Raw genomic sequence first — 1153433 nt, forward strand, 5'->3', positions numbered from 1 at the left:
TGGATTGGATTTGGATTGTATGTGGATTGGATTTGGATTGATTTGGATTGGATTTGGATTGGATTTGGATTGGATTTGGATTGGATTTGGATTGGATTTGGATTGGATTTGGATTGGATTTGGATTGGATTTGGATTGGATTTGGATTGGATGGATTTGGATTGGATTTGGATTGGATTTGGATTGGATTGGATTTGGATTGGATTGGATTGGATTTGGATTGGATATGGATTGGATTTGGATTTGATTTGGATTGGATTTGGATTGGATTTGGATTGGATTTGGATTGGATGAATTTGATTGGATTTGGATTGGATTGGATTGAATTGGATTTGGATTTGATTTGGATTGTATTTGGATTGGATTTGGATTGGATTTGGATTGGATTTGGATTGGATTTGGATTGGATTTGGATTGGATTTGGATTGGATTTGGATTGGATTTGGATTGGATTTGGATGGGATTTGGATTGGATTTGGAATTTGGATTGGATTTGGATTGGATTTGGATTGGATTTGGATTGGATTTGGATTGGATTTGGATTGGATTTGGATTGGATTTGGATTGGATTGGATTTGGATTGGATTTGGATTGGATTTGGATTGGATTTGGATTGGATTTGGATTGGATTTGGATTGGATTTGGATTGGATTTGGATTGGATTTGGATTGGATTTGGATTGGATTTCGATTTGGATTGAATTTGGATTGGATTTGAATTGAATTTGGATTTGGATTGGATTCGGATTGGATTTGGATTGGATTTGGATTGGATTTGGATTGGATTTGAATTGGATTTGGATTGGATTTGGATTGGATTTGGATTGGATTTGGATTGGATTTAGATTGGATTTGGATTGGATTTGGATTGGATTTGGATTGGATTCGGATTGGATTTGGATTTGGATTGGATTTGGATTGGATTTGGATTTGATTTGGATTGGATTTGGATTGGATTTGAATTGGATTTGGATTGGATTTGGATTGGATTTGGATTGGATTTGGATTGGATTTGGATTGGATTTGATTTGGATTTGATTTGGATTGGATTTGGATTGGATTTGGATTGGATTTGGATTGGATTTGGATTGGATTTGGATTGGATTTGGATTGGATTGGATTGGATTTGATTTGGATTGGATTTGGATTGGATTTGGATTTGATTTGGATTGGATTTGGATTGGATTTGGATTGGATTTGGATTTGGATTTGGATTGGATTTGATTTGGATTTGATTTGGATTGGATTTGGATTGGATTTGGATTGGATTTGGATTGGATTTGGATTGGATTTGGATTGGATTTGGATTGGATTTGGAATGGATTTGGATTGGATTTGGATTGGATTGGATTTGGATTGGATTTGATTTGGATTGGATTTGGATTGGATTTGGATTTGATTTGATTTGGATTGGATTTGGATTGGATTTGGATTGGATTTGGATTTGGATTGGATTTGGATTGGATTTGGATTGGATTTAGATTGGATTTGGATTGGATTTGGATTGGAGTTGGATTGGATTTGGATTGGATTTGGATTGGATTTGGATTGGATTTGGATTGGATTTGGATTGGATTGGATTTGAATTGGATTTGGATTTGATTTGGATTTGATTTGGATTGGATTTGGATTGGATTTGGATTGTATGTGGATTGGATTTGGATTGGATTTGGATTGGATTTGGATTGGATTTGGATTGGATTTGGATTGGATTTGGATTGGATTTGGATTGGATATGGATTGGATTTGGATTTGATTTGGATTGGATTTGGATTGGATTTGGATTGGATTTGGATTGGATTGAATTTAGATTGGATTTGGATTGGATTGGATTTGAATTGGATTTGGATTTGATTTGGATTTGATTTGGATTGGATTTGGATTGGATTTGGATTGTATTTGGATTGGATTTGGATTGGATTTGGATTGGATTTGGATTGGATTTGGATTGGATTTGGATTTGATTTGGATTGGATTTGGATTGGATTTGGATTGGATTTGGATTGGATTTGGATTGGATTGGATTTGGATTGGATTTGGATTGGATTTGGATTGGATTTGGATCGGATTTGGATTGGATTTGGATTGGATTTGGATTGGATTTGGATTGGATTTGGATTGGATTTGGATTGGATTTCGATTTGGATTGAATTTGGATTGGATTTGAATTGAATTTGGATTTGGATTGGATTCGGATTGGATTTGGATTGGATTTGGATTGGATTTGGATTGGATTTGAATTGGATTTGGATTGGATTTGGATTGGATTTGGATTGGATTTGGATTGGATTTAGATTGGATTTGGATTGGATTTGGATTGGATTTGGATTGGATTCGGATTGGATTTGGATTTGGATTGGATTTAGATTGGATTTGGATTTGATTTGGATTGGATTTGGATTGGATTTGAATTGGATTTGGATTGGATTTGGATTGGATTTGGATTGGATTTGATTTGGATTTGATTTGGATTGGATTTGGATTGGATTTGGATTGGATTTGGATTGGATTTGGATTGGATTTGGATTGGATTTGGATTGGATTTGGATTGGATTTGGATTGGATTAGGATTGGATTTGATTTGGATTGGATTTGGATTGGATTTGGATTTGATTTGGATTGGATTTGGATTGGATTTGGATTGGATTTGGATTTGGATTTGGATTGGATTTGGATTGGATTTGGATTGGATTTAGATTGGATTTGGATTGGATTTGGATTGGATTTGGATTGGATTTGGATTGGATTTGGATTGGATTTGGATTGGATTTGGATTGGATTTGGATTGGATTTGGATTGGATTTGGATTGGATTTGGATTGGATTTGGATTGGATTGGATTTGAATTGGATTTGGATTTGATTTGGATTTGATTTGGATTGGATTTGGATTGTATGTGGATTGGTTTTGGATTGGATTTGGATTGGATTTGGATTGGATTTGGATTGGATTTGGATTGGATTTGGATTGGATTTGGATTGGATTTGGATTGGATTGGATTTGGTTTGTATTTGGATTGGATTTGGATTGGATTTGGATTGGATTTGGATTGGATTTGGATTGGATTTGGATTGGATTTGGATTGGATTTGGATTGGATTTGGATTGGATTGGATTTGGATTGGATTTGGATTGGATTTGGATTGGATTTGGATTGGATTTGGATTGGATTGGATTTGAATTGGATTTGGATTTGTTTTGGATTTGATTTGGATTTGATTTGGATTGGATTTGGATTGGATATGGATTGGATTTGGATTTTATTTGGATTGGATTTGGATTGGATTTGGATTGGATTGAATTTGGATTGGATTTGGATTGGATTGGATTTGAATTGGGTTTGGATTTGATTTGGATTTGATTTGGATTGGATTTGGATTGCATTTGGATTGTATTTGGATTGTATTTGGATTGGATTTGGATTGGATTTGGATTGGATTTGGATTGGATTTGGAATGGATTTGGATTGGATTTGGATTGGATTTGGATTGGATTTGGATTGGATTTGGATTGGATTTGGATTGGTTTTGAATTAGATTTGGATTTGGATTGCTTTGGGGTAGGTATTTTACGGATATTCGCATCCGCATTTGTGAATGCGGAACAACCGCATGAAAATTGACATCCGCATTCGCATCCGCTTCATGTATCACGAAATATTTTGCGGATTTGAAAAAAACGCCGCTCTATGAAATTTTGCAAAATGCTAAATTTTCCTTAGAAATGTTATCCGTAACTTTGCTGCTTGGGAGCTAGACAGACTAGGGTAGTTATATCGTTTCTGTGCCAGCAGGTACCTAATTCAAAGGAAAATCCTGTAATTCTTGAAAATAATCGTTTGATAGTTTAATCGTTTAAATCAAATACGGTGCTAAACTCTAGTATCATAGCTACTGAGAATAAGTTCACTAACAAACAAATGTTTAGACCAGCAATACGTTATGCAATACAAATCTTGTCAAATTATTGTTCAACAAAGAAGAAAATGTTGCAAAGGGTGCGCTGAATTAAATACTGAAAATGATTTTAAAGCACCCTCCAAGGTTTGCACCCGAATTTCGAAGGCCCATAAATCAATCTCTACAATTCCTACCACACATCTAATAGTGTTGGTAAGTCACCATTGACTTCTCAAAATATATTGCTGATTATTTATTTTCAAGTGTCAGAATCATGAACAAACTTGTTAGAAAAATAAATGATTCCTTATTACTATTGCAATTTATATACTAAACAGCATCCACTGTAATATTCTAATACAAGTTTGACATTTTAAGTTGATCGTAAACTTCAATATCCTTAAAATAGATACTCAGATTACTCGTTTCTAGCCACTTTACATGGAATGACTCCTAGTTTTGCAGTTAAGAAACACACATAAAGTAGCATCGTCAACTTTTCTATCAATAAATAATCCAATTTGGCTCATTTGGAGTGAAAGTTTCTTGACTGTATAAACTAATTTAAAGCAAAACTGTTTTTTTTCACAGCATCAGAAAGAAAAAGCTTAACTTCTTAGCAGCACCGGCAACCACAAAAGTCTCGAAACAATTTTTGATTGATTTTCGATTAGGTGCTCCACTTCTGCTTACCTCAACATGTTGGGTTGGTGCTGGGAGCAAGGTTCTGCCGGTTTCGGTTCGTCAGATACATTGTGCGCCACCTAATGAGAAATCGATAAATCTGGCAGCAAATTTTGAGCGTGATTGGAGGAAATGGACCGGTCCTTTTTAGACCGCTTTCCATTTTACTACACACTTACCGCTACTTAGTGTTCCCATTTTGCAATCTCTTCTGTTCGCTTTGGGATGGGCGGCGGCACTTTAGCTAGCATTCGCTACTGATAAGAGGTTTTCCCACCATTCCACCTCTATTACTGCTGCTGTTACTACTCACGCAAAGGAAACAGCAACTGGGTAGGGGAAATCAACCTACACCAAGAAATTGAAAATCGTTTCTGATTATGTCACGCTTTTATGCTCTCCAAGTGCCTTTCCGTTTTCGATACACCTTCCGTGCCGTGAGTGATGACGACGACCGACGTGAGGTTACCTAATAGTTAAATTTCTTTTCTTTTGGGTGCTATGATAGTTGGGGTGAATGTTACTGTTGTGATTCACAGAACTGACCAAAATCTTCGACCCATTTAAGTGTGTTTCGAATCAGGGTGCTCCTGGAATAGGCATACCAGTTATGGCCGTGGAAACTGCCAACGCAATACCATCTGCCTTCCCATGAGGATGAAATTGAATATTTGCCCCATACTAGCGAGTTGATTAGTATCTTGTCGATGTCACGAAAGAACAACTCCCCAGTCACACGATCCCATCGACACGGTGGCCAGCCTGCAATGAACTTGTATGGTTTTTCATCCTTCATCCTGCTGACGGTGTGTCCTGATCGTACGTGTCACGTGCTGCGGGTCCATATTTAATGAACCAATCAAAAAGTATAATAGCTAGAAGCGGCTGTTGCTGCTCAATATTCCACCAGATGGATTCCACTTCGATAGAAAACGTCGCAAGGACTGGACATAAATTGGTCAGATGATGTCAGAAAAAAGGACTACGAAACAGGCCATATAAAAAAATCAATGCTCCAAGCCAGAGTCACCAGGTGCTTTCGGACTGGAATAAAAACGATTCCAAGTAAATTCAAGTACCCATCTATAATGCTTGTGTTCCTGTCCAAGAAACACGTTGATTAATTGACTGTATTCATAAAGAACAGCAATCATCATCAATCTACTCAATTACGCTTGATGGAAAACTTTTTATTTCACTTTAAAGTACCTTCTTATAGACTTAACGCTACCCGGTCGGTAAAGCGACTTTACTCCTTCTTTATCCCGGTTCACGCTCTGATTCCCTGGAAGCTCGGAACTAACCACAAAAACAACCTGCTGGCTACAAGCATTCCATTCGAGTGGCACCTTGGGAGAGGAGCAAAACCGTACAAGAGTGGATATTGATTTAGGGCTCGGTAAATAATTTACACTCCATTTGCCACGAGTCACACCGCAGAACCAAAAACACGCCCTTCTGACACACGGGCTCGTTCCCTTTGATGGGATGCGACACGGGCCACTTAAGAAAATTTGCTGGTTCCTGCAGAATGTCGCTCTCCAGTGCACACCAATTTGATTTTGAAAAGGGTATGTTGTTCTAGTGCGTTTCGATTTTTAAAAATGGCCTGGATTAGAACTACAACAAAACTAATCAAACTGTAATTGAAAATAGAGCAACGACATTATTACCTGAGAGCAAAAAAAAAAAAACAAACAAAAAGGAATTAAAAAAACTAAAATAAATAAGGCCAGGTGAAGTAATAAAAAGAGTAAACTTGAAAACACATAGAGTAAAAAAATCGTGAAAAGGAAAAAAGATCTAGGAAAAAGGAGAAGTAATAAGAAACACCAATAATAGAAGAGGGATTCCCAAAAGTAAGGCAAAAGGAAGAAGGAAACGAAAAAAATCTGAAGTTAGAATGAAAATACAAAAAAAAAATAGATGCGAAATAATAAAACGTAGAAGGAAAAGACATAAGTATAAAAGAATGAGAGAAAAAAAAACAAATACTTGAAACAGGTAAACAAATATAATTTAAACGAGAAAAAAAAGGATTTGAAAATTGTAAATAATGGAGTGAATTATATTATGCTAACAAAAATGCCACAAAACAAGAGATGAAAACAACAAGCAATAAGTGTCCGAATAGGCTAAGAACGAAAAAATAAACAAAAACAACAAACAAAATACTTATACTTAAACAGGTTATAAATACACAGCAAAAATGAACAGTAATGGAAAAGATATTTTCAAACAGGAAAAAAGGAAGGGAACAAACAAAAACAAACTGAACATGAGCGAGAAATACCAAAAAAATGATAGAAGAAGTATAAAAAAAACCTAGAAAGAAAGTTATAAGCACAATGGAAAAAATGAAAAAGTAAATTAAAGCAAGTAAGAAGAGAAAAGAAGAAAGTAAGAGATTTCTCTTTTACAAAAAATAGAGAAAAAAATTAAAAGGGAACAAACAAAATTAATTGCTATAAAAACGAGAAAAAGGCTTCAAAAAATATACATGATGAAACCTAAAAATGGAATGTCAGGAGAATTCAAAACTAAAAAGACAAAAATAACGAAAAAAAATCAGGACAGACAAAGCAATAAGAAAGGAGACAAGAACAAAAACGACTAATAAAACTTTAAAACAGGTAACAAGAACACAGCATGAAATAACAAAGTAATGGAAAAAATATTCCCTAAAATGAAGAGACTAAGAAAATAAAAACTAAAAAAGCTAAAGGAAGGAGAAAATTTGAAAAAAATCCAAACAGAAATTAAAAAAAATTTACGATAAAAACGAAAACGAAGAAAAAGACATAAGAACAAAAAACAAAAGAAATGAGAAATTAACAGAAAATAATAAAAAACAAAACAAGAAAAAAAGCGATAAAACCGAAGTAAAACTGTGGAAACATAAATAATGAATTTAAAAATATAATGGTAAAAAATTACAGAGGAAAGGAGATGAAAAAAAAAACAAGTAACGAATTTTAAGAATTGATTACGAAACAATCAACAAACATAAATGGCAATAAAATATTCAAACAGATATAAATACGTAGCGTAAAAAAAAAACTTAAAGAGACAGGATAAATGAAACAAGAGAAACGAGTAAAGAATACCAAAACACAAAAAAAGAATAAAAAATTTCAAGAATAGAACAAAAGGGAAAAAGAAAAAAAGGAAAACCAGACAAAGTAGAAAGCGAAGGAAAGAAGAAAAATAAATGAACTGGAAAAAGAAAAGCAAAGAAGGAGGATTAAAAAAGGAACGAAAAAAAAACAAATGTAAACGAATTAAAAAAAGGGAAGAAAAAAATAAGATGGAAATAGTAGTATAAATGAAAAGCAAAAAAGAAAGTGGAAAATCAGGAAGGAAATAGAGATGTGAAAAAGAAATTCAAAAACACTAAAACGAAACAGAAAAATCAAAAATATTAATATATAACGAATAGAATTGCAACTAAATGTAAGAAACTAAAAAAATAAACAGTGGTCGAAAAATAAAGAAAATAAAGAAGAAGAAGAGAGAATAAAATCGAAACTAGAAGACACGAAGTGCGAAGGAAAATGAAACACAAATTTGAAAGAATGAAGAAGTCAAAAGACAAAGATAAATATGAAAATGAAAGGTAAACGAACGTTAGATGCATAGATAGACAACGAGACAACAAAAGTAAAAGGAAAAAACGAATCAGATCAAGCGGAAAATTAAGGAACAGGATGATATGTAGAAGGAATCAATCGTAAGGTAAACCACTACAGAAGCATACAGAAACAGCAAACCCAGGGGAAGAATCGAACTGGAATGATAGAAAAACTGTAGCAAAAAAAATTAAAACGAGTTCAGTTAAAGCGAAAAGTAGAAAAAAAACGAAAATGTAAGAAATGTTGTCAAAAATACGGAAAAATAAATAGAACAATAAAATATTTAAAAAAACGGTAGAGGTACAGGAAATAGGAGTTAAAAAAAAAAAAAGGGAAATTATGTAAAGAAAAGAATAAATAATAAACACTAATGAAGTTAGAAAAATTGATGAAGGAAACAGGAAAAAGAAAAGTAAATCAGGACAATGTAAAGAAATACTTAATTAAAAGGAAAAACGAAAGATGGCAGGAAAGAAATGAAAAGGAATATGTAAACGAAAAACCGTTAACAAGGAAGAAAGCAAACAATAAAATAAAAATAAAAAATTATTTAATATATGAAGAGAAATCGACCACAACGAAAAATCAATTACAAAAATAAGAAGGAATTAAAACGAAACAAAATGTAAAAAGAAATAAGGAATTGAAAACAAAGTAATTGAACAAGAATAAATAATATGATAAATGGAATCTTCGAAAGAAAATTTAGGAAGGCAGTTTTGAAAAAAGCAGGGAAACCAAGGAGAGAAGGTAGGAAAAAAATGAAGCAATGAATAGTTATACGAAAATAGTAAAAACCAGAAAAGAGAGAGAAAAAATTGGATTACAAATAGCAGGGGAGAGAAAGAAAAATAGAGAAGATGGTATGAAAAATGAAAAGCAGAAAATTATTCAGATATATAATATTATAAATAAACAGAAAATCAGGGACAAGATCAGAATAAAATCAAAATCCAATCCAACTGAAAATAGAAGAAGAATGAAAGGCAAATCATGACATAGCGAGAAAAAAGAAAGAATCATCAAAATTTAAAAAGAATTATACAAAATATAAAACAGTGAATTGAGAAAAATTAAGACAAAAATGTAACAAAAATAACAAAAAAAGATAAAATACAAACAAAATAAGTGGTCCCCGTGGTTGATCAAAACCGCCTCCAGGCTAGCGTGCGAAATTTCCCTTTATGTTGCAAACATAATCACAGATGAAATAAAGCAAAACATTAAAACTAATTTAGTAAACGAGAAAACCAAAAAAAAAAACTCTCGAAAAATCGGAAAATATAAAGAGAATAGGAGTGAACTTAAATACAACAAATAAGAAAAAAATTGAGGTATAAGAAAAAATAATCTGTTAAAAGGGACTTGAGAAAGAAAAAATAAATAGCACAGAATGAAGACTAACAGAAAAAACGATAAAGGCAAATGAAATAAAAAAGTGATTATAGAAACAGGAGAAAGTAAATGTAAAACAGGAAAGTAAAAAAGAAAATGTACTAAAATTTCAAACAAGAGATAGATGATAAAAAGCAAAAAGAATATGAAAAAGGAAAATCGCGGACGAAGACGAAAGAGGGAAAAATTTAATGGAAATAAAAATAAATTAAATTAATTATAGAAGGAATTGAAAAAAAAGAACTACAAAAATGGGAGGGAATTGAAATAACAGGACAAACGAACAGAAATAGAAAAGAAAAAGGAAATAAATAAAGAAAAAAGAATTGAAAGCAACGAATTGAAATTAAGTAGAAACAACAGAAAACAGAACAAGAAAAAATAACTGTTATCTTTGATAGAAAAATAACAGAAATAAAACGAATAACAGAGAGTAAAAAAAAAATAACGGAGAAGAGAAAAAATTGAGAGGGAAAAAGCGAAGCAAGGAAAAACCATACAAAAATAGCAAACACCAGAAGAGTGAGGGCAAAAATAAAATTGAAAATAAGAAATCTAAGGAAGAAAAATAGAGAGAAAATATGAAAAACGAAGAGAAGAAATTGATTTGGATATAAATATTTGAAAATAAACAGGAAACAAAAGAATACATCAAAATACAAATAAATCAGCTGAAGAGGTCAAAATCAATCGAAGAAAAATAAACGGCAAAATGGAACAAATTAAAAAGATGGAATAAAGAAAAGAAAAACGAAAGTGAACAAGGCAATATAAAAAAGGAAGTAAAAATCAGAGAGCAAACACAAAGAAGAGAGAAAAACCTTAGAAAAGGAAATAAAACTATCAAAATAACAAAAATATCAATATGTACCGAAAAAGATTAGAACTTAAGAGAGAATAATAAAGATAAAGAGTAAACAAAAATTGGGCAAAATAAAAGTGGAAGAAGAGGAAATCAAATCGAAACAAAAATACGAAGAGCAAAGATTAATGTATGAGTGGAAGTTAGGAAGGATAAATGAAAAACAGAAGAAATAAAATAAACACTAAGAGCATAGATACATAACGAGGAAGCAAAAGAAAAACTAAAAATGAATTAGGAAAGAGAAGTTAAGCGATGTTAAACTGACAGAAAGGACTCAATAGGAAATAGAAACAATATGAAAGGAAAACTGTTATACTGAGGAAAAAAAAGAAAATGTAAAAAATAAAAAATAAAACAAATAGAGAGAGAGAGAGAAGTTAGGAAATGAAAAAACAAGTAGAGTAGGACCGGATAAATATAAATCATACTCAACAAAGAATATAGAATAGGAGCAAAACATAGGGTATAAAAATGGGTAAAAAAAACAAATAGAAAATAAACATAAAAAATTGAAAATAGCTGACAAAACAAGAAACAAAAAAAAGATAAAACGAAAAATTAGAACCAGTGCCCATATGAACCACAAACCTTGAATTTCATATACGAAAAATGTAGGTCAAATTCGGCAGAAGAATAAAATCGAAATTTTAAGAAAAAAGGATGAAACTGAAACTGAATGAGAGGAAATTAGTACACAATATATAGAAAGAGTTGAAACGGTAAATACATCAATAAGGTAAAATGGACTGAAGAGCAGAGAATGAAGAGAAAAGAAAAAAATATATGCAAAAACAAAGCAAGAATTATGAAAGAAACAGAATACAGGAAAAAGAAAAAGGAAAAACAATCATAGAGGAAAGAAAAGAATGGAAAAGAACAAATACAAACGGAGAAACGTGAACAAGGAATGAAACTAAAATGGAACAGAAGTATAATTTAAATTATTTCTATAAATGAGAAGGAATTGACAAAAGAGAATAAAGGAATAACAAAACTAGTGCGGAATTCCAGCGAAGAGAAAACCAACAGAAATGAAACGATAAGTATTAAAACGTGATAGAAGAATCTTTGAGGTAAAGTTAAAGAAATAATAAAATGAAAATACCGAATAGATAAAAGGTAATGAGAATAAAAAGAAAACTATTAAATACCCTAAAGTAATATAAAAAAATGAATAGAAGAGAGCAAAAAACAAGAAAGCGGGGAGTTAGAAGAAAAAATGAATTTGTTGAAATGAAAGATCTAACGCCGAAAAAATAAGCTTAAGAATGAGAAATCAAAAATACACAAGAAAAAATAATAAAAAATATTGAGAAAAAGCAAAACAGGAAGAAGAAAATAAAGTTGAAAAAATAAAGAAGATATTCAAAGAAGGAAACAAGAAACGGAAAAAGAAAAAGGAAATGTAAATTTGAAGTTTATTTCACATTGTTGTGTACAACTGAAATCACCACCAAATCGGGTTTAATTGAGATAAAATAGAATTCATTCGTGTTCTAATTAAAAAGACATTTTGCTTACGCAAACTAGTGAATGGTAAACCAGCTGTTTAAGTAGTCCGCTAATTTTCCTGTCTTCAATATTTTCGCTTCCTGTCCAGCCCTTCTTCAATTGCAATCATTGAAAGCCTTCTGTTTCCGCTGTCTCGGGACAAGTGTTGTGAAGGAATCCGCGCACCAAATCACGTTCGCTTCTAAATGGTAAAGAAAGTTTTCCTCCCTCGCTGTCCCACCGACAGTAGGCTACAAACAACTGATATTGCTTGCGAGAACACGTAGCAACCGGAAACCGGGCTAGGAAAATCTCTGACAAAGCTGGTCAAAGGCGCTTTGGCGGGGTAAATCTCGACGGTCCAACATTCTTTTCCTTTTTCACTCATACCTCTACAAGGGCGGAGGTGCATTCGCCACACTCGTCGTCACTGGAACCGCACTGTTCCGGATGAAGCAGGGATCCAGAAAAGTCACTTAACAAGGGGCGGAGCAATTGTTTCCTTCTTCGGTTCGTATTGTCATGGTCAGCCATATCTACTGCCGGTTGCCGCTGACGTAAGGCGGAAATTTATAACTAAGAAGCACTGGTCCCAAAGTACGGGATGTTCTTGCTTGTCCGGACGCCCCAGACGGTGGCAGCAGTGAAACGAAGACTATTGCAAATAAATTGAGTGCGCGCTTCAAAGTGGCAAAAAAACGACGCCTTGGCTGATGATTGCGAATCGTCGGTACTCTTTGCTTGACAGTTCTAGAGACAGATTCACGCATAGCAGCGGTGCCGGAAAGCTGATGGATGCGGCGCGGCTTTAAGTGTTCATTACTTGGTGGGTCGGAAGTGGGACTTCCATGGATGAGCGAGTGCTTTGAAGATAGTGCGGTGGAAATGAATGGCAAAAGCTTGTAATTGTCTACGTCACAAAAGCAAACCCGGTAGGGTTCCATTCGAGCGCTTACGCGAAAACTGGAGGATTCCATCGTAAACCTTTATTACCGTTAAATATTGTAAAGGGAATTGATTTTTTTCCTGCGTTATAGAGCTCTGATTCGTCGTTTAGAGAGGGAAACCAATACATTGCCTTCGCCAAGGAGCACCGATCGGAATTTTCAATTCCATGGCGAATCCGTATTTTTTCCTTAATCTCACAAATCATAGCGGCTTGGGACTGATTTACTAAGGCGTACCAGGAGGAAGAGTAATCCGCTTAAAAATGATAAAGGGGGAAATTGATCACGCACACCGCTTTAACCGAAACGTGTTTATCCCTCGATTGGGGGAAACGAGGTGAGTTATGATTCCTTCGCTCTATTGCATTTTAAAGTTCTGAGTAAGCTCTGGATAAATCACTGCGCGAATATATGTTTGTTTGAGTAAGGTGTTTTGGGGAACTGCTCTGCTGTATGTTATGTTTCTGTAGCTTTATTGTACTTCCTGATAAGTAAATCATTTAAATTGTATTTAAAATATTTGCAGAAAATTCATTGAATTCTTGAGGTACAAGAATTATAATAATTTTTATAATGAATTCTGAATTCTTATAACCAAAAAAAAAATATAACTCTCCCTCTACTTGCTGTTTTTGCGCGATTTGTTCCCCCGTTCTAACGTGACTCGTTCGCAAGAACCGTGAACTCCGAACAACAATCGTCTTCAAGTTCTTCCATTTTTATCAGATTTCCTGCCACTGTCAGCACCAATCACAACCCGGAGAAACCAGCGTGGCTCCGGTTGATTATGGTAATTATCTGCTCTTGCCATCGACGTTCTTCCAAGCAGCGGAAGAATCCGCTTGAGGTCTGCACCACCCGGCTTCCGGCCATCCGGTTTTGGTTCCGCCCGAATCCTGTGCCTAGTCTGGCGACGGAAGTGAGTGGATCGTCGCCTCTGTGCTGTACGAGAAGTGACCGGCGAAAGCAAGCAGCACCACGCACGAGTTTTGTCGGAATTGATGGCTTTTCCTTTGGGGTAATTCAGCGGAAAATTGCTTCGAGCGAAGAAACACATTTTATAAATCGGACTAGCTTGGCCCTGACAGGCAGCCCCGCGCCGGTCGGTTCTCGCATCTTTTTCCACACACACACACACACACTACTGCCGGGAGTCGACCTCGGGCGGCAAATGGCTCATGAAAGCAGGGTCTATCGGCGGCAAATGGATGTGACGACACTTGCCGGAAACTTTCGGCCGGCCGAGCCAAATCAAACGTTCGGATGGAAAGTCACTGGTCGGAAGGGGAATAAGTGGGCGCCCACCGGAGAACAATGGAAAATGCAATTTGGGGGTTGAAGTTTTTATCGCGTATATATATAAAGCTAACAATACGAGATAACCAACAGAAGTTTATTTATACATGTTTTGAGTACTTCTTTGATTGCTGTCCGTTTGTTGGAGGTTTTTTTTGTGTGCTACGAAGAACTTTTGAAATTTTTTTTTCATGTTGAAAAAAAAACTAAATGGTGATATATCTTGAGTGGGTTTTCTAGATACATCGGTTTGAATGTAAGTCCAACGAAAATTTTGTCTCTCAAAGCATTGAATTTGTTTAAAGAGCAAAATTGTGTTAAATGTCTTTCATCTGCTGTCCAGTTTCGAGATTTTTCGATTTGAATGAAACTAGAAATAATGTAACTTTTGGTTAGAAGTCAAGGGTGGAGAAATAAGATTTTTTATTAAAAGTTAAGCCTAAAAATAAATAATTTCAAAATATACCGAAATATTTGTATTACAAAGGTTTTGGAAGATTGAAATAGACATTTTAAACCAAAAATTATTTAATAAATAACTTTTTAAACGCATCTTGCTTCAAGTTATTTCGAATTTGAATTAAAGAAAATAAAAATTTAGACAAAATTTCATATTTATAAAAATAAATTTTTTTAAAACCTCGATATAATTGCACAACATTTTATATAAAATTTAGGAGGAGGATTTTTACTTAAAAAGAACATTTTCAATTTGAGCTTTTTACTTACTTGCTTATTTTTTTGGCCAACGGACCGTTCACCGGTCTAGGGCCGAACGAATTAGAGATGTCCAGCTTCTTCTGTCTTGGGCAGCCGTTCTCCAGTTTCCCCGTACACCAGCAGATCGTGCATCTTCTTCCAACGCGCACATTCACCGCGTGCGAGGCCTACCACGGAGTCGACGGTTCTCTTCCTGGTTCTCTACTGAAGATAGTTTTGGCGGCTCTCTCGTCAGGCATCCTGGCTACATGTCCAGCCCACTTAAGCCTGCACCGCTGTATTACCTTCACTATATCAGCATGTTTGTATACCTGGTACAACTCGTGATTCATGCGTCTGCGCGACACTCCATCTTCCAGTTTACCACCAAGTATCGATCGCAGAACTTTACGCTCAAAAACTCCGAACACTCGTCGATCAGCTTCCTTCAGCGTCCATGCTTCATGTCCGTAAAGGGCCACCGGGAGTATCAGCGTCCTATACAGCGCTAGTTTTGTGCGAGCTTGCAAACTACGGGACCTTAGCTGGTTACGCAGTCCGTAGAAAGCCCTGTTCGCAGCTACAACTCGTCGTTTCACTTCACGGCTCATATCGTTGTCACATGTCACAAGCGTACCAAGATAAACGAATTCGTCAACCACTTCAAATCGTTCTCCATCTATCTCCACCTCAGCACCAACACCACGGGGACTCCCACGCTCTCTGCCAGCTACCATGTACTTCGTTTTGGCAGAGTTAATGACAAGTCCCAATCTCGCTGCTTCTCTCTTAAGAGGTATGAAAGCCTCCTCCACGGCCTTACGGTTGATACCGATGATATCGACGTCGTCCGCAAAGCCAAGAAGCATGTGAGATTTAGTGATGATCGTACCGTTTCTTTCGACGTTTGCTCTTCGTACTGCACCCCAAGAGCGATGTTAAACAGTAGGTTGGAGAGCGCATCCCCCTGCTTCAGTCCATCCAACGTTACGAACGCGGCTGATGTCTCGCCAGCTATTCGCACGCACGATTTGGATCCCTCCAGTGTCATACGACTCAGCTTTATTAGTTTCGTGGGGAAACCGTGTTCCAGCATGATCTGCCACAGCTCGTTTCTTTTCACTGAGTCGTATACCGCCCTGAAGTCCACAAACAGATGGTGAGTCGGTAAGTTGTACTCCCGAAACTTATCGAGGATCTGTCGCATGGTGAAGATTTGATCCGTCGTGGAACGCCCTTGTCGAAAACCAGCCTGGTATTCGCCAACAAAGGATTCCGTTAACGGTCTCAATCTGAAGAACATGATACGGGAGAGCACTTTATATGCGGAGTTGAGCAACGTTATCCCTCGATAGTTGCCACAATCCAATCGATGGCCCTTCTTATAGATAAGGCATATGAGGCCTTCCAACCAGTCGTTCGGCATTTGTTCGTCCGCCCAGATTCTTAGTATTATCTGGTGGATCGCATAGTACAGCCGCTCGCTTCCCGCTTTTAGAAGTTCGGCCGGGATACCGTCCTTCCTAGCGGCCTTGCCGTTTTTCAGCTCACTAACCGCCTTTTTCACCTCCTCCTGTGTTGGTGGCTCCACAGCTTGTTCGTCACTCATAATCGTCATCCTGTTCCTGCTCTGCTCATCCGGCTCCTCACCGTTCAATAGCGCCTGAAAATGCTTCTTCCACCTGGCTGCAACCGTCGGTTTATCAATAAGCAGGTTGCCGTCCTTGTCATTACACATGACCGGCACCGGGAAATTCCTGCTTCTGACTCTGTTGACAGTTCTATAGAATCTCCGCACGTCGTTTTGAGCATAGCTGTCCTCTGCGCTGGCGAGCACCTGCTCCTCGTACTCGCGCTTCTTCCAACGATGGGTTCTATTTTCAGCAGCTCTTGCCACCCTGTACCTCTTTCTGTTCTGACGCGTAGCCGCAGTGAGCATGCGGCTCCTGGCACGGTTGTTCTCATCTGTCGCTCTCTGGCACTCGGCATCGAAGCAGCCGTTAGGCTGTCTTCCACGCGTCGTACCTACCACCTCTCTCGCAGTCGTTTCGATGGCGCCGTGAATACTGCTCCACAGCCCATTTATGTCTTCCACTCTTTCCTTCTGCTGTTCTGCGATCCGTTTATCAAGCTCTCTGGCGTATTCTGCTGCCACGCCATCAGCTTTCAACCGCTGAATGTTGAAACGCATCGTCCTCTCTGTGCGAGATTTCAGCACGTTCGACAACCGTGCGCGGATCTTACAAACGACGAGATAATGGTCAGAGTCAATGTTTGGTCCCCGAAAAGACCTAACATCAGTAACATCCAAAAGTGCCGACCGTCAATCAGTACGTGATCGATCTGGGAGCAGGCTTCTCCATTTGGATGCCTCCAGGTGTGTTTCCAAATATTCAAACGTGGAAAATAGGAGCTACATATGGCCATTCCCCTGGCCGCGGCAAAGTTTATCAGCCTCAGGCGGTTTTGATTGGTTGACGAGTGGAGGCTATGCCTTCCAATGACCGGACGGAAGAATTCTTCCCTCCCAATCTGTGCGTTTGCGTCTCCGATGACGACTTGTACGTCGTGTTTTGGGCACTCGTCATAGATTCGCTCAAGCTTGTCATAGAACTCATCTTTGACTTCATCGGATTTGTCGTTTGTCGGTGCGTAGGTGTTGATTAAACTCTAGTTGAAGAATTTGCCCTTAATCCTCAACACGCATATACGGTCATCTACGGGCCTCCACCGGATGACTCTTGTTTTCTGATTTCCCAGCACTACGAAACTGACGCCCCGTTCCGCTGCTTTGCCGCCACTGTAGTAGATGTGGTACTTGAAAGAAGTGCGTGCAATAGGGTCTACTGCACGGAATTCCCTTTCTCCGGAATTTGGCCACCGAACCTCCTGAATCGCTTGCGAGCAAGCCAAGTACCCAATTTCCAATCGTTTACCTTAATCTTTTTCCGTGTTCGTAGCCTAGGTCTTTGCCGATTGATCCGTTCCGTATTTCTAAATTCGTTGTTCGTGGTTGATGAAAGGTTTCGGTATGCTACCTTACCAGGGTCGCGATACCTACATCCTGCTGATGGCGCTGCCATCTTAGGTGTAGCTGGCGGGATACAGCATTCCATAATTCAGCCGCCCGCTCCGGGTTAGACGCTGTTGTACGCCGCTCCTATGGGGATACAGCCGCGTACGACCCCCTTCCCAGTCAGCATACGACCATAGTTTCCACCGGGGTTGGTTACCCGATCTCCGCTAAGGTTACTCGTATTCCGGTCGGCACCACGTGGAGGTTGGGATAGGAGTTGCTGGACAGAGGTGAATGGCCACATTAGGATCTCAAGTTACACGTGTCCAGTAGGGTGGGGCTTATTTTCAAAAATGTTCACGGGACCTGTTTTCCCAGGCAAAAAGACCTCCTTGGGGTTCAATAAGCAACATATAAAAAATTGGTTGATTTTCATTAAGGTCTAGAGGTGGCGCAGAGGGCCTAAAGGTCAAATTTTAAACGAAAGCAATTTTAGAACAAAACATATACCTATATAGGTAAACAGGTAATTTTGTGACCCTATGGCCGTAAATTTCGTCCGTTTTGCGTTGAATTCAACCGTTTTTGAGATATTCGCAATTTCAGTGTACACTCTTGCAATCTCGGGGTATGTGATTGTAAGGAAATGCACAATGTGCCTATATGAGTTAACACGTCATGCTCTCGAATATATTGGAAAAAGGAAAACTAAGAAAAGTCAAATGCGCGTATTGCTTGTATTTAATCTGAAGAAACTAGTAAATTTCAAGTTTGTGACGTTTCATATTTTCGCTTTTCCTATTCTTTTTCTTTCTCTTCTGCACTCTTTTCGGAGGAACAATGATGTCTATTACAAGAATATATTAATAATAATCACATACCCCGAGATTGCAAGAGAGTACACTGAAATTGCGAATATCTCAAAAACGGTTGAATTTAACGCAAAACGGACGAAATTTACGTCCAATGGGTCACAAAATCACCTGTTTACCTATATAGGCATATGTTTTGTTCTAAAATTGCTTTCGTTTAAAATTTGACCTTTAGGCCCTTTGCGCCACCTCTAGACCTTAATGAAAATCAACCAATTTTTTATATGTTGCTTATTGAACCCCAAGGAGGTCTTTTTGCCTGGGAAAACAGGTCCCGCGAACATTTTTGAAAATAAGCCCCACCCTAGTGTCCAGCCATTTGCCAACCTACTTCTCTGAACTCTTAACAGTTTCAATAACGCAATACAATTCTAATAGTAATTTCTATTCAAAAAACTTTTGGCCAATTGCTTACTGAACGGATCCACTTTTGAGAATTTCAAACTTAATTTTGTAAAAAAAAATAGCAGATGAAGCTGTTGCGGTTTTTTTACTACAATCTCGAAGCGAAGTTTTCAAAAATATTTATTGAATAAATGGATGAAATTATTGGGTATTAGGTTCCTATTTACACTAGCGCTTCCACCTTATTCGAATTAAGATAGCATTCAATCGTAGCTTGTACTGACAAGTTGAGTAATGTAACAAACTGAATAATTGGCACTTTAGGCGCGGGGAAATAACAAAAGGTAGAAGTTTGTTTATTTATGAAGGATTGATGTGGAATGATTCTGGTCTACAGTAACTAAATATTTTATAACAGCTACCAGATGGACAGGGTGGTCAGCATAGTTTCCTCTCTAAGAAAACGGCGAATGCGAATAAACTTGAAACTGGAAGGCAGGACGATTAAAGCGACAATTATCAGATTTTGAAATTAATTGTCATTGAATAAATTTGAATTGGGCTAGATTATCATGGGCTAGAATATCATTTGAAAAGTGAGATTATTTCAAAATTATTTGTGTTTTTTTTTCTTCACCTATCGTTTATTTGACACGGCACAAATACAATTTACTGTTTAACGGCGCCAATTATATCTGATGACTTAAAATCTTTAAGCAAACTTTTTATCCTCGCTGCCGACTACGAGCTGAAATTAAGTCTATCTTAAAACTAGCATATATTTTTCAATCAATGTTTTGTAGTTGAATAGTCGTCTGATGATCGTCGAATGGCCATGAATATGCAGCATGTATGAATTTGTTCTGCTAAGCCACGATGTCATGGGCTGGGACAGGGGCTTGTAATCCTCGGGTCCTGGAAGTATTGTGCGGGGTTCAGTTGCTGGTTATAATTCGTTGTTGTTGTTCGCTGTTGTTCAAGCCAAGATATCACGAAAGGCCTCGGGTTCTCAGGCGGATTCGTGTGGGGTTCAGTTGCAAATTCCAAAATTGAGGTCTATGACGTGTTCTTGCCGGTTATTTGTGTTTATCACATGTGTTTTTATTTGCAACGTTTTGCAAGTGGCAGAAAAATGTTAACTATTTCAATTAAACGATTTTTAGGCGCTAAAAAGTGCCATTAGTGTGCCACAATAGTGACACCCGGTCAGTTTGATTGATTTCTCGACATTGCTGCTATTTACTATTAGCATATGGGATTATTCTCGTTGTCTTGTTATCATGGTAATATTATCTGCACTTTAGCAGCTCCTATGTATTCCATAGCAACCACCTTATAAATAGACGGATGCTTAGGCACCAACGTTTTTACGCATTTCCGTTGATTGCAGACGAAGAGTTCGACCTACGGGATTTACTTTGCAGCGACCAGACCTCACCGGAATGGGAATAGAAATAAAGGAGAAATTACTGTTTGTTCTGATTTAGAAAAAGATTGAGAGTTTGATTGGTCAAAATATTCATTCAATATTTCGTTCAACAAGGCTCAACAAAGGACACTCGTTAAAAACTGAGGGGCCATCCACATACCACGTGGACAGATTTTTAACGATTTTGACCCCCCCCTTCCCCACCAAGGACAACTGTCCATATAAATTCTAAAAAAATTGTATGGACCGTGGACATTAGCCAACCCCTCTCCCAAAACTATCCACGTGGTATGTGGATGGCCCCTGACCGAGTTTTGACGTATTTGAGACTGAACAATTTTTGTGATGCTCCCAAAGTTTTCGGTTATTCTATTAGCACCCCTATAATGTTGCCATAAGACGAAATTCTTCATCAAAATTACACAAAATGGTGTTATTCAATATATACTTTGCACATTATTTTTAGCAAGTTTCCGATTTTTTTTTGCACGATGAAAGCGTCCCGTGTTAGAAAAAAACGTGCAAAAAAGATCGTGTTCTTTCGAGAAACCGTGTAGAAAAACCATGTTATTTTTAAAAACCTTGCAAAAAACAACCGTGTTAATTCGAGAAACCGGTTGGTAAATGACTAGACACGTGTAACTTGAGACCCAAATGTGGTCACTCACCTCTGCCCAGCAATTCCTATCCCAACCTCCACGTGCTCCCGGTGGAAATGTTGGTTGTATGCAGACTGGAAAGGGAGGTTGTACGCGGCTGTATCTCCATATTTATGGTGGCGTACAACAGCATCTGTCCCGAAATGGGTGGCTGCTGCATCCCACCAGCTACACCCAAGATTCTTCTACTACAGAAGTGGCAAAGTAGCGGAACGGGGTGTCGGTTTCGTAGTGATGGGAAATTAGAAAACAAGAGTCATCTGGTGGAGGCTCGTAGATGACCGTATATACGTGTTGAGGATTAAGGACAAATTCTTCAACTAGAGTTTAATCAACACCAACGCACCGACAAACAGCAGATCCGATAAATGCAAAGTTGAGTTCTTCGAAAAGCTTGAACGAACCTATCACGAGTGCCAAAAACATGACGTAAAAGTCGTCATCGGAGATGCAATTGCACAGGTCAGAGGAGTGGTCATGTGTAACTCTCATTTTCCGCGTTTGAATATTCGGAAACACACCTGGAGGCACCCTAATGGAGAAACCTGCTCTTAGATCCATCACGTACTGATTGACGATCGGTATTTTCCAGATGTTACTGATGTTAGGTCTTTTCGGGGATCAAACATTGACTCTGACCATTATCCCGTCGTTTGTAAGATCCGCGTATGGTTGTCGAGGACGATGCGTTTCAACAGAAGAATATGTCGAAGAGCTGGATCAAAGGATCGCAGAACAACAGGAGTGGTGAGTGAAAGTTTGGCTTTGTGTATTAAAGGTCCGGAAGGCACCGAACCGGCGTGATTAACAAAACAGCCAAACCCCGCGCAAGAAAGCTGAGAGTGGTTAACGAAGCCGATGTGCGTAGTTATGGATGACGAAACCTACATCAAAGCAGATACAAGTGCTGGAGTTCTACGTTACCAAATCACAATTTGATTTCCGAAAGACATAAGGAAGAAGAAAGTAGACAAATTCGGCAAAAAATACTTGCTTTGGCAGGCCATATGCCAATGCACAATGGTCCAGAAACCGAATTTAGGGGGAAATTTGGGTCTAGAGCTCTATAGCAACATTTTAGAGAAAAAAAATTTTCTACAAAGTTGTTACATATGATAAAGCGCTCATTGATAAATTATCAAAAATTTGGGTTACCAACATTTTCGATGCAATCAAGTATCTAACTTTTTTATCTTTGTAGATAGAAGAAAAAGTTGTTCTAAAATGTTATTGCTCCATTAATTTTAAGTAACTTTGTAAAAAAAGTTTTTCTCTACTTTTGAAAACAACCGATTTATATTGAAAAAACATATTTTACGCTCTAACTTTTTTATTTCAAGTCTCATCTCAAAACTGTCTTTGAACGACTTTTAGAGCTTTTTAAGAGAAAAAATTTGCAATGCTGACATCGTAAATATCTTAATTTTACTCAAAGTTATCATTATTTTTCATCAAAAAATATGAGTTTTTCATTTGTATGTCATTCATTTTGGGGCAAACATAAAAAATATCTCTTGATCTCATTTTGAAGGGCATACTTGACTCTATAAATGAAGAAACTTTTAGAAATATGTTATTTTTTAAATTTGAGTAAATTCAATTTAAAAACAAGACGAAAATTTCAATAATTTTATACATCATGCATATAAAAGCACCCAGATTTATTTTTTGGTATTTTTTTCTTATAACTAGACGTAATTACCTTTAATTTGACCCAAAAAGATCGAAAATCGATCAACTGGTTTAAAAGTTATGCATTTTTTATATAACATACATCGAATGTAGCCGTTTTTTAGGGTCACCCCAATTGTTGCCCCTTCTATTTGCCCGGCGAAACCCTTATAGGCCGGCCAGATACCTCTAACGGACTTTCGGATCTTCGCTAGAACACAAAAAAAAAGAAAACAAACAAAATAAACACTTATCGCGATTTATTCCTAATTCCTCTTGCTGTCGGTGGTGGGGATGGCCGTTTCCAACAGCTCCTGCAGCAGGCTTCGGTGGGGTGGTTTCCTTCGCTCCTTGTCACTTAGCCGGGGTAGCGAACACTGCTCACCACCGGCGAGCTAACACAAGTCGTAGCACACGATTCCCGGGCCAGCGGAACAACCCTCACAGGACTTGGCAGTGGAACAACCTGCACTGCAAACAATACAAAAACAGGACACCAAAAATACAGTTTAAACCGAACCAGAACAAAACGCGACGTGTGTCCCGTACCGAGATCGAGGCTAAACTCGCGTTTCGATGCTAAATTCGCGTTGGATGCCTACGTTGCCGACCACAACAAACCCGCCGTGATGTCGAAGTCAGCAGTCAGCACACCACTTTTCCACAGCTAGAGGGAAATTCCAGCCTATTTAACCCTAAACATTAATTCACAAATATCACCTCTATGGCATCGAGACATCGCTTACTAACACGCAGAGAACCCTGAGTAAGAATCCCCAGGATACCTCTAACTCGGTGACGGAATCGTGAAAGGAATCGCAAACACGATACGGAGGATTCCCACTGAGGATTCTTTTTTTAGGAATCCTTTTCAAGGACGCTCACGAATCCAATGTGAGGAATCCTAGAGAAACTATACGAATCGTATGTGTTCGTCCGGGATGTTTCAAGAGCTAATATCCCAACGTATGTGTAAACGAGATAGCATATCACCGCCTATTTTCATACATCTTTATCTTACTGCTGACAGCGGGCACAATTTAATTAAAGCCCATGGCATGAGTTCATTGTCATTCACTGTTAGTCGGTATAGGGATGCCAATGGCTCGACAAATATAATAGTGAAGTGAACGATATTCAGCGCAAGTGGTGAGAGCTGTCATACTGGGTACACGCTGCTGCGGGAGTGTCTAAATGCGGGTAATTTTCACTTATACACTCTCTCACAGAAGTACCCAAAATTAGGTGAATTTCCACTCTGCAACCGCACAGGTTACAATTTCAAAACATCGATAGATGTTCTCTATGTACTTGCAATGAAAAATACTCAGAAATTGAATGTTTTACATTACATATTTATTTTGAAACTGTATCCAAATTTATTGAACTCGGAGTATCCTCCGTTTTAGAATTTTGTGTTGAAATTATCCATTTCAGGTGAAATGGGACGGAATCCTTGTATGGGAGGATTGTTCGTTGGTTTCATCATATGATAACCAATTTCGAACATTTCAAATTATTCGACTTACCTGCAATTATTTATTACCAAACAGCTAATTCAGCACCAGAATACCTCACATTATCAAACTGCACTTTTAAATTTGAAACGTTAAACGTTAAAAATTTTACTCACCTGCTTTTTCTACATCACTTTTTCCCTCCAGATTTTGACGATTTCCAGACGAGCAACTAGTAACGTAACCTCTCAACCCAACAAACCGTCTTGTTGAAAGACGGCTGATTAAAGGGGATACGGAATCAAATTGCAGCACAAGGAAAAAGATTTGGTGAATATCACTCGTCCAGCCAATCGCCTTCTAACTTTCTGGTAGTAAAAAAAACATGTTATTTAGTTTTTTCACTGTTTGTTTTATTCAATATCATCCCCATATCCAAGGGCACGAACCTTTCTCTTAACACTGTTCAGAACGTCTTCTAAACGTTTGATCCTCCTAATATCCTCCTCCGAATTTACTTCCTTAGGATGTTTCCGAAGTGCCTGCTTCATGATGGCTCAGTACTCCTCAATTGGCCGCAGTTCAGGTGTGTTCGGGGGATTGGGATGCTTCGATACAAAATTAACTTCCTTAGTCTTGAACCACTCCAGAACGTCTTTCGAGTAATAACACGAGGCTACATCCGTCCAGAAAGCTGTAGGACCATTGTGAGACCTCAAAAGTGTATGTAAACGCTTTTGGGGATATTTCTTCAAGTAGACCTGCCCATTGACCACCCCGGTTACCACAAATGGAGTACTCTGCGTTCCACATGAGCAGATTGCTTGCCAAACCATGTACCTACTTTTGGCAAACTTTGACACCTTCCGCTTTTTAAAGTCCTCAGGAGCTTCGAATCTATGATGAGCGGTAAAGTATTGGTACGTCGGTTTTTCGCATCTTGAACGAAAGTTTTACTCTAACTGAATTGTTCGGATTCCTTTTGAAATCTTGAACTACCCGCTTGTGATCCTGTACACGATCCATTTCAACCACTTTTTTCTTTCCGTTCGATGGTCAAACGCTCGTTGTTCCGATTGAAAAAGTGAATTACCGTAGATTGAACTATGCCCAGCTTCCGATTGCTCGATGAGCAAGATTCGGATTTGCGAGGTATGTGCGCATAATTTCTACACGCCTCTTCTGCACTTCCGATTCCATCTTTGCAACGATTGCACTAATAGCTGAGTGCAACTAACACAGTGTCAGCAATACACATTGAACAAATTTCACCCACATGTTCAATAGAGAATACCCAATGAGTAAAAAGTTACAGTTATTTGAAAAAGATGCAATTTGATTCCGTACAGCCTTTAAGCTATTATACTTCAGTCAATATCCGCTTATTAATAGCGTAATCTATACCTATAAAAATGCAGTCCAGTCTGTCTGTCTGCCTGATCCATATAGGCTCGGAAACTACCGAACCGATCGACGTGAAAATTGGTATGTAGGGGTTTTAGGGGCCGAGAAAGGTTCCTATGATTGTTTGGGACCCCTCCCTCTCCTGGAAGGGAGGGGTCCCATACAAATGAAACACAAATTTCTGCACATCTCAAAAACTAACTAAGCAAATGGAACCAAATTTGGCATGTGGATGTGTTTAGAGGTAACAAATATATCCATATTGGTTCGACACCCCTCCCTTTACTAGAAGAGAGGGGTTACATACAAATGGAGCACAAATTTCTGCACATCTCGAGAACTAACCAAGTAAATAGAACCAAATTTGGTAGGTGGATGTTTTTAGGGGTAACAAATATATCCATAATGGTTTGACACCGCTCCATTTTCTATAAGAGAGGGGTCCCATACAAATGAAACTCAAATTTCGCACAACTCGAGAACTTGATTGGTATAACCAAATTTGGCAAGTAAATGTTTTTAGGTGTAACAAACATGTCCATAATGTTTCGACACCCTCCCGTTCTTCTGGCATGTCTCCAAATACCATTTTGAAATCCAAGATGGCGACTTCCGGTTTCTGAAAAACAGCAGCAAATGACCAAATACCATCCAACATGGGTATTTCCGGTATTGTTATGATGCACTGAAGCCACAAATCAACCTCAGACAACATTTTGAATTGCAAGATGGCGACTTCTGGTGTCCGGAAAACAGCCTAAAGTGGTTAAATACCAACCAATATGAGTATTGCCGAAACCAGAATGATGCAAGGAAATAAAAATTGACCTCCGACACCATTTTGAATTGTAAGATGGCAACTTCCGGTTTCTAAAAAAACGGCCAAAAATGGCCAGAATGATACACAGGAGCTAAAATCGACAACAGACACCATTTTGAATTCGAAGATGACCACTTTCAGTTTCTGGAAACAATGAAAATAACTGAAATGCACCCAATATTTCCGGAATAGAGGTGATGTACAAAAGCCAAAAGTCGAGGATGTTGTCATTCCGATAAAACCAATTATTTCAAACGATATAAACAAATGTTTAAATTTTTTAAATTAAACACTAAAATAGGCGGGACGTAGTTTGCCGGGTCAGCTAGTAAACTGTAAATCAACAAAAAAAATTTGATGGGATACTCTGCGTACTTTTCTTTTTACACTAAGACTTAGAGCGATCGTGATTGAAGATCTGGCAGCACAGTACTGAACGGCTGCAACGCGTTAAAAATCGTTACGAATATTAGTGATTTTTCCATGATTTTTGGTTCAAAAAATCAATAATTTCAAGCAGGCTTTTTAAGTCCGGTACGCCACGTGTGAAATCCGTGAAATTCGTCAGGACAAGCAAACTTACAAGTGGAAATTTGATTCAAAGATGCTGCTTCTGTCGACATGCCAAAATATGTCTGCTGTTTCTCGTTTCCTTGGTGATAGTTCATGTAAAGTGTTCGAGAGAGAGCGGGAGCGAGAGCATGTAACCTACAAGTCAAGCATTTCGGTAGTGAAATCGGAAATCAGATAATGTATTCCGACTATTAAGAATCTTTTTCTCCTTTGAACATTCGGAAACCAGAAGCTAAGTATCCCTTTAATAACTGAATGTTTCAATAGCTCATTTAGACTGAAAACTACTACATCCATCTTCAATATGACTACATTCCAATTGGAAAAAAAAAATCAATTGGAAAATTACGTGCTATTGTTGCGTCTTAAGAGCTCTTTTTTCTTATATGTTGAAGATCTGATGGTGTTGCCGATCTGGCTTTAAAATGGAATACCTACTCGTGTTTGTCTGATGAAAAATGTAATTCCACCGTGCGAAGAAACTGTTGACAGTTGTTGACGCCTTTGAAGTGTGTTTGGTGAGTGTTAGGTTTGTTTTGGTGAGTGTTAGGTTGACATACGTGATGAATGTCGAAACAGACATGCCAAATACCTGAGTTTGTGTTTATTATTTCTTATGCATTGGGATGCAAAATTTTCGCTGCTGGTGCCAGCAAGTGCCGCCTACTGTGCAGAGCATATCTTTCAGAGTCCACGGACAGATTTCTGATGATCTCATAAGTTTTTGTTTTATAACTTCTCTAGCTTTTGAAAAATAGATAAGAATTAAATATTGACCATAATAATGTTTAGGCATTTTGTCAATTGATTTGAAATAATACATTGTTACCCGAGTCAATACGCATTTTATATACTTTTTGAGCTTGAAATGCATGCATTTTGCCAATTTTAAAATTCTAGATGTATATTTTCTTGTGTTGCGTTGACTAAAAAATGTCAGGTCGAGAGTCGGTTTTTCTTTTGTTTGCGTCTGACCTAGATATAAATTCTGCCGGAAAACAATAAATGTGATTCCATTTAGCTAGTTTCACTGTTTCGATTGAATGAGCAACTATTCGAGTTAGATTAGATTCGAGATAGATGAATGAAAAACTGTGCAAACGTTTGCCAAAACATAATAATCCTTATCGGTTACGCTTTGTATGCATGAGAGTTTTCAAGTTTATAAATTCAGTAGGTATCAAATCACAATTTTTATTGTAAGTATTGAGGGTATGATGAGGTAGCTCGGGAGATAAACGAATCTTTAGAAAACGATTCACATTCGGATGTTAGGATATTTCGCATATACAGTATTCACAGAAATACTTTTCATGAAATGGACATGAGATATCTTTTAATTTAAGGGAATGTCGTAAAATATAGATAGAAACCTGAATACTTCGCGCATCACCTATTACTTGCAAGTTATTTTGACCCAATAGTTGTTTTGTTCGCGCAATAGGTTTTGTGTTCAAATTTAAGTTTCTCGTAAAAAAAAATATATAGCATCATTCAATTCCCGTCGTACTCCTAAAATCCTTAATCAATGAAACAAAACGTCTTAGATACACAAAAGATAGGTTCGCGAAAAGTATCTTAGTGGACGAGTGCCCATAAATACCGCCAAGAGTTTTATCGTATGTAAGGAAGAAACGCGACAAACAACTAACACAAAATTCCTATACCCGTGGTGCTTGTGGAGTGTGCAGGAGTATATCCGGCCTCTAGTAACAACAAGTATCGAACTAACACCCCTTTCCTTCCTTCCTTTGATCTACGTTCTGGACCGGCAGGCGTCGGTACTGATCAGCATGCAGGAGTTGTTGGAGATGCACATCGAAAAGCTAAATCCCAAGCAGGAATCACTAAATTCGATTTACAACTCCAATCGATCCTGGTCAGTAACGAAGTGGCAACCGGTGGTGATCAATCAAGCTCAAGCTCAAGCTAAGACTTAGAGCGATCGTGATTATTTTTCACGAAAAATCGGACTGAAACCATAAGCAAATAGGGTAGCGAGTAGCATAATTGCTGTTTTTGATTTTTTTTCTAATTTTTGCTAAACTGCTAGGGCAAGCTGTGCGCCACATGCCAGTCGTCGTTGGTTCGAGTCTCGGCTCGGGAGAAGACTGTTGGTGTCAGTAGGATCTTAGCGCAAGCCCCGCATTGTCCTGTACACTAAACAGTCGGCTGCGAAGTCTGTGTATTAATAAACAGAGGGTCAAGTTCCGAATCGGAATGTAGCACCAAGGCTATTATGCCGCGTTTAGTTGAAAAAGAGAATAGCAGCAACTTTTCGGAGCGTAATTTCGCTTATTAGAATACTACGCTCCTGTATTTTGGACCTTGCTTTAACTGAACTGTTTAATTCTCGTTTATTTGTAGTTAGAAAACGTAGTTTTCATTGAGCTATTTTCTGCTAAAGATTTTTATGTAGGTATTTTTCGAGAATATACACATTCTTAACTGTGTTTTGTCTATCACAGTTATCGAATATTCGAAAATAAATGAAAATAACACTTTTTATTTTCGTATTGATTCATGATAATATCTGTGCGTAAATGACGTAAACCTGGTGGTTTTATGTAAAAGTCCGTTTTATTCGACAGTACGAGAAATAGGGGATCGAAAAATTAACCAAATTCTGGCCACGTTATTTAGGAACGAACCTCAACCTATTTGCAAAAAAAAGATACTCATCCAGGGCGTGTAATTATCACACTTTTTACCAGCTGGCGCCACTGCTACCAGCGAAAGCTTGCTGCTGGTTGAACTTTTCGCCCATCACGAGTTTCGCCCAACGCATGCGCCACTACTGGTAGCAATCGATCCAACAAGATTCCCGCCGCTTCGCAACGGCCGCGGTCAGACAGCATCGAAATGGCTTGTACGACGCAGGAAAAACTCATCCATTCCGATGAGAATTTTAAGGTGTACCTTTTCAAACAAACAACCTCGGTCATCGGTTTCCGGTGGGATTTTTCGGATGAATCCCCTTTGGAGCCACGGTTCGATTTGTTCAAAGTAGAGAAATGCTACAGCTGCAAACGTAACCAATGGGAGGTCGTGTACTGGGGTACGGCGTGGTCCGTGACGGTTCGTAATCTGGAGCAGAATCTGTGCTACTCGTTTCGGATCAATGTACTGAAGCAGGATAGGGACGACGATAGTTTCATCTATCTACGACGATCTGGTATTTTCAAATCATTCACTCTACCGGATGTTCCGTCTACGACGGCCGTGTTTAGAGCGGTCAAAAAAAGCCAACCTGGGTTGATTCGAAAGCAACTTAGTATCAAACCGGAGTTGATAAATGTTCCGGTTAATGGTGAGACATTACTCTATCAAGCGGTCAGAACTGGTAACGTGGAAGTTGTCGATCTTCTACTAGAATTAGGAGCTGACGTTAATTTAGGAGTTCCAATGAACGGAGAAACCCCACTACATGTGAGTTTGTTAATAGTTTGCTAAACTTTACTTAAGAAAACTATTTTTCCCAGCTCGCGGTGTACAACAAAAACATTAAAATGGTTCGTCACCTACTTGAGCACGGAGCGGATATCAGTCTGACAAATTGCGCCGGTTTGAGCGCGGGGCATTACGCGGTGGATAGTAACGATCTGCCGACACTGAAATTTGTTCTCTCGCATGGTTGTAGCGCCGAGGCTCGTGATCGATGCAGCTGGACGCTGATCTTCCGAGCAATCTTCATGCACTGTAACCCCGACATCATCAAACATCTGGTAGAGAAAAAATGCCGTTTGAAAATACGCGACGAAAATCATCTGACACCGCTGGACTACGCCCGTTTAACCAACCAGGAGGAAGTCATCAAATTGCTCAAACGGCGATTGAAAATTTAACTGAGGAGCTTTTTGTTTATTATTTACAGTGTCGAAATTCAGCCGGCTGCGCCGAATTCGTTAGCACGTGTACTTTTCGTACTAAATAAAACTTAACTAACAATACTTATATCGAGATAATATGGTGAAAGACGTGCTTCCAGTGAGAGTTAAAGCGATCTCCGAAGGAGATTCAGAGGGGCTACAGAAAACAGAACCGTAACTGCGGAGGCAGATTTCGCGGCACCACTCTTAGCGCGCCGATCTTCCCAGCTCTCGTCCAAATTGTCTCCGTGGTGGTCCGGGTGATGATGAGCTTCTCGTTTTTTCCGCGATTCTTCTACCTCTTCCTCAACCGGTTTGACGATCGACAGTTTAGTGGAAATTGGTTTGACACTTAGATCTTTATTGTCGTGCGCGTTAATTCCACCCGGTACCAGTGGGTTCGCGTACTCCGACACCGGAGGTTGAACGGCGTTGGTCCCTCGGACACCGTAGATTGGGTGTGAGTCCGGTGCAACGTAGTCGGAAATGGGGGGAATTTCCCCGCGGAACGGTCCAAACTGAGGATTATCACGGACAAATTGTTCCGTCTTCGTAACGACCTCCTGCCGCACGTTGGTTGGTGATTTTAGCAAGGAAACGTCCAACACCGCTTTGCCATCGTAGGACACGACGGAACCTTCCGGGTATACTTTGACTACATTTTGACCATCCGGGGGCAGGTAAAACGAGTCGACACGGTCGTCAGCCATGGCCATTTTATCCTCACCGACTTCTACGTTCATCTGTTTCAAATCTCCGCTCAGTTGGCCGTCTTTACGGTCGTTGTCAACTTCCGCTGATTTGTGCGCCATCGCCATACTGTCTAGGGGTGAAGGTATGAACATCGGTTCGAAAGCCTGCCTCTGGGGCTCTCCGCTTCCGATCATCAGCGCGTCGCTTTCAATCGCTTCGTCAATATCATAGTCCTGGCGACGTTGAATCATGTTCGAGTGGTGTCGCATCAGGTCCTCATACTCGGCATTGGATTCGCCGTTACGGCGATGAATCGGTTTGAAACCGCTTTCCACCACCACAGAGCTGGGCTCGAATCCACTGTTTGGCAAAGGATCTACCGGTGTTTTGTTCTCGTGCACATCGTAAGGTGCCTTGAAGATCGGTTTTACGTTCAGGGGTTCTTTCATGATCGGTCGTCTTGTATATCGAACGGGCAGGTTGATCGGGGTTTGTTCAGGCATTTTAAGGGCCACCGGCAGATGGGGCGGTAATTCCGGTATCATGTACGGGATGGTTTTCGTTGGTTTGACCAGCATCATCTCCATCGGTGGTGGCGGTGGAGGTGGCATAGCAACTTTACGGAAGGGTTTGATTTCGGTTGGTTCTCCTAGCAGAAGGATCGGAGCGATCGCTTTCATTGGGAGTTTGCTCTTCTGCATGAACGGTCGCACTAAGGGGTTCATTGGTTTCTGATAGTGACTGATGATCATGGACGGTTGTGGGATGACGTAAGGTCGGTTTGGACGCCCGTTGATGGGCCGTCTTTCGACGGCGATCGGTCTACGCATTGGTAGTTTTACTGGGCGGAACATGGGACCGTTGTTTGGCGGTCGAAGGTACACCGGAAGACCGGATGATGTTAGAAGGGGCTTTCCGGGTTGTGATCCTTCCGGATGATAGGATGTTTGATCGCTTCCAGAGTGGTTGCCGTAGGTTTGATTGTTTTTTAGTTTCTCCTCGAGATCTTCCGCTGCTCGTATGCCTTCCTCAATGATTTTGGTCATTTCCGGGTCATTCTCCAGGTCCAAATTATGATCGTTGTTTGATTGATCTTCGTTCATTTTATGGTTTTTGATTGTGTCTTTTTCCGCTTGACCGATTTGGTTATCGTGCTGCTGAACATACGAGTCCGATGGCAGTAATTTCGATTCATGACGAATCGACTGTTCCGCAGCTATTCCATCGTCATTTGGTTCGGCGTACACTTCATCGATTTCACTTGGCGCTGCCACGTCGCACGAGTCGAGCACATTAATACGCCAGCCGAGATATCGATGGGTGAAACACTGGTAGTACACGGTATCTGGAGTATCCGCATCGGGTGTCCAAGTGATCACTCCTGGCTCGCCGGGATCACACTTCAAGGAGAGACTACGCTGGTATGCCCCAAAGGAAGGATACGAATCGGCGGGCGGTCCATCTGGGTTCGGTGTCCAATTACATAGTCGTCCAACACCGGTTGGCATCAACTGTCCGGTACGAGTTTGGTGAACTCCAGCAAAAATTCGGATGTGCTAAAAGGTAACAGAATTATTAATTCTGTCTTTTAAGTAATGGCCTTACATTACCTTCTTGGCTTTCTCCTCCTGGTGCTCATAGCCACCAACTGGGTCATCGGTGATGTAAAATGGATGATATTTGGCGGGAACATCTGGATCATGACCTCCCTCCACGACAAAGGTGTACGTTTTGCCGCGCACTACATAGATCTCCGGAATGAGTAACCCGTTGATGTACCATGAAATGCCCCAACCAACATGACCTATAGGAATCAAATTAATAGTTTAAAATTTAGTTCAACAAACCAAATAACTTACCGGTGATAGCTGGATACCCTTGCTTGCCCCCAGTGGGTCCCATTTGTGCGTAGAAGACTCCATCATCCGGTTCGTAGCACTGAATTGGAGGAATATCCCAAGCGCCCGGTTTCGCCGGGGGTCGAGCTGTGGCTGGTGCTTTCGGACGTTGCATAGAATCGGCTCGGCGGTTCGGTTCCAGATTTTGCAGTTTTTGTGGAGTTTCTTGCGTCTTATGCTGGTCGGACTCCGGCGTTGGACAATTCCAGTACGGTTGACGGCCAAAATCGACTAGTTTATTACTCTTTAAGAATTGCGAATGATAGGAAACTTCGTAGCGTTGGTTCAGGGGTCCGATGGCCCAAACAATTGCCTGCGATGCGTTGGTAAAGATGGGTAAATCCAGATGATCTGTGGCTCTCAGTGGTCGCTGATAGGTAACGATGGAGTATCCGTTCACCATGGCAGCGTTCAACAACCGAATCGAGTTACTGTTCTCACTAATTCGCGTATCCGGGCAAGATCCCCGGCCACCAGAGCACTGGGATTTCGCATCCAGGTAGTAATCCTGAGCAAATCCTTTCCCGGTAGCTTTGTCTACCCAAACCACGGCTGCATCTGCTCCAACCATAATACTTTGCGCATTATCCGGAGAAATACCGAAAGCCATATACTCGCCATCCTCTGCAAAATACATACACAAAATAGTTCATCGAAAAGCGAATCAAGAAGTGCAAGTCGTTAAGCTCGTGTCATGACACTGCCACGTATGACGATTAGGTAACGATTAAGTAACCGCAGCACTGATGTCAACGTACTTAAATTGCAGTGTGTCGTTAGCAAACCTTTTTCTTTTCTTTTCGCTTGTCTTTTCTGATCTCGAATTGCGCGCGAATGTAAAAAATGTCGAACAGCCATCGCGGAGCCACTGAACGACCACCCTGGGGCACTTAGCGTGGCTCGAGGTTATGAAGCAAAAAAAAAATGGCACAACGACGTAGCACCACCGTTGTCCTGTTTGTCGTTCCATTGACCTTTACTAAAAGAAGCAGGGGCAGATGATGGAACCTTCACTGAGAAAAAAGTGGTTGCGAAACTTTATTCCACCGTCAGCTCGTAATCGATCGCGACGGATTTCCTCATCTATCGGGCATCTTAATTATCTTTCTATCACTGACGGAGCTCATATCAAGTTGAAATGGACGGAAGCCACGGAACGAAGTTACGCAACCGCCTTACGCCGACGTTGATTACATTTTTTTTCTTCTCCGCAATTAGTTCGAGCAACAACCGCGCACCTCTTAAGCATTTTAGAATAACACCGCAGCTACTTACCGAGTTTGGCCACAAGCTGGATAACGATGCTCTCGCCGGCGACGGCCCATCGCACCTCGAACGCCAGGTCATCCAGAAGTACTTCGCAGTTCAATTTGGACTGGCCGAGAGAACAAGCGGCGGAGGGGTGTGATGGGCGAAAAGAAGTTGAAAGAAGGAGAGAAAATGCGCATGAGAGCCGGCTGCCGGAATGAGATGAGAATCGTATGCTACTGGCTAAACATGTCCCTCCTGGGGGTCCACCGCAGATGTGGGTGTGTGTGTACGCGTGTGGGTCTGGTGTCTTGACTGCACCGGACCGGACGATTTGCGAATGATGTTAGGTGTTAGCGAGTTAGAGCTTGTGCTGCGATTGTTAGATGGTGCTGTTAGATTGCGTTTACTATATTAGTGATGGGGGTTTTCGAAACAATTGATATTGAAGTAAACATGCAAAGGTCAACTAGGGTTACACACCACCGATTAATTATTTTACTCTACTTTTCAAAACAGTTATCTAACTGAAAAGTAGAAATTCGCTCTCAGATGACAGCCGAATTTTAATACGTGATTTTTTATTCTATTAAAAAAATATATAAAAAACCTGACATGCGATTTTCAAAAAAATCGCCTCGAATAAATTTATTCACTATTGAAATATTTAGTGATGGTCGAGAAATGAAGTGTCGCGTGTATGATCGCCAATCTCTAAATTGACATAATACATATTTGCCAGGAATGGTTTTTGTTTTGTTCACAAATTTGTTGTAATAGCTTCCGAAAAGTTTACCAAAACACAACTAAACCTTCGAGTATTCAGTTAGTTTTGTTACCTTTACTCAAATGCTACTAATTATATTTGTCTTTCATTCCTACGACATTTAAAAAGACCATTCCGATGAATAAAACCTTTCACTGTCACACGATCTCCAGTGTGCGCGGGTATAGAGTGAAACGAATATTGTTTAAACTTTTCTGTACTATTCAATAATCATGTGGTTTTTTTCGGAAGCAAAATTTGTTGATTTTGAAACAGCAATAACTTTATTAATTGTAATAGTAGAAACAAATTATTAAATTTGCTTATAATCTTAATGGATGATTTTTTTCGCAAGATTTGATAGAAAGGTGGGCGTAGATTTTTCACCATTAATATTGATATTGAACTAAATTGTTTGTTGAGAAATGTCTTCATATTCATGCAGCTTCAAGTTCTCAAAACATTATTGGAAATTTAAGATGAAATGGTAGAAAATAATTTTTGCAATATAATACCTGGAACCGAAAAAATTGTTTCAAGGAAAAAAATAATAAAATATAAATGTATAATAATTTTCTCAAAATTGAACTGATCGCAAACATAAAACAAAATCAGCAAATTACAACGAAATTCAAATAATTTTACTCAGGAAACACGTGAGAAAAACCCCTTCTGGTTGCGTTATTCCTGAATCCTCGCGTAAAATATAACTCCCTAGAAAGTTTTGTCACCTTCATTTTAACACCGGTTTAAAAATATTGAAAATATTAAAAGTAAACTGAAATCTATCTTAACAAACAGCACGATGAAAATTGCACGGCGTTGAAACAATTTTGCGGCCAAGTTTTAAACCAACGAAATTACTAATCCGTCAGGTGTAAGATTTTATTAATGCTAGCAATCCACTTGAATAGTGAAGCCTAACCCAAACTTTTAATATTATAGTCAGGTTTTTCAACGTAGATTTTTACGAAGTGTTTTGAGCGGATTTTCGAATTAACGCTATTTTTCTACACGATACTGCGCTAGTTAAAAAATTCTTACGCGGATTTACCAATTAACAAGAGTTGGGAAGCAAAAACGTTAACGTGTTCATTCATTATATTGTATTGTGCCGTGTTAAATAAATGTTATGTGAACAAGAAACAAACAGTGTTTGTTGGATAAAAGACTCAAAAAAAAACCTCCACCCTCCGAAGAATCCGAAATGATAATATAAAATATTTGTCGCAGAGCGTCTCAGGTTTTTTCTAAAGCCTTCCTAGGTTGTTTACTTCACGCAGATTTTTAATCAACGCGGTTTTTTTTTTTCTTCACATAACATTTATTTGACACGGCACAAATACAATTTAATGTTTAACGGCGCCAATTATATCTGATGACTTAAAAACTAAAGCAAATTTTTTATCCTCGCTGCCGACTACGAGCTGAAATTAAGTCTAACTTAAAACTAGCATGGAAATCAACGCGGTTTGTTTACACAGAATTTTGAGGTAACGCGGTTGTTTTTAATTAACTGATAGAACGCGGTTTTTTACGCAGTATTTTTACGATGTATATATCCCCCTCGCTTTTGTGTCATCGCAGTACTATAATGAAATGAAGAATTTTTTTTTATTACAAGCAATTTACATGAATTCGCTAGGATTTAAACCCCTCCCGAGCCATTGATCCTAATTTTTGCGAATATTACTATTTCTATATTAGTGTTTCTGGAATTTGACCTTTGACATACGTTCAAAAATTTCTGCTTCTCGAGAAAAAATATGTGAAATTTAAGCTCAATCGGACTCCGGGAAGTGGAGTCGACCGATAAAAAATTCTACAAGGTATACAGCCTGACGTGGAACTAAACAATCTAATTGATTGCAAACCAATTGGTGCTACCGGTCATAGCACGAGAGTCCCAATTCACACACATTCATTTGAATTAATCTCATGAGAGTAGTGATCGTTAATTTTATCCGAAACTCTTAGAAAGTTTCCGACGGTCGTTCTGTTGCGTTTTGTCTTCTGGAAAGCAATTTCGCTGAATATTGTAATTGAGAGACCCTGTCTTTACATTAAGGACTTTATAGTTATCAGGTTAAAAAGTGCACCTTTAAAGCGCGTAGGTGTTGGTTTGAATTTCAGGCCATTGATCCAGTGACTTGCGTATGTTCATTCTCAGGCTTCCCACATACCAGGGGCTCCCAGATGTTATGCTCGGTGGAGCACTTTTTCAAGCTAAAATATCTGGCGAAGCATCTGCATTTGTAACTCAATGGGTAAATTGATTCAAATGCAAATTTGTTAGCAAATTTTGACTGTAGTGTAAATCGAGGCGCTGCTGGGACCTATCACCTCCGGCGATAACGTTCCTTTCTTAACTTGATAGGGGAGCCTTAGTAACCTTAGTGAAAATCGGATCCAACCTCGGTGGAAATCTTGGTTGTGTGCTAACTTAGAAGAGTGTCTGCAATCGCCTATTTTCCATATTGGGCAATGTATAACTGCGTCTGATTCGGAGCGAACGGCTGAGCTATGGAATGCTGAAAGTACTCTACTACGTACTCATACTTGTTAACATTAAGTTATTCCAGAGCTACACTGCCTACAATCGCATATCAGTCCCATATGAATTTTCATCATTTTTTAGTTGACAATCCGAATCCATACATCACTTGCTTTACTATCGATTGAGAATATAAAAATATTGGTTTTGTTCCAAAAAGTCAGAATAAAATGTGAGGTAAAATTGTCTCATCTTAAAAATAAACGCCTTGAGCAATGCTTCTTTCTGCGAGGTGTTAATTCCCTGTGGATGAACTGCTCGTTTCAAATAGTCATTCAAATTAAAATTGTCAGAATTTAGAAGGAAACGTTTTTTTCATTGCAATTTTCATGAAAAATGCAATGTATCAATAAAGAAGTTATCATAAAGGTCTATTTTATTATGTCGAAAACATAGGAACAAACCGCTCCAAACAAGTGAAATACCTAAAACAAGTAAAATACCTTCAAGCGCTCCTTTCTCGAATCGATGATTTTTTAGATGGGACTGATGCGATTATAGGCTCTATGAAACCGCAGAAAAGACACATTAAAGAGTTATTCGCTGTGTGGTGCTGTTCTTCATTCGTTGCGTGCCCAGCCGAAGACGAGCATCAAGCACTTTTTTCGTGATGGTCGTCTTCTGCTTGGCTTGGTAGATCACGTATCGCTTTAAGTTATGTGCGTGTCTTACCAAGTTTGTTTTTGCCTTTATCGGCATGTATTCAGCTGTATTTGTGATAAAATTGGCTGCATAAATTTTCTTTCGTTAGCACAGGTCTTTGAAACATTTTCTGCTAAACTCAACCATTTGGCTATAAAGTTATTTCTTAATTTGAACCAAATTTAAGTTCTTTTTTTAGTTTTTGTCATTTTTTGCCTTTTGGGAGCGTTCCTCAGCATTTTAAGTTAGTTCGGAACACCTAATTTGCTTAATACTTTTTTTTAATTTTTAAATTTTGAAATAATTTTTTTTCTGTCTGTTTTTTCTTTACCTGCGAAATATTTTACAGCCCTTTTTGATTAATTAATGATCAGGTTTTTTCTCTTTCCTGTCTAAATAAAGCTTCTTAAACCATTATTTTCATTGTTGGCTTTTTCTAGACATCAGTGTCGCTTTTTAACCATTTTGAACTAAATTCAGTTAGCATCTTTTCCATTTGAAAGAAGTGTTTTTAGATGTTTCAAACAACATATACTAGAGTTTTTATGCATTCAAAATTAAACTTGATATAGTTTTTCCTTAAGTTTGGTATTTGTTTTGGTTAATAGTTACCCTTTCAAGATATTAAATACTAATTCGAACTCAATGTTTTAGTTTTTTTTTTGTCTTAGAGGCATTTCTCTGCTCATTCGAGCAGTTTTCTATTTAATTTGGAATTCATTCTTATTGAGGCATCTCCACTGTTTTACGTTTTTGGCATTTTGGCTGAAATTTGATCATGTGAATGGCTGACCGTGCTGATTTCTAAAAGTTGGAGATATTTTCGAGATGATTTTATTTCCATGCTTTTTGGGCCGCGTTTGGAGCGTTATTTTTTTTTTTTGGTTTGTTCCTATGCGTGCGATAATATGTTGTTGGTTTCAATTGTTTTAAAAGTAATTTTCGTTTCGTTTCGTATTTAGATATTTTTTGTTTAGAAAAGGTTTAAAACATTATAATTATTATCATTCTCAACTTTTTCTTGCCTCCATATTCGTTTTTAGAATTTTTGTTTTGTTTTCCTCAAAATCAAAATTAATTTTTTTATGTCTTCTGGTTAAAATGTTTTCAATCAGTAGGCTAGTTTATTTTTTAACTCTTCTACCTATTAGAAAAGATTTTAAAATTCTAGCTTCTACAGAAGCTATCTGCCATATTGAATCCGTTTTTTTTTCGAGCAGTTTATAACTATGTCTGAAATCTTTTTAGAGTGGATTTCTCTTCTGGCGTTGAAATGTGTTTTCAATCATTCAAAGCATAGTCCACTGTTACAGAAAACGAGGCGAGCAAAATGTTGTATTAGGAAACGCGAGTGAAACTTAGCTGGTGGAGGTTGACTGACAGACGAGCTACTCGTCCAAAAATGACGATTTTTCTGTCCACGTAGAATGTGGACGGCCCCTAACTGACATGTCTCGAAATTGTGACATGTGTTTATGGGAATTTTATGTATACAGCGAGACATTTATCAATAATATCTATCGTTATAGTTATGCAGTAATCACCTGTTTGAAATCCAACTTTTCATTTGGCTGATTTCATTTTCACTTTTACAGAATTTACTACAATAAAGAAAACACAAACATAGTCTCACGTCGAAAATCGAAAAAAAAAATCTGGTTGTGATCAGGTGTTATACAAATACCAAAGATTGTTATATTGATTTAGGTTGCTCTCTCTCAACCTGCCTTTCTTTTCCGTTTCCTGAAAAAAGAGTTTTCAGGTATGAGACGCTGTTGTTACCAGTGATGGAAATGAGACGAATATGACGCAATCGTCGTTTTACCTCGAGCTGCACAACTAATGAACTGTACAGATTGCGAATAAACCTGAGTCTCAATTCGTAATGGAATATTGACTTGGTGCATAGGTTCCTGGAAAAAAACAGATACATGATACTACATCAGCTCCTCAAAGCGACGCTTGTTGTGTTTTTCTCCCATACACCCGTCGTTAGAAGAAGAAAGGATAGGTTTTTCATCACTGGCTGTTACATAATCATGTGCTTCGGAGGAAAACCCCACTTGCTCTGTGTAGTCATGAAACATAGGCAGTTGGAGCGAAGAGGTCTCAATTGCGCTGATTTAGAGTTTACAGATAACCCGTCTCTCGCAAGACCAATAATTGCTTTGAATAACATTGAATGATTTGTCTCGTATGAATTTTGCCTTCTCGGAAGAATAGAGTAAATCTCGTTCAAGTAGTATAGTAAGGGAGACTTGTATCTCACTGTCGAAAAAAGTCGAAAAAAAAACTTGGTGAAATATAAAATTGTGTCATTCCACATAAAACTGTATCGAATCTACAATCCTGTGATAAACAATGATTTGGCGCGCTCACATCACTCACTTTTATTACGGGTTGTGTTATAGTGAAGATATGAGTGCGGGAGAATATTGCAAAGAGAGAGAATAAAAGAAAACAAAGTAATAGATGAAGTTTTTTCTACTCTTATTAGCGATACCGCTTACCGTGCAACGCACGTTCGGTCTAAAAAAAACCGTTGTATAGTTCGAGAACTACATTTTCCGGAATTGCCTCTGAAAAATTTCTTCGAAGAATCGACTTTTCAGGAAGTTGTTTTTTTTTGAGAATTTTTTTTAATGCAACACGAAGTTTCTAAGACAATTGGTTTGAAAAAAAAAATCGATTCCGACAATTTTATGTCGAAAATCCGTGCATATTTTTTCATCGGTCAAAAAGGCTGCTTTGAGCCTCCAAAGATCGTAGTCCGATTGAGCTAAAATTTAGTCTGAGGACTTTTTCGAGAAGACGAAGCTTTTGAACTGCTAACCGAAATTCGAAAGTAAAATTTCCATTCATTCCATTGGCATCTTATTTGCATAGTCCTACGTTTACGTTTACGTTTCTCAGATACAACACTCTACCTTTTCAACTATGAACACAACTAAAAACGCACTGTCAATTATTGTGTTGAAGCGTTTATAATTGTTTTTCGTTCCCATTTTTAATTTATAATACAATATTATTCACAGTGGTTATGATTTTGAACTGTTTTTCGACCTTTTCATTACCTCGCATTATTTTCTGACAAAGGTCTTTACTTCAGTATGATGGTATAATGACAAAGTATCGTTTCCAAATGTATAACCTTTGTAGCATTGAACGGATTACGGTTTGGATGAAATTTTAATCTTTTTCGCAGTTGAGAGATGCAGACAATTCGAGTGGTAAAACTGATTTACAATTTTGTATATTATATCACTATCTCTACAATCCCTTTGGGACAGTCATCAATATCACCGAAGAGTCACCGAGTTACTATTAAAGGCCTGATAAACAAAAACACGTAACTCAAAGCAAAACGATCATGTAATAAGTGACGTGCGAATAATTCTTTCGGGAAGCAAAATTACGAAACAATGAGCAACCTGAATAGCGAGTTCCTAAGCACCTCCCCTTAACCAATCAACTGATTGAATTATTCTTACTTAAACAACAGCTGGGAAAATAAAATTAAAGGAAAAAACATAGAAACAACCAATCAACATTACCACAAACGCTAACAGAAACTAGGAACACAAAAACCAAAATTATCGGTCTAGGAAATGAACAATTTCTCAGGGAGGTTTTTATTTATCAAACGTCTAATGATTTCATTAATAAAGACAATAACTAAACACTTCGATACGATTTCGATGGTCACATTGACAGACCAATCGGAACAAAATTGTACACACAATTAGGGATATTGTCTATTGTTGTTCCGTTACGTTTTCTGATATAATCCCACGCTTATCATCATTTTTATTGAATCTTAGCCGGAGCACCCGTTGAACAGGGCAAAAATTCCGTTCAATTTGAAGTTCAAGTAGGAATGAAAATTTCAACTTTTCAAAACAATTATAGGTACATTTCTTCCCGTAACTTTTAAACTTCGTCACCAATCGTTATGAAATTCATTAGTTGAAAATTCCCAAAACAGTAGAGTTCAATCAGCTTTTCATAGAAGCTGATAAAGGGATATTAATTAAAAAATGTCTGACCCTGTAAACAGTACAGATATGCAGTTAGGAAAAATTAACATGATGAGGGTCTCATTTCCACTCGTTTTGTTTCACCGATTAACCATTCCAGATAATCGGTTACATGACAATTTCAGGAGTTTGGTACAAAAAAAAATAAGATTTCCTTACAAATTCGTGTGAAAAAAAAATGCGGAAAACGAATAAATTTGGTGTTCTGGGAGATTTTACTCTGATATTTTTGTTTAAAACTAGGAAAAAATAAGGAAACGAAGGTCCACAATATCTTTGTTACGAAACAAACAAATAGAGTGCTGATTCAGAACTTATTTTGCACTTTGATAAAATAACAAAACGGGACGAGTTTGTTAGTAGCCTATCTCTACGGGGTCTTATGTACAGTGTATTACCTACGATGTCTGCTACAAAAAAGTAAACAAATTGCAAAAAGGAAAATCCCTCCACCAGTTAGAACCGCGTATACTTACAAGCGCCTAAATTTCAGTCCGAGTCACAATGTACACCGAACGACGAGAGGTGCTTCTCCATAGGCTGTATCGTGTGGTAGTACTAGTAGAAGGGCTACAATACGTGATAGTAATAGAGTTTAGCTTAGCACAGTAGAACAATTGCCAATTTCTAGCAGTCAATTCTAGCCTACCCGTGTTCTGTACAAAAAAGAGGGAAGGTCCATCGAGTGGCAATTCGCTGGTGAGCTTGGTGGCGGTGGTCCATGCGTCTGGGTCATACCTACTATGGCTTACTAAAGTCGGTTGCTTAACTTCTTGCCAACAGTTCTATTGTTAAGCGATGATGGAAAAGTATCGTTTCCGTTTGTGTTTTGTGTGTTTTTGGGTTAAAAATGGGTGCTGTCATCTAACCTGCCACCGAAGGCGACCGCGATGATGCGGGTGATTGTTTTGTTTGCTTTTGTTTTCTGTTTTGTGTGTTGTTACCTTATTTAGAGCGCCAAACTTTGGATGCTGATATTATTAGTAAAGAATGGTTTGCCGATGCACCCGAAAACGAACGGAGGGGGGGAGGAGAGTGTGGGTCGGTTTTACGGCGAGGTGAAGTGCGCTCGACTTGACGCAAAGTGACAATGCGGTTGTGCGGTTTGTGTGATGTGATTGTGGTTAATTGAGTGTTGGACTAGTATTATTGAGGCTCGAAACGAGGTTGGATGGTAATAAAAACGAGTAGTTTCACAATTTTTACACGAATCGTAGGAGAATTATTTATTCAGCAGCTGTGTTTGGACCCAACAGAGGTGTCTTACACTATTGATTTGATAACAGAAATTTGATGCACGGTTGTTTTACCAACTATGTACAGTTAATATTTTTGTGTTTGTTGATTTATGCATTTCTCCAGTGATTCTCGCAACTACATGCTCATCTTTATCAAATACTAGTAGCGAATGGTGCGATTAATGCTAGCTGTAATCTATTTAGTTGATTAATGATGCAATAAACGAAAAAAAATTCTCTGAGCGTTCGTAGAGAGCATGAAAATGGAAGGAAAAAGTAGCACGCCAGGGGTGCGATCAGGCAATCTCTGCAAGCCGATTTTCATTCCTTAAGTGAAGAAACAGGAATACTTCCAAAACAACAACCGGCCGATTTCAGCGAATCAGGAAAGTTCAAAAGCGGTCGAAAGATGCCCGCTGAAATTAGTTGAAAAACGACCCGAAATAATCCAGAATGCCCTGATTGCGGTTATTTTGATTATTGGCCGGTGTTCGGCGTTTACTGTTAGTTACCTGTGGGCTGATACCCAGCATCTTCAGCGACGGTGGAACGTTAATCTGGTCCGGAATACGCACATGGCCAAAGTCGACGGTGAACGCCTCGCACCAAACGCCAAAATGGCCAATGTCGAACACGGTCAAATCTCCCGGCAGGGTGAGGACGATTGTCTTTTTGTCGTACCGGCGTAGTGGCGTTTCCTTACCGTTCTCGTCCGGAATACGGATTCCCTGTGGGCTGGGTTTCGGACCGCGACCGACCCAAAATTTAGCATCTGCGAGGCGATAAATGAGTTGTACCGTAACTCACATGGACAAGCCCAATGGAATTATCTTACCTGGTGCCTCTCCGTCATAGTTAAAGTTCGGAATCAGCAGAGTTTGAGCATCTACAATCACAATACTTTCCGAGCTTACGTCGTGCACTCCGGATAACTGTCCAATTTTGGTTGGCCTCGGAAAATCCAAATCGTTTCGGATAACCACATCTCCAAAGTTGACGCTGAAATCATCGCACCAAATCGAAAACCATCGGATGTCACGCAATGTTTTTCCCTCCGGAAGCGAGAGCGTGATATCCTCGTTGCGATACTTCCGCAGAATGCCCGACCGACCTCGTTCGTCCCGAAGCCGGTGGGCTCCTTTGTTGCTTGGTGCCCGGGTGTTACCCACGTAGAAATAGGCCGCTGCGGTAATACATTTTTTCGATAGAATCCCAACGTTACAACTCCGTCATGCGCACTTACCTGGACCTTCTCCATCGTAGTTGAAGTTCTTCAGAAACAAGGTTCGAGCATCGACCGCATACACCGATCCAGATACCCCGTGATGCAACTGTGTTAGATCTCCGATCTTCGTTCCATAGTAGCCCTGCAGGGCGTCCGCAACGGAGATGAGGCTGCCTGCAATGAACCAGAAAAAAAGCTTTTAACAAACTAGAAAGTGAAAACCGTCTCACTCTCGTTTTGGGCAGAACGTTCACGCCGCTGTCGATTTCGAAATCATCGCCGAAATCAAATCTTTCGTTCCAATTCGGTACCAGTTATTGTCGACGAAAAAAAAAAACCCCGAACTCGGTTTTTACTTTCCCGTAACGCTCTCTCACATATGTGCGGCATTGTGCGGACCGCAACAGAGTGAACACGCCAATAAAATAATCGGGTTAACGACTCTCCGGCGGTGTGGGGAATAATGTCGGCCGGGTGTAAACAAAGCGCGTTCAACTGTCAGTTTTGCATAGGACCCAGTCACTGAGGCACGACTTCCCTTTCATTTGGAACCGCTTGCGTGGGTTGATTACGGCCGCAGCCGTTGGGAGGGTTCAGTAATGTTTAAAGGCGCCAGTATATCCAGCGTCTTATTTTTAAAATATGTTATGAACTAAGGACAATTTTTTTCCGCGCTGCCTATTTATGCAAATAGTATCTTGCAAGAGCATTGTACAGTTCTAACTAAAGTGTACAATACTTTTGGCTAAAGGTTCACGATAAATCATTTTGAAAGCGAAATACTTTCGGTTCCGACTATGTATAATTTCCAGCAAACCTCAACAATAATACACCAGAAAGATAGTGTAAAACCGCCCTGACAAAAAGGACTTTTTTCTTTTTGCCTAAATCATGGTTCAAGCTTAGCGGTTTGGCTATCAATCAAGAAGTATACCATAACAAATGTTTGAACAAAATTCTGATTCCATTTCTTGAAAAACACCATACCGATGAAAGATATGTGTTTTGGTCAGAAAAAAAATCATCACATTACGTTAAAAACACACTCCTGAACAACCATTCGACTCCATTTGCACGCCACTCCATTTGCACGCCAAATGCGTAACCCACCGAATCTACCTCAGTGTCGCCCAATCAAGCATTTCTTCCGCATTTTGAGTTCCTTGGTGTACAAAAACAACTGGATGGCGAGAAACTGAAAATAGTAAATTGCTAAAAGCAAGAGATACGTCCGGAAGGTCAACTATATATTCAAATATTTTTCAGTTAATAATGGATGTATCGTCAAGTGCAATAATTCGGTTTTTAAGTGCATTCAATTTTTTTGACAGCGTAACCGTCTAGTGCCCAAATTCATTTTCAGGCGGACTTCGGAAAAATCACTTTGAAATTTTATAAACATTTTTAAAGTATTGATTGAAGCTTTTTAGAGGTTTACCTGAAAACCGTCTAAAGGCGGCACTGGACATCAGAGGGTTAAGAAAAAAAATTTTTTGATATCAGCCGTTAGCACTTGCGAACAGTAAAAATCATGGGGATTGGCGTCTTCCTGTTGACCTATACGGACGGTACGTTTTCCATAGAAAATTTTCTTTACCACCCTGTGCATTGTGAGCCTCTGTTTCTCAGTTTAAAAGCGGCTCACGACAGCGTCTGACCCGGAGCGGGCGGTTGAAAATTTATTTATTTTTAATTTAATTTATTAATTTTTTCCTCTTCTGTCATGCACAAGAAACAAACTGTGAAACGCACCGCATATAGCTCTGCTATGTAATTATTGTGCGTGATGTCCTTACGTGTGAGAAAGGACACCATAGTTCATTGTCTCGCAAGAGAGAGATTTCAGATTTCACCGCGGTGCCCTCAGGAAACTCAGCAGATAAAAATCGTCTGTCGCTCTCTTCTAGCATGTGCGTTGATTTGCTCTTTAGTGTGAGAGCAGTTGTTTTCGCAGTGCAAGATGTTCTCCTGCACCCTAGAGGTTTTCTGAGGAGAAAAGACAAGCATGCCTGAAACTGCAGGTCGCTAAATTTTGTTAGTGGAGACAGGGTGCAGCTCGTCCCATAAATTCGGCATCGAGGTTCTGCGGGAGCTCTCGCAAGAGTGACTGTCCACGGTGCTTCACACACGAAAAAGCCGTAATGTGAACCAAATCCGTAAAGGACAACAACAAATCCAGATATGTGTAGGGACGTAGAAAGAAACCTGATCACGAACGAGGGCTAGGTTGTCTACCACAGTTCTTCGCTGAACATTACAAAAGCGGAGCAACAGAAGTAGGCGGAAGGGAAGTTAACGTTGAGGTTTATACAAACGATTGCAGTGTTTCAGTTCCTGATGTAAAGGAGAACAGACTACCGGCAGAGCTGAAAAAGCACGATAAAGTAACGGCACCTTATCAGGTAAATTCCAGGATTTGGGAGGAAGAGAAATTCATGGAATAAGTTCTATGCCCCATCTATAAAAAGAATGATTGGCTATAATGCAGAAACTACCGTGGCCTACCGTTGATCAACGCCGCCTCTAAAGTTTACTCACAGGCTCAGCTCCGCTATCTGCTTCCTTTGACAAAAGAATTCGTAAGGCAGTACTAGAGAAACCGTATATTAGAGAAATGACGGCAATGCAAAGTCATACATCTTTTCTATACAGTTTTTCTAGGCAGTTCCAAGCGGGCTCTTTACTCTCCGGTATATCCTTCGAAATAGCCGGGAGTACAACGTACCCACATATCACGTCTTCGATTTTCAGCAACTCATAGGCTTCGCTGAAGATTTCAACATTATTACAAGAAACTTTGCGACGGCGGAGGCAATGTACCAAGTGTATGGAAGGGAGAGGCTCAAGAGAAGCCAATATTCGAGGAACTCAGTATAAGTAATAGGCAATACCAACACAAGTAAGGAGATCCAGCGACTTATTCAAGCTGAAAATCGTACCAACTTTGCCCTTCGGAGGGTGCTTCGCTCCAGGACTATATGCCACCGCATGAAACTGATGGTGTACAAAACCATAATTAACGGATAGGATTAATCTGGCTTTTTAAAAATATTTTACGGCAAACTGTTTAAATTGCCCGACGTTCCGGCCGTTTTTGGTGGCCTTTTTCAAGGGAAGTTAGGAACTAAATATAAGGAAGACATAATTAAACTTCCCTTGAAAAAGGCCATTAAAAATGGCCGAAACGTCGGGCAATTTAAACAGATTGTCGTATAATATCTTTGAAAAGACTAAGAAATATACCAAATATACCAAATACCAGTTGTTAATGATACACCCTAATTACGTTTGCGTACACTAGAGTGGCAATGCGATGTATGAAAAACATCATCATCGAATTTAAAAAACCTACCACTTTTGTTTATTTGCCCAAAATAATAACCCGTGCAAAATTTCAGCTTAATCAGACATGATTTAGGGGTGTCTCGAAGCGCTCAAAATTTCAGTGTTTTGACCCGTGAAAATAAATATGCCTAATAGAAATGCTGCTTAATAAACATTAAAATGATTAACGTGCGGTTCGGTGAATCATTTTAATGTTTATTAGGCATCTTGAACTATTTTTTTTTTTTTTTTTTTAAGGGGGGATTTGTTAGTAGCTTAAGTATTTATGATAAATATTAGTAAATAATGAGTATGTGTGTCCAATCACAAATGGTGACTTCTCAACACTGTTAGAAATTTGTAATTTTGATTGTTAGGATTTGTTTGCTTCGTAGGGATTTAAACCTACTTGTCAGGAAAGGGGAAGTAAACTTACAACTAACTTAATTGCTAACTTATTGGCTATAAAGAGAGCTTATCGTAACAATTGAGGATTGCAACGATTTTTGTCGAAAATTGTTAATAATTTTATTTGACATAGCTTCTAATGGTTCAACACCAGTAAGTCTATGTAATTCGAGTGTACCAAACCAAGGAGGACGCTTCAAAATCATTTTCAGAATTTTATTCTGAATCCTTTGGAGCGTTTTCTTCCTTGTTGTACAGCAACTTGACCAGATCGGTACAGCATAAAGCATTGCTGGTCTAAAAATTTGTTTGTAAATCAAAAGTTTGTTCTTTAAACAAAGTTTAGAATTCCTGTTAATGAGAGGATATAAACATCTCGTATATTTGATGCACTTGGCTTGTATACTCTCAATGTGCTCTCTAAAAATAAGTTTTTTATCATAAATTAGTCTCAAGTACTTAACCTTGTCGGACCAACTTAAAATAACCCCATTCATCTTGACAACGTGATTATTGTTTGGCTTGAGGAAAGAAGCCCTAGGCTTATGCGGAAAAATTATCACTTGAGTTTTAGAAGCATTGGGAGAGATTTTCCACTTTTGCAAGTAGGAAGAAAAAATATCTAAACTTTTCTGCAATCGACTGCATATGACACGAAGACTTTTTCCTTTTACGGAAATGCTTGTGTCATCGCAGAACAATGACTTTGTGCATCCTGGAGGCAAATCAGGAAGATCTGAAGTGAATATGTTATACAGGACTGGGCCCAAGACAGAACCTTGAGGTACACCTGCTCTGACAGGAAATCTATCAGATTTTGAATTCTGATAGACAACCTGCAGAGTTCGATCAGTAAGATAATTTTTTAAAATTTTGATTAGGAAAATTGGAAAATTAAAAGTTTGCAATTTCGCAATCAAACCTTTATGCCAAACACTGTCGAATGCTTTTTCTATGTCTAAAAGAGCAGCTCCAGTGGAATAACCTTCAGATTTGTTAGCTCGTATCATATTAGTAACTCTGAGCAATTGATGAGTTGTGGAATGCCCATGGCGAAATCCAAACTGTTCATTTGCAAAAATTGAATTTTCGTTGATGTGTGACATCATTCTGTTAAGAATATTTCTCTCAAACAGTTTACTTATTGAAGAAAGCAAACTGATTGGTCGATAACTTGAAGCTTCAGCTGGGTTCTTATCCGGTTTTAAAATGGGAGTAATTTTTGCATTTTTCCATAATTTGGGAAAATATGCAATTTTGAAGCAGCAATTGAAAATTTTCACTAAAAATTCCATTGTGCTCTCAGGGAGATGTTTGATTAGTATATTAAAGATTCCATCGTCACCAGGTGCTTTCATATTTTTGAAATTTTTAATAATTGATTTAATCTCATTCAAGTCAGTTTCAATTATTTCTGCAGGTAAAAAATTCTGGGAAGAAATTAAATCAAATTGACGTGTGACTTCATTTTCAATTGGACTCACAAAATTCAAATTTGAGCTATGAACACTCTCAAACTGCTGAGCAATTCTTTGAGCCTTTTGTTCATTGGATACAAGAAAACGTTCACCATCTTTCAAAACTGGAATAGGCTTTGAAGGTTTCTTAAGAATCTTCGACAGCTTCCAAAATGGTTTTGAATATGGTTTCAATTTTTCAACTTTAGTCTCAAAACTTTGATTTCTCAGAAGAGTAAATCTATGCTTAATCTCTTTCTGTAAATCTTTATAAATAGTTTTAAAAACAGGGTCACGAGAACGTTGATATTGATGTCTGCGGACATTTTTCAAACGAATTAGAAGTTGAAGATTTTCGTCAATTATTGGTGAATCAAATTTCACTTGAGCTTTTGGAACAGAATAATTCCTGGCATCAACAATTGCACATTTTAATGCTTCCAAAGCGGAATCAATACTCACTTCGTTTTGCAAATCAAGCTCATTATTGAAATTTCTCTCAATATGAGTTTTGTATCTTTCCCAATTAGCCTTGTTATAATTAAAAACAGAGCTCATAGGGTTTAAAACTGATTCATGTGATAAAGAAAAAGTTATTGGAAGATGGTCAGAATCAAAGTCAGCATGTGTGATCAAATCACTACATACATGACTTTGATCTGTTAGCACCAAATCAATTGTTGAAGGGTTTCTTACAGAAGAAAAGCATGTAGGACTATTCGGAGACAAAATAGAATAGTATCCTGAAGAACAATCATTGAATAAAATTTTGCCATTGGAATTACTTTGAGAATTATTCCATGAACGATGTTTAGCGTTAAAATCGCCGATTATGAAAAATTTCGAACGATTTCTGGTGAGTTTTTGTAAATCACCTTTAAAATAATTTTTGAGCTCGCGTGTGCATTGAAATGGTAAATATGCTGCGGCAATAAATAAAATCCCAAGTTCAGTTTGAACTTCAATTCCCAAAGTTTCAATAACTTTCGTCTCAAGATGGGGAAGAGCACGATGTTTGATTCGGCGATGAATAACAATTGCAACCCCACCGCCGGAACCCTGAATCCTATCATATCTATGAACCACGTAATTGGGATCATATTTTAATTTTATGTTAGGTTTCAAAAATGTTTCAGTAATAATTGCAATATGCACATTATTTACTGTTAAAAAATTAAAAAGCTCATTCTCATTGGCCTTCAATGAGCGAGCATTCCAATTTAATATTTTAATTGTTTTATTTAAAATCATTGCTAAATTTTAAATTAGAAACAATTTTAATAGTAAAATTTGTGCCTATTTGAATGGCTTCAAACATTGATTTTGCCTGCAACATGGCGTTCATAAGATCGAACATTGCCTGTTGCAAAAAAGAAAGTTTACCTGCCGTAATAGGCCCCAGGCAGTTGACATTAGAAAAAATATTTTCGGTAGCAATATTAGCTGGAGTGATAGGTGTACAATTATTTTCTAGCGTGTTTTGCTTACCCATATTAACGGTCATTTTCGAACTACCAACACTAGGCGGTATAATGTTCGAACTACCTGTAACCTGTGCATAAGTTAAACGGGTATGCAAAGGAGTAGGTAAACTATGCGCCACTGGTACGCTTGGAGAATTTTGTTTTGAAGTTGGTTTTAATTGAGAAATTGAATTTTGTTTACCTTGCCTTGCCTTAACAATTGCTAAACGGACTGGGCATTGATAAAAATTTGACATATGGTTGCCGTTACAATTCGCACAGCGAAAATTTTTACTCTCTTTCACAGGACATGTGTCCTTTTTGTGAGAAGAGTCTCCACAATTAAGACATTTTTGGTCCATGTTACAGAATTTGGAACCATGGCCATAACGTTGGCAAGTACGGCATTGGGTGATATGCTTTTCACCTCCGCCATACTTCCTATAAATTTCCCACTTTACACGCACATTATACAGAGCATGTGCTTTTTCAAAAAATTTTAAGTTGTTAACCTCATTGCGGTTAAAATGAATTAAATAATTAACAAGGGAAATTCCAGTTCTCTGACTGTTTTCGCCTCGTGATTTTTGTTTCATTAGAATTACTTGGGTAGGGGCTATGCCAAGTAATTCTGTTAAAGTAAGTTTGATCTCATCAACGGTTTGATCGTTGGTGAGACCTTTCAAGACAACCTTGAACGGCTTGGCGTTCTTAGTGTCATATGTAAAAAATTTGTACATCTTGTCAGTTAAATACTGAACAAGACGATCACGACCCTTTACTGAGTCGGCTAATAAGCGGCATTCACCTCTACGGCCAATTTGATAGGTAACTTTAACGTCAGAAACAAACGTTGAAAGTTCCTTTTTGAATATATTAAATTCAGAAGAAATAGTTACCACAATAGGTGGAACTTTCTCCTTTTTTTAAAGATTTTATATTTTGTATAGTTTCATTATTGGTAACTTCCATTTCACCAGCTTCTTGCTCAGGCAAAATATCAAAAGGATTGTCACTACAGACACTCGATGTGTCAGAAAGAGATGCCTCTCTTTTCCTCCCCGCAGCGATGCGAGGTTTCTTTTTCCGTCCAGCCATTTCAGGTGATACGAAAAAAGTTAAAACAAATGTTAAATTCAAAAGTAGGTAGTCTTGAGAAAGACTGATGGGAAATAACTTTCAGGTAGTCTTTAAAAGACACACTGACAAAACACAAACTTTGAAGCTATAGGCAGTCAAAGACCAGTCCACAAGCAACCGAAAAAACGTCTGATCTGTAGGACAGTTCAAGACGCACTGAGGCATCTTGAACTAGATTTTTTATTAGGAATGTCCATTTTCTAGGGTCAAAACATCAAAACTTTGAGTACTTTGAGGCACCCCTAACACAGATAATTTTTTTGGTCAATAAACAAAATGTGAATGGTCGGTGACATGACCATTTTCGCAGCCACCCTAGCGTACACGCACTGATCAAACTACCCATGTAGTATCAATCATAGTAACCCAACAGTTAGTAGAGAAAAATTGATAGCTCAGTTGAACTCTAACCGTGATGGCGAAAACAGTGAAACTACTTCAGAAATGGGCACGTTCAACAAAGGGAACCCACCGCGTCGGAAACGAACATCGTGTGGCACTTCGTGGATGCCGAATACGTCCGTTCCGGTACCTACAACATTGGACAACAATCAGAGCCAATCCAAACGACCGACGACCCTGAGCGACAAGAGAGAGCATGACGAAGAGGAAGACTGAACGAAAAGTGGTCAGATCGTGGCATGAGCTTGCTCGGGAGGTCGGTGCAAAAGCTGAATAGTGAAAAAGTGTCTGGTGATCATGGACATAAATGTTAGGAAGCAGCAATCTTTTCTACTGGTTTCGGAGCTGCAGGCAATGACGCAGCGGTAGCGCCTGAACTAGATGATCAAGTCGATTTTTCCTGCTAATCGCGACGTGGCACGAATGGCAACGACTGGCAGGGCACTTCGTACTTATTTCACTTCCCCCACGAAGGAAGTGAGTACTGAGGTGAAGTTCATTTCACAAATCAAGTATCCCAAGAAGGTGCTACTGTGGCTGATAATCAGTGAGAACAGGATGTCAAATCCGCTCTTCTTTCGCTCTGGATTGGCCGTGAAATTCATAGTACCAGCGAAGAACCTGCTGGAAGTTTTTTTTCCTTGTATGCCTGAAGGGCATTGGGACCGAGAGAGCTACTGCGACCATGTTATTGATTATCTTTTGTGACAGATAGGGGAACTGTTCCATTATTCATCTTAGCTCATGTATTCATCTTATACAACATGAAATCACAATTGAAAACAGGAAAAAGCACATAGTTTTTGACTATATCAATCTACTAATCTATGGAATAGAATCTTCTTAGTTCACTTCAGGTTTTTCATGAAGTAGAATCCTCAAAAACTCACTTAAAAGCTCTAAATTTGATATAATAGTTGGACATCCGCACTCGAAAACTCATTCATTTCAATCATCTACCTCAGAAAATGATATCCGCGCATTGCTCATACGGCTACAATGGAACTCGTTTAACAGTCAACCGAAGGTTTTTTTTCACCATTAGCGGACCACACGAACAAAACTACTCACTACACTAAGAATATTTTAACCTTCAAAATGTTCACCTCAAATTTCCAGAAACAAGCTTCAATTAGCAGAAATATATGGGATAGATTTTTACAAATCTCAAATTTCTATTGTAGGTATTTTCATGTGTTTTTGAAGATAAATACAGTTAAGGATAATCAAAAATTGTCAAATCAGTTTCTGTTAATACAAAAAAAAAATCATACTGAACACGTTGAAAGATTCCAACATAATTGACATAAATCGACAGCATTGCAGTGGTAACCTAGGTTACCAATTTTGCACGTAAACAATTACAGCAGATACCTAGAACCTACTGAGATGGTTTGCGGCTACATCCATTCATGAAAGTGTGATGAATAACTGAGCAGTGGTTTGACTCTTGAGATGAATATTGAAGTGTTGTGAGAAATGGTTTGTTTTGCTAAACTCAGGAAAAATCTAGCTAAGTTTATTAAATTTCCAATGCTGGGCGATTCCTTAAGAGCATGTGAGCGTATTTTGTTTATTTGTTTAATGATTTCGTGAAAATTCGGTGTTTTATACGTGCATTCTTCGTGAATATCGGCATATTGAGATGAAAAATGGAACAAATACCCTATCAGTCGGAAGTTACATCGTTTATCAAGAAAAAATATAATGATAATCCCATCGAGAATTTCTGGGCAAACCTGTAGCGTAAATATTATTCCAACGCGAAAACTGTGGAGGAGTTGATAAAAAACGAAGAAAAAACTCAAAAACATGCCTACACTCATGTTTTCGTTCCCATTATCTGCCGGAATTTTTGCAGAAAAGCTAATATTTAATTTTCTGTCTTAGTTTTTTTATCACCTTCCGACAAAGTCCTTTTTTTAGTGCAAGCGGTAGACGAGTAGTTTTCTATGGACTTGAACCCGTGACACTGCTCGCGGGGAACATGCGCGTAATGGCCGCATTTAACGGAAAGTTTTGTGGACAACATTTGGTGTAGTAAAATCCGAAAACTGGGAATGGTGCTGGCTTTTGAACTACGAGCTGCAGGCACTACTTGGAGAGATTCCCATTGTGCACTTGGCGAAGGTCGGGATTGATGGATAAAACCGATTAACTTCTCAAAATCAAGTCATGAAGCATTCACAGTGGTCTAATAAGACAAAAAGTGGAACTTAATTCCATAGCGCCTTTCACCTTAATCCTAGCTTGATAGTGTCTTCGGAACAATTGTTTATATGAATGACCCGCATAATCGCAAATTGTCTAAAAATTTGAAAAGTTTACTATACTGAAAAAATTAAACTAACTTTTTGGGTTAAGAGATAGAGGGATGGTTTATTCAGAAAAGTTGTTGATAATTTGAAAGTATGAAACTTTGTTGAACAAATGGAAATCCTATCTTCATTGGGTACAAAGTTATAAAGTATATTATATGGAACTTACTTGAAGGTTAATTTTTTGTATTTAACTTTTGTTAGTTGCATTTTACACAAAAGTATTGTTCGGAGGAATTATTAGGACACACGCAACACACTTTTCTTCCAAAGACCATATATCTCCAGGACTTTTCCATACAAAGTTATATCATATTTTAGCTTATTTTTTCGATAACTTCAAGACCGTATAGGTTAAAAAGGGATAAGTGGAATCATGATGTCGATACTTTTCCTTGAAGTTACGCTGAAGTACTATCAACTCTTTCAGGTTCCATCTGTCCCAATCCACCCATATTAGTACGGCGAGCATATATTACAGTAGGTTTTCATAAATGAAATACACTAACTTTTTTGTGTTAAGAGATAGTTTAGTTTTAGAACGTGCAAAAATATGAAACTTTGCTGAACAAACAAAATTCCTATCTTCATTGGGTACAGAGTTACAGAGTATATTCTATGAAAGTTATTTAAAAGTTAGTTTTTTGTACTTAACTTTTGTAAATTACATTTTACAAGAAAACGTTGTTCTAAAGAAGCATTTGGGCATACAAAACACACGTTTCTGTTGAAGACCACACATTTCCAGGACTTTTCCTTACAAAGTTATAGCACATTTCGTCAAATTTTTCGATAATTTTAACACATAGACATTGTTAAAAATAGGTTTGAACAGAATAAAAATTCACCTGAAGATGTCTTATATAAAACAATCAACAGTAAAAGTTGTAAAGCAAAAAGCGCAATATGGCTAGTTTCAGAAGCTATATACTACAACATGATTGATTATTATAAAGATGCCAATGTAGAATGCTTCAGAAAACAATTAAGGCAAAAGAGATTAAATGACAGAAACTCTTCAATAAGCACTTTGATAAATATCTTAATATCTTAATGTTTGCTTGCTTGCAGTATGCGGAGAATAGCGAGAGAACTAAAATCATTCCATGTCATCGGTGAATGGCAATCTAAAATCAACGCTCCTCTTCAAGGTTGCCAATCAATTAAAAAAAAAGAGAGTTGAAAGAGAATTATCAATGACATTTCCGACGGTTCCAAAAACCGCTGCATATAAATTTTCACTTTGGTCGGTTTAGTAATTTCCAAGTCAGACAGACTCACTTCATTTTTAAAAGTTTAGGTTTCCCCTTGCAATATAAGTTGTTTGTGTGGCTTTTTGAAGATTGTCTTTGCGAACTTGGATGCTATAATAAACAAACTCGTTAAAAACATCTTTCCTCGCCAGTGTCTTGATAAATGCTGTAGAATGTTGTTATTGTGTATTTTTTTGCGTATTATTGCTTTTGCACCTGATTCCTGAATTTCATTATTTTCTTGAGTTTGGCTATGAGTGCTTGAGAATTTTGCTCTTGAAGCCCCGTCGATACATAAATCAATAAATTTAAATTTGAACTATAATCTCACTGCGTGCGTGCGCTGATAATTTTTGTTTCTGACTGTAGGCTTCGTAGTACAAAATTTCTACTTACAGGTTTTTACTTTAAAGTGCCCTTTTGATCAGTCTCTTCTAATTCCAGATTAGGGATTATTTTTTTGCATGTGTTCTGATTTTTTATGCTCAACTGTTGTTATTCAATTGAACTACAGTCACTACTCTAAAGTGATTTTGAAGCGTCTGACAATTTTGAAGTTTTTGCTTAACCTCAATTTAAAACCTTTCTAAGTTGTTTGTTTTATGTTCAAATATTGATAACGATCAATTGTCACCATTCTCTTATTCTTGGGTCCAAATTTAACCATTTTTATTCTATTTGCACTTATCGGACCTTTGTTTTCGATATCAGACTTGCAAAATCTACGTTTGTTGACGCATTATCAATCCAAAGTTTACTTTTTCGTTAGATCTAATAAACTGAAAAGTTAGGTTAAAATATTCTAATAAATCTACTGTCTCGATATATTGCATAAATTCTGCACTGAAAACAAGAACTGCTGTATATTTTTCAATGCCGTGCTTTTACATAAAATTTAATAAGCTTTTCTTTGCGGTAACAAAGGAAAAAAGGCGAAGGGTTTTTTAGTTTAGCCCTAGAAACCATTTCCGTGCGCACGGCTATGATTGCAGCTCACGCATGGTAGCTCGACTGCACACGAAACAGGTGACAATCTGCGCGACGACGAAGAAACAAGTTCCCTAGTCAATTAGAGATGCTTATTAACTCTAGCGCTGCGGCTGCGATTCGTCGATCCGTTGACAGAGATGTCGACTTTCGCTGGCAGCGTGAAGTAACCAACGATCGAGCGCCCCTCTCTCTTCCTCTTTTCCGGTGGCGCCAATCTAGTAGAAAAGCAAACGCTGAAAGCAAAGTCAATCACCAGGTAGACGTAGAATCGTGAGAAAAACTGCCCAAGAAACACGATAAATCCATTTCGGAAAAGCAACCACCAATTCATGGCGTCGTCAGTCGACCGTCCCGAATTGATTGTAGCGCTGATCGAAGTGTGATGGGGAAAAGAAAACAGAACACAATGGAACAAACAAACGAAGGAAACGGACTGGCAGCATTGCCTAATCGAACCGTTAATCGCTTTTGATTGCGGCCAGTGCCAGTGCTTGATTGCACGAGGGTTTCTCGTCGTGAGCTGCTCTTCGGATCGCACGCTGCGATAATTGAATAAGCTGGGGTTAAAACCCAGTTCGCAAATTGGCAAATAAGGTGGGGAGAAAAAGTTCGTTTGCTACCGGGGAAGCAGCGGTGCTCTCGATACGTCGATTGGAAACCAAGTGTTAGGAGATTACTGATTGGTACTGTAATTTCAGACGAAGCTATATTACAATTTGACACGATATAGCTGGTAATTAATTGATACATGTACGCGTTGCTGGCATCTATCCATTTTTTTTCAAGCAGGCACCAAGTATGGCAGTCTAACATACATATCACATCCCGTCGAATTTCGATATGAGATTCCAATTTCCACTGAAATTTTTCGCTACTATTCTACACACCAAATTTTCATTGCTGGAAACCAGCAAAATTTTGCTAATTTTTGGTATGCTGTGTTTCCAGCAATCTGTTCAGCAAAATGAAATGTGCTGATTATTCAGTAATGCTCAATTGCATAAAAGTGACAGATCGTTTGCTGCATGTTCAGTAAAACAAAATACAACTTGCTGGTTGTCAGCTATGACAAATTGCTGTACATTCAGCAAAGCATAAATCAATTTACTGGTTAACCAGTTAGTTCAAGGGAACCATGGTTCCCTCAGGCACCAGCTTCCATCCGCCCATCGGATCATAGCCAAATTACTGTTGAACTAGAGATGTATGATTATCATTTCAACCTTTAAGTTCATCTAGCCCAATAGTGACTTAGCTATGGTCCCATATCCGCTATCAGGAGCTTAGCGATGATCCCGTACCAGCTGCACAGCGATTTGGCGCGTTTCACTAATGACAGCTTGACGTAAAATATTTTGACATATCAATTCTTTCGCTGGATTCCAGCAAACATTCATTTACTGTTTTCTGTTCAGCAAATAGATTTGCTGTATTTTCGCGAATCACTGAATCGATTACTGGTTTTCAGTAAATTTATCGATGAAATACTGGTTTACAGCAAAAATAAAATTACTGAACGAAATTCAGTAAATTGTAGAACTGAATTACAGTAAACTTTTGAAAAAAATGCTGTGATTCAGTAAACAAGTGATTTGCTGATACACTTTCAGCAATGTACTTTGCTGAACCATAAAGAGAAATTTTGGTGTGTATACCTCATTGTCCCCTAGAACCAAATAACACAGTTAAACTCGAAAGAGAAAAAACCAGTCTTGGACCATCACGCCAATGATTTGCCCTCCGAGCATTGTACTGCGATGTACAGTTACGTACTGCCCTTCACTCCAAGAAAAAAATCTGCTACTTCATGTGCTAAAGTGGATTCTTGATTGCATAATCAGGCGAGGATTCCATCCCATCACCGCAGCAGCAGCCGCCGCCACGAATGGCCGATCTGTGCTGTTGATGAGATGGCAGTTATTGTTTTTATCTTTTTCACCTCTTGCTTGCCTCCTATCGTGTCGCCCAGCTGCACAAAGCGCGGTGTTTTTTCACAGACTAAATTCTATGGCAGACAATATGGCGCGCGCGATCTGTTTATTTGCGTATTTATTCGCTCTGCCGCTGCAGAGTAGGCCGACCTTGACTTTTTACGGAATGACCTAATCCTCCATCGGCAACAAACAGAACCGGTTTAACCATTTAAGATTAAAGGCTTTTATTGAAAAAAAAAAAAAAAAAAAAAAAAAACGAGAATGTAATTTTAACACACAATTGAGTGCGAGTTTCTCGTTTCTAAAAGCTGCGGTCTTTCGTCCGTTGTTTGAAGATGCTTGAATGATCGCGATCTTTATCGGTGCTTATCCGGTTAACCGTTCGGACCTTTCACTAGCGCAGTGCAGTCTTAAAACGGGTTCCGTTTCGCGAATTTCTCATAAATCCCATGGCCGGCGGCTTAAATCATGCAACGTCTTGTGTTGCAAAAGGTTTACTTTTGACCTTTCGATAAATCATTTTTATTCGCTGCCCCGGCGATGTGGGTCCTCGGCCGGCTGATTTTACCCGCGATTCAGTGCGGTTTTACATTCGCCGATTAACGCGGAATTAGCATTTTAATAAAAAAGAATATGGTATCAGGACCTTATAAGAGCTATAAAACTTACCTACAAAGTGCCTATCGACATTGATTTAATGAAAAAATACTGACCAAGACCAACGCAAAAATTGTGTGCACTTCATATGATCATCCCTTATCCCTACTGCGCGGTACGAAAGTACGTTCTTTGCTTGCACCCTGGTTAGACTGGTTTCGTGACTCAATCGCTGATGTCGCGGTGGAGATCTTTTTCTTCTTCTTGGCGAATTCATGTCGACATCAGCAAGGTAGGGTTGAGGCTGAGAGTTAACTTTTTTTGCGAGGAATAGCTCAGCGATTTATGTACACCAGTAGCTGCAGACCATCTTTCGGTAGAGACTAGAAGATGTTTTGAATCACTTTAATCATCAATATGAAAACGGTCGAAGAACGCAAAAGAGTTACGTATCTGCGTGATGCGTAAAGTGATTTTTTATCACGACCAGGTAGCTCATGATTTTCTTCGGAATACATTGGATACAAATTCAAGCCCTCGCACAGTGGTACGAGAGATAAAAAGCGTAAATTTATTAAAAATACATCTAACAGAGTACTTGTCCTAATGGACTAATACCATGAACTGTTACAAACAGACTATCTAACAGTAAGCCAAAGCTGCACCAGAAATATTGAAATCGAAAGTAACATATTGTACACAGCATTGGAGCAGGCTCAGTAGCAATCTAGATCTAAGAGATCGTTTGGGGGGATATATATCCAGGTGGTCGAGAATTACCGGGACATCGATATCACCTAGCAGCACTTTACCGATATATGTGGCTTGAGCTTCAAATCGTCTCTGCTAAAGAGTTCGCATTCAATTCTAGCACGAATTCGATTCTAGCAATCCAGGAGCTGTGGAATGGACACCATACTACATAGCAGAACTCAAGGATAGACCGTACTAGAGAGGAATACAGCGATCTAAAACAAAACGGATCGCAGAACCCGTTGGTAATCTTCAACATGAGGCGAGTTGTCAATTAGCCTTAAAGATAATTTCATGGTAGTGCAGTTTGAATGAAAGTGCTTTATCCAAAATAACTCCCACATCTCATATCTGTGTCATCACGATAGAAACTGACCGGACATAGTATATATACAACCATTCGGATGTACTAGAGAAATATCATTGATAAACAACTTGAATAGTGACGGTCGAAGATTGCTGCCTTGTGGGACTCCTGAGACATTTGTGAAGTGTGCAGAAAACTGAACTCTTATCTTCACACAGAGTTTTCGATTTATCAAATACGATCCAAAGCATTGCACAAGAGCGGATGAAACGCCAAGTTTCTCATTTTTAGTTGAAAGTATTCAGTGGTCTAATCGATCGAACGTCGCTTTCAGATGTATGCTGTAGTGTATACTGCCGCTATTTGGAAACCGTTACTCATGTTTCGCTAGCAAGTCGACGAGATTTTGAAGTTATAAGTTTGTCGTTACCGATCGTTTCGAGTAGAAACCATGTTGCTCCGATGAGATACATCGCTCCAACAATTTCGCAAGAGGTTGCGCTCACTAGTAGGTACCTGATCTAGTAGACGATCGTGGTCGTTAGTAGCGTAATTCACTTGAGTCAGGTTTTGCAAACTACACACATAGATTTTATTGCCGAGAACTCAACAGCTGATAAATTCAGTGGAATATTCTACAAGTTTTCGGCAAAATTTTAGAGAACATCGGCAAATGAAATGTCAATGTTCACTGGTTTACGGTAGATCGATATATTTGCCGAATACTCGTCGAAATATATTGTTGACATCCGCAAAAAATCGCCGAGTTCGACCAGCTGTTGGGAAGTTTGCCGAGATGAGTGTGTTAACCCATCTAGTACACCGGAGCAAGCAACAGATATACGTGAATGAAGTAAATAAATTGAAGGCGTACCGTTGTTCCCCCCCGTTTCCAAATCACTCCCGGCTGATTATACAGGGTGCGCCATAATTATTGCAACAAGAAAGAGAGTACCGTCATTCAGTTTTTGGCAATAATTTATTGTGTAATTAATGTGTAACTAATAATAATTTATTGAGTAAAAACATGTAAAAAACAACAACTCATTCAATGTGTCCTTCATTAGCTCTGTTGACAGCTTGGAGACGCGTAGGATAAGACTTGACAGTGGGCCGAAAGTTGTTTTGAGGAATTCCTTCCAAGATTTGAGCAGACTTCTGCAATTCGTCCAAACTTATTAGTTTTTGTGAGCAGACCTTCGCTCCTAACATCCCCCAAATCAAGAAATCCATTACGATGAGATCTGGCGAGTTTTGAGGCCACAGAGGGAAAGTTGGACTTGCACCAGTTTCTTTTTTTTGTTTTGTTGGGATTTAAATTTCTGCGGCCATTATTTTGGCCTCTTGTGGTATACCCTTGTTCCTTTCTCGCACCGATTCAGGATAGCATATTACCATGATGGTAACTGCCGTGGTCTGATTGTGCGAATTACCATAATCTGGTATAGTTCTTAATATGAATTCAACTACCCTATTAGGATTTTCTAACCATATTTCAGAAGGGCTTAAGATACCTTTGTTGAAAAATGTAGAGCTACACATTTGCATAGGTTTCAGTTTCTTTGTCCGCTGTAGCTGTTTTAATTGATATTTAGCTGGACAGTGCCCCGTGACCAGTCCAGTTAATATACTGAGTGATGGTTTTAAAAGGCATAGTATTGCACTAGTCTTGCACGTCTTCTTTGTGTGAGCCGGGGCACCGTTTTGCATGAAGGTCTAGTTCTGATTGTTATTTGTTTTTTTTTTGCCCAACCCATCAAATTCTTTTTCAAAATCTCATCCAGGTAGTAATCACTATCGATTTTTACTCCTTTTTCGACGAAAAGCAGCTCGGTTCGCGAATCGGCGATTATTCCAGCAAAAATCATCACAGAAGTTGGGTTACACGAGCGAAGGATCATTCTTTCAACAGAATCAGCGTCTCCTGATGTCCATGCAGGCACTCGGTCGTTTTGCAGGTTGTGCGCTTATGTAACGGTAAAAAGTCTCTCGTCGATGAAGAGCGTCATCAAGTGCACACGACGAATGGTCCGGGCAAGAATATCTTTGCATCGTACGAGCCTTTTTGTTGTTTGCGCGTCAGAAAGAACTTGTTTTTTCTGATGTTTGTATGTAAACAGTAGTTGTTGTTTTTGATTGTTTTTACTCAATAAATAATTTTATTTCGAAAGTTTTCTCTTACTTCCCAAAAAACGTGGTTAACTGTCCTCTTTTTTTGTAGCAATAATTATGGCGCACCTTGTAGTCCCCAAACAGTAACGAAAGATCATTGTGGTTTAAGCGAGAGATGTCAGAGCTGATGACAAAGATTTTATGAGATTTTAAGATATTTAAAAAAATCTAATTTTCAGGCCTAATAATAACGTTATGCCTTCAAAACGGGAGAAGATAGAGAGATTTTGGGCTCTCGCACCACTATGCCTCGTCAAGGTTTATGGAATGCTCTAAGAGGTTGTGCCAATATGCAAGGTTTAAAATAATAGTTAAAAAATTTTCTACGAGTCCAATTAGATTAGAAGCCCTGTCCTAAGGCCCCGTGAGCATTACGTTGTTTGATCCATGTTCTGATTTTTAAAACGCTTGTTTTTGTTACAAAATATCGATTTTCAATATTTTTTTTTGTCGAAGAACAACATCCGGCAGGAAAATACGAGTGTGAAACAAGAACCTAAAGATTTGCCCAAGCAAAAATTCAACGATTATATAAGTGGTCAAGTTTTGAGTGCTCACAATATCAACAATCAGTTTTTGAATTCTTCATTCTGGTCCAAAATAACTACCTTGTGGAACGTCAGATTTTACTTTTTTACAAAGAAAGGCGAATAAATGCGAACAGACACCTAAGAAGGAACTCAGGGTGTGGGGATGAAACTAGAGGAGAGATGCTGGGGTAGTTACACTCCCCTAGACACCCACTGATCCCTGTTCCGACCCACTAAAACTCCTCCAGTCTCCAGCCGGTTATGTATTACGTCGGGAAGTGGCTTTTGTGCGTGATGCACCCTATTTACTCTTATATCCTCGAAGCTGACTACCTGTAGACTGATTGATGCGGCTCCGGTGTTTGAGTACGAGCAATTCTCTCTCTGACAAAGCTGTAGTACTACTTGAGGACTTCAAGTTCGTCATTGCAAGTTTTTCAAAAATGTGCTCATTAAATGAGCTATCGGCTTGCGAAAAAAATGAGCGCGAGTGATAATGTTCATCCTTGCCCACCACACACGTTGCAGCTCCAGGACAATCTGGGAGGCGGCCGTTCGAGCCGCGCTCTAGATGGCCGAGTCGTCGCACATCCACCAGACTTGGTTGTCCGGAGTAGTGCAAGGCCCGCTCACAGCCGTCATGTCGTTCCTCGCTCTTACGAAACGGCGGCATACGAAGAAGACATGCTCAGCGGTCCCCTCCACCTCCACGCACTCGGGACACATGGGGAACCCCGCGTATCCGTACCTGTGCAAATATTGCCTGGAGCAACCATGGTCTGACAGGATCTGTGTCAGGTGGAAGTTCACTTCACCATGGTGCCTCCCGATCCAACAGGATATCTCTGAAATAAGTCGGTGCGTCCCTTGCCCTTTGTGGAGTCAGACCATTCTCGCTACCAGCAGAGCATCAAGAATGACCTTCTGTTACCTCGTTTGCCCCTTGTTTCACGTTGGTCGAAGCATTTCCTATCCTCCTTGATGGCGGTGCTGATGGGCATCATACCGGACAAGACACAGATTGCATCGTATGACACCGTACGATATGAACTCGCAACTCTCAGGCACATAAGGCTGTAGGTACTTTCCAGTTGACCGCGGTAACTGTTAGTACCTAGCGCTCTGAACCACACCGGCTCACCATGCCTAAGTATGTACAAAACCACGCTGGCAAGAAGTCTTCGTTTGCTGCCATAAAGCGCTGAGCTATTAGATATCATACGAGATAGCCGATTAGGCCCTCCTACGGACATAGTCGACGTGGCTCCCGAACGTGAGCTTGTCGTCAACCATGACCCCCAAAAGCTTCAGAGATCGCTCTGAGGTGATGGTGCATTCTCCGACTCAAACCACCGCCTATTGTTCCGATTTACGGTTGTTTACAACCGTGACCTCCGTCTTCAGTTTCTTGGAGCGTATCCAGTTCTCGACCTTGCGTATACAGTGCGCAGCCGGAAACTCGACCTCCTCGATCGACTCACCGTAGTCCTATAGCGTTATGTCGTCTGCAAAGCCGACGATAAAAATCCCTACAGGGAACTTGAGTTTCAACACCCCGTCATATATGACATTCCACAACACCGGACCCAGGATGGAACCTTGCGGAACTTTTACGGTGATTGGAACGCACTTCTGACCTTCTCTGTGTTGTAAACAAGTACGCCAGATTTCACTTGAAACAGTTAAAATGTTCACCTCTATTGACAAAAGTATTCCTATTAGTCGGATACAAGCACAGCCAAGAATGAAGACTTCCGGCAATGCTTATTCTTTCCAATAAAACAAAAGTTATTGTGGATCCATTTTATCAAATCAACAGAAAGACCTGAATGAATCGTATCTACCTACGGGCCTTCTCTCATAAGTCATACAATGAAAGAGGCGTTAGTTCTGATGGCGTTTCTGAACGAAGCCATGTTGTTTTGATGAAATATACTGCGAGCACAGAAGTGTCAAAAAGCTTAGAATAATCAGCTTGAAAAGTTTTGACTTAGCACACAAGAGTTTTTCTAGCAGCTTGGGAGCTTGGGAATGGGAATGCAAGAGCATAGATGCAGTTGTTGAGGACAACGGCTGTAACAACATCTGGGCCAACACTGGAAGAGTTTTTCAACCGTTTGATTTTCGATTGCCATTACGCATGCATGCAGGAAGACCAGTTTCTTTCCTCTGCTGTCAGTAATAACATAGAGCCAGAATCCTTTCGGCTTCCATTTTTGTTGCAAGCAATTAAAATAAAATAAAAAAAATACGGTGTGCGTGGAAAAATTGCTCATTGACACTTCTATATCAAATGTTAGCTATAAGATTTACGTCATAGTTAAAGTTTTGATTTTTTTAATGTCATTCGTTTGTTTGTTTTTAAGACGTTTGAGATGAGAGATGCTCAATGCGGGACGAAGTTGCTTCTGAGTAAGCTTCTTACACTTTCTATTAATATTGCTACTAACAGAAGTGCGGAATACACCAGACATCCGAGCAAAATGTCACAAAAGATCAATATATTTGCTCACCGTGAGTGGTCCATAAAGGAATAATATTACAATATTGGAAATGCATCGCTTTGTGCCTATTTGTGAAATTTCTCTCAACAGCTTCATACAAAAAATACCATTTAGAAAATTCGTCTTCGTTTGTTTCGTTTGTTTCGAAGCAAACAGTGCCGGTAAACATAAATCAGGCAATTACTTACTCAAATTATGATGCAAACATCAAAAAAATGAACGAAATGGTTTCAAGTATTTATCGCATTGCGTTCGAGCAAAACATTTAGCGAAAATACCGGTGAAGCACTTTAGTAGTGTCTTGCTGGTGAATCGTACGGTTGTGTACTAGAATATGATAGTTTGTGTACTGCAGAATTAATCTGCTGTGTATTCAGGACGGGGAAACCGAAATCACAACGGTAGCACCACAATTCCGTACAGTTGTATACGGCCTACCGTATGAATTGAGCTGCGTAGAACGAATCAGTTGTGACGTAAATCCTTTGGAGCGTTTTATTCCTTGTTGAACAGCAACTTGACCAGATCGGTACAGCATAAAGTATTGCTGGTCTAAAAATTTGTTTGTAAATCAAAAGCTTGTTCTTTAAATAAAGTTTAGAGTTCCTGTTAATGAGAGGATATAAACATCTCGTATATTTGGCTTGTATACTCTCAATGTGCTCTTTGAAAATAAGTTTTTTTATCGTTAATTAGTCCCAAGTACTTAACCTTGTCAGACCAACTTCAAACAACCCCATTCATCTTGACAACGTGATTATTGTTTGGCTTGAGGAAAGAAGCCCTAGGCTTATGCGGAACCAAAAACAAGTTCGTTACTCTCTGCGTTCGCGCGCTCAAGCACAGACTCTTCTACATTTGGAAAAAAAACGTCCAGGTATGCAGAAAATAAAACAAAGTTGGTGGACTCGGAATAACCTTTAACCAATGAGATATTTAGGTTTTATGTTTTCAGTTGTCCATTATAGGTAACGAAAGCCTCTCAAAAAAATCGCTACTCACTTTCTTTTTTCTAAATTATTTAAAAAAAAAATCTTTTTTATTTTTTTGCTCAAACTCAACAGAAATTGTTGGGAAGCTATTTTTTCAACGCTCTTCGCAGATTCGAAGATACTGTCGGTTGATTTATGTAAGTGTAAAACAAATAGAGAATATCCTGGAAAGGTATTTATAATTCTATTCAAATTTATGTTAATTTTAATTGAAACAAGGGGTTGCAAAAGACAAGAATTCTTGCCGCAGTTGTGCTTCTGACCAATGCCCTTCAGATATACAAAAAATATTTCATATCGATAAAAATTATTTGAAAATTTTCGTGGGTTTAATTTTCGTTTCTAGTTCTCTAAATTCTAACTATGGGTAGCAAAATTAAATATTTGAAACTATCTATCCATTATGAACGTTTGAAAAAATCTATTTAAATTCTATATCCTGAAAATATCCATTTTAACTCTATGGATCTTGGCATTAGGCAGAAATCGAAAAAAACGGCAGCCTCTTGATATTGATTATAAATTGAAACAACATTAAAATATAAATATAAAATATAAAATATAAACAACCAACTGAGATGAAATTAATAGGAGCAAAGTTATTTGGAACTTAAGACGTGTAAGAAAGTCATTGATACAAAATTGAAAATTCACTTAGAAAAAGTTTTGCGTAGAAACAATATTCTATTTTCTGCTTTCTATTTTTCTATAACAATAATCTATTTTCTGTTTTCTATTTTTTTGTGGATTTGAAAGTCACACCATTGTTGATTCCAACTGCTAATAAGATAGGAACCAGAAAAATACGAAAACTGAAATAAGAGGGTCATTGTGACAAAGAATTGTGTGCAATTGATATGATCCGACAAAACTAAAAACAAAGTGTTTAAAAGTAGTAAAATTGTAAAAACATATACTTCGTGCAACTCATCAATGATAGGTTAGAAAAATAAAGCTCATTTTTCACTTCAACTTATTTCTTCCTTGCTATCTATTTTAGAGTAAATGTCATGGAGTTTTGCCGCATAGAAACGAACTGTTAAACACCGCATTGCTATTTGTTCAACAACTAACGATTCCAATTACAGAGAAGCAACCCTGTGTCCCATAGAAACCATCACTTTATAACTCTAACAACCAATAAAACAGCCATTTTAAAGTCAAACAGCAAATTGCTTTCCAAAAAGGTTACCAGTAAACATTTCTAACTGGGCAATATTACTCCGATAGATTTACCACCCGAGCGCGCAAGCGCGCGCAAATGCGTGAAACTGGAATGCAGCCAATATAGGTCAAATTTTCCTTTCTGTTGGCCAACCGAAGCAGCAGCAGCAGTAATCGCAAAATTCCCGATATCCGGCCGTCGTCAATTGCGGCCATCTGCGGTTGGCCGCGCATTCCCCGCAGAGACGATAATAAGATGCAAAGTGGTGCCAACCGCCAAATAGCCGTCTTATTCAAATGCGATCAGACTTTCTGGGCGATTTCTGTTTGGCGGATAGCGCATTTTCGCTGCCCGATATGTCAGGGCTGAAGCTTCAGCTGTGGTTCATTATGTGTTTAAACCAAAAAAAAAATTAAAGCTGAACTTAATCTACAAAGCTGCCGCCGGTCAGTTGAACCGCAAACCGATAAATCAGAAATCACCTTAAACACAGACCAACAAAATATAAAATTTAGCAGAGTTATTTTTGGACCCTCCAGCTGCGCTGCCATGGTTCGTTGTTCATTCATAAATCGACTCCAATAGGAGATTTAATTCAACGGAGAAACTGAAATGGTCAGTTTTCTCCAACTGCGTAATGCAATGTATTATTGCCTTTGCCGGCCACCACATCGGTCGGGTGCAACACAAGCAAACCTGCAATTGACCCAAATACGAGTACATCTCTTTTCTTCTCCAATGACACCGTTTCGCTCAAATCCTATGGCTGTGAATAATGGCTAGTCCCAACCGTTGAGATGATTGTACGGGCAACAGGCAACAACGAAATGCGCCGCACGTTCGCTGGTATAAAGTCAGTCCAATGGTTCAACTTACACATCGCAAGTGCTCCTGCTGCTGCCACGATAAACCCTCGTCTCGACAGCATTTTAACGGTTCTCCGACGGTCCGTCCTACTCCAGTTGCTCGGCAAAACGTTCGTTAATCCCACAATTAAAACTTCTCTAGACCGCCTCCTGCGTGGTCCACGTATTCCTTCCTTCTGTGAAGAGCCAACACTAGACAAACGACATTCGTTGCCCCGGATGGCGCCCAAGCCACTATCACTTTTCTACCGATCGAACTTTCACGTCCAACTGCGTTTAATCACATTCCCTGTCAAATCCAGAACTTCACTTTTCACTCCTTCGAACAAGCTCCAATCAGGGCAACCCAACTGGAGGGATAGATCACAACCAATCACGCACCAATAATTCCTCGATCGCAATTATGTACACCGAACAACTTTTCGCCATCGGATGAGGCGCACAAGTCCCGTTGGAAAACCCTTTCCACTGTCTGTCCCAGGGCACAACACTTGAAGCTAGAAAATCTTCCCGTCTGCACTCCGAAGATCCTACTCCACGACTCCAAGAAGAGATGATCCGCACCGTTCAAAAGCTCGTAGCCAACTAACTCCAACCATCTGGTTGCGGGAAAATATGTACACACATTCGTGTGGCTTCGAGGCTGCCACGCACCGATCATCGGGCGCTCCGAAAGCTCCGATTTAGCTATTTTTTCCCGCTCTCCGGTTGTGACTTGTGTGATGCTGCTGCTGCTGCGCAGAGAGCTGTTGCTCGCTCAGGTTCATCGTTTGCCCCGTTGATGTCGTTCGTTCTATTCAAACCTGGGTTTAAGGCTGCTGTTGTTGTTGTTTTTGTTGGGTAAAGCTTAACAACAAGCAGTACAGTTGCGTTGTGACCTTTTCCCACAGTGACGCGACGGATCGATTAACAAGGCGCGATTACCGAGTGGTTATCGATTCGGACAAATCGAAGCGTGGCGACACGCGATCATAGTGGAATATTCTCACCAGTAAAAGGTGCAAATTAGAGAAATAAACACTTTATAAATGTTTTCTCAAAGGAAACACAATGGACGGACGGGAATACCAATCAAACTAACTAGTGTTTATAATTGTGTTGAATATGGTATAAATTCACTACGGATTTGTCTCGAGTGGATTTACTACTGAGGACATAAATGTTGATTCAGGGATATACTCAGATGCATAATCAGCGTTTAATGGAGTGGCCTTAGAGTATAGCATGTTTGTATAGCTTATGATCGGATGAAACTGGAAGCTAATACAAATTAAACCATTTTTCCCTATGTTCTATTTGTGAGTATTTTCTAAATGTCTGTACCCATGCCTTGTGGTGTACCTATGATAATTTTTTATACTTTATGTATAAATTAGTTTGCAATTTTCAGTAGTTATTATCAAAATATTGTATTTTTCATCCAGAATAAGTCGAAAAGAAAATAATTTTGAATATAACTTTAAGTGACTGAAACCATGTTACGAAAAGAAAATCTCAAAACGTTTCGAAGGTAAGAAAAAATTGAAAATTTAATGGAGTTATAGAATTTTATCGCAACGGTTCGAAAATAGAAAGAAAGTTTTAATTTTAGTCTAAAAAAAAGAAAATTTCACACACGGTCCAAAAACGAAAATAATAACAGAGCAGTAAAATTTACATATCATTCACAAAAGGAAGCTTTTACTTAAGTAAACAGAATCATCAAGTTTTGCTCAAAATAACCAAACAAATCATATCAAATTTAATTTAGAATGCATGAAAACTCTCGTAAATGTAGCTTGAAACATCTGAAAATATTTCGAAAGGCTTGAGGGAATAAAAGAGAATGAATTCCGATTTCAGCCAACAATGGAAATAATGATTTAAAACGTTTTAATAAGACAGAAAAGTCAAAATAAAATATGAATAAAACTTAGAAAAAAAAGAGTTGAAAAATGCTTCTTAGGAGCAAAAGAAACAGAAAAAAATTCGTCCTGAAATTAAGCAAACCAGGTATTCCGAATTAACTAAAAATGTTGATCTCAAATTTGGTTAAAATTAATCAAACAATTCTAACGAAAGGAAGAAGCCAAAAAAAAATGATTTAAACCAAGCCTAGAAAGGCAAAGCAAAAATTTATTCCAAACTTGGCTGAAGGTGGATCCATACATGGATGAAACTGATCCCCAATTTAACTAACACCTTTTTTTGTTGTTGTGGAATTAGAATTACGTTGTTAATTGATGTGAACTTTTGTAATATATCCCAGTCAATTGCTATACGTGTCCCCTTGCAAAATACAATGATCACTATTTTTGAGTGATCAGGTGCCTGCACCAACACGCTCCCAGTCAGGTAAAATATGGTTTATAAAGCCAACCACCTTTTCAGGATTTTTATTATTTTCTCCTTCAGCTGCATCTTTCCTAGTCAAAGAGTATGCAACCTCACACAAGATTATACACCTAATGCATAACAGAACTGACACATACACCTTAAAGCGTTTTCTGGGTCAGTTCACGCGCCTTCGCCTTTTCGAGCTTGGCAATGCGAGCCATACTCTTGGGGCCGAGCAGACCACCTCCCCAGTGCTTGCGGATCTCCTCGTAGCGATCGTTGAAGTTGGTCTTGATAGTCTCAACTAATTTGCTTAAGTTAGCCCGATCCGAGTTATCAACCTGAGTCAGCGCCACACAGGTACAGGTCTTACGATAGACAAGTGTTTCTAGCCGTGACTTGCTCTTGATGATACAGTACGGAATACCCATCTTGCGGCATAGAGCAGGCAGATAGATAACCATCTCAATTGGATCAACGTCATGAGCAATAACAACCAGCTGAGCCTTCTTCTGTTCCACTAGCTTAACAACGGTGTTTGCCTCCTGACGCAATTGGTTGGTCTTCTTGGTCGGTGGTTCCGGTTTGCCGGCGGCCTTAGCTTCAGCCTTAGCCTTCAGTCGCTGAATTTTGGCGATCGGGTTCTCCGGACGGTATTTTTCCAGCAGCTTAAACAGCTGCTGAGCCGTGTGCTTGTCCAGAGCCTGCGAAAATTGGTTGATTGGCGGCGGAATCTTCAATAGCTTCTGCAGTACCGCCTTGTGACGCTGGATGCGAATGTATTTCGGCCAACGCACGAAACGGGAGAGATCGCGCTTCGGTTGTACATTCTGACCGATTCCAAAGTTTTTGACGCGTTTCTCAAACAGCGGATTGACCACTTTCTTAACCTCAACTTTTTTCACGGCCAAAGGGGCAGCGGCAACTTTTTTGCCCGACACCTTCTTCTTAGTTGGCTTCTTATTCACCATTTTTAGCGGATTCGGCACAGAATGCGCTCTTGTGTTTAGTAAAACCAAGATGGAAAAATTAAAAGACCAAATCTCTTTGGGTTGTAAACAGCCACTGTCAAAAAACTTTGATCTGCGTTTAAATAACTCAACAGAGCAGATGTTTCTATGTCTTGCTTTCCATATTACAAAAGCGACAGATGTCATCCTGAACCCGGTCAAAGCTCTTTAAATTAATTATCTACTCGGACAGGGCCCCATTACTAGGCCGACGTATGTACAAAGAGCTCTATTGTTGAGCTCTAGGAGCTTTTTTGAATGATTTTCGTTTGGTGTTATAAATCTTTTAGATTGAGAACACTTTTTGATATCCAATCAAATGGTTTTCACCTTTTGTTCGTCCCAGCGTTTAAGCTCCATTTTTACTTTACAGTTTGATACACCGCAGAAAGGTTCTTGGCCGATAAACTGTGAGCTAGATCCTTGTTTTGCAAGTTCGTCTGTCCTTTCATTCCCACTAATGCCACAATGTCCTGAAACCTAATACATACAAATTTACTGAGTTCGTTTGACACAGCTTTCTAGTCAGTCAAACATTCGCACATTGCCACTGAAATATTAATTCCAGGAACGAAGGGTCCTGCACTGGTTTGTGTATCTATTTTTGAGCCATCTGTGGAAAATATTGTTGAACCGGCACGGACATCAGAAACTCCGACTTTCCAGTCTGTACGCGACGTTTCGCAGACCTTGTAGGGAATATCATGATTATCCTGAGGTGCCATCCAGTCTCCATTCATACTCATCACTGGCCCTTTTTTGGAAAAGTTCAGTGACCCACAAGATCACCTGGACCTGACAACAGCGTAGTCGAAAGTACCGCAAAATGTTACACCGAAGTTTATGATAAATGATTTGAAAAAATTACAGTGTTGAGAAGTCACCATTTGTGATTGTACACACATACTCATTATTTATTAATAAACTCAAAAACCCCTACTAGAGAAAACATAAAAAAAGAAATATGTATATTCTATTTTACTTGATATTCTAGAAAGGTTCTCAACATATTAAGCCGTTGAGATCAAAAGTGGTACATGTGCCATTGAGTATTTTCTTCAGGAGACGCGATAAACGAAAACACTCAAATAGTAAATTATTTTCAACAATTTTTTCCAGCATAACTCCACTAAATCATTGCTGGAAAGGTTTCAAGGGACGGTACATGAAAGCATAACGAGTACCAGTTGAGAAACTTACACAAATTTTAATGGAAAAACATGTACCACTTTTATTCTATGGGAAAAATAATGACAACCAGAAAACGTTGAGAGCAAAAGTGGTACATGTCCAGTGTGAGCATGAAGGATGCATTATAGCTCTCTAATCTTAGGACATAGAACATTCATGTCTTTAGCAGAGTTGTCCAAGTGATTGAGTACTATAGAATGATGACCTGTTTGTTAAGGAATTCTGTCTCTTCGTGGCGCTAATGTATGTTAATTACCAAAAATTGTGTTGGCTATAACTTTGGTTTAGGTTATCAGATCTCGATTTTTCTTGGATATTCTGCTACATTATTGCGTTCTGCATCAATTAATGCAAAAAACCCAAAAAGTGTAAAAATGGCACATGTACCACTTTTGTTCTCAACGGCTCAATATGTCTGAAGAATCTTTCCAGAAAAAATCTAAAACATAGCTTACAATGACTTTAAAACCTGAATATCTGTACAATTGTTATTATAGGCTAATATATTTTTTGTTAGATATCCATTTATAAAATGGTAAAAAAAATGGTATTCTCGTGAACATTTTCATTACCATATCCTTCCTCCCGCATTGATCTTTGCGCATCCCCTAAGTTGTCTACGTGGAATGTGGACGGGCCCATGAAGTGTATGCCAAAAAGTATAGGCACCTCTTTGAAAATTACTCTTGAGTCTAAAAAGTTATTCCAGCCCTATTGCTAAACATTATACTAATCAGAGCCATTAGAAATTTGACGTTAAGTCATTTGGCCTTGAAACTCTACGTAGTTTCCTAAAACTAAAATTTAAAAAAAAATTATTTCACAGATTGGGTATGGAAATATTTTCAACGTTTGATTATATTTGTTTGTATTTTTGTTTCATTAGGTCGAAGTTCACGAAGAATATACGAATCAAACAACAAAAACGATTCAGCAAAATACAGATGGCGGTAGAACTGCATAGAACTGTTTGTTACAACTCTTGTTTTATAGTTATAAGTTCTAAGTGAACTTCCCCTACACAAAAATTCTTTGAATGATAGACGCTGACATTACAATAGACTATAAAATAACTGGCCCAGAAAAAATCAAAATGGCAACGTGGTACGATTTACGGCCTTTGAATTTCCGGAGTTGTTTTATTTCTAAGTATATAAATACTTAGAAACTTACTAGAGTAAATTTTCTAACTTACTGTAGTAAATTTTGTTAGTGTTGGACAAAAGTTATTATTATTGATCATCAGAGCCGGATTTACGATTGTGGGGGCCCGGGGCCCAGTTTACAGTGGGGGCCCCAGAACAAAACAAACCCGTTTTTTATCGTACGAGTTAAAAACATTTATTTGTTATTGAAAAGTTACCAAAAATTTGCTAGAATTTTTTCTTACGAGTTTTTTTTTTTGCAGAGAATTTATTGATTGAATAATCAACATTCAGCTCCTTCAGAATATTGTACTCTCAACCTAACAATGCTAAGTTTGACAGCCTTTCACTCTTCATAGTCGTACGCAACCTATTTTCAATCAGTTTCATCTTCGATAAAGACCTTTCTCCAGTTGCGTTCGAGATCATTAGGCTCAAATAAATAAATGTATGCAACTTCTTGAAATCCGGAATTTTTTTCTTGATATCTGAAAAATTAAAACCTACCGCAATTTGAAAAAAATGCGATCCGCAAGCAAAAATTTGCACACAATTTGAGAAAGACTGCGCAAACATAAGGCTACGCTGGCAATAATCTACAGAAACTAGAAAAAACTACACACTTCTGCAGGTCAATAAAATCTGCACACGGACTCTGAAAATCTGCATTTTGCAACGCAAATCTAGTATCCCTGATTCGGACAGGTAAACTTATTTTCGGAATCAACAGCAACGCATTAAAAAAACTTGTGGAATATTTTCTTTCCTGCTTGATCTCCCATGCGCGCTGGTTCGATTCAAATGGTGTGTTAATGTGTGTCATTCCAAGAGAATCGAAGGTTAACTCTTATGGATGTAGTTGTGATATTGGCGCTCGCGAAAAAATAACACTGAAGGAAAGTTTCAGATTGAAATGGTCTGTTCAAATTTTCTTACTGTAAATTGAACTTTTGATTGAATCTCGTTTTTGATAGAGAAAAGAACTTTTTTCTCGTTTTGTGGGGGCCCCAAAAATGTGGGGGCCCGGGGCCCGGGCCCCTTGGACCCCCTCTCAAATCCGGCTCTGTTGATCATTATCAAATGCAATAATGTAAATAATATAACAAACAGCCTTGTGTAGTTCTACGTCAACTTGTGGTTGTGACTTTGCACACGACCCTTCTTTAATTTTTTCCCCTGTTAGATGGAAGCAGATAGCAGAAGATGCAGAGCACTCTTAGTTACGCAACAGTTTGTTACGCTGTTGCGTGTTGCATATTGCCGCTATGCGGCTGGAGGACAACAAAACTCTGTTCGTGCTGACAGACATGGAGATGAGGTTCGAATTGCTGCCGTAAAGTAACCACAATTGTCTTTGTTATGGTGTTCCAACATTTTGAATGGAATGTGATGATTATTTTTAAAATTCTGCGCAAACGAGGAGTTAAAGTGCTTACTTACTTACTTTTCGGCGACAGACCGATTACCGACCCAATGCCGAATCCGAAATACGTCGCCATATCACTCAGTCTTGGGCTGCTATCCTTCAATCTCCCCTAACACCTCTTTCGCGGCACATATCCTCGACGACAGCACACATCCAACGAGTGCGGGGCCTACCTCGAAGTCGACGGCCTCCAGCGGGATTTCAGCTAAATATAGTCTTCGCTGGGCGTTCTTCCGGCATTCTAGCTACATGCCCAGCCCACTACAACCTACCGTGTTTTATCCGCTTGACTCCGCCGATTTGCACACCTGGTACACTTCATGGTTCATGCGCCTGAGCCAAACACTATTTTCTAGAATTGAAAGCAAAATCCTACACTCAAAAAACACCAAGAACTCGCCGATCGGCCTCTTTAAACGTCCATGCTTGAAAACCGTAGAGGGCCACGGGAGGGATTAATGTTTTGTATAGTGCAAGTTTAGTACGGGTTTGCGGGTTGGACACTCAGCTGGTTACAGAATCCGTAGCTGGCCCTGTTTGCAGCCGCTATCTACCTTTTTATCTCACGGTTAACCTCGTTGTCACATGTCACTAATGTACCCAGGTAAATAAATTCGTCGACTACTTCAAAAGTTTCTCCATCTAACATCACCTTAGCAACAACATCCGTCTGACTACCACGCTTTCTACCGGTAGAGTTAATGATGAGCCCTATTCTCGCAGCTTTCCTCCTGAGAGGTTCGAAGGCCTCTTCCACTGCTCTACGGTTGATAACAATGATGTCGATATCGTCCACAAAACTTAGAAGCATGTGAGACTTCGTAATGATGATGCCGCTTCTTTGCACGCCAGCACCCTCCACCCTCCGTATAGCACCCTCCAATGCAATGTTGAACAATAAGTTTAACAGCCCGTCTCCCCACTTCAAACCATCTAACGTCACGAAGGAGTCCGATTTTTCACCGGTTATACTGACGCATGTTGTAGAGCCTTCAAGGGTGGCACGTATCAGCCTAATTAGTTTTGTTTAAAAATCATGAACTCTCGATATTTATCGAGGATCGATTGCAGGGTGAACATTTGGTCTGTAGTGGCGCCCCCTCCTCCTTTTCGAAACCCACATTGATAATCGCCAACAAAGGTCTCCGACAAAGGCCTCAGTCTATGGATCAGAATACGGGAGAAAATTTTGCAAACGGTATTGAAAAGGGTTATGCCCCGATAATCACTGCAGTCCAGGCTGTGGCCTTTCTTGTAGATCAGGTATATGAGACCCTCCAACCAGTCCGAGGGTAATTCATCATCGGACCACACTCTCAGCATGATCTGGTGCATTGTATAGCACGATACAGCTGTTCGCTCTCGACTTTGAAAAGTCCTTACCAGCTGCTTTGCATATTTTCAGCTCTTTCACTGCTTTCTTCACCTCATCCATGGCTTGTGGGTCCACAGCTCTGCCATCATCCTCAATCACCATCCTGCTCTTTTCGACTACGCAGTTTTCTTCACCATTCAACACCACACTAAAGTATGTTTTCCAACGCCTGACCCCCTTCGTTATATCGGCAATCAGTTTCCTTCCCTATCGTTGCACATGACAGGGGCTGACACGTTTTGGTTGCTGATCCCTTTAATCTTCTTGTAGAAGCTTCTCGCATCGTGCCTGGAGAAGCAACCTTCCACCTCCGCAAGAATACGTTCCCAATGCTGCCGTTTCTTCCGGCGTTGGAGTCTTTTTTCAGCAGCTCTTGCTTCCCGGTATCTTCCTACGCTCTGACGAGTCACTCTCTCGGTCTCTGGCACTTAGCGTCAAACCACTCTCCAGCCACTTTTCCAGTTGATAGCCGGTGGATGTTTAACTGTCGTCCTGAATTTTAACACGTTGGACAACCGGGAGCGAATCTTGGATACCACGAGATAATTATCTGAGTCAACGTTTGGTCCTTTAACCCGTAAAGACCCGGGATGGAACTTTTTTTTAGAAAATGGTCGTTCTCAGCGATGCTGCGGCCGATTTGAGTAAACTCGGAATATTATTCAAGGGGAATAGTTGCTCTAAGTTTAAGTAAGGGTGCCACCCCTCTGAACCCCTCCCAGTTTATGTGAGACCCAAATATGTCTGTGCTTTTTTTATTTTTTCCTACTGATTGAACAAACGCATGGATTTATCATACGTATCAAATGTCCTTTGCATCAAATCATGTCGAGTAGATGAAAAACGATTAACAAAAGTAAATTTTGAAGTTACCAAATTATTTCAGTGCAAAATCACATAACTACGTATTTTCATAGAAAGTCAAAAAAGATGTTCTACTGAGGGAGATTGTAGCTGTGTCCTTCAAGTTTTCTACTCTACATTTTTAGAATTAGGTCTTCTAAGTCCAAATATGTTAAAAGATTCATTCTAGCATGAACAAATTTTGAGAAAAACAAGTTTGAATTCACTAAAGTACGAATTTTCATGGAAATTCGATTTTCTCAGTCTCTCACAGTAGGTTTCTATTTTGTTTTTCCATTTTTCAACTTTGCATTTCTAGAAAAAGGTCTCCTGAATTCAAATATGGCGAAAGATTTATTCTGGCATGAACAGATTTTGAGAAAAACAAGTTTGAATTCACTAAAGTACGAATTTTCATGGAAATTCGATTTTCTCAGTCTCTCACAGTAGGTTTCTATTTTGTTTTTCCATTTTTCAACTTTACATTTTTAGAAAAAGGTCTCCTGAATTCGAATATGGCGAAAGATTTATTCTAGCATGAACAGATTTTGATAAAAACAAGTTTGAATTCACTGAAGTACGAATTTTCATGGAAATTCGATTTTCTCAGTCTCTCACAGTAGGTTTCTATTTTGTTTTTCCATTTTTCAACTTTACATTTTTAGAAAAAGGTCTCCTGAATTCGAATATGGCGAAAGATTTATTCTAGCATGAACAGATTTTGATAAAAACAAGTTTGAATTCACTGAAGTACGAATTTTCATGGAAATTCGATTTTCTCAGTCTCTCACAGTAGGTTTCTTTTTTGTTTTTCCATTTTTCAACTTTGCATTTTTAGAAAAAGGTCTCCTGAATTCGAATATGGCGAAAGATTTATTCTAGCATGAACAGATTTTGATAAAAACAAGTTTGAATTCACTAAAGTACGAATTTTCATGGAAATTCGATTTTCTCAGTCTCTCACAGTAGGTTTCTATTTTGTTTTTCCATTTTTCAACTTTACATTTTTAGAAAAAGGTCTCCTGAATTCGAATATGGCGAAAGATTTATTCTAGCATAAACAGATTTTGATAAAAACAAGTTTGAATTCACTGAAGTACGAATTTTCATGGAAATTCGATTTTCTCAGTCTCTCACAGTAGGTTTCTTTTTTGTTTTTCCATTTTTCAACTTTGCATTTTTAGAAAAAGGTCTCCTGAATTCGAATATGGCGAAAGATTTATTCTAGCATGAACAGATTTTGATAAAAACAAGTTTGAATTCACTAAAGTACGAATTTTCATGGAAATTCGATTTTCTCAGTCTCTCACAGTAGATTTTAGTTTTATTTTTCCATTTTTTAACTTTGCATTTTTATAAAAGGTCTCCTGAATCCAAATATGGCGAAAGATTTATTCTAGCATGAACTGATTTTGAGAAAAACGAGTTCGAACTCACTAAGGTACTAAGGTACTCACTAAGGTACACTAAGGTACACACTAACACAAACGTTTTGCGGTGCCAGTGCTCACATCGATTTTTTTTATCTTCGTTGGTTTGGTTAGTTATTCGTAGTTCCGACCGTAGTCTCCGTATAAATTGTCCAAGAAAACAAAAAAAACTCTATCGTCCGCTTTATTTACTCTAAAGACTAATCACAAGCCACGTAACTCTTTTTTTTTTTTGTTTTAAAACTTGAAAGGCTTTAATTTTTTTTTTCAGTTCGTATATTTCTAAACCAACCCGAGATTCCGTATGGTTTATAAATATACGAATTCTGCTCTATGCTATGAACCAAAACTTTGATACCGAGTTGCTGGTATCTAGTTAGATACAGATATAATTACTTGTCTAAGACGTACATACTTTGATAATTTTAACCATGTTTCACACAAAATCTGTTCATGCTAGAATAAATCTTTCGCCATATTTGAATTCAGGGGACCTTTTTCTAGAAATGCAAAGTTGAAAAATGGAAAAACAAAATAGAAACCTACTGTGAGAGACTGAGAAAATCGAATTTCCATGAAAATTCGTACTTTAGTGAATTCAAACTTGTTTTTCTCAAAATCTGTTCATGCTAGAATAAATCTTTCGCCATATTTGAATTCAGGAGACCTTTTTCTAGAAATGCAAAGTTGAAAAATGGAAAAACAAAATAGAAACCTACTGTGAGAGACTGAGAAAATCGAATTTCCATGAAAATTCGTACTTTAGTGAATTCAAACTTGTTTTTCTCAAAATCTGTTCATGCTAGAATAAATCTTTCGCCATATTTGAATTCAGGAGACCTTTTTCTAAAAATGCAAAGTTGAAAAATGGAAAAACAAAATAGAAACCTACTGTGAGGGACTGAGAAAATCGAATTTCCATGAAAATTCGTACTTTAGTGAATTCAAACTTGTTTTTCTCAAAATCTGTATATGCTAGAATGAATCTTTTAACATATTTGGACTTAGAAGACCTAATTCTAAAAATGTAGAGTAGAAAACTTGAAGGACACAGCTACAATCTCCCTCAGTAGAACATCTTTTTTGACTTTCTATGAAAATACGTAGTTATGTGATTTTGCACTGAAATAATTTGGTAACTTCAAAATTTACTTTTGTTAATCGTATTTCATCTACTCGACATGATTTGATGCAAAGGACATTTGATACGTATGATAAATCCATGCGTTTGTTCAATCAGTAGGAAAAAATAAAAAAAGGCACAGACATATTCGGGTCTCACATAAACTGGGAGGGGTTCAGAGGGGTGGCACCCTTACTAAAACTTAGAGCAACTATTCCCCTTGAATAATATTCCGAGTTTACTCAAATCGGCCGCAGCATCGCTGATAACGACCATTTTCTAAAAAAAAGTTCCGTCCCGGGTCTTTACGGGTTAAACGACCTCACGTCTGTAACGTCTGAAAATTGCCGACCGTCAATCAGAACATGATCGATCTGAGAGCAAGACTCTCCGTTCAGGTGCCTCCAGGTGTGTTAACGTATATTCCAGCGTGCAAAACAAGTGCTACAGATAGCCATACCTCTGGCTGCAGTGAAATTGACAAGTCTCAGGCCGTTGTCGTTCGTAGTAGAGTGGAGGCTTACTCTTCCAATCACGGGGCGGAAGAAGTTATCTTGCCCGACCTGCGCATTTTCATCCCCGATGACGATCTTGATGTAGTGCCCTGAGCAATCATCACTCATTGCTCCTTCTCTTCATCGGGTTTATCGTTGGCTGGTGCGTACTCATTTATCAGGCTGTAGTTGCAAAATTTGTCTTTAATCCTCAACACGCATAAACGGTCACTGATCGGCCTCCATCTAATGACACGCTTCATCTGTTTCCATATGAGCATGAAATCGAATCCCCTTTCCACTTTTACGCCTCCACTGTAGTAGATGTGGTTCTTAAATGAAGTGCCCGCAATAGGATCTACTGCCCGGATTCGCGTTCTCCCGTTTTCGGCCAACTCACCTCTTGTATGGCAGCAACCTCCACATTCTCTTTCTGCAGCTCTCTAGCCAGGATACCTGCCCGTACCGGTTCGAGTAGAGTCCTTACATTCCAAGTACCGAGTTCCCAATATGTCCTTGCCGATTATTCCGTTCTGTATTTATATCTAGATTGTTCGTAGTATTTTACATTCGGTATGCTACCTTACTAAGGCTGTAATACCTAGTCTCGCGACGGGGCTACAGTCTTAGATATAGCTGGCGAGGCACCGCGTTTCGTAATTTAGCCGCCCGCTCCGAGTCAGACGCTGTTGTACGCCGCTTCTAACATGAGGATACAGCCATATCCCGGTCGGCACCTCGTGGAGATTAGAATAGGAGTTGCTGGACAGAGGTGAATGACTACAATGGGGTCTCAAGTGACACGTGCCCAGCCATTCACCAACCAACCGAATTTTAATTTACACATGAAATATACCATTACTGACTAGGAATGAAACGCATACTATGCGGCGCATTCAAATTTCAACAGTCAGAGTGCATGCAGATTAAAATAACATTTCACTTTTAATTCTAGCTCAAGCCCCCTCTGAATAAAATATTGAATCTTAAATCATTTATGTGTTTTGTCCTCTGACAACTCCGTAGAAAGTTATTTTTAAACTAAAACGGTCGGCAGAGTTGAATTACCACGATTCGGAACACTTGCGTTATTGCCAGAACAAGGTAAAACTTCGGCGAAAGAAGTGCCGTCACTGCTGCTGAATTATACCCGACGGCCACAACATCCGGTAATAAAATGAATTATTTGAGCAGAAGCAGGCTCTTGTAAAGCCTTGAAAGTGCTTTCCCGATTAACTAGGTATAATATTCCATGGACCGTGTTAGGGAAAGCGTTCCTACATGGTTTGATAATTTTCAATAGTACTCGCACAATCTAATTACAATTTCCTGCATTTGGGTGGATCAGTAGATAATTTCCAGTCAATTGCTGCAAACACAAAGGAAATCGGTTGAAAACCAGCCGAATTATTAAATTTTGAAGTTTGACTTATTTTTACCCTGTTTCGTTTCTCGATTTTTTTTACATCAAAATTTTCTGATACTAAACCCAACAATTGCAATAAAAATGTTATTTTTCGGAAACGTCTGATGGGGAGATTCAGGAGGTTTAAAGTTTAGTCACAGACAGACGTTCATGTGAGAACAGATTTCGAAGCAGGCCATGGCCGGATTCGGACGTCAAAATTTTCACTCGCGTGATATTTCGGAGAAAATTTGTTTAATAATGATAGCGAATGTAAGTTACAAGTGTTATCTCAAAGTGAGTTTATTCGGGAAAGTTTGTTATGTTGTGTGAGCTGCGAAACATCTTCTTAATGTTTATCGTAATGCCGTGAACAATGATCGATAAAATGGCTGAATTAGCTTGTGGAATGGTACTACGCCACCGTCGTCTACAGCGGGTTTTGTCTTACTTCTCATCACTGTGTGATTTGAGTGTATGTGACTGGAGTAAGTGCGTTTGCATTGGCTATCGGCTGGTGGTGGCAGTTAAGCCTGTATCAGACTAACCGTTGCAGCGGTCAACCGCTACCGTTCCGTTCTTTTTCGACCAATCAGAACACAGCGGTCGACCGTCGCTTGTTGTTCGAAAAAATTGTTGTTCACAAAAATAGAATCATTTCTATTTTTGCCGCCAACCGTTCCCAACGGTTGGCGACTACTGTTTTTGTCATGACGAAGGCAAACGTGCCTCTTCACACCTACACAAATTCACATTTAGAGACTTGTCAAATAAAAATGAGTGCTTCTCTTTTTGGCACACACGATAGCCAGTCAAAACATTGATAGCACCGGCAACGCTGGTGGGCGATGTCAATTTTCGACCAACACACACTGGCAAAAATGAACCCAAATTCCGACTGGTTAAAAGCCGCTGGGCTGAATACCTTGAATATAGCATTTCTTATGTAAAATTGGCCAATAAACGGTAGTGTGCAGGGCATGTGTTCCATTCCAGGAGATTGGTCAACAAAGGAGTGTACTTTCTTAGCTTTGTCACTTCCAACGTATCGTATTACTTCTTACATACGGATCGGTTGGCACGGATTGTCCCCGTTCTTAGATTATATTTCATTATATTACGCTACACTGTAGGCCTGGCCGTTGCACAATGGTCGGAAAATTAAGATTTTCGGCCAAAATTATTTTTCTGGTGTCAAATTGTTAGTTTTCTACGGTAGATGATTGTTATTTGAGAAAAGGGACTGTCCATAAACCACATGAATTGAGGTAAATATTTTTATTTTTTATTCTTTTTATTTGAAAAAAAAAAATCGTCCGTGCATACAAACAAATAATTCTACTAGTTTTACGTTTTTTCGATGGTTTTTTGGTCCAAATTGGTACGATGTTCAATTAAGCCAAAAATTCAAAACTTACATGAAAAATGAAAAACTTCCAATAATCTTTTTCCAAAAAAATTTCCCGCAAATTTTGAACATTGATTCCTGAAGAGCACAAGCAGGGTTTTCAGGCACACTATCAGGAACTGTGCTTACACGTGCCTACATTAAATGTTTTTGAAGGTCAAAATTAGGAAAATTTCGCATATTTTCTACGTGGCCTGCGGTAGACTCTGTAGCGTTAAATTCCAACATATTCAGAAAAACTCTATTCCTTAATTTTCGAGAAAGGTAACTTTGGAGGCGTTTTTCAACATGAACCGTGCTATGCATCAAGATTTCATTTTGAAATTATGAAAATATAGATCAAAAACTACAACATGATATGCATAAAACATCCTGAGTATGAATTTCGCATTTTGGTAATTTTGGCCGCTCCGTTATATGGGGACCGTCTTATGTGCGTTGACAAGAAAAATGTATGGAAATCATTTTTCTAAAAATGGTGGATATTATTTTCCAGGATCCTTTCAAGTACTGGCTGTGTTAGTGTAGACTAGACTTGACTAGACTAGACAGACGTTCATGTGAGAACGATATTGATCGCAAATCGAGAAATACGTTATAAACCACTTGTAAATTAACGTCGCATGGTGGTCTTATTGCTACAGCAAAAAAAAATGTACTGGTGTACCAGGCTAACATCGCTGGTCGTGGTATCTGGTAAGGTATTGCTAGTACTTTAAAACTTTACACAAGTTAAAAATTTAGTTTGGACGTCTGTCTGCGGCTTAGTGTATGTTGCAATAATGAGTGGCGTTTGAAAAAAAGCTATCTTTTCATAACCCAAAATCTCATATTTCATTCAGGGAGACCGGTGGGCTCGAAATAGAAACGGGACCAAAAATATGTCACATAAAAATCCAGTGCAACAGCATTAATCTAAGACCTGACTGTTCAAAAACATTCGAATAATACGTAACGCGAAATTTGATAATTTTCAGGAAGTTGTTCGCGGCGTACAACAGCGTTTGACCCGGAGCGGGTGGCTAAATCATGAAATGCGGCAGCTCCGTCGAGAGACTAGGTATCGCAGCCCTAGTAAGGTAGTATACTTAATATAGATTACTGCAAACAACTCTGATAATGGAACAAAACGAAATGGTAAATGGCGCCACGGGGTCGAACATTGATGTCTGATGCCATTTCCAATTTGCTTTACCCTTTTTCTTGCGCTATGAGCAACTAAAGAAAAAATTCTAATACCTCCCATATTGGTACTGTCAGACCAGAATGACGTCTTGGAAAAAAAGATGCTCGACGTCATTATGGGTGTCGAAATGGTGATGCTGGAAAGCTAAAAATGCATACGCACAAGCACGTGTAATAACATATGATACTGCTAAGAATAGAAGTGTGGTAATACAGCAGACACCCGGACGATATCACAAACGATTCATGTTTCTTGTGGCAGTGAGTGGTCCATAGAGGAATTAAAAAAAAAGACCAATAAAAATGAATCTTTTTATATATTTCCCATTGACTCAGAGCTAGTGAACCGATTACCGTAATATTTGGCTCATAAAAGTTTGAGGTACGGGGAGTATCATATTAATTTAGCTACTAGGGCATACTGACCAGCCGATCTTGAGCTTGCCTACGCATCCGTTGACGCTAGTCGAAAGTGGTCACCTGGGTCCCCGCTGGACCCTTTCAGAGGCGGATTGATATAGTGGCCACCTCCACACACACTTTGCTTTGAGGGCTCGTGCAACGTCGCACCGCTCGGTAATTTTCGTCCAGGTTTTAAAGCTGGAGCATTACCTCCGAAGTTAGCGCTCGAACTTGCACCTCTTTCCTTAGGACCTGCTTGGCTATAGTATTGTAGGTAGCACCTTTATGCTTCGCATCCTTCCAAAGCTCAAGAATCCTCTCGCTGCGGCGGTGCTAGATCGACGGATAGTCTTCACATCTGCCCCTAAATCCTTGAACTGGGTTTCCCTTCTCATTTTCTTCAAGACATGGTGAGTATGAGCGTGTCCTTTCAGGACTGTCACGCTTTCTACCTTCCTGGCGCCTTTTGCCTACCACGGTAACCCATGGATTTTTCGCAGTCGCCGCCTCTCGGTGATTTCATGGTTAGGGAGGGTCGCTCATAGCGCCTCATGAGCAACTATGACGCCTCCGGTCGGCGTAAGGCAGAAAAGGGAATCTGGTCCGAAGACTGATTCCTTTCCCTGCCTAATGCTCACCAGGCAACCTCGCCGTTTTAAGTCGCCGACTTTACTAGAGGAGTTCGATGCAGGTGCCAGCCCAGAGACGTGGTACCATAGCGAAGTTCGACTCAAACCCGTTTTTTACGCTACAAGTTGTCATAATTTTACTTTACCCCGTAGATATTGATGATATCTATTTACTTCGGTTAGTAAATAGTTGAACGCAATCTCACGTTAATTAGGATTCATGAATTCGTATCATCAGCGATAATTTCCCGCAGATTCTCGCGATACTATTGAATGCAAGTGAACTTGGATACAAAATATGTTATAGTGTTTGAATCATTCAGTCTCCGTTCGTGGTTTTTGGCTAGGACAGGACGTGATAATTGGCTTTTAGTTATTCTTCTTTTCGATAAACCCCTTCCCGGCGGGTGATGCCAAATGACATCACTTGATATTCAAACTTTGATTTAAGTTCAACAATTATACCTACTTGAACATCTGTACGATGAAACTATTAAGTACCGTTAAACAGATTGATCTTCAATATGCCATACAGTTTGTGTCAATTGTGCATATAGTTAATTAGTAACAGAGCCGTATGTAGGTACTGAGGGGGGGATGGGGTGTTGCAGATATTTTTTTTTATTTTTGTTTTTTGTCAAGTTGAAAATCAATCTTCTGAAAAAATTTTTGACGTGGTTTTAATTTGACTATAATAATTCACAAATTATGTTCTTCGTGGTACATTTTCTTAATTACCAGTAATGCAATGGTGTTTTATTGTTTATTGTGAATGGTGAACATGGTAGCTTGTGTACCACTAGTGTCAACATTAAAACGCTTTTTTGTGTGTGAAATCAAGTGCTTTAGGTGATCTAGTGCTAGTGATCCGACGGCCAAATTGGAAACCTAAACGGATAAGTAGAAGTGTATTTGCATGCTTTCGATTTATTCGTTTTTTATTGATTCAATTTGTGTCAGCGCCGATCAGCGCATCTATATCACATAGACGCTACGGCTGCTGGTTGAAACATTCATTGTTATATTTTTGCATTGTTCGTTGCCTTTAGCCTTTGCCGTTGCTGCTGGACGAGTCCGGCCGGCGGTTGTTTGTTTGTTTATTATGGACTGTGCAAAGTGTGGTTATGTAGTTCGTGTTAGCGACGATCCCGTAGTTTGTGTGAGCAAGTGCAATTCTCGATTTCATCGAGTTTGTACACCGCTCACTAAAATAGCGGCGAAAGTCGTTAACGATAATGAAAATATTGTTTTCAAATGTGCTTCATGTTTATCGGCCGCGCGGGAAAGATGAGCTATGAGTAGTGAGCTGACGGAGATCAAGAGTGTATTGTCATCTTTGTCTCAGTCGCTTACAGATACTCAAAGCGGAATCGAAACCCAGATAAACAGCGCGATTGCTAACGGTATCGATAGTATTTTAAAATCGATCAGCAACTCTCTTCTGAGAGTATGGCAAGCATTGAAGCCAATGTTGCCACAAAAGCTGGATGATTTTAAAATAAATGTTATTGGTAAAAATGATCGGGATAAACATGCTGCAATGAGTAGAAAGAGGTCTAGAACTGAGAGAACGATTCACTCTGAGTCGGACTCTATTCCCAACAAGAAAAAAATAATTTCGAATAAGCGGGACGAACCAATTGAAGACGTAGCTAAGCAAAATGACGAGGTTTTTGTTTCTGAAAATGCTTCGACATACGCGAACGTTTTAGCGGGGTCAAGTGGGAATGCAAATAAATTGAAGCGAGTGGAAAACCGTAAGACTTGGCCGGTCATTGTGATTAAACCAGTCGAGTCTTCTCAATCTAGTGAAGATACTAGAATTTTTTTGAAAAATAATTTAGATCCTAAAATACACAAAATTAGAAACTTTAGAAACGGGAAAGCAGGTTCGATAATTGCTGAGTGTGCAACAGGGGATAACATTGAAGTCGTGAAAAAGGACATTGAAAGCAATTTAGGTGAAAAATATAATGCTGTTATTCCTACAACCGCTAAGCCTAAGTTGAAAATTGTGGGAATGAGTGATCAATATTCCCCCGAAGTCTTTATTGACTTGTTAAAAAGTCAAAATGAAGACCTCGGTATCAATGAAGTCAAAGTTATTGCTCAATTTATAAATTCAAGCTTCAAATATAATAACAACACTATTATTGAAGTTGATAAGAACACTTTTAACCACTTGATGACTGCTGGTAAAGTAAACATTGGGTGGGATAGGTGTTCGATTCAAGAGGCCGTCAATGTTTTACGTTGCTTTAAATGTGGAGAATTTGGTCATAAAAGCACAGAGTGTGTTAATCCTGAAACATGCTTCAAGTGTAGCGGACTACATAAGACATCGGAATGCTCATCGATTGATTTTAACTGCGTAAATTGTTTAAAATTCAAGAAAGAATTTTATTTGAACTTGGACGTAAAACATCCAGCATTTAGCACGCAGTGTCCGGTATATCGGAGACTGTTTGAAAAAAGAAAAAGCAACATGTTGTTAACTAAATAGCAGCTGAAGCAAATGCAATGTGAGAGGAAGCGAGAGATAGTTTATCTAAATATTGCTGGTTTATCTACAAATTATGCCGCATCGCGGCATTTTGTGGAAACAACACGTCCGATGTCAGTATTGCTGGCTGAAACTCATATAGTAGAAGCTGATGCATTTGATCAATATAACATACCGGGTTACAAAGTTGCTTTTTGCCTTTCACACTCCAGACATACTGGAGGGGTTGCTATTTACGCCAAGGAATCTGTTAAATTCAACACTCGGTTGAACGAATGTGTTGAAAACAATTGGTTCCTGGGTATATCAGTTGAAAGAGGCATGACGATGGGAAATTTCGGAATTGTATACCATTCCCCCAGTTCAAGTGACCAGCGTTTTTTGGAAATTTTAGATAACTGGTGGGAGAGTTTTGTAGATTTAAATAAATTAAACGTTATCGCTGGTGACTTTAATATTAATTGGCTTAATGAACCAAATTCGAATCAATTAAAGCAATTAGCAGATTTTTTCAATTTGCGACAAACTGTTCGTCAATATACAAGAATTTCCAGACAATCTCGTACATTAATAGATCACGTGTTTTCAAATTTTGATAATGTTCATTCCTTTACAGAGGCCGATTACAAAATTACAGATCATGAGACAATTTTTGTTTTTATTGAGAATGACCAAAACCGTGATGATAAAGTAAAGATAAAGTGCTGGAACAGATATTCGAAACAAGCAGTGTCCCAACTTGTTTCGAGAAGCTTGGATTTTCAACCAGTAACTGGTGATTTGGACAAAAAAGCAGCTGTTCTTACCAACACGCTGAGAGAATGTACCAATAGTTTAGTTTTAGAAAAACATGTAAACTTGCATAATGCAAACAGCTGGTACACTTTAGATCTTCTGCGTTTAAAACGAAAAAGAGATAAAAGGTACAAGCAGATTAACAGAAGTAACAGTAACGATGATTGGTATAGGTTCACCGCGGCGCGTAACATGTATTCACGTGCCTTGAAAAAGGCTCGGTGTGAATATATACAGCGGAAGATTGATCAACATCAAAATAACAGCAAACAGTTATGGAAAATTTTAAAGAAACTAATGAAAAGTAAAGATTGTAGCCCGCAATCCATAACTTTTAATGGCTTAGAAGAACAATCGGCGCGAGTAATAGTAAATAAATTTAACAATTATTTCGTTAACAGTGTTCAATCGATAAATCAAAGCATTGATTTGGTCAATGAGCCGGACGAGATAATACAGCCGATCAATAATAACTGTAGCTTTGATGGTTTTCATCCTATTACTTTTGCAGAGCTGAAAGATATTTGTTTTTCTTTGGAGAGATCGGCTGGTATCGACAATGTCAACGCAAAAGTAATACAAGATTGCTTTCATGTCATTGGACACGATCTGCTGGACCTTATTAATGAATCACTGCAAACAGGGCACGTGCCTGAAGTTTGGAAGGAATCACTTGTGGTTACTATCCCCAAGATTACTGGGATGGATAAAGCCGAAGAGTTCCGTCCCATTAACATGTTGCACACATTAGAGAAAATATTAAAACTTGTTGTAAAAGGCCAGCTGATGGATTATTTAAATCGTAATGATTTGCTAATTCCAGAGCAATCAGGTTATCGAGAGGGGCACTGTTGTGAGTCTGCATTGAATCTGGTGTTAGCAAAATGGAAAGAAAAAATCGAGGCTAAAGAAACTATTCTTGCTGTATTTTTGGATCTAAAACGCGCTTTTGAAACAGTTTCTAGGCCCTTATTGTTGCAAACATTGGAGCGCTTTGGTATCGTAGGGACAGCATATAAATGGTTTGAAAGCTATTTGTGTGCTAGAACTCAGAAGACTCGTTTTAATGATTTTGAATCGGATTCCATTGCTAATACACTTGGTGTACCGCAAGGAAGTGTTTTGGGGCCCATTTTGTTCATAATTTATATTAATGACATGAAGCGAGTTTTACGGTTTTGCGATATAAATTTATTTGCCGATGACACTGTTCTGTTCATTGCAGCGAACTTTTGAATCAAGATTTAAATTATCTGGCGAATTGGTTAAAGTTTAAACAGCTTAAATTGAATATTAGTAAAACACAGTACTTGATTATTTCTTCTGCCAACTCCAGACCAGACGTAAACATTGTAATTGATGGTGAGACGATTGATCGCGTAAATGAATTAAAGTATCTTGGAGTCATTATTGATGACAAATTAACTTTCAAGTCTCACATAGATAATGTCATCAAGAAAATGGCGAAAAAATACGGTATTGTGTGCCGTTTGAAAAATGAATTGACTGTTAGTAGTAAAATTTGTCTTTATAAGTCAATCATTTCACCACATATAGATTTTTGTTCATCCATAATATTTCTTGCAAACAATACACAAATGTTGAGACTGCAGCGCTTACAAAATAAAGTAATGCGATTAATATTAAGATGTAATAGATACACTTCCTCGAGTTTTATGCTGGACGCATTGCAATGGCTATCTGTGGAGCAAAGAGTATATTTTTTGACAATGGTGTTTCTATATAAGATTTTGAATAATATGCTGCCTCGCTTTTTGTGTGATCGAATTGATAGAGGAAGTGATTTTCATAGGTACAACACTAGAAACGCGGAAGATGCTAGAACACCACATTTTTTATTCGGAAGATCACAGAACTCTCTGTTGTACAAAGGAATAAACTTTTTCAATTCGATGCCAAGACAAGTAGAACGTTCAGCAACAATGGCGGAGTTTAAAAGGCTTTGTATTTCACACATAAAGTCTGTCTTGTAGACAGATTATATAGAATTTTTTGTAAATTAGGGACGAAGATTGTAAAATTTAAACTTTTTTTTTCTAATTTATTGGGTACATTAAGTTATTATGTTCATTGATGATGATGGATTTGAATATAGTTATTTGAATATAGTTATATAATAATTAATATTAGAGTTAAAAAAAATGAGTCGGCTACACATGTTTGAGCCACGCGCGCGTAGACTGACATAGACAATCTGGATATTGAGTACATCAGGTTTAAACCCCTGAAATTGAAACAAAAAGCATAACGGGTTGATAAGTTGCTTTTTGGGTTGCTGTCACCTTTATTTTCTTAATTTATTTGCTTTTACGATTTAAAAGAAGGGTTCGGAGAAAAAAAACTGAAAAGGCTTGGGTTTGCCTGTGGACTGTAGAGCTCGTTATCGGGAATTATAGTGTCATAGGATCTCTCTCGTAGTTTTGGATCGTTATCCAGAACCAATTCTGATTAGTTGACGCTCCTAAATGTTAGGTTTAATTCCTAACCAAGTCCAGATAATTTTCGGGTTGGAAACGTTCTGGATGAGCCTTGGATCAATGTTATTGAAAAATCGTTTATTTTTTATTTATTTTCAAATTAGAAGGGTTACTATGTCTGTATTAATAACCAGTCCGTTATTTGTTTGTCAACTGTTTACATTGTATGACTCTATATAATATCTTACTTAGATAAATCGACCAGCTCGAACCGATGTAGGGGTATGAGGTGGGACCATCATCATCAACTATCGCGATGAATTTTTATTCATTTCACCCAAAAAATCACCTATTATGCTAAGACCTTTAACTTCGCAACTATTTTCATTTGAACTTCAAAACGAAGCCGTAACATTGTTAACCAGATAATGCTAATTGTTTTAATTCATCAGAAAAAAAAACAAAATTATTTACTTCGCAAAAGCAGCCCAATTGAAAAGAATCCACGGGGTGTCAAACTGCACGTCACATCGGTAAACCCAGCACTCTGCAGGGCGCTCGACATTGGGGCCAGTATGGGCGCTACTAAATGCAAATCACGGCTCTCGTCTCGGAAAGATGGTTAGATTATTTTGAACAGCCCCCCGCGGCTCTTGAAACGCTACCAAGAGACCGCGAGTGCAGTGCGCGCATTGCCGCTGACTCCCTTCCCACCACTCCGCCAACCTATAGATCATGGCCGTGACCTGGCCGCCAGGTATTCAAAGTTCTTCCGCCGCTTACTCAATTGACTTTATATTTCTGTGGCTATCAGACAGGCACATACGTTAGACGGTTCGATAAATGGATTGCGACAGCGGAACGGGGATCGAGGTGCTGTATAGCAAAAGTTAGGCAAAACTGGTGTGGCCAAGTGATGGGGAGCAGAGCGACGGACGACGACGGCTAGACCTAGAATGCCGTGCCGGAGGGAGAATCGGTCGTTTCGTGATAGGTAACGTGTCACGAGTAGCAGCCATTGAAGATCATCGGACGGATGATTTCGACCTGCCGACCTCCCACCGAGAGACTTGTTTAATCAGCAATAAATTAAGTGATGGTGGGATTGTTAATGATATTTAAATTAAGTGTGCTGAATTACAGGCTCGACGAATTGTTGCATTAACCGCAACAGCAGTGGTTTTGAGTTCTGATGTTTGTTTCGAAAGTTCTAATGCTGCCAGTGCTTCCACTGGCAGACGACTGCGGGCTGATTCCATTCAATGCAAATTAGAATTAGTCTAGTGTAATTCCTGTGATAGTTCTGGCAGCTACCGTTGCGTTGGCTGATGATGAATGGCAGAGCATGAATCGCTTCATCTGGGAAACTCCCGCTAAAATCTTGCTAATTGGACGTAATTGGAAGTTGCTTTTCAAGTGTGATGTTTTACGGTTAGGATGGCAGAGCACATAATACAGATGAATAATCTCAGGTCGCGTTGATTAGCTCTCCTGGACTTCCACAGTTCAGATAATGGTTGGACGTTTCTTCCGCTTCGCACGAACTTCATCATGTAGCAAGCATTTGCGGTAACATGTTTCCCCTACCCGCTTGATTGCAATTTTTCTTCGGCAATCCTCTGCTCTCTGTCACAGCAGGTTTGACGTCTTCCCTTGTGCTGTGTTTTGATTTTCATTTTCTTCCATCCGCCGACAAATAACACGCCATTTTTTCCTCTTCTTGTCTATACTGAACCATAATTCTACGGCAGCGGAAACCGTTGTCTGAAATTGGCTTCATCCGGTGGTACTTTCCTCCTACCCATGATTGATGGCGTGCACTCCGGACAGCAGCCGATCTTTAGATTGCCATTTTGACCTATCGCGCTGCTGAAATGTGGGACACAAGTCCACCGTTTGCCTCCTCCACTAACCATCGCAACAACATTTTCGCCATCGTCCACCCGACACTGATACTTGAAACCCCGCAAAGTGGAGTGATCGTATACGATGTTCTATTAAAATTGTAGTTTTATTGGCCCGAGTGATCGGTATCGGGTGCGGGTATACACAGCCTTGGCGAATTATTCCTCCATTAATTTTCAAACAAATCATGACTGATTGCCTTCCTCATTCGCGCAGCATCACAAGTTGCTCAGTCATACAAACAAATTGCAGCAAATCCTGCAAGCAGCATGCACCCGTCACCTTACCTTTTATACACACAAGCACAAACACGAATCGACCTCGGTACTAGAGACCGGTTAAACGTACAACAAATTGATTTTTAACGCGATGATCAGCTTCACACGGTGACGACTTGCAAAATGTAAACAAATATACACGGGTCATCACTCGTTAGAAATACCCCCGAAAACTGGTTTCAAGGAGAGCACTTTTAGCGACGCAGTGACACAGAACAGTTCGAAAAGTGCGAACAGGCAGAATAGATTTTCACAGAAACTATATTAGGTGCCCGAATTTTGCCTCCTCACTTCACTTACCCTTACTATGACATTTTCTATCTCTATATCAATATCAGTGAACATTCATCAAAATATTTTCGTCCCAAAACGTCTACCCAGATCTTCGGTATTTTTTTTGAAGCGCTCTTAACCCTCTAGCGCCCAAGTGAATTTCTAGACAGGCTTCGGAAGAATCACTATGAATCATTATAAATACTTTTAAAGTATTTATTGAAGCTTTTAAGAGGATTGACTGAAGCCCGCCAAATGGCGGCATTGGGTACTAGAAGGCTACTAGTACCAGCGATCGTTTACCTCGATTCCGAGTTACTATTTACAAAATTATGATAATATACATACCTAAGTTTATATACTTAGAAATGAATGAAAAATGTATATTCTGGTATCTGATGTTTGAATGTTCGTAATATTAGTCGTGATAAACTTTTCTCAAGTCTCTTTCTTTCAGCTAGCGTGTAAAACTGCGGTCCTGATAAAGTTTTTTAAACAAGTTTGACATAAGTCTTCCAATCCATTTTTATATAGGCATCGTTTTTGAGCATGAGCATGAGCATGATTGACCGCCCGCGGTTGCTACTCCGTTATTGCCAGATCAGCTGTAAATACACAGAGAACCAACAGATGATGCTTGGGACCAACATGCATCCTCAATGTGTAAAAACTGGTGACCTTAATCTTTATATTAGGCAATACCAGCGCCGGCCGCATCCGAATGCAGGTCAAAGAAGGAATTTGTATAGGAAAATGTTGACGTGATATTCGCTTATTGGAAGCCGAGAACACCTCTGCACTTCCACGAGAAATCACTGGGATGTTGGAGAAAGGGCAAGGTACACAGCAGGGTTCGTTTTGGTAAACGATGCGCTGATTTCGAGTGTCGGGTTCTTTAGAACAAGTATCGCGCGAACAAGTTCATTATATCCGTCACGATATTCATAATGCGATTCGAAGTCATTCAGTTTGACAATGTAACAGCGCAACAATAAATCGTACGCAAGGATACTGGACCTTTGATCAAATTGGGACAACTTCAAATGATATGATATCTCCTCGTAAGGTGATCCTCTTTACACCGAAATCAGTTGCGCGTTGTTGATCTATATGTAGATAATTCGACCTCATGGAGGTACCGACGCGGAGTCTCTAGGGGTTCGGTCAACCGGACATTTTCTACCTAACAGATCGACCAACGACGTTTCTCGTATACACTTTGTCTGCTCTAAAAAAACGATAAGATACCACGAAAAACGCTTATTACGGAAACTAACCATGAGTATATTTCTAGCCAAACGTCGCGATCCTCTGCGTACGACGCACGCGATGTAGCCCATGCTACTCGTAGCAATCAGCTATTTGTCGATCCCGAGTCAATCCCAATCCCGAGAAAAAAACGAACGCACGTCGGCCGTCGCGATTCTTGGGAAGGTATACATCGCCTTTTCGTTAATCGCGATATTTATCGACCGGACGAAATCTTCGGTTAAACAGTCACAGTGAGACATGAACAAGTATCTGGGTATACCCCTCGAAATCATTATATTCCGAAAACGTTAATATGAGTAAAATTCTCCCGAGCCGGAAACGCGGTTAACATCGAAACACTACGACATTTCACGCTGATTCTCTCTTAGTTGTCGATGCGAATGTTGCCTATTAAATAGAAAAATTGGCAAAGTTTCATGCATACAAAGCCTTGATAATTTAAAAATGAAAATTTCCATATTGACCATCCATCGAGCTCATATAGTCTTAAGTTTGTTAACAAAATGCCGACCTAGTCATTATTGGAACATATTATACAAAACATAAGCAGCCCAAAAGCTAGAAAAATCGAAAAAGTGAAGCATAAGATTTCATGTATTATCCACAACCATTGCCTTCGAGGTGAACACATGTTTGGCTGATAGAACCCTACTTGAAGCCTGACCGTGCGAAAACGTGGTAGATGAAGGATTCGAGGCATACTATGCGTCATGTTGGCTCATTACTAAGTTGAGCTACTCTTTACCTTGGGTGTGATCCTGTTGGAAAGATAGAAAAATGGCAAAGCTTGGTGTATCTAAAACATATAACAAACATCAGGTGTAGATGTACATATTAATCCAAAGTCTTAAAATTATTGATAAGACCAAACCAATCATGATTATTTCAGGCTGACTAAATAGTCATCAGATGTCAAACTCAACTTTATTGAATTTTCTATTACCTGTCATGCGAGAGTCAGTGCGTTCAAAAATTCATTGCACACGACATATCAGTGAATACATATCAATTAATCTATTCCACCATAAATTCTAATAAACAATACTATTACACAAAACTACACGAGAAAAAGGCTTCAGAAAAACACATAAATTGCACTTTGTTTTCAATTTGGACATTCAAAACTGTAACAGTTAAACATTCATGACGAGCACAATCAAAACGGCGTGCTACGTCGTTCCGCAAACTGGCAACTACGTGGTATTCGGTGGATCATCACATGACGTGAACCATATTCGAACGCGGACCATTTAGGAAAATAAATATAATACCAAACGCAAATCGTGTATGTCGTATCGAGCCCATTGATAAGTTAACTCACCTGACAATTCTTAGTGCTTTTACTTGTGGGAGAAAAAAGTAAAACAGTAATACATCATCGCACAATCTGGTTTGCAAACAAAATAAAAACTACTCGCAGCCGAAAAGCTACCACACCTCGTGCACCCAACAGATCACACATTCACACTTCTGCCAAAGTCCAAAGCCCGCTAAAAACCACTACACACAGAGCCTATGCATTCTTGATACAAAAACAAAAAAAAAACATATACTCATCTGTTTTATTTTGGTTATGCCTATGCCAGCGAAACAAACGCCGACTAGCACAGCGCAACGCTACTCTCTCCGCTCTTCAGGTAGTGCAATTCTCTTCGATCACACCACCATGCACTCCATTTTCGCACGTTAATAATGAACCGCTGGTTAGCGCGACGCACGAAGTTGGCACTCACACTCACGCAACCTAACTTGCCTTACAATTTTCAATTTGATTTCGTGGATAAATTATAACTTCCACTCAAGAAACACTGTGTTTTTCACAAAACCTTCACTTTTCTCAACTAGACGAAGCATCACAGATCACAACTTTACACTTTTTAACAAGTTTGGCCCCTAAAATCACTTATAAATCAATGACTTTAACGGATAGCTTTCGGGGCACGTATTATCAGTTAGCCTTGTTGCCAGCCTCTCTCTTTTTATATAGGCATCGTTTTTTGCAAAAAATCCGGGATTAAAATTCATTCTCATTGCGCAAAAGCTTGTGTCCCTAATCTTTTTCATTACGCAATGCCAGCGTCGGCTTTATCCAAATGCAGATCATTAACAGATTGTACAGGGTGCGCCATAATTATTGCAACAAAAACAGAGGACACAAGTTGACAAGTAAGAATAAAAACTTTTTTAATAAAAATAATTTATTGAGTAAGAACAATTATCACAACTCATTCAACGTGCCCTTCTTCAGCTTCGATGACTGCTCGAAGACGTTTAGGATAAGATTCGACGGCTTGCCCAAACTTGTGTGTTCTCGTAAGCAAGCGTTTACTTTTAACATCCCCCAAATCGAGAAGTCCATTGCGTTGAACTCTGGCGATTTTGGAGGCCACTCATCTTTGGTGATGACAGAAGAAAAGTTGGACTTGCACCTGCATTGAATGGTCTTTTTTGTGTCGCAGGGGTATGCATGAAGGTCTAGTTTTGGTTGTTTTTCGTTTTCTGGGCCCAACAAATATCGACCCGCAAACATTTGCATTTTTGTTCCAATAATTATGGCCACACATGATACTCGAAGCCGAGAACTCATCTGCACTTTGTGAGTAGTGGAACTTGTGATCTCAGCTTTTTTTTTTGAACCATGAGAAGCATAATCTCACAGCGACGTTGCTTTTTTGACCTGAAGCAGTAATTTGAGTTTTGTTTTCTGCGACATTTTGGCACAAATATTTCTAAATCGTTTTATTTTCGTTAAACCATAGCAAGTGTTACCTATAAATCAAGTGTGAGGTATGCGGTGTTATTAGCACGAGCATTTTGATATAGTAAAAAATACTCATTCAGCAGTAATCTTGTGTTCTAATATAAATATGCCAGAATAAAATTTTGCACCTTCTACTCCCTATTTTTCGATATTGGTATCTGTAGAAAGTATAGAAAGTATTTCAACAATTTTGGAGAAAAATGTGATTATGATGAGTAAGTAACGTACCTGTGAAACATAGAAGAGATATGAGCAATTCTCGCTGAAACTAGGCCACTAGGTGCACAAGGTCTTTCAAATTTGATATAAATGCACATAGTTATTAGAAATAGAGAAAAAATGATAATGCCATTTTTGTTTGATCGAATTTGTTGACCCCTTGGTCACCAAGGGGCGAAACAGTTTTCAGAAAAGTTGAAATTTTAGCAATTCTTGATGTATTATTTGAGCTATATCTCTAGAATTCGTAATATAAAGTACTATAAGTAGCACTTTTCTGTAAAGAGGAATGATAGGGCTTTCATTTGAAGTGATCAGAATTTAGGCCGCCATCTTGAATTTGGCCGCCATCTTAGATTATATCAGAAAAATGCAATTTTGACCGAGTTCTCAACTACCGATTTTCGATCTGAGACCAGCATTGGAAAGCTGAGAAAAAATGCTATAAGATGCAAGAAAAAAATTTGGTGAACATCAGTGTTAACCCATCAATTGAAGCTATTTTCCAAGTTAAGTTTCAAAATATTCATCGTACATCGCGCGATCAACGTAGTAACCTGTCTACTGAGGCCAAGTGGATGCACATGCTATGTCCATATATGTCCATATATCATAATCGATTGATGCTACAACTAGTACGCCACTACTGTTTTTTTAAGTTTGGTGAGAATAATGAGTACAACACTAGCATGTGTGATACTAACAAAGCGATAGGTTTTTCAATACTGAGCAGTTCCACAAAAAATGTCCCAGTTTTAATATTTCATTTAAATGGTCATTTTTAATTTGCGGAAACTCTGCATAGACGTTTCTTTAGGCGAAAGATGCCATTCTGTGCTAATGGTTTAATATTTTGCAACACGACTCATTTTTAAGAAGCTATCGAAAAATGCTATTTTGGGAAGGTATTGATGATTACAAATATTTTCAGGGCCAAAACGGTTCGTTTGATCGGGATGACGTCTTCGATAAAGTTGTAGGTAATATTTTTGTCTCGGAACTTCTGTTGCGAAGAGTAGGACGGTATATGTAGAACGTCCAGAAGATCCAGAAGATAAGGTTCAGCAGACGGCAAGCAATAGCTCAACGCCTCAACCATTGACCATTAGCAAATCCGTGATCGAGTGAAAAGCTCCGCAGAAAACTCCTAGGAGCTCATTGGAGGCTTAACGTACTCAAATGGTAGGTTGAACTACTCTAACACTCAGCCTAGCTCTAGGACTGCAATTCTGTTATGCAGCGTAACTAAATTCACTCTAATAACAGAATTTATTCAAATGACGTCGTCGCCATAATAGCGGAAGTTCCGACGTTCAACGGGAATCAGGATATAGTCATCGCATGCGCTTATTTCCCCGGGGACCTGGATGATATTCCACATCACGAGGTCTGCGCACTCGTGAGGTATCGCAAAGCAACCAATAAGCCGTTCATCGGTTCATCGGTATCATCGGTTGCGATGAGAACACTCACCATACGATTTGGGCCAACTCAGATACCAATAATAGAGTACCTTCTTGAATATCGTACTTCAAACGAGATCAATATATGCAATGTAGAGAACAGCCCCACCTTAACAAACGTCATAAGAGACGAGGTTTTCGACTTCATTCTCTGCAGCGCAAACATCACTAAGAAAGTCAAAAACTGGCATGTCTCTGACGAACCAAGCTTGTCAGATCACCGACATATCGTTTTTGACATTGAAGTTAATCTTTGAAAAGTAAAAAAGTAAAAAAAAGGATCACTTAGTCAACTTCCGGTCACCCTGCTCAATCAACATACGCACTCCCGCTTAACTTAATACGGCCGCACGTGATCTTGAACATAGGATCACTAATGCCAATATGGCCAGCTATCCTTTAAAGAAAAGGTTTATGTGTCGCAACGTGCCTTGGTGGCCAGGCGTTTGTTCACAGGGCAAAAAGCACATCCAATTGGGATGAGTACAGAACGTCACTCACTATGTACAACGCTGAGTTACGCAAGGCAAAAAGAATTTGTAGGATCAAGTTCTGCGAGAGCATTCAAACGTTGCCCGAAGCCTCACGACTCCAGAAAGCGATGTCAGTAGACCATACCAATGGTATAGGGCAGTTGAAAAGAGGGTAGTCTTACCGTCACACCTAGGGAATCACTGCAGGTTCTTATGAACACGCCCCTTCCTTAACAAAAATAAACGAACAGCAGACACCGGAGCAGTAGCGTCCGAGGGCAAGGCGTACAGCGCCCAACGACTCGATTCTGCTCTCTCGAAGGCTGTACACAGAGGCTTCAATCAATTGGGTATGAAACTCCTTTCAACCCATGAAGTCTCCTGGACCAGATGGCATTCTACCCATCTTTGTACAAAAATCAGATCAAATAGTGTCATAATGCCCGAACTAATACTTCTGTGCTGTACAAGCTTCACCCCGGGTCATATTCCAGTTAGCTGGCGGAAAGTCAAGTTGATCTTCATACCGAAAGTAGGGAAAAAAGACAAAACATTACCTAAAACCTTCAGGCCTATAAGCCTCACATCCACACTCCTGAAGCTGATGGAAAAAATTGCAGATAACTATATACGCAATGAATTCCTCAAAATCTCACCACTACATAAAGATCAGCACGCTCACCAACCTGGTGATTCGACGGAAACTTCTCTTCATGGCATAGTTACTCTTATCGAAAAGTCGCTGAAGTTTTAAGATACGGTGCTATGCGTATTTCTTGATATTGAAGGCACTTTCGACAATACATCCCATGCTTCAATCAAAGCAGCTCTTCTGAAACGAAGAGTTGACAACACTACAATGAGCTGGATTCAGAATATGTTCTCGAGCAGAGAAATCACAACTACATTAGGAGATGCTTCGATCACGGTCACAGCGACGAAAGGCTGCCTACAAGGGGGAATCCTCTCTTGCTTCGGTCCTTGGTGGTCAATGTGTTACTAAACAAGCTAACCCAGCTGGGCTATGTCGATGATATCGCCCTCATCATTCGTGGAAAATGTGACGCAAGAATGTCGAGCCACCTTCAGACGGCACTAGACACTACACTGACACTACGCTGACAGTAGCCTCGTCAATATTATTTGTAGATTCGTCGCTTGGATCTTCTGATATTTGATATTTTCTGATATTTGTCAATGAATCGATCGCCTTCAATGACCACATGTTTCTTTCAAGAACCTCTGATACTCTTATCACCCACCTTCCCAAGATTCGTATAACCAGAACTTCGTCGTCACAACACATTTTGTTCAGCTTGGGTCAAGGTGTGTAGTTCCAACTTGATGTTTTGTATGACACCTTGATCCATAGGCTTGGCAATAAACGTCACGTTAGCAGAAAAGCAAATAGCCCCAATCAACCAATCGTCTGATAATAACTTATCTCGACAATGATGAACACTACAATTATCCAGCAACAGCAAAGCCTTCGGAGGTAGACCCATTGTCACCAAAAACTGTTTGACTGCAGGTATGAAACAATCGTAAAACCATTCGATCGTAAAAAATGAACGATTCATCCAAGCACTACGTGATCCTCATTAATAAGTATCTGGAAGTTAAACATTCTTGAAACATCTTGGTTTATGGGATTAACAATTTTAAACAACTAGTATAAAACGGGTCAGTTGGTTGACAAGACTGGGCCCGGTTAGAAAAAAATTAGTTAATTTTATTTTCTGGTAAGATTCTGATTTTTTCAATGAAAAAAAAGATCATTTTTCAGTTTTGAATGTTTCAATTAATATAAACAATGTTCAGTTTCATTTGATAATTTTTGGCCTATCCAGGATAATGAGCAATAGACTGGGACACGGTTATATTGGAAAAAAGCGATGGTGTTATTTTTTCGCTCCCATGCACTTTTCGTGTTCCTTATGGATCCTATAACAACTGTGTAACTTTTCAGATCGATCGGTGAAACGCCCGATTTTAAAAGTTTCCATACGATTTTATATGGGAAAATTCACTTTTTCAAAACTTATTCTCTAGAAATTCCCAGTTGGGGCCTAAAAATATATCGATACATGATATTTGTAGGAAATTTTCTTGGAAAAAACTCTTCTGAAGACCGTAAGGCGCTATGATGCTTGTAGAAACAGCTATTCACCCCAAACTGATTGAATGTCTGACGGACGACTCACCATTGAATTTTACTAGCAATACTGCTGCAGCATGCTGCTGTTGCAAATTCAACCATGTGATGAGAAATGATATCGCTCAAATTTATCTTGGAGGCTTCCCCGAAGATACGATGAACAAAAATCACACTTTGAAAATTAATTCCACGCGGAATTATTTCTCATAAGCAAGTCTGCAATAGCAGCATGCTGTAGCAGTGTTGCTGGAAAATTTCAATTGTGAGCCGTCCGTCAGACATTCAATCAATTTGGGGTGAATAGATGTTTCTACAAGCATCGTAGCGCCTTACGGTCTTCAGAAGAGTTTTTTCCAGGAAAATTTCCTACAAACGTCATGTATCGATATATTTTTAGGACCCAACTGGGAATTTCTAGAGAATAAGTTTTGAAAAAGTGAATTTTCCCATATAAAATCGTATGGAAACTTTAAAAATCGGGCGCAAATCGGGCGTTTCACCGATCGATCTGAAAAGTTACACAGTTGTTATGGGACCCATAAGGAACACGAAAAGTGCATGGGAGCTAACATTTATTTTTTGTCCCACCCTAATGAGCAATGGTATTGAGTTCATGAAACTATACACATGCACTAGGGAAACAAGGCACAAGTGAAAATTATTCAAACACATTCTCTACAACTGGAAATACATTATTCTTGACATAGATTTTTTTTTTGAAAAAGCCTTTTAAAAGCGAGAAAAAGCGTGAGAAAATCGAGCATGAATTTGGCGAGCAGTGATGAAAACGACTGTTGATAAAATAGATAGAAGCGGGTATTCCAACAATATTGGAGAGCAATATAATTATGATAAGTGACATACCTGTAAGACATTAGAGAGATATGAGAAGAGAGAATTGAATAATGAGATTTGACGAACCCAGTGGCAATTACTGTGCGTTCTTTTGACGCACTTCTGCATTCACTAGGGGAACCCAATTGGTGTTTTTATTTTGTTGTGCTTATAATAGTTCAATTCCACCATAAAATGGGTAACCATTTTAATCTACCATTTTCGATGCACCATTTTACTAAAACTTTGCACAGATGTTCTCATGGGCCAAAGATGTCACTTTGTTTTGAGTTACGACTTATTTGTGGAAAGGATTTATAAAACCCTCGTATTGATGATAACAAATATTTTTAGACCCGGAACGGTTTGTTTGGTTGGTGTGACGTTTTCGGCAAAGTTATTGATACTACTTTTGTATTTTAAGAACAGTGAGCAGTGTGAAGAAAAAACATGTACTTTTTTGTGGAATGCTTAACTTTTTCCATTTTTTACTATTCGGCAATATTATGCAAAAAGTGTCATTTTTTATCAGATGAAATGTACTGTTTTCGAAAAATTATTAGAAAAAATTCAAAGTTTTGTTATTCGTTGTATTCCCTTCATTTCATTCATCTCCATCCTTCTTCCAATCTCACTCGGTGCAAAATATTGAGAGCACAGCAAACATAACAAGGTGATTAAATTGATAAACATCACACTTTAGCCAAACGTCAGCCGGATTCGTTCAGTAGCGCTTTGGGCACCGATACGAAACGCTTTAATCGACGTTGTATCAAACTTAAATATCCACCTAATTAAAACGGCCAGTCCAGCCGGCAAGCACTGACTTAATCACCACTTGAGTGCGTTTTCGAGGCTTGCTACTCCTCTCTGCTGGGATAAGATTCGTACTAACCTTCGAGAAAAAGAGTAATTACGCATGAAAATTAACGGCACTGCAAATGCGTTTATTCGCGTACATGTTAAGTTTGGTGAGAAAAAATCTTGGTCGTTAATTTTCACGAGCTGAGAACTCACCGTTGAAAACATAAACAAACATATACTCACCGTTTGGTGTCTCACGGTTGAGGAAGAAGAAAAGCAACCAGAAAAGTGTTGAGAGCTCGAGAGAGTTGTTACCACGAAGGAGAATGAAAGAGAGAGCCACGAGTGTTCCACAATCATCATAAAGTATTTTAAGCAGATATGCCAATCACAGAAAAATTCGACTAAATATATACAGAAGGCAAGCCTACCAGAAAAAAATCATGGAAACTAGAAAAAGAGTCTTACATTTGCCAATTTTGACCACTTTTTGCCGTCGATGTACACACACTGCATCAACAGAAACTCACTCTCACGGATGAGTACCCCGCGTGCACGCGGTGCGATCCTATATTAACGATCGCTGATCACCAAACGGGATCAGTTTGCGAATAGTGCTCACAACGTGAGGTTCGTTCCGTGTGTTTCTCTCTAGTTACCAACAAACCGTTCGTAACTAATCGCTGCTCTCTCGAGTACTCGAGATAAGAAAGACGTAGAAAGTTCAAGTGCGACCGATAAGTGAGCCATTATCGACGGTGTGTTTACTTTGGGTGCTGCGATAGCGCCGGCCGTCTGCTGATCGAGGCCATTTCCTTTGTTTTGTATTAGAAGCTTCCCACCGTTGAAAGCGAGCATGCGGAACCTGCTCATCGATCAGGTAAGCTGGGATAGATTTCGGTGTGTATTTTTGGCCGACTGCCCTCATGGATGTGCAATTTAGGAAACGCTCAACGATTACGCACGCTTGACCGTTGCTTGTGTTAATAATAATCACCCACTCGGACTTTCGGTAAACTGTCCGAAGTGTGATGGAAATCAGCAGACGCAAATTTTAGTGGGTGAGAGAACATTTCCTTCTACTTTTCCAAGAAGCAGCTGCAGGTTTATATAGTGAATGGTTAGATGTAGTTGTTGGTGATCTATTCTTAGAACTATCGTGTTTTTTGCCTCTAGGAGAATATTCATTTCAACCCGGCTTGATGGGAAAATTTTGCACACCTTGAATCTTCTGGGAGGCTACCTGTCAGCGTGAATTCTAATTGCGTTGCTCGATCGCAATGCGCAGCGGATATTCGTGAGAGTGAGCAGCCAAGGTCAACCTCATTTTGAGTATTGGTCTATTTGGATTCGTTACCGAACACGGCTTTGCTTGAGTGGACGCATGAGTGCACTATGTCAGCACTTCATTTGGTCGAAATTAACGACCTAAAGAACGTCGGGTGCAACTGGAGCTGGAATCGAGCTTAAAGCAAATAATAAAAATGTTAAGGGGATATTGTATACTAATGAAAACGGAAATAGAAGAAAATCGAGCCATTGGATACCGATTGGAAGATAGATAAATTCTGGGTCAAATAGCCAGCCCAATTTCATACATACGCATTTGCAACGAAATCTTCACAGTTTCGGACGATATTCAATGAGCTCACACAGCGGCAGCCAAATTTATGAATACGAACTTTCATCAGATAAATAGCTAGAGCCCGTGCACCGTGATTGGGGCCGATCTCTTAAATTGCTGCTGAACCACCGCCGCCGTGTTGATGCGCTCAGTAGGCAGCAGGTTTCCCTACAAGGAAACCGCTTTATCTACAGTGGAGGTCAGACTTTGTGCAACCACCGCAACCCATGTATGTATAAACGAACGGCCCCGTAGATTAAACTCAGCGCTGTAAGCCAGCCGGCCGAGTGTTTGACGCCATCAGTCAGCGTATTGTAATTTTAAATTGGCATCAGATAAGCGGCGGGTTGCCATAAAATTCCTGCAATTATTCACTCGGTTGTAACGTGCTTCCATACAGAGCGAAATCACAATATTTCCGGCTCGGTGCCAGTGAGAGGGCGAGGTTTGATTAAATCTAAAAAGGCCGAAAAGATCCTTGTGAAGTTATTCAAGTACCATGCGGAACGAAATTTTGGCACTATCACGCAGTTTTACAAATTGCTGTGGCTCTTTCTGAAACTTTGGAAAACTGGCGGTAATTGCATTTTAGAGGTGAGCAACAGGGCTTACTATTAAAATACATTTATACATGTATTATGTTATCTTTTTGTAAGGTTTGCGAGTTTTCAAAGCTATCTCCATAAGGTTACAAATTATAATAAATTAAACTCAAGTGCATAGAGAAAAAAAACCACAGAATAACAATTCCAATCGATTTTGTGATGTCTATGATGTGCCACAAGGAAGAAAACGGTTGCCGCTGCTATTTGTTATTTTTTTCGTCTGAAAATCAGTCACGTATGAGTAGTTCAAGCTTCCTTTTGCTATGTCCTATCTTTGATCGTAACTATTTGACGTTCATTCAACGATAATCGAAATGAAAGGTTTTCAATTAACCTCAAGGTTTATTGGAATCTGATCAGTACAGTTTAAGTTCTATTTGTTCGATTTTTATCACCGTGCATGAGAACAAAACGAAAAATATTTCCAAATCTGCGAAGGTTAGAGGACAATTGACATTGTTTAGTTCCTGCATCGTACTACCTAGAACATTTTCAAGATCGAATCAACCACATAAATTTAACACACGACTTCCCTAACGCAACAGAGTAAATGTCATCGTTCCAAGTGATTGGGCTTTGGAAGCAAGAGGTCACAACGTTAGGAGCATTGCTGCATTTGATCAAAGGGTTCAGTTTCGCAGCTATCAACCAATTAAGAGCTCACTTTCTATAGGAATTTTTTTTTCCAAGTCGGCAATTTTTCTGTATGTTCAGTGACTTTCTAAGCGTTAAATTTTATTATCAAAATTCGTGCTCAGTATGAAATGTGTTTCGCCAGTTATGGCCCTTTGATGGTCATCATAATTGATTTAGTGATACCACTATTAGGGGTGTTATTACGAAATTTTCATTTATTGAACAATTGAACAAAACAGCAATTTGATGTGGTTTATGGGCTGCTGGGACCATTGGGTAATTTTTCTTTAAAGACGACCTTGGACGAAATGTTACCGCAACGGCGAATGATATCGATCCATGATCCGTAATGTTTTATTGCCCAAATTGGTAGATCTGAACTTGCATGACAATGTCATAAAACACTCACAAAGCATTGTACTTCTTACATGACTATTTATTTTATAACTATAAAAATTCACGGGTTGAAAACATAATTTTTTCACCATTGATGTACAGTCTCCTTGGTGATCTTGCTGGCAGTTCTGGTCCAGATTTGATGAAAATGTTGGTTATCTTGAAAATTCTGCTTCTTTCCGCCAAGCGTCCTCTTCACCAGAGCCCAATATCTTTCGATTGGGCGCAACTGCGGACAGTTGGTGGGAATGGCGGTTTTTATTACAATACACTAAGGTCGCTTTTTACGCGTTTTTGTTTTTACGCGGTTTTTTTTACGCGGATTCCGGAATTCACGCGTTTTTTACGCGGATTCTGGAATTTACGCGGATTCCGGAATTTACGCGGTTTTTTACGCGGCACGTATCCCCCGCGTAAAAAGCGACTTTAGTGTATTGAAATTACAGGTTTTGTACTGCTCAATCACGGTATTAGCATAGTGACCTGATGGCAAATCAGGCCTAAACAAAGTATCAACATCAAGGGTCTTGAAGAAATGTAGCAATCGTTTCTGTAGACACTACTTCTGGTAAATTACCTTGTTGATCGTGCCTGTGAGGATCAAAAATGACATTTTCTGCAACAGCTACAAACTGCTTGCCAAACAAAATATTTTTTCTTGGAAAATTTAGCAATTTTTTTCTTCCTGAAATACTCTTCGATATCATTTCTGGCTATTGCAGTGTTATAAGCCAATTCTGGAAGTTTCAAGTCTTCTTTCTGTCCATAGAACTATACGCACGATCAATATTTTCGTTACTTTTTAATTTCCTACCGACACTCAAACGATCAGAAAACATTTTCAACACATTGTGGACTGTGGTTATGGGCAAACTAAGCTTTTTGTCGAGTTCACGTATCAAGGGTCGAGGACTTCCGATACGGCTGTACAAGATCCGTTCTTCTTTTTTCTTCATCGAAGTTTTAAGCACTGTTTACGAAATGTCAAAACAAATCAAAGTAGGCGAAAGTATAGACCTCTCGCTATGTTTGAGTGAAAAGAGTTGCCTATAGACTATCTCACCGAATCTATATTACCTCACGTTTCAGACAGCTAGTGGTACCTTTGTTTACGTTTTGGGTTTTGTACTTTTTTGTGATGGAGCAGTCGAGTGCGTATAGGAAGGAGGAGTTTAGAGGTCATAAACTCTAGAAGTCTTGAGTTGAGAAGACTTCAAATCTAGAGATCTACAAGCATAGAATTCCAAAAGTTTTGCAGTCTAAAAGTTTAAAGGTTCTAATGTATAGAAATCTTAGAAACTAAAGGACAAAATCTCTAATACTCTAGATGTCGAAAGGTCCTGAAGTATAGAGGTCTAAAAGTTTAAAGGTCTAAAAGTCCATAGGCCTAAGGTCTAGAGATCTAAAAGTCTAGAGGTCTTGAAAAGTTGAGAGGTCTTAAAGTCTGAAAGTTTAGGAGCATGAAGATCTTAGAATCTGGAGATTTACAGCTTTAAAAGTCTAGAAGTCTAAAATATTAGAGATCAAAAGTTAAAAGGTCTTCAAGTCTAGAGATCTGAAGTCCTATAGGTCTGGAAGTCTAGAATTCCAAAAGTATAGAGATTTGAAAGTTATGAGCTCTTAAGATTTAGTCCAAAGCCCTTAAAAACTTGGAGTTTAGAGATCTAAAAATCCTGAAAATCTAAAAGTCTAGATGCTAACGCGTGCAGAGGTCTAAAAGTTTAAAGGTCGGAAAGTCTGGTGGTTTAGTAGTCTAGAGATCTAAAGATGTAGGGGCTTATAAGTCAAGAGATTTAAAAGCCTAGAGAAATCGAAAAGTCTAGAATTGTAAGGGGTAAAAGGACTGCAAGTCTAGAGATTCAAAAGCATAGAGGTGTAAGAGTCTAGATCCAAAAATTTAGATTTCTAAGAGTCTAGGAGTTAAAACGTCTAAAGATCTAAAAGCCGAGAGGACAAAAAGTCAGAAGCTTAGAAGTCTAGAGATCTGAAAACCTAAAGGTTCACGAATTTACAGCTCTAAAAGTCTGGAAAACTATTAGTTGAGAGGTTTAAAAGTCTGAAAATCTGGTAGCTCAAAGATCTCAAAGTTAATAGATCTAAAACCCTAGGGGGCTAAAAGTTTACGCTCTAAAAGTCTAGAAGTCTAAAACATAAGAGGTCAAAAGTCTGAAGATCTTCAAGTCTAGAAATCTAAAGCCCCATAGTTTTGAAAGTCTAGAGGTCTGAAAATTCAAATGTCTTAAAATCTAGAGGTCCAAAAGTATAGAGGTCCAAAAATCTAGAGACTTAGATGTCTAGAAATTTTAAAGTTTGGATGTCATAGAGTTTAGGAGTCTAAAAGCCTAGAGGTCTTAAAGTTTAGAGATCTAAAAAGCCTAAAAATCTAAAAGTCGAAACGCTTACGCGTGTAGAGTTCTAAAAATTCAAAGGTCGGAAAGTCTAGGGGTTCAATAGTCTAGGGATCTAAAAAAATCTATAAGTTCAGAGATTTAAAAGCCTAGAGGTCTAAAAGTTTAGAAGTCTAAGAGATTAGAAGTCTAGAGATCTAAAAGTCTAGAAATTCGAAATTTGAGATTTCCAAAAGTCCAGAACTAAAAAAGTCCAGAGGTTTTAAAGTCTAGAGATCCGGAAGCCGAGAAGGCAAAAAGTCCAGAAGATTGAGAGTTTGGAGGTCTTAAGGTCTAGAGATTTGAGAACCTAAATGTCTAAAAATTTACAACATTAAAAGTCTAGGAAACTATAAGTTGAGGGGTTTAAAACACTGAAAGTTTAGGAGCTGGAAGATCTCAATGTCTAGGGATCTAAGAACCTGGGGGGCTAAAAGTTTATAGCTCTACAAGTCTCAAAATTGGGGTCTTAAAGTCTAGACATCTTCAATCCTATGAATCTAAGTGCTTAGAGGTCTAAAAGTCCAGAAGTCTAAAAATCAAAAGTCTTAAAATCTAGAAGTTCAAAAATATGGAGGTCTAAAAATTTAGAGGTCTTAAGTTCAGAGGTCCAAAAGCCTAGAAGTTAAGAAATCTAGAGATTTGAAAGTTAGAAGTTCTTAGAGTTTAGGAGTCTAAAAGCCTAGAGGTTTTAAGGTCTAGAGTTCTAAGAAATTTATAAATCTGAAAGTCAAGAAGCTTACGAGCGTAGAGGTCCAAAAGTTCAAAGGACAAAAATCTCAGTTTTACCAGTTCTGGCGGGTGATGCCATATGGCATCACCTGAATTCAAACTTTGATTTGAGTATAACAGTTATACTTGACAATTTGCACGATGAAACTATTCAGTATTGTTAGAGCGCAGATTGATCTTCAATATGCAGTACAGTTTGTTCCAATTGTGCATTTAGTTGATTAGTTTTAAGAGTTTAGAATTTATTTCTTTTTCAAGCGTAAATGTGAAGCTGACGATTGAAAAATGTTCTAACTGGGGGAATAGTTAATTAGAAATTTACGAAAAATATAGTCCAGCAGGTGGGAAGTTTATTTTTTTGTGTAAAAGGGTCTATAAGTCTAGAGATTCAAGAGACTAGAGGTCTAAAAGTCAAGAATTCTAAGAAATTGGAGTACTTCAAGTTTTGAGATTTAAAAGCATAGAGGTCTAAAAGTCCAGAGCTCTGAGCATCTAGAAGTTTAAAAGTTTATGGGTCTTATAGTTTAGAGATCGAGAATATAAAGCACAAAACTCTAGAATTCTAATTGCTGAAAGGCCTAAAAAAATCTAAAATCTAAAGGTCTGAAACTTCGGGGATCTAAATATTCAGAGGTCTCAAAATATAGAGATCTTGAAGTTAAGGAGTCAAAAAGTTAGAAGATCTTAAAATTTAGATGTCTTTAAGTCTAGAGATCTACAAGTCTAGTGGTCTAAAGTCTAGAAATATTCGAGTTTAGAGATCTCAAGGTCTTGGAATCTAGAGATCTAGAAACCAAGAGAATCTAGCAGTCTAAAGATTTAGAGGTTCAATATTCTAGAGGTCAAATATTCTAGGAGTCTAAAAGTTTAGAGGTTTTAAAGTGTAGAGATCTCAAAGTTTAGTGGTTTAAACGCCTAGAAGTCTAGGAGTCAAGAGGTTTTCAAGTCTAGACACCTAAAAATTTAGAAGTCCTGAAGTGTAGAGGTCCAAAATTATAGAGGTCTAAAAATCTAGGGGTCTAAAAGCGATGCCAGTTCGAAAAGCTTTCGAATTTTATTATTCTTCATGCTTTTCTCGTGTTTTGGTCAATGAAAATCAATGAAATAACAAATGCTCTCCAGTATCGTTTTACTTGTTTGTACATCTATTGGTGCAAGATTCAAAAAACTTTTCAATCTGCTTCGGACTTGTCATTTGTGCTGGATAACTATTGTGTTGTGCACACAATACTAGAAAGGAATTATATCAACGCTTGTGCGAATTGGAAAAATGCAATAATTCCTAAGTCTCGAACTTTTGCGTGCATCACGCGCATTTATAATGTGGATGCGGTAAAAAGTTTATTCTACAGCCCTATGACATTTTTAACTCGGTCATTTTTCACCCGTTTTGCAATGTTTTAGCAATTTTAGAAAGGTGAAAGACAGTGCTTTCAAAATATATACAGATCTGTACTAGTTGCATTAAAACGTTGAGTGATTTTAAACTTAATTGTTTACATTTTCTACGCAATTTTTAACCTAAAATTTAACACTTATTTTTCTAGGAAAAGTTCTACAAATATACTAACGTTTCAAAAGTATATTCAATAACGTATCAAACAGAAGTGGTTTTGTGAAAATTTATTGATGTTGGCTGAGTTATTCATTTTTTAAAAAAATATTCCACGATACTACGAATGCAAGAAAAATACAAGAACTACTGATGAGACCTACTGAGCGTTACTTGTGTCCATACTTTAACTTTTTCAAATACCCTTAAAATTTGAAGTTATGGTCAAGACCCCATTTTTGGACGTTATCTCACATTATTATTTTTAACTCGGTCACTCTTCTATTGGCTTTTTATATTTTAGCCACTTTAGAAAGGTGAAAAATTAGGCTTTCAAAATATATAGATATGTTTGTAGGTTTTACCATTACCACTGATTGCTGACGGCTATTGCAGAGCCGTTCTTCTTCGTATTTACGGGAATATCTTCTGTGACAGTCTAATAATTCAGTCATTCAATCAAAGGGAGGTCATCTTTGTCATGAATCGATCGCCTCCAAAATTTGTATAACCAAAATATAGCATCCTTTATGTTCACATGTTCGCTCATAACTACGGCAACGTCTGAACCTAAGTATCAAACAAAAGGTCAAGTTATGTAGCTTCAACTTTCCTCTGTATGATAATATGATGTTTTGTATTACGCCTTGATCAATAGGCTGGGCAATAGATGTTGCGTCAGCAGGAAAGAAAAGAGCCTCAATCAACCCATCGTCTGTTACCAACTTACCGCGACAGTGATGGGCAATACGGTTATCCAGCAATAACAAAGCCTTAAAAGGACGAAACGAACAAAAACGACTGTTGATAAAATCTAAAAAGGACTGTAGACGATTTCATGATCTGCTGTGAAAATGTTGTGAAAACTGTTGTCTTGAAAGAAAACATGCTGGTACAGTACAGGTAACAGTAAAGCACGCTCAAAACTGTAAGCAGAATTAAAACGTAGCTATTGCTTCCTATCTATCATGCATTTGATGCTTGACGCTCGTCATTAGATCGTCCACGCTACGAATGGAGAACAGTTCCACATAGCGAATTTTTTTAGAGCCTTCTATATGGTTGCATAGAGCGACTCTAAAAGATGAAACTTAACAGTGTTTAGCCACTTTTTTCATCAATAACATAAATCTGTAATATTTTTAATGTTCCAGTCTTGAAATTAACTGATGATATATTTCGTAATATTTCTGAAATTGATCATCATGAAATTATTGCAATGAGATTTCACGAAATAAACTGTACTCTGGTGCTCAATTAACAACCACGATAGGTACAATATCGAAAAGTGTAACTGTAACTTTGTAACCAAGAAGCACTCCAATTACACTGCTTAGTCCAACGTCACCATTTCAAAAACCCTGTAGTTCAGTTTTAAGCGCTTCTACTGCTAATATATTTTTGACAAGTGTTTCAGTTATCGTTCACATTATGTTTTTGTGGTAGTTGTACTATCAGTATAAATTTTGTTGATTATTTTCCTGCCACAATCCATACTCAAATAACTATTGAATCACACTAAATTATTCAGTTTCGGTGACTTTCATTTGCTCTGAAATACCTAAAACAGGACCACACAGCGAACATCTCTTTTTGAGCCTTTTCCACGGTCGTGGTTTGTTTGCTATTCTTTACTTTGTACCGTCGTCTCGTATTCTGATTTTCATTATTTTACACGTTGTGAAAAGTGTGGTAGTCATACCGCAATGTAAGCCAGTTGATTTCAAGACTGGAACAACTCAAAATCGGAACGATACTTATAACCTATTTTTTGTGAATTTCTTTTCGCATTCCTACGTAACGAAGAAAATCTAAGTATGACGAGAATAAAAATAGACCAGCCAATAATACATTCGAAGTTACAATATTTTAAAATTTTAATTTAAAAGTTGGTTTGCCTTTTATTAAATTCTCTCAATAATTATTCCAACAGGAGGCATATATTAAAAAAATCCTAACCTTCAATCTTAACTAAAGTAGAGGATATCAAAAAAAATCTAAAAATTTTATGAACTATCTCTATACCTTTGCATATGCATTTGCGAAAACTAAAGCGTATGATAAAACTAACGGCACTCTCGGTGTGATCCGGTGATTCGGCTTGGAAAATCTGACCGATGTTTTTTTGGTTGTTTGATCGGACAAATCGTGGAGTCACTTGTATGACCGAAACGTTTGTGCGTTAAATATCAGCTAAAAGCCGGATGACGGTGGGCGTTTGATTAATGGCCAACACACAAGATTCCGCACTTAGTGGCGGTGAAAATGTCCGTTTTATACCGAGCTGAAATAAAGTCATATATGAATTTATGTCCGCTGTTTCGATTGGAAGATGTAGGAAGATGTAAAATTTAATTATACTAAATCCATTGTGATATTTGCGACACAAATAAGAAAACTTCAGTTCGTGTGTACCTAGCCCGGAGCACACCTCAGCTGAACCAGCGATATTTTCGTTCAAATGATGCAACCGGCAAAAATGCGCCACTTCTCATCGGATACACGCGACGCAGAGCGAATCCGGTTAAAAATAGCGGGTACTACTAGCAGCGATCATGTGCGCCTTTTACAGGCAAAGATCGTTCGTTGCATGAGAGCAAATCACGCTGCGCGAGCAAAAATTGCATAGTGAAAACGGAAAAGCCGGGGAAATTTGTCATCTCTGCTGCAGAGCGGCCCGTCAGCCGGACTGGCAATGAATGATTGTTTGTTGTTTGTATCAGCTTGATACAAACAAAGCGATGTTTCATGCTCGTATTTTCATCTTTTTCTTTACAACTAAGATGATCAATGGCAGACCGAGAGGGAAGAGAAATTCGCGGAATGATACGTCATTGCCCCCTGAACTTGAAATGACACACACGACAAGAATGTTGGGTCAGCACTATCACTAATCTCGGTTTCATTTTTCTTGCAGATTGTAGAGGACGGCTACGCCGTCATCGATGATTTTCTGACTGCCGACGAGGTTACGGAGCTTCTTGAAGCTGGACAAAACCTGCATAAAGATGCTCCAAAGGAGGATCGACGGGTTTTTAGTACCATCAACGCCAAAGCGACTCAGAGCAAGGATCGATACTTCATCGAGAGTGGTGACAAAGTTCGGTACTTTTTCGAGGAAGGAGCTGTCGATGAAAATGGGGAGCTGCTAGTTGATCCATCAGTAGCCCTGAACAAAGTTGGACATGCGCTTCATACCGAGCATCCGACATTTTCGAAAGTTACCTTCTCGAACCGGGTCAAGGAAGTATGCTGGCAGCTGGGCTTCCAAAAACCAGCCGTAGCGCAGAGTATGTACATTTTCAAGAACCCCGGAGTTGGTGGAGAAGTAAAATCCCATCAGGATGCGACCTACCTGTATTCGGAACCGAGCTCAACTATAGGCTTCTGGATCCCGCTGGAAGACGCAACCACCCAAAATGGCTGTCTACACTTCATCAAAGGTTCACACAAAAGTGGTGTCCACAGGAGGTATGTTTAAATGGGTAAAATATTTCACCTGCACAAACGCTAAAACATTTGCTCCGAAAACTTTCAGGTACATCCGTAATCCAGATAAAACATCGAGCGACCTGTTGATATACGACCGACCGGCGCCACTGTACCCGCAGTCTAATTTTGTCCCCGTCCCGGTCAAGGCGGGCTCACTGGTGCTGATCCACAGCCAGGCGGTGCACCGAAGCGATGCGAACCGCTCGGACCGGAGCCGGCATGCGTACACGTTCCACGTGATCGAAACGGAGAACTGCGCTTACTCGAAGGAAAACTGGTTGCAGCCGAGCGAAGAGCAACCTTTTCCGGTGCTTTTCGAGAGAAACTGAGTTGTTGCTGTTTGTTGTTCGCGTTGAATAGCTTGTTGAGACGTGAGTGCCATAGATGATTATGATTATGAGAATGTTTATTTTTTTCTAGCTTGTGTACGAGAAAATATATATACCTACCTTTTATTAAGCCGAGTAACCCTTTTCTGCTGGAAAAGAACAAATCCATTAGGTTAAATTGAACATGATGCATGATTTCACTGAGTAGCAATGAAAGCATTAATGCACTATAGAGCAATAACGTTTTGAGCATGAATGTTTAATGAGGTATTTGTAATTCGAATTTTCACACCAGCTGGGCATTTGTTTTGCTGACCAGAACATTGGAAGTACATTTCCTTTTAATGGTGCAGTTATTTCTTTTCGCTCTTGAGGCTAGAGAAAATTTGATGCTCTACTGAAACTCATATCTCTCTATCAAACACTTGAAGCAGTAGCGTAGTTAAGTTTGCAGTGTCTAGCACTGAGTCAAACAAAAAAAAAAAAGAATTCTCAAAATAGCGATCCTCCCTTCCGTATCTCGGAACAAAAACACGCCACCGGTTCACAATGTAAATCATTGATTCAATTTAAAACGAACATGTTACTTGGCTGAAAGCATTCATTCATTGGAACTGAAGGGGATATGCTGAGAATGTATAGTGAATATGTTTGTTTTGACAACTCATTTGATTTAGAAGCCTTTTTATAAGAAATACACTGTTGAATTTTCCGTTGATGCTTCGTAGTTATGTAAATTAGTCTGAAGAGTGTTAAAATGATTTATGGTTTGGCTTTCTTACGATCCTTAGAATGATTTAGCATAGAGTGAGTGATAGTGATAAAAGTCTATATTAAAAATTATTTTAACCATCTATGACCTATTTCGTGCAAAAATTTAATATACATTGACCCTATAAGGACGATTTTGTCTTCACAACACTCATTGAATAGGCATTTTATGAATAGAGAACATTTTGGTTACTTTTGGCTTTTACCACCATGATTCCAAAGAGAAAAATCTTTAACTGTTCAGTTATAAGAAAGACAAATTTACTTCAATCAGAAACCCTTTTGTACATACTTAAATTGAGTATATTTCGGGTAAATGCTATTGGGAATGTCATCCTATCCCTCATGTGTAGAGATATATCGACTGTCATCAATGTCAACATAGCTGTCATCAAATGTTCCTAACCGGAAGTACATTTAGTTTCCTTTTTCACTCTGATTAATTACCTTCAAGAAAAACCATTTGGATGCTGGTACAACTGTCCAAATCATTATCAAATACAGCTATTTACCAAAATCCATCAAAGTTTTACCTCTCTGTTAGTCAGCCTCAGCGGCCATTCTATTCCTCGATCTTGTCAAAAGTATGCAGCATCCGAGTCACTTTAGCCCTTCCTACACTTTCTGCTTGATAGTTGGAAGAATTAAGGTCTTGTTAAACGTAATCGACACCATTGTCACGTTACTACTGGAATACTTTTTACATGTAGTGATAGCTTGCCAAATCTGGCCAAAACTTTACCAGACCTTTGTGAACCTAAAGGAAGAAGATGATTCTTAAGAAGACGGAACTTACTAGCAAATTTAGCAGCTAAAATGAACTTAAATTTGTTGGGGGCATCATGAAGAATTTCAGGCCTGGTTGTTGCCCAAAATCTTTTTTTTTTTTTTTTTTTTTTAAAGGGGGGATTTGTTAGTAGCTTAAGTATTCATGATAAATATTAGTAAATAATGAGTATGTGTGTCCAATCACAAATGGTGACTTCTCAACACTGTTAGAAATTTGTAATTTCAATTGTTAGGATTTGTTTGCTTTCGCAATTAGGACTTATCATTCGTAGGGATTTAAACCTACTTGTCAGAAAAGGGGAAGTAAACTTACAACTAACTTAATTGCTAACTTATTGGCTATAAAGAGAGCTTATCGTAGCAATTGAGGATTGCAACGATTTTTGTCGAAAATTGTTAATAATTTTATTTGACATAGCTTCTAATGGTTCAACACCAGTAAGTCTATGTAATTCGAGTGTACCAAACCAAGGAGGACGCTTCAAAATCATTTTCAGAATTTTATTCTGAATCCTTTGAAGCGTTTTCTTCCTTGTTGAACAGCAACTTGACCAGATCGGTACAGCATAAAGCATTGCTGGTCTAAAAATTTGTTTGTAAATCAAAAGTTTGTTCTTTAAACAAAGTTTAGAATTCCTGTTAATGAGAGGATATAAACATCTCGTATATTTGATGCACTTGGCTTGTATACTCTCAATGCGCTCTTTGAAAATAAGTTTTTTTATCATAAATTAGTCCCAAGTACTTAACCTTGTCGGACCAACTTAAATTAACCCCATTCATCTTGATAACGTGATTATTGTTTGGCTTGAAGAAAGAAGCCCTAGGCTTATGCGGAAAAATTATCATTTGAGTTTGAGAAGCATTGGGAGAGATTTTCCACTTTTGCAAGTAGGAAGAAAAAATATCTATACTTTTCTGCAATCGACTGCATATGACACGAAGACTTTTTCCTTTTACGGAAATGCTTGTGTCATCGCAGAACAATGACTTTGTGCATCCTGGAGGCAAATCAGGAAGATCTGAAGTGAATATGTTGTACAGGACTGGACCCAAGACTGAACCTTGAGGCACACCTGCTCTGACAGGAAATCTATCAGATTTTGAATTCTGATAGACAACCTGCAGAGTTCGATCAGTAAGATAATTTTTTAAAATTTTGATTAGGAAAATTGGAAAATTAAAAGTTTGCAATTTCGCAATCAAACCTTTACGCCAAACACTGTCGAATGCTTTTTCTATGTCTAAAAGAGCAGCTCCAGTGGAATAACCTTCAGATTTGTTAGCTCGTATCATATTAGTAACTCTGAGCAATTGATGAGTTGTGGAATGCCCATGGCGAAATCCAAACTGTTCATTTGCAAAAATTGAATTTTCGTTGATGTGTGACATCATTCTGTTAAGAATAATTCTCTCAAACAGTTCACTTATTGAAGAAAGCAAACTGATTGGTCGATAACTTGAAACTTCAGCTGGGTTCTTATCCGGTTTTAAAATGGGAGTAATTTTTGCATTTTTCCATAATTTGGGAAAATATGCAATTTTGAAGCAGCAATTGAAAATTTTTACTAAAAATTCCATTGTGCTCTCAGGGAGATGTTTGATTAGTATATTAAAGATTCCATCGTCACCAGGTGCTTACATATTTTTGAAATTCTAAATAATTTATTTAATCTCATTAAAGTTAGTTTCAATTATTTCTGCAGGTAAAAAATTCTGGGAAGAAATTAAATCAAATTGACGTGTGACTTCATTTTCAATTGGACTCACAAAATTCAAATTTGAGTTATGAACACTCTCAAACTGCTGAGCAAGTCTTTGAGCCTTTTGTTCATTGGATACAAGAAAACGTTCACCATCTTTTAAAACTGGAATAGGCTTTGAAGGTTTCTTAAGAATCTTCGACAGCTTCCAAAATGGTTTTGAATATGGTTTCAATTTTTCAACTTTAGTCTCAAAATTTTGATTTCTCAGAAGAGTAAATCTATGTTTAATCTCTTTCTGTAAATCTTTATAAATAGTTTTAAAAACAGGGTCACGAGAACGTTGATATTGACGTCTGCGGACATTTTTCAAACGAATTAGAAGTTGAAGATTTTCGTTAATTATTGGTGAATCAAATTTCACTTGAGCCTTTGGAACAGAATAATTCCTGGCATCAACAATTGCACATTTTAATGCGTCCAAAGCGGAATCAATATTCACTTCGTTTTGCAAATCAAGCTCATTATTGAAATTTCTCTCAATATGAGTTTTGTATCTTTCCCAATTAGCCTTGTTATAATTAAAAACAGAGCTCATAGGGTTTAAAACTGATTCATGTGATAAAGAAAAAGTTATTGGAAGATGATCAGAATCAAAGTCAGCATGTGTGATCAAATCACTACATACATGACTTTGATCTGTAAGCACCAAATCAATTGTTGAAGGGTTTCTTACAGAAGAAAAGCATGTAGGACTATTCGGAGACAAAATAGAATAGTATCCTGAAGAACAATCGTTGAATAAAATTTTGCCATTGGAATTACTTTGAGAATTATTCCATGAACGATGTTTAGCGTTAAAATCGCCGATTATGAAAAATTTCGAACGATTTCTGGTGAGTTTTTGTAAATCACCTTTAAAATAATTTTTGAGCTCGCGTTTGCATTGAAATGGTAAATATGCTGCGGCAATAAATAAAATCCCAAGTTCAGTTTGAACTTCAATTCCCAAAGTTTCAATAACTTTCGTCTCAAGATGGGGAAGAGCACGATGTTTGATTCGGCGATGAATAACAATTGCAACTCCACCGCCGGAACCCTGAATCCTAACATATCTATGAACCACGTAATTGGGATCATATTTTAATTTTATGTTAGGTTTCAAAAATGTTTCAGTAATAATTGCAATATGCACATTATTTACTGTTAAAAAGTTAAAAAGCTTATTCTCATTGGCCTTCAATGAGCGAGCATTCCAATTTAATATTTTAATTGTTTTATCTAAAATCATTGCTAAATTTTAAATTAGAAACAATTTTAATAGTAAAATTTGTGCCTATTTGAATGGCTTCAAACATTGATTTTGCCTGCAACATGGCGTTCATAAGATCGAACATTGCCTGTTGCAAAAAAGAAAGTTGTCCAAAATCTATTTTCACGTACGCTTCGCTATTTATCAGCATGCATTCTTTGTACTTCGTCGAAACATAGTGCAACTTTGCGTACAGTTTGGGTACTGGCAGGAACGGAAATGACACAAATTCACGATTTTAGCACAACAAATTTTTATTCTTTGCTCTTATTCTGCACATTTTCAAAACAAAACGGATCAACGTGAAATTTTGACTGTCAAAAGCAGATTGTAATTTTTCTCAGAGAATTACTATCGATGCACTGTTTGAAGAGAACAGCATATCGTGTGTATCTGAGGAGCTTGCCACCGTTGTGAACTTTGAAATGCTTTACAGTGTGTCTCGAAAAAAAAATTAAAAGAAGGGAGCCTCTGTGTAGGAAAAAGGAATGTGTTTTTCGTGACGGTTGGGTTTGCTTAGCAAAAAACGTCAATATTTTAAAATTATGCCAAACATTTCGGATAAATCTGGAATATTTTAAGTTGAAAAAAGTAGGAGGGTGGTATTCAAGACACGACCGCATGACGTTGACTACCGTATTCTTATAAAAAAAAAATATTCCATTGAAGCAAATAGTAGAGGGAATTGCAACGCTTCTTTTACAAAACTTCTGTAACAAAATTTCGAGGCACCAAAAGGTACCAGTTGCCGATTATTCTCGTTTACTGGTTAGTCCGTCCAGAATTCCAGCCATTTTAGTATTTTGCAGTAGCCATTTATTACTAACAGCCACCAGCATAACAGGTGAAACTGGCACGAGATGACCGGTACTATTTTGTTTTTCCTCCTTTTAGCTGCTAACACCGAGCGTCCGTATGTAACCGGTACGGTTTAATAATGAAACTGATGGGGTGAAATGTTCGAACGATACGTTTTATACCAAGGCTTCGTCAGATAATTAGAAAGAAGGAGGGGCTAAATAGATGATGGAATTGTAAAGACAAATGTTTCTTGAAAGCTGCGCCGGCCGCTGTCGTAATATTAACACCAACACAAACATGCATTTTTGCAAGGTTTTTTCCGCTAGCAGCAGCATTTGGTAAAACAGAAAATTCAATTAGCCGCTTCTGTACCAAAATTTCGAGGCACCAAAAGGTGCCAGTTGCCGATTATAGTTTCCTGGTTAGTCCGTCCAGAATTCCAGCCATTTAAGTGTTTTGCAGTAGCCATTTACTACTTAAGCCTCCAGCATTACGGGTGAAACCGGCACGAGATGACCGGTACTATTTTGTATTTCCTCCTTTCAGCTGCTATCACCTAGCGTCCGCATGTCACTGGTGCGGTTTTGGAATCAGAATGATGGGGCGCCGGCCGCTGTCGTAAAATTAACACCAACAAAAAGATGCATATCATCGTTGTTTTGCTTTCGTCTCGATTAGACGCAAATTGTTTATCTCCGTTTGAGTTCGCAAAATAACAATACACGAGTTATCGTACGGGTGTTTTTTTTTTTGTCGATTAGTTCTTGTGCTGCGCGATAACAACAGCCGGCAGTTTATCGGCAGAAACATCTTCTGCACACTGGTAGGGGCAGGCTACCCCGCCAGTGATCTGATACGCAGCTGATATATCAGCAAGAATAATTCTCCCGCACCGCTGTTACCCCGCTAGCAGCACGGACCATCGTACGATCGAGCGAGTGGAAGTCAACTACAAGTTGCATCTACAAGGTCGCGTGTAGGATACGGCCACTGTGTCACAACACGAAGCTGGATCGTCATTGTTTGTTCTGCGGAGACGCTCGATTGATCCTACTATCAGCCGTGAGGTCGTGACTTAGACGTTCGGTTCACTTTAGAATTCACTTTAGAATTTTTATCATTTTTATTAATATTATTATTATTATTATTAGTATTATTTCTACTGTTATTATTATTAGTATTACTGTCTTTTTTTTTATTTGATCGATTGTAGTTTGAAATATTGTTTTTAAAATTTAATATCAACTATTTGATCCCCCCCACACATTCGAATATTTGTCGTTTGTGTGCGGTAGAGCGTAACGCTCCCGCAAAATGGACGACATGCAGGTGCAACTTTTTCTGGATGTGGAAACAAATGGGGAAGAAATTGAAATTTCCCCCAGCAGTTCTCCCATACCTTCCCCTGCACCACCCCCGCTACCTAGCCCCGTACCAAGGGTACCGGAAATACGGGTAGAAGCTTACCCAGATGCCGCTAGCGGTCCCTACGTTGTTTACTTCCGGCCCATAAAAAACCTTTGAATAAAATTCAAATAGGCAAAGACCTGGCAAAACAGTTTTCGGCCGTAACCGAGATTACTAGGGTGAGACCGAACAATTTGCGAGTTGTCGTGAGTAGCTTGAAGCAAGCAAACGAAATTGCTAGCTACGAGCTCTTTACAAGGGAGTACCGCGTGTACATCCCTGCCAAAGACGTGGAGATCGACGGTGTGGTTACCGAAGGAAGCCTCACGGTCGATGACATTTTGCGTCACGGGGTTGGCTGCTTCAAGAACCCCCTGATTCAAGATGTAAAGATACTGGATGTCCGTGTAACATTCGCCGGATCCGCACTGCCGAACTACATCTCTTTGGACAGGGTTCGTCTGCCTGTACGCCTGTTCGTACCGCGGGTCATGCATTGCCAAAACTGCAAGCAGTTAGGTCATACAGCCACCTACTGCTGCAACAAGGCACGCTGCAGCAAGTGCGGAGGCAATCATGCTGAGACCGCTTGCAGTGAGGATACTGAAAAGTGTCTTTACTGCGAGGAAACTCGGCATGACTTTTCGGTGTGTCCCGCGTACAAACAGCGCGAGGAAAAAATTAAGCGTTCCCTCAAGAAACGCTCAAAGCGCTCTTTTGCAGAAATGCTTAAGAGGGCTGAGCCACCCTCGACAGGAAACATCTTTTCCTTTTTGCCAACCGATGAGGGTACATCTGACGATCCCGTCGAAGGGTGTTCTTATGCCATGCCAGAAGGATCTAGGAAGAGGAGAATGCTCAACTCTCCTAATCTTTCTCGCAAAGGTCGTAGGATAACCCCTAGCGGAATGACCAATAAGACAACACAAAAAGGAAGCGGTGAAGAAAAACCGAAGCAAGTACCCCCCGGTTTTAATTTCAAATCAAACCAGGAGTACCCACCGCTTCCTGGGGCACCAAAAACCCCTCGTGCACCCATTTCTCGATCAGAAGACATAAAAGAAACAGGGTTCATAAAATTCTCTGACATTGTGGACTGGATATTTAAAACATTCAACATACCAGATCCCCTTCAAAACATTCTTCTTGCCCTTCTCCCTACAGTGAAAACCTTTTTGAAGCAACTCACAGCAACTTGGCCCCTCATTTCAGCTATCGTATCTTTCGATGACTAATTCGTTGAAAGAGGTTAGGAATTTTGTCACTGTGTTACAGTGGAACTGCAGAAGTATCATCCCCAAATTTGATTTATTTTCACATTTGATAAACACATACAATTGTGATGCGTTCGCGCTTTGTGAAACTTTTCTCAATTCAAATGACCAACTTAATTTCCACGATTTTAACATCATTCGTCGAGATCGAGACTCACACGGTGGAGGGGTACTTTTAGGGATCAAAAAGTGCTATTCTTTTTTCAGAATTGACCTCCCCTCGATCTCGAATATTGAAGTTGTTGCCATTCAAACGAATATGAATGGAAAAGACCTTTGCCTTGTTTCGTTATATATTCCCCCATCCGCGCGGATTGAACAGAAGCAACTCCTTGATATAGCAGAATTGCTTCCCGCACCTTTTTTGATTTTGGGAGATTTTAACTCTCACTGTTCGCTATGGGGGTCGCTGTACGACGACAACCGATCTTCTTTAATTTGTAACTTGATCGACGACTTCAATATGACACTTTTGAATACTGGGGAAGCGACACGTGTACCTAATCCTCCAGCACGTGAAAGCGTGCTTGACCTATCCCTCTGCTCGACATCACTAGCGTTAGATTGCCAGTGGAAAGTAATCAACGACCCCCACGGCAGTGATCATCTTCCAATCGTTATATCAATTGCTAATGGTTCAACTCCCCCGAACCCAATCAATATTTCCTACGACCTTACACGTAATATTGATTGGAAGCGTTATGAGTCTATTATAGCGGAATCTATCGAGACTCACGAGGAACTTCCTCCGGAGGAAGAATACACGTTCTTAGCTGGCTTGATAATCGACGCCGCGACGCAAGCTCAGACGAAACCGATACCCGGGGTAACGATTAGACAACGCCCTCCAAACAAATGGTGGGACAAAGAGTGCTCTGAGCTGTACGCGCGAAGGTCCGCGGCGTATAAGGACTACCGGGAGTACGGCACTGTCAACCTACTACGAAAGTACGAGGCACTGGGCAGGCAGATGAAGAGCTTAGTAAAGGCGAAAAAACGCGGGTACTGGCGGCGGTTCGTAAACGCGTTGTCGAGGGAAACAGCGATGAGCACTCTTTGGGATACCGCCAGGCGCATGCGGAACCGTGACGTTTCGAATGAGAGTGAGGAGTATTCAGATCGCTGGATACTCGATTTTGCCAAAAAGGTCTGTCCGGACTCTGTACCGGAGCAGAAAACCTTTCGCGACGCGTTTTTAGTAACTACGGAAGAGCCTCCATTTTCGATGTTGGAATTTTCAATGGCTCTCCTGTCGGGCAACAATAAGGCTCCAGGGTTAGATAGAATAAAATTCAACCTGTTGAAAAATCTACCCGACTCTGCAAAAAGACGCTTGTTGAATTTGTTCAACAAGTTTCTTGAGCTAAATATTGTTCCGCATGACTGGAGGGAGGTAAAAGTCATTGCTATTCGGAAACCCGGGAAACCTGCCTCTGATCACAATTCATATAGGCCGATTGCGATGCTCTCTTGCCTCTGGAAATTAATGGAGAAAATGATCCTCTTACGGTTAGACAAATGGGTCGAAACAAACGGTTTACTTTCAGATGCTCAATTTGGCTTTCGCCGGGGCAAAGGGACGAACGATTGCCTAGCGTTGCTTTCTACTGAAATTCAACTCGCATTTGCTCGAAAAGAGCAAATGGCTTCTGCGTTCTTGGATATTAAGGGGGCTTTTGACTCTGTCTCTGTAGAAGTTTTAAGCGCGAAACTTCATTCGCAGGGACTTTCACCAAATTTGAATAACGTTTTGCTCAATTTGTTGTCAGAAAAGCATATGTATTTCTCACATGGCGATTCGACAACTTCCCGAATTAGTTACATGGGCCTTCCCCAGGGCTCATGTTTAAGTCCTCTCTTATTTAATTTTTACGTCAATGACATCGATGAATGTCTTGCAAATTCATGCACGCTAAGGCAACTTGCAGACGACGTTGTATCCATTACTGGTAGCGAGGCTAGCGATCTGCAAGGACCATTGCAAGATACCTTAGACAATTTGTCTGAATGGGCTCTTAAGCTGGGTATCGAATTCTCTCCGGAGAAAACTGAGCTGGTCGTTTTTTCTAGGAAGCATAACCCAGCTCAGCTGCAGCTCCTACTAACGGGTAAAACGATCTCTCAGGTTTTAGTCGCTAAATATCTCGGGGTCTGGTTCGACTCCAAATGCACCTGGGCTTGTCATATTAGGTATCTGACACGAAAATGCCAACAGAGGATTAATTTTCTTCGTACGATTACCGGAGCCTGGTGGGGTGCTCACCCAGGAGACCTTCTAAGGTTATACCAAACCACGATATTGTCAGTTCTTGAGTACGGCTGTTTCTGCTTTCGCTCCGCCGTGAACACGCACATTATAAAATTAGAGAGAATACAATATCGTTGTTTGCGTATTGCCTTGGGTTGCATGCAGTCGACCCATACGATAAGTCTTGAAGTGTTAGCGGGTATTCTTCCGTTGAAACATCGTTTTTGGAATCTCTCTTACCGGTTGCTAATTCGATGCACAGTTATGAACCCATTAGTAATTGAAAATTTCGAGAGGTTGGTCGACCTTCAATCTCAATCCAGATTTATGACTTTATATTTTGACTATATGGCTCAAGATATTAATCCTTCTTCATACGATTCCTCCAATGTCGCACTTCTAGATACCTCTAATAATGCTATATTCTTCGACACCACCATGAAACAAGACATTTCTGGTATCCCGGATCAATTGCGACCCCAAGAGATCCCTTAGATTTTTTCCAATAAGTTTAAACATGTTAGTTATGATAAAAGGTTTTACACTGACGGATCTAATCTAGATGAGTCCACTGGCTTCGGTGTTTTCCACGAAAATTTTACCGCCTCCTACAAACTCGATGCTCCTGCTTCCGTGTACGTCGCAGAACTTGCTGCTATTCAGTACTCTCTTGGAATCATCGAAACCCTACCCACAGACCACTACTTCATTTTCACAGATAGTCTCAGTGCCATTGAGGCTCTGCGATCGATGAAGCCTGTGAAGCACACCCCGTATTCCCTGGGGAAAATACGGCGGTTTTCAAGTGCTTTAACATATAAAAATTACCGGGTTACCTTAGCGTGGGTCCCTTCTCATTGCTCGATTCCGGGTAATGAAAAGGCTGACTCTTTAGCTAAGGTGGGTGCTATTGATGGCGATATTTATGAAAGACCAATTGCTTATGATGAATTTTATAGCATTTTGCGTCAGAGAACACTCAACAGTTGGCAATCATCATGGAACTCAGATGAACTGGGACGGTGGCTACATTCCATTTTTCCTAAGGTATCGACGAAAGCATGGTTCAAGGGGTTGGACGTAGGTCGGGACTTCATTCGCGTCCAATCACTACACGTTAAACACGCATCTCTTTCGTATAGGGCTTGTAGACAGTAATCACTGCGTTTGTGGCGATGGCTACCATGACATCGAGCATGTTGTTTGGTCGTGTGCCGAATACTGTGGTGTTAGGTCCGAGCTTATGGATTCCCTTCGGGCCCGAGGAAAACAACCGAACGTACCCGTTAGAGACATTCTGGGAAGCGGTGATCTCCAGTACATGACACAGCTATACTGCTTTCTGAAAAACGCTGACATTAAAATTTAAAATTTTCTTTGTCTATTTGTCAGATTAAGGATACAAATATGCTATGCTGAAGACACGGAAACGAAGAGCCCGCATCTATGCCTACACAAAAATTTTGAACCCACAACAAACAAGAATACAATTGCTCTACCAGTTGAAAAACAAAGTTCCAAAATAGTTTTAAGTCAAAATTGTATCTCCCGTCCTCTCACCTCAAATCCCCACTAGCTCGTAGTCGGCCGCGAGAATAAAAAAAAGGCCTCCCTCTTTTCCCTGCTAACGTAGAATTAATACGAATTGTACTTGGCTCAGTAAAACAGAAAATGTATCGTGCCGTGTCAAAAAAACTAATTTAAACCATAAAAAAGATGCATATTTGCAAGTTTTTTTCCGCTAGCAGCAGCATAAACATCGGAAACAGAAAGTGACAACAACAATGACAACAAAGTCAGATCGATTGTATCCGTTAGTGTCGACTGTGCTTGGGAAGAGAGGTAGTGATTGGCTGCGCGGTATGATTTAGACAATCGATATTAATTACCAATTTTTCAATAGTGTATCTCAAACAATAGTTTGTTTTTGTTACATAAATTTAACCGTAAAAGAATTTCTGATCGATTGATGCCAAAACCTCGAAAACCTGATTATAGATTACTGCAAAATAAGCGCTCAAAACCTGACCACTTTTCTCTGGTTTTCCCTGGTTGAATTACTAGATTTTCAAATTCAGAGGCCTAACTTCGATATAGACGTTAGTCAACGTCAATAGAATTAAAAGCATTACTCACACCCTCCGCATCATATTCTTCTACGAGAAAACTCTTTTTTTTTGTGTTGTATTATCTTAGCAGTGCGCACCACGCACCACTTATGAGTTTTCTCACTAGAGTGATTCAACTCTTTTGTTTCGCTCAGCTGTAATGTCAGCTACAAGTGAGAGTTACTTTTTTCCTGCGAGCGGCAGAAACACAGCATGAATCAGAAGAAAGAAGTGTGGTGCAACAAATTGCTACACGCAGCACTCATGCTGGAGAAAAAGTGCGCGGTGAATTTTTCTCTTTGTTCTTTCAACATATTGAGGAGAATAACGTGAGGCCGACTGGACGTGAGACCGAAGTGACGCGAGGCTTAAAACGAAATTATACAATTGCCTGAGATTCAACTATCGTGACTAAGTATCCAGGATTTGCAACATCTAGTTTGCATCAGAATGTCTATTGGAAAATATGTCGCACGTTTGATGATTAACAAAAAGCATCATTCGATGCATTATACTTTGCTTATGTAGTTCAAATGTAAATAAATTTCTACTGAGTTTGAGTTGGGCATAATATATTTTTTATAAATCATCACGCACTATCGAGGTGAAGGAACCGAGGAGGCACAAAGTCGCCGTGGTTGCTGCAATCCGAGCCGGCTACCGACCGTCGGAAGCGGCGGCCTATCGCACACAAAAGACTGATCTACTGACTTTCTTGGTATACTCAAAAATATTGCCTTCCTCTCAGTTAAGTCTGAACAAACGGTAGCGAGTAAGAGCAGCAATCGCTCGAACAGCGAGTCAACCGAGGCTAGCGAGTGTATTGCGACGCTAATATTCAGTTAGCAATTCAGCGATTTCGTAAATTTTGGAGCTGGTTAGTGAACTTTCAAGCATCGCAAATTCGCTAATTCGCTAGTTTTGTAGAGAATCAACGAAAAAACTATTTTTAAAAACTGTGAGTCGCTGATGGCGTACATAAATTGCTTTGAATGGGTGCTCTGTATTTTACTTCTCCCACGAAGGAAATGAGCACCGAGGTGAAGTTCGTTTCACTAGCCAGGTTCCCTCGAAAAAGTGCTACTGTGGCTGACTATCAGCGAGAATGGGATATCAAAACCGCTCTTCATCCGTTTTGGACTAGTCGTGAGCGGGGAAATTTATAGTGCGCAAAGCCTGCCGGAAGTCGGCCTCGAAGAGATCGTTGGAGGAGATTAGGCTGCTGAATATCGAGGTGGTACCCACGTTGACGATCCCGCCATTGATGATTTCTGGACAAATCTGAAGCGTAAGATCTACTCCAACAATTTTGTCGCGAAAACTGATGAGGAATCTATGAAAAAAAAAAACGAAGAAAAAACGAAGAAACAACTCAAAAACATGCCTACTCGCATGTTTTCGTCCGCCATGGTGATCGTTCCGGTTAACTGCCAGAAGGCCACTCGCAAGGACGTAGAATTTTTTCGCAAGTAAGCTAACATAATTACCTTCTATGGTAAATTCTCAAACTCAATTATCTGTCTTAGTAATTTTTCACCACCATCCGAAAAAAGCCACACAAGTGCAAGTCAGTTTTTTACTCTAGAATGGGGTTCCAGTTATCGTATGAGCCACAGGAGCATTCTGGAGAACAAGCTCAAATTTCTGCATATTGCAATGCGCTAGAAATTACAACAACTTCGATTCGAGTTTTTCGATTCAGATATTCATTAAGTTTTAAAAAACATTCCTGAAAACATTTATTTTACATAAAGCAGAATCACTTTTGTTGCTGCTTGTTTTCACAAAATTCTCAAGCTTGACCGTTTTGTGAATTTTGAACCTTTTATTGTAAATAGCACTCAAAAGTAATTTTTTTTCGTTTGTTATTATTAGTAATAAACATAACCATATGACAATCTACGTATTAAGAAGCTAGCGATTAGTGATTAGTGAAAGTTCCGCTTATATGGGTTTAGCGGATTAGCGATAAGCTTCGCAAAATTTTCAAATCGCGGTTCCCACAACTGCAAATCCGGGATATCTAGTTACGATAATCATATAATACCGCATTTGGGCTCTCGTTGGTTTATTATTATTTGTACTGCTTGCTGCTACGGGAACCAATTTGTAAATACAAGCTGATGGAAGTTGTGTACTGCTTCATATATTTAAAGAATGTTGGAAACAACTCATTCAAATATCATTGTAGTTGGAAGAAGATGAAACAGCAAGCTTTAGATGAGAGAATGGGAATGTATTCTAGTGCAAAACAACAGGTTACACCAATTTCATGCTTGTCACTTTACGGATTTGAAGCTACATATATAATAAATGATTTCCTTCCCTATAATCCGTTCTTCTTAAACTAATTTCTGGAAACTAATTGACAATAGGTTATGGGAGCACCACTCGTGAAATTCGCTGGAAATCGGTACATTCTGCGGTGTTTCGCACTATTTTAAACAAGTTTACATCGTCTGCAAAAAACCTCTAGCATTTGACTGGTAGGATTAAGGATGCGTCATTTATGTACAACGCAAAAGCAGCGGTGCTAGGTTACTGCCTTGCGGAACACCCGACAGATTCACGTAAAGTGTTCGATTTAATAAACACATTGTACAAGAGCAGAAGCAATTACCACTCTTTTTTCTTAGCGAGCAGGATACCTTAGTCGACGTAGTCAAATGCAGCCTGTAGCATGTAGGTTAACGTAGAATGACGATAGCTGTTTTATGTCAATGTATTTCTTGCAATAGATTTTAGAATATCGCGTGACGTAGAACAACGATAGTTTTCATTATCAGCGGCCTTTTGGCGAGTGGTAGGAAAAAATCGCAGTTTCTTCAATTATATCCAGAACAGAATTTTCGATCGTGAGGGCCCAGGGCCCAGTTTTAAGTGAGGACCCCAAAATAAAACAAAACCGTTTTTTATCGTACGAGCTAGTTACCAAAAATTTGTTTGGACTTTTTCTTTCGAGTTTTTTTTTTGTAGAGAACTTGATAATTTTTAAACATTCAACTCCATCACTATATCGTACTCGCAACTCAGCAATGCTAAGTTTGACAGCCTTTCATTCTCCATAGTCGTACGCAACCTATATACGCAGAGCCGGATTTAAGGGGGGGGCCCAGGGGGCCCGGGCCCCGGGCCCCCACAAAACGAGAAAAAGTTCTTTTCTCTATCAAAAATGAGATTCAATCAAAAGTTCAATTTACAGTAAGAAAATTTGAACAGACCATTTCAATCTGAAACTTTCCTTTAGTGTTATTTTTTCGCGAGCGCCAATATCACAACCACATCCATAAGATTTTACCTTCGATTCTCTTGGAATGACACACATCAACACACCATTCGAATCCAACCAGCGCGCATGGGAGATCAAGCAGGAAAGAAGATAATCCACAAGTTTTTTTTAATACATTGCTGTTGATTCCGAAAATAAGTTTACCTGTCCGAATCAGGGATACTAGATTTGCGTTGCAAAATGCAGATTTTCAGAGTCCAAGTGCAGATTTTATTGACCTGCAGAAGTGTGTAGGGGTAAACAGGGTAAGACCGCCCTGCGGGGTAAGACCGCCCACTGTAGTTTGCTACCAAGTTATAGAATAATTGAAAAATTTCTTTAACGTGTCTATCACAGTATAATTACATAACATTTTGCACGTTTTTCTGTTTTGATAGTGCGCGAACGGTCGCAGAAATAATCAAAAACAACCTTTCAGCTGGCAACCAGTCAATGCGCTATTGTTTAGCGGCAACGGGACTTGAGGTTTTTCAGTCTAAAAATCTATTGTTTTGTTCGTGAATATACGTTTAATCGCTTGCCTGAATCTATCTTCTTTCGGGAATATCGAAGGCCGTGAGTAATCTTGTAATTTTGACTACTTTTTCGGTCAAATATGAAAATGTTCCACTGGGGGTAAAGTCGCCCACTATACAAGGGATAAAACCGCCACGTATCCAACTGCTTGTTGTTTTACTTCAAGACCCAAATGCCTCGACACTACAAAGGGAATATTTACAGGATCAGTAAAGCAACTTCAAGCCACATAAGACATCGATGTTAATCGACCATTTTCGATATGGTTGAAGCTTTTCTAGTAATATCTTTTAACAAGACTTATGTTTGAAAAAAGTAAACCTGTGTGAAAATGGTGTTAATGAACCAAAATAATTTTAGAGCCATGATGGTTTGTTTGATTGGTATGACGTCTCCGGCAGAATTGAAAATAGTAGTTTTTTACTTCCGAAAAAAATACACACTCTAAAAAAATTTAAAGAAAAGATATAAAAATAGAATTAGAAATATATTTTTTTTTCAAATTTATTTGAAAAAATATGTTTTTGCCTGTAAAATCTACAAAAGGTAAGCTAAAATTTTATGGTTGTTGGATCATGGAGTAATAGAAATATTAATAGCTAAATTTTTGTGAAGAATTTTTTTTTGGACGGTTTGTTTGGTGTATAGAGTCATTGATAATTTTGTTCTTCAAAAAAAAAACATAGAAAATTGAAAATATAAATAAACGAAAGAATAATTATTAGTATTTTTCTATACATAATAAGTCTTCAAAAGAATCATACAGACAGGTTCAATGAGTTTTAATTTTTAGCTTAAAGATAGGTATATTATGAATTCAATATCTTGAAAACCCCCAATTCTGAAAAATATATTTATTTCGAAAACCAAAAAAGTTACCTAAACATTGATCTGCACTTGAATAATCAGAAAATAAAATAAGTTGAAACTTAGAAATTTTTTTTTCTGATTTTTCGCAGTGTATATTTTATTTAAAAAGAAAAAAAAAATACCATCCACAACTTTGTCAGAGAAACTATAACGATAAAATCAACCGTTTCGGCCCTAAAAATATTGTTTATCCTCAAAAAATGGTGGGCGATCTTACCCCGCTGGTGGGCGGGCTTACCCCGCATGAAAAAGATCTGCACATTTTCAATGAATTTTTAAAAATTTAAAAAAAACTGGAAAATATACAGAAATATTTCAGTTCTTATTTTTCAAATGCGGGTATTGAATAGAAGAACCTCTTAGCGAAGAAAAAATGAAATTGCAGCCGCAACTTTATTTCTATAAACAGAATTGCTTAAGGGGGCGGTCTTACCCCGCTTACCCCTAGTTTTTTCCTAGGTTCTGTAGATTATTGCCAGCGTAGCCTTATATTTGCGCAGTCTTTCTCAAATTGTTTGCAAATTTTTGCTTGCGGATCGCATTTTTTTTCGAATTGCGGTAGGTTTTTATTTTTCAGATATCAAGAAAAAAATTCCGGATTTCGAGCAGTTGCATACATTTATTTATTTGAGCCTAATGATCTCGAACGCAACTGGAGAAAGGTCTTTATCGAAGATGAAACTGATTGAAAATAGGTTGCGTACGACTATGAAGAGTGAAAGGCTGTCAAACTTAGCATTGTTAAGTTGAGAGTACAATATTCTGAAGGAGCTGAATGTTGATTATTCAATCAATAAGTTCTCTGCAAAAAAAAACTCGTAAGAAAAAATTCTAGCAAATTTTTGGTAACTTTTCAATGAGAAATAAGTGTTTTTAACTCGTACGATAAAAAAACGGGTTTGTTTTATTCTAGGGCCCCCACTGTAAACTGGGCCCCGGGCCCCAACAATCGTAAATCCGGCACTGTATATACGCGGGGTTTTGTGGCGATCGCACGTTTTGAACAAATTCAGTTCTTGCTCACCGTTTACAACCAGATCTAACTGTCGAACCATTTGGACCAGAGGTTCCATATGTTTTTGAAAAATGTCTGCAACTGCTCTGAAACCGGGAGTTTTTTCTTGATATCTGAAAAAAACCTACCGCAATTTGAAAAAACAAATGCGATTCATAGGCAAAAATTTGCACACTACAGAAACTAGGAAAAAACTACACTTATCTGCAGCAGACTTTATTTGACTTTATTGGTGGGATCATCACTTTTTTACATCGACTTTCGGTAGAACACATGATTTTGAATACTTTGTTCTGAGGAACTATGAAAAAAATAGCAAGTCGGTTTGTCCCATAGCAAAAATGATCGCAAGTCGGTCCCATAGAACAAATCATCAGTTCTACAGTCAAAAATAAGCTAAGTTTTTACTTTTTACTGGTAGACTATTCTAAAAATACTTTTTCTCGTCATTTAAAACTCGAAAATTGCCTTCAGTCGCCTTTTCATGATCGTGCGCCTTTTTATGATCGTGTGGATCTCGCTGTTTCCTTCAAGGAAAAAATTCCACCAGTTGTTTCTTTCATCTATTTTTTTGTTAAAAATGCATTTCTGCCATCGCCGTTAGGTGTGTCACTGTACTGATAATTAGAGCAACCAATCAATATAAATTTAATACTACCCTCGTATTTTATCCATGTTTGGCCGTGGGTAACAATTGAGAAATGGTGGTTTATTTTTTGAAGAACGTGTTAACAGTCATACCGAATACTTCAGCACGCTTCTTAGTTTTTTTCACAACGTAGTAAAAATCTCAATGCGTAATAGAAGGGTCTTTGTTATATTGTGGCGCCAGCACTAAATTAAAGTTCGGAAGTCGGACTTCCGACTTCCGACTTCCGAACTTTCTTCCGACTTTACGAACACATAGAATAACTGCGTGTTCACGGTGTTCACACAACATGAACTGCGGGAATGATTTCAATGTATTTGTTTTTGTAAGCCGAACTGACAGCGCAGTGGCGGCTGAGATGGTTGCAGTGTTGCGAGAACAACAAAAATAAACATCGGAAGTGAGCCAGACTGCCAGTTCATCAGCGACGTTTTGATAATTTTTATTTAAATGTACAATATTGGTTTCCCTGCCTAATGCATGGAAGCTGTCCGCCGCCGTCACACAAGGACCGCTTTCAAAAAATTTTAGAGCAGGTTCCTCCACCTGAACTGATTTAGAATTTAATCATAGTATTAGATGAAGAATCAAGCGGGCAAGTTATACAACACACAGAGCCGGATTTACGATTGTGGGGGCCCGGGGCCCAGTTTACAGTGGGGGCCCCAGAATAAAACAAACCCGTTTTTTATCGTACGAGTTAAAAACATCTTTTGTTATTGAAAAGTTACCAAAAATTTGCTAGAATTTTTTCTTACGAGTTTTTTTTGCAGAGAACTTATTGACTGAATAATCAACTTTCAGCTCCTTCAGAATATTGTACTCTCAACTTAACAATGCTAAGTTTGACAGCCTTTCACTCTTCATAGTCGTACGCAACCTATTTTCAATCAGTTTAATCTTCGATAAAGACCTTTCTCCAGTTGCGTTCGAGATCATTAGGCTCAAATAAATAAATGTATGCAACTGCTTGAAATCCGGAATTTTTTTCTTGATATCTGAAAAATTAAAACCTACCGCAATTTGAAAAAAATGCGATCCGCAAGCAAAAATTTGCACACAATTTGAGAAAGACTGCGCAAACATATAGCTACGCTGGCAATAATCTACAGAAACTATAAAAAACTACACACTTCTGCAGGTCAATAAAATCTGCACACGGACTCTGAAAATTTGCATTTTGCAACGCAAATCTAGTATCCCTGATTCGGACAGGTAAACTTATTTTCGGAATCAACAGCAATGCATTAAAAAAACTTGTGGATTATTTTTTTTCCTGCTTGATCTCCCATGCGCGCTGGTTCGATTCAAATGGTGTGTTAATGTGTGTCATTCCAAGAGAATCGAAGGTTAACTCTTATGGATGTAGTTGTGATATTGGCGCTCGCGAAAAAATAACACTGAAGGAAAGTTTCAGATTAAAATGGTCTGTTCAAATTTTCTTACTGTAAATTGAACTTTTGATTGAATCTCATTTTTGATAGAGAAAAGAACTTTTTCTTGTTTTGTGGGGGCCCCAAAAATGTGGGGGCCCGGGGCCCGGGCCCCCTGGGCCCCCCCTTAAATCCGGCTCTGACAACACACATTGTGATACATGTCTCACTACAAAATCGTTTTAATGATTCTGTGGAAGCACGCGAGAAGGTGATCGGCCAGCGGCTGATTTGTTTCAAGCTATCACCGGAGTCGCTTTGCAGTAGTTTGTTTTTCATCACCAGTCGTAGGTGGCTATGGGACTGGTTTGCTATCATTCTGGCTAGGTATCGTAAAAGTAATCGCATATGGGTTCCAGCTTATGGTTTGCAACATAATTTTATCAACTTTTGGTGTTTATGAACGGTTTATAACCAGCGATGGAAGAAAATCGTTTCTAGCGATTTTTGAATACATATAAATCTCCTTTGTGATGCATTAACATCTCTGTCAGTGTGCGATATACATTTACTCTTCTCACATTTGCAAGCAGATCTATGTGTAAGACGAGTTACGAGGATTGCAAAGGAGCACCATGTATATAGTATCCCTGCTGGCGTACTCTCTTTCTCTTCCTTCGCACTATTCGCCTCTTGTCGTGACAGCTAACAACAACATCTGTATCTAAATGTGCACAGCTGAGTATATGGGGTTAGTCGCAATATGTACATATGATGAACAAAAATCATTCATGTTCATTCAGCCAATGATTGTGATTTTTGTCGAAAAGAGAATGAAAAAAAATGTGTTGTCTCCTACTCCCATAATGAGATTGTTTTGGTGGCAGGTTCAAGTTCCCAGTTGGTTTAGAGATCTTGCTTGTATAAAACGTGTGTCAGGACTCAGGATGGACAAAAAAGTAGAAAAGATTAATATATCCGAAAAAGTTCGGCAAGTTTTCGCAATAGAGGATGGCGGTTTCAGGTGCATCGCGGCGGAGAATTGCACTTACCGGCCAAAAACTATTATTATTTCGAATTGCCATCGGCATCTCCGGGAGCAGCATCCCGTTGAATTCAATATTTTGAATTTTGGAAAACGGCTTCCAGATGACGAAGTAGAAAACCTTTTGCGCCGCAAACGAATTAAACACGCTGGGCAACCGGATGAGTCCACGATAGTGCGAGTGCACCAGCGAAAAATTATTGGTGGGCTGGTTAAACTGTGTACACTCCACGATTGCCCCTTTGCAAGTATGGAGTGGGAGGGACTTCGGGATATCGTAGATCCCATCCTTGAAGCCCTGAACTTAAAAGTTAATCGGCACAGCATTGTTAAAACCATTCAACAAACAAGTGAGGCGATTGTTGAATTGATTACGGCTGAGGTGGAAGGCCAACTCCTCAGTATGAAATTCGACTGTACTTCAAAGATGAACAGAAGTGTGATGGGAGTGAGCATTCAGTTTTATAAGGATTTGAATCTCGTCAGCCGGTCTCTAGGTGAGCAGTTATCTTGTATGCTTAATAATTTCGTACCACAAATGTGATGCCGTGAAAAAGACCCAATTTCAAAATTATTATTAGTTGTTATTTTTGATTTGGCTAAAACTTTCCTTAGATGTGCCTATGGGCTTAGTATGCATTATGTAATATTAGTATTTTTTTAATTGCTACTAAGTTTTGTGAAGGGTTCATGAATGATGATCATTACTAATATTTTGAGAGCCAGAGCGGTTTGTTAGACAGGTGTGCTGTCTTCGACAAAGTTGCAGAAAATATGTTTGGAAACAAACATTTTAAAATATATTTCTCTAAGAAACAACCCAATTGTTTTTTTAAATCTAACACGATGAGCATTTTTATAAAATATGTACCAGTTAATTTTTTTTCAAAATGTTATTTTGGCTTGGCTGAAACCATGTAATGTTATTTTTTTATCTGAAGATATGGGCCTTCGAAGTTGGTGCCGCAACGACTAATGACTATAACAACTTGAGAACTTACTCAAATTCAATAAAAATTGTAAAATCAACTTCCCGAGTGAAACTCGAAGTTTTTAATACTTATTTGAAAAATTAAATATCGTGATTTTTAGTGATCCGTTTCACGAATTCTGACCCATAATCAAATCAGAGAAAAAAAAATATTTTTTTTTTTACTTTATATAAATGATTTGTTGTTTTCGAATAGATAAGAAGAATTTTATTTTTGACTCATCCCCCTAAAAGTCAAAATTACATTTCTTACAAAAATATATATCTCGTGATTGTTCCTGGTGTAATTGCAGTCAAATCTAAAGAAAAAATTTGATCAGGGTTTATTATTGATTTGCCAACTCGTTTTTATTTAATTCCTCAAACTTTTAAAAATTTAAATTATTCTTTTATTTTTAAATTTTTTTAAATTTGTTTTAATTTTTTTTTTGTATTTTTAGTATGTATTATTTTATTTGGGTATTTTTTTATTATAATTTTTTTAAATATTTTCAAAATTTTCGACTTATTTTAATTTTATTTTAATTTTTTTTCGTTTCCATCAAACGTATTTTATAGATGCCCTCTTACAACATATTGGCTCTAGATAAGTCAAATTTGAAATTAAAAAAAATATTTGTTTCTATTTATAATGTCCATGATCGGATAGTTCTCAATGTTTAGGTAATCTTTCGTAGTTTTTATAAAATAAAATGGATTTTGAAAAAATGAGCTTATTTAGATAAGTTTTAATTTCACTTTTGAATCTCTTAAAATAAATGGTTTTAGAGTGTATTTTTTTAAAGACAAAATTATTATCTACATCATTGTCGAAGACCTCACACCGTCCAAACGAACCGTTTTGGCTATAAAAATATTTGCAATGGTCGACTAAACTCTGATATGTAACATAATGGTACAACATCGACGTGTTATATTTTTAGTTCTATGTATATACAGTAAAGTCTTTTTTACACGGTATTTTTACACGGATTTATTTTACACGGTTCTTTTTTACGACGATTTTCCAAATGACGCGATTTTTTTACTTCGTTTTCTCAAATAACGCGGTTTTTTTGCACGATTTTTCGTCTTCGCGTAAAATTGTTACAGTTAGTAACAGTAACGGTAACAGACTATAGTAGGCTGTTTTTTACACAGTTTCATTTTTACACGGTTTTATTTTACATGGTTCTTTTTACGACGTTTTTCCAAATAACGCGGTTTTTTTACACGGTTTTTTTTTGCACGGTACGTAGAATCGTGTAAAAAAGAACTTTACTGTAGACTATTCTGTTTGGCGTCGTACACAAATTACGTAACGCTAAAAATCTAGATTTCAGACCCCCTCCCCCTTCTATGTAAAAAAATGTAAAAGAAACACTAAAAATCTCAATTATTTACCATTAATTCATTTCCTGGAATGAAAACTTTGTTTGACAACGTTGACCGTTTAAAATGAAAAAAAAAATAATTTTACGAATTTCTATGGGATACTGTAAGCCATTTTCACTTGGCCTCAGTATTATTTCAGTTTTGGTTTATTTTTAGGTGTCGTTGAGTTGACCGAGCGTCACACGGCTGATTACTTGAAAAGAGAATTACTAAAACTCGGCCAAACATTCCGTATCCAATCATGGCAGTGGTACTCGGCGACAATCGACAACGCCACAAATGGCATAAAAGCAGTCGATCTCATACAGGAAAAGCAAATAGACGACGTTTGTGAACAATTTTTCTGTAATAGCGACGAAGGTACAGAAGGCGAAGATGGCGGTGAAGATGGCACTGAAGACAACCTGGACGAAATCGTTGCGATGTGTATGAAGAATTTAGAAATCAACCAGATCGAGTGTGTGCGGTGTGGAGCCCATACACTCAATCTGGTTGTTGCAGATGCAACAAAAATAGCGGAAGCTGAATTGAAGGCTGTCACTAAAATAGTTAAAGCGTATCGAAAAGCGGAATACCAAACGAGCTTTAAATACTCTGGGGTTGCCATGCCCCCGATTCCAAACCAGATAAGATGGAACCACTATTTTTTGATGCTCAGGGAACTCATCAAAAATCGTGAATTTTTCGCCGGGTTGGGTGTAAAGCACCCCATGCTAGGTAAAATATATGTTTCCAATGTATTTGAGGGAGTCTCCTTATCAGTTTTCCAAACAGTGGGTTTCTCCATTATTGGTTGTTAAAAAGCGGCAGAGTATTTTTAATCATTGATATGACGATAAGTTGGAACATAAGAAAAAAAATTGTTGATTGTAAAACCACAATAAAATGGCGGATTTACACGATCTTGCATTTTACTAACAATCTTGCACAAACTCGTTCAGAAAAATTCTTTAAAAATTAATTTTGAAGAAATTTTGTAGTTTTGAACTTTTTTTGCAATAAAAGCGTTAGAAACATTAAAACAAATAACGAGATAATTTGCAAAATTTTGTTTTAAATGAAACTTTGCACATGTATTTGGCTTAGCAAACTGAGTATTTTCCACAGATAAAGAGATTTTCTTGACCCATGAGTTATTTTTCCTTAAAAAGCGTATGCATTTTGGCATAGGCTTTCCTTTCGAAGCATTCAAGGTATTGTTTTCAATCAAGATTCAGTGCTAATTATCTTTTTTTTGCGTACTCGTACTTTTTTTTTAATTCTTTTATAACACCAACGGATTCTGAGCTACAATACTTTGAACGTTTCTAAATGAATACGCCCTATCACAAAATAACTCATGGGTCTGAAAAATCTCAAAATCCTCAACACTCAGTTTGCAAAGCCAAATACGTGTGTACAGTTTCATTCAAATCTAAAATCGTCGGTTTTCGACCTTGATCATTTGGCGCGATTTTGTTTTGAACATTTTTTTAGTACTTTGGAGATTTAGTTACGTGTACTTATTGTTTGTTTTATGAATGTAATTTTGTATAAATAGCTTGAGCACTTTTAGTGTAATCATGCCGCCCATGCAGCTCGCGAAATTGCTCATAAATCCGTCATTCTGTTTCGGTTTTGCTCAAACAACTACTTTTCTCATGTTCATAATGTCATTTCTCTGTAACACTTTTTCTACCATGTACAAAAAAAGAGAAAAACCATCTCCAACTAATGAGGAAACCCCCTGAGCCACTATGCAGTTACGGATTCATAGATAACTGATTGTTAATTGATTTTCATCCTTTGATCAATTCTCAGATCTCTCTGGTAGTTGGAAGGTTGTCGACGATTATCACGAAGCCTTTGCACCGTTGTACGATGCCACAATAGCCGCACAAAAAAACGACTGCGTAATAAGCCAGTTCCACCTAGAATGGCTCAAAGCTTATGGTCGAGTAATGAAACTTGGAGACAACCGCTTCAGGACTCCCATTTTGCAATCCATGCAGAAACGACAAAAGACTCTAATGAGCAGCATGCCTTATAAAGCTGCACTCTTCATGGACCCGCGTTTGAACTTCAATGGTTCCGAGCTGTTTTTAAACCCTGAAAAGCAGAAAATTGTGGTAAATACATATCTTTTTAAAACTTCTGCTATTCGCTGAAATCATAAATAGTCGGTGTGTAGATCAACCGAAACGAGCACCAAAACAATTTTACCAAAAACAATAGTATTCTAAGTTTAACCACACCATATGCTTTATGCAAGCTGCTACATGGTTTTTTTATTATGTCATTAGGGACTATTCCAATCATTTCGATTTTGCACGAAAGATAATTTCCACACGCCCTGGTTTAAAAAATGTATTAAAAATGGTGCTTGGTTCGGTTTGGTCGCATCTCAACCAATTGTGCATTGGGCTTATAACTTTATACTGCCGGTAATCACAACTCAGTTTATTTTATTTGGGTCTTCTGTTTATATAGGACTGATTCTCGGTGACCAGTATACATAGGACAATAATGCGACTACCATGGGTAAAGGCTGACATTGTTATGATGCAGTTAACCTCCGCCAACTCAGTATTCTCAATTTTTCCGTGCTCCCTTTAGTATTGAATCAATAGGTTACATACTTTTATTTATTTTTTAGTACGTTGCAGTACGTTCTATTGTATTAGAGTTTTAATTTTTCAATAGTACAGTTGCAAACAACAAAAAAGTGCGTTTAGAAAAAATGACAATTTTTAGTTCTCTGAAATAATTTTTTGGAGGTAAGTTTTCAAGTATAGCCCTTAAGGCCGTGAACTTTCTCCCTATCGCTCAAATCTCTATTAAAGTTTGGGTAAAAGTTTTCAAGAAGTTGTACTATAGAATAGACCAACTATTTTTATTTCGATGTTTTGAATATGAAAAAATACGTAGCTCTTCAAAGAATATTAAACAAAAAATTAATTTCCAAAATCTGAGGCTAGATTAAGTTTGGTTAACCTACATATTATTTTAAGATTTCTCGTACTTAATGACCAATATTCATTAATTCATTGCGACTGTTTTTAGGAATTTCTGGAGAACTTATTCAAACGACTCGAGCAACATGAGCAACCTACAATACCGGTTGTTGCAGGAACCTCGCAAACAAATACGGACGAGTTCGACATGGACGAGTTTATTACAACGATATTTGGAGAAGAATCGAGCTCTGCCGTTGGCGTTGAGCAGACTGCTGTCTCGCAGTTAATCAGGAATATACAGTACCAAAAAAGAGTTCAAGCAACTGATCCGAATTTTAATGTCATTCACTACTGGTTTGCTAAAAAAATAGAAGAAGAGCGTATATGGCAAATCGCTCGAGTTGTGTATTCTGCAGCTTCAACACAAGCGGATATCGAGCGCGATTTTTCGCGGTATAATAACGTGTATACCCCGATGAGAAACAGACTTTCTGGAGGTAACATTGAGAACGTGCTGCGAGTCAAGCTTAACCGTGACCTTTTGCCAACTGCACTTACCAGTATACTACCAAAGGACAGTGCAACTGAATGTTCGGCCAATGCTTCTAATGCTCAACTTTCTGCTATCAACTGTACCCAGTAGCGCTATTGCCGTATTTTGGCCTAATATGTTTCATTTAAAGTGTATCGTTATCTCACAGAAATACTCCCAAGCTCGCTCACATACATACACACACACACATACACACACACATACACACACAGACATCGATATGCACACATACACACACCTCGATACACACACATACACACGTACGCACACACATACACATGTACGCACACACACACACACACGAACGCACACACACACACACACACACACACACACACACACACACACACACACACACACACACACACACGCACACACACGTACAGGCACACATACACGCACAGGCACACATACACGCACAGGCACACACACACGCACAGGCACACACACACGCACAGGCACAAACACACACATTTTTTTAATAAAATTGTTATTTGTTCATTGAATTCAAAACAAACAAAATTAACTTTCGTTTTTTACGATGAGGAATCCATTCATTTAATCGGTGTAAAGTCAAATCGAAGTGATATAATTAGCATTTGGAGGAAAACGAATTTTTGAGCTGGTTAGCGAAACTGTTAGCGTCGCTTGGCCTACGAAACGCTAATCGCTAATTCGCTAATTTTGTAGAGAAGCGACAATAGAAATATTCAGAAAAACTGTGAATTGCTGATGGCGTATGTAAAATTTTCAGATTAGCGGCTTAGCGATTAGCGTCGCTAAATTTTCAGTTAGCGGTACCCACCACTGGTAATCATACTTGACTTATCATGAACGAACAACATTTATCGTTACAATCCAACCAATTTATCCGAAACAAGGTCATTAGAAAAGCAGCACATCTTTTTCATTCAAAAATGGTATATGTGAAAGTAAATGCAGTATGGGTTCGATTTTAAAATTACAGCAAATCTAGATGAGTAAAACAGTTAAACAATCGGACCTATACTGTACTTACTTGTACCAAGTACTCACTACTCATTCAGATATTGAGAATTATTCTCTATTCTTGATTACAATTTGAATATTTCCAAAAGAAAAACAGAGGTGTATTTTAAACTACACTAAGGTCGTTTTTTAAGCGTTTTTTTTTACGCGGATTCTGGAATTCACGCGGTTTTTTTACGCGGATTTCGGTTTTCCTTCACTTGGAATGCAGAATTAACGCAAGTTTTTTTTACGCGGATTCCGGAATTTACGCGTTTTTTTACGCGGCACGTATCCACCGCGTAAAAAGCGACTTTAGTGTATATAGTACTGGAACTTATTGAATAATCATTGTGGTAGTGCTTTTCAACAGGGGAATTGTGCCATTCAATGCCATTCGTGACCGATTCAACGTCGGATACCGTGCTGGATCGAAATCCGTACACCTAAGCATATGTTGACTTATAGGTCTACTTATATTTTATTGCTATTTTTAAGCAAAATGATTAAAATCACTCTGAAACTCGAAAAAATCATGTTTAAATAGAGCATGTTTTGAATCGAAATCCGTACACAGTTTTTTGTCTGAATCAAAACCCGTACACTTTTGAATCGAAATCCGCACACACGCGATATAGACTGGATCAAAGTCCTTACAGTAATGAATAGAAGTACAAAAATGAACATCTTTCATTTATAATTTATCTTGAAATTTACGAATAAATATATTTTGGGGATCAGTTGGTTTCTAAAGTTTCACACGGTTTTTTAATTTTTTATGTTAGCTGAAATAGTGCAATTTTCGTAGCGTTTCGTTGCGGCACCCCTTATTGTAGTAACCGGAACGCCGGAACCTCTCGAAGCTTCCCGGTACGACTTTCTTTTGCGCACCTCAGTCACAGCTCCTTGAAATTGTTTGCCGTATATTTCTACTCGTTTTCTTCCATAATATGCTGAAAACAAGAAGAAAGTTCAACAATATATGCATGATACACACGCTGTGCGGATTTCGTTTCAAGCAATTAACAAGGATCAAAATCCGCACGGCACAGTTTTTGTTGAATAAATACAGTTTTCACTATTTACCAGACAATATACAGCTCGAAAATGACAAAGACTTACCTTTTCCATCATTTCCATCCCATCAATCGAAAAGATTCACAGAGTAAAACACTTATATCCCACTTGAAAAACGTTTTTATCTGAAGAACGTTTCCTTAGTAAATTCTCTAACGATACAACGAAATGACAACTGAAACCGATTCACGATTGATTTTTCATTTTTAATATTTTTATTTCATGACCTACTAGAGCATAGTTTAATTTAACAGAAGGCCGGCAGCTCAATGGACATGTACATGTAACTATCATATGAATTTTCATTTTTATAATGCTTGAAACTGAAGAAAAACATCAAGGTGTACGAATTTTGATACTGTACGGGTTTCGATCCAGCATGGTATCACGGAAATCAGAAAAGTCTTCGAAGTGTTTTCGCAGCGTGTGGTTGCGTGATTAGGTGGAACAATGAAACGAACGAATTTTTCGAGAGCTAGAAGATGAATTGCCGCTATTATATCAAAACTTCTAGCGCGTGAATATAGTTAATTTAGTACACCCTTTTGGCAAACAGGATTCATATAAAAATTTTGATTTATAAGAGGGAATGTCCTTTCGCCATTCGGTGATTCTTTGTAAAAAATGGTCAATCCGAAAGGAAACGATAAAAAAATAAAATATTACACGTACCCTGGAACTTACTATTGCTAGAAAAGCATTATTGTTATGTTTACTAAAAATCTTAGTTCAATACGACTAAAAAGAAATTTGTTTCAGGAGATAGGTTCAAGCATTTGAATGTCTACTCATTAGCACGCGAAGATGACTATTGCGTTTATTTCGCGTCCACGACCCACGATCAACCATGCAAATTATGCCAACCTTGCGTTTTTTTTTTTAATTTTTTTATATCAGGTAGCCATCTCCTCTCTCTCCCCTCTTAGCACTACCTCTCAAATTAATATGAGGAAAATGTTCCATTCACCAAACCATAACAAAACAAGAGGCAGATAAATTCTTCGACATAACCGCAAGCTTATCGTAATTCGATCAATTGAATAATAGCAAAGTTTGGTACCTATTCGTATTTGTATTACCTGCTGGAGCAGCCTTCTTTTTAGATGAATAAAAAAAAATATCCTATTACGTTTAAGACTACTCCAGCAGTTTTTCATTAATTGGTGTAGCAAACCTGCTGAAAACAATCGTTGCCCAAGTAGTCCGATAGCCTGAAATAACTCTCCCTCCCGCCGCAACCGCACGGTCCGCACCACATCATTGCTACTGCATCACTGTGATGCGAAGGGGACAAGTCAAGTTTATTATTCTTTCTCTTTCGCTATCGTTTTTCCTCGTGCTACGAGCCACGTACGGAAAAAAAACACAACGAGTTGCGCGGATCATTCTCTTCTAAGAGCTGTATATAGTCTTGTTATGTATTTATTATTTCGGAGTGGGCAATGCATCAACATTTTGTTACGTACTGAGAGGATTCAAGTTTATTCATTACTTGAACAGATCGCAATCTGTACAGTTTGGGACAAAACGACAATCGGATCATAATCGTTTCGTTTCCATCGCTGTTTATAACGCTAAAGTATTTAGTTGACATTGCAGTAACAATTTCTGTTGATAGTCTTGTTTAAAACAGCACAAGAGTGCAATATTTCTCCCAAAGCGTTACGATTTTTAATTGCTGTTTTCTCATCAGCACGAAAACGCAAATGGGACGGACTTGCTATGAGCGGCAGTGCTGGTTAATAAAATATGCACACGGAATCTGAAAATCTGTATTTAGCAAAGCACATCTGGTATCCCTGATTCGGACATGTAAGTAACAGCAATGCATTAAAAAAATTGTTGGTTATTTTCTTTCTCTGCTTAAACTACCATGCGTGCTGGGTCGATTCGAATGGTGTGTTAATATGTCATTCCGAAAGAATCCAAGGTGAACTCTTATGGATGTAATTGTGATATTGGTGCTCGCAAAAAAAATAACACTGTAGAAAAGTTTCATATTGAAATGGTCTGTTCGAATTTTCTTGCTATAAATAGAACTTTTGATTGAATTTCATTTTTGATAGAGAAAAAAACTTTTTCTGGATTTGTGGGGGCCTCAAAAAAGTGCCATCGGTGTTTCACAATAGTGCTACCGGCAGGTTTGCATTTGAAATGGCCATTTTCCGACAATTCTAGTTCTTGTGTTGTTTCTGGTGGAATTTCCTGCCATTTCCCACTTTTGCAGCTATCAAGTATTCCATAACAGCCGTGTGCATGGACGAGTGCCCTAGCACCTACACGCACAGCACAGTCTGCCAGGAATATATTCCAAACCTCTCTGGAAGCTTTCGAAGGTGACCACATATTTCTTACGAATGAACAAATAGCTCAAATACTTGCTCAACAGTCAGAGAGTGTTCATAACTTCAATTTGAATGTAATGAGTCCTATTGAAAATAATGTATTACAAAAGTATGATCAGATCACCACTCAAGAATTTCTTCCTAAAAAGAAACTAGAAACAAACTTGTATGAAATACGAACTATTATCAAGATCTTGAAAAACATGAAAGCACCAGGAGATAATAGGTTTTTTGTGTCCTCCTCAAAAGTGTTTCCGAAAGCTCTTTAAATTTCTTGGTGATAATTTTTAACAGATGCTTTAAATTAGCATATTTTCCCTCAAAACGGAAAAATGCCAAAGTCACTCCTATTTTAAAACCTGAAAAAAATCCAGCTGAAGCATTAAATTATCGTCCAATTAGTTTACTTTCTTCTATAAGCAAACTTTTTGTAAGAATGATTCTTAATAGAATGATGACACATATCAATGAAAATTCAATTTTCACAAATGAGCAGTTTGGATTTCGCCATGGGCATTCGACTGCTCATCAGTTACTTAGCGTAACTAATCTGTAACTAATATGATTCGTACTAATAAATGTGAAAATTATTCCACTGGAGCTGCTCTTCTAGACATAGAAAAAGCATTCGACAGTGTTTGGCATAAAGGTTCAATAGCTAAAATGTCCAATTTCCGTTTTCCTCTTTACATCACAAAAATGATACAAAGTTACTTGACTAACCGAGTGCAGGTTAACTATATGAATAGTAAAGCTGATAGATTGCCTGTTAGAGCTGGTGTACCTCAAGAAAGTATCTTGGGCCCAGTCTTATATAATATTTTTACTTCTGATCTTCCTGATTTACCACCAGGATGTGAGAAATCTCTGTTTTGTGACGATACAAGCATTTAAAAGGAAAAAGCTAGGCTGCAAAGAAGTCTAGATATATTTTCTTCATATTTGCAGAAATGGAAGATTTCTCCTAATGTGTGTGTGTGTGTGGAACCTTTATAGATCCCACTGTCTGGCAGTGATGTAGTGAAAAAAAGACAGTTGCAATTATCTTTAATTTTTGCAACTATCTTTGTTTCGGGATCTAGAAGGTGTTAGCTCTACCGACCTTCCAAAGACCCTTTACAGAATGACTGAGTACTTGCAGTACATTTTGGAGTAATTATCCAATCGGTAAGCCCCGCCTCAAAATAACATTAGAATCTTGCAGATTTTATAATTATTTTCAGACTTTCAATTCGTTTGATACATTTGTATCAAAAAAATTGACCCGTATATAATAGCATGTTATATTTATTGACAAAAGGATGAAGAAATTCAACTGCCGTACTGCACAAATATTAAACACAATCATAGCGAAATGCTAAGCTTAAAAAGAACGCTCTCACCATTTAAAATCGATCCACATCCTATTCGTTGATGCCCATCTGTCAAGTATCATTCAGCAGAAAAAAATCGTTGGACATTCAGTATCCTTGGCTTCTGTTGCGAAAATCTCTCTGCAGAATTTTTTTGGTTCATGCTCACATGTTTTCTTCCTCAGTTTCAAGAGACACCACTTCAGTCCTAGCCTCATCTTCATGAACCGACCTGCATTTTAACACTTAAACACCTTTACCAAAAACAATAAAGAAAATATCCAGCGAGAAAACTGTGACGCAGGAGAAAAATCACGTCCGTTCGCGTTCGTCGTTTACTTCCAGGCCAAAACAGAAAATGATCCCAAATAAAGCTCAGAATCGCCAAAAACCCCTTCTTAAGGCCAGAAAAGGCCAAAAAAGAAAATGATCCCAAATTGAGCACAGAATCGTCAAAAACCCCTTCTAAAGGCCAGAAAAGGCCAAAATAGAATATGATCCCAAATTGAGCTCAGAATGGCCGAAAACCCCTTCTTAAGGCCAGAAAAGGCCAAAATATAAAATGATCCCAAATTAAGCTCAGAATCGACGAAACCTCTTTTAAAGGCCAGAAAAGGCCAAAATAGAAAATGGTCCCAAATTGAGCTCAGAATGGCCGAAAACCTCTTTTAAAGGCCAGAAAAGGCCAAAATAGAAAATGATCCCAAATTGAACACAGAATCGTCAAAAACCCCTTCTAAAGGCCAGAAAAGGCCAAAATAGAAAATGATCCCAAATTGAGCACAGAATCGCCAAAAACCCCTTCTTAAGGCCAGAAAAGGCCAAAATAGAAAATGGTCCCAAATTGAGCTCAGAATGGCCGAAAACCTCTTTTAAAGGCCAGAAAAGGCCAAAATAGAAAATGATCCCAAATTGAGCACAGAATCGTCAAAAACCCCTTCTTAAGGCCAGAAAAGGCCAAAATAGAAAATGATCCCAAATTGAGCTCAAAATGGCCGAAAACCCCTTATTAAGGCCAGAAAAGGCCAAAATAGAAAATGATCCCAAATTAGGCTCAGAATCGACGAAAACCTCTTTTAAAGGCCAGAAAAGGCCAAAATAGAAAATGATCCCAAATTAAGCTCAGAATGGCCAAAAACCCCTTCTAAAGGCCAAAATAGAAAATGATCCCAAATTAAGCTCAGAATGGCCGAAAACCCCTTTTAAAGGCCAGAAAAGGCCAAAATAGAAAATGATCCCAAATTGAGCACAGAATCGTCAAAAACCCCTTCTAAAGGCCAGAAAAGGCCACAATAGAAAATGATCCCAAATTGAGCACAGAATCGCCAAAAACCCCTTCTTAAGGCCAGAAAAGGCCAAAATAGAAAATGGTCCCAAATTGAGCTCAGAATGGCCGAAAACCTCTTTTAAAGGCCAGAAAAGGCCAAAATAGAAAATGATCCCAAATTGAGCACAGAATCGTCAAAAACCCCTTCTTAAGGCCAGAAAAGGCCAAAATAGAAAATGATCCCAAATTGAGCTCTAAATGGCCGAAAACCCCTTATTAAGGCCAGAAAAGGCCAAAATAGAAAATGATCCCAAATTAGGCTCAGAATCGACGAAAACTTCTTTTAAAGGCCAGAAAAGGCCAAAATAGAAAATGATCCCAAATTAAGCTCAGAATGGCCAAAAACCCCTTCTAAAGGCCAAAATAGAAAATGATCCCAAATTAAGCTCAGAATGGCCGAAAACCCCTTTTAAAGGCCAGAAAAGGCCAAAATAGAAAATGATCCCAAATTGAGCACAGAATCGTCAAAAACCCCTTCTAAAGGCCAGAAAAGGCCAAAATAGAAAATGATCCCAAATTGAGCACAGAATCGCCAAAAACCCCTTCTTAAGGCCAGAAAAGGCCAAAATAGAAAATGGTCCCAAATTGAGCTCAGAATGGCCGAAAACCTCTTTTAAAGGCCAGAAAAGGCCAAAATAGAAAATGATCCCAAATTAAGCTCCGAATCGACGAAAACCTCTTTTAAAGGCCAGAAAAGGCCAAAATAGAAAATGATCCCAAATTGAGCACAGAATCGTCAAAAACCCCTTCTTAAGGCCAGAAAAGGCCAAAATAGAAAATGATCCCAAATTGAGCTCAAAATGGCCGAAAACCCCTTATTAAGGCCAGAAAAGGCCAAAATAGAAAATGATCCCAAATTAGGCTCAGAATCGACGAGAACCTCTTTTAAAGGCCAGAAAGGCCAAAATAGAAAATGATCCCAAATTAAGCTCAGAATGGCCAAAAACCCCTTCTAAAGGCCAGAAAAGGCCAAAATAGAAAATGATCCCAAATTAAGCTCAGAATGGCCGAAAACCCCTTTTAAAGGCCAGAAAAGACCAATATAGAAAATGGTCCCAAATTGAGCTCAGAATGGCCGAAAACCTCTTTTAAAGGCCAGAAAAGGCCAAAATAGAAAATGATCCCAAATTGATCACAGAATCGCCAAAAACCCCTTTTTAAGGCCAGAAAAGGCCAAAATAGAATATGGTCCCAAATTGAGCTCAGAATGGCCGAAAACCTCTGTTAAAGGCCAGAAAAGGCCAAAATAGAAAATGATCCCAAATTAAGCTCAGAATCGACGAAAACCTCTTTTAAAGGCCACAAAAGGCCAAAATAGAAAATGATCCCAAATTGATCATAGAATCGCCAAAAACCCCTTCTTAAGGCCACAAAAGGCTAGGAAAGAAAATGATCCCAAATTGAGCTCAGAATGGCCGAAAACCTCTTTTAAAGGCCAGAAAAGGTCAAAATAGAAAATGATCCCAAATTGAGCACAGAATCGCCAAAAACTCCTTCTTAAGGCCAGAAAAGGCCAATATAGAAAATTATCCCGAATTGAGCTCAGAATCGACGAAAACCTCTTTTAAAGGCCAGAAAAGGCCAAAATAGAAAATGATCCCAAATTGAGCTCAGAATCGACGAAAACCTCTTTCAAAGGCCAGAAAAGGCCAAAATTGAAAATGATCCCAAATTGAGCACAGAATCGCCAAAAACCCCTTCTTAAGGCCAGAAAAGGCCAATATAGAAAATGGTCCCAAATTGAGCTCAGAATGGCCGAAAACCTCTTTTAAAGGCCAGAAAAGGCCAAAATAGAAAATGATCCCAAATTAAGCTCAGAATCGACGAAAACCTCTTTTAAAGGCCAGAAAAGGCCAAAATAGAAAATGATCCCAAATTGAGCTCAGAATGGCCGATAACCCCTTCTTAAGGCCAGAAAAGGCCAAAATAGAAAATGGTCCCAAATTGAGCTCAGAATGGCCGAAAACCTCTTTTAAAGGCCAGAAAAGGCCAAAATAGAAAATGATCCCAAATTGATCACAGAATCGCCAAAAACCCCTTTTTAAGGCCAGAAAAGGCCAAAATAGAATATGATGTCAAATTGAGCTCAGAATGGCCGAAAACCTCTGTTAAAGGCCAGAAAAGGCCAAAATAGAAAATGATCCCAAATTAGGCTCAGAATCGACGAAAACCTCTTTTAAAGGCCAGAAAAGGCCAAAATAGAAAATGATCCCAAATTGAGCACAGAATCGTCAAAAACCCCTTCTTAAGGCCAGAAAAGGCCAAAATAGAAAATGATCCCAAATTGAGCTCAAAATGGCCGAAAACCCCTTATTAAGGCCAGAAAAGGCCAAAATAGAAAATGATCCCAAATTAGGCTCAGAATGGACGAAAACCTCTTTTAAAGGCCAGAAAAGGCCAAAATAGAAAATGATCCCAAATTGAGCTCAGAATGGCCGATAACCCCTTCTTAAGGCCAGAAAAGGCCTAAATAGAAAATGGTCCCAAATTGAGCTCAGAATGGCCGAAAACCTCTTTTAAAGGCCAGAAAAGGCCAAAATAGAAAATGATCCCAAATTAAGCACAGAATCGCCAAAAACCCCTTCTAAAGGCCACAAAAGGCCAGGAAAGAAAATGATCCCAAATTGAGCACAGAATCGCCAAAAACCCATTCTCAAGGCCAGAAAAGGCCAAAATAGAAAATGATCCCAAATTAAGCTCAGAATGGCCAAAAACCCCTTTTAAAGGCCAGAAAAGGTCAAAATAGAGAATGATCCCAAATTGAGCACAGAATCGCCAAAAACCCCTTCTACAGGCCAGAAGAGGCCAAAATAGAATATGATCCCAAATTGAGCTCAGAATCGACGAAAACCTCTTTCAAAGGCCAGAAAAGGCCAAAATTGAAAATGATCTCAAATTACGCTCAGAATCGCCAAAAACCCCTTCTTAAGGCCAGAAAAGGCCAAAATAGAAAATGATCCCAAATTGCGCTCAGAATGGCCGAAAACCTCTTTTAAAGGCCAGCAAAGGCCAAAATAGAAAATGGTCCCAAATTGAGCTCAGAATCGCCAAAAACCCCTTCTAAAGGCCAGAAAAGGCCGAAATAGAAAATGATCCCAAATTGAGCTCAGAATCGACGAAAACCTCTTTTAAAGGCCAGAAAAGGCCAAAATTGAAAATGATCTCAAATTACGCTCAGAATCGCCAAAAATCCCTTCTTAAGGCCAGAAAAGGCCGAAATAGAAAATGATTCCAAATTGAGCACAGAATCGCCAAAAACTTCTTCTAAAGGCCAGAAAAGGCCAAGATTGAAAATGATCCCAAATTGAGCTCAGAATGGCCGAAAACCTCTTTTAAAGGCCAGAAAAGGTCAAAATAGAAAATGATCCCAAATTGAGCACAGAATCGCCAAAAACTCCTTCTTAAGGCCAGAAAAGGCCAAAATAGAAAATGATCCCAAATTGAGCACAGAATCGCCAAAAACCCCTTCTTAAGGCCAGAAAAGGCCAAAACAATAAATGATCCCAAATATAGCTCAGAATGGCCGAAAACCTCTTTTAAAGGCCAGAAAAGGTCAAAATAGAAAATGATCCCAAATTGAGCACAGAATCGCCAAAAACCCCTTCTACAGGCCAGAAAAGGCCAAAATAGAATATGATCCCAAATTGAGCTCAGAATCGACGAAAACCTCTTTCAAAGGCCAGAAAAGGCCAAAATTGAAAATGATCTCAAATTACGCTCAGAATCGCCAAAACCCCCTTCTTAAGGCCAGAAAAGGCCAAAATAGAAAAGGATCCCAAATTGAGCTCAGAATGGCCGAAAACCTCTTTTGAAGGCCAGAAAAGGCCAAAAATAGAAAATGATCCCAAATTAAGCACAGAATCGGCAAAAACCCCTTCTTAAGGCCTGAAAAGGCCAAAATAATATATGATCCCAAATTGAGCTCAGAATCGACGAAAACCTCTTTCAAAGGCCAGAAAAGGCCAAAATAGAAAATGTTCTCAAATTACGCTCAGAATCGCCAAAAACCCCTTTTTAAGGCCAGAAAAGGCCAAAATAGAAAATGATCCCAAATTGAGCTCAGAATGGCCGAAAACCTCTTTTGAAGGCCAGAAAAGGCCAAAATAGAAAATGATCCAAAATTGAGCACAGAATCGCAAAAACCCCTTCTTAAGGCCAGAAAAGGCCAGTATAGAAAATTATCCCAAATTGAGCTCAGAATCGACGAAAACCTCTTTTAAAGGCCAGAAAAGGCCAAAATTGAAAATGATCTCAAATTACGCTCAGAATCGCCAAAAACCCCTTCTTAAGGCAGAAAAGGCCAAAATAGAAAATGATCCCAAAATGAGCTCAAAATCGCAAAAAACCCCTTCTAAAGGCCAGAAAAGGCCAAAATAGAAAATGATCCCAAATTGAGCTCAGAATGGCCAAAAACCTCTTTTAAAGGCCAGAAAAGGTCAAAATAGAAAATGATCCCAAATTGAGCACAGAATCGCCAAAAACCCCTTCTTAAGGCCAGAAAAGGCCAAAATAGAAAATGATCCCAAATGGAGCTCAGAATGGCCGAAAACCTCTTTTGAAGGCCAGAAAAAGCCAAAATAGAAAATGATCCCAAATTGAGCACAGAATCGCCAAAATTTTCTTCTAAAGGCCAGAAAAGGCCAAAATAGAAAATGATCCCAAATTGAGCTCAGAATGGCCGAAAATCTCTTTTGAAGGCCAGAAAAGGCCAAAATAGAAAATGATCCCAAATTGAGCACAGAATCGCCAAAAACCCCTTCTTAAGGCCAGAAAAGGCCAAAATAGAAAATGATCCCAAATTGAGCACAGAATGGCCGAAAACCTCTTTTAAAGGCCAGAAAAGGCCAAAATAGAAAATGATCCCAAATTAGGCTCAGAATGGACGAAAACCTCTTTTAAAGGCCAGAAAAGGCCAAAATAGAAAATGGTCCCAAATTGAGCTCAGAATCGCCAAAAACCCCTTCTTAAGGCCAGAAAAGGCCAAAATAGAATATGATCCCAAATTGAGCTCAGAATCGACGAAAACCTCTTTCAAAGACCAGAAAAGGCCAGAATTGAAAATGATCCCAAATTGAGCACAGAATCGCCAAAAACCCCTTCTTAAGGCCAGAAAAGGCCAATATAGAAAATTATCCCGAATTGAGCTCAGAATGGCCGAAAACCTCTTTTAAAGGCCAGAAAAGGCCAAAATAGAAAATGATCCCAAATTGAGCTCAGAATGGCCGAAAACCCCTTCTTAAGGCCAGAAAAGGCCAGAATAGAAAATGATCCCAAATTGAGCTCAGAATCGACGAAAACCTCTTTCAAAGGCCAGAAAAGGCCAAAATTGAAAATGATCTCAAATTACGCTCAGAATCGCCAAAACCCCTTCTTAAGGCCAGAAAATGCCAAAATAGAAAATGATCCCAAATTGAGCTCAGAATGGCCGAAAACCTCTTTTGAAGGCCAGAAAAGGCCAAAATAGAAAATGATCCCAAATTGAGCACAGAATCGCCAAAAACCCCTTCTACAGGCCAGAAGAGGCGAAAATAGAATATGATCCCAAATTGAGCTCAGAATCGACGAAAACCTCTTTCAATGGCCAGAAAAGGCCAAAATTGAAAATGATCTCAAATTACGCTCAGAATCGCCAAAAATCCCTTCTTAAGGCCAGAAAAGGCCAAAATAGAAAATGATCCCAAATTGCGCTCAGAATGACCGAAAACTTCTTTTAAAGGCCAGCAAAGGCCAAAATAGAAAATGGTCCCAAATTGAGCTCAGAATCGCCAAAAACCCCTTCTAAAGGCCAGAAAAGGCCGAAATAGAAAATGATCCCAAATTGAGCTCAGAATCGACGAAACCCTCTTCTAAAGGCCAGAAAAGGCCAAAATTGAAAATGATCTCAAATTACGCTCAGAATCGCCAAAAACCCCTTCTTAAGGCCAGAAAAGGCCAATATAGAAAATGGTCCCAAATTGAGCTCAGAATGGCCGAAAACCTCTTTTAAAGGCCAGAAAAGGCCAAAATAGAAAATGATCCCAAATTAGGCTCAGAATGGCCGAAAACCTCTGTTAAAGGCCAGAAAAGGCCAAAATAGAAAATGATCCCAAATTAAGCTCAGAATCGACGAAAACCTCTTTTAAAGGCCAGAAAAGGCCAAAATAGAAAATGATCCCAAATTGAGCACAGAATCGTCAAAAACCCCTTCTTAAGGCCAGAAAAGGCCAAAATAGAAAATGATCCCAAATTGAGCTCAAAATGGCCGAAAACCCCTTATTAAGGCCAGAAAAGGCCAAAATAGAAAATGATCCCAAATTAGGCTCAGAATGGACGAAAACCTCTTTTAAAGGCCAGAAAAGGCCAAAATAGAAAATGATCCCAAATTGAGCTCAGAATGGCCGATAACCCCTTCTTAAGGCCAGAAAAGGCCTAAATAGAAAATGGTCCCAAATTGAGCTCAGAATGGCCGAAAACCTCTTTTAAAGGCCAGAAAAGGCCAAAATAGAAAATGATCCCAAATTAAGCACAGAATCGCCAAAAACCCCTTCTAAAGGCCACAAAAGGCCAGGAAAGAAAATGATCCCAAATTGAGCACAGAATCGCCAAAAACCCATTCTCAAGGCCAGAAAAGGCCAAAATAGAAAATGATCCCAAATTAAGCTCAGAATGGCCAAAAACCCCTTTTAAAGGCCAGAAAAGGTCAAAATAGAGAATGATCCCAAATTGAGCACAGAATCGCCAAAAACCCCTTCTACAGGCCAGAAGAGGCCAAAATAGAATATGATCCCAAATTGAGCTCAGAATCGACGAAAACCTCTTTCAAAGGCCAGAAAAGGCCAAAATTGAAAATGATCTCAAATTACGCTCAGAATCGCCAAAAACCCCTTCTTAAGGCCAGAAAAGGCCAAAATAGAAAATGATCCCAAATTGCGCTCAGAATGGCCGAAAACCTCTTTTAAAGGCCAGCAAAGGCCAAAATAGAAAATGGTCCCAAATTGAGCTCAGAATCGCCAAAAACCCCTTCTAAAGGCCAGAAAAGGCCGAAATAGAAAATGATCCCAAATTGAGCTCAGAATCGACGAAAACCTCTTTTAAAGGCCAGAAAAGGCCAAAATTGAAAATGATCTCAAATTACGCTCAGAATCGCCAAAAATCCCTTCTTAAGGCCAGAAAAGGCCGAAATAGAAAATGATTCCAAATTGAGCACAGAATCGCCAAAAACTTCTTCTAAAGGCCAGAAAAGGCCAAGATTGAAAATGATCCCAAATTGAGCTCAGAATGGCCGAAAACCTCTTTTAAAGGCCAGAAAAGGTCAAAATAGAAAATGATCCCAAATTGAGCACAGAATCGCCAAAAACTCCTTCTTAAGGCCAGAAAAGGCCAAAATAGAAAATGATCCCAAATTGAGCACAGAATCGCCAAAAACCCCTTCTTAAGGCCAGAAAAGGCCAAAACAGAAAATGATCCCAAATATAGCTCAGAATGGCCGAAAACCTCTTTTAAAGGCCAGAAAAGGTCAAATAGAAAATGATCCCAAATTGAGCACAGAATCGCCAAAAACCCCTTCTACAGGCCAGAAAAGGCCAAAATAGAATATGATCCCAAATTGAGCTCAGAATCGACGAAAACCTCTTTCAAAGGCCAGAAAAGGCCAAAATTGAAAATGATCTCAAATTACGCTCAGAATCGCCAAAACCCCCTTCTTAAGGCCAGAAAAGGCCAAAATAGAAAAGGATCCCAAATTGAGCTCAGAATGGCCGAAAACCTCTTTTGAAGGCCAGAAAAGGCCAAATATAGAAAATGATCCCAAATTAAGCACAGAATCGGCAAAAACCCCTTCTTAAGGCCTGAAAAGGCCAAAATAAAATATGATCCCAAATTGAGCTCAGAATCGACGAAAACCTCTTTCAAAGGCCAGAAAAGGCCAAAATAGAAAATGTTCTCAAATTACGCTCAGAATCGCCAAAAACCCCTTTTTAAGGCCAGAAAAGGCCAAAATAGAAAATGATCCCAAATTGAGCTCAGAATGGCCGAAAACCTCTTTTGAAGGCCAGAAAAGGCCAAAATAGAAAATGATCCAAAATTGAGCACAGAATCGACGAAAACCTCTTTCAAAGGCCAGAAAAGGCCAAAATAGAAAATGATCCCAAATTGAGCTCAGAATCGACGAAAACCTCTTTCAAAGGCCAGAAAAGGCCAAAATTGAAAATGATCCCAAATTGAGCACAGAATCGCCAAAAACCCCTTCTTAAGGCCAGAAAAGGCCAATATAGAAAATGGTCCCAAATTGAGCTCAGAATGGCCGAAAACCTCTTTTAAAGGCCAGAAAAGGCCAAAATAGAAAATGATCCCAAATTAGGCTCAGAATGGACGAAAACCTCTTTTAAAGGCCAGAAAAGGCCAAAATAGAAAATGGTCCCAAATTGAGCTCAGAATCGCCAAAAACCCCTTCTTAAGGCCAGAAAAGGCCAAAATAGAATATGATCCCAAATTGAGCTCAGAATCGACGAAAACCTCTTTCAAAGACCAGAAAAGGCCAAAATTGAAAATGATCCCAAATTGAGCACAGAATCGCCAAAAACCCCTTCTTAAGGCCAGAAAAGGCCAATATAGAAAATTATCCCGAATTGAGCTCAGAATGGCCGAAAACCTCTTTTAAAGGCCAGAAAAGGCCAAAATAGAAAATGATCCCAAATTGAGCTCAGAATGGCCGAAAACCCCTTCTTAAGGCCAGAAAAGGCCAAAATAGAAAATGATCCCAAATTGAGCTCAGAATCGACGAAAACCTCTTTCAAAGGCCAGAAAAGGCCAAAATTGAAAATGATCTCAAATTACGCTCAGAATCGCCAAAACCCCTTCTTAAGGCCAGAAAATGCCAAAATAGAAAATGATCCCAAATTGAGCTCAGAATGGCCGAAAACCTCTTTTGAAGGCCAGAAAAGGCCAAAATAGAAAATGATCCCAAATTGAGCACAGAATCGCCAAAAACCCCTTCTACAGGCCAGAAGAGGCCAAAATAGAATATGATCCCAAATTGAGCTCAGAATCGACGAAAACCTCTTTCAATGGCCAGAAAAGGCCAAAATTGAAAATGATCTCAAATTACGCTCAGAATCGCCAAAAACCCCTTCTTAAGGCCAGAAAAGGCCAAAATAGAAAATGATCCCAAATTGCGCTCAGAATGGCCGAAAACTTCTTTTAAAGGCCAGCAAAGGCCAAAATAGAAAATGGTCCCAAATTGAGCTCAGAATCGCCAAAAACCCCTTCTAAAGGCCAGAAAAGGCCGAAATAGAAAATGATTCCAAATTGAGCACAGAATCGCCAAAAACCCCTTCTTAAGGCCAGAAAAGGCCAAAATAGAAAATGATTCCAAATTGAGCACAGAATCGCCAAAAACCCCTTCTTAAGGCCAGAAAAGGCCAAAATAGAATATGATCCCAAATTGAGCTCAGAATGGCCGAAAACCCCTTCTTAAGGCCAGAAAAGGCCAAAATAGAAAATGATCCCAAATTGAGCACAGAATCACCAAAAACCCCTTCTTAAGGCCAGAAAAGTCCAAAAATAGAAAATGATCCCAAATTGAGCACAGAATCGGCAAAAACTCCTTCTTAAGGCCAGAAAAGGCCAATATAGAAAATTATTCCGAACTGACCTCAGTATCGACGAAAACCTCTTTTAAAGGCCAGAAAAGGCCAAAATAGAATATGATCCCAAATTGAGCTCAGAATCGACGAAAACCTCATTCAAAGGCCAGAAAAGGCCAAAATAGAAAATGATCCCAAATTGAGCTCAGAATGGCCGAAAACCTCTTTTAAAGGCCAGAAAAGGTCAAAATAGAAAATGATCCCAAATTGAGCACAGAATCGCCAAAAACCCCTTCTTAAGGCCAGAAAAGGCCAAAATAGAAAATGATCCCAAATTGCGCTCAGAATGGCCGAAAACCTCTTTTAAAGGCCAGCAAAGGCCAAAATAGAAAATGGTCCCAAATTGAGCTCAGAATGGCCGAAAACCTCTTTTAAAGGCCAGAAAAGGTCAAAATAGAAAATGATCCCAAATTGAGCTCAGAATGGCCGAAAACCTCTTTTGAAGGCCAGAAAAAGCCAAAATAGAAAATGATCCCAAATTGAGCTCAGAATGGCCGAAAACCTCTTTTAAAGGCCAGAAAAGGTCAAAATAGAAAATGATCCCAAATTGCGCTCAGAATGGCCGAAAACCTCTTTTAAAGGCCAGCAAAGGCCAAAATAGAAAATGGTCCCAAATTGAGCTCAGAATCGCCAAAAACCCCTTCTAAAGGCCAGAAAAGGCCAAAATAGAAAATGATCCCAAATTGAGCTCAGAATGGCCGAAAATCTCTTTCAAAGGCCAGAAAAGGCCAAAATTGAAAATGATCTCAAATTACGCTCAGAATCGCCAAAAACCCCTTCTTAAGGCCAGAAAAGGCCAAAATAGAATATGATCCCAAATTGAGCTCAGAATCGACGAAAACCTTTTTCAAAGGCCAGAAAAGGCCAAAATTGAAAATGATCTCAAATTACGCTCAGAATCGCCAAAACCCCTTCTTAAGGCCAGAAAAGGCCAAAATAGAAAATGATCCCAAATTGAGCTCAGAATGGCCGAAAACCTCTTTTGAAGGCCAGAAAAAGCCAAAATAGAAAATGATCCCAAATTGAGCACAGAATGGCCGAAAATCTCTTTTGAAGGCCAGAAAAGGCCAAAATAGAAAATGATCCCAAATTGAGCACAGAATCGCCAAAAACCCCTTCTTAAGGCCAGAAAAGGCCAAAATAGAAAATGATCCCAAATTGCGCTCAGAATGGCCGAAAACCTCTTTTAAAGGCCAGCAAAGGCCAAAATAGAAAATGGTCCCAAATTGAGCTCAGAATGGCCGAAAACCTCTTTTAAAGGCCAGAAAAGGTCAAAATAGAAAATGATCCCAAATTGAGCTCAGAATGGCCGAAAACCTCTTTTGAAGGCCAGAAAAAGCCAAAATAGAAAATGATCCCAAATTGAGCTCAGAATGGCCGAAAACCTCTTTTAAAGGCCAGAAAAGGTCAAAATAGAAAATGATCCCAAATTGCGCTCAGAATGGCCGAAAACCTCTTTTAAAGGCCAGCAAAGGCCAAAATAGAAAATGGTCCCAAATTGAGCTCAGAATCGCCAAAAACCCCTTCTAAAGGCCAGAAAAGGCCAAAATAGAAAATGATCCCAAATTGAGCTCAGAATGGCCGAAAATCTCTTTTGAAGGCCAGAAAAGGCCAAAATAGAAAATGATCCCAAATTGAGCACAGAATCGCCAAAAACCCCTTCTTAAGGCCAGAAAAGGCCAAAATAGAAAATAATCCCAAATTGCGCTCAGAATGGCCGAAAACCTCTTTTAAAGGCCAGCAAAGGCCAAAATAGAAAATGGTCCCAAATTGAGCTCAGAATGGCCGAAAACCTCTTTTAAAGGCCAGAAAAGGTCAAAATAGAATATGATCCCAAATTGAGCTCAGAATGGCCGAAAACCTCTTTTGAAGGCCAGAAAAAGCCAAAATAGAAAATGATCCCAAATTGAGCACAGAATCGCCAAAAACCCCTTCTAAAGGCCAGAAAGGGCCAAAATAGAAAATGATCCCAAATTGAGCTCAGAATGGCCGAAAATCTCTTTCAAAGGCCAGAAAAGGTCAAAATAGAATATGATCCCAAATTGAGCTCAGAATGGCCGAAAACCTCTTTTGAAGGCCAGAAAAAGCCAATATAGAAAATGATCCCAAATTGAGCACAGAATCGCCAAAAACCCCTTCTTAAGGCCAGAAAAGGTCAAAATAGAAAATGATCCCAAATTGAGCTCAGAATGGCCGAAAATCTCTTTCAAAGGCCAGAAAAGGCCAAAATAGAAAATGATCCCAAATTGCGCTCAGAATGGCCGAAAACCTCTTTTAAAGGCCAGCAAAGGCCAAAATAGAAAATGGTCCCAAATTGAGCTCAGAATGGCCGAAAACCTCTTTTAAAGGCCAGAAAAGGTCAAAATAGAAAATGATCCCAAATTGAGCTCAGAATGGCCGAAAACCTCTTTTGAAGGCCAGAAAAAGCCAAAATAGAAAATGATCCCAAATTGAGCACAGAATCGCCAAAAACCCCTTCTTAAGGCCAGAAAAGGTCAAAATAGAAAATGATCCCAAATTGAGCTCAGAATGGCCGAAAACCTCTTTCAAAGGCCAGAAAAGGCCAAAATTGAAAATGATCTCAAATTACGCTCAGAATCGCCAAAAACCCCTTCTTAAGGCCAGAAAAGGCCAAAATAGAAAATGATCCCAAATTGCGCTCAGAATGGCCGAAAACCTCTTTTAAAGGCCAGCAAAGGCCAAAATAGAAAATGGTCCCAAATTGAGCTCAGAATCGCCAAAAACCCCTTCTAAAGGCCAGAAAAGGCCGAAATAGAAAATGATCCCAAATTGAGCTCAGAATCGACGAAAACCTCTTTTAAAGGCCAGAAAAGGCCAAAATTGAAAATGATCTCAAATTACGCTCAGAATCGCCAAAAATCCCTTCTTAAGGCCAGAAAAGGCCGAAATAGAAAATGATTCCAAATTGAGCACAGAATCGCCAAAAACTTCTTCTAAAGGCCAGAAAAGGCCAAGATTGAAAATGATCCCAAATTGAGCTCAGAATGGCCGAAAACCTCTTTTAAAGGCCAGAAAAGGTCAAAATAGAAAATGATCCCAAATTGAGCACAGAATCGCCAAAAACTCCTTCTTAAGGCCAGAAAAGGCCAAAATAGAAAATGATCCCAAATTGAGCACAGAATCGCCAAAAACCCCTTCTTAAGGCCAGAAAAGGCCAAAACAGAAAATGATCCCAAATATAGCTCAGAATGGCCGAAAACCTCTTTTAAAGGCCAGAAAAGGTCAAAATAGAAAATGATCCCAAATTGAGCACAGAATCGCCAAAAACCCCTTCTACAGGCCAGAAAAGGCCAAAATAGAATATGATCCCAAATTGAGCTCAGAATCGACGAAAACCTCTTTCAAAGGCCAGAAAAGGCCAAAATAGAAAATGTTCTCAAATTACGCTCAGAATCGCCAAAAACCCCTTTTTAAGGCCAGAAAAGGCCAAAATAGAAAATGATCCCAAATTGAGCTCAGAATCGACGAAAACCTCTTTTAAAGGCCAGAAAAGGTCAAAATAGAAAATGATCCCAAATTGAGCACAGAATCGCCAAAAACCCCTTCTTAAGCCCAGAAAAGGCCAAAATAGAATATGATCCCAAATTGAGCTCAGAATCGACGAAAACCTCTTTCAAAGGCCAGAAAAGGCCAAAATTGAAAATGATCTCATATTACGCTCAGAATCGCCAAAAACCCCTTCGTAAGGCCAGAAAAGGCCAAAATAGAAAATGATCCCAAATTGAGCTCAGAATGGCCGAAAACCTCTTTTGAAGGCCAGAAAAGGCCAAAATAGAAAATGATCCCAAATTGAGCACAGAATCGCCAAAAACCCCTTCTTAAGGCTAGAAAAGGCCAAAATAGAAATAATCCCAAATTGAGCTCAGAATGGTCGAAAACCTCTTTTAAAGGCCAGAAAAGGCCAAAATAGAAAATGATCCCAAATTGAGCACAGAATCGCCAAAAACCCCTTCTTAAGGCCAGAAAAGGCCAAAATAGAAAATGATCCCAAATTGAGCTCAGAATGGCCGAAAACCTCTTTTGAAGGCCAGAAAAGGCCAAAATAGAAAATGATCCCAAATTGAGCACAGAATCGCCAAAAACCCCTTCTTAAGGCCAGAAAAGGCCAAAATAGAAATAATCCCAAATTGAGCTCAGAATGGTCGAAAACCTCTTTTAAAGGCCAGAAAAGGCCAAAATAGAAAATGATCCCAAATTGAGCACAGAATCGCCAAAAACCCCTTCTTAAGGCCAGAAAAGGCCAAAATAGAAAATGATCCCAAATTGAGCTCAGAATGGCCGAAAACCTCTTTTAAAGGCCAGAAAAGGTCAAAATAGAAAATGATCCCAAATTGAGCTCAGAATCGACGAAAACCTCTTTCAAAGGCCAGAAAAGGCCAAAATTGGAAATGATCTCAAATTACGCTCAGAATCGCCAAAAACCCCTTCTAAAGGCCAGAAAAGGCCAAAATAGAAAATGATCCCAAATTGAGCTCTGAATCGACGAAAACCTCTTTCAAAGGCCAGAAAAGGCCAAAATTGAAAATGATCTCAAATTACGCTCAGAATCGCCAAAAACCCCTTCTAAAGGCCAGAAAAGGCCAAAATAGAAAATGTTCCCAAATTGAGCTCAGAATGGCCGAAAACCTCTTTTGAAGACCAGAAAAGGCCAAAATAGAATATGATCCCAAATTGAGCACAGAATCGCCAAAAACCCCTTCTAAAGGCCAGAAAAGGCCAAAATAGAAAATGATCCCAAATTGAGCTCAGAATGGCCGAAAACCTCTTTTGAAGGCCAGAAAAGGCCAAAATAGAAAATGATCCCAAATTGAGCACAGAATCGCCAAAAACCCCTTCTTAAGGCCAGAAAAGGCCAAAATAGAAATAATCCCAAATTGAGCTCAGAATGGTCGAAAACCTCTTTTAAAGGCCAGAAAAGGCCAAAATAGAAAATGATCCCAAATTGAGCACAGAATCGCCAAAAACCCCTTCTTAAGGCCAGAAAAGGCCAAAATAGAAAATGATCCCAAATTGAGCTCAGAATGGCCGAAAACCTCTTTTGAAGGCCAGAAAAAGCCAAAATAGAAAATGATCCCAAATTGAGCACAGAATCGCCAAAAACCCCTTCTTAAGGCCAGAAAAGGCCAAAATAGAAAATGATCCCAAATTGAGCTCAGAATGGCCGAAAACCTCTTTTAAAGGCCAGAAAAGGTCAAAATAGAAAATGATTCCAAATTGAGCACAGAATCGCCAAAAACTTCTTCTAAAGACCAGAAAAGGTCAAGATTGAAAGTGATCCCAAATTGAGCACAGAATCGCCAAAAACCCCTTCTAAAGGCCAGAAAAGGCCAAAATAGAAAATGATCCCAAATTGAGCTCTGAATCGACGAAAACCTCTTTCAAAGGCCAGAAAAGGCCAAAATAGAAAATGATCTCAAATTACGCTCAGAATCGCCAAAAACCCCTTCTAAAGGCCAGAAAAGGCCAAAATAGAAAATGATCCCAAATTGAGCTCAGAATGGCCGAAAACCTCTTCTAAAGGCCAGAAAAGGTCAAAATAGAAAATGATCCCAAATGAGCACAGAATCGCCAAAACCCCTTTTTAAGGCCAGAAAAGGCCAAAATAGAATATGATCCCAAATTGAGCTCAGAATCGACGAAAACCTCTTTCAAAGGCCAGAAAAGGCCAAAATTGAAAATGATCTCAAATTACGCTCAGAATCGCCAAAAACCCTTTCTTAAGACCAGAAAAGGCCAAAATAGAAAATGATCCCAAAATGAGCTCAGAATCGCCAAAAACCCCTTCTTAAGGCCAGAAAAGGCCAAAATAGAAAATGATCCCAAATTCAGCTCAGAATGGCCGAAAACCTCTTTTAAAGGCCAGAAAAGGTCAAAATAGAAAATGATCCCAAATTGAGCTCAGAATCGACGAAAACCTCTTTCAAAGGCCAGAAAAGGCCAAAATTGAAAATGATCTCAAACTACGCTCAGAATCGCCAAAAACCCCTTCTTAAGGCCAGAAAAGGCCAAAATAGAAAATGTTCCCAAATTGAGCTCAGAATGGCCGAAAACCTCTTTTGAAGGCCAGAAAAGGCCAAAATAGAAAATGATCCCAAATTGAGCACAGAATCGCCAAAAACCCCTTCTAAAGGCCAGAAAAGGCCAAAATAGAAAATGATCCCAAATTGAGCTCAGAATGGCCGAAAACCTCTTTTGAAGGCCAGAAAAGGCCAAAATAGAAAATGATCCCAAATTGAGCACAGAATCGCCAAAAGCCCCTTCTTAAGGCCAGAAAAGGCCAAAATAGAAATAATCCCAAATTGAGCTCAGAATGGTCGAAAACCTCTTTTAGAGGCCAGAAAAGGCCAAAATAGAAAATGATCCCAAATTGAGCACAGAATCGCCAAAAACCCCTTCTTAAGGCCAGAAAAGGCCAAAATAGAAAATGATCCCAAATTGAGCTCAGAATGGCCGAAAACCTCTTTTAAAGGCCAGAAAAGGCCAAAATAGAAAATGATCCCAAATTAAGCTCAGAATCGCCAAAAACCCCTTCTAAAGGCCAGAAAAGGCCAAAATAGAAAATGATTCCAAATTGAGCACAGAATCGCCAAAAACTTCTTCTAAAGACCAGAAAAGGTCAAGATTGAAAGTGATCCCAAATTGAGCACAGAATCGCCAAAAACCCCTTCTAAAGGCCAGAAAAGGCCAAAATAGAAAATGATCCCAAATTGAGCTCTGAATCGACGAAAACCTCTTTCAAAGGCCAGAAAAGGCCAAAATTGAAAAGATCTCAAATTACGCTCAGAATCGCCAAAAACCCCTTCTTAAGGCCAGAAAAGGTCAAAATAGAAAATGATCCCAAATTGCGCTCAGAATGGCCGAAAACCTCTTTTAAAGGCCAGCAAAGGCCAAAATAGAAAATGGTCCCAAATTGAGCTCAGAATCGCCAAAAACCCCTTCTAAAGGCCAGAAAAGGCCAAAATAGAAAATGATCCCAAATTGAGCTCAGAATCGACGAAAACCTCTTTCAAAGGCCAGAAAAGGCCAAAATTGAAAATGATCTCAAATTACGCTCAGAATCGCCAAAAACCCCTTCTTAAGGCCAGAAAAGGCCAAAATAGAAAATGATCCTAAATTGAGCTCAGAATGGCCGAAAACCTCTTTTGAAGGCCAGAAAAGGCCAAAATAGAAAATGATCCCAAATTGAGCACAGAATCGCCAAAAACCCCTTCTAAAGGCCAGAAAAGGCCAAAATAGAAAATGATCCCAAATTGAGCTCAGAATGGCCGAAAACTTTTTTTGAAGGCCAGAAAAGGCCAAAATAGAAAATGATCCCAAATTGAGCACAGAATCGCCAAAAACCCCTTCTTAAGGCCAGAAAAGGCCAAAATAGAAATAATCCCAAATTGAGCTCAGAATGGTCGAAAACCTCTTTTGAAGGCCAGAAAAGGCCAAAATAGAAAATGGTCCCAAATTGAGCACAGAATCATCAAAAACCCCTTCTTAAGGCCAGAAAAGGCCAAAATAGAAAATGATCCCAAATTGAGCTCAGAATGGCCGAAAACCTCTTTTAAAGGCCAGAAAAGGCCAAAATAGAAAATGATCCCAAATTAAGCTCAGAATCGCCAAAAACCCCTTCTAAAGGCCAGAAAAGGCCAAAATAGAAAATGATTCCAAATTGAGCACAGAATCGCCAAAAACTTCTTCTAAAGACCAGAAAAGGTCAAGATTGAAAGTGATCCCAAATTGAGCACAGAATCGCCAAAAACCCCTTCTAAAGGCCAGAAAAGGCCAAAATAGAAAATGATCCCAAATTGAGCTCAGAATGGCCGAAAACCTCTTTTAAAGGCCAGAAAAGGCCAAAATAGAAAATGATCCCAAATTAAGCTCAGAATCGCCAAAAACCCCTTCTAAAGGCCAGAAAAGGCCAAAATAGAAAATTATCCCAAATTGAGCTCAGAATGGCCGAAAACCTCTTTTAAAGGCCAGCAAAGGCCAAAATGGAAAATGATCCCAAATTAATGGAAGATTTCTCCTAATGCATCAAAAACACAATTAATCAGTTTTCCCCATAAACCAAGAGTTTCTTTTCTCAAACCCATCAGTAATCATGTTTTTGAGATGAACGGTGCAATCTTAAATTGGTCTGACCAATTAAAATATTTAGGGCTAATTTATGATAAAAATCTTACCTTTAAGGAGCACATTGAGAATATCCAAACAAAGTGCAATAAATATATAAAATGTTTGTATCCTCTTATCAACAGAAATTCTAAACTTTGTCTTTGTCTAATTTACAAACAAATATTCAGACCAGCAATGTTATATGCAGTCCCCATCTGGACAAGTTGCTGTACAACCAGAAAGAAGATGCTTCAAAAGATTCAGAACAAACTTCTGAAAATGATATTGAAGCGTCCTCGCTGGTCTAGCACGAATGAACTACATAGGCTTACTAATGTGGAAACATTAGAAAATATATCGAACCAAATTATCAATAAGTTCCGACAATAATCGTTGCAATCCTCAATTACAACGATTAGCTTACTTTATAGTCAGTGAGATAGGTGTAAGATTAGATTAAGGTTTAATTTAAAATTCCTTTTTTTCTTGACAAGTAGGTTTACAATTTTCATACAATTGTATTCACTTAACTGAGGAAGCAATTACAATCTTTTAATGAAATAAAGCTTAAAATATATGTAATAGTGTTGATATGTCACCGTTTGTGGCAGAACACACTATAAAATTCGGAATAAATATTAGAAAATATTTAAATCATCACAAAACATCCCCCCTCTTAAAAAAAAAAAATACCTGCCAGGAATTGAAGCCTGGTACGAGATGAATGGTACTTCGTTTTTCTTTTCTTCGTCACGATCAGAACCGCGTTCGAGATATGAACACAAAGAAGAGAAGCAAGAACTCAACTACAATTGCGTAGTTTTATCACTGCCATCAAGATTTTGGTGAGTGGCAGAAAAAACATCAGCTTTTTCAATTACCTATATGATTTGGGGCTAAATGCCTTTGGTATTTCACAATAGTGAAATTGTTTGTATACTTTAGTATTGACTGCTCGGGTTAAAAAGGTAATGATGCCAGCCATGAGGTATTGTTCAGGGACAACCGGCAACTTACAGTTTGTAAAAATTTACTCTTGGTTTTCATTAACCCTGGAAAGATTGTCTGCGTCAATTTGACTCCTCGCTTTCAGTAAAATTGCGCTCTTTTCTTCTGACAGTGCGTCATTTTTTTCCTAAATTAATAAAGAAATATTAAAATTTAAATTCTGGTTTCTGTTATTCATCGATGTGTTAACACTGTAAAGGCTATTCATCGATAATTTATAAAGATAAAGATGCATTTTTAATCATTTGAAAGTCGGAAGTCAATTTGACGCATGATAAGCCTTTTACGCACATCATAATATGATTCTCTTTTCAGGGTTAAACATCACATATTCCACGTCCAATAACATTTCCGTAATCTTTTTTAAACAAAACCGGCTAAGCTTGGAGCGCTGTTGTTGATTACAAGTGCACAAATGACCAGTTTCCGTAAAAATACAGCAACTACTAGGCTGAGAATGTTGCGGTTGATTAGAGGCGATAAAAAGTCATGAATTCAGGGATCGTTCAACACTTATAGCAGGGTAATATTTATTTTGGAATTACCCCCTGATTCATTACTGGGGTCTCACCATAAAAGATATTGATATTATCAACCACTTTTTTACGCAGACACAATTTAAACAGATAAAAAAACACAAATTGAACCGTTTATTTCGCTTACTTCCTGATAAGTTCATACTTATCCAGTCTCTTCTGCTTCAGCACCGGAATCTGCTTGCGTATCTCCGCGCACATGCCAAAATCGAGTTCCGCAGTCAAAACGGTCGGTTTCTCCTTAGCGTGGCACACGACCCGTCCCCAGGGGTCACACACCGTTGAGTATCCGTAAGCAACGTAATCCTTGGTAGTATCCCGAGCGGGCGCACAAAGCACCACAAACATACTGTTGTCCAGGGCCCGTGCCTGAGCGATCAGTTCGAAGTGCATCGGACCGGTGTAATCGTCAAATGCTGATGGAAAAACCAGCAAATCGCAGCCCAACTGTCGATAGATTGCAGCAAATTCGGCGAATCGTTGATCGTAGCAGATCCCAACGCCAACCTTGGTTTCACCGATGTCGAACGTGAAAAATTGACTGCCCGGGGTTAGAACACTTGGCTCGCTGAAGGTACAGATTCCGGGAATGTCCATTTCGAACAGATGCATTTTGCGATACTTGCCCAAAAATTCCCCTTTGGGACCCCACACCGGGCAGGTGTTGTACAGTTTACCACCATCGGCCTCAGGATATGTTCCACCGATTAAATAAATGTCACATTCCGCAGCAACCTTGGCCAGAGCGGTAGACGTTTCACCCGCCGGAATCTGCTCTGCCCACCGTCCAAACTCGTCGGCGCTGTAAGTCGAGTTCCAACATTCCGGCAGAATAACCAACTTAGCACCCTCACTTTTCACCACGGTGCGAATTTGGTTGACGGCATTGGCGATGGCTTCCTTCTTAGTTGGAAAACCCTCCAGTTGCAGCAGGGCGATCTTCAGTTTCGGAGCCATTTGTTTGGACAGAAAAGCAGCGACAGATTAACTGAAGCCAGTCTCCGGTAGCAGCAGTGTTTATAAAGGTTTCGTAACATGTTAGATTCAGGGGGCTGGCGTAGCGAACTAATTTTTCTGTTTCGATCTTCAGAAAACAACCTTATCTGCGTTACTATTTGCTTCACTTTACATCAGAATAAATGTATTAAATCAAAATATCAAATAATTCAAAGCATCAATGAAATATTCATAGATCGTCTAAAATACTGTTCCCAGTAAAAGTCATGTCAATACCAGTGATTTTATTACGGTGTCAAATGTTTGGTAACTGAGTGGTTTGCCAATCCCGTGATTAGAATAGACTGCATCATTATCATGGCGATAATGTGCAAACTTGTGTATTTTCTCACTATCTGCATTTCGCTTGACCTCCTGTGGTATGATCGAAAAATTCAAGCGTCCGGTAGCGGATAATGTTGTTAGACAAGTAGAATCTACTTAACTTGTAACTGGGTCAACATAAATATTATGTTCATCGATAGTCCAATAGGCTGTTCGATTTGCCATAAACAACGCGATCAAAGAAAGAGTGAGAGTAGTGGCCGCTGTAGGTGAGAGATACCCGGTGCAATGAAATAGCGTGTTTTTGATTACGCTATATCAACCAGAGCGTTAGTGGAGCCGCCGCTGTTGTGATTTTCTTTGAGAGAGTGAATCTCTGCTAACATGTGTTTGTGTTATTAGTTTTGATGATCAAAATCGTATCAGAGAGCTCTTATGAGAAAGTTCTATCTCGAAAAGAGAACTGATGTGAATGTGACAAATCAATTGTTTGAAAAAGAACATCGTGAACTCTATAGCCTGTTAACTATAGGTACCGTCTGCCGGAGTGCGATTAAGCCACGGGGGTGAGATTGAGACAAAACGGGAAATGTTTGTATGTCAAATTACTTGAGATTTCTCGGAACTTATAACTCAAATTCAATACTTTATGAAACATGACATATTTATTCACAACTTTAAATAGAGTATACAGTCGAATCCCTCTATTACGACAATTTATATAGCGACAAATCTCTTTATAGCGACATTCTCAATGATCCCTTTTACTTTATATTCATAAAAAATATTCGTTTTATTGCGACATTTCTCTATAAGGACGGTCCCTTGCGATGTTGCTATAAAGCGATTCAACTGTAGATAATATCAGTGAACTGTTTCACTTAAATAATGTTTCAAAGTACAGGCTGAAAAACATGCCCAAATAACGTTACCCAAAATGTCCCAGGCAAACCAACTCGATCAAGAAATCACATCAACTTACTGCTCAGTTGGTACGTTAGGATTTCGTCTCCAATGTGTTGAGGAAATATTATGCATTGAACCTGTGTTGGCTCAGAAAATAATGCTTTTCCAAACTGTACACTTTTCGAGCCGTTTTGGGGTGAGATTGTGCCAAGCTGTAATGTACGGTACAGTGCGCAGGTATTCACATTCACGACAAAATTTTATCAGTATACACCAAAACACTTGAATTGTTTACATAGGGCATGTTGTCTAGTTATGGTGTCACTTGAAATAATGACTAAAAGCTTGAGAACAGTAAGATAACGACTGTTAAATGGAAATTCACAATCACTATGACTTTTGAAGCGAGGAAGGAGGGTTGTTGGTACGTTTCTAGCGGTTTCAAGATCTCCGATGAAATATACAGTGGTCAGTGACACATACGTTTTTCTATAGTAGTCCACGTTTTTTCTGGTTGTCCCTATACTTACTGTTTTATCATGTTATTTACGTGAATTATTCGTAGATACACTACTGTGTATTTAACAGGTATAAAATTCAACTTTTTGTTTTTGACACAATCTCACCCCATAGAAGGAGTCAGATTAGACCAAAGCTCATTTAATTTTAGCAAAATTATAGTTCATTGTAACTGAACCATATTTGCGGCCGTCGTTAACTCAACATTTAAGTGTGAATTGACGTGATTTGGATCAAACTCATTGCCTAAATGTGTGCATTATAAGCTAAGGAACAAAAACGTATCTTTTTTTTTGGCACAATCTCATTCCGGCAGACGGTATCTTGTTTGCTTGCTAATTGCGAAATACAAGATCAACGCTTTTCTTCACGGTTACCAATCAACGGATCGTAAGTTAGGGTCTTTTGTGGAGTTTTGTGGGAACTAGACCGACGGGAAATAAGCGAGAATAAAAAAAATAAAAAAATAAAAAAGAGTTTGAAGAGAGTTATCACTGAAATTTATCGCTTCGCACCATTACGCTGATAAATCCCAATCGATTGTATTCCCAAACCTATTGCAAAAAATACATTGACCTAAGACAGGCCGTCGTAGTTCTACGTAGTTCTAAATTTGACACCACCATTGGAAAACTGAGAAAAAGTTTTTGAAGAAACATTCATAAAATTAGGTGAGCAATGAGTTTACTTGCTATCGCTCGTCAAAATCGAACTTTGTAGAATTCTTAATACTCACCGAGTTTTTTAACTTCAAATTGGTAAAATTATATTGTGAAAATTTGAGAAAAAGAAACTAAATACAAACTTTAACATTTACTGTCACATGACATATTTTGAGGTTTGAAGACAAAATTAGACCGATGAATTTTACAGTCACAGGTCAAGAGCTGAAAGACAAAAATCAAACGGTAAAATTCCAAAGCTCAATGAAACGGTTTAAAATATCATACAATAATAAATTCAAGAAGTTAAGTCAGTAGTGAATAAACCAAAATGTCAAAGAAATATCAAAGGTCTAAATATTAAAATAAATAAAATTCACCGTTAAACAGAACAGCGCTGGCAGTCAAATTTTAAATTGATTAAAAGCGAAAGCTCATTCTTATAGCTTCAGTTTGTTTTTGGCCGTCCTTCAAAGGACAGTTGGGTTTGGTTTGCGCAAAGCTGGGTAGTTTTTTTTTTCTTTTCCCCGTAGGGCCGAAACGCAACTGCGTCCATTGGAGATACCTACCATTCGATTTCTGAGACTTTTTTACTCAAAATAAGATATAATTTGACTACCACTTTAAGATATTAGCGAATTACCATTAATACTCAGAAATAATCGATATTATTTTGCTTTGTGAAATATACTAAAACTATGCCAAAACCGGTTTCGTAGAATCACCGTTTTGAGCTCAGTTTTTGTCCGACTTAAGATCTGTTTTTTTCAAAAGATGGGTAAAAGGATGCTAATATATGGACAAACTCTTAGATTTTGATATATGGCCTCAAAACAAAATGGCGTCGAAAAAACCACAAAAATTACCGGTTTCTCAAAAAATCAAAATGGCGCCATTGTTGCCCCTTAATTTGAAATATGTTCAAACTCAGGGAAATTTATTTTCGCATCAAACTTCATCAAAAAATCATACATAGAAGCCAAGGCAAAAAAATTGTTGCACTGTGTAATCCATTCTTACATCCTAAAAAACAGCCAAATCGGTTCAGTACATGCTGAGAAAACTTACCACCGATTTAGTGAGGGCATTCGCGTTCTCAGCTGCCAACAATGTAATACACTATATGTGCAACCACAACATGCAAAATAAATCTTCAAACAAACTTTAATCAATAGCCGAACACCGTACTTTACTCTAAACATTGAAAAAAAAATTTTTTTTTTCGACCTTCCAGAGTAAAGCCAAATGTTAAACGGTTACAATACCTAAAAGATTTCTCTCGTTACTTCACTAAGATTCAACCAAAAACAAAATCGTTCGTAGTGACCGTTGTGTTCTAGAATCAAAAAAGTAATTTATTTTGAAAAATTCTGCATATTATTATCACACTACAAAATTGAAAATCTTATGAAAATCACGACAAATGCCAGAAAGCGAAAAATAAATCAGGACGTCAAAAAATGGTCTCAAAATCAGGACATGTCCTGCTAAATCAGGACGGATGGTATCCCTATGTAAAACACAACAGAACCTGGACGCAGACTCGGCCCTCCCCATTCATAGCGGCTTGATTTAACTACTTTGACAAACTCATAGTTTGTCTTCGTTGTCATCCAATCTTCTATTGTTTAAACATCAGAATTCAGTCTGAATTCCTTAAGGATTCGTAAGTGTCCCACAAGGTCACCATCTGAGATCTCATTATAACGTTTAAATATCAGAGCACTTTTTGCAGCCTGCTGCTTTACATATTTGTGCAAAGGTAGCATACAAAGGAGGGCTTCCAAAGCAACTGATGGTGTGCTTTTCATTGCCCCAGTTATTGATATGCAGGCAAGCCTCTGCAGTTTGCCAAGCTTCGCTCGAGCGGTTACCTCATTAATTTTAGGCCACCATATAAGTGAAGCGTATGTAATCTTCGGACGAACAATTGCCGAATAAAACCAATGGACTGTTTTTGGTCGTAGTCCCCATGTTTTTCCCGCGGCTCTGCTACAAACCCGAAGGGCATTTGTACCCTTAGAGATAGTCTTGTCTAGATGAGAATTCCAATTCAGTTTTTTGTCTAAAGTTACTCCGAGGTATTTAACTTCTTCTGCGAACTGAATTTGAACACCATCTAGAATAGGCCGTTTTAGATTTAGCTTTATTCTTTTGGTAAAAGGTACTATAACAGTTTTGGAGGGATTAACATTCAAACCCTCTTCTCTACACCATTTTAAAGTAGATTTGAGCGCAGTTTGTAGCCGATTAGAGACCGTGTCATCGAACATCCCACGAACTATTATGGCTACATCGTCTGCGTATCCAATTACTTCATATCCTAGTTCTGTCGTCTACAACTAAGGACCAGGAGCTAAGCTGGGTAGTTATCGAATTATGCCTTCTTTCCCGTTTTCTTCGGGAGCTGAACAGCCTTCATATTCGGCTAAACACCTCCTTGGGCAATTTTGACCAAAAAATATAAAAATATGAAAACCAGACGACGCGGTGTGGATGATGGAATGAAGGAATGTTAAAGAAGGTTACAAGATTGCGAATAACGTTTCGAATCATCTGTATTTGTTTTTACAGTTATTTAGGCTTCAATGAAGTTATATTGAAGCATAGAAAACTGTTCCAATTGATTATATATCTAAAAAACTAAAACATGCTTTTAAACTTGAGCAACGTTACGATAAAAATAACGAAGAAATATTGGAGAATTTAAAACATTTAGGATCGTTTTACTATCTGTGATCAAAAACTGAACACTGAGAAGAGAAAAGAGATTTCAAATATACGCTTGTTGCATAGTTTTCTATCACTATCAGCAACCTTCCAGTTGGTCACGAGATACGATGCTGGCATAACAAGCCAATGGTCGTAGGCTCGAGTCACGGCACGAAAGAGACTGTTCGTAGCCATAACCCCGAAATTGTTTTGTACATTAAACTGTTGGCTGCAAAGTCTGTATATGATAAACAGAAGGTCAAGTTCCGAATCGGAATAGCACTAATGCAGCAATGTTTTGGCGAGTGGAAAAAATACTAATAACTTCAATTATATAATTTTGGGGCACTTAAAAGTGCCATCGGTACCTAATATTGACACCGGCAAACTAGTTCAATTTATTGTTTTTTTTTATACGGACCCCACTGCGACCAGTAATTTTTGATCTTTTGAGTTATTGTCGGAACGTTCCTTGCTGTTCGCACTTTTGTTTTTCCTTTTTGCAGCGTAGAAGCGACTTCATGGTGCTCCCACAGACAGCTTTTATAAAAAAAATGCATCAAAGAATCTGTGTACACAATTCGATTTGTTATGACGTCCAGATTCTCTGGTCAAAATTTCAAAATCATCGTAGTAATGCCTTTTTTAAGGTCATCGTACGTTGGACACGACAAAATAGAGTTTTTTTGTGGAACACCCCTCCTTAAAATCAGTTTTTGTCTATAACTTTATCTGTGATTGTCAAAACAATAAATTTAACAAAGTCTTGAGAGAAGCTTAGTTAAACGAATAAAATATAAGAATATTTTGAATTGTTTTGACCATTACAGACGAAGTTATAGATATAAAACTGATTTTGGGGAGGAGTGTTCCACATAAAAACTCTATTTTGTAGTGTCCAACTTCCAGATAGGACATCGCAGTATTCAGCCATTTTTTTTTAATTTTTCCACAACTTTGCTAAAAGTAGCAATCTGGTATATTGAAAATAAAAAAAAAATATTATTTTTACCTAACTGTTAGGTGGATTGATAAAAAAACCGAAAACGCCAAAAGTAAGGCCTTGTTCTATGAAACAATTTTGCTAAAGACATTGAGTACATAAAATCAACTTTTCACAGTCAAATCTAAAAATATCACGATTTTTTTTAAGTTTTGGAGTGTGTAGAAACTATTTTGGAAATTATTACATAGAATGGTGGTTGAAAAACGTGCTTTACAATTAGTATTTCGTCGTTTTTATATCACTTTTTTGTACTTAACGACCTTCAAAAAGGCATTACTCAAAAATATACCGTACGATGATTTTAAAATTTCGATCACAGATTCAGGACGTCATAACGAATCAAATGGTGTACACTGATTTTTTGGTGCATTTTTTTTATAAAAACAGTCTGTGGGAGCATCGTGGACCTGCTACATCGTGTTTGAGTGCTTGTTTTCACCCAGACTTACTATTTTCTTATCGCCATTATCGACCTTATTGTTGCCTCAAGCATGTTACTAAAGCGTATATCATGCTATAGGTGGATGAAGTTTCAGAAGGTTAAGATACGACTTTTTCGGTCTGAAGAAAAGTTTTTGTGTGGAGAAGCCTGAGAATATGTAAGGTCATGTTCAATTCCTTTGACATTGAATTATTGTCGTTATTGCCGACTCTCTGTTTGCTACAGTGATCGGTTAAACAATAAACACTAAATTTCTGCATACTATCTTTTATACGTGACTGCTGAGAGTTATACTTCCGGTGGGCGTGTCGTGGTGCACTGGAATACAATGTCAAATCGTTTGTATACTTTAGTGTCGGCTATGCTGGGGAAGAAAGGTTGGTTGTTGGTTGGTTGTTTAATTTGATTTAGACTGACACTGAGAGCTTCGCTTGATGTTTAGCTCTCTTATCAGCTCTGATTGGTCGAAATTTACGTTCAAAACAAAGCTCTAAATTTTTCAATAGTACAATAGCTAGTTCACCTAGTTCAACTGACTGAGTTTCAAAGATTTGGCAGTGGACTATTTCGTGACGTTCTCGATGTTTTCGGTTTTTCAATGTGTATCCGTTGGTTACCGTAATGAATGTTGCTAAAATAAATTTGGGCAACAAATGGTGAGTTGACAACCTGAAAGGAGCGTCAAACATAGCTTCGGCCCTCACAAGTTCCTATCTCACACCTCCGCGAGTCATATGATTACACTAGACTGCCAGTTGGAACAAGGATACAACTGGTTGGTGTTGCCTGGGCAATGTTGTCATCCGACAATAGCTAAGTGAGAAGGTGCGACGCGATCATTGGCGCGTAAACCATATTCCGGCGGTAGAGGAAATGCTTCGCCAACCTGAGCGTCTGTTCACCAAGATGGTGCGGCTCAAAACAGCGTCTGATCTTCATGTTAGGAGCGGCTGATCAACGTCCTAGTAGCAGCGTGGGACTCTGAACAGAGCTGACACGATGGTCCCCCGGCGAGACAGGGGGTTAGGGAAGGCCCAACAAGCCGCCCCGGAAAACAACATGTTACAAACAACGTAAGAGATAATACGGATCGGAACAATCGGCATAGACCTAGGCAACGAAATAAGGACTACGATTGGAAACTTGGGACATGGAACTGCAAATCGCTCTGCTTTCCAGGATGCGACAGGATAATCTATGACGAGCTACATCCACACAACTTCGAAGTCGTAGCGCTGCAGGAACTTTGTTGGACAGGACAGAAGGTATGGAGAAGCGGGCACCGGGCGGCTACCTTCTACCAGAGCTGTGGCACAACCAGCGAGCTGGGAACCGACTTCATAGTACTGGGTAAGATGCGCCAACGCGTGATGGGGTGGAAGCCGATCAACGCAAGGATGTGCAAGTTGAGGATAAAGGGCCGGTTCTTCAACTACATCATCAACGTGCACTGCCCACATGAAGGAAGACCCGACGACGAGAAGGAAGCGTTCTACGCGCAGCTGGAGCAGGTCTACGATAGCTGCCCGCGACGGGACGTGAAAATCGTTATTGGGGACATGAATGCTAAGGTAGGCCGGGAGGCAATGTACAGACCGGTAGTCGGACCAGATAGCCTGCATGCCGTGTCTAATGATAACGGCCATCGGTGCGTAAACTTTGCGGCCTCCCGTGGTATGGTAGTCCGAAGTACCTTCTTCCCCCGCAAAGATATCCACAAATCCACCTGAAGATCACCCGACCAACAGACAGAGAACCAAATCGACCACGTTCTAATCGACGGCAGGTTCTTCTCCGACATCATCAACGTTCGCACCTACCGCAGTGCGAATATAGATTCGGACCACTACCTAGTAGCTGTGTGCATGCGCTCAAAACTATCGATGGTGTATAACACCCGCCGAAGTCGAACGCCGCGACCAAATATTGAGCAACTGCGGGATGCCGAGGCTGCACAGGAATACGCGCAGCAGCTGGAGGTAGTGCTACCCACGAAAGAGCAGCTTGACGCAGCTACCCTTGAAGATGGCTGGAGGAGCATCCGATCCGCCATAGGTAACACTGCTGTAGCGCTACTAGGTACAAGGGCCCCGAATCATAGAAATGACTGGTTTGACGGCGAATGCAAACGGTTAGTCGAGGAGAAGAATGCAGCACGGGCGAGAATGCTGCAACACCGCACGAGAGCGAACGTGGAACGATACCGACAGGCACGGAACAGCCAAAACTCAGTCCTCCGAAGGAAGAAGCGCCAGCAAGAGGACCAAGATCGCGTAGCGATGGAAGAGCTGTACCAATCTAACGACACTCGGAAGATCTACGAGAAGCTGAACAGCTCCCGTAAAGGCTTCGTGCCGCAAGCCGATATTTGCAGGAGCTTGGACGGCAACCTCCTTACTGACGAGTGTGAAGTGATCGAAAGGTGGAGGCAGCACTTCGACGAGTATCTAAACGGCGATGCAGTAGAGCGCGAGGACGGTATGGCAACTGATCTTGGTGCACGAGCAGAAGACAGCAGAATTCCAGCCCCCGATCTTCTGGAGGTGGAGGAGGAGATTGGTCGGCTGAAAAACAACAAAGCTGCTGGAGTGGACCAACTTCCCAGCGAGCTATTGAAATACGGTAGAGAAACACTGGCTAGAGCCGTGCACTGGGTCATTGTCAAGGTTTGGGAGAAAGAACGAGTACCGGAGGAGTGGATGGAGTGTCCCATCTACAAAAAGGGCGACAAACTGGAGTGCTGCAATTATCGGGCAATCACTCTGTTGAACGCCGCCTACAAGGTACTCTCCCAAATACTTTGCCGTCGACTATCGCCATTTGCGAAGCAGTTCGTGGGGCAGTACCAGGCGGGATTTATGGGTGCCCGCGCCACCACAGATCAGATATTCGCGGTTCGGCAGGTTATGCAGAAATGCCGCGTACGACACAACCGATCAGGACAAGCTATGGCAAATTATGCACGACTACGGTTTTCTGGATAAACTGACGCGGTTGGTCAAAGCGACGATGGATCGAGTGATGTGTGTAGTTCGTGTTTCGGGGGCACTCTCGAGCCCCTTCGAAACCCGAAGATGTCATTAGAAGAGCGGGGATTAACACGAGTGGCACGATTTTCCAAAAGTCGGTTCAACTGTTTGGTTTCGCCGACGATATCGACATTGTGGCTCGGACCTTTGTGAAGATGGCGGATACGTACATCGGATTAAAGGCTAAGCCAAAAAGATTGGACTGGTCATCAATGCATCGAAGACGAAGTACATGAAAGGAAGGGGTTCACGAGAAGACAGTAACAGTATCAGTAACCTCCCACCTCGAGTTCAAATTGGTGGTGATGAAATCGAGGTGGTCGATGAGTTCTTGTACCTGGGCTCACTGGTAACTGCCGACAACGATACCAGCAGAGAAATTCAACTGCGCATTATGACAGGAAATCGTGAATACTTTGGTCTCCGGAGGACGCTTCGATCGAGTAGAATTCGCCGCCGCACCAAGTTAACCATCTACAAGACGCTGATCAGACCGGTAGCCCTCTACGGGCATGAGACATGGACTATGCTTGTGGAGGACCAACAGGCTGGGCATGTTGTAAGGATGTCAGACGACAGCCCGGTAAAGATGGTTCTTGAAACCAATCCGTCAGGGACGAGACGGAGAGGTGCACAGCGGGCAAGGTGGATCGATCAGGTGGAAGACGACCTGCGGACCCTACGCAGACTGCAGAGCTGGCGAACTGCAGCCATGGACCGAGTGGAATGGAGACGACTCTTACGTACAGCAAAGGTCACACCACGGCTTGGGACTGTTTGGTAAGGTAAGTAAGTTGCTAAAATAGTTCAAAGGTCAAAAAGTTCAAAAGGTAGGGTACTGAAAAGCAACAACTCAGAAAAATAAATATCAAAAAGTGCGAGAGTTTCTCTCTATCATACGCTGTGCATAGCAATTTACACTAAGGTCGCTTTTTACGCGGTTTTTTTACGCGGGTTTTTTTACGCGGCTTTTTTTACGCGGATTCCGGAATTTACGTGGTTTTTTTTACGCGGATTCCGAAATTTACGCGGTATTTTTTTTTTGCCCGGATTTCGGTTTCCCTTCACTCGAAATGCAAAATTAACGATGGAATTTACGCGGTTTTTTTTACGCGGTGTTTTTTACGCGGCACGTATCCCCCGCGTAAAAAGCGACTTTAGTGTACTACAGCTACGGTTTGTGGGTACTCAAGATGCTCAGTTGGTGGTGGAACCCTCACCGAAACCCGTTTGACGGAACTACTTACAAACCGTAGATATAGTAAGTCGCTGCGCAGCATAGGAAAGAGAGACACTCTCTCAGTTACCTAAATAAGGCTGTGTGTGGTTAGAGAAACGGGACACAATACTAAAGGGTAATACGATATTATTTCCATAGTCAATTGAAAATTACCGTTTTTAGTAGTTTAACTCGCTAAAACTCCTTACCGAAGTCATCGGAGATTCGAGATTCTGGACGAAGAAATTTCTTTCTTCTTTCAAAAAGTATACATACATACATTGCTCGCTTTACAAAACTTAACAGCAGGCTCGCGAGAGGCGCAACCGCATGTTGTTTTGATGTTCTCTAATTGGGCTAAAATTTTCAGTTTTTTTTGTCTATTCAAGGTAGGGAATTTAACAAAATTTCAATTTTTACCTTTGTTATACTAAACAAAGGTTATAAAATCGGTCGAAAAACGCAAAATAGATCCAAGGCCTGGAGGGCCGAACCGTATATACAATTCGACTCAGCTCGACGAACTGAGCAATGTCTGTTCGTGTGTATGTGTGTGTGTGTGTATGTATGTTGTCTGTATGTATGTGCCGCAAAATACTAACGCACCTTTCTTATAGAACGCAATATCCGATTTTGATGATCTTATACGCAAACGAAAGCTACTGTGGTCCCCCAGAATGCTACCGAGTGGGTTTTTGATTATTGGCTTAGATTTTGAGATATTGATCATAGGGGCCATCCACATACCACGTGGACAGCTTTGGGGGGGGGGGTCCACGGTCCATACAATTTTTTTAGAATTTATATGGGCAGTTGTCCACGGAGGGGGAGGGGGGGGGTCGAAATCGTTGAAAATCTGTCCACGTGGTATGTGGATGGCCCCATAGAGTATTTTTTAACATAGGGTATTTAACTTTAAACACAAGATGAATTTGTTGAGGGCCAAGTGTCGTATACCAATCGACTCACTTCGTCTAAATGAACATTGCCTATATACATTTGTATGTGTGTTTGTACGTTAGTATTTGTAAATATATTGTTTATATGTGTAGTATATCCAAACCGAACAAAAAAAAAAAAAAACCAAAAAAAATTCTACCCTTCACAAAATGCATTACAGTCATACCTCGATATAAGGTTACGTTATATCGAAGCACGAAAACAATATTTTTTCATTGATGCAAAATTCGTTATGGTTACTCAAAAGTGCACAAAAACTTATTTCCCTTCACTCAAAAGTATATATATACCCTTCTTATGTCCCTTTAAGACAATTTTCATAGACCAATATAACCAGTCACAAAACATTGAAAAAATAAACGTCAATTTTACCCCATTTTACGGTACTTATTGGTTTCAAAACTAACTTAAAACATTTATTCGGAACATTATACACCTCAAAAATAATTGTTGTACTTCAACTTTGGGAAATTGAAAAAAGTCACGTTATATCGAGGTTGCCTTATATCGAGGTATGACTGTATTAGATTCAAGTGTTTACAAGTGCAAATGGAAGCTCCAAACTGGTTCTAACTGGTGTAGAAAAAGAACCTTTTAATTTTAATAGCTTTTTACTGACAATATTCAATAGATTTCAGAGGAAACTGCAATTCTTATTTAAGTCCGGCTCTCGTTCACTTGATACACTTCGCTTTTGTATACTATAAATATTGTTTTCTAAATTTATTTCAAATTTATTTAAAGGTCAGTGCAAACAGAGTATCCATGTAATCCCGATCCTCGTTTCGGCAGCAAGTTTTATAAAGTTCTGAAAGTGTTTCAAATTTTACCATACAGCCTAGGTCTTCAACAAGAGTTACGTTCCCGAGTACACTTCAACCAGTCAAAATTCTTAAGTCTTGCGAAAAGCTTTAATATTGAAAAAATGCATTTGAATTAGGATTAATAAAACAGCTCTTAACAGCATCTGATGTGTACTGGGAATTGACATTTCAACAGCAGTTATAGGAGTTTCAATGAAATCTTTTAGCACTTGATCCTCACAGATTTTATCAATTTTTTTGTTGATTTCTTGAAATAATCACACGTATGATTCAAGCAACTTTTCAATGGTAACAAAGTATTTACCGCGCTGTATAATTCTGAACTATAATTTCTTGAGAGCAAGTTTGTAGGAGTTTGCTGCAATTCGTAGGATATATTCGATGCTAATCCATAATCATTATGTTCTTTTCTGGGTCTCGCGATTTTTGAAAACGAAGTCGTTGTGGTATTGAGAATGTATGTGAGAACCTCATCGAGGTTTGACTCAGTGATGTTATTAGGTTCACCCTCTGAAAAACTAACTTTTGAGTTTAATTCCAAACGATTTATGGTTTACTGGCATATCAAATTTATATGTACTAATAGTAAGTATAAATTTATATGTAGTAATAGTTAGTATAACGAAGGTTTCTGCTCTGCTAGGTGGATAAAGTCAGGTTTTTTTCATTGAGGTTAAGTGGGGTAAAACGGTCGTTAAAGATGATATTGCCAAACGTTCATGCTATGTCCATATCATCACAGACAAACAGACGTACCACGAGATTTCTTTACGTGGATCAAAATAATGGTCAATTCAAATGAGTTTCAGTTGTTCGGAATATTCCCGGTGCAGCGGTGGTGGCGCTAATGTGCCGTTTCTTTTTAACTTAGTTGTCAGTATTCGAGCACCGTGCTGCCAAAAACAGCAGAAAAGCTGAAAGTGTATCTTTTGCGGAATATGTCAAGTAGGTGTCGCACAAGTTAGTCGGAACCACAATTTTCTTAGAATTTTGCATGCGGTTATACGTCTGTTTGTCTGTGATATCATCTTTAAGGGCCGTTTAACCTCTCTAAAAAAACTATAGTTTTGCAAAACTTCCTAACTTGAATAGATAAGCAATCGCTGAAAATTTTCAACTCAATCGAAGAACATCAAAGCAACGTCCCTTAAGCAGGTATTAGACGAAGCAAATATTTGCTATTTTTTAATACAGATTTTATTTTGTGCAAATAAAAATCGTACCCAAAATAGCAAATATTTGCGTCGTCTAATACCTGCTTTAGAAAGGCGGTAGCGTTTCTCGCGAACTGGCTGTTGAGAAATAAAAAGTTAAATCGTCAAAAAGTCAGATGTTAAAAATGAACAAAGACGAGAAATTTGAAGATCAGAATGCTAAAAAGTTAAAAAATCAAACAGTCCAAAATCAAAAAAGTTAAAATATTAATATTCAAAGTGTCGAGAGTGAAAAAAGTCAATGAAGCCAAAATGCCAAAATGTTCTAAAGTCGAGAAGTAAAGTAGTCTAAAAGTAAAAAGAAGTAAAAAGTTTAAAATCAATGAATCAACATCAACAATTCCTAAAGTGAGAATATTGGTTTCCTGAGTTTGATTTTTTTGTCATATTTGAATGTCAAAATGTCGAAAAGTTACACATAAAAATCGAAAAATCAAGTCAAGCCATTAAGCAAATCTATCAAGAAGTCGCAAATTGAAAAAAGGAATATTTAAAAAGTCAAGCAGGCAAAAACATCAAAAAATCGGAAATATAAAAAAAGGAAAAAAGGAAAAATCGACCACGAAATGTATCGAAGCGTAAAAGAGACGAAGATCCAGAATATGATATAATTTAAGAGTCAAAAGAGCACAATTCGAGAAGTCCAAAATTCAAGAAATCAAATGCCCAAAATTATAAAAGTTTAAAAGCCACAAGGTCAAAAGGTCGAAAATTTCAAATGAGGAAAAAATTAAAAGTTTGTATTTCGAAAAATCAAAACCCCAACATCAAAATAACAAATAACATTATACTTCAAAAAGTAAAAATATCAAAACATAAACAAATCTAAGAGATAAAGGATCAAAAAATCTCACTCAAAGAGCAAGAAGTTGGAAGACTTTAAACTGAAAATTTCAACGAGTCTAAGTGTCGAGAAGTCAAAAAATCCAAGAAACCAAATCGAAAATTGGAAAAAAATAAAAATTGAAAGAACAAAAAAAATAGGACGGAAATGCGGCGTAAATCGACTTTACATGCCAAGTTGTTTCGATGATTTTTTGAAGTTGCCATAAATGTTTGAATCTAAATATGATAACAAGGATAATTGAGTTCATTCACCTCGTTACGTTTGGTTGCTCAACAATTTCACCTATTTCACTTATTTTTTCACTGAGATCCGCCAAATAAATATATTAATATTGGTTACCAGATAACGATCGTAAAAACTACACTGTTTTTCTTGAAAAAAAAAAATAAATAAAAAATAAATTGTTGTACGTGAACAACAAAACAAAAGACATTGAGCGTACACTAATTGGCTACGTGACTCTTCATTTTTTCTCAACAAAAAGTTCTGGTCAGTTACAGCGATAACAATTAAAATTTTGTACAGCACGCATCCTCCGAGTGACTTATGATTCAGAAGCGAAAAGATTGTTGCACTACAATGAGCCACAAAGTAAACAATTCAACGCATTATCAAATGAAACCACTCTTAATTGCACATAAAATTTCATTATCACATTAAACATAAACTTAATCTTAGTTCTGACAGACTTCCCGCTGTCGTTCCGATAACTCACAATGCCTCCTCCCGAATCACTTCTTTCTCACGAGTTCATACAGATCGGCCCGTTTCTGCGTCAGCACAGGAATCTGAGAGCGCGCTTCCGCCAAAGTTTCGAGCACTAAATCGGCTACAATGATTTCTTGAAATTCCGTTCCCTTCTGCAGCACTTTTCCCCAGGGGTCCACCACCAGCGAGTGTCCGTGGCAAACCAGTTCGGCGTGTGTGTCTCGGGCCGGTGAACAGAAAGCCACAAACAGCTGATTGTCTACGGCACGAGCTCGAGCAAGCAACTCCCAGTGCAACTCACCGGTGAACTCATCCGAAACGGTGGGATAAATCAGCAAATCGCAATCCATCTGACAATAGACGGAGGCAAACTCAGGAAAACGCATATCCCAGCACACTCCCAACCCGATTTTGGTTTTGCCGACAAAGAACGTCGTAAAAGAGTCCCCTTGGGTGAACACATGGGATTCGTTCATAGGTAACTTTCCGAGAACGTTGGCATCACGCAGGTGCACCTGTTAATCAAATGGAAGTTAGTAAAAAACTAGGAAACTATCCCACAATACTAACCTCACGGTGTTTTGCCAGCAGTTCGCCATCCGGCTTCCAAACTGTGCACGTATTGTAAAGTTTACCACAGCAAATTTCAGCAATCGATCCGCCAACAATGTAAACACCAAAATCTCGTGCCGCCTTCCTGAGTGCCTGGCTGGTGGGTCCAAGTGGGATCTCCTCGGCCGTCGCTTGGAAATTCTTTTCGCTGTATGGACAGTTGAAGCTCTCCGGTAGAACCACCACGGTGGCATACTTTTCCTTCTTAGCGATCCTTATAAGGTCCACTGCGTTCTTCAAAGTCTTTTCCTTCGACTCAGCTATTTTCATCTGAATCAGCGCAATTCTGAGAGCCATCCTTACAGTTCGGCTGCTAGTATAATTCTACCAAGTAGTGAAATGCGTCGATCGCTGGCTGCTGACTGTTCTGTACGCTTTATACTACTGACCTTTCCAGAGGCCAACCGCGCATCGATCGACACATTCGTTCGACACATTCGTTCGAAAGGTGATCGGATTGATAACGACCAACTGCCGGTCGCGAATGCTGTTCCAAACCTCACTGCGATGGGCTTCCGACGCTGGACCGCTGGAGTTGTTTACGGCATGAACCGGCACACCACTGCTTGTCTAGTTGAGAAAATAGCATTCTGATGGCGGCCGATCGCGGGATGATGATCAGCTCGATTTGATTGACATGGTTCATCGGCGTCACGGGAGAGTGACTTTTGCGGCGATAAGTGAGTCGTGTTTTGTCACACATCAATCGTTCAAATACAGTTTTTTTAGTAAATTTTGCAAAAACTGAACAATTTAGTGATGTTTGTTGAAACCAGAAATTCAGCAAACAAACACTAAATTGCCGAACAAAATTACATATATCGATATACAATTATATTCATCTGACAAGGATAAGTTTTAATGAATTAAAATTAACATTAAAATGAAAACGTCGAAGTCTTCGGAAAGAATCCAGGAGTCGCTGACGAAACGCATTGATCGGTATGTCGAAATCAAACAGCTCGTATACCTCATTGAAATGGAGTCAAATAACACGAATTGGATCATTAGAACCATGTAGTCGATTCCGAGTATACAAGTACAGAAAACTTCTATGGCCCAATCGTCTTTCAGAAGCATTCAAATTTAGCTGGACAGTCGATGTGGCCATTCAGTAATTTAGCATCTAAAATGACTTGTACTTTTGGTTGAGTACCGAGAAATCGGCAACGAAAAGTATAGTGTACGATATTTTTTTGTATCATTTCCATTCCGTTGGACTAGTTTGCATGGTATGGGCTCCATATCACGCTTTCATTTTTCTAAAAGCAACTATACTGCATCTTTTCCACATGCATTCAAATACTCCTGCAGCTTCAAACAATCGCGCAGGCAATGTATAATTTTAAATGATTTTGTATCCTCCGCATAAGATAGTCGACATTCGTGTACCAGCAATAGGTAAGCGTCGTTTAACAATATGTAGACGAGTAGGGGGCCCAGGTTCCTATACCTTGAGGAACTCCTGATGTGTTAGGCAAACAATTCCGATGAGACACCGAGTCATTCTAATTTACTAAGCAGTATTTCGTGGTCAACTCGATCATACGCTGCTTTTAGATCCAGGTAAACTGTGTCGCTTTGTGAACTAGAATCCAAACTTGGCAAACAACGACGACGTGACAACAGATCATTCAGGGAAAAGCCTGTGCTGCTCAGCACCAATATAATCCTTAGAGCCGGCAAACAAGGCGTCGTTTACTATAATCTCAAACAACTTTGAACAAGCACACAAGGATGTGATCCGACGGTAAGTGAAAATGTCAATTTTATACTTGTGGTAGATCTCCTCGTTTACAGTTCCGGTAGTGACGAACGGTGCACCCCTATTGCCATATGAGCAGATCGCTTACAAAATCATGTATTTCTTTGCAAATTTTGAAAGTTTCTGCTTCCTTACTTCCTCCGGAATATCAAACTTGTACTGAGAAGGGAAGAACAGTAGCCTCGGAAGCTGCCGGAAGTCCACCTTGACGGAAGTCTCATTATCCATGACGTGATGACACAATGAGGCTTCGTCAGCATCTGGGTGTCGTAACCTGTGCGGTTGCAATTTTAGCATCGAGTGGAAAAATTTGGATACTGCTGTGAGAGAGTATGGATAAAACCCTTATTTGGACACTTCCGCAAGAGCGTGTACCCAACATGATAACTCTCACCACTTGTGCTGAATATCCCTCACATAAGTTTGTTTATTTTCGTTTAAAATCGTTCGTTTTTTTCATTTGTGAACGATATTGTCGCGTTAGATTGGTTTGATATTATTTTGTCGTGTTTGTGAATGAATTTCAAGGGATAAATTGGCCGGTATTTTTCTCTAGCTGCAAAAAAGTGGTGCTGAGTTCGGTCACGGCGGGTTTGTTCTGGTGAGCAGTAGAGGCAGCCCACTATACTGCCCATAATTCAAAAATTGGCTAATATGCCATTTTTACCAAAATCGAGAAAATTGTTTCTATTGATGGTACACACCCTAAACAAGGTCCCTACGGAAGCCGATTGTCAAAAAATGCATTTGGGAAGGCAGCAAACGTGAAACAATTCTGGCTAATATCCAGAATAATTGAGAATTTGACTAATATCCAAGATCCAATATGAACCTGTGGCATGTTCACGATCCAGTGTATTATTACTGAACTGTGTTTCTCCTAACTTTCGAAAGTGTGTTGTAGCTTGGTGGTTACTGGCGACGGGTGAGCGATCGTAAGGCCCAATCAAATTTGACTTTTTCACGATGAATATTTGATGCTACAAGAATTTATTTGTTGTACTGCGAAACCCAATGATCAAAACGTGTGACTGTTTCCTTCTGTCATAAATCTTTACATTTGAAAAAATGATATTTAGCTCTTTGATTAGGAGTAATATTAATAAAGGGAAGATTCAGATTTCATTTTGGATTTGATGAGCAAAAATAGGAAAGTGGATTGTGAGATTACCATGAATAATAATATTTTTGTTATATTATTATATTGCTGCACGTAACAATTTTCTCGTCGTCCTTTTCTTCCTCACTTGTGTTTCGTGTTGTTTTATTAAATTCAAAACCATTTTCATCACCAACGAGTACGATATAATTCACATAGAATGGATATTAGCCAAATTGCACACCGTTTTGTCAACTGACCTTTCGTTCATAATTAAAAAAACGGCTACTGTGTTAGAAATACGTGGCGGATGGAATTTTTCTACAGATTTCTCTGTGTCAACTCAACGGCAAGGTTCCAGCATATATGAATGGTGATATAGGGGAAAGTAGGTGAAGACGGACACTCTAAGGTACAATCCTAATATTGACTCAGATATAGCTTTTTTAATCGCAGTAGTCATACGAACTGAAACTTAGGATCATTTGTTATCATAGTTAACTTTGGTACTACTGTTTTTTTCCACTTTCTATGCATTTCGGGTCTTCGAAAATAAGTCGTCAAATTGCTGTTTTTTGGCATGGTTGGGAAAGACGGACACCTGGTGTGGGAAAGATGTACACTACGATGGGAAAGATGGACACTTACGGAAAAGTTGTAGTACGTTACGTAGTATTGTGTTCAAAGTGTTTGGTGGTTATGCGTGGATAGTTCGAGAGTAAGAGTGATTTATTTTGTGCTCAATTATTTACGACCCATATCAAAGTTACAGATTTTTTCCAACATATGTCTACGCAAAAAAGAAGGAAGTCTGCAATCACAAAAATCCAATACACGTAGAATGTGAATGCTTTATTTGGTGGCAAATTTAATTAGGTAAGGCATGAATATACATTAAAATATTTCAACAAGAAATTTATTCAATATACATAACATAAGTTCAAATTAAAAACAATTCTGGCAAATTGTTGCAGCCGAAGGAAAACATTCTGCGTGAAACCAAGAAACGCATTTTTAGCATATTGTCCAGCCCGTACCGACATCTGAATCAGAAAACTGCCTTCCGCATTTTTCGCATAGATTATCAGATGAAGAGTCCGCTTTGCTCTGAGTTTGCTTAGGCTTCCTGGAAGATCGTTGCTTTCGTTCTTTCTTGATCGATTGTATATCCTTCGCAGCTTTTGCCCTTTTCAAGGTATCAACGTACTGAGCAGTTGTTATGTCAGCTGCCTTTTCTGCTTGGCGTTTTCTCTTCGTGACCCGTGGGGTGATCATTTTCGGTAACGGAAGTACCGCCGACGGAGGCACTTCAAACACCGGTGTATTGACTGTTGCAAAACTGCCTTGTTCAGTCAAATGAGCGATGATGTCTTCAGGAAACACTTGAATTTCTTTATCCTCACAAGAAATACGGTTGGTGTTCAATTGTGCTGGAATGGCTTCAATATCCAATAGAAGCACCTCTTCTGCGTGAGGTGATTCAGGGGCTGATTGCTCAGTCACCGTAGCGGGAGCAAAATCATCTTCGTCAAAAACATTTCGATTAAACGGCCAAATTCCTGTTTTTCTGAAGCCATTCTCAGCTATCTCCGGGGTAGCCGCCTTGATGAATGCAGGTTTCATTAGCTCGACGATGTCATATTGTCTGACAACTTTACCTGGATTTTGCTGGAGGAAATTATCTACTTCTTGTGAGTAGTACGTTTTGAAGGGTGCCATGAAAGACACGTCAAGCGGTTGCAGTTTATTGCTAGTGTGGGGAGGTAAAACCAGGACCTTAACGAAGTTAGCTCTAGCTTTTTTGGTGAAAGCTAGGTTCTTCGTGTGCGACGCGTGACCATCGATTATAAGCAAGGCAGGTTTGTCTTCAGATGGTTTCACGTACTCCAAAAAGTGATTGAACCACTCATTGAAAATTTCGGCTGTCATGTAACCTGATGCGTTACATGCAAATTTGCTTCCACGTGGTGTCCCCTTTTTTAAAGCTTCGTGCATCCGCAGACGAGGAAAAATGAAAAACGGTGGAAGGTGCTGTCCAGTCACTGACATGCACATTACGGCTGTGGCTGTTTCCCCGCGTTCGGCAGATGTAATGCCACCCACTTGTTTTTTGCCTTTTAGTGCTGCCACTTTAACCTTCTTGGGAGGGACCTGTGGGGGGTTGAAAGTAAACGTTTTCCATTATTTGTATACCTACTAATTTCATGTATAAAACAATAACTAACAGTACAAACACTAGTCTCATCGGCATTTAAAATTCTATCAGGCGTAAACTTAGGATCCTTTAGCGTTTCTTCCAGTAAATCGTAAAATGCATACACAGAAGGTTTATTGAAGCCCCTTGCTCGGGCAGCAGAGGTAGCTTCAGGCTTACGAAAAGTCAATTCGGGATTTCGTTTTAGAAAGTTACTTAGCCAAGCTCTTCCTGCCATCTTGGTAGATTTGTTGAATGGGTGCCTTAATGCGTTTTAACGGCCAAATCAAATGCAAGCTTTCGAACGTTGGTCATTGTGATTCCATAGAACCTCTTTTCCAAATCCAGTAGATGCTGTACCAGCTCCTTTTCTTGTTGGGGATTGAACACGGGATCAAGTGGTCCTAACCGAGGTAATACAGCTGGTTCCGCCAGGTGGTGAATTAGCGTAGTTCGTGGAACTGCATAGTTCTCCGCAGCTGTTTTCACTGGTGATCAATTTTTAACAGCCTCTATGGCCTGTTCCAATTGCTGAGTGGTCCATGACTGCCGATTACTTTTACGAATATATTTTGTTGGCATCTGTAGAACGCAATCGATAATACAAGCGAGAAAACTCGTGTGTCCATCTTTCCCTACCTTAATGTGTCCGTCTTGCCCGACCTGGCTGCAATTTTTTGAAGTAGAATACTTCTCTCAGGAAGTTCGGCAACATAGGGATGTGAAATGAAAATCTAAAACCGAAAAATGTGAAAAATATGTCCAATTTCAAATGCTAATAAATCGGTTAGTATTGGATGGAATTCTTTCGTTCTTGCAGCAATAGATTGGAAAATCTTCTAAGATTCTTCCCAACAGAAGATAGTTGTAATTTTATTATTCACACTATTGTACTATTGAAAATAGCCAAGCCTTGTCAAAACGAAAAATTCGACCTCTGATTGTTCGTTATATGATTGCTTCCCAAGCACGGTCAACAGAATCATATACCTTGCAATTTTAAACATGCTATTTGGCCTATATAAGAGCCTGTTTCAGCCGACGCCGCTCATAATAGTTCTAGACAGCGACAACAGCAGTCGTCCTCCTTTAGCAGCAGCACTAGCAGTGCAGTGGATACCAGCGATGGCGGAAAGCGGCCACAGCTGTGGCGTAGCAATGGATAGCGCCCTAGTTGCAGCGGATTCCAGCACCGATAGCAACTGGGCCAGCTGATGCAGGGACAATGGATACCAATGGCAGCGTAAAGCGGCCACAACTGTGGCATGGCTATGGATAGCGCACTAGTTGCAGCGGATCTCAGCATCGATAGCGGCTGATGCAGTGAGGCACTTTAGTGAAATACAGTCTCTGTGCGATAGTGGGGTAAATGCGTTCAATGAAAAGTTGACTCATTTTGACAACACGTGAGCCGTCTAGTTTTGAGTGCTAAATCAGCTTTTCACTGTTTATTTTATCACAAGGAATACTTTTTTCGCACTGTCAGTGATAACGCAAAGATGTGATCGGCATCCTTTCCGATACTAAAATGAACAACAAATTGTCCTTTTCGGGATGAAATAAAAACTTGATTGTTAATATTTTCTAATGAGTTAATTCACATTTTTAAATTTGTAAAAGTTATAAATTTTATTTCATCGCCGTGTTTCAAAACGTACTGAATTATCTTTTCCTTCAGTCATGAGCACGACATCCGAAAAAAAATCATCTCAAAATTTGAAAATTGTCAAGCCCCAACCATTGCAAGCAACTTACTATATTATTGAAAATGGTCAATCCTTGTTGAAGCGCAAAATTCGATTGATCTGTTTAGTCAACGTTTATTTACTAGAAAAAATGACTGACACGCAAGCAGCCGGATTATCTTTCTTGTAAAAGTATTCTACTTCAACCTTGCGGTCGTGGCTTTGCACACAACCCTCCTGTTATTTCAATCGATCGTAGCTCTGTACTGAAACGTCGAAAAACCGCTGGATTTTCACCGGTTAATAAGTGAAAGACACAATGAACTGTAATTGCTGTCTGAAACACACGAAACACAGAAGTTTCACTAGTTTTTCCCTATTTTCTGTAGAGTAGAAACTATATCGAATAGCACGTTCACGGAGAAAATGTTTATTTTGTTAACAAATTTGACAGCTCGCTTGCTGTGATTCAACAGAGCGTCTCAAAAGTATTCACATACTATAAAGAAATATCTGCATCAACAAATTACCATAAAACATTCTAGTTTGTGAAATTTTGAAAGTGTCCTTCTTACCCGCAGTGTCCGTCTTTACCGACTTTCCCCTACTCAATAAAAAAGTTGTCATGAACAGTCAAAATATGTTGTACCGACAAAAAACTATCAAATGCGTTTTTCTCGATTTGATGCCTATGTCATATTAGCCAATTTTTGAATTATGGGCAGTATAGGATTGCAGGCGGACAAAAATCGGAAAAGTGACTGTCGCCGATCTATTTCTATATATTTTTTATAGAAATCAGACACTCTAACTAAGAAATGTTTCAAATTTTAAGACTGTAGCAGATACTATACCTGAGATATCGAGATGTGAAAATTAAAAATGGTGAAAAAATGCACTTTTTTTTGAAAAAAAAAATATATAAAAAAAAATTCGCGCATAATAACAGAATAACTGTTTAGTGTATTATATTTTTGTAAACGTTATTGATTGGGCTTTCAAAAAAATGAGTGGTTGTGTGGTTTTATAGGTGAAAAAAGAAGATAAAGCACAACAAAAAGATGAAAATGAAAAAAAGTCATCATTTTAAACTTGGTTGGACTGCATCTTTTTACTCCCAAGAGCCCCCGTGCTGGGTCCTTATTTTTTTCAACTTCCAGGTGTCTACTAACGAATTCAAAAAAGTCTAACTGCGACCAAGCGCTTAAAACCGACTTGAAAATTTTTGGTTTTCATAGGAAATATTCAAAATCCGAAAAAAAATTTTTTTTGATCATGTTAACATAATTGTTATTGAGTGTATCATATTCTCATAAACGTGAGAGATTTGGCTTTCAGGAGAACGAGTGGAAAAAAAGCTAAGCAATAACAAAAAATATAAAATGATGGAAAAATCATTATTCTCAATTTTGTTGGTCGGCATTTTTCTACTCCCAGGATTTCCAAGGCTAGGTCCCTGTTTTTATTCAAGTTTCAGGTGTCTACTAACAATCTCAGAAAAGTTTAGCTACAATTATCTGCGACCAAACGATTAAAACCGTTTGATAATAAGAAGAAAATAAGAAAAATCATTATTATCAACTTTGTCAGTCAGTATCTTTTTACTCCCAGGAATTCCAAGGCCAAGTCCCTGTTTTTATTCAAGTTTCAGGTGTCTACTAACAATTTCGTTCGAGTTTAGTTGCGATTACCTGCGACCAAACGATATATCTTTTTCGGCAAGTGATCAATCTCTGCTTTTTGGAGCAAAATTGAAGCACATTAAAAAAATGTTTTTTTTTGCTTATATTTAACCCTAGGACGCTTCGATCGATATTCACCAAACTTGACACACATGTTCTTTACACATTAGAGGTTGTCAAAAGCCTATTGGAAATGGTGGGGCAGCCACTGAAAGGGAGAAGTGCTGGATTCCGAACGAATCCGTGTTTTATTTCCTCTTTTTATACCAAAAAATACTCCCCGCTATCAAAATTTGACCGTAATATAGTCACAAATGGTCCTAAGTAACTTGTTTTGTTTATAACAAGTAGAAAAAATACCCGAAGTGTAGAAAAAAATGATGAAAATATTTTTGTCCGCCTGCTTGTATGAAAACGTCCCATAGTGTTAGGCCACATTCCTGACCGAAGCATCAGGACTCCACGGAAACGCGTTCACAACACGCTTGTGATCCTTCAATTATGACCGCATTTCTCTTTCCGTTCGATGCTCAATGTTTCGTAGTAATGTTTTATCACACGACTTCACCGTTGACTGCACGATTCCTAGTTGATTTCCGATGTCCCGATGAAAGCGTAGTTTTCAGGTGCTTGCGCAAAATCAATTCGCTTATTTTCATGGTATCACAAAATAGGTTGACCAAGATTTTCGAACAAATCAGAAGTCTGAGATTTTATCTTTGTAGATAGGGAAAACAAATTCATTTTAAGTTTGACAACTTCTTCATACAAATTTTCGCATCACAACTGTCTTGGTACGATTTTTAAATTGTTAATATCTTAGTTTATTATCTCAATTTACATCTTACAGAACTGTTGCACATACTAACAGAACTGTTTGAATAATAAAAAAAAACATCGTTCGGATGATAGCAGTACTTTGTGTGAATCGCGCGAATACCTATAGCGCCATCTGCTGCCAACTTTTGTGCTGCGTTTTTTGTTCCGACAGTAGCGCTAGCGTGTGTGCATGTGTCAAATTGAGAACCACAAAAATTATATGAGATTGCATGACCGCGTGTCCGACATCATCAGATCCCGACCTTTTAGTCTGCCCATTAAAGCTCCGAATACTGCAGAATTTGTTGAATGGAAGATCAAGCTCTGTTCCGAAACAAGAAGAAGAAGATTTTCAGCTGGAATCATGTTGCAGTAACTGAGCTGCTTTTCAACTGGTCGTTCGCTAACCTTTAAAGGAAAAATACAGAAAAAACTATTCGTCTGAGTTTCGGCTGAAGTCACGCACTTTTCGTTTAATATACCGCCAATCATCTTTTGCACGGTGAAACTGTCAACTCTATCCGCCATTTTCTTCCACAATCTATGTAAACCAGCTGTTTTTTTTATCGTTCTGCAATTTTTCTCTAACATTCTCTTGATAATCGCCCAATGTTTTTCAATTGGACGAAAATCTGGGTTGATAATTTTTTCGATGGCACAACTGTGGTGGCAGTCACGTGATTGCATGAACGGCAAAATTCGCTTCTGGAGGCACTGTTCCTTGTACACCTGGCTAATGACTAATTAATGGTTGATCCGGTGATAAAAACCTTGTTTTTTTTTGCCACTGCTGCACTGCCGCTCATGGCAAGTCCGTCCCAATTGCATTTTTATCAATTTTAAGTTTATTTATGGAATCATATCCTTTTTATATCTACTTTTGATGAAACAAATATTTTTGAATACTTCGTTCTGAGGAACTATGAAAAAAAAATAGCAAGTCGGTTTGTCCCATAGCAAAAGTGATCGCAAGTCGGTCCCATTGAAAAAACCTTCGCAATTTAACCCCACAGCCAATAATGATTATGAAAAATGTTATATTTACCACAACTTATGGTCTTCAGGTTTAGAATAGGATATACCAAGTGATATTCGATAGGAGGTTTGATTGAATTTTACGCGTTCTACATCGTGTGGCTCTAGCTGATAGTACAATGTTTTCTTCAAAACAAAGTTTCCACCAGTAGCTTCCTTCAGCTGTTGTTTGTTGACAGTGAACGCTTTAGGTGTGTCACTGTATTGTTAGTTAAAGCATTCTTTAGTGAATACTACTTTTCTTATTTGATCCGTATTTTATGTAAAGATGTGGTTAAAAATTGATCAAGTATTGTCGTGAATTTCGTTTTGAAGAATTTGTCAGTTATACCAAATACTTCGGTACGCTACTTAGTTGTTTTTTAACAGAGCAAACATTTTCTTAAGCTATAGGTGTTCTTTTATATTTGCTTCCACTCATGGGCGCAACTAAGAAAAATTTCTAGGGGGGGCTAGTTTTCATACACTTCATTTAAAAAATATAAGAAAAAGAGTTACAATGCGCCTTTTTAAAAACGCATAAAGTAGTGTCGTAACAGAAGACAAAATCACTTCAATCGGGAATAAATCTTCGAAGATATATTGAATATCTTGACCATCTCTTTCAGCCGACACTGATTCGATATTGAGGTGAACTAGGTTTGGTAAACGGCTGGGCAGTGCGTACCAGCAGTACACCCATGCTAATCGGCATAAAATAGATCCCAGTGTGGTCCAAGGCATAATGCCATATTCTTAACTCCACGTGTAACCGACTGGAATACGAGCAACCATGAGAAGATTGGGGAACCGGTGGGAACTTGGTCGTATGCTGACAGGGAAGCGGTAGTTGTTCTCCTTGGAGAGCAGCTTGTCTGAGCGTCTGTTTTCCAGGATGGGGTCGGCTCGAACAGCGACTGATCCGAAGTGGACGGTGAACTATGAAATGCGGTGTCTCGCCTCTACACCCAAGACGGCGGCCCCGTCGCGAGACTAGGTATCGCAGCCCTAGTGAAGCAGCATGCTAAAATAAACATACTACGAACAATCAAGAATTGAAAACGAACCGGAATTACCCGCAATGATCTAGTGACGAAATAAGGCCGACGATTAGAATCACGGTACATGTAACAGTAGATCGCTTAACACCTCGGATGCCGACCGGATCCTGCTGGATCAGCTAGAACTTCACCGCCGGCCGGTTCTACAACTACACCATCCTCAATGCCTACTGCCCGATATAGGGAAAGAAACGTTCTACGCACAGCTGGGGAAACTCTACGATAGCTGCTCGCGTAGAGACATCAAGATCGTCATTGGGGACATGAACGCTCAGGTCGGTAGGGAAAACATATATAAGCCGGTGATTAGCCCGCACAGTCTGCACACCGTCACGAACGACAACGGCCAGGGATGCGTCAACTTTGCAGCTTCCCGCAGACTGGCAGTCCGAAGAACCTGCTTTCCCCAAAAAGACATCCACGAAACCGCCTGGAGATCACCTGACCAACGTACAACAAACCAAATTGACCATGTTCTCATCGACGGCTCTTTTTTCTCAGACATACAAACGTACGCACCAATTGTGGTGGGGGTATTGGCATGACCACTTCGATCGAGTCTAGTGCGACGAAGTAAAAAGTTTACGATGTAGCTGATACGACCGGTAGTTCTCTACGGAATCGATACATCAACGCTTCTGGCCTCAACGCTCTTGGAGTTTTCGAACAGAAGGTGCTGCGGACTATTTATTGTGGAGTACAGACAGACGACGGATAATGGTGACAGTGCATGAACCATGAGTTGCACGCGCTGCTTGGAGAGAACCCCGTTGCACACCTGGCGAAAGTCAATAGGTTGCGGTGGGCCGGTCGCCTCGTAAGGATGCCGGACTATGATCCTGTGAAATCACTTCTCTTCAGCAACCCCGTGGACTAGGGGGCGCAGCGTGCGCGATGGCTCGACCAGATCGAAAGAGACTTGCGGGTGATGAGACGTCTGAGGAACTGGCGAAACACAGCCCAAAACCGAGCAGCATAGCAACAACTCCTTGATACAGCACGAGCCACCACGGCACTCGTCTTATTAGTAAGGTAAGTAAGAGAGCTAGGTTTGAGAATCGATCCTGGGCACAGTACTAGTTCTCAGCCAATGAATGATGACTTCTCAATTTGTGTTGATTTTGATGCTCTGATAGGAAGTATGGGATGTATTTATATTGACTACAATTATTTTCTGGGAAATTCTAGGGGGGGGGGGGCTAGAAACTTGCTAGGGGGGGCTGTAGCCCACTTAGCCCCCCCCGTAGTTGCGCCCATGCTTCCACTGCTACGTGGAAGCTGTCCGCCGTCATGAACGTGTGACCGCTCTCAGGGAAATTTAGAACAAGTTCCTACACCTAAACTAATGTTGAATTTATCAGTAGTATCAAATGTGAAAACAAATTCTTATTTTATTTTGAGCGGCGCAGTTGGTACATTGTGTTATGCTTCTCACGAAAAACTTGTTTAATGAAGAACGAGAGAAGGTCATTTATGAAATGACCAGCGATGGATTCATTTCAAACGCAAGCAATAGCACCGCCATCGATTTGCAGTAGTTTGTTTTTCATCACCGGTCATAGCTGGCTATGGGACTGACTTGCTATTATTCTAGCTACGTACCGTAAAAGTAATCGCATGTGAGTCCCAGCTCTTAATTTTTAACAAATTTTAATCAAATTTAGTGTTTATGCAAGTTTTATGATGCAATAGGGTTAGACTGTCATTGCAGTACTAAATTCTGTTGATGGTCTCGATTGAAAAAGCATTTAAGTGCAAAATTTCACCTAAAGCGTTACGATTTTCAATTCTGTTTTCTCGTCAGCACTAAAAAGCAAATGGGACGGAGTTGCTATGAGCGGCAGTGCAGATCTCCTGCCACACCATCAGCTTCCGAGCGAACTTGTCAGCAAACACGAATTTGAACCACTTGGCTACATCACCCTTGTGCTTGGACATATAGAATTTTTGTCCTGGGAGCTGCGTGAAATCCAGTTTTATATACATGTATGTCTCATCGTCCATTAGCATGTAGCCGTCGAATTTGGTCAAGACTTTCTCATACAGGATTCTGGCGCGGCGTTTTGCAACGAGGTTCTTTTGGGGTGCTTGCTGGCATGGAACGACCACAGGCTTTTACGCCGACAGATTCGACGAACAATGCTGCACGGTGCCGATGACTTCTTAGCCAAACCGCGCAGGGTGATTCCAGGGTTCGTCCGAACTGCTCTGCAGACTTTCAATTGTGGCTGCTTGTCAATCGTTCCACTTCTGCGGTTGCTGTGATCAGCGCGATCCAGCGTTAGAGTGTCATAGAATCGTTTCAGCACGCTGTTTACGATTGATTTGAATTTGAGCCGCTTCAACGTGGGTGTGAAAAATTTTCTTACGTTTTTCACGTTCCATCGTCGAAAACTTTTGATCGACTGACTCCAATTCGATGAAACATTCATTACTACGTAAACAAACCGTTCTCATCATTGCCCTGTAGAGCCGCTACAGTAAATAGACCAAATATTAAGTTGATCTAACTTTACTGGGTTTCACTGCCTCGTTTAAGCGTATAAAAACCAATATGGCGACCCTGCTCAGTATACGAAGGTATATTAGCAGGATCACGCCAGGGAAAGCTTTTTCGATTAAGCGGATAAATTTTTTATACTCGTACATCTCTTAGAGTCCAAGTAAGTTGATAAGGAGACCAAATCAAACACGCACTTCTCAATAATGATCTTATAAGTGAACAGTGTGATGTTCTTGAGGCAGGAACTTATAAAAACATCTAGCAGTCTCTGTAAATGACGGCAATCATTGATAGACCGCACAGCCAGTTTCAGGTCATCAGCAAACACCAGGTTACATCCAGCAACTAATAGCAATGCTACATCGTTAAAATAGAGCAATAAAAGAAGCGGCCCTATATTATTGCCTTGTGGTGTTTTAGAAGTATAAGGAAATAGATATGAGCGATTTTTGCTTCTTTAAATTCTTCTAATCCATAGACTTTTTGACATTAAGCTTTGAATTTTCTGGACGGCTCTTAACTCTTTTTAACACAAAAAAAGCTTTTTTGCAAAAATTATTTTCCAGATTTGGCAATGGTTCTCAGAACATGATTGTGAGTTATTGGTGCTTATTACGGGAATCACTTCACGGTGAAATATTTTTCACTTTACGCTAACTTCGGTGCTTATTACGGGAGTCACTTCACGGTGAAATCAGAGTGAAGTGAACAAAATCCTATTACGGGACTCACGTAAGTGAGAAAAACGTCGCAAAGTGACATCTGCCGTGGAATCTGGGTTATTATGAGTGTCATATCAGTGAAGTGAGAACGGAAAAAGCGACGTTTCGCGTGGATTTATTTCTCGACCATTTTGAACGGTGAAATGATTCGACGAAGATGCCATAAGTCTTAAAGTTGATTGATTTGTGATCCAATGGTAAATATTGGATTTATTCTTCAGTAACGAAACGAATCAGAATTTGATCCGTGCCTTAAAGCGGTTAAATTTTCATTTTTCTGGCCGATGAAAATAAAAGCAAAGTAGTTCGGGAAATTTTCGATATCGAATAAAAACATTTTTTTTGATGCCGAATGTCTTAGAAATGCAGAACACGTCAAGATCTGGTGTTATCTAAAAAATCGGAAAAAACGACTTTCTGGTGTAGCGTCCAAGTCCGCTCCGTAGATAACCCGTCTTTACGCCTTCAGTCTACTCCCAAGAATGAGCACACAACGGGTTTCTAACAGTCGTTTGGCTTTATACTCCAATACCTATACAGCTAGCAGGGGTGGGGACCCGCCAACAGGGGACCCGCCAACAGCCATAAATACGATAGCCATACGGACGTTTGCCATACATACGACTGCCATAAAGATGATTGCGATACAGTACGTTGGCCATAATAGACGTTAGCCATAATTTTGCACTTTCCTTTTTTCTACCCTTTTTATAAATTTCAGTTCAACTATCCATCTTGCATTCGACTCTGCTGTAATGGTATGTACGCGTGGAACTAGTAATAAAAGGTGAAATGCGCTGTGAAAAATGAGGTATCAATTATTGAAGTGGTAGCGAGTTATTTGAAGCCAACGATTAAATGAAAATTTGAATTTGTCACACGCTGTTTTTTGTTCAATTGATTTTTTTTTCCTCTTCATCGCAACTTAGCGATACAGGATGAAAATTCAGACTTTATGAACTCTGTTAGCTGGAAGACGCTGTCAGCTCGAAAATTTTCTATGTTTCAGAATGTCAATTCTCTCTTCTTCAATTTTTTCATGGGTTATATCAGTTCTTGGCATTTCATGCATTTTTAAGACATTCAGTATAGAAGAATTTTTCGATTTCTAACAATTCATGAACTGTAAATGTTTGACCGTGAGGCCCTACATCCTGAATTTCGACTCATTTGCTTGGGGACATTTTTCGAGAAAACAAAATTTGAAGAGACGGTGGCACCTTAGTATTTGTTTTAAAAATAAATCAACAGGATATCCATGCGGCGAAGACGCATCGTCGAGGGCAAGGAACCAAGGCGGCCCCAAGCCGCCGAGGTCTCCGCAGTCCGAGCCGGCCGCCGACCCGCCGTCGGAAGCGGCGGCCTCTCGCATACAAACAAGTGATCTACTGGTTTCCTAGGCTTACTTACCACTAGGGGCTATCCCCTAGTTTACGTCCGCACGAGCGATAGCGAGTAAGGACAGCGTTAACCTCGGACAATCGAGTCGGCCGAAGGCCGCGAGTGTTTCAGAGATAATTTTTCAATTTGAATCCTAGCTATTGTTAGTTATGTACTTCAGTTGAATAACTTAACAACATATAGGATAAATAACCGCAATAATAGTTCAAAATATTGCTAATTGTGCATTGTGTATTTGTTTTTTTTTCACTTAATGTGCTAGAAACCGTTATACCTATGTTTTCATTTGTATAAATAGTAAATTTCATTTGTTGGTACTGTGTAATAAATATTGTTTATATATTTTTTTTAAATCAGGGGCTGGTCAAATGAAAGTCCCAAAACAAAGAGCTCAATTGAGCGTTGATGTTCTGATGATCTGCTGCTTTTGCTATCGAGTGAGCCTATAACTGTTGATGTTATTTACTGGTATTATTTTGGTTGTATTATCTAGAATGTCCTGCTATAATATTCAGTTCTAACCATTTTTTCAGTTCTAACCATTCAGTTTCTAACCATTTTTTTTTCGTATAAAAGAATCACAACTTGTGGGCTATGCAAGGAGAATCGAGATGCAGAGTCGCATGATGATGATTTTTTTATTCTATACAGTGTGGATTATTTGTGGTTGTTAGTAAAAAATAAATCAAATCATCGATGCATAATGTACAAATTATAACTTTATAAAAGTTTCCAACAGATTTTGAAAAAGTTCCTATTGATTTTGGGAAAGATGAATTTACAAGTTCGCTATACTCTGTCTGTTTTTTATTTGAGTAAAAATCAATACAAATTTATTCAGCAGCAACACTTGATTGATGAATTTGTCAAAAATGGACCTGCTACTCGATATACAAAAAACATCAAGCTCTGGCAGTTTTTCATGCTACCAAGAAGTTTAAAAGTTTCCAAATTATCCAAAATGAGATGAGCCAATCGTGTCACCTTTATGTGTGCCTTGAGTTTACTACGCAGCTCATGGCACAAAATACTGTATAAACTTTGGCATTTCTAGACAAAAACGACAAAAAGGCAAACGTTACAGATATAAACAAAATCCAAAATTGAAACCTGACTCCGGATAATCAAACCAATTTTCCCGTATAATCGATGAATGAAAATATACCAAAGGATTCATTTCGTCCTTTATATCAAAAATCGATGATCAATAGCGGAAATCATTCCAGCAGCTAAAAGATGAGCTAATTATAGGAAAATTTCGAAAATTACGATGTAGCAAGTTATGTACATAGATTTGCTGGAAATTATGGAATAATATTGGTTAAACACATAGTTAGAATACATTATATATTCAGGAAACTATTATTATATACTAGAATAAGAAGAGATTAGAACATATTATGGCGATATATCAGATTCGAATAGTTTAGAATATAATATATGGACAAATTTGATAATGAATCATTTTTGTACGAACGAAAAATATTTTTAACTGTAAATAAAATTTTCAATATAAAAAAAATACTTTGTGCTGGTGAAATTATTTATCCCAGAAGGTTGTGTACTATATCTCCTGTTATTACTTTCAATTGTTTAACATTGCATAATTGTAGTTACTGTATTGGTAATTTTATTTCTACTTTTTACATCATGATTATCGTAAAAAACTGCGTTAGAAATATTGAAGAGATATACAACGTGCTTGAAATCTATAGTCATCTTTCATCCATAAGGAAGGCAGAACAACATTCAATCAATCATGCTTATTAACTATAAATACCTAATGTTTTTGAGTAGGAAAAAAATATAAAATTCTTCAATAATAAAAGAATTATGGCATACATACATTATGGCTGTCGTACGTTATGGCTATCGTATATTATGGCTAACATCCATATGCAAAAATAATATTATGGCTAACGTCGCTTATGGCAGTCGTACGTATGGCAACCGTCGATATGGCTAACGTATTTAGGGCTGTTGGGGTGTCACCAGCAGGGGTGTAGTCTGTGGTTCGAAACTTCTTGTAATATTATAACTCTACATCTGGGACTTAGAGATTTTTGAGCTGGGAAACAATCTCATTTCACTTGTCCTATTCTCAATTTCACTTCACTGTCAATCTCACTCCACGGAGGTGATTTTTGTCACCTCACTTGAGGTGGAATCGGGAATAGGTCTAAAAAAGTGAAGTGAGCGTGAGAGTGAAATATATTTCACCGTGAAGTGACTCCCGTAATAAGCACCTTCACTTTTTGAGACCTCTTCCCGATTCCACCTCAAGTGAAGTAACGAGAATTACCCCGTGAAGTGAGATTGACAGTGAAGTGAAATTGAGAATAGGACAAGTGAAATGAGAATGTTTCCTAGCTCAAAAATTTCTAAGTCCCAGAAAGTAGTTTCTTTCCGATTTTTAAATAACACCAGATCTTGACGTTTTCTGCATTTCTAAGACATTTGGTACAAAAAAAAATTTTTTTTTTGGTATCGAAAATTTCATGAACTACTGTGCATTTTTTTCATCGGTCAAAAAGTTGAGACAAAGCGATCAATTTGAGGCACGGATCGAATTCTGATTCGTTTCGCTTCTGAAAAATAAATTCAATATTCATCAGTAGATCACAAATCAAGCAAATCTCAAGTTTTATCCCGCTTATCCCTCTTCGTGGAATCATTTCACCATTCAAAATGGTCGTGGAATAATACCATGCGACACGTCGCTTATTCCGTTTTCACTTCAGTTATATGACACTCATAATAACCCAGATTTCAGGGCAGATGTCACTTTGCGACGTTTCTGTCACTTAGGTGAGTCCCGTAATAGGACTTTATTCACTTCATTCTGATTTCACCGTTAAGTGACTCCAAGATGCAGCAAGATGTTTTTTTTTAATTAAGGAGGGTTTCTAAGTAGCTTTTGTATTCATGATAAATACTGAAATTCTCTCGATTTACAGGTTCTAAGCTGTTAACAAATACTGACTGGTAGTAAGAATGTGTGTAAAGTAAAGTGTAAGTTCATGGAACTGTTTTCTAGTGGATTTATTCAACTTTTATGGTGTTAAATATTCATAGTTGTAGGGTTGTTTCTAAATGCTGTCGGATAAGAAATCAACCTATTATTTTCCAGGTTACCTCTTACTTTGTATTTTAATATCTATTTTTCACTTTAAGGTAATGCTTTTCTCTACAATATATACAATAGTTGATTTTATTGTGCCGTATCAAATAAACATCTTGGGGAAAAAATAGTTAATTTTACTCATCTAATAGAGAATAGTAGAAAGAAGTCTTCCATATCATTATGCTTTGTAGTTTGCCCTAGAGACTGTTATAAAGAGATACGCAAAGAGAAAAGCAGTAAATATGGCAACCCTTTGCTAATATTTTATTTTAAACAATTCTGGCAACCACATTTATTTTCGCATGACTTTTCATACGCACTAGAAAGTGTAATGAAATTTCGAAACTTTGTAAGGACATATTACTGAGTTTCAGTGCTTGTGCATACAATTATAATAATTTCCAATGCATCACTCATAACATGAGCATGACGAACACATTTTTCGTTGGAACCATGATGTATAAAGACATGGTGTAACGATATGTCAAAAGCAGAATCGGCCATATTGAAAAAAAAAATTGCCAGCCAGTAGGTTTGTTTATAAACAACTAGGGCATAAAAATTATCGCATCTCGAAAAATATCATTTGGATGCATTTAAATTATAAATATGGCAATGCTACATACCTTGCTACCAACATTCATTAATTTAAGAAACAGTTTCCAACTTAAATTACCTGAATTATCAGTATTCAATTGCCTAGTTAGTGAGGATATATCAACAAACACGAAAAAGTTATTCGCTGTTGCATAGTGATGCCTCGTCTCCAACCCTCCAAACTGAAAAAACGCTTCCTCACCCCGCGCCTAGTTTTTGGTCAAACCGTTACACCATGTTCTACTCATCATGGTTGGAACCATAATTGCACGTGATTCACAGAATTTAAACTGATCGCAACACACATTCTCAGAGCCGGATTTAAGGGGGGGGACAGGGGGCCCGGGCCCCCACATTTTTGGGGCCCCCACAAAACGAGAAAAAGTTCTTTTCTCTATCAAAAATGAGATTCAATCAAAAGTTCAATTTACAGTAAGAAAATTTGAACAGACCATTTCAATCTGAAACTTTCCTTTAGTGTTATTTTTTTCGCGAGCGCCAATATCACAACCACATCCATAAAATTTCACCTTCGATTCTCTTGGAATGACACACATTAACACACCATTTGAATCGAACCAGCGCGCATGGGAAATCAAGCAGGAAAGAAGATAATCCACAAGTTTTTTTTATACATTGCTGTTGATTCCGAAAATAAGTTTACCTGTCCGAATCAGGGATACTAGATTTGCGTTGCAAAATGCAGATTTTCAGAGTCCGTGTGCAGATTTTATTGACCTGCAGAAGTGTGTAGGGGTAAACAGGGTAAGACCGCCCTGCGGGGTAAGACCGCCCACTGTAGTTTATTACCAAGTTATAAAATAATTGAAAAATTTCTTTAACGTGTCTATCACAGTATAATTACATAACATTTTGCACGTTTTTCTGTTTTGATAGTGCGCGAACGGTCGCAGAAATAATCAAAAATAACCTTTCAGCTGGCAACCAGTCAATGCGCTATTGTTTTGCGGCAACGGGACTTAAGGTTTTTCAGTCTAAAAATCTATTGTTTTGTTCGTGAATATACGTTTAATCGCTTGCCTGAATCTATCTTCTTTCGGGAATATCGAAGGCCGTGAGTAATGTTCCACTGGGGGTAAAGTCGCCCACTATACAAGGGGTAAAACCGCCACGTATCCAACTGCTTGTTGTTTTACTTCAAGACCCAAATGCCTCGACACTACAAAGGGAATATTTACAGGATCAGTAAAGCAACTTCAAGCCACATAAGACATCGATGTTAATCGACCATTTTCGATTTGGTTGAAGCTTTTCTAGTAATATATTTTAACAAGACTTATTTTTGAAAAAAGTAAACCTGTGTGAAAATGGTGTTAATGAACCAAAATAATTTTAGAGCCATGACGGTTTGTTTGATTGGTACGACGTCTCCGGCAGAATTGAAAATAGTAGAGTTTTACTTCCGAAAAAAATACACACTCTTAAAAAAATTTAAAGAAAATATATAAAAATAGAATTAAAAATATATTTTTTTTTCAAATTTATTTGAAAAAATATGTTTTTGCCTGTAAAATCTACAAAAGGTAAGCTAAAATTTTATGGTTGTTGGATCATGGAGTAATAGAAATATAATTAGCTCAATTTTTGTGAAGAATTTTTTTTTGACGGTTTATTTGGTGTATAGAGTCGGTGGTAATTCTGTTCTTAAAAAAAACATAGAAAATTTAAAATATAAATAAAAGAAATAATAATTATTAGTATTTTTCTATACATCATAAGTCTTCAAAAGAATCATACAGACAGGTTTAATGAGTTTTAATTTTTAGCTTAAAGATAGGTTTATTATGAATTCAATATCTTGAAAACCCCCAATTCTGAAAAACCTATTTATTTTGAAAACCAAAAAAGTTACCTAAACATTGATCTGAACTTGAATAATCAGAAAATAAAATAAGTTGAAACTTAGAAATTTTTTTTCAGATTTTTCACAGTGTGTTTTTTATTAAAAAAGAAAAAAAATACCATCCACAACTTCTCTCTGACGAGACACTATACCGATAAATTCAACCGTTTCGGCCCTAAAAATATTGTTTATCCTCAAAAAATGGTGAGCGATCTTACCCCGCGGGTGGGCGGGCTTACCCCGCATGAAAAAGATCTGCACATTTTCAATGAATTTTTAAAAATTGAAAAAAAAAACTGGAAAATTAACAAATAATTTCAGTTCTTATTTTTTAAATGCGGGTATTGAATAGAAGAACCTCTTAGCGAAGAAAAAATGAAATTGCAGCCGCAACTTTTTTTTTTCTATAAACAGAATTGCTTAAGGGGGCGGTCTTACCCCGCTTACCCCTAGTTTTTTCCTAGGTTCTGTAGATTATTGCCAGCGTAGCCTTATATTTGCGCAGTCTTTCTCAAATTGTGTGCAAATTTTTTCGAGTGCAAAAATTCCGGATTTCGAGCAGTTGCATACAATTATTTATTTGAGCCTTATGATCTCGAACGCAACTGGAGAAAGGTCTTTATCGAAGATGAAACTGATTGAAAATAGGTTGCGTACGACTATGAAGAGTGAAAGGCTGTCAAACTTAGCATTGTTAAGTTGAGAGTACAATATTCTGAAGGAGCTGAATGTTGATTATTCAATCAATAAGTTCTCTGCAAAAAAAAAAAAAACTCGTAAGAAAAAACTCTAGCAAATTTTTGGTAACTTTTCAATGAGAAATAAGTGTTTTTAACCTCGTACGATAAAATAACGGGTTTGTTTTATTCTGGGGCCCCCACTGTAAACTGGGCCCCGGGCCCCCACAATCGTAAATCCGGCTCTGCACATTCTGTACGAAAAGTAACACGCATGAATTTGTTTACTTTGCACACTTGGAGCCTCGATTTGACGGTTCACTTGGAGTTTTCGACCTCACTCTTTGCGTATCTGTTCATAACACCGTCCGTAGTTTGCCCTACTTCATTCAATATTCGTTCTAATCAGTCCAACGAATAATACAATGATGCACAACAAAAATATTTCATGCGCCTTTTCTTCGGTGTATGCTTGAAACGAACGTTGTCAATATTTAACGAAAATTGTTATAGTCCTCGCCGCTGTGGCGCTGTAATAGAAGTCTTTGTCGAAGCCTCTGAGAGCTTCACGAGTAAAAGCTTTTGAAATTCATTGAACTTTTCGCCTGCATGCAGTCGAAAGCTACGAAAGTGTTTGAATGACGTCAGAAAAATAGGATTCTGTCGTCATTACTTCAGTCTTTAACAATGTTTGTTTGCAATACAGTTGATTACTGTTTCTTTTGTCACCTTTACTTTTTTCTTGTTTGACATTGAATGTTTATTTTTGAAAGCAGAGTTATCCGCTTTGCGGATTTCTTATCAGTCACTGTAAAGTGAAGTTAATGTATAGGCAGAGCTATTTCAGAAGACGAAACACTTAAAATAGTACATAATATGGCTCGAGGTAAGTTAAAAGTACGTTTAGTGTAGAATTAAAACATTTATTTAGTATCTCTCCAGGCTGATTCAAATATAAGTATAGTAAAACTGCGTCACAACCAATGATGCAATCGAGGAAGAACCTATAGATTTCTAAAGATTTATCTCATCTCACAGCCGGCTTCCGGGTGGCTCTGCTGCAGCTGAAAGTCGGCCCAAACAAGGCGGAGAATGTGGCAAACGCACTGACCAAGATTCGTACTGCCGCTCGGGACAACGGTGCACGGTTGGTGGCTCTTCCCGAATGTTTCAATTCACCCTACGGAACGCAGCACTTCGGCCAGTACGCGGAAGAGATTCCAACGGGTGAAACCAGCCGTAGCCTGTCCGCAGTTGCGAAGGAACTCGGAATCTATCTGATTGGTGGAACCATACCGGAAAAAGTCAGCTCGGAGAATAGGGTTTACAATACCTGTACGGTGTGGTCCCCACAGGGGGATTTGATGGCAAAGTACAGAAAAATACACCTTTTTGATATCAACATTCCGGGAGGGATTACATTCCGTGAATCGGATGTTCTCACCGGTGGTGATCAACTGGCGGTTATCCCTGTAGATGGTGCAAAAATTGGGATCGGAATTTGCTACGATATTCGATTCGATGAGCTGGCAAGATTGTATCGCAATCAGGGGTGCGATATGTTGATTTATCCCGGCGCATTCAACATGAAAACCGGCCCATTGCACTGGGAGCTGCTGGCCCGGGCTCGAGCAAACGACACACAATCGTTCGTGGCGACGATTTCTCCGGCCAGGGATGCCTCCGCTGGGTACGTGGCATGGGGCCACTCGATGCTTGTTGATCCGTGGGCAAAAATCGTTGCTTCGGCGGCTGAAGGCGAGGAAATTGTACTGGCAGACGTGGAACTGAAAACGGTGGACGAGGTGCGCGCTCAGATTCCGATTTACAGTCAGAGACGAACGGATTTGTACAATACAATGCTGCAGGAAAGTTGAGACAATGATAAAAACAAAATTAAATAAACCTTGTTGAGCATTTTGCATGTTTTGTTTTGGACTTGTTTTATAACTGCAATTCATCAATTTCACCAATCATACAACATGAAATTTCATTAATTAAAATCGCATTTGAACATTTTAAAAACACTCTTTCAACAAATTTAAACGTGTGAATAAAAACAAGTTATTAATGAATATAAATTATGCTTACCACCTAATAAAACTCAGTCACGTTGCACAATCTGTTGACGCTCCATGGCTTGCATTTCCGCAATCGTTAATGCGAATTCGTTTCAGGTGTGCTTCTGAATCTCATCCTCCTCTGCAGGCCGGGCAATAAATGGGTATCAACAATACTCATAATAGTAGTGATAACAGCTAATGCCATGAAAATTATAATGACAATGAATAGTAAATAATAATTATGGAAATTGATGTGGTTATCCTCATCGCCATCGTTCCACTTTACGTCACTTGTTTTGAGCCTACCAACATGAGTTTCTATTTCATGGAACCAAGTTGAACTGCGGTTGGAAATTGCGATGTCGATAATATCATGTGTCGGTTTTTTCGGGTCTTCTACGATGGGAGGAAGGTCGGAAAGCGGAGTAACTTAAACAATTTTTTTTTTAATTGTGTTCAAAGTAAGCAGTTTGGCAATATACTTTCTAAAACAGAATTTGATTAGTTGTTAGATAATTTGATAATGGCGTAAATTAAAACACAATGTTCATTCGCATGTTTTTTTTTTTTTAAGGGGGGATTTGTTAGTAGCTTAAGTATTTATGATAAATATTAGTAAATAATGAGTATGTGTGTCCAATCACAAATGGTGACTTCTCAACACTGTTAGAAATTTGTAATTTTAATTGTTAGGATTTGTTTGCTTTCGCAATTAGGACTTATCATTCGTAGGGATTTAAACCTACTTGTCAGAAAAGGGGAAGTAAACTTACAACTAACTTAATTGCTAACTTATTGGCTATAAAGAGAGCTTATCGTAGCAATTGAGGATTGCAACGATTTTTGTCGAAAATTGTTAATAATTTTATTTGACATAGCTTCTAATGGTTCAACACCAGTAAGTCTATGTAATTCGAGTGTACCAAACCAAGGAGGACGCTTCAAAATCATTTTCAGAATTTTATTCTGAATCCTTTGGAGCGTTTTCTTCCTTGTTGAACAGCAACTTGACCAGATCGGTACAGCATAAAGCATTGCTGGTCTAAAAATTTGTTTGTAAATCAAAAGTTTGTTCTTTAAACAAAGTTTAGAATTCCTGTTAATGAGAGGATATAAACATCTCGTATATTTGATGCACTTGGCTTGTATACTCTCAATGTGCTCTTTGAAAATAAGTTTTTTATCATAAATTAGTCCCAAGTACTTAACCTTGTCGGACCAACTTAAAATAACCCCATTCATCTTGACAACGTGATTATTGTTTGGCTTGAGGAAAGAAGCCCTAGGCTTATGCGGAAAAATTATCATTTGAGTTTTAGAAGCATTGGGAGAGATTTTCCACTTTTGCAAGTAGGAAGAAAATATATCTAAACTTTTCTGCAATCGACTGCATATGACACGAAGACTTTTTCCTTTTACGGAAATGCTTGTGTCATCGCAGAACAATGACTTTGTGCATCCTGGAGGCAAATCAGGAAGATCTGAAGTGAATATGTTGTACAGGACTGGACCCAAGACTGAACCTTGAGGTACACCTGCTCTGACAGGAAATCTATCAGATTTTGAATTCTGATAGACAACCTGCAGAGTTCGATCAGTAAGATAATTTTTTAAAATTTTGATTAGGAAAATTGGAAAATTAAAAGTTTGCAATTTCGCAATCAAACCTTTATGCCAAACACTGTCGAATGCTTTTTCTATGTCTAAAAGAGCAGCTCCAGTGGAATAACCTTCAGATTTGTTAGCTCGTATCATATTAGTAACTCTGAGCAATTGATGAGTTGTGGAATGCCCATGGCGAAATCCAAACTGTTCATTTGCAAAAATTGAATTTTCGTTGATGTGTGACATCATTCTGTTAAGAATAATTCTCTCAAACAGTTTACTTATTGAAGAAAGCAAACTGATTGGTCGATAACTTGAAACTTCAGCTGGGTTCTTATCCGGTTTTAAAATGGGAGTATTTTTTGCATTTTTCCATAATTTGGGAAAATATGCAATTTTGAAGCAGCAACTGAAAATTTTCACCAAAAATTCCATTGTGCTCTCATGGAGATGTTTGATTAGTATATTAAAGATTCCATCGTCACCAGGTGCTTTCATATTTTTGAAATTTTTAATAATTGATTTAATCTCATTCAAGTTAGTTTGAATTATTTCTGCAGGTAAAAAATTCTGGGAAGAAATTAAATCAATTTGACGTGTGACTTCATTTTCAATTGGACTCACAAAATTCAAATTTGAGTTATGAACACTCTCAAACTGCTGAGCAAGTCTTTGAGCCTTTTGTTCATTGGATACAAGAAAACGTTCACCATCTTTTAAAACTGGAATAGGCTTTGAAGGTTTCTTAAGAATCTTCGACAGCTTCCAAAATGGTTTTGAATATGGTTTCAATTTTTCAACTTTAGTCTCAAAATTTTTATTTCTCAGAAGAGTAAATCTATGTTTAATCTCTTTCTGTAAATCTTTATAAATAGTTTTAAAAACAGGGTCACGAGAATGTTGATATTGACGTCTGCGGACATTTTTCAAACGAATTAGAAGTTGAAGATTTTCGTCAATTATTGGTGAATCAAATTTCACTTGAGCCTTTGGAACAGAATAATTCCTGGCATCAACAATTGCACATTTTAATGCATCCAAAGCGGAATCAATATTCACTTCGTTTTGCAAATCAAGCTCATTATTGAAATTTCTCTCAATATAATTTTTGTATCTTTCCCAATTAGCTTTGTTATAATTAAAAACAGAGCTCATAGGGTTTAAAACTGATTCATGTGATAAAGAAAACGTTATTGGAAGATGGTCAGAATCAAAGTCAGCATGTGTGATCAAATCACTACATACATGACTTTGATCTGTAAGCACCAAATCAATTGTTGAAGGGTTTCTTACAGAAGAAAAGCATGTAGGACTATTCGGAGACAAAATAGAATAGTATCCTGAAGAACAATCGTTGAATAAAATTTTGCCATTGGAATTACTTTGAGAATTATTCCATGAACGATGTTTAGCGTTAAAATCGCCGATTATGAAAAATTTCGAACGATTTCTGGTGAGTTTTTGTAAATCACCTTTAAAATAATTTTTGAGCTCGCGTGTGCATTGAAATGGTAAATATGCTGCGGCAATAAATAAAATCCCAAGTTCAGTTTGAACTTCAATTCCCAAAGTTTCAATAACTTTCGTCTCAAGATGGGGAAGAGCACGATGTTTGATTCGGCGATGAATAACAATTGCAACTCCACCGCCGGAACCCTGAATCCTATCATATCTATGAACCACGTAATTGGGATCATATTTTAATTTTATGTTAGGTTTCAAAAATGTTTCAGTAATAATTGCAATATGCACATTATTTACTGTTAAAAAGTTAAAAAGCTCATTCTCATTGGCCTTCAATGAGCGAGCATTCCAATTTAATATTTTAATTGTTTTATTTAAAATCATTGCTAAATTTTAAATTAGAAACAATTTTAATAGTAAAATTTGTGCCTATTTGAATGGCTTCAAACATTGATTTTGCCTGCAACATGGCGTTCATAAGATCGAACATTGCCTGTTGCAAAAAAGAAAGTTTACCTGCCGTAATAGGCCCCAGGCAATTGACATTAGAAAAAATATTTTCGGCAGCAATATTAGCTGGAGTAATAGGTGTACAATTATTTTCTAGCGTGTTTTGCTTACCCATATTAACGGTCATTTTCGAACTACCAACACTAGGCGGTATAATGTTCGAACTACGTGTAACCTGTGCATAAGTTAAACGGGTATGCAAAGGAGTAGGTAAACTATGCGTCACTGGTACGCTTGGAGAATTTTGTTTTGAAGTTGGTTTTAATTGAGAAATTGAATTTTGTTTACCTTGCCTTGCCTTAACAATTGCTAAACGGACTGGGCATTGATAAAAATTTGACATATGGTTGCCGTTACAATTCGCACAGCGAAAATTTTTACTCTCTTTCACAGGACATGTGTCCTTTTTGTGAGAAGAGTCTCCACAATTAAGACATTTTTGGTCCATGTTACAGAATTTGGAACCATGGCCATAACGTTGGCAAGTACGGCATTGGGTGATATGCTTTTCACCTTCGCCATACTTCCTATAAATTTCCCACTTTACACGCACATTATACAAAGCATGTGCTTTTTCAAAAAAATTTTAAGTTGTTAACCTCATTGCGGTTAAAATGAATTAAATAATTAACAAGGGAAATTCCAGTTCTCTGACTGTTTTCGCCTCGTGATTTTTGTTTCATTCGAATTACTTGGGTAGGGGCTATGCCAAGTAATTCTGTTAAAGTAAGTTTGATCTCATCAACGGTTTGATCGTTGGTGAGACCTTTCAAGACAACCTTGAACGGCTTGGCGTTCTTGGTGTCATATGTAAAAAATTTGTACATCTTGTCAGTTAAATACTGAACAAGACGATCACGACCCTTTACTGAGTCGGCTAATAAGCGGCATTCACCTCTACGGCCAATTTGATAGGTAACTTTAACGTCAGAAACAAACGTTGAAAGTTCCTTTTTGAATATATTAAATTCAGAAGAAATAGTTACCACAATAGGTGGAACTTTCTCCTTTTTTAAAGATTTTATATTTTGTATAGTTTCATTATTGGTAACTTCCATTTCACCAGCTTCTTGCTCAGGCAAAATATCAAAAGGATTGTCACTACAGACACTCGATGTGTCAGAAAGAGATGCCTCTCTTTTCCTCCCCGCAGCGATGCGAGGTTTCTTTTTCCGTCCAGCCATTTCAGGTGATACGAAAAAAGTTAAAACAAATGTTAAATTCAAAAGTAGGTAGTCTTGAGAAAGACTGATGGGAAATAACTTTCAGGTAATCTTAAAAAGACACACTGACAAACACAAACTTTGAAGCTATAGGCAGTCAAAGACCAGTCCACAAGCAACCGAAAAAACGTCTGATCTGTAGGACAGTTCAAGACGCACTGTTCATTCGCATGTTATTTTGCTTTGGTTTTGTTGGATTTTTTTCACATTTCAATGTCCAACCATCTTCATTTGACACCGGTGGGATGAAAAACACTTGTGGCCAATAGAATGTTTGAGTGTAGAAATGTTGAAGAGAAGTTTAATATTTTTATGTAAATTCCAGTGAATGAGTGGATCAGTCAATTGCGTGAAAGAAGCCGCGGCGCTCATTAGTGGGTCGGTGGCTAACTCAGACTGTGATTGGTAATTTGAATGTTCAAAAAAGAACCATGAAAAACGTCAATACCTTTCGTTTGTAGAAGTCCAAAGCTCTGTGCAGTAAAAAGTGTAGCGTACAGATAGAAGCCAGTTTAAAAGTGATTTCGTTGCTTTCAAAATTATACTTTCTACATTGAAAGTAACAAACAAAAGAAACGTCATGTGGCAAGAAACGAGATTCATGTAGAGCTTCAAAAGTTCCCACATTTGCAAGATCTCTACAAATATTATTTATTCCTCGCTCTCTTTTCATTTAGGCACTCCTGTATTCGATGAATGAAACATAACATGAACAAAAAATGACTTCGGAATTTACTTCAAATACTCAGACATTCTGTAAACGGATCTCTGGAGGGTCGTTAGAGCACGATCCCGAAGTTAAAATAGTTGCAGAAATAATAGCTGCCTAGCATTTTCAAAAATCTACTAACTTCTGATTGGCCGTCCGAAAAAGCGAATGGTCCCATTACAGGGCACATTGATTTTTTTTGGCTCTGGTGTCTGGATCGACGTGGTAACGACTCACGATTTCGGAGGCCTTCGGTTTTCCAATCAAACCCTAATAAAAAGGTATGCTGACATAAAAGGAGGGCTCTTTTGATTTTCCAAGCAGCTGTTCCTCCAGGTTGGGAGCGGCTCAAAACGGCGTCTGTACACCAGGTTAGGGGCGGCCGATTACCGTCCTCGTGCTAACGTGAGACTCTGAACAGTGTTGTGCACGATGGCCCTCCGGCGAAACAGAAATTTGGTGCGCAGGCCTTACAAGCCGCCACCATGAAACACTCACAAGTAACTAACGAGTAACGAAGAAATTCGGAATGGAACAATCGGCACAGACCCACGCGACGAAAACGGACTAACGATTTGAAACACGGGACGTGGAACTGTCGATCACTCAATTTCCAAGGGAGCACACGTGTGCTCTCCGATGTATTGAAATCCCGCAGGACCGACTTCGTAGCACTGCAAGAGGTGTGCTTGAAATATTCAATTGTACGTACCGTGAAGTTAAACGATGTGTTGCAGCTGCAAACAGGGCCTTCTACAGACTACGTAACCAGCTAAGGTTCCGTAGTTTGCAAACTCGCACAAAGCTAGCGCTGTATAGGACGCTGATACTCCCGGTGGCCCTTTAGGATCGACGAGTACTCGGAGTTTTTGAGCGTAAAGTTCTGCGATCGATACTTGGCGGTAAATTGGAAGATGGAGTGTGGCGCGGGCGCATGAATCACGAGATGTACCAGGTATACAAACATGATGATATAGTGAAGGTAATGCAGCGGGACAGGCTTCAGTGGGCTGGACATGTAGCCAGAATGTCAAACCAAAGAGCTTCCAAAACTATTTTCAGCAGAGAACCAGGATCTGCTGGTGTACGAGAAGACTAGAGAACGACTGCCCAAGACAGAAGAAGCCGCACATCTCTAATTCGTTCGGCCCTAGACCGGTGAACTGTCCGTTAGCCAACAAAGTAAAGTAAAGTAAGTACGTACCAACCAGAACTGCGGAAACACACATGATCTGGGTATAGCTTTCATAGTGCTGGGCGAGATGTGAAAACGGGTGATTGGGTGGTGGCCAATCAGCCCCCGAATGTGAAGGTTGAGAATCAAAGGCCGGTTCTTCAACATCAGCATCATGAACATTTACAGTCCTTACTGTAAGCTGTGTTAAAAACTGACTTTATTCAAGAGTGGTCAATTACTAAGGTAAGAGTATATAACAAGGTGTGGCACTGAGCTCAAAGGCACGCTAAGGTGAAACTACTCAAGATAACATGTTACTTCTTCCGTTTTTAGAATGTTAATGGTATTCGAAATCATTAAGTTTCAAAGGTTCCCCAATACGGCCACCGCGAGTTGTGTGCTGTTGATTAGAAACCGGGTCTTCAGCTGGCGAGTAGACTTCTGAGTTGCTTCCTGTACTGATATCCTTACTCGATGCCGTGGGTAAAGTCAACAGTTCTTCCGACACAGACGGATCCAACTTTTCTTGGTTTTCGTTCTGCACTGTTTTGAGTGATGAGTATTTCGTCTGAGTATAGTTTCTCCGTCGGTTACTGCATATGATCTTCTCCCGTTGACGCATTGCATAACTGTTGCTGGTCTCCAAGTCTTAGTATTTTAGTGCTGAAGCAAAACTGGTTCTCCAAGTTGATAGATATTCGGTTCCAAAGCTCCTCTATCGGCGTACTGTTTCTGTAACTTCCTTTGTTCGTACAATGCTTCCGGAACTCCGGAAATTACCTTAGACTGCAAGTTCTCGTCTGTAGTGGGCAGGTTTGTACGAAAAAGTCTTCCCATGAGCTTTTCACTGGGTGCAGGTAACCTGGAAGATCTTGGCGTATTTCTGGCGTGTAACAGTGCAAGCTGCACGTCTGACTCATCTTCGGTACATTTCTTGAGAATCATCTTGGAGGAAAACACGGAATTGACGTGTTATGGTCAAAGTCCCAGTTCTTCGCGAACTCTTGGAATTCTCCGGACGAGTACTGCGGTCCATTATCCGACTTCAATACACGTGGAACACCATGAACTGCAAACCATTCCTTGAGTTTCGCTATTACGATTTGCGAAGACAGCTCATTAAAGTCAAAGAAACCAGGCCAATCAGTCATTTGAGTCAATAGCTGCATCTCTTGATCCTTCGATGCATGATCTCGTAGTTCGGAAGCTGCTCGTTTCGATATTTGCAGTATAATGTGGACTTCCAATTCATCCTCGAACTCCTCTTTTTAGTGATTCACGACGTCCCGCCTTACTAAGTCAGAAATAGGTATGTCCTTTCCTCTTACGTAGATGACCCGTGGTTTGTACTGCGCAACATCCAGCCTGATTCTCTTGAGCCTTGGTGGTGCCCGGTCGAATGGTTTTCGGAAAATAGATTCTAGTGGTTTGTGATCACTTTCAATAGTCAGTTCCTTACCGTATATGTACTGATGGAACTTCCGACTAGCAAAACGGATCGCAGCTGCTTCTTTCTCTATCTGTGGATAATTAAACTCGGCTGAGCTTAACGACTTTGACGCATACGCAACTGGTTTGCCACCTTGCAGCAAAACTGCTCCCATTGCTTTGGAGCTGGCATCTACCGACAACACAACGGGCGCGTTAACGTAGTAAAAGGCTAGAATGTGTGGAGAAATCATCATTTTTTTCTATCTTCAAAAATGCGTCCTGCTGCTCAACATTCCATTGCCAACCAATAATTTTAGATAACAGCGTTCGAAGTGGACTCGTAATCTCTGATAGGTTTTTAACAAACTTACCGAGATGTGTAATCATGCCAAGAGCTCTCTGTAGTTGCTGCTTACTAGTAGGTACTTGGAGGTTTCGAATTGCGTCAAGTTTCTCGTCATCCGTTTTTAACCCTTCGGTCGACAGAATATGTCCAAGGAATTTAACTGATGGCTGGCCAAACAGGCACTTTTCCCGATTCAGCTCAAGACCTGCTGTAGTAATCCTCTTTAACACGATGTTGGGGATTTCATGTAGTTTATTCGAGTCCGGGGCATGCATCAATATATCATCCATCGAACATTCAACGCCACCAATATTCCCTAACAGCTGTTGCATGACGTTTTGAAATATCTCGGGGGCCGACGCCAGGCCAAATGGAAGTCGCTTACAGCAGTATCGGCCCCATGGCGTCCCAAAAGTAAGATACTTCGATGTACGGTCAGTCATTTTAATCTGCCAGAACCCTTTTTTGCAATCTAAAAGGGTGAATCGAACAGAACCATTAAGGCGTGCGGATATCTCTTCTACTGTGGTAAGTGGATGATGCCTTCTTAACAGGTTCTGATTAACCTGCATTCGGGTCGTCTCCCCGACCATTTTCCACTTTTTGACGTGGGACTACGTCTTTCTTCACTATACTAAGGTACATTCTGAGAAAACTAAATTGAACATGTAACGTTTTTGGTTGGCGGAATGGAAGATTTTAGATGCTAATAGCGCTCAAACAACTGTTTCGATTTCAATAGTTAATATACCGTTGGAAAGCTCAAATATACAAGATTTGTATAACATGATAATTTCAGTTACCATTTTCTTATTACTCCGTGAAAATTGCGGGAAAGTTTGAAGGTCGAATATCCACATACATTTTACATACGATTGGTATATTTCCCTAACGCAGACTTCAAAAACATAGACGAAATGATTTCACGCATTCACTCATTGGCTATCAATGTCAGCCAATTGGCATCGCATTCATCACCCAACGTAAACGACGAAGAAAGGAAGCAGAGATGCTTCCACGTGATTGGTTCTTCCCCTAATCACCCAAGTTCCCCACACTGAGTGACACTATAAAAGGACATTCCTTGTTGAGAGAAGGTTATTCCCTGGTCGACCGTCAAGGCGAACAGTTCGGCTTCCCTTCGATCTGAGTTGGACCCCACCAGTGGTAATCTCATTCAGATATCGTTGTTTGAATAGAGCCCGAAACTGGACGTGATCGGCACTGGGGACCATTGGAAGACTTGGAAGCCGTTTGGATGCTGTCGATAGTAATTTGTGTAGGTATAGTGTGTCGTATACCAAGTGTGTGTGTCTGGGTAGTGTTAGCGTGTGTATGTGTGTGTGAGTAGTGTGTGTATGTGTGTGTGAGTAGTGTGTGTATGTGTGTGTGAGTAGCGCTAGCGTGTGTATGTGTGTCTGTGTGGGTAGCGTTAGCGTGTGTATGTGTGTGTGAGTAGCGTTAGCATGTGTGTGTGTGTGTGTGTGTGTGTGTGTGTGTGTGTGTGTGTGAGTAGCGTTAGCGTGTGTGTATGTGTGTGTATGTGTGTGAATGTAAGTGTATGTGTGTGAATGTGTGTGTATGTGTGTGTATGTGTGTGTATGTGTGTGTATGTGTGTATGTGTGTGTGTATGTGTGTGTATGTGTGTATGTGTGTGTATGTGTGTGTATGTGTGTGTGGGTGTGAGTGACGTGTGTGTATGTGTAAGAGGCGTGTGTTTATGTGTGTGTAAATAGCGTGGGTGTGTCTGAGGAGCGTGTGCTTGTGAGTATTGTGTGTATATAGTAGGGTGGGGAATCGTTATATGGAAAAACCGAAACTTGATAGCAGAAAGCCAGAACCAAGTTTTTTGTTGTTCTATTCGGGGCCCCAAACAATCCTAAATTTATCGGAAGTCGATTGGTTTTATCTTCGCTTGGCGCATTGCATTTCAAATTTATATGGAGATTTGTATGGAAAACAAACTTTTTTGCATTTTCCATTCTAAAGAGCTCAAAATTGCCCAAACCATAGGTTTAATGACTTCAGATGGTAGGTCTTTTGATGCCTAACAACTTGGCCGAAGACACTAAAGAGCTAGGGTGTCCCAAAAAAATACTAGAGCTGTTCAAAGTTGATTATGTCAAAATTTATGTTGCAAATCATTTTTTCTGCCAACACTGCCAGTGTACCGGCGTCAGTCAGATTTCCATCAGAAGTAACCTCTGAAACACGTTGTAGACTCTACCTACGCCTAGAATATTGACCTAAATTTGTTTGCTTGATCCAGTTGAGTATATAAACTCGTTACGACAGGTTACTTCTGATGGGAATCTTATTGACACCGGTGCATTGGTTGGTAATGTTGGCAGAAAACAAGATTTTCTGCATTTAAATCGACATACTTAACTTTGAACAGCTATAGCTCTTCTTAGGGACATCCTAGCTCTTCAGTGTCTTCTGCAAAGTTGTTCGGCATCTAAAATACTATACTTTAACATAATGTAATGCATTATTAGAGCATTATTGAGCTTTCTAGAAAGGTAAATGCAAAAAAGTGGGTTTTCTCATATAAATTTTCATACAAATTTGAAATGCATGTGGACCAGTCCACATAAGCACTGAGGAAGACTGTACGTCACAGTCGAAATATATATTTGCGGACTGAATTTCAATATTTATTTCCAAAAAATTTAGTAGAGTATAACGGAAACCGATAACTATTTCTTTGATTGGTCCCAATGGCCGAATGTCATATACCACTCGACTGCTTTCGACGAACTGAGCATTTTCTGTATGCATGTATGTATGTGTGTATGTGTGTATGTGCGTGTGTATGTGCAACTTTTTTTTCTCACTCACTTTTCTCAGAGATGGCTGGACCGATTTTCATAGAATTAATTGCAAATGAATAGTCTAGTTGCGCCATAAGTTGCTTTTGAATTTCATTGTAATCGGATTTTTAGTTTAGAGGTTATGTATCAAAATGTAAGAATCACGAAACATCAATATCTCAGAAACCACACAACCGGTTTCAATAAAACTGGTTTCAAATGATTGGGCTGTCCCTAGAACCCTTAACTTTTGAATTTCGTTATGATTAAACATATGGTTCAAAAGTTATGTAAAGAAAAGTTATTCTGAGGTTGTTTAAACTCACTCATTTTTCTCAGTGATGGTTGAACCGATTTTCACAAAATTAGTGTCAAATGAAAGGTCTAGTTGCCCCATAGGTTGCTATTGAATTTCATTGCAATCGGATTGTAACTGTGTCCGTTGTTCATAAAAATGTGAAATCACATAATGAAAGTAAACATATTGACTTTCTCCCAACGATCTCTGGCTAATTAAAAGGTAGAAAAGTGATCCAAATGGCCGAATGTCATATACTACTCGACTCAGTTCGACGAATCGAGCATTTTCTGCATGTATGCATGTATAGGTGTATATGTTTGTATGTGGGTGTGTGCGTGTGTAAGTGCACCTTCGTTTTCGCACTCACTTTTCTCAGAGATGCTCTGACGGATTTTTCCTATCTTGGTGTCAAATAAAGGGTTTATTTGCCGCTTAGTTTGCTATTGAATTTGATTGTAATCAAACTTTTAGTTATAGCGCTGCGTCAGAATGTGAAAAACGCTCTTATATCTTAGAAGCAATGAACATAAATGCATTCAAATTAATGGGCTTTAAAACCCCTTAAACAATGAAATTTATAATGTTTAAACGTGTGGTTTGAAAGTTATAGAAAGAAACGTAACCCGCAGACTGTTTAAAACTATAGCTACGATCAAAATATGTGGCCCCAACATAATTTAAATTTAATATTGTACTGTTTCAATGTTTGCGGCCTTGCTCGGGATTGAAGTTGAAATTAAAAGTCATTTCTATCATTTCACTTTTTGCCTTTCTCCTAGAAAGGTATAGCAATCACAGCAAAAACTAAAGGTATAAAAGTACTCAAAAGGGCCGAATGTCGTATACCACTCGACTCAGTTCAACGAGCTAAGCATTTTCTGCATGTGTGTGTGTTACGCTCTCCCAATCTCACTCGATTTTCTCAGAGATGGCTGAATCGATTTCAATGAAATCAATTGCAAATGAAAGGTCTAGTTGCCCCATAAGACCCTATTGAATTTTATTGTAATCTGATTTCTAGTTTAGAGGTTATGTATCAAAATGTAAAAATCACGTTCTGGAGACTGATTAATCTCACTCATGTTTCTCAGAGATGGCTGGACCGATTTTCATATAATCAGTGTCATATGGAAAGTCTTGTTGCCCCATAAGACCCATATTGTTTTTTTTTTGCGAACGGATTTTTACTTTTCCTGTTATGTTTAAAAATGTGAAATCTAGCTATGAAAAGAAACATATTCTGATGACTACTTGGGCTCACTTACTTTTCTCAGAGATGGTTGACCCGATTTCCACAGAATTAGTATCAAATGAAAGGTCTAGCTGCCTCATAACACCCTATTGAATTTTGCTGTAATCAGAATGTAACTTCGTCTGTAATGTATCAAAACGTGAAAATCACTAAACTTCTTATCTTAGAAACTACACAACAGATTCGAACAATATTGATATCGAATGAACGGGATGGTTAAGGGTTAACTGATGAATTATGATTGAACACGTGGTTTCAAAGTTTGGCTCCCCCATACGTTCCCTTTTTATTTGATTGTAATCAAACTTAAGCAACCGTTATGTTTTAATTTGTAAAACAACGAAAGTCTATTATCTCAAGTATTACACGACTTATTCGAACATAACTAGTGTCATACAAACGAGTCATCTCTCAAACTTACAAATAACAAACTTCATAAAAATTTGATATACTGTTCAAAAGTTTTGTAAAGAAAAGAAATTCAAAGACTATTCAACACTATACCTGCTTTGATCAATATATATGGCCTCAACATGATTTAAATGTGGTATCGTACTATTTGAACGTTCCCGGCATCGCTCGTGATTAAATTGTTCGAAATTAAGCGTCATTGCTTTTATTTCGCTATTTCTTAAGTACTAACATTACGTCAAATTTCATATTTTATACTTTAATTACAACATCAATATTTTAGAACCCAAAGAGTGAATATACCTTTTAGGATTCAAGCATTCATGTAAATCTATTTTTACAAATAATAAGTTTGAATGAGAAAGGCTGAGTCTGACCGCTAGGTGGATTAATTTAGGTTTTTTTTGGAGCGAAAGCTCATCGTCGTTACTGAGGCACTAGTTTAGTGAACCGCGTTCCAATGATCAACTTATCTTTTATTTGCGAATCATGTAAAACGCTAAAAGCGCACTTTTTCACTTGATCTCGAACGCGAGTTACACTTCGAAAGGTTCTTCTTCTTTTTGCACGATTCTGTTAAAATAGTATCGCTCGCATGTGATGCAAGACATGGGAGTGTAATACTCATTAAACTTTTTCACTATCACATTAACACCCTTTTTTTGCTCTGGACGCAGGCCGAAAGTATCAAAAATACGTATACAATCGACTCCAATTGCACTTAGCAGCGTTGGTGCATGCACTGCACTCGGCTTTGCGTATAGATGCGTTGCGATCGAAAACCACTTGAACTGACGGTACCAACTCCGCCACTGTTCCGCCATGTTGTCACTCGATACTAACGCCTTCGGTGGCTTTAGACCTGCTGTTGAAGCAGCAGCCTGAGCCCCACATTCCACCATTTTTCTTGTGACGGCAAACTACCTGTAAAACAAAATTTTCCCAACGACCGTCGACGATTTATATGTTCGCGAGGGGGAATTTATTGTTCAGCACCTATTTTTGGCAATTCTCAACATTTTTCACGGTCGAATGTAGCAAAAACTTTTCCGTTTCTCGAAAGTCGCTTCTGACACAATGTGAGCTGTGTTAAAACTGACTTTATTCAAGAGTGGTCAATTACTAAGGTAAGAGTATACAACAAGGTGTGGCACTGAGCTCAAAGGCACGCTAAGGTGAAACTACTAAAGTTAACATGTTACACCCACCTCGGCAGTACCGAAGAAGACAAGGATGAATTCTACGATAGGAGGAGGAATATGAACCGGCGATTGGGAGGTTCAGCGCGCACGAGCTGACCAACGAAATGGGCCTAAGATTTATCGACTTTGCCGCCTCCAAGAACGTTACCTTGCGTAGTACCTGCTGCTAGCACGAACTGTTACACAAGTACACCTCCCAAGTAACACACGTTGGTATAGAATAGTTGACGTTACCTATTCCATGACATCAATATCACCAGAAAAGCGCAAAACATGAAGGCTAGTAGAACAAGTACCGATAACTGCATGAAAGCAAGCCAACTTGATATAATTAGGTGGCAAAATACATCTCGAGTACTGATACGGCAATGCGCAGATCTGTTGCTATGACAACTGTTGACCAGCGCATGCGCAAATGTGTTGTGTCTGCGCAGTGCAACTAGATCGGCAATTTCTTTTATCAGTGGCAGTTTTAATTGATTATAAAATGATGACAAAAAATAATATTCAACCTTTCAAAAAGAGCTGTTTCTTTCGCTTGAATATTGAAATTGTTTTCGCATAGTTTCAACGTTATCTGAATATGAAATCTAACAAAACTAGAAAACGTTGTTAGATATACAATAATAAAAATCTGAAGAGATATTGGTTACACTGCAAGCGTTTTGTTTATCTTTTGATGGCGCGTCAAAACCGCTTCGAATAAATATAGAAATCGTTCATATAATTCAAATAATAATTTGATCAAGTAATTTTGAGTTAGGTGTTGAATGCTTCGACTACTGTACGAAGGAAAAGCATTCTACAGGTACGTAGTTTTGTTATTAGATTGTGTAATGTCTTACGAAAAGACCAAGTGATAGTGATTGTCATTCTTGAACTCATGTTATTAAAAACATCTCCAAAACCAGAAAAAAAGAGCTTGTTTTCGAAATGCGGTTGTATTACTGATGAAAAACAACTTCAAACACAATATAATAACACAAGTTTTCAATTGCGCTTGTAGTACACTTATATGACTACTTTAGTTGTTACTTATTTTCTAACATGTTTTGTGTGTTACTTGGGCTGGAGGTCACCAAATCAGACAGAAACAACAAGTTCTGATGGATTGTCAGCACTTCTCAGACATCATCGACATGGTTAAGATGCGCCGAAAACTTTCCGTTGTTAACAACATTTGGTTCCGACGTCCGCCCCGGTTTGATCTAGCCCGAATAGGGTCAGCTGGAGGAAGCTCTTCCCGAGGGCTGTTGGGATAGGGGTACCATCAGCAGCGTAGCGGAGAACGACATTGGGCATGTGGGACGAACTTAACGAAACGAATGGTTCGACGACGGATGTAGAAGGGTGATGGATGAGAAGAACGCTGAGCGAGCAGCTACGATACGCAGTGCCACTCGTCAAAATAGACACAGTAGAAAGACACAGACAGAAGAAGATGCAGCGAACTCAAATCTTCCGGGAAAAAACACCGCCTGAAGAAGGAGGAGTATGCAGAGCTGGAACAGCTCAGGAAACAAGAAAGTTCTACCAGAAACTCAACCGCTCAACCTTGTGCCGCGTGCCGAAATGTGCCAGGATAAAGATGGTGGTATTCTGACGGAAAATCTTAAGGTGGAAGCAGCACTTTGACGAACATCTTAATGGCGCCCAGGCAGAGGACCATGGCGGCGAAGTACGCGATCTCGTCGGTACGCCAATCGTAGGAAACGTGCCAGCCTTAACGATAGTCGAAGTTAAGGATGCCATGAAGCAGCTGAAAAAGAATAAATCGGCTGGAATGATGGCCACGGTGCGGAGCTTATAAAGATGGACCCGGAAAATCCAACCACCTGTTTGCACCGGCTGATTACAAAAAATTTGGGTTACAGAACAGCTACCGGAGGAGTACAAGGCTGGGGTTAACTGCCCCATCTATGTATAAGAAAGACGACAAATTGGACTATGGGAACTATCGAGCGGTCACAGTCCCACAAAATCATTTTCCGCCGACTCTCACCGCTAGGTTTCGTCTTTGACGGACCAAACGGTAGATCTTCCATAAACGCCGTGAACTCACACGCACCACTTATTCATTGATGTCAAGGCCGCGTATGACACTTGACACTGTCGACCGAAAGGAGCCATAGAAGGTCATGGACGAAAACGGTTCTCCGGGGAACCTGATTAGACTGCTAAAGGCTACAAGTGGATTGTCGGCTCTATTTGAATCCCGCAGGGGGCTTCTATAGGGTGATGGTTTCTCCTGCCTGCTATTCAATATTGCGCTACCGAGTGTAATGAATCGAACCGGTTACAACAGAAAACTTTCCTAACGAGGATTTCGTTTAGACCGCTATATTAGATTCTCCACTACCAAATTGTGCAAAGAAAACAATCCTTCAAAAAATCGATCAAAGCAGATTGGACCTTTTGAAATGTTACTCTAGAATTGCCTGGAATGCATATATAGGACAATGCACAGTGGGGCGACTCCATACAAAGGCTGGTCAAGCAAAAAAAGTGTCGATAAATGCGACAAAAACTTGGTATTTACATAATTTTGGGGCGCTGAACACGAATTTGGTATCCATTTTTTGTTTGGGGCCGTCCATAAAGCAGGAAATCCAATTTTTATTACTTTTTTGACACTTTTTTCCTTTTTTATAGAATTACATGATTTTTGACCACAAGTAGTGGCACCGGGCGTCCTCCCCATTGAAAAAAATACGTAATTTATGGACGAGCCCTCGAGCTGAACAAATATTGCCTGAATATATACATTTTTTTGAATAAACTAAAACAACATAATTAATACAAACTAATTACAAATTGAAAAAATCATCATCAGCATCATCACTTCCGCTGTGATCGCTTAAATCTCGTGTTGAATTGTTCCCAGAAAATTTGAAGTTCATTATACTTATCAGCAGGAAAAATGTCTTTCGCTGCAATTTTCATTTCTTCTAGTAATTTTCGTTGTTTCATTGTTCTATATATATGTTATCTTCCTAATTCGGTTTCTGTGGTTGAAAGAGGACATTTAAATACATGTATAACACCATGAATTGACAACTTACTGGACACTGAATTAGGTGGTGCCGCTGAAGTTGAAGGCTCCATAATAAAATTCAACGAATTTATGAATTTGAAAACCAAGACACTGGAATGACACAACGTTCTAAATGAATACGGAAAGATGCGGAGGGCGACGACTGTTCTTTGTTTTTTTCTCATAAAGCAACATGTGTGCTTTACCTTTGCATGCCAACGAGTGCGAAGCAAAAGCAATCTTCAAAAGGGGTATTGATAGCCGGAGTTTGATGGTATAAATTTGCTGCCAGTATTCAACACTTCAATCAGTTTAGCGAATTTCATGATCATAAATTGAAAAGAGCTGAATGTTGTTAATATTGTTTTGAATTTGCAGAAAGCGAAAAAGTTTGACATAATTAAAATTTCATGAAGATTTGTTTACTGTTTTCTTGCTTAACACTTATTTTATAACTTTTCGTTAATAAATTTTGTGATTTTTGCCAAAATTTATATTTTATCCTTATGGATTGAGTACGATATCAAAAATCTTCATTAATGGGGTATCATGATTATGATTGAAATTAATCCTGGATGAAATTTCAACTTCAAAAATAAAAACTAAAAAAATCTGCTATCGCTTTCTTCACTAAAGTGACAATTTACGCAGTTTTGCGCTACAGCGGACAGTATGCATGTAAAGGCTTACGTTTTTACCTAAATTTTGAATGTAGTCACAACCGTGGCAAACTGCGGCAACTAAACTTTTAAGCTACTTTCCTTCAAAAAATCACATTTTTTCAAATTATTTCTAGTGTCAGGCCTATTATGACCAAATTTCACAATATCTAATAAAAAGGGTTTGTTTTGCATAATATTTACAACAACTTTTCTTTTGACGTCAAAAAAATCCAAGCTATCATTGAAGCTTTGAAAAGTCATAAAAAATTCAGATTTCATGATATTGCACCCAAATTTTGGATTTAGACACTTGAGCGTTATAGAAATGAAGGAAAAATATTATGAAACAGCTAACGAAAAAAATTTTTTCGATCGACTGCGTAGAGATGCTTTCCACGTGTGTCCGGCGTGGCGGAAGTTCTCAATCACATCCCGAGTCGGCCCGTACCGTGGCCATAATCAAAGAGTGACAGTCGTGACTTTGCCGGATTCTCCCAGTCCCGCTGGGTTCATAAATCATTGCCGAAACAAAAGCTTACCGTACGTTTCTCGTAAAGGAGTAGGGTGTATCGAAAACATGTTTTATCTCGAATGTTCAACAATAAACCGAAAAGCTCCTCCTTTAGCTGAGTAACTCATTGAAAGTGATTTTTTTGTTTGATATCGAAATGACCTTTATTGGATTCCACTACAAGTATTCAGTCGAACCGCTCTAGCATCAAGGAAACACGTTTGTCAGCTCACAATGGAGGGAAACAACTTTAATTCTTCACTTTTGGTGCGGAAACGACTCCGACTCTGACTGCAAACCGACCGTTGGACTAAGCGACCAACAAAATGGCGCGCTACAAAAGGGAGCGCTTATAATCCCTCCATTCAGCGCTGACAGTGGAAAAAATACTCTTCCGAGGCTTACACTACGGTGGAAAGTGTGCTTGTGCGTCTGTGTATGTATAGCGATGTATGTTCTCAAGTTCGTCTTCCCTTGCCACTCGAGACAAAAAATCTTTTATGTTATTATTTTCCGAGGGCTTCCTGAAAAGTCTTTGGATATTTTTTTTTGTTTTTCACTTGCCGGTAGTCTGGATTCTCTTCTACACTCAGGACGGAAAAAAGCAGAGTAAAACAATGCCAAGCTTTATTCGCATTATTTACTGAGTGCCACTTTGTGCTATTTTTTAGTCGTTCGGCCGCTCTTCTACCGACCATCCGTCCGACGGTGTTCACTGCTAAGTGAATGGTCGATAAAAAAAAGCATTACAAAAACCAAGTTAGCACATTTTCAAGTCTCGGCTGGAAAGAAAACGACCTACGAAAGGATGTCAGTGCGCTGTCCCTTCCTAGGGCAATCGGCCCCGAAAATAAAGGAACCACATTGAACCAAACGATGAGACAACAACTTTGTAAAGTATTCACTTCAGTATTTGCACTTTGGAGAGAAGGACGCTCCAAGGATCCTCGTTGGGCCACACACCCATGATGCAATGAACGTCGTAAAACAGCACCGAACTGGCCGGCCCCGCACGGGCATGTGGCACATCCTGCATGCAGGATCACATCGCTGAACGCTATAACTTTACTGAAGTGTAGGGTAACGACTGTGTGTACTCTCGAGAATGTTGCTCCGGCCGGAGAAGCACGGTGCTGCCGGCTTATGTACGCAGCTCCTCTAGTGGTAGTACGGATGATGAGATATGAAAAATAAATGAACAAACTTTAGTGATGAATAGTCATGTGATTACATCTTTCTTTCAGGGCTAAGAAAGTAGAAAAGTACGTACAATGGCGGCTGTGTGTATGACCTTGTTTTATGAATTTTCGACCGCGCTGGGATTTCGTGGCTGGATAGAATGTGGCTGAAGCCGCCGTTTTGAAGCTACCTGCGAGCTGGAAATACATCGCTATCTGGGGTTTTTACAGTTTTGTAGTTATTGCTCCGGGTGGTGCATGTATTTTTTAACGGTTTTAGTTATCGTTTGCACCGGTTTCCACATTGGATTAGGAGACGAACTGACGCGCTTTAGAAAGTGATACTTTAGAAAAGCTGTAAATGTTATTTAAAGAGTGTCTCTTTTTCTGAATGTTGATGAGGCATCCAATATCAAACGCCCCGTTCAAGCGTTTATTAACTTGTTAACAGTAAAGATAAATGTAATTTGATGTGAGATGAGATCACCATAAATGAAAACGGATGACGATGATTGCTGTAAATGCTCTTTGGTTTTAATTACGAACAGCTATAAATTTACCATAATGAACTGAAGTTACCCGATTTTTACAATAATGTTCGAGTCGCTTGGAATCCGGAATCACTGCTCATGCCGCGCTTAAGGTTTGTGAAACTGAGAAGGGTGTGATTTGGCCTAGCTTTGTCTCAAACCGCAGTAATAAACAAAATAAGATAGCAAAATCACATGTTCGGAAGCTGCACACTTAAATTTTATTGCCGAGAACTCAACAGCTGATAAACTCAGCGAAATGTTCTACAAGTTCTCGGCAGAATTTTTAAGAACTTCGGCAAACGAAACGTCAATACTTGCCGGTTTGCGGTAAATCGATATATTTGCTGGTTGTTCGTCGAAATATATTGCTGACATTCGTTAAAAACTTCGCCGAGCTTAATCAGCTGTTGGGAAGTTTGCCGAGATAAATTAAGTGTGTGTGTGTTATGGTTATTTGACGAAGTTTGGTCGGCAATCAGCACTTGTGTCAGAACAGTTTCATCACCACAATCAACACAAATATTATTCATCAGTAATAGTCCAGCATAAAAATCCTTCATTTTGGTCCAATTTGGCATTATGTGACTATGCCGTCGTGATTAAGTTGTCAAATTTTTCAATTGTTCTGAGCTGCTTCCAATCCATATTGGGCGGTCACTTTCTAGAAAGAAAGAGGTTGAAATGACAAACACTTACTTAACTTTTACGTTGACGACAACAGACCGATTAGCGATCCAGTACCGAATCCAGAATACGTCGCCATGTCACTGGGTCTTGGGCTGCTATCATCCAGTCTCCTATAACACCTATTCCTTGGGCATCCTCGTCGAAAGCACACATCCAACAAGTGCGGGGTCAACTCCGAAGGCGACGAATTCCTGCTACATATAGTTTTTGCTCCCGCATTCTCGCTACATGCCCGGCCAACTGTAACCGCTTAACTAGATCCACCGATTTGTATGCCTGGACACTTTATGGCCATGCGGCTGCGCCAAACATAATTTTCCGCTCTGACATAAGGGGCCATCCACGTACCACGTGGACAATTTTGGGGGGGGGGGGGGGTCATCTTCTGAATAGCCCCGCCCTAATTTCTGGTTCTCACAGTTTGTCCCAGTTTCGTTATACGGATGCACAAATAATAATTTCTTGTGGACATTCTGTCGAGCCAGTGTAAGAGCCAAATTAGTCCTGTGCGCCGCCACGCCGCGCCGCCGCTAATGATATGGTCGGCGCACAGGTCTAAGCTAAATGACCCCTCCAGTACAAGGCTCTCTAATAAAAATTAAATCAAATCTGTCGAGCCGGACAGAGCTCTCATAAAAACAACAAAATAACATGTATCGTGTCGTGTTGCGGTTTGAAAGGAGACAATGTTCCCGTCATCGTGCCGAATGGAAGCAGATTGTTGGTTGTTTGTTGCCGTTGGTAGACATGAGTATGAAGGTCGAAATTCTGCTGAGATGTCAAACTATAACCGTTTTCTTCAAGACGTTACATCCGTGTTAATGAAGTGTTGTAAAACGGACTTAGAACCGTAAGCAGAACGTGCCGAATTTTCCTGTTTGAAATCGGATTTGCTTTATATATACCACTGGTTATGCACAGTATCAACGAATTGTAATAAACAGCATTTGCAGCAAGAGCGGGGGCCTAGTGTGGTTGGTAACGTCTCCGCCAACCACGCTCGACGCCTGGGTTCGAATCCCACCGCCGACATAGGTGTCGATGGTTGTGAGGTGGCGTGATCCACTCACAACCAACCCAACTGGTCTAGATTCAATCCTAGCCGACACCGGGAGATTTTCTGAGGCGAAAAATTTCTGGGATCACGCCTTCCATCGCATGAGGAAGTAAAGCCGTTGGCGCCGGTCCGTTAATAAACGGGTCGTGAGTTAGGGTCCTGGGTGTGGAGTCGCCTCCCTGGGCGTCGGTGATTGGCCACAACAGTGGCGGAACTGGACCGACGGAAAATAAGCGAGAATAAAAAATAAAAAAAAGCATTTGCAGCAGAATCACAGTTGCAGTTTATTAATAACCCATATGCTTTTCCAAATACATGTAGTAGCCTTGATAAATGCCGATTACTGCAATTGCAATTTTCATTCAATTATCGCATAAATGCTTCATGGTCAGATCGCCTGCGATATCCGCTCTGAAATAAAAATTTTTTCAAACGTTGGAGAATGATATAACTGGAAATGGCCTCTTCATTTATTATTATAACATTCTCTATTTATTATTAGGCTGATACAAATTTCGAATTCTTTTTATGTCCAAGGTTATCAAAGTTAGCAAAGGGGGTGGCAAAAAATGAATAACACCGAGACGAAAAAAAAGAAATATCTTTGACCAAAGTTTGTGTGCAAGTTAAGACGTTTGTAACTTGCACACAAATAAATGTTGAAAAATAACACTTTATTATTATTATTATTAATTTTGCTTGCCTTTCGGCGACACTCTCGCTGTCACCAGACTTGTTTGTTGCTAAATTAAGCATTTATGCTGTCAGAAAACCAATGAAATGAACAAAACGGTTTGAGATTTTTTTTCTTCCCCTTCCAATATTCAAGATTTTTGAAGGGGGGGTGACATAAAATGAGAATAAAATTTGTAACGGCCTTATTATATATATTACAATTATTATTTATTATATTATATATTATTATAACATTCTTTATTTATTATTATAACATTCTCCAACGTTCGAAAAATTGAGCCGTGGCCAAATCGGAAAAGGCCATTTGACGAACTTAATTTTTTGTGCATAAAGGGTTGATGTTAGCCAAAGACAATGTTTAAAAGAATTGTTCACAAAAATCAACGGAAATGTTGATAAGAAAAGTTTATGATCATGGTCTACTATCATAAAAATAAAAATTCTAACTTTTGATACAGCGAAAAACATGAACAGTTACTTTAGCAAAGTTGTAGAACTTTTTAAAGTATGAAACTTCGCAGAAGATATTAAATTTCTATGACGTCTATTTATCGAAATAACAGCCGCTAGATAGACAGGTGCCTAAGTATTAACACGCTCAGCGCGATCAGCCCGAAATTGAAACCCGGCTGTTTCGACGAGGCTTGACAATTTTTAATAGGACAATAGTACAAAAAATCAGATTACAATTTTCTGCATTTGGACGGGTGCTTAGATGATTTTCCAATCGATTGCTGCAAAAATGACGGAAATCGTTTGGAAACTGACTGAGTTTAAAGCGTTTGAAATTGGACGCTCTCAATATTTTCAGTTTTTGAAATTGGATCCCTGTATTGAAATTAAACTCCTGTATATGTTGCCGTAAGACGTAATTTTACGTCAAAAAAACCCTTGATAACACATGTAACAATTTTTTTGCCTCGGCTTCTAAATAATTCCACAAAATAACAAGCAACTAATTTAATCGACCATAATTTTTTTTTTTTTTCAAAAAATCATTATTATTTTTATTGATTTCATCATGATCGGTCCGGTTGCATTGTTAAAGTGATCTTTTGTAGTTTTCACAAAAAATAAGATTTTTAAAAAATTGGCTTTTTTAGATAATCATTTTTTATTTTTTCTTTAACTTTTTTTTCGAAAAAAGTTTCAGCCAAATCAAAAATGACAATTTAAAAAAAATATTAAAACTGGGGCATTTTTTGTGAAATTGCTCATCTATGTATCATGTTTTGATGCAGTTTGATACAAAAATAAATTTTCCCGCGTTTGAATTCATCTGATATTTTCGCTGTTTTTTCAACGCCATTTTGTTTTAAAGTCAAATATCAAAATTTTGAGAGTTTGTACACCTATTAGCATCTTCTTACCCATCTTGAAAAAAAAACATAACTTAAATCGGACAAAAACTGAGCTCAAAACGGTGATTCTACGAAAACGGTGTGAGCATGATTTTAGTATGTTTCACAAAGCAAAATAATATCCAGTATATAGAGTATTACTGGTAATGCGCAAATATCTAAAAGTGGTAGTCAAATTATGCCTTATATTGAGGTAAAAAGTCTCAGAAATCGATTGGTAAGTGTCTGATCTACTTAAAATGTTCTCATGATCCTCCTCCTTCTGCGGGGAGGGGTTTCATTTTTGGCAAGGACCGGTCTAAAATTAAAAATCTTGCTTCAACTATGAGACTAATATGAGTGGCTGAGAGCAAAAGTGGCACATGTGCCATTAAGTAATTTTTTTTAAGGAGACGCTCTCACATTTATGCCAGCTCAACTTCAGCTCAGTTTTTGTTAAGTTTCAACTCAGTTTAAGTTCAGCTTTGGCACAGCTTCAACTCAATTCAATTTGTTGTTAGTTCAGCAGTCCAGTTTCAGTTCATTTTCAGTTCAGTTCCAGCTCAATTTTCTTCAACTTCGGTTTAGTTTCAGTTAAGCTCCGGGCCATTTCCAGTAGAGTTTTAAATAAGTTTCAGTTAACTTCACTCAGTTTCAATCTTGTTTCAATCCATTCTGGTTCAAATTTAGTTCATATTCAATTCCATTTCAGTTCAGTTTCAGGTTTGTTTTCGTTACATTTCAATTCAATTTCAGTTAAGTTTTGTTTAAGTGTTAGTGGAGTTTTAGTGCAGTTACAGTTTATTTTCAATCCATTCTCAATTCCAATTTTAGTTCAGCTTTAGTTCAATTTCAGTTCAGTGTTAGTCCAATTTCTGTTCAGTTCAGTTTCAGTTTAGTCTATTTTCAGTTTTAGTTTACTTTCATGCCAGTTTCAGCTCAATTTCAATTCTATTCCAGGTCAGGTTTTGTTATGTTCTAATTCAGTTTTAGCTCAACTTCAGATCACTGTGAGTTCAGTTTCAGTTTTGTTTCAATTCAGGTTCAATCCTGGCTCAGCTCAAATTTAGTTCAGCTTCAGCTCAAGTTTAGTTCAGTGTTAATCCAGTTCAGTTTATATCGTTTCAAACCAGTTTCAGTGCACTTTCACGCCAGCATCAGCTCCATTTCAGCTCAGTTTTTGTTAAGTTTCAATTCAGTCTCAGTTCAGTTTTAGTTCAGTTACAACTCAACTTCAATTCAGTGTTTGTTTAGTTCCAGTATCAGTTCATCCTCAATCCAGCCTCAGTTCAGCTTTAGTTTAGTGCTGGTTCAGTTTCAGCTCAGTTACAGTTTAATTTCAATTCATTTTCAATCCAGGCTCAGTTCAAATTTAGTTCAGCTCCAGTTCAATTTTATTTCAGTGTAAGTTCAGCTCAGTTTCAATTATTTTAATCCAGTTTCCATTCACTATTATGCCAGTTTAGTTTCAGATCTCTTTTTGTTAAGTTTTGTTCAGCTTCAAATCAATTTAAATTCAGTGTTAGTTTTGTTTCCCTTCCAGCTGGTCTTGAGGTACAATGCTGGCCTAACAAGCCAGTCGTCGTAGGTTCGAGTCACGGTTCGGGAGAGACTGTTATGTGTCAGTAGGATCGTAGCGCTAGCCCCTCAATTGTCATGTATACTTAACAGTTGGCTGCGAAGTCTGTGTATAATAAACAGATCGAGCTCCAAACCGGAACGTAGCACCAATGCTTTGTTTTGCTTTGTTAGTTCAGTATCAGTCCAATTCCAATCCTGTCTCGTTCTTGTTTCAATTCTGTCACAAATCAGTTTTAGTTATGTTTTTATGAAGTTATAGTTCAGTTACAGTTTATTTTTAATCACTCTCAGTTCAAATTAGGTTCGAATTCTGCTTAATTTAAGTTCAGTTTCAGTTCAGTTTCAGGTTAGTTTTCGTAAGGTTTCAATTTAATTTCAATTCCAGTTCAGTTTCAATTCAGATTCAACTCAATTTCAATTCAGTTTTAGGTTAGTTTTCGTATGGTTTTAAGCTCAGTTGCAGTTCAGTTTTATTTCAGTTCCAAATCAATATGAATTCAATGTTAGTTCTGTTTCATTTTATTTACAGTTCAGATTCGGCTCAGTTGCAGTTTAGTCTTTTTTGTCTTCAATCTAGTTTAAAATCGGTTTCAATTTAGTTTGAAATCAGTTTCAGATAAATTTTAGTTGAATTTATTTTAATTTCACTTCGGTAAAGCTGCAGTTTAGTTTCAATTCAGTTTTCGTTTAATTTAGAATTTGAAAACAGTCAACGGTGTTTTGTAGCAACACATTTGTTCAATTTCGATTTAGTTTCACTTCAGTGTTGGTCCAATTTTAGCTCAGGTTTAGATGAGTTTCAGTTGAGTTTCATTTCAGTGTCAGTTACAATTTTGTTGAAGTTTAGTTTCAGCTCAGTTTCAATTCAATTTGAGTCCAGTTTTAATACAGTTTCCGTTCAGCTCCAATCCTGCCTCAGCTCAATTAGCTTTAGTTTCATATTTCAGTTCAGTCTCAGTAAAGCTGCAGTTTAGTTTCAATTCAGTTTGAGTTAAATTTTGAATTTGATAACAGTCAAGGTGTTTTGTAGCTACACATGTTACATTATTTGGTCCAAAAACCTGTGTTTTTTTAAGCACCGTACTGCATCAAATTTCGAACTTTTAAACTATGATGTAAATTCTTGCACTGAAAAATCAACGAATAATGAATTTTTTCCTCGAACTTAAAGGTTTAGCATGTTGGTTATTTCTTGTTGTTGCAGTTAAGCGCTATTTATATCGATTTAAACACATTTTGTACTTGAGAACAAGGAGAATTTAGATATCGGCTTTGATTCAAATTCCGAACACTTCAACGTAATCGCTAAAAGATAGATCGACAAACCGTCTCAACACTGACTGTCACTTTTTTCAACGCCTGCTGATTCCCTGGATGCGGCCCTACAGTAAAGAGCTACACATCACAGGGTAAAGGACATTCCAAGGATCTAAATGATATATAATCATCAGTCTTTCCATTACACTAGCTTTAATAATTCGATTTTTATTGAAAAGTATTCAAAGTTTGAGACTGTCCGAAGTTTAAATCAGAACGGTATCTTCCTTATTTTTAATGACTATAATACAAGTCAAGCAGTTTTTATTTTTATTTCAAGCAGTACATATTGAGTTGACGTTTGAAAAACGTACTAACTGGGGAAATAGTTAATTAGAAATTTACGAAAAATATAGTCCAGCAGGCGAGGTGGGACTCGAACCCACAACTTCTAATCTCCGGTCAGATGCGTCTCCGATTACACCACCGTAAGACGTATAACTCGGGCTTGCTAAGTAGCTATTTTGTGCAAGCGACTTTTCGCACGTCATCATTTACTCAGTGACCGAGAGATTAAAAGTTGTGGGTAAAATTTTTGTTAAGGATTTTGAGGATCGGTTTTTCACGCGTCTTATTTTACGCAGATTTCGGAATTCACGCGGTTTGTTACGCGGATTCCGGATTTTTTCTTATTTGAAGTATTCGATGGCTTTACTTTATTGAATTGCTTAGTATTCGCTGATTTGGCCTAACCTTTTTATATTTTTCCTTGGCTCGATTCGCAGGTGAAAATATTCTTGCTCTGGATATTTTTTTTTCGAAACAATTATTTATTGGGCGTCCTATTTTCTCAGTTATTTTACAGGTCGATTTGTTCCACTCTCTCTGTGCTGTAATTGTGTGCATCAGATTATTTAAAACCACACAAAACAATAAAATAATATAAGAAAATCATCAATTCAAAAGTTGAAAAAGCCGCTTTCTTTGGTGCTTAAGAAGTTAAGTAGATATCTGTACTCTATTCTCCTGTTTGTCTACAGATGACCAAAACAAAAACGGAAATTGTAATACTCAGTAACTGCGGGGTTGTATTCAATTAGTAGTAATTAGTTGTAAATAAAATGCAAACCTTTTCAAACCCATTGACACGTAATTTTTAAGCAACAATTTTCGTTGGCAGCCTCTCTAGGCTAGCAACAATATGCATGGAAATTAGCACTAGGACCCATTTTGCTGTTTCTGACGGCTAGCCCTTTTTTCAACCGTCCGAACCCATCAAAAGCCACTCACCGAGAGGATAATCGGTGTTAATAGAGTCATAAATTTACCTTTCCACAAATTGGTTTGCTTCGGCCGGAACCGCTCACACTGACATCCAATTTTTCTTTGCGGAGTCCCCGGATCAGGGGCGTGCTATACTTCGTGGAACCGCGCCTAACACTTCAGATATCCGCTTGTGTTTACCACGATGATCGAGAAAAAAATGCCCAATCGGTCGAATTATTTATCTTCTTTACTGGTGTTGAAAAAATCGAACAGAGGTTTGCTCTGAATACTGTGAAGGGTTCTCGACCGAAGGCTGGTTTATCGCTGGAGCAGAGAAAAAAATCCTCGTTTTGCCAAATTCAGGATTTCGCCTGTGATAAATTCGAAACCGTGAAATCCGTTGCAAATTCACGCGTTTTTTCGCTGTTGGCAAACAATTATGAGTTTGACTGACCCCGTAACCTGCTGAACCGTGAGTGCTACCGATTCTTCTCTGCTGGGAAAACTATCGAACATTGGATGACGGCTTCGAACCGCCACATCAGAAGGGATTAGAGAAGGATCTGTCAGCTAGATGAGGGTACAACGGGAGCGTGATTTATTTGAGAAAATTGAAAATGTTTTTCTGTCCTTACCGTACCGTACCGCTAATTGCCCGCTGAACCGGAATCGAACTGGTCGAGAGTGATTAATCCGATGATAAACTGGATGATTAGGAGGGCATCCCTTCGCAGAGGTCAAGTTGTTGATTGCCTAGTAACGAGTGCTGCGTAGTTAAACTCGGGCCTAATGATTGCGAAAATCGATGCCGGTTGGAGTTATTCGACTAACTAAATATTGGATTACACAACTTTTGCTCGCCTGTATAGATTTTCATTGGAAATGATCCCATTTATTTCTTCTTTGTCGGATTTTCAGCCGTACGAGCTTGCACGTTGTAGTTTTCTTACACATCACAAAGGGATTCACTCGACAATGTAGGAATCAAACGTCTAAATTAGCATTTCATTGTTTCGGTGTCTGCTGAGACCATCCGAACAACAGCCTAGAGCATTTGCAATCATCTGGCAAATATTGGCCCGATAAATAGAATCACTTATGGCCGACGTATGTTACCATAGAATGTCTTATACTGGAGCTTTGTATTGCGATGCAATGCTGTTTGTTCGGTGTACATAAGAGTGTTGGAAAGAAAATGCTGGTTAAAATTTAATATTTAAATTGTTTTAGGATATTTGATAAATACAGAATATTCTATCAATTTTAGGCTTTCAAAGCAATCGCTTTGTTTTTATTTGTTACTCTTTTAGGGCCATACTAAAAAAGAGGTGAAAAAACTGTCATTTTACATTTGTTTGGCCAAGATTAATACTTCCATGTTACTCAAAAGTTAAAAAAATTGTTAACGGTTTCGGTTTCTGTAGAATAGATCTGTCTGGGCAAAGTCTCTGATGGCTGGCATTAAATATATTTGCGCTGCTTTCGTTGATTGTAAAATGTAACGTGTTTGCAATTACAACTGAAAAGTTGAAATTTTAGCCACCTTTTTTGCTCCAATCCTCCCGTGTGCGATGGAACGTTTTCCCCTAACCAGCACGCGGTTGACACCGGCCTGCAGAAACTGCAGAACAAATATTGAATTAAATTTAATCCCGAGCTGGCACAGGATTTAACCCGCAGAAAACCATATGAACCCAACAAACAGCAAACGATCGAACCGATGACCTCAGGAAAAAGTGGGCTCCAAATAGGACGCTGTTGTGTACGGGTACTACGCAAGAGAATATGTCCGCTCCTACTTCGATATGTTTCCGATAAGTGTATTCATTGTCACCTCGGCCACAGCATGTGCCTGTTGTTATTGTACCGTTTAAATCGAATTATGCATCATAAAGTTCGATGGTTTGCTCTAGCACGGGAAGATTCCGGTTGTGAAATCTCGTCGTGAGGAAACACGGACCCCACTAAAGTGAAATCGATGCAAACGAGAGTTCGTTATGCAGATGTGGTGCTGTTTGGACACCCGGGTTTTAGAGATTTTGCACACAACAAACGGAACGGTGGGAATGAAATGAAAGCGTTGTCATGTTGCTAGGAACGTTAAGTGAAATTCTCGATGGATGATTAAGGATAAATTGTATTTAAGAACTTATTGGTTAAATGAATTTCGTTCGTGTGCGAAATCTAACCAATCGGTTCGAGGTTCTTGTGCGAGCAGTTTCAGTAGAAATATGTCATACCGAAATAAATTAATTGTTCGCGACGTCGGAAAGATCAGATTCGGCGAGAAATAATATCGTTCGTCGAAGATGACCGAAAAAGATGGATGGATGATTATCGAAGACCACGAGTTGTCGAAATGTTGATGCCGTGGGACAGTATGTTCCGTTTATCATTTATACCCAGGGCCGGATTTGTACACCCAACGCAAACGGGGAATATTTTATTACTTTTGGGCAATTTTTTATTACTTTTTGTGTCTTATGACTGCGCATTATACACAAAAAGTAACAAACAAAAAGTAATAAAAATTATGACGGCCACACGCTTGTATGTGTTTCTGCAGGAGAACATACAGCCAAGCACCGCAATGCATGTGTTGGCAAGACTTCACTCGCTGCATTTGTATTGATGCAACGATCTGGTTCATTTTTTTCCCTTCATCCACACATAATCAGAATCTCAACCGTCAACCTCAAATGTCCAATTAGAAACACTTTCGTTTGGTCCCCCAGTGTTTACTTGAAATGGAAATATGTAATACTGTCTGACCAGAGTTGCCGAAGTTGCGAATATTGTTCTGGATGGGCACGAGTTTTGCATTTTCAAACAGGTCTAAATGAGTTTCCATGAACCAATGATTATGTGCTGTAAATAGCTTGCAAGAAAGCGAATGTTTTTATTTTTCTCTAACGCAGTTTACAGATCGTGATGTCATTTTAAGGCGCATTTCAAGTCTTTGAAATCATCAACGTTTGTATACTCTATGACGGGGAAAATGTTGCTTGGCAGCTCTTGTCATATTTTTTCGTTACTCCGTATGCATACAACGAGCGAACTAATACACGCCCACCGGATGAATTGGAGATTGAAAAAACTTGTAACATGTGCAACTTATGCGACGGTGTGTGATTTTTTTTTTGACATGAGGTGGAAAGGGAGCATTTTTCGACAGAAAAAACGTTGCATGTGGTTGAAACGACCATTATTAGATAGTCGTACTCTCATAACACGTGCTAAATATATGACAGTATGTGTTGTTACTTAACTGGGGAAGAATTTTATTGCTTTTTAAGTAATAGATTTGTTACCTTAAAGGTAATTTTGCGCTCTTGCTTTTAAAGTAATAAGGAAAAGTTTTGCGTGTACCCAGGGCCGGAAGGTGACAAGCAAAAAAAAGGTCGTCACTCTGTCTTGTCATCTGGCTCAAGACTGAGGGGGGCTCGAATCGTGAGGCCCGGGCCATTTGCCCCCTTGCCCCCCCCCCTCTTAAATCCGGGCCAATTTGTACCTATGACTTATTTTTTTTTTACTATTAGTTTCAAAGAAAGAAACTGCAGTGCAACTCTTGGTTTTATTAAAAATATCAAAAATTGTCGGAGCACTGAGTAAAACGTCAGAACAGGACTGCATCGCTTTTTGTTTTACGGAACGATGCATTTCAAATCCAGTACTGACTACCCACACCCACAAGCAAAATGTTCTGCAGCAATATCGATCAAATCATATTCTGAGGTGAGCTGAATACATTACATAAACTACCGCTATTGTGTTTCGGATGCGAAGGTTTTAGAGAACTTCTGGGACGTTTCTCGTTGCCTGATAAAATTAAATAAAGTTTTGCTGTAGCAGACTGTTTCATTATTATATAGTTGCGATTGCATAGAATAATGATAAAATAAGGATATAGATATAAATCCCGATGCTTAAGAAAAAAGCACAAAGGTTTGATCCAAAACTAGCCCTTAACTGTTTTCAATTAAAATAACCTAAAACTGAAGAAAAACTGAATTGAAACTGAGCTGCAGCTTGACCGAAACTGAGCTAAACCAAAATAAAACTGAATCTGAGATAAAACAAAACTGAAACTTAGCTGAAACAGAACTGATACTAGACAAAACCTGAATTGAAAATGAACTGCAGCTGAGCTAGAACTAAGCCAAAATTGAACTGAAAATGGAAGTAAACTTACACTGGATTATAGTTGAGTTAAAACTGACCTAAATTTTAGTCCACAAATTGAAACTGAGCTGAAATTGAATTGAAAACCAACGAAACCTTTGCTGAAGCTAAACAGAAACTGAAAATAAATGGAAACTTAATGAAAACTGAGCTGAAACTGAACTGAAACTGCAATGAAATGAAATGAAACTACACTAAAACTTATCTACACCAGAACTGCAACAGGATTAAAACTGAACTGGAACAAACTAACACTGAATGGAAATTGAATTGAGGTTGAACTAAAGTTGACTAAAAACCATATGAAAATTAACCTGAAACTAAACTAAAATCGAGCTGAAGCTGGCATAAAATAAACCAAAACAAAATAGAAATTGAACTAAAACTGAAGCCGAACTGAATTATAACTGAAACTGGATTGAAACTAAACTGTAACAAAATTGAAACCCCACGGAAACTAATTTGAAACTGAACTGAAATTGAGCTGAAGCTATCATGAAAGAGAACTAAAACTGAAACTGAGCTAAACTAAAACTGAACCGAAATTGAATTCAAAATTAATAAAACCTAAGTTGCAACTTAACTGCAACCAAACTGGAACTGCACTGAAATAAAACTTTACAGAAATTTATCTAAAACTGAGCAGAAATTGATCCGAAAACGAACTGAAACTAAACCAAAATTAAACAAAAAATGGGCTAGACTTAATCTGAACTGAACTTGAAATGAACTTACACTGCACTGAAACTGGACTGAAACCAAACTGAAACTGCAATGAAACTGAAGGGAATCTAACTAAAACTTATCTGAAACTGATTTTAAACGTTATGAAAACTAACCTGGAACTGAAATAAAATTGAGCTGAAGCTGGTATGAAATAGAACTGAACCTTAATAGAAACTGAACTGGAAATAGGCTGAAGCCTCACTGGATTTGAACTGAGACTGGATTGAAACTAAAAACTAAAGCTGAATTGACAGGACTGTAACTAAACTAAAACTGGACTCAAATTAAATTGAAACATAACGAAAACTGGACTCAAATTGAATAAAAACTTAACGAAAACTGAGTTGAAGCTAAGTTTAAACCAAATTGTAACCGACACTGAAATAAAACTCAACTTAAACTCATCTGAACCTGAACTGATATTGGACCGACACTGAAGTGAAACTTAATCGAAATTAAAGAAATGTGTAGTTACATAACACCCTTGACTGTTTTCAAATTCTGAAGAAAACTAAAATTGAATAGAAACTAAATTGTAGCTTTACTATAACTAAGCACAAAGTGAAATTGAAATAACTTACTAACTAAAACTTATCTGAAACTGAATTGAAACTGACTCAAAAATGAAAAAAAAAAAAAAACTAGGCTGGGACTGAGCTGAATCTAAACTGCAAATAAAATGAAACAGAACTAACGCTGAATTCAAATTTAATTGAAACTAGAGTGAACTGAAACTGATTGGAAAATTATCGAAAACTGAGCTGAAACTGAACTGAAACCGAACTGATAGCGAATTGAAACTTAACTGAAACTTATTTAAAACTAATCTAAAACTGGACCAAAACTGAAGTAAAAGTGAATTGAAACTTAACCAGAACTGAATAAGAGCTAAACAAACTCTGGATTGAAACTGAACTTTGAAATTGAACTGAAATTTAATGAAACCGTTTCGAAAACTAACCCAAAACTGAACTGAACTGAAACTTAACTATAATTGAGCTAAAGCTAAAATAAATTTGAGCTGAGAATGGATTACAACTAAACAGCAACTGAACTATAACAGTATTAAAACATAACCAAATCTGATTAGTGGCTGAATTGAAACTGAACCGAGGCAGGTTCAGAACTGAACTGATACTCAACTGAAACTGAACTAACACTGAATTTAAGTTTAGTTGAAGCTGGACTAAAACTGAACTTAAACTGAATGGAAACTTAACAGAAAGTGACCTGAAACTGCACTAAAATTGAGCTTGCAGAATAGCAAAGTGAAACTGGATTTAAACAACTGAAACTGAACTGAACTGACACTGAAATAAAATTGAGCTGGAGCTGAACTAAATTAAAACTGAGGCTGGACTGAGGATGAACTTATATTGGACTAAAAAAATAAAACTGAACTGTAATTCAACTGGAGCTGGCATAAAAGTGAACTGAACTAAAGCTAAACTAACGCTGAAGTAAAATTTAGTTGAAGCTGAACTAAATTTGAGCTGAGAATGGATTGAAACTAAATTTTAACTGAACTATAGCAGTATTATTGCAAAACTAGAGCTGATTTGTGGCTAAATTGAAATTGAAAGGTAGGATTGGAACTGAACTGCAGAACTGTGATTGAGACTGAAACTAAACTAAAACTGAATTCAAGTTGAGTTAAAACTGAACTTGAACTGAATTGAAACTTAAGCTTAATTGAAGCTGAACTAAATTTGAACCTAAAATGGATTGAAACTAAACATTAACTGAATTATAACAGTATTGAAACTGATTTGTGGCTAAATTGAAATTAAACTGAAGTAGGATTGGAACTGCATTGAAAGTTAACTAATGCTGAGCTGAAACTGAACTAATGCTGAATTATAGTTGAGCTGAAGCTGAACTACAAACTTAATTAGAACTTTTTTTTTCAATAGGGGGAGATGTTTTGTGATAAATTAATTATTTACTAATATTTATTCAGAATTTATATTGTGTGTTCTGCCACAAACGGTGACATATCAACACTATTACATATATTTTAAGCTTTATTTCATTGAAACTTAAACTTAATTGAAACTTTGTGGTGAGGTGAAACTGAGCTTAAATTGAGAAGATGCTGGCATGAAATTGAATTGAAACAGAAATGAGACATCTGTAAACTAAACTGAACTAAAAGTCAATAGGAACTGAACTAAAATTTAGCTCAAGCTGAGGTTAAATTTTAACTGAGACTGAACTGAACCTGAATTGAAACTAAACACTAATGGACCTAACGCTGGTCTAAAACTGAACTACAATTAAACTAAAACTAAATTGAAACTCAACAAGAACTGAGCTGGAACTGGACTAGAATTGAGCTTAATCCAGTATTAAAGTGTACCGAAATTGAAAAAAAATCATACTGAAACTTAACTAACCTAACAGTGAACTAATTAAGATGTAACTGATCTAAAACTGATCTAAAGCTGAACTAAATATGTATACTAACTAAACTAACACTGAGCTATAACTGAGCTGTAGCTGAACTAAGACTGAACTGAGAGGGGATTGAAACTAAGCTGTAACTGAACAATAACATTATTGAAAACGAACTAAACTAAATTGAGGCTGAATTGAAACAGAACTGAGACAGGATTTCAACTGAACCATACCTCAATTGAACTCAAATTGAATTTAAACTTAACGAAAACTGTGCTGAAACTAAACTGGAACTGACACAGAGAAGAAAATTGAGTAAAACTTATCTAAGACTGAACTAAAATTGGACCAAAACTGAACCGAAACTAAATCGAAATTGAACAAACTTGGGCTTCAATTGAATCATAACTGAACTGAAACTAAACTGATACTGAAATAAAGCTGAAACTTGAAGAAGAAACGAAACTTAAAGAAAACTGAATTGAAATTAGACTGCAACCAAATTGGAATAGACACTAAATTAAACTTAACTGAAACTTATCTAAGCCGAAATTGAACAAAAATTGGACTGGAACTGAAACGAAAATGAACTAAAAAGAACTGAAACTGAATTACTACTCATAACAAAACTGAGCTAACACTGAATTCAAGGTGAGTTGTAATTGAACTAAAACTGAACTCAAACTGAATTGACACTTATCAAAAACTGAGCTAAAATTGAGCTGATGCTGGCATGAAAGTGCACTGAAACTGGTTTGAAACGACTGGAACTGAACTGAATTAACACTGAACTAAAACTGAGTTGAAGCTGCACTAAATTTGAGCTGAGGCTGTAAACAAAACTGAAACTGAACTTACAGTGATCTCAGATTGAGCTGAAACTGAATTAGAACTTAGCAAAAACTGAGCTGGAACAGAATGGAAATTGAGCTGAATTTGGCATGAAAGTAAACTAAAACTGAAAATAGACTAAACTGAAGCTGAAACTGGACTAACACTGAACTGAAGCTGAACGAAATTTGAACTGACACTGGATTGAAAATAAACTGTGACTGAACTTAAATACCACTAACACTGAACTAAAACTGAACTGAAATTGAAGTGAAATCTTACGAAAACAAACCAGACTATGAACTGAAATTGAGCTGATCCTGGCATAAAAGTGAACTGAAACTACATAGAAACTGAGCTGAATTAACACTGAACTGAAGTTGAGCTGAAGCTGAACTAAATTTAAACTGAGAATGGATTGAAACAAGATTGAAACTGAGTAAAGTTAACTGAATTTATTTAAAACTATATTGAAACTGGACCGAAGCTAAACTGAAACTAAACCGAAGTTGAACAAAATTGAACTGAAACTGAACCGTAACTGAACTGAACTGAACTGACACCAAATTGAATTGAGTTGAAGATGAGCCAAAGCTGAACTTAAACTGAGTTGAAACTTAACAAAAACTGAGCTTAAATTGAAACTCGATTAACACAACCGAAACTGAACCGAAATTTACTTAATTCAAACTGAATTAAACCTGTATTGAAACTAATCTGTAACTGAACTGAAACTGAACTAAAATTGAACTGACACTCAATTGAAACCTTACAAAAATTGAGCTGAAGCAAGTATAAAAATGAACTGAAAATAAGAATATTTGAAACTACAACTGAACTGAACTAACACTGAAATGAAATTGAAAACCTAAATTAATCCACCTAGCGGTCAGACCCAGCCTTTCTCATTCAAACTTTTATTTGTAAAAATAGATTTACATGAACGCTTCAATCCAATGAATGTATGTCACTCTTTAGATTCTTAAATATTGATGTTGTAATCTATACATATAAAAATGGAGTCCGGTCTGTCTGTCTGTCTGTTTGATCCATATAGGGGTTTTTGGTCCCGATAAAGGTTCCTATGATAGTTTGAGACCCCTCCCTCTTCTGGAAAGGAGGGGTCCAATACAAATGAAACATACATTTCTGCACAACTCAAGAACAAACCAAGCAAATGAAACCGAATTTAGCATGTTTTAAAGGGTAATAAATATGTCCATAATGGTTCGACGCCCCTTCCTCTTATGGAAGCACATGTTTCTGCACAAATTTCTGCACATATCGCGAACTAATCAACTAAATGGAACCATATTTGGCAGGTGAATGTTTTTAGTGGTAACAAATATGTTCCATAATCGACCTCAGGCAACATTTTGGATATTGTTTTTGGCACATTTTGCATGTGTAGGATAAGTACAACGATACACCGAGCCTAGTGCTGAGTCGAGAAAATTTCCAGTTCAAAAAGATCCTCGACATCGCTAACCACAGAGCCACGGGGACCACAAGAAAGATACACTGGAGCTAAATTCGACCACAGATACCATTTTGAATTCTAATATGGCGACTTCCGGCTACGGAAAAACAGCGGCAAACGACCCAAAACCACCCAATATGGGTATTTTCGGAATCGTAATGATGCACTGGAGCCACAAATCGACTTCAGAAACCATTATGAATTATAGGATGGCAACTTGTGGTTTCTGGAAAACAGCCAAAAAATCGGCCATTTCCGTCTAATATGAGTATCTCCGGATCTAGAATAATACACAGCAGCTGAAATCGAAAATGATCAAATTACACCCAATATGGGTTTTTTCAACCAGAATGACGCTCAGAGGCCAGAAATTATATTAAATACCATTTTGAAATCCAAGATGCCGACTTCTGGTTTGTGAAAAACAGCCTAAAATAACCAAATACCATCCAATATGGGCATCTCTGAAACCAGAATGATGCAATGAGCTAACAATTGACCTCAGGCACCATTTTGAATCGCTAAATGGCAACTTATAGGAAACAGTCGGAAATGACCAAATAATACTCAATATGGATATTTCCGTAATCGAGATGATGCATAGAAACCAAACATTGACCCTTGACACCATTTTGAATTTAAAGACGACCACTTTTAGTTTCTGGAAAACAACCAAAATAACTAAATATCTCCAAATATGGGTATTTCCGGTGTTAGATTGATGCTAGAAAATTTGCTGAAAATGACCGAATACCACCCAATATGAATATATTCAGATTTAGGGCGATGTACAGAAGCTAAAAGTCGAGGATGTTGTCATTTCGATAAAACCAATAAAACCGATAAACCAAACGATTTGTCTTTTGACTTTGATCATATCCTATGGCCGATTCGTCGTGCATTTGCAGACTTTGAACACATCGCAAGGAATCAATGACCTTGGAACGTTCAAATAGTACAAAACCACATTTAAATTATGTTGAGGCCACATAAATATATCAATCAAAGCAGGTATAGTTTTAAAATTGTCTTTGAATTTCTTTTCATTCCATAACTTTTGAGCCACAAATCCAATTGTTATGAAGTTTGTTATTTGTAAGTTTGAGAGATGACTCGTTCGTATGACACTAGTTATGTTCAAATAAGTCATGCGAAATAATAGACTTTCATTGTTTTATTAACAATTTAATACATAACGGTGGCTTAAGTTCAATTATAATCAAATGAAATGGGAACGTATAGGGCAGCCAAACTTTAAAACCACGTGTTCAATCATAATTCATCAGTTAATCCTTAACTAGCCCGCTCATCTGATAATAATATTGATCAAATCGGTTGTGCAGTTTTTGAGATAATGAAGTTTCGTGATATTCTCATTTTAGTACTTTACAGACGAAGTTACAGTCCGATCACAGTAAAATTCAATAGGGTGTTACGAGGCAGCTAGACTTATCAGTTGACACTAATTTTGTGGAAATCGGGTTAGCCATATCTGAGAAAAGTGAGTGAGTTCAAGTAGTCTTTGGAATATGTTCCTTTTCATAGCTGGAATTCACAATTTTTAACATAACAGGCAAAGTAATGGTCCGATTGCAAAACAAATCAATAGGATCTTATGGGGCAACTAGACCTTCCATTTGACACTAATTTTATGAAAATCGGTTCAGCCATCTCTGAGAAACATGAGTGAGATTATGTAGTCTTCAAAACACGTTTCTTGTCATAACTTTTGAACCACAAGTTCAATCTTCATGAAATTCAAAAGTTAAGGGTTTTCCAGGTAGCTCGTTCATTTGAAATCAATTTTGTTCAAATCGGTTGTGTATTTTTTGAGATAATGATGTTTCATGATTTTTACATTTTGAAACATAACCTCTAAACTAAAAATCCGATTACAATGAAATTTAATAGGGTCTTATGGGACAAAGAGACCTTTCATTTGCAATTAATTTCATGAAAATCGGTCCAACCATCTCTGAGAAAAGTGAGTGAGAATAAAAATCTGCACATACACACACACACATACACACACACACAAACAGAAAATGCTCAGCTCGTCGAGCTGGTTCGAGTGATATATGCCATTCGGCCTTTTGGAGCACTTTTATACTTTCGGTTTTGCAAGTGATTGCTATACCTTTCTAGGAGAAAGGCAAAAAGCTTGATTAAATTTGAATTGGAGACTGGATTGAAATTTAACTGAAACTTAACAAAAACTGAGCTGTATTTGAACTGAAATTGAGCTGAAGCTAGTATGAAAGTGAACTATAACTGAAAATAAACTAAGCTGAAACTAAACTGTAGTTGAACTAAAGCTGAATTGAAATTGAACTAAAGCTGAACTGAAATTGAATTGAAGCTGGACTGAAATAAAACTAAAATCGAATTGAAATTGAACTGAAATTGAACTGGAACTGAATTGAAACTGAACTGAAACTGAAGTAACACTGAATTGAAATAGAGTTTAAGCTTAACTAAAACTGAACTGAACTATCGGTTGCAAACGAAGATTTGATTTTTGTGAGCTAATTGATTGGGTTCTATAATGAAACAATTATACGAAAGGCTTTCGAAACAAGCTAATATCACATCATTTTATCAGCGAAACGCATTCCGGCTTTGGTTATATAAATGGTAATGAAAACGCTTCTTTGTATCTACTTGGGGAAACAAATTGCTTCGTTCTAATTTTAAAATCCTTTTTTCCACAAATGAATAAAATATTTTCAAGATAGGTGACGGTTCTTTTATCATCAGGTTTGTCCTATTATCGTCCGGGGGTTTGCACACTGTTTCCAAAGCTGCATAAATGTGATCGAAATTATTTATACACAAAAAGATTGGTATTAGAGCCGTAGTATCTTCAATTATTCTCTATCTCTAGTTCTATTAATTATTCTCCCTGTTATAGAAGTTGGGATTTTGTGATTAATCCACCAGAAAGGAAGAAACGAATTTTGTTTTTCTCATTCTGTAATATAAAAATCCTCTTTTTATTCGGCAAAGTTGTAGCACATTCAAAAAACCACCTCGTCAAAGATATCAAACTTCTATTTACTTAGTAAAATGAACTGTTGTGGAGTTCACTATTGAACTAAAAAATATTTTTTGTAAAGAAGGTTCATTATTTTAATAAAAATAATCAAAGAAATCTGTAAGAAACTAATAAACTTCCTTCGAAGAAATCGTTTGCTCTTTTATAGCAAACAACATTGTTAAATGTTGAAAAATTGTAGAAAATCACTCTAAAAAGTTGCATTAAAAAAAAGTGATATTCAGAGGCAATCAGAATAAAACTTGACAAAAGTCCATTTAAATAGGTAGATAACAGTATGATGTCTTCAACAAAGTTGTTTCTTTTAAAACGTGCTGAGGCTTTACAGCATAATGTGGATTTTTATGTTCAAAAGAGAGAAGCACAAAATTCGTTTCTCACTTGTAGGTGGATCAATCACAAAATTGCAACTTTGATAAAATGAAAAATAATTAATGGGATAACTTTACTAAAGGTGCTGTGGTTCTTAAACCATTTTTTTGGGTCAAAATAATTTCGATAACGTGTTTGCAGCTTTGGAAACAGTGTGCGCCGCTCACCCAAAAATAAAAATACGTCAAAAGGTTGTTTGTAAGACACAACCGTTAGGTTAACGTAGAATTACGAGAGCCTGTCTCACGTATATGTAATCTTTGAATGAAATAGGGAACACACTCGATCGCTTTTAACAAATTTAATGGTGTGAAGCGTTAATTTTAGTGATATTTCTCTTTTAACTCTTTTTCATTAATCGATTTTAACTATCCGGACATGTTCTGCAATGCTGGGTAGTGCTGCGGTCCACTGGTTTGGTCCGTCTACTGTGGAATGCTACGATGGAATGAGTTGTCTGCTAAGCCTTACTGCGCTAAAACCAGCTTCTGCTTGGCAGCTGCGGATCGAACCAGTTTTGGTAAAAGTCAAGCGTCCTCTTGCTGTAGTTTCCGGTTACACAATAAAGACTAAATTTCTGCATGCTTGCTTTTATACGTGACTACTAAGAGCTCAAATTACGGTAAGCGTGTATTTGTGCACCAGAGCGAGTAAAACAACAACAACAAATCGGTTATTAAGTCAAATGATACAAAAAAATTAGCGTCGAATGTGATGGGGAAGTAGGCCTAGTCTCTGTTCGAAGTATGCGATCATCAAAGCTCTGCATTTTTCTATAGTACAATGGTTAGCATCATAAAATTGCAACCTTCAGCATTTTGGTAGACACATAGCTAATTATCCAATCGATTACTGTAAGAATGAAGGAAATCTGCTGAAAACTGACTGAGTTTTTTTTTTAAAGTAAACAATTCTGGAGATGCTCTCGATGTTTTCTGTTTTTTTGATTTAAACTACTAAATATGTTGCCGCAAGACGTAATTCTACGTCAAAATATAAAGATAACATCCATTGGCGTCACGCCGGCAGTTGAGTTAGGTTAGATTAGGTTAGGTTAGGTTTATCTAATAAAAAGTTAAGCTTCAAACATTCAACAAAACGTAATGCATTTAATCAATGGAATTGATTTACACAAGCTGTTAGAATAAATGTTTAACAACGTATTCCAACGTATGCTACTGAATTTCACACAAAATGCTCCCCTGCATAAGGTTATTCACCTCATATTATCAAGCTTCTAGTCGATTCAATGGACCATGAGGCGCACAAGAATCTCGTTTGTTCCTCAGACGTATTTCACCTGCAAACAGTTATCCTTTCTGTATTTCTGTAGTCCTACGAAGGGAAAGCAAAGTCGGCGAACCACATACAGTTCCTTGCCTCCGAGCGTTAATATTTTATAAGCAAACGGAAGCAGCATCGGCCAGTTATCGATCCTTTGCATGGTGCGATAATTCACGACCTTGTGCACCATCAGGCAGATTGGATGAAACAATACGGAGGAAACGATACCGGAAGCTCATCTCGCTACTCCATGGATGGCGGCGGGAGGTGATATCATGCTGCTTTCTCGTTTCCCTAGCTAGTCCGAAAGCTTTGAAACCATCTGAAGGGCTAACGGGTAAAGCATATGCTCAGAGGACTTCCTCAGCAGATAGAAGAGAGCTACTGACTAGAACGACTCGTGGAAACATACAGCATAAAGCTGCTTAATTATTAATGACGATAGTCTAGTCTTGGGTGACTAATTTGTCAAAACGTTGGCTATTTACCGTTCTGTACTACCACAATTAGGTTTTGTTTGTTACTGTTCTAATATACTTGAAATCTACTTGTGAACTCATGAGTTTATCAAAACTCATTTAAAAACATTCTCTAACAGTTCACTTTCTCCATAAAAAAAATCACATCGAAGTACAGTTCTATCTGCACCAGTTCAAAGGGAGCCACTCAGAGGTGCTTCTACAAACATAAAAAGTAATCATAAACAATTTTCTGGTTTTAAGGCCAACAAACTTTTCGGATCCAGCAGGTTATACATTTCGAAATTAATCAAATTACTCAATCCCAGCTGGGTGTCTCCGGTGGGAGAGAAGAAGATAAAGTTTTTGCTCGCTGCACCGAAATAATTGCGAAAACAAATCCGTGCGCTTGTATGGAACGCTCGCCAGGTACGCTGAAGTACAATCATTTTTTATTCATTAACAACATTTGATTAACCGGTGGCGATCACAGCCGCCACCATCGCGGTGTGGCGAAACAGCTGCTGTCGAGTGCAACGAATTGCCGTTTGGTCCGTGTTACGGGCAGCAAGTCCTAACCTGGCTGAACTCGCTTTTTACCGAGGACGTCCCATACTGGGATTTGTTTCGGTTCGAAGAGATTCTCTTTATAGCTGAGGTAAGGTAATCAGATTATCTTCATTTTAATAGCCGAAAATTAAGAAACCATTTTATAAAAGTAATTTTGAAAATTTGATCCACATACAAAGCGCTCCCATGGCATGCTAGCATGTGGAGACGCTTGGTTATTTGTTTCGGGTGGAGAGGTAGAGTAAAAAAATGTCTTCACGAGTTTATCGTACGACAGTATTAAAGCGGCACAAGGTATGCACCATAAAGGAGGCACAGCCGGTGAATCTTTTTCTGTCGTCAACGGGATGACACGTGTACGAGTAGAGGTTTAAACTTGCTGCTGTTGATGTTGTTCATGTCTTCAGTCTGTTGCAATTTCAAGAGTGGTTGCCCAACCATGTTCACAACTTAAAAATATCCTGGTTCGCAAAATAACACGCTGGCATTAGAGATGGTCGGGTTTCGGGTTTTCAAACCCGAAACCCGAACCCGACCCGTACCCGTCGGGTTCGAGTCGGGTTCGTAAATTTTTGAAAGTGTCAGGTTCGGGTCGGGTTCGGGTTTGAAATTTTTTAAGGTGTCGGGTACGGGTCGGGTTCGGGTTTGGTGGGAAAAAAATTTTCGGGTTCGGGTCGGGTTCGGGTTAAAAAGGTCGGGTTTAGGTCTGAAAACCCGAAACCCGACTATATCAAATAAGCATTTCTGTAAGATGATGATGTCTAATTTCATGCAACTGCAAAAACACTAACATTTCGATACCATTCGAGGCCCAAAGCTTCAGGGCAGCCTCAAATTGGTACAAAAAATCTACCCCTCAAAAAAAATCTCGGGTTCGGGTCGGGTTCGGGTTTCACAGTTTCGGGTTCGGGTTTCAAAAAAAATAAAATTTTCGGGTTCGGGTCGGGTTCGGGTTTGATCGATAAAAAAAAGTTTCGGGTTCGGGTCGGGTTCGGGTTTTAACCGAAAAAAAATTCGGGTACGGGTTTGAAAAATGCCAAACCCGACCATCTCTAGTTGGCATGCCACCAAGCAGTGGAAGTGACAGGCCACCACAGAATTTCAATTTTCGTTCCTGTCACCAAGAATGTTTGCCTACCATGCGCAATCGTTATAATCCCGGTATCTTGTTTCATGTTTGTTAGATGAAAAAAGCAATCGTAGCATTTGTGCATCACCGCTTATCAAGCGAAGCATTTAATCAAAAATGTTGAATTTAACTTTTTTTTTGTACTGCGAACAAAAAGTCAGTATCATCTAAACACATTTATTCTACGAGTGTTTATTCCAAAACGGTGTATAGAAAACACAAACAAACGAAAACGGTTCCAGAAAAAGCCCGCCAGCGAAACAAAACAACGATAGCTTTTCGAATTTAGCGCATAAACAAATAGTGAACAACGACGGAGCTACGCTGCTGCTTGCAAAACATGATTGAAGGCGTCCAGGGGATTTACGGAAATGGTAACTGAATGGTCGTCAGTAGCGACCACTGATAACAGAAGGGCCAACTCCCACGTTAGAAGACGTAGTTGGACGATGATACTTGGAGTTGTTTACCGAGCTGGCGTTTGATCGAAGACAGTTGTGGTATGATAACTTCGCTGGGCTGGCCTCCGATGGCAAACATATTATCCGAATGCTTATCATTAATTTCCACATCTCAGAATGTAATATATATATGTATTCTGTTTGGGCACTGGAGTAAGTTCTCTGATGATATCAGTCCCGTGGAATTAGAAGAGTTAGTTTCGATTCATGATTAGGTGACATTTGATCGATCGCCGGACACGTGATGAATTACTAATTCAGTTAGCAAGCATCGATGAGTGGTTAGTCGGAGGAAGCCTGCTAATTCGACAACCTGGCTGGCGTTCGAGCATTTGGTTGATTCAAGCTCCCGGGAACCGATTTACGTGCTATCTTATTAATATCGAACACGGCTACGGCTGCCACCACGGTACCGAGTGAGTCGGTAATTAATGAAACATTTGTGGCAATGTATTGTGCGCCATCGGTATTATTCTCACGGTGTAGACGAAGATGACCTAACATGATTTACACACGCAAGGTTTGCCACTGAATCAGATTATACTATTTGATTTACCTTTCGTCCATTCTGAATGACACGATGTATGACTAGTTCTATGTAAGCGCATTATGATTTGATGACTGTTTATCCGCATGCTGATTTTGAACAAAGTGAATGGAATAGGCATGTCTCACATTTCCAGCTCTCACACAGTATTAAGAGTATATTCGGAATTATTGAGAAAATAGTATGAAGATTTGAAACCAGCTAAAACAGCATTAAAAAGTTAGTATATTCTACTAAATATAATAGAGAGACAGCAATTATAGCAGTTCATCTTTTTTACACACCAGAGTAATTCAACGTAGACGTAGAATTACGTCTTACGGCGTCATATATAGGGGGACAAATTGAAAAATCGAAAACATCGAGAGCATCACGCAAATTGTCCGCTTTCAAATGCTTAAATCTCAGTCAGTTTTCAACGGATTTCTTTCGCTCTGACAGCAATCGATTGGAAAATAAGCTATGCGTCCACACTATTGTATTATTGAAAAGAGCCTTGTGGAATGCATGTTTTGACCAGTCAGAGTGGAGACAAGGCTCTCTTCCCCTGCATAGCAGACAAGCACGGAGACAAGCTTACCGAAACTCTCTCCAACTCTCAGTAGTCACGTATAAAAGCTCTAGCATACTGAAATTTTGGGGCCTATTACAGACGAGGAGGAGAGCGGCGAGTTACTCGTCTGACCAATTTGAGTATTACAGATGGCGAGTTGCCTGGATTATGGATGAGTGGCTCGTCTGCGAAACTGCTCGACTCGTTCGTGACTCAGCCGTCATACAACATTTTGCTCGCCTCGTCAGTGACTGCAGGCGAGGCGAGTTGCTCGCCCCATATTCTGTAATCATCTTCTGTAAAAGCTTAATTCAGCTGAGCAGGCAACTCATCTGATCGCAGCGCTTCACAGAAGACGGATCAACCGGCTGACTGCACAGTGTTGCTGAACATGTCCGAAAGTGTTATCATTTTTGTTCGGATCTTTCGCGTCGTGTCTGCTTCAACTGTTGTACGTGAAGAATCATTTCAATAATGGAAAAACATTTTGAAACACTTTGCTTCACCCCGCTTCGCATTCGGTATAACATCAGCCAATACCGGTAACGTGTGTTGATGGCCGTTATGTTTTGTTTACTTGCATATGCAGGGTGTGTGGAGAACAATAAGAGAACTAGTATCATTCTGTGTTGATGGCAGGGCTGGACCCTCACCTCAATGCAGACAGAACCACACAAATTTGTACACAACACATTTGCCATCAAACCGTGCGTGCCACTCCCGATATTTCGTTTGTGTTCTCCACTCCCCATTCGCTCTTTTGAATTTCTTTCGCACCGAAAAAATGCGACTGAGTACAGTTTGTGCATTTGCCAAAATGTGCGACACCACACATTGTGTCTTACTTTGTGTGTTACTTGGGGCAATGATTATCGGATTTGACAAACGAACGATTATAGTATTAATTTTTTTTTGGTTTTTGCACTTAATTTGGCTCCTTATTTCATTTCACTTGAAAATGAGCTCCTTATTTCATTCAGGAGCTCATTTTCAGTGCTGAACAGTAGGGTGGCAATCGAAATCGACTCTTCGAATTTCGTTTAGAAGTAGGGCTCAATAGTTTCGTCTTCGAAAAAAGTTCCCATATAAACTTCAGCTTAATCTGACTTCGGGAACACGAAAGCATTATTTTGTGACCAATGAAAAAAACGCACAGGTAGTTCATATATTTATCAAAAAATTCTGATGCCACATTTTTAAAAAATGCATGAAACATCGAGATCTAGTGTTATCCAAAAATAATAAAATAAAAAAATCGATCGGTTAAAGTTTCACTTTTCGACTGAACGAATTTCTAAATGCGACGAAGGACAATTTTGTCCATACAAGTCATTACCACCCTAATGAACGGTATCAGTAGTGAATGCATGTAGCGATTGTATATGAATACCGGCACAAAAACATGTCTGGACATGCGTAATATGTCCTAAGAAACACGTCAACGCCTTTCTTGGGTCCTTTTCAATGCTATTTTTTCTACCCGTAACGCAACGCAAACTGTTCTAAATGAAGCTCTTCGTTCTCACGCAATGTGTCACAAAAAGCAGCACAAAGTGTTGTTCTGTTCTCCCTCTCTTGAAATATTTCTCACTTGGTGATACCTTTCATAGTCATTTCGTTTTCGCTCTTTCTCTTTGTGCCTGTTGGTTGTCAAAATGTGTAGGTAAAATTAACACACTGAGGGCAATGAGCGTGCGAATAACAGCCCTGGTTGATGGTAAATGGAAATCCAAAATGAAACAAACATATCTTTATTGTTGAAAATGCCAAAGCATTTTGAGATGCGCTAAATCATAATTGAAGGTGATATATTTTTTTGTCACTCGCTAAAACCTGGACGTAATCGTATAATTGAATTCTTACTTTCGTTTTTTGAAGTTATTAAAGTTATCGTAAATTTTTAAAATAGGGTAGGGAACATATTTTAAGGCTTGGCCAACGCGCATTGGTCTGTCAATGCGTGAGTAAAATGATGATACTTGCAGGAAATCTTTAACAGTCGAAAAATTACCTTACGAAACAGCTCTAAAATGTATCACTGTTAGCATAACCTGAGCCCGCATAAATTAGATCACAATGCAGAACTAGAAACTTACTAATTAGTCATTTTAGATTGATTTTAATTTTTGCTTCTTCTTATCATCACTTCTAAGGCTGTGCGAAATTTCGAGGTTCCCGAAATTAAACGAAATTTTTCGCGAAATTCTTCAAAAAATGACTAGAATTTATAAATTTTAAGCAAATTTTTTTATTGATTCATATTTCAACAGAAGGCTTAGAGATATTTTGAGTTTATTTGAGTGAAAAATTTTCAAAAAAATCCCGGAAATTAGGAAAATTCTAGTAAACTATCGATTTTTTTAAACTTTATACGATCAAAGCTTTGAAGCATTTCCGGGCCTTAATTAGAGCATATAACAGCAGAAAAATAGATTCAGAAATCATAATTTGTATCTACTTATTTGAAAAAAGTGCTCTCAATTTCGAATAATTTCGTTAAATTTCGTGAAACTCGAAATTTCGCGAAATTTCGCACACCCTTAATGACTTCTTCATCTTTTTCTTCACTGGCGAGTTCGTTTTCAGCCGTTTTCGGGTCAAAACACTAGTTAAAACATTAGTAGAAATATATCACTACATAAACTCACTGGTTCTGTCTTCACTGCTTCAAAATCCAAAACAAACTATTCTTTTTTACTCAGTATTATTAAAGCAAAATCACGAGTTGCCTCACTAATAGCAACTAACGAAAACAATGGAAACAGCGAAATATAACGTCTATTCGAAGGATAGCATTGCGTAGGTATTAGTGAGTAGTCATCGTCATTATTGATGATTTTTATAACTGTTGCTAAACTGATACTGAACAGAAAACTTTAACATTTACCGCCATTTTGGTAAATCAGTTACATTTTGATTCCAATCAGTCGTTAAAATTTTCTTTTGAACACATGTATTCATTTTTATTCATTATGAATATAACCTAACAATTCATCATTACGGGAAATAGAAAATTATTTTCAACTAAATAGTTCAAACTGAATTATTTTCAACTAAATAGTGTCAAACTGACAATCGAAACTCGTCATTAGTGTTCCCGTCAACAGAGCCGTCTCGGTATTGAGCTCGGAGTAATGGAAGGGGTATTCCAGCCTTTTTGCTTCCTGATAATATCCAAAATCGGTAACGAGTCTTCGAACCCTTACAGCTGGTCTCTAGGCACGATGCTGGCCTAACAAGCCAGTCGTCATAGGTTCGACTCTAGGCTCGAGAGAGACTGTTAGTGTCAGTAGGATCATAGCGATAGCTCCGTAATCGTCCTGTACACTGAAGGTTGGCTGCAAAGCCTGAGTATAACAAACAAAAGGTCGAGTTACGAATTGGAATGTAGCAACAAGGCTTTGCTTTGCTTACTCACCATAGTCGTCTCGATTCTGGGGGCAAATATGTCCGCCCCCTTCGATCTCCAGTTAGAAATTTATCTCGCTACACCGGGATGCAAGCAATAAAGCCCTATGGAAGTCCCTTCTGTCTCTGTCTCATTTCAACCATCTTCGTCATCACTGTTCTCGCCAACAGAGCCATCTCGGTATTGAGCTCAAAGTATTGAAAAGGGTCTTTCAGGCTTTTTGCTTCCTGACAATATCCCAAATTTTAGCATCAAGAACGAGTCTTCCAACCCTGGTATGCCACAACAATTCTCACAACCGGGACGCATCGTGGAAGACAATATGAGTCGCGCACATTTTTCTACAATTGTTCCTCTGTCTCCGGATCGAGGATCTGTATCTGTGTCTCCGGACCGAGTCACGTACTCGTACAGCGTGACATGTTTACTACTCATTGCCAATCGGTTTTTTCAGTCCTAGAAATTGCCAAACCAAAAGACGAAATTATGGTGTTCGGCTACCCTGATCTTCGCGAATTTTTGTGGAAAGAGTATCGGGATGGCTTTCTCTACCCGGACATGGATCACTCAAGTATCCATCCTAACATCACATTACTCCTAAATAATTATAGCTCAGATTCACTCACTCAGATTAATTAAGTTACTAACTAGAATGACCGCATTTTAACAGGTTTAAAATGAGCACCCAGGACACAGCCGCATTGCTGTGCCAGGCCCCGAAAAGAGAGCTGCTTAGAAAAAAGGTACCCCCTTCAACGTCACTATGCGAGATTCAACCAGACATATAAACGTGTAGCGAAACGAAACTTTCTCCGAATCCAACAAGAATTATAGGATGGAAGCTCGTCTTAGGCAGTTTCGGAAATTCGAAGGTGACATACATTCTACTATGGCACTCAAAGCATCTGTCAGGTTTTCTCTGAGAACTTTGTCAGTGTGTTCACCCAGGAGACACTGGGCGATCATCATATTGAATTATTAGCAGTATTAGCACAGACCACCATGGATTCACTGCCGGTCGCTCCACTGCCACTAATCTTCTGTGTCTCACTTCACGCATTACCGATAGTATGTCGAAACGGGCTCAGACGGATGCCATCTACACATCTACACTGGCATGACTTTCGATAAATTGACCCACCGCATAGCCATCGCTAATCTTGACAAGCTCGGGATCAACAGGAACCTTTTGCAATGGTTTCAGACGTATCTCACCAGTCCACACTGTTACCAAAACTGCAAAAACGTGATCGAAATTATTTTGATCTAAAAAACTTGATTTTAGAGCCATATTGTCTACAGTAAAGTTGTTCCATTAATTATTCTTTATGTTATGGTAGTTACAGTTTTGTAGTCAATCCACTCAACAGTGAAAAGCGAATTTTCCTTTTTTCATTTTTGCATTTACAAATTCATCGTGTTCGGCAAAGTTGTAGCACTTTTCATAAGAAACAACTTTGTCAAAGACACCATACTTCTATCTGCCTATTTTCATGGACTTATGTGAAGTTTTCTACAGATTGCCACTAAAAATCAGTTTTTTTCAATATAACTTTCAGTAGTGATTTTCTACAATTTTTTAATGTTCTATAATATTATTTCCTATAATAAAAAAATCAATTTCTTCGAAGAAAGTTTATTTTTATCTCACATATTTTTTTAGTTATTGACGATTTCTTCTTAAATGCTGCGCCAATTCACACTTACTACTTTTTACTCAAAAAAATTGATTTTAGAGTCATACTGTCTTCAGCGAAGTTGTTTTCTTAATGATTCTCCATTTTATGAAAGTTAGAATTTTGTGATCAATCCACCCAAAAGAGCGAAACGATTTTTTACCTCATTTTGCATATAAAAATCCCCTTTGCTGAGTAAAGTTTTATCATATTTAATAAGAAACAACTTTGTCGAAGACACCATATTTCTATCTGCCAATTTAAATAAACTATTGTGAAGTTTCCTTCAAAGTGCCCAAAAAATCATTTTTTATATAACTTTTTACAGTGATTTTCTAAAATTTTTCAATGTTCTACAATGTTTTTCAGTATAATAAAACACACGAGCTCACCGAAGGAAGCTTATTTTTATCTCTTATAATTATTTAGTTACTGAAGATTTGTATTATTATAGTGCACCAATTTACTTACAGATATAAACACAGGAGACAGCGAGAAAGAAATGGCTCTATCTGGATTTAATGATTTTTTAGCTATACTTCAATATAGAAATGGTTTAGTCTGCAGATATTTGCAGATTTCGAAGATTACTGTAAGTAAATTTATGCTTTGTTTTAATAAAAATCGTCAATAAAGAGAGGAATATGTAAGATAAAGATAAACTTTCTTCGCAGACTTCGTTTGTTTGTTATAGCAAACAACATTGTAGAACATTAAAAAATTGTAGAAAATCACTACTTATATTGAAAAAACTGATTTTTAGTTTATCTGTATAAAACTTCACATAAGTCCATTTAAATGAACAGATAGAAGTATGGTGTCTTTGACAAAGTTGTTTCTTATGAAATGTGCTACAACTTTACCGAACACGATAAATTTTTATATGCAAAAGTGAAAAAAGTAAAATTCTGTTTTCACTGTTAAGTGGATTAATCTCATAACCGTTACTGCTATAATATGGAGAATAATTAATGGAATAATTTTACTGAAGGTCTTGTGGCTCTAAAATTTTTTTTTGATCAAAATAATTACGATCTCGTTTTTGCAGCTTTGGAAACAGTGTGCGTTCGCCGGAATTCTTATTTTCACGCTACGTCTAAAATAACGCAGGGAAGCCAACTGGGACTGCTTATCTTCCTGCTCTATTATAATGACGTGAACTCTGCTATTTAAGGATCACGGCTGTCTTACGCTGATGATCTCAAACTTTATTTTCAAATTCACACAATTGAAGACTGTAACTCCCTTCAACGTCTAGATATAACTAGATATTTTTGCCGATTGGTGCCACCCATCTACGTATCACAAATACGTTGTGCTAGGAACAGAAATCGAGCGCGAAACCTTCCGTCTACCAAGCTTTGAAAGTCGCTGCTTATTAATACGTTTGAAGTTTCTGTCTGATCGTAGAGACACGGCCAGGTCATTGTTTACCACAGAGGCTGAAAGCTTAAAAATATTGACAAAAAAATAGTTGGTCTCTAAAGACAATTCAACAGAGTATCCACCCTGTTTGATTTCAATTTATCTCGAGTGCTTCTTCGTTGGCGATATCGTGTATTTTTCGAAGATCTGAATAGTTGAAATGTTATATTATTACATTCTCGTTTGGTTACATGTATCGACACTCGAAAGATATTTTGATTATTAGCTCAACGCCATGGAGCCTCCTGCTTGCGTGTTGATGAATAAATCCAATAAACAAATGAATAAGCTGAATTCAACCTTCCTGTTCCTCTTCTTTGAAAGAGCACTTGCATGGACGTGGTAGATTGAGTAGAGTATCTGAAGTTATATTTTTGGAATTTGAATAGGACTGCTCATGTTTCCTTCTTTCCCAGTCCGCACAAATTACACGTTGGTGACATTTAAAAGAAGATTCTTTTTCGCATGAAAAATATTTTGTTAATAATCAGGAATGCTCGAAAAACGGGGCTTAGAGCCTTATACAAACTTTTGGCAATCGCCATAAAGTGATTTGTAAGAAATATTCTACATTTACATATTTTCAATTTGGTGATATTCATAGGAGAAACCAGAAACGTTTCTATTTTTCTAAATTGTCACTGCGAGCGGTGTGTTCATCAATACATTCATGAATATTTTCAGTGACAAATTTCCAAAACAAAATAATTTATTCGTGACCAACTACCGAACATTGCGAGAATAGAGTTTTTTTTTATTTCGCCGGTGAAATGATTAACTTTGTACATATGAATAATAACATAGAACAAGATGAAATAGCAATGAATGCCAAGAGCTATTTTCAAATGCAATCACCTTTTCGTGGAGAAAGTGTATCGTCTACCCCTTAAAATTTACATGCATCCTCAGAAAAATAAGATTTAATAAGATATAATGGTTTTATTTAATAATATATGCATACTTAAACCGATTTTAGCAATCATCGTCTCCATTTTAGTGAGCCAACAAACTTTAAGTGTTCGTCACCAATTATTCTTGGTGCCTTCCGTAAAAAAAGATGCATTCTCCTTGATTCCTCAAAAAAAATTATTGATACACGCAAAAGTTGGAGTGTGCGTAACCAGTCATTTATGAGCGAAATTAGCGCATTCACTGATTAAAATTGGAACCAGTACAACGCATGTGGGTTGGGCATACCGCATTTGATGCTCTAGCATATTTTAAATGTATTGCCAAACCACTACACTTATAAAGCATCAGCCGATGTTCAGAAGGTTGGCATCGTTAAAACAGTGCAACCAGCAATCAATACTGATGAGTTGGGTACTGACTCCATTGAAGAAATTATTGTCTGATCGATTCACTTGCATGAATCAGGTTATTTGAAAACATCAATCAATCATTAACAATAAACAAAAACACGAGATTAGTCCAAAACATTTTGCATTCAATTATGACTCTGGTTTCATTCACATACATTCGGTTCTGCGTTACTGGCACCAGCGTCAATAACTTTCGCGGCAACAAGGCTCGCTATTGGCTGTTTCAGTTACTGACGATTTTTAGGGATGCACGAGCCGTTGATACGCACCGGCTCGCGAAAGTAAAGAACGGTTTTTTGAGCGCCTCGAAACTGATCGTTCGCCCGAAGCCGAAGATTACCAAGACATTACGATTTTTGTGTATATGATACATATTCTGATTTTGATCTCTGTCAATGTATTGCTTGTACACCTTTTGCGTTATCACGCATTGGTTGTGCGAAGTCAGAGTAAATTCTGTGCGAATTGAAAGGACACATTGGATGATTAAAGCTTGAACTTTTGCGTGTACGAGGTCTCTTGTGAGAAAATACTAATTGAACATTAGTTTAAGGGAATATGTGACCTAATTAAAATGAAGTAATCTCTCTTTTGTTACTTGATTGGAAAGGAATAATTACTAAAACTCCGCCGAATTTTGATCACAAATTCTTTTATAACAACATTTGACATATAGTTCCTTAAAAAATCACGATGACTAAATAGTAACATTTGTGGGACAAAGCCCGATGTTTACTCTTTCTGATATTTGTTCAAACTAAAAAAGATGATAACTAAAATCACTGTGACAATGATAACACTGTGCTACAAATGAAAAAAAAAATGCAAGAACTTCTGAAGTGACCTAGTGGAGGTTGTAGGTCTTGTTGAGTGTAACATTCGCTCATACTAGAAATTTTCCAAACACCCCCAAAATCTGAAGTTATGGTCAAAATACGGTCAAAATACGGTTGGACCTCAGCGCATGTAATATTTTTTAACTCAGTCATTTGTCAACCGATTTTCAATATTAAAGCAGTTTTTGAAAGAAGACAAATAGAGCTTTCAAAATATATACAAGTTTGTTCTAATATCAATAAAACATGTTGAGTTATTTGAGTTTATATCTAATTTTATAGACTTTTTCACGCAATTTTTCAATTTAATTTTAAATTTGCCGTCTATTTTTGTAAGAAACATACCACAAATAGACTATAATTTCGAAAGAATATTCAACTCCGAATCAAATGAAATCAGTTTTGTGGAAATCGGTTGATATTTGGCTAAGTTATAATTTTATAAAGAAACTCTGTTTTTTACCTTAGTTTACATTTTTATGTTTAATACGGTTATTTGTTATATTTTGGCTGTTTTGGAAAGGCGGAAAATAGAGCATTAGAAACATATAAATATGTCATAAAAATTCGCCTATAATGTAATTAATAGTTTTAAAATAGATAAGATGGTTTATGATATTTTCAAATTTTTCCAAATTTATTCGCAATTTTTCACACATTTTTGTAATGATGGAGCTTCAATTGCTGTAAAATTTGGAAAGTTCTTTTTAGTACCTCTTGTTTTCGTTTGGTACTAAAAAGAACTTTCCAAATTTTACAGCAATTGAAGCTCCATCATTACAAAAATGTGTGAAAAATTGCGAATAAATTTGGAAAAATTTGAAAATATCATAAACCATCTTATCTATTTTAAAACTATTCATCACATATAGGTAAACTCTTTAGACATATTTATATGTTTCAAGAGTTCTATTTTTCGCCTTCCCAAAACAGCCAAAATATAAAAAATTGGTTGAAAAATAACTGAATTTAACATAAAAATGTGAGCTAAGGTAAAAAACAGGGTTTTGACCATAACTAATAATTTTTGGGGTATTTGAAAAACTTCAAGTAAACGCGCAAGTAACATTTGACTAAAGCTACTACCCACACTAAGTCACATCAAAAGTTCTTGCATTTTTTCATCATTTGTAGCACCGTGAAATAAATGTGCGATAGAAGCCAAATATTTTGATCTTCTTTATAAAATTATAACTTAGCCAAATATCAACCGATTTTTACAAAACTACTTTAAATTGATTCGGAATTGAATAAACTTTCCAAATTATAGTATATGTGTGGTATGCTTCTCACAAAAATAGACGGAAAATTGACAATTAAATTGAAAAATTGCGTGAAAAAGTCTAAAAAATTAGATTTAAGCTCAAATAACTCAACATGTTTTATTGTTATTAGAACAAACCTGTATATATTTTGAAAGCTCTATTTGTCTTCTTTCTAAAACTGCCTTAATATTGAAAATCGGTTGATAAATGACTGAGTTAAAAAATATTATATGCGCCTAAGTCCAAAATATCGTATTTTGACCATAACTTTAGATTTTGGGGGTGTTTGGAAAATTCCTAGTATGAGCGAATGTTACACTCAACAAGACCTACAACCTACACTAGGTCACTTCAGAAGTTCTAAATCGCTGTAGCACAGTGTAATAACTTATATTTTTTTTCAAAAGGTCGTATATTCTTTTAAACAAAACTTCTGATGTGTGTTTTCTTATGAGAGTCGCGGAAACTACAGTTAGGGAACATACTTAAATGACGTAGCATTTTTTTCATGATTTTCAAACCCCCCCTCCCCCCTCGTAGCATTTAGTCAGAAAACATTAGACCTCCCTGAAAAAAACGTAGCATTCGATTGACACCCCCCCACCTCCTCTGGTTCTGAGAGAAACGTGCAAAAATACAAGTGGTAACATAAATACAAAAAAACTTGAAAAAAAATCACCATTTTTAATTCAATTTATTTATCATTCATACTTTCGAGTCAGCATTTAATGTGATGTTTACTTCGGTCTGGATTAATGTCTCCTGCTTCGAAGAGTTTGTGTTTTTGTACGAGAAGGAAAGATGTTCATACAACTTCGCCTGTAGAAATACGGGAAATGTTTCAGAATTCGCCAAAAAAATCTAATTAATGCGCTTAACAGCTTTGAAAAGAAAGAAGTAGCTTGTAATTTTCACTATTAAAAGCCACAAAGAAACAACGATGTTTGTTTACAAAACAAATTGTGTGTTTGGAAAGGAGGAAAAATACTTTTGTTTCTAAAGTAAATAATTTTGTCTGTGACTCTTCAGAGAAAAATAAATGAATTGTTCAGTTGTCACAGGGACAAAAAAAAATGAAATGTTTATTTTTTAATCATTGCTTTAGTGCCTTTTGAGAGAAAAATCGCACAAATTTCATTATACGAAGTAATACCCAGTCAACATTTTCATACGTATAATAATGTTTTGATTCCCTTATCCGCACTCATATATATCACACAAACTCGCATTTGATGCACAAAAACAGCATATGCGTACTACTTTGGAGGCGATATACGTACTGAGGAATAAAGGTATGCAATTAATTTATATTCGTATTTATATACGATAGTTTCCGATTGGAAGTGATTCGTTTCACACACAATTCAAATCCTACAATCGTAAATCAGTTAGATTCCACCATGATATACAATTAAAACTGAATGTCTGCGCATGATAATAAGCGTGGTATACGATTTTGACTTCGTTAAGATATATTTGCGATAATTTTCTCACATTGATATACGTGGTTGACTGGGTAGTTACTCGATTACAAAAACTGTTTCCATATTATTTTTAAAACATTCAGGTGATAATTGTAAGGAAAAAGCACTATTTCATTTGAGACTCTCGTGCGGATTGGATTCTTCATTGGGCTTCATAACACTAAATGTAGAATCTTCAAATAAACAAGCATTGAATAATTCAGTTCATTGTAATCAAGAAGAAGTCACCAGCTCTTCAGCAAAGTCCCTGTACAGCTTCCAAAAATGCCACTACATAATTCACGGCCGAAAGATGGAAATGTTATCAAGGGCGAGAATGCTCTCATTCCGAGAATGCCAATCATTTTAAACGATATGCCTCTTGAATATAAAAAAATCTAACATCCAATTTGATTTGCATTTTTAATGGCCACAAACAAACCGATTGGGCAATTTTTGGAAGTACGTGTTTAATTTGAAACTCCAATGTTTCTCGCACGTCCAACTAAATGGGGTATGTTTTCATGTTAGAAAACCTTCATACTGGTTGTTTTTGCACCGGACAACAAGACGAAAAATACCCTTTCATTCATTTACTAAATAATATTCGAATATTTGAAAAAAGAAGAAGTAGAAAGGTTTGCCGGGTCAACTAGCTTATAAATATTTATAGCCCTCGTAGTCTAACACAATTGAACATTTATGCATCTCTGATTACTACCAATAGTACAGACGACTCGTATACACCGGCCGGTATAAACTAAAATCAGGTCACTGGAAATTATTTGGGATTGTCACCAAAGCTTATCGGTTCTCAATAGAACGATATTTTAAGTGATTGTAATTCTGCCCGATACAATAAAATCATTTCGGATGGCAACTTCGAACTCAACCCAAGGAAGCTGTATTTATTTATAGTTTGAATATACGATTGCGCAGAGTGACCTTCTTTCCATACTGTACGAGCTTGAGTGCATATAAAACTTCGTAGTAGCATTCGTTCCCTCTTATTCTTGCCGGAGCAGTAATTCCGTTCAATCAATTCAATTGCAGTACAACATTTTTCAATTTCTGGACAATCGTTCTCGTTCCTGTTCACGTTCTGCTAGCTCCGATAGAGTCCAATCCTGAATGTCACAGTCAACAGCATAAAGCAAATGCGAGTAATTTTTGTTTCCTCAAGCAGTTTTGCTTACGAAAGCTGCCGTTGCAAGACACACAAGCAAATTGGATAAGTCTGTGAATTCTGATGGATTTGCAGATTTTGAATTGCGGGTATTGTTGTTGAAGCTGTTTCATGGATCAGAATCGTTTGCAAACTCAATTTGTGTTTCGTTCAACATTGACCTTGTTTAAGTTCTTGATTCTCTAATTGCTATCAGTAAGCTCGTCAAGTTGATCTTTCGCCATTGAAAGTTCCATGCCGCATCGGAAAGTGGAAGCACAATCTTGAAGATTTTTCAATCTTCCCAATTCATTCAGGGCAGCATCCATACAAACACGCGCACCTTGGTAATAAGGTTTTTTTTTCTTCATCAACAGCAATCAGAAGACCATAGCCGAAGCAGCATAAATAGCAAGAGCCAAAGAAGAGATAATATAGAGAACTATTTTACGGTTCATTTTCCCGTCCCGCTTCCTGCAGAACCACATCCGCCGTAGAGCGAACCGTCGAGCGAAGTGTGAAGCAACAGGCGTTCCCGTGAGAAACGGACCAACACGTAGAGTGCACAGTTTGTTTTCCGCCGTTCCCCCGGACGGCTGTTTTGGGGTCCAGCTGGAAGGAAAATTCATGGATTTTATGTGAATCGTTAGCTTTTATTGCCGAAAATATTTTGCGCAATTTCTCCGGGCACTGGAGAGAGCCGCCGTCGATGTCTAGGGATGTGCTTGCCTCGGGTTCGGGTTGTACTCACTGCTGAGTGAAAGTTATTTATTCGGGTAGTTGAAGGAGATGTTGTCTTAGTTAACCTTTCATTTTTTTTCATATAAGCATCGTCAGAGAAATATGTACGTACATCCTCATTGAGCTTGAGTGAGACTGAATAGAATACTAAATCTTAAAAGCTGTACAGTGATGGACAAAACAATAGGACCAACGCTCAATAAATTATCACAAGATGCGATAGTGACTGAAAAATCAAAATTTGTTTCATTTGACCATAGAATATCCATTTCTTACCATTAACCGTGTTAGTTTTCATTAGCGAAATTCTTCGAAAATTACAACCTATTTTTATGTTTGTTGTGCTTTTTACGTTATCGGGCAAAATTCTTCTAAAACTACTGAATTATTTGTTGTGAGATTTGATTATTGACGCCGTGAAACATTAATTTGTATTATACCGTGCCAAACAAACGTTGTTTGAAAAAAAAAAAAATTGTGACATTAAAATTGTGTTTGTCCATGTTCAAAAATAATTTTTGTCAAAATTGCTATTTGAAGCCACTATACTTGCGCTTAGTGCTGTTCATCTTGCGTTAAATATGATCACATAAACATTTTAAACGGTATATATTAAATTTTAAACCGATTTTGGTCGAGATTCTGTCAAACATTTTAATGATAAGCATCACATAAAAATACCAATAGGTAATCAAACTTCAGATATTTGAATTCAATTGAGCACATAGCATACATCTACCATGCACCGAGATTCTCGGCAGTGCAAAGAGCATCGCACAATCAAGCTAGCTTTTCACTGCAGGAACCTACATATTTGTGACAAAAAAGAAGAAAAAACTGCATCTGAGCCGTGTTGGAAGTGCCGTCACTCTATAAGATGATTGCACGATGCCCCCGCACCCAATCGATAAACTACCATCGCGTCTCTCCGTGTTTACGTGTACATATTCGTATGTCCAAGGAATTCTATTCCGGAAAGCACTTTAGTTGATTTGAGATTCATTGCATTTCCTTGCCCGGGCTCGTGATTGATGAACCACAGTGACAAACATATCGGAAATGAATTTATCAGTTCGTGCTCGATCGCTCCGATGAAAGTGTTTCTCTGATAATGCGGTGATGGCGGTTCATCAAATGTTGGTATCTGCCGATAATTTATTATTCGATTAGGCCCTCAATTTTCTAGAGGCAAGAAGAAGAGCTGATGAAAAGCTGTTGTCAACCGTTTATAGTTACACAACCCGACCGGCCAAACTTCAAAAAGGTAACCCGAGCTCGTGTGGGTTGGCGTAGATCTGTTGCCAATCAAGACATCGTAACATAAATGTAATGACCTAAATTCAATTAGATAAGTGAGTTTCTTTTAGAACCGTTTGAGTAGGAGTGTAAGAGAATCAGGTCCTACCTAGGCGATTCGATGAAATAAGCAATCAGGAACTTCCCGAATTTCTAACGCATTTTTCACGCTTGAAATGGAAATTCTGTTCATGACAACAACATTCCGTCCTCTGAGTGTCAACTGAAACTAAAAATTCTTCGGACAAAACACAATTCTAATTGCATATTTCACCCCAAAACAACATATTACTCTGCTTACCAGAAGATAATCACGATTACAGAGCAATTGGCACGCACACCGACACAGAGTCACGTTTCTCTGACACGCAAGTCAGTCTGCTTTATTCACCACACAGCAAGCTCGTAATCGAATCAGAACGAGAGCTACGAGTCAAGTGATTTTGGAAATAATAAGCTAATTTCGAAAAGTTGTTAGATCGGATGTCACAAACAGCGCTTCATGGTAGCGTAGCGTCCGTTTTTTTTTACATCTCGCTTCAGCAGCACAAATAAACTCCAGGATCTTTCACTGGCTTCGGTGCTACTACTTTCCAACACAAATAGGTAACTGGAAATTAATCTGTTTAAGCATCTTTACTTTCATGTTTGTAATAAGTTTTCATTGGCTTCGCTCTGGCATTATACACAAATTTTCTTCAACTCCAGTGGCACACATACGGGGCACGGATACATTCTGAAATGCCACTTGATATCGTGCACTTCAAAGTACCCTCACATAACCTTTTTTAGAAAAAAAAAAAACCCTGAAGCCTCTCTGTGTCCCCTCTCACCGCCTAGGGTCGCTTTTGTTTCGACTCATTTAGTAACTTCAAAGTGTACCGAGTGTGTTGACGAGCATCATGGAGGGATGCTTCGCCTGGATTGACTGCGAAAGATTGGGCGACAGAGAAGACAAGGAATGCAGAGCGAGCGAGGCTTTCAGGTCGGTTATATCGCATCCGTTTGACGGATAAAAGCATACACTTTGGGTTCGGTCATTGGTAAACAATAGTAGCGTTTCGATGAGAAAAAATGCTGCGTGGCATGTTTTTCACCCATCCGCACCTGAACGTTAGTATATTGCTGTACGGAAGATATCGCGTCATTGTGAAACGATCGGCAGATTCATTGCCGACAAGTGTCCCTAAATGGCTTCAGAAGGGGAAGCCAATTCGATTTTTTAGAGCTTTTTCACAGAAAAACATTAATAATAATCGATTTTCTCGTTTGTACTTTGTTTGATAGAATCTAGGCTGAACATCAGTGGAAGGCTATCGATGTTAATATTTACCGTAGTGAAGAATCGATTTTGACTTCACAATAATAAGATACATTCTAACTTCAGTTTTCCGTTATTCTATAGACACAATTAACACAAACTGCATTTCAAATTGGAAATCGATTCTATTTCGGGCAGAAGAGCGAAGCAAAATCATAACTCATCATTGTTATGAGGTCTTATCGTGGCTTTCGCAAAGAATTTATGTTTCTAGTACGAATATAAAATTATTATAAATATTAATAACATATCTTGTGACGTCTTTCAAAAGATTTTTAAATTGATGTTCGAAAATCTCATTAGAAGTTCTAAGTGAACAAAGCCCATAATGAAAAATGATCCCAGATTGAGTTCAGAATTGCCAAAAATTGCTTCCAAAGGCACAAAAGGCCAATATAGAAAATTATCTCAATTTGGGCTGAATATTGCTTAAAAACCTAAGAAAAGGCCAGAAAAGGCAATAATAGAAGTGATTCCAAATTAAGCTCTTGAAACCCCATCTAGGCCAGAGAAGGCAAAAATAGAGAATAATCAGATATAGCGCTCAGAGTCGTCTAAAACCCCTTACAAAGGCCAGAAAAGACCAAAATAGAAAATAATTCGAAATTGAGCTCACAATTGCTGAAAACCCCTTCTAAAGACCAGGAAAGGCCTAAATAGCAAATGATCCCAAGTTGAGCTCAGAATAGAAAAAAAACCTTCTAAAGGCTTGAATAGACCGAAATAGAAAATGTTTCCAAATTGAACTCAAAATCGCTGAAAAGTCCTTCTAAAGGCCAGAAAAGGCCACAATATAAAATGATCCCAAATTACCCAAATTACAACTTAGTTGATCTAAGTACATTTGAAATTACTGCGGACATGATACTGGAAGCTGCGAAAAGACTTAAAACTTCTTTTTCCGTGGGGCCCGATGGAATCCCAGCAGTAGTTTATAGCCGTTGTGCAACCGTTTTAGCTGAACCCTTATCTCGCATTTTCAACCGATCATTTGAGCAAGGAAAATTCCCGCAGATTTGGAAGCAGTCGCACATGTTTCCTGTATTTAAAAGTGGAGATCGGCGTAACATCAGGAATTATCGGGGCATTACCAGTCTTTCTGCCTCGTCTAAATTGTTTGATATTGAGTTAGCTCGAGAATCTTATCTTGTACGAAAAACTGCATTTCTAGCGACCAACACGGGTTCATGCCGGGACGTTCTGTTACCACAAATCTTTTGGACTTCACTACGACTTGCATATCGCACATGGAGCAAATGGCCCAGATTGACGTCATATACACTGATTCAAAGGCAGCTTTTGACCAAATTGATCACCGCATACCTTACGAAAGCTTTTGAGACTTGGTGCGTCGCAACAATTTGTTGGTTGGCTAAGATCCTACTTATGTGGTCGGACACTACGCGTGATGTTGAGCTCCTGTTTATCCTCCACGTTCTCCAATACATCTGGAATACCACAAGGTAGTAACATGGGGCCGCTCCTTTTCTTACTTTATTTTAACGATGTGACATTGCTATTGAGTGCTGGATGTAAGCTGGTGTATGCTGATGATCTGAAGCTGTATTTGGCTGCGCGGACCATTGATGATTGTCGTGAGTTACAAAGACTGTTGGATATTTTTATAAGTTGGTGCCGCAGAAACTGGCTCATAGTTAGTATTGCGAAACGCAGACCATGACATTCCATCGTATTGCGAATCCTGTCCTGTTCGACTATAAGATTTATGGTCATGTGACCGAAAGAGTGGATCAAGTAAACGACCTTGGTGTTTTGCTCGATGCCAAGCTCAACTTTAATCTGAACCCCTCATTTATCATTTCTAAGGCAACTCGACAACTCGGCTTCATTGGTAAAATATGACGTGATTTTAATGACCCATACTGTTTGAAGGCGTTATACTGTTCACTCGTGAGACCAATATTTGAAAATGCGTGTTTGATTTGGTCTCCTTATCAGCGTAGTTGGACTCTGAGGATTGAACGAGTACAAAAAAGATTTATCCGCTAAGCATTGAGAAATCTTCCCTGGCGTGATCCCGCTAACCTACCACCGTATTCCGAGCGGTGCCGCCTTATTGGCCTTGACACGCTTGAACGACGCAGGAGAATCCAGCAAGCCGGATTTGTGGCCAAGTTATTGAATGGCGAAATTGACTCACCGAGAACCCTATCTTTGCTGAATTTTCGCGCTCCGCAACGCTCACTAAGGTCCGCTGGATTGCTACAACCCAGAGTGCATCGCACAATGTTCGGTTACAATGAACCTGTCACTGCATGTGTTCGAGCATTCACTTCAGTTGAAGAGATCTTCGAATTCGGTGAACCGTCGAACAAATTCCTACGAAAAGTGACTATGTCTAATATTTTTTAATTGACCATATAGAATAATATTAGGACCAATGTTTTATATGCTGACTCGGGGCAACCCAATGTATTTTGTTGAATTTAATGTTAGTTCGTAATGTTTGTAGTTTTATTATTGACAAATTGTAAATGCGAAATATTGTAAATGTTTAAAATTGTAAATGTATTCTTAACAAAAGATGATGGGGTTTTTATGCCTCCATGAGGATGGCCTCAAAAGGCTTTTCCCCATCCACTAACTTTCATGGAGACCAATATGGTCAGATGAAAATAGATAATAAATAAATAAATAAATAAATTAAGTTCAGAATCGCTTCTTAAGGCCAGAAAAGGCCGAATTAGAAAATGACCTCAAATTTAGCTCAGAATCGTTCAAATCCCCTCCAAAGACCCGAAAATTCCAAAAAAGAAAATGATTCTAAAATAAGCTCAGGATCGCCGAAAAGGCTTTCTAAATGCCAGAAAAGACCACGATAGAAAATGATTCCAAATTGAGCTCAGAATCGCTGGAAAGCCCTCCTGAAGGCCCTAAGAACCAAAATAGAAAATGATTCCCAATTGTGCTCAGAATCGCTAAAAAGCCCTTTTAAAGGCCAAAAATGATCCTAAATTGAACTCAGAATCGCTGAAAAGAGCTTCTAAAGGCCAGAAAAGGCCAAAATAGAAAATGAACCCAATTTGAGCTTTGAACAGCTAAAATCCCTTTCAAAGACCCGAAAAGGCCGAAATAGAAAATAATTTCAAATTTAGCTTAGAACCATTTAAATCCTCTCCAGAAAACCGAAAAGGCCGATATAGAAAATGATTTCAAACTAAGCTCAGAATCGCCGAAAAGGCTTTCTAAATGCCACAAAAGGCCAAAATAGAAGATGATTCCAAATTCAGCTCAGAATCCTTGAAAAGTCCTTCTAATGGCCAGAAAAGGCCAGAATAGAAAATGAACCCAAATTGAGCTTTGAACAGCTAAAATCCCTTTCAAAGACCCGAAAAGGCTGATACAGAAAATTATTCCAAATTGAGCTAGGAATTTCTGAAAAGGTCTTCTAAAGGTCCGAAGAAAAAACATAATAGAAAATGATTCCCGATTGCACTCAGAATCGCTGAAAAGCTCTTCCAAAGGCCCGAAAAGGCCAAAATAGAAAATGATTCTGAATTGAGCCCTTCTAAAAGCCTAAGCTAAGAACAGCTTAAATCATTTTCAAAGGCCCGAAAAGGCCGAAAAAGAAAATAATTCCAAATTGAGCTCAGGATCGCTTAAAAGCCCCTTCTTAAGACCAAAATAGGCTGAATTATAAAATGACCACGAATTGAGCTCAGAACCTTTTAAACCCCCTCCAAAGACCCGAAAAGGCCAAAATAGAAAATGATTCCAAAATAATCTCAAAATCACCGAAAAGGCTTTCTAAATGCCAGAAATGGTCAACATAGAAAATTATTCTAAATTGAGCTCAGAATCGTTGAAAAGCCCTTCTAAAAGCCAGAAAAGGCCAAAATAAAACATGAACCCAAATTGAGCCAAGACAGCTAAAATCCCTTTCAAAGACCCGAAAAGGCCGAAACAGAAAATGATTCCAAATTAAGCTCAGGATCGCTGAATAGCCCTTCTCAGGGCCAGAAGAGGCCAAAATAGAAAATGATTCCAATTTGAGCTCAGAATCGCTGAAAAGCCCTTCTAAAGGCTCGAAAAGGCCAAAATGAAAAATTTTTCCAAATTGAGCTCAGAATCACTGGAAAGCCCTTCTAAAGGTCAGAAAAGGCCAAAATAGAAAATAATCCCAATTTGAGCTGAGAATCGCTGAAAAGTCCTTCTTCAGGCCAGAAAAGGCTGAATTAGAAAATGACAACAAATTGAGCTCAGAACCCTTTTAACCCCTTCTCAAGACCAAAATAGAAAATAATTCCAAATTAAGCTCATTATCACCGAAAAGGCTTTCTAAAGGCCAGAAAAGGCCAAAATAGAAAATGAGCCCAAATTGAGCTAAGAACAGCTGAAGAGCCCTTCTAAAGACCAGGAAAGGCCTTAATAGAAAATGATTCCAAATTGAGCTCAGAATCGTTCTTAAGGCCAGAAAAGGCCGAATTAGAAATTGACCCAAATTTAGCTTAGAACCGTTTAAATCCTCTCCAGAAACCCGAAAGGGCGAAATAGAAAATGATTGAGCTTTGAATAGCTTTGAATAGCTTAAATCCGTTTCAAAGATCAGAAAAGGCAGAAGTAAAAAGTAATCCCAAAATGAGCTCAGAATCGTTGAAAAGCCCTTCTAAATGCCAGAAAAGGCCAAAATAGAAAATGAACCCATATTCAACTGAGAACAGCTAAAATCCCTTTCATAGACCCGAAGAGGCCGAAATAGAAAATGAACCCAAGTTGAACCAAGAACAGCTGCAATCCCCTTCAAAGGCCCGGAAAGGTCGAAATAGAAAATGATTCCAATTTGAGCACAAAATCATTGAAAAGCCCTTCTAAAGGCGAGAAAAGGCCACAATATAAAATGATCTCAAATTGAGCTCAGAATCGCTTCTTAAGGCTAGAAAAGGCCGAATTAGAATATGACCTCAAATTTAGCTCAGAACCGTTTAAATCCTCTCCAGAGACCCGAAAAGGCCGAAATGGAAAATGATTCCAAAATAAGGTCAGAATCGCCGAAAAGGCTCTCTAAATGCCAGAGAAGGCTAAGATAGCAAATGATTCCAAATTGAGCTTTGAATAGCTAAAATCCCTTTCAAAGACCCGAAAAGGCAGAAATATAAAATAATCCCAAATTAATCTCAGAATCACTGAAAAGAGCTTCTAAAGGTCAGAAAAGGCCAAAATAGAAAATTAACACAATTTGAGCTTTGAGCAGCTAAAATCCCTCTCAAAGACCCGAAAAGGCAGAAAGAGAAAATAATCCCAAATTGAGCTCAGAATCGCTGAAAAGCCCTTCTGAAGGCCATATCGAGCCAAAATAGAAAATGAACCCAATTTGAGCTTTGAGCAGCTAAAATCCCTTTCAAAGACCCGAAAAAGCCGAAATAGAAAATGATTCCAATTTGAGCACAGAATCATTGAAAAGCCCTTCTAAAGGCCAGAAAAGGCCACAATATAAAATGATCTCAAATTGAGCTCAGAATCGCTTCTTCAGGCCAGAAAAGGCCGAATTAGAAAATGACCTCAAATTTAGCTCAGAACCGTTTAAATCCTCTCCAGAGACCCGAAAATGCCGAAATGGAAAATGATTCCAAAATAAGCTCAGAATCGCCGAAAAGGCTTTCTAAATGCCAGAAAAGGCTAAGATAGAAAATGATTCCAAATCAAACTCAGAATCCCTGAAAAGCCCTTCTGAAGGCCCAAATAAATACGAAATGATTCCCGATTGTGCTCAGGGTCGCCTAAAAGCTCTTCTAAAGGCCCGATAAGGCCAAAATAGAAAATGATTCTGAATTGAGCTCATAATCGCTGAAAAGCTCTTCTAAAAGCCCGCTAAAGCCAGAATAGAAAATGAGCCCAAATTGAGCTAAGAACAGTTAAAATCCCTTTCAAAGGCTCGAAAAGGCCAAAATAGAAAATGATTCCAAAATAAGCTCAAAATCACCGAAAAGGCTTTCTAAATGCCAGAAATGGCCAACATAGAAAATTATTCTAAATTGAGCTCAGAATCGCAGAAAAGCCCTTCTAAAAACCAGAAAAGGCCAAAATATAAAATTAACCCAAATTGAGCCGAGAACAGCTAAAATCCCTTTCAAAGACCCGAAAAGGCCAAAATAAAAAATGATTCCAAATTAAGCTCAAAATCATAGAAAATGAACCCAAATTGAGCTAAGAACAGCTGAAATCCCTTTCAAAGGCCCGATATAAAAAATGATTCCAAATTGAGCTCAGAATCGCAAAAAGCCCTTCAAAAGGCCAGAAAAGTCCAAAGTAGAAAATGATACCAAGTTTAGCTCAGAATCCCTGAAAAGCCTTTCTCAAGGCCAGAGAGTGCCGAATTAGGAAATGATTCCAAATTGAGCTCAGAATCGCCGGAATCGTCTAAGCCTGTTTAGTTGTAATTGAAAGTGAAGAAGTTTTGTGGTGCTCTTTATATTTTTAGTTGTTCTACTTGCTCTATCAGAGATGCTCCCGGGTACCTGTGGCTTCTGTTAGGAGTCGACGGCCCAGTATCTGAACCTCACCACTCATAAGCAATTTTCCGCTGTTGGTCCGGGACTGTTTCCTCACATCCATCACAGAGAAGCAACTACGAACAAAATCCAGTTTTGATCCACCTATCAATTCCTAGCGATTAAACCAAGAGTGCTCAAATTTATACCGTCATAATCTGAAATAATCTAGCAGCACGCTTATTTTCGGAATAACATTACGACCTTTCCCCTATTCAGGAAAACGAACCCTTTTCGTGTGTTCTACATCAGTCATAAAAGAGGAAAAAAAAAGAATGTTCAAACAGCAAACCTTCCGCTTCCCAGAGGACCGATCCACAGAGCACGAGGGTAAAATTTATCGCCCGACTACCCGACGAATTCATTGCGCTTCGAGCACGGAATTAGGCTGACAAATTCACAAAGTTCAAAAGCAAAAGAAACCACATTTGTGCGCTCTTACCCATCGGATTAGCCAACTCCTGGCTGAAGTGGTAATGAATGGCATTTCTCGCCAGACTTCACACGCGGCAGATTCTTTAATTTGCGCCTATATATGTCAATTATTTTCCGCTTCGCACATTCTCAACGGCGTTCGGTACGAAAATCTGCGGAAAAATTCAATGGGTAAAGGTAAGGAAATATGCACACCTTTGTTCTCTCATAGAGCCGTAGGAGCGTGCCACCGACTGGCACCGGGGCTCAGCAAGCATGACAGCCGGTAGCCCAACCGGAGCTCATGGTAGTAGATTGACTGCCTTGATTGTGTATTCGCGCTGAAAACAAACCTAGCCTAACCCGGAATTTCCGCTTCCCTAGTCCGTGTCTAGCGCAAACCGAGAGTACCAATCCGCCACGAGCTAAATGTTCATTTCGTTTCCCACCCACCCAACGATGTTCCGACGAAATCGCGATGGATTAGGATTTGTGTGGGGGTGGTGTGGTAGCAAGCGCACCTTCCTGGAACGCCGTAGAGTAATCGGTGTCACGAACTGGCCGTGTACCGTTTGAACCCCGAAGTAGCACTGAACCCATTGCGGCCAGTTTGACGAAGGTAAATCCACTCGGCACTATGGGATCTCACCGGTACACGTGTGGTGAGTTCTTGAGTTCCCCGCTATCTGCCGTGGTTCCAGCTGATGGCCGGTTTCGTCGAATGTCGATGAATGGCGGAAGCGCATGCGTGTCACATCGGTCGGGCTGCTGGCGGGAGCACTCGGAACAGATGATCGGTGTAGGCTAGCAGCGCAGGGTAAAGGTCGACTGGAAAGAAGCAAAATATGCAGGTAAACGAACGAACCTGTGCCAGGTGCTATGCGGTTGGCCTAGGTAGAAAGACGGAAAAGCGAAAGGACCAATTACACCATCCCTCGGTGTGTGCGTCTTATTGTAATGTTCTGAATAAATGAAAATTATACTATGTTTGAATTTTACGCTATGATTACGAGTGCGGCGAGCTGGAGGGAAACCTCTTATCTAATCTTATTTAATCTCTTATGCGACGGTACCATCGTGCTTTTGGTACATCTTTAATAAAAATGTTTCGGTATATCTTCCGGAGCACTGACTAAAAGCATAATGATGAGGAGAATAATGAAGTACTCTATGTAAATCTACAGTTACGTATATTGATATTTACGTTACGTAAATAATATCAAAATAATGCTTCTAGAGCTAATTTGGTGGGAAAAATAGTTTCAGGGCTTATGGAGACTAGAAACTAATAAACTTAATCGTTTTGTAAAACATATGGCCAAATAAGACCATGGGGAGCTTATTTTGTTATGAAAAATCTAACAAATTTGTGATTTTTTGGGATTGTTAACTATAACCCTGTAAAGTTTGAATAAAAGATGGTACTTAGTTTGAATAATAGATAGTATTGGAACGATGCATCGTTGCGTGCACTTGGCCGGGAGGTCGGTGCAAGCGGCCAAACAGTGAAAAAGTGCCTGGCGAACATGGACATCAGGACGTCAGGAAGCAGCAGTCCCATTCACTAGTCTCGGAGCTGGTGAATTAGATGGACAAATCAATTTTCCCGGCAAATCACAACGTGGCGGTGGTGATGGACGACGAGATTTGTCTCACTCTGGATGGCAACGGATGGCAGGGCGCTTCGTACTTCACTTCCCACACGAAGAAAGTGAGCACCGAGGTGAAGTTCATTTCACACACCAAGTTCCTCAAGAAGGTGCTGCTGTGGCTGAAGATGAGAAGGGAATCTCAAAGCCGCTCTTCTTTCGCTCCGGACTGGTCGAGAACGGGGAAATTTATAGTACGAGCTGCCTGCCAGAAGAAGCGTCGTTCATCAAGAAATACCATAAGGCCGAAGACGCGGTGTTTGGGCCGGATCTGGCGTCGGCCCACAACTCGATGTGATCGTTGGAAAAAAAGGAGCGACTGACTATCGATGTGGTGCCCAAGTTGACGAACTCGCCCAACGTTCCCAAGTTGCGGCCTATCGAGGACTTCTGGGCAAACCTAGGTTAACCGCCGGAAGGCCGCACGTAATGTCGTAGGATTTTTTGCGAGTAAGCTAACTTCCATGGTAATTTTATCAAAATTAACTAGGCCGTTACAAATTTTATTCCCCCCCCCCCCTTCAAAAATCTTGAATATTGGAAGGGGAAAAAAAAAAAAGCTCAAACCGTTTTGTTTATTTTATTGGTTTTCCGACAGTATAAATGCTTTATTTAGCAACAAACAAGTCCAGTGACAGCGAGAGTATCGTCAAAAGGCAAGCGAAATAAATGATAATAATAATAAAGTGTTATTTTTCAACATTTTTTCGAGTGCAAGTTATAAACGTCATAACTTGCACACAAACTTTGATCAAAGATATTTCTTTTTTTTTCGTCTCGGTGTTATTATTTTTTGCCACCCCCTTTGCTAAATTTGATAACCTTGAACATAAAAAGAATTCGAAATTTGTATCAGCCTTATCTGTCTTATTTATTTTTTTACCACTTTCCAAAAAAAGTTCATATTTTTACGCATACCTGCTTTGATTCAGAAATTTTAATCTTAGTAGTTTTTTTCAAAAGAAATCAGATTTTTGAAAAATGAGCTTTTTTAAATAATGAATTTTTAATTTTTCTTTTAACTTTTGCTTTAAAAAATTTTTTTTTATAGAGTGCATTTTTGTCGGAAAGACAAAACTATGACTTACAATTTTCTCGAAGATGTCACACCGATCAAGAAAACCGTTTTGGCCTTAGAAATATTTGTGTTCCCAAAATAGCATTTTTCAATAGCATCTCAAGAAGGAGTCCTGTTCATAAAAATTAAACCAATAGAACAAAATAGCATCTTTTATCTATAGAAACGTTTATGCGAAGTTTCAGCCAAATCAAAAATGAAAATTTAAGGAAAAATATTAAAACTGGTACATTTTTTGTGGAACTGCTCAGCTATGTTATCAAAAGAATGCTTTATTCCCACTGTCGGAGATAGCACAGACATGCCACCAGAGCTTATTTTTCTTCAGCAATATGCAACACCACTGAACAGCAGCATGGTAAAAAATTGCGTTACTGAGGGGGGAATCTTCTGTTATCCGCTTCCATGCGATATTAAAACGTATTATTAGGGCTTGAAAATTATCAATTGTGGGCCCGTAAACCTTGGTTACCTTCTGGATATCCGGAATCTACTAGACCAGGTTTGCCACCATCGGTGACGTCTAAAACAGTTAACTTTATAGCTGGTCGTTGAAAAACCCCCGTTGAAGTCCTCACCAACGCTTGACGAACTCTTCCGTCCTTCCCCGGGAACACTTTCTCGATCCGCCCTCGTAGCCATTGGTTCCTCGCCGACCCACCAACCACTAACACTAGATCACCAACTGCCAGATTCTCGGACTCCTCGAACCACTTACACCTACGGGTGATGACTGGTAAGTATTCCTTCACCCATCGTCGCCAGAACTCATCACAGATGCACTGAGCCAGTTTCCAGTTGCTTCTGAGCGTGGATCGGTTATCCACTGGGACCTTAGGAAGTATTTTGACCCCGGAGGAACTTCCCAGCAAAAATGATTTGGCGTTAGTGCCACTTGATCGGCCGACTCGAGCGGTATGAATGTGAGTGGCCTGCAATTGATCATAGCCTCTTCTTCAAGAATGACAATTTCCAGAGTTTCGTCATCTGGTTTGCGAGCTGATTCCAAAACTGCCCCAGTTGCAACTTTGACCGATCGAACAAGCCTCTCCCATGCGCCCCCCATATAAGGCGTAGCCGGTGGGATGAATTTCCAACTTGTTTCTGTACTTTTGAATGTCCCTAAGGCTTGATTTCTCCGTTCGATTTCCTCTTTGAGCTCCCGACTTGCACCTTGGAAACATGTGCCGTTGTCCATGTAAAATTCTCTCGGAGGTCCACGGCGAGACACAAAGCGGCGCACGGCCATTATGCACGATTCCGTGCTAAGGGAGTGTACCACTTCCATATGAACTGCCCTAATCGTGAGGCAGGTGAATAGGGCGACCCAACGCTTGGCGAGGCTCCTACCGACTTTGGCGTAAACTGGTCCAAAATAATTTAGTCCAACATATGTGAAGGCACGCAGAAAAGGGGTTAGACGCATCTCGGGTAACGGGGCCATGACAGGAGGCCTTGGAGCAGCTTTAACAACCCGGCACCAAATGCAGCTTTTCATGACTTTTTCAACCAACGATCTAAGTTTAGGGACTTCGAACCTCTGGCGAATTTCTGGCGGCGATGGAACCAATCTACGATGAGAAACGTTATTGGATGAGAAGGATTGCAGGAAACTTAGCTTCGGTTGGTATGTAAGGGGCAGCACCGATTCTGCCGCGCATTCTTAGGATCCCACGGTCGTCTAGAAAGGGCCATGTTTTGTAGATCGGGCTGGATTTGTGAACGCTGCGGTGGCGTTTTTCCGGTGGTTCCTGCCTCAACAAGGATAGACAGTTCTTCTGGATAGGCTTCTTTCTGAGCGATCTTCCACAGAAGCTCTTCGGCACGTTTCAGTTCATCTTGGGTGAGGGCTCCTAGCTGCAATGGTTTCTGTTTCTTGCTCCGGCAGTAGTTGTCCACGTAGCGGAATACGAATGCGACCGTTTGCTGTAGCTTCGTCCACGAGTTGAAACGGGAAAATCTTAATCGGAACGTTCACACGTGTTGTGAAGTGACACATCAAGTTGCTTTCTGAGCGGAGTTCTACTTTTGTCGGCGTAATCGGGCGTTGGACTGGGCACATTTCTTCAGAATCGAAGAGGAAACTTGGTCCCCGGAACCACGGATTATCCGTTGAAAGTTGTGGCCCACTATTCCACTTTGTTGCTTGGTCGGCGACGTTTAATTTAGTGGGGACCCACCTCCACTCCGTCGGATCGGTGGTTGTTAGGCTTCCCCTATTCGACAGGCAACGAATTTATTGTATCGACGGTGATCAGACCGAATCCAGGATCACACGGTACTTGAATCACTCCATAGGATTCTTTGAGAAATCGGCAACTGGGAGTGGTAGCTTTGAAGAGTTTCCAACATTCGAATCCCCAGAACCGCGGCTTTTAATTCGAGTGGCGGGATGGAGAGGGTCTTTAGAGGTCTTGCCCACCTTCGTTTTCGAGCCGATGAGTGCCACTTCTACCGCACTGCTTGTCTCCAGGCGCAAGTATGTTGCGCAAGCGTATGCTGCTCCACTGGAGTCACAGAAAATGTGCATCTGCAAACAGTTAGTGTTTTTGGGAATTGCAGATCGAAAGTAGCATCTAGGAATGTGCAGTTTATCCAGTTTTGGAAAAAGACTCGTCCACTGCTGCCACCGTTCGTATAAATCTTCGGATATAGTCTCGTCCCAGTCTGTACCTCTGGCCCAGATGTCCTGAATAAAGATTTTGCCGTGAACGAGAAATAACGAGATCAGCCCTAGTGGATCGAAGAGCGTCATAACCACTTTGACGACCTCGCGCTTCGATGGAATGTGACCGTGTTCCAGTACCGATCAAAGATCATCTCTCAGCGCGAAAGACTAAGTGAATACGTCCTCTCTGGGCAGCCACTTCATCCCCAGTACCGATTAAAATATTCCTCCTCTTTCTAACGACAAGTGTTTGCTAACTCCTTCGGCAACTTCACCAATTTCTCGCAGAACCTCCGCTTTGTTGGACAGGAAGTGCCGCGAAGTGAAACCGCCTTTAGTGTGCAGCATCTTTACCTCCACCTTTATCGCTTCGTCGATTGTTCTGAAGCTATCCAAATAGTCGTGAACGTAATGCTTATCGACAATTGCCGCAGCAGCTCGAGGGAATTCCGCGGAAAATTCTTGGGCGTTTCGATTTTTCACGTATTGGGCCGAGGTTGGAGAACAGTTCGACCCAAAAGTGGCCACGTCCATGACGTAGACTTGCGGATAATCGGTGGGCTTATCACGGAGTATAAACCGTTGAGACTGGTAGTCAGGAAACGGTATTCTTATCTGGTGAAACATCTCCATCAAATCTCCGCAAATGGCGACGGGAAATTGTCGAAATTGACAAAGGACTTTCGGCAGCGGAGTCAGTAGATCCGGTCTTTTAAGGAGCTTGGAGTTGAAGGAGGTTTCTCCTACTTTAGCCGCCGCGTCCCAAATTAGCCTAACCTTGTCCGGCCTTTTTTGGACTGGTCACGACACCTAGTCGAAGGTACCAGACGCGACTAGCGTCAACGGAAGTCAATTCGGCGAGGGAGGCTTTGTGCGCATAGTCTTTGTGCTGATAGTCAGCTATCTGGTCCCGCACACGCCTAGCCAGCGGGAACCATCCATCGTTCGTCGTGTCGTCTCACGGAGGATTCTATTCGCGCGTTTGTCTTCTTCAGACTATAGCTTTTCATTTGAAACGGTCACTCCTGCACTCTCAAGTGTGAAATTGGCTCGTTCATTCCCTGATCATGACTGGGCGCCGCTGCCACGTGGAAGTTGACGAAAACTTGGGGGGCTGATTGACCTGGAATACACCCGTAGATACTCCATCCTAAGTGGCACTTGGCCCCAATAGGATCATGTTTACCCCCTTCGCGAAGCTTAAGTGGAACCCATAGCCTGAGATTGTCAAGCCCGATCAGAAGCTTTGGTTGAACAAGTTCGTAATCATTTACTGGGAGGCCGCGCAAGTGGGGAAATCGTTGAGAGAGTTCACGGTAGTTTAGAGTCTGAGATGGCAGTACCAAGCTACTAACTTTCCGGGCATGGACCAGTTTGTACCTGGAAGAATTATTTTTTCCCGAGATTTCAGCCTCAATGACGCGTGACTTTGTTTCGATTCGCTTGACATTTCCTGTTCATTGAAGAGTGAGTGCTTTCGTCGGACCCGAAACACCGAGTTTGTCCGCGACGGAATCCTCTATCAGTGTGTACGATGAACCCTCATCGATAAAGGCAAACACAGTTAGTGATTTCCCATTTCCAAAGAGAGTGACCGATAAGATGCGGAAGAGCGGCCACGAGAGCTCACAAAATGTTACATGGCTCGCTGATATGTTGACATCAGCAGAAGCAGGGAAAGAGTGAAGTAGTGTGTGGTGTTTTTGCCGACACCCTTCTATTCCGCAACCTTGCCATGACCTACAGGGCTGTTGCCGTGGCTGTTGAGGCACGTTCTGCACAGGTTTTTCTGTTGCACGAGCTTCCAGCGCTCATCCAAGTTGGCCGACTTGAACTGCCGACAATCTGCTACCCGGTGCCCGTCTCGACCACAGGATGCGCAAGCCTTAGCTGGTTTGCTTGAGCTTACATGTGATCCGCCCGAAGTTGAAGGGTTTGATAAATCAGGAGTGTTGGTATGAATAGACCCTGTATCTTTTTGCTTCCGCTTGTCCAACCTAGGAAGGCTAGTGAAACCTGGTAGGTCGAAAGTAACTTCACTTGCTGCGTCTACTAGTCCCGACATGAAATTACCGAACGTTTCCAGGTTAACTGTTTGAAAGTGTCTTTTGTAGGTGACCCAGTCCAGTCGTATCGAGCCCGGTAGCTTTTCCACTAATTCTCGCATCAAGACCGGATTTGAAAGATGATCACTCTGATCGGCTGCGACGAGGTGGTCCACAAGGTCCAGTCGGTCATGCCTAGGCGCCGACACGTGATGAATCTTGTCGATTAGTGAATGGATCAAAAGTTCGGGTCGCCTGTAGAGCGTGCGCAAAGTCTTTATGACATGTGGCACCCCTGACAGTAAAAGATCAATTAGAGAAACCGACGACTCACCGCGTTAACCCGTATATAGTCGGTTCACCAAAATTCTTAAAGATTGTACGGGTGAAGTTGTGGGGTTTGACGGATTTCTCCAAATCTCAACAGCAAACGCGAAATGTTGTCTGCGATTAGCTTTAAGCTAAAATTAAATAATTTTATTTGCACGTTAATCATTTCTAATTTTAATTCACTCACAATTTTGGTGTATCGACTATATACGGGTTAACGCGGTGAGTCGTCGGTTTCCCTAATTGATCCTGGATGATTTTAGGCTAAGTTAGGTTAAGATAGATTGTTTCCTTAGTTTTAGATTAGTTTTAAGTAAATCCACTTACTTTTACTCTCGTAGGATAAGTATAGCGGTAAGTTTAATGTAGGTAAATCGATAACGATATGGAATAATATTTAATAAGTATTTGTTTAAATAAATATGATGATTATCATGAAGCACTGCACGAGTCCACTTTCTTTGCACGTTTTTGCTCTCCTCGTTTTGTTCTCATCTCGGTTTTATGACAGTTCTTGGTCCGTTCTGTCGGTCAGCGAGCTGAAGTGGTCAGCGATGGTCAGTAGAAGCGTTGCGTTCGGACAGCGCTGCTGCAACGGGGGGTCCGTCACCACACCTTTATCATACAAACTGTACTATCGAAAATGGTCAAGCCTTGTTGAAAAAAAAAAAAAAATCGACCACTTATTCGTCGCTTAATGATTGCCTTCTCTAACATGGTCGACAGAATTATTTACCTAGTAAACCAGGAATATGCTATATGGGTTATATAAGGAGCTGCTTCTGCTTAAAGCAATACTCTTACGAGTAGATGGCGACAAGGACGGTTCTAACTCAATAGCAGCGGATAGTAGCAGCGGTAGCGAGTACCAGCAGCGGCAGGGGTACCAGCATCAGCGGTAGGTGCAGCGGTATTACTTTTTCCTGGTAGAGTTCAGTATCAGCAGCAGGTATACCGGCCAGCATTTCCTTCAGAAGAGAACTCAACCGTACTTTGGCAACATACAAACGTTTTTGGGTTGCTGGCAATCATAATCTTCCGGCCTCGTTTAATTTTCAGAGTGGATACAGCCTTCCACTTTGTTATCAGAGTACCTCATTAAGGTTTGATAATATTATTTGAATCAAGTGTCCACAGGATTCTGAAATATTTTGCTTTCTCCCATCCTATGAAACAAACGATTAGATGCCTTCTTCATACAAAAATTCATCATAATTTCCGCTGCCAAGGTGTCACAGAGGATCAGAGATCCAATCAGTGAAATCGGATAATGAATTGAACATCAAACTTTACGATCAAACAAATGAATTAAAGATTCAATATTTTCTCGTTTTACGCCAAAATTAAAAGTGAAATTTTATTTCAACCGGCATGCACTGTGATTGTTGAAACTTGTTTGCGATGCATAGTGGTTGTTCCATTCAGGGATGTCGTATTTATATGTGCAAATTGAAATTTGGTAGCACTTCAACTCTTCTTTCGTACTAAATTTCAAAAATATTCGTTACAAGTAATGTAACAAACAACCTGCAGTTCGACGTCAACCTTGCGGTCGTGGCTTTGCAACTCTTCTGTTTTTTATTTTTCGTAGGAGCTCCGATTTTGACTCTAGCGTTGTGAGCGATAAAAAAATAAATATGACATTCAAGAACGAGGGCGATGGTTTTGTTTTAGGCACCTTCTACCTACACAATCATGTGGGCTCGGTCGGAAAGGGTTATAGAAGCGCTTAAACCGATTCTTAGAACTGAAAACGAGAAAAAAAACATTTCATCAAAAACGCTGCTGGAGGTAAAAAAGCAATATGATCAAGCTTAGAGTAGAAGTACTGGAAAATGGTACTGAATAAAAAAAAAGTAAAACCAATCACATTTTTTGACGTTGACTAACGTCTATATTGAAGTTAGGCGCCTGAATTTGAAAATCTAGTTATTCAACCAGGGAAAACCAGGGAAAAGTGGTCAGGTTTTGAGCGCTCATGTATGAGTAATTTCTTTTGAGAATTTCGAGGTTTTGGCATCAACCGATCAGAAATTCTTTTACGGGTAAATGTCTGTAACAAAAATAACCCATTGTTTGAGATACACTATTGAAAAGTTGATAAATAACATCGATTGTCTAAATCATACCGAGCAACCAATCACCACCTCTCTTCACAAGCACAGCCGACACTAACGGATACAACGGATCTGACTTTGTAAACGATTTGTTGTTGTTGTTCACTCGACGTCGCTTTCTGTTCCTGATATTTTTAGAGCTATTTTGTAACTTATGAACCAGAGACAAATTGGAAAAAAACTTTTAATAAAGGCGGAGTCTCACAGGTACAAGACTCCGCCTTTATTTCAAGTTTCTTCCTGTCTCTGGTTCGTAATGCGAATGCACAAAATACTAATTTCATTTCATGTTGGCAGCCGACGGAGCTGAACCGATAGAGCTCTCGCACACGCAGCTTTATACCTAACACCTACAGTTTTGTGTTTTGGAAGACAATCGAATTCTTCTTTTTATCGGTTGCGTATTGTACATAATATGCAGTTATTCTATACGTGGCGGATGGAGGCTGATAGCGGGCAAGCAACAGTATAACATCACGGTGTTGCGTGTTACTGTGCAAAGGATTTTGACACGCGTTTCGTTAATTCCATGACTGTACCGATACCACACGAACGTTGGATGCTGATCGTGACGAAGAAAGAAAAGCCGGGTTCCAATTTCTGGCTGATCGCGCTGAGCGCGTGATACTTAAGCACCTGTCTATCTGGCGGCTGTTATGGAATTATGGAGATAATTGAACAAACTTGCCAGTGTTGTTACTGCTGTGAAATATAATAGCACCTTTGGTGCTCTACAATTATGTGATTGAAGTAGTTAAGATTTTCCATCATGTGTACCAGACGAAAAACCGCAAATTTAAACATTTGCAAGAGAAAAAAAAAATCAACATTGCCTCAAGAATGTGTTGGTGGCCTTGAGAAGGGCTGGTTGTAATTTATACTTGTTCTCGTGCTGGATGGTAGCAGATAACAGAAATGCAGCACTTACGCTATTGCGTCTTAAAACAAAACGTTTATAGTTTGACATCACAGCAGAATTTCCACCTTCATACTCATATTTACCGTCGGCAATATCAAACACGCAACAATCTGCTTCCACTCGACACGAAGACGGGAACATTTTTTTCTTCCAAGCCGCGCAACACAACACAATACATGTTATAGTCATACTTCGATATAAGGCAACCTCGATATAAAGCAACCTCGATATAATGTTTTTCGATATAACGTAACTTTTACCTAGATATAACGTAACTTTTTAAGATGTATTGATATTTAAAATAAATGATACAGCCACTGTTTTTGGGCTTCAAAATTCCTTCAAAAAATGTTTGTAGTAAGTTTTGAAACTAATGAAACCAATGCGAAAATTGTCCAAAATGGGCATAAGGAAGGCTTAAAAATACCAATAGGTAATGGGAAATAGGTTTTCACGCATCCTTCAGTAACAATCCACAGTCTTGCATCAAGAAAAAACAAATTATGCTTAATGAAATTTTCTCTAAATGGGCATAAGAATGGTTTAAAAATACTGATAGGTGATGAGAAATAGGTTTTCACGCATCTTCGAGTGACTTCTTGTATCAACTGAAAAAATATTTGTTTTGCTTCTGAAAATATTTCTAAATGGGCATAAGAAAGGTTTAAAAATACTGATAGGTTATGGAAAATGCTTCGATATAACGTAACTCGATATAACGTAACGAAAATAAAAATAAAGTTACCTTATATCGAAGTATGACTGTATTTCGTTGCCTCTATGAAAGCTCTATCGGTCCGGCTAAACAGAATGTTCACAATTAATCATTTTTGTACATCCGTGTTACGAAAATGAGAGATCTGTAGGAACTGCAAATAAAGGCGGAGCTTATCAAAAGATCGCTGTATTTTTCCGATCGATGTATTTTTCCTACATTAGTATTACGGCATAAATTTTTCGAACGTTGTAGAATGGTATAACTGGAAATAATTAAGTCACACCAATTTTTCCAGTAATACCATTCCACAACGTTTGAAAAATTTATTATGTCAGAGCGGATATCGCGCGCTATCTGACCATGAAGCATTTATGCGATAATTGAATGAAAATTGCAATTGCAGCAACTGGCCTTTTTCAAGGCTACTAAATGTATTTAGAAGAGCCTAATGAATGGTTATTACTGAATTGCAACTGTGGTTTGATGCTGCTGAAAATGCACAGCACTGTGATGTTTATTACGATTTCTTGATACTGTGCATAACAGGCGGTATATACGAAACAAATCCGATTTCAAACAGAAAAGTTCGGCAAGTTCTGCTCACGGTGCTGAGTCCGTTTCAGAAAATTCATAACACTTTATTAACAAGGATGTAACGTTTTGAAGAGGACGGTTATTGTTTGATATCACGGCAAATTTGCGACCCTTATATCCGCCACGAGAACGGGAACATTTTCTTCCTTCCAGCCTCGCAACACACGATACATGTTATATTGTTGCTTTTATTAGGCAACAATAGGTTGGCAGGAGGAATGAAACAATTTACTTGGGGCAGCAAACAACCAGTCAAACGTAGACTTCGCATTGAAAATTGGCGTAGTATAATTTGTAAAGAAGGAAATGTCAACGAAAAAGTACCAAAATTTTATGAAATAATTAATCAAATTATATCAGAAAATGTACCACTAAAAAAAAGAACACAATTGAAGAACCTACAAAATAGAAAAAATGCACAGAAAATATACAAAAAATACAACAATAGCGAAAATCTTCAAAATTACCAAGAAATTTGCTGTCAACTTGACGCAGCCATTGAAATTGCACATGAAAAACATAACCGTAAAATCGAACATCAAATCAAGTCTTGCCCTAAGAACTTCTTCAATTACGTAAAAGCCAAACTAAAAAGTAACAACTTTCCATCACGAATGCATCTCGACAGTAATGAAGGACATACTAGTAATGAAATATGTAGTCCTTTTGCCATTTTTTTTTTCAAGAAATATACACCACATTTGAAGAAACAGACCGCGACCACGAATATTTCTCGTATTTTGCTGAATATTCTAATTCTTTATCTGTCAATCAAATATCTGAATTCGAAATTCGGAACGCACTTAAAAATTTAGACGCTACGAAAGGTTCTGGACCTGACAGAATAGCACCAATTTTTCTCAAAAGCTAGGCAGAAGAACTATCTACACCTTTACTACACCTCTTTAATATGTCTCTGAAGAATGGAATTTTTCCAGAACTCTGGAAAACCTCATATTTAGTGCTAATTTCCAAATCTGGTGCTAGATCTGACATTCGTAATTATCGTGGAAGTGCCATTATTTCATGCATTACAAATTTAATTGAATCAATAATTAATGAAAAAATCTTTCAGCAAGTAAAAAAACAAATTACAACTCAACAACACGGCTTTTATAAAGGCCGATCAACTACCACAAATCTTTTGGAATTCATAACTTTTACTTTGACTGCAATGGACAACGGCAACCACGTAGAAGCTTTTTATACGGATTTTAGCAAATCATTTGACAGAATCGATGTACCTTTATTGCTCTTCAAGCTCGAAAAATACGGAATGGAAACAAAATTTTTGGAATGGCTGCAGTCATACTTAACAAAACACAAATCGCATTCAAAGTTCCTTTTCAAACCCAATAGAAGTAACTTCCGGGGTTCCTCAAGGATCTCACCTGGGCCCTCTTCTTTTTATATTATACTTGAATGACATTTCCTTTCTTCTTAAACCAATACATGTGCTCGTATATGCTGACGACATGAAGCTCTTTATAGAAATAATCAATGCAGAAGACTTCGAAATATTTAGATTAAAATAATGTATTCTACACTTGGTGCAACAAAAGTCTATTGCAACTCAACATTAAAAAATGTAATTCAATAGCCTTCAGCAGAAAAACAGTAACACCACCAACAGACATTTTCTTAGGAAACCAACCAGTAGAAAAATGCAAAATCGTAAGGGACCTAGGCGTAGTCTTAGACTCCAAACTTACATTCATAGAACATTATAACACAATAATCAACAAAGCAAATAGTGTGCTGGGCTTTATAAAACGCTTCTGCCATAATTTTCAAGACCCATATACAATCAAACTATAATATATTACATACGTCCGACTAATTATGGAATTCTGTAGCATTGTATGGAATCCCTATATTGTAACGCATAAAGAACGCATTGAATCTGTCCAAAAACAATTTTTTTTGTACGCGCTTCGTAAGCTAAATTGGACAGCATTTCCCTTACCATCATATGAAGTACGCTGCATGCTTATAGACATACTTTACTACTTCACTTTATCAATGACATTATTTCTCAACGCATACAATCTTCTGAACTATTATCGCAACTAAATTTTTATGCACCCAGTCGTCGGAAAACTCTCACAGATCCAACTACTCAAAAAATGGCCCGATAAATCGCATGATGCGTCACTATAATCAGCACTGCGAAAATATCGACATCACCATGGGCAGAAATCAAATAAAAAAACGACTAACTACTGGAAATAATGTATAGAATATAAGAAAACAATGTTTTATTATAACTGTAGTCTACATTTGCTTGACGAAATAAATGAACAAATAAATAAACAAACGTACGGTGGCCTGAACTTTGCGGGAAGTAATAGTATAACCTTTGTTATAATGCGCCAAACGGGAAGCATCCGAAAATAGTTCTCCTTATAACGAGGTTTCAACTGTTGTGACAAATTTCCTGGCTTCTTTGTCGCTTGTCTCCAATGCCATTTCAATGATGATACATTTGTTGGCAGGTACACAGTTGACGATAAAATAATGCGCGTTCACGCTCAAATTTCGCTTATATACCGACAAACTGTGAGCAGCGTAGTCCATACTCTTTTTCGTATTCCTAAATTCTATCACTTTCGCGGCGCCACCTTCGTTATGGTGTAAGTCCTCGTTATGGTGTATTACGACATACGAAATAAAATTTTTCGAACGTTGTAGAATGGTATATCTGGAAATAATTAGGTCACACCTATTTTTCCAGTTATACCATTCCACAACGTTCGAAAAATTTGTTATGTCAGAGCGGATATCGCGCGCTATCTGACCATGAAGCATTTATGCGATAATTATGAAAATTGCAATTGCAGCAAGCGGCATTCTTCAAGGCTACTAAATGTATTTGGAAGAGCACAATGAATGGTTATTACTAAATTGCAACTGTGGTTTGATGCTGCTGATAATGCACAGCACTGTGATGTTTATTACGATTTCTTGATACTGCGATTCAATCCGGTTTCAAATAGAAACGGTGCTGAGTCCGTTTTAGAAAATTCACAACACATTATTTGCAAGGATGTAACGTCTTGGAGAAGACGGTTATAGTTTGACATCACAGCAGGATTTCGACCGCTTCACACCATTATATTGATTAACCCTAATCGAGTGTATTTCCAAAGCTATTGCAAAAAATTTATTGACATAAGACAGGCTATCGTAATTTTACGTTAGCTTGCGGTCGTATATTATAAACAACCGCTTCCACTCTATTTTAAATACATGAAGTTATATGCTGGGTTGGAGGTAACCTAGCATGAGCATTATCGATTTGATGTCAATCAATTTTTAAATTTAAAATTTTCGCTTGAATCGTTCTGGTCTCCAATTTTAGATAGTTTCGTTGAGTTTGCTTTTTGCTTAGATAGGAAACTTTTACCCAATTCGCTACATTAAATGATTGTCTTGGTAGTGCAGCTACGAACAAAGGTTTGATTCGAATATGTATGAATGATAGCGATTAAATAAGAGAGATCCATTTTTTTAGTATATATTATTTATAACGTTTTAACGTCTCAGCATTCAGAAATACGCTGTTAGATAAAACTGCAGCAAATACTAGAGTTGCAATTCCCACTACTTATTGTTTCAATGGAATATAAGAATACCGTAGTCAACGTCATGCGGTCGTGTCTTGAATACCACCCCCCCTACTATTTTTAATTTAAAATAAATGTTCAAAAAAAAAAAATCTTAGAAACGCTCATAGAGTTTAAAATAACTAGAATGTGCCAAATTAGAAAATAATCTCAACTTCAGTATAAATTCATTAAACAAATCGCCGCAAAATACCCGGAGAGGCTGAAGAGGTAAAATCACAAATCTGATCTGGAAGGTCTCCTGATCTGGAAGGTCTGAAAGAGCAATTTGAATGACAAAAAATAATTAGAATGTTTGCTAGAAATTGTATTCAAATAAACCCTACAACTTATGAAAAGCATGAGTATTCGCATTATATTAATAAAGTTATCCCAGCAAATTTGACCGCTACAAAAAATTCTCGTGGGTATCTGGAAAAATTTATTCTTTGGCATAGTGTGGCGATTCCGTATCATCAAGAGACAAATTTATGCCCCAGTCTCTTGAACGCTCACGCTTAGAGTAGAGTGATGCGTCTCACTGTGCGAAAATGAAATACCAGAGAGCGAATGCTTCGGTCGAGTTCACTGTATTTAATTTTAATTAAATCTTTTGTCAAACCCACGCACTTATGCTGCATTTTGTTACAATTTTCCAGTCTGGTTCAATTTACTCACTTAATTATTTATCCTTGAATTAGAATCCTAACAAAGAAAAAGATGGTCGTTTTATTGGAATTGAATGGAAAATTTTCAATTTTCTCTAGTGTCAAACGAACAACTTTCACCCGTTTTTTTGGTTCTTCAGGCAAAATGAAATCGATAAATTTGATATCTCTTCAACATCCTACAGAAAAGCAAAACAAAATGATTAAATATATATTTCGATATTTGAGAACGCCGGCTCCGAAGTTTCGCTTTGAATGGAAAGTAAATCCGAGCTAGCGTGCAACTTAAAGTTTCGATTTTTTTTCCCTACCTTCCTCGGTTTTCGCTGTAAGAAAAACCGATGAAGTTAGTGAAATAGTAACACCAGGACCTTAAATCGTGCGCTCGACGAAATCTATCGGGCAGAAGATCAAGCTTTCTGTTGGATGAATAATGAAGGCTCTGCTTTGCTTCATCTTTTACGACGTGCCTTTTTCACTCGTAAACCAGCTGGAGTGTAGAGTGCCTGACAACCAGCAACGAAACAGAGAAGAAGTTATAGATTATAACGAAGCACACAAACTGCTTCGCACTTTTTCAAACCGGATCTCGTTTTCAACGCAGCAGCTGACGGCACTCTTTCTTTGATGTGTTCAAGAGTAGAACAAACGACGCAACGAGCAAGCAAAGTGATGGTGATTTTTTACTCCGAAAGAGTTGAGAAAGTTATGAAAAACTAACATTAGATCAGTGGGCTGAAAAAATCACGCAACTTGAAGCGAGTCCAATATTTCCAACAGAGTTTGGACATCGAGTTACGCAGGCGGTGACAATAACACCCACTCCAATTTCAGTGAAACTTTTCTAAGCTAGGTGACATCGAGCATAGTGAAATTTTAAAACCAGGCTTTTCTAACCAAAAACTCCTCGCAAATTTGTTGAAAAAATGTTTTCCACATTCATGCCCAGACCGATCGTTCTTTTCACTAGCAGTGAAACTTCAATAGAGCATTTAAATATGATATTCAAGAAGCTTTATCAAATACCAACTCTCGTGATTTAATAATTTATATTTTAAATTTTTCTGAAAAAAAAACATCATCTCATTTTGTTAAGAATCACTGCGCTATGACTAAGATATCTGACTTCTACGTTTTTGGGTTGTTTTTCTCTAGAAGAATATTAAATTATCTACAACTTTGATGGGACCCTTGAGCTGAGAGACACGTTATTCCAACCTGAAAAGCAAAAATTTGCTCACTAAGCAGCGCAAACTCAAGCATCCTCTTATCAGATAGTATATTTCTTTCATCTGCTACTTCAACAGATTTCGAATTGAAACACGTCCTCTCAAGCTGCGATCTGTGTCCTTTCCGCTAAATTGCTGTACAAGTATACACCACAAGGCAAACGAGTTCCGTGAAACGATTCCAACCGATCACGCCCGTGGCGATATACAGTAAAGTCTTTTTTTACACGGTTTTATTTTACACGATTCTTTTTTACGACGATTTTCCAAATAACGCGATTTTTTTACGTCGTTTTCTCAAATAACGCGGTTTTATTTTACATGGTTTTTTTTTTGCACGATTTTTCGTCTTCGCGTAAAATTGTTACAGTAAGTAACAGTAACGGTAACCGACTATAGTAGGCTGTTTTTTACACCGTTTCATTTTTACAAGGTTTTATTTTACACGGTTCTTTTTTACGACGTTTTTCCAAAAAAGGCGGTTTTTTTACGACGTTTTTCCAAATAACGCGGTTTTTTTACACGGTTTCTTTTTGCACGGTACGTAAAATCGTGTAAAAAAGAACTTTCCTGTAAACAAAAAACAAATGGATACTCAATTATCAATTTTTGCTTTCCGACTATGGATTTCAAGGGCCACGGGAGAATTTGTGTTTGCTTTCACCGAATTGAGTTGGTTTCATTGGAACAAAAAAAAAACAGCAAGCAAACGAGCACCACTCAGCAGTTCTGTGCATTTACTGTCACTCCTGTAGTGACGGTTTTTTTCCTATTTCTCTGCTCTGTATTCCATTTTCATAAATTTCAACTGCACTTGCATTTCCCGATGGGACCTTGCATCCCTGGTAGGTACAATGTGCAATTGACGTAGTGAAAAGCAGAAATAAATAGGAAAGCTTGCACGTTTCAGTCCGGAGAGCAGAAGTCTATTTTTTTCCTGCCAGTGCGGTGTCAACTGGTTGACTTTATTTGCCTTGGAAACTGCCACTGCGTCACCAAGCTGTCGGTCGTCTCACTCTATTATGAATGCGGCCACACATGGGAAACGGTTCACTGACCAACCATTTAGGAAAGTGTCCGTTTTTTGTTTGCACAATAAACTTACAATGTGAAGTTTCATCTATCCTGCATTAATAATGAACAAAATACCCGACTAGAAACCAGCAAAGTTAGGCAGTCTACGTAGGGATCCTTCACTGGCAATCATGCCACCGGTCCTGCAAAACTAACTCCACTGGGAAACCCATTTTCTTACGAACCAGGCACTAAAGCGAAAAAGGGAACGAAAGATTTCCCAGAGAGCATAATCAATTTCTTCCATTCGGTGCAGTTAGTTTACCACCCTTCCACCCCTACAACAGCTTCCCTAAACCGAACCGTCGGTCGGCCCTGATGCGTCTTTGAAATCAGACTACACCGAAAAACTTTTACCCTCTCAAATAAACCGAACCGTTGTTGAATGCAGCATTGTTTCGGTTTTATTACGTTGTTAGCAACCGAGCACCCAGCAAACTTGCTAATACAGTTGTGAATGATTAATTGTACGTACAGTGAGCGATAGTTTCGGTACAGTTTTCGGCTATAGGAGAGAGAGACACCCACCGGGTCAACTGGTTTCCGGTGGTAGAGGTAACATTTAGCTTAGGGGGTGAATTTGACTTCCAATTGGAGTGTGAGTGGCATTGCCAGACGAAACTACGGGTCACATGTCAGTTTTTACGCTAGAAGCAAAAAACTTGAAGGAGATAATGTCCAGAAAAAAGTTCTAATGAAATCAGAAGCCAGTTTTGGATACACGACCTTCTAGCAAAGTATAATTTATTTAGTACAGTTTTTGCGATCTGGATTCAACCAGTCGATATGTTTCATTTGTAACTTTCATGTCCTTTGACCTAAAAAAACTGTAGTATTTGACCATTTTCAAAGACACGAATATCTCTCCTTCTGCTCCAGCAATGTCAATATCAAGCAAAACAAAAAAGCATACAGGATTTCGCGATAATGATATCGCACCTGCTAACCCTACTACACATTTAAAGCCACCGTAAGTTCGAGAGTTACTTCCCTTGCATTATACCGTTCAACCTCATGAATAGGTCCAAAATCAATTTGTTGGGAAACCCTGTTCAAGCATGATTTATTCTAACTCGTTGTGTTTCACTGAATCGTACACCGTCTTGAAATCTAAACATATGTTGAGTCTGCAAGCGTACTTCTCTTGTTGGTCATTTGTTCATAGAGTTAGGAAATCTTATACCTCAATAATTGCTGTAATCGAATCGTGGCCCTACTTGTAGCTAATGCTCTGATTTCTGATACCATTCACCCCTTTATAGAACCTTCTGGTGTCGTTCCTCCACATCCGCAAAATATCGTTCGCAGTGTTTGTGGTTCTAGCTTCAGAGGAGTCTCTCTCGATCGCTTCAATCTTTCGGCAAATTTCTCTTATGTCGCGCGATTTGCTGTCACGTGCGATCACGATTAGCAAGGTAAGATTTCCGACCCTGGAATTGTCAACAGTCCATTTCAACGAATGTTTCATCCATCAACCATCAAAATACAGCCGTTGTACACTGTCAGGGCTGACTCGTATAGCTTTTTTGCTCGGCTTTTGGCAACCAGGTTCTGTTTCAGCATCCTGTTGAGTTGTTTGCTAGCAGGATACGACCGTAATCCTTTACGCATACAGATTCGACAAACTGTACTATGTGCTGCATTGAACCGTTTCACCAAATTACGGAGGAAGACCCCAGCATTATCCACGACTGCCCTGATGATCTTCGCTCGTAGTTTCCGGTCCAATGTTCCACAGTTGATTTCGGTAGTTTGAGAGCATTGGCGATCATTCCTCCTGACCATGTTGGGTTTTCAATGTAGGTGTACACAATTTATTTTCATCTCTCTCGTTCCATCTTGGATAACTTTTCAACGCGTGTACAAATCCTGACGAAATTTCCGCCACTAAGTAAACAAATCTTCCAGAACAAAACGCTGTCATTAGTTTCTCGGTACGACAACTAGAGCCGCTGCAGTAAATAGAAGGAAACGGCCAAATACTAAGTGGAACGAACCTTATGTAAGATCTGTTCTCGAATATTGTTGTGTAGTTTGAAGCCCATATCTAACCACGCATGTAGCAAGAATAAAATATTATTTCTGTGTGGACTCATCACTGCGACCAGCGATTAGATGTATTGATATATTGTCCAGGTATTTTCTATTACACAATTACAATTCCCTATTACAATTCCCTGGAGAGAACTTTCATTCTTAACTCACACCAGTTTTATTGAAATAGAAACCTATTTTTGTTAGATGAACAAGGGGTACTGAAGAATTCAGATTAAAGGAAGGCGCCTGAGAATAAACCTACGCTGAAGTCCTTTGACAACCGAATGGCCTGATTCTACTAAGATCCGAACCCACGACCACCCGCTTACCAAAGCGGACTCTGTAACCTTGCGGCTACGGAGCTCCTCTAAGAATAGAATAAGTTCAAAAACAGTTTTGTTGTATGCACTTAGTAAGCCAGGTTGGAGTTCTTTGATACATTCATCAAACGAATCACGGTGCATGCTAATCAACATTCAAACGCTTGTAAAACGAAGACAAATCGCTAAAGATCTCTTTTATCAACGATATAATCTCCCATCGTGTTAAATCAGAAAACTTACTATAGACCGTTCCGATAATTATAAATACACTTACGATCAACCGTCATTTTAAATAACGTGCAGTATTCAACCAAACGTTGGCTGCGCCCTGTTGTTTACATCCAAAAGAAACAGATGCTGTCATTTTTTCTAACATAACAACTCAACAAATTTTGAGAATGCGTGGCCTTTCTCCCGAGAAAAGAAAGCGAATTGTGCACAAATGGGGCACCGTGAGTCGTCTTTCTATAAGAAAATTAGCCAGAGAAGAAGGTATAAGTGTCGGAGCAGTTCAAACCGCATTGCGGAAGTATTGTGAAGAGTGCACATTTACTGATGCCCCAAGACGTGGTAGAAAACCCGGGCCTGTTGATCCTACAATGGACAAAAAAGTTAAGGAATACTACAAGCGGCATCCTTCAGTATCAGTACGAGATGTGGCGAGAAAGCTTGGAACCTCGGCGAGTAACGTTATGCGTGCCAAGGGAAGAATGGGTCTGCAGACCCGTCGGATGCAGAAGCAGCCAAAACGAAATCCAAAACAAGCTGAATCTGTGAAACCGAGAGTTCGGAAGCTTTATGACAAACTTCTGACCAAAAAAATGGGGTGTGTTATCATGGATGACGAAACCTACATAAAACTGGACTATAAGACTCCAGGACCGCAATTTTATACATCACCGAAGGGAAAGGATGTCCCTGGACCAGTGAAAGCAATTTACACCGAAAAATTCGGCAAGAAGGTAATGGTTTGGCAGGCCATTTGTGAATGTGGGAAAATATCTCGTCTATTCATTACGAATGACACAATGAATGGTGAAATTTACGTAAAAGAGTGTTTGCAGAAAAGGTTGTTACCCATGGTTAAGCAGCATAACAATCCTCCATTCTTTTGGCCCGATCTTGCTACCTGTCATTACTCTAAGGATGCACTAGGGTGGTATAAAACAAATAAGTTCACATGTGTCCCAAAAGAGATGAATCCTCCAAACTGCCCTGAAATTCGCCCTATCGAAACTTTTTGGGCTTTGACCAAGGCAAAGCTGAGGAAATATGTCAAACCAGCGGACAATGTTGAAAAATTTAAAAAAGATTGGCTTAAAGTGGTAAAAATGGTCGGAGAACACACTGTGCAAAAGCTTATGAGTAGTGTTAAGAGAAAAGTTAGAGAACTCGCGTATCCTACGAAAAATAATCCCAACTTGAATTAAAACTGGAAAGAAAACACTTATTATCTATATTTCAGAATAAAATGACCCGAAAAATCCTGTATTTTTTGTTTTATTCAAGAAAGAAGATGTATTTATAATTATCGGAACTCTCTATAGGAAACTTGAACTTTTATGTAACCTCACGAATACTTAGAACTAGAAGTTTGTTCCAAGTGGCTCCTCAACGAATAATGTATGCAACTAATGGACCTATGAACCAAATGATGAACACATTTAATCAATATTGTGTACACATTGACGTAACTATGTCTAGCTCAGCAATTCTTAATGGTAGGGGAAATCTGCTTGCCAGACGAATGTGTGACCAACCTCAAACAGTGTGAGGTTCGACCCACTAAAACCCCTCCAGTCTCCAGCCCATAATACTCCCCAGTACCACCGTTAGGTATTGCTTCGGGGAGCGGCTTTTATGCTTTGAGCATCCTCCTGATTCTTTTAAATCTCTTAGCTAACTGACAGTTAGCTAACGCCGGCGTTTTGATGGTCAACCTGACGCCCGTTTTGCAGCTCTAACACGGTTTTCTTACAGTGCCGGTGCTCTTCATGCCGACGTTGGCCAGATCTATGTTGAACTTTCCCAGAGCCTCCAACAAGATCCGACCTCTCTGGTTTGTGCGTCGGCTTCCCCACTCGGTGGCCCATGCGTTAAAGTCGCCTGCCACCACCAACGGTGTTAAACTGGTCCTTCGTTTAAGGTTGACACTACCTCCTGATCCGGGAACCTGCTCGTCGTCCATATCGCGGTCATGCCCGACCCATCCGAGATCAAGTTACCGTTTCTGGAAGGAATACGGTAGGGGTCCGAGATTACGGCGATGTCCGACAACGACTCAGTGACTGCTTGGTATAGTAGTTGCTGGGCCGCATAGCAGTAATTCAAGTTTAGTTGTGTCACCCTCACGCCCGTGGCTTGCAATCCGGTGCACGCCAAGCACTTCGGGGGCACTCCGAAGTCTTTGATTTTGTGGCCTGCAGCACTGCACCGCCTGCAAAGGGAGCTCCTATCAGGCCCCTTACAGCTAAACGAAGTATGTCCCTGCTCGAAGCATCGGAAGCAGACCTCCGGCGGGTGATAGATGCTGAGTGGGCACAATGACCAGTCCACTTAGAGATTCGCTACCCTAAACGCCAGGTTTCAGTCCACCGACGAAAGCCTGACAGTGGTGGCTTGGGTTCCTGCTGGGCCCTTGTGCAGTCGAACTGCCTCTGAGGCCACAAACATTCCGCATTGCTCCTTGAGGGAATCCGCGACATCGCATGCCTCGGTGACCTCGTCTAGGTATTTTACCTGTGACGTGAGTGCCTGAACCTGCACCCCGTCTCCAAGCGCCTCTTGAACCAGTAACCGGTAGGCTAAGCCCTTGTTTTTCGCTTCTTTGTGAAACTTAAGAATGATTTCTCCTTCGCGGGATCGGCGGATGCTACGCACCTTTGCTCCCAGAACTTTGAGCTTCACGTCGCATCTTATTACCTTAAGGACTTCCGAGTACTCTGACTCTTCTGTCTTAAAGATAAGTGCGTCACCCTTGTTCTTCACTTTCTTCGTGACAGGGCTCGTGGCCGGCTGCGGTTTTTTTGTCATCTCTCCTGGGTTCCTTCTCCTTACCCTCGAGCTACCCGGGACCTGTTGCTCCTTGGTGTCTTCGGAATCAGGCTTGGTGCCCCCGGGAGCCGTCTCTGCCGGGGATTGCCTCGTTCGTTTGGAGGCTGGCACGGAGGCGCCAACCGCCGCAAACCGCCGCAAACGTGGTGCCTGTTTGGACCAACTTCGTCGCTCTCCTAGCCACCTCCGTTCCTCCTACCTTGGTAGCTTTTGCCGTGAGCGCAGCATACGCCGTCTTCGCCGAGCTCAGCATGCGCCTCTGGATGCCCCCGGACCATTCCTTCTGTCACTTAACCGTCGAGGATAGTATATACTTCGCATACCTCTTGTTCCACGTAGATGGTAGAACTCTACGTCCTCTCTGATAGCGTTGCTGATAGGCATCATACCAGCCAGGGCCGGATTTAGGGGCTGGGGATCCCAGGGCAAATTTGTTTGTGAGGCCCTCTTTTTTTAAAACATTGAGAGACAACATTCTGGAAGGTGACGAGCAAAAAAGAAGTCGCCCCAGGCCTAGGGGGGGCCCTTGAATCTGGAGGCCCGGGGCATTTGCCCCCTTTGCCCCCTTTGCCCCCCTCAAATCCGGGCCTGATACCAGCCAATTACCACGATAGCCGTAAAGACCACGCTGGCCCACAATACCTAAGTATGGACGAAGCCAAACTGGCTAGAAGTTTCCATTTACAGCTAAACACCGTGAAACTATTAAAAATCATAACTAATAGCGAATGCCCTTTCTCTTCCATTGCGATGCGTTAACTATGGTACACCATTTTTGAGCAAGATTCGTAACACTAATGTGAGGATCACACTCACCACGAATAAGTCAAAATATTCTCCGCAGCTTCCCCAGATTTCTCTTAGTCTCCAGTACCTAAGATAGTCTCCAAATAGAAGATTCAAATGATGAGTTTACAATCATGGAACTGCAAGGCTATGTTTATCGGTGCATACGAGTAAAGATGGTTATCAACCAGAGCTGCGGCAATACACACAAGCCGGGCACAGTTTTCGTTGTGATTGGCAAAATACAGAAGCACGTGACTTGGTTGAGGCCCATCGATAACAGAACGTGCGAGATAAGGATTGCTTTGGTTACCAAAAATGAAATAGTAGGAGGGTGGTATTCAAGACACGACCGCATGACGTTGACTACCGTATTCTTATATTCCATTAAAACAAATAGTAGAGGGAATTGCAACGCTTCTTTTACAAAACTTCGAGGCATAAAAAGGTGCCAGCTGCCGATTATTCTTGTTTACTGGTTAGTCCGTCCAGAATTTCAGCCATTTTATTATTTTGCAGTAGCCATGTACTACTAACAGCCACCAGCATTACGGGTGAAACCGGCACGAGATGACCGGTACTATTTAATCTTTCCTCCTTTCAGCTGACAAGGAACGTAAATAAGCATCGGAAACAGAAAGTGACAACAACAATAACAACAAAGTCAGATCGATTGTATCCGTTAGTGTCGACTGTGCTTGGGAAGAGAGGTAGTGATTGGCTGCGCGGTATGATTTAGACAATCGATATTAATTACCAATTTTTCAATAGTGTATCTCAAACAATAGTTTGTTTTTGTTACATAAATTTAACCGTAAAAGAATTTCTGATCGATTGATGCCAAAACCACGAAAACCTGATTATAAATGACTTAAAAATAAGCGCTCAAAACTTGACCACTTTTTCCTGGTTTTCCCTGGTTGAATTACTAGATTTTCAAATTCAGGGGCCTAACTTCGATATAGACGTTAGTCAACGTCAAAAAAAATTTGCAAAAAGTTATCCTACAAAGATTATAGTTTTTTCAACCATTCCTGTAAATTTCGGTGCCCCTAGTGAATGCAACGGAAAAATGATGATGCGTGAAAAGATCACAGAGTAATTGATAGCCAGGTGCATCGCTTCTACGTTTGCTTACGAGAAAACTCATTAAGGGGTTATATACCTTTTTGGTCGAGAAAAATGAGGGAAGTTTGAAGTTATTTTTAAGTGCATAGCACCATTTTCATTGCATCAAAGTGGTATTTTTCTGAAAGTACAGTTTATCAACAACAAAAAAATACGTTTGATTTTGAGATATACCAATTATTATTAGAGTAATGGCCGTGTCCCCGAAACGCTATTTTTTTGCAAAGGCTTGCGGTGATCCTGATAGAGACTCAGTGGGTCAACCGAAATAAAAAAACTCATATTATTTCATTAGTTTAGGAGTGTGCCGGGTCCTTGAACGATCGTTTTTATGAGTATTTTGTTTTCAGTGCAAACGGAAACGTTATTCCCAAAAAATGCACGTTTTGAGCGCTGAAAATTGCATTAATTTTTTTTTTTGCGGCAAAATGTAACTGTATGTTCCAAAAAGCGATCGTTCAAGGACCGGCAAATTTAATAACGAAAATTTTAAAAAAAAGATGAAGGAAATCGGTTCAGTAGTTTTCCCGCAATCAGGATCACGGCAAAGTCATTTTTCGAAAAACACTATACCGAGATAATCGCGTGTAAAGTTTCAAGTTTAGCTTATGCGGCCGTGGCGAGGCGCGCTGCAAATCGCTCTAACTTTCTTCCTATTGCTCAGATCTTTATGAAAATTTGTGAAAATGTTCTCAAGATGTTGTATTTGAAGATAGTGCAATAAATTTTTTTTTGTTTTTTTTTGAAAACCAAAAGGTATATAATCCCTCAAGGTTTCTGAAACAAGTATCTTTGCTAGAAGTGACAAAAATTGGCAAAAATGGTTATGAAGCTTTCATTTTTTTCCAGTTTGCACTCTAGGGTTAACTCCGTGTTTACAGGGTGTTATAAAATGTTTCTTCAATGTTCTTCAAGCAGCTCAAGAACAACAGTTTAGTTGGAAAAGATGACTTATCTGCACCAGCTTGTAGAAAGAATTTGTGATAGAGAACAGCGATTGGAGTTACATGCCCAATTTTATACACAGCTTTCTCACGTCATTTTACGCCGTTTACCAGTGCTAACAAGGAGATTTTTGGGAAGTTATCAAGTTGGTTTTGTGGATTGGCGATCAAGGCCACTTATGACACTATTGACCGTGTAGAGCTATGGAAAATTATGGATAAAAAAGGGTTTCTCAGTGAAACTGACATAATGGATAAAGGCCACGATGCTGTGTGAAGATCTCGACGGAAATGAGTTCGTGGCGATTGACTAATTTGTGTACCTGGTAACAATAACTGCAACAGAGAAATTAGCAGACGCATTGTAGGCTACTGCGGACTCCACAAGATCTAAAGATTTGGTAAATTTCGCCCCCGTATCAAGACTTCCGTCTTGCACGTTTGTAAGGCTGGTAGTTCTCTACTGGCACAAAGCGTAAACAATGCTCGAAGAAGGCTTGCAAGCGCTGGATGTTTTCAAACGACGTTAGCTTAGGAAAATTTTCGGAGAAGTTTGTCAGTAACACTACCGGACAACACTCCCGCAGAAATAGCTTCTCGAATCCGGCCAGAACAAAACATAGAATACGCAGTGAGTTAGGTGATTAGATCAAGTGGATTAAGTTCTAGGAAATGTGGGCTACTCAAGAAACTGAATGCATTAGCGAAACATTGTAGAGCGGAAAAAACTCTGAAGGATGGTACACCAGAAACGAAAGAAAGAAAGGTTCACCGTATCCAAGACTTTTCGGAGAGCGATTAGCTGTTGACTTGTTGGCAGAGCTTCCGACATGATTTCCTAATTTCTGTTCTTTCATTCCCTCTAATTCGTGTTTCTCACCGACGACGGACTACAGAAGGTGATATATACGACTGGACCTGGACTTACGACCAGGGGCTAATAAAGTTGAATTCAATTGAAAATCGTTAGGTGATGGTAACACTATTAACCTTCAGAATGGGCACTGAGTTCCGTTATAATCTATCCAAAACTCTCACTGAATTTGACGCCACATCGCGCGTCGATGTTCTACTGTTTTCAGGTTTTGCGTTAATCCACTTTATTCTCCAGCGATTGAGCTAACGGTAGAACTTCCAAAAACTCGGCAATGAGGACATCAATTTTAACCTCCAGCGAATTACTTAGAAGCAGATCATACGAGGTTTCCGAAGTTTGAATTACCTATAAGCGTGTAGAGGATAGGGAAAAATGTGAATAACTGTCGCTGAGCATGGTGGCAAAAGTACTCTTCTTTCCAACACTGCAACCATGACAGTACTTTTCCGTGTAATGATGAGTTCTATAAATTCATATCGGGAACAAGAACCGAAATATAATTGCTATCTTATTTATCTTAGTTAAATATCGGCTTGTTTTCACACAAGAGAAAAAAAATAGTTTGCATAAATTCATCAGAGCGGACAGTTTTAAGCAACGTTTTCATCATTTATCAAAGCGCCACGGGCAATTGTAAATGAACGAAAACAAAAAAAAAAATGCAGCGCAAATTTGCTTCCTCCGGGATTGGCTTTTTTCAGGCATAGCTCGCAAATTGCTTCCCAAAGGAATCCCAAACTTTTGCTATGGCAGCGTAAGCTCGCTGTGTACACAATTAATAATTCACAACCTAGTTAGTACAAAACCAACTTTACAGATTCACTTGTACCCGCACTCCTCCCTCCCTCCCTCACAACCCTTTCAGACAGCGACCGAGTCGCGCAAGGAGGATGCATTACCTACAGCTATGCATATCCTCGAAAAGATAGCAGCAGCGCGGAAAAGCAGCCGAAAAACTTTATCCTTCTGCCAGACTTGTGTGCATGTGTTCTGTTTGCGCTAGTTAGATATTTCGGCGGAAACTTTTCCCGAGCGCGAAAACGGTATCATTTCCCGGTTTGGTCCCGTCAAACAGTCAGAGCTTTGCGGTTTGCATGCTGCGTGGCAGCTTGCAATCATTACCAGCGCTTCATCGATTGTACACACGGCTGCCGGAAATTTACCGACAATCACGACATCAAGCACTCTTCACCTTCAATCAACATCTCATATCCTGGGCGGAGGCCGCTGGCAACACACCATCCAACTTGATTTTCCTTTTTTATGTAAATAACGTTGAAATATGGCACTTTTCATGTTCGCCAGACAGAAGGGTCCTCAGAGGTGTGGGAGTATAAATATATGCTACGAACAAGCTTGTTAGCAGTTATTCTGACAGGAGATTAAATTCGTAACAAAATTAGATAAAAAATTCAAGGTGTATTTTTTAAAGAAGCCCCTTCAAACGAGATAGGGTATAACATTACATTTTGTAGCAAGAACGGGCACATTTCTGACTGTGCCACCGTTGTCGATCACACGCACCTGCCCAAGGGCAATCGAGTTTGAGTTATTCTGTACGGCACCCTTCCGACGTTTGATACCGGCAGGCGTCAATTGTTGGCACGTAATAAAGGAGACATTTTTCAAACATTCATATCATGGGGGCACACATACGCCCGGATTCACACCCACTCTTGTCAAGTGCTTTTGATTACTTTTTGATTTTTCGAACCTTTGCCTTGCATAAAAGAGGCGCAGTTTGGCGCATAGTTTGAGCAGCTTGCAGTGAAGAGCAGTAGAATCTTTAATTTCCGTCTGTTAGATCAGATTTCAGCTGTTCGTTGGTAGTTTAGCAGTGCAGTCAGACACTCATGCTGTTTGCAGCGTAGAAAGTTCGACGGTCGAAAAGGAAGTTTAATTAAGTGATTATCAAATTATGGCAATTATTCGTTCACTTTTGCCGACGGAAATCACTTTCGGGTAATAGTTTTGTCGACGATTGCGATTTCCCGACGTTATTTGACAAATTTTTTTATTAGTTACGTGGGCGCAGTATGTTCTCAACTCCTGCTCTTTAGTAAGGTAAAACGTAAATTACCATGCGTTTCCATTGTGCTGTGTTGAGACACGATGTTGACTGCTTTGAAATGTAAATATTTTTTCCGTAAGGTAGATGATGAATAGTCAACAGAGACTGTATTTGCTCAGGTGTATACTGTCACTCTAGCACCGAATGGAGATGAGCTATGTTTCCTTTGGGTCCGGAGCCTGTCGTCTGTCGTAGTTTGCTTTTTTTCCAAACGTTTACAAACCGATTCTAGCACACCTTATTTAATGGGGTGATTTACATACACACCCACCAATCTAGCTACTTATTTAGCTGTATTATGCACATATAATAGAATGCTGCGGCACTCGAAGTTACCCGGTGACATCAACTGCAATTTAAGCTCACGTTTTGTCGCCTGCTTGCCTGCGTCCCATGGGAGTGCATACTGGGTACCGACACGGCCCCACGGTATGTATGTATGACTTGGCAATCTTGATTTTCTCCTCCCGAATGCGACACAGACAGTTCTACTACACACAAGTGCCTCTTCCCGCTCGAGCAGTGCTCTTCCGCTCGTTACCGTAATGAGAACAGTGCCAACTTAAGCGGAAAGTGCTTAGCTCCTAATTGTAGCCGATGGAGGGTGAAAAATGGTACAAGAGCACCACGCCAAATTGCCCTAAATTATGGCTTTTCGGTGGATAATAAAGTTAGTGGAACTTATTCAGCACTTGAATTGATGTAAAAATTGAATGGAGCTTTTCAAGGTTGCTTTATTTGGAAGGACAAAATAATATTCTGAATTTAATACAGCTGTTAAAAAGTTGAAACTGAGGCTTGCTTATAGTCTTGTGCCAATAGATTTTAAAAAAATCATAAAATATAACAACATCCATTGAAAAAAAAAAGAAAGATTGGACCTTTATTTCGAAAACAACCATATCCAATACAATGATACATCGATACCAGAGTAGGCCTGTATTGTGATAACGAAATAATGTCACTCTTCCTGACACCAATTCCACTATTGCAATGCTAAAAAATTTATGAATATCAATCATATACAAATGCTAATAAGAATTCTACTGATATCAATGCTAACACCAATCCCAATCTCAATCCTAGTCTCAATCCCTATTCCAATCGCGAAACAAATTTACTGTGATCGTTTGACACAGCTCTCGCAATGTGAGAATACATTCCCAGACAATCTGTCAAAGAAAATACACTTATTTTCATGTATGTATTTTCTAGTCGGACAATCAGACAAACATTCACGCATTCAAAGATTGCAATAATCTCTGCTCAAAATACTATTGGCTAATGTTCCATAGCCACAAGATTATTAATTCCAGGGCCGCAGATCCCTGCAGTAGTTTTTGTACCAATTTTCGAGCCATCTGTGAAAATAATCTTAAGCAATTTCGTGTAATTTTACAAAACGATCGTAAATCATCGATCAACTGGTTCAGAAGTTATGAATTTTTGAAAATAAAAGATTTCGAATAAACTGTTTTTTTATGGGCGTCCTATTTTTAAAATCAAAATAAATCAGTTTTGCTCAAACCTGAAGGTAATGATTTTTGTTAAAAATAATCCAGATCCAGATCCAAATTTAGCTCAGAATCGCCGAAAAGCCTGAATAGAAAATGATTCCGAATTGAGCTCAGAATCGCTGAAAAGCCCTTCTAAAAGCCAGAAAAGGCCAAAATAGAAAATAATCCCAAATTGAACTCAAAATCGCTGAAAATCTCTTAAAGCCAGAAGAGGCCAAACATAAAATGATTCCAACTTAAGCTCAGAATCGCTGAAAAGCGCTTCTAAAGGCCAGAAAAAGCCAAAATAGTAAAAAGATTCCGAATTGAGCTCAGAATCACTAAAAATCCCTTCTTAAGGCCAAAATAAAAATATATATCAAATTGAGCTCAGAATCACTGAAAAGCCCTTCTAAAGGCCAGAAAAGGCCAAAATAGAAATGATCCCAAATTGAGCTCAAAATCGCTGAAAAGCCCTTCTGAAGACCAGAAAAGTCCAAAATAGAAAATGATCCAAAATTGAACTCAGAATCGCTGAAAAGCCATTCAAAAGGCCAGAAAAGGCCAAAATAGTAAAATGATCCCGAATTGAGAGCAGAATCGCTGAAAAGCCATTCAAAAGGCCAAAATAGAAAATGATCCCAAATTGAACTCTAAATCGCCAAAAATCTCTTAAAGCCAGAAGAGGCCAAAATATAAAATGATTCCAAATTTAGCTCAGAATCGCTGAAAAGCCCTTCTGAAGACCAGAAAAGGCCAAAATAGAAATGATCCCAATTGAACTCAAAATCGCTGAAAAACCCTTCTGAAGACCAGAAAAGTCCAAAATAGAAAATGATCCAAAATTGAACTCAGAATCGCTGAAAAGCCCTTCAAAAGGCCAGAAAAGGCCAAAATAGAAAATGATCCCGAATTGAGCTCAGAATCGCTGAAAAGCCCTTCAAAAGGCCAGAAAAGGCCAAAATAGAAAATGATCCCAAATTGAACGCAGAATCGCTGAAAAGCCCTTCTGAAGGCCAGAAAAGGCCAAAATATAAAAAAGGCCAATATGGAAAATAATCCTAATTGAGCTCAGAATCGCTGAAAAGCCCTTTCAAGAGCCAGAAAAGGCCAAAATAGAAAATGATCCCAAATTAACCTCAGAATCGCTGAAAATCCCTTCTTAAGGCAAGATAAGGCCAAAATAGAAAATGATCTCAGATTGAGCCCAGAATCGCTGAAAATCTCTTCTTAAGGCCAAAATAAAAAAAAATATATCAAATTGAGCTCAGAATTGCTGAAAAGCCATAAAGGCCAGAAAAGGCCAAAATAGTAAAATGATCCCGAATTGAACTCAAAATCGCTGGAAAGCCCTTCTCAAGATCAGAAAAGTCCAAAATAAAAAATGATCCAAAATTAAACTCAGAATAGCTGAAAAGTCCTTCTAAAGGCCAGAAAAGGCCATAATAGAAAATGTTCCCAAACTGAACTCAGAATCGCTGAAAAGCCTTTCTAAGAGCCAGAAAAGGCCAAAATAGAAAATGATCCCAAATTGCACTCAGAATCGCTGAAAAGCCCTTCTGAAGACCAGAAAAGGCCAAAATAGAAAATGATTCCAAATTAAAATCAGAAACGCTGAAAATCCCTCCCAAAGGCCGAAAAAAGGCGATAGAGAAAATGATCCCAAATTGAGCTCAGAATCGCTGAAAAGCCCTCCTGAAGGCCAGAAAAGTCCAAAATAATAAATGATCCCAAATTGAACTCAAAATCGCTGAAAAGCCCTTCTGAAGATCAGAAAAGTCCAAAATAATAAATGATCCAAAATTGAACTCAGAATCGCTGAAAAGCCCTTCTAAAGGCCAGAAAAGGCCAAAATAGAAAATGATCCCAAATTGAACTCAGAATCGCTGAAAAGCCCTTCTAAGAGCCACAAAAGGCCAAAATAGAAAATGATCCCAAATTGAACTCAGAATCGCTGAAAAGCCCTTCTGAAGATTATAAAAGTCCAGAATAAAAAATGATCCAAAATTGAACTCAGAATCGCTAAAAAGCCCTTCTGAAGGCCAGAAAAGGTCAAAATAGAAAATGATCTCAAATTGAGCTCCGAATCGCTTGAAATCCCTTCTATAGGCCAGAAAAGGAGAGAATATAAAATGATTTCAAATTGATCTCAGAATCGCTGAAAATCCCTTCTAAAGCCAGAAAGGCCAATCAGAATTCCTAAAACCCTTTTATAAACCAGAAAAGGCCAAAATAGAAAATGATCCCGAACCGCAAACACAAATTCTTTTTCTCATGTAGGGGAACAACGGGCAACACGGACAGGGCGGGCATGATGAACCATTGCTCATTTCAATGTATAACCCTTGAAATTAACACAAATCATTTATGCCAGTTACATACCAATAGGATTCTGCGAGTTTCGAGATATTATGTAGATTAAAACAATAGTTAGTTATTTGAGAAATAATCAAAATAAGCTCACCCTCAACAGCAAAGCAATGTGATGTAGTTTTTGCCGTGTCAAATTTAAGCTTTTGCTGCGGTAAAACATCAGAAAAATATAGTTTTCAATGACATTAGAATAATTAAGCATATTTGAAACATGTGGGTTAAAATAGTTCAGTGAAAATATTATATTTTTAGAAATCACATCGATCCAAAAAATTGTTTGCCTCCTGGGCAAGACGGTCAGTTGTTGTGTGGGCAAAATATCCAGTCTGAGAAAACGACGATAGCACCATTTATTATTATTCCTTTCAGCATTCTTAGCATGCGAGATGTGACCTAAAGTCACTAACTCTCATTTGAAATAAAAATCATCATTAGAAACGTTGTTAAAACCTGTAAATATACTACATGTAAATGATGTGAATGATTCCATCGGCGCAGCCGACGGTAAGCTTTAAACACGTGCTTTTTTGCGCAGCGCGTCGTCCCGTATAGAAAAGAAATTTGCTATAGTCTTTCATAGGTCCGTCATATCAGCACAGCCGGTCCGTTTCATATGCACGTTGTGAAATAGTGGTTTTTCGAGACTGTTTTTATTTCAATGAAAACTAATATAAAATCACTCCTAAAAGAAAAGGTTTGCATTATTTAATGAAAAGCACTAGTCAATGTCGAATATTATGAATATCGTTTGTTGAAATGTTGTGTTCTGAGCAGAATAATGAATGATTTCCTTAGGGTGACCGTCTTGCCCGTTGTTCCCCTATAGGATCTTCTTTTGACCAGAATATGTTTCATTAAATCTCATTGCAATAATTTCATGACGGTCCTTTTTCAAAAATAACACGAAATACATTGTCAAATCAAACATTGACAAATCCAAATTTTACAAATTTATGAAATAGAGAGCAAACGTTCATAAATACTCTACTGTTAAAAATAGCAAACCAAAATCAGAATAATACAAGAAAATGGTACAAAACAAAGACAGACAAACAAAAAATGTCTCAGCCACGGTATTCGCTGAGTGTTGCTGTTCTATATTCGTTGCGTGCCTATTCGAAAACGCGCATCAAGTACAGCATGAGAGCATGTTAGATAGGAAGCAAGATATATATTTTGGCTCCATCCGCAGTACTTTACCAAGTTTCTCCTATGAGGCATCAGCTTCATTGCATTCTCACAGCAGATCATTAAATTTAATACTAATGAAAACTTTTTAACAATGATATACCTTCGAGACATCAATGAATTGTTTGTTTAACATCATAACGATATGGATTTTTTCTGCATACTTGAATTACTAACGACACCAAAATTGCTTGCAAACCATCCAACGTTTAGTGCCGTTGTACCCCTTCTGGGTGTTCAATAAACACAGCCCATCATTTATTCGTTCAATTAGGCGTAACTGAGCTCGAATAATGCATTCAACTGCAGTTGGAGAAGCAAGCACCTTGGGGTTTCCAGCTGACCTGTCGAACCGGTTTTAATTGGCATATTTAAAATTCTGCACTCTGTAGCTTCTCCGTAACCGTTTCCAGCTTTTGCATTCCAATTAAACGCCCGGTCAAGCTGAGAGTTCGATCTCGGTAGGCAGTTGGGTGTTGTGCAACGTCGCTTCTTACTTTCTCAACAAGACCGGTCCTTCCAAGTTGCTGCAGTTGTGGGGTTGCGGAGACGGAAAATTAATGAACCATTGTTCCGGCAGATTTTCCGTCCCATTATCAACTGACGATGGCAGCATTCTGGACTGCAGTCGAGCCGGATCGGGACCGGGTTGGCTGGCTGGCTGTGTCGTTCGAGAGTCCATTAAGCATACTCGGTGCTAGAATTGCTTTATTGTTCCCCACTTCGGCTTGATGATGTGACTGGTTTACATTTCAAATTAATTTAATTAATGCTGGAACTGCAACGAAGTAGATTTGCTCTGGTACCCTGGACATGTTATTGCTCTCCGGTGGCGAAGCTAAAACCGTAATTTGAATCGACAACCAACAGACAGTTTGCCGTTAGTACTTCGTCTATTAATAGCACCGTGTCGTAATCGTACAACCCATTTCGTTTCTAAAGTTAGAAGTGGAAAATCGCTATTTTAGTCAAGTGAGCTGAATAGTACTACTTTGTTTTGTTTTGATCTTGGTTTGACGTCATATTTTCTATGTGCAATTTATCTAGAGAGACAATCGTTATTACAGACACTGGCAGCAGAAAGTTCGATCTGAGGAAATCCGAGCTCCATCCATTCCTTTGCTGCCATCCGAACCATGTGCTATCAACGTACTGCCACCCATGTGTTGCAGAAAATTGAAACCCAAATAATAACATTCAATGGGGCGTTAACGATAATGACAATGGTTATGACCGGCGATAACACCGATTGTCCCCCAATCGCAGCCCGATCGCATTTTGAAATGGTGGAAAATTTTATTGGGAATTAAATTTGGAGCGCAATAGTTGAACTGATTTCGATATTGATTCTATTGTAAACAGGATGAATGGAAGGGCCGCCTCTTTATGATGATGGAATTCCAGTTGGTAACGTTTTCTAGAATGGGCAGATTTCACCGTTCGGTTGTTTTATGGCTCTCATTTTTTTTTTATTTATCAAGGTTAATTTGATCGTTCTTTCAGTAAATCGCTTTCGCAGCTCTCACATCCACCAAACAATTGTTGCATTAATTAATTACATTTAATATATTATAATATTATAATTTCTTTCGAACAGGGGTTGGGTAGGGTTGTAACCTGAAAATAGTTTAAAGGGTTCGAATGGTTGTGTTGCACTGGGATGAGACCCACACGAAAAGCATCCTTGACAACCGACAAGTTTACGGTTTCTGAGTGGATTCACCGGGGCACACGATGCATATATCATCGAACACGGTGGTTCTATGGCAGATCGTAGGTGGGCATTTGGTTTCCCATCCTGGTCTTGTTTGGTACCGATTGTTGAGGAGTTTATAATGAGCCATTGTCCGTCCGCCGGTAGAGGCAAATCGAACGTCGATTCGATCGGACGGAAATCAAATGCGATAACAACATACGCTAGCGGTATTCGTTGTGCCACCCCACCATTCTCTGGCATGCCTACAGAGTTACACGCAAAATTTCATCAAGTGTTTCGTCATACATTTTCTGACAGAAACCGCTGCAATAACAATATGTTTACCGGCAACACTGTGTTTATATGAGCTCTGATCGCGTAACATGTGCGAATAAAAAGTACGCAATAATTGATAGAGGCTCGAACTTTTGCGTGTCGGGTGGCTCGTCAGCAGAAGCGGAAAAACTGCTGTGATTGTGTCTGCACTACACGTGACTGAATAGAGCCTTGAATTTTATTGCTTGTGGGGTGGAGCCAGTAGAGCGCTCACAAGCACGTGTCTATTGAATGGTGAGCATGGTAAATTCTAATAAAAGTTTCACCAAGCGCATTCTTCGCACTGAATGAGTGCAATCAGCAAATTCGAACAAGTCGGTGTTAGACAAATTCGTTGAATATCACAGTAGTTAATTGCTTTTCTAACGCTTTTATCATTGCTTCTCGAAGAACGATTATACTTACTCTAGAAGTGTCTACCCAGTACTAGCATTTGTGTGTGTGTTTTATTTTTCATTGTAGTTTTATGTGAACGTCATACACAAATAACATGCTCGTAGCGTTATAAAGAAACTGAACATTTCGCGCAGTCAATTTTATTCGAGCAGTTTTATTTTCATTCCAGCTGTCATCGAATCACGATCATGGATACCAGTTGTGCAGATTTATCTGCAAAACGCAGACTATTGAACCCCGTGTGCATTTTTCTATTGATTCGAAGATTTTTGCAGTTTTTCAATAATTTCTGCAGATTTTTGTCTCCTTATATTTGAGCTTGAGCTTGACGACCGCACATTTCGTTATTGCTTCCCCGTGATTGATCTGAGCTAGTGAAGTTGCACAGAGAACCACGTATATGGTAAATTGGTATTATTTTACCATGCTCAATGTACAACAATTCTGTAGCTTCCGCTTTGTATAGATCCATAACGGCTCCGGCCACGTTCTTGCAATCGTGAGTGAGAAAGGAGATTATGAGGAAGGAGGTGTTAGAGTTGTTGCTGTCGGAGACCAATTTTACCTCTGCATCTCCACGACTGCGGCGGATAGGAAGGGTTATGTCACCATAATAAACGACGGAATCGAACGACATTAACGAGGCATTAACTTACTACTATCTTTCTTTTCAAATACCGCGAATCTATGGAAGCGACGCATGCATACACCATTCATAACTTTAAGGTTGTTTGAATATATGGTTTAAGGAGTTTAAATATATGTTTATTACCAATCCCGAGTACCCTTGAGAAAACAAACGCACTTCGGTAGACGTGGTTTCTTTGAAACGTATACAATGCGTTATAACGATATTTTTCGACCAATCGAAATTGTTGGCTTTTTTTCCAGAAACCGGAAGTCCCCCTCTTTGAATTTAAAATGCTGTCCAAGGTCAATTGTTGACTTCTGTGCTCGATTACAGAAAAATTGGGTGGTATTATGTCACTTTCACCTGCTTTCCAGAAAACAAATGGCATGCAAAGCCAAGTTTTGGTATCTGGGCGTCATTCTGGTTTCGGAAATATTCATATAGGATGATATTTGACACCGAAAGTAGCCATCGCAGAATTAACATTGGTATCTGTGGTCGAATGTTTACCTTTGTGTATCATTGTGATTCCGAAAAACCCGAATGAGGTGGAAATCGGTCATTTAAAGCTGTTTATTTTAAACCAGGATATCGCCTTCTTAGAATTGTAGGCATCTGTAGTCGATACTTGGCTGCTGTACATCATCCCGATCATGTTAGACTGTTTCTCGTAAAATTGGTTAAAATATCTGTTTCATTTGCATGGGAGACCTCCCCCTGCCTCTTTCCTGAAATTATAAAGTGGCCATCAAATCATCACAGAAACATTTTTTGCCCTCAAAAACTTCCACATGTCAAATTTAGTTCCATTTGCTTCATTAGTTCCAGAGTTAGGCAGAAATTGGTATTGATATTGCCCCTAAAACGTCCACATTCTAAATTTGGTGCTGATTGCTTGATTGATTCTTGAGTTGTGCAGGATTTTTTGTTTCATTTGCATGGACCACTGTCTTCTAGAGAAGGGAGTGGTGTTGAACCATCATTTAAAAGTTTATTACTTTCAAAACAATCCGCATGCCAAATTTTGTTTTATTTGCCTGATTAGTTCTTGAATTATGCAGGAATTTGTGTTTCACTTGTATGAGAGCTGTCCCTTTTAGTGAAGGGAGGGGTGTCAAACTTCCACAGAAATATTTCTTGCTCTCAAAAACCTCTACTTTGGTCCCATTTGTTTATGAGCTCTCGAAGTATGCAAAATTTCCTATTTCATTTATAAGGAACCCATCCTTCCAGAGGAGGGAAGGGTGTTAAACTACCACAGAAATATTTTTTGCTCCCAAAAACATCCACACGCTAAAATTGGCTACATGGGCTTGATGAGTTCTTGAGTTGTGCAGAAATTTGTGTCTCATTTGTATGGACCCCTCCCTTCCAGGAAAGTGAGGGATTTCAGAACTATCATAGGAACCTTTTCCGGCCCCAAAAACCAAATTTTCACGTCGATCGGTTCAATAGTATTCAAGTCTATTTGGATCAGATAGACAGGATTGCATTTCTATATGCTTTGATTCTCATAAATTTTGGCACTTTTTTATAATTGTGTATGGATTGCAAATTTCTGTGAAAACACACGGAATTCTACAGATTTTTCACAAAAACTGCTGATTCTATACAGATTTTCATGCTGAAAATCTGTAGAAGATTTTTTGAAATTCATAAACAAAATTGATATGTGGTATCTGTTGCATGCTGAGTCGAAAACGAGTATCAAACAATGATTGATTTTAGTGTTTAATGGGCTTCATCAGGTTTACTGTTGCCTGTACCAGTGTTTTTTTTTCAGTTTTAATAACATTCTCACAGTAGATCATTGAATTATCTGTTGTTACAAAATTTTCAGAAAAACTTTACCTTCGAGACACCAAAACAGGTTAGACTCTTGGTAGCGAAAACTAGTTGACCTGTTGTCGAAGCAAATGACCAACGAAAATAAATTAATAAATAAATAGTTGACCTGTTAAGATGGCGAAATTCTGCCAATTTTTTCATTGCACTGATATAGAGAATATATCAGCAAACATTCGGGATATCCATGCTAGGCGTGCTCGCACGTGATGGGTAATTGTTTGCAGAAATTCCATCTTGAAATTTTCTATCAATTTTAGCTGCTGAACAATGAAGTGATAATAATAACTGACAAACTAAAAAAAATTGTCCACCATTTTATCTATTCAACGACATATCGAATATATCTAGCGGCTTTCTTCACTCTCTGTTTTTCATTTACCTAACTAAAACTCTTAACTAATAGTAACATAGGCGCACTAAAACACGTGTGGGAGCATTGACATCTTTGAACCGGCGACTCCTTTTTTGTTTACAATGACCTGACTGTGGCACAGCAGAAGACTGCGGAAGCTGCTATTTCACCAATTGCGTAATCTGTTGATGAAACTGTTCTTTTTCAAGAAATTGCTTGCATGGCATGTTGATAGAACCGTTCGTTGTCATCTGTCAAGGAAACCAAATGTTTCCTCTGACTGAAACACAACAGAAAGCAATGTCCTATTGAGACCAGAAATATAGTTTATCACTAGATTCATGACGGAACCCTGTAGGTTAATATCGGTGGAACTGGGTTGCCGTTACATCTGTCTCCCCCCTTAATGGCTGATCGTCCTCTAGAAGATTGGGACTTGTCATTAACTCTGCCTAAACGAAGTACATGGTGGCTGGCAGAGTTTGATAAGCTCCGCTGCGATGTCATCTTTTCCAGCAGATTTGTTGTTCTTGAGCTGTTTGATGGCATCCTTAACTTCACCTGTCATAGGGGTCGGAATGTCTCCCTCATCCGCTGTGCTGACGAAGTCATTCCTCCTGCCGTCTTAGTCCTCTGTGCCATTCAGGACCTCTGCGCCATTCAGGTGTTCATTGTAGTGCTGCCGATCGCGGGATGCGTACAGTTTCTTATAGAACTTACGTGTTTTTTGCGAACGATAAAGCTGCTCCATTTCCTTACACTCCAAAAACAAATGGGTCTGTTCTCTTGTGAACTTGTGTGTTAACGGGAAAAAGCCGTTGTTAAAAATAGAAATTCAGTTCGAAAAACATCAGAAGATAGTGGTCAGAATCTTTTTTTTATTACTTTATTAAGGTGGTCAGAATCGACGTTTGCGCCACGGCAGGTTCGGACGTCGATAATATCCGAGAAGTGTCTTCCATCGATCAAAACGTGATGGATTTGTGATTCGGTCTGTTGTGGTGATCTCCAGGTGTACTACGTATGGCCATGTTCTTGGGCGCGGCGAAGTCAATTAGTCGAAGGCCGTTTTTGTTCGTTAGCCGGTGAGCGCCGAACTTCCCGCCTGAGCGTTGGCCTACCTGAGCGTTGAGATCTCCGATAACGATTTTGACGTCATGTTTTGGGCTGCTATCGTATGCATGCTCCAGCTGCGCGTAAGAGGCGTTCTCATCGTCGTCGTAACTTCCTAGGTGAGGGCTGTGCACGTGATATACTCACGTTGAAGAAACTGCCTCTAATCCTCAACTTGCAATCCACAACTTGTTGTCGATTGGCCACCACCCAATCACGCGTGACCATGTGACTCGCGGGGGCGTGAGATAGGAACTTGTGAGGACCGGAGCTAAGTCGGTCGTTCCTTCCAGGTTGTCAACTCACCATTTGATGCTTTATCCACTACTAAAAAGATTGATTTAAGCAAAAACAGCCTCTTCTAGGTGGGTTTAATTTTTAGGAACGCAACTCATTTTTGAGAAGCTCTTGAAATATGTTGTTTTGTGAAAGTATTGAATCGGTGTGACGTCTTCAGCAAAGTTGTAGATAATATTTTTCTCTTTTCAAAAAAATACAAATTAAAAAAATAGCCCATTTTTAAAAATCAGATTTTTTTATAAAAACTACAAAAGGTTAGATTTTCAAAACTATAGCAGGTATTATAACGTATGCGATAGATTTTACACTGCAGGCTTGCTCAGAAGTCCTCGATGGGACGCAACTTGGGAACGTTGGGCGGGTTCGTCAACTTGGGCACCAGTCGCTCCATCTCCTCCAACGATAGCTTCGAGTTGTGGGCCGACGCCAGATTCGGCCTAAACATCGCGTCTTCGGTCTTATGGTATGTCTTGATGAACGACGCTTCTTCTGGCAGGCAGCTCGTACTATAAATTTCCCCGTTCTCGACCAGTCCGGAACGAAAGGAGAGCGGCTTTGAGATTCCCTTCTCATCTTCAGCCACAGCAGCACCTTCTTGAGGAACTTGGTGTGTGAAATGAACTTCACCTCGGTGCTCACTTCCTGGGAAGTGAAGTACGAAGCGCCCTGCCAGTCGTTGCCATCCAGAGTGAGACTAATCTCGTCGTCCATCACCACCGCCACGTCGTGATTTGTCGGGAAAATCGATTTGTCCATCTGATTCAGCAGCTTCGAGACAAGTGAAAGGGACTGCTGCTTGCTGACATGTATGTCCATGTTCGCCAGGTACTTTTTCACTGTTTGGCCGCTTGCATCGACCTCCCGGCCAAGCGCACGCAACGATGTAGCTACTTTTCCTTCGGTATTCCTATTCAGCATCCTTTGGAGCTTCTGGTCGCTCAGGGTTGTCGGCTGTCCGGAGCCAAGATGTTGTAGATGCCGAGACAGAGGTATCCGGTGTCCACGAACTGTCACACGATGTTCTTTTTCGACACAACGGAGTAGCGTTCTTTTGAACGCACACACTTCACTGTTTTCGCCATCACGGTTAGAGTTCGGCTGATAGAGTTGTCAAATCTTTTTCCGCTGATTCATGGGTTACTATGATTGATGCTTCATGGGTATCGTCAGTGCGGGGTAATGTGAACCCATGAAAAATCGGCAATTTTTGTCCATTTTTTAAGCGCAAACCTAACCTGAGATATTGAGATCTGCAGATGAAAAACGACAAAAAATTATTTATTGTTTTTCGAGAGAAAGTAAGCTCTTAAAAACTCTTTTGTTGATCGTAGTGACAAATTTTTAAAATTAATTTAAAACGTTTTTGGTTAGGCTCTATGAAAAACATATGGTTAGGTTATTTCATAGGTAAAAATAAAAAGACCTAGCTCGAGGAGAGGAGGAAAATGAGACAAAAATAATTATTCTCAACTAAACCTTTTTTTTAGGTTGTATAAACCTTCAATTTAAAAAGAAATACAAGCTGATTTCACCAGGCTTCGATTAAGCATCAATAAAAAAATATGGGTGTAATTTTTTTGGCTGGTTACCAATATTTTGAATCTACTATATAAAAATGAAATTCCGTAACGCTTGATCTTATTGATATTATTCCCTCAGTCTCTGTGGTGTACAGTAATCATCATCATTTTGAATCGTTCTAAGTCAAAAATAATAGGCGGTGACATGTAGGTTTTTTAACATGAAAATGTTCGCTGATGTTCAGGAAAGACATTAGTTATAAAAAAAACAGTTATCTAATTACTAAAACTTGAGATATTATTCACAAAACTACGTAAAACATGCAACTTTATTACTTTTCATGCTGAATTTGCCTCTAAATCAAAATTTGAAGCGATGATATGTGATTTTTTTTTACATTAAAATGTTTGTAAACGTTAAGGAAAGACATTTGAAGGAAAGTAACAAGTATCTGCTCACTAAAACTTGATATTTTATTCACAAAACTACGTAAAACTTGCAACTTTATGAATTTTTATGCTGAATTCGCCTCTAAATCAAAATTTAAAGCGATGACATGTGATTTTTTTTACATTAAAATGTTTAAAAACGTTTAGGAAATACATTTGAAGGAAAGTAACAAGTATCTGTTTACTAAAACTTGAAATTTTATTCACAAAACTACGTAAAACTTTCAAAATTATGACTTTTCATGCTGAATTTGCCTCTAAAACAAAATTTAAAGCCATTTTTTTTAAGTGATTTTTTTTACATTAAAATGTTTGTAAACGTTTAGGAAAGACATCTGAAGGAAAGTTACAAGTATCTGTTTACTAAAACTTGAGATTTTATTCACAAAACTACGTAAAACTTGCAAAATTATGACTTTTTATGCTGAGTTTGCCTCTAAAACAAAATTTGAAGCCATGACATGTGATTCTTTTTTCATTAAAACGTTTGTCAATGTTCAGGAAAGACATTTGAGGAAAAATAATTAGTATCTGATTACTAAAACTTGAGATATTATTCACAAAACTACGTGAAACATGCAACTTTATGACTTTTTATGCTGAATTTGCCTCTAAATCAAAATTCCAAGCGATGACATGTAATTTTTTTTTACATTAAAATATTTGTTAACGTTCAGGAAAGACATTTGAAGAAAAGTAACAAGTATCTGTTTACAAAAACTTGAGATTTTATTCACAAAACTACGTAAAACTTTCAAAATTATGACTTTTCATGCTGAATTTGCCTCTTAATCCAATTCCAAAGCGATGACATGTGATTCTTTTTTCATTAAAATGTTTGTCAACGTTCAGGAAAGATGTGTAAGGAAAAATAATTAGTATCTGATTACTAAAACTTGAGATATTATTCACGAAACTACCGAAAACACGCAAAATTATGGCTTTCTGTGCTAAATTTGCCTCTAAATCAAAATTCAAAGCGTTGTCATATGATTTTTTTTTACTAAAATGTTTGTTAACGTTCAGGAAAGACATGTGAGGAAAAATATTGAGTGTCTGATTACTAAAACTTGAGATTTTATTCACAAAACTACGTAAAACTCGCAAAATTATGACTTTTTATGCTGAATTTGCCTCTAAATCTAATTTCAAAGCGATGACATGTGATTTTTTTTTCATTAAAATGTTTGTTTATGTTAAAATATAAAATGTATGTTTGAAGATGATTTTCTGTATACAGCACAACAATATTGCAGCCTTCTAATAGCGCTCTCGATCAACCAGATTAGTTGAGAAAATTCGTTATCGATATTGTTTTAGCACATTTTGCATGTTCTAGGATAAGAACAACGATACACCGTGCCACAGAGCTGAGTCGAGAAAAATTGCAGTTGGAAAAGATTCTCGACCTGATCGGGGATCGAACCCGATATCACAACCGTGTGGGAGCCAATCGACATCGCTAACCACAGAGCCACGAGGACCACATACAGCATACAGTATACAGAAAATCACCGAAAAATATTTTTTTTTTAATTTATACGTTTTTATACGATTACATGCGAAACTTTGACTTTTTATGCGCAATTCGCCTCTAAATCAAAATTCAATGATTTGTTTTTTTTTTGCAATAAAATGTTCGTTGTTCTTTCATCTACAATTTTTTTTGCAGAATAACCCATGTCTCGAGTATGAACATTTTACATTTCTGATGTTTTCGTAGTTTTGTGAATAGTTACATTTTACGGCATTCGATTTACTTTCGTACTTTTGAATTTGAATTTGATTTTTATTAGAGATCTTTTAACCAGAAGGTCATTCAGCTCTTAATCTTACTGTTTTACTTTTTTTCCGTTAATCCAAACTAGAACTACATTTAGCTGCAGGAAAGGTTACGATTCATTTGTTTGAATATCGATTAAAAGGCAGCTTAAGCATTAAAAATATTTTATTTTCTTATTTTCTACAAAGTTTTGTGGATTAAAAAATGGCGACTTCCGGTTTCAGGAAAATAACCTAAAGTGATATATAGCCAACAATTTCAATACTTCCGAAAGTGGACCTCCATACGTCATTTTATAGCAATGACACAATTTTTTTTTTTTCATCAAAATGTTTGTTAACGTGCAGAAAAGACATTTGAAGAAAAATAACAAGTATCTGATCACTAAATTTGATATATTATTCACAAAACTACATGAAACATGCAAATTTATGACTTCTAAAGTGATATTTGGCCAACAATTTCAATACTTTCGAAAATGGAACTCCATACGTCATTTTGAAATCCAAAATGGTGACTTCCAGTTTCTGTAAATCAGCCCAAAATCACAAAAAAAAACAATCCAATATGGACAATCCAACAATCCAGTTCTGCACGTTCTCAGAATATTGATACCCTACGTCTTCGTCAGTGGTGTTCTTCGGTAGTTTTACTGGCGCAATCTTATGCAAAAAAGGTCCGAAAAAAACCACTGACGTAGACGTTCGACACCCTACTTAAAGTGATGATGGAAGTATAAGATGTAAATTATATTTTTGAAGTGAGTTGAGCTAATGCAGCAATGAAATATAAAAAAAATCTATCTTTGAAACCTTTGATCCCGAGCATCGCCGGGAATGTTCAACTAGTTTTTAATAAAGCTCAAGCACATAAAATATTTTAGTTTTGTTTTAGAATCGCTGTATGTATAGTTGTATTTAAACTAAGGTCTTTTTTAAGTTGAAAATATAACGTAGAAAACCGTCCTAAAATGTTTGAACCTCGTTTGAATATGATTATGGTCAATCTCGAAACCAAAATGTAATATTTCTATTTTTTGGCATTTACACTAAAAGTTGTGAATTTTTCTGAAAACGGATATATGATTACTTTTGGTTTAAACGGAAAACGTGATTGGAATGAGGTCAATATCTTGTACCGTTTTTGAGCAATGGAAGAAAGTAATCCGCGTAAAAAACGCGTAAAAGAAGACTATACTCTACATTAAAATAAATTGACACATGTATTAAAAATCAGAGGGAACTCTAAACAAATCCATGCATAATTTCTTCTTTTTATATAATAAAAATACACGTATCTATCTAAATTTGACGGTGATATATTCACAAATAATCTTAAGCAATTTGTTTCGATCTTACCAATTAAAATTACCAGAAGTTATGAAAAAAAAATATGTTTCTTCCCTATTGTGAGTGTGTGTAGAGGGAAAATTAATTTAAAACAAAAAACGTTTACCTAGATTGCAAGCTTAGTTCAGTTCAGAGGTTTGGCCTACATCCATTTTATTTGCATTATGAATGGGACATGCGAAATGTCTCTAATGCTCCTAATTACCATAACTGGTGTACATATCATCTAATAACTGATAGGCAGATTACAGCACAGAGTGCTCGAAAATAAAAACTCAGGGTAATTAGTTTCAACTCCTGTTGTTATTGTGCTAACTTGGTCCTCTGTTAAGGTAACAAAGATTTTTCTCACCAGCCAGTAGCAAAACAAACTGTAATTAGATACTCTCGCATTATCAGATTAGCCCTTTAAACGGCAGCGCTAATGTCTATATCTGGAAAACTCTTTGCGGTTTCTATAATTAAACACGACCCTCTTGTTCCGGTTGCTTGGCAATCTAATGCAATTAATATTATCTGCGGAATAATTAATCGGTCACGTTAGGCGTAGTGCCAGGAAACGCCGTTGGGTCCGCCGGCAAGGGAAAACTCAAGGCGTTGAATGACTATTATTTGCCATTCTTTTCTAAACTTACACCTAAGTGACTCGAAATGAAAAACAGCTCACATTTCCCAGAGGGAATTTTCCGGGATTTCCCATTCCGTGGCGTGACACATCTACACATATAGATGGATACCGATACAATTCAATTTAGAGCGATAAATTATCACATTTTCCACTTTGCTCAGCCATTTCCGATGACAAACGGGCACCGCATACGCTGACAGCGCGGGGGATACTGGGCAGAATCTCCTGAGAAGCCGGCTTCGAAAGTGACTGTGTCTTTCGCTACAGCCGAGCACCGCCGCTGATCCAATTGTATCGACGGCTCGGCTCCACTCGACCATGTTAGGCTGATGGGCTTCCGCACGGGGACGGAATTCAAATTGCTCACATCCGCTTTCTTTCGGCCGCACTTTGCACTGATCCGGTGTGACGCACGGCCCGCCCCGGTTCCGTTCGTGGACCCCACGGACTCTGCACTGGCATATGTGTGTGTGTGGGCAGTCCACGAGCTACAACTCTGAAGCGTCACAGCCGGATACAGTAATCTAAATTGAATAATCCGATTTCGAAGCATCGCCGTGCTCGCTTTGTGATTCGGTTGGATGCTCGTAGGTGCGACACAAAGCCCCAATAAAGTGGATAATCTGTTCCCGTAGATTCGTTCCGGTAGGCTCGAGGATAATTCTATGCGATTCGGTTGGGAAATTGAAACCGAAGCGATTTGTGTGGATGTTACTCGATACTGTGGGAATTATTAGAAACCTTTTTTTTCTGTGGAACCGAAACACACGGATTTGATGCTTTAATTAAGTGCATTGTCATGTATTTTGACATTTGTCAACCATTTGATTCAATACAAAACCAAGCAGAGTGTGAAGACTGATGTCCACATCAAGTACGAGTGCTCTACGTCTTTCACGAGCTAATAATTCATTCGGTATTCAGAGTTTGCATGGGGCATCATAAAAATGATTCAATTGCGCAAAAGAAACGTCGTTTACTTCCAGTAAATCTTCGCTTTGTCGAGGAAACAATGATAGCGAGTAAACACACGCACATCCCCGTCCCCAGGCGATTTGCACCAGCCTCCGAGGAAAGTTCATAAATTTATGCGCGCAGTCTGGCTGAGATTTATGCCACACGATAACATTATCCCGCAGCAATTTCAGGCGCGAGATCCATCACTGAGTGTGAATAATAGGTGCGTGCGAGAGTGGAAGCGCAAGATGACGATGACGGCGACGACACCACCGCACCGACGACGTCTCTTCCCCTGTTTAGCAGTGCGAAATGTTAAATTAGGATAGATACGATAAATGGCAGTAATCGTTCTCCTGTTTCGACGAAACTCATGAAATATCTACAATGTGCACAAATTCAGCACGCACTCCATTTTTTTGCTACGCAGCGCCCGGGAATGATTTCAATTTTTCGTCGTTTCGAGAAATGGTGAACGTGAACGGAAAGCGCAAATCTTGATATAGGAATTCAGCTTTTACCCGATGCAGGCAGTAACGTATCTCAGTTATCAATCGATTGAATTGAATTACAGGAGCTTGTAAGTGCTTTGAAAGTTCAACGTATTCAAAATAAGAACGTCACTCAAGGTTGTTGCTTCGCCTAGTCTAGTCTAGTCTACACTAACACAGCCAGTACTTGAAAGGATCCTGGAAAATGATATCCACCATTTCACTCAAGGTTGTTGCTTCGCCTAAAACAAAAGATATGTGATATGCACTTTTTATACTTTTCAACAGCTGTAAGGAAATAACAATTATAAAATAAAATATTTTAATATGGCTTTCCCTAACAATTTCAGAATGATTTCAGATTAACTGTGGATGTTAACCAACATCAGTAACAGGGAGAAAGATCACAATTTGGAACTTCATGAAACTGATCCACTAGAGTTCACAGCCTCGCCGGATGAGGATGGAACAGAAGACTTTACTTGCTGCTGAAGTGGGATTTGGCAATAGAAGTGGAACCAGGATGCAGCAATGTGTGATTTTTCTTAACGTTTGAAGCTGGTAAGTGGTAGCCATTTATTCACCGGAAGAATGTCGAAAGTTGGACACCTGTAATCCTATGTTTCTCACCGCAAGCGAAGCAGGTCGAGGGAGTATTTTCTAACGCCAAGGTGACCGAATGTTTTGTTGGATGGAGTTTGTTACACCTAGATGAAGTAATCGTTGTAATCCGGAAGATTGGACGATATGTATATGCAGAAACTCGTAATACGAACACTCATCGAGAAGATGATGGAGCACCAAAGCACGATAGACTCAAGGCGGTGGTGGAATTTGGATACTACCGTACATTTCCTCCATTTCCAAAACAATTACGTTTGGGCCTATTCGGGCCTTCCGAACCACTGAGTGGACACCATTAACACGAACACCCGCTAGATCCAAGAGACTCATGAGGGCCCATTTTTTTATCCGCGAATAAGTGATAATCCAAGGAACCTGGGCATCAGCTAGGCTAAGTGAAAACGTCGATGTATTAATTATGCTTATTACAAATAATTATTTCATGAAATAAGGTTGACTAAATAATTTGCAATTATTTTGTTTTGTAAAAACGTGAATGAGTAGTGCTTGAAGCCTCAGAAGAAGACACAAAACAAAAAAAAAAAAACGCAGGAAACGATACGATTTCTTCTGTTTGTAAAGGTTCCTACTCTAAAAATGTAAGTAAAATTTTACCTCAGTTTTTGCTCAGTGGTTTGAGATAGTGTCCTCGGCAATGTTCAATCATCATCATCAAGGAATATTTTTGTATGAAAATATTTGTACTAAACGTGTACTAAACTAGTACTAAATTTTTTTGTCTTCATTTTTTCAATTTAGAAGGATGGTTTCTTCTACAAAGTTGTTTATTAACCAATAATATGAAATCAATAATATGAAATCAAAGTGTACTAACGATCATAGAGGATTTTCTAATTATAAATTTTTCAAACTTTGAACTTTGCCGCAGAAATAGGATGCCTATGGCCTGTAGTTTTCAAGATATCTAAAAAAAACTAAATTTTCTATGATTTTTTTAAAGTGTCTTATTTCCATTAGTGCACGAAAGCGCAACCTGAAACTCTCAGAACTGAAAGAATATTAAACTAAGTGTCTGTTGACAACATTTCAGCCCGGAACTCCTTGGAGCTTTTACTATGTGAGTAATTTTGTAAAATTCTACAAAATTGGGAATAAACGTGCTATTTTGTTTCCAATATTATGCTCAATGGCTACGGAGATGTTAAAGAGAATTAAATATGTACTATTTTGGTCTATAAATATTTAGTTCAATATTCACAATGAACTAATGAAGTCTTATGAAATGCATTTTCCAAATAGGATACTTTTTAAGATGCTAATCAATGACGCAGTTGTATTCTTTTTACCCGTTTTCACCGACAATTCACAGACTTTTAATGTATGGTACATTTATCACCGGGCATTGTATTATGCCCATTGGTCAGAAGAAGTTCAAGAGGCACAGAATAAATCCGTTAAAAATTATCGAAAATTTCACTAAAGAAAATTCAACCGCCTAGTGAACATGAAACATGTTTTCGAATGCCTTCTACTCACATATGATCAGATAATTCCTCTAAATCACTGAACAGAAGACCATTAAATTGATGGACTTCCAAGCGAAGCTCAAAATCTTACAGTAGATGGAACTGGATTTTGAAGATGTTTTTTTAAATGTATGGAGAAATGAAGAGGCATAGGAACAAATCAATTTTGAACAATGATCCCTTTATGTCATTGATTAGTATCTTAAAAAGTATCCTATTTGATTAAAAAATCATTTCATAAGACCTGAATAGTTAATTTTGAATATAAAACTAAATATTTTTAGACCAAAAGAGTTCATATTTAATTCTCTTTAACATCTTCAAAGACATTGGGCATTATATTGGAAACAAAACTGCCTTTTATTCTAATTTTGAAGAATTCTACAAAATTAATCACGGAGTAAAAGCTCCAAGAAGTTCCGGGCTGAAATATTGTCTACAGAAAACAAGTTTGATATTCTCTCAGCCCTGAGAGTTTCAGGTTGCGCTTTCGTGCGCTAATGGAGATATGACATTTTGAAGAGAATCAGAAAATTTCGGTTTTTTTTTTCAAATATCTCAAAAAGTACATGCCATAGCCATCCTAATTCTGCAGCAAAGATCAAAGTTTAAAGGATTTATGGTTAGAAACTCATAAAGTTTGTACGTACATTTAGAAAAATAAAAATAAAATAAAAATAACAGTTTTTTGTCCTCTTTGTCAAAAAAAAATCAATATCTCATACACGATGCCTTCTTGAATAGTTGTGACTTTGAAAGACTTTCATATTATTGGCAAACGAACAACTTTGTAGAAGAAACCATCCTTCAAAATTGAAAAAATGAAGACAAAAATAATTCCTTGATTATTCTAATATTCCTTGATTATTCTAAGTCCAGTCCAGTCCAGTCCAGTCCAGTCCAGTCCAGTCCAGTCCAGTCCAGTCCAAAATAAAATATGATCCAGTTCAGTCCAGTCCGACCTGAACTAAATTTCCTTTCTTCTTTTCAAAAAATCATTGCATTTTTATTCGTTTCATCACCTACTTCTTTCTTGATATAGAATATCGAATAAATTATTATGGCAAACGCTAGAAAAGTCAGAAAGAAAATCACCTTCTTCCTCTTCCTATTTCAAGTAGTGTTCGTGCCCAAGTTAATTTCTAGACGGGCTTCGGTAAAATCACTATGAACCATTATGAACACTTTTCATGTATTTACTGAAGCTTTTCAGAGGTTTGACTGAAGCCCGTCGACTGGCGGCATTGGGCAGTAGAGGGTTAATAGTACATATATATACTATAGTTTTGATGCATTTTAAATTAAACTTGTTATATGTATCTTTTTCCTGAGTTCAATATTTTCACGGTTCACGGGTGTCAGATTTCTTTTCCTAAACGTGTTTTAGTCACTCAAAGTTGTATTAGGAATTCTGGATCTTAGGGACGTTTTCCTGTATAAACGTTTGTATGTTTTCTTTCTATTTTTCAGAGACTTTGAAAAGTTTTCTGTCGTTTATTTAGTATAAATTTTTGATTGTCGTTTTTGGCTTTTTCCTGAAGTAAGGTAATAAATTAGGGCTCAATTTTTGGGACTTACCTATTTTTTAATCCTCTTCTACCTTGTAGAAACTAGTATATTTTCCCAGCTTATTGGTCTTTTATTTGGTTTCTTCGCGTGGTTTACAACTATTTAGAGATATCAACGTCTTTTTAGATTGGATTTTGGAATTTATTCTGTTGTTTTTCTGACATTTACAAATGTTTTCAATCAATCAACGCATAATTCGTAATTATAGGTATATCTTTCGTTTCGTTTTGAACTACAAAAATGATTGCTTCGCTCATGCTGGTAGCCCTTTTTTGTTGCGTTCCTTTGCCTTCTTAGCCTGAATTTTGACAGGAGTCTTTCCATTTATGGCTCTTCTTATGTAGGTACTTTTAAGCTGATTTTAAATTTATTTTTTTCCGTGAAATTTTTTTGTATTATCACTAATAAGCATGTTTAAATTTTACTTTGTGGAATAGTGCCCACGTGGAACAGGAGGGGGAAGGGAGTTTGGTTACTGTTCACGCTTGCCCACGAGGAGGGACGGGTCTAAAATGGACGGCCTTTAAGCCGTTCCTTACCCTGATATGTAAGAAAGTTATAAAGTAAAATAAAGTTTGAAAGGGTATTTCGAAAGAGACTGATGTGAAAACGCTATGATTTGGTAGAAATTCAAAAGCAATCGAAAACCATCAAAAGTTTTATTGTTTCGGTTTCAACATCGTGACAATCAAGTGCTCAAAATTAGCCAATGCTGTGATCAAATGTCAGAAACAATCGTCAACCTAACAGAGTTTGATTTCTCTCCAAAAATCAAACTTTCCCCGAAGAATTGATTAATCACGTTATCAACTTTTCACTGTCCAAAAAGAGACACCACGGAACGGAACAATCCATCGCGGATTACCCCACCGACTGTGCTCTTCCCGCGGACCCACCCACCGGAAATTTAATATTCCTCGCAGTAGTAAACAACCGTTTGAAAAGTTTTTTTTATTGCAATGAAAACAGCTCTAGTCTTCTCCCCTGCGGAGCAAACAAAACAGTGCTAGCTTCTTTTCAACAGCAGCCCAGCTAAGCCGGGATTCGCTTCATTGTTGCCAGCGAGGAAACAAAAACAAAAACCGGCACGGGGAAAAAATATCCGGGCGCACCGGGTAAAACACCTCGAAATTGGGTTGTAAAAACCGCAATAAAATGCGAAACGAAAGTAGGATAGTTTAGCGGACTAAGTGCAAAAAGTAACCTTTTTGCAATTTCTCACCAGGCTTCGGATGCTGGCTGTGTCAGGTTTGCAAAATATTACTCACGCTTTGGGGCTAGAGGCGAAACCAATGCCCTCTTTGCTTTGGAGGTAGAAACGTAGGTTTTTTTATCTTGTTTCGCCGTCTTGTTCCAGGCCCCGAAAAAGCATTATTCTTTGCAGTGCTTGAAATAAGCTGCGAGCGAGTTTTCCTCATTGTTCCTGCTTTGGAGCTTGATTCCAGTACGTGTTTTACAACTGTTAATTAATTAGTCTTTTAAGAGCTGCTGCAGATGGAAAGCTTACTCTTGGCGAAACGTGTTTTGAATCGATGGGCGGGAGTTGTTTATTCCGCTAGCTCCAACAGCACAGGAAAATCCCCTGTTGCGCGTTGTGGGGTGAATTATTTCCTCGGAAGGGCAGTTCCCCAAACTGAATTATGAGCTATTTTTGTTGTAAGCTTTTTTTCCTGTATGATAACATATTTTTTCGATTTTGCTGATGGGATGGATATGAACTTTTTTATTTATGAAAATTCAATTTGTTTTATTCATGTAATTGTCAACTTGAAAAAGTGAAACCCACTGGCATACAAACCGACAATCGGATATACCCAAGGACCAATTCTGAAACATATTCCGAGTCACAGATTTACAATGCCAATTCTAACGTGTACCAAACTGCAAATGCCAATCATATTTTCCTCGGCGGGAGAAATAGTCCGAATCAATTTCTATCCTTGTTCACGTGCCGTCGCCACCGCAACTCGCACACGATAGAAGGCAGAAAAAAAAATGCAAAACTCGCCTGAGCCTCGGTCGCCATCTCGTAGCATCGTGCCTGGAGGCGATAACCCTTACCCCTCAGCCTTTAGTTTCCACTTCTGCCGTCTGCTGATGAGCGGATAAGGGCCATTCGGTCGAACGGTACGAGATAACTCATCGTCGTTTCGGAAGATTTTTGCTATTTTTAGAGCACATAATTGATATCGGAAGAATCGTTCATGGCTCAGGTCGCGGTTTGCACGATGATGGTGGAAAATGTTTTACTGGAACAGCAATTTATATAAATGATGAATCTCAGTGAATTCAAAATTAAATTTTTTTTCCCATGGGGATTACTCAAAATATTTATTCAAAACTCAAATAAAAAATCGCCCTACGAATCACTGACGTTAATCTGACGATAATCAAGTCAGTGGTTGCGAAATTCAATCCGGCTGAGTCTAGTTCAGTAACGGTTACTACCACTAATGCGTAGTTAATTATTTAGCCTGGAATTGCACTAATTACGACGCATGGGTTTTCCAGAAATGTGGAGCAAAACAACGATTCTAGTAAACAATCCGTGCGCTCTGGTACTCTACCAGGGAACAACCGAACTCAATTACGGTAACGATGAATAATTTATTTATCCTAACGACACTTCCAATTGCTTTCACTTCTCATGCTTTGCTCAATGCTACCAACTGGGATTCCTAGCTGTAGTCAGAAGAATCCATTCCCTTTTAACATGGCATGGGAGGTTAAAAAGAGTAACAGTCTGTTTTAAGGACAATCAATCCTTCAGACACGGACCCGTTTTGGGGTCATTAAGTGTGGCAAGTAGTGCGCCATTCGCCCAGTGATATCCGTTCTAAAATCCACTGATCCCTGAGTTCAACCTAATTCACCGACAATCGGCTTGAAACACCTTTCCGGTGAAGATTGCCATTTTATAGGCTCATTATTACTTTTTTCCTCCAAAACATCTACCAACCACCGGGCCAGAGAAGATCCGCTTCGGAAGCTACATTGATTTAGTTAATGTTTCCTGCTGGAGGCCGGAACATCTTCCCAGGAGGCGTGGAGAGGCAGGTAAGATGAATAATTATGGGCAACTTCCAACCGGTTCTGCGGAGGGCAAAGTATAATGGCAAAAATTAATGCAGCCATAAATCTTCCGCCACACGAAACGCACACCAAGCAGCGGCAACTGCGCCTCGGATGGCGTGCGAATCTCCGTCAACCGTACCGGACCGTGACGAAAATCCCAAGCGGTTGGAAATGCGAAAAACGGGCAGCGAGTGCATTAGGAGCGGTTCAATTTGACCTTCTCGGGGAGGGCGCTCCAAAATTACGTTCGATGCAGAAGTTTGCTTTCACGCGAAAAGTGTACATCAGGTTGATTGAAGTAATTTATTGGGTACTATGTAGAGTTCGGTGAAATTTCAAAATGTGTCTTGGCATTTGTGACAACAGTCACAGAGCAGAAAGTTCAAGGGCAGCGTCTAGCTCGAACAAAATAATGATCCAATGTCAAGCACAAGAAGATGTAAGTACCAAAAAGCTACACCTATAGCCATTAGTTATTCACAGAAGCGCATAAAAACTTCTCAATAGCTTCTGTTTCTATCCAAATTGTTAAAAACGACAAAATAATGTGGAAAGTTTCAATCATAACAATTATAGCGAATATCACATTTTCAATACTCCTGACACTCTCGAAAGTTTTTAGCATTTTCTAGAGACAGTTGGGTTTTCGGTTTGATAATTTTTGAAAATGTTGGGCTCAGGACGGGTTGTGATCATTTTCTATTTTGGCCCTTTCTAACCTTTAGAAGGGATTTTAGCAATTCTGAGCTAAATTAGGGATCATTCTCTATTTGGGCTTTTTCATGCCTTTAAAAGGGTTTTTTGGCGATTGTGAGCTAGATTAGGGATCATTTTCTATTTTCGCCTTTTACGGCCTTTAGAAGAGATTTTCAGCGATTCGGAGCTCAATTAGGGATCATTTTCTATTTCGGCCTTTTCTGGTCTTTGAAAGGGTTTTTAGCGATTCTGAGTTCAATTAGAGATCACTTTCAATATCGGCCTTTTCTGGCCTTTGGAAGGGAATTCCAGCGATTCTGAGCTCAACTTGGGATCATTTTGCATTTTGGCCTTTTCTGACCTTTAGAAGGGATTTTTAGCGATTCTGAGCTCAATTAGGGATCATTTTCTATTTTGGCCTTTTCTGGCTTTTTAAAGGGTTTTTCTGCGATTCTGAGCTCAATTAGGGATCATTTTCTATTTTGGTCTTTTCTGGCCTTTAGAAGGGATTTTTAGTGATTCTGAGCTCAATTAGGGATCTTTTTCTGTTTTGGCCTTTTCTGGCTCCTAGAAGGGATTTTCAGCGATTTTGAGCTCAATTAGGGATCATTTTCTATTCCAGCCTTTCCTGGCTTTTGGAAGGGTTTTTCTGCGATTCTGGGCCCAATTTTTTTTATCATTTCTATTTTCGCCTTTTCTGGCTTTTAGAAGGGGTTTTCAGCGACTCTGAGCTCAATTTGGCATCATTTCTATTTTGGCCTTTTCTGGCTTTTAGAAGGGATTTTCAGCGATTCTGCGCTCAATGTAGGATCATTTCAATTTTGGCCTTTTCTGGCTTTTAAAAGTGGTTTTTAAAGATTATGATTTGGGATCATGAGATTATGAATTTGGGATCATTTCTATTTTGCCTTTCCTGGGCTTTAGTAGGGATTTTCAACAATTCTGAGCTCAATATGGGATCAATTTCTATTTTGTCCTTTGCTGGCTTTTAGAAGGGATTTTCAGCGATTCTGAGCTCAATATGGGATCATTTTCTTTTTTTTGCCTTTTCTGGCTTCAGAAGGGATTTTCAGCGATTCTGAGCTCAATTTGGGACCATTTTTTATTTCAGCCTTTTCTGGCTTTTAGAAGGGGTTTTCAGCGATTCTGAGCTCAATATGGGATCATATTTTATTTCAGCCTTTTCCGGCCTTAAGAAGGGTTTTTCTGCGATTCTGGGCCCAATTTGGGATCATTTCTATTTTGGCCTTTCTGGCTTTTAGAAGGGGTTTTCAGCGATTCTGAGCCCAATATTGAACCATTTTCTATTTTGACCTTTACTGGCTTTTGGAAGGGATTTTCAGCCATTCTGAGCTCAATTTGGGATCATTTCTATTCTGGTATTTTCTGGCTTTTAGAAGAGTTTTTCAGCGATTCTGAGCTCAATTTGGAATCATTTGCTATTTTGGCCTTTTCTGGCCTTTAGGATGGATTTTCAGCGATTGTGAGCTCAATTTGGGATCATTTTCTGTTTCGGCCTTTTCTGGCCTTGAAAGGGACTTTCAGTGATTCTGAGCTCAATTTGGGATCATTTTCTATTTCGGCCTTTTCTGGTCTTTGAAAGGGTTTTTAGCGATTCTGAGTTCAATTAGAGATCACTTTCAATATCGGCCTTTTCTGGCCTTTGGAAGGGAATTCCAGCGATTCTGAGCTCAACTTGGGATCATTTTGCATTTTGGCCTTTTCTGACCTTTAGAAGGGATTTTTAGCGATTCTGAGCTCAATTAGGGATCATTTTCTATTTTGGCCTTTTCTGGCTTTTTAAAGGGTTTTTCTGCGATTCTGAGCTCAATTAGGGATCATTTTCTATTTTGGTCTTTTCTGGCCTTTAGAAGGGATTTTTAGTGATTCTGAGCTCAATTAGGGATCTTTTTCTGTTTTGGCCTTTTCTGGCTCCTAGAAGAGATTTTCAGCGATTTTGAGCTCAATTAGGGATCATTTTCTATTCCAGCCTTTCCTGGCTTTTGGAAGGGTTTTTCTGCGATTCTGGGCCCAATTTTTTTTATCATTTCTATTTTCGCCTTTTCTGGCTTTTAGAAGGGGTTTTCAGCGACTCTGAGCTCAATTTGGCATCATTTCTATTTTGGCCTTTTCTGGCTTTTAGAAGGGATTTTCAGCGATTCTAAGCTCAATATGGGATCATTTCAATTTTGGCCTTTTCTGGCTTTCAAAAGTGGTTTTTAAAGATTATGATTTGGGATCATGAGATTATGAATTTGGGATCATTTCTATTTTGCCTTTCCTGGGCTTTAGTAGGGATTTTCAACAATTCTGAGCTCAATATGGGATCAATTTCTATTTTGTCCTTTGCTGGCTTTTAGAAGGGATTTTCAGCGATTCTGAGCTCAATATGGGATCATTTTCTTTTTTTTGCCTTTTCTGGCTTCAGAAGGGATTTTCAGCGATTCTGAGTTCAATTTGGGACCATTTTTTATTTCAGCCTTTTCTGGCTTTTAGAAGGGGTTTTCAGCGATTCTGCGCTCAATATGGGATCATTTTCTATTTCAGCCTTTTCCGGCTTTAAGAAGGGTTTTTCTGCGATTCTGGGCCCAATTTGGGATCATTTCTATTTTGGCCTTTCTGGCTTTTAGAAGGGGTTTTCAGCGATTCTGAGCCCAATATAGAACCATTTTCTATTTTGACCTTTACTGGCTTTTGGAAGGGATTTTCAGCCATTCTGAGCTCAATTTGGGATCATTTCTTTTCTGGTATTTTCTGGCTTTTAGAAGAGTTTTTCAGCGATTCTGAGCTCAACTTGGAATCATTTGCTATTTTGGCCTTTTCTGGCCTTTAGGATGGATTTTCAGCGATTGTGAGCTCCATTTGGGATCATTTTCTGTTTCGGTCTTTTCTGGCCTTGAAAGGGACTTTCAGTGATTCTGAGCTCAATTGGGGATCATTTTCTATTTTGGCCTTTTCTAGTCTTTAGAAGCACTTTTCAGCGATTTTGAGCTTAATTTGCGTTCGTTTTGTTTGTTCTTTGCTGGCCTTTAAAAGGGGGTTTTAGCTGATCTAATCAACTTTGGGTTATTTTCTATTTTGGCCTTTTTTGGCCTTTTGAACCCCTCCCAATGATTCTGAGTTCAATCAGGGATTTCTTTCTTGTTTGGTCATTTCTGGTCTTTATAAAGGGGTTTTAGCGATTCTGAGCTCAATCTGGGATCATTTTCCATTTTAGCCTTTTCTGGCCTTTGAAAGTGGTTTCTAGCGAAGGGTTCTTCAGCGATTTTTGGCTCATTCTGGGATCATTTTATATATTTTATTCATTTAATTTTTAGTTTCTTAAATTATAAGATAGAGATTGGAGAAAAACATTCGAACCAATAGTGTCAGATGAAAAGTATCGATACTGTTACTAATCACAATCAATGAGTATCGATACACGGTACAAATACTGCTAAAATGTATACAATAAACTTCTAATATTATTTTTTCTCTATCAATCGATAAACAAAACAAAAAATTATCGTTGTAATCGACCACAAATTGCTACTTCAATAACAATCTACTTAACCAAAGCGTTCATCCCTCGACCCGTCCAATCAGAGTCCCATCAAAAAGGGCTGAATGTCGTTAATATAGCACCATGTCCAACGGTAAGGAAGAACGGCCAAACCAGGCCGGTCTAAACCGGCCACATCCCATTTCACAATTGCACCGATAAATGGCTACTAATAGCCATCCGGCTGCGTGGCACACGTCCAGTCAGCAGAAATAAACAAACCTTCAACCACAGAGAATGAGGTCACACTGTCACTCAGAAGCGGACATAGTCCAGTCCTGAGCTGTGCGTGTGTGTTTACACTTTTGCGGTGAGGTTACCCTAGCAGACAAATTGTTTCTGGAATGGGTGATATAGAAAAAAAAACGGGACGAATGTCATTGTCACATACCTACAGCGGACCGACGGATTGGATAAATGAAGCACGCTCAGCTTCAAGATAATAATTGTCAAACAGACCGAACAGTCACTGCTGTTGCTTGGGTGTCACACAAATATAGAATGGATGACAGTACGGTTTCCTATGTGGGACGGATAAAAAAGTTGCTGAATCTTTTACGGCGCTGTCAAGTCTCATCGGCCATTGGCAAGTGACATGGACGTACAGTAGACTCATATAAGTGGAGCTTTATATTGCTTCTATAAATATTTCCTTACCCCATTTTTGGCAAGTTATTTCGTTTGATTGGGACTTTCGGAGATTTCACCAGTGAAACACTCGGTACTTCTATTAACTTACCTATACTCACGAGTGACTCGCTTCAGACGGATGATGTAGAAGAGACCGTTACAAAGGTTCGTTCTATTATTTAAACACAATAAGGGTTTCTGATAAGACATCTTCTTGATTTGCTTCGATAAAGTTCATCTGAAAATGATACAGTTATGAGTCGACATTTTAAAATTTCAATTACGGGTTATTCATCGAATAAGTGAAAATTCAATTCAGTAATTGCCGATACATTCAGGCATCTTGCTTGCCATCCCATTCAGAAACATTCAAAACAGCTATTGGATTGTACATATACATTGTACGGTAATTGTCAGGTATGTGACCATGGTTTCGGAATGCTTGTCCCTGCGGTTATCAGATGCAAACGGATCATCTATTTTCATTTGCTGCCTTTTCACAGCTCCATTTGTGCATCCATCACCGTCACCGGTGTTGTTTGTTTGGCTTGCAACGGTGCACAATTTAAGGGGGTTCGTAAACCTCCACCGGCGTGCTCCAATTAGGATACAGAGAGGCGGTTAACCTATTTTGTCCTACGGTAGAAAGCATAAGGATAACTCTGTAAGAAAGTGAGATCTAAAAATAGTTTTTTATCATACCCTGATTGTAGTTCATGTTTTATACGCTTATGTCACCTGTCAGAGGCTTGTTCAGCGGAGCAATTTCGGAACATGACAAATATACGCAGTTCGGTAACCGTTCTAGGCATATAACGTACATTACGCAAAAAAAAACTTCCCGATTTGTGTTGTGTGACCGCAACTGAACGAGGTTATGTGTACGTATCAAGATGGTATATGTATCAAGGTTAGAACAATTCTCCTAATAAACAAAATTCAATTGAATCAAATGTGTGTTTTTAAACATATCATACTTTTTCTAACAAACATATGATTTGAATCAATTTGAGTCTCCAAATGGTTATAATACAACCTAAAGCAACGTATCTTGTATTCCCTGTTCTACCATATGGTGGATGCGTGTTTCGAACGTAGCTTTCAGTGCAAAAACACAGTAGAGAGAAAACGCACATCGGAGGAATGTGTGCAACGGAATGATTTCACGCAGAATCACGCATATGAAACATGGCGAGTTCGGTGATGTTACGGTTGAAGTATTAAAATAATAAAGATCGATTGAAGCGATTTTTAGTTCAGTTCAGTCCGATGATTACACTGGTCGGCAAAAGAAAAAAAAGTGCGGCCTTAAAAATCAAACTTAAAAAAAAAAAGATTATAGCTTACTCTTTACTGTGAATTTTGATGCCCCTAGCTATTTCAGTTACGCGACAAAAGCTCCCAACCACTCTAACGCGAACGTTAACCATGCGCCTCCTTTCAGGTTTGAATCGATGGAGACGCAAAGTACATCGTTCTACGGGACCAGGTTAGGGGGAAATTTTGATCTCATGAAATCGCAGGTAGAAATCCCTCTGTTTGTGAAAATGGCAGGTTTTACCATATGAGTAACCATGAAAAAACTCCTCGTAAAAAATTCGACTGTAGTTATTTATTCGATTTTGGTTACATGTTCCGGAAATTAAAGGACAGAAATTAATTTAGATAGATAAGAGTCTTTATATCTTTTTTAACATCACTTATTTGAATGCACGATTATATTCTACGTTCGGGTTTGCGTTTAGAGAACCGACGAAGTCTCACATCGTTGCCTTGTAAAACTGTTTATTGTAATGACGGATTTCATCCCAAATCGTCTCAAGGATTGGCAGCACCCTCTCCGAGTTGGTTGAAACTTTTTGGGTGTGAAGACTTCATCTAATTAAGCATCTCTGCATACTTAATTTTCCAAAAATTAGTCTAGACTGTCTTCTGAAAAGGGTGAAACTTTTTTTGCCGATTTTTTGTAAATCAAAATAATTCAAAAACGGTAAATTCTACAAAAAAGATTAATAATATATAAGAATAATAAATAGAATATAAGTAACTTTAAGGAAATTGCCTGAATTTTCATAAAAAAATATGGAAAAAATTATATATCAAGTCCTACACTAAAAAAAATGCAATTTAAACACAAAACATCGATTTGAAAAAATGGTCATCTCCGAATTGGCTAAAAATTTTTTTGGTGAGAGACAACATTGTTGGCTACATTTAGTTCATACATCGCAACTTGAGCATATTTGAGGAAAAAAGTTATTCTCAAAAATAAAAAATGCAAACTAAAACTAAGGTATATTGTTTTTTCAGTGTAAAACTACCTGATAGAATGAAATACTTGATATGTTTTGATTATTTCAGTTTTAAACAGTTTAAAATAAGTAAAACTCAATGCCTAATTTCAGTATATTATGTGTATTACAGATGTGAATGCTTCTGGTAGGTAGGTTACCTGATAAATTTACCTATGAAAACGGTGTTAATTTGGAAAAAAAAAACGATTTTTTTTTGCTTTATAATTCAAATGTTTTATTTTCAAACATAATCACTTAGCATCTATTTCTTACCACTACTAAATACAGTAAATGTTTTTGGGTCATCTTCTGAACTAGAATATCTTTTAACTGCTATTTGATTATTACTTAAAGGTACAAAACTACGAAATTTCTGTGTTCCAGGTATACATTTTACTTGACTGAATAGTTCTTCTAATTCCTCTGACATTTTTGTGTACTGTTCTTTGCATATGTAATGATGGAACTGACGGCACTGCTTCTGAAAAAAATAAGTTTAAAAAATATTTATATAATAATACGTGCATATTATGGTGCGTTGAAAATTAACTTATTGCATTTGTTATTATTTCTTTAAAAGTAATAACGTTCTTACCTAGCATGTCATTAATCTCTTCACAACTTGTTAATGGCTGCTCAGCATCAATTGTTGGTGGTTGCGGATTTTCACATGTTGATTCTTGCGGACTTTTAGTTGTTGATGGTTGTGGATCTTCGAAATCTTGCTTTGCTTCGTATTCATCCGTTCGTCGCTTTTTTTTTGTGGAACACTTCTGCTATGCTTACAGCTTGACAAGAAACACAAATGTGCATCGATTCATCCAGTTGGTGGTCATAACCCATGGACCGTATTTTTTCTATTATCGTTGAAGATAAACTGCGTGAACCCTTACGGCTGCACTTCTTATTGCCGACAGCTGCACTGCCGGTACCCGCATAATTGTCCCATACTGATTTTGGTCACTTTTGAGTTATCATCGGGAATCAACTTAATTGTTATCATATGTTCTGCAAAATAAATGAAATTGATACTTTTGTATGGAAAAACATGGAAAAAATACCAAGTTGTTTTTGTCCCATGTTGAAAGTACCCGCATTACAGTCCCACTGCGTAGTGGTACAAACTGCAAACGTATAATTTTGCTCCAGGTTAGTGTATATCGGATTATTTTGGGCATATAGAAGTATGTCATTTAATTAACTAGACTAATGTTGTTTTTCTGTAGTACAATCTACGTTTCCAATGATACTGCCGGTTGCTGGTTGAATTTATATGTGATGGGACAAAATATGCGAGTACTTTTGAAATGTACCCGCATATTTTGTTCCATTTTGTCTTTTTTTTTTCAAGTTATACAACGTAAAACCAGCACTACTCTCGAGAGAAAATTACCTACCGCGTTTGGGTTACCTATGTTCTACGGCGGCCACGTGCTTCACGCAGGATTTTACTTCCAGAGTCAAAAACAACACTCAAACACTGGTTCTACTATTACCTAATTTATTGACATTACACATTTACACAACATAACAAGTATTTCATTCTATCAAGGTGTTTTACACTAAAAAATAACAAATAACATTTTAGAGAATAACTTTTTTCCTTAAATATGCTCAAGTTGCGATGTATGAACTAAATGTAGCCAACAATGTTGTCTTTCACCAAAAATTTTTTAGCCAATTCGGAGATGACCATTTTTTCAAATCGATGTTTTATGTTTAAATTGCATTTTTTTTTTCAGTATAGAACGTGATATATAATTTTTCCATATTTTTTATGAAAATTCAGACAATTTCCTAAAAGTTTCTAATAGAACACTTTTTTGTAGAATTTACCGTTTTTGAATTATATTGATTTACAAAAAATCGGCAAAAAAAGTTTCGCCCTTTTCAGAAGACAGTCTAGACTAATTTTGGGAAAAGTAAGTATGCAGAGATGCCTAATTAGGCGATGTCTTCACAACCAAAAATTTTCAACCAATTCGGAGAGGGTGCTGCCAACCGCGGGTTCATTTGGCGCGAAATCCGTCTAATGCGTTTCAAAATTTTTATTACCCTGTTGAAAACGTGTTCTTCAGAATATGCTCCCATATTACCTTCGAACCTATCAAGATGATAATCCAGAATATGAAGATTCAAAGACCTTCTTCAAAGACATCCAGCGTCTCTACCCGTTTTTTTTAATCTGATCTGCTCCTGAAGCTTTCACAAACTGCTTCATTAAACCTAGTTTTATGTATAGAGGCTGTATCAATATTTTCTGTGAATCAACTAATGCCGTGTATTTTTTGATTTTTTTTGACGAAATGAGTTTTTCGTCTGTGAACAGTCCCAGCAGCAGAGGAAACATGGAAATTTTGTATTACCGCCTTGCTGTTTCTTTGGAAAGGCAAGCATTTTAAAATCTCCAACAAATTCCCAGCCGTTAACGGAGCCTGTGGAGCACCAGGGCACCTTTCTCAGTAATTAGCCCTTACTGCATCATACGGGTCATTGATCACTGAGCGGACCCTTCCTTACCCAGTGACTCGTGGGAATTTTATGGACGATACAATTTCACAAAATCCGGCCACCTGCAGCCTTTCTTTGCCGGTACCCATGGATTTAACGAGCGCAGTCCTTTAAAAACAAACGCACCGAGCGGAACGGAGGAGATGGAGTATGAGGGCGATTTCAACCTCGACAGCGAATCGCTGTACGGAGGACCCTCTGCTTCATCCTTAATCCTGCGAATGGGCAATTTGTACGTGTGGGAAACTCCTCGGGGAGTGCCCCATAACCACCCAAACGCAACCCTGCGGCCCGTAAGGTACGCGCAGGACGCTCCCCCGGGAGTTCCCTGCTACCACCCAAACAACGCAACCCCGCGGCTGCTCGGACGGTTCCGCTGAAGACTGGCAAGAGTACGAAGCATCAACCATCGAACAGTCGCACCCTCCCCCCCCCCCCCCGAAGTCAAAATTCGCCACAGAGTGTGGGTCGACCTTCTGTTGCCACTCGACTGCTGCAAACGAAGCCAAACAGTGAGGAAGAACCACTTTCATCAACCAGCCTAACCGCTGTTGGCAGCCGTCAGCCAATAGCCGGATCATCTTCCGATCCAGACAAAGACAGCAACTTCACTGTAACGTGAGCAGCCTTCGCTGCGTGCAAGCGAGTTTCCATCTCCATCATTCTTTGCAGGAGATTCGCCAAAGAGCAGCTAGCGGCTGCACTCATAGAGAAGCCGTGGATCAACGAATCTAAAATCCTCGGATTCAACGCTCCTAACGGTAGGTTATTCTACTGCGGAGCGCAGTACAGACCAAGGGCTGCAATTCTGCTAAATAGAGAACAAAATATTTACCTATTACATAATTTATTCAACGCAATGTCGTTGCCGTCACGGTTGAAGCACCAACAACCAGAGGAAAGCAGGAGATGGTTGTCGCGCCGGCCTACTTTCCGGGCGACCAAGGCGATATACCGCCACCCGAAGTTGCTGCGCTCGTGCGGTACTGCACTTTTATCAACGCTATCAGGATGAAGGTATTTGATCTCACTATGTATCCGCCTCTATTTCCGAAATGATTAAAAACCGGCATGTCTCCGATGAACCTAGTTTGTCGGATCACAGACACATTGTTTTTAATATAGAGGCTAACCCTCTGAAACGAGAGCTGTTCAGAAATCCTAAGACTACAGATTGGGAATCCTTAAAGAAAAAGCTGATCAATTCACAAGCTTTCAGTAACAGCGACATTCGAAATTCAGTTGACTTGAATTCGGCAGCAAATGATCTACAAAACAGAATCATGGATGCTTTTAACGAAAACTGTCCACTAACATAGCGGTCAGTATGCCCTGACGTACCCTGGTGGAATGATCAACTCAGTGACCTTCGTCGGGAAACTAGGCGGTTGTTCAACAGGGCAAAAATCACATTTAACTGGGACGACTACAGAGCGTCCTTCACTAAGTACAACGCCGAGCTACGCAAGGCTAAACGGAAATCCAGAGTTAGTTTCTGTGAAAGAATCCAAACTCTGCCGGAAGCTACGCGGCTCCAAAAGGCGATGTCCAAAGACCATACTAATGGTTTAGGACAAGTGAGGAAAGAGGATGGAAGCCTTACTGTCACTACCAAGGAACCGTTGGAGGTTCTTATGAACACCCACTTTCCTGGATCGACAGAGACCAAAGAACTGAATACGGATGGGTTGCGGCGGGACAATTCGAGACATATTGCGTCTCGGGAGTCCATCCTGCTGGCCCATTGACTGTTCACGGAAGCTTCAATAGGTTGGGCTCTAAGCTCACTCGACCCTATGAAGTCTCCAGGTCCAGACGGAATACTATCCATCTTTCCACAAAAATCGGACGCAGCTATTATGTCCGAAATCACCAACCTCTTCAGAGCCAGTTTTATCCTGAGCCATATTCCGGATAACTGGCTAAAGGTGAAGGTAGTGTTTATCCCCAAAGTTGGAAGAAAGGACAAAACCATATCTAAGACTTTCAGTCCCATAAGTTTGACTTCATCACTCCTTAAGTTGATGGAGAAAATAATGGATAAATATATCCGTGATGAGTTTCTTAAAAACTCCCAGCTGCATAGGAACCAACATGCATATCGAAGCGGTAAGTTAGCAGAAACTGCTCTTCACAGCTTAGTGACGTTGATTGAAAAGTCCCTGAATTATCAGAAAACGGCGCTATGTGCCTTTTTGATATTGAAGAGGCCTTCGTTAACACGTCCTTTGCATCAATTAATACGGCTCTCTTCAATAAGGGAATCGATCACACTTCAAGGAGCAGGATACACGCAATGCTCTCTAGCAGAGTGTTCACAACAACCTTGGGAGATTCGTCTGTAACAATGTCAGTGATCAAGGGATGCCCGCAGGGAGGAGTTCTCCCGCCCTTGTTATGGTCACTAGCTGTCGACATGCTTGTCTTTTCTCCTCAGAAAACCTCTAGAGTGCAGGAGAACATCTTGCACTGCGAAAACAACTGCTCTCACACTAAAGAGCAAATCAACGCTTATGCTAGAAGAGAGCGACAAACGATTTTTATCTGCTGAGCTTCCTGAAAGCACTGCGGTGTAATTTGATATCTCTCTCTTGCGAGACAATGAACAATGGTGTACTTTCTCACACGTGTGGACATCACGCACAATAATTACACTGCAGAGCTATCTGCGGTGCGTTTCACAGTTGGTTTCTTGAGCATGGCTGAAGAGGAAAAGAAATTGGGAGAAAAAAAATAGAGTGCGTTGTTCGTGCCGCTCGTGCCGGTCGAATTTACTCTGGTGGAGTTCGTTTTCGCAGTGTAGCTACACGAGAACTACACTTTTTCCCGGTAGGTTTTTTTTCACCTTCCGGACTACTCGCCAGTGGACACTGTTGTGTACTTCTGCGTTTTCTCTGAAGAGTGATTCACCCCTCTTGTTTCTATCAGATGTGGGGTGAGCTGGAAGTGTGTTTGTCTCTCTGTAAGCTGGTTGATACACTTTGGAGTGGAGAAAGAATCAGTGTGGTAAAAGCATTTGCTACACGCAGGCACATACTGGAAGGGAAGTGCGCAGTGAATTTTTTCTCCTCTCCTTTCACATACTGAGGAGAATAACAAGCATGGTTGTCGACGCACTTCTTAATAATCTTTCACAGCTTGGTTACGAGGTAATTGGATACGCTGATGACATCGTCCTCATCGTCAGAGGTAAACACAACGCAACTCTGTCGAGCCGAATGCAAGCGGATCTGAATGCCATCATGTTATGGTGTCTACTGGAGGGTCTAAACATAAACCCCTCAAAAACAGTTCAAGTTCCATTCAGTAGACGAAGGAAGATCTCCATCACTCCTCCAACTCTGAGTGGAGTTAGACTAGGCTTCAGCAATGAAGTAAAATACCTCGGAATTATTCTTGATAAGAAACTGAACTGGTCTGCACAACTGGATCATGCCGCTAAGCAAGTGACCTCGGCGATCTGTGCCTGCAGAACTCTGTTCAGTAAGACCTGGGGACTAAAATTACACTTGGCACACCATTGCACAGTGGTACGAGACCTCAAAAAATTTTAGTTCGAAACTCGACCGCTAGTGGCGCTGCAAAATCTTAACTTTTTAGGCCTTCTCTTTAGAGAAATGGTGTCTTCAGCAAAGTTATAGATAAAGTTCTTTAAAAAAGCTTTGTCGAGGACACTTTTCTTATAACTCTTCTTGTTTTGGATATATAACGTTTCTTATTAGACTTGTTTTTAAAATTAGTTTTGTTTTTCAAACATAATGTTCGGCATATATTTGTATATCATTAAAACACACAACTTTGTAGAAGACACAAAATTCAACACAAACCGAGTTAGTTATCCACACAAACCGAGTTATTACCAAAAAATGTTGAAAAATCATCATTTTTTGTACACACCAAGAACACAAAAAAGCAAAAACTGGCAGCCGAAACCTGCATAGAATGAAATATTATCATAATCACTCTACGAAATCACTTTGATCGTTTGTCCCTTTTAGTATCTTCATTGCCTGATATGAAAATCAAAAAAAAAAAAAACAGTTCAAAGTGCAATTGCAGGGCGAATATGTCATAAACTTTAATTAGTAATAGCATTGGACGAATTCACGCAAAGAATCGATCTCACTGTATCGATCTGGTTTTAGTACTGTAAATATAGTAGGCATTTACTAGTCCCTATTGGCCAGCTATCCGAGAAGGCACAAGAAAGCCGGAACAAGTCATCGCCTAAACTTGCTGAAATATTTGAAAACGAAAAATAATTATTACCTTCATAGATACAGATTAGACCATACCAAAAAGTTTTCTAGAACAGCTTTAAATGTTGATTTACTATACCGTTTTCTGGAATCAACAGATCCAATTATAAGCAGTTTGCGAGACAAGCCACCTAATGAGCTCTGCGGTGATGCAAAACACAGGCTAGATATTATTTAGGAGGAATAATGCTAATTCTGATGGGGAAGCTAACAATATTCTTTGGCAATAACTCGATTTGTGGGGATGCCATCCATTTCGTGTTTTCTACAAAGTTGTGTGTTTTAATGATATACAAATATATGTAGAACATTATAACCTTCTAAATGTTACAGTTTTTTGTATATTTCAAAAAAACTATTCTGCCGGTACCCGCATACTGATTTTGGTCACTTTTGAGTTATCATCGGGAATCGACTTAATTATTATCATATTTTCTGGAAAAAAATAAAATTGATACTTTTGTATGCAAAACATGGAAAAAATGCCAAGCTGTTTTTGTCCCATATTGAAAGTACCCGCATTACAGTCCCACTGCATAGTGGTGCAAACTGCAAACATATAATTTTGCTCCAGAATAGTGTATATCGGATTATTTTAGGCATACAGAAGTATGTCATTTAATTAACTAAACTAATGTTGTTTGTTCGTAGTACAATCTACGTTGCCAATGATACTGCCGGAGTACTTTTGAAATGTACCCGCATATTTTGTCCCATTTTGTCTTCTTTTCAAGTTATACAACGAAAAACCAATTCCATCTATGGTTTTTTGTTCTCAACGATAAACTTGTGCTGTCATGAAACTGTTATGGTCATTGGTTCTGGATGTAATTACTGGAAATCCGAAAATTCACGGATAGTATTAAATCGCCGATTTCTCAACATGTTGTTTTTCATTATGGGACAGTTATCCGGGTACCGGCAGTATTTTCAAAGACAAGTCTAATAAAAAACGATATATATCCAAAACAAGAAGTGTAAGAAGAAATGTGTCCTCGACAAAGTTTTTTGTAAGAACTTTACCTATAACTTTGCTGAGGACACCATTCCTGTAAAGTGTAAGGCTAAAAAGTTAAGATTTTGCAGCGCCACTAGTGGTTGAGTTTCGAACTAAAATTTTTTGTCATGATTTGAGCCTTTTTATATACTAAATATCTTCGGGAGATAGTATGTCAATAAAACCATTATTTGGAGCGCAAATGAATTAAGTTCACGTTTTTTTTTAAACTCTCGTACCACTGTGCATTGCCCGACCAAGTATCACCTATGCTGCCCTTGTATGGTGGCTTAAGGTGAACGAAGTGACTGCCAAAGCCAAACTCAAAAAAGTTCAACGACTTGCATGTCTTTCGGTTACCAGCGCTATGCGAACAACTCCAACTGCAGCCATGGAGACTATGCTCTGACTGCTGCCTCTACATCTTCATGTGAAAAAAGAAGCAGAGCTTGGCACTCTAAGGTTGCAAAGGAGGAAAACAATATTCGAAGGCGACCAAATCGGCCACCTTCGCATACTTAGGGAGTTCAAACTAATTCCGCTATTAACTACAGTCTCCGACTGGATGAACGTTAGGAACAACATGGATATTTCATATAGAGTGATTGAAACAAACCGTTCTATGTGGAACAATGGAGGGCCTAATCTTCCACCTGACATCATTAGTTTTTATACGGATGGCTCGGAAATGGGATCCCTAACGGGATCTGGTTATACGGACCCGGTATCAGGGAAACGTTTTCTCTGGTCAAAAGACCCACCGTTTTTCAAGCAGAGGTGTATGCCGTATACAGTCCCTCTACGATTATGGGTCAGTCAACGTGTTGTCTGAATGTTCAAAAATGGATATAAAATCGGAAAAATAACACAGCGATTTAGAACTTCTGAAGTGACCTACCGTAGGTTGTAGGTCTTGTTGAGTGTAACATTCGCTCATACTAGAAATTTTCTAGTCAAGTGTTAATAGCATACTTAAAGTTTTTCGAATACCCCTAAAATTTGAAGTTATGATCAAAACCCAGACCTCACATTGAAGAAATTTGTGAAAAAATCTAAAATATTATATTTAAACTCAAATAACTCAACATGTTTTAGTGATATTAGGACAAACCAGTAGATGTTTTGAAAGCTCTGTTTATTTTCTTTTCAAAACTGCCTTAATATTTGAAATCGATTGAGAAATGACTGAGTTAAAAAAAATTGTATGCACTGAGGTCCAAAAACCGTATTTTAACCATAACTTCAAATTTTGGGGGTGTTTGGAAAATTTCTAGCATAAGCGAATGTTACACTCAACAAGACCTACAACCTACACTAGGTGACTTCAGAAGTTCTTGCATTTTTTTTTTCATTTGTAGCACAGTGTAATCAACTACGAATGTTTTACTATCTATCTCTGTGTTCTGATGTGTACTTTCGATCAACAATTAGTTTCACTGCAGTTGATACGTGTAAATCGGTTGGGAAGAAAAATATCACTTACATATCCAAAAACACAATTATGGGCATTGGCATTCAATTTGGCATTCAAAATCATTTAGACTATAAAATCATCAAAACACATAACGCAAGTTATTTAATTGTTATAAAAGCTTGATAATAAGTTATTCTATTCAGTCTTGTCGCATAATCATTTAAAAGTAATAAAAATAGCCAAAATATGGACTGACCCACAATTGTGTACCGCAAGATGTGACATTACTACAATTATGGGTCACTTCACTTATTGCACCGAGCACAATTATAGTTTTTAGTGACATTTTCAACTTTAAATCATTTTAATCGTATGAATGAACTTACAAGTGAGTTACAAAAAATACCACTGCTAATGAAAATTGGTCAGTTTCGTGAGAATAGACGTATTTGCGTGAAAGTGACTCATAATTGTAGCTGACCCATAACTGTGGAGGGACTGTATATCTGCGCAAAAATATGTCTGCAACGCAACTACAGACATACGAAAATCGGTATATTCTCGGACAGTCAAGCAGCACTACTAGTACTTAAGTCCGTCAAATGCGCTTCCAAACTGGTTTGAAATGCATGCATTGAAAATCTACGGGAACTCTCCCGGCAGAACTCAGTTTTGCTGTTTTGGGTGCCCGGACATTGCGGAGTCGAGGGTAATGAACAAGCTGACTACCTAGCAAGACAGGGATCAGCTCAGCGGTTTATTGGCCCCGAGTCGTTTCTGGGCACGTCCAATTCCGATATCAAAAGCGAACTACTAACTTGGGAAAGGCTATAAATAGCATCCCAGTGGTAACAGGTACAGGGTTGTAGGCAAGCTAAAAAGTGAATCTATCCGAACCCTGGAACCGCCAGAAAGTTACTTAGTCTAAATCGTAATGAACTACGGATAATCACGGGACTCCCTACCGGACACTGTCCCGCATTTTATCATTTCAAAAAAACGGTGTTGTTTTGAACGACACCTGCCGATTCTGTAAATCTGAACCAGAGAATTCAAAGCATTTGCTTCACTCTTGCGGAGCTCTTGCTTCCTCCAGGTACAACTTCTTGGGAAAATTAGGTAATTAGTTTCATCAACTATGTTGTACATAATTGGGGTACAGATTTACAACAAAACATTTCTACTTCATCAATGAGCACGAGCAATCTGTAACCAGTGCACAGTAATCGGGGCCCGCCACAAAAGACAATCAGCAAGAATGTCGCAATGGCGTTCCAGAACCCAGAGCCCTCCAGCCATATAGGATGATAAGCATCAAAGAACCTCTCTGTTAGGGAGGTTTTACCATGCGCCAAGCGCAGACAAAACCAATCGACTGGCTAAAAATAATTTAGGATTGTTTTGGGGCCCCAAATAGTACAAAAATCTATATTTAAGACGGCAGCCCCGTCGCGAGTCTAGGTATCGCAGCCCTAGTAAGGAAGCATACCAAATATAAAATACTACGAACAATCCTGATATAAATTCGGATCGGAATAATCGGCATTGACCTAGGCGAACGAAAAAGACAACGATTATTGGAAACTCGGTACTTGGAATGTAAGAACTCTACTCGAACCGGTACGTGCAGGTATTCTGACTAGAGAGCTGCAGAAGGTGAATGTGGAGTTTGCTGCCATACAGGGGGTGAGGTGGCCGACAACGGGAGAACACGAATTCCAGGCAGTAAATCCTATTGCGGGCACTGAGTTTAAGCACAACCTCTACTACAGTGGCGGCGTGAAAGCAAAGAAGAGGAATCGGTTTCGTGCTCATAGGGAAACAGATGAAGCGTGTCATTAGATGGAGGCCGATCAGTGACCGTATGTGCGTGTTGAGAATTAAAGAAAAACTTATGAACTAGAGCCTGAAGAATGTGTACACACCAACTAACGATAAACTTGGTGAAGAGAAGAAGATGTTCGATGAGCTCCTGGAAAAGTCATATAATGAGTAGTTAGGACACGACATCAAGATCGTCATCGAGGATACAAATGCACAGGTCTGGCAGGAAAACTTCTTCCGCTCCGTGATTGGTTAAGAAAGTCTTCACTCTACTACGAACGACGACGGCCTGAGGCTTGTCAATTTTGCTGCAGCCAGAGGTATGGCTAACTGTAGCACTTATTTATTTATTTGCTCTCAGATCGACTATGTTTTGATTGATGGTCGGCACTTTTCAGACGTTACAGAGTCGTTTAGAGGACCAAACGTTTATTCGGATCATTATCTCGTTGTAGGACCACGGTCGAACATCCAGCGGCTATCAACTGGAGAAGTGGCTACAGAGTACCTGCAGAATGATGAGCGGATCGAGGATCAAGTTGAAGGTAGCCTGAATTAACAGTATAGGCATATCCACAGTACAATCAGTACCACATCTGCGACAATCAAGTCCAATCAGTGGTTTGACGCTGAGAGCCAGCGAGCGACGGATGAAAAGAACTGCGTCAGAGTTCATATGTTAGCTACGGCTGTGACTCGTCAGAGCATGAGCATGAGCATGAGCATGATTGACCGCCCGCGGTTGCTACTCCGTGATTGCCAAATCAACTGTAATTACACAGAGAACCAACAGATGATGCTTGGGACTAACATTCATCTTCAATGTGTAAAAACTGGTGACCTTAATCTTTATATTAGGCAATACCAGCGCCGGCCGCATCCGAATGCAGGTCAAAGAAGGAGTGTGTATAGGAATATGTTGACGTAATACTCGCTTTATTGGAAGCCGAGAACACCTCTGCACTTCCACGAGAAATCACTGGGATGTTGGAGAAAAGGGTAAGGTTTGCAGCAGGTTCGTTTTGGTAAACGATGCGCTGAGTTCGAGTACCGGGTTCATAATAACAAATATCGCGCGTACGAGTTCATTATACCTTCTACGGAAATCATAACGCGATCAATATGTTAGATGAAGTAACACCGCAAAAATAAAGTGCACGCGAGAATACCGGACCTATGACTCAATCAAGACCGACTCAAATATTTGAACATCTGTTTATGTAGTCATTATGCAACTACCGTAACGTGTCTCCCATTGATTGATCTCAGCTGACTACACAATGTTACGAAAGCTACGAGAGGTGAGTCCACGTTAACGCCTCGCGACTCCTATCACTTCTTCGTGGAGTGACCCTATTTATATAAAAATTATAACACGTTTATAACCAATCTGCAGAAAATACGACCTCATGAAAGGTATCGACGCGGAGTCTCTAGATATTCGGTCACCCGGACATCTGTCTTTGAGCTTAGCAGGTCGACTAACGGCGTTTCTTGTATACTGTTCGTCTGTTCTTAAAAAGCAATTTTTTTATTTGAGACCGATTTAAAGCAGTAATAAACTAAAGAGTGTTGTTAGGGTCACACACAGGTAAGTGTGGTACATCCTAGTGAAACGCAAAATGGTATACCACACTAAGTGGACGATTCGAACTTACATATCATAAAGTTGGGTTACTACATTTCGAAAACATTTATATGAGCAAAACTCTCCCGGACCGGAGACGCGTTTTACCAAAGCATTGTGCACGACCGCTCAATCCACGACTACCGACGGAGACGCTCGGGAGCACGATATTTCACGCCGATTCTCTATTAGCTGTGTTGCCTATCAAATAGAAAAATTGGCAAAGTTTCATGCATCCAAAGCTCCAATAATTTGAAAAATGCAGATACGCAGATTGACCAAAATATATATCTTAAGTTTGTTGACAAAATGCCGAACTAGTCATTATTGGGACATAGTATACAAAAACCTCTGCTCAAAAACTAGAAAAATCGAAAAAATTGAATTATAAGATTTCGACTTCGACTAGCAACAATGCACCATATTCCGAATTCCACAAACCACAACCACAATGTTACGCGTTATGTTGGCTCATTATTAAGCTGAGCGATGGGGACCTTTTTGTCAAACGACATGCGTGAAAGCTTATGTAATGTCGAACTCGTCTCCGCGGCGCATTCACACCCGGACTACAGTTTTGTCCTGTACTTTTTTTCACTTTCCGGACTATACTTTTTCTGTATCCGACTACACACTTTATCCTGGACTACACCCGAAAGAGACAGGGTGCAGTCTGAAAACACTAATAACAAAACAAATGCTCTCAAATGGCGTACTAAAAATATGACAGCTGAGTGTAGCGTCGCTTGCGTGTTCGTTTTCGAGCTGTAAAGTGTAGTCCAGGACGGTGTAGCACAGCCGCAGAAACGAGCTTGACACAACATTACAGTATTTCTAAGCCCTTTACAAAATGCCAGAACAATAATTATTCATTTTACCGTATCGGATCTGCGTCTATAAAAATTTAGCATGTTTAACAAAACTTTGCTAAGGCGTAAAAATAATTATTCAAAAGCTAGTGAAGTCATAAATAGAAAAGGAATGACAATGGACATTAAAACATGGTCATCAGATATATTTCAGTTCAGAAATTCAAGACATTTTTAACATTGGGAAATATCGCAAAATAGATAAACAGCAATCGTGTGGTACACCTTTTCAAGCGGTGCATGAATGAATGACAGAACAGTACGAAAATGCTATGCTGTGGTAGCCCACATGAAAGATGAATTTGCCAATAAATGACGCACAAATTCATCGCTAAAAAACTCATACTATACTGCACATGATACAACACGAAATATAGAAAAAAACAATTTGATTCTTGTCGGTGAAAACTACTACCTTCGAGTCATTTATAAATAAACAAACATGTCTGTAAATGTATGCACTTATCTTAGTCATTGAATCAGCTTTCAGCAAACCAAACATGCCTCCGCTCGCACACAAACAAGTATAGGCAACTTGTTTCTATGGTTACCACTGCCGCTCTCTCAGTTTCTGCCTCTCAGCAGATCGTGCCGTCGGCGGAGAATATGCTTGCACACTACCGTATCAAAGAAAAGTCACCAACACAACACTGCGCTTTGAAAGCAGCCATTTGCTAGGCGACAAATTGGTAAAAAACGGCAATAAAACTTTGAATTTCCAGATCGTTTCACTTCCAAATCACTTTTAATACACTGTTATAACACTCGAAACACTTTCACCTACAATTACCATACGAAATTCACAATTTATCGTGCTATATATCACTATAAAACGCGATTACCACGGACGCATTAAATAAAGCGTCTACACACGTCGCCAGCGATGCCAGCTCCAAAAAAACCTCTACGGCTGTGACTCGTCAGAGCGTAGAAAGTTACCGAGAAGCTAGAGCTGCTGAAATCAGACTCCATCGCCGGAAGAAACGACAACATTGGGAGCGTATTCTTACGGAGGTGAATGGTTGCTTCTCAAGGCAAATTGCGAGAAGCTTCTACAAGCAGATAAATGGAATTAGGAACCGAAACGTGTCAGCCTCTGTCTTGTGCAACGATAGAACATGGCAAGTTGTAGTGGGCTGGGCATGTGGCTAAAATGCCGGAAGAATGACCAGCGAAGACTATATTCAGCAGAAATCCCGATAGAGGCCGTCGAATTCGAGGTAGGTTCCGCACTCGTTGGGCGTGTACTGTCGACGAGGATGCCCGCGAAATAGGTGTTGGGGAAGATTGCAGAATAGCAGCCCAACCGAGCTACATGGCGACGTATCATGGATTCAGCATCGGATCGATCGTTACGTTTTCAACACCGGTGTAGCATGTTATTTATCGAAATGGTGTTGAAATTGAGCACGTGGTTTAAAATTTTGGAATTTTACTCATTCACTCTTTTCTCGCTCCAACTTTGACAGCTATAATAGAAAAGTGCTGCCAACCAGTGAAATGTTATACACCCATAAATGTATACGCATAGAACGTTACAATTTTTTTGTTTTTAGCACAAAATTATATCCCTATTAAGAACTCAAAATCTTCCAAATATATGTTTTAGAGAAATATAGGCACTAAGTTTTGACTCAAATTTTAAAAATTATATTTTTCTCTGAAAATTCAAACAATTTTCCAAATTCCTTCTTCAGATTGAAATTATCAGTTTCACTGATATATGCCAGCGACGGTTGGGTGAATTGGTACGAAATCTCCCAACAGCGGAACAGCAACGGCTGGGCTGTATTTGCATAGACGAGTTTTTTTGCTTCAAAAATGTTGCAGAGGCAACGATTTTCCGAGCGGTTTTGTCTGGTGTGGTTAGAGCTACACATGAAATGGCAATACGCGTAACAGTTCAAACATGGAAAAAAACATGCTACATAATTGTTGCAGTGTTTATAAAATCGAACAAAAAAATCTTTTAAAACGGATGAAGCAGTATTTTATAACGCAAACGAATACCAACAATTCAACCCGGACGGAAATGTTGCTTCACTCATTAGTTCATGATACAAGTTTTTTTTTTCAACCTGGTATTATTATAACAACGGGAAGTTTAACCGAACTCGATCGTATCGGGTTGCACTCACGTTCGGACGTTGTGACAAATGGATTCCGAACACGCAGCGTACGACATACAGCAGGAAAAATGCAGCCTAATGGTACCGAACACCTGTTGGTACTCACGATATCAATTATTCAATTATTACAAGTAATTGACGTTCCATTACAATACAGAATTTTCCTGAGATTTTTTTTTCACATCGGTGTTGCGTAACTCCAGGTGAAGGTAAACGGTGAATGGGCAGGTCATCAGTGTTGGAATTTTAGGTTAAGGTTGTGATGCATCATCACGAATGGACCAACTTCGACTGTTGGTGTTGCCAATAATGTTGAAGTTTGTATTGGGGAGTCTTAAGTTTATTGCCGTAAGCTCATTAGTTCTCAAATAAATTACCAGATGACCTATCCCATAAATTAAAACATTATATTGTCAAACAATGCATCGAAAAACATCGTTGCTTTTGTTTGTTTACGATGCTCATACGGCACAAGGTGAAGCAGAAACCTTCCAAAGGCTTCATACCAAAGCTAAGTTTGCTGCTCAGCGACTGCAGCAGCAGCAGCAGCAACAGCAGCAGGTGGCTCAATAAACTGCGGTTGTACGCTCTTCCGACCTGAACCTGACCAGGCCGAATAGCTGCTCGACCGTGCTGGCCAACCCGTGTTATTACCCAAGCCCGGGAGCGCTGGGAATTCCTTTGGAAGTAACAAAAACTTACCACTTCCCCGTGCATAGAAAGGCTGCAGCATTGTCGAATAAAGGACCCAGCAGGCAATAAATTGAGCCATTTGTGTGCAACATGCCGTTTGCTGGCACGTGGTGTGACCGAAGGACCACGGACTTGTTTAGATTGATCTAAATAACCGACCGGGCAAGTTCATATCTTGCTCATCTACACTGCGGCGATGAATCCCGTCAGAGCGCTGAGAAAGTCCGCACGGAGTTTCCGGGATGCACTTGATACCAAGTTTTCTCTGTGTTTCCCTACACACAGAGCGGTGAAAGATAAATCTTGACCCGGGCAGCGAAAATACTGCAGCGTACATCTGCATCGTATATTTTTCCGCTCCGATTCATCCGTGTCTGTAATCATAGGCGTGCCCGAACCATTAAAGATGGTGGGGCTTCTCGTTGAACTCCAAAGGAAAAGTCACTGTACCAGCCTTTATCGTCCTGGCCACGCTGTACACTGTCCGCTGTATACGGTCACCGCGTATCGCCGGGGAAAACGGACAATCAGTGCGACAGACAATTGTGTTTGTTTTTGATCTGCTTTGATACGAGCGGCTTCGGGTGCAAGTGCGATGCCTAGGTACGGCAGCAGTGCGAACGTGTGGACAATCAAAATAAATTATTCCCTGATGGCGAGCCTCACTGGTGACTGGCGTACACCGGGAGCTTGTGCGGGTGTCCGGTTAGTCTTTTGGTAATCATAGTTGAGTTACGGATTCGGTTAAATTTCCGAGGCAAGATTATATGGCGACCGTGTAACCGTGTCAGTTTGATGGTTGTTTCACTCACCTTAGCTCGGAATGTGCGGTTCTCAATTGGCAAGTGAAACTGATTTGCATGCTATCTGAGTTAGCAATAGAACGGAAAATGCCGAGGTTGGCGATTTTGCACTTCGCACACTTTTAATTGACACTGACTCGGCTTATTTACCTGTGGTAGGATTTTTTTTTGCTAGATACTGCAATCAATGTTAGCATGAAAAAAGTAATCCAGCGACGTGCTCAAATTGGCTAATAGGTTTGTATTGTATAATTTTTTTATGGTAAACCATAGGAAACATTAAAAACAGTGCTCCTTGATAACGCCATCTAAAATGGGCTGTCATTCCGGAGCTAGGAAATTTTACCGCATCAATTAACGGTTATGGAAAATTAATGGAGTAATATGAAAATCTAATACTAGAGCCATCACAAGCCGTGATCAGGATTTGAATAGTTATCATTCTATCTCTTCGTAACAGATTAACAAGACATTTGCATCAAACAGTTTTTACCATTTTTAACATTTTTAACATTTTTAACATTTTGAACCTCATCATCATTTTTAACAGTTTGATTATATCCAACATTTCTAATTTTTTTAACATTTTCAACACGTTCAACATTTTAAGCATCGCGTTATGACAACGGCAATATTTTTAATCAATAGTGATTTTTCTGCACGAGCAGTGGAAAATGTACCAAACGATGACAGTTTTTTGATGACTTTCGAGAGTGTTCCTCTATAATAATGGTGGTATTGGTAAAATAGAGACAACGGACAGGAAAAATGTTTTGCGACTACAGCTTTGCCGTCTAGTTCCCCATACACGAATGTGTTTTTTCTTTTGTCGTTCACCCTATTCCCTTGTCGATAATGGCACGTGTGGTTGAATATAACATTCGGTATGCGATACGCAACAGTTTATATTATACTCCTTATGCTTATTCTTTCTACAGTCTTTTATAACAGCCGTCACACGACATTCAGTTACAGGCAAATAAAGTGCTGACTCGAACGTCTATATTAAAACAGTTTGTCCTATCGTCTACATCCGTGATTCCGAAGGCATCCTTTAAATACCGAATGGACATACGAAGTACATTTTTCGTTTTTTTGTGTTAACCCGACTGCATAAACTATCGTAAACACGCAGCCACAGAAAAAGTTTTCTGAAAAGAAAGTAATAAAGGGTTGTACTTTTGGAATGCCTGGCATCGAGTGCTTAGATCAAAAATGAGGCATGCCACAAAAGTTTAAAACAATGGTCGCAGTGGCCAAAATTTCAAAAATAAAAAGTTCTAAAATCATGCTCCGAATGCTGAACAACGTCTTTTATAAATCCAAATTGAGTCAACGATAACAGAAGAAAGTGCCTCTAAAAGCGAAACAAAAAACGACACATCGAACGGCTTAGGACAATTTGCCTTAATTTTAGCAGAGACTGGTGGGAACACGCTTCTGAAGAGCTGAAAAAGAAAATATTACTAAATTAGGCATGAAATGTCATAGAGAAGCGTTATTCAAGATGAAAACATGATACCAAATTGACCTTACAATGGCAAGGAAAGGGTTCTAGAGATCAGAACCTGATTCCAAATTAAGTTAGGATTGTAGAAAAATGCCGAAGAAAAGGAAAAAGGAAACTTAACATAGATTAGCGAGAAATGATTTCTACAGATTCCAAAACTGATGATTTCAAATTTAACTCAGAACAACGAAAAAACATCTCATTAAAACCAAGCATGGAAAAAATTGTATCCAGTAATTGTATAATGCAAAGTTCGTAGTCATTGCGTCATTTTGAATTCTTTATATATATTTTATCATAAGAAAAATATAACTGGCGATATTTGTGTTGCGAATTCTTCAGAAATCCCAAAACGAACGTAAGCAGAGAAGTTCGTATATTACTAAGACGCATTTTACCGACCGCCATTATGAAGCGTTGAAAGCTAGATTAGACTCAGAATTGCAAAGGTACATTCAAAAAGACAAAAAAAAAAGACGAAAAAACATTTATAAAGGCAACAAAACTGATTTCAAACATAATTAGAAGTTACAAAATCTCAAAATCTCAGTTCTCAAAAAAATTAACCAAAAAAACGGTTCAAAATGCCAACAGAGAAAATTATACTTAATGAAAAGATTTCCAAATGTAGCTGAGAAACGGTAAAAAAAAATCCTGATTGAGTTGAAAGTAGCGAAAAAAATATATATATTTTTAAGAAAATTATCAACCATAATCCAACCATTTTATGCTAAAAAAGAGATTAAAATTTCCCCTTATGATAAAGAAATCACGATTATAAACTCAAACATTCAAAAATAATTCTTAGTCCAGTTCAGCAAAGCAGAAAACGTTTTCTATAGCCTAAAAACGAAAATTGTAAGGAACGGAGACTTTGAATGGTTTAATACGCTTCTAAAAACTCAAAAAAAAAAAACGAACTTAGGATAGCGAAAAACATTTTCAATGATACCAAATGAGCTAAGATAAACAAATACACGATAAAAGCCATTGAAAATGGCAAAATAGCCGAATAAAGCGTTCAGAAATGGACAAATACAAATGTGGCCCCGATATTCTTGAATGGATTGAAAATTTACATATCTATTCGAAATTACCCTGAATTAAGTTCAGAACGGCGAATAAAACATTCCTAAAGGCCAAAAACGGGGTTCATAATAGCGGATATCCTCTCTAGAGGTTATAAATGGGCAAATAAAAAGAATTCAGAGTCCCGTTGAAGTCAAGCAATAAAACAACCAACGAAGGAAAAAAATACTGAAATCCTAAATCCTCTTATGCACGCTGGAAACTTATGAACTGGTTCTTCCGTTAGCGAAAATATTTAATGAGTCAATTGAGATTTAATGAATCTTTTTTTAATAAATTTGTTATAATTTTACAGATTTTTTTAATTTATTTAATTCGTAAATATTAATCATTTTTTTGCGAAACTTTTTAAAACTTTTTCATTAATGTTGAACATCATCCGAAAAAGTTATTTGATGATACCGGTAAATATTCGAATTATTTATTCGTTTAATAGTGAAACAATTTCGAATACAAAAAAATGTTCCTAACTTAGTACATTTTTGGACTATTCCGATCATGACACAACACTCTATATTGAGAATTGTTGGTAAATTGCTCACCTGATAATAGTACACCCAACGCAAACGGGGAACATTTTATTACTTTAGGGCAATTTTTTATTACTTATTGTGTCTTATAACTGTGCATTATACACAAATAGTAATAACCGAAAAGTAACAAAAATTATGACGGGCACACGCTTGTATGTGTTACTCCAGAAGAACATACAGCTAAGCACCGCAATGCGTGTGTTAGCAAGACTTCACTCGCTGCATTTGTAAGGATGCAACAATCAGTTTCATTTTTGTCTCCTTCATCCACACATAATGAGAATCTCACCCGTCAACCTCAAATGTCTAATTAGAAACACTTTCGTTTCGTTCCCCAGTGTTTACTTGAAATGAAAATATGTTATACTGTCTGAACAGAGTTGCCGAAGTTGCGAATATTGTTCTGGATGGGCACGAGTTTTGTATTTTAAAACAGTTGCAAATGAGTTTCCATGAACCAATGAGTATGTGTTTTGGATAGCTTGCAAGAAAGCGAATGTTTTTGTTTTTCTCTAACGCAGTTCACAGATCGTGATGTCATTTAAAGACGCATTTCAAGTCTTTGAAATCAGCAACGTTTGCATTCTCTATGACGGGGAAAATGCTGCTTGGCAGCTCTTGTCATATTCTTTCTCTACTCCGTATGCTTACAACGAGCGAACTAATACACGCTCACCGGATGAATTGGAGATTGAAGAAACTTGTAACATGTGCAACATATGCGACGGTGTGTAATTTTTTTTACTTGAGATGGAAAGGGAGCAGTTTTTGACAGAAAAAATCTTGCATGTGGTGGAAACGACCATTATTAGATAGTCGTACTCCCGTAACACGTGCTAAATATATGACAGTATGTGTTGTTACTTGACTGGGGAAGAATTTTATTGCCTTTTAAGTAATAGGTTTGTTACCTAAAAGGCAATTTTGCGCTATTGCTTCTAAAGTAATAAAGAAAAGTTTTGCGTGTATAAGTGGAGTATCGATCGGTTGACTGGCTTAGGTCATGTTTTCTAGATGACTTACGACTCGTGAGTGGGAGGAGATGTAACGGCCTGCTTTCCAGTATTAGAAAAACGGAGTTCACATTCCATTTACACAGACATTTCGGACATTCGACCACCAATTCACCAGTGCCTTAGGATTTTAGTTTCCGTACAATAACTAATTTTAGCCCTAGAGGGTTAATAACCTAGTTACAGTGAACGAATGCTAGCCTAAATTCAATCTTTGACCGTTGATGCTCATAACATAGAGCTATTAGACAAAAAACGATGTCCTTTCTGTAAGTGACTGTTTTCTGATTATAGATTTTATTATAACAACTTGCCATATCCATGAAAAAGATTTTATATTAAATCGAAACGTCGGAAATAGAAAATAAATTTTTGTTTTGATAGGCAGATGACTGGAAAGCCGAAGTAACTAATTTTACTAAAGTTATAATCAGTCGTAAGTTGTTGAATTTGTTTAAAAATAGCGAATATATTTTTTTACAATTGCATTGACAGTAAATTTGGTAGCCGAACAAAAAGTCATTTTTAACACTACTCAAGCAACACAAGAAAGCTTGCCAATATGATTAGTCATAAAAATTTCTTATTGAGATGTCGACGACAAGGAATTTTTCCTAATCATATAATCAGAAGTATAGAACTTTACTTAGTTAGGAACGATAGGACTAGAAAAGAACTGAAAAAAGAATAGGGTGGATAATTCTGTACAACAGTCGCCGCTAATTTCTTGCGCTTACAAGGACATAATCATCAGTATCACAAGTCCTTGATGAAGGTATGTCCTTCGCGGAGTGTTTACTAATTTTTCTTTAATTTTTATTTACAGATATGAAAGTATTTTGTCCAAAACCATCTAAGAGTAGTTTTGTCTCGGTTTATACAATTCAATATTTGGGGCATTCAGGTACTCCAAGGGATGCAGTCGAGTTAAATATCTTTGAAATACTAGTGCCCAAGTTGACGCTGTTCACATAGATCTTAAGGCTGCGTTTGAACGAGTGAATCACGGTAGATCCTATCTATTTGGTAGAGAGCTGTATAATAAAATCGGAACTGCCCAATCTCAGACAATTTTCCAATCCTCCTGAAATGCCCCAAAGAAGCAATCTTGGTCCATTGCTGTTTGTACTTTTTATTAACGAAATCGATAAAACACTTCCTTCTGGCTGTCGAATGTTTTACGAACACTTCCATCTGGCTGTCGAATGTTTGTTTTGGAATGGTGTTCCCGTAACTTCATGACTGTTAGCATTTCCAAATGCAGCATTATATCCTTTCAATGTAAAATGACACCGATTGTGTTTGTATTTGTATCTCAAGTTCGAGACCTGGTTGTGATGCTAGATAGTGCTCTCACACTTCAAACACACTATTGTGATGTAATCTCTGTAGCGGTCATATTTTAGAATTAATTTATAATCGATCAACACAATTGTGTTGCGCCAAGATGTAGACAACCGTAGTTTGTCGTATCACCGCAACACCCTAGCGTACGCGTCTCTCCGAGAATGTGCATCTCTAGATTAGGCGGTTGAGAAAACCCGAAGTAGTTCCCATATAGAATTGCCAAAAAATGTTTGGAGAGGGACAGATAGGGCCTAATGACGGTAGCCAAAATGAAACAACCAGCAGACTTGTAGATTACCGAATATTCACGACGAGATTTGCGGGAAATTACGTACTTTCTGTAAATTCGTACGAAATCACCTTCCCTGATCGGAGGACTAATAATGATCGTTCATTTCGTCCTAGATCGTCAAGCAAGTTGGAAGTATCGCGTTGAAAGTATCGCGTTGAAAGTCTGTTGTCCGCGTTTCCTAATTAATTTTTGTTAAGTAAGTTTAGTGACGTGATTTATTAGTTACTTGCCTTAATTCCTTGTTCTTCAATTTACGATAGGCTCGTTACAAAGTGAAGTCTAATTGATTTATTTAGTGCGAATATGCGTTAAAAATTGTGTGCCAAGTAGAAAGGTAAATGTGCTCAGAGTTCAAAGCCATTGACCCCGACCATATGCTAATGACTCCGTTTGTACAGCCACAAGGCTGCGCACTCTCACCCACAGCCGAACGAGCGAGAGCGAGACAGCGAAAGACGCAACGCGGACCGTTCTTCCCCAGGACGAAATTTCTCCCGGCAGCCGTTTCATCGCGCGGGACATTCGCAGATCACACTCCATCTGCCCACGTGACCAGCATCGGATAGACAAAAGTCCTCCGGTGAGGCTAGTGGCCGTTTCCGGTCGAGGGATCCCGGAAAGCGGCACTATGCAGTGAATTGATTTTCATCATCCAAATCGGCGGGTGCCGATCGACCGCGTTGGCCTAATGTGATCGCCAGCAGCAGCAGTTTACCATGCCAACGACCAACATCAGCATCAGCAGCAGCACACAGCGATCTATTGGTGAGTCGTTCCAATTTACTCTCGAGAGCAGTGGACGCGTCCATGAAGGACCCCACGATTTAATTGTGATATCCCAATAATCGACTATTAGTCGCACTGGCCGGTATCGAAACCGCGCCCCTGATTTTTGCAGTTGAGTGGAGGCCGAAATAGCGTGCATGCGTTTCAGAATTTTTGATCGCCCCACTCAACAAATCTAAATCCCGGGTAGCTAGCCATTTGCTCGCACCGCAGGACGTCACTGCATATATCCATTCTGGAGCAGCTGATCGAAACTTGAAAAGCACATGGGTCAATGAGCACTAGAGATAGGGAGAGATAAAACGCACACAATAGGAGCTTAGTCTAGACGATGAGTTACACATATACAATGAAAATTAAAATATAAAAGCATGCTTGCTAGATTTAAATACAAACCTGTTTTTCAATAATAATATATGGAGTTTGTTTCATGCAGATAATGTTGTAGTTTTGTTAATGTAATGCTTCCGCAAGGTTTTAGTCTGGTTCTAGTGTTTCACGTCATTTTGGTTCGTTTTCCGTCTGTGGTAGTTTCGTCTTCCGCGTGGCGGAAATTGAACGATCGGCAAAGCTTTTCTTCCAGAGTGCGCGCGGTACCTGGTGGTAAATAGCGACATTACCCGTGATGAGAAATTATAGTGCGAGTGGTTTCTTACCGCAAACTCTCTGAAAGAATATGAGGTGTTGAAGATTTCTGCTGGAGGATAAAAGGGTGTCTACCCGTTTTTAGTGACCGGATTTTGTGTAGCCATCTGGTCTGATCCTGATTCCTTTTTTGGTATGTTCTTTGGAACGACCCTCAACCGGGCAAAACTAATCTAGGTGGGCAGTCTCCGTTTCGGAGTGGCTAGTTCTATCTTCGAATCAAGTGTTGTCGCCTGGTGTCCATATTATGCTTACTGGAGCAGTTCAGAGGAAATTCGTTCCCTACACTCTCCGTACCCTTCCTTAGAACAATCCTTCCGAATTGCCACGTTATGGAGATCGCTGTCGCTATTTAAACCAAAAAGCTGGCCAAAAGTCCAATTCGCTCTATTTTGGTAGTAATTGGATCTATTAACATCGATAACGTGTTATTTTCGTATAATCAACCAATAAAACTAGAGAAAGTACAAAACAAGGTGACATCCATTAAGCACGTCACTCAAATTTTGATCAAAATTCATTTTCACGTCTTGTCACACATTAATGACCCCTACTAGGAGAAGTACGTCACGTCATGACACACTTCCAATATAAAATCCAATGATATGATAATTGCTTTAAATTCGCTTACCTACGCTTACTTGCCCGGAAGGTTACAAAACCATAGAATTAATTTTACAATGTTATGGATTTTTCGCGGTCGGCTTTCACTATCACTTTTTTCGTAAACAATCTGGGATTATTTTATGCATTTGACGTTTTCAATATTGCAAAACATTCTCCTTATGTTGTACATTATGTCCCATGAGAGGAAAAAACTATTTGAATTTTTTTTTCAATTTTTCATGCCACCCGAACAATAGCACATATTTTTCAAACTGATCAATTACCTGTGGAATAACTCTGGAATATAACCGTTTGGTGTATGTGATTAGCCACCGATGGGTTCTGGAATAGCATGAGGGTATGTTTCAACTGAAATCAATACAAAATAATAGAAATCATGTATTTTGTATGTCGGACTTTTGGCCAGATTTTTGAGTCAAATACTCGTATGTGTGACGGCGCTTTGTCACACAGGCAGTTTTTGTGTCAAAATTGCTAAAAGGCGAAATCGATGCCTCGAACATTCTTGCCGAAATTCATCTTTACACTCCTGAAAGAAATATACGCCAACGCAATCTCCTGTACCTAAGTTCGTAGGGAACAGAAATACTTATATTGGGTGGTAACGTTATTTGGGGCTGTTTTTCAGAAAGTGGAAACTGCCATTTAAGAATTAAAAATGCTGTCCAGAATTGATTCTTGGCAGGAATGCATCATCCTGATTACGAAAATACCCACATTGGGTGATATTCCATCATTTTTGGCTGCTTTTCAAAAACCGAAAGTCGTTATTTCTTGAGTTGTGCATTTTTTTTGTGTGGGAGCCCTCCCTTTTAGAAAAAGGAGAGGTGCCGAGCCTCTATGAGAATATTTTTTGCCCTCAAAACCTCCACATGCCAAATTTGGCTTTATTTGATTGATTCGTATTCATGTTGTGCAGCTTGTATGAACCTTCCCCTTCCAGAGGAGGGAGGAATGCTGAACCACCATTCTAAAGTGTATTACCAACAAAAACATTCTCATGCCAAATTTAGTCTAATTTGCTTGATTAATTCTTGATTTATGCAGTGATTTGTGTTTCATTTGTATGGAACTGGTAGTGGTCTCATCATAGAAACCTTTCCCGGCCCCAAAAACCCACATAGAAATTTTTTGTGCGTCGATCGGATCAGTAGTTTCCATGTCTATAGGGATCAGACAGACAGACAGGACTGAATTTATATATGTTTGGATTACTTCGGTCAAATGCACTCCAAAAGATCAAACCGGAAAAAATGAAAGATTATAGCTATTCAACCATTCCTGTGGATTTTGGTGTCCCTAGTCATTACCGTTTTTTCAAAGACTCAAATGAGTTTCCTCGCAAACATAACGTTAAAACGACGAACACGGCGAGCAATTTCTATGCGACATCAAAATTAACAGGAATGATTGAATAGCTATAATCTTTCATTTTTTCTGCGATTTGAGTTTTTGAAATGTACTTTTTTTTATTTTGTTTTAATTTTCTCCCAAATTTTTTTCCAGAAATTGTAGTGTATAGCTTTTTTTGGAAAAACTACTTTGCCGAGCACATCACACGAATCCAACAAACCCTCTTTGGCTCTAGAGAATTTGTTATCATCAATACTTTTTCAACATAGCATTTTAACATGGCTTCTCAAAAAAAAAAAAAAAAAAAGCAATTGTACAAAATGGCATCTTTTGCCCATGGAACCATCTATTAAAAGTTTCAGCCATATCAAAAATTGTCGATTGAAATGGTTGCTCGTTTTTATGGAATTGCTCAGATGACTTACGACTCATGAGTGGGAGAAGAAATACCGGCCTGCTTCCCAGAATTAAGAAAAAACAGTCGACATTCCATTTCAGATCAGCATTTTAGTTCCCGTGGAAAAATGAACCTTTTCTTCGCATTATATGGCTCCGATTCTTCTTTGTAGGGTGAAATTACGTTTGAGTTCTAGGGCATTTTTTTTTTTTCGTTTGTGTCGAATAGTGTAATCGACAAAAAAAAAATTCAGATTTTTAATCGGAGGCGAGAATGTGGCTTCTTAGGCCACATGACCAAAGATGAAATTGAAATCTTTGCAGAATCGGGTACTTAGCTAGTACTCAAATTGAATTCCAGCACCAGAGAGTTACTTTAGTAGTGACATCAAATGCGCTCGAAGATGGGAATCTATAGATGAAGGTATAGATATAGATTCAAAGATAAAATTGCTCGATGAAAAACGTCGATTACAAAATCAAAATCCCTTGAGCACTTGAATTTGATCGTTGGAAGATGAAGTACGAAAGTGGCATAACTAGCACTTTTTACCTGCTGTAACAGAAAGTTCTTCTGGTGGAAAACTAGCAGCAGTTAAAACCGAATCAGTGAAAGGCATAAAAATTTCCCATGTTCATATTTCCAGCTGGCACAGTTTGCGTCGGACTAGCAAATGCCATTTCCATAGAATCACTGATAGGAAAAACGGCTCCCCGTTCAGTGAAGTGGAAGAAAGAAATCCGATTTCCTGCGCAAAAACTTTCACTTCTAGGCGTCCATCCGATTTGAAGCGTAAAACTCAATCATCTGGACTTGTTTTTACACTTCTTTTGCACGCAGAATATCTACTTCACGGGTGGGAAGAGGAGTTCCGCTATCTGCTGGTGTTCCCGTATGGCATATTAGATACAAACAGATTATTCAATTTAAGATCCGTTTCCGTCATTTTTCGACTGTTTGTCATTCCTTTCAGGTCGGTTGGCTCCGGCTGGTGTCATGCTGGCATACCTACCAACTTGTCCTTTTTGTGTTGCCAAAATTGAGTTACTCGTTTTTTTTTTTTGTAGCAATTCGCTAGCACAGAAGTGTGAAAGCTGTCAGATGATTTCTGAGAATTCCATCTGACGCTGCTACACTTTGGCAAACTCTGCTGGGTATAGATATTACTCGGGCAGGTTGCGTCACTAAGAAAGTGTCAAAACAATTGAAGCGCAAGGTCTTTAATATATAATTATTGAATATAGTTGGAAAGTTAGTTAGACGTCCCGCTTTTCTAAGATTGCACAATTTATACCAGTCGGTACTTCATTTTGGAGTTCAACACACCTCTCGTAGTAATTGCTGCAAATTAACCCGAAGTGGATCTTCATTGCTTATGTAAAGCAAGAAGTGTAATATAAATAAACACTCACACCTCCTCATGTTAGTGTTACTTTACATCCTTTTTGGGTACTTTACAAAAGCTGTTTACTTACCCCCGCATCAACATGAGAAAGATGTTTTATGCAAAATGAATCAAAATACGTTTTCTCCGAGCGAAGAAATATTACACCCAATCCATGCATTCGGCAGCACTGGGATGGGGGAGAGAATCGAGCTGTCACGAGGCTTGGTTTGGTTGTAGCAACGAGTTTGAGTTTGCTAAGAACATTCACTATTCAAAGTAAAAAGTGTATAGGGGAGGATTGTACAAAACGCACCAGTTAAGCATTTGCGCGATTTACAGCGCTTCAATTCATTTCAAAGCGCCATTGAACGTATAGGATTATTGTAGGATCTATTTATTGTATGTTCATGACGAAGTTTATTATAGAATACTCGATTTCACTGTCTTTTTTGGTAAAAATTACCATTGCCGCCAAACAAGCCCGTGACCAAAACGCACCACAACAAAGGTCAGTATGCTCCAAAGCAGTAGGCTAATATGCCACTAGCAGAAATCAGCACGTGAAGTGAGAAGCGCTTGAAGTCTCGAAAGTAAAATAAAAAATAATGGAACATGCTTTAAGTTGTCAAGCAATCTCCTGCAAGCTCTTCATAGTGCATTCTGCCCCAATTTTAATTTTGATTGTTTTTAGGTAAAAGTTGACGAAAGTTAGTGAAATAATTTAAAATACTCATAGTATTATAAACTCCAAATGTGTAAAGGTTAGGAGAACCATAGTTTTTTGTATTATTTACAAGTAAGTTTTTTTTTTTTATTCTCGCTTATTTTCCGTCGGTCTAGTTCCGCCACTGTTGTGGCCAATCACCGACGCCCAGGGAGGCGACTCCACACCCAGGACCCTAACTCACGACCCGTTTATTAACGGACCGGCGCCAACGGCTTTACTTCCTCATGCGATGGAAGGCGTGATCCCAGAGATTTTTTGCCTCAGAAAATCTTCTGGTGTCGGCTAGGATTGAATCTAGACCAGTTGGGTTGGTTGTGAGTGGATCACGCCACCTCACAACCATCGACACCTATGTCGGCGGTGGGATTCGAACCCAGGCGTCGAGCGTGGTTGGCGGAGACGTTACCCACCACACTAGGCCCCCGCTCAACAAGTAAGTTAATCATAATAGCTTAAATAAAGTTCATGAATAATTACATGTTTGACAGAGCCACAGCCAATTGCACAGTTTTTTGAGTATTTTGGTCATTATGGCACACTTCTTTATATGAGAACTGTAGAGAAGCTGGGTTTCTATAAGAAAAGGGTAGAATTTCGTCATAAAAAGCCACTTGTGTAAGTATTTTGGGGAATTAATAGCATGGGCCATCTTACCCAACTGGTGCGTCTTGTACGGTTCTCCCCTATAACATGAAAAGCTCTTTAGCGACAGCTCTCAGATGGTTGCTTGTCGCAGGGAAGCCAAGAAACTGGAGCAGCCGCGAGTCTCGTCGAATAAGATTATGATATTGACAATGTCCTTTGCTCATACATCATGTGCTGTGCTGTTGGGCTCCGAGAACGCGCACGGCTTGAGAGATTTTACACAACATTAATCACGAATCGGAACTAGTTGTCACCGGGTGTGCGCGAGAAGTGCCATGCAACAGGTTGAAGCACCCATCGGATCTGGGCCCGGATCAGACGTGCCTGATTGATGGCAAGTATTAGTGGCACTGATCCAAGGCTGAGTGCTGTACGCTGTGATGGGTCGTGTTTAGTTAGCAATATGTCGTGAACAGGAAGAAGAGGCTACTTGCCATGTTCGGTAGATTTTTCATCTGCTTGTGTAGAAACATAGTTTATGGTTTTCGAATATCCAGTTTTGTTGCCATCAACGTTTTAATTAAGAAATAAATTAATTTCGAGGTGAGACAGTATTCTTTTCGCATGAAATATTTCGTCGCGAAATTGGTGGGTACTTTTGAGCATTTTTAAATGTAAAATTTGAGAATTACGCAAGTTTTGGCTGTGACATTAGACTACTATTCCTAATGAACTCTGACTTTGGCGGCTTCAGATAGCAATTTGTGTATCCAGATTTGAAAAGATGCCATTTACAACTCAAAAAGCTAAAAGCATTTCTTGAGTCTAGGAAAGGCTGTGAAAAATAACCACAAATTGATCTCAACATAGCTACGAACAACTACGATTATTTGAAACCTCATAGATTCCAAAATATTTTATTCAAATTCAAAAGTTCGGAAATATTCATATTTCAAATTAGTTTTAAAATTGAAAAGACACTGAAACACAAAAAAGCTTCGAAAAAATGATCAGAACCTAAGTAAGAAATACTAATATAACGAAATAACAAAAACTACAAAGAAGAAGAATAAAAATATATCCAAACGTGTCTGAGAGTAACTGAAAACATTCAGAATAGTGAGGAATGTTTGAAGATCATAAAGAATTCAAAAAAATAAAAGTGAGATAGAAGTTAAAAATCTCAAGTGTATTTATAAAACAATTCAACGGCTTTAGAAAGTAGCTAAAAAAATTAAAAAGTCCAACATATCCACAGGAATTTGAAAGAATCTATAATTTGAACAAAACTAATAAAAAATTAAGATATGAACATCAACGAGTTGTATATGAGCTTTAAATTTGAATTCACAAAGATAAAAACAATCACTACAATGTTTATTTTACAATTTAAACTATTTTTCTAATATATTTTAAACATTTTGGCAGCGATGTCGGTCGGCGCAGCAACGCGGGTTGGGTATCAGCTAGTATTCAATATGGAATATGGAAATTTGGCACAAGTCGGAAACCAATCAAGCCAATACAACCAAATTTTGCATGTGGATGGTTTTAGGGGTAACGAATAAGTCCATGATGGTTCGACACCCCTCCGTCTTCTGGAAGGGAGGGCTCCTATACAATTTAAACACAAATGTCTGCTCATCTCGAGAAATAATCAAGTAGATGAAACCAAATTTGGCATGTGAAGGTTTTTCGAGGCAAGCATTAATTTCATGGTGGTTTGACACCTCTCCCACTTCTGGATGGAAGGGCTCTTATACAAATCAAACTCAAATTGCTATTGGGATTTGACACTCCTTCGTACTCTGGAAGGGGAGAGATATTTCAACCTTTTTCCGAAAAACAGCCTGATGAAATGATCGGGATGATGCATAGGAGCCAGAAATCGACTTCAGACGCTATTTTGAAATTTAGGATGGAATCTCTGGTTTCTGGAAAACATCCGAACATGACCGAATATCTCCTAATATGGGTGTTCCCGGAACCAGAATGACGCTCAGATGCCAGAAATTGTCTCCAAATACCATTTTGAAATCCAAGATGGCGACTTCCGGTTTCTGGAAAACAACGAAAAGTGATCAAATACCTCCCAATATTGGTATACCCGGAATCGTAATGCCACAAATTTGACCTCAGACAACATTCTGAATTGTAAGATGACAACTTCCGGTTTCTAGAAAACAATAAAAAATGGCCGGTTTCCACTCAATATGATTATATCCGAAACCAGAACGATGCACAGGAACCAAAAGTCGATCACAGACACCATTTTTAATTCAAAAATGGAGACTTCCAGTCTCTGGAGCCGAAAATGACCAAATACCATCTAATATGGGTAATTCTTAAGCCTCCGAGACCAGAAATTGATATCATCGCCATTTCGAATCCAAGTTGACGACTTTCGGTTTTTAGAAAACAGCCTGAAGTGACCAAATACTACCCAATATGAGTATCTCCGGAACCAGAATGGTGCAAGGAGCTAAAAATCGACCTCAGACACCATTTGGAATGGTAATATGACAACTTCTGAGAAACAGCCTAAAATGACTGAATACTACTCAATATGAATATATCCTTAATCAAGATGATGCTTAGAAGCCAAACATTGACCTTGGACATCATTTTGAATTAAAGATGACCTCTTCCAATTTCTGGAAAACAGCCAAAATACTTGAATACCACCCAAAATGGGTATTTCTGGAATCAGATTGATTTCAGAAAAACTGCTGAATATGACCGAATACCACTCAATATGGATATTTTCAGAATCGAGGTGATGTACAGAAGACAAAAGGCGTGGATGTTGTCATTTCGATACAATTAATCAATTCAAACGATTTGACTTTCGATTTTAAGGTTGTAGTGTGTAGAAGCCACATGAAAGCCACCACGTGGTTGACTACGAATTTTCATTGGCATAAGATTCGGAAATAGTTAATGCGTTATTTATGAAATCACTGTCTTATGTTTTCATCACCAAAACAAACATGGGGATATGTTTTCACATGTTACGCATTAACTATTACCGAGTTGTATGCCGTTGAATATTCGAAGTCGACCACGTGGTGGCTTGAAGTCGGCCATTTGTGGTTTCAACACACTTCCACCTTAATCATATCCTATGGCCGATTCTTCGTGCATTTTCAGACGTGGGACTGAACACTGTAATTAGGGGATTTTGTAGTATTTTTTTGTACAAACAACATGTATTTGACAAGGCCAAGCATATCGTGCTTGTTGAAGAAGCACCAAGAATTTATCGTAATGCTTCAAAGTTAGAATTAACCCTATATCCTCAATAACCAAATCCAATAATACTTACGTTATTATAATAATTGGTTTTGTCTTATTAAACTCTGATTAAATCAAATCTATAATATGGATCTTACTTTCAAAATAATATGGAAGCCCTTACAAAGGTACATTAATTGGCAAACATTAGAAGATATGTTAAACAAAATTATTAACAAGTTCCAGCAAAAAATCGTTGTAATCAACAATTCCATTTTTGCTTTTTACTTGAATTTTTTTTTTCATTTGCCTAGAACTACATTCGCTGTATTACGAAGACAGCTAATATACGTTTATTATGGTGAAGCTTAGAATAATAATATATCATCTAACAATTTTGAAATGTAAAAAGAGATTCTGAATGAATCTTAGTAAATGTATGGCAATCATATTTATGAGATGAATTTTTAATCACCCCGTCAGCAGCAGCTTTGCAGTTTTTCCTCGATTGCACATGAATAGAAATGAACGAACAAAAGTGTATCACTGTAATACGAATAGTACCGCTGCAGTACGAATAGAAGTGTACCACTGAAATGTACGAATAGAAGAATACCGCTGCCGACGAGAGACCTGCGGTTCTTTACTCCACTGGTACTGTTGCTTGTACCAGCATATTTCCTTTCAAGACATCAGTTTTTATTAGGTTTTATTAGGTAAACTTTTCGGAAAACTTACCTTCGAGACATCATACTAGTCTAAGCTCATGGAAGCAAAAATAAATTGACCTATTGGGACGGGGAGACTCTGTCAATTTTTATTTCGATATTGATACAGAGAATATCCCAGGGAACGGATGGTGTCCATTCACGTCGTCTGTGCTAGGAATGCTCGCATGTAATTGGTTCATAAAATTCGAATCTTTCATCAGAACAACAAAAATATAGTCGATTGAAGGTTTCTATTCGCCACATTGCGGGGTGAATAAAAACATGCAACATTTTTCTCAATGAAAGAATGAGTTATTTTTTTTATTAAAATGGTATTTACACCCTTGATAGAGGAATGTTTCAAAACTTTATATTCGTTCTAGACATTATAGTATTTTTTGTACACTGCAAAATATAACGGAGATTGTTTCTATTCGCCCCGTTTCATGAAATTGAAAGATGAAAATAAAAATAAATATATTCGGACTAACATTCGAAAATTTTAACTCCGCCTGTGACGGTTCTCTTTAGTTTAGTGTAGCCTGTACGAATAGACTTAAATTATTGAGAACTGGCGCAGAGGGTCCAAAGCCCCTGGAAAGGAGGATGGTTGTAACAGCTCTTAACCATGGCTGTTACGCAAAATAATGGTTAAACCCCTAAGCTAAGGTGTGACGCGACCAATGGAGCCAACACACAAGGCTGCACGCTACAGGCAGAACCGAGGAGATGGAACTGGACATGGATTTCAACCTCGACAGCGAATCGCTGGACGGAGGACCTTCAGTTTCATCACTAATCCAAGCGGGAAAGAAGAGAGCCCGACGGACAGTCTTCCCGATCCGAAGACACAGCCGATTGACAAGGGGAAACCTAAGTCACCTCGTGCTGATGTCAAACGGCTCTCCCAATCGCAACGGCGGCGTCTTAAAAGACTGCTAAGCCTGGGTCACTCACGCGAGGAGGCCATAGGCATAGTTCGTCAACCAGTCGACCAAGCTGACCGCTCAGGTCAGGTCGCAACCAAGCGACAGCGGTCGACTGAGACAGCGTCGCCAAACACAAGCGCTAAGGGCCCGAGCAGCAAAAAGCCCCGGGACTTGGCTTGCGCGGAGCCCCCTGCACCGCGACAAACGTCAGGGGTAACATATAGGGAGATGCTGGAGGCCACGAGCCTGTCTATCACAACGATAGACTATCCAGCCTCCCTACTTACCCCTGAACAGTTAAAAACTGTTCGAGATGCCATTCTGGACTGCATTGCGGACCAGGAGTCACCGGCCATCAGGCCCAAGTTTAGGAGCTCCCGCTTAAAAAACGGTACCCTACAACTTGACTGTGCCGACAACGACACAGTTAGATGGCTGGAGACCACGGCGTCTTCTCTCATACCGTGGGAGGGAGCACACCTTAGTGTCTTTCGCACGAAGGACCTGCCGAAGGCCCTAAAATTTGTAGGGTACTTCCAGGACAGTGTGGACACCACAAATGAGAGAATTCTCCGTCTCCTCCAAAATCAGAACGACGGTTTCTCCACACGTGCATGGCGAGTATGTCATCGCAACGTTACTGGAAAGACTGTCGAATTGATGGTGGAGCTGGACCAACAGTCTGCTAACCTCATAGCGGCACAGAGCTTCCTGCTGAACTACAAGTACGGCAAAGCACGCATGCGGCAGGTTGGCAGAAAGTCCTCAAACACAGGCGCGAAAGGTTCTGGTGTGAAGGCAGGAACGGTACGTTCGGAGACTCCCTCAGGGAGTGTACCGCTACCACCTGCTCGATGCACTCCCGCGATGGCGAAGAAGGTTCCGCCGAAAAATCGAAAGAGGAGTAAGCGTGAGCATCTGAACAGTCGCGACCCTCAGAGCCAAATTCCGCCGCCTAAACGTGAGAGTAGCACTTCTGTCGCCTACTGTCTGCTGCAACGGGAGCCTGTTGCTGAGGGTATGCAGACTACCCATCCCAGCGTCACCGCTGATGGCAACCGTCCGCCAATCGGATCTCAACTAGATCCGACGAAGGACGCGCTGCCAACAAAATGAGCAGCATACGCTGCGTTCAGGTGAACCTCCATCACGCAAAGGGCGCCTCTGGTGTTCTTTGCCGGAGGTTCACCAAGGATCAGCTATCCGTGGCGCTGATCCAGGAGCCATGGGTCCACGACACCAGGATCCTTGGCTTAGCCAACACAAACAGTAAGTTGGTCTATTGTAATCAACAGTCAAATCCCAGGACTGCAATTCTGCTGAACAGAAACATTAAATTTGTTCCCATTACAGAGTTCATCCAACGGGATTTGGTCAAGAAGTGGTTGTTGCCTCCGCTTACTTCCCGGGGGACGAGGACGATATAGCGCCATTCGAAGTTGCAGCACTTGTGCGATTATGCCGAAACATCAACAAGCCACTCATCGTCGGCTGCGATGCCAACGCGCATCACACAGTCTGGGGCAGCTCGGATGTCAACACTCGAGGTGAGTACCTACTTGAATACCTTACTTCTAACAATGTTAATGTATGCAATGTGGGAAACGAGCCAACTTTCAGTAATGCTATTAGACAAGAGGTCCTAGATCTAACTTTATGTAGCGCCTCGATAACGGAGAAAGTCAAGAACTGGCATGTCTCTGATGAACCCAGTTTATCAGACCATAGACACATCAGATTTGACGTCGAGGCTACTCCTCTGAGAAGAGAACATTTCAGGAATCCTAAGAAAACCAACTGGAACTCTTTTAAGGAACATTTGGTCAATTCGAGAACATCCTGCCACCAAAATATTCGAACTCCAGGTGAACTGGACATCGCAGCAAGTGACCTACAGCACAGGATCACGGAAGCTTTTATGTCAAACTGTCCGTTAACAAATCGAACAGTCTGCCGTGATGTGCCCTGGTGGAATGAAACTCTCAGCAACCTTCGTCGGGAAGCTAGACGCTTGTTCAACAGGGCTAGAATCACGTCCAACTGGGAAGCCTATAGAGCATCCCTTACAAAATACAACGCTGAGCTACGCAAAGCCAAAAGGAGGTCTAGAATTCGATTCTGTGAAGACATTCAGACTCTACCTGAGGCAACGCGACTGCAAAAAGCGATGTCCAACGATCACACTAATGGTCATGGGCAGTTGAAAAAGGAAGATGGTAGTCTGACTGTCACCACCAAGGAAACGCTGGATGTTCTTATGAACATTCACTTTCCTGGATCGACAGCAATCTCCGGTTCGAACGTCGAAGAGTTACAGAGCCTCGAATCCAGACGCATAACGTCACGTGACTCCGCAGCGCTCGCTCGTAGAATTTTCACGGAGACTTCTATCAACTGGGCACTAAGCTCTTTTGAGCCTATGAAGTCACCAGGACCGGATGGCATTCTACCAATCTTTCTACAAAAATCGGACGGAGTCGTTATGTCCGAACTCATCAGCCTCTTTCGAGCCAGCTTTACTATGGGACATATCCCGGTCAACTGGCGGAACGTTAAGGTGGTGTTTATACCAAAGCCGGGCAAAAAAGACAAAACATTGCCCAAAGCTTTCAGACCTATAAGTCTGACGTCAACTCTTTCAAGTTGATGGAGAAAATTACGGACAACTACATCCGCAGTGAGTTTCTAAAGGAGTTACCCTCACACAAGCATCAATATGCTTATCAACAGGGTAAATCTACTGAAACCGCTTTGCATTGCAATATGCTTATCAACAGGGTAAATCTACTGAAACCGCTTTGCATTGCCTAGTGACGAAGATCGAGAAGTCCTTGAAATATAAAGAGACAGCGGTCTGCGCTTTTCTTGATATTGAGGGAGCTTTCGATAACACGTCCTTTGCATCAATTTACACGGCTCTACAAAATAAAAGAGTTGACGATACTACAATGAGCTGGATCCAAGCAATGCTTTCGAGCAGGAAGATCACAGCTGCATTGGGGGATACGTCTGTCACAGTACGGGCAGTGAAAGGGTGTCCTCAAGGAGGAGTTCTCTCTCCACTGCTATGGTCACTGGTGGTAGACGTTCTCCTAACCAAGCTATCACAGCTGGGCTTCGAAGTCATTGGATATGCTGATGATATAGTCCTTATTGTTCGGGGAAAATGTGATGCAACTCTATCTAGTCGTATGCAAACGGCACTTAACACCACCTTAACACCAAGAAGGGCTGAACATTAACCACGCTAAAACGGTCATTATACCATTTAACAAGCGAAGAATGCACACAATCATTTCTCCGCTACTGAATGGGGTAAGACTATGTTTCAGTAATGAGACCAAATATCTTGGAATCATTCTGGATAAGAAGCTGAACTGGACTGCTCACCTAGACTACGCTATCAAGAAGGCAACTTCAGCTATCTGGGCTTGCAGTACACTGTTTGGCAAGACCTGGGGGCTAAAACCACAATTAGCGCTCTGGTCTTACATCACCATTGCTCGGCCACGTATAACCTACGCAGCCCTCGCATGGTGGCCTAAAGTAAATGAAAAGACAGCTCAGGCGAAACTTACCAAAGTCCAACGATTGGCCTGTCTCTTAGTTACCAGTGCCCTGCGCACAACACCGACAGCAGCCTTGGAGGCCTTGCTTTGCTTACTTCCTCTACATCTCCATGTGAAGAAGGAAGCAGAGCTTGGCGCACTAAGGCTGCAAAGAAATACAACGATGCTCGAAGGTGACCTAACGGGTCACCTAAGCATCCTAAAGGAGTTTAAGCTGACACCTTTAGTAACAACAGTCTCGGACTGGATGGAAGCGAAGCCAAACATGGACGTTCCATATATAGTGATCGACACAGATCGATCCATGTGGAACAATGGAGGGCCGAGTCTTCCATCGGGCACAATCCGCTTCTACACGGATGGCTCAAAAATCGGACCCCAGACTGGTTCAGGGATCTACGGACCAGGTATAAAGGCCACTATCTCAATGGGTAAGTGGCCAACCGTCTTTCAGGTGGAGGTATACGCAATATATATCTGTATAACATGTCTACATCGCAAATATAGACATGCGAAAATCGGAATCTTTTCGGACAGTCAGGAGGCACTAAAGGCATTAAAGTCTGCTACATGTGTCTCCAGACTAGTCTGGGAGTGCATCGCAACACTCAGGGAACTCTCCCGCCTCAACAAAGTTATGCTACTTTGGGTACCCGGTCACTGCGGAATCGAGGGAAATGAACATGCCGACAGCCTCGCAAGACAAGGATCTGCTCAGCAATTCATTGGACCGGAACCGTTTTTGGGTACTTCCACATCCGCCATTAAAGGCGAACTAAGTACATGGGAAAAGCTAAAGATAGCATCTCAATGGCAACATGCGCAGGGTTGCAGGCAAGCTAAACAGTTTATCTACCCTAACCCTACGGCTACCAAACGGCTACTTAGTTTAACTCGTAGTGAACTACGCATCATCACGGGACTTCTCACTGGACACTGTCCTGCTCTTTATCATTTAAAGAAAATCGGCAAAGTCCTAACCGACTATTGTCGCTTTTGCAACGCTGAACCTGAGAGCTCAGCGCATTTGCTTTGCTTTTGCGGGGCTCTTGCTTCATCGAGGTTTAACTTCTTTGGAAGTTACCTCTCAACTCCATACCAGGTATGGAGCACCAATCCCAAAACGGTCACAGGTTTCATCAACCATGTAGTTCCGGATTGGGGCACAGGCTTACAACCAACTAGCTCAACTCCATCAATGAGTTCGAGCATCTTGTAATCTGTGTAAAGTAATCGGGACCAGCCACAAAAGACAAACATTCCTGTCGCAGTGGCGCTTTCAGGCATACAAAAAAAAAAACATTTGAAAAGGGTTGAAGGAAACAATAACAAAATATAGAGAAAAGTTGTCGATGAATGACTTCCAAAAGTCTGAAATTTTATTCAAAAATGTTGATGATTTAAATGTTAGATATTATACTGGATAACATTATTTTGAAAAAAAAAAAAACGATTTTTAGAAAAATCGGTAATCTCAAATTTTTTTCTAATTAATCTATTTAGATACAAATTTTGTTATCTGAAACTCTCCAAATCAAAATCAAAATCATCAAAATGAATGGGCTTTTTTCTTGACATTGGACTAACGTCTATAACGAAGTTAGGCGCCTGAATTTGAAAATCTAGTTATATAATCAGAGAAAAGTGGTCAGGTTTTGAGCGCTTATATATCAGTCATTTCTTTTCAGAATATCGAGGTTTTGGTATCAACCGATCGGAAATTCTTTTACGGTTGAACAACCTAATGTTTGAGATACACTATTGAAAAATTGGTAAATAACATCGATTGTCTAAATCATACCGAGCAACCAATCACTACCTCTCTTCCCAAGCACAGCCGACACTAACGTATACAATCGATGTGACTTTGAAAACAATTTGTTGTTGTTGTTGTTGTTTTACTTTCTTTGCCATTCCCTATTCTTCTAAACTCCCTTTTTTTCCAAATAACTGACGAAACCTTGATATAAAACGATAACAAATGTTGGCGACGTTGGAGATTTTTGCGGGCCGACTGATTTTCCGGATTCTGCCAGCCCCAATCCGGTGAAAGTGAAGCTTCTCCCGCTGGTTATGAAAAGAGTCCCACTCAACAAGCTCATTAGCGACTTTGCATCACTGGGCATCGCAGCTGAATACAAACTGTGCGATATTGGCACGAAGGTTATGCTCCACCGGAAGGTGGACTTTGTGAAGGTCATGACGTTAATGAAAAATTCTAAAACTGAGTTCTTCACCCACGACATTCCAGGGGAAAAGCCATTCATGGTTGTCAGGTTTCGACCCCATCTGATCGGAGCCGAAATCAAGGATCGATACAAATTGGCCCAAATTGCTGTCTATCAGATCAAACGCAAGAACGAAAACGAAAGGTAATACCCAAACTTTCTATTTCTGGTTCATTTTCCGAAAGGGACAGTTACACTAAGCGCATTGCGAGCCATCGCTCTTTGCTCTCCATTATCCGTTGGGATCGTGGTGGTCGTCGAGACGTTACGCAGTGTCAGAGGTGCCTCAACTGCGGTCACGATACCCGGAACATGTGCTCGGTGAATTTATTATTCAGTATGGATCCTAAGCCCGTTTCTATCGTCACATGGAAAGCTTGCTCGGTTAGAGCAAAAAGTGTCGAGCTTGCAGATTTTCGCCTATCTCCATCCAGAAGGGGTGGTATCGCGATCATCGTCAGAAGGGGGATGAAATATAACATCTTGCCGTACATCCGCACCGCCATCAACGAAGCCCTTAGTGTGGAGGTTAAATCAGCTACCGGGTTCATGCGGGTCATCGTCGTCTAATATCCTCGGCAGTGTAGAACCAGTATAATATTTTGTAAACCGTCGGAGGATCTAAACGGAAGTGGACGCTCGATCAGCTCGTGCAGTATCTATATTTTACTCCAGAGTGCACTAGTAAGGATTTCGGTAGGAGGTATCCCGAAGGAGCTCAGCGAAATCAAACGAGGTCTGAATGCACTTCAAGACTGATATATTCATGATCATTTAGCTCTTTATATAGGGTGTTAAATGCAACGTTTGCATTTTCATTATTCAATACTAATTACACATAAGTGAATTAAAGCAGACGCCTGGGACAGCTGTGACGATTTTGGCAATTGCTAACTTGATACCGGAATCATTGAACGTTATTGTTTTGGTTAATCCCGAGCCGAGAAAGAACGTACGCAGTGGATTGAAAAGTAAACATGAACATAACACAAGGCGGTACGATCACTTCGATGCAGTCATATCGCATGTGTACAAATGACCCAGTTCTCTTTGTCGTCCTTCGCGTGGTGATCCATATCGGCTCGCGGGTGATATAGAGCATTGCATTTTATTCATGCTTCTTAGGGTAAGTGTCGTGTATAGCGCACCAGCAACGGTACAGCAATGCAGTTCAACAACGACCTGACAACCATCACCAGGGCCGGCGTTTCATGTGGGTAGTATGGGTAGTAGTACCCACTCGGAAAATATCCATGTGGGTACTTTCCCACACGGAACTATCGGACAAAACCAAAAAAAAGTACTGTTGCGAGTGACAGATTTTTTGATGAATATCGTTGAGCGAGAGGTTATAAATCTACAGACTTATGTACAGTTCTAACGTTACTCAGAGAAAAGGATTATTTTTTTTAATTGTTTCATTTACGATAGAGTTCTGAATTTCATTTACGATAGAGTTCTAAAGTTTTGTTTTCTCGTAAAAATTTCCCATGCCAAATTTGCGCTCAATCGGAAAGCGGTCAAAATTACAGTTCTTCGATCGATGAAAGAAATGTTCGAGCTGGGAGTGTCTCTTGTGTGTTCTGGTGTAGCTCGAGTCTCCCAACGCAAAAGTTTCCATGTCCCTGAAATTTAATTTTTGTTTTTAAAACAAATTTTTATGAAACAACATTAGTTCCCGACATTTCATGCATTTCCAAGAGATTTGCTAAAAAAATCGATTTCTGAAACTTCAAGAACTACTCTTGTGCATTTTTGGTTGGTCAAAAATGTAAGACTTTCACGACTGTAAGTAAAACCCCCTCAGAAGTTCGATTAAGCTCAAATTTTGGATAGAAACTTTTTTCGAGAAGACAAAATTGTTGAGCTCTCTACGTTAGCCCTAACGTAAGCATTGAAAAAAATGCTCAAAAAGACCGATTGTTCATGAGTTTACCTTTACACGCACTGACGAAACTACCCATGCAGCATCAATCATAGTAACCCATGAGACGCAGCAGAAAAAAATGACTTCAAACTCTAATCATAAAGGCGAAAACAGTTAGACTTCTTCGTTCAGGAGTGCGCGATCAAAGAACGTTATCCCGTCGCGTAGAAAATAGAAATCGTACGGAAAAGAGACACCTGTTACGCTTGTTCCAGTATCTAGAACATTTCGGCACTGCTGGACTACAATCAGAACATCGAAAGAAAGACCGGTTCCGGACGGCCGAGGACCCTGAGCGAACAGAAGCTCCAAAGAATACTGAAGAGGAAAACCGAGGGGGTAGTGGCTACATCGCTGCGTACGCTCGATTGGGAGGACGGTTCAACCGGTCAAACAGTGGAAAAGTACCTGGCGAACATGGACATCAGAAAGTGGAAGTCCCGTCCATTGGTCTCGGAGTTGCTCGATGGTCGAGTCGATTTTTTCGGCGAATCGCGACGTGATGATGGTGGTCCACGCCGAGACCTATCTCACCCTGAATGACAACGACTGGCAGGGCACTCCATATTTTACTTTACCCACGAAGGAAGTGACCTCTGAGGTGAAATTCATTGCACACACTAAGTTCCCAAAGAAGGTGCTGCTGTGGCTGACAATTAGCTAGAAGCTCCGTACTGGCCGTGAACGGGGAAATTTATAGTACAAAGTGTCTGCCGGAAGTTGCGTCGTTTATCAAGAAATACCGTAGGGGCGAAGACGCGGTGCTCTGGCTGGATCTGGTGTCGGCCCACTACTCGAAGCAATCGTTGGAAGAGATGGAGCGGCTGAAAATCGATACGGTACCCAGGTCGGCCAACTCACCCAACGTTCTCCAGCTGCATCCCATCCAGGGTTTCTGGACAAACCAGAAGCGTGAGACCTACCTCAATAATCTTGACGCGGAAATTGAGGAGGAATTGATAAATAGAACGAAGAAAGAACTCAAAAACATACCTACACGCATGTCCACCATGGCGAATGTTCCGGTAAACTCTCGGAAAGCCACTCGCAAGGGCGTGGAATGACTTTTGCAAATAAGCCTATATAATTGCCTTCCATGGGAAATTAATGGGAAACATGATTACTGAACGAAATTCGAAAATCTAATTTTTTTAAACATTCCATTGGCACCTTATTGTTGATGCACAGTCGACTTTTTGTAAAATTTTGTTCAGGTATCAGAACGTAATCCCCCCCCCCCCGGCTGCGCCAACTCTTCGAACACTCGCAGCATGGTTTGTACTCGGTGCAGCTTTCGGATGAGCCGACCTACATCTCCCCAGGGGGGAACAATTTCTACCCTGGATTTCTTCCTAGCCAACATCGAGCTGTCCAAATTAGTAGCGCACAAATATCAGAGCTCAGGCCACCAACCTGTCGTTGCTGAGGTGGGGATCGGTGTTGCTCCTGCCAGCTGTCTGATTACCACCATATCGACTGGAAGCGCATTGCTCGAATGGTGTACAGCAACATCGACGAGGTGCCGCCGCTTGACACCGTGGAAAACCAGGCGTTGGAGGGTCTTGCTATTGATTCCCATACCCGACTGCTAATTAGATTGCGATATGTGCGTGGACACCAATTCCAGAGGACCAGGGATGTGGAAATTAAGATCGAGGTGGCCGATCTGAATAGGCAAATTGCTTCCAGGATGGTCTCACTCCGTAATGAGAATTTCGGACGTCTAGTCCAAAGTTTAGACGACCGCTCCAGGCCATTCTGGAAAGTAGCCAAGGTGCTGAAATCGCACCGGTTCCTCCCCTCTGGGTCAGAGAGAGGCTTCTTGTTGGGCGGGTCGAGAGAGCGAATGCGGTAAGTGATCACCTTGCCTCATCGCATTTGCTTGCCTCGACCATCGCTAGTCCAATGGAAGACCAGGTTGAGTAGTGCGATCGCAACCTCGATAACTCCCCTTGTACCGCCCCTCAAGAGAATAAAATTTCATCAGAACAGGTTTGCTTAGCGTACTAAGTACTAAGAAGTACTAAGAACATGAAGGCTCTTGGGTTTGATGGGATCTTCAATATGGTCTTGAAACAGCCCAGCAACAGGGTTCACCTGTTGTTGAGCTCTATCTTCAACAGATGCTTGGGATTTCACCACTATCCAAGCATTCGGAAGATAGCCAAGATCATACCGATACGCAAATCAGCCTAAACTCTCATCGCTGAGCAAACTGTTTGGCAAACAGATCCTCAACCATCCATGATGGAGGTGGTTGAGGAAGATAACATCTTTCTCCCGGAATAGTTTGGGTTTAGGAAGGGTCAATCCTCCACGCACCAGCTGGTGCGGGTAATAACCCTTTCCGACCGAGCCCACACAATTGTGTAGGTAAAAATGACGGATAACAAAACTTAAATCAAAGTAATTCCTATATAAAAACACTTGCTTGCTTCGGTTTCTTATTTTTTGTAGCAGCTGCGATGTTGACACTAGCGTTGTGAGCAATAAAACAATGAATAAGACTTTCGAAAAGCGAAAGAGAAGGTTTAGTTTACACGGTGACAAAAAAGTCCGGTCACACTTTTTTGGGGTCGCCTGTAGCCTACACGTTGCATCTCTCTGGTGCCATCTATATGTCAAATGAAAGGGTTAACTTTGCTGCCCAAAGTGGCAGAGTTTCGTTTCTGTGCAGTTTGTTTACATTGAGTTGTGAGCCATGGCAGAGTTAAGAGCAGCTGTTATCGCTTAATATAAACCCGGACACTTATTCAAACACCCAAAACCGCTTGGAATCAACCGGAAATTCGTGTACCGGACCATAAATCGGTACCTAGAGACCGGAGGCACCGAGGACAAGGCACGATCTGGGCGACCAAGGTCTGTGAGAACTCTAAAGCTGAAAAAGATAATACGAGACCGGATTCGCCGGAATCCCGCCCAATCTGCACGGAGGCTGGCCAGGAACCTTAAAATGAACCGAGAACCAATCCGCCTGCTTCTGCGCAAGGATTAAAAACTTACACCTTACAAAAAACAGGTGGTTCATGGGGTTACCAAAGCTACAAAGGACAAGAGGTACCAACGGTCGCGGGAGTTGCTCGGTTGGCGCGCAGATGACGAGATTATTTTGTCGGACGAGAAGCTGTTCGTTTTGGAGCAAACAGTCAATCGCCAAAATGATCGAGTTTGGAGTGTGAGCCTCCAGCAAGCGCCTGTGGACAAGCTGAACGTTTCCCGGTTCCACAATAAGACTTCAGTGATGGTTTGGGGAGCCATTTGCAAGAGAGGTAAACTGCCTCTTATTTCTATCGATAAAGGGGTCAAAATCAACGCAGCGTACTACCTGGACACGGTTTTGAATAAAAATGTTCTGCCTCAAGCTGAACTATTGTTTGAAGGCGATTACTACTGCTTCCAGCAAAATGGCGCCCCATCCCACACCGCAAAGGTTGTTCAGGCGTGGTTTGAGGAAAACTTGACCGACTTCATTTCAAAGAATGAATGGCCTCCGTCGTCTCCGGATCTGAATCCACTGGATTATTTCGTGTGGGGATACATGATGTCGAAGCTGAACGACTATAAAATAACAAATTTGGAGCAATTCAAGCGAGTTATCACGAAAATCTGGGACGAGATGCCGATGGAGCACGTGCGCGCCGCTTGCGATGACTTTCCGAGGCGTCTGAAGCTGGTTCGAACTGAGAAAGGTGGTGCAATTCCGAAATATCGTCTGTGAAGTATCTTTATGAGTTACTGAATGAAGCTATGAAAGCCAGATTCAGATTTTCTTCTTATTCTTTGAATTATAGAGATTTTCAAGTGTGACCGGACTTTTTTGCCACCCGGTAAGTCACCTTCTATCTACGCATTCATATGGGCCCGGTCGGAAAGGGATAAACAACATTAGAAGGGACAGGGCTGTATCCAAGCCCACAGCCATGGCATTGCTGGATGTCGAAAAGTCGTTTGCCAATGTCTGGCATGGCGGGCTGGTATACAAGTTCTGTACCTTCAACTTTCAACCATATTTGACGAAAATCATCCGTAGATACCTTCGACATAGGTCGTTAAGGGTATCGCTGAATGGTTGTTTATTAAACACTTTTTCTATCCCAGCAGGGGTCCCGCAGGGCAGTCTGCTGGGCCCTTTGCTGTACAGCATCTACACCTCAGACCAAGCATGGAAAAGTTCACTCACTAGCAATATTTCATGCAAATGTGTTCTTTGATTCATTAGGTATCGTTCAACTTTTTCCACTCACGTACAAGTTTTCCATAGAAACGCTGCTGATTGTTTTTCGCTTCTAAGAGTTCCGAATACCAAAGAAGGAGACTGGATGATTCAAACACGATAGTATTTATTGTATCCAAGTTCACTTGCATTCAACATTATCGCGTGAAGCTTTGAGATATTACCGCCATTGATACAAAATTATGAATCCAAATGAACGTTAGATTGCGTTCAATTGTTTGCTTACCGGAGCAAGCAGGTATCATCAATGCTAACGGAAATTGTAGCATGGTGCATTAGCATGTGATACTTGAATCACCAAGAATCGTCGTGGTATATCACGGTGAAAGCACGACGTGAAGTAGCCGAATTCCGCCTACAAGCAACCAACATTTGAAATAATCATTGCGATCGCTTGAGTGCAATCGTTCACGATTCTTTTGTGAAACACTAGCTATATGTTGCTCGCTCTGCCTAAAGCAGGCAATATCGAAACAAAATCATCCAAGAAAGCCACCAGATATTTCTTTGCTCTAAGTTGTCTCTTGCATGCGTGAGAATGTGTAACTTTTAATAGCGATGGTTTGCTAGGATTGAAAGCTTATAAATAGCACGTTCAGAAATGATACCCGCATGATTGTTATGCGATACGAGTTTTTCCATCCTTGCCTCCGACATTCCTTCCCTGGGAGATGGCTGCGTGCTCTTTTTGTTCGCAGATAACACTACAATTGCCGTTAAGGGAAGAATGCCTCGTGAGAATACCTACAAACTTCAGTGATGCCTAGACGCCTTTGTCGAATATGCTAACACCTGGAAAATCAAGATCAATGTTTCCAAAACCCAAACAATCATGTTCCATCATCGACAATCCCCCAATCTGAAGCCCCCCTCTATCATACGCTGTGGTTTTGAACGGTACAGGGGTTGGTTGGTCTTCAGAAGTCACTTACAGTGGACTGCCGTTCAACGAACAGCTTCCCTCCCAATCGCATTTGGAGAGGACACTGGTTAAGTACTAAGCTTTGGTTCGGTCACTATACCCGCTTATTTGTCGCAGATCTCGCCTCTCAAGAGCAAACAAACTGGCAGTCTACAAACAAATAATCGTCCCCGCAGTTTTTTACGCGGCACAAACCCACAGGAATAAAGTCCAGGTCGCACAAAACCGAATTCTACGGATGATCATCGATTGTCCCTATAACACCTGGATCACAGACCTCCACCAAGAGGCAGCCACTCCAAAAGAAAATGCCAGAAACACAGAAACTAAAACTAAATTTGTTCAAAAATGTCAGCATTCTGAATATGCTTTAATAATCGGTTTGTATATGGTAGGTTAAGTTAGTTTTAAGCTGTATATAGTAGTCCTAAGTAGTTTCTTTTCTTTTTCAAACAAGCGCCACCAAAGTGGACAATCTTGAAGTTAAATTATGAAATTCGAAAGAATAGTAAAACAATAACCAAAACTCATGCACCAAAGATGAAAACAGAAATGTAAATCACTTGCTTTATAAAACAATGTTAAAACTCTAACGAATACCTTAAAATATAGATAAATTTTATGCTCAATTTCACCCCATCATTTTCATTTCAAAACTGTTCCGGTATCATACACATGCCATCGAAATTTCTTATTCATTTGTTGGCCGGCGAAGCGGACTGTTCTTTCTGGAGCAGCAGAAAGCGGTTGGTGGCGAACATAAGTCGCTTATAAAAGCGCTCGCGATCGCATTAAATTTCTTATACGTTCGTATGCATGGATAGCTATAGCACGTGTGTGGGTGGCTATAGCGGGTGTTTATCGAAGATCGAGTATTTTCTCGATTATTCATGAACACTTCATTAAATTTATTAAAACGCCTAAACGAACACGGTTGAATAATTCGACTTAACAGGAGCGATTTAAACTTCTTCAGCCAGTCTTTATTCATCAAGGAAAAAATACTGCCGATGAATGATCAACACTTATTTGCTAGAAATTTCAATTAGGTCAAAACAGATCCTTTGAACTACCATCAATTATCGTTAAAAAGAGTATCATAAATTATTGGTAAAGTTTTCTTAATAAGCATACATTTAATTTTCGTTTTTGTTTCTCGGTGCGTGGTTTTGACAAAACAAACTTGTCTATATTTTGAAAAAAAAAAAACAAAACATTTAGAAATGCTCTGAACTAAAATTGAAGAAAGTAATATTTTTTCCTGACACTCGTCAAATCCTTGATAACAACTACGCAAAAAGCGTGTAATTGAGTTCTTGCTTTTTTAAGTTATTAAAATAAATGTAATTTCTCAAAATACATGAAATTGTATGCTGCCCTGAAGCTTATCTAGCATGAGTTTTATCGGTTTGATGTCAAACAATTTCCAATCTTAGAATTTCTGCTTGAATCGTTTTGGTCTCCAATTTCAGGTATGTTTCATTTAATTTTTGCTTTCTGCTAAGATAGGAAAATTTCACCAAATCGCTAAATAAGATGACTATCTTGGTAGTGCAGCTACGAACAAAGGCTTTAAAGGTTTAACGTAGGTCTACGGTTAAAATCCTTTTCTGTCGAAGTAACATACCTATTTTTAGTTTTAAAGTGAACATCGATTGCACTAATGGAATTATACATTTATTTTTCAGACAGCTGAATATGTCAAAGCAAGAAAAGAACCTATAAAAAATACACTAACGTGAGCCGCAATCGCAACTAAATTGAAATTGGCTTTCCAATGAGCCTAGAAAAATGCACATTGGTGTACCAAACCCATAACCAGCATGGGAAAACTAGCCTTCCGGTAATTTTCCATGCACCCTCTAGGCGAGCAAACATTCAGGCCGAGCAACGAATCCGGTTTGAAAAGGGGAAACAGGTGCTCCGACCCGGTACCAAATGCTCGCAATATGGGATAAATCGTGTCATTTTGTATGAAACGACAATGGGCTAATCTTCAATCCGATGGCGGTGGTGGCTGTTCAATTTCCACTCGTTCTCGCCGTGGGACACGTTTGTTTCCGTGAGGCATGCGGGCAGTGAAGATTGCAACTCCCCCCACTGTCCCCCGCTTATGCCACCAGAAGACCCACACGATAGCACCGGGCAGAAGGAAACATGAAATCACGGCAATATTGCTGCTGCATGGCCGCTTTCTGTTCAATGAACTTATGTAGGAGTGTAATGTTGCAATGTTCCACTTGAGCAGCCTCCAGCCAGGGGCTGGCCTGCTTCCGCAAAGTGGGTCAACGGTGCAAGTCGACAAACGGACGCGGCACGTACAAAATCGATATCCGCCTTTTAAGGGGATTTATTTATGAGCTTCCACACATTGGTCAGCTGGGATTTGAGTTTCTCGGGAGGGGGAAATCTGTTTTTGCTATAAATTGCACTGCATGACAATGGAGGAACGAAAAATTCTCGGTGATAATGTTCGCCATCATTGGCTCCGGAGATGACCGTTACTGGCACCATGTACTGCAATAATTCAATTACGCTCCTGTACGTGATGATCCGAGGTGATTCCCAGTTGGAAAAGTTTTCCCCATAAAACTAATAACCCGATTTACGTCCGAGCGGAGTAGAACCGGCCGCCTTGCGGATCTCAGTCACCATCAGTAAAGGGATTATCGGATGAGTCTTGTCTCATCTGTTGTTCGGTCACTATTAGGGCTGTTTGAGGAAACTAAAACAATTCTACGTTTAGAACATAACTAGCTGACACCCGGCTCGCATTGGTAGATTCAGTGCTTCTACTGGACGATATTCAATTGAGCAGATTTCAAAACATCATAATAGCGGCAAAGCCTGTACTGCAACAAAATACGACGTGCTTCCTCTGAGCGATCTGAGCGAAAGTACAAAATATTGGGAGGAATGTGCCTCACATCACACGTATGACCAAACATTCTTGGTACTGTGCCAAATTTTACAATAATCGGTTCAGTAGTTTCGGAGTCAATACATACGAAACAGACTCCATTCATTCACTTTTATATATATAGAAGATAGCAGAGCCAATATTTATAGGTTGAGTTTTCGACAAATAGTTGCGCGACTACGACCATTATGCATGTACCATTATGTTATGTGGATAAATTATGCAAATTCTATTTACGCTTCTCTGCTCACCGGTTTGACGCACAACCGGATGAAATGCGGTCACGTTCTGGGTTTGCTGTAGGTTGGTACCGGAGGAATATTTTCGATCCACACTAGGTATGACGCATTTATGCGCATTGCCAGTGGGTGGAATCCGAAATTCGCTATTCTCTGCTTTTTCGTTTAGATCGGGACCTGTCCATTGATTTGCTTGGACATTTATCCTTCTTGTTTGCAATAGTTTTATTGTCTGAATGAAAAATAATTCACATGAATATTAACGACATAAAATATTCCACTAGAATTTTCAATTCAGTTGATGTTATTTCATTTATTTTCACTTACAACCGTGACTTTCTCAGTCTCGTTTTCCACGAAATCCTCAACTGACCGCATTCAGTCAATTGAATACCAACCATGCACGGCCCCATGGTACTGAACTGATCAGCACGCAACACAAGCAGTGAAAATGGTACCAATTTCCAGCCTATTTCCACCCCAGAAAAAGGGCACCACCATGTGACTGCTTGTAGTGAAATGTTTGAAATACAAAAGCGAAAAGCTGTTACTCGCATCGCAAGTCCAATGACGGGCCTGCTGCAGTCGAGCGACGTCGAGTCCAAGGCTGCGGAGGCCACCTTTAATGTAGGCCAAAGCGCGCACTCCGAACCGTACCGAAAACAGTCGGATTTACTGGAATAAATCAAACTTTTAACATCATTCGTGACTTTGCCCGGCTGGCGGCTGGCTTAGGCTATGAGTCACGGAAGTGAATGGGCAAAACTAGCAAGGCAGAGTTTATATTCCAATTTTTGCTTCGCATTTTTATTTTGTTATTTTGTTGGTTTGCTGCCAAAGCTGCATCTGACGGGTTGGTGAGAAGTACAACTTTTCGATTGTTGCCTCGGTATTGTGGGAGGTGTGACAGTTGCTAAAAATATTATTCATTTGCGCTTCCGGTTGTTGAATGAGTTTATTTTCAATAAATTAACCGTAACTGTTAAGTAATATGATTGTCGGTCTAAACTTGGTTGTTTCTCCTTTAGTACCATTTTGAAATAAAGACGTTTGTACCACTTCATAACTAAGAAATTGCCTCGTATTTTCACAAAACAGCTATCGAAATTTGCGAGGAAATCTTTCCGATGGCACTGTATCAGTAGTCCTATTAGAGAAAAAGCACGAGAAGGGACACTTCTAGCGTGCCTAATGTCTCCACGCTGTGACCATCCAGTTCAATTAAAACTTTCACCACGGCGAACTCACCTGCATTGCGGGTAGTGTGCGACGACGTGTGAAAATGCGACAGGGCAAATGCAATTTTTCTACAATTTTGATCGGGGTTATGGTAGAAATGTTCATTTTCTCCAGATTAATCTTTCTGTATTATATCCTCCAAATCGACATTACAAACAAAATTTTCACTTTATTCTTCTATTATAAGATGCTGTGTACTGCGTGTAGTAAGTTTTTACGCCACATTTCTTGCTTTGCTATGTGCTATGCATCTGCCGCTCGCAGAAAACACACTTGCTGCTCATACCACAGCTGAGCAAAAAAAGAGTGAGAATGTAGGAAAGTGCACCGCGGTTCGCACTGCTGACAATTGCAATGACGCACAACAGAGACAATTTGAGTTTTAGAACAAAAAAGTAGGAGGGTGGTATTCAAGACACGACCGAATGACGTTGACTACCGTATTCTTAAAAAAAAAATATTCCATTGAAGCAAATAGTAGAGGGAATTGCAACGCTTCTTTTACAAAACTTCTGTAACAAAATTTCGAGGCTCCAAAAGGTACCAGTTTTTGATTATTCTCGTCCAGAATTCCAGCCATTTTAGTATTTATTACTAACAGCCACCAGCATAACGGGTGAAACCGGCACGAGATGACCGGTACTATTTTGTCTTTCCTCCTTTCAGCTGCTAACACCTAGCGCTGTCGTGAAATTAACATCAACATAAACATGCATTGTTGCAAGGTTTTTTTCCGCTAGCAACAGCAGTTGTAAAACATAAAATTCAACTAACCGCTTCTATTCTAAAACTGCGAGGCACCAAAAGGTGCCAGTTGCCGATTTCTTGTTTACTGGTTTCCGTCCAGAATTCCAGCCATTTTAGTATTTTGCAGTAGCCACCAGCATCCCGGGTCAAACCGGCACGAGATGACCGGTACTATTTTGTTTTTCCTCCTTTTAGCTGCTAACACCGAGCGTCCGTATGTATCCGGTACGGTTTAATAATGAAACTGATGGGGTGAAATGTTCGAACGATACGTTTTATACCAAGGCTTCGTCAGATAATTAGAAAGAGGGATGGGCTACATAGCTGATGGAATGGTAGAGACAAATGTTTCTTGAAAGCTGCGCCGGCCGCTGTCATAATATTAACACCAACATTGTTGTTTTCTGGTTAATCTACTAAAAGCCACCAGCATAACGGGTGAAACCGGCACGAGATGACCGGTACTATTTTGTCTTTCCTCCTTTCAGCTGTTAACATCCTGGCGCTGTCGTGAAATTAACATCAACATGAACATGCATTTTTGCAAGGTTTTTTTCCGCTAGCAACAGCAATTGTAAAACATAAAATTCAACTAACCGCTTCTATTATAAAACTGCGAGGCACCAAAAGGTGCCAGTTGCCGATTTCTTGTTTACTGGTTTCCGTCCAGAATTCCAGCCATTTTAGTACCTTGCAGTAGCCACCAGCATCACGGGTCAAACCGGCACGAGATGACCGGTACTATTTTGTTTTTCCTCCTTTTAGCTGCTAACACCGAGCGTCCGTATGTATCCGGTACGGTTTAATAATGAAACTGATGGGGTGGAATGTTCGAACGATACGTTTTATACCAAGGCTTCGTCAGATAAATAGAAAGAGGGATGGGCTACATAGCTGATGGAATGGTAGAGACAAATGTTCCTTGAAAGCTGCGCCGGCCGCTGTCATAATATTAACACCAACACAAACATGCATTTTTGCAAGGTTTTTTCCGCTAGCAGCAGCATTTGGTAAAACAGAAAATTCAATTTGCCGCTTCTGTAACAAAATTTAGAGGCACCAAAAGGTGCCAGTTGCCGATTACATTGTTGTTTTCTGGTTAATCTACTAAAAGCCACCAGCATAACGGGTGAAACCGGCACGAGATGACCGGTACTATTTTGTCTTTCCTCCTTTCAGCTGCTATCACCTAGCGTCCGCATGTCACTGGTGCGGTTTTGGAATCAGAATGATGGGGCGCCGGCCGCTGTCGTAAAATTAACACCAACAAAAAGATGCATATTTGCAAGGTTTTTTCCGCTAGCAGCAGCATAAACATCGGAAACAGAAAGTGACAACAACAATAACAACAAAGTCAGATCGATTGTATCCGTTAGTGTCGACTGTGCTTGGGAAGAGAGGTAGTGATTGGCTGCGCGGTATGATTTAGACTATCGATATTAATTACCAATTTTTCAATAGTGTATCTCAAACAATAGTTTGTTTTTGTTACATAAATTTAACCGTAAAAGAATTTCTGATCGATTGATGCCAAAACCTCGAAAACCTGATTATAGATGACTGCAAAATAAGCGCTCAAAACCTGACCACTTTTCTCTGGTTTTCCCTGGTTGAATTACTAGATTTTTAAATTCAGGGGCCTAACTTCGATATAGACGTTAGTCAACGTCAAAAAAAAATATGTGGAGTATGTGAGTTAGTGAGTGAGTGGCGTAACTTATTATAAGGGATTTCATTCACAAAACAATATATGTAAAGTGTACTCCCAAATACGAACCGTTTGCGGTTCAGTCACACCATATATATTTTTTTTATTGGAGAGGCTTTCAGCTTTTAGCTTGTACGTCTCTAAAGCAGCTGAAATATGAATTCAACTTTAAATAGCATTCAAAGAACAAGAATGCGTGACAGTCGCCTTGATTCATTTGTTTTCTCATTTCTAGTATTTAAGAACCAGCAAAGCAAACTCGACAAAAACAACGCAATCTACTTTCCTTCCTAGTTGCTTCTCTCATTTGACATAACCATAAAAGCACTACTTATGCACTACAGTGAACTCTGTTGTGTAGGTATTACACGTAATGGTTTTTATGAGAAAATGCTCCTCCCCTCAGTCTATTCTCTCTTAGATAAGATATTTCAGATTACAGCACGAGGGTTTGGACGTAAAATTACGTCTTACGGCAACATTATGGGATAGGGATGCAAAAACCATAGAGAGCGTCACGAAAATTGTCCAATTCCAAATGCCAATACCTCAGCCAGTTTTCAACAGATTTCCTTCATTCTTGTAGTATTCGATTGAAAAATTAGCTACGCGTCCACCAAAAATGCATTAAATTGTGTTTTTATGATGATAACTATTATGTTATTATTATTATGATATCGATCAATCATAGCTAAGAACAAATCCAAAACCATCTTGTTGCATCACACAACCTGCACTGCGCAAGGAACTAGTGTCCGCGAAGCCGTTAGTGACTCGTGAAGCCAAGCCAAGCCAGTTGGTGCGCTCCGATTGAAACATTTAGGCTTTATTTTCTCCTCTCGCCAAAGCTGGTCATTGTGTGAGACCAGCTATGAAAGTCTGCTCAGGATCTCGATAATTGTTAGTCGACTTGCGTCCGGCGACAGCCCTGGCACGCTGCCCGTTAGTAAACAGAAAGTAAAATAAATTGCGCAGTAAAATAGAACATTTGAGTTGTGTTCGTCATGTAAAACAAAACTTCTCCTTGGGCCTTAATTGCCCACCGTGATGCCAAAGGACCAAATTAGAACACAATGTAAGGCCGTGCGCGATCACGTCTATTACAGGTACATATTTTTGAACCGTGATGATACTCAAAAGCAAGAAACTGACCTATCCAGTTCATGGATTCCGGTTCCTGAAAATAGCGTAAAATCGGGATGATGCACAAAAGCTAGAAACCGACCTCAGAAACCATTTTGAAATAAAAGCTGGTCTCTTCAGGTTTTTAGAAAGCAGCCCAAAATGGTGGAAAACCATCTGATATGAGTATATCTGGAACCAGGATGATATTCAGAGACGATCGATCCCAAATTTCATTTTGAATCTTTTTAGGGGCATCAAATTGTTTCCAGAGAGTTGTTTTATTAATTTTGGATAAAAGCTTTTTGCACAAACTTATTGATACAAGAAAGTTTGCCGTAACCTTATCGTCTATAATTCAAAGAATTATTGAAAATGAGAGGTTTTATTCGAGCTTATAACTTGCAATCACCTTCGAACGCAGCAATGTAGGTAATGTAACAAACGGCCTTATGTACAGGGTGTTCAAGAAGTTCGAATACAACCTTTGATTGTTGTGTAGGTGCGCAACATGTGCATTCTGTATATTAGTTTTGCTCCGACTTTTCCACTTTTTGTCGATAACGTACATGGTTGTGGTAGGTGCATGAACGTATGGATGATCTGCTTGGATGACTTTATGCGGTGACTGGTTGTAAAAAGGAGTGACACGTCTGCGCAAGCGCAACATTGTTGTTGTTATTACATATTTTAATTCATGTTTTCAGCCGCCGGAAGGAGCACAACGACAACTATTGATATGTCATGAAAAAACAATATCGCACGCTTAGCCTTGGGGCTAATAGCGGTCTCGATCAACTAGATTAGTTGAGAGAATTGGTTATCGATATTGTTTTTGGCACATTTTGTATGTGTAGGATAAGTACAACGATACACCGTGCCCCAGTGCTGAGTCAAGAAAATTTCCAGATCGAAAAGATCCTCGACTCGATCGGGAATCGAACCCGATATCACAACCGTGTGGGAGAGCTAGCCGACCGACATCGCTAACCACAGAGCCACGGGGACCCCCTACATGTCATGAATACACATATCTCATGAATTAGACGCATATATGTTCATAACTTTTTTGAGAATACAATATAACGGACACTTTCCATGAATCTTTTTTTATATTTTATTTTGCATTTTCCACGTTAAAATTTTTAAAAATTTGCATTCAACCGTGATCTTTTTTACATGCCTACTTCTTATTGTATTCTATAATTCATTTTTAATAATCTTACTTTATATCATATCTGTATTGTTACATTAATCGAATTAAATCATGGTCATATCCCCAAGTAACACACGTAGGTATAGAATAGTTGACGTTACCTATTCAATGACATCAATATCACCAGAAAAGCGCAAAACATGAAAGCTAGTAGAACAAGTACCGATAACTGCATGAAAGCTAGCCAACTGGATATATTTAGGTGGCAAAATACATCTCGAGTACTAATACGGCAATGCGCAAATCTGTTGCTATGACAACTGTTAACCAGCGCATGCGCAAATGTGTTGTGTCTGCGCAGTGCAACTAGATCGGAAATTTTTTTATCAGTGGCAGTTTTAATTGATTATAAAATGATGACAAAAAATAATATTCAACCTTTCAAAAAGAGTTGTTTCTTTCGCTTGAATATTGAAATTGTTTTCGCATAGTTTCAACGTTATCTGGATATAAAATCTAAGAAAACTAGAAAACGTTGTTAGATATACAATAACCAAAATCTGAAGTGATATTGGTTACACTGCAAGCGTTTTGTTTATCTTTTGATGGCGCGTCAAAACCGCTTCGAATAGATATAGAAATCGTTCGTATAATTTAAATGATAGTTTGATCAAGTAATTTTCATTTGGGTGTTGAATGCTACGACTATTGTACTAAGGAAAAGCATTTTACAGGTACGTAGTGTTGTTATTAGATGGTGTAATGTCTTACGAAAAGACCAAGTGATAGTGATTGTCATTCTTGAACTCATGTTATTAAAAACATCTCCAAAACCAGAAAAAACGAGCTTGTTTTCGAAATGCGGTTATATTACTGATGAAAAACAACTTCAAACACAATATAATAACACAAGTTTTCCATTGCGCTTGTAGTACACTTATATGACTACTTTCGTTGTTACTTATTTTCTAACATGTTTTGTATGTTACTTGGGTCACTTATCAAAGTAAATCCTAATTAAAAACCCACCCCACTAAAGAAAACTCCCTTCCGTGGTCTTTGTAGGGATTTAGAAATATACTCGGTCTCTAACAAAGCAAAGACTACATTTTAACACCCTTTTTAATCTTCTTTAAATCATGATGTTGGTTTGAGTTCCGAAGACACATCAGCTGATAATTCAGGATTTTTTGTGAATTTTAAAACAAGTCTTTGTGATTGGTGTTTGGTGTTGCACAAAACCGACGATATCCCCACCTAACTGTAAGGACATGGCCGGCGCCGTTGTTGGTCTATAAAAATTGAGTGAGAAGGAATTACCACTCCCAGTCATTTTTTCAGTTGGTTTATTGTGCATCTTGAGTACCTCGGACCTATCATGGAGTAGCAATCATCAATATGTACAATCAGAACTAAGCTATGCTAACTTTGTATTGTACTATTTCTGAAACCTGAAACCAGACCACTAGGTGCACAAGGTCTTTCAAATATGATATAAATGCTCATGGTGGTCAGGAATTGAGAAAAGCAGTAAAAACCGTTTGTGTATTTTTTTTGTCGAAGATGTTTTTTTTTATAATTTATATTTTATAGCTTCCTTTTTGTCTTTTCTATGTTCTCTCTGCATTCTGACTTGCTTTATTATTTTCTTATGGTTGATGTTTTGATAACAAAAACAACTTATTTGTAACCTTTATTTCTAACCATTTTTATTTATTGTCGTCCTGTCAACACTGATCAAAAACCATTTTATTATTCATGACAGTTGATTTGCAAAAAAAAAAAACGAAACCTTAGAGCACAAAACACAAATTTCTCAATATTTTTAAAGTGGTAAGAAGTAGCACGCCGAAGCCATCGGCGTCACGCTAGCGCGCCCCTTTTGAAATCCCCCCATTTGCCCCCTTTAAACTTATTTTAAAACCTCTTGGACTCATCAAACCTCTATTAGATTCCGTTACAAATGTTTCCTTTTGATAAAGTCTAGATTCACTGAATGATAATGTTAAAATTCGCTCATGACTTCCCTTGAATCTTTGAAATTCCTGTAGTCATTTAGATGTTTTCCACTTATTTAGATTAAAAAAAAACGGATTGTATGTCTTAATAAGCACCTTTTAAAATTTGAAATTGGGAAATTATTCAAATCAATTTTTTGACGTAGAATACGTCCTACGGCAACAGTTACAGGAACCCGATTTCAATACAGGGATTCAATATCAAAACCGAAAACATCGAGAGCGTCACAAAAATTGTCCAATTTCAAACATTTTAAACCCAGTCAGTTTCCAACCGATTTCTGTCATTTTTGCAGCAATCGATTGGAAAATCATTTAAGCACCCGTCCAAATGCAGAAAATTGTAATTTGATTGTATTGTAAAATAAAAAATTGTTGAACATTGTCGAAACGCAAATGTCGACTTTTAATTGGTCGCTTGCTGCCTTTCCCAAAAAAGGACGACAGAATGGAGTACCTAGTTAGCCGGGAATGCACTCTTCGGGCTATATAAGAGACTGTTTCTCTTCAAGCAAATCAGTTTACTAGCAGCAGGCTGCAGCAGCGGACATCAACACCGATGGCAGTAGGAGAAGTGGATCAGCAGCGGGCAACAGCGGCGGTGGTAGTGGTTAGCTGCAGTTCCTACCTCTTTCAGTTCGGCTTCCCTTCGATCTGAGTTGGACCACACCAGCGGTAATCCAATTCAGATATCGTTGGGTGAATACAACCCGAAACTGACAAAGACTCGCACCGCCAGGTGGTTTCAGAAGCCACCATCATCCAGCGTATGTGTAATTAGGGTGTGTGCACATAACGTGGGTGAATCAGTGCTGATAAAAGTCATTTTCCACAGCAAAATTCTTCGAAAATTACAACCAATCATTTTCAATTTCCACTTCCAATGATCGCAGCATTCTTTTAGATACACTAAATTTTCGTCCTAGTAACGTGCTGTTATACTCAGATGAAATAGATCGCGCGCATCGTTCACGGTTACGGAATAAAATTTGACGACAAATCCAACCAAATGATCTTCACTTCAAAGCGAAAAAGAAAAACAAACAGTCCACTCAACCAAAATGAACCTCACCGAAACACTTTTTAACTTACACTGACCGATGCCTTGACAATCTTCGTTAACTGTTAAACTGATATTGTTGTCTTGCTTCCATCGCATGAAATGTAATGAGGTGTTTTGACAGTTTACTTCCATGCAAAAAGAGGGAAGAAAGAACTCTGAAAGGCTTGTAAAAAAATAACGTTTATGGATGCTTTTTTTCACATTCACTCAAGAGTGTCAACAAATATCAACCCTGGTGTGAATATCTGTAGCGTGTGTTCCTAATATATAAGGTGTGTGGCTTGCTATATAGCGTGCGTGGCTAGCTGTATAGCGTGTGTGTATGTTTATAGCGTGTATGCATGTCTGTAGCGCGTGTGTGCATGTTTATAGCATGTGTGTCTTGCTATATAGCGTGTGTGGCTTGCTGTATAGCGTGTTTGGGGACATTTTCATATATAATTGCTAATAAATCACCTCATGTAGAATTTAATTATCACTGTAAATCATTGAAAACTAAATAAAAAAATTGCCATGTTGAAAAAAAAACTATTCAGTTGTCAATAAATGGCATTGACAAACACAATTAACCTCAAAGTTTATCTGAAGAATTTCTGAGCTAGTGAGCCTGAATCACATACTTTTTCGCGCAAGTCTTACCAATTGCAGTAATCAGTTGTAAAATTATCTACGCTATCGTGAAATGCAGAAAATTGTTATTTGAACTGTTATATCATAGATGGGGAATGCACTATTTGCCCTTGTCAATAGCGTCTTCGTAGCCACTGCCTGAATTAAGATAATTATCTTAGTGCAACTTGATACAAAAGACAGCCTCAAAACAATTCAATTTCATTCTTGTTTTGGATACGGCAGAAAGTGAAACCGCGGTGCCGGCTACAGAGGTAAACGTCATCTGGAGCAAAGAGACTATTAAATCAATTAACCCCAATTGAGTGTATTCCAAGAAATACATTGACATAAGACAGACTGTCGTATTCTACGTTACCTCTGTGGTCGTGTCTTACAAACAACCTCTTCAACCATTTTAAATACTTTTCTTTCGTTTATAATCACTGAAACTGTTCATTTGCGTTTAACTTTGTTACTTTGCAATTTTTTTATTTAATTCGGATTTCCTCAAACTAACGTAATTTTTCAAGGGCTTACCTTCACACGTACTGACGAATCTACTCATGCAGCATCAATCCTAGTAACCCATGAGTCGGCAAAAAAAAAATTGACAGCTCTATCAGTCTGTCTCTATCTGACTCACCCCAGATGGCAACGACTGGCAGGGCACTTCGTATTTTACTTCCCCCACGAAGAAAGTAAGCACCGAGGTGAAGTTAATAGCACACACCAAGATCCCCAAGATGGTGCTGCTGTGGCTGACAATCAGCAAGAAGTAGATGTCAAAGCCGCTCTGCTTTTTCCTTGAATGGGGAAATTTATAGTATAATGTGTCTGCCATAAGTTACGTCGTTCATCATGAAATACCATAAGGCCGAAGACGCTGTCTTTTGGCCGGGGCTGGTGTCAGCTCACTATTCTGAGTGATCGTTTGAGGAGATGGAACGGCTGAATACCGATGTGGTACCCGAATTAGTGAACTCGCTTAACGTCCCCAAGTTGCGTCCCATCGAGAATTTCTGGGCAAGCCTGAAGCATAAGATCTACTCCAACTATTTAGTCGCGAAAACTGGAGAGGAATTGATAAATAACATGAAGAAAGAACTCAACAACATGCCCACACGCATGTTTTCGTCTGCCAAGACGAATATTCCGGTTAACTGCCGGAAGGTCGCTCGCAAGGGCGTAGAATTTTTTTTTCAAAGAATCCAAAAAAAATGGCTTCCTTGGGAAATTTATCACACTCAATTATCTCCTTTAGTAATATTTTTACCGCCATCCGAAAAAATCCATTTTTTACTCTACACATTACATCAACTTTCACTATTTAATTCTATCACTTTTCACTTATCTCTTGCATATACGTGTTTCAACGCTTACTTAGCGCCTTCGTCAGTGTTTATTTGGACTGTGGAGAAAATAGCGAAGCTAAGTAGGTAAACGAATGGGACAAATTTTAATTCAGAGAACGTAAACAACTTGAGTTAGGTAGAGAAATGTGCGGCCTGGTGATCCATGCCTTGTCGGAGAGTTTTAGGTAGAAATTCAAAAACCAAGAGAAGTGTCTGTTAAGGAGGGTATCCGGGTTTTGTTTGAAAATTTCCTAACTGCGACATCTAATTTCCAAGGGGATGTTACTGATCGAACTAGACTAATGTTGTCGGTAGTCATAGCGTGATCTTCATGAAATATATGTTCGACTATTTTGGATCTGAGATGGTGAGTTATTCTGTTTCTGAGTCTTTTATAAGCCTTTATAAGTTCTGAAGTATGTACTGTACTGATGTACTGAACTTTATAAACAGCCGTCCTATGCAATTTGTCAATAGTGTCTTTAGTAGACCCCAACCTTGTTTCAATTTGTTTATTTCTACTACTGTAGATAATATCGATACCAATTTTTCTAAATTTTTTGCGAAGTTGACGTGTAAAATAGACGTCATATTCAACCACTACTCTTTTCCGATCTTCCGTTAGCGGTGTGAGTGTTATGTGAGATTTCCTATGTTGGATTCGTTTCTTTTTATCATAAATGGCTTGTATGGTTCTTCTGTTATATCCATTTTGCTCACCAATATCAAAAATATATTCCATTTCGTTTTTCTTACCTTCACTACTGAGAGGCAAAGATTCCATTCGGTGGATCATATAGTAGAAAGAAGCCATTTTATGCTGGGAGGAGTGGTTAGAAGTGTTATTACCCGCTTAGTATGTGTGGGTTTCCTAAAGATTTTGAATTTATGGTTGAAGTTTTTAACAACGACTACATCTAAAAATGGAAGCCTGTTGTTTTGTTCAATTTCCAAAGTGAACTGGATATTTTTATGAATACCATTCAAAATTCCTAAAAAACTGTTCAAGTCCCCCTGTTGTAAAATACATAAAATATCATCAACATACCTCCACCAACGGTCTGGTAAGCAGTCTTTTATATGTATTTTATTTTCTAAATGTGACATAAAAAGCTCACATAAGAAAGGTGAAAGCGGATTCCCCATCGGTGCTCTTTTTGTTTGTTTGTAAATTTCCCACGAAATGAAAAATAATTGTCTTCCATGCAAAGTCGAGTTAACTTCAAGTAACTGCGTACTTTAGTTTTCCAAGGGTTGTCACATCGTTGGGAAAAAAGCTTATCTTCCAAAAGATTTATTGGTTCTTTGAGTGGAACACTCGGAAAAAGTGCTGTGACATCGAAAGAAACCATTATCTCGCCAGTGTTGATACCCCCCGATAATTTTAAATTTTAAACTAAATCTCCTGTGCTCTTAACAGATTGACTAGGAAATTTGTTCGGCATTGATTGAAATTCCTTGACTAATCATTTTGCCAATTTTTCTGTTGGTGCCCCCACCGCAGAAACGATTTCTCTCTTTTCGTAACCAGGTTTATGTAGGTACTTTAGGGAGACCCTTTATTCTAGGAAGAGCAGAGTTCGAAACACGGAGATTTTTCAAAGCGTCACCAAAAATAGGTTGGCATTCTTTGATAGTTGTTTCAAAATTTTTCACCATTTCGGGAAGAGGGTTCCCGCATAATCAATAACCATAAAACGTGCCTAACAACTAGTTCGGGTTATAATCCCGACTGTATGGGGTATCGTTAAACCATATGGACTATCATCCGTTTATGGTTATTGATTATGCGGGTTGACTCTCTGTTGCCTGTATTTTTTACTGCAAACGTTAATTCAAAATATCTTTGAATTATTGTAATCACTTTGATTGTTTATATTAATTTTCTGGTTACTCTAAACTTTTCTGAATTGTAGAATTTAGGTAGATGCGTATTACTTTTTGATTATGTTTGATTCTTAACGATTCATTAGAATTTTCTTGATGTTTTAGGTATTTTCCAAGTTTGAAAAATGTTCAATTCTAATTTAACGATCGTCGTGGATTTTTGATAACATGTTTTCTCTTTTTTGTACCCGTTTGAGTTGTTCAAACCTTTTTTCTAGTAGAGTTTTTGAATTCAATTTCTTTGAGGTCCATTGTGTGTCTAAAAATATTTATCCCAATTATCCGGATTTTTGTATTACTTTTCAATGGAATTCTTGAGGTTTTTTGAGTTAGTCGAGATAGTTGTAAGTGAAAAGTAACAATCAATTTTTTATCTTTCTTGAATTCTTTCATAGTCATATTTTGTAAACTTTAAATTCTGATTAAAAACGATTCTCTTGAACACACACGGATCCATTTTAAATTCGAATTGTTTGACCTGCATATAACAGTTCATTTAATTCTTCTGCATTCCTTAGCTGGGACAGATTGAGATTAATACTAATATCATTTTCTAATAATTCCTTTTGGTTATTTCTGACCTGTTTGTTAATTTTATTCGATTCTAACTTTTGATTATATTGACGCTTTGGATTCTTTCTTGAAATGTTGGTCTTGAAATTTGTCGAAAATATTTAACAATTCTTTTAAAGTTAGAATACAGTTACTAAAAGAGTCTAAATATTTTGAGAACTTACTACCATTACATATAACAAATATATTTAAGCATATCGGACTACCTGAATTTCTAAAATGTCAGAAATTAAAAACAAAACAAAAAAACACTTGTCATGCAAGACCACCATCGACAGTATCGATTCTTGTTTCAGACTGGCTGAAATTCGCTTCGGGGCGGCTTTCAAAATATTATTTACAGACCATATGCGTACATTTGCAAGTACGATAAATTTACTCGGTCTGTGGATCTGCGGATTAAATTCATTTATTATTCAACTTCAAAATGCGTCACTTTTTGTCGACTGACAAAATCACCACAGAGCGTGCGTTAATATTGCATGGAGTTTCGTTTTTTGGGTCGTTATTTTGAGCAAATATATTCTTCCCTAACGGCAGGCAAATACTTGCTCTAGCAAGAATTTACGGACGTATTTTTACGTCGCAGCTATTCTTAGCCGCTGTATAAAAATTTTTGTCATTTCGTGCTTTTTAACTGTTCAGATAATGATTATATCCCAAGTAATAGTACAACAACAAAATTGGTTACAATTCATTCAACCCTAACCAGGAATCAGACCGTAATCAGGTGTTGGCTTTCATATTTGATTTTTTCTTATCAGAGTTTTTCTAATGGGACGCTAGCCGTACCACACAACTACGTTGGCAAACCTGTTTGGGTGGTAGTTTCTATTCCCAAAATCCAGAGGAATAGTGCCACATCATTACCAGCTAGACTAGCCGGTAATGGACCGCCAGCACGCGATCCTTCTGGGAATCGGCCAAATGGATTAGCAGCCGCTTCGAGACAAACTGGAAGAAAATGACAAGCATTTAAACTGGTTATATTTTATACGCGTAATAACTAATACAGTGCGGGAAATTCCTATAAGCGCACATATATATTTTGGCTGTTAGGTCAACTGGATACATATTTTAAAAATATTTTCATGGGATTTAAATGAGCTTTGAAAATCAAGTTTATTTTACCAAGAAGAGTCTCAATCCTATTCCCAACAGTTCCTTGAAATAAAAAACATGTTTTTAAAATAGAAATTCTTATAAGCGCACGTCAGATTTATTGTCAAAAAACGATTTCTACATAGAAATGACAGTATGAAATATTTGTTTGGTTTACCATTTTTTAGAATAGTTTCAAAGAAACCGTTTGGCATCGAGTCAATCAAATTATCCAACATTTCTTGTGGAATTTCATTCCACTCGTCCCTTACACACCTCTCCAACTCACAAACCGTTCCGAACTGCCGCCCACCACTGTAGACTCGCCTTATCAGGATTCAACAGAGATTTTCAATAGGATTAAGGTCCGGGTTACAAGCTGACCAGTCCATAACCTGCATGTTTCTTTCGAAAAACCATGACAATGATTTTTTACTTACGTGAATGGCAGCATTATCCTGCTGGAAGATGAAATTTTCATCCATGATATCTTCCGTAAAAGGCACCAACACTCTGTCCAGGAGCTCTAAATAACTGTCGGAGTTCATCCTTGTCAAAATAGTGGTGATAGGAGTCTTTCCTTTTCTTGAAAACGCAGCCCACATCATGAGACTTCCACCTCCAAAGTTCCTACTCAACTTCACTTGGGAATTTTTTCGTAGCTCATGCCAATAATACGCACACCAGTCGGGACCATCAAGATTGAACTTTTTCCCGTCGGAAAAGATCACTTCATCCCACTCTGCCTTCCAATCCATGTGCTGCTTAGCGAAATCCAATCTTGCCTTTATGTGCCTTGGGGTGAGGTTTGGTTTCTTTGCCTTCTTCGTGTAAACTAGATGTCCAGATCCTCGCAAAATTTGAGAAACACGTCTTTTCGTTATGGGAAGGTCCAGTTCTTGCTTTATTTCCGGAGCATTGAGCTTTCCAGTCTCCCCAAGCTGAATGATGCGGTTCCGGTCGCGGTTTGAAATTTTGGAGTTACCTCTATTTTTCTTTCTGATGCCATATTTTTGGCCTTTTTGAGAAAATCTCTGATCACTGTTTCCCCTCTATGCTCTTTGCTATCTCTCGGTTGCTTGAGCCGACATCCTTCAATTCAGTTATCAATCTTTGCTCAGTTTCGTCCAAGAACTTGCCTTTTGGCATCTTGAAGTACGATTCAATTGCGTCACTTAACCGCGTGGCTAATTGTGGTTTAGTCGTTCCTACCTACAACCGCATCAGGGCATAATGACAGGTAGCCAGATATTTACATATTGGTGAGAATTTTTTTAAAATGCCAGTTGCGCTTATAACATTTTCGCTCCATAATTTCAAAAATGTTTCAGCAAGAAAATATGTTGACGCCAGTGATGATTCAACCAACATATTAGGTACACATTTAGTCATTAGGAAACTAAAAGGTTAAAAAACGGTTTGGTTTTATCTACTAGATTTATAAAAATTTCAGAAAACCTTGGTGCGCTTATAGGATTTTCCTCCACTGTATATGCTTATTTTAAAAATACAACCCAAATCTATTTTTGATATATTTTAAATTGATGTTTAGTTTCATCCCTGAAAGTAAAATCTCGTGTACCATGATTGAATCCGACCTGCTTGCGTATGAGTAAACTCGTACGATACCAAATACATAGACCTTCATTAGGCATTAAACTGTCGGTAAGCTGCCACTAGAGCATGACATTCCACCGCACAAGTGGGTCGAGGCTGCACCGTTGACCTCACCGCGAAGGAATGAATAATGAGCCCTTCGACATCCGCGGCAGGTATAAGCAATGACACGGGCAGGTTGGGGTAAAATTGTACCTCTCAACTGGGAGTGTGCAACCCACAGGTTCGATTCATTCTGTGCCATTTTAGTCTTGTTTGCACTGTGCCTGTTGAGGGTGTGGCTCTAGGTAATGGAAGAGGCTTACAACCAATCGCCACAAATGCAAAGCAATTTCATCCGCAATTGTTGCTGCAGTAAATAGTGCTGTGGGCAATGCTTGCGGCGTTGTGACTGTTCGCTACTTTGAATCGAATTTTTTATCAGCAGCAAAAAAGAAACATGTTTGAAGCAAGCGTCTCATTTATTTTATTTTTGCAACATTGTAGAATGGAAGATGAATAACAGTTCCACTAAAAATACCGACGTGAGTACGACTTGAAATTACACGGCAGCTATTGAATAGATGTACGGATTCATCCTGTCACTAACCATGGATCGAGTTTGCACACATCTCGGCCAGCATATCCTCTCGAAGTGGTTTGTTAAAAAGCAATGGCAGCGACGAATCGACGACGATGTTCGAGTTAGCTAGTGATGTGTTATTGGCGTTCCAGCGAACAGACACCGTATGCAACCTTGTAGTATTTTCCCAAGCTCGATAACGATGCTGAACATAAGCAAATATCCGTAAACGATGATGAAACGCAAACATCCTCTGTTGGAATTGTCCTTTTTTATCGCTTATCCAAGGATTGGTATTGCAACTACAGCTCGTCTGTTTCGAGGTTAGCGAATGCGAATGTATACAGTTCTTTTTTCATTGATTCATTATAGAAAGGAATGATCGAAAAGTGGGCGGGTAATATACGAGATACGACAATTTTTATTAGCACTTCCACTTTGAAAACAATTGAATAAGAAAAGCTTTTATAGAAACCGTGCACACTTGTACGGGTCAACAAGTAGACGAGCTTTGCCACAAGTAGCACTAATGAGGTCATTTCATGCTTTTATTCGCCTAAACTGAATACGGGATGGCCGAGGGAAGTGCGGTTTTTTACAAGCATCTCAAGTCAACTCTTCAGCTCGACGGATAGCTAATAAATTATTACAATAACCGTACATGCTTGTACGGGTCACCAACGCAAACTGACATTATACGCATAAACGTAAGCGCTTTATGCTTAGATTCAAGCTGAGTGCAAAATGACATTCTCGAGAGAGTCATATGACAATTCTCTGTTCAAAACTCCATTCTATTCGTTCGAAGCAATCTGGTTGCGGTAATTTACTGTGCGAAGGCATACAGAACAACACTTTAAAAAAGCTCTTCCCAGAATTGCGATTCGATTTTTTTGCAGCAAGCACCAGTGGCTTAAAGCGGCTATTCACACTTTACTTTCTGCACGTGTAGAGAGTCGACGACGGCCAGACAGTTGACGAACGAGCGGGATTACATTTTCTGCATTGCGGTAATTGTTTGTAAAATTTTCAGAATTCTCTTTTCGCCAGTTGCAGTGCAGCGCCACACGGAAAGCTCATTTCTGTGTTAGGTTATGTTACACTGTGCTATATCCATATACATCCGAGAGCATTCCGAAAGGATTTGGCTCGCGCGCTGCCGTACCTTGGGCTGTAGAAAGTGGTGTGCAAGCCCATAAAATAAACGAGCACGGAGCCGTCGCGGGTAGAGCTGTAACGTGAATGCAAAATCATATTTATTTCTATTTCTCCTGGCAAGCAACCATCATCCGGAACGATTCATTGCACGACGAGCCGAGGATTGCCACGCGAGCTGGAAAGCGACGCAAGGCACGGATAATTCCCCCGGCAAGGAAAGCGAAAATTATGCAAATTGAAGTAAGAAGTGGAAAGCTTTCTACTATCCTACATCCTCCTGGCAGGCAGCAGGCTCGGTATGCTCACGGTATGGCCCGTTCAACGCTTGGAGACGAACCTCTAGCAGACAGTCACGTGTACTGCACAGAGCCATCATAGTTAGGAAGGAAATAATATTTCATAAATAATATTGCATATTTGGACAGGAAAGCTTTCTGCAACCGCCACCGTGTAAGGCTACAGTCGTCGCTTGCTTTCGGCGTGAAAGATGGGTCCCACGAATAGCTTAACTACCATCCAATAGGTAAGCTCCGAGGAACACAGAGCTGACTGTAGCTATCCCTAAAACGACCCACATCTCAGCGCAGCGGCGCTGAACCTGGAGTGGAGTTCCCCATCAACGTCGAAATGTGATCGAAATTATCCGTGCGCAATTTGCATACACTTTGCGGCTTTGCTTGTTAAAATGCACACATTTTCGGTGCAAATTTCAACAGCTCTTGACGGTTTCTAGCTAATAATGTTGCTATGTTTTGGTCGGCGTACACTCTCAATAGAGGTGTGAGGTGATTAACAGGATTGGAAGCTGCCGGAAACACTGTGTTCACGTTACCGCTCAAAAACTGTTTGTATGAGTCATCGAAAACTTTTGACTAGAAAACTACTCCGTTGTTTTTCGCAGCGAACATTGAAATCCATATGACAGAATTCTCACAAACAATCTCTCTCAGAACAAAAAAACGCGATAAAACCGTTAAAACTCACAAGCGAAAGAAAAAAAGGCAGCATACCATGCAAATGTGCACTTGAGTGAATTTATGACATTCAATTACAGAACGGCGCAAGCAGAACCGAGACCCACTCAGTCGGTTGGTGAGGATTATTTTAAATCCACGGAATGATAACCGGGGAGATTTATTGAGTTACCTGCGGGAATAGAGGTTAAGCACGCTGCTTTCTGGGGTTCTCCGAGAGCTCAGCTAGCGTTTTTCCGTGGCTCTACCTGTGTGCTCCGCACGCTTGGCAGATCTGTGCCAGAGTAACAGCAGGTATTTAATTTTAATTTTGTGCATCGTTCCGGGGATGCAGTTTTTAAGATGGACAGTAGTTCGTGAGTTAAATAGAAAGTCTTCATTATAACCTTGAAGATATTTAATAGAAAATATCAACCTGGTGTTGTTTCGGATAAAAGGTTTCTAAAGTAATAATCATTGCATATCATATTTTAGGTCTTGTTGAACAACTTGATATCCTAGAAGAGTCTCCAAAAATCTAAACATGTAAAAATGAAGATCTGTCTCTCAGTCTGTCTATGATAGACTCAAAAACTACTTGAATGCCGGACCTCTTCTGGAAGGAAGAGATCTCATTCAAACGAAACGCATATTTCTGTAAAACTCAAGAAATAATCAAATAAATAGAACCAACAGATAATCCATTTTTACGAGTTAAAACAAATTTCAGCCAAATTGGTTCAGTAGATGTAGAGAAAAACTTACCACCAGCTTAAAACACATGGCTTTGAGGAAAACACTGCCAACAGCGTAATACTCACTATATTTGCATCCACGACATGTAAAATAGATCTTCAAATGTACCTCGATCAATAGCCAAAATACCAGAAAAATTCACCTTACTCTAAACTTTCGAAAAAAAATCACGAAAATTTATTATTTTTCGACCTTCTAAAGTGGGGTACCTCCTTAAGCATAAGTTTATTCCCAGGCTACGCTACCCTTTCTTCACGTAAAATTCTACAAAAACTCGCTGACTTCTTCCTGACAAAAATAGGTCCCTCTTACAGTAAAATGGCCAGAAATCTGTCCAGAGATTGCAATTAGCGATAATATTGACAGAAGACAATGAGGAAGGGTAAAAAGGATACACACAAACACGGATAAAATATTCAAAGCATGTCGTTTACACTGAATACTGATAATACTAACAATAGAATACAGCAGCCACCCGGATGATATCATGAGATCAAACGAACACTTCACTTTACTATAAACATCATAAAAAATCACAAAAATTATTATTTTTCGACCTTCCTGAGTAGGGTTTCACTGTAAAAAATGTCGAGCTATAAAATTTCAATTTCGAAAAGTTAGATTACAGAGTCAAACAAATTCAATATTGAAACCTTGAATCTTTCTTTTGGGAGCCAGATTTTTAATTTCTCTTATGGTTCAAATTAGAATATAGATGTCAGAAACCAGAACGTGTAATCCAGAATTTAGAAACAAAAATACGTTGTAAAGAATTTGGATTTGGAAATCGACTGTTCAAAATTTTATATACAAAATGAAGATGACAACATTTGCGGAATCTGTTTCACGAAGTAGAATACCACATTTAAAACCTAACATTAAAAGTCTAAGAATAATATTACTACAATCTAATTGCATTCTAAACTACCTGTTCATAATGCAAAATTTCAAAAATAAATTTACAAACTAGAACCCAGATTTACAAGATTCCACATAGATCTCAAATTCCACATTTGCTTTGGAAATTATAGCCCTAGAAGGCCGAATCCAGAATTCAAAAAACCTTAAATCTAAAATCTGATATCCAAAATCAAGTTCTTATTTTGCGGAAACCAGCATCAAGAAACAAACAACCGAAAATCGAAACTCAAAAGCTCTTAATTTCAACAAACAAAATCTTCGATTTCAAACTGTAGGATCCGGAATCAAAAATTTATAAGTGGTGAATTCTTATCAGATGGTTCAAAATCTTATACAAAAAATATGAAACTCAATCACGCAGTTGATCACTCATGTAGTTTCAACAGTTGACTTCAGATATGTTTTAGAGACCCGAAATGGTGACTTTCTGTGTCCAAAAAATGACCTAAAGTGACCAAATATCCAGTATGAGTATTCTCGGAATCGAAAAACTGCCTAGAATCCGAGAAATAACATCAGATATCATTTCAAGATCCAAAATGGCCAATTATGGTTTCTGTTTGACAGATAATAGTCGAATACCATTCAGTACTCCTCAATCGACCCCAGACACTATTTCAAAACTCAACATTGCGACTTCTAGTTTATTGAAAACAGCATTGAGTGGTCAAATATCAAATCTCATTCTCGGTATAATCATACCCTAACGCTATCAGTGTTAGTAGAGTAGATAAATTCTCTCAATAACAGGTTGCTTTTACTTTTATGGCGACAGGAATCCAGAATACGTCTCCACATCACTCGATCTTGGGCTAGACTTCTCCAAACCTCACCACACATCCAACGAGTACGGGGTCTACCATGGAGTCGCCGACCTCTGCTCAGTATTGTCCTCGCTGGTCAATACCAAAGCCACTCTTCAAATTGCAAAAAAACTGGGCTTGAGCCAAAACTCCTAAAGTGGTTCGAATCATATTTAACTAAGGGCATCTTCAGCGGTGGTCCAAATCGTTGTTTTGATCTATTTTTTTGGAACAAACTCAAATTCACTGCTGCAACGCTGGTGTAAATTTTGTTTTATACCAGATCTAAATAGAAAAAAATTTAAACTGGTATACGTTTTGGTCTATTTTAGTCGCTTTTTGGAACAAGCAATAGATCGTTCTAAAATCCAGATTTTTTATGACAATTCACAATTCATTTTTGTGGCTTTCCAGAAGAATAAAATGAACAGGTTTGTCGTTTTTGGCTTCAAGGAAACCGACCAGCAAAAGAGGGGATTCTGGAAAACCATAACTGTGGGTTCAACCACTTGGTTTGCAACCATCAGCCACCAGGATGACAAATATGTTGGCTATTTGTTAATCGCCTTAATTGTAGTGGGACTAGAGAAGACCTTAAGAGGCCAGAAAAATGTTCCTCGAAGACACTGAACTGAAAACGTTCAAAATGCAGGCTTGTTTCGATATCTTTAAAACTGAACCCAAGTTTAAAGAACTGCAAGATTCTGAAAGATTGATGGGACGAAAATGGAAGATGAACATCTACCCGATCAAATATTTTTCGCTATCCTCCGGAGCCCTACTTGTAACAGACACTTTTCGATCATACCAATCCATCCTGAGAAATGTCACTGACGCTCGGGTCAAACTGTCAAATCCAAAAAGTCTTGTGGGTAAAGAGTGTCTTGCTAAAGTATTCGTTGATTGTGCGTAAAGATTATCGAATTTCCGCTCGTTAAATATTGAGTGCTTTTTATTATAACAAGTCTCATAAACTGATAGCATGAGGTATTGAATTGTTGACAGTGTGACTGATGTCAGCGGTTTAAAACAACAAGTAATAAAACACCGGTGTGGAGAACGAAAAATTGGTCTATATTAGCTAGTTCTATTCAGGCTTCGCTGGTGTAAATCTAGTATAAAGTTGTTTCAAAAATAGACCACCGCTGAAGATGCCCTAAGCGTCAACAAATAATTGAATTCAACGGACAAAATCCAACTCCAATTCTAGTCACTTCTGGTGTCCCCAAGGCTCTCACTTAGGACCTCTTCTCTTCATCTTGTACGTAAAAACATTTTCTTTATTTTCAAAAAAACTAAAAGGATTAATATAATAAGCCGAAGATTTGAAGCACTTTTTAGATATAAGAAATGAAGAGGACATCAATGCATTCCAGAATGAAATATACACATTCTACGCATGGTGTAAAACAAGCTTACTAGAGCTAAATGTAAAAAAAATGCAGCCTAATATCATTCTGTCGAGGAAGAACAACACCAAACACCATATTATCATTAGGAAATCGAACTGTAGTCAAAGAGTTAGGGACTTAGGAATTGTCTTAGACTCCAAACCATTCATTCATTGACCATTCATCTCTTTTAGCTAACGGATCCGTCTAGGGCCGAACGAATTGGAGATGTCCAGCTTCTTCTGTCTTAGCCAGCCGTTGACCAGTCTCCTCTTACACCAGCAGATCGTGCATCTCCTTTTACCGCGTACGAAGCCTACCACGGAGTCGACGGCCTCTTCCTGGTTCTCCACACTCCATCTTCCAATTTGCCACCAAGTATCGATCGCATAACTTTACGCTCAAAAACTCCGAGCACTCGTCGCTTCCTTCAGCTTCCATGTTTCATGTCCATAAAGGGCCACCGGGAGTATCAGCGTCCTACACAGCGCTAGTTTTGTACGAGTTTGCAAACTACGGGACCTTAGCTAGTGACATAGTCCGTAGAAAGTTCTGTTTGCAGCTGCAACTCGTAGTTTCACTTCACGGCTCATTTCGTTGTCGCATGTCACAAGCGTACCAAGCTGAACGAATTCGTCAACCACTTCAAATCGCTCCCTATCTATCTTCATCTCAGCACCAACACCACGGCAACTCCCACACTCCCTACCAGCTATCATGTACTTTGTTTTGGTAGAAATAATGACAAGTCCCAATCTCGCAGCTTCCCTTTTGAAAAGCACGAAGGCCTCCTCCACAGCCGATATCATCGATTTTGTAATGATCGTACCGTTTCTTTGCACGTTTGCTCTTCGTACTGCACCTTCAATGGCGATGTTGAACAGTAAGTTAGAGAGCGCATCCCCCTGCTTTAGTCCATCTAACGTTACGAACGCGGCTGATGTCTCGCCAGATGGTGGGTCTGCAGGTACCGGAACTTATCGAGGATCTGTCGCAGGGTGAAGATTTGATCCGTCGTGGAACGCTCCTGTCGAAAACCAGCCTGGTATTCGCCAACAAAGGATTCCGTTTACAGTCTCAATCTGAAGAACAGGATACGGGAGAGCACTTTATATGCGGAGTTGAGCAACGTAACTCCTCGATAGTTGCCTCAATTCAATCGATGACCCTTCTTATAGATAGGGCATATGAGGCCTTCCAACCAGTCGTTCGGCATTTGTTCATCCGCCCAGATCGCTAATATTATCTGGTGGATCGCATAGTACAGCCGCGCGCTTCCCGCTCTTAAAATTTCGGCCCGAATACCGTTCTTCTCAGCGGCCTCACCGTTTTTCAGCTCACTAATCGCCTTTTTCACCTCCTCCTGTGTTGGTGGCTCCACAGCTTGTTCGTCACTCATAAACGTCATCCTGTTCCTGCTCTGCTTACCCGGCTCCTCACAGTTCAATTGCACCTGAAAATGCTACTTCCACCTAGCTGCAACATTAAACATGACCGGTGGGTTCTATTTTCGGCATCTCTTGCTTCCCTATATCTCTCTCTGCTCTGACGTGTAGCCGCAGTAAGCATGCATGCATGCATGAGCATTCCATAGTTCAGCCACCCGCTCCGGGTCAGACGCTGACTCCCTTCTCAGTCAGGATACGACCAGAGTTTCCACCGGGGGTTGGTTACCCGTTCTTTGCTAAGGTTACTCGTATCCCGGTCGATGCCTCGTGGAGGTTGGGATAGAACAGACAAATTTTTCAATATTTTGATGGGTCAAGATCTTTCGACCGGTTAAGAATTGAAGAAGTAGGAAGCATTTCATTTTAGTGGGTACCCGGGTACCCTGGCGAGTGCTTACGTGTGTTAAAATTGCCGAATACATAACGGCTGAAATCGAGGGTACTTGCTTCGGTTTCACTACGCCGCTTCCGTTTCGTGTTGGCTTTTTAGTCATTTTGCTAGGGGTTATCTTACTCTCCTTTCGAGAATGATTAGGAGAGATAATTGTTCTCCTCTTCCTAAATCCTTGTGGCATGGTATGAGAGCACTCTTAGGCGGGATCGTCAGTTGTACCCTCATCGATTGGTAAATAGGAAAAGATTTCTGCAAAAAAGCGCTCGGATCGTTCCTTGAGTGAACGCTTCATTTTTGCCTCGCGGGACATACCGGAAGCTCATGCCGACACTTTTCAGTGTCTCCACTGCAAGTGGTCCCAGCCCATGATTGGCAATGCGGATCCGGCAAATGTTACCCGGAAAAAATTTCTTCCTCCCTTCTACGACGGACACTGAATGCGATTGCTTGCAATCCAGTATCTTTACATTTTGCATCATGATGTTTTTGAAACAGCAGTGAGATTCTCCTCGTAACAACACCATCGATTTCTGAATCCCCCGCAGAGATTTACACGCGATACTCTCTCGTGAAGAGCTCGTAGCTAGCAATTGCGTTTACTTGCTTCAAGCTACTCACGACAACTCGCAGTTTGTTCGGCCTCGCCTTTGTGATTTCGGGTACGTAAATTTTATTCCCAGCTCCCAGAATTCAGTAGCTTCCTAAATTTGAGCCGTTGCGGACCAGAGTGGTCTATGTGCCATTGAGCAAATTGTTCTGGAGAAGCGTCTTTAAAAAATCTCTGAATAAAATTCTGTTCAACGGATTCTTTCAAACAAAATGTTCTAATATAAAAGTTATGAAGTGGTTTAACATTGGGATACATAAAATTAACAGTTTCTTTGCGAAATCTGTGATTTTTTCTCACCAATGTACATAGACCACTCTGACTTCATATATATTTTACTGAAATCTTCGTATCGTTTCGGAACAGAGGGGTCTATGTACATAAACCTGGTAAATGACAAAGAAAATGACGGTAAATCGTATGAAATGGCTACTGTCACATGTTTTATGATACATATGGGTCATTCCATGTCAAGTGATCAGGCAAATGCAACGACCCTCTCCGATTCGCTTCAAAATGAATAAAACGACTTGTTTTAGGTCGAAACTGAAAAATCCAGAGTTTTGGGTCAATCGGACAACCCACCTCCAATTGCGGGGCCCTCCATTTTTGTATTTTTTGACAAAAAATCATTTTCCATGTTTTGGAAAAACATCATATCTCAGGGACCGTTAGAGCTACAGACAATATTAGACACTCTTTTTGAAGGTTATTAAATTTACGATCGAATGGCATCATCAGATTTTGTAAACAGTGTTGCCAATATTGATATTTTTACGTTTAAAAACTAAAACTTCGTTTATTTTTTATTTTTTTTAGGTATGATGTCACCAATGTGTTCAGCGGAAAATTTTACATAAGTGTCACTTATCCACAAAATGCAATATGCGCCGTTGTGGAGATATTCAACTTTTAAGATAACGCGATCGTTAAATTCACACAACAAATGTGACCAAATGTTGAAACAGCACTATTTCACATCTTAAGTGTGGATTTCTCATGGCCTTTTTGATGGTTTATTCCTTTGTTTTCATGAAGCGGTTTCTGTCAAAACATGCGCAGGTTGATTTGAGTTTTCACGACAGTGAAAAAAAATAGTGTGTTCAATAGGTTGGAGTTAACCCTCTAGTGCCCAATACCGCCATTTGGCGGGCTTTAGTCAAACCTCAAAAAAGCTTCAATAAATACTTAAAAAGTGTTTATAATGATCCATAGTGATTTTAACGGAACCCGTCCAGAAGATAACTTGGGCACTAGAGGGTTAAAACAGTAAGTGTACAGCTGAAAATCACAATCGATCGCACCTAACATCGCGAGAATGGGTCTTCGAGACTTCGGTCTGGTGTTCAACGTTTGCAAACTATATGCGGAAGCCATGAAAAACAGTTTGGCCAACATTTCGCAGCTAGACAAAAACAATGCTGCAAAAAAAAATTTAAAAATCATTTCGTCATGTTTTCATGAAACCTGTCATCCTGTCATGAGTACAATCAGGAAATGAAATGAAATGAGAACGGAGGTTGTAAGGATTAATTCGCGAGATAGAATGATGGATCAGGAAACAGGTGTAGCAATCAGTTAAGATAGTACACCTCAGCACAAGTAATGTTACAAGAATTATACACAGTACCTAAAAATGAAATTTACAACTAATACAAATGAAAGCACATAACGATTTCTAGCACATAAGGTGAAAAACGTATACAATTTCACACCGTAAATAATGTACAATACAGAATCGTTTTTTAGACATGTAAATTTGTACGTTAATTGATATAAACTTAAAGCTTTGAATATAAATATGCATGCAAATTCACAATATACTCATTTACTTTGCATGTTAATATAATGCCACACGGAATATTACGTGGTTTCCAATGCTCCATTCATGTGCATTTAAAGTAATGTAAATTTTTTTTACTGTGTAGTTAACATTCATTATTTCCTTGCCATAGATGCTGGTGAGTTGGATCATTTAGCTGAAGAATTGGAAACTCCGCATGAGCTGAGTAAAAGGATTTTTCACACTATAATCTTCACAACATGAAAATATTGGAGTTGAAATTATTAGCTCACTTCTAGGGTAGTAAAGACACAGCTGGTTTGCCGTAACACGGTTTTGCGATATCTTGGTCAATCGCCCGTTAGTGAGTCGGAGGTCAAACGATCGAATAAATACAGTAGAAAAAAACTGCTCAAGGCATTAAAAGCTTTAGAAAAATCTCCAGGGTTCCGAGGAATGCATTCGGCGACACCTCGAGCTGACACTACCATTTTATTGGAGACATTGTTAAGCTCTGATCGGGTACCTGTTTCAATTTAACTCGAAAAGTTAAACAGAAGTCTTCACGTACTAAAAATATCAAACGTTAATTTCTGACAAACCTGTTAAATAATTATAATTAATAAAACGCACGTTGTTCTTCAATGGCTTTTAATTCAGGTACCATCAAGTAGAATATGAGAAACCAGTTTTTGAGATTTGAAGCGGTGATTTAGTTTGGGATGCGTTTCAATAAGGCTTATTGTATTTGCAGGCGTATTGTTGGAATTTAACGAACTCGTTAACTTAAAAGTTGAATATCTCCGTAACGGCGCATATTGCATTTTGTGGATTAGTGATTCTTATGTAAAATTTTCCGCTGAACACATTGGTGACATTGGATTTTCAAAAAAATTGAGACTGTTTTGAGATAAATGAAGTTTTAGTTTTTAAACGTAAAAATATCAACATTGGCAACACTGTTTACAAAATCTGATGATGCCATTCGGTTGTAAATGTAATAACCTTTAAAAAAAGTGTCCAATATTGTATGTGGCTCCTACGGTCTCTGAGATATGATGTTTTTCCAAAACGTGGAAAATGATTTTTTGTCAAAAAAATACAAAAATGGAGGGCCCCGCAATTGAAGGTAGGGTTTTCCGATTGACCCAAAACTCTGGATTTTTTAGTTTCGACCTAAAACAAGTCATTTTATTCATTTTGAAGTGAATCGGAGAGGGTCGTTGCATTTGCCTGATCACTTGACATGGAATGACCCATATAGCATGTCACATGTGAGATGTCGCGTGTTACATTGCATGTAACACAAGATATTACATATTACATAATATTTTACTTGTTACATTTTTCGTGTTACATTACGTGTAACATGTTACATATCACGTGTGACATGTATAAAACAGGTGGCATGTTCCTCATCACATGTAATTTGCTACATGTTACGTGTTACATGATAGTATTACATCGATTTATGTACATAGACCACTCTGTTCCGAAATAAAACGGCCATTCTGTTTCGGACGAATTTTCAACACGGAATAAAACAGCTTTGAAATTTGATTTTCCGAAATTTTCCTAATCTCCCAACTTCAGCTTCTTGGGGTAGATGCGGTTTATGCAAAAAACTCATTTTCGAAAAAAATGGTCTTCAGACCACTCTGTTCCGCAACGGCTCATTTAATATCTGATGTATATTATTAAGACATTTTGTTGTAGAAATGGTCCCCGTGGTTCTGTGGTTAGCGATGTCGGTCGGCTAGCTCTCCCACAAGGTTGTGATATCGGGTTCGATTCCCGATCGAGTCGAGGATCTTTTTGAGCTGGAAATTTTCTCGACTTAGTACTGGGGCACGGTGTATCGTTGTACTTATCATACACATACAAAATGTGCCAAAAACAATATCGATAACGAATTCTCTCAACTAATCTAGTTGATCGAGACCGCTATTACAACACAGAATTTCAAACCATGCATCCAAGTCCAAAATTGTAAAGCTTTGCACCTTGATTTCAGATGGCGGAATTCAGCATCCTAAACTAAGGTATAAAAATCGAAATCCATCGTTCCATATTTTGCAGCGCGAAAATTCATACTCCAAATGCTGATGTCTGAAAATCCAAGGCCGTTATTTCAGGGTTAATAAACGAAAATAGAAAGTTCGTAACTTGGACGCTTTATTTCGTCATCCAACATTATGATTCCTGAAAGCAGAAACTAGCAAGAAAGAAGTTCCTAAATAGAGAACTCAGAATTCGGAACTGACAATTTGCAACTCAAATTTGAAATTCAATCCAATCGATAAAATCAAAAATTTGAAACTGAAAATCTAGAGACCATAATCAAAAAATAGAAATCTTTAATCTGAAACAAACAAAAAATGGAAATTTAAAATATTTAAATCTAGAACTCACATTCACTGAGATATCTCTTGAACTAATTATCCAATCTCTTTACTATCCAGGGTGAATTGTGTAATATTAATCATACATTTCTATGATTGTTTGTTATTTCAAATAAAATATACATATTCAAATTCATATAATAACGAGGTTTTTCGTGATGTTGTGACAGCATAGCAAGTTTGCAAGTACATTCACAAAACAGCTTTTTTAGTAGAAAAACCAAGTTTGTTTATGTTTCATGATCCACTCCATATCCTCTAGCAATTCTCTTTTCAAAAATGCGAAATAATGAAGAAAAAACTGGCAGAATTGCAAGCTTAAACCGGAAACAATGCCATTAAAACCATGAAGCTTTATTTAGTTTTTTTTTTTCTTTCGTCCCATCCGCTTGCAACGATAAAAATGTAACATTTCCCAAGCCAACCGCGAACCGCAATCCGAATCGCTTGTACCGCATTTAACATAACTCTTTGCTATCTAGTTTCTCCTAATGAATAAATGAATAACTATGAAGTTGCGCCCTCGCACTCGTGCTCGTGCTGGAGTCGAACATTCGCTGCGCTGCTCTTTTCAACACACGTATATGCGACGCCCCCTAAATCCTCTAAGATAGTTTAATCTCGTTAGGAATTATTATTTTATTATTTCGGAGAACAGTGGAAACTGGAAAGCGGCGAAAGAATGTCTGTAGGTTTTTGTAATTCGTATGGTTGTTAAAATCTTCGAACTAAAGCGGCACGAAAAAAACTTTTCCTCCGTCCATGTGAGGTAGACAATCCCCCGAGGAGCTACGCTCCTGATTGTCTGCCGTCGACAACCGGAGCAGCGACAATCCGATCCCGGTGAATTATTCATCGTTTCTTTTTTTTTTACTTTCGTGTTTGCTTGCAAACGGTATGCACCGAAATGCGTCCTTAGTTTGGCGAATCCTAACTAGTAACCGACGAAGCGTCCGGCAAATTCTCCGACCACCGACACCACGACCAATTAGCAATTCTTGGGAACAATAATCCTACAAATTAAACGTTATGCTTGAAGCTTACCCAAATTAGCGCTGTGCTTGTTCGGTGCTTGATTTATTTAAACTTTAATTGGTTCGACTACTGTCTGCTAACAGCACCGTGTGCGTGTTAATTTTCTATGCGAAGAGCCAATCCACAAATGATATAAGATCTAGTTTCAAATCTGGCATGCCAGTCGAAAATCGATACCAGCTGCACCGTCAGAATCGCTTTTCATTTCCGTGGAATGCATCTAAAATACCACGAAAACGATTCTCGGTTGAGAAAACACCTCCTTCTGATGAGTTGTAAAATAAAGCCAGTGCAGTGTACCCCCCAGAGGCTGTGCAATAATTTTATTTTCGAGCAGACTAACGCAGGTTGGCACCTAGCGGATAAAACTTATCCCAAGGATACCAATTTCCCTCTCGAGAATTTGGAATTCCGCTCATTGTTGTGTTTCCAGCGAAAATTTCCAACATGTTTGATTAGTTTTCCTCTTTTGAGCGGAAGATTAGATATCAAGCTGCGAGGCTGTGAATGCTCAGCGCTGGCATCTTCAGCAATCCGGGTAATCCCATCCTAACATCACAAGAACGCATAGTATGCACGTAATTTAATATGTAAAATGTCATCTCATAAAAGGATTGATGGACCATTAGAAAATCGATTCAACATGAATAGGTTAATTGCTATGAAATGCATTCTTCAAAATCGAAGTGCTAGGACAGAATGATTCCATCAATTTTCTACACGATTTTCCTTCACGCAGATAGCAGCGCAGACAGGTCGGATGGATTTGCGTTTCGGCTCCACGGGGTAAGTTTTTTAATAAAACTTTATCATTCTTCGGGTGGCTGACACGAGTCAGTATAAATGTATGCACAAAGGCAGCAAACTGCCTGCACCACCCACCCTTTCATCTGCTACGAACATCGGCGAGGCACAAAGGTTATGACAGACCGGCTGGCTGATGGTGGCTGCGTATCATAGGAAAAGCGAAGCTAAGCGTAGAAGAGTGAGCACTATTTCGCAGAACGGAAAGAAGAGTTCGGATTTTGTTCCTGTGTTTGACAGAGAAACTTTCGCCGATAGGAAATGTTTAAGATTTCATGTTGAACTTTTGAAGGATGTAGAACGCGGTAGAAGCGAATCCTCGAGTGCTGACGCTGATGGGAGGGATCGGATTTCCATTGAAACTGGTGTCGGTTTTTATAATGGTGTACCGAAGAGGCCACGCGTATTACTTTGGTGGAGAAGTCGAAAACTTTAGATATTGAGTTCACTTGACAGTTTGCGCTGAAACGGTTCGGCAGTTGTCAGTTTTTTTTCTCGAACATATCGTTTCTCTAACGTAACGTATACCATTTCTCTTTGTAAGTACTTTTGAGAGACGAATTCACGAATATCTAGTGCAGCACAAAAAAAGTTCCTTTATAGGAAAACAAGTAGGTGAAATAAAGAGGCGAAAATTTTAGCTCTACTGAAAGTTCAGAAGGTACTCCTATTATTTCGAGCATTTTTGATTATAGAAAGCCCCCCTCTCTACTTACAAGGTTTTTTATAAATAACACCGGGCCCTGGAACTGAAACTAGAATAATATGACAGATTATAGCTTTTAAACTATTTTTGTAAATTTTGGTGCCCCTAGCAAGCTTGGAAGTGCGTCAAAAGGCCGTAGAATAATTGCTCGCCGGGTTCGTCGCTTCTAGGTTTGCTAATGAAACAAGTTAATTCAAGTTTCTGAAGACCGCACGCACTTCCGACCGGGATAGAAGCACCAAAATTAACGGGAACGGTTGAAGTGCTGAGTTTTTTTTATTTATTTTTTCAGTTTGAGCTTCAGGACAAATTTTTGGTTGGCACGCGTTTTCCAGTTGAATGTACCTAGAATCTCGAATTAATTTTTTCTAAATATTTTTAAATGACAATTCAATTCAAAACTTTTCTCTATATTTGTTGTGAGGATGTAAGGTTATGTACACAGTTCCGAAAGCAAACACCTTTTTTTTAGCGTTAGCTTCAGGCTAAATTCAAGAAAATCTTTTTATTTTTAGGTTTATATCTGGCACTAATTATATTTAAAAATTAAGTGTAAAAACCTTTGAGAAACGGTAAAATTCTTTTCGTTGCCTGCTTTACGTTTGCAATTTACACGGTAGATACTATAGGTAAATTTATGCTTACTTGCGATATCTTGAAGTATGGTTTAAGTTTTAGCGATTTAGATATTGCCACAAACGATGTGATCCCCGTGGTTTTTATTCTAAAACATGCAAAATGTGCCAAAAAAAACATCGATAACGTATTTTCTCAACTAATCTAGTTGATTGAGACCACTATTAGCCCTCCAAGCAAGCATGCGATATTGTTTGACAAACGATTCAATAAAACTGGTCGACAAAAGCAAAAAAAAAATACTGTCCCAAAGCTAAAACCCACTCCAACGCTAACGTTAATCGTGCGCCTTCTTTCATTGTTGAATCGATGGAGACGCTAAGTACATCGTTTCAGGGGGCGAGCTTGGGGGAAAATTTAAATCTAGAGCCCGTAGTAATATTCTACAGAAAAACTTTTTTCCGCAATGTTGTTACATATGATGGAGCGCACATTTTTCTGTAATCGCAAATTGACGGGGCTACACCATTATGGAACATCGCTTAACCATATCTGCACAGATAGGAAAGTTAGATGCTGGATTTCATCAAAAATTTATGTTACCCTAATACGTGATTACAGGAAAATAACATCATATGTAACAACTTTGTAGAAAAAAGTTTTTCTCTAGAATATTACTTTCGAGCTCTAGATCTAAATTTCCCTCAAGCTCGGTCCCCAGAACTATGTACTTGGCGTCTCCAGTGATGCAACAGGGAAAGGAGGCGCAGCACTAACGTTCGCGTTGGAGTGGGTGCGAGCCTTTGTCACGTAACTGAAATGGCTGATGGCACCAAAATTCACAAGAATGAGTAAATCTCTATATTCTTTAATTTTTTTTTTCCAGTTTGGGCTCTAAGGCAAAACCTATGTTAACCATATAATTATTTAACGTGTAATTTTGCGGATAGAGGAAATGTAATGGTGTTTTCTCTTCCCACGGCGAGAAAATAATGACTTTTAGGTATTCGTTTTTTTTTTGACATTTTTTTCTTCCGTCGACTGATCAAACCGACTCAATCAGCATCACGTCAGAGAGTTAGCGGTCTGGAGTTGACCAATGCATCGGCTTCGTAGAAGATGGTCTTCAGGGTCTCATCGTCCGGCTTTCGCCATGTGTTCGAGCTGCTGCTTTTACTGGTTTGAAGAGGCGCTCCCACACACCGCCCATGTGGAGCTGCGGGCGGGTTAAATATCTAAACGGTTTTTCATTCATGGAGGTGGTTGCCATAACATTGTTCAATGCTGCGATCTCCACCTGAATCCGCCTGTTTGTCCCTTGGAAACAGGTGTTATTATCGGAATAAAAGACTTCTGGCGATCCTCGACGGCATATGAGTCTGCGCAGCTGTGTACTGCCCGGGCTGTCAGATAGGCGAATAGTGCAATTCATCGTTTCATCTGGCTGCGCCCTCTTGACTAGCACCGATCCGGTACCCCCACGAACGAAAAATCCGTAACGAGTGCTGTTACGGCAGGATAACAGGGTACCTGTCCCGCATCCGATGAATCCCTTCTTCATCGACGGTCAGGTTTTGAAGTTGGGACTAGACTCCGACACGGCAGGATGATGATTTTTAAAGGTTCCTTGAGTCAATTTCCGTACATTTCGCTCATCTGGAACCTTTTCGTGCCATCCACCACAGCAGCCTACCCGCCTTTTTCGTCCAAAACTGTTGTTCAACGTTCCTTCTGGCCCTCAGAAAGCACTTTTCGGCGATTCTGAGATCAATTTGGGATCTATTCTATTTTTGCCTTTTCTGGCCTTTAGAAGGGGTTTTTAGAAATTCTGAGCTCAATTTGGGCAAATTTTCTATTTTGGCCTTTTCTGACGCTAGGAAGCACATTTCGGCAATATTGAGCTTAATTTGGGATCATTTTCCATTCTGTTTTTTTCTGGCCCTAAGAAGCACTTTAAGGCGATTCTGAGCTCAATTTGGGATCATTTTCTATTTTGTCCTTTTCTGGCCTTAAGAAGCACTTTTCTGCGATTCTGAGCACAATTCGGGATCATTTTCTATTTTGGCATTTTCTGGGCTTTAGAAGGGGTTTTTTAACGATTCTGAGCTCAATTTGGGATCATTTTCTATTTAGAGTTTTTCTGGTCTTTAGAAGAGAATTTTAGCTATTCTGAGCTCAATTTGAGATCATTTTCTATGTTGGCCTTTTCTGGCCCTAAGAAGCACTTTTCGGCGATTCTGAGCTCAATTTGGGATCATTTTCTATTTTGGCATTTTCTGGGCTTTAACGATTCTGAGCTCAATTTGAGATCATTTTCTATTTAGAGTTTTTATGGCCTTTAGAACGGAATTTTAGCTATTCTGAGCTCAATTTGAGATCATTTTCTATGTTGGCCTTTTCTGATTCTAAGAAGCACTTTTCGGCGATTTAGAGCTCAATTTGGGATCATTTTCTATTTTGGCCTTTTCTGGCCTTTAGAAGGGGTTTTTAGCGATTCTGAGCTCAATTTGAGATCATTTCCTATTTTAGCACTTCTGGCCCTAATAAGCACTTTTTGGCGATTCTGAGCTAAATTTTGAATCATTTTCACCATTTTGGCCTTTTCTGACCTTTAGAAGGGATTTTTAGCAATTCTGAGCTCATTTTGGGATCATTTTCTATTTTGGCCTTTCCTGGTTCCATGAAGCACTTTTCGGCGATTTTGAGCTCAATTTGGGATCATTTTCTATTTTAGTCTTTTCTGGCCTTTAGAAGGGGTTTTTAGCGATTCTGAGCTCAGTTTGAGATCGTTTTCTGCGTTGCCGTTTTCTGGTTCTAAGAAGCACTTTTCGGCGATTTTGGGCTCAATTGGGAATCATTTTCTATTCTGGCCTTTTCTGGGCTTTAGAAGGGGCTTTTAACGATTCTGAGCTCAATTTGGAATCATTTTCTATTTAGAGTTTTTCTGGCCTTTAGAAAGGAATTTTAGCTATTCTGAGCTCAATTTGAGATCATTTTCTATTCAGGGCTTTTCTGGCCTTTAAAAGGGGTTTTGAGCGATTCCGAGCTCAATTTGAGATCATTTTCTATTTTGGCTTTTTCTGCCCCTAAGAGCACTTTTCGACGATTCTGAGCTCAATTTGGGATCTATTCTATTTTGGCCTTTTCTGGCCTTTAGAAGGAGTTTTTAGCATTTCTGAGCTCATTTTGAGAACCTTTTTTATTTCGGCCTTTTCTGGCCTTTAGTAAGGGTTTTTCCTGAATCTGAGCTCAATTTGGGATTAATTTCTATTATGGCCTTTTCTGGCCCTAAGAAGCACTTTTCGGCGATTCTGAGCCTCATTTGGGATCCTTTTTTATTTTGGCCTTTTCTGACCTTTAGAAGGGATTTTTAGCGATTCTGAGCTCATTTTGGGATCATTTTCTATTTTGGCCTTTCCTGGTTCTAAGAAGCACTTTTCGGCGATTTTGAGCTAAATTTGGGATCATTTTCTATTTTAGTCTTTTCTGGCCTTTAGAAGGGGTTTTTAGCGATTCTGAGCTCAATTTGAGATCATTTTCTACGTTGCCCTTTTCTGGTTCTAATAAGCACTTTTCGGCGATTCTGAGCTCAATTTGGGATCATTTTCTATTTTGGCCTTTTCTGGGCTTTAGAAGGGGATTTTAACGATTCTGAGCTCAATTTGGAATCATTTTCTATTTAGAGTTTTTCTGGCCTTTAGAAGGGAATTTTAGCTATTCTGAGCTCAATTTGAGATCATTTTCTATTCAGGGCTTTTCTGGCCTTTAGATGGGGTTTTGAGCGATTCTGAGCTCAATTTGAGATCATTTTCTATTTTGGCCTTTTCCGCCCCTAAGAAGCACTCTTCGACGATTCTGAGCTCCATTTGGGATCTATTCTTTTTAGGCCATTTCTGGCCTTTAGAAGGAGTTTTCAGCATTTCTGAGCTCATTTTGAGATCCTTTTTTATTTTGGCCTTTTCTGGCCTTTAGGAAAGGTTTTTCCCGATTCTGGGCTGAATTTGGGATTAATTTCTATTTTGGCCTTTTCAGGCCTTTAGTAAGGGTTTTTCCTGATTCTGAGCTCAATTTGGGATTAATGTCTATTTTGGCCTTTTCTGGCCCTAAGGAGCACTTTTCGGCGATTCTGAGCCTCATTTGGGATCATTTTCTATTTTGGCCTTTTCTGGCCCTAAGAAGCACTTCTCGGCGATTCTGAGCTCAATTTGGGATCATTTTCTATTTAGTCTTTTCTGGCCTTTGGAAGGGGTTTTTTGGCGGTTTTGAGCTCAATTTCGGATCATTTTCTTTTTTGGCTTTTTCTGGGCTTTAGAAGGGGATTTTAACGATTCTGAGCTCAATTAGGGATCATTTTCTATTTAGAGTTTTTCTGGCCTTTAGAAGCGATTTTTAGCTATTCTGAGCTCAATTTGAGATCATTTTCTATGTTGGCCTTTTCTGGTTCTAAGAAGCACTTTTCGGCGATTCTGAGCTCAATTTGGGACGATTTTCTATTTTGGCGTTTTCTGGGCTTTAGAAGGGGTTTTTTACGATTCTGAGCTCAATTAGGGATCATTTTCTATTAAGAGTTTTACTGGCCTTTAGAAGGAAATTTTAGCTATTCTGAGCTCAATTTGAGATCATTTTCTACGTTGCCCTTTTATGGTTCTAAGAAGCACTTTTCGGCGATTTTGAGCTCAATTTGAGATCATTTTCTATTCTGGCCTTTTCTGCCCCTAAGAAGCACTTTCTGACGATTCTGAGCTCAATTTGGGATCTATTCTATTTTGGCATTTTCTGGCCTTTAGAAGGAGTTTTCAGCATTTCTGAGCTCATTTTGAGATCCTTTTTTATTTTGGCCTTTTCTGGCCTTTAGTAAGGGTTTTTCCTGTTTCTGAGCTCAATTAATTTCTATTTTGGCCTTTTCTGGCCCTAAGAAGCAATTTTCGGCGATTCTGAGCCTCATTTGGGATCATTTTCTATTTTGGCCTTTTCTGGCCCTAAGAAGCACTTTTCAGCGAATCTGAGCTCAATTTGGGATTATTTTCTATTTTGGCCTTTTCTGGCCCTAAGAGGCACTTCTCGGCGATTCTGAGCTCAATTTGGGATCATTTTCTATTTTGGCCTTTTCTTGCCCTAAGAAGCACTTTTCGGCGATTCTGAGCTCAATTTGGGATTATTATCTATTCAGTCTTTTCTGGCCTTTGGAAGGGGTTTTTTGGCGAGTTTGAGCTCAATTTGGGATCATTTTCTATTTTGGCCTTTTCTGGCCTTTAGAAAGGGTTTTTGGCGATTTTGAGCTCAATTTGGGATCATTTCTATGTTGGCCTTCTCTTGCCCTAAGAAGCACTTCTCGGCGATTCTGAGCTCAATTTGGGATCTTTTTCTATTTAGCCTTTTCTAGCCTTTGGAAGGGGTTTTTTGGCGGTTTTGAGCTCAATTTGGGATCATTTTCTATTTTGGCCTTTTCTGGCCCTAAGAAGCACTTTTTGGCGATTCTGAGCTCAATTTGAGATCAACTTTTATTTAGGCCTTTTCTAGCCCCATGAAGCACTTCCGGCGATTCTGAGCTCAAATTGGGATCCTTTTCTATTTTAGCCTTTTTGGCCTTTAGAAGAGGTTTTTAGCGATACTGAGCTCAATCATTTTCTATTTTGGCCTTTTCTTGCCCTATGAAGCACTTTTCGGCGATTTTGGGCGATTTTGAGCTCAATTTGAGATCATTTTCTAATTTGGCCTTTTTTGGCTTTTAGAAGGAGGTTTTAGCACATCTGAGTTCAATTTGGGATTATTTTGTATTTAGGGTTTTCTGGCCCTTAGAAGCACTTTTTGGCGATTCTGAGCTCAATTTGGGATCATTTTCTGTTTTTGCCTTTTCTGGCCTTTAGAAGGGTTTTTTTGCGATTCTGAGCTCAATTTGGGATTATTTTCTATTTTGGCCTTTTCTGGTCTTTAGAAAGGGTTTTTAGCGATTCTGAGCTCAGTTTGGGAGCATACTGTTTTTAGGGTTTTCTGTCCTTTAAAACTACTTTTCGGCGATTCTGAGCTCAATTTGCGATCATTTTCTATTTTAGCCTTTTTTGGCCTTATGAAGAGATTTTTAACGATTCTGAGCTCAATTTGAGATTCTATTTTCTATTTTGGCCTTTTCTGGCCCTAGGAAGCACTTTTCGATTATTTTCTATTTTGGCCTTTTCTGGTCTTTAGAAGGGGTTTCTAGCAATTCTGAGCTCAATTTGGGATCATTTTGTATTTAGGGTTTTCTGGCCCTTAGAACTACTTTTCGGCGATTCTGAGCACAATTTCAATTTTAGTCTTTTTTGGCCTTCAGACGGAGATTTTAGCGATTCAGAGCTCAATTTGAGATCATTTTCTGTTTTGGCTTTTTCTGGCCCTGAGAAGCATTTTTCGACAATTTTGAACTCAATTTGAAATCATTTTCTATTCTGGCCTTTTCTAGCCTTTAGAAGGGGTTTTTAGTTATTCTGAGCTCAATTTGGGCTCATTTTCTATTTTGGCCTTTTTTGGCCTTTAGAAGGAGGTTTTAGCAATTCTGCTCAATTTGGGAACTATTTTATTTTAGCTTTTTCTGGCCTTTAAAAGGGGTTTTTAGCATTCCTGAGCTCAATTTGGGATGAGTTTCTATTTTGGCCTGTTCTGGTCCTTAAATGCACTTTTCGGCGATTCTGAACTCAATTTGAGATCATTTTCTGTTTGGCCTTTTCTGGCCCTTAAATGCACTTTTCCGCAATTCTGAGCTCAATTTGGGATCGTTTTCTATTTAAGCCTTATTAGCCTTTAGTAGGGGATTTAAGCGATTCTGAGCTCAATTTGAGATCATTTTCTATTTGGGGCTTTTCTGGCCTTTGGAAGGGGGTTTTGGCAATTATGAGCTCAAATGGAGATCATTTTCTATTTTGGCCTTTACTGGCCCTACGAAGCACTTTTCGGCAATTCTGAGCTCAATTTGGGATTCTTTTCTATTTTGGCCTTTTCTGGCGCTTAGAAGCACTTTTCGGCCATTCAGTGAAAAAAAAAAATAAGGACGGGAGTATAGTACGGGATGCTAAACTTGGCTGCTCTACCGCTTGTCCGTGGCTCGCTTGTATCCTCGATGCCATCATAATGACGAGTTTTGTGACGGTTGAACTGTTGACGGAAAACTAATACACTTCACGCGTAATGTTCGTCTTTATACCTAAAAACAACGCTGAGCGCAACCTTTTATTTAACTGACTTCCTTAATACCGTGTACGTGGCCCCGCCCACTTGTCGTGTTGGTCCTCTCCGTATGTATCTAAGATAATCGCACGGTTCTATTTCTTTTCATCATCTTTCATTCGTGCATTGACTTTCGTGCGATCGGGGTGTATAGTTTAAAATCTGTTCCAGTTCAAATTTATTCTCCGTGTTTCTTGTGATTACGTTCTTGTTATCACGTAGTTGATAAACGTAGGAAAAGACGCACAGCCAGTCTTAAAGCTGCTAACGCCACGGCTAGTACCCGTAAAATTTACAGGTTGTTACAGGAGTACCTATCGACATGGCGGCTGCAATGTACCTTGCTGCGGAAGTATCGGAATTGGTGGAGAACTTTGCTAGAGATAATAGAACGAGAATCATCCTGCAAGTGGCAATTCGCAATGACGAGAAACCGAACGAATTTCCATCCGGCATCATTTATTGCCCAGGGAAACGTTCTGCCGAGTATCCAAGCTGTCTTATCTTCGAAGGAAACAGGAAAAAAGGCATTATTCGATTACTTCTCAGCTTTGTAGAAAATTAACCCAACCGTCCTTTTAGGAACGACCGCTTGCCTACAATTGAAGAAGTTACTGAGTTTTTCACATCTCAGTACTATGCAATACACGTGAGTTTACTATCAATAGCAAAAAGGAGGAGGGTGGTATTGCAGCCACGACCGCATGACGTTTTTTTTTTTTAATGTGGAACGCTTCACGATTTTGCGTGTCATCCTTGCGCAGGGGCCATGCTAATCTTCTCTGTATCGTTCTAATTTTAGTATATGTCCAGCCGAAGAAATGACTGTTTTTTTTCGATTGATAAGTTCGTTAACCAACATATTACGGTATTATTTTCCAGCACAGCATATAACTTAATGTATTCTAAGAAATTACGTTTATTTCAATAACTTAAAAAAGCAAGAACTCAATTACACGCTTTTTGCGTAGTTGCTATCGAGGTTTTGGTGAGTGAAAGGATAATATTTTACTTCTTTAATTATGATTTAGAGCATTCTAAATGTTTTGTTATTTTTCACGATAGAGAAATTTTTTTATCTCTGTGTGCGAGAAACTGAAACAAAACCGCACACCGATAAACAAAAACGAAAATTAAATGTATGCTCATTGAAAATACTTTACCGATAATTTATGGTACTCCTTCTACCGATAATTTATGGTACCGTCTTCCGGGGTGAGATTAAGCCACGGGGGTGAGATTGAGCCAAAACGGGAAATGTTTGTATGTTAAATTATTTGAGATTTATAGAACCTAATACCTCAAATTCAATACTTTATGAAACATGGCATATTTATTCACAACTTCAAATGGAATATACATAATATCAGTGAACTGTTTCACTTCAATAATGTTTTAAAGTACAGGGTGAAAAACATGCGCAAATAACGTTATCCAAAAATGTCCCAGGCAAACCAACCCGATCAAGAAATCACATTAACTTACTACTCAGTCGGTACGCTAGGATGTCGTCTCCAATGTGTTGAGGAAATATTATGCATTGAACCAGTGTTGGCTCAGAAAATAATGTATTTCCAAACTGTACGCTTTTCGAGCCCTTTTGGGGTAAGATTGTGCCAAGCTATAATGAACGGTACAGTGTGCGGAATTCACATTCACGATAAAATTCTATCAGTAGACACCAAAACATTTGCATTGTTTACATAGAGTATGTTGTCTAGCTATGGTATTATTTGAAATAATGACTAAAAGCTTCAGAACAGTAAGCTAACTGTTAGATGGAAATTTACAATGACTGATATAACTCATGGAATGTAACAAAATTTTGTACACCTATTCTATATAAACTGATGACTTTTAAAGCGAGGAAGGAGGGTTGTGGGTACGTTTCCAGCGGTTTTGAGATCTCCAATGGAATATACAGTGGTCAATGACACAAAATAATTGAAACGAAAAGTCTTCTCAGGCTTTATGTCCTAACGTTTTCCCTTTTTAAGCTACCTGGAGATGCCACTATGTGTATAGAGACTGTCTATAAGCCACGTTCTCATAACTGGTTACTCCAGATCGATTTGATCCAGTCATATATTTTTCTATAATTCTTATGAAACGTAGTTTCTGGTCAACCCCTACAGCCCCTTAATGGTCCATGTTGTTTATAGTCCTCCCTATACTTACTGTTTAATCATGTTATTCATGTGAATTATTTGTAGATACATAAATGAACAGTATTTAACAGGTATTGAATACAGCTTTTTGTTTTTGGCACAATCTCACCCCATAGAAGGGGTGAGATTAGGCCAAAGTTAATTTAATTTTATCAAAATTATAGTTTATTGTAACTCAACCATATTTTCGGCAGTCGTTAACTAAGCATTTAAGTGTGCATTGACGTGATTTGGATCAAACTCATTGCCTAAATATGTGCATTACAAGCTAAGGAACAAAAACGTATCCTTTTTTGACACAATCTCACCCCGACAGACGGTACTCAAAATAACCTGCTTTGATCTAAATGAAATTTCTAGCAAATAAATGTTGATCCTCGGCAGTAATTTTTCCTCGTTGAATAAAGACTGGCTGAAGATAAACACCCACTATAGCTACCCACACACGTGCTTCAGCAATCCGTACATACGAACGAATAAGAAATTCAATTCGATAGCGGGCGCCTTTATAAGCGACTAATATTTGCCACCAACCGTTTTATGCTGCTCCAGAATGAACCATCCGCTCTGCCGGTCAACGCACGTATGAGAAATGCAATTCGATGACGCGCGTATGATACCGGTACAATTTTGGAATCAAAATGATGGAGTGAAATGTTTGAACGGTACCTTTGATATCAAGGTTACCTCAGTTAATTGTAAAGAGGGAGGAGTTTAGAAGAATAAGGAATGACAAGAAAAATAAAAAAAAACATCAGGAACAGAAAGCGACCTGGAGTAAAACAACAACAACAGCAGCAAATCGTTTACAAATTCAGAGCGTTTGTATCCGTTAATGTCGGTTGTGCTTGAGAAGAGAGGTTGGTTGCTCGGTATGATTTAGACAATAGATGTTATTTACCAACTTTTCAATAGTGTATCACAAACAATAAATTGTTTTTGTTAAATAAATAAACCGTAAAAAATTTCTAATCAGTTGATGCCGAAACCTCGATATTCTGAAAGAAAACCTGACCACTTTTACCTGGTTGAATTTCTAGATTTTCAAATTCAGGCGCTTAACTTGATATAGATGTTAGTCCAACGTCAAAACTAGCAAAATTTTTGCATTAGTCATACTTAAAAAAGTCAAATAATTAAACTCTGAGAAGGTGCTGCCAACATCTAGACGAGTTGACGCGAAACCCGTCCTCTCTTTCCAATTGACGAAGGACAAAGTTAATATTGACCAGAATAGAAACGAATCTTCCAATAACAGAACTAAAGTGATGAATTTCTAAGTTCAGTTCTGTAATTCACTTTTTTTTCTTTTCATAAAACTAATGAGATGAATTTGAGGGCAGCATTATTGAAATCAAAATAACAAAATTCGATAGGTATAACTATAATTAGACTGAGTGAAATTGATTAATTGCCTGCTTTCGGTTGAAAACAAACACCTTTGCAGCTGTGTGAGAGTTCATGTCTCACTCGCTTGCCGAGTGGGGCTTTCATCTGGTACAGCTTTATTTACGTTTAAGCCAGCACGTGCAACTCCAGTTCGCAAAGTACGCATAGAATACTGATAAAGTATGAATCGAATGTATGTGTGTGTGTTTGTGTCGGTGTACTGTTATCCACGTGCTGCTCCTGCCGAATGCGGACATGCGCCCTGCTGTTGATCGATTTGATCGCACCTTCATCAGCTGTTTGTGCCGCACACACTCATCCCGGATTTCTCGCCTGGTGAGTGCCTCCTAGCATCAAGGTTGAGTTCCGCATCAAGAGCAGCACCAGCAGAGGTAGAAACTGCGACGCATCCGAGGCTCGGGTTTCATCCGTAGTTGCCAGCAACGGTACTATCTGTCGTCCAGCTGCGGTAGTTTATCGTGCGCTTCGGTACGTCGTGGTTGTGGCTATTTTCGTGCATTGAACTCGGTATTGCGTGCCTGCGGTGGTTGTCTCTATTTAGTAAGTACTTGTTTTGCCACCCCCTTCCCCCCAACGGTCGGGTTGGGTTGGTGACGCGGTCCTCCGGATTATTCCACCCGCAGGGTGCGTGCACTTCAAACTACCCGCAAGCTTTTGTCGCGTCTCAAGTTTTTGCAATCGCCGTCGCCGTCGTAGTCGTTGTCGTCGGTGTTTCAGGTACGGGTTTCGTCTAGCTTATCGGTCCGCGGAGCCTAGACACGGTGAAGGTGGGTTTGTGAACCAAGAGAGGGTAAATGTTTTCCTTTACCGGTCCGGAAGGGATTTAAGTGCCGAGTGCTGCTCTGGGTTGAGTTTGGGGAGTTTGTTCGTGTACACGTGTGTGGGTGTGCTATTTTGGGTTTTGTTTTTGGTTTTGAGGCAGTCAAACTATCCGAGTACAGCACAGGAAGTGGCGTGGCTGCGTCCCTCCGCTATTTCAATTCTCGAAAAGCGAATCCAAGGATATACTGCGGATGACGATCGTGTTGCGTGCGGTAGTAAAGTGATGTTCCACTGAGAGAAGAAAAAGCGGAAAACACCAATGCAGCAGTTTTGCAATTCAAATCTTAGCCAGTCCATGGAAGCGCAGTCGGTCGTATTTGGATGATAGTTTTGGGTTCGGTGGTAAAAAAACCTAATTTATTCCGGTACAGCTTAGTGAGTGCGAAATCTACCGGCAAGGCTATGTGTTGATTTGCATATCCAGCTTCGGATTGCGTCCGTTTCCTCCCAGCAATCAGTGTGGGTCAGTGTGCGGGACCTCGTTTGTGGCTGGCGTTCGAGTGGACGGTACCCGCGTACGAATCACACTGCAGTGGCTGTAATCAATTGCCGATGCCGAGCAATGCCAAAGTCAATTACGTTTGGATTTCGGACTTCTCGCAGTACACGTGTTCAGTGATTGAATGGTGAAAGCGATTGAAAACAGAAAATTGCGCATTTAGAAGAGCGAAGGCCAAGTTTAATCTAAATCAAAATAAGTGAATTTATGACCTGATTGTTTTAAGCTTGTACAATTGAGTATGGTGGAAAATCCTAAGGAATATCAATCGAAGGATAACTACTGTGACGAGGTTTGTTGCTGGAAGACTGACCTCTGTTCAACGATGAAGTATCTGATGTGAAGTTTTTAGTGTTTTTATACTATTTCCATTCTTATCACGTATTTTGGTGAAATCGGGTTGTTGTGCGATTTTTCGTCGATTTACGTACGGTGCTACGAGAGACTGTGAAGCTCAATTTCATACATATCATAGAAACAAGAACTTGTAGGACTAAGCCTTCGGAGGACGGTTCCCCAAGTAAGTATAACTATTGTGATTCTACCCTTATTTTTATACCCTTCCACCGCCGGGATTCTTCGCAACGGAACGGGTGAACCAGGGTGATAAAAACAGAAATCCGCTACATAATACCTGGGTGCCGTAAAAAAAGTGTTCGAAAGTTGTCATAAAACATACTGTTTATTAACCGTGGACCTTTTCGGAAGAACCGAACGGGAAATGACTCTTTTTGGGTTGTTTTTCTGTCCTTTTGTTGGGCTCGGAAAATGTGAAGAAAGTCGCAAAACGAACATGATCCAATCGAGTGTAAACTGGTATTTTTAGAAGTGAGAGACTTTTTGCCTTTATTTGGGACCGTTCCATTGCGGTATAAATATCTATAATTAAAAGCCAAGACCAGTAAACTCATTATTTGAAAGCGGGGTGAAATTTTTTATCTACAGTGCGGTGCCATCTGCTGTGATTGGTTTTTTACTCCACTAATAAGCAGCTCGGAAGGTTGGAATGAATGACATTTCTATTTTGATTAGTTTTAATTGGAATGTAATTTTACTGATATTTCGAGTAGGTACCACAGAAAGTTTCATTTTCCATTGATTTTTTTTTTATAAATAGTATTTGATTCAAAACGACGTATTGCAAAATTGTTACTTGAAAGATATTTATCGTCAAATATAATGCTTTTTGATCAAAGAAAACTTAAACATTTCTTAAAATCGAGCGAAAGGGTTTTTGTAGGAGGGTTACCTTTAAATAATGTTGAGGGTCTGGAGGTTTGGACTTTTATAATTGCCAAAATCAAACGTATAGAATTTGGTTCAACAGCTTACGACTGATTGTAAATTTAGAAGGTTGGGGCTTTCGGCTTCGCAGTCATCCGCTAATTGAAACAAAAATTTAGGTTTTCTTTTTGCGATATTTCGATTTGATGTTGTATGATGCTCAAAAGTACTAATTGTCTGTTATGGAAGGTATTGAAAGTATAAGAATCGTTTCAAGGTCCAAATTTAGTGTATTTTAGCTCATTTACTTATTTTGAAATATATTCTTATTTAAAACTGATGTCTTGACAGAAAACAAGCCTATAAAAGTTGTGACTTTTTATGAACCTCATTGGAGTGTCTAGCTATCTTTTCACTTTTCTGAAAGAGAAGGAACTATTTCTGCTGACATCACTGGAACACAATAGATGTTCGCTTAAAATGGTTGTTTAGTAAACCTGTTCGATGTGAAGCAGTGTTGTGCACGAACAAATTTTTGTTAGAAATACGGAGGCAAGTTCAGTGTGTCACGCCGTGGCAAGTTTCTTAGAGCAATTCTGATAAAGCGTTTTTGCACTCTTCCTTTTCGTGAACTTCAGATCAGTCGATGTGGGAGTCAATTCTTTGAGACATTCTCTAGGATTGGTCGCACTAAAAAGTAAAAAAATAAACTTTCAAGCAATACGGGTCGAAAGAAATCTTTGGCTATTTTGGTTCCAAAACCTTAACTGACGATTAACCTTAGCAATGACGGTGGATCTATGGCTGGCAAAGGAGAGTTTCTTATCTAGTATCACGCCCAAGTCATTTATCTGTTCAACCTTGTTAAGCACGATTCAACCGATGTGGAAGTTGAACATTATAGTTTGTGAGTTCCTATGAAACGTCATTACAGATCATTTAGGAATACTGACAATCAGTTTGTTACGACGGCACCGTACTGCAAACATATTCAGTAACTGCTGCAAATGCTGACAATCTTCTATGCACTTCACGACGAATTATGCGTAGGTAGAAGGTGACTTAAACAAAACCTTCTTTCTCGCTTTTTGGACGTCCTATTCATTGTTTTATTGCTCACAACGCTAGTGTCAACATCACTGCTACTACGAAAAATAAAAAACCGGAGCAAGCAAGTGCTTTTAAATAAGAATTGCTTCGATTAGGTTTCGTAATCCATCATATTTTACCTACACAATTGTGTGGGCTCGGTCGGAAAGGGTTATAGTTCCAAGTCACCCACGTATATGAGGTTACATCCATCACAAGCGAAACACCGACAGCATTTAAAAATATTGTGAACAGTAACATCCCCAAATTGCTTCCATGAGGTACCTCACTCATGTTAACAAACGTAGGTGAGATACATGCTCAAAATTTCACACGAAGTGATCGGTCACACAGGCATAAACTTGCGGCTTTCAAATCAGTATAAATCACGCCCACTAAAAACTTTGCTTCCAGTTGTGTAGAACAAGTTCGCGAGAATTCCAATAAAATACTAAACGTCCGGGCATAAAATCATGCTGGTCAGTTCAAATGTAAGACTTCATTCCATCGAGAAAACTTGGATTGAAAAAAATTTCGAACATATAAAATGCAGCCGAGAGATTTGTAACTTCATGACAGTTCTGGATACTACTTTTATCTTCAATTTTGAAAACAGGCCTATATATCATTTTTTTTTCTATCGTTGAATGTACCTTTTAATAAAAAAAGAGATATTTGAAAACCTCAGACCTTTTTAAATGTTAGTCCAGATGAACAAAGTATGCAAAGTGGTTTGTTTTACACCCATGAAATTTCGTTGAGTTCTGAGAAAGTAGTTCAACATTGCGTCCGTCTCGGATGCTTTAGATGAATTTCAATGATTTTACCGACCGTTCAAGTTTCATCCCTCTGTTGTAAAGTTTTATTTTCAAATTCAAATTATATTTTCGTAATCATTCCTTTCGGATCTTTGATTGTTCAGAATTTGATTTGTGAGTAACGTCTCAACTTTAGGTATGTGGGTTTATTGCTCATCAAAACATATATGAATTTGTATGGTATATCACACAGGTCGACAAAAGCGGAAAAAACATTGCCTTAGAGCTCGAACAGGAAGAAAATGAAGATTAAAATATTACCAAATTTGTGAGTTTCGGTACCTCTATTTAACTCAAAAGTGTCTCAAAAGCCCGCAGAGTAATCGCTCGCCGCATTTGTCGCTTCTGTGTTCGTTAGAGTCTTTGAAGACTTTGCACACTTTCGACTTGGCTTGGAGCTCCGAAATTCAAATAAACTGAAACTAAACAAAAGAGTATAGCTTTTTAACTGTTCATTTGAATTTTGGTGCCCTTAGCCAACTCGAAAGTGCGTAGAGTCTTCAGATACCTAAATGAAAAGTGAGCGAACGTAGAAGCGATGAACCCAGCGAGAAATTTGCGCTACGGCCTTTTGATGCGTTTTCGAGCTCGCGATGGGCACTATCATTTATAAAAATGGTTGAAAAGCTATATTTTCTTATATTTTGTAGATTTAGCTTTGGGCCAAACCTGTGGTGACCAGTGTTGATCTTATTATTATTGTTTTCGTCGTTTCAGAGGAGTATTTTAGAGCGGTAAAGCCAAACCCACCCAAAATTGGCATTACCTGAATCGTGATCATTCTCAGAGGGCAGGAACCGACCGAAAACACCGGTTTGAAATCCAAAATGATGGCCTAGAACAATGTTTCGAAACGGGAATGCTGAATATATTTTGAGAATTCCTAGATTGTTGCTTCTGTTTTCTGGAAAATAGTCTAACTCGGCGGCCATACCATCGAGTTTGAGTATTTTGAATACCGCGATGATGCCCACAAGCCGTAAATCTGTTCCAAGTGAGTTAGATGAGCCGACGGAAAAATAACAATGACAGCTTCTTTTGAGCTTAAAGCAAAACAGGCAATATGTGACGTGCTCGAAAATAGCGAAAATCGTTCGAATCGAGCTGCACAATGCCACCCCTGCCTAAATTGACCAATCACTGTTCAATATTGGTATTTCCGGGATCGGTTAAATGCCCAGTGGCTTCCGTTGTTCTGGAATTCATTATGAGTATTTTTGCAGCGGGGAAGCTACTCAGAGACCGGAGTTCGACCAATGACACTATTTTGCAATAGATAATAATTTCCAGTGGACTTACACTTTCTAAAAAACTGCACAAAACGACCGAATATAATCCCACATGGATATTTTTGTAATTGCGATGGTAGCATGAGGCTTGAATTCAGGGCTGCTGAATATCACTTCGTTGCATTCGTATTCATTCATTATTGCCGAAGCACAACAACACGTGGCAACAGTGTATTCACTCAGCAATGGAAACAACGCCTATAGTGAACTGAACTGTTAAGAGTGGCTTGTGGGCGATGAATAGTTATTAAAACGTAATATGGTTACCTTCGTGTTTGATTCGTATTGGCTACGATTTACTCAAGTCATCCGAAGCGATATTGAGCGATCGGATGGGAATACATCGTTTCAGAAGCCTTTGTGACTCAGATCAATGCCGATGAATATTCACCGTGAATGGTATTACCAATCGCAATGATGCTTCGGGGCGAATCCAAACGAAAAATGAATTATGCACTATGAAATTATGCACTCCACAAGCATGATACACTATCGAATTCGTACCTTAACGTCACTTCTATGTAAAGTGGCGCTAACGTCACTTCTTATTTTTGATATTTCTCAGTAATTTATCAAAATTTTTGGAAACGGCAACTAGCATCTTGAAGGTGATTTTCTATATTATAGAAATATGTAAAAAAATGAAATTTGAAAATTTGGCGCTTTCGTAAAAATGCAAGCCCACGGCATATATATATATATATATATATATATATATATATATATATATATATATATATATATATATATATATATATATATATATATATATATATATATATATATATATATATATATATATATATATATATATATATATGACTATGTCCGGCGGGTTGCTTCTGATTGAATAAGTAGTATGTTAACGGCCTTAGTCATTTGCTTTGATCCGTAGCTTTTCTAGTTGGCTCTTGTTAGGCCAGGACGCGAAAACAGTCTCCAAGAAGATACAGGTAGAGGGTATCAAATTGTTCCGTTTAAATAAATAGAAAAGATTTTTACTTTTGAGAAAAGGTTCCTTCTTTTGATTTTTTTTTTTTTTTGAGATGTTTTCAAGCGACACAAAGAAACAATCATTTGTATTTATTTAAACGTAACTTAAGAGTTAAGAAAAAAATATCGACGAAAGAAACAAACAAAATGGCGGACATATTCACAATTTCGTAATCATGCAATTCATAAACATTGTTAAAATCTGTCTGTCTTCTATGCTATTGCTACTATGTAGCAATAGAAGTATTGAACGTTCAAATATTTTTTTCTCAACTGTGGTGAAATTAATTGTCTTCCCGGTCAGAAGAGCACAACTGAAAACATTACAAAATTCTATCAACGTGAGATACAAATTACATATTTTGATACAATTTTGTATTTTTCCATATAATTTTGATTACAAAATTGAATCTGAATATATATAATAAAAAAACGTGTAATGAAGTAGTTCTGAAACAAGTCTAACTAACTTTTCGTTTTTATCAAAACCTGTTGTTTCTAACAATGTTTGTTATTATATTGTATTATATACTACCTTATTTTGTTAGAAGCTAATATGTTAGTAACAAATTTTAATATGTGTTTGATACTAGTAGAATCATTACTGTTATAATTTCTGTTATTTTAACACCTAACGGGACCAAATTGGACCAAACAGCCTGGAAGGTTTTTCCCGTAACAAACTAACAACTTCTTTTACATTTTTGTTTTTCTTTCTGATCGGGTTTGTAACAAATGTAAATTTGTATAAATAACATAAGTAATTTTTCTATACACTGAAGTCGCTTTTTACGCGAGGGATACGTGTCGCGTAAAAAAACAAAAACTTATCCATGAATGATTCATAAATGTATGATTCTGGCAGCACGGCTATTGTCAAAACGTGTGGATTGGCGTTGACGGTGTTGCTGATATTTGTTTGGTTTCTGCGTGCGAAAAAGAAAGAAGGAAATATTTTTGCTTTTGTCATCACGCACATTTTGACAATTACATACGAGAGTTCACGTAGGTGCGAACAGCCTTCGAAATCTCTTTCAACGCGAATAAACCGACTTATCTGTTTAGTAAAAGTTGACATTTCAATCTTTTTGTGCTGAAACTAGTGTGCAGGCTGTAGAGGCGCTCGAATATGCAACAATTTTAGTAAGATAAGTTCATACAAATTATTGATTTGATTTTGTTATGTGTCGATATTCGAGCTTATATCCAGTAAAAAATATTCGACGCCATATCTTACGCCGCACTGAAAGTGCAGGAAAATGTCGCGTGTGTAGATTGAAATAATGAGTTTTTCCTGCTGTTTTTTTCGATCTTCATTACTTCCTTCATGCGTTTGCTTATGGAAATGAGTGACATTTCCCGCACATACACTGGCAAGCATGTAGAGATCATTTTACGAACTGGTAGGGTAGGATACACGGTATTTGCTGATGTTGACGTTGCTTTCACGTGCGTTATGCCAGCGGTTCCACGTTTTCTGTTAAAATTTTATTCATGAATTGAGTTCTGAAACGTCCCGTATAATGGTCTATAGTTTATGTATCCGCTCGACCTGTGAATCGTCGCACCTCGGTGCTCCGATTTTTCCGGTTCTTGCCGATAACGTTCGTGGTTGTGGTAGATGCGTGAACTTGTGGACGATCTGTTTGGATGACTTTATACGGTGAATCGTTGTAGAAAGGAGCGACACATCTGAGCAAGCGCTGCAATATCGTTGTTATAACTTATTTCAATTCATATTTTCAGCCGCAGAAAGGGGCACAACAACAACCATTGATATGTCATGAATAAGCCTCATAAATGTTCATCACTTTTTTAGCGAACTCAATACAACGGACACTTTGCATGTGTGTTCCGAATCTATTTTCATAATATTTTTACATTAAAAATTTGAAAATTTCAGCTATGGAAAGCAGTTAATCGAGATCTTCTTTACATACCCTAATACTTCTTATTGTATTTTATAATCAATTTTCATCAATCTCACATTATATGCACACGATCATATCTATATTCTTACATTAATCCAAATAAAACATGGTCATATTACTTACCAAAGTGAATCCTAATCAAAAACCCACTCCACCAACAAAAACTCCCTTCCGTGGTCTTTGTAGGGATGCAAAGACAAGATTCCAACATTCCTTCCTTATTGTAGGTTTCATGCGGCACTAGCACAACTCGAAATTCATAGTTCCAAGAGAAACGGGATTGAAAAATTAGCGTTCAAAATTCTATTTATCACATCCACGAATACTATGAACAAGTTAAAATCTCTGTTCTACCATCTTTGGAGGATATTTTTGATTTAAATACCAAAGACACACACAAGACACACCAAAGAACCGAGCCTACGCCAACACGTTAGTAGCGGCTAATCGTGTAACGCGTCAGATGTGAGAGAAATACCGGGAGGCAAGAGCTGCCGAAAAAAGGGTTCGTCGCCATAAGAACAAGAGCACTACGATCGCGTCCTCGCGGAGGCGGAGAATTGCTTCACCAGGCACGACACGAGGAGCTTCTATAGAACGATTAACGAAATAAGGAACCGGACTGTGCTAGTACCTGCCATGTGCAATGACAGGGAGGGGAACCTGATTACCGATAAATCGCAGGTGGCCAGGCGTTGGAAGCAACATTTTGAAGTGGTGTTGAACGGTGAGGAAGGTAGGAGAGTCGTCGAAGGGAACAGGATAGAAATTGGGGAGAACGGACAAGCTGTGGACCCACCAACATTGGACGAGGTGAAGAATGCTTGCAAACAGCTAAAGAACCACAAAGCCGCTGATAAGGACGGCTTACTGGCCGAACTTTTCAAAGTTGGGAGTGAGCGGCTGTGTAGTGCAATTCATCAGATTATCCTAAGGGTATGGTCTGAAGAACAACTACCTACGGACTGGTTGGAAGGACTCATATGCCCTATCCACGAGCAGGGACATAGGCTCGACTGTAGTAATTATAGAGGCATAACCCTCCTCAATTCCGCTTACAAAATTCTCTCCCGTATCCTGTTCCAGCGACTGAGGCCGTTGCAGGAAGCCTTTGTTGGAGAATACCAATGCGGTTTTCGAGTGGGGCGATCTAGAACGGACCAGATGTTCACCTTGAGACAGGTTCTCGACAAGTTTCGAGAACACAACTTGCAGACGCATCATCTGTTCATAGAGTTTAAGGCGGCGTACGACACAGTGAAACGCAACGAGCTTTGGCGAATAATGCTAGAACATGGTTTCCCAACAAAACTAATTAAACTATTACGTGCGATGCTCGACGGTTTCACATCATGCGTCAGGACAGCGGGCGCATTTTCGAGCGCGTTTGTGACGTTAGATGGTCTGAAGCAAGGCGACGGGCTCTCGAACTTGCTGTTCAACATAGCTTCGGAAGGTGCAATACGAAGGGCAGGTGTGCAGAGGAGCGGCACCATCATCACTAAGTCTCACATGCTTCTGGGCTTTGCGGATGACATTGATATAATTGGTTTTAACCGTAGAACAGTTGATGAGGCCTTTACGGCTCTCAAAAGTAAAGCTGCGAGAATTGGACTCACCATAAACACTGCCAAAACGAAGTACATGGTGCTGCGGTGGAGATGGATGGGGATACTTTCGAAGTGGTCGACGAATTTATTTATCTTGGTACTCTCGTGACATGTAACAACGAGGTGAGCCGCGAGGTGAAAAGGCGGATTGCGGCGGCGAATAGGGCTTATTACGAATTGCGTAGCCAGCTTAGGTCCCGTAGCCTACAGATCCGTACGAAATTTGCGCTCTATAGGACTCTGATCCTCCCGGTGGCGCTCTACGGACATGAATCGTTGACGTGGAAGGAGGCCGATCGACGAGCGCTTGGGGTTTTCGAGCGTAGAATCCTGCGATCGATACTCGGAGACAAACTAGAGAACGGAGTGTGGCGCAGGCGCATGAATCACGAGCTGTACGAAGTATACAAACACGCTGATATTGTCAAACTGATGAAACACGGCAGGTTACAGTGGGCTGGCCACGTAGCACGGATGGCGGATGAGCGACTGGCAAAGATAGTATTTAGCAGAGAACCGGATAGAGGCCGACGACTTCGAGGCAGACCGCGCACGCGCTGGATGTGTACTATCGACGAGGATGCCAGAGCAGCGGGTTTAATGGGAGACTGGAGAGTAGCAGCCCAAGACCGAGTTTTGTGGAGACGTATTCTGGATTCGGCATAGGATCTTATTGATCTGTCGCCATTAAAGTAAGTAAAGTAAGTACCAAAGTCACATCAGCTTATCCAGTTTTTTTTTGTGAATTTTGAAACAAGTGTTTATGAAACAAACCTCAACCGTATTTAGAATCGTTCGACATCCAAACTGAAATTAAGATGTTATAAAAGCATGTTACAGAAGAATATACTGCATTTTTTGAATATTTCATTATGTTATCACTGCATGAAATACGGCATGAGGAAATCGTAGGAGCGAATTGTGCTTGAAAATGGAAATTTTTTTAAAACTTATTCACTAATAGTATTTCTTAAAAAATCTTAATAAAATATTCTGAACATTATCAGGAGAAGTTGTACTAGGAAAAAGGTAAATATTTGAAATAATTTTTCGTTAAGTAGTGGAGCAATCTTGCATAAGAAAAATTGTTCTAATCATGATACATTTTCGAGCTGTTCCGATCATGATACAACACCCTATCCACGGGAAAAAACTAAAAAAGCTGTATTTTATGTCAAAAATCAGGCAAAGGAATTTTATATTGAATTTTTCCAAATTTCTTTACCTAAATTTATGTAATTTTCAAAACTTTTAATCGACATTAAAATTTTTTTGTAACTCTTCTCTAAATGCTTGACGTGGTACTACGTCTTGCAGGAAGTTGCACTTCCTCGGGGTGTAAAATAATAATGTAGAAAACGTACAAGGAGACGAAATTTGTCCCTTTTCAAATGCTTGTGCGTCGCTTAGTTTTTAACGTATTTTCTTCGTTCTTACAGCAATCGATTGAAAAATTATCCACTCATCCATCACATGGCAGAAAATTTTAATTTGATTATTTGAACTATTGAACTATTCAAATCTGTCAAGCCTTATTGGAACGCAAAATTGACCTTTGATTGGTCGCGCAATGATTGCTCTCCCCAGCACGGTTAACCGGACATGAATTCTTTGGGTTATGTAAAAGCCTGCTTTTGCTTAAACTAATTATTTTACTAGTGGATGGTGGAAAGGATGGTCCTAACTTAGTAGCAGCTAGTAGCTTGCCAGATGGTGGGACTCAGATCACCACTTCCTCCAGTAAACTTTGAATTGTTTCGACGAAAACATAAGCTTTCTTGATCCTAGCAATTAAAAACCTGGAAAATAGATGGCCAGATTTTTCAGTGTAGAAACGGCTTTTCATTGTATTGTCTGAGTGCCTTATTCCTCACAATCTGGATAGCACAGAGATTCGACCAGCATTCCGATTTTAAATTGAACAACAATTGTCCTTTTAAGAATTTACTTACTTTTTCTTTACTCTACTTTTCCGGCGACAGACTGATCATTGATCCAATGCCTAACCCAGAATACGTCGCCATGTCACTCGGTCTCGGCTGCTATCCTGCAATCTCCCCTAACACCTATTTCGTGAGCATCCTTGTGGACAGCACACATCCAACGAGTGCGGAGCCTACCTCGAAGTTGACGGCCTCTATCGGGATTTCTGCTAAATATCGTCTTCGCTCCCGTGATTCATCCGCTTGACTGCATCCGCCGATTTGTACACCTGGTACACTTCATGGTTCATACGTCTAAGCCAAACACCATTTTCTAGTTTGCCGCCAAGGAATGAACGCAAAATCCTACGCTCAAAAACATCAAGAATAGTAGCTAGTACCATTGCACTTAAGCCATATTGCCATAACAGGTGCTCTTGCCAATAATGGCTCACCTACCCTAAATTAATGCTAAAATCCAGTTTTCTTTATTTACCGGTCAACAATCGCAGTGTTCGTTCGTTTGAAGGAATTTTAGTGTAAAATGAACTGTTCTAAGAGTATTTTCAAAATGTGATGCTAAGACACTTCGTTCGTCTGAACAGTTTTCTAGTGCCCAAATGGCTCTATCAAAGCTTCGGCCGGGTCGCAAATGTATGACAAGTGTATGTGAGAAACACGCTGATCAGTTTGGCCGGTTGTTTTCGTTCATTAAATAAGGTTTGCTGCAATCCTTTTGATTATCATTTCAAATATTGTAGCATGTAGTTTAAAACTATTACAGCTGTAACTCGAGTTTTTCTCATAATACCTCTACGTAATAGGTGTTTTTTGGGTAAAATTCTCTCAGCCACACGATGCAATTGTCGAATTTGGAATTAAAATATACTTATTTGCCGGATAATGCAATTTGATTTTTCAATTGTAAAATAACATATCTAGCAACACTGCGGATTAAAATTGTATTTTTTGATGAAGGACTACGTCTTTGTTTTCTATACTAGATTACATTTTGTGAAATTGAAAATGAAACTAGCAAATGTTGCGTCAGATTTCAAACGATTATAGCAAGCGAACGACTTAATGCATCTTAGTCATTTATATGTCGGTTGATAGATGAAATGTGTAACAATTGTTTGATATAATGTTTAACATTGTTGCATACTGCTTAATGGTCAAGCTTTCCCGTACATTTCCCTCGCTATTGGCTTGCTTCCCGAGCATGGATATCAATAACATGGACGGAATAAATTCCACTGCCTACATATTTTGACCCAACAAAGTGTTTTGTTCCGTTTGTCTTTCTCTAAGCTGTGTGGCCACGCCCTAAAGGCAAAAATCTACGCTGAACTCAATACAAAAGACTGCGTGTACTAAATTTAGCTTCAGTTTAGTTTGTCACACAATAGCGAATGGAGAAGTTAGAGCTGTTAGAGGTACGCGACATTGAGAAACGAGAGCTGCATACGAGTCATCTTTCAGGCACTGCGGAACATGTTACCTTTATTTTGCATACGGCAGCAACAGTTACCATCGTACGCTGCAGGATATTTTGCTGGCACAGCTACTGGAGGGCACAGCGGAGAGCAAACTTTTTTATGCGCGGTCAAGCAAAATATTCAATGCTACCGATGGTGCGATCATCAGTGTTCTGGAACACGAATTTCATACTGAAAATTACGGAATCGGTTCTTTCCAGAACTATAGATGCTTGAAGATAAAAGTTATGAGAACTTTCACAACTACTACTAGTGTTATTGCGATTGACTTGAAATTTTAACTGCAGCTTCTTCATTAGATTATTTAGTGAAGTACACACGATTTTAGCTATGATAACAACTACAAAAGATATAAACAGTTAAAGTCGATGTTTTTGTTGAAAATGAATTTTTTTCCAAACCGTTGCCATTTTGCGAAGAAAACATTCTCAAAATATAATCAGGTGTATTTCACTAGCGACACTTATCTAGATGATGAAATAATTTTTGTTTTGGCTATAGGAGGAGTTGGGCACTTTAAAAGCTCGCCGCGGAAGAACTTTTTTTTTGTCGGTTCACGGCAATCGCTACACAGCGTTGCTTAATCTAATGATATATTTTTTATATACCTTACATCTCAAATGTTTCTTTGAAATAATCATGAAAAAAGCCTTGTTTTTATTAGCATTCGGTGGGTATTACCCTTCAATAGAATAATTATGAGAAATGCTATAGCTTGAGTTTCGCTCATAATCTCTAGGGGTGGAAAGTGTTTGATTTGAAATCAAAAGATATACATTTGCCGAAAAATTCAAAAACAATCTATCTGGCAACACTGTCGCCAAAAATTGATATTGTTTTTTTAAGAATTCTCGACTAATTTTATTCAGGATCCCTGTATCAATTTATTTCTAGACGTCATGCTTTTGAAGTTCTAATTGAAAGAAAACTTTTTGACGAAAATTGCATTTTTTTTTAAAAAGGGGAGGGTCTAATGGGGCGAGTGGTGGACCGATCGGCACCAAAACTAGGATCTTTGCCTAATGACCTTAAATCAACTATTCCACAAAATTTGAGCCAAATCCAAGAAGGTCGCGTACATGAGGTGTTCACACTTGTGATGGAATGACCCATATTGGATTTGTCTGCGGTATTCGACAAGATTAATCAGAAAATCACCCTAGCAAAACTAAAAAAACAAGGGTCTTCTTTAATTCGCTTCAAAAGTGGTCTGGATCTTATTTAAGTAATCGTCAGCCAGCGTGAACATCTCCAAAAGTGATTCGGCTCTATTTACAACCATTTCAGGTATACCTCAGGGTAGTCTCTTAGGACCGCTAATATTTCTGCTCTATTTTAATGACGTAAATCATGCACTCCATGGACCGCGATTATCGTTCGCGAATGATTCGAAGATTTCCCGCAGAGTTGAAGATGAGATGATACACTGGATCAACAGAAGCCAATCGATGTTTTGATCGAATTGGGCGAATGTAATTGGATGGCATTAAATCCAATGTAATGTTCGGTGGAAGGATACAATTAAGTTCGAATACCTTGGAAAATTGTTGACTCTAAGCTAGCGACCAAAAACTTTACATACATTTACTGCTTGAAAGCTGAGAATGCTCGCTTGTTTGCTCGATTCTAGAGTATTGCTCAGTAGTGTGAAACCCAGTATATTTAAATGTGGATGATGGTATCAAAAATGTTCTACGCAGGATTTTAAATTACGCCCTTCGACAGTTTCATTGGCTCCGAAAACCCATGTCAACTCATTTGTCAAGAGTGCATTGGAAGGGCATTAGAAGAATCCCATCTCTTTACAGGACGTTATGATACACCATCTCTACTAGCGTTCATCAATTGTAAGAATAGTAATCAAAAATGTTTCATTTGATACCTGAAATGTAAGTTTTCATATGATATGTAAATTATCGCTATCAGTTTTTTACTATGTGGTGAAAGTTAGGAAAAAATTTTCAAGAAAATATTCCCATATATTTTTAATACGATGGAACCAATGTTCTAACACAGACATCAAGATGGACAGAAACATATTTTCTATTCATCTTCACACTTGGTTTCGAATGGACCCCACTGCGACCAGTAATTTTGATCTCTTGTGACATTTTGGCAACATTTCTTATAGTTCGTATTATTGTTTTTTTTTTCCTTTTTGCATTGTCACTAATTGAGAAGTTTCCTGCTACGTGTTATAGTGCTTGTATTCCCTCAGACTTACTATTCTCTCATCTTCTTTATCAACTTTATCATCGCCCAAAGCAAGTTATTGGGAGATATAACGTGTTATGGGCAATGTTGGTGATTGGCGATAGAATCAGCGATAAACATTCGATCCTTCTGACGATTTCAAGTCTACTGCACGCAATTGACGAAACAATTCCATCTAGATAAAGAGTCGATTTATGGAACTCTTACGGCGCGAGTGTTTACATTTGCCATCGTCTTGCTAGCCCGTCTTTCATTAAACAACGTAATATTACTTTATTGCTCTTCAACGTCAAATGGTGATTATTCTGATACACGCAGAGTATCATTTATGGCATGATTTGTTGTATCATATTGCAGAAAATACTCGCAATCTAGATCCTCAACTGTAGGGCTAATCAAATCAAAGTTCCCATCTAATGAATTTTCTGCTGCGCGAACTGATGATACCATTTATCCAATATATACACTTCCTGCGAGTAGCAGATCGCCGCACATTACCCACGCCCAGTGCTTCGCCACTTGCCGACCACCCGGATTCAATTAGATGGCTGGTCATTAATTTAATAAACAACAATATACCCCCGCTCTTGTTCCACTCGTTGTTCCACCACACTCCACGGGGCTTGATTTGTTAAGACTGACCCCACGCGCAATTTCACGCAATCTGTGCCGAACCGACTCGAAATCACGTGCCAGACGTGCTGCTAAAACAGACTCGACTGACCTGAAAACGTCCGGAAATTGGTTGCAGCACCAATTTTCCCAACAATTTGTGCGTGCCGAGGGTCTAGCTATAGGAAACATCGGCTCATTCTATTGCCGATGTTCCGATGTATGTCACACGTGTCATTTCCAGCTGTCGGAATATTGAACAAAAACAAGGTTAGTCCTGTCACTTGCGGTTTTCTAGCTACTAAAAATTGTTCAAATTGAAATTTTCCTTTCGTTCCGAATGTTTTTGACAAGTTCGCTTCTTCTATCCTCCTCCCGATGTTGTTAAACACTGAAACAACACAGAGGTGAAGAAAGTCAACAAAGCAAAACTTTTTCGTATCGACTAATTTTATTACCTTTGCTCATAACTTCCCTGGGTACACCATTTACATCGGAAAGGAGAAAAAACAACTTCGTAATAGACTATTCTTAGACTTTTATAGAAGTCAATCGATCATCCGGTTAGCTACGAGCGGCTCCAGCTTGGAGAGACTAGCTCATTCGAACATAATCCATTCGTGATCGCTTTCGGATGTCGTTTTCCTGTAATTGATGAAACAACTTCCTCTTCAGAAGCTACCAAACTGCATCGATTGGACCAGGCTGGGTGTTTGTGTGACCGGTTGCCTGCTAATTAATCATCCTCATTGTTTCGTTCCAATTTTGTGCTCCCTGTCATACTGTGCATTCCAGCAGGGATTGTTTTCATTTGTAGACTCGGTCGGCTCGGGCTAATCAAGGCTGTTTGAGAGCGTGCATGTATTCGATTTTCTTTTTTTCCAAAAAACAACAAAACTGCAAAACAAGTAGAACACCGGAGCGAACGGGCTCCGGTCGGCTGGAAGACCTGAACTTGTTGGCGTGATAGAACATCATTAGAGCGATTTATCGCTTCTGGTAGTTGAATGAATAAAGTGTACTCTGTCAGCGGGCCGTAATGCGGATATCGGGAGGAGGCCACCATTTGCGGAACGCCAAACAATTGGATCGGCTTTAATTGAGTTCGCCTACCGCCTACTACCTACGTGCTGAAGTAAGATTATGTTGCACTAGTTGTATACGATAAACGCCGGAGATCTGATACTGATTGCTTGCAACGTTTGGAAGTGGTTTTCAGTCAAGTCAAGGAAATAGTCTAATACCTAAATGCCTTTTTTAATGAAAACAAATCGTCGAAAAAGCATCTGTTACTCTTGAACCCCAGAAGATATTTAGATCTCATTTGGTGAATTTTGCGTCATAATGATGATACTCCATCATATGAGAGCTGATGGGGTCGCTTGGTTATTTGGGGAAAATGTGAAAAAAATCGCTCTTCTAAAAACAATTCGTTTGAAACCAGTTTTAACGAAAATTTAAGTGCGTTTAGTTTCTTTGTGATTCAAGGTTCTCCTACTTAAAACTATTGGAGTATGATTTTTCAAATTTTTGAAACAATTTCGTGCACATAGTACCCGTAATTTCGATGAGCTATTAGGTACGTGACGTATGAATGTAATTGGTAATCCATCACATAGCAAACCTTTTCTGCCGTAAGCAGCAAAACCATACATGCAGCAAATATATGTTCTCATATTGGTGTAACACAAGTCTGAATTCCATTCCGTCAAAGTTTAGTGGTGATTTACCGGCTGTATTTTCGCAAGAATATCATGCTAACTTCGCAATTTAGGTCCTGACTTTTATCTTTGTTTTTAAATCCGTTACTAATCAATCAAGATCAGTTGAAAATAGAAATGAGTTTTAATTCAAACATGTAGAAGTAGGTCAACAAAATGGTAACAGTTCAATATCTTGTTCCTCAAGGTGAAATATGAGGATGATAAAATTTGCCAAGACGCTTATATAAATAATGTTTAGCGAAGTCTGAAATTTTTAACCTGCTTTATATTAAAAATATGTTACCAAAGTGAGAGTGCTCTCAGTAACACGCTACTACAGTTCACTGTTTCGTATTACATCATCATGCAGTTTAAAGGAAACCCTAATTTATTTCCCGTTGGCACTCGTGAGATTTGCAGACAATCAGAGCAAAGAACTTAAATTTTTATTTATTTTAATTATCTGAAAATCAATCATTTGTTCATATTTTTCAAATCCCTATCGTAATTTGTAACTAATTATTGTTCTGGCTATCGAATGATAAAAATTTCTGTGTAGGTAAAATTACAGAACATTCTTTGAGGTAAATGTGCGTTCAAATCAATTCGCATTTTTACGAAATATTCAAAATTTTCCACATTCCAGGAAGGAAAATAAGGAAAATTTTTCTCTGTAAAAGTGCCGCCAAATTCACAAAGTTTCACTTATATCGAAATATAATAAATGCTGCCAACATCGGGCAAAATGGTTAAGAACCGTTTGTCTACAGATTTTTCTGTGAAAATACAGTACTTCCAGCGCAGTATTTTCATAATAAGACTACATTTATTTAAATTTCACATTGTACAGCATGTGAAAGTGTGAAGCTAATCAGGGAATCACAAATGGATGCCCTCAAGTACAAACTATAAAAAAAAAACAAACTCAATAGCGGAAGCGAAAGTGAAAAGAGAGGAAGCGTATAATTGTTCGTTGTTTTGCTCGGGGAGAGAAATTCCGTTGAATTCCGTGAACTTACAACAAACCACAGATTTACACGAAAAATGGCATTTCTGTGTGTAATAAAAGGTGTGCCAAAACCCAAACTCTTTTTATTCTGGTAGTCGCAAAGTGGGCGGAGCGCTCTTAATAAGACGGTTCAACAATTCGCTGTATATTGCATCATGAAGTGTGAATTGTATCATTAAAACCATGGACAGTTACTTGCTTCGAGCTGACAGCCGTGAGGTGCAAACGCTTAAAACAGAGCGCCCGCAGAGATGTTTTTTTGGAGTTTGCAAATATCAGTTCCATTTCTCAATAATCTTCACCGGTCAAAAGAATTTTGGTGCCCATAACGCGTCAAAAGACTGCAGAGTCATTAAAGGCATAATTCTTCACTTCTAAGTTTGCTTACGGGAAAACTTCGTTTATGTCTCTGAAGACTTTACATATTTCCTTGAACTAGGCACTATGCACACCAAAATTGGAACGGTTGATAAGCTTGTCTCGCTTTTCTCGACCAGTTGTCAACTCAGGCTTGCACTAGAGCTCAAACCGAAAATAAAGACAAAATCTTTCTAACCTTTCGTATGAATTTTGGTGCACAGCTTAAACGTAGAACAAATTGAAGAATGAACTGTTGAAATATAATAAATACAGCAAATTTAACCTCGTATATAACAATGCACGGGTTTTCTCGCAGATTATAGAAGGTGAAGATGAGGAAGTTTCTCCTGAATTTATAGTCAATATGATCTGATTTGAATACTAAAGCACTAATCTGTTTCAGTCAACTCGAATACAATCATGCATACCATAAAAAAACAGATTACTGATAAAAATACACCATCTCAGGGTCCAACTTTTTTCTTTACATGAACGTTTCATTTCTTGGTTTGCAATTTGCTAATTGTAACATAGAATCTTTTAATTTCTGTTTCTTGACTCTCACAGTGGTAGTAAATGTGCTATTAAAGTAGGGATCACTGATGAAAAGATTCGATATTCATGATCAATAACTGGTGTGCTGTTTGCTGATGACAATACTTACCAAGTCTCGCATAAATGGGACTCATACTTGGTTTATTATTACCATGAGTTTAGAGAAATAATGTAGCGCAGTCTTATCTTGAATCGTCAGATTTAATGCTTCTGATCCCGCCGCTGACACCACGCTGTAAAGTCCGTATAGAGAATCTCCGCTAGAAGCTCTCTGGGTACCCTGAATCGGAACAAAATGAAATTAAAATGAAATTGAGCTCACGGTTCACTTGTTGATGAACCAAAATAACATTAGTATTGAAAACTATTGACTTTTTGCGGATGGGGATTAGCCCGTAAAGACCCAAGACGGAACTATTTTTTGAAAATGGTCATTCTCAGCACTGCCACGACCAAACTTGGAATATTCTTAAGAGGAAATAGTTGCTCAAAGTTTTGACTAAAGTTCCACCCACCTGGACTCCTCCCCATTTTCGTCAGACGCAAATAAGTCTGTGCTTTGTTTTCTATTTTTCAAACAGATTGAGCAAACACTGGGAATTTTCATACGTATCAATTGCTCAATGTATCAAATCATATCAGGTAGATAAAATATGGTATGTGAGAGGGAATTTTGGAGTTTATAAATTATTTCAGTACAAAATCACATAACTAAGTATTTTCATAGAAATTCGGATGACGTAATCTTCCTTCAAGTTTTTATCTCTATATGTTTGAAATGAGGTCTCCTGAATCCACGCGCGATGAAAAATTTATGGTAGCATGCAAACATTTTGAGAAAAACGTGTTTGAATTCACCAATGTTCGTATTTTCATGGAAACTTGAATTTTTCAGTCTTCCACAATAGGTTTCAACTTGGCTGTTCAATATTCAAACTCTACATTTGTAGAATAACGTCTTCTGATTTCAAAGATGGTGAAAGATTTATTCTATCATAAACAGATTTAGAGTAAATCAAGTTTACATGACTCGTCCATTAGTGAATTTAAACTCGTTTTAATCAAAATCTGTGCATGCTAGAATGAGTTTTTCACCATCTTTGAATCCTGAAGACATTATTCTAAAAATGTAGTGCTTGAAAATGGAAGAGCTAAGTTGTAGTCTAGCGTGGGAGACTAAGAAAATCGGGTTTCCATGAAAATACGTACTTTGGTGAATTTTAGTTCGTTTTCCTCAAAATCTTTGAGTTCTTTCTTTGTTTCGTTTTTCGATTTCTCGCTACAAATATGTGGCAGTAATTCTTATGCTTCAGGTTTGTTTAAAAAATTTCGATGGGATGAAGCTAGGAGACGCTGGGCTGGTTCGCCGACTTGAGTACCACGCCGGGAAAATCGACTTGACCATGTTATTGACTCGCTAGTGCCCAATGGCGCCATTTGGCGGGCTCCAGTCAACCCTCTAAAATGCTTCAATAAATACCTTAATTTTTTTTATAATGATTCATAGTGATTTTACCAAAGCCCATCTGGAAATTAACTTGGGCACTAGAGGGTTGGGCAGCTGCCGCTGCATTATTGCCTACAGCTCCGAGTGGACCAGTGGACGGGACTGCCGCTTCCTAACATGTATGTCCATTTTCGCCAAATACTTTTTCACTGACTCTCACTTTTCACTTTCTCTCGGTCTCTTCGATATTGTGAAACCAGAACCCGAGCTTTTTTTGGAGGTCAATTTTTAAACCAATTTGAGCCTGCTCTAAAGCTTTGAACTTCGAATGGTATTAAAATGTTGGTGATTTTTACAGTTGCATGATATTAGAAAGCATTATTCTATAATTATGCCTATTTAAGGGGTAATATACCTTTTTAGTTTTCAAAAAACCGGAAAAAATTTTATTACATTATCTTCAAATACAACATCTTGAGAACATTTCCACAAATTTTCATAGAGATCTGAGCAATAGGAAGAAAGTTAGAGCGATTTGCAACGCGCCTCGCCACGGCCACATGAGCTAAACTTGAAACTTTACACGCGATTATCTCGGAATAGTTTTTTTTCCGGAAAATGACTTTGCCGTGATACTGATTGCGGAAAAACTACTGAACCGATTTCCTTCATCTTTCTTTTTAAATTTTCGTTATAAAATTTGCCGGTCTTTGAACGATCGCTTTTTGAAACATACATTTACATTTTGCCGCAAAAAATGTTTTAATGCAATTTTTAGCGCTCAAAACGTGCATTTTTTGGGAAAAACGTTCCCGTTTGCACTGAAAACAAAATACTCATGAAAGCGATCGTTCAAGGACCCGGCACACTTCTAAACTAATGAAATAATATGAGTTTTTTGATTTCGGTTGATCCGCTGAGTCTCTATCAGGATCACCGCAAGCCTCTGCAAAAAATAGCGTTTCGGGGAAACGGCCATTACTCCAGTTATAATTGATATATCTCAAAATCAAGCGTATTTTCTTGTTGTTGATAAACTGTCCTTTTAGAAAAATACCACTTTGATGCAATGGAAATGTGCTATGCACTTTTTTTTATTCTGTTTTTATTTTATTTTTTTTATTTTTTTTTTTATTTTTTTTTTATTTTTTTATAATTTTTTTTTTTATAATTCTTTTTAAACTTTTTTTATTTTTTTTTTATTTTTATTTTTTTTTAAGGGGGATTTGTTAGTAGCTTAAGTATTTATGATAAATATTAGTAAATAATGAGTATGTGTGTCCAATCACAAATGGTGACTTCTCAACACTGTTAGTAATTTGTAATTTTGATTGTTAGGATTTGTTTACTTTCGCAATTAGGGCTTATCATTCGTAGGGATTTAAACTTACTTGTCAAGAAAGGAACGTAAACTTACAACTAACTTAATTGCTAACTTATTGGCTATAAAGAGAGCTTATCGTAGGAATTGAGGATTGCAACGATTTTTGTCGAAAATTGTTAATAATTTTATTTGACATAGCTTCCAATGGTTCAACACCAGTAAGTCTATGTAATTCGAGTGTACCAAACCAAGGAGGACGCTTCAAAACCATTTTCCGAATTTTATTCTGAATCCTTTGGAGCGTTTTCTTCCTTGTTGAACAGCAACTTGACCAGATCGGTACAGCATAAAGCATTGCTGGTCTAAAAATTTGTTTGTAAATCAAAAGTTTGTTCTTTAAACAAAGTTTAGAATTCCTGTTAATAAGAGGATATAAACATCTCGTATATTTGATGCACTTGGCTTGTATACTTTCAATGTGCTCTTTGAAAATAAGTTTTTTATCATAAATTAGTCCCAAGTACTTAACCTTGTCAGACCAATTTAAAATAACCCCATTCATCTTGACAACGTGATTATTGTTTGGCTTGATGAAAGAAGCCCTAGGCTTATGAGGAAAAATTATCATTTGAGTTTTAGAAGCATTGGGAGAGATTTTCCATTTTTGCAAGTAGGAAGAAAAAATATCTAAACTTTTCTGCAATCGACTGCATATGACACGAAGACTATTTCCTTTTACGGAAATGCTTGTGTCATCGCAGAACAATGACTTTGTGCATCCTGGAGGCAAACCAGGAAGATCTGAAGTGAATATGTTATACAGGACTGGGCCCAAGACAGAACCTTGAGGCACACCTGCTCTGACAGGAAATCTATCAGATTTTGAATTCTGATAGACAACCATGCAGAGTTCGATCAGTAAGATAATTTTTCAAAATTTTGATTAGGAAAATTGGAAAATTAAAAGTTTGCAATTTCGCAATCAAACCTTTATGTCAAACACTGTCGAATGCTTTTTCTATGTCTAAAAGAGCAGCTCCAGTGGAATAGCCTTCAGATTTGTTAGCTCGTATCATATTAGTAACTCTGAGCAATTGATGAGTTGTGGAATGCCCATGGCGAAATCCAAACTGTTCATTTGCAAAAATTGAGTTTTCGTTGATGTGTGACATCATTCTGATAAGAATAATTCTCTCAAACAGTTTACTTATTGAAGAAAGCAAACTGATTGGTCGATAACTCGAAACTTCAGCTGGGTTCTTATCCGGTTTTAAAATGGGAGTAATTCTTGCATTTTTCCATAATTTGGGAAAATATGCAATTTTGAAGCAGCAATTGAAAATTTTCACTAAAAATTCCATTGTGCTCTCAGGGAGATGTTTGATTAGTATATTGAAGATTCCATCGTCACCAGGTGCTTTCATATTTTTGAAATTTTTAATAATTGATTTAATCTCATTCAAGTTAGTTTCAATTATTTCTGCAGGTAAAAAATTCTGGGAAGAAATTAAATCAAATTGACGTGTGACTTCATTTTCAATTGGACTCACAAAATTCAAATTTGAGCTATGAACACTCTCAAACTGCTGGGCAAGTCTTTGAGCCATTTGTTCATTGGATACAAGAAAACGTTCACCATCTTTTAAAACTGGAATAGGCTTTGAAGGTTTCTTAAGAATCTTCGACAGCTTCCAAAATGGTTTTGAATATGGTTTCAATTTTTCAACTTTAGTCTCAAAATTTTGATTTCTCAGAACAGTAAATCTATGTTTAATCTCTTTCTGTAAATCTTTATAAATAGTTTTAAAAACAGGGTCACGAGAACGTTGATATTGACGTCTGCGGACATTTTTCAAACGAATTAGAAGTTGAAGATTTTCGTCAATTATTGGTGAATCAAATTTCACTGGAACAGAGTAATTCCTGGCATCAACAATTGCACATTTTAATGCTTCCAAAGCGGAATCAATATTCACTTCGCTTTGCAAATCAAGCTCATTATTAAAATTTCTCTCAATATTAGTTTTGTATCTTTCCCAATTAGCCTTGTTATAATCTGTGCTATGCACTTAAAAATAGATTTAAACTTCCCTCATTTTTCTCGACCAAAAAGGTATATAACCCCTTAATATAGTCAGGCTTCGGGTTTTTAGTAGACCTTGTAGCCGTCGGGTTACAGAGTCCGCTTTGACATACGGGTGGTGGAAGGTTCGAATCTTAGTAGAACCAAGCAATTCGTTGGCAAAAGAACTTTTGGCTATGGGTTATTCTCAGGTTCTTCCACGTAAAACTTCCCTCTAAACTTAATAACCATTGGTCTAAATCTTCGATAACATCATAGACTTTATTACATTATACGCTGTTGGAGTGATAGCTTGCAGAAGGATATGATACGGTCGATGAAAAAAGGATGTAGGTTACTACCCAAGTAACACACGTTGTTATATAGTAGTTGAGATAACTCTTCTAATACAACCTTCAGTTATAGATTTCAGTTGAAATTACCTTTTCCATGACATCTCTATCACCAGAAAAGCGCAAAAATCGAATTCTACTAGAACAAGTACTGGTGCTATATGAAGTATTATATAACTTCATGAAAGCAAGCCAACTTGCTAGACTGAAGCTGCAAAATACATCTCGAGTACCAATGCGGTAAAAAACATGGAAAACAAGTTAATCTCACGTTGTAATTACTAACTAATGAAAACATCGTTGACGCAAGCAGTAAACTTCAAAATAAAAATATTGTAGAACAACGCTGCTTTATACGAGGAACTACAAAAGAAAAAAAAAAAGTGATTATGGCGTATCGAATACACTGGGGTCTTTTTTTAGGCGGTTGGTTGTACCGCGTTGAAAAAATCCGTAAAAAAAACTCCATTCAATAATAAGATCCGATTAAAAATAATGGCACGTAAGTAAATATAAACTTGAAAAATAATATAAAAATGGTAACGAAGCTCACAAAATGAGTTTATAGTGCTTCTAAAATGAAAATTCATTGAAGAACATGACAATAACTTTTTTATAATAATTTTGCCACATCTTTAAGCTTTCGTTCCTTTATCGGAAGCTAATCGCAACGACCCTATGTCGTATCGTAATACAATTATTAATGTAGTTTTGTTCCTTCTTCCCGAATCTACGGAAATTGCCTTTTTCTTTATAGTAACAGCAAATATATTAAGAATATGCATTATTTATTGTCATGAACCATACGATTGATTTTTACTTTATTGGATTTACTTATACTGAATATATTAAATACCGCGTAAAAATAATCTTCCAAATCGCGTAAAAATAATCCGCGTTATTCCAAAAAACCAAGTAAAAATAATCCGCGTTATTGTAAAAAATCGCGTTAAAAAAGTCGCGTATAAAAAAACCGCATAAAAATAACCCGCGTAAAAAAAGACCCCAGTGTATTCACCAAAAATAAACAATAATATTAGACCAACTATTTAAAGCTTGTAATACAAAGTTCTACGTGCACGTCAAATTTCATGGTGAAACATTGCCTTTTACTTCTGAAAAAAGTATGCGCCATTCATTGGATACGATTTTCTGTTTGTAGATCAGTGGAAAATAGATTATTCATTACAGAATGGTTGCTGATTCATTTAATTGCGAAGAGTCTCAATTTAGCCCAACACCGCATGAACTTAGTTCGTAAACAACTATCTGGCATCTCTTTCTTACTTGCCTAGTAAATCGCAATGTCGTTTCTTTTTTTCCTATGTTGATCTGCACTGACCTAGTGGAATAAAAAAACTCACGCATTCGTGGGTCAGAATTCGCCACATCAGCGCGCATGCGCAAATGTGTTGCTATGACAACATTTACCCAGCGCATGCGCAAATGTATTGTTACGCGCAGTGCAGCCAGATCGAAAATTGTGTTCGTCAGCGGCATTTTTAATTAATTATAAATTGATGATAAAAACAATGTTCAACCTTTCAAAATGAACTGTTTGTGTAGCTTGAATATTAGAATTTTTTTCGCATAGTTTTAACGTTATCTAGACATAAAATATAACAAAACTAGAAAACGTTGTTAGATATACGGTAACAAAAATTGGTGTGACATTGGTTGCATTGCAAGCGTTTTGTTTACATTTCATGGCGCATTTTTATCCAACTCAAATAGTTTGATTGAAATCGTTTAAATAATTTTAATAACAATATGATCAAGTAATTGGCTGGTGAATACTAAGACCAACCAAAGGAAAAGCACTTTACAGGTACGTAAATTATTATTGGGCGTGTAATATAGAACTGGCGCGGCTGCCTCGGCTGTCTCGGTTGGACATTTTTACACAGTTGTTATAATAGGGAAAACTAACCTGAAACTGAACTCATGTTATTGAAAAACATCTCCAAAACCAGACAAAAGGAGCTTGTTTTCGAAGTGTGGTTGAATTACTGATTCTCACAAATGTTTTATTTTAAGTTGTTTTCTGTACTGTTTTGATAACATCATGAACACAACTTAAAGACAAGCAAAGGCAGTTTATATTTATTAATCTATGAAATACACTTATGATATAAAATAATATCTCCAGAGCAAGAAAATAATAGCACAAGTTTTCGAATGCGCTTATAGTACTCTTATATGACTACTGTAATTGAGAATTATTTCCTAATATGTTTTGTGTGTTACTTGGGTAAGTCTAAAAGAGAAAACAATAACACGGATCAGGTTACTTTTTGAGAAGAGGTAAAAAACAAAAATGTGCGAACAGCAAAAAGGTTCAGACAATGCAAAAAATCTTTATGGTCGCAGTCGGGTTTATATAAAAAAAGAACCCGACATTTTCAAACCCAAACCCAATCCGTACGCGACACTTAGAAAATTATATATACCGTAAACTGGGGTGACTTTGATCACTGTGTTTCGTTTTTGAAAATGTGATAAAAAAACGCTCGTACTGCTCGTGATTTGTCGTAATCTTCACTGATTGTGTAGATATATGTCTGCACTGCTACTATTCATGAGTTTCCTGCTATTTGAACAGTGTTTTTCATGCTAAAATATTAATTGCATATAAAGTGTTTTTTGACGATTTTTGTTGCATACAAACAATCGGTTCAAGCAGATTCAAAACAACAAGTTGCAATACGTAAAGATTTTTTTATTATATTCCCAGATTAGTTCTTAAGATGAACAAATATTATAACAATGCATTTCATTGTTATTTTTGCAAGTTTTTCTCGAGGGCAATGTTGAGTCCCATTAATCATTAAATATTTTTTTTTTTTAACAAAAACCCAAGACGTGCAAATTTGCAAATTTGGACAATTGCATAAGTCAAATTGCACGTGGACTGGTTTTTGATGATTTTAGACCACCTTCCCTCTCAGTGGATAATCATTCATATATATTCTAAAAATTTTGTATGAATCTTGGACATTCGTCAACATAGACTGTTCACGTAGAATGTGGTTGTCCCCCAAATAGCTTTCCATATTTATGAACTCGTTAAAGTCGTTTTAGGCTGTTTAATTGAAAGAAAGTAGCAAAGCGTTACTCCAAATTCATCAAAATAATGAAGTGATCAAAGTCATCCCGGAATGATGATTGGTGTGAAATTTTTAGAGCATATTTAAAAACAGCAAAATTGTATCTTAACTTTTGAAGTAGTGACTGAATCTTTCTCAATGCATGCCAGTACTTATTTTAAAAATATCAAACAATATTGTTTTCAGTATATTCTGAAAATATTTAAGATACAATCAAAAAAAGAGATCAAAGTCACCCCAGTTTTCGGTACTTAAGATACTTACCATGAGATAAAAGATGACATCACGCGCTCACCCAGACTTTTGTAGATCACAGTCTCATTTCGAACCGTTATACGTAATGCTTTTATAAATTTTAAATCAGGCAGTGAGATAATCCCGCCGCTGACACCAAGCTATTGGCGACTCTTAACTTGAACGAAATAAAATCAAAATGAAATTAATCTTACGGTTCACTATCTGATGAACCAAAGAAAAATAACACTGATTTGGCGTCGTACACGAATAACGTAGCGCATGAAAGGGGGGGGGAGGGGGGTTGAGCCTGCGTTACTTATTGTTACATAGAGGGAGGGGGAGTAGTAGGGACAGTTAAGTAACTACGATATTGGCTCGAAATTGAAAATTTTGAGGGGGGTCAGGTTGTTCAGCGTTACGTAATTTGACGGGGGGAGTAATATCGTACGTTACTTATCGTTACATAGGGAGGGGAGGGGGTCTGAAATCTAGATTTTTAGCGTTACGTAATTTGTGTACGACGTCTTTGTCTACCGGAAAGTATTTCTCGAGGTGTGATAGTTATTGCGCTCGAATGATAATAACGCAATCAAAATCCCCAAGCATATGGCCAACAGGCGACAGATTTAAACATTATACCATTACATTCAGTGGTTATTGATTTTTAAACCTGTTCTATTCAAAAAATCATACTGGACACAATCATAAGAGCGCTTGCGGAATTTCTTATAAGTTGCGCTCTATGCTGCCGTGAGATGACATTGTGACGTAGATCCAAGTGATCAGTTTTTCAGTACGGCCCAAAAACGAAAGAATTCTTCGTCACTTTTGTATGGAAATGTATGCCAACGTCACTTAGTTTTTTTGATTCTATACAACGTATGAATTAGTTACAACGAAAAGGAAGATACCAAAAGATAGGTCTTCGAATAATGAACAAATTGGCATGAAAAACTCAAATTCGAGAAAGTGGCACTTACGTCACTTTGTCATCTCACGGCAGTATGAGACTAAACCAAAACGCGCTTGAACGAATCCGTTGATAAAACGAATAGACTAACACACATACTGAATATAAAACTGACACAATTCTATGCATTCGAAGCCTAGAGCCTAGAAAAAACAACGTCATTAAAATAGAGCAGGAAGATAAGTGGTTCTTAGTGGCTTCCCTGCGGCATTCCAGATGTAGCGCAAAATAAGAGGATTGGCAATCCCTAACAGCAACGGTTAGACGGAGACCGGTAAGATATGATTGAAACAATAGTAAAAGATTCCCGTTGATTTCAAGATTGTCAATTTTAGCGACGGCTCCGCCATGGTTCAGTTTATCGAAGGCAGTTGTCAAGTCAGTATAGACAGACAGAGACAAAGCAAATTAGTAGCGGTGGAGCGACCATGTTGGTCAGTGCTTATCGAAGCTTTACAATGGGGTCGTTATCGGCGCTGTAATTTTATGTATCGAGAAGCAAAATGCAATCGAAACACGCCTCAGTTGGATACTTTCCTGAGATAACAGGCTGGAAGACTCCCTCTGTTTCTCTGAACTCAGTACCTCGACGGCTCGGTTGGCGTCGATATCGAAAACGGAGAGATTGTCAATTCTTGAAGGTCGTAGGACAGAGACAGAGTCAGAGGGGACTTCCATTGAACCTTGTTGCGTGCATCCCAATATATCCAAGTAAGTCGCTAAGTGGCATCTTCGGGTTTCACCCACATAGAATTCAGTGGTTTCTTCGGAGTAAGCGGTTGATGTCTCAATCGGTTGTGCGGTTATGAGAGAGTGTTCCGGATTTAGCACAGACCCATCATGGGATAGCAATAGGGGTGTCGTTGTTTTTTTGGTTTTCAGCAGTGTGCGAAATTTTTGTGATTTATAATCCTCGAATTTGCGAAAAAGAGTACCCTTCGGTCAGGTTTGTGGATCTAGTGCCTTAGCCTTTAGGGAAGGATCAACTCCAATTTTGAAGGACACGGACGTAAGAGTGCTAATGTCCCTGTTCTTCGAAACAAGTTTGACAACGACGGGGTCGTCGTCGGTCTCGAGATAGGCTTTCGCTATAGTTGACATAGATTCCGAAGAGAAATCAGGCCGAATCCTAGATATATACAGCCAGAATTTATCTTCGATGTTATTGGTAGCGGGTGCTACAACAAAGCTATCCAGAGTCCGCTTACTACCGACAGTGCCGTGGTCCGAAGATCGTGGGGCCGCATCTGATTCTGTTGATCTACCGCAGGCGTAGTGACGGTGAGAATTGGACAGTCTGTTTCGTAGCAGAAATAGTAGAAACGTTGTGGATGACAAGTGACAAAAAGGTGGGCCCAGATTGCTTCCTTGCGGCACTTCTGAATAAGTTGTGAATGGCTTAGAATGGGACGACTCAATACTAACACAGAGTTGTGTCAGTTATATATGACTGAAACTAAACCCACTAAATCCCACAAGCACAGCAAAGAGACCCAGTTTATCACGCTTTCATTGAACGATGTCATGACTCACACGATTTAAGTCCGTATACAGCGTCCACTTGCAATCCCGCATCTATTTAGCAAGTACATAATGAAAAGAACTGCGAAAGATTGATTCCGACGGAACTCTTGGGACAAAATCCATGTTGGTCACAGGAAGTGTAATTTTAACATGATTCAAACAGCACTGTGTTGACTGCTATCTCGAGAAAATTTCTAGGTTTTTTGACGAGGAATTTCGATTGTTCTGGAAGCGAAGGGCGTATCAAATCTTGGCAAATGTGAGATATAATCATACTTGCCTGCTAGATTTTTGGAAGACTTCTTCTACCCAAATGTATTCAAACAAGCAAAAAATGTTACAAAACGTAATCGAAATAACATGAAAAATCAACAACCAAAATTAAATCGAATATGAGAAGCAATATTTTAATTAGTTCAAGAGCTGAGAAAATCAAAAACTGAAAACATCAATCCGAGCAAAATGTCCTCAATCGTCTACATTAATTTTTGAACAACTATTGACAAAAGTGCACTATTGTACACCGTTTGAATTGTTAAAGTTTTTTTTTCTCACTCATTCCATAGTAGGATGTAGATGGTTGGGACTCCGTGATGGAATTTGTGCATACACATCAATATCATCATCAATTTCTATTTCCCTGCTGCTTTTACTTTGGTACATTGTAAGTATTTCGAACTGAATTTCTATTTTCAACAACGGCTTTTTCCCGTTAACACGCAAGTTTATTAAGCAGACAGTATGTGAAGTAGAGAGAACGAGAACTAAGCGAACTGGAAATATGTTACAGTTTTGGAAAAATATACCGCATTCCGACGGGACTTGAACCCGCCATCTCCCTGTCTCCGGCATGGTGTTTTGAACGATTAAACTCCCGTCGGGATGCGGTATATTTTTCCAAATCTGTATCATATTTCTAGTTCGCTTAGTTTTCGTTCTCTCTACTTCACATACTGTCTGCTTAATGAACATTGTAAGTATTTGACACCAATCACAAATTGGTAAACACGTATTCAGCCGAATTTGAGCGTTCACAAATTTGAGTTATACTTTCAGAAAGTTTGTTACTATAATTGTTATGATTTTAGAAATAATCTCGTCATACTTATTCTGGTGTTTTTTTTTTGGCAATGTCTAGTTCTATGTGAAACTCTTTTTTCCTATATTTTAAAAAAATACTTTTCGATTGTTCAATGTAAAACAAATCTGAAATTATACTCAATTTTAAAACATAACAGCATCAGTATATTCAAACCATGCGACAATACATGCCGACCTCTAGCTCTTTGACTTGTGAATCACAATGCTAAGCTCACAAGTCACACCCTCTGTTCTTTGCCGTCGAATTTATTATATCCACGAAACAGAGGCCACAACGTACCACTTGATTGAATATTTTCCCAGTGCAAACTAAACTAATTTTTGATTGCACCGGTAGAGACGCGTTGCTTCCGCCACGGCTTTGCACAATCTATTAGATAAATCCCGTCTGTAATCCCCAATCATTGATTACCGCCCGCTTCCTTTCTTCCAGTCGAAGAAAAAAAACACGAAAAGAAACGCACCGATAACCTCAAATGGCTCACGTGGAAGTTTTTCCGCCTGTCTTCCCCTTCTATCAGCGAACGTGCCTTCCCATTCGCAGAGACAGCTTCTGTCAGTGTTCAACAACAAAAGACCATTTAGCTCCGGTAAAATGCTTTCACCTCACGTACACCGATCCGGGGCACATTTATCCTGCACTATCTACTTCACCGCGTTCGGCCTCGCGACGCTAACCCACAGTAATCCCGTCCGTCCTGTGAACCAGTCTAACGGATAGTTTCCCGAACCCGAAAACGTGACGTACTGTAAATTCTACGACGGAGAAAGACGGTTTTTGCGCAGTCCGTGGCCCGTAAAGACAACAACCCGAGACGGCAGCGTTCAGCTGCTTGCTGGTGGGAAGCGCGAAATAAAAACAGTCCGCCATTGTTTCATTTTTCAATCTTGCTTACGGCTCTCGGTTTGTGTGCGATTTAAACTTTTACCATAGCTAAGCTAAAAATGGTGTAGGAGCATCTAACCGTTTCTAGCGAAGTGAGTAAAAAAAAAAAAAAAAATAAACGAACTGCACAGGTGGGTCGGTGGGTGTTTTTCAGGTTCGTAACTAGCGAACGTTGTAGGCGCCTTTTCTGCTTGTATCGTGTTGTTGTTCTTTTTTCTCGATTTTTATTTTGACACTTTTTTGTCTTACTGATCAATTCAGCGCACGCCGAAGCGAGTGCGAGGTCGTGCACTGACTAGCAAGTTTGGTGTATGCTAGCCTTTAAAATACATTTTCTGCCTACGATGGTGTTTTTTTTTTGTTCATTTCTATTTTGTTGGAAAACACAGCTGACACGCTCGGTTGGGCAGTTTAATCTTCTTGAATAAACTTCGGAATGTCCTTTCCACGAAAAAAAAAAACACCTGAAGGCGCATGAACTCACAAACAATTGGTATATTTGTAAGGAAAAAATGTTACGAACCTATGTTTATGTTTACTTGGAGCTCATTCAAGCGTGCTTTATCTGTTAAAATGTGTTTTCTAAAGCATGAGTTTTCTCATTGAAGAATGCGATACCAAGTGACGCTTGGATTTAATTTTTTCGGTTTTGAGATGCAAAGCAAACGCAATCTACTTTACTACCCAGATGCTCCCCTTATTTAAAATGTGCTAAAGACACCAAAATATGAAAAAGCAAACTGTGAGAGTGCGCTTTTAAGCATCAAGACGAAACAATCCGAGGATAGGTAAAGCAGGATCAGTTCCGTACACATGGAAATAGTTAACAGAATAGTTAACAGAATCGAAATTCGAAATTTAAATCTGCAAATTTCGAAATACACGTACTTTTCATGCAGAGAAAAACTGTAAGCGAAACGAAATCATAATTTATTTGAGGCTAATACGATCGGTGGAGTCCGCCTTTATCAGGTTCATCCAAATATATTACATTACCTACGTTTGAAGCTATTCATACACCAGCCGACTAAAAATAAAAAGTTCAAAGACATTGAGTCTCGCTACACACAGGCTCCAGTTGATGGATGGTTTCCGCAACCGTCAGGATGTTGCCCACGGCTGAATGGAGTCTTTTGAGACAGAAATAGATCATAGATGTGGTACGGAATAACGCTTGGAACGTTATGTGCTTCCTGTTTCATTCATGGTTTTACACAAAGGGTCCAAAAAAGGATCGAGGGGTAATTAATTTTATGGACACTCAATGGGTTGTGAAAATGCATTTCCTATTTACTGCCAGCCACTGCAAAAAATATCGTTTGAACGCTCTGTTGATTGCTTGTAGTGTATTTTAGCTTTTGCATTTCATTTTCTCGTGAATTATAACTTAAAATAATAAAAATAGCCAAATCAAAATTTCACAGCCATAAATCACCATACAAAGAGTTTAAAAGTCGCGATTCGTTGGGCAAGCAGGTTATCCTATCTTCCAAGTTCACCAACTTCGGCTTGTCAAGAACAAAAAAGCATCGAATCGGAACGGCAATTGTGTAATGCAGTTACTTTGCCAAACACAAAACCTTTTCTCCAGCGCAAGCACCCATAGAGCAATCCTCCGACCCATTGCGACAGTGAGACAGTAGTGGGGCGCAGCAGAATTCGTTCATTTCAAAATGGCAAACTTTGAGCAAACTTAATTAAGCCAGATTACGCTAATCTCGGTGCCGGCCAAGTTTTCGTTCCCGTCCTCCTACTCGGAGTCATCCTTGTCATTCGCCCAGATAACAGCAACGAGAAAGGAGACCTACACTGTGTGTGTGCGTATAGAGTCGAGGAAAATGGCAGTTGTTGGGAAGAAAACCTGCTACAATCAGGAAAGGAAAATTGTAAAGCGGAAATTGAATTCCGAAACGGGTTTCTCCGGCGTGTGTGGCGTGCCATGACATGTGTGGTTAGCGATGCCTGCTCTACAGTTTATGCACCTTGCGTATGTAAAGCAGCACACGAGGAGATGCAGCGTTCTGGTTTTGATTTAATAAACTTGCTCAAAATTCATTAGCAATTGTAATGCACAAATTTATTCCTTGTGCAATTTTCATTGCCTTCATGAGTTTGATAACTTTCACCCTATTATTAACTCTTCAAAATAGAGTCTGAACAAAACTTATAACGAACGCACTTTACACGTGCAAGTAATTATCGGTTACAGAAAATTTAATTGTTAGTCAGACACGAGGTTAAAACTGTGCAGCTGCGGACAAAAGTTCAAAATCCGCGCCCTTGGAATTCCAATTTTCCTGTGCGAGCCTCGCGGCAAATCTGTTTCGGAAATGTGTGGCTGGATTCGTTCGGTTTAGGATCGTGGATTGCTTTGAAGCCGCTAGCTGATTTCATCTGCGGAGGATTCCGGAGGATGCTCTCGTAGTGAAACATTCCATGACGACCGTCGAAAAATGTGTTTTTGGCCACGTTCGGCTAACACTGTATCGGGATACAAAGTCACTCCGACTGATGGTACTAACTTTTCCTGACCGGCGGCGTTGAAATTCAACGCAGTTTCATCATTTATTATTAAGCAAGGTTGCTATGGGAAATTGCCCAGGCTCGTGCTAGAGCCACCAGTGAGCAGTGGAACGGTAGGCGAAAACTGCGCCGTACGTTTCAGCTCGAGGCCACGGGGCCTCGAGGAGAAGCACATCGTTTGATGCAGCAGGCGAAGATCGCCGGCTGTGCTAGGAGCAAGTTCTGTAATAGCTGTAATAGTTACGCAAACCAATCCATTCGAGAGCTACACTGAATGATGATGATTATGATGAGGTATGCAGCATTAATGTGATACTGGAGCTAGGCAGGCATCAACCGCGTTGAATGGGATAAAGAGATAATCATTGCTCTAGAAACATACACTTTGTGGATTTTATAATGTCATTGTCTAAAACAAATAAAAGGACCAAATTTTGAATTTCACCTGTAGGTACAAAATTTTCAGACAAAATTGATATTTTTGGCTTTCAGGTTTGGTGTTTATCAAAGCATTTTACTTTACTCCATTTTAATCCTCGATTTTTTCTTAATATAGGCTCTCTGTATTACTGATTATTAGACTATCAATGAAATATATGGGAAAATCTGACTGTCGAATTTCGTTTAGCGCTGTAAAGTAGAGTACAAAAAATTTATCTACTCGATTAAAGTTCCCATGAAAAATTTCAGCTCAATCATGCCTCGCGAAGTCGTGCTTTAAAATGGTCAAAATGTTACTAATTTTGGCGATGTGAAAAAGCAAAAGTGTATCATAAACTGTCGATATTATTTTATTATATTTTTATCTTATCAAAAAAAAATATGTTTTCTTTTGTGGCCTTTTATTCTTGGCTCTGCCCCTTTAACTTCTAGTTACCAAGAACTACTTACTCCGTTGCTACTCGGCCCTCGTTGTTATTCATGGGAAACAAGGTGTCTAGTATCAGCATTTTATTCCGAAGTAGTGTTGGGATGGATATACTACTTTAGACTACGCAACAGAGGATTCCATAGAATAATTGTCTGTCTATGGCAACGGTTCTCAACCTGGGGTACGTGTACCCCTGGGGGTACTCGAGAGCCTTCAGGGGGTACGTGAAAGAAAAATCAGTAATGGCGGACTAAGGGATTTTTCTTCATAATACTTTATTTGTTGTTCAATCTTGCCCTTAAGACATGACTGTGCAATCAAACAATTCATAGTTCAATTTGAAACGTGAATTAGACTACCACAACATGACCTACCACTACTCTCTCCCATTCTGCGAGAACGTTATGAGCCAGGGGGTACAATCGATACGAAAAATATCGCCAAGGGGTACGCGGACAAAAAAGGGGTTGAAACCGCTGGTCTAAGGGAATGGAAATTTGCGATTATACCTGGTTATTGAAAAGGATTATTGTCCGGTTGAACTGAAAATTTCCAAGGATATTTTGATCGAGTAGACGAAACTTTTGAGCCCTACCGCTGACCGAATTTCGAGAAGTCGATTTATATCTGAGCTTTTGCACCTTTCTCTTCATGTCGTGCAATAAACAACAGGTCGAATGTTGTACTCAAATTAAATTAAATTAAAAGGTTTTGCATTTTAAATAAAATACCTATATCATAAGTCGTTTTAACAAAAATATAATTACGGGTACAATTGAAGCACTTTGGGTGACCAGTTCCGAAAAAGAATGACCATAAAAACAACTCTATTTGATATCTTTTATTTTCAAAAATTCATAACTTTAGAACTAGTTGATCGATTTTCGATCTTTTTGAAACAGCAGCTAAAATATGCTATAACTTTGTAAAGAAAAATCTTGGAAATGTGTGGTATTCAACAAAAACGTGTATTTTGTATGCCCAAATGCTAAGCACAAAAAAACTAACTTTTAAGTAACTTTTATTTAAAATACTCTGTAACTCTGTACTCAATGAAGACAGACATTTTGTTGGTTCAACAATCTAAACATATAAAAATGCAGCTCTGTCTGTCTGTCTGTCTGATTCATATAGGCTTGGAAACTACCGAACCGATCGGCGTGAAATTTTGTATATAGGGGTTTTAGAGAGCGGGAAAGGTGACTAAGATGGTTCGAGACCCCTCCTCCTTCTGCAAGGGAGGGGTCCCATACAAATGAAACACAACTTCTAAACATCTCGAAAACTAATCAAGCAAATGGAACCAAATTTGGCATGAGGATGTTTTTAGGAGTAACAAATATGTCCATGTTGGTTCGACACCCTTCCCTCTTCTGGAAGGGAGGGGTCCCATACAAATGAAACACAAATTTCTGCACATCTCGAGAACTAACCAAATAAATAGAACCAAATTGGGTAGGTAGATGTTTTTAGGGGTAACAAATATATCCATAATGGTTTGACACCCCTCCCTCTTCTACAAGGGAGGGGTCCCATACATAATTTCGCACAGCTCGAGAACCAATCAACCAAATACAACCAAATTTGGTATGTGAATGATTTTAGAGGTAACAAGTATGTCCATAGTGGTTCGACTCCCCTCCCTCTTCTGGAAGGGAGGGGTTCCATACAAATGAAACACTAATTTCTGCATATCTCGAAAACTAACCAACTAAATGGAGCTAAATTTGGCAGGTGATTGTTTTTAGGGGTAACAAATATAATGGTTTGGCACCCCTCTCTCTTCTATAAGGGAGGGGTCCCATACAAATGAAACTCAAATTACGCACAGCTCGAGAACCAGTCAAGCAAATATAACCAAATTTAGCAGGTGAATGTTTTTAGGTGTAACGAACACGTCCATAATGTTTCGACACCCTTCCTTCTTCTGACATGTCTCCAAATACCATTTCGAAATCCAAGATGGTGACTTCCCGTTTCTGAAAAATAGCGGCAAATGACCTTATACCACCAAACATGGGTATTTCCGGAATCGTTATGGTGCTGCCACAAATCGACCTCAGACAACATTTCGAATTGTAAGATGGCGACTTCCAGTGTCTTGAAAACAGCCGAAAATGATCAAATACCACTCAATATGAGCGTTTCTTTAATCAGATTGACGAACGGAGGCCAGAAATTGTTCCCAAATGCCATTTTGAAATCCAAGATGGCGACTTCCGGTTTCCGAAAAACAGCGGCAAATGACCTTATACCACCTAATATGGGTATTTCCGGAATTGTTATGACACACTGAAGCCACAAATCGACCTCAGACAACATTTTGAATTGTAAGATGGCGATTTCCGGTGTCTGGAAAACAGCCGAAAATGACCAAATACCACCCAATATAAGGGTTTCTTCAACCAGATTGACGCTCAGAGGCCAAAAATTGTCTCCTAATGCCATTTTGAAATCCAAGATGGCGACTTCCGGTTTCTGAAAAATAGCGGCAAATGACCAAATACCACCAAAAATGGGTATTTCCGGGATTGTTATGATGCACTGAAGCCACAAATCGACCTCAGACCAGAACCCGACCATTTCAACCAGAATGACGCTCAGAGGCCAAAAATTGTCTCCTAATGCCATTCTGATATCCAAGGTGGCGACTTAGGGTTTCTGAAAAACAGCGGCAAATGATCAAATAACACCCAATAGGCGTCGTACACAAATTACGTAACGCATGAAGGGGTGGGGGGGAGTAGGGATAAATCTGCGTTACTTATTGTTACATAGGGGGGAGGGGGTGGCGACTTCCGATGTCTGGAAAACAGCCTAAAATGATCAAATACCACTCAATATGAGCGTTTCTTTAACCAGATTGACGCACGGAGGGCCGAAATTGTTTTGAAATCCAAGATGGCGACTTCCGGTGTCCGGAAAACAGCCTAAAGTGACCAAATGCCACCCAATATGAGTATCTCTGGAACGATAATTAAGCTGAAAATTAAGATGGCAACTTCCGGTTTCTAAAAAACAACCAAAAATGGCCGATTTCCATACAAAATGAGTATCTTCGGAACCAGAATGATACACAGGAGCTAGAATCGACCACAGACACCATTTTGAATTCGAAGATGGTGACATCCGGTTTCTGGAAAACAGCCGAAAATGACCAAATAACACCCAATATGGGTGTTCCTCAAACCAGAATGACGCTCAGGGGCCAGAAATTGTCTCCAAATGCCATTTTTAAATCCAAGATGGCGACTTACGGTTCCGGATCACCGGATCCAGAATGATGCAAGGAACTATAAATTGACGTTAGACAACAGTTTGAATTGAAAAATGGCAACTTCTGGAAAACATCCGCAAACAACCGAATACTACTACACATGGATAAGTCCGTAATCGAAATGATGTAAAGAAGCCAAGCATTGACCCTGGACACCATTTTGAATCAGAAGATGACCACTTTGAGTTTCTGGAAAACAACGAAAATAACTGAAATGCACCCAATATATATCCGGAATAGAGGACATGTACAAAAGCCAAAAGTTGAGGATGTTGCCATTCCGATAAAACCAATTATTTTTAAACGATATAATCCAATCGCAAGGAATCAATAAATTTGAAATGTTTAAAATTATTAAATTAAACGCTAAAATAGGCGGGACGAAGTTTGCCGGGTCAGCTAGTGTTTCATATTTTTGAATGTTTTAAAACTTTGCCAAATAAACCATTCCTCTATCTCCTAACACAAAAAGTATTTTTAATATATGAAAACCTACTGTAACATATGCTCGCCGTACTCTAATATGGGTGGATTGGGACATACCTGCATAGTTTATAGTACTTCAGCCTATCTTCAAGGGAAAGTATTGACATCATGATTCCACTTGCCCCTTTTCAACCTATACGTTCTTGAAGTTATCGAATTTTCATAATTTCAACAAAGTTTCACATTTCTGATTTTTTTTTTACATTTTTTCTGAATAAACCATTCCTCTATCTCTTGACACAAAAAAGTTTGTTTATTTTATTTTTGGTATAGTAAATTTCTCAGAATTTTCGACAACTCGCGATTATGCGGGTCATTCATACAAACAATTGTTCTGACGACACTATTAAGCTAGAATGAAGGTGAAAGGCGCCATGGAAATCAGTTCGCTTTTTTGCCTTATTGGAACACTATCCAGCGCTCTGCTCATGCATGGCTCGAAACCCTATGCAGCATGTTATCCTTCAAAACAACAGTAACATTCTGAAAGCAGAGGTTGCCATGAACTTCTCGAAAAAGCTTTACCTTGAATATCAAAATATTCTAGGCTCATGGAAGCAAACATGAGTTGACCTATTGGGACGGGGATATAAAGGTTCCTACAAAATTTGGCGTCTACTCATGAAGTCTGTGCTAGGCGTGCTCGCACGTGATTGGTTCGAAGTTCGTGGAAATTCGACCTCGAAACTGTTCACGAATTTTCAGCAATGCCGTAAAAATGATAACTTAAACATTCCCAGCTTTTTCTCGACCCAACGATATATTGATTATTGTAATCCATCGTGTTGGTACACATGTAATACCGTTTTATATATTTCATTCCGACGTCAAACCTTGATTTTAGTTTCTGCAAAATGTACCCCAGCCTTTAGAGTTTGATCGTATCCAATATTCGATCCGTAATGCATTTACCGATTATTAACAAATTTAGGCACTTTTTCTAAAAAAGAAACGGTATATGACCCCTTAATTAATTTGCTACCTACAATGTACAAATACATTACCCAAAATAAGTTTGGAATCGGTTCACTGAGGCAACACCCGGTTTGAATATTGCAGATTCCGACAACTTAGAGAGTTGGGGTCCGTAGTTATCTGGAGATCAAGGACTTGTGCTCGGCGGACAGTACAAAATTAAATTCATCCACAACGAGGCGCTAGAGTGCGGAGTATTCTGAACAAAATTCATCTCGTGAATCCAACCTTTTAGAAAGTTGCGGTCTGCAGGAAAGTTGTTGCTTTTGGTTATATTAAAGGTTAGTCCGGAATTCTGCCACAACGTGGTGCTTGTCGGTATGAAGTTTAAGTCTTTTCTACTCACTTTATTTTTTGAATTAAACCGCTAAGTCAAAATTCGAAAATATGTGGGCACACTAACGCCATGTAGCGATAGCATACCGCACTGAACTGTCCACCAACCAGAAACCCTCGATCTTTCGAACAACTTTGATGAAACTCGCAAACTTCTTAGAAATCTGGTTCGTGTGATAAGTAAGTTTTGTATAAATACAAGAAATGGCGCTCTAGCGCCACGTATTGGTAAAATTCTCCACTACCCGGACAAACACATACGATTCGCATTGATTCTCTAGGATTCCTCACATTGGATTCCTGAGCGTCCTTGAAAAGGATTCCTGTATATGGCTCTAGGATTCTTGAAATAAGAATCGTGAGTGGGAATCCTCCGGATCGTGTTTGCGATTCCTTTCACGATTCCGTCACCGAGTTATAGGTATCCTGGGGATGGATGTTAGTAAGGGTAAACTGCCTACCACTCAGATGCCCTTACCAGGCTGTAGAAGATGCCTGTTATTCCCTGACAGTAAATTTTAAACTAATTCGGCTCTCAATGCATTGCAATGCTCTCACTGCTCCCCATACGTTCGGTACACAGCCCGACAGTCACTAACGGCAGCACTGGCTTCAGGTCCGTATCGCAAGATAAGTCAAAAAATACGAAGAATTTTGTCCAAACTAGTGAAAAACAGCGGCAGAATTTTGCACAAAGCTGTCCATCAACCAGAAACCTTTTACCTTCTGAGCTAATCTGTTGAAGACCTTAATTTTCTAGTAAGCTAAAATCGCGAAATAAAATAGGGTCCAAATACAAACAATTGCATGCGCCACGTGACGGTGGAGTTGCGTTCTAAATTAACGAATATCATCGTGCTTAGTGTTGCGCTAAGAATAATTTTTTATAGATCGCTATCAAAAGGTGTATTTACCGATTGCTGGATGGAGTCGGCTATGTTTCCAGCTTAGAAATAAAGAAACAAACACGGTGTGGTGAAGAACAGGGAAATAACGTCTCTATTTGCTGGATTAAAATTATTTGAGATTTTAGTCGGCAACGTTTTGTCCCGTGAATTCAAGTTATATATTTCAACAGTCTAACAAGGGTTTTTCCCAGGTAGATCGACCACGACTAACTTGTTAGAGTTTACATGTACTGTATAAAAAAACATAGAAACGGGATGCAAGCAGATACTGTATAGAATAGATCTGAAGGCAGCGTTTGATCCTGTGGACCACAACATTCTGTTGACTGAAATAGAACGCCTTGGTGTATCACACCATTTTACTAAGTGACTAAAATCGTACCTCGTAGGCCACACACATTAGGCAAGGCAGCATCGCTAACTTGTCGGATGTTCCTCAAGGAAGCAACCTTGGACCATTGATTTTTAACCTTTTTATAAAGCTGTTTTTTACATCATTCCACCTGATTGTAAACTAATCAATGCTAAAGATCACAAAATGTTTCGCATAATTCGCTCCATAGCAAACTGCAAAAAATTGCAACAATAAATTGATTTTCTCAATAATGTAACCGAGATTTGATGACAAATGCTCCGTAATATCTTTCATACGATAAATGAAGCTGCTAACTTTAAACTATACTCAAGCACCACTATTCTCATATCATTGCACAAGTAAACAAAAACTTCGGCTTCATGATGAGAATCGTCAAAGACTTTACTGATCCGTTTTATCTGCCCTCGCTATATACAGTAGTTCGTTCTGTTTTGGAAACATCTGCCATAACATGAAGCCCTTACATTGATCTCTAGAGACCAACCGGATTGAATCAGTATAGGTCAGATTTCTGGGTTACGCTCTGAGATCACTTCCATGATGTGATCCTGCCCATTTACCAGTGAGGGTTTTTACGCGCATTTGAGCGATTCCCCCACATAACCAATTTCACAAAAGCAGGTGATACGAATAGATAAAAATACAAATAGAAATACAAACAAACTGTCCACCATCTAAAACCCTTGACCTTCTGAACAAGTTTGGTGAAGATCGCAACTTTCTAAGTCCTTTTTGATTCTTTGATGAGATCTGCCTTTCTTCTTAACTGAGTTATTCCTCATGAGGATACATTCAATATTTACGAAAAAGATGACCATTCAAGAAAGTTTCTTGAAGTCGGCTTTTTGACGAAGATTTTTCATGATGTCGGAACAAAAGCCGTGTACGGCCTTCACGTCGACTCCTCGAATGCATCTCTTGATTCTCCCAATCATTTGTTTGCAGTTCGTTGGTTTCCAATGTGCAGGAAATTAGACACAGTCGAAACCGGAAAATTCATGCTTCTTAAAAGGTTCATTGTGAACTTCTAACAACAATCCGTTTGCGCAATGCTTCTTGTTTCGATGCCATTTTGAATAGAACTGGGCTGGTATAAAACAGAACAAAAAATCTAGAAAATCTATAACGAGCGTCTTAGCAGAGTGATTGGGATCAATCAAAGAAATAGTTATCGGTTTCCGTTATACTCTACTAAATTTTTTGGAAATAAATATTGAAATTCAGTCCGCAAATATATATATTTTTTTTAGTCCACATAAGCACTGAGGAAGACTGTACGTTTAGTAGAGTATAACGGAAACCGATAACTATTTCTTTGATTGAGAACAAAAAATCTTCTCTTCAGAACTTGTCGAGAGAACAGAGCAGTAGCCACGTTTCATCTTACAACAACAAATAAACGCTTCATAATTATAGTTTTCCGATAAAACCATGTTCGAAAGTAGCTATTTTCCGAGCATAAAGTGTCAATAACTCATACTCAACAAAACCGCCTCGTGGGAGCTTTAATCCCTCCAAAGCGATCGATCCAGTCAATTAGTCGTATTCCCAATCCAGCCACCGTTTACCGGTGTTAAAATTCGTATTCATTCTGATTGATTTGGTTGTTTACCCGCTCGAGCGCCACAGGAGCCAACGTGAAAGAAGCAGGCGGTAAGCCCAATTAGTGCCCATTCATGTTTATGCACAGCGCGCATATTCAAGTGCCATCATAAACAGATCGATGTGACCGCCAACCAAGGAGGAGGAGGAAGAGGGCGTGAGTTGTTTACCATTCAGAGTGTTGCCGTCAGTTGTCCTGCTCTCCGCTGACGGCCAGCACCGGCGGTCAACGCGACGGATGGAACAAACTAATAACCTTCATGACCTCGCTCGTTTATTACCCTGATGACCGACTATTATTCCTGGCCGACGCTCGACGCTCAACTTGCAGCGAAAGGAACGGAATGTTTGCCACTTCCGGTCCGATTCCTCACTTACCCACTTACGGCACCGGAGCTCGGGAGGGCTGAAAGTTGCTTGTGTAGCAAGATTATTGCCAAGCTCGAATGTGACAGCAATTGTTGTTCACCCGAGCCACTTTCCAAGGCGACGGCTAGCGTGTGGGTAGAACACAAATAAGTTCGGTTTGAGCTCCGGTTGGCCGACTTCCCCGGACTGCGTATTTCATTTCAGACGTTAATGGGATAGGATTAATTGAAGTAGCCATTCGGTTATTTATGGCTCGGTGGAAGCTAGATTCCGATTGCCCGTGGCCGGGTTGAGTAAAAAAAAAATATATTCCAGTAGGAGATGTGCAACCACCCATTCGTCAGAGGTGCGTTTTTTTCTCTCACTGCTAAATGCCACAATGAGGACTGGATGCGAATGAATTAAAAATTCATATTCATAACTAAATGCACAGTATTGGACCGAAAGCTCGGCCATGGGACATGCGGCGACGGAGAGTATTAAAAATGCCACGATAATTTAATACGGTCGGGAGGTCGCGAGAAACGTAAATCCATACGCAGCAGCATACCTGTGATGACTAATTTATTCCGCAAAAGTTCAGGATTTTATGCCCGGTCAGCGGCGGAATTGTTTATCAGAGTGCAGGTGCTGTGAGAGTAAGCATTTTGATTGATTTCAGAACGCACAGACCTTGATAGTTGAATGATTGGGTGTTTAAGATTCAAAAGGCAGTACATTATAAATTCTCCGCCGTCTTGGATTCCAATATGAAGTCTTAAGTAGATTATTTTCAAAATTCCGAGCACAACAACCTGCTTCCTTGAATAACTCATGACATCAGTTTTGTGGGATGCGTGTGGGATAATATTCAGTATACATCTTCAGAAATTATTGCGACATCTGACTGGTTGCTGCTCAGAATACAGACCGTTACATCATTCTGATAAAATCTCTGAGTGTATTATTGCTACTGGAATCAAAAACCTCATCAAGGCGAAAATTTTACTACCCACTAGACAGTTCACATTTCAAGTTTATATTTCTACCTAATGTTCCTCCTAAAAAAAGCCCTTCAAAATCATGTGCGCAGTTTTACGGCCAATCTACCTTCAGCCGGAAACGGACTGTTGACTTCCAGCGTAACTAATTTTCCAGCATACCCACGCTCGGCTTATCCAAAAGGACGCTAATCGGGGGGCCTTCCTCTAGCTGGAGCAACCCTCCTCGGTATCAACATCAGATGAGCTTCGCTTTTTAATGGCCAGTGTACGTGAAGCTCTAATTAACCGTGAATTGCGCAACGTGCCGGGAATTCATTAATACCACTCGAAGAGGTTTCCGTAGCAAAATTGGAAACTGTCTATCAGGCAGCGATCGGGTGATTTGCTTACATTTTTAATGGCACTTCTCGGAGCAGTTTTTCCCGCGTGGTACTAGTTATAAGTTTACGCTCTGTCGTGCTCAATTTGTCGTAAAAATTACTTTTTAATTTCCTCGTACCGAAATAACGGCGTAAAGTTTTTTTACACCACTGCTTCCACTGCTGATGGCGAAACTACCGGCTTCGCATATTCCGCTTTGATTATGCAAATTTCTTCCCGTAAGCTGGGGAAGAGGCGAGGGGGAGGGATCGGTGGCCAAGTGGTGGACCATCAACTGAGTCATAATTTCTCATCGAGAGTCCATTATGAGTAGCTGTTTCGCTTAGGTTGAATTGGGGATTTATTTGCCATAAAGTGGAAAACTTAATCTGTCAGGAAGAAATGACGGTTGTTAGCAGTAGGAAATGTTTACAACAAGCAGTATTCTACGGTATGGCAATCATACTTAAATCTATTCAGGAAAGATTGAGTTTAAGATAAAAGCGTTGCAAATTGACTAAATTTGTGAACCGATTGATTGATACAATCGCTACAAAATAATACGATCAGGCGTTCATCCACATAAATAATTATCCAACGATGAGAACAACCGCTGAAATCTAGCATTCAAATAAAATTTTCTAAGCTACAATGAGCTCCCCGCTCGGGCTGAAAATCCAAACGGTACAATTATGCATGTAAATCGCAGCCCACACAGCGGAACAGTGTCGAAAATTTCGATTACGCCCGAAATGGAATGCGATGTGATGATGATAAAATCATAGAAATTACATCAGCTTCCCTTCGATCGCAATCGGCGCCAATTTGTGTGAACACCGGTGATGGGATTTCAACCAGAGTGTCTGATTTAATAAAATGTGTCCCCCGCTACAAAAGCTGTAATGCAATTCAAACAGTCGCTTGTTTTTAGCTCCGAAAAAGTAATTCCCACGTGCGTCGGTTTGTCGGGTTGCAGCACCATCGCGGTTGTTTGCCGTAGCGCTCGAGTTAATGAAATTGTTTATTGTTTAAACATGCACTCACGATCAACGTGGGTTTTCCCATCGATGATTCCATGCTGGAATCAACCGATTTTTTCCCACGTGATGGTAATCTGTTCATTGCGTGGGAGGATAGGTGAAAATTTAATCTGATTGCTATCCGACAGACGAAAGGTCATTTGAAATACATTTCTGTTTTCGTTATCAACGTTATCAACAAAATATAAAAGGGTCTCTTTCGTAGAGAACTATACCATTTGAGAGTGTTGGTTTTATGTCATTGACAACCACCACGTATATGGCAACATGGGATTAGTTTACCTTCTTCAATGTACAACAATTCAGTAACTTCCGCTTTGTATAGATCCATAACGGCGCCGGTCACGTCCTTACAATCGTTAGGGTAAATAACAGGAGGGTTGTGTGCAAAGCCACGACCGCAAGATTGAAGTAGAATACTTTTACAAGAAAGATAACCCGGCTGCTTGCGTGTCAGTCTTTTTTTCTAGTAAATTGCGCTTCAACAAGGATTGACCATTTTCAATAACATACACGCAAAAGTTAAGGCTTGTACAATCATTGTGTCTTCCCGATTCGCACAAATGTTGCGCAGGAATCGCACAATAAATGTGTGAAATGCATAAGGCAACAGTTGTACTGCGAATACATTGACATAGAATGAAATCAGAATATGTATCATATACCGACACTTTATTTCTCACGTCGAGTGTATTAGTGACTGCTACTCATGGAGCAGTGCAAGCAGCAAACAACAACTTGTGAACTCACTAGATTTAAATAGCTATAATACTCGATCGATTTATCTCGATGGATTTGGTCATTAAAAAGTACCATTGAATAATTTGCAAAAAAAAACGAAACAAAATTCTGTTCACAACATTTTGTAATCAACGCTAGCTTCACCGCAAAAGTAGCAAAACCCTTCATTCCACAAAGTCACAAAAGAGTTGCCGATTTTTATGGCAACACTTGTAAATTGTGAATAATTATTATTTGTCATCCTTTGCACGCGCTTTTTTTTCAAGCAACGAGAGAAGTTTCTCTCTCGCTCGTAGAATTTCCATGTATGTGCGACAAGACTAGAACCGTCACATACAATTTGCAGGTTGCTCTTTCGCTTCTCTTTCGGTTCGGATTGCGACGCGCAAGGCGATATCTCGTTGCTTCACGGAATGAGCGAGACACCCGTGCTGTACATACTTGATACCAATGTTGTGTCTCTCTCATACTGTCGGTGCGTGCTTGCTGCTATTCAGAGGAATGCATGAAGAAGAAAAAGTAGGTATCTCGAAAGCGTGTGTGCAAAAGACTTGAAAAGCGTAGCATATGTCTCGTCCTCAAGCAGGAAGGAAGAGAATGGTTTGCTTCTCGCTCGCTTTGCAATGCTGCTTGATACCAGTTGAAACTGTTTAGGTGTAGTAGTTCGGAGCTGCCAAATACATTGGAGAAACACTAGAGCATTAATTGCGTTATGCCCAACACGCAATCATTGTACTGGTTCCGAATTACATCAACAATTGCGCTGAAAACGCACAATTTTGTACTGGTTTCGCACCATCCAACTTTTGCGTGTAGTAAGTTGCTTGTCATGGTTGGGGCTTGACAATTTTTAAATTTTGAGATGAAATTTTTTCGGATGTCGTGCTCATAACTGAAGGAAAATATAATTCAGTACGTTTTGAGACACGGGGATGAAGTAAAATTTATAACTTGTACAAATTTAAAAATGTGAATTAACTCAATAGAAAATATTAACTCTTCAATCAAGTTTTTATTTCATCCTGAAAAGGACAATTTGTTGTTCATTTTAGTATCGGATAAGATGCCGATCACATCTTTTCGTTATAACTGACAGGGTGAATAAAATATTCCTTGTGATAAAGTAAACAATGAAATACTGATATAACACTCAAAACTAGACGGCTCACGTGTTGTCACAATGAGTCAACTTTTCATTGAATGCATTTACTAGTGCCCACTATCGCACAGAGACTGCATTTCACTAAAGTGCCCCACTGCATCAGCCGCTATCAATGCTGAGATCCGCTGCAACTGCTACGCTATCCGTAGTCATGCAACAGTTGTGGCCGCTATACGCTTCCATTGGTATCCACTGTTCCTGCATCAGCTGGCCCAGCTGCTATCGTTGCTGGAATCCGCTGCAACTAGTGCACTAGCCGTTGGTACGCCACAGCTGTGGCCGCTTTCCGCCATCGCTGGTATCCACTGCACTGCTAGTGCTGCTGCTAAGGGAGGACGACTGCTGTTGTCGCTGTCTAGAACTATTATGAGCGGCTTCGGCTGAAACAGGCTCTTATAAAGACCAAATGGTATGTTTTCAATTGCAAGGTATATGATTCTGTCGGCCGTGCTTGGGAAGCAATCATATAACGACCAATCAGAGGTCGAATTTTTCTTTTCGACAAGGCTTGACTATTTTCAATAGTACAATAGTGTGAATAATAAAATTATAATTATCTTCTTTTGAGAAGAATCTTAGAAGATTTTCCAATATATTGCTGCAAGAACGAAGGAAATCCATCGAATACTAACCGATTTATTAGCATTTGAAATTGGACATATTTTTCCCTTTTTTCGGTTTTAGATTTTCATTTCACATCCCTATGAAGCCGAACTTCCTGAGAGAAGTATTCTACTTCAAAAAGGAGATTGTAAGGAAGGAGGTGTTACAGTCGTTGTTGTCGGAGACCGAGTTTACCTCTGCATCTCCACGATTGCGACGGAAGGGTATGGTTTGGTCACAGTGGTAAGTGACGAATCGAATAACGTTGCGCACGAAGTTAACTCATTACAAAAGCAAGCGAAAGTATATACTGCGTAGCCGTCAGATTTATAATGATATTCATTGACCAAACGAAGCCCACTTCGATTAGCAGCACGCCTCTTTGAGATCAACAGGTGAGCAATCTAGGTCGAAACGGTCAGACTGGGACCGAGTTAATTTCTAAGTTTCTACAACTTCTGCGGAAGGAGTGGTTTTCGTATCATGTCTTCGTGGTAATTGATGAAATTGACCGATGTTGCACGCGAAACTAGCTCATTAAAAAATCGAACGAACGATTCAAATACCACGATTCTCTGCGAATAACGCGCGCAAAAATCATCTACTACCCGAAGCATCATTTATATAAATTTCTGTTATCAATCCCGAATACCTTCGAGAAAGCAAACGCACCTAAGGAAACGCGGTTCTTTGAAAGATTGTCATTAGATAGGCATAGTCATTAAATTGATCACAAAATTTGTCGAATGATTGAAACCTACTGCGGTTTGCAACACTACACTCCGAAAATCCTTAGTCGAGCAAAACTCACCCGGGCCCAAGACACGTTTACACCGGACCACTATGGACTCCTTACTACCGACGCAGACGCGCAGGGACATGTTGTTTCGCCCCGATAATCTCTTACCTGTCAGATAATTAAACCACCACATTTTCACTGAATTATTTGTAAACACTAATAGTTCACAATTATTACAATCTGCTACTAAAACCACTATTTTTAATGATCGAAAACACCGAAATTTTTATCAATAAAACACGCCGCGAAAATCTTCCGGACCCACCGACGGCAGTGATGCCACTCCTCTTTTTCTTTATATCATTTTTTAATCTCGCTTATTTTCCGTCGGTCTAGTTCCGCCACTGTTGTTGTGTCATTCACCGACGCCCGGGGAGGCGACTCCACCCACCCTAGTGACAAAACTGATTTTATCGAAGTTCTATAGCGTTGTTTTGGCTGTATTAAGCACTATAAAATTTTGATAAATCCAATATTGTTACTAGGGCAGGACCCTAACTCACGACCAGTTGCGTTGATTAACGGACCGGCGCCAACAGCTCTACTTCCTCATGCGATGGAAGGCGTGATCCCAGAGACTTTTCGCCTCAGAAAAGCTCCCGGTGTGGTCTAGGATATATCTATGGCACCAATCTCTTCCTGAAGAGGAAGGGGTATCGAACCCTCATGGAAATATTTTTACCCAAAAAATCTTCTCATGCCAAATTTAGTTTCATTTGTTCGATTAGTTCTTGAGCTGTGAAGAATTTGGAACATTAACTTCACGCAAAATCACGACCGCAAGTTTGACGTAGATTCATATAAGGTTGTTTGTTACATTGCACACTGGAAAAAAATGAACACAAATTCACACTAATTAGAAGCCGCTGGGCTGGCAACCTGAAATATAGCATTTCTTATGTAAAATTGGTCAATAAATTGATTGGTAATAGTTTCATCCTGTGCAGGGTACGGGAAAAGGTCTACATTTCCAAAAATACGCTAAAATAGGGTGAAAATGGGCGAAATAGACCACTTTCCATGCCCTGCGCAAAATTAAACCATCTCCAATCGATTTATTGACCAATTTTACATAAGAAATGCTATATTTCAGGTTGGTAATCCAGCGGCGATTATTTAGTGAAAATGTGGGTTCCGGTTATTCCACTAAATAATCGCCACTAGACTGGCAACCTGAAATATGCGTTTTTGTGTCGTATGGAAGCCGATAACATAGGTTTGTGATTCTACCGCAAAAGTGGTGCTGCGATTCTGACTGTTTTCACCTATACGCTAGAGCTTTGCGGTCTTTGATAATGAAACTTTGCACGGGACATAAAATTTCTTTTTCTTAAAATTTTAAAGATCTGAGATTTTGTGTAAAATTGGTCTGAATTTCAGATTTTTTGTGGGAATAAGGTCACTCAAATTATTTATTTCTATTTTTTTCACTACACCTAACACATACGGAGAAGATTTTTTTTACTTTAGTGCAACATTTGTTTGCGTTTTGCAGTAAATTATACAACCAAAAGCCGCATTGCATTTGTATTGATGCAGCGATCTGGTTCATTTGGTCTCCTTTGTTCACACATACGCAGAATCTCTACTGTAGCTTCCTCGTATCAAATGCTAATTGGAAATACCACTGTTTCGTTCCCCACTCTTTACTTCGAAATTAAGATGTATGTAATACCGTGTGACCAGAGTGGCTGGAGATGCGAAAATGGGTATGTCCACTCATTTGGGAGCGATGAGTGTCTCTTCAACATGACTTGCAACCGCTTGCAAGAAAGCAAATGCTTGAGTTTTTTCCATAACGCATAACAGATCGTGATGTTATTTTAAGAAGCCTATGCGATAGTGTTTGTTATCATCAATGTTTACAAGCTGTTTGACGGAGAAAAAATATATCTGGCAGCTCTTGTTCTTTTTTTCTCTACTTCTAATGTGTATGACGAATACACTTATCCACGCTCAGTGAATGAATTGGAGAAACTAGTAACATGTTTGTTGACAGGAGGTAAATGTTATTACTTTTTAAGTAATAAATTTATTATATAGGAGCATTTTTCGTTATTGCTTTTAAAGGAACAAGTGACAATTTTGCGTGTCGTTGTAACGGCCATAGTGATGACACATCACAATATGTGTATGTGGAGAAAAATGTATTTTTAAGCAACAAATCTATAAAAGGGAAATTTTTTGGTTATTGCTTTTGAAGGAACAAAGAAAAGTTCTGCGTGTATACTGCCGGTACCCCGGTACTGTCCCATAATGAAAAACAACATGTTGAGAAAACGGCGATTAAATATTTTCCGCGAATTTTCGGATTTCCAGCAATTACATCCAGAACCAATGACCATATCAGTTTCATGGCACTACAAGTTTATCGTTGAGAACAAAAAACCATGGATTGAATTGGTTTTACGTTATATAACTTGAAAAAAAGACAAAATGGGACAAAATATGCGGTTACATTTCAAAAGAACTCGCATATTTTGTCCCATCACATATAAATTCAACCAGCAACCGGCAGAATCATTGGCAACGTAGATTGTACTACAGAAAAACAACATTAGTCTTGTTAATTAAATGACATACTTCTATATGCCTAAAATAATCCGATATGCACTAATCTGGAGCAAAATTATATGTTTGCAGTTTGTACCACTATGCAGTGGGACTGTAATGCGGGTACTTTCAATATGGGACAAAAACAACTTGGTATTTTTTCCATGTTTTTCTATACAAAAGTATCAATTTTATTTTTTTCCCAGAAAATATGATAACAATTAAGTTGATTCCCGATGATAACTCAAAAGTGACCAAAATCAGTATGGGACAGTTAAGCGGGTACCGGCAGTATAGAAATTGAATAATTTCAGTTTCTATGTTTTTTCTAGTTTAGTCTTTCCTGCACCTCTGAATTCTTTTCTGACATTCTGAGGCAATTTTGGAATCATTTTCCGTTTTGGCCTTCTCTGGCCTTTAAAAATAACCTCTCAAGACTTAATTCGAAAACATTTTCTTTACCCGTCTTTTCTGAACTTTAAAAACCTTCTACCAGCCTTTTCTGAATTTTAAAAACCTTTTCTGAACTTAAAAAGCAATTTTGGCTCCCGTGAGGTTAAATTAGGATCATTTTCTAAGATGGCTTCAAATGATCCAGAAAATCCTTTCTGAGTTTAGGTTGGGATCATTTTATATTTTAGCCTTTTATAACTTCGCAATTGTTATTGACCTTTTTAAGGTTAATTTGGGTTCATTTTCATTTTAGAAGCCTTTTCGGCGTTTCTGAGATTTATTTGAGATTATTTTGACGTAGAACTACGTTTTTCTCTAACCTACCACATAGGGATGTAAATAGGAAAACTAATAACGAAAAGGGGACGAAATATGTCCCTTTTTAAATGCTTATAAATCGGTTTGTTTTCAACCGATTTCCTTCATTTTTGCAGCAATTGTTTGGAAAATTATACACGCATCCACCCAAATGTAGGAAATTGTTGATTGATTATGCAAACTATTGCACTATTGATAATTGTCGAGCCTTGTTTAAACGAAAATTACGTCCTCTGATTGGTCACTCGCTGCCTTTCCCTAAACAGGTCGACAGATTAGTATAACTATTTAGCTGCAGTAGCGGGTTGCGCCAGTACACAAATCACAATACACAGCAGCAGCGAGGTAGCACCAAACGTCTCGATTTGCCAGTTAAGGGCTTAGGCAACAGCACATTCTGTGCTGAATCCAAGAAAACACAATCTGTCGCGGCCGTCTTATTTACTGAATGCGGAAACAGCATTTACAGAGTTTGAACAGCGAAATGCCTTTCTCAAGGCGAATAATCAAGTAATTGAAGGGTAATAATTTTTGGCAATAACACAATCATGCTCTATGAGAAAAAAAAACACAATCATGCTGTGCTGGATTCTAGCAGTCAAATTCTGTCGCGGTAAAAAAAATCACTTTACCTAATCATCACCACTGTTGGGGCAGCACAGAGGCTGCGATCAGCATAAACGATTTTAAGCAACAAGCTGCCCTGTTAGATCGTATTCACAAAGACAGTTAGTTCAACTATGCAGAGCTAATATGAAGTCGATTCAATCAATCAGCATTAACAGAATTTCGTCGTCTCCCAGCTGCCAAGTTGCAACATGATGCAACACGCAACAGCGAGCAAACGAAATCGCTTCATGTTACAAACCGCGTGGCTAAAACCGTTGCGTGTGTGAAAGCACCATCGGTGTTTATTCGGTGGAAACAAATATCGAATGCGAATTGTGTAATAATTCGTCTAAAGAATATTAGAGAATTAGACAACTGAACAGAAAGGCGTGGCCTATTACGTAGCACCCTTCGGCTATAAAAGAGTGTTTCTGGGAAAACTAGCTTCATTCATTAGTCAGAAGGTGAACTGGATGGATCGTCCACAACGTTGACAGCAGTAGCAGCAGATATCGGCACTCAGCAGTAACAGACCATAGCAGCGGGTCGCGCCTGTGGCTGTCTTCAAACTAAACACTTGCCCTGTGGTTGGTCACCACGTCTCAGAAGCAGCGCGGTTCTTCTCAGTGTGTGTCGCCAGACTGCCATTATTCCCCCACTGTTGGGGCAACATGAAAATTGTCATCAGGAAATTCAATTTCGGAAATCAAAATGCCTTTTTCAAGGCAAATAAACAAGTCATTGAAAGTTAAGTCATTGAAAGTTGCTATTGCAGACTTGCTTATGAGAAATAATTTCGCGTGGAATAAATTTTCAAAGTGTGATTTTTGCTCATAGTATCTTCGGGGAAGCCTCCAAGATAAATTTTAAGCGATATCATTTCTCATCACATGGAATGAATGAATTTGCAACGACAGCATGCTGCAGCAGTATTGCTAGTAAAATTCAATGGTGAGCCGTCCGTCAGACATTCAATCAGTTTGGGGTGAATAGCTGTTTCTACAAGCATCATAGCGCCTTACGGTCTTCAGAAGAGTTTTTCCCAGGAAAATTTCCTAAAAATATCATGTATCGATATATTTTTAGGACCCAACTGGGAATTTCTGGAGAATAAGTTTTGAAAAAGTGAATTTTCCCATATAAAATCGTATGGAAACTTTAAAAATCGGGCGCAAATCGGGCGTTTCACCGTTCGATCTGAAACGTTACACAATTGTTATAGGATCGATAAGGAACACGAAAAGTGCATGGGAGCGAAAAAATAACACCATCGCTTTTTTCCCATATAACCGTGTCCCAGTCTATTGAACATGTCCGAAACATGCCAGAAGTGACTTAAATGGTAACAAATATGCCAGAAGGGATGGTAAAGATAAAATTTCGGAATAGAAATTAAAAACGGACATCAAAAAAATAAAATTCCGGATAATCGAGTCTAAAATTCCGGATAATCGAGTTTCCGGATAATTGAGTCTCCGGATAATCGCGTCCGACCTGTATAGTAAAAAAAGTATGGAGTGAAAAAAAGCATGGAATAGAAAAAGTAAAACAAAAGTTTAGAGTGAAAAAGAATAGTGTTAAACATATAGAGTCAAGAAAAAACAGAACAAAGCAACTATAGAGTGAAACAAAGTATAGTGTAAACAAAGTAATGAGTAGAAAAAGTACAGAGTGAAATAGAGGTACAGAGTAAAAAAAGTACAGCGTAAACGAACGTACACAGTAACGAAAATTACATTAAAGTAAAAATAAGTACAGAGTAAAAAGAAGTATCGAATAAAAAAATACAGTGTTATTAATTTTACACAGAGTAAAAATTAATAAATGACAAAAAAATACAGAGGAAGTACAGTATAAGAAAAAGTGCAGAGTAGAAAAATACAAAATAAAAACAGAGTAGTTAAAAGTACAGAACAGGAGATAAATGCGGCATAAAATAGTACAAAGTAAAAAGAGTACAAAGTAAAAATATTTCAGAGTAAAAAAGAACACTGAAAACAGTACAGAGTAAAAAGAAGCATAGAATAAAAAAAGTACAGCGTCATATAGGTACAAATAAAAAAAAGTACAGAGTAAAAAAAAGTAAAAAAAATAAAGAATGAAAAAGTGAAGAATAAAATTAGTAAAAGAGATAAAAGAAGATAAAAGTACGAAAAAACGAGTTAAAAAGTAAAAAAAAAAATTAAAAAAGTAAGTGCACAATAAATTCGTTTTTACGTATTTTAATTCTTAGCCTCCCCTTTATTGTTTCAGGAATATATTTAATTACACTCTGAACAACTCCAACAACACTTGGTGATGTTGTGCCAGTAATGTTTTTTGTGCAAACAACATTTAACAATTACAACGAAGTTGACGTTTGAAAAATGAAGTTTTTCTACTTCATAAGTTTTTTTCATTTACCAACAATTACATTCACTGTATTACGAAGACAGCTAATGCGAGTATATTATTTTATTTGTAAAGTTAAAAATAAAAAAATATCTAACAATGTTGAAAATTTAAAAAAAAATCTGAATAGATCTTAGTAAATGGACAAAAAATTCCTCAGCATTCACCGGCTCTTACTTGTCAATAAATTAGTATATTTAGAACTTACTCGTTCCATATTATGTCGGTAACGTTTTTTTTTTTCAATCAACGTTTATTTAACACGGCAAAATACAAGTTAATGTTTTATGGAGCCATTATTTAGTGAATACCGAAGGTAAAAAATAAATAAAAATAACCTATAACCGTTGCAAAAATGTTCAATTCTTGTTGAGTAATTTATGGTTTTTACGGTAATCATATTCATGAGATAAACTTTCAATCACCATCAGAAGCAGTATCGCAGTTTTGTTTGCACGCGAATAGAAGCCGTGCCCGCTGCAATGATAGACGACGAGAAACTAGTGGCGCCCTGCTCCACATATACTTTATGATACTGTTGCTTTTATCGGCATGTTTTCTTTCAAGACATCAGTTTCTATCACGCTCTAAAAGCAGGTTGAGAAATTGTTCAAGAAAAGGAGTTGTTTCAAATTTTTCTAAAAACCTTCACCTTAGAGACATCAAATTAGTCTAGGTTCATGAAAGCAAACATAAATTGACCTATGGGACGCAGCGACTTTGTCAATTTTTTTTTTAATATTGATACAGAGAATATCACAGGGAATGGTTGGTGTCTATTCATGTCGTCCATGCTAGGTCCCCGTGGTTCTGTGGTTAGCGATGTCTGTCGGCTAGCTCTCCCACACGGTTGTGATATCGGGTTCGATTCCCGATCGAGTCGAGGATCTTTTCGAGCTGGAAATTTTCTCGACTCAGCACTGGGGTACGGTGTATCGTTGTACTTATCCTACACATGCAAAATGTGCCAAAAACAATATCGATAACGAATTCTCTCAACTAATCTAGTTGATCGAGACCGCTATTAGCCCCAAGGCTAAGCGTGCGATATTTTTCCATGCTAGGAATGCTCGCATGTGATTAGTTTATTGTTCGCGTGAATTGTCTTTGAAATTTTTTATCGATATTTTCGCTTTGCAATGAAAAAATAATGATAGCGCATTCGTCCAAGTGAACTCTGCACGCTTCAGAAAATTCGACATCCCGTCTGGAGTTCCACAGGGAAGCGTATTGGGTTCACTGATTTTTGTCTTCTTAATCAACGACTTGTGCCAAAAAATTTCTTCTGGTAAGCAGCTTTTCGCCGACGACCTAAAAATCTTCCGAGTTACTAAGTCTATGTTGGATTGCATAGGTTTACAAATGGATATCGATATTCTTTCACGTTGGTGCAAGTAGAATGGGATGCAAGTGAACATTAACAAATGCAAAGTGATCAGTTATCGTTTGAAATCTGACGCAACATTTGCCAGTTTTATTTCCAATTTTACAGAATGCATACCAGTTTAGAAAACAAAGACGTGTCCCACGTCAATAAAAACGAAATACTCATAAAATCGATCGTTCACAGACCCAGTATAATTTTAAATCAATGAAATATTGAGGATTTTATGATGTCAGTTGACTGGAAACTCAGCCATTGTGGACAAGGGTTTCAAAGCGACGGTCGTCACTCCACTAATAATTGAAATTATTTTTTTAAAAAATTCAGAGATCTACGAGTTAATGTGAAATTGTTATGAGTTTATTTTTTTGTGATAATGCTATGAGTTCACCAATATTATTTATTATTAATTTTTTTTACAAAATTGAAAAATATCCCCCTTCTGTGACAAGTATGGATATTTTTTTAAATACTCATGTAGAACTATGACACTAAATTATAAATGAAAAACACAATTTTGTGAGTTAGTTATGACTACATGAGTAGTAGCAAATAATTTGTAAATTATGATCATTTCAAATTGTCATGTTTATGTAAAAGTATTATTTCTTTGTGTTTATTACATGGAATCGATAGACCAGTGCTCTGATATTCTAATTAAAAAGATGAGTTAATTTCAGAGATTGTAGAGAGGAAATTGAAAAAATAAAATATAACAAAAACTCGTATGTTTAAAAAAATCTAATAGATAGAAATTTTGTAACTGTGATAAAATTTCATACAGTTCTATGACCTACATCTTTGTCGAAAACTGCAAAACTTGTAACGTGTAAAAGAAAAAGTACATAGGTATGAAATTCTGTTGTCCGTCCGAAATCTGAATCTTACTTGCGCTGTCGCTATCGCTGCTGATATCCGCTGTTGCTTATTTAGAACCATCCTAGTCGCCATCTTCTAGTAAAATGATTGGCATGCACAGAGACAGGGTCTTATTTAGCCTAAAGACTGTATGCCCGGTTTGCTAGATATATAGTGCTGTCGACCGTGCTAGAGAAAGCAAGCATTAAGCGACAAGGCTTGACAATTTTCAATAGTGCAATAGTTCGAATAATCAAATTATATTGTTCTGTATTTGCGGATGCAAGATGATTTTTCAATCGATTGCTGCAAGAGCGAAGGAAATTCATTAAAAATTATTTGTTTTATTAACATTCAAAATTGAACATATTTTTATTTTACATGCAGAACTGACATAGGACTACAGATAGTAAAAAACGACTGGTTTTTACTATAAATCACAGAAAATATATGATTTTGGATTAATTCTTCAATATTGAGGGGGTCATGCATAACTTGCTACGAAAGTAGCATTTCGATCAAGATGTTGTTATTCGGAAATCGTGCTGTGTTTAAAAACTTATTTACGATAAAGTCTCTAATCAGTTACAAAAGTGAGCTTGCAATCAACTGTAAGTATTCATCTCAACATGGTTAAATTTTCTTCAACTAATGTTTAAACGGTTTGGAGGATATTTTAGCAACAAAATCCTATGAAAGCGATGCAATTGGCTGCAGTTTTTTTTCTCAAACAAGCAATTGAATGAAAGGGAGCTGTGAAATATTTGCTAAAAAGTCTTCATGCAAGTCGAAAAATTCTTTCCAGCTACAAACATTGATACCACAGCATTGCTACCTAGTATCAAAGAGAGATCTATTTGGCTAACGCCATAGCCACAGCGCGTTGGTTTGAGGTAGTTGCCTTTTCATTCACCGAATGGCTTTTTTCTACCTTCGTCAGATGCGTTCATGGCAACTTGAAATGACAGTACATTAACAAACGCACTAATTGAAGCATTAGTGGATGAATGTGAAAAAAAAAAATGATATTCATCGCTCACTAATAATTCAGCCATCGATAATTGAAATCCTGAACCCCTTTTACCTACTCAATCAATCCATTCACGTCCACTCGGCAGCCGCGGCCGGCGGTGATTGATTGAAGTACCGCCATCATCATCCATTTTGAATGGTCCTCTAGTGCCACACTTGCGTCATTACAATGTCAATTGTTTCCCATTAGCTGAACCAACGAACGATGGACGACATTTCAATTTACCCAGCCCACGCTGGTTGCCTGCAGAAGACGGGCGGTGACACCGTGCTGCCAGCCTGGCCAGCCACCATCCAGTGCGCATACCTCAAGTACCCAACCTAGATTAAGACATAACACATGGTTGGCTTACGCTTCCTTCGTACCGATTTACCCTGCCGAGGAGCGGGGTGGGTAAGGATTTACTGCGGTAACTCGATGAAACTAAAAGCGATCCCTCCACCGCCGCCGGGGTTTTGTGGAATGTCGGATTTTTATGAACTAGGCAGTCTGCTCACCCGAACCCCGAACGACGGAATTGTTTCGTTCTGTTGTCGAGTTCATGGCGTAGGAAAAAAAAAGCAACTCTCTGTGAGACTAGAACCATTCCACAGTAGAAATTTTGCCGAGCCAAATGGAAATAAACGATGGCAACTGCCTTCACCTTCACCGAACGGTGTGAGGGCGGTGTAACACAGCAGGGGTCATGATGGGGGGAAAAATGCGCCGCACATTGTTTACTCCATGCCCTCTAGCCGGGAAATTGGGAGAAGGGTGACAGTGCGGCACCGAAAGCCGGGGACATCAATTATGTAAATCTATATCCGAAGTGGCAGTAAAACGCGAGGATTTATTTGGCAAAAAGCATAGTTTTAATATTTCAGCAAAATGTAGCTCTCTCTCTCTCACTCTGTTTGCCTTTACGCCGTCGCCTAACTTTGCGCGTGACAATGGCAGTTGTCATTTCTGGCGGACGCGTTGTTATCGTTGTTGTCGTCATCCTGGTTGTATGTTTACAGTTCGTTTGCAAGTTGGCGTAAGCTAAGCTTGGAATTGGATTGGTTGTCGACCGGATAGTGGCTTGATGGTTTTATTCGACGGCAAAAATGTGGTTTCATAGCATTGAAAAAACGATCTCCGTACAGTTGTCTTGCTTTGTCTCTTGAACGGATGCTGACGAACTTTTTATGAAGGAAGCGTGGGAATTTCTAGCGGTCCCTGCTTAATAGCTTTGATCGTTGAGAAAATTATAAAACGTCTGTGGATAGATTACAATTGAGAGTATTTTTTATTTCATCAAGACGACGATTAAATTTAACAAAAAATAACGTCATGAAAAACCAATTATGACAAGATGGAAACAGAGTGAAATTTCAAAAAAAAATAGTTTAAAATACCCGAAACTACAGACACACTAGCGTTGGGGCTTTATTTCGAACCCTACTATCCGTCAACTATTAGCTCTTAATCTTCTGATCAACTTCGCTAAAGACAACAACTCTTCAGGATGTCGGAATCACGAAGTAGAGTGACATACAAGGTGTTCAATAAGTTCGAATTTTTTGAGTGAGTTTTTATTGCGCCAATGTTTATTGAGAACCTTGACGACATATTAGCAGGAAGCACACCACATGCCCCCCTTTGTGCTGAATGACGAGCATAAGACTTCTTTCTCACGCGACGCGCATCTCGCCCCGGAATTTTAATTTCTCCCGACACCACGTGCAATTTAATTCGTTGAATATTGAAGATAAATGAATGTCAGGAATTGCAAGACAATATAAACCTGAAAAAAGAGTTCGAGAATTCATAGGCATTCTAGAATCAAATCGAAAAGCTTCATGAACCATTATGGCGGTTTAGCTATCTCTGTGAAAACAAATTCAAACATAGTAAAAGCAATAACTGTAATGTAACTTAAACGTTGGCATGTTTTTTTTTACTTCACCCAATTACAATTTGATTCTGCAATGGAGAATGTTCACCAGCCACTCATCAACAAATCTTCTTCGCAACGAACGATTTGATTTTCCTACCATTCCGTGCCGAACGCACGGTCGAGTGGATTGAAAGTAAAATGTAAAAAATAATCCACTGCATCCGTTCCCCGGCCAGGCAGGGCCCGCCCCAATCAGTTCGCCGTCAAATTGAGCGTTGCAGGCACTTTTACAAGCGCTCGCTGGTAACATCCGGCCAGTGACGCAGCGTCGGGAGAAAATCAATATCAATTTTCATCAGCTGCGATGATGTTAAATTGGTAGAATTTGATTTCCATCGTCGGCAAAAAAAAAGTTGTAGTAGACCGTTTTCCGAGTGAGAAAATATCAGATATTATGTAAAAAAATCACCTCCACCCAATCGATAGGTTCAAATGGTTTTTCCAATTCAGTAATAAAATAAAAATAAAATCGACATTGCACGTTTTAAAACATTGCGCTCGCGTTCAACCAGTCTGCGCCGGTGTTTGGCGGCACTGACAATCGTTGATTCCATCCAATTTGGTGGGCACTTCCGTTGCTTCTTCCTTCCTTCCAGAGTTTTTACTTTTAGCGTTGTCCGCCTACGGCAATCACCGTCCGACGGCTGACCGTCGGCCGGTGATTGTGCCGCTGCCCGTTTGGGACTGGCACCAGATAACCACCCGGTTCGAATCAGCGATTTGTCTGTTTTCCATTATCGCGTCATCATTATCGTCGTCATCAGGCAACAGCAGTCCGGTTCGCAGCCGGTCATTCTGCCGCCGGCGGTGGCAAACCTTGCGAAACCAAAAGCTGAAGTGTGAATATTTTTAACGATTTCTACGGACTGACTCGTTCGGTTGAAAATTGCTTACCGGCTATTCGAGTGGCACGATAGCTTTTTTTATGTAACTATTATCTTTTTCTATGCAATCGAAGTTAGAACGTTAGGTCAAAAAACATTGCATCCTCCAACACTACACTCAGAATCGCTAGACAGGCTTGCGTTCCGTTATTGGTGGAGTTATTTTCGCACATCCACCGAACAACCAACTCCACCCAACGATGATTGATCGAGTATTTAACCTGTATCGCTATCCTAATCTACCAATAATGCTGTCACGGAACAGTTTGTCCCTGCCGTGCGGACGGACGCGATGATGGACGGGCGTTCCCCCAAAAAAGTTAAAATTATTAATTCGAACTTCAACCAGGCTCACCTTCCCCGCCTTGGAACCACCTTGCGGAAAGTGTCCTCGCCGCGTTGGATTGAATGAACACGAAAATGATCCTTAGACAAATTGACACTGCCATCGACACGCACGATACGGCTAGAGGCGGTTAGAGGTGTGCGCCGCCGTCGCCAATGTTTTTTACAAGCCGTCGACATTGAGAATATTTTCTGTGCACTGAGAATGATTGGCAGTACTAAATTGACAGTTATGGTACTTCAGATGATATATCCTAATTAACACGTCCAGATTTATTTTGGACTTCGATGATAAGGATACACAAATAATTGAATCTGGCGTTGGAAGTTGTCAAAGTGGTGGTTAGAATAATTATTTCAAACAGCCATGAAAAAATCAATCGTAATCAAGCTAATTTTTTCTTCTCTTAAGTTTTATTTTTTATAATAATTTGTCTTAAAAAACAAGCCACTGGTTCGTAAAAATGCATGAAAATATTTTTAAACAGGCATTCAAACAATATGGAAAATGATTCCAAGTTATGCTAAAAATCTCCTGAAAAGGCTTTAAGTCCACCATACCTAGAACCTAGAAAAGAGAACGATCTGAAATCAAGCTTAAAATTGTCAAAAGGTGTAATACTCTGAATTAGACCCTTCAAATTCAGTCAGGGGGCTCAGAAAATCAAAAAATCAAATCAAACAGGGTAAAGGCTTTTTTCGAGGTGTGGACTTCCCACTGCGACCAGAGATGTTTGTTCTGTTGTGATATCACGCCGCACTTCATTTATCGGTGATATCACTATTGATCATCATCATTTAATTAGCATTTATATCTATGCTAATTTGTAAGGTTTCACCCTTTTGTTCCGAATTTACTAGTGTTCTAATATAACGAGTCTCTTTTCATCCTACCAATATCGAATAATAACAATTCCCTGAAAAGAGATTTTTCCTAACGTTCCTCTCTAGCCAGGTTTATTCTAAATGTAACTTATTTTGTCAGAAGTAAGGAGTCTTATCGAAACCTCGTTCCTCTTGACGCCATAATCAGAACTTGTTATTCAGACCAGTTATATTATAAGAGTGACTTGTTTTTGTTAGAAGGAAACTCAACAATGGTTCTGTATGTAGAATTCGGCTTGAGAAAAGGACCAATGTTAAAATCCTTTGACAACCAAAACTCAACCCAATCCGGTTGACAGAACGGACTCTGTAACCTTGCGGCTACGGAGCTCCCATCCTAAAAGGCTTAACAAATCCAGAAAATACCAGAATAGAAAAATATTCTTTAATTAGGCTCAGAATATTTAAAAAGGTTTTCAAAGATCAGAGAAAACTGAACTTGGAAATGTTCCAAATTTAATCTCGAAAATGCTAAAAAGACTTCTAAAGTCCAAAACACACCAAAATATCAATTTCTTCTATTTCTCGTGAGCACAAATTAGCACAGAGAAACAAAAAGTCTTCCGAAATTCAAATATGGCTGAAATAGAAAATGAGCTCATAGTAAGCACAGAGAGGCTGAGAAGGCTTCCAAGCTTCAGATAAGTCTGATAGTAAAAAAGATCCCAAATTAGGCTCAGAAAGGCCAAAAAAATGATCTCATATTACGTCCAGCAGGCTAAAAAAGGCCTCCAAAGTCAGGAAAGGCTGGAATGGAAAATTACTCCAAAGCTTAGAAAGGCCACTAGAGTTCAGGAAAGGCTGATGGGAAAAATGATCCCAAATAAATCTCAAAAAGGCTGAAAAGTCCAAAAAATTCCAACGAAGAAAATAATTACAAATCAATGTTAGAAAGGCCAAAAACAATAACAACGTTCAAAAAAGGCCAAAACACAAACTGATCTCAACCTAAACTTTCTGAGATTAGGCTTTTCAGGTTCTTTTGAGGCTTCTATATAAAAAATCCCAAATTCACCTCAAAAAAGCCACGAAAGAATTTTTTTTGGTTCTGAAAAAGTTTTTAAAGTTCAGAAGAAGATGGTAGCGAAAATTAAATAAGGCCCAGATAGGCCTTGTATATTTGTAAAGGCAAGAAAAGGCCAAAACAGAAACTTATCACAGAATGACAGAAAAGAATTCAAAAGTTCAGGAAAGGCTAAAGCATAGCATAGCATAGCATATTTGATCGCCCGTGTGTTGCCCGCGATTGACCAGAATCAGCTGAAATTGCACAAAGAACCGTGGTGCCTAGGAGTAGCAAGCCATTTTCAGTGTACAATTCCTGGTGATCTTACTTTTCACTGGTCAACAACGTAGCTGGCCACGCCCAATGCAGATCAATAGAGGAAGGGATATCGGGAGTGTTAGTTTAATACTTGTTGCTACTAGAGACCGAGGAATCCTCTGCATCATCCACAAGTATCAAAGGAAGGAATTAGTGTTAGTGGAAAGGAATTGATCTGGATCCATCGAGGTTGATGGGGCGATCTTTTCCACACAAATTCGCGCACGATATGGTTACTTCTCGGTCTCTGGGCACCCGGCCACCAGGAGATGATATAAAAAGAACCGTGCCACGATAGCTGTATCGGCATACAGGATAATCGAAGTTACTAGTTATCATCGGCAACATACCAATCGTCAACAGTCTGTATCACACCAAACTTCGCGTTTCATCCAGTGAACTTTTTAAATTTACCTAGAAACGAATGGATTTCGTAAAACGCAACAACCGCACGTCGAACGCAAACTACGCAAACTACTGGTACCAGTGGCAAACATCGTACCGCGTTGTTTTGTGACATGATGGATAATGCGCTCAAATAACCGATATATGTAACGATGTAACGATGTAACGATGTAACGGTCATTGACACGTGGCCATTGAACTTCGAAACCGTTGTATTAAGATAGTTACACTGAGCGCAGTCAAAATACCGCGCGCGAAACTGAACTGTCCTCTCCGAGAGCAAACAAGAGCGTACCGACCACTAGTATGACGAAAAAGCAAAAACACTCGCTTTAGTAGTTAAAATCTTCCTAAGGAGATAACATACATAAATCAAACTCGCATTAGTACAACAACAGCGGAACCGGTGAAATTATATGCATCCAAAGCCCAATGTGAGACCAATTAAAATGAATTATAAAACACCATGAGAAGCATTAGGGCATGTAAAAAAGATCCCGATTGAATGCCCAAAAAAAATGCAAATTTGCATAATTATTAAAGTACAAAATTAATTCATAAAAAACCAAACCAATCAAAACCCGAATACAAGAGACATGAACTCAATAGCCAATTAAAAAAAATGCGAACATTTAAAAAACATTTGTCCAAAATCTAGAGAAATCGTAAATTAGCAAAATGAAGGAAACGAATACGACAAATAAATGTTTGACTACACAATTAAACTAAGTACATATAAGCGAAGCGGATTAACAAACTAACAGATTCACAGATTTGGTTTATTCCCCATCAATTTCATGGGCAGCTTTATTGGCTGGTTCGTCTACCCGCCAGCGAATGGCAGCGGCGCTGCAAGCGTGACTAATTTTACTTCTCGTTAGGTGATTTTTTGTGTCTGGTCTAGCTGATCACAAAACAAACAAAAGACTTGCGAAATATAACGATACTTATCCTGCCCAGAGCGGTCCTGTGATTCACTCCTTCACTATTCTAGATAACAGGGCAACCGGAACTTCCCGATTTCACTAATTACACTATTTTATTCTGCGGGAAACAGGCTTTATGGGTAGAATTTTTCATAGAGGCAGTACGCGCACAGCACTTAGTTGGCCTTGTTGCCAGCTCTCCTCTCAAAAGTTCAGGAAAGGCTAAAAGAGAAAAACATAGAAACTGATCCCACATTTATCTCAGAGAGCACAAACCGGCTCTTGAAGCTCAGAAAAAGCTTAGTGAAAATGATCCCAAATTAAGCTTGAAGAGTCCTAAAACACTTCTTAAGGCCTGAACGGATAAAAAAAACAATATTACGATCACCAGGACCAAAAAGGCTTCAGAAATTCAGAAAAAGCTGGAATAGAAACTGATTTCATATTAAGCTCCGAGAGGCTTAAAAGGCTTGTAAACTTTAAATAAGGCCAACAGAGGAAAGGATTTAAAATTGAGTTGAGGAAGGGCAAGAGGCTCTAGAGTTCTGAAAAGGCCTCTAGCTTTCGGGATTGGCTGAGCTTAAATTAACCTCAAAGATTCCATTGAACCTTCTAAACCATAATAATACCCAATATAAGGTAATAATAGTTTATAAGGCCAAAAAAGAAAGAGATCTTAACAAAAGTTCAGAGAGAGGCTGCTTATATTCAGAAAATGCTGATAAAGAGAATAATCCCAAGTGAAACTAAGGGAGGTCAAAAACATTTCTAAAGACCAGAAGAGACCAAAACAGAAATGATTCCAAATGAAGCTAATGAATGCCAGAAAGGTCTCCAAAACTCAAAAAAATTTAGTCCAGAAAGGTAAAAAAAGACTGATAGAGAAAATGATCCCAAGTTAAACTCAAAGAGGTCTAAAATACTTCTCGAGAGCAGGTCAAAATAGTAATTAACGTCATATCAACATCAGGAAGGTCAAAAAGGTTTCTGAGGTTCCACACTTCAAGAGTCTAAAATGCAAAATTATATCAAATAAAACTCAAAAGGCTAGAAGAGCCTCTAAAATTCAGAAAAGTCTGATATAGAAAATAATTCCAAATTTGACTAAGTAAAACCAAAAATGCCTTTCCTTTTTCCGAAAAGATCTTTGAAGTGGAAAAAAAATTGACGAAAGAATTTCGGAGAGATAAAATGATCGCAATTTCAAGAAGGCCTTAAATACCTCTCCATGCTTGAACATGCAAGGACAGAAAAAAAATCTAAAATTATTCTTCGGGGGTCCAAAAAAACTTCTAAAATTCATAAAAAGTTGATACGGACAACGATCCCAAATTTAGTTTGGAAAGGCCAAAAAGACTTCTCTTTTTTTGATGAATATTGATCACAAATAAAACTCAGAAAGGCCAAAACGACCTATAAAAGCTTAGAAAAAGCTGGATTAGAAACTGATCTCACTCTAAGAGTTGCTGAAAGAGTAAATTACCTCACATAAAACTCATAAATGCCAAAAGGCCTTTGGAGTTCGGAAAAGGCTTTATCTAGAATTAAATTCAGAGAGGCTTTAAAATTGAGTTCAGAAAGGCCAAAAACAACTCTAAAGCTCAGAAAATACCTAAATGAAAATGATCTCAAAGTTTAAAAAGACCATGAGAGCTCAGGAAACGCTGTAGAGAAAATAAGATTAAATTAATTTCAGTGAGACCAAAAGTTCTTACTAAATTCAGCTCACTAAAACCGGAAAAGCCTCTAAAGTTCCAAAAAGGCTGAAATAGAAAATAAACTCAAATTAGGCTCAATAAGGTCAATAAGGATTTGAACTCCAGAAAAGACTAAAAAATTTAAACTCAAAAAGGCCTAAGAATATCTGAACAGGTTAAAACAGAAAATAACCCGAAATCAATTATAGAAAAACCGAAAAGGCCTCTAAAGTTCATAAAAGGTTAATATAGGGAAAAATCCCAAATCAAGTTCAGAAAGGCCATAAATACCCTTCAATTTCCTGAAATAAAAAGTGATCTCAAATAAAATTCAGAACAGTCAAAAAGTATTTTTAAAGCTCAGAAAAAGCTGGAACAGCGCTGAAAGAGAAAATGATCTCAAATTAATCTCAGAAAGGCCAAAGTTCGGAAAAGGCTGGAATAGAAATGATCAAATACTGAAATCCGACAAGGCTCCCGAACTTCATGAAAAACTGATAGAGAAAATGATCCTAGATTAAACTCGAAATGGCCTCGAATACAGGGCCTTGACAGAAAATAAACTAAAATCATGCTTAGGAAGGCCAAAAAGGCGTTCGAAACTATGAAAGCTAATGGCGAAAACTTTGGATCCAAAATGACGCTCAGAAAGGTCGAAACCACGCCACGGAAGGCCATTACAGAAAATAGTTCCAAATTAAGCTTAGAAAGGCCAAGAAAGCTTCAGAAAAATAGTGATAGAGAAAATGTTCCCAAGTTAAACTCGAAAAGCCCTAAAATATTTCTCAAGACCTAAACAGGACAAAACAAAAATGTCTCGTATCTCGTATCAAGCTCAGAAAGGTCAGAAAAGATTTCTAAAGTTCACAAAACTGCTCGTTAAGGCAGACAATGTGTGCTGTGGGGTAAGCGAAAAATAAGCGAACTGGAAATATGATACAGATTTGGAAGAATATTCCGTATCCCGACACACAGTACAACGTTCCATAGACAAAAATCAAAAAAGTTGATTTCTTATTGAACCAATTCTATATGATGATATGTTTTATACATGTTTGAGACGTACTGTAATGATATTATTAACATCGTAAGTTCACCCATACGATTATGAAACGCATCTACTGTGAAGTGGTTTAAACTATTCAAAAGATACGTTTTTTTCAAAAAAATCTTATAGCTTTCAAATTGATTTTTTAATATACTCTATATTTTTTCAAGTTGAAACCAAAATGGCAACTGTAGAGGTATGTAACTACTACATTTCAAATGTAACTATTGAGTCACAACGTAGCGCATTTGGAAGTTAAAGGCTTCTTGGTAATGCTCCTTTATGCTTGAAGAAAAAAGACACTTTCGATTTAAGATCGATTGTCAAAAAAATTACCCCAATTTTGGAAAAATTACCCCCTTATTTGGAATATCCTTTAAACTTTGGAAGTGATTCCCATTGCTCAAGTTTGCTCTTTCAACCGGAATTCGCGTTTTCGAATGATACCTCTGGAACCAAGAGTGAGCAATTTATCGTACATATGTCCCTTGTTTTTATGTATAACACGTAATTTATGTGTAAAACACATAAAAGATTCCTGGATTAATGATGTCTAAATGTTTTGCAACAGTAAACCGTATATGAACATAATCAAAAGGGTAAAAAATAATACTAAAAACTAATTGAGATGGCGTTTAGGTTACCTTTTTATCACCTATAAATTATTTGAATATGCTTTTCAAGCCTTTTATCTCTTAATGGATAATATTCTTGGAAAATTAGCATTTTATGTCTATGTACAAAAAATGGCGTTTGAGACATTTTTGCTATTACGTATTTGACATTCTCATCAGTACTAAACATTTTTAAAAAAACCTAGAATGGCTGTTTTGATTTTTGTCCCGCGTTCCCATACATTTAACGCACTGTGCGACGGGACAACAGTGTGTGTAGTTAGGGATGATCAATAGAATAAGTTGGCACTGGAATGTGATATGCATATAGATTGTGGAACAGTACCACCGTCCCTCGTAGATTAATTGGTCAAAATACCATGCCGGGGACAGGGGGATTTCGGGTTCAAGTCCCGTCGGTCGCTTCCCTTGTTGCACACATTGTCTGCCTTAACGAACTTGAATGTTAACAGGGAAAAGCCGTTGTAAAAATAGAAATTAGTTCGAAAAAATTCAGAAAACTGAGCTCAAAAAAACTTAGAATAGTCAGGAAACCCTCCAATGCTCAGAAAAGGTTGAAATAGAAAATTACCTCACATTAAGCTCAGAAAGGCTTCCAAACTTCAAGAGTCTGATATACAAAATGATATGAAATAAAATTTAAAATGGCTAAAAAAGCCTCTAAACTTCAAATGAGACTAATATAGAAGATGAAGGCTCAGTTGAACCAAAGATTGCAATTTAAACTCGAAAAGGCCTGAACAGGCAAAGACAAAACATAATTTAAAATTAATCTTGAAGAGGCTAGAAAGAACCTCTCAAGATCAAGAAAAGGTTGGAATAGCCAATGGTCCCAAATTAGGTTCAACGAAGCCAAAATGACCTTTCCGTCTAGAAAATTATCCCAAATGAAACTTAGAGAGGCCAAAAAGGCCTAAAAAGCTCAGAGGAAGCTGGAATAGAATATGATCACGCTTAGGAATGCTGAAAAGGTTTCTAAGGTTAAGGAAAGGCTGAAAGACAAAATGATCTTTAATAAAACTCAAAAATACCAAAAAGGCCTTTTAAATTCGGCAAAGACTATAATAGAAAATTATCTAAAATTAAATTCAGAAATGCCAAAAAGGCTTTCAAAAGTCAGAAACATCTTTAAACTTATAAACTTCGAGAAGGCCACAAAGGCCCCAAAGTTCAGTAAAACCTGAAATAGAAAATGATCTTAAAGTTTAAAAATGCCCGTAGAGTTCAGAAAAGGCTGATAGAGAAAATGTGCTCAAATTAATTTCAGAGACGCCAAAAGCGCTCAATAAATTCGGCTCACTAAATTCTAAAATTTAGAAAAGCCTCTAAAGTTCCGTAAAGGCTGAAATAGAAAATGAACTCAAATTAAGCTTAGAAAGGTCAATAAGTTCGAACTTCAGAAAAGGCAGAAAAATAAAATGATCCCAAGTTAAACTCTAAAAGGCTCAAAATCCAAATGAAACTCAGAAAGGCCATAAAGTGCTTCTAAAGCTCAGAAAAAGCTAGAACAGAAAATGTTCTAGCGCTTAGAAATACTGAAAAGGTTTCTCAGCTTCAAACAAGGCTGAAAGAGTTAATGATCTCAGATATAACTCAGAAATGCCAGAAATGGGTCTCAAATTAAATTTAGAACGGAAATTCAAAAAAGAACAAGATTTCAAATTAAACTCAGAAAAGTCAAAAACTCTTCTAATTGCCAGAAAAGGCCAAACACAAAATGATTCCAAATTAAGGCCAAGGAGGAGGGAGCTTCGTAGCCGCAAGGTAACAGAGTCCGCTTTGATAAGCGAGGGGTCGTAGGTTCGAATCTTAGTAGAATCAGGCCATTTGGATGTCAAAGGACTTTAACATGGGTTCATTCTCAGCCTCTCTACTACATCCTCTTCCTTCAAGCTGAATTCTATAGTACTCTTGCTGATTTTCATCCTAACAAAAAAGTCCCTCTTAAAATTAAACTGATCTGAGTAACGTATAATAGTTTTCTTCAGGGAATTGTAATTATGACGCGGTCTTGGCTGGAGGAACGAGGTTTCGATAAGACTCCTTCCTCTTGACAAAAATATGAGTCCTACTTATAATAAACCTGACCAGAGGTGTAGCATTGAGTGCCTCTTCAGGGAATTGTGATTGTGACGCGGTGTTGGTAGGAGGAACGAGGATCGATAAGACTCGTTCCTCTTGTTAAAATAAGTCCTTCTTATAATAAAACAAATTTCAGAAATATTTACCCTCTACAGGGAATTGTAATTGGCGATATTGGCACGAGGAACGAGGTTTCGACAAGACTCCTTCCTCTTGACATAATAAGTCCCTCTCAGAATAAACCTGGCCAAAGAGGAACGTTAGGTGTAGCCTCAGTTCAGGGAATTGTAATTTGGCGATATTGGTAGGATAGAAAAGAGGCTCGGCGGTATAGTAGTGCAGTAAGCTTGAAATGAAAGGGTAAACTCTCACACACAAGCACGGATATAAATAAAAATAGCGTATCATTCACTTCAATAATGATACTGCCAATAATATGAAGTGCGGAGTACAGAAAACACCTGGGCAATATAACAATAGATCAAAATGTCTCTGGTCGAGCGGGGGCCTAGCGTGGTTGGTAACGTCTCCGCCAACCACGCTCGACGCCTGGGTTCGAATCCCACCGCCGACATAGGTGTCGATGGTTGTGAGGTGGCGTGATCCACTCACAACCAACCCAACTGGTCTAGATTCAAACCTAGCCGACACCGGGAGATTTTCTGAGGTGAAAAATCTCTGGGATCACGCCTTCCATCGCATGAGGAAGTAAAGCCGTTGGCGCCGGTCCGTTAATCAACGAGTCGTGAGTTAGGGTCCTGGGTGGAGTCGCCTCCCCGGGCGTCGGTGATTGGCACAACAACAGTGGCGGAACTAGACCGACGGTAAATAAGCGAGAATAAAAAAAATGTCTCTGGTCGCAGTGATGAGTACACACAGAGAAAAAAAAGGCCAAGGAGAATTTTAAACTTCACTAATGGCTGATAGATGAAATCATCTCGAAATAAAATCAAAAAGGCCTAAAAGGCTTCCGAGGTCTGAACAGGCCAAAATAGGAAATAAAAAAAATAAACCGTCAAAAGTCCAATTATTTAATTATTATTTAATTATTATTATTATTTATTCAATAATTCATCCGACAACAGTCTTAATGAATATATATAAAGTATGTGGCTGGGAAAAGCCGCCTCGAAAGGCCACGAAGGAAACTTTCGAGCCGGCATAAAAACCCAGCATCTTTTAGGAATACAAGTGCAGTATAACATATATCATAAAATAAAATACATCAATGAACAATTCACAATACACAATAAGTTACTAAAAATTAAAATTTTCAAAGTATCGATTGAAGAGCAGAGCCATTTGGCGGATAGGCTCGTTCAGGCCGTAGTTTGTGCGATGCGCATTTGTATGCAATAAACGCTGGTCTCGTCGAGGTCGTAGAGGGCAATGCAACTGTAACAAAGCCAAGATAGTTGGACAATTATACCGGCCTGTCAAAATTTTGTGTGTCATTTTGGTAATTATTTCTTTGCGGCGCTGTTCGAGTGGTGTGATTCCAACTAACAAGCATAGGCTTTCATAGGGTGGCAGGTGATCGGGATCTCTCCATGGTAGTGTGCGACAGATTCTTTTAATAAAGGTTTTCTGAACGCGCTCAATTCGCTGAATCCAGAACTCGTAATGCGGGTTCCATATAGCGCACGCAGTTTCCAAAATTGAGCGAACCAAAGAGCAGTAAAGAGTCCGCAAGGTGCCATAATCAACGAACTCATTTCCGATTCTGAATATTAACCCAAGTTGACGATTAGCCTTAGAGATGATCATCGAAAAATGCTGCCTGAAAGTTAATTGCGTGTCCAACAGAACACCCAAATCAGTGACAATATCGGTACGTTGTAAACAAGTACCAGCAATGTCATAGTTGAACAATAGCGGCTGCTTTTTGCGCTGGAAACTAATCACAGAACATTTCGGAATGCTTAGCATCATATAATTGCGTTGGCACCAGTCATTAAATAAGTCAATCAACGATTGAAGCCTAAGGCAATCTTCAACAGTCTCGATGAGTTTGAAAATTTTTGTATCATCCGCATACAGTAAACGTGTGCCAGGTGGTAAAACTTTCGTAACGTCATTTATGAACAGCGAAAAGAGTAGAGGCCCAAGAATGCTACCCTGGGGTACACCAGAATTGTTACTAAACCAGGCGGATTGCGACTTGCCCAACTTAACAGCGATCTTACGATTACGTAGGTACGAGTCTACCCATTCCACCATTCCAATTGAAGTTCCAAGCTTGTCGCATTTGGCACAAAGTAGTCCATGATCAACGCGATCGAAAGCAGCTTTCAGGTCCGTGTAGACAGCATCGATCTGAAGGCCCCGGTCCATACCGCGAAGGCAAAATGAAGTGAACTCTAGTAAATTGGTGGATACAGATCTACCAGGGAAAAACCCATGCTGTGCAGTAGAGATGTAGTTCTTCACGCTGAACATCAGATGATGATGCATAATAGTTTCGAAAACCTTGGAGCAGGCACACAAACATGAGATACCACGATAATTTTCGACATTTCGTTTGTCACCTTTTTTATATACCGGAAACATTAACGACTCTTTCCATTTACCGGGAAATTGATGTTTTAGCAAGGAAAGATTGAAAATAGCAGCTAGCGGTGACTCTAAACTTCCGGCACATTTTTTCAGGAGTACAGCAGGAATTCCATCTGGTCCAGGGGAGTAGGACTGTTTTAGATCGCAGATGGCTTTGGAAACCTCCCCGATTGTGATCTCGAAGACTTCGGCATTGAAAACGTCGCTCGGCACAGAAGCCATTGTCGCGGGAATGTCGTTAGGTGAAGCGTGCTCCTTGTTGAAAACACTAGCGAAGTGCTCGGCAAACAAATCGCATTTACTGTTGTTAGTAGACGCTTCACTATTCAGCAGGAACACACTAGATGGTAATCCTTCTTCCTTACGCTTCGAGTTAACAAACCTCCAGAAGCTTTTCGGATTTAAGCGTAGGTTGCGTTCCGTTTTACGCACGAACATCGTGTACAGACTTTTATTCAGCGTTTTGTATGATCGACTAGCAGAAGTGAACCGTGTCCGATTGATAGGGTTTCTATTTTTTTGATATGCACGCAAAGCTGACTTACGAAGGCGGTTAAGTTTAGTGAGATGTCTATTTCCTCAAATAGGCTTACGACGAGGACGAGCTTTGGGAATATGGCGATGTATAAGTTCCTGAATCAATTCAGTAAATTCAGACACGGCCTCATCCAAATCTGTACTCCGGTTGATAAAAGTCCAGTCGATACCTCTCAATTCTGATTCGATAGCATCATAGTTTCCGCGCCGAAAATCAAAACTGGATGAATCAAATTCGTCTATGAATAGAGCCTCAACAGGTCTGTCGAAACTAACCATCAATGGTGGGTGATGTACGTCAATGTAACAGAGAGGGTCGGGTGCTGTAGTGACTGAACATGCTGATAAAGCATGCGAGTTTACGAAAATTAAATCGAGAAACCTGCCATTCTGATTGCAAACAGGATTAATCTGGTGCATGCACTGAAAAGCCATACCGTCCAATAAATTGGTGCTACCTGCATTTACGGATGAGCGCAAAGCATCAACGAAGAGATAATTTCCATCTGTGTGAATCGACCAGGATAAGCCGGCACGATTGTAGTCACCAAAAATAAGAACATCGTCGTTAATACAAGTAGAATTAACAGCTCTTGCCACTGAAGAAATATGCCGATCGATTATCTCGACTTCATTCCGCAAATTAGGAGGAATGTAAATAGCGCCGATTACAACGTTCAGTTTATCAGTTTTAATCGTTACCCAGAGCTGCTCAAGCGAATCATCCATAGCTTGAATTAACAATGCCGATGCCAAAGATCGTCGCACAGCGATGAGAACTCCTCCACCCCTTGCTTTGGTACTATTCATCAAGCATCGATCAGTCCGATACACGGTATAATCCATGCCGAATAATTGAGAAGAAGAAATATCTGAATCTAACCAGGTCTCAGTAAGAACGATGCAGTCGTAAAGCGAGCTGGAAGCTTCCAAAGCAAAATCTGTTACTTTGCTGCGTAGACCGTGCACGTTCTGATAGTAGCAGAGTAGAGATGAAAGAATAGTGTCGCACGGTGTATCGCATTGCTGCCGACCAAATCGCCTGCCGCTATTGTCCGAAAATAAAACAGTACTGGCTGTCTGCTGCTTGCCAACGTCGTCTAGTGGTAGAGTTTGCAGTAAAGGGGGAGCAGTAGCAGGCGTCGAGTGAGGCATAATTTCGCACTGGACAGTGCGGTTGGTCATAGAGCTATGGGGAACAAATTGTGCATAAATTTTTTGAAAATCATGAAATTGCAAAGACTTAACTGGGCTGGGGGCCAGTGGGCCCCCAAGCTCCCTCGGAGGTTGAGAAATCAATTCGATGGTGTCAAATGAGGATTTATTGCGGGCTGTGAGATTAACGTGCGTGGAAACTTCGACGATCTCGGCTTCCAAAAATCCACAGATGAATTGCGTTCCTCAAACAGTCGAAATAAAATTACCTCCGGCCAGTTAGCAGCATCGAGGGCAACATCTTTCAGTTGCAAGTCGATACCGACTTTAAAGGAAACGAATGCAAATGATTTTATATCGGCATCTTTCTTAATGAGCTTTCTGACAACTGGTTGTGCACCTGGAACGCATTCTCGAACAAGAGCAGAGATTTCATCCTCAGAAACGTGTGGAGCAATGCGCGAAAGGTAGATCCAACATTTTGCAGCAGGTTGCGGAACGGTTTCAACCAATTTAGGGAAGTTTTCAATAGACTTAGTACCACTAACCAAGTCAGCAAATCCTCTTGAGTTTTTAGGAGTCAAATTCGGTGAAATCATTCTCGGACGCTTAGAGCTGCGACTAGCCGTTGAAAAAGCAGGTGTATTGGTAGCAAGGAGCTTTTCAGATATTGACCCAATGACGGCATTGATCTGACCAAGTTCAGCTTTCACTTCGTTCATGCATACGGTAATTGAATCAGCGAATGATGATGTCACGTCAACCGCAGTTTCCGACGATTTTCGCTCCTTTAGATTCTGAACGGAACTCAGGCATTCAGTACAAAACCAAAGCAAGTTGGATTGACCATTAACAAAATCTAAATTCGATCTGGCCCATCCAAAGCATTTCATGTGAGCAACGCACTCGCATAAATAACATTTAATCAAATTCAGATTGGCAATGGGTTGTGAGCATTCGTAGCAATTTTTGTCTAACATAGCGGTAGCTTTTTGTCTCTCTGAAGGCATAAATTAAGGCGTTTTAGTAGACGGCACGAGATTTTAAGATTTGGCGTATACGGCCCTTCCAGCTAGCAAAAAGGCGACGACGTTTGCAGTAATGACTTCCAGATGTCGCTTCAGCAGCAAAAAGAAATGCACGTAGCAGATGAAGCGGAGACAGGTTCAGATTCAACCGAAAATATCAGTAATATACAACGGCTGAATTCACACGATTAGCTGGTAGAAACACTAAGAATCCACTAAATTCACAACGATAGATATCGCGATAGGCGGCACAGTCACTTTCAAGGTATTTTATAACGTAATCAGGTGAAAAATGCGAAATAAAACACGAAAATAAAATAAATAGAAAATAATTTCAAATAAAACTCAGGCTAGAATATTTTGTGAGGTTTAGAAACGTCTGATAGAGTAAATGATCTCAAATTGAGCTCGAAACGGTCTCAAATACTTCTGAGATCATTAAACAATCGAGATAGGAAATCGTTTAAAATTGAACTCAGAAAGGCCAAAAAATTTTTTGAAATTAAAAAAAGGCTTAAAAAGAAAATTATTTCAAATTGAGCCCAGAGAGTCTAAGAAGTTTTTTGCACTTCAGGATAAACTGATAAAGAATATGATCCCAAATTGAACTCCAAAAGGCCTAGAATATTTATAAAGGCCACAATAGATCAGAAAATAATCCAAAATTAAACTCAGAAAGGCTGCTAAGGTTTAGAAATGGTTAATATATAAAACAATCCCATATTAAGCTTAGACCCGAGCAGGAGAAAATATCATCATAATATCACAACTAGATATTGGAAATACACCTCATTGTGATCTTAATGTGGTTTACATAGTTGGTATAATATCAAAAAATAATACCAAAATATTGTTACTCCAAGATTATATGAAAAGCAAAGGCTGATACCAATAATTTGCATTGGAAAATCACAAAAATGGCCGATTCAGATATTTTCAAGTTATTGAACACTAAATGCATCCTGAATATATTATAAAAAATCTATAACGAACAATTTTCACTCAAAAACTTACTTTTAATGAGATATTTTAAAAGCAACTCAAATATCTTATTAAAGTCATAGTGATACATGATATTAAAATTTTATGATATTTTCATATGCATGTTTGAAGCGTGAATATATTTCGAATAACACGATGAGTTCTCATAGCTAAATATGTTATTGATGAGTTATGATTTTGTTATGCTCTCTTGCCCGGGAAAGACGAAACAACACTTCTGAAGCATAATAGACCAAAATAAACATGAGCCAAAATTAATCTCAGAAGTGCCAATAAAATTCCTGAGGTTCATTTAAGGCCAGGCGAGTAACTGACAAAACTATTGTGAAAGGCAGTAAAGGCCGAAAGTGGATATGAGAGGTGGAAAGCGAATATCGGAAACACGTTTACAGAAGCCTGAAAAAATCATAAACACAATCTCGAATAAATCTTATAAGTTCCAAAATACGCTTGTAAGACCAGAAATGGCCAAGATATTTAATTATATGACTAAAAACCGAATCGCCTAGAAACTCTTCACAAATCAAAATTGGAAATGATTCCTACTTAAACTTTGTCAGAATTCGTCAAACTATAAAATAAGCCCAAATTTTTTTGGGCTAATATTTACAAAAGTCAAATCTTAAAATTTAAATGAAATGAAAATGAATGAATAAAATGAATAAATTTTGAACAGTGCCTTAGTAAATTTGTTGCTCTTTTTAGTACCGTTGCGATTTAGAAGATTTCTTTATTTTAAGATATATATTCAAAATATATTTTCAGCGATTTCAAGTGTTGTTTTTTTTAATTTCGGAAGATTTTTTTTTATTTTCAACTATCGGACTTTTAGAAAAATTGCAATAGTTTCCACATGTGAGCACTTTGTCAACCGCTGATTATTTTTATAATATTTATAATATTTTTAAATACTCTTTCTCTAATTTTTTTTTCATACTTCTTCATATTTGTTTGTTTACTTCAATTATATCTCTTATCGTTATTGTTCGGAATAAAAGTTAAAGGGTATGTGCTTGAGTGCACAAACGTAGGCTTGACGTGGGACTATTGTGGGTGTAAAGATTTAATTCTGCCATAGCCATAGTATACAACACACACCAAACGTAAAATACCATACACAACAATCCATGAACAAAAAAAAAACACACGCTACTCACACCCACACACACGCGCTACTCACACACACACGCTACTCACGCACACACACGCTACTCACACACACACCCACGCTACTCACACACACACACACACACAAACACACACACACACACACACACACACGCTACTCACACACACACGCTACTCACACACACGCTACTCATACACACACACAGACACGCTACTCTCACACACACACACACACACACTACTCACACACACACACACACACACACACACACACACACACACACGCTACTCACACACGCTACTCACACACACACACACACACACGCATTCACACATACACACATTCACACACACACACACACATTCACACACACACGCACACACATTCACACATTCACACACACACATTCACCCACACACACATACACACACACGCTACTCACACACACGCTACTCACACACACACACACATACACACGCTAACGCTAATCAGACACACACACTGTGTCGTATACACACCATACCTACACAAATTACTATCGGCAGCACCCAAACGGCTTCCAAGTCATCCAATGGTCCCTTCTAACGGCTTCCAATGGTCCCCAGTGCCGTTCACGTCCAAATTCGGGCTGTATTCCAACAACGATATCTGAATTAGATTACCACTGGTGGGGTCCAACTCAGATCGAAGAGAAGACGAACTGTTAGCCTTGATAGTCGATCAGGGAATGATCTTCTCACAACACGGAATGTCCTTTTATAGCGTCACTCAGTGTGGAGAACTTGGGTGACTGGTGGAAGAACCAATCACGTGGAAGCATCTCTGCTTTTTTTCTTCGTCGTTTACGTTGGGTGATGAATGCGATGCCAATTGGCTGGCATTGCTAGCCAATGACTGAATGCGTGAAATCATTTCGTCTATGTTTTTGAAGTCTGCGTTAGGGAAATATACCAATCGTATGAAAAATGTATATGGATATTCGACCTTCAAACTTTCCCGCAATTTTCACGGAGTAATAAGAAAATGGTATCTAAAATTATCGTTATACATTATAAAAATCTTGTATGTTTTAGCTTTTCAACGGTATATTAACTATTGAAATCGGAACAGTTGTTTGAGCGCTATAAGCATCTAAAATCTTCCATCCCGCCAACCAAAAACTTCTACATGTTCAATCCAGTTTTTCCTGAAGGTTCCTTGGTATAGTGAAGAAAGACGTAGTCCCACGTCAAAAAGCCAGCTGTGAATCCACTTTTTCATTATAAGTAGATCGAAGCCCTAATTTATTGATTATTTTTAAATTTTGTAACAATAATTTTATTATAAACACAGATTTAGATTTTTTTTCCTTCTTAGGATTCCTTCTATTTATCTTTCCCTAATCGATTCTTTTTCTTCAATTCCTCGAGTTCAAGATTTGCTAAACTCGTACAATTATTGTCTACGAAGTTTCTCTTCCATCCCTTGCTGTCGTGCTGTATTTGTGTAACATTCATGTTAGAGTTTTAATTTGATTTATTTTATTTTTAATACCTGAAAAAGCTTTACTGAACTTTACCGTCAACAGTCGATTCGAAATCCGCTCCGATCTCTAGACAACATGCTCAACAATAAGGATTCGGCAACTCAGTGAAGAAGGTAGGAAGTTCCGTTGTTAAGAGTCATACATCTGCAAGACTTTGAAGAAGCAGGAAATAGTGTATAGAAAGAAAACCAGATCCCCAGACATGATTGACGATCAAATCCAAATTGTAAGATCCCAATGACGCAGGATGACTCAGAAATATGGCGGATAGTCTTTCATTTTGGATGATTAAAGTTACATTGGAGCAAGATCGCGCCAAATGACCTATGGTCGAATATCGACCATTTTTGATTTGAATGAAACTTTGCACACGTATTTGGCTTAGCAAACTGAGCATTTTTCACAGATGGAGAGACTTTTTACACCCATGAGTTACATTCTAAAAGGGCGTATGCCTTTTGGCATAGGTTTTATTCGAAGCATTTTAGTCCAGAAAACCGTTGGTTGTATAGAAAAACTGTCTGAGAATGAGTTGTAGGGAATTGAAAATGCACCATAAAAAAAATATACACTGCAAAAAAAAATTTTTTTTGACCAAAAAAATTGGAAACAATCATTAAAGTTCAATTTAAAAAAAAGAGTTGATTTTTTTTTTAAGAAACTCAAAACGCAACTTTTGAAAAAAAAATCCAGGATGGAGGAGTGAAAAATAATTTTTTTAAGGTAGATTAATTTTTTTATAAAAATTCGAATTTAAACATTCTTCAAAATATTTGTATTCTGATGATTTTAAAAGATACATGAAGTCATTTTGAATCAAAAAGCTCTTGGTAGTAAACATTTTAAAGGCATCGGTTTTTGAGTTATTTTAAATTTAAGCTCGAAAAATTATTAATATTTCGGAAAATACACGTTTTTCTTAATTTGTCCATGGTTCTCCAGCAAAAACCATACGTTCATTGGAATGCTTGATCAAAAATATACAATTCATTCTATGACAACAAAACGAGTGGATAAATAATTCAAGCGCTAAACCTTAGCCTACCTACACGTTCTCCCTTGCCGAATGTTTTATAAAAAAATATGTTTGTCGTGCAACACTACCTACTTGTTTACTAATAATAACTGTTTGTAAAGTACGCAACCAAATACAACTGGGTTACCTATAATATTTGTTTTCGTATATAAATACGATTGCACTACTCCAGATGCGTTAGTAACAGTTTGCATTTTGTGAAGATGAATAAAGTGAAACTGGAATACACCAAGCCCAATTGCTGTAGACCCTTTCCTGATCATCGGTGCTCATTAAGCTTACGCAAATTGAACGAAAACGTTATTGCAAAATAAAGAACATTGAACAGTCAAGCTCATTTTAATACGTCTTTATCAATTTGTGATTCGTGTAGTTATTGGAATGATAGTCAAGCCACCATTCATCCCTTCGTTGTTTACTATTCAGAATCTGGAACACTTAAGAACATCAGCTTCATCATAATATCGGAAGTACTCCATCATGATACTGTTGCGGTTCAGGTGTCATTGCCAAATTAATGAGTTTTTGAAAACAACAATAGAGTTGGAAAAAGCGATATTAATGTCTGATGGAGCTGCCTCACAATATAAAAATAGAAAAAAATTTGCAAGTCTCTGCAAGTTCAAAACAAAATATAACGTCGATGCAGATTGGCATTTTTTTGCGACTTCTCATGGTAATGTCCCATGCGATGCAATTGGTGGCATGTTAAAACGAATGGCAAAAAATGCAAGTTTAGCTAAAGAACATGAACATCCCATTACAAGCGCAAAAGAATTGTATGATTGGTCAATCAGAAAAGTAATAAAAATTCATCAAAAATGTCATTTAGTTGGGTATAATATGGAGAATATGAACAAGGAGTAACAGAATAGAGCAATATTTTCAAAAAATCTATAATAATAGCTGCCACACAAAAGTATTACTCTTTTGTTCCGATTTCAGAAAATAAGATACAAACGAAGCTGCTTTCGAAAGATGACGAATCATTTACTTATGATGCATATAAAATATAAAATTAAATCTACTAAAAATTAATCTACCATAAAAAAATTATTTTTCATTTCTCCATCCTGGACTTTTTTTTTAGAGTTGCGTATTGACGTCAAGTTTAAAAAAAAAATAGGAAAAAAATTCAACTCTTTTTTTTTTGAATTGAACTTTAATGTTTATTTTTATTTTTTTTTTTTTTTTTGGTCAAACAAATTTTGTACAGTGTATTTTTTTTTATGGTGCATTTTGAATTCCCTTCAACTCATTCTCAGACAGTTTTTCTATACAACCAACGGTTTCTGGGCTACAATGCTTCGACTAAAACCTATGCCAAAAGGTATAAGCCCTTTTAGAATGTAACTCATGGGTGTAAAAAATCTCTCCATATGTGAAAAATGGTCAGTTTGCTAAGCCAAATACGTGTGCAAAGTTTCATTCAAATCAAAAATGGTCGATTAAATTTTCGTGTATTTTCAGGCGATTTGAAATGATTTTGCTCATTGTGTTACTTGAGTCAATACTCGCCTTCACCGCCGAAGCAAACATGTTGACTACGCCGTCACCGATAATAACCCGATCGGCGCACAGCTCTGGCAGCAGCTAGAAGTCCACAATTGAAGGGGGATATTCAGCAAGCGCTCGCTCGTGTGCTCGCCCTCCCATGTTTGTAAAGAGACCGCCACGCTTTGAAAACCGACCCCGGCTGAACCGGAGAGTGGCGTTAACGTAGCTGTCGACAGGCACGTGAAAATTAATGCTGACACATTTACGACGCACCTCATGCGATGTTTCTGCTACTGGAGTGGATTGAAATTTGTAACGCTTTTTCACCGCCTCTGGTTGGTTGGACTACGCCCGCTTACTAACGCTATTTTTTCCCATGTTTCGTCGATTGTTGGTCAGTTATAAAGAGGCGTAGCCGTGCGCTTTCGGGGACTTTCAAGCTACCCAAATGTGAAGAAAAAAAGGATGCATTTGTTGTTGAGATCAGGAAAATAAACAGTACGAATTTAAATCACTTGTGAAGTTACTTCAATTGAAATCAGCAGAGTGTTATTCCATCAAGAGCACCCCTCCCAGTCGGGGTATCCTGTACACGGCAATGCCACGGAATGAGCATCGCTTATGCTCGTGTTCATCGAGCAACCCGAGTGCGGTCCGGACTGCGGCCACACACGTGTCAACATGAATGACATGGTAGGAAAACATGGTCGCATATAGCAAAAACAACAATCGTTCTGAGTCCATGATGCTCATCAAAATGTGCGTGTTAAAGTGGAATCGGCGGCGGCCGGAGCCCGGTCCCGGCAAAGGGTCCGTGTAATTAATGGTTCACTGCAGGAGAGCACCATGTCGCAGCCATTCATTATTCAATAGCACTACCGGCTCGCCGTGCGTCGGCCGAAACTTGTGCCGTGCGGGGCGGGTTAAAAATTAAGCTTAATTTCGTTCTCGATACAAGTCCCACCAACGGGCGTTGTGCTGGGTGAAGACTGTTGGATGTAATCGCCCGAAGAGAGAGGTGGGTGTGGGGGCGCAGGAGGAACTTTGCGCTCGGTTGAACCGTTTTTGTGAGTTCGAATAATACCGGGATCTGTTACGGGTATAATGAGTGTATTAACTGGTGAGGCTTATGGACGAATTATGCTGCTAATTCAAGTTCGGTGTGAAGATTTCACTTAACTCGTTGAGGGGAGGAGTGTCTCGCCTCGCGATACTCCCAGTTTTGCGTTGAATTGTTTTTTCACCGTTAGGAAGTGATTTCGTTTAAACAATTCTCAGTTCCAACAGAAATCGTTGAACGACGCCAGAATCCACTTTTTGTATGTAGTTATCACTGCGACCAGAAACGATGATCTATTGTGTTATTGCCCGGGTGTCTGTTTTCGACACTTCTGTTATTAGTAATACCACTATTGAGAGTGAGATATACCTTTATATTCATCCGTGCTTGTAGGTATACTTCCACCTTTCTTTGAACGCCAGTACCCAACGAAAGTCATCTTCTTCGCTATCGTCTGTAGATTTGTTCGTTGCAGCTTCTTTAGATATGGTTTGTCCCCATATGAAGTCCTTATTGTGGCTCGAATTCAAGGACGTTTTGCCAAAAATAGTAGAAGGTTGTATCCAAGACACGACAGAATAACTGACGTAGTATACGCACAGTTCCCGACAAACAATTTTGTTGATTCATAGCTTGTGATGCTTCTACTAAACGGATTTCAGCCGCACAACAGCTGAGTAAGCTAATATATAAAACAATTATTTTTTTGTTTGATATTAACAAATGTGTTTCATCAATGCGTCATTAATAGGCTGACCAGATTTTCTCGGGATAAAAACGGGACAAATGGGTTCAAAAAACGGTACACATGATAACATATATTTTTAATTTTTTTTATCCAAGCAAAGCATGCAAACAATTGGGACTGCTTCGATGAACTTACCCGATCCTGAAGAGTGCGATTTTCAGCAATGAGCTCCTGAAATTTGTCACATGATGATCGAAATTTTCACTAACAATTATCATGGTCTCAACTTTCAAACGCGACTTTTTAATCTGTTCACGATAGGGGATGTCCTTCCAGTAGTGCAGTACTGTCATGAAGGCACAAACGTATTAGGGTCCAAACACAATGGAAACGTTTGCGTTGCGTTGACGTTATTTTGACAGAAAATTTATAGGCTAACTGTCAAATTGCCGCAAAAGCTGCCGCAACGTATTCTTTGTGTTTAGGCCTTTACGGAGATATTGAAAAAATCCTGGCTGCTTGGAAACTTATTTTCCATTTAGGAAAATTTTAATGCAAAGCTCTATTTAAGATTTTTTCAAGGAGTATCCGAAAACGGTACAAAATGGCAAAAAGACGGGACGGTTAAAAATAGTCAAAAAACGGTACTGTCCCGTTCAAAACGGTACGTCTGGTCAGCGTAGTCATTAAGACTATTATTTGTTCTAATCAAGTAACTCTTCATTGAATAGCCCACATTTCGATTCGTGCAACTCAGAATTGTTAAACAACGCAACGGATGCAAACTTCTGAACAACCCAATTCGCGAACAAAAATCACGAATAAACACGTTAATATTACAAGTTTCCATTAAACTTAACTAGAAATTTGAGAAGTAAATAATGAAAATATTACTAGTCCGTACAAATACGTATTTCGACTGCGACATACAGTCATCATCAGTGCTTATGTGGACTGGTCCACATTGTCAGCCACCCCTAACTAACACGCTGAGAATCTTGAGTAAGACTCACCAGGATTCCTATAACTCGGTGACGGAATCGCGATAGGAATCGTTTCTGCGATACGTACAGAATGTGTGCGAATCGCATACGGGAAACCTTTTCAAGAATCCTCAAAAATCCAAACGAATCGTGAGAGCAATCGTTTCTGCGATACGGACAGAATCTATAAGAATCGCATATGGAAAACCTTCTCAAGAATCCTACGGAATTCAAATGAATCGTAAAAGGAATCGTTTCTGCGATACGGACAGAATCTGTATTAATCGCTTATGGAAAACCTCAAGAATCCAAATTTAGGAATCTCGGCGGCTCGGCGACAGAATCGTGAGAGGTCTCTGCGATCCGGACAGAATATTTTTACGAGGATATTTTTTTCGCGGTATTTCCAATTAACGCGTATATTTAGACGCATTTTCGAATCAACTATGTTGCTTACGCGGGATTTCGAATTACCGTGGTTTTTCAAGGCAGATTTGATTTCCGCATATTTAACGTGGTTTTTTACGAGGTACGTATTCCCAGCGTAAAAAACTGAGTGTATAGCATAAGACTGAGGAAAACGTGTCATAATGTGTCTATTTCTTTTCAAATTGCGTTTCTGAGAAAGTACTTTATTTCTTTCTCAAAGTGTTCCACTTACTAATTCAATCCTGTAACTTGGTAATTCTACTTTAGAAGTATATAAAACCTATGTCTGGTATTGATATTGACCAAACAATCGTGTAACTGATGGTTAACAAATGAAAATGACTCTCGCGGTATTAGATTTTTTGTAGCACTAGTAGTATCAAATGGAAACATTGCATAATCTCAATATCTAATTCTATTCTACTAAGACGTTCAATGTAGAATTTATTATATTTCAGCCAAACTAGATTCCCCTTTTTTGGCTTCCTCTGATCTGAACCTCAAATGATATAATTCAGAAAGACCAGAAATCAAATATATATAGGTATCACCAAAGTAAACTGAACACTGCGACTGTACATGGACCTTGCGTCCTTCTAGCATCAAGCCGAAATTGCTTCGACCTAGTAGAATGCGAACAAACTTCTTTGAATATGCAAACAGAATTACAAATTTGAACAACTGACTCTAACAAGGACAGACTATTCGACATGACTGACGTCCCGGTTGGAATAAACTCATATATACGTTAGTCGCACCCATAGGTTTCGCATAGATTCCCTAGGATTCCTCACATTGGAATCGTAAAGCGTCCGCAATAAGGAATTCTGACGAAAGAATCCTCAAGAATACCTTGTATATGGGACTCGAGAACCCCTCGAGTGAAAATTGTGTTATGAGAATTCTTCGGATACGAAACCTATGACTTTAATCGATTTGTGCTCAAAATTCTTATATCTTGTAAATTCTTGTGATTTTCATTTAATTTCGATGGCACCAAAAGATCCAGTAACCTATCTACTTTCAAATTAGCGTCAGCGGTGCCCAAGAATTCTCTCATTCACGGGAATCCAATACTCCGAAAACTGAGGAATTTCATGAATATTTGGACAGTAGCTAACAATCATTGGTTCAAGATATATAAAATTACTTTAGCAGGCCATACAAATGGTTTTGGGTATTTTGGGCCTTCCGGAATAGATTCCACTGGCGCTTCTAGTGACCATAAAAACAATTAAATAGAACAAGGTCAAATACTGTCCAATGTTGGTATATTCGGAACCGGGATGATGCCCCCAGACCGGAAAACGACCTCAGACGCCATTTTGAACTCTGAAATAGTGACTTCCGGACTCTGGGAAATATAAATATCTGGCCGAATACCTCCCGATATGAGTATTTCCGGAATCGGAATGATGCCCAGAGAACGGAAATAGATACCAGACGACAATTTGAAATTCAAAATGGCGTCTGGGTCATTTTTTGGTCTCTGGGTATCATCCCGATTCCGGGAAAACCCATATCGGGTGATATTCGGCCATTTTAGGCCTTTTTCAGAAACCGGAAGTCACTATATTGAATTCAAAATGGCGTCTGGAGTTGATTTCCGGTCTCTGGGCATCATTACGCATCCGGAAATTCTCATTTTAGGAGGTATTCGGTCAGATTTTGTTATTATTCAGACACCAGAAGTCACCATTATGGAAATCAAAATAGCGTCTGAGGTCGTTTTCCGGTTTCGGCGCATCATCCCGGTCCTGAAAATACTCATCTTGGATGGTATTCAACCTTGTTTTATTTAATGGTTTCTATCAGCAATAGAAGCCCCTCTGGAATCTATTCCGGAAGGACCCTTTTAAGCCATATTACTTAAACACTCAAAAGCTAACAAATGGCCTGTGGAAGTAATTTTAAGAACTTTGAACCATTAATTGTAAGATTCTGTTCAAATATGGTGCTACAAGTATCACATCATGTAACAAGTATCGAATTAAAAATTGCAGAAGTTACAAGTACTTTAATTTGGGGTACCCATGAACCCCGTAGCACATAACGGTTGAAGTGAAAGGTTTCGTATCCAAAGAATTCTCCTAACACGATTCTCCTTCAAGAATCCTAGCCCCATAGACATGGCATTCCTTTTTCAGAATTCTTCATCAAGGATGCTTCACGATTTCAATGTGAGGAATTCTAGGGAATCCGAAAGATTCTCATTACACGATTCTCATTCAAGAATCCTAACCCCATAGACAGGACAGCCTTGAGGATTTCTTTTCAGGATTCCTTATCAAGGACGATTCACGATTCCAATAAGAGGAATCCTAGGGAATCTGAAGGATTCTCATTACACGATTCTCATTCAAGAATCCTAGCACCATATAGACGGGGCATTTCTGAGGATTACTTTTTCAGAATTCCTCATCAAGGATGCTTCACGATTTCTTCGTGAGGAATCCTAGGCAATCTGACGGATTCTCATTACACGATTCTCATTCAAGAATCCTCACCCCATAGACAGGACAGTCTTGAGGATTCCTTTTCATGATTTCTTATCAAGGACGATTCACGATTCCAATGTGACGAATCCTAGGGAATCTAAGGGATTCTCATTACACGATTCTTATTCAGGAATCCTAGCCCTATAGACTGGGCATTCTTGAGGATTCTTTTTTCAGGATTCTTTATCAAGGACGCTTCACGATTCCAATGGGTGGAATCCTAAGGAATCCATGCGAATCTTATGTGTTCGTCCGGGACAGCAGCACTTTCTCGGGAAACTTGATGCGTGAAATAAACTTCACCTCGGTGCTCACTTCCTTCGTGAGGGAAATAAAATACGAAGTGCCCTGCCAGTCGTTGCTATCAAGGGTGAGACAGGTTTCGTCGTCCATTACCACCGCCACGTCGTGATTTGCCGGGAAAATCGGCTTAACCATCTTATTCAGGCGCTGCCATTGCGTCATTGCCTGCAGCTCCGAGGCTAGTGAACGGGACTAGCGCTTCCTGACATATATTTCCATGTTCCCCAAGCACTGTTTCTTCGTTGGGTACTGTTTGGCCGGTTACACCGACCTCCCGGCCAAGTGCACGCAGCGATGTATCCACTTTTCACTCGGTCTTCTTCAGTATCCATTGGAGTTTCTTGTCGCCCCGGGTCTTCGGCCGTTTGGAAACGGGCTTTCTTTCAATGCTCTGATTGTTGTCCGATAGTGCCAAGATGTTGTAGATGCCGGAACGGGCGTATCCGGTGTCCACGTACTGCCGCACGATGTTCTTTTTCGATGCAATGGGGTAACGTTCTTTGAACGCGCACAATTCTGAACGGATTAGCTTGACTGTTTCCGCCATCACGGTTAGAGTTAGAACAGATTTGAAAAAAGTGCCAAAGAGTGGTTTTGAAGCTTGAAAAAGTCATTTTTTCATAAATCACGTTTGAGCAACCTGAAAATAATTTGTTAGAAAGTCGAAATGTTCTACAAAAATGCTATTAATAACATTATCTTTCAATTTAGGGCTGAGCACCTCGACTTTTTCAACATCGTTTTTTTTGGGACAGCCTAGTGTGAAATTAAACCCATGAAATTTTTTTTAGCGTGAACGTTAGAACCGATTTTTAAATATACACCTATCGCGCGGAAGACCACCTACTGAACGATGATGTAATGAAATAAACTCATGCGATTGTCTTTAATACCAACGTAAAGGACTAACGCGACAAGTAGGCGGGGCTACGCACACGATATTATAGAAGAAAGTAAAAAAACAGTTGAAGAGGTAGTTTATAAGACACGACCGCAGAGGTAACGTAGAATACGACAGCCTGTCTTATGTCAATGTATTTTTTGGAATAGGTTTAGGAATACACTCAATTGGGGTTAATTCTTCAGATAGACTTTGAGGTTCATTGTGTTTGTCAATGCCATTTATTGACAAGTGAATAATTTTTCAACATGGCATATTTTTATTTAGTTTTGAATGATTCACAGTGATAATTAAATTCTACATGAGGTGATTTATTAGCAATTACACTAACCGTCATAAGTTTGCAACACCCAGTTTGAATATTGCATTACCTTTCGAAAAGTTTAGCATAACCTGGAATAGTAGGATATCTCGTGTTTTTGACAACCTATAAAAATGCGGTTTTCAGCAAACTTGTTAGGAAGTCAAAGGCTACTGTATGGTGGCTAATTCAGTGTGAAATTTTACCGCTATGTGGCGCTAGTGGGCTCACAATGAGTCGTATTTTGAACTTAACTAATCTCACGGTTCCGACCTGCCAGAAAGTTGCGGTGTTCATCAAACTTGTTCGGAAGGCTAATGGCTTCTACATGGTAGACAATTTAATACTGAATTATTCCGCTATGCGGCGCTAGGGTGCATGCAGTTTTTCGTATTTAGACTTCAACTTATCGCGTGATCATTACTACCCACCAGTTCTGGTCAAGCATATCGAAATACAGTATAACGCCGCATGTGTGTTCCAAACTATTCCATAGATTCTATTTTCATTACAATTCAGTGTAATACGAAATGCTCTCTGTGGTGTTCAAATCCTTCAACATCGAATTAGAGGCATGTCTACTGTAACTGTTTGCGGCCGAGGTAATCAATTTAGTCGCGAAATCGTCAATTTTCCCCATTGTAAAACGGATTGTGAATGTTTGTGATCAAACTGTAAACATACCAACACATGCTATATGTTGCAACCTCCTCAAATGAAAACATTTCTTTATAATCCACACACGAAAGCTTACGTATTATGTGAAGTGATCAAACTGTCACTCAAATTGGTTAAACTTCGTCATGTGTAAACAATCAGTGTTTATAGATTCGCGTGAATAAAAAAGTGTTACTGTGCTACTGAATATTGCAATTATCTAAACAGAGTTGAGGATAAAGTAAAACACTAAAAACTTTATGCACACTAGCAGCACATTGAAGAAAAATTTCAAACTAAACTGTTAGCCAGCCAGAAGCTCTCGATCTTCTGAGTAACTTTGTTGAAAATCGCATCTCTTTAAATGATGGGATTATTGAGATAAACTGAATTCGGAACGCTCAAAACTAAATGCACACTAGCGCTGCGTTGCGGCTGAATTCCGCACTTTACTCTCCGCCAATAACAAGCCCTTGACCTCCTGAGTAACTTTGCTGAAAATCGCAACTCTCTAAATGGCGGGATTATTGAGCTAAATAACGTTCGAGACACTCGAAACTACATGCACACTAACGCGGCGTTGCGGCTGAATTCCGCACTATACTGTCTGCCAATCACAAGCCCTTGACCTCCTGAGCAACTTTGCTGAAGAGCGTAACTATCTAGGTTTCCAGAATCGAAAGATAGAGTTACAGAAATTTGCCCATTTTGAGTGATGCTTAACTTTCCGGGGTGTTGCAATATTCAAACTGGGTGTTGCAATACTCAGTAAAGCAATTCCAAACTTATGACGGATAGTGTGTATATGAAAATTTCAACCGCTATACTGCTAGCCACACACGCTATATAGCAAGCCACACAAGCTATAGAAATGCATACACGCTATAAACATACACACACGCTATACAGCTAACCACGCACGCTATATAGCAAGCAACGCACGCTATATAGCTAGCCACGCACTCTAGCCACACGCTCTATAGCAGCCACAAACGCTATATAGCAAGCCACGCACGCTAAATAGCAAGCCACACAAACTATAGACATGCACAGACACGCTAGACATGCACACGCTATATAGCAAACCACGCACGCTAGTCACACACCTTATATATTAAAGACACATGCTACAAATATTCACACTTGTTATGTGCACACACCCTATATATACATACGCTGGATGATGGTGGCTTCTCAAACCACATGGCGGTGCGAGTCTCTTTCAGTTTCGGGTTGTATTTGCCCAACGATATCTGAATCGGATTACCGCTGGTGGGGTCCAACTCAAATCGAAGGGGAGCCGAACTGAAAGAGGTAGGACTGCAGCTAACCACTACTACCGCCGCTGTTGCCCGCTGCTGATCCACTTCGCCTACTGCCATCGGTGTTCATGTCCGCTGCTGCTAGTAAACTGATTCGCTTGAGGAGAAACAGTCTCTTATATAGCCCGAAGAGTGCATTCCCGGCTAACTAGGTACTCCATTATGTCGTCCTTTTTAGGGAAAGGCAGCAAGCGACCAATCAAAAATCGACATTTGCGTTTCGACAATGTTCAACAATTTTCAATATTACAATAGTTTGAACAATCAGATTAAAATTCTCTGCATTTGGACGAATGCTTAAATGATTTTCCAACCGATTGCTGCAAAAATGACAGAAATCGATTGGAAACTGACTGGGTTTAAAACGTTTGAAATTGAACAATTTTTGTGACGCTCTCGATGTTTTCGGTTTTGAAATTGGGTCCCTGTAATTGTTGCCGTAAGACGTATTCTACGTCAAAAGTTGGGCGGCACTGCGCGTTGTTTTTAAGGTATAAAAACGAACGTATCACGCGAAGTGCATCAGCTCTCCATCAACTGACCAATCGTAAACAAACTCGTCATTAATATGGCATAGAGGATATAGGCAGGCCATGGAAAAGCGGCTAGCAGCCAAGTTTGGCCTCCAGTTCTACTGCTGTTACCAGGAGAGCTAGCCAAGTACGCTGGGTTCTAAACTAAAGCCATTTCGAAATACACCAGTTCAAAGAGAATTGTTTCGTTTTTCATGCCAAGTACAAATTACAATTGGCCTTTCTCATGCAGCAAACACGTTCTCAAAGCTATTCTGAGTTTTCTTACCTTGCAAATGATGAAATATGCAGTTCTATATTTATTTCAAGCGATTAAAAAGTGGCGCTAAAATTGTTTTTCACTAAATGCGATCATATTTTGACTACTACTGGAATATGTTTGATTTTTGTTTGTTTCTGTTATTGGGGTATTTCAGTATGTGTAATACAAATTAAACAGCTAGATTAATGCGACTACACAACTCGAAAAATTCGTTTGACAAATGGGTTAAAAATATACCATTGGTGTGTTAGAATATAAAGACAATATAAATACAGTTTGCAAACTCGCACAAAACTAGCGCTGTATAGGACGCTGATACTCCCGGTGGCCTTTTTTCGGACATGAAGCAAGGACGCTGAAGGAAGCTGATCGACGAGTGCTCGGAGTTTTTGAGCGTAAAGTTCTGCGATCGATACTTGGCGGTAAACTAGAAGATGGAGTGTGGCGCAGACGCATGAACCACGAGTTGTACCAGGTATACGAACATGCTGATATAGTGAAGGTAATACAGTGGGGCAGGCTTCAGTGGGCTGGACGTGTAGCCAGGATGCCTGAAGAGAGAGCCGCTAAAACTATCTTCAGTAGAGAACCGGGAAGAGGCCGTCGACTCCGTGGTAGGCCTCGCACACGGTAGATGCGCGCGTTGGAAGATCTGCTGGTGTACGGGGAGACTGGAGAACGGCTGCCCAAGACAGAAGAAGCTGGACATCTCTAATTCGTTCGGCCCTAGACTGGTGAACGGTCCGTTAGCCAACAAAGTAAAGTGGAGTAAAGTAAGTATAAACACAGTATACAGATGAAAATGAGATAAAAACGTTGAAGCGAATAAAGTAACAACAATAAAACGTTTACAAAGTCAAACCGTTTGTATACTTTAGTGTTAGCTTTGCTGGCAATGTGTTGGATTGGTTGAACTATAATCAAATTGGCTATAAGTTTTAACCTTTGCTATGAAAACATGTTTCAAAGTGGTTTTCATCAACTAGAGAAATTTGTTTTCTATCCAACGAGATCTCAATGACTAAAATCCGTTCAGTGGTAATAAAGTTGTAGGCATTTGAAATCTTTCATTCTGCCGTTTTGCTCTATTTTCGATATCTTGAAATGATACCCTATTAAAGTAAAATGTATTCTACGTCAAAAATCGTCATCAGTGTGAGAACGAAAAAAAAAGGAGAACTGGCAGAGCTGGTATTCGAGATAGTAGGTGTTAATTGTTAAGGAAACCTTTCGTGTAATAATCAAATAAATGGAAGAGCAAATTTTTTTCCGTCCCAAGCAATTCAATATTCTTTCGTCTCATTAGTTGGGGGAAGATGCAGCGCCACAGTCGCAGCTGATTTTAAACCAGAAACTGACTTTCAGTGGTACAAACAATAATAAGTAGGTCAGTCGTGAAGCCAGTTGTTGACTTTGATTTGTATTTTGATAAAGAGAACTCTTCGGTTGGTACTTGTATTAAACAGGTGTCTTTTTATTCAATAGTCCAGTTCTAATCGTTACAAAAGTTCTAGGTCTCAGTTTACTCAGAGAAAGTGCCAGATCGGACATAAACCTCTAGTATTAGAAACTAAATTAAGAAGTAATCCACGTGGTCAGATACTAGTGGAATATTCAACCGGAGACGTAGACGAAGTGATTTAGTTTATTTAAGTCAATGACAAAATGAAATGAAACTGGTTAGATTTAAGCCAGAATAACTAATCCTAGAACAAGCATGTTAAGGATAGTAAAAATTAGCGTAGCCCTAGGGCGAAAAAAATTGGTCAAATATCATCGAAATCCACTTAAAATTGTCAGAATGGAAATTACTTTGCAACGGAAAAAATCAAATCGGTTGTGACATACTTTAGGTTTCTCAAAAAAATACAAAAAAAAAAACAGAGTTCGTTTCATCCCAGTACCTACTGTTTCTCAAAACAAAATCTCATCCTCAATAAGAATGCTAGACTGAAACGGCTTTCGATGTTCCCATCTTTTCATCATTTTCACTTTCGAGGCAGACACTGAAGAGTAAACCATACCTCCCGGGACGACACGACTTGGCTTCCATAACATCAACACTTAAATATTCCATTCGCAGTTCATTTTCTTCTCTGTGAGCAAACTCTGTTCCAGAAAAAAAAACTGCAGTATATCTGATGCCGAGCGTTGTCCAAAAATATCCCGTAAAGAAAATGAAAAACGTTGCCATATAAGTAGCCCCAGGATCATCGCTTTCTGCGACTCCGCAGTCACGAACTTCACCCCATCACATTCAGGGCGAGGTGGACTCTCACACACACATGGCCTGGTGCACTTCATTAGCTTCAACTTCAAAGCGACCGACGAATATGCTGCCCGTTCAGGCATGATTGAGTGCCCATCCTGCAGGGAGTAACGTCTCCTACTTGGCAGGTCGTTTTCCTGCAATAGCGTGGAGAAGAACACAAATGTGCTTTTTTTCTCTTTGGAAGTTTTTTCAGTTGATTCTGCTTCCATGATGGTCAGAACGTGAATTTTTTCCTCCGACGATAAATTTGAGAGAAGAGTATTTTTTCATTAAAAACTGCAGTTTAACGTGAGAATGCATCGTCTGTTCGTGCTCTTTAAAAAAAAAAACACTAGCAAAAAAACGAACAGAAGGGTGCGCGGCTAGATGCGAGTAAATCGACCCTAATCATCACGTTTCAATCGGGTAATTTTGTTTCGTTTCGCCGCTTGTGCCAAGGACGTGGCGGGATCAGGTGGGATCAGGAAGTCCACCTCAGCAAAGCACATCATTTCCGAATACTCTTCGGCACTCCGGTAGCGGTAATTAAGAGCTACATGATGAACAGATTTTAGCGGATATCTTGTTAGCTAGCGGTATTTAGCCTCCTTTCGTCGCTATTCTGATGTTCGATGACAGCCGGCGGCGTTTCGAAGGTCGACACGCTCCAGAGTTGCGAATATGGCGTGCCGGATAATCGCTGATTAATGACGATTGAGTGACGGTAGAGTGCTGTTACGTGGTAATAAATTTGTTTTGCAGTACATTGGGAACATGAACATAAGGAGTCAAAATTGTAATATTACTCAGGCAAGTTTATTTTTTTATTCCAAATACCTTGCTAAAGTCCACTTAAAGAGTTATATTTGATTTTCTGGTAGGCCAAACTTCTTCCATGGTTTCCCAATAGAATCGTCTAACGAATTGATTTACGTAACACGTAAATCCCAGCCGGCAGCTGCGAGTGGGAAATTAATGATCTCCTGAATGCCGATGGTTCACCGGAATCAATGTCCGAGCCTAATTGAGGGCAACCGTTGGCAGAGAGTAGAGGTTGCATACATTTACCTAACGGCCATCGAACTCCCTGTTACCTTTGCTTCTCCTCTATAGACGAGGGGGCCAACTTGTGGAACTCAGACTAATAGTAGCAACCGAGATAGGATGTATTGCTCTCTGTGGTCTGCCATTCGTTCCACGTTGCTGGGTCGAGCTTGGCAGCGTTCGAGATTGAAGAATGATGGAATCCATTACCAGCCGAGATAGGCACGATTTCTTGCACGCACGCATGCACACTCACATATATACGCAATCAGGCGGGGTGTTCTTCTGAAGGATTACAAGTTTAATTGCACACGCTGCCGGCTGTATAAGAGAAGGTAGCAAATAGATATTAACATCTTGGTAATAGTTTACGCAACAGCCTTTTAGAAACTAATGATCGATTGATATTAGCGAGAAATGTAGATTGGGTTAATACCTTTATCCGACCGAGCAAATAAAAAAAGCAAAAGGGGCTATGATTACGATAGAGTGAATATATTCAACCTGACGCTTAATGCGGAGCTACATCTATAAAATACCAGTCTAATACTCGGCTCACCTCTTAGCTAACTACGATTTAGTTAATGTTTTATAGCCTCATAGAAAATGTTAATATTACGATTTCACACTATTTGTGTACCCTGAGTCAAGTCGCACGAAAAGAAACAATTTCCAGCTAAGAAGGAGTAGAAGAATTTGTACCGAGATTGGACCTATTTACTTTTGGGACTTCACATGCTTCATAGTTATGAGCGCAGAAATCTCCTTTTCTAGTTCTGCTCCTAATGAAATATTCGCGCTTTGTGAACAACTTTATAAAATCAAGAGACAAGTTAAATTCAAAGTTACTTTTTATATATTTAATGTTGTTTGGTCAATTTTTAAACGATTCTCTGACCTAGGGCTACGGTGTTCTTCACTGCACTGAGCGTCAGTGAATAATGATTTTGTAACGTTGAGCGGAGTAGATTTCGAATGCTGATAATTTTCGTACAATTAGACGAAACGTATAAGCAATATTCTGATGAATAGCTGAAACGAACATTATTATAATATTAATATCAACATCACTTTTTTTTTTCTAGTAGCGAAAAACGTTTTCAAGAGGCCCAGTCTAGGAGCCAAGTCCTAGAGTACAAGAAATATTTCTATGATGATTTGTCACCCCTCCTTCTACTCCTGCGCAAACTGTCTAGATGTCTCTTCGCAATTCACGTCTTGGCTTGGATTTTACTTAACGAAACGTGAACTTTGCCGTAACATTGACGATTTCGTATCAAGACCGCCTTCAAACAAATCGGGAGTGCCTCAAGGTAGCATCATTGGACCGTTATGGTTAATTTTGTTTTTCAACAATGCAGCTTTGATTTTGAAAAAAAAAAAAGACTCAAGCTAGTGCATTCTCAAACTCCACATTGAAGTGCGCACGGCTTTTATAAGACTCGTTAACCACGCTTGCTGTTTGGTGCCGCTGTAATAAATTAGTCATTAGTGTTGATAAATGTCAGGTCATATCGCATCACATACAATTTTGTTCGATTTTAATATTGGGGGAAAAAACCTTCCCAGAGTCATTATACTGTCCGATTTAGGTCACGGGTTCGTCACAGAAGGCAGAATCACAAAAGGGGCCATCCACATACCACGTGGACAGATTCTTAACGATTTTGACACCCCCCCCCATATAATTTCTTTTTTTCCTAGGGACCGTGGACATTACACAACCGAACCGAAGGCGCATAATCGAGTGCAAGAAACCGAAGCGGCACAAAGCCGCCGGGGTTTCCGCAGTCCAAGCCGGACCGCCGTCGGAAGCGGTGGCCTCTCGCATACACACGACTGATCTACTGGATTTCAAGGATTATTCAAACAGCTTTTCTTTACCTTAGTTAAGTCCGAACGAGCGCTAGCAAGTAAGGACAACATACACTTAGGCAATAGAGGCGGCCAAAGGCCGCGAATTAAGGGAAAACAGATGACATAATTTTATGATTCTGCCATTCGTGCTCTTTGTGATTCTGCCTTTTGAAATATCATGCCCTTCTTAATTCTGATTTTTGTGATTCTGCCTTCTGTAATTTCGCCTATTGATTTTCCACCTTCGTAGCAGACCCGTTCTAATGGATGTCAGAGTAAGTTTTGAGTCGCACCAAGCGGCAATCATTTCCAAAGCAATGCGACAGTTCTTTCCAAGATTTCGAAGGATATGTGTGGCAACCGCATCAGGTCTCGAGGAGTCCCAGATTTGAGCGTGTTCAGCGGAAACGGTTTATTCGTTTGGCACTGAAAAATCTTGATAACTTGCCACCGTATCCTGACAGATGTCGGCTACTGGTCCTTGACACACTGGAACGACGAAAGAAACTTCAACAAGCGCTGTTCTTGGAGGTTGATGCCCCGAATCGCTTGAAAATCTGAACTTTTGCGTAACAAATAGGAGTTTTCGAAACACAATGTTATGGCAGCCAATCTTTCATCGGACTATGTATGGTTGAGATGATCTCAGAAAGTATACGAACGATTACGGCTTTTGAAGAACACTTTGACTTCAATGAGTCTACTGGACGATTTGCAAATAGGTTTAGATCTGTGATACTTGTGATTAAATACTTATTTGTCAGAAAAAATACAAACACAAATAAGAATACAAATCCAAATACATATACAAAAACAAAGATAAAGACAAAGACAAAGACAAAAACAATAACAAAGACGAAGACAAAGACAAAGACAAAGACAAAGACAAAGACAAAGACAAAGACAAAGACAAAGACAAAGACAAAGACAAAGACAAAGACAAAGACAAAGACAAAGACAAAGACAAAGACAAAGACAAAGACAAAGACAAAGACAAAGACAAAGACAAAGACAAAGACAAAGACAAAGACAAAGACAAAGACAAAGACAAAGACAAAGACAAAGATAAAGACAAAGACAAAGACAAAGACAAAGACAAAGACAAAGACAAAGACAAAGACAAAGACAAAGACAAAGACAAAGACAAAGACAAAGACAAAGACAAAGACAAAGACAAAGACAAAGACAAAGACAAAGACAAAGACAAAGACAAAGACAAAGACAAAGACAAAGACAAAGACAAAGACAAAGACAAAGACAAAGACAAAGACAAAGACAAAGACAAAGACAAAGACAAAGACAAAGACAAAGACAAAGACAAAGACAAAGACAAAGACAAAGACAAAGACAAAGACAAAGACAAAGACAAAGACAAAGACAAAGACAAAGACAAAGACAAAGACAAAGACAAAGACAAAGACAAAGACAAAGACAAAGACAAAGACAAAGACAAAGACAAAGACAAAGACAAAGACAAAGACAAAGACAAAGACAAAGACAAAGACAAAGACAAAGACAAAGACAAAGACAAAGACAAAGACAAAGACAAAGACAAAGACAAAGACAAAGACAAAGACAAAGACAAAGACAAAGACAAAGACAAAGACAAAGACAAAGACAAAGACAAAGACAAAGACAAAGACAAAGACAAAGACAAAGACAAAGACAAAGACAAAGACAAAGACAAAGACAAAGACAAAGACAAAGACAAAGACAAAGACAAAGACAAAGACAAAGACAAAGACAAAGACAAAGACAAAGACAAAGACAAAGACAAAGACAAAGACAAAGACAAAGACAAAGACAAAGACAAAGACAAAGACAAAGACAAAGACAAAGACAAAGACAAAGACAAAGACAAAGACAAAGACAAAGACAAAGACAAAGACAAAGACAAAGACAAAGACAAAGACAAAGACAAAGACAAAGACAAAGACAAAGACAAAGACAAAGACAAAGACAAAGACAAAGACAAAGACAAAGACAAAGACAAAGACAAAGACAAAGACAAAGACAAAGACAAAGACAAAGACAAAGACAAAGACAAAGACAAAGACAAAGACAAAGACAAAGACAAAGACAAAGACAAAGACAAAGACAAAGACAAAGACAAAGACAAAGACAAAGACAAAGACAAAGACAAAGACAAAGACAAAGACAAAGACAAAGACAAAGACAAAGACAAAGACAAAGACAAAGACAAAGACAAAGACAAAGACAAAGACAAAGACAAAGACAAAGACAAAGACAAAGACAAAGACAAAGACAAAGACAAAGACAAAGACAAAGACAAAGACAAAGACAAAGACAAAGACAAAGACAAAGACAAAGACAAAGACAAAGACAAAGACAAAGACAAAGACAAAGACAAAGACAAAGACAAAGACAAAGACAAAGACAAAGACAAAGACAAAGACAAAGACAAAGACAAAGACAAAGACAAAGACAAAGACAAAGACAAAGACAAAGACAAAGACAAAGACAAAGACAAAGACAAAGACAAAGACAAAGACAAAGACAAAGACAAAGACAAAGACAAAGACAAAGACAAAGACAAAGACAAAGACAAAGACAAAGACAAAGACAAAGACAAAGACAAAGACAAAGACAAAGACAAAGACAAAGACAAAGACAAAAACAAAGACAAAGACAAAGACAAAGACAAAGACAAAGACAAAGGCAAAGACAAAGACAAAGACAAAGACAAAGACAATGTTTAAAATTATTTTAGTTAAAAAAAATAGGCGGGACGAAACACTAAGGGCAATAGCTACAACAGTAGTAAACCTCGAAAAAACCTGCTTGGAGACTGGAGAGTGCTTGTATACACTAGACTACGCTGGAGTACAGGTCGAACTTGGTTATCCGGAGACTCGATTATCAGGAAGACCAGATTATCCGAAATTTTAATTTTCTGGTGATCGTATTTAATTTTATTTCTTTTCCGAAATTTAACCGTTACATCCCTTCTGATATATTTGTTTCCATTTATGTCACTTCTAGCATTTTTGGGACATGTTCGAACTAAGTGAAAATAATCATTGTCCAATTTTTTTTTTTTTTGCTTCTCAAAATTTTACCCCTTTTCGCCTCAAAAATAATTTCTGATTACCTCACCTCGAGTCCGACCTGTACTGTAAGGCTGCAAATTTCATATGATGTATACTATGACCCAGAACTTTTGTTACAATTTGAACTGGAATCGAAAAACTATTTATTTAAAAGACACCTGTTTCGTACGAGGGCTTACCGAAGATTCTCTTCTATTAAAATACAAGTCCAAATCGATAACCGGCTCCACAACTGACCTACCCACTACTGTTTTTATCCCCGTAAGTCAACGGCAGGCATAAAATCAGTTACGTCTGTGGCGCTGCATTTCCCCCTTCCTAATGAGACGAAAGTATCTCGAGCTGCTAAGAACGGAAAAAATCTGTTCTTCAATTTATCTAGTTATTTCATGAAGATTTCCCGAAACCTTTGTATCCACCATCTCCGTCAGTTCTCCTTCCTTGGTTGAATAGAATTGCTTGACGTCCTACCTTCGGATGCTGATTTCCTATCTTTGTCTGATTTTTCTGGGATGGTTTTTTTTCAGCAGTAGCCCTAATTGCCAGCTTATTTGTCAAACTGTCATCTGAGATTTCTCACAGAGTTGTACGATGATGTCGTTTCAAACTCGCCAAAGTTGATCCCAATCAGCGAGCCGTTGTTGTTATTCTGTATGCCATTTACATCTCTTGCGGTGGTTTCATTTATTTTGATTTGATAGCTGCGCTTGACAGTATGAAACAAAAATTCATCATCGAACTTCAAAAATCGACCATGTACATTTAGTTTATTGTCCCAAAAAAACTTCAGCTCAATCGGTCTTGGTTTAGAGGTGCCTTAAAGTGCTTAAAGCTGTGATTCGAAAATCTACCAAGTGGAGAGTATTTGAAACTGAAAAAAAAGAGGGGATTTTTGTTTTGCCAAACGATTAAAAATGCTAAAAACGTCGATATCTGATGTTATCTCGAAAAAAAAAAATTGGCCGAAAATCGACCACCTGGGACTTAACCGTTAACTGGCTCCAAACCACACCCCTTGGATTTTTAACGGTAAAAAAACACAACATTGAGCGCTTTGATGTTCTTCTGAATCGTGTCCGGTTGAGCTGAAATTTTGCACCGGTCAATAAATAAAATGTAAATGGTTGGGTCTAAAAATTCGATGATGAAATTTGTCCACACTCATTTCTCTCTACTGCATAGTCGTGAAAAGAATTGATGCTGCTCTAACTGAAATATTAAGCCGTGATCGGTTCCATCGCTTTTAAGACGGTAATTTCAATGTTGACATCTGTCCGGGTGAAGAAAAGCCAAAAACTTTTGGAAACGCTGAATTTAACGGTGAGGATCCCAGACAAACTCAGGAAAAGCTTGCTTCGGTATTAAAACTTACCCAGAATAAATAAAATATATGAGGTTGAGTTCTTTATAATTTGAAGCCAATGGACGAAGAGCGCAGTTATTTCGCTTGTAAACAACCACTTCAGCGGTTGAAAAGCGAGGGTTTCCTACATCGCACCGTAACGGGTGATGAAAAATGGATTCATTAATATATACGCTGAGGTTACTACGACTAATTTTTTGTTATTATACCAATTTTTTGTTATTTTATGACACATCTGTGTTATTTATTATGAGATGTTAAAACCGCACAACACCATCACTGGAGAAAGATACAGATTTCAATTAATGCGATTAAGCCGTCCACTGCGTGAAGAAACGGCAATAACGACAATAAGTGATTCTACTGCATGACAACGCTTGGCCTCATACTGTCAAAGTCGTTAAAAGCTACAGTGAAACACTTAAATGGGAAAATGGGAAAGGACATAATGAACACGAATAGCGGCACGAAGCGATTCGCCTTGCCGTAGGTTAATGTACAGTCGTAAGTGGAGCTGTGCATTCAAGCACAGCAAAGCGAATCGCTTCGCTCAGCTAATCGCATTCACTATGTCATCGGCCTTATCTTACCTGCCATATTCAACTGACATGGCCTGGCCAAATCAACAATCCCATTTTCAGAGCCGCGTTTCTCCCTTATTCTCTCTTTCAAAACTATCGTTTTCAGCTTAAAATTTACTGCACAAAATTTACAGAGTGAAATATTCATGAATCATCAAATTCAAATCATAAAAATCATGCCTCTACAGAAACGAGGTTATGCCGGATACACTGTCGTGATGGTTGAACAAAAAAGTAAAAAATAACATTCTGCTCCACAAATTCCACCACTCTTATGTAAGGCTGCTTCAATCTCCGTTCGACAGTAAAAATGTCACACAGAATCAATCAAGAAGTAAAACGGCATGAACATCCGAATGAACTGTCAACTGCTGTTAGCTTCTTGTTGAGGCTTCCTCCAGACTCAGATTGTCCGAGCATGACAACAGCATGGACATAGAGACGAAAAAAAAACACTGTCTGTGATTCTGTCTAGAAGAGACAACCCCTCTTTTCCTAATTCGCATCGAAAATGTCTCATTCAATTTGCAATCCACCACAAGAAGAAACTGTAAACGACGGTCAAGAATAATACAAGTGGACAGCCATTTCGGCTGGAATCCTTTGATATACCGGTCTGTCGTGCAGAGTCTGCTTAGAGATAACCGACAGAATGGGTTCTTGATGGACTCGCTTGCTTTAGTTTGGAACACGTGTTCACTAGAGAAACCTACCTCGGACACGTTTGTTGCTGGTTGTAGATTGAAAACATAAATCGGCTGTCGATGGTTGGAACAATGTTTCTGGAAATTTGTTCGCTTGCGGCGTGCTGTTCAGTGTAAAAAATGAGAGAACGAAACTTTTTCGTTCAAAATTCGAGAAATCCCTTATCAGTCTATCTAATAAATAAATACTGTTTAAACTAATCATTAACCGAAAAGTGTTTTCGGATAATTCTCCACCCAAACGCTAAACTTTCAGCAGGGAATCCGATGATTGCTAAAGTCCATCAATTCCTTCCGCTACAGCGCCTAATAATCCCATTGGAAATTGCCAATTTAACAGTTTCCTAGTTGCTTTCTGTCACTCACGACCAAATGGCTGCTAATGCCGCATAACGACACACCAAAAGTCCCCCTGTAAGCTTCGCTAGCATCACGTACGTGGGGGTTGCTCCCGGGGTGCTTGTTCTAAGAAGGACACGCTTTTGAGCTGCTAAATAGTCATAACCAGTAGAGGGAAGGACAAAAAGTTTTCCAACTCCACAATAAAGTACATATTGGGTTGGCTGGCAGCAGCGTCATCACTACTTGTTGGGGTTACCCAAACAAACTTACTTTTGTTGGGTGAGTCTCTTCTCTTATTTTGGGTACTATTAAGCCGCTAAGAAGGCTGGGATTATCTCAAGCATCGAATGGAAGTTGGTAAAAATTTTCAAAGACGACCATCACCATCGAGGCAGTACCAACTTTTCCACCGGCTAGGCATCCTTTGCTTACGTCAGGCAAACAATTTCATCTATTTTTCGGGGTCGAGCCGGACGAATAAAAATGAGTGGCTTCTTTCCGGAACCGTGACCATCCAATCTGTTCGGTTGGGTAACTGTTACAGAACGGGCACGAATGGAGAAAAGAAACAACGGAACAAGAGTCAGCGTGTTCTCGAGCTTGTAGCTCGTAGTCAAGAGATTGCCACTAGACGACCGACGTACATCTGTTGGAGGTGGTCTTGGTTATGTGGCACGTGTTACCCGTTCTGGTAGAAGCTGACTAGCATGGAAGAAAAAAAGATTGACTGATAGCTGGCAACACCGCCTTCCGAAGGCCGGCAGTTCAAGTGATGCAATATACTGACGGATTGCTCTGTTAGCAGCTTCCGTTGAATTACAGGTAAAATGATTTAGATTGTGAAATTCTTATTTTGTTGAAAAGGTTACAGGTCGACGGTGGATTGAGTAGCTTAGAAATCATCTCCATTCAGTTGAATATTATGTTATGCCAACAGTCTTCGCGTGGATCGTAATCGAGTTTTGTTTGCGGAAAGTCTCCAAAAAACACGTGTTCTTATGTGTAACACAAATTCATTCTTTTTTTCTTTCGAGTTTAACTTATCAATTCACAAAAAAAAAAATCTGGAAACAATAAAAAAATCGTTAGTTTACCCCCTCTTTACAAGCAAACTAGCTTCTAGTTATGATATCTTAATGATCATCAATTTCCTTTATCTGTCTTTTATTATTTGTTTTCCTGAAAGCTAGTGGTGGACAATTTCGGTTCACATAACTTCAATCTGCTGTCTGAATAATGTTGAGCACGACAACCGATTCTAGGCAAAGACGTTCCATGTTTACCCTTGAACTAATAATATATAACTCCGGTTATATAAAACTCCGGTAAAATATTTATGGCGATTCCAGCTCATCGCGGCAACTGTCGTAAAACTAGCGTATTAAAGAGGATACCTATTATGTCATCAGACAACGACATCGTTGGAAATCGTAATAAATGTGATGTTAGTAGTTTACTCAAAATCTATCTCGCAAATGTTTTCGCATAGACGTGAATAAAAAAAATAATAAAATCTTGTGTTTTTCACAGAGTTATCTCTTTTTTGTATGTATGTATGTAGTTCGTAGCCAAAAACTGTAGAATTTGCTTCCTCATTTTTACTGTATAATCATGCCGAGTTTGACTTACAAAGACGAATGTCTTCTGTTTGGTTTGAGCCTAAAATAAATATGTTGGTTAAGCAACGCAACGGAGAATTTTTTACGTCAAACTTTGTGTGTTATTTATTGCAACTCTTTAGAGCACAGTTGCAATGTAAACTGTCGTTTTAAATGTATTTGTATGCATGTTTCAAGACCATTTTATATAGAAGAAGTTCATTGACGTGTCAGAAGGATAGAGTAGGAGTAATCCGCTGGATTGATTGGAGCCAAGAAACAGGTCTGCTTCCGATTTTAACCAAGGCTTATCTTTCTATAATGTTTCACTCCTCGTACTTCCCTTATGTTTCCTCAGAAAAATGCCTTATACTATCAGCGACTTCTATTTAAGGGCTAAGCCACATGTGCTTGTCGCGCGTTTACTATCTACCTTCTGTGACTGTTAAATTGTTACTCGTCCGAGGATAAAAAGTGAAAAACAGAACAAAAATGGGAAAAGCTTACGTTGTACTTGCAACGTGACCGATCAAAATTGTACACTAGGTTTTTCCGGGCCGGCACATTTCGCCCCTTCCTAATGAGATGTAAGTCATTTAGAAAAGATGACTTACACCAATTTGTTTGAAAGCTCAAAAGGGCGAAATCGTGATCTACTCAATGATACATTTACTATTTGGTCTTTATCTCCATTTCATATAACAAACTTGTTGGTGGGCAATACAGGTCGGACTCGATTATATATAAATTTAGACTCGATTATACAGGGTGTTCGGGAGCTCACTTAAAATCCTTCAAGGGGTGATAGAGGACCCAATTTGACAAAAAAATCCTGCTGCGCATATGGCCGAAATTTAACTACTGCAGAGTTATTCACTTTTTCTAGTTTTCGTGAATGTTTCTTTTTTAATTTACTCATATGATCTTCATAAAATGGAGTATTAACTAAGAGGTAATGTGACATTACGACAGTTTTGTTGAGAGTAGGTTCGTAGGAGGCTAGTATGTAAAACAAGTTTTTCTGTAATTTTTTCTCATTTTCGGTAATATGAAAAACCAAAAGTTCTACGTTGTTCTGCTATGACACTATTATTGAACTAAAATGAAAGGTATTGACTAGTACTGTATGTATGTATGACCTTCTAGATTCCACTGTCTGGCAGTGATGGAGTGAAAAAAAAGACAAGGCTGTTGATTCTTGTTTCTGCGTCTGTCTTGTTTTCGGAACCTAGAAGGTGTTAGCTCTACCGACCTTCCAAAGACCCTTTGCAGAATGACTGAGTACTTGCAGCGCATTCCGGAGTCAACTTCCATTCGGTAAGCCCCGCCTCAAAATAATATTAGAATCTAATAGATTCTATTATTATTTTCAGACTTTCAATTCATTTGACATATCAATATTAAAAAAAATTACCCGTATTTAATTTATATAGGGTAACTGACGGCTTCGTCAGGTGATATGCATTGTGGTTATGATTTAGTTTGCCAAGCTCTACTGCTTATATTCCACTCAGAAACTCAATGTATGTTAACTTACCTTGACGTTGATTTTTTTCTGTTCGCATGAATGAATCACTCCATTAAAAACTCAAACATATTTTTTTTTTACTGCCACTTTCACACATCTAGATATTTTACCCAACCTAAGAAAACTTCCACGAAACACATCTCCGCCGCTAGCGATATTTGGTTACGATTTTCTCGAGAAATAGGGTAACGGGGTTATTTCGGCCCACATGCATATTTTGGCCCACCCGGTAACATTTTACGCATTTTATCTGATAAATTCAATGAATAGTAGAAAACTATGCATGCAACATTGAATAACACACCTTAGAATCATACTACACTATAATTTTCGTCGAAAAACTGGCTCTAGGTAGTGTTATTTTGGAATTAGTTCATACATATTCAATGTCATGGCTGAGTCAATCCAAAGTCAAGAGAAAGTGGTAATATTCAAGTCATCGTCCGGAAGCCATTGTAACAAATCTACATGCTTCTGAAACAATTCGCTGTTGTAGTAACATCAATAAAATGTCATAGAAACAGAATTGAATACTCTAACATGTTGGAAAAAGTTGAAAAAATGGTTAAACGCATGGCCGAAACATGTTCGCCTCTTTCTGAAGCAAACATGTTTCGGCCATGCCAAGTTTTGACATCTCTTTGATTACCGTTCGGCCGTTGCACGTGAATAAAGAAACAGCTTGTGACAATTTACAGGTAATTACTTCTTAATTTATCACATTTAACGATATGAAATTGGATGAGAATGCCTGTCAAAGCACTATAAGCCAAATCATTTAATTTTTAGATGCCTGAAATGAGCATGAGCATGAGCATGAAGAAAAGGCAAAAAAAAATGATCCCAAATTGAGCTCAGAACGGCCGACATCGCCTTCTAAAGGCCAGAAAAGGCCGAAAAACAAAATAATCCCAAATTGAGCTCAGAATGGCAGAAATCGCCTTCTAAGGGCCGAAAAACAAAATAATCCCAAATTGAGCTCGGAATGGCCGAAATCGCCTTCTCAAGGCCAGAAAAGGCCGAAAAAGGAAATGATCCCAAATTGAGCTCAGAATGGCCGAAATCGCCTTCTAAAGGCCAGAAAAGGCCGAAAAACAAAATAATCCCAAATTGAGCTCAGAATGGCCGAAATCGCCTTCTAAAGGCCAGAAAAGGCCAAAAAAAAAATGATCTCAAATTGAGCTCAGAATGGCCGAAATCGCCTTCCAAAGGCCAGAAAAGGCCCGAAAAAGAAAATGATCCCAAATTGAGCTCAGAACGGCCGAAATCGCCTTCAAAAGGTCAGAAAAGGCCAAAAAAGAAAATGATCCCAAATTGAGCTCAGAATGGCCGAAATCGCCTTCTAAGGGCCGAAAAACAAAATAATCCCAAATTGAGCTCAGAATGGCCGAAATCGCCTTCTAAAGGTCAGAAAAGGCCGAAAAAGAAAATGATCCCAAATTGAGCTCAGAATGGCCGAAATCGCCTTCTAAAGGCCAGAAAAGGCCGAAAAACAAAATAATCCCAAATTGTGCTCAGAATGGCCGAAATCGCCTTCTAAAGGCCAGAAAAGGCCGAAAAAGAAAATGATCCCAAATTGAGCTCAGAATGGCCGAAATCGCCTTCTCAAGGCCAGAAAAGGCCGAAAAAGGAAATGATCCCAAATTGAGCTCAGAATGGCCGAAATCGCCTTCTAAAGGTCCGAAAAAGAAAATGATCCCAAATTTTGCTCAGAATAGCCAAAATCGCCTTCACCAAATTGAGCTCAGAATGGCCGAAATCGCCTTCTCAAGGCCAGAAAAGGCCAAAAAAGAAAATGATCCCAAATTGAGCTCAGAATGGCCGAAATCGCCTTCTAAAGGCCAGAAAAATGTATGTATGTATGATCTATTTCTAGATTCCACTGTCTGGCAGTGATAGAGTGAAAAAAAAACAATGCTGTTGATTCTTGTTTCTGCGTCTTGTCTTGTTTTCGGAACCTAGAAGGTGTTAGCTCTACCGACCTTCCAAAGACCCTTTGCAGAATGACTGAGTACTTGCAGCGCATTCCGGATAAAAGGTATTGACTAGTACTATACCAAAAATCAGCTGCTACTAGTAGCGACTAACCGAGTGATTCGAGTTTTCGCAACGATTGTTTTTATGTCAATTCATGTTAAAAATCGTTAATCAGCAGTGTCCGTATGGATGATTTTCCTACAAAAGGCTTTGCTGAGTGCCGGTGTATGCATCACGACCATAATTCAGTTTGGTGGTCTTTTAAAACTGACGTCTAGTAGTCTGAAGACCACTCGGAAATAATTATTAGTACTGGGAAACAGTTTGTTATTGGGTGAGCAGTTTTTTAAACAAAAATAAGCGTCAAGTATCCATTTTTAATGGAATAAAATTAAACAAGAGGAGCTCTTGAAAAAAGAACATGACCAACTAATCTTCAATTGAACAATGTTCCTTTTGAAATATTTTGTCACAAACAGTAACATTGAAATTATATTTTATATTCTTTTTCAAAAATGATGACACATCATAGGTTGACAAAAAACTGTACAAAGTCAACTACAAACTGTCAATAATTCATTTCATGATGACTCGAAAGTTCGAATACATCTGAAATTGAAACATATGTCCTTCAGTCCCAGTTATAATTAATTACTGGATTTTTGTACTAATGAACAATGAAAATAATTTTATCTCGTTAACGGTTCTACAGTTGTAATATGTTCGACAACTTATTGTCAATTGATGATATGAACAACTTTCCCGAAGATACAAAATGGCTAGCACCATTTATTTAGAAAATAGATGTCAGCGCCATCTGTAGAAAAAAAAATTTAAGCTGCTTGAATACATTTTTCAAAAAGATGTTTTTATGGTTAACAACATTGCCGAAGGCATGAACACTGTGGAAACAACTGTTAAGGAGTTATTAAGTTTTGTCACACCAACGGACCAATTTGCCCGTTATAATTACAGCACAGATAAGCGATATGTTATTATAAATCGTATAATAAACAATGACTGTCAATAGATTTTGTATATAATATAGTTGTTTGTGTCACACTACAAAGCCTCCTGATTATTGCCAGACTAATTTTATTTATACCTTACCAGATACTGGGTCGGTAAAATATCAAAACCGCAGACCTTTGTTCGCCATTCCATTACGTGCGTGACCCCGCCTTTTCGTAAATTTTTTCATCCCGGTTAATAACGAAACATAACCAGCACAAAACTCGTCTTCATTTTCATTTTGAACACAGCTGAAAGAGGTGACATGACGGTTGCAGTACAGTTGCTTTGAAGATCAGAGTGCTGGTTGTTCGCACAAGATATTAGAAAAAGCAGGCTTCTTTGCGTGTACAATTAAGCGCAAATGGCATTAATGACAACAAAGATGAACAGTTCATCCTAAAAGAATAGTTGGAGTTACCAAGAACAAGTTTTTCCAAGAGATTAGAAAAAATAAGCATTTAGTTTCTCTCCTCAAGACCACTAAGACAAATGAACAATTCCACATAACATGATGTTCCGTGATACCGTAAATTGTTTTTTCTTTCCTTTTCAAACATTTGTACATTATTAAACTGTTACAATAAGCTAGTTCTGATTGTCCTGGTTTACGAAGTCTAATTGAATTACAACGACGCTATAAACTGCATTTCAGGCCCACTTTTCTCAACCTTTACCCTGTTTCTCTGGCTGTTACAGCTCACAGGTTTCTGATAAGTTATTCGTCGTTTATCCACTGATAATCGCCTGACACACACATTTTTGTTTCGGTTTTCAATAAATTATTAAAAACACTTTATAATACTACAAGGTATACAGCTCTAGGGTTGTGTGAAATGGTGACGTGGGACTAAACACTGTAATTACAGTTATTACAGACGCAATAAATTCTTTTGTTCAGTGATTTACGTATTTTAATTCTCAGCCTCCCCTTCATTTTTTCAGAAATATATTTTGTAACACTCGACAAAATTTTATACACTTGATGATGTTGTGCGTGTAGTGTTTTTTGTACAAACAACATTTAACAATTACAACGAAGTTAAAGTTTAAAAAGATTCATTTTTTGCTTCACAAGTTTGTTTCATTTGGCAACAATTATACTCACTGTATTACGAAGACAGCTAACGTGAGTATATTATTTTATTGGTAAAGTTAAAAACAAAACAAAATTTAACAATGTTGAAACGTAAAAAAAATATTCTGAATAGATCTTAGTAAATGGACAAAAAATTCATAAGCACTCACCGGCTATTACTCTTCTATAAATTAGTATTTTTAGGAACTAACGTTCGATATCATGTCGGTCGCGATTATTTACTGAATATCGAAGATAAAAAATAAATAAAAATAGCTCATAACTGTTGCAAAAATGTTCAATTCTTGTTGAGTATTTTATGGTTTTAGGGTAATCATATTCTTGAGATAAACTTTCAATCACCATCAGTAGCAGAGTTGCAGTTTTGATTGCACGCGAATAGAAGTCGTGCCCGCTGCAATGATAGACGAGAACTAAACTCTCTGCTCCACATATATTCTACGGTACTGTTGCTTTTACCAACATGTTTTCTTTCAAGACATCAGTTTCTATCACGCTTAAACAGCAGGTTTAGAGAGTGTTCAAGAAAAGGGGTTGTTTCAAACTTTTCGAAAAAAACCTTTACCTTCGAGACATCAAATTAGTCTAGGTTCATGAAAGCAAACATAAATTGACTTATTGGGACGGGGAGACTCTGTCAATTTTTTTTTGGATATTGATACAGAGAATATCACAAGGAATGATTGGGGTCTATCCATCCCGTCTGTGCTAGAAATGCTCGCATGTGATTGGTTCATTGTATGCGTAAATATGTCCTTGACCCTTTTTATCGTTTTTCACCGCTTTGCAATGAAAAAATAATGATCACTAGCGTATTACAAAATTCTTCTAAATTTTATCTATCCACCAACATATTGGTTATTGTTATCCATCATGTGGTTATGCTGTTATTATCATTTGAAATCTGGCGCAACATTTGCCAGTTTGTTTTCCAGTTTTACAGAATGCATACCAGTATAGAAAACAAAAACGTAGTCCCAAGTCAATAAATTTAAAAAAAAACCTGTAAGTTATAGTGTCAGAGAATACTATGGGACTTCCCACAGATTGAAGTTGAAGTTGATATAGTAGAAGGGTTACCTGTTAAAAAGAAATAAAGTACTGTTTTTGCTGATTTTCCTCACATCCTACGTGCTACTGCTCTCTATTTTTAACGCAAGTTTACAGCTCCACGAGGTGCCGACCGGAAGTATGGTCGAATGCTGACTGGGAAGGGGGTCGTGCGCGGCTGTGTCCCCCTATTAGGGGCAGCGTACAACAGCGTCTGACCCTGTGTGGGCGGCTGAGTTATGAAATGCTGTATCCCACCAGCTACACCTTAGATCGCGACTCTAGTAAGGGAGCATACAAAAACCTTTCTTTCAGCCACGAACAACGAAATTAGTAATACGGAACGAATCAATCGGTTAAGACCTAGGCTACGAACACGGAAAAAGATTTGGGTAAACGGTTGGAAAGTGGGTACTTGGAACATCTGATCTCTCAATGAACCGGCTGCATCTACTACAGTGGCGGCAAAGTAGTCGGTTTTGTAGTGCTGGGAATTCAGAAAACAAGAGTCATCCCGTAGATGACCTTAGGTGTGTGTTAAGGATTAAGGGCAAATTCTTCAACTACAGTGTAATCAACACCTACGCACCTACGTCATCGGAGACGCAAGCGCAGAGGTTGGGAGGAAGGAATTCTCCCGTCTGACACTAATAACAACGGCCTGAGGTTGATAAACTTTGCCGTGGCCAGAGGAATGGACATATGTAGCTCCTACTTTCCATGTTTAAATATTCGGAAACACACCTGAATTTGGATGCCAAATGGAGAAGCCAGCTTCTAGATCGATCACGTACTGATTGACGGTCGGTATTTTTTGGATGTTACTGATGTTAGGTCTTTTCGGGAACCAAACATTGGCTCTGACCGTTATCTCGTCGTTTATGAGATCCGCGCACGGTTGTCGAAGGTGCTGAAATCTCGCATAGAGAGGACGACGCGTTTTAACCTTCAGCGGTTGAAAGTTGATGGCGTGGCAGCAAAATACGCCAGATATGATAACAGCGATAGGAGCCGTGAAGTGAAACGACGAGTTGCAGCTGCAAACAGGGCCTTCTACGGTCTATGTAACCAGCTAAGGTCCATTAGTTTGCAAACTCGCACAAAACTAGCCCTTTATAGGACGCTGATACTCCCGGTGGCCCTTTACGGGCATGAAGCATGGACGCTGAAGGAAGTTGATCGACGAGTTTTCGGAGTTTTTGAGCGTAAAATTTTGCGATGATATAGGTAAGCTAATACAGCGGGGCAGGCTTCAGTGGGCTGGACATGTAGCCAGAGTGCCTGACGAAAGAGTCGTCAAAACTATCTTCAGTAGAAAACTAGGAGAAGACCGTAGACTCTGTGGCAGGCCTCGCACGCGGTGGGTGTGCGCGGTGGAAGAAGACGCACTATATGCTGGTATACGAGAAGACTGGAGAACGGCTGCCCAAGACAGAAGAAGCCGGACATTTCTAATTCGTTCGGCCCCAGACCGGCGAGCGGTCCATTAGCCAATAAAGTAAAGTAAAGTAAGTTACGGCTAAAACTTGACTGATGGCTCTTAACTAAAATCTAATTTCTCTTACTGTGTTATAATAAATTTTAAGGGTTCTCTAATTTAGCTAACTCATAGAAAATCGTTGGCGTCTCGATAAATAAAATCGATTTCTGACAGTTTTTCAGTTATTTGGCTGTCGACGATCAGTCATTCGATTTTGCACAACTTGACGACAGTGACCACACCAGAAATTATTAAATCCCATCTCATGAAGTCCACCTGTATAATGAAATTAATTCTAAAAAGTCCATCTATTTCGCAGATTCACTCCCCTCGAGTCAAAATGTATTGGAAAAAGAATGTATTCTCCATGCAGAAGGTAATCTGCAATTTATTTCGCATTTTTTACTTGATCCGAAAATAATTAATTTCGTACGCCATTAGAATTACCCACACACGTTGCGATGGCTTGTGTTATTTTCTGGTGCTGAGTATTTCATTACACATTGAAGACCCTTCACCGGTTCGAGGATTTCCAATTCACTCCTTCGCCCGTTCGAGCTAGTTATTCATGACATGTATGACCTGGTGAATTATGCATATGCTTGATGCGAAACCGGGTGTCAATGAGTTTAACGCCTGAATAGGTGAATATCCCAGCGGACGATGAATATTTCCTAGGCAACACCTAAGACCTCTCGTGGCGATGGGGTGTTAATAATGAAAGCATTCCGACCTAATTTCGCAAAATAAAGGCTTGCCGCTGCAAATTAAATGCCTAGTTTTTGCAGGTATGCCGCAACCAAGATGGGAGATCAATACTTTAAACTGTGAATAACGGAAACTAATGACAATTTTTTTTTATAATATGTTTAATGTTGATATTGATTGATAAAGCAGTAATCTTGTTCATTTTGGAACTTAACATCATTTACAAGCACAGAACACATTTCCCAAGAGTCAAATAATGATTAGGCATGGATAATTTGATAAAATTTTACTCACACAGCTTTACTGCGTGCGAGATAACGATTTTCTGTCTGAGATTCACATCATGGGCAATTGTACTTGTCAGAATTGAACCGCACTTTTCCGTGTTTCCCACGGCTGGCGCTTCTAGCGGCAACGATACAGCCGCAAAAGAAATTTTACGCTCTATAACCACATTATTACCGAAGTAAATTGTAATCTCCCAGGAGCAATCGACCGGGATTCAAATCATTCGCGGCAGCGAGAAAGAAGAAAAAACCCAAATCGATCGTCTTTCGGCGTTTGACGGCGCCAGACGTCGGAGGAGGTAGGGAACCATTTTCCGCACAATGCCCAGAATGCTCGTAAAAGAACATTTCGATGGTAAATATTGATTTCCGGCCGAAAGGTAGGGTGACTGATTTCAGGTTGTATGCCGCTAACTAAAATGTATTACGCACCGTAAGAAATTCCAAACGATTTCTGAGGTCTTATCTCACGTCGTTACTTTTTACGCTCGCGACAAACCAAACTCGGCTGCAAATAGCGCATCTGAAGGGGAAATTTGCAATTCGGGTTCCGGTAACATCTACCCTATCCTAGCCCGCGCTATGTACGAAAAAGGGCCCAAATCTTTACGACCATTTAGCGCCATCACTTTTAATCAAGAAATATTCATCGTGCAGCCGAAGCCGACTGCCGTCGGTAGTGCGTCTATTCTGGTCACAACGAGTGTGCTTCCGTTCTGACGGTAATGCTAATCTAACGTAACGTTTTTTTTTTCTCTTCTTCTACTGTCTTCTTCCAGACACACTTCTTCTAATCATCAACCGAAGTACCCACAACGGCAACAACAACAACAACATCAACAACAAAACCATCAGCAAGCATATCAGCGAAAACAGGGGAAAAACTTTTCCTTTACGTCAAAGATAGAAGTTGAAAAAAGTGGAAAAAATTACATATCATCATGCTAGTAACACTGCTGAGATTCGTTTCCGTCGTTCTGATTCTCGGTAAGTAGCGCCAAGGTGAAGAGCCTCTCCATGCCTTTTCTTCCTGCAAGTTAATATTAAATGAACATTCACGAGTACTCGACCTCAGGAATTGCTGATTAGCTTAGAGTAGTTTTTTTCGCTGTGTTTCAAAATTCGAACCTTTACAAACAACAATTCCAGAAGCCCAATGAACAAACAACTGCGGTAAAGTGTCAATTGACGCTCTCCACTGGGCACTTGAGCGCGCGTAAGCGCCATAAGCGAACATTCGGAATAATCTGTTTCTAAAAGGAAACCCTCGCCAAGGGGTGCGATGTTGGAAAAACATTTTCGCCGAAAGCTCACCGCGGAAGGCGGAAGGAGAGCTTTTCGATGGGTGGTGAAAATAGAAGCTCGGCAGCTGGAGTGAAAGCACAGGATAACTTTTTTATTGGTGGAACTTTATCACACGGGGATGGATAAGTTGTATCGTTAAATTGGCTGATAGGGCATATTAAGGAAAGCTTTTATGTAGATAGAAAAGAGCACTTCCAACTTGTGGAAAAGCTAAAAGCTGGATGTAATCTGCCGAAGCCGTACAGAGAACGATAGTGTAACGAATTAAGTTCAAAGGATAATCTTTGGAAACAATTGACAAAAAAAGTCTCACTAGGATAACAGTTCTTAAAGGTACCTTTCAAGTTTATATAACTTATTAAAAGCTCCGGAGGCCATTGTCAACATTGTCGAAGACGTCACACCGATCAAACAAACCGTTTTGGCTTTAAAAATTATTGTAATCATCAATACCTTTCTAAAATATCATTCTTAAAAATGAGACGTGTTCAAAAATATAAACCAGTAGCACAAAATGGCATCTTTTGCCCATAGAAACATCTATGCAAAGTTTCAGCCAAATAAAAATTGCAAATTCAAAAATATAATAAAATTGGCACATTCTTTATTGAACTGCTCTATATTAACTCAACCTTTGGAATCAGACTTCGAGAAGTCGTGCTTCTTAATTTTGATTTTCGACTGATGAAAACAGAGCGTTGTTGATTCCACATATTTTAGAAAGGCATAAATGATTAAGATTCAAATTTTTTAATAAATATAAAATTGGTAATTGACTTTATGTCTCTAGAACAGTGGTTCTCAACCTTTCTTTGTCCGCGTACCCCTTGGCGATATTTGCATATCAATTGTACCCCCTGGCTTGGAATGTTCTCGCAGAGTTGGAGAGTGGTAGTGGTAGATCATGTTGTGGAGGTCTAAATCAGGTTTTAAATTCAACTTGGTTTGTTTGATTGCTACGATCATGTTTTAGGAGCAACATTGAATAGAAGGTAAAGAATTATATAGAAAAATTACATTGTCCGCCATTACTGATTTTTCTCTCGCGCACCCCCTGAAGGTTTTCGAGTACCCCCAGGGGTACGCGTACCCCAGGTTGAGATCCGCTGCTCTAGAAGACTACCAAAAAATTGATTTTATCCCAACCTCATAAACCCGGCACTGTAAAAGATATATAATATATTTTTTTTGGAATTACAAGAAGTAGTGTTGCTTGAAATATAGGTCTTCCCGAACAATATTGAGTAATATTTGACTTGAATCGAACCCCTGAGGTGGTGAAAATTAAATATTTTGGACTCCTAGAAAATTTGCTAAAGTAGTTGGTACATGAAACTTCTGAAATTGATTTTTTTATTACAAATGCATTAAACGTCGAGGTCTGGTGTTCTTAAAAAAATAGTTTTGACGAAAATCTAAAAACGGAAAATAGGAAAAATATGTTCATTTTCAAATGCAAATAAACCTGTTAGTTTCAATTTCCTTCGTTCTGGCAGCAATCGATTGGAAAATCATTTATGCATTCACCCAAATGCAGAAATTTTTAAATTAATTATGCAAACTATTGTGCTTATTGAAAATATTCAATCCTGGCAACAGAAACACAGTTTTCGACCTCTGATGGGTCACTAAATGCTTGCTCTCCCTAGCACGGTTGACCGAATAATACACTTAGTAAAGCGCGAATATGCTATTTGGGCTATTTAAGAGCCTGTTTCTGTTCAACGAATCATATTATTAGTGAATGGCTACTGGGACGGTCCCAATTAGGCAGCAGCGAGTAGCAGCACCATTAGCGGTAGGTGCAGCGGCACTTCCTCTATTAAGAAGTTGTCTTTGTGCCGTAGCGGGAGCATCAGCCGTAACATTCTCCAATGAAAATCTGCCCTATTTATTGAAACGTTTCCATTCAGTCGGTTTTATTTTTTAATACTGACGTAGATTGAACGTAAAACATATCAAGTAGTGAAACTAAATCATCAGGTGAGACTAATTCCTCTCTAAAATTTGTAATTTCTAACAGTCAAACAGTCTCTCTGCAGCTTTCGAGTCGAATGAAAAATTATTCTTCAAGAAATTCAAGAACTTATTCATAAATAAGAAACTCCATAACAGCAACAGTAATATTTTTCCTTAGGTTACCGAGTCGTATTCAATTGTAAACACTCGTCTCCTGACGCCATTTCTAAATTCAAAAGGGCTGAATAAGGAGTGATTCACAACAAATAAATTTATATATGTGAAAATAAAAACAAATAAATCTTAATTTTGAAATCCTTTATTGCGAGCAACGTTCAGCAAGTTTTCAATAAATGAACAATAATCCTATCCTGCGGTGTGATTTGGATTTTCTCATACAAATTCTTTTATTTGTAACGAGCTCTCTCGGCAAACTTCGTTCCGCCCATTTTTCCTTTATATAAATGATTTCAAGCACTCTAAATTGATTTTACTTACATCCAAAGATTAACCTTCTATTTTGTTTACAGTCTGCAAATGCATAACGATTCGGACATTGGATACGTTCAAACTCAAAAAAAAAAATCGTTTAAAATAAGTGGTTTTATCGGAATGAGATCATCCTTGCCTTTCAGCTTTTGTACTTTCTAAAAATACCCATATTGGACAACACTCGGCTATTTACAACTGATTTCCAGAAAAGGAAGTCGTCAACTTGGATTTCAAAATGGCATGTGGAGTCAATTTCTGGCCTTTGACCATCAGTCTGATACCGGAAATACCCATTTTGGTCGCTTTTCGCTGTTTTCTAGAAACCGGAAGTCGCCATTTTGGAATTCAAAAGTTTTGGTTTCTGTGCGTCATAAAGGTTACAGAAATACCCAGATTTGGCGGTATGCTTTTTGAATGGCGACTGAAACACAAGCTCTGTTCGGTTTTGATAGTGATAGTCATTTCAGGAGAGAGGTAAACAGTGATGATTGAGCTTGAGCTTGGCAACCGCACATTTTGTAGTTGCTCCTCTATGATGGATCTGAGCTAGTAAAGTTGCGCGAATAACCACGTATATGGATACTTGAGATTAGTTTACCATCATCAATGTACAACAATTTAGTAGCTTCCGCTTTGTATAGATCGATAACGGCGCTGGATACGTTCTCACGGTCGTTAGGATAAAAAAGAAGGTTCTAAGGAAGCAGGTGTAACAGTCGTTGTTGCTGGAGACCGAGTCTACCTATGCATCTCCACGACTGAGGCGGAAAGTAAGTTTGTGTTACCGTGGATATGAATAAATATCTTCAAAAACTCTTAGATGAGCAAAACTCACCTAGGCTGGAGACGCGTTTATACCGAAATATTATACACGACCACCTACCGATTCAGACGCGTAGTGGGATGGCATTTCACGACGATTTTCTGTAAACTGTCGACATGAGAATTGCCTGTTATATAAAAAATAAACACATTGGTTTAAAAATAGTCTGAAATTTGTTGAAAAAGTGCCACACACATAATAAGGAAATATTACAAAAAACATTTGCACAAAAGCTAGATAAGAAAGAGCATAAGATTTCGGCCAGCAGCAAACTTTATATTGCGAGAGCCTGAATGGCAAATACGTTTTCTCTCATTTTCTTCTCTGCCTGGACACGCCTCCAAGAATAGTTTATTACAAAGTATATTAACGTGACATACACATTATTATTGTATCTGATTTCTTCGAGAAACCAATGCACCAAGCAAGCATTTCATTACGGATTGGATTCAAGTTTTGTCGCAATCTATACAGATCATGATTTGTGCAGCTGAAGATAAAATGACGATTGAGTCATATTCATCTCATTTCCACCAGTGATCATATCTGCAAATTTAAAGATTGAAATAGTAAAAGACTTAATTTTAGCTGATTTTTTAGCAATTTAGAAATTAAAAACTATCATGGTGAATAAGTTAAAATTTTAATTCATCAGCCACGACTAATTATTGTTGTCATTTAGTTGTCATTTAGTTGTCATTTAAGCACTGCAACCCAAAATTTTATACCTCCAAAACGAAGGACTCAAACGAAAGTATGGAATCACATAGGTCACCACCTTCGAAACATGTCTACCAGTTAAAACTTAAACTGTCCATCTATTACCTCAAAAATCAAACAAAGAAACACTGTTATTTACCATCATTGTTTAAAGTTCAAACCCACCCCACAGAGAGTAATCAACCACCAAAGCTAGTAATAGAAGGAAAAAGTAATACTGGCAAACGAGAGTACGACATTCTATCATATCCCACCTCAGCCCGAGTGTGGGGGTGTCACTTGCTAAGGAACCAGCAGACCGCTTCGACGGACAAAGTGAGCTGTAATAGAGTAAACAACTCGTGCAGCTGAGGCACGCGAGCTAAATTAAAACTAATTAAATTCAACTATCGGAGCAGTAGTGCCGGGTGGCTAAGCCACGGTTCGTCATCGCGCGTCCAGACGGATGTGCAATCCCGGAAGAATGACCGCCGCCCGCCAAGGAAACCATTATCACCACTATCTTTCCCCGCCTGCGCTGGTTGTCAGCTGCTAGAGCAGCGGTTACTTTTGTTGCATCCATTCAACGTTCAAAGACTAGAGTGTGAGGCGGGTAGTGTTGGGGGGTAATTTAAGGGAAGGAACAACTTCATGAAACAAGATGTTCAATTAGGTCGTACTTTTCATTGGTTAAACGAAGGTTCTCTCTATTTACTTACATTGTGGCCGACATGATATTGTAATCTTTTGACGGCACACGAAATACACAAATCATGCTCACAATAGTTATGCCATTGTGGTCGCAAGATAAAACAATTTAAGATTTATTGCATTCTGTTGATGGTTTTTACGACCACTCTCGCATGGGTTATCAAAACAGTTATGAGAACAACAATGAAAACGCTTCCTGAAATATATTTTTTTTCTAAAATATTTGTGCGCTTACCCTAACCATAACTCAAAAGTTCCCCCACGGAGTGAAGCAGTAGATAAAAAGTTTGCTTCCTCCTCAAATCTCTTCGCTCATCGTCATGGAAAATCAGCTTAAGTGCAAGAAAAATCCGCAGTAAAATAATAACTTCTAATACCACGAAGCGTACGAGACACAATTGCTGGCCAGTAACGATAACAAAAGCCTCGTCTCGTCAGCTGCGGACTTTTCGCCGCTAGCGAAACTACTTCCCACACACCAAAAACGACTGCGACAATAATCTGTGCGGCTCTCGCCGGGCAGCCTAACACTAAATGGACACCAACCGAAACGGGTCGAATTCTCGGCTTATCCTGATGACTTCATTGTGATTGTCGTGGTCCTGCGAGGGGAAGAACGACCGGTACTCTATTTGTCACTTTCAGGCCAATTAGTCGGCCTTCTAATCGCACGCTACCACCAGGCGAGCTGGATCAACTTTTCCCATCCTTTGACAGGGGAGGAGAGAAAAAAAGTCCTGCTTCCGGTGCATATTTCCGCACCGACAGCAGAAAGCAGCGTAGGATTATAGATATCGTCGTTTTTCCGCTCTTTCTCTCTCTCACTTATAGAGCTGGTGTTAGGCCGGCGACAGACGCTCCAGGTGGTGTTAATTATGAATCCCAATTCGGTCGGCAGTGCGTACCGAAAATCACTTGTCTTACGTGTCGGAAAAATTAACACACACTCGTTCAACCGGAGTTAATCTCTCTTCACGGCATAATACCGGTAAACATGCCACGTTATCAGTGTTCATTCAGTCTGTGCTTGCTGACTATGGGAGGAAGAGGATTAGACGCTAATTTTCCGATGCAACTGCAGTTGGACAACCGGGATGATAACGTAGAATGTTGGCAGTTAGGGATTTGGTATAATTGTTGTGCTGATTTTAGCTGTGGTCCATTGCTCATAAACCGCGAATCGTTGAATCGAAGTTGGTACAAATTGCCTGGTAATTTTCCGCAAAACCAAATTACGTAGCTCGTTTCGCTTAATTGAACCGTACGCTGTCTTGAAGAATATTTCCAATGAACTAACACTTCCTTTTGAATGCCTTTTTTAATTTCGATTTTGAAAATAAAAGAAAATCCCCCAAAACTTGGAAATGGTGACAGATGTGAAATCTGTCATCTGCACCTATCGTCAAATTATCATTCTATCCTCCATTCTTACACTTTTCTAATCACTTGTTTTTAATGAGAAAATTTTTCGGCAGGTTGAAAATTTAATCACTAGCAAACAGCATGACTTTTTTAAAGGCCACTCCACAACCTGTAATCTTTTGGAAGTCGTAACATTTATTCTTAACGCAATGGATAATGGTAAACACGTAGAAGCCCTCAACAATGACCCCAGTAAAGCATCTAACGGAATCGACATACACTCAGGGTTGCCACATTTAAATCTGTATTTTTCTTTGAAAATATCTGTATATCTGCATCTCGGGTCAAAAAATCTGTGTTAAAAATCTGTATCGAGCCAATTCAGAATATTGGATGGAAAAATTTTTACTTGCAGAATATATCTAAACAAATTCATTTTTTCTACGTGATGTTTTACAGGTTTTGCTAAATTTTTTTTTAAGTTTTCGTTTATTTAATATTAATATCTTCTCCTTGGTCTGCAACGTAGCTTTCAGCTTTTCAAAATGAGCTCATCAGCTTAGAAGCCAATATCTGTTTTCAACTATATATTAAAAGCTTAAAAGTATACGTTCTAAATCAGCAAAAGAGTGTGGATTTATTAAAAAAATTCTCACAAATGACCTGTAACGGAAACTTAAAATTACCATCCCGCCTATAGTAGTGTTTAACAACTCAGACTCAGAGAACAACTCAGAGTTAAGTCATTTGTTTCAATGAATCAGTTACTGCTACAAATTTGGGAAATTTTCCATTTCCACGAACGATTTAAGATTACCTAAAGCTGCCGGTTTTAACAACAGGATCGGTGGAATCGCATCTCTTCCCGAAAAAAATAACATCAAAAAAACCTTAAAAGTTGCTGTAATTGTACATAGTTATACCATAATTTAACTACGTTTTTCATTGTAAATACAACAATTTTACATTAAATATCATTGTCTAGAACAATAAAAAATATTTTTTTTTGTCATTTTTACCATGCAAAAGGGGTGTTGTTATGTATCTTAACAGCATTTTTTCAAGCATTTTTCCCATACATTTAGAAGTCACTGACAATGTTTTTTATGATAAAAAAATTGTCGGTGGTAGATGCAACAACGAAAAACGTTGTTAAAACATGGTAATGACAAAAATAGTTTGCAAGCTTATAGTAAAAATACCATGTTTTTAATGGTTACAATACAAAACATTGTCCGTTTACTGTTCTCACCGCAAAATACATCGCAAATTTTTTTTCGGGTTTGTAATTTGTTTTACGAACTTTGCATAGAAATCCTGACAAATATTTCAAAACGTTCATTTTAGAGCTTCGTTCAAGTCACATTCCACTTCTTCAGCATCGATACCAACATAATCCTAATGTTGTTATATTTTTACAAAACTTGTGTCATATCGCCAATACAGACAACACAGTTAACCATCGAACTGATATCGATGGCATCAACACTGCTTACGCTGGAATCCTACACACGATCAAAAACTACACCCGCCGCAGAAGCAATACTCAACACCAACAAACCACCCCTAGTAGCTCACCGTAACGATCAATACCCGCCCAATCTGAGCACCATTTCAAATCAAACGTTAATGCACTATACAGCCAATTTTCAAGTGACCAAAGTTCGCAGTTTCCCGATGAATAAAACTAGAAAAAGTTCATCGCAACCGAAGCAAAGACCAAACTACCGCAATACAAGACTTCCGACCGTTGGAAACCAACGTTTAAGACTAATACGACAGAACTAAAGTGAGTGACTATTTATGTTTTAAACTCTATTATTAACTTTTTACGTTAAATACAGTTTCCCTTGAAAAAGGCCACCAAAACGGCCGAAACGTCGGGCAATTTTGCTAAATTGTCGTGTTTTTTCCTCCATAAAGACTGAGAAAGCCAAAAGACAGACCAACATTTGAAATTGATTTCAGTTCGTCAGTATAAAAAATAAATCGGTAAAATCTGTATTTTTGGCAATATTCTGCAATTCTTTAATACAGATTCTGTATTGCTTTTTCAGTTGAAAAATCTGTAAAATACAGAAAAATCTGTATATGTGGCATCCCTGCATACACTATCATTCTTCCAACTGCAAACAATTGAATTGGTGGCTCAACTTCAGTGTTAGCTCCTGCAATATTTTACAAATCGCCAACAAATAGCAAGCTTTCAAAACAAACTCTCAATACCCTTTTTAGTCCCCTCTGGAGTGCCCCAGGGCTAACTTTAAGAACCACTTCTCTTCAATTTGAATGTTGATGGTATTTTTCTAATGTTAGAAAAAATGAATATTTCAATTCACGCAGACAACAACAGAAGTTTCATCTCTAGTTCAAAAAGAGTGAACTTTAATTCGATGTCAAAAAATATAATGCAATAGCATTCAGCTGGAAAATTTAAAACACCACATATTGTAACATTCTAACAGACAGACAGACAGACAGACAGACAGACAGACAGACAGACAGACAGACAGACAGACAGACAGACAGACAGACAGACAGACAGACAGACAGACAGACAGACAGACAGACAGACAGACAGACAGACAGACAGACAGACAGACAGACAGACAGACAGACAGACAGACAGACAGACAGACAGACAGACAGACAGACAGACAGACAGACAGACAGACAGACAGACAGACAGACAGACAGACAGACAGACAGACAGACAGACAGACAGACAGACAGACAGACAGACAGACAGACAGACAGACAGACAGACAGACAGACAGACAGACAGACAGACAGACAGACAGACAGACAGACAGACAGACAGACAGACAGACAGACAGACAGACAGACAGACAGACAGACAGACAGACAGACAGACAGACAGACAGACAGACAGACAGACAGACAGACAGACAGACAGACAGACAGACAGACAGACAGACAGACAGACAGACAGACAGACAGACAGACAGACAGACAGACAGACAGACAGACAGACAGACAGACAGACAGACAGACAGACAGACAGACAGACAGACAGACAGACAGACAGACAGACAGACAGACAGACAGACAGACAGACAGACAGACAGACAGACAGACAGACAGACAGACAGACAGACAGACAGACAGACAGACAGACAGACAGACAGACAGACAGACAGACAGACAGACAGACAGACAGACAGACAGACAGACAGACAGACAGACAGACAGACAGACAGACAGACAGACAGACAGACAGACAGACAGACAGACAGACAGACAGACAGACAGACAGACAGACAGACAGACAGACAGACAGACAGACAGACAGACAGACAGACAGACAGACAGACAGACAGACAGACAGACAGACAGACAGACAGACAGACAGACAGACAGACAGACAGACAGACAGACAGACAGACAGACAGACAGACAGACAGACAGACAGACAGACAGACAGACAGACAGACAGACAGACAGACAGACAGACAGACAGACAGACAGACAGACAGACAGACAGACAGACAGACAGACAGACAGACAGACAGACAGACAGACAGACAGACAGACAGACAGACAGACAGACAGACAGACAGACAGACAGACAGACAGACAGACAGACAGACAGACAGACAGACAGACAGACAGACAGACAGACAGACAGACAGACAGACAGACAGACAGACAGACAGACAGACAGACAGACAGACAGACAGACAGACAGACAGACAGACAGACAGACAGACAGACAGACAGACAGACAGACAGACAGACAGACAGACAGACAGACAGACAGACAGACAGACAGACAGACAGACAGACAGACAGACAGACAGACAGACAGACAGACAGACGAACTCCGTTAATTTCGAAATCGAATATAAAAATTTGAGTAAATCGTAACAAAATTGCCTGTATTATGAAATCTTTGTAAAAAATTGCGTGATATTTGACATATTTAACATTAATCCCATGAATCGTGTAAAAACTTAAATTTAAAAAATTTTAGGACAAAGAGCTAATTCCGACATCCGTGTAAAAAAACTGCGTGAATTCTAAAATTCGTGTAAAATAGCAGTAATTCCCTAATTCGCATATAAAAGACCATATCAGTTTTGAAATCTGTATAAAAAAAGTTTATGAATCACGTAAAAAATCGCCCTAATCCCAGAATTCGTGTTGAAATAACCTCGGTTATATCAAAATCCATGCAAAAAGTCCTCGTTAATTTGGAAATTTACTCTAAAAATGCCGTGTAAATTTCGAAATTTTCGAAAAAAGTCACTCAAAGTCTGAAATCCGAACATAAAAAACGGGTATATTTCTAGATCCGTGTGAATTTCAAAATCCGCATGAAAAACTCGCTGCAATTCCGATCATTGACACATCGATAACTTACAAAAACCAAAATTTAGTCATTAAAAACTAGAGTCTAACTATTTAAAAAAAATTAAAAACAATTGGAATTATGCGTTGATTCCGAAATCCGTAACAAAACCACCTAAATTCCTGCTTCAACAAATCCTTGTATATTTCAAAATCCGAGTGAAAAAATTACCTGAATTTCGGGATCCGCTTGAAAAATGTTTGAAGCCCGTGTAAATTTCGAAATGCGTGTGGAAAAATTTCCCAAATTCAAAAATTCGTTTAAGAAGACGTATAAAAACCGAAATTTGCGTAAAACACGCGAAAATTCTTAATTCCGTCTAAGAAACATTCCTCGTAAATTCCAAAATCCGTTTGAATTTCAAAATTCAAAATCCTCTAAAACTAAACGATCCGCTACAAAAAATCGGAGTGGATTCCGAAATCCGCGTAAGTTTCGGAATCCGTTTAAAAAACTCGTAAAATCTGATATTCGCGCATAAAAACCCTTGTAAATTATGTATAAAAAGTTTACGTAAGTTCCGAAATCTGTGTGGAAAAAAATCATATTAATTCCGAAATTTGCGTGAAAATTTCATGCCCAATAAAGAACGAACCAATTCCGGAGTCTGCATTAAAAATGCCTGCGAATTCCGAAATCGTGTAAAGAATATAAAGTAAATTTCACATCCGCTTACAACAATCAATTTCAAAATTCACTCAAAAACGTGTAAACTCCGCTTCAGAAAATCGAGTAAAAGATCGCATAACATTTAGAAAATTGATCGTTCCAAAATTCGTGTGAAATAATCCGTAAATCTCCCAGATGGTCTCGAGGTACGATGCTGGCCTAACAAGCCAGTCGTCGTAGGTTCGAATCTCGGCTCGGGAGAGACTGTTAGTGTCAGTAGGATCGTAGCGCTAGCCCCGCAATTGTCCTGTACACTAAACAGTCGGCTGCGAAGTCTGTGTATAAATAAACAGAAGGTCAAGTTTCGCATCGGAATGTAGCACCAAGGCTTTGCTTAATCCGTAAATCGTTGCACTTAATTAAGTCGTGCGCTGTTTTGGAATGTATGAACAGAAGGTTATCTTCCATATTGAAAAAAAGACCGCGCCAATTCCAAAATACGAAATTATCGCCTAGATTCCGATATCCGCAAGAATTTTACCTCGCCGATTGCGAAACCCGCGTAAGGAAACACATAACAAAATCCGCAGAGAAGACTCGTTAATTCCAGAACCGTTAAAACGTTGTAAATGCCGAAATTCACTTAGATAAAAGCCTTAAAATCTACGAATAAAAATCCTCGTAAATTCCGTAATTCACATTAAGAAATCTGTGTGAATTTCGAAATCTAACTAAAATACTCCAAGGTATACAGCCCTAGGGGTTGTATGAAATGTTGACGTAGGACTAAATGTATATATTATATGCTGCGATAAACTGTTCATAGGCAACACTACCGTTTAAATTCGATGGTCGTTATTGTATGTAAACTAACGATGCATGAATACATGAAAATTTTACACTAGTATAGTAGTTGCGAAAATTCTCATAACTCTTATCTTCAAGCATCTATAGTTCTGAAAAGAGCCGATTTCATAATCTTCAGTATGAAATTCTTGCTACAGAACACTGATGATCGCACCATCGGTAGTATTGAATATTTTGCTTGACCGCGCATAATAAAGTTTGCTCTCCGCTGTGTCTTCCAGTAACTGTGCGAGCAAAATATCCTGCAGCGTACGATGGTAACTGTTGCTGCCGTATCTAAACATAAAAAAATGCAGCTCTGTCTGTCTGTCTGATTCATATAGGCTTGGAAACCACCGAACCAATCGGCGTGAAATTTTGTATATAGGGGCTTTAGGGGCCCGGAAAGGTGACTAAGATAGTTCGAAACCCCTCCCTCTTCTGGAAGGGAGGGGTCCCATACAAATGAAACACTAATTTCTGCATATCTCGAGAACTAACCAAGTGAATGGAACCGAATTTGGCAGGTTGATGTTTCTGGGAATAACAAATATATCCATAATGGTTCGACACCCCTCCCTCTTCTATAAGGGAGGGGTCCCATACAAATGTACACAACACAAGTTTCGCACAGCTCGAGAACCAATCAAGCAAATACAACCAAATTTGGCAGGTGAATGTTTTTAGGGGTAAAAAAACATGACCATAATGTTTCGACACCCTTCCTTCTCCTGGCATGTCTCCAAATATCATTTGGAAATCCAAGATGGCGACTTCCGGTTTGTGAAAAAACAGCGGCAAATGACCAAATACCACCCAATATGAGTGCTTCTTTAACCAGAGTGATGCTCAGAGGCCAGAAATTTTCTCCTGATGCCATTTGAAAATCCAAAATGGCGACTTCCGGTTTGTTAAAAAACAGCGGCAAATGACCAAATACCACCCAATATGAGTGTTTCTTTAACCAAAATTACGCTCAGAGGCCAGAAATGTTTTCCTAATGCCATTTGGTAATCCAAGATGGCGACTTCCGGTGTCTGGAAAACAGCCCAAAATGACCAAATACCACCCAATATGAGTGCTTCTTTAACCAGAATGACGCCCAGAGGCCAGAAATGTTCTCCTAATGCCATTTGGTAATCCAAGATGGCGACTTCCGGTGTCTGGAAAACAGCCCAATAGACCAAATACCACCCAATATGAGTGCTTCTTTAACCAGAATGACGCTCAGAGGCCAGTAATTGTTTTCAAATGCCATTTGGAAATCCAAGATGGCGACTTCCGGTTTTTGAAAAACAGCGAAAATGACCAAATACCACCCAACATGGGTATTTCCGGAATTTTTATGATGCACTGAAACCACAAATCGACCTCAGACAACATTTTGAATTGTAAAATGGCGACTTCCGGTGTCTAAAAACAGTCGAAAATGACAAAATACCACCCAATATGAGTGTTTCTTTAACCAGAATGACGCCCAGAGGCCAGAAATGTTCTCCTAATTCCATTTGGTAATCCAAGATGGCGACTTCCGGTGTCTGGAAAACAGCCCAATAGACCAAATATCACCCAATATGAGTGCTCTTTAACCAGAATGACGCTCAGAGGCCAGAAATGTTCTCCTAATGCCATTTGGTAATCCAAGATGGCGACTTACGGTGTCTGAAAACAGCCCAAAATGACAAAATACCACCCAATATGAGTGCTTCTTTAACCAGAATGACGCTCAGAGGCCAGTAATTGTTTTCAAATGCCATTTGAAAATCCAAGATGGCGACTTCCGGTTTTTGAAAAACAGCGGCCAAATTCCAACCAACATGAGTATCACCGGAACCAGAATGATGCCAGGAGCTAAAATTTGACCTCAGAATGAATTGTAAAATGGCAACTTCTGGTAAACAACCGAAAATAACCGAATACTACTGGAGGTGATGTACAAAAGCAAAAAGTCGAGGATGTTCTCATTCCGATAAAACCAATCATTTCAAACGATATAGACAAATCTGAAGGAATCAATGAATTTGAAATGTTGAAAATTATTAAATTAAACACTAAAATAGGCAGGACGAAGTTTGCCGGGTCAGCTAGTGCAAAATAAAGGTAACATGTTCCGCAGTGCCTGGAAGTTGACTCGTATGCAGCTCCCGTTTCTCAATGTCGCGTACCTCTAACAGCTCTAACTTCTCCATTCGCTATTGTGTGACAAACTAAACTGAAGCTAAATTTAGTACACGCAGTCTTTTGTATTGAGTTCAGCGTAGATTTTTGCCTTTAGGGCGTGGCCACACAGCTTAGAGAAAGACAAACGGAGCACAGCTTAGAGAAAGACAAATGGGTCAAAATATGTAGGCAGTGGAATTTATTCCGTCCATGTTATTGATATCCATGCTCGGGAAGCAAGCCAATAGCGAGGGAAATGTACGGGAAAGCTTGACCATTAAGCAGTATGCAACAATGTTAAACATTATATCAAACAATTGTTACACATTTCATCTATCAACCGACATATAAATGACTAAGATGCATTAAGTCGTTCGCTTGCTATAATCGTTTGAAATCTGACGCAACATTTGCTAGTTTCATTTTCAATTTTACAAAATGTTATCTATAAACTCTTCCGAAAATTATAAATACATCTTCTTTCTTGAATAAAACAAAAAGTACAGGATTTTACGGGTCATTTCATTCTGAAATATAGATAATAAGTGTTTTCTTTCCAGTTTCAATTCAAGTTGGGATTATTTTTCGTAGGATACGCGAGTTCTCTAACTTTTCTCTTAACACTACTCATAAGCTTTTGCACAGTGTGTTCTCCGACCATTTTTACCACTTTAAGCCAATCTTTTTTAAATTTTTCAACATTGTCCGCTGGTTTGACATATTTCCTCAGCTTTACCTTGGTCAAACCCCAAAAAGTTTCAATAGGGCGAACTTCAGGGCAGTTTGGAGGACTCATCTCCTTTGGGACACATGTGACATTATTTATTTTATACCACCCTATTGCATCCTTAGAGTAATGGCAGGAAGCAAGATCGGGCCAAAAGCTTGGAGGATTGTTATGCTGCTTAACCATGGGTAACAACCTTTTCTGCAAACACTCTTTCACGTAAATTTTACCATTCATTGTGTCATTCGTAATGAACGGACGAGATATTTTCCTACATTCACAAATGGCCTGCCAAACCATTGCCTTCTTGCCGAATTTTTCGGTGTGAATGGCTTTCACTGGTCCAGGGACATCCTTTCCCTTCGGTGATGTATAAAATTGCGGTCCTGGCAGAGTCTTATAGTCCAGTTTTATGCAGGTTTCGTCATCCATGATAACACACCCCATTTTTTTGGTCAGAAGTTTGTCATAAAACTTCCGAGCTCTCGGTTTCACAGATTCAGCTTGTTTTGGATTTTGTTTTGGCTGCTTCTGCTTCCGACGGGTCTGCAGACCCATTCTTCCCTTGGCACGCATAACGTTACTCGCCGAGGTTCCAAGCTTTCTCGCCACATCTCGTACTGATACTGAAGGATGCCGCTTGTAGTATTCCTTAACCTTTTTGTCCATTGTGGGATCAACAGGCCCGGGTTTTCTACCAAGTCTTGGGGCATCAGTAAATGTGCACTCTTCACAATACTTCCACAATGCGGTTTGAACTGCTCCGACACTTATACCTTCTTCTCTGGCTTATTTTCTTATAGAAAGACCACTCACGGTGCCCCATTTGTGCACAATTCGCTTTCTTTGCTCGGGAGAAAGGCCACGCATTTTCAAAATTTCGCACTAAATGTTAGAAAAAGTGACAGCATCTGTTTCCTACGTCAAAACCGGTCAATTCCCCAAATTCACGTACATTTATTAATCCACGTGAAAAAATAGATGAATCGTGTGAAAAATCACGAGAATTGCTAAATCTGCGTAAAGAGACTACGCAGATGCCGAAATCCGCGCAATAAATCGTTTGAATTCCAAAAGAGTAGTGAAAAATCCACGCCAATTCCAAAATTAAAGTAAAAATCGCAAAAATCGTGTAAACAGTCGCAGTCACATTCCGCGACCCGCGTGAAAGGAATCTCGGTGATCTCAGAATCCGCGTAAAAAACGAAATGACTCCGATAACCTTGAATTAAAATTTTGTAAAATCTGAGTAAAAAATCGCCTTAAATCCAAAAATCCGTGTAAAAAACCGTGAAATTTTCGAAATTCAAGTAAAAAAATCGCATGAACAAAAATCGGTTAAATCGTGTAAGATGCCAGAAATAACGTGCAAATTTCAAAATTCACGAGCGAAAACCTCGTAAAATCCACTTACAGAAACCTCGTAAATTCAGAAATCTGTCTGAAGGAAAATCCACGTAAACAATCTTCCTTAATTCCGAAATTTGCTTTAAAAGCAGGAACGTATTTCAAAATCATTGTGAATTTCTAAAACTGCGTCAAAAATAGGGTTAATCGTTCAAAATAATATAAAAATTCCGAAATCACGTAAGTTCTGTAAATCCATCCAAAAAATTGTGATAATTCCGGAGTTAGCGTTAAAAATTATGTCAACCGCGACCTGCAATTTTCGCGTAAAAATATGGAAAAATCATGTGTAAAAATTCTTAACTCGCTTTAAAAAAATCACGTAAGTTCAGATACCATGTAAAAAATTCTTTGTAAATTTCGAAATAAAAATAGGAGTGAATTCAGAAACCCGCATGAATTCCGAAATCTGCGTAAAAATTGGACCAATCGTGTAAAATATCGTGTAAATCCTAAAAAATGTAAAGGTTGGCCGCTCACATTCAGTAGAAAGTCGGCAAAGTTTGTATCAAGTTTACAGCAAAAGGAAAAAGTATCACAAATTTTGAGAACGATTCACCTTTCGAAGAAGACATATTGGTGTTACACTTTTCCCAGCGTTCCAGTTCACGAAAGTAAAGCAGGTATTACACGAAGCAATATTTGCTATTTTTGGTACGAAATTTATTTTGTCCAAATAAAATTCGTACCAAAAATAGTGAATATTTCCTTCGTCTAATACCTGCTTAAGCCGTAGTTCTATGCCATAAATATCTTCAGAAGTTTTTTATGATCATGAAAAATTTTAATCATCGTTTTAATGAATTTTTCCAATAAAATTTAATTGACTTTCATGTACTTCGCCTTTTTCAAATTATGTTTTCATGTTTTTGTCGCAACTTCCCTCAGGATCTGTACCAATTTTGAGTAGACTGATTCGATCGTGATAAAACTGACTATTGCCTCAACTGCTTTAAAATATTGTAGAAAATGCTCGACTGAACTGAACAGTTTCTGATATCCGCAATGACAAAAAATTGTCGTCATTGTTTAACCTACTCTGCTTGTACAGAAAATACTGCCTCCCGTAGGCTTGCCCACATTATTCAAGACCGTAATCATCCACGCAGACTAACGCTTGGGAGCTGCCGCCAGTTTCCCAATTAAAATCCTATCGTCCAAAACAAAATCAAAACTTGCAGTCACCCGGCGGCAGTCTTGAGCATCATCGAAATTAGACCTTCTCCCATCCACCTGCAGCGGTTTGCGTTGTGAACATGAACTTTAAACACAATTATGACTGATATTTTCTCCATCTGGAATGCCAATCTAGCGTACCACGTCTGAGGGGGAAACCGGCAAGGACCAAATGCCACCCTTGAAGCTTGCGTGTCGTCTGGAAATTTATGAATTTCGAACGTGTTCCTCGGCATGCACACCGTGTACGCGATGCAATCATCGATTCACGGACAAACCAAGCCAAGTTGGCTTTGTTGCACACAGAGGGGGGTAGTGAGTGGCTGCGTTCCTGCCGACCAACTTTCTTTGTACGTCCCAACCTTGCTTTTGAGTATGCGGTTTCGGAGTAGGAGACGAGAAGGCGTGTGTTGAACCAGCGAAACCCACGAAATCACGAGTTTCGGTACCGACCGAGAGAACGACCGCTCCGTGATATGACCGTCGAAAGTAGAAACCAGACACAAAAAACAGCAACAACAACAACGGTGCCCAGAAGGCTTTTGCTAACCTGGATTTTCGATGAAAAGCAGGAGAAGAGCGAAATGTTTTCGCCTTTTCGCCAACACGGTTTTCATGGCTTTGATAAAGTCAAATTGGAGACGTTTTGCCCTTCGGCCGATGGCAGTGCATCGGCGGAGGTCATAAATTACCCCGTTAAAAGACCCTTTCCAAGCGGCGACCGGTTTCTGGTTTTACCTAAAACTAACGATCTTAACAAGCTGCCCTGGGGGAGATATGCAAATGTTGCTTGTGACACGAAAGTCAGAGCAATTTTCTAGTGAAAAATTTCAGCGGATTATCAATGGGAGAATGTTTAAAAATCATGCTAACAAGTTCATGTTTTTTCGTTTATTTAATCGCTCACTAGAAGACAAAATGTGCTTATGAATCAAACCGCCCAACCCTTCAAGTTTTCATTTTAGTTTCATTTTGCACCGATTTATTTTACACAAATATGAAATTAAATGATAAAAGGGGTTGCGGTGCCGAGTTGAATTTATAATCCACTTGAGCTGTGCAAACTATAAAACGGACACTTCAGTATAAATGAAATCACCGGAACCACCGTTGGCGGAAAGTGGGAAACTGTGTGAAGGGTAATGCAAACTGAGGGTAGAAAAAAATACTACAAGGTATACAGCCCTAGGGTTGTATGAAATGGTGACGTGGGACTAAACACTGTAATTAGGGGATTTTTTGTTGCAAAATATACAGAGTCTGCAGACAGAATCAATGTGTTTATTTTCAGCCTCCCCTGGAAATCAATTTTTGGAATATATTCAACAACACTCGAAGAAATATCATTTATATTTGGCGATATTATGCCTTTAGTATTTTTTTTTTGCAAAAAAATATGTATTTAACAAGGCACAAGCATATCGTGCTTGTTGAAGAAGCACCAAGAATTTCTCATAATGCGTCAAAGTCAGAATTATCTCTATATCCTCAAAAACCAAATCCAATAATGCTTACGTTATCATAATGAATGGTTTTGTCTTATTTAACTCTAACTAAATCAAATCTATAGTATGGATATTACTTTCAAAATAATATGGAAGCCCTTACAAAGGTTCATCAATTGGAAAACATAAGAAAATATTTCGAACAAAATTCCTAACAAGTTCCAGCAAAAAATCGTAGAAATCCACAATTACATTTTTATTTTTTGCTTGACAATTTTTTCATTTGCCTGCAACTACATCCGCTGTATAACGAAGACAGGAAATATACGTTTATTATGGTAAAGCTTAGAATAATAATATATCATCTAACAATTTTGAAATATAAAAAGAGATTCTGTACGAATCTTACTAAATAAACTAAAAAATCACAAGCATTCGCAGGTTCTTACTCTTCTATAAATGTATATATTTAGGAATTTACTCTTTCGATACTATCCGGTCACGATTATTTAGTGAATATCGAAGATAAAATTTAAAAAATATCCGTTGCAAAAATTTACATTTCTTGTTGAGTAATCCATGGCAATCATATTTATGAAATAAACTTTCAATCACCATCAACAGCAGCATTGTAGTTTTTCCTCAATTGCATACGAATAGAAATGTACGAACAAAAGTGTACCACTGCAATACGAATAGTACTGCTGCAGTACGAATAGAAAAGTATTAATGCAATCATAGACGACGAGAGACCTGCGGTTTTATACTCCACTGGTACTGTTGCTTTTACTGGCATGTTTTCTTTCAAGACATCAGTTTTTATAAGGTTCTACAGTACCTAACACGCAGGTTTAGAGATTGTTCAAGGATGGGTATTGTTTCATACTTTTAGGAAAACTTTTACCTTCGAGACATCATATTAGTCTGAGCTCATGGAAGCAAAAATAAATTGACCTATTGGGACGGGGAGACTCTGTCAATTTTTATTTCGAAATTGATACAGGGAATATCACAGGGAACGGATGGTGTCCATTCACGTCGTCTGTGCTAGGAATGCTCGCATGTAATTGGTTCATTATTCGCGTAAATTTGTTATTGAAATTATTATCAATTTTACCGCTTAGCAATGAAATTAGAGTGATAATTAACACATTACAAAATTGTTATACATTTTATCTATCCAACAACATATTGGTTATTGTTATCCATCATGTGGTTATGCTGTTATTAGCGTTTGAAATCTGACGCAACATTTGCCCGTTACATTTCCAATTTTACAGAATGCATCCCAGTATAGTAAACAAAGACGTGTCCCACGTCAAAATGCAAGGATTGATTAGTTTCTATAGGTTTAATTCAGCGGGTACTCATACTGTAAACTGTAGCAAAAATGTAAAAAACATTCGTGTTGAAGTTTTAGGAAAAAATCCCACTATGCAAATGTGGTGCGGTAGATTCTCTCGAGTAGTCTTTTCTTCCCAGCGGGATCGGTATCGAAAGTCGGATTGCATTTGATCTCGTGCTGTCCACTGAAATATGATTCTGCCCTGCGATGCCTAGAAGTGATTTCATCGTTCTGCTTCTCATTGTTCAAAAGTGACCTTCGAGAAAAACAGCTTTAACAGAAGGATATCTACTCCATTTTTCATAGCCTAGCATTTGAATTTTGTTTTTAAACAAACTCTTTGCTTGGTGTTAACATTAAATACCATTTATAATTAAATAATATTCACTAAGCGAAGGCGACTGGCATTAGCACCCTTAGTTTAACCATTCAGTGCACCCTTTCGCAAAGAGGAAAACTTTCCTGGGTATGAATTATTACGAACATCTGGTTAGTTTGTTAGCCGCAACAGATGGACTACACAAGAGATTGTAACGAGTTTTGAATGTAAAACCCCGGGTTTAGTAACAACAAAACGTCGTTAGAATTAAATCCAATACTCAGAGACACAGTTCGGTTTCTGCTAATTGATCTAGTAATGTCCTTCAGTCGAATCTTGGCCACACAGCACACAGAAGAATGGTGAGAGTGTTTCGTAGGGCTCCAACTGAACCGGATGAGCTTTCACAGAGCTTTCACAAGCTGTACTGCAAGCAAGGGCCGTCGTCGATGAGGTGGCACTTCAGCGTGAATAGCTCTTGTGCCTCAATGGTACTTGCCGATCGAACTCGGTTGCCGCCGCATGATTTAATTCCACTCTCGAAACTTTGCCCTGTCGACGAAGAAACTTTTCTACTGTCGACACTCCGGACGCAACGGGTAATGAAAATAGGCAATTGTGAGTTGCAAAAAACGGGAAACAGCTCAAGCAACATCGCTTGGCACCACTACGGGGGTCCGCTTCAGTCCGGTTTGTGAGACGGGTAGGACTTCGAGGATAAGAAAATTGGCCTTTTGTTGGGTACTTTTTGTGTGTTCCGAAGAAGATATAACCTAGGATTTTTGTAATTGTGGCAGGCTGGCGACAAGCTCAACTTTTGGATTGACTTGGAAAGTTTGATTACTTTCGAAGCCTAATTGAACCGGTAAAAGTATCGGTACACAGAAGGTGAAATTAGACAGTATATAGGAAAAAATCGAATTGATTTATCAATGACATGGAACAAATTTTTAACTTTGATGGTCTCACCGTCAAGATTTTGAATGATATCCACAGGTTCTTTTCTCGATATAAAAACTACTACACTTTCATAAGTGAATCATGAATACTTTTAGCTGTTAGAATGTATTGAAATATATGAACAAAATTGAGTATTACTTCTTCCTACTGAATATTTTTCCATTCAATTTTGACAAGAATGTAAAATAAATGCTGTAAAATATTATCAGCAATCAATGCACAGTGGTAAAAACTTTCAACGATATCTTGAAAAAAATATCGCTAGAGCTATGATATAATATTGGGGAAAATTTTCAAATTGCCAAACCGATGCTATTAAATATAATTCTCTCTCATTCTTTGGAAAATTTCAATTTTATTACTCCATGAAATGCTTGGCGGAGCAACTGATGTCGGTACATTTGGGTAAACTAACGTTATCCAGCTGTCGCAGTCCCAGGCAGCCTACATCGGTACGAAAAATTACGTTACACATCATTGATGAACAGCGAAAATGAAAGTGGTCCCAAAACGCTACCCCGAGATATTTCTGAATTGTTTCGAAACCAAACAGATATTGACGCTTCCAATTCAAATTCTATTGCATAGCGCCTTTCACCTTCACCCTAGCTTGATGGTGTCTTCGGAAGAATTTTTTATATGAGTGACTCACAGATATCCTCAATTGTCCAAAACTATGAAAAGTTTACTCTATTGAGAATAAAGAAAACTGCCTCTTTTTGTTTAGAGATAAAGGAATTGGCAAAATTGCAGAAGAGGCAATCTCGCTAAATAAACAAAATTCCTATCTTTATTTCGTACAGAGTTACAAAGTATATTTTTAAGTTACTCATAATTTTTTTTTTGTATTGAACTTTTGTTAGTTGCATTTTACAAAAAGAAATATCAAACACACGTTTCATGAAGAGAGTACTGAAACGTCTCATGAAATGGTCTATATCCGTGTGTGTTGTTTCGCTCGACCTGTGAATCGTCGCATATCGATGCTCCGATTCTTTCAATTGTCGATAGCATAGCCTTAGTTATGGTAAATGCGTGAACGTGTTGATCATCTGTTCGGATGACTTTATGCGGTGAATAGTTGTAGGAAGGAGCGACATGTATGTGTAGGCGCTGCAATGTTGTTGTAATACCTTAGTTTAATTCTTATTTTCAGCCGCAGAATGGAGCACAACAACTATTGATACGTCATAACGGACAATTTCCATATGTTTTTCGAATATATTTCGTCATTGGAATCTGAGCAATCTCAAATATGTTCAAATTGAGAAAAAAAATTAAATTAAGTTTCGTTATATATTCTCTATTCAAAACTTTTTTTTTGGAAGTTTGGAAATTATGTCAAAAATCAATAAAAAACTATTTTTTCGTTTTTGATTTCGTCATCCTGGACTTTTTAGTGAAAGTTGCGTTATAACTTTACGTTAAAAAAAAAAAATTAAAAAATTAAGTCTTCTTTTTAAATTAAAATTAAATGTTAATGAGGAATCTTTTTGATCAGAAAACAAAAAATGTTTCACATATTGCGTATCCTTTTTCAAAGCACCATCAGTTGTCTGAAATTCGTTCTCACACAGTTTTTCAGCTCAATTAATGATTTCTGAGCTACAATACTTTGAAAAAAAAAAAAAAAACATGCCAAAATGCATACGCCCTTTTAGAAAATTGGTCTTAAGCCTGAAACCTTCTTCCATTGGTGAAAGGTACTCAGTTTGCTCAGCGAAACGCGTGTGCAAAGATTCACTCAAATAGAAAATTGTCGAATAACTTTTTGCGAATTTCCAGATCTTTTGGCATGGAAACGCTCGATTGAATATTATATCAAAATATCCATACTGGGCACAATTGTAATAGAGCGTGTAATATCTATGTTGAATTATCAATCTTCCGAAGGTTCATTACTTCTGTTCCATATGTAGGAAGTGTTTTCTACTGCCAATTAATGTGTATAAGTGGGTTTATATTTAACAAACTGATCAATTAATGCAATAGTTTCACTGTTTAATGATTTGTCCTTATGGGTCAACGCAATCGTGTTTTGGTCCCTAAACAGGTATGCCATTATATATAAATTTTCGAAGAAACATCTATTGATGAAACAATCAATCTGAAATTGTGAAATAAAATGCGGTGAAAAAAGTTGAAAAGGCTGTATATGAAACACGGCCTCGGGATTAACGTAGAACTAACGCAGCGAAAAAACTCGGGCCTTCATTTCCACATGCTGCATTAGATTTTGTACAGTCGATATGTCGATCTTCTCAGCTGCTACATGCCAGTTCGCCTTGAATTGCTGCTCGCTTCCGAAGACTTTTTTTTTGTTTTCCGTAAGTTCCGCTTTACGATGAACTAGTATTGTTCAATCGGGCGAAGCTCTGGGGTGCTGGGCGGGCTCTTATCCTTAGACACGAATTGGACGTTGTTCACCGCATACCACTCCAGGACATTTTTGCCATAGTGGCATGAGGCAAAACCGGCCAAAATAGCACGTACCCCGTGGCAGGAACGGTAGGAGTCGTTTTTCGATGCACTCTTTGACGTAAATTTCCTGGTTGATGATTCCGGTTGTTACAAAAATGCTGCTCTTCCCTCTACACGAGCATATCGCCTTCCAAATCAGATAATTCTTTGCGAATTTCGACAATTTTATGTTTTCAAATATCTGTATTTCTGTTGTCAACCTCTCTCCAAACACTGTAATCGCTTTAGACACCGTCGCTCGAGGCAAAGTGAGCTTTTCCACTAACTGGTTATACGACAAAAGTAGAAATTTTAGATGCGCATGCTGAATTTTTGAACGCCGTTCCTCTTGCGTGGAGGCCTTTTTGACAACTGAAGAGCGTGCACCGAGAAAAAAGTAGGCTAATGATTCTACATACCTGTGCCAACAAATTGTGGGTTTTCATTTTTTTCCAAATAATCGATTATGGGATTAATGCTACGTTGAAGTTGAGCACTTTTTAATCGTTCCATTATTTACGACAGCCTTTTCTGTGTCATGTTTTCTGCAAAAGGTTAGAGAATACACTCGATTAAAATTAATCAAGCGGCAAATTTTAGTAATATTTTTTTTTAACTCTCTGTAACGCTAAAATTACGATTGACTATCTGGAATCAATATTTTACTAGCAACTATTTTGTGCCACTACGTAATTTTTTTCCAACACTAATAAAACAACTCCGGCAGCCATGACGAAATTCGATGTGGTAGCTGTGGTCGATTTCAAACCTTCGCTCATCATTTTGGTTAAGGAAATTCTCATATTAGGTGGTATTCGGCCATATTGTGCTATTTTCCGGAAATTGGATGTCACTATTTTGAACTACAAAATGACATCTGCAGTCGATTTCTGGCCTCTCGATATCACCTCGGTATTAGTTGATAATAAGCTATAGTTTCAACTCTGGTTAAACTAAATCTGCGTTCAAAACAAGGCTCTTTGGTGTAGGCTGAACTAATTGTTCAATCGATGGCAATTATGAAAGAAATCCGTTGAAAACTGACTGAGTAATTAGCATTTGACAATGGACAGCTTTCATTAGTTCGGTATTCCAATTTACCTCCCTATTTTAGAATATTGCCAAAAGACACAGAAGCCAAACGGTGAAGATCTGTACAGAATCACTAACATATGCAGACATGTTCAGCAGAGCTACAGACATCCGATAATTTTCATACTGACGGGAGATCTAAAATCTAGCGTTGTGGAAGGTAATCACCAACCACCAGTGCTTTCCACCGGATTCCTCAGCAGGTCTGTCTGCTGTGGAATACTGCTGTATACCTGAAATCGCCGCCTACTACGCAGCCAACTTTTCGCTTGCTGCTAATCCAGTAGATTATTCTCTTGCTACAGTGATCGAATAGACAACGAAGACTGCATGCTAGCTTTTGTACGTGACTACTGAGAGTTAAACTTCCAGTAGGCTTGTCGAACAAGTAAAACATAGCATCGTAAGTACCAGTAAATACCAGAAAAGCAAGAACTCAATTATACATTTTTCTTGCGCAATTGTTATTATTGTCATCAAGGTTTTGGCAAATGACAGAAAAAAATTAACTTCTTCAATTATGATTGAGGCATTCGAAATATTCTGGTATTACTTACAATAGTGACAAGTTTGTTCGATTAAGAGTATTTTTGGATTACCATTAACCGTGACATGAAATGATTCTAGTTCATTTGTTATTTTCCGCCCCCAACACACTACAAGCAAACAAAAACGCTACCGCCACACCTACAGCTATTAGCAATGGCCGAATGGCCGAAAGCAACAGTGACGTCACAGACAAAAATACTAACATGCACGGTTATGTGCAGCAATGGTGTGCAGTGCTACAGAACGCCGGTTGATCCGTCCACTGTGGAACACTGCGATCGAATGAGTCGGCTGCTCAGACTTGCTGCGTTAAAATCAACTGCAGCTCTGCTGGTTGCGAATCGAGCCGGCCGAGCCGGCGTGTCTTTGAGGGCTAGAGCGAGTGAAACAACAACAACAACAAATCGGTTATAAAGTCAAGTCATTTGTAAACTGCAGCGTCAGATGTGCTGGGAAATAAGGCCTTGTTCTAGCGCTCATTGGTTGAAACATGTGTTAAACTAGGCTCTACATTTTTCAAAAGTACAATAGTTAGTTGACATCAATCTAATTTTCCATTCAATTACTGTAAGAATGAAGGAAATTTGTTGGAAACTGACCTAGTTTACGCATTTGGAAGTGGTCAATTTTGTGACGCTCTCGATGTTTTCGATTTTTCAGATTGTACCCCGTACCAGTAAGATATATCTCAACGTCAAATCAGTTTATTTATGATTTATACTGGGCAGACAATGCAAACACGCACATGCCAGCTGTGTTGCCAGGCACGCTCTCTAATGTTGATCTTCTCTATTTTTAATTTGATTCACTTACTTGTATGGTAACAGTCCTTTTAGTAATCCAATGCCAAGAGAATAGTAGATTTAAACACAATAATTATGTCAGCATACAATTCATGATTCATGCGTTTGCGCCACACCTCATCTTCCAACTTGACCCCAAATATTAAACGCAGTATTTTACGGTAAAAAAAAAAAACAAACTGAGAACTCGTCGATAGGCTTGCTTTAGCGATGATGATGATTCATGACCGTAAAGGACAACCGAGAAGTTCAACGTTCTATACAGTACCAGTTTTGTATAAGTCTGCAGGCTCCAGACATTAGCTGGTAACGTTTGCCTTTGCAGCTGCATTCTTGTCACATGTCACGATGGTACTAAGCTATATACGAGCTCCCACGTTCGCAGCCAGCTACTATGTACTCTGTTCTGCAAAGTTGATGATGCGCCTCAACCTCACCGCTTCTCTCCTGAAAGGCTGAAGGCCTCTTTCACAGCTCTACTTTTTCTCCCGATTATATCGTTTCTGTCCACGTTTGCTCTTCGTACTACAGTTTCCAAGATATTGTCGCCCGCAGTGTGTACGCATGATGTTTGATCCCTCCAACGTCATTCGAATTAGCTTAATCAGATTCGTCAGCAAAATTGGTTCTAGCATTAACAGTCACAGCTTATTTCGCTTGACTGAGACGTACGCCGCCTTGAAATCTACAAACAGAATACAAAATTTATTCCCGAAACTAATCTAGAATCGGTCACAGGATGAAGATTTGGTTCGTCATGGAGCGTCCCTCTTGAAAATCAGTACAGTTTTTACCAACAAAAGGTTCTGCCGACGATCTTGATCCCAAGAAACTCAACAACAACAACAGTCATGTAGGCTCTTCGCTATACGACCGATAGTTTTATCAAGCGAAGTGCGAGCTAGTAGTAGTGTTACCATTATTTGGAATCGTTTCCTCTATCATTTTGATCGTGAAGAAAAACTCATATTGAATGACAAATGTGTGGGAATTTTGAAACTTTGCTCATATTAGTTGAACTTCAATGAAAATTTTCTGTAGTTTTCTATTAAAAATATATGCCTGTCTCTAAACCGTTCAGTGGTAGTGAGATTATAACCGTTGCCAGCTATGACGCTCTACCAGCCGTTATGTGTACATAGGTACCTTTTCAGACTTTATTGATAAAAAAATAATGTTAACTTCCACTCAGCCTGGTTAAACTCTCAGAATGCTCCTAACTGGTAGAAATTAACCATTTTTCATCATCAGACTAATTATAGCAGCGGTGGTGGAGGGAGAAGGGGTGGTATTGAAGGAAGAATCCTGATTTTTTTAACTCATAACTGCTCGGCACTCAAATGCTTCTAAGTTTTTAAATTATTGGTCGATTTTGGATCTTGGCTCTCAAACAATTTGACCAGAGTCGCAGGAACCTAGGACTGCATCTGATTCCTGCAAAACCGAATCTTTGATCTGATGAGCTGTCTCCGAAATGGCCATTTCGGAGCAGATCCCCGATCTTGAACGGAGATCTGGATTTACGGAAACCATATCGGGACCAACAAATCTTCAAGTCACGTGTGTGTGTGGAAACCTATTTCAAGATCTTACTTTCTGGCAGTGATATAATGAAAAAAGACAGTTGCAATTATCTTTCATTTCTGTACCGACGTTCCAAAAACCCTTTACAGAATGACAGAGTACTTGTAGTACATTCCGAGCTAATTTACCATTCGGTAAGCCCCGCTTCAAAATAAGATTAGAATCTTAGAGATTTTATTATTATTTTCAGACTTTCAATTTTTTTGATACATTTCAATCAAAAAATTGACCCGTATCTAATGTTACGTTATATTCATTGACTAGAGGGGTGGCAAAATAGTTAAATTAATAACTAAATTTATAAATCTTACTTATATAGTTACGTACCAAAATTTACCCTATGTATGTACCACAATTTAACTTGAAATTTGATGACAAATTGCTAAACTTGTAATAAATGATGTAACAATTGTTCGCCTTCGCAATTGCAACACTAAGAAAATTTACTAAAAATAATAATCATAAATTAAAAATTATACATTTGCTCAATTTACGGTGGAAACAGCAGCACTGTCTCTCCATACGGAACTGCATACAAGCTTTCATGCAAACCTTCATGTGGGAAGCAAATGACGCTTCTTTTGATTGTCACTTCCTTTGTATGAAGTACATTTTTGACGTAGGACTACGTCTAACCGCACTATATCGAGATACATTCTGAGGAAACTAAAAACCAAGATGTAACGTCGGAATGAAAGATTTTAAATGGTAATACTGATGTAACCACATGATGGATCACAATAATCAATATGTCGTTGGATTGATAAAACGATGGACAATTTTGTGATTCTTCATATATCATTGTTACTTAATTTTTAAACAGTGAAAATTGATGAAAAGTTTCAAGGTCGTATTTTTACGAACAATGTACCAATCACATGCGAGCACTCCTGGCACAGACTTCATGAGTGGACACCAACTGCCTGCTATGTCAACCTCTATTCAGTGGCAAAAAAAAATTTGACAGAATCTACCCGTCCCAATAGGTCAACTAACATTTGCTTCTATGAACCTAGACTATTTTGATGTCTTGAAAGTAAAGCTTTTTCGGAATGTTACAAAGTAACAATCTCCTTTATCAGACAATTAAACGATCTGTTGTGAGAATGTTATTAAAACTGATGTCTTGAAAGTAAACATGCTGACACAGGCAACAGTACTGCCCCGGCTATGTATGAGAAGACGGTCGCTCGTCGTCAGTGCAGTAGCACTCGATTGCCATTTGTGTGCAGTCAAGCCAAGTGGAAACAATGTAGCTGCTGTCGACGTACTGTGGTGCGTGTTCGCACACTACACTGTGCGACCGGCGATAAAATAATTTTGTACGCAACAGTATATCACGATGTTGGATGTTGCATCCAATATGTGATTACAACTGAACAGATTTTGACCACCAATGCTTTGATCGAACGACGACGGTTGCCAAAGCATGTGATACAATAATTGGCATATCATTGTTCGTTGTACATTGTACGATGAACAGTAAATTAGTAAAAAGTTCAGTTGAAATCCACTTCTTCTAGTTCAGTTTCGAAGCTTTCAACCAATCACGAGCTCGCTTTATATAGCTGCAACAGATGTTTTTTCATCGTTTTAAAGTGCTTATTGTATTACTATCCCTGAACAGATTTCAAACGCCGATGTCTTAATCGACAGGTAGAATATTGCGAAAGATTGTTATATAATGATTAAAATATCTCTTCAACAAAAGTTGTGTTAACATTCTACTAATCAGAAGTTTGCTTCCCCGTTGCTCGTTTCCTTTTGGTTGTCGTGACGAGTAGATGGCATTTGAACTGCAACCGTAGTGATTTTCATATCTATGTTTAGTGATAAAAACTTCTTTCAAATTCCTAAAATTAGTAGTTGCATTGGGTTGTTGTCTTTTCGAATTCTACACTCTGTTTTTCTCAGATTTATTTAAATGATCAACTATAGGCTATTTAAAAGACAATAGAAAACCAATATGCTTCGTAAAGATTTTTAAACAGATAGTTCAGATAGCTCGTTTAAGCTGTACTGATGGTTATATTTTCCAGTTAAATAAATTTAATTCAATATGACAACCTTAGTTGCATTACGCGGTTGTGGTATAGAGAAAACCCAAATTATATGCATCTTGACGTTAGGTTTTAAACATTCATATTCATATTTTTCAATTACAAAAATATTACATCAGCATCTGCAGGAAAATATTACTAAGCATATAAACACAACCTGTTGCACAACACAACATATAAACACAACCGTGTAAAGATACTAAACATATGAACACAACCTGTCATTGCCAGACTTGTAATATGCAAACATCAGTTGGAGAGGTTAATGTTGTTTATCAAACCGAGCTAGGTTTATTATCTTATTGTTTATTGACTTTTAAATATGGCATTTTGTTGTTTGTTTTTTCGTTGGTATCTTAAAATTGATTAATTTTTTTCTGGTTCTGCTTAATGAATAAATGTTTCAATTGGCCTAAAATGAAAAAAAAAATGACTGTTACATGTTACATCCTCATAAATTCCAATGTCAATTTCAAAATTTTTGTGAATATAGATTTTCCACTAAAAACTGCAACTCTTTATCGTCACTTTTCCAACGAACTTGTAAATACAGGATTTTTTTAAGTGACTTCTTTGCTAAGCAGTTGTAAGAAACTGACAATGATACTGCTTTGAAATCGGTGAGTGAGCTATCTTTCACAAGCGCAATTGAAGATGAACGGAAGTTTGCTTTCTACTGAATCGTTCTTAGTTAGGACCTATATAAAAAATTGCCTTTGCGCGTGTTAAAGAAATTTGACTGCATTAGGATGAAAGGTATTCATCAATGTTAAAAACAGTATTTTTTTCTTCTCAAATAGATGTCTGCAAATAAATAATCTAAATTATTTACAAAAATAAACGCTTTTCTTTCTATGACTTTCTGGTGGCATATGACCTTAACAATATGTGGCCACCAATGAACTAGTTTTAGGATTGTAAGTTGTTAGAGGTGTCGTTTGATGGATTTAGGCTCAATAATCTGGAAGTATCCGGAACGCAACGTCCGCATGAAGCCCTCAACGACTTAGACACTTGATATGACCCTTCCGAGTAATTAGAAGTATAGCACGGTATTAAGTACTGCTTTGATCCTGTCTATTTTGGTTTCGGTTTCGGCAACATAATGGACAAAATGCCTTTCTCTTGGTGGTTGTTGAGTTTGAATTGTTTAAAAGCAAAACAAGAAAACTATAAATTATGATTAAACATAACCGTTCGTTTTTGGCTCATGTGTGCCAAAGTCAAACCGTGTCGAAAGTGAAACGTGGTCAAATCGAACAAAGTCTGAATTCTCTAAATGAAATATAAAACTATCGTAGTCCTACGTCAAACATGCGGTCGTGTCTTGGATACCACCCTCGTACTATTTTAAGTAACAAAAAGACCACTTTGAAACTACCTCTCGCATGTGCACCATACTCACCATTAGCAGCATCGTTTTAGTGTTCACTTTCACTATCATACGCGATTCCTTAGTCCTAATTACACCATTAAAATTAGTTTTTCTACGTGCCGATGCAGGATTGACTCTGCACTCTTAAAATCAGTGTTGCCCGACCTACGAATCTTCCTGTCAAGCAGAGATGCCAGGTCATCTTATCAAATGTTATCACGTTCCTAGAGAAAACGACTTCAGATGTCTTCCAACCCGAGATGGCTTGTTAAAACCGACCAAAAAAAACAATATCGCACGCTAGCCTGGAGGCTAATGCGGTCTCGATCAACTAGATTAGTTGAGAGAATTCGTTATCGATATTGTTTTCGGTACATTTTGCATGTTGTAGGATAAGTACAACGATACACCGTGCTCCAGTGCTGAGTCGAGAAAATTTCCAGCTCGAAAAATTCCTCGACATGATCGGGAATCGAACCCGATATCACAACCGTGTGGGAGAGCTAGCCGACCGACATCGCTAACCACAGAACCACGGGGACCAAAAACCGACCGAAGGCGGTTTTTTCAGCACCTGCAGTACGCGTCTTCCACTAATTTCGCGTATAATTGCGGTCTCGGTGGCGCTTTCCATCTTGTTTAACGTAAGTTTGAATGAATATGAATGAATAAACTTCGTTCGTAAGTTTATCATCCATCAAGATGCATTCACCGGAATTGTTCAAAATTCGATTATACAGTTTTCGTGCCCTTGTTTAGGCTCGAGATTGTTGCTCTATCGACTTCTTTGGCAACTTTCGTTACTTATATGTCACACTTGTGTTTTTGTTGTTTGATTATGAGTGATGTTTCTTTCGGAGCACCTAGTGAACAGAGTATTTTTTTGGTTTCAAGATCAGTTCTAGCCTTGGAGAAAACGGACCAAGAAAGTGAAACAAATGGATTGCACAACGATTCTTCAACATGTAAACAAACCTTTACAAGTATGTACATAAAGCGAAGTTCAGCCGTATTTTAGTTAATTATTTTAAACGTTGCGAATTACTAAAGATGTCTCTATCGAAGTTGTCGACGTGTTGCTCTCGAGTGGGACAGAGTTTCCTCCTTTAGCGTTTCTCAATAAATTTGCACTATTTTTGAAACATGTGGCCTAGCATTGTCATGGAGCAAAAGCACTTCATCGTATTGATCTTGAAATCAACGACGTTTTTTTTTCCAATACCTTGCTCAATCACATAAGTCAGAGACATAAGTTAGAGTATAAGAGAGCGATGGTTTCACTCGGTTGGAAAAGTTTATAACGGATTTCGCCTAGCTAATCCCACCACAAATACTCGGCTTGGGCGTTGATGTCGATGCATGACCGGGCAAACCCCATGATTTTCGGCACAACCTCCTCCAGTTACTTGTTACTATTCGATTCGACACGCCGTTTACGGATGACTAAACGTCGATCGATGTCCTTTGGTTTCCAATCATGAAATCAACGTATTCGTACAATTTCGAGGCATTTTCTCGATTTTGAGGCGTTTTTCTGATTACACTGGTAAATACAGGTTCTGCTCTAGAGCTTAAACTGGAAAATAAAGAAAGGTTAGAGCTTTTTAACCATTCCTGTGAACTTTGGTACCCCTGGCGAAGATCACTTTTTCAGAGACTTAAATGTCACACATTCAAAAATGTCCGCAATGTCAGTAACTTTACACAGAAAAATTACGTTTGTACGTGAAACTTTGTATAGTTAACAAATGCCATTCTTTGTAAAACGCTACGAATTAATTGCAATCTCCAATAAAATAGACGAAAAAACATGACATTATCCGTACTTGTGTTCAAAATGAAGGGTGATTTCTTCGAATTGTTTTCGAATTGGCAACAATGGTATGTAATGACGTCTAAGCGTCATCTGTCAAAGTTGTTCAATATACTATTCATCATTGAAACACTTACAGATGAACAATGATTGTAAATCGCAGAAATTTTATTCTTAAAAAGAGGAGGCTCTTAGACGTCATCATGTAGTGTACATTTGATTGACAAAATAAGCAGATGAACAAGCCACAAAATCAAGTAGGGTAAAATAACCTATAATGGCCCCCTTTACTGTATTAAACTATAATGGATCACCAGTCAGATTAACCACTATAGGTTCATTTACCCTATAAATTATCGTTGTCATATGATGATATAATTTGGTGTTCAAAAGGATCTTTAAAACAAAGCGTATTGAGAAACAAGGTTGATTACCGATGGTAAAAAAATGAAATCTACTTTTTAAATCAATTCTTAAATTTTAATCCGTTGAGAGGTCGACTGTAGAGGTATTTTAAATCGCTGTGATTACGGCTTAGCAGTCTTTAAATAAATTTAGAACGACACGGTTTTAATTCGTCCCGACGTTTCAACGCTTGGTTTGCCTCTTTTTCAAGGGAAAAATAATTTTGGTCGAACTAAAACAACTTGACATAGTTCGACCAAAATTTTTTTTCCCTTGAAAAAGACGCAAACCAAGCGTTGAATCTTCGGGACGAATTAAAACCGTGTCGTTCTAAATTTATTTAAAGACTGCTAAGCCGTAATCCTAGCGACTTAAATTTTAATTCAACGAAGAAAACTTTAAGTTTGCTCTAAAATTTGTCAAAAATATATTCATTACAAGCTCTTTGTTTGGTTATAAATCAGATCTAGTTATTTCTAGCAATAAAGTTTATTTCATTAACTTTTGTTTTGTTTTGTTTTGGTCTCTAAAAATTGTGATAACAATTTCGAGTATGACACACTCATTTTTCAGATTTCATGGCTAGTTCTAAAAAAAATGTTTACATAGGATTTTTTCGAAAATGAAGCTTAAATAGTGTTGCCTAAAACTGTTAAGTTTGGATGAAAAATCGCTTTTGAAAATGACAAATTATCTTCTTGTTTCAAAGCAACTGGATTTATCTTTTTTAAATTATTCTCACTTGGTTTTATGGATATTTTGAGAAAATTATAAATAAGTTTTCACGTTTGTTCAAATGAAGAAACTTTAATTCATTAATCGTAATAGGAATGATTTTTTTTCGTTCATAAATTTACCTAGCCTACGCTTTGTATCCAGTTTGGTTAAATTCATATTAGCGTGCATTACGTTCAGTTTTAGTACACTAGATTGTACACCAAACCATTTTAGCCCTTCGGTTCAGCATTTCCTACACGTGTAGAAACCGGAGAATCCAGCTGCTTTACCAAAACAAACCCCCCCCCAATCCATTCTCCTCTCACGGTTCGGAAAAAAGCTCGCTCCCGTTCGGAAGCTTTTCAAAGCGAAACCACTTCGGGTGATGTTTTCGTTACTCTCCAGCTGCTCCTTCATAACTGCCACATGGTCGAGTGGCACGAAGTTTCATTCACTCTCTTTTTCTCCCTCTCTGTATCGCTTCCGGTCGGACGATATCCGACCGACCAAAAGTTTCTGAATGGCGCTAAAACAGGCAGAAGGACACCCCAGCAGTACACCGAGTGGTTCCGATTCGGCAGTTCAGTTTGCCAAGGAACGTCGCTCGAGCGGTTGGGTAAATCTGGGATGCCGTACAAGAAGAGTTGGACCGTGTCCTCCCGGTGCGTTCAGTGCTAGGGCGTGTGTATTTGTAACGGTGTTACAAAAGGGGTGCAGCTCAGGGTCACTTACGAGTCTGGTCTGGTTGCCCGTAGTATTCCGTGCGAAGGAGCAAGAAAGTATTGCGCACTCGAGCCAGGTGTGTGTGGAGTTGTATTTCGGGCGGGAAACCACTCGGTGCTGTACGGAGGGGGGTTAGGTTCAACTTGTTCTATTTACCGCTTCGGATTTGGGGCAGGCGAGACGTGGCGAGATGCTAGACACAGTGGGCGAGTGTCGGGCGCGGTACAAGCTCGTGCTTGCCGTTTTAGCATGACCAACCTCAACTCAGTTCGGCGCGAAGTGGTGCTGTGTTTGAAATTGGGAAAATGTGTCTTTTCTGTGCTCGCTAATGAGAGTGGAAAAATCGTCTATTTTTTCGGGGATGTTTTAACCTTTCCACCATCCGTACGTCTTCATTTCATTTAATTTGTGCCTAACTGTTGCCGGTACCAAATCAACCCAAGAGGCTGAAAGGTCCCAGCGGGGTTTTCTCGGGTTCCCTGTTGGCCTGGTGCTCGAACTGAGTTGCTTTGGTACGACGGTTTCGACGAAAAACACCGGTGAATCTGAGTCGAGTGGACCGAGTGCCGACAAGCGGAAATTCGCTTGGAAATGTTTCGGTGCAAAACCTTAATTGTTTTTACATAGGGAAGAAAAAAGAAGTGTCAAGTTTTTCACGGCAGAGGGGGCACGTAATGAATTTGGATGAGTGGAAAGAATGAAAAAATCCCGTGATGGTGTAAGCTGAATGGAGGCTTCCAGCAGAACAAGTCGCCTCGGTTAATAATTTATTGTGAAAAGTGAAAAGTTTTTCTACTGTGGTTCTGGAGGAAAGCAAAACGGCGTCAGCGATAAATCACGCTGTGTGCAAACCAAGTGTGAGAATAGTTGTGAAAAAAAATGTACACAAAAGGGCAGAATGAAGAAACTCATTTAGTGGCGGAGGGAGGAAAGTTTCCCAGTGATACTCTGGAGCTTCCGCCACTATCAGCCTGTCAGAAGAAGAGAGTGAATACTTAACAGTCGTCGGCTCCACTGTATAGTGGAGCGATGCAGAAGGAGAAAAAAAACAGGATCGACGGTCGGAACAGTAGAGTGGGAAAGAATTCGACCGGGAATGGCGTGGTCGGACTGCGACAAGCAGAGTCATTTATTCGTATGGAAATTGCTTTCCACGGTCGTAGAGAACAATATGCACGGGCACACCTGCTCCGTTGTTCAGCTGTGCGGTGCATTTTTAGCCCCCGAATAAGCACCGGTGAGCCGTTTAATGATGGCGGTCTATATATTCACAACAGACTGCCAACCTGCCGCTTGCTGGACTGGGAGTTCGTTGCAGGACGGCGGCGGCGGTCGGTGGTGGGATTTACGAGTAAAGTACTCTTGCTGCGATACTTAGCAAAGTGATATTTACTTATTCGAATGGCTGTTCGGTTTACAAGATCGGAAGCGATTATGTTAATAACCAGTTGTTGAAACTTATCACTTATGGGTGTAACGACAGATGCGATTATAATGTCGAAATGAACTGAGGACGGGTAATGCAAGAAGAATTATCTCAATGCCAATTTCGAAGCATTACACAACAAGCTGAAATACAGCTTAGGAAACTTTAATGGACTGGACTTCATTCTATAAATATCTAATAGATATTTATTCACTGAAGTCTGATAAAATATCACGTAATATTTTATTGAATTAAACTGAAAACGGTTCTAAGAATGGCAGAATCTTCCCTACAAAAAATATTATGTGATGGAAGAATATGTAAATTAATATTTTCATGTATATTATGTCAGCAAAAGAAGATTTTTACCTTGTTTACTTGAGCAGACTCATCAATAAGAGATTGATTTGATCGAAAAAATAATCTAGTCCAGCCCTTTCCTTTTTTGTAAATTTTTGAGCCTTGGAGAAGGTTTGAGTCAAAAAAAAATTAAAATGATAAAAAATATTAAATTTATGTCCCTGAACACATTTTTTGTAAGGTTACATTTTAGTAAATATATTAGAAAACACACAATTTATTAGAAAACACAATAAATTTCAAATTTTAAACGCGATCATCTCGAAATAGTGTTTTTCAAAGCCTGACCTATAATGATTTCAATTGCCGCAAAACCACTTTGGTAATTTTCTGTATCTTTTTTTTTTTTCATATTTGTTATTCACATTGTCAACTTTCGAAGGATCACTTTTGCCTAAATATTTGTTTTTTTGCTGAAAATATTTTTTCAATATTGTTTTTACTGCGTCGAAATCTGAGTATAAGAAAAACGTTATTGTAGGACAACAAAATTGGTGAATGGTCGTTCGCTCACTTGAAATTCTCTAAACTATTGAAATCATTTGGGTTTGATGATCTCGGTTGATTTCCATTATAATCTTCGTAAGCCTTTCAAGTAAAAACAAAAGAGTTTGGATGAAACGGTCAAAACTGCACTAAAATTGATATTTTATTGTAATAAATGCTTCATTACGAAATTTTGACTTCAATTGTAAATAAAGAAAAACAAAAACATTACCCAATACTTTTCCCGTATAACTTTCTATCTATAAGGTAGATTGATTCTAGAAGTGAAAAAGGGTGTTTCCCTGTGCTTATTTTAACTTAGATAGTAAAATTTAGTGACAAAAATCATTATATGCCTAGGTTTAATAAATACAGTGACTTTGTAAAATCAATTGAAATAATATTCTGTATCCTAACAAAAATTGGTAAAAAAACACTTCACAAAAGTTTATTCACTCAAGGTCTTTTTGTATGCTAAGGGTTGAACCTTAGGCAATGTTGAAAAAATAAAACAAGTTAATGAACACATGAATCTACATAGGTCCGGAACTTAATAATATAAACGGTTTAGTTTCAAGCAAATTCTAAGAATAATTTTTCCTGCAGAATAAGATTCCATTGCGGATTATTTTCCCGTACCCAAGTAATGACCAAAAAACATAGAAACCGTCCTGCTTTTTCTTATGTAAAAACACGACCCAGTAATAGCTGGTTATTCTAAGAACCAAGGTTTGATATATTGAAGAATTTTCGAAACGCACATAGCGAGGCTCGGTACCACAAATTAGAAAAATAAATATTATTATTCAGGAAAAATAACACAAATTAATGTTTTATAAACCAATTATTATTTGTCCTGGATGAGTAAAAAAAATCCTGTACAATTTGTTGCAAATTTAGCAATCTGAAAAATCTTGGACTTGTGGTTTTGTAGATTCAGTAGAAATATTCTATTTCTTAAAACAAATTATTCGAAAACCCACTTTATGAAATTCGTTTGAAATATGAAACAAAGCATAAAGATGTTGTTTACAAGACACAACCGAGAGGTTAACTTAGAATTACGACAGCCTGTCTTATGCCAATATATTTCTTCCAACCGGTTTTGAAACACATTCGATTGGGATCAAATTGAAGGTGTTAAGGGGTAAAATTCAGTAATAATTTAAACTCTTTTTCATAAAATGATTTAAGAGGTGAAAAATTTGTCTTTCTCTTGATTTTGTTTTCTTTGCTACGACTAGACATTGTATCTTGCGAATTCGATTGAACATAATAACGATGTGATGATAAAAAATCCTTTTGTGATTGTCTGGAATACCTACAGCGAGAGATTATGCAACAACCTGGCGGCTCGCCGTAGGTGGTAGAATGAAAGAATTCGAAAAAGGGACGGATTGTGATAGTAATATGTAATATAAGTTAAACCGACTGTTTCAACAAAATTTATTTCAACGTAAGTGCCAAGGCAAGTTTGCTTAATGTATCGTGGATTTCTTATAGCCGACGACTCAAATTCTTTTAAAATTTCTTCACACATGGCACGCTGGTCCAGAAATTAAATCTAGCAGAACGAATATATTAGCGCTATCACGGTTAAACCATTTGGTTTCGGATCTTCTACAAAACTTTTAGTTCAGTTAGGACTTCAATTTGCATTTAGTCTGCGATTAGGCTGCACAGATGGCGTAGCGATGCTAACATCTCTATTTTACACGACAGAGCTTCGCAGTTTTATTTTATGAAATTTTGAAAGATGTGTTTCTTTGTGTTTTTGTGATATTTCAACTTAAGGGGGGGGGGGTAGGGTTTTGTAGGCAGAAAAAAACAGGTTTTTACAGATTTTTTTTGGGCGTACGGTGAAAGTAAATTTATTTCTGATTATTGTACATTAAAGAGAACTATATTCTGTAAAATATTGGTTGAAAAATATTGAAAATTGACCGAATGGTAACAATTCTTCGCTGGCGCCTCAGAAAAAATACTTTTTGCAGTGCACGTCATACCTCAGCACTGGATCATCTGAAATGAAATAACCAAAGTTTTTCCTTTAATTTTTATGTCCCTCTAGGTATCTCTGTCGAGTTTTTCCATTTTTTTTTATTTTTTGAACTTTTTACAAGACTTGAAAGTGAAAATACCGATTTTTGGCCCAAATTCATGACTATTGTTGTTAATAATAAAAAAAATAAAATCAAAAACGAAAAAATCTCAACAGGGTTACCTCATAAATTATGTAAGGAAATACTGTAAAAAATTTGAGAACGATCGGTTGAATAGATTTTGAGATACAGAGTGCACCGACTCAAAAAACATCGATTTGAGAAAAACGCGTTTAAAGTTTTTCGTAGCGAAAAGACCCCGATAAAACTTAGTAAGCTATTTATTTTTTATTTTACTCACATAGAATCATCAATGCCGGGACCATAGAGTATAGAACTTTCGTCAAAAATGTCAATAAAAAAAACACTTTTTTGAACCCTCAAAACCCTACCTCCCCCCCCCCCCCTTAAATGCAGCTTCAAAATTGATGTATAAACACATTTATTACATAGCATAATTGCATGGAGAACTTAGACCAGAGTATCAATCTATCTGATGATTTCCTGTCTTTGACAGAATTCCCACATTAGTTAGCCAAACGACTGAAAGCGAACACACCAAATTCCAACAATATGACTAAAATGTTTCTATTCCGTCCGTTCATTAAACCTCAGCAAAACGAATCGCTTTATTCGAGCTTACTATGTCATCGGCCTAACATGTCCTGACATGTTCAGCAATGCTGTGCAGTTCGATCCGCTGGTTACCCCTGTTAGTCCTTCTCCTGTGGAAGGCTGCGATCGAATTAGCGGCCGCTATTCTGCTACCTGATGATCGAGTCTGCTTCCAGTAAACCATCCTTTTGCCGCTGTGACCGATTATACAATGAAGACCAAATTCCTGTATGCTAGCTTTTATGCGCGACTACTGAGAGTTATACTTTCGGTGGGTGTGTTGTTGTGCAATCGAGCAAGCATAACAACGATAACAAATCTGCTTAAATAAAAGTCAAGTTTTGCATGTATTGTCCAACATAATGCTTGAATACCTGAACCGACTTTCATCAAATTTGGCATACGTGTTCCTTATGCAAAGCAAGTGGTCATAGAAATACTGGAACATGTTGTTCGACGTCATTTTAAATTTAGTGACTTGCGGTTGCTGGGAAGCTGCATGATACTATGGAAAACGTATAAAACTGGGCAAAGCCTACGTAAAATTTAGGAAACGCTCAAATACTTGACAATTATAATATTTTTGGACCTGCGAAGAACCTAAGAAACAGTGAATTGATGTCTAATGCTTTTTGAAAATCCGAAACGCGAATTCGGGTTTCTGTTATGTAAAACTAAAGATAACTTATAGACCTCCCAATTAAAACATTTTTAGATCCGGGACTATGCCCAAGAACTGAATATCAGTGTACGATGCCATTTTGAAATTCAAAATGGCATCTGTCGATTTCCGAAAAGTAGTTTCGAAGCCTGAAAGGGCAACTTCCAGTTTGTGGAAAGCTAAAAACACTAAAATATCGATGTTTTCGTTAAAAAGCTGGGAGCGGAACATTTCAGTTCACACTCAAAAATAACCAATTATATATTTCCGCTGAAAGTTATTACCTTAATTTTATTATTGGAAAATATTGCTCATCGGAAATTCCTACATTTTTGTACGTGAGCACTTCATCAGAGAACTCTGCGGTAGCAGTGGCTTCCTGACAAGGGCAATGGTGGCAGAACTGGCCTTAGCGGGGGCAGGAATATACAATTACATTTTTCAATAAAACTAGAAAAATATTCATGATCATTCTTGATTTATATTAGGTAAAATTGTCCATACGAGAGAATGATGATGAATGAGAGTTGAACTTGTTTCCCGAGTGAGGTTGGGCACTTAGCTAGTTGTTTATAAAGTCAAATTGCTTGTATACTTTAGTGTTGGTTGTGCTAGGGAACAACGGACGATTTAGACTGACAAAGAGTGTTTCGCTTGATATTTAGTCTTGTTTTTAGCTTTGATCGAGCGAAATATGCGTTTAGCAAGGCTTTGTATTTTTCATTAATCCAACCGGTAGCGACATTGGTGATGCTCTCGTTGTTTCCGGTTTTACATCTTTTTACTCCTGTTGCCGTAGGACGTAGTTCTACGTCAAAAGTATCATACTGAAAGCTTGTTTACTGGTAATACCGAACGGTACAATTTTATTGTTACAATATTGTTGTACAATTATTCCTACCTATTTTTAAAACTCTCTTGATTAATTATTATAATTTTTTAGAAGGCTTGTCTCTGGGCATCCAGTTAGTCTAAGACAGAAACGCTTGTATGGTAACTGTCTCTTACTGATACTTTTCGTTTCATTCAGTAGTAAATTTCACTTATCCTGAATACACGAGTCAGGTAAAATGCAATGTTTTTTTTCGAAAATGTGAGCCCTATACTGATCAGCTATAGATTCTGAGGGGAGTTTGAATATGTAATTAATTTGACATGGCGCGATACAGTTTATGTTTAACTGAGCCAAGTATAATTTTTATTAACTCTAGATAATCAGGAAAAAGAAGGAGGCACGTTTTAATTTCTTGCGGCCCACTACGAAGCCAACATAAAAATGTAAATATTTGGTGTAAAAAAGTTTGTTATGATCTATTACTATCTTGTTTGATAGCAATTAAATTTTAGTTAATTTTCATAAGATGCTAACACTGTTTTTAAATTCGACTGTACATTAATTTGACGCAATAGGACCATACTCGAAAAAAAGGACGAAAAATTCACTTTAAGAGGGACTCTTGAAACTCATAGGAAATTAAGATAGACATACTAGCTACGTTTTGGTTTATTCAACCTTCTCTCCTAAGCTAAATGCCCGCACCTTGGACATAACCCTACTTTCTTACATACTTTCATCCACTCTTTTTCCTTGAATCCAATTCGTTTTCGAAGACCCTACTTGGTGTTTGAAGCTTGTGCTTTCTGATCGCTCCAAATTTTTCTTTTTGGAAAAGTTCTGGGGGGTTTGGAGCACAAAAACAACATCGTTGGCTCCGTATGACTCTATCACTGGTCCCGTGAAATGGCAAAATGACATTAAGGATGTAAAAACAAAAAAAAAATTTTATTTTTTTTTTCATTTCACTAGCATTTTTCAAAGTCATGTGTACTGCGTGAAAAACGCAAACTTATCAAGTTATGTGAAATGTTTGCAAAACGATGATTCTATGTCATAATTTGAACAGTTGAAGTTCCTCAAATAAATAACAACTAGGTTTAGAATATTAATTGTGATAATTCAATCAAGCAGACACACTGAATGCAACTCTTGCGGCAAAATATCTCCACGGTTTGGATCGTTTTCAGTTTTTATACAAATTTATTACCATTGCAATAAAGAAGCTCGCAGCCTTAAGCTCACAAAGTCCGCGTTGACAAACGAATGGTCATGAGTTCGCATTTTAATAAAATCAAGTATCAGATGGATTTTTACGTATGGGTGTATTCTCATGCATCCCCATCCCCCACTTCGGCCCTTCCTTCGCGCTTAATTCCGAGAAAAATTATACACATAAATACATCTCTCCAGTACCCCGGTACTTGGCAGGATAACTATGACGCTAGGGGAGGAAGAGCAGTAGAGTCATTTGAATCGCTAGAGGGAGACTAAAAATATAAAAAATGCCACTTACCACGAAGACAGGCAAGTACCTTTCCTTCCCATCTCAGTCATTAGAGATGCAAATGTATACTGTACTCTCTGGCAAAAACAGCCTTGACACGTGCTTCCTCCCTTCCTTAACCACGACCATAACGACGTATCCGGCGCCGTTATCGATCTACACAAAGCGGAAGCTACTGCATTCCTGTTTATTGAAGATGAAAAATGAAACTCAAATTAGTTAGTAAACGGTGATTCTTCGTGCAACTTCGCTAGCTCAGATCCATCACAGAGGAGCAACTACGGAATGTGCGGTTTCACAAGCTGAGCTGAGACAGATGTATAAGCTATTGCAATGCAAATTTTAACAGTTTTGCCCTCTCAAATTCATTGAAAGTTTGTGGGCCTTACAAAACTAAGTACCCAGCATGTTAATTTTAGGTCGCTCAAATGTGCATATCAAGTTGTACTAACCTAAGATGCAGCATTAAATTTGTTTAAATTTTTTTAACCGTTTGGGATTTAAATCTTATATAGATCTTAGGAGTAAACAAATATCAAAAGCCAGTAAAAAATCTGAGGTCAAATTGTCCCCTCTTAAAAATAATCGCATAACAGTCCCACAGAATGTTTTTCCAGAGAATCGCCATATTTTTTTCTTCAATCCATGTAACAAATATTTGGTGATGTTTTTCACAGCTCTTATTGCACCTTTAAACATTATTGAATACAAGGTTGTTTCATAGAAATTCCACACAAAAGTTAGTGTTGAATAGACTCTTAAACTGCAACTTTTTCTGGAAGCTACTTCGAAAAAGGCTTCATAGCTTCGTAAATCAGGGGCCTTAAGCAATACTTCTTTTTGTGAGGTGTTATTCCTCTGCGGAAGATCTGCTCGTTTTGAATGATTATTCAAATTGAAATTGTCAGAATTCAGGAGAAAACGTTTTTTTGTAAACAGCTCTCAGAAGCATTCAACCTTAGATTTTGCTTTTTCAACAAAGGCCTTAAAGTCGAAGTAAGTAATGAGTGGATGACTTCGTCTACTTCCTCGCACAGCAGCAAAGAAACTGTCTACGAACATAAAACATAAATACTTGAGATAAACATTACTCAGCATTGCAAAGCGAGCGAGAAGCAAAACATTTCTCCTCCTTCCTGCTCGAGAACGAGACATCTTTTGCATACACGCTTTCGAAATACTCTTTCTTCTTCATGCATTCCCCTGAGTAGCAGCAAGCACGCACTGACACGCAAAAACTCTTTTATATTGCTACTCAGCAACTGTGAAAGAGTACGCGAGTTCCTGCTTACGAGTAGGAGTACTCGACTAAAATTTCTCGACTAGGAGGAGTGCTTGAAAAACTGTGCTCGAAAACGAAAACGCTTTCTTCCTGGGTCCGCTTCATGCACCAACAGCCGACAGTGGGGCAACGTGTAGGGTATCGGACTGCATTGGTAAGTTTTTTTTACAGCAGTCTAATGCAAAACCAGCCGAAGTAAACCGCTGCCGAAGTAGTCCGATACCCAATTATTTTGTCCCTCTGCAACCATCGCACACGCAAATTATTTTGACCCAAAAACATTGATTTTAGAGCCGTAACGTCTTCAGCAAAATGGTTCCATTAAGTAATTACTCTCCATGTTACAGAAGTTGCAACTCCATGATTAATCCACTCAACAATGAGAAACGAGTTTTATTTCTTTCATTTCGTAATATAAAAACCCACTTTGTTCAAAAAAATGTAGCAAATTTCAAAAGAAACAACTTTGTTGAAGACATCATACTTCTATCTATCTATTCAAATGGACTTTTGTGGAGTTTTCTATAGATTGCTACTAAAAATCTTTTTTTTTTCTATTTAACTTTCTATAGTGATTTTCTATAATTTTTGAATGTTCTACAAAATTGTTTGCTACAACGAAACATACAATATCTTCGAAGAAAGTTTATTTTTGTCTTACATATGATTTTGGATGTTGACGATTTTTACTAGAATAATGCACTTTTTGATGCAGCCAAATAAATTGTAGGAAACTGATTTTAAGAGCTTTTATTATCTGAGTGTGATGCTTCAAATCTATAAATTATTCTAATTAGTTTTATACATTTAGTTATTCTCTTTTAGCTTACATTTAGTGTTCCTCCTAAATCTGTCTTTTGGCTGCTGAACACGTTTTAAAGTGCGCCACGTGTTTTAGGTTAAGCTGAAGTAGGGAATATTTTTATTAATTCTAATTTAAGCTACAAATATCAAATACCTTTTACCTAATAACTCCTATTCAACCTCAATGACATTAATAAAACACTTCTTTTAACAATTTATATTTTACTTTGAAATACATTCACTTTTATTAGCTAAACACGTCTTGCTGCTATCGCCTCTGGATTTAGAAAGAAAGACCGATCACCTGACAGTTTAAACACTTCCGTCGCAGATCTTTGTCATTTGAGGCGCCGCTTTGACGGTTGTCAAGCGCACTTCGGGATCATTATTAACCAGGGTGGCTAGTTCGACGGTTTCTCCGCTAACAGCACTAATTTACAATAATAACTCTTAACTAAAAAAATAATGATTTTGGAATCTTAGTGTCTTCATCAAAGTTGTTCTATTAATTATTCTCCATTTTGAGAATGTTACGATTTTGTGATTAATCTACCTAAAAGTGAGAAATTAATTTTATTTTTCTCAGTTTTGCAATTTGCAAAAATGCATTTTTTAAATAAATAAGTAATTACTTAAAAATAACCGAATAAAGGCATTTCGATTTCTGAGTTCAACTTTTATTAGGTAAACATTTTCTCTAATATATTAACTGCTTTATGCAGATGAGAAACATTGGCGGATTTATGTGCTTTGGCACAAACATAACCTCGTTGTCTTCAAACCACTTCTGTGATTTCTGAGTGGCTTTCGCTTAGTGGCAGGATGCCAAATCAGGCCCAAACACTACTGAGCCTGTATGTTGCCGAATCATGGGCAGCAATCTCTTTTGCAAGTATTCTTAAAGGTATGTTTCAGTGTTCATAGTATCAGTTGTAATGAAGGGCTGATGAAACTTACCGCACACTTGCATATTACTTGCCATTCACCGCAGCCTTGTTTTTTTGTGTAAATAGCCATCTTCTCTTTCTCCAGGGGTATTCCTTCGCGTACTGTGGTCCTGGAAAACGCTTTATAGTCCAGTTTTTCGTAGGTCATCATCCATTTCAATACAGGCGTCATTTTTGCAAAAGATGTCGCCGTACAACTTTCTGGCTCTCAGTTTAATCGATGCTGCTTGGATTGGACTTCTTTTCGGCATATGTTGCTTCTTGTATGTCTTCAGATGTACCCACCTTTTTCGCCTCATTACGTACTGACGCTGAGTTTTTACGATCAAACATAACCTTGATTTTCTTGTCAATTTCCGGACGCACTGGACCACGTTTTTGGCCACTTTTCGCGGATTGCACTTGGGGATCGTAGTACGAACGGCTTTCGTCAACCTTTAGCCCTGGTACAGTAGACCATTTGTGCACAATTTTTTACGGCGTTCTGGCGAAAGTTCTGGAATTTTGAAACTAAACCGGAAACAAAACACTGTGTTCGCACGGAGATGACTAAACTAATGTAAACAAACGTACGCAGCCAATACGAAGCACAGATATCGACTCACGTTTGAAAGGCGCCATTTTTTCAGTGTGCTCATACTTTCTGGTGCGGTCTATCTAAGACATTGGAATTTCTTTTTGTGGTATTTTCACGATGTAGTACGTAAATGATAGTGATACGTAAATGATAGTGATAGTGATAAATATCATGTCAAAAATATTTGCCCTTCAACAATCTAAGGATTCGTTTACTATTACACTTCGTACAGTTGTAACAAAGCATATGCATTTAAAATGTGCCATTGATAATATTACATGCTCAGCTTAGTTTATTTTTACAAAATTCAGTTGCCAATTTATTATATTTGTTCAACCGCCAGAAGCTATTCGTGTGTTAGCATAAAATTAATCAATGCCATACAAATGGCCTGTAGTAACTGAGCTGAACTGTTCTCATCAAACGTCAGTTCAGTTGATGTAATTTGGCAGCAGGTTCCAGCTCAAAGCTACCACACCGCACCGCACTGCGCCGTACCTGTCGCTATCGAAGCTGCGTCAATCAATTAAAGCAACATTTTCATTTCGAATGCCGCCGCCGGCCGGTTACGTGTATAGCTTTCCAACCTACAGTCCTAGAGATGCCACACACCGAGCCGTTCCTGTACGTGTCAATCTCTGAGCGAAATTCAATCATTGGCAAACGTAGAAGCAAATTATTGACAACTTCCAGCGGGGAGTTATGTCACTCAATGCTATTTATGAACAACAACAGCACGCATTGCCGCCATAACAACACGTGTTCGATTTCCTGTCAGCCAGGGCGACTAGAGCCAATTTGAGCCCGAGCACCGGTGCATGGGTTTAGTTTGATTCTGACGAATGACTGTTGGTTAATTATGCAGCTCTAATTAGCTGGCAGCAAACGGTATAAACGCTTCCAGTGGCTAGTGGGATTCGAGTCCACATCGTAGCCAAAAGATCAATCGCTCCGTCATCCTTGCTCTGGCCTCAATTCGTTCCACTATTTCGGTCAATTAAACCAGCCCCGTACACTCTCCGACTGTTAAAGGTGTCAAGGGAAATGTGTTTAATTTTGATTCGACAAACCAGACGAAACCCGAAGGGCACACAAATTTGGTACAAATAAAATGTTCTCCGTCGAATTACAACCGTTTCTGTTTCACATGCAGCAACAACTCGAAAAGTCCGCTGCAGTTGACACTACTTGACAATCGTTGCGCATCCGCAACTCGTTAACTGAATGGACCTTGGATGCGACAGCTTTCCCCGGAAGTTTCGCTGGATAATATCCTTTTTTTTTTTCTTCCGAACGGTAACAACTATCGACAGGTTCCGTCGTTTGGCAGCTGTCTGCGATTGCGAGTGAAATAAATTGATTTTCAATTCGTTTGCTATCAGCAGTTTCTCAAGTGTCGTTCTTGGACTACATTTTCAGTGCCCATTACAAGGTGTGTCATTCCGATGAAATTTTAATTAGTTTCTAATTATTAATGTCAGTTTGGTTCGATTGGTATGTGTAAGAAGGTGCCAATATGATGTTAATATAAATTCTAAGGCGTGGTTATATTCGATTTTGAGACGATTAAAAAATAATTAATATTTACACGTTATCGTTACAAAAATGTTTTAATTTTCATTTTAATATGTTGGAAAAAATAAATTTAAAACATCATTAGAAAAATTGGTTTTAAAAATGAAAATTTAAAAACAGTCATCTCAGATTTCTCTAAACTTTCAAAACTTAATTTTTTGGGTAGATACTTTAGTTGCTTAAAATTCCTCTGAACATTTCCAAATGGAAAACTCATACGGGAGGAAAATTTTCTTAACAAAAACTTTTTCTAGTCCAACACTGTTTCACGTTCAAAAAGTTCCAAGGTTTCTGAATGAAAACTCAGTTGATTTGATTGGCTACACAAATCACTCAGTTAATAATTTATTATAAAATAATTCAAACTAAATTTCTTTTACAAAAAAAAACACACGAAAACAAGAAAAAAATTACATCGATTATGACTTTAGCTTGTGCAGCGAAATTTACTGCCGGAAGAGGACGACTCAGCAAAGAAGACTCTGCTGTGGCTTCACGCTTAGTCACTGTACCAATGTTGTTGCTTTGTTGCAAGCACAAAACCGAAACTGTAATCTGCAAAGCCATTACCGCCGAATAATTGAGTTATGAGTTGATGGCACGTGGACTTGTTCTGGATTTTTTCCACAGTGAAAAAGCGCATTTTATCCCTCAAAGAATTTGTTGTTTGCAAACAATCTTAGAGCATAAAATTAAACGAACTCAAACAAATTTCTTTACCTGAAGTAATAAACGATTATATTCTGATTTCACGAATTGCTTCCCCACAATCGTACAACGCCGCCGTTCTAAAGTATTCGATCCTATCTTCGCTCTGTCCGTCAGTTTTACGGGCACGTGATAGTCATAAAGAAGAAGAAATATTTCCGAAACGTTCCAAATTTCTGCACGTTTCTGGTTCGCGCTGTTGCTGCTGCTTTACACCAGCAGTTCGCGATGGCAGTGTTAATTACCTCAGGAACTTATTTTTATACACCGCAGCCACTACCGCTGACCGACCGAAAACAGTGGTCACGGTTTTCCTTCCGTGCTTGCGACGACGGACGGACGGAAAAATGTAAGTGACGACTGGAACGGGGTAGAAAGCCCCATACCCGCTGGTCGCGCTCCGCCGGAGTGGGTGATAACGAAGGCGAAAATTCTTTTGGACAGTCAGGCAAGAATAATTACGTTCGAGCCGGAGCGGATAATGAAGCCCCGGGCCCGGAAAGCAGGACGAAAGTATCGATCCAAGTGTGAGCCGCTAGCGGGCGCGATTAGCTTGTGGGTAATAAATTTTGGTTATTAGTCCCATTGTGTTAGTAGTATGCCAGTCGAAGGATTTCGTCCGCTTGGTGGTTAATTTAAGTGGACTTGGTGGGGTGGCGATCGATAGCATCGCTGTCGAATGTTCCCACATTTTATGTATAGATTATTTGATTTTTCGTTTTGCATCATTCAATTGATAAAAGCACAAGTTAAATATCAACTAAAAACTGAATTCAATCTAATAGCTGTTTTATTGGAAAGCTTCGAATAAAGTTTCGAACTGTCAGAGAAATAAACTACATTGCATAGCAAAAAAATCAAACAATCCGAACGTGGGACATAAAAAGTAGAGTCAAACCGTGCATGCATTGCGCACACAACGGAAACATAATAGGAAGCGGAAACGGATCGAACTAAACAGAGCATGCTGGTGAACATTGCCGGTCGTTTCGCACCCCCACGCCGGACGCGGAGTTAGTTAATAAACAAATCCGGCTACAGTGACGGCACTTGACGCAGACCAGACATCAGGCCGAATGAACGCAGCCTAGGCCGGTCACATTGACAGCTCAAAACGAGGCTGGCACGGGTGAAGTCGAAAGTGGCAAACAGTGCCACAATACCGTGTGGATTTGTGATTTGCGAAGTGACAATCAATCAGTTGTTGCTGAATTGCTTGCTCCGTCCTAGCGCGTCCATTACGGGGCGGAAAATTAAACTGCCGTTTGTCGGAATATGCCAAATCAATTAGTCGGTTGTTAAAATTGGAAATTGTAAAACGTAATTTTTTAGTGGCATCAAATATTTTATGGAAAAAATGTGACATATTCGCAAATTACACGAATATGAACAGAGATAATTAAACCTTCGCTATTTCGGGCATAATTTTTTTGCCCTCGACATTTCACAAATTTGGAAGAAATTTAAAAAAAAAATATTTCTTACTCGGAATATCCGAAGCTGTAACTGGAGACTTCATCAGATGCATAATTGTAGATCTATCTATGTATTACCAGCAGTGTTGCGCAATTTCGACGCTGCAAAATTAAAATGATACAACAGTCATATCACTCTCATTCTCATCATACTGATACTGAGTGTCACCCGTGTCAATTCCCAGTGAAAATCATGCCAGTGATGTCAATTATATGTTTTAATTAATTTCGGAATTATTTGATCCAATGCATTGCCTGAAGTCGATGAAGTAGGTAAGCATCGACATCCCCACATGCATAAATATAGCTAAACTAACACAGCGTGTGTGAAATTACAGTAACGCTACCGGTCAACATTATCACTGTCAACTGATTTGAGCTGAAAGTAATCTCACTTTCAGCTCGTTCGTGTTGAAACTGATATTCATGGTGTTCAGAGTTTCAACTGAGAATCTATCACTGAAAGTAAAAATTTGCAACACTGATTACCAGTGTTCAACAAAATATTCGAAAAATTAATTGTAAAATTAGACATAACAAATTTAGATACATATAAATGGCATCAGGGAAACTGCAAACAAATATTTTTGTTGTCACTTGAGTAAGAGAACCCAATGTGTCACTTATGATAAAGCAAAGAAGCACTAGAATGGCTACTAGGTGTTCCGCAGGGGAGTAACATTAGCCCTCTACTTTCTCTTTTCTATACCAACAATGTCTGTAAAACCAACTTAGCGGGAACTCCCGTATTATTCGCTGATAAAGCAGCCGTTTTATACTCACAAATCTAATCACAATGGATTTTTATAACAATATAAATAATAATGGATATTAAGAAAATTCAACTAGCAGAATGAATTGAAGCCTTCTGCGATATTAAATTAAACTATGAATGCAGATAATCAAACAAGTTGAGTTCCATAAATGTTTGGTAATTTTTTGTGATTTTCATACAAAAAAGTTACAAGTAAAATCTTTTTCCCGAAATACTACAGGGGTCTTCACGGCGAGCTCGTATACAATTACCAAGCCGTGAACTGTATATCTATGGCTGGTTATTTGTATAAGAGATATGAATACCGATTATGTATTTTTACTTTTATTTTTTATTTTTATACTTTTTTATTCTCATTTGGCTACTTACCTCAGCCGATAAGCCATAACGATAAGTTTTTTTAGAGCCAGAATTCGATTAAAGTTAATCAATTTGATGGTAATCAACGGTAAATTCCGATAGTGAATCTCTTTCAACTCTGTTTTCTATTAAATTATTACTTACCTTGAACAGAAGCGTTGTTTGATTGACTCGTATTCATTCGGAAAATGTTGTAGGTAGAGTAAGATTTATACCGTTGAAATAAAACAGTGGTACTGAATCCTGCTCGTGAAAACTGTCATGTCAGATCGACAGGTACTCCAGCACTAACGCGCATAATTTCCATTTCGCAGCAGACGATTAATTCGATTTACCACGAACTAAAGCTCCAGGCGAGGTGAACGGATCTTTTTCTCTTGACTTTGCCTCCTTTGTTCAATCCAGACGATGTAACTTGCAAATTTGATTGAACGAAATAACAATGTAACGATGAACTGAACTCCTACCTGTATGATGAAAAAAAAACGTATAATTTTTTTCAATACACTAAGGCCTTTTTTACCGTGGTAGATGCTTTCCAAATTTGTATTAAACCTCGTAAAAGACTTTGAGCTTAAAATAATATGAAGAAAACCGTCCAAACACTTCTGAACCTTGGTCGACTATGAAAAATGAATTAGACCGAGACGAACAGAAAGGAATATCTTCAATAAAAGTTTGTATGCAAGTGACGACTTGCATTCAAAAAAAAGGTTGAAAAATAACACTTAATTATTATTAGTTTCATTAGCCAGTTTCATGCAACGACACAACTCGGGAAAATCGTAGAATAATTAACAAAAAGAATACTTCCAGAAATAACATAAGAACCTGAATCAATCCGTGCCAAATGCAAATGATAGTTCGCAATGATCAGAAAATTTTAAGAGCACCCGTCGGGTTCGAGTTGGAAAAATTTTACTCGGATTCTGGTCGGGTTCGGATTTGAAAACGTCGGGTTCAGGTCGGGTTTGGGTTTCAAGCTCGTAACCCGACTACATATCAAATATGCAAAATTATAAGAAAATGATGTCTGATATCATGCAGCTGTAAAATTACTAAAATTTTTGTTCTTTTCGAGTTTCTAAGATTTTCGGGCAGGCTCAACCTAGCTCAAATTGATATAAAAAATCGACCCCAAAACAATAATCTCGGGTGCAGGTCGGGTTTGGGTTTGATGGTTTCAATCGATAAAAATAAATCGGGTTCAGGTTAGGTACAGGTTTGAAAAACTTCAAACCCGACCATTTCTAAGGTGCCGCTATTGTGACAACACCAATGGCACTTTTTCATGTCCCCAAATAATTTATTCGAAGTTTTTAAACACCGTGAATGGAAATGAAGTCTTCTTTGAAAAACAATATTTTTTAAAAATTAACTCTTTTTTCATTACTAGCAACGTTTTAGCGAGTGGCATAATAATAATACCTAATGTCATTGCCGTGTCACAGTAGTGACGCCGGCAAGCTTGTTCGATTAATTATCACTGTGGATTGCCATTTGCCGATGACATGGGATGATTCTACCTCTGTTATTTTTTTTGCACACTGCAAGCAAGTAAACAACACATATTACAAGTGAACACACACAGCTTGTACAAACTAAACTAACTATTACCAATGCCCAAACGGCTGAAAGTGAAAGTGCCGTATCGAGACACAATCACTAACATGTCCGGACATGTTCTGCAGTAATACACACATGCCTGTATTACCGTACTTCCCACACTGACGGGAGATTCAAAATCTAGTGATGAAAAAGGTGATTTATAATCAACAGTACTGTCCGCCGATTTCCTCTGCTGGTCTGTTGGCTACGGAAGGCTGCAGCGAAAACGATACAAAATATTATATTTGAAAACGCTGCTCTGCTTGCTGCTGGTCGTTCCAGGTCCCAGTAAATCGTCCTCTGACAATGAAGACTAAGTTTTTGCATGCTAGCTTTCCTACGTGACTACTGAGAGTTATACATCTGGTGGGCGTGTCATTGTACACTCAAGCGAGAAACAACAACAATAACAACATATCATGTATGGTCCCCGTGGTTCTGTGGTTAGCGATGTCGGGCGGCTAGCTCTCCCACACGGTTGTGATATCGGGTTCGATTCCCGATCAGGTCGAGGAACTTTTCGAGCTGGAAATTTCTCGACCCAGCACTGGGGCACGGTGTATCGTTGTACTTATCCTACAACATGCAAAATGAGCCGAAAACAATATCGATAACGAATTCTCTCAACTAATCTAGTTGATCGAGACCGCATTGGCCCTCAGGCTAGCGTGCGATATTGTTTTTAAACATCAAATCATTTAGAAAATTCAATCGTTTAATGTTTTAGTGTTGGCTATGTCAGGAAAGAAAGTTGATTGGTTGTTTAGTCTGATTTAGACTGGGACTGAAGGTTTCGCCTTTTATTTGGTTTTATTTCCAGCTATGATTGGTAGAAATATGCGTTTAACAAAGCTTCACATTTTTCAATAGTACAATGGTAATGGTCAAATAATCATAATTTTCCACATTTTGGTGACGCAGCTTTACCGATTATTCTGCTGTAATGTTCATTTCAAATATGTCTCAGCTAAATTACGTAATGTAATACCCTCTTAGAAGTTGAGAATGTTATATCCTCTTAAAAATTGTCTTAAAGATGTCTCCTCTGTTCCGTAACCTAGTCTTAAAGATGTCTCCTCTGTTCCGTCTCCTCTGTTCCGTAACCTAGTGTAGATCACGGAGGCTTCATTATGTTGGAAAACTCAGTGTTTCACTTTCACTTCGTAACAACATAATCGACACGAATCACAAATTGATAAAAACTCATAACGTTTTTGTTCTAACTTACTTTTACTATCATCTTCCAGCTGGTCTTGAGGTACGATGCTGGCCTAATAAACCAGTCGGCGTAGTTTGGAGTCCCGGCTCGCGAGGGACTGTTAGTGTCAGTAGGATCGTAGCGCTAGCCCCGCGATTGTCCTGTACACCAAAACAGTTGGCTGTGAAGTCCGGAATGTAGTACCAAGGCTTTGCTTACTTTTACTTTCATTGCGCCAGATCACAGTGATCCTATACTAGATCCAGAATTCGCCTCCATGAAACTCGATGTTGGGCTGCTCTTCTCCAGTCGCCCCTTATACTCGCTCCTCACAGACAGAACACATCCAAAACGTGCGGGGCTTCCATCGAAGTCGTTTGTCTTTATCCTGGTCTCTGCTAGATATTGTCGTTACCAGTCACTCACCGCCGTGGCCAGCCTACTGTAAGCTGCAGTGTTTCGTCGGCTTGACTCAATGCGTTTTTAAACTTCGTACAGCTCGTGATTGATGCACCTTTTCCACCCCTTTTTTTTGTTTGTCACCAAGTATTGAGGTACTAGGCTTCCTCCAACGTCCGATATTCATGTCCGTAGAGCGCCACTGGGAGGATCAGCGTCTTGCAGAGTGAAAATTTCTGGCAGATCTGAAGGCTGCGGACATACTCCGTCCGTTATGAACCCTGTTCGCTGCCGCAATCCGTCTTTTCATCTCACGGCTCACTTTGTTATCATACGTTACGAGTGTACCGAGATAAACAAATTCATCAATCGCTTCGAAAGTTTCCTCACCCATCACCGACGACGATTAACACAGACGATATCGTCCACAAAAGTTATAAGCATGTGTTGACCTAGCCTAGCCTACTTACAGCATCTTCAAAGGCAATGCTATATAACAGATTCGAAAACCCGTCACCTTACTACGTCACAAAAGCGTTTAAAAATTTACCCGCTGCTCTGACGTTTGATGTAAAACCGTGAAGAGTCGCACAACTCGGCTTGATAAGTTTTGAAGGGAAACCATGTTCAAGCATCATCCGTCATAACTTGCTGCGTTTCACTGAGTCGTACGCCGCATTGAAGTTCATGAACAGATGAAGTTTATGCAAATTATTCTCTCAAAACATGTCGCGGATCTGTTTCAGGTGTTTCAGAAACATCTGGCTCGGCCCGAAACCCGCTCTGGTATTCACCAACAAAGGTTTCCGGTTTTTCTGCTTTCCTGCAAAATCATACCGAGAAGCATGCATTAGAAAGTAGAATGCACCTAAGTCGCTTTTAGACCGTTTTTTTTTCGGAGTGATTCATTTGACCAAATCATTTTCTTTTGATTTTCATCCCAAATTTCAAGTTTAAATTGCACTGAAACTTCTACATGAATTGTACCTAAGTGGGTTGTTTTTGAATATTTTGCATGGATCAGTTCAGCATTGCATTTAGTTTTTTGACTCCCAGAGCTCATTAAACATCACAGAAAAATTAATTTTTCTAATAATTTTTAGATAAAACCCTTCAAAACAAAAATAAAAAAAATTGATCAAGAACTCAAATTTTTCATTGCAAAACGGGATTTACGACGAAAATTTACATGAAAAAAGATACTTGATATTTTATCGGGGAGCTGAGATATTGGCATTTTAATATGTGATGCAAAACTATGCGCAGGCAAAATGAAGTCTCAGAAGTGAACTGTGATTGAAGCGATCTCTAACACGGAGTGAGCATTGGTGTTAGGGTGGTGATGCTTGCATGAAAAACATTCATCATCGAATTTCAAATACCGACGATGTACATTTTTTTCATTGGCAAAAAAAATGATCTGTGTGAAATTTCAGCTCAATCGGACAAAAATGTTGGCACCCCCCCAGCCTCATAGCGCTCAAATGTGATTTTTCGACCTTCGAAAAACTACCAAGTAGTGAGTACAGGAAATTGGGAAAGTCGGTTTTTTTCTTCGACGTCAACTGACCTTAAAATGCATGAAACGTCGAGATCTGGTGTTGTCTAGAAAAAAATTTTTGATCGAAAATCGACCTTCTGAGACTTAGCCGTTTTCTGAGCAACCGAAAGCTTAGTATGGAATATTTTAAAACGGGCTTCTAAAATGACTCACAGCTTTTTAATGTTTTTAATGTGATGTGATGTTATTGTGATTTAATGTTTTTTAATGAACATTAAAATAATTTACATCTGGTTTGAAGCGAGCTGTGAGTAATTTTAGGAACCCGTTTTAAAATATTCCATATAAAGCTTTCGATTGCTCAGAAAACGCTCAGTCCCAGAAGGTTGATTGTTGGTCTTTTTTTTCGAGATAACACCAGATCTCGACGTTTCATGCTTTTTTTTTTTGAGACACTCCCCCCTGGAAGTTTTTCGAAGGTCGAAAAGTCACAACTTTGAGCGCTTTGAGACACCCCTAATTCATATCCGATTGAGCTGAAATTTGCACAGATAATTTTTCTGGGCCAATGAACTAAATCTACATGCTCGGTTTTAGAAATTCAACATGCTGCAAGCAGTGAGGGTCATAATGAATTCTAAGAGTCTGTTTGCTATGGCAGTAATATTTGGGTAATGGGATCTTAAAACGAAAGCTGTTGCGAAAAAGAGTCCAATAAACTTCTATGTCACTTACAGCTTCAACTTTGGTGTCCGAACCATTAATTTCGTAAACCCACTCAATGGCATATTTCTTGAACGTTTCAATTAGTCGTTGTCCAGTCCAGTTTTCTACTGATTAGACAATGACGTCGATTTCAATCTCATCAGCATACGCACGTTAACAGCTAGGAGGTAGGAAATACAGTCGTCGTTGAAGATGATCGAGTACAGTAAAGGTCCCTAGCTGCTTCCCTGAGGCACTCCAGAAATGTTTGCAATTTTGTAGGAAAGAGTTTATACAATTCTAATGTTTGATTAGCGAAGTTGGAAGTAGCCATCCAGTGAAGTCAATACGATCGGAAACAGCCTAGAGATCTGTATATATTGTGTCGATTTGGTTTTCGTCTCATAGTGATAAAAAGCGGAGGAAATTCAGCAAGGGTTGTGTCAATTGATCTTCCTTTGAAGTAATCATGTTGAGCATGTATGTATGATCTATGATGATAATGTATATCATGCTCGTACCGTTTTTCTAAAATACGGAACATGAATAATTGTTTGCATATTTTCGCTTGCGATAGTGATGCGTTGAAAATAAAGGTCAGCGGAATTGCAATAGATTTAGTGCACCCCAGTTTTTCAACCCTTCATGTGAATTTAGGTGCCGCTAACCAGCTGTTAAAAGGCTTCAACGTTTGCTTAAGGAAAAACTTCATTAAAATCTCTGGCGACTTTTATATTCTTAACTTAACTTTTACATTTTTACCCATCGTAACCTCAGTTTTCAACAACCCGTTTTCAGAAAGTTATTCTGTACAAGTCGGAAGTTTTCGACGAACCATGTCTTTTGTTTCACAGCTCATTTCGCCATTATGTGTTTCACAATCATCCCAGTTCTGTATCCATATTGAAAGGCATTTGCCCATTCGAGGCAGTTTTCCAGAAACTGTAAACGTCTCTTGATGATTTCTGGCTTCTGAGCGTCATCCTGGTTTTGAAAATATACATTTTAGGCTTTCACCTAGAAACTAGAAACAGCCATCTTGGATTACAAAATACCACCTGATGTCAATTAATTGTCTCAGGGTATCATCCCGATTTCAGAAATTAAAATTTGGTATTTGGCCACTTTTAATTGTCTTTTACAAACTACAAGTCGTTATCTTGGATTTCGAAATGACGGCTGGAGTCAATTTCAGATTTCTGGCCAGCTTTCCGGTTCCGTAAATATCCATATTGACTGGTATTTAATTACTGGGTGTTTTTCAAAAATCGCAAGTTGCCATTTTGGATAAAAAAAATTATGGCTGAAATTGATTCCGGTACCAGAAATGTCAATATGGGTTGGTATTTGGCCATTCAAGAATGTTTTTCAGAAACCTACCATCGCCATTAGCCATTTCAGATTCTATATTTTTATATTTTTGCAATATAGGACTGTTTTGAAATTGACCGGTATGCGATATTTCAGACAAAGCAGGCAATGCGCTTTTTTTTAAATTAAGAACAGCAGAATTACAAAAAAACATAGTACGGTTTCGGCAATAGTTTTCTTCGGCAGGTTTCTGCATAAGATTGCTGCAGAAAACTTCCCGAAGAAAACCTCCGAAGCCGTTCGCTACCCTACCTTTATTAGGAAAAATTCTCAAAAAAAACACTTGTCAACCTCAAATGATAGCTTTCCTAAGCAAACAGAGCATTCAACAGTAAGAGAACCACACCTGCTAAGCTAATGCTTAATTCAATTCTCCAAAAATATACTACTTTTTTCATCCCACATATCCTAACTAAATAAAAGGGTGACTTTTAGGATTTGAATAAGCTGGCAGCACGCCTAAGCGTCATATGTCAAAGAAAAAATTGTTCAGACGTTTCATAATTGATTTACAAATGAACAACAATCGCAAATCGTAGAAATTTATTATCAAACTTCGTGCCCGGCGAGAATGTGTTTCGCCTGTTACGGCCATTTTATGGTTGGCATAATCGACCTAGTGAAATCACAATTAGAGACTTTATTATCAAATTTCGCTTCAAATGCCGACATTTGATGAAATGTTAAAAGACGGCGCCACATGTATCGTATTTTAGGTGGGGTTACGTGAAATAGTTGGAGTATGTAGACAAGCCCAACACAATTAAGGCCTTACAATGTGGTATACTACATTTGTCATGTGTCATATATTCCAATAAAGATCTTCCATACATAATGCTTTTTTTTGATGTTTTATTTGACGCTCTTACGAACTAAGAACTGAGTAACATATATTGAAATGGAATTATTACATGAGCTGAACAATCTTTATTAATCTACGAACCTATTGAAAATATTACATTTCCAACCAGCTTTAACTCATTCGAAATAAATTTTACTTCATCATCATTTACCTCCAGCAGCAGCATCGCAAATAACGCAATCTGTGTCTTGGCATAAAATCTGTATGATCAGTCAAATTTAACATGCATACCGAACAGAGAATTTAATGAATGTACAAACTCCAACTAAAACCGTTGTATATGTAGAACTTTCATTTCCGCACGGTAATTGGCTCGTCTTTTTGCCGTGACCATACCCGCTCAATATGAGGAAAATTCAGCTCGACAACTCAAGCTAGTTATTCCCGGCCGCTTTCCCTCATACTCTTCCGACCGTCCTGCAGAGAGTTTTGAAAAAAAAAAACATCCTGTATGTGTGCCCTGTAACAGCCAACCCAGTTACTGATTGAGATTAAACTCCCGAGCCGAGTATAATGCGAAAGAACAGAATAAAGATTCGCGTAAAATGAGACGTAGGTGCAGTGAGCATCGTCATCCCGATGATGGGGTGGCGCTCCGCAGAAGACGCTTTAAATGGCATTCCCAGCAAACACAGCAGCAACCGATACAACGACTAGCATCACCTCCTAGGACCAACGTAGCCACAGCGGGCAGCAGCATCACAAACCGTACCACCGTAGAAACCAGTGACAGCGTCCTCGCAGCAGCAGCAGCTAATGAGCGTAGAGAAATGGTTCGCAGGACAGTCGGTCAGTTTGGGCCGACGGTGGTCCTTCTGGTGGCGGGATACTGTTTGCTCCGGCTACCGTACACTATCCGGGCCAGTGAATTCCCCGAGCGGGAATGTTGCGATCCTATCTATCCACCGATTCCGGACCCGGAACCAATGCCACCGGGTCCAGTGCTACCAACGACAACTATCTCGACTGCGGGTGCTCCCGGGGGTGGGGGCAACGCCGTCGGACCCGGCTTAGGAAGCATACCCGGTGGCTATGGTGCTTCCGGTGGGCTGCCAGGAGCTGCCATTGGGGGCGGCATAAGTCATCTGGGAATATCCAAGAATACGATTGGTTATTCGGGTGAGTATTTTCTTTTCCATATTTCATATTCAAATAACATTCTAATGCAGTTGTCCCTTTCACATTCCAACATACTACTTTTTGTGTCCACCCTTTTTGGCCACAATAGAACACGAAAAGTAGCAAAAATGGTAGAAATTTTTGCCTCCATCCTGGCATCCGTTATTCCATCCCGAACCAGGCACGTGGTTCGATAACTCCGCTTGTTTTACTTGATGCTAAGCAGAAATTCTTTCTCGCCACACTCTGTGGTAACATTCCACAGGGGGGACACAGGCTGGTAGTCGATTGAGTTGTTTTGCGGTGTTTCATTGTTATTGCACAGTAGGACTTTTCAACCGAAGAACTTTCATCGTTTTTAAAGCAAAATAACCAACCTGTTAGAGCACTGTTTTTGCTTCCATCAAAATTTCCAATCGTTCAACAGCTTGAATAACTGTTTCCACAGGAGATAACAACCGAATGGTGGCGAACAACAAAAAAGCTGTCTCGACAGATTGTTTACCGAGAGACGCTTATATTTCATGATTTCGTTTTCCGGCTGGCACCCATTTTGGTTGTTACGGTAGAGAAGCGCACTCTCGACGCACACACCGGCTCTAGCAAAATGCCAGCGGAATTAAGTATTTAGGTGTCTCCGTCGACATCATTTGTAACGTCGTCGTCGTCGTCGTCGTGGGGGGAAGGACCGGCACCGTCTGCCAGGAAATCGTTATTTCTCGCTTGTGTACAGAATGCGAAATGAAAATAATTACCAAATTTATCCGGGGAGCGCCAAGAAGGGTGCCGTGCTTCCCAGCTTCGGACGAGGGATAAATAATTAATTTAATGCTCCGCAGGGGAAGTGTTTTAATAGATTCGCAATGACAGATGCTCGCGTTTGATTTTGATATTTGATTGAAAGTGCGATTTGATGGGCTGAATACAAATCAGACCTGAATGAATAAGGTAGGTTAGATTATGGAAGTAAAACCAAAGTTTAATCAAGAAACGCTGCTAGTGTTAAGGCACTCTTTTTTGATAAAGAACTGAAATTTTTACTGCAAAGCGGAATTCAAGACGAAAATTTACATGAAAAAAGATCCTTAATATCTTATCGGGGGGGCTGAGATATCGGCGTTTTTACATGTGATGGAAAACTATGCATTTTAACAAATATGTTAAATAACTGTTTTATTTTGGGGGATAAAAAATTACAATGTTCGGAAAACAAATGCATTTTTGGATGGCTGATAAGTTAGAATCAATTGAGGGCTGAGCACCTTGACTTTTTCAACATCGATTTTTTTTTTTGGGACACCCTAGTGCTCATTGAATGCTGGGGCTGTTGCATACTATTGTCATACTGGACACAATCATAATAGCGCGAGAGTTACCTAAAACCAGCACGCTCAAGTTAGGACACCCACTAATCATAAAAATTTGCAAAGTTCCATACATTTAGTTACAAGTCCAAAGGTACGAAGGATTTCGTATAAAAATTATACTCATTCTGCTAAGTACGATCCGCTGACTCCCTTCTCTATTATCTTGGTGAGCTGGAAAACTTAAATACCGGGCTTTGGACTGTGGCAAGAGTGTGCATGTTTAAAAGTGAGGATGATTTGCTGAAGACATGAAGTTTGACAGTTTTTTGATAGCTACCCTATCAGAATCTTCAGTTGCAGAACTTTGAGGGAAAAGATTGTTGCTCACTCATGCATCGTAATTTTCATTTTTATAATGCTTTCTGATTTATTCACTTGTTCAAAATAATCTTATTTCGTTTAATTATATTATTCTATATAATCCAATACGGTTAATGAATGTGATAAAGAACGGTCCTATTTAAGCAAGCGCTGCAGTGTTGTTTCTCATAAGCATCGATTAAATTTGATGTTTTCAGCGCAATGCGCGTTTGATTTTGAAAACTACACGTGTAATTTTGTGTGAATGCGTTAACACTTTCTATCAGTTCATTTTTTCAACAACACGAGGAGGCACAGCAATCACTGAATAATAAATTTATTTAGTATTAATTAAATTTTTTGTTTTAAGTTTACATACAATCGTTGCAAGTTTCAGACTTCGAAATTATTATTAAAATGATATTGAAATTTGATTATTCTAAAAATAGATAAAATTGAAACTTAACTTTTGGGAAAAAAAATATCTTGCATTTTTCGATTCAAAAGTTTCAGGATAATGTTAAGCTTCAACGAAAAACAATTTTAGAGGGAAAATTGAACTCGTTTTTCGGATCAATTTACAATCAAGTGTAAATTTTTCAGCTTTCCTAACTTGAATTCAAACTATCTTTAAAACGAATGCAGTTAGGTTATGAAGATATTTTGGTTCGAAATGTCTCGTTTAAAATCGAAAAATCAGAAGATATACGAAATTCCACCTTTCAGAAATGATAAAAGCATTCTCAAACAAAAGATATAAAATATGAGTATGGGAAATGATTAAAGAAAAATGAGAAATGGGAAATAAGAAATGAAAATAAGAAATGAGAAATCCGAAATGAGAAATGAGATATGAAGAAGGAGAAATGGAAAATGAGAATTGAGAAATAAGAAATAATAATAATAGAGAAATGAGAAATGAACAACGAAAAATGAGAAATGTTTACTGAAAAATGGGAAATGAGAAATAAGACACAAAAATTGAATATGAGAAACTAGAAATGAGCAATGAAAAATTTGAAATGAGAAATGAAAAACAAGAAATGAAAAATGAGAAATAATAAAATTGAGAATTGAAAACGAGAAACCAGAAATGAGTAGTGAGAAATCAGAAATGAGAAATTAGATATGAAAAATGAGAAATCTGAAATGAGACATTAGAAATGAGAAGTAGGAAATGAGAAATGAGAAATAAAATATTCGGAATGAGAAATAAGAAATGAAAAATAAAAAACAAAAGAACATAAAAAATTAAGGAGAAATAAGAGATAAAAAAATGAGAAATAAAAATTCGAAGTGAAAAATAGAAAAAAATTAACAATGAGAATTGAAAAATGAAAAATTAAAAATGGGAGATGAGAAAAGAGAAAGGATAAATAATCTCTGAGAAAAAGGTAATGTAATATGAGATATAAGACACGGGAATGAGATATGAGATATGAGAATATGAAAAATCAAATATTTAAAACTAGAAATGATCAATGAGAAACGAGAAATAACATATGAGAAATTCGACAGTGGAAATTAGAAATGAAATATAAGAAATGAAAAAAAGCTAAATCATCAATGAAAAATAGGAAATGAGACATGAAAAATGAGATATGAAAAAAAAAGATATAAGAAATGAGAAATAAAAAATGCTGAATGAGGAATGAGAAATGAGAAATGAAAATGAAAAATAAGATATGAGAAATGACAGAGGAAAAATGACAAATGAGAAATGAAAAATGAGATATGAATAATGTGAAATTAGAAATGAGAAATTAGAAATGAGAAATGAGAAATGAGAAATGAGAAATAAAAAATAAGATGTTAGAATTGAGAAGCGAGACATGAGAAGTGAGAAATGGAAAATGAAAAATGAGAAATGAGAAATGAAGAATGATAAATGAGAAATGATCAATGACAAATGAGAGATGAGGAAAGAGAAATGACAAATGAGCAATGAAAAATAAGAAACGAGAATTGAGAAATAGGAAGTGAGAAATGAGAAATGAGAAATAAGAAACAAGAAATGAGATATGGGAAATGAGAAATGAGAAACGAGACATGAGTAATGAGGAATGAGAAATGAAAAGTGATATATGAGATTTGAGAAATGAGAAATGAAAAATGAGAAATGAGATATAAGAAATGAGAAATGAGAAATGAAAAACAAGAAATTAAAAATGAGAAATAATAAAATTGAGAATTGAAAACGAGAAACCAAAAATGAGTAGTGAGAAATTAGAAATGAGAAACGAGATATGAAAAATGAGAAATCCGAAATGAGATATGAGAAATGAGAAGTAGGAAATGAGAAATGAGAAATAAAAAATTCGAAATGAGAAATGAAAAATTCGAATGAGAAATGAAAAATTAAAAATTAAAAACAAAGAAAATAAAAAATTTAATGAGAAATAAGAGATAAAAATGAGATATGAAAAATGAGAAATGAAAAATATAAAATGAATAATGAGAGATGAGGAAAGAGAAAGGAAAAATAATCTTTGAGAAAACGGGAATGAAATATGAGATATAGGAAACGGGAATGAAATATGAGATATGAGAATATGAAAATTAAATATTTAAAATGAGAAATGAAAAATGATGAATGAGAAACGAAAAATAACATAGGAGAAATTTGACAGGGAAACGGAAATTAGAAATGAGATATGAGAAATGGAAAAAGCTAAATCATAAATGAGCAATAGGAAGTAAGACACTAAAAATGAGAAACGAAAAATAAGATATACGAAATGAAAAATGAAAAATGCTGAATGAGGAATGAAAAATGAGAAATGAAAAATAAGATATGAGAAATGACAAAGGAAAACTGACAAATTAGAAATGAAAAATGAGATATGAGAACTGTGCAATGAGAAATGAGAAATGAGAAATGAGAAATAAGGAATGAGAAATGAGAAATAAGAAATGAGTTAGGATATAAAAACAATGAGAATTGAGAAAAGATAACAAGAAACGAGAAATGAGATATGAGTAGTTAAAAATCAGAGATGAAAAATGAAAAATTAAAAATTAAAAAAAAATTGAAAATTTCATGAGTGAACAGTGATGATAAATAAAAAATTAGAAATGGGAAATAACAAATAGGAAACAAAAGAGAGAAATGCGAAATTAGAAACGAGAATTAAGAAATAAGAAATGAGAAAATAAAAAAAAAATAAAAATAAAAATTCCAAATGAGAAATCAAAAATAAGAAATGAAAATTGAAAAATGAGAAATAATGAGTTAGAATTATTTAAAAAAAAAATTGAGTAACAAGAAATGAGAACTGAGAAATGAGAGATGAGAGATGAGAGATGAGTAATGAGAAATAAGGGATTAGAAATGAAAAATTGGAAATATTTAATTAGAAAAAAAAATGAGAAGTGGGATATTATAAATGAGAAATAAGAAATTCGAAATGAGAAATGGAAAATGAAAAATAAGAAATGAGAAATGAACAATGAGAAAAAAGAAATGAGAAATAAGAAATCAGAAATGAGCAATGAGAAATGACGAATGAGAATTGCGGAATGATGATAAATAAGAAATGAGAAATGAAAAATGAGAAATTTTAAATAAGACATGAGAAATGAGTGATGCAAAAACAGAAGCCAAAAACGATAAAACAAGAAACAAGAAACAAGAAACAAGAAACAAGAAACAAGAAACAAGAAACAAGAAACAAGAAACAAGAAACAAGAAACAAGAAACAAAAAACAAGAAGCAAGAAACAAGAAATAAGAAACAAGAAACAAGAAACAAGAAACAAGAAACAAGAAACAAGAAACAAGAAACAAGAAACAAGAAACAAGAAACAAGAAACAAGAAACAAGAAACAAGAAACGAGAAACAAGAAACAAGAAACAAGAAACAAGAAACAAGAAACAAGAAACAAGAAATAAGAAACAAGAAACAAGAAACAAGAAACAAGAAACAAGAAACAAGAAACAAGAAACAAGAAACAAGAAACAAGAAACAAGAAACAAGAAACAAGAAACAAGAAACAAGAAAAAGGAAACAAGAAACAAGAAACAAGAAACAAGAAACAAGAAACAAGAAACAAGAAACAAGAAACAAGAAACAAGAAACAAGAAACAAGAAACAAGAAACAAGAAACAAGAAACAAGAAACAAGAAACAAGAAACAAGAAACAAGAAACAAGAAACAAGAAACAAGAAACAAGAAACAAGAAACAAGAAACAAGAAACAAGAAACAAGAAACAAGAAACAAGAAACAAGAAACAAGAAACAAGAAACAAGAAACAAGAAACAAGAAACAAGAAACAAGAAACAAGAAACAAGAAACAAGAAACAAGAAACAAGAAACAAGAAACGAGAAACGAGAAACAAGGAACAAGAAACAAGAAACAAGAAACAAGAAACAAGAAACAAGAAACAAGAAACAAGAAACAAGAAACAAGAAACAAGAAACAAGAAACAAGAAACAAGAAACAAGAAACAAGAAACAAGAAACAAGAAACAAGAAACAAGAAACAAGTAACAAGAAACAAGAAACAAGAAACAAGAAACAAGAAACAAGAAACAAGAAACAAGAAACAAGAAACAAGAAACAAGAAACAAGAAACAAGAAACAAGAAACAAGAAACAAGAAACAAGAAACAAGAAACAAGAAACAAGAAACAAGAAACAAGAAACAAGAAACAAGAAACAAGAAACAAGAAACAAGAAACAAGAAACAAGAAACAAGAAACAAGAAACAAGAAACAAGAAACAAGAAACAAGAAACAAGAAACAAGAAACAAGAAACAAGAAACAAAAAACAAGAAACAAGAAACAAGAAACAAGAAACAAGAAACAAGAAACAAGAAACAAGAAACAAGAAACAAGAAACAAGAAACAAGAAACAAGAAACAAGAAACAAGAAACAAGAAACAAGAAACAAGAAACAAGAAACAAGAAAAAAGAAACAAGAAACAAAAAACAAGTTCCTCGATCCTCACGGTAGCGACCATCTGCCTATTCTTATTTCAATTACTAACGGGTCAACTCGCATGCGACCAATTGACATTCCGTATGACCTCACACGAAATGTCGATTGGAAGTTATACGAGGAAATGATTTCAAAAGCGGTCGAGTCGATTCAACATCATTCACCACTTGAAGAATACAACCTCCTCGCGGGCTTGATTCTCGACGCCGCGTTGCAAGCCCAAACGAAGAAATATCCCGGCGTAACGATCAAAGAACGGCCTCCCACTCCGTGGTGGGACCAAGAGTGCTCCGATGTCTACACGCAAAGATCCGACGCGTTTAAGGCCTACCAGACGGGAGGTATACCTGGCGACTATTTACGGTATTCGGAGCTTGATACCAAGCTTAAAAGCTTGGCTAAAGCAAAGAAACGTGGATATTGGCGTCGGTTCGTGAACGAGACGTCGAGGGAGACATCGATGAGCACTCTTTGGAACACAGCCCGAAGAATGCGGAATCGCGTAACGGTCAACGAAAGCGAGGAGTCTTCAAGTAGGTGGATATTTGATTTTGCCAGGAAAGTATGTCCGGACTCTGTTCCTGAGCAAAATATTGTTCGCGATGCGTCTCCGGGCCACGACGCGATAGAATCACCTTTTACGATGGCAGAACTTTCAGTTGCCCTCCTGTCCTGTAACAATAACGCGCCTGGATTAGATAGAATCAAATTCAACTTGTTGAAGAATCTACCCGGCAATGCCAAGAGGCGCTTGTTGAACTTGTTCAATAAGTTCCTGGAGCAAAACATTGTACCGCAGGATTGGAGGCAAGTGAAGGTGATCGCCATTCAAAAACCAGGGAAACCAGCTTCTAATCACAACTCTTATAGGCCGATTGCAATGCTATCCTGTATCCGGAAATTGATGGAAAAAATGATACTCCGTCGTTTAGACCACTGGGTCGAATCAAATGGTCTACTATCAGAAACTCAATTTGGCTTCCGCCGTGCCAAAGGGACGAATGATTGTCTTGCGTTGCTTTCAACAGATATTCAGCTGGCGTATGCTCGTAAAGAACAAATGGCGTCTGCGTTCTTGGACATTAAGGGGGCTTTTGATTCCGTTTCTATTGACATTCTTTCGGGTAAACTTCACCGACAAGGATTTTCTCCAATTTTGAACAATTTTTTGCACAATTTGTTGTCCGAAAAGCACATGCATTTTACGCATGGCGATTTGGCAACTCTTCGCATTAGCTACATGGGTCTTCCCCAGGGCTCATGTTTAAGCCCCCTTCTTTACAACTTTTATGTAAATGACATCGACGAATGTCTGGCAAATTCATGCACGATAAGACAACTTGCAGACGACAGTGTAATCTCTGTTACAGGAGCCAAAGCTGCCGATTCGCAAGGACCATTGCAAGATACCTTGGACAATTTGTCTGCTTGGGCTTTACAGCTAGGTATCGAATTCTCTCCGGAGAAGACTGAGATAGTAGTTTTTTCTAGGAAGCATGAACCTGCTCAGCTTCAAACACAATTAATGGGTAAAACGATTTCTCAGGTTTTGGTACACAAATATCTTGGTGTCTGGTTCGACTCTAAAGGCACCTGGGGTTGTCACGTGAGGTATCTGATGAAAAAATGTCAACAAAGAGTGAATTTTCTTCGTACAATAACCGGACAATGGTGGGGAGCCCATCCAGGAGACCTTATAAGGCTTTACCAAACAACGATATTGTCTGTTATTGAATACGGGTGTTTCTGCTTCCGCTCCGCAGCAAACACACATTTGATCAAACTGGAGCGAATACAATATCGTTGTTTGCGTATCGCCTTAGGTTGCATGCAGTCGACCCATACGATGAGTTTGGAGGTTTTAGCTGGAGTACTACCATTGAAAAACCGCTTCTGGAGCCTGCCTTCTCGTATTCTAATCAAATGTGAGGTCTTGAACCGTCCCGTGATTGAAAATTTTGAAAGGTTAATCGAACTTAATTCTCAAACCCGTTTTATGACATTGTATTTCAATCACATGTCCCAAAATATTAACCCTTCTTCGAATATTCCAAATCGTGTCGACTTATCAAATACTTCTGATTCTACTGTGTTTTTCGATACATCCATGATAGAAGAAACTCGTGGAATCCCGGATCATTTACGCGTGCAGCAGATCCCTAAAATTTTTTCCAATAAATATCGAAACATCAACTGCGACAATATGTACTACACTGACGGATCACTTCTTGATGGGTCCACTGGCTTCGGTATCTTCAATAACAATTTAACCGTCTCCCATAAGCTCGATAATCCTGCTTCTGTTTACGTCGCAGAATTAGCTGCAATTCAGTACACCCTAGGGATTATCGAAAAAATGCCCACGGACCATTATTTCATCTTTACGGACAGTCTCAGTTCCATTGAGGCTCTCCGATCGATGAAAGATGTTAAGCACTCTCCGTATTTCCTGGGGAAAATACGGGAACATCTGAGTGCTTTATACGAAAAATCTACTCAGATTACCTTAGCGTGGGTCCCTTCTCACTGCTCGATACCGGGTAATGAGAAAGCGGACTCTTTGGCTAAGGTGGGCGCAACAAACGGTGATATTTATGAAAGACCAATTGCCTTTAATGAATTTTTCGCACTTGTACGTCAGAATACGATCATCAGTTGGCAAAATGCTTGGACCAGAGGGGAATTGGGAAGGTGGTTACATTCCATAATCCCCAAAGTATCGACGAACCCGTGGTTCAAGGGGTTGGATGTAGGTCGGGATTTCATTTGCGTGATGTCCCGGCTATGTCCAATCACTATAGATTTGACGCGCTCCTCCGTCGTGTTGGGCTCGGGGAAAGTGGTATCTGTGCCTGTGGTGAAGGTTATCACGACATAGAGCATGTGGTTTGGTCATGCCCTGTACACCGTGACGCCAGGTCTAAATTAATAGCTTCCCTGCAGGCCGAGGGTAGACAGCCGGCTGTTCCTGTTCGTGATGTCTTGGCGAGCCGTGACCTATCCTACATGTCCCTTATATACGTTTTCCTGAAATCCATCCACGCCCCAGTCTAGTCCCGTTCCCCTCCGTCTACACCCAACAAAACGACAAGAACACGTTTGAACCTTAAGCACAAAACCAGCAACCAGACCCCGCACAACAGAACCAGGACCCAAGGACTACGAGCCTCTGTCCCAACTCACGACATCGTGGCTCAGCAGAACGAATCCATACATGCCATTCGACGATTATCAGACGACCATTGAACAACAAAACACTGATTGGAAATCCCATGCTAGTTTTAAGTTAGACTTAATTTCAGCTCGTAGTCGGCAGCGAGGATAAAAAATTTGCTTTAGTTTTTAAGTCATCAGATATAATTGGCGCCGTTAAACATTAAATTGTATTTGTGCCGTGTCAAATAAATGTTATGTGAAGAAAAAAAAAAAAACAAAAAACAAGAAACAAGAAACAAGAAACAAGAAACAAGAAACAAGAAACAAGAAACAAGAAACAAGAAACAAGAAACAAGAAACAAGAAACAAGAAACAAGAAACAAGAAACAAGAAACAAGAAACAAGAAACAAGAAACAAGAAACAAGAAACAAGAAACAAGAAACAAGAAACAAGAAACAAGAAACAAGAAACAAGAAACAAGAAACAAGAAACAAGAAACAAGAAACAAGAAACAAGAAACAAGAAACAAGAAACAAGAAACAAGAAACAAGAAACAAGAAACAAGAAACAAGAAACAAGAAACAAGAAACAAGAAACAAGAAACAAGAAACAAGAAACAAGAAACAAGAAACAAGAAACAAGAAACAAGTAACAAGAAACAAGAAACAAGAAACAAGAAACAAGAAACAAGAAACAAGAAACAAGAAACAAGAAACAAGAAACAAAAAACAAGAAACAAGAAACAAGAAACAAGAAACAAGAAACAAGAAACAAGAAACAAGAAACAAGAAACAAGAAACAAGAAACAAGAAACAAGAAACAAGAAACAAGAAACAAGTAACAAGGAACAAGAAACAAGAAACAAGAAACAAGAAACAAGAAACAAGAAACAAGAAACAAGAAACAAGAAACAAGAAACAAGAAACAAGAAACAAGAAACAAGAAACAAGAAACAAGAAACAAGAAACAAGAAACAAGAAACAAGAAACAAGAAACAAGAAACAAGAAACAAGAAACAAGAAACAAGAAACAAGAAACAAGAATCAAGAAACAAGAAACAAGAAACAAGAAACAAGAAACAAGAAACAAGAAACAAGAAACAAGAAACAAGAAACAAGAAACAAGAAACAAGAAACAAGAAACAAGAAACAAGAAACAAGAAACAAGAAACAAGGAACAAGAAACAAGAAACTAGAAACAAGAAACAAGAAACAAGAAACAAGAAACAAGAAACAAGAAACAAGAAACAAGAAACAAGAAACAAAAAACAAGAAACAAGAAACAAGAAACAAGAAACAAGAAACAAGAAACAAGAAACAAGAAACAAGAAACAAGAAACAAGAAACAAGAAACAAGAAACAAGAAACAAGAAACAAGTAACAAGAAACAAGAAACAAGAAACAAGAAACAAGAAACAAGAAACAAGAAACAAGAAACAAGAAACAAGAAACAAGAAACAAGAAACAAGAAACAAGAAACAAGAAACAAGAAACAAGAAACAAGAAACAAGAAACAAGAAACAAGAAACAAGAAACAAGAAACAAGAAACAAGAAACAAGAAACAAGAAACAAGAAACAAGAAACAAGAAACAAGAAACAAGAAACAAGAAACAAGAAACAAGAAACAAGAAACAAGAAACAAGAAACAAGGAACAAGAAACAAGAAACTAGAAACAAGAAACAAGAAACAAGAAACAAGAAACAAGAAACAAGAAACAAGAAACAAGAAACAAAAAACAAGAAACAAGAAACAAGAAACAAGAAACAAGAAACAAGAAACAAGAAACAAGAAACAAGAAACAAGAAACAAGAAACAAGAAACAAGAAACAAGAAACAAGAAACAAGAAACAAGAAACAAGAAACAAGAAACAAGAAACAAGAAACAAGAAACAAGAAACAAGAAACAAGAAACAAGAAACAAGAAACAAGAAACAAGAAACAAGAAACAAGAAACAAGAAACAAGAAACAAGTAACAAGAAACAAGAAACAAGTAACAAGAAACAAGAAACAAGAAACAAGAAACAAGAAACAAGAAACAAGAAACAAGAAACAAGAAACAAGAAACAAGAAACAAGAAACAAGAAACAAGAAACAAGAAACAAGAAACAAGAAACAAGAAACAAGAAACAAGAAACAAGAAACAAGAAACAAGAAACAAGAAACAAGAAACAAGAAACAAGAAACAAGAAACAAGAAACAAGAAACAAGAAACAAGAAACAAGAAACAAGAAACAAGAAACAAGAAACAAGAAACAAGAAACAAGAAACAAGAAACAAGAAACAAGAAACAAGGAACAAGAGGAGGAATGAAAAAGAAAAACAGAAAACAAAAAATTAAAAATAAGAATAATTGATGAGAAATAGGTAAAAGGTAATAGGAAATAGGAAATAGCAAATAGGAAAAAGGAAATAGGAAATAGGAAAAAGAGAAATAGGAAAAAGGAAATAGGAAATAGAAAATAGGAGATAGGAAATAGAAAAAAGGAAATAGTAAAATGAGAAATAGGAGAAAGAAAAAAATGAAAAAAGGAAATAGGATATAGGGAATAGGAAATGGGAAATATAAGATAAAAAATAAAAAATCAGTGGTAAATTGTAAAAATTGGGAAATAGCAATTAAAAAACCTGATAGAAATAGAAGTTTAATGAATAAGTAATAAAAATAAATATAAATATATTAAATATGAAAAGAATATAAAAATTGAGAAATAAGACTTTAGAATAAGAAACAAAAAGGAGAAAAAAATAGTAAGAAAAGCATAATATAGATAAAAAAAGATAATACAGATAAAAAAGCAATGTTGTATATAAATTGAGCGAAGAAAACGAATAAGAAGGTAGAGAGGAGAAATAAGAATTTTGAATCAAAAACGAAAATCGAAAACGAACAAAAAATCCAAAAATGGAAGCTCGAGCTTGAACGACCGCACATTTCATGGTTGCTCCTCCGTGATCAATCTGAGCTAGTGAAGTTGCGCAAGGAACCACGTATACGACTACTTGGTATTAGTTTGTCATCTTCAGTGTTCAACAATTCAGTAGCTACCACTTTTTATGGATCGATAACGGCGCCGGCCACGTCTTTACAATCGTTAGGGTAAGGGAGGACGTTGTAAGGATAGAGGTGTAACAGCCGTTGTTGCCGGAGAGTGAGTTTACCTCTGTATCTCCACGAATGTGACGGAAAGGTAGGGTAGTATCACCGTGGTAAGTGACGAAATTAAACAATGTTGCGCGCGAAGTTAACTCATTACGCATGCGAACGAGGTATATTCAATGTCATACACCTCGAATATATATACGAGGGACGTGCGCATAATTAAACCTGAAATTTTTACAGAAAACCTTAAGCCTTTGAACTGGTTTCAATCCTCTGAAGCTTGAGTTTCAAATTTTGAGCCTCGGTTTGGCATAATTTGTTGTCAACTTATTTTTCTGATTCTTCTATTGAAAAATTACAATCATAGTGTTAGATTTTAAAGTTTTCGTACGGAAGTTTCAAATTAGTCTTGTAATTTAAAACAAAATTTCCTCAGTGTGACTTTTGACTACTTATCAAATCCATTGCAATTTATTCAATGAACTGCCAAACACAAATTAAGATAATGTGACAGCAGAAAAGAAATGATTCTCAAGTTATATTTTCATCCCACTATTCAACGCTCAACTGTTGAGCAGCGATTTAATGGTCAATCTATTCGAACGATTATTATTTGGGTCACGAACTTCAATCCGCTTCCAGGTTGCGTTCTCTCTGTCTCGTTCTCTCCTTCTCAATATCACTTCGCTTTTAGAATCAGTTACAACCATTCTTTCCTATCCCGTCGCACACAATGGACAAGTAATGCAATAATCAGAATCGACTGGAATTTCAGAGGATTTTTCTTTTTCCCTCACATTTTGTATCAATCCCAGTAGTGAAGGATTAGAATATTGATTAAGATTTTTTTCCTTTCCATGCGGCTCTCGGAAATGAGCTATCAAAACATTGAATACCGGTGCTGTCTATTACAGACCCGAATTCGAGAAGCTTTTCGCAGGAGGTGTGCTGTGAATTGTAATAATCGGCCAGGATTGGTTGTCCGAGGCGTACGTTCCACACTAGATGAGTCAGCGGCAGTCTTACCGCAAGCCGCAAGCAGGCTGTAATTACAACTAAGAATATGGTTTTCCATTCGCAGCAGAACAAAGAGCTCTTTGGCTAGTTACGAGTCCGATTTCACCACTTTGTTTATTCCCCGATGCATACAATCGGTTATTCGATACTGGAAGCACTGAGATGAGGACTGGCATTCGGCTGCCAGTCATTAGATGCTTAAGTGAAGATTTTGGTTAGAATGGAAATCTAAGCACCGGTACAGAAATCGGATCGAAGGAAGTTCCACTAAGCATGAAGAAGGTCCCATTCAAGCAGTAACCGATTGGTGTGGGTTCTTTTGTTTTCCAATGTTGGAGGAAGAATGTGTATAATTAAGATCTTGCTCACTTGAGTACGGTCGAATTGATTTGTGCTCTTTTTGCCTCTGGGGAGAGAGGCTGAAAGCATTCTATAGCCTTGCTGGAATCGGAATTTGTTGCCAGGCAACTACGTTCATCAGAATCGTCCCAGAAGTGGTTGAAATAATGAATTATCAGACAAATGGTGCATGTTTGTAGAACAGTAATTGCAGTTAGTGACCCAGATTATACTCTCATGCTGTGTTGTAGCTGGCGATGAACATAATTTCAGTTAGGTGAGAAGACAGTCTGGAAATAGTGTGAAGTGAGTTTTATTGTTTCTATTTTCCGAACTGACTGAATAGGATTTCGAACCTTACTCAATTAAAAATAAACTGTCAGTAGACATGTCACACCAAAGAACCGCTGAGCAACAGTTGGGATCCAAAGTCATATCCGATAGGAAAGTGTGCGTTCTAAATTATCAAAACCATCGTACGTGCGAATCCTTTCTTTTTCTCGCTACTTCGCAGGTCAACAAACACAACCGTAAATAATTAAGTTGCTGTTTCGATTGCCACTTCGGTACAGGCATGGGTTCTGAATAATACACGCACCTGGCGAAGCCCCCAGCTTGGCCGCGCCCACACTTCGCACGAGTGTGTAGCTCAACATCAATTTTCCTCTATCAATATTAATAATAATTCAATCCCAACTGTGAGCCTGAGCGCCGTTTTCTAAAGCCATCCTGAGCCGGGTTGCTATCCAAAGCCATAAATAAACATCCCAAAGTGAAAATGTGCGAATATATTTATGTGATGAAAACATGTTTTCCCGTGTGCTCACGACAGAGCCGATGTTGGATACCGAGGAGAAAATTCCAGCGCACGAGCCTAAGATGGACCCTTTTTCCCACCTTGTTCGACAGCTCAATCGAGCTGATCCTGGCATCGATCCACCGCTTATGTAGGAGCAAAAAAAAGGTAAATTTACTGGCGCTTTCATGCGCTCACCTCCGAATTCTATCCGTACACCAACTTTGGATGCCGAAGTAGGAAAACTGCCCTCCCCTCCGGGCGACTCCAACCCAGTTCCACACATTTTTCCACGCGTCTATCTTATCAATCAGTAGCACTTTCACATGAACCGGCAATAATTGAAGGTAGGGCACTTCTCCGGCCTCCGGAAGGGTTAAGGGGATCAACCGACAATGTGACCCTCTCACGGATCGTTTAGTTCATTGGTAGCGAGATGCTTGCGTTTCTGAATTCGATACTCGGAACCGCCGGGGCACGTGACAAAAGTATAGACAGGATCCGGTTTCGGGTTGGCTTTTTTCTTTTCTTTTTTTTTTTTTTGCTGCCGTGGTCCGTCGATTTCGTGCCAGCCGGAAGTCACGCAGCTCGTGCCGCAGGTGGTGCGAAATAGTAAAACGCTTGATGAATCGAGGTACAATTCACGAATTTTTCCGCTTCAAGTGTGTACAATTTGGGGAAGAATCGGTTCAATTCATCTGACGTCGATATAATCTTTTTTTTATTTATTGTAAAATGTGGGACTTTGGATTCTACACGTACATTTATGTGTTCAAAGACGCTCAGATTGATAAAAGCTTTGGAGGGTTCTAGATAAGAAAGGTTTATACTACTCAACGTCGAAGAAACTTGTTTTTGCTAATCTAACGGTTTCTAGATAAGGGATTCTTTGAAAATAAATAGAGGTTTAACTTTAGATTTTCGCTTCAAGACTTTAGTTTCGAAGTTTAGACTGCTGTATTTTTAACCTTTGAAAAAGATAACGATAACCCGGAATGAAGTTAACAAATTCTACCCCAACCTAACTTACCAAAACCCCGGGAGAAACAATTCTCAATTCCGATTTTTTTCTGTCATTTTCTAGCAAGAATAGACAAGAATGAAGCCACGAACTAAGGCTTTATTCTTGTCACATATTATTACCATGAAACAAAACTTTATCGCTACTTTTTACTTGTTGACTGCTTATTTCGCTGCCATGCAGTCGTAGTTGTTTTACCTACGGGAAACAAGGTGTGTAGTATCAACACTCAATTCCGCCGAAGGAATGTCGTCGATTTGAACGTTCATCTTCACTCTCGATGATTATATTTTAAAACGTTTTTTTTCACTCCTTACTGAACCCTTCTCACCTTCCGCTATTTAGTTTTTATCAAGGTTTTGCTGTTCAACTTTCAACTATGACTTTGTACATTAACATTGCATATATTACCTCGTCAATGATGGTTCTTACTGGTTTTATAGTACGTTATATTTATTATATTTTCTAGTTTTGCTTATTGACTTTGAAGTTGTTCTGCTCTTTTTCCACATTTTTTTTCACTTCCCAAATCATTATTACTTTAAAATTATTTTATTTTTTTGACTGTTTACATTTCACTTTTACTTTATTGCGATAGTTGAACAGGTTGTTTATAAACGTAGTCGTTTTTATTTTTGTTCACATCGTATTTATTTGACATGGCAAAACACAATACAATGGTTATCGGGGACGTTGTCGTTTGTTAATTTCAATTTTGTACCGCTTTTCCAGTATTTTCTTTCAACTTCTTCCTTTGTACTTGGTAACATTCACATTTATTTTTATGTTATTGTTTTGTAACATTTTTTTTCTGCTTACTTATTTGCTTTCTGTCTTTTTATCTAAAACTTTTCTTTCCCTTTTCTTGTTTGCTCTCTACATTTTTTTGTTTACACTGAACTTTTCACTTTTTAATTTGTACTTTTTACTGTAAACTTTTCTTTAACTATTATTTTCTACCTCTTGATTTTTATTTCTTAGTTCTTATCATCAACGTTGTCCTTGTTTCTATATATTCGCTCCTCGTGTTTGTTTCAAATTTGACTAATTTTTCTACATTCTACTTCACTCTTCATGACTCACGTTTCACTTTTAATGTTTTATTTTTTTCTCATTGCTCATTACTTTTATTAACTATTATATGCGATATTGATACCATATAATTGTTTGCTTTAGGCTTTTTTTTCATCCGTTATTTCTTGCTATAAAATTTCACTTATTACGTATGGGTATTAACCCTCTATATTTAACTTTTGTTGTTCTCTTTCTATCTTTTTTCTTACTTTTGACCTAGATTTTTTTTAATAAATATTTTTAAACACAATTTTTAATAAACAATAAACATAATATTTACGTTTACTTCCGAATTTGTATTTGTAACTTTCACCTTATTTTGTCCGCTCTTTCCTATTTGATTCATATGTTTGACTTTGACCTTATCGTACTATTTTATTACTAATATTTTTACCGTTTACACTATTTTTGTTCAATTGTTTTCTTCTTTGTTTCAAATATTTTTTAAATTATATTCAAATATTTTTCAAAAGTTCAAAAGTTTTGCTCTTTGTTTCACCTTTGTATAATTCATTATATATATTTCCTTTGCCGAAAGATAGGGTTGTTACGATTCTTTATTCACCCTTTAAAGTACTCCTTTGACTCTCCTTTTTGCTCTCTGCTTTACGCTGTTTACTCTCTTTGAACTTTATACTGTCTACTATAACTTTCTATTTCTCACTTCTACTCTTAATATTCAAATGTTTCCTTTTTTTACTATTCACACTAAGGTGGACTTATTTTACGTGCTACTTAACCTCCGTATTTAATTAATTTTGGCTTTTCAATTTCGATTTTTAACTTTTTTATTTCAACCTTCAACTTCAAAATCTCAACTTCCAAAATTCAACTTTCAGTTTTTGAGTTTCAATCTTCAACTTTCAACTTTGAATTTTCAACTTTCAACATTCAACTTTAAAGTTTAAAATTTCAACTTTTAGCTTTCAATTTTCAGCGTTCAATTTTCAACATTCAACTTTCAACATTCAACTTTCAACATTCAACTTTCAACTTGCAACTTTAACTTTGAATTTTCAACGTTAAACTTTCAACTTTCAAGAAATGAAAACTTTTAACTTTCGACTTTCAACTTTAAATGTTCAACTTTTAACTTTCAACTTTCAACTTTAAATGTTCAACTTTTAACGTTCAACTCCAACTATCGACTTTCTACTTCCAATTTTCAACTTTCACTTTTCAACTCTCATTTTTCAACTTTCAATTAGCAATTTTCAAATTTCAACTCACAACTTTCAACTTTAAAATCTGAACTTTCAACTTTAAATTTTTAACTTTCAACTTTCAATTTCCAAATTTCAACTTTCAAATTTAAATTTTTAATTTTCAACTTTCAACTCCTAACTTTCAACTTTCAACTTTAAACTCTCAACTTTCGACATTTAACTTTAAAATCTCAACTTTCAACATGCAACTTTCAAAGTTCAACTCTCTAAATTCGAATTTCGACTTTTACTTTTCAACTTTCAAATTTCAACTTTCAACTCTCAACTTTAAACTTTCAACTTTAAATTTTCAACTTTCAACTCTCAACTTTCAACTTGCAACCTTAAATTTTCAAATTTTTACATTTAACTTTCAACTTTTAAACTTCAACTTTTAAATTTTAGCATTAAACGTTCAACTCTCAACTTTCAACAGTTGAAAACTTTTAACTTTCCACTTTCTACTTTCAACTCACTACTCTCAACGTTCAACTTCAAATGTTCATCTTTTAACTTTTACCTTTGAACTCAAATCTTTCGACTTTTAACTTGCAACTTTAAATTTTCAACTTTCAATTTTCAACTAGCAAATTTAAATTTTCAAATTTCTACATTAAACTTTCAACTTTTAAATTTCAACCTTCAACTTTTCACTGTAAACATTCAACCTTCAATTTGTTATTTAAAATTTTCACTTTCCAACATTGAACTTTCAAATTTCAAATTTTAACTTTCATCTCTCAACTTTCAACTTGCAACTTTCAACTTTAAATATTCAACTTGTAACTTTCAACACCTAACTTTCGACTTTCAACTTCCACTTTATAATATTCAAGTTTTAACTCTCAGCTTTCAACTTTCAATCTTTAGCTTTCAACTTTCAATTTGCAGCTTTCAAGTTTCAACTTTTAACTTTAATTTTTCGATATCCAAGTTAAAACTTTTAACTTTCAACTTTCAACTTTTGACATGTTGGTTTTTACTTTTAACTTTTAACATTTTACTCTAGACTTCAGACTTTGGACTTTAGACTTTAGACTTTAGACTTCAGACTTTAGACTTCAGACTTTAGACTTTAGACTTTAGACTTTAGACTTTAGACTGTAGACTTAAGACTGTAGACTGTAGACTTTAGACTCTAGACTTTAGACTTTAAACTTTAGACTTTAGACTTTAGACTTTAGACTTTAGGCTTTAGACTTTAGAATTTAGACTTTAGAATATAGACTTTAGACTTTTGACTTTAAACTTGAAACTTTAGACTTTATACTTTAGGCTTAAGACTTTCGATTTTAGACTTTAAACTTTAGACTTTATATTGTAGACTTGAGACTTTAGACCTGAGACTTTAGACTTTAGACTTTAGAGTTAAGACTTGAGACTATAGACTTGAGACTTTAGACTTTAGACTTTAGACTTTAGATTTTAGACTTTAGACTTTAGACTTTAGACTTCAGACTTTAGACTTTAGACTTTAGACTTTAGACTTTAGACTTTAGACTTTAGACTTTAGACTTTAGACTTCAAACTTCAGACTTGAGACTTTAGACTTGAGACTTTAGACTGGAGATTTTATACTTTAGACTTCAGATTTTAGACTCTAGACTTTAGACTTTAGACTTCATATTCTAAACTTTAGACTTCAGACTTCAGACTTAAGACTTGAGACTCGAGTTTCTAGACTTTAGACTTTAGACATGAGATTTCACACTTAAGACTTTATACTTTAGACTTTATACTTTAGACTTTAGACTTTAGACTTTAAACTTGAGATTAAATACTTTAGACTTTAGACTTTAAACTTAAGACTTAAGACTTTAGACTGCAGACTTAAAACTTCAGATTTCAGACTTAAGACCTTGGACTGTAGATTTTAGACCTAAGATTTTATACTTTAGACTTTAGACTTTAGACTTTAGATTTTAGACTTTAAACTTTAGACTTTAGACTTTATACTTAAGACTCAAGACTTTAGACTGCAGACTTGAGACTTGAGACTTTAGACCTTAGACTTAAGACTTCAGATTTTAGACTTCAAACTTAAGACTTTAAACTTTAGACTTTTGACTTTAGACTTTAAACTTTAGACTTCACACTTTAGACTTTAGACTTCGTATTGTAGATTTTTTTCTTTTGTTTTTTGATTTTCAGTTTTCGACTTCTGAATTTCGACTATTTCTTCAAACGTTCAACGCTCCTGACTTTTGATCTTTACCTCTTTACATTCGATTTGTAACTTTTGTTCTGTCGACTCTCAACTTTCTATTCATGACTTTCAACCAATGATGTTTGTTTTTTGACCTCTTTTGATTCTTAGATTTTTTTCTTCTGACATTTGATTCTGGATTTCCAACTTCCGTTTCTAACGATTCTTGTTTTAAAAGTTTCTAACTTCCGTTTTCCAACTTTCGGTCTAAGATTTTTGCCTATAAGCTTCAACTTTTGTTTCTTTGATTTCCTGTTTTGATTTTATATTTTTAATTCTTGACTTTATGTCTTTAAATTTTTGCAATCTAGTTTCGGATTCAATCTCGTGTTGTTATAACTTTGACTTCCGAGTTTTATCGTATATTTTTGATTTTTGATTTTTATTCTTCGGCTTTTGATTGTAATATTTTGATAATAAACTTTGAATTTTCATCTTTTGATTTGAACTTTTACTTTCGAATTTCGACTTGTGTTGTATTTCACGTATATTTTTTATTTTTTCTTTTGATTTCTGATTTTTGGCTTTTACTATTCAATACCACTTGACTGTTTTATGACTTTTGTATTTGTATTTTGACAGTGGACATTTGACGCGTTGCAATTTCGAACATGAATACAAAATTTTGAAATTCATTTTTATTCTGTGACTTTTTGCTTTCAACATTTCACTGTTGTTCTTTTTAGCTCTAGACTTGTTGTTGCTAAAATATTGTCTTTTGACTTTCTTGTTTTGACACATTACGTTTTACTTTCTCTGCATTCTTGTTAACTTTTAATTATTTTTTCCTTACTACTTCTCACTTTTGCCTAGTATTTTTAACTTCGCACTGTTACCTTTAAATTTGAATTTTGAAAGTTGATGTTATAGTATTTAGTCGTACTCTGTGATACTTGATTTTGTTCTATTTGCCACTTTTTTAATTTTTTATTTCTGCTTGTTTTTATTTCAAATTCACACTCTTTGCTTTTCAAATACAGCATACCTTGATATAAGGCAACCTCGATATAAGGCAACCTCGATATAACGTAACTCGATACAACGTGACTTTTACCTCGATATAACGTAACTTTTTAAAATGTATTGAAATTGAAAATAAATGATACAGCAACTGTTTTTGGGGTATAAAATGCTTCAAAAAATGTTCGTAGTAAGTTTTAAAATAGTGAAACTAATGCGAAAATTGTCCTAAATGAGCATAAGAAAGGTTTAAAAATACCAAAAAGTGATGGAAAATAGATTTTTACGCATCCTCAGTAACAATTCACAGTTTGCATCAATTAGAAAAAAATTTTTTTTTGCTTGTTGAAATTTTTCTAAATAGGTATAAAAAAGGTTAAAAAATACTGACAGGTAATGAGAAATAGGTTTTCGCGCATCTTTGAGTAACCCTTAACAGTCTTGTATCAATAGAAAAAAAAAATTTTTTTTTGCTTGTTGAAAATTGTCCTAAATGGGCATAAGAATGGTTTAAAATTACTGATAGGAGATGGGAAATAGGTTTTCGCGCATCTTTGAGTAACCTGTGTATTAATTGAAAAAAAAATTTTTTTTGCTTCTGAAAATATTTATGAATAGGCATAAGAAAGGTTTAAAAATACTGATAGGTGATGGAAAATTGGTTTTCGCGCATATTTGAGTAACCATTAACGTTCTTGCATAAATTAAAAATAAATTGTTTGCTTCAATATAACGTAACGAACATAAAAATAAAGTTGCCTTATATCGAGGTATGACTGTATTTCTTTTCTCTACTTGTACTTATTATGCATTACTGTATATGACTGCAATATTTTACCTCTTTTTATTTTTGGCACCTCTTCTCTGTTCATTTTTCATCAATTTAATCCTTTCTTGTTATAATTGTTCACTCTTCACACTACCAATTTTAATCCCAACTTTTAATGTGTTACTTTAAGTATTTTTCATTTTTTTGGATTATACACTTTACTCTGCTTACTTTGCTTATATGCTTCATTTTTACTTTTTGCTCCTTTATTTTCCGTTTTTTTCCTTCATATCTCAATTAGTTATCTCCTTTCCCACGTTGTGCCCTTTTTCTACTGTTCATTACCTATTTTTACTCTACTCTTACTCCCCATTTATTACCCGTAATTTTATTTTTTTTCCTAACTTGCTTCTCAATTTTTACTTACATTTTTCACTTCCACTTTCAAATTTTCACTTCCTTATTTGCACTTCTTGACTTTGTTTTCAGTTATCATTTGCCTTTTTGTGACCATTTTATATATTTTAAATTCAAAATACCATTGAGTTTGAGCCAGACGACCGTACATTTCATAGTTGTGATGGATCTGGAACAACGTTAGATGGTTATTTTTGATTAATTCATCATCTTCAATGCTGATCATTTCAATAACTTTTGCCTTTGTATGCATCGATAACGGCGCCGGCTGCGTTTGTACGAGACCGAGTTTCTTTTGAGCAGTTCCACAAAAAGTGTCCCATCTTTTTTTAATTGTCATTTTTGATTCAGCCAAATCTTTGCATAGACGTTTCTATAGGTGAAAGATGCCATTTTGTGCTTTTTGTTTAATTTTTTGGAACACCACTCATTTTTGAGAAGTTATTGAAAAATGCTATTTTGGGAAGGTATTGATGATTACAAATATTTTTAGGGACAAAACAGTTTTTTTTTTATCGCTATGACGTCTACGGCAAAGTTGTAGACAATAATTTTGTTTTCCCGAAAATATATACACTCTAACAAAAAATTATTATTTTTGTGAAAACAAGTTAAAATAAAAATCAAAAACAAATTATCTAAAATAGCTCTTATTTAAAAAATCTAATTTTTTTAAATAAAAAATACAACAGATCACCTAAACAATGAAACCGGTCCGGTTTTTTGAAATTTTTGTTTTCTTTTCACAGTGTATATTATCTATATAAGGACAAAATTACTATCTACAACTTTGTTAACATTACTATGCTAATCGAACAAACCGTTTTGACTGTAAATGTTTTTTTTTTTTTAATTCTCCAAAGAGTACAGTTCATTAAGCAGACAGTATGTGAGTAGAGAAAGAACGAAAAATAAGCGAACTGGAAATATAATACACTTAATAATATGACTTGAACCCGCAATCTCCCTGTCTCCGGCATGGTGTTTTGACCAATTAAACTACGGAGGACGGTGGTACTGTTCCACAATCTATATCGTATCACATTCCGCTGTCGACTTTTTCTATTGCTCATCCCTAACTACACACACTGCTGTGCAAGCGTTATTTATAGACTGAAAGGAATGTCTCATCACACACAGAAGAGTCAGCTGATGCTGATAACTCTTATAGACCTGTGTGATCGAGACCAAAGTCAGTCTGCGTCGTGCTTGCAAGTGCGACACAACTACGGAAGGTGCTCCGTACGGCTAAATTTTTTCGAACTGAATTTCTATTTTTAACAACGGCCTTTTCCCGTTTAGCCGTAAGGAGCACCTTCCGTAGTTGTGTCGCACTTGCAAGCACGACGCAGACTGACTTTGGTCTCGATCACACAGGTCTATAAGAGTTATCAGCATCAGCTGACTCTTCTGTGTGTGATGAGACATTCCTTTCAGTCTATAAATAACGCTTGCACAGTAGTGTGTGTAGTTAGGGATGAGCAATAGAATAAGTCGACAGCGGAATGTGATACGATATAGATTGTGTAACAATACCACCGTCCCCCGTAGTTTAATTGGTCAAAACACCATGCCGGAGACAGGGAGATTGCGGGTTCTCAAGTCCCGTCGGGATGCGGTATATTTTTCCAAATCTGTATCATATTTCCAGTTCGCTTATTTTTCGTTCGTACTGTCTGCTTAATGAACTTGCGTGTTAACGGGAAAAAGCCGTTGTTAAGAATAGAAATTCAGTTCGAAAAAATTTAGCCGTACGGAGCTCCATAGAGTACTCTATGGGAAATTAATTTTAATTCTCCATAGAGTACTCTATGGGAAATAAAAAATGTTTCAACAGCCAAAACGGTTTGTTTGATTGACATAGTGTCTCCGGCAAAATTGTAGATAACAACTTCGTCCTTCAAAAAAAATAATGCCCCTTTCAAAAGAAATTTTTTTTTTCAATAAATCTTAACTTTTTTTCTGATTTCCCCATGATCGGACTGGTTTCATTGTTTAGGTAATCTTTTGTAGTTTTTATAGAAAAAAATTAGATTTTCAAAATGTGATCTCTTTCATATAATTATTTTAAATTTTTATTTCAACTTTTATTCACAAAAAAATTTTTTTAGAATGTATAGTTTTTTTTTGGAAAGACAAAATTACTATCTACAACTTTACCGAAGACGCCATACCGATCGAACAAACTGATTTGGCTCTTCAAATATTTATAATCATCAATACCTTCCTTAAATAGCATTTTTCAATAGCTTCTCAAAAATGAGTCGTATTCCAAAAAATTAAACCAATAGCACAAAATGGCATCTTTTGCCTATAGAAACGTCTAGGCAAAGTTTGAGCCAAATCAAAAATTGTCGATTAAATTGATTGCCTGTTTTTTTGTGGAATTGCTCCTTTGCATCTCCAACGACTGTGACGGAAAGAAAGAAATACAATGAACCATCGTGGTAAAGTGACAGTTTTCCATAATTATACATAGAAACATACCGTCCCTCGTTGGTTATTCTTGCATTTATTTAGTGTCGCTCAAACTTTTTCAAGGATTCAACGCAAGCCAGAAGTGTCCACAGAAATGGAAACAACCTGCGAATAAACTTATGAACATCCGCTTGTCAAAGCGGACTCTGTAACGCAGAACCTCTTTATAAATACCTCTTTATAAAAATTATTCTACAGACTTTCGTTCACATTTTAAATCTTCAAAAATAGAATCATTTGAGAGTCACTTTAATAATTCATATTGACTTCTTTTGCTATAAAGTGAAAACGGTTCCACTGCAACCGAACACATTGAGAAGGAGTGCAAGCATGCCGACGCTCTCGTCTGATTTATTTGATATTCAGTCCCATTTTCGAATCATATTTACGCTCAAGCCGCAACGTGCAATCAGTCTCTGACCACGCCGGCAACCGAATTAATGTTTTATCTTTGTTTGTTTGCTGCCACTGTTGGCTGTCCTGGCACATTCGGATTCGGGTGTGAAGCAAAAAAATATGAAGCCTATATTTTATTGCCATGAAAAAACACAGATGATAAAGAAAAAACAAACACACCGTCCGCCGATGCAACAGTGCAAATCAACGGCAAGCGTTGCGGGTTGAAATGGACTTGCCAATCGAATGTAGTTTTGTTTTTGAAATTGTCATGCGAACAGATAAAGTGCATTTGTAGCTGTTCTACTCCGAAGCGGGAAGGATGGAAATGCTTCACATTTGTCGAGTAGCCACTGCAAAAAGTAACCGTGAGTGATGGAAAATTTACTCAGCCTTCTTTTTTTTGTAGTTCACGGATCGAAACCATTTTTTTTTGTAGATTTTTAGCAGTGATTGATTTATTCGGGTTATTCGCGTTGAAAGAGATTTTAAAGGCTGTTCGCACCTACGTGAACACTCATATGTAATTGTCAAAATGTGCGTGATGACAAAAGCAAAAATATTTCCTTCCTTCTTTTTCGCATGCAAAAACCAAACAAATATCAGCAACACCGTCAACGCGAATTGGCTTATGGTTCATGCAAACAATTACGTATCGGGAAAAGAAAGGTATACAATAAAGGAATCATCCCGTTTCCGGTGTCAATCTGAATTAGAGTTGAAACTCGTGCATCGAACTCGTATTGAGCTTTTTTTCAAGAATTTAACTGTTCAGATGTTTGCTTAAAACACTGACCAAAATAGCAATCTTTTGTAGTACAGAATCCCATAGTCAGCGTGGAAAGCTACTAAATTCATTTCCCAATAGCGGCAGTTTATTTCATAAAGGATGCCTGCAGTTTCAGATCCCAGACCATATAAATGACCCCCTTCCGCGATGTGGACTGAATAACCGAAGCGGCTTTCTTCCGCAAGTTTAGAGAAATTGAAATGGATGATTGCAATCTCAATGAAGCGGAAAAATGACTGTGCCGAAACGATCGGCAGCATCCGTCGTCCGTCCGCTGTCGGTCGTCTGCCTATCTGCGGGGCTACTGGCAGAATTTGGGAAGGACCTTGGCGCGTGGAACGTCGATGGTGGCGAAGCGAACGTTCTGCCATCATTCGGCTAATGAGGTTGGTAATTATATCACAGCGGAAAAATTGAGCCACCCGTTGAGGTCCGTTGGTTGGTGACTGGCAAAAGTTTTATTAGCTTTGAGAAATGTTTCAGTCGTTGCTCGTAAAGGTCTGTTTTTTCGGCGGTCGGCACGTTTGTCTGCCGGTTTGCGGTGAAATTGTTTGGATTTTTGCAAGCCACTGTGACTTCCCTTCTGGCAGGGAAACCAATTTGCGGCGGACATTTCAACTCACTCGGAACAATTTACATTTTAGTGCTGAAATTTCAATTACCGGCCGAAATTCGCGGGCTTTCCTGTCTGGGGTGGTGAGTTTTCGCTAAATACGATTCAAATGGCAACGGGTTTCCAACTGACACGAGATGACGTGGTTCGATTCTAGTTGCTATACAAAAAGCTATTAATAGTTTTTGCTTAGTTTTACTGAATTGCATTCATAATAAAACTAAAAAAAAAAAAAAAACAACAGAGTATCGCACAACCGAACACGTGCGGCTTAACTTATCGAAGCAAAAAATTGTTCTCATTTGAGGTTGTTCCGATTTGCTATCGGAGGTCAGTTTCCTGGCGTCTGACTACATTCTCATGCATCCAGTGGCAGAGGCGAGAAACAATCGGTTGCCCTGGCTATAAAACATCGACCGAAAGTGGGAAAAGCTCATCGGACGGAGGTGGAACAAAAACTTTGCTAAAGACCCCATCCCACACCGCCAATCTTTGCATACCTTTGTTCTATTTCACTTCGATCGCTTTCCGACTGAAATGATTCCAGAGGTAGCAAAAGAAAAAAAAAAAAACAAACCGTTCCGGTTACTAACACGTATTTGCCACCCACAAATCTCGTCTCGCCGTCCCTTCGTTCCGATGGGTGTGCATCGTGGATCGACGATCTGTTGCCCTGCGCTCATCGGATGAGGTTACCGCTCAACTTTGATATGGTAACTACTACTGTGTCTCCTCATTTTCGTTCAACCATACTAATCGGTGAAGCACAGTCGAAATAACATGCAACGTTTGTAAAATTTTGCAAATTTGGGCGCCAAAACTGCAGAATGATGAAGTTTAGTTGAATTATTTTACCCATAACCCCAAATCAACGTCAAACGCATCACCCAACCGCTCACCAGAAATTATATTCCGGTGCTAAGCTAGAAACTTTTTTCTACACTGTGCCCTCCACTGCTCGAACACTGATGAAACGCTCCGATGGAAGTTGCGAAAGTGTACATAGAACCGGTCGGTGCTCAACAAACGCAAACACACACAGCATGGGGATCGAATGGATAGAAAACAAACTGTACAAAAAAAAACCCTGCCCGGCATCGGGAACAAAGTTATCACTTTGATGTTACCTTTAGGCTTTCCGGTCTCTCCTGCTTCTGTACAGACCTGACCTGACCTTGCTGCAACCAATGTTACATGTTGACGTCATAAACTGACGATGGAAGTTATTTACTTCCTTTTACACCAACCTTCCCGCCGAAGGCGGGTCACCTTTCCTGTATCGTGTTTTTTTTGTGACTTGTCAAGTTGTGGACTATTTCCCACTAACTTCGGAACGGATTCACAGCGCTGTTTACATCACCACTATCCACCGGTGAGGACAACTCCGAGCTAAAGATAGCGAAATTGTGCAAGCATTACCTCATTAGACCGTGAAATTGGCAGCCATGCTCGAGTGGCTTCGCCTGACATGCAATGAATGAACTTTTTAAACGGTAGGCAAGCTTCGGTTTATGAAGGATTATTTTCATAGCGCTGATCAACTCGACCCAAACAAGCGCCTGCATTACATTGTGTCAGCGAACTCAACTGCTGTCTACTTATGGCAGCGTAACACGTTGTTCCTTGTTGCCGTCCCGTGCCGTTGGCATGTAAAACATAAAATAAATCTAGCTGACTAAGAATTACAACATATTAACATGTTAGCTTCGATGTTTTGATTTTGGTTGCAACAGGAGCTTCTGAATAGGTTTTCACACAAAACGGCAGCACTGATGCCTGTACTCGGATGACATTTTGCTCGGATTATGTTTTTTTTACGTTGCAAAATGTCGAATGTGGGTCGAAGAATATCGCATCGTTGGTTTTTTGTTTCGTTTTAAAACATGTCCAATGTTGTGCTGGTCTTTATTAGACATGTACTCTGAAGAAGGGACTGCAATAAAAATTAAATAGAAGTATATTCATGTGTTATGAGGAAAACCTTCTAGGTTATATAATGAATATTATTTCGTGGGAAACCAGGATGATGAACAAAAGTCAGATATAAACTTTAGATGTTGACATCTGGTTTTTAGAACACAGACAAAGATGACCATAAGCACGCATTTCACGCCAACTCGACTGGTGGATTGGTATTCCGTCAACTCTCTTTCACTTGATTCGCTTCGTTAGTGTGTGTCGCAGTAGTTTTCCGCTCGCAAATGTAGAACAACCGTCGGCTCTCGCACGCAGAACAAATGGTGAATTGACATTCACGCATCAAAGAGATGCAACGTACGTAATTCTAATTTCTAGAAAAATATCGATATACCTCTAGAGAAAATGAAGTTGAAGGGTGGTATTTAAAACACGACCGCATGACGTTGGACTGTGGTATTTTTATATTCCGCTAAAACAAATAGTAGTTAATAATAGTAAACGGAATTGTAGTTTGAGTATTTTCTGTAATTTTATATTGCAGTGCATTACTAAATTCTGAGACGTGAAGGCGTTAGAAATAATAGAAGGTGTGCTCCAGCCCAGCATATTACTTCATGTATTTTAAGAATTCAAGTTTATTTCAATAACTTAAGAAAACAATAACTCAATTACACACTTTTTGCGTAGTTGTTTATAAGATTTTGGCGAGTGACAGGAATATATATTAACTTTTTTGTGTTTTTCTGTATTTAAGTGTATTAAGTGTATTTCTAAATGTTTGTTATTTTTTAAGATAGAAATAAGTTTGTATTTTTTTCTGTGGCGAGAAACAAACACAAAACCGCGTACCGAGGAACAAATACGAAAATGAAATGTATGCTCATTGATAAAAATTTTAGCTCTTTTCACCAATTATAATTATTTATGGCACATATAAGAACCTGTTTCGAATAAAATGAAAATTCTAGCAAATCAGTATTGATCATTCATCAGCAGTAATTTTTCCTCGATGAATAAAGACTGACTGAAGAAGTTTAAATCCCTGCTGTGAAGTCAAATTTACAACCATTTAATTTATTGAAGGGCTGATGAATAAACATGGTAATACTAAACCATCGATAAACACCCGCTAAAGCTACTCACACACGTGCTATAGCAATTCATATATGGGTCAGAATTCGTGAAACGGATCACTAAAAATCGCGATGTCTAATTTTTTCAAATAAGTATTAAAAACTTCAGGAGTTTCACTCGGGAAGATGAATTTCCAATTTTTATTGAATTTGAGTAAGTTTTCAAGTTGTTATTGTCATCTGGAATTTGGGTCAAAATTGTTTTTAAATAGACATTACTTTAAAACTATTGCATCGAATTTGATGAAATTATCACAGCAGATGCATCCTAAGTTGCAGCTTACGAAAATATTTTTTTTGGAGAAAAAAAGATTTTTTCAATAGTAACTATTTAAAACAATATGTTGAAAATCCATGTTCTGGGGCACTGAAAAATCTGAAAAAAAATCCCAAGTATTTTTGACGAAATTTCGAAAGTACCCTGAAAATTTCGCGGTGGTGTTATTTTTTGATCAAAAGATATGGGCTTTCAAAATTGATGCCGCAACGCATTTTCAAGAAAGCGAGTGAGCAGTACTTCTATTGACAATCCCAGTAACAGTTGTATGCAAAAATTCTGTAAAGTTTGTAAAATTAGTTTGATAGAAATGATTTTTAGTCGCAAAATAGTCAAAATACGCTTAGTCTGTTACCCAACTTGATGATGAAGACAGTATACTTTATGCCCCTAACAACTCGCAAGCCTACCTACACATTTTAATAAAAAATAATGCAAAATTTAGTTAGGCGACAAACGTTCAGAACGCATCAGCGGGGTAAGATCGCCCGTGCTATTAATTTTAGTCATTATGGTGCACTTTTTGATGTTGTTTTTTTTTTTTTTTTATTCTCGCTTATTTTCCGTCGGTCTAGTTCCGCCACTGTTGTGGCCAATCACCGACGCCCAGGGAGGCGACTCCACACCCAGGACCCTTACTCACGACCCGTTTATTAACGGACCGGCGCCAACGGCTTTACTTCCTCATGCGATGGAAGGCGTGATCCCAGAGATTTTTCGCCTCAGAAAATCTCCCGGTGTCGGCTAGGATTGAATCTAGACCAGTTTGGTTGGTTGTGAGTGGATCACGCCACCTCACAACCATCGACACCTATGTCGGCGGTGGGATTCGAACCTAGGCGTCGAGCGTGGTTGGCGGAGACGTTACCAACCACACTAGGCCCCCGCTCCATACTTTTTGATGTGAGAACTGAAGAAAACTAGGTTTAGGAGCATTTCTCGCTTGAAAATGCGTTGCGGCACCAACTTTGAAAGCCCAAATCTTTTGATCAAAAAGTAACACCACCGCGAAATTTTCAGTGTAGTTTCGAAATTTTGTCAAAAATACTTGTGATTTTTTTTCAGATTTTTCAGTGCCCCAGAACATAGATTTTCAACATATTGTTTTAAATAGTTACTATTGAAAAAATATTTTTTTCTCCAAAAAAAAATATTTTCGTAAACTACAACTTAGGATGCATCTGCTGTGGAAATTTCATCAGATTCGATGCAATAGTTTCAAAGTTATGTCTATTTAAAAACAATTTTGACCTAAATTTCAGATGACAATAACAACTTGAAAACTTACTCAAATTCAATAAAATTGGAATATCACCTTCCCGAATGAAACTCTTAAAGTTTTTAATATTTATTTAAAAAAAAATAAGACATCGCGATTTTTAGTGATCCGTTTCACGAATTCTGACCCATATACGAACGAACGAGAGATTTATAAATAGAGATTTTTATAAGCGACTGATATTTGCCACCACCTGCTTTCTGCTGCTCCAGAATGAACCATCTGCTTTGCACTACGCACAAAATTAAATGTATTCGGCCTTTCGATGGTAAAAAGTGTCTAAGCAGCTGCGGAAACTATCGGATAATAATATTCAAAACTTGAAAGCGATAAAGTATTCAATTCATCGCAACTAAAGTTAGTGTTATTCATGTTGTTTACTGGACCTTAATACCAACAGTTATTTCACTTAACCACTTATTTATTCACTACAAAACTGTTTTATGTATAGTTGTTGCTACTGCTAAGTTGCCAATAACCAAAAAGTAATAAAGTTACGCGCTTGCATGCATTTTTGCAGAGGAACATACAAGCAAGAGCCGCGTTGCATGTGTAAGCGAGACATCATCTGCTGTGTTTGTATTGATGCAGCGAACTATTTCATCTAAGTCACGCGAGTGTGTGTTGTAAATCGACTGGAGATGAGGATAATTTTTCATTTACCTTTTCAAGTAGTGAGTAAAAGTTTTGCAAGTAGTTGTAACTGTTATTAATAGATACTCGTGATCTTGCAACATGTGGAAATTATATGACAGTAAGGGTTGTTACTCAACAAGAGAAGAATTTTATTACTTGTAAATAATAGATTTGTTACACGAAGGAAAATATTCTTTAATTACTCTCCAAGTAATAAGTTAAACTTTTGCGTGTAGTTATAGCAACTATTTGGCCGGGAAATAATATAGGTAGGTATGATAGCATGACAGATATAATCGATAAAATAGTTGATTATACCACAAAAACAGCGCGTTGGATTTGTATCATGCTTTTAGCGATAATTTATAACAACGACAGAAAAAAAATCCTCGAAAATAAGTTCTGAGTAAAAATGATAAAATATACAAACGTTCATAACTTTTTTGTTTTTCATTCTACCATCAACAAATTTTGACAGATAGTAATAAATATTGTCGTCCTTAATGTGTGAAAAAATTAGATTTTTTAAAAAGGTACTTTTTGAGATATTTTAGATTTTGTGACAATTTGGAATATTTGGCCCAGAAATTTTTTTATAGTGTATATACTGCCGTGAGATGACAAAGTGACGTAAGTGCCACTTTCTCGAATATGAGTTTTTCATGCCAATTTGTTCATTATTCGAAGACCTATCTTTCGGTATCTTCCCTTTCGTTGTTACTTATTTGTACGTTGCATAAAATCAAAAAAACAAAGTGACGTTGGCACACATTTCCATACAAAAGTGACGAAGAGTTCTTTCGTTTTTGGGCCGTACTGAAAAACTGATCACTTGGATCTACGTCACAATGTCATCTCACGGCAGTATACTTCTTTGAAAATGCAAATTTTTAAAACCTACAACTTTGCTGAAGACACTATTTCAATAAAACAAGTCGTTTTTCTATCTGATATGAGAAAGAAAGTCGTTTTTCTGATACAAAATATTTTATGCATCAGTCACATTTTTTTTGGATTTTTGGATAGGCCCTTTTGAAACAGCAGTCGTGAGTCTACATGAAGAACTGATAGTACAGAATGACCTCTTTATCAACTGGAAACAACTGTGCAAAGTTTCAGCGAAATCGGAGATGGTCGATCAGTATCGATTTGCGAAGTAGCGTGGACTTGCTCATTTCTGATCGTCGTATTCCAAAACTTCGATATTTCGGGAATAAATGACTAATATATAAGCGCCCAAAACCTGACCTCTTCTCCGACATGATTTTTTGCACCACACTTTTTTCTTCTGCTTTGCACTGACAGATTTTTTTCAGTTTCAAGTTGCAAAGCAAACTTGACAAAAACGCAACCTACTTTTCTTCCCAGATGCTCCCCTCATTAGATATGTACCATCTGCCGGTAGTATCGAAGGTTTATTGTTTCATTTCTCATTCTCGAGACTGCGTGACCACGTCTGCAATCCAAAAATCTACGCTCAATTTGATACAAAAGACTGCGTGCAGAAAAATTCAGCTTCACACTGGTTCGTCACACGGTAGCGAGTGGAGTATGGCTGTTAGAGGTACGCGACATTAATAAACGAGAGCTGCGTTCGAGTCAACTTTCAGGCACTGCGGAACACCTTACCTCTATTACGCATACGACAGCAACAGGTAGGGGAAAGTAGGTAAAGACGGACACCCTAAGGTTTAATCTAAATAATTACTTAGGTATTGCTATTTAGATCGCAGTAGTCATACAAATTGAAACTTAAGGTTATTTGTTTTCATAATCATTTTTGGTATTAGTGAACTTCCTCAAAGTTTTTTTTTTTTTTTTTTGATCGCGAAGTGAGTTTTTTCAGGAATGTTTGTTATGTTGTGTGTGCTGCGAAACTTCTACTTGATGTGTATCGTAGTGCCGTGAAGATTATTTGATGAAATAGCTGAATAAGGGATTGGCGCCACTGTCGTTTGCAGCGGGTTTTGTCTTCGTTTATAGCGTCCAAAGTCGCGTTTTGTCGTGATTTATAATACGTGGAGGGTGTAATTTGTGTTGTAGTCATAGTTGAGGAGCCTTCGTTCAGAGAATTCAACGAATGAAAGAATTGATGAACACTGTTTTGAGAAGTGTAGAGTTAATCCTGTATCGGCTCGCAAAAAAACTAATTTTAGTGGTGGTGCAATTGGGACTACCGAATCCCGTGAGATAGAGGAAGTGAACATTAAAACGATGCGGCTAAAGATAAGTATAGTGATCATGCGGGAGGTAGTTTAAAAGTGATAATTTTGATACTTTCAAAATTGTTCATGCATAGAAAGCGACAATTGAAACGAGCGTCGCTTGCTTTCCACATTAAGGCTTGCATGAAAGCTTGTGTGCAGGTCCAAGAGGACAGACAGTGCTGCTGTTTCCACCGTAAATGGAGCAAATGCTTTGCAAATAAATGTCTTTTTTGCTTAAATATTTTATTTATCATTATTATTTTAAGTTCAATTTTGTTTTTGTAGCAATTGCGTAGGCGACTGATTAACACATTATTTATTACAAGTTTAGCAATTTGTCATCAGATATCAGGTCATATTTTGGTACATACATAGGTAAGATTTATTCATTTTACTATTTGGCACTCCTCTTGTCAATAAATACAACATGCTATTAAATACGGGTCAATTTTCTTGATATAAATGTATCAAACGAATTGAAAGTCTGATAATAATAATAAAATCTGTAAGATTCTAATATTATTTTGAGGCGGGGCTTACCGATTGGAAAATTACTACGGAATGTACTGCAAGTACTCAGTCATTCTGTAAAGGGTCTTTGAAAGGTCGGTAGAGCTAACGACTTCTAGAACCCGAAACTTAGATAGTTGCAGAATTGAAATATAATTGCAACTATCTGTTTTTCACTATTTCACTGCCAGACAGTGGGATCTAGAAAGGTTCCACACACACACATAGTGAACTTCCTCCAAGTTTTATGTGTTTTGGGTCTTCAAAAATAAGACTACAAATTGCTGTTTTTTGACATGGTTGGGAATGACGGACACTTGGGGTGGGTAAGATGGACACTACGAAGGTAAAGGTGGACACTCACAAAAAAGATGTAGTACGTTAAGTATTTTTTTGATTTATGTGTTAAGTGCTGGCCATACATTACTCTACGTTATTAGAGTCCATCTATACATCACGTGAACAGTTTGAGAGGATGGGTTTCGATGAAGGCGAAAATTCTCCGCCTATATGGCCTGTTCTAACTGCTCAGTGATTAATATCTGCTGGTTTCTCTCGCGGGTGTACTTTGTGAACATCTGTAGTACACAACAGATGCTACATGTGAAAATTCTTGGAAAATCCGTGTGTCCATTTTTCCCTACCTTAGTGTGTCTGTCTTGCCCGACCTGGTTGTAAATTTTTCAAACGATCGTAGCTCTTCATCGGAACATCGAAAATTTACTGGATTTTTACTAGAAAACCGAGGAAAGACTAAATAATCACTTTACTATTGTGAACAAATGAAAACACGTAAGTTTCACGAGTTTTTCACTATTTTTCGTGGAATAAAAATTACATCAAATTGCGCGTTCACGAAAATATTCTTCGTTTTACTTACAAATTTTGTCAATTTGCTTGCTGAAAACCGATAATGCAACTCAAAAGCATTAACACACTATAAAGAAGGTATTCGCATCACTCAACGATCATAATACATTCTAGTTTGTGAAATATTTAATGTGTCCATCTTACCCGCAGTGTCCGTCTTTACCTACTTTCCCCTACCTTCGTTTGCTGCAGGATATTTGCTGGCACTACTACCGGAAGGCAGAGCGAAGGGCAAATTGTTATGTTCGGCCAAGCAAAATATTACAAAAAATATAACATTTCAATTTGAAAATTATGGGAGCAGTTCTTTCCAGAACTATGAATGCTTGAAGATAAGAGTTATGAAAATTTTCGCAACTACCACTAGTGTGAAATTTTCAAGTGCCTCTCAACAATCATTTTCACAACAACGACCAGGGCATAAAAGATAAACGATAGTGTTGCCTATGAACAATTATCGCAGCAAGATATAACCCTCATTTTGAGAAATTTCACTGCTAAATTGAATGACTTTCCGGTTCAATTGTTCCTTTTTACCCAGTCAAACAACGTTATAAGTCCAATATCGATAACGCAGGTTAGTTAATCTAGAACCAGGGTAATTTTTGCATCAGAAAAGCACAAATTTTTTTTTGGTGCTCATGACAATAATTCAGTAGTATTGAAGGTGTTTTGTTTAGTTTCTCTTTCTCGAGACTGCGTGGCCACGCCTTCAATGCAAAAATTTACGCTCAACTAGAGACAAAAGACTGCGTGTAGAAAATTCAACTTCATTCTTGTTCTTAACCTGATAGCAAGTGTAGACCTTATACACGGTGCATAACAGGCGGAGTGAAATATGACAAACAAAAGTTAAAATCAATATTTATATTTGTTCTACGTAACTATTTCATACAACCCCTAGGGTTGTATACCTTGTAGTATTTCGTACTGCCTAATAGGTTCACGCGTCGCTACGAGGAGAAAGAGAAAAATATCTCTTTCTGGCTCTTGTGCAAGAAGTCATCGAAACTAAAATGACTTACAATAGAAATATTCAATCTGACATTGATATGAAAAACAAGATAGTTCAATTTGTTGGTGAAACTGTTGCCTCTGAATATGACGTTTTTAAAAAGAAATTTTAACGTTTATTTGACATTAACTTTTCACTTTAAAGTTACCCATTAAATTGGTGCTTACTTGCCCAAATATTGAGGAGTTGCAATTGTCTTATTAATTATTTAACTGAAAAGATGTGTAATTTTTAAACATGCGATACCAAGATCGCCAAGCAGTTTAAGACTGGCTAAAATATTCTAAGCAATGGTCAAACCGTTGATGAGATTCCAATTAGCCCCTACGCAAGTGAATTTAATGAAACTAGTACGAGAACTGAAATTTCTCTTATGAATAATTTTCCTAATGTCAACCGTAATGAGGTGAATAATACAAAATTATTGAAAAAAGCTGTGGAGTTTATTTTATTTTTATGAAAATCGATCCCAACTCGAATCGGAAAGTTTGAAACCCGAACCTAAGATCTAATAGATTTGATAAACGGGTTTCTTGTTTTCAAACCCAAACCCGTCCCGAACTCGATTTTTTTAACCAAACCCGAACCCGACCCGTACTTTCAAAAAATTTCAAACCCGAACCCGACCCGACGAATATTGTTCCCGCTTTAAAAGCATTGAAATGGACAACTATTGATGGCAGAAATTATTTTATTCCAAAAACTCAAGCGGAATTGGATTAACCAATAGTTGACGAAAATCTTCAGTTTCTTATTCGTTTGAAAAATTTAAGCAGGAATCAATGTCAAAGTGCTTGACTCTTCAGAGAAATTAAATTTTTGAGACCAAAGATGAAAATTGAAACCAGGTTTTCCAGTCTGGAGAGAATACTTTTGGAGAAAACTGGGAATGAACCAATGCTTAAGTCATTTAACAACCCCAACAAATATTAAAATTGTTTTGGCTGTGCAGTATAAAATTCAGAATTTCAACTTTATCAATATTGCGCTTGGAGAAGCTAATTGAGATTACTACCGTACGTGTCTGCGGCCAGACGTGAGCTACCAGAAAATTCAAAGCGTTTAATATAGTGTATATTAAAATGCATGAGGATTTTTTACAAAATTACTCTTCAGTCTACAAACGTAGGGCGTTTTATCGGAGTTGGCTGTATTATTGTCGTATTACTACACACACTGAAACTGTGAGTGAGGCCCACTATATATGCGCTATAGTAATGATATTCATCAAAAGTTAATAATGTGTATGAAAATAACAGTATTATATTCAAAATTACAATTGAGATTGGCGTATTGGGCTGAGAATACCGAATTCGTGAAAAAATCAATGAAATTTTATCAATATTCGTTCGTCTTGATAAAGACGGCTTATTTGTCAAACTCCAAACATATGAATTCCATCTCTAGAAAACTGAAACAAAAATCTTTTTCATGTGCACAAAAGTCAATGTCAAAAGAGTTTCTGGTGACAAACTAATGCGTCCGGACTAAGAGTTTGGCCCGGTCAAAGAGAATGTTCTCCCATCAGACACGGATGGGGCCGGTACAGCCAATAGCTATGTCGCGGTCTTTGAAATCCGTGGAAATATTCGAGAGGGGTTTTGCCAGAGTTTACCAAGTTTAAATTTATATCAACGTCAAAAGATGTTTCCAAAATATACTATACTTGAAATCCGACCATTTCTAGGAAACGGTAAGAAGAATGTGAACAGAGAACTGTATTGCTACGTATGCATTATCGAGTTTAAGATGTTATTAAACATTCCTTAGCGTTTAATTCCGAACTAATTTTTATTTCAATCGATCACCGATTTACTGATAAAAGAGCCGCATTAACACAAAAGCACTTCAAGCAGGCTCGATTACTCCCATTCAGTAACATATTTCGATTAGCCGAAAGTTGTTGCTATTCAGTTAGCAAACCAAACACAACATCCACCATGGATCGGTGTAGGCTAGCTAAGAGATAATTCCGCTGCCAAAACAAAGGTGCCATCTGCCGGGGAAGAACCCATTGTTGCATACGTGAGTCGGCGTCGTAACATTTCGTCATCAAACTTTGCCCAATTATCCCCATGTGTTGAGCGCGCCCACCGCCGGCAGAGTCGCAATTTCGGTGGGAGCTTTTAGTTTTTCTCCGGACGTGAGGACGCAAAACTGTGCGTTGATCGGAAACAAAAGAAAAGTAATGAGATTACGCCGGCAAAAGAAGAGCTCGAACAAAACTCGGTTCCTCTTCCGACAACCCACGCCTTCCGGGTGCGTACCAGATGAAGCAACAGCATAAATAATTCCATTCATTAAAGCTTAATGAGCTGATCACGGATGTGCGTCTCGCAGTCGAAGCTTTCACTTTGTAGGCCCTCTGTCAGGCTGGTGAGCCTAGGGTCTTACGAAAAACGAGAGAGAGAGCGAAGCCAGGCAAGTCGGAAATTGATTTTCTTCCATTTGTCGCTTCTCTTCCTATGAGTTGTGACTGGTGAGCTTCCGTCCTTCGCTGGCGTGACGTTGACATGGCTGATGAGATCCAAAATGGTAACGGTGCTGATGACCCTGGCGGTGGATGTCTTTAAAGTAGCATTCTTAAAAAAGATTTATGGCCGATTTGGTAGCAGTGGAGGGTAGGACGGAGAGAGGCATGTTTCCTTAGCGGAAATCACTCGAATGTGCTGCTACTAGCCGATCTATCTGCCATGACGGAATTCTCGAAGCTTGCCATTGCTGACGCTCCTCGTCGGTAGCAGTATAAATAATAGAAAACGCTGACGAGTTGAAACCCCACATTATATTACTTCCACGCCGAGAACCCAACCTGTGTTTCACAAGCCCGCGTTTGGCCCACCACCAGGTGCGGTGCGATGTTGCGAAACGAAAATTCCTCTCAGCTTAGGAAGGTTTTGTTTTAGCTTTCTCACGCCCACCGGTTTTGTGCCACCCGCCCTCGACCAGCCCAGGGAGTGAGTGGATGAAATTGATCGTGCTGTTAGGTTGAGTATTTCGGGGAACAAATATTGATTTTGTTAGTCAAACATTTAAATAATCAACGGATCATTGAGGAAAGGGCAGTGAATGAGCGAAGGATCGATTTGGACTACGGATTGTAAACTGCTGTTGAGTGATTCCTCACTAAAAACATTCAGAATCAACGGATTGTATGAAGGAAATTGGGCTGTCGATTCCTAGAGAATAGTTGTGTTCAAATTTATCAGTTGGATGATTATTATACACTATGAAACTGAATGAAGCAAGGATAATATTTCCGCTTAATCGCTAATTAGCGATGTATATTTTCAATTAGCGACTTCGTTAGTGTTTGGATTGGTTAGTGAAATCATTTGCTTCACTGAATACTTGGCTTTCTGATCGCTTAATTTAAAGTGAAACAGCATTTACAAGAACTGTGGATTCTTGATGGTGGCTAAAGAGACATGAATCTATTAATTTAAATTCACCAAATTTAGGACATGGAGGGAAAAAGTATTTAAAAATTGTTTATTTGCTTCCTGCTGAAGATTAGAATAGCAAGAGGCAGATATTTTCACTTTTGTTGCATATTTCTTACGTTGAAAATTATTCTCTCTCCTTCTCGTGATTTCTGAAACAGAAGCACACTTTCAGCATTGTAAATGAATGATGAAAACTTGAAATTCTATTTTGTATAAGGATTGCCTTGAATAATTAATTGATGAAAAAGCGGCTGCCAATTTTTATATTCCGATTGACGTCCGCTACGTCGAGGCGTTTTTTATACTGTGCTTATGGACAGTAGCTGTTCATAGCTGGTATGACAGTCCTCTCATAGGTTTATTTTTATTCATCTCGAAAGTGATTGCTCGTAGCGAGTTCAAAATACATGGGTATGCCTATTTTTGTTAATATGGAAATTGAAAAATAAAACATTGACTGTTGTTGATATATTTCAAAAGATTGAAAAAAAACCTAGGTTAATTCCGGGCTACAAAGCTTAAAACAACACTTTATCTCTCCACTTATTATAATTCAATGTATTTATATTATTTCTATTGTAAAACCAGCAATACAGCTTTGGGCAGGTTTCTGAGAAAGGGTGTGAAATGAAAATTTAAAATAGGAACTTGTTAAATTTTTTTGTCTAATTTCAAGTGTTTATAACTCTGTTATATCTCAGATGGTCTCGAGGTACGATGCTGGCCTAACAAGCCAGTTGTCGTACGTTCGAGTCTTGGCTCGGGAGAGACTGTTAGTGTCAGTAGGACCGTAGCGCTAGCCCCGCAATTGCCCTGTACACTAAACAGTCGGCTGCGAAGTTTGTGTAAAAAACTAACTGCTTTTTATAACTCTGTTAGTTATCAACGAATTTCCTTCCTATATGCAGCAGTCGATTGGACAATTAACTGAGCGTATAAATCGGAAATTTTATTTTTATGCGTGATGCTGTTATTATTGAAATACGATTGAAAAATTTTGAGCCTTGTTTCGAACGCAGATATTGACCAATCAGAAGTGAATTTGGGATGGATATTTTCCGATCCGAAATGATATCCATTGACTCGACTACCGTCTAGACGCCATTTCGAATTCTCAGTTGGCGATCGCTTTTCAGCAATTTTGAACTCAATTTGGGAACATTTTCTATTATGGCCTTTTCTGGTCTTCAAAAGTAGTTTTCGACAATTTTGAGCTTATTTTGGGATCATTTTCTATTTTGGCCTTTTTTCACCTTTAGAAGCACTTTCCGGTGATTCTGAGCTCAATTAGGGATAATTTTCCATTTTGGCCTTTCCTGACCTTTAGAAGCACTTCTTGACAATTCTGAGCTCAATTTGGGATCATTTTCCATTTTGGACTTTTCTGGCCTTTAGAAGCACTTTCCGGCGATTCTGGGCTCAATTTGGGATCAAATTCATTTTTGGCTTTTTCTAGCCTTTAGAACGGGTTTTCAGCGATTCTAAGCTAAATTTGGGATCATTTTCTATTTTGGCTTTTTCTGGCCTTTAGAAGCACTTTTTGGCAATTCTGAGATCAATTTGGGATCATTTTTTATTTTGGCCTTTTCTGGCCTTCAAAAGTAGTTTTCTTCAATTCTGAGCTTATTGTGGGATCATTTTCCATTTTGGCCTTTTCTGACCTTTAGAAGCACTTTTTGACAATTCTGAGCTCAATTTGGGATTATTTTCCATTTTGGCCTTTTCTGGCCTTTAGAAGCACTATTCGGCGATTCTGAGCTCAATTTGGGATCATTTCCTATTTTGGCCTTTTCTGGCCTTCAAAAGTAGTTTTCCTCAATTCTGAGCTTAATGTGGGATCATTTTCTATTTTGGCCTTTTCTCACCTTTAAAAGCACTTTCCGGTGATTCTGGGCTCAATTAGAGATCATTTTCTATTTTAGCCTTTTCTCACCTTTAGAGTCTCTCTTTGGCAATTCTGAGCTCAATTTGGGATTATTTTCCATTTTGGCCTTTTTCTGGCCTTTAGAAGCCCTTTACGGCGATTCTGAGCTCAATTGGGGATCATTTTCTATTTTGGACTTTTCTGGCCTTTGGAAGCGCTTTTTGGCAATTCTGAGCTCAATTTGGGATCATTTTCTATTTTGGCCTTTTCTGGCCATTAGAAGCACTTTTTTGCAATTTCTGGCCTTTAGAACAGGTTTTCAGCGATTCTGAGCTCAATTAGGGACCATTTTCCATTTTGGCCTTTTCTGGCCTTTGGAAGCACTTTTTGGCAATTCTGAGCTCAATTTGGGATCATTTTATATTTTGGCCTTTTCTGGCCTTTAGAACAGGTTTTCAGCGATTCTGAGCTCAATAAGGGATCATTTTCCATTTTGGCCTTCTCTGTCCTTTAGAAGCACTTTTTGACAATTCTGAGCTCAATTTGGGATCATTTTATATTTTGGCCTTTTCTGGCCTTTAGAAGCACTTTTTGGCAATTCTGAGCTCAATTAGGGATCATTTTCTATTTTGGACTTTTCTGGCCTTTAGAAGCACTTTCCGGCGATTCTGGGCTCAATTTGGGATCATATTCTATTTTGGCTTTTTCTAGCTTTGAGAACGAGTTTTCAGCGATTCTGAGCTCAATTTGGGTTCTTTTTCCATTTTGGATTTTTCTGGCCTTTAGAAGCACTTTTTGGCAATTCTGAGCTCAATTAGGGATCATTTTCTATTTTGGACTTTTCTGGCCTTTAGAAGCACTTTCCGGTGATTCTGACCTCAATTAGGGATCATTTTCAATTTTGGCCTTTTCTGACCTTCAGAAGCACTTTTTGACAATTCTGTGCTCGACTTGGGATCATTTTCTATTTTGGCCTTTTCTGGCCTTTAGAAGCACTTTTTGGCAATTCTAAGCTCAATTTGGGATCATTTTCTATTTTGGCCTTTTCTGGCCTTTAGAAGCACTTTTTGGCAATTCTGAGCTCAATTAGGGATCATTTTCTATTTTGGACTTTTCTGGCCTTTAGAAGCACTTTCCGGTGATTCTGACCTCAGTTAGGGATCATTTTCCATTTTGGCCTTTTGTGAGCTTTAGAAGCACTTCTTGACAATTCTGAGCTCAATTTGGGATAATTTTCCATTTTGGACTTTTCTGGCATTTAGAAGCACTTTCCGGCGATTCTGGGCTCAATTTGGGATCAAATTCTATTTTGGCTTTTTCTAGCCTTTAGATCGGGTTTTCAGCGATTCCGAGCTAAATTTGGGATCATTTTCCATTTTGGCCTTTTCTGAAGCACTTTTTGGCAATTCTGAGGCACTTTTTGGCAATTCTGAAGCACTTTTTGGCAATTCTGAGCTCAATTTGGGATCATTTTCTATTTTGGCCTTTTCTGGCCTTTGGAAGCACTTTTTGGCAATTCTGAGCTCAATTTGGGATCATTTTCTATTTTGGCCTTTTCTGGCCTTTAGAAGCACTTTCCGGCGATTCTGGGCTCAATTTGGGATCAAATTTTGGCTTTTTCTAGCCTTTAGAACGGGTTTTCAGCGATATTAAGCTAAATTTGGGATCATTTTCCATTTGGGCCTTTACTGACCTTTAGAAGCACTTTTCGACAATTCTGAGCTCAATTAGGGATCATTTTCTATTTTGGCCTTTTCTGGCCTTTGGAAGCACTTTTTGGCAATTCTGAGCTCAATAAGGGATCATTTTCTACTTTGGCCTTTTCTGGCCTTTAGAAGCACTTTCCAGCAATTCTGGGCTCAATTTGGGATCATATTCTATGTTGGCTCTTTCTAGCCTTTAGAACGGGTTTTCAGCGATTCTGAGCTATATTTGGGATCATTTTCCATTTTGGCTTTTACTGGCCATTAGAAGCACTTCTTGGCAATTCTGAGCTCAATTTGGGATCATTTTCTATTTTGGCCTTTTCTGGCCTTCAAAAGTAGTTTTCTTCAATTCTGAGCTTATTTTGGGATCATTTTCTATTTTGACCTTTTCTCACCTTTAGAAGCACTTTCCGGTGATTCTGAGCTCAATTAGGGATCATTTTCCATTTTGGCCTTTTCTGGCCTTTGGAAGCACTTTTTTGCAATTCTGAGCTCAATTTGGGATCATTTTCTATTTTGGCCTTTTCTGGCCTTTAGAAGCACTTTCCGGCGATTCTGGGCTCAATTTGGGATCAAATTCTTTTCTGGCTTTTTCTAGCCTTTAAAACGGGTTTTCAGCGATTCTGAGCTAAATTTTGGATCATTTTCCATTTTGACTTTTACTGGCCATTAGAAGCACTTTTTGGCAATTCTGAGCTCAATTTGGGATCATTTTCTATTTTGGCCTTTTCTGGCCTTCAAAAGTTGTTTTCTTCAATTCTGAGCTTATTTTGGGATCATCTTCTATTTTGGCCTTTTTTCACCTTTAGAAGCACTTTCCGGTGATTCTGGGCTCAATTTGGGATCATTTTCTATTTTGGCCTTTTCTAACCTTTAGAAGCTCTTTTTGGCAATTCTGAGCTCAATTTGGGATAATTTTCCATTTCGGCCTTTTCTGGCCTTTAGAAGCACTTTTCGGCGATTCTGAGCTCAATTTGGGATCAATTTCTATTTTGGACTTGGACTGGCCATTAGAAGCACTTTTTGGCAATTCTGTGCTCAATTTAGGATCATTTTCTCTTATGGCCTTTTCTGGCCTTCAAAAGAAGTTTTCGGCAATTCTGAGCTTATTTTGGGATTATTTTCTATTTTGGCCTTTTCTCAACTTTAGAAGCACTTTCCGGCGATTCTGGGCTCAATTAGGGATCATTTTCTATTTTGGCCTTTTCTGACCTTTAGAAGCACTTTTTTGCAATTCTGAGCTCAATTTGGGATCATTTTCTATTTTGGCCTTTTCTGGCCTTTAGAAGCACAGTTTGGCAATTCAGAGCTCAATTTGGGATCATTTTCTATTCTGGACGCTTCTGGCCTTTAGAAGAGATTTTCAGTGGTTTTGAACTAAATCTGGGATCATTTTCCAATTTGGCCTTTTTTTGCCTCTAGAAGGGATTTTCAGCGATTCTAAGCTCAATTTGTTATCAATTTCCATTTTGGCCTTTTCTGGCCCTATGAGGCACTTCTTTGCATTTCTGAGCTCAATTTTGGAGCATTTTCTATGTTTGCCTGTAGAATCATCAGCGATTCTGAGTTTAATTTTGTATTTTGGCCTTTTCTTGCCGTTTCTGAGCTCAATTTGGGATCATTAACTACATTATAAAGTGTCAACCTTGCTTGAAAATTCCTGTCTCGAATCGCATTGGCCATCCCACAGTCGAATACACCTCAGAAATGATAGGAACAATTCCAACCATATCCACTGCGTTACATAATTTTTAAATTTGTATACAAACTTTGTGTATAAGCAGAAGTGTGTTATATGAAGAAGTAGAAGAATACTTGGCTTGTTCATTTTATTAGCGGTGTCGTTCAATCCTATGTTGTTCACTTTTTAGTTGGTAATTCACTGGAGTCGGCGTGCGCTATTATGATTGAGCCCAGTATGACTAGTCAACTACAGTAGATTTACCATTCAATCACCACGCGATGTAATTGTGAGATGTTCAAGTGTTTATCATGGTGGCCTTGCGCTGAAAGATTACATCCGTGTAAATCATCTTTCAATCTACCATAGACCCATTTTGAATGTTAGGAAAACCATATGAGAAGGCTGAGGTACGTATTTCGTTGTGTGTATTTCAAATCATCTTCTTGAAGAAAGCACATTCTCTTTGAGTGATAAAAATTGAAAATAATTAATTGAATCTACCTCCACTGATATTGTACGATGAAAGACATGATTCCGAACTTGTAGTAATCCTCTAGTATTAGAATTTTTGAAAAGAATGTTTGGGTTCCGGCGAACATTTTGCTTTTAATTTTGATGATCTAATTGTTACCAACTTTGTTGAATTAGAACGTTCAATTTTCTTTAAATATTTTATTGGTCTTCTATTAAACTGAATATTGTTTGCAATGTTTTATTGCTGTTCTAAAATAAAGCATATCTACACAATTTTACTTCATAATGCGAAAATTTGTTTATCTTATCAATTGACTCAAGTAATTTAGCGTGGTCAAAAAGGTCAAATAACCTTCCCCCTGCAACGCCATACACAAATTGCCATCGATTATTTAGGTCGTCTGTGGTCAGCGTATAGTTTGTAGTCGTAGAACAGCAAACAATCATATAATAATTACCTCCTGCGATAAATCACCGTAAAACTTCCGCTCGATATTTCAAGACAACCGTCCCAGTGTGATAGATTACACATCCAAAGCCCGGCCGCAGCTGTTAGGGTCATCGAATTGTAAAGATATCTTAGTAGATAATCTGTGGGCCACACCGCACGGAAATCGACTCGTCATTCATGTGCGGGAAGAAAGGTTTCACTAAACACCGAGCCATTTTTCGCCACTTCGCGATAAGCCGAAATGTTTGGTCCCTTCGGCTACTGTTGAGAATAAAAACTGGCGTTCTCACACCGGAAGCAGGAAATGTGATGCTGACGCAAAAGGGGCAGAAAGCCAAGTAGGATTTCCGTGCCGGCGACAAATCGTAGAGGATAAATCGCTTTTCGCCAGCCGACATTCGCCCGTCGATTTTTTACTTTGTGGCGCTGCCCCAAAACGGCTAGGGATGTGGTTTGGCTGCTAGCCGGTCAGGCCATGGGAAAGTCAATTCGCAAATGTTTGCATACCTACCAGCTATCGGCCCATTAATCCGTGTTCGATTCGGTCTACATTTGAGAAGAAGGAGCGGGTGGGAAAAAGGGATAAATTTTGGTGTTATTTTCTCTCCTCTTTTTTTATTGGAAGCGATAACTTTTTGTCAATTTGTTTTTTTTTCTGTGGGCGTGAGAAATTCCCCCTGCTGGTTCGATTCAATCGGGTGGGAGGTTAAGTGATATTTAGTGAAACTGCAAATGGGTAGGGATCATTCCGGTTAATGGCTTACTGTTAAGATGCTGACGGTTGATTTTTCATCTGACGTTCATTGAAAGATGAAGGTCTAACAAGCGGGGGCTGAAAACTTTACCCATTTCACTTTGATACATTGATTGGGTACCTAGTAGCAAACGTTGATGATCTTGATAACTGGTTGATGACACTTACTGCTGTATGTTTCCTCTAGCATCTATCTCAGCTTACGATGATGAGAGCGTTTTATTATTCATTTACCAACTTGAGACAGTGTCGCGTAAATTTAAATATGTATGAACTGTCGGCTCCTCAAAGCCAACAGGTTCCTACGTAGCAGCCAATTAATCAAATATCTCCATGTAGCAACTAACGAACGCTCACGGCGGCGCTTCCTCCTCGAACGGATGACATCCATTAGCCCACCAGTTCCGGATGATGGCCAGCACTTACGTCTATTTATGGGTGCATTAACAGTATCCTTAAGTCACACTTTGTACAGTCAGCAATCTTCATTAAACGGTCCCTGACGGTTCGTGTGGCCGCACAGCTACAGACGTCAGCAGAAAGCATCTTGTGCATGGGTGTGAATAAACAGCACTCTAATTAAGAGCAAATGAGAGCCAATTCCGAGACGCTTGACTGCCGATGATCCACGCACGACGACGTCGACTACGGCTAGAGGATGCCGGCAAACCGACGACGCTGTGAGCGCATCAACTTGGTTTCGGTGGGTTTCTTTTCCTGCAGTATCTTCGCTGTGGATATAGAGGAAGAACTTGATTTCTGGAACAAACACTCGCACAGACAGACACACACACACCTACGATTAAAGACTAGCAGAAGTGCTTCTCTTGGTATTAAGTGTAATAATGTTCGGTTAGACTGATGACGTAGTGGATGCGAAAGTGTAAGCGATACTTTAGCGTATACGTACTCTGCATAGTGTTTGCATTTCACATGACACTGAAGTACCGCAATCCTCTGTCATGAGCATCCTTGAAAGGTACATAAGGTAAAAGGCAGTTTTGTGGGGTACATAATAATCAACACAAGCGACCGGCAATTGCGTACAATCTGGTGGCTCCTTGAAATGTCTCGCATCAGCAATTCTGCCCATTTTCCTCTGGTTTTTCTTGCTTCCCAAAGCTGCTGCCTTCGTTCAACCGTTGCCGTATACTTTAGTCGAGTTTATTGCAAAACAAAAATCATTCTCGGTTTCAGGGTCCCGTTTTAAGTGCTACTTAGTGTCAAGCTGATAGGCCTAGATTGACCCGAACAAATCGATATTTATTTGGCGACGGTGGTCGTTAAATTGTCTGATAGATGGCGGGCCTTTCTAGAGCCAATTGGTTCCGCGTGAGAGCCCGGCGATATGCTACAGAATTTGCTGGATATGGGCTCTTCGTATGGCAAGGAACATCAATGTTGCTGCAATGGCACAATTTAACCTAAACAGTAAATTTAGAATGTCATGATATCTTCCGTACCCGTGCTTGATATTTGCAGACGGTTACAAGGAGGATTTCCGTTTTTTTCGTCTGTAAATAATTTGGATGCCGGGTTGTGTTAAGGTTCAACGCAGGATCAGTCCCATGTTTTCTTCTGGTTGTTGTTTTTCTGCTCTGATCAATGACGTTTGGGAAAATTTACCCGCGTGAGAAAAGTATTGCTATTTCAATAGATACCGTGGAGGCGACTCACTTTTTCCAAGTATTACTTGAATATAAGACTCTTCAATGGATTTCTCGGAGTTTCGCATTTTTAAAATACTGTACTACAACAAAATCTATCAATATTATTTCTACTATGCTACTGATTTTTTTTGTAACCAGTAATCAGTTTTTCGTTTGCGGGTAGTTTCGATAATGCTCGAATTAAATTATGAATTTTAGATTCTTTTGAGGTAGCATTTGGTCAATGTGCTATCCATAAACCACGTAGAGACATGTTGGATTATTTCTGCCCTTAGGCTCTAAGTCTAAGAAAAAATTTCTAACGCCGATTTCCATCAGACTCTCTTTCTTCCTAATATTTTCGGTTTTTCGTCGATCCACGTTCTTTGTTGGTGTAGGTTTCTGACGATTTGATGATTCTATTTGACTATCTGTTTCTCACAAAGAAGGCTTCCGATATAAAAATATTGATTAATACTAAAAAAAGTGCAATTTCAATGGATCAGAATTCAGAATGAATCAGTATTCAGAAACTGGATTGGAATACTACTCGATGGATCAGTAAAAAAAGTGCTTGTTCAAGTATCATCGAAATTAAATCAAAAAGTAAAAATGCTTTTTTTTATTTCTGGAAAACTGTCCCACGCCAACGGAACAAAATAATAACTCAAATATGAAGTCCTACCTCACCCGCCTCAGATATTGCGCTATTCGATTATATTTTTTTCCATTTTATGACACATGGTTTGGCTGATCAGCTCGTATGAAGACTTTTTTTCCGTGATTACCTCAAAAGACGAAAACCTTCATCATAACAGTATTCAAGCTCTACTATAAAGATGAGAAAGGCTGAAGCTAGCGATGTGCAACATTTTGAATGGTTTACTCAAGACTCAACTGATCATTTTTCCTCACAAGCCTAGAGCATTTTCTCTAAAACCAAATGGTGATCACGTTATCAAGATGAATAGTCTGACAGGGTACTTTGGAATAATTTCCGATAGTAGTAAGCAAAGTTTATTTAGTATATTAGCTGTTAATATCCTCTTATTAATAGAAGCTGGTAACTTTTGATTAACAAACGAATTTCTAGAACAACAAGCTCCTGCTCAACAAGAATAAAATAAGGAATAAGATATAGAAGTGCTTGGTTTAGTACTCTGAAATTGAGATGACAAATAAAATTATCATGAATCATTTCCCAACACATATAGAAGCAGTTTTTGACTATAACGAATAGCCTTTTCTGTAGTAAATAAATTAGCAATTAAGTTATTTTCAGGACCCTTTCCATCCTCTTGAACAAAAAGGTTTAAATCACTGCCAAACATTAACGTAAAACATAATTTCTTATAGAGTTGAAAAGTCCCCTGTGAAAAATGTATACACAACAATACAACAATACAACAATTTAGTAGCTTCCGTTTTGTATAGATCCATACGAGCCGGCCACGTCCTATCGTTAGGATACGATCACTAGGGCGAAAAAGAAGATTGTAAGAAAGGAGGTGTCACCGACCGATTTTACCTCTGCATCTCCACGACTGCAAAGGAAAGGTAGGGTTTGATCACCGTGGTTAGTGACGAATTGAACAATGTTGCGCGCCAAATTAACTCATTACGAAAGCAAACCGACTCCGATTTGCAAGACACCCATATAAAAGCAACGGGTGAGCAATCTCCGGCTAAACGGTCAAACCGAGACCGAGTTTATTTCTAAATCTCTACGACTGCGGTGAAAAGAGAGTGTCTCCGTAGTAATTAACGGAATTAAAAGATGTTGTGTGTGAAGCTAGCTCATTACAAAAACGAACCAACAATTCAAACACTGCGATCGTCTGCGAATGAGGCTTGCAAAAAATATCTACCACCCGAAGCATCTAAGTATCTATATCAATTTCCATCCCGAATACCTTCGAGAAGACAAAAAAAAGGTATACGATGTGCTGAGTTCGAGTGGTGGGATCTTAACAACTAATATCCCACCTATGAGCCTATAAATGAAGGAAATCACATGAAGATCCAAAAAAAAATCAAACTTTATCAATTTGTTGATAAAATGCCAAACTAGTCATAGATAGCATAATCGATCATAATCAATAAAACATGTCTTCATGAAACATTTGCTCAAAGGCTAGCAAAATAGAGAAATTAATGGTCGAAATTTTGTTTAGCAGTGAAATTTTTAAGTTTTGTACGAGAACATAAAATCAATACATATATAGCCTTCCTTTTATAATAGCAAGTTGCAAAGCGCTGAATTACTTTCAGAGTTTTTTGCATTGAACATTTATTAGCATTCAGCAAGTTACCCTCACTTTTACAGCAACATCGGTAGCAGTTTAAAATAGATTACCAATGGCAAGGTCAAGTTGATGATCGTTTTGACAAGACAACCACTTGACAAAAAGTATTTAAGGGGAGGGGGAGTTACAAGAACCTATTTTATTTCTGAACAGTCCAATGCTTTATCTGAAAAATTTTTATCTAAGAGTTTTCGCGTATTGGACATGTTTCTAAAATATCAGTGTCGCTTTATTCCACATGAAAGGGGGTGCTGAATTTTTCGTATTGCAAAGTTGCGATCGTTAATTTCTATCATATTTTCAATTTATTGTAAGGGCTTTTAAGCCTAAAACGTGTTTTCATGACACTTCTACTCCGGTCAAGCAAATTTTCCGAATAATCGAATCACATTAAACTATTCAAATGTGCAATCAACGAACCTAAGACAATTGTTTTCTTTTGTTATTTTACTTGTATGATGCAGTGGCCTAGCCAGAAATTATTTCCATGGGAAAAGGGAAGTCTTGGGCAGGCTTCTAAAAATGATCGTTTTTTCGTGACCCCAAATTTTGAACTATTTCGGCTCTCATTGTATTACACAGCTCTCTGCTCCTTATACGTTCGGTAAACAGTCCGACAACGTCTGACAAGAGCACATACGGGCTGTTATTTTTCACCTCCTTATGTCATTTGGTTCTTCAAAGCTGTCGCTAATGACAGCCTTTAGAGTGAAAAATCTTTCGGCACAAAGGCGACCGGGCTGTCAGGTAATCAGGGCCGGCGTTTCATGTGGGTAGTAGTACACACTCGGAAAATATCCCTGTGGGTACTTACACACACGGAATTATCAGTCAAAACCAAAAAAATATAATGTTTTCTATGTTCGAAACTTAAAATTGCCGTGCATATGTGTGAGCGACCACTTTTCAATGGATATCTACAGATTTCATGCATTTCTAAGCGATTTGCTATCTAACAAACAAAATTTCGATTCCGAAAACTTTAAGAGCTACTCTTGTGCATTTTTTTCATTGGTCAGAAAAGTGAGACTCTCACTACTGTAAGTAAAGCCTTTTTTTTTGTATGCCTGAAGGGCATTGGGTAGAAAGCGCCACTGCGACAGGAATGTTTGTCTTTTCTGGCTGGTCCCGATTACTTTACACAGATTCAAGATGCTCGAACTCATTGATGGAGTTGAGCTATTTGGTTGTAAGCCTGTGCCCCAATCCGGAATTACATGGTTGATGAAACCTGTGACCGTTTTGGGATTGGTGCTCCATACCTGGTATGGAGTTGAGAGGTAACTTCCAAAGAAGTTAAACCTCCATGAAGCAAGAGCCCCGCAAAAGCAAAGCAAATGCGCTGAGCTCTCAGGTTAAGCGTTGCAAAAGCGACAAGAGTCGGTTAGGACTTTGCCGATTTTCTTTAAATGATAAAGAGCAGGACAGTGTCCAGTGAGAAGTCCCGCGATGATGCGTAGTTCACTACGAGTTAAAATAAGTAGCCGTTTGGTAACCGTAGGGTTAGGGTAGATAAACTGTTTTGCTTGCCTGCAACCCTGCGCATGTTGCCATTGAGATGCTATCTTTAGCTTTTCCCATGTACTTAGTTCGCCTTTAATGGCGGATGTGGAAGTACCCAAAAACGGTTCCGGTCCAATGAATTGCTGAGCAGATCCTTGTCTTGCGAGGCTGTCGGCATGTTCATTTCCCTCGATTCCGCAGTGACCGGGTACCCAAAGTAGCATAACTTTGTTGAGGCGGGAGAGTTCCCTGAGTGTTGCGATGCACTCCCAGACTAGTCTGGAGACACATGTAGCAGACTTTAATGCCTTTAGTGCCGCCTGACTGTCCGAAAAGATTCCGATTTTCGCATGTCTATATTTGCGATGTAGACATGTTATAGCACAGATATATATTGCGTATACCTCCACCTGAAAGACGGTTGGCCACTTACCCATTGAGATAGTGGCCTTTATACCTGGTCCGTAGATCCCTGAACCAGTCTTGGGTCCGATTTTTGAGCCATCCGTGTAGAAGCGGATTGTGCCCGATGGAAGACTCGGCCCTCCATTGTTCCACATGGAGCGATCTGTGTCGATCACTATATATGGAACGTCCATGTTTGGCTTCGCTTCCATCCAGTCCGAGACTGTTGTTACTAAAGGTGTCAGCTTAAACTCCTTTAGGATGCTTAGGTGACCCGTTAGGTCACCTTCGAGCATCGTTGTATTTCTTTGCAGCCTTAGTGCGCCAAGCTCTGCTTCCTTCTTCACATGGAGATGTAGAGGAAGTAAGCAAAGCAAGGCCTCCAAGGCTGCTGTCGGTGTTGTGCGCAGGGCACTGGTAACTAAGAGACAGGCCAATCGTTGGACTTTGGTAAGGTTCGCCTGAGCTGTCTTTTCATTTACTTTAGGCCACCATGCGAGGGCTGCGTAGGTTATACGTGGCCGAGCAATGGTGATGTAAGACCAGAGCGCTAATTGTGGTTTTAGCCCCCAGGTCTTGCCAAACAGTGTACTGCAAGCCCAGATAGCTGAAGTTGCCTTCTTGATAGCGTAGTCTAGGTGAGCAGTCCAGTTCAGCTTCTTATCCAGAATGATTCCAAGATATTTGGTCTCATTACTGAAACATAGTCTTACCCCATTCAGTAGCGGAGGAATGATTGTGTGCATTCTTTGCTTGGTAAATGGTATAATGACCGTTTTAGCGGGGTTAATGTTCAGCCCTTCTTCTGAGCACCACTGAGAGGTGGTGTTAAGTGCCGTTTGCATACGACTAGATAGAGTTGCATCACATTTTCCCCGAGCAATAAGGACTATATCATCAGCATATCCAATGACTTCGAAGCCCAGCTGTGATAGCTTGGTTAGGGGAACGTCTACCACCAGTGACCATAGCAGTGGAGAGAGAACTCCTCCTTGAGGACACCCTTTCACTGCCCCTACTGTGACAGACGTATCCCCCAATGCAGCTGTGATCTTCCTGCTCGAAAGCATTGCTTGGATCCAGCTCATTGTAGTATCGTCGACTCTTTTATTTTGTAGAGCCGTGTAAATTGATGCAAAGGACGTGTTATCGAAAGCTCCCTCAATATCAAGAAAAGCGCAGACCGCTGTCTCTTTATATTTCAAGGACTTCTCGATCTTCGTCACTAGGCAATGCAAAGCGGTTTCAGTATATTTACCCTGTTGATAAGCATATTGATGCTTGTGTAAGGGTAACTCCTTCAGAAACTCACTGCGGATGTAGTTGTCCGTAATTTTCTCCATCAACTTGAGAAGAGTTGACGTCAGACTTATAGGTCTGAAAGCTTTGGGCAATGTTTTGTCTTTTTTGCCCGGCTTTGATATAAACACCACCTTAACGTTCCGCCAGTTGACCGGGATATGTCCCATAGTAAAGCTGGCTCGAAAGAGGCTGATGAGTTCGGACATAACGACTCCGTCCGATTTTTGTAGAAAGATTGGTAGAATGCCATCCGGTCCTGGTGACTTCAAAGGCTCAAAAGAGCTTAGTGCCCAGTTGATAGAAGTCTCCGTGAAAATTCTACGAGCGAGCGCTGCGGAGTCACGTGACGTTATGCGTCTGGATTCGAGGCTCTGTAACTCAAGTAGAGCCTTACCAGAAGTCCGACACTTCGTGGACGTGCGACACTTCGTGGACGTGCGACACTTCGTGGACGTCGGATACCCCCGTTTCGACATCTATATGTTCTTGGCACTATTGGACAAGAATCAAAGCATCGAAAGAAAATCCAGTTCCGAACGGCCGACGACCCTGAGCGATAAGAAGCTCCAAAGGATGCTGAAGAGGAAGACCGAGGGAAAAGTGGCTACATCGCTGCGTGCGCTTGGTTGGACGGTTGGTGCCACCGGACAAACTGTGGAAATTGCCTGGCGAACATGTATGGCAACGACTGGCAGGGCGCTTCGTATTTTATTTCCTTCACGAAGAAATTTCATTTAACACATCAAGTTCCTCAAGAAGGTGCTGCTGTGGCTGAGAATTAGCGAGAAGGGGATGTTAAAGTTGCTCTTTTTTCGCTCCGGACTGGCCGTGAACGAGGAAATTTATAGTAAGAAGTGCCAGCCGGAAGCTGCGTCATTCATCAAGAAATACCATTGGAACGAAAACGCGGTGTACTGGCTGGATCTACCGTCGACCCACTACTCAAAGCAGTCGTTGGACGAGATGAAGCGTCCCCTAGCTGACCACATCGAGAGTTTCTTGACAAAACTTCAGAATAAGATCTAGTCCAACAATTCTGTCGCGAAAATTGATAAATAAAACGAAGAAAGAACTCAAAACATGCCTACACGCCATGGCGATTGTTCTGGTTAACTACCGGCACGCCACCTATTAACCTTCCCCATTCCTTACTACCCACTCGGAAAAATAGTGTGACGCCGGCCCTACAGGTAATTATAATTTAAGAGTGTCAGGCCGATGCTATGACACAGAGAACAGACGTTCATGTTATTTTCAAAGGATTGTAATAACTTAAAACCGTCATCTAAGGTGGAACGGTATTGAATTCACAAACGGCCAACTTCGAACCACCACTTCTTATTTTCAGAAGCACAAGACTCGGAAATAGAAAATGCGTTCCTTGTGAAAACGCTATTTTATGTTTGCTTTACCGCAGAGACCGTCATTTTCAGCTGTTTTCCAGACAACGGAGGTCGCCACTTTAGAAATTGAAATGGTGTCTGAGACCGATTTTTAGCTTCTGCGCATCATATTGGTTCCGGAGATACTCATATTCATATCGGAAGTTGCCATCCTACATTTCGAAATGGTACCTATGGTCGATTTGTGGCTTCAGTGCATCGTTACGATCCCGGAAATACCCATATTGGGTGGGATTTGGTCACTTTCTGCTGTTTTCCAGACACCGGAAGTCGCCATCTTTGAATTCAAAATGCCATTTGGAGACATTTTCTGGCATCTTAAATTCAAAAATGGTGCCTGGAGTCAATTTTTGGCTTCTGTGCATGATCCCGATCATTTTAGGCTGTTTTTCGGAAAAATTGGTTGAAACATCTCCCCCCTTCCAGAGTACGGAGGCGTGTCAAACCACCATAGAAATTTGTGTTTGATTTGTGTAGGAACCCTCCCATTCAAAAGTGGAAGAGGTGTCAAACCACCATGAAAATATTTTTTGCTCCCAAAAACCTTAACGTATTGAATTTGGTTCCATTTACTTGAATATTTCTCGATATTTGCAGAAATTTTTATGGGACCCATCCCTTCCAGAAAAAGGAGGGGTGTCGAACCATTATGGAGTTATTTGTTTGCCCACGAGAACATCCACATGCCAAATTTGGTTGTATGTGCTTGATTGGTTCTCGAGTTGTGCGAAATTTGTGTTTCATTTGTTTGGGACCCCTCCCTTCCAGGAGAAGGAGGGGTCTGAAATTATATTAGTACCCGTTCTCGACCCTTATACCTCTACATACAAAATTTCACGCGTGGTGCCAAAGACATATTCGCTACTGAAAAAAGTTTTCACTTTGCATGCAGCTGAATGCGAAAAAGCTTACCAATTTTGCTACCGATGTTCGTAAAATTCAACTTATCATGTTTCGTCATAACCCTAAATTTTCTACTCTAAAACCAAATAATCATCATGTTATCCCTCCTTTTAAGCTTAAAGCAGAATTGGCAGTATGTGACGTACTCGAAAATAGCGAAAATCGCTCGAATCGAGCTGCACAATGCCACCCCAGGCCCAGATTTAAGAAGGGGCACCGAAGGCAAACGCCCTAGGCCCCACAATTGAGGTTCCCCCTGTACTAGGCCAGACATGCAATTACCACTCGAAAACATAAAAGATAGGAGAAACAAACTGAAGACCTTTATTTTTTGCTCGTCACCATCCAGCGGAGCGTAAAATCATTGCACAATTTGCAGCAATTATTTTTCCTCTAAATGTTAAATATTTTAAGGGAAGAGGGCCTCACGAAAATATCTGCCCCGGGTCCCCTAACACCTAAATCCGGCCCTGGACCAATCAGAGATCGAAACCTGCGTTTCAACAAGGCTCGACAATTTTCAATAGTACAATAGTTCTAATAATCAAACTACAATGTTCTGCATCTGGAACAAAGGAAATTGATTAAAAACTAACCGACTTATTAGCATTTGAAATTGGACATAATTTTCCCTTTTTCCGTTTTGATATTTTCGCTGTATACCCCTATGGAACCGAGTTTTCTGAGACACGTTTTTCTACATCAAGAAATCTCAGTATGCAAAGTTATGCACTTAAGGTGGATTTGAATTTTATCTTTTATTTTGATGCGCATGTTGAAGATGCGATACGATGATTTTAAACGGAAATATCGCACAACGGATCGTCTTTATGTTCAGTACTAACAATTTCGTAGAACAAATTATTTGAGATTGTCTTATAGTAACTATCCTGTAATAGGCGGCGTTCACGTGTGAAAGTTTCTATTTTCGTTCTTCTCTAGTACTGGTATAATAACAAAAGCCATTTACTTGCGTGTACCTCGAGGCGACTGCATGACTTCAGGCTTAGGCAATTTTGGTTTTACAGAGTCGAAGCAAATCTGCGCTTGATTATTACGAGACTGTATCGTCTAATGAGATCTAAAAAGACCTGGTATTTGTTCTAGACTGGCTAAAAGCTCCGTCAGGTACTCTATTCTTGCCGATAAATTGTTGTGATTAAAATCTGTTTGGATTGTTACTACCAGAGAAGCTCCATTTTACGTAGAAGGAGGTAAAATTTGTTTGTAGTGTGCTGTAGGCAAACAGAACGAAATTAAAAGAAACATTTGTTCTTCAGTGCACTAATGCAACTTTGAAGATGGACTACGAATTGTATAACAAATTGTCTTAACTATAAATCAAGTAAAATTTGAAACTCTAAATTCACTTTTCAAGACATAAGGTTGAAAATAAAATTTGCTACGATGACAAAATTACATACACCTTCTTTAATATATCAAAACCCTCTACTGAACACTTGATTTAATTTATTTCAGCTTGCAAAGGCTCAAGTATTATTAACTCCTCATCTGATATCAACAAGGCCTACAAATATAACAAAACGGTAGAGCCGATGAATTTTCAAAACTAATCAAAGGCAATCTGGCTTGAAAAATCTTTATGAGATGTTGTGAATTCTATGCTTATAATGAATAGATACTTGAAAACAAAAGAAGACTACATGCATAATTAAAGACTCCCTGTTAACGTCGGTATCGATTTTCCACACTCATTCTATTGGAAAAGTCAGTCTTGTGCAATTGCGACGAAAACACATAAATTCTAACCGTCCTGATTTTCATATTTACTCCTTACCAACCACTCTTGAAACTAAGCTAAACTTCAAATACTAGTCAAGTTAAAACACCAGCAACGTAGTTGAATCATCACCTTCGCAATTGCATTCGTTGAAGGACGACTTGTGCGGATCTCCGTTCATTTTGTGCTTCATCATACAGAATGAAAAGTTTATCAACGGCCCAAAAGCAGCTCGTTACTAAATAGATGTAGAAGCTTTCGCTTATCAAGATTGATGCTCATCCTCATTAATCTCATCCCATTCGGCCGTACAGGATCCACTGCTATCCAGCTCCAGATCCAGGCTCAGGGAGATAAAAGCCTACTTGCTCTTCTCGACGAACGAGAAATGCTTCATCAAAAGAAACAAAAAATCTCTTCCCTGTGTGCGCTGACGATGATACCTAACGTAACACGGATGGACCGACTAGAACACATACCTATCGAATCAACGTCTGTTAGGTTACGGTTGATCTCCATCCTGCTCCTGCACGGTTTACCCGGTGGCCTCACATGCCAAATTATCTCCCAAATTATTCTCGCTCGGAAGGCCGCCAGCCCGTGCGAAGCTTCGAAGGCCCCTACTTAACACCCGTGTAGAATGTGGTACTGTAAGCCCGTTCTTTTCCGGTTCCTTTCACCCGAGATGAGGGACTTCGGTTGCTTTAGCCTACCGAAATCGGTATGGAGTGGCAAATCAATAGCCTTCTACTTTCCCCAAAATGACTTGATAAGCCGCCTAGTGTCGCAACACGGACCCGCGCTATCAACCCCAGCGTTTTATTTGCAGCGCGTGTGACAGCGAAAGACAAACGACGCCAATACGCGTCACACACAGCAGAACAACTTGGCTTTCGCGCTCTGCCTTCCAATCAATCACTTTCGCACTGTGACCGCCGCCGGCGGGAGGAATGAAACGTGTTACTCGATCGAAAAAAAAACCTAATTGAACCGTGATCCATTTCATTTGCTGCCGTTTTCAGTTATTTTTAACTTTTTCCCCCTGGCTAGACCTAACGACAATCCAAAACCGACAGGAAAAGAACCACCGGACGAACCGTTGTCATCGTGTCAATAAACGGCAAGCCGAGAGGCTTACCTGTGGCAGACCGAATTCTGTTTCGCTTGGTTTTACCAGTCGGTCGAGCGGGCGTTTTTTTTGTTATACCGCTGGTTTTCCCAGTTGGACTTCCGTTTCGGCCTATTTTTTTTCTACTTTCCTCTACGCTATTGTTTTGATGCTGCCAACATAGGTGATATTGTTGGCGAATGTCGAACCTATGAGGTTTTTTTCGACTATACGTCTAACCGTTGTCAGACGGCGTCGTTCGTGCCTGCGTCTATCGAACTAAAAGTTTACTAGAGTGTGTGTTTGTATTGAAAGCTCTGCCGAAAGCTTGTAACTTCCGATTGAATACACAGGGAGGGTTGGCCCCCAAGGGGCAAGTAACATCACTCACCGTAGGTGCAATTTTTTTGGAACCACTTGTCTGTCTCGCAGATGCTTGTCTGGAAATAGACAACTTTGAAGAGTTGCCTGTTTCCGGCTGTTCGCTTTTGACGCAGAGATTGTTGTTTCCCGGAAACCGCCGCTATCAGCGTACTTGGTATCACGCTACCAGAGTTTTGTGTCACCTTTAGGTTTCTCCTATCTGTGTATGAGAAAGCGAGAGAGCGAGAGTATACAAATGTGAGTATGTTTAACGATGTGAAGCTAGCAGGACTCGTCGTCACGAACAGGAAACCATCTGCCCCGAAAAAAGGGGGTGTGAAGATTGGGTGCGTGATTGCACTCGATAAAATTATCGTTCCCACGATTGCGACCTTAACGGTGCACCAGGGAGGTGAATTATACTCCACGCTGGCATGGATTTTTACCTGTAGAAACGACCACCAACGGCTTTGTGACGTGGTTAATAGTAGCAAAGATTCGTTTTCAAATCATTTGAGCCGAGTAGTATTGATTAGACTATTTTCGTAACGTGGCTGTGATTGAAAATAAGTCGCTAGAGTTGTGGAAATTTATTTTTACATTCATCAGAACTGTTTTTTCATAAACTTGTACGTGACTGGTACTAAAAATTTATCACACTGTTCACAACCATCATCAGTTCGAGGGGAACTATCATGCAAAAGTTCAATGATGCTGAGCGAAATCAAAGTTTGTGGAAACAAATCCATATAAAAACATAGATATAACTATCAAAAGAAAACCGTCATCCATCGCGCTGAGCGCGATTGAAAGTTTTCAATCGGTTCTGTATTCATGTTCTTAGAAGACTTGAGTATAAAAAACTTGTTTCGCTGGATCGGAAACTGTCGGTAAAAACGATAACAATTGCGCACTCCCTATACGCGGTAACGCTTCGCTCAATTTTGCAATGGGTTTGATATTTTATGATCTGTTGCGATTATAGAATTTCAGCGCGGCACTGCCCGGGGGGGATATGGAGCAAAAAAAAGGTTTACAAAGAGAAACGATATTGTATGTGAAGGTATCCAACCGCTATACGGTGGTGTGGTGGCTAGTGTAATTTTTTATTTTTACTTTTGAATGTCTTCCAGCGTGTTTGTTTTGGAGCTTTGAAAAACTATTACAAATTTATGTTCAACCCTCTAGTGCCCAAATTAGTTTTTAGACGGACTTTGAAAAAAAAAAAAACACTATGAAGCTTCATAAACATTTTTTTATTTCTTATTGAAGCTTTTCAGAGGTTTAACTGAAAACCGTTTAAACTGGACACTAGAGGTTAATTGAATGGATATAGAAATAATTTTGTCGTATCAAAATAGCATTAAGCAGAGGAATCTAATTGGTAAAAAACGAAACGTTGAATGTTGAATCAACATTTGTTCTTTATGGTAATTACAATCGCTTCAACCTATTAAAAACCGAACTTTTCGAACTGAAATCTGGAATCACTGATTAATGGATAAATATAGTACCAACGCAGATTTTAGAATAATTTTAATCCACATGGTAAATGAAAACGTTATGAAAAACTTAAACAAAACAGTTTTGAAGAAATTGCGAAGCAGATATTGGATTTTGGAAAAAAAATAGAACTTAATTCAAATAAAATTAGATGATATGAAAAAAATATCACTGTGAGAAACTATTAAATAAAATTAATCTTTTAAAAAGTTGATTGTAGAATTTCACGGAAACCATTCTGTTTTTCAATATTTAGAATTCAAAATTCAATAAAATTGAACATTCAATAAACTAAAATATCGAATAAAATGAAATAACAAACAGAAAAGATTGAGTGAAAAAGACTAAATGAAAAGACTCTCAAAGAAGGTAAAAAGGTGCAAGAGGGTAGGAATTCCTAACCCTAGCAAGGCAGGTATGGAGGGTAAAGCTGATAAATCGGTTATAGTGAATAAAGAGAGTAAAGAAGGTACAGTAGGGTGAAGATCGTAAAACTTGTATACAGGATGAAGAGGGTGAAGAAGTTAAGTGGGGTAGGGAAAGAGGAGAGAGTAAAAAGGGCAAACAATATTGAATCTTGAAAAAAAAAATACGAGTAAAGAAGCTTATATGTGTAAAGCGAAAAAAGAAACTATCTAAAGAAAGAATTTGAAGAGAATGAATAAAATGAGGGTGAAGAGTGAAAAAGTGAAGAGGTTAAAAAGTAAAGAGATTAAAAGCCAAGAAATGAAGAGTTGATGAATGAAAGAGGTGAGAAGCTGAAACGGTACAGCAATGAAGCGATAAAGAGCTAAAGAGGTATCAAACTGAAGAGGCCAAGAACTAAACAGCATAAAGAACTAAAAGGGCAAAGAACTAGAGAGGGCAAAGAACAAAAGAGGAACAAAGATAAAAAGCTAAGTATGCTTTTATTGTGTACAAAGTAATTAGTACGGAGGGAAAAGTAAGGAGTAAAACTACTGAAAAATACATAGTGAAAGTACAGAGTAAAAACAAACAGAATAGTGTTGCAAAAATTGCAGATCAAAAAGAAATGACAAAAAATACAGAATTAATCGTAGAAAAAAATGAGTGGAATATACTAAACAGAGTAAAAAACAGGACATAAAGTACAGAGAAAAAGGTATACAGTAAAAAAATTAGAGTAGAACATTCAGAGTAAAAGTTTCACAATAATAAAGTCAAGAAGTCAAAAAAAAAGTACAATATTAAAAACACATAGTGAGAGCTACAGAGTCAAGAGTAAGATGTAAAAATTGGAGTGTATGGAATAAAAGAAGTATAGTGTAGAAAAAAGTATAGAGTGATAAAAGCAAAAAATAGTATAGAATGAAAACTATACTAAGTAAATAAAAGTGTAGAATGAAAAAATTAAAAAAAAAATGGAAGCAATAGAAAGCAATAGATTAAAGTAAAAAAACCGTGAAGAGAAAAAAAAGAGGATAGAAGTAAAATGAGTATAGAATAAGCAAGTATTCATTTGAAAAAGTAGAGTGGAAAAGTATCCAAACTATAGAGTAATTCAGATAAAAAGTGAAACGAAAACAGAGTAAGAAAAGTGGAGTAAAAAAAGTATAGAGTAAAATAAGTCTGGATAAAGAAACATAGAGTGAAATAATGGTATAAAATAGTTTCAATTGAATAAAAAACATAGAGTAAAAAAATCGTATAGAGCAAAAACAACACAAACTGAAAAAAAGAAGTGTTGAGAAAAAAAAGTATAGGAAAGAAATAAGTATATAGTGAAAATAAGTATAGAATATAAAATGAGAGCAGAGTAAAAAATATAGAGTTACAAATGAGTACAAAGTATAGGAAAGAAATAGCACAAAGTATAGGAAATAGTACAAAGTATAGGAAAGAAATAAGTATATAGTGAAAAGAAGTATAGAGTATAAAATGAGAGCAGAGTAAAAAGTATAGAGTGACAAATGAGTACAAAGTAAGAATAAAGTAGTAAGAAAAAGGTAGAGTAGACAAACTACAGAGTGAAAAGTATAGTTAAAAAAAGACAAAGTAAAAACAATGTATAAAGTACGGTAGAAGTAGTGAAAAACAGAGTATGGAATACAAGAATTACAGAACAATAGAAAAGTGTAGAAGCATGGAGTAAACAAAAATATATAGTAAAACAATATGTATAGTAATATATAGTATAGAGTGGAAGGAAGCATAGAATAAAAGGAGTATAGAGTAAAATAAAAGTTTTAACTGAAAAGAATTGCGTAAAAAATAAAAAGTTAAGAAAGGATAGATTAAAATAAGTATCGAGTATAACAAAGTACAGTGTAAGAAAATATAAAGTAAAAAAGTACAGAGTAAAATAAGTAGAGAGTAAAATGGGGGTACAGAGTAAAAAAAGTACAACGTAAACAAAAGTACATAAAAAGTAATAAAATAGTAGAAGAAAAAACAACATGGTAAAAATAAGTACAGAGAAATAAGATGAACCGAAAAAAGAGTACAGTGTGAAAAAGTAGAGAGTAAAAATAAGTGCATGATAAAAAAGTGCAAAGTAAAGAGATACAAAGTAAAAGCAGAGTACAAAAAAGTGCAAATTAAAAAAACACAGTGAAAAAGTGCGGAGTAGAAAAGAATAGCAGCATAAAAAAGCACAGAACTATAACACACAGCACAGAGTAATAACAAGTACAAAGTAAGATTAAAAAATACAGAGTAAAAATAGAGTGAAACAAGTTTAGCGTAAAATAGGTACAAAGTAAAGAATGAAATTACAACATAAAGAAAGATAAAAGTACTAAAAAAAACTAGTTAAAGATTGAAATAATTAAACAAAAATAAAACAGTAAAAATAAGTTGAAAAAGCAAACAAGCGAAAAAAATTAAATTAAAATTCAAAAAAGTTGAAAAAGAAAACTCAAGAATATGAGAAAAAAGGGAATATAAGTAAAATAAGCGAGATATGTGAAATTGACGCAAAGTAAAAATGAGAAAAGTTAATAAAAATGGAAGAAGTAGGAGAAATTTAGCGAGGCAAAAATAAGAAAAAGAGAAAATTATATGAAAAACAATGATAAAAGGAAAAAGTTAAAAAGGTTGAAAAGCAATAAAAGTGAAAGAACTAACCTAACCTAAAAAATTAAAAAGCCAAAAAATTTGAATGAGTATAAAAGTTTCCTTAAAACAAGTAAAAAGTTAACTAAGTAAAAAAAACCTAAAGCGTAAAAATAAGTAAAAACAGGTGAAAAACAATAAATGAAAATTCAAAATAGTTAAGACAGAATAAGTAAAATGTAACAAAAGGAAAAACAAGAAAAAGAAGCGAAATATGTAAACTGCGCGAGAGAGGTAAGAATGAGAAAATATAGCAGTAGTGAAAAAGTAAAATATGTTAAATGAGGAAAAAATAAGAAAACATGTAAACAATGAAAATGTGAAAAACAAATTGAAAACAGTAAAAGAAGTAAATAATCAAAAACGGTAAATAATAATCATGAGAGAAAAATAAAATAAATGATGAATAAAATTTTATAAAAATTCTAAATATTAAAAAAAAAAAGAAAAGACAAAACAGGTAAAATGTGGAAAAAGGAAAAGTAAGTAAAAGAAGCGTAACATGTAAAATGCGTGAAAAAAGTAACAATGAGAAAAATTAAGAAGAAGTGAAGAACTAGAAGAAATTAAATGGGAAAAAATAAAAAAGTGAAAAACATATTCAAGAAGTAGATAGTTAAAATAATTAATTTAAGCTAACATGAACTAAAAAGAAAAGAAGCCAAAAAAACAGAATGAGTAGAGGAGTTACCTTAATCGAAAAATGTATAAGTAATAGCTGAAAAGGAGAAGTATAAGAGTAAAAAATAAAAACTGTAAAAGTAAAAGAATTGTTTACTTCTTTTATAGATTATTAATAGAATTTAAAAAGAAAGAAAAAAGTAGAAATGTAAAAAGTAAATGGTAAAGAATAAAAAAATTGAAAAGCACAAAAAAAACAAGTTCAATAGTAAACTCAGTAAAAACCATAAAGCGTTAGAATAAGTTTACAAGTGCAAAAAATAAAATAAAAATTCAAAATAGTTAAGAACACAAAAGACAAAATAAGTAAAATGTAACAAAAGGAAAAATAAGAAGAACAAGCCAAACATGAAAAATACATGAAAAAAGTAAAAATATGAAAAGTTAGGAGAATTAAAAGAAGTTAAATGGAGTAAAAATAAGCAAAATGTAAAACAATAAAAAAGTGAGAAACATATTGAAAACAGTAGAGAAAGCAAAAAAATAAAATAAACTAAAACATAACGAAGCAAAAATAAAGGAGTGAGGAAGTTTCCATGATTAAAAAAATGTAAAATAAAGAAAGTTAAAGCGTAAGAAAAGTGGAAATATAAAAGAAATAAGAAGTAAGAAGCAGATAATAAATGGAAATAAACCAAATAAAAAGGAAGTAAAAAGTAAAATAAGGAAAAAAACGAAGTAAATATGCAAAGTTAAATAAGTAGGAAATTAAAACATTAGGTAAAATATAAAGAATAGGAACATCGTGACCAGAAGTACTGAGTACAAAATAAGACAGAGTACAAGTAAAGTAATTTTTTACATGTTTCTTTTTAGACGGTTTTATTTTACATGGTTTTCTTAACAACGATTTTCCAAATGGCGATTTTTTTACGTTTTTTACACGGTTTTTTTTGCACGATTTTTCGTCTTCGCGTAAAATTGTTACAGTAAGTAGCAGTAACGGTAACAGACTATAGTAGGCTGTTTTTTACACAGTTTCATTTTTACACGCTTTTTTGCACGATTTTTTACGACCTTTAACGACGTTTTTCTGAACAATGCGGTTTTTACACGTTTGTTTTTTGCACGGTACGTAGAATGGTGTAAAAAGTAACTTTATTCAAAATAAAATAGTGCAAATAGGTGCAGAGTGAAAGAAAGAAAGCAAAAAAAGTACAGAATAAAAATGAATCAGAGAAAAAAAAAAAACACGAAGTAAAACAAAATTACAGAGTAACAAAGAGTTCAAAGTAAAAAAAAACATAAAGTTTCCTATAGAGTATATCAACAATAGATTTCATCGAAGTACAGAGTAAAAAAATACAAAAGGCAGAGAAACAATAAGCACAGAATAAAAAAAAAAAACAGAATAGTGAAAGTACAGAGTAGAACGAACGTACAAATTACAAAAACTTCAGAGTAAAACAAAAGTACAGAGTAAAAAAATGCAAAGCAAAGAAAGTACAAAGTACAGAAATACGAAGAAAAAAAAATACATAGACGAAAGTGTACAGAGTATTAAACCCGCAAAAAGAAAAACGAGTGAAGAGAAAAGAATTAAATATTTAAAAAAACATGATAAAAGAAAAATGTAAAACAAGAAGTTAAAAAGTATAATAGGCAAATAATTAAAAACTTAAAGAAGTAAAAATAAGCGAAGAAGCAAAATAATTAAAATATAAAAAATCAATATGAGAAAAAACCTATACAGGTCGGACTCGATTATCCGGAGTTTTGAAAAACATTTTTCTCCGGATAATCGTACCTTCCGGATAATCGAGCCATATTTTTATTCAAATTTATAATATCTGTCATCTAGAACAGTGAGTTTTCTATTATGATAAATTGTATACAATGCATGTGCCGAAGAAAAAAATTAAAAAATGTTTTTAGACTGTTTGTCGGCGTTCGTTATACATATCTACGTAATAATAGATTATGTTATATTGATTATCTCGAAGGTGTAAAAACAAACACTCATGCTTTTTCCATTTCTTGAGCCACCTATAACGACCTAGACGCTCAATATGGACTACTTTGCGGATTTCAAGTCGTTATTAATTTTGCTTGATGAGTTTTGGTTCAATGATCCGAGAGTATCCGGAACAGAACCGGGACAGGCCTGCTTGTGGTTTTAAGTACTGCAATGATCATGGCCATTATATTACAGGAATATGTTTCTACTATAATTCCAAAACCGGTTTACCAATAGCGGTTGTCCTTATTGGCAACAAAAAACCATAATACCTTTATTTTGGTGGCTATTGAGAAAAAATTGGTTGAAGGAACGACGAGAAAGCTGCCAAAACGAACTGCCTAAGCGGAACGGGGATTGTACCGCTACAATTATGAACAACCCGAAACTTCCCAATGACCCGGAAGACAAAAGTACGATATAGAAATAAAGAAACAAAAAATACTCCGGATAATCGAACCATTTTCTCCGGATAATCGAGCCCCGGTGAATCGAGCCCCCGGATAATCGAGTCTCCGGATAATCGAGTCCGACCTGTATAAGAAAAAGTATAGTAGAGGAAGTGAAATATGTAAAATAAGTGAAAAAAGGTGGATATCAGGATGAGTGAAAAAGTAAAATAAGTAGTGAAATAAATAAGTTAAAAATATAATACCAGTAAAAGAAGTAAGATAAAACAGGAAAAAAAGGCAATGTGGGTAAAAGGTACAAATGAAAAAAGGAGTAGAAAAATATAAGAAATGAAAGAGTAGAAAATAACAAAAAAAAAGAAAAAAAAGCAAAGAAGTAAACATAATTAATAAAAATAGAAAAGTAAAGAAAGCAAAATAGGTAAAAAAAGAAAAGAGTCAAATGAATTAACCAAATAAAAAAATTGAATTGGTAAATAAAATAAATGCAAAAATAATTCAAAGAGAAAAAGTATAAAAATGAGAAAAATAAATCGATTCATAAACAGATAAACAAGTATAATGAAATAGAATGCAAGAAGTTGAGAGAAGTAAAACAAATAAAAAAGTAAAAAGTGCAAAATCAGCGGAAAAAGTTAAGAGTAAAGAGTAAAGAGTAAAGAGTAAAGAGTAAAGAGTAAAGAGTAAAGAGTAAAGAGTAAAGAGTAAAGAATAATGAGTAAAGAGTAAAGAGTAAAGAATAATGAGTAAAGAGTAAAGAGTAAAGAGTAAAGAGTAAAGAGTAAAGAGTAAAGAGTAAAGAGTAAAGAGTAAAGAGTAAAGAGTAAAGAGTAAAGAGTAAAGAGTAAAGAGTAAAGAGTAAAGAGTAAAGAGTAAAGAGTAAAGAGTAAAGAGTAAAGAGTAAAGAGTAAAGAGTAAAGAGTAAAGAGTAAAGAGTAAAGAGTAAAGAGTAAAGAGTAAAGAGTAAAGAGTAAAGAGTAAAGAGTAAAGAGTAAAGAGTAAAGAGTAAAGAGTAAAGAGTAAAGAGTAAAGAGTAAAGAGTAAAGAGTAAAGAGTAAAGAGTAAAGAGTAAAGAGTAAAGAGTAAAGAGTAAAGAGTAAAGAGTAAAGAGTAAAGAGTAAAGAGTAAAGATTAAAGAGTAAAGAGTAAAGAGTAAAGAGTAAAGAGTAAAGAGTAAAGAGTAAAGAGTAAAGAGTGAAGAGTGAAGCTTAGCTTAGTTGACTGACTGCACATATCAATGGTTGCTACTCCGTGATTGATCCGAATCAGTTAAATTGCACAGTGAATTAACTGTATGGGGCTGGGAGAGACCGAATTAGCGAATCAATACTTTAAAGGATCTATAACGGCGCCGGCTGTGCCCTTGCAATCAGGTGAGAAGAGATTTAGGCGTGACCTTGGCTATTCGGAGACCGTGTTAACCTCTGCACCTCCACAATAGTCACAAGAGAGAACTTTTTGTTAGTAGGGAAGAGTACGTTAGATCAGGATTCACCATGATAAGTGATGTGATCATACCTATAATTCATACTCGTCTTTATTTAACTCTTTCCGGTTTGTTCTCTGTTCAGTCGGCTGACTCGAGAAGCACTAATAGATTATTTATTTTTGGTACCGTTTTAGACTAAAAGACAGTACGGATGCTGCTGGGGCCACCCACTAGTTAAAGAGTAAAGCATAGAGAGTGAAGGGTAAAAAGTAAAGAGTAAAGAGTGATATTTTGTAATAACCTTAAGAAGATTCACAGTTGTTGCGGTTATGAATTCATGATTTGCGCGGTTTACAATTTTCCAACAACAAACACTTTTTCTCAAAATCATACTTCTCAAGACAAATTTTCAAGATATTGTTACTTAAGATGTAATATTTTTTATTTTGTATCTTTTCAGGTAAGCGCGTAAACATATGAAGTATCCTTAAATCTCAGGTACTCTTTCAATATTTAAACACACTTAAGCTATCCGATACAGGTTTTGCATATCCGATTACTGGTACTTGTATACAGCTAAAAAAACCAAAGCAGGTGCTACATTCCAATTCGAAACTTGACCTTCTGTTTGCTATACACAGACTTCACAGCTAACTGTTTGATGTACAGGACAATTGCGGGGCTAATGCTACGATCCTACTGACACTATCAGTCTCTCCCGAGCCGAGACTCGAACCTACGACGACTGGCTTGTTAGGCCAACATCGTACCTCGAGATCAACTGGAAAAAGTTGTATACAGCAACAGATGAGAAAATAGCATATTATAAATGTTATGAAATAGTCACAATACAGTAACGTTTCCAGTTACAGTTATAAAGACCCATGCAGGAAATAAAGTATTTCAGTATTAACTATTACCTAGCTAACTTTTCCATCTAAACATTTTAAACAAGAAGTACAAAAACAAAATATTTTTTGATAGGCAATAAATAGTTTTTCCAGAATAAATCCACCACAAGGTATTGGTTTTGACAATCTTTTACGCTCAATATGTTTTGTACCTCGCACATATCAACTGGCCAAATGCATCGGTTCCCACGGTCAGTGACGACAGTAGTGTCGACGACGCTCCGGGCTGCGACGTAACCGTTGGCTAACGGGTCTTAAATTATTCATGCCCTAGTGGTTCCCGGTAAAGTGGCTCCAACCTTCTTCGCCAATGCAACATCGTACGGCAGGACGCTGGTGGTATCTCAAGCTGATGGGCGGGAAGTTTCAATCGCATATTGCTGACGCCGACAGTCATCATCGAATCGACTTCGGTCGAACAGGACGGGTCATGCCGATTGGTAATGTTGCGACGTACGAAGAAAGTTGCGGTTTTCGTCAACCAAGACAGGGCACGTACCAGCTGAAAGTGGGGGCAACAATGCCTAATGGATACGCTGTTCGGAAGAGACAGTTGTAATTGGATCGAAAATAGAGCGATTCAATTCAAAATAGATTCAGGCGAAGAGTGCTTTGGTTTGTTGCGAAGCAGTGGTAACAATACTAGAAATAGTTCGGATTTTATTCCTATTTTAAGATACCTGGAGCACCGTCAGCTGAGTGTATACAAGCGACAAAATAATGTTGACACAGCTACCAAAACTTCCCCTTCTCGGTTGTGTATGATTACCGTCCTGAGTACAACAGCAGCCATTCGTTTGCTCTCGATTCGATTAAATGAACCGAAAACGATTTCACTGCGGTGCAGCGAACATATTTTCCCTTTAGCCATTACGCGCTTCCGTTTTCAACAAAGCCCTGCGGCTGCTAGGTATTTGTTGAAAGATTTTCCGAGCCACTCTGTTGAGCTCCGTTCAGCACCCGAGTGGAGAAAAGCCAACCAGTGCACCCGCACAAAAGATTTTGCCAAACAATAATAAATTTCATTCTGCAACTTATCTAGTCGACATTCATTTTTAGTGGCTTACCCGGCTCCCGGTTCTCTCCGCCGTCCTATTGTGCGCAAAAGTGGAATAGCAGCTGTTTTGAAACCTGCTGCCGAAAAAAAAGCTCGAGCAAGAAGGATGTGCCCTGATGAAAACTGCAGCTACCGCTTGTGTAGTTTTCTCTTGAAGCATTTGGCTTTGGAACCACCGAACATAAGCATGATCTTTCGAAGAAAAGAAAATCGCTTTTTCCCGCAGCCATATCCTCATTTTCCACCTGAGCGCAGCTCCTGGAGCGGCACTGGAGTGCAGGTAGGCGAAAAGCGTCGCATTGTTGCCCGGTGCCTTCAAGCTAAAGCTGAATTGAAGAAAGCGAAAAGAAAACAGCTTGAAGCTGTTTGTCGAGTCGAGGGGGACACGGGAGAGAACAAACTGCTTGAAGACTTTCCTTGGCTAACGATTTTAAAGCTGAAAACTGAAATCCATTATTAAGTTTTGAGATTCAATTTTGAGTTTAACTCGGGAAGCGTAGATCGTGAATCGCTTCCCGGAAATGATTGTCACAGAAATGTAAAAGAAACGAGAAACACTTTGCCAAACTAGTAAATATACTGAGGAAACTTTTTTCAATAGGTGCCACACTTTACCGGAATTTGTATGTAGCAAATCGTTAAGTTTTCCTGGGGGAGAGACGCAAAAGTTTCATAAGCGTGTTCGACAACAAAAATTATACGTGTGTCGCATTCAAACATGTATTCAACATAAGTCGTGCTCTTGTTTTATAGATTTCTATCTAAAATTTTTATTTTTTTTTCAACGATTAGAAACATAAATTTTCAGTACAATATCAAACATGTTAACAAAACTGTAGTGCGTTTTTCACCGGTAATTAACAATATTTCAGCTGCGGTAAAAATACTCGTTTTTTCACTCAACCATGTTCGACATTTCTCCATTCAGGAAGCACAATTAAAAAGTCGTTTGTTACGAGCTCCAAAGCCTTAATGTTCGTCCCAAAGCCGTTGATGCAATTCACAAATTGATTTCCGCCTGCCGAAAGCTACCCCCGCCCGAACGACGTCAGCGAGAAAAATACAGCACCAAATAATAACAATCGACGGAAGCCTCATTCAAGTTCCATTTCACGCCAATCATTGTGGATTTTCGGATCCGTATTATTACGTTCTACTGTCTGGTTCGCTAGTGTTTAGTTAGCTTCCCCAAAAAAAAAACGCCAGCTTTCGCCAAAGGCTTGGCCGGCCAAAAGGTTGCACACTATAGAGGCAAAATAAATGAGAATTTTTCTCCTATGGCTTACTCCTGTTCGCACTCCATTCACCAAATAGACATCACCGTATAGAGACTGGCAGCATTCAATTAACTATGACAGAGCGAATGGGTTTGTTTTCCGATTCAGAAACCACGACCAACCCGGTTCGGGCCAGAAATTATGCACCAAAATTAAAATTGTCACTCAAACCCCCCTTGTATGTAAGTCCGTAGCAGTGTATGTGTGCCTTCGATTGTTGGGTTCGATGTACAATCGGAAAAAGTGCGGTAGGGTGAGGACATCGATGGTTGTCGCAAATCAAATGAATTGAAATAAGTACGATAGGGCAATCAACCGGTTGATTGATGTTCTGTATGGACTAACGAACCGACAGGACGGGACGGCAAGGACACATCGATGGGAGGTTTTCCCTTTCTGGTCATTCCTCAGGTACTGGACCGGGGTAACTTTACGAAATTGATTAAATATTGATCACCGGGTATAGACAGAATGTCTATGATGATGAATAATTCAGCTGATTCTGTTTTTAAATCGGCAGACGATTCGAGTGTAGAATACATAGAAGGCTCTATGTATTGGAATAATATTTTTATTTTATTTTTGGTTGGGGTTTAATCTGAATTTTGCCGGTGTATTATATCGGAATAAATTATGGCGCTCGGTTTGGGGTAATTTAGTATGCTCAAATTCTAGTAAGCCGGTAAAAATAGAAAGAATTGATTCAATTGACTCGATTACTGCTGGTTGATTATAAGCTTGGTAACATTTAATTGGAAGTCTTTCACATTTTTTGATGAGTATATAATCCAAGCTTGTTTATTCATCAGCATAATCACATCTGACGACTTGAACGTCGCAAGTACAAAATCTACATACAATCATCCATTAAACTCATTCCAATTTGTTCTGCCAAGCCCTGTCGTTGCGAAAACATCCTTTCCTCAGCTTGTTACACAACAGAAAAAAAGTTGATCCCGAGGGAGCACGACGAACTGGAAGTTATTCCCGAAACAACAGAAGTCACCCGGTACAAGGATCAAACACCGCCAGCGTCGTCGTCAAATTTGCTGAGTTGTTTTGTAAGAGGAGAAGAAAAATCGTAGCAAAAAAACCTCTTCCTCCACCGCGCCGGCCGTCCCCGACTGCGCAAGAAAACTTGCAGGAGTTTTATGACAAACTTTTTCGTTCCCTCGCTGCATCCTGGGGGAACGGTGCAACTTGGGCATGCAACAGTTGCACAGCATTGACTTCGATTCGGATGTGGGGAACCGAGCGGAAGGTCGGAAGCCGCGGCTGCAACCAGGCTAACTTACGACCTCTGCCAGTCGGATGAAATTGCGGATATGTGCGCTGCAAGGCAACAGGATGTCGTCTGGTAGTTAATTCAGCGAGATTTGTATGTACGCACTTTGAATGTGTTTAAAAATAGGATAAAATTTTCCATCGGCGATTGATGGTAATGTATTACAATGGTGGAGGTTAAGATATTCTATAAAATAAATATTCATCGGCGGTTCCACGGTAAAATCTTTTGAGAAATAGCGAGATCTTTTAACTATTTTTAAGAATTAAAGGGTCATAACAAAACTAAAGGTAAAGGTAAGAATAATTTGTAGGCAATAGTGGACAAGGGAACCAAAAATAAAATTACGAGCGGCTCAAACAGCGTCTGTTTCGAGGGAAACGCCTGCCTAAGGAAGAGTACATTCCAGCAACTGTAGCTAAGATGGGAGTCCCGTCAAACGTGTTATTAGTGTCGTGTACCTCTCTTCTCCAAGTTGAGACGCAATCCAAATCCATTACCTACACGGACTTTTTTCAAATTTATTAGAGAACACGGTCATCATTCGTGGACCCCTTTAACCCCAAATTTTTTTTTCCTAGAGCCGTAGTATCTCCAGCAAAAATGTTCTATTATTTATTCGCAGTTTTTTTGAAGATGCAATTTTGTGATTATTGCATCTAAGAGTGGGCTTTATGAATTTTGTTTTTCTCATTTTTGCATATCAAAATCCACTTTGTTTGCCAAAGCTGAAGCACACTTCATGACAACTTTGCAGAAGAAACCATCTATCTGCCTTTTCAAATAAACTTTTTGGATTGTTCTATTAAACTATACAGAAACTTTTTGTAAATGCTATTGAAACAGTAGAAACAATTTTAATTCTTATTAAATCCTGGTGTAGACATAATATGGGACACTTTTTATTTTTTAAATTTTTATAATATTCTCGAAACATTTTTTTCGAGATAATTTGGAGAACAATTACAGACCCTTCCATACCTTTTTACTTTCTTGAAAATTTTATTGAGACAGTTTAGAAATAGATTAAAAACATTGTAGAGATAATTTAGAAAAATCGGTATCGGAGGTTACCAAGACATTATTTAAACATATTTATAAACATTTTTGAGAGGGTTTTGAAACTTTTTAAATTAATAAGTTTCGAAATATTGATATGGGGTATCAGCTCTATTATCGTTAGGTTTTACCTATTATCGTCCGGGGGTTATTGAAGTCATAGAGAACTAATATTTTGCAGAGAGGTACTCTGCATTATGACGAACAATCATGCAAGAAATTAACGATCTTGGACATCATTTGACGATAATAGGTAAAACCTGACGATAATAGCCGATACCCTAACAAAACTTTGAAATAAATAAATTTGAGACATAGTCTTCAAAATATTTTTGAAATCTTTCTAGGACAACGACGATCACTTCCATCAATAGTGATATGTCTGCCACGAGTACCTAGACTAAAGAAGAGGTATACCACAAAAGATCAAAATAATGGTCGCAGTGGTCCAAATCTTACAAAAAAAAAAAAAACACCTGCGAAGCACTTTTGAAAATTTAATGAGGTATTTCTTACACATTTTAGTGACAGTTTCAACCTATTTTTGAGAAGTTTTTGGAACATTGCTGTTCTAATATTGAAGATATTGTTAAGGCATATCTCAAACTTTACTAAGATATCAAAAAACATTTTAAAAAACCATTTTCAGATATTGTGATAACAATTTAGAGTAAGTTTCAGAGCATTTTGAAAATACTTTTAATCCTTTTTTGATATTAGTGAGAAATCTTTAAAACATTTTTCAGACTTTTGAAACCGTATTGATTACGAGAATTGTTCTGGAACTTTTTTGAAACATTTTTGATATATTATCAAAACAAATCTTGAACAATTTTAGAACAATCTTGAAACGTATTCATTACAATCTGTAGTCATTTTTCAAGCATTTGAGACATTTTTTTAAAATCTTGTTTAGTAGTGATTTGGATTTTGCTGAGACATTTTTGAAACAATTTTTAAATATATAAATTTTAAATACATTCTAGAAGCACTTTTGAGGCAACTTTGAGACATTTTAGAAACATTATTCAAACAGTTTGAAATCATTTTAACAAAATATTTAAGATTTTTAAAACATTATATAGACAAAATTTGGAACAATTCAGAGAACAATTTTGAGACCTTTTTGAAGCATTTAATAAATTATTGAAACAAATTTGAAATTTTTTGAAACGTATCTACAACAATGTTAAGCCATTTTTAATACACAGTTTTAGTTTCTGAAACATAACGGAAACTACACAGCTTTGAAACATTTTTGAAATATACTCACAACAATTTTCAAAGATATTTCTATTATTAGATACAATTTTTTTAGATCTTCTTGAGTCTCAATTGAGATTTTTTAAGATATTTTCAAAATAATTTTGAAACACTGCAAAACTATTTCTGAAACATGATTGAAATATTCTAGAAAATATTTTTGAAACATTTTTGGGGCAGTTAGAAAACGTTTTAAAAACGTTTTTAAGACCTCTTAAAACATTCTATAGACACAATTTGGAACAATCTTGAGAACAGTTTTGAGATCTTATTAGAACATTTTTGAGCATTTTTAAGTATTATTAAAACAGATTTGAAAGATTTTGATACGTTTCCAAGCTCTACACAATTTTAAAATATTTTTTAATACTTAAGACAATTTTAGTCCTACTTGAAAATTTTCTAAGGCATTTGTGAATCAAATCTGAAACACTCATAAAACATTTCTGAAACTTAATTGGAAAACTTTAGAAACACTTGTTCGGTGCCTTTAAGATATTTTTGAAACATTATTCAGATAGTTGAAAACATTTTTACCAAAATTTTCGAGACTTCTTGAACCTCTTATTGACATAATTTGGAACATTCTCGGGAACAGTGTTGCGACCGTTTTGAAACGTATTCGATACATTTTTAAAACAGATATGGAACATTTTTGAAACATACTTACAACAATTCCAAACCATTTTGTAATAATAACCCTCTAGTGTCCAGTGCTGCCTTTAAACGGTCTTCAGTTGAACCTCTAAACAGCTTCAATCAATGCATAAAAATTGTTTATAAAAATTCATAGTAATTTTTTTTCGAAGTCCGTCTGGATATTAACTTGGGCACTAGAGGGTTAATATTAGTTCTAATTGAAATTTTATCATAGTTTTTTTTTTGAAACAATTTCGGAACTCTTCTTTAACATATCTGAAACATTCAAGGTAAGGCATTTTTATATGTTAGGGACAGTTTCAGGACATCATCAAGACACTTTTTTTAGTAATTTTTTAGTTTTAATTAAGATATTTCTGGGACATTTTTGGAACAAATTTTAAACACTACTAAAACATTTTTGACACACGTTTGAAACATTCTACAGACACTACAGACTGGGCATTTCCAGACAGTTTTTAAACATTTTAACAATATTCTTGAGACTTTTCAAAACATTCTCTAGAAATAATTTGGAAAAATTTCAGGAACAAATTTGTTGAGCCGATACTTAATATGTTTCTTAAACATTTTTTGAGGTTTTTTTGAGGCATGGAGACATATATCAACAGTTTTTCGGACTTATTTCTAACATTTTTCTTTTTCTAAAATGGTTTTGAAAAATTTCTTCGATCCCGTTTTCCTAGATAATTTTAAGACATGTTTGAAACTTTCCTGAGATATACAAGTAACACTTCAAACTTTAGTCAGTTTTGAGAGCTTTAAAAATGCTTTTGAAACCTTGCTGAAACAATTTCAAGAATAGTTTAGATGCCTTTTCTGAAACATTTGTGAAATTTTTTAAACTGATTTGAAACATATTTGAAACATTTTTGGAACATATTTACAAAAATTTCAACTTTTAAATATTTGAGACAACTGCAATTTATGCTATCGACAGAGGGATTTTATCAGGGGGTGTTGCAAAACCGAAAAAACACCCCCTGATATTAGAGAACTTAATTGCGTTGTCGAGTCATTTTTTCAAGCTTTTTGTGTCGGAATTAAGGTTTTTCTGAGAAGTTTTTGTAACAGTTTCGACACACTTCCAAAACATTTTTGACCGCATTGTGCCGTGTCAAATAAATGTTGTGTGAACAAAAAAAAAACACATTTGAATCATTCTAGAGACAAATGTGAGGCACCTTTGAGATATTTTCAAAATATTATTTGAATACTTTAAAGACCCTTCAACAACATTTTTGAGTCCGTTTAAAACGTTCTATAGACAGAATTTGGGAAAATTTAGTAAACAGTCTTGAGACCTTTTTGAAACATTTTTGATGCATCATTAAAACAGATTTGAATTATTTTTGAACATATTTGAAACGTATTTACAGTAGTTTTAAACCATTTTTTAATAATTTAATATTTGAGACAATTTTTGTCCTAATTGAGATTTTTCTGAACCATTTACGAAAGAAGTATTTTAAACTCTTAAATCATTTCTGAAACATTATTGAAACATTCTACAAGCATTGAGATATTTTTGAATCCTTTTGAAACATTCTACAAATATAATTTGGAACAATTTCGAGAACCGTTTTGTATTATTTTTAAACATTATTAAAAAAAAAAGATTTGAAACTTTTCTCGAACATATTTGCAACGGTTTTCTAAAACAATTTAAATCCATTATTTCAAATATTCAGGACAATTCTAAAACATTGTCAAGACACTTTTTAAGATCTTTTTGGGTCCTAATTGAGATTTCCCAGGGACTTTTTTCTGAAACAATAATGGAACACTTTTAAAACATTTAGATTTTTTTTTATGAAATTATTAATTCATTCAATAGACACAATTTGAAGCAATTTCGAAAACAGTTTTGAGACCCTTTTGAAGCATATTTGCAACATTTTTTCAATGTATGAAAACCAATTTTAAGCTATTTTTCAAACACAACTTCAGGACAGTGTGAAGACATTTTTTGAAATCTTTTTGAATCCTGATTGAAATCTATTCTGTGTTATTTTGAAATTTGAATTTCGAAACACTCCTGAAATAATTTAAAAATAAATTTAAAATGTAATTGAAGCATTCTAGAGATACTTGTGAGGTACCTTTGTGATGCTTTTGAAACATTATTCAGGCAGTTAACAAGATGTTGACAACGTTTTTGAGAATATTCAAAATTCATTTTCTTTTTGCTTGATAAGTAAGTTTACAATTTTCCTAAAAATTATGTTCACTTAACTACGGAAGCAATTACAATCTGTTAACGAAATAGAATTCAAAATATCTGTAATAGTGTTGATATGTCATCGTTTGTGCCAGAATACACAAAATAAATTTTGAACAAATATTAGTAAATAATTAGTTCATCACAAAACATCACTCCCCTATAAAAACCCATTAGCCATACCATAAGCAGCAGAAAGAAAGGTAAATATACAGGGCACATAAAACGGCATACGGATTTGCTAGGGAAAGCTTAACAGCATCAAAAGTAGAAACACTCAACACGTATAACACGCCACTTTATTACAGAAGAATTGTCCCGTTAAAAAGCGGACTTTCAAACCTAGCAAATGCTGGTGGATTTCAAAGCAGCGTACGAATAAGTTAACTGCGGTTAATTGTGATAAATGATACCAACGCGGTATTCCGTGAAAACTGATAATGCTGGTTGAAATCCCTAGAAAGATAAAAAATATTCAACACAGGTTTTGCCCTAAAGTTGAAACTGGAAAAATACGAACGACTAAAGCTTTTGATCCATTTTTGGGAAATCTTATACCTTTTACGAAAGCTTTATTCAACTTCTTGGCTAGGGCACCAAACACAGGAACAGTTAAAAAGTTATAATCTAATATTTGTTTTCAATTTAGGCTGGATGCCTATCTTGTGTTAACAAATAGTCAACGAAAAATAAAAACAACCAAAATAATTTTCACGCCTCAAACCGGAAGAAAAGAAAGATTACACTGTGCTACAAATGAAAAATAAATGCAAGAACTTCTGAAGTGACCTAGTGTAGGTTGTAAGTCTTGTTGAGTGTAACATTCGTTCACACTAGAAATTTTCCAAACACCCCCAAAATCTGAAGTTATGTTAGCTAAGGTCTAAAAATTGGGTTTTGACTAGCTTTTAAAATTTTTGGGGTATTTGAAAAACTTCAAATTAACTTGACTAAATCTACAACCCGCACTTAGTCACATCAGAAGTTCTTGCATTTTTTCAGCATTTGTAGCACCGTGAAATAATTGTGAAGCCAAAAATTCTGTTTTTTTTTTTAAATATATAACTTAACCAAATATCAACCGATTTCCACAAAACTACATTAATTTGATTCGAAATTGAATATACTTTAAAAATTTTAGTGTGTTTACGGTATTTTTCTTACAAAAGTAGACGAAAATTTCAAATTAAGTTGAAAAAATGCGTGAAAAAGTCTAAAAAATAAGATTTAAGCTCAAATAACTCTGCATGTTTTATTGATATTAGAACAAACCTGTATAAACTTTGAAAGCTATATTTGTCCTCTTTTTAAAACTGCTCAAATATTGAAAATCGGTTGATATATGACTGAGGTAAAAAAAAATATGCGCTAAGGTCCAAAAAACCGTATTTTGACCATAACTTCAGATTTTGGGGGAGTTTGGAAATTTTTTAGTCTGAGCGAATGCTACACTGAACAAGACCTACAACCTACACTAGGTCACTTCAGAAGTTCTAAATCGCTGTAGCACAGTGTTATAGCTTTTTAAACATTCCTATGAATTTTGGTGCCAAAGCTACCAACATTTTTTCGGAGACTTCAATAAGGCCCATTAAGCAGACAATGTGTGCAGTAGGGAAAGCGAAAAATAAGCGAACTGGAAATATGATATAGATTTGGAAAAATATACCGCATCTCGACGGGACTTGAACCCGCAATCTCCCTGTCTCCGGCATGGTGTTTTGAACAATTAAACTAAGGGAGACGGTGGCACTGTTCCACAATCTATACACGTATCACATTCTACTGCCGACTTATTCTATTGCTCATCCCTAACTAATAAGGTTTTCTCGCAAAAATAACGTTGAAGCGACGAACCCGATGAGTAATTACTATGAAACACTTCGACGTAAGTTGACGCATTTCTACACAGGCTACTAAAATCAAATTTCATAGGAGTGGTAAAAAAATGATAATCTTTCTAGAGCAACTATTTCGAGCTTTAGGGCAGCATTTTTTTCGCTTATATCAACCAGTATATTTTTTTTCTCCAGTTTGAAATCTTGGCCAATTTGTATCGTTCTTATAGACCAGTTTATTTTCACCTTCTTTACTTGTGGTATTACCGTTTAAGTTCTCATCTATGTTTGAAAAAATGAGCGAATATTCGAAAAAAAAATCCAAACTTAATTTTTCCATTTTCGAATTATCAACAAAAAATTTTTTTGGCGGTTTATTTTTTAAAGACAAAAGTATTATCTTGAACTTTACTGCAGACGTTATCGCAATCAAACAAACCTCTCAGGCTCTGCATATAAATATATTCATTTCTAAACATTCACTGCTCCATGATTAAACAAGTTTCATTGTTTAGCTAACTCTAGCTCTTGTAGATTCTTTCCTAAAAACAAAAATAGTTGAAGAGGTTGTTAAGAAGGCACACCCGCAAAGGGCCTGTCTCATGTCAATGTATTTTTTGCAATTGGATTAGGAATACACTCGGTTGGGGTCAATCATTTAAAAGGATTTAAGTGGTACGTTTCAGTAATTCTCTGCCAACTCTACTTTATAATAAATGATAATTAATCATTTATCCATTTAACCATTTATCCTCCTAGAAAAAAGCGTTGTTCAATTGACTTGAAGTCATTGGAAAATAATGTTGAAGGATGCTGGACTGGAACACAGTTGTAGGTAGAGTACTCAAATACACTACATTTCACTGTCAAAACAAACCAGGGTGAGTGGTCCAATTTTGAATTTGGATGATAGGCAGGTCCTTAAAAGGGCGGTTGGTTTTAGATTTTACAAAACTGGGAATTAATTCCCTCTTCGGGAGCAGAACAGCTTTTATATGCGGTGGAACACCTCCCTGGGCAATAGTGCCCATTACGCAGCTGACGATGCATTCGAACTTCCTGGAGCAACTGGACTTTGCCTTCCTCTTCATTCTTTCTCCTTAGCCACAACCAGCCATTGTAACTTGCAAATTCGATCGAACGGAATAGCGATGTAATGATGAAAAAACCCGTGTGATAGTCTCAAATAGAAAGAACTTACCCAACAACTAGGCGGCGCGACGTAGGTGTTAGAATAAAAGAATTTAAAAAATGGGACGGATTGCGCAGCACATCGTTTGTAGGTGTACAAACAGTCGCGCACGAAGTTTTTTTTGTGGACCCCACTGCATCCAGTAATTGTTCGATCTTCTGTGGCATTGTCCGGACGTTTTTGCTGTTTGCACATTTCTGTTCATTTTACTATTTTGCAGTGCTACTTATTGAGAAGTAACCTGCTCCGTGTTATAGTGCTTTTTGTTTTCTCCTTCAGACTTAGTAACCTACTTCCTTCCTTATCGACCTTATCATATCCTCCTCCAGGCTATCACTCTAAAGCATATAACGTGCAATAGTCTATGATATTATCGAAGCTTTAGACGAAAGGTTATTAAATCCGGAGAGAAGATTTGGTGTGGAAGAGCCTGAGAATAAACCCATACTTAAAGCCCTTTTTGCGAACGAATGGTTTGGTTTTACTAAGATTCGAACCTATCACCATTTGCTTGTCAAAGCGGACTCTGTAACCTTGCGGCTACGAAGCTCGACAAACAGCGCACGAAGTAAATTGGTTTTTTGTCAACTGTATAACCGTTAACAAGCATGTCGTAAGGATGGCACCAGAGAGAAGTAGCAAAGCAACTAAGCTCTGACTTCCGAACGTTAACTGTCGCCTCGAGGGTTAACCAAGCACGCTGGACTCATAGCTGAAACTAGCTGTTACGCAATACACTAGGTTGAAGTAAGTTTTTCACTTCTCCTGCCAAGTACAAATTAGGCTCTTCTCAGGACCAAATTATATATTAAATATTAAATTTTCTTACTTCGCAAATTATGTGTAGCCGCAGTACTACATTTGAAATATTATTATTACATTTTTTCTGAATTACCTAAATTAAAAATCTGTGGGTCATTTAGTAATGTGCATTAAAGATTAAACAATCTACTTCATGCAGCGGAGCAGCTTCACAAAAAAAGTCCTAGTTTTAACCCTCTAGTGCCCAAGTTAATTTCTAGATGGGTTTCTGTGAAATCACTATGAACTATTATAAACACTTTTAAAGTATTTATTGAAGCTTTTCAGAACTTCGACTGAAGCCCGCCAAATGGCGGTATTGGGCACTAGAGGGTTAATATTTTTTTTCAATTGTCATTTTTGATTTGGCTGAAACTTTGTATAAACGTTTCTACGGGCAAAAGAAGCCATTTTATGCTATTGGTTTATTTTTTTGTGACAAGAATTTATTAAGAAATTAAGAAGCTATTGAAAAATGCCATTTTGGGGAGGTAATGATGGTTACAAATATTTTCAGAGACCAAAACGGGTTGTAGATAATAATTTTTTTCCTCTAAAAAATTAAAAATTTAGATTAAAAAAAAGCTTTTTTAGATAACTAATTTAAAATTTAAAATTCTTCTCAAATACAAACAATTTTTTTAGAGCGTGTATTTTTTTGGAAAGACAAAAATGTTATCTATAACTTTGCCGAAGATATCATACCGATCAAACAAACCGTTTTGGAACTAAAAATATTTGTATGCATCAATACCTTCAAAAAATAGCATTTTTAAATACATTTCCAAAAATGAGTCGTGTTCCGAGAAAATAAACCAATAGCACAAAATGGTATCTTTTGCCCTTACAAACATCTATGAAAAGTTTAAATCAAATCAAAAATGCTCGATTGAATTGGTTGCGCAATTTTTTTTTGTGTGGAATTGCTTAGTGACACAACTCGGGTAAATTCTGCGATGATCAAGTTAAGAAAAATGCTGCCAGAAACAAAAAATATAGAAATAACAAGTTAATTAACTTAATTTTTTTTATCACTGTTAGCAACGGCTTTACGAGTGGCAGAATAATAGGAACTACTTTAAGTTAATCGTTTTGTGTCGGTAAAAAATTCCATGGCAAGTTTATTTAATTTATAGTAGCACTACATTTATGGCGATGCTTCCCACACGGACGGGAGATTCAAAATCTAACACATTAAAAGGGTATCACTTATCACCATTGCCATCCACCGGTTTCCTCTGTTGGTCTGTCTGCTATGGAAGGCTGTGATACATATACTTGAAATTGCTGCATGCTGCGCAGACGACTTACCGCTTGCTGCTGGTCCAGTAAATTATTCTCTTACTGCAGTGATCGAATGGATATTGAAAACTAAAACTTTTGCATGGTGTCTCCTACTATGGTCGAAATTGGCGTTCATCTCCAGTTTTAGCTCTAGGGACATGTTTTTAATATTAATATCTTAATAGTAACCAAGCTCGTAATTGCTTAGCATAGAGCGTTTTATAAAATGCTTGCATCAAAATATTCATAGCTGATAAAAACTAAAATTTTTGAAGTAAGTATAAAAGTACGCCAGTAGCGCAAATGTTAGCAGTTGGTGTCTCCTATAAAACATTTTGTTATTTATTCTGTTCTGTTCGAGCTTTTGTTATTGCATTAAATGTAAAAGTTTAAACACCGTCAGGTGGAATAATCTAATAAATTTAGATACAAATTCTAAACAAATAAAATTTTGTTTTTGGTCGATAAACAATTGCCCTTCAGTAAACACTTATTGTTAACCAACAATTCAGCGTCTTCTGCAGCAGCTTATCGCTAGCGAGCTGTTTGGCACTAATTTTGCTTACATGTGGTGCATGCTATAAAACAGAAACTTCTCCATACTATCTCAAAACTATGGAGCAGGTGATTCTTCTCCGAATAGTAAACGAAAAAAATATTTACCAAATCGTTCAAAACCGGCAACTGTTGTGGTGGTGTTTTGCTTTCGCTCGCTCCAATTCCATAACTTCCACCAAGGGCAAGAAACGAAAGACGCATCCCCCGATTACCGCTTGAGAAGCGTAATGAAAATCGTCGGTAAATTCTTTCGCATTGTATGCGCGTCGTCTGTGCAGCACGCCCCTGGTAAACACTGTGAACGAGTGAACCCGTCGACATCCTTCGGCAGCGATGAGGCAGGTTAAAGATCCTGTTTATTCGGCTTTGTTAAATGAGGGTTTAAATTAAGTTTACAAATAGAGTGTAGCTGGAATCGGGAAGCGGCACCGGGAGGAGGGCAGAAGCTAAGTGAAAGCGACCGCATCACAAGCGATAGCGAAAGCTTCTGGCAGCATCTTTCAGTCGAAGGGAAATCTGCTGCCTCGTGTTAAAAGGCTTTGTTTTACGATTATTTAACTTTTGCTCATATTCAGTGATTTTATGAATATGAGCCCAGAAGGAAAACTTTTTAATGGGGCCGAATCGCAGTAGCTGGCAGCGCCATTGAGATGTTTCGCAAGCCGTTTTGGATTAAGGAGTTCGGTTTTATGAGGCTTGTTTTGCCACTACGGAGTGGCGGTTCAAGTTGAGTACACGCTAGAGTCTTAGTCGAATTGCGAACTGAATAAACATTTTTTTGGCATTTAAAATTCAAAACATATTAAAGATTTCTGCTTAAAGGTGTACCATTTTACCAACATTTATATTCTACGCATACTCTCTCAGTACAATTGTACGAAACTCGATTGCCAACTTGAGCAGCATACGTGCTACGCTTACAAGCCAAGTGTTGTGCTGGAAAAGTCCCATCTGAGGTCGATTCCGAAGAGTGGTACGCTTCCGAATCCGCGCGAAACTTTCTACCTGCCAGGCTGCTGTCTACCAACAGTCAGAATGAACAGCTCCCGCACGATGTTTTAGCAAAGCAAACTAATCACCGACACTAGCGAAACGGCAATCAGCATCATCGCCATTATCAACACGTCACGTCTCCTCCAGGGAGCAAATCGTTCCAACTACGAAGCAATCCCACCGCCACGTCTTTTGTAAACAGTAAATCAAGCGTCTGACTAGCGCGCACAAGCACACACGTAATAAAGAAGCTCTCCATTAGCAATGGAGTGTACAGTGAAAATCACTCTCGTGTAACGGTGGTGATGGCGCAAAGGAGAGGAGGAAACTCTTCCATCGTGTGTCTTTCCCAGCCGGAACACGGAGCACTGATAGCGCAGGAGTAAATTAAAAAATAACATCAAATTAATTAAATCAGAAATTTATGAGCCCATGTAACCTGGCTGGTCACTTGCTACGCAATCGGAGCAAAAAATGTAAAATTGAAACATCGCTCAAAATGTAGTAGGGCGCAAAAAGTTTCAACTCGCTCGAGCCGGCTGGAAGAGGCCCGAACCGGAGGTACGACAAGAAAATGAGTCACAATAAAATGTTTTTTTTTTTTTTTCGATGGTATCATCATCACGGTTTTTTTTTTCTGCCGAAGAACGAGAAAAGTTTTCCCTCGCAGAGCCCACCCGCGTGGAAGATAATTTCAGTGGTTCACAGTAAAAACACAAACAATACCAAGGCCACGCTGCCTCCGGCAGAGCACCGCTTTATTCCGCCGCTAGCGTGCCGTGACTTGCTGGGAAGTAACGACAATGGTTACGGGAGTATTGAGCACTTGTAACTAGACGACTTTCGAGCGATGGCAATAAGATAAAGCTGTGAAGTTAGGATGTCATCGGCAGTTGAGTACGGGAGGTGGGTTAGATGGTTTTAACGTATCAAAAATGTCGAAGATTTTGACTCGCAGAAGGATTATTTTTCGTTAGAATGAGTGTCAAGCAACTGAGAAGAGTTGAAGTTGATTTCCCCCTACTAAGCAGGGTTATAGGTGCAACTATTATTCAAACTGGTACCAAAACTCGAAAATTGCATGTTTCAAGCAGCTCTAGTGTTCAAACTGTAACGAAAAAAATTCCATGTTTTCATGGTGTAAAATTTACAGGAATGAAACTAAAAATAACAATGCGTTCCCTCAACAACCGAGTTGATGGAGACGCCGTATGAACTATGGTTGCAGTAGCAATATTAGCGTTTTGATCATAGGTCACGAGAACTGTGCAGGACTTTAAGCACTTTTTTCATACTGTAACATTTTTTCTCGCTTAGGTTGAGAGGGTACTTTTGTACACATGTCATTTACAATTGGTTGGGAGCGATTCAGTTCGAAAGTTCAGAAATAGCAGAATATAATAATTATTACTTCATGGAAAACTTGTCAAAATAATCATTTGCACCCAGTTCATGGTATCTGCGAGTAAGGTCGTTACAAATTTCAAATTTATATTAGGTCAGACCCCCCAATAACTCCACTACCTCTATTAGCAAAAAACAAGCCTAGTGACAGTTGGGGTGTCATTAGAAGGCAGGCCAAATTCATAATAATAATAATGTTTAATTTTTGCAACATTCATTTGCATCCAACTTACAAACGTTTTTACTTGCATACAAATTTTCAAAAAAATATATCCCCGAAAGATACGGGTCGGGTTCGGGTTCCGGGTTTGAAAACTCGAAACTCGACCATCTCTACTAAATGTGGAACGATTACAACGTGTAAATAAAAACAAACGAAAATTAGAATACAAGAAGACGGCACAAAGCAAATTAAGGCAAACAAACAATGTCTCAAAGCCGCTCCTCGTTACACACAACCGTAGGAAAGGTACAAAAAAAGAATATTCGATGTGTGGTGCTGTTCTTCATTCGTTGCGTACTGATCCGAAAACTAGCATCAAGCACCAAGTGCATGTTAGATAGAAAGCAAGCAGCCTTACCCGATCTACGGAATTGTTTTATTTCTACAGATATACGGATCAGTAGACAGTAGTTTTTCGCTTCCACTGCTGCACACATTGTCTGTCGAATTTGAATTCACTAAAGTACGAGTTCTTATGAAAACTTGATTTTCTCAAAATCTGTGCATGCTAGAAAAAATCTTTCACCATCTTTGGATTCAGAAGACGTTACTCTAAAAATATAGAGCTTTAAAATTGAAGAGCTAAGTTTAAACCTACCGTGGGAGACTGAGAAAATTAGGTTTCCATGAAAATACGTACTTTGGTGAATTTAAACTGGTTTTTCTCAAAATTTTTGCATGCTAAAATAAATATTTCATCGCGTATGGATTCAGGAGACCTTACCGCAAAAATATGAAGCTTAAAATATGAAGAACGGTTTTGTTGTTTGAATTTTAATAAAAATACGTAGTTTTGTGACTTTGTACTGAAATAATTTGAACTCCAAAATTCCCTCTTACATACCATATTTCATCCACCTGACATGATTTGATACATGGAACAATTGATACGTATGAAAATTCCCAGTGTTTGCTCAATCTGTTTGAAAAATTAAAAAAAACACAGACATATTTGCGTCTCACAAAAACGGGGAGGGTCCAGAGGGGTGGCACCTTTACCAAAACTACTAGCTACTATTCCCCTAGCTACTATTCCCCTTCAATAGAATTCCAAGTTTTCCCAAATCGGCCGTTCCAGTGCTGAGAACGAGCATTTTCAAAAAACAAATTCCGTTCCGGGTTTTTACGGGTTAAATTTAAAGGAATTCCCCCCGGAATTCCGTCCTACTTTTTTCTAATTCAAATCTGACATATCACTAGTCGCAACTTCTGAAAAAATCTCCTAAGAAAATTAAAGTTTTTTGATCATTTCTGTAAATTTTGGTGCCCCTAGAGAATGCAGAAGAACGTCAAAAGGCCGCAGAGTAATTGGTCGCTAGGTTCGTCGCTTCTAAATGTGCTTACGGGAAAACTCATTGAAGTTTCTCAAAAAGTCTTTGTTAAGAGAACCAAAATTCACAGGAATAAAAAGCTACAGTTTACGGTCGAAAATCTAAAGTCTGAAGTTTGAAGTCCGAATTGTTAAGCCTGATATCTGTATTCTGAGGTCTGAAGAATGAAGCCTGAAGGCAAATGTCTCAAATCTGAAGTTAAAGGTTTAAAATCTAAGCTCCATGGTTTGAAAATTAAAGTTTGAAGTCTGAGGGCTCACGTATTATGTCTGAGTCCTAAACTTCGAGGTCTGAATTCTGAAGTCAGAAGTTTCAAATCGTAAGTGTAGGTGAGGTCTACTATCTAAGGATTAAAGTCTTATGTTTATGTTCTGAATTCTGAAATCTGAGGTCTACAGTCTCAAGTCTGAGGTCTGATGTCTTAGGTCTGAAATTCGAATTCTGGAATCTGAAGCCCAAATTCTAAAACCTGAGGTCTTGGTTCTAAAGTTTAAGGTCTGCAATCTGAGATGAAATTCTAAAGTCTAAGGTATGAAATCTGTGGTATAATGTTTGAGATTTACGGTCTGGCATCTGATGTCTGAAGTTTGAAGTCTAAATATCTGAATTCTGAAATCTAAGGTTTGAAAAACGAAATTTGAGGTCTGAAGATCGAGCTCTGAAGTTTGAAGTCTTATGTCTGAAGTATAAGGTCTGAAGTCTTAGGTCTGGTGCCTCAAGTGTGAAGTCGGAAAACTGAAATTTGAAGTCTCAAGTCCATGGTCTGAAGTCTCATGTCTGAGGTCAGACGTCTGAAATATCAAGTCTGAAATCTAATTTTCATTGAAATATAATGAAATATTAAATCTGAAGACTAATTTGTGAAGCATGAATTTTGAAACATGAAGTCTAAGTTCTGATGTGTCAAGTCTGATATCTAAGGTCCGAAGCCTGATGCATGTAGCCTGAGGTATGTAGCCTGAAGTTTTGAATCTCATGTCAAAGGTCTGAGGTCTGTAGTCTGACTACACAGACTACACACTACAGACTAGAGACTCTGAGGTCTGAAATTTGAACATTGAAATCCGAGGACTGCCGTCTGTGGTTTGCAGTCTAAGGTCTGGAGTCTTAAATTTGAAATTTGAGGTCTGATATCCGAAAGCTGAAATCGGGATTCTGAAGTACTAGGTCTTAAGTCTCAAGTCTGAAGTCGAAAAACTGAAGTCTGAGGTCCCAAATCAGCGGTCTAAAGCTTCAAGCCTGGGTTCCGAAGACTGAAACATCAAGTTTGAGGACTGAAGTCTGATTTTCGAAGAATGAATTTTGAAATCTGAAGTCTGCAATCTGTAGTCCAAGTTCGGAAGTCCCAAATCTGAAATCTGAGGGTTGAAGCCTGATGCATGTAGCTTAAAGTATGAATCCTAAGGTCTTCGAACTAAAATCTGAAGTCTGAGAGCTCACGCCGTATGTCTGAATCCGTAACTTCGAGATCTGAATTATGAAGTCAGAAGTTTGAAATCATGAGTGTGAAGTTTGAGGTCTAAAATCTACTAAATTCTTATACATGCAGGGTAAAGATTATGTTCTTAATTTTGAAAGCTGAGGACTACAGTCTAAAGTCTAAGGTTTAGGTATTCTACAGTCTAAAGTCTCCAGACCAACTTCTGAAGTTTGAGACCTTAAATCTAAGTCTTAGGTCTTAAGTCTTAGGTCTGTAATCTGAGAACTAAATTCTAAAGTCTGAAGTTTGAAATCTGAGCTCTAATGTCTGAGATTTAAGGTCTGGAATCTTATGTCTGAAGTCTGAAGCCTGAAACTTGCGGTCTAAAAATCTGAATTCTGAAATCTAAGGTTTGTGAATTGAAACCTGAGGTCTGGAGTTTGAATTCTAAAGTCTGAAGATAAAGTTCTGAAGTTTGAAGTCTTATGTAGGAAGTCTAAAAACTGAAGTCTGAAGTCTCAAGCCTAAGGTCTGAAGTCTCAAATATTAGGTCCGCTGTCTAAACTATCAAGTCTGGAATCTGAGATCTGAAGTCTAATTTTCTAAGCATGAATTTTGAAAGTTAAACTTTTGAAACTGAGGTTCTGATATCTCAAGTATGAAATCTGAGGTCTGAAACCTGACACATGTAGTCTGAAATATGTGGCCTAAAGTATGAATTCTGAGGTCTGAAGTCTGAATGTTGAAATCTGTGGTCTGCACTCTGTGGTTTGCAGCTTGATGTCTGAGGTTAAACTGAAGTCTGAGGTCTGAAGTTAAAAATCTGAAGTTTTTAGTCCTATTTCTGGCGTCCGAAGTCTAAAATCGAAAAACTGAAGTCTCAAGTTTCAAGTCTAAGGTCTGAAGTCTTAAGTTTGAGGTCCAAAGTTTGAAATATCAAGTCTTAAATCTTAGGTCTTAAGTCTAATTTTTGGAGCATGAATTTTGAGGCAGGTATTGAATCTGATGTCCAAGTTATAAAGTTTGATGTCGGAAATCTGAGGCTAAAGCCTGAGAAATCTGAATCCTGAGATCTGAAGTCTGAGCTATTAAGCTTGAGTTCTGCAAACTGGATGTTGAAATCGCTGGTCTGCAGTTTGAGGTTTGCAGCTTGAGGTCTGAGTTCTGAAATTTTCTAAATATGGGGTCTAAGGGCTTTAGTCTAAAGTCTGTAATCTGAGATCTGAAGTCTTAGGTCTGAAGTCTCAATTCTGAGGTCTGAAGTTTCAAGTCTGAGGTCTGAAGCCTCAACTCTAAGGTCTGAAGTCTCAAGTCTAAGGTCTGAAGCCTCAAGTCTGATGTCTGTAGTCTCAAGTCTGAGGTATGAAGTCTTAAGTCTGAGGTCAGAAGTCTTGAGTCCGAGGTCTGAAGTCTCGAGTCTGAGGTCTGAAGTTTCAAGTCTAATGGCTGATGTCTGAAGTCTCAAGTCTGAAGTCTAAAGTCTCAAGTCTGAGGTCTGAAGTCTCAAGTCTGAAATCTGATGTCTAAGTTCTAAAATTCAAACTCTGAAATCTGAGGTCAGAAGCCTGAGTTATTCATCCTGAGATATGTAGGTTTGTAGCCTGATATATGAACCTTGAGATCTGAAGTCAGAACTCAGGCTACAAGGAGTTCAGAAGTATGAATGTTAAAATCTGAGGTCTGCAGTCTGTGGTTAGCAGCTTGAGGTCTGAAGTTTAAAGTCTGAAATGGTGGCTGAATTCTGAGGTCTGAAGTTTGAGACATGAAGTCTGAGGTTCGACGGTCTGTTGTCTGAAATCTCAAGCCTGCGGTCTGAAGTCTGAAGTATTCGTTTCGGCATCTTGAGAGCTGAATTCTGAAATTTGAAATCAGAGATCTGAAGTCTGAGGTCTGAAGTCTGAAGTCGGAAGTCTTAGGTCTGAAGTATTAGGACAAAAGTCTCAAGTCTGAAGTCGTTCATCTGAAGTCTGAGGTCCAAAGTCTGAAGTATCAAGCTTGAAATCTGAGGTCTGAAGTCTAATTTTTGAAGCATGAAGCTCTAAAGTTTAAAGTCTGACATTTTTGGCCAGAAACGAGATCTGAAATCTGAGGTGAAGTTTGAGGTTCGACAGTCTGAGATCACAAGTCTCAAGTCTGAGGTCTTCGGTCTGAAGTCTTAGGTATCATGTCTGAGAGCTGAGGTCTGCAGTCTAAATTATGAAGTATGAGTTTTGATGCCCAGAATCTGGAATCTGGAGTGTAAGTTCTGAAGTCTTAAGTCTGAAATCTGACACTTGAAGGCTGATGCATGTAGCCTGAGGTATGTAGCCTAAAGTATAGATCCCAAGGTCTGTAGTCTGAGGTCTGAAGTCTGAGGTTCAACAGTCTGAGGTATGTAGTCTTAGGTCTGAAGTCTTAGGTCTGAAGTATTAGGTCTGAGGCGGTTCCCAAGGTCTGTAGTCTAAGGTCTGAAGTCTGAGGTTCAACAGTCTGAGGTCTGAAGTCTTAGGTCTGAAGTTTTAGGTCTGGAGTCTTAGGTCTGAAATATTAGGTCTGAGGTATTAGGTCTGAGGTATTAGGTCCCAAATCACAAATCTGAAGTCGTTAAACTAAAGCCTGAGGTCCAAAGTTTAAATTTTTTGTCTGAAGTCTCATTCTTGAAGCCTGAAATCTGGAATCTAATGTCTAAGCCCTAAAGTTTAAAGTCTGAAATCTGAGGTCAGGAACCTCTATTTTGCCTGAGGAATGTAGCCTGAAATAAGACTTATAAGATTTGCAGTCTAAACACTGTAGTCTGAGTTCTGAAATCTGAATGTTGAAATCTTGTTTGTGGTTTGCAGCTTGAGGTCGAAATTCTGAAATTTGAATTCAGAAATCTTATGCATGTAACCTGAGGTACGAGCCTAAAGTATGGATCCTGAGGTTTGAGGCCTGAAGTCTGAGGTCTTAAATTTGAGGTAAGAAATCTGATGTATGCAGACTGAATTTGAAATCTCAGGTCTGAGGTTTGTAATCTGAGATCTGAAGTCTGAGGTTCGACAGTCTTAGATCTGAAGTCTCAAGTCTGAGGTCTGAGTATCATGTCTGAGAACTGAGGTCTGAAGTTTAAATTTTTAGGTATGAGTTCTGAAGTCTAGAGTCTGGAACCTGATGTCTAAGTTCTGAAGTCAAAAGTCCAAAATCTGAAATATTTAACCTGGGGTAAGTAGCTTGAGGTATGTAGCTTGAGGTATGTTGACTTAGGTATGTAGCCAGAGCTTTGGAGCCAGCAGCCAGGAGCTTTGTAGCCAGAGTTATGAAATCTATCTGTTGAAATCTGAGGTCTGCAGTCTGAGGTCTGAAGTCTGAAGTCTGAAGTCTGAAGTCTGAAGTCTGAATCTGAATGTTGAAATCTTGTTTGTGGTTTGCAGCTTGAGGTCGAAATTCTGAAATTTGAATTCAGAAATCTTATGCATGTAACCTGAGGTACGAGCCTAAAGTATGGATCCTGAGGTTTGAGGCCTGAAGTCTGAGGTCTTAAATTTGAGGTAAGAAATCTGATGTATGCAGACTGAATTTGAAATCTCAGGTCTGAGGTTTGTAATTTGAGATCTGAAGTCTGAGGTTCGACAGTCTTAGATCTGAAGTCTCAAGTCTGAGGTCTGAGTATCATGTCTGAGAACTGAGGTCTGAAGTTTAAATTTTTAGGTATGAGTTCTGAAGTCTAGAGTCTGGAACCTGATGTCTAAGTTCTGAAGTCAAAAGTCCAAAATCTGAAATATTTAACCTGGGGTAAGTAGCTTGAGGTATGTAGCTTGAGGTATGTTGACTTAGGTATGTAGCCAGAGCTTTGGAGCCAGCAGCCAGGAGCTTTGTAGCCAGAGTTATGAAATCTATCTGTTGAAATCTGAGGTCTGCAGTCTGAGGTCTGAAGTCTGAAGTCTGAAGTCTGAAGTCTGAAGTCTGAAGTCTGAAGTCTGAGATTTTAAGTTTAGGTTCGAAAGTCTGAGGTCTGAAGTCTCGAGCCTGGAGTCTGAAGTATGCGGTTCGGCAGCTTGAGATCTGAAGTCTGAAATATGAAATTTGAGATCTGAGATCTGAAGTCTGAAGTCGGAAGTCTTAGGTCTGAAGTATTCTGACTAAAGTCTCATTTCTGAAGTCGTTTATCTAAAGTCTGAGGTCCATAGTTTGAAGTATTAAACCTGGAATCTAATGTTTAAGCTCTAAACTTTAATGTCTGAAAATTTTGGTCAGAAACCTGAGGTATGTGTGCAGAGGATGGTAGCCTGATATATGATCCCCAAGATCTGCAGTCTAAGGTCTGTAGCCTGAGTTCTAAAATCTAGATGCTAAAATCTGTGGTCTGCAGTTTGTGAATTCTAAAATAAAAAATCTGGAATCTGGAGTGAGAGGTTCGACAGTATGAGATCTGAAGTCTCAAGTCTGAGGTATCATGTCTGAGAGCTGAGGTCTGCAGTCTAAATTTTGAAGCATGAATTTTGAAGCCCAGAATCTGGAATCTGGAGTGTAAGTTCTGAAGTCTTGAGTATGAAATCTGAGGGTTTGAGCCTGATGCATGTAGCCTGAGGTATGTATCCTAAAGCATGGATCCCAAGGTCTGTAGTCTGAGGTCTGAAGTCTGAGGTCTGAAGTATTATGTCTAAAATCTAAAATCTGAAGTCGTCTAAGTTCTATAGTTTAAAGTCTGAAATCTAAGGTCAGAAGCCTATAATTTGGCCTACTTATTTCGCCTGAGGAACGTTGCCTGAGGTATGTAGCCTGTAATATGAATAATTAGATCTGTAGTCTGGGTTCTGAAGTTCAGTTTGTGGTTTGCTGCTTGAGGTCGAAATTCTAAAATTTGAAATCTGAGGTCTGATGCATGTAGCCTGAGGTGCGAGCCTAAAGTATCCTAAAGGATCCTGGGATCCTGGGATTTGAGGTCTGAAGTCTGAGGTCTTTAGTCTGAGGTCTGATATCTAAATGTTGAAATCTGATGTCTGCAGACTAAATTTGAAATCTGAAGTCTGAGATTTGTAATCTGAAATCTGAAGTCTGAGATTCGACAGTCTGAGGTCTGAAGTCTCAAGTCTGAGGTCTGAAGCATGAAGTTTGAAGTATCATGTCGGAGAGCTGAGGGTTGAAGTTTAATTTTTTAAGCATGAATTTCGAAGCCTAAAGTCTGAAATCTGATGCCTAAGTTCTAATGTCTGAAGTCTTAAATCCGAGATCAGAAGCCTGAAGTATTTGACCTGGGTAGGTAGCCTAAGATATGTAGCTCTGGGTATGTAGGCTTAGGTGAGCTCTGAAATCTATCTGTTGAAATCTGAGGTCTGCAGTCTGTGATCTGTAGCTTTTGGTCTGAAGTCTTAAGTCTGAAATCCGAGGTCTGAAGTCTGAGATTTCAAATCTTAGGATCGAAAGTCTGAGGTCTGAAGTCTCAAGTCTGGAGTCTGAAGTTTGAAGTCGGTCGGCAGCTTGAAGTCTGAAGTTAGAAATTTGGAATCTGAGGTCTGAGGTCTAAACTTCGAAGTGTGTATGCTGAAGTCTGAAATCTTAAGTTTCAAGTCTGAAGATTGCAATCTGGACTCTGGTTTTTAAAGTCTCAAGTCTAAATTAAAGTCTCAAGTCTCCAGTTATAAATCAACAATCCAAATTCGGCAGTCAAAAATCATAACCAAAAGTCGAAAGTAAACAGTCGAAAGCTGAAAATCTAAAATCTGTAATCTGGAATTTGGAATCTGAAGCCTTAAGTCTGAATTTTGAAGTCTCACGTTTCAAAACTCAAGTCATATATATCACCCTGGTCAACACAGGTGTAGTCCTGAAGTTCAAACTAGAAAAACAAAGGAAAAATTATAGGTTTTCTTCCATTTCTGTGAATTTTGCTGCCTCCAGCCACGAACATTTTTTCAGAGACTTAAATGAGTTTTTTCGTGAACATAACGTTGAAGCGACGAACCCGGCGAGCAATTACTGCGCGAACTACTGCGTAAGTTGACGCGTTTTGGTAATGGCTAAGGACACCAAAATTCACAGGAATGTTTAAAAAGCTCAAATCTTTCTTGAGCAGCTATTTCGAGCTTTAGGGCAGCAGTTTTTTCGCTCTTTTCGACCAGTGTTATCGACGGATTTCTTCCTGACAATTCAATTCAACATGAACGCAAATATTTTTGCAAGAAATGTAAAACAAAACTTTTATTTGAATTTTGAGATCAATGATTAGTTCTGAATCTTTTCCATAATACGTACACTCGTTTGTTTCCAGTAATCCTTACCAATCAAATAACATATAAAAGTATAATAACTAACCATTATTTATCACGACCGTAATCCACGTGTATAACACAACTTCACCAAAATCATAAGTGTTACTTGTTTCATCGTAGCTTATCAATGTAAAGCTGCATCGATAAGCGCTCATAATTAATATTGGAAACCATAGGAAGATCGCAATGCCGCAGTCTCGTATCATAATTACTGAATGATACCATTATTATCCCTAATAACCGTTAATAACGATTTTCTATCCCACACCGAAACCATCCAGGCACCCCAGGCGTTCCTAGCACTACCGAATCTATCTTGCTTCAGCAACGGAACGGAACGATTTCAGCTACATTTCGGCTGCCCGGAAGTTGGCAGCCATTCAACTTGGAAATCCACATTCTTTACTCGATATTGACAGCATTACCCCTGTTTACCCGAACCTATTCTATTGAATCGCTTTTCTGGCAGAATCAAATAAATTGCATTATAATGTCATACCGATGTAAACATACTTTATTACAATTATTGCTGATGTTTCGTCGGGATTATCGCGCCGAAGACCCTCGACCGGGATGACGATTGTCCCGGTTTTATCGCCGTTCAGGATCACACGCCGATAGATGCAGGTATATAAATCCCGAGCTCCGGATTTTTTTTTTGCCTACACACTCGAACCGTCGGTCGGGGCGTCGCAGTAGACAGCCGAGCCGGGAGAAGATTTATGAGGGGCCATAAAGCTGTTGATGTTCGAGCGTTTCCGCTGCTCGAGTGGCGTCCTACCGAGAGGTGCAAAGAATGGTCTCCAGCAATCGACTATTATCATCGAATCCCGCGGGAAGCAATCGAGTTTCTATTATAGATGGCGAATCCATGCAATCGATTGCCCTTTATGTTGTTTCTTTTTTTTATTTTGCTGCTTGATTTGTCGACGGTATTTCGGAATGATTCGAAAATTTTCATTGCCCTTCGGTTATGATGGCTGAAATAGGAGCACTCGGATATGGAGCAATGAAAACAACAGTAAAACATGAATTAGGTGGCACGAAAGGCGAATGCCCGCCGCCGGTGAAGCAACGGGTCCAAGGATAAAAAAAGAGTTATCCCCTTTATTGCCCCTCTTGACTCGATTTTCCCAACGGGCGTCGTCGTGGCATCGTTTGTTTTGGTTTCGGCTACCAGACTGCAATCGTATCGTTTTCTGCTCGTTTACTGGCCTGGTTCTATTTTCGCCCACGGTGACTTTCATAATGCCAATAAATTTGTTTATAATAAGTCAATGTCGTTTCTTCTCGGTTACGAAATGCGACTCGGTTTTAAAAGGATGCCGCAAACGGGAATCATTATTAAACCAATCGTTGTTAATCTTGAAGATGGATGAAAAAATTTGTATTTGGAATCCTTACTAACGCATAATGATTCCACTTACCGAGCAACGGACTGAAATTAACTGAAAGTTCACCGCAGCACTCCAAGCGACATCCAATTAAGGCAAATGAGCTCGAGTCGAAGCCCGGCATACGACATTTGCTTCCTTGTTTTTTTTCCGTGCTCTGATCCCCTCCGGCTAGGTTGAGAATAATTGAGGCATTTCGGAAAATCGACCCACGATTCACTCGAACGTAATTAAATATAAACCCGGAAGCAACGGAAAATTATGCACTAACCTTTCCACCAAGCAAATGAGGGGGATCGTCTTATTCGTAACGGCGGAAATCGATGCGATGAAAAGGTAAGCCAACAAACTGCACCGAAGCTGGCGATCGTTTGTTATGCTACTAAACAAACGGCTCGAGGCGAGGAAACGAACAAATGGATTGTAGAGAAAAAAATCTCCACTTTTGCGGGAGATGGGAACGACAATTCTGTTGCTTCAGCTGCTGCTTCACGGTTGCAGATTTGTGCTCTTCTACTACTCTGACATTATTTGAAGCCCTCTTGAAGCGTACAAACTTAAGCTCAGAACAACTTCTGAGTTCAAAGTAGTAGTCTCAAATAGGTAGTTGAAACCATACAGCAGAAGAAAATATGCAAAGTTAGGAAGAAGATTTTTATGTAGAACTGTCAGAATGTTCGGCTACGTAGGAAAATGAAAATTAAAAAACGGATAAAGCGAAAAATATGTTCAATTTCAAATGTTAATAAGTTGGAGTTTTCAGTGGATTTTCTTTGTTCTTGCAGCAATCGATTGGACAATTTCTATGCATTTGTTCAAATGCAGAAGATTGTAATTATGTAATTTGATTTGGGAATGTAATATAAGAAACATAAACGATTCTCCTCACATCTCGGAGACGTTTTTCTGTGATACTGACGCGTTGAAAATGATTGTTAGTGGAATAATTACTTTGTATAACAACTAGTATCATATTTGACTGATGTTTCATTTGCATAAATACCAAGTAGTGAACAAAAACAACGTCGGAGTTGTAATTTGATTAAAATAAATTCAGTAGAATGTAATCTGAACTTTTCTGAATGCCACGAAATTGCTCAAATGTAATTGACATGTTTTCTAATAAACTGATGATTTCGCTTGAACAACCTTGCAATTCACATACATTACAGTTATGGTTTTTTTTCTGGAAATTAATTACTACTTCCGAACAAAAAAAACGAAATGAAATACATTCTACGTGGTTGCGGAATCCAGCAGCATCCAGAAACGGGCATCCCATTTCTCAGCAAAAGTATGCGAAAGGCAATTTGCCAAAAGCCGGGGAACAATACGTCCACTTCTCTGCAACCCCCCTGCCCCGTCCCACTGCCTCTACCCAAACTGTAAAACAAACAACAACAGAAAAAAACTCATTCAGCTATGTAATAAACATTTTATCACCTCATTAGAAATTGGACTTGTTCTGTGCTGCTGCATCGCATGCAGCCGAAGCAGCAGACCGGACCGGGCGCTGCTGTCGGGAGCCAAAATGGACTGCCAAACTCTCTCTCTCTCTCTGGTTGTGCAAGCTAGAACGGCGCAATTACAACCCATCTTTCCATTACTTACCAGAGATTCCCACATACAGAGCTTCTGCCAGCCAACGAAACGGTAGGCAAGGAAACTCCTCGTTTCCTCGAGCGGTCTCTTCCGCAGCTTCGAGCCTATAATAAAATAGGATTCTCCGAAATCGAGAGGAGGACACAGCCGCTGACAGTGCACTTGGAGCCATTACTGGTGAGGAGCATTCCGGGCAACCGTTTGCGCCAAGGTTGGGTCCAAAGTTTCAATTGCTTTGCCAACTGCGTACGACCCGGTCTAGTCCAGTTGGCAGCACTTTTAGTGCTCTAGGGTCTTTTGTCAAATGGGTTGAAACCAATTTCGGTATGTACAGGGTTAAAGCCGGTAATGGTGGGATTGAAAGTGTCAAGATTTTTCAACTGAAGTACCACTAAGACGCGTAGAGAGCTAACAAAAGCACTCTCCAGCAAAGTCGGACGAAATGTTTTACCGATCCACAAGAGTGGCATTCGCAAATGTTCCATGTTCCATTAGGTAGGTCATATTTACTGATTTGCCTCTGCGCTGACACAATGTTTATTAGACAGGAAGAACCGTCTCACATTGCCCAGTGAAAGGATTTGGGTTTTCTAGTATAATTTTTTTTATTACCTAAAATGCTTCCGCTTTGCTTGGTGCCAAGAGTGGCTGCCAGGAATTCATCCCTTGTTGCACATAAACACAACCCGTCTATTCGGAGAATGCTTTTAGAAGCCAGCAGCGCCGCCAGGACCGAAAACGATACAACTTGCACAAAGCTTCACAACTTGGCTGCTTATTCCAACATATTCGAGCGCGCAGACATATGTGACCTTGCTCCGGCCCATTCCGCTATTCTCTGTATACGTGCACACAAAACAAGTGTCACTGAAAACTACGTGGGTGAGAAGGATACGGATGTTGAGCTATTAATGAAGCTCGGCGCAGTGGGAAATTGTGCGGAGAAGGAACAAAGCTGGGAGCAAAACTTGTTCCTTCCGTGCGTTCTTCCGCCGCTGCCGCCGACCGACGCGGAAACCCACCCGGTTCGAATGGCTAAAAACATCATAAAGTGAAAAGGTTAAGTATGTTCGCCTACGGCCTCGTAGCGGGCGGATAGTAGGCACTACAGGGTGTCTGTACGTGTGTGCGAGCGAAAGGGTGGTTGCCTCTCGTTGTGGGAGTTTTTATAAATATACTCGTGTCATTGCGCTCCGACAGGCAATGAATGCGTGTCGTGGGAACTCTTCCTCCCGTTGCCAGCGGGGCACCGGCAATGTTTTCGAAAGTAAACGAGATGAGCTTCAGTGGGTATCTGCTGGGACGTGTCCCAGCTAGAGCACCATGAATAGGATGCAGAAAACAGTGTGCAGTGAATAGAACTGTCAGGAATGAAAGATTTTGCTACCCCGGAGGCGTATGATATTTTAACTCGCAAGAAAAAAAAAAAGAAATGAGAGAGTAATAAAAATCTTCACTGCAATTCAGCTAGCAGTAAAATAAATAGAAACTATGTTTGAAATAAAATCTGATTCATTTATTAACTGAATAGTAACATTTTTGAAAACATTTTTCTCAATTGCTACAAAAGTTGATGCGACTAAATATAATGGTGTTAGTTGAACATCACACCTTTTACTTAGTGAATCTTAAAACTTTTATAGAACGGTTTTTGACGTAGGACTACGTCTTTGTTTTCTATACTAGGTTACATTTTGTGAAATTGAAAATGAAACTGGCAAATGTTGCGTCAGATTTCAAACGATTATAGCAAGCGAACGACTTAATGCATCTTTTATTCATTTATGTGTCGGTGGATAGATAAAATGTGTAACAATTTTTTGATATAATGTTTAACATTGTTGCTTCACTGCTTAATGGTGGAAAGAGGTGAAAAGTTCCAAGGTCAAGCTTTCCCATACATTTCCCTCACTATTGGCTTGCTTCCCGAGCACGGATAACAATAACATGGGCGGAATAAGTTCCACTGCCCACATATTTTGACTCAACGAAGTGTTTTGGTTTGTTTGTCTTTCTCTAAGCTGCGTGGCCACGCCCTGATGGCAAAAAACTACTCTGAACTCGATACAAAAGACTTCGTGTATAAAATTCAGCAACAGTTACCATCGTACGCTGCAGGATATTTAGCTGGCACAGCTACTGGAGGGCACTGCGGAAAAAGCGGAAAATTTTATTATGCGCGGCCAAGAAAAATATTCAAAGCTACCGTTGGTGCGATTATCAGCGTTCTGTAGCACACGTGAAGATTAGGGACTCGGTTTGGTTTTATTTTACAAACGGCAGCAATAGGCACCATCGTACACTGCATGATATTTTGAGGGGAACAGCGGAGAGCAAATTTAATGCGCGGCCAACAAAATATTCAATGCTACCGGTAGTGATGCGATCATCAGCGTTCTGTAGCACACATTTCGAGCTGAAGATTATGGAATCGGTTCTTTTTAGAACTATAAATGCTTGAAGATAAGAGTTATGAGAATTTTCACAACTACTGCTAGTGTGAAATGTTCATCTCTTTCTCAATAATCATTTTTACAATAACGACCAGGGCGCACCAAAGATGAACGGTAGTGTTGCCTATGAATAATTTATCACAGCAAGATATAACCCTCACTTCAAGAATTTTCAATGCTTAATTGAGTGATTTTCCGGTTCAATTGTTTGTTTGTGCCCCGAATATTAGTAACGAAAATTAGTAAATCTAAGAACCAGAGTGATTTTCGCATCGGGAAAGCAAAAATTTTTTCTGATGCTTATGAAAATCACTTAGTAGTATCGAAGGTGTTTTGGTTTCTTTGTCTTTCTCTAGGCTGCGTGGCGACGCCCTAATGGCAAAAATCTACGCTGAACTCGATACAAAAGGCTGCGTGTATAAAATTCAGCTTCAGTCTAGTTTGTCACACAATAGCGAGTGAAGTATGATAGCTGTTAGAGGTACACGACCTTGAGAAACGAGAGCTATATACGAGTCAACTTCCAGGCACTGCGGAACATGTTACCTTAATTTTGCATACGGCAGCAACAGTTACTATCGTACGCTGCAGAATATTTAGCTGGTACAGCTACTGGAGGGCACAACGGAAAGCAAACTTTATTATGCGCGGTCAAGCAAAATTTTCAATGCTAATGATTATTCAATGCTACCGATGGTGCGATCATCAGCGTTCTGTAGCACGAATTTCTAACTGAAGATTATGGAACCGGTTCTTTTCAGAACTATAGATGCTTGAAAATAAGAGTTACGAGAGTTTTCGCAACTACTACTAGTGTAAAATTTTCATGTATTCATTCATCGTTAGTTTACAATAACGACCATCAAATATAAACGATAGTGTTGCCTATGAACAGTTTATCGCAACATATAATATATACAATCATTCCTACGTCACCATTTCATACAACCCCTAGGGTTATATACCTTGTAGTATTTTAAATTTCGTTACGATAAAATAGTCAGTGTTCTTCACGCTTCTTAGACTTTATAAAGAATTATACGCAAAGGCAACACGAGAAAGAACACTTTTAGCATAGTATGGGACGTGCTTGTCAAATCAACACGGATAATACTGAGCTTGAGCTTGCTCCTCCGTGATCGTTCTGAGCTGCTAGTGAAGTTGCACAAGACCCCCACGTATATGGCTACTTGGGATTAGTTTGCTATCTTCAGTGTACAACAACTCAGTAAGTACCGCTTTGTATGTATCGATAACGGCGCCGGCCACGTCCCTACGATCGTTAGGGTAAGGAAGGAGGTGTAACAGTCGTTGTTGTCGGAGACCGAGTTAACTTTTGCTTCTCCACAACTGTGACGGAAAGGAAGGGTTGTGTCAACGGGGCAAGAGACACAATCGAACGATGTTGCGCGCGAATAACTCAGAGACTATAATTTATACACCAAAACTGTGTGAAAATTAATTCTTGGGAACAGAAAATTCCTCGTGAAATATATAAACCAAGCAGCTGTTTGTTTTCTTAATTTTCTCCAACGAAAAAAAAAAAAACAAAATTGTAACGAAAGGTTTGGTTAAAAATTCTGGATGAAGGAATCAGAGACAAATTTTTATTTAAATTCAAGTTTTCAAAATAAGTTTAAGTTCAACATTTTACCATCTTTTTCTCTTTCTTACTGTATACCAACAATTTTAAACAATTCAATTAGTTATATCAAACCAAACAACTTTTAATTATCATTCTAAATGCATTCGTTTTAGAGACATTTCGAATGTCTGCTAAAAAACGGATTTTTTCGAATTTTTAAACTTTCTTATCAGCCTTCTAAAAATGTATAGGACATAAACATTGTTGTTTTTTATCTCTTAAAATGAAATAGTTTATTGACATACTTCGAGATTTACGAATGGGAATTTTCTGGTTTCAAAATGATCAATGCAAAGAATCCCACGCGCATCCCAAAAAAACCGATGTCATAAATTTACTGACGAATGGTACTTTCTTCGCCCTCTCCGTGGCAAGTTATAACCGTCCAGTTCAGTGGCTTACTCAAGTAAGAATCTGGGCAAAAAATCGAATTTGAGCTCCGAATTGTGAATTTTACTGTACTCTTCAAATACTGGTTTTATCTTCAATTGATACTTAGTATATAAAGAGCCTCAGAGAATGACAACAGGTGTTAGTTCGAAGCTCCGCCGCTAGTGGCGCTGCAAAATCTAACTTCTCAGGTATCCACTATATTGAAATGCTGTCTTAAGAAAAATTGTAGATAATGCTGTCAAAAAAAGTTTGCTAAAAAGTTTTTTCTTTTATCTTCTCTTGTATTGTAGCAGTGGAGTTTTGAACTAACAGCAGTTATCATTCGTTAACAGGCCCGGATTTGAGGGGGAGGGGCAAAGGGGCCAAATGCTCCGGCGCTCCCGATTGAAGGGGCCCTTCTGGTCCTAGGACGACCTTTTTTCACCTTCCAGAACGATTCCTCTAAATCTTTTGAGAAAAAAGGGTTTCACAAACAAATTTGCCCCGGGCCCCTCAGCGTCTAAATCCGACCCTGTTCGTTGGGATTTTTTATATACTATATATCTATTGAAGATGTTATGTTAATAAAACCTAATATTAAGTTAATTACATAGTGTCGGAACCATTTTCGGATGGGAAAGATTTTTCAAGTTTAATACTTGTGTCGCTGTTTCGAAATTCGTAACAAGTATTGTGTTGAGAATCTAGAACACCTACTTTAATAACGTCAGGAAATTAATCTGAATATATAAAAATGCAGTGCTGTCTGTCTGTCTGACCCTTATAGACTTGGAAACTCCTAAACCGATCGATGTGAAAATTTGTATGCAGAGGTTGTTGGGCCGTGAAAGGTTACTGTGATAGTTCGAGGCTCCTTCCTTCTCTGAAAAGGAGGGTTCCCATACAAATGAACCACAAATTTCTTGAGAAATCAAAGAAATAGTTATCGGTTTCCGTCATACTCTACTAGAAAATTATGTCCCTAAAAATTTCAATATGCTAAATTTGGTTACATTCGCTTGATTAGCTCCCGAGTTAAGAAGAAATTTGTGAAATTTAGAAAATTTATACCGAGCGAATAAAAATTCTAGTAGAGTATAACGAAAACCGCTAACTATTTCTTTGATTTCTTACATCACTCTGCTAAGACGCTCGGTATAAATTTTCTAAATTTCACAAATTTCTTCTTAACTCGGGAGCTAATCAAGCGAATGTAACCAAATTTAGTATATTGAAATTCTTAGGGACAAGAAATGCTTCTATAATAATATGACATCCCTCACTACTCTTAAAAAGGTGGAGGGGTCCATACGAATTTCTGCATAACTCGAGGACTAATCAAGCATATTGAACCAAATTTAGCATGTGGAGGTTTTTTGGAAATATTTCTATAGTGGCTCTAAACCCCTCCGTCGTCTGAAAGAGAGAGTTCCTATACAAATAAAACACAAAGTTTTGCATAAGTTGAGAACTAATCAAGTAAATGGAACCAAATTTGGCTTGTAGAGGTTTTTGGGAACAAGAATTGTTTTTATGGTAGTTCGAAACCCCTCCCTATTCCAAAAGGGAGAGCTTCCATGCAAGTGGAACCAAATTTTGCATGTGGCACTTTTTGGAGGCAAAACATATGTTCATGGTAGTTCGACATCCCTCCCTCTTCTAGAAGAAGAGGTCCGAATTCGAGATGTAAAGGTTTTGGAGACCAAGAAATAGTTTTATGGTGGTAACGCCACGCCCATGCCGCAGGCACTTTTACGCACGCCGCCACCGATGATTTCGAGTCGGCACGCCGCCTAGGAATTTTCTAGCGCGCGGATAGTGATTGTGTATGATAGATTTTTTTCCTAATTATAAAAATATCGCAAATCACAACCGATAAGGGTAAGTTATTTCTATTTGTGGACATTTGATATAATATTTGACATCAAATATGTAGACTTTATCGTTTCTGACGTTGGACTAACGAAGTTAGACGCCTGAATTTAAAAACCTAGTGATTCACACACGGAAAAGTGGTCAGGTTTCGAACGCGTTGGCAACAACCGACCAGAAATTCTTTTACGGTTAAATTTATGTAACAAAAACAACCTATATATGAGATACACTATTGAAAAATTGGTAAATAACATCGATTGTCTAAGTTATACCGAGCCACCAGTCACTACCTCTCTTCCCGAGCACAGCCGATACTAACGGATACATCCGATATGACTTTGTAAACGATTTGTTGTTGTTGTTTTACTTGAGGTCACTTTCTGTTTCCAATGCTTTTTTACTTTCCTTACCATTCCATATTCTTCTAAACTCCTCCCTCTTTCCAAATAACTAACGAAACTTTGATGCATAAGGTACCATTCGAACATTTCTCCCCATCATTTCCAAAACTGTACCGGTATCATAAGCACGCCGTCAACTGTATTTCTCATTCGTGCATTGACCGGCAAAGCGGACGGTTCTTTCTGGAGTAGCAAAAACGGGTGGTGTTAAATATTAGTCGCTTATGAAAGCGCACGCCATCGAATTGGATTTCTCATTTGTTCGTATGTATAGATTGCTATAGCACGTGCGTGGGTAGTTTTTCAGAGATTTAGTATTTTCTCGTTTATTCATTAAAATTCAACAAAAATATTGAAATGCTTAAACGAGCACGGCTGTAAGTTCGACTTTACAGCAGCGATTTAAACTTCTTCAGCCAGTCTTTATTCATTGAGGAAAAACTACTGCCGATGAATGATCAACACTTAATTGCTAGAAATTCCATTTATCTTCAAACTTCTTTTAAGTATCACAAATTATCAGTAAAGTTTTCTCAATAAGCATACATTAAATTTTCATTTTTATTTCTCGGTGCGCGGTTTTGATTTTGTTTCTCGCACACAAAGAAAAAAATATATACTAGTTTCCATTATGAAAAAAAAACAAAACATTTAGAAATGCTCCAAATCATAATTAAAGAAATAATATCCTTCGCAATTGAGAAGCTGAGGCATATGGGCTTCCCCGATTGGATATCCGACTGGTCAATGTCGTACTTGACCGGTAGAAGCGCATTCGTCCAGGTGAACTCTGCACGCTCTAGAAAGTTCGACATCCCGTCTGGAGTTCTACAGGGAAGTGTACTGGGACCGCTGATTTTCGTGCTTTTCATTAACGATTTGTGTCAACGAATTCCTTCTGCAAAGCTGCTTTTTGCCGATGACCTGAAAATTTTCCGAGTAATTACGTCCATGTTGGATTGTATTTGCTTACAAAAAGACATCGATATCCTTTCACGTTGGTGCAAAGAGAACGAGATGCGTGTGAACATCAACAAATGCAAGGTGATCACTTTCAGTCGCTGTCATAATTTGATTAGTCATCAGCACAACATCGACACAACTCCACTGGACCGTGTGCAGTTCATCCGTGACTTGGGTGTAATTATCGATCCCAAGCTCCGCTTCAACCAACACATCTCCGCCATTACCGCTAAAGCTTTTTCGATCCTCGGATTCATTCGCCGCAATGCTTCAAAGTTTACTGACGTGTACGCGCTTAAGGCACTATACTGTGCTTTAGTACGCAGTGTTCTGGAGTACGCTGCTCCCATATGGGCCCCGTACCATACCTCTCAAGTTATTCGCATTGAGCGAGTTCAAAAATGTTTTTTTACGTTTTGCTCTTCGCCACCTACCGTGGAATGACTCTGTACATCTGCCCGACTACTCGCAACGATGTCGTTTGATTGACCTGGAATTGCTCGTCAACAAGACGAATAAAATTTCAACGATTGTTTGTTTTCGACGTCCTAACGAACAATATGGACAGCTCAGACCTTCTCCTGCTAATTCAAATGAATGTTCCTCAGCGCCAGTTGCGATACTGGACAATGATATCCATACCCGGGCACAGGACAAGCTATGGTTATAACAATCCGCTCAGTTCCTGCCTAAGAGGATTCAATGACGTCAGTGCTTTATTTGACTTTAACTTGACCAAAAATAGTTTTGAAAAAAGAATTAAAAATATAGCATAAGACAAACCAGTCTGTACGATGTGATCGAAGACGATGAACAAATAAACAAATATATTTTTCCAAAACTTTGATGACACATACGCAGAAAGCGTGTAATTGAGTTTTTGCTTTTTTAATATATTGAAATAAACATAGTTTCTTAAAATACATAAAGTTATATGCTGGGCTGTAGCTAAGGTTTTTCTGAAGTGACAGCGCTAATCTAGATCCATTCTTTTAGTACATATATTTATATTTATAACGCTTCAACGTCTCAACATTTGGAAATGCACTGTTAGATAAAATTTCAGGAAATACTTGAGCTATAATTTCGTCTACTATTTGTTTTAATGGAATATAAAAATAGCGTAGTCCAACGTTATGCGGTCGTGTCTTGGATACCACTCTCCTACTTTTTTTAAGACATCAAAGATACCATTGCAATTATCAATGATTTGCACAGAGCCAGCTTTCTTCGAGAATTTGGTTTTTGTCATCGTAAAATAAGTTTATTTGTTCATTTTATTTTTATTTTTTTTTGCGACTGCTCATGCATTCCAAAATTGTTCGAAAAATAATGAACAAATAACTATTGGGAAAAAATACCTAGTGTGGATGGTTTTTCATTATTTTTTAGTTAAGACCTCAATTCCCTCTAGAATACTATTTTTTTTTTATTTTGAAGAACAATACGCATTTGTGAAAATATGCTAAAAATTTAGCGAAAACATTATATTTGATCATATTGCGCTGAAAAAGATTTTTTGTAGGAAGTTTTATTTCAACATCGACTACAAATTTTTCGCCAATACTTCCGATGAATTTCATACCAATCAAAATAACCAATGGAACATTTAAGGTTTTTTTCCAAATACTACATGGTAGTAAAGCTTGGTTGTATGAAATGGTGACGTGGGATTAAATACTGTAATTACAGACATAATAAATTCGTTCGTTCAGTGATTTACCCTTATTTCAGTTTATTCAGATATATATTCAATTACACTCGAAAAAACTTCATTTACACAGGGTGATGTTGTACCCGTAGTGTTTTTTTGCAACAATTACAACGAAGTTAAAGCTTGAAAATATTTTTTTCTTCTGCTTCACAATTTTGTTGCATTTGCCAACAATTACATTCACTGTATTACGAAGACAGCTAATATAAATATATTATTTAATTTATAAAGTTAAAAATAAAAAAAAATAACAATGTTGAAATGTAAAAAAAATCTAAATTAATCCACCTAGCGGCGAGACCCGGCCTTTCTCATTCGAACTTATTATCTGTTAAAATATATTTACACCAACAGTTAAAAAATGCACCTTGATAATTTCTGCTGGATTTGTTATTTATTCTAAACAACATAATTTTGGTAGCCAACAGCACAACTATACCGAACATTTAAAATATAACATTCACGCACATATGAACATACAATAACACATATACACTAAAGTCGCTTTTTATGCGGGGGATACGTGCCGCGTAAAAAAAAATCGCGTAAAGTCCGGAATCTGCGTAAATAAAACAGCGTAAATTCCGGAATCCGCGTGAAAAAACCCGCGTAAAAAAACCGCGTAAAAAGCGACCTTAGTGTACATGTAAATAACATTAAATTCTTTCAAATATATGATGCGATTTTGTTTTTGATTGTGGTATAATCGATTTGTACTCATATTTAGAAATATTTCGATTGTTTATGTCAACTTTAGTCAGTTGATTTCAAATAGTTTATAATTAAATGTTTTTCCTTATACATTAATACTGAAAATGAAATTCTATAACGCAGTTGATATTACTGATCGTTTCTAAGGGGCATCCAATGAATGGCCAAATACTTATCAATATGGAATTTTGAAACCCAGTGGCCAGAATCCGACCTCAAACCCCATTGTTAATCCAGATGACCACTTCTGGTTACCTGATAATTATTAAATCATAAAATCCATCATGAAATTGCCGAATTGCCTAATCTGGGTATTTCGATGGCGAAGATGGCGACAGTTTCCGATCAACAGCCTAAAGTGACAAACATCATCCAAAACGATTTGGGGTAGCGGTATGATACCCGGAGGCCGGAAATCATCTTCAGATGCCATTTTAAATTACTAAACAGTAGCTTCCGGTTTCTGGAAACTAGTCTCTAAAAGAAACAAACATTACGCAATGTGAGTTTTTCAGTACCCGGGATGATACTCAGAGGTCTGGAATCAACTCATGACGATTTGAGAATGGTTATGATGTTGTCAACTCAAGTCGGCTTTTCCCATTATTTACTTCATTAATACCATATCTGTTGTAGTTAAATAAATAATAAATAAAAAAAAAATAAAATATAACTTGAAATCAAACCAAGTTTGCTTATAAATACATAATCGGTATAAATAAAGGTTTTAAAACCTTTCGATACTTCTGGTTTTCCAAGGATATGAGGTTAGCAATTTATTAAAAAATCTCCTTAAAGACTTTGTACGATGTATAAATTATTCCACACGCAACTCGAAATACCGATGCCAGGACTTCCTCACATAACTCAACTGTCTTCGGTGGATGAAATCAATATGAGAAGTTGACCGCTTCTTCACAGCTTTCACAATCTCTTTTGAACTCTGTTCCGTGTAGAACCGAGATATTTTTTTTTTGTGTTAGAGTTCAACCTTTAAATAAAATAAAAATAAATAAAAGCATTGAATAAGGACAAGATTAAAAAAAACAATCATTCGAGTGCATCTTCTATTTAGAGGGATAATTTATAACTTACACCCAACTGCTTCATAATCTAGTTGATTCACAAGTTTAAAAAGCAACCAACCCAGAGACAAGTTCCACTTAACTAAGCGCAGGAGATGTCCATAAAAAAAACACAAAAACTTTCGCTCTTCGATGAAAATACCCCACTATGAAAGCGGATTAAAACTCATTTCGCTCGGTTTTCGGTGTCGAATTTTAATTTTCAAAGCAAACCACCTTCGGGTATACGCGGCAAAAGGCACAGGCACTTAGCAAAGCGGAAAACTCACCTGTGCGCACTTATGTCGATTAGTACGCGGCGGACGACGGTCCCCAAAAGAAAGAAAAAAGAGGGCCTTGTAAAAAGGCTTGAGAGGTGAACCTTCGACGGAAAGCGTTATGAATATTAATACGCACTTGAATAAATTATATTTGCGGTGCGCGCTTACCTGTAGCGCCGCAGGCGCTAGGATCTACGTGGGTAGTGTTGACAATTTTTTCCGGATAATGCTCCGTTGGAACGACGACGACCGTGCGGTACAAAAGTTTGTCTATCAACAAAATCGTAACCCAGCCAGTTGTGTTTGAGTTTCGTGTTTACAGTGTATTGTGCGGTTCATCTTATCGGCCGCGTGTTTTCTGCTGGCGATCTGATACGCAAACACGTGGATGACCTTCAATCTGAGCCGTTGCTTGACCAATCCACCGCAACTTGTACTTGTACGGTTGACGGATCCGAGAACCCCTCGAAATCGAAGCCAATTTGGAGCAGAGAGCGTGTTGTGACTGACAGCAGCTTTGTAGAATGACTATCAAAATAATAGCGAAACAGGATACTTTCCTAACCCTTCCTACGATACTCCCTTTCCCTGGGTGCCACTATCACGTAGGTAAAGTGAAGTGTGGTTATAACGAACGGACAATCTCCGTCATTCTTTCGCCTTTTTTTTTTTTTTCGAAAGCCAAATGTTTCTCACCTAGCGTAGGAAATAAATTTCGTTCGGGGTTTTTTCTTGTTCTCGTGGCTTTCAACCTAGATCGTACGAAGAAACCTGCGAGCAAAACTTTCACCCTGACCGAACGTCCGAGACTGCACCACAGAAGGAGAACCAGAGAACGCTCCCCAACGTACCGACCTGCGGCTCTCTCCTCGATTGCGCCATGAAATACTACCAGTGTGGTATAAAATGAAAATGTAATGAGCATATAACAAGGTCGAGTGGAGTAGCCCTCTAGCCGGTGGTTTCACCGTTGGTTCGGTACTTCGGTGCGACTTGGCTATTTACTCGGGAGAGAAAGAGTGTGTATGTGGGGTTTTTTTTTTCGGGGCTCGGCAAACTTTACCCATTTTTTTTTTTTTTACTTTTACCGGTGGCAAAAGTCACGGGAAAAATCAATATTTCGTTACTAGTTTATGGCACTTTCACGCGACGAGAAAACTTGTTGAAAGCTTAAAACTGCGGGAAAAATAATTCCCACTGCCAGTGACAGCCGTTGATTTCACGGGGATTTTGGCCGGAAGTTTTCGTTCTGGGGGGAAACTTAAATCCTAGCGATTTGCTAATAGAGCTGCGCGCCCGACAAAGTTTTAACAAGATAATGAATACTGAATGTGGGTTATTGCAGTCGGGAGACCGGTGAATTTCAGCCAGTGTTTTGTGAAGATGGTTTGGTAAGCGGTTGATGGAAAAATGTTCCAAATTTTTTTAGATGATTTAAATTAAAAAACTATTAAAATGTTACCAGCATTTTTGCTCGAACTGATTGGGCTACCACAGATTAAGTGGAGCAAACGATTGGCTCGCTAATATAAAATCGCTACGATAACTTCACACAGTAATGGCATAAGCTGGTTGTTTGTTTATTTTACGCTCTACCTTGGTTCGTAAAATTGAAAAAGCAAGCAAAAAGTTAAATGAAGTTCATGCTGACTTAACGCCTGTAGCGTTAACGTGGGTTTTTCAGTTTACTGGAGTTAATGTTCACTTTGGTTTTGGTTTTATGCTTCTGAGAACCTACCATCAGATCGATCGGAGACTCTTATTAAAAGTTTTGTACGCTTTTGTGTGGTGAGTAGGTGTAATAGTGAATTATGAATAATTGGACTTCAGAGTGTTTTAGGATTTAATCAGCTTCGTATAGAAGCGTTTCGGATTTCAAAAGTTATTCACAATTGAACAGCGTTTACAATGTGGAATTTATTGAGTGAAATTCAAGTAGGAAAAGTCTTGCTCAGTAAGCAAACTACTGATTCCTAGAGAGAGTGATTCCACTTAAAATCGAACATCTACTGCTTCGCTGTTTTAATGTTATCTTCAATTCCTCTTCTCAATTGCAGACATTTTCAGTTGTGTCATTTCTTGAAATCATTTTCACAATTTCACGACCAGAAGTACTGTTTTGTTTTGTTATGAAAACGGTAATGCAAAGTTTATATATATATATATATATATATATATATATATATATATATATATATATATATATATATATATATATATATATATATATATATATATATATATATATATATATATATATATATATATATATATATATATATATATATATATATATATATATATATATACATATATATATATATATATATATATATATATATATATATATATATATATATATATATATATATATATATATATATATATATATATATATATATATATATAAAACAATAGTATGAACATATGAAGTTATACAATAAATCAGTTATGAACTACATAACTAAATATTATCGAATCAGTCAGGAGTATTATAAACGCATAACAACAATGACACAAAGTAAAACTAATCGAAGACATCGCTTCTAAGGATTTTGTTCTTAAATTGTTGCAATGAAACAATGAAGTCGATAAAATGATATACACTATTAAAATAAACCACACCGCTGGAACCGGTTCATACTTACCACAGTGAGTGTGATGAAACACGGATCGAAGAAAGTCCTGAGATCTAAGAGGCCTGGACCCGACATTCAAGTTAAACATCGATAGGAATTCAGGAGCGTCGATTTCACACACCAATAGTTTAGCAACAAACATTGCTTTAGAGGCGTTCGTCCTTTTGCTGAGAGTATCAATATTTGACAGCTTTCACTTGTCTTCATATGGTGGTAAGATAAGTGGGTTTGTCCAAGGAAATCGTCGTAGAGCAAATCTAATGAATCTATGTGTACAGCTTCAATTCTTGATTATCATATATGTAAATTCGGACTCCATTCAACAGAGGAAGTATCAAGATTGGAGCGCACTTACTAGAAGTAGAGGGCTCACAAGCAGCGCGAGTCACAAAAGTCCCTAGCTAGGGCCATAGTAAATCCTATGTTGCGGTTAGCTTTCGAAATAATACCTTAGTAATTAGTCTGGAAAGAAAGCTAAGAATCCAGTTTCACTCCCAGATCTTCAACCACATCAAATCTTTCGAGAGGAGTACCTTCGATTTCATAGCTATACATGATTAGATTTTTACGTCGAGTGAAGCTTATAATTAAGTATTCGGAAACTCTTATGGTCAGGTTATTCAGACGATACCATTCTGCAAAACGACAATTTGCGATTATGCGGGTCATTCATACAAACACTTGTTCCGAAGACTTTATTAAGCTAGGATGGAGGAGAAAGGCGCTATGGAATTAAGTTTCACTTTTTGCCTTATTGGACCACTGTGCACCGGCATTACTGCCTACTAGACATAATTTCAAAATAAACATTATTTTTCTGGACGAAAAAATCGTCATAGAGAGGCACGTTCGTTTGTGTGTAGCTGAACAATCCTTAAACAATATTATTCTACATTAATAAATCGAAAAATTAAAGTGAAAGAAAAAAATTGTTCTTTCACCAAGACAACGCTCCCGTTTGCAGTTCAATTGACGAATTGAAGAAATTGCGCTACGAGCTGTCTGCCACCCTTCGTATTCGTCAGATTTAGCCCCGAGCGATTACTTTAAGTGCGCTAGAATTAAAAGTAAAATGCTATTTTACTCTATATGCACTCTGACTGTTGAACTTGTTTGCGCTGCATAGTGTTTGTTCTATTCCTGTTCGTGATTTCGTATTTATGTTTGCAAATTGAAATTCGGTAGCGCTTCAACTTATCTTTTGTACAACATTTTTTGTCCTTTACTTAAGATTTTATTTTTGTTTTTTATTCCAGTTTATTCCAGTTTTCATTTCAAACCGTTTGTCGTTTTGGAACACATTTCACTGTTTGTTATCCAATTTTTTAACTACTTTATTTGAAACTATTATTTTTTGCCATATCTCCATTTGTTTGACAATTCTGACAGTTTAGTCTCTTCTATGTGATATTTGTGTCATTCTTTTGTCGTTTTTTTGCGCTTTTTTGATGTAATTTTTGTGCTACTAGACCTTCATTTGAATGTTATTTTTTGTCTTATTTTTTATGTATACCATCTTTTACTCTCTCTGTCATGCATTATTATTGTTGTTTTTGTCGTTTTTTCTACAACTTATTTTTTGCCATTTTTTTTTTGTTTTTTGACAGTTTGTGCTAGGTTCACAACTTTCTTGTGTCATTTTTTTTATGCTGTAAGTTCTCTATTTCTGTCATTTGTTTTTATCTCTCTTGAAAGTTTGTCTCACTATTATTTGCTTTACCTATGAAATTCTTGACATTATTTGTACATTTGTGTCATTTGTTCACCATCGTATCATTCATATTGTTTGCCATTTTTGACGGTTTTGTCAAATTTAAAATTTTCGATAATTTTTTTTCTACCATACACCTTCATTTTGGTTGTCGTTTGTGAGTAACTTTTACTTATTATTCCCTGCCTTTTTCGTAGATGTCAAATTTTCGATGAACATTATATTTTTTGTTTAGTTTCTAGGCGTATATCACAATTTTGACAAATTTTAATCATTTTTGTGATATATATATATTTATGCGTCAATTTTGTAATGATCATCATTTTAGCCTTTTTTATCAGTTATGTCATTTTTGTCATATGTTGCTCAATCTCAATTGTCATTTGTATTCAACTGTCATCACACATCATTTTTGAGATTTCTTCTTCATTTTTTTGGTCATTTTGTGATTTTCTAATTTTATTAGTTATGAGTAAATTTTCAAATTTTTGGTCATTTATGTCGGACTAGTCATTTTTTTCCTCTGGCATATGAATTTTAATGATCTCATTTTTTATTTCACTTCGTTTGTTATATTTTTGTTATTTCTGTATCACCTCTCATGTTCAATTATTTAAATTTTCATATTTGTCGTTATTATTGGTACCATAGACCGGGGCGACTATGATCAGCTGGGCAGCTTCTCTCATCACTCCGTTCTTCGTCTCAAAATTTTGGATCCATATTTCTTTGTTTGGCCGCAAAGTGATACTCTCTGTCAGTGGATCACTCACTCTTTTCATAATTTTCAATTCTAAAAAGTTTGTAACTTTTTTTTAGTTTTAGTAATCCGATTTCGAATCCTTTGGAGTCAAATTGAAAGTTAATGATAGGTCCTTCACGAAAAATAACAGACTGTGCTTTTAATAACGATAACTATGCGAAAATTATTCTACATTTATGATGGCATAAAAGGAGGATTTGAGACCCAGAAGTCCTTTTTTCTGTGTGGTCATCACTGCGACCAGAGATTGGATCTATTGTGATATTGCCCAGGTGTTTTCTGTACTCCGCACTTCTTATTATTGGCAGTATCACTATTGATTCATATTATTGGCAGTATTACTACTGAAGTAAGTGATACGCTATCATTCATGTCCGTGGTTGTGTGTAAGTTTTACCCTCCGTTTCAAGCTTACTGCTTTACTATACCGAGCCTGTGTCCATCCTAAGAGAACTTTCATACGTTACTCACACCAGTTTTATTATAATAGGGAATTTTTTTGTTAAGAAGGAGAAGCAACAGGGGTACTGCAGAATTCAGATTGAAGGAAGGGTGCGTGCTGGAGAGTCTGAGAATAAACCCATGCTAAAGTCCGTTGACAACCAAATGGTCTGATTCTAAGATTCGAACCCACGACCACCCGCTTATCAAAGCGGACTCTGAAACCTTGCGGCTACGGAGCTCCCTTCCCAGAGGCCCTTCCGTTTGTTTGATTTTTCAGAAAATTCTGCATTAAATATGAAACTTTTACGGAGGTGTATAGTTTTATTTTATAAAAAGAATTTTTTTTAGTATTGACCACCATGCGTTTCCATTGAAAAGAAGCAACCTTAATACAGTATCATGATACGAAACGTATTTTGCTGTTCAGGATCCAGGACGCCCTATCATTTGATTTTTTGCATTGCATGCAGGCTCGCATATCAAAGAGATGCACACTGTTATTCGTTTAGCGATGTTATTTCGGCCTATTTCTGTCTATTTCGTTCATTTATGTTGAGGAGTATTACTACAAGATTAATGATCTAAATAATTTCCAGAATACACGCACCCGACGTGCGTAATTCTCATTTCTAGAAAAAATGTCAAAATACATTTGAGGAAAATAACGTCGTGATGGTGATACTCATTTGACATATTTGTTTAAGAATGTATTCAGACAGCGAGCCTTGGTAGCGTCAGAGGAAGAAGAAGATGATTATCGCAGTGAAAAGTGGTTCTACCGTGACCATTTCGAAGCCTGGCCTGATTGCATGACATTTTTGAATGGAGACGGATGGTACCAGTTTTTTTTAGTGGAGACGCATGGTGGTTATGGAGTGGAGCCCAAAAAAACCGAACGTCTAGTTTCTACTCACTGATCTCGCATCTCTAGTCTCTAGTCTCCAGTCTTTAGTCTTTGGTCTCTAGTTTTTGGTCTCTAGCGTCTAGTCTCCAGTCTCTAGTCTTAAGTCTCTAGACTCTAATCTCTAGTCTCTAGTCTCTGATTTCTCGTCTCTAGTCTTTAGTCTCTAGTCTTTAGTCTGTAGTCTCTAGTCTCTAGTCTTTAGTCTCTAGTCTTTAGTCTCCAGTCTCTAGCCTCTAGTCTCCAGTCTTAAGTCTTTAATCTCTAGTCTTTAGTCTCTAGTCTCTAGTCTTTAGTCTCCAGTCTTTAGTCTTTTGTCTCTAATCTCTAGTCTCCAGTCTCTAGTCTGTAGTCTCTAACTATTAGTCTCTAGTCTATAGTCTCTAGTCCACAGTCTTTATTCTCCAGTCTCTAGCCTCTAGTCTCCAGTCTCTGATTTTTCGTTTCTACTCTCTTGTCTTTAGTCTCTAGTCTCTAGTCTCCAGTCTCTGATTTCTCGTCTCTAGTCTCTAGCGTCTAGTCTCCACTTTCTAATTTTTAGTCTCTAATTTTTAGTCTCTAGTCTATAGTCTCTAGTCCATAGTATTTAGTTTCTAGTCTCTAGCCTCTAGTCTCCAGTCTCTAGTCTTTAGTCTCTAGTCTCTGGTCTCTAGCGTCTAGTCTCCAGTCTCTAGTCTCTAGGCTCCAGTCTGCAGTCTCTAGTCTCTAGTCTTTAGTCCCTGATCTCTAATCTCTAGTTTCTGATATCTAGTTTATAGCCTCCGGTTCAGTCTAATCTTTTAGCATATATATATCCACTCAAACGTTCGTAGCGAGTTGTTAAGTTTTATTCCAACCGGTAAATAATCAAGAAAATACAAACAATATTTCTACAATTATATTCCATACAACTCACTATGACCTCCAGTTTACACAAGGCATTTTTCAAGTACCTACAACTAGGGTTAAAAACAAAAACCGAAGCTCTTGCAACTGAAGCGAACAATTCCTGTTTTATGATCTGATTCGCGAGGGGCGATAAGGACAACCCATAAAACACGAACGACCTAACCGCCCGCTGCAGAGCGTGTGAAATTTTGCATTCTTCAAATCACCCCCCGTACGATGCTAGCAGCTATTTACCGAACGGAAGCGTGAAGTGAATAATCAAACGTTTTATGTACCCCCTCCGAAGGCTGACGTTGGCATCGCACTCGGCATCGCTCGGAAAGGTCACCAAGTCGTACGAAATCTAGCAGGCTTGATCAATACATTACTCATTCTAAAGTACTGCCAATCCATTAATGGAAGCGCATTGCACCGCGCCAAGGACACTGAAAATACCTGCCTGAGAGGCACAAATAATAAGTGGTCCCGATAAAATCATCGCATGGCACATGTTCGCCATATCACTCGACGACTTAGGTAGGACGAAAAATCGTTCGAAATTTAGCCACACATTTACGTGATTCTCTCGCATGTACTGCTCGAGAGGCCAGGTCTGGTCAATCACAGTGTCTCATAAACGAACATAGTACACACACATGTAGGGGGATAATGCTAACAGCAGCAACAGCAAGTTATGGAAGACTGTAGCAATGATAAGAGCATCCAGCACAGGGTTGTGGTCTACCCAGCGTAGAGAACAGGAACAACCCAGCCTGGAACGAGAAGACAATGCAGTGCGGATAACTGCAGCTGTGGGAATACTTACGCATCATCGACACAAAAGCTGCCTGTCCGTTTCGGCTCGGCTGTAGGTTCCGGGTAATGACGGCGAAAAACATTTACCCAAACCAGACCGGAACGTGCGCATCTACACAAAGTAGATATTTGCGGTTTAAAGCTTGCTGGTTTCGGTACCGTGTTTTAGGACAGTTTTTGGGTCTGGGAATTCCAGTGACGATTTTAAACCACTCTCCTCATTACCGATGCGATTGAAACCGCCGGGAACCTGTCGGGATGATCTTTGACTGCTTTGGTGGAAGTCCCTACGAGGTATGGATACTAGAGTACAAACCCATCAAATCTGCTGGCTGGCATAGGGGACCATTAGGGAGGACAAAATGAATCCATTTCCTGCCCTGTTGGTCGTTTCGTCGTCATAACCACCATCAAATCAAGCCGATGTATGGTAGTGTAGTGATGATGGTTTTCACTCGTGTCTGTGAGAGACACCTTGCATGGAGGAATGTTTTTACACTTTGAAACATCTTTTAAAACAATGCAACGCTTTTCTCGGAGTGTACGGTTTCGTGGTTGTTCGATTATGTTGTCTATTATCGTGTAGGATTGCATCTACCGTGTGATAGGGGAAAACGGGGTACTGACTGTTACGTTGTTCTAGTGAATCATAGATTCAATAAGTTCAGTATGTCAAAAATTATAAATTTTGAAAGAGGTCTGAAGCCAAACATGATGATTCTCGGGATTGTTGAAAAATAAGGCATTCAGTTTTTTCTATACAAGATGTTGATGGCCAATTCGCTAGACACAAAACGCAATTAGTTGCATTTGATGTTGGAAACCAGCGTACAAGGTCCGATGGTGCTCTGAAACACGCAACATTAAAACTCGTATCGTGTTGCGGCTTGCAACGACAAGCGATTTTTTCTTTCCGAATCAGCTGGAATCAGATATCAGAAGATCGCCGTATTCTCAGTTACATAGTAATTTATTACGCTGTTGCGTGTTGCATATTACAGCTGTGCGACTGGAGGGCAACAACATTTTGCTCGTTGAATGGAATTGGAATTGCTGCTGTGAAGTCGATATACCATTGTTGAGGCGTTCAAACATTTTGAAAGACATTTAGTGAATACTCCTAAATTTTGTGCAAATGAAGAGTTGAAGTGCTGTGTTATATTTTTATTTTCACCTAAAAATGTCAATCCAATTACACACAGGAAACAATTACAAACAAAATTTAGTAGAAGAATATACAATCTGAATCACTTGTTTGTTCTGAAAAGAACAGTTTATTGTGGAATTTAGGTCAGGTTTGATACCGATTAAACTTCTACGATACACCGACAGTGGAAATAAACCAATTTAAAAACATACTGGAGAGACGAAAGACAGAGCTTTACTGGAGGGAATGACCGTCTGTTTCATCATTCGAGAATAAAATAATTCGTGTGAGCCGAAAGCAGAATAAGAAAATCTGACGCTAAATTATACTCGACCGTCATTCCATTCGATAGTAAAATGATTGGATTGAGCAGAATCAGGCTTTTTTAAAGTCAGGCTTGCACTATCCCCGGTTAACTAGGTATAATATACTATCGCCCTTGTTAGGGAAAGCAAGTATTAAGCTACCAGTCAGTATTTCCACTACTTCCACTACGTTTCAACAAGGCTTGACAATCAAATACAGTTTCCGTTACAATTTTTGCGTTTAGGCGGATGCGTGGATAGTTTTCTAATCGATTGCTGCTAGAACGGAGAAAATCCGTTGAAAAAAAAACGACTTATCGACTTATAAGTACTTCAAAACGGACAAATATGTTGTCCCTCTTTTAAGACTTCCTAAGAGACGTAGTTCTACATCGAAAATAGTTTCAGAGCAAAAACGGTTTGATCGATCGGTATAATGTCTTTTTGACGTAGGAGTACGTTTCTCCGTATGATTTAATTCAAAATGAATATCATACAACCAACCACGTGCACGTTTTCCATACACAACGTAATTGGTCATTTCATCAATCATCCAACAGTACCTGTGGAAGAGATGGTCTCATTTTCATGCATAAAAGCAGAACAGGCTGGCGGTTCACGTTTGTTTCCAATCTTGCTTCTGCAATAGAAGCAACAGCAGCAGTTCTTAAATATCTTCCAAGAGATAATGAATATAAAGCACATACAACTGTACAACTTTTTAAAGTTCCGTCATTCTCGCTTCTGCGTTTACGAAGCTGGTCGTTTTTTCTCTCTAAGGCAAAGAGAACGACCAGAAACTTGAAGTCGCCATTTTGGGTTTGAAAATGGCATCTGGGATCACATTTCACCTTCTGAGCCTTCTAATTCCGAAACCGAAAATTTCCACATTAGATGATGTTTGCCTTTTTTTAGCTGTATCACAGTAAACATAAATCGCCATCTTGGATTCAAAATAGCTAACAGGAATGGTCTTTCGGGTTCTAAGCTTCATTACGGCTCTGGAAATGCTCGTATTGGGTGGTATTTGAAAATCCAACGGTGTTTCAGACACATATGGATTTTTTGGTACTTTTAACTGTTTTTCGAAAACCCAAAATCACCATCTCTGCATTCAAAATGGTGTCTGTGATTAGTTTCAAGTATTTGGACATGATTCTAATTCCGGATTCCGGAGTCATTTTGGATGACTAAAGTCGCCATCTGAAATTTCAAAATTCTTTTCGAAACTGATTTTCGGCCTTAGGAAACCAGTCAATTTGGAATTGAAAACTTATTATAAAGGATTCAAAATTTTTATAATTAGTATAAAATATAACACACATAACAAAAAACCCAAAAGGAGAGAAACAAAGAAGCACGCACAAAGAACAGAGAATAAAAAACAGAGAACAGAGAACAGAAAACAAGAAACAAAGAACTGAGAACTGAGATACGAGAAATGAGAACTGAGAACTAAGAACTGAGTACTAAGAATTGTGAACTGAAAACTATGAACAGAGAACTGAGAATTGAAAACTGAGAACTGAAAGCTGAGAACTGAGTACAGAGAAATAAGAACTGAGAACTTAGAACCGAGAACTGAAAACTGTGAGCTAAGAACTGAGAACAGAGAACAAAAAATAAAGAATAAAGAACAAAAGACAGAAAACAGAAAACAGAAAACAGAAAACAGAAAACAGAAAACAGAAAACAGAAAACAGAAAACAGAAAACAGAAAACGGGAAGCAGAAAGCAGAAAACAGAAAACATAAAACAGAAAACAGAAAACAGAAAACAGAAAACAGAAAACAGAAAACAGAAAACAGAAAACAAAGCACAGAGAACAGAGAACTGCGAAGAGAGAACATGGAACTGAGTACTGAGTACTGAGAACTGAGAACTTACAACTGAGAACTAAGAACTGAGTACTGAGTACTGAGTACTGAGAACCGAGAACTGAGAACTGAGAACTGAGAACAGAGAAGGGAGAATGGAGAACGGAGAACAGAGAACACAGAACAGAAAACAGAAAAAGGAGAACAAAGAACAGAAAAAAGAAAAACAGAGAACAGAGTATAGAAAAAAGCAGAGATCAGAGAATAGAGAACAGAAAACAGAGAACAGAGAACAGAGAACAGAGAACAGAGAACAGAGAACAGAGAACAGAGAACAGATAACAGAGAACAGAGAACAGAGAACAGAGAACAGAGAACAAAGAACAGAGAACAGAGAACAGAGAATAGAGAACAGAAAACAGAAAACAGCAAACAGGAAAAAGAAAACAGAGAACAGAGAACTGTGAACTGTAAACAGAGAACAGAGAACAGAGAACAGAGAACAGAGAACAGAGAACAGAGAACAGATAACAGAGAACAGAGAACAGAGAACAGAGAACAGAGAACAAAGAACAGAGAACAGAGAACAGAGAACAGAGAACAGAGAACAGAGAATAGAGAACAGAAAACAGAAAACAGCAAACAGGAAAAAGAAAACAGAGAACAGAGAACTGTGAACTGTAAACAGAGAACAGAAAACAAAGAACAGAGAACAGAGTCAGAAAACAGAGAACTGAGAAATGTGAACTGAGAGCTGAGGAACAAGAACTGATAATTGAGAACTAAGAACTGGGTACAGAAAACTGAGAACTGAGACCTTAGAACTGAGAACTGAGAACTGAGAACTGAGAACTGAGAACTGAGAACAGAAAACAGATAACAGAGAACAAAGAGCAGAAAAAAGAGAACAGAAGACAGAAAACAGAAAACAGAAAACAGAAAACAGAAAACAGAAAACAGAAAACAGAAAACAGAAAACAGAAAACAGAAAACAGAAAACAGAGAACAGAAAACAAAGCACAGAGTACAGAGAACAGAGAACTGCAAAGAGAGAACATGGAACTGAGTACTGAGTACTGAGAACTGAGAACTTATAACTGAGAACTAAGAACTGAGTACTGAGTACTGAGTACTGAGAACTGAGAACAGAGAAGGGAGAATGGAGAACGGAGAACAGAGAACACTGAACACAAAACAGAAAAAGGAGAACAAAGAACAGAAAAAAGAAAACAGAGAACAGAGTATAGAAAAAAGCAGAGATCAGAGAATAGGGAACAGAAAACGAAGAACAGAGAACAGAGAACAGAGAACAGAGATCAGAGAACAGAGAACAGAGAACAGAGAACAAAGAACAGAGAACAAAGAACAGCAAACAGGAAAAAGAAAACAGAGAACTGTGAACTGTAAACAGAGAACAGAGAACAGAGTCTGAAAACAGAGAACTGAGAAATGCGAACTGAGAGCTGAGAAACAAGAACTGAGAATTGAGAACTAAGAACTGGGTACTGAAAACTGAGAACTGAGTATTGAGAACTGAGAACTGAGAGCTGGGAACTGAGAACTGAGAACTGAGAACTTAGAACTGAGAACAGAACACAGATAACAGAGAACAAAGAGCAGAAAAAAGAGAACAGAGGACAGAAAACAGAGAACAGAAAAAAGAACAAAGAACGGCAAATAGAGGACAGAGAACAACGAACAGAAAAAAGAGAACAGAAAAAAAGAAAACAGAGAACAGAGGACAGAGAACAGAGAAGAGAGAACAGAGATCAGAGAACAGAAAACAGAAAACAAAAAATAGAGACCAGAAAATAAAAAACTAAGAACAGAGAAAAGAGAACAGAAAACAGAGAACTGCGAAATGAGAACTGAGAAACGAGAACTGTGAACTAAGAACTCAGAACTGAGGACTGAGAACGGAGAACAGAGAACAATGTAGAAAGAACAAAAAACCAAGAACGAAGGCCGAAAAATGAAAAACGTCGACAAAATATGAAGAATAAAGAACGAAAAACGTATAACAAAACATGAAGAATAAAGAACGGAAAACGAAGAACGAGCAACAAAAAATGAGGAATAAAGAACGAAAAACGAAGTACGAAGAAAAAAAAAACGAAAAACAAAGAACGAAGAACGTGGAGCAAAGTCCGAAGAACAAAGAACGAAGAATAAAAAATGAAAAACGAAAAACGAAGAACGAAGAAAGAAGAAAAAAGAACGAAGAATAAAGAACGAAGATTGAAGACCGAAGAACTAAGAACGAAGAACGAAAAATGAAGAGCGAAGAATGAAAAACGGAGAACGAAGAACGAAGAATGAAGAACGAAGAATCAAGAACGAAGAATGAAGAACGAAGAAGGAAGAATGAAGAATGAAGATTGTAGAATGAAGAATGAAGATCGAAGAACAAAGAACGAAGAACGAAAAACGAAGAATGTAGAACGAAGTACGAAGAACGAAAAACGGAAAATGAAGAAAAAGAACGAAGACCGTAGAACGAAGACCGTAGAACGAAAACCGAAGAACGGAGATCGAAGAACGAAGGAGTAGGAGAGTCAGCCTATCGATATCGCTTACCTCATAGTCATGGAGAGGAGTATTTTGTTAGCAACATCAATTAATTATAAAAAAAATGATTTTTTTTTATCTCATGATCGTCAACAATCTTTCAAAATTTGTTTCGTTTTTGTTTTTTTTTTTTTGGCTTTTTTCTATTGCTTTATTTTTATATATTTGCTTTTCTATCGATTTATTAATGTTTTTTTTACGATATCGCTTATCTCATAGTCACGGGGACCAGGAGAAAAATCCTGGCAATACCAATCAAGTATAGAATAATGATTTTCTTTTAATTTCATGATCGTCAACAATCTTTCAAAATTTGTTTTGTTGTTGTTTTTTTTCGGATTTTTTTCTATTGCTTCATTTTTATATATTGTCTTTTTTTTTATTTAATAATGTTTTTACTAATTATTTCACGAATCAATTATGGAGGGTCCATTAATTACGTAGCGAGAATATTTTCGGCTCCCCTTCATGTGTAGATCTTCAAATATTTGCGTACGTATTTTATGCACGTTCTATCACGGCATTTCTGTTGCAGATCGGTCCTATTTGAATTTGAAAATCAAATTTTTCCTGCTGTCAGTACTAAGGACAACCAAAATAATTGAAATAGTCGAAGTTTTGTCAATTTTAAAACGGTCGTAACTTTACGAAACATGAATAAATTTCTACGTGACAGGTTTCAAGTTACTCGAAAAGTTTTCTAGTTTCTTTGTGTCTCCTGAAAACTAGACGTGACTGACGGACATCAGAAATGTTCAAGTTTCACCGAAAATGTTTTAGTTGATATGTTGTCAATAGCCAAGAGTTTAATCCGAATACGTTGGTACCCAAAAATGACATCGGATTCGGAGTTTTGAAGGAAAATAAGATAACAGATTATCTTGTTGTTCTCCATTGCTACTGAAGACGCATTTTGTCAAATGAAAAATTGTTCAAGTTTCAGGCTGTTTTAAGCAAACAGAATGAACGTGTATATGGATCGTGTCTTCTTGATATTCCAGCCGATAAAAGGGGAGTGCTTCAGCTGTGCTAGTTTGGATAGCAATATCTGAAAGAGGAACGTTGCCACTGCTATTTATCGACAGGGATGTGAAAATTGATTAGGAATACTATCTAGGAATTATTTGGAGAAAAACGTTTCTGCTTCCAACAAGATTCAGCGCCAGCGCGTAAGGTTTTGTTTGTTCATAAGTGGTGCAACGAAAATTTGCCGTGTTTTATCAATACGGCCCATTGGATCTCAGCATTTGTGGATACATGCTAGGAAAGCTGAGTGAGGGAAAACACATGACTTTGGACACTTTCCAGAATCGTTTGGTGAAAACCTGAGATGAAATGTCGAACGAAGTCGTGCGTACGCCTTGTGATAATTTGGAAAGCATTCAGCGAATGATTTGAATTGAACTAATTCAACTGTAACTTTACTACTTTGCTATGAGCATAAAAACAGAGAAGGAATATTCATCTGTTTTAATATAATGGTATAAATAAAGTGTAACACATTCACGGTGACACCCTGTAAATTCAACTGAAATGTTACTTAATCGCTTTTTTTCCAATATCATCCCACATTGACTAATTTTATATGAAAACCCAGAAAAAGGAGAATTAAATGTTTAAGGAATGAATGTAACACTCCGTGATTCGACAGTTACGTTTGCATGACGATACGCCGGCTTAACGTTTCTACTTGCAGTAAAGCTTCAACATAATCATTTTAATCTCTTTTGGAGCTGCCTGAAGTGGCTCGTACGCTGATTAAAATAAAATTGTGAGACCTCGGATTCTGTTTTTCTTTTTTATCAACCGAAATGAAGAGCATTAACGATAACCACTGCCGTTATAAATTCTCTTTCATGATGCCGGGAATATCGTTGTATTTAAACGTTTCTATTCTATTCACAATTCATTATGATATATTTTTTACCACACTAGGGTATTTAAAATTTTGATAGAAAAACGGAAGTCATGGAAATACTGGCAAACATCATAGAACTAACACTCGAAAAAACTATCAAATGCTGCATCGTTTCTTGTCTCCTCTATCCGCCCGTCAAGGTACAGCACGGGTAAACCGAATCGACTGACAGAGACACACAGCAGCATCACGGGTGGTATATTCTGGTTATTATCGACGAGCTGCCGGCTGCATTCAATCCACAACTCACACACAAGCATACGCAATCCCTGTGGTATGCTGCTGCTGCTGCTGTGCTGATAGGACTCGTAGCGTATTTTGATATTCTGGTCACATTGGATCGAAATCGATGTCTCAATGGGACTAGATTCGACTACTGGGACTCGGGTGAGGTGGGTCGATTTCAAAGTGGAGGCCCCTTATTTTGCCCTCCCGCCGGACCCGTAGCGAAGAGTTCCGATTAGAGTGTATGAAACAATATTTATGAAAAGCTGATCGATGGCAGCGGGGTTGCAGCGCACCGCAAAGCGTAGCATAACTGCGGCTTCGTCGGTGGAATGGTTGTGAACGAGAAGAACGACGACAGCCACGAACCACTGGACGGGGCGACGGCGGCAGGCTTCATTTCAATCAAATCTAAACTTCTGCTGGACCTTGGTCGGATGCTAGAGTTGATTGAATTTGACATCAATTTCGTTGTGCGGTTGAAGACAGGAAGCTTCATCCCCCGCCCCCCACTCGGTTTCTGGTTCGGGTTAACCCCGAAGCGGATGATGCCAACCAACCCACGCGACGGGGGGAAAAAGGTTAATGGAATAAAGACAGCTGGAGATGTAATGGGATTGCTACTTGGTTTGGCCGGATTGAGGTTGCTGTATTATAATTACTTTTTTTTTTGTATAAACAGTAGGAAGATTCCAATTGTTTTTTTCTTGAAGTCACCGGAAGTTGATTAGCTTTTATTTCTATTGTATTTTTTACAACTTTCATAAGTTTTTGTAGAGACAGTTGGGATATCATCAAGCAGCATCGGCAGTTTATCTCTCTTCACTCTTGACGTAGACCCTCTGAACTTACCGTGAAAGATTATTCACTGGAAATGGTACCCATGAGTTCCTTGCTATTTGACTTTTGAACTTTTTAAACCCTATACTTTTATCTTAATTTATTTATTTATTTATTAATTTATTCTTTTATTAGTTTGTTTATCCATCTCACATAAAGTCTTAATGGATGTGAATATATCACTATCGTCAACGTCATTATGTAAAATAAGCAGATCCTGCTACTCGACTGGAGAAACAACTGGAACGCTCACCAAATTCAAATAAGTCTTCAGCAGAAGTAAATGCACGTATCATCGAAGACATAGGGGCATTAAATCCAAACGCTGTGCGATGAAACCATGTTTGGAGAAGAGTAGAAGTCCTTAAAGCACGCGATGGAACACGAAAATCAAGTAAAGATAGTAGTTTGGGACAATCAACTTCATTGTTCAGGAGCTTAGCGACTAATGTTGCCTGCTGAATCTTCCGTCGTCGAGCTAGGGTGTCAAGATTGATCAGCTTGCACCGATCACAGTATGGAGGCAAGTTCTGTGGGTCACGCCAAGCAGATTTCTCAAAGCAATTCGGACAAATCTTTTTTGCACTCTTTCAATTCGTAAACTCCAGGTCAGTTGATGTGGAAGCCAAACTAGTGAAGCATTCTCTAAGATAGGTCGCACAAAAGAGAAATACAGAGCTTTCAAGCAATACGGATCATTAAAATCTTTGGCTATTTTGGTTATAAACCCCAGCTGACGATTAGCCTTAGCAATGACGGCCGATCGATGACTAGCAAAGGAGAGTTTCTTATCCATTGTCACACCCAAGTCATTCATCTCTTCAACCCTGTTGAGCACGACTTCATTGATATGGTAGTTGAACATTATAGGCTGCGAGTTCCGATGAAATGTTATTACAGAGCATTTAGGGATGCTGACAATCAGCTTATTACGATGGCACCATTCAACAAACATATCCAGTAACTGCTGCAAACGGTGACAATCTTCTATGCACTTCACGGCGAAATATAGTTTTAGGTCATCCGCATATATAAGCTTACATCCGTCACCAAGCAAAATACTAACATCGTTTAAAAATATTGTAAAAAGAAGCGGTTCCAAGTTACTTCCTTGAGGTACACCACTCAAGTTGACGAACGGAGTTGAACTGCACGCTCCCAATTTCACCCGAAGTGATCGATCACACAGGTATGAACTAAGCCATGCAACAAAGCTGTCAGAGGCACTAAGCAGATTAATTTTGCGCAATAGTGTACGATGGTCAATTCTGCCAAATGCGGCTTTCAAATCCGTATAAACCACGTTCACTTGGCATTTTGCTTCCAGTTGTGTAAAACAGATATGCGTAAATCCCAATAAATTCGTGGTAACCGATCGTCCAGGCATAAAACCATGCTGGTCTGTAGAGATATAGCACTTCATTCCAGCTAGAAGACTTCGATTGACAACAATTTCAAATAATTTCGATGCTGCCGAGAGATTTGTAATTCCACGGTAGTTACGGATATTACTTTTATCTCCACTTTTGAACACTGGAACCAGAAATGACTGTTTCCATATTGTCGGGAATTTACGCTGTTCGAATGAGCTATTAAAAATTGAGCATAGTGGGGAAACTAATGCGGCAATACATCGACGAAACACAACAGCTGGAATCCCATCAGGTCCAGGAGAAAAAGAATTTTTGAGCTTATTGGTCGTAGCAGTAATCATCGATTGGGTGATCACGAACGTGTCTAAATTAATAATATCAGCAGGAACATCACCTACAGCTTGTTCAACCTCGTGATCAGAAGCGATGTTCGGTGCAAACACAGAAGCGAAGAATTTAGCATACTGTTCATTAGGGTGTCCCAAAATTGCACAAGTCTGGGGCTCACCCTCCAGATGATGGAAAATGGTGTTACGAATAAACTTTTGTTCGACGGCAGCTCTAGGAAATGATGTTTTCAACTGGCCCCGATGCCTTTTTTGAAAAAATCGGTTTTTCTTATGTTAGATCAACAAAACATGTACAGTTATTCAATTTTTCATGAAACCTAATCCTTTTATATTTTTTACAGGTTCCTTAGGGTCCAAACTGTAAGAAAAAAATTCGTTTCGGATTGATTATCTTCAATTTATTTTCCTAAAAAAAGCTCTATCGTTTGGAAAAGAGATTTTTCAAGTATACTCAGACATTCAATCAATAAAAGTGGGTATTAAACCTAATGCTCTAACGAACTGAAGGCCATTAAAAGTTGGGAAATTTTATGGGGAAGAACATTGCCAAAGACTACATGGCTCTAAAATAACTTGATTTTGAGTTACTCGTGATTTACTGTGAAATAAAACGTTACATTTTGATGTTTTCCAATACTAAAATGTTCATTTGCCGTATCCTATAGTATTATAATTTCAACTAAATCTCCTGCTACTCAAAAGGCCCGTTCTGCAGGGTCATTGATAACTGTTAAGCTTCAACATTTCGATTTGGCATCAAGAAAATAATTTCTTTTTATCCAGGCCTTGGGATCTTCCTGAATAAAAAATCTTAATCTCAAACCGCGGTCTATCGAAAAAACTTTAGTGGCTTCTCTGTGAGTCCACAAGGTTTTTTTCACTCTTGAATTGTCGTTTTCACTGCTCACTTTTTCCAAGTTTTGTACCACCGCCTCTTCGAGTCATCATTAACATTTTTATCGAAAAATACCAGGCTAACATTGACTTCCGGAAGATACCACAAGTGCAGTCTGCAGACCCGGCACCGTACCGAAATCACCGGAGATTGCGGGTTCGAGTACCATCTGAATAATTTTTTTTTCTAATTTTAAGTCGCACTTTCTGCCCTTGTTCATTTCTCGCATCCTCGTTAAATTACATACATGTCCCATTTCCCCTTCAGTAAACTTGATAATATTTATTCAATTTTTTCACTCGACCTTGGTTATTGTAGGAAAATATCAAAATTCAACTTTTTATTTCACAGTAAATCACGAATAACTCAAAATCAAGTTATTTCAGAGCAATGTAGTCTTTGGCAATGTTCTTCCCCATAAAATTTCCCAACTTTTAATGGCATTCAGTTGGTGAGAGCATTAGGTTTAATACCCACTTTTATTGATTGAATGTCAAAGTATACTTGAAAAATCTCTTTTCCAAATGATAGAACTTTTTTTAGGAAAATAAATTGACGATAATCAATTTGAAACGAATTTTTCCCTTACAGTTTGGACCCTAAGGAACCTGTAAAAAATATAAAAGGATTAGGTTTCATGGAAAATTGAATAACTGGACATGTTTTTTGAATTTAACATACGAAAAACCGATTTTTTCAAAAAAGTCATCGGGGCCAGTTGAAAACATCATTTTCTAGAGCTGCCGCCGAACAAAAGTTTGTTCGTAACACTATTTTCTATCATCTGGAGGGTGAGCCCCAGACTTGTGCAATTTTGGGACACCCTACTGTTCATATGTATCAGCATCAGAATTCGACTTTTCGTCGTCAAGAAATGTTGTCGGTGGAATGGCAGAATATTTGCTTTTTGAGTTAACAAAATTCCAGAAGGACTTGGGATTACGCTTTAAATTTGATTGAACGTTCAACACATACGACTTGTACAAGCTCCTGTTCAATTTCCGATAAGCATCGCAAGAAGAACGAAAAGCATTTTTCGTTTGAGATGAGCGGTATCGTCGGAGTCGTCGTTGATTGGTATTACGTATTCGTTTCAGCTTTCGTAGCGCAGCTGTACTCCAAGCAGGTGACAAAGGGGGCCTACGCACAGGCACGTTAAGTAACAACCAATCCGAAATATGCCTGCAAAAGCTTACAGCCATATCATCCACGTCATTCGAAGACAGTATTGTGGTCCAATCAGAGTTGAGCAAGTATTCCAGTAGTGCCTCGAAGTCGATTTTCCGAAAATTGAGAACAGGATCCGTGGGAGTATATCGGTTTCTAGAGGCAAAATCAGCAGGTAAAGAAACGGACACAACCAGCGGCGGGTGGTGGGGATCAACACGGAGTAGCGGTGCAGATGATTCATCAACATCAACTAACACGCTTGCTGAGTTAGCGAAGACCAAATCAAGCGTTCTGCCAAGAAAGTTTTGCACCAAGTTGTATTGACACATGTTCAGGAAGTCCATTCCATAAATTTTTTTCAGGAGAGAATTTATTTATTTATTTCGTCAATCATATATGTAGACTAGTTACATTAATTTCTAAACTATACACGAACATAAAACAAATTAATTTTGTGTCCTCAGCCTCAAGGACTTGAAATACTGTTTTAGTTTATACCGGGACATCGTAAAGTCAATGGCTTCGCAGTGTTGATTATAAGAATTCATCATACTATTTATAGGTCCATTTTTTGCGTATTCCGTACGATGATGGTTAAGAGCAAAAAAACTACGGTGTCGAAGTTGTCGAATGGGTGCATAAAAGTTCATTTTAGAAAGTAGTACTGCTGAGTCAACGTTCTGCGAAACGATATCGTTTACAAATGAAGCCATCGCGTACTCTCGCCGTTCTTTTAATGTTTGAATGTCAATCAACATGCAGCGTGCTTCATATGACGGAAGACGATGTGCGGTCCATCCTAGATTACGAAGAGCATATAGTAGAAATTGCTTTTGTACTGATTCTATTCTTTCTTCATGTACGCCAGGACGAGGAGACCACACAATGCTACAGTATTCCAGTATTGACCTCACATAGGCAATATACAAAGTTTTGATAGTGTACGGGTCTTGGAAATTATAACAGAAGCGTTTGATAAACCCTAACATGTTGTTTGCCTTGTATATGATAGTGTTATAGTGGTCGATGAAATTAAGTTTAGAATCTAAGATTATTCCTAAATCCCTAACTTTATCACATTTCTTCACATTCTGATCCCCTAATGCAATTACAATTTTGGGTGTTGTTAATTTTCTGCTAAAGGTTATTACATTGCATTTTTTTACATTTACTTCAAGTAGGCTTGTCTTACACCAGATGTAAAATGAGTGGATTTCATTCTGAAATACATTGATGTCTTCTTGATTTTTTATTTCCAAAAACAGCTTCATGTCGTCGGCATATATTAGAACTTTAACATTTTTGAGGATGAAGGAAATGTCGTTTACGTACAAAATGAAAAGAAGTGGTCCTAAGTGGGAGCCTTGGGGAACACCTGAAGTAACTTGAAGAGATTTGACTTTTTTCCATTGAATTTTATTATTTGTTGCCTGTTTGTTAAATATGATTCAAGCCACTTCAGGAGACCAGACTCAATTCCAATTTTTTGCAGTTTAAAAAGTAGCATTGGTATGTCAATACGATCAAATGCTTTGCTAAAGTCTGTATAGAGAGCTTCAACATGGTTCCCATTATCCATTGCATTCAATGAGTAATCTACGAATTCAAGTAAATTTGTGGATGTAGAGCGGCCTTTGAAGAAGCCGTGTTGTTTGTCAGTTATTCGATTTTTGACTTGAGCAAATATCTTCTCATTGACAATTGCCTCAAAGAGTTTTGGAATGCAAGAGATAATAGCGATTCCACGATAATTACGTATGTCAGATTTACGCCCAGATTTGAAAATAGGCACTAATTTTGAAATTAGCGTGGAACTAGCCGGTGTAAAACTACTGGAGTTACAGCAAAAGATCTGACTATCGTTTGAGGACCAGTTTAATCGTGGTTGATTATAATCGCCGCATACTAACACAGTATCTTTGGTCAATGCTTTGTCGCAAATTTCACGAACCGTTAATACGTGCTGTTCAAAAACTGCCACATCACGACTCTTATCAGGTGGTGAATAAACAGCACATAGCGAAAACTTCTTTCCTCGGATTGTAGCTGCAACGCATACTTGCTCAATTGACGAGCCATTCCTTGTCGTGATGAATGAACTAACATGTTTTGCAGCGACTGCGATCAAGACTCCTCCAAAGCTATTCTTTTCACTGTTACAGCGAGAACGATCGCAACGGTAAACATTATACGCAGGACCAAACAGCATTCGTTGTTTTGCTTTCGTCTCGATTAGACGCAAATTGTTTATCTCCGTTTGAGTTCGCAAAATAACAATACACGAGTTATCGTACGGGTGTTTTTTTTTGTCGATTAGTTCTTGTGCTGCGCGATAACAATAGCCTGATATATATCGGCAGAAACATCTGCACACTGGTAGGGGCAGGCTACCCCGCCAGTGATTCGATACGCAGCTGATATATCAGCAAGAATAATTCTCCCGCACCGCTGTTACCCCGCTAGCAGCACGGACCATCATACGATCGAGCGAGTGGAAGTCAACTATAAGTGGCATCTACAAGGTCGCGTGTAGGACACGGCCACTGTGCCACAACACGAAGCTGGATCGTCATTGTTTGTTCTGCGGAGACGCTCGATTAATCCTACTATCAGCCGTGAGGTCGTGACTTTTACTATTATTCGAGAATTTTTCGAGTCGAGAATTTTTACTATTATTATCAATATTATTACTATGTTATAATATTATTTTTAATATTATTATTGATATTATTATTGTTATTATTATTATTATTACTATAATTATTATTATTATTATTATTATTATTACTATTGTTATTAGTATTAGTATTACTGTCTTTTTTTATTTGATCCATTGTAGATTGAAAAATTGTTTTTAAAATTTAATATCAACTACTTGAACCCCCCCCCCCCCCATATTCGAATATTTATCGTTTGTGTGCGGTAGAGCGTAACGCTCCCGCAAAATGGACAACATGCAGGTGCAACTTTTCCTGGAAGTGGAAACAAACGGGGAAGAAATTGAAATTTCTCCCATCAGCTCACCCCTACCTTCCACTGTGCCCTCCCCTTTGCCAAGTCCTGTACCAAGAGTACCGGAAGTACGGGTAAAAGCTTACCCAGATGCCGCTGGCGGTCCCTACGTTGTTTATTTCCGGCCCATAAAGAAGCCATTGAATATTATTCAAATTGGCAAGGACCTGGCAAAACATTTTTCGGCCGTAACCGAGATTACGAAGGTGAGGCTGAACAAACTGCGAGTTGTCGTGAGTAGCTTGAAGCAAGCAAACGAAATTGCTGGCTACGAGCTCTTCACGAGAGAGTATCGCGTGTACATCCCTGCCAAGGATGTAGAAATCGACGGTGTGGTTACCGAGGGGAATCTCACTGTCGATGACATTTTGCGTCATGGAGTTGGCTGTTTTAAAAACCCCTTGATGCAAAGTGTAAAGATACTGGATTGCAAGCAATTGCATTCAGTATCCATTGAAGAAGGGAAGAAGAAATTCCTCCCTTCGGATTCCTTCCGAGTAACATTCGCCGGACCCGCGCTGCCGAACTACGTCCGCTTGGACAGGGTTCGTCTACCTGTACGCCTGTTCGTACCGCGGGTCATGCATTGCCAAAACTGTAAGCAGTTAGGTCACACAGCCACCTACTGCTGCAACAAGGCACGCTGTAGCAAGTGCGGAGGCAATCATGCTGAGAACGCTTGCAGTGGGGATACTGAAAAGTGTCTTTATTGCGAGGGAACTCGGCATGACCTTCCGGCATGTCCCGCGTACAAACAGCGCGAGTAAAAAATTAAGCGTTCCTTTAAGGAACGATCAAAGCGCTCTTTTGCAGAAATGCTTAAGAGGGCTGAGCCACCCTCGACAGGAAACATCTTTTCCTTTTTGCCAACCGATGAGGGTACATCTGACGATCCCGTCGAAGGGTGTTTTTATGCCTTGCCAGAGGGATCTAGGAAGAGGAGAATGCTCAACTCTCATAATCTTTCTCGCAAAGGTCGTAAGATAACCCCTAGCGGAATGACCAATAAGACAACACAAAAAGGAAGCGGTGAAGAAAAACCGAAGCAAGTACCCCCCGGTTTTAATTTCAAATCAAACCAGGAGTACCCACCGCTTCCTGGGGCACCAAAAACCCCTCGTGCACCCATTTCTCGATCAGAAGACATAAAAGAAACAGGGTTCATAAAATTCTCTGATATTGTGGACTGGATATTTAAAACATTCAACATACCAGATCCCCTTCAAAACATTCTTCTTGCCCTTCTCCCTACAGTGAAAACCTTTTTGAAGCAACTCACAGCAACTTGGCCCCTCATTTCAGCTATCGTATCTTTCGATGACTAATACGTCGAAAGAGGTTAGGAATTTTGTCACTGTGTTACAGTGGAACTGCAGAAGTATCATCCCCAAATTTGATTTATTTTCACATTTGATAAACACATACAATTGTGATGCGTTCGCGCTTTGTGAAACTTTTCTCAATTCAAATGACCAACTTAATTTCCACAATTTTAACATCATTCGTCGAGATCAGGACTCACACGGTGGAGGGGTACTTTTAGGGATCAAAAAGTGCTATTCTTTTTTCAGAATAGACCTCCCCTCGATCTCGAATATTGAAGTTGTTGCCATTCAAACGAATATGAATGGAAAAGACCTTTGCCTTGTTTCGTTATTTATTTCCCCATGCGCGCGGATTGAACAGAAGCAACTCCTTGATATAGCAGAATTGCTTCCCGCACCTTTTTTGATTTTGGGAGATTTTAACTCTCACTGTTTGCTATGGGGGTCGCTGTACGATGACAACCGATCTTCTTTAATTTGTAACTTGATCGACGACTTCAATATGACACTTTTGAATACTGGGGAAGCGACACGTGTACCTAATCCTCCAGCACGTGAAAGCGTGCTTGACCTATCCCTCTGCTCGACATCACTAGCGTTAGATTGCCAGTGGAAAGTAATCAACGACCCCCACGGTAGTGATCATCTTCCAATCGTTATATCAATTGCTAATGGTTCAACTCCCCCGAACCCAATAAATATTTCCTACGACCTTACACGTAATATTGATTGGAAGCGTTATGAGTCTATTATAGCGGAATCTATCGAGACTCACGAGGAACTTCCTCCGGAGGAAGAATACACGTTCTTAGCTGGCTTGATAATCGACGCCGCGACGCAAGCTCAGACGAAACCGATACCCGGGGTAACGATAAGACAACGCCCTCCCAACAAATGGTGGGACAAAGAGTGCTCTGAGCTGTACGCGCGAAGGTCCGCGGCGTATTAGGACTACCGGGAGTACGGCACTGTCAACCTACTACGAAAGTACGAGGCACTGGGCAGGCAGATGAAGAGCTTAGTAAAGGCGAAAAAACGCGGGTACTGGCGGCGGTTCGTAAACGCGTTGTCGAGGGAAACAGCGATGAGCACTCTTTGGGATACCGCCAGGCGCATGCGGAACCGTGACGTTTCGAATGAGAGTGAGGAGTATTAAGATCGCTGGATACTTGATTTTGCCAAAAAGGTCTGTCCGGACTCTGTACCGGAACAGAAAACCTTTCGCGACGCGTTATTAGTAACTACGGAAGAGCCTCCATTTTCGATGTTGGAATTTTCAATGGCTCTCCTGTCATGCAACAATAAGGCTCCAGGGTTAGATAGAATAAAATTCAACCTGTTGAAGAATCTACCCGACTCTGCAAAAAGACGCTTGTTGAATTTGTTCAACAAGTTTCTTGAGCTAAATATTGTTCCGCATGACTGGAAGGAGGTAAAAGTCATTGCTATTCGTAAACCCGGGAAACCTGCCTCTGATCACAATTCATATAGGCCGATTGCGAAGCTCTCTTGCCTCCGGAAATTAATGGAGAAAATGATCCTCTTACGGTTAGACAAATGGGTCGAGACAAACGGGTTACTTTCAGACACTCAATTTGGCTTTCGCCGGGGCAAAGGGACGAACGATTGCCTAGCGTTGCTTTCTACTGAAATTCGACTAGCCTTTGCTCGAAAAGAGCAAATGGCTTCTGCGTTCATGGATATTAAGGGGGCTTTTGACTCTGTCTCTGTAGAAGTTTTAAGTGCGAAACTTCATTCGCAGGGTCTTTCACCAAATTTGAATAACTTTTTGCTCAATTTGTTGTCAGAAAAGCATATGTATTTCTCACATGGCGATTCGACAACTTCCCGAATAAGTTACATGGGCCTCCCCCAGGGCTCATGTTTAAGTCCTCTCTTATATAATTTTTACGTCAATGACATCGATGAATGTCTTGCAAATTCATGCACGCTAAGGCAACTTGCAGACGATAGCGTTGTATCCATTACTGGTAGTGGGGCTAGCGATCTGCAAGGACCATTGCAAGATACCTTAGACAATTTGTCTGAATGGGCTCTTAAGCTGGGTATCGAATTCTCTCCGGAGAAAACTGAGCTGGTCGTTTTTTCTAGGAAGCATAACCCAGCTCAGCTGCAGCTCCTACTAACGGGTAAAACGATCTCTCAGGTTTTAGTCGCTAAATATCTCGGGGTCTGGTTCGACTCTAAATGCACCTGGGCTTGTCATATTAGGTATCTGACACAAAAATGCCAACAGAGGATTAATTTTCTTCGTACGATTACCGGAACTTGGTGGGGTGCTCACCCAGGAGACCTTCTAAGGCTTTACCAAACAACGATATTGTCAGTTCTTGAGTACGGCTGTTTCTGCTTTCGCTCCGCCGCGAACACGCACATTATAAAATTAGAGAGAATACAATATCGTTGTTTGCGTATTGCCTTGGGTTGCATGCAGTCGACCCATACGATGAGTCTTGAAGTGTTAGCGGGTATTTTTCCGTTGAAACATCGTTTTTGGAATCTCTCTTACCGGTTGCTAATTCGATGCACAGTTATGAACCCATTAGTAATTGAAAATTTCGAGAGGTTGCTCGACCTTCAATCTCAATCCAGATTTATGACTTTATATTTTGACTATATGGCTCAAGATATTAATCCTTCTTCATACGATTCCTCCAATGTCGCACTTTTAGATACTTCTAATAATGCTATATTCTTCGACACCACCATGAAGGAAGATATTATTGGTATCCCGGATCAATTGCGACCCCAAGAGATCCCTAAGATTTTTTCCAATAAGTTTAAACATGTTAGTTATGATAAAAGGTTTTACACTGACGGATCTAATCTAGATGAGTCCACTGGCTTCGGTGTTTTCCACGAAAATTTTACCGCCTCCTACAAACTCGATGCTCCTGCTTCCGTGTACGTCGCAGAACTTGCTGCTATTCAGTACTCTCTTGGAATCATCGAAACCCTACCCACAGACCACTACTTCATCTTCACAGATAGTCTCAGTGCCATTGAGGCTCTGCGATCGATGAAGCCTGTGAAGCACACCCCGTATTTCCTGGGGAAAATACGGCGGTTTTTAAGTGCTTTAACAGATAAAAATTACCGGGTTACCTTAGCGTGAGTCCCTTCTCATTGCTCGATTCCGGGTAATAAAAAGGCTGACTCTTTAGCTAAGGTGGGTGCTATTGATGGCGATATTTATGAAAGACCAATTGCTTATGATGAATTTTATAGCATTTTGCGTCAGAGAACACTCAACAGTTGGCAATCATCATGGAACTCAGATGAACTGGGACGGTGGCTACATTCCATTTTTCCTAAGGTATCGACGAAAGCATGGTTCAAGGGGTTGGATGTCGGTCGGGACTTCATTCGCGTGATGTCCAGACTTATGTCCAATCACTACACGTTAAACACGCATCTCTTTCGTATAGGGCTTGTAGACAGTAATCACTGCGTTTGTGGCGATGGCTACCATGACATCGAGCATGTTGTTTGGTCGTGTACCGAATACTGTGGTGTTAGGTCCGAGCTTATAGATTCCCTTCGGGCCCGAGGAAAACAACCGAACGTACCCGTTAGAGAAATTCTGGGAAGCGGTGATCTCCAGTACATGACACAGCTATACTGCTTTCTGAAAAACGCTGACATTAAAATTTAAAATTTTCTTTGTCTATTTGTCAGATTAAGGATACAAATATGCTATGCTGAAGACACGGAAACGAAGAGCCCGCATCTATGCTTACACAAATATTTTGAACCCACAACAAACAAGAATACAATTGCTCTATCAGTTGAAAAACAAAGTTCCAAAATAGTTTTAAGTCAAAATTGTATCTCCCCTCCTCTCACCTTAAATCCCCACTAGCTCGTAGTCGGCCGCGAGAATAAAAAGAAAGGCCTCCCTCTTTTCCCTGCTAACGTAGAATTAATACGAATTTTACTTGGCTCAGTAAAACAGAAAATGTATCGTGCCGTGTCAAATAAACTAATTTAAACCAACAGGACCAAACAGCTGCACGGAGTTGATATTGTCGTTCAAGCCAGTTTCCGTTATGATGATGACATCAAAGCCGCAATCGATTGATGCAAGGAATAGATCGTCAATTTTTGTACGTAATCCGCGGGCGTTCTGGTAGTAGATCCATGCTTCGTCGGAGGGATGTTCAAACTGCAACGCCTTTGGCAGAAACCCGAGGGTTTCTGCGATCCCACTGAACTAACGAAACATCATTCGTGGCAGTAACCCAGGGGCTCCTACCATCCGCAATAATAGGCACAGAAGTAAAATCATTCATGCTGTGACGGGTGAATTTATTCCCAACATCGTCGTCCCGCCTCTGCCGTATCTGTTTTTTGACATGTCGATGAATTCACGGAACAACAGTCCAGCGGGCCACGAAGATGCCATTAGCGAAAGTTCTTTAAGTGACGGATCCAAACCAACTTTGTATGAAACAAACGTTAGGTTCGCAGTATCAGCTCCCTTTGGCACCAAACGAGCGACGTCTACTGTGGAATCGGCATTAAGGTCAAGGCAACGAGAAACAATTTTTCTAACATCTACATCAGTTATAGACGGCTGAAATCCGGACAAGTACAACCACCACCTAACTGGCGGGAGAGCGGGGGTGATAGATTCAACTGAGAGATCACTAAAGAGAAAAACCTTTTCTCATTTTTAGTATGTCGTGATTCTGGAGAAACCCGTTCCAGAGACATGATTATTTTTAACACAGTACTGTTGATCTTCTTTCTTGGTAATGTCTCGCAGCTGGTCTAAATAACCAGTAATCGTACGGTTCGATCCTGTCTTTGTATAATAAACAAAGGATCAAATTTCGATAGCGAAATATAGCCTTTGCTTTACTATTAATCTTCCAATAAACACTCGCTCTGGAACTTTTGTTTTCTATATTCATTTTTATTTGAATTCTGTAACGATCAGAAAATGAAACTTGAATCGTTTGTATCTTCTGATTATGAGCCTCTAAAATTGATATTGTTTACAACAACTGAGGATATTCTACCGTCCAAGCAGTGCCTTCACTTTCTTTATCATAATGTAGGGGTAAGCGGGGTAAGACCGCCCCCTTAAGCAATTCTGTTTATAGAAAAAAAAAGTTGCGGCTGCAATTTCATTTTTTCTTCGCTAAGAGGTTCTTCTATTCAATACCCGCATTTAAAAAATAAGAACTGAAATATTTTTGTTCATTTTCCAGCTTTTTTTTAAATTTTAAAAATTCATTGAAAATGTGTAGATCTTTTTCATGCGGGGTAAGCCCGCCCACCAGCGGGGTAAGATCGCCCACCATTTTTTGAGGATAAACAATATTTTTAGGGACGAAACGGTTGATTCTATCGGTATAGTGTCTCTGACGAAGTTGTAGATGGTATTTTTTTTTCTTTTTAAATAAAATATACACTGTGAAAAATCTGAAAAAAAAATTTTTTTTCTAAGTTTTAACTTATTTTGTTTTCTGATTATTCAAGTTCAAACCAATGTTTAGGTAACTTTTTTGGTTTTCAAAATAAATAGATTTTTCAGAATTGGGGTTTTTCAAGATATTGAATTCATAATATATCTATCTTTAAGCTAAAAATTAAAACTCATTAAACCTATCTGTATGATTCTTTGGAAGACTTATCATGTATAGAAAAATACTAATAATTATTATTTCTTTTATTTATATTTTAAATTTTCTATGTTTTTTTTTTTTGAAGAACAAAATTACCAACTTCCGATATTATGATGAAGCTGGTATTCTTAAGTGTTCCAGATTCTGAATAGTAAACAACGAAGGGATGAATGGTGGCTTGACTATCATTCAAATAACTAAACGAATCACAAATTGATAAAGACGTATTAAAATGAGCTTGACTGTTCAATGTTTTTAATTTTGCAATAACGTTTTCGTTTAATTTGCGTAAGCTTGATGAGCACCGATGACCAGGAAAGGGTTTACAGCATTTGGGCTTGGTGTATTCCATTTTCACTTTAATCATCTTCACAAAATGCAAACTGTTACTAACACATCTGGAGTAGTGCAATCGTATTTATATACGAAAACAGATATAAGTAACCCAGTGGTTATTGGTTGCGTACTTTAAAACAGTTAGTATTAGTAAACAAGTAGGTAGTGTTGCACGACAAACATATTTTTTTATAAAACATTTGGCAAGGGGGAACGTGTAGGTAGGCTAAGTTTTAGCGCTTGAGTTATTTATCCAATCGTTTTGTTGTCAAAGAATGAATTGTATATTTTTGATCAAGCATTCCAATGAACGTAAGGTTTTTGCTGGAGAACCATGGACAAATTAGGAAAAACGTGTATTTTCCGAAATGTCATTAATTTATCGAGCTTAAATTTAAAATAACTCGAAAACCAATATATACACTATACACCAAATAAACCGTAAAAAAAATTCTTCACAAAAATTGAGCTAATAATATTTCTATTACTCCATGATCCAACAACCATAAAATTTTAGCTTACCTTTTGTAGACTGGCTCTAAAATTATTTTGATTCAATAACACCATTTTCACACAGGTTTACTTTTTTCAAAAATAAGTCTTGTTAAAATATATTACTAGAAAACCTTAAACCAAATCGAAAATGGTCGATTAACATCGATGTCTTATGTGGCTTGAAGTTGCTTTACTGATCCTGTAAATATTCCCTTTGTAGTGTTGAGGCATTTGGGTCTTGAAGTAAAACAACAAGCAGTTGGATTCGTGGCGGTTTTACCCCATGTATAGTGGGCGACTTTACCCCCAGTGGAACATTTTCATATTTGACCGGAAAAGTAGTCAAAATTACAAGATTACTCACGGCCTTCGATATTTCCGAAAGAAGATAGATTCAGGCAAGCGATTAAACGTATATTCACGAACAAAACAATAGATTTTTAGACAGAAAAACCTTAAGTCCCGTTATCGCAAAACAATAGCGCATTGACTGGTTGCCAGCTGAAAGGTTGTTTTTGATTATTTCTGCGACCGTTCGTGCACTATCAAAACAGAAAAACGTGCAAAATGTTATGTAATTATACTGTAATAGACACGTGAAAGAAATTTTTCAATTATTTTATAACTTGGTAGTAAAACTACGGTGGGCGGTCTTACAAAGAGGCATGATCCGTTGAGATGACTAATAGCAATGTGAGAAATATAACCAACATATTCAAACATGTTTCTCTATTCACGCTGGGAAAACATCAGCACTCTGTCCTCTCATCTCAACTCGAGCGGGATCTTCGCATTAGGCGTCGTCGTTTCAAATAAAATCACCGCAACTAAGCGCAATCGTTTCATACATAGGTACCGGTGCAAAAGAGATTTTCCAGCTCGCGCGTAACCATTTTGCCAACAAACACGTCCCTTTACCGTCACGTGCCCGAAACAAGTCCACCCGTTTGCACCCGACGTTCCGACGACGTTATTTCAGCGATTTCTGTCGGGATGTGGAACACACATGGTCGCACTCGTGTTGCCAATTGCTAGTGCGTGACACAAAGCCGCCCGGCACACACACACACAAACGAGATGCACAGCCACTTTCAACATAAACCCCTTTCTCGGGGAACGGAATCTTGTCACATTACCACCCGGTTTCACCTTTACACATATACCTACATAAACCGCTTCGTTTGCCGTTCGCACCTACGTGGCTGCTTATAAAAGAAACATTTTCATTTATGTTGAAATTTACAAGCCTCTTCTCGAGAGTTGAGTGTGCAGAAATGCTGGGATTTCTTCTTTTTTCCGTTTGTTTGCAAGTGACAGGTGTGTAAACCTTTCAGTACAGTGCCCTCGAAATTGCTGTTTAACTAAAGGTTTTACCGGTACCCCCCTTTGGTGTATGGTTCGAGAATTCTGTCCTCTTGAGGTTTTCTTTTTTCATCTGGATGCGTAAAAAGGTGTTTTACCCTTTACGAAGAACAGTAACACAATGTTTCTTTTAAAGGTTTAATGTGCTTTTGTAGTTTTTTTTTGGGGATGATGTTGCTGTTAAATTCATGAGGAAACGTCCCAGCCAGAAAGCTCACTTAAGCTAGTGAGTAAGCTAGTTTTTTATATGTTAGTGTGTCATGTTTCAGTGAATAATGAAATTCGCGGATGGCTTTATCCACATAAGGAAAACTCTTCTCAAGTTCAAACAGTTTCGTAATCCCGCTACAAGACAGGATTATTTTATTTCTATTAGTATGCTTTCAGACGTCTTCAGAAAAATTCTCATGAATATTCTCTGAACATTGTTGGGTCACAAAAATTCATTGGCATTCCATTACTTTAGAGAAGTCGAGCTTCCTGACAGCAGATTGCAGCCCAAGCAATCAAATCCCTCAAAGTTGAATATGTTCGGCAGCATAATACAAACGGTGCTTTTCAGCGCCTTCTAGAAAAACTGAAGTGGTTTAACTTTTCCCTACCTCTTTGGGAAAGGATAACCATACAAACCCTAAAATATTCCAGAAGCTAAATATTCAAGAATAATTCAGATTCTAAGCAACTGTTTATTGCGTCGATCGAAAAGCTCGCCCGAATATTACTAGAACTCAATAAATTATTCATGTTTCGTTAAAAATTGCAAGCTTCGAAAACACACAAAACAAAATTAACCATGCTGTATTACCCTTTCATGTCATAAATAAGTCCATTAATAAGAGCAAAAGTTGAACACTGCAGAGCTCAACAGGGTTTGAAAAATCATTTTAGATCTCAAGTGTATGTGATAATCTATTTTTCCATATAATAAAATTCCTCTAAGCAAGGCCCTTTTTCCCTATGAGTTGTTTTCATTGCCCAGCTTTTAAAAGCTCTCATACACTCATACAAAAATCATCCAACCTAATTATAAACTTCAATCCTAGCCCTCCTAATCGGTCACTGTCAACGCGCTCAACTCAACGGTACAGCGGAAAATCCCCCGCGCAGTGACCTTATCGGACGTCCCACATCTGTGACGTTAATGCCCTGCCTAACGTGGCTCGAGTACATTATCGTCCGTCCGTCCACGCTGGCGGCGACTGCAGCGGGGAAAATGGAAATCGTTCAGCGCGCACTTACAGTCCTGGCTGTGTTTTTTTTTTCGTGTGACCTAGGTAAAGTTTCAACTCATGCGAAACGATCTCGCGCCATGGTTCTCTATTGTATTTTCCGCTGGTTTTGGAAGGGGAGGTGGATTTCGGGCGCTCGCAACAATTATAGCGCACAAGAAGAAGAAAGCGCTTGTCGCGGTTCATAATCTTGTAATAATTTTCACAGGCAATCACGCAAGGCACCGCTTGCGCACCTAATGGAATTAGGAGTTTTTCTTTACGAACTGCCAGGGTGGTGATTTTCCTACGACGCGATTGAGTGTTTTTTTTTGTTCTTCTGCTTTGGAACGTAGCTCGTGTACCCACAAACATATCATGCTAGATTGTAAATCATTATCAGGGCATTAAATTTCCACTACTGAGAATGGGCTGTGGTGGCGCAACGCAGTGCCTTGAGCGGGCTTCAGGTAAACTATGAATGTTGTTTTTTTTAGTTTTAACAATAATATCTTCAGTAACCCTCTGTTTCTATTTTGTCATCCTCATTCAAAAAAGTAGTAAAAATTTTCACTCGCGTTTAAAATGTAGAACGCAACCAACTTGGCTGATACCTAACTGTTTTGAACTTTTCGCAAAATAGGACAAGAAAATCGTGACTAAAGACACTATTGATGCAGTGCTTTCGGTTCTCAAAGCTTTCTTTCGGAACAATTTCACGGGAATTATTGTTGCAAACTCTGAAGCACTTGGTATCATGTTCGGTATTGATTTGTTATACACTCGGAAGATTTGGTCTGATAATCTTGATTCCGTTTCTATTAAACTTGCACGGTTTGGTACCACAAGGGAGTGTTTTAGGGCCTACTTTATTCATATTTCGGAAGCATTTCTTGATTCAAAGCGGTATATAAAATATGGTATCTTAGAGTAATCATTGCAGACTATCGAGTCTTTTATTTATAATTTCATCAAAAATATTTCATTCCTGGGAAGTGAAATATATCACTTCGTTGCACTGAAACTATACTTTCATTCCGAATGTGAAGATTGTGAAAATTTTGATTTTTCTAACATAAATTTAGTTTTATTTTACATCAATTCTTGACGGATGATACAAAATAGCGAAATTTTTGAGTGTAAAATGGTTTTTTTTATTAAAATCCAACTGTTTCTTCAATTTTACCATGTGCCATGAAACGGGGTGAAATTGATCAACTCTTATAATATTTTCCAATTATTTCGCTTCATGTACATTTTCCCTGATATAGTATATATTAAAAACAACTACTAGTTTGTGCTCAAGAAAACCCCTATGGCTATTGGTGAAATTTCTATCGTTGGCTTAATGAAATAAATTCGAGAATATTTTAAAGTACCATAAAAAAAATCGGGGCTACTTTGACTACTTTGACAGATACGTAAATCTTGCAGAGGTTATATTCTGGAGCACGTAAGCGTGAATAAGTGTTGTTGGATCAGTATCTTTTGATCAGCTGCATTTCAGAATGCCGTCTAAAGTCAATTGTCGACCTTTGGGAAGCATCCTGGTTTTAATTTTCAACTTTTTTTTCATACCGGATGATTTTCGGCCATTTCAGGCAGTTTTTCAAAAATTTAAAGTCGCCATTTTGGATTTCCAGAATTTCAGATACCACTGAAGTTATGTCCTAGCCTCTGAGCATGATCTTTGTTTAGAAAATTTCCAAATTCCATGATTTTGTCCATGGATTTTGGACCATTGAATATCACCCCGGCTTCGGAAAACAAAAATGCAGATTAAATAGTATTTTGTTGTTTGTAGGCTGCTAAGAGTAAAAATCGAAACTATTTTTGGAACCACAGCAGAAGGAGTCACTTCAATTTTATGCACCTAAAATTTTGCCGAAAAGACTAAACGAACAACGTTTGAACAACTCAAATAAAAACATCAGTTCCACGATGCATTTGATTGCTTGTTCCTCAAAACCGGGCATGAATCTTGTATTCTCCTAAACTGCAATAGAACAGCCATATTTTCTTTATAAGATTAAGACGCCTATCTGCTAGAGGAGGTGCTCAAGATGAATTTATAATGTTTCTTCAAAATTTTATATTTTCATCGATATAAACTCATGACAACATCCAGGAGCTGCTTAAAACCATAGAAAATCTACTGCAATCTTCAATAGTTTTATAAATTGGGTTCACATTCCTTTTTTAAACTTATTTTGTTATGGGCGAGCAATTTTTTATTATTTGCATAATTTAACGCCACCGTAGTTTGATAAATAAAAAAGCTGAACCTACCCGCCCTTTAAAATTCTAAATTGAGAATTTTTGTTGCCACGATGAGTTTCTACGCTAATAAATAATTTAGTTAGAAAATAAAATTTAAAAATTAAAAATTTTAATTTGAAATTTAAAATAAAATAGAAATGTTCATTAAGTTCGGGATTTGCCTAGTTATGATTCAAATCTACTCGTTGCGTTCAAGTTTTCAAAACTTCCTGTTTTTGCTCAAAATTGTTCCGTTCACGGCCAGTCCGAAGCGAAAGAAGAGCAGCTTTGACATCCCCTTCTCGCTGATTGTCAGCCACAGTAGCACTGTCTTGGGGAACTTAGTCTGTGGAATGAGCTTCACCTCGTAGCTCACTTCCTTCGTGGAGCAAGTAAGTGCGAAGTGCCCTGCCAGTTGTTGCCATCCACAGTGAGATAGGTCTCATCGTCTATCACCACCGTCACGTCGCGATTTGTCGAAAAAATCGACTTGACCATCTTTTTCTGTCGCTGCCGTTGCCGCTGCGTAATTGCGAGACAGCCGCTTCCTGACATGTATGCCCATGTTTACCACTTTTCTCTATTTGGCCAGTTGCGCCGACCTCCCTCTTCCTCTTCAGCATCCTTTGGAGCTTCTCGTCGTTCAGGGTTGCCGGCCGACCGGAATCGATTCATTTTTCGATGCTCTGATTGTTGTCCAATAGTGTCAAAATTTTGTAGATGCTAGAACGGGTGTGCTCGGCGGCCACCTCTAGCGATTTTGATTACATATAAAGCAAGCCTAAGATGCGTTGACATCGTCGTCAGTATGCGAATAACAAAGTATCGGTGTTGGTGCACTCTCTTTGCTTTCCTTCTTACAATATATTTCTTGTCATTAGTGTACACCACAACACGTGGTTCTCAATGTGCACGACGAAATTACACAAAGCGAATAGATCGTATTATATTCGTACTCTTCTAACCAATAATAAGATTTTTTGTCAGAAAAAGAGAGAAAATAACAGTGTATGCTCATCTTCTCTCGCTCAACTCAACTGCTGCAGAAATAGTCACTTCCACCACTACTGAGGCAACATGATATTCTCCTGTTCCTGTTTCCCTAACGACCGGCGTATGGAGAGACAAACACAACGAGCGAATCGCTTCTCAGAGCTGATGTTCTCTTGACTCGCCGAACTCAAGCAAATATTCAACACTCAAAAAGGTTCTTATTCCGGCGGGGATTGGCTCGTGAAAACGGAAGTTTAGCTAGAACAGAAGCGACGGTAAATTGATCTCGCCATTCAAAATTATCGCAACAAATACAGCTTGCTGAATTTTCCTACGGCGTTCAAGTGTGTCGGGCTAATCGGGCGAGTCTTTTTTGGACACGTTCCATCCTTAGACATCAAGGGGCATATGGCATCACTCGCGGGGAATGGGTTAAGCTGGCATGGTGTAAATGAAAAGTGAGCTTAGCGTCGAGTAAAATACCAAGGTCACAAACACGGTCAACTCTTTTTATAGCTCTAGTCCATCAATGCAATATTCGAACATTATTGGGTTTAAAGTTCGGTGAAAAGTCATAACCTCGCATTTTCCTATGCTAATCACTAGCCAGTTTCTATGACCCCAGTCAACAAAAACATTCAGTAGAGCTTGTAAACGGCGATAATCGTCAATTGTACGGACTACCAAGTACAACTTTAAGTCACCCGCGTATACTAATTCACAACCAGTCTCCAACAGTAGCATAGCATCATTGAAAAGCGCAAAAAGTAAAGGCCCCAAGTTGCTACCTTGTGGTACTCCCGATTTGTTAGTGAATTGTGAAGAAATTTCATACGTAGAATCCTTCCACATAAATACGAACAGAGCCATTCGACGAACGGACGTAATTGATTGATACTGCATGGGTAGTTTCGTCAATGCGTGTGAAGGTAAACCTATGAAAAATCGGCAGATTTTGTCCATTTTATTAATTCAAACGTCACGTCATTGTTGATTGTTGTTATGTGGCGCATAAAAATTCAGGCAGTAAGAGTGCAAGCAGAATTTCAGATAACAATCACTTTTAACTCAAGCGCTAAACCTCATGAGAAAATATTTAATTTTCAATATATTTTTTGGTTGTCCTCAAAAGAACAGTTTGTTGTTTAATTTGAAACAGATTCTTATATAAGCCAATGAGTGCTTTCCAGAGAGATATCGTAATGGACAGAGACGCAATGAATCGCATTTCACGTTGACAGCCAGCTGAAACGAACCGATGGAGCTATCACACAGGCAGTAATATAATCCGTAACCTATTACGGCTTGGAACGACAAGCGATTTTTTCTTTGAGATTCGGATGGCAGCAGATTGCAGTAGGCGCAGTGTTCTCTCAGTTGCGCAACAATTGCGTGTTGCGTATTGCAACTGTGCGGCTGGAGGATAATACCGGGATTCGGGAAATAAAAATCCGATTTCCCAGAAAATCCCTGGAAATAAGAAAACATGCAAAGAAATGTAAAAAACTGCAATTTATTCAAGCTTGTTTTTTTATATAGAGAAAAGATTGAAAACATGATTCGCAAAAATAAAAAAAAAGCGAAAACAAATTGATAACAATTTTCAATGTCGAAAAGCGGAAGCAAGGAAAACCTACTATTCGAATTTCGTTCAGCAGTGGGTCTGAAAAAATGCGCAAGTTGTAATTCATGCTATTTTTGAAATCGATTTATTTTATGCTAAATTTCCTAAAAATGCATAAAACGTGAAGATCTGGTGTTAACTCAGAAAATTGTTTTTTAACAAATGGTTTCGACTTGACCCTCCCAGTTCGAAATTTTTTTTGGTCTGAAAAAAAGTTCGATAAACACTAGACCTTGATTTCTGAAACATTTGGCATAAAAAATCATGTGGTTATTTTATCGATCAAAAGAGTTAAGTGCTGTTAGACATGGAGACTCCATTTCCTGGAGTTCAATAGAGACAAAGGTCCCATACAATCCATCAGCTTTTTAAGGAGCATACTCATGGACACAGAGTGTACACAATTTCGAAAGGGTCTGAAATTTTAAATAGATTTACCAATACTTTTGGATCCAAAAAGTATTTACCGGAATCCCGGGAGTTGAAGAAAAAACCGCCAATCGAAAAATCCATCCCGGGACTTCGCGACAAGGACGCTTCAAGTTCGAATTGCTGCTAACAACTATAGTCGAAGCAACTGTCCTTTTCGAGGCGCTTCAGCATTTCGAATAACTATAATATAAGTTAACGACGGAACCAAATCTCAAAGTTTAACCGGCACAGGCCCAGGAATCCGCGGCGTCAGCAGACAACAGGAAATAACTCCAACGTCGAACGGCGAAGCCACAAGCAGGTGTCCAAACGCTAGGTGCACGTTATGTGCTAAGTCAGGGATTTAGGTTATTCGTTAGCTCTCTGTAATTAATTTAACGACAATAAAATCATTCCAGTGTGAACCGTGTTGAAGTGAAGTTCAGTTTTAGTTTTTTTTAAATCCCCCGAAGAGTTCCAAATAATTAACTGACGCAGTCGGAACGGATTAGTGAAAATAAGAAAATAAAAACAGTTATAGTAATTTCGAGAGGATATCGGAATTAAAATCGACTCACGGAAACTAAACGGAGGATCACCGTACGGTCAACCGGAATCATTAAGGTAAGGTAGATAAGAAGTGATTAATTTCTTCTGAAAGTGAAACAAGTTTAAGTGAAATTATTTTTATAAACATGGAGCATTTGCAACAAGAGGTAGAATTATTAAGACATGAAATCAACGAAAGAGATGAGTTAATTCACCAACTAAGAATTGAAGCACAAGGCGCTGCTGAGGCCGCTCGCGTTGCTAGAGCAGCAGCCGTAAGACAACCAGAAAACCCATTAAGGGAGACAGAAACCATTCTGAAGGCGCTTCAGACGCCACAAATTATCAGAGACCTGCCGTGCTTTAGCGGCGATCCCGTTAAATTACATTCATTTATTAGATCAATAGACAATTTAATACCACTTATTGATTCGGCCAGGGGATCTCCGATCCATATTATTTGGATCCAGGCCATTAGGTCCAAAATTATAAACGACGCCGATAACGTTTTAGAATTATACGGCACCGGGTTAGACTGGGAAGAAATAAAAAACAACCTAATAACTCATTACAGCGACCGCAGAGATGAAGTGTCGCTCGCAAAGGATCTAGTCGGTATCAAACAAACGGGAACACTTGAAGAATTTCAATCAAAAGTTTCCCACGTTGTCTCCTTGCTTGTAAATTTACTCAACATAACGGAAGAAAATCCGGAAGTCAAATCAGCAAAAAACCAGTTTTATCAACAAATGGGGCTCAAAGTGTTTCTTGCTGGGTTACACCATCCGCTGGGACCCACAATTCGAGCCCAAACCCCGAAAAGCTTAAAAGATGCGCTGAGACTTTGTTTAGATGAAAGCAATTACATACAACCAAAAACTACATATCATCCGCCACCAATTCCTAGCAGAGCACCTCAACAGGTGCCATTATATAAACCAGTACCATTTAAGTTTCAACCAAGACCAATGTTTCCAGTGAATAATTCTTATAGACATCCGCAACAACCGCCACCACACATGTTTAGGCCTTTCCTCCCGCGGAAACCTCAACCAAAACCTGAAAGAATGGATGTAGATCCATCCGTTAGAGTAAATTACATGAACCGTCCTCGGAACATACCCCCTCCTCAAATGCAAAACAATTTTGCACCGCGATTTCCACAGAATTATCGCTCACCAACGAACTTTGGCCCCCAGAATTTCGCACAACAAAACTTTGCTCGACCATATAACCCTCCTAAATTCCATTTTGAAGAACTAACAAATACCGAACAGCGCTAAAATAACCTCAACCCATATGAAGATTATACAGAAAATTATTATCAACCATTATCTTACTATCCAGACTTTGAAAATTATTATCAGTCCAACGAGACAACCGAGAATGAAACGCAAATTTTGCCCGAAACTGATAACGAGGTTCATAGTGAAAAACAGGAAGATGATGATAAACCAGATGACCTAAATTTTCAGATAACCGCAAGCTCACAAACAACAACGTAGCCAATTTCAAACCGTACATAAAAATAGAAACGACGAGAGGATCCTTAAAATTTCTGATTGACACAGGTGCTAACAAGAATTATATTAGCCCACGTTTGGTTAACATAGAAAAATGCAGATTCATGAAACCTGCTACTGTCAGAAATATTAACGGATCGCACCAAATTAATCAATTTACAGAATTCAATCCATTTCCTCACATCAAAAACTCTCCCAAATTAACTTTCTACATTTTTGACTTTCATTCATACTTTGATGGACTCATAGGTTACGAGTCACTTCAACACTTGAAAGCCAACATCCTCACGCATTCTAACGAGTTACAGTTACCATCAACCACGATACCAATGTTTAGAAAATACCCCGACACAACAAACATTAGTTTAAATTCAAACGAATCAAAATTCATCAGTATCCCTACAAACAACAATGAAGGTGATTTTTTAATTGAAAATGACATAGAAATTTCCGAATCATTAATAGTGCATTCAGGGTTATACAGCTCTAAGCAAGGACAAGCGTACGTTGCCATTACCCACATTAGCAGCAAACCCATTTAAGTCAAAATTGATGAACCTTTTCAAGTTGAGATACAGAATTTTGAGACATGTTTTCCTGACATGATCCCGAAATGTAAAAATAATAATGAGGATAAGTATCCTATACCCAACATAAATGACATTCTTGATAAACTGGGTAGATGCACATATTTCTCTACATTAGATCTTGCAAGTGGGTTTCATCAAATCGAAGTTCACAACGATGACGTTTCGAGAACCGCCTTCAGCGTAGAACACGGTCATTATGAATTTTTAAGAATGCCATTCGGCCTTCGCAATGCGCCATCAACATTTCAACGTGTGATGGACAACATTTTAAGAGAACACATAGGTAAAATATGTCTGGTCTACATGGACGATATTATTGTGTTTTCGACAAGCCTTCAGGAACACTTGGAAAACTTAGCAAAAAATATTTAATTGCCTTGAAAGATTCAATATGAAAGTGCAATTAGACAAAAGCGAGTTTCTTCACAAAGAAGTCGCATTTTTGGGTCACTTAGTCACCTCAGAAGGAGTCAAGCCGAACCCAGACAAAATTGAAATTATTAAAAATTGGCCTTTACCAAAAAACGAGAAAGAACTAAGAGGCTTTCTTGGAGTTTTAGGTTACTACCGGAAATTTATTCGCGATTTTGCTCGAATAGCGAAACCGCTTACTAACAGCTTACGAAAAGGAGAGACATTAGACTATTCGAGAGAATTTATTAATGCATTTGAAAAATGCAAAAACATTCTAACAAGCAGTACTATTCTACAGTATCCTGATTTTGACAAAACTTTCATCCTCACGACCGATGCATCAAACCATGCTATTGGCGCGGTTCTGTCGCAAGGTCTAGTAGGCAAAGATAAACCGATAGCATACGCATCTCGTACTCTTTCCCAAACTGAAGAAAAATACTCGACTATAGAGAAAGAGTTGCTGGCTATCGTATGGGCCTGCAAGTATTTCAGACCCTACCTTTTCGGTCGAAAGTTTGTGTTGTATACCGATCACAAACCGCTCACATACGGGCTGAATTTGAATCACCCTAACAGTAAGCTCGTTAGATGGAGGCTATCACTCGAAGAATATGATTATGAAATTCGATACAGACCTGGAAAGCAAAATACTGTCGCTGACGCATTATCACGATTTCCACACGAAATAATCCTACATGAAGAAAGTGACAGCGACACGGACGCTGCCACTGTTCACTCAGCGGATACAGACGATTCTGAGTTTGTTCAGATGACTCTCCGCCCTTTAAACGTGTTTTCGAATCAGCTAGTGCTAAAAATTGGCGAACAAGATAGCAATGAGTTCGAGGGAGTGTTTCCACGTGTTTTCAGGAGAACCATAACAAAAATATGTTTCGGAGTACCCGCAATGTCTTTAAAGAATATATGGATCACAAAAGAGGCAACTGTATTTTCTGCCCCGAGAGATTAATCCCCACCATACAAGTTGTCTACAAAAATTATTTTAACCGGTGCAAAACCTTCAAAGTTAAAATAACGCAAACCATGCTACAAGACGTTCAAGCGGATGAGGAACAGAATGACCTAATTCAGAATGTGCACGGTTCAGCACATCGAGGTATATGGGAAAACAAAGAAAAAATTTCTAAAACCTATTACTTTCCCAGAATGAAATTCAAAATCCGAAGATTTATCAAATTATGCGAAGTGTGCAACAAAGCAAAATACGAACGTCACCCATATAAAATTAAATTTGGCGAAGCTCCTATTCCGAAAAAACCACTAGAAATTATTCACATAGACATTTTCATTTCGTTACCTGACATGTTTTTATCAATTGTAGATAAATTTTCTAAGTTTGGCGCAATCATTCCAATTAAATCAAGGCAGATACAGGACGTTCGGAAGGCTCTGTTGAAATATTTCAGCACACACGGAAAACCTCAACTCATCGTGAGCGACAACGAACCAGCCATGAGGTCAATTGAAGTCAGGGGACTTCTCAACGATTTAAATGTTCAAATATATTTTACACCTACAAATTGCAGCGAAACGAATGGCACTGTCGAAAGATTCCATTCTACACTCGCTGAGATTTTTAGGTGTATCAGATCAAAATACGAACAGTTATCTAACAAGGAAGTATTTCGTATTGCTTGTACCCTATATAATGAAACCATTCATTTAGCTACAAAATTGAAACCACGGGAAATCTTCTTTGCCATCAGAGATGGTGACGACAGACATCTCGACGTGGATCAAATGATCGAAAGTCGGAACAAAATGTACGATGAAGTTGTCTTACAATTACAAAAAACGCAACATAAAACAATTGAACAACATAATAATCATCGCGAGGTCCAACCGATTTTGCAGCCGAACGAGGAAGTTTTCCAGAAAGTCCAGGGAATACGGAATAAGACCAATCCAAAGTACCTTCCGGTTCAAGTCGTCGAGGATCATACTAGAACCTTCATTGACGACTCGGGTCGAAAGCTACACAAAAATAATCTTAAAAGAATATGAGACACTCACACTCACACTTTTCTTTCCACAGAATTCTCGTCAAACCCTGGCAAACGGAAAAAATGCAACTACCCATGCTTACACTCCTGCTCATCCTATCAATGAACACCCCATCCCAAAACCAAGTCCTACAGATTAATGATATTACCAACAACGCAGGAGCGTTGATACTGCAAGAGGGAGAAGGGAGGATAATAGACGGTTACGACAGGTTGCTGCATGTGATTGACTTTGTAAAACTAGAAGCATCTGTGTTATTTATCGAAAACATGATTGGTCAGTTACAGAATTCACCTAGTGACTTTTCGGACATTATAAAAATGAAATTGAATGAAATCAGATTCCTTTTTAATATGCTACAAGTTAAACCAAACAGAAACAAAAGAGCAATTAATATGTTAGGCAGTACAATTAAATTTATCACCGGAAACTTAGATGCAGACGATCTAGCACTGATTTACAGCAACCTAGACGAGCTTAGAAAATCTGGAAACACTATCATAAAGCAAAATAACAGGCAGATAAAAATTAATACTAAATTCGAAAACAGAATAAACATTATGACAGATCAAATTAAAAACCAACAGAATGCCCTAAATAGTATTCTTAAAGATAATGACTACATCATTAGCGAAAATCAGAAAATTCAAATTGTCTTTCAACTAAACACATTTATAGAAACTCTAAAATCAATCGAATACGCTATCTTGCTTACTAAACTAAACATTATAAGTAAACTAATTCTTACACCAAAAGAAATTGATCTAATAACACAGGAGATTTCAAGCCAAGGTTTAGAAATTCACAGCCTCGACGACACCAACAACTATCTCACCACCAGCACCCTATATAGCGAATCAACCCTCATCATCAGCGTTAACATACCACGACTTCTTCTAATCATATACCGGAAAGTGAGCATCGAACCTTTGCCAATACTGAACCATACAGCCAAACTGATGCATAATGAAGTCTTAATGAACTCAAATCAAATCTTAGCGATTGTTTCAAAATGCCAACAAAACCGCAAAGTTACTTTATGCGAAAGAAGACAGGCGAGGACGTTTTGGACATTGTAATCTCGTGGAAAAACCTCCAACCAAAGAAGTAAGAGAAATAGCCCCAGGTACGCTGCTGATGCTAACCGTTCACCAAGACGTAAATATCAATAGCACCTGTGGTATCAATAACAAAGCTCTGAGAGGCATCCATTTGATAACATTCCATAATTGTTCAATTTACATAAACAACGAGCTCTATGAAAATCTCGAATTCCAATTTTATCAACCCATAATCACACCACTGGAACCGACGAAAATAAAACCTATGCAAATTCATAGACACATTAACCTTTCGGAACTACATGCCATACACATAGAAAATCGAAAGCATCTAGAGACAATCGACACTAAAAACATAATCGGATTTGTATCAATAAGCACTTTAACAGTTTTTATATTGGCAGTTACAATTTTTGGAATCATCAAATACCAGCAGTTCGCGAAAACAGGTAATTGTTCGGGACGAGCAATACTTGCGCAAGGAGCAGTTAACGACGAAACCAAATCTCAAAGTTTAACCGGCACAGGCCCAGGAATCCGCGGCGTCAGCAGACAACAGGAAATAACTCCAACGTCGAACGGCGAAGCCACAAGCAGGTGTCCAAACGCTAGGTGCACGTTATGTGCTAAGTCAGGGATTTAGGTTATTCGTTAGCTCTCTGTAATTAATTTAACGACAATAAAATCATTCCAGTGTGAACCGTGTTGAAGTGAAGTTAAGTTTTAGTTTTTTAAAAATCCCCCGAAGAGTTCCAAATAATTAACTTATATATTATCAAATTTTTGTGCAATCTAAAAATAGAAGTGCTACCGAATTTTGCACATAATTTTCACGACATCACTGAACACGGAAGTGAATGCAGATCAAAATAACTGTACACTTTTATTTTAAGCAAAAAATTTCTTGAGGAAATATTCAAAATTTAATAATTTATTTGGTTGTCCTAAAAAGGACAGTTTGATGTTCAATATAAAACTGGATATGATGCTGATCGCACTTCTGTCATACCCCGACAGATGGAACAAGATTCTCTGATAACACGTTGGAAAGCTGAAAGGCAGAGCCTCATCAGGTGAAGTAGCTGGCTGTCCTATCGTTCGCTAACAAACTGATTTATGTGAACCGAAAGCAGCATCGGATAGTGAAATGATTGGTTTTAGCAAAAGCAGGCGTGAAAATAACAAGATAGTTAAAAAAAAATGCATCCGATTAACAAGCATAGTAAGCATTAAACGAAATCTGCGTTTCAACAAGAGCAGACAATTTTCAATAGTACAATAGTCCAATAGAACAATAGTACAATAGTGTCTCCCAGCTGGTCTCGACGTGGACGCAACTTTAGTAGCGAAACCCATTTCTGCACAATATCCCAGCTCCCGGCTCTCTAAATCTGGAATTACATGGTATGAACACGTGCTGTATAAATTGGTTACGTTGTGTGTCCGTATTATTTTTTAACAACCTTCTAATGACAGAGTTTGAAGGTGAGTTACGCATATTCAACTTCTACATGGCCGGTATAAAAATGTTCGATTATGATAATTGGTATCATGCTTTTAGTGATGAATTTTCAACATTGTTATGTAAAGCTGGAAAACGTTCATAACTATTTTGTTTTTTGGCACATAGTAGCATATATTGTTATCTTAAATGTGTAAAAGAAATTGTTCAAAAATGGTACTTTCTGAGAAATTTAATATTTTGTGACAATATGTGAAACTTGTATATATTTCCTCTGGAACTGCTATTTTATTAGCTACAATCACCATTTTGAATAGGCCCTTTTGAAGTAGCAGTCACGAGTCTACATGAAGAACTTATATCATAAAAAGACCTCTTTATCAAAATGGAACAACTGTAAAAAGTTTCAGCGAAATCGGAAAGGATATGCCAAAAGAAATATTTTTTTCACCTATTTTCCTTGGAATGCCTCTACAGAAGAACTTCCTGAAAGACATAGTTCTACGTCAAAAATTTATTTAATTTTTTTTAAAAGCCTCACAAATAGCAGTATGGTGCTTCCAGCAAAGTTGTTTCTTATAAAATGTGCAACAACCTTCCCGAACAAAGCGGATTTTTGTATGCGAAAATGAGTAAACTAAAATTCGTAATTATAATTTAATTGAATTTTGGTTACGTTTTTACAAGCTTTGCACACCGATACAAGAGCTCGAAATCGTGATTTTTTTACATTTTTCTTTTACATACTTTGACAAAAAACTCGATCTGTGTTATATCGTGTTTGAATGGTATCGAATATATGTTAAACATTGTTGCCTTGTACAAGATACATTTTTTTAGATATGTATAAATCTAATTTTGCTTACTAAAACTTATTCTCATTTTTCAGGTTTTTTGTACACGTACTCAATTTCTTTTAGAGAAATAAAACCAGTACTTTGAGATTAAATGAGAAAAGTCAATAATTTTAGCTCAGTTTGTGGCAATAGCTCGGTCTGTGTAGGAGTTATCGTCTTTGTGTCTTTTACAAAGTTATGTGTTTTGATGATATACGAGTATATGCTTAATATTGCTGCCTTTAAATAGCTGCAGCTTTTTAGAGATTAAAAAAAGTCATTTTAAGGACGAGGTTGATATGCAACGGTATATTTCCAAAACAAGAGAAGTTAGAAGAGAAATGTCTTAAAAAAAAGTTTATAACGATAACGTAATGTACAACTTTTCTGTAGACATATTTTCTTGAAAGTGTAAGAAAAAAAGTTGGGTTTTTGCGGCGCCACTAACGGCGAAGCTCGGAACTAAAACTTGTAGTCATTCTTGGAGCTGTTTTATATACTAAATTTCTTTGGAATATGGTATGTCAATATAATCAGTTTTTGAAGAGTAGTTGAAAAGTTATCAATTCTGAGCTCATTTTGTAGCAATAACTCGATCTGTGTAAAAGCCATCTCTTTTGTGGATACTACCACATTGTGCGTTTGGATGATAAACAAATATATGCCGAAAATTATTACCTTTTAAATGCTACACTTCTTTGGATGTTGCAAATAATCCTATTTTAAGAACTAGTCTAATATAAAACGTTATATTACCAAAACGAACTGGGTGAGAAGAAAAGTGCCTTAGGCAAAGTTTTTTGTGATAACATTATCTAGAAATTTTCTGCAGAAATTTTTTCTCTAAAGTGCAAGACTGAAAAGTTTGATTTTGTAATGCCACTAAAGGTGGAGTCCCAAACTTAAACGTGTTGTCATTTTTCGAAGCTTTCTATATACCTACCAAATTTCCTATGGAGATAGTATGTCAATAAAAGCAGTATTTGGAGAGTAAATGGAACAGTTAACGATTTAGAGCTTGCGTCCCACAGTTTATATTTTCAAATAGTGCCAATGCTCATGATGGTTTCAGTCTTAGAGCGAGTATCACTGCACGCGCTCCCCTTTGGCCGTCTGCACCCCATGGCTACCAATACTAAATAAATTAGATTGGTTCAGTAGTATGAGGGCTATGTGCATCTGAAAATCTTTCCGTAACTTCCGAATTAATAAGAGTTCAAAAAGGCTTGAAAGACATTGCGTCACCAGTTGAAATATCTTTGAGATAAATTTTTATTTTTTCTTCAATATCGACCTGTATACCAGCTCAATCTTTCATTTGACACTAATATTATAAAAATGGGAAATCAGGAATCAAGAATCGAAACGTGTCAGCCCCTGTCATGTGCAACGATAGGGAGGGGAACCTGATAACCGATAAAACAGAGGTGGGCCAGGCGTTGGAAGGAACACTTCAGTGTGCTGTTGAACGGTGAGGGAAACAGTGGAGTCGAAAGGAGCAGGATGACTATTGAGAATGATGGTCAAGCTGTGGATCCACCATCCATGGACGAGGTGAAGAAAGCAGTGAAAGAGCTGAGAAACTGCAAGGGAAGGACGGCATTCCCGCCGAACTCTTCAAAGTCGGGAGCGAACAGCTGTATCGTGCCATCCATCGGATCACGCTAAGAGTGTGGTCTGATGAAGAATTGCCCTCGGACTGGTTGGAGGGTCTCATATGCCCGATCTACAAAAAAAGCCCATTGCCTGGACTGTAGCAATTATCGGGGCATAACTCTTCTCGATACCGTGTACAAAATTCTCTCCCGCATCCTGTTCCACAGACTGAGGCCGTTGCAGGAGACCTTTGTTGGCGAGTACCAATGCGGTTTTCGAGGGGGACGCTCCACGACGGACCAAATGTTTACCTTGCGACAAATCCTCGATTAATTTCGAGAATACAACTTGCAGACGCACCATCTGTTCATAGACTTCAGGGCAGCGTACGATTCAGTCAAGAGAAATGAGTTATGGCAGATTATGATTGAACATGGCTTCCCAACAAAGCTGATTAGGCTGATTCGTGCCACCCTTGAAGGTTCTACATCAAGCGTCAGGATAGCCGGTGAGATATCGGACTCGTTCGTGACGTTAGATGGTTTGAAGCAGGGCTACGGGCTGTCGAACCTATTGTTCAACATCGCATTGGAGGGTGCTATACGGAGGGCTGGTGTGCAGAGAAGCGGCACCATCATTACGAAGTCGCACATGCTTCTCGGTTTTGCGGACGATATCGACATCATTGGTATCAACCGTAAAGCTGTGGAAGAGGCCTTCGGACCTCTCAGGAGGGAAGCTGCGAGATTAGGGCTCGTCATAAACTCTGCCAGAACGAAATACATGGTGGCTGGCAGAGTGCGTGGTAGTCCTTCGGATGTTGGTGCTGCGGTGGTGCTAGATGGGGAAACATTTGAAGTAGTCGACGAATTTATTTACCTGGGAACATTAGTGACATGTGACAACGAGGTTAGCCGTGAGATAAAGAGGCGGATAGCAGCCGCAAACAGGGCCTTTTACGGACTACGTAACCAGCTAAGGTCCCGCAGTCTGCAAATCCGTACTAAACTTGCACTCTATATAACACTGATTCTTCCGGTGGCTCTCTACGGCCATGAATCATGGAAGCTGAAACAGGCTGTTCGGCGAGCTCTTGGTGTTTTTGAGCGTAGGATTTTACGTTCAATCGTTGGCGGCAAACTAGAAAATGGTGTTTGGCGCAGACGCATGAACCATGAAGTGTACCAGGCATACAAATCGGCGGATATAGTCAAGCGGATAAAACACGGCAGGCTTCAGTGGGCTGGGCATGTAGCGAGAATGCCGGATGAGCGTCAAGCGAAGGCTATATTTAGCAGGAATCCCGATAGAGGTCGTCGACTTCGAGGTAGACCCCGCACTCGTTGGATGTGTGCTGTCGACGAGGATGCACGCGAAATAGGTGTTAGGGGTGATTGGAGGATAGCAGCCCAAGACCGAGGGACATGGCGACGTATTCTGGATTCGGCACTGGATCGATAATCGGTCTGTCGCCTTAAAAGTAAAGTAAAGTAAAGTAAAGTAATTATAGAAAAGGGTCCAATAATTCTTTAGAAAAGTCTAAACTCTATAAGTATTTTTTATGACATTGGAGATGTTCAACTTCCACGCCAGCTAATTGAAACTCTAGTCTAGAAGAACACTTGTTTCAATAGCGCATATAACTGCCAAGGAAGCGCATTAGTTAGCGAATAACAAAGTACAGTTTCAAACAAATAATCGTGTTTGTTCTGACCTTCTCCACTCGACTTGGTTCCAAAAATATACCCCCTCCGAATTCCTGTCATCATTAAAAAGCCACTCGCTCTGCTACTTTTCGGGGAATAACATTACCTATTTAATCTTCCACCAGTAGAAGCGTTTACCCTGAAGTGGTAATTTCGGCCGAATTCACCTTTAGCGATTATCTCCATTCCAGCAGAGGGGTTTTTGTTTGCGGAATATTTTCCTGGAGATTTGTGCATTCGACCTGAACGATTCTGCCAATCGGCAAAAACTGATATCAATCCCGTGCAGCCTCGGCACACGGTCCGAGCCAAAACTGTCCTTCTTCGAAGGTTAAAATCGACACCGTTCGTGGCAGCTCCGGGGAACATCCGTAATTACTGCCTAAGCGATAAAGGAGAAAAGTTTTGCGGTTAAATCGTCGGAACTTCCACTCTGGTGTTATGCTCCGTGCTCAACCATTCCAATGTGGTCCAATGTTCCCAGCATGACCTGCCCGGTTCCCTCTGACTCGACTTTTTGTCTACTAATTACTAATGCTTTTGAAGGTACCCAGGTTAATGGCAGAAGTGTGTAGACATACAAGTGTAAGCTGCCTCCTCTCTCGCTCTGTAAACGAGAAGAAACCATTTTGACAGCCTTCTTGGGCTTTTGGGGGGAAATTAGATGGAAAGCATTTGCATTTCAGGTGTCGAACGACCCAGAGAAGCGCAAGGTTTCAAGATTTGTGCTGCTTGTCATGTACGGGACTGTGAGGTGGAAAGATTTCTACTCTCTACACCCGCGCGCACCTTGTTGTTGGCTTAACTTCACTCCGGGTACAAAGCGAATATTTGAATAAACGTCAGCAACAGAGGTCGGGGCATGTGTCGTTAATTTACGGGCGAAACGAAACCAGTTTCCTGCAAATTAAATCGTACGGTACCTCGTATGCTGTGGTGCGCCTATTGAAAAACCGCATGCAATTTACGTATACTAGATGCTTTTTCGTAGAGTTGAAGCACTGTCCTACGGGTTGACATGGTGTTCAGGTTGAATTGTTTTCGAAAAGACACATGTTATGAGGTGAAATGATTTCAGCCTACAAGATTGGAAGAATTGGAAAAGGACAATTCTGTTTCCAGTGATGTGAAACTAAGCTCAACAGCATTTAGTACAAGTTCTATGAGCGAGACCAAAATTTGATACCAGGCTTCCAAAGCATAGAAATTTTGGACAAAAATATCAAAGGGTTTTTCCGTTGATTAACACTTAATTAATATTATTGCAGCATTCTATTTCATAAATTTTCACATAATTGAACTCAACTCTTGTTCTGCTACGTTTCGTGTACTGCAACTTTCTAACAAGAAACGACCCTGAAATTAGTACAAAGTAAATTTAGTATTCTCATTACTCCAGTTGTACAGTTCAGTTAATTCTCAATCCACCGATAAATCCCGGTGCCCCGCCCTAGGCTCGAAAGCTCTGTGCCACACGGAAAAGTTTCTGCCCGTTCCTAACCGTGGAAAAACACGTGCCGCTGAGGCGGTGAATGTAAATCCCGCTTCAACCATGACATATGTTAATGTGGCCAACGTGGAACGTCCAGTTGGGCCGCGCGTGGACTCGTGTGCCAAAAGCAAATCACATTTGATTCTGATCCCGGGACTCGCATTCGCGTGGATTGAAAGGATTCATTAATCGCGCAATCGAATTACGCTCAGAATCGCTAATTGGCTTTTTGTTCGTGTTGCGCAAATGAAATCGTATGAGCGGGTCCAAAATGGGACTGGGCTTTGTTTCAATCGTTCTTGTTTTTGAATACTGTTACGTTAGAGGATATATTGTTATCCTTGATAAAATAAATGTACGCAATTTTCCATATCGGCACGTCTATTTTAGTTAATAAAAAATACTTTGTAACAAAACTTTCAAACGAATACGAGTTCATACATCAACCCTCAAATCTAGGTTGACTGTAGCGCAGTTTGCAACTCACCCAAAAGTATGCACTGACAGTCCGAAAAACTTTCTCCTCCGGCTATTGATAAATGAGGACGGACCGAAAGGTTGATGAAGTGTAATTAAAATTTCATAAAGTCGTTTCGGTTGTCACTGGAGCGGTTTTTCGATCCCGCCCGTGTGAGTGAAATGTTTCATCTGTCGAAATATAACAGAACGGCAAATCTCATAAAGAAAAGTGGAAACTTTCCGCTCTCGGGTCTTGTTTTGATTTACTTTCCACAGTTACTAGCTCTCTCTCTCTCTTCCACCCTCGCACACACTCGGCGAACGATTCCGGCGCAAATGAGTTTCCAGAGGATTCCGTTTCGTGTTTCTTAAAAACAAATAAACCGAAAAACTTTTCAGATGGCAGTTTCATTGGCTTTTAGCAGCGAGCCGCCGCTCGTACATTTTGTCGCCAACATGATGCTAACGGTCTCTCTCTCTCTCTCTCTCTCTCGCTTTCAGGATCGAATATTAAGACTGCAATAGCTATTTTAAATTGTATATTAGCTCGACAACTTTGTTTCGAGGACCCATCATGCTCAGCCATCCTAGAGATCATCCCGCGCGTCTGCGGTCCGGTGCCAGGTGAGTGTTACAACAGTGTTAGCATGTAGTTGAAGGTCGATGTGTTTTGCAGGTGATTTTTTTATGCTGTGTCTTGGCAACTGGAACATAATATTATGAAATTAATTAATATTACAAGTGATTCGTGCATTCGTACTCTTTTAAATTCATTTCCTTCCAATAGAATTTGAAATTCTATACCTTAAATGAAACATATTTTTACAATTATAAACTTTAAGATATGCGATTTTCTCGGATTATGATCACGTGTTCAAAATAGAAACCGAAAAAACGTTGAAAGAATTTCTAGAGAAATGAAAGTAAAATATAAGCTTGCGGATTTCACTGAAAAATCATATACTATGATTCTACGATTCAGTCATACCTCGATATAAGGCATCCTCGATATAAGGCAACCTCTATATAACGTTACTCGATATAACGTAACTTTTACCTCGATATAACGTAACTTTGAAAATGTATTGAAATTGAAAATAAATGATACAGCAACTGTTTCCGGGGTATAAATTGCTTCAAAAGAATGTTTGTAGTGAGTTTTAAAATTAATGAAACTTATGCGAAAATTGTCCTAAATGGTCATAAGAAAGGTTCGAAAATACTGATAGGTGATGGAAAATGGGTTTCCGCGCATATTTGAGTAACCACTAACATTCTTGCATAAATTGAAAAAAAATTTTTTCGCTTCGATATAACGTAACGAAAATAAAAATAAAGTTGCCTTATATCTAGGTATGACTGTATATCATTTTCTTCGACTCCACCTTTCTAGTGCTTTTATTTCCTCATTTTCTGCAAATTGTCTTTTATTCACTTGTAAACCTAATTTTATCACGAATGTTGTATCTCGATTGTATATGTTAATCATGTTTCCAGCCCCTTTTGGACAACGTTTTCCCCCTTTATAAATCAAAGAGTTTCGCGAAGAATTTTACTCTTAATTGGGAAAAACATATTGAAATTTTTCCTCTTTTACTCCCATTGAAAGCAGATTGCAAGCGCTCTCATACACAATTGGAAACTTTTTGTGGACTTTTCTGGTTTTTAAAACGGTCTGTCAGTGATTTAATTCCTTTGTTTGTAAGTTAGTTGAGAGTAATTTGTTTTGAGGATTATTTTTTAAAGAGGGGTTTTAACATAAAATCCTAATCAAAGATGTTGTTTTATCATACAAAATCGTTTGAAACCGTTTGTTGGTGTTCGGTTTAACTTTAGAATAATTTGATTTGCATTTTTCGATTTTTTGGGTGAACTTTATTCAAAAAAAATTTTTTTCAGAATATTTAAATTCTGAATAGTTTTTTACTTTTTTGGTGTTCTGAATAATTTAACGCTACTTTTAAAATTATATTTTCACTTATCCGAATTTGAAAATTAGGCGTTATAAGTCAACCTGGAATAATTTCCTGTGCTAAATTTACGTTCGGTCGGGTGAATTTTTTTTTAGATATCATTAATCAATTGAATTTGAAAATTCAGCGCAGTATTGCATTTTTAATGTTATGCATTGATTTAAGATAACCTTTTTATATTTTTTTTGAACTAACAATATAATGTTGCTTCCAAGATTTTCCAGTGATTTTTCAACCAAATGAATTTATTTCTGTCTTTCAACGATCCAAAACAAAAGATTTCAAATATTTTTCATGCATTTAGCGATTTAGCTTTGATTTTTTTATGCCTTCTCTGGCCTTGAAGTTGATCCGATTCTCTTATTTAAAAAATACCATTTTACTCTTAACTTGAAAACGTTTTGTTAATTATTTTCCGAATTGTATTCAAACTACTCTCACAAGGCAGTGTTGCCAATATTAGCACGTGCGAACTTTGGCACTTTCGGTTCAAAACAGTTGAACTAGATTGCCTGAAATTTGCAATGTATGAAAAGTATTGGGCCGAAAAAGCACAACCCACGGTCCCATGGATCCTTCTGGGTACAGTTCAACATGCTGGGTCGGGTCATGCGATGCACCAGATTTGACTCTTTGACCTTTCTATCTGGAAAAATCAAACGGGGGAACGTGTGGGGTGCTCCTCTTTGAATCGGAGTGTGTTAGGAATGGAGCACAACATTGAGATCTGACGAATATACTTTTTAGTGGTTCTATTGAATAAAACACCACGGCGAAGACATCGAAGATTGCGGAATCGTGAGGAGGTCCGTCTATATAGGCTAACATATATTTTAGATAAATATATATGTGAAAAACTTCCGAATATATTTTATATATTTATAAGTTTTTTTTTGAAAAGTCATTTTAAAAAACTTGGAAGCTCAGAAATGATGTCCGTAAAGCTCTGATTGTTCTTGATCCCAAATGAAAGATAAGCTAACGCAAAAATATACTTAAATAAGTTTTGTTTAAGCTAAGGAAAAGAAAGCGGAAATAAAACCGCAGTTCTTACCTTGAGCTTGAGGCGGTTTAACCTTCAAGTTTTACACTGTGTTTTTGGCTAATTGGTAAGCGAAACATCGTTTTCAAAACCTAATGTAGGGGGTAGCGAACGGCCTCAGTAGTAGCAGTTTCTTTGCAGCAATTTAACTGGGTACATTAGTGACATGCGACAACGAGGTTAGCCGCGAGATAAAAAGGCGGATAGCAGCTGCAAATAGGGCCTTCTACGGATTACGTAGCTGACGTCCCGTGGTGTGCAAATCCGTACTAAACTTGCACTCTACGAAACACTAATTCTTCCTGTGGCCCTCTACGGCCATAAAGCATAGACGTTGAAGGAGGCCGATCAGCAAGCTCTTGGTGTTTTTGAGCGTAGGACTTTGCGTTCAATCCTTGGCGGCAAACTAGAAAATGGTGTTTGGCGCAGACGCATGAACAATCGGTGGATATAGTTAAGTGGATAAAACACGGCAAGTTGCACTAACTGGGTATGTAGCTAGAATGCCGGAAGAACGACCTACAACAATATCGCACGCTTGGCCTTGGGGCTAAAAGCGGTTTCGATCAACAAGATTAGTTGAGAGAATTCGTTATCAATGTTGTTTTTGGCACATTTTGCATGTGTAGGATAAGTACAATGATGAAAAAGATCCTAGACTCGATCGGGAATCGAACCCGATATCACAACCGTGTGGAAGAGCTAGCCGACCGACATCGCTAACCACAGAGCCACGGGGACCACGAAGAACGACCAGCAAAGACTATACATAGTAGAAATCCCGATAGCGGCCGTCGACTTCGAGGTAGGCCCCGCACTCGTTGGACGTGTGCTGTCAACGAGGATGCCGAAATAGGTGTGAGGGGAGATTGGACGATAGCAGCCCAAGACCGAGTGACATGACAACGTATTCTGACAACATGACAACAGATCCAGATCCAGATCCAGATCCAGATCCAGATCAAGATCCTGATCCAGATCCAGATCCAGATCCAAATCCAGATCCAGATTCAGATCCAAATCCAGATCCAGCTGGATGGGCTTCACCCGTGCGCTGATCGAGTAGAAAAGCGGTTACAAAAACTAAGCAGGTTTTTTCTTCTTCTAGTTAAACTGTACCAAAAAGTATAGATGGGACCGTGGGTTATGTTATTTCGGCTCAATGCTTTTCGTACAATGCAAATTTCGAGAAATCTAGTTAAAATGTTTTCAACCCAAATCGAGATTGCCAAAGTTTGCCCACGCAACCTGCGTGAAAACTGTAATTGGTGATAATATTGGCAAGAGGTTGAGAGGGTTGGAGTAGTAAGCGTAAAAAGTGAGAGTAACAAAGCAATACACACAAGCAATACACATTGAAATAATCATGTCACTCACTCTCTATAGCAGTATGCTGATAATCGAACGCGGAATACAGCAAACACCAGGGTGATATCACAAAAGATCAATGTTTCTGGTCACATTGATGGGTTTTAATACAGGCTGACCAGATGTGTCGTTTCAAACAGAATAGAACTAACCGTCCCGTTTTTAACCATTTTGTACCGTTTTTTTTCTAGACTCCTTGAAAAAATTTCAAGCCAAGCTTTGCACTAAAGTTATCAATGAATTCAAACCAAAGTGTTTCATTTTGCCGTTTTCGTGCGATTAATTAAAAAGCGTTTAAAATGCTGATTCCATAACGTATGTTCGGAGAAGTATCAAGATATTCAAAAATGTATCTTTCGATATCCCGTAAAAGCATTCACGAGGATCTACTTCATTGGTTGCTCATTTCGACAGTTCCTATTATCACAGAAGCACGTGGATAGCCAAAAGTGAACATTAAAGACGCAAAATCTCTGCTCGCCCCTTTTCAAATCGGGAAAGAACAATAAATGGAATTTAGAAAAAAGCTATTTTCATCCACGCTTACATTACTGAATAAAACTAAATATAAGAAAAAACTCAATTTTTAGGTAATCCATTTATAACCTATTTTCCATTTTTCTAGCCTTATCAAAGCATACTTGCATGTTCAACTCAAGATTTTTAAATGCCACCTTCTAAACTCAAAACTTGTTTAATTTTATATTTTTGTATACAAAAATCGGCATGAAATAGCTTTCAAAAACAGACGAAAAGGCTACTTACTTACTCTTACATACAAAAGTTAATTAATTGATTGTTAATTCAACTGAAAGTCTAAAAATAGTTATTTCATCGTATGGAACTTCCACTTGCGTAAAATTGCGTAATTTGGATATGGTTGAGGTGAAAGTGTCCCCAAAAATATCGAAATATGTCCAATAACTTTTCTATTTTAGGAGAGAAAAAATAACAAATTTCAGCATAAACGTTTATTTTTAGACGCCTGAAAAAATCTGAGAAAAAAGTTATAACGAAAATTGAGATTTTCAGTGCCCTTTCATAGAAAACTATGCTGCTCGTAATATGCAAGAGATAGAAACATGATGTCTTCGGCAAAGTTTCTTGTTTTGAGATCACCTAAAATGTTGCCGAAGATACCACGCATCTATCTCAATCTGATGAAAAAGTAAATTTTCTATCTCACTTTAAGGTGGATTGATCACTCATCTTTCTGCATCGAAAGTTGCAGTTTTGAATATCTTGAAACTTCCCTGAACATACATTATAGCTATAAGCAATATTTACGTCGTTATTAAATTAATCGCTCGGAAACGGCAAAATTAAACACTGTGCAGTGTCTTGCTGCCCGCTTTTGGAGGACTGTCAATTAACACCTGTACATTGTTAACCTTTATGATTTTATGTCATGATAATGGTTAGGCTTGATTTTGACAAATTTTGCGATCTATTTTCAAAAGTCACACTCTACTGCGCCGAATTTCATTATAAGCTAAGTAGTCCTTGGAACAGAATGAGGCAGGTTGGTCAAAGCATGAAATAATTGTTTGTTTTACTACCCAAGTGAACCCGTTTGTCTCCTTTTCCACCTGAGAAAATCTGGTCAGCTTATCCATACGGAAATATACTGGGAAAAGAAAACGAGATTGCTGCTTTTATTGCGTATACATTACAGCTCACTTAGTGAGATCGATGGTGTGCTTAGTGGAACAAACCGTTTCAAGGATTCCAGCCTTTAACTGGTAAAGATACTGGATTGCAATCGACTGCATTCGGTATTGCTCGACAAGAGTGTAAAACTCATCGTCAGATGAGTCTGATACTGAGGACTCAACTGGGGGAACCTTTATTTTCATAAAAAGTGCTGCTTAGAACACGAAGCAAACTCTTTCTAGATTGGCTAAATTGAATTCTCGCACGAAGTTTCTAGGTATATGAAAAATCCTAAATGTTCATTCTTCTTGGTCAAAGATTCAGTCAGAATCTAAAGTTCCAAAATTTTCAGATATCATGAATTAAGTTTTCAGAAAACACTAACATAACTGAACCCCTTGCAAGTCTTCAACCAGCATTTTTACCCACAGTAAAATCGTTTTTCACGTAATAAGAATCATATTATCGTAAAAATCTTGTAGATTACAGCTATCTAACGAAAAATTGATATTGAAATTAAGAAAACTTCAAGCATTTAGAACACAGTGCAACAATTTTTTTGCTTTGGCTTCTATGTATGATTTTTTGATGAAGTTTGTTGCAAAAATAGATTGCCCCTAATTTGAACATATTTTGACTTAAGTGGCAACAATGGCGCCATTTTAAATTTTCGATGTTTTTTCGACACCATTTTGTTTTGAGAGCAAATATCAAAGTTCTGAGAGTTTGTCAACATATTAGCATCTTCTTACTCATCTTTTAAAAAACACAGATCTTAAATCGGACAAAAACTGAGTTTAAAACAGTGATTCTACAATACCGGTTTTGGCATGGTTTTAGTATATTTCACAGCGCAAAAAAATATCGAGTATGTATGAGCATTAATGGTAATGCGCTAATATCTAAAAATGGTAGTCAAATTATATCTTATATTGAGTGAAAAAGTCTCAGACATCGATTGGTGAGTGTCTGATCTGAATAAAATGTCAGCAACATGTCGTTTTCGCCCCAAATAAGGAAATTGGGGCAAAATTGATATGATGCTGACATTTTACGAGGATCAGACACCAACCAATCGATTCCTGAGACTTTTTAACTCAAAGTAGGACAAAATTTTTTCTACCACTTTTAGATATCAAGGCATTAGCAATAATGCTCAGACATACTTGATATTTTTCTGTTATTATATTGATCTGTTGTATTTTTTTAAAGATGGGTAAAAAGATGCTAATATGTGGACAAACTCTTAGAATTTTGATATTTGGTCTTAAAACAAAATGGCGTCGAAAAAACATCGAAAATTTTCGCTTTCTCAAAAATTCAAAATGGCGCCATTGTTGCCCCTTAAGTTTAAATATGTTCAAACTCGGGGAAAATTGGTTTTGCATCAAAATACACAAAAAAAATTATATATAGAAACCAAGGCAGAAAAAAGTCAACTTTTGTCGCACTGTGTAATCCGCCCCTATTATTGATAGCTGTTTTTTTCTGTTCTTACATGATGTGCCCCAGTATAGTGAAAAAAGCCACTGTCTTAGGCAAAAATTGATGGTGTAGGATGATATAGGATGAAGACTCATTGAGAGCGGCTGATGAAAAAAAGACTTTTGAACGATGCGTGATCAAGAAAAATGGAAACATATAAAGTATAGCGAAACACTTTAAAACAAAACAGAGAAAGATGGAGTGTGGTTCATTACGAATATTAGAAGTAATATGAAGTGGATTTTGGATTAGGAGTCATGGAAACCATCTTTGTTCCTTACTACATACTAATGTCGAATTCGTTTTCTTGGCGGTACCACATCAGCGGCGGTGTAGTCCGGGGCTTCACTTTCCAGCTCGAAAACGAACACTCAAACGACACTTCACTCAGCTGTCATTTTTTTCGTACGGCATTTGACAGCATTTTTTGGTTGTTGGTATTTTTTAAGCTACACCCTGTCTCTCCGGTCTCCGGAAAGTGAAATAAATAGTTACAGGGTCAAAAGTGTAATCCGAGTGTGGCTACACCGCAAAAACAAATTTTATATAAGTCAATATAACGAGTACAAGGAATGGAAGACTAGCAATGCACAAATTAATAGATCGGTTGAATGTCCCGTACTTTGGTGAACAGGTCTTGAATGAGGTACCTAATATTCTGAAGATATAAAAAGGGAATAAGCATGCTTGGGGAGCTGGAAGCTCAATGCAAAATAGGCTGCACAGGCCCTCACAATCGATTTAAAAAACTATGTGTTTATATCCTGAGCAATGTTCAGTCCTTTAACCAAAATGAAAACGAATTCCTATGGCAATTTCGAGACAATCAATCAAGTAGGAGCCATCACATCCACCACAAAGTGTGGAAAAATGTAATAGTCAGTTAATGGGGTTATTGCTTCAGTATTATGGGATGCACATGAAATAAATTCCAAACCAAATATATTTCGCACTACCAAAATGTTGTCAAATTAATGAATAACTGCAGAAAAAGTTGGCAACTTATTCGGATAATAACAACGTTCTTTTGATCTAAACATTCCACGGATGTTTGGCAGAAATATTACGTTCGATTCTATTGCATGGCTTGAAAGAACGCTTGATGCCTCGTAAATAATCTAGTCTATAGTTAATGAACTAATATAGGAATTTCATTCACCGAATTCCCTTTTACATAATTACCCATGTAAGTTCGTAAAAAAATCTGCAAGATTGCGTAGACTGTACTATTCTAAACTGTGGTCATAGTATCCAATTCCACTCATCGATTTTGAGCATAATTACTCAAAATATTGTCCTTCAAAGTTATTCATGGGTTATCGGAGAACATTATCTGTTTTGGGTTGAAGTAAAAAATAAAAAGTAATTACTATGTAAATAACCAAAAGAAAACGAAAACCCCCGTAATAGCGGTAATATCCTAATTACCGATTCAAACGCATTGCCCCGCCACTAACTCTGATTGATTCCATACCGCGGAAAGCGTTCCTTCCTCCCTTCCGGGTTTGTTTAGCCATCTCACTTGACTCCGATGCGAAGAACCCGATATGAGCGTATCACTTCCAAAAACGCGAAAGACTGGAAAAAGTCATAAAAAGCTGGTCCCAAATCTTTATGGCGATTTAACGCCAGTGCTCGGTTTGGAAGGGGCGAAAAAATCTCCGCCAGTAGGAAAGAAAAGCAAGAGAAAGTCCTTCAGCCGTTAAAGACTTGCGGTGATTGCGGCTAGTCGTCTTATCGAATCATCTCGCCCGCAGCAGCGGAGGAAAAAGGAAGCTCGAACGGTTTTCAGATGATAGTAAGTTATTGGTTCCAAAATAGGGAATCGTTTCGATTAGATAGGCGAGCGTTCCATCGACGCTGTAGGTTTGCTTTGGTGACCTTCTTTCTGCTGCCTTTCAATTGACATTATGTGAGGGATAGATTTTCATTGGATGCAGTCCTACACCTCCCCTCCGGCGTAAGAGCGAGAAGCGAGAAAGTCGTTCCGGCATGAAACGGATGCTCTCGGCAGTGACTGCGAAAACCGATTTCGGCTGCACGGAAGCAACGCTACTAATGAGCAAAGGCGTTCTGATAAAATATGTGCGGGGTTTATCAAACGGAGCGACGGAGAATAGACGGATGATTTGTCGTAACCATACTTCAAACACAAGACGAAGGATGAGAAAGGTAGAAGGAAGGAAATTTGAAAAGCGATTTGACTTTAACGACGACGTCTTCTGCGGAAAGATTTATCTTATAAACACTCTTTATGAGGGTTGTTCCGGCACTGGAGAAATTATCAGATAGCTGGGGAATGTTAACACCCCTTGGGAGCAGGATTATTCGGCGAGAGGAGATTATAAAAATTCATATCCCGACCTGAGAATCAATTATTTTTCTCGTTAGAATTTCAAATGGGTTGAGCTAAAATTATACGGGGGCAAATTCCGGTCGCTGCAGTTCGCAAAATGTGTACCGGCGAAATTCGCTCCGGACGACGTGACAGCAGAAATGCACCCGACGCCATCAGTTCTCATTAGACCACACACCGGGGTTATTTGTCAGTACCTGCATTTCCTTCCATCGCCCGAAAGAACACCGCTCCGGTTGGTATTCACACAGAAACCACCAACATGCAGAGGATGCCAACAACCTGCAAGCCATGCCCGTGCAATAAACCGGGGGCTGGCAGCACACGTGCAAAAATGTTTTCTGGGATAAAGCATACATATCCACACATTCAGAGAAAAAAAAACCTTTCATCGAAATTCACCTCATCAGTGTCGGTAATAAAAATCTCTACCACCCTGGAACTGCGAGACTCTCTAACTCCAACGGCTACCGTGCTGCACCAGTGTCAACCGAATAACTGCCAAACTGTCACTATCGCGTTGCGAGCACAAACTCTTCCGGTAAACATTCCGCTTTCTGCTTGACACTCCTGACAACGCAGTAGCACTTGAGACTCTCTTGCATCTAATGAGGCCAAAAGCGCACAGGACGCCATATGCTTCGGGTCGAACTCTCCAGGCAGGGCACTTGCAATGCACGGGAGCTAACGATCTGCACGTTCCGGGTTTCATGCGAAGAGAAGCGGGACTGTCGCCAGGAACTTCACTGGGAGTAACATTTTCAGCAAACGTTTTCTAGCTACGCTACCGAGCGACACGTGGAACTAACCAACCTCAAGACCGTATTTGCTCTCTCCTCTTTCGAATCTAGTTCCGCGCTTTTTTTTTTCACCTTCTCACCAAACCGACGGTGATCTCGTGCGCACTTCTCCGCAACCGTTGCCGTGTATTTTTAAAGTACGACCAACAGTTTAATTAAACTAGACGCCATAAAGTCTACTTTCTTATGTACTGCTGCCTGCACATACAGACGACACACGACCGGGGGGGGGGGGGGTTGTGTTCAAGTGCCCGTGTAAACCCAGTACTTCTGTTTCCACAGCTTGCAGCTTTAATAGAGCCCCGCCATCGCGTTGTGGTTATCCCCGAAACGGAAGCACCACAAACAGCCCACATGCCAGAACGCCCGGTGAAAGCTTCCATTATTGATGCTCTCACCTATTCCGCTACCGATTCTACCGGGTTTTACGATCGAAATTGATACAAGTCGGTACTGACAGTTACGTACGGTGCTGAATAATGCTGAGTAAGCTTTCACCTATGCACCGCCAACGGTACTGTCAGAATAAGTCTGATTCCCTTCCAGTGGGTCCCGAGTATGGCTGTGCGGAATTTAGAATAATTTCGCACGAGAAGTGTTCGGTTTAAGGTGAATCGAGGAAGCTCAAAATTTTGGATAAAGATTCAAAATTCAAGAAGCAACTGCAATTGCAAACATACAATTTTAAACATTTAAGATTATTTTCAAGTGAAATACCTCGTTCAGTTATAATATATTCTAAGCATGTTGACAGCTTGAAGGAACTCGCTGAAACAAAAAAACCAAAAAAAAAAATTGGCTCCGAAACAGTATACTCAGAGAGATCGTTTTTTTTAACATTTTTCTAAATCAAAGTAATTCATTGCTTTGACAAACCTGCATCATTCTGTTCCTAGGACTACTTTGCTGGTGATAAAATGTTGCACAGAAGAGTGTGACTTTTGAAAATTAGGTCGTGAAACTTGTCCGAATTTGGCATAACTATTATCATGGTATAGAATCGACTTGAGTGAAATCCACTTAAACTGCTACGTTTATCTAAACGTGACCATTTTTTTTTAAATATTAGTTATCGTTTTAAAAATCTAGCCTCCGGGATTTCACCACAATCAATAAGATTACCAATGTACAGGTGTTGAGTGACTGCATCTGGTCAACCTACGTATGGACCCATCAATGCGACCAGAAACATTGATCTTTTGTGATATCACCCAGGTGGTTGCTGTATTCCGCACTTCGCAATACCACTATTGAGAGTGAGTGACATGATTATTTTAATTCATGCTCGTGTGTTTTGTTTTTTTTTTTCACTCTTACTTTTTACGCTTACTACTCCGAGCCTCGCTGCCTCTGGTCAAAATTATCGTCAATTACAATTCCAACGCAGGTTACACGGGCGAACTTTGCTGATCTCAATGTCGGTTGAAAACTGTTTTACCAAATTGCTTTAATTTTGCATTGGGGCCGAAAAAACACAACCCACGGTTCCATCGATCTTTCTGAATATAGTTTAACACGCTAGGTCGGGGCAAGCGATGTTCCGGGTTTGACTCTTGAAGCGTTTTTATACGGAAGAATCAGACAAGGGAACTCTGGAATCGATCAAGCCATCTTCTTTGTTCGAGCAAGCAAAATCCAGACACATCCCCATTATAGTTGAAATAACTACATGATCAGCGCACGTTTGGAGCCCATCCAGTAGTACAGTTGTTCCAGCGTATTCGACCACCAAATAGCAGCAGGTAGCTCCGAACGGTCATACGTGTGTTGATCTTGAGCGTTGATTAATTTCACTCAACGCAACAAAAAAAAAAAAGGGATTGGGCGAACAATGCCAGCACACACGGATTCGAGACGATCGTCAAACACAACCGATGCTGTCGAGTGTAAGACACGGGAATGATAAAAAATTTTTTTATTAAAACTACAGAAAACGACTGGGATATTAGCATATGTGAGAAGTTTTTTTTGCTATCAGCAATTCAAGCGCATGTGGAAAACAAGCTCTATTTTAACTAGTTTTGATAGGATAGTTCAACGAAGAGGAAAAATATCTAAGTGGCATTTGTTTTCAACGTATCCTCTAGACGTGTTACGCTTAAGGTCATGTAAAGCGTTTTCCGAATTCGTGATCATTTCAAGTTGAATCACTCCATTCTCAGCTTGTGTGAAATGTCTTTATTAATCATTTGAATACAGTTAGCACACAAATTCGTTACTTGAATATTTCATAACATTTAACAATTTTGTTAGACCAGCATCGTACCTCGAGACCAGCTGGGAGAGTGATAACCTATTTTGTAAGATCAAATAAGGTGAAAAAACGATACGAAGTTTGGCTGATAAATGAACAAATACCAGATGAAAAAAGTTCACTTTTTTTTCTTGTTTAATTAAATTAAAGGAAGTCAACAGCGAGCCAAGCATTCATAAATTTCTATTCTACATAAAACATATCCCAAAATCTCTTCAAGAGTTATTTATGATAAGTAATATAATAAATACTAACTTCGTAGTGGAAATTTTAATAATCTTTAAAATAGATTCAAAAGACTACACTAGCTATTCCATTAAAAGTATGTTCCGCAAACTTTTTAAAAATACATGTTTTTGTTGAAAAATAAGAAGGAAGATATAAAGTTGGAGCATATCCATAATCATATCCAGTTTAATTAAAACAACAGAAGTTTTTATTTTATGTACTACTTCCCTTGTTTCATTTCACCAAGCGTCAATAGATCGCTTTATGTCAACGACCTTCTCAGGTTTGGCTTTGGTCAAGGAAAAAAATGTACCAAGTGATGAGAGTTTTTTGATGACATTTGAGATCGTTTTCCTAAACATAGAGACAGCTGACAGGAAAAATGTTTTCCGACTAGTTCCCTATACACGAATGTTTTTCTTTTGCCGTTCACCTTATTCCCACATAGTTGCTCTATTGCCGAGTTTTCTCTTCTTTGCACGAAGGCTGCTGGTAAGGTGCCGTGCAATTCATTGACAATATTCATTTTCAGTCATTATGAGATACAACTATGTAGGGTAACGGGGGTATTTTTGCCCACCTACATATTTTGGCCCACCAGCGATCATTTGCGCTTTTTATATGATAAATTCAATGACTATTAGAAAATAATGTATGCAGCATTGAAATAACAAACCTAAGAAGCATATAGTACTGACTCTAGGTAGCGTTATTTTAGATTTAGCTCACTAATATTCAAAATCATACATGAGTCAACCCAAAGTCAAGAGCAAGTGATAATATCAAACTCAACTTCTGAAAGCTATTGTTACAAATATGTATGCTTTTGAAACAATTTATTGTTATAATAACATCAATAAAATTCCATAGAAACAGTTTTTATAATAGAACTAGCTGACCCGGCAAACTTCGCCCCGCCTATTTTAGTGTTTAATTTAATAATTTTAAACATTTCAAATTCATTGATTCTATGCAATTGGATTATATCGTTTAAGAATGATTGGTTTTATCGGAATGACAACATCCTCGACTTTTGGCTTTTGTACATGACCTCTATTCCGGATATTTATTGGGTGCATTTCAGTTATTTTCGTTGTTTTCCAGAAACTGAAAGTGGTCATCTTCTAATTCAAAATGGTGTCCAGGGTCAATGCTTCTCTACATCATTTCTATATGTAGTAGTATTCGGTTATTTTCGGCTGTTTCCCAGAAGTTGCCATTTTTCAATTCAAACTGTTGTCTAAAGTCAATTTATAGCTCCACGCATCATTCTGGATCCGATGATACTCGTATTGGGTGGTATTTGGTCCTTTGGGCTATTTTTCAGGAACCGTAAGTCGCCATCTTGGATTTAAAAATAGCATTGGGAGACAATTTCTGGCCTCTGAGCGTCATTCTGGTTTAGTCACTTTCGGCTGTTTTCCAGAAACCGGATGTCACCATCTTCGAACTCAAAATGGTGTCTGTGGTCGATTCTAGCTACTGTGTATCATTCTGGTTCCGAAGATACTCATATTGTATCGAAATCGGCCATTTTTGGCTGTTTTTTAGAAACCGGAAGTTGCCATCTTACAATTCATAATGGTGTCTGAGGTCAATTTTCAGCTTCATTCTCGTTCCAGAGATACTCGTATTGGATGGTATTTGGTCATTTTCAGCTGTTTTCCAGACACCGGAAGTCGCCATCTTACAAATCGAAATGTTGTCTGCGGTCGATTTGTGGCATCAGTGCATCATAACAATCCCGGAAATACCCATATTGGGTGGTATTTGGTCATTTGCCGCTATTTTTCAGAAACCAGAAGTTGCCATCTTGGATTCCAAAATGGCATTAGGAGACAATTTCTGGCCTCTGAGCGTCAATCTGGTTAAAAAAACACTCACATTGGGTGGTATTTGGTCATTTTCGGCTGTTTTCCAGACACCGGAAATCGCAATCTTACAATTCAAATTGTTGTCTGAGGTTGATAGGTCGATTTGTGGCTTCAGTGCATCATAACAATTCCGGAAATACCCATGTTGGGTGGTATTTGGTCATTTGTCGCTATTTTTCAGAAACGGAAAGTCGCCATCTCGGATTTCGAAATGGTATTTGGAGACATGCCAGAAGAAGGAAGGGTGTCGGAACATTATGGACATGTTTGTTACACCTAAAAACATTCACCTGCCAAATTTGGTTATATTCGCTTGATTGGTTCTCGAGCTGTGCGAAATTTGAGTTTCATTTGTATGGGACCCCTCCCTTATAGAAGATCAAACCACTATGGATATTTTTGTTACCCCAAAAAACAATCACCTGCCAAATTTGGTTCCATTTAGTTGGTTAGTTCTCGAGATAAGCAGAAATTTGTGTTTTATATGTTATGAATCCCTTCCTCACAGAAGAAGGAGGGGAGTCGAACCACTATGGACATACTTGTTACCTCTGAAACCATTCATATACCAAATTTGGTAGTATTTGGTTGATTGGTTCTCGAGCTGTGCGAAATTCGTGTTTCATTTGTATGGGACCCCTCCCTTGTAGAAGAGGGAGGGGTGTCAAACCATTATGGATATATTTGCTACCCCTAAAAACATCCACCTAACAAATTTGGTTCTATTTACTTGGTTAGTTCTCGAGATGTGCAGAAATTTGTGTTTCATTTGTATGGGACCCCTTCCTTCCAGGAGAGGGAAGGCTATCGAATCAACATGCACATATTTGCTACTCCTAAAAACATCTACATGCCAAATTTGGTCCCATTTGCTTTGTTAGTTTTCGAGATGTGCAGAAATTTGTGTTTCATTTGTATGAGACCCCTCCCTTCCAGAAGAGGGAGGGGTCTCAAACTATCTTAGTCACCTTTCTCGGCCCCTAAAACCCCTATATACAAAATTTCACGCCGATCGGTTCAGTAGTTTTCAAGCCTATATGGAACAGACAGACAGACAGAGCTGCATTTTTATATGTATAGATAAGTGGGAAAAAGGTAAAATAATTGTTTCTAATTATAAAGGTGGGCCAAAATAAAGACTTGGTGGACCAAAATAATAGAAATTTTGTTATTCCCAGGATAATCTCCAATAAATTGCATTGTTGAACGATGTATAGCAAAGTAGACAAATAGCTCCTAGCAATGGTAAGATAAAATAGATGAAGAAAAAAAATGGTAAGATAAAGCAGGTATTTATGTTGAAAAAATCATATTGTTTTCAATGAATTCTCTCACTAAAGCGGGCCAAAATACCCCCGCTACTCTATGTAGCGAAAATTTTCAACATATCTTTTATTACACTTCATTAAATTATTCCATTTCGTAGACGCTATTCCTACAATACCATTGTGAAAAAGAGATAGAGTTCTTCATCTCAGAACATAAATTAGTAACCGAAGGATACGATCGTTGCAAGAAGGATCAAAAAACGATTTTACTGTAGGTAAAAATTTCAATAGAAGGCTTTCAGTACACAATATCTGAAAATTTGGCATTTCAGATTCTGACTGAAAAGAAAGAACAGTGGAGATTTTTGATATATCGTTTGCAATCCACCATCGTTTTAACAATCGTTTGCAATCCAGTATCTTTACCGGACAAAGGCTGGAATCCTTGAAACGGTCTGTTTCAGCATTCAACAGGTCCTCGACGGTGAAATAAGAACCCCAAACAACACCATCGATCTCCGCTATGCGAGTTGTAATGTATACAAGAGACTTCCGCGTGAAGAGTTCACAAGCAGCAATCAGATGATTCCCGTATGGATAGGCTGATCAGACTCTTTAGGGTGCGAAACTGGATGAATGAGCTCAAAAACAGAACACTTGGGAAGATTGATTTTTGAAAATTTTTCTTAGCCAAAGTAACCAACCTGTCTCATTCCGTTCCAAGGAATACCCAGCTGATGCGGTAGAGTGTGACTTTTAACAATAAGGTCGTGAAATTTGTCGAAATCAGGCCTAACCATTATCCAGAACTAGAATAGAAATGAGTAAGTTCTGCGTTTATCTTACACTGATCAATGATGAATGCACCAAATTGGTTATCGTTTCAAAAATCTAACCTCCGGAATTTCACCACAATGTACAGGTGTTAATTGACAGTCATCCAAGAGCGAAGAGCAATAAACTGATCGGAACTTATTGATAGTTCCCATGCAAAGCTGTGCCATCGCCAATTACAATTCTCACGCAGCACACTGTTTCTAAAGCTGCAAAAACGTGATCGAAATTATTTTGACCCAAAAAACTAGATTTTAGAGCCATAGTGCATCTAGAAAAGTTGATCCATTGATTATGCTCCATTTTATAGAAGTTGCAATTTTGAGATTAATCCACTTAACAGTGGATTCACTTTGTTCGGCAAAGTTGTTGCACATTTTATAAAAAAAAAACAAATTTTTCAAAGGTACCATTCTTCTATCTGCCGTATTTAATGGACTTTTGTGGAGGTTTCTACAGATGGCCACTAAAAATCATTTTTTTAATATAACATTTAGTTGTGACTTTCTACAATTCTCCAATGTTCTACGTTGTTAAACATTCGGAAATTGTAAAAAATCACTATAAAGAGTTAAGAAGCAAAAAATGATTTTGAGTTGCAATCTATAGAAAACTCCACAAAAGTCCCTTTAAATAAGTAAATAGAAGTATGATGTCTTCAAGAAAGTTGTTTCTTTTAAAATTTGCTACAAATTTGCTGAACAAAGTGGATTTTTATATTCCAAAATGAGAAAAGTAAAACTCGTTTCTCACTGTTGAGTGGATTAATCATGGAATTGTAACTTCTATAACACGGAGAATAAATAATGGAATAAATTTGCTGAAGAAGTAACGGCTCTAAAATCAATGTTTTTGGATCAAAATAAATTTGATCTAGTTTTTGCAGCTTTGAAAACAGTGTGCGCAGGTTGCACAGGCGAGCTTTGGTGATCTCGTCCTCAGTTGAAAACCGTTTAACCAGATTATTTGAAATTTGCATTGTATATTGGGGCCGAAACAACACAACCCACGGTCCCATGTATTATTCTGGGTACAGTTTGACACACTGAGTTGGGTCTTGGCATGATTCAGCTTTGACTCTTAGAGTTCTATATCTGGAAGAATCAAACGGGGGAATGTCTGGGATTCCACTCTGGAATCGGTCAAGTTTTCGTTTAAGCACGCAACATTCAATTACAATTCCTTTTATGGTGCTCAAATTGGGATCATTTTTTATTTTGGCCTTTGAAAGGGGTTTTTAACGATTCTAAGCTCCATTTGAGATCATTTTCTATTTTGGCTTTTTCTGCCCTTTAAAAGTGATTTTCAGCTATTCTGAGCTCAATTTGGGATCATTTTCTTTTTTGGCATTTTCTAGCCTTGAGAAGGGTTTTTCAGAAGCACTTTTCCACGATTCTAAGCTCAATTCGAGGTTCATTTCTATTTTGGCCTTTTCTGGCCTTAGGAAAATATTTTCAGGGATTGTAAGCTCAATTAGGGATCATTTTCTATTTTGGCCTTTTGTAGTCCTAGGATGCAATTTCCGGCGATTCTGAGCTCAATTCAGGATCATTTTCTATTTTGGCCTTTAAAAGGGATTTTCAGCAATACTGAGCTCAATTTGGGATCATTTTCTATTTTGGCATTTGTGGTCCTAAGAAGCATTTTTTGGCGATTCTGAGCTTAATTTGGGATTATTTCTCTTCCGGCCTCTTCTGGCCTTTACGAACACTTTTCGGCCCTTCCCGGCTTAATTTGGGATCATTTTCTTTTTTGGCATCTTCTGGCCTCAAGAAGAGATTTTCAGCGATACTGAGCTCAATTTGAAGGCATTTTATATTTTGGCCTTTTCTGGCCATTAGAAGATACTTTCAGCGATTTTGAGCTCAATTTGGGAACATTTTTGACCTTTAGAAGGGGTTTTCATCGATTTTGAGCTCAATTAAAATTTTCTCTGAAACACAACAAAATTATCGAATTTGCAATCAAAGTGAGTCAAAAAACTCACTTTAATTTTTTAATTGCAAATATTAAATACCTAGCAAAAATACGCCTAAGATGGTATGACCACTATTGGAAACGAAATGAACCAAGCTGACACATAAGGTCAACAAACCGCTCTGACACGTTAGCGATTTTATTGTGGCTTAATATACTGTTAGTTGTCTTAGACAATCTGATTTTTTGCAAATTAAACTGGTCGACAATGCGGAAAAAGTGCTGCCCTGAAGCTCGTAATAGCTTTCCCAGAAAGATTATAACTCATTAATCATTTCTGTGAATTTGGGTTCCCCTAGCCATTATAGAAACGGGTCGCCCGCCGGGTTCGTCGCTTCAACGTCACAAAGTTAAAAATGTTAGTTAGGCTGGGGGCAAAAATCACAGGAATGGCTAGAAACGTTATAATCTTTCTTTTTTTCTGGTTCGAACTTAAGGGCCACAACTGTGTTGACCGTCATTTAAAGTGCATCGAGAGTTCAAAAAAAAAATCACGAAAATGTTGCTCTGAGTAACGCAATGTGCTGTTTTTGGTACTGTCGCTTAAAAGACAATAATTTTGATGTCGTCAAAAGAAGATCAAAAACCTTCAAACAAGCTGAGTTGGAGGAATTGCTCTATGAGGACTAATGTTAAATACAAAAACAGTTTGCTTCGGTATTAGGAGTTACATGTCGAACATTTTTCAAGCGGTTGCATACTTTGGAAATGATTCAGAAAGAAAGAGCTTGGGTTCTTCATGATCATTTTGCAACAATACAAGTTGAGGCACGAAAAAGTGATTCTACTGCATGACAACGCTCGATCTCATACTGGCACAGCCGTTAAATTTTAGTTTAAGAAATGTTCAAATGGGAAGGCATACCCTACCCGGTATATTCCCCAGATATTGCTCCGTCTAATTATAATTTGTTCCGTTCGATGGCACTTGGTCATAACTAGGAAGATATAACAGAATTAATAACTCCATAAGTCAAATACTTTGATCGTAACGGTATATTTTGAATGATTTACGAGTTGATGCGCACACATATTGAATTTAAATTTAAACTGTTCTAAAAGAAGAAGAAAAAAGAACAGACTCCCTATATTTTCTGGTTGATTTTTAAACCATCAAATCGACAAAAACTTCAAAAATGTTTTAAAGGCATGTGGAAAAGCCTCTGCGATACCCGGGAGAGCGACCAAATCCAGAGTCCCAAACAAACAAACCATTGACTAATGACCAGGGTCACCAGTTTGGACGTACAATTTTTCTTTATCACTGAAATATGACCTCTTTCTTTTTCCCTGAGCGCATATACGTCATATTTGGGATGGCTCCTTTTTAGTGGATTCAATGAATGAAGTCAGTTGAATGTTTTCTCAACATTTTTGTGCCACAATTATTCGTGTGGGTGACTCTTTTTGTCTCACACCAACATATCATTGAGTATCGATTGCACCAAATGCGCGAGTTTCATTATTAAATGACACATTTAATAGGTTAATCGAAGTCCCGTCAACCGATTGACCCAGAAACGGCGGAACCGCACCAGGAAGTGCAAACTGCCCCAAATGTGGTACGTATGGCTCACTATCAACATAATGGGGATCGATTTTGTAGCTCTTCTCCTTCGCCGTGGCTCGTCTGCGGTTGACGCTTGCCGCCAGTGCTCTTCCGAAACTATTTATCGTGTTTCGCCACGAATGAATAAATTGAGGAAATGCGGCATCGCAAAATACCCTGCTGCTGCTGCCGTCCGGGTTAAAATGTGGCCATGCGTGGGTGGTGGGCACAAGCCACAGTTGACGGCAGACAACCTCCCGCTTTTAGGGACATCACTGGGTGTGTGAGAAAAGTTGCAATTTCTTTAACACTTACGTAAGCAATCCCGTCATCCCTCCTTTCCAACCGATCTTCCGTGGCATAAACTGACACACGCCGCTTCATGGCACCGACCGACCGTGAGTCGGGTGGACTTACGGGCAAGTGGCTCCATAAAACAACTCAGCTCGGGAATGCTACGGACGCCAACTACAAAGTCTCCCCCCTTACCACCCCGACAGGGGGATTGTTTGCTTTCGGCGCTATCTGCTATTTTGCTTGCTCTTACCAACAGCAGTAACACACCATTTAATGCAATGCTTGCAAGTTTGCTCTTTTCTTTATCCACAATCGCCGCCGTCGGCCCCACGGCCAGCACCGGGAGCGTTCCCCTATTCCTAGCCTGGCATTCCGTGCATTTCACTACGTGCAGGCAAGAATCGTCTTGCCCAATCGGCCATTTCTGCCGGCTGCTTAACCCGCTGCTACATACGAAACCCGAGCCGGCCATGTGTTGAGCAAGTTTTTGCGGCTGGAATTTGCATATCTGAGAAACTCGAATCTCGAACCGAGGCGCATATCGGGACGCAAGCATTCCAAGGTCTCGAGCCGTTGCGGCGTCACTAGTAGGTTGATTTTTGCTTTGCACATTTTTGCGCCAAGATTTACCGATGATCTGATATGGTGTACCCGAGGTCTTCCCGGATTGACCTTCGGACGAGGAGGTTTAGAACATTGGTTACAAAGTAGCCAAGGATTCAAGTTTCCAATTTTAATTTATAAATAATATGTTTTTAATTTCGACATTCACCTTTGACGTTTGAGTTTGATTTTGAACTTTCAACTTTTGACTTCTGATACAACTTTGTTGAAAATAGACATTGAAATATCTATATTCGCATCGATTTTTCATAAACGAATTGCTGGTAATTTAAAAGAACTCGTGAGTATACAGTTCAACGCCCGTTCGTTGAGTCTTCAAGACTAACAAGCTTCGATTGACATACCTACTTCGGAGACATTTTTGTCCTCCGATATTATTATTTCAACTTACTCGTGATATTCTGCGACAAACCAATTCAAACTCCCCAGGGAAAACATTTGATTTTACGAATTCTCAAAATAAACTTCCTCCGCCTTTGTCGTCGTCATCGGTTGCTCACGTCTTAATGTCGCGAAACAAAATAAACTTGTGCGGTTGAGTTTTGCTTTTGTCAGACAGAGACTGTAAGAAAAACAGCAGTTGAAAAAATTTCGTCTCGAAAAAAATTAGTCAGTCCAATTTTTCAATTTTTTTTTTCTCTCGTCTAAGCAACAACTTATGTTACGAAGCTAAGCTTCGATTGTGTACAATTTTTACTGTGCATGGCAGCAAAAATTATGCAGCCGGTGAAAATTCCACTCGAATTGTGCTGGAACATTTCGGTCGCACTGTGTGGCTTCGGTAAGCAGGTATCAAACGAACAAGTTGCTTCACAAATTCGATGCGGAAGAAACTTCCCGTATTCCATCAAGTAGACAAATACGGGGATTCGCCTTGGGTGCGCCTGCCTTACATCTGCAAAAATAACGAACCAAGGAGGTGCTGAAGCAAACCGTTTCCCCCAAGTTCAATCTGCTCCGCAGTCCCACTCTGTGTTCCGTACCAAAGAGAGAGAAAGACGGGACTGGGGAGGCGAAAAACTTTTATTTGCCTCGTTACTCGCACACAAAAGCTACTTACCTTGTTACGTGGAAAGTAGATCCCCTGGCACCGCGGTGAAGCACAAACCAACCGCAGAAACATGCCTCGATTCAGTGTTTTACAAGAGGAGCATGTTTCTAGCCCACCTGCATGTGAGCTTTCCCCGTTCTTCGCCCTCCGTTTGATCTCCTAAGGGAAAATCTCCTCGTCTTTTTTCCACTTTTCCACCAGGAAGAACGCATGATCTCCGTTTGGCAGTGTTGTTATTACACCTTTCATCATTTTAAAACACGATTCTCACATCAGTGCTGGGGAAGTCAAAGAGGATTTTTGCAGGTAAAAGTGTTAGCTCGGCATGAACAGTGGGAATGAAATGCGGAATCTGTAGGATGCTGCTCTGATTGCTGTGTGTATGTTGCGAAGCGCACAAAGAAATATTTTCCCTCTCGTCTTTCATATTTTCGGTGTCGACTGTAGCTTAACGAACCCCGAGCGGGAATGACAGCGCAATTACAGCGGAAAAAACAGCGCTGAATCATTGCTGCTGCAAAATTCTCGGTCGCAAAATATTATTAAACAACAAAGCGTCTCCGCTTTTTTTTTTTTTTCTAATGCTCTTTCAATATTCTTTCTGCGGAAAAATATCAATTTTCGGCCGAAAACAGTGGCCAGCAGCAGTCATTGTTTTGATCTCTTCCAGCGGAGCAGTTCATAACAATTTGACCGCAAACAAAGACCGTATCGAGAACAATCATAATGACAGTTTTCCATCTTCCTTCCGCAAACGCCACGGGGGGCCCGAAGACAGATGATGCTGAGCGCCGCCGGTAGCTGCCGAGATGACAAATTGTTATTTACAGCCGCGCGTCCGTCCCCGGTGGCGGTCGACGATGGGAAAATGATAACCATTTCGGGAAAGTGCTAATAAGCTCGGTCCCCGGAATGAAGACACCGCTGCTCTCCGGCTGAGATGGAAGCGGCGATAGTGTTGACGATGAGGTTGAGAAACAAAGGCAGAGATGAAGATGGAGACAGAGTGTTGAGAATGTTGAGAATGTTGTGAATCTTTTATGTTAATTAAATCGAGACCAAATCAATGTTACGGGTGTCGGTTCTCGGTGATAAAATGGAGGCAATTTCTTATTCAACTTTAATCGATTATTGTGAGCATTTATGTGTACCTTTCAGTAATGGAAATTTATTGCAAATTTTCGGACCACTAGTTTCGGAAATGATTTTTAGTTTTTAATCCTAAGATTATAGGATCTTTAGGGTTCTCACAAAAAAGCACGAAAATCGATAATTTGTTGAAAAATTGTCAAAAAAAATATATCTAATCTTTGACTAATAAACAAATATTTTTGATTATTTGTTCCTTCTTTTTGTGAATGAACGTAAAGCTGCTCTAAATAAAATAATGCTGTAATTAGTGCCGTTGCTTTTGAAGACAGTAATTTAACGACTGCCCGCGTAAAAGAAGACCAAAAACGACTAAATTGGAGGATTTACTTGATGATGATCTATGTCAAACGCAGGAACAGCTTGCCTCGGTATAAGGAGTTCTCCGCCAAGAACTTGGGTTCGCCTGTTACAAACTGCTCCAGCGAAAAAATGAAGTGGTTTCTTCATCATTCGTTACAACAAGCCTTCCCACCCTCGTGACCGCAACAGATTAACACTTTCATCGTAATGGTATTCGAGCTCTACGAGAAATGGGATAAAGTTTTAGCTAACTACCCGATCAGAAGAGCATAACTGAAAAATTACAAAATTCTATTACGGCGAGATACAAATAACATATTTTGATACAATTTTGTATTTTTCCATATAATTTTGATAACAAAATTGAATCTGAATGAGTTATTATAACAAAACCTGAAATGAAGTAGTTCGTAAACAAGTCTAACTAATTTTTTGTTTTTATCAAAACCTGTTGTTTTCTAACAATGTTTATTATTATACTGTTCTATATACTATCCTATTTTGTTAGAAAGCTGATACATTAGTAGCAAATTTTGATATGAGTTTGATACTAGTAGAATCATTTCTGTTATAATTTCTGTTATTTTAACACCTAACGGGATCAAATTGAAAACACAGCCTGTAAGGTTTTTCCCGTAACAAACTAACAGCTTCTGTTACTTTATACTCTTACTACATTCAATAGTTATTTTATACACTTACTACATTCAAATGTATGCGCTCATTAGGATTAGGAGAGATAATACATTTAAATAATCCTAGCAAAACATTTAATCGATGGTTTGCTTGCGATAGGTCGCCACACCCAACGGAGAGTTGGTACTCGACTTGAACAACCCTCGCTTATGCGTTTTTATATTTGTTGGATAATCGACAGTTTTCGGTGAAAAGTAGACTTAAAAAAGCAATTATATCCGAACGTTTCGACCTACTTTATTACAATTTTTTCGGTCATCCTCAGCGGTTTCTAAAATACACTAAATACAATTCTCGTTTTAAATTTAACAAAAAAAACACTTACTTGCTACACAATCTAGGTTATACCGGCGTTTCAACTTCAATCCATCTGTTTTTTTTTTCCTTTCTCTTTTACTATCGATTGCTGTCAGATCGTATTGTTTTTAGTGTTTCGAACAACCCGTTGTAGGCAGATCGGAATTTTATCGAGTCACGTTGTAGGTTGAAGGTATTTTCTTCACCTTTAATTTTAATATGAAATGTTTCCGAAATGAGCCTCGTGTCAGTTTTAGTTATTTCGTCTAAGATTCTTGAGCTCTCAAAATCGAAATTATGTCCCTCATTTATTGCATGTTGTACTAGTCCTGTGTTCCCTACACTTTTAGATTTAATGTCATTTTTGTGTTGGTCTAATCTTTTTTTTTAAAATTGACTGGTCTGTCCAATATACGATTTACCAGTGCATACGCCGCATGGTATTTCATAAACCACGTTAGTTTTCCTTTGTTTTTCAATTTTGTCTTTCAATTTTGAAAACATAATGTCTTTAATTTTATCAGTTGGTTTAAAAGCCAAAACAATATTGAACTGTCTCAAATATTTATTTAATTTCTCTCCTAAGCCTGGTATATATGGAGTTGAGATAAACTTGGGGCACAGTGTCGTCGTGGTTGTTATCGTATTATAAAGTTTTGTTGTTCGCTCTTGTATCAATGTATTGATTAAAAACTTTGGGAACTTATTATTACTTAGAATGTGTCTGACTTTTTCTAAGCTTTGTGGTCTATATTCTGGCTGACTTAGTTTCAAGGCTCTATCTATCAGTGCTATAGCTGTGTTCTTTTTGTGACTAGTAGGACTTACAGAATTATAGTCTAGATACCTTCCTTCTAAATCCTTAGGCAACCATTCTGTAGCTACTCTATGGTTCTCTCGTCGAACTACGGTGTCCAAAAAATTCAGTTCCGCATTGTCCTCTAACTCCAAGGTAAATTGCAATCTCGGGTGGAAACTGTTGAAAACAGCTAGCATCCTATCTTCTTCATCTTTTCGTACAGCTGCCAAGCGTTTTTACCCAAGTAACACACGTTGTTATAGAGCAGTTGAGATAACTCCTCTAATACAACCTTCAGTTATAGACTTCAGTTGACATTACCTTTTCCATGACATCTCTATCACCAGAAAAGCGCAAAAAATAAAAGGCTACTAGAACAAGTGCTTGTACTTTATGAAGTATTATAAAACTTCATGGAAGCAAGCCAACTTGTTGGACCGAAGCTGTAAAATACATCTCGAGTACCAATACGGTAGAAATATGTTGAAAATAGGTTATTTTTAGGTTGTAATTGCTAACTAATCAAAACATCGTTGAAGCAAGTGAATAACTTCAAAATCGTTAAAAATCTGTCCACGTGGTATGTGGATGGCCCCTAACAAAGCGCATGCGCAAATGCGTTGCTATGACAACATTTACCCAGTGCATGCGCAAATGTATTGTTACGTGCAGTGCAACCAGTTCGATGATCGTTTTTGTCAGTGGCACTTTTAATCAATTATAAATTGATGATGAAAAGCAATGTTCAACCTTTCAAAATTAATTGTTTCTGTCGCTGAAATTGTTTTCGCATAGTTTCAACGTTATCTAGACATAAAATAATTCAAAACTGGAAAACGTCAAGTAGTTTTACGTGGGTTTTCGAATACCAATAATAGGAAAAGTACTTTAGAGGTACGTAGTATGTATTGTTTTTCATACACAGTTTTTCTAAAACATAGTGAAAACATCTGGAGGACAACTTTAAGACAAGTGTCATTTGTGTCATAGTTGTTGTTTATTGCTATAAAATAAATGTTGTACTTATGCTATAAAATAACATCTCGAAAACAAGAATATAACAACACAAGAATTGCGTTTATAGTACTCTTATATGACTTGTGAATTATTTTCTAACATGTGTTGTGTGTTACTTGGGTACTAGCCATAACGCAGGCAATCAGATGTGGTAAACTGTTGGGATCCAAGCTAAGGTGAATTCTATTCTACTGATGATTTTTCTAATCCTCTAAATCAATATCATCGCCTTTAAAGTATTACTATCCGATGGGATGCACATATGCCAACATTTTTTAGTCATCGAAGTATGTCAAAAAGTTCTTCCGGGATAATCTTCAGAGCTTTTTTCTAATCAGACTGGATTCCCCTAATCGACTTCGTTACAGACTTGAATTAAACAAAGAAGTTAAATATTTTTTGTACCAAACGTATACCTGTAAAGATCCCAATAGTTCTTCAAAATTTATCCGATAAAATCAAATGATATGTCAGTCATTTTCACAAGGTGTTGCTAATGGATGATTTTCGAGCACCAATTATCTTATTTGCTTGATATGCTGTTCGTTACGTGACGCTGGAGGTCGTTTGGGGCGGTCCAAATCTTCGATGCGATCCCTGACTGGTAGAAGGCTTCAAAACACAGGCGAACATTTTTTTTTGCTACAGAATCGCATCGTCCAAAATCTTCCAGGCGATGGAAGTTCATTCTGCAACCAAATTTAATCCATTATTGCTGATAAGAGTTCTACTGTTGAGCTGTTACGTACGTTGGGTGTATTCTCGGCTGAACAGTTTCAAAAAGTAGAACGACCTTAATGTCCGACGTTTCGTGACCGGTCAGTGACATCTTCAGGGGAAAATGAAGCTGGTTCGTTCCTTGTCAGGATGCTTATTTAAAACACTATTTGCCACGATTCGCGATACGTTGAATTTATTCGCTGAGGACCTATTTCGATGACGGATAGTAACTTTTTTCTTCTGGGACATAGAAAGATGCTTTGGGCCAAAGGTGGTAGATACAGAGAAATGTCACTAAAAGACAACGTTACTATCCGTCATCGTCGTCGATTTAATGCATGAGCTTAAAAAGCATTCTGATAAGAACAAAACATAATTTATTTTTTAAAGATGTCATCGATCGGTGCCGAAACGTCGGACAGTTGAAAATAAAATCGTTCTACTTTTTGAGCGCGGACATATTTCGTAATATATCAATAGTATCTTGCCCCCTAGCGGTGAAACGATTTATACTCAACGGGGCAAACCAAACAATCAAACTGAGTACAGGTCGGACTCGATTATCCGGAACTTCAAAATTTTTTTCATTCCGCATAATCGAGTTTTCCGGATAACCGAATCACACAAAAAATACTGAAATTTTGCGACTAACGAACATAAAAGTAATATTTCTTTTATTTATTTCACTTGTATTATGCAGTGGCGTAACCAGAAGTTATTTCCGAGGCGAAAAATGGTTAAATCTTAAGAAGAAAAGTAATAAATTGGACCTTGATTATTTTCACTTAAGTCGAACATGTCCCAAACATGTCGGAAGTGAATGGTAACAAATATGCTGAGGATGGTAAAGGTAAAATTTCGGAATAAAAATTGAAAAAGGACACCAAAAAAATAAAGTTCCGGATAATCGAGTCTGAAATTCCGGATAATCGAATTCCGAATAATCGAGTCCGACCTGTATGTCAGAAATATACGGCTTTCATCACATTACTTGCGAAAGCATTCACAACCCGGTAATATTGTAAAATTTAAAATGAATATATAATTTAAAATTTGATATGTCACCATTTTCAAATAAACTTGAAATATATATTAGTAACTAACAAACAGCAGACCTATTGAAAAATTTGCCTTTCTTCAAAATGAACGATGTACGGAACTAATTCAAACGAACGGTCCAATCTAAGAGCAATATACGGTGCAAGGCTATGTATTCTTTACAGGTCTGAGTGAACAACCGGACTGTAAAGGATTTCCGAGACGGAAAATCTCGCCCCCCTCTAATGAATCGTAAGTCACCTTTGCAATTCCACAAAAACGGGAAACCATTTCAATCGAAGTTTCTATGGGTTTAATTTGTCATTTTGTGCTGTTAGTAATTTTTTTAATCTTGACTATTTCGTGAAGATGGTTTATGTGAAAAAGGTATTGATAATTACAAATATTTTCTAAACCTAAAACGGTTTGTTTGATTGGTTTGACGTCTTCGGAAAGGTTGATGATGTTGTAATGATAGTCCAGCCACATACCCCTGCAATGGTTTGAGCTGGACGATTTATTCATAGATAATTAATGTAGTCACAATTGAAATCAGTTATGCAAAACAAAACCAACTAATTCCATATCCAAATATAAACCTCTTCAAAAACTGTTTACTTGAATCACATCGGTTGAACGTGAATAAGCACAGCATTTTTATGACTTTCAGCCAGACTAACCACAACTACTACATGTTTGTTCTCTAAGCAATCAAATAACAATTCTAGTATCAATTGTAAAAGAATTCATTTATATCTGACTTCCGCACGCGAGGCTCAACCTCATGTGGTCTTTTTCTATAATTTTTCTCAAGCTTCAACATTATATAAGGAAAAAAATCAATCATCACCACCGTAACGAACACAGTAGTTTTTGTTATTACATGTTAAAATAGATCTAATATAAAACATAAATTAAATGTTATAACACAATCACTATGTTTTCCGTTCGTAAAAATCCGTCAGTTACAGGCTTCAATAAATAAATAAATATTTAGTTCATCCAAATTAAATCCGTTATTTAAATTTAGTCAGATAGACTCTCGTTACTCTTGAAACACTTTTTAATTTCGCTCTGTACAATAGAACTATCACGCGTTAATACATTGTCTCTTGAACTCCGCAAGTGTTGGTGCACGTTTAACATGTCTTGGCATCGAATTGAAAGAAATTATAAATAAATATTATGATGAATTCTGTGAAGCTCTGGTGTTCCTATTATATATTGTAGAAACTTTCAATTGCTCTCCTAACATTTATTAAGACTTTACGTCAGATGACATGAATAAACAAATATATATATATAGATAAATATGTAAATCCGCGTTTCCAGTGTTAGGTTTATGAAAATCTTTTCCTTTTTCAATTCGACCACACAAATATTGAGGTAGCACGTAATCCGAGGCAAATTTTATATTTTTTCATAATACAAAAATACCTCATCAGTGTTAACAAATGAATAATAATAATGTGTTTTGGGTCAGATTGCTATAATATACAAAAAATTTCGTTAATGAGTCACCCAAAAATTCCAAACTTGCGAAAAGAAACGAAAATTATTCAGTTATCTCTGTCTACAAAAACGCAAAATTTTCGCAAACATTTTTCTAACATTTTTAAAAGGTACAAGTAGGGCTTTCAGGTACAATATCAGGAACTGTGCTTATACGTGCTTGAATTTGATGTTTTTGATGGTCAAAATTATGAAAATTATACATATTTCTAAGTGGACCGCGGCAGACTCTGTAGGGTTAAAATCCATTAATCTTCCAGTTTCAGGAAAATAATATAACAAGCTCTTAATTGCATGCAAACTTACCGTAACAGCTAGGACTTTTTTCACAACATATTCAGAAAACCTATATTTCTTCATTTCTGCACGCAAAAGTTGAAGTCTTGTACAATCATTGTGTCTTCCCGATTCGCACAAATGTTGCACAGAAATCGAACGATAAACGATAACGCATAACGCAACAGTTGTACTGCGAATACATTGACATAGAATGAAATCAGAATATGTATCATATACCGACACTTTATTTCTCACGTCGAGTGAATTAGTGACTGCTACTCATGAAGCAGTGCAAGCATCAAACAACAACTTCACAGTTCACAAGTTCACACTCACTAGATTCAAATAGCTATAATGCTCGATCGATTTTTTTCGATGGATTTGGTCATTAAAAAGTACCATTGAATGATTTTCAAAAAAAAAAAACGAAACAAAATTCTGTTCACAACAATTTGTAATCAACGCAATTTCTCTCTCGCTCGTATGATTTCCATGTACGTGCGACGAGACTGCACACATCACATACAATTTGCAGGTTGCTCTTTCGTTTTTCTTTCGGTTCGGATTGCGACGCGCAAGGCGATGTCACGTCGCTTTACGAAATGAGCGAGACACCAGTGCAGTACATACTTGATACCTGTGTTGTTTGTCTCACTCATGCTGTCGGTGCGTGCTTGCTGCTACTCAAGCATGGGTAATACATGACGAAGAAAGAGTATCTTGAAAGCGTGTATGCAGAAGACTGGAGAAATGTATAGCATATGTCTCGTTCTCAAGCAGAAAGAAGGAGAAAGGTTTTGCTTTTCCCTCGCTTTGCAATGCTGCTTGATACCAGTTGAAATTGTTTAAGTGTAGTAGTTTGGAGCTGCCAAATACATTGAAAAAACGCTAGAGCATTAATTGCGTTATGCCCAACATGCAATCATTGTACTGGTTTCAACTCACATCAACAATTGCGCTAAAAACGAACAATTTTTTACTGGTTTTACACCATCCAACTTTTGCGTGAGGTAACTTTAAAGGCTTTTTTCAACATGAACCGTTGTATGTATCAAAATTTCATCCAAAATTATGGAATTATAGTTCAAAAACTATAGAGAAGATTGCTTGAAACTTCCTAAGTATCTTTAATTGATTTGATTCTTTGACCATCTTGCCTTATTTTGTTCAAAAGAATGAAATGAAATTTTATACAGTAGAGTGTGATTTTTGAAAATAAGGTCGTGAAATTTGTTGGGCCTGACCATTGATTTTTTTTTTTTGAGGTTTTGAAACATTAGTTGGCATTTTAGGTTGCTACTCATTTTTTGCAACTAAAACCCATGATGTTGGAAGATTGCACATTAATTTTCAAAGAGACGAGTAAGAGCAGTTGAGATCGCACATCACACTCCATTCATCTCGTGCCAGAGATTTCTCACCCATAAGTGCAAATAAATGCGTTCGAAACCTGCTATGAAAATTGCTCAAAAATCTATGTGCGAGCCAGCAGGAAGACGCAAACGGACAGTTTCCACACTGCACAGGCATAATATACCGTCGATGGATATAAAATTTATTTACATAGCTCTTACTTGGCGCTTTGGAAATAAATGTGCAGTCTTCCAGCAGAGTATGTTTTGCTCGCAAAAAAATGAGTAGCACTTGATCCCTCATTCTCAGGTAGAGTATCTCTCTCTCTCCTTCATCTCTTACTCGTATTAAATATAGGAGTCGTGCACAAGCATCACAAGACGCACGGAGTTTTTTGCACAAGTTTAAGTATTTAGATGATATGTGCTCAATTCGTAGAGAATCAAAAGCCAACAACTTTGATTCATATCATGTTAAAGTAAATAGAATTGAAAGTTATACAAACAAAGTAAACAAAAAAATCGATTCCTCTTCATTCCTCTTGAACCCTTACATACATTGTGAACGACCGCTTATCAAAGTAGAAAATAAAGTAAATTACTACGTAACTCTAACATTTTACTATCCACTCGCAAAATTATTACCCTCAAAAGTACGAGTTTCACAAGTTTGTCGAACTAAATTTCTATTTTTAACAACGGCTTTTACCCATTAACACACAAGTTCATTAAGCAGACAGTATGTGTAGTAGGGAAAGCGAAAAATAAGCGAACTGGAAATATGATAAAGATTGGGAAAAATATACCGGGACTAGATCCCGCAATCTCCCTGTCTCCGGAATGGTGTTTTGACCAATGTGTGTATTTTGTGTGTGTAGTTAGGGATGGCAATAGAATAAGTCGGCAGTGGAGTGTGGTACGATATAGATTGTGAAACAGTACCACCGTCCCCCGTAGTTTAATTGGTCAAAACACCATGCCGGAGATAGGGAGATTGCGGGTTCAAGTACCATCGGGATGCGGTATATTTTTCAAAATCTGTATCATATTTCCAGTTCGCTCTTTTTTCGCTTTTCCTACTGCACATACTGTCTGCTAAATGAACTTTCACAAGTTTATTGAGTTTATTTAGATTCGAATAAATTCCCTCATTGAGCTGCAATTCCGTTGTTTAAATGGGAGTTTTTTAAATGGCTCGTAGTACTTTTCGTAAAGCATAATGTTCATCAAGTGTAAACACTCTGCACAGAAAAAATAGAGTAGCTATATCGAATACGATACTTTAATTCGATCAAGAACTTTGCTAGGGATGAAAAATTTGAATGAAAATACTGCTATATTCAATCATCTTGAAAAAGACAGTTTACTTGTAGCTTTCAAAGTCACACCATTGCGTGCTCTTCCCGTTTACACCTCACTACTGTCAAAGTGAAATGGGAGAGTGAATTTTCGCACCCTCTTGTTACATTGTGATTGGAAAATGCAATATAATTTCAGTTTGAATATCCCAAGGGGTTCGGGAACGACACATTTCTGCCTAAAATAAACCAATATTTGCATGATTGCATTGAGAGAGTCTCCTTATTGACCAGAGTTGATTTTTTTCAGTTTTTCTTAGAGGAGAAAAGAAGTACAGAGAAATAATATTTCAAAAAGTGAGTTTGAACATGAAAAAAATTTTGTTCAAAAAATAAAATAAAGAACTTATAAAGGGCGGCTCATTTTGAATTGGTGAGCATGACAAATTACTTGAGATACTCATGCAATCCGCTAAAAACATAATTAAACCACGCAACTATTCCACAATAATTATAAAAAATAAGGTTTCTCAAAATGTTTAACCAAGCAAACAGAATGAGTAGCGGAAAAAGCATCATTCAAATATTTTTTACTAGGTTTTACTAGGTTGAGAAAGGTGGGATTTTTCATTTGAGCGTTTCTGTGTATGTTTCAATGACTTTGGCAGTATGAGGCCGAGTGTTGTCATGCAGTAAAATCACTTTTTCCTGCCTCTGCTCATATTGTGGCCGTTTTTCGCGCAGTGCCCAGCTTAATCGCATCAATTGGAGTCGATGCCGTTTCCCAGTGATGGATGCTTTCTGTTTCAATAGCTCATAATAAATAAGACCGACCTGGTCCCACCATATGCACAGCATAACCTTCATAGCATGTATGTTCGACTGAAAAGCATGAATCTGCATGACTACATTTTGTTCCTATTGTTCTCATAAATCCATTTTTCATTACCCTATTTTTTGTTTGTTGCTGGAGCAGTTGTTCCCAGACGAAGAAACGTCCCTTGCTTTTGAATCAGAGGGAATCCAAGTTCCTTGCTTTTGAATCAGCGTCTTTTAAGGTTTTTCACCTTCCTTCACGTGGATAGTCGTCTACATCGAATCGTTTTTAAAGCAACCGAACTAATCACGGCACGTTGTTTCTCTTAGAGCATAATTTTCGTTAACTTTTTTTTGGCTCTCGATGCGTTTTAAATATTGATCAAAATATTGGTGTTCGAAGTCTGTTCAGAGCTGGCAAGGTTATATATCTAGAAAAATAATACTTTTAGCCCAACACCGAAAATTTAAAACTCAAAAATAAAGCTGTGCCAAAATTTGGCGAAATTTTTAGGCTTCAGAAATAGTGACTGTGCACACACTTCGACTATGCTCCAAAGTATTATTCTGTGCGAAATTTCTGAATATTGGTCATTCCATACGAAGTATGGATGCCACTTGAACACGATCATCACAGATTTTGTTCAAAGTTGAAGGAATTATTCATCTACTGTCTCTTTGGAAAAATCCCAATTTTGGTGTCGATTGGAATACCCCCCGCTCTCCAGGACCCCCCTCTTTATTGCAAAGTCGCACAATTTTCGTCAAAAATATCTTTTTTCTTTTTCTTACAATTCATAGGCGTAGGAAAAATACTGATGGATGATTTTCGAAGGAAATAAACCAAGGAATCCAGAAAAAATATAAGTTTTAACCGGAAGTGTTGCGAGATAAATTATATTTGAAAATTAAATTACATTTTTCGGCAAATGCGGCCATTTCTATTTTAAATTTGATAATTTTATCGTGTTCCTTGGAAAATTTCACATAAGAAACAACTATCATCCCGAGGTAATATGAGCCAATCTCGAGATATAACGCTTTTACGAAAAAAGTTGTAAATGTCGTAATTATTTTATTTTATAATTTATAGACGTAAGACACCCGAAAAATAGTGATAGTGAAAAATAGAATAGTGAATTTTGAGGAAAATAAACCAAGGAATCCAGAAAAAATATTATTTTTGCCCGGAAGTGTTACCAGATAGATTATTTTGGTATTTTGGAATTAAATTTGCATTTTTCGGTAAATGCAGCTAATTTTATTTTAAATTTGATGGTTTCATCGTTTTTTTTCAGAAAATTTTACGTAAGAAACGCTTATCACTCCGTGGTAATATGAGCCAATCTTGAGATATAACAGATTTACCAAAAATTAATCACGAAATTCAGAACTATTTTCGTAACAATGCTGTATCTCAATATTGGCTTATATATCCACGGGGTGATGAGTGTTTCTTACGTAAAGTTTTTTATGAAATACAATAAAACCCACAAATTTGAAATAAAATAATTTATCCGGCAACACTTCCGGTCAAAACTTATATTTTTTCTGGATTCCTTGGACTATTTTCTTCAAAAATTATCTATAATTATTTTTCGGACATCTTATATCCATGAATTGTAAGAAAAAGAAAATCGAGGTTTTGAACAAAAAATGCGTGACTTTGCAATAAACAGGGAGGTCCCACAGAGCGGGGGCTATTCCAATCAACACCAAATTTGGAATTTTTCCAAAGTGACAGTAGGTGAACAATTCTGCCAACTTTGAGCAAAATCTGTGATGGTCGGGTCCAAGTTTGTACTTTTTCGTGGTCACTTCGTATGGAATGACCCATATTCAGAGTTTAACACTTTATTTAGTATGTTGAACTTGAATGGCTGAATTTGTATTTAAAAATGGTTGGAGTAATAGTTGAAGTATAGTGGTAGATTCTGAGCGTCAACATTGAACAATAACAAAAAACCGTTTTAGTTCAAAACATAATCGACATAACTTAAAATAAAAGTGTACCATAAACTATTATATATTGATTCATAATACAAAGGAAATATTGAATAAATAATTAAGCTGGAAATGAGCTAAAGAACGAACATTGTTCAAATTGTGGTAAAAGAAAGAAAGGGCTATTAGAGACAACTCTTTGACATGCAAATATAACATTAGATATGCATGCATGTTATGATATTACTATTTCTTTCGAAAAAAAGCAAATGATCAGCATGAATCAACACAGATTTTCAAACAGTAACAAAATAAGAAATACTCAAAATATAAGAACACTAAGAGAAATTAAAACATAATAAACCGGTCAAACTGCTTAAAACGAGAAGCTTTCTCATTTAGATCACTTCACTTGTTACATCAACCGTACCTGAGGTTAAACTGTCTTGAAGGACGCCATTAGATTGGTTTTAGCGTAAAATTTATTATTCTATCGCTAGCACTCCCCGAAAAGGATAAACACACCCATGTAACAACAACAGTCTCTTTGAAGTTTACAGCCTGACAAAGAAAACATTCGGCCGAAGCTGGTGGAGTTCTAAATATGATAATGGAATGAAAATATTTTTCACCGGCCAAGTCGGCAAGTCAGGGATGATGTAGAATCAGCTAGTCTGCGGATGCAGCTTGCAAAGTACTTCCGTGGTACAGTTCCGCCCCTTCTTCGGTGCGGCACTAATTTGCATTCACGGGGAAAAACACGACGAATGCAACGGCGAAGAGACGTTTTTGCTGATGCGAGATTGAGTGCTTTGGAAATGTAAAACGACCGCGGAGGAAACCCATGGCATGGGGCACAAGGAAAGGAGGAAAACCTCATTAAAATTTCATGAACAACATGAAATATCTCCTCCCTATCGTGTCTCCTGGCTGGCATCTCTCTCCGACACCCATATCCTCCTGCAACGGGGAATTTAATTCATTCTTCGGAAGATAAATGTTCACTATACTTTTTTGTCCTACTCGTTTCTCTCTTCGAGGCTCGATCCTGGGGCCACACAAGAGCAACGTTATTCCACCATTCTATGTTACACATATACACATACACACACACGTTCTCACGTGCACTTTGTAATAGAACAATAATATTCATTCATGATTCATTTTGCCAACTACCGCCCCAAATGCCACCCGCTATATCATCATTTGCGTTAGGGAAGTCTCACCACGACGGCAGATGATAACTTTCCGCACAAGTCGGCATACCTCGGCCGGCAACCACAAAAGAGCTATCCGTCTGGCAGCCAGAAGGACACTGGTTGCATAAATTTAAATAAATTTACCAACCAGAATGCGATAAAGTCCGATGGCGTCATGTGGATTTCTCATCCGAGCAGATTCCTCTCCTAAAAGTCTTCCGAAAAACTAAATTTCATTACGTCACTCTGCTTGTTCATCTCTTCCCCTAGGATGATTCCTTTGAAGGACGCCCAACGCTATGTGAAATGTTAAAGTGTTTAACCGAATTATTTTCCTTATTTTTCAATTTCATCACCATTAGTGGAAATGTTTGCACAAACATTGGTCGTAACTAATATACTGGAGGCAAAACATTTTGTAACACACGTAACAGATCCTAATGACTTTTGGAAGGCACTACTCCATCCCGGATAGGAGTTTAGAGCTACCTGATCTGAACACCGACAGGAATGGCACTAAAAGCACCCACTCGAAAAACAGTGAAAATCTGCAGCTGGATCGGAGCATGCAAATTTCCACAATTTTAGAACCGTAAAAGATAAACTCTGTCGTCGGGTTTCTCTCGGTAAGCTAGGTAATGGATTGTTCTGCTACTGTAAGAACAGGTCCACCCACCCACTGCTGAGGCGTCGTCGTTGTCGTCCTTGTTGTCGTTGTCATTTCTGTCTAAGTGTAGCTAATTGATGTGGTCGTGTTTGAGTCACGGTAGAAGAGCATGGGTTGATAGAAATGTAGCCGGTTTTCTGCACTGCAAAACCGAATGGAGCGTGAAGCGTGTTATTTTGTGACGAAGAGTACAACTTTCTCGCAACTTTTAGAACAAGCGTAGTTAATTCAGCTTCCGATTTTTTTGAAGAATTGCTAGCGTTAAAATTGAAAACCAATCGATACTCTCTATCGCTAACACACCCAGCACCGATTTGTTTGTCACCGGGCAATTGAAACTTGACAACGACGCCACCGCAATTCACGGCCCATAAAATTCGATCCACAGTCACAGTTTAAACAAGTCGTTGATTCGCTTTATAGCTTTTCAGCCCCGAGCGGTTTGTGCTAATTTTGCCCGGCGCCACGGCGAAACGCTGGAAGGTATGCTGTTCAACCCGCTTGTTTCCCAATAAAACATTTATGACTTAACTACTTGCTGCACGAAAGCGAAAAATCGTTCGTTACACAATCGAGTATGTAAATTTCGCAGAATTCTTTGCCCGCTGCCGTAGCACTGGCCAAGTTATACCCGCTAGACCACCCGCTAGTCCCCTTTTGTCATAAAAAGAATTTTATTTTTCCTCTACAGCAGAGAGCACTTGTTTTACTCCGGTTTTCGATCGGTCCCTTGAACGTAGCTTATAAATTATTCAAGGTATTTTATTGATCCATAAAATTTCTTGCACACGGACATTATTTTTTTTAGCCAAGTGCGCCCCAACAAACCCGGTTGTTCGTGGCTCACGCTGGAGCGGAAATTAGTGGTCAAATCTACCGGCAGCATCATCATCGCTAACAGCAGGATGCTGGTGGTACTTCCGAGAAGATGAATTTCATCGCTTCAGCTGGTCCGTGAATCACACGGAACAAACTGGGGAGAACGATTTACCTTATAACTGAAATCAACAATGATGAAGTACGAAACCGTAACAAATAAATTAAAAGATTTGTTAATACAGAAAAATTCAGCACTTAAAATTCAGTTTAAATTTGTAATCTACTCGGAAACAAATTCCAAATTCAAAATAAAAAAATAAAACAATCCTGGCAACGAAATTTATAATCAAAAAACCAAACTCCCGACCCTCGCAGCTGAAACTAAACTTTTAAACGAAGATACTACAACCCAAATACAAATTTTAATTGCGAAACTTAATATCTTCAAACCAAAACTGAGTATTGAAAATCCTTAAATATAAAACCTAAAATTCAGGTTCTAACTCTAAATCCAAATTCGAAACTTCTAATCTAAGGGCCCTAAACATGATTTCCTAAATCCAAAATCTCAAATACTAAATACCATATCTCAAATCTTGAATCTGATATACCAAATCTTAAATACCACATTCCAAATCCTCAATACCAATTCATAAAGCCTTCATCAATCTCAATCTCAATCTCACTGCAGTAAAACACACTAAATCCTAAATCCAAAATCTTACATAATCCAATACTAAAGAAAAACTCACTTCCATTTGGTCGGTGTTAAGTCAGACCGGACCAAGTCGCGAAATTGAAAAAAACGAGTTAACGATAGTATTGGATAAAGCTTTTCTTAAGCTACATCACACAACAATCAGATTTTATTTATCTCTAAAACAGCAGAAATAATAGCATGATTTTTGTCTGCATGACCAATGAAAAGCGATTACAGTGTTCAGTCAGAATGGACCAAGTGTTTATTTTCAAGAAGACTGCCTTCGGTCAGCTTTTAATAAAAGCGAACAAACGGAAGAATTCCGCGTTTTTCCGGATTTCTTTGTATCAGAGAACTCTTTAACTCACCCCCCCCCCCCCTCGGAATCTATAAAGTTTCACGCACTGCCGTGGTTTTGGATGTGTTTTTGGACCGTTTATTGCTGTCACTAACATGACCTGATATCATGCCTTATAGTGTGCAGACAAAGTGAACCATGTGTTAAGCAGAAAAAAGTTGACATTATCGGAATTTACAGCATCGGTTTGAAGTCAACATAAATGAATTTCAACACTATCAGGCAACTTATCGGAATGTTTCATTGCCCGTTTGTCAAAAAAGTATACTTTACCACTAAATGAGGAAAACGTACATGGTCCACTCTGATTGAACACGTAAATGAGAAACGTTAGTCATTTGTGTGGGTGACACAACATTCCACAATTTCCAAACGTGACAGAAATTCCAGAACCAAAACACGAGGAAACCATCCAGTCCATCATCAATTCTACGGCAATTTTGGCCATAGTTGAAGAGAAAGTGGATGATTACGAATAACTTAATTGAGTGATTTAACCATATTTTTGTACCATTAAAACATTCCGCTCCTACCATTGATTTGTTGAAACAAACATAGTTTCAAGCTTATTCAAACTATTTTCAATAATTGTTGATGTCGCAGGAGCTAACCATGTAGATTAAAGACTTTTTGTCTGTTCGACGATCAATGTACTAAAATTATTTGTTCAATTGTTCAGTCATAATGGACCTAGTCATTAATGATTCTTCTTTGATTCAATCAGAGTGGACCAAGTACATTTAATCAGTTACAAACCTGTCCTTTTTGAGCTCACGGCACTCCTTTTTTTCAATTGTCACATTGCATGATACAGTTAGAAGGTTACTACAACTTATAACGTCAAAACTGCGCAAAAATATTGGAAACTTCAAAATTCCCAGAGCAACAAATTTCAAACTCGTTTTTCTCGAAATGATCAAAATGTCACCTGGTCCGGTCTGACTTAACACCGACCATTCAAATGATTTCGTTTTTTCATGAAAGATAGATTACCAATTTCAACATCCACTGGTGTAAAAAACTCAATTTTTTCGAAAATGGCACTTGGTTCGGTCTGGTCGCACGTCGACCATTTGATATCAAAGTGTGCCGATACTAGAAGTTTTTTCAAAGATTTCGGGATTTCAGAAAAAACAATAAGTAACAACCAGTTGACTTTCAAGCTGCGTAGCCGCTAGGTTACAGATTCCACTTTGACAACCGGATGGTCGTGAGTTCGAATCATAGTAAGATCAGACTATTCGACGTCTTTAAATCATACTTGATATGACCCCTTTGGCATACATTGACAATGCTTTGGCATACTTTTCACGAGGTTCCGAAGATTTTGTGGGTCCAGCTCGTCCCAAGTCTTCTTCAACACAGAAACATAGTTTTGCTTGTTTGTAGCGTCAGTTTGCCTACAAACTTTCTATAGGCTTTAGATGTAGTTGTCCTTCAGCCCCATTTTCAGCCTAAATTTCTCTAGGTTCAAGCACAAAATGTCGATGAAGCCATCGACAGTCATGATTTTGTTGCCCTGCATGAGGTTCTCCAGCCCACGAAAAAGAACCCTCACACCTTTATGCTTCCACCACTGTGCCACATAGTCAGTTGTAGATGCCGGACCTGGAGGCTCTCGTCACTCTTCTGACACACTTGGAGCCGCCTTTTTTGTTGAGCAACTCGAACTTGGATTCGTCCGACCAAACATCGCACCTCATGACTTGGTTCCTCGCAAATTTTTGTTGGTATTTCTGATCATCGGTCGCTTTTTGGTGAAGTAGCCTTTGCCGCTGAACGTTGTCGAATAATGTGATTGGAAGGTCCAGATCTTACCTTACATAGATCACCCAAATGGTCATTCGTGGGTTTCAATTCATTTCCCGAACGATTAGCGTGTCCGTTCTTGCAATGAATGGTCTTACGTTTCGGTCCTCTTTCTGACCACGGCGCCGACCTCTGATGCTTCCGAAAGCTAGATTACACCACAGCTTTCTTCATATTTTCAATAATGTTTCGGTAAGACTCCTCACGCTGGAAGTCACGCACAATCAATTTTCAAGTTGCAATTTTATGAATAATTTACTGTGATTAATTTTCCTTTTTTTGCATTTGCTTTTGCTAAACAAAGTTGTAGAACATTTAAGAAACCACTTTGTCAAAGACTATATACTTCTATACGCTTATTTTTAGGAAGTTTTGTGAAGGTTAATACAGATTGCCACTAAAAATCAATTTTTTCAACATAACATTTAGTAGTGATTTTCTACAATTTTTCAATGATCTACAATGTTGTTTGCTACAAAACACACAATTTCATCAAAAAAGTTAATTTTTATCTCTCATATTTCTTTGGTTTTTGACGGTTTTTATCAAAACAATGCACTAATTTACTAACATATATCTTCAAAACCTGCAAATATCTGCCACCATTTCTATATTCAAGTATTAGTAAAACATCATTTGATTCAGATATAGCCATTTGTCTCTCGCTTGCACCTAAGTAGATATTTACTTACAAATAGTGCATTATTAGTGCATTATTTTATTAAAATCATTAATAACTAAATATATATATAGGGGATACGAATAAACTTTCCTCGGCGAACTTATGTGTTTTATTATAGTTAATAACATTATAGTATAATGAAAATTTATCGAAAATCACTATAAAAAGTTATATTGAAAAAGCGATTTTTAAGGTTTTTTTAAGAAAACTTCACAATAGTTCATTTGAATTGGCAGATAGAAGTATAGTGTTTTTGACAAAGTTGTTTCTTATAAAATGTGCTGAAACTTTACTCAGCAAAGCTAGTTTCAATATGCAAAAATGAGTAAAATAAAGTTCATTTCTCACTTCTAGGTAGATTAATCACAAAATTCCAGATTCTACAAAATAGTGAATAATCAATAGAACAACTTTACTGAAGACACTACGACTCCAAAATCATTATTTTTTGAGTAAAAAGTAAGTTGTGTAAATTAGCGCATCATTTTAGCAAAAACTATCAACAATCAACAAAAAAGTGAGATAATAATTAACCTTCTTCAAATTTTTTATCATACCAATCCATCCTGAGAAATGTCACTGACGCTCGGGTCAAACCGTCAAATCCATAAAGTCTTGTGGATATAAAGTGTCTTGCCAAAGTAATCGTTGAATGTGCTTAAAAATTATCGAGTTTCCGTTTGTTGAATATTGAGTGCTTTTTATCATAACAAGACTCGTAAACTGACAGCATGGGGTATTGCGTTGACAGTGTGACAGATGTCAGCGGTTTAAAACAACAAGATATACAACACCGGTGCGGAGAACGAAAAGTTGGTCTATATTAGCTGGTTTTATTCAAGTTTCACTGGTGTTAATCTAGTGTAAAGTTGTTTCAAAAATAGACCACCGCTGAAGATGCCCTAAATAAAAATATTCAATGCAATCTCATAACCTAAACCTCAGTTAAACCTAAATCCTCAGTTTTCAAATTCTGAAAACTATACTTTTCATCGGAATCCTAAATCCAGAATCTCAATTGCTCAATCCTAATTCCAATATCCTACATTGTAAATATCGAATACCTAAGCTCAAGTCCAAAATCTCATATTCCACCTTCTTGTTCCTATATCCTAAATGATAAATCATGAATCACACATTCTGTATCCCAAGTTCCAAGTCCCAAGCACACATCTTATATATTCAGTGGCGTAGCCAGAAAATCCGTCCGGTGGGGGTTCTGATGAAAAAAAAAAGAATTTTAAAAGTATGAAGAGTGAGCCAGGTACACGCAAACGTTCAAGCTTACATCATCCGATGTGTCTTCTCAAAACGCACATTAGATGCTCTGGCTATGCACAACAAATGTGTCAAAAGGATAACGCAACAGTTGCGTAACGAATACATTGCCAGAGATCGAAATCAGAATATGTATAATATACACAAAATCATGGTATTTCGGTAGACTTCGGTTTCGGGCAAACGATCAGTCTTAGGGCGCTCAAAAAACCGCTGGTAATTTTCGCGAGTCGGTGCGTATCAAAGGGTCGAGCATCCCTAATCACCGAAACAGCCAATAGCGAGCCTTGTTGCAACAGAATTTTCTGACGCTGGTGCCAGTAACGTGGGCCCGAATGCATATGAATAAAACCAGAGTCGTCGTTAAATGCAAAATGTATTAAACAAATCCAATGTCTTTTTAATTGTTATTGATTCGATAATGTTTTTAAATGGCCAGATTCATGATAGTCAATCGATCAGTTCATATTTGCGTTAACCTAGTCAGTAAGAAAATCATCAGTATTGATTACTGCTTGCACTGCTTTACCGATTGCAGCATTCTGGAAAATCTTAGCAATACCAGTACGAATCATCATGGCAATACTAGCACCGGTTAATACTTCAAAAGTGTTTTGATTTTGAGCCGTCTAATGCATTGAACATTCGCTAGAGCACCAAATGCGTTATGAAAAACACACATTCATTGTACTGGTTCCAAAACAGTACAAAAATGCTCTAGGAAGACGCAATATTGATGTGGTTACGCACAGTCCAACTTTTGCGTGTAGAGAGCAGTGATGGAAACGAAACGAATATGATGCAATCATCGTTTAATCTCCACTTGTACACATCATGACGTGTTACAGACCGCGACTAAACTTGAATCCTCTCAACACATAATGAAATGATGATATGGTGCGTAGGTTTCTGGGAGAAAATAAACACATGACTAGACTACATCTGCTCTGAGAAGCGATTCGCTCGTTGCGTATGTCTCTCCATATACCGGTCGTTAGGGGAACGAAGAATAGCAGCAGAAGAATATCATGTCGCCTGAGCAGCAGCAGAGGTGTAGTGCGGTGAGAAGGAAAGTGTGGGGGAAGGGACTACTTCGGCAGCGGTTGACTTGAGCGAGAGTAGGAGAGCATACATTGTCATTTTCTTTCTTTTTCTGACAAAAAATCTTATTCATGGGTAATAACATAACAAGATCAGATCGCTTTGTGTAACAGAGACGAATAACTCCATATACCGAGTTGTGCACATTGAGAACGCTAACGACAAGAAATATATCGTAAAAAGGAAAGCAAAGAGAGTGAACCAACACCGATAATTTGTTATTCGCATACTGACGACGATGTCAACGCATCTTAGGCTTCCTTTATATGTATTCAAAATCGCTAGAGGTGATTTTTTTCCATCGCTGGTAGAGAGAGAGGGAGTATTCTAAATTATTTACTATGTATCATGTTTCTCCCTTGAGGAGACTGAACCAGTGCGACCATCATTTGATCTTTTGGGATATGCCCCAACTTACTTTAAGTGCGTACAAACAGTTTTACACTATTTAGCGAGTTGATGTCTTTGCCACATTGCACATTTATCCCAGTTGGGCGACGCACTCCTTATAAAGATTAATTCCTCCCTGGGACTCTCAGTCCAAATATCGGCAGGTTCACATCACTCACTCTCAATACGGGTTGCATTGCCGTAGAGAATCGAAGAGAACAACTTGGGAGATACAGTATTTTTCTGCGATCATTAGCGATACCACTTACCGTGCAACGCACATACTGTTTGAAATGATGACACCCCGTTAAGCATACAGACGCGAGGCATACAGACGCGAGGCCGAATAGACGCAAAGCCGAATAGACGCAAAGCCGAGGAGAAGTGAGCCGGAATACGGTATTATCGTCATCATCATCACAGCCCTCTTTTATTAACATATATTTCGCTTCAGAGTGACGTTTGGAAAGCAATTCGAGCGAATGCTGTCCTTACTCGCTATCGCTCGTTCGGACTTAACAAGGGGAAGAAACTCTGTTTGAGTAGACCTAGCAAACCAGTAGATCAGTCGTTTGTGTGCGAGAGCCGCCGCTTCCGACGGCGGATCGGCGGCTGGCTCGGACTGCAGAAACCACGGCGGCTTAGTGCCGCCTCCTTTCCTTGCCCTCAATTATGCGTCTTCGCCGCATGATTTGAAAAATAATACTATACCCAACCTACAACATATTTTTCAATAGACATTCTGATGGAAATTTTTCAATGGACATTCTGACATGGATGTTGCAAATCCGGGACACATAGTCACGATAATTGGATCCCATGCGATCGTGCAACATCATGTTCGGGCTCGCGTCCATTCGGCCTCGCGTCCGTTATGCCTTGTGCAGTATGCCTCGTATCCATTACGCCTAACATCCATATGCCTAGCGTCCATATGCCTCGTGTCCCGCCCCCGTTTAAAATAACCGTTGTGTAGTTCAATCAACATACAATTCTAAAACACGTTCAAATTTACTTTTGGAATTTTTTCTAGCAGTGGGTCTCAAAGGTTTTGTCTTCTTGGAAAAGTAGGAGGTTATATCCAAGACACGGCCGCATAACTGACGCAGATCTACGCACACTATTAACAAATGCATTGTTGTAGGTGTTTCATTAATGAGTCAAAGTCTACTAACGCTTGCTTTGTGCTGCCTCAACAGTGGAGTAATAAAGACACTGAAAACACGAGCTGTAAAAGCTGTTTCACATTCTGTAAATTAGACGGCTGCTACAGATTTAAATTGCTACTATCCAGCACAGATTGCTCGCTTGAGTTGTCAAAATATTATTTACCTTCAAATATTTGTTTATTTGCCTTGAGAAAAGCATTTTTCTACTCAAAATTGGATTTGCTGATGGAAACGGCAGTCTGACGACACACGCTGAGAAGCGAGAAGAACCGCGCTGCTCCTGAGATATGGTGACCAACCACAGGGCAAGTGCTTAATTAGAAGGTGCCAACAGGCGCGACCCGCTGCTATGGTCTGTTACTGCAACTGCTGAGTGCCGATATCTGCTGCTACTGCTGTCAACGTTGTGGACGGTCCAACCAGTTCACCTTCCGACTAATGAATGTAGCTAGTTTTCCCAGAAACACTCTTTTATAGCCGAAGGGTGATAAGTAATAGGCCACGCCTTTCTGTTCAGTTGTCTAATTCTCTAATGTTCTTTAGACGAGTTATTCCACAATTCGCATTCGATATTTGTTTCCAGCGAATAAACACCGATGGTGCTCTCACACACGCAACGGTTTTAACCCGTATCTTATTGCGGTTTGTAACATCAAGCGATTTCGTTTGCTCGCTGTTGCGTGTTGCATCATGTTGCAACTTGGCAGTTGAGAGACGACGCAATTTTGTTAATGCTGATCGATAGAATCGACTTTATATCAGTACTGCATATTCGAATTAACCGCCTTTGTGAATGCGTTCTAACAGGGCAGTTTGTTATTCAAAATCGGTTATGTTGATCGCAGCCTTTGTGCTGTCCCAACAGTGAGGGTAAACTAATGCTAAATAAACTACAACAGAATTTGATTGCTAGGATTCCGCGAAGAATGTTTGCTTGTGTTGATGCTAGGAAATTTTCACCCTTCAATTACTTGTTTATTTGCCTTGAAAAAAGGCATTTTGCTGTTCAAAATCGGTTGCTGATCGCCCCAACAGTGGGAGAGTTAAGATACACGGACAACATGCACTGTGGAAGCTATTTCACCTTCTGTAAATTAGACGGCCGCGACAGATGTAACTGCTAGAATCCGCACAGAATGCTTGCTTACGTTGTCAAAAATTATTAACTTTCAACGACTTGTTTATTTGCCTTGAAAAAAGGCATTTTGCTGTTCAAAATTGGATTTGGTGATGACGATCTTCATGCTGCCCTAACACGGGGGAATATTGGCAGTCTGGCGACACACGCTGAGAAGAACCGCGCTGCTCCTGAGACGTGGTGACCAACCACAGGGCTAGTGCTGCTGCTAAGGAAGGACGAGTGCTGTTGACAACTTGTCGCTGTCCAGAACTATTATGAGCGGCTTCGGCTGAAACAGGCCCTTATATAGGCCTAATAGCATGTTTTCAATTGCAAGGTATATGATTCTGTCGACCGTGCTTGGGAAGCAATCATATAACGACCAATCAGAGGACGTAATTTTCGTTTAAACAAGGCTTGACAATTATCAATAGTACAATAGTTTGCATAATCAATCAACAATTTTCTACATTTGGGTGGACGCGTGTATAATTTTCCAAACAATTGCTGCAAAAATTAAGGAAATCGGTTGAGAACAAACCGATTTATAAGCATTTAAAAAGGTACATATTTCGTTCCCTTTTCGTTAATAGTTTTCCTATTTACATCCCTATGTGGTAGGCTGAAGAAAAACGTAGTTCTACGTCAAAAAAAATCCTCATGCAAAATTCTAGTTCAATCGTGCAGCAGCCTTCTACCCAGAGGTACAGTCACAAGATTTCATTCCCTCATACAGACATTCAATTTAACCCTCTGTTGCCTAGTCTGGAATAGTATATTTTTCCGACATTCCTACGCCAGAACAAAGTGCTAAACTGGACACCTTGTTGTCCATGGGAAAACTAACGACAACTGCATGGCAGCAATTTGAGTAGGCAACAAAAATAGAATAGCGATGAAATTTTCAAAGCCTCGAAAAGGACATGGGAAAAGATCTGCAGAGAGAATTGTTTCTTTTCGGGGTTTCATAGAAGCTCGTTTAATAAAATCAACTTGACTTGACTCTGGGCGGTCTTTATTTCCTCCGCTCACTAAGAAATTAAATTTCGAAAAAAGTGCGATTTCGATATTTTCATAAAAAGCAAAGCCTTGGTGCTACATTCCGTGTCGGAACTCGACTTTCTGTTTATTATACACATACTTCGCAGCCAAATGTTTAGTGTACAGGACAGTTGCGGGGCTAGCACTGCGATCCTACTGAAACTAACAGTCTCTTTCGAGCCGAGACTCGAACCTACGACCACTGGCTTGTTAGGACATCATCGTACCTTGAGACCAGCTGGGAGAGTATAATTTCATATCAACAATTTCTGTGCATTTTTTATCGATCATATCATTGAAATTTTTACCGCTTTGCTGCTATGAATCCGGAAACCTCATTAACCCGAATTTTTTGCATGGAGTCTTTTTTCGAGGAGACGAAGCATTTCAACTTTACTGCTGAGTTGAACTCGATGGTTTGCGTGAACGCCACTAATCCACCATAATAAACTATATCCCAAATCTGGATTCTGAATGAATGCGTAATACTGATTCCTGAACGCTGAATTCCAAATCTGAAGTCCTATGTCTGAAATCCTAGATCCCAAACCATAAACTCTGCAATCCTGTTTCGTTGTTGTTGTTATGACTACGTTTTATGTTTCGTGAAGCGGGCGGATGTGTAAAATGTACTAGAACTAAAACTAAGACCTAGACAAAGAAAATTTTTCACATTTCACTAAATCACCAAATTCCAGGCCATGAATTAAAAATATTCACTCCAAAATCTTAATGCCTTAATTCCTGATCAAAAATTCTCAATCCAAATTCCAGTTCTAAATTCTAAACTCCTGATTTCAAATCGTCAATCCAAAATCTCAAATTTTTAAACCATGTTGAACCAAAGAATCGAAATCCATGACGATAGTAGAGATTAAAATCCTAACTCTTAAGTCGCATTTGACGCGTTATTTTAATTCGTCGTTCATGCTTTGATTTCTGAATTACCAAGTTTTCATGTAGATTCCCGGATATACATAGATTTCGATTAGGGTCTTATTTTCATGGATTTTTTGTATATTTAATTCATTAGGCTTTATGTTTCCATAATGTTTTTTCTTTCAAAGCTGTTATTCAGAATGCTGGTAGTTTCAAAAATCCTTGAACACTGATTTCGAATCTCAACTCCCAAATCGCAAATCCCAAACCTTCAATCCTAAATATTGAAACGCAAATCGAAATTCTTATATCCTTTTTAGGATATCCTAAATTTAAAATTTAATAAATATATTCTAAATCCTGGATCTCACATAGGAAAGTTTAAATCCGAAAAACAATACAGTCATACCTCGATATAAGACAACTTTGTTTTTCGTTACGTTATATCGAAGCATGAAAAAGATTTTTTTTGTTGATGCAAAATTATTGATGATTATTCAAAGGTGCCCAAAAACTTTTTACCCTTTACCTAGCAGTAAATTTCAACTTGTCTTCTGCCCCCTTAAGACAATTTTCGTAGACAAATAATACCAGTCACAAAACATTGGAAAAAAAGTCAATTTTACCCCATTTTACGCTACTTATTGGTTAAAAAAAAATATTCGGAACATTATACACCCCAAAAATAATTTTACTTTAATTTTAAAATATTTAAAAAAGTTACTGTATCTTTTTAGTATTTTTTTTTTTTAATTCAAATCGTTCATTCAAAATGTCGGTAGATTTCCAAAATCAAGTTCCCGAATATTCATTGATTTCACTTGACCTTGCATTATAATTCAAATCTATATTCTTAGTTCTAAGTCCAAAACAAAGAATCCACATCTTGACTCCTACATCACAAATCTTAAATCTTCAATCCTTAACCCTGTATCATAAATCGAAATTCTAAAGTCCTTTTGAATTCCTAGTTATAGATCCAATTTCTGGATCCTAAATCGGAAATTTTAAATGATAAATTTAAAATCCTAAGTTCTTGTTAATCAATCATTGAGCCTCAATCTTAAGTCCTTAGATCAAAATCCTGTATCGCAAACCGAAAATCCTGGAACTAAAAATCCTGATCCCATATCCCACTTTTTGAATTATAAATCCTAGATCTTGACTCAAAATCCTCAGTCCCAAGGATTAAGCTTCAAAATTCTGAATCATCAATCTAAATATCTCAATCCAGGTTCCTGATCAAACTCTAAACTCACAATTTCAGATCCCAGATTTGAAAGCTTTTTTTTTTTTAATTGAAATTGATGATCGCAGAGGCAAGATTGGCAATTCGATTCATTTTGTTTTGAATAATTTAGATTTTCGATTTGTTGATTCAGAATGTCAGCAGATTTCCAAAATCAAGCTTCAGAATAAAGTTTTAAAAAAAGTTTGATTAGTTTGTAAATAATTTTACACTTTCACTTTTATAATGGTTATAGTGAAAAAAATAATGATATAGTAAAATTTGTAGCACGAGAAAAAACCATGGCTTGGTATCTGTTTTACCGATTTAATTCAGAATTTGTTTGTTGTTGTTGAAAAAAGTTAAATTCTACAAACATCGTCATTATCACTTGTTGTTCCAGTTTGCGTATTGATGGCAAAGCAATTCGAGCTCGAACTTTAAACCTCGATAAAACGCAAAAAATGTCTATCAATAATCCACGAAAGCAGCTTTGTAAAACATTGTATCCGATACCAGCTTCATAAGCACCAATAATCAGCGAAAATCATTCGATCCACTCAACTTAACACCACCGGCGCAACCTATTTATGTTGCCCCGAATTTCAGTGCTCATCTTCTCCATCGTATTTTACCATGCAAATCCTCCCGAAAAGGGTAGCCACCAATCGTAAAAATAGATCTGCCTTCCAGTAGACTATCCTTTAACGTGACCAGTGAGGGGCATAATTACAAATAATCTCCATTTCAGCCCAGACCGCAGGTTTACTCGAACGTCTCATGTTTAATTGAAAATTAATTCTTAAATCGCGGCTCTCACTCTGCGAAGTGGCCTGTCAACTTAAACGTTTCAAACCCGACAAAGGCTCGGTAAAATTTTATTCACATAATAAATATTCTATAGCATAAAGCACTAGCGAGCAAAAAAAAAGCGCTGACTGAGTACCAACCCACGAGCGCCGTGACGTCCGCAGAAATTCCTCGTAGACACAGAATATTCTTGCCCTCTATTGATCGCAGTTAATCAACGTTTTAATGGTTTTCCTCTCTTCCTTCCATTTTCAGTGGCCTGCAGTACGGTGACGGTAACCAAGTGCCAGGCGGCGCTGCGGACGCTTCAAGCGTTCCCCTTTTTCCGGCCGACCTGCCTCTGCAAGGAGCCCGGCATCGATCCGGACTGCAACTACTTTCGGGACTTTCTGTTCGATCATCCGTGCGGTTTCGTGTCCAAAAAGGGTGAGTAATCGGAGCAAAACCGGTAGGTAATTTCAAGGTAGTTACGGACAATAAAACAACGCAGATATCGTAGTTTACAACGACATAAATCGTGAATGTAAAATGATAAGATGGACAGTAATATCCACTTTGGTTCCAACCAAAAAATAAAGCGCTCAGATGCAACGGAATAAAAAAAAACCAAACAAGGTACTGCGATTTTCCGTTACTGTTCACCTTTCGCGCGACGATGTGTCACATTCGTTCAAGTTCCGTTCAATCCTGGCCGAAAAATACGTCCTCATTGATGTTGACAGCGCTAGCTGAGAAATGGTGCTCCGCGCGAACAAAACCCGGGGTGGGAAAAAAACAAAAAATGGCTTGTCGTTTCAGGCGAGAGAAAAACTATTGTGTTTCCACTTCATCTAGCCATTGTCGTCCCACGACTAGAGCACCAGAGCTACCAAAGAAAAACAGAAATCCTCATGATGCGATACTACCACATGCCTAGCGCAAATAGAGAAGGAAAAAGTCATAAATAAATTTTCCGCCTTGCGTTTGTAGCTTACGTTTGCCGGCAGGCAGCCAGGCAGGCAGGCGGCGTGGAACCTCAACGAGAAATGCATGGAACCACTCTGATGGGAACAAATGCTGAGTTGTCATCTATTTCCGGCTGTTGGAAATAACATTCACCAAAGATGGGGTTGCTTATGCTGCCGCTGATAAAGATACATCGTTTCGACTTTTTCGTTTCCGGGAGCTTGACAATATCAAATCTGTCTTGATCCACCCTGTATGTGTATGTATGTGTACATGTGCAGCGTGTCGAGTTGTTGACTTGATTCGAAACATGCAGTGATAAGTGGAGCTACAATTCAATTAGGTGTTGCAGCGAGTGCTCTCGAACTGCACACTTTGCTTCCGATCAGAGTCAGAGAGTTTTCATGTTTTGGGAAAACAAAAAATCCAAAACTGATGAAATGGCTTCCCTACACAAAGGCTTAAAAGTCCGGCAAGGTTAGGTTTTTCCAAATTGCAAGCTGTTGAGAAAGCATCTATGCATGCTGTAGAGTAAAAATATTCACCAAAAACGAAGCGAATTCATTTATCGATCAAAACAAACACTAATTGAATACGTAATAAATGAAAGTAACATTTATCCACTTGAATTGTAATTAAAACTGGAATTTGAATTGAAGCTTGGTTACAAATTGAATAGGGATTATGAATGGAATTCGAATTAATATTGTTATTGGAACTGGAATAAAAATTAGGATTCAAAACGAGATTCGAAGGTTGAGGTTAAGAATAGGATTCAAATTGGGATTGGAATAAATGATGAGTTAGGGTTCGGAATTGAGGTTGCGATTTCATGCCATTTCTCTCTATAGAATTGGTGTTCTTTGGATTGGAACCAGAATTGATATTAACGTTGAGACTGGAATTGAAATATCAAATTTTCACGAAGGTATACTTTTGTTTATTTTGGAGATAGAATTTTTTAATCTTCAATATTCACTATGACCACCATGCGTCTCCATTCAAAAATTTCACTGCAATGCAGTATCATAATACAAACCGTGTTTTGCCGTTTTGCATGGTTTGTGACACTGGAAACCCTATCGTTTGATATTTTTGCATTCAGGAAACACTTTTTAATGGAGACGCATGGTGGTTATGGTGGATATTGAAGATAAAAAAATATCTCTAAAATATAAGAAGTATGCCTTTGTGAACATTTGATATTTTATGTCAAAATTCTCAAGGAATTCAATAAAAATATCAGATGGTGGGGTGTTCTGGGTTTCGAGCCTACTTAAACGGTAAAATACGGTTTATATTGTTATTTAACGTACGGCTTAATAATTTTCTTTGGACGGCACATTTAAAGCAAAGCCTTGGTGCTACATTCCGTGTCGGAACTCGACCTTCTGTTTATTATACACAGACTTCGCTGCCAACTGTTAAGTGTACAGGACAACTGCGGGGCTAGCGCTACGATCCTACTGACACTAACAGTCTCCCCCGAGCTGAGACTCGAACCTACGACGACTGGCTTGTTAGGCCAGCATCGTACCTCGAGACCAGCTGGGAGAGTCTAGGAAGGTACACTTATTACGTTCAATTTGATGCCAAAATTTTCACAATCGGTTGAACGGCACAAAAGTTACAAAGTTTTGAGGGCCTCCCCTTTCAGAAAGTGTCATCCTAAGAGCCAAACAAAAAAAAAAACGACTGGCAGAGCACTTTGTATTTTACCTTCCCCAGGAAGGAAGTGAGCACCGAGGTGGAGTTTATTTCACTCTTCAAATATGAAACCAATTAACATAAGTGAGATAAATAATGATTGGTTATGTTTGGAACTATTTCTCATGAAAAATTACTTTAAAAATAATTATTATTTTGGGTAGACTTGATTCCTCAAATTCGTAGAGTCTCACAGAGGTATCACTGTGCTGAAGACAATTAATGCCAAAAAATATGATAAAGTAGTCCTGACCTTAATCCTCTAGACTATTTCAGGAATGTTGAACAGTATTTCAGTGGGATAGGGAATGGAGGCGATGACTTCATTAGACCGCGACACGGTTTTTGGAAGCGAATAACTACAGTCACCAAGAACATAAGCGGAAAATACCAGCCGGTTTGAACGAAAACTATTATTTAGACTAGAGGTAACACGCCTACCCTTCAATTGAGATAGGAATTTAAAATTTTGATTCGGATTAAGAATAGGATGGAAATGAGATAAAAATTTAGACCAGAATTGGGATTGAAATTGAGAACAGTATTGGAATTGAAACTGAGGTTAAATTTTTTTTACTAGATTGAAGTTGAGATAAGAATAAAAATTGGTTTTGGGACGAAAATAAACATTGAAAACCGCATAAGATTTGGAACTGGAATTAGGATTGGAATTGAGATTGAAGTAAAATCTGAATTGGAATTATACTTTATATTCGAACTGCAGTTCGTATGGTAATTTACATCGACTAACTTTGATAGTAATTGAAATTTGGATGAAATTCCTATTGTATTTCCTTTAAGAGTTCGCGTTAAAATTGGAAATAGAATCAAAATGAAAACTGAAATAGGATCAAGAGAGTATGTTTGAAATGTAGAGAGCAGAAAGCTGCAACGTGGTTGACAATAAGTGTTATCGCATTTAACCTAATGAATCCAGATTCTAGTTAATTTGTATTTGAACGACAGTTAAGGGAATTACGGTACCTTTATACATGTTATTGAATGTAATTATGATTATTAAAGACCTAAATTAATCCACCTAGCGGTCAGACTCAGCCTTCCTCATTCAAACTTATTATTTGTAAAAATAGATTCACATGAATGCTTAAATCCAAAAAGGTATATTCACTCTTTGGGTTCTAAAATATTGATGTTGTAATTAAAGTATAAAATATGAAATTTGACGTAATGTTAGCGCTTCAGAAATAGCGAAATATAAGAAATGACTCTTAATTTTGAACAATTTAATCACGAGCGATATCGGGAACGTTCAAATAGTGCGATACCACATTTAAATCATGTTGAGGCCATATATATTGATCAAAGCAGCTATAGTGTTGAATAGTCTTTGAGTTTCTTTTCTTTACAAAACTTTTGAACAGTATATCAAATTTTTATGAAGTTTGTTATTTGTAAGTTTGAGAGATGACTCGTTTGTATGACACTAGTTGTGTTCAAATAAGTCGTGTAATACTTGAGATAATAGACTTTCGTTGTTTTACAAATTAAAACATAACGGTTGCTTAAGTTTGATTACAACCAAATGAAAAGGGAACGTATGGGGGAGCCAAACTTTGAAACCACGTGTTCAATCATAATTCATCAGTATATCCCTCACTAGCCCGTTCATCTGATTACAATATTGTTCAGATCGGTTGTGTAGTTTCTAAGATAATGAAGTTTCGTGATTTTCACATTTCAATACATTACAGACGAAGTTACAGTCCGATTACAGCAAAATTCAATAGGGTGTTATGAGGCAGCTAGACCTTTCATTTGACACTAATTTTGTAGAAATCGGTTCAACCATCTCTGAGAAAAGTGAGTGAGTTTATGTAGTCTTCGGAATATGTTCCATTTCAAAAAAAGCAAATTTGTAGAGAAAAAGTAGGAGGGTCTGTCCAAGACACGACCGCATAACTGACGTAGAACTACGCACATTATTAACAAATGCATTGTTGTAGGTGTTTCATTAATGAGACATAAAGTCTACTAATGCTTTCTTTGTGCTGCCTCAATAGTGGGGTAATAAAGATACTGAAAACATGAGCTGTAAAAGCTGTTTCACATTCTGTAAATTAGACGGCTGCTACAGATTTAAATTGCTACTATCCTGCACAGATTGCTCCCTCGAGTTGTCAAAAATTATTAACTTTCAACGACTTGTTTATTTGCCTTGAAAAAGGCATTTTGCTGTTCAAAATTGGATTTGGTGATGACGATCTTCATGCTGCCCTAACACGGGGGAATAATGGCAGTCTGGCGACACACACTGAGAAAAACCGCGCTGCTCCTGAGACATGGTGACCAACCACAGGGCTAGTGCTGCTGCTAAGGAAGGACGAGTGCTGTTGACAACTTGTCGCTGTCCAGAACTATTATGAGCGGCTTCGGCTGAAACAGGCCCTTATGCAGGCCAAATAGCATGTTTTCAATTGCAAGGTATATGATTCTGTCGACCGTGCTTGGGAAGCAATCATATAACGACCAATCAGAGGACGTAATTTTCGTTTAAACAAGGCTTGACAATTATCAATAGTACAATAGTTTGCATAATCAATCAACAATTTTCTACATTTGGGTGACTGCGTGTATAATTTTCTAAACAATTGCTGCAAAAATGAAGGAAGTCGGTTGAAAACAAACTGATTTATAAGCATTCTAAAAGGGACATATTTCGTCCCCTTTTCGTTAATAGTTTTCCTATTTACATCCCTATGTGGTAGGCTAAAGAAAAACGTAGTTCTACGTCAAAACTGCTGATTTGATTACCTGGAAAATTCGATTATTCGGAGGAAAAATGACCTTTATAGGAATTGACGATGAGTTTGTAATATGGATTGGTAATGTAATAAAATTGTTGTTTGGGATTTAAATTAAGACTGAAATTAAATGTACAATTCAGATAGAGATAAAGTTTTCAGATTGGTTTGGAATGGGGATTGGGATCAGATTGGAATTTGAATGGTGATTGTGAATGAGATTGAGACTGGATCAAGGATGGAAAACCTCGTATCGCAAAACAATCATTCGGGTATCGTTTCTGAACGTGCTATTTTTAAGCTTTCAATCCTAGTAAACCATCGCTATTAAAAGTTACACATTCTCAAACTTGCAAGAAACAACTTAGAGCAAAGAAATATATGGTAGCTTTCTTTGATGATTTTGTTTCAGTATTGCCTGCTTTAGGCAGAGCGAGCAACATATAGCGAGTGTTTCACGAAAGAATCGTAAACGATAGCACACAAGCGATCGCAATGATTCTTTCAAATGTTAGTTGCTTGTAGGTGGAATTCGGCTACTCCACGTCGTGCTTTCACCGTGATATACCACGATGATTCTTGGTGATTGCAAGTATCACATGCTAATGCACCATGCTACAATTTCCGTTAGCATTGATGATACCTGCTTGCTCCGGTAAGCAAATAATTGAACGCAATCTAACGTTCATTTGGATTCATAATTTTGAATCACTGGCGATAATATCTCAGAGGTTCTCGTGATAATGTTGAATGCAAGTGAACTTGGATACAATAAATACTATCGTGTTTGAATCATTCAGTCTCCTTCTATGGTATTCAGAACTCTTAGAAGCGAAAAACAATCAGCAGCGTTTCTATGGAAAACTTGTACGCGAGTAGAAATAGTTGAACGATAACTGATGAATCAATGAACACATTTGCATGAAATATTGCTAGTGAGTGAACTTTTCCATGCTTGGACTGGATTTGGATTTGCAAAAAAAATAGAACTGCGATTAGAATAATTATTAGAAATGCTATTGTGAATGGAATAGAGAATGTGATGAGGATTCAAACAAAAAATTGGAATTATAATTACTAATTTGGATTGAGGTTGAGATTGATATTGAAACTTGAAAATAAACTTTGATCGGAACTAGAGATAGGGAAAGGGTTGAATTTGTAATTGTGATTGGGTTTGGGATGAAGGTTAGAATTAGAATTGAAAGTGTGTTTCGAATGAAAATAAATTTTGAATTGGATGGGAATAGGCAATAACAGCGGAATTGTTATATATACTGGAAATGAAACTTAGATCTACAATTGAATTAATATTAAAATACGTATTGGAAGTGATATTAATATTGGAAATAAGATTGAGATTGAAATTATTAATTATATATTAAGATAGATATTAAAAAAATACAAAAATTGGATTGGATTTGTAAATATTATTGTTGACTTTCGATTTGAAATTTTGATTTTATGAAAATATTTCAGAACTAAAATTTGGATGAAATTCCCACCGGAATTTGTGTTAGAATTCACGTTGAAATCGAATTATTATTGAAATTGAGATTTAGAATGGAATTGAGATTGGGATTTTGTTCAGGATTGGAAATTTCGTTGGAATTATGCTATTAAGCTCAAGATTAAGATTAAATTGGAAATATTAACTGGATTGACGATAGAAATTAAATTAGTTACAGAGATTGGAATTGGAATTAATATTGAGATTGAGATTTAAATGGATTGTTGGTTAGAACTGGGATTTGATTAACAGTTACGTTTAGGTTTGGTATTGCAACTAAAATTAGAATTTGTATTAGGATTGACTTTCGAACCGAGATTGTTTATTTATTTGTTTATTTCGTTTGCCTTTTTGTTTACTTGTTTATTTGTGATTAAATTCATCTGACATTAAGTCTTAATGAATTGAAAACCTTAACTAAATTACAGCAAAGTCGAACTATTTAGCCTATTTTTGAATGGATGGATAGGTTCGTTAAATAAAAATAAATCTTCAACTAAAAAAAAGGCACGAATGCACGCGGCGACTGGTTCATTATAACCATAAGATGTTCGATGAAATTTAGGCACAAGTAACGAATCGTTGCGCAACGTTCTCTGCGGTGCTCGCAAATCAAGCAGCGAAAGCAGCCAAGGTGAGTCGATTTCTCCGTTGAGAAGCTTTCCAATAATAATCGCTTGATGAATTGACCGTCGTCGTTGCAGCGTATCTAAACCCAGGAGTAGACATCGGTCAGGATACGAAGGAATTTCCGATGGATTGCGCCATGGTAAATCTTTTAGAGCCAGTCTGAGCAAACGTTTCTGTATGCGCTCGATTCTTATACTCCACGAGGTTTGGTGTGGACACCATACTACAGCAGCAGTTTCCAAAAGAGGACGAACTAGAGCACAATATAGTGCCTTAAAACAGTGGGGATCGGAAAAATCCCTAGCTATTCTCGAGATATATCCTAGTTGACGACTCGCTTTGGATATAACCGCTGAGCGATGAAGGTCAAACGTCAGTTTCGTATCTAGCAGGAGGCCAAGGTCGTTTACCTGATCTACTCTCGTTAGTGTAACGCCATCAATTTCGTACGCAAACTCAATAGGCTTGGAGATGCGATAAAATGTAATTACTACACATTTGCCAATACTTAGAGTTAGCTTATTTCTTTGACACCAACTAGCAAAAATATTGAGTAATAATTGTAGACGTTCACAGTCCTCCATGGAACGCACAACGAAATAAAGTTTCAGGTCATCCGCATAAATCAGTTAAAAAATAGTATGAAAAGCAGTGGACCCAGGTTGCTTCCTTGAGGAATCCCTGACGTGTTAGTGAAAGGTTCCGAAGTGCAGTAATCAATTTTAACTCGCAGTGCTCTATCCGAAAGGTACGATTCAAACCACGAAACTAGTCTACTTGAGGCACCGAGTCGAGAGAGTTTACAGAGCAATATTCGATGGTCAATCTTGTCAAAAGCGGCTTTCAAGTCGGTATATATCACATCCATCTGAGCCTTCATTTCCATGGTCGCAATACAGGTGGAAGTGAATTGCAATAAATTACTAGCCACCGATCGGCCGGGCATAAAACCATGCTGATCAAAAGAGATGTAATATTTAGTTCGCTCTAATAGTACGCCGCACACAATAATCTCGAAAAGTTTTGATGCAGCAGAGAGACTTGTTTTTTTTTTTTTTTTTATTCTCGCTTATTTTCCGTCGGTCTAGTTCCGCCACTGTTGTGGCCAATCACTGACGCCCAGGGAGGCGACTCCACACTCAGGACCCTAACTCACGACCCGTTTATTAACGGACCAGCGCCAACGGCTTTACTTCCTCATGCGATGGAAGGCGTGATCCCAGAGATTTTTCGCCTCAGAAAATCTCCCGGTGTCGGCTAGGATTGTATCTAGACCAGTAGGGTTGGTTGTGGGTGGATCACGCCACCTCACAACCATCGACACCTATGTCGGCGGTGGGATTCGAACCCAGGCGTCGAGCGTGGTTGACGGAGATGTTACCAACTACACTAGGCCCCCGCTCTGAGAGACTTGTTATTCCACGGTAGTTTGACACGTTTCTACGACCGCCATTTTTGTACACAGGAAACATGTAGGACTGCTTCCACAAAAGTGGAAACTTTCCTTCATTGAACGAACGGTTGAAAATACAGCATAGTGGATCTACTAATGCAGCTATACAACGGGTCAAAACCACAGCTGGAACTCCATCTGGACCAGGTGAACAGGAGCACCTCAATTTCTTCACTGCTTCAACAACCAATTCATTTTTAATGACGAAAGATCGTAAATCGACCAAATCATGTGATTGAAACTTGAATTACGGAATTGTAACTTGAATTGTAATTTAGATGAGATTCCTTCCTGAATCAATACAGTCAAACCTGTTTTTGTGCGAAGGATAGGGACCGCACAAAATAAATCGCATAAAAAAAATCATTTGAAACTTCACGTGCAGCTACAACACAATATTTCCACATTATTGAATAAAAAAACTTTTTTATTCGGTGGATAGGGACCGCATAAAAAAATTCTCAGTTAAAAATAACTCGAAAGTTGTTGATTCTGATTTAGAATACCTACGAGTACAATTTGAAAACATCGGATTGATAAACGTAACTTTTTTAAACATACTAATCCTTTCAACCGCTTTCCTTCGTAGGCTAGCAATTTGTGACTTTTCCTACGTAAAACTAGCTCAAATAGTAATTTGCTGACGCAACACTTATGTAGTGCGTTGGAATTCATTCCAAGAAACGAAAAAAATAATGGCTGAAAAAGTTGTTGGAAGTGGTCCTTTTTCGTATACCGCACAAAAAACATTCGCATAAAAACAGTCGCACATGAAAAATAATCGCATAAAAAAAAGTCGCACAAAATAAATTTCGCACAAAAGAAAGTCGCACAAAAACAGGTTTGACTGTAATAAAACTAAGATTAAAAATGGAATTGAGACTTGTATTGCATTTATAATAGCGATTTGAAGTGGCTTTATTTGAGGATCAAGATTTTGCATGAAATTGAAATTAGGATTGAGATTCAATATAATGAGTTAAGATTGAAATTGAGATAGTATTTGTGGTTTAAATTGAAATTCAAACGGAAATTGTAATAGGGAATGAAATTTCGATTGTTTTTTTTTTTTTTTTGTGGAATTAGACTACTGTGTCCATCATTTAAAACTTTTGTAGTATGATTGGGATCGATTGGAATTAAGATTGAGGTTGAAATTAGAAATGAGATTCTGGTTACAACTAGAGTTAGTATTTGGATCGAAATTTGAATTGCGATTCGATTAACAATTACTATTAGGATTATGATTGAAACTAAGATTGGAATCAAAACCAGAATTCAGATTAGAATTGACTTTCAAACTGAAATTTGAAGTATGAAATCGTAATACTAATTAAAATTTGGATGAGATTTCCATTAGAGCTTCTGTTGGAATCCGCATTGAAATTAAACATCGAATCAAAGTTGAAAATGTGATCTCGAGTGGAATTGATATTGGGATTTCATTTTTAACATGAAATTTGATGTGAATTGAGTTTGTGATAGGGATGGATTACGATCACAATGAGACTGGCATTATATATGAAACTAGCTGACCCGGCAAACTTTGTCCCGTCCATTTTTGTGTTTTATTAGATAATTTTAAACATGCCAAATTCATTGATTCCTTGTGATTTGCTTATAGTCTGCATATAAACGACGAATCGATTATAGGATATAATCAAAGTTAAAGGACAAATCGTTTGAAATGATTGGTTTTATCGGAATGACAACATCCTCGACTTTTGGATTCTGTACATACCTGTATTGGGTGGTATTCAGTCTTTGAATTCAAAATAGTGTCCAGTGTCAGGCTGCTTCCCAGAAGTTGCCATCTTACATTTCAAAATGGTGTTTGAGGTCAATTTTTAACTCCTTGCATCATTCTGGTTTCAGGGATACTCATGGGTGTTATTTGGTCACTTCAGGCTGTTTTTCAGAAACCGGAAGTCGCCATCTTGGATTTCAAAATGGCATTGGAAAACAATTTTGGGCCCCTGAGCGTCATTCTGTTTCCGGAAACATCCATATTTGGTGTTATTTGGTCATTTTCGACAGTTTTCCAGAAACTGGAAGTCGTCATTTTAAAATTCAAAATGATTTACTTATATTGGTGCATTCTCTTCGCCTTCCTTTTAACTAAGGTATCGGCTCTATTAACGTTAGGTTTGCCCAATTATCGTCCGGAGGATTAATGAAGTCATAAAAAAACTAATCTTTCACAGGAAGATGCTTTACATTATAAAAAACAATCATGCAAAAAAGTATGGCTCTAGGACATCATTTACCCCCCTGATGGGTAATACCTAAAGATAATTTCCGATACCCCATATATTTTTTGTGCGCACATCACAACATGTGGCTCTCAATATGCACAACTGGGTAGATAAGATTGCTCGGATTATACACATCTTATGAACAGAAGCGATCAAATCGTAATTATTTTGCTAATAGTCATGGTTTTCAGTCAAAAAAAAAACATAAATAATTGAGAGTTTCCTACTCTCACTCAGCTCAACCGCTGCTGAAGTAATTCCTCTCACCGCACTGCATAACTTGCTACTCAATCATTGCACCGAAGAAATAAAGGAGGCCAAGATTAAGCATTGGGATTGAATTAGGAGTTGTTTTTGGGAAAGGCTTAGGATTGGAGAAGTAATTCTATTTGGGATTAGATATTGTAATTAGGATTTGGATTAAGATTGGGAACGCGATATTGAATTGAGATTGCAACTAGGATCATAATAGATCATAGAATTATAATTTTGATTATGATTTGGAGCGGAATGAAAATTTGAATTGAACTTAGAACTGGGATTCAGATTTAAAATTTGATTAGAATTAAAATCATGATTGCCTTTGAATTTTTATTAGTATTGAAATTGAAATTGGAGTTAAGCATGGAATTGCATTTTCAACTGTATTTAGAACTTGAATTAATTTTGGATTCAAATTGAGATTTTAAATACGATAAGATTCTGGTTTGGGACTTTGATTGGTTTTGTTATTGGAAATAAAATTGGTACTGGGATTCAAAGAAACAAATTCAGGCAAGAATTGGGATTGGAGTAAGGTAATTGAGACTGAAATTCTAATTGAAATTAGCATCCTAATTACAATCAAAATTGTGATTGTGATTGGAGTTGGATTCGAAATTGAAATTGGAATTCGGATTCGAATGAGACGTAAGATATTAATATATGAACACACAAATAGCTTCGTTGCCATTTCGTGAATCTGGCAAATTATCTGTTCAATATGTACTTTTTTTTTTGTTCATACTATTTTGAGAAGAATTGATCACAACAATTTATGCTTGTTTTCGAAATTTTGGATGCAGCTTCCAAGCCTGAATTAATAGATTTACGGAACAAGTAATCCCTTCTGACGCAAAACCTTCCAAGTAGTATCAACATTTTTTAGTAAATCTGCAGGACCAACTGAAACTTAAGTAATCTCTCGTCCCACTAAAAATGTTATTGTTTCTTCCAAAAACCAAACCAAACCAAAAAACAATCACATGGCTGCCGAGGTTTTTATCCTCGGAGAGTAGCGGTTTACGGCAGCATCAGGAAAAACCAATAATGGTGCTTGCATAGAAGGTATAAAAACACGAAAGAGTCAACGTGTCAGCAGGGCAAAACCACTTTGGGGGTGCGTCAATAGTTTCGATCAAGCTCCCCGTCGAAATGTGTCTCGGCTTTCACATTTCTTGTCTTTTGTTTGAACAGACGCTTCTCACTCACCAGCAAGCGGTCCCTATCTATCAATAGTCCAAGCTGAAAAAGGACACTTTCCGCTCGAACGATTTGCACTTTATTCAATTCAGTGAAAACTATTCCCCGTTTCATGGATTGGAAGTCGCATGGCAGTGGGGCCAACTAAGAAGCAAACACAATAGCATTTCCGCTTCCTCCTTTTTACTTCCACACTCCGTGTGCACCGCTGGACGACCAACCAAAACTACCAAACAAACGATCTCACCCCGCTCGACAATCGCACAGTTTTCAAGAAAGTATAGCAACTTGAAACGCTGTTATTTGCAATAAATTTCTGCATGAAGTAATTTACTATGCAATCTGTTTTTCCTTCTGCCTGAGTGGAATGAGAGTCTGACTGGCGAACGGGGTGGAGGAAGGGCAAACCGGCTGCAGTGTGGTGTGTCGATGATGGGGTATCCTTTTCTTGTCCAGCACTAGAGAGGGAGGAGCAGAAGGAAAAAAACAATGCTACCCAAGACCCGAAGCTTTGCGCGAACCGTTTTTCAACTTTCCGCTGTCAACCGACACAATCGGATGAATGAAATGTGCGCTTGGGCAAAAGAATAGAACTCAAGTGAGTGGAAATGGTATAAAAATAATCGTATAATGAATAGAAATTTGTTCAAGCACGATTAAACTTGCAAGCGAGTGGCGGAAGCAGTTTTCCGCTGGCAGCATGTGTTACTGCTATTTTTTAACGGGAAAACTATACCACGGCTGCCGGCGATCCTGGGAATGGCGGCTATTGTTGGTTTTAGATGTGAAGGACGGGTTACTGCTTGCTCTTCCTCCACATGCGGATGCTAAACGGTTATACTTTTCCGCTACGAGAGATAATTGTGCTGCTTCCGGTTTCCGACCTGTCAGTAGGTTGTCGTTTTGAAGCAAACCGTGTGTTCTTGGTTTTGTGCTTCTCCGTTGGTAAAGAATGGAATGAAAATTTAGGAGAAAAGCACATTTACTTTTACCAAACATAAACTAGCAATCTCCATAATCGTTGCGTGTGGCATCGATTCTCCTCAATTTTTCAACGGCCGCGCTCGATTAATAAATTTCAAATTCCGTTCAATTCTCATATCAAAATCCCCCTCCCTGTTCATGTACTCATGTTACTCTCAATCTGGCATGTTACGACCGCTAGCTTCCCGCATTATGTAACTCATCAACATTGGATTTCAAGCAATTTTCTCTTCATGGCGCATATTTCCATAATCTTTATACTGCCACTCTGTTCGTTTTATTTTGCATTCTCGGCAATGTTTTCCACTTCACTCGATGCAAATGCGTTCCGAGTAAACGGTTCTGAAGGCATACATATTTGCATTAAATTTTCATATCTGCAAATAACGAAACAACACAAACTTGCTGAATTTATACCGATCGCACCGCTTGAACTCACAAGTCGGTACCGGTGGCGGTCGCATCTTTTTTTTCTCTGCTTGGAAGGATTTGCCCGATTACGACCAGCCAATAGGACTACTTGGCTTGAACCGTACAATATGAGCCTGGCTTACGCTCTCAAACTATTCACCGGTGACGGAAGCCTCTCGCATTTTGCCGACCGTTGCAGCCAAGTTCGAGAAAATTTTCCAATAAAATTTCATATGACTTTTTATACATGCATTATGTTTGTAAATTTCACCAAAAGCACGCCACCATATGCTCGAGCGATCCGATCTGCTTATCTTGCTGGTGGCCGCCGCCAGCGAACGGAGAACGAGATAAGAAAAAAAAGCAAATCTTTTCATGCTTAAGACGAAAGCCAAACGGGGGCAGCAGCGGCAGCTGAACTGAAGCCAACTTTGCTGAAATATAGTTCGATATTTGAACAATATGGAAATTCGAGTGCTCTTCTAAGCTCCACCGGTGGCCTTTGCCGGCATTTGGGGGCTTCGAGCCGGGCTCGGAATCTGCTGCACCAGTCGGCACGAGCTCACACAGTCACAAAGACAGACACATTGTTGAACGAAGTCGGCTGCTATAAAGTGCTAAACATCTTTAATATCAATAGGATTCCGGTCATCGGATTGCCGTTTCTTTTGCCGTGAAAAACCCGTACGGGGAAACCTTTTGCAGCAGGAAAACATTTGTATTGAGCAGGGTATTGAGATCATACGGATGATTATTATAATATTTCATCATACTTTATCGTTCTCCATCCGATTCTTTTATGCTCCAATATGTGTCATAAAAACTTGCACTCCATAACACTGGTCGACAAGAGCGACAAAAAAGTTGACCTAATGCCCTAAAAGGATTATAGCTTTCTTATTATTTCTGTGTATTTTGTTAGTGCAGAAAGGCTTCAAAAGCTAAAAGCTTCTGAAAAAGCAGGGTTAAAATAATATTTTTTATTTTCAGTTTGAACTCTAGGGCAACACCAGTGTAATCCTCCATCCTATTTTGTTTTGTCCATCCTATCAGCTTATACATATTTAATCTATAATTTGACATCTAACCGCTAATCTAATATTTTAATTAATAATATATATTTTTACTTATTTTTGTGTTATTTCACTACACTAGAAGTATAAAAAATAGAATGTAAACTTCAACAACTTATTTACAAAAGAAGAGTTTGAGAAATTGTATCTATTTGTGTAGCCTTTAGAAGCGTTTTGATGTTCTTCAGCAACGTCTTTCTGAGCCTAGTTGGTGTATTATTTCAAATTTCATTTTGCAAAAAAAAACAAATTGAAGAATTTTACTATCAATTACCAGAAATCATCAGTCGTAGCGTGTATTTTTTAGGTGCGGAACTAAGGTCTCGCTGTTTGTCAATAGATGGCACCAGAAGTTAGTGCTGGTCGACTTTGATGGCGAATTTTTTCATTTCCAATGCCCACCTGGGACTATCTGGCAACTTTTTCTTGCATTGTAAATCGCAATATCAGTTCTCCATTTTTGCGTAGGTTGGCACTAATCCAGTCGAATGAATAAATTCGCTATGAAATATAGCAATTCCATGAAAAAATGTCCTATCTGAAAATTTTGATTTTCTGGGCTAAGTAAAAGCCTGCTTTTGCTCAAACCAATCATTTTACTAGTGAATGATGGGAAGCAGCAGCGCTAACGATAGCAGCAGACTTGCCGAATAGGTTTTCAGCTAAAACAAATCATTATACGATAAGGTCTTTTTAATGCGAGAAAAGCGTTTCAAATTTGTATGGGATCACGTAAAAATATATTTTTTTTAATTGAAAATATAACGAAGAAAATAGTTCTAAAATGTTTGTGAGCTCATTTGAACATGATAGTGGTCAATTTAGAAACCAAAATGTAATATTTTAGGTTTTCAGTATTTACACCAAATTGGGATTTTTTGAAGTAAAATACTTCTCTCAGGAAGTTCGGCGACATAGGGATGTGAAATGAAAATCTGAAACCGAAAAAAGTGAAAAATATGTCCAATTTCAAATGCTAATAAATCGGTTAGTATCTGATGGATTTCCTTCGTTCTTGCAGCAATAGATTGGAAAATCTTCTAAGATTCTTCCCAAAAGAAGATAATTGTAATTTTATTATTCACACTATTGTACTATTGAAAATAGTCAAGCCTTGTCAAAACGAAAAATTCGACCTCTGATTGGTCGTCATATGATTGCTTCCCAAGCACGGTCGACAGAATCATATACCTTGCAATTGAAAACATGCTATTTGGACTATATAAGAGCCTGTTTCAGCCGAAGCCGCTCATAATGGTTCTGGATAGCGACAACAGCAGTCGTCTTTTCTTAGCAGCAGCATTAGCCCTGTGGTTGGTCACCACGTCTCAGGAGCAGCGCGGTTTTTCTCAGCGTGTGTCGCCAGACTGCCATTATTCCCCCAGTGTTGGGGTAGCATGAAGATTGCCATCAGGAAATCCAATTTTGGAAATAAAAATGCCTTTTTCAAGGCAAACAAACAAGTCATTGAAAGTTAATAATTTTTGACAACGCAAGCAAGATTCTGTGTTGGATCCTAGCAATTTAAATTTGTCGCACCCGTCTAATTTACTGAATGTGAAATAGCTTCCAAAGGGCATGTTGTCCGTGTATCTCAATTTTTCCACTGTTAGGGCAGCTGAAAGGTTGTGATCAGCAACTGATTTTGAACCGCAAAATGCCATTTTCAAGGCAAAAAAATAAATAATTAAAGGGTAATAATTTTTTGGCATTAACACAAGCAGACATTCTGTGCGGGATGCAATCAATATCTGTTGTAGTTGTCTAATTTTTACTTTTACTTTATTTAGTAAACCTCCCACTGTAGGGGCAGCGCAAAGGCTGCGATCAGCATGACCGACTTTGAATAACAAACTGCCCTGTTAGACTGCATTCACAAAGACAGTTAGTTCTACTATGCAGAGCTAATATGAAGTCGATTCAATCAATCAGCATTAACAGAATTTCGTTGTCTCCCAGCTGCCAAGTTGCAACATGATGCAACACGCAACAGCGAGCAAACGAAATCGCTTGATGTTACAAACCGCAATAAGATACGGGTTAAAACCGTTGCGTGTGTGAGAGCACCATCGGTGTTTATTCGCTGGATACAAAAATCAAATGCGAATTGTGGAATAATTCGTCTAAAGAACATTAGGAAATGGTAAAACTAAACTGAAAGGCGTGGTCTATTACGTAGCACCCTTCGGCTATAAAAGAATGTTTCTGGGAAAACTGGCTACATTCATTAGTCGGAAGGTGAGCTGGATGGACCTCCACAACGTTGCCAGCAGGAGCAGCAGATATCAGCACTCTGCAGTAACAGACAATATGAGCGGGTTGCGCCTGTGGCTGCCTTCAAATTAAACAAATCACTTGCCCTGTGGTTGATCACCACCGTTCAGGCCTCTGCCAGGCTGAACGCCAACGCGAGCGATCGGGCGAGATTTTTGCCGTACATCAGCTGGCACTTCCTCTAATGGTAAAGTTGAATCATTTTGTTTAGAAGAATATTGCTGTCGGTAATATTACAGAGATGCGATTGCATTATATCCGATATGGAATTGAACAATTGTTCTTCTGAGGACAAATAAAACACTTAATTTGAAGAGTTAATAGCTTTGGGTACCAGTAGCAGTATGGTAACAGCCTCAGCGGTAGGTGCAGCTGGTACTTCCATGAGGCCGATGTTATAAGGAAGTAAATGGAAGCGGCACGGCGAAACAGTTCGAGTGTGCTTAGACGCGCGTCATTTTTCGTTGTGGATATTATTCCCCACATGAAACGACGCGCTTTGTATGTTCGCCTTGCCGCGGGTTAATGTACAGCTGTACATTAATCCACGGCAAGGCGAACCGTCTCCGCAACGCAGAACGCGCCAGTATGTAAACGGCCTAAACGCGAAAAGCGGCACGAACCGATTCGCCGGCCGTAGGTTAATGTACAGCCGGTAAGTAGAGCTATGTAAAAGTATTCTACTTCAACCTTGCGGTCGTGGCTTTGCACACAACCCTCCTGTGATTTTTTTTCTAAAACGGGTAGGGTAACCGCTCCTATGTACATCTCAGTATCTATATTCATCTCATCACGTCTTTTTGATCAATTTATCGTCAATTTTTACCATATTTTCAACGTAAAACTTTCAGCCGCTTGAGAAAATCGAGAAACAAATAGATTTACTTTCAAAAATTTGTAGAAATTTGATGGTAAATTGGACAAATGAAAGAAATAAGATGAATATAGGTACACCAAGCTGTTGAGATGAATAATGGAGCGATTACCCTATATAGTAACTGTTGTTCCAAAACACAAAACGTGATAGAAATGAGGTTGATATCTGGTAGCATTTCCAAGTAATGGAGAAAAAGAACCCGCCGGAAAAAGATCTTAAGGAGCATGCCTAAATGATGTAGCATTTGTTTCATGATTTTCACACTCCTCTTCTCCCCCTTCCTAGCATTTGGTCACAAAATCTCAACTCCCCCTAAAAAAACGTAGCATTAGATGACACCCCCACCCCCTTCCGTTCTAAGAAAAACGTACAAACAAAACAAACTGTAATATTCATGAAAGGAATATTTAAAAAAAAAATCACCATGTCAAATTCAATTGATTTACCCCTCATATATTTGTGATAGCATTTCATATGATGTTTACTATGCTCTATATGATTGTCTTCTGGTATAAGGAGAAAAGTGTCTTTTGGTATACGGAGAAAAGTTTCTTATACATCTGATACGGTCCATGTCTATAAAAAACTCCAAAAATATTAATAAATTCGCCAAAAAAATATCGCTGCACTTACCAGCTTTGAAAACATACCCTCCCCCTGCCATAGTTTGTCTCAAATCGATAATACCATAATCATTTCCATCCAGTTCAGTAATGTTCTATTAATATGTGCAAATAAAATTCGATGGCACTTCAACTTCCTTTCATTTCCACAAAAAAATTAAAAATATTCAATACACTTCGTTCAAAATATCAAGCGATGAAAAATTACAATGCTGCCATTGAACGATCCACGTTTATTCGCTAGAAAATTCTTCCAGTTCAACCATAATTTATTCGAGAAGAGTTTAAAATTCTCTTACGGTCGTTGCATACAACCCATTCTGTTATTTTTACTTCAATCATACTCAAAATCGATGTTAATTATCGTTGGGCCTTTCAAGAAAAAATATCAAACTCTTCTTTGAATTACAACAAATATGCGAAAAATGTATAAAAAATCGTGTTTCGTTCCATATTATATTCAATTTTACTAAGGTTTAGTTTTTTGTTCCGGAGTAAATATTTTTTTTAATTTTTAAATCCAAACACTACTGCAAAGTAATAACATGGTATAAACCGTATTTTGCCGATTCGGATCGTTTGATATTTTCATAAAAAAAAAATAATCTTTAAAATAAAAATATCCTGCGTGAAAAATTTGATATTCAATATACAACTTCCAAGAAAATCTACATGAAATCTCAAACGATAGGATCTCCTGGGTGCTCCAAAGAAGCAAAAACCTGTTTGTAAAGGGTTTTTGAAGAACGACCAACAAGTGCTAAGACAAAATAACGTTTAGAGTATGTTTATCCTCAATTTAAATACTCATGTTTTTTTTTCTTTCCGAAGTTCGTACATTACACTATTAAAAAAAATTTGTTAGTTCTTTTGCTGCTAAAAAAACAAATGCTCAGGCCTTCTTTTTCCTATGCTGCATAAGATTCTGTACAATCTATTTGCCAACCTTCTCGGTTGCTACATGCCAGTTCGCCTAGGATTGCTGCTCGCTCCCGACGATTTTTTTTGTCTTTCGTAAGCTCCACTTTACCCAGGCCCAGTATTGTTCAATCGGGCGAAGCTCTGGGGTGTTGGGCGTGTACTTATGTCGTTTTCGTTTTCGCGGTGTAGCTACACTTTTTCCGTACTATACTATGCAGCTTCAAATAAAACATTTTCAGTGTCATTGCATTGGTATGCGTAATAATGGGATAGCTGTTAATTCGTTTTGTTTTGGTCATTATCGCATTCGTCATTTTGTCTCGTTTCCATTTCATATGTCTATCTCGCAAATGTGCTGGAAAAAAAATTACCTGACACCTTACCACGTGGAACGAGAACCAAAACAAACGTTGTGACACATACGCGTGAATGTTTTGGTAACTTCTTACAGTACACTCTGCTTTTTTTCGGGTGTCGTCAGAGACAGAAAAAGGGTAGTCCGAATCGAAAAGTCAAATAAAACATTGACGGTGTCAAAAGTGTCGTTTGAGTGTAGCTACACCACGAAAACGTAAACGACATTATTCTCAGGCACGAATTGGACGTTGTTGGTCGCATGCTTCTCCAGGGCCTTTTTGCCATAGTAGCATGAAGCCAAATCCGGCCAAAACAGTACGAAACCCGTGTGCTACTGCAGGAACAGCAGGAGTCGTTTCTGGAGGCACTCGATGACGTTAACTTCCTGGTTATTGGTGCCGTTTGTTACAAAAATGGTGCTCTTCTCTCCACACGAGCATGTCGCTTGCCAAACCAATTTTTTTCGCGAATTACGATAATTCATCGGTTTAAAAATTTCTGCCCCCTTGCCCCTCTCCGTCACCGTGTAGAACTCTTGTCCCGGAAGCTGGTTGATGTCGATTTTGACGTATGTCTCGTCATCCATAAAGGTACAGTTGAATTTGGCCAATTTGTTTCGCTTTTTGTCGTGGTTTGGGGTGTTTATCTTTTTGTAAGTTGACAGCCCAGCTCTTTTCTTGTCTTCTCTTCTACTTTATCTGCCATATCCCAGATCGATAACTTTGGATTTCTCGTGTCATCCCCTTCACCCCTTTGGTAGTCAGTTCGACTGTCGGGATGCGGTTTTCTCCGCTTTCATGCTCCCGAGTTAGGGACAACCTCTCCTCAAACACTTTTTTCTCTTTAGACACCGTCGTTGAGGGTAAATTGAGCTTTTACGTTTATTGATTATGCGACATAAGTGGAAATTCTAGGTGCGCATGCAGAATTTTTAAACGCCGTTCCTTTTGCATGGAGGCCATTTTGACAACTGAAGAGCGTGCGCTGAAAACTAAGTAGGCATATCATTCTACTCACCAGTGCCAATAAAAATAGGAGTTTCCATTTTCTTTTCAAATAATCGATTATGTGATTAACGCTGCGTTGAGGTTAAGAACTTTTTGGTCGTTCCACCCTTCACAATAATTTTCGCCTAGTTATTGTGAAATATTTTGATATTTTTTTCCGAAGAGTTTTTTTGAATTTCTTCAATTTGATGCCAAAATACTCAAAATCAACTAAACGGCCCAGAGGTAACTATTTTTAAAAGTTAAGAATTGTGAAAAAAAAGTTGTTTTTTGAACAGCTCTTCACCTGAAGTATCACCTTTTACAAAAAATACGGTGCCAAAATTTTTCGATCAAAAACAACTGTACCGATTTTTATTACAATCATGATTTTTTGCATGAAATTGGAAGTATTTAGAACGTGATGAAGCAAACTGAGACATATGATAAACGAAGGGGGAGCTCCGTAGCCGCAAGGGTACAAAGTCCGCTTGGTAAGCGGGTGGTCGTGGGTTCGAATCTTAGTAGAGTCAGGCCATTTGGTTGTCAAAGGACTTTTAGCATGGGTTCTTCCTTCAATCTGGATTCTACAGTACCCCTGTTGACTCTCCTCCTAACAAAAATAAGTCCCTATCATAATAAAACTGGTGTGAGTAACATATGAAAGTTCTCTCCAGGGAATTGTAATTAGGCGATATTGTTAGGATGGACAGAGGCTCGGTATAGTAGAGCAGTAAGCTTGAAACGGAAAGGTAATTACACACAAGCACTGATATGAATGATAAGCGTATCACTTACTTCAACAGTGTTACTGCCAATAATATAAAGTGCGGAGTACAGAAAACACCGGGGCAATATCACGATAGATCTATGCTCTGGTCGCAGTGATGAGTCCACAAAAAAATGATAAACGAACAGCTTTGCCACGTTATTGATTTTGTTGTTGCGTTGTATAGGGGAATACTCTTTAAAATTTTCACCTCAAATTTCGAAAAAAAAAAGCTTTAATTAACAGAAATACATGAGATGAATTTTTACAAATCCTAAATTTCAACTGTATGTATTTTCATCTGTTTTGTTGTCTACGTTGCAGGTAATCAAAAGTTGCCAAATCAATTTATGTTAATACGAAAAAACCATACTGAAAAAGGTTGAATTACTTCGACATCATTGACAAAAATCGACAGCACTGCAGTGGTTACCCAGGTTACCAATTTTGTACGTAAGCAACTACAGCGGATACTTAGGTAAACTACAACGTTTCAGTTTGTGTTTCTTCTCGTACAATAATCTTTTCTCGATAATCGCTTCATGGTGTCTAAAAGTTGCTCCGCTTGGCTTGAGATTGCGATCTCATGCTCCGGACTGTAATGGATGAGATTCAGATGTGATTTCAGTATCCTTATGATATCGGAAAACGCACACTGATTTTCTTGGCTGTATTTTGCGCCCTTATTAAATAGGTTAACCAGAATATGGATCGTAACTGATGCATCTCTTGAATAGAATTTGCCGTAATAGATAGTACCTAGGGATAATCACAGAGTAGTAATATCAATTGCAGCTGGTATCTCAGAGAATGCTTCAATTCCATTCGCATGAATAATATGCCTGGGGTTTCCTATTTTCCTTTAAATCGGCATTTCTTCAGATGAGAGAGGGAACCAAAATCATGCAGAAGCTTTAAAGAGCACCGAAAGTTTAATAATGTTTCTCTTCGTTTTCACTATGGATAAGGATGTTGTCTCTAGGAATGTCGTCGACTCCCTCTGGGTCTACTACTGTCTTCGCCAAACTGAAACGGAACAGACCACGGTAGGTTTTGATTGTTAAAAGCTGCTTTATGATGTCCAAACCTTGAAGTTGTTCCATCGCAAGATGCCTTTTAAGTGACATGGAACTTTGCGTATCTGGTTTCAGATTCAGATCATCTTCAAAACCATTAGGCAACTGGGTCGATCCTGTCAAGACTAATCATATCAAGATCCTTGACCAAAGTTGTAATTGTCATTGGTCACTGGATATAGACTAGCAGCCCGATACCCTTCCTAAATCTAGATACAATGCAGGTTTGAGTCATAAGTATTTTGTTGATTTCTTAAATATAATATTCTAGGGTCATATTTATATTAACTACGTCCTGAAGTTCATTAAACTCGTTGGTAAATCTGCGTTAACGTTGAGTCGGTCGTATAGGAATGAGCTTTCAATTTGTTCGTTGAGTATATAGAACACCTTATCTGCGATCTAAGTCTGAGAATTGTTTCAACGTCTACTTGTTGACAACTTCGTATTCTGGTAGTTTTTCATTATATCCGAGGTGCCTGAAAGCAAATTTTACAAATTCACGCTAAACTGCCTTTTTTTAGTCACTAAACCACACTCGCAAAATCATATTTTGTTTCGACGAGGCTGTTAGATTACAAGAATTGCGTGAGGATCTGTAATCTCCCGTCCGAAGCGTCGAGTGAGAGCAGAGTGTTACACCAGTTCACTTACCACTCTATCGTCATGATCGTTGAATGTGAAAGACTCCCTTGTCCTTTGTCACACCCAAGTCTCGGAGATTCTCTACGCGTTTCAAAACTGTAAGTTCTACCTACGTCAAATAATATTGGTAGAACTCTTCTGGGGTACGCTATGACAGAGCTTTTTCTAGCATATAAACTAAGTCCATTGCCATCAACGAATCTTCCATAATTATTTTTATTCTTTATAAGCAGCTGGCAATCTTTAGTTTGGTTGGTAGGAAAATTTCCACATCATCTGCATAAAATGAGTGCTATTGCTCGATTCATGGAAACTAGAAATTCATACATAGCCATTACAAATAACAATGGACACAGGTGGCTACCCTGTGGGACACCTGACTGAATATAAAAATAGCTGAGTGATTTTCCTTCCAAGAAGCCGTGTTGTGCATTTGAGACACACTTCTGAATTTATTCGTGAAGGTGGGAGAGTCCAAATAACTTGGAAAAAGCGGACTGATTCGCTACCCCCTGTAATTCTCAGCATTTGAACGATAGAAAAATTCGGCGTTTTCCTGTCCGTTGAAGGAGGATCGGTTTTAATACGTCATCACCTGCCTTTTGTTTGGTTTTATGTCTGCTTTTTGAAATTCCTGAACAATAAGCTTCTTTGTGCAATACTTTAAAAGATCGAATTTGGATTATTAGTGGTGAAAACTACTCTAGGTACGGATTTTCCCGTATTGAGCGGTCGTTAGTGATGAGAGCAAACCTCGCGATGATGGTAAAAATATCGAAGTAAAGCGGCAAGAAGTGATGTTAGTGCTCGATTCGTGTGGTGTTGCTGATGGTGAACGATGTAGAGAACTAGCTTCAGAAGTTTTCCAAGTTACCTTCTTTCTCTCGGAACTGACCAAAGACTTAATTCTGAAGTTCGGTTTGAACACCGCTGAAGTTGAGCTCCAACGGCTGAACTGAATAATTTTCATGTGTGCTTTCTTTCCGACTTCCTGTTGCCTGCGGATTTTGGTGTAGAAGATTTTGACGAGTAACTGCAGAAGCCATATTTGTGACCCAATTTAACACATTGATTCTTCTAGGTTTCTGTTATCCTGCCTGAAGAGATATTTGTGTATGGAAACCCAACGGTCGAACTTTAACCCATATTCTGGTTCAAAAATAATATAAATGGAAAAACACATGGAAAGTGTCCGTTATATTGTGTTCCCAAAAAGCGATGAACTTTTATGAGGCTTATTCATGACATATCCATAGTTGTTGTTGTGTTCCTTTCTGTGGCTAAAAAAATGAATCGAAATAAGTTATTACAACAGTATTGCAGCACTTACACAAACATGTCGCTCCTTTCTACAATTACTCACCGCATAGAGTCATCCAAACAGTTCCACAAGCTCAAGCATCTACGAACGTTATCGAACCGCAACCACGAACGTTATCGACAAAAAGTGGGCTCTGTTGCATAGTTTGGAACAGTATATTTTCTTTCGCCAGAAAAAAGAGCTGATACTAGACACCCGTGAGAGAAACAAAAAAACTCTGCTCTAAGGTCGATTTTTCCCATACATTCCATTGGCACTCTACTAAACAGTAACTGAGAACCCTACTATCGAAATAAAAAAATAATTTGAAAATCAAAAGCTCTGGTGAGGAGAGGGGGAGGCTTTCGAACCCTAACCCTGACGTACTCCAATCTTTTGAAATATTTTTTAAATTTAGAAAAGTGTTGATTGCACCATTTTATTATTGCGAAAAAACTATCCCAAAATTCATAAAAGAAAAGTGTATGCGCAAATCTGTTTATTACCGTCTGAGCGAAATTGCAAAGTCGATAATATAATTTACAGTATTTGTTCTCTAGAAAAGTAAATCGTCATAATATTTTCCATCTCAAGCGAATCGGAAACCGTGTGAAAACCGGAACTACACCACTGCTACCAAACAATGTGACTTGTGCACTCTAACAGTGCCAACGACGGTTTGGCCTCTGCAACGATCGGTCATAGTACAAAAGTTATGCAAATCTGAGTTTGGTTTTTTTATGCAGATAGTGTGCACACACTCGAAGAAGAAGATTCTTCCCGTTCGAATTGCTTCGTTCCGGATAGGTGCTGCATTGTTCTTTCCGTTGCACTGAGCAGTACGCGACTTATGCTGAACGGTTGAAAAACTTGCCCACTGGAGGAACAGTGGGAGGGGTGTCTATAGTTTTTCCCAGACCTATAGCGAGTAAAGTGCAGCCGGAGTTGTCATAAAGCGATCGAAAGTAGTGCTATCCACTCTGCTTAAATAGATGTATGCAGATAAGATGTCCCGATTCTGCAGCTGACTCGAGCCGGCTGCTCTTGAGCGCTTCGTTTAATATTCTTTCTACCTAACAATAAACATGAAACTTCAAACAGGCAGAACGACACGGACAGCTGCTAACGAATTCCGTTTTTTTCTTCTCCATTTCCTTTTCGTTTCAGAGAAAGATCCATACCCGGTGGATGCCCTGCCCACGTGCAATCACGCGCTGTCCGTCTGCCAGCAGGAGCGGAAGTGCATCAAACTATTCGAAGACTTTAAGACGCACTGCAAGGTGCGGGAAAACAAATGCCGCATGGAGGATAGGTACGAGAGAGAACATTAAAATACGAAAAAAAAAAAAGATCGAAACACGCGTGGCAGGACGATTTTCTCGGTCAATGGTGGCGGTGGTAGGAAGCATTCCGTATCGATTGGTTTCATTCCCAGTAAATGATATAATAACTGTTTTAAATTGTGGAATTACAGGATTTCCGTATAACGAATACAAACCAACCTTCACTCGGTTCGTTTCAGTTCAGCCTAGAATTTTGGCTTCCTTAGAATTTGTCTTTCATGTGGCATCGGGAAAATCGATAACAATTGAATTACAAGCCGCAAGCAAAGGCATGCTAGCGGTGGGAGCTACTCGCTTTGCGGAAACGACTAAAGCCGTTATCGGGTTTGGCCATATCGAAACACAATCTAGCGGTAGCCCCAAGCCCCTGACTCCTTTCTCGTAGGGGGATCAATACCGGCTTCCTGCGTAAATTATTTTCCTTTCCGTTGGGTGCTGCTCCTGCAGCTACTTGCTTAGTACACATTGGAAGAGCCGAACTCACACAGGCAGACAGCTCATTCCGATAGAGAGGCAGAGCTCGCTTCGCTGAACCACGCTGCTTATCGTGTGCCCACCTTGAGCCAGAAATGTGACGCCAATCAGACCGTGAACAACTTCGACGAAATTCAGCCACGTGGCAGGGGCGAAGAAGCCGTTTTGGGCTGAAATAATCCCTAATTATTATCGATTTTGAATTTAATCCTTTAATGAGAGCTCGATCGTCGTCGACGGAGCGGCAATAAATCACCGGTGGTCTACCTGGTGGATGCTGTGGCTACATATTGCTGATAACGGTACGCTGAGTGAAGGTTGAAATAGTTGGTGTAGTCTGGGGGCGAGTTTAAAGCCTTTGTGATGGGAAACATTGTTGAGTGACGACTGCATTACGTACTGAGAGTCCATCAAGTTCGAAGTAAATTAAAGGAAAAAGAGGGAAAGGTTTTGTAACCATGTTTTTGTAAGGCATTTCAAAAAAAATTATTCATAATTTATATATTTGTTCTATGTTCTGTATATTCATTCATGTCATGTTAATGCCATTTCCATATAGCGCTCACAATATTTTGATTCAACTCTTTCCAATTCCGCTTATAATTCATATGAAGAAGTTTGTTTATTAATATTTCAATTTATTAACTAGTGCAACAATTTTTTTACCTTGGCTTGTATATATGAGTTTTTTATGTACTTTGGTGCAGAAACAAATTTCCCCGAGTGTGGACCTATTTCACCTTACGAGGCAACAATGGCTGTTAAAATTGCTTATATAACAATGTCGTAATTAATTACAAATGAAAAATCAAAAGCATAACACATTTTAAAAATATCAACGTTATCGAAGATTCTGTCTCGTAACAGATTTTCATATTTCGGCCGGTCCTAGACAAAAATGCGAATTGTGTTACAACCATACCAAAAATGTTTTCGTAGAGTCACCGTTGTCCGATTTAGGATATGTTTTTTTAAAAGATGGGTAAAAAATACTATTATATGGAAAAACTCTAAGAATTTCGATATTCGACATTACAAAAAAACATCGAAGATTTTCGATTTCTCAAAACTTTAAAATAAAGGCAATTGTGGCCCCTCAAGGTGAAATAGGTCCAAAATTGGTTTAATTTTGTTTTTGCATCAAAATTCATCAAAAAATCATATATCGTAGCCAAGGTTGGAAAAGTGTTATCAATTCCGTTGCAGTTTGAATTAACCTTATGTTATTATATAGAATTTCGTTAATTTTGACATTTCGTAATTTTCCGATATTTTTGGTATGGGTGAGCATACTTAAATGACGTAGCTTTCTCCATGATTTTTACAACATCCTCATAACTAGAACAGTGTGAACATTCATCGCTCATTCCTTGCCCAGCATGAGCGCTGGGTGTAGCAATTGTTTTACACCGCACTTCTTTCTTCTGCACTGTGCTGTGTTTCTGCCGCTTGCAGAAAAAAAAATAATACACAAGCTGCTTACACAATAGCTAAACGAATAGTGAATCACTTCAGTGAGAATACACAGAAGTACACCACTCCCCCATTAATGACACGTCATTTTTGTATGCTCTTTAATATATATAACCCTTCAAAAATTTAAGACTTTTTTGAAATTTTTGACTTGAGTCACAATTTCGACGTGTTGTTATCTCTGACATTTTTGATACTTTTGAAAATTCCAACATTTTGAAAAATTCAAGTTTTGGAATATTCAACATTTTAACATTCTGACTATTTTTAAGATTTTCAACATTTTAAACAATTTCAACGTTTTCAACATTTTTAACATTTTTAACATTTTTAACATTTATAACATTTTTAACATTTTTAACATTTTTAACATTTTTAACATTTTTAACATTTTTAACATTTTTAACATTTTTAACATTTTTAACATTTTTAACATTTTTAACATTTTTAACCTTTTTAACATTTTTAACATTTTTAACATTTTTAACATTTTTAACATTTTTAACATTTTTAACATTTTTAACATTTTTAACATTTTTAACATTTTTAACATTTTTACCATTTTTAACATTTTTAACATTTTTAACATTTTTAACATTTATAACATTTTTAACATTTTTAGCATTTTTAACATTTTTAACATTTTCGATATCTTTAACATTTTTTCAAATTTTTGCAATTTTTGCAATTTTTAACATTTTTTCATTTTTATCAATTTTCACCATTTTTAACATATTTAACATTTTAACATATTTAACATTTTAAACATTTTTAACATTTTCAACTTTTTTAATATTTCTAACAATTTCAACATTTTTAATATTCTAAACATATCCTACATTTTTGCAAATTTAAACATTTTAATTATTTTCAACATTTTTAAAACTTTCAACATTTTATTCATTTTTAACATTTTTAACATTTTTAATATTTTTAACATTTTTAACATTTTTAACATTTTTAACATATTTAACATTTTTAACATTTTTAACATTTTTAACTTTTTTAACATTTTTAACATTTTCAACATTTTTAACATATTTAACTTTTTTAACATTTTTAACATTTTTAATATTTTTAACATTTTTAACATTTTTAACATTTTTAACATTTTTAACATTTTTAACATTTTTAACATTTTTAACATTTTTAACATTTTTAACATTTTTAACATTTTAACATTTTTAACATTTTTAACATTTTTAACATTTTTAACATTTTTAACATTTTTAACATTTTTAACCTTTTTAACATTTTTAACATTTTTAACATTTTTAACATTTTTAACCTTTTAAACATTTTTAACATTTCTACCATTTTTAACATTTTTAACATTTTTAACATTTTTAACATATTTAACAATTTGAACATTTCCATTATCTTCAACATTTTTAAAATTTTTAACATTTTGTCATTTATGTCATTTATGTCATTTATGTCATTTATGTCATTCTTTTTTTGTCATTTATTTCTTTTTTGTCATTTTTGTCATTTTTGTCATTTTTGTCATTTATGTCATTTGTGTCATTTTTGTCATTTTTGTAATTTTTGTCATTTTTGTCATTTTTTGTCATTTATGTCATTTATGTCATTTATGTCATTTTTGTCATTTTTGCCATTTTTGTCATTTATGTCACTACTCTCATTTTTGTCATTTTTGTCATTCTTGTCATTTTTGTCATTATTGTCATTTTTATCATTTATGTCATTCTTTTTATTTTTTGTCATTTTTGACATTTTTGTCATTTTTGTCTTTTTTGTCATTTGTGTCATTTTTGTCATTTTTGTCATTTTTGTCATTTTTGTCTTTTTTGTCATTTTTGTCATTTTTGTCATTTCTGTCATTTTTGTCATTTTTGTCACTTTTGTCATTTTTGTCATTTTTCTAATTTTTGTAATTTTTGTAATTTTTGTCATTTTTGTCATTTTTGTCATTTTTGTCATTTTTGTCATTTTTGTCATTTTAGTCTTTTTTTTATTTTTGTGATTTGTGTCATTTTTTGTCATTTTTGTCATTTCTCTCATTTTTCTCATTTTTCTCATTTTTCTCATTTTTGTCATTTTTGTCATTTTTGTCATTTTTGACATTCATGTCATTTTAGTAATTTTTGTCATATTTGTCATTTATGTCATTTTTGTCATTTTTGCGATTTTTGTAATTTTTGTCATTTTTGTAATTTTTGTCATTTATGTCATTTATGTCATTTTTGTCATTTTTGTCATTTTTGCCATTTTTGTCATATTTGTCATTTTTGTCATTTTTGTCATTTTTGTCATTTCTGTCATTTTTGTCATTTTTGTCATTTTTGTCATATTTGTCATTTTTGTCATTTTTGTCATTTTGTCATTTATGTCATTTTTGTCATTTTTGTCATTTTTATCATTTTTGTCACTTTTGTCATTTTTGTCATTTTTGTCATTTTTGTCATTTTTGTCATTTTTGTCATTTTTGTCATTTTTGTCATTTTTGTCATTTTTATCATTTTTGTCATTTTTGTCATTTTTGTCATTTTTGTCATTTTTGTCATTTATGTCATTTTTGTCATTTTTGTCATAATTGTCATTTTTTTCATTTTTGTGATTTTTGAAAATTTGGTCATTTTTGTCATTTTTGACATTAAAATCTCTAACATTTCTAAAATTTTTAACATTTTTTTTAAATTTTTAACATTTTTAAAATTTTTAAACATTTCTAACATTTTTAACATTTCTAACATTTCTAACATTCCTAACATTTTTAACATTTTTAACATTTTTAACATTTTTAACATTTTTAACATTTTTAACATTTTTAACATTTTTAACATTTTTAACATTTTTAACATTTTTAACATTTTTAACATTTTTAACATATTTATCATTTTCAACATTCTTAAAATTTTTAAAAATTTTACATTTTTACATTTTTACATTTTAACATTTTTAACATTTTTAACATTTTTGACATTTTTAACATTTTTAACATTTTTATAATTCGTAATATTTTTAACTTTTTAACATTTTTAACATTTTTAACATTTTTTATATTTTTAACATTTTTGTAATTGTTGTTATTTTTGTAATTATTGTAATTTATGTTATTTTTGTAATTTTTTATTTTTTTGGATTTTTTGTATTTTTTGTAGTTTCTGTAGTTTTTGTAATTTTTGTAATTTTTGTAATTTTTGTAATTTCTGTAATTTTTGTTATTTTTGTAATTTTTTTTTAATTTTTGTAATTTATATCATTTATATCTATATTGTTATTTTTGTAATTTTTGCAATTTTTGTAATGTTTAATTTTTGTAATTTTTGCAATTTTTGTAATTTTTAATTTTTGTAATATTTGTAATTTTTGTAATTTTTGTAATTTTTGTAATTTTTGTAATTTTTGTAACAATTATTACAATTATGACATTTATGGCATTTATGACATTTATGGCATTTATGACATTCATGACATTTTTGACATTTATGACATTTATGACATTTATGACATTTATGACATTTATGACATTTATGACATTTGTGTTATTTGTGACATTTATGACATTTAAGACATTTATGACGTATTTGAGATTTTTGAGATATATGTGATTTTTGACATTTTTATGATATATGAGATATTTGAAATATTTGACTTTTTTGACATTATTGACATTTTTGCCATTTTTGACATTCATGGCATTTCTGACATTTTTGAAGATTTGTGTCATTTGTGGCATATCTGATATTTTTGACATTTGTGACATTCTCGGCATTTCTGAGATTTTTGTGATAATTGAGATTTTTGATATTTTTGACAGTTTTGGTCTTGTTAACGTTTGTGATATTTTAAAAAAAGTGTTAATGATTGTTTTTGACGTCCTCTTTTTTGTTTACATTTATGTATTTACAGTTCACTGTAAAATGTTTTAGTGATGGAATTCCTTTCTCGGTTTTAACATTTTTTTACCTTACCATAATTTTGTTATTTTTGTTCTTTTATTCGATGTCTGCTTTTAATTTTTCATATATCCTACATTTTCTTCTAAAAAGTTTCTACAGCGCTCTAAAAACAATTAATATTTGTCTAAAAATTTAGAGGAATATTCTCACTGACATAGAAAGTTATTTTTGATAAATTTTTGGTGGTAACTGATTTATTTTGGAAGCACTAGTTTTGCCCTAGAACCTAAATTGAAAATAAATTGAATATTTTAACTTTTTAACCATTCCTTCCTAGGCAGCCCGGAAGTGCGCTAAAAGAGCGCACAGTAAATGCTCGCAGGGTTCGTCGCTTTAATGTTTGCTCACGGAATAACTTCATTTAAATATCTGAAGACTTTACGAATTATCGATTTGGCTAAGGGCACCAAAATTCACAGGAACGGTTCGAAAGCTATTAAAAAAAATCCAAAAGCTCACACTGAAGAAAAAACGGCTTTTTAACCATTACTCTGAATTTTGGTGCGAAAAAATTGGATTCTCTATATGCGAAGTCATCATATTATCTGTTGACGTAAACATACATATTGAGATACTTTTTATAGATGAAAAATTGGTATTAATTATGATGGATAGTCGTAAATCTTGAACTTCAAAAGGAAAGTCAGACCAGTAAAAATAATTGTTAATTAAATAAAATGCGAATCCTATCAAGGTTTAATAGAATTAACAGGGATTAAAGCGAGACAAAAACCCTTCCCTCTATATCAAATAAACTCGGACTAACACCGACTTAACCGGATAATCTCCAGTCCGTTTACTGTTCGGCCCTTTTTTTCATTTGGAGATAAAATACTCAATGTATCATACTTTCAACCACCGCCACGGATCGCACTGCGACCAAGCACCGAAACCTGTGCAAACGGACACCCACCCTTCAAAACCACCCAGCCAAAAGCCGAACGTGAACTCTTGCGGACAATTGGCAGCAAAAATGTCCCTCCGGATTATTAGAAGCAGCACATAATACACCAGCAGCAGCCAGCAGTAGCAGCAAAAAAAAAACCAGAGAAAGAGCACTCACCGAATCTCATCTTGTTGTTTTTTTTTTTCTTTCTCTCCTTTCATAATTCCCCGGACCGCACGCGTCCTGCCAACGATGAAATTCCGGATCAACTCAACCCCGGGTGCCCCCGCAGGGACCTGTGCTACGAGGCATGGACTAATCTCCGATTATCGCCGATGTTTGGCTGTATCTGCCCGAACAACCACATGAAGCGCAGATGTGATAAAATATTTAGCGTTGTGAATCATAATCCCTGCGTTGGTAAGTGTTCTAAATGCTTGTACGTACAAACGTTCGTTGCTCTAATGCCAGTTCCATCCACTCCAGTCGACCGTATACCGTAGATAGATACATGTAGTGAGCGCAGGTTTTCCCCTTCCTCACGGAAATAAATATGAGCTTCCTGCAGCTAGAAATTTCAATGCACTGGACATTGGCTGTTTTTTTCTGTGTAGTCTCTGTGTTACGTGGTCAACTGGAATTGCCCACATTTTGTTCTACCATCCTAAAAAGAAGCTTCGTTCCTCTCGTGTGCGGTTTTACGTTCCGCTTGCCTCACCGCCGTCGGTTTTTCTCAAATCCATCCGGTCGATAGAAACCGAAGGGATTGGAAGATTTCGGGCAACTGACTGCAAAAATGAGCCGTACAAAGTTTCACCGGTGGCGGCTGTATTTCATTTCATCGCCATTCCACCCGCTTTATTAATCCATCGCCGGACGTACCTTTCTTTTGTTTTTGTTTTTTCCTACGTAGCTCGTACCTTCCTTCTCTACCATCGCTTTCGCGGGATCATAATTTTACTCTGCCGTTTGAGTTTTAAAGTTTTTCGCGTGAAATGCGAGCTGGAATAACAAAAAAAAAAATCCCGGCACCAGGTTCAACATTTGCGAAGTCGTAAAATTCGGGCAAACGAAAGGCATGTGAAAATGGCTCCGCAGGCCGTCCACGTGTCAGCGCAAGAATAAACCCTGCGAAATAAAGATTTTGAGTTTATTAACAAGGCCCTGCCCTGGTTTGGCTCTGGTTGGGTTTCCGGGAAAATGGAGCAAATCGGTTGTGCCGGAACGTGACGGTGAAACGCTAGCGTGGTTCATTGGTGTAGTGGCGTGACGAAGTTGTGCGGGATTTTATTTCGGATGTCAGGAACGATTTGGTTTGTAACTTGAACGTGGGAAATTACACTCGCTTATCGTGAAATCATAGAGAGCAAAAAAACTATATGATAACAGAGATCCATTGATGCTTCCTTCGCAATCGAAAGTTTGAACCACCGCAATATCAGTTTTAATTTGATATTCAACGAACGTATACTTCGAAATGGGTAGCCATCAGTTTGCCGTGATGAACCCAAACAGAGATATTACGTGTCCATTTTTTACACCAAACTCCAAGCAAGAGCAAAACGGCAAGCGTTGAACATTTATCTAAAATTTTACTGGTAAAGAAATTGGGCGCGAAACGCGATTTAGTTAATCACGGCCACCCGAAAGCTTAAGAAATAAAGAAACGAAGCAAAAGTTTCATCAGGCACATTTGATTAAATTTTATTCATTAATCTTAACAATTTAGTGGTCTGCACAAAAATACTCTGCAATGATTAATTTTTATTGATTAACATTAAATGTTGCCATATCGTGTCTAAAATGGATAATGTCTTACATTGCTCGTGAAAAATCGCGTACGCTAATGCTACATCCAAGCCAGTAAAGTTTTGTTTTTCTCCTAAATTCATATTTTGGGAAGTTAGTTTACAAATATTTCCACACTTCTCATTCAGTGCATCAGTGATCCTAGCCTTGACACTTTCCTCTAGCAATTACATTGAGCAATTTAGATTTCTTGTTCTTCCATTCACGTTCATTAACCTTTTTGGTCATTCCAAATTGCAGTTTGAGCTTTACCGCACTCTTTTCACAGTTTATGACTATAATTAAACCTGTTGGAAGCTCACCTCAAGCACTCCATCTTACTGATGATAAACGCAGAGCTTGGAAACTCTCATTCAATCTCCAGTATATGCCTGAACTGACACAAATGATCTCAATTGTCCTTACCCGTATTTAACGTTTCACTGAATTGACTTGTGTTATTTTAGCTACATCCATACAATCGCCAGGGAAGAGATATAGGAATGCTAGTTCAATATCTACTTAAGAATCAATCGCAAACCTGTTCGAATCTGCCCTTTTTTTCATAGGTTGGTCTATTGGTTAATTCGTCAATCAGCAGCAGGTGATCTCCCAAATCGAGATGTCCATCACGTTGAGATCGGACGAGTTTGGAGGCAACTCATCCTTGGTGACGACAGAGGGATAGTAGGGCTTGCACCAGTCTCGAACAGTCTTCTTTGTGTGAACCGAAGCAGTTTTTATTGTTATTCGTTACTCGCAAACCGACTTTGCATTTTTGTAGCAATAATTACGGCGCATCCTGTATGTTTAAGTCAATAACTTTTATCCAACACTAATACAATAACGTATTAGTAAAGAGGGTGGGAAAAATTTGGCTTTATCAGTCTTTTATGAAGGTCTTTACGATAAACCGGTATTAATTACCCGACGTTTCGGCCGTTTTTGGTGGCCTTTTTCAAGGAAAGCTGTATTAGTGAAAATGTTCAGATGCATAGTACAATACAAAGTCATGCATTATTCATTCACTTTAATTATGCCGTATTCGTCCGGATGGTTGTTTTTCGACAGTAGTATGTTCTGTTTGCTGTGATTTAGTCTAGTGCTCAGGGACGATATATATTTGGGATGGTTCATTATCCCACTGAATCACTGAAGTGATTTAAGCGAAATTGAAAGACCGGCGAAACTTTAGAAATTATCGTGGCATCACTAGCCTTTCCGCTGGGTTTAAACATTACGAGATCATAGTAAGCGGTTATATGCTTCCCCACATTAAGGGATCGTCCAGGAACAACCACTTCGTCGTGCATTTCACAAATGGAACAGAAAGCTCAAATAGATGCGAATCACACCGACCTCAAAGCAGATTCCGATCGCTTGGACCATTAAATACTTTTGAGTAAAATCTCGCGCTTAGGTACCTCCCACCAGTTAGTTGCATGGCCGAGCTCGTATTAACGAGGAAGAAATCTACACGTAAAACTTGGTTCTAGTATTTCATCACAATTTGCCAACAAGTCAGGAGTTCCTCAAGGAAGCAATATGGGGCCTTTGTTATTTGCACTTTTTTTCAATGACGTGACACTGCTGCTAGACAGCAATGGCTGCACACTGGTGTATGCAGATGATTCAAAGTTGATTCTGGACGTTCGAACTATCGAAAACTGCCATCGTCTACAAAATTTCGTTGAATGTGTTAACTAGCTGGTGTCGGAAGAACTGGCTCGTGGTTAGTATTAACAAATGCGAATTTAGAACCTTCCAACGTATTTCAAAACCGGTCATCTTTGACTATCGCATCGACGGATTGGAACTGATGGGGGTTGATCGTGTTAGGGGGGGGGGATTGATAATTTCAAAAGTTACACACCAGCTTGGTTTCATATCAACAATCGCCCGTGATTTCAATGATCCACACTACACTTTACTGTTGACTAGCACGCCCACTAATCGAGAACTGCATTCTGGTTTGGTCTCCTCGCCACGTAACTTGGAACTGGCGGCTTGAGCGTATCCAAAAACGATTCGTCCTTATTTCCCCTGGCGTAATCATGCTAGCTTACCTCCGTATTTAGATCGCTGCCGCTTAATCGGGAATAATGAATAAACTTAAGCCGGACTTGACGGACACGGTTCACCATCGAACAAATATTGATGGCATCAATACCGTTTATGCTGGACAGTGGCTTAAAGCCACTTTTATGTAGCAACAAAAAAAGTTTATGCTGGGATCTTGCACACCCTGAAAAACAATACAACACTGATAACCACAGGTTTTTGCCCTAGAGCTCAAACTGAAAGAAATATTAAAGATTATGGCTTTTTAACCATTCCTGTAAATTTTGGTGCCCCTAGCCATTTCAAAGACGCGTCAAAAGCTCCCACCTACTCCTACGCGAATGTTAACCGTGCGCCTCCTTTGGGATTCCGCGTAGACGCTTGCACAACACGCTTGTGATCTTGATCACTAATAGAATACTCATTCTGACCGCATTTCTCCTTCCATTCGATGCTCGTCTCGATGTGCCAATGAGAGCGTTAACGACTTTTTACATGACGTTGCTTTTTTGGTAACGATATTATTCCAATTTTCGAAAAACTGACAGCGATCAAATTACAGTGTAAATATTACACTCCAATCTACTTCTACCCAAACTTTAAAGATAAAATATCCAATGGGTAATTTTCTACGGCGTTTTTTCGTGATGCAAAATGATGTAAGACACCCTTTCACTAACGTTTGCGGTAAAAATAGACTTTTCTCGAATGGTGGTAAAAAAATTACTAAGACAGATAACTTAATTTGATGAATCTCCCATAGAAGGTAATTATGTAAGCTTACTTGCAAAAAAATTCAGCGCCCTTGCGAGCAGCCTTCCGACAGTTAACCGGAACATTCAGCACGACAGACGAAACATGCGTTCAGACATGTTTTTGAGTTCTTTCTTCGTTTTATTTATTATTTCCTACTCAGTTTTCGCGACAAAACTGTTGGAGTGGACTTTACGCTCATGGTTTGCCCTGCAATCCTCGATGAGAACTTTGGACGAGTTCGCCAACTTGCGTACCACATCGATCACGATCACTTCGAGTAATGGGCCGACGCCAGATCCGGTCAAAAAACTGCGTCTTCGATCTTAAGGTTTTCTTGATGAACGACGCAACTTCCGGCAGGCATTTCGTACCGTAAGTTTTCCCGTTCACGGCCATTCTAAAATGAAAGAAGCGCGGCTTTTACATCCCCTTCTCGCTGATTGTCAACCACAGTAGCACCTTCTTAGGGAATTGAGTGTGTGAAATGAACTCCACCTTGGTGCTCACTTCCATTGTGAGGGAAGTAAAATACGAAGTGCCCTGCCAGTCGTTGCCATCCAGGGTGAGACAGATCTCGTTGTCTATTACTACCGCCACGTCGCGTTTGCGGGAGAATCGTCTTGATCATCTCATTCAGGCGCTGTTGCTGCGTCATTGACTGCCGCTCTAAGACCAGTGGACGGGACTGCCGCTTCATGACATGCATGTCTTTTTTCACCTGTTTGGCCGGTTGCACCGATCTTCTGTTCAAGCGCACGCAGCGATATAGACACTTTTCCCTCGGTCTTCCTCTTTAGCATCCTCTGTAGCTTCTTTTCGCTCAGGGTCAGGGTCTGCCGTTCGAAACCGAAATTGTTTTCGATGCACTGGTTGTTATCTCAGTGCCATGATGTTGTAGATGCCGAAACGGACGTAACCGGTGTCTCGGACAACGAGCACACTTCTGAACGGAGTAGCTTCACTGTTTTCGCCATCACGGTTAGAGTTTGGTTGATAGAGTTGTCATTTTTTTTCTGCTATGATTGATGCTGCATGAATAGTTTCGTCAGTGGGTGTGAAGGTATACACATGAAAAATCGGCAATTCCATTTTTCCATTTTTTCACCGTAAACATTACTCTACAGGACTGCCGTTGGAAAACAACCATCCAGACAAATACGACATAAGTGCAATTCCATTAAATACAGGCGACCATTACGTTTCTATGGACAAAAAGTCCTAGTTTGTGGTATTGGTTCATTTTTTTAAAACTCGACTTATTTTTGGGCAGCTATGGAAAAATGTTATACCGGGAAGGTATTGATGATTTAACATATTTTTAGAGCCAAAACCGTTTATTGATTGTTATGACGTCGTTGGCAAAGTTGTAAATAATAAATTTGTCTTTTCGAAATAAAAAACACACTAAAAACTTTTTTTTTTTTTGAAAAAAAAGTTGAGAGAAATTAAAAAAAGAAAAAAAAGGAACTACCTTAAAAGGCAAATTTTTTAATATATCTTTTATTTATGGAAACTACATAGGGTTACCTAAATTTTTCTTTCACAGGGTAACTTATATCTTAACTAATAATTTTTGAATGACTATTGCATACCTGTGTATTGAACTATGCCCCCAAACATTTTTACTATCAAATCCCTTGAAAAACGTCGTGTAATTCACACAGATTGTAGTAAAAGATTTTTTAAATGGACTGAGAAGTCCAATATATCAAACCCCCCAATAAAATAACTCCCTGCAAATAATAATGTGAGGGCCATGAAAAGATTCAAAACAGTCTGAAGTCGATTTCAGGCCTCTGGGCACAAAGATATTCAGGAGGTTGAACAAGCTGTAGTTGATGTTCCTGCTGATATTATTAATTTAGACTCGTTCGAGATTACGCAATCGATGATTACTGCTGCGACCAATAAGCTCAAAAATTCTTTTTCTTCTGGACCTGATGGGATTCCAGCCGTTGTGTTCCGTCGATGTATTGCCGCATTAGTTTCCCTACTCTGCCTAATTTTTAATTGCTCATTCGCACAGCGTAAATTCCCGAAAATATGGAAACAACCATTTCTGGTTCCAGTGTTCAAAAGTGGACATAAAAGTAATATCCGTAACTACCGTGGAATTACAAATCTCTCGGCAGCATCGAAATTATGTGAAATTATCGTCAATCGATGTCTTCTAGCTGGAATGGAGTGTTATATCTCTACAGACCAGTATGGTTTTATGCCTGGACGATCGGTTACCACGAATTTATTGGGATTTACGCATATCTGTTTTACACAACTGGAAGCAAAATGCCAAGTGAACGTGGTTTATACGGATTTGAAAGCCGCATTTGGCAGAATTGACCATCGTACACTATTGCGCAAAATTAATCTGCTTAGTGCCTCTGACAGCTTAGTTGCATGGCTTAGTTCATACCTGTGTGATCGATCACTTCGGGTAAAATTGGGAGCGTGCATCTCAACTCCGTTCGTTAACTTGAGTGGTGTACCTCAAGGAAGTAACTTGGGACCGCTTTTTTTACAATATTTTTGAACGATGTTAGTATTTTGCTCGGTGATGGATGCAAGCTGATATATGCGGATGACCTAAAACTATATTTCGCCGTGAAGTGCATAGAAGATTGTCACCGTTTGCAGCAGTTACTGGATATGGTTGTAGAATGGTGCCATCGTAATAAGCTGATTGTCAGCATCCCTAAATGCTCTGTAATAACAATTCATCGGAACTCGCAGCCTATAATGTTCAACTACCACATCGATGGAGTCGTGCTCAACAGAGTTGAAGAGATGATTGACTTGGGTGTGACAATGGATAAGAAACTTTCTTTTGCTAGTCATCGATCGGCCGTCATTGCTAAGGCTAATCGTCAGCTGGGGTTTATAACCAAAATAGCCAAAGATTTTAATTATCCGTATTGCTTGAAAGCTCTGTATTTCTCTTTTGTGCGACCTATCTTAGAGAATGCTTCACTAGTTTGGCTTCCACATCAACAGACCTGGAGTTTACGAATTGAAAGAGTGCAAAAGAGATTTGTCCGAATTGCTTTGAGAAATCTTCCTTGGCGTGACCCACAGAATTGGCCTCCATACGGTGATCGGTGCAAGCTAATCAATCTTGACACCCTAGCTCGACGACGGAAGATTCAGCAGGCAACAGACTGTAGACTGTCCCAAACTACTATCTTTACTTGATTTTCGTGTTCCATCGCGTGCTTTAAGGACTTCTACTCTTCTCAAACATGGTTTCATTGCACAGCGTTTGGATTCAATGCCCCTATGTCTTCGATGATACGTGCATTTACTTCTGCTGAAAATTTATTCGAATTTGGTGAGCGTTCCAGTTGTTTCTCCAGTCGAGTAGCAAAATCTACTTGTTTTACATTATGACGTTGACGATAGTGATATATTCATATTCATTAAGACTTTTTGTTAGATGGATAAATAAATAAATAAATAAATAAATAAATAAATAAATAAATATCGAATACGGAAAGATTCTCATATGGCGGTATACGGTAATTTTTGGAAACCGGAATTCACCATCTAGGACTTCGAAATGGCATTTAGAGTTGTTTTCCCGTCTCTGAGTATTATTTTGATTTCGGAAATGGGGTACTCATATTTGGTAGCAGTGGAGCATTTTTGGATGTTTCCTAGAAACCGTAAGTCGCCATTGTGGATTTTAAAATGGCGTCTGGAGTTGATTCCCGATCTCTAGTCATCATTGTGATCTCGGTAACACCCACATTGGTTAGTAGTCGGAAATTTTGGGTTGTTTTCCAGACACAGGAAATAGCCATCTTGGGAATCTAAATAGCGTCTTAAGTTGATTTCCAGCGTCATTTTTAGTTTGTCATTGTAGATTTCAAAATGGCGTATAAAGTCTGTTTCCGGACGATGTGCATCATTTTGGTTTCAAAAATATCCAGATTAAGTGGTATTTTACTATTCTGCAGTTTCCTTCTTCGTTGCAACCCTCCCCCCTTCACTCTTCCACCATATCCTACCAAAATTGGAACGGATTGACAGCAATCATCATGAACAGATTTCTTGTACTCTAATATCCTCATTTTCCAAATTTGATTCCATTTGTTTGATTAGTTTTAGAATTATGTAGAAATTCCTCCTTATCGTAAAAGAAAGGAGTAGCAAACCACAACAAAAACATTTCTTGCCCCCTGAATCCTCCTCAAATAAAATTTGGTTCCATTTGCTTGATTAGTCCTCGAGTTATGCAGAAATTTGTGTTACATTCCCTTCCAAAGAGGGAGGGGTCCCGGATTTTCACCTAAATATATCATTTTTATATTCATAAAACCTTTCCCATGCCAAATTTAGGTCCATTTGCATAATTATTTCTAGAGTTTTGCAGCATTTTTTGTTTCATTTGTATGGGAATCCTGCCTTCCAAATCAGGAGGGGTCTTAAACTAGCATAAAAACTTTTCTGAGCCCCAAAAACCGGCACATACAGTCAGGGTTTTTTACCCGGTGTTTTTTACGCGGATTTTTTAATTAACGCTGATTTAGAACCAAAACCGTATCCCCCGCGTAAAAAACCTGCCTGTACAAGTTTTGACGATGAGCCACTGATCCATTCTTTAGTTAAATCGTGACATACGGACTGAGGCTTATTTTTATTTATTGAGGTATTTCATCATTCATTTACTAATCATCTTATTTTTATTACTATCTATTCATTCGGATACTCGTTTATTATTTCTTTCATGCAATAATTTATTTATTAACCTTTTCATATTCTTCTTTACATTTTTTTTTACAAATTTATCATTGAAAGTACATAGGGTAAGGAAAAGTATTTTCGGCAGTGAATAAAATGGAATCTCAGGGACTAAGAAGAAGCTACGAAGCTATTTTTTGCATGATGCTCCTTCTCATCTCAATGTACCATACTGTGAAAAATTAGTTTCGTGGGTTGTTCCTAACCCCTGAGATCCTATTTTATTCACTGCCGAAAATACCCTTTCTCACCCTATAGTTTGTATTTGAGATCCTATTTTATTCACTGCCGAAAATACCCTTTCTCACCCTATAGTTTGTATTAAGTCAAAAACACCACAATATTTATGAATTTATTTTATTTTTTACGACTCATGGTGAAAACAATTATTATTTGATTTCATCAACGTATTTATTTGTTAGTTCATTTATTTGTCAATCCAATTATTTATTTTTATTTTATAACTCTCCAATGAATTCCTATGAATATTGTTGCCCTTAACAACCCCTAGTTTTTTCAGAGACCCAAATGAGTAAATGAAACTTTAAAGCGACAAACCCAGTGAGCAATTACTATGCGACACTTTAACGTAAGTTGACGCGTTTCGACAATGGCTCGGAACACCAAAATTCATAGTAATGGTTAGAAAGCTAGAATCTTTCTGGGGCAACTATTTTCAGCTTCAGGGCAACTTTTTTCGCTTTTGTAATATTGGTCGACAAAAGCGAAAAAAGTTTCATTTTTATTTTCCTTTTCAAATATTCATTTGTTAGATATAATTAGAACGGACGAAATTATTTCATCAAATTACTAAAATAGAGTCGATATTTAGTCAACCAAAATTCACAGGGATGGTTGAAAGGCATATTTCTCCAGTTTGAGCTCCAGAGCAAACATTTTCTGTAGACCAGTTTACACTGGGTTAGGAATAATATCTGGCGAAACAAAACTATTATCACTCTGGTTTATCCAATCGGTTTCCGATCTTCTACATTTTTTTTGTATTGCTAGAACAATAGTTTGATTACTAGAACTCATTCCAGGTGCTGTGTAATATACTTAGTATTTTTAAAAAGTTTATAGAAGTTTTTTTAGTAGTTTTAAAATACAAGTTTTCGTTTTTCTGACACAATTTCAGTTATCGATTGGCCTACATGCTTTTAAAAAGTGATTCAAAGCTTTGTTGGCAGAAAAATAAACTAAATCAATAACAGTAATATAATATTTATAACTTCAAAGGTCCTCATAAAATTAGCTCTGTTTTTGTCTCAGTTTAACGAATTTGTTGAAATCCACTAGTCCGAATAGAATTGATTCCAAATGCCAAAACAAGTTTCCACGCGCCTAATAAACCAAATTTGGTTTCCAATGGTCAATAAATCAGTGAACCTCCTTCGTCCACTATCCCAAGTACACATAACTTCTATTTCGAAAAAACTTTTTACTACTTCACTAAGTACAGCCCAACGGAACTTACTATTTCTACTGTTCAGTCCTCAACTTACGCTCGAAAGTAGCGCCAGCGCTAGACGATTGGCAAGCTTCGCCCATCTCCGGTTGTGGATTTTCCGGCCAAAGCAAGAACGGCGAACACATTGACTTTTCCTCTTACTTTGTTTCACGAAACTCTCGCTAACCAAAACCCGGGCTGTGGTTGCTGACAGTTTAGAAGAAAGAAGAAAAAAATGACTCCCAATGCCACGTGTACACAGGGAGGCCACTTGCAACGGGAAGCAGTCTACCACGATTTTCTTTTCGGTTTCATTTTTCATCTTTAGCTTCGCTCTGTCAGCTGTAGTTTGCTAGCTAGCTAGCGCAAAGTTGCACTGATCCGCTACCCTCGCTCGGCACTCCGGTTTCCGGTTTGCCATTCACCGTACCCATACAGAACTACGCGGTTCGCGTACTTTAAAACTGCTCCGGATGAAGAGCGATTGCCATGTTATACCGAAAAAGCCACATTTCAACATATTTATGCCTTGCATTCAGTTCACGGGGTTCAGCCCCCAGCACTGGCAGTCAGCGTCCATTATGTTCTTGGATGCATTTGGATGTTTTTTCGCTCTCTCTCTCTCTCTCTCTCTCTCTCTCTCTCTCATACACTCACATACAATGGGAGTGCACCTCTGTGGAGTGGGACATCAGCCCGAAATAGCGGTACAAAAGTTGAATAATAAATCTCATTCGTTCTGTTTAGTGTCCCGTATGTTGTTCCGTACGGCCATGAGCAAGCGTATTCGTGTTGTGTGAGGTTATTCGGTGTGTTGGTGTGTGTGCGCGAGCGCGATATTACAGCATTACGTGATTGTAAATCTAACTTGAAGGATATCATTCGGGAGGTATTTTTGTGCTGTTGTTCTTTTTTGTTCCCCCACTAGAAGTTTTCGGTCGACGCGAGAAACTGGTGGAAAAGAACGAAATTGGAATCTGTTTGTTTTTGTACCTACATGAAAGATAAACAAGAGTGTTGCGTTCGCTTTGCTGGTGCTGGGGTGTTTTGGTTCGGATTTGTACATTGACGACGACGACGACGACGAAAAAAATAGCAACAATAACACGATGACGATGACATTTAGCCGTGAATCAGATACGTTTTTTTATGCCCCAAGACAAGATTTTATCTCTCTCAGTTTATAAGCGGTGAAATTTATCTAGTAACGAGTTTTTGGATGTTAGCAGTGTAATGGTAGTACTGTATAACCACGCGTCTCCCTCGGGTTGGTTTTTAGTGGGGACGCATGGTATCTCTGGACGAGATATTTGTATTGAATCTGAAAAATTCACGATTAGGCGAATCCAAAACTGCAGCACCATTGCTGCAATGTCACAAACTGTTCAAGCTATGACTAAGTAAAGCGAAAATCAAGCATTGCCCCGAAAAGTGCTTGCACTATCATCTGAATCATTCAAAACCAGCAAATCTTCATTGTTTCGTGCGGCCTACCAGGCAGAGGCGTTTTGGCCTTTTCTTTCCCACGATTTTTCGCAACGCGACAGCAGCTCAAGAGCCGGATACAAAAGAAAAGAATCCGCCCTCGGAGACTTTCCGCCTTGTCCCGGCGCTAGTATTGTCATTTCTTTGACTTTACTTTTCCGTTTGTTCTGCCACAGGCGCGAAGTAAAGAAAAAATAACAACGGAGCGCGGCCGACAGCGAAACGATACCAGAGCGAGCGAAGATTGACATCTATGGGAGCGAGTTTTTCACGCCCCCGAGGCACGGCACTGCAGCTTGCTGCCCTCATCATCCGGCATCGCACTAGCACCATGCGGAAGGAAAGGGACACAATAAAATTGCTTCCAGCTTTTTAATCGTCCCTCTCCCTGTCCCTTTGAACCGATTCTACTACCACCAGCCATCGCCCCGGTTCTTTTCAGGGATATTTAATAACACAATATTTTCATCTTTTTATTGCACTTTGGACTTTCGTCGTCTTGTTGCCCTTTCGGACTATCAACACGGACCACTTTCGACTGAGTGGGAAGTGTCGTTTGCGAAATTGCTACATCCGAAAGCAACGGAACAGCAGCAGCTATTCATTTGTCTCCGCTTTCAATTGTGTAGTACGTACTTGTTCTGCCAGCCGTTTGTTGTGTCTCGTACTCACACCCCCGTCCGCTTTGTCTCATCTTTTCCCGGTGGGTAATACGATCCGAGGCTTCCTGCAAACAATACAATGACGACGGCCAAGTGGGTCATACGGAATTCTGCACAATTGCAGAAGACGGCTGCCAGCACCGCTGTCGGAGCGGAGTGATGATTCTGCACGTAGGTCGCAGCAGTGCCCAGTCCCAGGGTTCGTGACGAAGACGAGATGAAATTGGAGCTAGCAACGAGACTGCAAATGGCATTGCGATAGCTGGACGTGAGCCTTTCCCCCTTCACTAGAGGTGTCTTCGAAGTAGCCACATCATCGTCGTCGTCGTTTTCTGTCGTGTTCGATGATTTGGGATTGTGGTGTCTTAAAATGTAATTCCCCCTGTGTTTTGCCAGACACCTGGCCGTCAGGAGCTCAACCGTGCTAAAATAATAACACATACACGACTAAGCCCCATTTGAATCATGGATTAACACTACTTGAAACCGCAAAATTTATTACGTTGTAAAAGCAGCTATGAATATATGCGTTAAATTTTTTTAAGTGCGGTCATCAAGTGGATTTCACTTTGTTTAAAAGCGAAAAAAAGCTTAGTTTTTTTCTAAATCAACGAGCATAGAATAATCTGAACCCACTCGGAATTACCTGGCTGTTAGTGCACATTATTCAGTTCAGTAATGGTTCAATAAAATTCGAATGATTCTGCCAAGGGCTGTTAGTGAGGACAACCCATTACAGAAAGCAGAGGAGAGGTGAAATAAAAAATAACTCAAATTGAAAATCTAATGTAAACACTATTATTAGCCTTTAAGCTTTTATTCGAACTCATAACGCTACTAATGACGCACCAAATGATTGCTTTTCACTACGATAAAAGCATACTACTATTGAACCAGTAAAAACGGCTTTCACATATTTCAGCTTGACATGCCTTTTCTGGTTTTTCTGTTCCTCCCACAACAGCCGCCAGGTCACGCCATAGTCTCCAGACAGATAGACAGAGCCAAGACAGATCCTAACTAGATCCCGTGTCCAAGTGGACAACAGCGGAACCACATCCTCACACTGACTGTCGCAGCCACACGAGTAACGTTGTTTCGTACACATGCATGATGTAACGAAGCAGGAAGGATTCCCGCAAAGGGTCGCTCGCCCTCTTGTAGCCTATCTGTGATGATGATGATGATGATGATGGTGACTGCGGTGCATTGTCACCTCTCCGTCCGGACATGGCAGGGTCGTCGAGACTCACATTATCAAGATCCGAAGAACATCTTAGAACGGAGAATCTGGTATTGTGTTATTGCAGCTCTCTAGTCATGTTGTCGGTTCCCATGCAGCCGAGCAAAACAATGCGCAAGGATGACGAGTGTGAAGTGTTTGTGTACGGTTTGTTAAAAGGCTGATGACACGTGTGCGTGTCTGTGTACGGAGGCGAACATGTATCCGCCATTGGGTCGTTTTACAATGTAGCTATGATGATGTAAGCCTGTAAAGACGGGCCCCGGACAGGCGAGGTCAGAGGTGCGGTTTTATAATTACGGTCCTCCGTAGATGTTCCGTGTTGTATTAATTATGAGTCTGGAAAAACTGTTTCCTCCTAAACGGGCTAAGGACAATTGAAAAATTGCTTCATCATCAAGTGTGGAAATTAATTGGGTTCAACGGTCGGCTGCTTCACAATAAGATGGATGAGCTTGAACTAAATACTCTCTGCAACTATTTTTTTACAATCAAACTTGTAATGAATGAGTTTCAATTTTTCTCTAAAGTAATACATACATTGTTGAACCAGACACAACTCTTAACATCACTCTCGACACTCTGGTTTGGTAATTTCGTCGTCGTTGTCGCCTAGTACAAAAGACTAGAAAATTCGAAGTGCAATTCACAACAATCTCCCAACACCCTGAGTAAACTTGCAGTACAGCAACAAAAGAGCATGGTGCCTCATTTATTTAATTTAACATTAGAGACATCTTCAAAGAACGCTTTTCAGCAGCACACACACACTTAGACTAGACGATGAAGCCAGAGACACTTTGAATTGGGGAACAAAACAGTTGATTACTAGCTAACTTTGTTAGCAATTAACTTCTGAGGCCATTCCACTACTCCAGTAATGATGCTTCAAAAGCCACACTGGTTAAGTTTCTCACATAAAGCAATGCACAATGTAAGGTGAAAGTCTGTGCAGTAACAGCCATTCAACGGTAGCTATCTGTTTGAAGTCACCTGTAATGAATACAGAAGAATTCTGCCATCATCGTGAAATAATTCTATTTTCTATGAAGCGTGTCGTTTTATATCACGAGAAGTAAAGAAAATTAGAGCGAAAAACAAACAGTAAAAAGAGCGTAAGCAGAAAAAAATAGGATGTGCAGAGTGGAAATTAAAGCGAATAATCAAAAACAAAAAGTAATATGTAAAACGCAAAAAGGACAAAATAGGAAATTAAAGTGAATACTAACAATAATAAAATGAGCAATGAAATGATAAAAACTAGAAAAATTCGAAAGCAGAAGCAGAGTATAAAAAATCAAACGGGAAAACTAATTCAAAATCACTAAACTGTGGAATGAGATGAATTATAGATGAAAAGCTAAAATAAAACGGCGATGGGAACAACAATAAAGTGAAAAGTTGGAAACGAAAATTAACAGTTCACAGTGAAAAAGGAAAGGCAACACTCTGAAAATAAAAAGTGGAGGTGAAACCATTCTCTCAAGGTGAGATAAAACAGATAAAAAACTGAAGAGAAAGAAATACAATATAAGGTTTCGTGAGGAAAAAGCGAAAAGTAAAAATATAAGAGAATGGAAATTATTCAGTGAACCATAAGATATGAAAAATCTATGGGAAAAACAAGAAAGAAAAAAAAACAAACTGAAAGGTGACCAGCGAAAAGTCAATAGTAACAGGGAGCAAGCTAAAAGTAAAAGGAAAAAAGTTGAACACAAAACGTAAAAACGGAAAGAAGGGAAAAATACATACTGAAAAATAAAAGTTAAATATATACACTAAAAATGTTTTATTTAGGAACAAGAAGAATAGTCTCAAATAAAAAAAGTAACGTGCAAAAAATAAAAAGTCAAAAGTAGGAAACAATGCATAGAAAATAAAAAGTAAAAAGCAACAGTTATTAAAGCCTTTCACTATAAACATTAATTTGAACGGAGAAAGTTAGCAGAAAAAGAAAATTTTGAAAGCAAACTTGAAAATACCAGTAGTAAACTTTAATTAAAAGTAATCGTGAAAATTGAAACAGAAATAAAAAAAAATTGAGATACAAATAGTAGTAAGAGGTATGCAGTAAGTATTTAAATTGTGAACGTAAAACCTAAATAAACATAAACTAAATCCAAAAAAAAATGCCTGAAACCAAAAAAGGAATAAGCAGAAAAACAAACCGAGTACAGTCAGTAGGTGATAAATTAGTAGTATGAAGAGCAATTCCACAAAAAATAGGCAACCAATTTTATCGACCATTTTTGATTTAGCTGAAACTTTGCATAGACGGTTCTACAGGCAAAAGATGCCATTTGGTGCTATTGGTTTAATTTTTTGGAACACGATTCATTTTTGAGAAGCTATTGAAAAATGCTATTTTGGAAAGGTATTAATGATTACAAATATGTTTAGAACCAAAACGGTTTGTTTGATCGGTGTGACGTCTTTGACAAAATTGAAGGTAGTAATTTTGTCTTTTCGAAAATATATGCATCCCAAAAAAAATTACATATTTATTTGGATCATAAAAATCATAACTTTTTTTCCTGATTTCTCCATGATCAGACCAAAATCTACCAAATCAAATATGACGATTAGAAAAAAAATTGAACTTGGACATTTTTTGTGGAACTGCTCTACAGTATTATACAAAAATAAACATTGCATTACATTACAATACAAAAAAAATTACTTTTACTTTTTTGGCTAACGGACCGTTCAACGGTCTAGGGCCGAACGAATTAGAGATGTCCAGCTTCTTCTGTCTTGGGCAGCCGTTCTCCAGTCTCCCCGTACACCAGCAGATCGTGCATCTTCTTCCACCGCGCACATCCACCGCGTGCGAGGCCAACCACGGCGTCGACGGCCTCTTCCTGGTTCTCTACTGAAGATAGTTTTGGCAGCTCTCTCGTCAGGCATCCTGGCTACATGTCCAGCCCACTGAAGCCTGCCCCGCTGTATTACCTTCACTATATCAGCATGTTTGTATACCTGGTACAACTCGTGATTCATGCGTCTGCGCCACACTCCAGCTTCCAATTTACCGCCAAGTATCGATCGCAGAACTTTACGCTCAAAAACTCCGAGCACTGGTCGATCAGCTTCCTTCAGCGTCGATGCTTCATGTCCGTAAAGGACCACCGGGAGTATCAGCGTCCTATGAGCGCTAGTTTCGTGCGAGTTTGCAAACTACGGGATCTTAGCTGGTTACGCAGTCCGTAGAAAGCCCTGTTCGCAGCTGCAACTCGTCGTTTCACTTCACGGCTCATATCGTTGTTACATGTCACAATACACATATAAAGTAACTATATAAAAAATATAAAGTAAACTGTATAAAAAAGGAATATATCAACGTGCGATTAGAAGTAAAAGAAGAAAACTCGATACAAAAAAAATTGAAGTTTGAAGTTAAAAGTAACTAGAAGAAAGTAAAAATAAAAAAAAAAACAAATGAGAATTAAAAATGGAAAATATGAGTAGAGAATAAAAGGTAAGCGTTGAAAAAAAGAAATAAAACAAATAGGGGAAAATGAAAACTAATACGTACAAATTGAAAAGAAAAAATGAAATAAATATAGATAATTTGAAAGCAAAAGTAAATACTTAAATGTGAAAACTAAGACTAAACAAATAATTGTTAAAAATTATAGGGGAAAGCTATAAGCGGAGACGTAAAAGAAATATAAGAACAAAAGTTGAAGGTTCAAAGATAAACAAGAAAACAATAATAGCAGAAAAGAGCAAAAATGTAACATATTTGTAGTAAATAGTTAAAAACAAAGAGTAAAAAAGAGAAAACAAGTGAAGAATAAAAAGTACAATGCAAAAGCAATACCGTGATAGTTATAGGTAAAATATAATAGGATTGAAACGAAAAACAGAGAACTATAAGTGAAAAGTAAAAATTTCAAAGAACAACAGTGAAACAGTGAAAAGGAAAGGCACACTGAATATAAACAGTGAAAAGGAAAAAGTCAAGAATAAAACATTTATTCATTAAAGTGAGAAGGGGGTATAAAAAATTAACGAGAAAGAAATAAAAGTTAAAGTATAACAAGTAAATAGAGAGCAGTAAAAAGAAGGTGAAAGCAATGCAGCATTACAAATGAAATTTATATGGAAAAAGTAGGAAGAAAAATATATAAATTTAAAAGCGATCAGTACGACGAAAGGCCAGCAGTGGCAGGGAGCTAGTTAAAAGCAAAAGGACAAAAAGGAAAAAAATTAAAAAATAGAAAAAATTAGAAACTTTAATTTGAGGGGAAAAAATTGACCACCAACGAAAAATACAGAATTATAGGGCAGAAAGGTAAAAGTAATCATTAACACTGGTCAACACAGGTGCACGCCGAAAGCATAAACTAGAATAAATGAAAGATGGATTTTCGATGCCCCTAGCCATTACCGTTTTTTCAGACACTTGAATGAGTTTCCTCGTAAGCATAACGAGAAAGCGAGGAACCCGGCGAGAAATACGACACTATACGATACTTTTACGTAAGTAGACGAGTTTTGGTAATGTCTAGGGGTACCAAAATTCGTAGGAATGGTTGAATAGCTACAGTCTCCCTTTTTTCCGGATTGAGCTTTTGGAAAGCACATTTTTCCATTTTGTCATCCATTTTGTGCAATGGAGTGAACCATTAGAAATGAAAAATATATGGAAAAAGTAGGAAATAAAATATACAATTTGAAAAGTAATCAGTAAGGCAAAAAGGTCAGCAGAAGCAGGGAACTAGTAAAAAGTAAAAGACAGAAAGGAAAAAAAGAAAGAAATAGAAACCTTAGTTTTAGAGAAAATAGTTTACAGCAGAAACAAAAAAAAAACAGAAGTAAAAGGAAGAATGACAACAACAAAAATCAATAAAGAGTAATCGTTAAAATTAAAAAGATGAAAAGTGGAAAATAAAAATGAAAATAAATGGTGATTAAAGTAGCAATAAAAGGTATGTGGGAAAAGTAAAAATTTTGAAATTAAAAATATGTGTATGAATTGAAATGAGTTAATAATACGCAGAAAAAGAAACACACCACACAGAAACAACAATATAAACATATAAAGAAAAATATCAAAAGTAAGAACTAGAGAATAAAGAGATAAAAGCAGATATAACATAACAGATATTATGACGAAAAGTAAGATATTCCAATAAAATTAGAAGTAAAAACAGTAGAAATAACTATTAAAGCAGAGTTATAAATATGACTATGAGATGTATAAAGTTCAAAATAAAATAGAAAGAGTTAAAAATGAAAACAGTAAAAAGAAGTGGATCACATCAATTTTTTAAAACAAAAAGAAAAGAAAAGAAACAGTGAATGCAGAATACAAAAGTTGATGGTATAATTACTGATTATTTGATAATTTAGAAAAAAAACAAGCACAGTGAATGAATTTAAATTCATGTGTATGAATTAAAATAAATAAATAATAGGCAGAAAAAGAAACACAGTGCACAGGAATGTAAATATAAATATATAAATTAAATTATCATAAGTAAAAACAAGAGAAAAAAGAGTTAAAAGCAGACATAATACAACAGATATACGTACAAAGTTATTGTAAATTATAACGATAAAGTGAATCCAATGAAAATAAAAATAATAGCAGTAGAAAAAACGATTAAAGCAGAGTATAAATATGACTATGAGTTGTATAAAGTTCAAAATGAAATAGAAAGAGTTAAAAATGAAAGGAGTGGAAAGAAGTGGGTCACATAAATTTTTAAAAACTGAAAGAAAAATTTGATTTATTGATAATTTAGGAAAAATACAAGTAAAATGAATGAATGCAATGGTTAAAAAATAACAAAAATAAATAGAAAAAAAAACAAAAAGTTGCTTAGAAAACACAAAGAGTAAGGTATAAATCTCTGCAGTAACAAACATTCAATAGTAAATAGTTATCTGTTCAAAGTCACCTGTGATCTTCTCTTTCTATAACTTGCCGTTATTTATCACGAACGGGGATGCTCAAAAGTATCTACTGTATCGCCAGAAATAAGACAGTAAGATTTAATAAAAGATATAACAAGAAGAAGCGACATGTTAACAAAAAAAAAACAAGGGAAGGGTCATAAATGTAAAGGATGCCAACTTGAAAGTCAAATACGAAAAAAAACACGAAAAAAAAATTATACAAGAGAGTAAAAAATAATAGTAAAAGTTACGAGTAAGATATAAAAAGTGAAAAGTATAAGTAAAAATAAAAAGCAAATGGCGAAAAACAAAAAAATAAAGTGTAGTGAATAGTGCAAAACAAAAATTTGGAGTACTTAGTATAAATAATCAAACAAAATTTGAGAAGCAACTTCGTCAAAGCAGAGAGTGCATAAAGCTGGGGAAGTGAAAAATAGGCGTACTGAAAAACATGAAACAGACTTGGAAAAATATACCGCATCCGGCTTATATTGATAAACTTTATTGCTGACAGGTGAAAAGTCGTTGTACAATATAGGAATTAGTTCGAAAAACTAAGAAGCAGATTGTAAGCTGAAATGAGTAAATAGTAAACAGTTTAGAGTATAATTCTCAATTGAAACGTGATAGATAAAGATTAAAAGTGCGAAACTAAAAGTTACAAGTTACAAATTAAAAAGGAAATGTTATTATTTAAGCGCAAAAATGTTAAATGTTGCCAGTTAAAAGTAGAAAGAAGAAAAACAAGAGAGTATAAATAAGAAAAAAGGCGAAAAAAAGAACGAAGTAAAAATAAATTTTAAAGAATGAAAAGTCTAATTTAAAAAAAATTAAAGCGAAATAGGTAAAAAACGAAAAATATATAATATGAAAATTGTATGGTGACTTATTATAAGTGAAGGAAAAAAAAATATGGATTGAATAATTTGCAATATAAAAGGTACAAACAGAACGTGGAATACAAAAAAGAAAAAGAAACTAGTGTAAAAAGAACATAATAAAAAACGAAAGTAAAACATCAAAGCCTAAAGGTAATCTTAGGACCTGAAAGTGCAAAAGTGAAAGGTAAAAAAGAAGCAGTAAATATAATAAAAAAAGAGAAATAAATAGAAAGTAATAATTGAAAGTAAAAAAGAATCATGAAAACTAAGTAATTGAAAAAAACAAGGGGGGAATGACAAATTTTAAAGAACAAAGAAAAATCTTTATTAAATAAAAAATTGAAAACACAGAACAAACTCCAAAAATATAAGAAAATGTGTGAAATATGAATAACCAAATGAAATAATCTGCGAGAATTCAAAAATTTAAGTGATCTTTAATAAAATAGTTAATAAGTCAAAAATAAAAACGTTAAATAACATAAAATAGCCAAAAAAAATCACACACTGTGAAAAACTGGAAATTTTAAGCCAAAAATCAAAATTCAAAAGATGAAATAAAATAATAGCTCAGTTAACTTAAGTTGAAAATCAAAAAGTAAGAGTTCAAAGATAAAAGTCAGGAGTAGAAAAAGCCAAAAGTTAAGCAGTGGAAAGTAACAAGTGACAAAACAATACAGACCGGAGACTGTAGTTCAAAGTCTTAAGTATGAAGTCTCAAGGCAAAAGTAAAAGTCTTAAAAAAGTCTACAGAAAGTTAAAGAGTAAACGTTAACTCCTGAAAACAGACAGTAAATAATTGAAACAAAACAAAAAAAAACAAAGTCCAGAAGTTATAAATAATTAATTTCCATATAACAAATGAAAACAAGAATAAAAAATTACAAAGGGAAAACAGAAAACATTCAAAGAATGGAAGAATAAATTGAAAATTAAAGAGTCAAAAATAAATAATGGTTTTGAAAAAATTCACAAAATTCCGAAAATTCAAAGTGTCTAGAGCCAAAAATCTATAATTAAGAGTAAAAAACTAAAAATTCAAATTATAAATTACAAATCAAATCGCAAAAATCAGAAAACAATTCTCGAAATCAGAACAAAAATTCGAAAATCTAAATCAGTCTTCCCAGTGTTACAATACAACAATATCGCACACCTAGCCTTGGGGCTAATAGCGGTCTCGATCAACTAGATAAGTTGAGAGAATTCGTTATCGATATTGTTTTTGACACATTTTGTATGTGTAGGATAAGTACAACGATACACCGTGCCTCAGTGCTGAGTCGAGGAAATTTCCAGCTCGGAAAGATCCTCGACTCGATCGGGAATCGCACTCGATATCACAACCGTGTGGGAGAGCTAGCCGACCGACATCGCTAACCACAGAGCCACGGCGACCACGTGTTACGTTGCGCCGATTTGTTCACCCCCCCCCCCCCCCTGCCCTATGTAACAAATCGTAACGCTCAAGGATACACCCCTCCCCCCCTATGAGCGTTACGTAATTTATCGATGCCGCCTATTCAAAAATCAAAAAACAACATCAAAAATCAGAAATACATAATCATATTTCAAGGAAAACAGAGTGAAAAAATTAAAGAAAAGACTTAGCAGAAACAAAATTTAAAAGTGAAGAGTTATGATTAAAAAATCATGCAAAAACTATTAAATGTATCTGAAAATGAAAAGCTAGTCAAAAGAATGAAATGAAAAGTAAAACAATTCAATGTTAAAAAGTCATATGAATGGATCAAGTAAGGAGTAAAATGCACGAATTAAGTAGTAAACTATGTGAGAAGTAGAAAGCAGAACGTACGATATGAGAGAGGAAAAGAAATGAAAACACAAGAAAAAGTACAATATCGAATAAAGAAAGTAAAGCACAGAAAACAAAAAAAAATTTAAGAAATAATAATAAAAGTCCAACAATGATAAAGTGAAAAGTGAAAATAAAGTAATAAAGGAAAATAAATATGAAGTAGAAGTACAAAATAATAAAAACCCAAACATAGAAATTTAAAAATTAGCAAAAAACGTAATGAGTAAAAAACGATAGAGAACAATAAAAAGTAATGAGTATAAAGCAAATATTTTTTTTTAAAGAATTTTGAAAATATAAATTAAATAATCAAAACAATTTTTTTTTAAATTTTAAGTAAATGGTATGCGGTAAAAAGTTAGAATTTGAAGGTTCGAATCTTAAAGTTGAAATAAATAAGTGAAAATTAAAACATATATGTACAAATGAATCAAAAGTCTGAATCCAGAATTTAAAAACCAAAAATAAAAAATCACAAATTGAAATTCAAAGATCAATAATCATATATAAAAAAAACACACAGAGGTACTAAGTAAAACATTAAGGAAAATGTACGAAGCATAAGAAAAAATGAAGAGTCAAAGTTAAAAAGATAAAAGAAAAATGAAGGGTAACATTTATGAAAATATTTAAAAAAAAAAAATAAAATATATATATATATATATATATATATATATATATATATATATATATATATATATATATATATATATATATATATATATATATATATATATATATATATATATATCATGAAAATAAAAAAAAGTGTGATATGTCCTAAGCAAAATAAATAAAAGGAGTGACAAACAAAAATTGATCGCTTAATCATGTAACAAATGAAAAGCAGAACATAAAATATACGAAAGAAAAAGAAACATTATTACAAAGAAAAATACATATTTAAAAGAAAGTGAACTATTAAAACTAAACAGTTGTGTTGTGCAATAATAAGAAAAATCTCAAAGAACAAAAGTGAAAAGTAAAAAAATGACGCAAAGAGAAATTAATATGAAGTTTAAAATAAAAAATAATAATATCCAACGGGAGAAATCACCAAAAAAGTGAAAATAACTAAAAACGTCGACAGTAAAAATAATTAATGAACAATAAGAAGTAAACGTATAAACGACTTACAAAATAAACAAAATTTGTAATTGAAATAAAAGTGAATGTTTTACAGTCAAAAGTAAAATGATAAAGTCTCAAAACAAAACGTTTAATTCAGTAATTGAACGATAACACAAATATGTAACAATAAACCACAAATCATCTGAAATCTAGAAACTGAAATCTGAAGTCCGAAATTCAAAGTCTTAAGTCTGAATCTGGAATCTAAAGTTGTAAGTCTGAAATCAAAAGGTTTTTTCTCATAATAAAAACAGAAAGGATTTGCAGAATATAGATTTAAAACTTAATAGTAAAAACATAAGATGTTAGGATTAAAAATACCTGTTTTGCTCTCCTATTCATGGGTTGATTTGAAATTCTATCATATCATAAAAACCTTGAATTTTGAACCTAAAACTTTATCGTTTAATTTAAAACCAACAGCCTTTCTGGTGTTTTGCTTTCGACAATCACAACGTCTCACGCCTACGTCAGTTTCTATCTTACAGTACAGTTCACTTTTTCCTGACCGGTTGCCTAATGCACCCACGAAGGCAAAAGGCAGAGCTTAGATAAATTTAAATCAATCACCTCACATGGATATTTCGTTTTGTGAATAATTCCCTTCTACCGACTTATTTTCTTCTGTTACTCATGTGACAACGATTAGAAACAAAATTGTTAAAGTAGAACGCATACCTCAACTGGTTTTTGGGTAAAAAACCTATGTTGCACAATACTTGATAGTTAATATGAAAAAAAAAACACTCGAAGGAGCGCTAACCTAGTCGTAACATTCATGTGCAACCCATTAAATGTTCTTTGCTTGCCCCCTTTTGTAAATCCTGAACTCACTCAACCATGCAGTCATTTTATGGGCCACGATCGAACCATTTTTTTACGGCCAAGCGGCCGTTTCCCGCCCCCGTCCTGCTCAATGTCAATATTCGCTGAAAAGTATGTCGCTGATTGTGGGCCGACGAATACCTACTTGCTAGGTACATCACGTTGTGCAGTTTACTGTTGCGCTTGTCCACTTGCTGTTTGGGCTTGGAACCGACTTGGTTTGGGCTGGTTCGTCTTCTTCGGTTATGGTGACCCCGGTGGTGTAGTTTAATAAATAAACTCAAATACATACAACCATCGTTCGTTCATGTTCCATCTAACAGGCCAAGAGCTGCAAATGCATCGAAATGACTTCCAAATATGTGCACAGAACACGCGCCCAGAATACCATTCGTGCGCTTCTCAAGCGCCTTCGCACTGGTTTTCCGAAACGTTCGGGGTTGACATTGTATTCACCATGCTCAATGTTTCATTCAATAGAGGGTGGGTGAGGGGAGCCATCCAAGACCGATAACACCATGTGCCTTCTCTAGCGGTGCACCAGTTTTTGAAACTGTGCTTTTAATACGTGAACACCAGTCAAAGAAAATGTGCAAAGCCTCGAAACAGTCTTGCTGGTAGTTTTCGCCTCCGATAATGCACCGAATGCAAGTGATACTCTAATTTCGTTATGGTACATTCATGGTGACAACCCTGCCTCTGGAAAACGACAACGCCACAGCTTGGTTGGAGGTTAGCTCAAGAATATTCCGAGCTCAAATTTGCATTACACCGCAATTCATGCCATTCTTCCCTGGTCACCGGGTGGTGGTGACTAAAAGTACAATATTTTTTGCTGGTACAACATAATGTGAACAAAAAAAAGATTTAGCCTTCAACACTGGTTATCAATGATGATGTAACCGTTCTCGCGCTGACCGTCTTAACGGAATGATTTTCTAACCGTACTCACGACATTCTGCAATTATATTCACAAGGTTTGCCAGCTGCTGCACAGTAAATGAAGGGACCCTTCATTATGAGCAAGTATTAATTGAGTGGCAAATCAGTTTATTCGAGAGCTAGACTCGACAGTCCAGTTGCGGTACTTTATTTACTATGCATTTTCTGAGAGGAGTTCGAATTGAAAGCAGAAACCGGTTCTTATGGCAAAAGTTAGCAAGCTCTAATTATCGGTTATGATGTAATTCGCGTGCGATACCTAAATGTGTGTGAATGAGAGCGTGACAAATTTACGTCTTGCATGATGAACCTATATTTACTGATAGCATTTGCACCCTTTTCAGCGGCAACCTTCACTCGAACTCAATGCACACCTTGTACTAAATGGATCACCTTTCATTGCAGATGTACTACCCTCCGCACTAGACACTTCTTCTGGCACCGCCACAAACTCAATCCATCCCAATTTCTACCCCTCGGATGTAATCGAGGATCCCCCTCCTACCAGCACATATCCCTACTTTCTGTTTCCCTCGAAAAAGTATCCACCGTCGGCCTTCCAGCCGGAGATCTACAGCCGAGCCGATTACATTGATGTATCGGTCGGTAGCACCAACCAATCCCACCACCGTTCCTCGTACCATCCCTTCCCACCTGATCCCCAGCACGGGGATGGCACTGCACCGCATCAAGCACCATCACCACCAGCACAACAGCACCACTTTAGTTCCACTAAGCACAATGAGCACCATTTCGATAGCACCGCTAGCAGTAGCAACTCGCAACAGCACGGTAAGCACCAGCATGCGGCACCGGCACCAAGTGTGAATGTAACGACAGGCGAGGAGCACCACCGGCACCATCAGCACCAGCAGCAGCCGCCCGGCAGCGATGGCTCCCCGAGTCAGACAGCAACGTCGTCGGCGGCTGCACCCGGTGCTGGCACCTCCTCCTGGAGTGGAATCCAGGTGGCACCCGATCTTAGGCAGCGGCTGGAAATCGGTGAGATTGTAGACTTAAGGTAGAGTAGAATCTTGCACAATATGAAAATGTACATATATTTTCGAGCAGGTTCGGGACAAAGAAATGAGAAACGGTGACTTATGATGTTTCGGATATAACTTTGAAACTATAATCAGCAACAATATTCAGTCTTAAAGGTGCTAGGAATTTTAATGATTCGAAGCGATCGAACGGCTATTTTCTTTGAAGAACTAAGAAATAAAAAATTGTAGCATTCAAAACAGCGCTGAAGTCAAAGCAATAGATAATGATTACAACTCAGTTATGCAGTCATAGCACCAATAGCAAGAAATTTTTTAAATTTATTAGGATGCTAATGTATTTGACTTCGAAACAATTTTGTTGGAAGAGATCTCCGGTATTATTATTTTCCCTTGAATAGATCGTCCTTGATCATATGAAAGAATTCTGCAGTATCGATTTGCAAAATAAGTTATTGAGAGCACTCGAATTTTTTTATAAAGGGCAACTGCAAGGGCTTCACAGCTTAACGATACGAGGAAGTAGAAATAGACCATGACCTATAAACCTTTCTTCCACGCTGAGCTATAAAAATATACACATATATTCTACCATTGCAATGTATTTCCAAAAGTTGCAAAATTTCTACCAATATATTTGTAACAAATATTTTAGAAAGTCGATTTAAATACCATTCATTTGCAACCAAACTCGTCATGATCTGTTCAACAATTCAGAAGTTATGAGCTTCCAAAATTTGGTCTTAAAGTGAAATAGGTAATTTTTGGGCCCCCGTAACACAAGAAGGGGCACATAACAAATAAAATACAGCTTCAAAATTTTGCAGGAAGAAGCTACAACAGTAATGAGTTTAGTAGTTCATATTTTTCGCTATTTATTCTACCATGTTGAATATTGAAATATGCACCACCATATTAGGCTAATTTTTAGAAACTAAAAGTCGCCATTTCGAATGTTCAAATGACATTTGGAGTTGATGACCGGCATCTGAGCACCTTCCTGATTTCAAAAAGGCCACTTCATTTTGAAAAAGTTCGAAAATGGTTTGGTGGATAACTTCTGCCACCGAAGTAAGCTGTTCCTGCGTTTGGCATGAATCGAGCAATTTCTTTAATTCTGCGTCTTCGAAAGCTTCTGGGCTTCGTTAGCGCGGACAGTAGCCATGATCGAGATTACCCTTCTTAAAGCGAAGAAATCTATCACGACACGTTATTTTACTTAGATCAGCATTTCCGTATTTTTTTTCAACTCTCGATGCGCTGCAGCCATCACACGAAAAGTGGAACCTCAATCCTTATTGCCTAGCTTTAGCTGATTCCTGACTTAAAGGTATCTTCGGAGTTGACTGTATGAATGACCCACAATATTTCAAAGTTTCAAAAGTATTTTTGAAGCTTACTATGATTAAAATAAAACAAATTAGGTTTTTTGTGTTGGGAGATAAAGGAATGTTTTATTTGACAATGTTTTCTATGATACTAAAATAGGACACTCTTTTGAATAAACAAAATTCTTATCTTCATTGAGTACAGAGCTTTGGGGCACTTCATTTGGAAGTTATTAAAAATTAAGTTTTTTGTACTTAATTTTTGTTAGTTACGTTTAACAAGAATTTTTTTTGAAGGAGCTGTTGAGGTATACAAAACACACGTTTTGACCAAGGACCACAACTTTTTTAACACAATTAAAGCTTATTTTAGCAAGAGCCAATGGAATAAATGAAAAAGTGAAATCACGATGGCAGTACTTTTCCTCAAAGCCTTTGCTAGTACAACAAACTGTTGAAGGTTTCATTTTGTCTCAATCCATACAATTAAGGATACATAATCTACAGCAGTTTTTTCAAATACTAATTATGGTTTTTCTTTAAAGTTTTCCATAACTTATTTGGTTTGCTTTTGTTTCCAAAGCATTAAATAAAGAAAAAAACTTACTCTCAAATTGCACCCAAATAGTACCTAATAGTGATAGGAATTTTGTTTACTTTACAAAGCTTTAAAAAACTTTTGACACTTTGAAAAAAACGCGGGTCATTCATATAGATAATTGTTTCGAAGACACCACTGAGCAAGGTACACCGTTTCCAAAGCAGCAAAAACGTGATCGAAATTATTTTGACTAAAAAAATGATTTCAAAGTCACAGTATCTTCCATAAAGTAATTCCATTGATCGTTCTCCATATTATAGAAGTTGCAATTTGGTTATTAACCTTCTAGTGCCCAGTGCCGCCTTTAGGCGGGCTTCAGTCAAACCTCTAAAGAGCTTCAATAAATACTTTAAAAATGTTTATAAATATTCATGGCGATTTTACCGAAGTCCGTCTTAAAATTAACTCGGGCACTAGAGGAATAATTCACTCATCAGTTAGAACCGAATTATGTTTTTCTTATTTTGGAAGATAAAAATCCGCTTATTCGGCCAAGTTAGAGCACATTTTGAAAGAAACAACTTTGTTGAAAACATCATTCGTCTATCCAACTTTTCAAATGGACTTTTGTAGAGTTTTCTATAGATCACCCCAAAAATCAATTGTTTTTAATTTGACCTTTTGTACTGATTTTTCAATTTTTCAATTTTTCAATTTACAATTTTTCAATGTTCTACTATATTGTTTGCTATAAAGAAACAAACAATTCCTTTGTAGCAAGTTTATTTTGGTCTTAAATATTTCTTAGGTTATCGACGATTTTTGCTTAAATAATGCACTTATTTACACTAAATACGTTTCATTAAAAAATATTGATTTTGGAGCCGTACTGTTTTTAGCAAAGTTGTTGTGTTAATTAGTTTTCATTATATAAAAGTTAAAGTTTTGTAATAAATCCACCTTAAAGCGACAAGCGACTGTTCTTTTTATAAGTTTTGTATATTAAAATCCACTTTGTTAAGTTAACAACTCTGTCGAAGACACCATACTGCTATCTGCCAATTTAAATTAACTTCCTTTAAGGTTTCTTTAGAATGCTCTTTGATATCATTTTTTAATACAACTTATACTTGTCATTTTCTAATTTTTTTCAATGTTCTATAACGTTGTTTATAAAAAACACACAGAGCACTGAAGAAAGCTTATTTTTATCTTTTATATTCATTTAGTTAAGCCTCCCCAGCTGGTCTTGAGGTACGATGGTGGCCTAACAAGCCAGTTGTCGTAGGTTCGAGTCTCGGCTCAGGAGAGACTGTTAGTGTCAGTAGGATCGTAGCGCTAGCCCCGAAATTGTCCTGTACACTCAACAGTTGGCTGCGAAGTCTGTGTATAGTAAACAGAAGGTCAAGTTCCGAATCGGAATGTAGCACCAACTTTACTTTTATTCATTTAGTTATTTTTATTAAAATAATGCTTTAATTTACTTACAGATATTTACACTGGGGATAGCGAGAGATAAATGATAAGACAGATAAATGAAGATAATATCTGGATTGAATGATGCTTTATCTAAACTTTAATATAGAGAAGGTTTAGTCTGCAGACATTTGCAGGTTTTGAAAACATCTGTTGGTAAATTAGCGCATTATTTAAAAAAAAGTCATGAAAAGAAATATGTGAGGCAAAAATAAACTTTCTTTGATGATATTGCTTGTTTCTTTATTGCAAACAATATTGTAGTGCATTCGAAAATTGTAGAAAATCTCTACTAAATGTTATATTGAGTAATTTTTCGTTACAATCTGTTAAAAACTCTACAAAAGTCCATTTAAATAGCTTGATAGAAGTATGGTATCTTTGAATTAAGAATAAATTTGCTACAACTTTACCCAACAAAGTGAATTTTTATTCTCAAAAACAACAATAGGAAAATTCGTTCCTCACTGTTTAGTGGACTAATCACAAAATTCCAACCTCAAAAAATGTAAAAAAAATTAACGGATCAATTTTGCTTAAGGCACTACAACTCATTTTTTTGGGTCAAAATAATTTCGATTACGTTTTTGCAGCTTTGAAAACAGTGTAAAAAAGCGGGGAAGAATGAAGCTCCACTTTTGGCATTTTGGACCACAATGCGCTGTTTTCTTTGAATAAAACGAGAAAACTTACACTTCCTGCGACTACCTACCTCCGATGGACCATTTTCCTCAGCGGACCACCCTGACGAAAAACTGTTTATTTTCTTGATATAAATTGGAAGTAACAAATGTTTCTCGTGATTCTGATGCTGATAAGCTCTTTAAGATGTTTCACGATGGAAATTTTCGGAAAATCCCTCAAGTTTCCGTTTGATAGTCCACTAAAGGACGTGGTCCATCCAAGGTAGTTTTACCCTATTTGGCTTAAAATTAGATATTCTCATACAACGTAAAATAGTGCAAATTAACTTATAGTGGACACCATTCCTTTATTAACCTTTGGTGGACCACACATCAGGTGAACTTAATTTCTCCTAACATAAATCGGAATTCACAAATGTTTGTGATGCAGACTTCCTGGACAAAATGTTTTCCGAAGGACGTTTTCTGGAATCCCTTGAACTTTCGCATAAAAAAAAGTTAATCTGGCAAGTGGTTCACTATAGAAAATGGGTCTACTAAAGGATAATTTACTCTAAATGTCGCCTCATTAAAATCACCAACAATTGGCGAGAGCTTAGTTGCGCATTTATAGGTAAATTAATCGATAGTGGACCCCTTACCTATAGTGGACCACTTGCCAGATTAACTCAATTTATGCGAAAACTCCTGGGCTTTTCAGAAAACTCCCATCGAAAAACTTTTTGGCCAGCCAATCTGCATCACAAACATTCATAAATTTGGATTTACTTTAAGAGAAATCGAGGTAATCTGACGAGTGGTCCACAATAGGTTAGTAAAGGAAATGGGTCCAATATAGGTTAATTTACTCGTAGATAAAAACGGTGGTACATCGAAGGCTCACGATTATTGAGAGTTAGGGTAGAACAACTTTGGAAGAACCACTTTCCTTAGAGGACCACCTAACTAAAAACTGTTTATTCTCTTGAATGAATTAACCTATAATGGACCTCTTTTCTACAGTGGACCACTCGCCAGATTAACTCAATTTCTTTTAACTTAAATCAGAATTTATAAATGTTTATGATGCAGATTATCTGGATAAGATGTTTGCTGATGCATAAATTAAGTCATTCTGGCGGGTGGTCCACTATAGGTAATGGATCCTCTATAGGTTAATTCGGCCTGAAATAAAATTTACAAATGTTTTTTGTGATTTCAATGCAGAATAGCTGTATAGATTAATGACGATGGTGATGGTACCGCCTTTTACCACTATAAAGATCCATTCAAGGTAGTTTTTCCTACGGTATGGAACAAACTAGTTTGGAACAAATATTTGATTTCTTCGTCTCAGCATGTGGACCGTGTTTCTGTTACCAGATATTTAACGAATATAACGAATATTTTTGCCTTTCTCCTAGAAAGTATAACAATGGCTGCATAAACTAAACGTAAAAACTGCTCCAACGGAACGAATGTCGTATAGGGTAAATTAAACTTAACTGGACCCTTTTTGCTACAGTGAAACACCCGTCAAATCAACCAAATTTGTGCGAAAACTCGAGGAATTTTCATAAAACATCCACCGGAAAACAGTTCATTACAGCCAATCTACATCACAAACATTTATAAATTCCGATTTATGTTAAGAGAAATTTAGTTACTCTGACTGATGGCCACTATAGGTTGATAAACAAACAAATGCTCACCTCGTGGAACTGAGTCGAGTGATAACTTATGTTGGACCCCTTCACTTTATCAACCTATAGTGGACCACCTGTCAGATTAATCAGGGTAAATTAAACTCCGGTGGACCCCTTTGCTTTATTAACCTATAATGGACCACTAGTTAGATTGACTCAATTTTTCTCAACATAAATCGGAACTCGGAATAAGATGTTTCCCGATAGAAGTTTCCTGAAAATCCCTCAAGTTTTCGCATTAATTAAGCAAATCTGGCGAGTGACAGGAAAGCGGTCAACTATAGGTTAATTTTTAATTAATGAGAGCTAGGGTAGAAGTACCTTGGATGGACCAGTTCTTTCAGTGGACCACCCTAACGAAAAATTGTTTGCTCGCTTGATATGAATTGGAATTTACAAATGCTTCCTGAGATTCTAATGCGGATAAGGTAAATTAACTTATAGCGGACCCCTTTATTGTATTAACCTATTGTGGACCACTCGTCAGAATAACCTTATTTCTCTTAACATAAACCGGGGCTTATGAATGTTTGTGATGCAGATTGGCCGGATAAGAAGATTCCCGGTGGAAATTTTCTGAAAATTCCTCAAGTTTACACATAAATTCAATTAATTTGGGGAGTGGTCCACCATAAGAAAATGGTCCACTATAGGGTCACTTACCCTAGGCTGGATAAGATATTTTCCAATGTGAGTTTATGACACTTTAAGCCATTGTTTGATGAGAAATAGGGTAAGTTTACTTCTAGTGGACTCCTTTCCTGTAGTGGACCACTCCTTAGATTAACTCAATATCTTAATATAAATCGAAATTCATTAATGTTGCTCGTGATTCTGATGTATATTCACTGAATAAGAGAATAAATTCACCTTTTAGGGGACCTCCTCTGCTTCATTAACCTATAGTGGACCACCCGTCAAATTAACAGAATTTCTTTTAACATACCCAAATCGGAATATGTAAATGTTTGTGATGCAGATTGAATGGTGAGTGGTCCACTATAGGAAAGGGATCCACTATTTGTTATTTTACCTCAGTTGCACAAGCTTTCATTTTTTCTTTCTCTTTGACTAAAAATAACAGATAGAGTAAAACTATCTCGGATGGACCACGTCCTTTAGTGCACCACCGGCACTTCCACCGGGATACTTCTTATCCAGCAAATCTGCATTAGAATCACGAGAAACATTTATGAACCTCGATTCAGTATATCAAGAGAACAAATAGTTTTCCGTCGAGGTGGTCCACTGAAGGAAGTGGTCTGTCCAAAGTAGTTCAGCCCTATAGACGAGAACGCACTAGGGTGAAAGGGAAAGGAACTGGTAAAGTATGGAACTGTTAAAGTGAAGGGTGATCGAGTTTGGTCTTAGAGAAAAAACCTCCCCAGTAGTTTAACTAGCCAAAACACTATACCGGAGACATAGGAGATTGCGGGTTCGTGTCCCGTCTGGATGAGGGATTTTTTTTTAAGTCAAAATCACATTTTTAGCCTGTATTCATTTGTCGCATCCTCGAAGAAATCACATATATTGCCTACTTTACAACTTGAATGTAAGTCTTAGGACAAATATTGTAACTAGTTCATGAAGTAATCCCAGCTTAACGGAGCTCTTCTGTTAGATGCGTTTCGGTAAAAGGTTCGCAATCAACTGAATCACCTAGTCGTCTCTCTATCAAATAGAGTAAGTCGCTATACAAAGTGTGAGAGCGGTAAGGGGCCGTTCCTGAACCACATGGTCATATTTTGATCACTTTTTATACCCCCCTTACCCCCCCCCCCCCCTGGTCTTTTGTGGTCTTTTGGCCAACCCCCCCCCCACTTGCGACTTTAACCACGTGGTTATTTCATTTGTCAAGTGCCAAACAAATCGCTTGAATTTTTTACATTTCTATTATTAAACTTTCAGTATATTCCATATTTCTAAAATGCAAAAGCTTCATTCTTGACTTGGTGCCAACAATAAATTATAAGTCAGGAAAAAAGACCACGTGGTCATTTCGTTAACCCCCCCACCCCCGTGCGTGGTCTTTCGTGGTCTTTTGACCCCGTCTCCGTCTCCCTCTTTATGACCACGTGGTTTAGGAACGGCCCCTCATCGCTCTATTACAAAAATAACTTCCACAAGGCAGTGTTTGTAGTTGATCGAGGTGTGCATGGAGCATGGCGCAATATCGAAGGGTTTGTTTTTACAATTAAATGTAAAGGCTCTGTTCATTTTTACGTATTTTACAGTGGACACTTTACCTCTAGTGGACCACCCATCTGATTGACACAACTTCTCTTAACATAAAACGAAATTTATAAATGATTCTCGTGATTCTGATGCAGATTGACTGGATAAGATGGTTTCTGATGTAAGTTTTTTGAAAATCCCTCGAGTTTTTGCATAAATTAAACTAATCTGGTGAGTGCTTCACCATAGCAAAGGGGTTCATTTTAGGGTAGTTTACCCTAATAAGATTAAGAGTAGAAATGTGTTCGTAGCCTAGGTCTTTGCCGATTGTTCCGTTCCTTATTTCTAATTTTGATGATAGTGGTTGGAAGAGGTTTTGGTATGCTATCCTGCTGGTGAGACTGCCATCTTAGGTGTAACTGGCGGGATATAGCATTTCATGACTCAGCCACCCGCTTCGAGTCAGACGCTGTTGTATGCCGCCCCCCAACATGGGGACACAACCGCGTACGACACCCCTTTCCAGCCAACATACGATCAAAGTTTCCACCGGGATCAGGACCTTACAGATTTCGTTTCTGCGCAAACTGATGCCAATTTTTCTGGATTTCACTGGAAAGTTTGCACAACACTCGACGTTGAATGTTATTTCGGTTTTGGAGAAAATCAACGACGTCACGATCTTGCCAGTGGATGAAACTGTCTTTGCCCTCTTTGGGAGGCGGTTGTTCGACTCAGTCGCTGCAATAAAATCATCAATCGTCGAAAAATACTGTTTTCAAGCATTCAACGCCATCTATGAGTCAGGCAGAAGATTTTTGAGACTAATATCGTACTATTTTTATTCACCAATGAGTTGTTGAAATTTTAATTGTTTTCCTTAGCAGACTTCAATCATTCTCTTGATTTTTGCCCAATTTTCCTCCTAACTAGAAATCTTTACCAATTAGACGCCGTGGAGAACTAGACTTTTTCTCACATAGAGTGAGTAACAACCCGCATTCAATCGTAGTAGAGTATTTCAGTCGCAGAGTTCATTTTAAACATTTGTTTTCCCTCTCAGTTTAAGATGGAGCAGTTTTCATTAGCTTAGCAGCATTAACAGTTACTAAGTGTAAAGTTGGCCAAAGAACAAAGCATGCAGGTTCACACTGAAGCCACATTCTAACAGATTTTGAATTGATTACTACAGGAAGATTCAGAGTTTAACTGCGTTACCGCTCTGCCAAATTAAGAGCGTTTATTCGCAAGAGATACTATTGCTCTGCGCTCTCTCAGCAACAGATGGTGTGATGCACATTGAATGTAAGCTCACAGTTGTTAAGAGGGGAGAAAATTGTTTTCTCTTCAAGATCAAGATGAGCAAAACGAAGTCTGTTCCTGGGTAACCGTTGTTCTTAAGCACGTATTAGACAGAGCAAATATTTGCTATTTTTAGTACGTATTATATTTGCACATAATAAAATCCGAACTAAAAATAGCAAATATTTGCTTCGTCTAATACCTTTATCACCCAGATGGTCTCAAGGTACGATGCTGGCCTAACAAGCCAGTCGTCGTAGGCTCGAATCTCGGTCTTGGAGAGACTGTCAGTGTCAGTAGGATCGTAGCGCTAGCCCCGCAGTTGAACTGTACATTAAACATTCGGCTGCGAAGTCTGTGTATAAATAACAGAAGGTCAAAATTCTGAATCAAAATGTAGCACCAAGGAAAAAAAATACCTGCTTTAGATACCTTTGCAAAATTAATAATGCTTGAGTAAAAGTTTCTCACTTTTAGACTGTTTTTCTGCTTTGATTTTAACTCCTATGTGAAAATTATGATTTAGGAAGACAGTTTTAAATGATTATTTAAACTCAATGTTTATTGGTACAAAATCTTAGATTCACGCACTAGAATCTCGAAAGCATGAAAAAACCTACGGTAACAAAAAAACGTACATGAGGTCATCATAAAAAAGTCTTCAATCAATAAAATTTTTCTTGTATCTTTTTGCTCATAAAATTTTTGTATATAAAGACGACATAAATGACGCCAAGTTTTGGCTTGCGTAGCACTCTAAGTCATTGCTATCGTATGGTAGCTTCATGTCCAGAGTGATTATTCAGCCTATCAAGAAAGTGGCTACATTTAATGATGGGAAAAGTTAATTACTTATAGATATCACTACTACCCGTATTGCAATGAAATTTATAACAATTAAGCATTTTGATGGAGATTATGTACTAAATTACCTATTTACACCTTTCGCCGTTTCTCATTTCTTCGTATCTTCGTATCGAAATCTTATAACTGTAAGTGTCACTGCACAATCCCACTATCAGCACAATCTAGAGCACATGCAACGACCCACCAAAAGCAAACTTGAATGTTTTTCCCCACTCAAAACAACCGAACGATAGCAAAAGGCACGAACTCAAGAAACATCTTCCACTATATACCAGCACATCCCATGTCTCATCAATTTAAGTGTAAAATTATTTCATTCCATTTGTCACCAGGGTTATCCCATTTTCATTTCCAACTGCACCGCATTCATTACCGCGACAAACGGAAAAAAGGCGACCCCGCCAAGCGCTGCACCAATAGAAGGGCGACGAAATTACATTCCAATTGTTTGTTATAGTAGAAGATAAGAACAACCCCCGTAAATCGAGCACCCCTACTTAACTCGTAACGCGGCAGCTTGGATATAAATTGTCTAGCAGTAAACTATTAAAAACTAAAAATACATCCCATTTCGTACCCATCAGCACCCCGCTTCGGTCGTTTGTTTTCTGTTTAATTTTTTCTCTCTTTCTTGATTTTGTTCCTTAAACTCCAGTAACAACTTACTGTCGCCCAGGCCAGCTGCCATTCCGGTCCAGAAACCGGGACCAGCGTCAACCCGAAAGCTCATTTCGAAATCCCGCACGCGCGCTGCTCTCGTTTACTCAATCTCCACAAGTGTTTCGCTGAATATCTTTCTTCACAGGGAAATCGTCGACAAAGACTCTTACCACTCGTAGCCAGAATTGCTTGAGGGGAGCGAAAAACCAAAAAGAAACACAGTGTACCATTTATTTTATTTATCTTTTAATTAAACGAATAGAAATTAGAGAACATTGCTCGTGCGGAAACGTTTCGCTTTTCGCTGTACCGGGGGTGTTTGCAGGATGGAACGGCGTTATCAGCTCTGGCCATCTGGCAGCCGTGATGGGGGAGCGGGTTTGCATTCGGCAAAGACTATTCCGAGCTATTTTGAGTCAATAAAACTGTTTGTTCCAGTAGGACAGCAGGATATAGGATTGGGGATGGACATCGGAACATAAAGTTCAATTCTCTAGTCCGAAGTCTGAGACAAAATTAATTCTACTCGATTCGATTGTGCTTCTGTTTTATTATACACAGAAAAACCGCCATGTTGCACAAGCACTCAGACTCGAACAAGAAAAAATATTCAAAGAAATTACAGTTCAAACCAGAACCACAGAATGCTCCACACTTGTGACCTCCTCTCCTGAAAAGCATCTCTCAATTGAAGCCGTAACCAAATCACACAACCGGACTGCAAGCACCCCTTCCACCCCCCTTCTACCAGCTGGCTCGATTATGCTGGCTCAGATCCCACCGAAAACCGAACTTACAGGATGGAAACTCTATTTGTTGATAGCTTACCCTAATTTTCGAAAGTCGCCACAAATGTCAGTCATGCTGTGGGGTAACAAACTTACCCCGGTCTAATAAACCTCTCTGCGTCCGGAATGCTTCCGTTTTGGCTGGCTGGCGTGTGCTTTGGCCTTTGACGTGCGAGAGTGTTTGCCCGAGAATTAACTCGCATTAAATTTAACGGCAACAAATAACAATGGCAATAATGATAATCACAAACGCTCGCACACACACACACACACGAACGCACACGCAGACGCACACAATTGTAAATACATTCTCCTCCGAAACTTTCACCCTTTCGACTGAAAACACATCAGAGCGTCAGAGGTCTTCAGGCGTTAGAGTCAACATGGACGGAATAGGGTGGAGAAATTGCTTGGTTAATATTGCAAGCCACGGTGAAGACGGTGGTGATAATAATGGTGATGAGTATGATGATGATGATGATGATGATGGCGGTGACTATTATAATGGCGATGATGGCAATATTTTATAATTATGACACTTCTATGAAGGGTGTTCTTCCTGGTTCTCACAGTATGGTCGCCATCGGAATTTAATTCAAACCTAAACATCCGGCCGGTATTTTTGATAGCCCATTCCAGTTCCACCGATGGGGAACAAGTGATTATCTCCTTCTTTCTCTTCCTCACTCTCTCCTGTACTGCGGAGATTATACATTATTCCTTACTTATCTTGATGCTATCTAATGGCTGTTAGTCAACTAGTCTAATTATTTTGGTCTAGAGCGTTCGGAAATGTACAAAAGTAGCGCTGGATTTCTGTCAGATGAAGGGTCAAACTAATTTCGAACAGTCTGTTCTATTTGATTCCACAATACCTAAGCGTGGTTATTTGAGCTGCACGGCCAATTATTAGAAAATAATTGGCTCAATTCCAATAATACGAATCCGTCCCTATTGATCCTCTTTGAGATAATCAAAAATTGAGACTGAGACCGATAGTTGAGAACCCTCAGTTTACGATAATTGAAAAATGATGTTAAATAGCTTTTATGATTCTTTCATGATCATACATAGTCGCCAATTAAAGGAAAACCTACAGGCTTCGTTTTTTATCCAACAACTGTGAGTTCCCTTTCAGTGTGCATAATACCATCTGCTGTTTAAAGACTGGAGGATGATAGTTTCTCTGCCCAATAAACGGTCCTCCTAATTCGACAGAGCATAAGTCTAGTGAAAGTCTTGTGAATGGGGTAAGTTAACCTATATTAAACTATAGTGGACCACCCATTAGATTGACTCAATTTCTCTCAACTCAAATCAAAATTTATAAATGTAGGTGATGCAGATTGGCTAGACAAGATGTTTACCGATGGAAGTTGTCTGAAAATACCTCGAATTTTTGCATAAATTAAGTTAACTTTGCGGGTGGTCCACTATAGGAAAGGGGTCCGCTATAGGTTAATTTACCCTAACTCATCGGCACACGGAAGTTGAATGAAACGAATTGTTAAGCGAATATATGAGCATTGAGTTGATGTTTAAATCGCCATCTGGTGGGAAAAATGTGTAGGATTACTTTTGATGGACCACTTCCTTCAGTGTACCACCCTGACGAAAAACACTTTTTTTTCTTGATATAAATTGGAATTTTGTAAATGTTTCTCGTGATTCTGATTATTAGTTGGAATAGCCGGATTGAATGTTCTCCGATGTAAGTTTTCTGGAAATCCCCCAAGTTGTTGCACAAATTGAGATAATCTGACCGACAATCCACTAACGGGCGTGTTCCATCTAAAGTAGTTTTCCCCTTACTGAGAAACTAATGGAATTTCTTCCTCTTGAACTGAAAGAGGAAACGATTGTTTACCTTTCAAACGCGGTGATTATATAAGAAAATAAAGTGTTTAGGACAACTTGGGTGAACTAACCTACACTGGACCCCTTTGTTATAGTGGACCACTCACTAAATTAACTCAATTTGTTCGAACACTTCAGAGATTTTCAAAAAAATCAATCAGATCCTGATGCAGGTTGGCAGATGAAGTTTGTTCCGATGGAAGTTTTCCTAAAATCCCTCAAGTTGTCGCATAAATAGAGTTAAACTAGCTAGTGGTCCACTGTAAGAAAACGGTCCACTATAGGTTAATTTATCCTATTCTACCTTACCGGAGCTTGAGATAATAGGGTAAGTTAACAAATAGTTAACCATTTTGTTCTATCAACCTATAGTGGACCACCAGGCAGTTGTTTGTGATGTTTGTGATAAAGATTGGTTGGTTAAAATGTTTTCCGATGGAAGTTTGCTAAAAATCCCTCGAGTTCTCACATAAATTCAGTTAATCTAGCGGGTGGTCCACCATTGAAAAGTGGGGTACTATTGGTCAATTTACCCTAGTTTAAAACAACATAGAGAACAACTAAAGTAAATGAATCCATAGTGAATCCGTATTCCTATAGTTTTCTTACCAGAAAAAGAACTTAATGAATGTTTCTCTTGATTTTGATTCAACTTGGTTGGAAAAAATACTTCCCGATGCAACTTTTATGAAAATCTCTCGAGTTCTCGCAGGAATTGAGTTAGTTTGGCGAGTGGTCCCCTATAGGATAGGAGTTCACTGTAGGCTAATGTCCTCTATGTGTGAAAAAGATCAGTGTAGGACAACTATTCTACCCTTCATGAGCTTGATATAATAACCTAAAATAAGATGGGGTAGAACTATCTTGAATGACCCACTTTCTTCAGTGGACCACCCTGACGAAAAATTGTATTTTTTTGATATAGGGTAAAACTACCTTGGATGGACCACGTCATTTAGTGGACTACAAAAACCTGGCAATGGAAAACATCTTATCTAGGGTAAATCCACCTAGAGTTAATCTCTTTTTTATAGTGGACCACTCGTCAGATTTACTTGATTTAAGCATTTCATCCACCCAATCTGCATCGGAATCACTAGAAACATTTACAATTCTTACAATTTATGTTAAGAGAAATTGAGTAAATTTGACAAGTGACCCACTATAGGAAACGGGTACACTATTGGCTAATTTACCATGCTTTATGAAATTATTAATTTATATAAATTTAATTTATTAGCCATAATTGTATCGATTCTATCTCTTATCTTTTTTATATTTAAACCATTCTATGGATTTCTCATCCTATACGAACAGAAGCTCTGATATATATGAGAGCTAAGAACAACGACTTATTAGGCCTCTCGATACCTGAACTACCCCAGGGCACTCGCGCACCTCTAAGTACTTCACGTGTTCCTGCAGGTCTTCGTGGTTTTTCCTTTTCCACCCTACTTGATCACAATAGAAGGCTGTGTATTAGTTTGTGTTTGTTTTTGTGTCCCTGGTTAACTACGTCAAACAAATGACGGGGAGAAATGATGGGTGACGTTACATCCGCCCCCACTTCAGTCTGATGAGTTTTATCTACGTGGTCTTGATTTTCCATAGCTCCTTTCGGTTTATAATACTATCAAATTCTGCTTTGAAATCGATGAAGGTGTTCGGATTCCCGTGATAAAATCGTTCTTCAGCTGCTCAACGGCATTCCAACTTCACTTATCCTCGAGGGTGGTACATCCTTGTTGTTATTTTTGCTGCAACGATGTAGTCAGTATCTTCGTTATCTTGATCCTCTTCCTTCCTGTTCGCCGTACACGTGTTCTTTGCAGTGCTGCTTCCACCATTCAGTCATTTCACAATCATCCGTCAGCATACTTCCATCCTTAACTCAGCACAAAATCTGATAGAACTTTCACGTTTCACGAGAGCAATGCTACTGTTCAAGTTTCTCACACACGGCTTCCTTATGGCAGTACAACACATACACCCAGAAGAGTTAGGTTTGCTGCCTTCGCTTCAGTCTGTATCGTTTCACAAAAACTCTGCATCAAATCATTCTTTTCGTCTACATCGTTCCTCACCACGCACAGTTTTACCGTATTGTGCATCGATTGCAAATGTTGTTCAGATTTTCAATGCTAGCGATTGAAAAAGTTCTGGCGTCAGCAATACCCGAGCAATGTGAGTGAGCAAAACCGTGTTTGATCGGAGATTCTGTATCGATATATGAGGTCATGGTAGAAAATTATACGACTTTTGTTCATATTCTTGCAGGTATGAGGGTAATTCACGTTTGTGGGACTGATGTTAAAGATTCGGCCTTCATACTTCAGCCAGCGTTTTCAGGGGTTGATTAGGCCCAGTCTAATCACCCGCTTCTCTGAACTGTACCCAGCTTTTTTTGTGTTTCCGCAGCTCCACTAGACAGTATGACGATTTCGAAACGTACCTGCCGTGGATGATTTTCAGCATACCTCCTGTAACGCCACGATATTCAGTCTTCTTAGTCAACTCGAGATCGACGAACCCACGTTTAGGGTGACAGCTTGCACAGCTCGCGACCAACTGTTCGGTGTCGCTAGAGGACCATCATGGAACTTTTGTTTCAAACACCGTACACCATGAGGTCTGAAAAAGGCCCTTGGAGGCGGCATCAATTCGAGTCTCACCACACTGTAGACACTTCTCTGCGTTTATGAACCTTTGAGGTCGAAGGGCGGAATAGGGTCTATTTATGATTCTGTTCTGTAGCAGTAAGTGTACGATTTTTTTGATGACACTATCAAAAAAGGTTGTATTGCAGCTTATTTGAACATAGTTGATTCATATCCAATATTCTCCGTGACTTATTTCTAAGGACACCTGATTGGTAATTTTCTGGATATTTGGATCTCTTGGTTGCTCTTTCTTCAAATCTTCAGTTGAAACCACATTTCCAACCAAGGTCAAGATGTTCACTGCCTCTCCAGTTTTACAATAGTCTACCCTTGAAGACACTGAGTGCTTGTCGGGTTGATATAATGAATTGTCCATGCTTCGTAGCTTCAGAGCATCACCGGAAGTGTCAGTGTATTTTATTCAAACAGTCCCTCTTTTCGAAACCGCTAGCCGTTTTCTAGTCTTACAGTACACCTCATTCTCACAGGTCATTGATATACCAAGACCCTCAGGCTCGATTGTACGTGATGGGTGTTGATGTTGATGTCTAAAAAGTGGCGTCCATCTATCAAAAGGTAGACGCTCTGGAATTCTTCTGTGTGGGGTGAAGGTGGAAAACGGTAACATTTATGACCTTGTTCTCAGAGGAGGTGTATGATGATGAGTCCTAGGCGGCATACTGACGTTGAAGAATCGTTCTCCAATCCTCAATCTGCATATTCGGCGGTATTTTGACCGACATCTACCCACTTCTGTATCTCTCCAGCAACCACGAAGGTTGTAGTTAACTTATTTATGACTATGACCATGAGCTCTGCAAGATAGTATGGCCATTACAAAACTACATAATCAAAAGATCACAAAAGATTGAAATCCAGCCGCTAAAAGGCGCTAAGTTTCCCTGAAGCGCCGGATGGAATAGATCATGATCAGAATCAGTATCATGCTGTAAGTGGTAGCAATAAGAGCCGTATTTTTACTTTTAACATGACTTTATCATGCGCATTACTGTAAGCTAAAAAATGTGCCTTACCTTGAACTCGCAATGGATCTTTGACGCTCTCCGTAAATTATTTCTAACGGCGAGCGACTAGTATCTTTTCTGTTATTTGGGATTTCAGTTATTCTTTGTTAATCGAATCTTCTGTTTATTTTTAGTCTACCCTCTAAGAGCTGTCATTGTAGTCTGCCCTCAAAGACACTGAGTACTTGTCAGCTAATTTTTTTATGCTTCGTTGTTTTAGAGCACCACCAAGAGTATCAGTGTATTTTATTCACATATCCATCTTCTTATCTGTCGACTTCTCCAATGGACCCATATCATTGGTACGCCAAGATCCGTTGGCTCGGCTACATTTGATAATTTGAAAGATATTGGTGTTGAAGATTTCTCGAAAGCGATTTTTTCGGAGTCTGATGGAAGCTTTCATGAGTCGAGAACCGCTCACCTAAAAACAAAATACAAAATCTCCACAAGCGATCCGCATCCATACATATAAGTATAAACAGATGACAGTGCAATAACACTGTCGCTATAGTTCAATTATATCACTACATACTTGCCGTGCAGGCATTGCCCCTTAGCGCAAGGGATTCAAAAAACAATTATTGAGTCTTTGCCTGTAAATTATCGAACACGGCTCTCCAGCCTTCTCTTTTGCTCAAGCTAACATTGCACAAATAGTATATAAGGCAAATTTATTGAAGAAACGAGACTCTTATTCACTTTTTTTTTTTTGTACAATTCAGTGTGTTGATAGGTCCGTCCTAGTGGATACCTTGGAGGCCTTTACTTCCCTGGTCCATCATAGTTCGGAAACCCGGGAAGGTCCGTCTCAAAAAGAATATGCTCGAATGTTTCCTCACATGGCGACCGTGACCGTGTGATCCTCACAAAGTTTTTTTTTCCAAAAACTAGAATAGAAAAAGCTATGAGATCTTTTCAGCCATTCGGCGAACAATTCAGCAAGCGCTATTAACTGGAAAACTTTCTTACGTTGGTTGCTTTCGATTCTTGATTAGCGAGCACCGCAGGAAACGTTGCACAACGATTTGTTACTTGTATCAAGGTTCCATCAAACCAAGCCAAGCCATAATTCATTGCATCTGATTGAATCGTACGCCGTCTCGAAGTCTATGAACAATTGATGTATCTGGGAGTTAACTTCTCTCAAGGATTTCAGAATTTGGTCACCTTTCCCAAAAACAGCGGTGATGCTCTCCTACAAAGGTTTCCTGTAACGGCCTCAGTCCAAACAGAATGAGGAGTGTTTTGCCTCGTGTTCATCTCTGACCTTTTACATAACTCACCTTACTACTTACCAATCAGACGAGAACCGTGTTGTCGCGCTAAGTCATGAAGTTGTCACAACGTTACTAGATTCTGCACCGTATTTCGCCCGTTTCCCAAACGTCTCATCATCCGCAAGTATTCCATCCAGCTCGAGCCTGGAAGCTGCTGAAGAGAATCAATTTCACTGGGTTGTCGTCTAATATCCTCGCGACGTGCAATAGGGTTCTCTCCAAGCTTAGTTCTGACTTGCCTGGCTACGGCTTTCAGTCGTTTCCTCTGCCATCTTGAAGTTATGTGGTCTGATGTCAAAATAAAATTGATGAATAGCAGTGTATAACTAGGTTGGAGTGTATTATTCACATGTACAAAATTTCATAATAATCGGTTCAGTGGTTATTGAGATGTCATCGAAACAAGAAGAAAAATCGTCAGAGAATTTAGTACATCGTCATGAAAAATCTGACTGCGACCATGAGTTGGATCGGATAACAACTGGGAATCACCCATACAACTATGTTCAGGGTGGTAAAATCGTTCAAGGAGTACCAGACCACCGAACGGCGGGCCGGGAGCAGAAGAATGACCCGGAAGGTGTTGGGTTATTTCAAGCGTAATCCGAACCTCTCGATTCGCGACGCGGCTCTGAAGACAAAATGTTCCGCCTGGTTCGTTCAGTAAACCATGAAACGAGCTGAGTTTCGTGTATTCGAGGTCCTGAAGGCACCGAACCAGCGTGATCAACAAAACACGGTGGCCAAATCCCACGCAAGGAAGCTGTATCGAGAGTGGTTAACGAAACCGATATGTGTGGTTATTGATGACGGAAGCTACATCAAGGAAGGAACATAAGGAAGAAGAAAGTGGACAAACTCGCCAAAAAATACTTGCTGTGGCAGGTCATATGCCAATGCGGTAAACTGGAGTCAACTGTACATCACAATGGGTACCATCAACAGCGGAATTTACCGCACCGAGTGCCTGCAGAAACGTCTGTTGCCCTTCCTGCGGTCCCACGGAGGCAAGACATTATTTCGACCAGTCCTGGTATCATGCCATTACGCGCGATCGACATTGGACAATAACAGTTGTGCCAGAACATAATCCATATGTATAGTTCATTCCCTGAAAGTTTCAAGAAAATCCTACCTAGAATAATATTTTGGCTAGCACTTATGCACAGAACAGATATGCAACTTCGAACAAAACTCTGCAGCAAATCGGTGCCCAAGCATTCGCATTCATTTTTTGCTGTTCCATCCTACATTGATTTTACAGTGCATCGTTCGAACAGTTCGCTCCAATAGTTTGAACATGCACCAAAAAACTATTTTTTTGCTTTAATGACCAGGCAAAAAGATGATCTTGAATTGTTGAATCTATTAAAATCAAGTTGAGACAGGATCGCATACAAGAGATCTTCAATGTGGTTCTCGATCAACGACAATATTTTTTTCTCGTACCGTTTGTTATACCTAACATTGCTAGAAATGCATATCAGACGCGCTGTATCACTGCCTACGACATTAGGTACAATGTAAAAAATGATTGTCGTTAGTCAAGATATTCAGTTTTCAACTTGGGCAACAATGAAATTCATTAAAAATATATCTACATAAAAACCGTTGCACGTATGCGGGTGGTACTGTACGTTTATCATGAAAAGACACCCTTGCTATACCAGTTCCGGGGAGAACAAAGGATTCTCTCGATTAAAAAGCGGCGAGAGCTCATACAGTCCTTTTGTTGAATGAATGAAATATAAACGTAATGAAATTTTGAGTGTAAAACGCATTCTCTCCACCGCTAGATGTCGATACCTGAAATAAAGAGATTTTGTCTCGTTTTTGGTTCTTCAGTTGAACAGATGTGACTTTTGTCTGGTGGATTTTTTCGAGTACATGCCTAATAAGTGCAGGATCATCGGCAAACAAAGTTAGTTTACCTCCACCAAGTAGATCGGGGATGTCTGATGAGAAAATATTGAAGAGAATTGGGCCAAGGATACTTCCCCGGGGAACCCCGGCACCAATGCTAAGAGTGTCAGATCTGATGTTGTTCAGACTGACCTGGAATGTTCTGGCCGATAAATAATCTTGGATAATCTTCACCAGGAATATCGTAAAATTGAATCTCGGCAGCTTACAGACCAGGTCATCATGCCAGACATTATCGAACGCCTTTTCAACTTTATTCCACCAGCCGATGTCTGCAACATACACAAGTTGATAAACATTGGATTGGCCCTTGCGGATGCTAAACTGTTCCTAAAGGAATATGTTGTGGGACTCATCAAAATCTCTTTCAAAATCAAATTGCTCGAAGCAGCAGTTGTACATGGTTGTAAGGTGTCGCTTAAATGTTTTAGCTCGATGTTGAATATTGCATCGAAGCCGTTTTGCACCTCCTCCGCCGTCAGTCTCGGATGTCTTCGAGCGGACTTATAACCCTATTATTGTGCATGTGAATCAAAATTATTAAAACGTTGCTGATGAACTGGCGGTCACGCTCACTTCCGATGTTTATTTTTGTTGTTCTCGCAACACTGCAACCATCTCAGCCGCTACTGCGCTGTCAGTTCGGCTTACAAAAACAAATACATTGAAATCATTCCCGCAATTCATGTTGTGTGAACACCGTGAACACGCAGTTATTCTATGTGTTTGTAAAGTCGTAAGAAAGTTCGGAAGTCGGAAGTCCGACTTCTGAACTTCAATTTAGTGCTGGCGCCACAATACCTAATTGATGAGAACTTAGGAAGTGATTTCCAAGGGCATATGACTTTTCAGCCAGTGTTAGTAATTGTCTACCATCAGAGGAAAGGGGAGGGATAATTTTCGATTTGTTTTTAAGCACTTTGGCGAGTTTCCAGAGGGGTTTTGAGTAACTGTTTAGACCACTAACCAATTTGACGAAGTTACGGTTACACAACTCTTCTACTCTAGCTCTAATTATGTTGGTGAGATTATCTGGCGGAATTTTCTCATTGCGAAGACCAGTTCTTATATTGCCTCCGGAAGATATTTCGAAGTCTGACTAATTTGTTATTAATGGGATCTAAGGAGTTGCGGTTAACCGGAATCTGTCTGATATTTTCTTCCTGGGCCAGATGAACGGCAGCTTGGATCTTCTCGACAACCCCATCAATGTCTTCGATAGTCTCAATTTGCCGATTAAAGTAGACATGCTGATCGATACTCCGTCCGAATGATGTCAAGGGTCGAAAAACCACCTTTGCTGGAGTATGTGGGGTTTGTAGGAGGCAGGATGTTGTAATGACCATGTTTAAAAAATCGTCATTAAGACCTTTAAACTTTAAACTAAAATTGATTGGGTAGAGCAGCACTTCTTAAGACATCATACACGCCGTCGATGTGGTGGCGAGAAACGAGATTAAATTACGATCATGCTCTCCATGGAACCTGTTCATGATACACCATTCAAGGCAATATTGAACAACAGGTTCAAGGGTCCGTTGAACCTTCCAACGCTCGAAACAGATCCGAAAGAAAACCCGCTATTCTGACGCATGACATGAAACCATCAAGAGTATGATACGCCATCACATTGAACTAACACGTACGCCGCTTTAAAATTCATCAGCATATGGTTTGTTGACTTCTCTAAGCATGTCAAGGATTCGACACAAAGTTGCAGATCGCTTCTCCAGGAAACCGCACCGATATTCTCCAACAATGGCTTCTTGCCACGGTTTCGGATCATGAACTGGATGTGGAAGAGAATTGGTTGCAGTAAGGTCGGTGGATCTACTGTAGATTGGAAACAAGTCCCTCTAACTGGCAGCTTATCCTCTTCCCAAACCTTTGAGATAAGTTGGGAGCTGCTCTCTCCTAACTCAACGACGTTCAACAACATTACAAAGTGTCTATTATTAGGTTTTCTTCCCATTGAACATGGCAGGTATCGGCTCTGTTCGGTTACAGATACCGTTGACTGCTTTAAAGACTCTTTACGTGTCGGAATCGACGTTTGGGCCTCGGAAGGACCGCGCGTCGACGACGCATGAGAAAACCCGATCGTCAACCAGAACATGGCCGACTGGGTGCAGGTTTCACCATTTTGTGTCTCCGGATATCTCCTCGTGCAAAATATGTGTGGCAGTTTGCCATACCATAGCTGCGATGAAGGTCACAAACCAAAAGTCTTTCACATTACTGGGATTAAAGTTGTGTTGGATGGTTGAGGACTTCGAGCAGTCTAGTTATATTTCTATTAAACAGCATGGTTATTGTTTTCTTATTCCTTTTTTCCCATAGCTCATTGTATATGGTGAAATGCATTATCAAAAGCTCCTCAAATATCAGAAAAACAGTTGGAGAGATTTGCTTCGGTTGAACAGATTTTTCGATTTTAACTACCAACATGGTCTGATTTTATTATTGTCGCTTTCAGCCGGCTCTAAGTTCTTATTTTCCGATCTGAGTGTATCTCTCTCCTATCCAATGAGATTTCGAGGCTTATCACTCCAACCATGTTTCATCTCGATTTTGCCTTTCTGTCTTTTCAGAGCCTCTGTTTACTTCAAGTTCCAACACTTTTTAGCTCAGATTTGTCCGAACTTAAAGTTCAGCTTGAGTCCTCATTCGGCACCAGCTGCACTAGCTGAGTGTATACTCATATTTTTCTCTGCTTTCAAGGAATAGAGTGGAAATTGTTTCAGATTTGGGTATGGAGAATTCGACTCTAGGATATTGTTTTTGTGGAATTCTAACCTGTTCATGGTTTTACCGTAAGTTGGGGGACAATTAGTTATACCCGCTCCATATTTTAAATGCATCTGTTCTACAGTCTTATTCACCATGCATCATTTCACTTAACTGAATCAAGCGCTGCTTTGAAGTCTTCCCAGAAGTGTCGAGTTGAAACACTAGGTTTGTAGTGGAGCACTGTTTTTGAGAAGCCATGTTAGTATACGAAAGTTTTTTGATATGCCTTTGTCTGTACCACAGTATACAGAAATTTACGGAACACTTTAGGCATTTCACTTTTACCTTTGTGAAGATCAGTCACCCTTACTGTGGCAAACCCTTTCGGCTCCTTGGTTGTAATTTCATCTTGCTAAACAAAAGTAATTTCTTGGTGTTAAAAATAATCTTGCTTCTGGCTAATAAATTTTCTAACATATGGATAAACAATCCACAGATTAACAGCTCTAACAATAGCTCTAGGACATTTTTACCTTCGATTATGACTCTAATGACACGTGTGGATACAAAATTCACGATTAAATAAAATTATTCCACATAGAAGACTGCAATTATTATATTTATTTGGAGCAACTAAAACTACCCATGGTTAACTTTATATTTTTTAAACGAGACAATGCGTTCAACATTAACCATTAGATGAAAGACCAAACATACCTGCAAATTCCGCAAAGGCAGGAAAGAGTTATGACGCATTTGCAATTCACATAACGTACTGCATCATGCATCACAACCACATCCCTAGAAAGACAAATTGAATTAAACATTTGTGCTTCGCTAAAAACCGTAAAACTCGCAGTCGTCCTTCCTACGAAATGCAAACTTAATCATCAAACTACGAAACATCCAACCGTTTCCTGCCACCGGAGATCACTCCTTACACTCACAACTCGCTCTCACCTCTGTTCTTCGCACCTCTACAATCATGCATAGTAATCACTGTTATTGCTATTTTGTCGCATTTTCGTCGATTATAATTAATTTTATTTATCTGACAAAAAAACCTTTTAGCGAATAATTAAATTCTTCCAAGCAGGGTTCATTAATCAACGCGAAATTTATGAACTTCAAAGACTCCCCTTGTGGGCTTGCAGCGTTCCAGAGTGCCTTCCTGGGTTGCACTGCGGTTTCGCACATCCCCGAGCTTGAGTTCCCCCATATGAACCCGTGACACAAACGACGAAAATCACCGAAAACACTTCTCCCGTGTTGGTGACTAAAATGTTGCACACCAGACTAGACTTCGAGTGATGTTTGGTAAAATGTGGCCACTAATTGGGTGTCTTTTCCCGCTGTTCGACGCGTAAGAGCGAAAATGTTCCCCCCACCTTATGCTCGATGTCAACCATCGAAGCCAGTAATTTAAAATTTATGGCACTGCTTAATTATTTTATTGCTCACACACGCGCCCACCCCAAGAATGACACAATTAGTGCGCGAGTTTTTTTCTGGTTTTTAACCAGAGCTGTAATTCAGCTGGTAAAATTACACGCCAAGCGGCAGATGAACGCAACTTTATAACATATTGTTTAGTGTTGAAAAAATCCGAAAAACCCCCTCCCCCAGAAAATATACATTCGCACAATACCCAACAGAACAAAACTGCAGCCGTCTGTTTCCCTCTCTCTTTCTCTCTTCTCTCTATCCATACTTTTGCGTCGTTGCAGTACGAGCGATGGGGATGGACGATAATTATCATCGCTTGCTGGACCAAAACATGGCGTTGATCGACACCCCACTAGTTGCGCCCGCCCACGCTTACTTCCCGCACCACTACAAGACGGCCCTCTATCCGTACAACATCTCCGGTTACCACCACCAGCACCAGCACGGGCTGCACGGTGGTCACTTTGGTACGGTTCACAACGGTAACGGTAACGGCAACGGCAACGGCAACAACAACCACTACTACAACAACAACAATCATAACGGTGGTTACCACGGGAACGGAAACGGTGACTATCTGGCCGCTTCGGTGTCCTCGCCCGTAGACAACATTCTGATCAGCATGAATGGCGACGGGAACGGGGCGGACGCAGCGATCGAATACGGAGGCTTCTACGACAATGCGGTCGAACGTCAAAGTAGGTACCATCCCAACCCACACCAACACAACAACCACTACCACCTACCCACACAACCACAATGTGCCCGCCTAGTAAACCGTGCAATTTCCCGCGCTAAAACAGATAACGGGAGTGGGAGGGGATGGGGGCACTGCCAGTTTGTTAGTAGATAACCGCCCACCACTGGATGCCGCGATCGCTCGTTTTACTACTCGCCTCTTCCCAGCCCCTCTCAAAAAACGTGCACCCTTGCCTAGTCTAGTCTGATTACCGCAGTTCCACGCCACCAGTAGTTTGCTAGGGCTCCGAAAGTTGCTCCTACTAACAGAGAAAAAAAAGTACTTTTAGATCCAAGTTTTGCTTTCCGTTCAGTGCGCTGACTTTAGTGTTTGTTTGTTCGTTGTTTTTTCTTTCGGTTTCGTTTCTGTTCTTTTTTTTTGTCATTGTTTCGTAGTTTGCTGATTTTTTTGTTTCTCTTCAACCGTATTTGTTCCGTGTGCCGCCTTGGTTATCACTGCTGCCACCATGCAAACAAAAAAACAATCGCCTATCATGTGTACACTAGCATTACACGATATATTTTTTTTCTCAACCCCCTCAGACAGTAGCATACACTTTTATATCACAGTTCACAGCATTCTCACTCGCGGCATTGCATCCACATCACAAGACACCAAGCAGGCTGGAAACAGCGCGCCACTGTGCAACGCTATAGTTGAATGGCCCCCCCACCGCGAAACACATCCGAAATGGTTTGATCTTTCACAGCCAGGGCGCGCGCGGGTAGAAGAAGGAACAGTGTAGGTTGCAAACGTCAGCCAGTTTTTTTTATTGCTGTGTTCTTTCATTAATACGTTCAGTGAACGGGAGGATTGTTCGAATGAGGGTCTGCCTAAATCAAACAGTATAGATTATTGGCCACAACAGGATGTTTAAAGAGTGGCTACTAACGATGACTGAATGAATGCAAATAACAAATAGAGTGTATCTTCTTTCGTATCAATGGTAATATCACATTTTTGTAACGGATGTTTTACGGTGGATAGTTTCATATTAGTCATTGATTTTTTTTTCTTCAAATATTAGTCATTGAATTGTTGAAAGGTTTACAGTAGTTATCAGATGTGTTATTGTATTGTGTTAGAGTTCATGGATTCAACGATATAGAAATTTGCTGATTGAAATAAAACATAGAATCATTGGAATATAAAAGAAAAGAATTAAAATAAACATAAATAATTTCAAGCGCCACATTTTGACGTTGTTGGTTGTAATATATGGAGCCAATAACTAAAATTAAATCTTTAGAAATACCTTAAGTAATAAACCGATTCACTAGGAAACATTGTTGTACCAAAAATAACACAAGAATTTAGTCTATAACATTATGAGCAATTTTAAACGAATATAAACTAAAAAAAAAAATAATCGAAAATTACTCGAGATCAAAAAGTCCGTGCTAAAAATTTTACTACCAAAGATTAATTTTATTCAAGATTTAGAATTGATGTCCGAAAAACCGTTGAGATTACTTATAAATCAATTTTCTTCCAAAGAACATGAACTTTACCAAATACAAAACAAACTTAAGAGCTCGAACCGAGAGCCCTCTAAGAGAGTGACAATTATAAGAATATTTCCATGCGTGTCACCCCTACACGGATGCTATCCGCAAGAATAATTTAATTTAATTAAATTTAATTGATTATCATGCGTGTATGAGGTGACACCTAAAACAAAAACGCTATCTCTAATTCCTTTTAAAAAAGGCCACAACCAATGACCGAAACGTCGGATGTAAAGAAAATTGTCGTTTATGTTATTTACCGAAATTGCAAAGCCGGGAAAAGAAATTTGTTTTACCCTGCCAAGATATTTTTGAATTTTGTATCGACCATAACAAGATGTTGGAATATGAAATAGTTTTCATATATTGTTTAAACAACTCGAATCATGTTGATTTTTTTCCTGATGCAGTACTTATGAGCAATTCCACGAAAAAAGGAAAACCATTTTTGATTTGGCTGACGTTCCTATAGGCAAAAGACGCCATTTTGTGCTATTGGTTTGATTTTTTGGAACACGACTCTTTTTTGAGAAGCTATTGAAAAATGCTATTATATTATTGCTACTGGTAAGGTAATGATGATTACATATAAAAGCTACAAAAGATTACCTAAACAATGCAATCGGCCCGATCATGGAGAACAACAAGTTATGATTTTTTGAAAAAAAAAATTTTTTCGGGGAATTTTTTTTTTATGGACAAAATTGCTATCTCCAACTTTTCCAAAGACAATATGCCCATTATTCAAACCATTTTGGCTGTAGAAATATTTTTCAATTCCAATAGCGCACTCTATGGGGAATTCAAAATATTTCTACAGTCAAAACGGCTTGTTTGATTGGCATGGTCTCTTTGGCAAAGATGTAGATAATAATTTGGTTCTTCCATAAAAATTTACCCTGCGAAAAAAAAATATTTTTGTCTCAATATATTTTTTTTTTCCTGATTTCTTCAGGATCGGACTGGTTGCAATGTTAAGAAATTTTTTTGTAGTTTTTATAAAAAAATATAATCTAAAAAAATGAGCTCTTTTAGATAAGGTATTAAACGTCTTAGTCAGTGGTTTTCTTCGGCAGGTTTTTGCATAAGATTGCGGCAGAAAAGCTGCCGAAGAATACCACAGACGAAGACGTTCGATACCTTATTTAATTTTTACTTTTTCTTTTACTTATTATTTTCAAAAACCAAATATTTTTTCTAGTGTGTATATTTTTTTCGGAAAGACAAATTTACCATCTACAACTGTGTCGAAGACATCACACCGATTAAACAAACAGATTTGGTGCTAAAATTATTTTAAATCATTAATACCTTACAAGAATAGCATTTTTCAAAAGCTTCTCAAAAATGAAACGTGTTCCAAAAAATTAAACCAATGCCACAAAATGTCATCTTCTGCCTATAGAAACGTCTATGAAAGTTTCAGCCAAATCAAAAATGACAATTTGAACAAAAAATTTTGAAACTGGTACATTTTTTGTGAAACTACTCCATGAAAAATTGCCTAAACAATGAAGGCTGTCCGATCATAAAAAAAGTTTTAATTCAAAAAAACTATTTATTTTTTAACAGGGCATGACTATTTTAAGAAGGACAATTATTATCTTCCATTTTAAGTTTTCGTAAAAATGTTATATCTCAAGATTGGCTAATACTACCACAGGGAGGTAAATGCTTTTTACGTGAAATTTTCCGCAAAATACGATGAAACCATCAAATTTAAAATAATATTAAGTGCATTGGCCGAAAAATGCAAATTTAATTTTAAAATACAAAAATAATCTATCTGGCAAAACTTCCTGTCAAAAACAATATATTTTCTGGATTCCTTGGTTTATTTTCTTAAAAATTTACTCATCACTATTTTTCGGGTGCCTCACGTCTATTAATTATAAAATAAAATAATTACGAAGTTTACAACTTATTTCGAAAAAATGTGATATGTCGAGATTGGCTCATATTACCTCGAAAGGATAGTTGTTTCTTATGTGAGATTTTCCAAGGAACACGATGAAATAATCAAATTTTAAATAAAAATGGCTGCATTTGCCGAAAAAGGTAAATTTAGTTTTCAAATACAAAAATAATTTATCTGACAACACTTCCGGTCAAAACTTATATTTTTTCTGGATTCCTTGGTTTATTTTTGCCTTTCTCCTAGAAAGGTATAGCAATCACTTGCCAAACCGAAGATATAAAAGTGCTCCAAAGGGCCGAATGGCATATATCACACGACTAAGCTCGACGAGCTGAGCATTTTCTGTGTGTGTATGTGTGTGTGTATGTGCAGATTTTTTTTCTTACTCACTTTTCTCAGAGATGGCTGTCCCGATTTTCATGAAATTAATTGCAAATGAAAGGTCTTGTTGTCGCATAAGACCCTATTGAATTTTATTGTAATCGGATTTATAGTTTAGAAGTTATGTTTCAAAATGTAAAAATCATGAAACATCATTATCTCTAAAACCACACAACCGATTTCAATAAAATTGGTTTCAAATGAACGGGCTCCCCAAAAAATCTTTAACTTTTGATTTTCATAAAGATTGAACTTGTGATTCAAAAGTTATTCAAAGAAACGTGTTCTGAAGACTATTTAATCTCACTCATGTTCCTCAGAGATGGCTGGACCGATTTTCATAAAATCAGTGTCAAATGGAAGGTCTTGTTGCCCCATAAGACCCTATTGATTTGTTTTGTAATCGGACTATTACTTTGACTGTTATGTTTAAAAATGTGAAATCCAGCTATGAAAAGGAACATATTCCGACGACTACATAAACTCACTCATTTTTCTCAGAGATGGCTGAACCGATTTCCACAAAATTAGTGTCAATTGATAAGTATAGCTGCCTCATAACACCCTATTGAATTTTACTGTAATCGAACTGTAACTTCGTCTGTAATGTCCCGAAATGTGAAAACCACGAAACTTCATTATCTCAGAAACTACACAACCGAATTGATCAACATTATTATCAGACAAGCGGACTAGTTAAGCGTTAACTGATGAATTATGATTGAACACGTGGTTTCAAAGTTTGGCTGCCCTATACGTTCCCATTTCAATTGATTATAATCGAACTTAAGTAATCGTTATTAAATTGTTAGTAAAACAACGAAAGTCTATTATCTCAAAGATTACATGACTTATTTGAACATACGAACGAGTCATCTCTCAAACTTACAAATAACAAATTTCATAACAATTTGTTATGTGGCTCAAAAGTTATGGAAAGAAAAGAAATTCAAAGACTATTTAAAACGATACCTGCTTTGATCGATATTTGTGACCTCAATATAATTTAAAGTGGTCCCCGTGGCTCTGTAGCTAGCGATGTCGGTCGGCTAGCTCTCCCACACGGTTGTGATTTCGGGTTCGATTCCCGATCATGTCGAGGATCTTTTCGAGCTGAAAATTTTCTCGACTCAGCACTGGGGCACGGTGTATCGTTGTACTTATCCCGAAAACAATATCGATAACGAATTCTCTCAACTAATCTAGTTGATCGAGACCGCATAAGCCCCCCAGGCTAGCGTGCGATATTGTTTTTATATAATTTAAATGTGGTATCGTACTATTTGAACGTTCCAAATTCGTTGATTCGTTGATGCGTTTAAAGTCTGCAAATGCACGGAGAATCGGCCATAGGATATGATCAAAGTCAAATAACAAATCGTTTGAAATGATTGGTTTTATCGAAATGACAAAATTCTCGACTTTTTGCTTCTGTACATCGCCTTAATTTTGAATATATTCATATTGGGTGGTATTCGGTCATTTTCAGCAGATTTTCTGGCATCAATCTGACACCGGAAATACTCATATTGGGAAGTTATTAGTTATTTTGGTTGTTCTCCAAAAATTAAAAGTGGTCGTCTTTAAATTCAAAATGGTGTCCAGGGTCAATGTTTGGTTTCTATGCAACATCTCGATATCCATATTGAGTATTATTTGGTCATTTTCGACTGTTTCCTAGAAGTTGCCATTAAGCAATTCAAAATGGTGCCTGATTGGTTATTTTAAGATGTTTTTCACAAACCGGAAGTCACCGTCTTGGATTTCACAATGGTATTTAAGATAATTTCTGGCATCTGAGAGTCATTCTGATTGAAGAAACACCCATATTGAGTGTTATTCGATCATTTTCGGCTGTTTCCCAGGAACCGGAAGTCGCCAACCTAGAATCCAAAATGGGGTCTGTGATCGAATTCAGCTGCTGTGTATCATTCTAGTTCCGGAGATACTCATGTTTGGCGGAAATCGGCCATTTTTGGCTGTTTTCCAGAAACCAGAAATTGCCATCATAGAATTCAAAATGGTGTCTGCAGTCAATTTTTAGCTTCTTGCAACATTCTGGCTCCGAAGATACTCATATTGGGTGATATTTGGTCATTTACAGCTGATTTTCAGAAACCGGAAGTCGCCATCTTAGAATTCAAAATGGTATCTGTGGTCGATTTGAGCACCTGTGTATTATTCTAGATCCGGATATTATTATATTGGGTGGAAATCGGCCATTTTCGGCTGTTTTCCAGAAACCGTATGTTGCCATCTTACAATCCAAAATGTTACCTGAGGTCAATTATGGAACATATTTGTTACCACTGAAAACTTTCAATCACCAAATATGGTTCCATTTAGTTGATTAGTTCGCGAGATGTGCAGAAATTTATGCAGAAATATGTGCTTCCAGAAGAGGGACATATTTGTTACCTCTTGAAACATTCTCATACCAAATTTGGTTGTATTTTCTTGATTGTTTCTTGAGCTGTGCGAAAATTTGGTTTAATTGTATGGTACCTCTCCCTCATAGAAAAGGGAGGGGTGTCAAACCATTATGCACATGTTTGTTACCTCTATAAATATTCACCTGCCAAATTTGGTTCCATTCAGTTGGTTAGTTTTCAGGATGTGCAGAAATCTGTGTTTCATTTGTATGGCATCCTTCCCTTCCAAAAGAAGGAGGGGTGTCAAAACATTATGACAATATTTTTTACCACTAAAAGCATTTACCTGCCAAAATTGGTTCCATTTAGTTGATTAGTTTTCGAGATGGGCAGAAATTTGTGTTTCATTTGTATGGGACCCCTCCCTTCCAGAAGAGGGAGGGGTCTCAAACTATCATAGGAACCTTTATCGGCACCAAAAACCCCTACATACAAAGTTTCACGCCGATCGGCTCGGTAGTTTTCGAGCCTATATGGATCAGACAGACAGACAGACCGGACTGAATTTTTATATGTATAGAATACAACATCAATTTTTAAAACCCCTAAAGTGAATATACATTTATTGGATTGAAGCGTTCATGTAAATCTATTTTTTCAAATAATAAGTTTGAATGAGAAAGGCTTCGTATGGAATGAGTATTGGACATATTTAATATTTTGGAAAATTTTGATATTAATGACATTTTGACAATTATGACATATATGAAAATTATGACATTTATAACATATATGAAATTTATGACATTTATGACACATATGACATTTATGATATTTATGATATTGATGATATTTATGACATAAATGACATTTATGACAATTATGACATTCAGGACATTTATAACAATTATGACATGAGCCGTGTCAAATAAATGTGTGAACGAAAAAACAATTATGACATAACATTTATCACATTTAGCACATTGAAGATATTCATGAGAGTATATGACATTTATGACATTCTTGAAATTTATGTCATTTATGCAATTTTAAGACATTGTTAAACATATTTTGACATTCATTTATATTTTTTACATATTTGACATTGATGACATTTTTGACATTTTTTGAATTTTTTGAAATTTGTGACATTTTTGACATTTTTAACATTTATGACATTTATGACATTTGTGACAATTATGACATTTTTTAAATGTATGACATTTATGACATATATGACATTTATGACATTTATGACATTTATGACATTTGTGACATTTATGACATTTACGACATTAATAAATGTAACATATACATTTATGAAATTTATGATCTTTATGACACTAATGACATTAATGACATTAATGACGTTAATGACATTAATGACATTAATGACATTAATGACATTAATGACATTAATGACATTAATGACATTATTGACATTAATGACATTAATGACATTAATGACATTAATGACATTAATGACATTAATGACATTAATGACATTAATGACATTAATGACATTAATGACATTAATGACATTAATGACATTAATGACATTAATGACATTAATGACATTAATGACATTAATGACATTAATGACATTAATGACCTTAATGAGTATTAATGACAATAATGACATTAATGACATTAATGACATTAATGACATTAATGACATTAATGACATTAATGACATTAATGACATTAATGACATTTATGACATTTATGACATTTTTGACATTTATGACATTTATGACATTTATGACCAACCCAACTGATCTAGATTCAATCCTAGCCGACACCGGGAGATTTTCTGAGGCGAAAAATCTCTGGGATCACGCCTTCCATCGCATGAGGAAGTAAAGCCGTTGGCGCCGGTCCGTTAATATACGGGTCGTAAGTTAGGGACCTGGGTGTGGAGTCGCCTCCCTGGGCGTCGGTAATTGGCCACAACAGTGGCGGAACTAGACCGACGCAAAATAAGCGAGAATAAAAAAAAAATGACATTTATGACATTTATGACATTTATGACATTTATGACATTTATGACATTTATGACATTTATGACATTTATGACATTTATGACATTTATGACATTTAGGACATTTATGACATTTTTGAGATTTATGAAATTTATGACATATTATGACATTTATGACAATTAAGTAATTTTTGAGATTTATGACATTTGTGGCATTTATGACATATATGACATTCTTGAAATTTATGTCATTTATGAAATTTTATTACATTTATGACATTTATGACATTTATGACATTTATGACATTAATGACATTTATGACATTTATGACATTTATGACATTTATGACATTTATGACGTTTATGACATTTATGACATTTATGACATATATGACTTTTAAGAAATTTTTGAGATTTATGAAATTTATGGCATATTATGACATTTATGACAATTAAGAAATTTTTGAGATTTATGACATTTATGGCATTCATGACATTTCTTTTTTTTTCTTTATTCTCGCTTATTTTCCGTCGGTCTAGTTCCGCCACTGTTGTGGCCAATCACCGACGCCCAGGGAGGCGACTCCACATCCAGGACCCTAATTCACGACCCGTTTATTAACGGACCGGCGCCAACGGCTTTACTTCCTCATGCGATGGAAGGCGTGATCCCAGAGATTTTTCGCCTCAGAAAATCTCCCGGTGTCGGCTAGGATTGAATCTAGATCAGTTGGGTTGGTTGTGAGTGGATCACGCCACCTCACAACCATCGACACCTATGTCGGCGGTGGGATTCATTTGGTGGGACATTTATGACATTTATGACATTTAAGAAATTTTTGAGATTTATGACATATTACGACATTTATGACAATTAAGAAATTTTCGAGATTTATGACATTTATGGCATTTATGACATTTATGAAATTCTTGAAATTTATGTCATTTATGAAATTTTATGACATTTTTAAACATTTTTTAACATTTATTGATATATTTGACACATTTGACATTTATGACATTTTTTGAAATTTTGATATTTGTGGCATTTATGACATTTGTGACATTTGTGACATTTGTGACATATGTGACATTTTTTGGAATTTTTGACCAGAGCTGCGAAATAGAGAAAATGCCAAATTACTATCACACAACAGTAATTTCATTCTCTCAGATTGAGACCGATATTGAGTGCTACCCGTATCAATTCTCATTGAAAATCATGTCAGTGAAAAAAATTATATTATCTAGAATCATATTGAATATATTTGATCTGAGGTAATTAAATGCATAAAGTCTATGAAGTAAATGAGCATCTACATTCTCAAACACATAGACATCGCTAAACCAACACAGCGCGTGCGAAATTGCAGTAATCAGTATTACCACTGTCAACCGATTGAACCTGAAAGTAATTTCATTTCCAGCTCGTTGGTGCTGACATCGATATTCACAGCCCTCAATTTCAAGTGACGTTCTGTGGCTGACAGTGGAAATTCGCAGCTCTGTTTTTGACATTCTTGACATTTTTGACATTTTCGACATTTTCGGCATTTTCGACATTTATGACATTTATGATTTTATTTTATTTATGATTTTTTTTATGTTATTTATGATATTTATGAATATTTATGACATTTATGACATTATGATATTTATGAAATTTATGTTATTTTTACATTTTTGAAATTTTTGACATTTTTGACATTTTCGACATTTTTGACGTTTTTGACGTTTTTGACGTTTTTGACATTTTTGACATTTTTGACATTTTCGAAATTTTTGATATTCATGACAACTATAACATTTTTGACAAAAGTGACATATATTATATGTTTGACAGACGTATTTTGAAATTTGTGATATTTTGACATTCAGACTATTTCAATATTTTCAATCTATAGAAACAATTGTTATTAATGACAATTCTTGTTATTTTAGTATTTATGTTATTTTATTTGTTACATAAAGTATCAGTGGTCTTCCGAATAGTTTTTTCGGCGGCTCTTTGCATAAGACTGCTGCAGGAAACCTGCCGATGAAAACCACTGACAACGACGTTCGATACCTCATTTGAAATTTTTGACCTCTCGTCATATATTGCATAACTTAAATTTTCAAGTCCGGTGAACTTCTGAATTTCATAACATTATTTATATAGAGATCTCATATATATAGAGAACACCATCTCATATGATTGATATATAATAACATATTTGACACACATTTCATATTCAACATTTATGACTTTTTGTCCCTTGTTGACCTTTTTTAATGTAAAAAACTAATACTTGACATTATTGACATTTTTGACATATAATGATCCGACGTTTTTAATCTTTTCGGCATTTTATTTACTATAATCGACAGATTCAACATCCATGACGTGTCATATTAGATGCGCAACTAAGTTTTCGTTATTGTTTTTAAATAAAAATTCAACCTTATTTCGGTGAAAGCATGTACCTATTTCCTCGGAAAAGGCTGGACAGATGACTCATAACACTAAAGAATACAAAAGCAAGCTGTTCCAGCGTTTGGCATGGAATCCTATCGAGCAATTCTTCCAATGCAGCGTCTTCCAAGGTTTTCGGTCTTTCTTCACGCGGATAGTCGGCAACATCAATATTGCCGTCTTTGAAGCGACGAAACCAATCACGACACGTTGTTTTAGTTTGAGCAGCTTATCCGTATACTGTTGTTAACTCTCGATGCGCTTAGCAGTTGAGCAGTTTTTTAAATGAAATGAGATAAGCAAAACTTCCCGCAAAAGACGATTATCAGACGAGAAATCGGACGTTTTCATGATACACAAAATATATGACGCCACAATGAAATTACTGTGCTCATAAAATAATTTTATTCAAATCAGAGAGACGTGGTTTTTTTTTTAACTCTAATCAAAATATATTTTGAAAATACAACATTCAGTTAGGTTAGGTTGAAGAGGTAAAATAGATACCACTATTGAATTTTAATCAACATGAATTAAAGCATAATTATGTCTGCATTTTCTTAAGCAAATATAGAATTGAAATTTATATACGGAAAATTATTTGAATGATTATATTATTTCAATATGGGTCATTACATACCATTCCATATCAAAAAAAAGCACAAACTTGGAAACGACCAGAGCACGGATTTGGGTCAAAGTTGGGGGAATTATACATCTACGTTTGTGTCGATTGGAATACCCACCGACGCTCTTTTTTGTTGCAGAATATTGCATTTTTTGGTCAAAACCACTTTTTTGCCTCTCCTTACAATTTATCGACTTACGATGTCCATAAATTACTGTTAGATGATTTTTAATGAACCTAAACCAAAAAATCAATAAAAAATATAATTTACGACCGGAAGTGTTGCCAGACCGATTATTTTTGAATTTAAAAATAAATTTACATTTTTTGGCAAGCGCAGCCACTTTAATTTCACATATGATGATTGCATCGTGTTCCTTGAAAAATTTCACTTAAGAAATTTCTATCACCAAATCTATTATGAATCAATCTCGAGGTATACCATTTCTACGAAACCAGTTTTGAATTTCTCCATTTTATATGAAATAATCACATCTATTAAAAAATGTTTGTTAGCTTTTTAATCCAAAAACCAAACCAACAAATGGTTTTCGAGGGTTTTCTGCTCATCCAGTAATCCAAATTTTTTTTCTTCTTTTGCAGTGTTGCTTTTGTTTATCTCAATTATGTCCCAACAATTATTTTTTTTGATTGAAAGTTAAATTAAAATTGAAAGTTTTTTTCTTTGTTTTTGTTTCGTTCTCTTCATTGCACATTGGTCACTGTTTTGTTCATATCGCTTTATTCTACGGTAATTATGAATTGAAAACAACTTCGTTTCAATTTCCTCGTCATAATGGGATGCATAGATATGAATGGTAATAAAAAATACATACGTAACAAGAATTTGCTTACTTTTTTGTTTAGTAATGCGTGCTAATAATATTTTCGTAAGGCTTAAAAATCATTGTTTGAATTAATTGAACGGAGAAAAAAATTTGGCAAAACTGCTGAAAAAAAGGAAAAGGTTAGTATTTCTAAATAAACAAAAAAAAATCATTGATTTTGTTTATAAGGCATTTTCAAATAAATATGATTAAATATAATACAAAGAAAATTGTAACTGGTTTCGTAAAACTGGTATACCACGAGATTGACTCACTCCCAAAAAACACGATGAAGTGATCAAATTTCAATTGAAAATGGTGGGGAGCTTGGTAGCCGCAAGGTTACAGAGTCCGCTTTGATAAGCGAATGGTCGTGGGTTCGAATCTTAGTAGAATCAGGCCATTTGGTTGTCAAAGGACTTTAACGTGGGTTTATTCTCAGGCTCTCCACTACATACCCTTCCTTCAAGCTGAATTCTATAGTACCCTTGCTGACTTTCATCCTAACAAAAAAGTCCCTCTTATAATAAAACTATTCTGAGTAACGTATAGTAGTTCTCTTCAGGGAATTGTAATTATGGCGCGGTCTTGGCTGGAGGAACGAGGTTTCGATAAGACTACTTCCTCTTGACAAAATGAGTCCTTCTTATAATAAAACTGATCTCAGGAATATTTATCCTTTACAGGGAATTGTAATTGGCGATATTGGCACGAGGAACGAGGTTTCGATAAGACTCCTTCCTTTTGACATAATAAGTCCCTCTTAGAATAAACCTGGCCATAGAGGAATGTTAGGTGTAGCCTCAGTTCAGGGAATTGTAATTTGGCGATATTGGTAGGATAGAAATAGGCTCGGTATAGTAGAGCAGTAAGCTTGAAACGAAAGGGTTAATTCTCACACACAAGCACGGATTTAAAAAAGCGTATCATTCACTTCAATGGTGATATTGCCAATAATATGAAGTGCGGAGTACAGAAAACACCTGGGCAATATCACAATAGATCAGATGTCTCTGGTCGCAGTGATGAGTCCACACAGAGAAAAAATAGGCTGCATTTGGCAAAAAATTTAAGTTCAGTTTTAAAATACAAAAATAATTTATCTGGCAACACTCACGTTAAAAAAGTTTATTTTTTTCTGGATTCCTTGGTTTAGTTCCTGCAAAAACCATCAGTATTTTCCTGAAATATACCTCTATTTATTGTAGGAAAAAAGAAAAAGTTTTTGAACAAAAATGCGTTATTTTGCAACTAAGGGAGGTCTCACAGATCGTGGGGTATTGTAATCAACACCAAAATTGGGACTTTTTCCCAAATGAACCTAGATGAATGATTCCATTAACTTTGAGCCAAATCTGTGATGGTCGTACCCAAGTGGCGTGATCACTTCGTATGGAACAACCCATTTATGAAAAAACTAAAGTTTTCCATAGCTAAAAATTGCTACTCCAATCACAAAACGACATCAAACATAACAAACATTGGATTCGTTTAGTCACCATGCTGATAAAACTTCAAGTCAAGCAACGAATCACAGATATTGAATTTTACGTAGAGCAGTTGGAATATTGATCTCCAGATTCTAAGCCGGCAGTACAGCTTTACCAAGAAGAAAGGAATTTTTAGTCCATTTATGTTCACACAAACATTGAATGACACTCGCCGTAAGCATGTTGTAACAGACAAAATTTACTACGATTGGGTTGAAAGCAACTTTTGACAGATCGATAAATAACGATTGAAAAGGGTGACAAACTGTCAATCACTTGACTGTGTAAGCGATCGACAGAGAAGCACCCTGAAGATATTATCAAACTTTAAACAAATCCCAAATTAAACCATGTCGAACAACGACAAACCGATTAAACGGCTTCCACGGTCACAACAGGATGGTGGACGGAGGAACATTTGAAGAACATCGGTTTCAGATTAATCGAAATTCGAAACGATAAAAAAACGAGAACCGCAACGGCGCACAGTGTGTCAAAATCGAGAAACGGACGGCAAAATTATTTTTTCAAGTCCTATGTTATCCATATCTTCTAGAAAGTTGCTTCGTTTACTACTATCCTTCATATGCTTTAATGGAATTAGTTACAAATTTCACCGTATAGAGGGCGCCATACCTAACTTTTAAACGTGACTTGCTAGACGAATGGTTGCTTCTGCAAAGTCGTGAAAAATTTGATTACAAAAATGTTTGCTGAATACCTCAAACCTCTAGAAATTGAGATTTCAGAGCTACAAGACGTTTTCTAAAAAAGCAGTTTTTCATCGATATGTTCAACTCTAAGGCCTAAAACATGACTGTATATAATTGAGAGTGACGTGGTAAATCAAGATGAACAATTTCTAGTGATATATTGGTTATAATATACAGTATTCATGAATGAAAACTGGAAAAAAGTGTTTTTAAAGGCTTTTTTTATTTGAGTTGAAACTCGAAAAGGCGCAAACGAATCCAAGCTTCTATGAAGCCATCCGATAGAGTACCTTTCTGACTAACAGAAAAATACAAAACTACAGTGGGTTATTTGTAGTTTTGAATATATGGCCAACTGAAGTTACCGATTTTTACATGCATTTGTGCGCTCTTTGTAGCACAGAGGCCGGCGCGTACACTTCGTTTCCGTTTCCATGCCCAACGAACAGACACCACAATGGGGCTAAATCTAGAAACGGACGGAAACAGGTAATTTTGAAGTCCAATGTTATCAGTATCTTCTAGAAAGTTGTTTCGTTTACTGTTTTCCTTTATATGCTTCAATGCAACCCACTTCAATTTTCACTATATAGAGGGCGCCACACCTAACTTTTGAAGGTGACTAGCTAGACGAATAGTTTCTTCTGCAATGTTGTGCAGAATTTTATTACAAAACTGTTTGCAGAGTAACTTGAATCTCTAGGAATAGAGATTTTAGAGATACAGCACCTTTTAGAAAAAAAATAATTTGAAAACAAACCTCAATATTTAGAGGTTCGAAGTATACGGCAAACAGTTTTGTAATCTAATTTTACACAACTTTGCTATTCGTCTAGCTATTCACGTTCAAAAGTTAGCTCTCTATATGGTGAAAATTGAAGTTGGTTGCATTGAAGCATATACAGGACAACAGTAAACGAAACAACTTTCTAGAAGATACTGATAACATTGGACTTCAAAATTACCTGTTTCCGTCCGTTTCTAGATTTAGCCCCATTGTGGTGTCTGTTCGTTGGGCATGGAAACGGAAACGTAGTGTACGCGCCGACCTCTGTGCTATAAAGAGCGCACAAATGCATGCAAAAATCGGTAGCTTCAGTTGGCCATAAATTCAAAACTACAAATAACCCACTGTAGTTTTGTGTTTTTCTGTTAGTCAGAAAGGTACTCTATCGGATGGCTTCATAGAAGCTTGGATTCGTTTGCGCCTTTTCGAGTTTCAACTCAAATAAAAAAAGCCTTTAAAAACACTTTTTTCCAGTTTTCATTCATGAATTCTGTATGTAATAACCAATATATCACTAGAAATTGTTCATCTTGATTTACCACGTCACTCTCAATTATATACAGTCATGTTTTAGGCCTTAGAGTTGAACATATGGATGAAAAACTGCTTTTTAAAAGCCTTTTTAAAAAACGTCTTGTAGCTCTGAAATATCAATTTCTAGAGGTTTGAGGTATTCAGCAAACATTTTTGTAATCAAATTTTACACAACTTTGCAGAAGCAACCATTCGTCTAGCAAGTGACGTTTAAAAGTTAGGTATGGCGCCCTCTATAAGGTGAAATTTGTAACTAATTCCATTAAAGCATATGAAGGACAGCAGTAAACCAAGCAACATTCTAGAAGATATGGATAACATAGGACTTGAAAAAATAGTTTTGCCGTCCGTTTCTCGATTTGGACACACTGTGCGGCGGGGTTTTTCTACGTGATTCGTTGCATTTTTTTCCACCCTTCCATCCTATCCAGGTGATGACAAGCAGCGATTCAATATAAATATGAGAAGGAAAAAAAACAACAATCGAGTATACATTAACTGACGAAAACAGCGATTGGGACAAAAAAAATATTATTTTCAATCAGTTGTGTTCTGGTTTGTTTTACGCATCCAAGCTGCGTGCACGAGAAAAAAAAGTGACGTCCAATGTTATGGAACGGTTTTTGGTCGACTGGTGTTGTGCAGCAAACCAACCGCAAAAAGTAGGTCGATTAATATGTAAGCAACTCGGCGGGTTTCTGGTGCGCGATGATGGCAAATTGGGACCCGCGTCTGGTGTGCCAATTTGCCAGCGAAGCTGCATTGTCTGATTCACTTCATTTGACCTGTGGTGTGTTGGTGTTGCTTGTCTGAAATGGTTGTTGATTAATTGCTTTTCGTTAACGGGGAGCTACACCATTGGTGAACAGGATGAAAAGAACTATTTTAGAAGTGAGCTCTTAGAAAGTTGTTTCCAATTTTTATTCATTTGAATAAATTTGTATGAATGAAGTAATCATTAGGCTTTACATAAATCGATTTGTTTATAAAGCCATAACAGGTGTAATATTACAGACCGTATATCAATTTTCATTCGCTTAACGAAATAAACGTTTTTCGGCCAGCGGAATAATGCGACCGTTAAAAAGAACATTATGCCTTGTGGCCGCAGAATAACGGAGATTTATTTCCTCCTGAGCCTATGTGCGTCATGCTGATAGGCAGTTACATGCAAAATCGTTTCACCTATTTCGATAAAACTTGGTACAAATGCTGCCGTACCCACAAACTGTGTTAGTTTATAGGGTGCAAAAATACATTTAGTAAACTACTTCCCTGAATGGAAAGTTTTATATGGAAAGGGCTAAAAAAACTCAAATAAATTTGGGATTATAAAACAAATCTATTATGTAGATCTCTTTTACTATATTTTGAAGATTTAAATTGGCTGAATAAGATGCAAAAGCGAATTAATTTTTTTCGGTTGCTAGAACTTTTCAAGAATATACTTTCTTCTATGAAAATTTACCAATTAACATTAATTTTAACATTATACAACATTTGAACAATGGGAAACTTGAGTAATCGTTTAAAACCATATTTTAAAGCGCATGATCGCTTACTTTACTTATATCTAAACCACTCATAGTTGGGTGTTAACAGGAGAAAACATCAAAACTCAATGATGCGCGAACAATAAAAATTAACCATCGGTTTGTTACGTATTTAGTTTCACTAAAATCGTACCACATAAAACAAGTCAACATTACAGGGTAGCCAACCCCGGATTGAGTCACATGCAAACTGACAAATTGGCTATACACAACTGTTTCTCACTGTCAGGGGTGGCGTAGAAACACGTCTGGCCTGGAAATATAGACGATGACTGGAAACTCAACACTTTGAACAATAAAGTGCTAAGCATTCCTAGTGTCGACCGGATCCCGATCGATCAGCTGGAATCCCGTCATTTCGAGTCTCCCAGCGTGTCAAGCGACAACGACCGGCAATCACTCAACTTCCCGACAACTGATTCAGTGTACCCTTTTCCTCATCCGAGAATATCCGATCAAAAATGACAACTTTTTTGACATCACCAAAGAACCCATCTAGCGAGGTGCGGACATCGGTCTAGAACTCATCCAAAGACGTACCATGCAATTAAATATCAAGCAGCTACGAAGTACCTAACAGCCATTGAAGAACCTGTACTAGTATGCGGCATACATGACAGTCGCGACGAAAGAGAACTGATCCAAGTACAAACAAGCAAGGAACGAGACTTTCACTATTCTCAACACAAAGATCACCAGCAAAATGATAGTCCCAGTGGCTAATCGGCTAATCGGTGATTTTGAACGTAGGATCTTACGTTCAATTCTTGGCGGTAAACGGGAGAACGGTGCTTGGTGCATGAATCATGAAGTGTACCAGGCATACAAATTAGCGAATCTAGCCAAGCGAATAAAACGTGACAGGCTTCTATGAGCTGGATATGTAGTTGGAATGCCGAAGGAACGACCAGCAAAAGTTATATTTAGCAGTATTCTCGATTGAAGCGGTAGATTTCCGGCTAGACCCCGCATTCGTTGATTGTGTTCTGTCAATGAGGATGGTCGCCAGGCTTCGGAAAAAGACTGCGGTGTGACGCTATACCGATGACTGTTCTCAACTTTGTTCGTTCAGACATGACAGCCTACTTTGTTCATTTTGGGGAAGTCCTGTTGGTTGGGCCTGCGCTGTCGGCAGACTGCTTATCGGCTGCGGTTATCATCGTTGATATTGGGCTCGAACTCTTTCGTTTCTCCTTTTTACTAGGCCGATGCAATGATGAACACGAAGCTAACCGTTTCAAACATTTTCCTATTGTTGATATTATTCCCCACACGAGAAAAAACGTTTTTCGCACTGCCCCGCTTGCATTTTAGCAATGACTTTACTTTCGTAAATCATTATCACCTGACAAACCGCTTGGATTTGTGCCGAAGAATTTCGCGCTGTAAAGGCTGTCTTTAGCGACAGCTTGAAAGAACCAGCAGACATCAGGAGATGAAAAATAACAGCCTGTTTGGCATCGCTCTGTCGTCAGTGGCTGTCGGACTGTGTACCGAACGTAAGGGGAGCAGGGAGAATTGTGAAATACAATGTCACGGAAAGACAGTCATTTTCAGAAGCTTGAACCGCTTAATAGGTGTTAGAGGCGACCGAGGAATATAAGCCAAAGACAGAGTGACATGGTGACGTAGTCTGAATTTGGCACTGGATCGATGAAAGGTCTGTCGCTGTAAAAGTAACGTGAATCACTAAGTGAGGCTCTACTGGAGATCTGTCGGTTGAAAAGTGATGTATGAATTGATGATAAGGCCTTACAGCCAACACACCGACACCAACGACAACGGCCTACGAGGCATCAACTTTGCAGATTCCCGAAGCCGGGTGATTATAAGAACCTTTTCCCACCGCAAAGAAAACCACAAAGCCAACTGACGAACACCTTACCACCGAATAACAAACCAAACTGATAAAGTTCTCATCGATGCACACTGTTTCCAAAGCTGCGAAAACGTGATCAAAATCATTTTGACCCATTTTTTAGAGCCACAGTGCCTTCAGTAAAGTTGTTCCATTAATTATTCTTCATGTTATAGAAGTTACAGTTTTGTGATTAATCCACGTAACAGTGAAAAGCGAATTTCACTTTTTTTCTTTTTTGCATATAAAAATTCATTGTATTCGGCAAAGTTGTAGCACATTTAATAAGAAACAACTTTGTCAAAGACATCATACTTCTATTTATGTATTTTAATGGACTTATGCGGAGTTTTCTACAAATTGCCTCTAAAAATCAGCTTTTTCAACATAACTTTCAGTAGTGATTTTCTACAATTTTCCAATGTTTTACAATGTTGTTTGCAATAGAAAAGCAAACAATGTCTGCGAAGAAAGTTTATTTTTATCTCACTTATTTCTCTGGTTTTTAACGATTTTTATTAAAATAATGCATTATCATTATCTTCAAAATCTGCAGACTAAACCATTTCCATATTAAAGTATAACTAAAGCATTACTCAATCCAGATATAGGCATTTGTCTCTCGCTGTCTCCTGTGTTTATATTTGTAAGTAAATTGGTGCACTATTTTAATAGAAATCTTCAATAACTAAATTATTATAAGAGATGAAAATAAGCTTACTTTAGTGAACTCGTGTGTTTTATTGAACTAGAAAACATTGTAGAACATTGAAGAATTTTAGAAAATCACTATAAATAGTAATATAAAAAAATGATTTTTGGGGATATTCTAGAGGAAGCTTCATAATAGTTCCATTCAAATTGGCAAATAGAAATATGGTGTCTTTGACAAAGTTGTTTCTTATAAAATATGCTAAAATATTGCTCAGCAAAGTGGATTTTTATATACAAAAACGAGAAAAATAAAATTCGTTTCTATCTTTTGGGTAGATCAATCACAAAATTCTAACTTTCATAAAATGAATAATAATTAACAAAACAACTTTGCTGAAGACACCATAGCTCCAAAACCAGTTTTTTTGAGTTAAAAGTAATTAGTGTGAATTAGTGCTTTATTTAAGTAGAAATCGTCAATAACTATATATATGTGTGAGATAAAAATAAACGACCTTTGAAGAAATTGTTTGTTTTATTAAAGGAAACAATATTATAGAACATTGAAAAATTGTAGAAAATCACTGCTGAAAGTTATATTGAAAGAATTGATTTTAAGTGACAATCTGTAGAAAACTTCACATAAGTCCATTAAAATAGACAGATAGAAGTATAGTGTCTCTGACAAAGTTGTTTCTTATTAAATTTGCTGCAACGTTGCCGAACACGATGAATTTTTACATGCAAAAACAACTTTACTGAAGACACTATGGCTCTAGTTTTTTGTGTCAAAATAATTTCGATCACGTTTTTGCCGCTTTGGAAACAGTGTGCGATGGCTGGTTTTTCTCAAACATCACAAAGATACGCTCCCTCTGGGGTGCGGATCTCGACTCAGACCATCACCGAGTAGCAGTATACGTACGCTCTAAACTATCCACGGTGTTTCACACACGTTAAAGTCGTCCTCTAAGGCCATTCGGCAGGCTGCCGTAAACCACGCGTGTCTTTTTGACAAGGCACTACTCACAACGGAAGAACTAAGTGCTTCGACTCGCTACTCCCAAGCTCTTCAAACGGCTAGTGTACGATCCTCTTTTCTTTAAATCCGTTACCACAAATTATCACGAATTTATGTACTCCACTGGTGACAGCAAGACATTTGACGGGGTTGACATGGACTACATTTTTCAACCGATAAGCGGCTTCGAAATTGGCGGTCCGCTTTATAACTGACTGCAAACATATCTGATAGGAAGAGTCCAGTTTGTGAAAATCAAGGGACACGTTTCTGCCTCGCTTACAGTTAATGCTGGTGTCTCTCGAGGAAGCCACTTAGAACCGTTGTTATTCGTACTCGTGATGAACAATCTTACAGACAAATTGATCAATGCCATACTTCTGATTTATACTGATGAAAACGTTCTCTGCCGTCAAAGTAAACAACAACTGTCTTGAACTACAACTAGACATGTAAAGTTTTGTGTAATTCTGCTCGGATAAAAAAAGCAAAGCCTTGATGCTACATTCCGATTCGGAACTCGACCTTCTGTTTATTTATACACAGACTTCGCAGCCAACCGTTCAGTGTACAGGACAATTGCGGGGCTAGCGCTACGATCCTACTGACACTAACAATCTCTCCCGAGCCGAGACTCGAACTCACGACGACTGGCTTGTTAGGCCAGCGTCGTACCTCGAGACTATCTGGAAGATAAAAATTCTGCTCGGATAATGGCTTCAATATAAGCGAAAAAAAAATTCAAATATTTCTTGTCATATTGTCACATTGCTAACATCGACATTATGTTTCAAAAACAGACTAAGTTCATCTTTATTAGGACAACTTAGTATTTTAAAACTAATTGTGGATAACGAGCCTAAGGCCCATACTTTCTAGAAAAAAACCTCAATAAATTATTTGGAGCAAATGTTTCAGGCTAATGACACGCGCAAGTTTTATGCGGAGATGAACCGATACCGTTTAGGTTACACACCGAGTCCAGATATGTGTGGAGACGTAGAGGAAAACCTGTTCACTAGTGAGCACGAGTTGGAAGCACTTTTTCGATGAGCAACCCAATAGCGGAGCAACGGAATTGTGGAAGGAAAGTTAACTATGGAGTGCTTACAAATTATAGAAGTGGAGGTAGCCCTAAGCCCTACTAATGAAAAAGATTTTTGATTGCGACACCACCTAAAAATAAGTATAAGCGGGCTTCAAATTTTCAAATGTGGTGGTACAACATGTCCACACATCACGCCTTGGTGGACTTCAAGGCAGAGTAGATACAGTCGTTCGAAACAAGCTATAGCAAATAATTCACGAATGCAATTTTCTGGTATACTGGTTCGACTTATCGAAGCTTTTTTGTACCGGGTGATGTATTATGAGTGCATATTGGGAACACTCTTGAATCCCTTTTAAGCACGCAGATGGTTGGGACCAGGATATGGACTATGCAATCCGACGAGCGGGTAATTGATAGCAGACGAAGTCAACGTGGTTACAAGAAATTCTAAAGAACATACGACTTTTTCAGTCTTAACGGTGGATCAAAACGCTACTTTGTTTTATGTCCGACGTTTCGGCCTTTGAACCTGGTCTTCCTCAGGGGATCTACAAATTTATTAAAACATTTTATTTATTTTTTTCTTCAAAAACTCTACCACAGTTTTTTTCTCAAAAATCTCACATGATATTGTAATACAGCTTCAAAAGGCATCATTACCAGTGCTGATAAAAGTCATTTTCCCCAGCAAAATTCTTCGAAAATTACAGCCAATCATTTACAATTTTCACTTCCAATGATCGCAGCACTCTTTCAGATACACTAGATTTTCGTCATAGTAACGTGGTGTTATACTCAGTTGAAATAGATCGCGCGCATCTTTCACGGTTACGGAATAAAATTTGACGAAAAATCTAACCAAATGATCTTCACTTCAAAGCGAAAAAGAAAAACAAACAGTCCACTCAACCAAAATGAACCTCACCGGAACACTTTTTCACTGACACTGACCGATGCCTTGACAATCTTCGTTAACTGATAAACTGATTTTGTTGTCTTGCTTCCATCGCATGAAATATAATGAGGTATTTTGACAGTTCACTTCCATGCAAAAAGCGGGAAGGGAGAACTCTGAAAGGATTGTAAAAAAATCACGTTTATGGATGCTTTTTTTCACCTTCACTCAAGAGTGTCAACAAATATCAACCCTGATACTAATAGATATTATTTTATTTCCACTGATCAGGAATAGTGTGCATGATAGAGTATCTCTCTTACCCTATACTTATGAACCACACTAATATTTTTCCATGCATTTATATTTATATATAAAATAAAAACTCTAAATTAGAGTCCATTTTTGTGTCATCAGAGGTGTGATAAAAAAGTCCGAGAAAACGAATTAAATCCACCAACGCATCGTGCTTTGTGATGTGGTAAAAGTTTACAGGAAGTTCCAAAGCTTAAATTAACTCTAACATTCCGATATAAGTACTTTGAAGAAGCACCTATTGATTGATATGACAACCTATCGTAAAGCTTTGTATGCCGAACACAAAATGGGACAACTTTATATGAGTTTTTTGAGAAAAAACCATGTTGGTGTTCTTGAAAAAAAAAATTACTACATATTAATATAAAATGCTTGGCCCCTGAAAAAGGCCAAGTTCAAAGGCCGAAACGTCGGACAGAAAACATTGTTGCGTTTTGAACCACTGTTAAGACTGAAAGAGCTGTATTTTCCTTGGAATTTCATGTTACAGTCGTCTCTGAACTTGGTTATTAAAAAAAAAACGACGGCGGAAGCAATCTACGCCAGACCATAATTGGGGGCTAGGCTAGGAGAGTTGGACTAGAAATAAATGCGTCGGAAAACTAAGTATATGAAAGGAATGTCAGCAATCGCCTTAGTGTTCGTTGACGGCGATGAACTCCAAGCGGTAGATAAGTTCCTTTACTTGGGATTCCTGGTAATCGCTGACGATAATACAAGTTATGAGATCCAAAGACACACTCATGCTAAAATCCGGGCCTACTTTGCCCTTCCCAGGACGGTTTAATCCAGTAGTATACGCCGCCGCACAAAACTAACGATATATAACACCCTAATGAGAGCAGTAATTCTTTATGGACTTGAAACCGTGACGCTGCATATACGTGCACTGACCGACATACACTAAGGTCTTTTTTTGCGTGGAGGATACGTTCCAAATTTGTATGGACACGCGAAAAAAAGACTATTTTGAGTTGCAAATATAACGAACAAAACGATGAAGAATGTTTGAACCTCGTTTGACTATGATAGTGGTCAACCTGGAGACCAAAATGCAATACAGTCAAATCTGTTTTTGTGCGAGGGATAGGGACCGCACAAAATAAATCCCAATAAAAGAATTCATTTGAAACTTCACGTGCAGCTACATAACAATATTTCCACAGCATTATTGAAAAAAAAATTTTTCTATGCGGTGGATAGGGACCACATAAAAAAAAATAGTTAAAAATAACTCTAAAGTTGTTGATTCTGATTTAGAATACCTATGAAAACAATTTTAAAACATCGGATTGATAAACGAAACTTTTTTAAACATACTAATCCTTTCAACCGCTTTCCTTCGTAGGCAAGCAATTCGTGACTTTTCCTACGTAAAACTGGCTCAAACATTAATTTTTTGACGCAACACTTCTGTAATGCGTTGGAATTTATTCCAAGAATCGGAAAAATTAAATGGCTGAAAATGTTGTCGGAAGTGGTCCTTTTTCATATACCGCACAAAAAAAATCGCACAAAAACAGTCGCACAAAAAAAATAATCGCATAAAAAAAGTCGCACAAAATAAATTTCGCACAGCAAAGAGTCGCACAAAAACAGGTTTGACTGTATTGTAAATTTTGAGTACTTACATAAAAAATTATGAATGTTTTAGAAAACCGATATATGTTCACTCGTGACCTAAAACGGAAAACGTGATTGAAATGAGGTCGATATATTGTACCATTTTTGAGTAATGGAGGAAAGTAACTCACGTAAGAAAAGATCTTACTGTACTTTGAATGCAGAATACGGGTAATTTTTAGTGGAGTAAAATTTTAGTGGAGTACAAACCGAACATGTCGTAAGAATGCCGGACGATAGTGATGTGCAGAGAGGCCCATCGTGCAGATAGGAAGCAGCGTAGTCTCAAGGAACACTTCGAATACGATTCGAAGGGGTTCAAATCTTAGTAAAACCAGACCAGTTGATTTGAAAATGACTGAGCATGGGTTTACTCTCTCTCTCTCCCTTCACACTGAATTTTGCACAATACCTCTATGACTTTCTCCTCTTATAACAAAACTTGCCAGAATGACGCACACGTATAATTTTGCGCCCTTAAAAATCGGGTTTCCATACGGTTTTATATGGGAAAATCCACTTGTCAAAATTTATTCTCTAGAGATGTCCAGTTGGCCTCTAATAATATATCGATACATGATATTTGTGGGAAATTTTTCTGGAAAAAACTATTTTGAAGACCGTAAGGCGCTACGATGCTTGTAGAAACAGCTATTCACCCCAAACTGATCGAATGTCTGACGAACGGCTTACCGTTCAAAATTTCCAGCAACACTGCTACACCATGCTGCTGTTGCAAACTGGCTCAAGGATGAGAAATAATTTCGCGTGGAAGTGAGCTTGAAAGTGTAATTCTAGCTCGTAGTATCTTCGGCGAAGCCTTCAAGATAAATTTTACACGATATAATTTCTTATCACATGATTAAATTTGCAACAGCAGAATGCTGTAGCAGCATTGCTAGTAAAATTCAGTGGTGAGCCGTTCGTCAGACATTCAATCATCCATAGAGAATAAGTTTTGAAAAAGTGGATTTTCCCATATAAAGTCGTATGGAAACTTCAAAAATCGGGCGCAAAAATATTGTTCCATCGATCGATCTGAAACGTTACACGGTTGTTATAGGACCCATAAGGAACAAGAAACGTGCATGGAAGCAAGAACTTATATTTTGCCCCACTCTACTGACCATATCTCAAAATGTGTTTCGCTGATGACATCAACATCATAAAGCAGAACTTCAAAATGGTAGAGGATGCTTATACCACACTGAAACCCGCTGAAAAATTATGACTGGAAGAATTCATCACTATGAATACAGATGTACCACGGTGCCGTATTTTTTTTTTCATAAAGTAAACTTCCAGCGATTTTCCTGACGCTGATGTTAATTCAGTAATTCCAAGCAAATTGTGACAACTTCAATTCTACTTTTCATAATCAGTTTTGACTAAAAATATGCAAGAATTCTTCTATATTACAATTTGAGAAGGGCTTGTGTGAAAATGATCCAATCAAATCAAATCTTAAAATATTTTTTTTTCAAAAATTATGTTTTCTTACAAAAGTTTTAAACTTGTAGTCTCAAAACGTGAAACGACCACTTTTTTTTACTGTCCGACGTTTCGGCCCGATCTTCAGGGTAAAATAAATCTTGCTTTATTTCTTGTCAGAAAAGACAAGACACAAACAAGATTTATTTTCCCCTGAAAATGTCCCTAATAGGTGACGAAACGTCAGACAGTAAACAAAAGATCGTTCTACTTTTTGGGACTGCTTAGTTCAGAATACATCCAACGTAGGGGTACTGGGGGTAAGCTCGGCACTGAGGGTAAGACCATCACCCCTAGGATTTTACTAGAAAACGCTAATTAACTGTGTTTTGGAATATGTGAAGTGTTGGTATTTAATATTTTAGACATTTTAAGACACATCGAAGCCACCGTGAAACGTCAAACGTCAAAATAATAGACAAAACATACGCTACTGTAGCTGATGCGTAAACGGATTTAATTTTTCGTGAGTGGAACATAAGCTTTTATTCATTTGAAAAGACTTAAATAATTTAACTTTAATTTTATTTAATAATTAAATTTATTGCCTGTATTGTAAGCAATCACAGCAACTCGGTCTGAGGTAAATTGAAGCGATAAATTTGTAGAAATACTCTTTTTTAAAAAATGTGTGCTGTCGGGTAACACCGTCACCCAGTGAGTGGAGTAAGCCCGACATGGTTTGAGGCTAGTCAGATGTTACTGAATATTTCTCATCTATTACCGATGTCTCGCTTATAAATAAATTATTTAATCGACTTAGAGCCATGCACTCAAGCTCTTCTGTGATTTATGAATGATTCCAAGGGTTATTAGAGGTGTCAAATGTACTAAATCAAGTCACAGACCAGACGGCTTTCCTGGTGGTATGTGTAATATGCTCCGGTGTGGTCAATGTGATCCTGGCTTCAATGAAACTAGTTAATAATATGATTCAAAGTGCTACATGATAGGCTTGCCGAGTATCAAATTCTTTCATTGTTTATACAAAATGTTCATCGGAACTTGTTCCGGCAATCTGCCCAGAACCAGCTAACCGACAACAACCAAATTCAACATACAGAAATGTAAGATCTCTAATTCGGCGGTCTCCGAATTCAAATTGGTTCAGGTAATTTGAGTTATATCATGAACAAACTTAGGTGCCGGTGTTACTCCCAAGGGGTGCCGGTTTCACCCGCACTGATTGCTAAACGTCATTTTTATCTTAGTTTCAAAACTTCACTATTCCTTGTAAAATAACAGTTTGAAAGTACTGAAAACATTCATATCTTGTAGAAAACAATCTGGGCAATAATTCTGTGAAAGAAATATAACAATATTTGCCATCAAGTGCTACTAAAGAATCATTTTCCTTAGGGGGCCGGGCTTACCCCCAGTACCCCTACATGGCAACTCAACATTCGAACTTTTAGCAACGAAAGATAAAAAAGCTACAATATGGATTCCGCTTTGGAAGTTTTGAAATATGCAATTATTAATATCAAAAATTGTTTCGTCCTAAAGGCTCTAGTAAAAATTGATTGACCTATAATAAATGACGCAAATTTCGTTTCATTATTATTTTTCTGAAAACCGTACACTGCCGTTAATGTCTACACCCGCTCAACTCTGCAGGTTATCTATCAGAAAGTCACAAGGTACAGTAATGGGCCCAGTCCTGTACAGCATATTCACTCCAGATCTACTTGATTTCCTGATGATACTTGGGATGCACAAAATCATTTTCTTGTGATGTAAACTTACTTACAAAAGCGAGAAATTTCTTGCAATAATTTGAAAACCTAATTGACCGCTTTTCATCACAACCCCAGAGCTATATTATACCTTTCCAAGAATGTAAGAGATAAATTAGTATTTTTTTAGCTCCGGAGTGGCTCGCTAAATTGTTTCCATAAATTTATTCACCAACCCATTTTGCAAAGCAATCCCAATCCTTGATGATTTCCTATAAAAATATACACCGATCGTGCAGTGCTCGGATGTACAACCTGCCGGTACTGAACTAAGCACAAACAATAGAAAAGCGTCTATTCGATCGGACAAACTAAATACCCCACAAAATCCTCCAGCAGCACGGCGCGCGGGTAGGCAATCAGTAAACACACTGACCGTGTGGTCCGTACGGCTCCAGATGATTATTTATAGCTTCCTGGGCTCGTAAATCCAACGCACAGAAATCCGCCTGCCTCTCGAAATAAAAACCGTCGAACCGTGCTTCGAGCTGCTGTTGTTCTTTCGCTGGAGCGCGCCGCCGCCTGCTGCCAGCCGAAAATCAAGGAATTAGCATTAAATCACCTAGATGAAAATTGAAAATCCGGGGGCCACAACCCGGGCGCGGTAGCATGACTTAATCACGGCAAAAGCAAAAGTGGCAAGGGTAAGGGCTCTGCACAACTAAAGCCAACCGAAAAAGATTTAAGACAAAACGAAAAGGATTTTCCTTCTTAATGTTGCCCGCCCAACACATTCTGTTCCCTGAGGGGGAGGGGTTTAGACAAATTACTCTCACTTGGGTGCAGTTTATTTCGACACGAAACAAAGTTAACCCCAGGACAGTGGAATCAAATCCCATTTCAGCGCCCGTTTTCCCCACCGCGTTCTGGCTGTGCCCGTGCACGTGGGAAAGTGAAATACCGTGTGCTGAACGAACAGTGATACTATAAATTCTCCCTCGTCTCGTTGTCGACTGCTAAAAAGAAAAAAACCTGAAATCGTTGGTCCTAGTTTGCTAACGGATTGGAATTTTTTTTTTGTTCTTCTCTCCCTCCAATTGCTCTGCCGCCGACCGGGTGATGCTGCTGGATGGATCGTCAATCAACCGAAAATGTGCGGACCCTTTGGAACCCGCACGCAATCCGATTTGTAACTCCGTCGCGTTCGACCAACCGCCAGTCGGGTCCGATGATATCGAGGAAAAGGAGGCCGAAATGAGCTTCATCCATTTCCAGGTAAGGGTGGTACAAATGGATCATTGCTTAGTGCTAAGGAACTGTATTCCGTCATCCGCGGTGTTCCTCTGATCGGTAATAAAACAGAAAAAATGATATCAGTAACATTATATTACAGTTAATTTGCTGCCTTTCTCCACCTTTAGATAAAACTAAAAAAATCAATAGCATTTTTGTTTTTCGAATGACAGTCAATTGGAACACCGTGGATACTGCTTTTGATTGATTAATCTGTTACCTTTTCATGTTCACAGAGTACCTGCCATCTATCTCTCGATGCCTGCCGGGATGATCAAGTTTGCTCCAGTGCGTTGAAGACGGTGTTGATGCACTGTGAGCTGCATCGGTGCAATCGCAACGCCTGTATGGAGTCACTGCAGAGCTTCTACAAGGGTATCCACGATGATCTGAGTCTAGATATTGCCTTCTGTTTGTGCAGGTTAGTTCCGAATCGAAATCAGATCCATTGCGACTTCCGGTTCTAGAAAGATGCTAAAAAACTGGTAAAACTCTGTTTTCACACCAACAGAAAAACACCAAACCGCCATGACAGTTGCATGATAGCACAGGAAAAACTACACCCAGCTTGTGCCCAGCGACCGCCGGAAAATATCACGCCCCAGGGTTCGAACGGCTTAGTCTACAGTCCACCGCCATCCTGTCACACAGTGGCAGAGCTGTGTCGCGAAGACGAAGACTGCCGAGCGCGGCTGGAAGTATTCGAACAGTCCTGCGCGGTGGACAGCGTAACGAAGAAGTGCGCCGGAAAGACCAGCGCTTGCAGGCAAGCAATGCTGGGCATTCTGGGAACTCCGTTGCGTACAAACTGCGCCTGTCAGGGTTCAGATCTACAGCAGCTGTACGATTGTCTTGGTTGGCAGCGCTTGCTTTGGCTTAATCCTTGCGTTGGTTAGTATTTTCAATTGGAGTGAATATCAAAAATCTTACACCTGTCCTTGTTGTTCATTGCAGTCGAATCCCAGAAAGATTTTCACCTGAAACGGTTGGCAGAACTTGGTCTGCTGACGACAACCACAACAACGACGATGGCGACAACAACCACAATGCGAACTACACGAGCCACACAGCCTCCAACACCGCCACCAACGAAACCAAAACCTGTTGTAAGTACCAACTACACAAGTTCTAACTCTAGTAAAACTACCTTTTCCAATACCCCAACGCAGTACCGTCCCAAGCCAACCGAGATGCAACCGTTCGTGACGAACTTCATTGACGCACCGGACACCCAGCCGAAAACGTTGATCCACAAGGGGAACGAGCTGATCGTGCGGACCGATCTGGACCCACATCCGGACGAGTACGACACCAACGGGCGGCACCATCTGCTTCCGGACGAGGATGACCATGACGAACTACCGCCGATACCGAACGGTGGGAGTAACCGAATCAACCAGCGACCAGACGAACAGGTCCTGCAGATGCTAACGACCGAACCGCCGGAGCTGGAAACACCTCCACCCACGACGACCACCACGACAACTACAGAACCGACCACGACACCGGTACCGATCAGTGAGTGACTTCCTCTATGCTAAGTAAAGGATTTCTTACATGGTTTAAACTTCTTGCAGGGTACTGCGTAGTTCAGCGCTCACATCAATCCGACCAACTGATCGCCGAAGGCAAAAGTCGTCGGGTAAGCGTTGAAAACTAATCGTTGAAGTGGTCTATAGTAATCAGTTTCAATTTCAATCCCACCAGCTGTACATGCTAGACGATGCAGAATGCAGTGAACTGTGCACCTGCGGGGGCGGTGACTCTCTCGCCCTAACATGCCACGCTTTATGCGTTCCGCTGGCACCATGTCGAACATCGTTGGCGTACTACAGCCATGCTGCGCCGGCTTACCAAGCTTTCCGGGGTCGCTGCCTGTGCTATTCCGGACGATTTATCTGTATGCGTCCACCTCCGGGTGAATATTCTCTGCCAGGTTCGTTAACATACATTAACCTTCTGTAGTAAAATGGTAATGATTAATTTTTTTTCGACTCCAGGTGGCATCTTTCTGTTGCTAGGTTATAGTTCTACGGACGAAGCACTGTTAAGACCTCACACTAATCTAGGCATTCAGGATGCAGTCCGAGCGTTGCAGCAGTACGTGCTGCAGCACATCAACAATGAGGTCAGTGCATTGTACCCTATTTTGTACCGTTCGACTGTAAGTCACAATTTCGAACGTTTTCTCTCTCTCTCTCTGTCTTTGCAGACTTCTTGTACATTAACACTGTTTAATATCACTGATGAAAATATCATCCTATCGATAAGGTTACCCCATGATCCTAAGCTTACCAGCATGGAGTTGCTAAGGCAGGAAAAGGTGAGTGCACCAGCTGAAAACTGTATTTTCGTTCAACAATTATTTGTAAAACCAAATCATTAACTTATGTAGTGTAACTAAAAAAGTGTCAATTGGCGATTAGCGTCGCCAAATTTTCAGTTAGCGGTGCTCACCTACTATAGGCTGTGAGAACTAGGGTTTGCAATCCCGGGAACAATTTCCCGGGAAATAGCTTTTCTCGGGATTCCCGGATCCCGGGAACAGAAATATTAATTCCCGGGATCCCGGGATTCCCGAGTTCCGCGAAAAATTTTCTAAGATTCACTATGTTTTCCTATGCAATATTGCAATAAAATTAAGTACGTCAAACTGGTACGACCTGAAATAAATCATTAAATAAAACTCAAAGTTAGTATAGTGTTTGCATGTTAATTAGTAAGCATTCAAATGTTCTAAGACTGACTTATTTTAAGTAGTATTGAGCTGATTATTTAGTATTCTATCGTTTCCTTCCGGTTTGTCTCGGTCACAGAAAATCACCGAACGGCGAATCAACGAAATAACGTAGTTATTTACCCAAAATTCTTCCTCGGAATTTTACGTTCTAATCAATAATGATATAAACTTCAAAAGGGTTTGAAATGTTGTTCTGTCAAAAAAAAAAACTAGATTTGAGACGCAGTTTATTCAAAAAAACACATAGCAAATATGTTTAAATGAAATAAAAAAATAGCGAATAGGTTTGCTACCGCTCAAGTAAACAGTAAATATTCATTGTAGTGTAAAAAAAATTTTACCCAAACAGTCCGTACCGAATATAGCGAATATTTTCCGCGTCCAATGCCAGCCTAACACTCAGTTTTCTCTTCAACAAACTGAAAGAATTGGACACTAGTTTTCAATTAAGTGTAGCAAAAGCTCTAATCGGTGTTATGAAAGTATTCTAGAAATCGAACATAAGCGGTGACTCAGCAGACTTGAGCGAAGTTTTACAGAAGGGCATAACGTTTTTTAGCTTAACGGAAAATTGTCAGTGGATCTGAAGCGATTGTTTGACGACATGACGATTCTTAATTCTCTCTTCTGCACATATATGCTACAAAAATCGATCGCAAATTTTTGATGTTGACTTGAATATGCTTTGTATTACATTTGTTTTTTTTCCATGCGAATCGAGAATGAAATTTTAAACAACTTTTTGTTACCTTTTACTGATGAACTTCATTTGAAATCTCATTTTGTAAAAAAATTTGTCCGTTCCCGGTTCCCGGGAAATGCAAGTTTTCATTCCCGTTTCCCGGGAATATTGCAAACCCTAGTGAGAACTGAGTTTTTACGGCCCTTTTCGTTTTTATAGTCTCATGGCTTAATGAAAATTTAATACTGAATTTAATAAGTGTCAAAAACAGAACGTCACAAAGGGATGACTTTTGAAGCAATCACAGCAGCATTTAGCAAAAGTTCGTCCGCTATGCGCTACGACATCTCCCATGGAACGGTCCGCAAAATCTGCCGCCTTATAATGATGTCACCTACTAGGAATTAAATAGCCTAACGTAGACGTGCAACAAAAGCTGTATTTATTGCGAAGTTGATTACTGCTGAAGCCGATGCTTCCGAATTATTATCACAGATTAAATTTTATGCACCCTCGAGAGTCTTATGATCGAAAACTATACTGTAAATGTAGTATCAGTCGACGCAATATGCTGCTCATGCTCCGGTTACATCAATGGCACGCCTGTTCAATCAATACAGTGATCTATTTTATTTGAATATACCTCTGAGTTTCGTCGTAGAATCTTAGAAAGTGATATGTGATTGTCTTACAATTGAAAACAAAGATACCAAATATCTTATATACCAATATAGTTCACTTACGTGAAATTATGAAGACAAATTGAAAATGACAGAAGCGTTAGTCACCTTTTCGACCGCTAGGTGCGCCACTTCTGATTTTGTTCTACACGACATGCGAAAAAGAGTAACTTTTGACAATAATATTACCCTAATGGGTACACCGAAAAAAATGCACATTTTATTGTGAAGTGGACTCGGCCGAATATTTTATAATAATAAAGTTCGCCTATGTATGAGGCAATCCATGGGTGGCGTTCCACGGTTTGTACGTTTGTCGATCTCCAACAATATTTTGAGTTGTAAAATGGCGACTTCCGGTGACTGGAAAACTGCCGAAAATGACCAAATAGCACCCAATGTGGGTGTTTTTTTTTTAACCAGAATGACGCTCAGAGGCCAGAAATTGTCTCCAAATGCCATTTTTAAATCCAAGATGGCGACTTCCGGTTTCTGAAAAACAGCTGCAAATGACCAAATATGGGTATTTCCGCGATTGTTATGATACACTGAAGCCACAAATCGACCTCAGACAACATTTTGAATTGTAAGATGGGGACTTCCAGTGACTGGAAAAGGGACGCAAATACCACCTAATATAGATGTTTCTTTAACCAGAATGACGCTCAGAGGCCAGAAATTGTCTCTGAATACCATTTCGAAATCCAAGATGGCGACTTCCGGTTTCTGAAAAACAGCGAGATATGTCCAAATACCACCCAATGTGGGTATTTCCGAAATCGTGATGATGCACTGAAACCACAAATCGACCTCAGACAACGTTTTGAGTTGTAAAATGGCGACTTTTGGTGACTGGAAAACTGCCGAAAATGACCCAAAAACAACCCAATATGAGTGTTTCTTTAACCAGAATGATGCATGGAGCTAAAAATTGACCCCAGACACCATTTTGAATTGTAAGATGGCAACTTTTGGGAAACAGCCGAATACTACTGCATATGAATATTTCCGTAATCGAAATAATGTATAGAAGCCAAGCATTGACCCTGGACACCATCTTGAATTCGAAGATGACCACTCTCAACGACCACCAACGAAAATAACTGAATACCACCCAATATGAGTGTTTTCGGAATAGAGGTGATGTACTAAAGGCAAAAGTCGAGGATGTTGTCATTCCGATAAAACCAATAATTTCAAACGATATAAACAAATCGCAAGAAATCAATGAATTTGGAACGCTGAAAATTATTAAATTAAACACAAAAATAGGCGGGACGAAGTTTGCCGGGTCAGCTAGTCAATACATAAATATGCTGGTTAATGCAAAGCTGCTAGTGATGAATACGAAGGTTAGAACTCGAGAGCAAAAATTCGGAGGAATAAAAAAAACAAAAAAATACTTTCAAAACGAAAAAAACTAAACATTAAATAATAGTTTTTGCATAACAGTTGTTATCACTAATTATGTTTGTTTTGTTGAATATCTTTTATATATAAGAAAACTACAGCTTTTAAACCAATTACAACATTATATGTATCCATACTTAAATTGTTAAATTGATAGAACGTTCAAGTGTTATCTAAGGTAAAAGTTGCACAACAACCATATACGACTATTGACTACCATTGTGCGGTTTCTCCTTTTATCTTTTCCACGAGGTAATTGAAACATTCATATAATTGTACACTTCGTGGCCTAATTATTGAGCTTGAGCTTGACGGCCGCACATTTCGTAGTTGCTTTCCATGATGGATCTGAGCTAGTGAAGTTACACAGGGAACCACGTGTATAGCAACTTGGGATTAGTTTACCATTTACACGTCGTGACCTGATTATTTGAATATTTCTTCTCCGTGCCTCGATAAGCTACCTCTATTATATTATTTTTTATTGTGCTTATTTATTTTGACCGTGGTTTTTTTGTTATTTCGATTGTTTAAAAGTTTTGATACTTGTACTAATCAGTCCGTGGTTTGTTGCGATATCGCTTTCTGGGAAGATAGTGGAGTTTAGTGCATTACCAGTATTCTGAGTGAACTTGATCGAAGTGAAAAGTGCTTTTGATCTGCATATACATCAGTTCTACCCTCCCCGCGCATTTCGTTTTCTCCTGAAGCGCCATCTGTGAACAAGCATACTAAGCTCAACAGATCCTCTGTATACATTCATTGCAAGCTACGTAACCCGCTAATAATTCGCCATCACTTATGCAATCTGCCGTACAAAAAGCTACTTCTGAGATGGAAAAAAGTTGCTACAAATGCTGTGAACCAATAAAGAATCTAAATATGATCAAGTGCTATTTGTGTGACTGTATTGCACACACAAAATGTATTGGTTGGATTCAAGCGAATCTGGATTTCGTCAATGGACAAACGAATTTGCTTGGAGCGGGGGCCTAGTGTGGTTGGTAACGTCTCCACCAACCACGCTCGACGCCTGGGTTCGAATCCCACCGCCGACATAGGTGTCGATGGTTGTGAGGTGGCGTGATCCACTCACAACCAACCCAACTGGTCTAAATTCAATCCTAGTCGACACCGGGAGATTTTCTGAGGCGAAAAAATCTCTGGGATCACGCCTTCCATCGCATGAGGAAGTAAAGCCGTTGGCGCCGGTCCGTTAATAAACGGGTCGTGAGTTAGGGTCCTGGGTGTGGAGTCGCCTCCCTGGGCGTCGGTGATTGGCCACAACAGGGGCGGAACTAGACCGACGGAAAATAAGCGAGAATAAAAAAAAAAAACGAATTTGCTTTGGCTATGTAATGACTGTATGCATTCTGTAGAGAATTTGAAGGCTAATAATTCTTCTGACGCTGCCGTTGCTGCTATAACATCCGTTGCTGAGTCGATCACTTATATGAATGATGTTAAAAACGAACTTGGTCAAATTAACACATTCATCGGGTCGATTTCGGATAAACTGTTGGCGAATGCAGCACCGGCAATTCCGCTTTCCGTTCGCAGTAATAAACGCCCAAGGGTTGTCTCACCGAATGAAACTCCTAAAAGACCGAAAGTTTTATCAGATTTGATGGGTGGAACAAAATCGGTAGAAAATTGTTCCAACCTGGTGGCTACTGTTCCGCAACCAACAGAAAAATTTTGGATTTATCTCTCGCGCATTGCCCCTCATGTCACTGAAGATGAAATAACGGCGCTTATTAAAGAATGTGTGCCAGAGGCTCAGCCAGTAGTACGCAAGGTCGTGAAAAAAGATGCTGATATTAGGTCATTTGCGTTCATCTCATTTAAAGTAGGCATTGAAATTGGACTTAAAGACGTTGCGTTGGGCGCAAAGAATTGGCCTAAAGGAATATATTTCCGCCTGTTTGACGAACGTAACAGTTCGAAGGATTTTTGGGGACCAAATGCACCGAAGTTTCCTCGCACGGTACATGGAATGCAACCGCCTGCTTCGAACAGTGCACACACTACACCTCTGGACTAATTGTGAGATCATCGTTGCATGCTTGTGCCCAGACAACGGTTATTCCAGCTAAATCATCGCTTGAAGACGTTTCCACTACAATCGACTTGACGGATTATACTGACGACCAATCTGTACTTTCTGGATCCTGCCCGGGACGCACCGAATTATGCAACTTGGAAGCCCCCGATCCGCTCAACACAGTCGCGCCACTGCAGCCTGCGCTCATCAGTCGTCCCGGTCCTGTGTTTGAGTATGGAGAAGGGGTCTTCCAGCTTGCTAGTGTTGGCAAGTATTCTACTGTATATAACAATTCAACACCTGATATCCCCGCACCTTCTAGACATTCACCGACAAATCATTCCGACATCGTGACTAATCCTGACCTACGGATATTCTACCAGAACGTTCGCGGTCTCCGGACAAAAATAGATGACTTTTTTGCGGCCGTTACCGATTGTGAGTAGGACATAGTTGTATTGACTGAAACGTGGCTAGACGATCAGATTCATTCAGTACAGCTTTTTGGCAGCGCTTTCACCGTGTATCGATGCGATCGCAATCAGAGCAATAGTTCTAAGACGCGTGGTGGAGGATTTTTCATTGCTGTGTCTAACCGTTTTAGTAGCTATTCTGACCCCGCTCCCGTTTGTAATACTCTCGAACAGTTGTGGGTATTAGTTACAATGCCTCTTTACAAAATCAGTGTCGGCGTTATCTATTTGCCTCCTGATCGCAGAGCCGATGTCACTGCTATTGAAAATCATGTCCAATCCATCGGATCTGTTTTGTCTCGTTTGAACCGGGACGATCCCGCATTGCTATTTGGTGACTACAACCAGTCTGGTTTGATTCGGAGTTGTAGAAATGATAATATACCAGTTATCGACTATATCCAGTCGCAGATCTCAGCTGGGAGCTCAGCCTTGTTAGATGGTTTCAGCCTAAACCATCTGTCTCAAATAAACTACGTGACTAATAGTAATGACCGTCTCCTTGATTTGGCCCTGACTAATAATGAAACATTGTGTGCACTTTCTGAGGCAGATGAGCCGCTAGTACCTCTAGACTTCAACCACCCTGCGGTGGCAATCACGGTCCAGCAATTAGTGCCCGTTGAATTTGAGAATTGTCCAACCGAACACAATTTAGATTTTCGCAGAACTGACTTCGACCATTTGAGCTATTTAATTTCTCAAATCGACTGGCAATTTTTGGAAAGTGGAACCTCCCTCGATGATGCAATTGGGTATTTTAATGACACCATCAAGACTACACTTGTTCAGTGTGTTCCTGTTCGCCGGCCAGCACCTAAGCCTCCATGGTCTAACACTCGCTTGCGTCAACTGAAACGACAGCGGTCTTTGGCGCTACGCAAATATTGCAGAACACGTAACCCGTTAACGAAACAAACATTCAATCATGCTAGTAACTCCTACCGGATTTATAATCGCTACCTGTACAAACGGTATGGTCTTCGGATGCAGAGTGGTATCAGACGAAACCCCCGACATTTTTGGTTGTTTGTTAACAGCAAAAGGAAAGAAGAAGGTCTACCGAAGAACATGTTTTTGAACAATCGTCAAGGAAACACGACATTCGAAAAGTGTGCTTTATTTGCTCAACATTTTCAGCAGATCTTCCGCTGCTCTACTGCTACAACTACAGAAATAGATACAGCTTTAGATGGTATCCCCAGAGACGTCATTGACTTCAGCTCATTCACGGTTACCGACCGCCAAGTGGAAGCTGCAATCGACAAAATGAATTCCTCTTTCGCTCCTGGGCCTGATGGCATTCCATCTTGCGTCCTGAAAAAATGTAAAGCTGTTTTCGTACGCCCACTATGCTTGCTATTTAACTTGTCGCTTCGACGATGTGTTTTTCCAACCAGTTGGAAAATATCGACCATGTTTCCGGTGCACAAAAAAGGTGACAAACGCAACGTGCAGAATTACAGAGGCAAAACCTCTCTTTGCGCTTGTTCAAAAGTATTTGAAATCGTTTTTTATGATGCACTTTTCGCTAGTTGTAAACACTATATCTCGATCGATCAGCATGGTTTTTATCCAAAACGCTCTACCGCTACTAACCTCGTTCAATTCACTGCAACGTGCCTGCAGAATATGACCGAAGGAGCTCAAATTGATGCGGTTTATACTGATTTGAAAGCTGCCTTTGACTGCGTCGACCATGGTATCCTGCTCGCTAAGATGGAGAAACTTGGAATGGCCCCCGCTCTGGTACAATGGCTGAGGTCCTATTTGGTAAATCGTACACTCTACGTGAAGATTGGATCGCAACATTCTGCTCATTTTTCAAATGTATCAGGCGTTCCGCAGGGCAGTAATTTAGGACCACTGCTCTTTGCCTTGTACATAAATGATGTATCGTTAGTGTTGCCAGAAAATTGCCGAATGTTTTTTGCAGACGACGTAAAGTTGTTCAAGACAATAAGAAATACTTCAGACTGTCTCGAACTTCAGCGACTAGTCGACGTTTTTTTAAAGTGGTGCTTCATTAACCTGTTGACAGTTAGTATCCTGAAATGCTGTGTGATTTTGTTCCATAGGAAAATGTTCCGGAAATGTTCAGCTTTACTATGCTTGGTCAAACTCTGACAAGGGTTAACCAGGTCCGAGATTTGGGTGTTACGTTGGATTCAGCCCTGTCCTTTAGGCCACACTATAATGAGGTCATAGCAAAGGCGAACCGACAACTCGGTTTTATTTTCAAGGTAGCCTCGGATTTTCATGATCCACTGTGCCTCCGATCATTATTCTACTCTCTGGTGCGATCTGTCCTTGAAACAAACTCCGTAGTGTGGTGTCCATTCAACGTAAACTGGATTGCAAGAATTGAATCCGTGCAAAGGAAATTTGTACGGTACGCTTTACGTTTTCTTCCGTGGCGAGACCCGCAGCAGCTACCGGCGTACTCGGATCGCTGCCAGCTTTTGGGCATGGAAACACTGCAGCAAAGACGTTTCGATACACAGGCTGTGTTTGTCTTCAAAATTTTAACCGGTGAAATCGACGCCCCGAAAATTCTGCAGCAGTTAAATTTGTGTGCTCCGGAAAGGTCTTTAAGGCGGAGAAACTTTCTATCGCTACCGCATCGCACTGCGGTAACAAAACGGTGGGCAACACGACCCCGTTCGTTTCATGTCAGCTAGCTTCAACGTCGTAGCAGATTCATTCGATTTTAAGATCTCAGTAACAATACTCAAACAAATTCTTCGTAGGCGACAGGTTTAATTGTTTTTGAAGCGTGTTTCAATTGTTTTTAAAGTGTTTCTTATCGTTTGTAAATATTAATTAGCATTTAGTTAGTAATATATATTATCATTAAGACCACCAATGTGTCAGATGATTTAACAATAAATAACAATAAACAACAATTATCAATATTTAACTCCCGTAATGGCGTTAGTTTTACACAAAGTTGCTGATTATCACAATCATTCATGATTCATCATCGTCGCTGCCCAAGTCACTAGTCTTGGTACTAGAGCTGCAGCCTATCGCATCATCAAGTGCGAATAACAGTGCTTACTGAACTGTTTGGGTGTATTCTATCCTTTACTTCTTCTCCTGCTATTGTATCTCACTGAGTTAACACATTCAGCCACCCGAAAAAAAGTTACTCACCATCAGTTCGACTAACAGCTGAAGCGAACGAATCTAACGAAGCGAACGAAGCGTCGGGAAAGACCAATGACGTTTACAAAGGAAAAAAAACACCGTTGGTTTTGGTAAGAATAGATTGGTACAAGACCCAAGCAAACGTCGCCGCCTAGGGTGGGCAAGCGAATTCTCTGTTTATCGAATAGGGTGTTCGATACATCTGAGAAGGGATGTATTCTTGACAAAATAAATTTTCCGAAATATAGTTTAAGGAATTAGTTTAGATGTTCACACGTATTGTTCGAGATGTTTGAAAAGGAAAAAATGACATTCTTTCAATGTATGTTTTTATTTTTATGTTTCTTGAAGTCAACTGATTATTGGTTTCTGAAATTTAAAATGAATTTAACAAAACTGAAAGCATCGATAAGGCACCTATATTCTATTGCCCCTATAGCAGCACCTTTTCCTCCACAACATCCTTCATCTTCGTTTTTAACGCGCGGCAGTTCATCACTGCTAGACTCTTCCTATTTTCACAACTACAACTACGCAGCACTGTTGGCTGGAGAAAGCTTATCGCTTCGGTTCACCCAAAAAAAAAAAAGACCCGAAGAATATGACTGATGCAAATCGTACGAACGGTGCGAACGATGCAAATGAAGTGAATGATGCGAATCATCTGACTATTCTAAGTGATGAGATTACAGCGGAAAAAAAATCTCTGTCTTCCCTATTGATCTGATCGGGTCCGAAGCGAAGATGGTGCAAAGAGAAAAAAAACTTTTCATACGTGAGTCACTCACCATGGCACGGGACAATCAACGCGTTCGTTTCATTTATGAGTGCATGCTTTGTTGCCACTGAACTGAGTACTTCTGGTTGCAGACAACGGTTGCAGTGTAATGAAGTGATAATCAGCAACACTGGTTTTACATACGAACAATATACGCACGGAATCTGCAACATGTTTTTTTTTCTGTGAAAGTATGAAATTGAGTCAACTAAATCTAAAATTGAGTAAATTCAGTTTCGTGTGTGAGAGTGTCGGTCAAACGCTCACAGAAATTCAACAACAATGCACAGTGGTACTACAGTAAGGCAATGTAGGCGGACATGAGTTTTTCGATGCGATTTTGTGGTTTTAGAGTAAATTTTTTTTCTAAGAACTTGTTTCTTATGTTTAGTGTATTTTTTATGTGCAAATGAAAATAAGGGTGGTCCTGAAATCGACTAAATAAAAAAACTAACTTTTTTATTTGCAGAAATAAATGTATTCATTCATCGGCACAGTTATAGATCAACTAAACTTCACAATATTTATTCAATATTTGTTCTTTCAAATGATACCAAAAAATATTATTTTTGTTTGCCCTAAACGGAGGCATCAATATATCAAAAGGGCCTATTTTTAAAATGGAAATAGTGAAAACTCTTCATCTGTACAATATACCGACAATGCTTTTTCGTCAAAATTGGCGTATTTTTTATAAAAGTTACCGAAGAAAACTTTGTTTTTAAATTTGAATTGAAAAAATAGAGCGAAAAGACTGTTTTTGGAAACCAAATTCAATGTCTACAAAAAAGTTTCTTTACAAAGTTACTTAGAATTAGTTGGTCTACAAGTTTGCCAAAGAATGTTTACAATTATTTATGCAAATAAAAACAAGTTAGTTTGTTTTTATTTCTCATTCGCACATAAATAGAGGACTATGTATAAGAAACAACTTTTTACAAAAACTATGGCTTTAAACCGCAAACCAAAATCGCCAGGAAAAGCTCATGTCCACCTAAATTGCCTTACTGTACCACTGTGCAATGAGTTTAGTTACCTTTTTCACCACAAGAGGGGGTGTTCCCTGTCTGTCTTCACGGAAATATATGGGAAATTCGAGAGTGAACTATATTGTTATTTTAAGATATTCGAAGATACTGACAGTTATTATTTTATTTGCCAAAAGATGATTAGGTTTTTACGTACATTTGAGGAGAGTTAACTTGTGACCACTTTCAATGAGCTCTCTCCATCCACATTACATTTTATGTAGATCACTGTAGATCAGATGAAATAAGTAAATAAATTAATGAATAAATTTTTATGGGTTCCAGGATGGCAACTGCCTTTACCTAGTTCATCGATGAGCGGATCTTAAAAAATTATCATAGAAAAAAACCATTTGACACCAGAGACCATTAAGGTTTGCTTCAAAACCTTGTTCGACATGGGAACGATAAAGGTTACCTGTTTGATCGGAAACATTTTTTTATTATTGATGTTAGAAGCAACTAATGACCGATTGATATTGGTGTCCCTCAAGGGAGCAACATGGGCGCCTTACTATTCTTGACAGTAGCACAGGTGTGGCTCCACAGTTCAAACTAAGAAAAAACGAAAAATTTTAAGCTTTTAACCATTCTTGTGAATGTTGGTGCCGCTAGCCACCAACATTTTCTTAAAGACTTAAATGAGTTTTATCGTAAACATAAAGTTGAAACGACAAACTGGCGGGCAATTACCCAAGTAACAAATCTGGTTATATCAGAATTTTTTAGCGCTTATCTTGGCTGTATCAAGCATGATAAAACTTTAATAAGCCCAATATCGTTACTCGGGACGTGACGCTTTGACGTAAGTTGATGCATTTCTACACTACTGGCTACATGCACCAAATTTCACAGGAAAGGTTATAAGGCTATAATTTTTCTATGGCAACTATTTTAAGCACATAGGAACAACAGGTTCCTATGATTACCTGTTGAAAAAAAAAAGAAAATAAATTGTATTCAACATTTAATAAACGGATTCATCATTTTTAATAGTTGAAATAAACAAGGTGCTCCATTTTTCGAGGGGTAGTACATTACAAATCAAATTTTTTGCATTTTGGTAAACGCATAGCTAGTTTTCTAATCGACAGCTGTAAGAATGAATGAAATCCGTTGGAGACTGACATGAATGTGAACAATATTTGTGATTTTTATATCATCACGCAAACTGCAAGCAAGCAAACAACACATATTACAATTAAACACACCACGGTGCTTGAACAGGCCATTATTATATGTACAGTACAGTACTGAGTACACCATTCGATTCGTTATGACGTCCTGAATCTTTGGTGAGTAATGCCCTTTTGATGGTCGTGAAGTAAAAAAAAAGTGATATGAAAACAACGAAAAACTTATTGTGAAGCACGTTTTTAACCATCATTTCATGAAATAAGTTCCAAAATATTTTATGACAATCATAATAGGTGGAAAGATTCAATCAAAAATCTCACAGTGCACAATGGTCCAAACTCGAAAAATCGTGATCGTTTTAGATTTGACTGCGAAAAATTGATTTCATATACTCAACGTCTTCAACGAAATTGTTTTATTAAACAAGACTTTACTTTTGGCGTTTTCGGTTTTTCGATCAATTCATCCAACAGTTTAATAAAGAGAATATGTTTTTCTAATTTTCAATATATAAATAATAAATATAGACCTCAGATTGGTTACATTAACCTTGCTTTCCCTGACACGGTCAACTAAATATTATACCTAGTTAGCCGGGAATGCACTACTTCGGCTATAAAAGAGCCTGCTTCTGCTCAAACCAATCATTTTACTAACGGCTTGTGGGAAGGACTATCCAAACTTAGGAACCCAAAAACTGACAGGGGTTAACAAGAGCGGTAGCAGTAGCAAATACCAGCAGCGGTGATAGCAGCAGACTTGCTGAGTCTGATTTTGATCCAAACAAATCATTACATTGTTGAGGTACATTGGCGGCCACTTCCTCTGAAGATGCATTAAATTGTTTTGGCCACAAACTTGTGATCATGGCTTTGCACACAACCCTTCTGTTTTCTTAACACCGCCCATAGACTTTTGCACAGTGCTTTCTCCAACCATTTTCACCATTTTTGGCCAATCTTTCTTAAATTTTAAAACATTTTCCGCTGGTTTTATATGTTCCTTAGCTTTGCCTTCGTAAAAGTTCACAAAATTTCGATTGAGAAAGCTTCAGGGCAGTTTGGTGGACTCATCTTTTTTAGTACATACGAGACATTGTTTGTTCGATGCCACTCTAACGCACCCTTGAAGTAATGAGAGGAAGCAAGATCAGGCCAAAAGATTGTACGATTGTAATGCTTTTTAATCAATTTTCTGCAAAACAATCTTTCACGTAGATTTTGCCATTTATTGTGGCAGTCGAATCGAACGGACGAGACATTTTTCCACGTTCGACAATGGCTTGCAACAGCTTTTTGTCGAATTTTTCGATGTGAATGGCTTTCACTCAATCGGGGACATCCATCCTTCGGTTTGGTATAAAATTTCGGTAACGGTTCTGGCCGAGTCTTGAAGTCTAATTTGATGTAGGCTTCATCATCCATAATAACACATCCCGATCATTTGGTCAGAAGTTTGTTATAAAACTGGCTAGCTTTCGGTTTCACAGATTTAGCATGTTTAGTGGTTCGTTTTGGAGAAGCTGTGACTTCTCAAAAATTAGTCGTGTTCCAAAACATTAAACCAATATTACAAAATGGCATCCTTTGCCCATAGAAACATCTATGCAAAGTTGCAGTCAAGTTATAAATGGTCCATTAAATTGATTGCCCGTTTTTTGTGAAATTGCTCAAAACAAAACCAGTTGCAGCATCAGCTCCTTGTGAAGCTACAGGAAGAATTTTCTAATTTAGACTATCCTCAGGGCTGGAATTAGGCGCTTGGGGCCCGGGACAGATACTGTCGCGAGCTTCTCTTTTCTTAACGCACAGATTGTGAAATGATCACACGCTCCGCGAGAAGGTGACGACTATAGTAAGTTCTTCACTCTGTCTTCCCGTTCTCATGTCTGGCCTAGGACTAGGGGGCCTTTGAGTCGGGAGCCCGGAGCATTTGCTTACATTGCCCCAATTCACTATCCTTTACTGATAAAAAAAAGTCAGATCCAAGATGCTATACTCTATTGAGATGTTTGCACAGAAGGCTGATACCTTTTTGGTCTTTTACTAGAGGACATGCCGCTGCACCTACCACTAACGCTGCTACCACACTACCGCTGCTGCCACCTTGTTAGGACCATCTTTGTCGCCATCCACTAGTAAAATGATCGGTTTGAGCAGAAGCAGTCTCTTTTAAAGCCCAAATGAAGCATTCCCTGTTTACTAGGTATGAAATTATGTTGACAATGCTAGAGAAAGCAAGCATTAAGCGACCAATCGGAGGTCTAAATTTGCTTTTCAACAAGTTTTGACAATTTTAAATTAGTACAATGCTTTTTATAATCAAATTACAATTTTCTGCATTTGGGCAGTTGCATGGCTAAATTTTAAATTGATTGAATCCATTGAAAACTGAACGACTTTAGAGCATTGAAAAAGGGACAAATTTTGTCTCCTTTTCCGTTTTTGAATTTTCATTTTACATCCCTATGTAGTCGAACTTCCTGGAAGACGTAATTCTACGTCAAAAGCAGGGGAAAAATGTACTGAGCGATGACACTTTATTGATGACATCCAAGAGCGTCCTCTATGACAGTTTTGATATTGGCAAAATAAAGATATAAAATATATTGCGATTAAAACGTTACCGTCTAGGTCCCCATAAACGAATGTTTTTTTTTATTTACTGTTAAGTTGTGAAAATGGCGTCGAAACAAAAGAAGCAACGCATCAAAATTTTGATAAAGTATTGCGAAAGTCAAAACAACTCGCACTCCAAGTTGGCAAAATTGTTGAATGTGGTCAAATCAACCATCACCAAGGCAAGAAGACAGGACCGGGGGGAAATTGAAATGCAAAGGCCGCATAAACGACGAAAAGAGTGACCAGCAGCTTCAAGCGAAATACCAAACTTTCCGTCCGAGATGTTGTAAGCAAGCTGGGAGTGTCGTCTACAAATGTGAATCAAGCCAAAAAACGAGCCTGACTGTCGACTTACAAAAAGGTTGTGACTCCAAATCGTGACAATAAACAAAACAAGTCGACCAGACAACGAACGCGAAAGCTGTACAAATGAGTCTTGTTCATAATTAACGTGATGAAGCTTAGGGAAAATCGAATCTATAGATAGAAGAAAATTAATACAGGTGGAACTTCAAATTTGTTTGATTCCCCTAAACCGATGAGTCTGTGTTTTCAACATGTCTTGAATCCGTTTGCAAGAAGGCAAACCCTTTTGTATTTCTTGTGTAATGATGTGATTCCAAAAGTCATATAAAGACTTATCAAAATCATTAACATTTGCATACTATATAAAGCAAAAAAAAAGAATGGTTGTGTACAAAGCCACTGGTTGTGTACTAGGCACTAATAAATAAAATGGCTTCTGGAGTCGGCTTACGGCCTTTAGATATAATCCTGATTTCATAGATACTCATTTTAGGTGGTATGTGGCCATTTTTGTTTTATTTCCTGATACCGGAAATCACCATTTTGGATTTCAACATGGCATTAGGGGTGGATTTTCGGTTATCCCGACTGCAGAAATGCCCATTAGGTTGGCGATGACTGTATGGAACGAATTACATCATCGAATTTAAAGAACCGACCATTCACATTTTGTTTATAGGCCAGAGAAATGACCTTGAATGATTTCAGCTTGTGATTTCGACGTAGAGTACCGTCTTCCGAGATATCAAAAATAGAGTGAAACGCAGAATGAAAGATTTCAAATACTTGCAATTTCATTATTCAACATGAGAATTCTATTCAACTTTCTACAGCAAGTGCCGCACTCGTTGACGGGATGGACTACTTGAATTTAAGCCAGGCTAATTTACATCGTAACCATCTCGGCCGAGTGTTAGATCTAGTATTCCACTCTTCGGACACTCAATTGACTGCTAACAGATTTGTTGCCCCGGTAGTGCCGGTTGATTCGCATCATTCGCCATCAACGGTTTTTATTCCTGCTAAACATGAGGTTGCGTGTTCCTGTGATATAATTGGCAGGCGCGAATTAAATTACCGCAAAATTGATTCCGCAGAATTCTCTACTTATGTCTTGATTGGCTAACTCTTTTGGAAACTGATGATGTTGATCGGATGGCCGAAAGTTTTTGTTCAGTTATTTGTTCATGGTTCAACGAAAACTTACCGTTTTCCAAACGACCTTCTTACCCTTCATGGACCTCTTGCCACTTAAGAGAACTGAAACGAAAACGGAACGCTTGCCTACGAAAAGTGCGTCGCCGGCGGTCAACTGACTCGATACAAAATTTCAAGCGTGCAAGTGAAAAGTATCGAAAGTTGAATTCAAGCCTGTACAAATCATATGTCCTGAATGTTCAAACTGACTGGTGGAGAAATCCAAAAACGTTTTGGCATTTAATAAATTCAAAACGAAAGGGAACCACAATCCCTACGAAAAACCTATCTTGATGATATCGAATCTAACTGATTCATGTGAGCTTTTCGGAAAATTTTTCTCTTCAGTATTTGCTTCTGATTGTGTATCTAACGACAACGCAAGTCGCGCCGTTGCCAATGTTCCAGCTAACCTCATTGACCTTGACATTTTTGAAATAACGCCTCAAATGCTTTTCACCGCTGCAAGAAATCTGAAAACTTCCTTCCGCTGGTCCCGATTAAATACCGGCTGTACTTTTATCCCGTCGTGCAGAGACTCTGGCTACACCACTTTGCTGCATATTAAATCAATCGTTGATGCGAGAAAAATTTCCCAAGGTTTGGGAGCACTCCTAGTCTTCAAGAGTGGTGAACCTCAAAATATAGGAAACCATAGTGAAATTACTGATATGTGTGTGGCATCTAAGTTGTTCGAAATTATTGTGAGCACTGCACGAAAAATTGCATTTCCTCCGATCAGCATGGATTTATACCTGGCCGTTCCGTAGCAACGAACCTCATGGACTTCACATCAAACTGTATCGCTGAAATTGAACGCAAAGCGCAAGTCGATGTTATTTACACCGACCTAAAAGCAGCTTTTGATCGCATCGACCATTGTATACTGCTGAAAAAAATATCGCGATTGGGAGCATCGTCACGTTTCGTCAAGTGGTTGGAATCATTTCTGTGTGATAGAACGTTTCAGGTTAAGCTCGGTGCTACTGTCTCTACTTCCTTCACGAACAAATCTGATGTACCGCAAGGTAGTAATCTTGGGCCACTATCATCTTTTTTAACAACGCGGCTAGCGCTCTGGGAATTGGTTGCAGACTTGTTTACGCCGATGATTTGAAAATTTATTTGAAGATTCGTAATATTGAAGAATTTACATTTTTTTAGGTACGCGCAGCGGAGCTAAACTTTTTTTTAATTTTTTTCATAATACCGAGTACGGAACCCCGCCCACTTACGATTACGTTCCTATAACGTGGGTGGTAAACGTAGAGAAGACGTACAGCCTGTTCTAAGGCTTCTAACGTGTTACTGACTTCTTTACTCTATAGTCTGTACCGGGAAAGCTCAGTAGCAAGAGACCCTGTGACGATGGTCCCAGGATCGGCTTACTACTGGGTAATCAGCGGGGATTCGCGATCAACGGTGCAGACTACTTTCACCTTGCTATTTGGGCTATTGTATTCTGATTTATATTTAAAATGCACTTAATTATGTAAAGGAAACTATTTTATTGAAAAGAACTATTTTTGAACGAGAATATTGAGTGATTTATTAATATTTTCTATTGTGAGTGTGTTTGTGTGTGGGTGTGGGGATGGCTGATGATCGGTACGTACCGCTGCTTAAGATGACGCTGCTGCTGCTCGGTGTGGGCGACGCTGCTGCCGTTGCGGCGGCGTAATGCTCTGCTTCGTTGCTGCTGAGGGTTGACGCTGCTGTGGTTATCGACGAAGGCGGGGAGCGGGGAGGTAGCCAACTCAAACGTAGTCTGCTGGTGTTTCTCTCTGGTCTTCCCTCGTTGAGTAGATCGACAGGCCCAGGACGATACCGGAGTGACCGTGCCGAGAGGGGTAAGTCCTCCTTTGCGGTGATGGCTCTAAGCCAGAGGACTGTCGCTGGTCCTTTACGGGTTAGACGTAGCGTGCATCCAGGGCTCGCTAGGCCGGTCGTGTGCTGCTTTAACCGTATGCCACGGTCTAAACTACGTTCGCTTGGCCAATTACGGGCCGCAACAACTCATGTTGCCACTGACAACTCGTACAAGAACTCTTCTAATTTTCTAGATTTCAACGTTATGCACACGACTACCAGATACTATCTGATGATGGCTGGCAATTTGGGCTAGCAAGAAGGCTCTTCGCGCTCTTTTTTCCGCCAATCTTTTTCGATGGATGCGCGATATTTCGCGCCTCAATCAATTTGACACCCATCTGTATAAAAGCTTTCCTCCTCCTCAACAAATCTGTCATACTGGATGGGTGCTGCCCATTTTACCACCCACTTGTACCAACTATGTGATGTTTATATTGTTCAGTGTGCTTACAATTTCTGGTATTTCTACTTATTTTATTTTGACTAACCCTACTTACCTATACCATTTACATACCAATACATTTTACTAACCCTACTTATGATAACCCTTAAATATCAACGTGAAAGTATGACTAAACATTTAAGCACAAATAAAAATCATACTGGATTCTGTAACCGACGGTTACAAACGTCACGGCCAGTACTCGTAATTTATGCGGGTTGGTACAAGAGTAGCTATCAATCTGGCTGCTACAATTCACCTTGCTGTGGATGTTATGGAATTGGCTGGGAACGCTGCTAGAGTTAATAGAACGCGAATCATCCGGCAAGTGGCAACTTGCCAGAACGAGTAACAGAAAGAGCTTTTATCCGGCGTCACTAATTGCCCAAGAAAATGTTCTTCCCAATATCCAAGCTGTTTTGTTTTCGTCGAAAACAGGAAAAAAGGCATAATTCGATTAACTCCCAGCTTTGTAGAAAATAAACTCAACTGTAAATTATTTGTCTGAGTCTTAAAACTTAATTTTAAAATGGTTCATTTATGTTTTACTAGGGTGATTTCAAAAACAGTTAAAATGGAAAAATGACATCTAATGTTGGGTTATGGCTTTTGATCATCATTCACCACCAAGTAATTGAATATCGTATCCAGGATGGTTTTTGGCGCCTGTACATCATACCAATTACACTAATACCCATATTTGGTTGTATAAGGTTGTTTTCCAGACACCAGAAGTCACTATTTTGAAATTTAAAATTGTACCTAGGGTCAACTTTCGGCCTCTGGGTATCATCCCGATTCAGAAAACATTCATAATATATAGTATAGCAGTATATAGTATAGCAGTCTGCGTTTAAAACAAGGTTCTACATTTTTCAATTGTTCAATAGCATCGTAGAATTCTAGCTGTTTACGTTTTGATGAACACGTAACTTATTTTCTAATCAATTGATGTGGAATCAAAAGAAATCCATTAAAAATTGATCGAATTTTTATTGCACATAATTTCGATTTTAGATTTTTTTTTACACCCTATAGACCTATAAAGAAGCAATTCTACGTAAATGTATACCTCTATTCCGAATCTGTTCGACAAACAAACTAATGCGTGTACACCGGATGAATTGGAAATGAAAGCAACTTTACGACCATAATATGTGTCGTTATTTGACTGAAATGAATCTTATTACTTTTTAAGTAACAAATTTGTTACTAAAAGAAGAATTTTTCGTTATTTCTTTCAAAGAAACGAGTACAAATTTCACATGTAGAGTGTAGAGTTTACTCTGTCAGGCAAGTTTTTACTGCAAAAACTGGCCTCACAATGTATTACTACTTATTTTTTCATTTCACCATCAAGCTTTTGGACTTTTTAGAAATTTTATATATTTTGGTTGAAATATTTTAAGTGAGTTTGAAAAGCGTTATCTCTTTACTAATTACCAAACCATTCCGCACAATCTCCCCCGCAGGACCACTGTACAAAGATCCTCGAAACCATCAGTCACCAGATCAACACCCAACACGTCGAGATGTCCGCCCACCGTCTGTTGAGCATTTTCAAGATGGCCGAAGTGCAGGTGGTCTGGCCGGAAGTGAGCCGAGCTGGTCCGCGGTCGCACGGCCACCACCTTATGCTGATACTGCTGGCCGCTGTTCCGTTCGTGCGGTGGCACCAGCAGCTGCCCCGAGCATCGCCTACGTGACGTTAAGCCCGGCAAACAGCAAGCGAAACCCATCCACGTCATCATCATCAGCATCATACGATATCGTCCAATATCTCCAAATACGCTTCGTTTTCGGCTTCACCATTAACTGCATATGGCAGCAGCGTAGTTCAGCAAAACAGCCCTCATCTTTCCTGTTGCAGGGTGTAAACTCATTGTAAATGAAAGGTTTGTAAAAATTAACTCCTACTCGATGACATTGTTAAGCCACTGTTACACTATATCCATTATGTATATCTATATTGATACTGTGAATGATGGACACAGAGCAAAACGGGAAAAGGTTACGTTTTTTCACCGACATAAGCGAAGAGCGTTGAAGTTTTCGAGTTATTTTTTGCCATTTTTTTTTATTCGTTCACTAATGTAAGTAGGAAAACTATGGTCGGAACCAAATATTTAGCGAGCAGGTGGGTGTGATCGCGTAAGTTTTAACGTGCTGAAAGGCTTTAATACCAGCAAAACCGGCTTCAAAGCAAGCTAGCAAGTAATACCTACTTAGCCATTGTACATTGTAGTGCAAATGAATACATTTGATTTGTGTTCGACGTTAGTTGTGAGTAGTTAGAATATCTCCCTCCAAACTTCAGGATGGGCGCGCATAAGAAAAAACTGGAGCTATACTCAAAACTGTACTGACGTCGTTGTGGCATCTGGGATCTGTCTGTGCCGCCCTCTTTACAGAAAAGTCTGGCTGAATGTGTGCATACTAGAGAGTGTTAGAAGCGCAAAATGGCAGCGATGGTGGTTGTTACTTTTATTATGTAAATTATATACTGAAACAAAACCGCTTAATTCCTGTAGGAATGTGTTGAACAAGAGTGAGCGATGAAGTCGAAGCGTGTGTGTGTCGTAATACTAAACTCACAAACACCGTTTAGGTAGTATCTAGGTATGTTGATGAGATTTGGTAGGACAACTGATGTTTGGCGTTCGCTTTGTTGAATCCAAGAAAATTCTAATCTGATTTCCCCTGGGAACTATATGATTAATATTTTACGAAATAGAAAATGTTCGAGGTACAATTACTAGAATAACAATAAAAAAACGTAACACATCAGTTTCCGACCACATCGGGAAAAAATCAACCTCTGCTGACTATGGCTTTCGTGTGATTCTATCCAAGCATATTAGATGCAGTGCATTGTGGTGTGACCAACAAAATAAGCAAGATAAGATCACAATCGTAAAAATATGTCTTCCTGAAAATAAAAAAAAAAAATAAAAACAAGTGTTTAATATAGAGAAAAATTGTAAAATTTAGGAAATAGTTTGTATGTTGAAGGTAACTAAAAAAGCAGTGAACGGAAACAGGCGAGTGGTATAATAAGAAGAAAATAAAAAACATTTAGATAATGCTGTTAAATATGAGAAGTAAACTGTTAGAGAACAAAAAAATGACACTAAAACTATTCTATGAAACCGAAATGATGTTAGCAATAAATACAGAGAACAACATCTAATATATAGCGTCAAAACCACTAGGATCTACTAACCCTGCTATTGTAAATACTGATTTACCGTAGCGAAAACTAACACATAGAGAGGGAAAAGGTACCACGCAAGCACCTGTGGAACCTGCTTAGGTGATACAATTATAATTAGCATAAGTGTGGCAGATTAGTTCCAGCAGCAGTATTTATTGCATATTTTATCATCCAGACCCACTGTATATTGTTGCATCAAACAAACAAAAAAAAACAAATTGTAAGAATTATACGAAACCATATCGCATTTCATTTCCATCGTATCGAGTAAGAAATATTTTAAAAATAGCAACAACAGAACAAAACGAAACACGAACATACACATTTGCAACACTGATACATATCAATTTACAATGGTATAGGTGTAATAACACTCTTCGACACGTTCATTCTAATAGGTCAGAACATTCACACAACAATTCACTGAATCACAGAACCACACACATACACCAACAAACCAAACACACAATTTCCATGCTAATTTCCTACTTTGCAAATGGAAACTAATTTACCCCTTGGTTATTCCCTCCTTATAATCTTATTTTCGAAAAAACAACCTAGAAACAACAACACCCCTAGCAGTAAACGAACAAACCATTGAACACAATAAGCACTGCAAGTAACTCCCAACAAAAAATAACCCATAGGAAGTCAACCATTTTGTATCGAAACTCGGACGAGAACAGAATTAAACATTGTGCTTACAACCAATCATAGGAGAGCAAAAAAAGAATACAAGCGATGAAACCCCTTGAACAATAACCAACACACTTTACTATACACTAATAATTAGCTCTATCAGTCCTTTCCGGTTGAAACAAAACGGTTTGAACCGTGCAAAAAAAAATAAATTAGTAGCCGAAAAAATAGCATCCTAGAAAAATTTCCATAAAACTCTCCATCATGTCAAGTTTTCGGTTACCCGGTTTGTCGCTTGTTTATCCCGTTTCCCTTTGATGAATCAGCATGAGCGAGCATAAAACAGACCCGCAACGCGGCCAAGATTGCAATAGACCAGCCCGCAGAGCGCTAGTGTATTCTAGGGAGAAAAAAAAACAATCCAGATGGGAAGTGAATCTTTTGAGAGCTACCCGAAACGAGAGGCTAGTAGAAGAAGGCAAAGAAATACGACCGAGCGCGGAGAAGAATGCAGAAATAAAATGAACGAAAACTTTAAGCAGTTGTTTCTTTATTCACAAAAGAAAGAAAATCTATCCAAAGGAATGGACGAAAACGGGGAAGAGGGTCATTTCCAGTATGTACAATAAGATGGAGCAAAGTGATCGATTTTTCAGAACCAAGTTTAGTTGGTTCCATTTGTGGTTCTAAACAATACTAAAGTTACCGGAAGTCGATTGGTTTTGTCTACGCATGGCGCAGACATTTCAAATTTGGAGGAAAATTTGTATAAGAAAATCTACTTTTCTGCATTCCCCTTTCTAGAGAGCTTTAGCTTCTTGCATCATTCCGGTTCCGAAAAATATTCCTATTGGGTAGTATTCGGTCACTTTAGGCTATTTTACAGAAACCGAAAGTCGTGATCTTGGATTTCAAAATCCGTCATTCTGATTCCGCATATACAGTCATGGAGAAAAAAATAAATACACTTGTAGTGTTGGATGATTTTTCGTATTTGCGCAGTGATTTTAATTGTTGTATGATGTTATGTAACGTCATTAAGATCTGCAGACACTCTTTTTGAAAGAAGAACGGAGAAATAACTGAAGAAATTTCTTTGTCGGTGATTCCGAATTTTTTTTGCGTGAGTTAGTGTTTTTAAAGTGGCGACAAAAATAAATACACTATTAAAATATATATACAAAACAATCCAAATTAGCTTTATTTCTCTACATATTGTTAGCAAAGTGATTTTTTACGTTACAAAACTCACTTTCAAAATTTTGTGGCCTGTTTTTTGTTTCGTAAAGCCATATTCAATCTTCGTGGAATGTTTACCCCCAGGTTTTCACGAGTAGAAGCTGAACTAGCATTTCACGCTGATTGTCCGACGTTCCATAAGTCTGTTTTATTCTTTGGATGATGCTTTGCAACCCATACTTTTCCAATCTTCCATAGAATTTCTAAAGGATTTGAATTAGGAGTCTGCGCTGGTCAAACTAATAATTTTATATTTTCGTTTGAAAATCATCTTCGTGTTTTCAATGCTGTATGTTTAGGATCGTTATACTGCATAGAGATCCGGCAAAGTTACATGTTTTTTTCGGCATATGGAAGCAAAATCGACCACCTAGGTACACAGGAAACTTTATTCTACTTCAAAAGCGACAAATTTTAGCAAGAACTGAATTTTCTAAAAAGTTTTCAAACTAGGGTGCAACTAAATGGCATATCGTGTTTTGGGCGGATGAGTCGAAATTTAACCTTTTTGTTTCAAACGGTCAGCAGCTGGTGAGGAGACCGGTAAATACTGCCTTCAATGAACAGTTAACCACGAAAGTAGTAAAATTTGGAAGTGACCACAGAACGGTGTAATACTGTTTTCTGATGCTGGTTTGGAACCCGTTGATTTTATAACATAGACTATGAATACTAACGACTGTGTAGATATTTTACGTAGCGCAATGCTTCCGTATGCCAAAGAAAACATGCTTCTTCGTTGGAGAGTAACGATCCTAAACATACAGCATTGAAAACACGAAGATGATTCTCAAACGAAAATAAAAAATTATTAGTTTGACCAGCGCAGACTTTAATTTAAATCTTTTAGAAGTTATATGGAATATTAGAAAAGTTTAGGTTGCAAAGCATCATCCAAAGAATAAAACAGACTTGTGGAACGTCGGAGAGGCAGCGTGAAATGCTAGTTCAGCTTCTACTCGTGAAAACCTGGTGGTAAGCATTCCACGAAGATTGAATATGGCTTTACAAAACAAAAAACAGGCCACAAAATTTTAAAAGTGAGTTTTGTAACGTAAAAAATCACTTCGCTAACAATATGTAGAGAAATAAAGCTAATTTGGATTGTTTTGTATATATATATTTCAATAGTGTATTTATTTTTGTCGCCACTTTAAAAACACTAACTCACGCAAAAAAAAATCGGAATCACCGACAAAGAAATTTCTTCAGTCATTTCTCCGTGCCTCTTTTAAAAAGAGTGTCTGCGGATCATAATGACGTAACATAACATCCTACAACAATTAAAATCAGTGCGCAAATACGAAAAATTATCCAACACTGCAAGTGTATTTATTATTTTCTCCATGCCTGTATCTATATTGGATGGTGTTTGGTCATTTTTGGCTGTTTTCCAGAAACCGGAAGTTGCCATCTTACAATTCAAAATGCTGTCTGAGGTCGATTTGTGGTTTCAGTGCATCATTACGATACCGTAAATACCCATATTGGGAGTATTAGGTCATTTTCCGCTGTTCTTTGAAAACCGGTTGTCGCCATCTTGGATTTCAAAATGGCATTTTCTGGCATCTCGGTGTCATTCTGGCTCCGGAAACACCCATATTAGAAATCGAAAGTCCATCTTAAATTTAAAAATGGCGTCTGGAGTCAATTTTTGGCTCCTGTGCACATCCCGATCATTTTAGGCTGTTTTTCGAAAAAACTGGTTGAAATATCTCTTCCCTTTCAGAATACGGAGGAGTGGCAAACCACCATAGAAATTTGTGTTTGATTTGTATAGAAGCCCTCCCATCCAGCAGTGTGAGGGGTGTCAAACCACCATGAAAATACAATATTTTTTACTCCCAAAAACCTTAACATGTCGAATTTGGTTCCATTTACTTGATTATTTCTCGATATGTGCAGAAATTTGTGTTTCATTTGTTGGGAGGGGTGTCAAACCATCATGGACATATATGTCAGCCTCAAAAACATCTACATGCCAAATTTGGTTCCATTTATTTAGTTAGTTTTCGAGATGTGCAGAAATTTGTGTTTCATTTGTATGCGACCCCTCCCTTCCAGGAGAGGAAGCGGTCTCGAACTATCTTAGTCACCTTTCTCGTCCCCTCCGGGTTAAACGTTTCTTCGACCCGGGTGAGCTTTGCTTATCTAAGGATTTTCGGTGTGTTGTGACTTTCGAAAACTACTCTCCCGTTGGTTCTATTCTAGTACGTTGCGATTCAGAGGTTCGTTCGATAAATATCGTATATACAATACATACCTTTTTACCTTCTACACAATGTTCTTATCAAAGAATCGCATTTTACGAAGTGCGTTTGCTTTCTCGAGAGAATTCGGGATTGGACATAAACAAATGTTTAAACATTAGGATTTTTCGAGTGGTGGATTGACATTGAAGATACCTTGTTCGCCTGCGTAATGAGCTACCTTCTACCGCTTCTTACCACGGTGATACAACCTGTCCTTTCTGTCGCAGTAGTGGAGATGCTGAAGAAAACCCGGTCTGTTACGTCTCCTTCCTTACAACATCCTTCCTTACCGTAACGATAGTTATTGCACACTGAAGATGGCAAACTAATCCCCAATAGCCATATACGTGGTTTCTTGTACAACTTCACTAGCTCACATCGATCAAGGAGAAGCAATAACGAAGTGTGCGGTCGTCAAGCTCAACCTCAAGTTCAATGCTGTAAGCCGACAACACTGCCGTTTGAATTGATATTTTTGCTAGATTCCCTGACTAACTTTCTTTAAACATAATGTAGCAAATAATATTTAGATTTCAGTAGCCATAATTGAAAGAGTATTAAGAATTTTTGACGAAAAATGGCACTCCTATCAAAAGAGAGGAAGGTCTTAAGGACTGAGGGTCGATCCGATAGGTACCAAAGTTGCATAGTGACCTTATATGAACAATTTTCCAAACATTAGGTCAAATTTGAGAATGTCGTTGAAACATATGAACTTTGTTATACACTCGAGATGGAATTAACTGTACGTCAAATTTGTCGTTAGGCGTCGTACACAGATTACGTAACGCATGTAAGGAAGGAGGGGGGTTGACTCTACGTTACTTATTGTTACATAGGGGGAAGGGGTAGGGTAGTTGAGACAGTTTCGTAACTGTGATGTTTACTCAAAATTGAAAATTTGGAGGGAAGGCAGGTTGTCATACAGCTGTTATGAAATTTCAGGTGAAAGAGGAGTCATATCGAACGTTATTCATCGTTACATAGAGGGGGAAGGGGTCTGAAATCTTTATGTTTGAGTTACGTCATTTGTGTACAACACCTTTTTTCGCAGTGGTCTCCGTGGCTCTGTGGTTAGCGATGTCGATCGGCTAGCTTTCCCACACGCATGCTTGACACTCTCTTCAGTATGTGGAAAGAGCGGGAAAAAAATTCACAGCGCACTTCTCTTTCAATATGTGTCTGCGTGTAGCAATCCTTTCACCACACAGCTTCGTTCTGCACTTCGCTCTAACACTTACAGAGAGACGAACACACTTCCAGCTCACCCCAGATCTGAGAGAAACAAATGGGGTGAATCACACTAAAGAGAATACGCAAAAGTACACCACAGTGTACACGGACGAGAAACAATTTGGCAAAAGTGTAGTCCTCGTGTAGCTACACCGCAAAAACGAATTCGACGTAAGTCTTTTATTTTCTCCCACTGCTATCCAATCTCTTCCCTCTTCTGCCATGCTCAAGAAACAAACTGTAAATAGCACCGCAGATAGTTCTGATGTGTAATTATCGTGCGTAATGTCCAAACGTGTTAGAAAGTACACCATAGTTCATTGTCTCTCATGAGAGAGATTTAAGTTTCCACCACGGTACTTTTTGGAAGCTCACCGGAAACACCTGGTCCGTCGTTCTTTTCTAGTATGTGCGTTGATTCGCTATCCAGTGTGAGAGCAATTGTTTTCACAGTGAAAGATATTTTTCTACACTCTAGAGATTTTCTGAGGAGAAAAAACAAGTCTGCCCACACGGTCGCGATATCGGATTCGATTCCCGATCTGGTCGAGTATCTTTACGAGCTGGAAATTTTCTCGACTCAGCACTGGGACACGGTGTATCGATGTATTTGAAATGTGCCAAAAACAATATAGATTTTCAGTTTTTTTTTATTATATTATATAATAACTTTTATTATTTTTCATTCTTGAAAAATTGACCATTTTTTCGTCATTTTCTATCATGTTTGCCATTTTCATCACCCCTTTTATTTTTTGTCCTTTCATAATTAGTTATTATTTTTGTCTCATAAGTTGAGCTCTTAAGTCTTCTTCGAAAGCAGTTAGTAGAAATGATTGAATTTCGGAACTTACGGTGATTACCTGCGTCAAAAGCAACTTTATTGTACAACTGGTAACAACTAAAATTTTGAAATTTTTTCTATAGTTGTAAAAAAAAACAACAGATGTACCCCTAGAAAACCTGGTTTATTTATTATGAAGTTATATTTAATGTGAAGAAAAAAATTAATGAACACTCGAGACATGTCCGTAATTCTTAATCCTAGGAAGTTTTTCCATGATGCCGAAATAAGAGCGGTGTACGGCCTTTACGTTGATTTTTCGAATGCATTTTTCAATTCTACGAATTCATGGTTAATTACGTTGTGTATATTAACAACAAATGTAGTCGAGTGATTGTGTTTTGTGCGTAATGTAATGATGCTTTATTTAATCAAAGCCTTCCATGAGCATGGTGTTTTCAAAGAAATTTAACCAACGTTTCAAACATTCTAGTACCGTAAACTGGGGTGACTTTGATCACTTTTTGAATATATCTGAAATATTTTCAGAATATACTGAATACAATATTCTTCGATATTTTTTAAATAAGTACTGACATGCATTGAGCAAGATCCAGTCACTACTTCAAAAGTTTAGCAACAATTTTGCTGTTTTTAAACATCTAGAATTTTTACACCAAATATTATTCCGGGTGACTTTGATCTCTTCGTTATTTTGATAAATTTGTAGTAAAACTTCTCTGATTCAACTAAATTGAACAGCCTAAAACAACTTAAATGAGTTTAAAAATATGGAAAGCAATTTGGGGGCCATTCACATTCTACGTGAACAGTTTATGTTGGCGAATGTCCAAGATTTATACAAAATTTTTAGAATATATATGAATGATTATCCACGGAGAGGGAAGGTAATCTAAAATCATCAAAAACTAGGCCACATGAAATATGGCTTATGCAATGGTCCGAATTTGCATATTACGTTACGTCTTGGGTTGTTGTTAAAAAGAAAATATATAATACGCTGTGGAGATATTTGGGACTCAACATTGCCTTCGAGGAAAAACTTGCAAAAATAATAATGAAAACCATTGTTATAATATTTTTAGATCTTAAGAACTTATCTGGGAACAAAATAAAAAAAACTTTACGTATTGCAACTTGTTGTTTTGAATCTGCTTGAGCCGATTGTTTGCATGCAACAAAAATCGTCAAAAATACACTTAATTTTCAATGATTATCTTAGCATGAAAAACACCCTTCAAATAGCAGGAAATGCATGAATAGTAACAATGTAGACATATATCAACAAAATCAGTGGAGAGTACGACAAATCCCAAGCACTACGAGCGCTAAAAAAGAGGTAGGATGATCAAAGCCCCCCAAGTTTACGGTACTGTTCTTGATTGACAGCCAAACCACTGGGCTTGAACCGTGATTTAGACAAGAAGAACGAATTACTTTCCACTACCTTTCTTGCGAAACATTGTTAAGGTTCGCAGAACATTTAACACAGTAGAGGCCGCTTTTAAAATACTTAACAGTTAACTGACTGCCGAAATTTTGCTATTGTTCATAAAACTGTACAGCGCGCTTGCGCAATGGTTCTTGTTTCGACGTCAATTTGAATACAACTGAGCATGCGAAAACAAAACAAAAAATACTGACATACAGTGGAGAGAAAGAGGTTACATATACATAGTTTCATTTCTCGCTAAGCGTATTTGTTGTTGAGTTAGAAAACCTCAAAGCGTCAACTGTTGGTTCGCTTTTATCGACCCTCAACCTGACCGCGTGTGTTGATTGTAATCAACTTTTACTACCCCAAATAGTCGATACCCGGACAGATCTGCTACAAAATGTCCACAATACATTTTGCATAAAACTCTTGGCAGCCTAACCAGAGGTGAATTAGGGTGATAGTGTTGGTCCTCGTTTCTTCGAACACAAATAGCAAAAAAAAAGAGGTAAAACGTTTTGTTACAAAACGTAAATTGGAAATTCAAATTATGCCTGCGTTCGTTCGGGACCAACATTTGGGATGACAGCAGCTGCCGCTGCTTCTGATGATGATGCGTGATGACGATGATAAGCCAGGTGAAGCTGTATCTGTTTGTTTCGACAGCAGGTGCTCACGAGGAACATGACATCACGGTCATTATTTGTTCGGCGATGCGGGAGGGCAATAAATTGAAATCAAAACATTGACGTTGTCAGCGAGGTACGCTACGCAGGTAGGTACAGCTGCTGTCACCGGGCGACACTTGTTCTGCCATCGTATGGCGACTCGCCGGATACGCATGGTCGGATTCGTTACATTCCATTGGCACACGACGACGGTCGTAGCAGTTGGGAATATATATTCAGGAACAGAAATTTCACTGTTTGGCTCGTGTAAGCACAAATTCTCCTTATATGATCCTACACCCGCGTGTGTAGAAACTTTTCTACCGTTTTGTTTCGAATGGAACACTCGCTATCATATAGCCAATATTAGGGACAAAATATTCAAGAAACACTCAACTGGTCTTTACACTAACAGTTTGCTGTGAAGTCTGCGTCAAAGTTTGTGAATATATTTTGTAATTTAGATAACAGTTGATCCCACAAACTAAAAACGTTCTCTAGTTTCACTGGTAAACAGTATATGTACACATAAATAATTTGCGGATTGAGGAGTGATGTTTGAAAAAACCTACACTTTGAACGTTTTACTTAACTTTTTTACGTTTTGAAAGTTCTGCGTTAATGTGCACAGGAACCGAAAACCAACGATCAGGTCCAAGACGTCGGACTAGACTAAGCTGTAAGCTTGTTCCTGTCGACTTTTCCTCGCGCTAGCATTGACAGACGCAGCCTAACTGCTGTTGGGCAGTTAGCGAGAGCCGTTTCACGAAAATTAATTACGATTTATTAGCGAAAGTTAGCTACGTGTTTATGTTTATTGAGTCGGAGCCGACACATGAGAATATTCTGGGCCTTTCCTCAAAAAGCCACGAGAGTGGCAGTAATAAAGTCATAAACTTTGTCGATTGGGACAAAAAAACGATGACGCTGGCAGTGTATTTGCAAAACTGTTTTAAAAGTTATATGAAGCGCATATTTGCGGTGCCTGAATGACAGCTTGTCGCTTGAAATATTTCATGATATGAGACACTACAAGTAATAGTTTCAACACCATGGCTGCAACCGCAAAAACCTACGCTAAATTAAATACATACGCCATTCAGAAGCCACTCTTTGACACATGAATAGCAGCTCATTATAGTTTTATTGGTTTCTAGCGAGGGCGCGCCGGTGACATCCGGCGTACTAAATCAAATGAGATAAAATGAAATAAATCTATTTACCCGCAGCCCCCCTTCCTTCTAACCCATCCAATACAGACAGGCCATGTTACAGCGGGGATCTTTCCAGCCTCCAAAAACCGCGTTACGTTCTGCCAAATGCTGATTTAGTGAAGATAAAATTCATTAGCATAAAACCGCTGTCGTTCTCGCTGTTGTTCGCCTTATAACGTATTACGTCAGTCAAAATGTTACAATATGTGGACGACGGGTGGAGGAACGAAGTTGTTACATCCCCAAACATGAGCGATACGCGCTGTTTGTGATGGGCATCCTGAGGTTAAACAATTAGAATGCTAGCGAATGCCTGTCTGTTATTACACAAGCCATTTGCTATAGTGTCTATCCTTCTCATTTGCATGGCACTCGGTATCTCCTATCGGTAACAAACCTAAATTGCCAACGCATAGATGGTGGTTTGGTTTAAAATTAATAATGATGTTGCGTGTAGCAGCAATGAATATTGATTGGATGATATGTACGCCATTTCTTGGTAAACTGTTGATAACAACTTTTGCGGTTTTCTTAGATTTATTCAAATCATATAAGAAGTACAATAATAATTTCTTATTCTACTCTTAGTGCACAAAAAGCGGAAGCAACGTTATTAAAAGCTATTTAAAATATCCAGATGTATGAAAATGAACAATAGCCATCACAGGCATTAGTGTTTCATTCTACCTTCACAAGGAAATATTTCACTTTTATGTATTTTTTACTTACTCTGTATGCCTGAAGGGCACTGGGTACTGAAATGCCACTGCGACATTCTTGCTGATTGTCTTTTGTGGCGGGCCCCGATTGCTGTGCACAGGTTACGGATTGCTCGTACTCATTGATGGAGTAGAACTGTTTTGTTGTAAACCTGTACCCCAATTAGGTACAACATAGTTGATGAAACTAATGACCTGCTTGGGATTGGAGCTCCATACTTGGTATGGAGTTAAAAGGTAACTTCCTAAGAAGTTGTACCTAGAGGAAGCAAGAGCTTCGCAAGAGCAAAGCAAATGCTCTGAACTCTCTGGTTCAGATTTGCAGAATCGGCAGGTGTCGTTCAACCCTACGCTGATTTTCTTTAAATGATGAAAAGCGGGACAGTGTCCGGTGAGGAGTCCCGTGATTATCCGTAGGTCACTACGATTTAGACTGAGTAGCTTTCTGGCGGTTCCAGGGTTCGGATAGATAAACTGTTTAGCTTGTCTACAACCCTGTGCCTGTTGCCATTGGGATACTATTTCCAGCCCTTCCCAAGTTAATAGTTCGCTTTCGATAGCGGAAATGGACGTACCCAGAAACGGCTCGGGGCCAATAAACCGCTGAGCTGATCCCTGTCTTGCTAGGTAGTCAGCGTGTTCATTACCCTCGACTCCGCAGTGTCCGGGCACCCAAAACAGAAAAACTGAATTCTGTCGGGAAAGTTCCCGTAGAGTTTCAATGCATTCCCAAACAAGTTTGGAAGCGCATTTGACGGACTTGAGTGCTAGTAGTGCTGCTTGACTGTCCGAGAATATACCGATTTTCGCATGTCTGTAGTTGCGTTGCAGACATATTTTTGCGCAGATATATATGGCATATACCTCTGCTTGAAAAACGGTGGGCCATTTTCCCAGGGAAAACGTTTCCCTGATACCGGGTCCGTATATACCAGATCCCGTAAGGGATCCCATTTTCGAGCCGTCCGTATAAAAATTGACGATGCCAGGTGGAAGATTAGGCCCTCCATTGTTCCACATAGAGCGGTTTGTTTCAATCACTCTATATGGAATATCCATGTTGGTCCTAACGTCCATCCAGTCGGAGACTGTGGTTAATAGCGGAGTTAGTTTGAACTCCCTAAGCATGCGAAGGTGGCCGATTTGGTCCCCTTCAAGTATAGTTTTCCTCCTTTGCAACCTTAGAGCGCCAAGCTCTGCTTCCTTTTTCACATGAAGATGTAGAGATAGTAGGCAAAGCATAGCTTCCATGGCTGCAGTTGGAGTTGTTTGCATAGCGCTGGTAACCGAAAGACATGCAAGTCTTTGAACTTTTTTGAGTTTGGCTTGCGCAGTCACTTCGTTCACCTTAGGCCACCACACTAGGGCAGCATAGGTGATTCTTGGTCGGGCAATGGTCTTGTAAGACCAGAGTGCCAAGTCTGGTTTCAGTCCCCAGGTCTTACCGAACAGAGTTCTGCAGGTCCAGATCGCTGAGATCGCTTTCTTAGCGGCATGATCCAGTTGTGCAGACCAGTTCAGTTTCTTGTCCAAAATGATTCCGAGATATTTGACTTCATTGCTGAAGCCCAGTCTAACTCCATTCAGTATTGGAGGAGTGATGGAGATATTCCTTCGTCTGCCGAATGGAATTAGGACTGTTTTTAAGGGGTTTATGTTTAGACCCTCCTGTAAACACCATGACATGGTGGTATTCAGAGCCGTTTGCGTTCGGCTCGACAGAGTTGCGTCATCTTTACCTCTGACGATGAGGACGATGTCATCGGCGTATCCAATGACCTCGTAACCAAGCTGTGAAAGCTTGTTGAGAAGTGCGTCGACAACTAGTGACCATAATAAGGGCGAGAGAAATCCCCCTTGCGGGCATCCCTTGATCACTGACATTGTTACAGACGAATCTCCCAAGGTTGCTGTGAACACTTTGCTAGAGAGCATTGCGTGTATCCAGCTCCTTGAAGTGTGGTCGATTCCCTTATGAGAAAGAGCCGTATAAATTGATGCAAAGGACGTGTTATCGAAGGCCCCTTCAATATCAACAAAGGCACATAGCGCCGTCTCCTGATAACTCAGGGACTTTTCAATCAACGTTATTAAGCTGTGAAGAGCAGTTTCTGTTGACTTGCCGCATTGATAGGCATGTTGGTTACTGTTCAGCGGGGAGTCTTTAAAAAACTCATCACGGATATATTTATCCATTATTTTCTCCATCAGCTTGAGAAGTGATGAAGTCAGACTTATGGGCCTGAAAGTTCCCAAGTAACACACAAAACATGTTAGAAAATAAGTAACAACGAAAGTAGTCATATAAGTGTACTACAAGCGCAATGGAAAACTTGTGTTATTATATTGTGTTTGAAGTTGTTTTTCATCAGTAATACAACCGCATTTCGAAAACAAGCTCGTTTTTTCTGGTTTTGGAGATGTTTTTAATAACATGAGCTCAAGAATGACAATCACTATCACTTGGTCTTTTCGTAAGACATTACACCATCTAATAACAACACTACGTACCTGTAAAATGCTTTTCCTTAGTACAATAGTCGTAGCATTCAACACCCAAATGAAAATAACTTGATCAAATTATCATTTAAATTATACGAACGATTTCTAAATATATTCGAAGCGGGTCAAAACGCGCCATCAAAAGATAAACAAAACGCTTGCAGTGTAACCAATATCACTTCAGATTTTGGTTATTGTATATCTAACAACGTTTTCTAGTTTTGTTAGATTTTATATCCAGATAACGTTGAAACTATGCGAAAACAATTTCAATATTCAAGCGAAAGAAACAACTCTTTTTGAAAGGTTGAATATTATTTTTTGTCATCATTCTATAATCAATTAAAACTGCCACTGATAAAAAATTGCCGATCTAGTTGCACTGCGCAGACACAACACATTTGCGCATGCGCTGGTTAACAGTTGTCATAGCAACAGATTTGCGCATTGCCGTATTAGTACTCGAGATGTATTTTGCTACCTAAATATATCAAGTTGGCTTGCTTTCATGCAGTTATCGGTACTTGTTCTACTAGCTTTCATGTTTTGCGCTTTTCTGGTGATATTGATGTCATGGAATAGGTAACGTCAACTATTCTATACCAACGTGTGTTACTTGGGTTTTAGGTAGGGTTTTGTCCTTTCTTCCAACTTTGGGGATAAACACTACCTTCACCTTCAGCCAGATATCCGGAATATGGCCCAGGATAAAGCTGGCTCTGAAGAGGTTGATGAGTTCGGACATGATAACTGCGGCCGATTTTTGTAGAAAGATGGGTAGTATGCCGTCTGGACCTGGAGACTTCATAGGGTCGAATGAGCTTAGAGCCCAGCCTATTGAAGCTTCCGTGAACAGTCGACGGGCCAGTAAGATGGACTCCCGAGACGCCATATGTCTCGAATTGTCCTGTCGCGACCCATCACTAATCAGTTCTTCGGTCTCTGTCGATCCAGGAAAGTGGGTGTTCATAAGAACCTCCAGCGTTTCCTTGGTAGTGACAGTGAGGCTTCCATCCTCTTTCCTCACTTGTCCTAAACCGTTAGTATGGTCTTTGGACATCGCCTTTTGGAGCCGCGTAGCTTCCGGCAGAGTTTGGATTCTTTTACAGAAACTTACTCTGGATTTCCGTTTAGCCTTGCGTAGCTCGGCGTTGTACTTAGTGAGGGACGCCCTGTAGTCGTCCCAGTTAGACGTGAATTTTGCCCTGTTGAACAACCGCCTAGTTTCCCGACGAAGGTCACTAAGTTGATCATTCCACCAGGGTACGTCACGGCATACTGACCGCTGTGTTAGTGGACAGTTAGCGTCGAAAGCATCCATGATTCTGTTTTGTAGATCATTTGCTGCCGAATTTCGAATGTTGCTGTAACTGAAAGTTTGTGAATCGATCAGGTGTTCCTTAAAGGATTTCCAATCTGTATTCTTAGGATTTCTGAACAGCTCTCTTTTCAGAGGGTTAGCCTCTATATTAAAAACGATGTGTCTGTGGTCCGACAAACTAGTTTCATCGGAGACATGCCAATATTTAATCCGTTCAGAAATAGAGGCGCTACACAGAGTGAGATCAAGGACCTCCTGTCTGATAGCGTTGATAAAAGTGGGGTTATTCCCTACATTACATACATTGACATCGTTAGAAGTAAGGTATTCAGATAGGTACTCACCCCTGCTGTTGGTGTCCGAGCTGCCGCAGATTGTGTGATGAGCGTTGGCGTCGCAGCCGATCAGAAACGGCTTGTTGATGGCCTTGCAGTACCGCACGAGCGCAGCAACTTCGGGTGGCGGTCACCTTGGTCGCCCGGGAAGTAGGCCGACGCGACAACCTTTTCCTGCTTTCCTCTGGTTGTCGGTACTTCAACCGTGACGGCAACGACGTCGCGTTGGATAAATTCTGTAATAGGTAAAAATTTTAGTTCTCTATTTAGCAGAATTGCAGTCCTTGGTTTGGACTGCGTGTCACAGTAGATTAACCTACCGTTAGGAGCGTTAAGTCCGAGAAGTTTGGATTCGTTGATCCACGGCTCCTGGATGAATGCAGCCGCTAGCTACTCTTTGGCGAATCTCCTGCAAAGAACACCCGAGGCGCCTTTTGCGTGATGGAGATTCGCTTGCACGCAGCGAAGGCACTCCCGGAGGAGTTTCCCACGCGAACCTTTAGCCCATTCGCAGGATCGCTTTGCCTGGGTGGTGGCAGAGTACTCCCGGAGGAGTTACCCGCACGTACCTTCCCTGACGTTGCGACGGAGTCTTTCCTGCCTGTGACGTTCGGCCTTCCGCCTACCTTTCGGATGCGTGCTTTGCCGAAACCGTAGTGCAGTTCATTATTTCTACTCTCAACGAGTTTGGCCGATTCTTCGTCAATATCCAGAACTAGTTCGACCAAGGTCTTTACCAATTTGCGGTTACAGACTCGCCACATTTTGGTAGAGAGATGGTCGTTCTGATTCTGGAGTGAACGAAGAATCTTCTCGTCCGGAGAGTTCGCACTGTCCGCGAAGTAACCGACATACCGTCTGGCCTTCGGCAGTTCCTTCATGTGGTATACACGAAGCTGTGCTCCCTCCCATGGTACGAGAGAAGGTACCTCCCTTTTCAACCACTGCACTGTGTCGTTGTCGGCACAGGCAAGTTGCAGGAAGCCATTTTTTAGATGGCAACCGTTAAACTTGGGCTTGGTGGTTGGATTTTCCTGGTCCGCAATGTGATCGAGGATGGAGGTCCGGACAGCCTGAAGCTGGTCCGTTGTGAGTAGGGAGCTGGGGTGGGTAGCAGAAGTAACCGTAAGGCTTATAGCTCCCACCATGTCCCTATATGTGGCCTTCGAGAGCGGCTTCGAACCCGATGACCCCAAACCAGTGCCGTTCCGCAGTTTTTTAGGCTGTGGACACTTAGTACTGGTATTTGGGGACACCAAGTCGTCCGACCGCTGTCGCTTGACGGCGACTTGGTTCGACTGAGCAGGCTGCTCTGTTGGAAGGAGGGCCAGCTTCCTGGCTTCTTCGTACGAGAGACCGGAGCGGAGATTTTTGCTCAGTCGCCGCCTTTGCGCATTTGAAAGTCGCTTGACAAAGGGTGCCGATGATTCGGGTTTCCTTTCGTCATCGGGCCTTGTCTGTGGACCGGGAACTAAGTCCATTTGACTTTCGTCATTCCCTTGTGGAGAAAGTAGGATTAAGGATGAAGCAGAGGGTCCTACGTCCAGCGATTCGCTGTCGAGGTTGAAATCATCCTCATGCTCCATCTCCTCTGTTCTGCCCGGTGCGTTTGTTTTTATTGGACTACGCTCCGATGAGTCCATGGATTCCGGCAAAAAAAGGCTGCCGGTGGCCGAATTTTGTGAAGTTTTGTCGTTCATAAAATTCCCACGAGTCGCTGGGTAAAAAAGAGTCCGCTGCATCAGTGACCCGCGTGATGCAGTAAGGGCTAATTACTGTGAAGGGTGCCCTGGTACTCCACAGGCTCCTCCACAGAGACTGGGTATTTTTTAAAGCCAGAAAGAATATCATCAGGATCCGTTCAGGAATCAGAGAAGCATTCCGGTTTTAGGTAGTACAAAGTCAAGGAAGTCACGACGATGAGCAGAATTTGACGGTAAAAGCACATGCTCGAAGTTGTATTGCGATGTTTTACAAATTTTCATGCGTCGTAATGGCCGATAGGTCCTAGATGCGAAGCTGCGAATTTCCAACAGTGCAAAAAAATGTCAAAAACAGCATTATCACTGTCTCCATTTAAACGACCTCCAGTGCCACTGGCGTCAATTTTCAATGAAAGTCCAGTCATTGTAAGAATGAATGCATGAACATGCTGAATTATATAAACATCTACAAAGCGTGTACACACAGAAAGCTCCCAAAAATATATCGATACATGATATTTGTAGGAAATTTTCTTGGGAAAAATACTTCTGAGGCGCTACGATGCTTGTAGAAAAAGTTATTCACCTCAAACAGATTGAATATCTGACAAACTCACCAATGAATTTTTCCAGCAATACTGCTGCATAGCCATGTTCAAAACACGCTCTGCACTGAGGGATATCTTAAAATCACGAAACGGCGTGCTTAGCAATTGCCACTCAGTGTTGGTTCCGGACAGACGGCACGAAAGGCGAAACTTGAAACACCGAAGCCAGTGTCAGTGTTATACGATCGGCACCGGTGTCTCAAGCTTCGGCAAACACCGGAAACGAGGGCTTAAGTTTCGTGAAAGCACCGTAGCCGAATGTTTGAACTTCGTAGAAACACCTCGGTCACTGCTATATGGCTCTGCTAGGCTTAATGCGAAGGAAAACGTTCCCAAATATACTCACATTGTTGATATTATTCTTTACGTGTGATCAGTGTTTTCCGAAGCTAGATCCCCCGGCTCCGGTGTTTGCCGAAGCTTAAGGCACTGGTGCCGATAATATAACACTGACACAGGCCTCGGTGTTTCAAGTTTCGCCCTTCGTGCCGTCTGTCTAATACTAACACCAGATACTATGAGCAAAAATCACACTTTTAAGCTTGATTCCACGCGAACTTATTTCTCATCCTTAAGCAAGTTTGCAATAGCAATATGCTGTAGCAGTGTTGCATGAAAAATTCAATGGAGAGCCGTTCATCAGACATTTAATCAGTTTGGGGTTAATAACTTTTTCTACAAGCATCGTAGCGCCTTACGGTCTTCAGAAGAGTTTTTCCCAGTAAAATTCCCTACAAATATCATGTATCGATATATTTTTAGAAGCTAACTGTAAATCTCTAGAGAATAAATTTTGAAAAAGTGAATTTTTCCACATAAAATTGTATGGAAACTTAAAAAATCGGGCGCAAAAATATAGTTTAACCGATCGATCTACAAATTTACACAACTGTTATAGGACCCATAAAGACCACGAAAAGTGCATGGGAGCTAACATTTATTGTTTGTCCCACCCTACTGAGCAGTCGTGAGGATTCCTTTTTCAGGAATTCTTTTCTAGGATTTATTATCAAGGACGTTCACGATTTCAAGAAGCATGTGGAATCTTTGAAACCATGAATAGAGTTCTTCAGGCGCGTTTGTAAAGGGTGTCCACGATGAAATTGCCACACACAAAATTGATTCGCAAAATTTGAGTTTTCATCCGATTGCCATAAAATTTTCAGGGATTGAAAAATAACTATTAAACTTCATTTTACCATTTTACTCGAATTTTATTTACAGTCCATACGCAAATGCCCACACCTTGGCCTTAACCCCGGCTATAAGATTGTGCACAACCTGTGAACTAACCGTTTTTTGCATGTAAACCCATACTTTTTTCAGTTCGCCGACTGTCTTCACTGCCTGAGATTGTTTAAGAAGGTGCTGCTTCATAATCGCCCAGTACTTTTCAATGGGGCGGAGCTCCGGAGTGTTGGGAGGGTTGAACATTTTAGGCACGAAATTGACCTTATTGTCCGCATACCACTTCAGCACGTCCTTGGAGTAGTGGCATGAGGCCAAATCCGGCCAGAAGATTGTTGGGACGTTGTGGGCCTTCAGGAGAGGAAGCAGCCGCTTCTGGAAGCACTCTTGGACGTGAAAAACAAGTTGCCGGGGATTTGTTTGAAGTCGGCCTTCACATATGTTTCGTCGTCCATGTTGCAGCATTCAACTTTCGTTAGCATGTTCAGGTACAACTTCCTGGCACGGGTTTTGGCGGACTTGTTCTGCTTCTCGTCCCGATTAGGGGCCTTTTGTACCTTGATCGTTCGAAGCCCAGCCTTAGTTTTGGCCTTCTGGACAAAACTTCGGCTTAGGTGCAGCTTCTTAGCCACATCCCGAACGGAGGTGTTCAGGTTTCGGTTGAAGGCTCCAACTACGCGGTTGTGATTTTTGGTGTTGTACGGAATACTTTTTCCTGCACTTCTGGGCTTCCGATCGGTGATCAATCGTTCCTCGAACCGCTTAATCACTCGCGACACCGTGAAATTCGCGATTCCCAACGTTTTAGTGATGGAACGATGCGAGAGATCCTTGTTCTCGTGATGAATGCGCAAGGTTTTATCACGCACGAGCTGTTCTTTCGACTCCATTTCCGCGAGTTTTGATCACAGGACTTTAAAACTTGCAGGATGTAAATAATGCACTATGAACTAAATCCACCCAAATTTTCATTAAATTCTACCTAACGGTTAAAAAGTTAGAGTAATTTCATGGTGTGGCAATTTCATCGTGGACACCCTTTATTTAGTACGATGTATTCGATTTTTTTTAGCTATAAAAATTTTTTGTCACCAGTGAAAACTGTCATCTAAAGAAGAGAATAAAAAATTACCGAGTTTGATTCACACTCTCACAAATTTCAGTGTAAAGCGGGCCGTGTCGTAGTGTTCGTGTGTTTTCGCTTGGAAAACTCTATATTTACAACTCATGTTATATTTTTCTCTGCTCCGTATGCATACGACGAACAAACTAATACACGTACACCGGATGAATTGGAGATGGAATGTTACTAGTCAACATGTGCAAACTGTACGACAGTACCTATCTGTTGTTACTTTAGCAGAGATGAGTCTAACAAACTTGTTACAAAAGGGAGAAATTGTCGTTGCTGTAACACTAACGTGTGAGGAAAAAACCTAAATTAATCCACCTAGCGGTCAGATTCAGCCTTTCTCATTCTAACTTATTATTTGTAAGAATAGATTTACATGAATGCTTAAATCCAATAAAGGTATATTCACTCTTTGGGTTCTAATATATTGATGTTGTAATTGAAGAATAAAATATGAAATTTGACGTAATGTTTATGCTTGAGAAATAGCGAAATAAAATAAATGACTCTCAATTTCGAACAATTTAATCACGAGCGATACCGGGAACGTTCAAATAGTACGATACCACATTTAAATCATGTTGAGGCCATACATATTGATCAAAGCAGGTATAGTGTTGAATAGTGTTTGAATTTCTCCTCTTTCCAAAACTTTTGAACAGCATATCAAATTGTTATGAAGTTTGTTATTTGTAAGTTTGTTTGATGACTCGTTTGTATGACACTAGTTATGTTCAAATAAATTGTGTAATACTTGAGATAATAGAATTTCGTTGTTTCAACAATTTAATAAACAACGGTTGCTTAAGTTTGATTACAATCAAATGAAAAGGGAACGCATGGGGCAGCCAAACTTTGAAACTACATGTTCAATCATAATTCATCAGTTAACCCTTAACTAGCCCGTTCATCTGATATCAATATTGTTCAAATCGGTTGTATAGTTTCTAAGATAATGAAGTTTCGTGATTTTCACATTTCGATACATTACAGACGAAGTTACAGTCCGATTACAGCAAAATTCAATCGGGTGTTATGATGCTGCTAAAGATTTCATTTGACACTAATTTTGTGGAAATCGGTTCTCTGAGAAAAATGAGTGAGACCAAGTAATCTTCAGAAAATGTTTCTTTTCATATCTGGATTTCACATTTTCAAACATAACAGGCAAAGTAATAATCCGTTTGCAAAAAAAAATCAATAGGGTCTTATTGGGCAACAAGACCTTCCATGTGGCACTGATTTTATGAAAATCGGTCCAGCCATCTCTGAGAAACATGAGTGAGATTAAATAGTCTCCAAAAAAAATTTCTTTCCATAACTTCTAAACCACATGTTCAATCTTTATGAAAATCAAAAGTTAAGGGTGTTTCAGGTAGCCCGTTCATTTTATACCAATTTTGTTCAAATCGGTTGTGTAGTTTTCGAGATATTGATGTTTCGTGATTTTTATATTTTGATACATAACCTCTAAACTAGAAATCAGATTATTCAGTTCGGGTCGAGTATTCGTCGCGTGCGGTTGTCTCTTTATCTCCGCAAATGAACGATCAGAGCCTTGAGCGCTTTTGTTCTAAGACGCTTTATCTTTTCACGAGTTACGCAGTCCAAACAGTTTCTGTTTGTTGCAAGTCTGAATATTTGTGGTGGAAATTTATCGGTGACATTTTATACTACGGAAACCCAGTCGAAAATTATTCGATAGCGTGGTTAAAAACGGTCCGTTGAGCTTGCTCCGGACTGGTTTAGGCTCTGATTGAACGCCATTTTTGTTTTGTGACCGCGTGTTTGCAAGCCTGTGAAAGAGGTTAGAAACTATCGTCGCTCGCGCCGCGTGTTTCTTTTGTTGGCAATTTAGTTTTCCGTTGTCCAAATATTTCGCACGGCTTAGAGGTCGTTGACATCAAATATGTCTGAGCCCGACCCGGTTCCGGGCGGGAGAGCGTTCGGATTTCGAGGTGGAACGATTGACGGCACTTCAACTAGGAGAACGCTGCCATTATGGATGGACACAAGTGATAACCACGGTGAACTAACGGTTTTACGGATGGAGGCATTAAATGGAAAACTACCTCGTAACCCTTTCACCATTCGCACGTCCGTTGAACTGTGCGTCGGTGGAAATATCGTAGGAGCCTTTCCGGAAAACAGAGGCGAATATTATTCCCTGAAAGTGAAAAATGATAACCACGTTTCTAAACTACTGGCCCTCACTGAACTAGCAGACGAAACCAAAGTAAAAATCATTCCTCATCCCACGTTAAATACCTGTAAATGCGTTGTGTCCTGTCCGGATGTGATAGATATGTCTGAGCAAGAACTGTTAAACTCATTATCGAAGTATGGTGTATTGGCGATAAGACGCTTCACCCGCCGAGATGGTGACAGATTTGTTAACACTCCTTCAATGATTTTAACTATAAGGGGAACCGTCGTACCGGACTATATCGATTTTGGATACCTAAGAGTGAGCACGAGACCGTATTACCCATCGCCGATGACCTGCTACCGATGTTGGGCATTTGGACATACGCGCACACGATGCCAGGCGCCAGCGGCTGTATGTGGAAACTGTTCCAACAGCCACTCTCTTGAGGAAAATCAACTATGTCTGAACACAAAACTATGTAGTCGATGTGACAGCAATGAGCATAGTATAAACAGTAAAATCTGCCCCGTCTTTATAAAAGAAAAGGACATTCAGAGAATCCGTGTCGATCGTGGACTGGGCTACCCAGCTGCTCGGCGTTTATACGAGTCAGAACATGGCTCTAACAGTTACGCTACCGTCGCTAACGCTAGTAATCTTACTACCTTAGCTGAGTTATCGGCTAAAGTCGACGATTTAACCAGGAAACTCGCAGAAAAAACAGATAGAATCAAGGAATTAGAAAATGGGAAGAATAACAGACTACAAGTAGTGGCGGCCAATGGTACAATTGAAGATTTGGTTAAGGAAGTACAGCAGCTAAAGAAGCAAGAATACCAGAAAGACCGGGAAATCAATGTTTTAAGAGGGATCTTGAATAATTTACGAAGTGCAACGAATACTGAAAATCAATCGACTATCCTAGATACAAACAAAACCTTGCAAAGCACCAGTCAAACCCAGAATCAGCGAAAGGGTAAGACCACCAACAAGGATGCCCCTCTAGGAACCAATAACCAATCTACACCGAAACGATTATCCTCTCAAACAGCGGTCGCTAGGAAAAGTGTTAAGAACAAAGTGCAGAAGATGTGTACAGAAGAACAATTGTTTAGTGATACCTCTTCCGAAGAAATGAGAGAATTGCGAGTCTCAGAATCTGATGAAGATGTAAACCATGAAAATTCATCGCCTGCAAGTGAAATGATGGATTTATGCATGAACAGATGAACAAACATCTTAGCCTCATCATACTACACACCTATTCACCTACCTTTCTAGTCTCCTTTTCACAACATTTCCTCTCACACATAAACCCAAATATCGTTCTAATAGTAGTGAGGCAACCACATACCGCTCCTCCATATCCGATAATAGTCTAGATAATATAATAAATGCACAAAAAACAGCCGAAAAATCCCGCAAATCTACCAAAAATCACCCACCCACCAACAAACAACCAGACGATTCGGTGTACTCACCTCCCCACAGCTCCCCGATTAGATCAATCAGTTCACATATCAGCAGCCTATCACCATCTAACTCTCTCAGCTCGATTGCAACAACTAGTAGCCAATCAATTGCCCTGAACAGTAAACTGAAACACACAGTTCTGGCCCTACAATGGAACATAAATGGCTTTTATAATAACCTACCAGATTTAGAAATTTTAGTTAAGCAAAACCTCCCGCAAGTTATTGCTTTGCAAGAGACGCACCGAGTTGATTCGGCCGCAATGGACCGCTGTCTCGGGGGACAATACCACTGGGTAGCGAAAATAAAAACCAATGTTTATCACTCCGTTGCTGTGGGCATTTTGTTGGCAATTCCCCACTCGCCGCTTCAGATAAACACAGATCTACCAATAGTCGCTACCAGGATACTAACACCCTTTCCACACTCTATAATAAGCATTTACCTACCATGCGGCACAATTTCCGGTCTTGAAGAAAAACTTGAAAATGTACTCCAACAAATTGAACCACCTTGGTTAATTCTGGGAGATCTGAACAGTCACCACCCAGCATGGGGAAGCTGTAAATCCAACACACGGGGAAACATTATAAAGGACTTTGCCGAAAAGAATGGTCTTGTCATTCTCAACGACGGTTCGCCTACCTTCCAAAGAGGGCAACAAACAACAACTGTGGATGTTTCGCTGGCTAGTGGTAGGATAACGAGTCGCCTCCTCTGGAGCGTTAGCGAAGACCCCATGGGTAGTGATCACCATCCTACATTTGTACACTGCAACGATCGCCCACCCGACCTACAGCGTAAGCCAAAATGGAAATACGAGCACGCGAATTGGCTACAATATGAAACGATAATTAACCAAAAATTGGAAGAACATCAACCCAACAGTATCATGGAACTGACTGAACTTATGATAACAGCAGCGGAAGCAACCATCCCAAAAACCAGCTCACGCCCGGGTAGGAAAGCCCTACACTGGTGGTCACCTGAGGTCAAAACTGCAATTAAGGCAAGAAGAAAGGCACTTCGCGCGAAAAAGAGGATTCCGGAAAATCACCCGGAAAAAGAAAATGCACTGGAGAATTACAGACGATTAAGAAATGAATGTAGGAGAATTGTTGCCGATGCAAAAAGGAAAAGCTGGGAAAACTTTCTGGACTCTATTCAGCAAAGTCAATCTCCCCAAACTCTCTGGAGAAAAGTAAACGCAATGAATGGCAAAAGACGAATGGTCGGATATGCAATTAAAACTGACGATGGTGTCACCAGAAATCCTGTACAAGTGGCTGACACACTAGCTGATTACTTTGAACACACTTCCGCAATGAATAGATATGATCCAAATTTTATCCGAAGAGAAAATATTCCACAGACAACACTAAATAGCTTCCCGGTTCCTATTGACAAGAAAAAACAAGAGATTAACAACGCATTTACGCTAGAAGAACTACTTTTTGCGCTTAGCAAAGCAAACGGAATGTCTGCGGGAGATGATGAAGTGGGATACCCACTTATAAAACACCTCCCTCTGAGAGGTAAAACGACTCTGTTACGGTTGTACAACAATGAATGGAGGGCTGACACATTTCCTCCGGGTTGGAATCATAGTATCGTAATACCAATACCAAAACAGGAAACAGGATGCATCGAGCCGTCCGGCTATCGTCCAATTTCGCTTACATCCTGCCTATGCAAAACCATGGAGCGAATGGTCAACCGAAGGCTTGTCAAACATCTTGACCAAATTCAAGCACTAGATCATAGACAGCATGCTTTCAGACCGGGACGCGGAACCAACACTTATTTCGCGGCATTAAATCAAATACTGGGAGACATCAAGGAACGCAATCTACACGCTGATCTTGTAACTTTAGACATAGAGAAAGCATACAACAGGGCCTGGGCTCCGAAGGCCCTACAGCAATTAGTAGAATGGGGTTTTAGCGGCCATGTTGTCCACTTTGTGAAAAATTTTCTAAATAATAGGACCTTTCAAGTCCAGATAGGAAACCAACGCTCTGGAATCAAGAAAGAGGAGACCGGTGTTCCACAGGGATCAGTTCTTGCTGTAACAATATTTATAATAATAATGAACTCTATTTTTCAGCAACTTCCAAAAGATATACACATCATAGTGTACGCGGACGATATCCTTTTAGTGATATCAGGTAAAAAAATGCCATCACTCAGAAGGAAGGCTCAGGCGTCAGTTAATGCAATACGGAAGTGGGCGGCCTCCTGTGGCTTTTCTTTTTCAGCCAAGAAAAGTTCCTTGACACATATTTGCAGCAACAATCACATGACGCATAAATGGCCAGTCAAAATTAATTCGGACAATATCCCCATCAAACAAACAGTCAAAATACTTGGCGTCAACATCGATCGTCATTTAAATTTCAAAAACCACTTTAAAGCGGTCAAAACTGGATGCGCCACCAGGCTGCGTCTGCTCAAGATTTTGTGTGCAAGACAGCGATGCTGCAATCGAGACAAGGCGACAAGGGTCGCAAAAGCGTTGATTGATTCGAAAATAGTTTACGGTATTGAGTTAACCTGTTCTGCTTCCGACGAATTAATAAAGATTTTAGTACCAACCTACAACCGCGCTCGTAGAACAGCATATGGTATGCTTCCATCCACCCCAGCTCGAGCAGTTTATGCAGAAGGAGGGTCAATGCCCTTTGAATTCTTTGTGGCAAGAACTATAGCATGTAGAACAATTAATATCCTAGAAAAAACCTCCGGATCAACAAGAGGATTCCATCTCCTCAATGAGGCGAGCCGAGTCCTTAGAACCATGACCGGTCAGGTCCTCCCACCGGTGTCCAGGATCCACTGGTATGGAGCTTGCGACTGGACTATGAAACCCGTTTCGGTTGACAGCACCATAGAAAACACCTTCCGTGCCAGATCAAACAGACCAGAGATACCCTCCGTCGTCAAAGAACACCTTCGGACTAAATATCCAAACCATGTGATTCGTTATACGGATGGATCAAAATTGGGCGACCGGGTAGGAATCGGAATTTGTGATGATGATATATACAACTTCTACCAGATACCAAAAATGTGCTCAGTCTTCTCAGCTGAAGCTGCGGCCCTTTTTATCGCTACAACCTCCAACAACTCTGTACCCACAGTTGTGGTTACAGAGTCGGCTAGCTGTATCAGTGCTCTGCAATCCCCATCTCCAAAACATCCATGGATCCAAGCAATTAGAAATTATATAACAGACAACGTAACGCTAATGTGGGTGCCCGGACATGCAAATGTAGAAGGAAATGAGACGGCTGATAAACTTGCTGCTCTAGGTCGACGAGCGCCACTGTACACCAGGGATGTTCCAGCACAAGACGCAAAGGCATGGATAAATAATATTACAGTAGAGGCGTGGGCAAGATCCTGGTTCCAAGAAAGAGACTTGTTCGCGAGAAAAATAAAAAGAGATGTCACAAAATGGAAGGACCGGCAAAGCTGGATTGAAAGGCGAAATCTGTCCAGACTGAGAACTGGACATAGCCGTTTCGCTTACGCTATGGACTCTGGGGAATTCCGGGTTCAGTGTGACGTCTGCAGAGTACATGCATCCGTTGAGCATGTAATATGTTTTTGTCCCAAATACCAAATACAACGACAAATGTTCAACATTGATCCCAACATTTCCAGTGCACTACAAAACGACTCTTCTAGCGAGACAGCCCTGCTTCATTTTTTAAAGGACTCTGACCTTTTTAACAAAATATGAGAAAAAAAAGATGTAAATATAATTGTTATTTTATACACTGTACTTATTCTTCCAGAGGTGAACCAGCCATATGGCTGAAAACCTCTTTGATAAAGACAATAAAAAAAAATCAGATTACAATAAAATTCAATAGGGTCTCAGCTCGTCGAGCTGAGTCGAGTGATATACGACATTCGGCCCTTTTGAGCACTTTTATACCTTTGGTTTTTGCAGTGTTTGCTATACCTTTCTAGGAGAAAGGCAGAAAGTGAAATGATAGAAATGACTTTTAATTTCAACTTCAATCCCGAGCAAGGCCGCAAACATTGAAATAGTATAATATCAAATTTAAATGATGTTGAGGCCACTTATTTTGATCGTAGCTATAGTTTTAAACAGTCTGCGGGTTACGTTTCTTTCTATAACTTTCAAACCACATGTTTAAACATTATGAAATTCATTGTTTAAGGGTTTAAAAGCCCATTATTTTGAATTCAACTTTGTTCATAGCTTCTGAGATATGAGAGCGATTTTTACATTCTGACGCAGCGCCAAAACTTTGATTAGTTTGATTACGATGAAATTCAATAGCAACCTAACCGGCAAATAGACCCTTCATTTGACACCAAGATAGAAACAAACGGTCAGACCATCTCTGAGAAAAGTGAGTGCGAAAAAAGGTGCACATACACACGTATACATCCACACACAAACATATACACCTATACATGCATACATGCAGAAAATGCTCGATTTGTCGAACTGAGTCGAGTAGTGTATGACATTCGGCCATTTGGATCACTTTTCTACCATTTAATTAGCCAGTAATCGTTAGGAGAAAGTCAATATGTTTACTTTCATTATGTGATTTCACGTTTTTATAAACAACGGACAAAGTTACAATCCGATTATAATGAAATTCAATAGCAACCTATGGGGCAACTAGACCTTTCATTTGACACTAATTTTGTAAAAATCGGTTCAGCCATCTCTGATAAAAATGAGTGAGTCTAAACAACCTCAGGATAACTTTTCTTTACATAACTTTTGAACCATATGTTCAATCATAACGAAATTTGAAAGTTAAGGGTTCTGGAGAAAGCCCAATCATTTTTGAGATATTGATGTTTCGTGATTTTTACATTTTGATACATAACCTTTAAACTGAAAATCCGATTACAATGAAATTTAATAGCAACCTATGGCGCAGCTAGACCTTTCATTTGCAAATAATTTTATGAAAATCGGTCCAGCCATCTCTGAGAAAAGTGAGTGAGAAAAAAAAGTTGCACATACACACACACACACACACACACACACACACACACACACACACACACACACATACACACATACATACATACATACAGAAAATGCTCAGTTCGTCGAAAGGGGTCGAGTGGTATATGACATTCGGCCATTGGGACCACTTTTATACCTTTGGTTTTTCCAGTGATTGCTATACCTTTCTAGGAGAAAGGCAAAAATCCAAACAACTTTTGAATTGGTGTACGATTTTGAAGTGCTGCACGAATCGAAAAATCCTTTTCCACAAAATGAAGATCCACTCTTATATAACTGGCAATTGATCAGTCGATTCTGTCAAGTGACGCTTAGTTGAGAAAATGGCGTTGTCGGAAGAACACCGTCGTGAATTGATTTGCAATGTTTGTGAGCACAACAAAGAAAATTATAAAAGGTAAGTGTTCCACTATTTTAAAGATCTTGGATATAAAAAAAACATGTATATACATTACTGTCAAACTCTTCGAGAATGGAAATACCTTCAAAAAAAATCTGTGCGCACTATGCTAATGCAACTTTAGCGGATTTGGCAATAACGAATTTATTCCGAAAGAATGCAATCCTTAAAATGTGCCACATCTGCAGTATATTGGAACATTCTGGGAAATTTTGAAGCGAATGGTCTACCATGAAGATTACAGAGCAAAAAACGTCGATTGTTTGATCGAAAAATTAAGAAAGAACTCAAAACAATTGAAACATCCGGAATTCAGGAAGCTAAGATGCAAGTACCCCAGAGGATCAGGAAATCTGCGCGATGTGGAGCTGAGTTTTTCTTATGAGGTTTGTTAATGAGTTACACTAACTAAATAAACAAACAAGTTTAGAAAGATAAGTTTAGAAAATTTTTTTGTTTGGAATAAGTTTAGAAAATTTTTTTGTTTGGAATTGAAAGTTTGTTTGGATTTTTACCTCATACGTTAGTAGTTCACTTGAATGTAGCCCCCCGTTGTATATTAATTTTGCATACCACCCACACACGTACCTATTGTAGGTAATGTAACCAAAAACAAACTGATCAATAAACAGTACTTGAGTGACGCACATTAGAGTAACATGTCTTTCTTACATGGTGTCAGAATAGGAGAAACAACTCACAAATTGTTATCAGTCGCTAGAGTGAACTGATTTTAAAGTGGATTGAGTGATTTGGCAGTCGAAATGACTGATCAAAAGATTATGTTGGTGCGGGGAACATCAATTGAATCGCCGAAACAATTGGTGATCAAAGAAAACATGGCGACAAAATGGAAGCTTTGGTGGAGGCAATTCTATTGGTACTCGGTGGCAACGGAGCATTCGCAGAAAGCAACCCAAACAAAAGTAGCAACCTTTTTGAGTTGTATTGGTGAAAATTGTGTGAGAGTGCTTGATACGTTCGGGCATACAGAGGCTCAATAAAATGATATCGATGCATTGAAATCCAAGTTTGATGCTTATTCCGTTCCCAAATCATGTCTCACATATGAACGATACATATACAGAAAAATAACAGAGCACGGAGAACAGTTCGATACTTTTTGACGCGTGTGCGTGAGCAAGTGAAGAATTGCGCCCTAAGATTCAATACAAAAAGGAGAAGAAATTCCATTGGAAGACATTCTTGGGAGGGATGTTGATGACAAAGATATTCTAGACAAAACAGATGAATTGGAAGTGCATGTTGCGCTTAAAATGTCCCAGCCCGCTAGAACAGAGTAAGAGAAAGAAAGCGCAAAGAATCCTGGTATTCAGCAACTCACAAGAATAATTATGTCTGATTGGCCTGACGATAGACGAAAATTGCCCACTGAAGTACGCCCATACTGGAACTATCGCGACGAATTGTCATGCTTTGGAGGCTTGGTCTTCGAATCACACCAAATTGTCATACCACAGAGCCTAAAACGGAAGATGCTGGAGATCAGTGCGTCTTGAACTGTCCTACAGATCAGACGTGTTTTCGGTTGCTTGTGGACTGGTCTTTGACTGCCTATAGCTTCAAAGTTTGTGTTTTGTCAGTGTGTCTTTTAAAGACTACCTAAAAGTTATTTCCCATCAGTCTTCCTCAAGACTACCTACTTTTTAATTTAACATTTGTTTTAACTTTTTTCGTATCACCTGAAATGGCAGGACGAAAAAAGAAACCACGCATCGCTGCGGGGAGGAAAAGAGAGGCACCTCTTTCTGACACTTCGCGTGTCTGTAGTGACAATCCTTTTGATATTTTGCCTGAGCAAGAAGCGGGTGAAGGAGAGGAAGTTCCACCAATTGTGGTAACTATTTCTTCTGACTTTAATATTTCAAAAAAAAAAAAAAAAAACTTTCAACGTTTGTTTCTGACGTTAAAGTTACGTATCAAATTGGTCGTAGAGGCGAGTGCCGCTTATTAGCCGACTCTATAAAGGGTCGTAATCGTCTTATTCAGTATTAAACTGAAAAGATGTATAAATTTTTTACATATGATACGAAGAGCGCCAAGCCGTTCAAGGTCGTATTGAAAGGTCTCACCAACGATCAAACCGTTGATGAGATCAAACTTACTTTAACAGAATTACTTGGCATAGCCCCTACCCAAGTAATTCTAATGAAACAAAAATCACGAGGTGAAAACAGTCAGCGAACTGGAATTTCCCTTGTAAACTTTTTAATTCATTTTAACCGCAGTGAGTTTAATAACTTAAATTTTTTTGAAAAAGCACATGTTTTATATAACGTGCGTGTAAAGTGGGAAGTTTATAGGAAGTTTGGTGGAGGTGAAAAGCATATCACCCAATGCCGTGTTTGCCAACGTTATGGCCATGGTTCAAAGCTCTGTAACATGGACCAAAAATGCCTCATTTGTGGAGACTTTTCTCACAAAAAGGACACATGTCCAGTGAAAGAGAGTAAAAATTTTCGCTGTGCGAATTGTAACGGCAACCATATGTCAAATTTTTACCAATGCCCAGTCCGTTTAGCAATTGTTAAGGTAAGGCAAGGTAAACAAATATCAATTTCCCAATCACAACAAAATTCTTCAAGCGTACCAGTACCGCCCACTTTTTCTACTCCTTTGCATACGCGTTTAACATATGCACAGGTTACAGGTAGTTCGAACATTATACCGCTTAATGTTGGTAGTTCGAAAATGACCGTTAATATGAGAGGTAAGCAAAACAAGGTGGAAAATGATTGTACACCTATAACCCCAGCTAATATTGCTACCGAAAATATTTTTTCTAATGTCAACTGCCTGGAGCCTATGACGGCAGTTAAAACTTTCTTTTCTGCAACAGGCAATGTTCGATCTTATGAACGCCATGTTGCAGGCAAAATCAATGTTTGAAGCCATCCAAATAGGTACAAATTTTACAATTAAAATTATTTCTAATTTAAAATTTAGCAATGATTTTAAACAAACCGATCAAAATTTTAAATTGGAATGCTCGCTCATTGAAGGCCAATGAGAATGAGCTTTTTAATTTTTTAACAGTAAATAATGTGCATATTGCAATTATTACTGAAACATTTTTGAAACCTAACATAAAATTAAAATATGATCCCAATTACGTGGATCATAGATATGATAGGATTCAGGGTTCCGGTGGTGGAGTTGCAATTGTTATTCATCGCCGAATCAAACATCGTGCTCTTCCCCATCTTAAGACGAAAGTTATTGAAACTTTGGGAATTGAAGTTCAAACTGAACTTGGGATTTTATTTATTGCCGCAGCATATTTACCATTTCAATGCACACGCGAGCACAAAAATTATTATGAAGGTGATTTACAAAAACTCACCAGAAATCGTTCGAAATTTTTTATAATCGGCGATTTTAACGCTAAACATCGTTCATGGAATAATTCTCAAAGAAATTCCAATGGCAAAATTTTATTCAATGATTGTTCTTCAGGATACTATTCTATTTTGTCTCCGAATAGTCCTACATGCTTTACTTCTGTAAGAAGCCCTTCAACAAGTGATTTGGTGCTAACAGATCAAAGTCACGTATGTAGTGATTTGATCACACATGCTGACTTTGATTCTGACCATCTTCCAATAACTTTTTCTTTATCACATGAATCAGTTTTAAACCCTATGAGCTCTGTTTTTAATTAAAACAAGGCTAATTGGGAAAGATACAAAACTCATATTGAGAGAAATTTCAATAATGAGCATGATTTGCAAAACGAAGTGAATATTGATTCCGCTTTGGAAGCATTAAAATGTGCAATTGTTAATGCCAGGAATTATTCTGTTCCAAAGGCTCGAGTGAAATTTGATTCACCAATAATTGACGAAAATCTTCAACTTCTAATTCGTTTGAAAAATGTCCGCAGACGTCAATATCAACGTTCTCGTGACCCTGTTTTTAAAACTATTTATAAAGATTTACAGAAAGAGATCAAACATAGATTTACTCTTCTGAGAAATCAAAATTCTGAGACTACAGTTGAAAAATTGAAACCATATTCAAAACCCTTTTAGAAGCTGTCGAAGATTCTTAAGAAACTTTCAAAGCCTATTCCAGTTTTAAAAGATGGTGAACGTTTTCTTGTATCCAATGAACAAAAGGCTCAAAGACTTGCTCAGCAGTTTGAGAGTGTTCATAACTCAAATTTGAATTTTGTGAGTCCAATTGAAAATGAAGTCACACGTCAATTTGATTTAATTTCTTCCCAGAATTTTTTACCTGCAGAAATAATTGAAACTGACTTGAATGAGATTAAATCAATAATTTAAAAATTTCAAAAATATGAAAGCACCTGGTGACGATGGAACCTGTAATATACTAATCAAACATCTCCCTGAGAGCACAATGGAATTTTTAGTGAAAATTTTCAATTGCTGCTTCAAAATTGCATATTTTCCCAAATTATGGAAAAATGCAAAAATTACTCCAATTTTAAAACCGGATAAGGACCCAGCTGAAGTTTCAAGTTATCGACCAATCAGTTTGCTTTCTCCAATGAGTAAACTGTTTGAGAGAATTATTCTTAACAGAATGATGTCACACATCAAAGAAAATTCAATTTTTGCAGATGAACAGTTTGGATTTCGCCATGGGCATTCCACAACTCATCAATTGCTCAGAGTTACTAATATGATACGAGCTAACAAATCTGAAGGTTATTCCACTGGAGCTGCTCTTTTAGACATAGAAAAAGCATTCGACAGTGTTTGGCATAAAGGTTTGATTGCGAAATTGCAAACTTTTAATTTTCCAATTTTCCTAATCAAAATTTTGAAAAATTATCTTACTGATCGAACTCTGCAGGTTGTCTATCAGAATTCAAAATCTGATAGATTTCCTGTCAGAGCAGGTGTACCTCAAGATTTAGTCTTGGGTCCAGTCCTGTACAACATTTTTACTTCAGATCTTGCTGATTTGCCTCCAGGAAGTCATTATTCTGCGATGACACAAGCATTTCCGTAAAAGGAAAAAGTCTTCGTGCCATATGCAGTCGATCGTAGAAAAGTTTAGATATTTTTTCTTCCTACGTGCAAAAATGGAAAATTTTTCCCAATGCTTCTAAAAGTCAAATGATATTTTTTCCGCATAAGCCTAGGGCTTCTTTCCTCAAGCCAAATAATAATCACGTTGTCAAGATGAATGGGGTTATTTTAAGTTGGTCCGACAAGGTTAAGTACTTGGGACTAATTTATGATAAAAAACTTATTTTCAAAGAGCACATTGAGAGTATACAAGCAAAGTGCATCAAATATACTAGATGTTTATATCCTCTTATTAACAGGAATTCTAAACTTTGTTTAAAGAACAAACTTTTGATTTACAAACAAATTTTTAGACCAGCAATGCTTTATGCTGTACCGAACTGGTCAAGTTGCTGTTCAACAAGGAAGAAAACGCTCCAAAGGATTCAGAATAAAATTATAGCCAATAAGTTAGCAATTAAGTCAGTTGTAAGTTTACTTCCCCTTTTTTGACAAGTAGGTTTAAATCCCTACGAATGATAAGTCCCAATTGCGAAAGCAAACAAATCCTAACAATTAAAATTACAAATTTCTAACAGTGTTGAGAAGTCACCATTTGTGATTGGACACACATATTCATTATTTACTAATATTTGTTATAAATACTCAAGCTACCAACAAATCCCCCCCTTAGAAAAAAAAAGATGCTAGAGATTGAACATTGAGGACATACTGGCATACAAGGCTGTATAGACAGAGCGAAGCAATAGCTTTTCTGGGCAGGAATGAACGCGGATATAAAACATACGGTCGAGGCTTGTTCTCAACAAATACTCAAACCAAAAACATAGAGTTCCTCGAATACTGTATACAGATAACGGCCCACACTATTCTACGAAAGATTTCGCCTACTTCAGAGCGATGGTCCTTCGATCACATCACATCTAGTCCTTACTTCTTAAGAAGCAACGGTTTGTCGGAAAGATTTGTTAAAATTGCAAAAACTTTGCTTAAAAACAGTTTCGAAGACAACACATATGTGGACTTAGTTTTGCTTTTGTTCCGAAATACGCAAAGGGCTAAAAAATTAGTATCGTCAAGTCAACGTTTATTGGGACGTCGGCTAAGAACACCCTTACCAAGCACGCATAAAAGTTTAAAGCCCACTATTGTCGAAAGGGTTTCGGAAAGTCTTGAAGCAAAAGGATTACAGCAAAGGTTCACGCCGACATAAGAAGTAGGGAAGCTCCAAAGTTTACTGATACACATCAGGTAATGGTGCAGAACAGTAAGTCACGAATATGGGAGGTAGGCGATCTTGAAAAGAAGCTAGTGCAACCAAGATCTTATCTAGTTGAACTTAAAATCTTTCAACAAGTAAAACACCAAATTACAACTCAACAGCACGGCTTTTACAAAGGCCGATCAACTACCACAAATCTTTTGGAATTCATAACTTTCACTCTGACTGTAATGGACAACGGTAACCACGTAGAAGCTCTTTATACGGACTTTAGCAAGGCATTTGACAGAATCGACATACCTTTATTGCTCTTCAAGCTCGAAGAATACGGAACTGAAACAAAATTTTTGGAATGGCTGCAGTCATACTTAACAAAACGAACACAAATAGTCCGCTTTCAAAATTCCTTTTCAAACCCAATAGAAGTAACTTCTGGGGTTCCTCAAGGTTCCCACCTGGGCCCTCTTCTTTTTATATTATACGTAAATGACTTTTCCTTTCTTCTTAAGTCAATACATGAGCTTGTATATGCTGACGACATGAAGCTCTTTATAGAAATAACCAATGCAGAAGAGTTCGAAATATTCCAGAATGAAATTAATGTATTCTACACTTGGTGCAACAAAAGCCTATTACAACTCAACATTAAAAAATGTAATTTAATAGCCTTTAGCAGAAAAACAGTAACACCACCCCCAAACATTTTCTTAGGAAACCAACCAGTAGAAAAATGCAAAATCGTAAGGGACCTAGGCGTAATCTTAGACTCCAAACTTACATTCATAGAACATTACAATACAATCATCAACAAAGCAAATAGTATGCTGGGCTTTATAAAACGCTTCGGCCACAATTTTCAAGACCCATATACAATCAAACTATTATATATTACATACGTCCGACCAATTCTGGAATACTGCAGCATTGTATGGAATCCCTATATTGCCACACATAAAGAACGCATTGAATCTGTCCAAAAACAATTTCTTTTGTACGCGCTTCGTAAGCTAAATTGGACAGCATTTCCCTTACCATCATATGAAGCACGCTGCATGCTCATCTTTCAATGCCGCGATCTTTCAATGCTTTATTTTATCAATGACATTATTTCTCAACGCGTGCAATCTACTAAATTATTATCACAACTAAATTTTTATGCACCCAGTCGTCAATTAAGAAATCGTAAAATATTTTCGGAAAATTTTCATGAGAACAAACTACTCAAAAAATGGCCCAATAAATCGCATGATGCGTCACTATTATCAGCACTGCGAAAATATCGACATCACCATGGGCAGAAATCAAATAAAAAAACGACTAACTACTGGAAATAATGTATAGAATATGAGAAAACATTGTATTATTATAACTGTAGTCTACATTTGCTTGACGAAATAAATAAATTCGTAAATTCATAAAGATGGTCAAACTATACGTAGAAATGCGCGGGACATCAAAGAATCACATTCGTTACCGTTACCGTCAATGGACCAGCATTCAACTTAATCATTCAACCAGAAACTGTTCCCACACGGCGCTCGTCAAAAGAGACGATTGGAGACCAAGTTCCAATTGATCCAGCAGAGCAACAAAACGAACGTCAAGTCGAAACACGTACAAAAAGTAGCGAGATGATTCGTTCAAGAAAAGAGGATAACTTTGAGTACCGTAAACAGGGGTGACTTTGATCTTTTTTTTGATTGTATCTCAAATATTTTCAGAATATACTGAAAACAATATTCTTTGATATTTTTAAAATAAGTACTGGCATGCATTGAGAAAGATTCAGTCACTACTTCAAAAGTTTAGCAACACTTTTGCTGTTTTTAAAAATGCTCAAAAAATTTTACACCAATCATAATTCCGGGGTGACTTTGATCACTTCATTGTTTTGATGAATTTGGAGTAACACTTTGCTACTTTCACTAAATTGAACAGCCTAAAACGACTTAAACGAGTTTATAAATATGGAAAGCAATTTGGGGGCCATTTACATTCTACGTGAACAGTTTTTAATGGCGATTGTCCAAGATTCATACAAAATTTTTAGAATATATATGAATGATTATCCACTGAGAGGGAAGGTGGTCTAAAATCATCAAAAACTAGTCCACGAGGAATATGACTTATGAAGTCATCCAAATTTGCATGTTACTTCACGTCTCGGTTTTTGTTAAGAAGTAATATGTAATACGCTGCGGAAAACATCGGGACTCAACATTGCCTTCGAGAAAAAACTTGCAAAAATAACAATAAAATGTATTGTTACAATATTTGTTCATCTTAGGAACTAATCTGGGAACAAAATAAAAAAGCTTTACGTATTGCAACGCGTTGTTTTGAATCTGCTTAAACCGATTGTTTGTATGCAACAAAAATCGCCAAAAATACACTTTATTTTCAATTGATATTTTAGCATGAAAAACACTTTTTAAATAGCAAAAAATGCATGAATAGTAGCAATGCAGACATATATCCACACAATCAGTGAATATTACGACAAATCCCAAGCACCACGAGTGCTTTTTTACCACATTTTCAAAAAAGAGGTACAGTGATCAAAGTCACCCCAGTTTACGGTACTACAGGTCGAACTCGATTATCCGGAGACTCGATTACCCAGATACTCGATTATCCGGAATTTAAGTCTCGATTATCCGGAATTTTATTTTTTTGTGTTCGTTTTACATTTTTATTCCGAAATTTTACCTTTACCATCCCGTCTGGCATATTTGTGGCCATTTAGGTCACTTCCGGTATGTTTGGGACATGTTCGAATTAAGTGGAAATAAACAGTGTTCAATTTATTTTTTTTCGCTTCTCAAAATTTTCCCCTCTTATCGCCTCAGAAATAATTTCTGGTTACACCACTGCGCCATAAAAGTAAAATAAAAAAAGGAAATATTTATTTTATGTTCGTTAATAGCAAATTTGAATATTGACGTGGGACTACGTCTTTCTTTACTACACTAAGGTACCTTCTGGAAAAACTGGATTGAACATGTAACGTTTTTGGTTGGCGGAATGGAAGATTTTAGATGCCAATAGCGCTCAAACAACTGTTCCGATTTTAATAGTTAATATACCGTTGGAAAGCAAAAAACATACAAAATTTGTATAACATGACAATTTTTGTTACCATTTTCTTATTACTCCGTGAAAATTGCGGGAAAGTTTGAAGGTGCACATACATTTTTCATACGATTGGTATATTTCCCTAACGCAGACTTCAAAAACATAGACGAATTGATTTCACGCATTCAGTCATTGGCTAGCAGTGCCAGCCAATTGGCATCGCATTCATCACCCAACGTAAGCGACGAAGAAAAAAAGAAGAGATGCTTCCACGTGATTGGTTCTTCCCCCAATTACCCAAGTTTCCCACATTGAGTGACGCTATAAAAGAACATTCCGTGTTGAGAGAAGCTCATTCCCTGGTCGACCGTCAAAGCGAACAGTTCGGCTTCCCTTCGATCTGAGTTGGACCCCACCAGTGGTAATCTAATTCAGATATCGTTGTTGGAATACAGCCCGAAACTGGACGTGATCGGCACTGGGGGCCATTGGAAGCCGTTAGAAGGAACCATTGGAGGACTTGGAAGCCGTTTGGATGCTGCCGATAGTAATTTGTGTATACCAAGTGTGTGTGTCTGAGTAGCGTTAGCGTGTGTATGTGTGTGTGTGAGAGTAGCGTGTGTGTGTGTGAGTAGCGTGTGTGTGTGTGTGTGAGTAGCGTGTGTGTGTGTGTGTGTGTGTGTGAGTAGCGTGTGTGTGTGTGTGAGTGTGTGCGTGTGTGTGTGTGTGTGTGAGAGTAGTGTGTGTGTGTGTGTGTGTGTGTGAGTAGCATGTGTGTGTGTGTGAGTAACGTGTGTGTGTGTGTGTGTGTGTGTGCGTGTGAGAGTAGCGTGTGTGTGTGTGTGAGTAGTGTGTGTGTGTGTGTGAGTAGCGTGTGTGTGTGTGTGAGTAGCGTGTGTGTGTGTGTGTGTGAGTAGCGTGTGTGTGTGTGTGTGTGTGAGTGTGTGTGTGTGTGAGTAGCGTGTGTGTGAGTAGTGTGTGTGTGTTTTGTTTTGTTCATGGATTGTTGTGTATGGTATTTTACGTTTGGTGTGTGTTATATACTATTGCTATGGCAGAATTAAATCTTTACACCCACAATAGTCCCACGTCAAGCCTACGTTTGTGCACTCGAGCACATGCCCTTTAACTTTTTTTTCTGTGATCCGATTATCCGGAAAACTCGATTATACGGAATGAACATTTTTTTTTTTTTTTGATGTTCCGGATAATCGAATCTGACCTGTATTAGCAACTTGAAAGGTAAGATGTAACATTATTAGTTCACTTGAATGGTGTATATTACTCTTCCATATTATCTACAAGCACGTACCTATTGTATGTAATGTAACCAAAAAGAAACTGATCAATAAACAGTATTTGAGTGACGCAAATCAGAGTAACATGTCTTTCTTACAGTTGTTACTTTTAAAGTGACAAGTAAAAGTTTTGCGTGTATTTGTACCCCCCATTATAAGATAGTCGTGATTTCGTAACTGAAAATTATATGACAGTATGCGCTGTTACTTGACTGTGGACTGTGTATTGCTGTTCGAATAAGTTGTATTTTCATTTTTTAACACATTTTCAAACTGTATTCGAATTTATTGAACACCCTACACATTGCCCAGTTTAATTGTTGATACGTTGTGATTTGGCAATTTTGGATTTGGCAGTTCGCTGGCTGACATCACGAAACCTTCGGCTTGAACACTGGGGTTCAAGTTAACATGCTCATTTAGTAGGTAACGATGTGAAAATATTGAATATTAAAATATTCTCGTTTATTCATACAGGTTGTAGCCTTTGTAACTTCACATGGAACTGATAGTTTGAACTTTGTTTAATACCATCCAGAGTCCTACGTCAAACCTGCGTTTGTTCACTCAGGCACAGACGCTATTACTCTTTAGTTGTTTCGCAAATTTTACACCTTTATATTGCATGAACTTGTTGCGTATTGCCTGTCGAATTTCAATTCAAATTCACGTTTCAGTTTGATTGGCTCGAATTTTGTTCTGTGTCCTTGTCTCAAGAAAAAGTTTCATTATTTTAACAGGACAACATCAAATGCACAACCACCCACGGTGGGTAAAACAATGGCTTTGTTTTACCTACTGTAAGTAACACATAGCATTCTTTCTACACCATACACATACGCAAGAGTATCGGTGATAGGCTAATTTGTTCGAAAACACGTCGCGTTCTCGAGTAAAGCAACTAAATATGCCACACCCAGCTAAACACCCTCAAGCAACCAGTTAGCGGATACGAAAATTAATTACTTTACTACTTTTTGGTTGGTAAACAACACCACCATCATGATCATCAGTATCAACAGCTACGGATTGTGTGCGTATTAGGATTTTGAAGAAGCGCTAGTTGAAAATGCTCGACGTAGGAAAATTGTTCTCCCATTAGACGTTACGCGGCGCTGCCGCCACCACACCGCTTTGTGCCACATTCCACCTGCGAAGAAGCAATTAAGCTTGTACTTGCAGACCGCAGCATCACTTATCAACTCCGTTGTCTTGGGCGCGAAATGGGAACACAAGCAAGACTTCAGCTTCATCATCGGCTAACACCGCGATAGATGCGTAATTATAAAAGATGAAAGCCTTGTTTTCGAATTACCAGAGTAATCTGCATATCGCGCGCTACCCAGCGGAAGCATCGGTGTAATCGAAAAGCGGATTCATCGACGATTTCCAACAGCATCGCAAGCCGGGGAAAAAGCAGTTGAAAATCGCATTTAGTAGTACTCACATCTTGCTTCATCTGCCAATTCGCCAAGCAGTGCGAAAATGTCAGGCCAGATTATCCATCAAATTTGACGATCCAATCGATCGGTTCTCTCACCCTCCTGGGCGAAACATCCGGTTGCTATCTAAATTCTGACGAACCGTTCCGCCCTATACGTACTCGTCGTCTTATCGTCATCATTAGCATCGTAATGATCGACATCGTTAAATCCAACGCTTACTTTCCAGCCGTTAAACTTTTGGCACACTTGCCAGCAGTTTGTCAACATTTCCAGCAGTGGAGCTTGTTTCTCGGCGAAGTTTCTAACATCGCTGATAATTACTGTTCTAATCGAATCGAATCTCCCTGTCATCCCGTTGTTTTCCCGCATCATCAGCTGATCGGTGTCATCATCGTTAACGGGCTAGTTTTGATTACCGTTTGATTTCTATACTGTAATTAGGGGACACATCGAGAAGAGTGGTGATTGTATGTGTGAATAATATTCGTTATTAATTGTGTAACTCGTCTATTGTATAACAAATTATCTGCTAACTGTTTTGTATGGCCAATCACAATCGGAGGCTTTGAAGGGCAATTAAATATCTATGCATAGTAGAAACTGTAATTCATTGTATTAATACTTGCAGACCTTGTCAGACCTATTTCAAAGATCACTTTGTGCATTCTAGAAATAAACCAGACCTTGATAGTTTATATAAACATTTATTGCTAAGTAGTTAAATCATAACGGTAACTAACATTTCAAAACCTAAATTAATCCACCTAGCGGTCAGACTCAGCCTTTCTCATTCAAACTTATTATTTGTAAAAATAGATTTACATGTATGCTTATATCCAGGTTCATTAAGCAGACAGTATGTGAAGTAAAGAGAGCGAAAAATAAGCGAACTGGAAATATGATACAGATTTGGAAAAATATACCGCATCCCGACGGGACTTGAACCCGCAATATCCCTGTCTCCGGCATGGTGTTTCGACCAATTAAACTACGGGGGACGGCGGTACTGTTCCACAATAAAATATAAAATTTGACGTAATGTTAGTGCTTAAGAAATAGCGAAATAAAAGAAATGACTCTCAATTTCGAGCAATTCAATCACGAGCGATACCGCATTTAAATCATGTTGAGGCCATATATATTGATCAAAGCAGGTATAATTTTGAATAGTCTTTGAATTTCTTTTCGTTCCAAAACTTTTGAACCACATATCAAATTGTTATGAAGTTTGTTATTTGCAAGTTTGAGAGATGACTCGTTCGTATGGCACTAGTTATTTTCAAATAACTCGTGTAATTTTTGAGACAATAGAATTTCGTTGTTTTTTTAACAATTCAATACATAACGGTTGCTTAGTTCGATTATAATCAAACGAAATGGGAACGTATAGGGCAGCCAAACTTTGAAACCAGGTGTTCAATCATAATTCATCAGTTAACCCTCAACTAGCCCGTTCATCTGATAATACTATTGATCAAATCGGTTGTGTACTTTCTGAGATAATGAAGTTTCGTGATTTTCGGTACATTACAGACAAGGTTACAGTTCGATTACAGTAAAATTCAACAGGGTGTTATGAGTCAGCTAGACCTTTCATTTGACACTAATTTCGTGAAAATCGGTTCAGCCATCTCTGAGAAAAGTGAGTGAGTTTATGTATTATTCGAAAAATGTTTCTTTTCATAGCTAGATTTCACATTTTTTAAACATAACAGGCAAAGTAATATTCGGATTGCAAAAAAACCAATAGGGTCTTATGGGGTAACTAGACATTTCATATGACACTGATTTTGTGGAAATAGGTCCAGCCATCTCTAAGAAACATGAGTGAAATTTAACAGTATTCAGAAGACGTTACTTTTCATAACTTTTGAACCACACGTTCAATCTATATAAAATTCAAAAGTTAAGAGTTTTTAAGATAGCCCGTTCATTTGATACCAAACTTTTTGAAATCGGTTGTGTGGTTTCTGAGATATTGATGTTTCGTGGTTTTTACATTTTTAAACATAACCTCTAAAATAAAAATCCAATTACAATGAAATTGAATAGGGTCATATGGGGCAACTAGAACTTTCATTTGCATATAATTTCATTGAAATCGGTCCAGCCATCTCTGAGAAAAGTGAGTGAGTTTAAGTAGTATTCGGAATATGTTTCTTTTCAAAGCTGGATTCCACATTTTTAAACATAACAGGCAAAGTAATAGTCCGATTGCAAAAATATTCAATAGGGTCTTATGGGGTGGTTAGACCTTCCAAATGACGTGGATTTTGTAGAAATCGGCTCAGCCGTCTCTGAGAAACATGAGTGAGATTAAACACTCTCCAGAACACGTTTCTTCAAATAACTTCTGAACCACACGTTCAATCTTCATGAAACTCAAAAGTTAAAGGTTTTTTAAGTGGCTCGTTCATTTGAAACCAATTTTGTTAAAATCGGTTGTGTAGTTTCTGAGATATTGATGTTTCGTGATTTTCACATTTTTGAACATAACCTCTAAACTAAAAATCCGATTGCAATGAAATTCAATAGGATTTTATGGGGCAACTAGACCTCTCATTTGTAATTAATTTCATGAAGATCGGTCCAGCCATCTCTGAGAAAATCGAGTGAGATCGGGAGAGCGTTACATACACACACACACATACACACACACACACATACACACACACACACATACACACACACATACACACACACATACACACACAAACACACACACACACATACAGAAAATGCTCAGCTCGTCGAAAGGGGTCGAGTGGTATGTGACATTCGGCCATTGGGACCACTTTTATACTTTTGGTTTTTCCAGTGATTGCTATACCTTTCTAGGAGAAAGGCAAAAATTGCTCAACCACGTATTCCTGGTTGCAATCCATCACGTAGTTAACCAGTTATAACCAATAGAAATCTGATGTAAAATTCGTGATAGTATCATTTTTGCTTTCACGGAATGTACCCCAATTCACCCCATCGGGTCTGACCAACTGGCGCCGACTCCGAGATGGCCCCTCTAATCGATGTTGCAATACTCTAGCCAGCCGCCAAAACTGAATTCGCTTAGAAACTCGCATCACGAACGGTTGATTGAACACCTCGTCAATAGGGAAAGGCTGGATTTTTAATGGCCGGAATGCACGTCGAGCATATATCTTTCCTCCTCGATAAAATGGGAATTCACACTCCAGCCCGGCCCAGCTCAGCCCAGCCGGGCACGTCTCCTCCGCAAATTGGTGGGATTCTTAACGAGTTTCCCTTCTGCTTGAGCTTGCCCTTCATGCGTTTCAATCCCCCCCCCCCCCCCCCCCCGAGAAGAGATGCAATGCGGTTCCCACAGCTATCGGCTGTCCGGTAGGTTGCAGCGACGCCATGCTGCAATTCGTTCCTTACCACGGATATGCCAGGCGAAGAAAATTCGACTGTAAATCAGTCTAAATCACTTTGCGAGCTTGGGAAATGGAAAACTCTCAGCCTGTCCTGGCAGGGCTTGGCGATCGCCCTCTCGGAAAATTCGCCATTTGTGAAATGCCAATAATACAAGCAGTAATAATGCATTTCTGGATGCAATTTTCTGGTACTGCATCAATATTGCAAATCTGCTCCCGAAACTGCAACCGGGAAAGGCGAAGGAAAAAGTAGAATGTATATGAATGAAAGTACGCTCCAATGGGTGGAAAATTCGAGGGACTGTGGCGAATCGAAGGGATCAATGCTAATGCGCTTTTCTCTTCACTGCGCTTGTTTGCGGGGCTGCCGATGCGTTCGGCAACAATCGGCTGCAGCTGCGGAAGGACGACAGTGAGTGTGACTGAAAGAGAAAGAGATATGAGGCGCCGTAAATCAACCTTAAAATTCAAATTCAAATCCTCGCTTGATGGCAATTTCTTGTTGGTGCGGTTTCGAGACGAAAATTGAAATAAAAAAAAAGTTCCACTTGAAGATGGCCTTTCGGGTTTTGCTATGCGCTGTGCTACCTCAGTGTTTTGCCTCGTTGAGAGGCGGAGCTTTACTTTAGTGGTGTGAAACTCTAACGACCTCGGGAAGCTGTCTACCGAATGGAGGTTATCATGAATGGTGATTAAATGCTGGTCTGAATTTTATTAAAATTATTTTATTTTACAGGATGACAATGGAGAATCATTTTGGGTGTCATTTTTAGTAATGTTTTAGTTGTAGGTATTTCGTTCGGATTTTCTGTTTATGAAACAAAAACCAAATGACAAAACTAGATGTATAAAAGTTTTATAAATTATTATCATCAGTGACGTAGCCAAAAGGGGGGAGGGAGGGAAGGTGGTGAGGGTTCAATCTAGAAATACTTTCTTTAGACTCGATTTCGACGTAGGACTACGGCTTACCGCACTATATCGAGATACAAAAACTAAAACCAAGGTGTCACGTCGGAATGAAAGATTTCAAACGGTAATACTGGTGTAACCACATGGCGGATCACAATAATCAATATGTCGTTGTATTGGAAAAAAGATGAGCAATTTTTGGATTCGTCAGTTATCATTACTAATTCATTGTTATACATTTAAAATTGATGAAAAGTTTCAACGTCAAAATTCCTCGAATAAAGTAACAATCACATGTGAGCATACCTGGCACAGACATCATGAGTAGACATCAATTGCTCGCTGTGATATCCTCTATATCAGTTAAAAAAAAAGAATAGAATCTCTTCGCCCCAATAGGTCAACTTATGTTTGAGCCGAGAGGCAGGCATTAAAATAGGCCTTAAAGGTGAAGCTTTTTCGGAAGGTTAGTAACAACTTCTTTTATCTGACATGTTACCTTAAGACCCGGTGACATCTCAAAGCTCATTAAAAGGCAACTTTTATAGCATTAGTTTCAATGTAGAAACAAGGGGGGTCAATGAGAGGGAGTTGTATTTTTTTACATCTTAAATGCCCCTTAAATTTTTTATCCGATTTTGATAATTCAAGCACCAAAAGATTCAGTAGCTTCTTTACTTCCTAACCTATGTCAACGGTGCTCCGAAAGAATTTTCTTATTGCCGGAAATCCGGTTCTTAGGGATATGTTCCGAAACTGAGAAATTTTATGAATATTTGAACAAAATCTTATAATTATTGGATCTAAGTTCATCAAATTACTTCTACAAGCCATTTTTATGGCTTTGGTTGTTATGCCTTCAAAATGGAGTTTCTAGTGGCCATAGAAACAATTAAATAATACAACGTCGCATACCATCCCATATGGGTATTTTCAGAGTCGGGTGATGTCTAGAGATCGGAAAGCGACTTCCGACGTCATTTTGGATACCAAAATAGCAGCTTCCGGTATCTGGAAGAGAACCAAAATTGGCCGAATATCATCGAATATGAGTATTTTCGGGATCTGGATGAAACCTAGACACCGGAAATCAACTCCAGACGCCATTTTGAAATTTCAGATGGTGACTACTGGTTTCCGGAAAAAAAGCTAAAACTGACTAAAAACCCCCTCATATGAGTAGTATTAGAATCGGGACGATGTCTGGAGACTTGAGAATGACCGTAGAGGACATTTTTATTTCCAAAATGGCGACTTCCGGTTTCTGGAAAAGAACCAAAATTGGCCGAATACTATTGAATATGGATATATCCGAAATCGGGATGATGCCCAGATGCCGGAAATAAACTCCTGACACTATCTTGAAATTTGAGATGGTGACTTCCGGTTTCCGAAAAGAAGCTTAAGTTGACCAAAAACTACCTCATATGAGCTGTTGGGTACAGGTCCGTTATCTACGATAGCGTTGAGGGCCTCCAACCCAACACTCGTAGTTATGGCTTCGGTGGAAGACGCGGAAAATAGTATCCAGCTTAACCGGGATCCAAAGTCATACTCGAAGAATGTCCAATAAAATCACCAAACGCACCGTATTATATCACAACACTTCTATTATTTTAGTTTAGCTTCCAAGAAAATGCATGCCAATTAGATTTGATTTAATTTTGTTCTTAAGTTTAGGGGAATACACTATGTTTAGATTAATAATTTCTAGCGATCCGTTCCGCTGTCGAGGTGGAATGCGACTCTACTTAAAGATTTACCCGATTAGCTTCATAGGTCCAACAGCAACTGAGTTCTTCTCCGGCGATGTTTTCCGAAAACAACCCCCGACGCCATTTTGGATTCTAAAATGGCGACTTCTGGTATCTGGAAAAGAGCCAAAATACCATCGAATATGGATATTACCGAAACCAGGATGATGTCTAGAGACGAATTCAACTGCAGACTCCATTTGGAAATTCGAAATGGTGTTTTCCGGTTTCTGGAAAACAGCTAAAGTTCACCCGATTCCGTAAGTACTCATCTCGGTCATCCCGATTCCGTAAGTACTCATATAAGGTATCAATTGTAATTATACCACCAAATAGGCAAAAGCAAAGCCTTGGTGCTATATTCCGATACGGAACTTGACTTTCTGTTTTTTTTTTACTATACACAGGCTTCGCATCCGACTGTTTAGTGTACAGGACAATTGCGGGGCTAGCGCTACGATCCTACTGACACTAGCAGTCTCTTCCGAGCCGAGACTCGAACTGGCCTGGAGCCAAAAATTCTAGTTTTCTTAAAAATATAACTTTGCCAAATATCAACCGATTTTCACAAAACTACTTTCATTTAATTCGGAATTGGATATACTTTGAAAATTATAGTGTATTTGTGATATTTTTCTTACAAAAATAGACGGCAAATTACAAATTAAGTTGAAAAGTTGCGTGAAAAAGTCGAAAAAATTAGATTGAAATTGAAACAACTCAACATAATTTATTGATATAAGCACAAATCCGTATATATTTTGAAAGCTCTACTCGTTCCTTTTGTAAAACTGCTTAAATATTGAAAATCGGTTGATAAATGACTGAGAAAAAGTGAAAGAGGTTGTTTATGAGAAACGACCGCAAGGTTAACGTAGAATTACGACAGCCTGTCTTATGTCAATAATTTTCTGCAATAGCTTTGGAAATACACTCGATTAGGGTTAATCATTTTAATGGTGTGAAGCGATATATTTTTCCGTATTTGTTTCGTATATTATTTTTACTTTAAAAATAAACGGAATCCGTTGGAAACTAGCTGAGCTCAGAACTTTTGAAAGTGGGCAATATTCGTGACAGTGTTAATGAATCGTAATATACATCACACTGCTGCGCAATTGCAGCAGCATCAAACTGCAATCAAAGTTGCAATTTAGTAATAACCATTCATTATACTCTTCCAAATTTATTTCCTGTTATCTGCTGCCATCCAGCACTAGAACAAGTATATATTACAACCGGTCACCAACACATTCTTGAGGCAATGTTGAATTTTTCTTGTCTTGCGAAAGCTAAAATTTGCGGTTTTCCGTCTATTACACATGATGGAAAATCTTAACTACTTCAATCACATAATTGTGGAGCACCAACAGGTGCTATTATATTTGACAATAGTAACAAACTGGCAAGTTTGTTCAATTATCATCATTTCGGATAACCTTTCGCCAATGATTCTAGTTCTCCCGTTTTCTTCAGTAGAATTGCCTGCCATTTCCAATAATTCTGCAGCTACCGAAATCTCCATAACAGCCGCCAGATAGTCAGGTGCTTAAGTATCAACGCGCCCAGCGCTATCAGCCAGAAATTAAAACCCGGCTTTTCTTTCTTCTTCACGATCAGCAACCAACATCCGTGTGGTATCGGCACAATCATGGAATGAATTTTACATAAAACACAAAGCGCGCATTCTTAGTCAACTAGGTATATTCTGTCGACCTTGTTAGAGAAAGAAGCATTGTGCGACCAATCAGAGGTCGACATTTGCGTTTCGACAAGGCTTGACAATTTTCAATAGTACAATCGTTCGAACAATTATATTGCAACTTTCTGCATTTGGACGGGTGCTTGGTTGATTTTCCAATCGATTACTGCAAAAATGACGAAAATCGGTTGAAAACTGACTGAGCTTAAAACGGTTGAAAATGGACAATTTTTGTGACGCTCTCGATGTTTTTGGTTTTTGAAATTGGATCCCTGTAATGAAACTGGTCCCCTGTCTATGTTGCAGTAAGACGCAATTCTACGTCAAAAAAAATGCACTGAGGTCCAAAAAACCTTATTTTGACCATAACTTCAGATTTTCGGAAAATTTCTAGTATGAGCGAATCAACAAGACCTACAACCTACACTAGGTCACTTCAGCGGCGCTCTGCTCCACATATACTCTACGGTACTGTTGCCTTTACCAGCATACTTCCTTTCAAGCCATCAGTTTCTATTATGTTCTAATAGCAGGTTTAGAAATTGTTCAAGAGGAGGGGCTGTTTCAAACTTTTCAGAAAACCTTTACCTTCGAGACATCCAATTAGTCTATTTTTTCTTGTCATACTTTTTCTCTACTCCGTATGCATACAACGTGCGAACTGATACACGCACACCGAACGAATTGGAGAGACTAGTAACATGTGCAACATATGTGACGGTGTGTGATTTTTTTTTTTTGACTGATGATGGACAGAAAAAATTTTGCATGTGGTTGAAATGACCATTATTGGAGAGTCGTATTCCCGTAACACGTACAATATATATGACAGTATGTAGTGTTACTCGACTGGGGAAGAATTGCATTGCCTTTCAAGTAACAGATTTGTTACCTAAAGGGCAATTTTGCGCTATTGCTTTTAAAGTAACAAGAGAAGGTTTTGCGGGTTATGAAATTTGCTACAACCTTGCCGAAAAAGGTAACTTTTGATATGCAAAATTGAAAAAGTAAAACTCGCTTCTCACTGTTTAGTGGATTAATCACAAAATTGCAACTTTAATAATTAATATATGAACATTGCTGAAGGCACTACGGCTCTAAAAATCAAGTTTTTTGGGTGAGAATAATTTCGATCACGTTTTTACAGCTTTGGAAACAGTGTGTACAGGCAACAGAACTGCACCGAGCCATGTAGGTGTAGAGCGCTAGTTACTCGTCATCTATCAGCGCAGTTAAATTCGATTTCCATTTGTATGATGCCAAGCTAAGTGAAAAATATATTGCGGATGTCAACGTACGGAGGAGCGTGTTAGACGGATGTTATACAGAAGGTGATGCGGCGCGATATGCCGTATTTCTCACGTGTGGAATAATTTCAACAATGATAAGTGACGCGCGACGAAACACTTTCCGAACTGCTTCGACGCATTTCACGCCGCATCGCCTCCTGTATAACATTCGCCTTAGGTTGACGCGTAGGTATCGTGTTGCAACCTAGAAGACAATCGAAGTACCGTTTGACTTGCCTTCTTGATTTTGACCATCGATGTTCGGATAATGGAGGTTGCCAAAACTTGTGAAACAATAACTGGCACATCATTGAGAAGTAAATCAGTGAAAAGTTTATTTGAAAACCGCTATTTTCAGTTCAGTTCCGCTATAATATTCTCTATATACGGTCGGCGTGTGAACCAAGTATCATTTTATTTAAATTAGTTATCAAAACGCTTGCTGTAAACATATTTTTTTATTTTGCCAGCTAAATGAATTTAATTCAATATGACAATCCTAGTTGCATTTCGCTGTTGTAAATTCATTTCATCTTGACATTAGGGTTTTGTCATTTATATTAGTATTTTTCAATTTCAATTTTAAAAAAAAATCTACATAAGCATCTGCAAGAAAATATTTAGATACTGAACATATGAACACAACCTTTCATAACTTTACTTGTAATTAAACAACACTATGCAAACATCAATTGCTGAGGCTGATGTTATTTTAAACCCTAGCCCGGTTTATTTTTAAAGTTACTGGCAGTCTGATAAGTACCAGAAAAATGAAGCACGGTGACGTTTTTCTTCTTGGCAAAGTTGGTTTAATTTTTCAACATACTCTCCTTCTTCTTCATGCCCAAAACTGAATGCACGATATTACCAACGCGTCCCAATGACATGCCTACAGCATTAGCAACCTCTTTCAATTTCACTTTGGGATCATTCAACATTATATTATGAATTTTATCGACGTTTTCTGGTGTAGTGATCTCTTATGAATCATTCCAATCGACGGTGCAGAGTCCGGGTAATACTCATCCAGCTTGGCCTAGGTCTCGGATATCGTTTGCTTGCTTAGATAGTAGTGTTTGATCGAAGCTCGAAACTCAGATTTTTCCATATTAGCAGCATAGCATAGCATATTTGATCGCCCGTGTGTTGCCAGCGATTGACCAGAATCAGCTGAAATTGCACAAAGAACCGTCAAAATGGTGCCTAGGAGTAGCAAGCCATTTTCAGGGTACAATTCCTGGTGATTTTTCTTTTCACTGGTCAATAACGTAGCTGGCCACGCCCAATGCAGATCAATAGAGGAAGGGATATCGGGAGTGTTAGTTTAATACTTGTTGCTACTAGAGACCGAGGAATCCTCTGCATCATCCACAAGTATCAAAGGAAGGAATTAGTGTTAGTGGAAAGGAATTGATCTGGATCCATCGAGGTTGATGGTGCGATCTTTTCTACACAAATTCGCGCCCGATATGAATATTTCTCGGTCTCTGCGCAACCAGCCATCAGAAGACGATATCCGAAACTCAGATTTTTCCATATTAAAGAAAAACTCGCAGGTTAGTCGCTTCTCAGTGCTGTAACTTGTAAATGCATAAACATAAATACTATACTAATGCCATCTCTTAGAACTTTCAGGTACTTATCAGACTCCCTAGTAACAGACATGACCAGGGTTGATATTTGTTGACACTCTTGAGTGAAAGTGAAAAAAAGCATTCATAAACGTTATTTTTTTACAATCCTTTCAGAGTTCTCCCTTCCCGCTTCTTGCATGGAAGTGAACTGTCAAAACACCTCATTTTATTTCATGCGATGAAAGCAAGACAACAAAATCAGTTTATCAGTTAACGGAGATTGTCAAGGCATCGGCCAGTGACAGTGAAAAAGTGTTTCGGTGAGGTTAATTTGATTGAGTGGACTATTTGTTTTTCTTTTCCCCTTTGAAGTGAAGATCATTTGGTTGGATTTGTCGTCAAATTTTATTCCGTAATCGTGAACGATGTGCGCGATCTATTTCATCTGAGTCTAACAGCACGTTACAAGGACGAAAATCTAGTGTATCTGAAAGAGTGCTGCGATCATTGGAAGTGAGAATTGAAAATGATTGGCTGTAATTTTCGAAGAATTTTTCTGGGGAAAATGACTTTTATCAGCACTGGACATGACTTTCAAATATGGCATCTCCATTGGTTTCTGGTATCTGATTATTTTTTGTCTGATTTTGATAAATAAAAATTTTGATACTGATAAATGTTTAAATTAACCTCATCTTAAAAAACTATTTTTCAACAGTAAATTTTACTAAAACACAGTTAATTTGTGTGCTTTACCATGTGCATAGCATAGTCTGCTATAATAGTTCAGAAATTAAGTATGTTTTAGTAAAATTTACTGTAGCAAACAGTTTTATAAGTTGAGTGCGCGGGAAAATGTGCAGCGCAGAATTACCCGCAGTCACGGTACGTCTTTCTGCACTATACTGGGGTAAATTCTGTGAGGTCTCCTGAACGACACGAAAGGGATCCGAACTGCTTTTACTCGTCTCTTTGGGAATTGATGTGCAGTCTCCCAACATCGTGCATTCTACTCGTAAAAAAAATGAGTAGCACCCGATCCCTGAGTAAGAGACATCTCCGGAAAGAGACGGATAAAGTGTGTTGTGACATGCTACCTGCACTTACTTGTCTCTTTGGAAACGAATGTACAGTGCAATCCGAACTGCTCTTACTCGTCTCTTTAGAAATTTATGTGCAGTCTCCCAACGGCGTGTGCTTTGCACGCAAAAAAATGAGTAGCACCCGATCCCTGCTACTGAGTATTGCAACACTCAGTTTGAATATGTGCAAATCAATGCGACTCTATCTTTTGATTGAGAGTTATGGTCTTGAGTAAAGTTGCTCAGGAGATCAAGGCTTGTGATTGGAGGAAATTTCAGTTCGGGATTCAGCCACAACGCAGCGCTAGTGTGCATGAGGTTTTGAGTGTTTTGAACGCTATTTAGCTCAATAATCCCACCATTTAGAGAGCTGCGATTTTCAGCAAAGTTACTCAAGAAGTCAAGGACTTGTAATTGGCGGACAGTATAGAGAGGAATTCAGCCGCAACGCAGCGCTAGTGTGCATGTAGTTTTGAGCGTTTCGAACTTACTTTAGCTCATTAATCACATCATTTACACTGATTGTTTACACATGACGAAGTGAAACCAATTTGAATGTTAACAATTTGATCATCACACACAATACGTTAGCTTGAGTGTGTTTATTCTAAGGAAGTACTTTCATTTGAGGAGGTTATAACATACCAGCACAGTTGCCAGTTGCATGCTATATAACTGTGCTGGTATGTTGACAGTTTGCAACATACACAACCCGTTTTACAATGGGGAAAATTGACGATATCGCGACTAAATTGATAACCTCGGCAGCAAAGAGTTGCGATAGACTTGTCTCTAATCCGATATTAAAAGATTTGACTACCACAGGGGGCATTTCGTATCACTTTCCGCTGCAAACTGGAGACCGAACACGCAACGCCGTCGACTTACATGCAAGCCGAGTGGTTCTGACTTCAGTACATGGTGCGTTCGAGAAAGCGCGTGTTTGCCCCATCCAATGAGCAGACACCGGAAATGTATACACGAAGTCAAAAACACTCGCCTTGGTGGTTGCCGCAGTTGTCGAAGTCGTATTTCAATCAGGACACTAGGTGTTTTTGGTTTGAGTTGACATCAAATTGCAATGAAAATAGCCTCAACACACATGCGGCGTTATATGTACTGTGCTTAGGCGTGCTTGACCACAACTGGTGGCACTAGCCGAAGACCGCAACTTTCTGAGTAGTAATATTCGCGCGATAAGTTGAAGTTTGAATACGAAGAACCACATGTACCCTAGCGCCGCATAGTGGGGTAATTCAGTACTAAATTGTCTACCATGTAGAAATCCTTTAGCATCCTGAACAAGTTTGCTGAACGCCGAAACTTTCTAGCAGGTCAGAATCGCGAGATTAGTTATGTTCAAAATACGACAAATTGTGTGCCCACTAGCGCCACTTAGCGGTCAAATTTCACACTGAATTGGCCACCATACAGTAGACTTTGACCTTCTGAACAAGTTTGCTGAAAACCGCAACATTCTAGGTTGTCAAAAACACGAAATATCCGCCTATTCCAGGTGATGCTAAACTTTTCGGGAGGTGTTGCAATATTCAAACTGGATGTTGCAATACTCAGTAAAGCGATTCCAAACTTATGACGGGTAGTGTTTATAAGAGAATTAACTTTCTCCTAAATCGTGTTCATTCTGTATAGAAGGTTGCCTTCTCGCGTATTGAAGAAAAGTGACTGTATTAGGATCAATGGTATTCATCAACGGTAGAGATTTTTTTTAAATAGAGTACTGCAAATATAAAATCAAAATATAGATCCCGTTTTTTTTTTTTTTTTTTTTATATCATTCGTAGGGATTTAAACCTACTTGTCAGAAAAGGGGAAGTAAACTTACAACTAACTTAATTGCTAACTTATTGGCTATAAAGAGAGCTTATCGTAGCAATTGAGGATTGCAACGATTTTTGTCGAAAATTGTTAATAATTTTATTTGACATAGCTTCTAATGGTTCAACACCAGTAAGTCTATGTAATTCGAGTGTACCAAACCAAGGAGGACGCTTCAATATCATTTTCAGAATTTTATTCTGAATCCTTTGGAGCGTTTTCTTCTTTGTTGAACAGCAACTTGACCAGATCGGTACAGCATAAAACATTGCTGGTCTAAAAATTTGTTTGTAAATCATAAGTTTGTTCTTTAAACAAAGTTTAGAATTCCTGTTAATGAGAGGATATAAACATCTCGTATAATTGATGCACTTGGCTTGTTTACTCTCAATGTGCTCTTTGAAAATAAGTTTTTTATCATAAATTAGTCCCAAGTACTTAACCTTGTCGGACCAACTTAAAATAACCCATTCATCTTGACAACGTGATTATTGTTTGGTTTGAGGAAAGAAGCCTCATTGGCCTTCAATGAGCGAGCATTCCAATTTAAAATTTTGATCGGTTTGTTTAAAATCATTGCTAAATTTTAAATTAGAAACAATTTTAATAGTAAAATTTGTGCCTATTTGAATGGCTTCAAACATTGATTTTGCCTGCAACATGGCGTTCATAAGATCGAACATTGCCTGTTGCAAAAAAGAATGTTTACATGCCGTAATAGGCCCCAGGCAGTTGACATTAGAAAAAATATTTTCGGCAGCAATATTAGCTGGAGTAATAGGTGTACAATTATTTTCTAGCGTGTTTTGCTTACCCATATTAACGGTCATTTTCGAACTACCAACACTAGGCGGTATAATTTTTCGAACTACCTGTAACCTGTGCATAAGTTAAACGGGTATGCAAAGGAGTAGGTAAACTATGCGTCACTGGTACGCTTGGAGAATTTTGTTTTGAATTTTGTTTACCTTGCCTTGCCTTAACAATTGCTAAACGGGCTGGGCATTGATAAAAATTCGACATATGGTTGCCGTTACAATTCGCACAGCGAAAATTTTTACTCTCTTTCACAGGACATGTGTCCTTTTTGTGAGAAGAGTCTCACAAATGAGGCAATTTGGTCCACGTTACAAAACTTTGAACCATGGCCATAACGTTGGCAAACACGGCATTGGGTGATATGCTTTTCACCTCCGCCAAACTTTCGATATAATTCCCATTTTACACGCACGTTATATAAAGCATGTGCTTTTTCAAAAAATTTTTAGTTATTAACCTCACTGCGGTTAAAATGAATTAAATAATTTACAAGGGAAATTCCAGTTCTTTGACTGTTTTCACCTCGTGATTTTTGTTTCATCGGAATTACTTGGGTAGGGGCTATACCAAGTAATTCTGTCAAAGTAATTTTGATCTCATCAACGGTTTGATCGTTGGTGAGACCTTTCAATACGACCTTGAACGGCTTGGCGCTCTTCGTATCATATGTAAAAAATTTATACATCTTTTCATTTAAATACTGAATAAGACGATTCCAATCTTTCAATGTTTGATAAGTAACTTTGACGTCGGAGAGAAACGTAGAAAGTTCTCTTTTAAAAATATTAAATTCAGAAGCAATAGTTACCACAATATGTGGAACTTTCTCCTTTTTTACAGAAATTTTACTTTGAATAGTTTTACTTTCGAACATTTCAATTTCGCCGGCTTCTTGCTCAGGCAGAATTTCATATAAATTTTCACTGCATAAGCTAGTTTCAGAAAGAGATGCCTCTCTTTTCCTCTTCGTAGCGATGCGTGGTTTCTTTTTTCGTCCTGCCATTTCAGGTGATACGAAAAAAGTTCAAAAATAATATCAAACTGCAAGTATTGAGAAAGAAAGAAATAGGTAGTCTTGAGAAAGACTGATGTAAGTTAACTTCCAGGTAATCTTCAAAAGACACTGACAAAACACAAACTTTGTCCACAAGCAACCGAAAATACGTCTGATCTGTCGGGCAGCTCAAGACGCACTGATAGATCCCGTTTGATTTTGGTACCACCTCAGAGTTTTTTCCGTTGCCAAAATCGAATCATGCCAAAAATTAACCATTTTTCTTTTCATAACTTTCTTCACTTGTTTGATCTTAGTTTTCATATTATGTTAAAAGATATGGCGTTTTTATGCCTAATTATTAGCTTTCTCCCATCACCCACATTATGGCCAAAACACATTGTTAATGTAAGAAGGTTTAGGTAAATAGCTGTTATGGTTCATTCTTGCTTTCAACTGGTTCGTTTGCTGGAATGTTGAATTTGACCGATTCCTTGGCGTAAATAGCAGGTAGGCCTATAATGTGGAAGGCAAAGTGTAATTTATCAACTCGGTGTGCCATACTGATGAATGCTCTTGAAGGAAACCAGTATTTTCAGAAAACATCTAATCATTATTTCTTTCAAGGGGTAATGTCATCTTTACAGTTCAAAATATCAACTTTTTTCACTCAAATGTTCAAAAAGGAGTGCCGGCAGATCAGCGTTCTATATAGCGCTTGTTTTGTGCGATTTTATATAACACCGGACCTCAACTGAAGGCTGTTTGCACTAACATTATTAACACTTCCTTTTTTCTCCAATGGCCGTTCAGCTCAACTTGAAGTCTACAAATAGATTATGAGTATACAAGTTGTATTCCCACCGAATAATATCTTTGAAGAATTATCTGAAAATAGAACGGTGATTCTGCTTAGGGATAAGATTTCATGACTGTGAATTGTGTTGTTTTTTTTTTGTCAAACTATCAAAAAATAAACTTAGTGTGCAATCTGTTCCCGCATCAGTTTCGATTTTCCCCCAACCCTGTGCTACAAGCATCAGATGAAAAGACGTCATTGCCATCCGGAAGTGCGACACGCTATTGAGAAGTAATTAAAATAAAAATAAAAGGCCTGTTTCGCAGGCCGGCAGCAGCAAGGCAAGCGGAAACCATTCCACCATAAAGGCTGAGAATTGAAGAAAAATTGAAATAAAAAAATCACAAAATGATGCCGGAAATGCTCTTCGCTTGAGTGGAAAATTTTATTTCAATTTGTTCCGCTACTGAAAAAAATCACACGAAACTTGTTGAGCCCCTGTCGGCACTGGTACGCAATGGCGTTGTCACCAGCTGGTGGCTACCGGACGCTCGCCGTCCTATCCGGTTATGAATGTTTGGAGAGTTTTTCACTTTACATTACGTGCAATTGCGCCTTCCTGCCAGATGACCGACGGTAATCGAGAACCACCGGTGAAGCTCATTACGGGGAGGAAATAAAGCAGAATATACACCGACGATAATCGTTGGCTCGCCAACGAGAGTCATCTTGATTGATGTACTTCAAGCGACACCCACTGAATCGGGGAAACCTAACGAGACCAAGGCGAAGCGCTGAGATGAACGACACTTGTGAGTGGGAACCTCATCGTGACGGGATTCTGGCTAGAATCGAGCAAGATAAATGGCACCTCGTTTATCAAGCACGTGTTTTATCCCGGTCCCGAGAAAAAGCGCGCCACGGACATTGCATGCCGAGGAGCTGCTGGTGGCTGTTGATTTTAGCTTTCAGCTCAGTGAATTCACTTACCAGGGAGATTGTTTTTCTATAATAAACGCAATGTTTTTTTGCTTGTTCACTTATCCTATACCGAACAAATGAACGATTTTCTTTTATTTCCAGAAGTTGAAAAAATATGTTCAACCGCATTCATTTCTAACCTGTTGCTTAACTTCGTCGTTGAAAAAGGCCTGACTAAACCGCAAGCCACCATCGCTTTGCAACAAGATTAATGAATGTTTAATGATTTGTTCCATTGCTTTGGAAAGGCTTGATGTTGTTTTATTGTCAACAGCCTTAGCCAGGAGGGGCTCTGAGCATTTTGACAAACATTTCTATGTATAAAATAACTTGGTTAGTAAGAAGCTTTTGAGATTTACTTGGAAACAATGATATCTCCTTGAGAATAAAAATTGACAACTACCTTTTGCTTGATCTGCCTTTTTTATTTCGAAAGAATGTCCAAAGAACATTCTGAAATAATCATCAATTTAAATATTTAAACCGCGGCATAATAAATCACATTGGTTAGTTCAATAGCATCGACAATAACACTCCGCATCCCAAGATGGCCTTGGGTGAGCAACTCATCCCATCACAAACGTCGGATGCATCATTTCCGGTGCTGTCCAATTGCATTGACAGCTCTAACAAAGCTCCTTCGACTGACAGCGTGACAAATGGTCGCTCCCGGGGCCCCATTCGGAGTAAGAATTTCCACAAAAAGCTCGTTTATATCTCCACCAAATGACACTTGTGAAAAATTGCACGGCTCTGATTTTTCACAGCACAGTAATCCCCAACCACCGCCCGCCCGTGAGCCCACAATTCTAATTTTGAGCTCCGTCGATTATTTGGCTTTTTGCACTGCGGAAATCAGATCAAAGAGGCAAACCAAACCATTATTCACTCGCTGATTCACTGCTTTCTTGTGCGAGCATTTCGAGAAGGAGCACAAGGTGTTCCCCTACCCCTCCTCAGTGATGGAAGCGACCGTCCGCAAACAGTTCAATCTCGATCCGTTCACTCATCGATTCTGCCACGGTCGACGCGAAGGCAAGGCATATCTTTGCGAAACCAAAGAAATATGACGTCACGTTCCGAACACTTTCCCACGGGCTCGTACCCGAGCTTCCACCGTGCCAGGATAGTCGTTTTTTGAGATGAGCCACACTCGCCCGCTATGCAAATGATTTGATTTATGGACTCTTCATTATTCAAAAAAGAAGTATCTATCGGACCGTAACTTCTAGCAGCATTGTGCAGGTTTTTCTTCCTTCAACCGCGTTGCTGCGTTTCGACAATCAGGGGAAGCATTGAGGAGAATCGAAGAGTTTCTTAAATGATGAGCTTGTTGTACACTGTTTGTGAGGAAAAGTAGAATGAAATAGGAATTCTTCGCTTGACAAAATTTACACTTGCTGCGAATGATATTGTTAAACTCTACAAATTTGGCAGACACCTTGCGCCATAGTTTTTCAAAAATCTTTGACTATTAGCTAGTTACAGCTCATCCATACCCTACTAATGAAAACAAAAAAACAAAACAGTTGTATTCTCCAACATAGTCTTCATTTAGAGAATCGAAATTATTGTAGCGTCCTAGTGGTTTCTAACATTTCGATGCAAGTTTTGTAGTTATTGATGCGCAACAAATCCGCTTGCCAAAGAACGACTTTTTCAACTGGAGAAACAGGAAATGGTCGCTCAGAATGTGCGGAAGTGTTTTCGTGGTGAAAGAGTTTTTTTTCTTCACCATTTACGGCCGTTTCAGCTCGATTTTAACGTCCAATCTATCCAATAAATTATGGTAAAATTGTTCATTTTTCCCAGGTTCAAGTTAATCGATTGATATGATGTTTTGTGAATCCCAAAAAAATTGTCTCACTCTTTATCGGCTCATCGCAAAATTGTTCGAATATTTTGAAATGTGTTACATCAGTTGCAGAGGCCTAACTATTCTTGGTTGAACTAGCTGGAACAGATGTTCAGAAGCGAAACACATTTGACGTACAATCAAAATACGGAACAATGTAGTCTTGTGATACTAACTGTTGTGCTATTGAAACCAGAGCTAAAGCAAGGCCTCCAGTACAAGCGATGTCAATGTATACAAACGATTTGGTTTATGGTCAAACGGTATACTGCCATTCTACGCATATTTGTCCCATGTTCCAAATCACGCAAACGAGAAAAACGATGTTAAAGGTTTACAATACTTTTACGCATTGCGTCAATGTGACAAATGCAATTATGGGCTTCTAACCAGTTTTATCTTGCAATAGACTGTTTTCAATAAATCTAGTTGAAGGTTCTTAGATTAAACACTCTTTTCCATAATAATACCCACTGGGACAATAATGCCGAGAAATTTGCCTTCCAATATGTAATTTCTACGCATATCAGTCCCACCTAGTGCATTCGATGTTTCCCAATACAAAGCTCGTACTGGGGATACAAAGCTGTTTAACCTTTCACGAAAATGATCACGCTAATCTTGTTGTCTTTATACCCAAGTGATGATAGTCGAGATGAAAGTTTAGTTAATTGAATAAGTATCAGATGGCTTACCATTACAAAGGGGAATTGTTTTTTAGATTGCCCATTCCTATCATATTTGAAAGTTGTTGGGCTTTCACCATTTCGGCTACACACAAAAGACAGTTCTTACAACTTCCAATTAGTATGAATCTCATGCGTTTATCTTTTTTTTATGCTCGAAAAGGAAGAGCATTCAGATTACAAATCAGCAAACATGGCTTAGTTATCCCTAACAAAGATATGAACGTACTGCATTTAAATAATCAAGCGAAGTGATTTTAGGTACCGAATTTCTGAAACCTGTAATGTACCAAACGTTGTTAGTCTTTAGTGCTCTGTAGCCCTGCCCAAGTTATAAATGTGGGAATTAGTGGTTAGTGGGAAGAATTAGAATAGAAAAAATCTAGTGGGACAAATATGTGTAGAAAATCATCGATGGGACAAACAGACTTGTTATAGTTTTTCAAGATTTTTGGAACAAACAATGTTATTTTTCAAAGTATTTCAGAAATATACGTGAAATAGACTCATTGGTAAAAATAACGAAAATCGACCAAAAGTAACATGGGACAACTATGCGTAGAACGGCAGTATAGGAGCCAGAGACGGCCGACTTTGTATTTTCGAAGGCACAAGATTCGGGAAAAGGTAATGCATTACCTATGAAAACATATCCTTATATTTGCATCACCCCAGTAAGCATGAGCTTTTACAGGTGATGCATCACCTTTTTCCGAGTCGTGTGCCTTCTGAAAATAAGAAGTCGGCCATTTTTGGCTCCGATACCGTTTCACCTGAGTAACCGACTTGATGTTGTTGTTGTTCCTTCATTCGCTCTAGTCCACAAAGACACACCCACTGGAAATTTGACTCTCAAAAGTCACGTATAAAAGCTAACATTTAGAAATTTAGTCTTCATTATATAATCGACTAGCTGACCGGGCAAGCTTCGTCCCGCCTATTTTTTCTTTAATAAAATAATTTTGCGGTTTGTTTATAGTTTAGTCACTTTAGACTGTTTCCCAGAAACCGGTGTTTGAGATCGATTTATGGCTTCAGTGCAATCGAAATTCCGGAAATTCCCATATTAGGTGGTTTTGGGTCACTTTCTGATGTTTTTCAGAAACCTGAAGTCGCCATTTTGGATTTCAGAATGGCATTTGGAGAAAATTTTTAACCAGCCTCTGAGCGCCTGGTTCCAGTTTCCATCCTTAATTATCGGACAGTAATCGATGTTTAGATTTTTTTTCCTTTATTATAGAGACTTTCAGTCTTCGACTGGTTCGCCTCATATCAATGTTTAGATGATCTTTCGTAGTTTACACAAAACAAAATTGAATTTTTAAAATATGAGATAATTAGTTTTTACATTTTGTTTAACTTTTTTCTTTAGAGTGTATATATTTTCGAAAAGACAAAATTATATACTACAACTCTACCAAAGGCGTCAAACCGATCAAACTTTGCTCTAGGAATATTTGTAATCATCCCTCAACCCTCAACATAGAATTTTTACATAGCTTTCTGAAAAAAATTGTGAAACAAAAATAAAACAAATAGCACAAAATGTCATCTATTACCCATAGAAACTTCAAAAATGAGAAATTAAAAGAGATATTGAAACTGGGTCATTTTTTGTGGAGTTGCTCATAGAAAGGCTGTTGGGGCCACGCACAAATGTGTATGGTTTATTCAAAAGTATCGTAAAAGCTATTTCAAAAGTGTATTGCGTTCTACGTTTTGAAACTGGTTTCAACCAGAAGTAAAGAAGCTGCTAGGGCCAGCCAATTCGCAAGTTACTACGTATTTGCGTAAGTAATTCACATTTTCAAAGGACAGTGAAGCATATCATCGCGATTTGTCCAGGACTTGACAACGAATGCAGGGCAGTTGGAATGTCGGACAACATGAGAGAAGCACTAGCGAACGATAAAGAGAGGGCAGAAACAGTTTTAAAATTTATGAAAAATATCTATTTGTATACAAAAATTTAATTTGATTAAAACTTATCATGCATATTACACATTACGATAACGAATACTCGTAGCACCTGAATGACCAAGTGGTTAAAAGGTGTCTAATACACAAAAAATCACATTTAAGGAGACGAAGCAAAGAATACTATCCGAATCATAGTTGAGAGATACCACACGAATCTGACTTTTTTGTATTGATTTTTTTTTACATAAACTTGTATAACTTCACGTTAAATGACAAAAATGACAAACAAGAGATAAAGAAAGAGATGGGGACAAATGAAAGAAATAAAAGAGGAGGAAAAAGAGAGAAAGGGAAAAATGAGTGAGGGAGAAAAGAGAAAGAAAGAGTGTAGAGAGAGCAATAAAGGAAGAAAAAAAAGAGAGTGAGAGTGAGAGAGAAGAGAAATAGGGAGCTGCGTAGCCGCAAGGTTACAGAGTCCGCTTTGTCAAGCGAATGGTCGTGGGTTTGAATCTTAGTAGAATCAGGCCATTCGATGTCAAAACTGGACTTGAAGTATGGGTTCATTCTCAGGCTCCCCACCCTTTCAGTGTAAAGCTGAAATCAATAACACCTTTGCGTGACTTTCTCTTAACAATACATAAGTCCCTCTTATAAATAAAGCTGGCCAGAAGGACGCACTACGATACTTCTCCAGGGAATTATAATTAGTGATATTTGGTGAGAGGAACGAACATCGGTATAGTAGAACAGTAAGCGGGTAAAAGGAAGAGTATCACATTACACACAAGCACTGATAAACAATGATAATAAGCATGCCACTTCTCAATAGCGCTGTTGCTATTAACAGAAGTGCGGGATACAGCAGACACCCGGGCATATCTCACAATAGATCTACGATTCTGGTCGCAGTGAGGAAGTCCATACGAAAAAAAAGAGAGAGAAGAGAGAGAAGGAAAGGAAGTGACAAAAGGAGAGAAAGATAGAGAATGAGTGAGAAAGTAAAGAGAAAGAGAGAGAAAAGGAGACAGATAGCGAAAGAGAGAGAAAAATAGTGAATGAAAAAAGAGAAAAACAGAGCAGAGTGCGGGATAAAAAAGAGGATGAAAAGAGTGGGGAAAAAATAAAAAAAAATGAAAAGAGAGAGATAAGAGAGAAAAGGGGAGAAAGATAGAGAACGAGTGAGAAAAAAGAGAGAAAAAGAGAAAGAGAGAGGAAAGGAGACAGATAGCGGAAGAGAGAGAAAAATAGCGAAGGAGAAAAGAGAGAAACAGTGCAGAGTACGAGATAAAGAAAGAGAGAAAGAAAAGAGAGGGAAAAAAAGAGTAAGAGAGAAAAAGAAAGAGGGAGAGTAGAGAGAGAAAAACAAAAAAGGAGAGATAAGAGAGAAAAGGGAAAAGAGAGATCAAAGGAGAAAAGGTAAAGATAAAAGATAAAAAAAGAGAGAGGAAAAAAAGAAAAGAGCGAGAGAGAAAAGAGAAAAAAGGAGAGTAAAGAGAGAAAAATTGAGAATGAGAAATAAGAGAGAAAAAGGAAGAGAGAGAGAAAAGGAGAGCGATAGAGGAAGAGTGAGAATAAAGAGAGAGAAAAATAGAGAAAAAAGGAGAGGAAAAGAGGAAGAAAAAAAAGAGAGAGATAGCGGAGAAGAAAAAGATAGCGGAAGAGAGAGAGAAAGATAGCGAATGAAAAAGAGAGATACAGAGCGAGTAAAAGAGAAAAGGGAGATAGAGAAAAGAAAGGTAGAGATAGAGATAGAGGAGAGAGACAAATGAGATAGAGAGAGAAACAGAGGTGATAGAGAGAGAGAGGAGGAAGAGAGAGAGAGAAGTGGAAGAGAGAGAGAGAGAGGGGGGGAGGGAAAGATAGAGCTAGGATATCCTTGAAAAATGTTATAGCTGTTCAAAGATGAGTTTGTCGAATTGAATACACTGGGGTCTTTTTAACGCGGTTGATTGTACCGCGTTGAAAAAATCCGCGTGTGAAAAAACCGCGTAATTTAAAAAAAAATCGCGTAAAAAAACTTCATTCAATTAAAAGATCCGACTAAAAAAAATAGCACGTAAGTAAATATAAACTTGGAAAATGATTTAAAAATTGTAACAAAATGAGTTTATAGTGCTTCCAAAATGAACATTCATTGAAGAACAAGACAATAACTTTTGTATAATGATTTTGCCATGTTTTTAAGCTCTCGTTTCTAATCGGTAGTTAATCGCAACGACCCCGACTCGTAGCGTTTTACAATTATTAATGTATTTTTGTTCCTTTTTCCCGAATCAACTGAAATTGCCTATTATTTGATAAGAACAGCAAATATATACAATTGATAAAACAGAAAATCTTATCGTCATGAACCATATGATTGATATTTTACTTTATTAGATTTAATATACTAAACTTATTTGATACCGAGTAAAATTTAATCGCGTTATTGTAAAAATCGCATAAATAAAGCCGCGTATAAAAAAAACCTCATAAAAAAATCCGGGTAAAATAAGACCCCAATGCACAATGGTACGAGAGCTCAAAAACGTGAACTTAATTCATTAGCTCTCCAAATAATGGTTTTATTGACATACTGTCTTCCGAAGGTATTTAGTATATAAAAAGGCTCAAATTATGACAAAAAAGTTTAGTTCGAAACTCAACCGCTAGTGGCGCTGCAAAAAAAAACTTTGCCGAAGACACTTTTCATCTAATTCTTCTTGTTTTGGATATATAACGTTTCTTATTGGACTTGTTTTTAAAGTTATTTTTTTTTTCAAATTTATGAAAAACTGTAACATTTAGAAGGTAATAAAGGACACAAAACAGATAGCTTCCACACAAACTGAGTTATTGCCAAAAAATGGTAAAAAAGCATTATTTTTTGTACACACCAAGGACACAAAAAAAAAAACAAAAACTAGCAGACGAAACCTACAAAAGCAAAGCCTTGGTGCTACATTCCGATTCGGAACTTGACCTTCTGTTTATTTATACACAGACTTCGCAGCCGACTATTTAGTGTACAGGACAAATGCGGGGCTAGCGCTACGATCATACTGACACTAACAGTCTCTCCCGAGAAGAGAATTGAACCTACGACGACTGGCTTGTGAGGCCAGCATCGTACCTCGAATGAAATATTATCATAATCACTCTACGAAATCACTTTGGTCGTTTGTCCCTTTTAGTATCTTCATTGCCTGATATGAAAATCAAAAAAAAAACAGTTCAAAGTGCAATTGCAGGGCAAATATGTCACAAACTTTAACTAGTAATAGCATTGGACAAATTCACGAAAAGAATCGATCTCACCGTATCGATCTTTTTTTAGTACTATAAATCTAGTAGGCATTTCCTAGTCCCTATTGGCCAGCTATCTGAGAAGGCACAAGAAAGCCGGAACAGAGTCTTTAAGAGATATGGTAAACATGCTGAAATATTTGAAAACGAATAATAATTATTAAGTTCATAGATACAGATCGGAGCACACCAAAATGGTTTCTAGAACAGCTTTAAATGTTGATTTACTACACCGTTTTCTGAAATCAACAGATTCAGTTATAAGCAGTTAGCGAGACAAGCCACCTAATGAGCTTCTGCGGTGATGCAAAATACAGGCTAGATATTAATTAGGAGGATAATGCTAATTGTGATGGGGATGATTTTTCAACTTTATATTTTTTATAAATTTATTTTAGCAATATTAATACATAAAAATATAATTTAATTATATAATTTAAAAAAATATAATTTAATTATTATGAACAATGCAATAGATGATACAACATTTTTGATTTGGAAAAGGTATGCAGTGATCAGTAATCTGGCCAACGTTTCGACGCGTATTGTCATCGGAAACGTTGAGTAAGGCTGTTTTTGAAACAAAACTTAGGCAATGAAGTTACTGGAAGGGACAACCGTTAAAAGTGATTTCGTAGAGTGATTATGATAATATTTCATTCTATGCAGGTTTCGTCTGCTAGCTTTTGCAATTTTGTGTTCTTGGGGTGTACAAAATATGATGCTTTTTTAATATTCTTTGGCAATAACTCGATTTGTGTGGAAACTATCTATTTTGTGTCTTCTACAAAGTTGTATGTTTCATTGATATATAAATATATGTTGAACATTACTACCTTATAAATGTTACAGTTCTCTGTACACGCAAAAGTTGGATGGTGCGAAACCAGTACAAAATTATGCGTTTTTAGCGCAATTGTTGATGTAATTCGGAACCAGTACAATGATTGCGTGTTGGGCATAACGCAATTAATGCTCTAGCGTTTCTCCAATGTATTTGGCAGCTCCAAACTACTACACCTAAACAGTTTCAGCTGGTATCAAGCAGCATTGCAAAGCGAGCAAGAAGCAAAACCATTCTCCTCCTTTCTGCTTGAGGACGAGACATATGTTACGCTTTTCAAGTCTTTTGCACACACGCTTTCGAGATACTTTTTCTTCTTCATGCATTCCTCTGAATAGCAGCAAGCACGCACCGACAGTATGAGTGAGACTAACAACACTATGGTATCAAGTATGTACAGCACGGGTGTCTTGCTCATTTCGTGAAGCAACGAAATATCGCCTTGCGCGTCGCAATCCGGACCGAAAGAGAAGCGAAAGAGCAACCTGCAAATTGTATGTGATGTGTCTAGTCTAGTCACTAATACACTCGACGTGAGAAATAAAGTGTCGGTATATGATACATATTCTGATTTCATTATATGTCAATGTATTCGCAGTACAACTGTTGCGTTATGCGTTTCACACATTTATTGTGCGATTTCTGTGCAACATTTGTGCGAATCGGGAAGACACAATGATTGTACAAGACTTCAACTTTTGCGTGTAAATTCGAAAAACAATATTTTCAAAGACAAGTCTAATAAGAAACGTTATATATCCTGAACTTATAAGGAATTTGCATTTTCAGTACACTTTTGCATCGTTTGAGAAAGTTTCATTTTAGGTAGCTTCCATCAGATCCCTATCTAGCAGACAACCAAGCTAAAGGCCTAAAACTTGACAAAAATTTGATTTATTTGCTGCGTGATGCTTGACATAAATTGACAAAGCTATCAACCAATGCAATGCAATGAAACGGACATATATTCCAGTTCTATCAGCACAAAGTGTTACTGGACGCCGCATCTAGACGAAGTACAAGAAGACCCTGAGTCAGTAGTAATGCTTGACTCAATTCGGCATCCTTCCGTTCCTAATTCAATACTTGCTTAACACATTAAGATGAAATACTTTTCAATATTTTTTTTGCATCTCATGTTATATTTTCTCTAACATGAAATTTCAATCTTTCATCAGAACAAGAAAAATGCAGTCGTATGAGTGTTTCTATTCAGGGCGAATAGAAACATGCAACATTTTTTCCAATGGAAGACTAAATTGTTTATTTATCAAAATGGTATTTACACCCTTGATAGAAGAAGGCTAGACCCACGTTTTGAATTTTTTTTATTCGTTCTAGACATTACAGTATTTTTTGTGCACTGCAAAACATAACGAAGACTGTTTCTATTCGCCCCGTTTTACGGTACCCATATTGGGTTGTGTTGGGTTTGGTTGAGGGTTGTCACTCAAGGCTGTTTTCCAGGAACCGGAAGTCACCATAAAAAATGGTTTTTGAGTTAGATTTTCGGCTTCGGTGCATCATCATGATTAAGGATTTGGTCACTTTCGGCTGTTTTCCAGAAAACGGAAGTTGTCATCTTGGATTTTACAATAGCATGTGAAGTCAATTCCTGGCCTCTAGGCGTCATTCTGGTTCCAGATATACATTATATCGGACGGTATTTGGTTATTTTTATTCGGTTATTTTCGGCTGTTTCCCAGAAGTTGCCATTTTACAATTCAAACTGGGGTCTGAATTTTAAGCTCCTTGCATCATTCTGGATCCGGTGATACTCATAGTGGGTGGTATTTGGTCACTTCAGGTTATTTTTCAGATACCGTAAGATGCCATCTTGGATTTTAAAACGGCATTTGGAGACAATTTCTGTCCCCTGGCATCATTCTGGTTAAAGAAACACTCATATTGGGTGATATTTTGTCATTTTTGGCTGTTTTCCAGACACCGAAAGTCGCCATCTTACAATTCGAAATGTTGTCTGAAGTCGATTTGTGGCTGCAGTGCATCATAACAGTTCCGGAAATTCCCATATTGGGTGGTATTTGGTCAATTGCCGCTGTTTTTCAGGAACCGAATGTCGCCATCTTAGATTTCGAAATGGTATTTGGATGTACAGAAATTCGTGTTTCGTTTGTATGGGACCCCTCCCTTCCAGAAGAGGGAGGAGTCTCAAACCATCATAGAAACCTTTCTCGGCTCCTAAAACCCCTACATACAAATTTTCACATCGGTTCGGTGGTTTCCGAGCCTATAAGGATCAGACAGACAGACAGACAGACCTGACTGCATTTTTATAGGTATAGAAAATATGTTTTTTATATGTATTCACAGCTGACGGACTAACCGCGGACCGCAGCACTGCACACCGTTGCTGAACATGTCCGGACATGTTATTAGTTTTGTCCGGATCAGTCGCATCGTACTTACTTCCAGCCATTTGGCCACTGCTAATACATAGCTGTGAGTGCCGATAGCGTGTGTGTATGATCGTTATGCCTTGCTTGCTTGCTTGAAAGATGTGCGGGGTGGAAAGTGTATTCCTAAACTTACTGCAAAAGAACATAAAACAGGCTGTCATAATTCTACGCTAATCTTACAATCGTAATTTTGTCGAAAGCACCATTGCAATCAAACAAACCGTTTTTCTAATATAGATTTTTTTATACATTAGTCACATTTTTGAATAGGTTCTTTTGAAACAGCAGTCGTGAGTCAACATATGCAACTATTATAAAATAACCTCTCTATCAAAATGGAACAATTATGCAAAGTTTCAGCGGAATTGGAAATAATCGATCAGCACCGATTTGCGAAGTAGTGTTGACTCCCTTTACTGTCTTCTGAGATATTTTCCTGTTTGAGCTTTGCCGATGAGGACATTCTTGTCGAGTGCTTTCTGGAAAATTTTATCTAACCGAATTTTCCAAATTTTACAAATACTTGCAGCTCTTGTACCGATTCCGAAGTTAATGGAGAAATCAGCCGAATGAACAGACTTAATTAGAAAAATAAATTACTTATTACTTGAATCGACAATAGACGTGCATAAGTTGCTATATTAGTTGTGAATACTAAATTCTGACCGATCGTAAAGCACATCAAACGCGATATCATTCAATGATCCATAATAGCAACCAGAACATCTTCGTAACGGTATCCTTTCGTTATTGATAAAACGTCTGCTAAAGAGATGAATGATACAGACGTTATAACCGGTGTATCGTGTTTCAAGTATGCCCGGTATAACTGCATCATACGAGGCATTAAACATCTTCAGGGCAACTCGGCAGTCAGAAGTTCAAGTTCGATTCAATACCCATTCCCAACCTAGTTTCTGTACACTACCCTGTGTGGCCGGCGAGCCAGAGAGAGAGAGAGAGATTAGGATGATGGACGGGACCAAAATTGAATTTCCAAATGCAGAGCGAATATTTTTTTTACTTTTTTGTAAGCTGGCTACCGAAGCTGCTGAAGTGCTCAAGTAGGATCTTTCCGGTTCGTTGGTTACCTTCGGATCGACACCGGTTTCACTGGCCGCGCGAAAGCGTCTGGTAGGATGTCTATAAGTATAGTGATAAGATTTATTTCGTCCACATTTGCTGCTTTTTATTTCTTCTCTTCGGGAAGAAAAATGCCATTAGTGTACACTGCAATGAGACAGATGAAGTTTCTTCGAACAGGACCACATTTATAATCCGGATATTCCGTCAACCTATCCTAGGTAGGGGTGAGTTTGTCTTTCTATCGTCGATCACTACGCGCTGTTTGACATCATTAAGTGAAAAAGACTTTAGGTGTATGTATTTATTTAATAATAATTAGAAAAAAAAAGATTGTTTTTTAAAGGGCAGCATACGAAGCACCTCTTGGATAATTGAATATGGTCACCAACGAACGTTGCCCGTTTACTCGTGATATTCAGCATGGGGGATGGTGTGTTCGGTCCGCCATGCAAATAATTTACGCATGACGGAGAACAGGCAGGCACCTTTCACACCTTCCGGGCTACATCACTCTCGCACACAGCACGTGGGACACTGAATGGCACCACAAATGAGGCACGAAATCATAAAACAGGCCAGGAACGGAGTAAATTTCATTTATGCAAAAATGAGTGAAATTTATATTTCTGTGCTCTTACCCAACGCGGAGCTCCATAGCCACAGCATCGTACTCGTTTCGGCGGCGAAGAATAATACTAAAATGTGAATTTTCCAAGGGATAGTAAATATTGGCGGCACCAGTGAGGGCGCCTGACGAAGTGACGAAGTGGTTGTGGTAAAGCTGGCTGAATTGGTAAAAAAATAGAGAACAACGAATGCCTTCTTGAAACGCTTCTCCTTCAAAAGAGTCTGTTATAAATTGCAATCACTTTGAAGCCCGTCTTGGTTCGGCGGCGAGAAGCGGCGGCAACCCCGTTCAGCACTTGCCGTAAATCATCCTACGCTCGTTCCGAGAAATACCTAAGACAGTCGCTGTTTTCCGCCTGCGCTCATCAATGGTTGAAGAAAGTGGAATTTTCAAATGCTGACTTAATTTACACTCTATTAACTCATCTCTTATCATCTCGACACTTGGGGCTTGTTCCGCCGGACTGGAAGGAACAGCCAGCAAGATCTAATAAAGTACGGAGAGTCCACGAAATCTTTTTTGTTTCGCTGGTTTCAGCAATTGAGTTTTCATTACCAAGGTGCCATGTTGAAAAACAACGCAAAATAGTAATCTTAACTAAACACTTTTACAACACGAAACGCGAGTCAACTGGCAGTGCATCACCCGAAGCCAGCAGCCGCGGTTGTAAACAAAACATCCCCATCAATTTTGAAGTCGTATGAATTTTTATCACGTTTTATTATTTTCCGCCCGCTTCAGTCAAGGATTCGGTCGAGAATGATGAATCGAATGGTTCGAGAGGAAAGAAAACAGAGGAAGAAGAATGCCAGAAATCGATTGTCACGCTTTTCTCCATATTGCACGTCTTGGCTGCTGTATCGTGGTGGAAAATGAGTTTATGATTTTTTTTTTCTCTCTGTGGATTTTTTGCTGCTTTTTTAGAGGCGTGATGTGGTGAATAAATATCGATGATAGCTGGGGCAGGGGGAGGTTATTGTTATCGTTTTCATTCAGTAACCTCGTTTTTGTTCACTTTTTATGCGGGCTTCATAACGAAGTGAAACTGAAATTTGGATCAATTGTGTCGAATCGAATAATTAAAAGTGTTGATGAAAAAGGTTGACTTCCTTCAGGGACGAATTAACGGTGACTTATTAATTTGAAAATAGATGGGTATATCTTTTCCCATAGGTCGGTGATGCTGCGAAGTAATAAAATGACTTTCGGAGTACGACTCGTGAGTTCGAGTGTCGGCTCGGAAGAGACTGTTAGTGTCAGTAAATAATCAGTAAAATCAGTCAGTAAAAAATAAATCAGAAGGTCGAATTCTGAATTCCTTCACCTGCTGAACTGATGGAGTCGCCAAGTTAATCATCGCCAGTAAACGAATTTAGAAAAAAATTGGAACTAGAGCTAGCTAGCAATATTTTAGAGAATTACTTTTTTCTTTTGTCTTCGAAATTGCTAAGAATTATCGGGACTTCAACATTGTAGAACAAGTTTTATTTCTATCTCAAAAGATAAGACAGTTAGATTATTGATTTCATCGATACCTTTGGTTACCTTATTTCGTGATAATATGTGAATAAGCACTTCAACACATGAAGCAACTTCTGTAGAAGAGAATTTTTCTTGAAAATATTGCTATCGACCACTAGATCAATTTTCTCCCCACACTTGTTCACTGGTAATGGTGGACTTGGCGTCTCCATCGAATCAATAATAAAAGGGAGCGCATGGTTAGCTTTCAGAGGAGAAGAAGTGGGAACTTTTGATGCACTTTCAGTTAAACGTGGGCCACCAAGATTCGCAGGAATGGTTCATCTTTCTCTCATTTTTCCCAGTTTGAGATTTGTTTCAACATTGTTAAATGATTTTGTTCTATTTTCAATATTAACAAACAATATATTTACATTATCTGTCTTTGAAATACAGTGTATGTTATTGTAGGCAAATAAAAAGACTTATTTGTCCGGAAAAACTTAAAAGAAATTTTTGTACTATTCCAATTTGGAGAACATCGAATTTTTTTTTTTAAATAAAGGTATTCGAATCGTTGAGAGTTCTTTTATCTCTGTTAGATTTTTGACATTTAAGAAAATTGTTAAAGGCAAAAATCATATATTCTAGTGCCGGTCCAGTCGTATGATCGTAATCGTCGCACTGTGACAAAATATAGTGACCCCGAAGAGGAACGCTATGGCCAAAACAAAAACTTTGAAGGTTTTTAAACCCGTTCGAAACTACCGTTAAGTTGATTTCATTAAATTTTTCAAGATTAAGTAAACAATATCTTTCGTAGCTTCACAGAAACAGTCACAGATTTTTGGGACGAAGTGAAATAGTTTGCATGAAAAAAAAATCCAGCCAAGTTTTGTTTAATTTTCGCTGTTGTATACTAGAATTCCACATAAACAATTGAGCACCAAGTATAAACCTGTGCAAACAACTTTGTTTAACTTATTGGTGAACTATACGCCGAAAACGTCTGCTGAACTTTTCGGAAACATTTTCGGGCGATAACAGCAGAACTGGTACATGTTCCAAATCACAAGACTGAAACTTTGCCAATCAAAAGTGAAATGCTTCAAACACTCGCGGGCGGAAAACGGCGGAAGGGCATAAAGTTTATTTCATTTTAAATTACATACTTATAATGCCATTTATTTCCCGCAGCTTGTGAACGCGTCGCGTCCTGAAACCGACCGCACACACCCCCTAATGGAGTGGGCGTGTTTGTGTGTGCGTGGTTGGTCTTTCGACGGCGGCGGCGGTAATAGAGTCAGCCGAAAGTCGGTAGAAAGCTCTACAGTCACGATAAAGTGTCCTCTGTGTGCCGTGCTGATACACTCTGCTGCCTGTAGAGATACCAACCGTTCGCACACGGTTCAATAATGAACTAGACAGGGTGGTTGTCTCAAGGAAGACAATTGCCTCCTGCTCTGGGAGTCACCCGCGCTGGCAGCACAACTCGGTTCACTTGATAAATGGCTCTATTCATGCAGGCTCTTCTACGCTAGCGTTAGAAATCTAGAGTGCAAGAGATCCGTACTTGGGAATGCCTGGTGTACAGTGGTGTAGCCGAGTACAACTCTGTCACGCCGGAGGGGAGCTCCTGCAAGGAAGACAACAGTAAAAGTGTGTGGCGCTCTTTTTGAGACCAACATGCACAAATGATAACCAGTGACAACAGTCGCGTACGTCACATGCGGTCCCCATTTCCCTCATCCGTGGTTCAATGATAGTGATCGTTACTGTTTGACATCAGCATTTCACTGCTTCAGTTTCCTATTTTATTTTCATCATAAATCTTAGACTGGTTGAAGAAACTTTTAACATTTAAAATCTTCTCGATCTAAAAAACGTAACTTAAGCGCGGTAATTTTCAGGTTCGATTTGAAAACAAACCCGAGACGACGAATGTGATTAAGTGAAAATTCATTTTTCAGACCAGTCCAGTGTACATGTAATATCGCGTTCCCCTATCAGCAGTTCAACTGCCAAAGCGTCAAAGTGTTCTTTTTATGGTTGAAAGATATGGTCCAAATATGGCGGTGCTCGCGAGCTGGGAGGCAAACCGGCACTCAATGGCTGCTAATATGATTCTTCCTTCAACAGGTCATAGCCGTGCGAAAGGAGGAGGGTAGTAGATTTTAGAGTTTGAAAAGTCTCCTTCCTATCTTCATAGCCGAGGGCATTTTTGTAGGAGGGTAGGCTTTATTAAACCGAGCAACTTTGAAAACTTTTTTTTTTTGTAAATTTATCTGACTAACATTTGAAAAGGTCGAAGTTAGAACAAAGTTGTCAATGGATGACTTCAAGAGAATTTTCTAAAAAAAAAAAAAGGAATCTGTGATCCAAACCGGAAAAAAATATTTTAAAAACGAAACGCGATTTTTTGAAAAATCGGGTTTTAGTTAGGGTACATTACCAATTCTCGTCAGTCTATGTCGTTTGTCATGTTTTAAACTGTCATCCTTCTTCAGTAAGCTGACCAATTTCATCTATTATCTATCTAGCATACTTTCCTACTTTTTATCTTATCGGAAAAATTAAAAAAAGACACAAAAAGTTCAACGGAGCTTCTAATTTTAATTGTAAAAATAACACTCTTACAGTTCCATTTTGGTCAAGCCATTTCCATTTTGGTCAGTATTTTGTTTAGTTCGTCAGTAGCAGAGAGGGAAAGAATGCTTGTAAAACTATACTCGTTCTAGTTTCATTGCTATGAATTGCAAATAAACGTTCTTCGTTATTCCGCCATTCGAAGTATAAGTAGAATTCGGACGCCATAAGTTGTACGTGCAAATTAATACTAGTGATGTCATATTTGTATTTTTGTATATGTATTTGCTGCGCTTCTGTACACACGACTGTCGAGGGATTGATACATGATGTCGTTTACTGTGTGAGAACAAAAGGGATCGAGATATTTGCGCAGTGCGCAGCGTGTGCAGTGGCTCCAAATTTACCACAAGATATGTTTGTTCTCTAAATCTGATTACTAAATCAATTTGATTTATAAAGTAATTTCTTTGTGTAGGAATATGCAAATAGCAATAAGAGTTTTTGCAATTCAATCAACATCAAAACATGGTTTCACATGTCATAAACTCTATTCAAAAAAAGGATACGGCACGTTTTGCAACAGAAACAATTCCCTTTTGTTCTGGCAACGAAAACAGCAGTAAACATGCCGTGCTGTCTGCTGACGAAGTAAACCAACCTGTTGGATGTGTTAGGTGAATTGAAGCTTTATTCATCACGTATCCTTCATTAATTGTGAGTGTTAAAAGTGCATGAGTTATTTGCTTTCGCGAGTGCGACAGAACTAAGAATATTTGAGAGTGAACGAGTGTATATTTCTCGAGAAAATCGTAACTAAATATTGCTAGCGGCGAAGATGTGTTTCGTGAATGTTTTCTTCGGCCGGATGAAATTTCTGGATGTGTTAGAATTGCAGTTTAATTTTTGTTTAATAGCAATAAATATGTTTGAGTTTTAAGATGAATTTTTAAAATCATTTTCTGTTTATAAAATCATTCTCTAGAAGTAGTCAATTGACAACTACAGTCATCCCAGTATTATGGATCAACAGGTATTATGGGCTTTTGTATTAGCTTTTAATGTATGTCAATAACTTTTAATAGGCAAATTGAAGTTTAATGGACGTGAACAACATTTCTCTATACGCCTTCTATGGGAAACCTTTCCATTGATGAGCTAAACCCTTAAATTTTCCAATCAATGTCAAACAAACTCCCGTCAGCTGATAATTTTTTGTTGTTTTCACCACAGTCGGTAACGGTTTTTCCTCAAATTAATCGAATAGGCTGATGACTTAAGTTAGAACTGTCAACTATCTACATGAATTCATTAAGCAGACAGTATGTGCAGTAGGGAAAGCGAAAAATAAGCGAACTGGAAATATAATACAGATTGGGAAAAATATACCGCATCCCGACGGGATGAAGCAATAGAGCAATAGAATAAGTCGGCAGTGGAATGTGATACGTTATAGATTGTGGAACAGTACCACCGTCTTCCGTAGTTTTTTGGTCAAAACACCATGCCGGAGACAGGGAGAATGCGGGTTCAAATCCCGTCGGGATGCAGTTTATTTTTCCAAATCTGTGTTATGTTTCAAGTTCGCTTATTTTTCGCTTTCCCTACTGCACATAATGTCTGCTTAATGAACTTGTGTGTTACCGGGTAAAAGCCGTTGTTAAAAATAGAAATTTAGTTCGAAAACAGAAATCTTCATAAACTTAGCTTAGCTTAGCTTAGCTTGACTGACTGCATATATCAATGGTTGCACTCCGTGATTGATCCGAATCAGTAAAATTGTACAGTGAATCAACTGAATGGGGTTGGGAGTGACCGACCATTCTCATTGTACATGTTTTAGTGACTCAATACTTTAAAGAATCAATAACGACGCCGGCCACGTCCTTGCAATCAGGTGGGAAGAGAGAAGGGATGTTATTGCGAACCTTGCTATTTGGAGACCGTGTTTACCTCTGCATCTCCACAAAGGTCACAGGAAGGAGGTTTTTGTTAGTAGGGGAGGGCTCGTTGGATCAGGATTCACTTTGATAAGTGATGCGATCATATATGTTACTCCTACCCATCTCTATTTAGCTATTTTCAGTTTATTCTAAATTCAGCCGACTGACTAGAAGAGCACAATTAGCTTATTTATATTTTGTACCCGTTTAGACCAAGAGACAATGCTGCGCGCGAAGTTTACTTATTACGAAGGCAAACGAAGTATCTTTAATGCCAAACATCGGGAATATTCAGGAGCGGAGCGCACGTAAACCATCCATCGTGCTTAAACATTTGTTTATGTCCAATCCCGTATACTCATGAGAAAGCGAACGCACTTCGGAAGAGACGATTCTTTGATAGGTATACATTGCGTAGTTGTTAGATCAATCACGATAATTACACTGTGCTACAAATGAAAAAAAAAATGTAAGAACTTCTGAAGTGACCTAGTGTAGGTTGTAGGTCTTGTTGAGTGTAACATTCGCTCATACTAGAAATTTTCCAAACACCCCCAAAATTTGAAGTTATGGTCAAAATACGGTTTTTTGGACCTTAGCGTATACAATGTTTTTTAACTCAGTCATTTATCAACCGATTTTCGATATTAAGGCAGTTTTAGAAAGGGAACAAATAGAGCTTTCAAAACATATACAGTTTTTTACCAATATCAGTAAAACATGTTGAGTTATTTGAGTTTAAATCTAATTTTTTAGATATTTTCAAGCAATTTTTCAATTTAATTTGAAATTCTCCGTCTATTTTTGTAAGAAACATACCACAAATATACCATAATTTTGAAAGTATATTCAATTCCAAATAAAACGAAAGTAGTTTTGTGAAAATCGGTTGATATTTGGCTAGGTTATATATTTTTTAAGAAAATAAGAATTTATGGCTTCTATCGCACAGTTATTTCTTGGTGCTACAAATGATGAAAAAATGCAAGAACTTTTGATGTGACTTAGTGAGGGTTGTAGCTTTAGTAAAGTGTTACTTGCGCGTTTACTTGAAGTTTTTCAAATACCCCGTAGATAAGAAGTTATGGTCAAAACCCTGTTTTTTACCTTTGCTCAAATTGTTATGTTTAATACGGTTATTTTTCAACCGATATTTTATATTTTGGCTGTTTTGGAAAAACGAAAAATAGAGCTTTCGAAACATATAAATATGTCTATAAAGTTTACCTATATGTGATGAATAGTTTTAAAATAAATAAGATGTTTTATATTATATTTCACTTCAGAAGTTCTAAATCGCTGTAGCACAGTGTTATCAATCGAACTCGGTTTGCGACACGCTTATGTAAAAACAACGAGCAGGCAATCATCGGTTGACCGGTCATACCAAGACTGAGCTTATCCCGCATCTCTATTCTGCGATGGAGAGAATGGTTTGTGTAATTATGTCTCCGTGGCAAGTAATGGAATTCGCGCGAGGCTCGCGTATTACGAATACCAACGGTGTGTATCTTCCTTATCAACCCCGCGATCCTATATGAATGAGGCGCGCGAAAATAATAAACTATAAGAAGTATCAACGTATTAAATTAAAGGTTTATTACCAATCTCAAATACCTGCAAGAAAGCAAGCGCACTTCAGTAGAGGTTAACATCGCGTATATATTATTGCGAATAATTTAAACATTTTTTGACGAACGTACTATAGTTACTGAACGAACGAAACTTACTCTGAGTCGCAATGTGCTGGAATAGAACCAACATGCGGGAAGTCGCAAACACACCGAAAATCTCGGGCCGAAGACATGTTTACATCGGAGCATTATAAACGACATCTCCCTTATTCCGACGCAGACGCGCAGGGACACGGAGTTTCGCGGTGATTATCTCTTACTTCTCGAATGATTAAGCTAAAATACCTACTGAGTATAAAACCTGGCAAAGTTTCATGCATTCATAGCTCAAAAATTCAAAAAAATGCAAGTATGCATATCGAACAAGACTGAGTTCTAAGATGATTTATAAAATGCCAAAACAATCGCAATCAAGAGTTAGTTGTCTTGCCGACCGACAAAATACCAACGTGATTAAATAAAATTGTTTCAACATTCATTCAAAAGCTCAAAAAATCATAAAACAAGTACATAGAACTAAGCAAATTGTTCGTAACCGTCTGGTCATAACGCGAATGATAAATTTTTAAATTGTAATGCTTCCAATTCCATCAAAGTCAGCGTGTTTAAAAATTGAAAAACATCCCACGTATTAAGGCAATCGGGGCAAGCTGCAGAAAAAAACTAAAACTTAATTCTTGAGAACTCGCTTGGAAGCAACAAAATTTATTTAAAAACTAAAGAAGTCATAAAAAAGTTAAAAGCATAATATTACCGCGCATAGTGAGTCCGACACGTTCGCACCCCCACCAAAACCAAAATATTAGGCGGAAATGGTAGCTAAAGATGTATAGTTTCCTAACAATTAATGAATTCAACAATACAACGTAACAAACACTCAAATAGCAATCTAAAGTAAATGGCGTTATTTGATACTATATAACAAAATAAACTATTCAATTCGCGTACTACACTTAAGCGATGTAAGTTAAATTCTGACGCAGCTCGAAACTGCAAACGAACAATTCCAGTGGAAGAGTATTACACCAAAGTAGCGAATTTAACAAAAAATGTCGCACAAACCTACCGCTATAGGAATCGCGAGACATAACCGGTATTAAACCCCAAACGATAAATTCGCGTGCGGCGAAAAGAAAACAGTATCACCTAAGACTGAGAACGAATACAATCAAATCGCCTGTTATCTTCCCCTATACAACAGCAGACGACACAATCACGTCAAGTACACAGTAATATACAGCCATCTCCACTTTCACACGTTCATCAAGTGTGTGAGAGAGGTGAAAAAAAAAAATAGTTTAAAGCAGGTATTAGACGAAGCAAATATTTGCTATTTTTTAATACAGATTTTATTTTGTGCAAATAAAAATCGTACCAAAAATAGCAAATATTTGCGTCGTCTCATACCTGCTTAAGAATATAGCAGCGTGAGTTTCCAATTGGAAAACGGTAGTACTTGTTATTCATACTACACTCGTGTATCAATAAGCGGAAATGTAATGAAATGAGATCAGATGAAAAATGAGTTCTCAAGACACGTCAATAAAATCTTTTAACTATAAAATACAAAATTTCTACACATGCAACCTGTTACAATATTACTTCTACTTATCTTTTGGTGTTATGCTTTGACGATGAGATGAGCAATATGCCATCAAGTTGACACACACAAGTTTCTCCCATCTCTTTCACCACGAATACGAAACTCATACACGCAACAAAACGGTTTCCCTTGTTTCAGCCATTTTTTTCACAAATCACGAACCACGAATCTTCTGAGTGAATTTTCACCCTATTTCTAACTTTTATTGAATATATTTCACTACTGGCACACACGATAGTCCAAAAAGGAAAAATTTGGCTAACTTTCATCGACACATCTTGCTAAATGACACAACAAAAGAGTAAAATGATCGGAGCGGATAAAAACGTGGACTTGATTCATTGGCTGTGTTGCCAGATCGAAAACAAAAATCTACATAAACTTGCATAAAAACTGTCATTGAAATAGTCGGTTCAGGTACAAGGACATAAAAAAAAATCATTCAACATAGGATCATGGCAAAACGAGAAAAAAGTTAAATTTTTCAAATCAAATAGTTTTTCATCTGAACCAAAATCGTTTGTTTGATTTATGTGATATCTTACGCAAAGCTAAAGAGAGTCATTTTACCAATCCACAAAAAAACAGTCATCGTGAGAAAAAAATTGCTGAAGACGTCACGTAAATCAAACAAGCAAATTTTGGCTCAAATACAAGAAATAAGTTTTTTTAAACTTAAAACTTTCGATTGCTTTCGAATTTTTTCTATCTTGCCCTTGCTTTTCATTTTTTATTGCTGTCTTTTCATTGTTTTGTCACTCTCAGATCAAATGTCTTGTCATTGTCTTGTGTCTGTTTTGTTATTGTCTTGTCACTATCTTGTCACTGTCTTGTCACTGTCTTGTCTTCGTTTTATCACTGTTTTGTCTGTCTTTTCTTTGTCTTGTCCTTATCTTGTCTTTGTATTGTCTTTGACTTGTCACTGTTTTGTCTCCGTCCTGTCTCTGTGTTGCCTTAGTCTCGCCTGTATCTTGTCTTTGTTGCGTCACTGTCTCATGAATGTATTGTCTCTGTCTTTCCACTGTCCTGTCACTCTCTCGTCTTTGTTTTGTCACTGTCTTATACTCGTCTTAACTCTGTTTTGTCTTCGTCTTGTCTCTGTTTTGTCTCAACCTTGTCTTTGTATTGTATTTGTCTGGTCACTCTCTTGTCTTAGTTTTATCATTGTTTAGTTTCTGGCTTGTCTCTGCCTTGTCTTTGCTTTGTCACTGACTTGTCATTGTCTTGATTTGTCTTGTCTTTGTGTTGTCTCTGTCTTGTTACTGTCTTGTCATTGTTTTGTGTATATCTTGTCACTGCCTTGTTACTATATTGTAACTGTCTGGTTACTGTCTTGTTTTTGTTTCGTTACTGTTTTGTCTTCGTCTTGTCTCTGTTTGGTCACGGTCTTGTCTTTTCTCTGTCTTGCCTTTTCTCTGTCTTGTCTCGTCACTGTCTTGTCTCCGTCTTGTCTCTGTTTTGTCTTTGTCTTGTCACTATTTTGTTACTTTCTTGTCATTGTTATGTCGTTGTCTCGTCACTGTCTTGTCACTGTCTTGTCATTGTTTTGTTACTGTCTTGTCACAGTCTTGTAACTGTCTTGTCACTGTCTTGTATCTGTCTTGTCTTTGTCTTGTCTCTGTCTTGTCTTGGTCTTGTGTTTTGTCTTTGTCTTGTCACAGTTTTGTTTTTGTCTTGTTACTATCTTGTCATTCTATTGTAACTGACTTGTTGCTGTCTTGTTTCGGTTTTCTCGATGTATTGTCTCTGTCTCGTAGCTGTCTTGTCTCTGAGACTTGTCACTGTCTTGTCTTTCTCTTGTCTTTGTCTTGTTATTGTCCTGTCACTGTCTTGTCATTGTATTGTAACAGTCTTGTCACTGTCTTGTCATTGTCTTGTCTCAGTATTGTTTCTGTCTTGTCACTGTCTTGTCACTGTCTTGTCACTGTCTTGTCACTGTCTTATCACTGTATTATAACTGGCTTGTCACCGTCTTGTCACTGTCTTGTCGGTGTCTTGTCACTTTCTTGTCACTGTTTTGTCAACAGTCTTGTCTCTGTCATGTCACTGTCTTGTCATTGTCTTGTCATTGTCTTGTCATTGTCTTGTCATTGTCTTGTCATTCTCTTGTCATTGTCTTGTCATTGTCTTGTCATTGTCTTGTTACTGTCTCGTCACAGTCTTGTCACCGTCTTTTTACTGTTTTGTTACTGTCTTCCCTTACTAACACGCAGAGAATCCTGAGTAAGAATCCCCAGGATACCGATTAACACGGTGACGAAATCGTGAATGGAATCGCAAACACGATCCGGAGGATTCCCACTCACGATTCTTATTCAAGAATCCTAGAGCCATATACAGGGCATTCCTGAGGATTCTTTTTTCAGGAATCCTTTCCAAGGACGCTCACGAATCCAATGTGAGGAATCCTATAGAATCTATGCAAAACGTATGTGTTCGTCCGGGCTGTCACTGTCTTATCAATGTCTTGTCACTGTCTTGTCACTGTCTTGTCACTGTCTTGTATCCGTCTTGTCACTGTCTTGTTTCAGTTTCGTCTTTATTTTGTCATTGTCTTTTCACTGTCTTATCATTGTCTTGTCACTGTATTGTAACTGGCTTGTTATGTCTTATCACAGTCTAGTCTCTGTCTTGTCTTTGTCTTGTCATTGTCTTGTCACTGTACTGTCACTGTCTCATCACTATTTTGTTACTGTTTTGTAACTGTCTTGTCACTGTTTTGTCTCTACCTTGTAACTGTCTTATGTCTGTCACTGTCTTTTCACGGTCTTTTCACTGTCTTGTTTTGTACCGTCTTGTCTCTACCTTGTCACTGTATTGTAATTGTCTTATTTCTGTCTTACCTCTGGCTTGGTGAATCAGTTATCAACGCAGGATATTGATTGTTACCTTGTGCACCAGCTATGAATTAAATTTAACAAACTCTACAGTTCCCTACAGTCCTTGAATAGGAAATAACCACATACATTGTAAATCATCAGTGAAAAACTATTTTGCCCCTCGATTGAGAATTACCGCTGCGTCGCACAGTGGGACCAAACTGAAAAAAAAAACGGACAAATGTCTTTTTTGACGTTTTATCATGTAGGTGTCTTTATAAAGTATGTGAGATTTGAAATATTTAAAGAAATTCGTTAAAAACTATTTACGTTAAAAAATCTATTTGAAAAATATCAAGTTTAGGTCTTCAGCAAAGCTGTAGAACTATATAATTTATGAATTTTTCTCGGAGACACTAAATGTCTATGTTGTAAGACCATTGAGATTTAGTTGAATTTCTATCACCACTCCCTTAAAATCAATTTGTTGAGTTTTTTTAGTTTGAATCGCATTTAATCGAGTTGGTATATTCCACAAAGTTGTTGATATAGTCAAGTTTAAAACTTTTCTGAATGCTTCAACTTCGTATATCGAAAAAGTAGCTTTGAAAATTAATTCTAAGTAAAAATTTTATTCATTTTTTAATTAATAGATTTCAATAAATGACACTTTCTGGCAGTCAAAATAAGCATCATTCAATCAGGAATAGATCTTGCGCTTCAAGTTTGCCCAGAAATTCTCGATGGGACGCATCTGGGGAACGTTGGGCAGATTCGCCGACTTCGGTACCACATCGATATTCAGCCGCTCCATCTCCTCCAACGATCGCTTCGAGTAGTGGGCCGACGCCAAATCTGGTCAGAACACCGAGTCTTCGTCCTATGGTATTTCTTGATAAATTTCCCCGTTCACGGCCAGCCCGGAGCGAAAGAAGAGCGGCTTTGACATCCCCTTCTCGCTGATTGTCAGCCACAGCAGCACCTTTTGGGAGAACTTGGCGTGAGAAATAAATTTCACCTCAGAGCTCACTTCCTTCGTGGGAGAAGTGAAATACGAAGTACACTGGCAGTCGTTGCCATCCAGGGTGAGATAGATCTCGTCGTTCATTCGCCGGAAAATTCAACTTGACCATCTTATTCAACCGCTGTCGCTGCGTCATTGCCTGCAGCTCCGAGACCAGTGGACGGGACTGCCGCTTCCTGACATGTATGTCCATGTTCTCCAGATACTTTTTCACTGTTTTACTGTATGCACCAAACTCCCGGCCAAGCATTCAACCGACTTTAGCCACTTTTCCCTCGGTCTGTCTCTTCAGCATCCTTTGAAGCTTCTTGTCGCTTAGGGTCGTTGGCCGTTCGGAACCGGGCTTTCTTTCGATGCTCCGAACGTTGTCCAATAGTGTCAAGATGTTGTAGATACCGGAACGGGAATACCCGGCGTCCACATAGTGCCGCACGATGTCCGTTTTTGCCGCGGCGGGGTACCGTTCTTTGAACGTGCACACTTCTGAACGGAGTAACTTCACCTTTTTCTTTGACTGATAAAGCTGTCAATTTTTTTTTCCAACTCATGGGTTACTATGATTGATAATGCATGAGTAGTTTTGTCAGTGCGATTGAAGGTCGGCATTTGTCGTCCATTTATTTTACCGCAAACGTTATTGAGCAAGATCGCGCCAAGTGACCTATGGTCGAATATCGACCATTTTTGATTTGAATGAAACTTTGCACACGTATTTGGCTTAGCAAACTGAGCATTTTTCACCGATGGAGAGATTTTTTACACCCATGAGTTACATTCTAAAAGGGCGTATGCCTTTTGGCATAGGTTTTATTCGAAGCATTGTAGCCCAGAAACCGTTGGTTGTATAGAAAAACTGTCTGAGAATGAGTTGTAGGGAATTGAAAATGCACCATAAAAAAATATACACTGTACAAAAAAAATTTTTTGATCAAAAAAAATTAAAAATAAACATTAAATTTCAATTTAAAAATAAGAGATGATTTTTTTAAAATTTTTTTTTAAACAAACTTGACGTTAATACGCAACTTTAAAAAAAATCCAGGATGGAGAAATGAAAAATATTTTTTTTAATGGTAGATTGATTTTTTATGAAAATTCTAGTTCAAACATTTTTCAAAATATTTATATTCTGATGATATTAAAAGATGCAGAGAGTCATTTTGAATCAAATAGCTTTTGGTAGTAAAGATTCTAAAGGCATTGGTTTTCGAGTTATTTCTAATTTAAGCTCGAAAAATTATAATTATTTAGGAAAATACAAATTTTTCTTAATTTGTCCATGGTTCTCCAGCAAAAACCATACGTTCATTGCAATGCTTGATCGAAAATATACAATTCATTCTTTGACAACAAAACGATTGGATAAATAACTCAAGCGCTAAACCTTAGCCTACCTACACGTTCCCCATTGCCGAATGTTTTATGATATCTGTTTTCGTATATAAAAACGATTGCACTACTCCAGATGTGTTAGTAACAGTTTGCATTTTGTGAAGATGAATAAAGTGAAAATGGAATACACCAAGCACAAATACTGTAAACTCTTTCCTGATCATCGATACTCATCAAGCTTACGCAAATTAAACGAAAACGTTATTGCAAAATTAAAAATTTTGAACAGTCAAGCTCATTTTAATACGTCTTTATCAAATTGTGATTCGAGTAGTTATTGGAATGATAGTCAAGCCACCATTCATCCCATCGTTGTTTACTATTCATAATCTGGAACACTTGAGAATATCAGCAAATATCTTAAAATAATATTAATATAGTATTTAATATATTTGATATCAGCTTCATCATAATATCGGAAGTACTCCATCATGATACTGTTGCGGCTCAGCTGTTCGTTGCCAAATTAATGAGTTTTTTGAAAACAACAGTAGAGTTGAAAAAGGCGATATTATCGTCTGTTGGAGCTGCCTCACAATATAAAAATAGAAAAAATTTTGCAAGTCTTTGCAAGTTCAAAACAAAATATAACGTCGATGCAGAGCGGCATTTTTGCGGCTTCTCATATCAAAGGCCCATGCGATGCAATTGGTGGCATATTAAAACGAATGGCAGGATATGCAAGTTTAGCTAAAGAACATGAACATCCCATTACAAGCGCAAAAGAATTGTAGGGTAATCGCTCCTATATTCATCTCAGTACCTATATTCATCTCATCACGCCTTTTTGATCAATTTATCGTCAAATTTTACCATATTTTCAACGTAAAACTTTCAACCACATGACAGAATCGGGAAACAAATAGATTTACTTGCAAAAGTTCGTAGTAATTTGACGGTAAATTGTACAAATGAGAGAAATATGATGAATATAGGTGCACCTGGCCGTTGAGATGAATAATGGAGCGATTACCCTATGGTTGGTCTAATCAGAAAAATAATAAAAATTCATCAAACATGTCATTTAGTTGGGTATCATCACAGAACAGATATGCAACTTCGAACAAAACTCTGCAGCAAATCGGTGCCCAAGCTTTCGCATTCATTTTTTGCTGCTCCATCCTACATTGATTTTACAGTGCATCGTTCGAACAGTTCGCTCCAATAGTTTGAACATGCACCAAAAAATTATTTTTTTTTGCTTTAATGGCTAGGTTAAAAGGTGATCTTGAATAGTTGAATCTATCAAAATCAAGTTAAGACAGGACCGCATTCAAGAGATTTTTATAGCGAAAATTAGTAATAATTCACAATCAACGTCAATAGAACAAATTGAACTAAAATCCTTTCAACCATTCAAACATTGTTTAACAAATTTTCTTGGATCGTACACCTCGCGACTGTTAAAACTATTTTAACCTTTTAGTTGATTTACTTGAATTATTTTGTTGGACTTGGAAACTAAATTTCTCGACCAACGACAATATTTTTTCTCGCACCGTTTTTTTTATACCTAACATTGCAAGTAATGCATATCAAAAGCGCTATACACAGCACTGCTTACGACATTAGGTACAATCTAAAAAAATGATTGTCGTTAGTCAAGATATTCAGTTTTCAACTTGGGCAACAATGAAATTCATTAAAAATATACCTACATAAAAACCGTTGCACGTATGCGGGTGGTACTGTACGATTATCATGAAAAGGCACCCTCGCTATACCAGTACCGGGGAGAACAAAGGATTCTCTTGGCGAAAAAGCGGCGAGAGCTCATACAGTCCTTTTGTTGAATGAATGGAATATAAGCGTAATAAAGTTTCGAGTGTAAAATGCGTTCTCTCCACCGCTAGATGTCGATACTTAAAATAAAAAGATTTTGTCCCATTTTTGGTTCTTCAGTTGAACAGATGTGGTATCATATGAAGAATATGAACAAGAAGTAACAGAATGGAGCAATATTTTCACAAAATCTATAATAATAGCTGCCACACAAAAGTATTATTCTTTTGTTCCGATTTCAGAAAATAAGATACAAACGAAGCTGTTTCCAAAAGATGACGAATCATTTACTTATGATGTATATAAAATATAAGGTGAAACTAGTTCTGTGAAGAATCTATGTCAAAAAAAAAATGTTCCTTAGATAATATAACTCGAAAATAAATATTTGATTTTTATATATATTTATATCACTTAGAACATTTAACTCTTTTCTTGAGAACCGTTCGCCCAATCGTTTTGTTGTCAAAGAATGAATTGTATATTTTCAATCAAGCATTCCAATGAACGTATGGTTGTTGCTGGAGAACCATGGACAAATAAAGAAAAATTTGTATTTTCCTAAATAATTATAATTTTTCGAGCTTAAATTAGAAATAACTCGAAAACCAATGCCTTTAGAATGTTTACTACCAAAAGCTTTTTGATTCAAAATGACTCTCTGCATCTTTTAATATCATCAGAATATAAATATTTTGAAAAATTTTTGAATCAGAATTCTCATAAAAAAATCAATCTACCATAAAAAAAATATTTTTCATTTCTCCATCCTGGATTTTTTTAATGTTGCGTATTAACGTCAAGTTTCTCTAAAAAAATTTAAAAAATTTCATCTCTTTTTTTTTAAATTGAAATTTAATGTTTATTTTTAATTTTTTTTTATCAAAAAAAATTTTTTGTACAGTGTATATTTTTTTATAGTCCATTTTTAATTCCCTACAACTCATTCTCAGACAGTTTTTCTATACAACCAACGGTTTCTGGGCTACAATGCTTCGAATAAAACCTATACCGAAAGGCATACGCCCTTTTAGAATGTAACTCATGGGTGTAAAAAATCTCTCCACCTGTGAAAAATGCTCAGTTTGCTAAGCCAAATACGTGTGCAAAGTTTCATTCAAATCAAAAATGGTCGATAAAATTTTCGCGTATTTCCAGGCGATTTAAAATGATTTTGCTCTATTGGGAAATTATAATAAAATATACACTTAAAGTATGTTATTTCATGTGGTCAGTTTTGATATAGTAAAATTCATGAGAAACTAAAGCGAAACTAAAATCATATAGAAGCAGATAATCAAAGGTTGCTAAAGTGAACCCCTCTCCCCCTCCAAAAGAAAAATCCTGCACACGGCTATGCAACCGCTTGCAAGCTTGTCGGTGGTTGATATAATACACCATTACAATTCCTCAACCATAAACGGTGTGATTGCCCGTGAGCCCGTGGGCGCCGCTGCTAGGCGAAAGGATACGACGCGCGGCGGGACCTCGTATTCTTCGTTCCGTTTTCTTTCCCAAGGCCAAGGCGCCGGCTCCCCGCTCTGGTGATTGCTCCGGCAATCAGCGCGATGACGACGGCAACATATTGCGGACCATAATGGCTTTCATTTCGGGAGGGGGTCCCGAGTTTGCCGAGTGCCAGAGCCGCTTCATTTTGAGCGGTTTGATGAAATTCTTTCCGTTAATAATGAGTGATTGGAATCGTTCGGTTTCCATTTTTCGTCGGATGCTTGACGATTTTGGCGCTACCAAGAGCTGACGATGGATGGCGAGCAGAATTTAGATAAGGATCGGTCGAAAATTCTTCTGCCAGAGTGCGGAGAATCTAAAAGTTGAGCATGAGAAATTGATTGGCATCATGATTGTCTTGTCATAAGTTGTCCACCAGAAATAAATTTATTACTCGTAAACTGTATTATTGAGCGAGCGACGATGGGATTTTGGTCGGAAATGACATTCCTGGCCATGTGGAGGGGTCAAATTGTTACAAATATTACAATTTACAGATGCCTGACGAAGGATGGTATGCGGGTGATGCCTCATTATAAAATGAATTTAGCCTCCATGTAGAATTATATATGGTAAGCGAGAGTTAGCCCATAGTTCACTTTTTCGCTGCGCCTACAAATATTTTATCATTAGAATCAGAATTATATTCACAGGTTTGTGATCCAGAAAACGCTGGTTATCTAGGCAAACCAACTTTCTGAAACAATCTGGATACCCAAAATTTGTAATAAAACAGTCATGAAGCTAAGGATGGGATATGGTTTACAAATTCACACGCTCAAAACATCAGCATCCTGTACGCGTATAAAAGTCCCAGGCTTTGTGCTTCATCACAGCTATAAAAGTTTGTAAAGACTTCTCGGTAGCGTTGCTGACAGCTCTGATTCCGATTTGTTAGCAATGTTTGATATTTTTAACCTTCTCCTTTTTTCCCGGGAAGCGTCCGCTTTATCAGAGCCGCTCGATATCTCTCTCGATACGGTGTAGTTGGGAACAATTGGCTTCATACCACTCCGTCACGGTTTTAGCAACGTGACGTGATGCCAGATCGGGCAAAAACAAAGGATTTTCATCGCATGGCTTTTGATGGAAGGCAGCAGCCGTTCTTTCAGGCATTTTCCGGGTAAATTTCTTTGTTGAACGCAGTTGTGGTGATGAAAAATTGACTCTACCTGCCACACAAGTGTAGATTGCTTGTCAAACAAGATGTTTTTTTGGAGATATTCGTCAATTTTTTGGTCCAAAATATTCAGTTGTTTCAATAGAAAACTAGTTGTTTTACGTCTTTTCGAGGACGAATAACCTCGTCCATTGCGACACATAAAAACTTTGGGTTTTCAATACGGCTGCAAAAAGTATACTCGAGCTTAGAAGTTTAGAAGTTTGTGTTGAAAGCAGAATTTGTATAGAAAAACTATTAAAACTGCATGTGAAAATATTATCAAAACAAACTGATTGAAACTGTTATACATATACATATTTTGTTCTAGAATACGATTTTTTCTGTATAATTCCGGTTGACAAAACTGTTTCCAACTACTTCTAATGCAATCGTTTGAGCACTATAATTGACACTAACAGTGCTTTGGTGCACCGATCCATCACTTCATTAATAATCACAGCCACTGTTAATTTATCACAGGCGGCAAACATCCGCGCACTGTCATCGCATCGCATTCCACACGACCAATACTGGCAGTATTTTATTTGCACAAAATTTAATTGGATTATGGAAATTGCTACATATATCAACTCCCGGAAAAAATTGCTTCCACCGCTCGGCCGCAACCGATCACGAGACAGAGCTGGCAATATCCTTTCGGTGGGCACCTCTCTCGTAGAGCGGCGGCCTATATCTATCGCTTAATTTCCCTTTCCAGTGGTGGACTCCAGGGCTTCCAGGTTTTCGCCATCGGCTTGCGGTCATTTATCATATCACTGTGGCGGCAGGTTTCACGAAACGAACATCAGGAAACAAAGCACTGCGAACCACAGGCCGGAGTCAACGGAACGTGGAAAGCTACGGGGGGGAGGGAGGTACCGCAGAATAACATATTCGATGAAACCGCATACTGATGGCACCGAGTGAACAGTGACGGCTAGCCAGCAGAGACCCGTTAGGATGACCTTCGGGCTTCCCTTTCATCCTGAATGGCGGATACGGTGAATGCGATCGCCTGTAATCAAAATCGGCGCAAATCAGAAGCTTCCCGTTGGTAAAATGTAGTTTTCGCGGATAGTTTATCCATTCGGAAGCGCAATAATTTATGTGCTTTTTTTGTCACGCAACCCTGCCACGGTGATGTGGCGAATGAAATTCAATACACATACCTTCAAGCGTAAGCTTCGACATTTTGCTACTGCTGGTGGATCATCCCGAAAGTAAGCTGATTAAACGTGTTGGATGAATGTGTAAATGCACTAATGGGTTTGCATTGCCGCCCGGACACATTTCAATGTAAACAGGTGTAATGCAGCATAAACACTAAATGGGTGTGTCAAAACGCCAACGGCAAAGAGCGTAGTGCAGGATGATTGATCGGGAAAAAAACACATTTTGCCAGAAATACACCCAATCGGAATTATTGCACTCAATTGAACAGGAGTTTTTTCCTCTGGAATTTGTTCTCGATGAGGAACGCAATTTAATCATATGATAATTGGTTTTATTTAGGATGATTTTTTTTTATATTTATACTTTTAAATATTACTCGAAAATATCATTTCAAGTAGTATTAAATGTTTTTAAATGTTTTGTTCTCAGCTCAAGCGGATCACAGAAATTTGTTGATAACATAATAATTTCAGAAAACAAAAACGGCCAAATATAACAAGAAGAATACCAACGAAACTCTGGTTTGGCCGGATCTAGTATCTTTCCTTTACGCGAAACCAATGATGAAGTAGTACAGCGGTTTTCAACCGTCTTTTGTCCACGTACCACTTGGCAAGTACAGAAAAAATAGGGATAGTCTTTAAAAACGACTAGGATTTGAAGAAAAAATGGATGGAAGTATTTGACAGGTATCGTTAAGTCAAACGTGCGGACAACGGTCTAAAAATATTGCAATTATTCAAGGCAGTTTGAAGACCGCCCATTTCGTAATTACTCTTCCGTGATGGATTTGAGCTAGTGAAGTTGCACAGAGAAGTACGTAGATGGCCATTTTCAATGTACAATAATTCAGTAGCTTCCGCTTTGTATAGATCAATAACGGAGCCGGCTACGTTCTTACGATCGTTAGAGTAAAGAAGGAGGTGCAACATTCATTGTTGTCGGAGACTTAGTTTGTCTCTGCATTACAACGATTGCGACGAAATGAAAGGTTTATGTCACCATGGTCAGTAATGGAATCGAACAATGTTGCTCGCGAAGTTAACTCATTACGAAAACGAACGATATGAACCTTTCTTATCAAACACCGCAATTCTATGCAAGGGACGCGCGTGGGATTCATCCACTACCACCAGCTTCCACGTGTTGTTGTATTTTTCTAATACCAATTCTGAATATCAAACACATTATAGATATCTGTTACTAAATGAGAGCATTATTTTTCAAAAAAATTCAAAGCCAAAAAATGAAAGAGAAAAGAAAAAACTCCCTTTGGTAAAATTGTGTGTTTTGTTATAGTAAACAATATTGTAGAACCTCCAAAAATTGTTGGAAAACACTATAAAAATTTATCAAATTTTGGAGACACTGTCACTTTCAAAACCATATCACTGTCACTGTCACTTTTAAAACCATATTTCGGATCGAAACAATCGACTTTCTCATATTTTCAACAGATTTGAAACATTATTGAAACATTCTTGAAATGTTTTTAAGACATTTTCTAAACACTTTTTCTTATTTTTAGATATTGCTGAAACATTGTTGGAACACTTTTGAAACAGTTTTGCAACATTTTAGAGCCATTTTGAAAACATTTTTTGAGATTTGTTGAAATGTTTCAATTAGTTTTTTGAGACGTTTTTTAAACGTTGAAGAGACATTTTTGAGATATTATTGAGCTATTATAAAATTATGAAACATTTTTGAAACATCATTGGAATATTTTTGAGACATTTTTGAGATATTAGTGAATCATTTCTGGAACATTTTTGAAATATTTGTGAAACATTTTTGAAATCTTTCTGAAACATTTTTGAAATATTTGTGAAACATTTTTGAAACATGATTGAAATATTATTGAGACATTTTTGCCACGTTCTTGAGAAACCATCAAAACATTTATGAGGTAGTTTTGAGTTATTTTGGAGTCATTTTGGAATCATTATTTTAAATTTGTTGAAATATTTCAATAACGTTTTTGAGACATCATTTAAACGTTATTGCAACATGTTTGAAATATTTTGATTTATTTTTTGATCATTTTAAAGACATTTTTGAAACATTTCTTGAACATTTTTAGAACATCATTTAAATACAATAAAATCGCACTTTATGCAAGGGATACGTGCCGCGTAGAAGGAAACCGCGCAAAACAGTCGTTATTTTGAATTTGTTGAAATATTTTAATAACGTTTTAGACACATTTTCGAAACGTTATTGAGACTTTTCTTGTATAATTTTCGAGATATTTTTCAACATTTGTAAGACATTTTTTAAACATTTTGAGACATTTTAAACACTTTTGTAACATTATTGAACCATGTCAAAGATATCTCCTTAACATTTTTACTTTTTTTTCAAAAATTTCTGAAACATTGTTGGTACATTTGGAAACACATTTTAGACAGTTTTCAAATATTTTTGAGTCATTTTTAATACAATTTTTCGGGATCCGTTGAAATATTTCAATTACGCTTTTGAGGCGATTTTTAAACATTGAATAGACATTTTTGATATATTACTGAATCATTTCTGAAACATTATTGAAATATTTTTGAAACATTTTTGTCACGTTTTTAAGACACTTTCGAGCATTTTTGAGATAGTTTCGAGTATTTCGGAGTAATTTTGAAAACATTGTTTGAATTCCATTGAAATATTTTAGTTATGTTTTTCGCACATTTTCAAAACATTATTGAGGCATTTTTTAAACAATTTTTAGATATTTTTCAACATTTTTTCAAATTCTCGAGATATTTTTTAACATTTTTGGCCATTTTAAACATTTTTGGAACATCATTGAAACATTCAAGAAACATATTAGAAATATCTCCTAATCAATTCTGCTCATTTTTCAAATATTTCTGGAATTGTTGAAATATTTCGAAGTCGTTTTGAAAACATTTTTTGGGATTTACTGAAATATTTCATTACGTTTGAGAGGCGTTTCTTAAACGATATGGAGACATTTTCGAACAATTTTTCAGATATTTTTGAAACATTTGTGAAACATTTTTGAAACATTATTTAAATTTTTTTGATACATTTTTGCCATGATTTGGAAACACTTTCGAAATATTTTTGAGATAGTTTTGAGTTGTTTCGGAGTCATTTTGGAAACAATATTTTAAAGTTGTTAGAATATTTATATTACTTTTTTGAGACATCATTTAAACGTTATTGAGACAGTATTGATATATTTTTTTTAACATTTTTGAGAAACTTTCGAAACATTTTTAAAACACCACAGAAATATTTTTAATATGTTATTGCCGCGTTTTTCAAACACCTCATAAATATTGGAGTCATTTGAAAACATTATTTTTAATTTGTTAAAATATTTAAATTACGACTTTTGGCACATAATTTCAAAACTATTGAGACTTTTTTTATATGTTTGATATATTTTTTTAACATTTAAAACATTTCTGATACATTTCTGGATTATTTTTAAAATATTTTTGATACATTGATGAAACATTTGTAAAACATACATATATTTTTAAATATTTTTGCTCTATTTTTTCAAACATTTCCGAAACATTGCTGAAACATTCCTAAAACATTCTTGTCTGTTTTGAGTTATTTTGGAGTCATCTAGAAACTTTGTTACGGTAATTTTTTTTTAAATGTTTTTAACACATTTTCAAAACTTCATTGAGACGTTGTTCATCATTTTTGAGGTATTTTTCAATTATAATAAAACATTTTTCAAACAGTTTTCAGGTATATTTCAACATTTTGAGGCATTTTAAACAATTTTGGAACATTATTGAAACATTTTCGACACATATTTAAGATATCTTCAATTTTGCTATCGTTTTCAAATATTCCCGAAACACTGTTGGAACGTTACTAAAACATGTCATTGCTGAAACATTCCTAAAACATTCTTGAGACAGTTTTGAGTTATTTTGCAGTTATCTAGGAACTTTGTTACGATAATTTTTCCATTTTTTAAATGTTTTTGACACATTTTCAAAACGTCATTGAGGCGTTTTTGATCATTTTGAGATGTTTTTCAACAACAAAAAAACATTTTTCAAACAATTTCCAAGTATTTTTGGACATTTTGAGGCATTTTGAATAATTTTGGAACATTAGTGAAACATTCTTGACACACATTTAAGATATCTTCATTTTTGCTATCGTTTCCAAACATTCCTGAAACACTGTTGGAACATTACTAAAACACTTTCTAGACAATTTTGAAATATTTTGTAGTCATTTGGAGAACAGTTACTGAGATTTTTTAAATATTTTAATAGCGTTTTCCTAAAAGTATGGAGACATTTTCGAACATTTTTAAGATATTTTTTTAACATTTTTGAAATATTTTTAAAACATTTTTGCCACGTTTTTGAACCACTTTTGAACAGTTCTGAGACAGTTTTGAGTTATTCTGGAGTCACTTTGGAAACATTATTTTAAATTTGTTTGAATGTTTAAATTACTTTTTTTGAGACATCAAAAAACGTTATTAAGAAATTTTAGAATATTCTTGATTTCTGTTGAGGACAATTATGAAACATTTCTGGAACATTTTTGAAACATTATTGATACTTGAACATTTTTGAGATATTTTTTTAACATTTTCGATGCATTTTAAACATTGTTGGAATATTTTTAAAACACTTTTGAGACAGTTTTGAAATGTTTTAGAGTCATTTTGAAAAAAAAATTCGATGTTTGTTGAAGCGTTTCAATTACAGCTTCGACACGTTTTCTTGACGTTATAGAGACATTTTAAAGATATTATTGTTTCATTTCTGAAACAATTTTGGAACATTATTGAAACCTTCTTGACACATATTTCAGATATCTCCTAAACATTTTTGCTATCGTTTTCAAACATTCCTGAAACACTGTTGAAACATTACTAACACACTTTTTAGACAATTTTAAAATGTTTTGTAGTCATTTGGAAAACAGTTTTTGATTTTTTTTGAAATATTTTTGAAACATTTTTGCCACGTTTTCAAATCACTTTTGAAACAGTTTTGAGATAGTTTTGAATTATTCTGGAGTTATTTTGGTAACATTATTTTAAATTTGTTTGAATATTTAAATTATATTGGAATATTTTTGATTTCTGTTTTAGACATTTATGAAACATTTCCGGAACATTTTTGAAACATGATTGATACTTGAACATGTTCGAGATATTTTTTAAAAAGTTTCGAGGCATTTTAAACATTGTTGGAACATTTTTGAAACACTTTTGAGACAGTTCTGAAATATTTTAGAGTCATTTTGAAAAAAAGTTTCGAAGTTTGTTGAAACATTTCAATTACGTTTTCGACGCGTTTTTTAACGTTATAGAGACATTTTTAAGATATTATTGTTTCATTTCTGAAACATTTTTGAAAAGTTACTAAAGTATTTTTGAGACACCATTCCAACATTTTTGTGATACTTTTGAGTTATTCTGGAGTCATTTTGGAAACATTATTTTGAATTTGTTAGAATCATTAAAACGTTATTGAGACATTTATGTTAAATATTTTTGATATATTTTTTTAAAAATTATTGAGACATTTTTGGAACATTTTCAGTTCATCGTCATTCATCATTTAAATATTCTTAAAACAGTTTTGCCTATTGATACATTATTTGAGATACTTTTGAGTTATTTTGAAAAAAATATTTTAAGTTTGATATGTCGTCTCCGTGGCTCTGTAGTAAGCGATGTCGGTCGGCTAGCTCTTCCACACGGTTGTGATATCGGGTTCGATTCTCGATCAGGTCGAGGAACTTTTCGAGCTGGAAATTTTGTGTATCGTTGTACTTATCCTACACCATGCAAAATGTGCCGAAAATAATATCGATAACGAATTCTCTCAACTAATCTAGTTGATCGAGACCGCATAAGCCCCCAGACTAGCGTGCGATATAATGTATTTTATATTTGTTGAAATATTTTAATCACGTTTTTGACACATTTTTAAAACGTTATAGAGACATTTTTATAAAAGTTTTGAGATTTTTTCAACTATTTATGATACCTTTTCAAACATTTTCGAAGCATTTTGAACATTTTTGTAACATAATTAACACATTCTTAAAACATATTAGAGATAACTCCTAAACATTTTTGCTTATTTTTCAAACATCTCTAGACCATTGCTGGAACAATGTTGAAACACTTTTTAGATAGCTTCGAAATATTCTGGAGTCATTTTGAAAACATTTTTTCAAATTTGTTCATTACGTTTTTGAGATGTTTTTTAACCGTTATGGAAACATTTTCGAAAATTTTTAAGATATTATTGAATCATTTCTGAAACTATTTTGAAACAATGTTGAAATATTTTTGAGATATTTTTGCAACGTTTCTGAGACACTTTTGATACATAATTGAGATAGTTTTGAGCCATTTTGGAAACAATTTTAAAACATTTCTAAAACATTTTTATACATTTTTGGAACATTATTGAAACATATTAAAGATGTCTCCTAAACATTGTTGCATATTTTTCAAACATTTCCGGAACATTGTTGGAACATTATTGAAACACTTTTTTTTTACAGTTTTGAAATATATTAGAGTCATTTTGAAAACATTTTTTTGGATTTATTGAAATATTTCAACAATTACGTTCAAATTTACGTTTAATCTACGTTTTAAAGACGTTTTCTGAACGTTATGGAACATTTTCGAACATTTTCAAGATATTATTGAATAATTTTTGAAATTTTTTTGAAATATTATTGTAATAGTTTTAAGATATTTTTGACATGTTTTTGAGACACTATTGCAATATTTTTGAGATAGTTTTGAGTCATTTTGGAAACAATATTTTGAACTTGCTAAAACAATGACGTTTTTGAGACATGTTTTAAACATTATCGAGACATTTTCACATATTTTATATATTTATATTTTGAATATTTTAACATTTTTGGGAAAGTTTTAAAATATTTTTGGTACAGTTTTTCAACATTTTCGAAACATTCTTATATCATATGTAATTTATTATATTTTAAACATGTTTGCCATAATTTTTGACAATTTTTGAAACATTACTGAAACATTTTTGAGACAGTTTTTATTTGTTTTGCTGTTATAAAAAAATCTCAGCAATTTTTAAAAAATGTTTCCATTTTTTTAATTTGCTGAGATTTCTTTTTTGTTTTTAAATCATTTTACAAATATCTGACATATATTTGAAACACTTCTGGAACATTTTTAAAACACTTTCGATATATTTTCCAGATATGAATTAGGCGTATTTGATATAATTTTAAACCATTTCTATAAAATCTTTAAACTTTTTTTTGGGATCTTTTTGCATTCTTGACATAGTTTTTTGCAACATTTCTGGAACGTTTTTGAACCATTTTTGAGATATTTTTTGAACATTTTTGAAAGATTTTTATACATTTTTGAATTATTTTCAAAAATTTTTGAGATATTTTGTGAATATTTCTGGAACATGTTGGAATCATTTTAGGAAAATTGAAGCTGTTTTTGAAAATTTCTTAAACATTTTCATCACGTTTATGAAACAGTTTTGGGATATTTCTTAGACACAAGAAAAAGTTCTGAATAATTTTTTATTTGATTAATTTTAAATAAGATATTTTATTTGAGATATTTTTATTATCATACCTATTTGAAATATTTTTAAAACTTTTTTGAAAAATTTTTGCGACGTTTTTGAGAAATTTATAAGATAGTTTCGAGACATTTTTGAGACAGTCCTACAGCGTTCTGCATAATGCAGAACATCTTCCTGCAAAAGAATAATTCTCTATGACTTTATAACTCCCCGGGCAAACCTGACGATAATAGAGCCGATATACTGTATGTTTCTTCACTGTTTATATATTGCTAATTTGACTTGTTTAACATTTTTGATATTTCTGCCATGTTTTAAGATTTTTAACATTTTTTTCATTTTTTGACGTTTATTACCTCCTGTCGATTCGATGCCAGCCGTGGCAAACTTAACTGCCAATCAAATTCACTCCACTTCGTCATTCTATCACTCTTCGTTCTATCTATTTAATGGACTAAATTGAATGTCTTTTGAATGGCTACGGGGGTAAAACTTAGAATTGAAATATGCAACCGCCGAAAAAATGATCAGATTTGAAGCCCTATATCTCAGTAATTTCGTATCAGATTCACAAGCTTTTGACACCAATCAAACAGAAGTTCAACAAATGAATTTTGAGAGGATATCTATTGATTATTAAAGACACACAATCAAAAAATTTATAAAACCCATCGTAATGTACAAATGGATGGATGGATGACGTTCAAGGATGAATCTTATTTGTATTTTCCACAGATTACAAATGGTTGTCCAAGCCATCGAAGCCCTCGAAGATAATTACTCATGGTCGCAGAATACAAACGGTGGGTTTTGGCACATGCAAGAAAAATCACAAAAATATTTACGTGTTCGAGTAGTATATAAATTTTAATTTCATAATTTTGTAAGAATCTAACACGAACACCTTCAATAACGTTTTAAGCGTATTAGTATAAAGGTATTTTATATCGCAAGAATGAAAAATTTCCATTAAACTCTACTATCAGCCTTAAATAAAATTATTCAGTTCGCAGTAGTCGCCATAGATTAGAAAAATAATGTGCTAATAGAATAATGTTCAATTCAACAAGTGTTTCTCAATGCAATCCGTCTTTCTCGTTTATCACGGTTTTGTGATACGTAACTCAAATATTTGCAACTTTTAAATACTGCACAAACGGACGAAATCATTGAACTAAAAGCTCACTGTTAAATTGATCCAAATATTCCTCAGCCGCAGTATCCAATCGAACAATTGCCGTAATTCAACGGGTCACCTTTGGAAAACCTACCCAACCGGTCAATTTCGTACAGGCTCCGAATAGGAGCCCAACAAAAAACGACTAAATCGAAAGGATAGAACGTAACCGCTGTTCTTCGTTCGTTATACGATAGAAGCTAATATTTTCTTTTATTTTATTACTACCATAAATCAAACCCAACTTCCCCAACCAAAGTTAAGCCACGATTGGGTAAACAGTTTCAACACTTTCTTGGTTCGTTCGATGGCGGAAAACGGTTCCGCTCTGGTCGTAAAAGAACGATCATCGGACTTGCTGCAGCCGTCCGCTGGAACTAGGGCGGGGGAACGTCGTATATCATTGCTCTGTCGTACACGACACTGCAAACATAGCCGTTTTTTGTTTTCACTAGGAACTTGAAAGTGAAATTTTTGTTTGAATTTCAGCTTCCAGCGTTGACCACTGATTTTGGAGAGCGTCACTCGGCTCGGCTAAGCTCCAGCTGCACTCAGTGCACTGAATTGGGCGTGTCGGGAGTTGAGTGTTCAACTAATTGGATCATTTTAAGAGCACGCAGGGAACGATTTGTCTGTAACACCACTCTGTGTTGTGCGAGCGCGATCCGCGCTATTATTCACGTTGGATTAAAATATTTGCCCGTAACTGCGTTGGTGGTTCGCAAACACTGGGCGCTCCGGAACTTTTTGTTCGAGCTGCCACGCATTCCGCTCCGAATAACCATCCGTGGAAAGGCGGGAAACATTGAAAACCTGAACCGGAACCACAGTGGACCACCATTTAGATAGGCACTAAATGAGCTCCATGTGTATCATTATGGGGGCGCAACCCGCAATCTGCAAACAATTCGAAAGGTTTTGAATAACTAATTAGTTAACAGTACCTTTATTATCGGCCGTATTGTCTCGATGGGACTCAATATTGGCACGTGCGGCGGAAGTTTGTGTTTGTTTACTTGGTTTGAAGTTGATGAGCTGGATTGCGAGTATCGAACCCAACGAGTGTAAACCATTTTGGTGTGCAACGTTGTTGAATAGGTTTTCGTTATTGATTTTAATTGTGTTTTTGGATGCCAAGAATTCAATCTTCCAATTGATGTGTTCCTTGAATTATCTTATGGAATGTGTTATTACTAACACGTGGCAGTTAAAGACCACTCAAATCACAGAAAGTTGTTCTCTTGAGAAATATATTACGCACGGCAATATCATCCGCAGAAAACGAGAAAATCATTATCCATTCTGTTCGCCTACTCAAATACAATCCACATTTCTGTTTGACCCAAATCACTGCCACACTACTCCAGCTCGGATATAAAATATCCAGTTTCAACACTTAGCCTAGATAACATCTTCCCAACAGTTCTAATGATTTCAGCACCATTGGCTAACCCGGTTACATTTACCATTCCACCGCGAAAAAGAAAGCAGCAGGGGGCGAAACACGGAAAAGTTCTTTCATTAACAGCTGCATCCACTGTGCTCGCTTATTCGCAATAAGATTCGAAATGAAGCAAGGAACAATGTTTTCATATATGAACAAAAGTTTTTTTTCTCGCTGGCGGATTTATGTCGGAGTGCGCGGATTTTACGTTAAGCCCTCCGGAATCCCCAATAACAGTCGAAACAGCTTACGGATTCATTCCTTTCGAAGCTTTCTCCACGTCATTGATAAGTTTGAGCTTCATTACAACGCTAAGCAGCATGAATCCGTAGCATTTAGTTTCTAGTCGCTTTATTGGCACTCGGTGTCGGTTTCAAGACAACAACTGAAGTTCGAATTCATCGGCAAACATTGAACCTGCAGCATTCGTCCAAACGGTTCCCGTTGACCATCTGGCAGAACATTCCCTAGGGATGCCAAATTTGTTGTCTGCGTGGTAGCAATGCTTTGGAGAGATACGGGGAGTGACAGTTCCGGTGTCAGATCAGACTAACGGACTCCAGGACATGTTTATTTATTTTATTGTTTTCCGTTCGGGCTTGTTTCGACTTTGGTCAGTACGACTGATACGAGCAAATTTGAATTTTCCCTTGTCACTCGTACTACGACGCACTTGTGAGGGGGCCGATTCTGCACCACATTCGGAGCGGTGATTTCAAGTTTATGGTACCGTAAAATACAGTTCGTTCACGTCGTTCCAAATGAGAGTTGTATCGCTTGATTGCAATATTATTCTTAAAGCATACTGCGAAGATGAGAGGGGTTTGAGTAAAATTTAATCCGGAGCTCCTTGCTACACCTTAAATTTGAACTAATTTCAGTCACAAAATAACAAGTACGCTACTAGAAATTGCTTCTTCTAGATTGGAAGTCTTAAGCTGTCTTTGGGAAAACAGACTGAAAATATAATTTGAAGAATGATATGTACATTCAACTTAGAAACGTTTGAAACGTTGCCGAAAATTTGCACCAAATTTTACTTTCCTGTTAATCTGTGACGAAAATTTCGAGTGCTATTGAAACTGTGAACCCCTTCAATCTTCATTTCTGCTGATATGCTTGCTCGGAGCAGCGGCACTCAGTTGTCGATATTAAAACTGGAATCTGACAACAATTTTCAAGTGTAGTTCAGAGGTTTTTACGGCAATAGTAGTAGTAACTGTACCGTAGAAAATTCAGTTTTAGAAACGGCGAAATACCAAGCTTTGTACGTTATTTTTTCGAACTAATTTCAATTTTTAACAACGGCTTTCACCCGTTAACATTCAAGTTCATTAAGGCAGACAATTTGTGCAGCAGGGGAAGCGAGAGAAAAGAGTCTACATCGCTGTGTGCGTTTGGCTGAGAGGACAGTGCCTGGCAAACATGGTCATACATGTCAGGAAGCAGCAGTCCCGTCCACTAGTCTCGGAGCTGCAAGTTGATTTTCCCGGAAAATCACGACGTGCGGTGGTGATGGACGACAAGATCTGTCTCACCCTTGATAGCAACGACTGGCAGGGTGCTTCGTATTTTACTTTCAGCACTAAGGAAGTGAGCACCGAGGTGTAGTTTCTTTCACACACCAAGTTCTCCAAACAGGTGCTCTGTGGCTGACAATCAACGAAAAGGTGGTGTCAAAGCTGCTCTTCTTTCGCTTTGGACTGATCGTGAACGGGGAAATTTACAGTACAAAGTGCCTGCCGGACATTGCGTCGTTCATCAAGCAATATCATAAGGCCGAAGACGCGGTGTGTAGGCCGGATCTGGTGGTGCATGGCCGGATCAGGCGTCAGCCCACGAAGCGATCATCGGAGGAGATGAAGCGGCTGAATATCGCTGTGGTACCCAAGATGGCAAACCCGCCCAACGCACAGTGTTTTATTCTGCCGTTTGCGTGCGATTAATCAAATAGCATTTCAAATGTTGATTATAGCCATAATGCATGTTCGGAGAAGTTCCAAGATATTAAAAAATACATCTTTAGATGAAGGAAGATGAGTGTTCAATCCACCTAAAAGTGAGATAGACAATTTACTTTTTTATCAGATTGAGATGGACGCATGGTGTCCTCGGCAAAATTTTGGGTGATCTCAAAACAACAAACTTTGCCGAAGACATTATGTTTCTATCTCTTAAATATTACGAGCTACATAAAGTTTTCTATGAAGAGGTACTGAAAATAACAATTTTCGTTTTAACTTCTTTCTTAGATTTTTCCGAACATAAAAGTTGTAAAGAAGAGGGCTTAAACATGAGCCCTGAGGAAGACCCATGTAGCTTATGAGAAAAGTTTACAAATCGCCCTGCGTAAAATGCATGTGGATGCAGCTGGATGCAGCTGTTTCGGACAACAAATTGTGCAAAAAATTGTTCAAAATTGGAGAAAATCCTTGTCGGTGAAGTTTACCCGAAAGAATGTCAATAGAAACGGAATTAAAAGCCCCCTTAATGTCCAAGAACGCAGACGCCATTTGTTCTTTGCGAGCATACGCCAGCTGAATATCTGTTGAAAGCAACGCAAGACAGTCATGCGTCCCTTTGGCACGGCAGAAGCCACATTGAGTATCTGATAGTAGACCATTTGATTCAACCCAATGGTCTAAACGACGGAGTATCATTTTTTCCATCAATTTCCGGATACAGGATAGCATTGCAATCGGCCTATAAGAGTTGTGATCAGAAGCTGGTTTGCCTGGTTTTTGGATGGCGATCATCTTCACTTGCCTCCAATCCTGCGGTACAATGTTTTGCTCCAGGAACTTATTGAACAAGTTCAACAAGCGCCTCTTGGCATTGCCGGGTAGATTCTTCAACAAGTTGAATTTGATTCTTGTTACAGGACAGGAGGGCAACTGAAAATTCTGCCATCGTAAAAGGTGATTCTATCGCGTCGTGGCCCGGAGACGCATCGCGAACAATGTTTTGCTCAGGAACAGAGTCCGGACATACTTTCCTGGCAAAATCAAATATCCACCGACTTGAAGACTCCTCGCTTTCGTTGACCGTTACGTATTCCGCATTCTTCGGGCTGTATTCCAAAGAGTGCTCATCGATGTCTCCCTCGACGTCTCGTTCACGAGCCGACGCCAATATCCGCGTTTCTTTGCTTTAGCCAGGCTTTTGTGCTTGGTATCAAGCTCCGAATACCGTAAATAGTCTCCAGGTATACCTCCCTTCTGGATGGTTAAAAACGCGTCGGATCTCTGCGTATAGACATCGGCGCACTCTTGGTCCCACCGCGGAGTGGGAGGCCGTTCTTTGATCGTTACGCCGGGATATTTCTTCGTTTGGGCTTGCAACGCGGCGTCGAGAATCAAACCCGCGAGGATGTTGTCTTCTTCGAGTGGTGGATGTTGTTGAATCGACTCGACCGCTTTTGAAATCATTTCCTCGTATAACTTCCAATCGACATTCTGTGTGAGGTCATACGGAATGTCAATTGGTCGCATGCGGGTTGACCCGTTAGTGATTGAAATGAGAATAGGCAAATGGTCGCTACCGTGAGGATCTAGGATTACCTTCCATGTGCAATCCAACCGTAGTGACGTCGAACATAAGGATAGATCCAAAGCGCTTGGGCGCGCTGGAGGTTTCGGAATACGTGTCATTTTACCGTTGTCCAAAATAGTCATGTCGAAGTCATCGCAAAGGTTATAGATTGAAGAGGAGCGGTTATTATTATAAAGGGAACCCCAAGCCACACCATGAGAGTTGAAGTCTCCCAAAATCAAACGTGGCGAAGGAAGAAGTTCTATTAAATCAAAGAGCAGCCGTTGCCCAACCTATTACCTATTACCTTGTATTGTCATTTGACATGCGACAACTTCGATGCCTGGAATCGAGGGGAGGTTAACACGATAGAAAGAATAGCACTTTTTAAGCCCTAGAAGTACTCCTCCATATGGGGTGTCTCGATCAAGGCGAATAATATAAAAATCATGGAAGTTGAGATCAATATTTGAAGTAAGCCAAGTTTCACAAAGCGAAAATGCATCGCATTTGTTTCTATTTATCAAAACTTTAAACGAATCAATTTTTGGTAAAATACTTCTACAATTCCACTGTAAGACAGAGATAGAATCCTTCATATACGCAGTTGAATTAGGCATCGAAGGATACAATCGCTGCAAGGAGGGGCCATTGGGCAGTCAACTGCTTCAAAAATGATCTAACTGTTGGGAGGAATGCTGTAAGAAAAATTTTAATTGGATCGGGTACATTGAAAGTTTCAAAAATCTAGTCCACAATGTCAGAAAATTCCACTAATCCAGAGTTTGTTTCATCAACTGGGAGTGCAAAAGGAACACCTGGGGTTTTAGATGTTCCTGGCAGTGCTGGGAACTCCTTCTGGGATTTTAAATTTGCAAGCCCAGAAGGAGTTTGCTTCGGTTTATCCGCAGCACTGTTTGGTTTGTTTGTAACTTTCATTTCACTTTGTGGAATCTTAGGACCTTTTCTGGGAAGTTTAGGAGAGGAAATATTTTTCCTCTTTCTAGACTCCCCAGGATTGGCGTAAGATGTTCCCGTTGGTGAATCGTCAGAATCGGTTTCATCAGAGGACAACAGATCAAAAGGGTTAGATGTAATGGGAGAAGTGGTAACGGTCTTTTTCAGCATCTCAGCGTAAGAACGCTTCGAACGCTCTTTGAGAGACCTTTTTATATTATCCCTGCGCTGCATGTACAACGCACATGTCGAGAGCTCATGCTGACTCTCCCCACAGTGAATGCATTTTTCAGCATTTTTACTGCAGGAATCATGCTGACCCGGCGAACGTAACTCGAAACGAGTCTGACGGAATGTATACTGTTTTGCCACCGATGATCGATGCTGACCGCAATTGCTTGCAGTCGAGCACCTTTACATCGAGACATGTGTTGTTCTTGAAGCACCCTTTGGCACTTTCCAATATACACTCGACGGACAGACTCGAATCGGTTATGACACCGTCGATCTCCACGTCTCGTGCGGCTATGTAAACGCGATACTCGCGTGTGAAGAGCTCAGAGCAAGCTATATCGTTAGCCTCTTTCAGATTACTGACGACGACACGGAGCTTGTTAGGTCGGACCTTGGAAATTTCGGTCACGCTCTTGTACTCCTTCGTCAGGTCTTCCGAAATCTGCAGGATGTTCAACTGTTTCGATTGCGGTCCCGCCTTTGGCCGAAAATAGACAGTATAGCTGCCCTGGGCTCCGTCTGGGTAAAACCTGGGGCGAGGGGGGACTGAAAAATGAACAGGGGAGGGGGTAACAGAAGGGTCAGGGTCAGAGGGGTTCGGGGATGGTGGCGCGGGAAGTGAGGGATCCACATCTATCGCGCTAAGTCTAGCGCACTAACGCCGACAAGAACACGTACCTTTTTACTTCTCCCTTCCAGCAAGGTTGGTTGTCCGATCGTTCGAAGCAGCAGCCGTTACAGCCAGCAGCAGCTTCTTCTTTTCCTCTTTTGTGTTGAAATTCTCGTTCACTGCTGTAGCACAAATCAGTCAGCAGCCAAATCGGATTACGCACCAGCTGGCAGTCACGATGCGAAACAGTTGCACAAAGGCGGGCGACCTTGAACTCGGATTAATTTCACTCGACCAGGCAAACAATGCCAACACTTGCTTACACGTCTTTTGTTTTATATTCTATCGGAGCGATCACCAAACACGTCCGATACTGATGCGTGTTCGGCACAGAATGAGCATATAACATTGCTGGCCTGAAAATTTGTTTGTAAATTAACAGTTTATTCTTGAGACAAAGTCTAGAATTCCTGTTGATAAGAGGATATAAACATTTGATATACTGCACTTTGGCTGGATATTTTCAATGTGCTCCTTGAAAGTCATATTCTTATCCTAAATTAGCCCTAAGTATTTAACTTGATCAGACCAATTTAAGACCACACCGTTCATCTTAATAACGTGGTTATGGGTGGGTTTGAGAAATGAAACTCTTGGCTTATGAGGAAAAATAATTAACTGTGTTTTAGAAGCATTAGGGGAAATCTTCCATTTTTGTAAGTAAGAAGAAAATATATCTAAACTTTTTTGAAGCCGACTGCATATAACACGAAGGCTTTTTCCTTTTGCGGAAATGCTTGTATCGTCACAAAACAGAGATTTCTCACAACCTGGTGGTAAATCAGGAAGATCAGAAGTAAAAATGTTATATAAGATTGGGCCCAAGATACTCCCCTGAGGTACACCAGCTCTAACAGTCAATCCATTAGATTTACCATTTAGATAGTTAACCTGGAGAGTGCGGTCAGTTAAATAACTTTGTATCATTTTTGTGAGGTAAAGCGGCAAACTGAAATTTGACATTTAAGCTATTAAACCTTTATGCCAAACACTGTCGAATGCCTTTTCTATATCTAGAAGAGCAGCTTCAGTCGAATAGCCTTCAGATTTATTAGTTCGAATCATATTTGTTACTCAAGTAACTGATGAGTAGTGGAATGCCCATGGCGAAAACCAAACCTTATTTGCAAAAATTGAGTTCTAATTATTATGTGTTATCATTCTATTAAGAATTATTCTTTCAAAAAGTTTGCTAATAGAGGAAAGTAAACTAATTGGTCGATAACTCGATGCTTCAGCTGGATTCTTTTCGGGTTTTAAAATTGGAGTGACTTTGGCATTTCCCATTTCGTAGGAAAATGTGCTAATGCAAAGCATCTGTTAAAAATTTTTACCAAGAAATTTAAAGAGTTTTCGGGAAGTCTTTTGATGAGGATATAGAGAATCCCATCATCTCCTGGTGCTTTCATGTTTTTGATTTTTTTGAGAATGGTTCGCACCTCATTCAAGATTGTCTCCAATACCTCTTCGGAAAGAAATTCTTGGGTGGTGATCTGAACATACTTTTGGTTTACTTCATTTTCAATAGGACTTACTACGTTCAAATTAGAGTTCTGAACACTCTCAAACTGCTGAGCAAGTTTTTGAGATTTTTGTTCATTCGTTAGAAAAATGCAACCACCATCTTTAAGGACTGGAATGAGCTTCGAGGGTTTCTTAAAAACCTTCGAAAGCTACCAGAAAGGTTTTGAATAAGGTTTTAGTTATTCAACTTCTCTCATGAAATTCTCATTTCGCAAGAGAGTGAATCTATGTTTAATTTCCTTTTGTAATTCTTGAAAAATAATGTTCAAAGCAGGATCACGAGATCTTTGGTATTGACGTCTCCGTATGTTCTTTAAACGTATAAGAAGTTGAAGTTCACTGTCAATAATTGGTGCATTAAATTTCACTCGAGCCTTAGGAACTGATAAATTCCGGGCATTGAGTATTAAGCTGCTAAAATGTTCTAATGCTCTGTCAATGTCAGCACTATTTTGTAAAATAATATCATCATTCAAATTTTCCTCGATCGTAGAACGATATCTATCCCAATTAGTCTTGTGATAATTTAACACAGATCTAGTGGGATTTAAAATAGTTTCATGGGAAATAGAAAATGTTATGGGAAGATGATCAGAATCAAAGTCAGCATGAGTTAATAAATCACTGCATGAATGACTTTGATTTGTTAGTACCAAATCAATTGTAGATGGATTTCTAATAGAAGAATAACATGTAGGACCATTTGGAAATAAAACTGAATAAAATCCAGCCGAGCAATCATTAAACAATATTTTTCCATTGGAATTGCTTTGAGCATTATTCCAAGATCGATGTTTCGCATTAAAATCACCGATGATTAAAAATTTAGATTTATTTCTTGAGTTTTTGCAAATCTCCCTTGAAATAATTTTTTCGCTCACCAGTGCATTGAAAAGGCAAATACACTGCGGCTATAAATAAAATGCCAATACTTGTTTCAATTTCAATTCCCAAACTCTCGATAACTTTGGTTTCAAGATGGGGTAAAACACGATGTTTTATTCGACGGTGGATAACTGTTGCAACTCCACCACCGGCAACATCAATTCTATCAAACCTATGAACTATATAATTTGGGTTCTTTTTTAGTTTAATATTTGGCTTTAAAAGCGTTTCAGTCACAACTGCAATATGCACATCGTGGACTGTTAAAAAATTGAAAAATTCATCCTCTCTCGCTTTTAAAGAGCGAGCATTCCAATTTAGAAAATTTACAGCATTATTTAAAATCATTGCTGAATTTCAATTTCATAACAATATTAGTTGTAAATTTTATACCTTCTTGAACAGCCTCGTACATCGAGTTACAGTTCAACAAAACGGACATTAACTGCAGCATGGATTGTTGTAGGTATTCAATCTTTTCTGGAGTTGGACTACCTAAATCAATACTGGCTGACTTTTCAGCACCAAACACAAATGGTTTGTTACTGTTTGAATTTGAAATATTACCTGTAAGGACACTGGCATATGAACAGCCTGGTGTTGCCTGAACAGGATTTTTTGTCTGAAATTTGTTATCTGAATTTAAATTATGACCCACAGACACACCTGCTAATGAAATTGCTGGTGATGCCTGAACAGTACTGAAAGTCTTTTGATTACCCACATTGACAACAGGTTGCTTAGAGTTCCTACGTTGTCTAGAAGCAATAATTTTTGACCTTACAGGACAATTAAAGAAATTAGATTTGTGATTTCCCCCACAATTTACACATTTGAAACTATTAGTGGTCTCTTTCACGGGGCAGATATCTTTCGTGTGACTAGTGTCACCACAAATCATACATTTTGCAGCCATATGGCAGTTTCGAGTTCCATGACCATAGGCTTGACAATTCCGACATTGCGTAAGATTATGGATTCCTCCATGTCTCTTGAAATTTTCCCACTTTATTCGCACGTTGAATAAAACACGTGCTTTTTCTAAACATTTTAAATTATGTACTTTGGTACGATCAAAATGTACTAAGTAGTTTTGCTGGTGTATTCCAGTTTGAGAAATTTTGGCATTTGCTTTTCGTTTCATCAAAATTACTTGGTTGGGGGCAAAACCAAGTGATTCTGACAAACAATCTTTGATTTCATCAATACTTTGATCATTTGAGAGACCTTTCAACACAGCCTTAAACGGTCTTTCGTTTTTGGCATCAAAAGAGTAAAATTTATACATCTTTTCAGTCAAATACTGTAAAAGATGTTTATGGCCATCAAAAGATTCGGCCAAAATACGATTTCGCCTTGGCGACCAATTTGAAAATCAACTTTCACATTCGATAGAAATGATGAAAGTTCTGATCGAAATGCTTTAAAGTTTGCTACAAATACCACAATAGGTGGAACTTTAACCTTCTTCATAACGGCTTTATGCTCAGTATGAGAAGTTTGGAATTCTAGATCCCCAACAGAAGAAAGAATACCATACGAAATTTCAGTGTCACTTGGAGGAGATGCCTCACGTTTCCTTGATGCCGCATCAAAGCGAGCTTTTTTATTTTTTCAGGCATAACTAGACAACTTCACTACACTTTCACTTCACTATAGAATTTAAGTAGAAATATCTCAAACCAAATTAATTCACTAAACACTCGTTAACTTTAAAAACAAATTTATTACTTTGCCGTTCAACGGGTAGTCTTTTAAAAAGATTGCCTGTTGAAAGCGAAAAACAAAATTTTAATATCTCTCGGTAGTCTAAGACTTAGCCCTGAGCTGTTGGTAAAATGCGACCGTACTGTAGGACAGTTCAAGTCGATCTGACAGTCCAACCTTTCAACTCGCTTCTTCATTGCATCACCGGGGATAAGCGTCAAATAGCTCATCACAACATGGTGCACAATGTAGTATTTTGTTCCCTGAATGCTGTTCGCACTTCGGATCGAATTTCACACGTCGACTGTGAGTGGATCACAACGTTAGCATGACTTTCTAAGTGTTATAGATTTGCCAGTACGAACTAATCGCTCTTCTAGCACTAACTAACGTAGACTCACCCGGGGTACGGAATAAGCAGCATATCTACACTACACAACCAGCTCAACACGAGAGCAGCAAACCATTGCTGCAGCCATTAGAATGTGGTTTAATTGTAGGATAATTCGATGCAACACAGCAAATTCAGTTGCAAGCTTGATTATGCCGGATAAATGGCAACCTATTATGACGGTTTATTGCTTTGAAATTGAGTTTAGCCTGGACATCGTGCTAGTGTGAATGAAACTGTATTTTCGGGTCCGTATTAGTATAGATAAATATCGTACACCATTTGGGTTGTTAGTGTATTTTTCTGTGGCAGTTTGTGTCATGCTTTTTAATCGGATGTTACTTAGCTTCGAGTGATTCGCATTGAACGCCACAATAAATGTTGTGTAAACAGAAACAATCAAGAAATGCGTTTAGAAAATGAGCGAAGTAAAACATTTACACGGTGTAAAATCAACCAGTGCAAGAATATTTGGAAAACTCTTTTCTTTCTGGATCCTAGGTTGCTTTAAAAGCTTTCGAAAAGCTTGCAGTGGCTTACAGATCATAAACGAAAGTGACTTCTTAAACTATTGAATATGGATGGAATGGAAATTAAATCTGCTCTCTGACGATTCAGTCCTTAATTAATTCCTTGCACTAAAGATAAGTCCGTTTTTTTGTTCTCTGCCACAGTCCATTAGTGAGATGCTTACATTTATTCAACAACCATTAATTGGGAGCTAACATGAAGCAGATAGTTTCTTCTTATTTCTACTCGAATTAATGGGTGTTGTTATCGATAGTATTATTTATGACTGCATTAATATGAAATCGGATTATGAAGTTCTGCAAAGCTTCTCGATTCAAGGTATGAACCGTACCCATTCGGTGCAACGGTAGCGCCAGCTACCCTCGAACAGTAATGCTCTTAGCAGGGCTCAACAAACAGTAAATTTCATTAACAATTCATTGTAAACTTTTCGATGGGCTCCAGTGGGGGCGGCAAGTTTGGCTGCTGTTGATGATGATAATGTAGATGCTCTAAACCGCTCTGTCCATCCATCGCAAATGAAGTGCTTTCCATCAGCATTCCCGGATTTTCCAACCAGCTGGAAAAAAAAATCCGCCAAACTCAAAACACCAAACAGCGCTCCGTGCACATCTCACCAGCGAGGATGGGCGAACGAACTGCTTAAATAAATAATTCATAAATGGTATTTAAACGGTGAGGAGATTTTACAATTTCCGGTGTGGATTTACCGCATAGCTCCGAAGAAAGTTCGCAAAACAAAGCTCCAACGAGCGGTCCGGGTGCAGCAAGAATGCAACGTTAATGGAAAACAAATCTAGCTTTGGGAAATTTATTCGAAAGTTGTTTCCAGTTACTGAATGCGGCACCCCGAGCTAGGAATAAAACATTTAGAATGGCTATGGGCTCAGAAACCATCGGAAAAAATTGAAGAGATTTGAAGGTCATAATTTCGAGGCCAAATCGACATTTTCTTGTGTATAGTTGGCTCTTTTTCTTTGCTTATTGAGTTTTCTCTAGTAAACCGTTAAAAACACGAACGTACGGTTGCAATTGCACAAACTAGACTAACAAGTTTTCGCAAACCATCGAAATTAAAAATTAATTTACTTCGCGTTAGCATCGCTCCATCGCACAGCTGAATTGTTTGTTCTTCCCAGCAACAGCTAGTTCGGACCTAATTCACAACCTGCCAACTATGGTTGCCACCGCTGCAGACGCAACTGCCCCCTCCGCTTTCTTCCTGAAGAGTACACTACATGGCATTTAAGCACAGACAAAAGTCGGGAGGTTTATCTTTATAAGAGGCTGAGTGAAGTAATGCAAAATGTGCTCTGGAGACTGTTTCTTTGTGAAGCTTAGCTCGGAATTTGTTTTTACTGAAGAAATGTAATTCAAGCTAACGAATAAAACAGTTTGAAATTTGATTCTATTCTTATAAATAGAAAATGATTCCAAAATGAACCGAGAATCGTCGAAAAGTGCTCCTAAAGGCCAAAATAGGCAAAAATAGAAAATGTTCCCGACTTGAGCTCAGATCATTTTCTATTTTCGCATTTTCTGGCCTTTAGAAGCACTTTTCGACGATTCTGAGCTCAATTTGAGATCATTTTCTATTTTGGCCTTTTCTGGCCTTAGGAAGCACTTTTCGAAGATACTGAGCTCAATTTATGATTTTTAATTTTTGAGTTTTTTGGCCTCAGGAAGCATTTTGCGGCGATTATGAGCTCAGTTTTTGGGATCAGTTTCTATTTTGCCTTTTTCTGGCCTTTAGAAGCACTTTTCGGTGATTCTGAGCTCAATTTTGGATCATTTTTTATTTTACCTTTTTCTGGCCTTAGGGAGCACTTTTCGACGATTCTAAGCTCAATTTGGGATCATTTTCAATTTTGGCCTTTTCTGGCCTTAGAAAGCACTTTCCGGCGATTCTGAGCTCAGTTTGGGATCTTTTTCTATTTTGGCCTTTTCTGGCCTTAGAAAGCACTTTTGGACGATTCTGAGCTCAATTTGGGATCATTTTCTATTTTCGCTTATTCTGGCCTTAGGAAGCACTTTTCGGCGATTGTGAGCTCAATTTGGGATCATTATCTATTTTCGCTTTTTCTGGCCTTCTTGGCGATTCTGGAACTTTTCGACGATTCTGAACTCAATTTGGGATCATTTTCAATTTTGGCCTTTTCTGGCCTTAGGAAGCACTTTCCGGCGATTCTGAGCTCAGTTTGGGATCTTTTTCTATATTGGCCTTTTCTGGCCTTAGGAAGCACTTTTTGGGGATTCTGAGCTCAATATGGGATCATTTTCTATTTTGGCCATTTCTGGCCTTTGGAAGCACTTTTTGGGGATTCTGAGCTCAATTTGGGATCATTTTCTATTTTCGCCTTTTCTGGCCTTAGGGAGCACTTTTCGACGATTCTGAACTCAATTTGGGATCATTTTCTATTTTGGCTTTTCTGATCGTAGGAAGAACTTTTCGACGATTCTGAGCTCAATTTGGGATCATTTTCTATTTTGGCCTTTTCTGGCCTTAGGAAGCACTTTTCGGCGATTCTGAGCTCAATTTGGGATCATTTGCAATTTTGGCCTTTTCTGGCCTTAGGAAGAACTTTTCGGCGATTCTGAGCTCAATTTGGGATCATTTTCAATTTTGGCCTTTTCTGGCCTTAGGAAGCACTTTTCGGCGATTCTGAGCTCAATTTGAGATCATTTTCTATTTTCGCCTTTTCTGGCCTTAGGAAGCACTTTTTGACGATTCTGAGCTCAATTTGGGATCATTTTCTATTTTGGCCTTTTCTGGCCTTAGGAAGCACTTTTTGACGATTCTGAGCTCAATTTGGGATCATTTTCTATTTCCGCCTTTTCTGGCCTTAGGAAGAACTTTTCGGCGATTCTGAGCTCAATTTGGGATCATTTTCTATTTCCGCCTTTTCTGGCCTTAGGAAGAATTTTTCGGCGATTCTGAGCTCAATTTGGGATCATTTTCTATTTTCGCCTTTTCTGGCCACTTTTTGACGATTCTGAGCTCAATTTGGGATCATTTTCTATTTTGGCCTTTTCTGGCCTTAGGAGGCACTTTTTGACGATTCTGAGCTCAATTTGGGATCATTTTCTATTTTGGCCTTTTCTGGCCTTAGGAAGCACTTTTGACGATTCTGAGCTCAATTTGGGATCATTTTCTATTTTCGCCTTTTCTGGCCTCAGGAAGCACTTTTTGACGATTCTGAGCTCAATTTGGGATCATTTTCTATTTTCGCCTTTTCTGGCCTTAGGAAGAACTCTTCGGCGATTAGAGCTCAATTTGGGATCATTTTCTATTTTGGCCTTTTCTGGCCTTAGGCAGCGCATTTGACGATTCTGAGCTCAATTTGGGATCATTTTCTATTTTCGCCTTTTCTGGCCATAGGAAGCACTTTTTGACGATTCTGAGCTCAATTTGGGATCATTTTCAATTTTCGCCTTTTCTGGCCTTAGGAAGAACTTTTCGGCGATTCTGAGCTCAATTTTGGATCATTTTCTAGTTTGGCCTTTTCTGGCCTTAGGAAGCACTTTTTGACGATTCTGAGCTCAATTTGGGATCATTTTCTATTTCCGCCTTTTCTGGCCTTAGGAAGAACTTTTCGGCGATTCTGAGCTCAATTTGGGATCATTTTCTATTTCCGCCTTTTCTGGCCTTAGGAAGAACTTTTCGGCGATTCTGAGCTCAATTTGGGATCATTTTCTATTTCCGCCTTTTCTGGCCTTAGGAAGAACTTTTCGGCGATTGTGAGCTCAATTTGGGATCATTTTCTATTTTCGCCTTTTCTGGCCACTTTTTGACGATTCTGAGCTCAATTTGGGATCATTTTCTATTTTCGCCTTTTCTGGCCTCAGGAAGCACTTTTCGGCGATTCTGAGCTCAATTTGGGATCATTTGCAATTTTGGCCTTTTCTGGCCTTAGGAAGAACTTTTCGGCGATTCTGAGCTCAATTTGAGATCATTTTCAATTTTGGCCTTTTCTGGCCTTAGGAAGCACTTTTCGGCGATTCTGAGCTCAATTTGAGATCATTTTCTATTTTCGCCTTTTCTGGCCTTAGGAAGAACTTTTCGGCGATTCTGAGCTCAATTTGGGATCATTTTCTATTTCCGCCTTTTCTGGCCACTTTTTGACGATTCTGAGCTCAATTTGGGATCATTTTCTATTTTGGCCTTTTCTGGCCTTAGGAAGCACTTTTTGACGATTCTGAACTCAATTTTTGATCATTTTCTATTTCTGCCTTTTCTGGCCTTAGGAAGCACTTTTTGACGATTCTGAGCTCAATTTGGGATCGTTTTCTATTCTCGTCTTTTCTGGCCTTAGGAAGAACTTTTTGACGATTCTGAGCTCAATTTGGGATCATTTTCTATTTCCGCCTTTTCTGGCCTCAGGAAGCACTTTTCGGCGATTCTGAGCTCAATTTGGGATCATTTGCAATTTTGGCCTTTTCTGGCCTTAGGAAGAACTTTTCGGCGATTCTGAGCTCAATTTGGGATCATTTTCTATTTCCGCCTTTTCTGGCCACTTTTTGACGATTCTGAGCTCAATTTGGGATCATTTTCTATTTTGGCCTTTTCTGGCCTTAGGAAGCACTTTTCGGCGATTCTGAGCTCAATTTGGGATCATTTTCTATTTTGGCCTTTTCTGGCCTTTGGAAGCACTTTTTGACGATTCTGAGCTCAATTTGGGATCATTTTTATTTTGACCTTTTCTGGCCTTAGGAAGCACTTTTGACGATTCTGAGCTCAATTTGGGATCATTTTCTATTTTCGCCTTTTCTGGCCTTAGGAAGAACTTTTCGGCGATTCTGAGCTCAATTTGGGATCATTTTCTATTTCCGCCTTTTCTGGCCACTTTTTGACGATTCTGAGCTCAATTTGGGATCATTTTCTATTTTGGCCTTTTCTGGCCTTAGGAAGCACTTTTTGACGATTCTGAACTCAATTTTTGATCATTTTCTATTTCTGCCTTTTCTGGCCTTAGGAAGCACTTTTTGACGATTCTGAGCTCAATTTGGGATCGTTTTCTATTCTCGTCTTTTCTGGCCTTAGGAAGCACTTTTTGACGATTCTGAGCTCAATTTGGGATCATTTTCAATTTTCGCCTTTTCTGGCCTTAGGAAGCACTTTTTGACGATTCTGAGCTCAATTTGGGATCATTTTCTATTTTGGCCTTTTCTGGTCTTAGGAAGCACTTTTCGACGATTCTGAACTCAATTTGGTATCTTTTTCTAGTTTGGCCTTTTCTGGCCTTAGGAAGCACTTTTTGACGATTCTGAGCTCAATTTGGGATCATATTCTATTTTGGCCTTTTCTGGCTTTAGGAAGCACTTTTTGACGATTCTGAGCTCAATTTGGGATCACTTTTTATTTACTCTGGAGAGATATTTTGGAATCCACCGCTGCGATTGTTTGCAAGATCCACAGATACACACAACTCGCTGCTCTCTTTAAGCAAGTGCGTCGCTTTACGCCCCAGTGTAAGAGCAGCTGTTCTCGCATTGGAAGATATTACCATGTCTCTGTGAAAAAATTTTTTTGTGATTAGGAAGTCAAGATTTATTACCACAATAGTTCTAATAAGGGTCGCTGTGGTTCAATCTCCTACAGCAGCGGTTCTCAACCTGGTGTACGCGTACCCCTGGGGGTACTCGAAAGCCCTCAGGGGGTACGCGAAAGGAAAATCAGTAATGGCGGACAATGCAAATTTTTTCTGAAATTCTTTTTTTTTAAATCCTGCTCTTAAAACATGATTGTAGCAATCAAACAAACCATAGTTCAATTTGAAACCTAAATAAGACTACCACAACATGATCTACCACTACTCTCTCCCACTCTGCGAAAATATTCCAAGCCAGTGGGTACAATCGATATGAAAAATATCGCCAAGGGGTACGCGAACAAAAAAAGGTTGAGAACCACTGTCCTACAGAATCAATAAAAGTCAAGATTTTTCCTCAGTTATATATGGATATTAGGAGTAGATGTCCACAGACCATAATAGGTTTTTGGAGCCATTTTCAAATTCAAGATGGAGACTTTTGGTTTCTGAGAAGCTGTAGAAAACTGTAAAAGAAGTTTAAAACCGATAAAAATGGGCATTCACTGAAAAAATCGAAGAAAAATTTTCGACGTCATTTTCAAATTCTGTATGACAAATTCCATTTACTAAATATCGACGAAAATGGTATGACGCTTTAAAACCGAATATTCGAATCCACGATGGCGACTTTTAGTTTCTGAGAAGCTGGAAAACGCGGAAAACGTTTTAAAAAAAATCTAAATAATAATAATTTTGGTACCAGAATTGAAAAATACTTGAAATGATTGAAATGTTTATTTAACTCGCAAGAATAAAATGCTACCTGAAAACTTGTGATAGGCGAGTATTTTTGAAACCGAAATGACTTCCAATGAACATATATTGTTGTCCAATAATATTTTTGATATACCACTTAGGCAGCTTCCGCTTTCTGCAGAGCTGGGTAAAATTGAAGGTTATACTGGCACACTTTTCAATATTGATATTCTCGTAACCAACATGAAACCAAAATACTAAAAATAATGTCTGATGCATGTTTTGAATGCAGGAACTTTTTATTGGGGCCGACATCTCTCAAATTTTTGAAATATCTTCCATTTGTCATGAAAAGAAAATGAATAAAATGAATCCATAAAATCCAAAAACCTCATGTTCAAGCACTTGCACATCACACTTGAACTGCCAATAACAAGTCAAAGAAAAATAGGATTTGCCTTTGGATAGTGAGCAAATCAAATAATGGATATTTTTCGATATTTTCGAAAAAGAAGACATAGACAAAGAAAACATAAAATAAAATATCCTGCGACTGAGAACAACCTTAAACTTCCCAACAATAAAACTCTCAAATTCACAGTCACTACGGATTCATTTCACCCCCAAGCGCCCAAACAACAAGCAATCGTTTAGTCGTACATCTTGCTGCTTCGTGTGCCACTTTACGCAAACAATTTCAACCCAAGTCAGTGAAGAAAGCGCTAACCGAGGGGATGTAATTAATATTTCCATCCTAAGCTCTTTAATTTAGCGCGAAATGGTTGCCCTTCTTGACTCGATCACGGAATTGCACCAGCAAGAGCAAGATAACCAAATGGATGAATTTAAAGAAAGCAATCGGTATGAGAAATGATTCTTCTCCCTTCTTTTCGGTTCTTTCAGAATGGTATTTTCAACAGTAAGTTTTTTTTTTTCATTTGTACCCACAACGCAGAAAACTCTTATTAGGTTACTGCCGGGCAAACCAAAGCTAAATTACAACATCGCTCCATCTATTCAACCACACTAATAACCAACTATCAAAATCGTGACATTGTATTAATTACCATCATTGAAATGAGAAAAAGTATACCCCAGCAAATTATTATTTTCATCTAAATTGAATCATTCATACCGTTCGGCACCCAATTATCAATTTCAAATTGCGCAAATAATTAATTAGCCACACGTCAACTGCGTTCGAGCTAGTTCATCAGCAACGGTTGCACGCGGAATGTTTTTCTGATGTTTGGTGTCTACCGCGGCTCAGCAAAATAGCTGCATCAATTACGTGATCATCTTTCAGCCCCACTCCAACAATATCGAGTGGTTATTAGTACCCATTGGAAACTGTTCAACAAAACAATACTCGTTAAATTGACTCTCAGCTCAAGCCTAGCGGCGAGGTAAGGGACGACCGGTCCTCGCAAAGTTTTCCAATAATTCTACGCTCCATGGAAATACGGCTGAAATCAAATGAAATTTCATCAGAAGTGAACATTTTTATAGAATCAAAAATGACTGTGCACTTAAAAACCTATAAAACTTTTCGTTCAGTTGTTTTCAGCTTGTACTGCGTTATCCATAATAAAAAAGTTACATCTTGCCACTCAATGTTGACGACTGATACACGATTTATACAACAATAACATGCTGCAACATTGTCTTGTTTCGTCGTTGCTGTGGTGCCAATGTAGGTTGTACGCCCCGAAGTTTCTCTTGCAGGATTACATTTTTCACTTCTCATATGTGTGGAAAAACTTGATGTCGAACGCTGGTCACAAGGGCAAATGTATTATTAATGGCATAACACTGATTCACAGACGAAGCATCCTCCGGAACAGTTCATACACCTCAATCTATTTCACATAAAAACATCAACTATTCGTCATTCAGATGAGATGAAGTTTACTTGATAGAGTGTGAGAAGTTGTCACCAATTCATCACCTCAATAACCACATGAAAAAAATGGGCATTCAAACCGAAAAAGCTCATGGTTTTTCCATAAAAGTTAAAATACCTTTCTACTTTCTTGCTTACTGGCACTTTTACCAAATACAGTTTAATTAGTTCAGGTTTAATTATTTCCCAACTTTCGCATCAAAAGCGTTTTTTTTCGCCTCTGGGAGGCGATTACCCTTCAAACTACCCACCCTCTCCGTACGTATGGCCAGGCGATTGTTCTTTAGCGCGAGTTGAAATCATTAACTGCTGCGAAGTATATTTTAGCATTCTTGCTGACCACTACCGGAAGGCACTAATTTCCGCGCTGCCTAAGCCTTCTTTCGAAAGTAAAATATGTCACAAATTTCCCGGAATGACAACGCTGCCAGCGTGCCCAAGAAAGCTTTTTAAACTAATGACTTGCCACTTCAATCATCAGTTCCAAAGGAACTGAAAAAGCGGCAGTGGATTAACTTCCTCACTGCAAATATGTCCACAGTAAAAGCCCACTGAGCTGCGAAATTTAATCATTGTTAATTAAAAGTTTCCCATTCCGCGTCTCGGGCTTTCCATTAGGATATTAGAGCGCAGCCCCAACAAAAACTGGCAGCACATTAAAGCACAATTTGCGAACCGCTCTCTCTCTCTCTCTCTGTAAATGCGGTATAATTTATCACTCGACAAATCGGATCCGAGCAGTGAAATTCATGCCATTTTACTAATTAACATCCAGCATCCACACCTCGCAAACCCAAGCTGCCACCAAAACCAATTCTTCGAAAGATTTTTCCGCCAGTACAGCACAGAGTGCCTCATAAAACCAAACGATCTACTTTGAGAATGATAGTTTACTGATCCTTTGCACTCTCCCTGTCTCCGTTCCGCGTGTTCGTCCCGAAACCAGCAGACAACGCAAAACAAAAACATGAACAGGGACCGCACCGTTCCATTTGCATTTGAAAATTCCGACTTGAATCAACATTTCCCGACCGAACGTCCCAACACCAGCCGGGGTATGTGTGGTTGTGTGTGTGTGCGAACAAATTGTACTGCGGCTGGCTGACTGGAAACGATAGCGCGAGCAATCTTCACGAGCAGCAGCAGCAACGAACAACAGAAAAAAAATCAAAGTCCAAATCGTTACTGCCGATTGATACAGCTTTCAACCAAATTAATTCCCCGTCCCGGAGCAGAGCGAGTGGCTGGTTGGCAATGCGGAAGTGGTTGCCGGTTTGCGGTGGCGGTGGTGATGAGCCTTACGCTGACGAGGCGATAGCGGTTTTTATTTCTCGCACATTTGCACACTTCAAATAGCTGCTCAAATACCATGCCAAAACGCCAAACCAATATGATCGGTTTGGGGGGCGATGTTCGGAATCGATCAAGCATGCATTACGGAGAGGAATGCGGGACCAGCCGTTCGATTTAATGCTGATTTGAATGCATGAGAATTGTGGGAAAAATGTTCGGGAATTGTTTTTTAAAGTTTTTGCGATACCATTCACAAACAATCCGGAGGGAGTAAATTTATTTACACAATTGCAAGTCGCTCTTCAGAAATGCCAAAATGTATTTCATAATTTTACCTTGTAATGAAACGCTCGATAGGACTACAATAGTTTTGTACCTGGTTTGTACAGGATTAAATTGAGTAATTTCCTATTGCCACCATGTACTAGAAGAGTGAAATCCTCAATTTTTTAGTTCATAGTTTCACTTTTTTTTTCTTCATCTATAGTTTATTTGACACGGCACAAATACAATTCAATGTTTAACGGCGCCAATTATATCTGGTAGCTTACTTTCTAAAGTATCTTAATAACTAAAAGCAAATTTTTTATCCTCGCTGCCGACTACGAGCTGAAACTAAATCTAACTTAAAGCTAGAATATTTTGCATTAAAAGCACAGGTTTGCTGTTTGATGATTTTCATTGCCATAGGTAAGCAGCATATTAAATTTGTTCCGCTGCTGGGCCAAGATATTACGGACTGGCATATTGGGTTGTTTCCCTCGGGCCTTGAGAGTATCGTGGGGGTCTGACTGCTGTTTCCGGATCCGGGGTCTTAACGTGTTCTTGTCGTTTGGTTGGATGTAGGCGGAAGGGGATAGGACTAAACTGGGGCGTGGATGGATTTCAGGAAAACGTATATAAGGGACATGTAGGATAGGTCACGGCTCGCCAAGACATCACGAACAGGAACAGCCGGCTGCCTACCTTCGGCCTGCAGGGAAGCTATTAATCTAGACCTGGCGTCACGGTGTACAGGGCATGACCAAACAACGTGCTCTATGTCGTGATAACCTTCACCACAGGCACATATACCACTCTCCCCGAGCCCAACACGACGGAGATGCGCGTCAAATCTATAGTGATTGGACATAAGCCGGGACATCACGCAAATGAAATCCCGACCTACATCCAACCCCTTGAACCACGGGTTCGTCGATACCTTGAGGATTATGGAATGTAACCACCTTCCCAGTTCCCCCTTGGTCCAAGAATTTTGCCAACTGATGATCGTATTCTGACGTACAAATGCGAAAAATTCATTAAAGGCAATTGGTCTTTCATAAATATCACCGTTTGTTACGCCCACCTTAGCCAAAGAGTCCGCTTTCTCATTACCCGGTATCGAGCAGTGAAAAGGGACTCACGCTAAGGTAATCTGAGTAGATTTTTCGGATAAAGCACTCAGATGTTTCCGTATTTTCCCCAGGAAATACGGAGAGTGTTTAACATCTTTCATCGATCGGAGAGCCTCAATGGAGCTGAGACTGTCCGTAAAGATGAAATAATGGTCCGTGGGCATTTTTTCGATAATCCCTAGGGTGTACTGAATTGCAGCTAATTCTGCGACGTAAACAGAAGCAGGATTATCGAGCTTATGGGAGACGGTTAAATTGTTATTGCAAATACCGAAGCCAGTGGACCCATCAAGAAGTGATCCGTCAGTGTAGAACATATTGTCGCAGTTGATGTTTCGATATTTATTGGAAAAATTTTGGGGATCTGCTGCACGCGTAAATGATCCGGGATTCTTCTATCATGGATGTATCGAAAAACACAGTAGAATCAGAAGTATTTGATAAGTCGACACGATTTGGAATATTCGAAGAAGGGTTAATGTTTTGGGACATGTGATGGAAATACAATGTCACAAAACGGGTTTGAGAATTAAGTTCGATTAACCTTTCAAAATTTTCAATCACGGGACGGTTCAAGACCTCACATTTGATAAGAATACGAGAAGACAGGCTCCAAAAGCGGTTTTTCAATGGTAGTACTCCAGCTAAGACCTCCAAACTCATCGTATGGGTCGATTGCATGCAACCCAAGGCGATACGCAAACAACGATATTGTATTCGCTCCAGTTTGATCAAATGTGTGTTTGCTGCGGAGCGGAAGCAGAAACACCCGTACTCAATAACAGACGGTATCGTTGTTTGGTAAAGCCTTATAAGGTCTCCTGGGTGGGCTCCCCATCATTGTCCGGTTATTGTACGAAGAAAATTCACTCTTTGTTGACATTTTTTCATCAGATACCTCACGTGACAACCCCAGGTGCCTTTAGAGTCGGACCAGACACCAAGATATTCATGTACCAAAACCTGAGAAATCGTTTTACCCATTAATTGTGTTTGAAGCTGAGCAGGTTCATGCTTCCTAGAAAAAACTACTATCTCAGTCTTCTCCGGAGAGAATTCGATACCTAGCTGTAAAGCCCAAGCAGACAAATTGTCCAAGGTATCTTGCAATGGTCCTTGCAAATCGGCAGCTTTGGCTCCTGTAACAGAGATTACACTGTCGTCTGCAAGTTGTCTTATCGTGCATGAATTTGCCAGACATTCGTCGATGTCATTTACATAAAAGTTGTAAAGAAAGGGGCTTAAACATGAGCCCTGGGGAAGACCCATGTAGCTAATGCGAAAAGTTGCCAAATCGCCGTTTGTAAAATGCATGTGCTTCTCGGACAACAAATTGTGCAAAAAATTGTTCAAAAGTGGAGAAAATCCTTGTCGGTGAAGTTTACCCGAAAAAAGCCTCCTTAATGTCCAAGAACGCAGACGCCATTTGTTCTTTGCGAGCATACGCCAGCTGAATATCTGTTGAAAGCAACGCAAGACAATCATTCGTCCCTTTGGCACGGCGGAAGCCAAATTGAGTATCCGATAGTAGACCATTTGATTCGACCCAATGGTCTAAACGACGGAGTATCATTTTTTCCATCAATTTCCGGATACAGGATAGCATTGCAATCGGCCTATAAGAGTTGTGATCAGAAGCTGGTTTGCCTGGTTTTTGGATGGCGATCACCTTCACTTGCCTCCAATCCTGCGGTACAATGTTTTGCTCCAGGAACTTATTGAACAAGTTCAACAAGCGCCTCTTGGCATTGCCGGGTAGATTCTTCAACAAGTTGAATTTGATTCTATCTAACCCAGGCGCGTTCTCGTTACAGGACAGGAGGGCAACTGAAAATTCTGCCATCGTAAAAGGTGATTCTATCGCGTCGTGGCCCGGAGACGCATCGCGAACAATGTTTTGCTCAGGAACAGAGTCCGGACATACTTTCCTGGCAAAATCAAATATCCACCGACTTGAAGACTCCTCGCTTTCGTTGACCGTTACGCGATTCCGCATTCTTCGGGCTGTGTTCCAAAGAGTGCTCATCGATGTCTCCCTCGACGTCTCGTTCACGAACCGACGCCAATATCCACGTTTCTTTGCTTTAGCCAAACTTTTAAGCTTGGTATCAAGCTCCGAATACCGTAAATAGTCGCCAGGTAAACCTCCCTTCTGGAAGGCCAAAAACGCGTCGGATCTTTGCGTGTAGACATCGGAGCACTCTTGGTCCCACCACGGAGTGGGAGGCCGTTCTTTGATCGTTACGCCGGGATATTTCTTCGTTTGGGCTTGCATCGCGGCGTCGAAAATCAAGCCCGCGAGGAGGTTGTATTCTTCAAGTGGTGGATGATGTTGAGTCGACTCGACCGCTTTTGAAATCATTTCCACGTATAACTTCCAACCGACATTCCGTGTGAGGTCATACGGAACGTCAACTGGTCGCATCCGAGTTGAACCGTTAGTAATTGAAATAAGAATAGGCAGATGGTCGCTACCGTGAGGATCGAGGATTACCTTCCATGTGCAATCCAACCGTAGCGACGTCAAACATAAGGATAGATCCAAAGCGCTTGGGCGCGCTGGAGGTTTCGGGATACGTGTCATTTCACCGTTGTTTAAAATAGTCATGTCGAAGTCATCGCAAAGGTTATAGATTAAAGAGGAGCGGTTATCATTGTAAGGGGAACCCCAAGCCACACCATGAGAGTTGAAGTCTCCCAAAATCAAACGTGGCGAGGGAAGAAGTTCTATTAAATCAAAGAGCAGCCATTGCCCAACCTGTGCTCTGGGAGGAATATATATTGAGGCAATACCTTGTATTTTCATTTGACATGCGACAACTTCGATGCCTGGAATCGAGGGGAGGTTAATACGATAAAAAGAATAGCACTTTTTAATCCCTAGAAGTACTCCTCCATATGGGGTGTCTCGATCAAGGCGAATAATATTAAAATCATGGAAGTTGAGATCAATATTTGAAGTAAGCCAAGTTTCACAAAGGGAAAATGCATCGCATTTGTTTTTATTTATCAAAACTTTAAACGAATCAATTTTTGGTAAAATACTTCTACAATTCCACTGTAAGACAGAGATAGAATCCTTCATATACGCAGTTGAATTAGGCATCGAAGGATACAATCGCTGCAAGAAGGGGCCACTGGGCAGTCAACTGCTTCAAAAATGATCTAACTGTTGGGAGGAATGCTGTAAGAAAATTTTTTAATTAGATCGGGTACATTGAAATTTTCAAAAATCCAGTCCACAATGTCAGAAAATTTCACTAATCCAGAGTTTGTTTCATCTACTGGATGTGCAAAAGGAACAACTGGGGTTTTAGATGTTTCTGGCAGTGCTGGGAACTCCTTCTGGGACTTTAAATTTGCAAGCCCAGGAGGAGTTTGCTTCGGTTTTTCCGCAGCACTGTTTGGTTTGTTCGTACTTTTCATTACACTTTGGAAAATCTCAGGACCTTTACGGGGAAGTTTAGGAGAAGAAACATTTTTCCTCTTCCTAGACTCCCCAGGATTGGCATAAGATGTTCCCGCTGATTAATCGTCAGAATCGGTTTCATCAGAGGACAACAGATCAAAGGGGTTCGATATTATGGTAGAAGTGGTCACGGTCTTCTTCAGCATCTCAGCGTAAGAACGCTTTGAACGCTCCTTAAGTGACCGCTTGATTTTATCTCTGCGCTGCATGTACACCGGGCATGTGGAGAGCTCATGCTGATTTTCCCCACAGTGAATACATTTTTCAGCATTAACACTGCAAGAATCTTCCGCATGAGTCTCCCCACACTTGCTACATCGTGCCTTATTGCAGCAGTAGGTGGCTGTGTGGCCTAACTGCTTGCAATTGATGCAATTCATAACACGGGGCATATACAATCGCACAGGCAGACGAACCCGGTCGATCGAGACGTGGCTAGGGAGTGCAGATCCGGCAAACGTAACGCGAAACGAGTCTGACGGAGTGTATACTTTTTTGCCACCGATGATCGATGCTGACCGCAGTTGCTTGCAGTCGAGCACCTTCACATCGGGACATGTGCTATTCTTGAAGTACCCTTTAGCACTTTGCAAAATACACTCGACGGACAGACTCGAATCGGTTATGACACCGTCGATCTCCAGGTCTCGTGCGGGTATGTACACGCGATACTCGCGTGTGAAGAGCTCAGAGCAAGCGATAGCATTGGCCTGTGCCAGATCACTGACCACGACACGGAGCTTGTTAGGTCGGACCTTGGAAATTTCGGTCACGGCCTTGTACCCCTTCGTCAGGTCTTTAGAAATTTGCAGTATGTTTAATCGCTTTGAACTCACTCCTGCCTTTGGACGAAAATAAACAGTATAGCTGCCCTGTTGAGATCCGTCCAGGTAAAGCCTGGGGCGATGGGGGACTGGAGAATGAACAGGGGAGGGGGTAACAGAAGGGTCAGGGTCAGGGGGGTTCGGGGATGGTGGCACGGGAGGCGAGGGATCTATATCCATCGCGCTAAATGTAGCGCACTAGCGCACTTGCGCCGACAAGAACACGTACCTCTTTATTTCTTCCTTCCAGCAGTGGTTGTCCGATCGTTCGAAACTGCACCCAAAGCAGCCAGCAGCACCAGAACAGCAGCACCAATACAGCCACCAGCAGTGAGCCGGGTGTGAGATCACTCAGCACAGCGACACGGACTCGACTGTCAACTGATGGCCTTGAATAATACACTCTTTTGTTTGGCTATTCGTACACACGGACCGGATTGTAATAGAACGACCACTTTGCACGTCCGTTTCTGTCGAGTGTTCGACGCGGAATGAAAGTTTCACTTGAATAGAGACAGTTCTGTTCAGTACTATGAACTTTCTTTCACCAGCACGCCATTTTCTGCTGCTACCCTCCGACGTCAACATCCGTTTACATCATCTGCACTGTTCTATTGTCTGTACTATCGCTCTCTACCACTTTCATCATCTCTTCGCCTTCATCATGGGGGCAGCATGCTGTTAGTACGGGAGCCAAATTGAAAATACACTTAAAAGTTGTGGCTGAGCTCTTCTATCAAATTTGAAACCATGTGTTTTGAACGATTACCAGTAAATTTATCAATCACACTGATTTAGTGGAACCATAACTCATAAGATGGCGCTTCGTTATAAGGAACCTTTGCATATAAATTTGCATGACCATTGGATTAGAATTTATCAAGTTTAAAGCAATTTTTCACCATGAATTTTTATTATTCAAAAGTTGCCTTATCATGAACAATTAACCAAAGCATACATTACGTGACATGGTATAGTATGACGTATGATGTAACATCGTCTGACACTCTTTCTGGTACATTTCTTTGTTGATTGGGCGTGCTAATCTTTTATTAGCTTTTTCTGCAACTGGTACAAACTGCATGCCAAATAATATATTCCTTGGGGAATTCAGCCATCAGACAGTGTAATAAATCAATCCTAGAAGATACTTTAAGTCTTCCACGACGTATATTTCACCGTGCATGGAAATTGTCAAAAATCGTAATACAATTTTCGAGCAAGTGTTTTTGCCGTCAAATTCTGCCCATTGCCGCGGTTGTGGTCTTTCCGGACTTTGTAGGACATCAAAACGGAACGCTTCTTTGTTTTCTGAACGAATCCTAGTGACACTCTACCTTTTCGAGCCCCAGATCGGATAGAAAGACTCGGACTCCTCTCCAAAATCTCCTTCACCTTTCTGTCCCTAGAACTATCCCCACGACCAATATTGTTGTAACTTTAAGGTTTCCTTTCGGCACTTAAAAGTTCAGAAAACCTTCTCAATACAACGTGGACTGGGGATTTGGGCCAATTAAGCTTTTTTTCGAGTTCACATAGCGAGAGGTGAGGATTTCTAGTACTACCATCTTTTTCATTCGTCGACTGTTTACGAAATGTTAAAACAAATCTAATGTATGTAAGAGTGAAAAGAGTCGCTCATAGCTTGAATAGTGCAAGAGTTACACTGCTCTGAAGTCGTCCGGATCATTGCAGATACAAACCTCATATTGAGAAAATATTGGCTTGATTGTAACTCATATTATTGCATTCATTTGTCTCATTCATAAACTTGTTCATTTTATAAAAACTAGTTGTTCAAACTATCACAAAAATATTATCAGGTTTTACGAATCATAGAATATTTGTTCGTTGTTCGTTCGATAATCTCTATCGAAGCCTTCATCTTTTCAGATTTCCACTTGGTTCTCAATAATCAAAACCTTCTGTCCACTTCTGACAATCATCTTCTTTTCTTGACTCATTTTCACGATTGTTTCCTTGATAGCATTGGTTTTACATTTTTTCCTTTTATTCACATTATTCGCACTATAATACCTTTCAAATGGGGCCAAGTTTATTAAAATTTATGAAGCGGTTGCTGAAAAAAAAATATTTGTGTTATATTGACCAGACATTTGAATAAATTTATACTTGTTGCTATAGTATAACGAATCATTTACGAAAAGGCGTATTTCCTCAGAAAATTTAATTTTCCAAATTTAATTTTGAAATATCTCCAGACCGAATGCTTTATGATTTGAAATTACGCACTATTAAAACCAAATGGCACCATTAAAATGTGATTATTCTCAATGAAAAAGGTAATTAAAAAGAATTCTTCCATCCTAAATTTTTTACCAAAATTCCCGGAGTAATGTCAAGTCTCAACATAAAAGGAATTTCAAAGTGAATTTCAACTCGCTTTTGTATTACCGGTCGGCCTCCATTTGTTTTCCACTGTTCAAAAAACTGGTCGACTAAAGCGATCTAGAGCTAAACTGCAAAAAAAGAAAGATTGAAACTCTGTAACCCTTCCCGTGAATTTGGTGCCCCTAGCAAACATAGAATTGTATCAAAAGGCCGCTGAGTAATAAATTGTCGAGTGCTTCACTTCTACGTTTTCTTAAAACTTCATTTAGGTCTCTGAAGAATTCACGCACTTCCGAGCCAACTAAGGGCACCACAATTCACAGGATTGCCACTAGACCTGTGCACTATTAATTCTATAGGCTCCCCGAATCCCAAGAGTCTTTGCTTTGTTAGAGACCGAGTATACCTGTGCATCCCTACAAAGACCACAAAAATGAGTTTTTGTTAGTGGGGTGAGTTTTTGATCAGGATTCACATTAATAAACTCTATGAACATGATTTGATAGGGTTAATGTTACAATATAGATATCATCTAGTACATACAAATGAATTTTAAAATACAATAAGAAGTATTAGGACATGCAGAGAAGATCTCGGTTGACTGCCCCCATAGCTGAAATTTTCAAATTTTTAACGTAAAAACACAAAAAAAAAATAAAAAATAAATTCGAAAATCACATGGAAAGTGTCCGTTATATAGTGTTCCCAAGACAAAGTGATGAATATTTCTGAAACTAAATCATGACATATGAGTAGTTGATGTTGTGCTCCTTTCTGCAGCTGAAAACTAGAATTAAAATAAGTTATTACAACAATATTGCAGCGCTTGCACAGACGTGTTGCTCCTTTCTACAACCATTCACCGCATAAAGCCATCCTAACAGATCAACCACACGTCCACGCATCTACCACTACCACGAACGTTGTCGACAAAAAATGAAAAAAAAAATCGGAACAGCGAGATACGACGATTCACAGGTGAAACAGCAAATACCTCAAACGGCTATAGACCAATTCACGAGATGTTTTAGACCTCAATTTATAAAAAATATTTTAACAGAAAACATAAAATTGCTAGCATAACGCACGTGAAAGCGACGTCACCAAATACCGTGTATACTACCGTACCTGTTCGTAAAATGGTTAATACACGGTTGCCAGAGTTTATATACGGGAAATGTCCCATATCTTCATAAGCAAACACATAAACAATGTATGATGAAGATCGAAGAAAAAACAGCAGGAAAAAAGTACACAAAGGTCGCTTTTTACGCGGGTTTTTTTACGCGCCTTTTTTATGCGGATTCCGGAATTTACGCGGTTTTTTACGCGGTTTTTTTTTACGCGGCACGTATCCCCCACGAAAAAAGCGACTTTAGTATATTACTTTGACATCAAATGTATTAAATTGTAACATATCTTTTTTATGGAATTTTGATTTTGATTATCAATGATGTCAATTTTGTTGTGAAATCCGTTTTCATTCAGCATAAATTGTGTTTATAGGTTTGTCGTTATTTATTATTTTCTGCAAACGTCTGAGCAGACTGAAAATGTTCGGAAAGTTATGAAAAAATAATTATTTGGAAAAATCACCAAGTGTAAAACGCTTTTTGCAAAATTTTTTGGTAAAAAATTTTGCTTGTAAAAATTTTCAGAAAATTCACCAAAATTATATATCATTATATGCTGTGCTGATATATGCTGTGCTGAAGAGGAGCTGCGTATCGGAATATTAAAGAGTCCGTTTCGACAAGCGGATCGTGGGTTTGAATCTTAGTAGAATCATGTCATTCGATGTCGAAAGGAACTTAGGCATGGGTTTGTTCTCACGTTTATCCAACCATTTACCTTTGCTTTACGCTGAATTCTCTAATACCATGATGTGACTTCCTCTCAACAAACAAATAAGTCCCTTTAATGAATAAAACAAGCCAAAAAGCCGTCCAGCTAAACTTCTCCAGAGAATTATAATTGACGTTATTTGACAAAAAATACTATGATCGGTATAGTAGAGCAGTAAGCGTGTAATATGAAGGATAAAATCATGTTACACACATGCACGGATAAATAATGAGCATCCCAATTCTCAATAGCGGTATTGCTAATAATAGGAGTGTGGGATACAGTAGACATCTGGGTATGTGTTACAATAGATCAACGAATCTTGGCACAGTGAGGAAGTTCAAACAAGCAAAATTGTGTTGAAACAGAAGTTTTTAGATAGTTCTTTTGTTGAAATAACATCGCCAATACTTATAAAAAATTTCAAACCAATTTGAATATTCAAAAAGAAAACTTTTTTCCAGTAAGATCATTCTAGTATTTTAAAGTAATGATCACAACACGAAAATCTGAATGAGACGAATCAAAACTCATACACTATATTTTCTTCTCAACCTCTATGTACTGAATGACTGAATTTTCTCAAAATAATCAACAAACCTGGGTTTTGGGCGCTTATTTTTTTGTGGAAAATTTGAGCTTTTCGCATAAAAAAATAATCGTTTAAGTACTGACGATATTAATAACGAACATTAGTAAAAAGGTAAAAAAAATCTGTTCAGCATTTTTTCGGCAATTGTAAACACGGCAAAGTCATTTTTCGAAAGATAACATTCTGAGATAATCACGTATTAAGTTTCAAGTTTAACTTATAGGGCCATGATGAGGATCTCCCTATTGTCGAATTTATTTGAAAATTTTTTTCCCATGAAGTTATACTTCAATACAGTCATATCCAAATTCCAAACCACACTCTGCACTAAGTGATACGTATGAAACACTACACAACGTGTTCTGCAACTACCACTCAGAGTTAGTGTTTGACAGACAGCACGACGATTGAAACACCGGAGCCCGTATCATTGTGATTTTTTCGGCCCCGGTGTTTCAAACTTCGGCAAACTGTTTAGTATTTTTACCATAGCTGCCTTAATATAGAGCCAAACAATTTAAACAAGGTTGTTGAACAACTTTAGGAGATCAATATTTTTTCCTTATTATCGATTTTTAACCGCACAGTCATAAAGGCTTCAGTGAAATTTTTTTGTTTATAGATATAAACTTTTTCACTGTAGAGAGAGCAGAAAAGAATTTATTACATTGTTTTTTAGCTATCTTCTTTCCTTGACATGATTTATTTTTTTCTGATCGCTGGTGCTCTAACAATTCGACACAGTTGTTAGTTGGCTTTATTCCCAACCCTTTTCTATCTTTATTTATGTCATCCTTTTACCTCTGATCGCCAATGCTATTACTTTTAGTCATTATGTAGCACTTTTTGGTATGAGAACTGAAGAAAGCTGGGCTTAGGGATGTTTCTCGCTTGAAAATGCGCTGCAGCACTTTGAGGCCCATATCTTTTGAACAAAAAAAAAACCAACTCAAAATTTCCAGGAAGGTTTCGAAGTTTCGTCAAAAATACTTTTTTTTAATTTTTTTAGTATTTTCAGTGCCCCAGCACATAATTTGTCAACATATTGTTCTAAAAAGTTACTATAGAAAACATATTTTTTTCTCAAAAAAAATATTCTCATAAACTACAACTTAGGATGCAACTGCTGTGAAAATTTCATCATATTCGATGCAATATTTTAGAAGACATGTCTATTTGAAAAATCAACTTTCCGAGTGAAATTCTTTAAGTTTTCAATACTTATTCGAAAAAAGTGATTGTAGACAGTAACAATGCCAAACGTTGTCAATCGTCGAATATATTTTCAATTCACCGGCGTAAAATAATCTGCAATCAATTCCAAGAATATCAGCGGTATCTTTAAAGCAAATAATGAAAAGAGCACGCAGACGATACAACGCGACTCAAGTCACTCAATGAACCGCAGTGAAGCACCAATACGTGAAATTTCAAGCGAACTGTATCAGATTCATTGCCATCGTTTTGGAACAAAAGCATACTGTTCCGAAAAAAATGTTATTGCGCGTGCTAAGTGCTGCGAAACGATGCTTTCTCCGACACAACAAGATTCAACGAGGGAGCTCAAGTCTCGTCCCAAGCAGTTTTGGAGGTTCGTCAATCATCAGCGACATGAGGGTGGGATACCCTCTTCTATGACATTCAACGGTAAGGAGGCAACCACCACGCAGGACATCTGTCAGCTTTTTTCCGAGAAATTTGCTAGCGTGTTCACTGACGAGACACTGAGCGGTCATTCATTAAACCCGGGTCCTGACGGGATTCCGTCGACGTTTCTTAAAACGTAGATTTATAACCTAGTATCTCCGCTTCTGCATGTGTTCCAGCTATCTGTCACTTTCGGTGTCTTCCCGTCCTGCTGGAAATTGGCGTACATGTTTCCAGTACACAAAAAGGGAAACAAACACAATGTGAGCAATTATCGTGGCATCACCTCGCTCTGTGCTGCTGCCAAACTGTTCGAGCTTGTCAGCATGGAGCCGTTGCTCACTCACTGCAAAGCTTTTATAAGCACTGACCAACATGGATTCACAGCCGGTCGCTCCAACGCCACTAATTTGCTTTGTCTCACTTCGTACAGCAGTGACAGTATGGTGAAACGTGCTCAGACAGATGTCATTTACACTGCCTTCCATAAAATGAATTATCGCATAACCGTTGCCAAACTTGACAATCTCGGTATCAACGGGAATCTTTTACTATGGTTTCAATCGTACCTTACCGGCCGCCGTCTAACCGTTGCTATTAGGGATTGCCAATCCTATTATTTTGACGCTACGTCTGGAATACCACAGGGAAGTCACTTAGGACCGCTTATCTTCCTGCTCTATTTTAATGACGTGAACCTAGTTATTAAAGGACCACGGTTGTCTTACGCGGATGACCTCATACTCTATCTTCATGTTCACACAATTGAAGACTGCCACTTTCTTCAACGTCAGGTAGATATTTTTGCCGATTGGTGCCATCTGAACCGAATAGACCTTAATTCATCCAAATTCTCGATTATATCATTTTTTCGCGGAAAAAAAACAGACTATACATTACAAATGCGCTTTGCTAGGAACTGAAATCCGAGCTGCAGGCCACCACGGGTCGACGCCTGGCGACCGTCGAGGCCATGCACGCGCTGTGTGACCACCGATGGGTGTGTGATAGTATCGATTAGTCCCGGACCGGCAGCGGGAGCTTGCCTAGGGAGTGTTGGGGTTTCGGGCATTGGGCAGTCGATTCCCCGTAAAAGCCACGGCCACCCGTAAGCAGCTTCGACGGAGCGTGTAGTGCCGCTCCCATCACCCAAATGCACTTACCTGCCTATTGGGGCTGATACCAGTAAGGTCCCAATTATGGTGTACTGGTCGCTGTGTTTTAGGTTTTTGAGAGGGAATACGATTTTATACCACGACGTCGGGCTGGCACCTGCACCGAGCTCCCTTAGTAAAGTCGTGTGACAACGGCTTGAAACGGCGAGGTTGCTTACGGTTGCAGGGGTCTCCGTCCCGTAAAACCAAGCAGGCCTCCCAGTACGTTCCGCTGGCATTGCCTGATGGGAATCAGGCAGGAGTGGGATCAGATGCCCTTTCCTGACTTACACCGGTCGGAAGGCGTCATAGTTGCTCATGAGGGGCTATGACGACCTTCACTAGCCATGACCTCACTGCTCCGGCATAGGCCACCATGGGACCATATAGGCGACCACTCCACCATGACCAAGGATAGCGGCTGAAAGGGGGACCCGATTAACAAAGATGAATTTTTTCAAAGTCGATGAGGAAGTGAAGGTAACGGAAGGGGCGGACGGGTTAGTAAACCCGTTTGCCAGACAGGGCATCGCCCGGTCTCCACCGAGACTGGCGGATGCCGGTAAAGGCGGCGCACAGGTTGGTACACCTTTTGCGACACCGACAGGGGAGTTCCGAGTTGGGGCAAAGCAGCGCGAAATCCGAGTTTTCGCAAGCCCTTAAACGGGCTAACGATGCCGAAAGCAAGGCACTCGCGCTGGAAGTAAGGCTTAACTAGCCTAAAAAAGGAAGTGCTGCCGCTGTGCCTAAATACACACAAACAGCTGCAGCATCGTTTGCCGAAGTCTGTTCAACTGAACCGACTGGCAAACGTACGAGAGGCTCTCCGGGGGAATCGGCCCCCAGGACGCAACGAAGGCGGTTGTTCGGTGACATCCAGGAAGCTGGCCCGTCAGTCCAGCCGAGCAAATAACCGACAAACGGCGAAGCCACGGGTTGGACCACCGTGGGGCCGGGGGTTGACGGGTGATGCGCTCATTTTCAAGACGGATGAGTCTAAATACGCTGAAGTCTTGAAGGCCATGAGAGGCGAATCTAAGCTCGAAGACCTCGGCGCAGTTGTCAGGTCAATTCGTCGGTCACGCACCGGCGAGATGATCCTCGAACTCCGCAAAGAGGCAAAGGGCAAGGGTTGTGCCTATAAAAAGGCGGCCCAGGAAGTGCTAGGCGAGGAGGTTCAAATCCGACCCCTCACTCTTGAAGTGACTCTCCAGCTTAAAAACCTGGACGAGATCATCGAAGGGTGCGACATAGCACAAGCCTTCGAGCAAGAGTGTGGAGTGGTAGTGACCGCGGAGGCAGTTCGTCTCCGCAAGGGCCCGGCAAGGGCCCAGGTTGCTACCATAAAGCTTCCACTAGCGGAGGGTAACAAGGCCCTGAAGAAGGCCACGTTGAAGATGGGTTGGTCGATCTGCCCTCTGGGCGCCTTCCAACAGCCTGACGTTTGCTTCAGGTGCTTTGAGCGGGGACATAAATACTGGTCGTGCAAAGGGCCCGACAGGTCCAATTTATGCCGCCGCTGTGGTGGCGCAGGCCATAAGGCATGGGACTGCGGTGCACCTCCCAAGTGTCTTGTATGCACCGGTAAACGGGACGCCAAACACGCCATGGGAGGCCCCAAGTGTCCGGCTGCACGGCCGGCTACTAAGCCGCAGGCCTGAGGGTTATACAGTTAAACCTGAATCATTGCTATGCGGCGCAGCAGTTGCTACAACAAGCAGCTACTAAGTCGTTGTCGGACGTGGCCATCGTCTCGGACCCATACCGCATCCCAACCGGAAACGGTAACTGGGTATCGGACAAGTCTGGAAAGACGGCCATTTGCACGACAGGCAGGTCCCCGGTTCAGGAGATTGTGTCGACCTCCAGAGAGGGGTACGTTATAGCCAAAGTGGATGGAGTATTCTACTGCAGTTGCTATGCTCCGCCAAGTTGGCCTACCTTAACGTTCGCACAGATGGTCGATCAAGCAACCGTGGAACTGACGGGCCTATGGCCGTTGGTGGTTGCGGGCGACTTCAACGCTTGGGCTGTCGAGTGGGAAAGTCGCTGTACAAACCAGAGGGGCCAGGTCTTGTTGGAAGCTTTGGCAAAGCTCAACTTAGACTTGGCTAACGTTGGTACAAAATGCACCTACAGTAGAAATGGTGCGTTATCGATTATCGATGTGACGTTCTGCAGCCCGGGACTGATCACGAACTGGAGGGTAGACGACAGCTACACGAATAGCGACCACCAATCGGTCCGCTATGAGGTAGGCGTGCGGAAGCAAGCAGCGAGTAGGGCCAATATTCCATCCTTCTACGGCTGGAAAACATTGCATTTCGATGCAGATGTTTTTGGGCAGGCAATTAGATGAAAGCACGAAGGGGGTGAACCGCTCCCGGGTGTGGACCATCTAAATTCGATACAGTCATGGGCGTGCGACGCCACGATGCCTAGGTCTCGTCCGCCTAGAGAGGGTAGACCACCGACATACTGGTGGAGCGAAACGATAGCAGGCCTACGCAGTGCATGCCTCCGTGCAAGACGGAGGATGCAACGCGCACGTTCCGACGAGCAAAGAGCGGAACGCGGTGCCGCATTCAGATCCGCTAAGGCAACGCTTAAGAGCGCAATCTGAGCCAGTAAACGAGCCTGTTTCGAACAACTCTGTGCCAGTGTCAATTCGAACCCGTGGGGTGACGCCTACAGGATCGATATGACCAAGACTAGAGGTGCGCTAGCCCCGGCTGAACAATCACCAGCGATGCTAGAAAGGATCATTCAGAGCCTCTTTCCAAGCCACGAACCAAGTCCCTGGCCTCCGGCTGACGAGTCACCACCAACCGTGAGTGACGGCAGCCGTGCAGAGGCAGACGATGCGGTAAGGGTGACAGAAGATGAATTGATCGAGATCGCAAACTCCCTGAAGCTAGGCAAGGCACCGGGACCAGACGGAATCCCGAACCTGGGCATCAAGACGGCCATCAGAGAAGCCCCCGGGTTGTTCAGGGCGGTCATGCAGAAATGCCTTGACGACTGCCTCTTCTCGGACGTGTGGAAGCGCCAGAGGCTGGTGCTGTTGCCGAAGGTTGGGAAACCACCAGGTGACCCATCGGCACACAGACCAATCTGCCTGCTGGACACGGCGGGCAAGGTGCTTGAGAGGGTAATCATCAATAGACTGGTGAAATATACAGAAAGTGAGAACGGTCTATCAAGCAACCAGGTCGGTTTTCGAAAAGGTAGGTCCACGGTGGATGCAATTCTCTCCGTCACCAGAACGGCTGAGGTTGCAATCCAACGCAAAAAGAGGGGCATTCGTTACTGCGCGATCGTCACGCTCGACGTGAAGAAGGCGTTTAACAGCGTCAGCTGGGACTCCATAGCCTTAGCGCTACAGAGTCTCAGAGTGCCGACGCCGCTGTACAAGATTCTGGGTAACTACTTTCAGAATCGAGTGCTAGTGTATAACACAAACGATGGTCAGAAAAGCGTCCCAGTTACCGCAGCTGTACCGCAAGGTTCCATCCTGGGTCCGGTACTGTGGAATGCCATGTATGACGGCGTGTTAAAACTAACACTCCCTCCAGGGGTGGTGATCGTGGGCTTCGCCGACGACATAACTCTTGAGGTCTATGGCGAGTCAATCAGAGAGGTAGAGTTAAAGGCCGCGCTATCCATACGCGTAGTGGAAGATTGGATGCACTCCAGGAAACTGGAACTAGCGCACCATAAGACTGAAGTTATTGTTGTAAATAACAGAAAGTCGGAGCAGGAGGCATCGATCAGTGCTGGTGCATGCACTATCGCCTCAAAACGCTCCCTGAAGCTTCTGGGGGTATGATCGACGACAAGCTCACGTTCGGGAGCCACGTCGATTATACCTGCAAGAAAGCTTCCATGTCTGTGGCGGCACTATCTCGCATGATGGCAAACAGCTCGGTGGTTCGTAGCAGCAAACGCAAAGTCCTTGCTAGCGTGACTACGTCCATACTCTGGTATGGAGGACCAGTGTGGTCCAAGGTATTGAGTACCTCGTGCCATCGCGGCAAACTCGAGAGTACGTACAGGCTCATGTGCCTAGGGGTCGCGTGCGCAAACCGAACAGTGTCGTACGAGGTGGTTTGCGTCCTGGCTGGCAAGATGCCCATCAGCATCATCGTCAAAGAGGATGTAGAGTGCTTCGACCAACGCGACACGAGGGGTATACGCAACACCATACGGTCATCTTCAATGGCCAGGTGGCAGCGGGAGTGGTCCAACACTACAAAAGGTAGATGGACACACCGACTCATTCCAGAGTTAGCATGCTGGATAAATAGGCGCCATGGGGAAGTAACCTTTCATCTGACACAGATCCTGTCAGGCCATGGCTGCTTTAGACAGTACCTGCATAGGTTCGGGTACGCCGAGTCCCCTATGTGCCCCGCTTGTGCGGGTGCGGAAGAAAACGCGGAGCATGTGTTCTTCACATGTCCGCATTTCGAGCGAATAAGGTACGAAATGCTGGCAATAAGTGGGATGGATACCACGCCAGAGAACATCGTGCGTAGGATGTGCGAAAATAGGGAAATCTGGGATGCGGTCATCACGGCCGTATCACAGGTCGTTAGTATTTTGCAAGGCACCACTCGACGGGATACCATAGATGTGCCCCAATTAGTTAACGGTTAACTAGCTAGCCTGTCTAGGCTGCTCTGCTACCCATAGAGGTAAGTGCAAAAAGCACGACTGGCCCTCTCCCTGAAGTAATGCCTAACGGCGGTCCCGGGGAGACCAAGGGCTTTAGCTATTCAGCTTAAGGTAGCTCAGCATGGGTAAAAGCAAGAAAAGCGTAATCGAGCGCGTAAACCAAGTTGAAGACTTGGGGGTAATTCTGGATTCCCAGCTCACTTTCAAGCCTCACATTTTGTTCACTGTCGACAAAGCCTCTAGAGTTCTGGGATTCGTTTTCGGGATCGCTAAAGACTTTACGGATATCTACTGCCTTAAACCGTTGTATTGCGCATTATCTCGCTCTATATTGGAGTGCTGTTCGGTTGTCTGGACCCCTCATTACAACTATGGCGTGGAAAGAATAGAATCAGTTCAACGACGCTTTTTGAGATTCGCTCTTCGTAAACTGCTATGGACGGATCGCTTCCGTCTGTCTACCAAGCTATGAAAGTCGCTGCTTATTAATACGTTTGGAGGTTCTGTCTGTCCGTAGAGACACGGTTAGGGCATTGTTCACCACAGACATTTTACAAGGCCGCATAGACTGACCCGCTCTATTGGAACAAGTGAATATTAACGTGCAACCTCGTGCTCTGCGAAACAATTCGATGCTACGATTGCCTGCTCAACGAACTAACTACGGCATTTTTGGCGTAATGGTTGGTCTCCAAAGGCTATTCAACAGAGTATCTGCTCTATTCGACTTTAATTTACCTCGATCGCTTCTTCGTCGGCGATATCGTTTATTTTTTTCAAGATCTGACTACCTAGTTCAAATGTAATATTGTTTTGTAATATGTAATATAATATGTAATATGTAATATCATTAGGGCACCTACTTGCCTGTTGGTAAATAGACATAATAAACTCAATACAACAGAATTTACAATGATCTCAAAAAATTCTGACGCGGCAGACAAGTTATAGGGGTGCTTTGATATGGCAGAGAGCTTTCCTTATACCAAAAATTTGTTGAAAATGAGGCAGAGTTGAGCTGGCCATAATTTCAATACGACGACGCAGAAGCATAGTCGATATTCCGTCGGATCCAACAGTGTTCAAAAATTTAAATTTCTTCGCGGCCGTAGTAACCGTATCATGGGTACCTACCTCAAAACAAGTCAGAATTAATAAGAACCGCCGGCACATTAGCAGCGACACTCACAGCACGGTCTTTTGAAACACAATTAGATGCAACTACCGAAGATAAAAAGTTCGTAAAAATCAGAATCCGATCAATTACTTCAAATATACGTCCTTAGGAAATGAGAGGCGTTTCCTGGTTCGAAAAGTGCCAATAAAATGTAACTTACACAACTTTACAGACGCCCGAAGTCGCCAGTTGAGTTCAAAAGACTTCAATTTCCGATGCTTTAGCTTTAAAATGGTTCCAAAAATACCAATCTAGGAAAGTACATGAGCTGTTTCCTTTACTTTACACAGCATTTCAACAAGCGAAAGTTGCCATCTTGTATTTCAAAATGATATCAGACATCGTTATTTGGTCACTTAAAGAGTCGTAATTTGGACTCTTTAGCCAGTGCCCGAAATGCATAAGGAAGCTTGACTTACCCTTCAATATTTCTATGAGATTTTACTATTGTTTTTACCTTCTGTTGCAACGAGATTCAAATCGGGAAAAAACGAGGCAGCTACATAAAATTTTTCCAATTGGGTTAATATTTCAAATTCTTAAGCTTGCTTCATTTAGAATTGGAACAATTTTTTGTCTATATTGTGACGCTCCTGGTAGACGGATTTGGAAGTTATTGGCGTGTCGCCTATGTATTTTTCGCATTCCGCAAAACGATTGTATTTTGGCAACAATCAACACACAAGCCGAAAGAAGGGAAACAATTGTCTGCATCTAGACTGGCTAAACAGCTGAAAATGCCCAAAATTCCGTATGGCGCATTCCCAAATGGTAAAACATTGACGATGATTCGGAAGCCTCAAGCTATTCATCGGAGTGGAATTATCGACTGGCAACTGCGTGGTAAGATTTTGGCAACGGCTCGGAGAGATGTTCCAGTCAAATTTAAATTTGTTTTAGGCGACAAATTTGCACGAAAATTCATAATTTGTCAGGGCATTTGCAGCTGTGGCAGAAAAATCTGTACCAGAAACAGTATCTCCAAAAACGAATTTTGCCATACATTTGATTCCGCGACCATCCTGTGAGGTTTTGGCCAAATTTGGCGAGCTACCGTTACAGCAAAGCGGTTCAAGAGTGGTATACAGAAAAAGGGGTCCATATTGTCCCGAAAGACCTTAACTTACCCAATTGTCCCCAGTTCCGCCCCATTGAGATATACTGGGCAATCAGGAACAGGAGACTCAAGGCAAAGGAAAAAGTTGTCAAAGACATCAATCAGTTGAAGCCCTGGTAGAATAAGATAACCAAAACGATGGACGAAGAAAATGTGCGCCACCTAAAGATCCCTATAACAGGAAAAGTTCGAGAATTCTTTCGAAATTGATACGAATAATTTTATTCGTATTTTTTCTTAAAAGTATGAAGAAAATGATGCATTGGGTATAAACATATCTTGAATTCGATAATAAATAATAAAACACTCGCATATAGTTTTTGTTTCAATACTATCTGAAGCAAGCTTTAATGGAAAAACTGGCTCAATACCATTTTTTTTAACTCTGTATGCCTAAAGGGCACTGGGTACTGAAATGCCACTGCGACATTCTTGCTGATTGTCTTTTGTGGCGGGCCCCGATTGCTGTGCACAGGTTACGGATTGCTCGTACTCATTGATGGAGTAGAACTGTTTTGTTGTAAACCTGTACCCCAATTAGGTACAACATTGTTGATGAAACTAATGACCTGCTTGGGATTGGAGCTCCATACTTGGTATGGAGTTAAAAGGTAACTTCCTAAGAAGTTGTACCTAGAGGAAGCAAGAGCTTCGCAAGAGCAAAGCAAATGCTCTGAACTCTCTGGTTCAGATTTGCAGAATCGGCAGGTGTCGTTCAACACTACGCAGATTTTCTTTAAATGATAATAAGCGGGACAGTGTCCGGTGAGGAGTCCCGTGATTATCCGTAGGTCACTACGATTTAGACTAAGAAGCTTTCTGGCGGTTCCAGGGTTCGGAAAGATAAACTGTTTAGCTTGTCTACAGCCCTGTGCCTGTTGCCATTGGGATACTATTTCTAGCCCTTTCCAAGTTAGTAGTTCGCTTTTGATAGCGGAAATGGACGTACCCAGAAACGGCTCGGGGCCAATAAACCGCTGAGCTGATCCCTGTCTTGCTAAGTAGTCAGCGTGTTCATTACCCTCGACTCCGCAGTGTCCGGGCACCCAAAACAAAAAAACTGAATTCTGTCGGGAAAGTTCCCGTAGAGTTTCAATGCATTCCCAAACAAGTTTGGAAGCGCATTTGACGGACTTAAGTGCTAGTAGTGCTGCTTGACTGTCCGAGAATATACCGATTTTCGCATGTCTGTAGTTGCGTTGCAGACAAATTTTTGCGCAGATATATATGGCATATACCTCTGCTTGAAAAACGGTGGGCCATATTCCCAGGGAAAACGTTTCCCTGATACCGGGTCCGTATATACCAGATCCCGTAAGGGATCCCATTTTCGAGCCGTCCGTATAAAAACTGACGATGCCAGGTGGAAGATTAGGCCCTCCATTGTTCCACATAGAGCGGTTTATTTCAATCACTCTATATGGAATATCCATGTTGGTCCTAACGTCCATCCAGTCGGAGACTGTGGTTAATAGCGGAGTTAGTTTGAACTCCCTAAGCATGCGAAGGTGGCCGATTTGGTCCCCTTCAAGTATAATTTTCCTCCTTTGCAACCTTAGAGCGCCAAGCTCTGCTTTCTTTTTCACATGAAGATGTAGAAGTAGTAGACAAAGCATAGCTTCCATGGCTGCAGTTGGAGTTGTTCGCATAGCGCTGGTAACCGAAAGACATGCAAGTCTTTGAACTTTTTTGAGTTTGGCTTGCGCAGTCACTTCGTTCACCTTAGGCCACCACACTAGGGCAGCATAGGTGATTCTTGGTCGGGCAATGGTCTTGTAAGACCAGAGTGCCAAGTCTGGTTTCAGTCCCCAGGTCTTACCGAACAGAGTTCTGCTGGCCCAGATCGCTGAGATCGCTTTCTTAGCGGCATGATCCAGTTGTGCAGACCAGTTCAGTTTCTTGTCCAGAATAATTCCGAGATATTTGACTTCATTGCTGAAGCCCAGTCTAACTCCATTCAGTATTGGAGGAATGATGGAGATCGTCCTTCGTCTGCCGAATGGAATTAGGACTGTTTTTAAGAGGTTTATGTTTAGACCCTCCTGTAAACACCATGACATGGTGGTATTCAAAGCCGTTTGCTTTCGGCTCGACAGAGTTGCGTCATCTTTACCTCTGGCGATGAGGACGATGTCATCGGCGTATCCAATGACCTCGTAACCAAGCTGTGAAAGCTTGTTGAGAAGTGCGTCGACAACTAGTGACCATAATAAGGGCGAGAGAACTCCTCCTTGCGGGCATCCCTTGATCGCTGACATTGTTACAGACGAATCTCCCAAGGTTGCTGTGAACACTCTGCTAGAGAGCATTGCGTGTATCCAGCTCCTTGAAGTGTGGTCGATTCCCTTATGAGAAAGAGCCGTATCAATTGATGCAAAGGACGTGTTATCGAAGGCCCCTTCAATATCAACAAAGGCACATAGCGCCGTCTCCTGATAACTCAGGGACTTTTCAATCAACGTTACTAAGCTGTGAAGAGCAGTTTCTGTTGACTTGCCGCATTGATAGGCATGTTGGTTCCTGTTAAGCGGGGAGTCTTTAAAAAACTCATCACGGATATATTTATCCATTATTTTCTCCATCAGCTTGAGAAGTGATGAAGTCAGACTTATGGGCCTGAAAGTTTTAGGTAGGGTTTTGTCCTTTCTTCCAACTTTGGGGATAAGCACTACCTTCACCTTCAGCCAGTTATCCGGAATATGGCCCAGGATAAAGCTGGCTCTGAAGAGGTTGATGAGTTCGGACATGATAACTGCGGCCGATTTTTGTAGAAAGATGGGTAGTATGCCGTCTGGACCTGGAAAATTCATAGGGTCGAATGAGCTTAGAGCCCAGCCTATTGAAGCTTCCGTGAACAGTCGACGGGCCAGCAGGATGGACTCCCGAGACGCCATATGTCTCGAATTGTCCTGTCGTGACCCATCACTATTCAGTTCTTCGGTCTCTATCGATCCAGGAAAGTGGGTGTTCATAAGAACCTCCAGCGTTTCCTTGGTAGTGACTGTGAGGCATCCATCCTCTTCCCTCACTTGTCCTAAACCGTTAGTATGGTCTTTGGACATCGCCTTTTGGAGCCGCGTAGCTTCCGGCAGAGTTTGGATTCTTTCACAGAAACTAACTCTGGATTTCCGTTTAGCCTTGCGTAGCTCGGCGTTGTACTTAGTGAGGGACGCCCTGTAGTCGTCCCAGTTAGACGTGAATTTTGCCCTGTTGAACAACCGCCTAGTTTCCCGACGAAGGTCACTAAGTTGATCATTCCACCAGGGTACGTCACGGCATACTGACCGCTGTGTTAGTGGACAGTTAGTGTCGAAAGCATCCATGATTCTGTTTTGTAGATCATTTGCTGCCGAATTCAGGTCAACTGAATTTCGAATGTTGCTGTAACTGAAAGTTCGTGAATCGATCAGGTGTTCCTTAAAGGATTCCCAATCTGTATTCTTAGGATTTCTGAACAGCTCTCTTTTCAGAGGGTCAGCCTCTATATTAAAAACGATGTGTCTGTGGTCCGACAAACTAGTTTCATCGGAGACATGCCAATTTTTAATCCTTTCAGAAATAGAGGCGCTACACAGAGTGAGATCAAGGACCTCCTGTCTGATAGCGTTGATAAAAGTGGGGTTATTCCCTACATTACATACATTGACATCGTTAGAAGTAAGGTATTCAAGTAGGTACTCACCCCTGGTGTTGGTGTCCGAGCTGCCGCAGATCGTATGGTGAGCGTTGGCATCGCAGCCGATCAGAAACGGCTTGTTGATGGCCTTGCAGTACCGCACGAGCGCAGCAACTTCGGGGGGCGGTATATCACCTTGGTCGCCCGGGAAGTAGGCCGACGCGACAACCATTTCCTGCTTTCCTCTGGTTGTCGGTACTTCAACCGTGACGGCAACGACGTCGCGTTGGATAAATTCTGTAATAGGTAAAAATTTTAGTTCTCTATTTAGCAGAATTGCAGTCCTTGGTTTGGACTGCGTGTCACAGTAGATTAACCTACCGTTAGGAGCGTTAAGTCCGAGAACTTTGGATTCGTTGATCCACGGCTCCTAGATGAATGCAGCCGCTAGCTGCTCTTTGGCGAATCTCCTGCAAAGAACACCCGAGGCGCCTTTTGCGTGATGGAGATTCGCTTGCACGCAGCGAAGGCTGCTCACTTTGCAGTGAAGTTGCCGTCTTTGTCCGGATCGGAAGATGATCCTGGTATTGGCTGTCGGCTGCCAACAGCGGTTTGGCTGGTTGATGGAAGTTGCTCTTCCTCACTGTTCGGCTTCGGTTGCAGCAGTCGATTGGCAACAGAAGGTCGTCGCGCACACTGTGGCGGTTTTCGACTCCGGGGGGTGCGACTGTTTGGTGGTTGATGCTTCACACTCTTGCGAGTCTTCGGCGGAACCGTCCGAGCAGCCGCGGGGTTGCGTTGTTTGGGTGGTGACAGGGCACTCACGGGGGAGCATCCTGCGCGTACCTTCCCAACCGCAGGGTTTCGTTTGGGTGGTTGTGGGGCACTCCCGGAGGAGGTTCCCACGCGAACCTTTAGCCCATTCGCAGGATCGCTTTGCCTGGGTGGTGGCAGAGTACTCCCGGAGGCGTTACCCGCACGTACCTTCCCTGACGTTGCGACGGAGTCTTTCCCGCCTGTGACGTTCGGCCTTCCGCTTACCTTTCGGATGCGTGCTTTGCCGAAACCGTAGTGCAGTTCATAATTTCTACTCTCAACGAGTTTGGCCGATTCTTCGTCAATGTCCAGAACTAGTTCGACCAAGGTCTTTACCAATTTGCGGTTACAGACTCGCCATATTTTGGTAGAGAGATGGTCGTTCTGATTCTGGAGTGAACGAAGAATCTTCTCGTCCGGAGAGTTCGCACTGTCCGCGAAGAAACCGACATACCGTCTGGCCTTCGGCAGTTCCTTCATGTGGTATACACGAAGTTGTGCTCCCTCCCGTGGTACGAGAGAAGGTACCTCCCTTTTCAACCACTGCACTGTGTCGTTGTCGGCACAGGCAAGTTGCAGGAAGCCATTTTTTAGATGGCAACCGTTAAACTTGGGCTTTGTGGTTGGATTTTCCTGGTCCGCAATGTGATCGAGGATGGAGGTCCGGACAGCCTGAAGCTGGTCCGTTGTGAGTAGGGAGCTGCGGTGGGTAGCAGAAGTAACCGCAAGGCTTGTAGCTCCCACCATGTCCCTATATTTGGCCTTCAAGAGCGGCTTCGAACCCGATGACCCCAAACCAATGCCGTTCCGCAGTTTTTTAGGCTATGGACACTTAGTACTGGTATTTGGGGACACCAAGTCGTCCGACCGCTGTCGCTTGACGGCGACTTGGTTCAACTGAGCAGGCTGCTCTGTTGGAAGGAGGGCCAGCTTTCTGGCTTACGAGAGACCGGAGCGGAGATTTTTGCTCAGTCGCCGCCTTTGCGCATTTGAAAGTCGCTTGACAAGGGGTGCCGATGATTCGGGTTTCCCTTCGTCATCGGGCCTTGTCTGTGGACCGGGAACTAAGTCCATTTGACTTTCGTCATTCCCTTGTGGAGTAAGTAGGATTAAGGATGAAGCCGAGGGTCCTCCGTCCAGCGATTCGCTGTCGAGGTTGAAATCATCCTCATGCTCCATCTCCTCTGTTCTGCCCGGTGCGTTTGTTTTTATTGGACTACGCTCCGATGAGTCCATGGGTTCCGGCAAAGAAAGGCTGCCGGTAACCGAATTTTGTGAAGTTTTGTCGTTCATAAAATTCCCACGAGTCGCTGCATCAGTGACCCGCGTGATGCAGTAAGGGCTAATTACTGTGAAGGGTGCCCTGGTACTCCACAGGCTCCGTTAGAGGCTGGGTATTTTTTAACCCCCCCCCCCCCCCCACGTCATCCACCGGCACGGGTCGCATAACACCTTAGCTTAGGGGTTTTAACCATTGGATTCTACGCAACAGCCATGGTTAAAAGCTGTTGCAACCATCCTCCTTTACAGGGGTTTTGGACCCTCTGCTAGAGTTCTCAATAATTCAATACGAATAGATCGCAAAGGCTAAACTGAACCAAGAGAACCGTAACAGGCGGAGTTGAGATACCAATGCTCAATACCATACTATCGTATCATTCACACAATGCCATTTTTTTCACTATTCAAACAAACCACATAACTTTAGTCCACTAATCAACATTTCCGCCGTCGAAAAGCGGAGCACGGAAACAGAAGCAGTTTGCCCACCTGAGCATAGCGGTACATTTTCATCCTCGAAACAACCACCGATAACCTTCTAACCCACTCACACTGGAACAAACCCTTTCAAGTTCAGTGCGGTGTAAATGTAAAGATAAACAGATGCCTCCACGTTACTATCCGCCGGGAACGAGAAACGAATTGAAAGGACGCCGTCGCGCCGCCGCCACTTTCCGGTAGTGGTTCAAATCCTGTAAGTACAGCGCGCCACCTCCGCCGAATCGAAGCAGCTACACCGTTCCCATATGTCGCACGTGACTAGCCGTGTGGCGTACGATCTGCTGGCAAATACGCTGACGTGCCCAGTTAGGGATAACTCACTTCTAATTTGAATATCATAGAGACAAACGTGAAGGCTCCCTGTTATTTGCGGTCTGCTGACGCTAGCGCTGTTGTATATCAAAGCCCGCGCCAAGCCACGAGCAAAAGTGGGTAATATGGCACAGCAACCAACATCTGCGTATCAACCACCATCATCGACCTGCACCCCGATCCTCCCGGGGTGCGATTCGGGGAAACGCGCCTCGATTTCATCCGCGGAACAACTTCTGGGTGTGATGCGCTCCTAGCAGCTCGTAAAACTCGTCAAATGTGGTCCAACGATTTGTCGAGAAAAAAAAACCGATATTTTTCCTCGCTGGAATTATGCTGTGAATTCAAATGGAATGTTTAAGCCTTGCGATGCGGCGGTACGTGACGACGATAATGAAGTCGGCCAAGTGTTAGCAGCACTGAGGAGAAAGTAGAAGGAGGAAAAAAATTCAATGCAAATGCGGGTCTGAGCGGTTCCCCTCGCTTCGACCGTATAGCTTTCGGATGGTAACCATATTGGGAGGAAAAACGGTGATAATTTATGTGTCGGAGTCACGCTGCGGTGAGGTTCGAGGGAAAACGGGTATCATTACAGTCGTACACAGGGAAGGAACTGTTTACTTTATCACGCGGATCTGGCTCACTGGCTGTATATTATTCGGAGGCTGTCAGCGCAGTCACTGAATACTTGAAGAAATTGATAATTATGGCGATATATCTTGCATATATGTGAAAATGCTCGAGAAAAAAAAAAACAGAAATCATCATCGTTATTGATTGATCTAACCTCACCCGCCATAAATTGTTTATCGAAATAAAATCATTTAGATATATCAGAGCTTTTTTTTTATTCGATTCAACCAAACTTTCTACATGTTTGTAATGACAACGGTTTTTTCCACGTTTTCGCGTTGTTTTTTTTTTGGAACGCGTACGACCAACCAAATGTAACGGCTAGTGAATCTAAACAAAACATTTCATTCCCACTTCGTAACGAAAAATCCACCGAAAATATTGCGGTAGTCAAAGGTACGAACACAATTGTGTCCGGCCTTAGTGTTATTTTTCCGTACGCTACTGGAAAGCCGGCTCCCATTCAGGAAGGCTAAACATAGGCCCAGTATCCGAGGGCTCCCAGTATGTATATTCACGTAACCCAGCCTGACCTGTTTGTGCAAATGGCAAGTCCGGGTGCTTTACGGAAAACGTGTCAATGAACGGTTTTGGTTTTCTCTCCATACACACACAAACACAGCTCCCACCACCACCGGTGTCAGTTCTGAAGCTCAGGGTTTCCTACATGCAGTGGGTTTGTACTATAAGGCTAACTTTTTTGAGGCTATGTGAGCATGTGGCTGGCCAAGCTAGGTGTGAAACTAACGAAAGTAAACAAGAATCCTTTCCAGTTCGCAGATCACAAGAGCTTTTGCAGATTGTTTGGTGTTTGACATGATGCTTTTCTATGAAACTCACTCCCAGACACCGTTCAAAATAAAAATTCATTTAGCACAACAGCAAAGTGCCTCGGGGAAGAAAAATAAATTTGTTGGCTAGAGGAAGAGTTTATGTTCCGGCAGTTTCAAATTGGCCTATCGCGGTTACCCAAAAAACTGCATCCGCCACGCACAAGAATTCCTATCGCATACGATAGCAGCAGCAGCAGCAGCAGCCGGGCAACTAAATCCAAAATTACCACCATTAATCTCGCTGAAATTTCCGGCGCTGCCGGAAAATTAATCCGCAAAAGGATTACGTGTCACGACCAGAACTGCTGACAGCGCTAAGCTTCCGGCAAACATCCTTGCCGTGCACTATCCCTACTTTGCCGCCAATCTTCCATCCAATAAGGACCGCGGCCGTACAGAAGATCAAGTTTATTTTTATTTTTATATATTTCGCGATATTATCGCTGTTCCGGTCCCTGCGCGAAACTGAACAGTGCACAGTCCATATATAAATCTATCCAAGCGGAGCGCACCGCACTACACTTGCTGCAGGCGCTACCGGAATTCAGCGGAAAATATATTTTCGCCCGCTGGAGACGCCGCGAAACAGGATGCTTCTGGCAGGGAAATCCTGCCCTGGAAACTCAGAGCAGAGAACTCTCAAATCCTCGATAATTATTTAATCTCCTGTGCAAAGGGAACTTAACATTGTCACGGTTTTATTTTTTGATTCATTTCCCTTCGGCGTTGTCGGGAGAGAACATGACGTAGTGCCGCAGTTGATCAATGGCGTGTCGCTGTGACGATGCATTTTACTCATGGAGAAGTCACAACAATTGGATTTAAATGGATCTTTATAAGCGAGCGAAATAAAAATGATATGTTCGGTACATGAAAAATCGGTAAGTACATATTCAAGTCCAAGGCAGTACGTCGTTCGACGATTCCGATCTTTATTTGGGATCACTTTCTATGTTGGCCTTTTCCCGCCTTTTGAAGCGTATTTTGTTTATTCTAAGTATAATTTTGGACTCATCGCTGCGTTTCAAATATTGAGAATAGGTTATGTTTCCATTTAATTCTACTACAAAAAATCGAATACCCTCTAATCGAATACCGTCCGCAGATACGTATTTCGGCTGCTACATGCAACCATCATCAGTGCTTACTTTCGTTACGGAAGCTTTCGTTGAAATTTTGAAATCTTCGTGTAACATTGAAGCGGATGAGATAATGGTCTCGTTTGATGTGACGGCTTTGTTTCCGAGTGTTCCAGTGAATGGAACCTTGAATCTTCTTGAGGATTGGTTAATTCCTCAATATTCTGATAGCACTTGGAAAAAGAAAGTCGTGAGTCTCATGAAACTAACCCGCCTTTGTATGAAAGAAAATTATTTCACTTTTCGAGGTAAATTTTACAAACAAACAAAAGGAGCTCCAATGGGAAATCCTCTTTCTCCCTTCTTATGTGAGCTATTCATGGCAAACATAGAAAACAAATTAGAAACCAATAACCTTTTACCAATCCGGTGGTGGAGATATGTGGATGATATATTTTGTATTTTGAAAGAGACGGAACTTGAAGCGTTTTTTACATCTCTCAATAATATTCACAGAGATATAAAATTTACGATTGAAAAGGAACAAAACAATAGTCTTCCCTTTCTAGACGTTGTTGTTGTTAGAAAGTCTAAGGACTTAGAAATTGAGATTTTTAGGAAACCCGAAACGAACACAAAACGGGTAATACCCACCACTTCTAGTCATTTCTTCCAGCATAAAATGGCATCCTTCCACCACATGATACATCGGATGGAAACCCTACCCCTCAGTAAAATAGCCAGGAAAAAGGAATTGGAATACATTTTCGAAGTTGCAAAGGTAAATGGTTATAATGAGAGCACCATTCAAGCCATTATAAACAAAAAGAAGCGAATTCAATTTAGAGAATCTTTTACAACACTCACCCTAATAACAGAAGACCTGAAAAGAATAGCTGTAGAATATGATGGGGCCTTAACAAGTCAACTTCGCTCAAAATTCAAAAGATTTGGCATGGATATCGTCTACACTAGTAGGAATACCCAACTCAAAACAATATTGGTCTCCACTAAGGATTCAATTGATGGATTAAATTAAGCAGGGGTTTATAAAGTTGCTTGTTGCCACTGCAACAAGGTTTATATTGGGCAAACCAAAAGAAACCTGGGAATCCGTTTTAAAGAGCATATGGTAGAAGTCACCAGAGCATGTAAAGTTTCCAAAAATGATCCACCACACCTTTTCAAATCAAAAGTGGCTGAACATGTATTTAATGAGGGACATCCACTAACTTCGGATAACACTAACTTCGGGATTCGATTTTTTGTAGTAGAATTAAATGGAAACATAACCTATTCTCAATATTTAATTCCATTCTACTAAGACGCTCAAAAAGAAATTTATTTGGCTGCGTTTCAAGTTTAGGATAAAATTCGAGTTTAAGCAAAAAATTGAGTTATTCTGGCGGGTAGTCCACTATAGGTTAGTTCAACCTATTAGGGTAGCGCTACCTAGTATGGACCACTTTCCTCTGTGGACCATCTCAACGGAAAAATTACTACTCTTCTGATATAGATGGGATTTACAAATGTTTCTCGTAATTCTGATACAGATTAGCTGGATAAAATGTTTCTCGATGGAAGTTCTCTGAAAATCCCTCAAGCTTCGCAAAAATTGAGTTAATTTAACCGGTGGTCCACTGAAAGACGTGATTCATCCAAGATAGTTTTACCTCAGATCAGTTTAACTTCCCGTATGTAGGGTAAACTAACCTATAGTGGACCCCTTTAATTTTGTACCTTGTAGTGGACCACCCGTCAGATTACCTCAATCTCTCTTAACATTAATCGGAATTTGTAAATGTTTGTAATGCAGACTGGTTGGACAAGATGTTTTCCGATGGTAGTTTTCTGAAAATCCCTTGAGTCTTTGCATAAAATGAGTTAATCAGGTGGGTGGTCCACTATAGGAAAGAGGTCCACTATAGGTCAATTTACCCTATTTCGTCAGAAGAAATCAGTGTTTGAACCCTCGTGATTTCTGCAAGAGCGCGTCATAATCATAAAATAAATTAACCTATAGTAGACCTCCGTCCTACAGTGGACCACTCGCCAGATTAACTCAGTTATGATAGAAATCGTGGGATTTTTATAAAACTTCCACCCGAAAACATCTTATCCAGACATTCTGCATTAGAATCACGTGAAACATCTATAACTTCCGATTTGAAGTCAAGAGAAATTGAGTTAATCTGGCGAGTGGTCCACTATATAAAACGGGTTCACTATAAATTAATTTACTCTACAGTTTTGGGGAGAGATTTTAACAAACATTATTCTCTGACCAGGTTCATTGTAAGAGGAGAGGCTAATTATCACCTTTTCTTCATTGACCTAGAGTGGACCACTCGTCAGATTAACTGAATTCCTCGCAACATGAATCGGAATTCAGGGTTAATTAACCTAAAGCGGACGCCTTTATTTTATTACCCTATGGTGGACCACCTGTCAGATTAACTCCATTTCTCTTAACATAAGTCTGGATTAAAAATTTTGTGATGCAGATTGACTGGATAAGATGTCTCCCGGCGGAACTTTTCTTAAATTTCCACGAATTTTCGCATCAAGTTCAGTTATTCTGACGAATGGTCCACTATATAAAAAGGGTCCACTATAGGTTAATTTAATTTGGTGGTCCCCGTGACTCTGGGGTTAGCGATGTAGGTCGGCTAGCTCTCCCACACGGTTGTGATATCGGGTTCGATTCCCAATCGAGTCGAGGATCTTTTCGAGCTGAAAATTTTCTAGACTCAGCACTGGGGCACGGTGTATCGTTATACTTATCCTACACATGCAAAATTTGTCAAAAACTATAACGATAACGAATTCTCTAATCTAATCTAGTTGATCGAGACCACTGTTAGCCCCAAGGCTAAGCCTGCGATATTGTTGTTGTATTGTCTAGAGGTTAATTTACCCTAGATATGTTTGTGAGCTTTCGCATAAATTGAGCTAATCTGGCGAGTGGTCCACTATTGGAAAGTGGTCCACTCTAGGTTAATCTACCCTTTCACTTGAATCAGTTTTACTTGAAGTATTTTTTTTGTCAGAAGGAAGGAGTGTTATAACCCTCGTTATTACTGCAATAGCGCATCACAATCATAAGATAAACCATCCTATAGTACACTCCTGCCCTATAGTGGACCACCGGAGGATTTTCAGAAAATGTCCTTCGGGAAACATCTTATTAAACCAATCTGCCTCAAAATTAAGACTAACATTTATAAATTCTGATTTAGTGTTAAGATAAATCGAGGTAATCTGACGAGTGGTTCATTGTAGGAAATGGGTCCACTATAAGTTAATTTAACCTAATTTCTTGAAAAGTACTTGCTACTATACCACTGCACTGTGATTACAACATTGAGTTCGTGCTCTACATCAATACCTAGCTTTCTCAAGTCTAATTTTGGTGATGTAATGTATTTAGAAAAGTTTTGTGTAGGGTAAAACTACCATAAATGGACCACACCCTTTAGTGGATCGCCGGTCAGATTAACTCAATATATGCGAAAACTCGGGAGACTTTCAGGAAACCTCCATTGGGACACATCTTATCTAGCCAATCCGCTTTGCAAATATTTGTTAATTCCGATTTATGTTTGAAAAATGGAGGTAATCTGATGGGTGGTCCACTTTAGGTTAATTAAGTAAAGGGGTCTACCCTAGATTTCAATTTATATCAAGAGTATAAACAATTTTGTGTAAGGGTGGTCCACGAAAGGGAATGGTCCACTCATAGTAGTTCTAGCCTATTTTATTACGCTTCTTAAAAAATGAACGATTGAGTGATTAATCCACTAACCGGCTATGAAAATTTCTCATTAGTCCGGTAGGTATCATAAAATATTTAAACTTAGACATGTTGCAAAAATCGAACATGGCCTTTAACTTTTATATTTTCGAAACTAGTGTTTTACGATTTTCAGCAAACATATGACCCCATGGAAATCGCACAATTTAGAATAGAAAAAAGTAAAAAATTATCATAGAAAGTTATATTGAAAAATGTGAATTGTTGGTCAAAGTTTTACGCATGGCGTCATCTAAATTGAGACAACAATAGATTCATCATTTTTACCCTTCGCTATCTTCTACATTGTCTGTCTCCAACTTCTATGTCTGAATTCTTGAATCTTCTGGATACGCACATGAGAGATCGTTGTAATGAAAATATGATCAATAAAAGAGTTATTTCATATTTAAGCAGTTCTCACTAGAACCAGGCCACTAGTGACACGAGGTCTTAAAAATTGAGCTTTTCGTGTTAGTCAAATCTAATGCAGCGAAAAAAATTATTGCATTTTAATTTATTCTAGTTGCCCAAGTAACAATCCAAAGACGATTTAGTTTTATTTATATTTTATAGATGTTTTATCAAAACATTACTAAATCAATCGAGTTTAATCATAAATTTATTCAAGTAGTTGTGGTTTTTATTTATCAACAGTTCCCAAGAGTAATTAAAGAACACTTGAAGAGTCCTCCATAAAATTCCTTCATCAATAAGTGTAATAAGCCTGAGGAGCGGTTTTGAAACGCACTCAATATCCCTTTCAAAATACCTGTGAGAAACTTCCATAAAACTTCTTTAAGATTAATCTATCTTGAAAATGTGCCTACAAAATTTTCTTAAACCCATTTTGTCTCATGAAAGAGCAAAAAAGTTGGTGAAAGAAAAGGATCTAGAATAAACAAATTTTTTTAGCTCATTCAAGCAACTAACTCATACTAATCAAGTCAACCTAAATCATACTAAATCAAGTCATTTAAGGGTATATTACTTTTGGTGCTAAAAACAGTAACTCACTAACGGACATGAAATATAAGATGGTATAAATTCCAATACAGGTCGGACTCGATTACCAAAACATTTTTTATTCCGGATAATCGAATCACAGAAATATATTGAAATTTGCGATTGACGAACATAAACAAATAGGTAATTCCTTTTTTTATTTCACTTGTATGATGGAGTGACGTAACCAGGCATTATTTCTTGAGAAGCAAAAAAGAATAAATTGGACATTTATTATTTTCAGTTAAATCGAACATGTCCCAAACATGCCGGAAATGACATAAATGGTAACAAATGGTGGTAAAGACAAAATTTCGGAATAAAAATTAAAACGATCACCGAAAAAATGAAATTCCGGATAATCGAATCTAAAATTCCGAATAATCGAGTCCGACTTGTACCTGAGAATGACAGAGGAATGGTATTTATTCCCCTGTTCCATGCAATATGTTGCATTTCTTCATTTTGCTCATGTTTAGGCCCAAATTATAAAATACACCGGATGTTTATTCTGAACCCTTTATAGTTCCTTGTTCAAAAATCGCTACAAGTAACACTTTTCCAACAGCAATGATCACAAAAATGGTGCTTGACTGTAAACAAACAGTTGTCAAACGGGAGAGGGGACTATCTCAGATAAAATTTGTTTGTCTTGAAAAGTTCAAGCAAGTTCTATTCAAGCGCAAGTATTCTTCTCCGTGACTGCAACAAGTAAATGCCAACTTGTCGAGTTACTAAAAAAATCTTATTGGTCTTGCTCAAGAAGTTTTAGTTAGAAGCCGTCTTATGAGCGATTGAAATAAAACCAACAACAAATATGGCGAACAGACTGTGATTACCTACGTCAAAATAATAGCCATTTGTAATTAAACGGTTATAAAAGGCCGAGATTCTTAATGCTACCAATAATTCTGGCAGTTCAGTAGTGAATGTTGACCATGCTGAACACAAACTTTATTGAAATGTTCCGTAGTCCAGCAAACCCGAACTTAACGAAAATTCAGATATATTTTTTATTTTCTAAATAAATTACTAATTTGCCAGTAATATTATGGTGCGTTGAAAATAACAAACTTTTTGTCATATAACGTATAAACTTAACGTGGCAATTAAAAATTTACGAATATGAACTTGAAAATACATGTAGATTTATCTACCTATTTTATTCAATGACTGCGATGACATTCATTTTGGAGAAAGAGTAGATCGATGGGGTTTGTTTCATAAATTGATCTATGTAAAAAAAAAATAAATTCTGTTCATAGCGAAATAAGCTAGAAAGAAGAGTTGCGAACCTGATTTATAAAACTCTCGAAATTTGTAACAGTTTGGTTGTGTGCAACTCCTGAATGTCATCATGAGTACATATCGATAAAAATATAGAGTTTTAAGCAAACTTTAGGAACTATTCTTGAGAACCTTCTCTAGCATGGGCCTCCTTGATCTTATGGGGATTTTACGGCTGATTTGTAGCAGTTTGTGAGAATAATAAGATTTATGCCCTGTTTTAAAGAACAAGCAATCAAAACTTCTTTTAGTACATCTTAAAACTGATATTGTTACTTGGGTGGTAAGTCCCTGGTACGGCAAGAATTAACAAGTTTTAAAAGAGAGTGAAAAGTTTGTATTTTTAACACGCTATGTCTTAAAATTTTGCTCCAAAAGCCTCAACAAACAACACGTAATTTTGCAGGGAACATCTAAAGCTTTCATGTGAGTGTTCAAAATGAACAAATGTTCAAATGAACACAAATGAAACACGTTTTGAACAATTTGGCAACTACCGATTTTAATTTTGAGACCATTTTTTGGAGCATTCCCAACTGGTCTCGAGGTACGATGATGGCCCAACAAGCCAGTTGTTATAGGTTCGAATCTTGGCGCGAGATAGGCTATTAGTGTCAGTAGGATTGCCACGCAAAGTGTGTGTAAAAGGTTAAGTTCGGATGCGGAATGTAGCTTTGCTTTTGAAGTAGAATACTTCTCTCAGGAAGTTCGGCTACATAGGGATGTGAAATGAAAATCTAAAACCGATAAAAGTGAAAAATATGTCCAATTTCAAATGCTAATAAATCGGTTAGTATTCGATGGATTTCCTTCGTTCCTGCAGCAATAGATTGGAAAATCTTCTAAGATTCTTCCCAAATACAGATAATTGTAATTTTATATTTCAAACTATTGTACTATTGAAAATAGTCAAGCCTTGTCAAAACGAAAACTTCGGCCCCTGATTGGTCGTTATGCGATTGCTTCCCAAGCACGGTCGACAGAATCATAGACCTTGTTATTTGAAATGTGCTAAAGCAAAGCAAAGCCTTGGTGCTACATTCCGTATCGGAATTTGACCTTCTGTTTACTATAAACAGACTTCGCAGCCAACCGTTAAGTGTACAGGACAATTGCGGGGCTAGCGCTACGATCCTACTGACACTAACAGTCTCTCCCGAGTCAAGACTCGAACCTACGACAACTGGCTTGTTAGGCCAGCATCGTACCGCGAGACCATCTGGGGAGGATTTGAAATGTGCTATTTGGCCTATATAAGAGCCTGTTTCACCCGAAGCCGCTCATTATGATTCTAGACTGCAACAACAGCAGTCCTCCCTTAGCAGCAGCAGCGGATATAGCAGCAGTAGCAGTGCAGTGGACAACGGCCACAGCTGTGGTATGGCAACGGATAGCGGAGCGCGTCTCAGCATCGATAGCAGGACCAGGTGATGCAGGGCAGCGGATACCAATGGCAACGGAAGCGTCCACTACTGTGGCAACGGGGAAAGCGCAGTGGTTGACGTTGGTCTCAGCATCTATATAAGCAGGGCCAGCTGATGCAGTGTGGCATTTTAGTGAAATGCTGTCTCTGAGCGATAGCAGGCACACTAACAAATGCATCCAATGAAAAGAACGTTCTGGAAACATTTTCAGTGTTTATTTTCTCCAAGGAACAGCCAGTGATAACGCAAAGATGTGATCGGCATTTTATCAGACATTGAATTAAACAACAAACATTTTCATCCTTTTCAGGATGAAATAAATACCCAATTGAAGAGTTAATATTTTCTCTTAAATCAATTTACACTTTCAAGAAATTTGGAACAGATATATAGTTGGTTTCATCTCCGTTCTCAGAAAGTACTGAATTATCTTTTGCTTCAGTCATGAGCACAACATCCGAAAAGCTTTCATTATCAGCATAAAGAATAATTTTTCGCATAATCAAAATTCAAAAATTATCAAGTCCAAATCATGACAAGCAACTATATTATTGAGAATGGTCAATCCTTGTTGAAGCGCAAAATTCGACTGGTCTGATTAGTCGTTAATATGTTTGCTTCCCAAGCACGGTCGACAGAATCATAGACCTTGCCATTTTAAATTTGCTATTTGTCTGCATAAGAGTAAAGATGGGAATTATCGACTGAAATGGCTATCGATAGTTATCGATGATTTCCTACTACTATCGATAGGTTTTTCATCCCTATATAAGAGCCTGTTTTAGTCGAAGCCGCTCATAATAGTTCTAGACAGCGACAACAGCAGTCTTTCCTTAGCAGCAGCAGTAGCAGTGCAGTGGATACCAGGCGGATAGCGGCCACAGTTGTGGCATGGCAATGGATAGTGCACTCGTTGCAGCGGATTCCAGCAACGATAGCAGCTGGGCCAGCTGATGCAGCAACAGTGGATACTAATGGCAGCGGATAGCGGCCACAACTGTGGCATGGCTATGGATAGCGAACTAGTTGCAGCGGATCTCAGCATCGATAGCGGCTCATGCAGTGAGGCACTTTAATGGAATGCAGTCTCTGTGCGATAGCGGGCACTAGTAAATGCATTCAATGAAAGGTTGACTCATTTTGACAACACGTGAGCCGTCTAGTTTTGAGTGTTAAATCAGCTTTTCAGTGTTTATTTTATCACAAGGAATACTTTATGCGCACTGTCAGTGATAACGCCAAGATGTGATCGGTATCTTATCCGATATTGAATTGAACAACAAATTAAAAAATTATTGACACGCAAGCAGCCGGGTTTTCTTGTAAAAGTAATCTACTTCATCCTTGCGTTGGTGGCTTTGCACACAACCCTCCTGTGATTTTTATTCGAAAACCGAGAAAAATCCTTAAAGATACATTCAAAAAATTAGGTGTGACGCTGTTTGTAGAGGATCTCGGAGGAAAAAAATTGAATTTAGCTCGAAAAAACATTAAATTTTCACTTTTATAGAAGCTTAGTGACCCACCGCCGTACGAGAGGTTCACAGAATGGAACCAATTTAAGAGGAATTATTGAATATGATTTCCTCTATTCCTTACAGCAATCGATTGGAAAATTAGCTATGCATACACCAAAATACGGAAAATTGTGCTTTTGTGATGCTAACTATTGTACTATTGAAAAATGATGAAAACAGACTAGATCCGCAGCCAGCAAAGTAGCAGTTGACTCTAACTTAATAAGCCTTAGCAGGCGGCTCATTCGATAGCGGCGTTTCACAGTAGACGAACCAACCGGCGGACCGAAACCTTGCACAGTATTGCTAACCATGTCCGTACACGTTGGTAATTTTGTCAGGATCTGAAAATAACAAAAGGATTGGTACCATCCCGTGTCGTCGGTAAATGGCAATCCAATATAAATGCTTCTTCTCAAAGTTACCAATCAATTAATAAAATAATATAGTTGAAAGGTTATTACTGAAATTTATCGCTTCCCATCATAAAATTGATTATTCCCAATCGATTGTATTCCCAAACTTATTGAAAAATAAATACATTGACGTGGGTCAGGCTCTCGTAATTCTATGTCAACCTTGCGGTAGTGTCTTCTAAACAACCTCTACATTTTTTTACTGCGTTTAATCAAACTAACACAAAAAATCAATTATTGCAGACCTGTTGACACTTGTGGCCTGCTTTAAGAAGAATTAATAGTCTTATCAAAACCTCATCCCTCCAGCCGCTTTTCAAACAAACTTGATTTGGGATTTTCTGGACTCCAGAAACGTATCTTTTTAGTTCTGAGTTTAATGGAGATCATTCATTTAGCTTTCCTCAAATTCAAATTCAACCTCAAATTCAAGGTCAAATTCGAAGTCAAACAGGAAGTCAAATTCAAAGACCAACTCCAAGCGTATATAAGTGATTTTGAGATTATTTTTCGAAGCCCCTGACCTTTAAACAGTAGTAGTGTCTGTGCTTAAAGGCCTACCCAATTTTTTTGCTTTACATACTGCTTTAAGAACATTGCTATAGTTGTTCCGCATCGAAAAAGTTTAGACCCGCGTAATTTTCGTTTGGCATTTTAGAGCCGTATTTTATGTTTTTAGTAGCATTTTTTCAATGGAGACGCATGGTGGTTATGATGGACATCAAAGATTTAAAAAATACCCCCGCAATAATTTTATATTTCAGAGGAGTCCGAAAAATTTTCAAAAACAAAATCTCCTAAATCTCGAAACTTTGTAAACAGCAAAATACCGGTTTTATTGTAATTTTCGCATGGTTATTGTTATTCAAAGTACAGTTGTTTTGTCATTAAATAGACCACACCTTCGATTTGATGCAAAAAAATAAAATCGCTTGAACGGCTTGAAAATAACATATTCTTGAAAATTGTGAAATAAGAAAAAAATTCGATGAGGGAACAACCATAGCGATTTTGAGTCTGATCAGAGCGTAGCCGCAAGGTTACAGAGTCCACCTTGACAAGCGAGTGGTGAAAGGTTCGAATCTTAGTAGAACCATGCCATTCGTTCTGAGGCTCTTTCACACAAAAACTTCCCTCCAGACCTTATAACCACTGGCAAAAGGCTAAAAAACAAAATAAGCGAACAGCAAAAACATTTGGACAATGCCATAGAGTGGATTCTATACAAAAACTATATCAATAATAATAACTAAATTTAAGGTAGGCCTTTTTGCATGGAATTGGTGTAAAAGCACATTTCTGCGTTCATTTTTCATCTTGGCCTCTTGGATTATTGCCCATCTCGGCCTTTTCTGACCTGTAGAAGCGTAATGTGGCGGTTATGGAATTAATTTGGGATATTATTCTATGTTAGCCTTTTCTGGCCTTTAGAAATGCATCGATGATCCTGAGCTTAATTTGTTATGAGATTGGTTTCAGTAATTTTGAGCTTTATTGAATTCAAAGGTCATGTTCAAGTGCAGAACCAGGTCCAGATCCAGATAGAGGTGCAGGTCCAGGTCCAGGTCCAGGTTCAGGTCCAGGTCCAGGTCCAGGTTCAGGTCCAGGACCTTTCCAGTGATTTGAAAATCTGTTCGAATCATAGCGTTACATAAGTCGCGCAGCATCCAACGTGTTCAAACACACCGTGAAATATCGATTTTATGTTCACTTGGAAAGGTCTTTGAGCTTATGGTCCACGCAATAGGGTAGAACTGCTTTGGATGGGCCACTTCGTTAAGTGGACCACCCGTCCAATTAATTAAATTTACTTTTGATATAAATCGAAATTTGTAAAGTTGCTTCGTGATTCCGATGTAATCTGAGAGGTGGTTTACTAAAGGAAGTGGTCCATCCAAGGTAGTTCTACCCTACATTACAGAGCGGCACGCCCGTTGATATTGGAGCAGCAACATGGATTTATAGTCAAAGACGACGAACCTGATGTGTTACAAGATTTTTTTATTTAAAGAAATCGAGGTAAAACCAATAAGGTATATACGAAGGAGCGGCAGATGAGCGTGGTTGCAAGTGTTAGATAGCAACATTTTTCGCGTACTGAGATCGTGACGTCACAACAACCAATTATACACAGTTGGGCGCAGGAACATGTATGAATTTTGTTTAAAATATGGATCGTAAACCGTATCGAGTGCATTATATTTTTGTACTATAATAATATCAGAAACAATATGTGTCTCCCAGATATTGTCATAGATTACGAAATCTTTTAAAATTTACTGACGAAAATGATAACGTATACTCTTGTAAATACTTTGAATACCTATGCCTGAATATTTCGTATTTGCAACCTCTCGCGATCAGCGATGGATTGTAGGTCTTTGAGTTTTTTAGTTTCTTTTTGACAATTGATCTGTGGATGAATATCGTCGTAAGTAGAACACTCAGTCATTGGTTGACTCGCTTCATCAAACACGCCACCGCCGGCCCCAGTCGAAAAAATGTTTTCGCCGGTGCTTAGACCTCGACCGAAGGAGCGCATTCTTCAGCTGGTGCATCTGCCTCATGTTGCCTTGTGTCTACCTCGTGCATCTGCCTCGTGTGGTAACTCTGCTACCAGCGCAGATCTGGCTCGCACCGTCCGCGATGATGGATTCACCGGTGAAAGTGTAAAAAATGTTGGAACGGCTGAAACGTAAATAATTACTTTTAGACAGATTGATACATTACCTTCCGATGCTAAAATGCGCCGGCAATCGGCCTGGAACCTATGTTCAAAATCCTCCGCGCAGAAAGGTTGTGAGCAAACATAAAAGTTCGCGGGAAGATCTGGCACCCGACAGAACAAACGCCAGCGTTTTTGTTCATCGGGATTTTTGGGAGAAGCATGTATGCTTATGCCTTACTTTTTGAATGCCGAACGTAAACGATTGTTGTGACGTTACAACTTTTTACTCGCCGCCTCTGATCGCATATTGAAATCGTATCTGCCACTCCTTTGTAATATACCTTATTGGGTAAAAACCAGGTTCACTTTTTCTACTTGGTTTTTGCAAAGCATTTGATGTTGTGCCACACGTTTCGCATCAGGTGTACCACAAGGAAGCATACTCGGACCGCTCATTTCCGTCTTGTTAGAGACCGTCTTTACCCTCGACTGAAATCCGCGAAGCACATGTTTACTAAGGGATTGTTCAATAATTACGTATGCATATTTTTGAACTTAATCGCGTAAAAAAGAATCCAGTGTACACTATTAGAGATCAATGAAAGGCTTTCATTCAAGCCATGATTTGGAAGAAGCAAACATGACATAACTTTTCAGAGTTAGAGGGTAAAACAAAACAGTAACATTTCAAAATCAATCAAGATTAGTATGAACATTGCTCATCATTGACGGTAAACTCAGCACCCGTTACCCATTTGGGCTCCGTACCAGGTAGTGCATATAGAGATGGTCGGGTTCGGGGTTGGAAAATTTTTAAAAGTGTCGAGTACGGGTCGAGTTCGGGTTTGGTGGAAAATTTTTTTTCGGGCTCGGGTCGGGTTCGAGTTTGGGGTTGAAAACCCGACAATATCAAATAAGCATATTTATAAAATAATGATGTCTAATATCATGCAACTAGAAAATACCAATACCATTCGAGGCTCAAAGCAAAAACATCGTATCAAGAAGACTATGAACTCTGCCTGAGATTGGGCGACAGTTTTGACAGCGAGTTTTTCAGACAGCGAGTTGACGCATGCTAGTGTGTGTGTTAGCGATGCGAATGCAAGCCGAATGCACAGGTTGGACCACCACATACGCCCACTCTGTCTTCGCAGCAATGCAAACTTCCACCTTTAACAGATGGAGTACGCTGTTTGATTTGGCGCTTGTCATTTGTATGGGATCGATCCAGAGATGCCAGTCTTCTTGATATGATGTTTTTGCTCAAAGCTTCAGGGCAGCCTCAAATTGGTTTAAAAAATCGACCCCAGAAAAAATCTAGGGTTCAGGTCGGGTTCGGGTTTCACAGTTTCGAGTTCGGGTTTCACAAAAATAAAATTTTCGGGTTCAGATCGGGTTCGGGTTCGAACCGAAAAAAAATCGGGTACGGGTTTGAAAAAAGCCAAACCCGATCATCTCTAGTGCATACAGTCAAGCTAAAGCGGACGTAGCGGAATGCGTAAAGTCCTCAGTAACTTGGATGAAGTTTTCTCGTAAGCAAACATGGAAGCGACCTGGTGAGCAAATACTCTGCGGCCTTCTGACGCACTCCCGAGCTTGCTATGGACTCCAAAGTTGGACAGGAGCGATTGAAAAGGAGTGATCTTTCATTTTTGCCAATTTCGTCTTCTTCGACCAGAGTTATCCCAAGTAACACATGCAACATCTTTTACGAAAAAAATGAAAGAAAAAAGTTATAAATAAGTCATAAATAAGTTACAGGGAAAACATTGAGTTTTAATTCACTCGCATTGATGTTTTAAATCGGAATGATGTTTTAAATCGAAATAACAAGTTGAAGTTGTAAATACATTACGAATTGCTGTAAAAACTGATGTTTATAACTAGTTTTTTTCTTGAGAATGCAAGAGAGACAACAGTGGTGAATATGTGTTTGACAGCAAAACGTATAGTGGAGACAAAATTGAAAAATGGCCGCGAAAGTTGTAGTTCAGTTTTAAATCAGTTGTAAATGTGATTTTATGGTGTGAACTATTTCTTCTCCATCAAATACAGTGCAGTTCATAAATACTGTTATAATATTCAAAATTATATAAAATATTTAAATACCCAGGGAATTTATGTTTGATTAAACATAAATAATTAATTTGACAGTAAATTATAGTCAATAAATTTATGATTCAACTTACTTAAAACAAGAAAATCGTTTGATCTGATCGGCCATGATTTGTTTCAATTCTCATTTTTTTCTCGCTCAACGATCTTCGGTTTCATTTTTATTATTTTGATCATCGTTAATAACCTCAAATCAATGTTTGAATATTCCTGTTTTATTTAAATTTCAAAATATATTACTTAATGCGTGGTTCAGTTAGGAGAATTTTTATATTATTTTCTCTACTACAGTAATCAAGATGGTGACGGTGATTTTTATAGATTGTAGTAGCTTTATATAACCTTGCTTAATTGGTTTCACGATTCCATCTCCAAATTGTGGCAGAAATTACTCCTCATTTGGTTTACTAAAAGAGTAAGAAAGTTCAAATAATTAGTACATAGTGCATGACATCTTAGTTCACCTTGATGTTTCAATGAACATTTTTTTCAATTATTTTGCGATATTTTTACCGAAATAAACTTTATAGATAGTGGTTATATAACGTACAAAATCTTTGGGCAATCGGTGTACCCATTCAACGAATGCTAATAATCAACATGGCTGCCTCGTTAGCGCAAGCGACGTGGTGAAATAATATTTAACACCATTTTTCTGTGCTAAAGGCACGTTTCATAATATAGTCCTATCGAATATATATACCTGAGGCTCATTCCTCTAGAGTTCATCTGTTACTTTTTTCTTTATTTCAAATTTATAAAAAAATATGATATTGATGACTATCATATTGTGGTATTTTCGAAGCACGTAAATTTTAACGAAGTACAAGGCAAATATTCACGACAAATCTGAAATCGCACGTAGATTTATTGTATTTAATCACTATACCAACACCCTATTCTATCAATGGATTGTCTTGATAATTTCTCAAATGAAGAGCCATGATTATTTTCGTGGGACATCTGTTTTGTATGTATTAGAAACAATCATCAGCGAGTGAAATTTCAACTCATTTGTGCAATTTGTTTATGACCCATTAATAACAGGCCACCATTTGTTGGTACTGGTTATGTAAGAGTGGTGGTTATAGTCGTTATAAAGTTGTTTTATATAAGTCGTGTGAACAATTCATTTGAAGTTGAATATATGTTTTATATTGGCTCCGCCCCTTGCGCTTTTTGAGTTGTTAACAAGTTGTATATAAGTTTATACGTTATTGTTATAGTGACGAGATTCGTTATATATCAATTACCTAAACTTATTAAAGACTAACCGTGTTACTTCATTCGTTGTTTTGCTTTCGTCTCGATTAGACGCAAATTGTTTATCTCCGTTTGAGTTCGCAAAATAACAATACACGAGTTATCGTACGGGTGTTTTTTTGTCGATTAGTTCTCGTGCTGCGCAATAACAATAGACTGTTATATATCGGCAGAAACATCTGCACACTGGTAGGGGCAGGCTACCCCGCCAGTGATTCGATACGCAGCTGATATATCAGCAAGAATAATTCTCCCGCACCGCTGTTACCCCGCTAGCAGCACGGACCATCATACGATCGAGCGAGTGGAAGTCAACTACAAGTGGCATCTACAAGGTCGCGTGTAGGACACGGCCACTGTGTCTCAACACGAAGCTGGATCGTCATTGTTTGTTCTGCGGAGACGCTCGATTAATCCTACTATCAGCCGTGAGGTCGTGACTTAGACGTTCGGTGAAGTATTACCTTTAGAATTTTTACTATTATTATCAATATTATTACTATGTTATAATATTATTATTAATATTATTATTGATATCATTATTGTTATTATTAATACTATTACTATAATTATTATTATTATTATTATTATTACTATTGTTATTAGTATTAGTATTACTGTCTTTTTTTTTTATTTGATCCATTGTAGATTGAAAAATTGTTTTTAAAATTTAACATCAACTACTTGAACCCCCCCCCCCCCCATATTCGAATATTTATCGTTTGTGTGCGGTAGAGCGTAACGCTCCCGCAAAATGGACGACATGCAGGTGCAACTTTTCCTGGAGGTGGAAACAAACGGGGAAGAAATTGAAATTTCTCCCATCAGCACACCCCTACCTTCCCCTGTGCCCTCCCCTTTGCCAAGTCCTGTACCAAGAGTACCGGAAGTACGGGTAAAAGCTTACCCAGATGCCGCTGGCGGTCCCTACGTTGTTTTTTTCCGGCCCATAAAGAAGCCATTGAATATTATCCAAATTGGCAAAGACCTGGCAAAACATTTTTCGGCCGTAACCGAGATTACGAAGGTGAGGCCGAACAAACTGCGAGTTGTCGTGAGTAGCTTGAAGCAAGCAAACGAAATTGCTGGCTACGAGCTCTTCACGAGAGAGTATCGCGTGTACATCCCTGCCAAGGATGTAGAAATCGACGGTGTGGTTACCGAGGGGAATCTCACTGTCGATGACATTTTGCGTCATGGAGTTGGCTGCTTTAAAAACCCCTTGATGCAAAGTGTAAAGATACTGGATTGCAAGCAATTGCATTCAGTATCCATCGAAGAAGGGAAGAAGAAATTCCTCCCTTCGGATTCCTTCCGAGTAACATTCGCCGGATCCGCGCTGCCGAACTACGTCCGCTTGGACAGGGTTCGTCTACCTGTACGCCTGTTCGTACCGCGGGTCATGCATTGCCAAAACTGTAAGCAGTTAGGTCACACAGCCACCTACTGCTGCAACAAGGCACGCTGTAGCAAGTGCGGAGGCAATCATGCTGAGAACGCTTGCAGTGGGGATACTGAAAAGTGTCTTTATTGCGAGGGAACTCGGCATGACCTTCCGGCATGTCCCGCGTACAAACAGCGCGAGGAAAAAATTAAGCGTTCCCTTAAGGAACGATCAAAGCGCTCTTTTGCAGAAATGCTTAAGAGGGCTGAGCCACCCTCGACAGGAAACATCTTTTCCTTTTTGCCAACCGATGAGGGTACATCTGACGATCCCGTCGAAGGGTGTTCCTATGCCTTGCCAGAGGGATCTAGGAAGAGGAGAATGCTCAACTCTCCTAATCTTTCTCGTAAAGGTCGTAAGATAACCCCTAGCGGAATGACCAATAAGACAACACAAAAAGGAAGCGGTGAAGAAAAACCGAAGCAAGTACCCCCCGGTTTTAATTTCAAATCAAACCAGGAGTACCCACCGCTTCCTGGGGCACCAAAAACCCCTCGGGCACCCATTTCTCGATCAGAAGACATAAAAGAAACAGGGTTCATAAAATTCTCTGATATTGTGGACTGGATATTTAAAACATTCAACATACCAGATCCCCTTCAAAACATTCTTCTTGCCCTTCTCCCAACAGTGAAAACCTTTTTGAAGCAACTCACAGCAACTTGGCCCCTCATTTCAGCTATCGTATCTTTCGATGACTAATTCGTTGAAAGAGGTTAGGAATTTTGTCACTGTGTTACAGTGGAACTGCAGAAGTATCATCCCCAAATTTGATTTATTTTCACATTTGATAAACACATACAATTGTGATGCGTTCGCGCTTTGTGAAACTTTTCTCAATTCAAATGACCAACTTAATTTCCACGATTTTAACATCATTCGTCGAGATCGAGACTCACACGGTGGAGGGGTACTTTTAGGGATCAAAAAGTGCTATTCTTTTTTCAGAATTGACCTCCCCTCGATCTCGAATATTGAAGTTGTTGCCATTCAAACGAATATGAATGGAAAAGACCTTTGCCTTGTTTCGTTATATATTCCCCCATCCGCGCGGATTGAACAGAAGCAACTCCTTGATATAGCAGAATTGCTTCCCGCACCTTTTTTGATTTTGGGAGATTTTAACTCTCACTGTTCGCTATGGGGGTCGCTGTACGACGACAACCGATCTTCTTTAATCTGTAACTTGATCGACGACTTCAATATGACAGTTTTGAATACTGGGGAAGCGACACGCGTACCTAATCCTCCGGCACGTGAAAGCGTGCTTGACCTATCCCTCTGCTCGACATCACTAGCGTTAGATTGCCAGTGGAAAGTAATCAACGATCCCCACGGTAGTGATCATCTTCCAATCGTTATATCAATTGCTAATGGTTCAACTCCCCCGAACCCAATCAATATTTCCTACGACCTTACACGTAATATTGATTGGAAGCGTTATGAGTCTATTATAGCGGAATCTATCGAGACTCACGAGGAACTTCCTCCGGAGGAAGAATACGCGTTCTTAGCTGGCTTGATAATCGACGCCGCGACGCAAGCTCAGACGAAACCGATACCCGGGGTAACGATTAGACAACGCCCTCCCAACAAATGGTGGGACAAAGAGTGCTCTGAGCTGTACGCGCGAAGGTCCGCGGCGTATAAGGACTACCGGGAGTACGGCACTGTCAACCTACTACGAAAGTACGAGGCACTGGGCAGGCAGATGAAGAGCTTAGTAAAGGCGAAAAAACGCGGGTACTGGCGGCGGTTCGTAAACGCGTTGTCGAGGGAAACAGCGATGAGCACTCTTTGGGATACCGCCAGGCGCATGCGGAACCGTGACGTTTCGAATGAGAGTGAGGAGTATTCAGATCGCTGGATACTCGATTTTGCCAAAAAGGTCTGTCCGGACTCTGTACCGGAACAGAAAACCTTTCGCGACGCGTTTATAGTAACTACGGAAGAGCCTCCATTTTCGATGTTGGAATTTTCAATGGCTCTCCTGTCGTGCAACAATAAGGCTCCAGGGTTAGATAGAATAAAATTCAACCTGTTGAAGAATCTACCCGACTCTGCAAAAAGACGCTTGTTGGACTTGTTCAACAAGTTTCTTGAGCTAAATATTGTTCCGCATGACTGGAGGGAGGTAAAAGTCATTGCTATTCGGAAACCCGGGAAACCTGCCTCTGATCACAATTCATATAGGCCGATTGCAATGCTCTCTTGCCTCCGGAAATTAATGGAGAAAATGATCCTCTTACGGTTAGACAAATGGGTCGAAACAAACGGTTTACTTTCAGATACTCAATTTGGCTTTCGCCGGGGCAAAGGGACGAACGATTGCCTAGCGTTGCTTTCTACTGAAATTCAACTCGCATTTGCTCGAAAAGAGCAAATGGCTTCTGCGTTCTTGGATATTAAGGGGGCTTTTGACTCTGTCTCTGTAGAAGTTTTAAGCGCGAAACTTCATTCGCAGGGACTTTCACTAAATTTGAATAACTTTTTGCTCAATCTGTTGTCAGAAAAGCATATGTATTTCTCACATGGCGATTCGACAACTTCCCGAATTAGTTACATGGGCCTTCCCCAGGGCTCATGTTTAAGTCCTCTCTTATATAATTTTTACGTCAATGACATCGATGAATGTCTTGCAAATTCATGCACGCTAAGGCAACTTGCAGACGATAGCGTTGTATCCATTACTGGTAGCGAGGCTAGCGATCTGCAAAGACCATTGCAAGATACCTTAGACAATTTGTCTGAATGGGCTCTTAAGCTGGGTATCGAATTCTCTCCGGAGAAAACTGAGTTGGTCGTTTTTTCTAGGAAGCATAACCCAGCTCAGCTGCAGCTCCTACTAACGGGTAAAACGATCTCTCAGGTTTTAGTCGCTAAATATCTCGGGGTCTGGTTCGACTCTAAATGCACCTGGGCTTGTCATATTAGGTATCTGACACGAAAATGCCAACAGAGGATTAATTTTCTTCGTACGATTACCGGAACCTGGTGGGGAGCCCACCCAGGAGACCTTCTAAGGCTTTACCAAACAACGATATTGTCAGTTCTTGAGTACGGCTGTTTCTGCTTCCGCTCCGCCGCGAACACGCACATTATAAAATTAGAGAGAATACAATATCGTTGTTTGCGTATTGCCTTGGGTTGCATGCAGTCGACCCATACGATGAGTCTTGAAGTGTTAGCGGGTATTCTTCCGTTGAAACATCGTTATTGGAATCTCTCTTACCGGTTGCTAATTCGATGCACAGTTAGGAACCCATTAGTAATTGAAAATTTCGAGAGGTTGGTCGACCTTCAATTTCAATCCAGATTTATGACTTTATATTTTGACTATATGGCTCAAGATATTAATCCTTCTTCATACGATTCCTCCAATGTCGCACTTTTAGATACTTCTAATAATGCTATATTTTTCGACACCACCATGAAACAAGACATTTCTGGTATCCCGGATCAATTGCGACCCCAAGAGATCCCTAAGATTTTTTCGAATAAGTTCAAACATGTTAGTTATGATAAAAGGTTTTACACTGACGGATCTAATCTAGATGAGTCCACTGGCTTCGGTGTTTTCCACGAAAATTTTACCGCCTCCTACAAACTCGATGCTCCTGCTTCCGTGTACGTCGCAGAACTTGCTGCTATTCAGTACTCTCTTGGAATCATCGAAACCCTACCCACAGACCACTACTTCATCTTCACAGACAGTCTCAGTGCCATTGAGGCTCTGCGATCGATGAAGCCTGTGAAGCACACCCCGTATTTCCTGGGGAAAATACGGTGGTTTTTAAGTGCTTTAACAGATAAAAATTACCGGGTTACCTTAGCGTGGGTCCCTTCTCATTGCTCGATTCCGGGTAACGAAAAGGCTGACTCTTTAGCTAAGGTGGGTGCTATTGATGGCGATATTTATGAAAGACCAATTGCTTATGATGAATTTTATAGCATTTTGCGTCAGAGAACACTCAACAGTTGGCAATCATCATGGAACTCAGATGAACTGGGACGGTGGCTACATTCCATTTTTCCTAAGGTATCGACGGAAGCATGGTTCAAGGGGTTGGATGTAGGTCGGGACTTCATTCGCGTGATGTCTAGACTTATGTCCAATCACTACACGTTAAACACGCATCTCTTTCGTATAGGGCTTGTAGACAGTAATCACTGCGTTTGTGGCGATGGCTACCATGACATCGAGCATGTTGTTTGGTCGTGTACCGAATACTGTGGTGTTAGGTCCGAGCTTATAGATTCCCTTCGGGCCCGAGGAAGACAACCGAACGTACCCGTTAGAGACATTCTGGGAAGCGGTGATCTCCAGTACATGACACAGTTATACTGCTTTCTGAAAAACGCTGACATTAAAATTTAAAATTTTCTTTGTCTATTTGTCAGTTTAAGGATACAAATATGCTATGCTGAAGACACGGAAACGAAGAGCCCGCAACCATGCTTACACAAATATTTTGAACCCACAACAAACAAGAATACAATTGCTCTACCAGTTGAAAAACAAAGTTCCAAAATAGTTTTAAGTCAAAATTGTATCTCCCCTCCTCTCACCTTAAATCCCCACTAGCTCGTAGTCGGCCGCGAGAATAAAGAAAAGGCCTCCCTCTTTTCCCTGCTAACGTAGAATTAAAACGAATTGTACTTGGCTCAGTAAAACAGAAAATGTATCGTGCCGTGTCAAATAAACTAATTTAAAACTTCAAACTTAACCGTGTTACTTGGGATATACTTAAGTCGCTTTTACGCGGGGGATACATGCCGCGTAAAAAAAACGCGTAAATTCCGGAATCCGCGAAAAAAAAATGCATAAATTCCGGAATCCGCGTAAAAAAAGTCACGTAAAAAGAAACCCGCGTAAATAAACTACGTGAATAGCGACCTTAGTGTATATATTTATTAAATTTTAGTTATAATTTACGAATTTTGTGAAACTTCCTTACCCATCTGCTTGAACATATTGAAGCTTGAATCATTTACTATCTGAGCTCAAGAAACAGATCTATCCCGGAACCATGTTAATCAAAAAAAGTTGAGTACTCAAAGCAAAAGTCATTAGTTACATATTAAAGGAATAACAGTGGAAAAATTGCTCCAATTTGGTGTTTATGAAATCTTTTACTTTACTTCATTACTCATCCTAGTTTAGACACTTTGTTGACATCTTACTCCATCATCTTTTCATCTCTGTCACATCTCAAGGCACCTGTCCAATCTTTTTTTATTCCTGTTTGACAATTTATCAATATTTCTTATTTAAACGCAATTGAGAGAATTTCTGAAGTTGATCTCGAAAATAATTTTCTTTCTGCCGCTTCATGTGTAACCCGACTTCTTACAGTTTTAGTGATTTTGACGGTATTTTTTGAAAAAAAGTTCTTCAAGGAATGTTTAACCCAAATTTTTCAAAAAAATCCATGAAGTCTAGCAGGAGTTATTGCACTTTTTAGTATTTGGAAGTTTTTGGACACATCATTTTCAAGGACCGTTTTACCCCACTTAACCTCAATCGCACTAGAAGAGGAATCATTTCAAAACAAGCTGTTGTGGTTACATTCCAGATCTGACCACCAGGAGCGCTACAGAAAATAAATTGTGCAAAGTGAACTTTAACGACAACCCAAATAAGCATCAGTTTCTCGCAGATTTCACAGTGTAATTTTAGTACTAGCGCAAACCACCCAAACCACCCACCAGGGGCATTTCTAGCTATTCATTCGCAGCATCCGAGAGCAAAATTTAACATCTCCGTTCTTGTTCTCTGCTACACGTTTTGAAGCTTTCGAGGACAAAATAATCACGCTCTCGTTCATCTCGGCAAGCTTCGGCAGCATCCGAGCCGACGCTCTCGGTAGAGCGGCACACAGAGAAGAACAACCACTGATGAAGATCCCAGCTGATGGAGTTCGCCTTCCCCTGACATACGGTCAATCGCAGCATTCTTTCCGTTCCCTTCCCGGCATCGACAGGGCACAAAATGCTCGCGAAAAGTGAATAGTGAAAATATTTTAAGTAGCTTTACCGAACGTAGGCTGCTCCGGTATTTTAATTACCTGTTTGCAGTGGAGTGCCTCATGATAGTGTGCCCTGTAGCTTTATGCCATTACTTTGATTGGTTTGTTTTGAACGCGAGAGGTTAATTAATTATGAATGTTATGTTTTTTTTTTCAATAATTAAAATAAACAAGCGATTACAACGCTGTAGGCTTTTTAACACATTATTGCGATATTTTTATCGTAACAAGCACCGCCCAACGAACCATGTTCGGTGAACTTTTTGAAACCTCAATCAGTCTGATTTCGGGAAGCTTTTAATATGTTTTACCACATCGTTTTCTCAATTGTCACTGATCAATAGTAGCTAGACAACTTTCTCATTCACGCTTCTTACCCTCGCGGGTCTATTCATCTATTCGGGACAAGCAAAAAGTTCCAAGAACTATCGAATCTAAGTCGACAGTAACTAATGTAACACAACAAGCTCGGCGTTTAGTTTGCCATAAATTATCGAATCGTTTTTGCTGAAAATTGGTGTCACTACTACAAATCGTTGTCTGTTTTTCTATTCGCTTTAGCAACATTTCGAAGGAAAAACGTGAATCACAGTTGTAGACCCGTTGTTAGTCGATGAATACTTTTGGGAGTTGATCTTTCCTTTTCGATTGAGTTTTACCCCGACCGGGATGTTTAGAGCAGACAGAAAGGAGGAAAAACATGCGAACGATGATTTTCTTTTTGTTTGGATGCCACCCACTTTGTGACCTTCTCCGTGCGGCAATTTGTCTCACTGACTGTGTTACCGTGATAGTTGGGCTCAGTTGGACAATGGCACTCGAGGGAATTCCTTCGAATCTGGATGATCGCAGATTGCCGAAGATGTACTACAAACTGTCGCACTGAATAGGTTCGAGATTGTACCCGCAAAACTTTAATGCTGTGTATCGATATCAGCGCAAACAAGACAGATTGGTGCTTCTCGACCTAACCTAATTTATATTCCTAAAACAGTCTAAGCATGTGCTCTTTTCCTACTCCGAAAAAAAACAACAATGATATAAACCAGCCGAAGTCGAATCTGCTTCAACTTTTTCGCCTTCAGATTCAGCACGAGTGAAACAGACGGTTGAGATTTACGCCGGAAAAAGCCCCCCGTAAGCATGCACCATGTGGGAAGTTACGGTTACGTTTTCGTGCGCACCCGACGCTAGTAAAGTCGAAAAAGAAAAAAAAACAACGAGCGCTGGAGGTGGAGAAAGTGCTGGAGCTGAGAAACTCCCCCACTGTGCCCACTTTTGTTTTGCGAAAGAGCATTATATGATGGGCTTCCACAACAGCCAAGTCCATATGGCAACCAGGAACTTCTGGAGACAAAACCACTCAATTATTCATACGGCTCTTCGTACTTTTAAACTGAGCCAGAAGGAATCCGGAACCTATGCCCAAGAATGACAGATTTCGTTCAAGGACGTACCTGATGCAAGCTGACCCACTATCGACTAGGCTTATGGCAATCGAACTTGAAAAGAGTGTTTCCTTTGTTTTGTTTCCCGTGTGATGTTGAAAATGGTTCCACTTGTTCAGAATTAGAGCAGCTGCGTAATGCATGAGCCACCATCAAAGAGAGCCACTCGGGTTAAACTACGGGAGTTTTCCGATATGTAGCACAAAATTTCGGAAGAATCGATGGGTGTGCTTTTCAATAAAACAAAACGTTTCAGTTTTTGGGAAACGATTGATCGGTTAGGTAGCAACAGTCATGTCATGGTTTCTGCCAGCAACAAAGAGTTTGCTCTGCAATAACGTTTCTGAACAAAGGAAATAGGTTTTCTAAATTGTAGCCAAATGAAACAAGTGACTGAAAGTACTTATGGAGGAAAGGGTTTCTCTCTCGAAGGTTTCGTTTCAGAACATTTTTAAAAAAATTTATTTCTTATCAAACATGTACAATCACAGCTTGGATATGCCTTTCAGAATTTCACGCAGTTTGCGCCGCAATATTTTACCACTCGCCGTTTTCGGAATTTCCTGAATTATTCTCACTCCGCCGTGAAGTCGTTTCTGAACCGACACTTGAGCGTTCACAAACTGGGCAATTTCCTGCACATTCACGCTCACTCCATCGGCTGGCACTACGAAAGCGGTAGCCAACTCACCGACTCGATCGTCTGGAAACCCAACCACTGCAGCATCCTTAACCGCCGGGTGAGATAGTAAGATGGCCTCCAGCTCGGCTGGAGGCACTTGAAAAGCTTTGTACTTGATAAGCTCCTTCAATCGATCAACGATGTAGAAATCCTTCTCGTTATCATAGTACCCAACATCCCCAGTATGCAACCAACCATCTTGATCAACAGCTCCATCCTTTCCAATGTACCCTTTCATGATAAGACTTCCTTTGAAGCACAGCTCCCCATTCTGGAAGGGGCCAAGTGTTTTGCCCGTTTCCGGGTCGATCACCTTAACCCACTGACCCGCGCGAACCCGACCCACACTTCCAGGTTTGTTTTCCACGTCCAATTGAAGCAAGATTGCCAACGTGGTTTCACTCATTCCATACGCTTGCCGAATCGAAGTTACGTTCAGCCGAGCTCGAATCAAATCCTCCACCTCTCTACTCAGTGGTGCTGCTCCACTAATTATCATTTTCACCGAAGAAAGATCAAACTCATCAACCAGAGAGTTTTTCGCCAGGAATATGGCAATGGGTGGCACAACATTCAACATGTTCGGTCGATATTGCTGTATGCAGCTCAGATAGTTTCTCGCATCGAATCTGGGCAGAAAAACCAACCGCATGCCGTTGGCCAGCCAGTTAAGCATCGATACTCCCCCGGCAACGTGAAACCAAGGAATTACATCAACTGCTACCATTTCTTCTTGGTCGGGTCCGATTGTGTCCAGAAAAGTTCTGAAATTTCAAATCAAACTAGTCACCTATTTCTGTAACAAAAACCAAAAGCAAACCTAGTGTACGACATAGTCGTCATCACATTCCGTTGAGTTATCTGAACTCCTTTCGGTAGACCGGTGGTGCCCGAAGACATCACAATCAGCGCGATCTGATTCTCGATATCCACAGCCTGTGGAATGAAGGATTCGGGCTTGAATTTTCTGCTGGAGGTTTCCAAGCATTTCTGCAATGTCTGTCCCCGGCCGTTGTCATCCAGATAGATAAACTTAACCGGTCGACGAATTCGCAGACTAGCCTTCTGCGCTGGTAGATAGGATTGAGCCGACGCGAAGATGACTTTTGGTTTCACCAGCCTGAAGGCATGCTCGAGCTCACCTGATAAAAATAACACGCAAACAGTACTTATCAGATGAATTATATTTTACAGCATCAATGATTATGTGATATCGCCTATTACGTTCTAAGTAACCGGGATTGAACAGAGCAGCCGTAGCGCCAAGGAACATCAGGGCAAACACAACAACTGGAAACTCGAAACGGTTCTCACTGATCAGTGCCACTACATCGTTTCGTTGCACCCCCTGCTCTTCCAGGTAAGCGGCCAAAGCCAACGACTGTTCCAGCAGTCCACCGTAGGTTAGCTGGAGAGTGCTGATTCCACTTATCAGGGCTATCTTCTCGCGAGTCTTGCGGAACTCGCGCACGATCAGCTCTCCTAGGGAGTCGCAACCTCGATTGACCACCTCCGCTGCTAGCGGACCACCGTAGATTATGTTTGGGTCATTCAACTTATCTTCTCCGAGCACTTTCATTTCGTACTGCACCGTAGGCGAGATGTCATTAGACTGAACAGAATTGCCTCCAGTAGGGCTGATTAGATAGGTTGTTTTGTCGGGATGATTACAACAAAGTTGAGGAAGACGAGTTTTAATCTCAGATGTACAAGAGAGAACTGTGATCTTCTCGCGAGAGAGAGAGATAACGCTGTTCAATATACGTACTTGATTATGGTTGTAAATTAAAACCGCCTAAATGTTTTCTTTTATGGCATGCATTTTTGTAGCTCAGACAAGCAACAACATCTTAACTTTGAATGAGTTCTGATTTAACTCTGTCAATACTGCATTTGTACATAACATCAATCTGTGTACCGTTATCCGAAGCTTCAATACAAGTCGTTGTGAATTCGCATAAATTGCTTTCAACTGATCGCTTCGGGAAGAATCCGTGCCGGGATGGACTGATGTAATTTCTCCACGAACTGATCAACACATCTTTAACAATGGTTTCCAGACACTTTGACACTATTCCTCGGTAGCTAGATACGTCAGTCTTATCGCCTTTCTTAAACACCGGAATCATGTAGGAAGATTTCCAAACAGAAAAAAATGTGACAGTTGTAGAGACCAGTTAAAGATTGCTCGAAGGGACGCAACATCTCTTGTATGCGCCTGAGGGTACAGGGGTACATTTTCCGGGCCCGGTTTGAATTATGGCTTGAATTAAAATCGATAGCCTTCCTGGGAACTCTATTGGCAGCAGCGAGAGTTTCCACTGACATTGGGACACGATCCACGGAAACACCCGTAAAATGTTACGAGAATAGATCGCACTTTCTCTGTGAAGAGTTAGCTGATACTTGTCCTAAATGCATAATGGTGGTTCACAAAGCTCCAGAACCTTCAAGAGTTATGTCGAAGATCCTGTTTTCACCTTATATAACGTTTATACAGAAAGCGATTGTATCCACGACAGATTCGACTAGTTTCATCAAATTGGCGTTTAAATACGGGCATCGCTTGGTCTCATTCCCAGCCACACTGTCAATAAACCCAAATCCCTTGATCCCTTGAACAACTTTGCTGAAGACCGTAACTTTCTAAGCGGTTGAATCAACAAGATGAATTAAGTAGAAAATATTGTAAACTTCATGCATACTAGCACTACGTAGTGGCAGAATTCCAAACTAAACTATAAACAAAGCCAAATGACTTTGATCTTTGACTCGGAACAATTTTCCTGAAGATTACGAAATAAATTTAGTTACCAAACTGTGTAAAAACTAGGAGCCCTTATCCTTCTGAACAACTTTGCTTAAATCCAAAACTTTTAATTGGTTATAAATCAAAACTACTAAGCGCCGCGTTACGGTCGAATTTTGAAGCATACTGTCCACTAATCGCAAGCCCTTGACGACTTGTACAACTTTACTGAAGACCTTCAGGTTGTCGGAATCACTATGTAGAGTTAAATCTGCCCATTTTAGGCGATGCTGAATTGTTTCTTCGGGATAACCGTGTCGTATTGTGCAATCAGGTTTGTTTTTCAAATCATGACTAATTTTTGAAAAACGTTGGGGTAAAAAACAACATCTTAGATTACGAATATTGTCAGAGCCAGAATGATTTGTTTGATCGATGCGACCTTTCCTGCAAAGTTGTATTTCAAGAGCTCACCCTCTTGATACTCTTATTTTTCAATGAAAACTACAAAAGGTTGAGGCTGTTTTCTTAAAAAAAATTCTTAAGGTGTATATTTTTTCAGGGGCAAAACTACTGTCAACAACTTTGCCGAAGATATCGAACGAACAAACCGTTCTAGTTTTATTTTTTTTTTATTTTTTAAAAAATTAACCTTTTCTGTTTTTTTTTTCTTCACGAAAAGATTATTGTATATAAAACCTTTTGAAGAATAATAATACCACAGCAATAGGAAAAAATGATTTCAACGACCGCTATCGATGAAAATTTCGAAACCGAAACGATGCTCGATTCGAGCTATTGTTTGACCGGAATGAGTAAGACTGGAACCCAGACTTGGATAGCGACAATTATTTAGAAAGTTGGTTTTAAAATAATGATTTCAAGCAAACAGCAATACAGTGTAACAGAAAGAACCATCACCAGACCAAAACATTCAACACGTTGGTATAAAATCCTTTCGCCTATCATTAATTGGAGTAATAATTTCTTCACCCGTACCCTGATCGGAGAATGGAACATTGAATTTACGACCTGCCTCGTAAATCGAGCGACGTTCGTGGCGATTTAATTAGTTTCTGCCGCATCGGTTTTCGGGACCCGTTCGTTCTTGGAAGAGAGCGTGTTTTTATCGCTCCTTTTACTGCACATCTTAATTACACTTTGGTCTCCCCGCCTAACTGAAACTGATGTCTCCTCTGGCACCTTTGCCGCCGCCTAGCAAACATAGCTAATCTTCTACTTTTTTGCGGAAGTTCCTTGCCATCATCACTGGACGGTCGCTGTTTAATTAAAACCTTACTTTCTCTATTCAACATGCACAAAACTGCAAACTTTGGCACTATAATATCGGCTACAATTAATGTCGTTCCATCAATATAAACAATAGAACAAACTGGAGATAAAGTTCAATCAATCTGACTAGTGACTGCTCGGTTGTCATGGTATATTAATGTATGTGTCACGCTGGTCCAAATTCATCCCTGGCAAACCGGCAAAACTTTCACATTGTTAATCAAGCTTCAATCGCTAACTGGTTCGACTTGTGTCCGATGAAACAAAACCCTTTCAAACAATTCCAGCTCCAGTCCCTATTCGATACTGTGAACCCCATGCCGAACTCAAAATACAGCTGCTTTTATATGCTTTCACATTGCTCCACCAACGAGTTGGATTCGAATCGAATCGAATCGAATGAATGGTACGAGGGCACCCATTCGGCAGGAGATTATCATTGTGGTGCGGAAAGCTCGAAATTCCATTTTTCAATTTTCCCATGGCGGTGCATTCAGAGTTACCTACCGACGACGGATTCGGCACATGCCACCACATCCATCAACACCAAACCGCTCCCCTCGCATGCCAACACAGCGAGCGGCAAAGATCCGGGGTAAAACAAATAGCAAACGGATCAACACTGTTTCTGGAGTGAAGTGGGTGGTACTTGTGCTTTTGGGTTAAAAAGTTATCTTCTAGCGTAGGTGATCCGAGCTAATCTAGATATTGGCTGTGGGTTCCGAAGAAAATGTTTAACCTAAACAACGTCTGCTGAGAGAGAAATACTAACATGCTTTCGAATTAGTTCTGCTCCATGCAGTTGGACACGAACAATGCAGCTCGTTCTGATAATGGCTGCTCTGCTGAGAACTTGTTTCCATAAAAAAGGTGAACCCTACATGGCAGTAAACTAAAAAGCACTGCAAAACCAGTAAGGAAATTGTGCAAAAGTTTTGTATGTACTTACTTGGTAATTGCAATTTTTTTCCGTTCCGAAAGTGTAGTGGTACTATATATAACGCGAAGAATGCGGCAGTAAGTCACAACTTGATGAAAAGCAGACTTTGCAGTAACATGAAAATGAATGTGCAGTACTTGTTTGTTGAGAAGTTGCGACATAGACTTCGAAAATATTATACCACATCCAGCGGAACTCGAACCCGCAACCACCAATATCTCTGGCATGGCATGCGTGTGAAGAGACACTCTCACCCAGTCACAAACAAATGCAAATGCAAATTTCCAATAACAACCGGTTATGATTAACAATAATTTATGAAAAAGTTTTAGATTTTGAATTTGAATTTGATTTTCAGAAATATTTTTTAAATTAAACATAACCAAATCCTTTATTTTATTACACATAATTGCATATTTTTTTACACATAATTGCAAAATTCCGAATTGCAATTTGCTATTTTCAAACCCCTGTTTCTGGAGTACAACCTCAATTGGCCAATTGCAGTTCAATATGTTTTTTTCTGAAACAGAGATGAAGCCTAGGGGCCAGAATTCGATCATACGCACCGCTTTAAAATCCAAGATGACGATTCCAGTGTTTTTGAAACCGACGTAAACTGGTCAAAAGACCATGTAGTGTGCGTATTTTTGGCACTAGAATCCCAAAGCTGCAAAAATGTGATCGAAATTATTTTGACTCACAAAAAATTGATTTTAGAGCCGCAGTGTCTTCGGTAAAGTTGTTCCAATAATTCTTCATAATTCTTCACGTTATGAGAGTTGCAATTTTGTGATAAATTTACTTAACAATGAGAAACGAATTTTACTTCTCATTTTGGGACCCCCCTCTTTGTGACAAAGTCAGGCAATTTTTGTTCAAAATAACGTTTTTCTATTTCTTACAATTCTGTTGTTAGATGTAGGATGTTCGCAGAATACTGATAGAAGATTTTTAAAGAAAATAAACCAAGGAAGCCAAAAAAAATATTATTTTTGACTGTAAGTGTTGCTAGAAAAATTATTTTTATATTTGAAAACTAAATTTACATTTTTCGGCAAATGCAGCCATTTTTATTTTATATTTGATAATTTCATCGTGTTCCTTGGAAAATTTCACGTAAGAAACAACTATCATCCCGAGGTAATATGAGCCAATCTTGAGATATAACATTTTTACGAAAATAGTTGTAAATTTCGTTATTTATTTATTTTATAGTTTATAGCCGTAAGACACCCGAAAAATAGTGATAAGTGAATTTTGAAGAAAATAAACCAAGAAATCCAGAAAAAAATATTATTTTTGACCGGAAGTGTTTCCAGATGTTTTATTTTTCTATTTTAAAATTAAATTTGCATTTTTCGGCAAATGTAGCTGAGTTTATTTTAAATTTGAAGGTTTCATCGTGTTTCTCGGAAAATTTTACGTAAGAAACACTTATCACCTCGGGATAATATGAGCCAATCTCGAGATATAGCATTTTTACGAAAAAACTAATTACGAAATTCAAAAGCATTTTTGTAAAAATGCTATATCACGAGATTGGCTTATGTTACCATCGGGATGAAAGTTGTTTCTTACGTGAAATTTTCCAAGGAACACGATGAAATCATCAAATTTAAAATGAAAATGGCTGCATTTGCCGAAAAATGAAAATTTAGTTTTCAAATACAAAAATAATCTATCTGGCTGCACTTACAGTCAAAAATTATATTTATTTGGGTTCCTCGGTTTATTTTCTTTAAAAATCATCTATCAGTATTCTGCGCACATCCTACATCTATGAATTGTAAGAAATAGAAAAACGGAATTTTGAACAAAAATTGCCTGACTTTGTCACAAAGAGGGGGGTCCCACAGAGCGGGGGGTGTTCCAATCGACACCAAAATTGGGATTTTTCCATAGTGAACCTAGATGAATAATTCCCCCAGCTTTGAGCCAAATCCGTGATGGTCGTGTCCAGGTTTATTCTCTTCCGTTGTCACTTCGTATGGAATGACCCATATGAGAATTTACTTTGTTTTAGTGATTTTTAGTGGCAGGTTCTGCAGAAAACTCCACAAAAGTCCATTTAGATAGGTAGATAGAACTAGGGTGTCTTCGACAAAATCGTTTCTTCAAGAATGTGCTGTAACTCTACCAAACAAAAACTCGTTCCACAATTTCAGGTGGATTAGTCACTTTTTCCTGAAGTCTCTACGGCTCCAAAATCATTTTTTTCGGGTCAAAATTATTTCGATCACGTTTTTGCAATACGGACCGCAATTGCTAGAAGTCAAGTATTTTTACTTCAGGAAGGCTGCTGGTCTTAAAACAGCTAACAACATTCTTCAGGAGGCACACGACGGACAGACTAGAATTGATCACAACACCGCTAATCTCTGCGTTTCGGGTGGGTGTGTATACGCGACACTCTCTCGTTGGTCTGTTTTAGGTCATTGACTACGACATGGAGCTTGTTTAGTCTAGCCTTTAAGATTAAGGTCATGGTCCTTTAGTGCAACGTCAGGTCTTTCGCAATTTGAACAAAGTTCAAAGATTTCGACTTTGGTCCTGCTTAGGGCCGGAAATAGACAACGTAACGTGGACTTACTGTTTCGTCCCGGTAGAGCCTGTAGAGGTGAGAAAATGGTTTCCTACAGTGAGCGGACCAGAGCGGTTCTGCTCACTGAGGTGAACTAGTTCTTTTTCACAGCACACCCGCTCTTTTAGTTCTACAATTTTTGAGCTATTGAAAAAAGCAACCCGCCTAAAAAAACGCTTGAAAACCCTGACTCACTCAGCACGTCCCTTTCTGTCGAGTCTTCGACGAGAGAAGAACTTTTACATCATATTAGATTAGTTTTGATAATTTTCATACTTTTTTAGAATTTAGTATAAGAATTTTTGAAATATCACTTAATCACATCAATCTTCTATGTATTTTGTGTGAATTATTTTCATTTGTTTTATGCTAAGTTATTAAAAATAAAGATTAAGAAATAAAGAAATGTCCAAGTCAGTTTTTTTATCATTATGTACTTTTTCATGCGTTCCTAATTATTAAATGAATGTTCGTGGTTATTACCGTTTTGTGAGAATAGTTAAATTTTTCATATTTAAATTATCTGATACTCTTTTAAGCGTTTCCAGCTGTCTTTTTTTCGGCTTTTCGCTGGTCTTCATTTCATTACTAAATTAAACTGATGTCCAAATGATTTCGCAAAATAATTTAATATTACTTTGATGACTTGTCTAGCAGTTTTTTCATTAAAAAACTAGGCATATCTTATGTTTTCTTCGTAACTTCTGGATGAGGTTTCAAACGGTTTTGAAAGGTCTTTTTCAAATAATTCAAAAGAAACCTTTCTTCGTAGTCCTCTGTTCATAGGTTTTCTTTAAACATATTCTAAGCATCTGAGCATCTGTAACGTAATTGTAGAGAATAAGTCTTTCGAGTCACCGACATGAAATCACGCATAATTGATAATTGTAGAAACGGCGGTGGACTCAAATAGCTTCCTTGTGGCACGTCAGAAGATGGGATAAAACTGTCCGAAACTGTCTATCCGACCTTCACGTGGAGCTGTCTGTTGCTCAAATAGGAACGAAGCCCATTGCAAATTCTATCGCAATTTTTGTATACTGCGCCAATATAAGCTCCACCGTTCGTTGCGCTGATACAGAACGATGTAAACTCGCACAGCTTAGTGCCCACAATACTTTTGGAAATTGCCAATATATTTTCTACCAGAGCTGAACAGCACATCCCTGATGATGATTTCAAAGCATTTTGATCCAGGTTATTTCGTGACAGTTAAAGATGTGAGATTTGTCCTAAACCTCAAAACTAGAAAAAATTCATGGCTTCTAATTTCTGGCGTAGAATTATGTTTTTGGAAAACTTCTGGATAAGTGTAAAACGAAAATCTGATATTAAAAGAAGAAATAATATTTATCCAATTTCAAAAGATTTAAATTTAAGTAAAGTTTTCAACGACTTTGCTTTTTTTTCGTGCAAAGATCGATCGAAATTATTTAAACTCATATTTAAGTATTATTACACATCAGAATCGCTAAAAATCCTATCTAGAGACCAGAAAAGGCCAAAATGGAAAATGATCTCGAATTGAGCTAAAAACCCCTTCTAAAGGCCAGAAAAGGCCGGAAAAGAAAATGATCCCAAATTGAGCTCAGAATCGCCGGAAACCCTTCTTAACGGCTAAAACAGAAAATGATCCCAAATTAAGCTAAAAATCGCTAAAAACCTCTTTTGAAGGCTAGAAAAGGCCAGAATAAAATATGATCCCAAATTGAGCTCAGAATCGTTGAAAACCCTTTCCAGGGGCCAGAAAAGGCCAATATATAAAATGAACCCAAAATGAGCTCAGAATGAGCTCAGAATCGATAAAAATCCTTCTTAAAGGCGATAAAAATCCTTCTTAAATCGCCGAAAAATGCTACCTAAGGCAAGGAAATGCCAGAATAGAAAATGATCTTAAATTGAGTTGAAAGCCCCTTTCTAAAAGCCATTAAAGGCCAAAATGGAAAATGATCCCAAATTGAGCTCAGAATGGATAAAAACCCTTCTTAAAGAGCAAACAAGAAAATGATTCTGAATTGAACTAAAAATCCCTTCTAAAGGCCGAAAAAGGCCAAAACAGAAAATGATCCTTGAGCTTAGAATCGTCGGAAAGTGCTTCCTAAGGTAAGAAAGTTCCAAAATAAAAAATGATCTTAACTTGAGCTCAGAATCGCTAAAAATCCTTTCTAAAGGCCAAAAAAGGCAAAAATAGAAGATGATCTTAGTTTAAGCTTAAAATCGATAAAAATCCTTATTAAAGACCAAACCAGAAAATGATCCCAAATTGAACTAAAAACTCTTTCTAAAGGCCGGAAAATGCCAAAATAAAAAATTACCCTGAATTTAGCTTTCTAAATGCTAGAAAAGGCCAAAATGGAAATGATCCCAAATTGAGCTCAGAATTGCTAAAAACTCTTTCTAAAAAAAGGCAAATATAGACAATGATCCCAAATTGAGCTCAAGAACAAAACAGAAAATGACTCCAAATTGAACTAAAAACCCCTTCTAAGGGCCAGGAAAGGCCAAAATAGAAAATGAGCTCAGAATCGTCGAAAAATGCTTCCCAAGGCAAGAAAATGCCAAAATAGAAAATGATCTTAACTTGAGCTCAGAATAGCCAAAAAATCCTGTTTAAATGTCAAAAAAGGCCAAAATGGAAAATTATTCCAAGTTAAGCTAAAAACACCTTCTAAAGGTCAGAAAAGGCCAAAATGGCAAATGATACCAAATTGAGCTCAGAATTACTGAAAACCCTTTCTTGAGGCCAGATAAGGTTAAAATGGCAAATGATCCCAAACTGAATTAAAACCCCTTCTGTGGGGCAGAAAAGGCCAAACTGAAAATAAATCCCAAATTGAACTCAGAATCGTTGAAAAATGCTTCCTCAGGAAAAAAAAAACAATATAGAAAATGATTTTAATTTGAGCTCAGAATCGGTGGAAACATTTTCTAAAGACCGAAAAGCCAAAATTCATAAAAATGTCGAGGCTTGTTTTAGAACGTAGACTTCGACTAATCAAAGCTGAAAACTTGGTCCAACATGGATATTTTCTGAATTCAAGTTTAAAAATGTATATTCTTTGTAGAAATATGCCCTTTACTGATATTATTCGCAATTCTTTTGTTTCAAAACATGTTCTCCGACATTTGTGTATCCTGGAAATTTCACTTAAGTTCAAGTGTATATACAATAAACAAAATCAACATACTTAATGAACGTTATTATCAAATCTTGAAACATCCTACTCCGTTTTATATCCTAAATACACGTGCTTTTTGAAATGAATCACTCGAAATTACGGTATTATCTCAGTTTAATGAATTTACATTTAAGGAATATTATTCCGGGTAAATATCAGGTTTTTAGCGACCAAAGCGTCGAATGAAAATATATAGTTTGCACGCTACCCAAAAGTTGCGTTTAAGTTGTGTGTAATTTCACACAATATTGAAATCTTTTCACACCATCCAACATTTGCGAGTACCGTTCAAAATCTACTTTTTTCGCGTAATGTTGGCCTCATCTTTCTGCATTGACTCCCTTTAAGAAAGGAAGCAGTCCTACGTCAAAAAAATGATTTATCGGACACAGTCGTGCGGCTTAGAGTGCGCCACCGATCTCGCCGATTTCCGCTTTCGGAAGCTAATTTCATTTGATTTACATAAATTATGTATAATGCATGCATTCGCTCGGTACACGAATGAAGAGCACCGTAACACGGTACACGGCTAAAATTAGCCGGTCCTGTCGCCTTTCGCGTACGGTGTGATTTCCACAAGCATGAAAGCCAGCCACCCGTCCTTTCCCTGGTGCCTGGTAATGAGATTAGGCTAATGCTGAGAACGTGCTGTAATTCACTGGGAAATCTCAGAAGTGACAATTTGCTAGCTACGACGCGCTGGTGGTGTAAACTGTTCTCAGCTGAGTTGCGGGCTTCCTTTTGATCTTCTGCAAAGGTCAGTCTGATATTGTTTCCTGCAAACACATTACTCAACTACTTTTCAAATTGTACTACTTTTTAAATTGTATTCCTTTTTCTCGTCAGCTATTTTTCCTTGGTCCAATACTATTTCAGCGTCACTGGTACTGAAGATTATATAGAACAAGCACTGAAATTATCATAAATGTTCCCGCGAATTGCCTGACCATTAATGCACTCCATAAAGAAGGATTTCATGCTGTTCTTTACGGCACACTTCAACAGCAGCTCCGCTGCGAGAGCTTTTATGCAGTACTTTACGCAACATTCGTTCCTCGTGCAATCCAAGCCAAGGCCGTATTTCTTGAAAGCAGTTGTTGAGAAACGAAACCTCTAATAGCCCTTCTTATGCAGGGATGGCAGGACCAGGCAATCTGGGCCAACAACAACAACTGTGCCACCTAATGTCATTTAGAGTTCGGTTTGTTTCTGTAGCAAAGTG

General features: G+C 38.5%; 10 protein-coding genes and 1 non-coding gene across 20 annotated transcripts; 5 read left to right on the plus strand and 6 right to left on the minus strand.

Moving 5' to 3' along the window:
- The first annotated feature begins 30008 nt into the window (after positions 1-30008).
- On the plus strand, positions 30009-31056 carry LOC129727067 (putative ankyrin repeat protein RF_0580). Its single transcript, XM_055684472.1, has 2 exons — positions 30009-30580; positions 30634-31056. The coding sequence occupies exons 1-2, from the start codon at positions 30014-30016 to the stop codon at positions 30994-30996; spliced, it is 930 nt and encodes a 309-aa protein (XP_055540447.1). The 5' UTR covers positions 30009-30013; the 3' UTR covers positions 30997-31056.
- On the minus strand, positions 30992-70497 carry LOC129727055 (protein Skeletor, isoforms B/C). 2 transcript variants are annotated; one of them, XM_055684451.1, is made up of 8 exons: positions 69907-70497; positions 45340-45495; positions 44932-45279; positions 44609-44868; positions 34887-34986; positions 33573-34235; positions 33324-33517; positions 30992-33269 (listed from the first exon to the last, which is right to left on the minus strand). In XM_055684451.1, exons 1-8 carry the CDS (start codon positions 69956-69958, stop codon positions 31146-31148), a joined length of 3897 nt encoding a protein of 1298 aa, XP_055540426.1. In that variant the 5' UTR covers positions 69959-70497; the 3' UTR covers positions 30992-31145. The 2 variants fall into 2 exon arrangements, with proteins under 2 accessions (XP_055540426.1, XP_055540435.1); XM_055684460.1 differs by lacking the exons at positions 30992-33269; positions 33324-33517; positions 33573-34235; positions 34887-34986 and adding an exon at positions 44050-44512.
- A 1786-nt stretch (positions 70498-72283) lies between these two features.
- LOC129728505 (60S ribosomal protein L7a-like) lies at positions 72284-73235 on the minus strand. Its single transcript, XM_055686954.1, has one exon. The coding sequence runs from the start codon at positions 73181-73183 to the stop codon at positions 72371-72373; it is 813 nt and encodes a 270-aa protein (XP_055542929.1). The 5' UTR covers positions 73184-73235; the 3' UTR covers positions 72284-72370.
- Positions 73236-106056: 32821 nt separating this feature from the next.
- On the plus strand, positions 106057-117337 carry LOC129718132 (phytanoyl-CoA dioxygenase domain-containing protein 1). Its single transcript, XM_055668561.1, has 3 exons — positions 106057-106334; positions 116304-116857; positions 116925-117337. Exons 1-3 carry the CDS (start codon positions 106311-106313, stop codon positions 117205-117207), a joined length of 861 nt encoding a protein of 286 aa, XP_055524536.1. The 5' UTR covers positions 106057-106310; the 3' UTR covers positions 117208-117337.
- A 23512-nt stretch (positions 117338-140849) lies between these two features.
- LOC129718502 (uncharacterized) lies at positions 140850-145174 on the plus strand. Its single transcript, XM_055669323.1, has 2 exons — positions 140850-141459; positions 142543-145174. Exons 1-2 carry the CDS (start codon positions 141165-141167, stop codon positions 142887-142889), a joined length of 642 nt encoding a protein of 213 aa, XP_055525298.1. The 5' UTR covers positions 140850-141164; the 3' UTR covers positions 142890-145174.
- Positions 145175-170691: 25517 nt separating this feature from the next.
- On the minus strand, positions 170692-171608 carry LOC129732548 (omega-amidase NIT2-like). The gene has a single exon (XM_055693517.1). It carries the CDS (start codon positions 171565-171567, stop codon positions 170734-170736), a length of 834 nt encoding a protein of 277 aa, XP_055549492.1. The 5' UTR covers positions 171568-171608; the 3' UTR covers positions 170692-170733.
- Positions 171609-186839: 15231 nt separating this feature from the next.
- LOC129718152 (omega-amidase NIT2-like) lies at positions 186840-188095 on the minus strand. Its single transcript, XM_055668592.1, has 2 exons — positions 187510-188095; positions 186840-187454 (listed from the first exon to the last, which is right to left on the minus strand). The coding sequence occupies exons 1-2, from the start codon at positions 187846-187848 to the stop codon at positions 186963-186965; spliced, it is 831 nt and encodes a 276-aa protein (XP_055524567.1). The 5' UTR covers positions 187849-188095; the 3' UTR covers positions 186840-186962.
- A 22389-nt stretch (positions 188096-210484) lies between these two features.
- Positions 210485-211680, plus strand: LOC129718083 (omega-amidase NIT2). Its single transcript, XM_055668497.1, has 2 exons — positions 210485-210644; positions 210797-211680. The coding sequence occupies exons 1-2, from the start codon at positions 210635-210637 to the stop codon at positions 211633-211635; spliced, it is 849 nt and encodes a 282-aa protein (XP_055524472.1). The 5' UTR covers positions 210485-210634; the 3' UTR covers positions 211636-211680.
- A 222757-nt stretch (positions 211681-434437) lies between these two features.
- On the minus strand, positions 434438-434544 carry LOC129719242 (U6 spliceosomal RNA). The gene has a single exon (XR_008727165.1). It is a non-coding gene; the product is annotated as a U6 spliceosomal RNA (small nuclear RNA).
- Positions 434545-437743: 3199 nt separating this feature from the next.
- Positions 437744-968077, plus strand: LOC129718325 (uncharacterized). 9 transcript variants are annotated; one of them, XM_055668992.1, is made up of 19 exons: positions 589125-589342; positions 589894-590123; positions 613875-614524; positions 778560-778682; positions 829417-829587; positions 855348-855492; positions 862575-862702; positions 888375-888971; positions 913642-914058; positions 943053-943108; positions 943363-943547; positions 943638-944017; positions 944081-944232; positions 944296-944644; positions 944704-944768; positions 944834-945062; positions 945127-945254; positions 945339-945449; positions 965159-968077. In XM_055668992.1, exons 3-19 carry the CDS (start codon positions 613951-613953, stop codon positions 965390-965392), a joined length of 4044 nt encoding a protein of 1347 aa, XP_055524967.1. In that variant the 5' UTR covers positions 589125-589342; positions 589894-590123; positions 613875-613950; the 3' UTR covers positions 965393-968077. The 9 variants fall into 9 exon arrangements, with proteins under 9 accessions (XP_055524973.1, XP_055524967.1, XP_055524968.1 ...); XM_055668998.1 differs by lacking the exons at positions 589125-589342; positions 589894-590123; positions 613875-614524 and adding exons at positions 437744-439137; positions 553748-553955; XM_055668993.1 differs by lacking the exon at positions 589894-590123 and having other exon boundaries at positions 613829-614524.
- Positions 968078-1141186: 173109 nt separating this feature from the next.
- LOC129728582 (luciferin 4-monooxygenase-like) lies at positions 1141187-1143124 on the minus strand. Its single transcript, XM_055687032.1, has 3 exons — positions 1142691-1143124; positions 1142287-1142608; positions 1141187-1142230 (listed from the first exon to the last, which is right to left on the minus strand). The coding sequence occupies exons 1-3, from the start codon at positions 1143043-1143045 to the stop codon at positions 1141270-1141272; spliced, it is 1638 nt and encodes a 545-aa protein (XP_055543007.1). The 5' UTR covers positions 1143046-1143124; the 3' UTR covers positions 1141187-1141269.
- Between the last annotated feature and the right edge of the window lie 10309 nt (positions 1143125-1153433).

The sequence above is a fragment of the Wyeomyia smithii genome, chromosome 1 (assembly GCF_029784165.1).
Source record: "Wyeomyia smithii strain HCP4-BCI-WySm-NY-G18 chromosome 1, ASM2978416v1, whole genome shotgun sequence".
Lineage (NCBI taxonomy): Eukaryota > Metazoa > Arthropoda > Insecta > Diptera > Culicidae > Wyeomyia > Wyeomyia smithii.

Coding starts and splice junctions, on each gene's coding strand:
- LOC129727067 (XM_055684472.1), top strand. CDS start 30,014: ATGGCTTGTACGACGCAGGAAAAACTCATCCATTCCGATGAGAATTTT. Junction 30,581..30,633: donor ACGGAGAAACCCCACTACAT/GTGAGTTTGTTA, acceptor TATTTTTCCCAG/CTCGCGGTGTACAACAAAAA.
- LOC129727055 (XM_055684451.1), bottom strand. CDS start 69,958: ATGCTGTCGAGACGAGGGTTTATCGTGGCAGCAGCAGGAGCACTTGCG. Junction 45,496..69,906: donor AGCAGGAGCACTTGCGATGT/GTAAGTTGAACC, acceptor GGTTCATTGCAG/GCAGCCTCATCTCCGTTGCG. Junction 34,236..34,886: donor CCAGCTTGTGGCCAAACTCG/GTAAGTAGCTGC, acceptor TGTATTTTGCAG/AGGATGGCGAGTATATGGCT.
- LOC129728505 (XM_055686954.1), bottom strand. CDS start 73,183: ATGGTGAATAAGAAGCCAACTAAGAAGAAGGTGTCGGGCAAAAAAGTT.
- LOC129718132 (XM_055668561.1), top strand. CDS start 106,311: ATGCGGAACCTGCTCATCGATCAG. Junction 106,335..116,303: donor GGAACCTGCTCATCGATCAG/GTAAGCTGGGAT, acceptor TTTTTCTTGCAG/ATTGTAGAGGACGGCTACGC. Junction 116,858..116,924: donor AAAAGTGGTGTCCACAGGAG/GTATGTTTAAAT, acceptor GAAAACTTTCAG/GTACATCCGTAATCCAGATA.
- LOC129718502 (XM_055669323.1), top strand. CDS start 141,165: ATGTGTATGAAGAATTTAGAAATCAACCAGATCGAGTGTGTGCGGTGT. Junction 141,460..142,542: donor TGTAAAGCACCCCATGCTAG/GTAAAATATATG, acceptor ATCAATTCTCAG/ATCTCTCTGGTAGTTGGAAG.
- LOC129732548 (XM_055693517.1), bottom strand. CDS start 171,567: ATGGCTCCGAAACTGAAGATCGCCCTGCTGCAACTGGAGGGTTTTCCA.
- LOC129718152 (XM_055668592.1), bottom strand. CDS start 187,848: ATGGCTCTCAGAATTGCGCTGATTCAGATGAAAATAGCTGAGTCGAAG. Junction 187,455..187,509: donor TGCTGGCAAAACACCGTGAG/GTTAGTATTGTG, acceptor TTTGATTAACAG/GTGCACCTGCGTGATGCCAA.
- LOC129718325 (XM_055668992.1), top strand. CDS start 613,951: ATGAGACGTAGGTGCAGTGAGCATCGTCATCCCGATGATGGGGTGGCG. Junction 945,063..945,126: donor GGGTGAATATTCTCTGCCAG/GTTCGTTAACAT, acceptor TTTCGACTCCAG/GTGGCATCTTTCTGTTGCTA. Junction 945,450..965,158: donor AGTTGCTAAGGCAGGAAAAG/GTGAGTGCACCA, acceptor TCTCCCCCGCAG/GACCACTGTACAAAGATCCT.
- LOC129728582 (XM_055687032.1), bottom strand. CDS start 1,143,045: ATGAAAGTGCTCGGAGAAGATAAGTTGAATGACCCAAACATAATCTAC. Junction 1,142,609..1,142,690: donor CAATCCCGGTTACTTAGAAC/GTAATAGGCGAT, acceptor TATTTTTATCAG/GTGAGCTCGAGCATGCCTTC. Junction 1,142,231..1,142,286: donor ACGACTATGTCGTACACTAG/GTTTGCTTTTGG, acceptor TTGAAATTTCAG/AACTTTTCTGGACACAATCG.